The 1153433-nt window shown below is 38.8% G+C and overlaps 11 protein-coding genes, 1 non-coding gene and 3 pseudogenes across 36 annotated transcripts; 7 read left to right on the forward strand and 8 right to left on the reverse strand.

Moving 5' to 3' along the window:
- The first annotated feature begins 28656 nt into the window (after positions 1 to 28656).
- ATP1B3 (ATPase Na+/K+ transporting subunit beta 3) lies at positions 28657 to 70667 on the forward strand. Of its 3 annotated transcripts, XM_068546018.1 has the most exons (8): positions 28657 to 28982; positions 32769 to 32890; positions 48063 to 48191; positions 52259 to 52366; positions 58263 to 58447; positions 61198 to 61248; positions 67656 to 67742; positions 69994 to 70667. In XM_068546018.1, exons 2-8 carry the CDS (start codon positions 32827 to 32829, stop codon positions 70162 to 70164), a joined length of 795 nt encoding a protein of 264 aa, XP_068402119.1. In that variant the 5' UTR covers positions 28657 to 28982; positions 32769 to 32826; the 3' UTR covers positions 70165 to 70667. The 3 variants fall into 3 exon arrangements, with proteins under 3 accessions (XP_068402119.1, XP_068402118.1, XP_068402120.1); XM_068546017.1 differs by lacking the exon at positions 32769 to 32890 and having other exon boundaries at positions 28669 to 28982; XM_068546019.1 differs by lacking the exons at positions 32769 to 32890; positions 61198 to 61248 and having other exon boundaries at positions 28670 to 28982.
- On the forward strand, positions 36213 to 43560 carry LOC137766645 (transmembrane protein 203-like; annotated as a pseudogene).
- An 8534-nt stretch (positions 70668 to 79201) lies between the features above and the next one.
- LOC137766750 (large ribosomal subunit protein eL32-like) lies at positions 79202 to 79609 on the reverse strand (annotated as a pseudogene).
- Positions 79610 to 92167: 12558 nt separating this feature from the next.
- TFDP2 (transcription factor Dp-2) lies at positions 92168 to 265571 on the reverse strand. 10 transcript variants are annotated; one of them, XM_068546022.1, is made up of 14 exons: positions 265492 to 265566; positions 227003 to 227057; positions 218512 to 218630; positions 210522 to 210588; positions 141661 to 141764; positions 136371 to 136492; positions 134767 to 134814; positions 114874 to 115036; positions 108542 to 108688; positions 105683 to 105751; positions 101141 to 101292; positions 96704 to 96870; positions 92580 to 92685; positions 92168 to 92368 (listed from the first exon to the last, which is right to left on the reverse strand). In XM_068546022.1, exons 3-14 carry the CDS (start codon positions 218524 to 218526, stop codon positions 92185 to 92187), a joined length of 1344 nt encoding a protein of 447 aa, XP_068402123.1. In that variant the 5' UTR covers positions 218527 to 218630; positions 227003 to 227057; positions 265492 to 265566; the 3' UTR covers positions 92168 to 92184. The 10 variants fall into 10 exon arrangements, with proteins under 10 accessions (XP_068402123.1, XP_068402126.1, XP_068402125.1 ...); XM_068546025.1 differs by lacking the exon at positions 227003 to 227057 and having other exon boundaries at positions 141661 to 141737; positions 265492 to 265571; XM_068546024.1 differs by lacking the exon at positions 227003 to 227057 and having other exon boundaries at positions 108542 to 108685; positions 265492 to 265571.
- On the forward strand, positions 111514 to 112222 carry LOC137766646 (protein FAM32A-like; annotated as a pseudogene).
- Positions 265572 to 278240: 12669 nt separating the features above from the next.
- GK5 (glycerol kinase 5) lies at positions 278241 to 356529 on the reverse strand. The gene is made up of 16 exons (XM_068547339.1): positions 356345 to 356529; positions 347310 to 347403; positions 345506 to 345581; positions 316790 to 316883; positions 312211 to 312342; positions 304564 to 304639; positions 303933 to 303994; positions 303403 to 303476; positions 303139 to 303199; positions 301616 to 301742; positions 300207 to 300311; positions 289279 to 289373; positions 283663 to 283766; positions 282754 to 282813; positions 282252 to 282385; positions 278241 to 278698 (listed from the first exon to the last, which is right to left on the reverse strand). The coding sequence occupies exons 1-16, from the start codon at positions 356504 to 356506 to the stop codon at positions 278550 to 278552; spliced, it is 1605 nt and encodes a 534-aa protein (XP_068403440.1). The 5' UTR covers positions 356507 to 356529; the 3' UTR covers positions 278241 to 278549.
- On the reverse strand, positions 292150 to 292222 carry TRNAK-UUU (transfer RNA lysine (anticodon UUU)). The gene has a single exon. It is a non-coding gene; the product is annotated as a tRNA-Lys (tRNA).
- A 24090-nt stretch (positions 356530 to 380619) lies between the features above and the next one.
- XRN1 (5'-3' exoribonuclease 1) lies at positions 380620 to 479298 on the reverse strand. Of its 2 annotated transcripts, XM_068546036.1 has the most exons (42): positions 479105 to 479298; positions 470827 to 471059; positions 467223 to 467320; positions 465933 to 466042; positions 465732 to 465842; positions 463986 to 464068; positions 461659 to 461746; positions 461408 to 461576; positions 460413 to 460480; positions 459957 to 460094; positions 457846 to 457912; positions 457530 to 457635; positions 454158 to 454247; positions 452184 to 452340; positions 450276 to 450395; positions 445652 to 445821; positions 444535 to 444655; positions 444346 to 444444; positions 440230 to 440333; positions 437905 to 438036; positions 435050 to 435212; positions 434232 to 434345; positions 432023 to 432121; positions 429471 to 429586; positions 428809 to 428955; positions 423374 to 423463; positions 422849 to 422984; positions 412148 to 412204; positions 411876 to 412008; positions 409223 to 409292; positions 406645 to 406852; positions 405017 to 405112; positions 398048 to 398150; positions 395035 to 395096; positions 393229 to 393351; positions 392649 to 392808; positions 390511 to 390692; positions 388822 to 388935; positions 388626 to 388728; positions 386249 to 386287; positions 385727 to 385887; positions 380620 to 385244 (listed from the first exon to the last, which is right to left on the reverse strand). In XM_068546036.1, exons 1-42 carry the CDS (start codon positions 479177 to 479179, stop codon positions 384945 to 384947), a joined length of 5115 nt encoding a protein of 1704 aa, XP_068402137.1. In that variant the 5' UTR covers positions 479180 to 479298; the 3' UTR covers positions 380620 to 384944. The 2 variants fall into 2 exon arrangements, with proteins under 2 accessions (XP_068402137.1, XP_068402138.1); XM_068546037.1 differs by lacking the exon at positions 386249 to 386287.
- Positions 479299 to 480503: 1205 nt separating this feature from the next.
- ATR (ATR serine/threonine kinase) lies at positions 480504 to 586901 on the reverse strand. 5 transcript variants are annotated; one of them, XM_068546031.1, is made up of 49 exons: positions 586713 to 586901; positions 577279 to 577370; positions 576014 to 576163; positions 573735 to 574612; positions 572722 to 572900; positions 571914 to 572105; positions 570658 to 570851; positions 570013 to 570165; positions 569100 to 569292; positions 568605 to 568867; positions 567100 to 567290; positions 566829 to 566929; positions 566463 to 566634; positions 565671 to 565841; positions 563879 to 564073; positions 562116 to 562301; positions 557666 to 557758; positions 556036 to 556166; positions 554480 to 554623; positions 552353 to 552446; positions 551240 to 551365; positions 543800 to 544006; positions 542609 to 542722; positions 538634 to 538749; positions 535072 to 535192; positions 527063 to 527200; positions 526020 to 526230; positions 523790 to 523968; positions 521779 to 521943; positions 520621 to 520712; positions 518024 to 518115; positions 517610 to 517787; positions 516248 to 516427; positions 515648 to 515807; positions 513516 to 513695; positions 509937 to 510079; positions 508110 to 508206; positions 499886 to 499917; positions 499120 to 499217; positions 498289 to 498521; positions 497196 to 497330; positions 495476 to 495676; positions 493631 to 493774; positions 491209 to 491359; positions 488433 to 488589; positions 488164 to 488317; positions 486792 to 486943; positions 482044 to 482149; positions 480504 to 480806 (listed from the first exon to the last, which is right to left on the reverse strand). In XM_068546031.1, exons 1-49 carry the CDS (start codon positions 586769 to 586771, stop codon positions 480633 to 480635), a joined length of 8067 nt encoding a protein of 2688 aa, XP_068402132.1. In that variant the 5' UTR covers positions 586772 to 586901; the 3' UTR covers positions 480504 to 480632. The 5 variants fall into 5 exon arrangements, with proteins under 5 accessions (XP_068402132.1, XP_068402134.1, XP_068402135.1 ...); XM_068546033.1 differs by lacking the exon at positions 554480 to 554623; XM_068546034.1 differs by lacking the exon at positions 577279 to 577370 and having other exon boundaries at positions 586713 to 586787.
- Positions 586902 to 587198: 297 nt separating this feature from the next.
- Positions 587199 to 714014, forward strand: PLS1 (plastin 1). Of its 5 annotated transcripts, none has more exons than XM_068547342.1 (16): positions 587199 to 587243; positions 659013 to 659118; positions 664384 to 664547; positions 666377 to 666506; positions 669769 to 669901; positions 671670 to 671751; positions 686624 to 686789; positions 686871 to 687013; positions 687907 to 688002; positions 690680 to 690875; positions 695568 to 695646; positions 698750 to 698864; positions 705432 to 705565; positions 706009 to 706132; positions 713098 to 713222; positions 713459 to 714014. In XM_068547342.1, the coding sequence occupies exons 2-16, from the start codon at positions 659049 to 659051 to the stop codon at positions 713592 to 713594; spliced, it is 1893 nt and encodes a 630-aa protein (XP_068403443.1). In that variant the 5' UTR covers positions 587199 to 587243; positions 659013 to 659048; the 3' UTR covers positions 713595 to 714014. The 5 variants fall into 5 exon arrangements, with proteins under 5 accessions (XP_068403443.1, XP_068403441.1, XP_068403442.1 ...); XM_068547340.1 differs by lacking the exon at positions 587199 to 587243 and adding an exon at positions 599784 to 599849; XM_068547341.1 differs by lacking the exon at positions 587199 to 587243 and adding an exon at positions 604287 to 604345.
- Positions 714015 to 718284: 4270 nt separating this feature from the next.
- Positions 718285 to 779862, forward strand: TRPC1 (transient receptor potential cation channel subfamily C member 1). Of its 4 annotated transcripts, XM_068546039.1 has the most exons (13): positions 718285 to 718724; positions 729071 to 729225; positions 735434 to 735535; positions 739552 to 739754; positions 745070 to 745201; positions 747473 to 747668; positions 751505 to 751841; positions 758436 to 758575; positions 760246 to 760389; positions 769878 to 770053; positions 777774 to 777975; positions 778267 to 778461; positions 779525 to 779862. In XM_068546039.1, the coding sequence occupies exons 1-13, from the start codon at positions 718550 to 718552 to the stop codon at positions 779750 to 779752; spliced, it is 2385 nt and encodes a 794-aa protein (XP_068402140.1). In that variant the 5' UTR covers positions 718285 to 718549; the 3' UTR covers positions 779753 to 779862. The 4 variants fall into 4 exon arrangements, with proteins under 4 accessions (XP_068402140.1, XP_068402141.1, XP_068402142.1 ...); XM_068546040.1 differs by lacking the exon at positions 735434 to 735535; XM_068546041.1 differs by lacking the exons at positions 718285 to 718724; positions 729071 to 729225; positions 735434 to 735535; ... (1 more) ...; positions 745070 to 745201; positions 747473 to 747668 and adding an exon at positions 748207 to 748315.
- Positions 779863 to 791612: 11750 nt separating this feature from the next.
- Positions 791613 to 865486, reverse strand: PCOLCE2 (procollagen C-endopeptidase enhancer 2). The gene is made up of 9 exons (XM_068546044.1): positions 865112 to 865486; positions 864029 to 864137; positions 819471 to 819726; positions 812919 to 813043; positions 810006 to 810142; positions 802725 to 802879; positions 796905 to 796988; positions 794226 to 794393; positions 791613 to 792200 (listed from the first exon to the last, which is right to left on the reverse strand). The coding sequence occupies exons 1-9, from the start codon at positions 865195 to 865197 to the stop codon at positions 792070 to 792072; spliced, it is 1251 nt and encodes a 416-aa protein (XP_068402145.1). The 5' UTR covers positions 865198 to 865486; the 3' UTR covers positions 791613 to 792069.
- Positions 865487 to 929242: 63756 nt separating this feature from the next.
- Positions 929243 to 930376, reverse strand: PAQR9 (progestin and adipoQ receptor family member 9). Its single transcript, XM_068547346.1, has one exon. The coding sequence runs from the start codon at positions 930374 to 930376 to the stop codon at positions 929243 to 929245; it is 1134 nt and encodes a 377-aa protein (XP_068403447.1).
- A 40387-nt stretch (positions 930377 to 970763) lies between these two features.
- Positions 970764 to 1026075, forward strand: U2SURP (U2 snRNP associated SURP domain containing). Of its 2 annotated transcripts, none has more exons than XM_068546045.1 (28): positions 970764 to 970863; positions 978979 to 979023; positions 980377 to 980508; positions 988926 to 989024; positions 990883 to 990997; positions 991558 to 991691; positions 993985 to 994052; positions 994606 to 994700; positions 994784 to 994819; positions 994909 to 994991; positions 996387 to 996552; positions 996731 to 996942; positions 997884 to 997927; positions 1001013 to 1001117; positions 1002202 to 1002268; positions 1002347 to 1002510; positions 1003844 to 1004006; positions 1004423 to 1004502; positions 1005441 to 1005528; positions 1006540 to 1006662; positions 1007745 to 1007901; positions 1008763 to 1008858; positions 1009568 to 1009634; positions 1013734 to 1013893; positions 1016866 to 1016976; positions 1019344 to 1019462; positions 1020710 to 1020886; positions 1022044 to 1026075. In XM_068546045.1, the coding sequence occupies exons 1-28, from the start codon at positions 970819 to 970821 to the stop codon at positions 1022180 to 1022182; spliced, it is 3090 nt and encodes a 1029-aa protein (XP_068402146.1). In that variant the 5' UTR covers positions 970764 to 970818; the 3' UTR covers positions 1022183 to 1026075. The 2 variants fall into 2 exon arrangements, with proteins under 2 accessions (XP_068402146.1, XP_068402147.1); XM_068546046.1 differs by having other exon boundaries at positions 994784 to 994816.
- Positions 1026076 to 1070181: 44106 nt separating this feature from the next.
- Positions 1070182 to 1073532, forward strand: CHST2 (carbohydrate sulfotransferase 2). The gene is made up of 2 exons (XM_068547347.1): positions 1070182 to 1070841; positions 1070948 to 1073532. The coding sequence occupies exon 2, from the start codon at positions 1071130 to 1071132 to the stop codon at positions 1072720 to 1072722; it is 1593 nt and encodes a 530-aa protein (XP_068403448.1). The 5' UTR covers positions 1070182 to 1070841; positions 1070948 to 1071129; the 3' UTR covers positions 1072723 to 1073532.
- The last annotated feature ends 79901 nt before the right edge of the window (positions 1073533 to 1153433 follow it).

Below are 1153433 nucleotides of genomic sequence, written 5' to 3' on the forward strand. Positions count from 1 at the left end.
CGTTCCCAATGCAGGGGGCCCGGGTTTGATCCCTGGTCAGGGAACTAGATCCCACATGCCACAACTAAGAGTTTGCACGCCACAACTAAAGATCCTGCAGGCCACAACCAAGATCCCGTGTACTGCAACTAAGACCTGGCACAGCCAAATAAATAAATATTTTTTTAAAAAATTGTGAATCACTATGTTGTACACCTGAAACTTATATAATATTGTACATCAACTACACCTCAATTAAAAAAAAAAGAAATAGCTCATCACCAGCAACCAGAAGCCCCATCATGCCCCCTCCCAATCACCGTCTCTTCTACCAGAGGTAACTACTACCTTGACTTTTATGGAAATCACTTGTTTGCTTTTCTTTTTTTTTTAATAAGACAAATGATCTGGCATCATTTTTTTTACTTTTTCTTTCTTTTTTTTTTTAATTAATTAATTAATTAATTAATTAATTAATTTATTTATTTATAGCTGTCCTGGGTCTTCGTTTCTGTGCGAGGGCTTTCTCTAGTTGCGGTGAGTGGGGGCCACTCTTCATCGCGGTGCGCGGGCCTCTCACTATCGCGGCCTCTCTTGTTGTGGAGCACAGGCTCCAGACACGCAGGCTCGGTAATTGTGGCTCACGGGCCTAGTTGCTCCGCGGCATGTGGGATCTTCCCAGACCAGGGCTCGAACCCGTGTCCCCTGCATTGGCAGGCAGATTCTCAACCACTGCACCACCAGGGAAGTCCTGTTTGCTTTTCTTAATAGTGTATTACCCAATAGGCATTCCTAAACACTATACAGTAAGTCCTCTTCACACGAACCTTCAAGCTGCGATCTTTCAAAGATGCGAACGTGCGTTCCCATGTCCAATCACATAAGTTAGTTCACCTGTCTGGAAAACATTGTCACATGCATGCATCCTCTACAAGTGGTTGTGCTTTTGTGTACTTTACTGTATAGTACTGTATAGAACATAGTAGTACAATATCTTTATTTCAAGCTCAGGATGTCCAGAAGCAAGCGTAAAAGCAGTGGTGATGTAAGCTGGTACTGCTAAGAAGTGCCAAGAGAGATAAGAGGAAGAAGTAACTGAAGAACTGAAGAGATTCACAAAGCAGGAAACGGCAAGGGGATTTTCTTTATTTGAGGAGGCACTGTTAGTTTTTGAGACACAGGACCCGAATGTAGAACTGTACACAAAGGTTGCAGCAGCTGTTCAAAATGCAATTCAGTGCTACTATGTCATCTATGACGAAAAAAAAAGAGCTACTAGCCAGACATCACTGGATTGTTTTTTCAAGAGGGTAGATAGAATTGAATCCAGCAAGGAACCAGAATCTGTGCCATCAAAGTCAGGTATGAGTGAAATTGCAGCTTGCCCTCTGTCTCCAATCGCTGACCTTCCTTCAGCTCTACCATCTCCCACCTCCAGTCAGTAACTCTTCTTGCCTGTTCACTCGATGCCAGCCCCTGTATGCCAGCTGTTGTACTGTACTACTGCACTTTTCACGGTACTGTACTGTACGATTAAAAATGTTTTCTTTATTTTTTGTGTTTGTTTTTTATGTATTACTTGCATGAAAAGTATTATAAACCTATTAAAGTACACAGCCGATTGTGTTAGTTGGATACCTCGGCTAACTTTGTTGGACTTACGAACAAACTGGACTTATGAATGTGTACTCAGAATGGAACTCATTTGTATATAGGGGACTTACTGTAGTTACATCTTGCCTCTTATTGAACTTTGTATAAATGGGGTCATATGATACCCAGAGTCAGGCTGGGTCAGGCTTCTTTTACCCAACATTATGTTTGTGAGAGCCACCCATGTTCTGTGTAAATGGAATTTGTTCTTTTTCATGGCTGTATAGTATTCTGTTGCGTGACTATACCACAATTTACTTACCTGCTATGGATAGACATGGGGATTGATTCTTCCACTTTGGGGCTATAATGAAGAACAGTGTGAAGACGCCTAGGATATTGAGTCCAGTGGTCTTTTTCACTAATCCACGGGTGTTTTCTATGTCTCTACTGTCCAGAAATGATGCTTTCTCCCCAACACACACCACGCCACCCCCTACCACATCATCTGCTGTTTAGCCTGGAAATGGCAAAACATTACAGTACAAGCTGGGAACCAAAAGCTATTGAAGAAATAAGAGGTCAAAGACTTTCCAGAGGCCTCCCTTCCTTTCTGCTTCAGATTTGACTCCTGATAACCATAGCAACAACAACAACAAATACTTGAAAGCATGAAAAGAATTGTTATTCATTTCCTCTAGGTCTTGGGGTGGTGGTGGGGAATAGGAGAGAAAGTGCTGACCTTGTCAGTACTGCTGGTGAGGCCGGGCCCAGGTTCATTAAAAACCTCAAGCAGGGTTGGGGGTTGGGGGAGGGGGGGGTGGAGCCACTTCTGCACAAGGGGAGGAGAAAGGGCTGGGCTTCTGCTCCTTTGCAGGACCTGATCCACAGCCAGTTTTCAGATAATCTGGGGGCGAAGGACAGCAAGGCCGGCAGCAAAGAGGCTCATTCTAGCTGCAGGTCATGCAGGAAGCTGGCCAGGCTGGCTGGGTTACCAGTTCACGCTATCAGCTTGGCTCCTAGAAGGTGGGCCTGGGTGAGCTAGAGGGAGCGTCTCCCACCCTGCTCACGCCAAGAGGTACCGCAGTGGAGGGGGGTGTATCTGACCCAGTGGGCTTCTTACTGGGGAAATGAAACATGGAAGCTTAAAGCAGTTTACAAATGACAAGGTTCTAGTAAAGTAAGACTTCCCTTCAGGGCCTGAACCAGCCCACGAATCTCCCTCCTCAACTCCAAGTTTCCTGGGTCATCTGGCAGAGAAACCATCCAGCTGCTGTCATTTATTTTGCATTTTCATGGTTTCAGTACGTTGGACTTCAATTTTTTTCGACAGTACACCGCTGGCAGAAACATAATTGGTACCATTTTTCTGGAGGGCTTTTTGGTAACAAGAATCAGAAGCCTGGAAAACAAGCTTTCCCTTTGACCCAGCAATTCTACTTCTAGGAAGCCATCCTAAGGGAATAATCAGAAATAGACACAAGAATATTCATCACAGTATTGTTTATAATATGGAAAAACTGGAGCCAACCCAGACAGACACAATAAGGAACCAGTTAAGTAAATCTCTGGACATCGTTATAGGAATGTTATCAAAGACTGTGTAATAGCACGGAGTGGTGTTAACTCATATTATAACATGATGGTCAGCAGTATCATCCCAAAGGGGGAAAAAGACTGAAAGGATATCCGTCTTCGTAGAAACACGCTTATGGGTTCATGTGTAATTACAGAATCAGTGTATACTATGTGTAATGTTTTAAAATCTTTACTTTTTTTATTGCAAAGTTAATACATGCTCATTGAAAAGAATTCAAAGTTTTTATTCAAGGCCACTCCTTGGGAGTAACCACTGTCAACAGTTTGGTCTATTCCCTTCCAGACCTATTTATATTTTCAAGTGTTTTACAAAACAAACATCCCTAGTTCTCTCAATAACCCCTGGGGTATAGTATTTTTATTTTCCCGATTTTTAGAGCTAAAGAAACAGACTCAAAGTGGTTAAATCTGGAACACCTTCACCGTCTTCTGGAATACAAAATGGACATGAACATGAAGAGTCATATCCTTGGCTAGTCCTAGACCACTTTGTATTGTCAGTTCTTGGGCCCTTGGGAGGTGAGATTTGGAAGAGGTGCTGGCCTTCAACTCCATCACAGTGCAGGAGTTCCCTTTGCTCCATTCGGAGAGGTGACCCTCCAGTCACTTCTAGCATATGCCCAGTGACAGGGTGAAGGACAGCCTCCTTCACTTCCTGGAGCTGAAACCTACCCCCTGCGATTTGAATTCCTTGGTCCCAGTTTCTCTTCTGAGTCCAAGTCCTACTGGTGAGTCCTGGCAAACCCAGCAAGGTATTTACCCAGAGGCAGCTGGAGGCAGCCTTCTAGGGGGAAAATGCAGTCAGGATGAAGGAAGAAGTTGCTAGGCCAAAGGTTGGACCAAGGGTTGGATCTGAGAGCCAGCTTCCAGGCCTCAAATAGCAAATGAGTCAAATGAACTGGGGCCTGAAGGAATTTAAAAAAAAAAAAAAAACAACAGTTCATAAGTTGTCTGTGCATTAGAGCAAGCATGCTGGTGTTGGACTGCATCCAACATCTAGCCCTGCAGAGAGTCGGGCTAGACACTCTGGAATGATGCAGAAATTCACTCGTTCTCCCACATAAGAGCACTCCACATATTTGCACTGCACCCCTCCCCGCATCATGACTCACCTTAATCTTCTCTTCTAAACACCCCTGCAAGGATCTCAATGTCCTTTCCCATCCAGTTACTGTTTCTGGATATATGGTGCATTGAATCTTGTCCTTGTCAATTTGTTTTGTTTTGTTTTATGATTTTTTAAAATTAATTAATTTATTTATTATTTATTTTTGGTTGCATTGGGTCTTTGTTGCTGTGCGCTGGCTTTCTCTAGTTGCGGCAAGCGGGGGCTACTCTTCATTGAGGTGTGCGAGCTTCTCATTGCGGTGCTTTCTCTTGTTGCAGAGTACGGGCTCTAAGCATGCGGGCTTCAGTAGTTGTGGCACACAGGCTCAGTAGTTGTGGCTCGCGGGCTTAGCTGCTCTGCGGCATGTGGGATCTTCCCGGCCCAGGGCTCGAACCCGTGTCCCCTGCATGAGCAGGTGGGTTCTTAACCACTGCACCACCAGGGAAGCCCTGTTAATTTGGTTTTAATTAGCCATGTAAACTAGTCAGTTTCTTCCACTCACCCACAATCTACCATGTTAGCTAAGTAGCAGCCTGGTAAGTTTCCATCTTCTTTGGGGCTGCAAAGGAATACACTCTAAAGGCTGGATGGTCTTCACCTCTAAGGAAAGCAGACTTTTTAATGAAAAAGCTGGTTGACCCTTAGGTCTTATTCTTTCCTTGGGCTTCCTCCTGAATTAGTGGAACTATAAGGAGGTTAGTTGATGATGCCAAACCATAGAGTGAAATACTTGATGCTGAACCCCAAGTGGTCTTTTCACCTACACACACACACACACACACACACGCACACACACGCACACACATATATATATATATCTCTGCCAAATAGGCAGTATCCAAATGAGATCCAATGTCTTAGGTTGATGATTTGGCAAGACTGGTAGAAAATTCCAGGTTACAGTCCTTTTATAAATGAGAAGGCAGAGAGTGTGAGGTCTAATGATATCTAATTTAAATTTTCTAGTCTTTTTATTTCTGATCCAAAACACCCTGCACAGGAAAATGTCCATCACCTAGCTCTCTGGTGTCTTGAAGACAAAAACCCCCTGAATTGTTACTTGATTGAAGCCAGTCTTTTCATCTTTATATTCAAGATATAGGCTAATGATAAAAGATGCTAGTAACAATACTATTAAAGTTATAAAACATATCTTTCAAATAATTCACTCATTCATTTGTTCACTCATTCAGTTCTGAAAGATAACGAGCCAGCCATGCACACATCTAGGAAAGAGCATTCCATGCAGCAGAAACAGCAAAACCAAAGGCTCTAAGTGCAATTGAGCTTGGGACTTCCTGAGAAAGCAAGAGACCAGTGAAGCTAGAGAATGGTAAGTTGAGGGGAAGAGAGGTAAGAGATGAAGTCATCAGATTGGGCAATTGATTATGGGTCAGGGGAGAGGTCCAGGCTGGAGGTATATATTTGAAGGTCAGCAGCAAATAGATGGTATTTAAAGCCTTGAGATTGGGTGTGAACATCTATTGAGTATGGCCACTGCTCTGGGAGATGTCAACCTTTAGAGATTTGGCATGATGAGACAAGGCTAAAGAGGAATGACTAGAAAAGTGAAAGGACAACCAAGAGTGGAGTCTAGATGTCAAACGAAGAAGGTGCTGCAATGAGGAGAGAGGGATCTTGTGTGTCCAGTGTTGTTGAAAAAGTCTAGTAAGAATAAGGACCAAGAAATACCCAGTGGACTTGGGAGTATAAAGGCCCTTGGGACATCAACAAGAGCTATTTCTATGGAGTAGAGGAGATAAAAGCGGTGCTGGAGTGGATGCAAGGGAGGAGGAGCAGTGAAGACAGGAAGGGTAGATAACTCAAGGAGCGTTGCTATGAAGGGAGCAAAGAAACGGGGCAGTAGCTGGGGTCCAGAACATTTTTTTTTTTTAAGATGGGAGAAATTGCAGCATGCTTGCATATTGATGGGAATGATCCAGGCAAGAGGGAAAAACTGGTGATGGTGCAATATCCAAGAGTAACAGGGCTTACATTTACCGAAAGACACGTACAAGAATATTCGTAGCCACTTTATTCCTAATAGCCAGAAATTGGAAACAACTGAAATTTTTTTTTTTTTTTAAACATCTTTATTGAAGTATAATTGCCTTACAACGGTGTGCGAAATATTTAACAGTAGTTTTCTGGTTATTAATTGTTGTGTAACAAACAATTCCCAAATTTAGAGGCTTAACACAACAGTATATCAGTATTATTATATCTTATGCTTCTGTGGGTCAGGAAATCAGACAAGGCACACATCTTTGCTCTGTGATCTCTGGGGCCTCAGTGGGATGACTTGAAGGTGTGGGGATTGGCAAGGAAGCTCTCTTTTTCTACCCTCAGCCTCTTCACATGGCTAGCTTGGGCTTCTGTGCAGCATGGCGCCTTCAGAGTAGTCAGTCTTCTTAAATAGTCGTTCCGGGCTCCAAGAGGAAAGAAGCAGAAACTGCCCAACCTCTTAAAAGCTAGGTTTGGAACCAGCTTAGGCTCACCTCCACCATACTCTATTGGCCAAAGCAGTCACAGGCCAGCCCAATTCAAGGAGACAGGGACTCCACTGTCAATGGGAGGAGTGTCAAAGAATTTACAGCCATCTTAAATCTGCCACAATCAATAAAATAGGTAAACAAATTGTTGTGCATTCATACAATGGAATACTGCACAGCAATAAAAAAAAATGAATTACTGCTACTTGTGGTGAGTGAACCTCACAGGCATAAAGTTAAATGAAATGTCAGGCACAAAAGAAGTACATTCTGTCATATTCCATTTATATGAAGTTTTATTTGCATAATCAATCTAGGGTGATAGAGGTCAGAATAGTAGATACCCTTGAGGGGGTACTTACTTGGATGAAGCATGAGGGAGCCTTCAGGAGTGCTGGAAGTGTTCTTTGTCTTGAATGGTAATAACAGAGCTATATACATATGCAAAAATTCATCAAACCTTACACTTAAGATTGGTGTGTTTTGCTCTATTTAAAAGTATACATACATTTTAAAAAATCTAAAAGAAAACAAAAATGATGCAGGAAAGAGGAGACAGTTGTTTGAAGGTTGTGTAAGAGGTAAGAGTGGATGGGGTGAGTGCATAGTTTGGCTGGTGTGGTAGTAGAAGTGCATGGAATTGCTCTTTGGATGGTTGCTATTTTCTCATTGGAAACAGGTAGCCCGTCAGAAGCTGATACAGAGGAGAGGGAAAGAAGTGGAGAGTTGAAGAGAAGAAAAATTGGCAAGAGCAGTGTGGAATGGAAATGTAGGAGGGTTTCCTGGCAGTACTAAATGCCCTAGTAAAGTATTTGGTCATTCATTTAAAGTGAGGCAAATCAGCACGGTTCTGGGTGTCCACATTCACTGACTGCAGGCAGGGAGGTGGACTCCACCCCAGTGGGGGTTTGCTAGGAAAGCACAGTGGAAGGAGGCGAGGACCAGGGAGCTGAGGGTGTATACAAGGCAGTAAGAGCCAGAGAATGAGGGTCCATGGGTGAGGAAGAAAGTGGGTACAGCAAATTATTAGAGTTTTGATAATTAGAGGAAAGGAGCTGAACATATAGCAAGTGAGAAAAGGAGGAAGATTGAAATGTAGGTTAGGGGGGAGGCAGAGCTATTGGTAACAACGTGTAAATGCGGGTGTGGCTAAGGCTGTATATTGGGCAGACGAGCTGCGTAACAAACACGGCGTTTGCTTCTCGCTCATGCCACAGTCCCATGCTTATGGATAGGGTGGGGGCAAAAGTCAGTTCCCTAAAGTCATTTCCAGTCCTAGGCTCTTTCCACGGCAGCTCAGATTCTAGGCCCACACTCTTCAACACTGAGCACCTGAAACGTGACTTGTGCAACTAAGAAACTGAATTTAAAATTTTATTTATACTTAATTCATTTAAAAATTTGAAAGAATATTTGAGGGGGGAGAGATAAATTGGGAGGTTGGGATTAACATATACACTATATATAAAATATAAATATATAATTATGTAAAATAGATAACCAACAAGGACCTACTGTATAGCACAAGGAACTACACTCAGTATTTTGTAATAACCTATAAGGGAAAAGAATCTGAAAAAGGATATATATATATATATATATATGTATATACATTTATATATGAAAAGAATATATATATATATATCTGAATCACTGTGCTGTATACCTGAAACTAACATGATATTATAAATCCATTATACTTCAATTAAGTATATAGGATGCTATGGAAGTCCAAGTCCCCTCCCCCCAAGAAAGAATGTTTGGAATGATTTTAGTGTGTGCATCTACTTTATGAAATTATATACAGATCAAGTGTTTTTTATGGGAACTTAGCATCTGAGTTGATTTATGCTAAAAGTGCAAATTACCAGATTCCAAAGACTTAATATGAAAAAAGAATACAAAATACCTCTTTAATAATTTTTATATTGATCACAGGTTGAAATCATAATGTTTTTGGTATATTGGGTTAAATAAAATATATTATTAAAATCAATTTCCCAAGTTTCTTTTTGTGTTTTCTTTTAAAGCAACTACTAGAAAATTTAAAATCACATGTGAGGGCTTCCCTGTTGGCGCAGTGGTTAAGAACCCGCCTGCCAATGCAGGGGACATGGGTTTGAGCCCTGGTCCGGGAAGATCCCACATGCCGCGGAGCAACTAAGCCCATGCGCCACAACTACTTAGCCTGCACTCTAGAGCCCGCGAGCCACAACTACTGAGCCCACGTGCCACAACTACTGAGCCCACGTGCCACAACTACTGAATCCTGCACACCTAGAGCCAGTGCTCTGAAACAAGAGAGGCCACTGCAGTGAGAAGCCCACACACCGCACACCGCAACAAAGAGTAGCCCGGACTCGCCACAGCTAGAGAAAGCCCGTGCGCAGCAACAAAGACCCAGTGCAGCCATAAATAAATAAATAAATAAATTTTAAAAAAATAAATTAAATAAAATCACGTGACATTTCTGTTGGACAGTGCTGTTCTAGGGCCTCAGAACCCTCCATTGGACGCTCTCCACCTGGCTGCAGATAATAGAGCAAACAGAGGGCAGTTTCCATATTCCTTTGTGCAGAACTCAGTCACGATGCCACATCTAACTACAAATGAGTAGGGGAAATGTCATCCGCCCAGGAAGGAGAGGAAACAGATTTGGGGAGTCACAGCTGGCCTCTGGCACAGGTAAGGGGAAAGAACGAGATCACTGAAAAGAGGAGGCTGAGGTGCTGGCAGACAGGGATTGGAAAGGTTGTGCATATGAGTTTTGAAATTACCATGAATTTGGAAAACGTGACAAGAACAAAAATCTTTAAGACCCCCAGGGTCTACAGCTGATGCAACAAAGAGGAATATTTAGCAAGTAGAGTTTAGTAAATATTTAGCAAATAGGGTTCAGTGTGTTACCATAAGCAAGTTATTTAACCATTCTGTTTAAGGTTTCCTTATCTTAAAATAGGGATAATAATAATACTACTTATCTTACAGGGTTGTTGCATTAAATGCTAAAATACCTATAAAGTATTTAGCATGTAGAAATGACAATATAAAACAATTTCCTAATGTAGTACTAAAAGCACATTGGTTTCTCCTTCGTTTATATCTTCTTCTTTGTGTATTTACTTTCATTGGTGTGTGCCTTCGTCTGGCCTCGCCCTCAGATAAATGAAAGCAATCTGTTAATTCTGTTCTAGGATATGATTGTTCTAGGACATGATTCACTAGCAAAAATCACCAGTTCCATGAACATTTATGTTGCCATTCCGAAGAAAGGATTGGCTTTCACCTGATGTGAAATTGATTTAATTGTAGACTGTAATTGGAGAAAGGAGCACACGTTTCTTTTATAAATAGAATAAAAATCTCATTTTCAAAAGGAAAAAGCTTTGTGGGGGAAGAGGGAACTTCTGAGAGGAGGGTGTGGCTACTTTCCAGATCACAGTTGAGGAAATTGCAGCGACTTTTTCCCTGTTGCCTAATAAGGACTTGTATATAAATGGCAAAATGAGGAGAGATGTTGGGCAGTCCTTCCGATGTTCCATTTTTTCCACACCATTTCCAAAGCAGTCCCCAGAGAAATCAGTGGCTTCCGTTAATGTTGTCTATAATAAAATATCGAAGCTGAACTTTCTGCGCATAAGAATTAAATTCGTGCTCTGTAGTACTGTTTGCTTTCCAGAGGGGACATTCCACAAATCACTCTTCAGATCTCGAACCAGAAACTAAGGAGTTCTTTAGACAGTCCTCTAGAATGTGATCATGCCAGGGAACAGCTGCTGGTCCAAGCTCAGGTTAGGAAAAGAGGTAAGTGATTCTTCGCTCCCGGTAGCTAGATGAGAACAGCAAAACCCAGCCTATCAATTAGAAAGCTCCAACCTGTGCATAATTTTTTTTAAAAAATCTCTTATAAGTTACTTGTTCTAGGAGAGGGGGATTCTGACCCTTTGTGATGGTTTTGTGAGTTTCCATCCTCCAAGTCTGGCATGCCAAGGCGCTGCTCCGAGCAGTGGGTGGGTCTGTCAGACCTGCCCATCCACCCTCTGTACCAGGAAGTCACAGACAAGTCCTGATTTTAAAAATTAGAACTGAATCCATGCATTTCCAGAACCCGAAACATTTTTAACTTATTAATTTTTCACAGGTTTCATTTACATGGGGCTTCACAGCACTTTCCTGTAAATCCTCACCAAAGCCCTGTAAGGAAGGTGTTCATGTCCTTACTTTACAGATGAGGGACTTGAATCTTGGAGAGGTTGTGTCTTTCCTAAGGTCACGTGGTGATAAGAGGGGAGCAGAGGCTGGGTCAAAGCGGCCCTCTTGTGCTCTTGCACAATGCCCACCCTCGCTTGTGATTAAAAACTAAACTAAACCAAAATGAAATTAAGTACTGCTTCCTCATGTAGCTAATTTTATCACAGAGTCACTGTGACCAGTGATTCAGAGTACATGTTACCCACTTTCTCAACTAGGTAGTAGCCACAGCCAGCAGTGGCTCCTGCGTACTCCAAGATAGTCTCAGTGTCTGAAATCTCTTTTTTTTCAATTGAAGTACAGTTGATTTATAATGTGTTAGTTTCAGGTGTACAGCAAAGTGATTAAGTTATACATATATACACATCTTTTCTTTTTGAGATTCTCTTCCATTATAGGTTATTATAAGATATTGAATACAGTTCCTTGTGCTATACAGTAGGTCCTTGTTGTTTATCTATTTTATATATATATATAGTAGAGTATATCTGTTAATCCCAAACTCCTAATTTATCCCTCCTACCCTCCTTTCCCCTTTGGTAACCGTAAATTTGTTTTCTATGTCTGTGAGTCTTGATTATTTCTGTTTTGTAAATAAGTTCATTTGTATCATTTTTTTAGATTCCACATATAAGTGGTATCATATGATATTTGTCTTTGTCTGGCTTACTTCACTTAATATGATAATCTCTAGGTCCATCCATGTTGCTGCAAAAGACATTATTTCATTCATTTTTATGGCTGAGTAATATTCCATTGTGTATATATACCAATCTTCTTGATCCATTCATCTGTCAGTGGATGCTTAGGTTGTTTCCGTGTCTTGGCTATTGTAAACGGTGCTGCAGTGAATATTGGAACACATATTGGAACATTATCCTGCCTTTCTAGTAGCAACTTTATTGCAGAAACCAAATGTCTCCATTCAGAGGAAGAAGCTCTACCGTATAGAAGAGTCATTTTATAGTACCTAATGAAATTATTGATTCAGACAAGGATCATCAATTGTTGTTAAAACCTCTATGGAAGGATACTTGATTATTCATAGCCTATTAAAGTGATAACGTTTGGGTTACTTTCTGGTCGCAAGAGATAAAAAACATAACGATATAATGGAGGCATCAGGCTGCTCCCACTTTAACCTAGTGGTCCTCTATCCCATTAGCATGGCTAATGGTGAGATAACCAACTGTATGTGTCTTCTGATGTGATACAATACAAAGCACACAATATCACATATACTGTATTCTAGCCAAAAATGTTTAACTTGAGCCTAACCAAATGTTTAGCTCTAACTTATTTACTGAAATAGGGGGGATACAGGGACAAGCTAAACAAAAATATGGGGAAACAAACAAATCTAAAAGATGGCACATTCTTTAGGACAGCTGGCCCGGGCTCTTCAACAAATTAGTGTAATAAGAAAAGGGACTCTTCTAGGTTAAAAGACAGTTTAAAAACTTAAATGGAATATGTGGCTCTGGATTGGTTCCTGGTTTGTACAAACCAGCTATGAAGGACATTTTGGGCCAAATGAAGAAATTCAAATATGTGTTAAGTATTGGATAATATTAAGAAATCATCATTAATTTTTTTTAGATGTGAAATGTCATTTTGGGCTACATAGGAAGAAGTTCTTATCCTTCAGAAATGCGTGCTGAAGCATTTAAGTCTGTTTCAGGAGTTTAGAACAACAATCATTTATTTCTCATTCACACTACATCACTATCCCAGGTCAGCGGCCACTCTCTTGTCACCTTCAGTCTGGTATGCAGACCGAAGAAGCAGCCCTATCTAGGACTTTGCTTGTCTTTTTGCCAAAGGAAAAGAAAGATGATGGAACCACACTATGACTCATAAAATGTAGGCTTCGTCTCTATTCGTATTTTATTGACTAAAGTATAAGTTGCATGGCCAAGTCTAGCATCAATGGGATAAGGAAGTATAATTCTCCCACAGGGTGGGGCAGTAGAATTATTTAGAAATCAGTGACAATGGGAACAAAGCATCTCAGCTCTGAGTCATAACAAAATATTTTCTCAGGGAGCAGATTATAATGTTAAATCCAGATGTTAGAAGGCAAGAAAGGTTGAAAATAAATGAACTTAGCCTTCAACCCCAGAAACCAGAGAAGAAATAAAAAAATAAACCAAAGAAGGTAGAAGGAAGGAATTAATAAAGATATAACAGATAGTATGAAATAGAACGCCAAAAAACAATAGCTTTAACTTCTATGTTCTGACAAGATCAAAACATAGAAAGCCTTTGGCAAGTCTGTTCCAGAAAAGAAAGAAGCAAAAAGACACAATAACATTCATTAGAAATGAAAACAGGATGCAGATATCTAAAAAAAACATTTTTTTTTTAATGTTACATACAGCTTCATTCCAGTGACTTGAAAAATCTAGACCATGGGGAATGACTTTCCAGAAAAATACAAATTACCAAACTTGACTAAATAAATAGAAAGCCTGAAATCACCAATAATAACATAAGGACTAGGTGGTCAAAGGTTTACCTTTACAAAAGAAAGTCCACGTGGCCCGTAAGGTTGAGTACTATCAAGACTTCAAGGAGGAGATGAACCTCATGTAATATGAAAGGTTCCATGGGTTAGTAAAATGTGGAAAGCTTGCCAATAGCAGACTATCACTTTTCAGTGAACCGTGCTGTAGGATCAAGTTCTGGTCAATGAAAGAAGGGGAAAGAGAGTTACATGCTTTGGGGAAAGGTTTTCTTCTCCAATAAAATGAGAGGGATGTGTGAGGAGACCCTGCTCCCTCCTCCCTGCTTGGGGTCATGTCCCTGTGGACCTGTTGCTGCCGTCATGTGACCCTGAGGGAACCCTCGGCTGAGCCATTGAGAATGAGACAGGAAGAACTTGGATTGTCTGTGACACTGTTGAGTGCTGAGCCAACTCTGGGCCCTCCTCCATGAGAAAAATATATTCTTGTCATATAAACCACTTTTCTTTGATTTTTTGGAGAATGGCAGCTGAGAATGCCCTAAGTAAAATATGTGAGGTCTATCAAACTTTTACAGCATAAATACCCCAGGTAATATCAATGGTTTCAGAACCCAAAAAAGTTCAAGAGCTTTGCAGCTAATTTTGCCTGTGCTGGTCTTGCATAATTCTGTTAGTACAACTAGATACTTTCATATACCATTTCTAAAGGGAATTTTGTCTTTTAAATCCTATACTGCAATTGGTCTATTGAACTATGTCAATGATGAAATAGAGACAGAAACCCCTGTCTTTTGTTGTTGTTGTTGTTGTTGAGGTATAGTTGATTTATAATGTTGTGTTAATTTCTGTGATACAGCAAAGTGATTTAGCTACATATAGATACGCATATATTCTTTTTTTATATTTTTTCCATTATGGTTTATCACAAGATATTGAGTATAGTTCCCTGTGCTATATAGTAGGACCTTGTTGTTTATCCATTCTACATATACTAGTTTGCATCTGCTAACCCCAAATTCCCAATCCCTCCCTCCCCTATTCCTCCTCCCCCTTGGCAACCACAAGTCTGTTCTCTATATCTGTGAGTCTGCAGAAACCCCTGTCTTTAAGAAAGATGCTCCAAAAAAATTCTTATCTGCAAAACTGTATCACGTTTCTTTTTTTTTCTGCCAAGATAACTCAGAGAAAAAACAGAGTATACCAATGTTTTTTTCCTCCTGTTTTAAGCAGTGAGATGATTATGGAAATTGTTATGCCTATGATTCTTAATTCTTAAGCTTTTGATCTCTTGTAAAAACTAAAATAGGATTCTTGACCAGATGGCTGTTATAACTAGTTCAGATTTTACTGAAGTGTTTGCACTTCTTTTTGTCCATATCACACCGCTTATGTTATGAGGTGTTAAGTGATCATCCAGTTTTTTGTTTTTTGTTTTTAGCCCACCTTGTTTTTGTTCCTGTCAGCTGATATAATTCAATGCTAGAAAGTTAATGAGTTGTTTTCAGTGAGATTCAGGGCATGCAAGAAATGTACTAGCTCTGGGACTTCCCTGGTGGTCCAGTGGTTAAGACTCTGCACTTCCACTGCAGGGGGCGCAGGTTCGATCCTTGGTTGGGGAGCTAAGATTAAAAAAAAGCTAAGTAGAATACATGCCCCAATAAAAACACGAACACTCTTACACCTGTGTTAGGTGAATGATTCCATGCCAAGGAGAGGAGAAATGTATGCAGATAACTCAGGTGTAGGAGTTTAGGAGTCAAGGTCAGACAAATGTAGTCACTGGAGAGAACAGAGGGCAATAACCTCCCTGTGAAACTGGGAGGGAAATGCAATTACCAGGGACTCAGGAACAGAGCAAGGGTCAGCCAAGAACAAGAAGATAGATAGCCAACCTATCTTGGTTACCGGAAAAGTTCTTGGTTACTAGAAATCCAGAAACCAAGGTCAAGGCAGTCGCGGGAAAGAGCAAGACCAACTCTATCCCGAGCTGATGATTTTCCAACAAGGGCTTTGGAGTCTCCTGCCCATAAGCATCCTGCCTAGAGTGGGAGGGAGACTGAGCCTGGAGGTGGGAGGTGGGAGTGGTCAGGAGCCAAGGAAGAGCTCTAAGACAAGTTCACTACACTAGACAAATGAACTGCTTCCTCAGAACCTCAACTGCTGACTGATAAATTACTGCTACAAGAAGACTTACTTATCTCCTAGATCTAAAAGGAGCTGACTCTGGAAAAAATTATGAAGACAATGTCTTGTGTTCAATGTATGAAAACCCTCTTCCAACCCCCAAGTTAACTTCAAAAATCAAAACACATTCACTTTAGGGACTTCCTTCGTGGTCCAGCGGTTAAGACTCTGCGCTCCCAATGGAGGGGGCCCAGGTTTGATCCCTGGTCTGGGAACTAGTGTGCATGCCACAACTAAAGATCCCGCGTGCCACAACTAAGACCCGGCACAGCCTAAATAAATAAATGTTAAAAAAAAAAAAAAAAAAAGACCTCACATATGGAGAGCCCTGAAGAAATGTTAGTTGAATGAATCAATGAAGGCAAGAATGACTCTAGGTTGAAATGTTAGTTATTGTTTTGGGGGGGGTTGGTTTCGTGGGGTTTTGTTTGTTTGTTTTTTGGCCAGGCTGTGCGGCTTGTGGGATCTTAGTTCCCTGACCAGGGGTCAAACCCGGGCCCCCTGCAGTGGAAGTGCAGAGTCCTAACCACTGGACCGTCAGGGAAGTCCCTGAAATTTTAGTTTTTGAAGGCAGTTATTTAAATAGAAGTCTGTAGGATTTATCTCCCCTTCCCTCTTCCTAACACTGTTCCAAATTTTTGAACCATGCAATTGAGAGAGACTGACCCCAACCCCAGGTCAAGAGTGGACCCTCCTGGGCTTGATCTAATCAGTATATCCCATCTCCCTCTCTGGTCTTCACAGTTGGTTTAGGACAAACACAGTACCCAAGTCAGGGCAGTGGGTGTGTCAATGAGGCTACATTTGGGAGTTTTATTTAAGCTATTGAGGATGCTGAGTCTCTCTTTTCTTCTGGATTTGAACATGGAAATAAGTAGGCCCAGAAGCTTCTGGAAACTAATCCTAAAAACTAATAAATGGAAAGCAAGAATCCAGGATTTATAGACTTCATTTGGGCCCTGGGTTAAACCTTTCTCAAAGCTGGACTTTACACTATGTGCACCTGTACATTTTCCTTATTGTTTAAGTCACTAGGAGTTTGCTTTCTGTTTCTTGCTATGGAAAGATCATTAGCTGATATAAGCTTACGTGATTTGCAGGAAGTTGAAACACAATATTCATTTATGGGGGTTTCCTAACTCCCAAACCATCATTTAACCAAAAGACCATTCTCCTCATAATATATCCAGTAAGGCAGTTATATACTTGTACACAATGCATGAGAGTTAATGAATTTGTGTAAAACTAATTAAGCTATGGTAGCTGTGGTCATGTCAGGAGTCGGTTGCAACACAATAATTAGAGTCAAGGAACTTGAATTCCCATGGCCCTGGAGATATTATCAAGTCTCTTAGGAAATACTGTTGCAATACTACCTAAAGTGACATTTAAACCTTCCTTCATGTTCCTCTTAGTCAGACTGTGACAGATAGTTCCTGCTTAAAAGAAAATAGTCACTTCTCTGACACAATTATTTTCCACTGAAAACAAAACATCAAACTGAAAGGAAAAGAGATTGTTTAAATAATAAGTCAGTTATTTATTAATGCTATCAGGTAATGCAATCCTGGCAACTAAAAAACTGGATTCAAGTTTTGAATTGCTCCAATTTTGCCCTAGAAGTTGTCTGGCAAACATACCAGAAGCCTACAGCTTATTTGAATAGAGGGAAATGAGTCCTGATCACTATTTGTGAGACACCTTTGTTCAAATAAAGATGAAATATGGAAAGATAGGGTCTACTATTCTTTTAGCCCACATTTCCTTTTTCACTGAAGGATGCCCCAGACTTCAAGATATGGAAAGTATTTTGTTTACCACCATTATTCCTGACCTCTGAGGGGCAACATTTTTTTTATTTATAGAATTTCTGGAGAATCATGATTTTCTGGGTTTACAAAAGTCCATTTTTGACTAGTTTTTTTAAAATAAAAAAAAAAACCCTGGATTTTTTTTTTTTTTTTTTTTTTTTTTAATAATGAAATGGCTAGTAGTCATTGAGAACTCATTGTGTTCTTAGGGGGGTTTTTTGTTTTTTTTGTTTTTTTGTTTTAATATTTTAATGAGATTCTTGTCTACTTACATTCTTTTTTTTAAAATGTATATATGTATGTATGTATGGCTGTGTTGGGTCTTCGTTTCTGTGCGAGGGCTTTCTCTAGCTGTGGCAAGCGGGGGCCACTCTTCATCGCGGTGCGCGGGCCTCTCACTATCGCGGCCTCTCCCGTTGCGGAGCACAGGCTCCAGACGCGCAGGCTCAGTAGTTGTGGCTCACGGGCCCAGTTGCTCCGCGGCATGTGGGATCTTCCCAGACCAGGGCCCGAACCCGTGTCCCCTGCATTGGCAGGCAGATTCTCAACCACTGCGCCACCAGGGAAGCCCAACCCTGGATATTTTTGATGGTGAATTTCTGAGTTAAGGAAACAGCACAGTGTAACAGAAAAAAGGTCTCACCGGGAGCTGAACACTCTCTGGTCACTTTATGTATCTCATTAACTTTCTGTGTAGACTACATTTCTCAGTCTCTTTAGGCCTCAGTTTCCTCATTTGTGAACAGATCAGCTGAACTTGAGGGTCCCTTCTCTAGAGATCGAGGAGTCTATGAGCAACATGCTTATCCTACTATAATATCAAGAACTATAATTTGAAACTACACATCCTCTACAGCTTTTAGTCCTTCATAGTAACAATCAGGAATAAATTGTCTGGTATAGGATGAAAATATTCGAGAAGGATTCTCAGTTAGGGAATCAAATACCTCAAATTTGGGAGGAGCATTGAGTTTTATTAAAAAAAAAAAAAAAAAAAAAAAAGCCTAGGGCTAACTTTTGAGATTCAGGTACTTTCAAGGTTTGCTGAAAAACAGTGATTAAGTATAAGACATTGTTCTTAAGTCTACCTTGCCCTTGTATAAGGAAATTCTTCCTGGCCCCTCTTTGGTTAGAGTTTGTCATGAAAGAAATAAATAGAAAAATTGCAGGGTATATTACTTCAGCATATTACATGTACAAGGGGCCTGAGTATTAAATAGATGGCTTCATGTGACATCTTTTTAGTTTCAAATTTGAGTTAAATTAGCAGGTTGCTTTGTAAGAGACATACCAAACAAAAGAAAACCAAGCAACCATACTCCAATAAAAATTAATTTAAAAAAAAGTAAACCAAAATTCTCTGGAGACTGATGGCTTAGCCCTTTCTATAACTGAAAATAGTTTTGTGTTTTTGACAGAGCTCTGTGGGGTTTAAGCTTTTTTTTACTTAAATTAAGTAGAAAAATCAATATAAAAAACTAAATGTATGGTGCCTAACAGGCTATAATTACAGTTCTGGCTTCACTTGCACTTTTTTAGTGAAAAAAGCATATATTAATTTGAATGATATGAAATTGCTATCTTCATAGGTCAAAATTTCATTTGTTTTCACATAATACCTTGTAACTCATTTATTAAGGTGTTAGTTCTTAGCCTGTTACTGAAGAACTTAAATCTTCCTTTAAGGAGGAAAAAAAAAACGTTCGCAGTTAGGAATTGTGGGTCTCAGGGTTTGTAACGGGAGGAGCCAGTTACACTAAAGTGCTTTTTTCCCAACCGCTTAAACTATCAAAGTAGAACAACATGTACATGGTTTAAAAAAAAATCAAACTACAAGATGAAATGAACTACAAATGAAAAGTACACGTATCCTCTCTCCTATCCCACTGGAAAAACATACATGATTTTCACTGAACTCCCTAGAGGTAATCACTTTAAATCCTTTCTAGCTTTATTTCATTTGGTCACTGCTATGGTCTGAATGTTTGTGCCCCCCCAAATCCATAAATTGAAATCCTAACCCCTAAGATGATTGTATTAGGGGATGGGGCCCTTGGGAGGTGATTAGGTCACGAGGGTGAAACCCTCATAAATGGGATTAGTGCCCTTCCAAAAGAGGCTACAGAGAGATCCCTCCCCTCTCAGCCATGTGAGGGTACAATTAGAAGTCTGCAACCTGGAAGAGGGCTCTCACATCACCATGTCAGCACACTGATCTTGGACTTGAAGCCTTCAGAACTGTGAGAAATAAATTTCTGTTGTTTATAAGCCACCTGGTCTATGGTATTTTGTTATAGCAGCCTGAATGGATTAAGGAAGTCGTCACTCTCTCCTTAGCTCCAAATAATATGCTTATATACAATTTTTTTTTTTTTTTTGGCCACTTTGCATGGCTTACAGGATCTTAGTTCCCTCCCCAACCTGGGACTGAACCGATGGCCTTGGCACTGAAAGCAGGGAATCCTAACCACTGGACCACCAGGGAATTCCTGATATACCATCTTTTTACTTGTCAGATTTTAACACTATTAACTCTCTGCCAAGGAAGACGATAAATGAGCTATTTATGTACTATATCCCACTTTATCCTCCATTTCATGTTTTTTTAGCCATAGTATTATTTTATTATTAATAATATGTGGTATTATCCAGTTTTTGTTTGTGTTTTGGCTTCGTTGGATCTTTGTTGCTGCGCACGGGCTTTCTCTAGTTGTGGCGAGTGGGGACTACTCTTTGTTGTGGTACACGGACTTCTCATTGCAGTGGCTTCTCTTGTTGTGGAGCACAGGCTCTAGGCACGCAGGCTTCAGTAGTTGTGGCTCGCGGGCTCTAGAGAGCAGGCTCAGCAGTTGCAGTGCATGGGCTTAGTTGCTCCACAGCATGTGGGATCTTTCCCTACCAGGGCTCAAACCCTTGTCCCCTGCATTGGCAGGCATATTCTTAACCACTGCACCACCAGGGAAGTCCTATTGTTTAGTATTTACTTTATTTTTCCATTGGTTATAGTTATAACTTTAAAGAACATACTTAAACCTCCATTCCAGTTCCACCATCTTTAAACTCTTTAACTCTTAACATTTCTTACCTCCTTATTTATTATGTAAAAAAAAGAACACTTCTACACTTCCTTTCAACTTTTTTCCTTCAACTCTCTCCTCCATAAAGCCCTTGACTTCTGTCAACCCCACCATTACTTTTATATTGTCATCATTTACAACATTTACATTTTGTTCTGTGAATGATCATTCAGTTGACTCTGAAGTATTGAAAGTCAATAAGCTGCAATTTTACTATTTTGATTATGAAAATAGTATTCACTGTAGAACAAAATGCATCTGTTAGAATAGAAAAAGTAAATCTATACATAAAATAGATAATCAACAAGGACTTACTGTATAGCACAGGGAATTCTACTCAATATTCTGTAATAACCAATATGGGAAAAGAATCTGAAGAAGAATGAATATATGTATATGTAGAACTGAACCACTTTGCTGTACACCTGAAACTAACACAACATTGTAAATCAACTATACCCCAATATAAAATAAAAATTAAATTAAAAAAAAAGAAAAAGTAAATCCATATCACTAGCCCTGTGCCAATAGAAAGGATGCTCCAGGGCTTCCCTGGTGGCGCAGTGGTTAAGAATCTGCCTGCCAGTGCAGGGGATATGGGTTGGAGCCCTGGTCTGGGAAGATCCCATATGCCGCGGAGCAACTTGGTCTGAGGGCCACAGCTACTGAGCCTGCGCTCTGGAGCCTGCGAGCCACAACTACTGAGCCCGTGTGCCACAACTACTGAAGCCCGCGCGCCTAGAGCCTGTGCTCCGCAACCAGAGAAGCCATCGCAGTGAGAAGCCCGCGCACTGCAATGAAGAGTAGCCCCCTCTCGCTGCAACTAGAGAAAGCCCGCGTGCAGCAACGAAGACACAACACAGCCAAAAATTAAAAATAATTAATTAATTTATAAAAAATAAAGGATGCTCCAAACATTGAGATTATATAATTACATTTTCAAATGCTCCATGAGTTGCCACATTTTAGTTTGCTTTATATTTGGAACACAGTTTTCTGCTGGTTTTAATTGCCTTCCATTTAACAAAAGAAGCACATGCCTTCATCATATGACTAAATTTGTTCAGGATCTTAATTCCAGTCTCCACGGCCATGGAATCTACTTTCTGCTTGAAGATATTCTTCTCCCTTTAAAATCAGTTGTTCTCTTAGCCTGCTGTACAGTTGTTATTTTAGACCTTCCCTTCATAGCACTCCTGGGTTAGGACCAGTGTTTCTTGCACCCCAGGTTTCTCTCTTTCTTGGATTCCTTTTCCTTTTTACTGGTCCATCTTTAACTGATGTTTTCAGAAAGGGTTTTTGAGAGGTAGACTTTCTGAGTTCTTACATGTCTGAATGTGTTTTCACTTTACCCTTATAGCTGAGTGATAGCTTAGCTGGGTATGGAATTCTGATGCTCAGAACTCTGCAGGCAGTCCACCACTGTCTCTAGCACTGTTGTTGATGAGAAGACTGGTGCCAATCAGGTTTTTGTTCTGTTGTGCTGTTGTAGTTGACCTGTTGTTTGTTCTCTGGAAGATTTTAGGAACTTCTCTTAGTATTTAATGTACTATAAAATCACAAGGTTAGGGTTAAGTATGGGTCTATTTTTATTTATTTTGCTTGGCACTCAGTAAGCTCTTTCAGTTTGAAGACTCCTATCTTTTCTCAACTCTAGGACATTTTTTTTCTGTATTTCTCTCACTGTTTTCTCCCCCACATTTTCTTATCTCCTTCTGTAACTATTAGTTCACTATTGTCCCTCCTGGATTGAACCTAGATAGTTTTTGGACTTTTAAAAATACAGTATTTCTTTCCTTTTGTCTCTTTGCTTTACACTCTGGGAGATTCCATTGACCTTTTCTTTCAGCCCTTATGTTGATTTTTTAAATTATAGGAATTAATTATATTTTAAATTTCCAATAATTTTTTGTCTCATATATATACATGCATACATATATATTTATATACATATACTTGTCTTTGTCTTATGGATACAATAGCTTCTCAAATTTACCTCTGGTTACTAATTAGAATACAAAAAAATTATCTTATGTTCCCAGAATTATCTGTTTCCCATTAGTTCAGCTATTTTTTTTTTTAAATCGTTCTTTTGAAAACATTATATCTATACCTTCTTCCGGTTATTTTTCAACTAAGTGAACTTTTCTTGTGCATCAAGAAAATTTCCTATCGTTTGTCCCCAGTTTAAAAAAATATTCTATTCTGGAAAATTTCAAGGATATACAAAGTAAACAAAGTATAATGAACTTCATCCACCCATCACCCAGCTTTAATAAACATCAATATTCTGCCATTCTTGTTTCACTTACAACTTCACCTACTCCTGCAAAGTTTTATAACCAAATTATTAATTAAATACTCTTTCATATTGATTTGGTCTTTTGAATTTATTTTTCATTTAGTAAAAAATCCTGTTAGATCATATCATACACTTTTTCATAAAACACCTGACACAGTATTTATTATGACAGTATTAGAAATTACACCCAAAAAACCCCTACCATTTACAGAGCGCTTTCTGTGCCAGACACTGTGCTCATGCTTTATGAAAGCATGGGTTCATTTTATTGAAGATAATCAACAATGCAAGTGTCTGCCCTTTAACCTGCAAAGTATGTAGAGATGCTGTTTGTTAAAGGATTAGTAAAAGTATTCAATATTAAAATCAATGTGTGGAAAAGGACATTTTCTGTGAAGAGAATATATATTCATGACTGTGTTTCTCAGATACAATAAAATGCCAACACAATTATAGCTGTTGCTTGTGGGGAAGAAAGGACTATTTCTAAGGAAATCTTAATATCTATTCTCTGAGGGACAATGGTCTTTCAGTGATTTAGTATCACAGTCCTAGTTATAACACCAAGTTATAAATAAGATGTTGTTTTAAGCACTAAAATACTTTTTTCTGTATACACGATTCTAAAATTCAGGAATAGGAACTTCCCTGGTGGTCCAGTGGGTAAGACTCCGTGCTCCCAATGCAGGGGGTCCGGGTTCGATCTCTGGTCAGGGAACTAGATCCCGCATGCATGCTGCAACTAAAGATCCCACATGCCACAACAAAGATCCCACATGCTGCAATGAAGACCTGGCGCAGCCTAAATAAATAATAAAATAAATAAATAAATAACATTAAAAAATAAAATTTGGGAATAAACAAAGAGTTTTAGAAAATTAAGAGCCAAAATACCTTGTTTATGCCCACAGAAAGTAGAAAATGGATTCTGCTGATTGGAGAGCATACTCAGCCAGTGGCCTACAACCATTTCTCTCTCATTCTGCCTCATTCAGCTTTGTGAAGTTTTCCCAGAACTTTGCCGTCATTCACTGTGGAAGCAGTATTGGGTGGTGGAGGAGAGATGGGCATTGAAACACTGTGCTGCTGTTTGATACCTTTTTGACAATGGGTGAGTCACTTAATTTCTCTAAACCTCAGTTTCCTCATTTACAAAATTAGGGAACTAATACCTTCTTCTTAGGGTATTTGTGAAGATTAAGAAATAAATCACACTAAGCAAGTGGTCCAGGGCCTAGGACTTGGTATGTATAAATGATCATTGTTATTATTGCTGTGGGATGCATAGGTATCCTCTACAGTAGGGAAGCCAGATTTAGCAAATCAGAAAACAAGGCATCCAGTTAAATTTGATTTTCAGATAGACAAGAATCATTTTTTTTAATGTAAGTATGTCTCAAATATTACATGGAATATACTTATACATATCACCTATCTGAAATTCAAATTTAAGTGGGCATCCTGTATTTTATCTGGCAAAATAACTTCTCTTTTTTTCTTTTTTTTTTTAAAATTATTTATTTATTTATTTATGGCTGTGTTGGTCTTCGTTTCTGTGTGAGGGCTTTCTCTAGTTGTGGCAAGTGGGGGCCACTCTTCATCGCGGTGCGCGGGCCTCTCGCTATGGCGGCCTCTCTTGTTGCGGAGCACAGGCTCCAGACGCGCAGGCTCAGTAATTGTGGCTCACGGGCCCAGTTGCTCCGTGGCATGTGGGATCTTCCCAGACCAGGGCTCGAACCCGTGTCCCCTGCATTAGCAGGCAGATTCTCAACCACTGCGCCACCAGGGAAGCCCATAACTTCTCTTTTAAAAGGGAAACTTGGGTATGGTAAAGTAAATCTACAGGGAATAAAGCTGTGATTAAATGTGATATTTCATCTGCTCATACTTGGTAGGCCAGTATCCCCCAAAACACTTAGTAGTTTCTCTTGCAAGTAATGCTCAAGTATCATGTATCAGGGAAACAAATAGTTCCTGTATTTTGGATTAGGAATCAGACTCCCTGACTTCAGGCTACACTACAAAGCTACAGTAATCAAGACAATATGGTACTGGCACAAAAGCAGAAACATAGATCAATGGAACAAGATAGAAAGCCCAGAGATAAACCCACGCACCTATGGTCAACTAATCTATGACAAAGGAGGCAAGGATTTACAATGGAGAAAAGACAGTCTCTTCAATAAGTGGTGCTGGGAAAACTGGACAGCTACATGTAAAAGAATGAAATTAGAACACTCCCTAACACCATACACAAAAATAAACTCAAAATGGATTAGAGACCTAAATGTAATACCAGACACTATAAAACTCTTAGAGGAAAACATAGGAAGAACACTCTTTGACATAAATCACAGCAAGATCTTTTGTGATCCACCTCTTAGAGTAATGGAAATAAAAACAAAAATAAACAAATGGGACCTAATGAAACTTCAAAGCTTTTGCACAGCAAAGGAAACCATAAACAAGACGAAAAGACAACCCTCAGAATGGGAGAAAATATTTGCAAATGAATCAACGGACAAAGGATTAATCTCCAAAACATATAAACAGTTCATTCAGCTCAATATTAATAAAACAAACAACCCAATCCAAAAATGGGCAGAAGACCTAAATAGACATTTTCCCAAAGAAGACATACAGATGGCCAAGAAGCACATGAAAAGCTGCTCAACATCACTAATTATTAGAGAAATGCAAATCAAAACTACAATGAGGTATCACCTCACACCAGTTAGAATGGGCATCATCAGATAATCTACAAACAGCAAATTCTGGAGAGGGTGTGGAGAAAAGGGAACCCTCTTGTACTGTTGGTGGGAATGTAAATTGATACAGCCACTATGGAGAACAGTATGGAGGTTCCTTAAAAAACTAAAAATAGAACTACCACATAACCCAGCAATCCCACTACTGGGCATATACCCAGAGAAAACCATAATTCAAAAAGACACATGCATCCCAATATTCATTGCAGCACTATTTACAATAGCCAGGTCATGGAAGCAACCTAAATGCCCACTGACAGATGAGTGGATAAAGAAGATGTGGTCCATATATACAATGGAATATTACTCAGCCATAGAAAGGAACGAAATTGGGTCATTTGTAGAGATGTGGATGGATCTAGAGACTGTCATACAGAGTGAAGTAAGTCAGAAAGAGAAAAACAAATATCGTATATTAACGCATATATGTGGAACCTAGAAAAATGGTACAGATGAACCGCTTTGCAGGGCAGAAATTGAGACACAGATGTAGAGAACAAATGTATGGACACCAATGGGGGAAAGCGGCGGGGGGGGTGGAGGTGGTGGTGTGATGAATTGGGCAATTGGGATTGACATGTATACACTCATGTGTATAAAATTGATGACTAATAAGGACCTGCTGTATAAAAAAAAAATAAATTAAATTAAATTTAAAAATTAAAAAATAAAATAAATTAAAAGGGAGGTTTGGGTATGGTAAAGTAAATCTACAGGGAATAAAGCGCTGATTAAATGTGATATTTCATCTGTTCATACTTGGTAGGCCAATATCCCCCAAAACACTTAGTATCTTCTCTTGCAAGTAATGCTCAAGTATCATGTATCACAGAAACAAATAGTTCCTGTATTTTGGATTAGGATGTAAACTTTTCCCCAAACTGAAATCTGTTGGATCAGGTATTATACTAAACTAAGCATGAGTTTTGAAAATACTTACTGAATTATATTTGTATTTAAATACTTAATTGGAAAACCACAAAGCACTACATATGAAAAGCATATTAATGACCACAAACGTCTGACAGCATTCAGTATCTTTGAAACACTATTTCATAATGTTCTTGTTTACCATGTTTTCGTTGTATGTGCCAGGTAATTATTTCTTGAAGTGCGCTTATTGTGTTATTGTGTGTTATTAACTCACACACAAAATAAATAAAGCAGAGGGTTTTTTGCTTTTTTTTTTGCTGCGTTGGGTCTCCGTTGCTGCTCTAGTTGCGGCGAGCGGGGGCTACTCCTCGTTGCGGTGCGTGGGCTTCTCATTGAGGTGGCTTCCCTTGTTGCGGCGCGTGGGCTCAGTAATTGTGGCACGCGGGCTCCAGCGCGCAGCCTCAGTAGCTGTGGCACACGGGCCCAGTTGTTCCGCGGCATGTGGGATCTTCTCGGACCAGGGCTCGAACCCGTGTCCCCTGCATTGGCAGACAGATTCTTAACCACCGCACCACCAGGGAAATCCAAGCAGTTTTATATTTTATTCCAAACAGACTCTGTATCTTCCCTCTTACACAAACTAGAAAGCCTGTTATCAGCTCTACCAATATTTTAGCTGTCCTCTAATTGTAATTAGATTTTTAATGAGACAAAAATAGTTAACTACTTCCATTCCTCAGTTCCCTTTCGACCTCACTTATGAACTAAAGAAATGCATTCTAGTCTGCTTGCACGATGTTTTGCTATTTGTAATACTATTTTCATGCCAAATTTTACAAAATGCTTCTACAAATCTTTTGCTGTCATTGGCTCAACAAAGTAACTGGATTTGGTTATCATTCCCAAGGTCATAATTTTAAATTTAGCTTTCGTAAGCGCAGGGGGGAAAATCATTTTATAATAATATATTCTATTCCTTTTCCATTTGTGAAAGACATAATTCATAATTCCTTGCTTTGATAAACAAAGTGAGGAAACAAAAGCAACGCCAGAATTTCGTTATCCATTTACTGCTTTAAAGCATTTGCAGGCTGTTTAAACTGTCGGATGGATCACAATGCATCATTCCAAACGGTAAGATGTGTGCTACATTTCTTCATTCATAATTTTTTATTTGCTAATAAAACATAGGCAGTGCTCCATTTCTTTTTCCAAAAAAAGAAAAGAAAGCACCTCCTGCCCAAACTCCTACTCTTTTCATGCTGTCCCAACAGTCTCAAAGCACTGTACTCTTCAGCTCCATCTCGTGTAGGAAAACATCGACTGCACCCTCAGCTCTGACCAAGGGGAGCAACCAATACAGTGGAAAAGATGAAAAGCCGCGAACAGTACTTAGGCATCACCACTAAACGAAGAATTGATTTCCTGTAAAGAGTCTGAGTGTTTGAGAAAAAGCAGGTCTTGCGGTTGACAGGAAACTCAGGAAAGCATGTGTATTGATTTCATTGATAAATTCAATTAAATCTGGGGAAAACTATACTGCATTTACTTAATACTGGCATGTTTAGGATGAAATTCTCATTGACCCGAGATTCTCAGTTGACTCCTTCAAAAGAGCGAAGTCAGGGCATTCTCTGAGCAGAAGTATGTAATACACCGTGCACCCTCACGAGATACTACAGCAGATTATCTTTTAGTCACGTCATAGAGCCCAGAGGAGAACGCCTGGAAACGGTTTGGGGAGAGGGTGGTGAAGTCCCCTCCTCCGTGGACTGGAGTCGTTTCCGCTCTCTGCTAGTCTCGCGCCGCCGCAGGCTAGGAAGCGAGGGGACTCCGGATCCCGGTTGCCCGCAGCATCTCCCCAGAGTTCTCCTGAAAAACCAGCGGGTTAGGGATGCTCATCTTTTGCTTGTCATTATAAATCTGCTTCTTATTAAGCCCTCATGAGTTTTTAAGTTACTATGCGTAGTTTTTGCTTCTTCTGGCCGGGCAGAGGGAGCCCCGAGTGTCCCGGAGCCAAGCCGGGTACCACGGAACGGGGCCGTGGCCGTGGGCGGGGCGTCTTCACAGCGTCCGGCTGCGCCCCGCCGCCGGCGGGAGGCGGTAGCGGCGGCGGCGGGGCCTGAACGGCGCGGGGATTGGCTGCGGAGGGCGGAGACGTCAGGCTCCCGCGGCCGGAGCGGCGGCCCGGCTCGGCGCGGCGCAGCGCAGTCGGGTCGAGCGCTCACCACAGAGCGGAGGTTTCCTAGGCCGTCCCGCCTTCTGCCGCCGTCGCCGGGCTGCGCCGCTCGAGCCCGGACGCGCCTCTGCGCTCGTCGCCGCTTCCACCCCCGCGGCCGCCGCTCCCCCTCGACGTCCGCACACACACCATGACGAAGAAAGAGAAGAAGTCCTTCAACCAGAGCCTGGCCGAGTGGAAGCTCTTCATCTACAACCCGACCACCGGAGAGTTCCTGGGGCGCACCGCCAAGAGCTGGGGTGAGCGGGCGGCGGTTGGGCGCCGGGGCCGGCCGCAGTCCGGGGGGCGCCGGGCGGGGTCGGGTGGGAAGGGAAGGCGGGAGGCGGCTCCCCGCGCGGGGGCCCCGGGAGCCGCCGCTGCCTCCGCCCGCAGCGGTTTTCGCCGCGGCCGCCAGACTCGAACGCGGCCCCATTCATTTCTCGCGGAGTCGGCGGGCGGGCGAGCGAGGCTGCGGGGCCCGCTGGCAGCAGCCGCCGGGCCGCGCCGGTTCCTTCCTCCCTGCCGGGAGCGGGGCGCACGTGCTGCCCGGGCCTGCGGCGCCGGAAGCCGGTTACCCCTGTCCCAAACCCCGAGCGCGTGGGGGCCGAGCGCCCGGCCTCCTTTGTACGGAGCGCGCCGGCCCGGGGAGGCCCTGGCGGAGGCGGCCAGCGGCGCCGAGCTGTTTGGGGAAGCCCGACCTTGCCCCACGCCCGGGGAGAGGAAATTTCCACTCCCGCCGCTATCTTGTGACTCGTCCACGCTGCCACCCCAGCGGGTCGGAAGAGTGTGAGTGTTAAGTGTGTGGTCTGCACGCATGTTTTAAGCACACAAGTACGCGGTACACGAAAGTGCGCTTGAGTTTGGACAGTGAAAAGACCCTTTAAAAGGTTGCTTTCTCCCTAATTCCTTTTTAATGACACAGGTTTTCTTGCCAACATGCTTCATTGGGGGAAAGTAAATCCGGTCTGAATGGCAGTTTTTTCCCTGTGCCTTCAAAACGTGTGATGATTGAATTTGCTAGCAGTTTTCCTCTGCATGGGTTCTTTGTTTTAAAAGAAATATTTAAACCATCCGCCGGTGTGGTGCTGCTTTAGAGTGACTTTTTTTTTTGGAAAAATTATGTTAATGTCTGAATAAGGACTAGTGCTCTTCCTCCTCCCCCCTTTACACTTAAGTAAACTACTTTTTCTTTCCTTTTGAAAGATATTTTGTTAGTTGGTCATGACAGACCTTTTTTTGTGAGTGAGAATATTTCTAGAGTTGAGAACAATTTGGGCACGACATTGTCAAGAGAAGCACGAAGAGAGTAAATTTGCTCTGACTTAGAAAATAGACTGGCTGCTGCTTGAAATCGGCTCCTCCAGAGTGGAAAGGCGGCTTAAAGTCCTATCACAAGCGGAAAGGGACCTTGGAGGTTTTTTAGCCCAAACCCTGCTTTAAAGACGAGAAAAATGAGCCCCAGAGAGGCTGCGATTTTGCTTTGTGTAAAACTACATATTCCAAAGAGCCAAGAAAAGAACCAGTTGTCCTTTAATCCTAGTCCAGCGGTGGTATTATTTTACAGATGACTTACCTAACTGCGTGGTAATCACTCACGATTTTTATTCGAATGGCTGTCTGTGGGGAGCCCACTAATGTGATGAGGAAATAGATCTTGCATCTGGAATTAAATGGGGGAAAAAACTGTAAACAGTTATTATTGTTTCTAGAGTGTACTAACTTTCTGCTGAAGGAATTTTTGAGTGGTGGAGAGGGGTTAATTTGTGTAGACTACCTTTCTCAGTGCCTTCTCATTTCCAGTAATAAGTATCTGCACTTTGTGTTAGAATGACATTTCTTAGTGCACGTTGTGCACTAAAATTATATGCTTTTGGGGTAGAGATTTTATTTGGTACGTGCATTTAAATAGATGACACGCACAAATTATCAGAGTATGCGGCATCACGTAAGGGCAGTGGGAGTAGTAGAGGTAAAGTTGGGATTAGTTTTGGAAGGATTAAGGCAAGACCTTTTTTTCAAAATCGACAATATCAACAAATAGTAAACTTCTGGGTTTATTGTAACAATAGTAAGCCAGCGGAGAATGGCATAAATAGGTGAAAACTATCCATAATCCTATCCCAATATAAGGGCACTCACTCCAAGGAAATGTGGAGGAGTGGTGCCTGGAGGCTGAAATCCATACTCAGCTCACTGGGCTGTGTAGCCTAGAGCATGGGGTCTGCCTGGAGAAAGCATATCTTCTTGTAGTTCTCAGAAAGGCAGTGTATGAGCGAGCTGCCTGATCTCATCACCCCAGAGATTTCCACCATTCATATTTCGGTATATGTCTGGGCAGACTTAAAAAATGTGTATAATGTTGTTATTAATTTACTTTAACAAAAAGAGATCATACCGTAAGTGTTGCTTTATAATCTTTTGAGTATATTGTGGGCATCTTCCCATGTTAATAAATAAAGACCTATATCACCACTTTTAATAGCTGGCTAGTGTTCCGTTGTATAGTTAGACGTACTGGGATTTTTTTGTTTTTTTAAGTTTACTAATGTGTACCATATGTATACATGGGAGATACCCAGGGTAACAGGAGTAACTCCTGATTTTTTTTTTTTAACCAGTGCATTATTGTATGTATTGGTCCCTCCTCCTCCCATTCCCTTCATCCTTGTACATTTTTGCAAATTTATCTCCTTGAGATATGTTTCTACTGGTGGAATTTCTGGGTTGTGGATAATATATGTACCTTTTATATTCTGAAAGCATGTTAATAGGCTTTTTTTTTTAAACCTCATTTGTGCAAATTTTTTCTTTCAGTCGCTTTTGAAATTAATGGAGGGGGGAATTATTACATATTTTTTTGAAATTAATGGCGGGGGGGGGGAATTATTACATTTTTTTTTGACCTAGGTAAATTTGCTGGGCTGCTGGCATATAGAGAAAACCTTTCTCTACCTCGAGGATTCTATAAAGACATTCATTTAAGATGTTTCCTGATTTTATTTTTTACATTCAAGTCTGTAGTACATTTGTCCCATGTAATCTGAGGTTCCTCTCCAAGTGTGTTATATATATTAAAAACACATGTTTAAAAAGCAATTTTGCAGTTTACCTTGGGGATAAAGTGAAAATACATGTTTCATCTCATTGCCTTATTTAAAACAACTGTGTGAAGAATTTGATTAGCTTCTTGTATATTTGGCTAATATGTTACACTTTGTTACGGCAGTTTCAAAATGCTTATATGCATGTACTTACCTCATTCCATTTTCACAACTTTCTAACGCACACCATGTAGGTGATCAAAGTGTTCCTAAGAGCTGTTTTCTCAAGCTGGACGGTAAGGATGCATCAGGAATAAGTAGTTGCCTTTTATGAAAGCACAGGACAAAGAAAATATAGCACCTTGTGGCTGTGTTGCAGATATTAAACCTAAATGCATTACGTACAGTTAGAGTAAAAGGCAGCTCAAAGATCATCTAGTGTTATTTAATTGTAAACAGTGGACCATGTGTTGCAGTTAACATTTTTAAAAATAATGAAATAGAATAGAAAAATTATCAAAGTTTATTCTGCCTAGTAAGTTTATATTCTAAGGGAAAATGTCGTTCTGTGAAACTTTTTGTATTTTGGACATTCAGATACCCTGATGTAAAATGTATTTCTTACTGTGGCTCACAATCAAGAAAAGCTTGAAAGCCACTAATCTAGCCCTGTGCCCTCATTTTCGTACGTGAGAAAATTGAACCCACAGACCTGATCTGTCAGAATTCACTTACTGAGCTAGTGATAGAATCCTTGGCCTCAGACTGTCCAAGGACAGAGCTTTTTTTTTTTTTTTTTTTTTTTTTAAAAACATGATGTGATGTCATTTAATGACATCTGCTTGTGGGCTTCTGTGGAGTTGATTATCTTCAGGTTATTTGTCAATACCTGCTTTATTTTAACATTGACCTAAAACTCAAGTTACTGATTCCAAGCAGGCTCAGGATTCTGGACCAAAACTACTGATATCTACATTTTGTTCATGTGCTTCTCTTTTGTTATAGGTCCATGAAGTGCTGTTTTTTCAGTCACCTGCTCCCATTCCGGGTCATGCCTCAGTAAATGCTCTGCTTTGGAGATCAGGCTCCATCCCATCTTGGGCGTCTGACTGTAGGGGAGAAGGCAGGTGTGTTTATTTTCCCAGTTTTGTAAGGTATTCTTTGTCCTGTGGAGTGACATATTAAAGAAACTTTACAAACATCTGCACTGTTGGGAAAGTAACAGGACCTGCCTTACCCTGTGTGCAGGCTGTAAATGAAGGGCGGTGGTGGGTGTGGCAGCGGCAGCAGCTGAGGCTAATGGAGCTTTCCCCCGGCAGGAGGCAGGGCTTCTGGACCGCCAGTGGCAGGGAGGGAGGGGGCGGGCGGGCAAGTGTGTGTGTGATGTTCCAGATCCCTCTGTGATTACTGTAGTGTGTGCTTTACTGTGTTAAAGAGCAGCCTCCCCTCACCCCCGGAGTTAATTCCACTTCTTTGAAATTGACTTTTGAATTTATATTTTTAGAAATAACTTAGTTGTACTAAAAGAAGTTTAAAAACCCTCCTGTCCTTAGTAACAACTTTACTGTGACTTGTCATCGCGTTTGATTAAGGACCGTTTAACGCTTTTATGTTACAAACAGTTTTATTGAAACATGCCAAGAGTACATGGGCGGCACACATGTATGAGCAGGAAAAAAAAAATCACATGTACAATAATTTTAAAAAGTGAAGGTTAGTCTTAGGAGATATCAGTTCCCCTTCCCCTCCCTCTTTCGACTCCCAGCATTTCCATTATGGTTAAGCCTCTACTAACCTAGCATTTAAAAAAAAGGAATTGTGTAATAGGAAAAAAAAAAAAAAAATTAACTTTGGAAGATAAATTTATTATGTTCTAATTATGCAGTGATTACATTGATTTTGAAGTAAAAAACCTGTCATCTTTAATCACATAGAGTAACCACTGTTAACATTTTCCTATGTATAAAGTTTTTTCAAATGTATAAATAAAATTTGAAAATACACAGTTAGATACCTAGTTTTATCGCTTAACGTTTAAGGGGAATGTTTTTTATTCCTCTGCCACTTTCTGTTGAGGTATCCATCCCTGGCCCTCTCCATCACCTCTGTGGGGACTGTCCACACTTCCTGCTAGAACTTAACATGTTCTGGTGGCTTTGGTTATTATCTCCATTTGAGACTCCCAAATCTGCATTTCTAGTCCCTAAGGCTTTTTTGCATTCTTATTACCAAATGCCTGTCAGAAATCTTCAGTTGGATGTTTCATGGGCACCTCTTCGTGTAACTCTGTTGCCCTCGGGGCTCCTTAGCATGACGTGCAGACTCTTTGCAGTCTGGTTGGCACACTTCTCTCCTGTCATCTCTGCTCTTCCACACAGTTCTCTCCCACCGCTTTTGGGCCTGTTTCCTAGCTTCTGAGCCTCTCCTTCCTTCAACTTGGCCTGGCTACTCAGATCTCTGGTAAACATTTTCGAACCATTCTTTGCCTTGAGACTGGGTCAAGTGCTCCAGTGTATTCTGTGACACCTTTTTCTAGTATAGTATTTATGACTTCAACAGTATTGTTGTTGCCCGCTTATTAGACATTAAGCTTCTTATTCACATCTTACCTGTCTTGAATTCCCTAGCACCTAGCCTGTTGCCCGGCACGTAGTGGGAATGTAATAAAAATTGGTTGAACGAATGAACAGTATTATGAGATGTTCCCAGTCTAGTTAAATGTAATTAGTCTTCTGCAACATTGTTTTTAATGTCTCTGATGGTTTTGGTGTATCATAGCATAATGGTTCACCCAGTGTTTGGGCATTTTCCTTTTTTTTTTTTTTTTTTTTTTTTTTTTTTTCCTTTTTGCTACAGCACTGATGGTTTTCATAGTTCAGTGTTCAGAAAAAGCTTCCACTTAACTTTCTCAGGGGAGACTCAGCTGAGTTTGACATGCCTGGGTCGTGCATCTGATTAGGATATCAGAACCAGGGTAATTATCCAGGCCTCCTGTGTCCTGCTTTATTGCTCTATTCCGCTTCTTATATGGCTCTTACGAGAACTTCATGAAGATTTTTTTTTTTTTTTCTTTTTAAACTTACCTGCTCTCAGATTTAATGGGGGTTGATTTAATAGTGTCATCCTCTCCCTACAGGGTGCTGTTTAACTAAAAATATTTTTAAAAAGAATTCCCTAACTTAACAACCTCCCCATATCTGTTTAAACTTTGTTACTGAGTCATCGGTGGAGCTGGCTCTTACTTATGACTTCCTCCTAGTATTTTGCTGATGCCATGGTAAGGAATTGACCCTTGTCCACAGCATGAGGTACTTTTCTTTTGATGGTTTCTGGCCGGTTGGCGGTATCTGGTCCATAAAATGTGGCCCTTACCCCTACTCCATACTTCTCTAGCCATTCCTTTCCTGGTTCTCTTGTTTCCTAAATGTAGATTTCCCAGGTGCTGTCTTTGGCCTTGTTTTCTCTTCATCTTCTTCATCTCATAAAACAATTGCGAAGATTACTGACAGATTTTACTTCTTGGTTAACATCTCTCTGAGATTCCAGTTGCTTCTTGCATATCCCATAAACCTGAGAGTGAGGCTTAGACAACTCCAGTACCTTGTTTATCAGCTGATAAACAGAGCTCTTTCCCCTTCCTCCACTGAAGTTGTGAGTGGCTTCTGTATTTGCAGTTTTTGAAGACTGTCACTACCATTTCTGTCATCTGGGCTCTGAACCTGGCCAAACCATGCCAGTTGTGCTTCCATAACATCTCTTGAATCTCTTGGTGACCCACACCCTCATTACCACTGCTACAGTTAATTCAGGAATTAATTTTCTCTGACCTACTCACCACTCCCCCACCTCACCCCACCCTCCAGTATCTTGTGAAAACAGGCATTCAGAGGGAGCCCAGGGTGCTTGTTTTTCCTAGCTTCATAACGCTAACCACCTGTTGCACACTGCAGAGCCCTCAGCATTCCCACCAACCCTGCCCTACTTCTTCAGGATCTGGTAGCGCCTTTTCTTGTAAATTCTCTGATTAAAAACCTTAAGGCACCAGATGAAGATCTTTTGTAAATTTCTTTCAAAATTGGTCTGAGTTTAAAGAGACCACTGGCTTTCCAACTTTTATCTGCTGCTTATAAAAAGTGTAGTGTTGTTGACTGGGGAAGTTGGGCTCTTCTGGTGCAGCCCCAGGAAGATCCAGGTAATCAGTTGGAATCATTGTGACCTAAACCAGTATAACTTCACTGCTATCGGAGTATTTCTAAGGCTGCAGCTTTGGTCAAGCTACTCCCTGTACCCCAAAGCTGTTGGGATCCCCACTGCTTTCAGAAGGTTTAAATCAGTTCCAGACAGCCTGGTATTCCGGATATATTACATATTGGCTTAGAACTACATTTCCAACCTTATATAATCTGTCATTTTACACCCTGCTCCCCGTATACCACATGTCATAGCCAAATGGGTATGTCTAAGGCCCCTTGGTCTAGAATGCCCTACTCATTCCCTCTCCCATGCCCTTCATTCTCTGCATCATAAATTCTCCCCTGCTTCATAGATCTAGTGCCCTCTCTGCCATAAGCCTTCTCAGACTTGCCCAGGTGAAAATAATGCATTTATCGTCTATAACACCTAAAAATTTTGTATCCTGGATTAGAGTTGTTTACATACATTGCTCCTACTAGCTGGATGTTCTCACAGAGCAGGAATCACAGGTGCATTTTATGTCCCTAGAACATCTAGCGAGTAGTAAGCACTTACTATTTTTTTGATGAATAAATTGTCATTTAGTCGGTTTCCACTTGTGATTCACCTGGTCGTTGGGCTAAAGTTGAGAGTATTTTGATTAATTGGTATAGCTCCACACCATGAAAGTCTTGTTTGTGGAGAAACTTGTTCATCATTCCCCTCAGCTCACCATGATTCTGTTCCACTAAATTTCTGATTCATTTAAGTTTCCAGATAGGGCATCGTAGTCAAAGTGAGCCTGTGGGCCTATGTATTTTTGCTTGATAAGTCTTAGAAGTTTACCAGTATACTGAGAAGATGATCAGACTAGGACTCAGAATATAGACCTGAATTAGAATTCCACATCTCCATCTAAGCTTAGGTAAGTCATTAAAAATCTCTTGGTCTTAGTTTCCTCTGTAAGGGAGAAGTTGCACGAGATAGTTTCAGATGTCGCATTGGAATGAAAACGAAGGCCTATATAAACGCTTTTGAACAGGAGGCTGCAAACTTTTTCTTTAAAGGACCAGATAATATTTTAGGCTTTGCCGGGAATACAGTATGTGTTGCAGCTACTCAGCTCTGCTGTTAGTAGCTTGAAAGTGGCCGTAAATAATATGTAAACTAGTGGCCTAGCTGCGTTTCAGTATTTTATTTACAAAAACAGGCAGCAGCCGTGATTTGCTGACCTATGCTTTAGAAGTTAGTGGTCAGTGTAGGCTAATCCAAGAAACCTGAATGTGTCTTAAATGGAATGTGGACTCTTGGCTTTGTTCTTTTCATATAACAAAAGTAACTTCATTATTTGAGTTTTTATAGTACAGCTGTGAATAGTCAGTAAGTCCACTGTCATCCTCAGCTTCTTCCCTGGGTAACCACTGTTACCTATCATACTTTTTAAAACATATGTGGTATATCCACTTTGGATAAAGGTCTAACAATTTCCTGTAAAAGTAAATATACACTTCCCCATGATCCCCAGCAGTTGTAGGTGTTTACCCAAGAGAAATGAAAACATATGTCCACAAAAATACACAAAATATTCATAGTAGCTCCAAACTGGAAAGAGCCCAGGTGTCCGGCAGTAGAATGGATAAACAAACCAATGTCCACACAGTGGAATACTACTCAGCAGTAAAAAGGAGCAAACTACAGATAACACAAAACATGGGTGAATCCCACAATTAGGCTGAGCAGAAAAGAAGCTTTACCGAAGAGAATATACTACTGTATGATTTCATTTCTTTGAAATTCTAAATCAAGCAATACTTAACTATGCTGGGGAAAAGCCCAGGATGGTGTTTGCCTCTAGGATGGTGGTCATGGGGATTGACTGGGAAGGGGCATGAGAACTTTATAGGGTGATGGCAGCGTTCTGTATCTTGATAGCTGTTTGAATCATAGAGGTGAATGGATTTCTCAACAACCATGTCATGGTACCTTGGAGATTTGTATATTTCACTGAATGTAATTTTCCCTCAGTTTTAGTTAATATGCGTGTTGAAGTGTTTAGGGGTTAAGTGTACTGACATTGCAACTTGAAATTCTTAAAAAAAAAAATAGGTGGTGAATAGATGAGATAAATATAGTAGACTTTACTGTAGAATCTAGGTGGGGTTTATGCGTGTTCACTCACGTTTCTTTTAACTTTTCTGTGTATTTGTAAATATTCCTAATTGGATGTTGGAGAAAAAAGAATACATGAATATATTCATGTTTCTCTTCACTGCCTTCTACCAATCGCAGTCTTTCGCACAGATAATGATTGCTTATCAGTTTTCCTACCAGTCCTTTTTCAACACACTTATATATGTGTGTATGTATATATATGTGTGTGTGTGTATGTATATGAGTATATATGGACTGTGGAGGAATAATTAATTTTCTACTTTTACATGAGTAATAGGAAGAATGTATGTTCTAGAACTTCCTTTTTTTCACTTAATATGTCTTGACTGTTTCCATGTCTCTGTCCCTCTCTCTCCCCCGCCCCTATTTATTTATCTCGTTCCTTTGAGTCATTGCATAATATTCCATAGTGTAGGGATATATATCCAAGATAGATATATATATATATATATATTTCTTTGTGATGAATATTTTAGATTGTTTCCGATTTTCCTCTTGCACATTGTGCAGTGCATGTGTGCAACTATTTATCCAGGGTAGACACTGAGAAATGGAATCACCGGTTTATAGTATATGTTTATTTTTATATTAATTTATTGTCCTCCAGTAAAGCTGTACCAATGTATACTCCCACCAGCAGGGATCAAATTACCTGTTTCCCTTCAACTTTCTGAGCATTGGTTATTATCACTCTTTAAAAATTTTTGCCAGTTTGATGGGACGCTGGTGTCTTGGTTGGTTTAATTTGCAGTATCTCTGATAACTGCAACTTATGTTTGCTCAGTTTTCATTTCTTTACAGTGACCTGCTCATCTTTTTGCTGTCTTTTGTCTCTTAATTCTTTTATTTTAAAAATTGTACTTGTTTAAATAAATATTATCACAAATTTAACAGTCTTTTATAGGCTGTTCCTGATCACTTATTCCCAAAATATATTGAATAATTCATCATTTTCTCACTGATTTGAAATGCCAGCTTTGTTACATGGATATTATATGGATCCTTTCTTGATTATTGTTGTGTTTTGTTATCAATCTGTATCTCTGTTCCTGTGTCATTATCACTCTATAGCATGTACGCTCTATGTAAGCATTTAAAATAAAATAAATTTGTGAAATTTGTGCGAGTACTGTCTGTTTAGTTTTGGTATCTGGAGAGTGCTAGCCTTATAAAGATTTAGGTAACTTACGGAGCATACAGAAAGGATAGCTTGTGTGTAGAGAAAGATCTACTTATTGAAAATTGGGAGAACTAACTAAAGCCATTTGGACATAGTGTCTCTTTTAGGGATAGAGCTCTGTTTATTTCTTGTAAGAACTTCTGATTTGAATGTGTTTATTTTCTTTAAAAATCATATATTTCATCTATTTTCGAGCTTACTAGTTGGAAAGTGGTTTTACTGATAAAATTAATGATTTATTTTTGCATTTGTTTCCATTAACTTGTGCTTGTATCTTAAATCTCCTACTTTCCTTGAATTTATTTTAGTCTTGAATTTAAAACCTGGCTTTTTTGGTCTGTCTTGTTTTTTTAGTGAATGCATATAAGGCTATGGATTTTCCTTTGTGTTCTGCTATGTGATTGTTTTGAATTTTGAATATTTTGGGTTTTGTTGTCTTTTTAATCCAAAGGTTATTTAGCAGTCCATTTTCTAAATTTTTGTTATACTTCTCTAACATACTTTGATTGTGAAAAATGTGGCCTTGATTTTTTTTATTTTGTTTTGGTTTGGTTTTTTGAAATTTAAGTCATGGTCAGTTTCGAGGCAATGTTCCAGGTTTATAAAGAGTATATTTTCCGGTGACTACAAAGTTTTACATATATTAAATAACTATTAGTTGTGTTTTTAAAATATTATCCTTTTTGTTATTGTTTACCTGATCTGTGGATTTCTGGAAGAGGTACGTTAAAATCTCTACAGATGATTGTGATAAATTTTGCTTTACATATCTTAAGCCACTTAGCATCACAAATGTTCATGGCTTTTATGCTGTATCTTCTTGATGCGTTTTGTTTACTTTTTATTAATAGAGATTATCTTTGCTTTGTTAATGCCTTTTGACTTGAATTCTAAATAGTTTGCTTACAGTAATAATGCCACATCTACATTTCTTTTTGTGAGCCAAGGTCTACTTTATTTTCAACCAGTATGTGTTATAATTTTAGGTTTTTGTCTATAAATAGCTTTTATTTATAGTGCTATAAGGTTTTCTTTAACCCACTTTGAGAATGTCTTTTATTAGACTACTATTAAATTATTCCTACCTTAATATTTTTGGGATTTTAACTTGTTATTAAATTAAAGTCAAATTTTAACTATGTAAAATACAGACTAATGTAGTGGCAAAAGTAGATCATTGGCTGGCTGAAGGAGGTACGGATTGCGAACGGGCACAAGGAACCTTTCAGGGGTGATAGAAATGTTCTGTATCATTAGTGTAGTGGTGGTTTCACAATACATGCAGCTGTCTACTCATTGGGATTGTGCACTTGGAATCAATGAAAATTATTGTGTGTAAGTTATTCCTCAGACCTGATAAGGAAAAGAAATTAAAATCAACACTTACTTAGATGCTACCAACAAGTCTTACTGGTTTCTTTGCTCACCGTTGCTTTATATATTTTTCTTCTTTGTCTTAAATTTTTAAAGAAAACTGTAAAAAATGAAAAATGTACAATTATATTAGCTTTTTCTAGAATTTAGTCTGTGAACTTTGTCCTCTTTTTTCAGGTTAGATAATATATAAGTTTTTCTTCCAAAAAGAAGGAAATGAAGACAGTGTAGCTAAAACTTAAAGCCTCCTCAGTTTGGAATATACTGTCTTATTTTTGGCTGATGAGATATCTGTCAGTCATATTTCTCTGCTCTAGGTAAAACCCGTTTTATCTTTTTAGAAGCTTTAAGAAATTTTCACTTTATTTTTAGTATTCTGAAATTTTACCTATTTCTGTCTAGGTATAGGGTGTTCTCTAGTATTTTTCAATCTTTTCCAATCTAGACACAAAATGTGTTATTTCTTTGGGCATTCCTCCCCATCCCCTTTTCTGGTGGAATTCTTGTTAGATTTGTTGATATTCTGGTTCTGTCTCCCGTGTCTCAACAATCTCCATACACTCTCTCTCTTTTTGCCCAGTATTGTAAAACACCTTGGTTTGATCTTTCAGCTCACTGAATTTTTCTTTGGCTTGGCTAGTTCTCTAGGTTAGGCCTTCTTCCAAATTTTTGTTTTTTAAATAGCTTTATTGAGGTATAATTGTGACATATGGTAAACTGCACGTATTTAAAATTAAAATGTATAACTTGAGTTTTGGTGTATATTCACCTATATGCGTATACACATATTGTACCCATGGAACTATCACTCTAATCAAGATAATGAAAATATTCATCACTCCCCAGATTTCCTCTTTCTCATTTGTAATTCTTTTCTTTCCCTACCTCCCCAGTATCCAGGCAAAAATAGATCTGCTTTTTGACAGTTTAGATGAGTTTGTATTTTCTGAAACTTTAAATGCATGGAATCATGTAGCGTGTTCTCTTTGGGGTCAGGAGTGCTGAGTTCTTTCATTCAGCACAGTTATTTTGAGAAGTAGTTCATGAATAGTATTCCATTGTATTATATGCCAGAATTTATTTATTAATTCATCTGTAGATGTGCTTTTGGGTTGTTTGGAGTTTTTAATGATTACAAATAAAGCATTTACGAACATTCATGTACTTTTTCTTCTGCGAACGTGTGCTTTCGTTTTTCTTGGTTAAATATCTAGGAATGGATTGGCTGGATCCTACCATAGGTATATGCTACTAACTTTTCAAAAAATTGTTCTCCAAAATCGGTTTTTGTTTTGGCACATTCCCACCAGCAGTGTATTAGAGTGTCAGTTGCTCCGCTTCTAGCTCATCACTTGGTATGGTCAGTCTTTAGAATTTCTAGCATTCTGGTGAGCATGTAGTGGTTTTGATTTGCCCGTCCTGGATAACTAGTGATGTTGAATATGTTTTCATGAGCTGTATTGTTTTGCAATTCTCATTACATCTTTGATGAAGTTTCTGTTCAAAACTTTTGTCCATGTTTTAGAAATTTGTTTTGTTGTAAGAGTTCTTTATATAGTCTAGATGCAAATAAGTACTTTATTGGTTTCATATTATGCAAAATATTTTTCCCAGTCTTTGGTTTGCTTTTTTGTTAGGTGTCTGGATTTTTTTTATTATTATTATTTGACTCTTCTCCAGTTCAGCTTATCTACTAAGTTTTAAAATTTTAACAATCAGAATATGAAATCAGATTTTGAAAAATTATTCTCTTACCTTATACTCTGTGTTTTAATTATACTCATGCTTCCCCCCCTTGTTCTGTACCCTGTTATAACCCAGTTTTTTCAGGCATTACTTTCTTTGTTGCGTTTGATACTTTATTGGATTAGTTTTTCTTCTCAATATTTTGTAATTATTGGTTCTCTGCACCTCCTCTTTGTATTTAGACTTCCCTGTCATAGCATTCAGGGACGAGGCATAGGTAGCCAAGAGCTGGTCGGGTATGGAGATTCTCTCCACTCCTTTAGGTTTTTACCAACCCATCCAGGACCTTGCCCAGTTTTTATCCCAAGCCCCAGTGTTCCCTTTTTCATAGCATGTACAAAAATTAACACACAGTGGATCAAAGACCGAGACTTAAAGAGCTAAAACTAAAAATTCTTAGAAGAAAATATAATTGCAAGTCTTCATGACTTTGGATTAGATAATGGTGTTTTAGATATGATACCAAAAGTCAGGCAACCAAGGAGAACAATAGGCAAATTGGACTTCCTTGAGATTAAGAACTTTTCTGCTTTAAAGGACACTGTCGGCGCCCGGCGGGGCATGGCGTCCGAGCAAGGCGGGCGTCGGCTGGTGGCCAGTGCCGGGTCCCGGGCTGGGGCCGAGAGCCGGGGCAGGCGGGGCCGCTTTCTGCCTCTCGCTGGCCGCGCTGGCGGCAGGCGCCAGCGAGGCCTGTGGGGAGTGGCGGCGCAGCCGGGCGGGTGGGACCGTCGCCCAGGCCCTGGCCCGCGCTTGGGGAGCTGGTGCAGTGGCTGGGCTTCGCTCCCTTCGAGGTCTTCGTGCACCTGTTGGCCCTGTCGGTGTTCTCCGGGCTGCTGGCCCTGCGTGTGGACGGCCTGGCTCCCGGCCTCTCCTGGTGGAACGTGTTCGTGCCCTTCTTCGCCGCTGACCGGCTCAGCACCTACTTCACCACTGTCGTCTCCGTGCGCCTCTTCCCAGGACGGAGAGAAGCGGCTGGCCGTGCTCCGCCTTTTCTGGGTCCTCACGGTTCTTAGCCTGAAGTTCGTCTTGGAGATAGATGTTGTTGTGCCGGAAGCTGGTGGAGCAGACTCGGAGCTCCGGTTCGGCCTGATCACGTCTCCGGTCTTCATTCTCCTGCAGCTGCGCGTGATCCCTGCCTGCCGGGTCAACTAGCCTCACAGGAGATAAGCTAGAAGGCAGGACCCCACGCTGAGGTCCCACTTCCGCTGCACCAGAGAAGTCTTGGGCTGAAAGCCACCTTGTGCCCTGCTGAGTGCCCAGCTTTCTCTCTATCAGTCATGTTTGAAATTGTTCCCTCAGCAGGGCTGAAAAGAGCAGCCTTGATTCTTAAAACGTATTCCCTCTTACGCTTTGAGTAGCTAATCTTGAATTGAGGTCCTGAGAAGGCCAGACAGTCCTGAACTCCTCTGACAGTTGGAAACTGCATATAAGTAAAATGTCCTGTTGGGCTCTGAGTATTTTCAAGGATCCTGGGAAAGTACCCACTGTGCAAAGGCTGCAAAGCTGGACTCGGGATTTCCCCTGGCCAGCAGTGCTGACCTGAGAGCTTACTGCCCCATCCCCCCAGACAAGACTTCCTTAGATGCTTGAGCTCTAAAAAGTGTGAACCAGATTGTGTCTCCTCCCCAGTGGCACTGGGGAGGATGGCTCTTTCTTCATTCCAGCCCAGGCAGACAGGAGTATGTTGAATAAGCATGATTAGGACCCTATCTGGGTATCTGTCGCCTGAGAAAAGAACTTGCTTTCAAGGCACTGCTTGGTTTCCTATCCCAGCAGACTGCAGTGTCACGACTTTTCCACCACCTCATGCCCAGCACTGTTAGCGCACCTGAGACCTTAGGCCACTCTCAGGGACTAGAGAGAGGAACAGGTGCTCTGATGCGCATAGCCATTGAGACCTACACATGGGAAGTTTGCAGATGGTCTCAGCCCATGCCTGTCGGCCTAAGGGCTTTGGTTTGATGCCAGTCGGGTGCCAAATGAGAACATTTGCTGAGATTAAAATAGGAATGTTTTACTGAAAAAAATAATAATAAAGGACACTGTCAGGAAAGGGAAAAGACAACCCACAGAATGGGAGAAAATAATTGTACATCATGTATCTGACGAGAGGCTCGTGTCTATAATATATAAAGAACTCTTAGAACTCAATAAAAAGACAACCCAATATAAAAATGGGCCAAGGATCTGAATAGACAGTTCTCTAAAGAAGATACAAATGACCAATAAGCTCATGAAAAAATGCTCAACATCATTAGTCATTAGGGAAATGCAAGTTAAACCCACTAGGAAGTATTAATGAGAATGTGGAGAAATTGGGATCCTGCTGGTGGGAATGTAGAATGTTATAGATGCTTTGGAAAACAGTTTGGTACTTAACTCAAAATACTAAACAGAGCTACCACATGACCAAGCAGTTCCACTCACAGGTGAATGAAATGTGAATTATACCTCAATAAATAGCTCCTTATAAAAACTTGAATATACAAAGGACTTTAAATTTGTACTTGTCCATATAATTGATTTTTTTAAAATTATACCTGCCTCTGCTTTAAGTTTTTTAAAACTATAAACAGGTTGTTAATTTATTTACCAAGGGGAAGTTGTTTCTCATCAGAATTCTCTGAGGATAAGGCATAGTCTTTCTGTTGTCTAGGTACCCTCAGGTAACTAGGAAGTTTGCAGAAGTGTGTTGAACAGGTGTGGATGTCCAGGCCTTGATGAAGCCTAATGACTTACCTGTTCCCTGCTTACATTAACTAGCGCTGTGGCAGACATGGCACACTGAACAGGTCCCATCTGCACTACCTATTACTCAGCTAGGGTAGCTCAATTCGTTCCATCCCTGTCATTGTCAGGAATGCATCTGAGTAAATAACTGCAAGATACCGATATATAAGAACAGCAATTTACAACTTCTGTTTTTATTTTCAGGTATTTTTTTTCTTAGTGTAGGAGAAAGGCGGTTAAGTTGATAAAGTACTGCCATCCTTGTGAGTGGTCTTTCACATGTGGTTTTTATAAGTGAGATTAATTTTAGTTTTTAAATGTTAAGTTTGTTCTTGGCGAGAGGATCTTATCAAGCAGGGGAAATTGGCTTCAGTGCTGAAAAATCACTTATCGGTACACTCCCTACATTCAAAATTGACTTAATGGACACTAGTACATGGCATCAGGTTTGGGACATGGCTGTTAATCTGTGCATCTATTTTATGAACCTAACTTTTTTTTTTTTTTGAGAGTTTTTTGATGTGGACCATTTTTAAAGCCTTTGTTGAATTTGCTGCAATATTGCTTCTGTTTTATGTTGTGGTTTTTGTTTTTTGGTTTTTTTTTTTGGCCCCGAGGCATGTGGGATCTTAGCTCCCTGACCAGGGATGGAACTCGCATCCCCTGCATTGGAAGGTGGAGTCTTAACCGCTGGACTGCCAGGGAAGTCCCAACCCAACTCTTTATAGGAAGTTTTTACACTTTTGTTCGTGTTTGCTATATGTTCATTTGCTTTGTAACTGTTTTTATAAATCCGCTTTATATTATTTTTCCTGAAAATTTAAAATCAAATTTGAAAATGGTAAGCATATTTTCAGATGACTTGGAAACACCGCTAAATAATTAAACTCTTGGCACTTCTGTTTTAAACTTCTCCAGTTTAATATCTTACTGCGTCACTTGACAAACTACTGTGGCCTCCATCTGCCTGCTCTGTAAGTGAGGCTTTATTGGGTGGAACACATCCCCCACTCAATATCACATTTATATATTTGTACCCTGGTCTGCTGTGTGGAGGATTTTATCCATTAGTTCCTACAAATACCCAGATCTGAAAGAATGGTTTTTCTCCTGTATCTCATTAAACCGTCCTTTGGGCTTTGCACGTATTTCATCTACCTCTGTAGTAAACTGATCACTTCTTTGAGATTGGTCTTCCTTTGTGTTTCTGCAACAGGATCGCTCTGTGTGATAGGGAAGTGATGCTGTCTGGAGGCGACATCCTGTGCTCCTTTCTTCCTTCTGTCCTTTCGCTCCCTATTTTGGCCTCCTGGTGATTGGGGCAGGGGGAGGACGGGGAATGCTGGTCTAAATTAAAATGAAATTGCTTTAACTGTTTCTCCTTTGCTTAAAAAAAGGGGAGGCAGTTTCCTGGCCCGCAGGTAGCAAATGAAAGTTATCTAAGCTTTTGCCACAATCTGTTTCGGGGTCACAGGGTCTTTTGAGCATCACAAGAACGTTGTAGAGCCACTCCGCAGAAGAAAAATGGGTATATTCAGAAATGTATTATTCCAGAAGTCATAGAAGCTCTGAAGTTAATCCTTCTGGGGATGAGTGAGGGTGGAGGGTCCATAGAGTCCAGGTTAGGAACCCCTGCTCTAGCCCTTCTGCTAGGACAAATATTAATAAGCAGGTTTTGTGTTAAGACTGGAAAATAAAGCTGATGTTAATTCAACTTTGGGGAATTAAGTGTTCTCTACTATTGCTGTAACTGGGGATTTATTGAATATTCTTTGATCAGGTTTCTTTTTTTGGCCGTGCTGCGCGGCATGTGGGATCTTAGTTCCCCGACCAGGGATCCAACCCGTGCCCTCTGCATTGGAAGCGCGGAGTCTTAACCACTGGACTGCCAGGGAAGTCCCCTTTGATCAGTTTTTAAATGTTCAAATATAAATGTGTGACGTTAACAATATATTCTAGTATATAATCTTGATGGTGACCACTTATGATGTTAGATCTTTGAATATGGACATTTGAGAAAAATAACTCTAGATGTTCACAAAGTAAATCACTGGCTTAGGATAGATCTTAGTGTTTCCAGGTTGTGAAGAAAAAAAGGTTAAGCCCTTGGTGTTGAAACTTGCGTCTGCCAGCTCATGCTGCGTGCTTAGCAGTGGAGTTGTCAAGTCCCACTGGTTGGGATGCTCCTCTCTTCACTTTTGCATGACGCTTCCACTCAACCAGTTTTTCCTAAACTATTCATTGATACCACCTTCATGATTTACCTTCTCTGCATGTTTCCTGGCTATTCTCTAAATCAACTCACTTTTTAAAGCCCAAATTTATGCTAATAATTACTGTGAAATACAGGGTTGATGTGCCAATTCTTTTTTTTTTTTTTTTTTTTGGCCGCCTGTGCGGCATGCAGAACTTCCCCTAGGATTGAACCCATGGCTCCTGTAGTGGAAGCACAGAGTCTTAACCACTGGACCACTGGGGAAGTCCTATGTGTTAATTTTTTTGTTTGTCACATATACATACTGGGGGTTTTGTCCAACCTAAAATCATCTTTTTTCTTTCTAGAGAGCATTAAATCCATTTCGGGAAATACTCCCTTATGTGCTGGAATTTTAAAGCTCTGATCTTGAATCAGTATGATCTGTGGAAGCTACTTGTACTAGTATCAGAAGTATCAGAGGAGAGGAGGGGGTCACAGGATGTGGGTGGGTGCTGCCTGCTGAAATACCCCTTGCTTGGGCGAATTCATATTGTTCTGAATATGAAGATACTTGGCTGTGTGCATGGCAGAGCTTGGAGTTGTAGCCTTGCAATGATGGGTCTGTTTTTTTACCCTGGCCACATCACACACACACACACACACACACACACACACACACACACAATGTGTATATCTTCAACTTTATGAGTTTTATTTTGTTTTACAGGTTTGATCTTGCTCTTCTACCTAGTCTTTTATGGGTTCCTGGCAGCACTCTTTTCATTCACGATGTGGGCTATGCTTCAGACTCTGAACGATGAGGTTCCAAAATATCGTGACCAGATTCCTAGTCCAGGTAATTAATTATGTTGTGATTAGCATGGCTTCTAACAAAATTGGGTTATACTTTATCTTCTTCGTAAGTCTGTATTATATAGCCGGTAGAAGATGTTAAACTTCAGGGTTAGATAATGTGAAAGTTTTGATTTTGTTTGTTGTTTAATATTTACATAGTGATATAAAGACCTTTAATATTTACATAGTGATATAAAGACCTTTAATATTTACATACTGATATAAAAACCTTTAATATTTACACAGTGATACAAAAACCTGGCTGATAAATCTTGAGTCTTTTGCCAAGAGTAAGCAGAAGTGAACACTGAGAGTTAAAGTGAAGCCAGATTGATGAATATAGTTATAGTTATGAATGGTGTTTATGAATATTGTGTAGTAGTTTCACTTTGCCTCTGAGTAATTTACTTATAAAGTATATGTTTCAGCTCTGGTGTGGGTTAGAGCATTGGTCTTATAAAATACATGCTTCATGTTTTTAATTGCTTAGTATGGAAGTGGTAAGAAGTCAATAGAGAATAAAATGAGTATACTCTTAATATGTTGAATTATTCTCTATTGATTGTCTTAGGGAAAAAAATTTCCTCGAGGATACTGGAGAATGTACTTTCGTACGGAAGAAAATCTTAACTGGAGCACTTGTTTAAGTCACATTTTCTCCCTCCTGATTTTATTCTTTTCAAACAGTTGGTCTTTGAATGCTAGCTCCGCTTTCGTTGGTGCACACGGCCCTTGTCCTCAAGGTGCTGGCAATTTTTATAGAAGTAAATAACAATAATGTGCAGAACTCCAGTGTATCTAATTCCCAGAAATATGAACAACTTCCAGAGATGGTAGCAAAGGGACGGCTCTGCATGGAGGAGCGTGATTTGGGCAGCAGGCAGAGTGGGCACGCAGGCCAGGGAAGGTGGGAGTCTGCAGCAGGAGGTTTCTGTCTGCAGCAGTGGTTCTCTTCCAGCCGTGATTTGCCCCCCCAAGGCCATTCAGCAGTGTCTGGAGACATTTTTGGTTGTCACAACTGCAGACGTGCTGTTGTGAGTAGAGGCCAGCGGTGCTGCTAAACATCCCTACGGTGCATGGGACAACCTCCCACAACAAAGACTCATCCAGTCCAGAATGTCGTTAGGGCCACGGCTGAGGAACCCTAGCCTAGATCCTTGCCCACTGCATGGACTTCTCAGCTATATCAGCAGCGAGATTGAACCAGTTTCCCCAACCAGTTTTCTTAGAAAATTCGTTCTAATGGCTTTTCCTTTGTTTGCAGCTAATATTTATCTAAATATCATGAATAACTCTTTTGGTCTGTTTGACCATGTATCTGAGACCAGCTCCATGCTAATTTTTTCCTCATCTCTCATTGTAGCCCTGTTTTCTTTCTACCTAGATGAATTCTAAGATAATTATTTCTCTTGCTGCCTTGAGTTATGTGACTATTACTATTGAACATAAGCTGATCGATCTATTTCAGAAATATTAAACCATTTATAATTGCATGAATAATATAAGCAGTAAAATGTGTTCAGTATACTTCTCTAAGTATATAGTTTTAAACTGAGTTCCTTAAAATCATTCACCAAGTGTATTATAGTACTTAAAAACTAAATATTAGTTCAAATAAACAAATATATATACACACTTATTCATATTATATATCAATATAATATTAGATGAATGTATATTAGTTTGTTAAGTATGATTTTCTCTTCATAAAGGAATTATGGGTAATTAAATTTTATTTCTACTTGTATTTTCTAAGGTTTTTTTTTGTTGTTTTTTTTTTTTTTTTTTAACAATGACCTTATTAAGTTTATTTTTAAATGGCATCATTTCAATAATGTATTTGCACCTGGTAAAATAAATGCTAGTTTGAAATTGGTATGTGTATTAACATATACATGCATATAACATAAACACGTACCATCTATGCACACCCCTATAGGTGCACACACATGCATACACACATATTCATGCTCCGATGGTTTAAATTGTAAAGACGTAAGAGTTACTGTAGTTTTCACATTCTATTGATGTTCATGGTTTGGAGTAAGCCAAGACTTTATTTGGAGGACGTAGGTGTACTGCGTCAAAAATGCACACTCCTGCTGTGTCTTTTTTTACTTAAGAGTTTCAAACAGGCTGTTAAATGAACTGAGGCTCCAAGAGCATTGCTCAGCAAGATCTAAGAAGTAACTTGTATCAGAAATTCAGTTTTAGACATTCTGGTCTGCAGAGTTTTTGTAAATTGAGTCATTTAAAACTTCCCATAGAAATAAGTCATGTTAAAGGAATGTAATCTTTTTTTTATAAAGCACAGACATTCTCATATTTTTCTTTAAAATTTCTTTCAAACTGGATGTCTTATTAAAAGTTGGGTTTTTCTTAAAGTTGGGTGTTTTTATACAGTTATGTATAAGCTGCCTTGATTCTGTTACTTTTTCACTTACAGTATATTATGTCTTGTTCCTCCTGTAAAACCTTAAAAATGAAAACATACAATTTCAGACATACACAGATGGTCATTTCATATACTGGATGGTCAGGTTTTATTTCTACATTGAACATTTTTATTAAAAAATCAGAAGGTTACTATTGATTTTGTAGTAGGTGGAGGGGTAAGGAAAAATAGGCATATGAGATCATCCAAATCCAAGTGATCTGGTATGTTGAGGTAGTAGGTGAATGGGGAATCTAATTGGGGCTCTTTTGTGCTGTATATGGAATAAGATTTGCTCTGCCATTTGGGAACATTGAGTGTTTCATCATAGTTGAGTAGCATCGGATCTATTGTAGTTTAACTCAAGAACCATGCAGATCAACAAAGGCAAGTATTTAGGATTTGAAAGAAACTGGGTTTGATCTAAAACGAATTAGATGTCTATGAGCAGCAATTTTTTTTTTTGTTTGTTTGCTGCATTGGGTCTTCATTGCTGCGCACGGGCTTTCTCTAGTTGCAGTGAACTGGGGCTGCTGTTCGTTGTGGTGCGCGGGCTTCTCATTATGATGGCTTCTCGCTGCGGAGCACGGGCTCTAGGCGCGCGGGCTCAGTAGTTGCAGCACGTGGGCTTCAGCAGTTGCAGTACATGGAGAGCAGCAAAAGCAATTTTAAGGAAAACTAAAACAACCTTATTATTTATTTTCAGATTCAATGCAAGGCTTATCTATAATAACTTTGATATATGGGGAATGTTTAGAAACTAGTGAGAATTTTAGGATTTTTTTGTTTAAATCTTTGTGCAAGGCTGAATGTAGATCTAATGCTTTTAAATTAAACAAAATTTTTTTATGAAGTAGAGTTGATTTACAATGCTGTGCTAACCTCTGCTGTACAGCACGGTGACTCAGTTATACACGTACAGACACACTTTTGATCTAATGCTTTTAAATCAAGGAAAGCTTAAAGTTGGACGCCTGATTGTTACAGATACGTAGGCTTACATTTTCTGTTAATAAACTCATGTAAACATATTCTATATACATGGGTGTTGATTGCTAATATGAAATTGTTGGCGGTTATATGTCAATTCAGTATGAGAAAACCACATTTTAGTTATCGAGCAGTGTTTATTATTGAAGGAAGAATATTTAACTGTAGAGTTAAAATTGTATAGGCCTCTTTCATCGATAAGGTAAGCTTTCTTTACGAATGTTTTCATACAGTTGTAATTTGAATGACAAAAGTGCTTAGACTTTGATTTGCTAAAATTTTCTCCGTATATTAATGGCAAATTGGCAAAACCTAAAAATATTTAATAGAAAATGAATGTAGAAAGTACAAAGTAAAACTTGCATCTTTTAAGTTAAGGAACAGAGCAGTTCTAACTAAGATTTAGAGGAGGTTTCTAATTGGTAATGTCCGACGTGATTTTGAAGACGTGGAATTTTTTCATTTTAGATGTCTCTTCATAGTCAGATAGAAGTGGGAGGTTCTTGATAATTTCAACCTACCCGTGAACACAATTTCCACATAGTTTACTGAGATCTTCCTTTTTAGAGATAAGAGTAAGGAGAAGGAAGGAGAGAAGGGAATTTGCTGTAATTAATTTCCCCCCTTTTCTTTTATCTCTATAGGGCTTATGGTTTTTCCAAAACCGGTGACGGCATTGGATTTTTCATTCAGCGTGTCTAATCCAGAGTCCTATAGAGGGTACATTAATGACCTTAAGAAATTTCTAAAGTGTAAGTATGTTTTTTTTTTAGAGTAAGTTAAAGATTTTAGTTATTACAGAAACTAGGACCAAATTATGATGACTTTTAGAAACATTATTATTAGAGCTTGTCTTGCCTTTTTCTTTCTTTCTGTGAAACACAGTCAATTGAGAGGACTTAGCAAGTAGAATTTACGATTATTCATGATGAATTTATGATTAGTCCGTATTCTGACTTACGGAAAGCATAGGGGCCTAACCCTAATGGGCAGTTGATTTGATTTTTTTTTATCTACCCTTTAATAAGTACATGAGTAAGTTCATTGAAGCATAACATTTATATCTGCATCAAAACAAATAGCATGTGACTAATGGAGCAGAACTGTATTATAAAATGATGCCCGTAAGGATTTGGATCTTTGGATCCAGTGTAGTGCTGGCGGCGTGGGGACGAGGAATGGTGTTCGTCATTAAAAGAAAAAAAAGTTTGTGTATCGGTTGTGAGTTTTTCAGAGCACTGGTTTGCAGTGCTTTCTAATAGCCGTCCTGGCCCAGTTTTCTCTTCTGTTTTGTCTGCCCTGACTCCGTGTTATTAACATTCACACGAATAGCCATCAAGCACCATGGCCTCTGGGTTCGCGGTTGCCGCAGCTCTTCCTCAGCCACGCTCTCCTGCAGTTGCTTCTTAGAATGTGCAGGACTCCATTGCCAAGGTCGCTGATGGGGCTCCTACACAACCTTCTCGTTTGCTTAACTTGCCCTCGCTCTTTGTCTCCCTCACTGGGACTTCCAGTTCACTGACCCTTTTATTTTATCCCAGCCTCTCCCCGCTCAGCTTCCCTTCTGGTCAAGCTTGTCAATTCCATAGTTTTTCATTTCATTTTTACTCAAGCCAGTACTCTAAAATCCCTCGCCTCTTAGTCTGTTTGTCATAAAACTTGCAAGTAGATGAAGCCGTGTAATGCCCCTAGATGAAGCCCTGTAATTCCTGGATGGAGCTCTTCCTTTGAGCCTGCCCTCTGAAGACTAATTAGCACTGTGAATACTTGATCACCTCCCTCAAATGGATCCCATCTACTGCCTGGCAATCCTGCTGAATTTCCCTGGGTACTTCTCTGAAGGGATTATTTCCAGCCTCTACTCAAAACTCTAGCTCCTTACCTTTTCCCCTATAACTCACTTTCTTCATACAACCTGGTTTCCTACTTCGAGAGAAACTAGAAGTACTCAGGTAGAAACTCCCCCAGTTTCCTCGTTACCAGTAAAACCAGCCTTCAGTTGCAGCCTTTTTGTCTGTGATTTTCCTCCTGCTCTGACAAGGGGGGCTGCCCTTCCTCTTATCTAAGTCCACCTGTCCCGGTCACGTTTTGCATCTCATCCCCTCTCACTGCCTCAAGCATTATGCTAATTACTAATCCTTCTCATATATGTTTAGCCTCTCTGTTGGATCCTTTCTGTCAACATGTAGAAATCCTCAACTCCCTCCTATCTTAAATCAAAAACCTTTCGATCCTGCGTCTTCTACTACCTACCTTCCTAAATCTCTTTCCCTTGAAAGTTAAGTATATATTTATTATTTAAATAGAGATGTTTTTGTGAGAGTATAATCCATGGTTTGAAAACCAAATAGTAAAGAAAGGCTTATAAGTAGAACAGTAGTTCCCTGCCATACTCTGTTCTAGCTGCAGTCCTGTTCCTTTATTCAACAAATACTTCTTTTTGAGGGTCTTTTTTGTGTCAAGCACTCTTCTAATTTCCATCAGTGAACAAACAGAAAATTTCTGTGTTTGTGGCGTTTTTATAATCTAGTGGTGTGTTAGAAGGTAATAAGTGCTGTGGAGGAAAATAAGGCAGAGAAGGGAAATAGGGAGAGTTGAGAGGGCTGCAATTTTAAGCAGAGTGGTCTGGGAAGACCTCATTGAAAGGGAATGTTTCAGGAAAGATCTAAGGATGAGGGAAGTAGCCATGGAACTACCCAGCAGTAGGTGCAAAGGCCCTGAGGCTCACAATGTCCAGTGTGTTCAGGGTTCATCAAGGAAGTCAGAGGGGCTGGATGGAGTAAGTGGGGAGAGAGTAGTAGGAGATTGAGGTCAGGGAGTTAAAGGAGGACCAGATTGTGTAGGCCTTGGAGGCTGTTGTTCAGTTCTTTGACTTTCACAGTGACCAAGATGGAGGTTCTTAAGCAGAGAATTAACATCATCTCACTCAGATTTTTAAAGGATCACTCAGGCTGTTTTTTGAGACTAGACTGCAGAGGGGAATCAGGGAAGCTGGTTCGGAGGCCATCGCAGTCACCTAGATGAGTGGAGATAGTGGCTTGGCAAGGTCGGGAGCAGTGAGGCTGTGAGAAATCGTCTGATTCTGGATACATTTCCAACAGGAAATAACTTCATGCTTTTGAACTTTTTCTTACGGGATTTTTCTTCTGTATCTTTAAATACAATCTGTTGGCTCTTGATTTATCACTTTTATACATTGTCTTTACTTCCTGCCATGTTAGATGAGGATTTAGCTCACATGCCTCAGACCTTCCCCTAATCTCAATTTAAAAGTAATTGAATTACTATTTTATTTTCATTATTGGTTGCCTTCTTATACTTGTCTTTACGTCATATTCTACCGTCTGTAGAGGCTCTCGTCTAACTCCCTTATTTGTATACTGCCGTTTGAGATGTTCTCTTACATCCCTTTTTTTCTGGAGAACTCCTCCCTAGAGTCCTTCCCCTCTGCTGCAGTCTGTACTGGTTTCTGTTTAGGGCTTCTACTACCCAGCTGTCATTTGGGGAGTTCGTTTGATCCCTTTCGGATTGGATTCACTGTTTCTTGGCTCCTGCCTTCTTTTTCTTTATTTATTCCCTAGTTTTTGTTTTTGTTTTTTTTTTTATAAATTTCTTTCTTTCTTTATTTATGGCTGTGTTGGGTCCTCGTTTCCGTGCGAGGGCTGTCTCCAGTTGCGGCAAGCGGGGGCCACTCTTCATCGCGGTGCGCGGGCCTCTCACCGTCGCCGCCTCTCTTGTTGCGGAGCACAGGCTCCAGACGCGCAGGCTCAGCAGTTGTGGCTCATGGGCTCTAGAGCGCAGGCTCAGTAGTTGCGGCTCACGGACCCAGTTGCTCCGCGGCATGTGGGACCTTCCCAGACCAGGGCTCGAACCCGTGCCCCCTGCATCGGCAGGCGGACTCTCAACCGCTGCGCCACCAGGGAAGCCCCTGTTCCCTAGTTTTGATGGAGTATATTCTCAAATAACTTGGTAAGGAGAGATACATGAATACTCTTCCATTGTATATATACCACTATACTATTTAGCCATAAAAAAGAATGAAATCTTCCTATTTGCAGCAACATGGATGGACCTTAAGGGCATGATGCTAAGTGAAATAAACAAAGACAAATACCAAATGGATCTCACTTATATGTGGAATCTAAGAAACAAAACAAATAAGAAAACCAAGCTCATAGATGCAGAGAACAGATAGATTGGTTGTTGCCAGAGGCAGCAGGGGGCAGGGCTGAAGTGGTGAAGGAAGGTCAGAAGGTACACACTTCCAGTTAGAAATAAATAAGCCCTGGGGATGTAACGTACAGCATGGTGATGATAGTTAACACTACTGTATTGCGTATTGGGACGTTCCTAAGAGAGTAGATCTTAAAAGTCCTCATCAGAAGAAAAAGATTTGTAACTATACATAGGGACAAGATGTTAACTAGACTTGCCGTGGTGATCATTTCACAATGTGTACAAATATTCAAGCATTCATTGTGTTGTACACCTGAAACTAATGTTATCTGTGAATTATATCTCAATTCGTATTTAAATTAAAAAAAATTTTTTAAGATACATGGAATGTAGGTTTTTAGTCTTTTCATTTCTGAAAATGACTTAATTCTGCTTTTATTGTTCATAGTTTAGCTGTGTATAGAGTTTTAGTTCCTTTGTATTTGCCTTTTTCTGCTCAACAGTGTTGGTTTTTTGTTTTTGTTTTTAAATGTATTTCCTTAGGGTTCTAAAATTTCCAAGTGTTGGTGTCAGTCTCTAAAATATCACTTTGCTGGAAGCTTGATGGGGTCTTTCAGGATGAAGAGTTAGATTCTCCAGTGGAGGAAACTATTATTACTTGAAAATTTCCTCACCTCAGTTTTCTGGTTCTCTTTCTAGAGCTATTCTGTTAGTTGTTGGGTTTTGGATCTCTTGTTTTTCTCTCATTTTCTACTTTTGCTTTATTATACTGGGGATTTACTTTTAGATCTTTAAAGTTCAGCATGCCCTCCCCCCTCCCTTTTTTTAAACTTTGAATTGTCATTGTTGCTCTTAGGAATGCCTTTCTGGTGTTTAAAAGATACAGTCTCTTGTTAAAAGATACATTATCTGCTCTGGGTTGTTTTCTTTTTTTTTTTCCCCCTTGAATACTAATTAGAATTTGAAATCTTATATTGTTCAAGTTATCTCTTTCAGGTCTTTCCCCCCCTGTTTACCTACACCTTTTTCTATCTTACTTTAGGCTTTCCTCAGGAATGTGGGGTTCTGTGCTCTCTCTGGGAATGGTGACCTTTCTCTGTTCCCATCATGCGCTAGGCAGGGGTCTTCATATTCTGACCATTCATCATCCAACTCCTTGACTTAGAGCGGTTTTGTGTAGAAGTGGAAGTTGGCATCATACAAAAATGGTCCCTGATGTACCAACAGAGTATATGCAGGAGAAGCCCTTGGAGGAAACTGATGTAGGCCTTGAATATTTTCTGCCGAATGACATTCATGATTGTGCCACGAAAGTCAAAAAGGAGTGACGGGTGTCAATGGTACTGTTTTGTTGTAAGAGTTTACTCCTGTCCCCCCTCCCCAGTACCTGAGTCATTCTTGGCTATTTAATGGGTACATAGTTCCCATGATATCCTAATTTTTGATAAATAAAAGTTGAAACCACAATTTTTGACTTTTTTTCTTTTTTTAAAGGGAAAGAGCCGTACTTCCTTTTAAATGTGTTTACTTTGGGACTTCCCTGGTGGTCCAGTGGTTCAGCACTTTCCCTGCCAGGGCCTGGGTTCAATCCCTGGCCCGGAAACTAAGATCCCACAAGCCTCTCGGCATGGCAAGCATGCAAACGAACAAATTTAAATAAATTTAAATGAATAAATAAAGTTAAATAAGTAAATGTGAGTACTTTGAAATTTTGGTTCCTGTTTTTGGTTGAATTCATTTTAGGTTGGCCTTCTTTTGGTACCAGTCATACCCACACACCAACAGTTCTCACTGAGGCATTGTGGCACCATGTTTATCAGTGAGTGCCTTGCAGTCGCCTAAGCTCACTGAGGGCAAGGGTCCACAGCAGACTGGCTCCCCGTTATGCCCCTTTTGTCTAACACTGTGCCAAGTGCACAGCAAACATTGAAAAATCGTTGAATTGTCCCCCTCTCCTTCCTTCCCTATCTCCAAGTTGTAACCATTTTACTCCTTCATCCCCTTTGGATCTATCTCGTTACCTCCATCTCTGCTGAAAACACCCTTTGTAAGCTAACATTAACTCACGTGTACCCCTTTCTTTAGGCCCTTCATTTATGATTTTATCCTCAACAGCTGTCTTACCCACTACACTGTAAATTACCTCCATAAGGGCAGAGGTAATGCGTTTTTATGTCCTCACCATTGTATCTTTTGGGCCAAGAGCATCGAAGGCATTCAGATAATGCTGTAGCCATGGCTGGTGCCACCTAATGGTGACAAAAGAGATCCGTCTGTCACCCAGTTTGTATTGGAATGAAATAAACTGCAAAGCGCTAGATAGCAGTTAGACTTTAAAGGAGCAGACTTAACATTCTTTCCCTAAAATTTTCCAGTAAATGGCATTGCTGTTTTTGTCTTTGAAGAATGTTGTCCAAAGGATGATATATTTCTGGTTGTGTTTAAGGTCCTTTTTGGCTGTTTCCTTTTTAGCATATGGCTTAGAAGAACAGAAGAATCTCACAAATTGTCCCAGTGGAGCGTTTTATGAGCAGAAGGGTCCAGAATATACTTCATGTCAGTTTCCTCTTGTCTTACTTGAAGCATGCAGTGGTGTGAATGATCCCGAGTTTGGCTACTCCACAGGAAGCCCTTGTATTCTTGTGAAAATGAACAGAGTATGTACATAATTTATTGCTGCTGCTGCTGCTTTTTCCAAATCTCTTCTTTTAAGAAGCTGGCAACTATTTATTCAGTGCTCTCTCACTTGGTGGTAGCTTGTGTAAAAAGCTAACAGTGATACTGACCTTGGGAAAATTAATACAGAAAAAAACAATTGGTTCATAAATTAGTCGTAAATTAGGGAGTAACACAACTTCAGTTTTTCTCTTTTGGAACTAGCTACATGCACTTAAGCGTAGATCGGAGCTTCAGGGATCAGGTATTCTGGGGATCATGCCCACAGCATGGTTGTGTTAATGTGCTGTGCTCATCTTTGCGTCCCGTGTGGCAATGTAATTTAAAATCCCACGGCAAACTTATAAAGTTTTGGCTTATTTAACTTTTTCTGAATATTTAGTAGCAAAGCATAGCTTTATAGTATATGTCTATGTAATTAAATAGTAGAAATAGAGATAAATTTGCATTAAAATGAACCCAGCAGCATTTTGCCATGTTGTCCAGAGAAAGTGCCTGAATTGTATAGCCATTAGCAAACCAAGAAGCTAATGTTCTCTACATCTAAGTAACAATGTTGTGGAGTCATTGTGCAAAAGGAAGATGCTTTCCTTGCATAATGAAGTGATCTCCAAACCCTGTGCCTTGCTGCTCTATAAATGGTACTGGAGAGTTGTGTTCTGATACAGTTAACCTGTTGAGGCCTGTATGGTCTCCCTTGAAGAATGAGGTCATTCCTGGTCATTTACGCAGAGAAAAGGCAATCTCCTAAACAGCTGCAGGCCTCTCAAGGTCTTGAGTTTACATATATATCACAAAAGTTACCATCCCTAATAAAAGTAAAACTTGAGTCTTCTGAAGTTGGCACTGCTAAATAAGGAGTTTCCCTGTAGGGAGAGCCAGCTAGACCCTTAAGCGCCCAGACTGGCTTCCCTCCAGCCTCTCCTTCCCCTGTCCCCATGGTCAGCAACAGTTTCTGATTATCCCATAGCACTCTGGAAATCATTCTGAAACATTGCCTGGCACATAGTAGGCGCTCAATAAACATTTAATGGGATGTTTTAGCAACACTTAAGCACTAAGGTTAACAAAGTGGAGGTGAAACTGAAGGCAAGATGGGTAGGCCAGGAAGTGGGAGCAATCTGAATAACTATTTCAAGGGGACCCCTACTTTCCTCAGAAATGCTAGGGAGCTCATACATACCACATACTGTTTAAAGTAGAAATGAGTTTTCACAATCCACACAAGAAATCCAGATAGTTTATCCCTCGGTATCTGTGGGGAATTGATTCTAGGACCCCTGAGGACACCAAAATCTGGGGGTGCTCAAGTCCCGTATATAAAATGGCGTAGTATTTGCGTATAACCTGCACACATCCTCCTGTGTACGCAGAAGCATCTCTAGAGTACTTATACCTAATTCAGTGTAAGTGCTGTGTAAAAAGTTGTCAGCACACAGCAAATTCGAATTTTGCTTTTTGGAACTTTCTGGAGTTTTTTCCCCCAAATGTTTTTGATCTGTGATTGGTTGAATCCGCAGATGTGGAACCACCCCCACCCCCCCACCCCCACCCCCCCCCCCCATAGGGAGGGCCAACTGTAATGTGAAACCAGGTGATCTAGCTTGTAAGATGAATTAAATCCATTCTCTCCAACAGGGATGCCTTTTGCAATCCCTGCCTCCTAGGAGTATCTTCACAACACCTAGACTGATGGAAAATCTGTTCCCAATATAAAGCCAAGAGAAGAAATTCCAGTTCCTTCTCCCACAGGACCAACCTTCTGAGTTTATTTTCTTTGTCAATATGTCCTCTGAATGATGAGCATGTGAGATTATACTTGCTGATAGAGCAGAACTTTGCAGGCATGACAGGAAGACATCATCAGGCACACGGGGATCGGCAGTGAGATGTTGCATAAGGGTGTAGCAGGGCATTTAATCCCAGTGTAGTTTGTTCCAAAATCATTGCGAGGGCACCGATAGTTATTGCTCTCGAAATTATTATTTCGGTTGCAACAATACTTATTTTTCAGGAGGAGTACTTAACATTTTACAGGCATTCACATTAAAATGTATATAAATTATAAAATTATAAAATATAAATTAAAACGCATATAATTCAAAAGGCAAAAAAAATCCTCTCACAAAATACATGGATAAATATGTTATCATTCATACAGAGTTAGTTATATCAACCACATAAATGAAAGCCTCATTACATAGAACTGAATGGTGCTGTGAGAGTCCTCAAAATGGGATTAAGTGTATGTGTTTTGTAGAACAGATAGATGTGAAATACAGCAGGGCTCTGTGGAAGCCTTACGGAAACATGGTAGGGTTGTGACCTAATATATTTTCATGAAGAACAGTTATTATATTTTGCCTTTGCCATTCTTATTTGCATTAATGATGTGTTCATATAAATAATGAAATGTAAAGGTTTCTATTTATTTCTTGTTTTAGGGTAGCAAAGTGCAGTGCTGTGTTTTGGTCAATTCTTTGATAACTGATTTATTTTCTAAATTGCCCCAGTGCTATAATAAGATAGATAATTGGTAAGATTATTATATTGAAAAGTCTGTTCTAATCCTCTAAAATAAAATTAAAGTAAAAGGCAGAGGTAACAGGGTTTTAATGCAGTGTTAGTGTCCATCTCAACCCTCCCGCCCCCTGTGTCCCCAGCAAAGAAGGAAGAGGTTCTGTTGTATACAGTTGTGATGTTTCAATTAATCAACGTTTCTTTACCTTAGATAATTGGATTAAAGCCTCAAGGAGAACCAAGGATAGAATGTATTTTGAAGGTTAGTATTCAGAAAATAGCCCAATTTCTGTTAAAGCTTTAGTGTATCTTAAAAATACTTTAAAAGTCTAATGAATTTAGTCATTTTTTTCTTCCCTGTCACATTTTTAAAGTCCATTGTAGTGCCATTCTTAGAAGAATAAAACTCCACCAACCTTTGGGGGTAGCCCTTCTTTGTTTGCTAATGATAATTCAAAAAGACTTATTTTCCATGTGCATTTGATTTCACATACTTTGCCTTTATATTTACATATACCATATTTCACTGATTTTAAGATTCATTTTCTTTTTTCTAGCTTGATGACACCAAAACTGGGGTTGGCCTTATAACTGATAGTGTCTTAACAGTGTATAAGATTTTTTCTTTCTTAATAGTACATAAATTGGTGCACATCAGTGGCATCTGAGATTTAATGAAACATGGTACATTTTCCTTAAGGTAGAGGCATTATTTTGCTCTCTCATCCCTACTTTATTTTTTCCAGAGCGCTGTGCTGTTTTCCTTTCATAATTTCTTTTGTTTTCTCTCCATGCTGCAAAGTTCCACTAAGACAAATATGTAAATGATGGGTAAGAGTTCTCAGGAGAAACTGTTAAGTTCTAAATTTAATTCTATCATTGTGTAAAATATTAGCATTCCAGCTCCAGTTAATATGTCAGAAGTGTCTTACTTGAAAAGTTACATTGAAATCACTTCTAAAGTTGTTTGCCAGAGAAAACTGTCATCCCTTTTAACGATGAATGGATTTCTCATTTGGGCAGAAACTTCTTGCTGGGTGGTTCTCAAATCTGATCATGCATCAGAATCACTTGGAGGGTTTCTTAGGTCCCAGTTCTGCAGTTTCTGACTCAGTAGGTCTGGGGTGAGGCTGCAAAATTTGCGTTTTTAACTAAAGTGTCCAGGTGATGGTGATGCTGCTGGTCTGGGACCCACACTGAGAACTCCTGCTTCAGAATATCCTTATTGATTGATTTTGAGTATTTATTCACGATTTAGAATAGAATGAAAAGCTGGGAGGTTTGTGGTCTTCTCATCCGGGTTGAAGTATGCGTGTGTGACCATAGGCAACTCAGTTTATCTCCTTATGCCATAGTCAGCTCAGCAGGAAACTTGGATAAAAAATCAGAATCTCACTTAAAACCAGATGCTGCATCTAAGCTGAGTTTTTCTTGGTATACAGATCCTTCTAAAAATCTAGTGAGCTTCTACTGTCATCTCAAAACAGGAGAAAACATGACACCTACAAGACAGATTTAAGAAATGTATTGTGTAACTCTGTGATCCCCCTTGCTTGCAATTCTTTCCAGTAGAAGGTTCCCGAGGCTGGGTGTGAGCCTTCAGCCGGGTGGAAGTGCTGATTTTATGACAGTGTCCTGTGTGCAGGAACTTTTGCCTCTGCATGTGAGCAGACAGTGTAGATATACTTGGAACGGTGGGTCTGTGGAGCCAGCACCATCAAGAAAAGAAAACACACGCGCACACGCGCGCGCACACGCACGCACACACGCACACACACACACACACACACACACACACACACACACCCCACCCCCACCCCAGAAGGGCAAAAGCCTTCCACTGGTTTCCTAAGCTTTCACTTCTGTAAGCCTTTGGCCAGTATAAACTACTCCATGTTAACGCTTCACTTAGGATTATAAATGGATTTTTCTCCTTGTTATCTGTTGTGTATCTTTTGCTTCTAGAATACTTGGGGGAACTATTCTAGAATAGTTGGGGGAACATCTGGTCTAATGACTCAGATTTCAATTTGCTGTCCCTTTTGCTTTGAAGAGTTGTGTGGAAAGTACATAAAATAATCCAAATAATAGATGGGGTTTTTGTTTTGTTTCTTTAGTTGTGGAATATTTTTGTTTTTAGAAAAAACACACAAAATTGGAGGAAATCTTTGTAAAACTGCATTTTACTCGTAGGCTAGTCACAAAGGAGTAATCAGGTGGAATCCGTAAGTCTTCGAGGTGTGGCTCTGAACAGATGGCAACATTTACTGCTTATCACCCTATTGCTGTTTTCCAGTAGATTCGTCTATAATCAAGTGTTCTTAGTGTAAATTCTTTAGTTGACTTACCTTTTATATAATACGTTTGTCTTTTATTTTGTCTTGTATTCTTTTTTTTTTTTTTTAAAGTAGTTGCACCAGTTTGTTTTTTTTTTAAATTTATTTATTTATGGCTATGCTGGGTCTTCGTTTCTGTGCGAGGGCCCTCTCCAGCTGCGGCAAGCGGGGGCCGCTCTTCGTCGCGGTGCGCGGGCCTCCCACCATCGCGGCCTCTCTTGTTGCGGAGCACAGGCTCCAGACGCGCAGGCTCAGCAATTGTGGCTCACGGGCCCAGTCGCTCCGCGGCACGTGGGATCTTCCCAGACCAGGGCTCGAACCCGTGTCCCCTGCATTGGCAGGCAGACTCTCAGCCACTGCGCCACCAGGGAAGCCCTGTCTTGTAGTCTTAACTTTGATCTGCTTTTACTTATTTATTTATTTTTAAGGATTTTTTTGGTCTTGTTTATTTATTTATTTATTTATTTGGTTGGGCCTGGTCTTACTTGCAGCAGGTGGGCTTCTTAGTTGCAGCTTGCCAGCCCCTTAGTTGCAGCACATGGGCTCCTTAGTTGTGGCATGCGAACTCTTAGTTGAGGCACGCATGTGGGATCTAGTTCCCTGACCAGGAATCAAACCCTGGCGCCCTGCATCGGGAGCACGGAGTCGTATCCACTGTGCCACTGGGGCAGTCCCTTAATTGCTTTCATACAAGTTAAGAGTCCTAAAAACACTAAAACATTGATGACAGAACATGCTTTTAGAGGTGGCCTTTAATTTTAAAGGATGGTTCCTGCAAAAGATGTAATATTCATATTTATGTCATTAGTGTTTTTTTTAATTTTCTTACAACAATGAATCATGTTCATTTAAGAAAATTTAGAAAAATGCAGAAGGAAAACATTTGGTAAATGCTACCCAGAGTTAATCACTGCTTAGAACATTTGGTATGTGTTCTTCAAGTTATTTACAGGTGGTGACTATACAGAAGAACCAAAATACATTAGTTTTAAACCTTTATTTTGTTTTCAGTGGAACTTAGTGACTGCTAATAGACTCTTGGACCTAGTTGCTCATGGTTTCCAATATGATGCCATTCGTAGACTTAGAAAACCATGACGTGTAGCTTCACCGTAAAAGTTATCTCATCGTTGTTCAGATATGCATTTTATTATTTCACAATTTCTAAATGTTAATTTTAAGTAAAAGTCTGCCAACGTGATGGCTTAGGCACACACCCGTAGAACAGTTAATTGAGCAAGTGACCATAACTCTGAGCCTCAGTTCCCCTCTCTATAACTGACCTACACACCTAAGGGTTTTAGGCCTAAATGAGGTAAATATAAATGGAGTGTGGTATCTGGCTGAAAATGTACACTGAAGTGCTCAATAAACTGTAACCCAGGACTTCCCTGGTGGCACAGTAGTTAAGAATCCACCTGCCAGCGCCGGGGACATGGGTTCAATCCCTGGTCCAGGAAGATCCCACATGCCGCGGAGCAGGTAAGCCCGTGCACCACAGCTACTGAAGCCCGCGCGTACGTGCCGCAACTACTGAGCCTGAGTGCTGCCCATGCATGCTCTGCAACAAGAGAAGCCACCGCAATGACAAGCCCACGCACCGCAATGAAGAGTAGCCCCTGCTCGCCACAACTAGAGAAAGCCTGCGCGCAGCAACGAAGACCCAACACAGCCAAAACTAAATAAATTAATTAATTAATTAATTAATTTAAGAAAACCTTTAATTTACATTTTGGGGAACATCTCTGTGTTTGTATGAATTATTAAGGAAAATAGGTTAAAAGTAATTAATGCACGAAAGTACTTATATCAAAGTGACTATTTTTTTCTCCTATATAAAATGTTATTTTAGACCTTTTTTTAGCATGTATTCTGTTTTTATTTATTTGTTTTTCATTTTTATTGGAGTATAGTTGATTTACAATGTTGTGTTAGTTTCAGGTGTACAACAAAGTGAATCAGTTATACATACACATATATCCACTCCTTTTTAGATTCTTTTTAGACTTAACTTTTTTTAAATTAAGGCGTACAGACATAGGGTGGTGTTTGAATAGTGATTGAAAAATGGCTTCTACAGTTTCCCTTAGCCTTGTTATCTCCTGTTCTTTCTTTATTTCTTTTTTTAATTAATTAATTTATTTATTTATTTTTGGCTGCATTGGGTCTTCGTTCGAGCGGGCGCTACTCTTCCTTGCGGTGCACGGGCTTCTCACTGCAGCAGCTTTGCTTGTTGCGGAGCACGGGCTCTAGGCACGCCGTACTTGTGGCACGTGGGCTTAGTTGCTCCACGATGTGGGGTCTTCCCTGACCAGGGCTCGAACCCATGTCCCCTGCGTTGGCAGGCGGATTCTTAACCACTGTGCCACCATGGAAGCCCCTCTCCTGTTCTTTTTAAATATTGTTGATCTGGATCGTTAGAACTTGCCCTTTTTGTGGGTGGTCATCGCCTTATGCTTTGCTGTCTTGCCTGTGTCGCTTGTCCATGTGTTTCTCTCACCCCGTGCACATCTGCTACTTCGTGGTGGTTAAGTGAAGTAAGCAGAGAGTACGGCTTCCCTTAGAGGAGGTTCTTAGTTTTGCTATAGTGTTTCATGTATACTTTCAAAAGTAGAAATTCATTTATTCAAATCTAGAATGCAAACATTTAGTAATGTTTTATTTTAATTAGTGCCTTGTGAAGTTGCCACTGATTTTAATCATTGTTCTCTGTCATCTACTCAGTATGTGTAACGGTTACAGTCATTAATATTGGGCCTATTCAGAATGTGTTACATGAGAATTTTCATAAATTGCTTATTTTTCAAGAAGAATACTAGATTTATATCGTTATCATGTATATCAGTTTTTTTTGAGGTATGATTGATGTATATAATATTACCTCAGTTTCAGGTGTGCAACACAGTGATTCACAATTGTTAAATATTATATACTCCATGTGTAGTTATTATAAAATATTGGCTACATTCCCTGTGCTGTACAATTTATCCTTGTAGCTTATTTATTTTTTATTTTTCTTTTTTTATAAATTTATTTTATTTTATTTATTGTTTTTGGCTGCGTTGGGTCTTCGTTGCTGCATGCGGGCTTTCTCTGGTTGCGGTGAGCAGGGGCTACTCTTTGTTGTGCTGAGCGGGTTTCTCATTGCGGTAGTTTCTCTTGTTGCGGAGCACAGGCTGTAGGCGCGTGGGCTTCAGTAGTTGTGGCATGCGGGCTCAGTAGTTGTGGCTCGTGGGCTCTAGAGCACAGGCTCAGTAGTTGTGGCGCACGGACTTAGTTGCTCCGCGGCACGTGGGATCTTCCCGGACCAGGGCTCGAACCCGTGTCCCCTGCATTGGCAGGCGGATTCCCAACCACTGCGCCACCAGGGAAGCCCAGCTTATTTATTTTATACATGGTAGTTTGTACCTCTTAATCCCCTACCCCTATGTTGCCCCTCTCCCCTTCCCTCTCCCCAAAGGTAACTACTAATTTGTTTTCTGTATCTGAGAGTCTGTTTCTTTTTTGTTGTATCAGTTTTTTGTTTGCTTGTTTAAATTTATTTTTTGGCTGTGCCTAGCGGCATCCCGGATCTTAGTTCCCTGACCAGGGATGGAACCCGTGCCCCCCGCAGTGGAAGTGCAGAGTCTTAACCACTGGACCGCCCGGGAAGTCCCTGTATCAGTTTTTTTAATACATGGAATATAACTGCAGTAGACATATAATACCTCTAACTGATTTACATGTGGTCATAAAAATTATTCAAGGGAAATGTGGTATTTAAATTGGTTAAGAAGGGTATTCCTTGGAGTACTTTAAATTTTCCCTAACAGTTTGTCAGCTGCATCATAGTTTCCACCTCCGGTTACAGTTATCATGGTTGTTAATCATGTGAAACTTTTGGTCCTGCTGCCTCCCAGGCCTGAGTGGTACCTTCTAGGTGTGGCAGCTATTGCTTTCCAGTCTGGAAGCACAATATTTTATTCATCTTAGCATTCATTGGTCCCAGACCTACTTGTGCATTCCTGCTGTCAGTGGCTGGAGAACTGGCATTTGGTAGTTGGAAAGCAGATAAGATTTTACAGACATTGCATGAGTAGATCCGGCTGTAAGTTATAAAGGGACTGTCATGGAAAAGTATATAAGATACATCAGGAAATCAGGATAGTTTGTGTCAAAGGGTTTAAATCAACATGAGTAAGTCTCTTTTCAAAAATACGCTTGTAGTGGATGCAGTTGGGGCAGCATTGTAGTTTCTTCATACTGTCCATAAATGATACTGCTTTAATAAAAATACATTTTGTAAAACTGTTTTTTGTGACCTAAAAACGGTTTGTTTTCTTTTCAACTTTAGGGTGAAAACACAGCAGTGCTATCAACTTATCCTTCCAATGGAACGATAGACTTAAAATATTTTCCATATTATGGGAAAAAACTGCATGTAAGTATTTGGAAGTTCTTGAGTGGTAGTGACTCTTGGAAAATTGGTAGTCTGCATTAAAATGCCAGTTGTCTGGATTAGGTAGACGTATGCCCTGTGTAACGTGTGCATCATCTATCCTGGTTTTTAAATACAAATGGAGACTCCAGATCTTAACTACAAGCACAAAACCGAAGCAGCTAAGTTAAAGGATGATTATTTTCAAAATACCGTTTTCTCTTTCATTTCTTAGGGTGTGCTTATTTAAAGAATATAGAGAAGTAGTAAGGAAGTCACTACCCAGAGATAACTATTATTGTAGTGTAATTTCTTCCATAGTTTTCCTTTTAAGTATATGTATATAAATAGCATTTTGTATGTATACTAGTAAACTTTTTATTTTGAAACGATTTTAAACATAAAGTGGCTAGAATAGTACAAAGGGTTCCTAAAGACCCTTTACACAGAGTTCCCATTTGTCTTATCAGTCTCCATATATATATATATATATATATATATATATATATATGTATGTATATGTATATGTATATATATGTATATAAAATATATATATATAATTCTTCCCCCTGAACCATCATTGGCACTCAGTGATAAACATGGTGCCTCTTTACACTAAATGCTCTTTACGTTAAATTTCCTAAAAATAAGGACATTATCATATATAACCATTAGCATTGATATTGTACTATTATCTAATCTACAGATCTTGTTGAAATGTCACCAGTTGTTCCAATAATGTCCTTTATTGGGAAAAAAAAAAAAAATTTTTTTCCTGGTCTAGGATGTTACACTGTTAGTCACCTATAACCTGGAACAGTTCCTCCATCTGTCTGTTTCATGCCCTTGAGCTCTTCAAAAATGAGTACAGGCCTTTTTTGGCTTACTTTGTTGGTTTATGTTCCTCAGTTTGAGTTTATCTGATGTTTTTCATGATTAAATGTAGGTTGTACATCTTCGGCAGGAATGCCTCAGAAGAAATGTTATGTCCTTTTCAGAATAGCATATCAGGAGGGACGTGGTGTTGAGTCCCATTAATGGTGATGTTAACCTTGTTAAGGTGGTGTCAGCCAGATTTCCCTAATGTAAAGTGATACTTTTTTCTTTTTCTTTGTAATCAATAAGTATCATGTGGGGCGAATACTTGGAGAGTTTATAAAATTATTTCTCCTATAACTTTAGCATTTGTCAGTTCTTTCCACCATCAGTTACTAACAGAATTGTTCTCAAATGTTTTTTCTAATTTCATCTTTTCTTTTTCCATTTACTAGTTGGCATTCCACTCTAAGGAAGAGCTTTTCCTTCTCCACTGTTTATTATTTATATCAGTATATTCTCATGGATTCTTATTTGAGTCAGGGGTTATATGTTATAATCATTTATATTGGTGCTAATGTTGTCCCAGATTTGGCTGGTGGGAGACCTTCAGGCTGGCTCTGGCTCCTGTGTCCTTCATAGACATGTTCCCTTGATTCCTATAGCACTTCCTTACTTTCTGGCACCACAAGATGTTCCAGGTTCTTCTTGTACTTTCCCTGCCTCAGCCCTGGAATCAGCCCCTAGTTCCTTTTAGTGAAGAACTGTATTTAGAAACCACAGTGATGGCAAAACAGTTATGAGTATATTTGTACCAAGTCCCACAGCAACCATAAGTAAGGATGTTAGAAACCTAAGTAACATAATCAGTGAGGTAGATCTTCTGCATGTTTATCAAACATACTAATGTATAGATAGATACAATACATATCTTTCTCAAACACCCAGAACAGTCACAAAACTTTATCATAAAAAAATGCATGCTCAAGTTTCATAAAATAGAAATATATTACAACAATACTTTCTGATCACAATGCAGGAAAACTAGAAATTACTGAAATAAAAGGGCCCTTCCAAGAGAGGGAGGAGGTGGGAACTCTCTAATCAACTCTTGGGGAGAGGGGGAAACTCAAACCAAGATTATAGAATATCTAAAAAATAATGAAGCACAACATAATCACAACCTATGGAATACATTTAAAGCAGTGCTTAGAGGAAAATTCATAGTCATAAACACTTTTATCAATAAAAATTAAAGTGAAAATAAATGAATATCCAGCTAAGGGGGGAAAAAAAGGTGTAGAGGATTAAAAAAAAATAATAGATCTAATTATTAAATTAAAATCTTGTTTTTTTAATTTCACAGAATAAACAAACTCCTGATAAAGTGTAAAGTTATTGCAGAATTTGAATTAATGTATTTTCCTTTATTTGCCAGGGGAGCTATCTGCAGCCATTAGTTGCCGTCCAGCTCATCTTTGGTAATAGAAATGACGTAAACGAAGTCACAGTTGAGTGCAAGATTGACGGATCACCCAACCTAAAAAACCAGGATGATCGTGACAAATTTTTAGGACGAGTTGTATTCAAAATCACCATGCGTCCATAGTAGGAGTTAAGATATCTCCACAGAGTAAACGTTGTGTTGTCTTGTCTTCATTTTGTATCAGCTGGACCTGCCATTCCAGAATTATGAGACCGCCTTGGAGAAAGGTGGAGTGGTACATGACACTGGCGTAGCATCATAATGTGCTTCCAGATCGTAGTGTTCAGTTTCCTTCAAAGTAACTGCCTGTTGCCTCTGCTGCGTTTTGAACGATGTACAGTCACCAGACAGGGACTGTGAACACCTGATTCTGAACATGTAGGATGGGGGTCTTGTCCAATTTTTATGTGGTTTAATTGCCAAGTGTCTAAAGCTTAATGTGCTGTGCTGTGTAAATATTTTATAGATTTAACACTGGTTAACTGTCATATTTTGATGCCAGCAAAGTTTTAGGGGATAAAATGGTACCTGACCAACGTCAAATGACTTTATAGCTGCAAGAAATGCGGTGTATGGAGAAGCTCTGTATGTGAGGAGGAAAAAGGAAAATAAAAGTGGATTTGAAAGGTTGTCTTGGATGTTTTGTAAAAATTATTTTTTACATGCTGAATTAGTCTGTGGATCTTTTTGACTAGGAGCACAACCTTTTTGTTGTAAAACATGTAAAAAAACAAACACACAAAAAAAGTGATGGGATTATTTTCAGTGCTGGAGCTAAATCTTTTAAAGTATTAAGGTTAAAGTATTTTAGACCATAGATAAAAAACTGCATTTTTAGGTTAGCCGGTATGAATATATGTGCACCTAAATTTTTATGAAATTAAATTCATAAGATTTAAACTGTATAATAGTTTGTGAAATCTTACTACTGCTTTTATTTAGCAGACTGTGGACTCTACAAATTGTGAAATGTAAAAACTTGGAACTTATTCAAAGCTTCAAACCAAACAGCTTTATTTCAGCATTGTCTGATGAGTGTCATGAAATATTTCCTCCTTCAGTCTGAGGTGTTTGGTATGATTCTTTGTCATAATGTGAGCTACTTTCTCCTCTATTGAGAAAGGTGTGCTTCCCACATGATCTGTGTTTTTTTTTAAAGCCCATTTTTTGAAATTGTTACTTTTCTCCTTAAAAAAAGGCAGGGCTAATACTCTTGAGGTTTTCTTTGTGTTGGTGCAAGCCAGGACGAGTGGGACCCAACCCAGCTGGCTCAGGAATGGCTGTCTGGAGAAAACGTGAGTGCTCTGGGTGGCCTTGACTGGCCAGATGGGCCGTGGTGGCCCAGGAGCAGCCTGAACGCTTCGCTAGTTGTCACTCAGCCCCACTGGGAGGTTTGCTCTGTCACTAAGATCTTAGTGATAACAGATTTTCATTTTAGAAGCCTCCTTTGCAACTGAAGAAAACGATTCTTGGAGTTGTTAATAAAGCAAACCTACCCTATCTCTTAAGAGTATAAAACAAGGAGAAAAGGTGCTGTGATGGCAGAGCAGTGTCAGGGGCTGCAACCAGGGCATCATCTTGGTTGGCCAGGTGTGAACAGTTCCTCAGCAGCTGTCAATTTCGGCTCGTGTGAAATCCATGTCATTAAATTTTCAATTAAATTTGTATTTTTGTATCTTTTGAAGTATAGTGTGGGTGGAATTTTTGTTTTAATGAGCTTAGGCAAAAGCAAAGTAGTTCTCAGAACATGTGACAAGAATTGCGCTATCCAAAATGGGTGAGTGGGTTTTGGAAAGAAAGGAAAAAGGGACATAGACATGAGTCCCATTTGTGCCTCCTTGGTTCAGAAGGTTGGCCGTGGCTTGGCCCCTGACTGCCTGTGACCTTAGTTGACCTACCCAACTCTTCCTGGCTCTCTTTTGTGTTGAAATTAGGGGAGTTTAGCAACTTTATCACAAGCCTGCTGTGGGCCAAGTAATGAGTTGCCAGACTCTTGAGGATAATGAGGATAAAGAGATGAAAGAGACGTACGTGGTCTCTTGAAGATCTTAAACTAGGAGGGAACAGGCTCTGAGATGATGGCAGGTACGTGTGAGGGAGGTGGGGGGGGGGGGGCCTGGGTTATTCCAAAGGTCCCCCGAGACAGTCAGTATGGGAAGGGGCTGGGTCTGTATGGGACCGATGCGAAGGGTGACTAGGAATGAAGGGGGCCCTGGACGTGCTTTGAGTCTGCATTTCTGCTGCATTTCAGGTTTTCCTCAGCGCTTCACTGGGCGTCTTGTTAACAGGCAGATTCTGATTCCATAGGAGAGATTCTGTACACTCAGCAACCTCCTAAGTGATGCCTAGCCTGCTATTCACAGACCACAGTTTGAATAGCAAGGGGACAAAGGACTAAAGACAATCAGCTTTGCATCCTCAAGCGGTTGAGTCTGGCACTAGTTTGATTACTGGATGGAGAAGATTCTACTGTCAGTTGACTTTAGCTGATACTTAAAATTCAACAGGTATGTTATATGGCTAGCTCAAAGAAAATTATGGGTTAGTTTCCTTAGATCTCCAAGGTGTTTTATACTTGGAATTTTTTTCTACAAATGAACTCTGTTTCACTTTGATCACTTCCATGGGTGGGAGGGAACAAATTACAGTATAGTTCAATCCCAATTTGGACATACAGACTCAGCCTTAGACTGTATCATAGTGTCTCTTAGTAGGGTTTTCTGTACAAGATACTCTCCCTACCTCGAACGTGTGTAGTTCATCCTATAACTTAAGCCCCGTTGTCCTTTCTTGGTGGTAGCTTCCCCGCCATGTGCAGCAGTGAGATAAGAAAGGCTGGTCTGTCCTCTTCACGAAATCCGATAGGACTGCCTATCACTGAAGGTACAGTCTGTGAGGAGGACTTCCCAGATTCTGTGGAGAGTCTGTTGGAAGAGAGAAATTCATGGGAAATCCTCGATCATTCATTGTGGAAGGAGAGGGAGGGAAAATTGGCATTAAATCCTGATTTGCATTTGATTGTTTGGAAATCTTAGGCAGGGTACTTACTTACCCTTCAGAGCTTCGGTTCTCATTTTAACTGTACAGTGAGGGTGTTGCCACCCTTCAGGGCTGTGAGGATTAAATGAGAAAATACATACGCCACGCCAACATGTAGTAGATGTTTATAAATGTTAGTTTCCAAAGGCTCCCCCTCCTTTCGAGGTTTCAGGTTTTTCGGGAGTGTTTCCTTCCTGGTAACTGGAAACAGGGTGTGTAAGTACAGTGTGGCTGCTGCATTGGCGCGTTGTTTATCACCGGGAGGGGTGTGGTAAAGAAGGAGTTGAAAGTCTTTCCTGGCTGCCTGTGGCCTTGTGCAGCAGGTTTGTAGGAGGGCGGAGGTCACAAGTGGGTGAATTTGAAACTGTTGTCTACGTGGAATTGTTAATTTCCCTTGGCTTTTCTTGCTTTAATAAATTTGTCAAGTTGGAGTTTAAAGAAGGCTCAACAGAATTTGCTATGTTGGTTTCAGAGTTTTTTAGCTCCATTGGTTCCCGCACAGGAGGAGCTGTGTTTTGAGCAGTGGGTCTCCGCGTGCGCCTCCCTGAGACCGGCCTGCGGGTGACTGGCACTCCAGGGAGGGAGAATCTGTTCCCAGGAGGGCTTCCTTCATACTGGAGGTCACACAGAGAGATCAGTGTGTCTGCTTTTTGGACAAACCAATTTCCTCACATTCCAGTGACTTGTCCTTCAAATAAGTCCCTTCAGAACTTTTCGGGAATGATTTTTGGATTTGCTTTCAGGAGCGTGGAACAGCCTTTAACCCTTGTCACGGATGGCAGGATTTGTCCATTGAGGACGGGCTTGCTTTTTAGAAACAGTCAGAATTCACTAGGGAGTCAAGACTGGTAAGGGCTGATATTTAAGTATGAAAACCAAAGCGGAGAATGTCTCCTAACCCTCTCTTTCCAGATTATTTGTGTGGCCTTGGGATAACTGAGAAGGGCCTTCATAAGAATAAACTGGATTTGACTGGTGACCAACCAGCTAGTGACAGGCTAGCATTCGTTCTGGATTTGTTTGAAGACAGGACCACTCTATCCACTCAAATATGAGTCTGTCTGGAATTGGAGAGTATGCAGGGCTGCTGGCTCAGGTGATCTTGGGGTGGTGCTGAGCTCCCAGAGACCTTCTGCTGACACTCACGCATCCAGTGCCCCTTCTGTTCTGCAGGTCGGAGCCCCAGGTCTCTAATGCCAGAGCTGAGGGAGAGTGAGGGGTGACATGAAGTGGCAGGCGTGGGTGCCATCTTTTTTTTGGCCTTAGCCTTGTTCCTTGTGATCTTCCCTCTGGGTGGCTGAGTAGAGCTGAGATGGTGTGGAAAGGGTGGACTTCCTGCAGAACTATGTGCACCCTCAGGTAAGAGCTCTCTTGGGTGGGAGGGAGTTGAGATGTGTTGAGACTGTATGGCAGGGTAGGGGGGGGGGCAGTGGTAACTGGAGTGAAACTAAGGGTCAGGCAGGAAGAACCAAATGAGGTGTGGCAGGGAGAGACGCTAACAGAGATGACTGAACATTCAGAGCACTTGGGGGTGCCCTTCTGAGACCATTCATCCGGGTTTGGACCTACTGCTGATGAAATCAACTGTGGTAAGCAGAACTTGGGCCCCCATGACCTCTGCCTTCTGGTGTCACACCTGTGCTTATGTTGCATCACGTGGCAATAGGGACTTTGCAGATGAAATTAAGGTTACTAATCAGTTGACCTTAAAATGGGGAGATTATCCTGGATCATCCAGAGGGCTCAGTGTAATCATGGGAGCCTGAAGCAGAAGTCAGGTCCGAAGCGTGAGAAGACACTGTTGCTCTTCTGATAATGAAGGGGGCCATGTGGAAACCGGAGAAGGAACCGAATTCTGGAAGCCCAGTCTTCCCCGAGCCTCCAGAGGAGAGCCCAGCCCAGCCCACCAAGACTGCGGACCACAGCCATGGAGAGGATAAATGAGTATTATCTGAAGCCACTAAATTTGGGGGCATTTGTTTCAGCAGCAGATAGAAAGCTAAGATAGATGGTCATTTTCTCAATGAAGACTGTATGCTCCAACCCAGTACTTCTCAAGACTCGGGTGCATGTGATTCATTCAAGGAATCCTGTTTAAAATGCATATTCTGATGCAGCCACGTCTAGGGTGGGGCCTGAGGGTCTGCATTCCTGACGAGCTCCTGTGTGCCGCTACTCTGAGGATCACCTTTGCCCACAAGGCTCTTGTGCACCATCCTGGTCAGTGCAGCACCTGGAATTCAGAGCCAGGGCAGAGGAGGGAGGAAAGGAGAACTGAGAGAAGAAAGGCCTTAGGATACGTATTGTTCCGCTGTGAACTAATATTCACAGAGGTTGAGGTGGAGGGGTGCCCTGTGTTGTGAGCCCCTGGCTTTTGGACCTTGAGCCTCGCGTCTGTGATCCGTGGCCTGCACGGCAGGCAGGACCTGGCTACAGATGGGGCATTTCCATGTCCTTTGCTTATTTTCTGAGGCCCTGGGGGAGGACAGGAGCCTGCAGCCATGGTTCCAGCTTCCTGAGGACAGCATGGTGCCAGCCTGACCTTTAACAGCGTCCTCGCCAGCATACCCTTTCTCCCAGCTGCATAGAAGGTCAGCTTCTGGAGGCCACCAGCTTGGAGATGACGGGAACCCACCTCATCAACAAAGAAAACTCTGCAAAGTTGCTATCGCTAAGTGAGAAGGAATGGACTCATTCATTTAAAAAAAAAAAATTTTTTTTTTTTTAATCGAGCACCCAGTGTGTGCCAGGCAATGCACTAGGAGCTTGGGATACACTGGGGATCAAAACAAGATCCCTGCCCTCGTGGAACTTAACAGCCCAGCAACTACAGCAAGGCTGAAACTGCTTCTGGTAGGCTCTGTGTGTGGTGGCTGTCTTTGCTGCCCTTGCAGGAGGTGATGGCCTCTGGCCAGAGTAGGCTGGTCCACACGTTGCTCTCACCTTCAGTCCACAGCCCTCAGCCAGCACTCAGCAGGTCTGGGGAGCCTCTTTCTGAGGAGACATGTTGGAACTGACTTTAAATGGCTTTAAGTCTGGAGCCACCCAGAAGGATGGCAATAATCACACCTGCAGACACAGTCTTCAGGATACTTGCCTTTTATTTTATTTATTTTTTATTTTTTTGGCTGAGCCACGCGTCTTGCGAGATCTTAGTTCCCCAACCAGGGATCGAACCCGCGCCCTCAGCAGTGAAAATGTGGAGTCCTAACCCCTAGACCGCCAGGGGATTTCCCCCCCCCCCTTTTTTTTTTAATTTGATATTTGCGTTTTATAAATGCTCTGAGAGAAAGGATTGTAGAAGATTCTATCAGATCCTTAAATAACTCCAATGGACAAGAAGTTTATCTGGTGTAGCGAGCAGAATTTAAAATCCGCATTAGTTGGAAGAGAATAGTGTGATGTTTATAAGTGCGTAGCAAGTAAATACAAGAAACACATATTAGGGTTTAAAAGTAGCACAAAGGCTCCTTGGAAATCTCATCTGTGGTAATTTGACTATCATCTGGATCCCTCAGAAGCAGCTGTTTTAAAGAGGGACTGTCCCAAAATCCATCCAAGGAAGTTTGTTAACGAGGCATCCTAAGTAAGGTGGTTCCCTAGCAGACCCCAAGCATCGGCCAGATTCGGGGAGCCCCAGACCTCTGTGGCAGCTTTACTAGAGGAACCCCAACTAGTGGTTACCTTCTGTGTTGAAACTGCAGATGCGAACAGCAGCCACTGGTGCATTTTCTCCTTACAGTCTGAATGGGTTTCTTGGATGTCTTTTCCATGAAGAGCCTTCTGATTAGGGTTGGCCTGGGCAGGTAAGCACAGCCTGTTCTCTGAACTGTTGCAGAGACCGAGTGCAGACACGCCCAGTTGGGTGTTTTATTTATTTTTATTTTTTTTCAAAGTCTTTTGTTTTTATTGAAATATAGTTGATTTACAATATCGTGTAAGTTTCAGGTATACAGCACAGGAGATATATATATATATCTATATATCTATATATAGATATATATAGATATATAGATATATATAGATATATATAGATATATATAGATATAGATATAGATAGATATAGATATATATAGATATATAGATATATAGATATATATAGAGATATATATATCTATATATATATATATATTCTTTTTCAGATTCTTTTCCTGTATAGATTATTACAAAATATTTAGTATAGTTCCCTGTGCTATACAGTAGGTCCTTGTTGGTTATCTATTTTATACATGGTAGCAGTCGGGTCTTTTCACCCTTTTCAGCTCTCTCCATGTACTATGTCACCATCTTTTGTGTGTCTCCTAATTACAGGGCCTCTGAAACGGGTGGTCCTCTGAGGTAGCACTCAGTCTCTTGCCGGCCCGACCGTCCCCTGCCTGCCAGGAATATGCCTCTGTCCACAGCTGTCCTGCCCCAGGGATGTGCGGCTCCACGCCCGCCCGCTGTGTTCGCAGGCCTATCCAGGTGCTGGCTGTTTGCTGGTCAGTGCTTCTCTGTTCTATTTAGACCTGATCGTTTGTGCCATTTCCTGATGCAGAAGTATCAAGTCTGTGAAGTTATGTGTTAGTTTTCTCAGCTGTGATTGTCAGTCCCGCGAGCCCAGGAGCCTGCCCTCTGTGGCCCTCTGGTCTCCTCCCCTCCCACCCGGCGCTGCCTGTGACATCCCATCCTCCAAGGCCCCGGAGGCCCCTGCACTTGTCGTCTGTAGTACTGACTTCTGGCCATACTCACTTTGCCCCAGTTCCTGAGGGATTTTGCTCAGAATTGAACATTCCTGCAACAGGGCTAAGCACTTTCACATTCCTACTTCCCCTGAAATGCCTGGGAGGCGTGGAGGGCGGAGGTGAGGCTCCCCGCTTCTGTAAGGATGGAAACAAGTCCAGCCCAGGGACTTACTTTTAGTGGAGCCGCACTGGAAATCCAGGTCTTTGCTCCAGACCTGCCATCCCATGAATTCCAGCGTTTCAACGCACTATTGAAAAGCATGGCAGTTTTTATAAGCGCCCGGACCGCCACCACTGGGTTTAACTTCACAGCAGCACATAAAACAGTGCTGCTGTAGAATGCAAATGCTTTCGCTTTTAAGAGGGCCTCCTCCAGCAAGGCTGCTCTGGGTAAGTGCGGGTGTCCATGTCTCTTCCTGCCCTGACCCGTCTCTGCCAGGCCCATCACAGCGCCTTGATGTCCCCCACCTCAGGCCACGCGGTCCAGGCAGGGCTGCCACACCGACCTCTTTCCAAGGGCGAGGGGTTGCCCGGGCCGAGCTCATCCGCACGCTCTTTGCAGCCACACCGGTTGGTGTCGGGGTGGCATGTGGCCCAGGCTGGTCCAAGAAGAGTAAACCCCAAGACACTGGTCAAGAGAAGCGCTCACCTCTGAGCTGGAGGGCTGGAGGGCAGTGAGGAATCCAGCGGCTGCTGGGGACCATCTGGCCACCATTTGGGGAGAGCTTGCCTGAGAAAGAAACTCACAGGGTCAAGAGGTGGGCAGGGAGGCAAACACAGGAGACCTGTGGGCACAGCCATGCCACCTTCGGACACCGCCTGCTGGGGACCCCACTTCCAAAAGACACTTCCCTCCCTGGGAGAGGCTGGCGCAGGAGAGAGAGGGGCTTTGTTCTCGACCTTAGTCATTCTTTCCTGGGCCACTGTCCCAGCTAACTGCACAGATCTCAACACCAGACTCTCGTTCCCTTCAAAACCCAGAGAACTGACCACCCTCACCCCGCCCCCAGCTCACTCTGGGCCAAGTGACAGCCTGTTTGACCTGGATTTCTTTGTATAAAACTTAAGACTTAACACTTACCAGAATTGAAAAGACTGCCTTGGAGGGACTAGGGGCAGCTCTAATTTATCCTTAAGAGCACAGTCTGGAGCTAGGCTTCTCGCTTTCAGTCCTTGCTCTGCCCCCTGCTCGAGCTGTGTGACCTTGGACAATAATCTCTCTGTTTTCTTAGTTTCGTTTGTAAAGTAGGGTGAGTGCTTAGAAGAGTGCCTGGCAATTAGTGCTAGATGCCCTAGCTACTTATTATTACTGGTGTGTCTTTTTTTTTTTTTTTTTTTTTTTTTCTGGCCAAGTTTCATGGTTTTATTAACACGAACACAATGTGCACACGAGCTGTCTATTCATTTTCTTCACTGTGCAGCCTGGCGTTGGGATTGGTGACCGGCGGCCAGCTGGGCTGCTCTCTCCAAAATGGCTTTGCAGTTCTTGGAGGAGAGGTTGTGAGCAGTCTCAGCACAGAAAGATTTGTTGCACATCAGCAGCACTTCAAGCTCCTTGACACTGTGGACCAGGAACTTCCGGAAGCCACTGGCAGCATGTGCTTTGTTTCCTTGTTGCTTCCATAACCGATGTTGGGCGTCAGCATTTGGCCCTTGAATCTCCTGCGCACCCTGTTGTCAATGCCTCTGGGTTTCCACCAGTTCCGCTTCAGTCTGACGTATCGGTCTGACTGGTGCCTGATGAACTTCTTGGTTCATCAGGTTTTGACCATCTTGGGCTTCACGAGTGGTCTGAGGGTAGCCATGATCCCAGGTAGGAGTTGCTGCCACCTCTGTAGGCAGCGCCGAAGAAGAGAGCTATTACTGTTAAAGAAGATCCGTTATTTAGGAACAAAGGATTTCTGTCTTCCCTCAGCGTCTCCCTGGTCCAGGCGCATCCCTGCACTCTGACCACCGTGGGCATCTGGAGCCAGTGCCCGCTGTTCAGCTTGGGAGACTTGCTCAGGGTTGGTGGCAGTTCCCCGGGGTAGTAGAAAAGTATCTTGCCCCATCAAAGACTAGTCGCTAATTCAACCTACAAATGACTAAAAGAGTTTTGCCCCAAGAGAGGTGCATCCCTGGCCTGTGAATACACCTATGGGTGCAGAGACTAGGAAAACAGCTCTGTGCCTGGCCCAGGAAGCCTTTTATTTTTTTTAATTAATTTATTTTTTATAAATTTATTTTATTTTTGGCTGCGTTGGGTCTCCATTGCTGCGCACGGGCTTTCCCTAGTTGTGGCGAGCAGGGGCTACTCTTCGTTGCGGTGCGCTGGCTTCTCATTGCGGTGGCTTCTCTTGCTGCAGGGCACGGGCTCTAGGCGCGTGGGCTTCAGTAGTTGTGACACGCGGGCTCAGTAGTTGTGGCGCACAGGCTTAGTTGCTCCACGGCATGTGGGATCTTCCCGGTCCAGGGCTCAAACCCTTGTCCCCTGCATTGGAAGGCAGATTCCTAATCACTGCGTCACCAGGGAGGTCCCAGGAGGCCTTTTTAAATGGGCTTCTGAGTGAATGTCCCTGGGATGGGTTCACCTTTTAAACCAGGCATCTCAAACGTGACTCTGAACTTAAGGAGAGAGCCTTGGGGGAGCCTCGTGTTGGCTTTTCCCTCCCTGGATACAAAGATTGGGTGAGGTAAGCTCTCCGGCTGGAACTCTCTCTTTGCAAGTGATTTAGTCTCTTCATGACCTTAGGATAGTCCCTCACCTTCTCTCCCACTCAAGCTTCTCCTGTGGAGTTGTTACTGATAAATTCACGTGGAAAGCAGCTGGAAGTGCTACGGACTTCTCCATGTAGTTCCTAGTCATCTGTTGTTGACTGTGTAACAAGCTCACTCCTTCCCGTGCTTGCTGGCTTCTCTGGGCAAGTGTTCTCTTGTTAACAGCTGCCCACTCTCAAATATGAAAAAAATCCAGTGGCTGCTGGTTAGAACAAGTGTGTTAATGGCAGCAGTGGAAAGACGGAACTAGCTGGTACTGGACTGGGGTGGGGTGGGGTGGGGCATGAAGCAGCTGTTTCTGTATTGGAAACACAAACCATATTGGCTTGACACTTATCAGAGAGTGGAGCCCTCATCTTTCCATGGTCTCTTACTGGCTCATAGAAAATAAACTACTAACGTCCTGGTTGGGAGAGAAATGTATAGTACGCAGGGGCCTGGGCTGGTTGCAAAAGCACCGTCGGGCCTGTGGGCGAGTTGCTAGAAAGGATTTGTCAGGTAGGACCCAGAGGCGGGTGACAGTGAGGCCTGCTACCCCCGACCTTCTCCCCAAGAGGCAGAGTTTTTCTCCTTGGATCAGCTTATTTGCTCCTATCACCCAGTTACTTCCAAAGCCAGGCAAATGTCTCACTCTTTTCACCATCTTGTCCTCTCCTGACTCAATCCAACAGAACATAGGATGGTTAAGAGGCCAGTCTTTCCGGGTTAGCCAGGCTTTGGCCAGATCATTCATGCGGAAGGTGAGAGTGCTGTTTGGTTATTCGGGCTAAACAAAGGGTCAACATAAAGAGTGTGTAGTTCACCTGTTCGTTCATTCGTTCGTTCATTCACGCGTTCAATAAAGACTAAGAACCTCTCATTACATACCAGCTACTGTGCCAGGCCCTGAATTTACAAAGATGAAAGAAAGTCCACGTATAAGAAACAAGTTCCTGATTGTCGGTTATTTTCAGAGAACTTCTAATTTCTGAGAGACAAAGATTTTCCCTGGGTTCCCCCCCACTGACAGTGAAGCTTGAGAATTCCCGAGTGGGGTGGGTGCCGGTTTGTGATGCTGGAGCCTGTGAGCTGCAGGGGCTTCCCTGCCTCCCCTTGCACGGAGGTCCCTCAAACGGCCCCAGCCAGCCCACCCCCACGTGCGCACATGCTCTCATCAGTGGGAGGGAGACAGGTCAAGGTGTGCAAACTACACTCCCTACTTGCCTGCCTGTGTCTCTCTTCACTTAAAAATCTGCCAAGAAAGTCAACAGACTGTCAACTGCAGAGTGTGTTCTAATACTGCTTATTGAACATGACAAAATCCTACAGAAAAATTAGAATTTTGTTATCGGACGATGCCTAGGAATTACGGAATTTGTGTACACGCACGCAAATGTAAAAAAACGTCAGCTAAAATTTCTCGAATGCCAGCTCATCCAAGCTCATCCAAGCTCATCCAGTGAGTGGACTGTGTTACTGGCGTGTCTGGTCAGTCCATTACCGTACACCCAGCAGGACTTAACTCCATCAGGGACTCCCAGTGCAGCAGCTGGTATTTGTTGAGTCTTACAAGCAAAAACCTAAGCAAAGCACACGGGCCACCGCACAGGAGATAGTGCCGCTTTCCAGCCGCTACTGGCTGACGGGCCAGGCCCTCCAGCGCCTGCCTCCACGGCCCACATGGCTCATGCTACGTGGGTGTCGCAATTTTTCATTTCTGTGCTTGTTCTGCCCGTGGTGTTTCTCCCCGGACTTTTTTCTCCATCTGCTCCGTGTCCTTTATCATGATGACTGGGAGTGGTCCCAGCCTGCCCCAGCAAGCACCTACCTCCCCGGCCTAACTGCCAGCCAGCCCTGCAACTTGCTCGTGCTTTTGCCCTCCAGGCTCTGAGAAGACTTTCAAAAGGGATTCAGGGTGGGGAAGCCACGGGGGAAACTCTCTCCCCTCGGCAAGCAGATTTCTTTGGCCAGGCCTGTCCTTAACCTGCCCAGTCTACGTACAGGCCAGGTTCCTGGCACAGAGGCCCAACAGGGAGGGAACAGCTGCCCTGATACCGACCCTCAAGCCAGGGGTTTTAGAAATGCCTTTTGAGAAACTTGTCTCTGGAAGCCCTGGAGAAGGTGTTGCCCGTTAACAAACACTGTCTTTGAAGACCGACGCCTCCTCCAAAGGTCTGCATCCAGGAGTGCAGGTGAGGAAGCCAGAGCCTGGGGCTTTTGAAGCTGCCTGTCTTCTCCGCGGTGCCTCCAGGGTCGGAGCCAACACCTAGGTGGGAGAAGCAGGCAGCCCCACGGCCTGCCCCGGCCCGCCTGCCTGGCTGACGAGGCGGGGGGACACCAGCCGCCCCAAGGAGAAACTGCAGTTTGATGGTCTCCTTCTCCTTACATACATGCCTTCAGTCTGACTTTCAAGAGTGTCCACTGGGCTCGCGTTTTGGTTTGTGTCTTTTTTTTTTTTTTGCCGTGCTGCACGGCATATGGGATCTTAGTTCCCCAGCCAGGTATCGAAGCAGTGCCCCCTGCAGTGGAAGCACGGAGTCTTAACCACTGGACTGCCAGGGAAATCCCTGGTTTTTGTTCTTAAAAAATAATTTACACAAGTATTTTTAAAGTGAAAAATCTATCATTCTTGTAACTGTTAATAGTGATTTATAAACTGAATTTTGATAAACCTTGAGGAAACTGTTCATCTTTTAGATGATCGCAGGATGGGCAGGAGCGGAAGAGCCCAGCACTGCTCCAATGGCAAAAAGGCCTTGGTCTCTGCTCTAAGGACCCGTCGCACGAAGCAGGCCGCACCTAGATGTTCTACAGACACCTTCTGTGAAAGCACTTCTTCTTGTATTCAGATTAAAGATGCAATACAAGGGACTTCCTTGGTAGTCCAGTGGTTAAGAATACACACTTCCAATGCAGGGGACGTGGGTTCGATCCCTGGTCAGGGAGCTAAGATTCCACATGCTGTGGGGCAACTAAGCCCATGCACTGCAACTACTGAGCACGCAAGACACAATTAGAGAGCCTGCATGCCGCAACTACAGAGCCCACGCGCTCCGGAGCCCGCGCGCCACGACTAGAGAGCCCGCGCACTGCAACTACTGAGCCCACATGCCACAACTAGAGAGGAGCCCACGTGCCTCAACAAAGATCCCGTGTGTCGCAACTAAGACCCGATGCAGCCAAAAATAAAATAAATTTTTTTTTAAAAAGATGCAATACACGCCTTTGTTCACTGGAGGTTCAAAAACAAATCTATTTATTTATTAGCAGAATTTGAAAATAATTCCTGTGGAGATGGTACCTTTTTAAGGACCATTATTTTGGGGCTTTAGTGCACACTCTTTTGGGGATTTCTAATTAAATTCTGGCTTTTGGGGGCCATGGCCAAGTGCTAGGGCATGAAAGCAAATCTCCTGACCTCAGTACGACAGGCATCCAGTACTCGAGGCCCTTGAGCAAGGCAGGAGACAAGCAAGCGAGAAGGAAGTGGTTGGTGATGGGAGCTGCGCCCCAGTGGCAAAAATGTCCCAGCGATTTGCATGAAAGTGAAAGAGGGATCATGACAAATTGTACTTTGCATTCAGTGGGATTGGTTTCACCCACCCTGATACAGGCCTTCCTTTACCACAGAGCATTTTATACACTTAGATTTCCTGAAAGCAAGTTTCAGCAAGAAGCTGGAAAGTCCTCTCAGGAAGAAGGCTGAGCTGGCAGTGAGCAGGGAGCTCCCGGGCATTTGGCAGTTGTTCACAATATGAACACACGGAGCCCTCTTCCCAGGCAAGAAACTGGGGAAGTTTCGAGGTGTCTTCAGGCGGAAGAAGCAGTAAGAGGTGCCAGCGTTCAAATAAATAAGACACAGAGATGGAAGAAGGATGGAACTACAGGAGCAGTTCGTCTGTCAGATGGAATGGGGAAAAACTAGCTTCTGGGAGTAGGAACCGAAAAAAGGCAACAGCCGACTGTCAGATGAGTTCTGGCTTCTGGGGAAGACCCTTGCCTGAGGCTGTCTTCTCCCTGATGCCTTGGCGCCTCAGCAGAGCCCAGCTCAAGGAGCTGGGTATTGAAGTAAACAACTGCTGGGGCTCTGTGGACATCTCCCCGGTCAACCCCGTGGCCACTGGCTGTGTTGACAGCTACCAACGACACTCCCAGCAGTCTCTCACGACATCCCCCATGTGGCCACAAAAGCAAAGCACGTCCTCATGGCCAAATAAGTGATTCAGCATTACTCGCGTGGGTCCCCGGACGCGTTCGCCAAATGGCCCTAGGAAGTAGCTGGTCATGCTACACAGCAGAGAGGACCTGCTACCAGCTTGGGCTCACCACTCCAGGAAGTCCCTGGAAAAAGGGGCGGGCACTGGCTCCCCACTTCAACACTGGACAGTCCACACCACCATCACTGACTTGTCTGCTCAACTCAAGTCAGAGTCTTTAAGGGAGGATGCCTTTCTTCCTGGACATTAACATTCTTTTTTTTTTTTTCGCCATACAGCATGGCTTGCAGGATCGCAGTTCCCCGACCAGGGATCGAACCCACGCCCCCTGCAGTGGAAGCGCGGAGTCCTAACCACTGGACCCCCAGGGAAGTCCCACTGGACATTAACATTCAAGTGAGTGCTTTCTTAACCATTTCCTAGTGTCTCTTTAAGACGTGGCCCCATCCTGCGACCCCCAAATTGCTCCAAACCCTTCCTTCTGACCGTCCACGTGCCCACCACGCACCCAGCTCAGACTGCATATATAAGACGGCGTTATCAAGGGCTCCCACCTCTCCCAAGGCAGGCGGAGACTGCTTGAGCAGGAGGTACTGGGGGCCACGGTGGCCTGCACTCATCACTGTAGCTCTTCTCTCTGATGCTGCTTTGGTTAAAGGGAAGATGAGCATTCTCCCTAACACACTGTATTCCAGTCGGTCATTTCTGAGACTGTAAAGACATTATTCTTTAGGCGATTATCTTCTAAAGTGACCTCATAAAGATGTAAAATCATAGGTCTCCAACGCAGAGAACCTTTTCAATGCCTGACATTTCCATCTTAGGTGGGACAGGGGGTGGATGTGCACTGAAGTGCTCTGGGGACGTGGCCTGTAAGTAGTGAGCGGGGCAGGGTGGGGTGGAGGGTAGCTGAGCCTGACACAGTCGCCGGAGGCACCAGCCAATTCCCCGAGGCACTCTGACGCGGAGATGGCCCTTCAGATACCCCAACTGGGGCAAGGCGGCTGGGCCTCTTGTACCCCTCACTGGCTGCGTGTGGTATATAACCTTGGGTGAGGCAGCTCCCTTTTAAGGGCAATTCCTGGGGAGAGGGACTCAGATGGGGCCGGGGTCTGGGCACTGCACAGTATTCACTAACCACCACCGCCATCAGCCTGCTAATAATGAGACCACAATTATTTTAAATTATTTATTTTTTCTATAGTACATCTCATTCAAATCATGGAACAGTCTGATACATTTTTTTCCTCAAGCACAACTTAAACTCATTTCAAATGCTTATTCTTTCTTTCCTTCTTTTAATCTTTCAGGATGGACAAAGACACTCACACTTTAATGGACCAAAAAACCCACTCAGAGTTTATTAAAAATACAGCTTCCCAGGCTCCCCCCCCACCCCAAAACCAGAGCTTTTGAGTGAGCCTCTGGGGTGGGTCCTAGGGAGGCAAAATTTTAAAACTCCCCCCATCAATTCTGCTGTGGGTGGTCCTTGAACCATCCTTACAGGAACACAGATTAGGACTTGTCCATTACCTATTGGAAGCAATTTCAGAAAACCCAGGAATAATTAAGTATCCAGAAATAGCTCTTCTATAAAATTTCCATATAAAAATAATGGTATTTATTTACAAAGTTTGAGAATGCTACAAAATAATAATCATATTAGGTTAGATACTTCAATCTAATAAAGTCTACATTAGGCAGGTCAGATGTGGTGTTTGCATTTCCCCCTTATTTCTCTTGTTTAAACTGCTTAAAGCATGTGGCACCATGATGTTTCCTTCATGCAGAAAAAAGCAGAACTATATTTTCTGGAAATAAAACCTAACAGCACATGATCAGAGTACGACACCTCCAAATGAAAAGGTGAACTAGCTGGGGATGTGGGCTCATGGCCTTTCTCTCTTGCCTACAGTCAGGGTGGTGATGGCAAGCAGCCGCCTGGCGACCTCACAGTACTGAACGGTGGGCCTCCGAGCTCCGGCGCGGCTGGTGGGTCCGCCTTTCGGGACACCGAGCGGTTGAAGCCGCCACGGTTCTACTGGGAAAAACAGAACTGCAACACGCTCAGAGAAGTCTCTCAGCAGAAGAGAATCTGAGTCCCCAGAGACTTTGGGTTTGAGAAAAATCTTTGACCCCAGTCGTGAACACGCAGAACCATCAGGCCGTTTGTTATTAGTGCCCGGCATGTTGAAGACAGCGCATGGGAAGTGACAACATGGTGAGTTTGAAGCGACAAAGCGATGGGTTTTAAAACCCAAACATGATCTGGGGACGTCTGCTTGTTGAGACGGACACAGACAGAAAAAAGCTAACATTGCTACAGAAGGGCCAGTTGACCTCCAATGTGCATGAAGGTCTCTGCCCAGGGAGGAATGGGTTTCTTCTAAGCCTGGGTCTTCCGAGCCGGGAGAGGCCCGAAGCCGACACCACAGCCTCACGCCGGGACTCACGAGCAGTGTCCCACTCCTGCCCCTCAGCTGTTTAGCACTTGGGGTGACAGAGGGCTGATGCTAATCCAGAAGGCCTCTGGGAGGACCGGGGTGAGGGCTGGGTTTGTAGGAGGCAGCGGGGCCCCGGGAGGAGGGAGATTCGGGATGCAGGGCAGGCTCTGCCAGACAGGCTGAGGGGCGTCGGGCAGGTCAGGCCCCCGGCTGGTTTCACATGCCTGAGTGAGTGGGGAGGGTTCGCCCCTATTCTGAGGCCCTTGGTGGAGAAGGGGCGAGTCCTGCCCCCACGTGTCCGCTACACTGGCTTCTAAGGCAGCTACAGGCAGAGGACCAAAGTCCGATCTGCTGGGGTAGCAAGGGGTCACGACAGCACGGAATTCACAGGCCTTCGTGTAAAGCGAAGGCCCTGTAAGAACAATACAGGATTGTATCTGAAAGTAAGACTGCACAGAAGTAAGCGAATATACTTTCTTCTGTCACAAGAGCACGGTCAGTGAACACCTGCGGCCACTGAAACGTCTGTACTTGTCAGGGACTCCCAGGTCAGAACTGGAGGGGCAGAGTTTATGCCCTCACCTTTTCTTCCTTAGCACAGTGTGAGTGTAGAAGTAGGTGGGAAAACGGGATCCCGAAGGTTATCTACGCACAGCTTTCCAGAGAGATCTTGGCTAATTCCTGAGAAATGTAATTTACGTGGGCATTAGCTTGAATTTTTTAGAAAACGGTAAAGTCAACGTCAGACACTTTTTCCTTTTGGGTAATAGTGTTCGGCTTGAATGGAAGTTAAGCAAATGAACTGAACGTTGTATGACTGTGAATCAGAGGGCAGGGAGGCACGTTTCTGAGGGCCGCTCAAGAGGCGTCATGCGGGGCCCTGGCACACACCGTGGGTCTGGATAAATATGTGTGAGTGATCGTCAGTGCTGGGGGACCACTGCTTCGGGTGCCTGAAAATGGGGAACCTAGTGGGGGGAATGATCCTCAGGGAGTCTTCAGCTCTGCTAAAACTAGTCTATATGCAGGATAACAGATTCTCTTTTATACATCTAATATAAAAAGTAGATCTTTATGTATCTAACAACTTGTAAAACTAGAAGAAAACACCTAGAAAAGTTCTCCATTTCTACTCACTTTCCTATTGTGTAGGTTCAATTGGAAGCTAACAGAGCCAACAAGGAGACCCCCCCCCCCATGGGTTAGAATGTTCTCTTAGTTTATGGCTACTGCTGGTAGCTAAGTTTGGTTTTCTTTTATTAATAAATCTTAGAAATTCCCTGACAGACTCCAAAATGTACACTGAAAGCTGGAAGAGTGGGGCCTTTGGAATTTAGCAGAGATTTCCAAGTGCACGGTATGGGGGAGAGTGGCCTGGTAGGGAGACCTTTCAATTGTCTGATTCAGAACAAAAGTCACTTTCTCAGGGGGCCTTCCCTGGACACCGCCAGCCAAAGTAGCCTTTCCACCACTGCCCCATGACCCTGTCATTTTTTCCATAGCACGAACCAACCTTAACGTCTTCTGTTCTGTATTCACTCAAACAAACACTTACTGAAGGATTAAATCTTCCATTCACTGGCCAGCCCCTACCCTGCCGGGACCACTGTGGCAGTGCAGCCTTAAAGGCCACCTCACAGACGTGCCCGAGGGGGCTGGCGAGGTGTCAAGGGCCACTTGAAGTGACTCACCCAGGCTTCTCCCCGTGTGTGGTTCTGGTAGGAAGAGCTGAGGCAGTCCCCTTCCTTTGCTAACCCCGCCCCACCCATGCCCGCTATGCTATGACCGTCCCAGGGCCCAGGTTACACCCAAACTTTGCTGCCTCTACAGCCTGAGCGGCCCAGAAAGGGCTGTGTTTTAGCAAACAGCCGAGTTTCTGACGTCTGCATGGCTAAAGTGAGCCACTCCTTTGTGGAGTATCTCCGCTTGAATGACCTGCAGGGGCTCGTGTGTATCTGGGGGCTGACCCCGGCATCATTTCTCAAGTAGGGCAGAGTATGGTGACAACTGTAAATTCTGCTAATGAAGAGAGTTACCCTCTTCTTTATCCTGGTAAAATGGCAGCCAACTGCAGACAGTTTTCTCCCCACCACCATTTCTAGAAGACAGGGGTCATTTGTAAAGTTTTGCAGGGGGGCGGGCAGCGCTGAGAGGTGAGGAATCACCGTCTTAGCACCTCCTTTCCTGGCCCCTCCCCGAGGTCCGCCATGATCTTAAGGCACAGTTCATGTCAACACTTCTTACTGAAGCTGCTTCCACCACCTTGTCATCACAAGAGAAAATGAAGCGGGTGAGACAGGCGCACAGCGGGGAAGGGCAGGAAGTGTGGGCGGGTGCCTGGGCGCCGTGGGCACGGCCTGGACCCTCCCACATCAGGGCCAAAGACGGCAGGCTTGGCGCCACCTGCGTGGGTGCTAAACGGATCACGACTTCACGGACTGGGGGACGCTGTGCACCGGAAAGGTTACCGGATACACTGGCGCTTGAGGGAAAAGGGGACTCTTGAACTTCCCCCAAGCAGCGTGTAACCAGCACCCTCTGGGAGGGGTGTCCGCGGGTGTGTACACGTGCGTGTGCCAATAACCCCAAGTGCTACTCCTATAGAGAAGCCTGGATGTTGTAACCACAATTTCCTTTTTTTGTTTGTTTGTTTGATTTCTATATGAAATTGTGACTGAGTAATGAACTTTAGAACCACATAAATCTGTTTAGGGGAGAAGCAGAAGAATGACAGAATTTCTCCTTCTAAACAAACATCTGAGTCTAGCTTTCTGCTCAGGTAAAGCCTTACACCAGGGACACGTCCTGTGACCACAGTGTGACTCTGTTGGGCGTCCTCAGCAGTAACCCAAGTGTGTCACTGAGGAACGGAGGGCCACTTCCTGCCAAACAAACACCACACACCGCTGGCTGCGGTGGCCGATGGGGCACCAGTAATGAATGGTAAGTCTTTGGTTGCTTTTTCTTTGAAACCCATATTTTATCAGCAGCAGCAGAGAGAGAACAGAGAAAGGGATCAGTGCCCCACGAACTCTGGCAAGGCTCCTGCTACCGGGTAGAGGAGTGCTCACGATTGGTGTGCCTGTCACGAACGCTGGTGTGCGGCCCTGGGACCTGCGGCATGGTATTCTGCAGTCTGAAAAGCCCGCCGAGGCCCTGGGCCTCTCCAGGTCCCCGCTGGGCCCCTTTCAAGTACAGGGGCATGAAAAGCCGGGCTTGGGAGAGGGAGAGGCAGCCTGAAGGAGACCCGGTTTTCCCTGATGGTGCAGCTGACACCTTCCAGGCAGAACGTGCCCTGGAGGCCCTCGGGCCCTCCCTCCCACCCGCCCACCCCGGCCTCAGGGGGCCCCTCCCGCACCTGCCTCCGCCTCTCCGGCCCCTCCGCACTCTGAGTCTGCGCTATGGCTTATTCCTGACGGAATGCATTTGTCTCAAAGGAACTTAGCACTGTACGTCCTTGTGTACTGGTTGGGTCAGCCAGGCCCCTCCCCGCCGGCTCACTGTGGGCACCGGCCCCCGAGCTCCCCCGCGGGGCTTAGGAAAGAGCAGGTTTGGGCTGAGCTCAGCGCCGAGCCCATAGACGCTGGATGCATAATCTCAGGGCAAATCCAAATGATTCAAGTCAGAGATTTCGAATTAATCTTCCACTATCGTTTGCTCCTTTCCAAGGCCTTAACTAATGTGCGCTTAAGTAAGTCGGGGTCTGGCCGTGGTGGCAGTGTCTCCACACTCGTATTCAGAGGGGCGGGAAGCGAACCCAGCAGTGAGCGGTTCCCAGCGGCATCTTTGGCTCTGACCTGACAGTCTATGTCCTGATCTACTGCACACCCAGTCACCTGGAGTGCTCAACCTTTTTTGGTGTTTCTGTGAAAAACAAACACTGAATATCGGGTGACTTCTTTGAAATGCGTTTGACCCAGGAATCAACCCAATATGGTCATTTTGGTGAATGAGAATGTACCAAAGGTGACATGTACAGGAAAACATTGCTGTTCATATTCTGGAAATACTTTTCAGACAAAAGTAATGACAGTTCATTTTCACAAATTGCACACTGGGTGAAATCATACAATTACGGCAGGGAACTATAAGCAAGCAACTCAGTCACGGGGACTTGTTCCTTTGTTTTTTTCTAGGTGAAAAAGCTGTATGAAATGCATAGCTCTGATTAAAACGATAGAGACAATTTCCTTCTCTTGTAAAACTCCAGATTTAGGTTGCTGGCGAAAGGCAGTGCTGGCAAAGTATTTAATGCACGTGGAAATGCTATTCTATTTTGGCTTCCAGAAGTAGCCCTAGAAAATTCTATGCACCAATGCATTGGCTAATAGTGATCATTTCAGTTTGACTATAAATTATTCTAAATGTCACTTAAGTACTCAAGAATTAGCGTTCGCTCCTTTCTAGAAGCCGTCTAAGGCAGCTGATGCGTAAAGCACCTCGACTAGACTTGCACCTAGTTCAGCGGTTCAATCTGCGCTCCCTGGGCCACGAGGGTCTCCATCCCTCGCTGTACAGCTCCTCCCACCGGGAACCTCTCGTGTTCAGCTCCGCCTCGTGAAAGGCAGCCCAGAGCAGGGAGCGGGGCGTGGGGCACACGGCCGTCGGGGACTGTTCATGGAGCCACCTCGGCAACAAGGAGGGCTGCGTGGGTTTGGGGGCCGCGGCGCCCCGCCTCACGGAAGATAAATGCGCTGCGTTCGTGCTGTCAGTTCAGGGACTATCCCCTCCGCCACCTCCGAGTACATGCTTTGTTTGCCATGTGATCTACCGCTCTGTCGTTCAGAGTTTTCATTCACACTACGTTAACTTTCATCTCAATCCTCTCAGCCTTCAGGTAATTTGCTTATTGTGTTTCCCTAGTTTTCACTGAACACACAGTGCAAACAAAGGCAAAGACCGAAGCAATCGTTTCAAACACAAGAGCTCACACTAAAAACACACATGAGCATCAAAAAGTAGAACGTGGGTTTGCGCCTGTCTTTATTCTGGGGAGGAGGAATCCTCCTCGTCCTCTTCCTCGTCTTCGTCGTTGAAGGAACAGGGGGTCTCGCCTCGGGACTCAGAGCAGTGAGAGGCCGCACTGCCGGACTGGTGACTGTCTGGGGCAAGGAACCGCCCCGTTGCTAAGGCCACTTCAGCATCCAAGCACAACCCTTGGTTTACACTAGCAAACAATTGAAAACACACAGGCTCATTAACGTGGTAGATGTTTTAAGTTTTGGAAAACACAGGGAAAAGAAGCCGGGGAAGCGGGGAGCCGCGGGCGAGCTCTGCCGGAGCCGCTTGGGACCCGGCCGGCGCAGCGCGCTGGCTCTCCCCTCCAGGGAGGGTCAGGGCTTCGCGGCTCGCCCTTCTAACCCTGAAAAAATACGTACCTTGATTGGGACAAGGTGGCACCAGTGGTCAGGTCTAAGTTTGAAACTGACTGGGTAGAGTTCAAAAGCAGTCCCTGATTTAACCACGATGGTCCTGTGGAGATATCTACAGGGAAAACCAAAAACAGATGGCAGCTCTGTAAGTTCCGTGGCTGCTTTTGTTATGGCATGAAGAAAACACAGACAAGTAAGGCCATCGGCCTGTTCTAAATTACAGCCGGACGAGTCTCCTGCCCTGGGAAGAACCCCGGTTTCTTCAGCTTGGAAAAAAGAAATTTCTAGAACATAAGCGCGGGGGGGGGGGGGGGGGCGGAGGGAAATACAGGAAGGCAGACTACAGCAGGAAAGAATTCAAATTAAACCAATCACAGACTCTCTTCGTTCTTTTTTCTTACAGAAGCCCTCGAGAGGGCAGCTCACGCAGTACAGAGAGCTGTACGACTCCTGGACACCCGCCGGACTCAGCACAAAAGCCTCTGGCCGGGGTGTTAACGAGCCGAGCACGAGTGGGTGGAGACAAAGTCAAGTCAGAGTATCTTGGGCTAGAAGCACAGACACATTTTTGCCAAAGCCCCCCAGCACGCCGTCTTTTCGTGCCCACTGGTGAACTCAGTGCTATTAGGCACCAGAGGTCTAGTCTTCTTCCTGGTACGCACCAGAGGTCTAGTCTTCTTCCTGGTACCCTCTGCTTTATAACTTGAACTAGACCTTATTTTAAAAGGCCATGCACAGTCGCGTTTTTCCTGAGGGCGAGACAGGCGTTGCTGTTTTAGTCTGTATGAAATATTTTGGCTACGTCCTTGCAATCTCATTTTCTATGCATTTACCATAGTTCTCCTATCACAACCTTGACCAATTCTTATTGTACTTCGACTTGTTTAACCCTTGTCTCCTTATCTAGAATGTTAGCTCAGAGAAGGCAGTGACTGGAACATCTAAGATCTAAGTGTCACTGCATGAAGGAGTATCATCTCTTTCAACAGTGAGTTTACAACACAGGTGGTAGGTACAGCAGAAATGCATTCCTGAAAAAGAATCTTATTTGACTTATGTTGTGAGGTAAGACCAAGTGTATGCCGAGAAAGTGTAATTTGCCAAATGAGCTTTTATTATATTTAATCAAAATAGTTTTATAATCACTGTGCAAAAAGGAAAAGAAACTGTGTACTGGGATTGGAAACTCCACTATCCTGGCGCTACCTGACCAAGTGAGAGGCTTCCCACGTAGGAAAAAAGTGAACTAAATGACTACATTCATCTTAAAATGGCCTTGTGGATCTTTTCTTCACAGGCGAACTAAGGCAGCTGTGGGAAAAAAAAAAACCCAACAAAAACCCTTCAATTCTAAGAAGAAGAGTAGACTTTAAACGCATCCAATAAGAACAAGTCCGTACATAATGAAATTAAAGCCAGAATCCTGTGCTAAGTGTTATTAATTAGTATGTATGGAAACCTTCTGCCAGAACACATTTTCTTTTCACAATGGCTCTGAAAAGCCAACGTTTCTTTCCTTCCTAGCACCCAAACAACGGTTCTCACAACGCTCAAGAGCTACCCTGTCCCTCCACATACAGAAGGCACACGCTTCTGCTTCTGAACTAACCAGAAAGTCTGCATCCCAGTCTGCAAACAAGGCCACGAAGAGATCAAAGCCACAGAGCCCGCCTAAGCGCCCTGAGTCTTTTCACTGAGAATGAGCTAAAATAAAGTCCTGGTGATTTATGGAGTAAGAGCTTTATGCAGACCCTGCTGGACGGCTAGGATGCCTGAGCTGCTAATAAAACAGGAGGTCCTTCTCTGGGGGGAGCGAGGGGAGAACGGAGCGGGTCGGGGTGAGGATGGCGGGCTGGGTCGCTGAGGGGCAAGAAGAGGGGGTCACATTTGCAGGAGGCAGGTGGTGCGAATTTAAGAACTAAATCCAACAGAAACCAAATCTCAATCAACAGACTCTTGTGCTGTGACTAAAGGGCCAAAACCATAAAACAAAATAAAAACTACCTCTTTGCTTATATTTGACTTAATATACTTTAGAATTTCTCATCATGTTTTAAAGGCATTTTAATATTAGTTCTAGGTAGTAATGCTTATAAATGAAGGAAACTGGCAAAAGCAAAGGCAAAAGAATGCTTTTGTCCAAACATCCAAATTATATGTGCAGAACATACCACAGTCTTAGGACCTAGGACAATCATAAACAAGATTTCTGAATTAGTGAAAATCTGAATTTTAGAACATGCAAAACATAGTGTTTCCATTTTCAAGTATACTCACTACACTCTTAAAATAAAACACCCCAATTTAAAAATGGGCAAAGGATCTGAATAGACATTTCTACGAGGAAGATATACAAATCGCCAGTAAACACATGAAAAGATGCTCACCATCATTAGTCATTAGGGAAATGCAAATTGAAACCACAGTGAAACACCACTTCACATCCACCAAGACGGTTGCAATAAAAAAGATGAACAAGTGTTGAGAAGGATATGGAGAAATCAGAACCCTGGTACATTGCTGGTAGGATTGTAAAACAGTACTACTGCTTTGGAAAATAGTTTGGCAGTTCCTCAGAATATTAAATACAGTTATCATATGACCCAGCAATTCCACTGCTTGGTATACACCCAACAGAACCAAGAGCTTATGTTCATAAAAAAAAGTACAAGAATGTTTATAGCAACATCATTCATAATAGCTAAAAACTGAAAACAACCCCAGTGTCCTCCAATTAACAAATGGATTTTAAAAATGTGGTATATCCACAAAACGGCAATAAAAAGGGATGAAGCAGGATGGATGAATCTTGAAAACATTACGCTAATAAAAGAAGTCAGTCACCAAGGCTACATATTATATGATTCCATTTATATGAAAGGTCCAGAATGGACAAATCCACAGTGACAGGAAATAGATTAGTGGTTGCCAGGAGCCGGGAGGAAAGGAGGACTAAAGGGTGACTGCTAGTGTATGTGGGGTTTCTTTTTGGGGTGATAAGACGTTTTAGAATGAGATAACGGTTGGTGATGACTGCATAACCCTGTGAATATACTTAAAACCACTGAATTGTACACTTTAAAATGGTGTATTCTGGGCTTCCCTGGTGGCGCAGTGGTTAAGAATCCGCCTGCCAATGCAGGGGACACGGGTTCAAGCCCTGGTCTGGGAAGATACCGCATGCCACGGAGCAACTAAGCCTGCGCACCACAACCATTGAGCCTGTGAGCCACGACTACTGAGCCCACGTGCCTGGAGCTCGTGCTCCGCAACAAGAGAAGCCACCGCAATGAGAAGTCCACACACCGCAACGAAGAGTAGCCCTGCTCGCCGCAACTAGAGAAAGCCCGCGCGCAGCACCAAAGACCCAGTGCAACCAAAAATAAATAAATTTTTTTTTAAAAATGGTGCATTTTATGGTACGTGAATTAAATCTCAATTTTAAAAAATTACGACACCATTTTGCATCCACCTGCTTGGGAAGATAAAACTCACTCTGCAGGTGAGAGTGTAACTTGGCAAAATCAAATTGGAAAGCTGAGGCATCATCTGGTAACGATGAAGATGCACCCGACTCTGACCCAGCAATCTCACTCTATACACTTGCACACGGTCACCAGGATACAGTTACGGGAATGTTCGAAACAGCACGGTTTAAACATCAAGAGACTGGAAGCAAAACTAAAGGTTTATGATCAGTAAAATGAACAAATAAATTGTGCTTTACCCGCGTATTAGAATTCTACGCATACTAGAATTCTATGTAAAAGTGCATCAATTACAGCTATATGAAATCATGTGGACAAATCTAAAGAACATGATGTTGAGTGAAAAAAGTCAAATCACAAAAGAATATATCACTATGATTCTATTTTATGTAAAGGTGAGAATTAGGCAAAACTAATAAATTGTTTCCAGCTTACTATATTTGTTTGTGTTTGTGTCTCTAAAGAAAAGCAAGTAGTGATAAACAAGAAATTCAAGAGAGAGGTTACATTTTGGGGGTAGGGAAGGGCACAGAATTGAGGACAGGCATACAGTGGGCTTTAATTTTCTATGAGAAAGGTTTTAGCAAGTTAGGGTCTGACATTTAATCAAGGACAACACTGAAAAAGCATGAGTTAACATACCTGTGATATAACCTTCTAAAGCCTTTGGCACCAGTGATTTAGCAAGTTTCAGATCCTCCAAGGAGCATTTGCCTGACTCCAGGCCAAAGGACATTCCCATCCGCTTCAGCACTTCTATGTCATCATGAATCTCAAAGGTGTTGTCAAAATTAAAAAGGTATTCAAACCTGCATCAGGAAACAAAGTTAGTGTTGGGTTTTCTGCGGTATTGTGGAGGTCTGAATAGTTTTGTACTCTGCATATTCAATAAAAGAATGAGGACCTAAGCTCAGCTACAGTACTAGAAATTGTTGCCGTTTAGGGCAATGAGTCATTCTGCTGGGTTCAGAAGAATGACATCTCACATAAACCACTTGCCAATTAAAACACCCTTCCTGTGACAGACAACAGGAGTCCATACATTTCAGCCCTCATTAAGCTGTGGCAGACCGGAGACAGAAATTTTGGTCTAAATCTAATACTTTTCAAAGCTGTCTATAACTCTGTCACAAAAGATAAAATATTAAGGAAGCCTTTCCATGTAGGCATTTTTCCAAAGTAGATATACAGGTGAACAAAAGACACATGAAAAGATGCTCAACATCGCTAATCATCAGGGAAATGCAAATCAAAACCACAATAAGATATCACCTCACACCTGTCAGAATGGCTATCATCAAAAAGACAACAAATAACAAATGCTGGAGAGGGTGTGGAGAAAAGGGAGCCCTTGTGCACTGTTGCTGGGAGTGTAAATTGGTGCAGCCACTATGGAAAATAGTATGGAGGTTTCCTCAAAAAATTAAAAATAGACTACCGTACAATCCAGCAATTCCACTTCTAGGTATTTACCTGAAGAAAACAAAAACACTAATTCAAAAAGATAAAGTGCACACCCAATGTTCACTGAAGCATTATTTACAATAGCCATGATATGGAAGCAACTGAAGTGTCCATCAATAGATGAACGAATAAAGATGTGGTATGTACACACACACACATACAAAAACACAGTGGAATATTACTAGTCATCCATAAAAAAAACAAAACAAAAAACTTGCCGTTTGCGACAACATGGATAGATCTAGAGGGTATTATGCTAAATGAAATAAGCCAGGCAGAGAAAGACAAATATCATATGATCTCACTTATATGTGGAACCTAAAAAAATGAAACAAATAAAAATAGATTCACAGAGAACAAATGGGTGGTCGGTTGCCGGACGGGAGGGGCTGAAGGTGGTGGGTGAAATAAGTGAAGGGGATTAAAAGGTACAAACCTCCAGTTATAAAGTAAGCCATGGGGATATAATATATAGCATAAGGAATATGGTCAATAATATCGTAATAAGTTTGTACAGGGAAAGATGGTTACTAGACTTATTACGGTGATCATTTTGCAATGCATGCAAATGTCAAATCCCTATGTTGTACACCTGAAACTAACATAATATTGTATGTCAACTATACTTCAATAAAAACAAATAAAGCAAGCAAAGCAGTCATTAAAAAAAAAAAACGCAAAGAAAGCCTTTCCAATTTAATATCTAACGTTCCTACTATGAGTTGGCCTAACTAGGGTTGAGGAAAAAGCATGTTGGATGCTTACTTCATTTTCATGAGTCAAGTGTTGTTAGCTACACCATACCTTAGATGAGCAGAAAACGGAAGACTTTTCACAAACTAACCAACCCCCAAATCCTGTCTTGAGGGCCTAAGGAGTAAAAACGCCACAAGAAAAAAGTGTCATATATAACACATAGCACGTTTCCGAACGTTTCTGTAAAGTACCAAATCAGGATGCCCAGCTGCCTGGCACAGGCTTTCAATAAAGAGGTGACCGTAAGAAGAAACAGTCCATCTGACTCCCAGGCTATGCCCTGGGGCACCATCACCCAGAGCCTCAGCCCCTCTGGGACAGAGTGCAGGCAAAGTTCTGGGACAAGGGTGGGCTTACGTTGTCATGAAATTCTATTAAAGTCACGTAAGGGTAAAACTTTTTATGCTAGATCTTAAGGGCAAAATTTAAAACTTAAAGCAAAATGCCACACTTAAGTAATTTGAAGTATATGAATTTAAATAAGTACATTAACAGAAATTCAGAGAAAAAAGAAACCACACAAAACCTGGAGTGGATGCCTGCCCCAGGGGTGACTTCAGGCATACGTTAAAAGCTGAAGGTTTCCTAAATGTAATCGTCATTGTGGGAAAGCCTCCTGGCTAAGGGGAAAGGATTGCATCACCAAAGTAACTGTAAGACCAGGCTTTCGCACCCGGCCTTGAATAACAAGCTCCTACAAGCAGCTCAGAGCCTCCTTCCCTCCACTCAGGGGAGGGCGAGGAAAGGGCACGAGTCAGTAACCACCCAGGAAGGACAAGAATCCGTAATTCCCTTAGGTCTCTGGTCCCCACGCTTTCCTGCTACTCTTTTAGACCTCAAAGATTAACCAAAGAAGAGAATTTTAATGATTTCCCACTAAACAAGAGACTAACTAGAGAGAATAACTAGAATTCTAACAGTCTGTTTTTCCCGAAAATATGTTAACCATTCTCTATAATTCTCAGATTTATGAGAATATGTGACAAGTCCTTGCAGACACGTGTTTCTGTAAAGAATTTTAAGTGTGTGAATAATAATACATCTACCACTTGGGCTGGTCCTTTATGAATTTAACGTCTGTAAACCAGCAAGTTAAATACTTTAATTCTTGTTTTTACAGAGGAAGAAATGAGATCTCAGGGAAGTTAAGAAACTATACAACTAGAGGAAAGATTGCAAAATGCATCTTCTGACGTCACAGCCCGCACGGTCCCTACTATTTCTACTTGTGTCTATAGCCTTAATTACCAAATACTCTAGAAATCCCTGTTGTTTCTCTTACTCTTCTTTTTCTTCTTTTTTTTGGTTCCTTCTTATTTAAGTGACCCATAATCTCTGTATGCAATCAAGACAGGGAAGCAACACTGCCAGAGAAAAGAGTGGGAAAAACCAGGAATGGTAAAGCCCCACGGTGATGCAGTAGCTCTAAGAGACTAGAAGTTCCAGTCCCCAGGACAGTCCTAGGCTATGCCTCTGGCACCGATGTGGTTACTGAGCCCTCTTTTGCTCTCAAACGTGTCCCAATTTGGATGATAAGTTATATGCTGACTCCTTGGAAAAGTAGTTAATATTTACAAAGCACTTTCCATGAGTCAGACCTCTTAGAGGCATAATATTATTTCATCCTCACAACAAGGCTAAGGAAGTGACAGAGGCCCTGGTATCATCCCCATTTGTTCTTTGGACACAGAGCTTTGAAGCAGTTAAGTGGGGGAGCCACAACCCACACTTGTGTCTGCCTCACTCTGTACCCTATGCCCTTAACGACCTCGATACTGGTCACAGCCTGAAGACCACTACTGTTTCCATGAAGGGTAAAATAAGTTACAAATAAATTCTGTATTTTGAAAACTGCTATTTCTCACTTACTATGATAAATATTGCCATCAATCTTAGTTAAAATGAAAAGCATGCTGGTGGGAATGTAAACTGGTGCAGCCACTGGAAAACAGTATGGAGGTTTCTCAAAAAATTAAAAAAAGAACTATCATATGATCCAGCAATCCCACTTCTGGGTATACGTCTAAAGGAAATGAAGTAACTATCCTGAAAAGATATCTGTACTCCCATGTTCATGGATTGCAGCATGATTTATAATAGCCGAGGCATGGAAACAACCTCATCAGATGGGTGGATAAAGAAAATGTGGTGTACTTAGAAAATGGAATATTCAGCCATAAAAAAAGAAGGAAATTCTGCCATTTGCAATAACATGGATGATAGACCTTATATGTGTATCTTAAAAACCGAACTTATAGATGCAGAGAACAGACTGGTGGTTGCCAGAGGTTGGGGGTTTGTAAAATGAATGAAGGTCATAAAAAGTACAAACTTCAAGTTATAAGATAATAGGAAAGCAAGCAAGCAGAGAATGCATCTAGCACTTTCATGTCTATTCATTCATTATGAACAGAAGCACACTCAAATATGATATAGCAAAAGAAACAACTGCTTTAGTGCCACAGGTTGATCTCAACTATTTCCACCATAAATGATGACAGTAATCACTAGTGAACCTACCTTGTCCCAGACCCCAGTGATGCTCTACTTTACTGCAGTGACTTGCCCAGACTTACACCACATACGTGTACATACATGCACATCCTGGCTTGGGCACCAGTATGCCTGTAGCACTGGCAGCACAGTGCCAGGCTCAAGAGAGGGGGCTGCGGAGGGTGAATGAGGAAGCAAGCGCTACTAGAGGACAGCACTCCACGTCTGAAAAGCTGTTGCATGAGCCCCAGGGAAGTTAGCCTTGGTGGGCTCAGATAATGGGTACAACCCTCTTTATTTTGCAAATGATAGGAATCAGGTTAACAGAAGGTCAGCCCGGCCCTCTGCTGCTGGTTCTCCACTTACTTGTCACTGGAGATGCTGCAGTCTATGACTGTTTTTCTGCTTGTATTGATGATTATAAATGGCAGCTGAATGGTGGAGTTCAGAGCTGGAGGGCCCTGGTTCTGCTGTTCGTTTTGCCGATTTCTCTGTACCAGGTTTTTGAAAGCGATTTGCTGTAATGATCAACAAAATTACACATATAGTTATTTAACGTGGATAAGTGAGTTGGAACTAAATGAATTAAATACATTTAAAATATAGTTTAAAATCAGAGCATTTAAAGAGGCCCTTCACCTACGAGTTAATTAAACATTTAAGAAAAAAGATTAGAATGATCCAACTCAATAAATGTATTTCGAGAGAAAAAAGTATACATTTAAATGGTGTCAAACATATCCTAATACAAAAAATGGGGCCCATAGTTTCCATCAAACATAGAAACAGGATCTTACAAATCTGGGAGAGCCCGTGGCACCTGCAACTCTTCTTAAGAGTGATACAGCGAAAGGACTTGTTTTCTGTTTATCTAACACAGACTCCTGAGAGTTTAGGGTTAAATACGCCCCTTAGATTGTCTAGCCCAGAAATATGCAAAATTTATAAAGCCACAGAACGCTTTCTTCAAATGAAATCTTCTGGGACATCCACTGTTCATAAAACAGATGAAAGCATCCTTGCTCTGGTTGGCTGCACTGGGGCTGAGTCCTGAGCCCGGCCAGCTCTGCCCTCATTCACCGCTTAGGTTCCTTCCCAGAACTTCTAAGCATCTTTAGGGCACAGTTTGGAATCTGGTCCAAGTCCCTCCCCACCTGATATCTTCCAGATGAGGGAACTGAGGCTTAGCATTGATTATAAGGTATATAAGGCCTGAATCTTTACAATGAATCTTGCTGCTACTTTTAGTTATAACCATTAATCAAAAGTCAAAGAGGGGCTTCCCTGGTGGCGCAGTGGTTGAGAATCTGCCTGCCAATGCAGGGCACACGGGTTCGAGCCCTGGTCTGGGAAGATCCCACATGCCGCGGAGCGACTAGGCCCGCGAGCCACAATTACTGAGCCTGCGCGTCTGGAGCCTGTGCTCCGCAACAAGAGAGGCCGCAATAGTGAGAGGCCCGCGCACCGCGATGAAGAGTGGTCCCTGCTCGCCGCAACTAGAGAAAGCCCTCGCACAGAAACGAAGACCCAACACAACCATAAATAAATAAATAAATAAAATTTAAAAAAAAAAAGTCAAAGAAAGAGACCCTGCCACCCCCTTTTATTTTATTTATTAAAAAGTTTTATTTTATTTAGTTTTGGCTTTGTTGGGTCTTCGTTGCTGCGCACGGGCTCAGTAGTTGTGGTGCACGGGCTTAGTTGCTCCGCGGCATGTGGGATCTTCCCGGACCAGGGATCGGACCCGTGTCCCTTGCACTGGCAGGCGGATTCTCAACCACTGCACCACCAGGGAAGCCCCCCCCCACCCCCCTTTAAATAAGGCAAATGTATCTCAGAATTCCACAGCTAGAAAGACCTTACGCAGCCGAAGTCTTTCATCTGCTTGTGGAACAGATACTGGTTTAAAAAGCTCCTGAAGTCACAGCCTTTCAACCCTTCCATCAGCGTGTTCCCTCTTCTCACCCAGTAGTGATGCATTTAAATTATTTTCTATGTTTTAGCAACCTTACCCTACGAGTGTTTATTTTAGGTCCTGGGCCTTAACTGAAGCTTGATTAAAATTACTGTCATCTTAAAATGGCTGGGTGCTATCTCCCTAGAAAGTAAATATTTACTCTTTTAAAATGCACAAAACAGAAGGGAAACCAATTTATTCTAGCCCTGACAGTGTGTCCAGAACCATCACTGTCAACACCATTCATTACCAAACATTACTTAAGTCATACTTATTAATTTGTTCTTTTCTGCTGCTAACAAACTAAGGCTATTTTATATTCAATGCTTAGTTCACTTAATAGAGGAAAAATATGCTGAAACTGTAACACTGGGAAAAAGAATTATATGTTTGAATACTTCTGCCTAGCTTCCTTACTCTTCTAGAAAAAGCATCTCGGAGACACCCCCATACTCTTCCTAGCTTTGTGGTCCTAGTGCCATGGGAGGGCCTCGGTAGAGGGGGGAATATAAACAGCGGTAAGTAAAAGTTCTTATATATGTATGATTCATTGTTAAATACTGTGTACATTTAATAGCATCAAAGATTTTTCTTGTGCAAAGCACTGTGAATACATATGTAATGTTATTTGGATAGTAAAAAGAAAAATCATTTCCCATTTGTTTTAAACTGATTTCCTTATTTGTTGCCCTTTGATTGATTTCCTTCAGCCTTTTGTTCTTTTCCAGGCTCATTGACATTTCAGAGGCTAAGGAGCTTCAGGTGTATTCAGACATTCATTTTGCCCTGCATTAGTAGCTCTGGAAAAGATTTACTGGCTGGAAGGGACAATGATACAGACAGAAGTAGGGCATCTAGATTATCTGTAGGCAGAATCTACTCACACCATTCCTCTCCCACATCACCAAGGATGAAAGAGAAGTGGTGCCATGTAAGTAAAAGTGACCTGGGTCATGTTGATGTCAGTAGCTGTGACCTTAACTTGTTAAAAAAAATTAAGCTAGCTTAGCCACAGCGAGGCAAATTTTTCTTGTTTAGGGACAACTTGCTTAATTTTACGAGGAAGAAATAAGCTATATGTCTACCAGAAGATTAGAAGTTATTCTTGGGGTTTCATTTTAATGTTGAGAGACTTGCTTTTATAAATGTTGACAGCTAGGTTATGCCTGGGTTGAAATCTTCCATAAACATTTACTTTGAGAGACAGTAGAGAAAAAAGAAACTTAGGACTTTAAAAATTAAAAAAAAGCAATGTTCATTGTATAAAGATAAACAGGGGAAAAAATATTCCAGTCCACCCTCTGTGCTGGCCATCTAGGGATGGGAAAGCCCCACATACATGAGGGCGATTTTGCCCAGCGCAAGTCTTTCTGATAAACAGGTAATTACAGGCATACTGGTAAACAGGTTTTTATAATAACATATGCCAAAAATCAAGCTCCAAAATGTTCCATGAGGGTTTTGAGGAAATGTGAGGAAGGCCTAGCACAGGGTTTTAGGGCCTGTGAGTTGGGAGGGAAATACTGCAGACACTGCGGGGACAGGGACGACAGAGGGGCAGCCGGGGAAGGTGACGGCGAGGCAGGCCAGGTCTCTCAGCAGGCAGAGCTGTACGGGGGGCAGCACAGGAAGAAACTGTCAGCTTTCAAGTTTTGTTTTTCTTTTAAGCTGCAGAATGCTCTCTTCCAACAAAGCCTACTTTGGAAATCCAGTATGAAAAGTACAGAAGACGCCTGCTCCAGAGGTAGTTCCCACAGGGGCCAGCGCGAGATGCAGACGCAGAGCAGCCAGAAGGCGGTGCCTAGTGAGGAGGGAACATCATGGCGGGGCTGCCTGTGCTGGGGGAGCCTCTGTTCCGTCTGCTGGTGCTCCCCTGCCCCGCTTCCTCCCCTCCTTCCTCCCCAGACCACACGCAGCTGTGGAAGGGCTCGAGGTCTTCTCCTTCCTCTCTGATGTGCACGTAAATGTGAAAAACAAACGAACAAAGAAAAAGAAATACACGTCTAGAAAGTGAAAAACAAAAATCTGGAACGTGTAGGAATACTTAACCCATTCTGTCCATGAGACAAAGTGAGTATTTTAGGGGGAAAAAAAAAAAAATGTTGCAATTATTTGGTAATTTATTGCTTCCTTTGTTTCTGAAAAGTAGATTACACCCAAAATGAAATAGGACCTATGGTTGTTCAAATCCACATGGATTTCATGATTGGTTGAAAGCTTTTCATATAAGGATAATTTGCTGATTAAAAACAAAAGTATAAAGACTTGCTGGCTCATTTTACAAAGTCTTTCTGATTGGACTGAAAATGACTCTCTGTACTGCTCAAAGTGAATTTTTACACCAACTGCAATTACCAAAAATAGGAAAAAAAAGGTCCATCTACCCTGTGATTTTACCTCACATGATTTTATACAAGGCCTCTACGATATTTTTTTTTAATTACCCAGATTCTAGACAGTTATCAAAAAAAAGCATAAATACAGGGATCCTTATTACACTATAAAATTTAATTTTCCTAAACAGAAATGCATTTTAAGTTTTGGTATTTCTACAAAGCTTATTATGTTATAATGTCACTTACAGATAATAAGTATTACAGGTGGATGAGATTATTTTACTCAAAGCGCCTAAAATTTAACTAGCCTAACTCCTTGATGTTCCAAATAAGGGCTAAAATAATTTCTGTTCAGAGTAAGGCTAAGAGTCAAAAGTAAACTGTTGCATAATATGTTCCACGTTAGAGCTGCTGTGAGGCCCCCTGATGTCGGCGAGAGATGGGGCAGGCAGGTCGTGAGCACGGTGATGAGCTCGGGCGTGGCAGAGGCTGCCCTAGCACAGCCCCACCAGATACTCAAAGGCACCCAAAGCAGAAAACGCCGACTCAAAGCAAGTAAGGGGAGAGGCAGAATACAGGTAGAGAAGGTAATGAAACACATCCCCGCTTCTTTACCTGCAGGAGAAGTTCCTGAAGCTGGGCCCGCTTCTGCTTTATCCGTTCTATCCGCCTCTGCTTCTCTATCTTTAAAACACAGGTTACAAAATAGCATGAACATATACAGAGTAGAAAGTACTGCTCACTTTTCAGGTCCCAGTTCTGAGATATCAAGAATTTTCCTTAGAGACACTCAACCCGTTTTAACTACGAACATCAATAAAGGCAAATCACACTTTCTGGGGTTGGGTGAGCAAGTAGGCAAGACAGCAGAACTGTGGCAACTGCCATCATAATGACAACCATCCCCTTAGTGAACACTTGCTCTGCAGTACCTGTTGCTATTTATTACAGAAGTGCTAATCAGAGTAACAGCTAACACGCGGTGAATACCTACTCTACTTGCCAGCACTCCGCTGAGCCCTGGACACGTGTTCTCTTAATTCGTCTTCACAAAACCCTAGAGGTAAGTACTGCTGTTACCCCTTCTGCAGTAAGGAAATGGAGGCACAGAGAGGGTTAAGTAACTGCCCAAGGTCACACAGCTGGTGAGTGGCAAGAGTCAGGATTTGAACCTAAGCCACCTGGTTTCAGAGACCCTATTATTAATTCCTTTGCTCTATGAACCGCCAAGAATGAGGTAAGATCTCATTTAAGATCTCCGTTTAACTGCCTTTTAAACGGGCACAGCTGCTAATACAGAGAGGCTACATATTCAATAAGAAATCCCTACTTGTTGTAAGAAACATGCTTATGGGACAAATTTCCCAGCTTCAAACAACTATTATTTTCCTCACGCTCACAGCTACCTAGAAAACATATATTGGGGTCTGAATTTCCCGTAGATGAATTCCTCACTGTGTCTTTGGGCAAAAGCCAACGACATCTAATAAAGACATTTTTCTTATCTACTCCAGCAGCGTATTTCTTTTTCTTTTTTTGGGGGGGGCCACGCCTTGTGGCATGCAGGATCTTAGTTCCCCAACCAGAAGCGCGGAGTCTTAACCACTGGACCACCAGGGAAGTCCCATAAATATGTTTTGTTTGTTTGTCTGTTTTGGCTGCACCGCGTGGCTTGCAGGATCTTAGTTCCCCAACCAGGGATGGAAGCCGGGACCACAGCAGTGAGAGCGCCGAGTCCTGACCACTGGACCGCCAGGGAACTAAGCAGCGTCTTTCTTGTTTGCTCCCCATCTAGTCCGCACCGAGAGTTTCTCTCATGGTGCCTTCTAACCACTGCCACACTTGAATCCTAAAACACTGAAGACCCACTGTAAAATCTGTGCTCTCCCCCGTTTGAAAAGATGCTGCAGGGGGTTCCCCCTGTGTCTGAAGCTGTGACAGGGCAGCCCCCATCTGCCCCTCATGCTCTGCACCCAGCCAGGCCAAGCTGTACTGATGCTGCCTCTAAAACACTTCTCCAGCCTCACTGCCACAGCCAGAGCTCAGCCCCGCTCCAACCCACCCACCCTCACTTTCCCTCCTCATCTTCCTGTCAGTTCGACTTCCAACCCACTAGTAGAGTGACCCTTTCGAACACACGCCCTCAGCCCTCTTCCTTATCATTCTCCAGCAGCTTCGGTTGTTTATGGGATCAGGTCCCTACTGCTTTAGCACTCAGAAACCTATGCCCCCTCTCCTCGCCTGTACCCTGGCCACACCCACTGCGGCATGCCCTCTTCAGCCTGCCTCAGCCCGGGCAGTGCCTCTGCCTGGAGAGCCCTCCCTGCCCTAAACCACTTGGCAAACTCCTACTCCTCCCTGAGGACTGAGCATAGGGATGTCTTTTTCTTGGTAAAGCCCTCCCTTATCTCCCTTTCCAGAGAATCTGTACATACTCCTTTCGAAGGAGTCATCACATTTCTGGTTAACTCCTTTTACCTTTCTGTTCTCCTCAATTAGTATGAAAGCTCCTTGGGGTCAGAGATTTTGTCTCGTATAATCTTTGTTTAAGCACATGGTAGATGCTAGTAGATTACTGCTTCCTGAGTCTTTGTTATCGGCTTAATATTACTGGTAATTAATATAACCCTCAAATTTCACTCTATCAGGAGGAGAAAAAAGGACATATCCACCGCAGCACATGAAGAACATTATTCTAGAACTTCTGATGACTGCCTGGTTTCTCCCTCCATCCACAAGTGTAATAATACCAAAATTTTTTGATTTGCTGGAGGGAAAAAGGGACTAAAAAAAACACGAAATCAACCATATTCACCTCTAAAGCTGTAGTCAGCCTTGGTCTATTACCTTCAATGGCCATGACAGTAAAATTATGTCAAATCAATTTAGAAATAGTATGTCAGGACACATGCTCACTTAGGAAAGATTTTGCCTAATGATTAAACTCAACAGAATAAACAATGTTTTGGCATATATCATCCACAAATTCGTGTAAGCTGAACATTCCAATAAGGATTCAAATGAAATACCATACCATTCTGTTGCCCCTGATTCTAGAGTCAAAGGTTAAATACAAGAAATAAACAGCCAACTTGATCCATTTTTTTGGATGGATACAGCAAACATTTCATCAAATAAGAGAGCATTTCTATCACACGAGTCACCAAACATTTATTAGTAGAGTGCTCAGAATGAAATTAGAATAAAATAAAGATCTCCAAAAAAACAGTAAAAATCAAGTCATTTAATTTCTCTGTCCCTCGGTTTCATCAGGACATGAGTCAGACTAGACTTCTCTAAACCTCCTTCCAGTTCTAAAATTCTACATAGAAGAATCTGCTAAAAAAAAGGCATACTATACATGAACAAACAATTAGGAATATTTTAATACTATGTGATTATATTTCTAAATTAAAATGTCTCTGATGTAAAAGAAAGCAAACTACTATCTGGAAACAGACTTTCCTCACTTACCTCCAGGTTTTGACATTCCTGAGCAGAATTGGTAGGCAAGCCGATCCACTTGATTTCTTTTTTTTCCTTTGAAATTATGTTCATTGCCATTAACACATTTAAAGCATCATAAACTCTTCGCCTAATGTTCTTCTGGTCATAAGCCTGCTAAAAAATATTTTTATTGAGTCATAAATTTTAAAGGTTAAGATACAGTCACAGGATATTAGAATATTTAATTAATATTATTATAATATCTTCAAAGTCCTGAAAGAACTGTACACCCAGTGAAAGTATCCTTCAAAAGTAAAGATGAACTAGATACTTTCAAGCAATCTAAAACATAAAACAATCTTAAAAATAAAGATTATGTTACCAACAGGTCTAAATTAGACAATACTAAAGGGCCTTCTTTAGGTAAAAGAAAGATAATCTAAGACGGGAGCTTGGAGATATAGGATGGAATGAAGACCAACTCAAAAGGTAAATCTCAATACTCGCTGTATAAAACAATATCTTGTAGAGTCTAGAATATATATAGAACTAATATACATGACAATAATAGTACATATATGAGAAAGGCGTAATGAAGTTAAAGTGGCTAAGGCCGTGCAGTGCCTAGGAGGATATCAGACTTTGAAAAGTCCAGGACCCATGTTTTAAGCGCTAGTAAACAGCGCTTCTCAAAACGTGGTCCATGCACTAGTGCTGACCTGCGAACTATTACTAATATACAATGAAAATAGTGAACTTGCACCAAAATATAATCACACAGATCACTACACACACTGTTTAGTTCAGCTGACTTTTTGTTTCGGGGTGGGGGGGAGGTTAGCAAGACTTTCTTAATGAAGGAAACTGTGTTAACTTACATGGTGGAAAAGCCCCTTATCTCACTGTGCCCAGGTGGGTCATAAGAACCAAAGCCAATCAATCTACGAAAATAAAGGATGGTGGAGCACTGAATCAATTTAAGTATAGAACTAAACTTAAATAAATGGGAGATTTAAGTTATAGGACTGAATGTAAATATTAGAAATCCTGACACTGTAGAAATAATGATAATACAACAACAAATATCAGAAGGAGGCAGCAAAGGAAGTCTGCTGGTTTCCTCCTCTTTGATATTGGAAGGGGCATGAATTCAAAGCGGATGAACTAAGTACCAATTTTGGCACAATATATTCATTTAAAGTCATAAAAACAACAATAATAATAATATTCTTTTAACAACTGCCACTAATATATTCAATCTGAATCCTGTGGTAGAGGGGAAAACTGGGAGATGGGAATAAATAATAGGCATATTGATTTATTTTTCCCTCCATAATCAACAGATACTGGTCTACAGGTGATAAGAAATAAAATACTGAAGTTACTTAAAGTTGTAAAAAAAACAACAAAAACAAACAATTAAAGAACTACAGACTACAAACCTTCCAAATTATCAGAAAAAAACAACAAAGCAGTGAATAAACAGGAAAAAAACCCAACCCTTGCTTATATTTGGGAGTGGGGTGGGTATTTAGTAAAAATGTGTGTATGTTACATGTAGAGAAGTGCTAGGAAGAAATGCCTCATTGTAGTGACAGCTGAGTGAAGATTCGGTGGAGAGGAGAGAGAAACCATATGGATCCCCAGCAAACAGAATTCCAGGCAAAGGAAACAGCAAGTGCAATGGCTTGATTAGGAGCATATCCACGAAATCTGTGGCTGGAGTGTAGGAACTGAGGGAGTGGATAGTAGGAGATGAGAGGTAATGCTGGGCCAGGTCGCACGGGGGCTGGGAGACCGTTTAGAGAACTCTGAAGCTCACTGAAAATCAGAATGTGATATACTTTTTTTTTCAAGTGCCCAGGGAAATTAAAAGAAAAAGAAATCACCGCATAATGGCTCACAAGAAAAATCTCAAAGCAATCCCCCCGAAAAGGAAAAAGTTCAACTCACAATTTCTGATCATAGGTAATAAAGGTAAAAATTCATGACAATGAACAAAAATTCCTACCACCTGGAACGATAAGAAACTTTTCTAATGCAATTCTTGGGTCAAAGAGGAAATTAAAATCAAAGTTACAGAATACCTAAAGAATAACATGTCGGAATCAATGGGATATGGCTAAAGCCATGCACAAGAGGAAAAGGTGGGACTTCCCTGGTGGTCCAGTGGTTGAGAATCGGCCTTCCAATGCAGAGGATGCAGGGTTCGATCCCTGGTCAGGGAACGAAGATCCCACATGCCGCAGGGCAACTAAGCCCGTACACTGCAACTACTGAGCCCATGCACTCTGGAGCCTGCGTGCCACAACTGAAGAGAAGCCAGCATGCCACAATGAAGAGCCCATGCACCACAATGAAAGACCCCGCATGCCACAATGAAGATCCCACGTGCCACAACTAAGACCCAATGCAGCCACATACATACATACATACATATATACATACATAAATAAATGGAAAAGTCACAGCCATAAAGACTTTCATTACTAAACAAAGATAATAAAAGTAAATAAAGTATACATCATAGTCTGCAGGGTAGAGAAATCACAAAAGTAACTTCAGGAAAGAGAACAGACTATTAAATACAGATAAAAACAGAAATCAACTGCAAAACAGGAGGTCGATACAAACAAATCTAAGAGATGTTTTTTTTTTTTTTTATTCTGGAAATATAATTGCAAATAATTTTGAGAGCATGGATGAAATGGAGGACATTCTAAGAAAACATAAAATAATAAACTGACTCTTAATGGAGAAAGCAATTGTAAACAGACTAATTACCAAAACAGAAACGGAAAAAGCTATCTAAACTCTACCCCCCACCAAATCACCAGGCCTATTTCTATAAAATTTCAGGGAACAGAACTAGACATCCAATGCCATTAAATCTGTGATGGAGTAAAGAGAAAGAGAAAACCTCTAAATTCATTTTATAAAGCCAGCATAACACTACTAATCAAAATTGCAAAGATGGTACCGAACTGCAGACGGGCGCCATGGAGGCCTGCGAGCAGGTCCAAAAGCGGCCCTTGAAGCTGAAAGGCGTCGCAGAGCTCAGCATGACCGAGCAAAGACAAGGCCAAACGCCTGGAAGCGACGGGAATGAGCACAAAGGACAAGGAGAAGAGGTGTGGCCTGGAAAAGTGGACCTCGGCCCAGGTGGCCTTGGAGGAGATGCAGCAAATGGAGAGGATCCTGAAGAAAGCATCCAAAACCCACAAACCGAGAGCAGAGGACTCAACAGAGACCTGGACACGCTCATGGAGCACTACGAATGCCCAGAGTCAGCTGGGCAAACTGGCTTCCCTGCCCCAGGGTATGGAGTGGCATGGAAGGGACGCAGAAGGCAAAGTTGGGGTTATGTTTGGTGCCTTTGGTATTTTCCAGAAACATTCTTTTACACACACCCTTGTGTCTTCTGCTGAGACAGTGCTTTTCAAAGCAGTGTGCCCTCATTCTGCACTTGATTAAAGTAAGACTGTCCTTTTATTCTATTTTGATTTCTTGGTAGCACATAGGAGGTAAACCATTTTAGTTTGGACTGGGAATTTTTGAAAGTTTATCCAGAGATTAAGGTTATTTCTGGGTAAGTGGCATGGAAAAGTGTTTTCACCCCTGAGCTGCATCTACCTCTTTGACAGCCATCCAGCTGCCTTTGCCTGCATGAGGCTGACTCCAGAGGACAAGGAGCTAATGCCAGGGTAGCCTGCAGCATGTACACCCCTTTAGGGCCCTGCCTGGGCTGCCCTGCCAAGCTCCCTCTAGCTTGGGGCTTCTGCTCTTCCACCAAGAGCCTGGGGAAGCTGTTTGAAGCTTCGTGGCCTTCAGTCGGCCTCCCCAGCCACCTGGCCAGTGAGACAACGCAGCCTGGGCAGCAGAACCACCACCTAAGGCGAGGATGGAATATACCCCTTGTCCCTTTCTGAATCTGGGCCAGCTCGTAGCCTCTTCTCCCAATACCCCATTCCCGACATGTCTAGTGAGTGTTGCCAAGGCAGACGTTGCTAATCGAGCACAGCATTCTTTGTAACAGAACTCAGACACGGTCTGCTTCCCTACTCTCAACACTAAGATCGAAGTAGTTCCCGTATTTATTCAGACTTGACACATTAATGTGTTTGGCATTCCTGGCCTAAGGACACCTCAAGGGTAATGGGACCAAGGCGGCAGAGTCCCAGCACAGACAGACATGGGTCCAGTCAAAAAGGAGGACCCAGGTTCTGATGCTGAAGAACCAGGAACTTTGAAGGCCTATGTGTACTCACTGGATAAGGATCAAACTGCATATGCTACTGGGAGAAATGTCTGTGTTGACAAAGACACTGAAAGAATAACAAAGCCAGAAGAGAAACCAGTCTGGGACTCATATGTGAACTGCAGACTAAAGGGAAAAAAGTTATTAAAAAAACAGCAGAGATGGTAAAAACAAAAGTAAAAAAACCCCCTCACCAATCTCATTCATTAATACCAGTGTAGGGGCTTCCCCGGTGGTGCAGTGGTTGAGAATCTGCCTGCCAATGCAGGGGACACGGGTTCGAGCCCTGGTCTGGGAAGATCCCACATGCCGCGGAGCAACTGGGCCCGTGAGCCACAATTACTGAGCCTGCGCGTCTGGAGCCTGTGCTCCGCAACAAGAGAGGCCGCGACAGTGAGAGGCCCGCGCACCGCGATGAAGAGTGGCCCCCGCTTGCCCCAACTAGAGAAAGCCCTCACGCAGAAACGAAGACCCCACACAGCCATAAATAAATAAATAAATAAAATTTAAAAAAAAAAAAAAAACCAGTGTAAAAATCCTAAAATTTCAGGAAACTATCCAGAATTTGATTAAATTCAGCATCCATCCCTAATTGTTTTAATTAAGAAAAAAGAAATAACCATTCATTAACAAATTAAGTTATGGTTACTATCATCTCAAAATAAAACCTTTATCATAATTAAGGTTTCAAAACTACAAATATTTCCACTAAAGTCAAGAGTTAAAGACTCAATATGACTACAGTTACTACTGTTACTTAATATTGTTGTGGAATACATATAGAATGACTACATCTAAATAAAATGCAAACTGATTTATAATGATAAAAAGCGTATCAGCAGTTGCCTGGGGATAGAGGGCGAGGGAGGGATGGATGACAAAGGCAGGAAGAACCCTTTGGGAGTGATGTAAATGTTTTGTGTCTTGATTATGGTGGTGATGACACAGGTGCATACAACTGTCAAAACTCACTGAATTTTACACTTGAAATGAATACATCTTATTGTATGTAAATTGTTCCACAATAGATAAGGAAAAAATAATTTAATTGTACACTTAAGACGTGTATTTCCCTCCCTGCATGTAATTTTATCTCCATTTTTAAAAAGTGAGAATGATTTATACGTGCTAAAAAAGAGGCTCTAAGATAAATATCGTTAAGAAAATAAAATTTAAAATGAAGCATGCAGGCTTTCCTGGTGGCGCAGTGGTTAAGAATCCGCCTGCCAATGCAGGGGACACAGGTTCGAGCCCTGGTCTGGGAAGATCCCACATGCCGTGGAGCAACTAAGCCCGTGTGCCACAACTACTGAGGCCCACGCGTCTAGAGCCCATGCTCTACAACAAGAGAAGCCACCACAATGAGAAGCCCGCACACCGCAACGAAGAGTAGCTCCCGCTCACAACTACAGAAAGCCCACGCACAGCAACGAAGACCCAACGCAGCCAAAAATAAATAAAATAAATAAATTTAAAAAATAAATGAATAAAATAAAGTGAAGCATACAAAAGCATAATCACATTTGTGTTTACAATAATAAAAGAAATAAATTTTATTATATATATGCATAAAGAATGTCTGGACTGATACTCAGGAATCTGGTGATAGTGAATAGTGCCTTTGGGGAGGCAGATTAGGGTCTGTGGTAGAAGAGAGATATTTTTTATTACATACTCTTCGGTACAAGTGGGTTTTTATAAACATGTTCATGTAGTATTTTTTCAATTAAAAACGAGATAGAATTTTCTTATTGACTTAGACATAGAAGAAACACTAAAAGGTTCAGAAATGTATCTGAAGTCATTCAAATATAAAAAGCATATTTTTAAAAAGTATGTTTCTTCAATAACCCCCAAAGACATTTAAAAAATACTTGTCCATCTTTATGTTTAAATAAATTAGTAAAAGAATTCTTTCTAAGACAAAACAACAAAAAATCAAAACAACAAAATTCCCCAACAGACAATATGAAACCCTCAAGTAAAGGAGGAGTTGGGGATTCCCTCGCTTGTCTGAATCCCCGAATTGACACAGACAACCCAGAGAGGTACACTGCTGCATCACTCAACACAGTCAATGTCAAGTGCATGATCTACCTACCGAATCAGCTGCCAAATGGTTATTTGAATTGGTGAACTCGGACACCAGCTCATCAGCTACTTCATTATATGATGTTGTACCTTTCCGCTGAACTTTCTCACACACTTTCATTGAAAAATGTCTCAAGCCCTTTCCATTTTTATCTCCTTTTTTGCTTCGTTTGCTAAAAGAGAAAAAAAAATTATACTCCATTATACTTATTAGAGATTTCCTTTACAAAACATAAAATAATGTGAGAAGACAGGAATTTGATAAATTTCACATTGAATTAGAGATAAGGAAATGTTTTAAACTTAATTTTTGCCTTAAAAGCCTAATAAAGTGTAAAGCTAGAGTGCTTTTCTATGCCCACTAAATATTTACTGACCAGTTACTTACTATTATGTGCCAGGTACTGTTTTACACATTGGGAGAAGATCCGTGAAAACAACAGACAAAAACTCTGCACTTGCAGAGTTTATATTCTCAATACTTATCATTTTGTATTCTATGTATGCTACAGCTTTTTTTTTTTTTCCACCTAAAATTAAAAGTACCACTATTCTCAGGTTCAGTTATCCACTCAATTTTCAATCAGAGGTCATTGGTATTAATAACGAATCTACATCTTTGGTTATCTTAAGTTAGGTTAATGCCTAGGTCTAACCTTTGATAACTTAATCATTAAAATTTCAGGGGCGCAGTTTAGTTCTACCAATATCTGAGTACCAATTATATCATAGGAACTGTATTAGGGACCAGAAGTACAAAAATGATAACTGAGGCAAAATCCTTTCCCTCAATGAGTCTTGAGGCTGGAAGAGAGACAAAACAGACATATAATGACAGATAATTCTAATATAATAACGTAAGTGCCAAGTCAGAGTTATTCACAATGTTCTATGGGAATTGGGAACAGGGATATCTAGTCTAACTAGAGGAAGTCTTCCTGAGTAAGAATCAGTGAAAACAATCAACAAAATGAAAAGGAAATCCATGGAATGGGAGAAAATATTTGCAAACCCTTTATGTGGTAAGTGGTTAATATCTAAAATATCTAAGAAACATCTACAACTCAACAGCAAAGCAAATAACACAATTAAAAAATAGGCAAAGGACATGAATAGACATTTCTCCAAAGAAAACATACAAATGGCCAACAGGTATATGAAAAGGTGTTCAACATCACTAATCATAAGAGAAACACAAATCAAAACCACAATGACATATGATCTCACACCTGTCAGGATGACTATTATTAAAAAAAAAAAAGATAACAAGTGTTGGTGAGAGTGTAGAGAAATTACAATAGAACCCTTGCACATTGTTGGTGGGAATGTAAAAATGGTACAGCTGCTACGGAAAAAAAATATGGAGGTTCCTCAAAAAATTAAAAATGCAACTACCATATAATCCAGCAATCCCATTTCTGGGTATATACCCAAAAGAATTGAAATCAGGATCTCAAAGTGATATATCGGTCATGTTCATTGCAGCTTTATTCACAATAGTCAAGATATGGAAAACTCATAGATGGATGAATGGATAAAGAAAATGTGGGGGGTGTGTGTGTGTATGTGTGTATATATACACACATATACACACACACACACACAGGAATATTATTCAGTCTTAAAAAAGAATAAAATCCTGCCATATATGACAACATGGATGAACCTGGAGGACATCATGCTAAGTGAAATAAGCCAGTCACAGAAGGACAAACATTGCATGATTCCACTTACATGAGTTATCTGAAATAGTCAAACTCACAGAAGCAGAGAGTAGAATGGTGCCTGCCAGAGGCTGGAGGGAAAGGGGAAATGGGGAGTTTGCTATGCAAAGGAACCTAGACTTTATCATATTCCATCAGTATAATTATATTCATTTATAAGTTATTTACATGTTCTACTGTGTTATGTCCATTAAGAAATAGATGCTAAATGTACGTTTCAGAAGAATAAGGACAGATGTCTACTTTCTTTTTCCCACATTCCCAATCATCTGTGTAGCACTCATTGTGGTCACAGACTACTACTGAAATACTGTGATGCCACCAAATGGTATTGAGTAGGGGAGTGGCCTGGTGAAATTTTCAGTGAGGCAGAGATTCTGGCAGCAGAGTAACTTACGAAGGGCAGAAGCAGAAACAGGAAGACCTGTTGAGAGGCTACTGTAATAGCCCAGGCAAGCAATGCTGAGTTCTGGAATTCAGGAAACTGGTAGGACTGGATAAGAAGAGATGGATTTGCAAAAATGTTAAAGATAAAAATCAGTGGAGGACTTCCCTGGTGGCGCAGTGGTTAAGAATCCGCCTGCCAATGCAGGGGACACGGGTTCGAGCCCTGGTCCGGGAAGATCCCACATGCTGCGGAGCAACTAAGCCCGTGCGCCACAACTACTGAGCCTGCACGCCACAACTACTGAAGCCCGCACGCTCTAGAGCCCGCACTGTGCAACTACTGAGCCCGGGAGGCACAACTACTAAAGCCCACGTGCCTAGAGCCCGTGCTCCACAACAAGAGAAGCCACCACAATGAGAAGCCCATGCACCGCAACAAAGAGTAGCCCCCGCTCGCCGCAACTAGAGAAAGCTCACGCACAGCAACAAAGACCCAACGCAGCCAAAAAAAAAAAAAAAAAAAAAAAAAAAAAAATCAGTGGAGCTAAACAATTGATTGATGTGGATTGGAAGGAAGAAGAAATAGGACAATGATCCTTAAAAGGAGGGGTCATTTACTGAGATCAAGGACCCAGGAATGAATTCATGAATTCCATTATGAACCTTCTCATTTGCACTGTCCAGTACTCTAGGTGTAACCCACATGTGGCTATTGAACACCTGGAATGTGCCAAGTCTGAATTGGGTATGCTGTCAGTGTGAAATACACACTGCATTTCAAAGACCTTCATGAGAAATGAAGGTAAAAGAGCTCATGTATAATTTTTATATTAACTACATGCTGAAGTATATTATTTTAGATATACTAGATTAAATAAAAGATATAAAATCAATTTCACATATTTCCATCTACTTTTTAAATTGGCTGCTGGAAAATTAAAACTTACATGTGGCTTGTATTACATTCTATCGGGAAGCAATGATATTGAGTTTGACATGCCTATAGAACATCCAAATGGGTATATTCAATAGATAGTTGAATATATTAGTCTACAGCTAGTGGGAGAGGTCACTTACAAACTTATCAGCATGTGTACCCAAGCCAACTCTACTTCCTACCAGTCTCAGAGAATTAGGTAACCCTCTTCTTTTTCAAATCTAACTTCCTTTTACAAGATAACAGCTTTATTGAAATACAATTCACATACCATGAACTTCATCTTTTTAAAGTATACAATTCAGTGGTTTTCAAAAGTTATGCAACCATCACCACAACCTAATTTCTTCATCCTAAAAAGAAACTCTGTACCCGTGAGCAGTCATTCCTCAACCTCCCTGCCCCCAGTACCTGGCAACCACTATTCTATTTTCTAGTTCTATAGATTTGCCTATTCTTCAATGTCAACTTTGCAAATGGAGTGCTTCTGTTTCTGTATTGTTTGCTGTCCTTGAGCTGGCCCATCCAGTTTTTTGTTTGTTTTTTGAATGTACAACCTATCATGGAAGCTGAATCTGTTCAAGACTCCAGCTCCACCTACCAGCTTGAAGGAAACACCGAGGACAGAAGAACACGTTAAACTATACAAGAGAGATGCGATAAGCAAAATCTTTAGGACATATAATGTGGTTTCTTCAACTAATAATTTGTAAGGGAAAAGAGGAGCGAAAGAGTGAGCGACATACAGAGGGGGAATCTACAGATTATAAAAGACATCAATTTATTTAAATTCTGATTCATACAGACTGTAAACACACACACACACCCACACCCACACCCACACACACACACACACACACACACCCCAGTTATGGGGGAGTCTGGGAAGACAGCAATAGCAGCATAGTTCTCAAACTCTCCAAATGCCCACATAAAAACCAATGGAACAACTAGGCAGCAAAACCTGAACCCCTTGACAACATTTACAACAAAACTAGATGACAAAGTACCTTCAACAAATGCCAGAATACAAACTACCAATAGCCAAAAGGCCTACACAGTAGTGTCTGTGTGGACAGAAAAAGAAATATTCAATGAGGCTGCATTTAATGGAACTCAGAACAGGATAAGCCCAAAATAGGCAACAAGAATTTGCTAGAAAGCACAACAGGCCAATTTGAGAGCAGCAGTTGAAATGAGAAGTTTTGACCTCTCAGTACCAGCTGAGTGCAAGAGGCTGCAACAAAGACTGAAGAGGTTGCAACAATCTAGCCCGTATGACTCCCACAAGTGATATTCAAGAGAAGATTAGAAATATTAGAGGTAGGCAAAGAATATATAGACAATAAGAGTATCTGAAGAAGAAAATCAAGGCAAGGGAACAGAATACTAAATGCTAAGTAAGTCAAGAAAATGTTCATGAAATAAAAGAAAAAAGAGACTATCAACCTAGAATGACAAATACCAAAATATTCTAGTAAAACTGCTGTATTTCAAAGAAAAAGAACTTTTTAGGTATCTAGAAAAAGAGAGTATCCTTTTTTTCAACAGCAAATTGTTACATTAGAAGAAAATTAATATATTTAAGAATCTGAAAGAAAGTTATGAGCCAAGGATTTTTGTATCCAGCATAACTGACTTAGACAATCAAAATGACTAAAGAAACATTGACATAAAGGCCTTGTGAGTATTTACGTATAGTTACCTGTAGACGTGAGACAAAATGAGGGCTAAGAGGCAGACAGTATAGTATTTAAATAGGCAAATGTTCAAATACTGTGGGACTATTATGTATGACTATTAGAAAAATGGGAAGAGAATGGAGAGAGCATATGTACAAAAATTTTTTAATGTTTTCAATAAACACGTTAATGGTTATATTAGTATTAATATTTGGGACTATTGAGCACATAACGTGGGATAAATTCAATGAGTAATTACCATATACATTAATTCTAACATCTCATCCCCAAGGTCCTTAAAGATCAAGATTCTTGGAATGGAAAAAAGAGGATTGGGATGTAATGGAGAAGAGGTTTAATAAGATTTGAATTGGAAATATCAATATGAACTCATGAAGTACTGTATCTTCGTGGGTGTGTATCTTAGCTCTCTCCATTTAAAAGGACTAGAAAATATGACCAACCTAGTAGCAGAGAGCATCCTTAGCCCCTAACTGGAGCTTGACATATAATTCACCCTAAAGGAAACCAGAGCTTCTTAGAGAAATGTCTGATTCCATGTACAGGGCAGGAAATGGACAAGATGAACTTGGAACATCTTGTCACACCAGATAACAAACAAGCTATCAAAGACATCTACGGTCATATCAAAAGGACTTATGAGTCAAGTATTATAGAAGAGGCTCCCACAGACCTAAGACGGGACAATTTAAGTTTCAATAGTGATAATAATTGCATTGTATGAAACCTATCAAATACGTTTACATTCATGAGTTTATAATGATTTTTTTATTTTTATTTTTTATTTTTTGGCCACATTGTGCAGCATGTGGGATCTTAGTTCCCAGATCAGGGATCGAACCTGTGCCCCCTGCATTGGGAGCACAGTCTTAACCACTGGACCACCAGAGAAGTCCCTATAATGATATTTTTTAAAGGGAAGACTTGTTCACCTTTGGAGGAAGACAGAAACAGACTCATCAACTTGAAAACTGGTCCGTAAAGGGAAGGGATCAAGCTTTATTTTGCTTTCCTATATAAACTGTCCCTTCAGGTAAACAAATAGTAGAAGAGGCAAAGAGTCTTTATATAAAAGTAGTGCCAGTAGTAAATGAAGTAGAAGTGACAGAATAACACTAATAGCCACACACAATGAATTAATAGATACAAGCATTAAGCATCAGTGGCGTTCACATCATAAAAAGAGAGATAATCAAATGTTATTTGCCTTATAACGGAAGAACACACTACTATCTATATTCTAGCCAAAGGATCAAACGTCAGTCTAATAAAGCCTCTGAATCTTACTGCCAAACTACAGAAATACAGGGAACAGAGAAATATACTGAGATGCATATGAGTATGCAACCAGCGAAATCTAGGCTGTGGGAAATTTGATAGGTCAAATGGCCTAGTTCCTTCCACAACTGAAGTATAGGAAAATAATGGGACAGAGGAAAATTCTATATATAAAAGACAATCAACTTTTGTTTTTAATGAGCAAGACTAAAATGTTCCGAAGGATGCACATTTAGGTGATAAAACTAATTAAACATGCAAGGAAGTGATAACTATAAAAATCAGGATAATGGTTATTTATAGGGGAGAGAGGGGATGGGGGCATATGGAGGGGCTTCTGGGGTTCTACTTCCTCATCTGGTGATGGTTACAAGAGTGTTTGACTTAAAGTAACTCATTAGTTGTACATTTGCTTTTTGGTGATTTTCTGTATCTGTATTTCATTTTACAAAATTAAAAAAAAAGCAAACAAACAAAACATGGCATTTGAAACAACTCGAAATTTGAATGCTTACTAGATATTTGATATTAAGGAATTACTGCTAATTTTCTTAGGTATAATAATGATATGTTTAAAAATGAGTCTTTTTGGAAATAAATACTGAGATATGATGAAGATGACAGGATGTCCTGGATTTGCTTTAAAATAATATAGAAGGGGTAGGGACTTCCCTGGTGGTCCAGTGGTTAAGAATCCATCTTCCAATGCAGGTGACACGGGTTCGATCCCTGGTCAGGGAACTAAGATCCCACATGCTATGGGGCAACTAAGCCCGTGCACCACAACTAGAGAGCCTGCGTGCCACAACTACAGAGCCCATGTGCTCTGGAGCCTGCACACCACAACTAGAGAGCTGTGCACCGCAACTACTGAGCCCGCGTGCTCTGGAGCCCGTGCGCCACAACTAGAGAGAAACCCACGCACCGCTACGAAGAGCCCGCACACGGCAACAGAAGTTCCTGTGTGCCGCAACTAAGACCTGACACAGCCAAAAATAAAAAATAAACAAATAAAATAATATAGAAGGGGTATATACAAAACAAGAGACACCATTATTGCTTAAGTTCAGAGATGGGTACATACGAGGCTCATAATATGAATCATCTACTTCTATATTTAAAATTCTCCAAAATAAAGAGTTTTTTAAAAAAGAAGAGAAAAATAATGGTTCTAGCATATCCTCGGTTATTTACATAGATTTAGTCCTTAGGCTCAGTTTCCTCCACTCAGCCCAGCCTTCTCAGGAAGGGGTCCTTATACATCACAATACCGTATTAATTAACACAAAGGAGAACTCAACATGCCCAATCCATAACTCCTGATCCTACTCGAGTTCTCATCTAGATGAGTGACGGCACCATCCACCCAACCACCTGAGCCAGAAACAACAGATTCATCCTAATCTCCCTTTCTATCTAATCAATCTAATTCTATCAAATCTAATCTAAGTCTTGTCCTAAAGAGCTCTTAAATTCAACCTCTTCTCTCTGTTCCCACTGCCCTAGTTCAGGCCCTCATAATCTCTCTCAGAATATAACTAGACATAAAAAAGAATGAAACAATGCTATTTACAGCAACATGGATGGACCAAGAGATTATCATACTAAGTGAAGTCAGAAAGAGAAAGACAAATATCATATGATATTGCTCATATGCGGAACATTTAAAAAAACGATACAAATGAACTTAGTTTTACAAAACAGAAATATACTCACAGACATAGAAAACAAACTTATGGTTCCTGAAGGGGAAAGGGTGAGGGAAGGATAAACTAGGAGTTTGGGGTTAAAATATACACACTGCTATATATAAAATAGATAACCAACAAGAACCTACTGTATAGCACAGGGAACTATACTCAGTATCTTATAATAACCTATAAGGGAAAAGAATCTGAAAAAAAAAAAAAAAAAAAAATATATATATATATATATATACAGACACACACAATATATAATTGAATCACTCTGCTGTACACCTGAAACTAATATAATACTGTAAATCAACTGTATTTCAATAACAGTTTTTTTTTTTAAAAAAGGGAAAAAAAAAGAATATAACTAGAGCCATATAACTGTTTTCCTTTGTGCTGCGTAGAGGCAAGGCCTTTCAATCCCTCCTCCACATGGCCAGCCTGGTGACCTTTCTACATAACCCTGATAACCTGGTGCTAATGGTGGTAAAGAGCATACACTCCCTGAATGGTGTGTACCAGTCATTGGACTAAGTCATTTCATTTCTCAAAAGAATCCATCAATTCCTGTCTGCTACATACATTTCCCCACAAAGCCCACTCTATGCTGATTTGCCCTTAGAGTTTAGTGTATTTAGACATAAATGGCTAGTCACACCTAAATTTACATAATTAGTGCAAGTTAGGTAACAAAATAAATAAGAATTGCTAGAGACAGGAGCACAGGAGTTATTCTGAAAGAAATATGTTGTGTGTGGGATTTTACATTTATGTTAAGAACTGGACAATGGCTTAAAGTAAATAAAATCCTTAACTCAGTGTTTACATATTTTTTAAAAGCCAGGGATGAAGCATTGTTTTTCATATAATTCTAGGTCTTTTTTAAAAAGGGAGTAATAAGACAATCATACAGTAGTTTTGGGGGGATCACTTGACTAATTTGCCCTCTACAATCATACCTGGATAATATTTAAAGGAAGAAACTAAATAGGAATAACTAGATTTTTAACAACTATTAAATGCTTATGAACATATTCTCGAAACACAGATACAAGACTACAGTATGAGTTTTATACGGTTAGTTCAGTGTATGAATTGATAGACTTGAAGAAAGCTGTGGCTAAGTATCAACACTGGTGAACTATTTATTAGCTATATATTTTCAGCAGTTTACTTCATTTAACTCTGATCCCACAGTTTTCCTTGATCTGAAAAATAGAGACACAAAACACCCATCTCACTGTGAGGATTAAATCATACACCACATATAAAACCGGTCCAGGAAGATCCCACATGCCGTGGAGCAACTAAGCCTGTGCGCCACAACTACTGAGCCCGCGTGCCTAGAGCCCGTGCTCTGCAACAAGAGAAGCCACTGCCATGAGAAGCCTGGGCACCGCAACGAAGAGTGGCCCCCGCTCGCTGCAACCAGAGAAAGCCCACACGCAGCAACGAAGACCCAATGCAGCCAAAAATAAATAAATTAATTAGTTAATTAACTTTTTTAAAGAAAGAAATTAAGCCTGATCTTTGGAAGGCTGGTGGAGCAGCATGCCAAAACCCAATCAATGCCTACATTAAAATTCAACAGAATTTAGAATAGCTAATACCTGCAGTACACAGATAGGAGAGTTGGTCCTGTAACCAATTCTATAAACCACTTCTTCAAAATTTAAGTGAACAACACCTCTAGTAAAAGAACATTAAAAGGTAAAAGGCTAGATAAAGAACTCAACAACAGGGCTTCCCTGGTGGCGCAGTGGTTGAGAATCTGCCTGCCAATGCAGGGGACACGGGTTCGAGCCCCGGTCTGGGAAGATCCCACATGCCACGGAGCAACTGGGCCCGTGAGCCACAATTACTGAGCCTGCGCGTCTGGAGCCTGTGCTCCGCATGCAACAAGAGAGGCCGCGATAGTGAGAGGCCTGCGCACCGCGATGAAGAGTGGTCCCCGCTTGCCACAACTAGAGAAAGCCCTCGCACAGAAACGAAGACCCAACACAGCCATAAATAATTAAATAATTAAATAATTTAAAAAAAAAAAAAAGAACTCAACAACAACAAAAACAACTCAACTCAAAAATGGACAAAGGACTTGAAAAGACGTTTCTTCCAAGAAGATATACAAACGGCCAGTAAGTACATAAAAAGATGATCAACATCGCTAATCATTAGGGAAATGCAAATCAAAACCACAATGAGATACCACTCACACACATTAGGATGGCTATTATTAAAAAAAAACAAAAAAAAACAGTAAGTGTTGGGAGGATGTGGAAAAACTGGAGCCTTCGTGCACTGCTGGTGGGAACGTAAAATGGTGCAGCCATTGTAGAAAATACTATGGTAGTTCCACAAAAAACGGAGCATATAATTACCATATGATCCAGCAATTCCACTTTAGGGTATATACCCAAAGAAATTTAAAGTATGGTCTCAAACAGATGTTTGTGTACCCACATTCATACCAGCAATATTCATAACAGCCAAAAGGTGAAAACAACCCAAATATCCATCAATAGATGAATGAATAAACAGAATGTGGTATATGCACATAACAGATTATTGAGCTGTTAAAAAAATGAAATTCTGATACAACATGAATGAACCTTGAAGACATGATAAGTGAAATAAGCCAGACACAAAAGGGTAAATATTGTTATGATTCCTCTTATATGAGGTACCTAGAATAGTCAAATTTATAGAGACAGAAAGTAAAACTATGGTTACCGGAGACTGGAAGAGGAGAAAGTGGGGAGTTATTGCTTAATCAGTATGGAGTGGCAGTATGTGATGGTGAAAAAGTTCTGCAGATGGAGAGTGGCGACAGATGCACAATAATTTATTTATTTTCTCAGTGGTTTTTTTGGTTTTGAACTTATTTATGTTTTGTTGTCTTTTGTGCTTAAGTGTTGATGGCTTCATGAGCCTGAATATCTATAAAATAAGATGTTGTGGTTTTAGCATTTCATCATTAATTATTTCTAAAAAAGCCAAACTCAGTATACAAGGGATCATGCTTCTGAGCAAAACAAATACAAACTTTATTGTTCTTCATTCTCTAAACTATTTCCATTGTCACATTTGGCTTACTACTACTGTCACCACATTCAGAAAAGATGTGCCTTTTCTTGACAAAAGTAGTTCAGGAATGCTTGTTTCCCCACCACAAAATGAGGGTTAAAAACAAAATAACTCAGGACTTCCCTATTGGTCTAGTGGTTAAGATTCCGCACTTCCACTGCAGGGGGCGCAGGTTCAATCCCTGGTGGGGGAAGCTCCACATGCCGCGCAGTGTGGCCAAAAAAACCCAAAGTTAATTTAGCTTTGTTAAACTTAAAAAAACTTAAAGTTAAACTTTTCTAATTTAGCTAATAATTTAAAATGATAAACTTAAAACCAGGCTTATTTTAAGAATTTAAATGGTTGAAAAATGTTATAAAAATAAATGTCTAGATTTTCACATATCTTCTATATGCTTTTGGGTTACATTAGACAAATTAACCTTATGTCACATGCGACAAAAATTAACTCAAGATGGATCAAAGATCTAAGTATAAGAGCAAAGCCATAAAACTCTTAGAAGAAAATATAGGCGTAAGTCTTTGTGATCTTGGATTTGACAATGTTTTTTTTTTTTTTAAAATAAGATATGACACCAAAAGCATAAGTAACACAAGAAGAAAAAAAAAAACCAATAGATAAACATAATCAAAATTTAAAACTTCTGTGCTTCAAGTAGGTGAAAAAACAATCCATAGGATAGGAGAATTTTCTTGCAAATCATGTATCAGATAAGGGTCTTGTATCTATAATCCATAAAGAATTCTTACAACTCAACAGAAAAAACAACAACAACGACCCAAAAAATCGGAATAGTTTTTCAAGGAAGATATTTAGACTTCCTTTCAGCAAGAATGCCATCTTCTAGTAATTCACCAAAATGATCAACACAAAGGGATGGAGGAGTATCCGCTATATGTTCTCTAGGCCTTTTAGAAAACACGGAGTTGTTCCTTTGGCTACAAATATGTGAATCTACAAGAAAGGTGATACTGTAGACATCAAGGGAATGGGCACTGTTCCAAAAGGAACACCCCACAAATGCTGCCATGGCAACACCGGAAGAGTCTACAATGTCACCCAGCTGCTGTTGGCACTCTTGTAAACAAACGAGTTAAGCGCAAGAGTCCTGCAAAGAGATTATGAAGCAAATTAAGCACTCTAAGAGCTAAGATGGCTTCCTGAAACGTGTGAAGGAAAATGATCAGAAAAAGAAAAAAGCCAAAGAGAAAGGTACTTGGGTTCAACTGAAGCACCAACCTGCTCCACCTAGAGATGCACACTTTGTGAGAACCAACGGAAAGGAGTCTGAGCTGCCAGAACCCAGTGCCTATGCATTCATGACATGATAAAAAAAAAAAAAAAACACACACACAAAAGACCTCCGAACTGTAAAAACGTTTCTCTTAATTGAGAAGTGTGGTATCCCCTCCCCCAAAGAAATATTTAAAGCAAATTTCAATTGTGTCCTAATTCAGTGGGTGATGTCATTACTATTCAAATTTAGTGTTTTTTTCTTCCTGGAAGATGTGAGGTGGTTTATTGTGCAATATATTCCATCCGTTAGAAACTGCCAGAAATTATTTATAAAATATTTATACTAGTAAAATTAAAAAAAAAGACTCGGACAGCTGCATGTAAATCAATAAAGTTAATACACACCTTCACATCATGCACAAAAGAAACTCAAAATGGCTTAAAGACTTAAACATAAGACATGACACCATAAAAGTCCTAGAAGAGAGCATAGGCAAAACATGCTCTGACATAAATCATACTCTGACATAAATCATACCAATGTTTCCTTAGGTCAGTCTCCCAAGGCAACAGAAATAAAAACAAAAGTAAACAAATGGGATCTGATCAAACTTACAAGCTTTTGCACAGCAAAGGAAACCACAAAAAAAAACCCAAAAAGACAACCTACAGACTGGGAGAAAATATTTGCAAATGATGCAACAGACAAGGGATTAACTTCCAAAATATACAAACAGCTCATACAACTCAACAACAAAAAAACAAACAACCCAATCAAAAAATGGGCATAAGATCTTAATAGACATTTCTCCAAAGAAGACATACAGATGGCCAGTAGCCACAAGAAAAGATGCTCAACATCACTAATTATTACAGAAATGCAAATCAAAACAACAATGACGTACCCACCTCACACCAGTCAGAATGGCCATCACTGGGACTTCCCTGGTGGTCCAGTAGTAAAGAATCTGCCTTATAATGCAGGGCATGCAGGTCCAATTCCTGGTCAGGGAACTAAGATCCCACATGCTGTGGGGCAACTAAGCCCATGTGCCACAACTACAGAGCCCACGCACCCTGGAGCCTGCATGCCACAACTAGAGAAGAGAAAACCACAACTAGAGAGAAGCCCGCATGCCTCAACGAAGATCCCGTGTGCCACAACTAAGACCCAACACAGCCAAAAATGAATAAATTAAATAATAAATAAATAAATAAATCTTTAAAAAAGTAGGGCCATCATTAAAAAGTCTACAAATAGCAAATGCTAGAGAGGTTGTGGAGAAAAGAAAACCCTCACGCACTGTTGGTGGGAATGTAAGCTGGTGCAGCCACTATGGAGAACAGTATGGAGGTTCCTCAGAAAACTAAAAATAGAACTACCATATGATCCAGCAATCCCACTCCTGGGCATATACCCAGACAAAACTATAATTCAAAAAGATACATGCACCCCTATGTTCACAGCAGCACTATTCACAATAGTCAAAACATGGAAACAACCTAAATGTCCATCAACAGATGAATGGATAAAGAAGATGTGGTACATACATACAATGGAATACTACTCAGCCATAAGAAAGAATGAAATAATGCCACTTACAGCAACATGGATGTAACTAGAGATTATCATACTAAGTGAAGCAAGTCAGAAAGAGAAAGACAGATACCACATGGTATCACTTGTATGTGGAATCTAAAATATGGCACAAATGAATCTATGTACAAAACAGAAACAGACTCACAGACATAGAGAAGAGAGTTGTGATTGCCAAGGGGGAGGGGGTGGGAGAGGGAGGGACTGGAGTTTGGGATTAGCAGATGTAAACTATTATATATAGGATGGATAAACAAGGTCCTACTATATAGCACGGGGAACTATATTCAATATCCTGTGATAAGCCATAATGGAAAAGAATGTAAAAAGAAGAATGTCTATACGTGTATAACTGAGTCACTCTCCTGTACAGCAGAGATCGGCGCAACATTGTAAATCAGCTATACTTCAATAAAGAGAAAACAAGATATGAAAAGATGCTCAACATCATTAACCATTAAGGAAATGCAAATCAAAACCAAAATGATATACCATTTCACATCTATGAGTATGGCTATAATAAAAAAAAGATGGAGAATAAGTATTGGCAAGGATGTGGAGAAACTGGAACCTTTTACTGGCGGGAATGTAAAATGGTACAGCCACTCTAGAAATTTGTCTGTTAGCACCTCCACTCCTAAGTATATAATCCAAGAGAAATGAGAATTTATATCCATGTAAAAACTTGTTCACAAATGTTCATAGCAGTATTTATAATAGGCAAAAAGTAAAACCAACTCAAATGTCCATCATTAATGAACAAATATAGGCAAAATGTGGTATATCCATACAATGTTATATTACTGGGCAATAAAAAGGAATGAAGTACTAATATATGCCACAACATGTAATTTTTATGTGTGTGGAGACAGGATGGTAGGGACAGTGGATCTGGAGGGTTGAGAAGGTTCCACTGGCCCAGGTACTCCTTGGATAGTTTTCATTTCATTGCCCTCAGCACCTCCCCTGCCAATTCCTTCTTGCTTTTTATACCTGTCAACTCTGAGCCTGGGGCCTCTCCATGTCAGTGCAGGCGAGAACAGCTTCCAAATCTGACTCCTCCCATGCATATTTTGGGATGTGGATTTCTCTACTTTCACTTGTCATCATTATAATCACACCAGCTTTCACTTTCCAGTCCTTGGAAAATCTACATCTCTATCATGTTTTATGGCAATTCAAGAGATTTATTTTTTATTATATTTTTTTTTTTTTTTTTTTTTTAAATTATTTCTTTATTTATTTATGGCTGTGTTGGGTCTTCGTTTCTGTGCGAGGGCTTTCTCCAGTTGCGGCAAGCGGGGGCCACTCTTCATCGCGGTGCGCGGGCCTCTCGCTGTCGCGGCCTCTCTTGTTGCGGAGCACACGCTCCAGACGCGCAGGCTCAGTAATTGTGGCTCACGGGCTTAGTTGCTCCGCGGCATGTGGGATCTTCCCAGACCAGGGCTCGAACCCGTGTCCCCTGCATTGGCAGGCAGATTCTCAACCACTGCGCCACCAGGGAAGCCCTTTTATTATATTTTTACACAAAAAATTTCATTACGATCTTAGGGGCTGGGGATTAAAAATAGGTTTTCAGTCCATCATCTCAAACTGGAAGCTCCCTATCTAAATCTTAAATAAGTAGAGTTTACACATTTTCTTAAAACCTGAGCTCTTTGAAACACCAAGACCCTCTTTCCAAATAACACCAAAATTTGGCCACAGGATGTAAACACTATCATCCCTATTAGTCCCTAAATCAAAAAAAAAAAAAAAAAAAAAAGAACCAGTAGGAAGCATTCCTTGCCAAATAAAACCAAATTGAAAGTTTTTTTAATATTTAAGAAAATAAAACTACTATTACAGCACAGTTTGAAAAGCATGTTGTATTTTATTTCATTTGAAGTATTCATAATTTCATATTCATATTTCATATGAAGTATTTAAAAGAATTACTCCCAAGGAATAAAAAGTATTTCTTTTTCCAGGCACTTAACTAGAATCCACAATCACTGTCTTTTTATATCTTCCCATAATTATTTATATTTATTTACAAAAGTAATATAAAACTCAAATTTGTAGTATAACAGTATACTCCAGGTATAAGTTATAATAAATGTATTCCATTTACATAATAAATTATATAAAATATACAATAAAAACCTCATTTCCCATTCGAATAAGTTCACTAGAATGTTTAAATCAGCAAAATAATTTAGTAATTTAGTAAAATAATTTAGGAAAAAAACCCCAAACCCCACTTTCCTGTACATATGTATTCATTGTGTGTGTGTTGGGGGGGATTGTTGAATGGGAAATAAATGTTGATCACTTACAGATCTTCACTCTCTCCCCTCCCTGGGTTATGTCATCCAGGCCTGTGACCAATTACAAGCTGATGATACTATTTATACACTAATGATATGATCACTTAGATAACTAATAAACTTATCAAACTTCGTATGTCCAAAACAAAACTCAATTCCTCCCCAAACCTACTCCTAACTACAGTAAGTCTAAATGGCATCAATATTTACCCAGCTCTTACTGCAAAAAAACAGGAGCCATCTTTTATTTCTCTTTTCCCTTCATCCAATCTATCAATAAACCCTGTTGATTCTACTTCCAAAATTTATCCATTTTTTTTTTTTCCATCTCCACTGCCAGGCCAGTGCCCCCTGCAACAGCCTTCTAACTGATTTCCCTGCTTCTGTTCTTGTCTTCTCAGAGTCCATTTTCCCCTCAGCAGTCAGTGTAAATTAGATCATGTCACTTCCCTACTTAAAACCCTGTTTAGAATAAAAACCAGATTCTCTACCATGACCTACAAGGCTTTTCATGTTCTGACCCCTGCCTACCTCTCCATCCTCATCCCACATCACTCTTTGACTTTCTCACTCTCTCCAAGCCACTGTGCTTCCCCAAATACAACAACCTGGTTCCTCACTTAGAAGCTCTGCATTTGCCATTCCCTCTGCCTAGAATCCCTGGCTGCCCGAGGGTATTTACATGCCTGCCTTCCTTGCATTCAAATGTCACCCCCTTAGAAAGGCCTTTCTAAAGTAGCCACCATCCTTCCAATACTCTACAAATCGTCCTTCTTAGTTTTCTACATACCACCTATCACAATCTAAAATTGGCTTATTTTGTTTATTGCTCCCCCATCCCAAATACAAGCTCTTTAACGGCAGAGACTTGTCTATCTTATTATTCTTGCCAATGCCTAGAACATACCAACACTTAGCACATCAAAATATTTGTTGAGGGCTTCCCTGGTGGCGCAGTGGTTAAGAATCTGCCTGTCAATGCCGGGGACACAGGTTCGAGCCCTGGTCCGCGAAGATCCCACATGCCGCGGAGCAACTAAGCCCGTGCGCCACAACTACTCAGCCTGTGCTCTAGAGCCCGCGAGCCACAACTACTGAGCCCGTGTGCCACAACTACTGAAGCCTGCACGCCTAGAGCCCGTGCTCTGCAACAAGAGAAGCCACTGCAATGAGAAGCCCGTGCACCGCAACGAAGAGTAGCCCCCGCTCGCCGCAACTAGAGAAAGCCCACACGTGGCAAGAAAGACCCAACACAACCAAAAACAAATAAATAAATAAAGTAATTTTAAAACAATTGTTGAACAAACAACTTCATAAACATCACTGAAGCAGTACAGATATTATACTGATTTTTATTAGCTTACTATAGTTTAAATTATATTAGGTTATTATAAATTATTAGTTTATTCTAAATAAAAGGGTTTTAACTGTATTCCAACAGAATTTTTTAAAAAAGGTCTTAAGATTACATGAGCACAAAGGAAGAGTGAAACACCACTGTGCTAAATCCTAGTCATTTAAGACAGGAATAAAGTAAAACATATGCAGGCTATTGCCATTGCCCATCACACATCCAGGACCTTCTTTCCCCCAAGAGATCCCAAATAGGTCCCTTCCCTACTTGGAAGAGATGCATTTAGAAGACAACACCAGATTCTGTCCAAAGGGAGAAAGAGAAAGTGAACAAACATCTTTCAGGATCAAAACCCCAGGCAAGACCAGAAAGGGAGCTTTCGCAGCTCCTTCCACAAACTCTTTGCAAAGAAGTCCAGTGGATCAGAACACAGGGAAAAAACTAATGAGAATACTTCAATGGATCTCTAACCAACAAAAAAATTTCTTCAGAAACTGACTTGCTCTTGCAAATGAACCTGACGAAGGAATAGCTGTGTAAAACATACTTAAGGTTGTACTGTCAAGTGGTAAGATGAGGATAAAAAGGTGATACTTATCTATGTGGGAGTATGTGTGTGTGTTTTATCTCTCTCTCTCTCCACATCCCTGAGGAACAGTAATACAAATACTTACGTATGATACTAAATCAACATATAAGACATTAAAGAGATGAAGAAGATTACTTTGGGTTGAGAGCTGGCTTTTTGAAGCTCAGCACTTGGGAAAAGGGAACCGAAGACTTTTCACGGCATTACAGAAAAACACATAAATTTGGAGAAAAATAACATTTGTAAGGTCAACAACAACAAAAGAAAACCACACGTAGTAATTTTTGTGGCTTGATTAGGGAGAGGGAATGGGATTCATTATAGAAAAGTTATATTAAAGAATAAAAAGAGAATAATAAAAAGCACTAGGAAAAAAGGCCGCTGAACCAAATGCAGAAAGGGAAAGTCAAATCACTGGCTATACCAATGAATTTAATCTGGTACTTTTACATGCGCTCTTTAGAGTTTTCTCTCTTATAAAGAATAAAAAGAACCTTGTTTTTTATATTATTTGCAATACATAGGTGCCACCAATCATAACTAATGAATAGTTCCATTTTAAGGCCTTAAACAGTGCTAAATATATGGTTAAAAAAACTTGTGCTGCTGTCCTTTCCAAGGATATACATGAAGAAAAACCAGTATGAGCTGGAAAAATGAATTTCCATTAGAGAGAAAAGACCATCTCGCCATATATGTCTATATGATATAGCAGTTCCTCAGACATGATTTTATCTGTTCAAAACAGTTAAGATGTAAGAAGTAACAAAGGCCACCAAGGAACTAAAGCAGAGCTAGTGTCAATGCAAGAAAACACACATTCTTTTATACAGCCCCAAGGTCCTCACTCAGAACCTATTCACTTTTATTTTAGACTGAATTCTAACACATCTGGCCAAGTAGTTTCTCAGTGCACAGCAAATCAGAGAAAGCAACTAGAAATTGGAGAAACAGAAAACTATTGTATTGAAAGCAGACGACCTAACAGAAGAGATGAAAACACAATTGAAAAAAGTAATTCCAAAATCTCAGAATCAAAAGTAAATTTTTAAAAAGCATTGAAGACAAGGTTTTATCTAAAACAGTAACCATCTTACAGAATTCAACAGCCTCTGAGATTACGTGTCTTGTTTTAACATAGTGTGACATTAATACGATATTCAGTAGAGTGGCTTGTGTGGAACACTGAACTTAAGTTCAAATAACGACCCTAAAGTGATAGTTTTCAATCCTGGAGTTTCTGACTTAGTAGGCAATTACAGTTTATTCAACAGACCACAGGTGATTCTGATGCACACCAAGAACTGAGAACCACTGTCCTAATAGTCTAAGAAAGGTTATATTGCACTGGATGTCTTATTTAAGAAAAAAGGGAGATGTAATGTACAACACGATAGATTAACGCTGATGTATGTTATATATGAAAGTTATTAAGAGTAAATCCTAAGAGTTCTCATCACAGGAAAAAAATTTTATTTTTTATTTCTTTAATTTTATACCTATATGAGATGGGAGATGTTCACTAAACTTACTGTGATAGTCGCTTCATGATGTATGTAAATCAAGTCATTATGCTGTACACCTTAAACTTACACAGTGCTGTGTGTCAATTATATCTCAATAAGACTGGAAGGAAAAAAAAGGAGTGAGAATTTACTATGATCTTTAAATGTGTTCAATGAAACTTGTTTTTAAAAAAGTCTGTGTATTTGGGGGTAATCGGGAGTATTCACTTTGGCAAAACACTTCAACTCCCAAAAGGAGGGAGGGGGCTAAATGGCAAACTGCCAACAGACAGTCTACTCACAGAATAGCATCTTTTGAAACCACACAAATACAATAAATTTATGTAATGATGAGTGAAGCAGAATACTCAATGTGGAATGAAATAACGGTAGAAACTCAACGAAGTTAAAGTGATATGAAGAAAAACATCTCATTAGAATCTGGGTACCAAACCCGTCTCTATGCAGTAGCATCTCCTAAACAAAACAGTTAAACTTATACTCACCTTTCTGAAAAATCAGAGTCTATAAGTTCTCTGGCCCGTTTTCTATCACTGAAAAGAAAGAAAGACACCATAAAAAGAACATGCATAAAGAACTTTATTTCATGAATAATTTATTGTAACTTGTCTAATTCCACATTGAAAACATCCAAACACAAAAGTAACAAATATAAAAGATACGTACATGAAATAAAAACTTAAATTTTATCACCAACATGATAGCCATAGTTTGAAATGAACTCAATGAATCTTTAGGGAGGAAAATACTGCAGATTCATAGAGGAGAAGGCATAGAAAAGTTTTATTTGCTCTGGGAGAAATGACTATAAAAACATTAGATAATCATACTACCCCCAGCATAAAGCACAGCTGGTGTTGAAAATAGCCAAACTCTGGTCATCTCCAAAGTAGGCCAACACTACTGGCACAGGCTTGGCTTTCATTAAATTATCTCTCAAGGCTATGAAAAAATCCACGGTAACCTAGATCTACATGAGAATGTTGTTAACGACTGAATAAAGGCAAAGGAATTACAGGTGACTCTGTCACTTCATCTTATTTGATAATGGAAAAGACATTATGTATACACATGAAACTCTTCTGTCTTCTGTGTAAGTGTGCTTAAAGCACTTTGCCAGGATTGTTATTTCATTCATTTCTTTAATATCCTTGAAGCAAGGAGATTCTTACTCAACCAAGATTTACTGTGTTTGCTAGAACTCACAACTGTAAGTCAATGATAGAACCAGCAGTGTGGCATGCCACCTTGGAAAAAACTTCTAAAGTGACAAACTAAAATTTTGAGTCATTTCTTTTACTACTTCTTTTCTTTTATGGAAGGATGAGATGCTAAAATGATAAGGAGTGGAGAAAGCTTGAATAAAGGTATTTTACAGGTAAAGAAACGTAGAGATTTGATACTAAAAGTGGCAAATGAGTAACAAAGAAGGGATACTGATTTAATTGGCCAGTGTTTAAAGGAATGAAGATAAAACTCAATGAAAGTTTTAATATATTTGGGCTCTTTTTCCTAGTTCCTTTTCTGCTTTTAAAGGAAATAAACATGCTGGTTTTAAGGGGAAGTTCAGAGTACACACACACGTATATATAAAACTCCTTTCTTATGTTTGTTAAAACAATATAAAATGCACTTTTTACATCTCCAAAGTGGCTGAATGTCATAATCATAAAAAGCAGTCTTCTTTCAGAGTTGAAGAAAGAAGATTCAGTTACAAGTTATTGTTCTATTTTTCTGTTTAAAAATGGTTGCTCCAGGGATTTCCCTGGTGGTCCAGTGGTTAGGTCTCCGCGCTTCCACTGCAGGGGGCACAGGTTCAATCCCTGGTTGGGGAAGTAAGATCCTGCATGCTGTGTGGGGCAGCCAAATAAATAAATTAATTAATTAATAAAATAAAATAAAAATGCTTGCTCCAGAGCTCATTTATATCTAGGATATAAAGTGAAATAAAATAGGTGATTTTAAAGGAAACATATTAGTTTTTAAGAACATGAAACACGAACAGAAGACAAGATAGTGAGAAAAAAAGATCAGAACTTAAAAAAAAAAGAAGTTTTTAAAAATGGTAGTTTGCAGTACCACTACTTACCCAGGGACCCAGCCAGTAGCTTCTGCTATGTGTGTCTGAGTCACCATTGCTGGTGCAGGGGTGTATGGACTCCCAATCAGAACACTTCCTGAACTGGTTAGTCTCTGTGGTGTGCTTATAATCTGTAAAGTCAGTACAAAGAAAAAAATATTCTTAGTTATTAAGGAAAACCTACAGGCAGAAAATAATGCTGAATGCTAACCTACACACAAGGAGTAAACCTTACTGTCTAAAATGTACTTAATATCAATCATCTAAATATAAGCAATACCTCTGATACACTTATATCCTAAGATCTTACAGCACAAGTATCCTGAATACTGATATGAAGTCACAATGTAGATTTCAGCAAGTGAACAGCAATTGGGAGGGATTAAGTTGGCAACTGACAACATTTTAAAAATCAGAAAAATGAAAAGCTTTCTTTGAAATTATGGAAACTAATTTCAGTTGAACTCTATTTACTAGAACTGGGGTAACAGCAAATTAATTCTTCACAGTCCAGAACATATACAAAGACATTATACAATTTGGATTCTTATACAGATACAATTTTACCTGTTTTTTGCAAGAGCATTTCCTCATGTCATTAAATATTCTTCAAAGACATTTTAAAGACCATAAAACACTCTGTCATGTGGATTAATTATCCCCTATTATTATTTTTATGAATATTCAAATATTGAATATTATAAATAATGCTGTGATAAACATTTTTGTAAAATGATATTGGCTTTAATTTCTATTTCCTACGGATAGACTCCAGAAAGGGAATTAATGGAACTAAGGATGTGGACTTTTTTTTTTTTTTTAATTTATTTATTTTGGGGACTTCCCTGGTGGCACAGTGGTTAAGAATCTGCCTGCCAATGCAGGGGACATGGGTCCGAGCCCTAGTCCAGGAAGATCCCACATACCACGGAGCAACTAAGCCCGTGTGCCACAGCTACTGAGCCTGCGCTCTAGAGCCCATGCTCTGCAACAAGAGAAGCCACCGCAGTGAGAAGCCCGCGCACCAAAACGAAGAGTAGCCCCCGCTCGCCGCAACTAGAGAAAGCCCGTGCGTAGCAATGAAGACCCACCACAGCCAAAAATAAATGTTTATTTTATTGTTTTTATATATTTTTTGTTTTCTATTTTATTGATTTTCACTTTTTATTATTTGTTTATTTTGGGTTTAATTTGCTCTTTTCTTTAAAATTGATTAATTAATTTATTTTTGGCTGCGTTGGGTCTTCGTTGCTGCGCGTGGGCTTTCTCTAGTCGCGGCGAGCGGGGGCTACTCTTCCTTGCTGTGCGCAGGCTTCTCATTGCGGTGGCTTCTCTTGTTGCGGAGCATGGGCTCTAGGTGCACGGGCTTCAGTAGCTGTGGTGCGCGGCCTCTAGAGCACAGGCTCAGAAGGTGTGGCGCACGGGCTTAGCTGCTCCGTGGCATGTGGGATCATCCCGGACCAGGGATCGAACCTGTGTCCCCTGCATCGGCAGGTGGATTCTTAACCACTGCACCACCAGGGAAGTACACGGATATGGACTTGTAAAAAGCATTTCTTGATCTGTGCTGCCAAATTGCTTTCCAGGTCTTACAGTTTTCATTGGTGAAAATAATTTGGCACCCTAGTAGTATCTTTAAGTATTTTCATAAGTAAATAAATAAATAGAATAAAGGCATGCTCCAGGGAATGGGGATATTAATGGGGCTAGGGAGATGTTCCTACATACAAATGCTTAGGAAATGATTTTAATATGTTGAGTCTATAGTTCAAAAAAAACAAAACACAACAAATACTGATAGACGTCTGGGGAATTCTGATTCTCATAATACGCCAAGGATTATTAAAGAGGGCATTCAGAAGTCCGCCTCATGAGAAAATATGAACACTAGACAAGGTGTTTGTACCTCCTAGCCCTGCACATATTCCACACCACCTCCTCACTTCCATTTCAATGCAAGATCTTTAAAGGTAGAGAGTGTCTGCAGGGCCTACCATAGTGCTAGGGGACTCTCATAGGAAAGAATCAATAAATATTTATTGAACTGAGACAGAAGACCCAGCTTTTAAAATGATGGAAAATAGTAGCTTCTTTGTTCATTGATATGCTAGAAAGGATTATATAAAATCCTGTAAGAAAAGGGCATAGTTCTCACCAATCACTGCACCACACACTCAGATGTTCTCTATCTTGCTGACCCTGAGTGTGAGAGCTTGAGAGGGAAATTTTGAGCGTTTGATCAGTCTCTGGTCTACTCTATTCCTAGAACAGGAGTCTCCAGAAAGCAACTCTAAGCATTCTGACTTACCCGTGAAACAGACTGCATTACTTGTGCAGCATTATTACTGAGGAGTTTTTTATTTATCTGTTATTAGGACCCTACAGGCTTGGTTTTACCTGATTTAAAGGGCTTTGCAGAAAAAAAAAAAGAAAGAAGACGAAGAAAGGAGGAAGGGAAATAGGACATAGAGAAAAGCTGGTTGTCTTTATTGAGAATGACTTTGGAAATAAATTGTTATGTTCTACTTTTATTTTTCTTCCTTAATGTCAGATTGTCAGCTGCTATTCTTTCCTGATCCGAGAGTGATTAGCAATACTCTCTGTTCCTTTCTCTTAGCACAGGGCCTGGTACATAGAAGTCCTTAACAAACATTTCATGAACGAATGAACTGGAGGGATGCTAGACTTGAATTGGAACCACAAGTCAGAAGTCCCTATGAGACGTGATGAGTTCTTAAACAGGACAGTGACAGTGACTGAGCCTTAAGAAACAAAACCAAAGGAGTCAATGAACACAGGAAAATTAGTTCTTATAGGTGATAAGTCACATATGCTTTTATAAAACTGAACCTTAATTTTGAAATCCCAAATTAAAATAGTATTCAGTTGATCTGATAAGGAAAATGAACATTTATTTTAAAATTAAGTCTTCCCCACCTCCCCACAAAAAACCCAGACATCCTTAATTTAAATGTAATCATGTGGTTTCTTTGTCAATAGATTACAGTTAGCCATAAATCAAATAGCAACTGAACCTCATTCTGAAGATTTTTCTACCTTCAATCAAGATACCTTATGTACTACTGCCATCTACAGTAAGAAAAGCCAAGAGAGCATCTATACTTTGAAAAGAAAGAATCTATATAACTATAAAGTGTTATACTAAAGGATTTCATTATTTGACAAAATTTTCATTTTCACTGTAAGAAACAAGCAATTTTTAACCATGTTAAAATAATCATGAGATTATCTTATATAAAAAACCAGACACCTTTTTTTTTTCTTTTTAAACTTTTCATTTTATATTGGAGTATAGCCGATTAACAACGCTGTGATAGTTTCAGGCGCACAGCAAAGTGACTCAGCCATGCATATACATGTACCCATTCTCCCCCAAACTCCCCTCCCATAAAACCAGATACTTTAAGAAAAGAGCAAGTATCCCAAAGTAAAAGTTACTGCTAAACTAGTTTCTAGAAACACAGAAAACAACTTTTTCTTGAGGCCTTTTGAAATTTCTATCTACCATGAAGATTTGGCTTCCAAAGGGACATGTAAAATTTAAAGGGCAAGTAGGGAAAGACAACTGTAAGAAGGAAACAGGTGAGGTTTTATTTAAGAATTTTCTAACAAAAAATTTTTTTAAATCATGGATGAGAGATTGAATGTGAGTGGACAACGTTCAGAAGAGACAAGCAAGAGGAGAGAGAAGTGGCTCTCGCTGGGGTTCCACGATATATTAGGAAATCAAAAAGAAAACTCTGATTCCTGCCTAGGGACTAAGAACTACAAAAAGCACCTCAGAATTCGGGAGACAAATGAAGGTCTTGGGCTGGCCTGTTTCAAAGGAGAGCCCCAAATCTCCTCTCTGTCTGACCTTTGCTTTGCTGATTCTGAGGTTTGCAGTAATTGGGTATGTCATATAGAGGACTACTTATCACTGTTAGAACTGAAGTGTGTAAAGGCTTACATGTACATTAGTTTAAATTGACAATGGGAAGAAAAATTATGTTTCTAAAAGAGGAATTCAAATTTGAGCCATAGCAGTATCACTGAAATACCAAGAGGAAACAGTCTTTCAAAATAGAGGAGTACTGTAAGAGCCAAAGTCATGAAAGTTCACATCTGTTTGTTAAATGTTGATGTTTATATAATCACATTTCAAAATACCAACGTTCAAGTCAGGTGTATAATCTCATTTGCACCTACTGCAGTGGCTGGTGAGGGGCAAATGCTTAGCAAACGTTTGAAAATATACCCTGAACTACCTTGAAATGCAGATATTCACCTGAGCTTAAGTTTCTACTAGGCTTGGAGCTAGATTACATTCTTCACATAGTTACAGTATTGTGCAACATCTTTAGCTTGGATTCTGCAGATGATTAACAGTCCTCAAGGGATCAAGAAAAATGTTGTGTCTAGAATGGCTTAAGATCTCAAAGACTTTCTGAAGCCATTCAGCATGTTAAAAGAGATTTTTGTCTAAATAACTGTGCATTTAACACAGTCCACAGTACCATACATTACAAACAAAATTTATACTTATTGCTTTATAGATAAGAAGATGCAAACACTGACAATGAAGAGTTATTGTTCAAATGTTTACATACTTTTGCTAATGGTGGGTGAGGCCATTTAAATTAGGTATAGTTTTTAGATTAGCTGCATGCAACTGTTTATAAATAAGGCTTTCTTAAAAGTGCTATATACTTTAAGCTCTAGCATAATTAATGGAATACCTTCAGAGAAACAGTTAAATACTTTCCATTTTAATTCATTATTTCTACTGCTAAAGATTAAAATGAACTGGTGAGTTGTTTCTTCCTAAATGTCCTTTCATCAAAGAGTTTCAAATTAGTAGCTCCAAATATAGATTAACTGTTGGGTCATACTCAATTTATATGATATTCAATTTATATGAGATTACACGGTTTAGTGCAGTAAAGTCTATTTTACGAGAAAAAGAAAAAGGAGAACATAAAACATAACAGATTTCAAATCAATTTAATCGAACAACTGAAAACAAGAGAAGCCTCATATAGGGAGCAAAAACCTTAATATTAACACATTCAGAATCCACAGATTCAAATACGTGAAAATTAAACATTGAAGAGTACAATGCCTTTCTTTTTCTTAAGACTAATCAGTTACATTCAGGTAAAAACAAAACTTTAAAAAATAAGTGACTGAGATAAGAAATTAACTGGAATATCTGACCAAGCATCTTTGGTACAACTATCCTTTAAATAAGTCTTGCCTAAGCAAAGTTTCAAGTCCTAAGATATGATGATTTTCTTACCATTTGGGGTCCAACATTCACATTTATTGGTCCTAAGGTTTTTGGCAAAATCTTTGTTGGTGAGTTGGTGCTGGAAACTGGAAATGCAACAAATGAAATGTTACCTGAAATTATATCAAAACACTAGGTTAATGTTCTGCAATATCAAGACCACCTTCTACCTATCTATACATCCACGGTCCTAACCAGCTGTGCTTAAGTAATTTATAATTATCTTAATAAGGAAGTTAAGACCAAAAAGCCATACTGAAAAGCCAACCAATTATTGCTTTGCTGTAGTGAGGACAATTAGTTCTGCTGAACAGCACACCTGTAAAATAAATAGTTCAGTCTATCTGACAACTACTGGACATTAAGTTGGTTTTTTAGAGGAAAAAACATTTTGAGAGTTCATAATGCACATCATAGTTTATATCAGAGTTGAGAATTCCAGTTAAGATCTTTATTAGAAATCATAGAACAAAAATAAATGCATGAAGTATAACATGAAATAAAATAAATATCTATTAGAATTTCTTTACAGTATAACATTTTATACTAAAAGTTAACATGTTTTCAAAATGTTGAGTTGGCAGTGTTTTGAGACTTTATCACAGTGGAGAAATAAATGATGCCACCTAGTTACTGATGGTGGAAACCATGAGATCTGTATCGTGTTTTCAAGTGATTTCAACAATTTAAATTTCAAATTAAGGTAGCAAAATGGCTTCCCCCCAAATGAAAAGCCAACCAATAATTTTCTGAACTACCATGTCAACTACTTAACTTCTCTGGACAAACTTCAGTTTACCAATGTTTCTCTTAGAAGATAAGAGTGTAATCCAATATAAGAAAGGAGATCACACAGGAAGTGCGTGAAAGAGGGTCAATATTGAAACTCTGGGGAAAAAACAACATTTAAGGGCAGGACCAGAAAGGCACCTCCTTCTCACTCTCCGTCCCGCTTCCTGAGCTCCTCCAAAGCTTGCACAGCTCCTGAATGCCCTTCTCTTATCTCCTAACTCTGAGTAGGTCTCCTGCAGTAAGGAACTCAGGCCACCAGGCCCTTCTTCCTCAACCTGGGAACTTACCGGCACCCTCACATATTTTTACTTATTTCTCTCTGAGTGGAAGATGCTCATATGAATTACTTCTTTCATGTCTGCTCTGCACTTCCTGTCTTCTCAGGGAAGTCACACATCAATTATTTACTCTGTCTTCTGAGTTTTCAACTATACCACTGGTTCCTTCCCTCAGTTTCTCTCTCTGCCCATCTGCCTTGTACTATTTCCCCTCAAATTCTACATTTCAAAATCAAATTCTTTATCTTTCTCATGCCCACTCAGCAAGGCCCAGTACCCAAATCTGCTTCTCCTTCTTGGTACAGATCATCATGCACCCAGTGACCCGAACCAGAAACCATCAACCCCTCCTTATTCAACCGACTACCACATCCTACTTGTTACCTTCTTACCCTGGTTCCTTTATATTGCCGGTGCTTGTTTAATTTGGAACTTTATCAAATCTGGTTTGAAAACAGTTACTCTCTAATCCAGAGGTTCACAACCCTGGCTGTGCAATGGAATTATCTAGGAAGCAATAAAAAATGCCAGTGCCTGGGTCTTACCCCCAGAGCTTCTGATATAATTGAACTGGAGTCAACCTGGGCATCAGACTGTTAAAGTTCTCCAGATAGTTCCAAGGTGCAGCCAGAGCTGAGCCCCACTTCCCCGACTGGATATCCTACCTCAAACAGCTTTCCTACCCCTCCCCACGTCTGTGACAAACCAGTCTTTCCACGGATGAAACTGTTCTGGACACTCCCCTATTTAAGGCCTTCAGAGATTCCACGACACTTCCTAAATGCCTCTCAGACTCCTCACATGACACAGAAGCTCCCGTCTGGAGATCTCACCCCGCCTCCCTTCCCAGTTTCATCTTCAGCTACTCTGTCCACATGTACCCTAGGCTCCGATCAGATTAAATACTTTGCAGTTCCAGAAAGGCCCCAGATCAACCACTCCAGCTTTGATGCACACTCTTCCTTCTGCTGGGAAGTCTCTCTCTACTGGGACGAGGCCTACCTTCCAGCACTTCAAAATGGTACTCCTTACCATTTTCTGAGAAATCACCATGTGCCAGAGTCTGCTCTAGAGGCTTCCCATATATACATCATCTCATTAATGCTTAGGAGAACAGAGAGACATATATTATTGACGACTCCATTCTACACATGAAATTAACACAGAGTGAGGTTAAACAGTCGGTACAAGGTCCCACAGGCAGTAAAGGGCCATAGCTCCACCTCCAAAGCTACTGCTCTCTGTGTCACCTCCCCCTTGTTACGCGTCTCCAGCCTCTAGGGTCTAGGTCTTGGATGCCCTTCTTCTGGCTTTTCATAAAACCTATTATTATTTACTTGTAATTCTACTATAAGTAGGCTATGTTGTCAGCTTTGTATCCTAGCACCTGGTTTAGTCCCTGGCACCAAAGAGGTACAGGAAACAATAAAAACTGTTTGATTTGCACAGATTGGAGCTATTACCTTTCCTAATCTGGATGCCATACTTCCTGTAATGTAGCCTAAATTGTATCTTTTGTTACTTTTTAACAGGTGAAATAAATTTAAACACCAGGTCCTTTGTTTATTTTTTTTAAACATGACTGACCAACTGGTATTAGCAAATAGTTTCCTTACTCTGTAACTGTGCAACTTATCTTTTATACAACACGCGTACACGTTATCAAATACGGTTTGATATTTGATATTATAACCCAAATACGGTTATTCACCTGTTTAAGAATTCACTTAACTGGAGAATACTAACTTATAATTCCAGAGGGAGGAACAGCTCTGTAATTGATAGACATGTGCCATAAACTCAGTCCCAGACAGGAGGGGAAACACCACGGATCCATGTGAGGAAGAACCCAGCCATGATAAAGTCTGGCTCTCAGATGTTTTTTTAAAATGACCTTAAGGCTGCTGAATGTTTAAGATGAGATCATCTGTGATACACCATATTAGAAACAAAAGCCAAAAACTTACAAAAAGCAGTGAAGCAAGAAACATACAAAAAAAAAAAAAAAAAAAAAAAAGGTAATTAAGGTTAGGGAATGACCCTAAATTGAAACTTAACAGTAAAGACAAATTAAGAATATAAAACTTAGGTCAAAAACAAAAAGAAAGGGGACTTCCCTGGTTGGAACAAGGGTTAAGAATCTGCCTGCCAATGCAGGGGACACGGGTTCGAGCCCTGGTCTGGGGAGATCCCAAATGCCACAGAGCAACTAAGCCCGTGTGCCACAGCTACTGAGACTGCGCTCTAGAGCCCGCGAGCCACAACTACTGAGCCCATGTGCCACAATTACTGAAGCCCACGCTTCACAACAAGAGAAGCCACCGCAATGAGAAGCCCACACACCGCAACGAAGAGTAGCCCCCGCTCGCCACAACTAGAGAAAGCCCGCGCACAGCAACGAAGACCCAACACAGCCATAAATAAATTAAAAAATAATAATAAAATAAAATTAAAAAAAGAAAGGGCTCCCCTGGTGGTGCAGTGGTTAAGAATCCGCCTGCCAATGCAGGGGACACGGGTTCGAGCCCTGGTCCAGGAAGATCCCACATGCCACGGAGCAACTCAGCCCGTGAGCCACAACTACTGAAGCTTGTGTGCTCTAGAGCCTGCGTGCTGCAACTGCTGAGGCCGAGTACTTCCCGTGCTCTGCAACAAGAGAAGCCACCACAATGAGAAGCCCGCGCACCGCAATGAAGAGTAGCCCCCGCTCACCACAACTAGAGAAAGCCTGCGTGCAGCAACGAAGACCCAACGCAGCCAAAAATAAAGAAATAAAGAAATTTAAATCTTAAAAAAAAAATAGAAAAACCTCGTTAAAGCCAGATCTGTCATGGCAGTTAATATCAAAGAATTTAGATGGAACTTAATAAACCTAACAAATTGATTCTAAAGTGTTTCTGGAAGAGTAAAGACAGAGAACAGCCAAGAAAATTTTGAAAACAGGAATAATGGGGAAGAGAGGAACTGTAGCCTCCCAGACTTCAGAATTATTACATAGCTAAAGGGACTGAAATCATGCGACACTGGCTAAGATGCAGACAAAGAAATTGACAAAACAGAAGTTAAAGTCCAAAATTTACTTCATTTATACATGAAAATTTTATACATGGTAAAATAGCTTTTCAAATGAATGGAGAAAGGGTAGATTACTTAAGAAATGTTGTTGAGACAAGAAATTGTCCATTTGGATAAAAGAAATCTTAGATTTCTCATCTCGCACAAAAATAAATCCCAGAAAGACCAAATGTTTAAATATAAAAATTAAACATTCCAAGCATGTTACAGAATTCAGAAATCTTAAGTGAAAACAGACTGACAGATTTGACTACCTAAAAATAAATATTTTCTAAATAGCAAAAGACCCAATACACTTAAGACAAATCTCAGACTTGGTAAACAAATTTGCACAGGAATAGATGCTTAATTTTAAAAATAAAAAATTCACACACACAAAAAGAAACTTTTTAATGTACCAGATTGATAAAGATTAAGAAGTCTGATAATGTCCTGAGTTAGTAAAGATGTGGCAAAATGGGTGCATTTAAAATATATTTAGGGAATTCCCTGGCGGTCCAGTGGTTAGGACTCCCTGCTTCCACTGCAGGGGGGGCACAGGTTCGATCCCTGGTCGGGGAACTAAGATCCCGCATGCCGTGCAGTGCAGCCAAACATTTTAAAAATAAAAGATAAAAAATATTTACTTGGCACCTACTGTATGCCAAGTACTAATGCTAAGCGCTACGGATACTCAGGGCAAGTGAGCTGTCCACTGCAGTCAAGGGGCTAACACTATTGGAGAGCCTTTCTGGATGGCAGTCCGACAGTGTAATTAGAGAGGAGTTTGAGGATTGTGTGTTAGAGCACAAATTTTTAAGTAATGCTTTATAAACAATTATACACATTTTAAAGGCTCTTTCTACCTCAACAAATAATCTTTCAACTGCCCTCTGCTGCCTAAGTGGCAAGGTGATCCCTGGCCTCTGCAACAACGTCTCAGTTAATAATGGGTATACCCTCTGACTAGCAATTCCTCTGCGGGATGTGTATCCTAATAATCTAAGCAGATAAGAACAGTTACACATGTCCTACGATTGCAGCACTGTGGATAAAAGCAAAACCCTGGAAACAATTTAAATGTTTAAACATCTTTGGTACATGCATATGATGGGATATTATAAAGTCCCTAAAAAAATTACAAGTATGTATTGCCATGGAAGAATGTTCCCATTGTAAGAGAGGATGATTAAATGGTATGATTGCATTTACCTTAAAAACTACATATACACATAAGTACATACGCATAAAGAGTCTGGCAAGATAACAATAATAGAGGTTAGCTCTGGGTGAGTAGTATGGAGAAGTGTTTTACTTTGTTTTATACTTTATTATTAATAAAGTTTTATGAACATGCATGCACCTGTCTTATAATGTGAAAAGCTATTGCCATTCTGAAGGAAAAAAAAGACAGTGACAGAGAATCAGCCACAGCTGCTGAAACAAGGTGAAGATCTATAAATGAAGTATCTGTGTTTTAGAATTAGTAAAAATGAAATCTGTTTTAGAAGCAGTTAAAGGGGCTCTACTGGGATTTCAGTAATTGTAATATCCAGAAATAATAGCCACATATTTAGACATAGTTTGCTTTCATCAAATCAACTAGGTTTAGCAGCAGAAATATAATTTTTTGGACTCAAAAGGACATTTAAATAGGTTATAAACATCCAGTCTCCTGAAATTTCAGCCACATTAGGAGTAAACCAAACCAAGTCTAAACAATTTTTCTTAAGTACCTGGCCTTAATTCATAGCTCCGTGGTAACAGGGTCCTGACACTGTCCAAAAGCCAATGCCTGGCACTTGATGTATTTATTAAAAACAAAACTTTAAAGACCTGCCTGGATTTTGGTGCTGGCAGTTCCCTGAATTAACTAAAATGAGATCGATCACCTAGGAAAGGGGCTAAGAAAAGCTAACACTTATGCCAAACCCTGCACAGGCACAAAATTTCGGCTCAAATTTTATTTCGATTTCTTGAGTAACTGGAATCCTTCTGTTTTCCATTAGAATTCTCCAGACACCAAAGATTTCTTTCACTCATAATCCTTTGGGGGGTTTCAGTTATAGTTAATCACCTTCAATATGTCCAATTAAAATGAAAAATTCAGTCAAATAATTGTGGTTTGTCTACATGAAGCCAATATAAATTATTTTTCACAGTACTGACCTTCTGGGGGAAAAATTATTTTTGGCCTGAATAAGCTTTGGGGAAAATCTTCACCCAAGCCTATATCACATTCTCCCAGAAGAACCTAATTAGTAACTTATTATAGGAAAGAATATGCTTATTTTATGGGTTTATAAATACCTCAAATCAGAAGTAGTGTATACCCCATATATACAGGGTCCAAACTTCACAGGACAAGCTAAACTTACAGCCCTAAATATAAGTTTAAAAATGACCTACATTGGGCTTCCCTGGTGGCGCAGTGGTTAGGAATCCGCCTGCCAATGCAGGGGACACGGGTTCGAGCCCTGATCTGGGAAGATCCTACATGCTGCAGAGCAGCAAGCCCGTGCGCCACAACTACTGAGCCTGCGCTCTAGAGCCCGCGAGCCACAACTACTGAGTCCGCGTGCCGCAACTACTGAGGCCCACGTGCCTCGAGCCCGTGCTACGCAGCAAGAGAAGCCACTGCAATGAGAAGCCTGCGCACCACAACAAAGAGTAGCCCCCGCTCACTGCAACTAGAGAAAGCCCGCGCGCAGCAACGAAGACCCAATGCAGCCAAAAATAAATAAATAAAATAAATTTATTTTTTTACAAAATGACCTACATTGTGGTAGTGTATGTATGTGTTTGTCAAACTCGGAGAACTCCAGGCTAAAAAGGGTTAATTCTACTATATACATGTAAATTATACCTTAATTTAAAAAATGGGAAAAACTGACCTAGGCAATTTCATTATCTATTAGTAAGAAGCTAATTACAGATTATACAATCCTCTTGCCTTTCCTCTTCTGTTACCTTCTGCTATCTACTTTTAAAATTTATTTTATAAACAGGTAGTTCATGGATTTGTCTAAATTACATCCCTCCAGCTACCTTCTCTTTTGAAAACTTCCTGCATCATCACAATCTTTCCCCTTCTGCTGGATCATTTTTACCAGCACATAAACATGTATTTTTTCTTTCATCTTAAAAACAAAACACAAAAACAACTTTTATTAACCATACACAGCTCTCCAGCTACCAACTCATTTCTGTTGCCCTCTACAGCAAAACTCACAAAATCTGTCAACATCTGCTGTGTCCACTTCTCCACTCTGTTTTCTTTAACCCACTCCCATTCCCGCCCCTCAACTTCACTGAAACAGCTCTTGCCAAGATCACCTCCACGTTGCTAAATCCAATGGTCAATTCTCAGTTTTCAACTTAACCTTAACCTACCAGCCGTATCTGATACTTTTTAAAAACACACCTTCTTTTCAAACACTCTCCACTTGGCATCCAAACCTCCGTTCTCTCTTGGTTCTCCTCCAAACCCACTGGTTTCTCCTTCTCAGTCTTGGTGGCTGGACCCTCCTCTCTAAAAACATTCGGGAGTCCCTTACATCGGTCCTCCGACTATTCTCTGTCATCTCTTCCTCACTAGGTGGTCTGACAGCTCCCGTGTATATTTCTCCAGATTAAATCTCTCTCCCAAACTTCAGATTCATGTATCCAACTGTCATTTCAAATATCTCCATTTTGATGTTTAACAGGCATCTCAAACTTAACATGCTCAAAATATAATTCCTGACTGCTCCCCATCCCACCCAGAAACCTCCTCCTCCCATCTCTCTCTTCATCTCATTAAATGTCAACTCCATTCTTCAACTGTTTAGACCAAAAGAGATCACTGTTGACCTTCTCTTATAGCCTACATACAATCCATTAATAAACCCTATTGGTCCTATCTTTAAAAGTGTAACCTGAATAGAAAACAAACTAGTGGTTACCAGTGGGGAGGAAGGGGAGGGACAATGTAGGGGTGGGGGAGTGCGAGGCACAAATTATTGGGTGTAAGATAGGCTCAAGGATGTACTGTATAACACAGGGAACATAGCTAATGTTTTGTAGTATCCGTTCATGGAAAATAACCTTTAAAAATTGTATATACTAAAAAAAAGGCAGATGGACAATGTAAAAAAAAAAAAAAAACAACCCCAAACAATCTATGTAGCAAGAGATGGCTGTGTCAGAACACTGCTGGTTTACATTTATGATGGTGGTCCTTCTTTTAAATTTTTACTTAGCGTTCTTTGCTATACGTCTGTATCCATACCCACAATAAAAATGATTTAATGTTGGGCTTCCCTGGTGGTGCAGTGGTTGAGAATCCGCCTGCCAATGCAGGGGACACTGGTTCGAGCCCTGGTCTGGGAAGATCCCACATGCCGCGGAGCAACTGGGCCCGTGAGCCACAACTACTGAGCCTGCGCGTCTGGAGCCTGTGCTCCGCAACAAGAGAGGCCGCGACAGTGAGAGGCCCGTGCACCACGATGAAGAGTGGCCCCCGCTTGCCACAACTAGAGAAAGCCCTTGCACAGAAACGAGGACCCAACACAGCCAAAAATAAATAAATAAATAAATAAATTTTTTTTAAAAGAAAATATGACTACTATCTTAAAAAAAAATGATTTAATGTTTACAAAAAATAAAATAAAATGTTATCTGGAATACAACCACTCCTCATCCACTCCACTGCTACCACTATGATCCAAGTCACCGTTTCTAGACTCAATTATTGCAATATCTTCCTGATTCACCCACCCGTCCTGCGTTAGGCCCACCTCACCCCACAGAACTGCCCCCAAGCTTCCCAATACAGTAGTCACTAGATCAGAGGCTATAAAGCACGACTTTCGTAGTCAGTACAACTGAGGACCTAACTTCTAAACGTATTTAATTTTAACGAATTTAAATTTAAAAACTGAAGCAGTATAAAATATTTTCCCATTAAAAACAGCATTATTGTTTCGGTAGTTCTACATTTCACCTCAATTGTTGAAAATTTAACATCTAAACAGAAATGTGCTCTAAGTGTAAAATACAGATTTTCAAGGCTAAGTAATCAAAACCTAACTCTCTAAAAATTTGATTGATTACATGTTCAATGATAATGTTTCGGATATTGGATTAAATAAAATCTATCATTCAAATTAATTTTACGTTCTTTTTACCTTTTTAAATGTGGCTACTAGAAAATTTTAAATTATGTGACTTACATTATCCTACTGAACAGCACTGCTCTATCTACCATCACACAGCAGTCAGAGTGATCCTGCTTTGTGGAGTAATTCTCTTTGAAACTCTCCAGTGGCTTTTGCATCTCCGTCTGTGTGATGGTTTACAGAGCCCTGTGCCACCTGACCCCTCCTTTCTGACCTCATCAGCTGTCAACTCTCTCCCTTCAGTCCACTACATTCACCCAGGCCTCTTTGCTGTTCCTCAAACCATGACAAGCAAATTTCTACCTCGTGGCCTTTGTCCTTAAAAGTTTCCTCTGCCGGCAACTTTCTTCCCCCAGATTAACTACATGCCTTATTCCGCAGCTTCCTTGAAGATTCTGCTCAGTTGTCAGTGTATCAGAGATGCCTGATCACCCTACATCAGCACTTCTTCACTTACTGCGACTTTCCACCAGAGTACTTATCTGTATATGATGTTCTGCAAATTTATATTTACTTGCTTATAATCATACAAGCACCCACTCTCAGAATGTTAAGTTCTATAAGAACAGGGGATTCGTTATCTCATTCACTGCTGTATCTCCAGCACCTAGCACAGTGCCTGGGACATAGCAAGAGTTCAACAAATATTTGTGGGATGGATGAATGAATGAATGAATGCACAAATACACGAATGTCTGCATGGAAGCATGTGACACAAATTCGGGAGACAGGAGTATACAGTTAAACTAAGTCTCCTCTCATCCCCGACCACCACCTAACCGTTCCCTTCCCTAGTGACAGCTACTGGTGCCAGTTCATATACAACCTTTCAGAAATACTCCAGGCATATACAAACATATATGCATACATATGCTTTTTTCCTTACACATATGGTTTGCATGTTGCTTTTTTACCACTTAATAATACTATATCTATTTTAGATGTCTTTCCATACCTACGGACATACATATGTAATTTTGCTTCAACATTTACTTCGTTAGCTATGCAATACTTCTTTTTACGGCTCTAGCAGCTTATCTGAGTCCCTTAATAATGGAAAGCTTTTAGTGTTACAAACATTATTAACAGTAAAATCTTTTATTACTGCAAATAATACTGCAATGACTACACACACGTCTTTACACACATGGGTTGTACCAACTGGCTGTACCAATTCACCCTCTGTTCAGAAATGTATGAAATGTATTCATTTCCACATATCCTTACCAACTCAGTGTGTTATCAAACTTTATTGTTGTCAACCTTTAGGTTAAAAATAGTATCTCACATTGATTTTATTTCAGTTTTATTATTATGAATAAGACTGACGTGTTTCGTTTAAAAGTCATCTAAATTTTCCTTCCTGAGAATTATGACCAACTTTCTATTGGCTGTTGATGATTTTTTTTATTGGTTGACCCTCTTTAAATATTGAAGGAATAAGAGTATTCTTTGTTATACCTGCTGAAAATATTTTTCCCAATTTGACATTTGTCTTTGGCTTTTATATATGATTTTCTTTCCACATTTTAAAAGAATGTTGTCAATCTCATAGCTCTTTCCTTTTATGACTTCAGTGTCATTAAAAAGGTCTGTGAGTCTGTTTAAATATAAAAATAAAGGAGGTCGGAGTAACTGCAAAGTTTATTTATTTACCTTCGCTTCCCACCCTGAAGCTGCATGTTATACGTGGGTGTGCTATGTTTTACTCATCTTACAGGTTTGGTATTTCCAGTTGGATATGCTGTTCGTTGAATTTAATTATCATTCATTACATACTAAAGACTGTATTAAACATCCCCCATGTTTTCTTATAACACTTCGATGCCTTCCTTTTAAATTTTACATCCTTGACCATCTGGAATTTATTTGATGTGAGAAGTGAATGATCCAATTTATTTTTCCTAAATGGCTACTTTTAATGAGTAATCTACTCCCCCTCCCCCATGCTAACATGAAAGTCTACCTTATTGACTTTCTATTTGCTCCACTGATCTGCCTACTTATGTGACAGTATCATGTGCTTCACTTCATTCACAATTAACATTTCAAACAGAGAATAAGGAGACTCAGAAAAAGAAGTGTCAAGCATCTCTTTCCTTCCCACACTACCTTTTAATTATTTGTTAATAACTGTTTTAAAGGACTATCGATCAGTTTCAAATACAGTACTAATGAGGTCAAGTCACAGGTCGATTCTGGAATAGGCCCATTCATTTTGCAAAGAGCAAAGATTCCACAACCTTCAGACTCTATTTCTAATTTCAGCCGGCCATCTAGAAAGCAACGTATGTCACTGAAGAGAGAGTAAAGTAGGGGGAACAATATGATGGCTCTGGGGATATCTACCACCTTTATTTGAAAAATAACTCAGGCCCAATAGATCAACAGCATTATCTTCATAAATGAAACGCATATTAATTGCTCGTAATTAATTTGAAAAGACAACATATCCAACTGGAAACAGCAAATCTGTAAGATAGTAAAATACAGCACATCCATGTATAAGGTGCATGTCAGGAATGGGAACTGAAGGTAAATAAACCTTGCAGTCACTCTGACTTCATTCGTTTTTGTTTAAATATACTCAGATTTTTTTTTTTTTAGTTTTCATTCTATTTATAGGTTAGCTACTATAATGTGCATTACCTATATGCACCCTATAACACTGTTATGTTCTATTTTGTTGCATCTGTACTCAATCATGTTCACCAAAGTTGCCAAGATTAAACCCAAAGGCCACCACCCATTACTAAACTTTTTAACGTGGGTGACCATAATATCACTGCAAATGGGAAGGGAGAGAAATAGAAGGTAAAAGTTCATAATATCTCCAAAGTATAATGGTTAAAGTGACCTCTAGAACCTCCCTCTCTGTATGTGGTTCCAAAATGGAAATCAAGTATCCTTAATGCATAGATAAAGACAGAAGATCTGCAATGCACATTCCTACATATCATAGGCATGGAAGCCAAAGCCGGGATGTTTTTGCAGCTGTCAGAGCACAGGACTTCTGGGATTTCCCCGCAGTGGACCACCTCACCAGAATCTTTCCAAAGAACCACAGAAAGGACCCTTGAAATGACCATAACAAAAAACAGCTCTACAGCCCTCAGGGTATACTCCTAATGGGTCAATAAATCTTTTATGTCAGTCTTTCCTACATACTTTCCCTAGAGGATCAAGTCTTTTCTCTTGGCTTTGATAAGCATTTTTACTTGGAGGACACCTTTTAAAACAATTAGCTAGCTCCCTCTTTCTCTGGTATCCAGAACCATAAATGCCCCGGATTCTTCAACTTGAAAGGAGAAAAACATTTCTTTTTCCATCTTCCTACATGTCAGGATTTAAACAGGGCCTATTCATTTCTTAGATGAACTCCTTAATTCAAGCTCTAGTATCTGGAATATTACAACTGTTTTCATTTAGTTCGTCAAACCTCAAAGCTAAAAGATCTTAGAAATCATTTAGTCCATTCTCACTGGGTTTCTTTTGTAGGACCCTTCCCTTCCAATACTTTGTCGATGTCCATCCAAAAACATGCATCTCATCTAGAGGCTGGATCCTACTGCTTCTTCACTGGCTTCTTTATCTTTATTTAAAACATTTCCTTTTGTCCTTTTTCTATTTACCCTGCTCAGACAAGGACGTCTTTTAATTCTTAATTTTCTCATTTCTCTTCCACCTCCTTAATTAGAATTTCCCAGTTTTGGACACTCTATCTTCTGATTAATAATTGAATTAGTTTACCATATGGCCTCAAACAACTTGGTTCTTCCAAGCCTTCCCAGTAATTCTTACCAAATGTGCTTGGACATAGGATACAAAGGGGGTGAACAAAAGTGGGAGAGGGCAGTGTCCCTCTTATTCAAAATACATATTTCTGGGCTCCACTAAACACCTAAAGAAACCAGGTGGGAATGCATATTTTAAACAAGTGCCTCAGGTGATTATTAGGATCAAGCAAGACTGGGACAAACTGCTGCAAGTGTCCCTTTCCTCTCCGTTCAAATTAAGGAAGTAATGGAGTCTAAGTAGACTCTTTCTACCACACTTACCTCTATTTTCATTTTAAAAAGAGAAAGGGCCAAGTGACCCTTATATTATTATTATCATCATCATCATTTGTCTCTTGTTCTTAAATGTTGTATCTTTTCAATGTTTAGCCTATTTTCAACCACTACTTTTAGCACCATCACCACAGCCAACACACCTGCCAGATGGCACACAGACGCTGTCTGCACGCCTAGAAAAGAGTGTGAACAGAAAGCAGCACATTTTATCTGGTACCAAGAGCCACTGAATGGCTAGAGTAGATCAACGCAGCTGGGTGCAACCACAAGGGTCAGAACTGATGAGCATTAGAACACCCAAAGGCACTGAATTGGAGATCACTCTCAAGAAGAAGCCCACAACCCTCTGAGATGGTAACCTGCCCCAGACAGTGTTAACAAATAAATCATTTTAAGTTTACAGTCAAGAGAAGCTATTTTTCTAATATTTACAAAAGGTGGCAATGACTGCAGACAAATCCAGAGTTTAAAAGGTGTGTTCTTAAAATAAATTTAAAACTTTAGGACACAAATTCAAAAAGACCAAAGACCACCTGTGAATCAGAATTTCAAAGGCAGTTCTTTTCCTTAGCAAGTAAGAAAAGGGATCATTATATTCTATATGTCATGCTAAGTAGCTCATTCAAAATTGCATTGTTACAAACTTCTTATTTCAATAATATGTTCCACTGAGAGCTATTACTGAAGCTACATTTAAACCATACTGTCAAGAGTAGGAAATCTTAGACACCAGTATCAACAAACTCTTTTGTATTAAAATCTTGCCCATTAAAAGATTCTGCAAACTTTTATAAATAAGTTCTACTGGGTCTACTTGGCACACAGTAAGTGCTCAGTTAGAAGTCTCTTCATCTTTCTGTCAGAGAAATTGCCAAGAGAGCTGCCAAACTTTGCAAGAGAGAGCCAAATGCTGAAAACAAAGCCCCCTGCTGATGATCTCCAGCTTTAGAGTCAAGACCCAAAAGTTCACTTGAAAACTGGTTGCTTAAAACTTGGTAGAAAGGAAGAATGCTATTACACCATCGGTTCCTGGAGCCACTTGCAAAACAGAGTTAGCTCATAATACACTTTAAGGCACAACACTCATACCTGCTCCTAAACAACAGCGTAAAAGGTTTTCTTTTCAGAAAAATGTAGGTGTCCAGCAAATCTTCCCTCTGACTTCCACACCAGAAATGAGAGATTTCTAGGTCACCATCAATAGTTTCTAATTGCATAAAAATATGTAAGGCAGAGAGAATGTCTACATCAGTCACTCTCTGGGTATTCTGAATTGGAGAAAAATGAATAGGGAAGGCTCAGACTGCCTCAGACATCAGTTTTTGCTAAAGAGTTCACATATAAGGCAGGAACCACAGGCACTTCACTCTAGAAGTCTTCTTTCAGCCAGTATATTGTTCTTAAACCGAAGGGTTAACAGCCTCAATTACTTCTGCACTGTTGTTGCTGATGCTGTAACGTACTGTCATGCCTACATTTATGATCATTAAGTGACACTTTAATATAAATTTATTTATTTATTTTTACTTTTGGCTGCGTTGGGTCTTTGTTGCAGTACGTGGGCTTCTCACTGCGGTGGCTTCTCTTGTTGTGGAGCACGGGCTCTAGGCGCGTGGGCTTCAGTAGTTGTGGCACGTGCGCTCAGTAGTTGTGGCTCATGGGCTCTAGAGCGCAGGCTCAGTAGCTGTGGCGCACGGGCTTAGTTGCTCCGTGGCATGTGGGATCCTCCCGGACCAGGGCTCGAACCCGTGTCCCCCTGCATTGGCAGGCAGATTCTTAACTGCTGTGCCACCAGGGAAGCCGCTGACACACATTTTTGATAACTGCAACCTATGATGCTGTCAAAGTTATGTACCACATGTGAGGTCACCAACTTTTTTTTAGGGCTGTCTATTCCATCAAAACTATACATTCTTTGGTCAAAATTATAAAAGTTCTTACTCTAATCAAACCTATAACTTGGTAAATCCATTTTAAACTCCATGTAAGTTGGTTATCTTAGAAAAAAATTCAACTGCTCCATATTGCTATTCCTTAAAAAAGCAAAATGTACATAGATCGATTTTAAACTCAATCTTAATTCAAACAATGATCTGAAAAGTTTTGAAATCTCTAAATTCCATTGTCATTATTTGAAGCAAAGAAAATCTTCAGGGAAGCCCACAGGTCCTAGCTCAGAGCAAGAGACATTTTTAATAACCTCCTTGAATCTTGCTATCTTTCCCAGTCCTTTCCTTACACCAACTAAACATTTAGAAAATCGTTTAACATTTGCTCAATATGCAAATTTTGAACTACGGTTCAAAGAATTTTTTGGCTATTATATGTTATTACTAACTTTACAGTGTAGGGTAGGGCAAAATTTTAGTAAGTGCCTAATATGTGAAAGATCTGGCGCTCAGCACTGGTTTTCTAAGAGCTAACTTTAAGAAATACATAAAGTTGTAATGTATATAAACACAGTATATGGGAGCACAGAACTTCTCTACGTGTTATTGTAAAAGGACAGATTTTTACTTTACTCATTATGAACTCCAGGAATTAAAAAACTATTTTTTGACTGCTTTCATTACATGCATATCGTGTCCAAGCTCTTCCTTCTTATTCTTTTCAGCAGATAAACATTTCCCTCTTTCCATTAGCTTACTCTAACCTCACTATCTTTTTTTTAAAGAGGGCAACTGCAACACATCATTTCAATTAAACTCAAAATATTTCTCCCACATTTCTTATTCAAAGATCTTTAGAAATAAGTCTGTCTCATGGCTTCACACTGAAGATAAAATAGTCTCTCACTAAATGCAAATGATGTTTCATACTGCAATTTGATTTTGAGCCTTAATACCTATTGTGTAATTACAAACTTTTGCCACCTAAGTATTCCTTATATATTTTATAATGGCTTCGTTTTTTTCCCTAATATTCTTTATGACTTAATAATCATTTTCTCCATCACTTAAAGGCACTAAAATTAGCTTTCTCACATTTCCACTAATTACACATAAAATTTTTAAGATTAAGAAAAGCCTCTTCAAAAAGTATGTTACTCAGAATATGTTACTCTATACTGTTTCTCAAATCCTGAATGTAAAAGAATAAATTTGAAATGACTAAGTTTTCTTTATTCACTGATTAAGTCAGATTTATGGCCGCCCCTCCCGTTTCCAGCTACTGTGAATTTTGAATGAAACAACCTCAATTGTAACAGAAGAAACATCTGTTGCTTTTTCTCTTCATCAGGGCTTTCCCAACTGAAAGAAAGCCTCTCTGCCTGACCTCCTCTCCCACTCCCCCTCCCCCCGACACTAAGTTCCTTCAAACTTTTTTTAAAAGTAAATGTATGATTGAAAATTGTACCGTGTCCATTTAAAATGTCATAGTTTATCTAGAGATATTCACTTTACTACAGTTCAAATAATTAGTAAATATTACATACATCACAAAACCAGAGATGTGACTGGGAGACTATTAATTATAACTAAAATGCAGGCTTCAAGAGTATACTTGAAGTGATCAGCTCAAGTTGTCACACATTCCAGGCTCACGCAGTTATTGTTTATGGTAAAGATTTTCTTCACAGGATCCAGATTCATATAGGATCTTGCACGCTATATTTTCTTTGCCAATCCAACGCGAACATAATGGCAGTCACTACCCCAAGAGGCAGACACCAAATGGTGCCACCCAAACTCTCACACTGTGCCTCATAATAAACCATAAAGCAGTGGAATGCACCGGCCCCTTTATGAGCAAACAATGCCTGAGCTTCATTAGAATACAGCTGACATTTTCAAAGCACAAATACTTTTAAGAAAAATGTACTAGGAGAAAAGGAGAATGAAACAGCTATAAAAGCTGAAATGTTTTTGTAAGTGTCAGGTTTATTTCAAAGATCCTGAGGAAGCATATTTTGCTGTTGACAATTTCAAAGTTTTAGTAAATGGAAAAAAAAAATGTAGAGTTAGAGGCAAAGCTTATTTTATTAACTACTGGAAAGAAATGAAAGTAAAAACTCACATCTGAATTGCACTCACAAGTAAGAACCACGAAGTACCTTTAATATTATTCATTTCTTTAACTGCTTCTTTAGTTCTTGCACGGAGAAAATGGAGCTCCAGAATTATCTTTATATTTCAATTGATTTATATAAGTAACTGAGTGATAAACTAAGCTTACTCTACCCCTCCCCCCCCCACCCCCCATACCCTGTAGTTTTCCTGTCTGCAACAAGCAAGGACGTCTTGAATTCAGCGTGCTCCTGGCTATTTATCAATTTAACACTGCTGCTGTTGAAAGAATATAAAATAAACCCTGTAAAAACGCACCCAGCAGTAAGAAACAAAATGATCTCTCTTACCTGGTCTAAAGAAGCATGCCTCTCACTGCAGTACCAACAACACTCTACAGTCTTTGTTACCATTCAGTGGAAACTTGAGACTGTGTCAGACATGAGCAATCGAGCTCAGAAACACTCAATTTAAAATACTTCTCAGTAAAACTAAAAAGATGCTCAAGAAAATAGTTTCGTTACTGGCTTTTAAAAGACATATGAATACTGTCTAATGCAACAAAGACACTTAAAAACGAACAAAGTACAGGTCTTACTGTTTTAGAAATAGGCTTAAAATAGAAGTGGTGAAACAATACAATGCCTAACTCCACCCTAACATTTTTCTAAAAATAACTTGAATTTTAACTGGCTAAAAACCAAGATGGAACTTACTCATGAAACCTGCATATTTCGAATTATACATGTCAGGGTATTTGCGGGCTCCGAAGCAGTCACAAAGCAGGAGACCTTAGTGCATCTTGAAAGCAGAGCAAAAGCACCATGAGTTTCAGGGGGAAAAAAAAAAAAAAGGAGGAGAAACTCTTGAAAAACTAGTCAGGCTTTTCAACCTGTAATAACTGTCCAGCTCCTCTGGGAGGAAAAAAAAAGTCCTGGTTCTGCCCCCTGAGATAGGAGGCTATGCTTCAATGCCAAAATGAATGACAGGCCCATTTCTGATATCAACAAAGAACAGCTTAGTGGTGCTCGAATTTTTTTCACTTTCCCACACAGTCAGAAGTTCTAACTTTTTCAGGTTAGTACCTTTGTATCTAGGGTTAAGTACCTTTCTCCATTTTCTCGAGAGAACCCAATTATGTTGTCCTAGTTTTTTAAATGATTAATTAAAAATACATACCTAATTATCTTACTCGGTTTTTCCTAGGCAGGAAGCTGAACAAAAGACAACCTCTTAAATTCCTTTCCAAATCTAACCTTTGCAATATCAGATTACCATATGACTAATTATTAATATTAATAAGCTGTTCCTGCATCCTGACAATGGGCACCAAGAGAAACAAAAAGTAGGTAACAAACATAAAAATAAGGTAAAGGACACTATAAAATTTTCAACCAGCTCGGTGTAAAGATCATTTATTAAAGTACATGTCTCTGATTATACAAATTCAAAACAATAAACGCTTCAATCAACAGACATATGAGCCAAGCACTATTTTGGGCTCTGTGGATACAGCAGTGAACACAAGAGACAAAAGCCAAATGAAAATCCCTGTCTTCAGTGGTTTATATCTCAGTTCCCTGAAAGTGTAGCTCTCTTGGATGAATAAGGTACCTTTCCTTCTTTGATTAGGTACCACCTAATCTGAAATATTCCTCTCTGAAAGTATGTCTTGACAACAGCTCCAGCAGGGCAAGGATCTTGCACTTGGTTTAGTGCTGTATCCCCAGTGGCTAAAACAGAGCCAGTTAGACACCCCAATAAACATATACTGAATGAAACAGATCAAACAGAGCTTTTTCTTAGTCAAGTTTTTCTTTGTAAACAGACTATGTACCACACATTACACTTATATACACACAGAGATATGTCAAAAATAATATAGCATAGGGTATAAATTAAATTGAGCTGCAAGTACATATTAGCTTAAAATTGAAAATACAACCTCTATGGCTCTGTATCTTTTCAGATTCTAAAATCTGTTTTCAATATCAAATATGAGGTCACTATAATATTTGAGTAAAGGAATCAGTTAAAATTCTATACACTAAGGTTTTGTGGACTATCAGTTTTCAGAGGAGTTTTGAATAAAAAAAGAAGAAACCTGAAAATTACCCAGCATCCAATCAGTTTTGTGTATTAAAATCTAACATGGTTACATCTGTTTATATACCCACATTTGGAAATAATTTTAATCTCCCTATCCTGCTTCTCACCATTCTTGATCGCCTTACCAGAAACCACACAGAGTAAATAAGCACATACCTCTAACCTGTGAGGTTAGCCAGAAGTGATCACCCATGTCACCCAAGGCCAGGATATTCAGGGGCTAGATATTGTCATACCTACTCTGCTACAGTCTTAAAAGGAAATTAAACTTTCTAATACTCAGGTACACTGATCCTACTACTTCTAGTAGTAGGAAGTAGGCAGAGCATCCCCTCCCCACCCCCAGGGCTGGACAGTGATTTACATGTTCAAGTATTCTACCTGGAATAGTTAGTATATATTCCAACAATAAATTAACAGTAACCCAAGGTCAGGAAGACATTGTGATGACTGAGGTCAAGTAATGAATAAAACAACATGGGCCCAAAGTAGGATTCCACTGGTCCTGCAGGAGCAATGTTTTTTCTCCCTAACCATCATTCATCTTTCCTTCAACAAATACTTACAGAGCACCTATTATGTATCAGGCACTGAGCTAGGCAGCAAATTGACCTGCTCCTTATTGTCTGCTCCAGAGGTCTGACCTTAAGCCTTTCTCTACCATGTTTCCTTGTCCCTGTTTCCCTTCCTTGCCAGTGCCCCCTTTCAACTCCCAAATTCTTCATTCACACTGCTCTTCAATCTACTCCCAAGCCTTTCTCAGCAGGCAGCTTGATCACTACCTTCTGTATGCCTTCATGAGTGTACGACACATTGTGGGGAAGTTCATGAGTCTTCCCACTGGCATAATAAAATGCATCTTATGTAGGTTCTCCCAAACAATTTCTCCTTAATCTTAGATAGAAAATCTACTTAAGGGAATTCCCTGGCAGTCCGGTGGTTAAGATCCTGCACTTCCACGGCAGGGGGCCTGGGTTCGATCCCCAGGCAGGGAACTAAGATCTTGCAAGCCGCACAGAGTTGCCAAAAAAAGAAAGAAAGAAAATCTACTTAAGCATTATATTATTTACAACTACTGATTATCTAGCAAACACCAAAGGGGACAAGCCATTCTCCTCCCCAAGTTTATAAGCTAACTTATTTGGACTAGGGTTTGCTATGTCTACTGGCCATCTGACCAAAGATTAACCATATTTTACAGATACACTTGTGATTCTATAGGCAGAAATTACACTATGATAGCACAATAATAGTTTTTACTTGCCCCATGCCTGCTAAATATAACTATCTACCAGATCCATATCATGAGGGACATACTTATTCACATTTTCAAGTAAAATGTCTAATCTCCCTGATGAGGGCTATGCCTAAAGCAAAGAGTTCCTGCTACCACTCGCACGGGTAAGTGTCGGTTTCTTAAAAATATCATATAGTATTTTTTTATGCACTCTCATGTTTATTGCAGCATTATTCACAATAGCTCAGACATGGAAGTAATCTAAATCTAAACTTCCAGCTATAAGATGAATAAGTTCTGGGAATCTAATGTACAGCATAGTGACTGTAGTGAACTTCACCTTTGCACCTCCTCTTCCTCTTTCTACCTTTTAAATGTAGACATCTTTCAAGGTTCTGCCCTTGATGCTCCTTTCTCCAAGATTTATATTTCCTCTTTGGAGGACATTACCCATTTCTATGGCTGTATCACCTCTATGTAGACGACTACAAAAATGTATACTTCTAGTCTTGGGCTTCTCTGCTCTAAACTCTTTATTTGCAATGGCCTATTGGACATCTCTGTCTGCAAGTCCCACGACGTCAATGCAACTTCTGCAGGACTGAGCTCCACGTCTCCTGTCCCAAAGCAGCTCACCCTCCGGCATTCCCCATCCTTGTTACAGGCATCACCACCCTGAAAAGAAAGTGATTTTCTATTCTTGCCTCTTCCTCACCATCCAAATGACCACGTTGTTTCCAGTTGTTTTTTTTTTTTTTTTTTCTAAAACACACATCATTTCCCTGATTTAAAAAACAAAACAAAAGAAATACAAATACACCTTTTGATGACCTCCTGATGGCTAGAGCTGCGCTATCTATCAACAGTGGTAGCCTTAGCCACATACGGCTATTTAAATTTAAATTTAAATGTTCTGCAGATCCAGAACATTTCCACCATCACAGAAAGTTCTATTAAACATCTCTGGTCTAGACAATAATAGCAAACGACCTAAGACTGCTGTCTAAATTCTCCTCAATCTGGCCCCTTTCTAAACTTATCTTCTACCAAAATCCCTTTGCGTGCTTTAGTCACAGCTGAATTAGCGGAGCCGAATGAATCAAGGCGAAGGCTTTCCAGGATGAGGGAGGCATTTGCCAGTACCTCAGAGAAGGATCTGTGGAAAGGGAAGAAACCAAAGGCGCTAGAGAGGACAGACATAGTTCACTAAAGCCCTCACAAGTTAGGAAGGGACGGAACTTTAGACCTAAGATTTTCAGCCCTAGAGAAAGAATATGTTACAATCGAGACAGCATGAGCATTGGAGTCACAACACTTCACCCAAATTCAGGTATTAGCTGAGTTATAAGGTAAAGAAACTCAACTCACACTAGTCTGACTTGAAAAGAAATTAGTTGGCTCAACTGGCTAGCTCACCGAATGCAAGAAAAGGTTAGAGAACCAAACTAGGAGGGTCAGTGGGCAGCAGGGTCTCAGGAACTCTCAGGCTGCTAGGACTGGGTCTGTCTGACTCCTTTCTTTTACCTCTGATTTTTCTCTCACGCCAGCATCATTCTCTTTCACTACAGATCAGTATTCTTCAGCTGGTGGGAAACATGGTCATTGACGTGTCACTAGTTTTATATCTTACAGATTCCACTAACCCTCTCTCAGTTTGGGCCTTAACATAACAGGAAGACATTCACTGGCTGAATTTGGGTCAGGCGCTCGTCCTGGCCAGTGAAATGCTGTCAAAGCGATGATGTGCTGGGGAACAATCAACTGTGGCCAGAAGGACATAATCACGAAAATGGAGTAGCTAGGTAGATGAGGAAGAGATCTGTGGAGGGGTTTCCAGGCATCTCACAGATGCCACTAAAATCTCTAGCTGAATCATTTAAATATAAGAGAGTAAATGATTTGCCACTAATCTAGTAAAAGGTAAAGTCAAGATTTAGCTCTAGGTTTTCTGACTCTGATGTCTGTACTCTTTTCATTAGAATATTCCTAAATCATCAAAGGGTTGGGGGTGAGGGTGGAGGGTGGGGTTGGAGAGTAGGTGAGGGTATGTTATCCACTTACCTCTTTAAGGCCACACTGTTCACTTTGCAACAGACTCTTCCCTAAGCGGCAAGAACTTTAGCTTTCAGACGTCCTTCCCTTTTCAGAAACTTTAATTTTTCCCTCTTCACTGAGTTCATCTTAACGTTTAAGATGCAGAGATCGTTCCTTTCTAACTGCTGCCCAACTGAAAACATCCTCCTTGCCATCTGACCGAATTTTTTTAAAGTGTGATATCCATAGCTGCTCTCTCACCTTTTTACAAACTATTAATTATATTTCAATTCTTAAAAAAGGCACCAAGTGCCTCCTACATGATACCTACTGTGCTAGGCACTAGGGATATAAAAATAAAGGGCATAGTCCTTAGCCTCAAAGAAACAACCCAATTTGGCTTCTCTGCAAGTGCCCAAATGAAACTGTACTGTGTAGAGCAGACAAGGAGCTCTACTTGGTAAATCAATGTACACTTATGCTCCATAACCTTGCGAATTGGACCTTGCTGACCTCACAAATCTCACGTTCTTAATACCATTCAAATTATCCTCTCTTGGCTTTTGTAAAGATTTTTGTAAAGACTATTTCTTCTCTGTTTCACTCCAACCTTCTAGGCTGGTTCCTTTTATTTTCTTCTCATTACTTGTATTCTAAATGGCTCAACCACGGCTCTCTGTTCGTACTATATTTTTGTTTTAGAAGGTGACTGGCCACAAAATTTATTATCCACACTGGGTTAACCATTGAGAGTTAAAGGGGGCACACTATTAATAATTATACTGGGATACAACTGAAGCAGTTTGGAAAAACTGGATCATATGTATTCCTGCTTAAAAACCTTCAGTGGTTCCCTTCTCCAAATCCTTAAGCATAGCATACAAAAACCTATTTAGAACTAATTGTCTCTTACAGATTAAATGCACACCTTTTTTATGGCCTTCACTCAGTCCTCAGAGTACACTCAGACTACATTACATCCAGTGGAGAGTCTCACTTGATTTCTTCCCCATTCAACAGAAATCTCATTACTTCCCCCCTGTCAGTAGTACCCAGAAACTAAGAAGCCCAATTATTTAGATGAGAAAATGGAGGTTTACCACATCAAATAACTTGTATAAATGCTACAAAATGGTAGAACTATGTATGATTCTAATCCAGTTCTTAATTTCTTAAAGTCCACACATTTAAAGTCTACAGATATTAATTAGAGATATAAATTCAATGAGTAGACGTAATCAAAAGGCTTACTAAAATCTAGTATTGTTCTTTGTGTCAAATATTAGTTCATTAATGCCAATTAAACTATTCCAGATGAGAAAAAGATAAAGAAAATCATTTCAGTTCCCCTGCCTAAAAATCTGATGGTTCCCTCATCAAATAAATCACACTACACCCTTAATGATCGGATCCCAAATTGCTTTTCAAGGTCTATTTCCCACAACTCCACAGGCATGAATTATTTACCATTCCCTGAGCAGCCCATGACCTTACTGTTACGCTCTCAATATTCTTCACCTGGTAAACTAGTATTCCTCCAAAACCATAAAATGTTTCCTCCTCAATTAAGATATTCCCAATTCCCTAAAGCAGACCTGGTCTTATTTTAAGTTCCCGTATTCCTATTCCCACATCATATTCCTTTGTAAGTTACATGTCTGTGAATTCCTCCACAACAGGTTTTTGGCTCTCCAGCCCTCCCATTCCATCCCTGTACCCTTCCTGTCTAAAAAACCATCTTGTACACAGTATATATTCAAACAATACCTATTAAACAAGTAAATGAATAAGTGTCCTTTACTGATCAAATACCTTCAGTTGCTTCCCATCTCTTAAAAGAACTCCACTGACAGCAGAAGAAATTTTATCTGCTTTTGCCTGATTTCCAGGCTCTTAATGATTAGACCCAGATGAATTTTTATAACTAATAACCTTCCATTACTAATTACCATCAACTAGCTGTCCTCTCCATTAGTAATCCACGATTTTCTGTAATGGTTTCCCAAACATGCCAGAGACATCGCTGCAGTTCTGTCCTAAAAACTCATGTTGGAAAGAGGATTCTGAGAAGATGCCAGAATAGGAAGCATCAGGAATCCGTCTCTTCACCTGGGCAACAATTGCGCTGGCACAATCTGTCTCATACAACTCTTTTGAAACTCTGGAGTCTAATGAAGTCCTGCAACTTCCAGAGGAAGGCTTGGATGGTAAATTTCAGTTAATTTTGGTCAATTTATAGCTGAAGGTGCGGTAGTAGCTACCCCTCCCCCAACCCCAGCCATGTGGCTGGCAGCTGTACACTGTTCCTGGAGCAGTTTGCACGCAGCATGTGGGAGCCAGGGTGGGCAAAAAGGGCCCGGTCTCCAAATATCAGGCATGTGTGTCCTGGTTGGGGACTACGGCTCCTGCTCACAGAGGTGCAGACAAAGAAGCAGGCAGCACTGCTGCTGTACCTCCTCACATCGTTCCACCCACCCCCCGCCAGCCCCCCCTCCAGCTGAAGTGACTTCCAGGGGACTGAAGGGACTCCTGGCCTTCCCTCCCTCCTTCATACTTCTCTTTTTACCCTTTCCACAGCCAGACATTAAAGACTAGGACATTGCATATATGGGAAAATTAGAAAGTGACCACACACGCCCAGGGAAAGGCTCAGAAAAGACCTGAGCAGACCTTAAGTTTACACCTCAGGCTGATCCTTGGCACAGTGACAGCCCACAACAATTTTTTTTTTTTTTTAATGAACAAAGCCAGTTAACAAACAACAGCAAACCTTGGGGACGAGGGAAATTCTGATTTCCAGAGTTACTACGTTATTAGATTTAAACACCCAGTTTTCAACAACGAAACATCACAACAGGAAATTATGGCCAACTCAAGGGGAGAAAAGAAATCAGCAGAAACTGTCCCTGAAAAAGTCCTGATGGCAGATATATCAGACAAAGACTTTAAAACAACTGTCTTAAAGATGCCTGCACAACATTATGAATATATTCAGTACCCCTGAACTGCATACTTAATGACTCTACTACCCAAAGCAATCTACAGATTCAATGCAATCCCTATCAAACTACCACTGGCATTTTTCACAGAACTAGAACAAAAAATTTCACAATTTGTATGGAAACACAAAAGACCCCAAATAGCCAAAGCAATCTTGAGAACGAAAAATGGAGCTGGGGGAATCAGGCTCCCTGACTTCAGACTATATTACAAAGCTACAGTAATCAAGACAGTTGGTACTGGCACAAAAACAGAAATATAGATCAATGGAACAGGATAGAAAGCCCAGAGATAAACCCACGCACATATGGTCACCTTATCTTTGATAAAGGAGGCAAGCATATACAGTGGAGAAAAGACAGCCTCTTCAATAAGTGGTGCTGGGAAAATTGGACAGGTACATGTAAAAGTATGAAATTAGAACACTCCCTGACACCATGCACAAAAATAAACTCAAAATGGATTAAAGACCTAAGTGTAAGGCCAGACACTATCAAACTCTTAGAGGAAAACATAGGCAGAACACTCTATGACATACATCACAGCAAGATTCTTTTTGACCCAGCTCCTAGAGAAATGGAAATAAGAACACAAATAAACAAATGGGACCTAATGAAACTTAAAAGCTTTTGCACAGCAAAGGAAACCATAAACAAGACCAAAAGACAACCATCAGAATGGGAGAAAATATTTGCAAATGAAGCAACTGACAAAGGATTAATCTCCAAGATTTACAAGCAGCTCATGCAGCTCAATAACAAAAAAACGAACAACCCAATCCAAAAATGGGCAGAAGACCTAAATAGACATTTCTCCAAAGAAGATATACAGATTGCCAACAGACACATGAAAGAATGCTCAACATCATTAATCATTAGAGAAATGCAAATCAAAATTACAATGAGATATCATCTCACACTGGTCAGAATGGCCATCATCAAAAAATCTAGAAACAATAAATGCTGGAGAGGGTGTGGAGGAAAGGGAACACTCTTGCACTGTTGGTGGGAATGTAAATTGATACAGCCACTATGGAGAACAGTATGGAGGTTCCTTAAAAAACTACAAATAGAACTACCATACGACCCAGCAATCCCACTACTGGGCATATACCTTGAGAAAACCATAGTTCAAAAAGAGTCATGTACCAAAATGTTCATTGCAGCTCTATTTACAATGGCCAGGACATGGAAGCAACCTAAGTGTCCATCATCGGATGAATGGATAATGAAGATGTGGCACATATATACAATGGAATATTACTCAGCCATAAAAAGAAATGAAATGGAGGTATTTGTAATGAGGTGGATGGAGTTAGAGTCTGTCATACAGAGTGAAGTAAGTCAGAAAGAGAAAAACAAATACAGTATGCTAAAACATATATATGGAGTCTAAGGAAAACAAAACAAAACAAAACAAGGCCATGAAGAACCTAGTGGCAAGACGGGAATAAAGACACAGACCTACTAGAGAATGGACTTGAGGATATGGGGAGGGGGAGGGGTGAGATGTGACAGGGTGAGAGAGTGTCATGGACATATATACACTACCAAATGTAAAATAGATAGCTAGTGGGAAGCAGCCACATAGCACAGGGAGATCAGCTCGGTGCTTTGTGACCACCTAGAGGGGTGGGATGGGGAGGGTGGGAGGGAGGGAGATGCAAGAGGGAAGAGATATGGGAACATATGTATATGTATAACTGATTCACTGTTATAAAGCAGAAACTAACACACCATTGTAAAGCAATTATACTTCAATAAAGATGTTTAAAAAAATAAATAAATAAAATAAAAGTTGTCACAAGACCTAAAAAAAAAAAAAAAAAAAGACTAAGGCTGTGAATTTTGTTACGTGTATTTTACAGCAATTTTAAAAATTGAAAGAAAAAAAAAACTCACATAGGAGTGGGGACAGAGGGTATATGGGAAACAGCTGTATCTTTTGCTCAATTTTGCTGTGAACCTAAAACTTTGCTAAAAATATATACAGAGTGTATTTAAAAAGTACACAACAGGACTTCCCTGGTGGCACAGTGGTTAAGAATCCACTTGCCAATGCAGGGGACACGGGTTCGAGCCCTGGTCCAGGAAGATCCCACATGCCGCAGAGCAACTAAGCCCGTGCGCCACAACTACTGAGCCTGCGCTCTAGAGCCCATGAGCCACAACTACTGAGCCCACGTGCCAAAACTACTGAAGCCCGTGCACCTACAGCCCGTGTTCCACAACAAGAGAAGCCACTGCAATGAGAAGTCCACGCGTCGCAACAAACAGTAGACCTCACTCGCCGCAACTAGAGAAAGTCCAGGCTCAGCAACGAAGACCCAATGCAGCCAATAAATAAATAAATAAATAAAAATCTTACTTCAGCCACTTACTAGCCACATGACTTGGGCACCTCATTTAACATTTTCAAGCCCCCGTTTCCTCATCTATAAAATGATACATTACAACTATCAAGAAATGTTTTTTACTCCAATATAGATGTAAAAAAAAAAATCAGGATCATGAATGCCATTCTGACCAGAAGACTAAAAAGGAACAAGAGGATTATCAAACCTCAATAAATATTCTCTAAAACACAATCATGACTGCATAATATTCCACTGTGTGGATGTATAATATTTTATTTCCTTATAAATGGATATTTCTACAGTTTCCATATTTTTGCCATAATAAACTATTACATAATAAGCACTTCGACACTCAAATCTTTTTCTTTTCTAATGACAAAATCCCAGAATGGTTTCCACTGGGTGAAAGAATATAAATTACTTTAAGGGGTTTGACAGGTATTACCAATTTTCTTGCAGAGTGCTTGTACTGATTCACACTCCTAATAGAAGTAGATAAGAAGAAAAGAATAAATAGGATAACAAGAAGTGGATATGAAATGAAGATAATCAACTTTTCTTACCTTTGCCAACACAGGTCATAATCTTAAGAAAGTCTTTGTTAATTTGATAGAGGCATAAGATTTTGTTTTTAAATAGATTTTTCATGATGTCCAAAATACTACACATGTACAATGCAGAAAAATTACAAAATATATAAAAGCACATAGGAGAAATTAAAAATCGTCTATAATTCAAACACCCAGAAATAGTTATAATTAATGTCTTATATACATATATCAAGTCCTTTTCTATGCTACATATTTTTCTTTTTCTAAAAAAGGAAGGGGGAATCATACTGTATATGCTGGTTTAACTTTTTGAACTTAATAAACTGCTAAGTTTATAATATCTATAGAATACCACCATACAAGAGTGTCACAATATACTCATTTATCACACTGCTTCCAATGTTTCACTCTTATCAACAATGCCATGGTAAACATTCTTTGTTAAAATCTTCCCACAGATCTTTCTTTAATTAGGATAAATCCACAAAAGAAAAAATGTTGAGTCAGAGGTTGCATATTTTTAAGATTTTTGATAGGTACTGAGCAAATTATCCTCCAAAGAGGTTGTATCACTCTATGAGTTCCCATAATTTCTTCTATTTCCCCAAAGTGAGTAGTAACAAAAAACTCACTTTGCTAATATGACTGGCAAACATTGGCTTTGTCATTTAAATTTGCATTTTGATTACTGGTTAATTGAATATATATTCATATTTTTATTATCCATTTGCATTTCTTCTGTGAATTTCCCACTCTGCTGCCCTGTTTTTTCTTGTAATCCCAATATTTAATTTATATACTTGTATGACATTTAGCTATGGTGTTTACTAAGCCTCCTTTGGTCTCTGGCAGTTTCTCAGATCTGCCTTGTTTTTGAAGATCTTGACAGTTTTGAGGAGTACTGATCAGGCATTTTGTAGAAAGCCACTCAATCTAGGTTCTTCAGAATTTGTTTTTTCCCCCTCATTGTTAGGCTGGGGTTATGGGTTATTGGGAGGAAGATCTCTTCACATCACATGGAGGACACATGCTATCAGAATGACTTATGACTACTAAGGTTAACTTTGAGGATCACCTGGACAAGCTGGTGTTTCTAGGCTTCCCCACGGTAAAGTTACTCCCCTCCTCCTCCCCATACAGACACAAGTCACTCTTTGGACGCACTGCAATAAATGTAGCCCACACTCAAGGACAGGTTGGAGGGTTAAAGCTCTACCTCCTTGAGCGGGGAGTTAACTACATAAATTTTTTGGAATTCTGTACGGGAGACTTTTCTCTCCCACTTAATTATTCAGTCACTTATTCATATGACTATGTACTTGTTTATTTTTATTTTATACTTTAGGTTAAAATCCAACATTACATCATTTATTTTGTTGCTCAAACTGCTCCAGTTTTGGCCACTGGGATCTTTTTCAGGTTGGCTCCTGTGTTGCTTTGGCATGTTCCACTTTTTTCTTTTTTTTTTTTTTAATATTTCCTTACTTTCTGGTACCATGTTCATTTTGTATATTTCCTGTGCAAACATAGATTAGCTATTTTTCCAAGGAGTCCTGGATGCTTTTATTGGAGAACGGTATGAGAAACCAAGATCTGGGCGGTGAGTGACATCACTGGCTTTTAAAAACTCTAAAAATATTTGATTGAAATGGCATTATATAACTGTTATTTGCTTTGGAAGGAATTGTCAACTTTAAAATACTTATTTTTCTCTGCTAGGAATATGGAATAACTTTCATTTCCTGAGTTGTTAAAAGACAAGACTTGCCTTGTGCTAAGTTGTTTCTTAGCATAATAAAACAATTGCTTTTCTGTACATCACAGCAATGATAGTAATTTAAATACCACTAGTATTTCCTCCATCTGCTAATGCAAATCTTCCAGACCTTACAAAGTCTCCAACAGCCCACGGGATTTCTGTGAGCCTTTAGAGGAGCGAGCCTCAGCCTTGGCTGCACATTAGAATCACCTGGGAAACTTAAAAATCTCATGTCTAGTCACATCTCAAACCAATTCCATTGGAACCTCTGAGGGTGGGAAGTACTGTTCTAAAGGTCTCTGGTGATTACAATGTGTATCTTAGCTAGAGAAACACCACCTTAGTCTGTTTCATGGCCTCAATGAAAGCTCATTACCAGTAAGTATTGCTGAGCAATGCTGCCTGCAGTAGGCACAGATCACCTCCCCCTTCCTCTGCAGAAACACTGGGCATCCATAAAATGCCTAAGCTTCAAGTTTTGCCTTTTTTGAAATAAGGAAGAATATTTTGCTCCCTTACTAGACTGCCGTATAAGAGATACACATAAGCAGCACTGCTTGTGTCTTAAGATGATTCTTGTGTAATTATGTTTTAAAAGATAACTGTTTTGTTGTCTTCATAAAAACCATACCCACCCTATTCTCATAGGATTCACACATGAGTTGAATAGGCCTGGTCATAAGACAAAACTTAGTAATTACCACCATGCAATATTCAGAATCATTTCCCTTTTCCAAAGACCAAGATTTTTCTTAAAGGTTCAACCTCTTTTTCCCTCTGAGATACAATGAACATAATCATGGCAACATCAAAACCCACATCCAGCTCAACTCCTGACTGACTGACTCAATCCCACAGACAATGGCCCCAACAGAAGTAGAAGTGTGCCCATTTCCATGTATAAATGCTACTTATTTCAAGCTCTACTGTGCTTCTGTACAAGGCATCTGGCATTAAATTAAAATTGTAAAACACACACAAAAGGGAAAGAAAACCCACTGCAAGAAATATAGCAGCCAATAGAAACAGACTCATATATGACCTGGATGTTGAAAATATCAGACAGGGGCTTTAAAATAACTATTTACACTTTCTCATTATTAGACTGGAAGAAAAATTTTTTCCTATCTTTAGTCATCACTTGAAAAGATAATTGAGAGTCTAAACCAGAACACTAATAACGTATTACAGGGTTTATAACTACGTAAAAATAAAACGTATGCTAACAATAGCACAAAAGAGGAGAGAGGAAATGGAAGTATACAAGGTATGGTATAAATTCTTTGAAAGCAGACTGTAATAACTTAAAGATGTACACCCTAGGGCAAACCACATTAACAAACTGAAGAACAAAAATCATATGATCATCTCAATAGATGCAGAAAAAGCTTTTGACAAAACTCAACATCCATTCATGATAAAAACTCTCATCAAAGTGGGTCTGGAGGGAACATATCTCAACATAATAAAGGCCATTTCTGACAAACCCACAGCTAAAATCATACTCAAAGGTGAAAAGCTGAAGGCCTTTCCTCTAAGATCAAGAACAAGACAAGGATGCCCACTCTCACCACTTTTATTTAACAAAGTATTGGAAGTCCTAGTCAGAGCAATCAGACAAGAAAAAATAAAATAAATAAAAGGAAGCTAAATTAGAAAGGAAGAAGTAAAACTGTCAGTTTGCAGATGTCATGACACTATACATAGAAAACTCTAAAGTTGCCACTAAACAACTTTGAACTCATCAATGAATTTGGTAAAGTGGCGGGATACAAAATTAATATACAGAAATCTGTTGCATTTATACACACTAACAATGAACTATCAGAAGAGGAGAAATTAAGCGAAAAAAATCCCATTTACCATTGCATCAAAGAGAATAAAATACCTAGGAATAAACTTAACTAAGAAGGTAAAAGAACTGTACTCGGAAAACTACAAGACACTGATAAAAGAAATTGAAGACAACACAAACAGATGGAGAGATCACTTTGTTCACTGATTGGAAGAATTAATATTGTCAAAATGAACATACTACCCAAGGCAATCTACAGATTCAATGCAATCCCTATTAAAATACCCATGGCATTTTACACAAACTAGAATACTCCTAAAAGACCCCAAATAACCAAAGCAATTTTGAAAAAGAACAGAGCTGAAGTTATCATGCTCCTTGACTTCAGACTATACTACAAAGCTACAGTAAGCAAACCAGTATGGTACTGACACAAAAACAGACTCATAGATCAATGGAACAGAATAGAGAGCCCAGAAATAAACTCACATACTTATGGTCAATTAATCTATAACAAAGGAGGCAAGAATGTACAATGGGGAAAAAAAGACAATCTCTTCAGCAAGTGGTGCTGGGAAAACTGGACAGCTACATGTAAAAGAATGAAATTAGAATATTTTCTTACACTGTATACAAATATAAGACCTGAAACCATGAAACTCCTAGAAGAAAACATAGGCAGAACACTCTCTGTCATAAATTGTAGTAATATTTTTTGGATCTGTCTCCTAAGCAAATGAAACAAAGTAAAAATAAACAAATGGGACCTAATTAAACTTAAAAGCTTTTGCACAGCAAAGGAAACCATCAACAAAACAAAAAGACAATCTACTGAATAGAAAAAAATATTTGCAAATGATACAACCAATAGGGGTTAATATCTAAAATATATAAGCAGGTCATACAACTCAATATTAAAAAAGCAAAAAACCCAATCAAAAAATGGGCAGAAGACCTGAATAGATATTTTCCCAAAGAAATACAGATGGCCAACAGGCACATGAAAAGATGCTCAACAATGCTAATCATCAGAGAAATGCAATCTAAATCACAATGAGGTATCACCTCACACCTGTCAGAATGGCTATTGTCAAAAAGACCACAAATAACAAATATTGATGAGGATGTGGAGAAAAGGGAACCCTCATGCACTGTTGGTGGGAATGTAAATTGATACAGCCACAACGGAAAATAGTATGAAGGTTCCTCAAAACACTAAAAATAGAACTACCATTTGATCCAGCAATTCCACTCCTGGGTATATATCCAAAGAAAATGAAGACCGCAATTTGAAAAGATACATGCACCCCAATGTTCATAATAGCATTACTTACAATAGCCAAGATAATGCAAGCAATCTAAGTATCCATCAACAGATGAATGGATAAAGAAGATGTGACACACACACACACACACACACACACACACAATGAAATACTACTCAGCTATAAAAAAGAATAAAGTTTTGCTATTTGCAACAACATGGATGGACCTAGAGGGTATTATGCTCAGTGAAATAAATCAGACAAAGACAAATACTGTATGCACTTATATGTGTAATCTAAAAACATAAAACAAACAAATGATTATAACAAAACAGAATAAAACAAAAACTTAAAAACAGGTATAACAAATAAGCAAAAATAGAATGTAAATTAAATGGAATCACAAAAAAAAATTCAATTTATCCAAAATAGATCAAGAAAAAGAAAGAAACAGAACAGGAAACAGATGGATATAGAGAAAAAAACTAGCAATATGGCAGATTTAAATTCAATCATATCAATTATTATATTAAATATAAATTATCTAGAGACCCTAATTAAATCCAGAGATTCCCAGAACAAAGAATGTTACCAGGGATAAAGACAGGTATTACATAATGATAAAAGAAAACAGCACAAACAAATGAACAGAATAACACATAACAATCCTAAATGTGCATGTGCCCAAAACCAGAGTTTCAAAATATACGCAGGAAAAACTGACAGAACTCACAGAATAGAAAAATCAACATCATGATTGGAGACCAACATTTCTCTCTTAGTAATTAACAGAATAAGCAGACAGATAGAAAGGATACAGAAAGTCTGATCAACACTAGCAATCAACTTGACATCATTGATATTTATAGAACACTCCACTCAGCATCAGCAAAATCCACATTCTTTTCAGTGCACTTGGAACATTTACTAAGGTAGACCATGCAAGAGATTGTGAAGCAAACTTCAAAATTGCAAAACAATTCAAATAATCTCCAAAGGATGTCCTCTGACAGCAACAGAATTGAACTAGAAATCAGTTAACAGAAAAGATCTCTGGAAAAAAATCTCCAAACATTTAGAAACTGAACAACACATTTTCAAATCCATTGACAGATACAAACTATCAGAGCTCCCTCGAGGAAAAACAGACAACCTGAATAGCCCTACACCTATTACAGAAATTGAACTTCCAGTTTAAAATCTCTTCGCGAAGAAAACTTCAGGCCTACATGGCTACATACAAACTCTTCCAGAAAACAGAATAGTAGAAAACACTTCCCAACTCATTTAATAAGGCCAGCACAACACTGATACCAAAACTAAACAAAGAAATAATAAGAAAATTCCAAGCCAATATCCTTCATGAACCTTAACAAGTCTTAGAAAGGAATGAAATTCTGAGACATGCTACAACATTCATGAATGTTGAAAACAATATGCTAAGTGCAATAAGCCAGATACAAAAGGACAAATAACGTATGTTTACACTTATATAAGGTACCTAGAATCATCAAATTCAGAGACAGAAATTAGAACAATGGTTACCAGTGGCTAGAGGAAGGGGAATAGGGAATTATTATTTAATGTGTAGAGTTTCATTTTGAGATGATGAAAAAGTTCTAGAGATGATGGTGGTGATGGCTGCACAACACTATGACTGTACTTAAAGCCACCAAACTATACCTTGAAACTGGTTAAAACAGTAAATTTTGGGCTTCCCTGGTGGCGCAGTGGTTGAGAATCTGCCTGCCAATGCAGGGGACACGGGTTCGAGCCCTGGACCGGGAAGATCCCACATGCCACAGAGCAACTAGGCCCGTGAGCCACACCTACTGAGCCTGTGCTCCGCAACGGGAGAGGCCGCGACAGTGAAAGGCCAGTGCACGGCAATGAAGAGTGGCCCCCGCTCACCACAACTAGAGAAAGCCCTCGCACAGAAACGAAGACCCAACACAGCCAAAAATAAATAAATAAAATTTAAAAAAAAAAAAAAAAAGTAAATGTTATGTTACGTATATTTTACCACCATAAAAAATCCTTAACGGAACTTCCCTGGCAGTCCAGTGGTTAAGACTCTGCACTTCCACTGCAGGGGGGCATGGGTTCAATCCCTGGTCAAGGAACTAAGATCCCACATGCCATGTGGCATGGCCAAAAAATTTTTAAAAATAATTTTTAAAAAGTACCCAAAAAAAATCCTTAACAAAATGTTAGCAAACTTAATCCAGCAATAGATAAAAAAGGCTAATACATTACAAGCAAGTGGTATCTATCCAAAGAATGCTGGTTGACATAGATAATGCAAAAGAATCTAGAAAAAAGCTATCAAAAGTAATAAATTTTAATAAACTAATGAGTTTATAGCAAGGTAGCAGGCCCCAAGTATACAATATACAAAAAACACCAAAAAATAGTAAACTTTACTGCACACAGATCATACCTCAATAAATCTGACTTTAAAAAACAAAACAACAGGAAACCAAATAAATAATAGTGGTACCAGTGAATCTCCTTATCTTGTTCCTATCTTAAATGAGAATGTCTGTTTCTAATGGAAATGTATTAAATATAGTATGTTTCTAATGGAAATGTATTAAATATAGTATTGACTAATAATGATAGACATTTAAAAAATATATTTTTAAATATCTTTAATCCCTAGTTCATAAGGATTTTTTTTAAAAAGTGGCCAAATCTTTTAAAATGTAGCCTGAAAAGTATTACAGACAAAAGTATGGTTCCTCTTTAATCTACCTATGGAAACATATTATTGGTAATTTCTTAATATTAAAACAACCATCCTTACTTTCTTGAAGCAAATTCTGGTTCATGGCATATAGTTCTCCTAATATAGTGTTAATCTTATTTGCTAATACTTAGGTTTTTTGCTTCTATAGTTGTGTAATTGGTTTATAACTCTCTGTACCGTTAAGTTTTATTTATGAGTTAAATCAGTTTTGTTCCATGTACTGGAAGTCTTTGGTTTTATACTTTGCATGTTTTATTGGCTGGATTATCTGTTCTTAGAAACAGGGAAAAGCTTGCCCATAAAACTGTCAGGAATAGAGTCTTTTTTAAAGTAATTTTTTTGGACAACATTTGCTATTTCTACCAACATAATTAGAATTTTCAAGTTTTCTACTTTAAAAAAAAATCAATCTTGGTAATTGATATTTTCCTCCAAATAATTTTTTATCAGTATTTTCAAATTCTTCAACATAATTATTATATGACTCTGTTAATTTAAAAAATCCTCTAATATTTCTAATATTTCTCTAATGTTCCTAATATTCCAATATTTTGCTAAGTGACTTCCTAGAATTTATTATGGCCAATCTACCTGGATCTTTCAATTCTACACTTTTCTATCTTCTGATTTTGCTCAATTTTGTTTTTATTTTTATTACATGCCTCCTGTTGCTAACCTTTGGCTAAATTTGGGAGGTGAATACATTTTTTTCTTTCATTTAAAAATAATAAACGCAGGGCTTCGCTGGTGGCGCAGTGGTTAAGAATCTGCCTGCCAATGCAGGAGACATGGGTTCAAGCCCTGGTCCCACATGCTGTGGAGCAACTAAGCCCATGTGCCACAACTACTGAGCCTACGCTCTAGAGCTCGCGAGCCACAACTACTGAGCCCTAGCGCCACAACTACTGAAGCCCGTGTGCCCTAGAACCCGTGCTCCGCAACAAGAGAAGCCATGACAATGAGAAGCCCATGCACCGCAATGAAGAGTAGCCCCCGCTCACCGCAACTAGAAAGCCCGCGCGCAGCAATGAAGACCCAGCGCAGCCAAAAATAAATAAATAAGTGAATAAAATTTTTTTTAATTAAAAAAACATAAATGCACATATACAACTTTGGCTGTATCCCATAAATATGTGTATATGTGTGTATTTATATAAAATTACAATTTGTTATTTTTAATAGTCATTGCAGTTCAGGTTTCTGCCTTGATTTAATAGCTAATTAGGAAAAGAAATGACAAGTGGACTTCTTTCATTAATTCCAAATTTTATTGCACTGTGGCCAGATACAATGGTCTATCAAATTTCTGCTTTATAGACTATATTGAGATTTTTCTGTTTTTTAGCATGGTTACCTTCTATAAATGTTCCATGAACGCTTGAGGAGAAGGGGTATTCTTTGTAAGGTACCCAGTGATAGAGCTGAAGTAACGTGAGGAAGGTGTTCACTTAGTGGGGTGGCAGAGATGAGAAAGTAGTTATAAATGGGAGATTAAGCACATAAGTAGACATATAAAGGATAATGGGATCCAGAAGAACAACTTCTAGAAGAGTATTTAGCTTTGTAAGGAACTACCAAACTGTCTTCCAAAGTGCCTGCACCATTTTGCATTCCCACTAACCATGAATGAGAGTCCCTGTTGCTCTGCATCCTTGTCATCAATTTGGTATCGTCAGCTTTTTGGATTTTGCTCATTCTAAAAGGTATGTAGCACTGTTTCACTATTGTTTTAATTTGCAATCCTTTAATTATAAAAGATATTGAGTGTGGTTTTATATGCTTGTATGCTGTCTGTACACATTCTTTGGTGATGTGTCTGTTTGGCTCTTTTGCTCACTTTTTAACTGGGTGATTTGTTTTCTTGTTGTTAAGTTCTTTTTATATTTTGGATACAAGTCTAGGTAGTAAAGAATTTAATCTTACCCAAAGACAGGTCTGCCTTTTGCCCTTAGCTCCTGGGAGGTAATCTCTAAACCCTTGGAAAGTCTTGTCTGATAAAAGTGCCTTTGCTTAACTGGGGGCATTGGGCCAGCCACAGAGTAACAATATAATTTAGGGTGGAGGCTTTGAGTCACATCAACAGTGAGATTTAGGCTGGGGGCATTTGGGCCATGTGGTATCAGTTTGACCTCCTGAGGGAGTGGAGACTTAAATCTGCCACATGAGTAGCTGGGCAGGTTTAGATGATCAAATCCCAATAAAGCTCATGTGAGCTCCTCTGGTTGGCAATCCTCCACATGAGCTGTCAAACATGAATACCAGGAAAGTAATGCTGTCCATGACTCCATGGGGAGGACAACCTGAAAGCTCCACATATGGAACTTTTCTGGACTCTGCTCTATGTGCCTTTTTACTTGATTGATTTTAATCTGTATCCTTCAGCTGTAATAAATCATAACCGTGAGTATAACAGCTTTCAGTGAATTCTGTGAGTCTTTCCAGAGTATTAGCAAACCTAAAAGGTGGCTTTGGAGAACTGTGAATTTGCAACTGGTGTCAGAAGTTAAGGGCAGCCTTTTGTGCACTATTCCCAAACTTTGCAATTGGCTAACTTCACTAAGTCCTTTGTAAGATATGTTTTGCTGTTGTATCTAAAAAATCATTGCCACACCCAAGGTCACCTAGATTTTCTTCTATTTTTCTTCTACTAGTTTTATCCTCTTTTAAATAAAAATTTATTTATTTATTTATTTTTGGCTGTGTTCAGTCTTCGGCGCTGCGTGCGGGCTTTCTCTACTTGCGGCGAGAGGAGGCTACTCTTTGTTGCGGTGCACGGGCTTCTCATTGTGGTGGCTTCTCTTGTTGTGAAGCACAGGCCCTAGGCATGTGGGCTTCAGTAACTGTGGCACATTGGCTCAGTAGTTGTGGCTCGCGGGCTCTAGAGCACAGGCTCAGTAATTGTGGCTCGTGGGCTTAGCTGCTCCACAGCATGTGGGATCTTCCCAGACCAGGGCCCAAACCCATGTCCCCTGCGTTGGCAGGCGGATTCTTAACCACTGCGCCACCAGGGAAGTCCCTAGAAGTTTTATCTTTTTATGTTTACATTTAGGACTATGATCCATTTTGAGTTAATTTTTGTGACAGGTGTGAGGTCTGCATCTAGTTTTTTTTGCACATGGACTTCAATTATTCCAGCCTCATTTGTTGACAAGACTCTCCTTTCTCCACTGAATTGCCTTTTCTCCTTTGTCAAAGATCAGTTGACTGTATTTGTATATATAAATAGGTCTGTTTCTGGGCTCTCTATTCTGCTCCATTGATCTATGTTTCTATTCTTTCCCTAATACTATACTGTCTTGATCACTGTAGCTTTATAGTAAGCCTCAAAATCAGGTAGTATAAGTCTTGGATATTGTTTTTTGACCCAACCTGAGTCTCTGTCCTTTAAACTTATATGTTAATGTATTCACTTTTATTCTAATTACCAATTAGGTGGTCTTATATTCTGTCACTGTTATTCTTTTTTTTTTTTTTTTTGGTCACTGTTATTCTTGATGATTTTTAATATTATCCCCTGTATTTTCTGTCCTTGTCTAATCACACTGTAGACATTTTCTTTTTCATAATAACACTTTAAATATTGTTCCATTGTCTTTTGCTATTTAGTAGTGAACAGATTGCTTTTTGTAGCAGTATCCTTTTCACCCCTTGCCTGGATGTTTACAGTACATCTTTTAATCTTCCTCAAAATCTGCAGTGATATATTGAGTACTTTCCCTATATCAGTGAAATCCCTTAAACTGTAAACTTTGGTCCTTCTTCAGCTCAAGGATGTTGTCTTCCATTTTACCTTTGATTATTGCTTCTCTTCTATCTATATGCTCCTTTATTCAGGAATACTACTTATCTACATACTGAGTCTTTATCCTCTGTACCTATCATTTTCATTTTTGACCCTTTTCCATTGTTGTATTTTGGAAGACCTTCTCCAGCTTCTCTTCCACATCACTTACTTGATTTTTCACCATTCACCATCTTCTGACTCCTTCATTGTGGATTTTAATAGTACATTGAATTTCACTATCTTTATGAGTTTTGAGTAGTCTTGAGGAAAATTTAAAATGCAGAAAAGTACAAAATGATTCAAGATCCTTTGCAATCATCTTTATTTGCTCTAGTTCCAGGGCCCTGCAGTCAGTCTATCTGGATTCAAATATGAAACCTACCTCTGACAAGTTGTAAAATCTCAGGGGAAGTAATTTAACCTATTTACTTCAATTTTCTTGGGAATAATCATTTAATTATTTAATTAGCTAATTCATGAAGGGTTTTAATACAGTATCTGGTACTCAATAAATATTTAGCTATTATTACTATAATCTTCACTAATATCTCAGCTGGTTCCCTTTTATGTCAATCTGTTATCTTTTACATACTATTTCAGATTCATTAGATAATTCTGAGAAGAAAGCAAATCCCATCTAATATTTTGTTTCCTGTATCAATTTTTTCCAAGTATGATTTTCCCCTGTGTCTTAAGTATAAAATTTCCTACTTTTATTTTGAAGAATTTCTTAATAAGCCCATGATGCCTTTTTAAAAAATGCTGTCAATTATTTGAAAGTTGAGAAAACTATCTAGGTTTGGTGTTTGCTAAGAAAAAAGTTAGGCAAATTCTAGTTAGTTTCTCCCCTTTACTGTCCACTTGGACATTATTTGACTTTTAACTCTTAGTTCTCAAGTTGGAGAAAAGATTGATTCACACAACTCTTAGCCAAATTTCCGGTGCTAGGCAGTCACATCATTATTATGGCTATCATATGTTTTGCAGATTAAGGATCTCTTTGAGGATCCCATTAAAATTATATACTCTCTCTCCAAAACATGGAATTTTAATTACCAATTCAGTCTGTCATGCGTTGAAGTCAATTCGTGGATTCTAGGTTAAGGATCCCCTCCTTTACTATGGTTCTGATTAGCTAACGAAGGCTCTCCTGATCCTGTTGTCTTGTTATGTGATGCATATGACTGGTAATTTAATCCTGGTTACTTTGAAACAGAATATAGTTCTTCCCTAGTCCAAAGTAGGGCTTAACCAAGAGTTGTTTAAGCTGGTGACTGGTGCAAGGGCATTCATCAAACTGTTCTTCTCTTTGTAAATATTTGAAAATTTCAAAATAAAAAGCTTTATTTTTGAGTTTATTTGTGTATAGGGCCTAAAAAAATGCATACCACCCCATAGGTTTTCCTCTCCCTGCCTGTTCCTACTTCACATCTGAAAATACACCATAACCAGTCCACCTCTGCCCCCGCCTTTACAGAACTGTGGTCAGCAAGGGAAGTAGAGAGGTAATGATAAGAAAGATGGGTGGGAGAAAAAGAGCCCTGGAGGCTGCAGATAGCAGTTGCAACACCGCAGGAGGTAGTTGGCAATTCTCTCGTTGGCAAAGAACCTACTTCCTTAAATTGTAGGTATGCAGTAGAGATGGGTAGGAAATTACCTTTTTCCTGCCTGTCCCTGCTATTCTGTCTTGGGGAATCTGTCTTTACTTTTACTGGTAGAAAAACCTCCTGATGCCTGGCATATTTTAATTTGTATTTCTAGTTTCTGATTCTATTTGTAATCCTGCTTCTCTGTGTATCTTCACCTATTTGACCATGGGAGACCAGAGGAAATTAAGTTGGGTCCCACTAGCTGGCTGCCAGCTAAACCCAGGCTTCCCACAGTTGAAATCTTGAGGCTAAAATGCCCTACAATAACCTGGCACGTGTTCAGCCTGGGAACAGCAGATAAGTGGAAGAAATAGCTTCTTATCTACTCTTGCCTCCCTTAACTTTCAACCACACTACGAATTTACATAAACAGAAATGTTCATGGATATTAATGAGCATATAGAATAGAGCATATTAAAAAGGAAAGTGTTATTTTTCTCTCAAGGAAGCTCTAATACAGATTAAAATGTCAAGAAACTGCCAACAGATCTAAGGTTTAAACCTAAGCATTGTATGGGCTTCCCTGGTGGCGCAGTGGTCAAGAATCCGCCTGCCAATGCAGGGGACACGGGTTTGAGCCCTGGTCTAGGAAGATCCCACATGCTGTGGAGCAACTAAGCCCGTGCGCCACAACTACTGAGCCTGCGCTCTAGGGTCTGCAAGCCACAACTACTGAGCCCGCGCACCACAACTACTGAAGCCTGTGCGCCTATAGCCCATGCTTCGCAATAAGAGAAGCCATCACAATGAGAAGCCCACGCAGTGCAACGAAGAGTAGCCCCCATGCGCTTCAACTAGAGAAAAGCCCGCGTGCAGCAACAAAGACCCAGTGCAGCCAAAAATAAAATAAATAAATTTTTTAAAAAACAAAAAAACCCAAAAACCTAAGCAATTGTAGCAACCAACTAGAAAATCTCAAGTTCCTCCACAATAGAGTGTACATGATAAAACTTATAAACTGGTGAGATAATAGGCCAATTATCACAGACACTCTCCAAATAAATTGAAAAATAAGTTAGCACACAAATAATACTAAAACCAGTTAGCATAACAGGTGGCATTGAGATTACTTAGTGGTATAGTTCTTTAAATTACTTCTGGTCTTGTCAATAATGTTCCATGTTAATCAAAAATTTCCTGAGAAGGATATGAATGTGTAGCAATGTGTTTAGAAGATTGACCTCTGATCTCAAAGACATGATTTGAATTGCCTCTATCACTTGGGAAAGTTAGTTAACTGCTCAAAGCCTCAGTTTTCTCATCTCTAAAATGGGTGCAATAATAGTACTTATAAGGAGATTGTGAGGATTACATGAAATAATGAACACAAAGAGCTTAGCACAGTTCCTGGCAAATAGCACTCAAAACACAACAGACTTTTTATAATAAGTAAATTGACCTCTTCTTTCAGTGTTAATCCCTTGAAAATGCTGAAATTAAACAAGGTGGCAACTAAAATCAAATGGTACTTCAGAAAAAGAATCATGATAAAAAGAAAACAAAACACAAAAACATTAAAAGTAAATTACAGACCAATATCCCTCAAAAATTCTAAACAAAATTTTAGGAAACTAGTCCAAGAATATATAAAAAGGATAATACATATCATGCCTAAGTGGGGTGTATCCCAGGAATGCAATGTTGATTTAATATCAAAAAATCAATCAGTGTAATTCACCACATATCAACAGAATAAAAAAAGAAAAACTACACTATCAACAGATAAGGTATTTGACAAAATTCAACAACCATTCATGATAATAACTTTCAGCAGACAAGGAACAGATGGGAACCTCCTCAATGTGCTAAAAGGCAACAACAAAAAACGTTTAGCTAAAACTCACACTTAAGGGTAAAAATATGAATGCTTTCCCCCTAAGATCAGGAACAGTGATGTCCACTTTCACTACTTAAACAGTGAACAGGAGTTTCAGCCAGTACAATAAGTCAAGAAAAGGGGAAAAAAGGCATAAAAATAAGGGAATAAGTAAAAGAGACAAAATGTTGGTCTATGCAGAAAATTCTATGGAATCTATAAAAACTTACTAGTAAACTAGTGAGTTTGTTAGCAAGGTCACAGGCAACAAGGTCAATATAAAAAAAATCAACTCTTTTTCTATATTCTAGCAATTAAAAAATCAGAGATTGAAATAAAAAGATATAATTCATAATAATACCAAATATGAACATGAAATACTTAGGGATAAATTTAACAAAATATGTGCAAGGCCTGTACAATGAAAACTATAATATTCTGCTGAGACAAATTATAGAAGATTTAAATTAATGGGCAGATCAACCATGTTTATAAATTAGAAGATTCAATATTAAGTTGTCAAAGCTTTCCAAATTCATCTATAGATTCAATGCAATCCCAATCAAAATCTCAACAGGCAGTTCAGTAGAAATTTACAAGCTGATTCTAAAATTTATATAAAAATGCCAGACTTAATATAGCCAAAACACCTTTGAAAAAGAACAAACTTGGGGGACTTACACTACCTGATTTTAAGACTTAATATACAGCTACAGCAGAGTTTCTCAACCTTGGTACCAGTGACATTTTGGACTGGCTAATTCTTTGTGATGGGGAACCGTCCTGTGTACTGTAGGATTTTTAGCAGCATCCTGGCCTCTACCAGAGCAAATCCTCCACACCCCAAGTGGTGACAATTAAAAATGCCTCCAGACACTGCCAAATATCTCATAGAGGGCAAAACTGCCCTTCACTGAGAACCACTAAGCTGTATAAGTATGGTGTGTTACTGTCATAAAGACAGATATTTAAATCAATGGAACAAAATAGGACCTAGAAATAGACCCTCAACTATGTATCAGTTGATATTTGACAAAGGCACAAAACAATTCTATGGGGAAGGATAATCTTTTCAATAAATGATGCTGTAATGATTGGTTATTCATACGTAAGAAAGATATACCTCACCCCTCACCTCAATCCATACGTAAAAATTTAATTCAAAACTTACCCCAAGCTTAAATTTAAGAGCCAAAACTATAAAACTCCAAGAAAAAAATATAAGCAAAAACATTAGTAATCTTGGGTTAGACGAAGATTTCTTAAATAGGACATAAAGAACAAACTATTTTTTAAATTGACAAACTGCATATGGAAATAGAAAAGATGGGGAATTCCCTGGCAGTCCAGTGGTTAGGACCCGGTACTGTCACTGCAGGGGGCCTCGGTTCAATCCATGGTTGGGGAACTAAGATCCTAAGAGCCGCACGGTGCAACCAAAAAAAAAATTTTTTTTTAAGTAAAATAAAGAAAATAGAAAAGGTATTTGCTCTTCAAAATTTAATGTTAAGAAAATGAAAAGGCAAGCTACAGGTTGGGAGAAAATACTTGCAAAATATATATCTGATAAAGGACTTGTATCCAGAATAAGACAAACAAACCAATTTAAACATGGGCAAAAAAATTTAAACTGTTATTTCAAAGAAGATATGCTGACGGCAAATAAGCATGTGAAAAGATGCACAACATCATTACTCACTGGGGAAATACAAATTAAAACCACACTGAGATATCATATAAACCCACTAGAATAGCTAACATGAAAAAAGACTGACTATATCAAGTGCTGGCAAGGATGCAAGGCAACTAGAACTCTCATACATTGCTGATGGGATGACTGATTTGTACAGACACTCTGGGAAACATTTTGGTGATTTCTTATAAAGTTAAATATACACATACCATTGACCCAGCAATTCCACTCATAACAAAAACTTATGTCAACACAGAAGTTTGTATTTGAATGTTAATCATAGCAGCCTTATTCATAATAGTTGACAACTGGAAACAACACAAATGTTCATCAACTCATGGATGGATAAACAAATTGTGGTACATCCATACAATGGAACAAAAAAGAACTGACACACAACACAAATAAATCTCAAAAGCATTATCCTAAGTATTGATACAAGAATCTAGACACAAATGATATTAATAAAATATATAAAAATATTCTATATGGCTAAAAATAATTCTGATTTTCAGTAGCCTTTTTTTTGGTTACATGAATCATTGGCACTTACCATCTTCTGTTATTTAACTTATGTCTCCTTAAATCAACTACAAACCCTTCTGCCATAGGGGTTGCTGCGTATCTCTGTACAGCACTTCACAACACTAAAAATAATACCACATATTTGTCCATCAATCCACAGGCTGCATAATTCTCATTTAATAAAACAAGTGGAATGTACTATGCATACCACAATGCAGTCAGGATACCTGGATTCAAATCCCAGTTGACTACATGGGTGGCCTGTGGTAAGTCATTTAATCTATATGAAACTAAGTTTCCTTATTCATTAAACTGAACGGCATTGGGGTAAAGTGGGGAAAGACAACGTTGGGGATTTGGGGTGGTACAATCAGCAATCCTAATGTATGTGAGGCCAGTAAGGAAGGAAACCTCTTGAGAAGCAAAGGACCAAAAGTTACACTTGAACTTGATTTTTCAGAAGAACCACAGACTGAGAAAATGGGATCTCATGAGCCTTCTTATATTTTGGCTTTTAAGCAGGAGATATCACGAAAGTCACCACAGGGCAGAAAAATAATCATAGTAAACATCCATTTTTGATCCTTCAATGTAGTTTCCTTCCATCACTGGGAACAGGATCCAACACGCACTACACATAGGGAAAATTAGCTATTTTAGACTGATATAAAACAAGTTAGTTTCACTCTACAGATACATTGTTACCATAGAAATCCATCTCAATAAGAGAAATCACAGGATCAAATATTTTGTATATGTGTTTGGCTGAGAATTTACAGTTGGTAGAATTATTCATGTCTATAAATCAAAAGCCAAAGTCACTCAAAGAATTACAATATGGCGAGGCTGAGAGGCTTCATTAGGGTTTTGCTGTGTACCTACCATGTGCCAAAAACATGTGCAAGGTCACATGTCTACCATTTAATCTTCAGAATTGCCCTTATCAGGTATCAGCTAGCTGTTTCAGAGATGAGAAAATTGACATTCCGAAACACGATTTAGTAATTTGCCCATTAGTATGTGACATTAGTGTGGCAAGGCTAGGATTCAAACTCAGAGTTTTTGATTCCATGTCCTTACCACTACTTAAAGCCTATTACCACTATATAAAAGCCCAGCTTCCAATTACTGAAACTAGCACATTTCCTAGAAAATAGTAGGCTTAGTAATTTTGGGGTTTTTTCTAAGGGAGACAGGAGGCAGCTATGATCTAAGGCAGGAAACAGGTATTACCTCCAGCTATCAGAAGGGGAAACTAAAGTTTATATATAAAGTGATAAAGCAAGTTTTTGAATCCTGGAATTCCTTGCCTTTTCTCTACACTAGTATTACTTTGACATTCGTCATGATAATGATGATGGTGAAGAGGAAAAAAAGATGGAGGAGGAGAAAAAGTACACCGAATTATAAGGCCAAGTATTTTCCTTATTTGAATAGCCTACGCATATTTACTGAGTACCTATAAAGGTCAAACACAGCACTTGGCACTGGGGATATATCGGTGAATAAACAAACAAGACGTAGTTCCTACCCAAGGGAAGTTTCACCCTAGTAGGAAGATACCGACAACTAAATAGATAATTAAAATATAGTGTGGATGCAAAGACAGGACAGCACAGGGTGCCATAGGAGCACAGACGAGACAAATTAAACCCAGAGAGCCCAGAAGTAGGGCTCCAAGACATCCAGTTAAATCTGAATTTCAAATAAACAATGAATACGTTTCTAGAGTATGCCCCTAATGTTGTCCTGTATTTTTATTTGCTATATCCGGCAACCCTATGTGGGGATGATGTTTAGAAAAGTGTCTTAGAGAAAATGATACCTAAGATGGAAAATGAATTATCAGTATTACTTATCCCCAACAAATTTGGGGACCCCCATGCGGCGAGGATCTGAAACCCCCTGACAACAGCCAGGGAAGAACTGAGGGCCCATGCCAAAAGCCACATAAGTGAGCCATCTTAGAAGCAGATGTTCCAGACATAGTCCAGCCCTCAGATGACGACAGCCCTGGCCGAGGGCTTGATTACAATACACGAGAGACCCTGAGGCAGAATCGTCCAGCTAAGCCACTCCTGGCCCTCAGAAACTGTGTGGGATAATAAATGTTTGTTGTGAGCTGTGAGGTTTCAGGGTAATTTGTTATGCGGCAACAGAAATGCTCTGCCCATCAGAGGAGTTCTGCATCCTGTAAGAATGGGCCTATGCTAGTACTCCATTGTGCTCATTCGTGGCTGAGAGCGGCCACCATCAGTGTGGGTGGCCTCAACAAGAATGAGGTAGTGGATCCAGAGGGGCCACAGCTGCCACTGTCAGTCAGTTAACGCCTCCCTTCAAGCAGGAGATCTGAATGGTGTATTTCCACAGCCTCCATGGGATAACAAAGTTTGTTAACGACAGCCTATCCTTTCTGAAACAAAATACTTTTAAAAGATCTTTCTAAAATTACAAAATAAAAAATATTTCTCTGAGATCAGCTCAATCACTTAAGGGAACTGTGTGAAAATAGAAACACAAGCAAAACAAGAGAAAAAATTAGCAGAGCTAAGAAAACTCCAAATCTTGGTTCTCAGCTTGATTTCATGTACGTTAAGAATGGAAACTGCTCTGCCAACCAAGAATATAGTTTGTTCCTGGGTGGGTTGTTTTGACTCTCCCATCCAGAAAGGAATTTCTGAAACTTAAGGATAATGTGCAACTGAAGAGCTGTGAACTGTGGTTAATCAACTAATCCAGAATTTCTAAGAGTATCTGTTGAAACAATTTGAGTGTTATGAATTCCATAAATTATTTTATTCCAATAGATTAAGTGACTGCATTCTAATTATCTAATACGAATAGAAAAATCTCAGAGAAAGACATTTCCTTCCTTTTCCAAAAATACAGGATGAGTTGGAAGGGAGTAGGTAATAACAGTAGAACTAAATGTGGCTGCAGGGAGATGCTAGAAGCTTTCTTTGACCACAGGCCCCAGACTCAGCCCCCTTGGCTTTACATAATAAGGTTTTCTATCCAAACCATCTCAGAGGTCATATGCTATTATGACACATTATTCCCCAGGCCAGTTCAGCACCAACTGAGCTTAGTATGAGTTAATGCTGGAATCCTTTAAAGTCTGTGTTCCAGATATACCAGATGTTACTTTTCTCCTTATGGTTTGCAAAACAGTCACAATTATCTTAACAAGATCCCCAATTCAAATTTTACAGAAACTGAGATAAGGACACTGCCTTAAAAAACTTACCTCCCCAGGATAGTACAATTCACTGATTTAAATAAAGCCTGATCTAACCTATGTTTTCTAGAAATTTCGATGTGAATTAATATTTTTAAGTAAACTTTTAAATTTTATTTATTTATTTTATTAAAGCTAGTTGATTTACAATATTATATTAGTTTCAGGTATAAGCCGACAAGTTTTAAAATATCCAGTTCATTTAACAATCACCTTGGGATACTAATCCAAGAGAGAACACAGCGACCTAAACAAATAAAATCTAGACTATCTTTGCATTTGAGTATCTGATATTACAGAATAAAGCAACAGTTATTTAGATATTTTTACACAAAATTAAGTAGCAGTTTTATATATTTGCTTTGATCAATTATATAAAATTGAAACACACATTAAACAAAGCACTGAAGTTGCAGGTCTAAGCCCTGTGCATTTTCTTTGTAGCCACTCTAACACATATGGTTAAGATTTTCCAATGACTGTATCCAATGTTTCTCAACAACTGGGTTGGTTCATAGTGAGGTTTAAAGATCTGGAACCAAAAACCAAGGAAAGCTTTAAAAACTGGCAGCAAATAACAATTTCTAGAGGATTAGCTGTCTTTTCTAACTAAACAATACACTATAAAATTTTGTGATCCAAAGTAGAAGAGAGTTGAGGAAAAAAACATTCAACACAAAGCTCTTTAATGTCATCTAGGATAACAGATGCTGGTCAGACAGTTTCACTGTTCCTGATCTCTCTGCCTCTAGCTTTCTTTCCTCGTATTTGGAACTTCTTTTATTTTCCTCCTCTTAAAGCATTTTTTCCCCTAGTTCTCTTTGTTCGTAAGTATCCAATATATATTGTAGAATTTACTTCACTGATACACCTTAACTAATATTATGATAACACTAACCTTGTTTTTTATTCTAATGGGAATTTGAATAGACTCTCCCAAATTAGAACTATTAAAAAAAAACTCACTAAAATGTATAATATCTCCAGTGATTTCACGATTTTACCTTTCTCTCCTCTGACTTGTCTATGGGGTTATCTTGAGAAAAAGTTCCACTTTAAAAAATTCCACTAATAACAATTTTCTCTTATTCATTTCAAATACCCGTTTTTAAACTAAAGATCCAAAATTTGAGGGGAGTGGACAAGTGGAAACGCCAACAAAACCTGAGAAGAGAAAAACTTGATAGTGGAATTTTGTCTTTGTTTCATCCACTCAACAGATAGATGTTAAGCCCCTGTGAGTCACTTACGTAGCACTGTGCTAGGTACAAGTCCTACTTTGTCTCAAAAGCCTGCCACTACAATATAATTTTAAAATACCAACGAGGCTAATAAGATTATACATATATAATTTACATATTATATATATAACCTGGATTTTTTTTTTACTGGAGAATTTAAATTATTTTGTGCTTTCCACCTTGTTCTAAAGACTCAGCCAATAGGAAGAAGGGAATAAATTCTGAGAACTATACTTTTAGAGTTAGGAATAAGGGTATCAGTGGATAAAACAGAAAGAAAATCAAGATGATAAGAACATTTCAAAGTTATCAAAGCTCTGAAAGTAATATAAAAATCTGTGTAGTCTGCAGAAATACAAAGCATCCTAAGAGACTACTACAAGCAACTCTATGCCAATAAACTGGACAACCTGGAAGAAAAGGACAAATTCTTACAAAGGTATAACCTTCCAAGACTGAACCAGGAAGAAACAGAAAATATGAACAGACCAATCACAAGTAATGAAATTGAAACTGTGATTAAAAATCTTCCAACAAACAAAAGTCCAGGACCAGATGGCTTCACAGGTGAATTCTATCAAAAATTTAGAAAAGAGCTAACACCCATCCTTCTCAAACACTTCCAAAAAATTGCAGAGGAAGGAACACTCCCAAACTCATTCTATGAGGCCACCATCACCCTGATAGCAAAACCAGAAAAAGATACTACAAAAAAAGAAAATTACAGACCAATATCACTCATGAATATAGGTGCAAAAATCCTCAACAAAATACTAGCAAACAGAATCCAACAGCACATTAAAAGGATCATACACCATGATCAACTGGGATTTATCCCAGGGATGCAAGGATTCTTCAATATACACAAATCAATCAATGTGATACACCATATTAACAAACTGAAGAATAAAAACCATATGATCATCTCAATAGATGCAGAAAAAGCTTTTGACAAAATTCAACACCCATTTATGATAAAAACTCTCCAGGAAGTGGGCATAGAGGGAACCTACCTCAACATAATAAAGGCCATATATGACAAACCCACAGCAAACATCATTCTCAATGGTGAAAAACTGAAAGCATTTCCTCTAAGATCAGGAACAAGACAAGGATGTCCACTCTCACCACTATTATCCAACATAGTTTTGGAAGTCCTAGCCACGGCAATCAGAGAAGAAAAAGAAATAAAAGGAATACAAATCGGAAAAGAAGAAGTAAAACTGTCACTGTTTGCAGGTGACATGATACTATACATAGAGAATCCTAAAGATGCCACCAGAAAACTACTAGAGCTAATCAATGAATTTGGTAAAGTTGCAGGATACAAAATTAATGCACAGAAATCTCTTGCATTCCTATACACTAATGATGAAAAATCTGAAAGAGAAATTAAGGAAACAATCCCATTCACCACTGCAACTAAAAGAATAAAATACCTAGGAATAAACCTACCTAGGGAGACAAAAGACCTGTATGCAGAAAACTGTAAGACACTGATGAAAGAAATTAAAGATGATTCAAATAGATGGAGAGCTATACCATGTTCTTGCATTGGAAGAATCAATATTGTGAAAATGACTATACTACCCAAAGCAGTCTACAGATTCAATGCAATACCTATCAAATTACCAATGGCATTTTTTACAGAACTAGAACAAAAAATCTTAAAGTTTGTATGGAGACACAAAAGACCCTGAATAGCCAAAGCAGTCTTGAGGGAAAAAAACGGAGCTGGAGGAATCAGACTCCCTGACTTCAGGCTATACTACAAAGCTACAGTAATCAAGACAATATGGTACTGGCACAAAAACAGAAATACAGATCAATGGAACAGGACAGAAAGCCCAGAGATAAACCCACGCACCTATGGTCAACTAATCTATGACAAAGAGGCAAGGATATACAATGGAGAAAAGACAGTCTCTTCAATAAGTGGTGCTGGGAAAACTGGACAGCTACGTGTAAAAGAATGAAATTAGAACACTCCCTAACACCATACACAAAAATAAACTCAAAATGGATTAGAGACCTAAATGTAAGACCGGACACTATAAAACTCTTAGAGGAAAACATAGGAAGAACACTCTTTGACATAAATCACAGCAAGATCTTTTTTGATCCACCTCCTAGAGTAATGGACATTAAAACAAAAACAAACAAATGGGACCTAATGAAAATTAAAAGCTTTTGCAAAGCAAGGGAAACTACAAACAAGACGAAAAGACAACCCTCAGAATGGGAGAAAATATTTGCAAATGAATCAATGGACAAAGGATTAATTTCCAAAATATATAAACAGCTCATGCAGCTCAATATTAAAAATACGACCCAATCCAAAAATGGGCAGAAGACCTACACAGACATTTCTCCAAAGAAGACATACAGATGACCAAGAAGCACATGAAAAGCTGCTCAACATCACTAACTATTAGAGAAATGCAAATCAAAACTACAATGAGGTACCACCTCACACCAGTTAGAATGGGCATCATCAGAAAATCTACAAACAACAAATGCTGGAGAGTGTGTGGAGAAAAGGGAACCCTCTTGCACTGCTGGTGGGAATGTAAATTGATACAGCCACTATGGAGAACACTATGGAGGTTCCTGAAAAAACTAAAAATAGAATTACCATATGACCCAGCAATCCCACTACTGGGCATATACCCAGAGAAAACCATAATTCAGAAAGACATATGCACCCCAATGTTCACTGCAGCACTATTTACAATAGCCAGGTCATGGAAGCAACATAAATGCCCATCAACAGACGAATGGATAAAGAAGATGTGGTATATATATATACAATGGAATATTACTCAGCCATAAAAAGGAACGAAATTGGGTCATTTGTAGAGACTGTCATACAGAGTAAGTCAGAAAGAGAAAAACAAATATCGTACAGTAACACATATATGTGGAACCTAGAAAAATGGTACAGATAAACTGGTTTGCAGGCAGAAATTGAGACACAGATGTAGAGAACAAACATATGGACACCAAGGGGGGAAAGCGGGGGGGGGGGGGGGGTGATGAATTGGGAGATTGGGATTGACAGTTATATACTAATATGTATAAAATGGATAACTAATAAGAACCTGCTGTATAAAAAAATAAATAAAATTAAATTAAAAAAAATTTTTTTAAATCTGTGTAGTGCTTTAAAAGTATTGAGTCTAGTAATGTTCCTGATTACAATCGCCAACAGTCTATCAACTTATCTGTCTTTGCCAAAAAAATTTAAACTCATTCTACTGAAGAATTTTCATATGAGAACATAACTTCAATTATAATATAAGTTAATAGGAAAATAAAATTCAATTACGAAAATACACTTGACAGACTCGGTATTTTACAATTATATTGTGAGATCACTAATTGTAATATCCCCAAACTGAAAACTACCTAAATGCCCAATTGCATTAGAATGAATAAATAATTATGGTTTAATCACACAATGGAATATTACATAACAATGAGAAAAGATCAACTACAACTACATACAATATGGATGAATCTCACAAACATGTTGAGCAAGAAAAGCAAGTCACAAAGAATAAATGTTGCATGATTCCATATGTAAAGCACCAAAACAGACAAAAATAGTCTATCCTGTTAGAGGTCAAGACAGCACTTAGCCTTCAACGGGAGCACAAAGCATGCTTCTGGGGTGCTGGTATTTTGCTTCTAGTTTCGAGTGCTGGTTTGTGAAATTTCACTGAACTGTACACCTGTATTTGTACTTTTCTCTATATATTTCAACTAAAACTTTATATATATATGTGTGTGTGTAAATATACGACATGAATATTTTCATTACAAAACACCCCATTCTGGATACATTACAAAATGCAGAAAATATATAGTACCAATCAATCATAATCTCATGTTCTAAAAGATACCTGTAATTTGATGTATTTCCTCATTTTTCTAAAAATGTCACATAGTTAAGAACATAGAATACATACAATTTTACTTAAATGTGAGAGGTTAAATTATATCAAAACATACCTACATAAAATAATTATGTGTATTAAGCATTTTCTATTTTCAAAACGTTTTCCTTCATAAGCAAAATATGACTACAAATTTAGCTATCATATACATACATACACAATTTACTTTAAAATCACCTAGTAATATACTTCTGTGTGTGAGCTACTTTTTTGCTATTTACAAACAATCTTATGATAAATATCTCTGTCTTTGTCTATATTAATTATAAGTCAAAATTTACTTCCTTAGGAGAGTTACCTAGAGATAGAATTACAAGAGCCAATGTTTTTGCATTAAAATTAGCAAAAGATAAAATATTGCTATAACATGAGGACAGAGGTTTGAAAAAGCAACAAAATGGATAGCCTATCCTCCTTTCTTCACTCGTCTTTTCTTTTAGAAGTGCTCCTCAGGCAGTAGAGTCCTTTCGTAAAGCAAAAATCTGTGGTTTGAAAGTCTAAGACGTGAGGCTTGATGATACTGCAGTACTAGACACATAGAAGGTACTGGAAAAAGTTTTCTGAATTGAGTGAAAAATCTTAGGCAGAAAAGTCAGTCTGATTCTACCTTTTGCTTAATCCCCACTTCTTCTACATACCCTTAGAGTAGTAATTCTCCAAGTGTGGTCCAGGGCTAGCAATATCAGCTTCACCTAGGAACTTGTTAGAAATATGAATTCTCAGACCCCACCCCAGACCTACTGAATCAGAAACTCTGGAGTCAATCTTTATGAGATGCCCTCCAGGTGATTCTGTTGCTTGCTAAAATTTAAGAACTACTGGATTAAAGCACTCTAAGCCTCCAGGCATACTAAGAAAACATCACCTTTATTAATCAGGGAATGGAAAAAAGATAAATAATTTTTAGAAACTATTATTCTAATTGCACTTTGCTCATCTGAGAGACTGAGGGTCTTCGTGATAGATAAGTGTTTTCATCTTCTGTTCCACTTCTTTTAGATTTGTGATTTACATGTCTGCAGTGTCAGTCATGCTACTCGTCACACTTTAATGGGTCCCAAATGGACTCACTAAAGGGGATGTAAAGGATGTCACTGAAGAAAGGGATGACAAAACAGTTCCTAGCTTATTCTGAGATATGCCAAAAATTGGATTTAATTAGTTTCACAGGCAGAAAATGAAAGAAGTAATTTGTATTACCAGTAAATCCTGATAGCAATTTCCTTTTACTTCAAAATACAGTTTGTAATTAAATGTATTCAGGCTGGTCTTTTTCAATAATTTAACCAGCAACTTGCAGACATTTTCTACATAATTGATACAATGACAAGGAAAGGCTCAAATATCAAAGGAACACTGAAGGAAGTAAAGGAGAAGAGAATTAATATTTTATTGAGCACCCACTACATGCTAAGCATTATGCATAAAGCTTTACACATGAGAGTTAAATGAGAAAATATAATCCCTCCAAGGTAGGTATTACAATCACCAAAGCACAAATGTGAAAATCAGACAGAGAGATTTAGTATATTTTCGATGTTATCAATTGTAGATCTAGTAAATAGCAAAGCTGAAATTTGAAGCTCTGCTTCAATGATTCCAAAACCTGAGCCTTTTCAAATATATCAAACTTACTTTACAACATGAAGCAAAATACAATGTGTTTTCATTAGAATGAATTAAAAACTCCTAAAGAAATACAGTTAGTAAAATTTTAGCAAATTTTATTAGTTTTCCTATTTAGTATTTTTTAAAGACACAGCTTTAGAAAAGAATATTGTAGCTACCATTTTTATTTACTATGTAATTTATAAAGAAGAGGAGAAACCAGGTTAAATGCAGAAGAGGCAATTTAGTCTTTCCTAAATAACATTTGCAATTTAAATTGCCAAAACACTGTGTTGGCAACAGAGCTGTTAAACAACTTTAAGGCATGATTTTTGATATTTTGCTTTTAAATTTGGCAACTCATGCAAATTTTATGTTGGTCATAAACAAGATAAATTTAAATGAGGAAATTCAAAACAAGAAAACATTTAAGAAGTTGATTTTAGAACTAAATTCCAGTTGACAATCAAAATCATCATCTTCCCTTAGTGCTGTGGGTTTGAAATTAACCAGTACCAATAGTTGTTACCAATAGTAAGCAAGATGGCTAGCTAAGTTAAAGGTGTGGAAAAGTTTTCTTCTAGAAGACAGTGAGCCATATAGGAATAGGAAATAAAAACAGGCAATTAGATCAACTCCATTTTCCAACTACCTAGCAAATAAGAAATCACATAAAGAAGGACCTTTTTAACATCAACAGTATTCTACTCTGCCAACTAAGTTACAAGCTGATTCACTGAAAATGAACTTTGAAATACTACAGAAGCAAGACTGCAGATATCCTTTCCTCCAAAAAGAATAATATCCACTTATCATACTTTCATAAGAAATAGTGACTAGTTATTTCAAGATATTAAAAATAGGTATCATCATGTCACGCTCTATAATAAAGCAATTTATATTAACTATCAGAATAGAGAATAAAAATTTATATTAAAAAATGGGGAAAAAAGCCATTTTATTTGGTCTCAGGTACAACATACTGTGTTATCAAAATTATTTATAAATCTACAACATGCAATCAAAACACAGAACAAAGTTATGTAATTCTACCTAACCACAATATACATTGCAAAAGCAGTTAACAGGAAGATAAAAGATGTAGTAAGCACAGTCTATTTAAAAACATTTTAATTTTTCCTTTATTTTTTGTTTTAAATCAGGAACTTAACTTTTATTTCTAAAAGATAATTCTTATTTAATTTTAGTATTTAATTATGCAGTATGGTAAACTAAACATGATTACTGAAATAAAACTTACCTTGTAGATAAACACAAGAGAAAAAAAGATCAGAAAAATACAAGAGAGAAAAAGGTCAGATGGCACGGGTCCTACAGGAAAAGCAAGCTACTGGACTGAACAGGTTGATAAAACTACTTGTAGAATGGGTTAGTCTATTATCAGATCATTAAGATATTTTTAAATATCCTGAAACTAAATTCAGATTCAAAAGGCAAAGCCAGAACCATTCACTGTGTTTATTAAAATACAATCTCTCAGTAAGCCTCACACAGCAAGAGAGGCCAAACTTACCCTAACATGACCTCAGATTTAGAAGCCTGCCAAAGAATTTTCATAGAAATAGCAACCAAATGTTGCTTATACCTACTGTTCAAAGTAATATAAAATAAAACAAAGCTTACTAGATATTTGAGGACTTAAATCTGTGAAGTAAAATTAAAAAAAAAAAGGGGGCAAACGTTAGCAGCCTTTTTAATGAAACATATAACTCCAAAATATACAAGCTACTCTATTTTTAAGATTTTGAGTACTGAAATAATCTCTAACACCAGTTCCTTACCCTTTCACCTTTCCAGCTCCTTTTAAACTTTTTCTCATCAAGAAAGGTTAAGTTCTCACATTCCCTTCTTAGCAGACATACATTCATATGGTCCCTATAAGGAGTCATTCCAGCAACACTTTTGGGAAAACTCTGAATTCCTTCTCTTTCTACTGCCTTACCCACAAAATGCTTTCTTTTATTCCTGTTTCCAGGCTGTGAAGATCTTTTCAAAAAATGTTACAAAACCTGAACAATTGGTTCCACTATAAACGTTATGTACTCTGTCTAACCTCAACTGGTTCCCTGCTGTTACACAGGGATTCCAGAATCATCTCTAGATTATAAGGGATTAAAAATAGTACAGGGCTTCCCTGGTGGCGCAGTGGTTGGGAATCCGCCTGCCAATGCAGGGGACATGGGTTCGGGCCCTGGTCCCGGAAGATCCCACATGCCACGGAGCAGCTGGGCCCGTGAGCCACAATTACTGAGCCTGCGCGTCTGGAGCACGTGCTCCGCAACAGGAGAGGCCGCGATAGTGAGAGGCCCGCGCGCTGCGATGAAGAGTGGCCCCCACTTGCCACAACTGGAGAAAGCCCTCGCACAGAAACGAAGACCAAACACAGCCATAAATAAATATAAATAAATAAATAAAATTAAAAAAAAAATAGTACAAAACAGGCTCTGATCAACAATACTCTCCAAATGGAGAATTCATAAGCTCCTCTCAAAATTAAGTGGTGTTAGGCTTCCCTGGTGGCGCAGTGGTTAAGAATCCACCTGCCAGTGCAGGTGACACAGGTTCAAGCCCTGGTCCGGGAAGATCCCACATACCACAGAGCAACTAAGCCCGTGTGCCACAACTACTGAGCCTGCGCGCCACAACTACTGAGCCCACGTGCCACAACTACTGAAGCTTGCGCGCCTAGAGCCCATGCTCTGCAACAAGAGAAGCCACCACAATAAGAAGCCCGCGCACCGCAACGAATAGCCCCCGCTCGCCGCAACTAGATAAAGCCCACGTGCAGCAACAAAGACCCAACGCAGCCAAAAATTAATTAATTAATTAATGTTTTAAAAACTTAAGTGCTGTTTATGCAAGGAATCCAAAGTTTTTGTGACATGTAAAAATCAATCAATGTAGTTCACCATATTCATGGGCTATAATTACTCCCACCATATATAATCACTGCAATAGGTGCAGAAAAAGAACATTTACCAAAATCCACCATTCATTATCAAAACACTCAGAAAACTTAGAAGGGAAACTTACTCAACCAGACGCAGGGTGGCGCTATGAAAACTCTACCAGCTAATATCATACCTAATAATAAAAGACTTAATACTTTCCTCCTAAGATCAGGAACAAGGCAAGGATTTCTGTTCTCTCCATTTCTACTCAACCTTGAACTGGAAGTCCTAATCAGTGACATTAGGAAAGAAAAGGAAATACAAATTGTAAAGGAAAAGTTAAACTTTTTATTTACAGATGACGTGAGAGTATATAAGGAAAATCCTAAAAAAATCTACAAAAGAATTACTAGAAATAAGTTTCACAAGGGAGCAGGCTACAAAAACCAACTGTGTGTCTACATACTAGCAAAGAACAACTGGATATTGAAATTAAAAATACCATTTACAGGGACTTTCCTGGCAGTCCAGTGGTTAAGACTCCACACTTCCACTGCAGGGGGCACATGCTTGCTCCCTGGTCAGGGAACTAAGACCCCACACCCCACATGCCACGCAGCGTGGCCAAAAAAAGAAAAGAAGGAAAAAAAGACACCACCAATAACAAAAATATCATTTACAAAAAAAAAAAAATCCTGGAACTAATACATGATTATAGCAAGGTTGCAGGATACGAGGTTAATAAATAAAAGTCAACTGCTTTCTTATATACCAGCAATGAATAACTGGAGTTTGAAACTACGAACACAAGTCCATTTACATTAGCACCAAAAAATGAAATACTTAAGGATATATCCAATAAATATGTATAAGATCTATATGTGGAAAACTACCAAATTGTGATGAAAGAAATCAGAGATCTAATTAATGGAGAGAGAAGTCCACGTTTATGCATAGAAGAATTAATATTGTTAAGATGTCAGTTATTCCCACTGATGTACAGAGTCAATGCAATCTCAATCATAATCCCAGCAAGTTATTTTGTGGATATCAACAAACTGATTCTAAAGTTTATACGGAGAGGCAAAAGACCCAGAACAGCCAACACAATATTGAAGAAGAAAAGTTGGAGGACTGATACCACCCAACCTTAAGACTCACAGTCATCAAGACAGCGTGGTATCAGCAAAAAAATAAGAAAATAGATCAGTGGAATAGAATAGAGAGCCCAGAAAAAGACCTACACAAATACCTTCAACTAGACTTTGACAAAGGAGCAAAGGCAATTTAATGGAGAAGGGACAGTCTTTTCAACAAATGAGGATGGAACAACCAGACATCCACATGCAGGAAAAAAAAAAAAGAATTTAGACACATACTTTACACCTGTCACAAAATTAACTCAAAATGGATCACAGACCTAAATGTAAACTGTAAAACTCCTAGAAGAAAAATAAGAGAAAAATCTAACTGACCTTCAGTGTGGTAATGACTTTATAGATACAACACCAAAAAGTGTGATCCATGAAAAAAAAAAATGAGGCTTTAATGTTGGACTTCATTAAGATTAAAACTTCTCTGTGAAAGATACTGTTTCTCTAACTACCAGATAAGGAACGTCAAGTCTTTGTGTATCCTTACAAGAAACATGATACGTGTGTTTGTATGTCACTGCTTTTTAAACAAATGGTTATTCGGCACATTGTTCTGCAATTTTCTTTTGTTAACTTAATAATGTGTCTTTGTAGATCATTCCATATTTGTACATAGCTTTCTCACTCCCAATTTTACACCTGCATAGTACTCCATGATATGTATTGAACATAATTTATTTAGCCAGATCTTACTGATGGATTTACACTGTTGCCAATATTTTGCTATTACATACAATACTGCAAAGATTAAATGTTATTTCCCAAATTTATAAACATATCAGTAGAATACATTCCTAAAATTGGGACTGCTTGGTCAAAGGAAATGTGAATGTTAAATTAATAAATACTGTGAAATTGCTTCCCATAAAGGTTATGCTCCCACCAGCAGTATAAGAGAGCACATTATCCTACACCCTTGACAAGTGTTTTATCAAACTTCTTAATACTCGCCAGCCTTATAGAGTGAAAAATGGTACTCAAGTGTCATTTTAAATTACGTATGGTTTGTGAATGAGGTAGAGTGCCTTTTTATCTGTGTTGAGAACCATTAATATTTTTCTGTGAACTGTTTATTCATAAGTTTTGCCCATTTCCTAAAAATTGGATTGTTGGGTAGATTGTTCCTTTCATCACAATACAATATTTCTCTTTGTCCCTTTAATAGATTGAGGCTGTTAGTATATTTATTTAGTATCAATATTGTTTTGCTCATGGTACATCTTTGGCCATTTTTTTGTTTTTAATCTTCCTTAGATTCAAGACTTGTGAATATATTTTTAGTTCAAAAACAACTTTCTCGGTGTTCCAACTGTATCCTCTTGAGAGCTTCCATTCTTCTTTCTTCCTGTCATGCTTTCTCTTACCTTTTCCATTAGTTCTGCCCCCATAGGAGGAATCTGATTATCCAGGGATATTCCCTCTTTTGAGTTGCTGCATTCCTTTTAGTAGGTTGTCATTTCCACAGCTGTAGGCTACCGCAATCTCTTGGACAGTGCGGAACTGGCAGTGAGTAAAAGATACACATATTTTCAATCTGATGTGCAAGCAATGAAGGAGCTGGCAAGGTGGCACTGCTAGCTCTGCTGAGGACATAAAGGAGCAAGAGGAGGATACACGGCAGGGCTCATCTACCTGCAGGGACACAAGCAATTTAGCCCACAGCAGCTGCCCGAGAAACGCATACAGCTTACAGGCAAATATGGCCTCTTTCACATGCCAGAACCACCCAAAGATATATAGCCCAAGAAACAGCATGTACCTCTCAGATAATGAAGGAATCCCTGATCTTCAACAAAGGTTCCGCTGGGCTTTCAACACTATAATGAAGCCCTGAGTTACAGTACCTTTTTCTTTCATTTTAAAAAATAATACAGGGCTTCCCTGGTGGTGCAGTGGTTAAGAATCTGTTTGCCAATGCAGGGGACATGGGTTCAATCCCTGGTCCGGGAAGATCCCACATGCCGCGGAGCAACTAAGCCCATGCGCCACAACTACTGAGCCTGCGCTCTAGAGCCCGTGAGCCACAACTACTGAGCCCACGAGCCACAACTACTGAACCCGAGAGCCACAACTACTGAATCCAAGAGCCACAACTGCTGAAGCCCACACACCTAGAGCCCATGCTCTGCAATAAGAGAAGCCACCACGATGAGAAGCCCACACACCACCATGAAGAGTAGCCCCCCGCTCGCCGCAACTAGAGAAAGCCCGCGCACAGCAACGAAGACCCAACACAGCCATAAATAAATAAATAAATAAATTTATAATAAAGTAAAATAAAATAAAAAATAATACACAATTACATGATTTATGACAAGGATATATGAATACTCAACTGCTTTCGAATCCTCTGCAACTCACCTGGCTATGGCAGAATATAATCATCTTCAGGCTTGTTCTTATTTTAATTAATTATGTAACTTTTAGACCTCCAACTCTTAGATAGATGCCCTAAGACAAAAAGCTCAGAAACCTTCCTCACTGAATACCTTAACACTTTGTTTCAAAAAGCATTCAAAGTAAGTTCCTTCTTTATACGTTTCTCAAAGGTTAGATAAATAAATATTTGCATTAAAAGTCTGGAAATGCTATGGCAAAACAAGCTCTTGCAGTTCAATGTTTACTTAGTATGCAAAAGGGAAGGGAGGGGAGGGATAAATTAGGAGTTCGGGACTAGTAGATACAAACTACTATATATAAAATAGATAAACAACAAGGTCCTACTGTATAGCACAGGGAACTATATTCAATACCTTGTAATAACCTATAATGGAAAATAATATGAAAAAGAATATATTTATATGTATAACTAAATCACTTTAATGTACACCAGAAACTAACACAATGTTGTAAATTAACTATATTTCAATAAAAAATAAACTTTTAAAAATTTACTGAGTACATATAACTGCGCTAGATGTCAAGCTAGACTCTAAAGACAAAAATATGAAAAAAGACCCTGGGCTGCCCTGGTGGTGCAATGGTTAAGAATCCGTCTGCCAGTGCAGGGGACACAGGGTCAAACCCTGGTCCAAGAAGATCTCACATGCCGCGGAGCAACTAAGCCCGCGAGCCACAACTACTGAGCCCACATGCTGCAACTACTGAAGCATGCGCACCTAGAGCCCGTGCTCAGCAACAAGAGCCCGTGCTCACCACAACGAAGAGAAGCCCCCGCTCGCCACAACTAGAGAAAGCCCGAACACAGCAACGAAGACCCAACACAGCCAAAAATAAAATAAATAAAACATAAATAAATTTATATACATAATAAAAAGACCCTGCCCTTAAAGAGCTCAGTCTAGTAAAAAAAGAAAGGACAATCTCATAAAGAAACACAATATAATGTGATAAGGACAATAATAAAGTATGTACAGGGTCCAAAGGTTAACACAAAGGAGGCTCAGTAACAAGGAGGTACAGAAGAATTCGTGCTCAGCTAGATTTTAAAGCATAAACAGGAATTTGCCCAGTGGCCAAGGGAATTATAGGTAGAAGGAAAGACACACATTCTTTCAACAAAGTTCCAGTTTGGGACAGCTACTATGGAATAGTTACTTTGAAATATCCATTCTAGAGAAACAGTGATGAATAAGATAAAAAGTCTCTGACTTCATGGAGTCAGGTGGGGATCAATAAGTAAATCAGTAAATTAAAGTCCAGTGTGATAAATACTGCAATTGGGATAAGCAGAGACTATTAGAGGCTTATGGGCCAATTGGGTATAAGACCTAAACTTAGATGCTAGGAATGAACAGAAATTAGCCAGGTGAAATGTATTTCTATCAGGAGTGAAGTGAGGATGCTGTCAGAGAGGTATGGCATTATAGGTACAGAGAAGAGAATACAGAAAGACAGAGAGAGAGAGAGAAAAGGGAGGGGAGGGGAGGGGAGGGAGAAGAGGGACAGACAGACAGAGAGAATGTAGTTCAGTGTGGCAGAAGCATAAATGTCTGAGATAAGGCTAAAGATGAAAGCAAGAACCATATCATGAAGGATCTTTTAAACTGGAGTTTGGACTTTATCTTGAGGGCAATAAGGAACAAAAAATGTTTTTTTTAACTTGGGAAGACTTGTTCAGATTTGTGTTTGAGAAAAAGTATGTAGCTATAGTACAGTGAATGAAACAGAAAGAAATGAAATCTCAAAGCAAGAAAAATAGCTACAGTAATCCAGGAAATAGTTTATAGTAGTCTGAACTAAGATAATAGCAATGGAATAGAGAAAGTGGGTGGGGAGAACTGAGGTATTTAGCTGGAATCAACAAGTCTTGTAAGTGCTGGAATCAACAAGTCTTGTAAGTGATTTGACTGGGAGTAGAGAGGTCAAAAAGGAGTCAAAGATGATGCTTCAGTTTCTGGTTTGGGCAAAGGGTGAAAGGTACTACTGTACTATCCAGTAAGATAAAGAAAAGGGAAAAGTAGGTTTTGAGAGGGTGAAATAATCACTTTAATTACGGACAGATTGAGTCTGAGATGCATATAAGTTATTCAAAGGAAGGTGTCCCATAAGCAGTTAAATATACAAAAACTCAAGACAAAGGTTTGGGCCGGAGGTACAGATTTGAGAATCAACCATATACAAAGTAAAAGCAGTGAGAATAGACGAAATTGCCTAGGGAAAATGTACAAGGTGAGGGGAAAAAAACTAAGACAAAAACCCCATGGAACACTAACATTTAGAAGACAAACAAAAGAAGAGCTAGGAGAGTAGACTGAAGGGAACGGCCAAAAAGGAAGATGAAAATATTAACAAGAGGAAAAGGAGTAAGCACTTAATGAATGCTTACTATGTGCTAGGTGTTGTACTAAGTGATTTACGCACACTACCTCATTTAATCCTTACATACCCTATGAGCAATTTACCATTATTATCTGCATCGTTACAGATGTGGACATTTTGGCTTAGAGAGATCACCTTGCTCAGATTTACACATTTGGTGGAGTATAAGAAGTGCAACCAAGATTACACCCTCATCCTCCAGAGCCCTTGTTCTTAACCGCTACACTGTACTGCTTCCTATAAGACTTAAAAAGTGTGGTATCACAGACACAAAGAAAAACAGTGATTCAAAAAGAAAGACACCACCCCAGTAACGACAAGCTCGCTTAGAAGCAAGACCTTGATTTCTAACAACATTCTCTATAAAAAGGAATCAGGACTCTTTCAGAAAATGGCTGATCTGAGGAATGGGCAGGAAATATGTCAAAGGGACACAGAAAAGCAACTGAACGCTCCCAATGGCCATAGTCCTAACAATCTGAGCAAAAAAACTGAAGTAGTATTGGACTATGACCCGGACTATACACTAAATATCCATGAGTCCATAGTGCTATAAAGAAAGAATTAACTAACTAACTAAATAAATAAACGGAGGAGAAGAGACAAATCTAGGGTGGAAGAATTCCAAACAAATCATGTAGATACTCACAACTCAAAGAAGTGGAGCAAACTCTCCACTCCTCAAGTGTGGGCTCCACATAATGACTGCCTTCCAAAGACAATGGTATGGAAAGGGGGAAGGGGTAGAGAGTACCTTTACAGTAGAGAAACATGACAAACACTACATCAGCCAAGTGACCAAGTTTCACACCAATAATGATAAGTCATGTTGATACCCTTAATATGTTGTGATGAAAATGGCCCTTTATCTCCGTGGTCTTTCTCTCAAAAACCTATAACCCCAATCTAAGTATGAGAAAAACAATTAGAAAAATCCCAATTCAGGGACATTCTACAAAATACCTAACCAGTACACCTCAAAACTGTCAAGTTATCAAAAACATGGAAAGTCAGACTTCCAGTATCTCAGGATACTGTCACAGCCAAAAGAGGCGAAGGCGGCATGATCATGAAATGTAATGTGGTATCCTGAATGCTCTCCTGCAACAGAAAAAGGACATTAGCTACAAACTAAGGAAGTCTGAATAAAGTATGAACTTCTATTCATTATAATGTATCAATATTGGTTCATTAATTATAAAATCTGTACTAGAATAATGTAGGATGTTAACAGTAGGGAAACTGAGTGAGGGGTTTATGAGACCTCTCTGTACTATTTCTGTGATTTCTCTGTAAACCTAAAACTGTTCTAAAATTAAAAGGTTATTTCTAAAGGGGGGGGGGCACATTAACTGTGCCAAAAGCTGATAAACCGAAAACAAAAAAAGACAAAATCAAGGGCAGTTTCAATGGATTAATGGAGTCAAAAGCCAGATTACATTGGGCAGAGAAATGAATGAAAGCTGAGAATGGGACTGTAAGTGTATAGCTTCTTCCAAGAAGTCTGATAATGATGGGGAGAACAAATGAGAGCTGGAAGTAGAGATTAAGTTGAAGAAAATGTTTTTTGTTTAAATCAAGGTATAATTCACATACCCAAAAATTCACTGATTTCCAGTATATACACAAGGTTGTATAGCTACAACCACTATTTCCAGAACATTTTCATGACTTCAAAAAGAAATGGTAAAATTAAAGAAGGCTTAGACAAGTCGAATATGTTCACAAATAAGAAGACATAGCATTGTTAAGATGTCAATAAAACCAAAGTGATTTAGAGATTCAATGCAATCTCTATCAAAAATCTAACAGCCTTTTCCACAGAAATAGAAAACATAATCTTCAAATTCATGTGGAATTGCAAGAGATCCTAAATAGCCAAACAATCTCGAAGAAGAATAAAGTAGGAGGACTCACACTTTTTGACTTTGAAACATACTACAAAACTACAGTAATTAAAACATTACAGTATTGACATATGGACAGACATATAGACCAATGGAATAGAATAAAAAGTCCAGAAATAAATCCTCACATATATGGCCAACTGATTTTTGACAAGGGTACTAAGACCATTCAATGGTCAAAGGACAGTCTTTTCGACAAACGGTACTGGGAAAACTGGATATCCTTATGTCAGTTTGACCCTGACTTTGTATCATATACAAAAATTAACTCAAAATGGATCAAAGACCTAAACCTAAGAGCTAAAACTTTAAAATTCTCAGAAGAAAACATTGGGGAAAATTTTCGTGACACTGGATTTGGCAACCATTGAATGGAAATGACACCAAAAGCACAGGCAATAGCAGAAAAAACAGATTAATTGGACTTCATCAAAACAAAGAAGTTTTGCACATCAAAGGATACTATCAAGAAAGCAAAAAGACAACCTGATGAATGGGAGAAAATTTTTGCAAATCATTTCTCTCATAAGGAATTAATATCCAGAACATATAAAAACTTCTAGAACTCAACAACAAAAAACAAATAATCCAATTCAAAAATGGGCAAAAAGACTTGAATAGACATTTCTTCAAAGAAGATATGTGAATAGCAAATAAGCACATGAAAATACGCTCAATATTACTAGTCATTAGGGAAATGCAAATCAAAACCACAATAAGACATCACTTCACACCTATAACGATGGCTATAATAAAAATAAGTTAAGTGTTGGCAAGAATGTGAAGAAACTGGAACCCTTGTGCACTGTTGATGGGAATGTAAAATGGTACAGCTGCTGTAAAAATCGAAACGGCAATTCCTCAAAAAATTAAAAATAATTCTATTATTTGACCCATATGACATGTGACCCAGCAATTCCACTTCTAGGAATATATCCGAAAGAACTAACAGCAGGGTCTCAGAAAGATCTCTGTACTCCCAGTTCACAGCAGTGTCACTCACAATAGCTAAAATACGGAAGCAACCCATGTGTCCACTGATGGATGAATGGATAAGCAAAATGTGGTACATACTTAAAATGGAATGGTATTCAGCCTTAAAAAGGAAGGGAATTCAGCCATATGCTACAACATGGGTGAACCTTGAGGACACTGAGCAAAATAAGCCAGTCACAAAAAGACAAATACTGTATAATTCTACTTACATGAGGTACGTAGAGAGTAGGGAAAATCATAGATACAGAAAGTAGAATGGTTCTTGCCAAGGGTTTAAAGGAGGAGGAGAAAATAGGGAATTGTTGTTTAATGGGTGTAGAACTTTAGTTTTGCAAGATGAAGAGTTACGGATATGAATGGTGGTGATGGGTGCACAATATGAATGTACTTAAATGCCACCAAACTGTACACTTAAAAATGGTTGAAGTGGTAAATTTTATGTTATGTGTGTTTTACCACAATAAAAAAAATTGGGGAAAAAATGACAAGCATCAAGGCTTCAAGTGTCTCTTTCATTGTTTCAGAATACATTTAAATTCTTAGAATACTTCTACAGACCATTTCTACTCTTAAGCTAGCAATTTCTCTACTGAAATACAGATTTCTCTAGCCTTCTCTCCACCTTAGACATACATAGCCCACCTTAGACATAAAGCCTTTGAGGAAGCTGATGTTTCCCTCACAGCTATCTGTATTGTAATAGTAGACACTTTTGTTTTTAACTTTTGTATATGTATAATGGAAAAATTTAAACCTATACAAAGGAAGAGAGAAAAGAATAATGAAACCCCGTATAACTATCACCCAGCTTAAACAATTAACCAACTCACAGACAATTCTGTTTTATCTATAATTCCACTCACTTTACTCTTCTTCCCTCACTGGATTATTCTGAAGCCAATCCCAAACATCATATCATTTCAACCATAAAGATTTCAAGATGTTATTTCTACACACTAAAAGATACTGTTGAATGATACATAGTGAAAGATACTGACAAGTGTCCTGCACAAATTCTTGTATGGATGGGTCAGATTTCTGATATAAGCATTCCCCCAGTAAACCATCTATTACACAAAGGAATTACATATATATTCATTCATTCTACTGTATTCCTTACAAGTTTAACCACTAGCAAATAGGGTCTCTCAAAACACACACACACACACACACACACACACACACTCTCTCTCTCTCTCTCTCTCCCCACCTCTCCGCCTCTCAGAGGTAACTGACTTTTATATGATAAAAGTTCTTTGGAATATGAGAACACAGTAATATTATATAATTATTATACATAAAGTAATTCTTCATTTAACTGCTTGTTTTATAAAACAAATGCAATAAAACTAGCTCAATGCAGAAAATTTTTATTCAACTGTCCTTACCTTTTGTTGGACTGAGATTCTGATCTATAAATCCTCTTAATTCTGCATTTGTAGAAGTCAAACCAACCTGAATAAAATAGTTTAAAAAATTATACACAGGATCTTAAATAATATGTGATCACTTAATAAGCTATTATTAATAACCTTCCACCAGAAGTCCGTATCAAATATTATACATTGTCACATAAAGATGAGCTAATGATATCAGCTATAGGAGCTGGATTAAAACACTGCCATTTTGCTTGAAATGGGAAAAATAATGCACTGTCCAGATCAAGATAAAAATTAATGAAATAATGTTACTTATGAGCAGATGTGAGATCTACAAATTTTACTGATGGCTTTTTTTGAAAGCAAGTAATCTGGCAACCGTGAAGTTGCCAAAAGATATACCAAAATTCCACCCTCATTGCTGCCCTTAATTTTTACTGTTCACAATCACTGCATATAATGCTTTTAAACATTATGACATGTAATGGACCAAATAAAGACCATTAATACCACAACGCAGACGTGAGGTCCACTGGCCTTGGGTTCATTCTCCAGTTCATCAAGCCCACTATGTGTATGGTTGTGGTCAAGTCACACAAGCTCTCTATATCTCGGTCTCCTCGTCCATAAATTAGAGGCCGCTAAAGGTGCTTACCAATTCAGGTTGTTAGAAAGATTAAGAAAAAAGAATTCATGTAAAGCACAGGGCTTGGCACAAAGTGCTCAATCCATTTTAATGTTCATTACTGTTTGTAAGATACTTGAGGGACTACCTAAAGCAAGTGTGTTTATAAATTCTCCTTTAGACAATTTATTTCTTTTAATGTGATGTCTACTGGACTACCTGGAATCATAAGCTGAATATGGTAGTATCATCAAGCGGAGTTTTAAAATTTCATTATAGATAGAGCCAGCAGGAAAAAACCCCCTATTTTTAAAAACTTGTCACAAAGCAAGTATCCAATAAATGGTTCTACTATTACTACTGTATTGTTTTAATCCTTGTAGATTTGTAACCTTGAAACATCCATGCTAATTTGGTACCCCAAACATCCTCTCAAAGTACTAACACACTGAAAGGATTTTAAGGCACACAAAGCTCTGTAAGTTTGTATCTCTGTACTTGCTTTATGTTTTTAAACTATCCACTGCTTTAACACTGTATATTCTTCAAAACCACTCATTTGATACTTTATAATTTCATAATATAAGAGCTAATTATTTCATTATTTGGGAATTCAGATGTTCTACTAATAGCTATTTCTTTTTTTCAAGAGATACTACCAGAAATATTTCTACATATCGTTCACATCATAGAAAAGTAATTCTGATGCAAACCTATGTCTGGCATCTAATATTAAATTTTTATGGAAGCGGCTGAAGACAGAGGCATCTAAAACATAGCCTAATTCTATGTAGATAATGGTGCAGATCCTTAATCCTGTCTAGCTTCTCGTAAGTATTCTATTAGAAGTAAAGTAAACCTTTTGCAACACAATTTCCAAAAAAATACCACTGCATGGATTTCCAGAGTTGCTCACAAATACTAACGTTAAGCGTTCAATTTGTAAATGCCAAGAGTTTACCGTGGCATCACTAACATGCCTCTCCTTTTTAAGCTCTTCTACTACAAAAAAAGAGAAAGGCGAAATTTTTGTTGGTGCTCTACTGTAAACAGAAAGCAAAGAAGGCAAAGACAGCCTTTAATATATTCCATGCTTAATACAATGTGATTATTTAATACATGTATTACAGTAACTTCAAAAGTATCAGTTTATACCTTTTTGTTATTATACAAAGATAACGGCAAAAACCTCAACCAAAACCACGTATTCACAGTCGAGAGTTCAGTTACTGGAACTGTTACATTTAAACACCTGCTCTTACTGTTCAACTTTTGCTACTTCTAAGTGAAGTAGCAAACGGATTTGGAAACGTTTTAAGCAGCTGTACACCTGCACCTTAGTGCAACAGGTTATACCCCAAAAAGATAAAAGTCAATTGTAAATCAATAGTGTGTGTAATTTTGGTCTCATGGATGGAGGGGAGGTGTTTGTATTCAGAGCTTAAATAAATACTACTAAAATTTATTTAATTAAAACTTCAAACATGTATTAATTTCTGCTTTCATAAACACTGTATAAAGATTCAAAGAAAAAGTAGATTTGCAAGTAGAAAAAGTTGGGTAGGAAAGGCATTTAAAAATATTAGCTATTCTTTCTTTATTCTGTCCATTTAAAAAGGATCTTTCTATATAATGTTTCTCAGATCAAGAGAAAAAAGTAAACTAATTTTACGTAAAATTTTTCATCTAATAAGATCCTGAGAAAAGTTTTCTATCAGGATATTCAAACACTGTGCTGCATACTGTAAGCAGTCACTAAATGTCTATTGAATAAAATATATCCAAAGCCCAAATGTTAAGAGTCAAACGATATTCCCCAATAACAGCATTATAATTTCACTGATCTTTAACATTTCAGATTGACATAACTGAAAGATTCAAAGCGAGATGGTCTGTGGTCAAAGTTCAGCTCTACCATTCATTCACAAGCAAGGTGTTCTTGGAACAGTCACTGCAAAATGAGGATGACGATACACATGTGTACAACAAACTCAGACAGCTCTTCAGACCAAATTAAATAATTATGTGAACATGTTTGTTAATGGCAAAGCAATATTCAAGTTTGGGTCATTAATTCAAAGGGCAATGGCTTTACTACTTCAACACTGACCTAGACAATTCATAAGAGAGACACAAATGACCAACAAACATAGAGAATACCAATTTGACCTATCTAGCAATTAGAGAAATGTAGTAAATTACATACCATTTTTTTGCTGATTAGATTGACAAAGATTAGAAAGCAAATAAAGGGAAATGGCACTCTCATACACCACTGGTGAGTTTGTAAATTGGTGCAATCTTTCCGAAATGCAATTTAGCAATATGAATCAAAAGTCCATAAAGTACATACTCTTTGGGCCAGTAATTTCATAAGACTTTTGTTTCACGGAAATAATCCAATGAGTAAACAGAAATAAACAAAAAGTTAAAAAAAGAGAAAAAATGGAAATAATGGCCAGTATTAGGAAACTAGTGTAATGTCCATAGAATAGATAACATAAAAGAGCCATTTAAAATGATGTTACAGAGTTATCAAGACAAGAAAAGGTTTTCGTCATAGAGACTAAGCTAAATAGTAGGTTACAAAACAGTCTGGCCTCATTTTTATTAAAAAAAATATAATACACATAGATTTTGGTATATATACGTGTGTGTATGTGTGTGTATATATATATATATATATATATATATATACACACATACACACACGTATATATACCAAAATCTATGTGTATTATATTTTTTTTATATATGTATTTTTATATATGTATTTGTGTATATACCAGATGTGTTCTTAGGCAGAATTTTGCTGATAATCTCTAGGCTAGTTTCTTTTCTTTATCTGTACTTTCTAATTTTTCTGTAATGAGTATTATGGCTTACATATTGTTAAAAGATTCTTTGACAAGGCAAAAAATTACACCTCAAATTATCTTTCAAATCCTTTATTGTATACTAAGTGAACTTAAGTGAGAACACATCTGCATTTTTGGTCCAGAAGAGTATCACTGGATACTAGATAGTACCTGATAACAATTTTATCCCAGATACAATGAATATATTGCCAGCTCTGCAGAACTTCCTTTTGCAAAATGAAACATCCCACACTCCATGCAGTTCTGGTAGGGCTGTTCATCTTAGAGCCTCAAATGTGCTGCGACAACACGAGCGGACCCATGACCCACAGTGAAGCAGCAAACCATTTATGGTACCCTACTTCCTTCTCTACAATGACTTGTCTAAGCGTGTGGGCCAAGCAGAATCAACCAAAGCTCCTCCATGGAATTTGAAATATAAATGCTAGAAAAGAAAAGTTCCCTCTCTTCTTCTGAGATAAGCATTATGAGGCCAATGTAGGCTATTATGCCACCATATAGAGCCAAGAGATGGAAAAAGGGAGACAGAGCCCTGACGCCCATCATTTCCCTGAACCCGGTTGTATTTGAAGCCATAGTACTCCAGACTTTTCAGTTATGCCAATCAACACATTCCACTTTTTGCCTGAAGTGATTCTGAATAGGGTTTCTAACACCTGTAACCATAGGGGACCTAGGATGGCTTGGCTGAGGCAAAACTAACGTTTCACAAAAAACCGTTCTCATAAGAGAAATGCAAAATGAGAAACAGAAACTGAAGATGCAAATATTTGAACGTATGTTTAATAATGCTTCCATAAAACCTGGACAACCTCTTCTATATCTAAGAGTCACTTTTCAGCGGCATGTGACACAATTATCACTCCCCCCTTCTTGAAACACTGTCTTCACTTGGCTTCCACATCATCAGGGTAGCGTTCTTTCCTTCCTTTCTGTCCATTCCTTCAGTGTCCTTTGCTGCCTCTCCTCCTCCCCAGTTGTTGGAGATTCCCTGCGTTCAGACCTTGGTCCTTATGTATTCTCTAGCCACGCATGAACTATATAATCTCATGGAATCATACTGCTTTAAAATAATCAATCTAATATGAAATGACTCCAAAATTTTTAGATCCAGCCCCAAGCTTTCCCCTGAGCTCCAGAGTCATTATTGATCATTATATTAACTGCCTGGCCAATATCTCCACCTGGATGTTTTCAGGTCCCTCAACTTTAATATATTCAAAACAATTTTTGAGTTTGCCACAAAATCCTGTACTTCCCCAAGGGTTCCTCTTCTCATTAAACCGCAAAGGCACTTACCCAGTTACACAAGCCAAATGCTGAGCAATCTTTAACTTCTTCCCTGTCCCCATATCCTAATTACTCAATAAGTCCTGGTGGCTGTCCCTTCAGATACATCCTAGATTCAACCACTTTTCCCCATCTCTAATATCATTACCCCAGCTCAAGTCTTCATACTCTGATGTCTGAACTACTGGGACAAGTACCAAATGAGTTCCCCACTTCTACTATGCCCCTCTTCAGTCTGTGCACTCAGCAGCCAGAACAAGCTTTTGAAAATGCTAAGTCAGGACATGAAACCGTCCTCAAAACCTTCAAAGCTCCCCACTGACATTTAAAGCACACGCTGCTCACCCCAGTGTTTGAGGCTCCCCATGACCTGGCTCCTCCCACTCTCCCCGGCTTAATTACTCCGCTCTGTCTTATCAACTGGTCTTTGCTGCTCTTTGAACAACCACACTTTCTCCTGCCTCTACCTGGAACGCTCTTTCCCCAGATATTCACATGGCTGGCTCCTTCTTCTCGCACTGAGACTGAAGAGCATTCTTCTGCCTAAACATCATTTCCCTAAAGAGGACTCTTCTGAACACCTCGCTGAAAGAGATCTCCCTCATCGCTGTCACTTTCTCTCCTCTTACCCTGTTTTACTTTTCTTCGTAACAGTTATCGTTACCTGACATTATATATTTACCATCTTCTCTCACTACACTATGAACCCCAAGAAGGTAGGAGCCCGGAACAGCGTCAGACACTTCTATTTGTTGGAGAGAGATGGGGAGGGAGGAGATGAGAATGAGTCGCTCATGGCATTGTAAACTGGTATGAGCCTTCCAGTAAGTACCTCGACAAAACATATTAAAAGTCACAAAAATGTTCTTATCTATTGCAGAATGGCTAGTGAACCTGATTAGATGTTTAGCCTACTTCAGTTCTTTCCCACATGCTTCAGCCCAGTCTGAGGCCTGACCTCTCCATGTCCCCAACTCCAGGGAATCAGAAGAGGGTCAGCTCATGACGTAGCCCTTTCCCCCTAGGTTGCTGTAGCAGAAAGAGAAACTGTTTGCATACTCTTTGATTACTTCCAAATATACAAACGAAATAATGGGAGAATAGTTACCACTGGTTCAAATGCTTTGTTACTTTAGGGAAACAACTTTTAATATAGCAAACTGTACATACGGCTAGGAAGATTTAAGGTACATTTTTAAGCCAAAATATACTTGCTAGTTGAATGTTAACCATCTTGTTGCTCAGGATAACTTTTACATTCTCTTTTTTCTAGAGGAGAGAAAATCAAGAAAATATCCTGGAAGAAAATTCCCAATACACAGACTAAAAATTTGCTTCTTCTTTTCCCCAGACAGCACTTAAACGAATATATACAAGAGCCATAGATTAAAGCAGACTACTCTTAATGGATAAAGAAAATGTGGTACATATATACAATGGAATACTACTCAGCCATAAAAAAGAACAAAATTGGGTCATTTGTAGAGACGTGGATGAACCTAGAGACTGTCATACAGAGTAAGTCAGAAAGCGAAAAACAAATATCACATATTAACCCATATACGTGGAATCTAGAAAAATGGTACAGATGAACCGGTTTGCAAGGCAGAAATAGAGACACAGATGTAGAAAACAAACGTATGGACACCAAGGGGGGAAAGCTGGAACTGGGAGATTGGGATTGACATATATACACTAATATGTATAAAACAGATAACTAATGAGAATCCGCTGTATAGCACAGGGAACTCAACACCACTTCGCTGTACAGCAGAAACTAACACAACACTGTAAAACAAATGTATCCCAATGAAAAAAATTTTTAAAAAGCAGACTACTCCTGATAATTTATGCTAAAAAAATTAATTAGATGATAATGAACCAAAGTCTATATCTGCTTATAGCTACTCATGTGTGTTAAAAGCAAGGTCAACAATGGGAAAATAGAGATAAGTAATCGGGGTGTTTTTCTGGTTTTTGGCTGTTTTTTGTTTGTTTGTTTTTGATGCTCTTCTTTAAATGTATAATGGGCAGTATCTGGAACTATCTGTCTGGCTCACAAGATCTTTTTATACAATATGACACTTGCCTCTGGTCACAACTAGCCAGACTACTAGCAGATATCAGGCTGGAGTAGAGCCAGAGGTCCTTCCCAAGGAGTCTGAAATTAGAGCTGACATAGGCAGACAGGATTTGTCAGGCTGCCTGCCCCCATTTCCTTCACCCCTCTCTCTCTCTCTCTCTGAATAGGCTGGTACTGTAACAAGTAGATCAAGATGCTGACTGAGAACTCAGGAAGATGATTTGCAGAGAGACAGAGTAATGAAGCCAATGCACAGAAACAAATAGAGATGACAAATGGAAACCAAATAACTGCTTCGATTCCTGGTAGATTTCAAGTTTCTGGACCCAGATCTTTCTGAGGACCCACTAAATTCCTACTCTTGAATTCCTTGAGACATCCGGTATCTTTATAATAAATTCCCTTTTTGTTTAAGGTAGCCCAAGCTGGTTTCTGTTACCTGTAATCAAATATTCCAACATAATCTGGGAACAGTAATTATAATAAATTATTTCCCTATATGTTGTAGTATTTCTTTTCTGGCATAATCCTTCACCATGACTGGAAATAAATCCATTGATACAGGGTGATAATAAGAATGTAACTTGAAAGGAAGTAGATTCAGAAATGAGAGCCTTAAGCAAAAGAAAAACAGAAATAACTTCTCCAAAAAAACTAAGTCTAATGTTCCCTCAGGAATCATCTCATGGAGGACAGCAAGCTTCTTCTGAACAACATCTGACTGTACACATTTCCAAGAGTATATCCAAAAGAAAAAATGTGAGCCAAAGAAAACAGTGATTTTTCTCAGTAATGCCAAGTAAGTCTCCAGCAAGCACCAAAACAAATTTATCACAGCACACAAAACAGGAGGAGTGGGGGGGGGCGGTGGGAAACTTTCTGGAGATGGCAATTTTGCGGCTGTTGAGATGGAGCAACCTGGCAGCGATTTGCAACGGCCATGAGAGCACAATATTCAACAGTGTTAAAGTTTACTATCTCATTCTTTGCAGGAACAAAAACAGTGATAAACTAATGCCGGTAAACTGAATTTCATTAATCAGAATGGCAAAGAAAATATGCATACAAAAAAGTACAACTCATTTTTTAAATACTTACATTTAAAAATTTACAAATACTTACATTTTTTGCCGTCATGTCAAATTGTATTCAATTTAAAATTCTGTAAAGCCATTAAAAAACAAACAAAAAAACAAAACAAAACAAAAAACTTCGTCTTCAATATTCTTTAAAAGAACATCCTGTTAAAGGGAAAAAAGGGAATAATAATGTAATAATAATAATAATAAGCAACATTTATGTCATATTTACTATGTGGCATGCATTGTTCTTTAAATTATCTAAATTAACCCTCACAACAACACTGTGAGATATGTACCATTCTAATTGTCATTTTCCAGATAAAAATTGAGATTTAGAGATGTTAAATAATTTGACCAAATCAACTCAGCTAAGAAGTGACAAAGACTGGGCTGTGAAATATTATACCATGCTGTTTTAGATAATCCACTGAAAGCAACACCAGGGTTCTTGGAGAAACAGCCAATTCCAGCACTGGGCAGGTAATGTATAAGATAAACCTAGAACATTGTATTGTACCTCAAGTAAGTATGGGCTCGAAAAATGATGGAGACGTATCAAAAGTATACAGGAGCCAGCTTAAAGGGTCTACAACTTGAAGGGACAACTTAAGCCAGCTTAAAGGGGAAATTAAGCACCTAAGTATATACTGACAGCAACAGACTATAACAGATTCTAAACCCATTAAATAAAATAATAATCCAGGAGTCCATACTGATAGAAACAAATAACGACGAAGAAGGGAAAGCTCTTCTTTGCAATACAATGCCAACTAATATGTATACAGAAATGAAGCAGTTAGAAAACTACCAATGTGTAAACACTGTGATATTAATGGATTAGGCAAGAATCACCAAAAGATGCTAAAACTAGTAGATGAAAGTTGGTGAGCAAAAGGATATTTACATAGTCTTGAAATATTTCCCTACAAAATACCTCTTAATTCAAATTTTACAGTGCAGAAACCTGGCACATACCACTTCACCCAAGTTGATCAAAGCCACCAAATGACAACCAACAATGAGACAAACCAACATCACGCATCTCCTCAAGTGCACTGCAATGGATACAGTATCACTTCTGAGGTATTTCCCAAAATGTATAATCTAAATCTCATCATGAGGCAGCAACTGAGAAATTCAAATTGAGAGACTTCTATGAAATAATGGCCTGAGCTCTTAAAAAAATATTAGTATCATGAAAGACAAAGGAGGCTTAAAGAAACAGTCCAGATTTTAAAAGACTAAAGTCATATGAAAATTAAATTTAATGCGTGATCCCGGACTGGATTCTGAACCACAAAAAATAATTGCTATGAAGACCATTACTGGGGCAATTGGAGAAATCAAAACATGGTCCATAGGCTGGATAACTGTATTGTTTCATTTCTTGCTTTTGATCAGAGGATTGTGCTCTTTTTTTAAGTAAATGTCCTCATTCTTAGAAAAAATATACCAAAATATTTAGTAGTGAAAGGGTATGATAGGAGCTACTTACTTTCAAATGATGAAAAAATATATATAATCTCTATATATGGAGAAAGTGGGAGTGATAAAGCATATGTGGCAAAATGTTGACAATTGGTGAATCTGGGTGAAGGGTACTCAGGAGGTCTCTGCCCTATTTCTGCAACTTTTATTTTAAAATTATTTCTAAATTAAAACTTTTATAAGACATTCAAGGGGAAGGATAAAATAAAATTTCACCTCAAAAAGACCATAAATAATAGGGGCTTTAAAGAAATGTAGGCTCCATATGTCCGCCTTCTATGCTAGAATTTGAATCTACAAGTCAAACTGTTGGGGGTTGGGGGTGGGGAGATGTTTTTACTTTTCAGTAAAGTAATGTAATTTTTCAATGATAAAGAAAACATATATTTAAAAACCCAAGCAAGACCTGAACTACGCCTGTGATTTTTGCTTTCCCACTGTAGGTGCAGATTTGTTCACGTCTGTCATGACCTAATATGAAAATCAAGTTCCTACACTGGAACTGCTTCACATTTATCAGTTATTTATGTCCTCTTCAGTGTTACAAATATGATGTAAATAATGAAGCACAAGTTCCTGACATCCCATTCGCCAAACTACCTGACATATTCAAACTAAGGAATTTAAGGCTAAAATGTAAGTATTGCATTTTGAAGATTAATATTTTAAGCAAGTCTGATTTAATAGATCTACATAAAACTCTGTAGCTAACAGATATGAAACATCTCTTTAAGCACAGACTTATAAAATTTGTCCACATACAAAATCACCAACAGAGGAGCAACAAACTTCAGAGACAATATTATGCAGATTATGGTCTCTGACCACAATGAAATTAAATTAGGAGTCATTTTTTTCTAAAGTTGTATATTTAGAAAATAAAACTATAGCATTGCTCAAACAATCCATGAATTAGAGAAGGAAATTTAAAATGTTTAGAACTGAATGACAATGAAAACAATAATAAAAAAACAGTAAAGTGCAGCTGAAATAGTACTTAGAAGTAAATTTACATTTCTCTTCATTCATTAACTAATCAACTTAAAAGCTTTTTAAAAAGATCAGTGGGAACTCAAAGAAAGAAGAAAAGAAACAAAAGAGTAAGAATTAATGAAATAGGGGGCTTCCCTGATGGTGCAGTGGTTCAGAATCTGCCTGCCAGTGCAGGGGACAAGGGTTTGATTCCTGGTCCGGGAAGATCCCACATGCCGAGGAACAACTAAGCCCGTGTGCCACAACTACTGAAGCCTGCGCTCCACAACAAGAGAAGCCACCTCAATGAGAAGCCCAGGCACCGCAAAGAAGAGTAGCCCCCGCTCACCGCAACTAGAGAAAGCACACGCACAGCAACAAAGACCCAACGCAGCCATAAATAAATTAATTTAAAAAAAAGGAATTAATTAAATAGGAGAAAAAAATCAAAATAACAACTGGTTCTAAGTGTCCTGCTTGAAGTAGACATCTAATAAGCAGCAGTGTAGCAGAGTGAAAAGAGCATGATTTTTTTTTTTTAACTTAGGTTCAGTCTGAGCTCTGACACTTATTAGCTGTGTGACCTTGAACAGGTGACTTAACCTCTTTGAGCGTCAGTGTCCTCATTTGAAAAATAGGTATACAGAGTTTTTCAGGGTTATATTAGTGAAACAGGAGGGAAGGGGGTAGGGCACAACCTTTGAAAGAATGACATAGCCCTTGAGGTTACGACATAAAACAGGTTAGAACCAATTAGGTCCAAGAGGGCAGAAGATTCGACTTCCAGGAGACCTTGAGCCTCATTACATGCCCATTGTAATACATTAGCATGTGCTAAGTGACACACCACAGGCACCATGACAGTTCTGAGGCCAACCATAAAAGGCCAAAAAGTGGACAGTGGTGGACTAATTCCTGGAAATCTCCGTCCCTTCTCCAAGAGAGTTGGAATAATCCTCCCACTCGTTAGCCTATGAAATTACTCAGCCCATAAAAACTAACCACTCCATGTTTTGGGGCCTCTTGCCTTCTGAGATGGTCCACACTCTGTCCGTGGAGTGTGTTTCCCCCAGGGCCATTCTCACCTTTTCAGATGGACCACATTCTGTTTACAGAATGTGTATCTCTCTAAATAAATCCACTTCTTACCTATCACTTTGCCTCTCACTAAATTCTTTCTGTGACGAGACATAAAGAACATGAGCTTCATTACATCCTGAGACCAGATGTGTGATCTCAATTAAAAGACAGTGGGTTTAAGTCCCAGTCTGGGTTTTGGCCGGCTTTGAGTCCCAACTCATGGGTTCAAGTCCCAGTCTGGGTTTTGGCTGGGTCTGAGTCCCGACTCGTGGGTTCAAGTCCCAACACAGGTTTTGGCCGGGTTTGAGTCCCAGCCCATGAGTTCGAGTCCCAGTCTGGATTTTGGCTGGGTTTGAGTCCCGACTCGTGGGTTCAAGTCCCAATCTGGGACTCGAGTCCCATCTGAGTTGTGCTGTTTCATTAGGAGTAAGTTAGATACATGGTGTCAAAGTGAAAGGCAACAGATCACCCAAGCCAGTGTAACAAATGTCCTCCAATTTATAAATACATAAACACTGAACACTCCAAACAGCCAAAAAAAATCAGTTTTAAATATTTTTTAGATGGTCTTATGACCTATTGAAATATAGTTATAACAACAACAACAAAATAAACTCTTTTCTACCCAAAGTACTTGCTAAATTTTAGAAACCTGCTGTATCTACCTAAGGCAGATCCTGTTGCCTACCCAATATCATTTTCCTCTTCCTCCTTAGGAGAAGTTGAAGGTAGCAATATGCCCAACTGAAACTACTACATTGTGTCTCCCCCTCAGATGGGTTGACCATGACATAATTCTAGCCAATGAAATATAAGCAGACCATCAATGGGCTCGGCTACTAGATTCAGCTAGTAAATGCCGTTTTCCCCCCTCCCCATGTCTTCATTTCCAGAGTATGGTTGTAATGGCTAGTGCTCCTTGTTTCCATGCATCTGCTCCCTTATTATACTCAGTGTGCAGTACGGGATTATATTTCCTAAGGGCCAGGCTGTTGAGTGACACTGTTACTCATGCAAACAAGAAGAAATTAACAGGGTGTTACTATTTGAACATACTGTAACAGGAGGCAACCAATAAAAATACTTCGTAGCCACATTAATTGAGCTTAATAAGACAAAACATAATTTTGTTTAGTATTCCCTTTACATCTTCTCACCAAAGATAAGCATAAACTGCAACCTCTAAATGTTACCTAAATGATAAAAGTCTGAAATAGAGCCAAAGTACATGAATATCTTGAGCACATTTACATTAATATCTCTGTGCCTCAATATCTTCATCTACAAAATAGTATTAGTACATCTACTTAATTAAATGAGTCAAGACATGGAAAATAATTAGGACACTGCCTAGCAAAAGGTAATCAATGTAAAAGAAAAAAGTGGTTCACTGACTCATGACAAATTAAGGTTTCTTCCTCCAAAATAAATACTTAATTCACATATAGTTGAAGTGATAAATACCACAACATTTAAATGTGGTAAAATGTTACTAAAACATTTAAATGTGGTAAAATGCTATTACATTTAAATCCAAGTTTAAAGCAGAAAAAACAAGTGTTTAACCGTGGTTAAGAAAAACTCATCTAAAATTAACAAGAGTCAGCAATAACTTCATTCATTAATTTATCTATCTATCCAGCATTTACTGAATACCCACTATGGGCAAAACACAAATCCAGGTACTGGAGATCTCCTAGTAGATGACAGAAACAGGAAGCATAAACCTTCAAGTGTAATTTAAATGATATAAAATTACATTAAGATAAATGTTATAAAAAGAAATGGGATTGCAACAGACATCTTCAATTAAAAATGAAGAAGTATGCTGTACTGGCTTTCAGTGATAGCCTATAACCTTTTAATTAAAAATATACATTTCTAAGTATTTTTAAAGCTTTTATCTTTCTTTTACATTGTCTTCAATCTAAAATCATTTGCAGTATATGACTTAAATCAAGGGCCTAGAGAGTAAATAAATGCAGCCCTGAATGTTTCAAGAAACTGCCATCTTTGGCAGTACTGGTGATTCTCAAAGATAAACCAGTCATGTGCACTGATGCCTTATGTTTCATCCCGACTCAACAATTGCACTGTTCTTTCTGTCACCATGCTCTGCTGTTGGTTAAAAAAAATAAGTCAGATTTCTTCTTCCAGCTTCATGAACACATTATGTCAAGCTCAAAAAGTCAATCTTAGTGACCTCACCATCTGCCATGATCTCTTGTCAGACTCAGACAATTCAACTCCCACAGATGGTCTCAAAATGCAAGCCCCTTTCCTTTCCAATCACAACTTAGCAGCTGTGGGCACAAAGCCTTCTAAATTGGTACAACATTAATCAAAATATAAGGAAGAAAGCAAAAATAATTATGAATACATTTACAGAACTAACATCACTTGAATCGGGGTGTGTAGACTTTCTCACACTGCTGAAAAAGATGTTACTAAAAATTAAATTTCAGCAAAGCCAGCATATTTCAATGGAAGGCAATAGTAATTTTAAATACATGCTCACGTTTCGAAGTTTGGAAAATATACACAACAATAAAACAGATAACAAATAGCAGCCATAATCCCACCTCTGAAAGGCAACTATCATAAGTTTTTGACATAACTTTCTTCAGTATTCTCTTTCTGCACTCTAACTTTTGACAAATGGTATTAATTAGAAGATATTTTCATAAAAAGTGACAGTATGTAACTTTTTCTTAGGTGATGAGCGTATCTAAGTGCTTCACCTATATAATCTCATTCAATTCATATCACAACTCTATCAGGTAAATGTTATTACTGTTCGCATCTTACAAATGACAAAACTGAGCTTTAGAGAGTTGAAGTAATTTGCCCAGTTAATCAACTGTGTAAAATGGCAATGCCAGAATATGAAGCCAGGATCTTAGACCAGCAGACATGTTCTTAACTACTATGCTAATTTGTAAAATATATTTGCCTTGAGATACAATAAATATATCCTCAAAATAGAACAAAATAGGGCTTCCCTGGTGGCGCAGTGGTTGGGAGTCCGCCTGCCAATGCAGGGGACACGGGTTCGAGCCCTGGTCTGGGAGGATCCCACATGCGGTGGAGCGGCTGGGCCCATGTGCCACAACTACTGAGCCTGCATTGTAGAGCCCGTGAGCCGCAACTACTGAGGCCCACACGCCTAGAGCCCATGCTCCGCAGCGGGAGAGGCCACCACAATGAGAAGCCCGCACGCCGCAACCAAGAGTGGCCCCCGCTAGCCTCAACTGGAGAAAGCCCGTGCACAGCAATGAAGACCCAGTGCAGCCAAAAAAATAAATACATAAAATAAATAAGTTCAAACAATAAATAAATAATAAATAAATAAATAAAACAAAATACATAATCACTATTACAATAAATCCATATATAAAAGGATAACTTATTATACCAAAAGAATTATTTTCATATAGTACAAATCATATATCATTGGGTCAGGTTTTTCCCCTTTTTAAAGGTTCTTTATTTAAATTTCAGTATTAAATTTACATTTATTTTTCTGGGTAGGTAGTAAACTTCCTCATTTTTTTACAGCTATATAGTATTCCTTTACATCGTTACACCATCACTAGTCCCCTACTGATGGACATTTAGATTTCCTACATTTCTACACTGGTGACAGTAATCACAATTTAGTGACTCAATCCTCAATGTCTGATCTGCTCTCTGACCACCGTGCCAGCTCTGTGTTGAACCACTTTCCCATATCCTTCTCTCATCTAGGTCCACTGGCCTTCCCGTCCGTTCTTCAAAGACAGGCTGCTCCTGCCTCAGGGCCTCTGCACATGCTGTTCTCTCTGCCTGGAGCTTTCCCCAGCAGTTAACACTCCGTCCTTCAGATCTCTTCTCAAATGTCACTTTCTCAGGGAAAACTGTCCTTCTCCCACTACCCAGACTAGGTCAGGAGTCTCCAGTTAATGCTCTCCTACCTTCTCCTTTCATAGTACACATCTGGTTGTCATTATCTGTTTATTTGTGTGATTATCAGATTGTGGCCCATCTCTACAACTAAGGAGCAAATCCTATGAGGGCAGGGACCCTATCTATTTTGTTTGTTTGTCTTTTGGCCGCATCACACGCCTTGCAGGATCTTAGCTCCCTGACCTGGGATAGAACCCAGGCCCTCGGAGTGAGAGCACAGAGTCCTAACCACTGGACCTCCAGGGAATTCCCAACCCTAACCATTTTGTTCACTTATTATATATCCAGTGTCTGGCACATGGTTGGAACTCAAGAAATATTTGTTTTTTGTTTGCTTTTTAAGAAATATTCATTAAATTAATTATGTACTCAATATTTTATTTTCATGCTTTAATAGTATATGATAATCTCATTTAATATGACTTGGTAGCAGAAAATGAGAAAACATATGAACATTGAACACATTCACACATCCGAAATGCCACTAAGCTACATAGCAGAATGTTGTGTCACTTTCCTGTCATGAACAAAAAGTGTTTTGGAGCCAGCATTATATCTGTGTTCATTAATTTCAAAAGAAATGTTATTATGGGAAAAATTTTATAATAGAGTATATTTAATTTCACTCATGTTTAAGGTGAAAAGAACAGTAGGCAAAAGTTAACTTTTCTTTTTTTTTTTTTTGGCTGCGCCGGGTCTTAGTTGCGGCACACAGGATCTTCGTTGTGGCACGTGGGTCTTTAATTGCAGCATGCGGACTTCTTCGTTGCGCCATGCAGACTTCTTAGTTGCGGCACGCACTCTTAGTTGAGGCATGCGGACTTCTTAGTTGCAACGTGAGAACTCTTTGTTGTGGCATGCATGCGGGATCTAATTCCCTGACCAGGGATTGAAGCCGGGCCCCCTGCATTGGGAGTGCAGAGTCTTACCCACTGGACCACCAGGGAAGTCCCAAGAGTTAAAATTTACAAGCTGCCCTTCTAAGAAACCATCAACATCTTACACTTCAAAAGAAAAAGATAATTGCTTTTATGTTCATTGCTCACCTTTTTTAATTGAAAAAAAATGTGTCCAGGTTTACATAAGCTTTCACCCAGGACGCTACAAAATGATAAAAACTGGTTAATACTACAAGCAATCAGTAACAACTTTTAACAGTCTTCTACATATGTGCAGGGAAATTACAAATAATGTTGTCTGAGCACTACTCATTGGTTCACTTATTCAGTAAATACTGATTGACTGCCTGCTGCTTGTCAAACAGTAGGCTGAGCATTAAAGATACTTCGAGAAACAATGACACGGTCCCTACTTTCATGGAGCCTACATTTTAACTCTGAAGGTAGGCATTCAACAATGTTTCCCAATTAACTATGTAATTACAATTACTGTAAGTGCTACTACAGAGGCAAAAAAAAAAAAAAAGATGCAAAGAAAGCACGTACAATAAGGGTCTGGAACTCTGGTGGTTTTAGAGAAGATTCCTCTGAGGAAGTGAAGTTTGAGCTGAGCTCAACAGACAAACAGAGTAAACCACTGGCAAAGAGAGAGGGGGACCTCACAGCCAGAGGGTGCAAACATCACAGGGGAATGCTCAGAGGAAGAAAAACATATGGCAAGTTCCAGTAGCTGAAGGAAGATCTATGTACCTGAAAACAAAGGGCAAGACGAGGAAAGACTGAGAGAGAAGGTTGGAGCCCCAATCATGCAGGACATTACTTTTTTCTTTTCTTTTTAATTAAATTAGTGGGAAGCCTTGGAAAGATTTTAAGAGCCGAACATCTGAACCAGAGATACTAAATTACATTCACCAAAGATTAAGTACAAATTACGTGCATTCTAATTCTTTAAAAACTGGTAATATCACCTATAATATTCTTTAATTCTTTGGTAACTGAAATATTCACTCACTTCTTGACTATACCAGGTAGGTGTATATTCATCATCTACAATTCATTTATCTAACAAACACCTTACCCTATTAGAACAAAACTCAAAGCTCAGAAATAAGCCAAAAAAAAAAAAAAAAGTCCCCAGCTCTCAAATTAGCTTTCATAAAACCTATGCACTTGTCAGTAACTCAAGTACATAGGCCTTTCTTCACTTGATTGATTTTATTTAAAATAGAATTCTCAGTAAATTTGCTTATCTTGATTTTCAGGCTTCAAGTCAATTATACTCAGTAGAAAGGATGTGCATATCAGGGAGCAAACGGGTTAGGCACTGCTATAGATGAGTACATTGACAAAGTAATTGACAACTGGCAGCTTAATACTAAGGAAAACTAGACATATTATTATATTTTACCAAGTAAATTCACTGAAACAGAATTTCCCTCGGGAGTTCCCTGGTGGTCCAGTGGTTAAGACTCTGCACTTTCACTGCCATGGCCCGGGTTCAATCCCTGGTTGGGGAACTAAGATCCCGCAAACCATGTGGCACCGCAAAAAAAAACAAAAAACAAACAAACAAAAAAATTCCTCCCTCATTCCCTGGCAAAACCGCATTAATGACATGGTCTTATACAAGCTTTCACAATAAAACCTAAGGAATACTATTGTTTAAAACATTTTCATAGATCATAACATTTATTATTTGTTCTTAATTACAGAAAACAAAAGTCTAAGAGAGAAAACTTATTTCTGCCCTGACCAAACAAGCAACATCAGAAGAAATTACCCAAATTTAGAAAAATCACATTTCAAGATCCTGCCAAGAACCTAACAGAAAGGTTCTTTTATCAAGTGGTACAAGCCAAATTTTAAACCATTAATCAATTTATGCACAATGCATGGATTAGATCACCTGTTGTCCATATGCTCTTTAGCAAAGTCTTATTTCCAGATAAATGTAGCTCAAGATAAGTAATACAAATGTTAAGATTTATCCCTACTTGATACATCACAACAGACTAGATGAGTTTTTAAAACATCATTTGGGTATTAATATAATTTACAGACAAAGTATTGTACAAGTAACTATGCAAGTGTAAAATGTTCAACTCACCTAAGGGTCCAAGAAGAAAAGAAAAATGGAGGCAATCAAAAGGAAGCAACTGACTATATAAAATAGGTAACCAATGAGAACCTACTGTACAGCACAGGGAACTCTACTCAATGCTCTGTAGTGACCTAAATGGGAAGGAAATCTAAAAGAGTGGACATACGTATATGTATAACTGATTCACTTTGCTGTACAGTAAAAACTAACACAACATTGTAAAGCAACTATACTCCAATAAAATTAATTTTTAAAAAAGCTAAAAAAAAGGAAGCAATCAGTGAAGAAAACAGCACAGTTTCTAATCCTCACTTAAAACAGCACTGTTCTTACATAAATACTTCATCTATATCCAAATGGAAATGAAACAATTTTATTTCCAGCATCATCACAAGAGCTACTTACTATATAATTACCCAAAATAACCTACAGAATAGTTAGTACCTCCATTTTACAGGAGGGAAAACTTAGTCAGCTTAAATAACTTGCACAAGGTCATATACAACCAAAATTTGCAATTAAGTTACTACATACATGTTCCATGATATCATAAAAAGATGAGTTCCAAGCAGTTTTCATTTTAAAGTAATTTAAGATTTTAAAAACATTTAAGAAAGTTTGTATTGTATATAAATGTTGAAGAATATAAACTATTATATAGTTTTAAATGATCTAAAATCGACTTCTGTATACTTCAATAAAAGTTAATTTAAAAAAACTAACACAACATTGTGAATCAACTCTACTCCAATAAGAATTAATAAAAATTTAATTAATTAATTAATTAAATAAAAGCGACTTCTAGAAAAATGGCAGAGTATAAGAACATTTGTCTTGGGACTTCCCTGGAGGTCCAGCGATTAAGACTCCACACTCCCAATGCAGGGGGCCCAGCTTCAATCCCTGGTCAGGGAACTAGATCTCGCACGCCACAACTAAGAGCCTACATGCCGCAACTGAAGAGCCTGCATGCGACTACAAAGATCCCGCATGCCGCCACTAAGACCCAGCACAGCCAAATAAATAAATAAATAAATAAATTTTTTTAGAAAAAGAACATTTGTCTTATTTATATGAGCCCTCTATCCACTTAGAGCTATCACATAACATATTTTTAATTTAATACTGGTTTAAAAATTAATTAATTTTTTAAAAGAAGATAGCCAGAAAGTACAAAAAGGTGTACAGCGAAATGTTATTCTCCTGATGTTGTTGCCCCATCTGCCCCATTTATACCCCTGCATGGACAGCCAAAGTACTTTGTTTCTACTGTATCTGTCCCAGATTTCTTTTAAGCACATACAAGTAATACGAAACATTCTAGTTTTCCCATTTTTAAAAAAGCTGAGTATTTAGTAGTATATCTTGCTTTATTACACTTAATATAGCACTGAGATCTTGTCAAATCGGTACAAAGAGAATATCTTCATTCCCTTTTACAACTGCCTAATATGCTGTTATATAACATTATTTAACCAGTTACTCTTGCTGGAATTTGGCTTTCCAATCTTTTGCTATTACGAACAATGGTTCAGTGAATAATTTTATGTAAGTCTGCGTGTGGAATTCTTTGATCTAATAATATATGCATTTTTAGAGATATGCTAAATTGTCCTCCGTAAGTGTACAAATTTGCACTCCAACCAGTCGCACATAAAAGTACTCATTTCTCCATAGCCTCCCCAGTACAGAGTGTGTATTAGTGTGTTTACTCAATAGGTTTTTAAAATGGCATTTGCTTGCAATTTTATTTTGTTCTTTTACAGGGTTTGACTCTCATTACCTGTCTACTTTTCCATTTGAACTTTGCAGTATGCATGTCCAGTTACGGGGGAAAAAAAAAAACAGCTTGTCAGTGTTTTTATTGGATGTCAATCCTCCCTAAATTAATTTAATTTATAAGTTTCACATCTTAAAAATGTTGAGTCTTCTTATCTAAGAACATAGTATATATTTCCATTTATTCAAATTTATTTCTGTGCCCCTCAAGGGTATTTAAATTTTGTCCTTATACAGGTGTTATGAGTTGAACTGTGTCCCCCCAAAAGATGTATTCAAGTCCTAACCCCTAGTACCTATGAATGTGACCTTATTTGGAAATGGCGTCTTTGCAGATGTAATCGAGTTAAGATGAGGTCATACTGGCATTAGGGTGAGCCCTAACCCAATATGACCCGTGATCTGATTAGAAAGGAAGTGATACAAAGACATAACGGGGACTTCCCAGGTGGTCCAGTGGTTAACAATCCACCTGCCAATGCAGGGGGCAAGGGTTCGATCCCTGGTCCAGGAAGATCCCACATGCCACGGGGAAACTAAGCCCGTGTGCCACAACTACTGAGCCCTCATGCCACAACTACTGAAGCCCACACTCCTAGAGCCCATGCTCTGCAACAAGAGAAGCCACCACAATGAGACGCCCACGCACCGCAACGAAGCGTAGCCCCCCGCTCGCCGCAACTAGAGAAAGCCCACACGCAACAACAAAGACCCAGCGCAGCCAAAAAAAACACAAAGACACAACGGGAAGTTGGCCAGGTGAAGAAAGATGCAAAGACTGGAGTTAGGCTGCCATAATCAAGAAATGCCGAAGCTGAAAAAGGCAAGGAAGGCCCCTTCCCTAAAGGCTTCAGAGGAAGAGTGATCCTGACACCTTGATCTCAGACTTCTAGTGTGCAGAACAGTGAGAGAATCAATTTCTTTTGTTATAAGCCATCCAATGTGTGGTACTTTGTTACGGCAGCCCTAGGAAACTGATACAGTAGGTTTTACACATTTCCTGTTATAGTTATTCCTAGGTGTTTTATTTTTGGTTTGGGAGTTTTTTTTTAAGTTGGTTGTTATTCCTATTAGACACGGAATTCTCCATCATATCTTCCAAGCTTTTTGTACATAAGAAAGTTATGGGGCTTCCCTGGTGGCGCAGTGGTTAAGAATCCGCCTGCCAATGCAGGGGACACGGGTTCGAGCCCTGGTCCCGGAAGATCCCACATGCCGCGGAGCAGCTGGGCCCGTGAGCCACAATTACTGAGCCTGCGCGTCTGGAGCCTGTGCTCCACAACAAGAGAGGCCGCGATAGTGAGAGGCCCGTGCACCGCGATGAAGAGTGGCCCCCACTTGACACAACTGGAGAAAGCCCTCGCACAGAAACGAAGACCGAACACAGCCATAAATAAATAAATAAATAAAATTTAAAAGAGATAAGCAAAACATTCTCTCTATAAATTTGATCTTTAAAATATTTGCAAACGTATCAACGGACAAAGGATTAATCTCCAAAATATATAAACAGCTCATTCAGCTCAATATTAAAGAAACAAACACCCCAATCCAAAAATGGGCAGAAGACCTAAATAGACATTTCTCCAAAGAAGACATACAGACGGTCACGAAGCACATGAAAAGATGCTCAACATCACTAACTATTAGAGAAATGCAAATCAAAACTACAATGAGGTATCACCTCACACCAGTTAGAATGGGCATCATCAGAAAATCTACAAACAACAAATGCTGGAGAGGGTGTGGAGAAAAGGGAACCCTCTTGCACTGTTGGTGGGAATGTAAATTGATACAGCCACTATGGAGAACAATATGGAGGTTCCTTAAAAAACTAAAAATAGAATTACCATATGACCCAGCAATCCCACTACTGGGCATATACCCAGAGAAAACCGTAATTCAAAGACACATGCACCCGAATGTTCATTGCAGCACTATTTACAATAGCCAGGTCATGGAAGCAACCTAAATGCCCATCAACAGACGAACGGATAAAGAAGTTGTGGTACATATATACAATGGAATATTACTCAGCCATAAAAAGGAGCGAAATTGAGTCAACTGTTGAGACGTGGATGGATCTAGAGACTGTCATACAGAGTGAAGTAAGTCAGAAAGAGAAAAACAAATATCGTATATTAACGCATGTATGTGGAACCTAGAAAAAGGGTACAGATGAGCCGGTTTGCAGGGCAGAAGTTGAGACACAGATGTAGAGAGCAGACATATGGACACCAAGGGGGGAAAACTGTGGTGGGGTGGGGATGGTGGTGTGCTGAATTGGGCGATTGGGATTGACATGTATACACTGATGTGTATAAAATTGATGACTAATAAGAACTTGCAGTATAAAAAAACAAACAAACAAAACAACTAATACTAAACTTTCATTGGGTTATTTGTATGGAAGTATGTTAATATAAATGTTTCAGACATTACATGAAATTTCTAAAAAATTTATATGTTCTGGTATAATGTTATAAGTCATAATCCTAGTTATTACTTTAAAATGTATATCTCAGAAATAACTAATTTTCTTGTCAACTGCATTATTATGAACTTTCATCAAATCTTTAACCGTGGTCATTTTAAAGTCTTTTGTCATTTACAGACAGTTCTGGGTGTACTCTGATGCTTTTGCAAATATGTTCACATAAATGGGTTTCATCTTCAAGGAATTCATGGAAAAGACTCTGACAAGTACAGGTTTCTGGTAACTGACTGTACTGCTGAACTGAATGAATAAGCATTTTCAGAACTCTAATGAAAAACTGATGAACTCATAAAAGTGTTAACAAAAGATCAAGATGAAAAAAAAAATTAATTACATGGGACTGAGTGAACTGATGAGGATGAGTATAATTTTTGTGACTTTCTGTTTGAATTAAAAAAAAAAAAATCCCACAAGGACTCAGAGGCGAAGAATATACAAATCAATTTTCACTGCAAAGTAAAGGAGCTGTTACAGTGGAGGATTACTGGACTGAATGTCAATATTATGACATAGTATGAGTGTGTTTCATGTTTGGTAATTGCAATCATTGTTGCTTTTGTTGTGGTCATCCATGTACAATGCTTGGCGTCAGTCTATTTATCTCTTGTAAAAATAAAATACAGTGTGTGTGTGTGTGTGTGTGTGTGTGTGTGAAAAAAAAAAGGAAAAAAAAATAAAAATAAAAAGATACATGCACCCCTATGTTCAATGTAGCACTATTTACAATAGCCAAAATATAGAAACAACCTAAGTGTCCATCAACGGATGAATGGATAAAGATGTTACATATATATATTTATACATAATATAATGGAATAGAATATTACTAAGCCACAGAAAAGAATGAAATCTTGTCATCTGTGACAATATGAATGGACTTTGAGTATTGTGCTAAGTGAAATAAGTCAGAGAAAGACAAATATTGTATGATTTCACTTATATGTAGAATCTAAAAAACAAAACAAATGAACAAACAAAACGAAACTCGTAGATACAGAGAACAGATTGGTGGTTGCCAGAGGGGAGGGGAATTGGGGGTGGGCAAAATGGGTAAAGGGGATCAAAAGGTACAAAGTTCCAATTATAAGATAAGTAAGTCATGGGGATGTAAGGTACAGACAGCATGGTGACTGTAGTCAATAATACTGTATTCTAAAAATGAAAGTAAATCTTAAAAATTATTATCATAAGAAAGAAAATTTGTAACTCTATATGGTGACTGACAATAACTAGACTTATTGTGGTGATCCTTTCACAATGTGTACAAACGCCCAATGACTGTTGTACACCTGAAACTAATATAACATTGTATGTCAGTCATACTTCAATTAAAAAAAAGATAAGCAAGCAAAAAAAAAAAAATCTAATTTGTAAAAAAAAAAAAAAAGTTATGGATTTCTATTGATTAATTTTATACAGCACTACATAACAATTCTTACTGTCTGAGATAGTTTTTCAGTTGACTCTTTCGGGTTTTTCAGGTATAAAACTATATGAAAATAGGGATTGTTGAACCTTTCAAGCTTGCAGAACAACGGAGGTAGCCACCTCTCCCTCAAAGTACAAAGCTCTCCTTCAACTTCCCCAAACAGATATAAAATAAACAAGGAGAATAAGTAAAACCACACAGAACCCATGCCTTCAACATTATCGTTACCAGAAGACAGAGATCACAGTAAACTTCAAATTACCTATAAGTACAGGGGGAGAAAAAAGAAAGAAATTCTGTAAGAAATGCAAGTGCCTACCTTCTGCAAGCCTGTAGATACAGACAGTGAGTGAGAGGACGCTAAAAAGACTCCACAAAAAAGAGCCGAGGGGACCAGGGGACTTACAGGAAGCACAGACAAAACCACCCCCAGAAAGAGTAAAACAATAAAAGCAAAAATAGTGAACACAAGTTAGGACTTGATAGGGAATTCCCTGGCAGTCTAGTGGTCAGGACTCGGCACTTTCACTGCCATGGGCCCGCGTTCAATCCCTGATCCGGGAACTAAGATCCTGCAAGCCTCGAGGCGCAGCCAAAAAAAAAAATTAGAACTTGATACAGTAAGTCCCCTACATACAAACCTTCAAGTTGCAAACTTTCAAAGATGCAAACGTGCATTCACATGTCCAGTCATGTAAGTTAGTTCACGTGTCTGGTGTACATTGTCACATGCGTACATCCTCTACAAGCGGTTGTGCCTTTGTGTACTTTACTGCACAGTTTGTTCACAATTTTCGTTAATTTGAGAAGGTGGATGAGGCATCCAAAGAGGTCTTCAGCAACTTAGTGACCCTCAGTGAGAAGCTGGAGCTAGATCTGTAAGAGGATGATTTCATTGAACTCCTTGCTCTGCAACACAAGGAGCTTACTAATGAAGACCTGATGGAATTGGAGGCCCAGAGAAAGGACGAAGAGAGACAAGAGGAAGAAGAAGTAACTGAAGAACCAAAGAGATTCACGACGCAGAAAATGGCAGGGGATTTTCTTTATTTGAGGAGGCACTGTTAGTTTTTGAGGCACAGGATCCGAATGTAGAAAGATACACAGAGGTTGCAGCAGCCGTGCAGAATGCAATCCAGTGCTACCGTGTCATCTATGGCGAGAAAAAAAGAGCTACTACCCAGACATCACTGGACCATTTTTTCAAGAGGGTAGATAGAATTTAATCCAGCAAGGAACCAGAACCTGTGCTGTCACCATCAGGTGTGAGTGAAATTGCAGCTTGCCCTCCGTCTCCTATTGCTGACAATCCTTCATCTCTACCATCTCCCACCTCCTCTCCCTCCTCCAGTCAGTAACTCTTCTTGCCTGTTCACTCAATGCCAGCCCCTGTATGCCAGCTGTTGTACTGTATTACTGTACTTTTCAAGGTACTGTACTGTAAAATTTTAAATGTTTTCTTTATTTTTGGGGTTTGTTTTTTATGTATTATTTGTGTGAAAAGTATTACAAACCTATTACAGTACAGTACTATATAGCTGATTGTGTTAGTTGGGTACCTAGGCTAACTTTGTTGGACTTACAAACAAATTGGACTTAAGAACGAGCTCTCGGAACTGAACTCGTTTGTATGTACGGGACTTATAGTTCATAGCCTAGTGATGTGAAAGGGTCTAGAAACTGCTAGACCAGCAGTGGCAGCCTCCGAGAAACTGCTTTTGGAAGAAAATCAGGTTATATAGATGGAAGAGAAGAGAGGGTACCTCTTGGAGACAAGGCAATGAATGGAAAGAAGACAGTAATGGGGAAAATTAAGGGTCCTGCAGAAAGGAAATAGAAACAAAACATACTAAGCCTTCTTCTACCCCTCTTCCTCACCATCAACACCACAAATTCATAAAAGATACTGAAGAGAAGAGGGAAGAGTGACAAAAGAAGAACTCTCAAACTAGGAACTCCATCCAAAAAATGAACAGACACAGCAACAATGAAAAGTGCTGGGAAAAGTCAGAAAAATACAAATGAAAGATTTTGTGTTGATGGTTTTCTCCCCACAAACCAACTATTAAGTTGGAAAAAACTGTAACTCACACCTAATATTGAATTAAATATTCTCAAAAAAGATTTTACACATATAAAAAAAACCTTGAGTCAGAAATAAAAAAACTAAGAACTAAAATGGACAAAACCAGAAAGACAGGGATGTAATGTACAACACAATAAATATAATTAACACTGCTGTACATTATATATGAAAGTTGTCAAGAGACTGGGTCCTAAGAATTCTCATCATAAGGAAAAATTATTTTTCTACTTCGTTAAAATTATATCTATATGAGATGATGGATGTTCACTAAACTTAGTATGGTCATCATTTCGTGATGTATGTAAGTCAGATCATTATGCTGTACACCCTAAACTTATACAGTGCTGTCTGTCAATTATATCTCAATAAAACTGGAAGAAAAATAACAGAAAGAAGGGACTTCCCTGGTGGCGCAGTGGTTGAGAATCCAAATGCCAATGCAGGGGACACGGGTTCGAGCCCGGGTCCGGGAAGATCCCACATGCTGCAGAGCAACTGAGCCCATGCGCCTGAGCCCACGCTCCGCAACAAGAGAAGTCACCGCAATGAGAAGCCCGTGCAACTCAACAAAGAATAGCCCCCGCTCGCTATAACTAGAGAAAGCCTGGCACAGCAATGAAGACCCAACACAGCCAAAAAGAAATAAATAAATGAATAAATTTATTTTTAAAAAAACAGAAAGAAATTAAATACAGGTGACTGAAATTCAGAAAGAAAAAGAAGATAAGATCATATAAAAATGTAAACTAAATTATAAGGCACACCAGGGAGAATAGATTTTAATGAAAACTTAACAAAGGGTGTTAGAGAGAAGCAGGAAAACAATAAAGAGAATGAAAATGAAATAAAGAAAAGAAACAAAAGGGTCAGAGAGAAACTGGTTGACATAGATGATAGGCAGAGGAAGTAGAGCCTTACTGGTGTCCCTAATGAAGAAAATCAAAACAATCGGTCAGCACTAAAACTTAAAACTATGAAACAAGAAAACTTTCCGGAAATAAAAGACCTTAATCTACATGTTTAAAAGGCCTAACAGATACTTGGGAAAGCTGACCTTGAATGATCAACTGTGACACATATCCTTATAATATGGTTTAAAGGGGAAAAAACAAAACAAAACAAAACACTTCAAGGCATTCAGGCAAAAAGATAAAATAATTTATAAAGGCAAGGGAAATAGACCAGCATCAAATGACTCAAAAATAACATATAAAGCAAGAAAACAGTAGAAAGAAAACAGCATTTTCAAGAAACTTAAGGAAAGAAAATATAAACCAAGGATATTATTTCCTGCCCAGCTGTACTCCAAGTTTCAAGGACATCAAAAAAACACCTTTGGGGGTAAGCTCCTTGACATCAGTCTTGGCAATAATTTTTTGGATTTGACACCAAAAGCAAAGGCAACAAAAGCAAAAATAAACAAGTGGTACTATATCAAACTAAAAAGTTTCTGCACAGCAAAGGAAACCATCAATAAAATTAAAAAGCAACCTACTGAATGGGGGAAAATATTTGCAAATCATATATCTGATGAGTTAACATCTAAAGTATATAAAGAACTCATACAATTCAATAGCAAAAAACCCCCAAATAATCAGATTTTAAAAATGGGCAGAAGATCTAAATAAACATTTCTTCCAAAGAAGACAAACAAACGATCAACAGGTACATGAAAAAGTGCTCAACATCACTAGATGTCAGGGAAATGCAAATCAAAACCAAAATGAGATATCACCTCACACCTGTTAGAACGGCTATTATCTCAGTGTTGGCAAGGGTGTGGGGAAAAGGGAGCCCTCAGATACCGTTGATGGGAATGTAAACTGGTGCAGACCCTATGGAAAATAGCATGAAGGTTCCTCAAAAAATTAAAAATAGAACTACCATATGATCCAGCGATTCCACTTCTGGGTATAAGTCCAAAGGAAACAAAATCACCATCTCAAAGAGATATCTGTACCCCCATGGTCACTGCAGCATTATTTACAATAACCAAGACATGGAAGCAAACTATGGGTCCACTAATGGATGAATGGATAAATAAAACGTGGTGTACATACAATGGAATATTATTTGGCCACAAACAAGAAAGAAAGCCTGCCATTTGCAGTAACATGGATGCACCTTGAGGGTATTACCCTAAGCAAAATAAATCAAACAGAGAAAGACAAATACTGTATGATCTCACTTACATGTGGAATCTTAAAAAAATGAACTCACAGAAACAGAGAACAGACTGGTGGTTGCTAGGGGGTGGTGGGAAGGGGGAGGCTGGGTGAAGGTGGTCAAAAGGTACAAACTTCCAGTTATAAGACAAATAAGTTCCGGGAATGTAATGTACCGCATGGTGACTACAGTTAACAACACTATATTGCATTTCTGAAACTTGCTAAGACAGTACATCTTAAAAGTCCTCATCGCAAGAAAAAACATTTTTTTAACTATGTGAGTTGATAAACTAAACTTATCGTGGCCATCATCTGCAATATAAACTTGTATCAATATATTGTGCACCTTACCCTCATACAACTTTATATGTCGATTACATCAATAAAACTGGAAAAAAATAGTTTGAACGGGAATACTATTGATGTGTGCCCCTTCTGAGGAATCTGTTAGAGAATGAGCTTCATCCAACCAAAACTTTACGCCTGGGTAATTTTTTTTTTTTTTTGGCTGTGTTGGGTCTTTGTTGCTGCACGCGGGCTTTCTCTAGTTGCAGCAAGCAGGGGCTACTCTTCGTTGTGGTGCGCAGGCTTCTCACTGCGGTGGCTTCTCTTGTTGTGGAGCACAGGCTCTAGGCACATGGGCTCAGTAGTTGTGGCTCACGGGCTCTAGAGCACAGGCTCAGTAGTTGTGGAGCATGGGCTTAGTTGCTCCGCATGTGGGATCTTCCCGGACCAGGGCTCAAACCCGTGTCCCCTGCACTGGCAGGCGGATTCTTAACCACTGCGCCACCAGGGAAGTCCCTGCCTGGGTAAATTTTGCAAGAAGACCGGCAGTGAACATTTTATATAGTCATTGTAGAGGTAAAACTAAAACAAGATTTGAGGTCATGGAGTGAAGGACAATGTGTAAACGTTCTTTTTCTGACAAAGTAGAAAGAATGCAACTAAAAACGGGAAGGAGGGAGTTCCCTGGTGGCCTAGTGGTTAGGATTCCGGGCTTTCACTTCTGTGGTCCAGGTTCAAACCCTGGTCGGGGAACTGAGATCCCCCAAGGCGTGTGGCGCGGCCAAAAAATATTAATAAAAAGAACTGGGAAGAGAGAGGAGAGAAAAGGAGAGATCACTGACTGTTATATAGTTAATAGGTGGGAGTCAAATGATACCATTTAAAACTGATAGTAAAAAGCTAAGTAAGAAAAAAGATTAAGGGCACTATAAAAATTACTAACATAATAATACTATTAGAATAAAGATACAAATGTTCCTAAATACCAAAAGAGATGCTTAAAAAAAGCAAAGAGAACATATAAAGACAGTAAATATAACATAATACACATAGTAATGACAAATAGTATGTAGCATTATAAGGTATATAATATACTGTATGTATGCCTCGTAAAGATGACTTAATAAAGGGTTACTTACACAATTCATTATCCATCTGAAAGAAAAAAGCAACTTGTCTTAAACTCATTCCTTTGAAAAAGAGACAGGATGCTCGATGACTAGCATGCAGGAAGTTTCCTGGGAAATGCACTTAGGAGACACACCTGTAAGTAAGTGAAGGACGCAGAAACGGGAATGGGGAGAAATTGGCCCAAGGAGGGTGCAGCTGGGGCTTCAGCTGTTGCTAATAGAGCTCTAGAGCTGGGATGCCCTTTAGAGTTGTCCCTAACAGAGGCAAGTTTGGTTGGATCTTACATGCCTGTAGACCCAGTTAGTTCTCATAGGACACCTCTGGGAGAGAGCATAACCTTGGCCAAGGGCAATTCCCAGTAAGGGATGCAGCTATGAGCTGCATAGGTGGAGCTGCGTAGCCTGCGTAGGTGGAGAATGCGGTAACTCGGTTACGAAGAGAAGGTCTAGGCAGAGTACCGGAATATCCACTACAATTATATAGCAATGAAAATTAATTCATTGAGTATTGCCACATTGAGTACATGCCACAACAAGGATGAGCCTTGCAAATGTAATAACAAGTTAAAAGGTATATATACAACATGATTACATCTACGTAAGTTAAGCCATACAAAAAATGCATAATGCTTAGAGAGTAAAAATTAAGAAGCACACAGGAATTACAGACACCAAATTTCTCCTCCCCATGTCAAAGAAGGAAAGCATTTAAGCTGAGGAACAAAGGTTTCAGCTACATGTTAGATTGTATAAGCAGAGTTATAGGTTATGACGGTGGTTCATTGTACTATTCCATATACTTATTATGGCTCCAATTAATTTTTTTAACATGATTACTCAACTGTCATGTATCCCATTGCTATTTATTGAGTAATCTACTTAAACCATTTATACCTAACTAATTTGAAGTGTCAACTTTGATATATACTAAATTTCTTTGTAGATTTAAATCTATTCTTGCACTTGTTTTTCGGGTCCATCCATCTATACGCTTTTTCATTTACAGTGCATAACATTTTAATTATTGTAACTTTATAACTGGTTTTAATAATTAGATGGGGCTAATCCTTACTCTGTATTTTCCAGAATTTGTGTGGCTGTTTTGCTTATTTTTCCGTGTAAAGTTTTTTGTTTTTGTTTTTGCTCATCCCCTACTTTATTCTCTGTCCATTAAGGATTTTTTCTTTATTGTGGGTAAAATACACATAACATAAAATTTACCACTTTAACCCTTTTTTAGTATGTAGTTCATATTGTTGTGTAACCACCAGCACTCATATCCATAACTCTTCATCTTGTAAAACTGAAACTCTATACACATTAAACAGCAGTCCCCCGTTTCCATCCCCTGTCCCCCAGCCCCTGGCAACCACCATTCGGTATACTTTCTGACTCTCCGATTTTGCCTACTCTGAGTACTTCACGAGAGTAGAATTACAGTATTTGTCTTTTTGTGACTGGCTTAATTTGCTTAGCAGAATGTCCTCATGGTTCATTCATGTTGTAGCATGTGTCAGAATTCCCTTCCTTTTTAAGGCTGAATAATATTCCATTGTATGTATATATGTACCACATTTTGCTTATACGTTCATCTGTTGATGGACATGATTGCTTCCATGCTTTAGCTATTGTGAATAATGCTGCTGTGAACATGGGTGTACAAATATCTCTGAGACCGTGCTTTCAATTATTTGGGGTATGTACCCAGAAGTGGAATTGCTGGGTTGTATAATAATTCTGTTTTTAATTTTTAATTTTTTGAGAAACTGCTGTACTATTTTCCACAGCAGCTATACTATTTTACATTCCCACCAACAGTGTGCAAGGGTTCCATTTTCTCCATATCCTCACTAACACTGACTGTTGTCTGGTTTGATTTTTTTTTGATAGTAGCCAGTTGGGTGTGAGGTGGTATCTCATTGTAGTTTTGATTCGTAGTTCCCTAATGATTATTGATGTTGAGCATCTTTTCATATGCTTATAGGCCATCTGTATATCTTCTTTGGAGTAACGTCCATTCAAGTCCTTTGCTCATTCTCAAATTGGATTGTTTTATTGTCATTGAGTTTTAGTTCTCTATATATTTTAGATATTAATCCCGATCAGATTTTTGTTTGCAAATTTTTCCCCCTTCTGTGGGCTGCTCTTTATTCTGTGGGTAGTGTCATTTGATGCACAAAATTTTTTAATTTTCATGATGTCCCATTTGTTTTTTGTTGTCTGTACCTTTGGTGTCATATACGAAATCATTGCCACATACAATGTTATGCAACTTTTGCATATGTTTTAAGAGTTTTATAGTTTTAGGTCTTACATTCCATATTAATTTTTAAGTCATTTGATCTAATTAGAAAAGTAAGATATTGTTAATTTTATTGTGATTCATTATATGTGTTGGTCATTTTGCGAGAGGTTTATTTGTTATGATTTTGCATTTTGTTATTCAAGAACTTGGAATTTTTTCCTCTTTTTTTTAATCCCTATATTTTTCTTGTTGAGTTTTTTCCCGATTTTTTTTGTCCTTGCTACTGTAAATGGGGAAATTTTCACCATTATTTCTTCTAACTAGTTGTTATTAGAAGGCATTTTTTTTTATGCATAAGAAAGCTGTTAGGAGGAGTATGAATTTTGTAATCTGCCATATCACTTGTCTGAAAGAGCTTTCCAGTTGATTCTCTTGGGGCTTCTTTGTAAACAGTCATATCATCTGTAAGTAATGATTACTTTACCTCTTCAGCCACTTCATATACTTCTATCATTCTTCTCTCTGATTGCATTGGCTGATTTCTGCAGTACAATGTTAAATAACATTGGTGAGTGATAATAATAGACATTCTTTCTTATTATTCTTTAATCAGACTATTCTTTTAATGATACTTAATGAAAAATATATCCATAAGTGCTGAAAGGGCATTTGATAAAATTCCATATGCATTCTTCATAAAATATAATCTTACTAAATATTAATCATTTTCTCTTATTAAATATTTATAATGAGAATTTAACAAGACTGTATAATGAATGCATGTTAAACCTTTTCAAATCTTTTAAAAGCATATTTTAGCATTTGCTTAAAAGGCATTAATAGTTAAAATTAATAATAATTACTAATAAATACTTAAAATGTTTTCTTATTGATAGAACTTATTTGTCAGAGTTCGGCCCCAGTTGCTCTTTAGATGGGCAACCCTTTGACAACTTTATTTTTTCTATGGTAACTTGACAGCTTAGATTTTTTACCTCTTCTGGAGGTAGTTTTTGGTAGTTTATATTTTCCTGGATAATCATCCATTTTGTCCAGGTTCTCAATTTATCTGCTCCCAGGCTGATATTATTCAGCCTTAAAAAGGAAGGGAATTCTGACACATGCTACAACATGAATGAACCGTGAGGACATTCTGCTAAGCAAATTAAGCCAGTCACAAAAAGACAAATACTGTAATTCTACTCTCGTGAAGTACTCAGAGTAGGCAAAATCGGAGAGTCAGAAAGTATACCGAATGGTGGTTGCCAGGGGCTGGGGGACAGGGGATGGAAACGGGGGACTGCTGTTTAATGTGTATAGAGTTTCAGTTTTACAAGATGAAGAGTTATGGATATGAGTGCTGGTGGTTACACAACAATATGAACTACATACTAAAAAAGGGTTAAAGTGGTAAATTTTATGTTTTGTGTATTTTACGCACAATAAAAAAAAATTCTTTAATGGACAGAGAATAAAGTAGGGGATGAGCAAAAACAAAAACAAAAAACTTTACACGGAAAAATAAGCAAAACAGCCACACAAATTCTGGAAAATACAGAGTAAGGATTAGCCCCATCTAATTATTAAAACCAGTTATAAAGTTACAACAATTAAAATGTTATACACGGTAAATGAAAAAGCGTATAGATGGATGGACCCGAAAAACAAGTGCAAGAATAGATTTAAATCTACAAAGAAATTTAGTATATATCAAAGTTGACACTTCAAATTAGTTAGGTATAAATGGTTTAAGTAGATTACTCAATAAATAGCAATGGGATACATGACAGTTGAGTAATCATCTTAAAAAAATTAATTGGAGGGCTTCTCTGGTGGCGCAGTGGTTAAGAATCCGCCTGCCAATGCAGAGGACATGGGTTTGAGCCCTGATCCGGGAAGATCGCACATGCCGTGGAGCAACTAAGCCTGTGCGCCACAACTATTGACCCTGCGCTCTAGAGCCTGCGAGCCACAACTACTGAGCCCACATGCTGCAACTACTGAAGTCCATGCATCTAGAGCCCTGGCTCCACAGCAAGAGAAGCCACCGCAATGAGAAGCCCACGCACTGCAATGAAGAGTAGCCCCCGCTCACCGCAACTAGAGAAAGCCCCCCACGCAGCAACCCAACGCAGCCAAAAACAAATAAATAAAATAAAATAAATTTATATAAAAAAAATTAATTGGAGCCATAATTTGTACCTCGTTCGAAACAAATTCCAGATGGATCAAAAAATCCAATGCGGGCTTCCCTGGTGGCGCAGTGGTTGAGAATCCGCCTGCTAATGCAGGGGACGCGGGTTCGAGCCCTGGTCTGGGAAGATCCCACATGCCGCGGAGCAACTGGGCCCGTGAGCCACAACTACTGAGCCTGCGCGTCTGGAGCCTGTGCTCCGCAACAAGAGAGGCCACGATAGTGAGAGGCCCGCGCACCGTGATGAAGAGTGGCCCCCGCTTGCCGCAACTAGAGAAAGCCCTCGCACAGAAATGAAGACCCAACACAGCCAAAAATAAATAAATAAATAAATAAATAAATAAATAAAATTTAAAAAAAAAATCCAATGCAATTTTTTAGGTATTAGAAGAAAACATGGGAGCTTGATTTTTTAATCTGTGTGGAAACCTCTTCTAAAATATGAACCCAAACCCAGGAGTCATCAAAGGAAGAAAACTGATATGACTACATTTTTTCACATTTAAAGAAAACGCCACAATGCAAGTCATAAGAAAAATAAACTGGAAAGAAGTATTTGCAATTCACATTCCAGAAAAAGAGTTAATTTCTAACCTATGAAAGCTCCTATAAATAAACAGAACATAAATAGAGTCTAAAGAAAAATGGGCAAACGATACATAACAGAAAACACAAATGGCTTTTAAACATAAAAAAAATATTCAACCTCTCTCATAAGAGAAATACAAAATAAAGCTGTAATATACAAGATCAAAAATATTGACACTGGTATACTGTACTGAGAAAAAAGAGGGAAAACAGACTTTATCATACTTGCTGGTGGTAGAATAAATAGGTACAATCTTTATGCAGGGTAACTTCACCATATCAATGAAAATTATACATGCATATATCCCATGAGGTTTTTTTCTAGAGTCATGTGAAACCGTAGATATAAAGGATACTCACTATGGTGTCACTTTTATAGCAAAAGTTAAGACAAACCCTGTTTACCAATATTAGACTAGTTAAACAAATCATGGCCTAAAACAAGAAATAAGGGAGCGCATTGTGAACTGATGAAGAATGACCTCCAATATAAACCTTTCAGTGAAAGGAAGCAAGTTAAAGAGAACTACGTGTAGCATACTAGCATTTGTATAAAAAGACTACCTCCTAGGCAAGGAACTGGCTGGATATATGGCAAAGAGTGGGAAGAACACATTTTTCTTTTCTTTGATCAATTTTAATGAAATAATAAGATGAGTTACTTACATCCTTTATACATTCTGCATTTTTCCCGTAAACAGAAAGTACCTATGTAACACACCAAATTAATTTTTAATTCTGTATTTTCCTTCATACAGAAACAATACTTCTGGACTTCCCTGGTGGCGCAGTGGTTAAGAATCCACCTGCCAATGCAAAGGACACAGGTTCAATCCCTGGTCCGGGAAGATCCCACATGCCGCGGAGCAGCTAAGCCCGTGCACCACAACTACTGAGCCTGCGCTCTAGAGTCTGCAAGCCACAACTACTGAGCCTGCGCACCACAACTACTAAAGCCCACGCGCCCTAGAGCCCACGCACCGCAACTACTGAGCCCACGTGCCTCAACTACTGAAGCCCGCATGCCTAGAACCCGTGCTCTGCAACAAGAGAAGCCACCACAATGAGAAGCCTATGCACCACAACGAACAGTAGCCCCCGCTCACCGCAACTAGAGAGAAGCCCGCGCGCAGCAATGAAGACCCAATGCAGCCAAAAAAAAAAGAGAGGGAAACGATACTGCTTTCAAAAAATAAGTAGAAATAATATCTGAAGTACAGAGTCAGGGTATGGTTTTTGTAACATTTTAAATAGAATCCTTGGTTAAGGAGCTTGAAAAACCAGAATTATTGTATTCTAATCAAATCCTATGTAAAGAAAAGCCTTTTTCTACAATAAGGTAGAGAACTAAACAAGACCAAATTCACCAAATCTGACACACAGTGCAATGTAGCGACATGTGGGATTCCAAGATAAAATTACAGGAACACAGGTTTTAAAAAGCCAGAAGATGGCACTATTACTTTATTAAAGTCTCACTGGTACCTACATCTAAGCCTCTCAAGGTCTTATTAAGAGACCTGTTTTTCCTTTTCTCTATGTCTCTCTCCTGTTGCCCTTCTGCATTCGTGCCTATATTTACCTATCCTTCTACTGTTCACCCAAGATATGAAACTGAAATAAACATTAGTGGAAAAGGAAAATTGAAGAAATTCCTGAATTTATAACAATATTATTTTAAGTGAATACAACATATTTAAAACATATTATAAGGTTCCTTTTGCTTTAAAATCGTAGTTGATTTACAATTTTATATAAGTTTAGGTATACGATATAGTAATTCACAATTTTTAAAGATTATACTCCATTTATAATTATTATAAAATATTGGCTATATTCCCTGTGATGTATAATACATCCTTGTAGCGTATTTATTTTTATACACAGTAGTTTGTACCTCTTAATCCTCTAACGCTATTTTGCCCCTTCTCCCTTTCCTCTCCCCACTGGTAACCACTAGTTTGTTCTCTATATCTGAGTCTGGTTCATTTTTGTTATATTCACTAGTTCATTTTTTAGATTCCACATATAAATAATGTCATACAGTATTTGTTTTTCTCTGTCTGACTTATTTCACTAAGCATAACACCCTCCAAGTCCATCCATGTTGTTGCAAATGGAAAGTTTTCATTCTTTTTAACGACTGAGTAGTATTCCATTGAATGTGTGTACCACATCTTCTTTACCCACTCATCTGTTGATGGACACTTAGACTGCTTTCATATCTTGGCTATTGTAAATAACGCTCCTATGAACACTGGGGTTCATGCATCTTTTTGAATTAGTGTTTTCCATTTTCTTCAGATATATACGCATGAGTGGAATTGCTGGATCATATGGTAGTTCTGTTTTTATTTTTTTGAGGAACCTCCATACTGCTTTCCACAGTGGCTTCACCAATTTACACTCCCACCAACAGTGTACAAGGGTTCCCTTTTCTCCACATCCTGGCCAACATTTGTTATTTGTGGTCTTTTTGATGACAGCATTTCTGACAGGTATGAGGTGATATCTCACTGTGGTTTTGATTTGCACTTCTCTGATGATTAGCAATGCTGAACATCCTTTGATGTGCCTGTTGGCCATCTGTATGTCTTCTTTGGAAAAAATGTCTGTTTGGATCTTCTGCCTATTTTTTGATTGGGTTGTTTGTTCTTAATATTGACATGTATGAGCTGTTTACATATTTTGGGTATTAATCCCTTACCAGTCAAATCATTTGCAAATATTTTCTCCCATACAGTAGGTTATCTTTTCGTTTTGTTGCTGGTTTCATTTGCTGTGCAAAAGCTTCTATGTTTAATTAGGTCCATTTGTTTATCTTTACTGTTGTTTCCTTTGCCTTAGGAGACAGATCCAAAAAAATGTTACTACAATTTATGTCAAAGAATGTTCTGCCTATGTTTTCTTCTAGGATTTTTATGGTTTCCAGGCTTATGTTTAGGTCTTTAATCCATTTTGAGTTTATTTCTGTATATGGTGTGAAAAAATGTTCTAATATCTTTCTTTTACATGTAGTTCTCCATAATGTTCTTCTGTTAAATATGAAAACACTGGTTTATATCCATTCTCTTTTGAAACTACACTAAAATGAAGCTAGAGGACTAAAAAAGGATAAAACCATCAAAAAAATATACATATTGGTACTACCCTGGTGGTCTAGCAGTTCAGACTCCACACTCCCAATGCAAGGGGCCTGGGTTCCATCCCTGGTCAGGGAACTAGATCCCGCATGCCACAAGTAAGAGCCCACATGCCGCAACTAAGACCCAGCACAGCCAATTAAATAAATAAATATTTTTTAAAAAACATACACATACGTAGCATGAAAGGAGACATCAGGGACATAAATACAGCTTATTGAAGCTAGATAGAGGGTAGCTGAACTTGGCTTGGTAAAATAGAACAAGCCAAACCCTATGCATGTGAGGGCAGGTGAGGGTATGAAACCGATAAGCTGCAAACACCACAGAAAGGCTTAAGAATGGAGACATCTGTGTCGGGGCTGAAAATAGGAATATTGGTTGAAAGGCTGTATAAGGAACAGTTTTCACCCAGAAGCCTTATCATGTAGCCAAGAAATGGCTTCTCCTGCACCCTAGCAAGAGACAAGTGATTTGTCTTAAGACACTAAACTAGACAGGATGTAGAAACCAGGTACACACAGGGGTTGTGTGTCACAGCATACCACAAAGAGATTAAATTAAGATTCACATGCTGAACAGTGGACCCCAGCCCTCTTCCCCAAATCAGCTTCCAGAACACAAGCCAATCAAGCAGGAGACTAGGAGATTCCTCCATAGGGAATCTGACCCAAGAGAAAAGACCCTCAATCACTCAATCACCCTGTATTAAGACTTGCAGTTAACAACTCCCCACGGACAGAGTTTTTACTGTCTCACTCTTTAATCTAAACAGATGGCCAAAGTTTACTGAACAAATGAGGAAAGTCTCTAACATGAAATAAAGAGACCGAATTAACAAAACAGAAGAAGGAAAAGAAAGGAAGGAAGGAAGAGGAGAGAAAGAAAGAAAGAAAGAAAGAAAAGAAGGAAGGGAAGAAAGAGAAAGAAAGCAAAGGAAGGGTGGGAAATCTACAAACTAGAACAAAAAGCTTTTTAAAATTAGAAAAAAATAAGAATCACAAATCTAGAATGTCCAACTAAAAGGGAATTTCAGAAAAAGAAAAGAGAAAAGAAGGAGAGAAATTATACCCCCAAAAGAACATATTTATTTCTGGTAACATAGTGAACTAAAGGGTCTGTAAACTTCACCTTAACAAATATCTAGAAATGTTGGATAAATTAAAATACATATTCTCTCAAATGCTGAGCTCACAAGAAAGCGAAGTTTTCAGCTGCATGGAGGAATCTGTCAACACAAATAACCAAAATTTTTAACTTTTAATGGCTTTAAAGTGACAAGAGACGAGGCCTTGGGAATCACATGAAGTGAAGAGTTGGAATTAAGGCCCCCCACTCCCTTTCTTTTTTTTTTTTTTTCATCCCGTTTCAAACATTCTCAGTGAAAGGATGGACTAGGGAAGGGTAAGGAAATCAACCACCAGCAAAGACAAGACAAGAAAATGTCTCTATCTAGCTCTGGAAACTAGGGGAAAAAGAGGTCTCCTAAAAATCCTCAGATTCAGATATCATAATGATCTCCAATTAAAAAAAAAAAATTCATCCAGACACAGTAAAACACTAAAAATAAAGAGATCTTAAGAACAAGCAGGGGGCTTCCCCGGTGGCACGTGGTTCAGAATTTGCCTGCCAATGCAGGGGACACGGGTTCAAGCCCTGGTCTGGGAAGACCCCACATGTCGCGGAGCAACTGGGCCCGTGAGCCACAACTACTGAGCCTGCGCGTCTGGAGCCTGTGCTCCGCAACAAGAGAGGCCACGATAGTGAGAGGCCCGCGCACCGCGATGAAGAGTGGCCCCCGCTTGCCGCAACTAGAGAAAGCCCTTGCACAGAAACGAAGACCCAACACAGCCATAAATAAATAAATAAATAAATAAATAAATAAATAAATAAATAAAAGATTGTCACATTGGGTTTAAAATAAATAAAATGGAGAACAAAATCCAACTGCTCTTTGCAGTATCTAACACATACCTCCACAGAAAGTAATAGAATGAAAAAAGACAATGTGACTCTATAAACAGACAAATGGTCTTTATAGTAAGAGCATTATAGAGGATAAAGAGGATATAACGATTAAAGGTTCTTTTCAGCAAGAAGACACAAATATTCTAAATTTGAATGTATTTTATAACAGTTCACAAGTGTATAAAGAAAAAAAAAGACAAATTTACAAGGAGAAACTGAGAAATCTACAATTATAAAGGAGATTTTAACATACACCTCTCAGTAATGATGAGTTGAACAGACAAAATAAGAAAGTCAGTAGGGGTATACACAAAATTTCATCAACACAATTAGTAAGTGTGGTCTAAGAGACATATGTACCAAGCTGCCCCCAAAATGGGAGAATACACATTTTTTTCCAAAGAATTCTCTTCAAAACAATGCCTCATTTGATGAGGTCAGTATAACCTTTACAACAAAGCCAGATAATAGGAACAATATGTTAAACTACAGTCGAGTTTAACTTATGTACAGCAACAAAATCAATACAGAAAAACACAAAAATCAATAAACACTAGGAGGATTACAATGGTAAAGAAAGTCCAATAGTAGGAAAGACTAAACACTTAATAATAAATTACAAGAAATGTATAAAAACTTGTATGAGGGAACTGAAAACATATGTCTACACAAAAGCCTGCACACGAATGTTCATAACAACATTATTATAATAGCCAAAAAGCGTAAACAAACCCAATGTCTACCAACTGATGAATGGATAAATAAAAAGGGCTATATCTCTACAATGGAATGCGTATTATTTGGCAATAAAAAGGGAGATGAAGTATTGTTACATGTTACAGTATGTATAAACCTAGAAAATATTACACTAAGTGAAAGAAGGCAGCCACAGAATGCCACGTTGTATGATTTAATTTAAAGATGATTTAGATATTATACATGAATAGTTCATTTACATGAACTATTCAGAGGAGGCACATCCAAAGAAACATAAAGTAAATTAGTAGTTGCCCAGGGCTGGAGGGAGAAGGGAATGAGGAGTGACTGCTAATGGGCACAGGTTTCTCTTCAGGGTACTGGGAATGTTCTGGAATTAGGTGGTGGTGATGGCTGCATATATCTGTGAATATACCAAAACCCACCAAATCATATACTTTAAAAGGTGAATTTTATGATAATTATAATGCAATAAAGCTTTAAAAAAAAAAAACAACGAGGAAATTTTTCAGTACTCCTAAAGAAGATTTGAACAATGGAAAGACATACCCTGTTCTTGGATAAGACAATTGAACATTATAAGGATATAAATTATCCCTAAGTTAATTTATAAATTCAATGTAATCCCAATAAAAATACTAACAACCCATTTTATAGAGTTAGACAGGTTGACATTAAAGTTGACATAGAGGGACTTTCCTGGTGGCACAGTGGTTAAGAATCCGCCTGCCAATGCAGGGGACACAGGTTTGAGCCCTGGTCCGGGAAGATCCCACGTGCCGCGGAGCAACTAAGCCCGTGAGCCACAACTACTGAGCCTGTGCTCTAGAGCCCACGAGCCACAACTACTGAGCCTGTGTGCCACAACTACTGAAGCCTGCGTGCCTAGAACCCGTGCTCCACAACAACAGAAGCCACCGCAACGAAGAGTAGCCCCCGTGAGCCACGACTAGAGAAAGCCCGCGCGCTGAAACGAAGACCCAACACAGCCAAATAAATAAATAAGTAAATAATTTTTTAAAAATTAAAAAAAATAAAGTTGACATAGAAAACAAACATGCAAGAATAACTAGGAAAGTACTGGAAAAGAAAAACTATGAATGGAAAATAACCTTACCAGATATTAAAATATGCTATACAGCCTCTATAATTAAACATTGTGGTACAGATGCACAAATAGGCCAGTAGACCAGTGGACAGAATAGAAAGTACAGAATTAGACCTAAATACATATGGAAATTTAGTATATGACAAAGTTGGCATCCCCAATCATTGGGTAAAGATGGACGCTTTTCAGATTTTTTAAAAATTGTGGTAAAATATATGTAACATAAAATTTACTATCTTAACCATTTTTCGGTTTAGAGTTCAGCAGCATCAAGTACATTCACACTGAAGTATAACCAACCTCCAGATCTCTTTTCATCTTGAAAGACTGAAACTACATATCATTAAACAATAGCTCCACATTCACCCCTCCCCTTAGCCCTTGACAACCACCATTCTGCTTTGTCTCTATGAGTCTGACCGCTCTAAGTACCTCATATAAATGGAATCACACAGTATTTGTCTTTTTGTGACTGGCTTATTTCACTTAGCATCAAGTTCCCAGGGTTCATCCATGTTATAGCATGTGTAAGAATTTTCTTCCTTTTTAAGGTTAAACAATATTCCACTGTATGTATATACTACATTTTGCTAATCCATTCATCTATTGACGGACACGTGGGTTGCTTCTATCTTCTGTAAACATGGGTGTAAATATGAGTGTACAAATATCTCTTTGAGGCTCTGCTTTCGATTCTTTTGAGTATATATCCAGAAGTGGAATTGCTGGATCACATGGTAATTCTACTTTGAATTTTTTGAGGAACTTCTATACTGTTTTCAACACTGGCTGTACCATTTTATAAATTTTACCACCAACAGTGTAAGGGTTTCAATTTCTCCACCAACCAAGGTTCCAATTCTCACCAACACTTGTTATTTTCTGTTTTTTGGGTTGTTGTTTTTTTTATAGGCGTCATCCTAATAGGTATGAGGTGGTATCTCACTGCAGTTTTGACTTGCATTTCCCTAATGATTAGTGTATGTTAAACATCTTTTCAGGTGCTTTTTGGCCATTTGTATATCTTCTTTGGAGAAATGTCTATTCAAGTCTTTTGCCAATTTTTTTTTTGGCTGCGTTGGGTCTTCGTTGCCGCATGCGGGCTTTCTCTAGTTGCGGCGAGCGGGGGCTACTCCTCGTTGCAGTGCCTGGGTTTCTCATTGCTGTCACTTCTCTTGTTGCGAAGCACGGGCTCTAGGCACATTAGAGTGGCACTTCAGTAGTTGTGGCACTTGGGCCCTAGGGTGCGTGGGCTTCAGTAGTTGTGGCACAGGCTCAGTAGTTGTGGCTCTCGGGCTCTAGAGCTCAGGCTCAGAAGTCGTGGCACATGGGCTTAGTTGCTCCATGGCATGTGAGATCTTCCCAGACCAGGGATCGAACCCATGTCCCCTGCACTGGCAGGCGGATTCTTAAGCACTGCACCACCAGGGAAGTCCTTTTGCCAATTTTTGAATCAGGCTGTTTGGGTTCTGGTAGAGGTTCTTTATATATTCTAGATATTAACCCCTTATGAGACATATGATTTTCAAATATTTTCTCCCATACCATAGGCTGCCTTTCACTCTTAATGGTGTCTTTTGATGCACAGACATTTTTAATTCTGATGTAGTCCAATTTACCTGTTTTTACTTTTGTTACCTGTGCTTTTGGTATCATGTCCAAGAAATCACTGCCAAATCCAAAATCATAAAGATTCTTACCTATGTTTTCTTCTAAGAATTTAATACTTTTAGCTCTTAAGTTTAGGTCTTCGATTCATTTTGAGTTAATTGTTATACATGGTATAAAGGCCCAATTTTATTTTTTTTTTCACATGGATATCCAGTTTCCCCAACATCATTTGTTGAAAAGACCACCCTTTCCCCATTGAATGGTCTTGGCACCCTTGTCAAAAATAACTTGCCCATATATGCAAGGGTTTATTCTGGGCTATTATATTCCACTGATTTATATGTCTGTCTTTATGCTAGTACCACATTGCTTGATTACTGTAGCTTTGTAATAAGTAGTGAAATTGGGAAGTCTGAGTCCTCCAGCTTTATTCCCTTTCAGGATTATTTTGGCTATGTGAGGTCCCTTGAAATTCTATATGAATTTTAGAATGGATTTTTCTGTTTCTGTTAAAAAAAAAAGAAATTGGGATATTGATAAAGATTGCACTGAATCGGTACATCACTTTGTGTGGTACTGACATTTTAGCAATATTAAGTCTTCCAGTCTAGGAACACAAGTTGTCTATTTATTTGTGTCTTCTTTAATTTCAGCAATGTTTTGTAATTCCATGTACCAGTGTTTTGCCTCCTTGATTAAGTTTATTCCTAAAGTATTTTATTCTTTTTTCTTTTTCATGCTATCCTGAATGGAATTGTTTTCTTAATTTCCCCTTTGGATTGTTCCCTACATTAGTGTGTAAAAATGCAACCGATTCTTTTGTGTTGATTTTTTTATCCTGCAACTTCGCTGAATTTGTTCATTAATTCTAATAGGTTTGGGTATGTAGACTCTTTAGGGTTTTCTACATATAAAGATCACATTGTCTGCCAATGGAGAAAATTTTGCTTCTTCCTTTCCAATTCAGATGTCTTTTACTTCTTTTTCCTGACTAATTGCTCCAGTTAGGACTTCCAGTACTATGTTAAATAGAAGTGGTGACTGCAGACATCCTTGTCTTGTTCCTGAACTTGAAGAAAAGCTTTCAGTCTTTCACAACTCAGTGTGATGTTAGCTGTGGGTTTCTCCTATAGGGCCTTTTACATGTTGAGGTAGTTCCTTCTATTCCTAGTTTGTTGAGTGTTTTTATCATAAAGGGTGTCGAATTTCATCAAATACTTTTTGGTATCAACTGAAAAGATGAACTTTTTAATAAATGGTGCTGGGCAGTCATTTTGAAAAACATAAAATTAGATCCATATCTCACACCGTACACACAAATAAACTCCAAAAGGATTAGAGATCAAGATTTAAAAAATGAAAGTGGGCATCCATCAACTTAACCAAGGTAAACAAGGGTAACTAAGGTAAATATCACCAATGATAAAACATATTGACATGACGAACCCCTTGATGAGCTCTGTGAAAGAAAGATACATCATTTTTTGTGGTATTTTTACTAAAAAGGCATAACCATACTCCAATCATGAGACAACATTGGACAAAGTCAAATAAAGGATATTCTGGAAAATATAAGATCGGTACTCTTCAAAAGTGTCAAGGTCATGTAACAAAGAAAAACTGAAGGCTGTTAGAGAATAGAGAATATTAAGGAGAAACAACTAAATGCAATGTGGGAGCCTAGACAGGATCCTGGAACAGAAAAATGTCATTACAGAAAAAAATGATGAAATTCAAATTAAGGTCTGTAGTTTAGTTAATAATATTGTCCTGATGTTAGTTTCTTGCTCCTGATAATTATAGAACGGTTATGAAAAGGTTAACATTAGGAAGTTGTATCTTTCCTGCAAGTCAAAAATTAGTTTAAGTAAAAAAGTTTTAAAAAAAGAAATACAGCAATAATTATACCGCTAAGAGTGATAACCATCAAAAGAACTAAAAGCAGATATGGTTAAAGGTAGTTTTACTAATTCATGCTGTTAGAAATCAAGATAGTTCCCCTTGGGGAAGAGGTGTTCATGACTGGAAAGGGACAGTAGGGTGCTGTTAATTGTCTGTTTCTGGATCTAGGGTGCTAGTTACACTGATGTGTTATTTAGTTAGTGAAAATTTGTCCAATTTTAGATACCTATCATCTTTCATTAAAAAAGCATTTTTTAAAAACATAGTTTTACCTCTGGATAGTGGGATGAAAAATATGAAGAAGACTCTTCTTTCAGAAAATTTTAAATTGGTAACTACCAAATATTAATACAAGAAGTCAGAAAGGCAAGCATGAGACCCTAAGGCCAGACGAATCCAGAAAGCACAACTGGTCTATTTTATTTGGCCATCCTCAGCAACTCATCTCCTATATTCCTCTTGAGAAAAAGTGGGATTTGTGCAAGATAACCAAGAGCTAAGACTAAGAGTAGATATAACAGGGAGTATCTTCAAGGGAACTATCAGACACAACAAGATTCACACAGTAAGCACTAGATAATGTAAACTGTGAGAGAGCTTCTGATATTGGACATAAAAATTTTACCAAACACACACTGGTTACTTAAGATAGATGTAGATTCAATGTGAAAAATTCATCAAAGTTGCTAGTAGTCACAACGTGAAAAAATGCTTCATATTGTTACAGAAAGCCTAAAAAATAACTAGATGGTGAGCTGAGAATTACTCTACCCTTGAGATAATTAGGATGATAAAAAACAGTCAGAAAAAGTTTTACACAAATTACTAAGTCAAATGAATGTCATAGTTCCCTGTTTCCACTCAAGGTCAATCTGAGTCAAAGTGTTTCTTTCCAGGGTGAGTACTGGAGTGAATTTTACACAAACAGGAAGAGGTATTAAATAAGTCAGAGGCTTTTGACCCTAAGATAGATACCTAACTAGATAGATAGATAGACAGACAGCCAGTCTGAGCTCTATGCTACAGTTGATCAGAATGCTTCAATATATACCTAGAGTTAAACGTGAAGAGAAAAAAAAAAATCCTTCTGTACAATATTTTCTACTTTGATGAAACGATATGTACTATCATTCTTATTTTCAAGATCAGCTCGGTGCTTTGTGACCACCTAGAGGGGTGGGGTAGGGAGGGTGGGAGGGAGGGAGATGAAAGAGGGAAGAGATATGGGGACATATGTATATGTATAGCTGATTCACTTTGTTATAAAGCAGAAACTAACACACCATTGTAAAGCAATTATACGCCAATAAAGATGTTAAAAAAAACCAAAACACATTCCTTGTTGCATATTCAGTTCACCAGGCATATCCACACCCCTGGTGATAACAGCATCATTACCCACCACTTTTTTTGACTATGAAATACACCCGCTCCTGCTCTGTGACGAACAATAAACACAGCCCCTATTATTTACTATTATATTTTTATTCCTCTTACTTTTCAGAACACTTCTAGCCTTTTTCTCTTCTTTCATCACAACTTCAAGATTTTACATCATTTCACAATACCCAACTTGTTTTCTTTTAGCCCATACATATTTAATTTTTAAACAAGTCAAAAGGACACGTAGCATATAACATAGGCATTAAAATAAATTAAAAATTTATGTTACAAAGGAGTTAGGTTAACGTCTTATCTAAGCATGTACTTGTTTCTATTCACAGTAAACCAGTCAGTGTAACAGATTCACACAGCTCATAATCAGGATTTAACCAATTAACTGAAATACAGCTGAAATGAAGATATCACAACATCATACAGAAATGGTCTATTTTTAAATTGTAGTAAACAGTGACGCTAGAGAAAGGATGATCAATCAAAAACGGTGGCTAATTTTCAAATCACTTACTTATATTTGGATCAATTCACAATGCTCTAGGAAAAACAGAAACTATACTGGAAAGACTCAACTAAGAAGAACCTATAAAGATGTCTGGGTTCTTGCATTAATGTTGAAGGCCTAGGTATTTTATTTTATTATTATTTTTGCAGAGCATTTATTTATTTAGCTGGGTGATCAGAGTGACTTTTTTTTTAAATTGAAGTAGAGTTGATTTACAAGATTGTGCTAATATCTGCTGTACAGCCAAATACGGAAGAAAAGCCCTAAACACTTCAGTGAGGCAATATAGTGGAGTGGCTAGCACTACAGTCAGATTCATGTTTGAGCCCCAGCTCTGCCATCACTATCTTTCTAATCCCAGTAAAGCAATTTATGTCCTCACCTATAAAATGAAAAACAATTAAAACTATCTCACACACAGCTGGGCAGGACTACATGAGGTCCTCATCACATTGTCAGTGTTTGCAAAGCAAGCCATTAAAATTCACAATGAATACAAAGCTTTCAGATTTTGGATCTTTATTTTCTCACTTAATCCTAGAAAATATGTTGTGGTCTTTTACATTTTGTAGGTTATGAAAGAACAGCCTTGTAAACAGGATTTCACTTTTTTTCAATGAGCTGCTTATATTAGAATCTCTTATTTTCTTTACTTACTATGATCTCTCTCATTTCACTCGAAATTACTTTCTGTTATTGGGAAGAAGGGTTTTGTAGGTAGTGACCCCTTTCTAAAAAGTCTTTTCCTTAGCATTAGTTTCACATGCTTTTGCTTAGTATTTCAGTTTCTTGAAATTTATTCCTATTTTATGTCACTTATATCAAGAGAAGAAATTCAATTGTCTTGAACATTTCCCCCAGAGTGTAACTTCAATTAGCCTACGAAATTAATAACTCGGAACAGATCTTAGAGTTGTAGTATCTAATAGTCCAGATTATCCCAAGAATACTGCTGGATCTGATATAATAACAGTAAAAGAAAATAATTTGACTTGGGAAGAGGGAATACTTAAAGTTCTTTCAGAAAGAGCTCATTTATAAGAAATATTTAGCTGCTTTTACATTGTAATTAACTAGTTTACTAATTAAGTTAGCAAGTATTTGCTCAAATTTTAAGGTCAGTGGAAGAAGTTACGGTGTTTTTCACAAAGATTTTCACTGTATGTTTCTTAGAATGTCTCCACAGGTAATATATTCTGCTACCTTTGAACACTGATGTGTTCAACTTAAAAATACATAATCACGGGGCTTCCCTGGTGGCGCAGTGGTTAAGAATCTGCCTGCCAATGCAGGGCACATGGGTTCAAGCCCAGGAAGATCCCACATGCCACGGACCAACTAAGCCCATGCGCCACAACTATTGAGCCCATGCGCCACAACTATTGAGCCCATGCGCCACAACTACTGAAGCCCTCGCGCCTAGAGCCTGTGCTCCGCAACTAGAGAAGCCACCGCCATGAGAAGCCCGTGCACCGCAATGGAGAGTAACCCCCGCTCTCCACAACTAGAGAAAGCCCACGCACAGCAACGAAGACCCAACACAGCCAAAAATAAATAAATTAAAAAAAAATACATAATCACTATGCTCACAAAATGTTCCTACTTGTAAAGACTTTGTAGCTTAAAATGTATCAATTAGTGCAGAATCATTTATCTAACAGTTTTTCCAAACTTTCTTTAACCTAGAAATCATTTTATTGACTGCTATTCGTTAGTTGCATATGTTCTTTCCTTTCTTCCAGTTTTATTGAGATATAGCTGTCAAAAGCACTGCAAAAGTTTCGGTGGACAGCATGATGATTTATCTACATACATCATGAAGGGATTATCACAATAAGCCTAGTGAATCCATCATCTCATACAGATACAAAACTAAAGAACCAGAAAAATATTGTTCTCCTGTGATGACAGCTCTTAGAATTTCCTCTTAACAACTTCCGTTCATAACATAGAGCAGTGTTCATAATATTTATCATGGTGTACATTACACCCCCAGTTTTTATTTTTGGCCCACCATGCAGCATGTGGGATCTTAGTTCCCAGGGATCGAACCGCACCCCTTGCAGTGGAAGCATGGAGTCTTTTTTTTTTTAAATAAATTTATTTATTTATTTATTTTTGGCTGCGTTGGTCTTTGTTGCTGCACATGGGCTTTCTCTAGTTGTGGCGAGCGGGGGCTACTCTTCGTTGCGGTGCGCGGGCTTCTCACCACGGTGTCTTCTCTTGTTGCGAAGCATGGGCTCTAGGTGCGCGGGCTTCAGTAGTTGTGGCACACGGGCTCAGGAGTTGTGGCTCGTTGGCTCTAGAGAGCAGGCTTCAGTAGTTGTGGTGCACGGGCTTAGTTGCTCAGTGGCATGTGGGATCTTCCCGGCCCAGGGATCGAACCCGTGTCCCCTGCATTGGCAGGCGGACTCTTAACCACTGTGCCACCAGGGAAGTCCCAGCACGGAGTCTTAACCACTGGATCGCCAGGGAGGTCCCACAAACTCATTCTTTAATAACAACATACTTGGCTCTTTTCAAAGTAAAATGGAATCTGTTACATAAACTTATTATGCTTTTGAGTATTAAAAAAAAAGAAAGAAAGAAAGATTTCTCTTCTCCAAATACTTTCCCCTATTCTATCTTTTCCTGCACTTAGAATTCTTCAAGGGCTGAGGCTATGTCATGCTCCTCTGTCAGCTCAGTGGCTCACACAGTGCCTGTAACATAGTAAGCACTCCATATCTGTCAGCTGAGTGACTCACACACTGACCAGCTGGTGAGGAATCACCATTGCTCCATGCCTACTATCTGGCTGATGGTTCATATCATCTCTAAGAATAAGTAAGGTAAAAAATAAAGAGGGTGGGGGAGGCTTGAATTTAAAAGGCTAGTAAACAGAAAACAGAATAAGGGAGTTGGAAAGTAGTCAAAAATTAAAATCTAATTAGATCATTAAAGATTTTTCCAGTGGGGAAGAAAAGACTTTAAAGAAATACATGCATTTTAAAAACAGGGACTTCCCTGGTGGTGCAGTGGCTAAGAATCCGCCTGCCAATGCAGGGGACACGGGTTCGAGACCTGGTCTGGGAAGATCCCGCATGCAGAGCAACTAAGCCCGAGCGCCACAACCACTGAGCCTGTGCTCTAGAGCCTGCGAGCCACAACTACTGAGCCCACGTGCCACAACAACTGAAGCCCGCGGCACCTAGAGCCCGTGCTCCGCAACAAGAGGAGCCACTGCAATGAGAAGCCCACGCACTGCAATGAGAAGTGGCCCCCACTCGCCACAACTAGAGAAAGCCCACGCGCGGCAACAAAGACCCAACGCAGCCAAAACTTAATTAATTAATTAATTAATTTAAAGAAAAAACATGAAGGACTTCTCTAGTGGTCCAGTTGGTTAAGACTCCACTTTTCCACTGCAGAGGGCACAGGTCTGGGAACTAACATCCTGCATGCTGTGCAGTCCAGCAAAAAACAAAACAAAACAAAAAAGATGATTCTGGCTGCAGTGCTTAAGGATTAGAGACAGAAAGAGATCAAAGAAGGAAGGTCAAAAGGAAGCTATTATTGTAGAGAAAAGGAATGGAGGCCCAGATTATGGTAACAACAGTAGGAATGGCGAGAAATGGACATGGATTACCTTTTTGCTTCAGGTATCTCTATCAGGGTTAAATGAGCATTGGTATCTTGCACAAAATGGGCAATTAATAAATTTAATCAATGAATTAATGGAAACCAAAGCTCAATATGGATGAGAAGATTCTAAAGAGAGTTCCTAACTGCTCTAAGGAAACCTTCAACAAGGTATATCACTTCTGATGAAATGTCCATGCAGCTGCTAGGGAAAGGGGATCCTGCCAACGATTGATCACTGAAGTTAAATGTAACTCTAGACAAGATTTTAGAGTCTTTACTGAGAGAAGTCTATGAACACAGAAAAAGCAATAACCAACCTATGTTCCTGGAAATCAGTATAGTTTCATTAAGGACCAGTAATGACAGATTAATGCTCTTTTATTTTTTTGACAGATTAAACAGATAGGATTTTTTAAAATGAAGTATATAAAGTTACCTGGGTTTTAGGAAGGCAATTGTTAAAGTTCCTTATATTTTCCTTGTGAAAACCTAGAAGTATTTGAGGTAGATAATGATAAATTAGCTGGATTTCTAATTAGCTGAACAACTTGAATCAAAGAATTAACAGGTTTTTAAAAATCAACATTATGAGGTCTCTAGCAGGGTAAGAGCTCTGCTCCTAGGCCCACCTAGTCAACATTTTAATAATATTTGCATGAAGGCTATGTCAGCATTATCAAAATTATAGTTTATCAAATCTATGGATAAACAAATAAGCTTTTTTATTGAATGACCAAATCAAGACTTTTTCTTTTTTTTAAAGTCAACATACTGCAACCAATCTGACAAGATAAAATTTAATAGGGATAAATATGAAGTCCTACCAAAAAATATTCTATTAAAGAACTGGGAGAGCATGGACAAAACAACTCAAGAATGTTAGGTGACTACAAAATCAATAATGGGTAATGCACATAGCACTTAAATGCCAGGGACTATTCTAAGTGCTTTACATATATGCATTCATTTATTCCTTAGAAGAACCCTATCAGATAGGTACTATGATAAACCCCATTTTACAGATGAGAAAACTGAGGCCCCAAAATGTTTACAAAATTTACTCAAGGTCACCCAGCTGATAAACTGTAGAACCAGGATTTAAACCCAGGCAGGCCAGCCCCAGAGTTCGCCTTCTTGACAGGACATTATTGTAAATTAACAGTGCCGCGTGGTTGCCAAAGAAGCAAGTCTACCCTTAATCTTAAATCAGAGCGGTAACTTACGGTCTTCTCTACTGGTTAATATCTAATTATGGGTACTACACTTTCAAGAAGAATATGGATAAACTGACACAAACCCACAGATGCGCCATAAGTATTTTGAGGAGGTGCAAATCAAAACAACAAAATCATTAGAGGAGGTTAAAGACTGAGAATATTCTGTTTAGAAAAGAAAAGAATCAGGAGAATATAGGAAGTATCTTCAAATATTTGAAAACCCACTACAGAGGGGACAGAACTAGAACCAGTGAAGATATAACTTCTAGTTCAGTAAAAGAAATAATTTTATAAAAATTAGAGTTGTCCAAATATCTTTGCCTCAGAAACTATGAATCTTCTCTCCAGAAAAATATACAAATGCATATAAAATTTCCAAGGGTTCACAAATCTACTTTTAATTGTATTCATGCCCCATCCCTAGAATCATTTATCCCAGATTAAAACGGAAAAGATTCAAGTATGAAGAGGCAAATATATTTAATAATCTTTAAAACTGATTACAGCTTAAAACTTTATGATCTAAAAAACACTGAACTTCATGCTTTCTAATTTCCTCTAAGACACATTAAGATACATGTTACAATAAGAGTTTAAAATATGATGACAAGTTCAGAAAAAAAGTGAAATCAAGTTTGCCAAGCAACAATGTAAACTGACTATAAGTAAGTTCTGACTGTAAGTAATAATGGCTTACTATTTCATCTTTAAAAGAAACATACCTAAGTTTAAAGATTAAAAAATGAGGTGCTAACATACTACTCAATATCTAATATTTAATGCCCAAATTAGAACGTTTCCCCCTCTGCCTTTAAGACTTCATCTTAAACTCTCCCTTCTCATCTTTAGTCCTGGTTAATTGTTAAGGTTGACAAACTAAGAAACAATGGGCTAGAAGTCAGAACACTAGGTTCTACTTCACTATCTTTGCCATGAATTTAATTTTGGCTTAGTCTGTTTCCTCACCACATTCTAAGAACTTTCATATACCTAAATAGGCTTTAAAAATGGTGAAGTGCAATGTAAATATATGACTCATGCATTATGCATAAAACATAAAATATCAACAGCAAGAAAACAAAGCCAGTCTTTCTATAATGCTAAAAAAAAAAAAAAAAAAGCAAATGTATATTCACATTTCAATTCCTAATTACAAAAAGCAATCTTTGAATCCTTCAGGTTGTGTTTTAATGTATAATTTCCATCCACAAATGCTTTCCATATTAAGGATAAACGTATCTGTGCACCCAATTTCAAGCTGTATAGAGGGGACATAGTTCACAGTTAAGAATTCTGGCGGCAAGGGAAAAACTTGAAGGTGCCAGTTGGACGACACATTTCCAAGAGTTGGGGGGAAAGGTACATGATCACAAAATGGTAACGTGAAGTATTAAACACTTGAAAAATTCTGTTTTCCCTCTTAATTAAACAACTAGACATAAAGAGAACTCAAAAATAAGAGTTTAATAAGTCCTGGGCCTTTATTAAATATAAGCACCACATTGCTGAAACTGCAACTGTACTGTCAGAACAGGGCTACAGACACCATGTCTGCCATGAGACTAGACTCTAGTTCCAGGCACAAGATGTTCTAATAAATAACAAATGCATCAAGAGCCAGCACAGAAGTGTGACAGAATCCGCGGTCTAGGCATTTGATTTTTCTCCGGGTGCTACTTGAGAATGGACACTGCCATTAAAGATTTATTACAGTAACAGGATAGTGATAAAGCTTTAGCTAAATTATAGGCCAACCAATGAAATGGAAAAGCAACATGCAATATCAGATCAACTAAATTAGTTTCTGTATAATTTTGCACAGAGGTAGGGTTATGATTACACCGTAGACAGGACAGATGAATAACCTCAACTATATCTATTAGGTGAAGATGATCTCAAGCCATTAAGAGAAAAGAAAAGTGGCCCAGAAAAAAATTAGGCTATAGAAGTCAAATGAAGAAACACAACACTAAGATTTGGGGGAGAAAGGGGAAGGAAGGGAATGAGCTACTGACTTACTAAAAAGAGAGCAAAGAAGTGGGAGAGAGAGTCTGAGCCCTCAGAGCCAGAATGAGGAAAAGTATTCAAAGGCTCCAAGGGAGCTTCAGCAGTGAATACGGAAAGGGACGACCCTGTAACTGTTTCAACGTAAAAAGAGAAACAACACGGGGAACTTTTCTAAACCATCATTCACGGGGGTCAGTTAAATGCCTAACTCATGCAGGGCAGGGCAATTAATAGGAGGTGAGCTTTGTTCCAAATGGTTACACCGATTAGTCCATTTCCTCCTGGCAACACCCTCAATAGGTGGATACTATTTTACAGATGAAGAAACTGAGACCACACAACGCCAGGTCACAGAGACTGGTACCAGAGACTGAGCACTCATCCTCCTAGGTGCACTGTCTCCCTACAAGAGCCTACAAAAATCTTTACCCTCTTCTGTGGAGAGAGACCTTGGCTCTCCGGAATTTCTCAAAGGAGTCTGGGCCCCAAAAGTGACCCTCTACTTGACAGAAAAGTTCCCTTATAGAGGCTACGAGGCTCTTCCAAGCGCACGAGGCTTTGGAACTTTGAAATACACCTGGTAGAGATGGAAAACCAGACTTAGAAGCCATGCTTCTCCCCTGAAGATACCGAGAAAGTAGAAAGCAGCCCTTCCTCTCTTCCACGAGGCGTGACTCAGGGACGGTGCCTCCCCCAATTTGCTCTGTGTGGCTGGGGGGGGGGGGGGGGAGGGGCGGTCTCCGCTTTCCGACTCTCTTCCCCAGACAGTCAAGGGTTACTCGGCCAGGCCTGGAAGAATGCGTGGGAATAAACAGATGGGACTCGGGGTGACAAGGGGGCCCGGAGGCGCAGGGAGGGGAACCTGCCCAGGAACACGCCGGGCCGGGTCCGGAGGCCCTAGGCACGGAGCCCGCGCCCGCACCCTGAACCTTACCGCCGCTTGGCTGCAGAGAACGAGGCGACCGCGCAGGGCTGTTCTTCGAGCCTGGGGAGCGTCTTCGGGCACCGCCGCTCCAGTGGCGCCCGCGGCTGGCGGCGGCCGGGTCCCGGCCGACTCACACGCGGGGCAGGCTGGGCGATCCGCGGCCTGCCCAGTCGAGGCCCTGGAGTTCGAGGCCCCGGGCCGCCGACCGCGCGCGCGCCCCTGAGCCTGCCCAAAGAGGAAGGGTCAGGGCGCGCCCGCGCACCGAGCAGCGCCGGCGGCTGCAGCCGAGACCGCTGGCGGCTCCGTCCGCCCTCGCCCGGCCCAGCCACTGCCCCGCTTCCCCCGCGCGAGCTTTGGCGGCGGAGCAGCACGGTGAGCGCCGATTGGTCCTCGGGATGAATGTCGTAAGGCGCCTCTCCCCACGGATTGGCCAGGCCTGCGGTGCGTGCGAGGAGTAAACAAACCCCGCCCCGAGGCTTCCCGAGGAGAGGAGGGGGCCGCGAGGTAGAGGAGCGGGGCGTCAGGCGCTCTGCCGGGTCCCTGGGTTGTCCACTGGAGGTTCTCAGTGGGTCCCCCGCAGGGATCTCGCCAACGCGGCTCCCCAGCCGCCTCCGGGACAGGCTACAGGCCTGAGGCCTAAAATTTATAGACACACCCTTCCCCGCCCCTTCCCCCGGCTTGGGTGGGAATCTTGACTTTTCCATCCACCCCCATCCCCCCCGGCCCCAAGCAGGAAAACCCCCATCTCTCTTAGAAAAGGAGGAACTAGGTCATCCCTAGTTCCCAAGCACAGCTCCGTCCCCAGTCACTTGATGGGTCACCTCCGGGGCAGCAGCATGGAGGGGCATGGGGACGAGTGATTGAGGCCACGTGTGGGGACGAGTATGCGGTAAATTATTCAGACAGGGGTTAGAGACCGCTGGGCATGTGGCTTCTTCAGTACACAGGCAAGTAAGATCCAAACCGGGCCAGGTCACCATGTCACGTGGAAGCAGAAGAGAAAATCGCGGCTCCCATCCCCCAAATACCTGTCCATTTAGTTCAGTATTAATACATTTTTCTGCCTATCTGAAAACCATGTGTGAGCTTACATTTTAGTGGGGTGGGAAGGAAAATATGCAAAAGAAATAAGCAAAATATAAGCTATGTTACATGCTGGGACATGCTTTGGGGGAAATACGTAGCAGAGAAGGTGTTTGAGGGATGGCTTGTCTTAAATACTGAGTGCTCAGTGAAGGCAGCAGGAAAGGCGCCATTTAAATAAATACCTAAAGGAACTGGGGGAGGTGAGAAAGCACCTTTGGACCTTTCTCTGGGGTGGAGTGGAGAGATAATTTCTGCATAATTGTACGTAGATAAAGTCCTAGGTGGTCAAGAATGCCGAATGCAGTCTCCTTGGACTCATTCTAAAATGCAAAAACCCGAATGGAGTCATTACCCTGCATTTTTCAATAACAAATCAATAAGATTTATTTAGTTTCCACAGAAATTTTGTGAAGGTTTCAACTTAAATACTTTTCAAACATCGTAAGCACAAAGATACAAAAATGAGCAAAACAGACAAAACCTCCATCCTCAAGGAGCTCAGTCTAGCAGGAGAGATGGATTGTTAACCACCTCAGGTCAAAGTGTAAACTGTCCAAGTAGAAGTAGATGCAGAGCTGTGCTTGGGCTAATGGGGGAGGGAGAAGCAGTGGATGTTATTAAGGAACTGTACCTCGAAATCTCTTTATCTATGAAGACAACTCAGTGCTAAATTTTGGAGTAAGGCTATGGCAATCAGGGATTCTCTAACCTCTTTGTAAATTTTCAAGGTGAGAGTCGGAAGATAATATTAAGTTAAACCACATGAAATTGTTAATATTTGGCAATTTTCATATGACTCGTAGAGTTAACATGAGGATTTTGCTATGTAATACATATAGTAAGTGTTCAATAAATGATGGCGATTATTATGATCATTTGATAATAGTGCTTTTGAAAAGAATGATTTAAAAGTCAATGTTTCGGGGCTTCCCTGGTGGCGCAGTGGTTGAGAATCTGCCTGCCAATGCAGGGGACATGGGTTCGAGCCCTGGTCTGGGAAGATCCCACATGCCGCGGAGCAACTAAGCCCGTGAGCCACAGCTACTGAGCCTGGGCGTCTGGAGCCCGTGCTCCGCAACAAGAGAGGCCGCGATAGTGAGAGGCCCGCGCACCGCGATGAAGAGTGGCCCCCGCTTGCCGCAGCTAGAGAAAGCCCTCGCACAGAAACGAAGACCCAACACAGCCAAAAATAAATAAATAAATAAATTTAAAAGTCAATGTTTCATAATACCTTCCAACACCATGAAGTAAAATGGGCAGTGCAAATTTCAAATTTTCCATATACTGGTTTGATCTAGCTGTGAATTTCCATGACCTAATCAGGGTATGCTGTAAAAGACACGAAATGCTAGTTTCACAGCAGGCCAAGAAATTCAGAATAAGGAACAGGTTGGTTTTCAAGCCAAAAACTGAAAATTCCCCAGAACAGAATAAATTGTCAAGTTGCTTCAGGGAGGAAAATTCATGTAAATCAATTTTTCATTCCCACTCACAGTTCCAATTTAGCAATTTGCACAACAGTCAGCTTTCTCTCTTCCTTCTCATTTCCCCATTAAAAGATCTGATTTCCTTTGAAAAGGAAAATAAAGCTTCCACTATCTCCAAAGCAAGAGAGTAGATGTTTGAAACACGACAGAACACTTACTGATTTGGCAAACACTTATTAAGCACTTATTGTATGCCACCAACAGTGCAAGGCATTGGAAATACACACATAAATGTCCAAAGAGCTTCGTTCATGGGTGTTCCTTGTGCTTAGAACAATCCCCCAGTTCATCCACACCTCATCTACACATGCCTTCTCATCTAAGCTGAAACAACACTCTCTCCAGAAAAGCTTCCTCTGTCTCCCCATCTCCAGCTCTTTGCCCATAAAATTGTTTGTCTTTCTAACGTTCATCAAACTTGTGATTACTCATTTAGTACCTGTATCCTGTTAGACTGTAAGCTCCCTGCGATTCGGATCTATGCCATTCTATTCACTACATTATCCTCGGTGCTTGAGGGAAGCTCAGTAAGTTTTTATTGAATGGATGAGAGTGCCACAGCCTAGCACGTTGGAAAGAGGAGACGAGCATAAATAAAGTCTCTAGTTGGATATGCGGGGCAGCAAACAGACGGCCATGAAAGAGACAGATCTGCTAGAGTTAAACCTGAGGAATTTCCCTGTGCTGCCCCTCTCCTGAGGCTGGATGCTGCTTTCTAGAGGCGTAGCTATAGGGCTCCTGGACCGGTGTCTCTCAAACTTTAATGTGCCCAGGAATCACTTAGAGATCTTATTAAAATTCAGACTCTAGATCAGCAGGTCTGAGGTACCCCACGTCAGAGTGGGGTAGAGTCTACATTTCCAACAAACTCCCAACTGGTGCTGGTGCTGCTTCACCAGCACCACAGTTTGAGTGACAAGGACCTTAGTGACACCTTTTTACCATTCCCCAAAACCCGTAGTTGTCTAGACTTTTGTAGTTGCAGATGACTTTTTTAAAAATAAATTTATTATTTATTTATTTATTTATTTAATTTATTTATTTTTGGCTGCGTTGGGTCTTCGTTGCTGCATGCGGGCTTTCTCTAGTTGCGGCGAGCAGGGGCTACTCTTTGCTGTGGTGCGCGGGCTTCTCATTGCGGTGGCTTCTCTTGTTGCGGAGCACGGGCTCTAGGCGTGCAGGCTTCAGTAGTTGTGACACGCGGGCTCAGTAGTTGTGGCGCACGGGCTTAGCTGCTCCGTGGCATGTGGGGTCTCCCCGGACCAGGGCTCGAACCCGTGTCCCCTGCATTGGCAGGCGGATTCTTAACCACTGCACCACCAGGGAAATCCTGCAGATGACTTTTTAAAAAGCATCCTGTTTTCACACCTAATCCATCCAGTGACAGGCAAAAGAAATATCACTTAAGTGAAAACTGTTACAGCAAGGCCTTGTCTTCCAGAGACAGTCCTATTATGTGCAGTTTAGTCACATTAAACTGCAGAGTGGAATCAAAGCCTTGGAATTTCCTCAGTGAGGGACACAGCTTTCTCCTCAGTTCATTTCTGGAATGACTTGGTTCAGGCAGTGGAAAGATTTCACAGTCACCATTAATAGAAGTAAACTTTTCTTAATATTAAACCTAAAATTATTTTAAGATAAATATCTTATTTATCCTAAAAATATAAATTATATGTGAGGTATAAGAAATAATGATAATATGATCTAGCAGTCCCACTCTTGGGCATATATCCAGACAAAACTATAATTCAGGAAGATACATGCACCCCTATGTTCATAGCAGCACTATGTACAATGGCCAAGACATGGACACGACCTAAATGTCCATTGACAGAGGAAGAACGAAATAATGCCATTTGCAGCAACATGGATGGACCTAGAGATTATCGTACTAAGTGAAGGAAGTCAGAAAGAGAAAGACAAATATCATATGACATCAATTACATGTGGAATCTAAAATATGACACAAATGAACTTATCTACGAAACAGAAACAGATTCACAGACATAGAGAACAGACTTGCATTTGCCAAGGGGGAGGGGGATGGGGGAGGGATGGAGTGGGAGGTTGGGATTAGCAGACGCAAACTATTACATCTGCTAACTAATACAGAGGAGGATATTTACACACTGGCTCCTGTCCCCATTGTTTAAACATTACCCATATGGTGTCAACTCTCTAGCATTCCAGGCTTGACCATGGGTGAAAAATGACAGAATGAGTTCAAATGAGTATTCCAATCCGGGAGGCAGAGAAATCCCAGCTCATAAAACCGGAAATATGGTAAAGTAAGATGCTGTCAGGTTACACCTGGGCAGCTGGTTGCTACAACTGGAATCAAAAAGTGGGCTAAGAGGATGTGAAGTGGGGCAAGAGATGACCAATACTGATATAAATAATTGGATAATAAATGGAGGACAGGCAACAACTCTTCCTTACAGTAGAATTCCACGAATAAATGTAAAGACATAATGGAAATAGAAAATCACCATTATTAGGTAAATATTATAGGAATGATTGTTGCAGACAGGAAGCATCCGGGGATGCTAAAAACTAGTGAGTGAAAGTGTGATGGGAAACAGGATATTTACATGGTCTAAAAGTATCTCCTGGGTGGGATGAATCGGAAGATTGCGACTGATATATATACACTACTATATATAAAATAGATAACTAATGAGAACCTACTGTATAGCACAGGGAACTCTATTCAGTACTCTGCAATGACCTATATGGGAATAGAATCTAAAAAAGAGTGGATATATTTATATGTATAAATGATTCACTTTGCTGTACAGCAGAAACCAACACAACATTGTAAAGCAACTATACTCCAACAAAAATTTTTTTAAAAAAAGAAAAAAGTATTTCCTCACAAGATTCTTAACTACGAAGGGGAAAATAGTACTTTTACGATGGAAAAACCTGGCAGGCACCCCCTTAATCAAAGGATCAAGGTTAACAACAATAATAAGACATATTGATGTCTTCCTGATAGAATGCACTAAGGCCACGGACATCACTTCTGCAGGATTCTAACAAAAATTCAGAAGTTTAACCTAATCACAAGAAAATATCAGGCCAACCCAAATTGAGGGACATTCTATAAAATAACTGCCAGTCTTCTTAAAAAATGTGAAGGTCATGAAAGAAAGACAGACTAGGGAACTGTTACAGATTGGAGGAGAGTAAGAAGAGATGAAAATTAAATGCAACGTGGGATCCTGGATTGAATTCTGGACCAGAAAAAAGACAATAGTTGGAAAACTGACAAAATTCAAGTAAGGCCTGTGGATTAGTTTATACTACTGTATCAATGTGAATTTCCCATTTTGAGTAGTTATATTATGGTTATGTAAGTGACATGTTAATTAGGAGAAGCTGGGGGAAAGGAGAACTCTGTGTACTACTTTTACAACTTCTCTTTAAGTCTAAAATTATTTCAAAATAAAAAGCTAAAAAGCTAAATATTGGAAATCAACTATATTTCAATTTAAAAAAAAACTAAATACTGGTGGATCTTATTAAAACACAGATTCTGTTTCAGTACATCTGGAATGAAGCCTAAAGTTCTGCTCTTCTGAAAAGCACTCTGGTGACACAGAGGCTACTGGTCCCAACAACATATTTGAGTAGCAAGACTTGTTCCCTCCTGTTGTATTAAGGTGAAACTGACACTCAATAAACTATGCGTAAAGTGAGTAACTTGATGAGTTTTGACATATGTATATACCCATGAAACTATTCCCACAGTCAAGATAATGAATTTATTGTTGGCAGGCAATTCTACACGGCTTTCTTGTTTCTGCCTGTCTGGTAAGCAGAGGTACTGAGGCCTCTGTTGTAAAATAGAGATAGTGTCTCCCTCCAGAGTAGAGGGCAGTTTTGTTTCGTGTCCAATATAGTAAAAATTATTTCCTCTGGAGCAAGCATCGGGCACACTTACTTGCAGCCCATTACAAACGACTCAAGTTTCCTAAGCTCGAGATTGCTCAGCTGTACTGCAAACCCACTGTGTGCACAGCATCAACCCGAACAATCCACACAGGAGTTAAGAGGCAAAGGAAACCAATGCAAATATGAAGATTATGATGTTTGCTATGTCATGAGTAATAAAGTCTTTAGTCTCTGACCCAGGAGTCTCATATCTGCTGCCAGTATCCATGGAGCTGTGGGAGGCTAACTCATCAGCTTCCAAGTACAGAAAAACTTCAAATTCTTCTCAGTTCTTGACAGAGTTTGGTGATGAAACTGGGATGCTGACAGAGACAGGACCTTCTGGGGGAGACAGGACAACCCTGTGGGCTGGGTTAAAGAATATGAGAATTCCCTGGGATCTGGTGGCTAATGACCTTGCCCAAGTGGTGGGGAAGGGGGAGGGGTAATTTAGCAAATCTAAGGTATTTGCCTTACAATCTCCACATCCTAATGGGTTGTTTCTAAATAGTAAAGAATCCACTATTTGTCCCTATCACCCTCATTTATTTTTTTCCTACAATTTCTTTTACATAGCCAGATTCTTTACATATATATATATATACATATATACACATATATACGTATATCTACATATATATACACATATATGTAGATATACATATATATACACATACATGTAGATATACGTATATATACATATATACACACAGATATATATATGTATATTTTTGGCTGCGCTGCACAGCTTGTGGGATCTTAGTTCCCCAACCAGGGATCGAACCCGGGCCTTTGGCAGTGAAAGCACGGAGTCCTAACCACTGGCCCGCCAGCGAATTCCCTGAAAATAATTTTATAATATTTAATACAATTTATAGTCACATACATTTCAGAAAAGTTAGCTCCACATATCTGCCCCTTCCTTGTCCTCCTAATTAGACTAATATGACTTTGAACGACAATAAAATCAAAACCATACCCCTTCCTTTCTTCAAATAATTGAATGTTTATCATCCTTCAAAATTCCTACTACAGAATGAACCATGGGCTCCCCTCCGGTCAGGGAATGGAATCCAGATTGTCTGACTGAATCCTCTGCCATCATCGGGATGTCGCTATTTATGTGTGCGGATGTGAAGCAACGAACAGAGAAACACTAAAAAAAATGGCTTTAATACACAATATGTACAGATCACTCACTGTTTCGTTATAATTTCCCAAATAATTTTAATGATAATTTTCATAATGGATTTTAACAGCTGCTAGGTTAATTCCGTCACATTAGTGTTTGAAAGTATGTTTCCTCCAGTTATTTAAAATTTTTCTAAACATTTATATATACAGTATATTTTCACAATAGATTGTATCATCTTTTTTCCACTACAAAGAATTAACTCTCATCTCTAGTAATTTCCTCTGTGCAAGAATGCAGAATATAGAATAAGCCTAAACAGGATCTAAAGAGGCAGGGTTACAGAAAACCTTTCTTCTCTAACCATATTAAGCCTCATTTTTTTCTTCTTCCAGTTAAAAGGGAAACACAAGCCAAAACTTATCTTGAGTCACAACTGAAGTTAACATATGCTTAGTTCTCTGTGACGTTCTTAGTGTGCAGAAACCGAAACAGGAAATGGTATTAAATAAGAATTTCCAGGTAAAATTTAAAAATAAATCCAAAAGTTAAAGTAGACAAAAAGGTAACGGGAAAATTCCCATACACATGAAAAAGGATTCCTTTTATTCTACATCCTTGATTTTATCTACAGATTTTAACAATGATTTATGATGTTCTCAATGACCATTTAATAAAACTATGAAATTCATAAAGAACATCAGAGAAATAAAATTATAAATTTACTGATGCATACAAAGTGGAATCTATATTAACTGTCTTGCACAAACAGGAAAATTTTGAATTAATTTTCCACAAAGTCATTCTGAAATACTTACACAAATCAGCTTATTTTAAATAAAAAATATTTTTAGGATTATGATACCTATGTACAAAACATGTATTTGTACACTTTACTTAACATTCTAAGTAAAGGTATCTTTGAAACTTTTTTGCTATTATACAGTGTTAACACCACACTACATAATAAGTATGCAAGAAATACAAGAGCTTTTCTGCTCAGAACATTACAAAGTCATGTTCAAATGCTATATATATTTTGCCCAGAAGGATTTGAAAATGCTACTTAATGACTTCTTAAGTCACTGGACTGATTTTTTTTTTTTTAAGTTTTTAAAAAGGATATTCCTTTAAGGATATGGCTCCTTTAGCAAACAACCCAATTAGCAAATGGACAAAAGATATGGACAGACATTTCACTAGAGGACAAACAGATCGCAAAAGAGCACATGAAAAGATGTTCAACATCATTATTAATTAGGGAAATGCAAATTCAATCCACAATGAGAAAACCACACACTCATCACAGTGGACTAAAGTAAAAAATGGTGACAACATCAAATGCTGGTGAGAACGTAGAGAAAGTGGATCACTCATACATTGCTGGTGGGAATGTAAAGTGGTACAGCTATTCTGGAAAACAGTTTGGCAGTTTCTTGTAAAGATATGGCTCATTTAAATTGGAAACCTCATCATTTATTTTCTACACAATATAGATATCTATTCAGACACATCCATTTTATTTTAATAAGCCAAATGTAATGTAAAGTGGGGGGAAAGACAATGGAAATAGAATAACAGAGAATTTCAGAAACATCTGATTCTGCAGGTTCCTGCCTCTATCATTCCCATTCCCATGATCATTCCTGCATCCCTCTAGGGGTAAAGGTCCCATGGGAATATGGTGACAAAATAACCAGTGACTCACAATAGATGCTGGTGCCAAAATATTTACAGCTATGAGGATCCAAAATTTAAAAAACAATGTGATTCTTGATGGCCTATTTGACTTCTTTGGAGTTACCCCTTTAGGCTGGTTTGAACCAGACGACCTGGATTTGAGTATGCAAGATGAGGACTCTGGGACCAGATAGATCCAGGGTGTGTTTTGGGCTTTTAATTTTAATTGAGAAACATGATATAGATTTCCCAAAGGGATTCAGAATCCTCTGGGATAGATTAAAGCCTTCTAGGCTATCTCTGGGATGATTAGAATCACTTAAAGTTGAGGAGCCCCAGGGTCCAGCTATGTCTCACCTCAAAGAATTTTAAAATTACTGCCCAACTCCTGGGCTAGATTATTTTTTTAATTAAAGACTGGTCCTCAGTATAAGTGCCTTGCAAAAGGGGGTATTTCTGAAGTTTCTTCCCTCTAACATGAGAGTGTTTGGGGTTCCTAAGAGTCAATCTGTGAGTCATCTGCAGTCAAATACACAAAACCTGTGAATAGAAAGGCTTCAGTTGTACCTTCGAAAGTTAATATGTGTATCTCTACACAAATAGATACGCAAATATATAAACATACAAAGAATTTTAAAATAAACAGTATGAGGATTCTAGTTCTCATAACAAAGTAGTCCTTCTTAATCCAACATATGTAACATCACGGACAAAATGTATATGCAAAAAAAGTTGCACTTACAAACACAGAGTAAAAATTCATCCCACAAATATGAAGGCACAGAGGTAAGTTCTGTGGAAGCAGACATGTTTTCTGCTTTCAGGGAACTTCTAGTTTGGTGGAGGCTTGCGCAGAGGCAGATAAAAGAGTAATCATCTCCTTTGTTCAGAGATGAAAAGGAAATAAAAAGGCAGATCAAATCAAAGATGATCGGGAGACTACATTAATCCTATACTGAAGTCATAAACTCATTCATTAAGACCACAGAGAATGCAGACATGGGGGTGAGGGTAGGTGGATAAAAACAGCAGAAGACAATTACAACATGACATTTTTTCCCCACCTCATTAACCAGCAAAGTAGAAACGCTATTTGTTTTAAGATAACTCCTACTTCTTTTTGCTAACAACCATTCCTTAAGGTAAAAATGAAGCAGAGAGAAAAGGAGTACGATAGACACTCTACATTCACTGAGTCTTCAGTTTTCTTCCAACAGTCTACATCACTCGTTCTCAACTGGGGGGTGATTTTGTCTCCCAGGGGACATTTAGCAATGTTTGGAGACATTTTGCCATCATTAAGTAGATGGATGCCAGTGGGTAAAGGTCAGGGATCTGGTAAACATCCTATAATACATAGCACCCCAAAACAAAGAATTATCTGCCTTCAAATGTCAATGATGCTGAGGTTGAGAAACCATGTCATGGTTGGATATAAAAAAATTTAAAAATCAGTAAGTCTATAGTATAAAAGCATTTAGTACCACTTTAGGAAGGATTGTACAGGAAGATTCTCCTCCTTGATAAGATAGCTACAGATCTCCTAAAATTATCTGATAGACCCATAGTGAGGAAATAAAACATGCTGAGAAATATTAGCATAGAAATTTTTTAACTTCAATTATTAGCATACATATGAAAAATAAACTTGAGAGGACAATTGTTTGCTCAATTGATTCTGATAATCAACACTTTCTACAACCACAAAAGCAAATGTGGTCATGTTTCTGATTTAGGTCAAATCTGACAAAAGATTTAGTAAACTGTGTTACTAAAAAAAAGGCCAGACATATTAAAAATAGAAGATTAACTTCTAAACTAATGGAAGAAAAAATTAGCCACTCATTTTTGAGGAGATGCTCAATTCCAGTAAAAAGATATTCAAAGTTATTTTTCCACATTATCTAAAAGATATTTCTCCTTTATTTTGTGGTTTCATGATGAGAAAGAACAATGTGGAAAATGAATGAACTAACAAATGTTTAGGTATTAATAATATCACAATTCAGTACATCCTAATACAAAAAGACAATTACTTCCTATGGACATCATACCCACTGAGAAGCAGACTCTATAAGAAATAGTAAAACAGAGTGGCTTTCATATGACTTTGATAAGAAAGCTTTTAATTGGCCACTAAGCTTTGTAAAAAAGGATGTCAATAACAGAAAGAATGAAAAGAAGAGTAAGATATTATCTACATAAGGGGATCTGACTTATTACAGTAAACAAAACATCTTGACTTAACAAAAATATTTCCAAGTCTAATATCTATTACCTGTCTCTGATATGGACATACATGATAGTAACAGCAAACTTCCCTATAACAGTCACTTCTTTAATTATATTATTATTTAACAGTGAGCTCTATAACAGTAGGACTTTATGTGATATGATAAAGCCTGACCAAGAGGGAAATAAATACATTATTGCTGCAAATCGAAAAGGAACCTAGCCCACAAACAGGGAGGGGCAAATAACATGAGAACATGTTGGAAGGTGGTCAACTTGCCTTAGGACAATTTCACATCCGGCCTGAAGCTACTCGCAACTCTTACGTCTTACCTTACTCTACCTTGTTTCTATCAAGTGAGTTTGAAAATGTAGGGCTCTCGCTGTTCCTCTCTGTGGATCTCTGGCTCAGTGGCCGAGGGGCAGTCACTAGCATGACCACACTCCCATCCCCTCTGTCAGCTACCTCACTGCACAAATCTCAGAGAGATGAGTAGATTGGACAAAAATAAGGAAGATACCTGGACAAGCAAAATACCCCAATGAAGGCAATTCTTAAGTCACCAATAAATTAGGGCGCTTTCTTCAAATTAAGCTCTGTCATCTAGGCACTTAATAAAAATAAAAGACGTTTACACCAGCATCTCAACAAGTAAGAAGGATAGAGAAGAGGAGAAGAAAGGCAAGATTTATATATACTACCTGTATTTTGTAAAAAATGAGATTTTATACTTTACCCAGAAATTTTTGAAAGAAATCCTATCTGAGAAGGAAAGTATTCTCCTATTCTTTATGAATCAATACCCTTTTTGGTTTTATTAACTAAAATGATTTTTTTCAGTGTTTTTCAATATATAAAGAAAGCTCAGATTTTGGTTAAACAAGGAAAAATTAAGGCAGTGTCTTTAAACCCAATAAAGGAAAGAATTGACTACCAAATGAGCCTATCTAAGAGAGAGACATATTGAGCTCATATTTGGATACAACACTGAACAATTATGGCTTTAAATAGAAAATATTAATGTTTCAAAATTCCACATTTTCTTGGTTATTCTTTCTTTTTAGCTATATGGACTTCAAATAGCCCACTTCATTTTAAAGAATTAAGGGAACACTTTTCACATCATTTTGGAACAAAACACGAACGGTGCTTGACCCGGAACTATTTACTCAGATAGTAAACAATTATGTTCATATTGGCCCAGTACAAACAGGAGGAGGACCCGTGACTGTCAAAACATGGTTGGAAATGGCTAACGTCCTTGGGAATTTGCTACAAAACAGAAGATTTAAAAGTTCTGAGGTATTGTTGCCTTACAATCTTACCAAGGTTTAGAATTTTTTTCAATGAGGGGTTTTGTTTTGTTTTCAAAAAAGCAGTGCTTTTTCTCTCAGGTTGCAGAGCTCGGCTCCAGTCTTCTCCTCTCAGTCGTGGTCGTATTGTTGTCCCTGAGCTTTGTCTCATCTGCACATCACACAACCAGCCACTCGTGGTTTCAGTCATTCCGTTAGTGCTATGTCTTGTTATACCAATTCATGGAGCGTTTCACTGCTTTGACCCAGTTTCCCATATTCTTTTCATATTCTTGCCATTTCTTCTGTGGCTTGAAAACTATTTCACTTTGCCTCAGTTTCTTTAGTTCCTCCTTGTCAGTCCAAAATCCTATAGATGAAAAAATTTACTCTCAAGTTTGAAGGCAAATAATGAGTCCATAAAGTTTATCCACAAACCTATGTGAACTGGTGCACAGGTGAACAGTTATTACTTTAAAACACAATTCAAAATATTTTGTTGCTTTGAGCTTGGTTAGATTGACTATCCCTGGGAATAAATACATCAGGATTTAAAAATCTTTTGGTTTCTAACTAGCAGCTTTATTTCTGTGTGGAAGAGCACCAAATCATTTCTAGAGCAACCACATCCTGCCATCATTTAATTTCATGACTAGCTCTTAAGAAAAACAAAAAAAACAACCCAAGTAAGAAATAGTATACTTTCTTTTTATACAATTTAAAAAAAAATGATAGGGCTTCCCTGGTGGCGCAGCGGTTAAGAGTCCGCCTGCCAATGCAGGGGACACGGGTTCGAGCTCTGGTCCAGGAAGATCCCACATGTCGTGGAGCAACTAAGCCTGTGTGCCACAACTACTGAGCCCATGTGCCAGAACTAGTGAAGCGCACGCGCCTACAGCCCACGCTCCACAACAAGAGAAGCCACTGCAATGAGAAGCCCGCGCACCGCAGCAAAGTGTACCCCCGCTCACCGCAACTAGAGAAGGCCCACGTGCAGCAACGAAGACCCAACGCAGACAATAAATAAATAAATAAATAAATTTTAAAAAAAACAAAGCAAAACAATGATAAATTAAGGTTTTTCTTTTTTTTTGGTGACACTCTGCAACTTGTGCAATATATTAGTTCCCCGACCAGGGAACGAACCCGGGCCCACAGCAGTGAAAGCACAGAGTCCTAACCACTGGACCACCAGGGAATTCCCCAAGTTAAGATTTTTTGTCATATATCTTGAGGTAAGAGGCAACTCCTCAGGATATGCATAAAATTCAAAGTTGGGGATTAATATAATAAATATAATAGTTCTTTAAGAACTATAGTTCTTATATTTTATAGTTCTTTAAGAACTATAAAAATAGTTCTTTTTCAAACTATTGCATTTCATACAAGGCTTTTAAATTCCAGTTCAAGATAATTTTTTCTTTTTAATAAATTTATTTATTTATTTTTGGCTGTGTTGGGTCTTCATTTCTGTGCAAGGGCTTTCTCCAGTTGCGGCAAGCGGGGGCCACTCTTCATCGCGGTGCGCGGGCCTCTCACTGTCGTGGCCTCTCTTGTTGCAGAGCACAGGCTCCAGACGCGCAGGCTCAGTAGTTGTGGCTCATGGGCCCAGTTGCTCCGTGGCATGTGGGATCTTCCTGGACCGGGGCACGAACCCGTGTCCCCTGCATTGGCAGGCGGATTCCCAACCACTGTGCCACCAGGGAAGCCCCCATCAAGATAATCTTGTAGTTCTGGCATGTATTGTTCTTTACAAAGAGGATCATGTGATTTATAATAAAAAGCAGCAAGAAAACATATTATAACAACGATTATACGTAGTCTGAAATGGTAGCGATCTCTTGTTAATAAACTTGGTACATCTCACTTACTCTGATGTATTAACATAGTTGACAAGTCTTCAAGAAGTACATTTTTCTCTTACCAATAAAGCTGACACATAAAATTCTTTCTTCTAAAATTTTCCATCAGGTCACATTCTATTTACAAAGTCAGTGTTTTAGACTGTCTATATTTAAAGATATTAATTATTTTATGGAAGTTATTAAAAGGCTAAGAATAATTTTTATTAGTATACTACAATTAGATAAATCTAGTCATGAAAATAACTATGTTCTTAAAATTCTTATTTCCAGAATTTATTATTTACACTTAACGGCATACATACTCTTAAAAGTCACTTTATTAAATGTGTATTGAACAGACCCAGTTTCTGGGTGAATTTTGAAAATACAGAGAATTTGCGTAGCCTTCATGTCTCATATTTCTGAGAGAGAAGTAATCCAACCAGAAATTTCAGATTTTCTGAGAAGGTAAAACTGCTCTCTGTAGTTAGTGAAGTATCTTTGTATTGAAAAGTTTTGAAATCAAATACAGATAAAGTGAAGTAGATACAACTCAAGCCACTATGTTATGTGTAAGAATAACTTGCATGTGTTTGTTATTTAAAGTGTATTAAATGTTCAAGAGAATTTGACATATTTAGCTTTATAAGGTGATAAGTGTTAATCAATTTGATTAACTTTATAAACAATACTGGAATGCTTATGAGCATTTGGCTTACTGTAATGATAAGCTTAATTTATTCATTTTTCAAGAGTTGTTTAAGTACTGGAGAAATTTCCTTGTTATAGTTCTAAGTTTGCTCAATTAGTCATGCGAAATTACTAAAAATAACATCAGCTATATTATACTTAAGAGTTGAAATATACAAAGGAACTTAAATTTGTAAACGGGAATGACTATTTAAGGGGAAGTTATTTTCTTCAGCTTGAATTAATCAAACACCAATCAATGAACAAATGAAAGTGATTGTTTCAATTTTATTCAAAGTTAACAGATTTTTAGTAGAATAAAGTATAAGGTGAACTTACCAAGATTTGATGCTTTTTGGGTCCATAACTTTAATTGCTAAATAATAGCCTAAACTTTTAAGTGTAAGATATCCTGTTTCGTACAAACACTCCTCCCTTCCATATAGGAACACAGGAAAACACTCCCAGTGTCCCAAGGCATCATCCTGCTCCTAAAGAGCCCTCTAATTGGCCTCCCCATGTCTGTTCTTTACTCCTCCCAACTAATTAGTGAAAACACTAATTGCCAAAGTGATTTGTTCAAATGTAGATCTAACCATGCCCTTCTGCTTAAAATTGTTCAGTGGCTCTCTAGTGCATTCAAGATCAAGTCCAAACTCCTCTTTATGAAGAGGCCACCATGACTGGACCTCTATGTACCTCTCCAGCCTCCCCTCTTGCTCTCATCCTATCAGCACCATAATGGGCCAGTATCTTTGCACGAGCTGCCTTCTCTACTAGACCACTCACCTCTATTCTCTCCTCACCTGGTTGTCTGCTTAACCCCTTCAAAATTGAACTATACATTGTCGCCTCTGGGAAAGCCTACACCAATTGCTTGATACTGTGGCTGTTCGCTGGGCTTATCACACAAGAATAATAATGGGTTGACTTGCTTGACTGCTCCCACTGGAGACTCCCATAGCAGGGACTATATCATTTAAACTCTATTATTCCCAGCAGCGACTGTCATGTAGCGGGTGCTCAACAAATGTTCACTAAATGAAAGAGTGGAGTGGTTTCTAATGCCAAAGACAAGCTTATCTAATCAGAAAGTTTACCCAGAGACATTCCCTTGCTAAAGACCGGAGCAGTTGAGAATTAGCTTTCCTGGCCTCATACTTCTGACTGAAGGAGAGCACCAAGGATGGAAGAGGTGCAACCAGACCCACCCACAGAAGAGATCACGGGAGTATTTTGTGAGTGATGTGCATATGTGTATGGAGTCTAATGGACACCAAGGCTTTCCAGACCCTCTCTATCTATAATTTTGTGATTTGGGAGGAGAAATGCTATCTGTAAGAAATGGTTTTGCAAGACAGCTCTCGTTTTTATAAAACCCACACATACCAACAGCAAGGCCAGCTAGAGAAGCTGCACCAACGCAGGACATATCAACGTGGATGGGTCTGTCTATCGTCTCGTTAATCAGGTCTGAAGTCATCTGCATGACAAAACTGTTCTTACAAACTCCTCCATCTGCTCTGTGGGGAGAAAGACGTTGGAGATAAATTACTGTAACAAAAGCATAAATACATTATTAATTCTTTTTTAAAAAGCCACACATTTTTTTTTTTAGATCCTTGATTTTATTTTTAAAGTTTAAAGATTCTTATAATACACATATGGGTGCTAAGATCCTCTCAGATTCCATATTGGGTTATATTCTCCTTAAATCCAAAATTAGCTTTCCTTCCTCTCCAAATTCCTATGACCAAGAATTTTGTTGCAAAGAAGGTAAGCATAAGTTCTTTTTGAAATCCTGAATAATCATAATCATGAAAATGCCAACAGCAGCTACCACTTAACTTCTAATTTCTAATTAAATTTATTAGAAACAAAGCTTACCTACCGGATTTTTCTTACAGGAATGTGGATCTCTTTCTGCATCACCTCATATAACTGTTTGTTTCTAGTTAAAAAAACAAGGAAACTATTTAGAGGCAGTTCATATCATAATAATTCTCTGGTTTTTTCCAATCTAGAATAATAACTGTGGCTTTATTTACATGATATTTATAAAATATGCAAAAGAAAACATTAAAGAAATATATTAGGCTATCTGGACGTCAATAACAGATGGTCAAGTAAACAAGAGGTTCAGGGCCTTCTGTTTTGCACTGTGATGCAAAAGAACATAATTTTTATTTCAGAACTAAATTTAATCTATTACCATTCCTGCAAATAAAAATTTAAAGCAAGCATCCATTTAATAGGTATGGATGACACACCATAAATAGCATCTAATAGAAATCAAATATAAAAATAATGATTTTGTAATCAGAGAAAATGTTACTTTAAACATTACAAATGTTCCATTTGTTCCATTCATGACAGCTGCGTTCTTAATTTTAATGAGCTACACCTGCCCCGTAACAAAAAGACCAAAGGAAATATACATAATGAGTCAATCTTTGAGTATAACAGAAGCATTACTAGTTAGAATTCTCCTTCATGAATAAGGAAATAAAAGCTTTTGAAAGTCCAAATTTTGAATCTTTTATGCTTAATAAATTGGATATTTTAAAAATCGTTCAATTTTCAGATATCAAGTCTAAGTGGTACTGGTACTATTAAATGTGAAAAAAAAGAGATGCAAAAAAATTAGTAATAAGAATAGATTATATCATATACAGTATGAATTAAACTAAAGGTATAAACAGTTAAAATTAAGAAATTTTAAAATTTAGTTTAGTAGAAATTAATAAAAGGAAATAGCAATACTGTATGGGAAGGGGGAGTTTCGGGCAGGTTCTGGTACCTGAAAGCTATTGACTCCAATATTGCTCGTACAAGGTGGTATTTATTGGTGGAAGACTTCAAACCCATAAAAGAGGCACATGCACAGGGGTCATTTAATGGAGCCTGAAGTAAAAGACAGTAAGAATATATTATTACTGCTCAAAATTATATCTATAGACTTGAAGGTATATTATACAGTAAAAACATAGCCATGTTAGAAAAAAAAGAATGCTCATTTAGAGATAGTTTTAACGTAAATGATAGCCCCCAAATGATGTTAACTATTCAAATAACCTTTTGATAGGATTTAAGCAAGGACGAGTCACAGACATTAGACTTATGGGCTGGATCTTCTGTTTGCACCTGTACCAAGAAAAGGGACTGAAGCCCAGAGTAACAGATTATGAAATGCTTAGCTTGATATATGAGGAAAATGAAAAGCAATGCCAGTATTTCCCCTTTTCTCCAACTGTAAAGTGTTTACACTGAAATTGTTTACTATGTAGAGTGGTTTTTTGAGGATATTAAGTTAGACTTAAGATAAAAAAACTACAACGCAAAAAAATGTGTTTTCCAGTGTCATAACTTACACCCAATATTTTGTCAGACTTTCAAAGTAAACTCTATTTCTTAGCTTAAATAGTGTTTTTTCTTTTAATTTATATATTTTATTTATTTATTTTTGGCTGCATTGGGTCTTCTTTGCTGCGCACGGGCTTTCTCTAGTTGCGGCGAGCGGGGGCTACTCTTCCTCATGGTACATGGGTTTCTCATTGCAGTGGCTTCTCTTGTTGCAGAGCACGGGCTCTAGGTGTGCGGGCTTCAGTAGTTGTGGCACGCGGGCTTCAGTAGTTGTGGCACGCGGGCTTCAGTAGTTGTGGCTCGTGGGCTGTACAGCGCAGGCTCAGTAGTTGTAGCGCCCGGGCTTAGTTGCTCCATGGCATGTGGGATCTTCCCGGACCAGGGCTCGAGCCTGTGTCCCCTGCATTGGCAGGTGGATTCTTAACCACTGCGCCACCAGGGAAGTCCTAGGCTGGGTCATTTATGATATTAGGCAATAACAGTAAAGAATCCAGGGCCTAGCACTGCACCTAGCCCCACACGGGATCAATACGCATTTGTTGAATCCATGAACAAATAATACTTTTCCTAATGCCTTAAATGAAGAAATTCTACATTACATCTTAGCTTTATCATAGCCATGATTTTCCTCCTTGTGATCTTATCTTGATAATTTTTCAAATTTATTAAAACATCTTTTGGTGATTCACTCAGTAAAAGCTAAGTTATATAGTAAAGCTGGTCTATATACCAAGTGATATAATACTGTATGACAAAGATGGGTCAGACTCAGCCAGTTCAATTAGTCCCTAGTAGTATGTGATGGGATTTTTGTGTCTTTTTTGGCTGTGCCGCGTGCCTTGCAAGATCTCAGGTCCCGACCAGGGATGGAACCTGAGCCCCGGCAGTGAAAGAGCCGAGTCCTAACCATTGGACTGCCAGGGAATTCCCTTGCTATGGTTTTTTTCTGCGTAAAAATTACTTCTTCCAATATATCACATAAAATCCTGGTATAATTGGCCTGAAATCACTTTTGTACAAATAGGTATGAACATAATTTACCGTTAGTAATAGGCCAACTTAAGGGGTTATAAATTCCAGAGAAACCTAAAAATATCTTAATAGGTTACAGTGTCCCTGCATTTGTTAGTCCAACTGAGTCTCTCTTTGGGATGATAAAGTAGGAAAAATACTGGCAAGGTACTTTTAAGGGCCTGGTCACATCTTGCCAGGGCAGACAGCCTCCAGCCACACCTCCAATCTATCACTGCCAGGCCCATCAAGTGAGCTTTCCAGAACAGCGGGACTCAGCAAAGTTGTGTGTGGCTCTCTAAGCAAAACCAGCAGACTCCTGCCCGGGGCACAGACTACCTGCAGGCCCTTGTCCCCACTGGAACCTCAGCCTAATCTGCTGCGGACTTGCACAATGGTTAAGGCCACCATGCCTCTTGTCCTTGTCAACCTAGACCCTAAAAGTAAGTTCCTCTGGCTCCAGTTATGTATTCCTGTTGTCAGAATATTTTATGCTCTCCCAGGAAACAGCAGAGCAGTTAAGAACCTGGACTCCGGAGTCCTAAAGCCAGCTCTGTCACTCACTAGCTGTGTGACACTGCCCAAGTGATAGAACAGCTCCAAACCTCAGCTTCCTCAGCTTCAGAATGGGATGATAAGAGTATCTTCTACCTTGTTGAGTGACTGAGGATTAAATGAGACGATGCATGTGATGAATTTAGGACAGTGCCTGAGACATAGCGAGTATTCACAGGTTAGCTGCCACTGTAATTTTTAATTGTCATTTCTTACTCAAAGCCTTCCCACTGTTACTCACTTTCTTCATAACTCTTTTACCATGCCTTTTCAACTTTTCCTTCTGTTGTAAATAAACTCCTCTAACCCTTAAACAACTCTGAGACGTGCCTTCCACTGATTTTGTGGTTGGTTGCTATAACGAGCCTGGCTCTGTACTGGGCAAATGGCTTCAGCTGCAGCTATGCAGTGGCAGGTCCACAGGCTTCCATACACAAGGACCAGAAGGACTGTTCTAGCCTCCCATGACCACCGTCCGCCACCATGCATCTGCTGTCAGCAGACACGTCGCCTCCCCCGTGTTTGCTTAGGTCCGCATCAATGTCGTGCTCTATATCCCTTTACCTTTCCATGGCTCAGATGTCCCAGTCACTCACAGAACGAGAGGGGGAATTACAGGGGGAGGGGTTCTCAGCAAACTGCTTGAATCCTTGTCTAAAGCGGCCATGTTGCATGCCCTAGTCCTACTGCTGCCACCACAACTGCAGGGGGTGAGCACAAGTCTGCCCAAGGCTTGAAAAGACAAGATGGCCCAATCAGATTCCCTCCCCTGGAATCTGAATGAGGAAGCACTTCAGAGGGAACTGACGCAAAAACGATGTGCAAGATGGCAAAAGGTTGTTGTGTTTATATCCAAATTGTGAAAAGGCAGAAAGTATAAGGAAAAGAATGACAAGTAAACAGAAGCTATGAGGAAGAAAGGGTACAGAGCAAAGCTGGTAAGGAGAAGGGGAAAGCAGAGCCACAGAGAGGCAGAAACCACAGAGAAGAACGCTGAGAACTGCTAAGTCAGTTGCCAACTCCTTCCCAATCCTGGTGCTCAGGAGTGTGTGGACAGCCAGCTCCTCTTGGGCGGGCAGGCGAAGAGAGGGAGGTGCTCAAGCAAGCCTGTTCCTTGCAAACCCAAGAACCTTCACTGGAGCGTGACTCCTTATCCACTGAAGACTGGCACTTGGCTCACGGTCCTGCCCATCCTCCTATGTATGGCCAACATCACAGTAACTTTAACGCCAGGTAGATGACCACTGATTCTTGCCTCCGATACTTGTGAGGGATGCTCTGCTCTAGCATGCCCCTCCCCAAACCTAGGCAAAGCCACAGTGGCCACACCAATTGACGCCACTCTGTGTACAGCCCTATGCTCCAGCCCATTCCCTAAAGTGGCTGCCCCACAAGTTTCCCCTATCCTCGAAGTTCCTCCAACGCCCCTTTCTCAGCTGATGACCCTGAGGCTATTAGGAGCCTTCAATATCCTGCTCCCCTATTACCCGCAGCTGTAACAATATTCTAAAATTAAAGGCAGTATCACAGATACTTGACCCTTCCTTCCTTCCATTCTCCCAGCCCGCATTTTCTCTAGTTGTTGACATTGGCAACTTACAGGTGATCTCCCCACTATTTTCTGAACAGCTTAGTATCAACACACTATTGTTGTTTGAATTAACTTTTGGTTTCCAATTAAGAGTTTCATTTTACATCAGGAAATAACTAGCCTGCGGTCCTACCCAACCCCACCCACTTCAACATATTGCCAGGTTGCAATCATGGCAGGACAGGGACATTTTGTTAGCAACATGAAATTAAAATCACATCTGTGATAGTGTTGTCTAATCTTTTGGACTTTAGCAATACTTTGGGTTTTTTAATCACATAGTTTACATTATTTTTACAGGCATATGAACTGGTGGAGAAGTTAGAGTTGCCAAGATAGAGTCACAACTAGGTCCCCCAGCACATTTTTCATAAAGGGAAGAATCCACAGTAACCTAATTAAACCCTCCCTTTGCTGATGACAACTATTCATCCAACCTTCCTCCTTAAACCTCAATCAGACAAATATTCTTCATTACCTGTCCTATCATGGATGCTATTTAGGTGCCTCACATCACCCTGAAGAGGATGCAATGCAATCTCTTTATGCAGTTTATAAACTTTTAGCCCTTTATGATAAAGTATATAGAAGGAAATTATTACAGATATTAAAATAATGCTCATTTAAAAATCTAGTTTGAAAATATGGTATTTTTAGGGATTTAAAACCACCCTGATCTAACTCCTTTTCACCAGGTTCTACATTATCCAAACTTTTAAATTTTGGATTTTTTGTAACTGATTGCTTGAGTATGGATGGACTAGAAGAAAGGGAAATTTTTATTTTTTGAAAGAAAAAAATATTTAGAGGAGTATTAAAGGACTAATTATCCCCCCAAAAAGGAATTTTGTTTATAATAATATACTTGAAAACAGTTTTTAAAAGTCTTTGTAACACTATGCTACAATTAAAGGTAGTATCAACAGATCTTTCAATTAAATATGAAGTTAAATATTACAAAATCAAGTATTTTACTGAGTTCACTTTTTAGTTAGGCAAGGTAACCAACATCCCACATCATAACAGTTAACCAAAAGAAATTCTGATTTTTTTTTAAAACGTTAGGGACTTGTCTGATGGCACAGTGGTTAAGAATCCACCTGCCAATGCAGGGGACATGGGTTTGATCCCTGGTCTGGGAAGATCCCACATGCCGCAGAGCAACTAAGCCCGTGCGTCACAACTACTGAGCCTGCGCTCTACAGCCCGCAAGTCACAACTACTGAGCCCGTGCGTCACAGCTACTGAAGCCCGCACACCCTAGAGCCCACACACCACAACTACTGAGCCCACGTGCCGCAACCACTGAGCCTGCGTGCTGCAACTACTGAAGCCCGCGCGCCTAGAGCCCATGATCCGCAACTAGAGAAGCCACGGCAATGCGAAGCCCATGCACCACAACAAAGCGTAGTCCCCACTTGCCGCAACTAGAGAAAGCATGCATGCAGCAACAAAGACCCGATGCAGCCAAAAAAAAAAAAAAAATTAATGAAACTTATAAACAACTGCAAAAAATAAGGTATAATATATACCTTAACATTATTTTTCTAATTCTCAATGGTACACCTCCTCTAACTAAAGAATGCTGATCTATTTTCCCCCACTGGGAAATGGCTATTTTTGGTCACGATAAAGTAACCATGGGTCTTATGTAAAAGTTCTATAATAAACCTGCCAACTTTTAGTTTTCACAGAGATGGAGTTCTGAGCAGAAGCCAGCAGAATTTGCCCTGCCCTCTCGTGGAATTCATGCTAGGTCAAAACACAACTTCTCAGCCCTAGAAAGTACCTTTCACCTCAGTTCTGTTCAGTGCCCACATTTTCAGATAGATAATATTAGGTGTGAGTATGAAGAGGGAAATGTTTGTAATTGCCATTAACTTAAAAAAAAAATACCTGCAATCCACTAAAAGATGGAACAAAATAAACTCCTTCAGAATCTTCCAAACTTTTGGCCATTTTTTCAGTTTCAGCAGCATCTGTGAACAGATCTGCAAAAACAAAAACAAACAAACAAACAACAACAAAACCCTAAAACAAAACGAAGGGGTTGGGGAGGGACAAACAGAATTATGTTATATGACTAGTATTCACCTGCATCAGCATTTATTACGAATATAATGTGAGAGGTCGCTCACTTAAAAGGGTCAACACAAAGGCAATCTGCTCTAGTGCTATCTGGGTTCTCCCACTGCAGAGGTTTATGGCCCATGGAAAGGACAAGGGAGACAGAAGACCCTCATAGATGGGCTCTGGATGTAGCAGGCCTTACTTTTTTCCTTTAAAGATAATTGGGCTGTTTAAGAATCAATTCTATGTGTTTTTTGGCATTAAAAACTTTATTCTCCTAAAGATTACACCCATTCTAGTTTTCTGATGAAAAGATCATCTACCTATAACAACCAAGAGAGCCAACTGAAAAACTGTTCCATCTAAGGAGTTCAGTAAAGGGCCAGTAACACACAGATACACTAAAAGTCAATCTTTATAAAACAAACAAAAAATCAAGATCTAATTTATTTAGTATACTTTTTTATTGAAGTATACATATAGGAATATGCACAAATGCTAAGTGTACAGCTGGATGAATTTTCACAGTGTGAATACACCCAGGAAACCAACACCTAGGTCAAGATACCAACTTCTTTTGTTCAACATCATGTTTGTGAGAGTCCTTTTGTTACAAGTAGTTGTACTTCATTCATTCTCATGCCTGTATAGTATTCCATTCTCACCATACACAATCCATTCAACTATTCCACAGCTGATATGCATATGGGTAGTTTCCAGTTTTGGGCTAATATAAATAGGCCACTTTGAACACTCATGTACCTTTTTTTTGGTAAGCATATGTATATATGTATATACTTCTGTTTGCTATACACCAAGGGATGGAATTGCTGGTCCTAGGATCTTCACATTTAGGACTAGCTTTAGCAGATATTGCTGAATCATTTTCCAACGTGGTTTTACCAATTTAAGGCTCTTGCCAGGCATATGAGAGTTCCAGTTATCCCATATTCTTGTTAACAATTGATACTGTCTATGGTTTTCATTTTCACTGTTTGGTGGTATTGCACAATAGCTTGCTTTTGTATTTCTCTGTTGACTAATGAAGTTGAAATCCTTTTCATTGGCCATTTGGGTACCCTCGTTTGTAATGTGACTCCTGAATAAGCATGTGAGACTGACAGCATAGATCAGATGCAAAAGATCAGGAATTGGTCATAATAAATATTGCTGGCCTTATACAGTAATACTGAAGTTGGTTTTATTTTCTTACATGTTTTGTTATTCTTATAATGAAGAACTGATTAAAGACAAGACGTTTAAGGAACACCTATGATAAAACTATGGTTAATGAGGATCGCTCAATAATTATTACAAATTTTACTCAAAATGACAGTTATCAGATTCATAAGTTACATTCATTTGTTCAAAATGTCCAATAACACATCAAAATAGACAGCACTTCAAAAACTAATATATTAAGAAGAAAACACTGCTCTTAAAATCTATACTTTGAAGAAATCATGTCCAAATGTCTAAATTTTTCAACCAAGATGTGGAAAACATACTAGATGGCTGGTCTGAGGAAAGTTTTTGGTAACAGACAAAGAAACAGGGGGAAAAAAATCTAGTTTGTCCACATTCTTTACTGGTTGTTCTGCCCTTGCTTGAAGGATTTCTCCAAATAATCTTCTACCTAAAATGCTCACAAATGAGCTGATTAATGGAAAGTCCTGTGGAGTAGGCAGACTTCACTCTGTCTCTCCCAGTGAATGCAACTAAGAATCCTGAATGGAATACACAAAAAAGCTATCTGAGGACTCAAAAGAATAAGCTAGCGGTCCAACCAAGGAACTCTGAGTACCACCAAACCATCAGTGAGTTTCCTGTTTTTTATTTTCTCTGATATCTCCTGTCCTGGAATCAGGGACAGCCTGAAACCTGAAACTTGGGTCTGTACACCAGGTACAAATATGAAGAGCTTCTGAAGAAGTCCCCTCTTTTTGGTCTGAGGAGTGGGAGTCAGGGGTCTCCACAGGACAGAGAGTGGGGAAATGATTCTGTTTTTTTGTTTTTTGAATGTTTTTTCATTCTACCCGAATGAGAGAGAAAAAACATTGTATCTTCATGTTTTTGCAAAAACAAATAGGAAGGATAAAACAAATGGAGCGATTATCTACAAGAGGTAGGAAGACAGGGTGAAGGGAGAGGAGAGGGAGTCAACTGCTCCTTCTTTTATGAATTTGACTTGGAAGTCATGTTAAAATTCCACATTAAAAAGATGTTTTTAAAAAGGATGCAGAGGGAAAAAAACTAAAAATGAATGGTAACAGAAACAAATGAACCCAGTTCTTTTCAAATTAATAAACTCACCGAAGGGAGAAGAAAAAGAATTAATCCAGGTAATTTGAATAGCATGCTTGGACCATATACCCTTAACATAAAGAAAAAAAAACCCTTGAACATTGTTTGTTGGAGTGGTATGGGTCTAGTAACTCAAACTCTTTGGTGTATATTTTAAGATTGAGCAAATAAGTACATAATATTAATGTTGTTGGGAGCCAGGGTTCTTGACATGGAAAAAAGGGAGACAAAAATATAGAACAGGGACCCTTCTCACACACACACACATTTCCACCTCTGCTACAAAGGCACTGCAGTCATTGTTCTTATATGTTTTTTAATTTTTAATTTTTTTAAATTTATCAAATTGTACATTTATTTATTGGCTGCACCACATAGCTTGTGGGATCTTAGTTCCCCAGCCAGGGATTGAACCCGAGCCCTCGGCAGTAAAAGTACGGAGTCCTAACCACTGGACCACCAGGGAATTCCCCCAGTCATTGTTTTTATTTTTTTAATAAATTTATTTATTTATGTATTTATTTTTGGCTGCATTGGGTCTTCGTTGTTGGGTCTTAGTTGCTGAGTGTGGGCTTTCTCTAGCTGCAGTGAGCGGGGGCTACTCTTCATTGCGGTGCGCGGGCTTCACATTGCAGGGGCTTCTCTTGTTGCAGAGTTTGGGCTCTAGGCGCACGGGCTTCAGTAGTTGTGGCACGCGGGCTCAGTAGTTGTGGCTCGCGGGCTCTAGAGCGCAGGCTCAATAGTTGCGGCGCATGGGCTTAGTTGCTCCGCGGCATGTGGGATCTTCCTGGACCAGGGCTTAAACCCGTGTCCCCTGCATCAGCAGGCAGATTCTCAACCACTGCACACCAGGGAAGTGCCTCATTGTTTTTAAATACCATTTCCCACTAAAAGGAGGCAGGGCTCATTGGAAAAGTGGCTAATTCCAGGGCAGGGATACAAAAAACACAAGATGAGCTTAAAACCATCTTGTGCCAGAAATTAAGAAAGTGCTCAAAAATAATACAGATAGACACTTCAAAGACATAGAAGCCAGTCTGAGGAGGTTTTCACTGGCCAAATCTGGGGCTATTTGAGCATGAAAAAAAATAAACAAATAAGAACTGTAAAAATTATAACCTGCTGAATAAAATAAGAAACCATGAGTTTATACCAATAATAAATTAACAGAGGAGAAGGGAAAGCTCTTCCTTATATAACAGAATGCTAACTAATAAACAGAGGGAAAAATGGAGTTAGAAAATACCATTTTGCAACCATCAGAGTGAAGACTGATCCAGGTAGGAATCATCAATGAAAGCTAAATTTAGGGGATGGGGGAAGTTTGGTGAGAAAAGGGGTATCTAGCTAATCTCAAAGTATCTCACCACGTATTATTTATTACAAAAAAATGGTAATTATACAATGGAGAAATCAGAAAATATCTTATGTACTTGAACAAAACTGACAGAACCAAAACAGGAGTAAGAGGCACTTTGCATCTCCAGGTATGTATTCTGAGAAAGACACATTATCACTTATGTATAATTTCAGTCCAAACTATATAACCTGGATCTAGACATGAAACACCCAAATTGAGGGACATTCTATAAAATAACTGACTTATATTCTTCAAAAATGTCAATGGTATGAGAAACAGAAAAGTTGATGAAACTGTTCTAGATTAAAGGAAATTATACAATAAGCAATCCTGAACTGGATCCTGCCATGAAGGACAGGATTGAGACATCTGACAAAACTGGAATATAGATTATAAATTTGATGAAAGTACTGTACCCACTGTTAAATTTTCTGAAGTTAATAACCATACTTCAGCTATGTGAGAGAATATTCTTGTTCTTAGGAAATACATAGTGAAATACTACAGGGAAAGAAGTAAGATACATGCAATCCATTATCAAAGAGCTCACAAAATTATATAGATATTTATCTATCCTATAGCATATTGGATGGATAGATGGATGGGTGGATAATAGATAGATAGGTAAAGCAATTATGGCAAAATATTGAAACATGGCAAATCCGGGATAAAGGGTATACAAGAATTTTTGTACTATTTTTACAAGTTTGAAATTATTTGAAAACAAAATGTTAAAACAGTTCTCATTTTCTCTTCTCTCTTTCTCCACCCCCCCACATATACGTATATATACTCACTGAAACATATATAGGGTAACTTAGATATGTTTAAAAGAGATTTAGTTTATCAATCTACCTTTTATGATTTGCATACCTTTATCATTTTTGGCCTGGAAATTTAAAATGCTTCTCCTTATTTGCATATTAATAAGCATTCATCATTTTCATATAACTACTGATTTTTACAGAATTATAGTCATTTTCTTTATTTTCTGGACACTATTAATTGTGTTTCAAATGTTTTCCTTGGCCCTATGCTACTTAAGAAAAGACATTTCAAATTTCCATGTGGCTACGTACCACTTAAATACTGTTTTTACTATTCATTTCTAACTGTATTACATAACAGGCTGAGATATTCCACTCTTGCCTGTCTAAGTATGGCACTGAGAAAAGGATTTGGTTCTGTGCGTGTGTGTGTGTGTGTGTGTGTGTGTGTGTGTGTGTGTGAAAAGGGATTTACACAGACTTGAAATAAAAACATAAATGAACCAGAAGAAGAATGAAGAGCAGAAAAGATGTACACTCTGTTGTCTATATTCTTGACCAACAATTTGCCCCATAAATTACACATCACAGAATTAAAAGCATTTATGGGAAGGAAAAAAAAAAGAATACCATTTTGAAACATTGGACAGGAACATTACTTTCTTTTGTAGAGCAAGCACGCACACACATAAAATCTTTAAGCCCAGCTTAATCAGGGGCTCTTTTTAGTGTTAAGATCATTTCAATCTCTTAAAAGGATATCCAAAACTATGTTCTTAATGTATGGAAATAAAGTGTTTACATTACAGTAAGAAAACTTAAATCAGTTTGGTATAAGAGCAGCTCAAATAAAATAGAACAAAGAGAAGTCTGGCCTACTACCAGGAAAAAAATATATTTTTATTTGGAAAACACTTTATTTGTATCCTTTGCTTTCTCCATTTTGAGATCTTTGTTCTAGCTCCTTCTGGGTAATTTCTTCAGAAAGTATATACTGCATGGCCAAGAAATGTGCCTTTTGCACTTAATCTGAATGATGTCTTAGCCGGACCCTGGAATATTGGCTCCCTGTTCTTTTTTCTCTGTAATGGGTAGATGTTGTTCCACTTTCCAAATTTTACAGCTAACTTCCTGGCTGGCCGAATTCTCTTCTCTTTATAAATCAACTATTCTTCCTGTCTCAACTCTTTTCTTTATTCTTGGGATTCAGACAATTCATCTACATATGACTGTCTTAGTGTGCGACTTTTTTAAACTTGGTAAAGCCATTTCACTCTGAAAACTTAGGTCTTTCTTCAGCTCAGGGACATTTATTTTCAATTCTCTCTTCAATTTTCACATTTTCATAATTCCATTTTCATATTCCAGAAAAGAGACAATTAGTCACATATTTTTTTCCTCTGATCTTTCCTCTATATCTCTTACCTTTCAGCTTTATTTTCTGTTTTTTTCCTTTTTGTTGTTAAATTCTTCCTGATCCCTACTTGGGTTTTCAGCACTGTCCATTTTACATTTTATTAATTTCTTTACATATTATATATCACGGTTTTTGTCCTTTGAAATTCTTTATGTGTTCCCAACATTTCTTTGCAATATTTTCTTTTATCCATTTACTGTTTTATTTTTGTTGTTGTTATTTTTTTTTTAATAAGTTTATATATTTATTTATTTTTGGCTGCGTTGGGTCTTCGTTGCTGCACACGGGCTTTCTCTAGTTGCGGCGAGCAGGGGCTACTCTTCATTGCGGTGCGTGGGCTTCTCATTGCAGTGGCTTCTCTTGTTGTGGAGTGCAGCCTCCGTAGTTGTGGCGCACGGGCTTAGCTACTCTGTGGCATGTGGGATCTTCCTGGACCAGGGATCGAACCCGTGTCCCCTGCATTGGCAGGCGGATTCTTAACCACTGTGCCACCAGGGAAGCCCACTGTTGTTGTTATTTTAATCTTCTGTTTCCTCCATGACATCTGCCTCTGTGGGAGCCACCTGTTGTGCTTTATCGAACTTGCTCAGCCTCCTTCAAGGTACTGTATGTTCTTGAATGCTTTGTGCTCTCCTTCAGGTCAGGCTTATGGGGTTGGCAGGCAGTGAGAGGTAAGGGAATGAATACCCTTGGCTCTCGGGTTTCTCAAAGTATGAGAAAGATTAGGCCTCTCCATTTAGCCTGGAAGAGGAGCAATTCAGACCAATCAGTACTGACGTCCACTGTTATCAGGTTCTCCCAGGAGTGGGGAGGCCCAGCTTTTTCTTCTCCACATCTGAGGGGATTTTCTCTTGGCTCAGCAGGCTCGATCCATAGAGAACTTCTACAGGGTCCTCACCAGCCTCTGGTAGTTTCACCAATAACACTCAGTTGGTGCCCTCTACAGACCCTGGGTCTGCACAGTCTCCTTGACAACTCAAGGCTTCATTCATGGCTGGGCTCCACTCCAGCTGCAGCCATATTTATCTTACTGTGTGTCATCCCAGCAGGAAGCAAGAGGGATGCAAGACCATGAACAAAGACCCTACTCACTAGCAATAACATGTAACCATTCACCACCACCTAATTAGTTCCTAGATGAGAGAATGTTTATCTCATCTCCTCTAATGAGAGAGGCTGTTATCTCTCTTAGGAAGAGACCCAGAGAGAAGAAATCAGTTTCCTTTATTTCTAGTAAACAAGAGTCCTGGGTAATTTAAAATGTATACTGGGAGTCTGATGGGGATTGCCTGGAGCAGGCAGATGTGACGTGTAGCAATTAAAAGTGGAATTGCTAGGGAAAAGATGTCCCCTGACCCACGTTACCAGAGGACAACAGAGATGGGAACTGTCTCAGTTGTAGAAAAGAAATAGGGCATTCTTTCAGTTCCTCAAATAGGCCATGCTTCTCCCTGCTCAGGGCCTTCTTCACTGGTCCTCTCTGCTTGGGCTGCTCCTTGACCAAGTGCTTCCCCCATCTGTCCAACCACTCTTGTTCTTCTTTCAGTCCTAGCTGAAACACGACTTCTTTTTTTATTTTTTATTTTTTTTAGTTGCAGATGACTTTTTAAAAATAAATAAATTATTTATTTAATTTATTTATTGTTTTTGGCTGCATTGGGTCTTTGTTGCTGTGCACGGGCTTTCTCTGGTTGCGGCGAGCGGGGGCTACTCTTCGTTGCCATGCGCGGGCTTCTCATTGCAGGGGCTTCTCTTGTTGCGGAGCACGGGCTCTAGGCACGCGGGCTTCAGTAGTTGTGGCACACGGGCTCAGTAGTTGTGGCACACGAGCTCTAGAGTGCAGGCTGAGTAGTTGTGGAGCATGGGCTTAGTTGCTCCGCGGCATGTGGGATCTTCCCGGGCCAGGGCTCGAACCCATGTCCCCTGCATTGGCAGGCGGATTCTTAACCACTGCACCACCAGGGAAGCCTGAAACATGACTTCTTTAAAGAAGCCCTCTGATTCCCCAGACCAAACAAAGCCCTCCCTTTAGAAAGAGATCACTGATTCTACTTCTACTTCTCTTTCCTGGTACTTAACACTAATTTCTTTTGTTTTTTTCAATTATTCATTTAATATACATCTTTCCTGCTAGACTATAACCTCCGTGAGGGCAGGGAGTGACTGTCTTATCCACTGGTGTCTCCTAGCATGTACAGGTCCAGGTTCGTACTTAGCACTTAATTACTTGTTAACTGAATAAAAGCTGGAAAACATAAAAATATTTCTAAGATTGAGATAGCAAAATAGAGAACAAAGAGTGAAGGGGAGCGAGATGGACCGGATGAAAAGGAAAAAGAGATGATCCCATAGGGACTCAAGGGGGAAAAAAGTGAGAGAATTGGCCTGTGTGAAAAAGATTAAGAAAATAAATCTGAAAGTCAAGATGAAAGTGGCTTAAAAGAGCTTTTGTGCCTGAGCTCGACTGAGACATTCAACCCAGTAAAGGGGTAGGAGGAAGCCACCATTCAGAGTGGAACAAACCCAGCATGTCACACAGACATAAACGCTCAGAATACACATCTTCAAGGAAATGACAGGGTTACTCAGGCTCTTACGCACCGTGTTTCTCCTGAACATAATTCAGTTATTTTCTCGATATACTCGTTAAAGTGAATTCTCAGAACAGAAAGAGGTATATTCAAATAAAGGTCAACTTTTTTTTACATTTCAGACAGATGTACACCAGTAATGTTTAGCTCTGCCAATGATTGAAATTTTTAAGTAAATAATTCAACTCTGAATTCTCTCTCTCTCCAGTCAGACAAATGGTCCTGCTTCCTGCCAGAGATGGGACTGTTCTTCAGGAGGGGCTTATGCGTCCACTGGAAATCACACCACTTTTCTAGGTCAGGGCCATTTAGCTCCATCTCCCAGAAAAGAGTTTTCATCACTTGAGAATCACAGTGAATGAGCCCCAACCCAGCAAAGCAGTGGAAATGATTCCCCCTGATAACGTGCACATGATGTCAAAGGAACTTGGGAATGATTTTTTTTTTAATGAGGAATGTGAAATTATTCTGCTTTTTCTTTGCATTTTTTTTGGGGGGGGGGAAGGAGTAAAATTAATAAAAGGTATAACTAAAAGACAAGAAATAGGTAACCTATACTTTCTATTTCTGATAATTCTGAGTTGACTAAAGATACATGTCCAAAAAATTAAAAGAAGTACATTTAAGGAAGAAGAGACTTTTAAGTGATAAAAAGCTTCCAAATAAACAATTTGTTGTTGTTGTTAATAAGTAATCTTATGCTGATAATGCAGGTGCAGGCTTATAGAGAAAGAGAGAGAAAGGAAGAAAGGAAGGAATGAATTGGCATTTTCCTCCTGAAGTGTATGTTTTCTGCCAACAGAATTATCTTTGTCTTTAAACAAGTCAGTTTAGTTCAAATCAGCAAAGTAGATAGCCAGAGCCCCTCATAATTTAATCATCCGAGACAACTATTGTTAATACTTTGGTATATAACACTACATACTGTATGCCTTAAATATGGTTATATAATATATAGGCTCTTCATTATTCACAACAGCCAAAAAGCGGAAACAACCCAGATGGCCATCAACTGTTGAATGGATAAATGCTGGTTCATCCATATGGTGGAAAATTATTCAGCAATGAAAAGAAATGAAGTAATGATACATGCTACAACATGGGTGAACCTTGAAAACATTACATGCTGAGTGAAAGGAGCCAGTCACAAAAGACCACATATTGTTTGATTCCATCCATATGAAATGTCCAGAATAGGCAAATCCATAGAGACAGAAAGTCGATTAATGGTAGCTTAGGGCTGGGGGGTAGAACAGGAAGTCACCACCAATGGGTAGGGGGGTTTCTTTTATGCAGAACAAAGAAGTTCTAAAATTAGATTGTGGTGATGGCTACACAACCCTGTGAAAATACTAAAAAATACTGAATTGTACACCTTAAGTAAGTGAATTATACGGCATGTGAATTATAGCTCAAAAAGCTGTTTTTAAAAAAAAGCAAAAAACATTCATACAGGCTGTTCTGCGACTGCTTCATCCCTTCCTTAATGTATCACAGACAATGTTGCATGTCAGTAAGATGTGCAACTACACGGTTATTTGTGACTACAGTATTTGTGTTATTTGTACAATGTTGCACTATATGGATATACTGACATTTACTTACTTAATGCTTTATTATTAGACAGGAACTTATTTCCAATTGCCGTGTTAAACACCCATGAATGTACACAGGTCTTTGCACACCTGTATGATTCTTTTCTTAGGAAACAAAGAATAGACCTGAGGGCCAAGGGTCTGTACTCTATAAAATGATACATGTTGCCTAATTGCCCTCCAGGAAGGCCATACTAATTAACATTCATCCCAATGGAAAACAAGAATACTTTTCTCTCTACGTTTCCATCAATGCTGAGCATCGTAGAACTAATTAATTTCTGACAATCATAGGAGACATCAATTTTTAAATGTGTATTTCTTTGATTATTGAATTTAAACAGCATATTTTAATAGTCACTTGATTTATAAAATACCTATTGCTCTGCCTTTTGTCCAATTTTTTGGTCATCTTTTTAAATTTTTCTAACATATGCTACAAATTGTCCTTACCAGTTTGTCTTTCAACTTTGCTACAGTATCTCTCCCTACACGTTCTAATGTTTTCTACTTACATCTATTATTCTTTTTCTTTATGGTATCTGGCTTTAATGCCTAGCCTTTTACCATCCCAATGTCATAAAAATAACATCCTGTATTTTCTTCTAGCATGTCATTTTATTTTGTTTCATTTGAATCATCCATTCGTGCTGATCTGCGATCCTATGGCTTTCCTGAGTTAGGTCTGGCCTATGAAATCTGTCGAAACAGACGACTCACCTAACTGTTGAGCCCACTGTATGGCAGTACCGGTGTCTCCTGCATTGCCTTCAGCTAAGCACACCACTTCTTGCCCAATCTTCCACCCAATTAATGGATAAAAGCCTTAAAAACAAATAAACAATATAAGTCACACAATAAATAGCGAATTCATTACAGAGATGTCTACAGTGGAACAATTTGATTATCTCAAAAACTAGCAACATGCCTGTGGAGTCAGACTGCCTGAGTTCAAATCCCAGCCCTCTCTCATTTTCTAGCTGTGGTCTTACAAGTTCCTAGTTTCTAGTCTCAGTTTCCTCGACTGTAAAGTGGTCTACCTCGGAGAGCTTCTGTGAGAATAAACTGAAAAAGGACTTAGGGCAGTGCCTGGCATAGAAAATAAACAATAAATATTAGCTTTTAGTAGCTACAAGCATATCTATGTCTCTAGAAACACAGAAACAATATTTTAATTGAGAAATTAAAGGTTATTATGAGATTGGTTTGTCAGACAACTAACCATGCTATTGCATTTACCTGTAGTTTCTTATTTTTTTTTTAACTCTTTATTGAATTTGTTACAATACTGCTTCTGTTTTATGTTTTGGTTTTGTGGTCCCAAGGCATGTGGGATCTTAGCTCCCTGACCAGGGATTGAACCTGCACCTCCTGCATTAGAAGGCGAAGTCTTAACCACTGGACCTCCAGGGAAGTCCCCTATCTGTAGTTTCTAAACAAGGTTCCTAAATAGAAACAATGATCATTCTTCTGTTTTTGTTTTTGTTTTTTTTTTTCATTTAATTTTTATAATGATCATTTTTCCAGCTTTCATTTTCCCAGTTAGGGGAAAAGGAAGAACTTTAGGGGGGATGAAAGGCAAGAAAAACATTTTTAAATCCACCTCTTAGTAACCATGTTAGGAGACCAGAGCTCAGACTAAGAGCCCCAAGCCCTCCTGGGTGTAGTTACACAATCTAAATTTATTGGTTTGTGCATTCCAGGATTTCCTCCATTAGAGAGAGCAAATTCTTAGCAATTGTCATTAAAACCCTAAATATGCATGGATCACTAGTTGAGAAGTACCACCCCCAAAAAGTATCACAAAAAGAAGAAATTCTAACACATAAAAGAAATTTTAGAGGCCTAGAAAGATGTTTTCAACAAACATAACATGTATTATAGGTAAATATTTGGAAAGCTGACCAAAATACCCTAGTCCTTCTGAACTTTTCCATAAAAGCTTTCTCATTTTTTAGTGCTTTTAATTTAAGAAAAAAGGGAAATGGGGATTAACTGTCTCTAAGAAGAATAATGAAAAATATTAGACAATATCCTTAATATAAAATAAGAAAATAGTGTCACAAAAGTTAAACAAGTAAAAAGAAGGGATATTTTATTAATAAATAGGATAAATTCTAACTACCTACCTCCAACACTCTGTTGAGGGTTATTTCCAGTATTAATATCCAAAAATGTCCCAGTTCCCATGGTTAACTTCACATCTCCTGTCTGGAAGCAGCATTCTCCAAACATGGCTGATTGCTGGTCAGCAACCTGCCAAAAACATTCAAATGTAAGACCTTGGGCCCTTAGCAGTGTTCCGTTTCACTGTATCCCACTGTCTTACTTATTGTATTCTCATGGTTCACCATTTTATTTCCTTTTCCTTAAAAAAAGGAAACAGAGAGCAACAACTATATGATAGGAGTCTCTCTAGGACTAACGTTATGGGGATAACTAACGTGTCTCGGGAATTTTCAGCAGTCAACCTACTCCATCACTTTTAAGTATCATAAGAATAATCTTAGAAATAAAAGTCAGAATAAAATTTGTCCAGAAAAAAACAACTAAGATTGTTCATTTGCAACTTGCAAGCATTTTCATTCATTAGTCAAAATAACTGGCCACACAAATTTCTCTTTTAATAAGAGTGATAGGTGTATAAGTAGATGTAGGTTAAAACTATACATTTCCCAAACATACATTTTTGTTAAAAAAAATTATAACTTTTTTTTTTTCCCCACACTCACGGCTTGCAGGATCTCAGCTCCCCAACCAGGAATTGAACCCAGGCCATGACAGTGAAAGTGCCAAATCCTAACCACTAGACCACCAGGGACTTCCCTATAACATTTTGTTAATGTAACTACATGTAGATATATATATAGCAATATTTTAAGGACCGAAACTCATCTGAAGAATGCTTTCTTACTAATCTATGTCTTCTAGCCATACCTTAATCTAAAGCTGAGCCTACCCGGAGTTGAATAAGACTGATCCTCTCCAGGAATTCGTAACTTGAGAATTTAATTCCCCTCCCCTCACTTGATTTCTCCACCTACCATAGTGGCTGTCCATCTAGGGACAGATGCTCTATACCTCCTGTTTAAGCTGTTACAGGAAATTAAAGGCAAGATCTGAGTTTCTATAATCAAGAAAGAAACCTCAAAAACCAGAAACAGCTAATGTTGCACTCATCCACAAATTCTTTACCAGCTAAGTAGATGCTGATGAAGGATTTTATAAAATGTAAATATATTTCTTCTTCACTTTAATTGCCCTATCACGGTTTATCATTATACTATATCATATATAAACTAAGCATTGGCCCCATCACTGTTTTTTGTCTCAGAGTATTAAATAAGCCACACATTACTCAAAATACAACATTTTTTTAAAATTTAACAGAGTTTTCTGAAAAACTATATATAGAGAAGTCAGAAAAGGTTATAAAGTATTTCCATGATAGAACACTGGCCCATGGGTCCCCTTTCCAGAAAGTGGAGAACACTTCTGATTATATTGAGAGTCCTTTAAGTTGAAAAGAAAAAATATATTTTAACTTTATTCTGCAAGGACCTTTTTTGTTTCTTAAATCTAATCCTAACTGTTCATATAGATTCATTTAGTTTATACTATACAAGGAGAAGCCCTCAAGTTTTCTACTTACCAAGGCCACTACTGGTATAGGCACGCCAAATATCTCTTCATCCACTGATCCAAAATTGTGGCTTCAAATAAAATTGGTTAAAAAGTAAGTTATAGCTCTAGAAATATTAATTCTAAAATTCAGCAAATTGTTTTTAGCATAGGCCAAAAAGTTACATAATGAACATACAAGCACCTCAAACGTGTAATAAGATGCTTTTCCCCACACAGGCCAGGTGAATTCAGGGACAATTTTGCTGGTTTCTATGTCTGATTTGATTATTACCTCGTATCCTTCACGGGAGGCAGGAGAGAGAGCGGGATTGAAAGCAGGGAGGTGATGAGCTTACTCCAACACATCTGAGCACAGAAACATGTCATCAGAATCCAAGCTAAATTACAGAAAAACTGGTGATTCAGAAAGAAGGGAAGGGGCTTTCCTGGTGGCTCAGTGGTTAAGAATCCACCTGCCAACACAGGGGACACGGGTTCGAGCCCTGGTCCGGGAAGACCCCACATGCCAGGAGCATCTAAGCCCATGCGCCACAACTACTGAGCCTGCACTCTAGAGCCCGCAAGCCACAACTACTGAGCCCACGTGCATAACCCCTGAAGCCCGCACGCCTAGAGCTCGTGCTCCACAACAAGAGAAGCCACCACAATGAGAAGCCCGCGCACAGCAACGAAGAGTAGCCCCCGCTCAACACAACTAGAGAAAGCCCGTGCGCAGCAATGAAGACCCAATGCAGCCAAAAGTAAAATATATAAAATAAATAAATTCAAAAAAAAAAAAAGAAGAAGGGAAAAAAACTTTACCTCATATGGGTCAAAAAGTCCAGTTGTACTGGCATTTGAAAAATCTGTGGCAAATTCAGAACCTAAATTTATATTGGAAACGATTTATTTATGATCAGGTAGTATAAATCAACACCTATCCCTAGTTTATAGTCTCGACCTTTGTCTGCCCTCAGATTCATTACAAAATGTGTATTTCCAGTGCAAAGTCTCCAAAGCAATTTCCCACTAAACCTTTTTGAAATTTTATACTTTACCAAAGCACTTTCAGGCACGTTTCCATATCATGATTCCCAATTTAAAGATGTGGAAAGGGGCTCAGAGAAGCAACGTGATTACCTATAGCTATACTACAGGTATAGTTGCAAAGTGGCAGATCAGGAATCGAACTCAAGTCTTACCACTCTCAAAATTACGACTGTTCCTCGGTCTTATGTTTGAGGTTTCATCACAATTTTAAAATCACCCTCTTCTTAGAACAAATCTGAAATTAATCTAGCTTTAGTATAATATGAAGTTACTACGGTACCAAAGAAACAGTATGTCTGGGATATGGGGGAAAAAGTTTCAAACTTCCACTTTTTTCAGATAAATTATTTCTGTCAGTCAAATGCCACTTACTTGAGATACAGATCTATCAAATCATCTTTACCTTTTGTGAGCTTATGTAACAACCAGGTATCAATAGTCCCAAAGCAGCAATTTTCTTCTTCAATTGCCTTTTGCACCTTGAAAACACAGAAGCACAAAATCAATTCAAAAGGCTAAATTATTAAGTGCATGACTAAGTGCCAACCACTAAATACAATATAATCCCATTTTTTATAAAAATTAATATATACATAGAGAAATAATTTCTAGAATTTATCCCCAATGGTTCTAAGCAATTACTATAGGGTATGAAAGGCTTTAGTTTTACACCAAGAATGTTTACTTTTGTGATGAAAAAAACAAAGTATACCTCTTTTTTAGTTTAGATATACAAATATGTCTAAATATAGAAAGTCTAAAATGGCATGGCACAGTATGGCTCACAGGTCAAATCCAACCTGTTGTCTGTACCTCAAGTTAGGAACGTTTTTGTAATTTTATAGTGGTTAAAAGAACAGAAAGAATACCTTGTGACACATGAGAAGTATATGAAACTCAAATTTCCATGTCCTTAAATAAAGTTTTACTGGAACACAGCCATGCTCATTTATTTATGTATTATTTATGGCTACTTTCGTGCTACGATGGCAGACTGTTTTTGACAGAATCCTCATGGCCTTTAAAGCCTAAAATATTACTTACCTGGAATGTCACAGAAAAAATCTGCCAAAGGAAACAAAAGAATCAAAACCTCTTTAAACTAGCTAATAGAGAAATTGGCATGCTTGTAAAGATATCATTAACTTGCTGGAAAACAATTCCGCAAATCCTAATTGATCACCTCTTCAACTCCTATTTGTCCTTCAAGACTAGCATTTCTTGGGTGTGCCTAACCCACTACCACGCGGACATCTTCCATATAGACATTATCTCACAGCATCATTACTTCCCTAAGCTCCTTACGAGCAGGAACTAGATTGCATTTATAACCCCAGCACCTAGGAGGGTTCCTTTCATATAGCACATGTTAAAAAAAAAAACTGGAGAAAATATTTGCAAACAAAGCAACTGACAAAGGATTAATTTCCAAAATATACAAGCAGCTCAATATCAAAAAAACAAACAACCCAATCCAAAAATGGGAAGAAGACCTAAATAGACATTTCTCCAAAGAAGATATACAGACTGCCAACAAACACATGAAAAGATGCTCAACATCACTAATCATTAGAGAAATGCAAATCAAAACTACAATGAGGCATCACCTCACACCTGTCAGAATGGTCATCATCAAAAAATCTACAAGCAATAAATGCTGGAGAGGGTGTGGTGAAAAGGGAACCCTCTTGCCCTGTTGGTGGGAACGTAAATTGATACAGCCACTATGGAGAACAGTATGGAAGTTCCTTAAAAAACTAAAAATAGAACTACCATATGACCCAGCAATCCCACTACTGGGCATATACCCTGAGAAAACCATAATTCAAAAAGAGTCATGTACCACAATGTTCATTGCAGCTCTCTTTACAACAGCCAGGACATGGAAGCAACCTAAGTGTCCATCAACAGATGAATGGATAAAGAAGATGTGCACATATATACAATGGAATATTACTCAGCCATAAAAAGAAACGAAATTGAGTTATTTGTAGTGGTGTGGATGGACCTAGAGTCTGTCATACAGAGTGAAGTCAAAAAGAGAAAAACAAATACTGTATGCTAACACATATATGTGGAATCTAAAAAAAAACGGTTCTGATGAACCTAGGGGCAAGACAGGAATAAAGACACAGATGCAGAGAATGGACTTGAGGACACGGGGAGGGGGAAGGGTAAGCTGGGACGAAGTAAAAGAGTAGCTGTGACATATATACACTACCAAATGTAAAATAGATAGCTAGTGGGAAGCAGCTGCATGGCACAGGGAGATCAGCTCAGTGCTTTGCGACCACCTAGAGGGGTGGGATAAGGAGAGTGGGAGAGAGAGGCAAGAGGGAGGAGATATGGGGATATACATATGCATATAGTTGATTCACTTTGTTATACAGCAGAAACTAACACAACACTGTAAAGCAATTATATTCCAATAAAGATGTTAAAAAAATAAAGCTTGCTAAATAAATGAGATTTAAATAAACAGCAAATGGAGACATTTAAGAATGAATCATATTTTAACAGTAGAAAGGATCAATAAAATGAAGACAGATGACATGAGTTCCAAAAAAATAAGTCATCTGTAGATTACTTATAACAAGTATTTTGAAGAGTCAAGTACTATACCACTTAAATATGGAGTACTTAAAGTAATATTATTAGATTTCAAACTATTCTTAAATTTAGAAATTGTGATTCTAAAATTTGTTTCAGATTAGACAAAGGTTAATCTGAATTTCAGCAAGTAGCAATAATGTGTGCCAGGTAGTAAGTTCATTTGCTCATTCAAAAAATACTTGAGGGCTTCCCTGGTGGTGCAGTAGTTAAGAATCTGCCTGCCAATTCAGGGGACACAGGCTCAAGCCCTGGTCCGGGAAGATCCCACATGCCACGGAGCAACTAAGCCCGTGTGCCACAACTACTGAGCCTGGGTGCCACAACTACTGAAGCCTGTGCGCCTAGAGCCCATGCTCTAGAGAAGCCACCGAAATGAGAAGCCCACGCACCGCAAAGAAGAGTAGTCCCCGCTCGCTGCAACCAGAGAAAGCCCGCGCACAGCAACAAAGACCCAATGCAACCAAAAATAAATAAATCAAATAAGTAAATTTATTAAAAAAAATATTTGAAAGCCAGGCCCTCTGATTGATAGGTAGTAGACCCTTGTGAGGCTAGAGGGACACAGAGTAGGTATCAGGGCTTCCTAAGGTAGGAGGACCAAGGGCAATCCTCCGCACATTGGGTTAAGACTCCAAATGGCTCTACCCTAGGAGAAAGGGTAAACTAGAAGGATGGGCTCTTATAGGAACTCCAACTCAGCTTTGAACCAACTCAATCATTAAATTGGGTTGAGATAATGCTGGTGCATAGAAGAATGGAAGCAGCATACATAGATACTATCCAGAGCAAGATATGTTAAAGCTCTCATAATTTCTACACACAAGCTCACAAATATAATGTCTAGTTCATATATATATACACACACATACACACACACACACATATATATGTATATATATACACACACATACATACAAACAAGTAGCCAGGTTCACCAACTCATCAAGTTGTATGCATTAAATATGCATAGCTATTTGTATGCCAATAATCATACCTCAATAAAGTGGCTTAAAATTTTTTAAAAAAACCAGTTAAGTAACCAGGCATACAAGGAAACAATAGAACATTGTGGGGGGCGGGGGGAGGAAAAAGAGACAGTCCATAGGAGCTACAGATATTGGAATTAATAGCCATGGACTTTTAAAATACCATGCTAATTATGTGGGGAAAAAAAGTGAAATTCTAGAACTAAAAATATTAAGAACTTAGTGGACGGGTTTTCATAATAGAACATTAGAAACAAAGAGATAAGAGATTTGGAAGACAGGTTAGAAGAAAATATCCTGAATAAAGTCCATAGAGACCAAAGAATAGAAAATATGTAAGACAGAGTGAGAGACAAAAAGGATTTAGTCAAAAGGTCTAACATACGTGTAATCAGATTTTCAGAAGGAAAGAAGACAAGCAGAATGCAGCAGAAATTTATATGTGAAGATAATGGCTGAGAAATTTTCCAAATCAACAACAGATATCAAACAATGAATTTAAGGCACCCTACAAACCCCAAGCAGGTTGTCACACCTAGATAATAAGCGCAGAAAATGTGTTTGATCAAGTCAACATCCAGTCATGACAAAATGTCTTGGCAAACTAGGAAAAGTAGAGAATTTCCTTAATTTGATAAAGGATAGCTAAAGAAATTTATACTAAATGTGAAATGTTGAAAGCTTTTGTTCCAAGATCAGGAATGAGAAAAGGATGTTTGTAGTCATCCCTTCTAGTCAATATATCCTGGAGGTCCTTGTCAATGCAAAGGAAAAGAAATGAGAGTAGAGTCATATTTGTACATCATATGCTATTAGAGCAGCGGGTCCCCAACCTTTTTGGCACCAGGGACCAGTTTCATGGAAGACAATTTTTCCACGGACGGGGGGTGGGGGATGGTTCAGGCGGTAATGCGAGTGATGGGGAGCGATGGGGAGCGGCAGATGAAGCTTCGCTTGCTTGCCCACCACTCACCTCCTGCTGTGCAGCCCCGTTCCTAAAAGGCCGCTGACCAGTACCAGTGGTTAGGGACCCCCTGTATTAGGGAATTGCAAATTAAACCAATGAGATACTACGTCACACCTATCAGAATGGCTAAAATCCAAAACACTGACATCAAACGTTAGCAAGGATGTGAAGCAACTCCCATTCATTGCTGGTAGAAATGCAAAATGGTACAACCACTTTGGAAGACAATTTGGCAGCTTCTTACAAAGCTAAACATAGTCTTACCATATGATCCAGCAATCGCATACCTAGGTATTTACCCAAACGAGATGAAAATTTATGTTCATACAAAAACCTCCACACAAATGTTACAGCAGCTTTATTCATAATTAATTGCCAAAAACTGGAAGCAACAAGATATCCTTCAATAGCTGACTGGATAAACACACTGTGATACACCTACACAATGAAATACTGATTAGTGGTAAAAAGAAATGAGCTATCAAACCACAAAAAGACATGGAGAAACCTTTAATGCATATTGTTAAGTGAAAGAAGCCAGTCTGAAAAGGCTACATTCTGTATGATTCCAACTATACAACATTCTGGAAAAGGCAAAACTATATAAAGACAGTTAAAAAAAGAAAATTGGTGGTTGCCAGGGGTTCAGGGGTAAGAGGAGAGGGATGAATAAATGAAGTGCAGGGGATTTTTAGGCAGTGAAACTATTTTGTATGATACTGTAATCATAGATACATTACATTAATAATATTTTCTAATAATGTGTCACTGCTGATTCATCAATTGCAACAAATGTAGCATATTAATGCAAGATATTAATAACAGGAAAACCATGTTGGGGGGAATATGGGAACTCTGTACTTTCTGCTCAACGTTTCTGTAAACCTAAAACTCCTCTAAAATTAACATGTACTAATTTTTTTAAAGGACAAAAGATTTATTCCGCTTGTATATGTCTTCTTGAGTCAGTTTGGGTAGTCTGTGCATTTCTAGGAATCTTTCCATTTTTTCTAAGTTATCTAATTTGGCATACACTTGTTCATAGTATTGCTTAATAGTGTTTTGTACTTCTGTGAAGTTGGAATTAATGTTCCCTCTTTCATTCATAATTTCAGTTATTTGGATCTTTCTCTCTCTCTCTTTTTTTCTTGTTGTCAGTCTAGCTAATCTTTTCAAACCAACTTTTGGTTTTGTTGATTTTTTCAACTGTTTTTCTATTCTCTATTTCATCAATTTTCACTCTAGCCTCTATATTACTTGCCTGCTGCCTGCTTTGGGTTTAGTTTGCTCACCTTTTTCCAGTGTCTTAAGGGAGAATATTAGATTTGTTTTCATGTAGTCTCTCTATGTAATACAGTCTTGTTCTAAATTTCCCTGTAAAGACTACTCCTGCTACATCATATCTTAGTATACTGTGTTTTCATTTTCATTTATCTCAAAGTATTTTCTAATTTCTCTTGATACTTCTTCTTTTACCCATTGATTATTTAGAAGTGCTTTGTTTAATTTCCACATATTTTTGAACTTCCCAAATATCTTTTTGCTACTTATTTCTAATTTCATTCCTTTGTAGTCATAGGAATACTTTGTATAATTTCAGTCCTTTCAAATTTATTGAGACTTGTATTATGGTATGGCATATGTTCTATCCTGGCGCAGGTTCCATGTACACTTAAGAAGGATGTATATTCTGCTGTTATTAGTTTTCCATAAATGTCTATTAGGTCTAGTTGGTTTATGCTGTTGTTCAAGTTTTCTATTTCCTTGTTGATCTTCTCTCTAGTTGTTCTAACTAGCACTGATGAATTGTTTATTTACACCTTCAGTTCTGTCAGTTTTTGCTTCCTGTATTTTGGAGCACTGTTATTAGGTGCATTATTGTTATATATATATTTTTTGGTTGCGCAGCTCAGCATGCAGGATCTTCCCCGACCAGGGATGGAACCTGTGCCCCCTGCAGTGGAAGTGTGGAGTCTTAAGCACTGGAATGCCAGGGAAGTCCCAATTGTTACATATTTCTGATGGATTGACTTCTTCTTATTATAAAATGCCCTTCTTTTTCTCTAGTAACATTTTTTTGTTTGTTTTTAAAGTTTGTTTCGTCTGATATTAGCATAGTCACTTAGCTTGTGGTTGCTGTTTGCATGGAAATCTTTTCCATTCATTTGCTTTTTAAAAAAATATTTTATTGAAGTATAGTTGATTTACAATGTTGTGTTAATTTCTGCTGTACAGCCAAGTGATTCTATATACATATATATATATTCTCTTTCATATTTATATATACATATATACACATTCTCTTTCATATTCTTTTCCATTATGGTTTATCACAGGATATTGAATATAGTTCCCTGCACCATACAGTAGGACCTTGTTGTTTATCCATTCTATATATACTAGTTTGCATCTGCTAATCCCAACCACTCAATCCTTCCCTCCCCACTCCCACTCCCCACTGGCAACCACAAGCCTGTCTTCTCTATGTCTGTGAGTCTGTTTCTGTTTCATAGATTCCATCCGTTTACTTTTAACTGATTTGTAGTTTTGAATCTAAAGTATGTCTCCCATAAGACAGCATATAGTTTGATTTTGCTTTTTTATCCAGTCTAAAACCACAATGAAATATCACTACCTACCCACCAAAATGGCTAAAATTAAAATGACTGATAATATCAATTATGATGGTAAATGAAATTATAAATTCCCTCCTTCACTGATGAGGGGTGTGTAAATTGTCAAAAACTGTGGAAAAATGTTTGATATTATCCACTAAAGGTGAAAATATATATACACATTCATGCCCGAAAAATTCCATTCCCATGTATAGACACAGCAGAAACGCATTTACATAGCATTATTCATAATGGCCCAAAATGTACATTTGGAAATAACTCAAATGTACATGAACAAAACGGATAAATGGATAAACTACGTAAAATCATATACTGAACACTAAATAGCAATGAAAATATAAGGAAATTAATTTACATACAATTTGGGCATATTTAACAAATACAATGTTAAGCAAAAGGAGTCAGACACAAAAGAATAAGCACTGTATGATTCCATTTACAAAATTCAAAACTATTCAGGCAAAGAAAGCTAAAGTGTAGTGTTGAGGAATAAACATGTAAATTGTAAAAGTGGAAAGAAAATGTAATACATAGTGCCACAGTGTTCTAGTTCTTGATTTGAGTAGTGTTACACAGATATTTGCTCCACAAAATATCACTGAGTGATACATTTTTGTTTTGTTCACTTTTCTATATGTGCCATGACTCACAATAAAAAGGTTTAAAAAAACCAAATTGAGTAAGGATTCCTTGTCTTCCATCCCAATGTGGTGGACACTTAATTTTCCCTCAAAAAATCAAATTATTATCTTTATTCCTTGCATTTTTTTATCCCCATAATCTAGACACACACACACACACACACACATACACACACACACACACACACACGCACACTCTTTCCTTACCTCAGTCAGGTTCTGCAAAATCCAGGCCAATCTCAAAGAAACATGCTGGGTTGTGAAAGTGAACAAACTGGCTGCTAAAAATCGTTTACTTCTAGTGACGAAGTGCAGCACTCGGCAGGAACTGTGTATGAGCTATTTTTTTAAAAAAAGATATTTTAGGAAAATGCATTTAATGGTGTTTGATGTTTCTATATTAAATTTCATATACATGCAAACCAACCCAATAGCAAACAATTTATTTAACTACTTATAAAGTGTTCTCAGCACTTAAGGAGATCAAGCAAAGCACCCTAAGAGGACAATTTGCATTCTAAAATATGAAATGTGACACATCTACTATGAACTTCTTTAGCAAACACTAGAGGCTCAAGTACTTATAAAAGTCTTTTAAAAATAACTGTTTTCTACCTCTTTACCTATTTTTAACTATGGAAGTAAAGGTAGAGAGTCAAGGGAGAAGGCTATTTTTCTATTAGAAATATATTTTTAATCAAGTTACTATTAACCCAGAAGTGAAGCTCCCCTACACATTAAGTGCTTAAAATTTGGGATAAGAGATTTTATTTAATACTATTTATATTTATCTAATGATTGAAGATGAAACATACAGTTTTCAACTTACTTCTTCGTATGCAAAATCTTTAACTGAAAAAAAAAAGCCTTATACAGAAAACTAGCATTGAGTTTTAAGGTTTGTAAGACATACTAAAAAACACCCAAAAAACAACAGTAAAATAAACCCTTATCCTGCTACCTAACTAGAAGGATGCAGATGGACAATTCAACTTCTGAAACTGATGTTTCACAAAACATTCATTTATAGAGAATTTACCTACTTTTTGCATTTTTTCCTATTATTCCCATCCCTCCCCAAAATAAATGGAAAGATTTTGGTTTATTTATTTAAAATAGAAATAAATTTATTTTTCTTTCATTTTTAGCATAATGCATCAATCAAGAAATGTGTAGACTCAGTTCTCTCTACATTTCAGTTTTGTCCTTTTTTTTTTTGAACAATGAGGCTCATTTTCATTTTTTTCACCTTTTTTTCTTTTTGGTGAGAACACTTACGTTCTACTCCCTTAGCAAATTTCAGTTATAAGATAGAGTATTATGAACTAGTCACCATATTATGCATTAGATCCCCAGACCTCATTCATCGTATAACTGAAAGTCTGTACCCTCCTTTTCACCCTGTTCAGTACTCAAACCTTCTGCACTTCCTTATATTTTACATTACTTATTAAATATAAGACTTTTTAAAAGTATTTAAGGTGAACACCCAGAATCCTTCTTCTGATGTGTTATATGTTAAGAAACATTTCAAACTGAAATGAGTTCTTCTTCCATAAGCAACTATACTTTTCTGTATAAAAACTTAGATTTAGGATCCTTCAGGGATCTTCTGTTAAAATGCAGATACTTTAGTGGGGGCACACAAAAAGTACTAAGAGTTCTAATACCTGCACTTTTAGTCAACATATGAACGAGGAACACCTTTGTTCATATATTTAACAAATATTTATTGAGTACCTTCCATGTACCAAGAACTGCGCTAGGTCCTGAGAAAACAGAGTGAACAAGAGGCAGAATCACTGCCTTCTTGAAATTTACATTCTAGTGGGAAGAGACAGACAAATACTTAATCAAATCATTACATGAGATAATCTAAGACACTGGTTGTAAGATGAACCACTATTTAACGTACTAGCAAAAAAGAAAAAAATCCTGCTAGTTAAATTATGACATAATTGTAAGATATAATTTATGGTTAAAATGACCGAAAAACCCCTGATGATTAGAAAATGTATCCTAGTTAAAGATCATCCTTTTCAAAATTGGAAAAAAAATGTATGTCTTATAACTCATACATTGCTGGTGGGAATGCAAATGGTACAACCACTTGGGGAAAAAGTATGGCAGTTTCTTACAAAATAAAACATGCAGTTACCCTATAACCTAGCAATCATCCTCTTGAGGTATTTATCTCAGAGAAATGAAAACTTATGTTCACATAAAATTCCATAAACAAATGTTCATAACAGCTTTATTTGTCATAGCCCAAAACTGGAATTAGCAGAGATGTCCCTCAACAGGTGGTACATCTGTACCACTGAATACAACTCAGCAATAAAGAGGAAACAAGCTATTGATACATGTAACAACCTGCATTCTCCAGAGAATCATACTAAGTGAAAAAAGCAAATCAAAAAAATGTTTTATGCTGCATGATTCCACATATATAACATTTTTGAAATGAGAAAAATGTGTAATGGAGGACAGATTAGTGGTTGCAAGGAGCTAGGGATGGGAGAGGGTGAGGAGGTACACAGGAGAGCGGTGGATGTGGTTGTGAAAAGCAACATGAGGGAGGGATCCTTGTAGTGATGGAACTGTTCCCCGTCTGTTCATCATCCTTGCGGTGATAGATGAGTGAACATATGGAAAAAACTGTATAGAAACTAAACCACATACACATACCTACAAACGGAAGTGACTACAAGTAAAACTGGGGAAATCTGAATAAGATCTATGGATTATATTAATGTCAATATCCTGGTTGTAACATTATGCTATAGTTTTGTAAAATGTTACCACTGGGAGAAACTGCAAAGCCTGTAAGGGATCTCTGTATTATTTCTTACAACTGCATGTGAATCTACAATGACCTCAATTAAAACTTCAATTAAGAAATGTACATCTCAGAGTCTCTGAAATATGATGAGTGCTGTGAAAGAAATAAAGGACAGTAATAGAGATCGGACTGGGGGTGTGAGTAGCGCTACTATGAATAGGATGGCAGAGAAGGGCTCCCACAGAGGAGGTGGTGGTGAGGCTGGGCCCTGAAGGATGAGAAGCATCCAGCCATGGTGGCAGAGAGAGCCCCTTGCAGACACGAGGGCCTTCAGGTAAGAAAGGGCTTGAGGGCTGGCAAGGCTGGAGCCTAATCCTTAGCAACTTCAGGGAGAGAGGGGTCTGGGAAGGGGTCAGAGCTGGAGACAGGGTCAAACTCTGGTAAGGAGTTGGGACTTTTACGCTAAAAGCAAAGAGAAGCCTTAGCAACCAACAGGCAAGAATCGGAACAGTGAGAGGAAGCATGGGTGCCTGGCGTGACTGGAGGAAACTGTGGTGCCAGGAGATTGCCACCACGCCTCAATTACTTCACCACTTTGCCTGCGGGCAGCCTTGGCTAAACGCACGACCTTGGTGCCAGCTCTGGCACATCCTCCCTAAACATTTCCAAGAACCTGAGTCAACAGACCATAAGCATCTGGAAAAGGATGATTATAGGGTAGAGTTCCTTCACTGGCAGGACCAGCTCTGCAATTTTGTGTGCTAAACTCCATGAGCCTGTTTGTGTGCATTTCTCTGCTAAGAGAGGCCAAAACTTATATCATATACCTGTTCAATATCAAGTAGACAAGTGCTTTAAATGCTCAGTTTTGTGCTTGATGTCAGTTTTTCATCACGATTTGAGATCTGGGGCTTATACTACAGAAATAAATGTTTTCACAATTTATTTTAAAAGGAAGAAAAGTTTTATCAAACACCTCACTGACTAACTTAAGGAACATCTAATGACTTGACCTATTCAAAACTAAAATTATACATTAAAGGATAACACTGCACATTATAAATAGTATAATTTTAAACTATATCATTCAAAGTTCACAATATTTCCTTATAACCACTTTCAACTCTCTTACTCTATCTTTCCCATAAACAGCACCCCTCAGTATTCAGCCTCACAAGTTATTAAAGCAAGGTGCATTTTTATGTATTAAACTAACAAAAAGAATCATTGTGGGTGAGCCTACGGCAGATTTGTTTCACTCGTGCATTGCTGTCATATTCTATAATGTATTCAAGTTTGTTTTCATATAAACTTAACGTCTCCGAACACTTATCAAGGAAAACTGATGCTCCGGATACTCCCCATGCGCCACCTGGTAGGGGCAGCCTAACTGAGAAGACATTTAACTGTGCGGCATTAGAAGCATTAGAACAATCCATATGCAATACTGATTGTAAGACCAAATATTGCAGGTTTCACCATATTTGAGGAGCTGGAAAATTGTCTCGCTCTTTAACTCGGTAGTCTCACACTTCGGAGTGAGATGCCACTACTGCTGTCACTGTCGTCATCAGCGTCATCATTTGCCAGGCATCATGGTGAAAGCTTGTGGCAGTCAGCTAGTTACCTATCTCAATATCCATTAACCATTTTTATAACAAAAGATGATAAAATCTGGACATAGTCTGTATCTTTTCTGGACATAGTCTGTATTTTTTCGATTTCTCCAGGAACGAGAATGAATTCTCACTCACTTGTGAACCTCTGGTCCACCCCAAACCTCCTCAGCGGTTCCTGACGTGCAGCTGTTAAGGACTTCAGTCCACCACCACGCCCTTGGGTGACTACTATTAAATTTCACTGGGGTGGGGAGTGTGCATGTGTGTATTCTCTTCTTAATGTCCTAAGACATCATCAGTAGATGATACAGTTCTGCCTACGGCTAAAGGACATTTACAGGAAAAACAGTAACATCCAAATCACAGAACATAAGAAAAAGATTACCTTCATTAAAAGAGAACTATTCCAAGATTTTACAAGTTCAATAGCTCTTAGGTCTTGCCAACTAATGAAGTTGTGGAAATGCTTTCCCGTTTTCCTAAGAAAGATGGAAACAATATTTTGAGACTCAATATAAATCAGAGACTATATTATATAAAAGATCTGTCACAAGAGAAAACAAAATTAGAAGCCAAACTGTAATTTCAACATATGATTTAATTAATTGGGGCTTTCTGAATGCCTTCTTCTCTTTGATTTGATAAATTGAACACACTTTGTAACAATTATGTGATGTACAGTATAAAATTTTAGATCAGATTGATTGTTCTCTGGTCTCGGCTCACAGAAGAGGGGCTCTGGCTTTCTTTTCACCGCAGCTTGTCTGGATGGGTTCTCAGCCCGCTCGGTTACGCAGCATCGCTCTATGCGGCATAGGGCGGTTTTGGCACGCCCTTTGGTCCCCCTCGTTGTTTTCCCCTCGGCCCTGAGGTGCGGAACTTTTCCTTGACTCCAGGGTTCGAGAGCTGCACTGCTGCCTCACTGCCCCAAAGCCTGAGAGACTTAAGGGTCGAAGGCTGAGGCCCAGGGCACGACTGGCCCTCCAGGTCCGGTTCATTTAGAACCTCCTCAGCGGCCCCATGTTAGTGTGTATATACGTATCATTGCTGTACACGCGCAGAATAATGTTTATTGAGCGCCTACTGTGTATCAGACGCTGTACAGTATTATCCCTAACGTATATTTTTAAAAATCAAAACAGCTTTTCCAGGCAGGTATTATCATCCCAATTGTGCTGTTGAGGAAGGAGTTAACTGCTAGGAAATAGAAGCAAGGTCGGAACTCTGGGATTTTATCTATAAACTAAGAAACGCTCCCTCCATTCTGAGGACCTGAGGATGTGCCCTTAGACATAGCTCGTGTCAGACAGTGGAAGGGTTAGAAGGAAAAAAGCCAAGAGTTTAAATAAGCAAAGGCAGAAAATAGAGAAGTCACGGTGACTTGGAATAGTGGGGCTGAGGCCATCTTCTCCCCTAGACTTGCCATTATGTAAGCCAGTAATTTCTTTAATCTTTAGCTAGTTTGAGTTGAATTCTCACAACCTGAGGACAATTAGTCTTCCCAGTGCCTGTAAACCTTGCTCTAAATCCCTTAACAGGGGAGCTCTCACTCCAGAGAATGAAGTCACGTTTCAGACGTAAAAACTCTAACATATATCTGGAGATTGAGTAACATTGTCTTCAGGAGTGGAGACCACAATGGTTCCCGAGAAGCAGTGGGAAGGGGCAGGACCCGAAAGAACACAGCAGGGGAAGGTGGTTCACTATGAGGTGTGGCATTTCAGAACAGCATCTTGAGATGTGTGGATCGCAGGGATCGGGGGAAAGAAGGGTTAGTGGTCGGCACCAGCGGAACTCCTTTGAGTCTTAGCGCCAGTGGCCACTCCTTGGAATAAGTCTAAAGAGGTCCAGAATAACCACTGCAGCATAAAAATTATTTTGAGCTGAAGGCATTTGAGAATTGGCTTTTTTTCCTGAACTCCATTATCTTCCTAAATGTGGAGCCTCCCCAAAGAACTCAATTGTCATAAATCCCCTCCCACAACTAGAGAAGATTGACTAGAAGCGGGCATCACACTTACACATTGTCACAAAGCTGTATCTCCCATCTATTCTCCTAAGGACCTATTTATCTTTCCTGAAAGTCATTTGTTTTCCAATAAGTGCCCTTTCTCCCCCTCCCCTATTAAGAAGTCATTTGTTTTCCTGTAAGTGCTGCACTCCCCTTCCCCTTATCTCATTAAGATAGTACATAAACCCAAATTCTAACCGCCTCCTTGAGTCGACTTTTTCTGTGAACTCTCATTAATCTGTCTTTTGTCAGTTTAATTCACAGTTCCCAAATGACAATATAAGAGTGTAGAGGAAGTTTTTCCTCTTCAGCCAAGGCAAAGGAAGCTTCTGGCCCTGTTGCAAGCTTGGCAGAAAATGGGAGCATTCTTAGACCTGGCACTAGGACCAGACAACAACAGAAAGGAGATAGCAAGATTCTAAGATCCCAGGATAGATATAGTCCTTGTAATTCTGGGTGAGTTTTGTATGATTCCTGAGGGAGGAAACAAAAACAAAAACAAAAACAAAGGTTTCCCAATTGTGGATGTTGGAACCAACCACTGGGTTGAAGTCGTGGCATTAATTTAGAGACAGGATTCTTAGTAGTGGCACAAACCAAGATTATGACTCTTGATTGGAGAGTGGGAATAGGGAGACATGAGCTCTCAAAGTTTGCCTCTGAGCATTAGTTTCCTCACTTGAGATGCTTACATGAGCTCATGAGGTGATGAAAACTGGCTTGCTGGGGGGAGCCGTGGCAAACTGGGGAGTACCAGCCTCTCTCTACAAAGCTACCATGGCTGCCATGTAGGAATGCAGAATTTCTCCACCAGAGCTTGCAACATTTCTAAAGAACTCAGATATTTAGCTTTTTAACAACAACAACAAAAAAAGTGAAATCTCCTGATCTTCAAATGTGGGCAATTAATTTTGTTAAATTACTTAAACAAGGAGGCCATTAGATTGAGGTGGCTCTAATGCAATGGCGGCCTGCCTCAGAAAACCAAAGTCTAAGTCTGTAAATGCAAAAAATAAAAATTAAAAAAAAAAAAAATTTTAGATCAGATTCTATCCAAAAACTATTCTTTTTGAAGCATTACAATGTGTACACTTCCAAAAACAAAACTGATGAAAAGCCTTCAAAGACTTGCTTATACAATTTTAAAAGCAAGAAAAAGAAGCCAGTACTTTCTCTTTTCATTGTACTTATCTTAATATACACAATCAGATAAAAACTTCTGTACCTACAGAAGAGCTAAAATGTAGCCTGAGCCTGTTTTTTTTTCCTTTATAAGTTTATTTATTTATTTATTTTTGGCTGCGTTGGGTCTTTGTTGCTGCACGTGGGTTTTCTCTAGTTGCAGCGAGCAGGGGCTATTCTTCATTGCGGTGCACGGGTTTCTCATTGTGATGGCTTCTCTTTGCAGAGCACAGGCTCTAGCCGCGCGGGCTTCAGTAGTTGTGGCTCACTGGGTCTAGAGCGCAGGCTCAGTAGTTGTGGCACACGGGCTTAGTTGCTCCATGGCATGTGGGATCTTCCCGGACCAGGGCTCAAAGCTGTGTCCCCTGCATTGGCAGGCTGATTTTTAACCACTGCACCACCAGGGAAACCCCTGAGCCTGTTTTATACCTCTCAACTTTAGGACTGGTTCAGCCCCTGACTGGCAACCTACCCAGGCTTCCCAAAATTTGTCCAAGAAAAAGAAATTCAACAAACTCTGGGTCAATACTACAATAAAAGCACAGCACTAAGAAATAGAGTAGAAATAAATTCTTTTTCCTTTGAGGCTCCTACAAATCAACCACTGCCATCCACTCAGCTTCAACATCCAGCCCAGGCTGGGCTTCTGTGCTCCCTCCAGGCCTCCTCCTGTGTGACTGTGACCACGTTCAATTCCCAAGACTGTCATTTCCCACTCTTTTTAAGCAGTCCTCACCCATGGTTACATCCTCAACTCTATCACCTGGAAACATTCTACCACCAAATTCTATCACTTTGCTATACACCTGAAACACACAAAAAAACAGGTTAATGACAGGGAAATGCCCACAGTATAATATTAAAGGGAAAAAAATCAGGATAAAAACTTTACATATATTGCAATCCCAATTTGCTAAAAAATAAATAAATAAATAAAGCAAATTAACCAAAAAAAAAAAAAAAGAAAAAGAAAAAGAAATCCTAACATTCTAATATATCAGTCAATACTTCTTGCTATTATTTCAGTTCTCTCAATCTTACTCCCTAAATACCTTCCCTTCAAACTTACTGCATCCTTTAATCCCTCAAACATTCCCTTTCCTTCTTACCGACCCCTCCTAGGCTTACTTTCCTACTAGGCTTACTTACATGGTCTATCGCTTTAATAACTTGCCTTCACACACTCTCTATCCTTTGACTCTCTCTTTTTTAAATTGTGGTAAAATATACATAACATAAAATTTACCATTTCAACCATTTTTAAGTGCACAGTACAGTGGCATTAATGTTGTGTAACCATCAGCACTATTTCCAAACACTTGGGCTGTTTCCACCTTCTTCCTACTGTAAATAATGCTGCTATAAACACTGCTGTACAAATATCTGAGTCCCTGTTTTCAATTTCTTTGGGTATATACCTAGGATTAGAATTGTTGGGTCATATGATAATTCTGTGTTTAGCTTCTTTTTTATTTATTTATTTATTTATTTTTGGCTGTGTTGGGTCTTCATTGCTGCACGGGGGCTTCCTCTAGTTGTGGCGAGCGGGGACTACTCTTTACTGTGGTGCGAGGGCTTCTCATTGCGGTGGCTTCTCTTGTTGCGGAGCACGGGCTCTAGGCTCACGGGCCTCAGTAGTTGCAGCACGTGGGCTCAGCAGTTGTGGTGCACGGGCTTAGCTGCTCCGCGGCATGTAGGATATTCCCGGACCAGGGCTCAAACCCGTGTCCCCTGCATTGGCAGGCGGACTCTCAACCACTGCGCCACCAGGGAGGTCCCCTATGTTTAGTTTCTGAGGAACTGCCAAACCGTTTTCCACAGCGGCTGCACCATTTGACATTCCAGCAACCGGTATGTAAGAGTTCCAATTTTTCCATATCCTCACCAACACTTGTTAGTTTACATTTTAAAAATTATAGCCATCCTGGGAGATGTGAAGTGGTATCTCATTGTGGTTTTGATTTGCATTTCCCCAGTGACTAATGATATTGAGCATCTTTTCATGTGCTAGTTGACCATTTGAATATTATTTAAACCCTCTGTCCATTTATGAATTAGGTTTAGGCTTTGGTGTTGTTGCTGAGCTGTCAGTTATTTATATTCTCTGGATATTAATTCTTTATCAAATATATGATTTGCAAATATTTTCTCCCATTTTATGAGTTTTCACTTACTTTAAAGTGTCCTTTTTTTTTTCTTTCTGTTTTTCACCTTTATTAATGGGATCACAGCATTCACATATTAATGGGATCACAGCATTCACATACATCACATACATTTCACCTTTATTAATGGGATCACAGCATTCACATACATTCACATATATCATGAACATGGTACTTCTTTTTCCTTTAGTGATCCAAACGATCACGATTATCATTACTACAAATCAGAGAAGTGATTCTCCTACTGTTATTTTTTAATAAATTTTTTTATTTATTTATTTTTATTTAATTATTTTTGGCTGTGTTGGGTCTTCATTGCTGCGCACAGGCTTTCTCTAGTTGCAACAAGAGGGGTCTACTCTTCGTTGCGGTGCACAGGCTTCTTACTGCGGTGGCTTCTCTTGTTGTGGAGCACAGGCTCTAGGCTCGCGGGCTCAGTAGTTGTGGCTTGCGGGCTCCAGAGCGCAGGCTCAGTAGTTGTGGCGCACGGGCTTAGCTGCTCCGCAGCATGTGGGATCTTCCCGAACTGGGGCTCAAACCTGTGTCCCCTGCACTGGCAGGTGGATTCTTAACCACTGTGCCACCAGGGAAGTCCCTCTCCTATTGTTTTAGTCCTCCATCTTAAATTACAAACCAAACATACCAAGACACATACCTTCCATATTACATGCTTCAGTCAGTTTTCAGATATCTAACTGTAGATTTAAGATATCAATGGCTATAAATTTTTTCAGACATTTTTAAAATGCAAATTATATGTTATGTCAAAATAATTTCAGCACGACTTTATTTCTTATTATTCTGTATTAAATTTAGGGCTATTCTCAGTTTCTACTTTGGACAGTTCCAATAGTTAAGAAAATTAAAGAAAAATTACTCATCATAAATAGATGAAAATATCTTGAGAGTATTCTTTGATGCACAAAAGTTTTTAATTTTGATAAAATTCGACTTATCTATTTTTTTCATTTGTTAGCTGCACTTTTTCTTTTTCTTTTTTTTTTTAAATCTTATTTTGGCCGTGCGGCATGCGGAATCTTAGTTCCTTGACCAGGGGTCGAACCTGCACCCCCTTCTTTGGAAGCGCAAAATCCCAACCACTGGACTGCCAGGGAAGTCCCTGTTAGCTGTACTTTTGATGTCATTTAAGAAGTCATTGCTGGGGCTTCCCTGGTGGCGCAGTGGTTGGGAATCTGCCTGCCAATGTGGGAGACGCAGGTTCGAGCCCTGGTCTGGGAGGATGCCACATGCCGCCGAGCAGCTGGGCCCATGAGCCACAACTATTGAGCCTGCACTCTGGAGCCCGCAAGCCACAACTACTGAGCCTGTGCTCTTTGAGCCCGCGAGCCACAACTACTGAAGCCTGTGCTCCTAGAGCCTGTGTTCCGCAACGAGAAGCCACGGCAATAAGAAGCCCATGCACTGCAACGAAGAGTAGCCCCCGCTCGCCGCAACTAGAGAAAGCCCACAGGGCAGCAATGAAGACCCAATGCAGCCAAAAATGAAGTAAATTAATAAATTAAAAAAAAAAAAGAAGTCATGGCTAAATCCACAGTAATGGAGATTTCCTGTTTTCTTCTAAGTTTTATAGTTTTCTCTTTTAAAGTTAGTGTTTGATCCACTTTTTTTAGTTAATTTTTGTATGTGGTGTATGATAAGAGTCCAACTTCTTCCTTTTGCAAGTGGATGCCCAGTTTTCTCAGCATCATTTGTTGAAAAGACTGTTCTTTCCCTGTTGTCTGGTCATGGCTCCCTGGTTTAAAACCCAGTGACCACCATATTAGTTTCCTTGGATTGCCATAACAAAGGTCACAAATTGGGTGACTAAAACGATAGCAATGTATTGTCTCACAGTTCTGGAGGCTAGAAGTCCAAAATCATGGTGTTAGCAGGGCCGTCCTCCCTCTGAAACCTGTAAGGGGATCCTCCCTTGCCTGGGAGGATCTGGTAGTTTGCAGCAATCTTTCCTTCTTCACATGGTGTTCTCCCTGCGTCTGTCTTCACATGGCAGTCTTCATATGAGGAAACCAGTCATATTTGATGAGGAGTCTACCTCATCCTGCATTATGATCTCATCCTAATTTAAATAATTACGTCTGCAATGACCCTATTTCCAAAGGTTACGTTTTGAGGCATTGCTGTTGAGTTATTTCCCCCAAATCTCCTTCGCTCCTAAGTGTGAGATTACTAAGTCAAAGAGTAAGATAATTTTCCAGCTCCTCAAGTGTGATGAAACCTGCAATATTTGCTCTTATAATCAATATTGCATACTGATTGTTTTAACACTTTTAATGCCACACAGTTAAATGCCTTCTCAGCTAGGCTGCCCCTTCCAGATGGTGCATGGGCAGCGTTTGGAACAACAGTTTTCCTTAATAAGTATTTGGAGACATTAATTTTAGACGAAAGCAAACATGAATATATTATGGAATATGAGAGTAATGCATGAGTGAAACAAGTCTGCCATAATCTCACACACATTGATTTTTCTTTTTGTTAGATTAAGATATAAAAATGCACTTTGCTTTAATAACTTGTGAGGCTGAATACTGGGAGGTGCTGTTTACAGGAAAGACAGAGTAATTAAAGGAGTTGAAAAGGTTTTAAGGAAAGGCATGAATCCTGAACCGTATGGTTTTATACAGTTTTTATAATGTGTAATATTATACCTTAATGTATAATTTCAGTTTTTAACAGATAAATTCAAACATTCCTTAAGTTGACTAATTACTTAACTCAGGTAAGTGAGTTTTTTAAACTTTTATTCCTCTGAAAATAAGTGTAATAACTCTAGAAATCTGGTTTTCCCACTCCTCAGGGATTGCCAGTTCTTCCTGGCTGAGGGCTGGAGCTGTCAGTTTGTGACTTTTCCAAACTACTTCGGCAAAGTATGTATTCCTCGTTGGTGTGTGGTCGCTGAAGTTTCTGAAACGTCTGTTGTTTTCTCTGTGATCGGCTAGTGATCTGACAAACATTTTCTAAAATGTGTGGCCTCGGAAACCCCCAAAAGATACTGGCCCTTTAAATCTTTCAATAGACGCTGCCAAAGGAAGCAACTGCAGCTGAGACGGCCAGAACCTAGGTAAGCATCTGTGCCAATTCTGCTGGGCATTGCAAAATCTACCAAAGTACATAGGTACACATTTTGGTAGGACAAAGTTCTCAGCCCTCATTCCTGGAATGTGGGCCGCTTTCCCCACATGTGCAGTAGGGCTGAAGAATAGAGGCCGGTGGCTGGTTTGCACATGTCCTCTCTTACCCAAGGATAGCAGCCTCTACCTTTATCCAGCAGTCCCCTAGCTGTTATAAGGTCGGATCAGGTTCCAGAGTTCTGAAAGAGCTTATTCCAAACTCTCCAAATCAACAGTTGCTTTGGTGGCGGGACCAACCCCTATAGCTTCCTACTCCACTATTTTGGTGATGTCACTCTCTACCCCTTGACTTACAAGTTAACTATGTACCTTTTCAATACCTAATCTGGGATTGATCTAACTTTCTTCTGGATTCATTTTCAATGTCAGAACCATTGAGAGGAGTTGGAGGGAAGTCCCATAGCCTTGTGAATTGGTACCATACCTATGGGATACAAGCTCGTCTGCTCTCTCCAAGTCACTTAAAATGATGAAAGTCTCTCTCTTGTCCCTAATTAGTTTCCTCTCCATTCCCCACCAATGGCACATCTAACTTTTCACTAGATTTCTCAAGCCCTAGGCCACCACTTGCCTCCTGTTTCTCAAGGGAAGTAAGGACACAGGGAATGACTTTCCTCAACTCCCTACTCCTCCAGCTACACCTACAGCGATGGTGCATCTCTCTCGGGTCAGAGGAGAAGCTTTCCCTCTCCAAGTCTAAGGCTGGCACCTCCACCTGTACTCTCTTTATCCATGCCTTCCTGTCTCTTCTATCACTTCATTTCGCAAACATTCCTGCAACTGTCTTCTCTAAACTTGCTTAAATCTCCCCATCTTTGACCCACGATGCCTCCCCACCCAACTAAGCCCTCTCAGGGTTTCCGTATCACTTCCTACTATCTCAACTACATACCATTCAAATGCAATTTAGATTCACAATCATTCATGAAAATTACATTCACTACGGTCATCAATGGAGTTATTTATTTATTTAGTATTGCTTTTTTTTTTTTTTTTGGCCGAGTGGCTTGCGGGATCTTAGTTCCCCGACCAGGGATTGAACCCTCGCCCTCAGCAGTGAAAGCGCCAAGTCCACTGGATCTCCAAGGAATTCCCACCAATGTATTTCTAATTCCCAGATTTACAGGATCCTTTTCCATCTGACTTGACCTTTCTGCAGTATTGGCTCCAGACAATCACTTCCTCCTTCCTAGAACTGTCACTTTCCTAAGTTTCCATGGTATCGTTGTACTGTTTCTCCTCCTGCCTTTCTAAGCACACCTTCCTGGTTTGCTCTGCAGATTTTTCTTCCTTTGACTGCCAGGTACATGCTGGTATTTGCTGGGGGCTGCATCCGTGGTCCCCTTCTCTTTTCAACTAGCTGCTCTCTATTGAGAGCAATTTGACCCACACTCATAGACCCTCCCAATCCTCATCTCTGGGGCCAGCCCCTCACTTAAGTTCCATCCCCTCACACATAGACAGCGGCCTGCCTCATACCTCCCAAGACTGCCCACACCATCTCACATGCAACACGTCTAACCAAACTTGCTGCTCCTCTTCCTCCAGTGTGTCACACCTGAGGCCAGTGGTATCCTTCAGGGGCTTCAGCCAAAAACTTGGCAGGGGGTGCGGGAGGGAGGAGCGGGGCGGGGTTCATCTTAAGTCCTCTGAGAGAGCGCCCTTAAAGTCCCTGGAGCTTACATTCTAATGGGGGGTGAGAAACAAATGAGTTAATAAAAAATATTATTTCATACAATGACAATGCTATGAAAACATTGGCATGGTAAAGGAATAGAGTAACTGGGGGTGAGTTGTTTTTTTTTTTTAACAGCATTTATTTTTTTAAAGTATTTTATTTTATTATTATTATTATTATTATTATTATTATTTTTTGGCCACGTGGCATGCAGGATCTTAGTTTCCCCAACCAGGGATTGAACCCGCGCCCCCTGCACTGGAAGTGTGGAGTCTTAACCACTGGACCGCCAGGGAAGTCCCTGAGGTGTCTTTTTGATATGAGATCAGAGACCTGAATAAGCAATAGCTTTCAAAGAGACTTCCAGTTTCAGCCTCATTCCCTCAAACCCACTGTCCATGCTGCTTTAAGAATACTCTTTCTAAAATATAAATTTGGTCACACTGCTCTCCTGCTTAACAGCTTTTGAGTTTCCCACTGCTTATAAGGGGTAAGCTCTTTACCACAACCAATGGCCTTCTCTGGTCTGGGTCCCTGCCTTCCTCTCCAGGTTCATCGCAATCAAAGCCTTGAGTGCCTACTATGTGCCAGGTACTGTTCTCGGTGTGAAGGACGCCATGAGGACAGGGCAGACGAAAGTCCCAACACTCATGGAACTTCTTACTTCTATGGGAGAGATGTAATTCTAAAAATGTGTAAATAAGTAAATAAAAATTTTAGACATGAAGTGATTTTAGATATGAAAAATTTTAGTGATGAGTGATATGAAGAAAATAAAATGGTAAAGTTACAGGTAAATAAAATGGTCAGGGAAGGTCCCTTAGAAGAAGTGCTCTTTGAGGTGAGTTCCAAATGATGAGAAAGGGAAGATCTCGGGTAACAGAGCTCCAGGCAGGGGGAACAGCAGGCACAAAGCTCGAAGGCAGGAATCGGTGGGGAGCGCTCAAGAAGCAGGCCGCGGGGTGGATGCAGCACAGAGAATAGGAGGAGGGTTGGTCAGAGGGGAGGTTAGAGTCAGGAAGGAGTCAGAGCACTTGGGTGTGGTGCCTTCCCGATGTCACTGCTTGAATTCCAGAGCCCTTTATCTTGTTTATTTTTAGTTTTTTTGGCTGCACTGCACAGCTTGCAGGATCTTAGTTTCCCGATGAACCGCGCCCTCAGCAGTGAAAGCGTGGAGTCCTAACAACTGGGCTGCCAGGGAATTGCCTCCAGAGTCCTTTAGATGCTTCAGATGCACCATGCTCTTGCATCTCCCGCCTCTGCCAGTGATTTGCTCTCCCCACTAAGGGAACTCCTACTCAGCCTTCGAGACTTGGCTCTGTGAAACGTTCCCTAACTCCCACTTCTAGGCTATTCAGTCACCCACTACGGCTCCCTCATTAAGGTATAAAGCAGTCCTGCAGAGCAGACATCTGTCAGCTGCACTCTCACTGTGTACAAGTCTGGATCTAACACTAGACTGTGAGCCTCCTGAGGGAACAGTGAATTCACTTTCAGATTCTCACCACCTAGCCCAGATACGAAAGAGGTATTTGATAAATGAATAAACGCTGCTCTGCTAATGAGAACTATCAGATTGGGTTTGTCAGAAATGAAATCTATTGATATATGATTATTTGGAGCCATTCTACAACAGCATCTACCTACACACTTAAATCTGATTTTTTCACTGGTTCATCAAATATTTATACAGCAATTTCTGCCAGAAGCTGGGGATACAGCTGTGAACAGAGACATGGCATTGTTGCCCTTATGAATATATTTTCTACCAGGGAAGTCAAACAAATAATCAATTACTCAATTGCTTACTTACAAAAGGAATAAGTCCTATGAAGGAGAAATAAAGGGTACCATGAGTGTCTTAACGGGGAGACTCTGCCTAGTCTGGGAGGTCAGGAAAGCCTTCTTTGAAAAGTGACAACAGAACTGAGCTCTGAAGGATAAGTAGGAACAAACAAGGAGGGTGAACATTCCCAACAAAATGTATTATATGTCCAAAGGTGCTAAGGCAGGATGGGGCATGATGTGTTAAAGGCTGGTGTAGCTGAAGAACAAAGAGGGGAGAAGATCACTAAGTGAATGTGGCATCATTAACTCATAACATGGTAGAAGACGATATATAATGCTGATCTCAAGTAATGGCACATATTTCAACATTCACTTGCAGTGACTTACGTTTGTTGTAGCTCTATCAACAGTAAAAGGAGAAAGAGAGGGAAAACAAGAATGCAGTATTGTAAATGAACTGTCTTAAACCTCTCTAACACAGTGTACTATTCTGTGGCTCTTAATCTATTTTGTGCCATAAATAATTGCTAAGAACCATTAACACAAGTAGCAAGTGCCACAATAAAAGTTATATTTGGTGCTGAGTGAATGCAGACTAATTTAGATACTTGCATTATGAGACTGTAAATTCCTGGAGGGCTGCTGTTCTGATGCATCTTTATATTCAATTCAGCAACTAGCACAATGCCTTACTCGCGATGAGCCCTCAAACAGTTACCAAGTGTATCCCCGTGCAGGGACTCATGGTTTATATTACTAATTGGCACACACCCTGATCTGAGGTTAGTTGGCAGAAGCCTCCCTGAGAGACACAGTGACAGAAGAAATAAAACAACTCAAGATTTTTTTTTAGAACAAAGTGAATTTGAAACAACGAAAATGGAGGAGTTATCATTTACAGTTGTTTTAGAAAACAGGCTAAACACAACCACTGATCAAATATGTTGAAAAAAATTTTAACCTGAAGCATTTGAAGAAAACTCAGGACTGAAAAAAGTTAATAAAAAAAAAAAAAAGAGTTTCGGTGAATAGGCAGAAGATGGCAGAGTAGAAGGACGTGTGCTCACTCCCTCTTGCGAGAGCACCGGAATCACAACTAACTGCTGAACAATCATCGACAGGAAGACACTGGAACTCGCTAAAAAAGATACCCCACATCCAAAGAAAAAGGAGAAGCCACAATGAAATGGTATAAGGGGCGCAATCCCCATAATATCAAATCCCATAACCACTGGGTGGGTGACTCACAAACTGGAGAACAATTATACCACAGGAGTTCACCCACTGGAGTAAAGGTTCTGAGTCCCACGTCAGGCTTCCCAACCTGGGGGTCCAGCAATGGGAGAAGGAATTCCCAGAGAATCAGACTTTGAAGGCTAGTGGGATTTGATTGCAGGACTTTGACAGGACTGGGGAAAACAGAGACTCCTCTCTTGGAGGGCACACACAAAGTAGTGAGAGCACTGGGACCAGGGGAAGGAGCAGTGACCCCATAGGAGACTGAACCACACCTACCTGCTGGTGGTGGAGGGTCTCCTGCAGAGGTGGGGGGTGGCTGCGGCTCACCGTGGGGACAAGGACACTGGCAGCAGAAGTTCTGGGAAGTACTCCCTGGCATGAGCCCTCCCGGAGTCCGCCATTAGCCCCTCCAAAGAGCCTGTAGGCTCCAGTGCTGGGTCACCTCAGGCCAAACAACCAACAGGGAGGGAACTCAGCCCCATCCATCAGCAGACAGCAGATTAAAGTTTTACTGAGCTCTGCCCACCAGAGCAACACCCAGCTCTACCCACCACCAGTCCCTCCCATCAGGAAGCTTGCACAAGGCTCTTAGATAGCCTTTTCCACCAGACTACAATCCTGCAGCCTGTGGAACAAAAACAACATTCACAGAAAGACAGACAAAATGAAAAGGCAGAGGACTATGTACCAGAACAAGATAAAACCCCAGAAAAACAACTAAATGAAGTGGAGATAGGCAACCTTCCAGAAAAAGAATTCAGAATAATGATAGTGAAGATGATCCAGGACCTCGGAAAAAGAATGGAGGTAAAGGTCGAGAAGATGCAAAAAATGTTTAACAAAGACCTAGAAGAAGTAAAGAACAAACACCTAGAAGAATTAAAGAACAAACAAACAGAGATGAACAATACAATAACTGAAATGAAAAATACACTAGAAGGAATCAATAGCAGAATAACTGGGGTAGAAGAACAGAGAAGTGACCTGGAAGACAGAATGGTGGAATTCACTGCCATGGAACAGAATAAAGAAAAAAGTATGAAAAGAAATGAAGACAGCCTAAGAGACCTCTGGGGCAACATTAAACGCAACAACATTCGCATTATAGGGGTTCCAGAAGGAGAAGAGAGAGAGAAAGGACCAGAGAAAATATTTGAAGAGATTATAGTCAAAAACTTCCCTAACATGAGAAAGGAAATAGCCACCCAAGTCCAGGAAGCGCAGCGAGTCCCATACAGGATAAACCCAAGGAGAAACACGCCGAGACACATAGTAATCAAACTGGTAAAAATTACAGACAAAGAAAAATTATTGAAAGCAGCAAGGGAAAAACGAAAAATAACATACAAGGGAACTCCCATAAGGTTAACAGCTGATTTCTCAGCAGAAACTCTATAAGCCAGAAGGGAGTGGCATGATATACTTAAAGTGATGAAAGGGAAGAACCTACAACCAAGATTACTCTACCCGGCAAGGATCTCATTCAGATGCGACGGAGAAATCAAAAGCTTTACAGACAAGCAAAAGCTAAGAGAATTCAGCACCACCAAACCAGCTCTACAACAAATGCTAAACGAACTTCTCTAAGTGGGAAAACAAGAGAAGAAAAGGACCTACAAAAACAAACCCCCCAAAATTAAGAAACTGGTAATAGGAACATACATATCGATAATTACCTTAAACGTGAATGGATTAAATGCTCCAACCAAAAGAAACAGGCTAGCTGAATGGATACAAAAGCAAGACCCATATATATGCTGTCTACAAGACACCCACTTCAGACCTAGGGACACATACAGACTGAAAGTGAGGGGATGGAAAAAGATATTCCATGCAAATGGAAATCAAAAGAAAGCTGGAGTAGCAATACTCATACCAGATAAAATAGACTTTAAAATAAAGAATATTACGAGATAGAAGGAAAGCCACTACATAATGATCAAGGGATCAATCCAAGAAAAAGATATAACAATTATAAATATATATGGACCCAACATAGGAGCACCTCAATACATACGGCAAATGCTAACAGCTATAAAAGAGGAAATCGACAGCAACACAAAAATAGTGGGGATTTTAACACCTCACTTACACCAATGGACAGATCATCCAGATAGAAAATTAAAAAGGAAACACAAGCTTTAAATGACACAACAGACCAGATAGATTTAATTGATATTTCTAGGACATTCCATCCGAAAACAGCAGATTACATTTTCTTCTCAAGTGCACACGGAACATTCTCCAGGAAAGATCACATCGTGGATCACAAATCAAGCCTCGGTAAATTTAAGAAAACTGAAATCATATCAAGCATCTTTTCCGACCACAACGCTATGAGATTGGAAATCAATTACAGGGGGAAAAAACGTAAAAAACACAAACACATGGAGGCTAAACAATACATTACTAAAGAATCAAGAGACCACTGAAGAAATCAAAGAGGAAATCAAAAAATACCTAGAGACAAATGACAACAAAAACACAATGATCCAAAACCTATGGGGTGCAGCAAAAGCAGTTCTAAGAGGGAAGTTTATAGCAATACAATCCTACCTCAAGAAACAAGAAAAATCTCAAATAAAGAATCTAACCTTACACCTAAAGCAACTAGAGAAAGAAGAACAAACAAAACCCAAAGTTAGTAGAAGGAAAGAAATCATCAAGATTAGAGCAGAAATAAATGAAATAGAAACAAAGAAAGCAATAGCAAAGATCAATAAAACTAAAAGCTGATTCTTTGAGAAGACAAACAAAGTTGGTAAACCTTTAGCCAGACTCATCAAGAAAAAGAGGGAGAGGACTCAAATCAATAAAATTGGAAATGAAAAAGAAGTAACAACAGACACCACAAAAATACAAAGCATCCTAAGAGACTACTACAAGCAACTCTATGCCAATAAAATGGACGACCTGGAAGAAACAGACAAATTCTTAGAAAGGTATAACCTTCCAAGACTGAACCAGGAAGAAATAGAAAATATGAACAGATCAATCACAAGTAATGAAATTGAAACTGTGATTAAAAATCTTCCAACAAACAAAAGTCCAGGACCAGATGGCTTCACAGGCGAATTCTATCAAACATTTAGAAAAGAGCTAACACCTCTCCTTCTCAAACTCTTCCAAAAAATTGCAGAGGAAGGAACACTCCCAAACTCATTCTATGAGGTCACCATCACCCTGATACCAAAACCAGACAAAGATACTACAAAAAAAGAAAATTACAGACCAATATCACTCATGAATATAGATGCAAAAATCCTCAACAAAATACTAGCAAACAGAATCCAACAATACATTAAAAGGATCATACACCATGATCAACTGGGATTTATCCCAGGGATGCAAGGATTCTTCAATATATGCAAATCAATCAGTGTGATACACCACATTAACAAACTGAAGAATAAAAACCATATGATCATCTCAATACATGCAGAAAAGCTTTTGACAAAATTCAACACCCATTTATGATAAAAACTCTCCAGAAAGTGGGCATAGAGGGAACCTACCTCAAAAAATGGCCATACACGACAAACCCACAGCAAACATCATTCTCAATGGTGAAAAACTGAAAGCATCTCCTCTAAGATCAGGAACAAGACAAGGATGTCCACTCTCGCCAATATCATTCAACATAGTTTTGGAAGTCCTAGCCATGGCAATCAGAGAAGAAAAAGAAATAAAAGGAATACAAATTGGAAAAGAAGAAGTAAAACTGCCACTGTTTGCAGATGACATGATACTATACATAGAAAATCCTAAAGATGCCACCAGAAAACTACTAGAGCTAATCAATGAAGTTGGTAAAGTTGCAGGATACAAAATTAATGCACACAAATCTCTTGCATTCCTATACACTAACAATGAAAGATCAGAAAGAGAAATTAAGGAAACAATCCCATTCACCACTGCAACAAAAAGAATAAAATACCTAGGAATAAACCTACCTAAGGAGGTAAAAGATCTGTACTCAGAAAATTATAAGACACTGATGAAAGAAATCAAACATGACACAAACAGATGTTCTTTGATTGGAAGAATCAGTATTGTGAAAATGACTATACTACCCAAAGCAATCTACAGAATCAATGCAATCCCTATCAAATTACCAATGGCATTTTTTACAGAACTAGAACAAAAAAATCTTAAAATTTGTATGAAGACACAAAAGACCCTGAATAGCCAAAGCAATCTTGAGGGAAAAAAACGGAGGAGTCAGACTCGCTGACTTCAGATCATACCACAAAGCTACAGTAATCAAGACAATATGGTACTGGCACAAAACCACATATATAGATCAAAGGAACAGGATAAAAAGTCCAGAGATAAACCCATGCATCTATGGTCAACTAATCTACGACAAAGGAGGCAAGGATATACAATGGAGAAAAGGGTGTCTTCAATAAGTGGTGCTGGGAAAACTGGACAGGTACATGTAAAAGAATGAAATTAGAACACTCCCTAACACCATACACAAAAATAAACTGAAAATGGATTAAAGACATAAATGTAAGACCAGACACTATAAAACTCTTAGAGGAAAACATAGGAAGAACACTCTTTGACATAAATCACAGCAAGATCTTTTTGACCCACCTCCTAGAGTAACAGAAATAAAAACAAACAAACAAAAAGAGTTTCCTGGCATCTGAGGGGTGGGGGGGGGAATGAGGAGAAAAATAAAAAGAAAGTTCAAAGGTTTAGACTTCCTAACAGCAATTCTAAGGAAAACAAAGTTTCTATGGCCATGATGACAGACTGCACCATGGACACTGGAGGAAAAAACAATGAGCTGGGAAGAGGAGGCGCTGGCTGGGGCTGGATGAACAATAGGTTGTTCCACAGGGTCAAATCTGTCTCTCTTTTTCTCTCAGCAATGAGCACGAGGACTTCCCTGGTGGCGCAGTGGTTAAGAATCCGCCTGCCTATGCAGGGGACACGGGTTCGATCCCTGGTCTGGGAAGATCCCACACCAACTGAGCCCATGCGCCACAACTACTGAGCCCACGTGCCGCAACTACTGAGCCTGCATGCTGCAGCTACTGAAGCCCACATGCCTAGAGCCTGAGCTCCACAACAAGAAAAGCCAGTGCAATGAGAAGCCCGCGCACCACAACAAAGAGCAGCCCCCCCTCACCACAACTAGAGAAAGCCTGTGCACAGCAACAAAGACCCAATGCAGCTGGAAAAAAAAAAAAAAAGAGTACCTAGGGACTTCCCTGGTGGTCCAGTTGTTAAGACTCCGTGCTTCCAATGCACGGGGCGTGGGTTCCATCCCTGGTTGGGGAACTAAGATCCCATATGTCCCATGGTGCAGCAAAAAAAAAACCCACAACAACAAAACAAAACAAAACGAGAAAAAGGAAGAGTACCTCTCTGGAGGAAACGAGCCATGCCTGTCTAAACCTGTGGGATATCTCCACATTCACATGTCCCAAACCACACACTTCATCATGTTTCCTTCTACCCACCCTCATCATCACCTAACTCATTCCTCCTCTTATATTCTCTGTAATTTCTTTCACGTCCTCCCAAACATCAAGACCAGAAATAGTGGTAAGTTATTTTTTAAATTAAACTAATTTTTTTTTAACTGAAGTATAGTTGACTTACAATATTATATTAGTTTTAGGTGTACAACATAGTAATTCAATATTTTTATAAAATATACGCCATAGAAAGATACTATAAAATATTGTCTATATCCCCTGTGCTGTACATAACATCCTTGAAACCTATTTATTTTACACCTGGTATTTTGTAGCTCTTCATCTCCTTCACCTATCTTGGCCCAACCCTGACACCTCTCCCCTCTGGTAACCACTGGTTTGTTCTCAGTATCGGTAAGCCTGTTTCTGTTTTGTTATATCTGTTCATTTGTTTGTATATGTTTCATTTGTTCTGCATATTAAGTGAAACGCAGTATTTGTCTTTCTCTGCCTGACTTATTTCACCAAGCATAATACCCTCCAAGTCCATCCATGTTGTTGCAAATGGCAAATTTCATCCTTTTTTATGGCTGAGTAATAGTCCTATATATAAATATATATATATACACACACATATATATAGTCCTATGTTTCTATATATATAACACATCTTCTTTATCCTTCTATGGATGTCCATAGAAGGATGGATGTCCATCCTTCGATGGACACTTAGGTTGCTTCCATGTCTTGGCCATTGTAAATAATGCTGCTATAAACACTGAGGTGAACATATCTTTTCAAATTAGTGTTTTCATCAGATAAATACCCAGGAGTGGAATGGCTAAATCATATGGTAGTTCTATTTTTAATTTCTTGAGGAACTTCCATACTGATTTCCATAGTGGCTGCACCAATTTACATTCCCACCAACAGTGCACAAGGGTTCCCTTTTCTCCACATCCTTGCCAACATTTGTTATTTTTTTTCTTTTTGATAACAGCCATTCTAATAGGTATGAGGTGATATCTCATTGTGGTTCTGAAATGTATTTCCCTGATGATAAGTGATGTTGAGCATCTTTTCATGTGCCTTTTGGCCATCTGTATTTCTTTGGAAAACTGTCTGTTCAGATTCTCTGCCCTTTTTAAATTGGGTTGGCTATTTTTTTTTGTCATATTGAGTTGTATGAGTTCTTTATATATTTTGGATAGTAAACCCTTACCAGATGTATCATTTGCAAATATCTTCTTCCATTTGGTAGGTTCCCTTTTTGTTTTGTTGATGGTTTCCTTTGTTGTACAAGAGTTTTTGAGTTTGATTATGTCCCATTTGTTTATTTTTGCTTTTATTCCCCTTGCCTAAGGAGATAAAGCCAAAGAAATATAGCTATGACCAATGTCAAAAAGTGTAGTACCTATGTTTTCTTCTAGTTTTATGATTTCAGGTCTTACATTTAGGTCTTTAATTCATCTTGAGTTTATTTTTGTAAATAGTGTGAGAAAATGTTCTAATTTCATTCTTTTATGTGTAGCTGGTCCAGTTTTCCCAATACCACTTATTGAACAGTCTTTTTTAAAAATTATATATTCTTGCCTCCTTTGCCATAGATTAATTGACCATGTGTGCATGGGTTTATTTCTGGGCTCTCTATTGTGTTCTATTGATCTATGTATCTGTTTTTGTGCTGATACCACACTGTTTTCATTACCTTAGCTCTGTAGTATAGTCTGAAGTCAGAGAGCAGAGATACCTCCAACCTTGTTCTTTTTTCTCAAGACTGCTTTACTGTTCAGGGTCTTTTGTGGTTCCATACAAATTTTAGGATTATTTGTTCTAGTTCTGTGAAAAATGTCATGGATATTTTGATAGGTATTGCATTAGATCTGTAGATTGCTTTGGGTAGTATGGATATTTTAATAATGCTAATTCTCCTAACCCATGAACATGGGGTATATTTCCATTTATTTCTATCCTCTTCAATTTCCTTCATCTATGTCTTATAGGTTTCAGAGTATGTGTCTTTCACCTCCTTCATTAAATTTATTCCTAGATATTTTATTCTTTTTGATTTATAAATGGGATTCATTTCTTTTGTTATTAGTGTACAGAAATGCAACAAATTTCTTTATATTAATCTTGTATCCTGCAACTTTACTGAATTCGTTTATTCTAGCAGTTTTTTTGGTGGAGTCAAAGGTTTTCCTTATATAGTATCATGTCATCTGCAAACAGTGGTAGTTTTACTTCTTCCCTTTCAATTTGAATGTCTTTTATTTCTTTTTCTTGTCTGATTGCCGCGGCTAGGACTTCCAATACTATATTAAATAGAAGTGGGAAGAGTGGGCATCCTCATCTTGTCCCTGATCTTAAAGGAAATACTTCCAGCTTTTCACCACTGAGTATGATGCCAGCTGTGGGTTTGTCAGATGGCCTTTAGTATGTTGAGGTTTGTTCCTTCTGCACCAACTTTGTTGACAGTTTTTATCACGAATGGATATTGAATTTTGCCAAATGCTTTTTCTGCATCTATTGAGATGATCATGTGATTTTTATCCTTGGTTATGTTAATGTGGTGTATCATGTTAATTGATTGATTTGCAGATATTGAACCATCCTCACATCCCGGGAATAAATCCCCCGTGATCATGATGTATGATCCTTTTTACATATTGTTGAATTTGGTTTGCTAATATTTTGTTGAGGATTCTTGCATCTATTTCATCAGCTATATGGGCCTGTATATTTTTTTGTAGTATCTTTATCTGATTTTGGTATCAGGGTAATGCTGGCCTCATAGAATGAGGTGGGAAGAGTTCTCTCCTCTTTTATTTATTTATTTATTTGTTTGTCTGCTTGTTTATTCATTTATTTATGGCTGCATTGGGTCTTCATCGCTGCACACAGGCTTTCTCTAGTTGCAGCGAGCAGGGGCTACACTTTGTTGCGGTGCACGGGCTTTTCATTGCGGTGGCTTCTCTTGTTGCGGAGCACAGGGTCTAGGTGTGCGGGCTTCAGTAGTTGTGGCACACAGGCTCAGTAGTTGTGGCTCGCGGGCTCTAGACGCAGGCTCAGTAGTTGTGGTGCACAGGCTTAGTTGCTCCGTGGCATGTGGGATCTTCCTGGACCAGGGCTAAAACCATGTCCCCTGCATTGGCAGGCGGATTCTTAACCACTGCACCACCAGAGAAGTCCACCTCTTTAATTTTTTGAAACAGTTTGAGAAGCATACATATTAACTTTTCTTTAAATGTTTGATAGAATTCCCCTGTGAAGTCATCTAGTCCCAGGCTTTTGTGTGTTGGGAGTCTTTTGATTACTGATTCCATTTCAATACTAATAATCAATCTATTCAGATTTTCTGTTTCTTCCTGATTCAGTCTTGGAAAACTGTATGTTTCTCGGAATTTATCCACTTATTCTAAGTTGTCCAATTTGTTAGCATATTACTGTTTGCATTATTCTCTTATGATTGTATTTCTGTGATATCAGTTGTAACTTCTATCAGTTGTAACTTCTCTTTCATTTCTTATGTTTTAAATTTGAGCACTCTCTCTTTTTCTTAATGAGTCTGGCTAAAGTTTATCAATTTTGTTTATCTTTTCAAAAAAACAGCTCTTAGTTTCATTTATCTTTTCTACTGTTTTTTGGTCTCTATTTTATTTATTTCCACTCTGATCTTTATTATTTTTTTCCTTCTACTGACTTTGGACTTTGCTTGTTCTTCTTTTTCTAATTCCTTTAGAGGGAAAGTTAGGTTCTTAATTTGAGATTTTTCTTTTTTCTTGAGGTAGGCTTCTATTATTATAAACTGCCCTCTTAGAATTGTTTTTGTTGTGTCCCATAGATTTTGGACGTTGTGTTTCTATTTTCATTCATCCCAAGGTATTTTTTGACTTCTTCTTTAATTTCTTTGTTGACCCAATGGCTTTTTTATAGTATGTTTTCAGTCTCCACTTGTTTGTGTTTTTACCAGTTTTCTTCTTGCTATTGATTTCTAGTTTCACACTGCTGTGGTCAGAAAAGATGCTGGATTTAATTTCAATCTTCATAAATTTACTGAGACTTCTTTTGTGGCCTAGCATGTGATCTATCCTGGAGAATGTTCCATGTGCACTTGAGAAGAATGTGTATTTTGCTGGTTTAGAATGTAATAGTCTACAGATATCAGTTAAGTCCATCTGGTCTAAAATGTCATTTAAAGCCAGTGTGTCCTTATTGATTTTCTGTCTGGATGATCTATTCATTAATGTGATTGGGGTATTAAAATCCCCTATTATTATTGTATTACTGTCAATTTCTTCCTTTATGTCTGTTAATATTTACTTTATATACTTAGGCGCTCCTGTATTGGGTGCATATATGTTAACAAGTCTAATATCCTCTTCTTGGATTGACCTCTTTATCATTATTTAATGTCCTAAATTGTCTTTTGTTATAGATTTTGTTTTAAAGTCTATTTTGTCTGATATGAGTACTGCTACCCCAGCTTTTCATTTCCATTTGCATGAAATATCTTTTTTTATTTATTTATTTTTTTATTTTTGGCTGCGTTGGGTCTTCGTTTCTGTGCGAGGGCTTTCTCTAGTTGCGGCAAGCGGGGGCCACTCTTCATCGCGGTGCACGGGCCTCTCACTATCGCGGCCTCTCTTGTTGCGGAGCACAGGCTCCAGACGCGCAGGCTCAGTAGTTGTGGCTCATGGGGCCAGTTGCTCCGTGGCATGTGGGATCTTCCTGGACCAGGGCTCGAACCCGTGTCCCCTGCATCGGCAGGCAGATTCTCAACCACTGCGTCACCAGGGAAGCCCCCTGAAATATCTTTTTTAATCCCTCCACTATCAATGGGTGTGTCTTTAGCTCTGAAGTGAGTCTCTTGTAGGCAGCATATACATGGATCTTGGTTTTTTAATCTAATCAGCTACCCTGTGTCTTTTGATTGGAGCATTTAGTCTATTTACATTAGAAGTGATGATTAATAAGTATGTATCTATTGCCATTTTGTTACTTGTTTTCTGGTTGTTTTTGTATTTCTTTGTTCTTTTCTTCTTTTAATCTCTTCTCTTTGGGTTTGATAACTTTTTAAATATTATGTTTCGGTTCCTTTCTCTTTGCTTTTTGTGTATCTACTGTAGGTTTTTGATTTGCAGTTACCATGAGGTTCATATCTATAAATATATCTACTTGTTTTAGAATGATAGTCATTTAAGTTCAAACACATTCTAAAAGCTCTACTTTTTTTTACTAAGCCCCCCCCCCAACATTTTATGTTTTGGTATCATAGTTTACATTTTTATGAATATCCCTTAACTGTTTATTGTAGTTGTAGTTGATTAATGGTTGATTTTACAATTTTGTCTTTTAACCTTCATAGTAGCTTACTTAAGTGGTTGATCAACTGCCTTTACAATACATTTACATATACCAGTGAGATTTTTTCCTTCAAATATTTTCTTATTTCTTGTTATAGGCCTTTCTTTTTCACTTAAAGAAGACCCTTTAACATTTCTTGTAAGGCCAGTTTAGTAGTGATGAACTCTTAGTTTTTGCTTGTCTGGGAAACACTTTGACTTTGTTGGGTAGAGTATCCTAGGTTGTAGGTTTTTCCCTTTCAGCACTTTAAGTATATTGTGCCACTCCCTTTTGGCCTGCAAAGTTTCTGCTGAAAAATCAGCTGGTAGCCTTATGGGAGTTCCTTTGTATGTGACTCTTTGTTTTTCTCTTACTGCCTTTAGAATTCTCTCTTTAACGTTTGTCATTTCAATTATGATATGTCTTCATGTGGGTCTGTTTGGGTTCATCTTGTTTGGGACTCTCTGTGCTTCTGGACCTGGGTATCTGTTTCCTTCTTCAGGTTAGGGTTCAGCCATAATCTCATCAAATATGTTTTCTGCCCCTTTCTCTCGTCTCCCTCTGGGACCCCTATAATGTGAATGTTAGTATGCTTGATGTTATCCTACAGATCCCTTAAACTATACTTTAAAAAATTTTTTTTTGTTTTTGCTGTTCTGATTGTGTGATTTCCACTATTTTGTCTTCCAGGTCACTTATGCATTCCTCCGTATTACCTAATCTGCTGGTAATTCCTTCTAGTGAATTTTTCATTTCAATTATTGTATTCTTCAGCTCTGATTGGTTCTTTTTTATATTTTCTAGTTCTTTGTTAAAGTTCTTACTGTGTTCCTCTATTCTTTTCCCGAGTTTGATGAGCATTGTTATTACTATTGCTTTAAGCTCTTTATCAAGTAAATTACTTATCTCTGTTTCTTTAGGGGTTTTTTTTTTCTGGGGTTTCTACTTATTCTTTTGTTTGGAACATAGTCATTTGTCTTCTCACTTTGTTTGACTTTCTCTTTTTGTCTCTATGAAATTAGGTGAAACAGTTACCTATCCCAGTCTTAAAGGCATGTCCTTGTGTGGGAGCATCCCCATGCAGTCTGCGTGTGCCCAGTGGTTTTGGTGGGAGAGCTGGACCTGAAGTGAGCACTAACCATGTCTTCACCTGGGGTGCACTGGCAGCTGCCACCTTAGCAGGGCATGGGGCTGGAGTAGGAAGAGTTAGAACTGGAGCCAGGTGTGAGCTGGGGCTTCTCCCAGGCTTAGAGCAGGCCCAGAGCCAAAGGGGCTGGAGTTGCAAATCTGAGCTAGTGCCACTTCTCCCCAGTGTGATGGCGGTCTCCACTTTGGTCAGAGGCAGGGCTGGGGCCCGAGGGGCTGGAGCTGCAAATGTGAGCTAGCTCAGCTTCTCCCTGGTGCAATGGTTGTTACTGCCTTGGTTGGACACAGCACTAGAGCAGGTGGGGCTGGAGCAGGAGCCCAGTTCGGGCTGGGAGGCATGCTGGGGCACTCCTGGCAGGACAGACAGAGCATGAGGTGTTTTCATTCTGCTGCTTCTGCACTGGGACTGGGAGCAGGCGAGTCTGTGTACGCTCTTCAAAACTGCAGTCTCAGTTTCTATGGCTCTATGATAAGCCCCGCTGGTTTTCAAACCAAGTAGGCTTATCTTCCTTGTGCTTGACCTCAGGGCTAGGATGCCCAATATGGGGCTCAAACCCCTTGATCCTTAGGGAAGATGCCCAAGCCTGTGATATCCCCTCCTCTTCTGGGCCACCCACTAGGGGTGTGGGTCCCGATTAGATCACTTCTCCTTCCTTCCTACCAGACTCCACTTTCCTTAATAACCTTGGTTGTAGAAGAGCCATTCTGCTAGTCTTCAGGCTGTTCTCAGAGAGAGATGCTCTATATGTCATTGTAGTTTTGATGTGTTTGTGGGGGGAGGTGAGCTCAGGGTCTACCTACTCCACCATCTTGATCCCACCCAGTCAAATACTGGAAAATATAAACTTCTTCCTCTTTCCTCAAACTGAATTAAAGGCCAAGTCCACATGAATTCACCCTGATTGTACTTCTTAGATTTACCCTTATCCCCTACATCCACCACTTTTCTTCCCCACTGCCCCAAGCTCAAGGTGCCCTTTGGAATCTAGGGCTTTGTAACAGAGGAACATTTTACAGCATTTCTGTTGTTATTGTTTTTAAGACAAGAAACACCTGTTGAAGGCAATATGGGGGTAGTGGAAAGAGCATATTCTTTGGGATCAAAAACATAATTTGGAATCTTGCCTTGATTTATTAACTGAGTGACCTTGAATAACTTATTTATTTCTCTGAGCCTCAGTTTCTTTCTCTGTAAAAATACACTTAACAACTAAATAACAGGTTTGTTGTAAGGATACTGGAACCTGAAGGAAGTATCACAGGTAATCACTATATGGTAGCCATTATGGTATTATTATTGTGTTTAATCCACACATACCTCATATGCTGTAGGTACTTCAGTATTAAATTTGGAGTAGACTGAAAATATAAATCACATTATATAGTCTTGTGTTTCTGAAATTTTTCAGGTTCTCCTGAATCTTTTTACGTATAAACTAATTTTTCAGATCTTCAATCCGTGCTTATTTGAATTTTAATGAAAGCAACAGTCTTTTTATTACTATTACTTTATATAAGTTAGGCCCAGCTGACATGCAGCAAGCATTTTATTTTTTAACATCTTCATTGGAGTATAATTGTTTTACAATGGTGTGTTAGTTTCTGCTTTATAACAAAGTGAATCAGCTATACATATACATATATACCCATATCTCCTCCCTCTTGCATCTCCCTCCCATCCTCCCTATCCCACCCTTCTGGGTGGTCACAAAGTACTGAGCTGATCTCCCTGTGCTATGAGGCTGCTTCCCACTAGTTATCTATTTTACATTTGGTAGTATATATAAGTCCATGCCACTCTCCCACTTGGTCCCAGCTTACCCTTCCCCCTCCCCATGTCCTCAAGTCCATTCTCCATGTCTGTGTCTTTATTCCTGTCCTGCCCCTAGGTTCTTCAGACCTTTTCTTTTTTTGATTCCATATATATGTGGTAGCATACAGTATTTGTTTTTCCCTTTTTGACTTACTTCACCCTGTATGACAGACTCTACATCCATCCACCTCACTACAAATAACTCAATTCATTTCTTTTCATGGCTGAAAAGAATATTCCATTGTATATATGTGCCACATCTTCTTTATCCATTCATCTGTCGACGGACACTTAGGTGGCTTCCATGTCCTGCCTATTGTAAGTAGAGCTGCAATGAACATTGTGGTACATGACTCTTTTTGTATTATGGTTTTCTCAGGGTATATGCCCAGTAGTGGGATTGCTGGGTCATATGGTAGTTCTATTTTTAGTTTTTTCAGGAACCTCCATAGTGTTCTCCATAGTGGCTGTATCAATTTACATTCCCACCAACAGTGCCAGAGGGTTCCCTTTTCTCCACACCCTCTCCAGCATTTACTGTTGTAGGTTTTTTATGATAGCCATTCTGACTGGTGTGAGGTGATACCTCATTGTAGTTTTGATTTGCGTTTCTCTGAAGATTAGTGATGTTGAGCATCCTTTCATGTGTTTGTTGGCAATCTGTACATCTTCTTTGGAGAAATGTCTATTTAGGTCTTCTGCCCATTTTTGGATTGGGTTGTCTGTTTTTTTTTTGATATTTACCTGCATGAGCTGCTTGTAAATTTTGGAGATTAATTTTCTCCCATTCTGAAGGTCTTTTCGCCTTGTTTATAGTTTCCTTTGCTGTGCAAAAGCTTTTAAGTTTCATTAGATCCCATTTGTTTATTTTTGCTTTTATTTCCATTTCTCTAGGAGGTGGGTCAAAAAGGATCTTGCTGTGATTTATGTCATAGAGTGTTTTGCCTATGTTTTCCTCTAAGAGTTTGATAGTGTCTGGCCTTACATTTAGGTCTTTAATCCATTTTGAGTTCATTTTTGTGTATGGTGTCAGGGAGTGTTCTAATTTCATTCTTTTTCATGTAGCTGTCCAGTTTTCCCAGCACCACTTATTGAAGAGGCTGTCTTTTCTCCATTGTATATTCTTGCCTCCTTTATCAAAAATAAGGTGACCATATGTGCGTGGGTTTATCTCTGGGCTTTCTATCCTGTTCCATTCATCTATATTTCTGTTTTGGTGCCAGTACCATACTGTCTTGATTACTATAGCTTTGTAGTATAGTCTGTAGTCAGGGAGCCTTATTCCTCCAGCTCCGTTTTTCTTTCTCAAGATTGCTTTGGCTATTCGGGGTCTTTTGTGTTTCCATACAAATTGTGAAATTTTTTGCTCTAGTTCTGTGAAAAATGCCAGTGGTAGTTTGATAGGGATTGCATTGAATCTGTAGATTGCTTTGGGTAGTAGAGTCATTTTCACAATGTTGATTCTTCCAATCCAAGAACATGGTATATCTCTCCATCTGTTTGTATCATCTTTCATTTCTTTCATCAGTGTCTTATAGTTTTATGCATACAGGTCTTTTTTCTCCTTAGGTAGGTTTATTCCTAGGTATTTTATTATTTTTGTTGCAATTGTAAACGCGAGTGTTTCCTTAATTTCTCTTTCAGGTTTTTCATCATTAGTGTATAGGAATGCAAGAGATTTCTGTGCATTAATTTTGTATCCTGCAACTTTACCAAATTCATTGATTAGCTCTAGTAGTTTTCTGGTAGCGTCTTTGGGATTCTCTATGTATAGTAAGTATCATGTCATCTGCAAACACTGACAGGTTTACTTCTTCTTTTCCAATTTGGATTCCTTTTATTTCTTTTTCTTCTCTGATTGCTGTGGCTAAAACTTCCAAAACTATGTTGAATAATAGTGGAGAGAGCGGGCAACATTGTCTTGTTCCTGATCTTAGTGGAAACGGTTTCAGTTTTTCACCGTTGAGAACGATGTTGTCAGCGAGCATATTTAATTAAGCCAGAAAGTAGGTCCACTTTCATCCCTCTTAACCAAGCAAAACTGTTCTTACTTCACAAATTTAAAACTACCCAAACAGGTTTCTCAGCAATGTGTTCACCGTGGTATGAACCCAGCATTAGAGTTCTTATTGCACAATGCACTTACTTGTCCCACGTAATAAAAGTTGCTCTCTGTGTTGAAATGCCAAGACCGACAATTTGATTCATCTCTAGTCCTGCAGCTAAAAATAAAGATAGATAAGATACATTTAAAAGCCCAGGAAGTTTTTCTTTATAATACTATCATATGGAAAAGAAATCATTTAATATAATCTTTAAGAAAAACAACTGGGTTTAGCATTTTAATAACACAGTTGGAGCTAATAAATAAAGCATTACCAGGATGATTTTGTAGTATTTTTTTACTTAAAGGGAAAAAAGTTTATAATTAATAATAATAAAACGGCCTTTTTGCTTTAAAGATTAGAAAAAAACAAACACTACTTAAAGTAAGTCAGATTGTATTTTCTTCTTGATAATATTGATACTAAAAAATTGGATCTTAATTTAAGCAAAGATATAAGCCATAATAGAAGCTGGTTGATGGCAACAAGAGAAAGTCCTCAGGGAATGTAGTATAAATATTGAAGCACAGATCTTATTTTCCACACAAACAGATGCTAGAATGCAAATAAAAACTTGGATTTTTGGAAGGTCCAAATTTCTTAAAATATAGCAGCTCAAGTGTTTTCATGATATTCTTTTAAAAAAGCAACTTATCCCACTGAGCAAATTAGGGACACCTTCAGTTTGAGCAATGAGGAAGACACATCCCCCCTCTTTTCAGTACTCCTTCCAAAAATATTTAACCTAACCTGATCATAAGTAAATAATCTGACAACCTCCAAATGCAGGACAGTCTATTTAACTGTTCCCTACTTTTGAAAACTCTCAGTGTCATGAAGAACATGGTCTAGATTAAAGGAGACTAAACAGACTGACTGCTAAAGGCAATGCCTTATCTCTGGTTGGATTTTGGATTGAAAAAAAAGTTATTCAAGACTGAGATAAGAGGGGAATATTGAGGACCAAGTATTAGAAAATATCACTGGGTTAATGTTAAATTTCCTGTGTGATAACTGCATTGTGTTTCCATTTGAGAATACTCCTTTTCTTTGGAGGTAATGCTGAAGTATTTAGGGATGACAGGTTATTACATCACAACCAACTCTCACATTGGTCAGCCAAAAAGAAAAAAAGTTTGTAGAGGACGGTAATGTAAACACCGTAAAACACATTTGAATCTAGGAGAAGGTAAACAGCTGTTCAACGTAGTATTCTCTGAACTCTTTTTTATAGGTTTTGAAATACCTCAAACCAGAAAGGTGAGAAGGAGAAGCAATTCAGTCAGAAAAATGAAGTAAAAGACCTTTTCAAATTTACAAGTCCTCTTTCGCCATATTCTTAAAGAAGGTTGCACTGCAAGTGTTCTTAACGAGCTAAGATTTCAGACCCTGGCTGCGGCCAGGAGGGCACTTTGCATTAAGAGGCTGCTCAGGAAAAAACAAAACAAAAACTTATTTTCCAAAAAGGTAACTCAGTTGTAAACTCCTGATAGCAGGAACTGAGTGTTGTAACTTTGCTTATAACCCTCTGGTATTTTAAAACAACAGGAAATCAAATGGGCACTAGCTACAACAGGGAACCAAGAGGGAAGGTGAGACTTTAATACTGCAGCTCAAAAAGAGTTAAAGCAGAGGACAGAGCTGCTATTACCTTCCCTTGACAAAGTGGTTCACTGTAAACCACAAATGTTCCCCTCCCCAAACTACTGGGAAACTGTGACCCCAATAAAATACTGTATGTATAACTTAGGAAACCCACAAAATTCTACAGACGCCTGAGGAAAACTCTTTATTACACACAAAACACACTTTACTGACTATCTTTACTTTTATAAATCCAATTACCTTTGACAGATTCTTTTATTACAGCAACAAACTGAAGCCAGAGAATATCAGGATCAATTTCAACCCAGCCAGCTTGAGGATAAAGACTTTTTACCTATTTAGGAAAAGAGAAGATTTAGTATAAACAACATTAGATCAAGTCAATAGCATCTGGGTCTTAAGGTTACTGGTTAAAATAATTTAAAACAAGATTTTATTTATTACCTAATTCATTTTTATTGTTAACATGGAAAAAATACATATATAGGGACTTCCCTGGTAACTCAGTGGTTAAGAATCCGCCTGCCAATGCAGGGGACACGGGTTCGAGCCCTGGCCCGGGAAGATCCCATATGCTGCAGAGCAACTAAGCCCTTGTGCCGCAACTACTGAGCCTGAGCTTTAGAACCCGCGAGCCACAACTACTGAGCCTGCGTGCCACCACTATGGAAGCCTGCGCACCTAGAGCCCATGCTCTGCAACAAGAGAAGCCACCACAATGAGAAGCCCACGCACTGCAGCGAAGAGTAGCCCCTGCTCGCCACAACTAGAGAAAGCCCGTGCGCAGCAACAAAGACCCAATGCAGCCAAAAATAAATAAACTAATTTTAAAAAATACATATATGAAATAAAAAAGGATACACCAAAATAACAGTTTTCTTCAGTTCATAAGTTTACAGAAAGATTTTAGCTTTATTTTATTTTCTAAGTTTACCTTTATTTTTCAGGTTTTCTACAATGAAGATGTGTTGTTTTTGTAATTAAAAGTCAAACTTAAAAAAAAGCTTAAATTAGCAAATAAAGTACTGAGTTCTGGCTCAAGCTATGATGGAGTAAGCACACTCCCCCCACTCTTTCCCACTGAATACAGATATAAAACCTGGACAGAATGCACGGAGCAGCTATCTGTGGACTGCAAAAAGTATGCGGTGGCAGGCAGACTGGGGAAGAAGATAAGAATTAGAATACCACTGAACTGGTGGTGAGTTTCCCACTTTTCTTCTGGTACCCCCTGGCCTGGACTCAAGGCAGTTGAAAACCAGAAGTGGGTATCAGGGTGCAGTGAAAACATCTGTAGAGTTTTTGCTAACACTCAGAGGGAATGTGAGAAATCCCTCACTTTTGTTTTTTATCCCCCCCACCTCCATACTTTTATATCCTGGCTATCCCATCGTGGTGGCTGCAGCAGTAACCACAAGCACCCAAAATACTGAGGGAGGTAAAACTTCCTCTCTAATCAGAGGAGCTGGGGGCCCAAGAGGGTAAGGTGAACCCCCGATGGCTTTTTTCTCTCTGTGTGCTCCTGATGCCTAGCCTCAGATGTGGACATAGGAAGTGTCCAGCAGAATGGGATAATGAAAGCTCCAGCTTCTGGCAAGAGGACCCAAAAGGGGGAGGCTCAGGGAACCAAAAATCCCAGGAAGATCTCAGAGAGGGAAGAGCTTGGGAAAGCTACTCCAGAAAGTTGTGGATGAATTCCTAGGCTCACCTGGAAGCTGTACGTATATGAATATAATACCAGACAGCATAGCAACGATGTTAAAAGCAGAACTGAAAAAACAGACCACTGCCCAGGTCCCAGACTGACCTCTAGGTGGCACATACTACACAGGGCAGATCCAAATAGTACCTCCAAGATCTTAAAAACAGAATTAACATTGAAACCAAAGTCCAAGGAAGGCTGGTCAGCATTTGTAGCCTGAACGCAGCTGCATTAACTGCCTACTAAAAGAAAAATATCAACATTTGTCATAGACTTTACACAAGACCCAGAGTCTTATAACATGATAATCAAAATGCCCAGGATATAATCCAAAATTACAAGGTATATTAAGAATCAGAAAAATCTCAGCTCACATGGGAAAAGATAATAGATAACAATACCACCATAACACAGATATCTGATAAAGACTTTAAAGCAGCTATTACAAAAATGCTCCAAGAAGTAAGGGTGAATTCTTCTGAAACAAGATAGAAAGTCTCAGCAAAGAAATAAAAGACATGAAGAAAAACGAAATTTTGGTAATTCCCTGACAGTCCAGTGGTTAGGACTTGGCGCTTTCACTGCCAAGGCCCAGGTTCAATCTCTGGTCGGGGAACTAAGATCCCACAAGCTGAGCAGCATGGCCAAAACAAACAAAAGAAAAAAGAAAAATGAAATTCTAACAATTTCAGGATTAAAAAATACAATTATTAGGGGAGTGGGGGAAATGGATACAAACTTTCAGTTATAAGATGAATAAGGTCTAGAGACCTAATGTACACCATGGTGACTAGAGTTAATAATAATGTACTATACACTTGAAATTTGCTAAGAGAGTAGTTCTCAAGTGTTCTCAACACCCACATACACAAACACACAAATGGTAACCATGTGAGATGATGAGTATCTCATCTGTATACTCATGATGAGTAATTAACATTAATTATGTTATTTAATTAACAATGTATACATATACCAAAACATCAATTTATATACCTTAAATATATACAACTTTTATTTGGCAGTCATACCTCAATAAAGCTGGAAAAAATCAATTAAAAAAAGAAAAATATAATAATTAAAATAAAAAACATACTGGATGCGCTCAATAGTAGAATGGAGATAAGAGAAGAAAGTCAGTAAGCTTAAGGATAGGTCAATAGAAATTCTCTAATCTGAACAACAGAAAGAAAAAAAGAATAAAGCCTCAGGGATCTGTGGGACAATGTTTATGTCACCAGAGGCCCCAAAGAAGAAAAGAAAGAGTTCAGTGCAGAAAAAAATTACTTCAGGGAAGTAATACTGCAAAAAATTCCCAAGCTCAGTGAAAGATTTAAAATCTAAATATTTAAGAAGCTTAGAAAACTCCTACCAGGATAAGTCCAAAGCACTACACAGCCAGATCCAGCATAATTCAAATGCTGAAAACTGAAAACAAAACAAAACAAAATTGAAAGTAACCAGACAGATTACATACACAGAATAATGATTCGAATGACTGTGGACTTTCTCATCAGAACCATGAAGGCCCGGAGGAAGTGGCCCAACATTTTTAGAGTGCTAAAAGAATTTCCATCCACAATTCTTTATCAAAATCCTAGGATTTTTAATAGATATAGATATGATGATTCTAAAATTTATATGGAAAAGCAAAAGAACTAAAATAGCCAAAACAATGTTGAAAAAGATTGGAAGAATCACGTTATGCAATTTCAAGACTTACTATAAAGCCATAGTAATCAAAATAGTGTAATCATTAATCAAAATAGTGTAATCATTAAAATAGCAAACAGATCAATGAAACAGAAGAGAATCCAGAAATACACCCAGATAAGTATGGCTAATTGATTTTGGACAAATATACAAGGCAATTCAATGGGGAAAAGACAGCTTTTTCAACAGAGTTGAAAGAGACATCCACATGCAAAAAAACTAACCTCAACCTAAACCTCACGTCTTACACAAAAAACTAACTCAAAATGGATCATAGATCTAAATGTAAAATGTAAAACTGTAAAATGCTTAGAGGAAATCACAGCAGGAAATCTTTGTGACTTGGGGTTAGGTGAAGAGTTCTTAGACATGACACCAAAAGTACAATTCATGAACAAAAATATTCAAAAAATGAGCTTCATCAAAATTAAAAATGTTTGCTCTGCAAAAGATACTGTTAAGAAGATGAAAAGACCAAGTACAGACCGGTTGAAAATATCTGCAAATCGCATATTCAACACAGGATTTATATCTAGAAGATATTTTAAAAATCTCAAAACTCAACAGTAAGAAAACAACTCAATTAAAAAATGGCCAAAAGACCTGAACAGGCACTTTATCAAAGAAGATACACAGACAGAAAATATGCACATGGAAATATTCAGCATCATTAGCAATTAGGCAAATGCAAATCAAAACCACAATGAGATATCACTACATCTATTAGGATGCCTAAAATAAAAATTACTAACAATATCAAGTGTTAGTAAAGAACAAATAGAACTCATATACATTGCTGGTGGGAATGCAAAATGGTAGAGGCACTCGGGAATTTGGCAATTTCTTGTTAGGTTAAATATTTACTTACCATGTGACCCAACAATCCCACCCCTAGGTATTGAACCCAGAGAAATGAAAACTTACATTCACATTAAAATCTGTACACAAATGTTTATAGCAGCTCTATCCAAAATCACCAGAAACTGGAAACAACCCAAATGTACTTCAACAGGTGAATGAATGTGGTACATCCATATAGTGGATTACTACTCAGAAATAATAAAGAATGAACTATTGATACACACAATATGGATGAATCTCAAAGGCATTATGCTGAAAAAAGCCTGTCTCCAAAGGCTACTTATTGTATTGTTCCACTTATATGACATTCTCAGAAAGACAAAAAACTATAGTCATGGGAAACAGATCAGTGGTTTTCAGAGATTAGGTGTGGGAGGACGGTCTGACTACAAAGGGCTAGCACAAGGGAGTTTTCTGGGTTACTTCTACATATGTGCTAAAACTCACAGGACTTATTCACCAAAAAAGTCAACTTTACCATACGCTAATTTTAAAAATACAATAAAAAGAATCTATGGCTTCAAGTTAAAATGATGGCTTGAACATAAGCTTTTTATCTCCAATTCCTCTCAAGACTCCATTAAAATAAAAACATGAAAAAGATTTATGCAAGAAGAGAGCAAGGAAGCTCAGACCAGGTTTTAACAAATGTTTTTAATACGATCAGTGAGTGGGTACAGTAAGTCCCCTACATATGAATGAGTTCCGTTCCGAGAGCACGTTGGTAAATCCAATTTGTTTGAAAGTCCAACAAAGTTAGCCTAGGTATCCAACTAACACAATCGGCTATATAGCACTGTACTGTAATAGGTTTATAATACTTTTCACAAAAATAATACATGAAAAACAAACACAAAAAATAAAGAAAACATTTTTAATCTTACAGTACAGTACCTTGAAAAGTACAGTAGTACAGTATAACAGCTGGCATACAGGGGCTGGCATCGAGTGAACAGGCAAGAAGAGTTACTGACTGGAGGAGGGAGCGGAGGTGGGAGATGGTAGAGCTGAAGGATCGTCAGCAATAGGAGACGGAGGGCAAGCTGCAATTTCACTCACGCCTGACGTTGATGGCACAGGTTCTGGTTCCTTGCTGGATTCAATTCTATCTACCCTCTTGAATTAACGATCCAGTGATGTCTGGGTAGTAGCTCTTTTTTTCTCATCATAGGTGACACGGTAGCACTGGATTGCATTCTCAACGACAGCTGCAACCTTTGCGTACCGTTCTATGTTCGGGTCTTGTGCCTCAAAAACTAACAGTGCCTCCTCAAATAAAGAAAATCCCCTTGCCATTTCCTGCATTGTGAATCTCTTCAGTTCTTCAGCAGTAACAGCTACATAACCTCTGCTTTTACGCTTACTTCCGAAATAAAGAAGCAAGAAATAAAGATACTGTACTACTTGGGCTTGTACAGTACTGTAAAGTACACAAAAGCACAACCACTCGTAGAGGATGTACACAAGTGACAATGTACGCCAGACACGTGGACTAACTTATGTGACTGAACATGCGAACGCGTGTTCACATCTTTGAAAGTTCGCAATTTGAAGGTTCGTATGTAGGGGACTTACTATACAGGGCTAAGCACAGAAGAGAAAACTGGATACCTCACTAGCTGCTCAGATTTTACAATCTCTGTTCAACCCCTGGCAGATTCTAGGATAGAACCCTGAAAATTAGAGGTGCCTCAGAAGGCTGGGAGGCCAGATGGGGCTGAACAGAGGATTGATTCAGTCTTTCTAAGGATCCTCAATTCTCCTTGTCCAGCCCGATCCACTGCCCCTCCCTAACCGGGCAGAAGGTGTGAGATTTACTCTCTGGAGGGGTTGAACCAGGGAAGTTCTTTACTTGCAAATACCAGATGTAGCTGAGAAAAGTAAGACATAGTACTGAAAATATGAACAGATAACCAACCAAAGATCACCATTTAAGGAAAACCTCTAACACATAAGAAAAGGCCGAAATAAAGAGAAATAAAAGGAACCGTGAGAAAACAGTGACAATGTGAGGAGCATGAGGGTGACATGGGGATGACATGAAAAAAGAATCTATTATTCCCCAGTGAACTCATTAGAAACAAACAGATTTAACAAAATCTATTCCCCTTCTATCAAACAACATTTCTGTTCTTTCCATGCAATACTTTCATGACCACAGACTGTAATGGCTCAACTGCAATAAACACTTCCTCACGCCAAAAAACTCAACGTGGCCATCATCGCGTCAAGCCTACAAACCAGGGTCCGTGTCACTTCAGGGTCCCTTCCGCCCCACTCCACCAACCCGGACAGCTCACCATCCCTAAACATGTCACAAAAGTTTAGAAGACCAAACCGAAATTAGATCAAGAATATAATCAAAGCTAAGAAGAAAACGTGTTTTGTTGATTAAAAACAAAAGACAAGACAACAACCAGTGTTTTTCAAGAATGTCCAGAGGGTAGACGGTACTGGAGAGTCCACTGTTTTCTTTGGAGTGGCCTTTCTGTCCTGTTCTTCCAACCAAGATGTTATCATCTTTTACGGTTTCTCACAATGGCATGATGTTTCAATGGGGAACATGATGAACTTTCTTCATTTTGAAAAACTAAAAATATCAAATATTCACATGTGGGATTCCTAACTCTGAATACTACTCTAGTATATAACGCCAATATTTAAGAGTCCATAGAAAGATTTTTTTAAAAATATAACTTATAGAAAAAAGCTAAAAATGTGCCTCTGCTATTAAAAAATGAATGCCATAAGAGATAAAATTAAAGTCTTCTGAGAGGCCTAGTACCAGCCTTCTAATGTAAAGGTTCCTGTTTGGGATTTCAATTTTAATTAAAAGGCCAACAAAGCCTATTCTGTTCTTATCTCTAAAGGGTGATCTGTTCAGTTTTTCTTTCTCTCCTTTTTAAGCTATTTATTTAGCAATATCAATCAAATCCTATACTAAGACGTTTGGGTTTCTATTATATATTCTTTCCAACATAAGTTAGCAGAGGTGTGATTTTCACTTGAGTAAATAAACACAAGTTCTCTGTATCCATAGAGTCCCATGAAGCAAACTGATTTCCTAATACTTTGACTAAATGCAATTCAGTTATTTATTCTGCACTCATGAAGTAATAAGCCTGGTGCTAAGAAGCAATGTAGACCAACAAGACCAATTTTCCCAAAAAACTCAAGCCATCTGAAGTAAAGGACCAGTTGCTGTTTGGATTTTTTTCTGATTTGTAATTCATTGTGAACCAACAATTTTTAAGACACAATTAAAACAACTTTCTAGGAAAAAAGGACATACAAAGTAAAATCCCAAATGTTTTATTATTGAGGTCAACAGACATAAAATGACTCTGCCAAGTTGCTACACAAGTTTCTAAATCTTAGTTTCTCCCTCTCAACCCCAGCAGCTGGGAGCCACACTTTCAGAAGCACTTCTGTAAACTCCTATCACAGGTTGACAGGCACTGCTTTCAACTCCTTAATTTAAGACATAGCGCTTCATCCTTTGAGGGCAAGGAATTTTTGTATTTTTATTTACTCACATCCCTTTCCAGATACCTTCGCCACAGTTTTGAGTCTGAGCAAACCATTCTGCTGCTCACAGCAATCTTGATTCATCTTTGAGATTCTTACCTCATTTCTAAAAAAATAATGATTCCCCCCAAATTATATAGCAACTGTGAAACTTGATCTTCTAACAATTTCTGCATCCCTTCGGTTTCAAACACTTCAACTTCTTTGAAAAAAAAATCACTGCTTAAAACAAAAGTACTTTGTGTCTAGAATTGTAAGGGAGACTGTGTGTAAAGTATCATCGTGTTCTGATAAAGACTCATAAAAAGATAAGGAGGACATAGTCGCTGAAGGACAGAATCCGCCTTTCAGCAGTCCTTTCAGGTGGGTTTAGGGGTGGGGTGTGTGGCTAGGTGGGCAGTGTTCCTGCAGAGGTGAACAGAGAAGGGACCAGGGAGCTGCTCTAGTCCCAGCTCCCTGTCCTGGTCCTGAAACCAGAATGAGGAAGTCCTGAAAACAAACGCTCAAAGCAGTCTTTTGGCTGGACCTGCTCCTGGGCAACCCCTGCGGCTGAGAAACACTTCTAAGGGGATGGGGAAAAGGGTGGGAACCAAGCAAATGAGGGAGTCCAGGGCTGCTGGGGATGGGTTAGGTAACTAATAGCTCCTGTTCCCCCAACACCGCTAACATAAAAAGATGTTTGTATTGGAAAGAAGAGTAAATAAAAAACATCACATGGAATCAACATTATTTTTGGCATGCTGTCAACTGTGTAGAAATCAACACTTCATTAAAACGAGGACAGAAGAATACCAATCTGTTAGTTGCTTTACTAATAACAACGAATGACTTGATAGGTTTCTCAAACCAGAAAAAAGATATTTTCATGAATTGTCAAAGATGGAAATGAGAAAAGTAATGACAACACAGCCTTCAAAACTTGCCCAATACTTCTCATATCTCTGGAAATCAGTTGCTCAGCACTTTGAGAAGCAGTTAATGATGACAACTGAATTACGAACATAAACTTAAATTCCATCAAGACTTGAAAATCCTAAATGTAAATAAAGACAGGGTTGGACACCTATCAAGGAAGTGCAGGAAAAACCAAGCAAGTCACAAAGCACCCTCTGACTGGATACGCGCAGCCTGCCCTGCCCTGCCCCGGGAGTCACCGCAGTCCCACCCAGGTGAGGCCAGAGAGGCGAATCCTCAGGTGAGCGGAAGCGAGTGAGCGGTCCCAGGTCACAAACCGAGCCCCTGCTGTCTTCAGCCGGGACAGAAAGGGCGCGCAAGTTTCAGCCCTGCCCGGGGAGGGAATGCGGGGACCTGGGCTGTCCCGGCGCGCCGCTCAGGTCCGAGGGCCCGCGGTGCTGCAGGTGGCTGCGTCCAAGCCGGATGAGGAGGTCCCGCCCTCTCGCCTCCCCGCGACCCGATCCCGGGTGCCCCGCGCGACCCAGACCCGCTGCCCCGACGCCAGCTCCTCGGTCACCTTCTGAGCGCTGGAGCCGCGGATCCGCGCCGCGCGGTCATAGACGTGGCAGCGAATCACCGAGCTGCCCACGTCCAGCCCCAGCACGAAGCCTGCGCGCCGCGGGTCCGGCGCGCTCTGCTCTGGGCGCGTCTGCTCCGGGACTGTGGGCGGCCCTGACATCCCGACCCCCACGGCTCTCCGCACCTGCCTCCAGCCGAGCGGGCGCGCTCTAAACGCCCGTACCTCAGAGGCTGAGCGCTCCCCGCCGGGCCACCGCCCCCGGCCCGCCCCCTCCGCGAGATCCGGGAGCGGCCCCGCCCCCGCCGCGGGCCCCGCCCCGACGCCGTGACGTCACGGCTGCGCAGGAACCCTTTGCAGGAGCGGGGGCGGTCTCGGTGGCCGCGTGGGGCGTGTGGAGGCGAGCAGGGCGGTGGCGGGTCCCTGGAGTCCCGGGTCACCCGTACTGCCCGGTTCTCCAAACACCGGCAGCTCTCAGCGTTGCCCTGGCCCGTAATTTTCATGATTTCCCTCCTAACTCCACGCACCCTGCGGCAGTGCCTGCATTTCTTTCAACCCAATTACATATTATGAATCTCTATTAAGAAAAATAAAGTGACCTGAAAAGAAATTCAAACTTCCGCCGAAGGTATTCATTAATAAACTGAGGGTTTTCCCCCCAAGACTTCTCTCCTCAGAAAACCTGGTCAGGTTTGCACATATAATACACATCAAAAAATACTTGCCAAATGAAATAAACACTCAAATGAGTTGGACATTCCCCAGCCCTCTGGTGGGGAAGAAGGGATAAAACCAGGGGTGGCTGTTTTTACCATCAAGCTCCACCCCAACGACTGCCTTTTCAGGAACCTGAAAGTCCCTCTAGGGCCCTTTACCTTTCACTCCTGCCAAAAGAGCGTGGGCTCTTCCACGCAGGGGACAGGAAGGAGGCCTGCGGAAATTTCGAGTTTCCTGCAGCTCTGGTCACCAGCCTCGAGCCCAGGGGGAGTCCCATGGGGTGGTCTTTATATGCGGGGAGTGCGGAGGCGTTAATGCCTGCTTCAGCCACCTTTCCACCATCACCACACCAGAGCTCCAAAAAAAACCAGTGTCTGAAAATATTCAATGTCTTCTTTCTGTAAAATTATGAAAATAATATGGATATGTGCTCTTCGTGAAAAAGTTTCACAGTGCAGAGTGGTATATCAATTAAAAAGTAAGGGATATTCATTTTAAGCCAAATCGTTCTTTTGAACAAATTGTCATGTTAACCCACTGGCTTTCAGCCCATTTGACCAATGGCCTTTGACCAATGGTTCTTTGGCCATATTACTTGAAACTTGGAACAAGCACCTGGAAGAGTATGGTTTTTGTTTTTGTGTTTAATCGTTGTCTTCGTACCCTGTTCCTCTCTAATAGTACTCATTTGTTCCAAATGGCCCCAGGACTGCCTTCACCAGTGGTGACCATTTTGGTGAGTCATATATACTGTGTTAATCCCCAGTACTGTAATTTTGAAATAAATGACTAATGGGTCACGTAGTCTGGCCAGAGTTCTCCAGAGAAAGAGAACCAATAGGATAGAGATTGAGATTTATTTTAAGGAATTGGCTCACATGCTCGTGAGGGCTGGCAAGTCCCAGAAATCTCTAGGGCAGGCTGGAAGTTTAGAAATTCAGATAAGAGTTGATGTTACAGTCTGAGTCTACATTCTGCTGGGCAGTAGGCTGGAAACGCAGGCAGGGTTCCTATGTTGCAATCTTAAGGAGAATTCTTCTTTGGGAAACCTCGATCTTTGCTCTTAAGGCCTTCAACTGATTGGATGCGGCCCACCAACATTGTGAAGGGTCATTTGCTTTACTCAAGGTCTACTGATTTAAATGTTAATCACATCTAAAAAATATCTCACAGCAGCATCTAGATTGGTGCTTGCCCAAACAACTGGGCACCTTCACAGTGTGCCCACTAGCTTAGTCAAGTTGACACATAAAATTAACCATCACAGGTCCCCTTTCACAAGAGAGAAAGCTGTTTTGTATTCCTGATATGAACGTTTAGCATATTTCTCAAAGTGATAATTCTTGGGTTTCTTGGACACCTACAGTAACTTCTTTTGTGATTCTTTTTATACATCCGCATCAAGTGATCTTGAGTATTATCAAAGAATCATAGACTGTGAAAACAGGGAGCTTAGCAACCACTTAGTCTAGTGTTTCTTAATCTGTTTCTGATCTTGAACAACTCTGAGATCCTGATGATGCTATCTTCCCAAGAACATGCTTATATACACAATACTTGGCATGAGGTTTCAGGTGGGTGTGGGATAAACTAAACATGAAGATCTCAGATTAAAAATCCAGAGTGAATTCCCTAACCTGGACAGACTGTTGCCTAGGAGAGGCCTGGGGGAACAAAGGGATACTGTGTTTCCTCCTCCGTCATTGTTCTCTGCTAGGACCTCTCACCCTGCTCTGCCCTCAGGGAAAGGAGCAAGTCGCTTCGGGGCACAGAGCTCAGAAACTCTGAAAGTCCCTTTGCTAGTGGGTCGGTTCATTGTTCTTGATACAGAGTCCACTGCTGCTCTGAGCTCCATCACCTGATGGCCTTGGTCTGCCTCTGGCTCGACTGCTGCTTCCCCTCAGATTCTGGGCTTGGCCCAGAGGTGGCCGCTGAGGCTTTCTCCCAGGCTCATTCCCCACCACTGTCGCTCCTTACACTTTCTCCTCTGGCGGCAGGCCCAGAATTACAACTTGCACCAGCCTCCCAGGCTCTTGAGAAACGCGGATGCGGTTACTCAGGGCTGGATCAGAAAGCGTGTGAGGCCAGCATTCCCTGGGACTCCCTGAAGGGAAATGGATGGTGCTTCAAGGCTGAGTCCAGGGACCTCCCTCGATGCCCTCCTCCCTCCAAGGAAACAAATCACTGTCCTTCCTTACTAGGGTGACCAACTGTCCCTATTTGCCAGGGACTGAGGAATTTCTTGAAACACAGGACTTTCGATGTTAAAACCAGAACGGTCCTCCTCACCACTCAGAGACTCTTGGGGTCCACAGGTGACTTCCTTTGGGATGCCGGCTACTTCATGTTTAGGTGTCAGCCACTGCTTTTAGACAGTGAGCTCCCTGAGGACAGAAACAGGGCCTGAGTCTTTTTTCCTCCAAGAGGCACAAAGTACCTGCTGAATGACTAAATGAACAAACAAGTTAATGTTTGCAAGTCCTTATCAGACCTTACCCTCTGCCTGACATGGCCACAGGACACAGAGGGCAGTGAGCCCTTCCTAACGTCTGCATTCATCTGGGCTTCTTGTCATCTGACCACCGATGCAGCCCTTCTGATGTGGAAGGGAGGTCAGGCTGCCTGCCCTGAGCCTGGCGCCTGGAACACCAGGACTGAGCCCCAGATCCCCACGTGAGCGTCAAACCACATCCTTTCTCTTCACCCTTATTTCAGGAGCTCCGCCGAACTTGGGTTGGACTCCCGCCTCGGCTTGCTGCTCTGTACCTCCACTCCTGACTGCGTCTGTAGCCCTGGCCTCAACACAGGGGTAGACTTACCGTAGTATGTCTTCATGTCCCCCACTTTGCATGGGCCCCTACCGAGGCCCTGAGCAGAGCCCTAGCAAACTGTTCAGCGTCCTGTGCTTTATGGCATTTGCAAAAGTGGATTCTTTTTGTATTATTTTTCCTAAAGTGGGCCTTCCAAATTGTACAAGCTTCGATTCCCACAGAACCATAATCCTCCCACCAGGAGGGAAAGCGGGCAGGGGAGGGATAAATTGGGAGATTGGGATTGACATATACACACTACTATATATATAAAATAGATAACCAATAAGGACCTACTGTATAGCACAGGGAACTCTACTCAGTACTCTATAATGACCAATATGGGAAAAGAATCTAAAAAAAAGGGTGGATATATGTATATGCATGAATGATTCACATTACTGTACACCTGAGACTAGCACAACATTGTAAATCGACTCTACTCCAATAAAAATTCAAAAAAACCCAAAAACCGCAGTCCTCCCCACCTTTGTATAGTCCTCAAAGCCAGGACTTCCTCTTCTGGATCCCAGTGTGGTGGTCTGGGATGCTGTCGGCATGCCTCTGAGTTACATGGTCCCCAGGTCACCATTCGGAACCCCCTGAATACTGTCATCAGCTGATGAAGTCTGTCCTCCCTACACAGCTCTGAGTAATCATGGTTAGAAGCCCTGGCCTCCTCCATCCGGGCCAACTTAAGATCCAGGCCCTGCCCATTTCTCACCATTGTTCCACTGAGGTCCTTTCCAGAGCCACACCTGCCACACCTGCCCAGGTATCTGCCCATCTCCATGCCCTTCTGAGGCATCCAGTGTCAGAAACATGAGCTGGCTTGTTGCTCCGTGTCTTAACTTCTCCCCTCCTGAAGTGGATTAAGTGACAGGAAATCTTTTCCTTCACTCACCTGTCTGTATACATTGTGGGAGGGGAAGAAGCCTTATGTGGCCAGGTTTCTCATGTTTGTGAACACCCAGAGGCTGGAAAGTTCTAAAGAGAGGCCATGGCTTAAAAGGAGCATTCTACCTCCCCTCCTCATCCCAATCATCCTGTTTCACTTGTGGTCAGAAGCCTTTATTCAGCTAGGGACATTATAAAGTCTCAAATGAATGAGTTCTGTGAGTTAAGATTTAAACCACATTAGAGAATGGCTGAAAACACTTTTGAATTCATGGATACAAATAAAACTTTGTTTTTTGAGGAAAAATTTTGAATTTTTGTAGAAGGCAATTTTAAATCCAAAATAAAGAATGGTACTGTGGAAGAAAATGTAGAAAAGTAGCTGTTACTAGATTTGCGGTAAGTTTTCAAAAATAAAGATTTCTGTCTCGGCCTTTTGGCTAAGAATAAGCCAGAATAAGGAAGGAAACATCTCCCTACATATTGCTTAGCCTCTGTTGGCATTATTTTTTCCCCAGATCCCACAGGATTCTTTTCTTGAAGTCATACTTACTGAGATGCACAGTTTTATGACTTTTGACAAACATATGCAGCCCTGAAACCATCACCACCACCATTAATATAGAAAATATCTCCATCACTCTAAAAAGTCCCTTTTGCACACAGTACTCTGAATCCTTTACTATGAGCATAAGGTGATGTCATCTGCATACGTAACTCAGAACTCTTGAATTTAGCAGATTGATCTCAGTCATTTTAGATGCAACCCATCCCAAAAAGAAGTTGCCAGTTCCAGACTGACTGTAAATGAGCTTGGTCCTCGTGACATGTGGGCCAGATTGTGGACCTGGGGTTTTCACCAAATGACATGCTTACATTAAGCTAAGTGTAATAGCTTGACAATTCCTGGTTCCTTTATATGTTTTGAGTAAATCCACACTACTTGAAGTGATTCTAAGCAATGAGAACATTCAGCTGGCAAGCTTACATTTTATCCTGTCAAGGAAGGAAAAGCCCTGTTTTGAAATACAGTTACTACAGGTTGTATTTCACAAATTGTAGCTCTAGATAGTGTGCCTTAATAATCTCTATTATGCTTTGTTAATAAGATAGATCCTTTAACTATAAAGGAGATGAAACTCAGAATAAAATCTAATTAATTCAGACCACAAAGTAAAGAAACTAGAAATAAAGAGCCATAAAAAAACAGTAGATTTTAAGTTAACTGAAAAAGAATTACAGCTGACTCTCATTATTTGCAGTAGTTATTGTTCTATAAAGTTATGGCCAACACAATTGGCAAATAGCGAATCATTTCTGCTGGAGGAAATATAGGGTTAGGCTCCTGCAGCCTCTGGTCACATTTCCAACCACTGATCAATACATAACCTTGTTCAATATGTGTTTCTATTTAAAGACATGTTACTTAATATATATTGTTGATTCATCAACATTGAACTTACAGCTGACAGTGCTATAATTTATACCTGAGTGAAGCTTATCTAACACATGTTTTCTCCCTGCAGGGCACATCGTGGCCTTCCTGGGCTTAGAAACACTTCAGAGCATTTCGGTACTATGCCGGGGCCATTTTAAACACAAAATCACCAACAAAAAGCACAAGCATGTGAAAAATGTGGCACTAAATAGACAGTAGAAAGGACATCTGTTTACAGTATGAAGGCTGAAAGAAGAAGGCAGAATGTCATCTTATTTGAGCTCAGCTGAGAATGTGCACATCTCTCTCTCTGTCTAAGTCTCCGTATTTAGACTTAGCAACGTGTATATCAATTTATTTTCCCAGCATTGCCTTTCATATCTCATTCAATTTCCATCTTTCTAAGCCAGTTTCCTTTCTCTCAGATGATACAAGTAAGTAGTTCTTTCAGTGAGGATCCTTGGGGAGTGAGCTTCCTCAGTTTTTGAATATCTACACATATACCTTCACTTTTAAAAGATAGTTTGACATGGTAGAGAATACTGGTTTACAGCTTTTCTTTTTGCACTTTGAAAATATTGTTCCATTGGCTTCTAGCTGTAATTACTAATGAGAAGTCTGCTGCCAGTCTAATTCTCATTCTTTTGTGGGTACTCTTGTCTTTTCTCTCACGTGCCTTTAAGATTTTCTATTCAGATTCAGTCTTCTGGTCTTCACAGGTGTGGTCTTCTTTTTAGTTTATCCTTCAGACTGAAGACCTGGGTCCTTCAGTTCTGGAAAATGTACTGCTTTGTACACGTTGCCTCCTCCTAGTCTCCCTAGTTTCTCCTATTAGATATTTGATTTAAAAAATTATTTTGACACAGTTTCAGACTTAACAGAAAAGTTACAAGATAGCACAAAGAATTGCTATATACCCTTTACCCAGATTTCCCAAACACTAACATTTTACCACATTAAGTTTATCTTTTTCTATTTATCTATTTACCTGTATGTTTTTCTGAACCATCTGAAAGTAAGTTGCTGGCATGATGCCCATTTTCTCCAACATACTTGAGTCAGAACTTCCTAAAAACAAGTATATTCTCTTGTATAATCATCATACACAATCCTGTTAGCTAATCTAGAGTTCTTATTCAGATTTCACTGATTGTCACAACAGTGTCTCTTACAGAAAAAGAAAATCCCAGATTGTGTGTTGCATTCAGTGTCATGTTTCTTAGTCTCCTTTCACTTGGCACCATTGCTCAGTCTTTGTCTTTAGTGACAATGACATTTTTGAAAAGTACAGGCTACTCATTTTGTAGAATGTCTTTCATTTTAAGTTTGACTGGTGTTTCTTCTTGATTAGATTCAGGTGGTTATGCACTTTGGGCCAGAACAGCCCAAAGCAACGTGCTCTTCTTAGCAGGGCTGGGCCTTGGATAAGGCAAAGGATGTACCCAGTGCACAAAATTTAAGGAGATATTCATTCTCAGCCAGTACAGGGTAAGCTACAAATGCCTTGCTTGCCTCAACCGAGTACCAGCCCTGCTTCTCAGTACATCATCTTAGGAGGTATGTGGTATCTATTAGTTCAGTATGTTGTCTGTTGGTCACTTGATTAAGGTGGTGTCAGCCAGATTTCTTCATTGTGCAGATACTATAATTCATTTTGTAATTAATAAATGTCTTACAGGGAGATACTTTGAGACTATGCAAATATCCTATCACTCTTCAAAATTTCACCCAATAATTTTGGCATCTTTTGATGATTCTTGCCTTAATCAGTTATTAAGATGGTTGCCAAGTTGTGATTTTTTTTCATTCCATCATTCTTTCTACATTTATTGATTTACTGATTGACATTTTTATAACACAACAATTTGGGTTCATCAAACAACCTAAATATGTCACTATGACCTTCCTCTCCCAGATTTAGTACCAGTATGTTAAATGAAACAAGTGTGCACCCTGATTCCTGAGATCAAAAGAGGAGTCCATTTTTTCTTGCCCTGTTTCTCATCTCTAAGGCAGTTCTCCAGATAAATTTTCCTTTAGGCCAAGGAACCTCTTATTTTCTTAAAAGAGATTTTGGTATAAAGCTTAGTTGCACTCATTTTTCTAGACTAAATGAATTTTATCCTTGTTTACATGTTTTCTGTCCACTTATTCAGCACTTGAAAGAAGTCTACTGGACTGCTTTGGCCTGTTTTTCTACTTTGAGAAATTGTGGTCTCTAACTGGATTGAATTCAATTAGTATTTACTAGGAGTTAGTTTTCATATGTTCCCTGACTCTTCGGTGTTTGCAATTTGGTATGTATGTGAAAAGTTAAATCCCTCAGTTGGTCATGTTGGGTGTGATTTTCCTGGTTATGACACAGTTTGCCTGATGCAGGCAAAAAAACTACCTAGAATTATAGTGGCCAAGGCCTGTTTTTTGATTAATTTTAATAGTATTAAAATTCAGCTTTCTTACTATAGCTTGATGAACTTTTGCCCACATATAAAATATTATTTTGGAGGATTAATTAGGTTTAATTGAGGAGACTCATCAGTTCTCCATTGTATTTAACATCTCCGGTTACGTTCAAGAATAGTGTTTTTCACCAGTCCGAATGGCCATCCTCAAAAAATCTACAAACAATAAATGCTGGAGAGGGTGTGGAGAAAACGGAACCCTCTTGCACTGTTGGTGGGAATGTAAATTGATACAGCCACTATGGAGAACAATATGGGGGTTCCTTAAAAAACTAAAAATAGAACTACCATATGACCCAGCAATCCCACTACTGGGCATATACACTGAGAAAACCATAATTCAAAAAGAGTCATGTACCACAATGTTCATTGCAGCTCTATTTACAATAGCCAGGACATGGAAGCAACCTAAGTGTCCATCAACAGGTGAATGGATAAAGAAGATGTGGCACATGTATACAATGGAATATTACTCAGCCATAAAAAGAAACAAAATTGAGTTATTTGTAGTGGTGTGGATGGATGGACCTAGAGTCTGTCATACAGAGTGAAGTAAGTCAGAAAGAGAAAAACAAATACCATATGCTAACACATATATATGGAATCTTAAAAAAAAAAAAAATGGTTCTGAAGAACCTAGGGGCAGGACAGGAATAAAGACGCAGATATAGAGAATGGACTTGAGGACACGGGGAGGGGGAAGGGTAAGCTGGGACAAAGTGAGAGAGTGGCATGGACATATATACACTACCATACGTAAAATAGATAGCTAGTGGGAAGCAGCCACATAGCACAGGGAGATCAGCTCGGTGCTCTGTGACCACCTAGAGGGGTGGGGTAGGGAGGGTGGGAGGGAGCCGCAAGAGGGAGGGGATATGGGGATATACGTAGATGTATAGCTGATTCACTTTGTTATAAAAGCAGAAATTAACACACCATTGTAAAGCAATTATACTCCAATAAAGTCGTTAAAAAAAAAAAAAGAATAGTGTTTTTGCCACCTGTTCTGATAATAGGATAATAAGGTTTGAATCTCAGTTTAATTTAATGCCTTCTAATCAGGATATTCAGTTCTTTTCTGAAAACTAGAATAATGTCATCTGAAAAGTTGATCCTTTTATGTAAACAGTGCACATATTTTGTTTAACCGTGTTTTTAAAAATATTGCATGTTGGAATAAGCAAACCTTTATCTTTTATTAAGTTAAAACTACAAACACAGGCATACCTCCTTTTATTGTTTACACTTTGCAGATATTGCATTTTTTACAGATTGAAGGTTTGTGGCAACCCCATATTGAGCACGCATATCAGCACCGTTTTTCCAACAGCATTATTATTATTATTATTATTTTTAATAAATTTATTTTATTTTATTTTTGGCTGCGTTGGGTCTTCGTTGCTGCGCGCGGGCTTCCTCTAGTTGCGGCGAGCAGGGGCTACTCTTCGTTGCGGCGCGCGGGCTTCTCATTGCGGTGGCTTCTCGTTGCGCAGCACGGGTTCTTGGCGCGCGGGCTTCAGCAGTTGAGGCACACGGGCTCAGTAGTTGTGGCTCGTGGGCTCTAGAGAGCAGACTCAGTAGTTGTGGTGCACGGGCTTAGCTGCTCCGCGGCACGTGGGATCTTCCTGGGCCAGGGATCAAACCCATGTCCCCTGCATTGGCAGGTGGATTCTTAACCACTACGCCACCAGGGAAGCCCGCAACAGCATTATTATTATTTTTTTTTTTTAAAGAAATTCACGTTCTTTTATTTATTTATTTATTTATTTATGACTGTGTTGAGTCTTCGTTTCTGTGCGAGGGCTTTCTCTAGTTGCGGCAAGCGGGGACCACTCTTCATCGCGGTGCGCGGGCCTCTTACCATCGCGGCCTCTCTTGTTGTGGAGCACAGGCTCCAGACGCGCAGGCTCAGTAATTGTGGCTCACGGGCCCAGTTGCTCCATGGCATGTGGGATCTTCCCAGACCAGGGCTCGAACCCGTGTCCCCTGCATTGGCAGGCAGATTCTCAACCACTGCGCCACCAGGGAAGCCCAACAGCATTATTTTTAAATTAAGGTATGTGCATTGCTTTTTTAGACATAATGCAATACTTAAGAGACTATGGTATAGTGTAAACATAACTTGTGTATGCACTGGAAAACCATAAAATTTATGTGACACACTTTGTTGTGATATTTGCTTTATTGCGGTGGTTTGGGTCCAAACCTGCAATATCTCTGAGGTATGCCTGTATTGAAAATAAGAGGAAATTATTTAGAAAAAAGAAAGTTGCTTTGTGGAGTTAAGATAGATTTCATGCAAAAAGACAAACAACCCAATTTAGGAATGGGCAAAGGACTTGAATAGACGTCTCTCAAAAGAAGATATACAGATGGCCAGCAAGCACAGAAAATGGTGCTGTCGTCCGTCATTAGGGAAATGCAAATCAAAACCACAGTGAGATACCACTTCATACCCACTAGAATGGTCATAATAAAAAGGTGGAAAATAATAAGTGCTGGTGAGCATGTAGGGAAGTTGGAATCTTTGTCCATTTCTGGCAGAAATGTAAAATCATGCAGCCGCTCAGAGAATGGTTTGGAGATTCCTCAGTACATTACATACCACCCAGCAATTCCACTCTAAAGAATATACTGGGAATATACTCTAAAGAATTGAAAATAGGTGTTCAAATAAACACTTGTACATGAATGTTTATAGCAGCACTATTCCTAATAGCCAAAAGGTGGAAACCATCCAAATGTCCATTACGTGGATGAAGGAATAAACAAAATGTGGTATATCCAGACAATGGAATAGTATTCAGCCATAGCAAAGAATGAAGTAGTGACACGTGCTACTACATGGATGAGCCTTGAAAACACTGTAGTCAGTGAAAGAAACCTGACACAAAAGGTTGCTGTACTATAATATTTCACAAGTGCTCTCTTGACTCAATTTGAAGTCATGGTGAAAATTCTCATTTCCCCTTTGTGGGCAGTTTGCTAAGCATCCACCCCAACTACTTCCCTCTGGGGCTCTGACACTCCTGGGTTATGTACAAACATTCCCAACTGCCAGAGGCTCCCAGATACCTAACAGGGGTGACCTCTTCTTCCTTAGACCTACATAATTCTTCAAAATTCCCACTTCCCAGGAAGTCCATAAAACAAAGCTCAATCCCACCCTGCTTGCCACACCTGAGCTGCCTCCTACGGCTCCGGCCTCTTGCTGCCCTGTCCCCTGCCAACCCAGTGCGTTCCTGCAAGGAAGCCTTCTCTCATTTGGAGCTGTAAGTAACAACATGTTCTGCCTGCCTTTCATCTACCCAGAGTGCCTTTGTGTTGTGTCCTGGCAACCAAAGAGTCTCTAGTCATACCTACTATCTTATAATCATAGAACAGCCACATTTTGTAGTATCCAATTTATATGAAATATCCAGAATAGGAAAATCCATAGAGACAAAAATCAGATTTGTGGGTGCTGGGGGCTGGGAGGAAGGAGAAGGGTGAGTGAAAAGTGGAGTTTCCATTTGGGCTGATGGGAAAGTTCTGCAGCTAGATACAGTGGTGTGTGCACGGCATCATACATGTACTTAATACCACTGTGTTGTACACTTTAAAATTGTTAAAGTGGTAAATTTCATCATGTGTGTTTTGCCACATTTTTAAAAAACTACAAAACAACGACAAAAAAATAAGACAGAGTCTAAGAAAAAAAAGAGAGACTGCATGTATATGTTTTAAAGTATGTCAATTTCCTGTGAGTGCAAGAAAGCAAAGTCTTGACTTCTCTAAGTGAGGGTACACTTTTTTTCTAAAAACAGACTGATTTTAATGGTATTAATGCATTTATCAAAGAATAAAGAATACACACCAACAGAATGACTCATATTAAAGAAGAAGAAGACAAAGTTTGGTGGACATGTGGAATAAATTGAATTCTCACCCATTGATGGTGAAAGTATGAGTTAGTATGACCACGTCGAAAAAGTCTGACAGTTTCTTATGTAACTAAACATATGCATATCCTATGACCCACAAATTCCATTCCTAGGTATTTACCCAATATAAATGAAAACAAATGTCTAGGACTTCCCTGGTGGCGCAGTGGCTAAGAATCCGCCTGCCAATGCAGGGAACATAGGTTCGAGCCCTGGTCCGGGAAGATCCCACATGCCGCGGAGCAACTAAGCCCGTGCTCCACAACTACTGAACCTGTGCTCTAGAGCCCACTACTGAGCCTGGGTGCTGCAACTACTGAAGCCCGTGCACCTAGAGCCCATGCTCCGCAACAAGAGAAGCCACTGCAATGAGAAGCCCGCGCACCGCAACGAAGACCCAACGCAGCCAAAAGTAAATAAATAAATTTATTTTTTTTAAAAAGTACATTAAAAAAGTATTTTAAAAAAACCAACAAATGTCTACAAAAAGATATGTGTAAGAACATTCATAGTAGCTTTATTCATAAGAACCCCAAACTGGAAACAGATCAGCTGTTCATCAGTTGGAGAATAAATCTTAAGCTATCTTCTTCACACAATGGACTACTATTCAGAAATACAGAGAAGCAAACTACTGATCCACACAACAACATGAACGAATGCTAAAACATTATATTGAGTAAAAGAAACCTAGCATAAAGAGTATATACTCTATACTGAATCCCTATGTTGTACACCTGAAACAAATATAATACTGTAAATCAACTGTACTTCAATTTCTTTTAAAAAAGAGTACATACTGTTTTTTTCCATTAATATGAAGTTCTAGAGCTGGCAAAATTAATTTTTGGTGAAAAGATTTCAGAACAATGGTTGCCTCTGGGCAGTTGAGGATTTATTGGGAGAGGGTGTGAGGGAATTTTGTGTGTGTAATGTTCCTGTTCTGTGCCTTGGTGATGATTTAGGTTGCATGTGTGTGTATATTTGCCAGACCTCATGGCCCACTTAAGATTTGTGCATTTCACTTTACATAAATTTTGCCTGTAAAGAAACAAAAAGGCACCATAAAATATTGAATTCTAGTTAGTGATATGCATGCTGAAGTATCTGGGGGAAGTATACTGATGTCTGCAACTTACTTTGAAATACATACAAAAACAAGAGGGACTGGTAAATAGAAAGAGAGATGGATCGATGGCTCTTACGTAATAACGTAAGAATAGTAGAATAGTAATGGTAGAATTTAGGTGGTGTGTATATGGATGTTCAGAAGTAATTTTTTTTAGTGTGTTTGGAAACTTTTTATAATAAGATATAGGGGAAAAGAATAAAATATACATCGTCAAACCCACCCTTATTGTTTGGAGTCTTAAAACGTGGCAAGGAAATTGGACAGATATTTTTTAAAACTAACCAAGTGCCCCAAATTCTAAGAACTGTTTCTCTTTGTCTAAAAATCTCAGTGATGACCACAAGCAGCAACAAAGCTTCATTGTCTGTCTTGACTGCGCTGACTTTTGACAGCTGGGCCAAACGTTGGGAGCCAAAGGCTTACAAGCCTCTTAGTATCAGTTACTAAGCTTTAATGGTCAATTAGAGTGTGAACTGATGAAATCCTCTAATTTGGTAGAATGGATTCTTTACTGCCTGAGAGGGACCACTCTGCAATGTCAGTGTCAATTTCCCTTCCCAGCCAATATTGGACTGTGGTCTTTGTAGCCTCCTGGTTTTCCCTCTTCCTCCCCTTTCACCGCTGTTGGTGTTATCGGTCTTAAGAAAGAGCACAGATCACTGCACAGTGGTGTACTCACTATGCAGTAATAGTATTCAATAGAAGATGAATGATTCACGGTACATAAAGGAAAGATTATTGGAGCAGAAGTGCGGCAACCCTAGACCTGGCTCCGCTGCTACATAGGTGTGTGACCTTGGGCAAGTCACTTAACTCTGCTGAGCCTCACTTTATTAATCTCTACAACAGAGGAGGCAGGCTGAGAGTTTCTCCAGGCAAGTTCCAGCCCTAAGACTCAACTGCTAAATGTAAAAAGTACTAATTTCCAAATGACATTTATCAAAATTGTAATGTTTCTCCTGTTGGCTTTTTTTCTTTAATGTTTATTTATTTATTCGGCTGTGCCCGGTCTTAGTTGTGTCATGCGGGATCTTTTACTTGCAGCATGAGGGATCTTTAGTTGCAGCACGTGAACTCTTAGTTGTGGCATGTGGGATCTAGTTCCCTGACCAGGGATTGAACCTGGGCCCCTTGCATTGGGAATGCAGAGTCTTAGCCACTGGACCACCAGGGAAGTCCCTCCTGTTGGCTTTGACTGATTTTATTTTATTAGTTTTTATCCTTATCAAGGTTAAATATGTACTATGTAGATAGAGCCCATGCTCAACAAGGCTTATTATGAAACAATACCCCACCAATCCCTACATTTGTCCCTCCTCAGAAGCATTTAAAATCTTTTCTTTTGAATCTGCAGAAGAGTTGAAAGAATAGTCTTCAGTATTCTTACCTGAATAGTCCTCATCGAAAGGGCTACTGTTGACATCTGACCACATTCCCTCTATCTTTTTCTATGCTTCCTTTATGCCAGACCATCTGAAAGTGGGAGGCAGGTACATGACACTTCACACCTAAATACAACAGTGTGTGTCTTCCAAGATTATGAACATCTCCTACATAACTGTGGCATCATTGCTGTACCTGAGAAAACTGACCTTAATTCAGTAACATCACTCATATTCAAAGAAGCCCATTGAGCCATAAAGTGCCTTATAAATGTTATTTTTTCCTAACCTAGATCCAATCAAGGTTCACACATTGTATCTGACCATTAGTTTTCTTGAATCTCTCCCAGCCCTCCCTGCCCCCAACCTCCCTTGGAGAGAAGAGGTCAGTTATCTGGCCTGGATTTATGCTGTAAATCCCACATGTTTCCCTCTACTAGAGTCAGGGCAAGCATTTTTGGCAAGAATACCACATTGGAGATGTTGAGTCCTCCACTGGCATCACATCAAGAAGTATAGAATGTCAGTCCTTCCCTACTACTCTTGCAACTGTTGCCAAGCTTGACTATTTGCTTAAAATAGTGACTGCCAAATCTCCACACTATGAAGGTACCTTCTCCCCTTCTGTACTTAATAAGTAATCCATGGAGTGATATTTTTGAGATTGTGAGAATCCAGTTTGTGAGAATCCTAATTTAGGATTTTTTTTTTTTTTTTTTTCTATTCACAGCATGCGGGATCCTAGTTCCCCAGCCAGGGATTGAACCTGCGGCCCCTGCATTGGAAGTGTGGAGTCTTAACCACTGGACTGCTAGGGAAGTCCCTAATGTAGGATTTTTAAATTTCTAATCATTCTTGAGGTGGAGGTTTCACTAGTCAAATGTAGAATTTTCCACCTATGGACCATGAGAATAATAATAATATGGTGTTAGGGCTGAGAAAGATGTGAGAGGTCTTCTCGGTTAATTCTTTTATTGTTTTATTTCATTTTATTGTAGGCAGTTACATTAAATCTTCTTTTCGTATTTCCATTAGTGACATATTTTATCAGTTTGGGGCATGATCTACTGACGTTCACCATGGAAGAGTACACACACATTTCCATCCGCCACCACATATGTGCACCCTTTCCATCTTCCTAATACAGTTATAACATGCTTTTGTTTAGATGACTATTTGACTTCTATTATTATAATCATACGTTTTAACATGGTTATTATAACCATAATCCACAGTTGACCCAGTGTATCAGTACTATGCTGTGTCTCTTCTGTTTGCCTTTCCAGATTCACTCTTCATCCTTCTCCATTCTGCTGTGTCTTGGGAGGCTGATCTGTTTATTAAGGTCTCCTGAATTATGCTATCTATTTTCTGCTAGACCTAAATTATGAATATTTTCCTTTCCTGCAAAACTTTTCTATTTTCTCTGGAGTTAATATTTAATCTGATATTTCTGGTTTTCTATAAATTTATTATTAACTCAACCCAAGTACCTTTTATAATTTTATAAATCTCCCCTTAGGATGTTCAGAAACATCAGGAATTTTTTCAGTTTCATTTTCTTAAAGCCATCTCTTCTGGGGCTTTCTAACTTTTTCCAGTTTGTACTAGTCAGCCTCTAGACCTGATGGACAGCTTTCATACTGAAATCTCCGTTTGCTATCACTGAAGAAATTACCTTGTGTGAATTAGATTAGAACTTCTCTTTCCATCTGGTTTAAATCTTCAATCTTGGGTCACATTCTCACGTTGTTAGTGCATATCTTCTAGTAGTTTCTTGAGAAAGGACACTTAAAAGTTACATTATTAGAGGGAATTCCATGGTGGTTCAGTGGTTAGGACTACGTGCTTTCACTGCTGAGGGTACGGGTTCAATCCTTGGTTGGGGAACTAAGATCCCACAAGCTGTGCAGTGTGGCCAAAAAAAAAAAAAAAAAAGTTACATTATTTGAGACTTTTATGTTAAAAAATGTCTTTATTATATCCTAATATTTTATCAGTACTTTGGCTGAGTGTAGAATTCTATGTTAGAAATTATTTCCTTTCAGTATTTTGAAGACTTTGCTCCATTATTCTCTAGCTTCTGGCACTACCTTTGAGATGTCTTAACTCATTATTACTCCTAATCCTTTGTATGTGATTTTTTTTTTCTTGAAACTTTCAAGAGCTTCTTTGCCTCAGTATCTTAAAGTGCCATGATGAGGGACCCTAGCATATGTTCATTCATTGCTGGGTAGTTGAGGAAAATTTCAATCTGAGGTGGTTGCCAGGGGTTGAAAGGAGGAGAAATTGAAGAATTTCTAGTTAATGAGCATAAAGGGTTTTTTTTTTATGATTTTTTTTCAATTTAAAAAAAAAAATTTATTTATTTAATTTATTTTTTTTGCTGCGTTGAGTCTTCGTTGCTGCGCACGGGCTTTCTCTAGTTGTGGCGAGCGGGGGCTACTCTTCGTTGCGGTGCGTGGGCTTCTCATTGTGGTGGCTTCTCTTGTTGTGGAGCAGGGGCTCTAGACACGCGGGCTTCAGTAGTTGTGGCACGTGGGCTCTAGAGCGCAGTCTCAGTAGCTGTGGCGCACGGGCTTACCTGCTCCGCGGCATGTGGGATCTTCCCGGACCAAACCTGTGTTCCCTGCATTGGCAGGCGGATTCTTAACCACAGCGCCACCAGGGAAGTCCCGAGCATAAAGTTTTAGTTAAGTTCTACATGAATTCAGCTTAGAGGAATAAATTCTAGAGATTTGCTGTACAATATTGCATCTACAGTCAACAGTACTGTGCTCTATACTTAAAATCCTGTAAAGAGGGTGGATCTCATGTTGTGTTCTTACCACAATACAAGAAAAAACTTTAAAAATGCCTTTCTCACAACACTGTGGTGAGAGTTAAATGGCAGAATGCTATAAAGCACTTGGTCTGTAAACAGTATTTACTATTGTTGTTTTTATGGACTGGAGTCTGGAAGCAGGAAAAAAAGAGGACCATGTCAATAGGCTAAGCTTGAGAAGAAGAGAACCTGCATTAAGGTAAGGTAACCATGAGGATGGAGAGAAGAGGGCAGATATAGGAGATGACATTGCACCACGACTTGCGAACTGCGCGTGGCGGGTGAAGAAAAGGAGGAATCAAAGATGACTCATGCGGTTGTGACCTCTATTATTAGCAATAAATGTAGAAATATCACATGATGACATTTCAGGCCAAAATGATGACTTCCTTCACTTAGTGGTGCTAAGGAAGTGTTATTGGGAAATTATCATCTGACAACCCCAGAGATACGGGTTAAGACTCCACTGGTGTTTGATTAAGCTATTGAGATGGGGAAAGTTGTTTGCGTGTGTTGAACTCCGGAAGCATTTATCTAGCAATGGTGAACGACAGCTTAAAGAAGAAAAGCAAAGATCACAAAAGCTGCATTAATAATTTGTCTCATAGGGACTTCCCTGGTGGTCCAGTGGGTAAGACGCTGTTCTCCCAATGCAGGGGGCCAGGGTTTGATCCCTGGTCGGGGAACTAGATACTGCATGCATGCAGCAACTAAGACCGGGCGCAGCCTAAATAAATAATGTTCTCTACTTTAAAAAAAATAATTTGTCTCATAGCTTATTCTGCAATGTGTGCAGACCCGGGGGTTTTAGCTCCCAGACTCCTTGCTATGGACACCCTCATTTGTCTGATACTGCTAATTTGAGCTTTGCATCGTATTCTCAGTCAAGTCCCCTTATGGGGACTCATCTGATTATCACCCTGTAATGTTTTTTTTTTTCTTTCTGGGGAGAAATAGATGAAATCAGTGAGCTGTGACTAATATCTATTGTGCTTAAGCAATCGTCTGTGTGCTCATTCCCCAGAAGAGAAACATACGTTATTTTGCAGCAAAGGAAGAGAGCAAAATTCCCTGTCAAAAGTCCCTCTTTGGCTGGAAATCATGTCAGCTTACTTTTAAATGTTCTGATTAAAAAGAGAAAAAGAAAACTGACCTTGAGGGTCCTGAATGAGGTAGCAGCCTTGTGTGATAAATACGCAGTCAACTCTATGTGAAGGGAATAAAGTCTGTATGCTGGCTGAGTCCTGGCTTCTCTTCTCCTTCCTTTGGAGTCCTTCCCTGGAAGCCTGGGTTTCCTGACAGTGCCCAGCCCATAGTAGGCCCTCAACTAATACTTGTGGAACAATATCGAAGCATCTCCTTCAAGCAGTATAGGACGTTTTCCCTTCTGCACTGCCAGCTCCACTAAATCTATCCCTGGTCCCTGCTGGCACTCCCTCCACTAATTTCTTGCCCTCTGCCAGAAAGCTCACCTCTTCTGGTGCCATATCACCCCTTGCATTCCCTGAGGAACACTTCTGCCTCAGCTATGTGTGGGGATGCCACAATGGCCTGTTAGTACATGTCACAGGCCCAGTAACCCGAGTCACAGGGGTGGGAATATACTCCTGGAATAAACCTAACTCAAGAATCTCTTCAGACAAAACTGCAACCAGAATGCTGTATGCCCGTTAAGTTTTGCTGCAAGTAGGCAAAGCCAGCTTTGAGATAATGCTCTGTTTTAAAAAACATTGATTCATTCATTCACTCTTGGCCACATTCCTTAAAAAAATATCTGCTATGGAGGGACACAAAACCTGGCAAGTTTGTACTTGGAGATCTGTACTGTCTTTACAACCTGTCCAACTGTACTGCACACTAAGGATCTTGAGCACAAATTTCCTCATGTCAAATGAAATAAAGATAGACTTATTGTCATAAATGGTCGTTCCTGCCATTCTGGTGCTGCAAACAGCTGTCTCTCTCAGGGCTGTTGCTCCAGAGGTTTGAGTTGGATAGGGAAAGACCTGGATCCATTTGGGGAAGCTATCGACCACGATGGCTTCCTTGAAGTCAGTCTGGATTCTTGATGGAGCTCTTGGTGCCGCCCTCCCGAAAAGTAGGGACCCAGGATAGTTTGCTTTGGCAGGCTGATATGCAATCCATTCTCTTACGGTCTTTTCAACCTTAAGTACAATTCTAGGCCATTTTGAGTGATTCCTTCAGTCAAATAGTCTTGGATGTCCTGCAGGATAGGTAGTTTTTCCATAAAAGACATCCTTTCCAGGACAGAGAACTCTGCTGACATCTAGCAAACTGGGTTCCACAGGTAGTTTGACCACTGCTCCCCACTCATCCAGTTAGGTGTCATATTGGTCATTTGACAACCTGAGCAGAGCTGATAGCTCAATGAGGTGCTTCAGGGAGCTCTGCTAATGTGGATGGATGGATATGTAATAGAGCAAGTATGGTAATATGTTAATGGTAGAATCTAGGTATTGGGTATATGCATGTTCATTGTATAATATTTGCTATTAGAAATTTTTCATAATGAAATGTTGGAAAAAAGAAAAAAATTCCCTTAAAGTGTCTGGTGCTGTCAGTGGTGATTAGCTGAGATCTTCATCACTACCTCTTGCTCTGCCAGGTGTTCAGAGAAGCAGGTAGGTCTAGGAAGGGGAACAGCATGAGTGGCAGAGCATGCCAAGTCTCAGAGATACTTGCTGAGGGAAACAGGCAAGTTTCAGAATGATGCCTAAAGCATGACGCCATTTATGTAAAATAAAAAAGCAATTATAAGTAGTTATATGTGCAGATAGGGTGGCATCAAAAAAGGCTAGAAGGACACACACCACATGCTCCCAACAATTACCTCTAGAAGGTGGTCCAAAGATTTTACTCTGACCTGCCATACTTTCAAAATTTGTAGGAAATGCAGCCGTATGTTACCTAAACAATTAGAAATTAATTTCAAAAGAGAAAGTAAACTAGAACATGGGTTTGGGGATTCAACAGATCTCTTCTGAATTCCAACTCAGCTGCATATTGTATCTTCGGGCAAGTTAGCCTTTTTTGTGTCTTACTTTCCTTTTTTGTGAAATGAGTTATACTATTTTTATATTACTATTGTTTGCAAGATTGAAAGTGTTATATAAAGTGAATGGTACCTAGCAGATAGCCCGTAAGTGGTAACTGTTATTATCACTGAGCCTGGAGCACAAACCTTCAGTGCTATATTCATAGAGACATAATTAATGATGTGACTTGTGCCTGTGAACAATAAATATTGCCCTGCAACCGACATAGTGGAGAAATTCCCAGCCTTGGCCATTATGCGAGGGATATCTCCATCAGTTTGTGCCCAGCTGTCTTTTGTAGAACATAATGTTCTAACATAATGAGCAAAGAGTACCTACTGTCATTCAGGATTTTGTGATTGAGGCTAGCTCTGACTCCATGTGATACATTCTTGGTAAGAAATAGGAGTTTGTAGGACTCCCCTGGTGGTCCAGTGGGTAAGACTCTGCGCTCCCAATGCAAGGGGCCCAGGTTCGATCCCTGGTCAGGGAATTAGATCCCACATGCATGCCACAACCAAGAGTCTGCATGCTGCAACTAAGTCCACACACTGCAACTAAAAGATCCCGCCTGCCACAACTAAGACCCAGTGCAGCCAAAATAAATAAATAAATATTAAAAAAAAAAGAAATAGTTTTTGCTCCTGCTACCCACGAATATAGTTGCAGAAGTCATGTTTGCTTGACATTCTAGGACGTGTCATCAGGCTTCTTGGAAAGAGCTCATATTTCTTAGATAATAAAGAAAGTCAGCAGGTCATACACGGGAGGATGTGGGAGAACGTTCATTGTCCTCAGGAAGGCTTGGATCTATTGTGTTGTTTCCAGACCAGCTACGCCATGAATTGCAATATGCCAGAGAGAATCTCTGGTAAAATATTAATGGGTCACCCTGAGAGGGTGATGCTGGAAACTCTGATTCCACATGTCTTGTTTCTCTTTGATACCCAACACACTGAACAATATAGGAGCTTCTAAGAGTTAGTGCAGCTGCATCATTCTTACTTGGATGACTGAAACAGCTTTCTGTTTGTCTACGATTTCCACTCTCTCTAATCAATTCTCTGCAATGCCACCAGTTTTCATTTTGAAAGCAAATAACCCCTACTTACAATCATGTAATAGCTCCTATGAGAACAGCTTTTAGGGGTATCTTCACATCCTGATCTTTCTTGCTCCGAAGAACATCACTCCACATGAATGGGCCGTGGCAGCCATGTTTGTGTTAGTTGATGTTACTTGCTTACATGGAGGTGGACATCTGATACAAACTTAGCCCATTTGGAGTTGAGATGGAGAGATGCTAGTCCGAGGCTGGTTGCTGGAACTAAAGCAATGTACAAAGGGAATACGGAAGCCTTGAGTGTTAAACAGAAAGGCAGAGGTGAGACTGGAGAAGTTAGGTATCTATGTTTCTGATAGCTTTCTTGCTCTTGGTCCAGGCCCCTTTGAAGCTCAGCCGTGTTTCTGCCTTTGGATTCTAGGTGGTTTTTGTACATCCTGGACCACGAGAGAAGTCCCTGCAGGCCTTCTTTTATGTATGAACTATGAGGACTGACTGCCAGCCCAGAATGTGGTTGTTTCTTAAGAGCCTGCCTTTGATAGGTCCAAATTTCCTCATCAACCCACAGTCCAGTAGGGGTAGCCCCTCAAGGTGACCTGTCCCCCACCCCCAAATATAGATGTTGGAGCAAAGACCTGATCTACAGAGAGCCACAGACACTATAGAGCCCACGGCCCCGTGGAGAGGAGACAGAGAGTGAATTGGAAGGTAACACCTCGACTAAGGTTCAGCTCCTGAGAAGCCTGCTTGTATTCTCTGAGATGGCCCCATATTCTTACAGCAAGTTTCCTTTTCTTAAGCTAGCTTGAGTGGGTTTTGGTTTGTTTAGTTTTGATTCTCAAGTAAAAAAACTGACACCAAGGTTGGGGGAGCCCAGTGATGCTACAGAGTTGGGGCGGACAGGGGTGGTTACTGTGGGGAGCTGGCGGTCTGGGGGATGAAGTGGAAGAGCAGCTGGCGATGTCTCCACTGGTGATCCCAGGCCTCGTGCCTTCTGCTGCATGCAGGCGGCCAAACACCGTATCAGAATGTGACCACTCCTTGGGGTCTTGAGTAAAAGTACAACAGTAGAGACAGACTCAGGTTGAAGGGGCAGAGGTGGAAGCAGATTTAGTAGGTAGAGATTCTCTTCCCTCCTTAACCCTTTCTTTCCAACTCCTTCCCACCCCTACCATAGAGAGATTTTGGTAATATGCATAATAATGCATTGGAGTTATATTGTGAGACATGGCCAATTAGCAAGATGTTAGTCTTGTAGATTCCCCAGTCTTATGAGTAAGAATTAAAGCCTCTTCCAACATGGCTCTGTAAGAACCTTCCCCTTGGTAGAAAAGATAGAGGGGATCAATGGCAGGGAAAAGGAAGAAGAACAGAAAGAGAAAAGTCTCCCAGATGCCTAAGTGAGGAGTGGGGACTCTGCATGAACTGAATACTGGAGAGGGACTCAGTGGGAAAAGCATAGAGGTATTTGGCACCATACAGGACTCTGTGTATTTAGGTACATGTGACAAATCCTTATTTACTAACATCTGTAATATACCTGCTATGTACCCAGTGCTTTAAACATATTAACCATACAAGGGGTGTTGTTTTCTTCCTTTAGGAGATGAAGAAACTGAGGCTTAGGTATTACATAACTTGCCAGTCCTAAAATGAGAATGATTTATTTACAATTAGAAGTAGAGGTAGGATCTGAACAGTGGGCAACAGAATCTATAGTCCGACTTTCTCCACCAATCGTGCTGTCTAGTTTATGCTAACTGACAGTTTCAAAATACCAATATAAAAGGATATGGGGTTTGGGACTTCCCTGGTGGTCCAGTGGGTAAGAATCCGCCCTCCAACGCAAGGGATGCAGGTTTGATCCCCGGTTGGGGAACTGAGATCCCACATGCTGCAGTGCAACTAAGCCCGTGCGCCACAACCACCGAGCCTGCATGCTCTGGAGCCTGTGTGCCACAACTAGAGAGAAGCCTGCACGCTGCAACTAGAGAAGCCCGTGCACTGCAACAAAAGATCCCACATGCTGCAACGAAGATCCCACGTGCTGCAACTGAGACCCGACACAGCCAAATAAGTAAATAAATACATAAATATTTTTTAAAAACTTGCTAAAAAAAAAGGATATGGGGTTTAAGTGAATACTGTAATGTTTCTACTTTTAATATCACTGCAAACATACAAGAACAAACAGCTTATGAAATCATTCTCAAAGGTTTAATTAAAATCCACATAGCATTTAACATGTATAGATGTTTAAACTCTTTCAGTGATTCATACATTTTAAAATCCTTTTGCACAACATTTTGAGGCTACCTTCATGCTAGAAATGTACAAATGTACAGCTTAACACAAAAATACATTCGGAGTCCATTCCAATGCAAGTTTAAAACACTTTAATTGCAGACAATGTAAAGATATTTAAAAAACAAAAACTACAAAATGAGCACATAAAAGTCTTCCCTTTTGAACTTTTAATAAAATACTGCTCTGTATAAGATCTAATGAAAAATTCCAGTTACTTATAAAATACTTATGTGAGGAAAGAAAGGAATTAAGATATATATGTATGAATTATACTTACTTACATTGTTTAAAAGAACAAAATGTTGGAACACTTTGATGATATAGTATACTATCTATTACTCATATATCAAAATAGATGAAAACACTCAAAGAAGCAACTGGGTGCAGGCAAAAGAAAATGTACGACACTTAAGGCAAAAAAAAGCCCCCAAGCTCCAAAACAAACAAAAAAGTCCTTTAACTGTAAGGGAAAGAAAGGAATAAGAGAACTTAAAGCAAACTGAGGACCAAATTCTCATTCTTATTACTTTATGAGAAAACAGTATGAGGATTTGGCTCAAATTAGTAAAACATCTACAGAAACTTAATTATTTGGCCTGGGCAATTTAATAGTATACCAATTGCTGAAATAATAGCAATAGGTGTACTGTTGAAAAAAAATTAATTTTTACAGGTTTAACTATGTAAAACTTTATCTGTTGGAAACCAGAGTCTCCATCATGAATTGCACTTGAGATGGCTGAATGCGACTGAGCAAGGCATTACTGCTGGTTCACTGACACACACACACACACACACACACACACACACACACAGACACAAAAAGCAGCTATGGATTGGTGATATTCTTAACTACGAAAACTATTTTATACCTGTTTTTTCTCTCCCTCTAAACAAAGGATCAGTGGTGTTGGAGTTAAGTTGATGAAACTTCCGCCTGCCCCCGTTCTGTCTGACTCGACGCTGTCTCACACTGCTCCCTGGCAGAAGATGGAGTGGTCTGATGGAAATCTGAACCAGCTCTGTCTGAAACATATTCATTTCTGGAATTTTAAGCATTATCCTAACCAGGAAAGGAAGCTCCTGCAAAAAAAACACTGTTTCACTGACAAAACTTCTGAAATAAGAACACTGCCAGTTTGAGTTCTATCACTGTCTCTAAAAAAAATAAGGGAATTTCTGTGATTCATTTCTTTTTAAAGGTTGACAATGCCTGTCATGGTCATTCCTCTCCAATAAATTAATTCTCCTCCACAGTGAAAACACAATTTGGAAGCAAGATGGTACTAAGAAATATAGCAAACTCAAAAAGCTGGGAGATTGTACACAGTTGCTTTAAAAAAGGGCCTCTGGACAATGAGATGAAGCGTATTACAATGAACTTCAATGGACAGCTGGACAGTCCTAGCTATCTTAAAGGTAAAAATTAGACAATCACTATGAAAATGTATGATTTATTAATACAAATAAAACAGATGATTTAAAAGTGAGTGAATAAAAAAGACCCTGCAACTTATCTATTTCCTTGACCTAGAAAGATATAGTCTAAAAATGCAGTGTTGGATAGGTCTTATTTAACTGTTTCCTTCTTCCAACTGCCTCCCTCTCTGACCCCTCCCCCCAAAATCTAGATTAGTTTGAAAAATATCAGTCTAAAACCAAAGCAATTACCTGATTACAGAAAAGGAAATAAAAAACAAAAAACCTGCATCAAGAGTTTTTCATCTCTCCCACCAACAGGAAAAAAAAGATCTCCTTATCTTTTTAGTTCTAAAAGAACCACTTATCCCTCTGAACAGCAAGGAAAGTCTTAAACTGAAACCAAGACACACACAGAGGTGAAATTAATTTTTCAGGCAACTGAGTCTCAGACGTTTAAGACTTGAGTCTACATGATGTTTCAGTCAGTTAATACAGTCTATCTGTAAAATTATAAAGCTCAGGTAACGTAGGAAACTGTGAAAAGGAACAATGAGACTGAAGGACCAATATTCAAAATTCACTTAATTTGCGCAAAAAAAAAAAAAGGAAAAAAAACTTTACTGAACAAAGATATTTAGAAATAATGTTTCAGCGAGGAGAGGAAGGTTTAAATACACTTAACTGCTCTTATTACGTGGAAACATGAAGCATTTTGGGGAACCTGCTCTTCTGTGCCCTATACAGCCCATGGTTTCCACAGAAAGGCCACAACAGATTCAACAGTTGAATGGGCATATTTCTAAACTCTGGGGTATTCTGAGTCTGCACCATCCAAAAAAGGAAAAACTGTAAGTTTCCCAGTCTATTAGTGGATCTAGTCTCCTCAAGATTGTCATGAGATAAAAACAGTCTCTGCCTCTTACATCCTCCCCAGAGAGGGCACATCTACTGCTCTCAGGCCCACACTTAGAATAGGTGTACAAGGTGAAGAGAATATAGATGAATGCCTGACACTATCTAGTCATTATGGAGCTCTCTTCCATTTGAATCTCTCTTTAGTCTTGACTTTTAGAATAATACATTTTTTAAAAAGAGAAGAAAGAATGAAAAGAAAACACTTTTACTGCCTATCCACCTAGAATTGTCAGCTTGCTTTACTTGAATACTGAGGAAACATCCTTTATGGGTTCAGTGGCACTGTGCTTACCAAAATTTCTCTTGGAGTTTTCAGAAGACGGCACATGCTCCTTCTTCTGGGCTTTAAAAAAGATGTGGGCTGTACACTGTTTATAGAGTGGTCACAGAGCAATGATGAGTGAGGCAATTCTTTTTTTTTTTTTTTTTTCAGGGAGTGAGGCAATTCTTGAATGCTGGAGTTTGTAAAGTTACATAAGGTGAAAAATATTATACACTTTGAAGTAGTAAGAGGTTGACATAATCTTATCATCACAATCTAACTTTTTTGTATTGTATGCCCCAAATAGATGTTCCCTTAAAAAAAAAAAAAAGTTCGTGAGGCAGTAAGGACAAACACTGAGAATTACTTGAGCCTCATTACTCAAGATCCCATTACAGAGAAACAAATATTCCCCAAAAAAGAAATTCTGGGAACCAATGAACATCTGAATCTAGGAAAATTAATAGAAAATAAAATCACAGAAACTCACATGACTGTGATAAATGACAAATAATGAACATTTATCTCTTACACTAAAGGCACTACTAATATACAAATATCCTATTAACATTTAGAGAAACTCTAACATTTAGCAGTTAGAGAAAGAAATCCATTTAATCCAATAGTAGCATTTTTAAAAACAAACAGACGAAGACTCATGGCAGAGTTTTCAGTGAGCCAAATGAAACTAAATATAATAATAAGCAGTTCCATACAAAGATTGTTGTTCCTACTTTTAAAAAAGTATGATAACTTACTTCCTTAAAAATATAAGCATATCACAAAAATGAAAGCACAAACATACATATAAAAACTCAGCCCCTGGTACCACTGAGACATTTTCATAAACTCTAAAATAATTTCAACAGCTACAGCTTGAACAGTACACACCCACACGTGACATGCAAAGACAAAATGCCAGAGTCCCTGGGCAGTTCAGCATAAAGCTAAAAATATGGAACGAGAATGAGACGGGCACTTGTCATATAAATAATGTACAGTATACACTGATGGTGCCTGTGCACACCTTGGAATTTTTTAAAAATTTAGAATTTCATCAGTTCCAGGAAGCACTACACATGGACCAACAATGGAGCTCTCATGTATGTTTACGTAAGCAGGTAAAAAGCTATACAAATTGATAACACAATTTATTTTAATTAACAACATGATTAATATTTTGTACTTTATTCTATTAGAAGATTAATTTGTAATCATTATACCCTGTAGATTTTGAAACTTAATTTTATTAGAAATTACTAATGCTGGTTCTTGAATAATCTAAAAAATTGTCATTATTTACTCAAATCTAGATTGCTATTTATAATTCTAAGCAGTTAAATGAAATATTCTGATCAGTATTCTGAAGTTGCTTTGGTACAAAATTGAGAATAAAGCAAGACTGGCAGCACCACCACAAGTGTGATCACTTCACAGCAGGTCCAAAGGACCCTCAGATATAATAAAACATAAGTTAAAATACCTATAAATAAGAGCCATTCTCCTGACACTTCTGCTACATCATTAAAAAGAGAAATAAAATCCACATTCAGTAAATTATACTTGAGGCCCAATTTTCATGCTCCATTTAATTATCCCTCAATGATAGTGTAAAAAATGTTTATAATTATTGCAATATGATGTCTAATTCATAGTTTAGGATGCGTCTAATGAGGCCAATGGTTAGAGTGGTACATTTGAATGCTTAGTCCACTGATATCATTTTAACACAAGGTTGAATTTAGTCTTTTTTTACAGCTTTATTGAGGTATAATTGATGTAAAACAAATTGCACATACTTAAGATGCACAATTTGATGTATAGTCTTTTAAATAGCATGAAAAGTGCCTGACAACTAAAAATTTTAAAAATTTTAATTGAAATATATTGTTTTAAAATAGTACACTGTAATTTTTTATGAGACACAGATATGGATTTATAAAAAGGTGGGAGGAAAGGAACGAAATTAATTTAATTCCAAGTACCAAATTTATTCAGAAGGTTTAGAAACTCCAAAATTGACAGCCAGTTTTCTTGATTTTCTTCTTGAGGAGCTTGGTGTTGACTTATGGTGAGACACACTATGGCCTGGGGAGGCAGCTTCAACTTGAAAAGGAGACGCAAGTTGAGTAATCTGAGAGGACTTTAAGGAAGCTGATAAACTCTCCTGTGGAATCACTTTGGTGACATCAGAAGATGCTGACTGGCTAGTCTGAAGTAGGGTGGCTTGACAACTCTGGGCATCCTTGTTCTCAAAGTTCTTTTTGCTTGCAACCCTTTTTTTAGTTACCTTTGAGGAATAAAAGCATCATTAATTAACAATGTAGACCAAAAAAGCTAGTGTCAGAAAATACCATAAACCATGCTGCTAATACTTGTCAATCACTGCTGACTTGTGACTTCCACTTATAACCTCCAAACCAGACTTTAGAAATTCAAGGAATAAGGTTACAAATAAAATATTTAAAAATTATCCGTAACTTAAATATAAAGAAAATTCATATTCCTGATTTTAAATCCCTTTGTTCTAGAAAAGGATGTTATTACCTGTTGCAATTATTATTATCTATTAGAACACAAACTCAGACAGCAGGGAACAGGTCAGACTGGTCACCACTGGTCAAAATATATCCTCAGTACTCAGACCAGTAATGAATGGACTTCTAGTTGGCACTGAATAATTACTGAATATACAAAATTTTATCAGTGGTCTTTGAGCAGTGAGAAACTAATTCTCTTAAAAAAATATAATAATTCTCTTTCAGGTCTCACCTGTAGAGGTATGAACTGATTGTGCACACCAGCTGGCATTCCTCCAGCCATGGGCATGGTCCCAGCATATGAAGTATGATGGAAGGGCTTCCCAGGAACTGGCACTGGTGGTCCCCATGGCATTGAGCCAAAGAGATGAGATGATGAGGGCATTATATTAGCTGTTAAAAATCATGGAAAAGCTGTTTTAGTAAAATGGTATCATAAAATCCTTGAAATTTAAGACCTCCTTCTGCTACCCTTTTTTGGCTTTTTTCGCTTTGGCGAAGGGCATATACACTTAATTTCTGATTACCCTTGCTTACAATGTTCAACCTCAGGAGCCCCTTAAGGACTGTGAATCATCTACAGAAGTCAGCTTATCATTATGCTGTCTGGCCTACGAAGGCCAATAGTACCATATACTGATATAAGCTTTAGGAATATTTGTAATAATATTTTAAAAAATAATAAAAGGGTCATGAAACTGTCCCTTGGGGGAGAAAAGCCAGGGCACAAAGAGAGAAATCTTAAGAATCTCACCTGCCCCCAATGCTAAGTTGCTTCCATAGTGATCCCAGCCTACAAAAAAACCAAAAAAGCTCAAGTCTTGAAATCTGATCACTTTCATATAACATGTAGAATCTTTTTCCCTATTCTAATATTTGTAATTCAAGAATTTTAAAAAAAATTTACATTTTCTTATTAAAAGCGCCTTGAATCAGTGGTTCCCAAGACTGATTTGTGTATCTGAATCACATAGGGAGCTTATGAAATACAGATTCCTGGGCAAGGCTCCAGACCTAGTACATCAGACTCTGAGGGGCCCAGTAATCTGTATTGTTAATAAGCTCCACAGGTGACTCTTCCGCAGTCAGCACCAGTGCAACATTTGGGAACTACTGCATTAAACAATGACAATCGAGACACCAGCACATTGCCACCAAAGAAGGTATGTACTGTGCTCAAACCTTCCTTTTAAAGAGAGAAAAAGGCAGCCAGAATTATAAGACAGTATAGCTTAACTAAAACTCAGCTACTTAAAAAATGTTTGGATCAGGAGAGAAGAATCATAATATATTTCAATGTTATGAATTACAGATGTAAAAATTCCAGGATAAAAGAACAGTTTTAATATGAAACACACTAGTAAGATTTAGAAAATTATGTGCAACTTTGGTGGCAGTTATAAGACCAAGAAGATCTATTTAAAAGATGCTATAGTAATCTTATGCATAGGTCAACTCAACCATTTCCCAAAATCACTGTCCTAAATATAAACTATATTTTTCTCCATTGGGACCCTTTCATACCATAAAGTGGAAATCTATAAAATAACTTTAAAATCTTAATCTGATGCATAAGTTGTTTTCTCCTGATTAACATTCAAATCTCATGGCTTTTATATCCTATATTATTATTGGAACACTGGAGAGCACAAAACCAAAAGAACTCCAATTAAACTTTAAAATTCTAGGTAGGTAAAAGAAAAAAAAAAAAATAAAATTCTAGGTAGGTAAAAATACACTAATAAACATGATATAATAATGAACGTAAACATAATAATCAACATTAAAAAGGTAAAATATCAAGCTATAAAATATTGATAATAAATGGGAAAACAATCATTCCTTTTAGATAATATATTCTCATAAGACAAATCCTTTTTGAGAGACGCTTGTGGGTAGACCTTTAGGTAACCTGCATGAACTAATTACTTAAAATTAATTGATATATAACTGCTGGATTCATTTTTGAAAGTGAAAAAGCAGTTAAATTAGATTTTCCAGGTTATAGTGGACTTACTACCTTGAGCTATATGAAAACTTCAGATGCACTGCGCCATAAAAATTTTATGACTAAACATTGTTTATACAGGCAAAGGAATGCCAGTGTAGTACAGTAACAAAATTGTGGGCTTTGTAATTAGATATATTTGCTTTTGAATGCTACTACCGCTACTTAGTAACTTACGACCTTAGACAAATTGAATTTTTAAACAAATCAGAGTAAAGAGAATTATACACATACATATCGTAATAAAAAGGGTTTTCAACATAATATAGCAGTCATCTGGTCCATCCCAGGTTTAACTGTTTTAGCTGTTTATTTCCAAACTGTTCAATAATTTGCTTATACTGCTAGTTGATTTTTCAGTTTTAGGCATTTTTAGACTTCCTGTTATGCTAGATCAAAATTCAGTTCTTTTATACCACCCCTCACTACTTACCCTGTCCTCCCAATGTAAGTATATTACAATGTTTGTTTAAAATTATAAACAGTGTTTATGATATGTGACTGTATAAATATTATTACTGCAAAGCCAAGTAGGGTACTCTGATTATGGTTTTTTTTTTTTTGTAAAACTTAAAAAAAAAATTCTTTTAAGAGTAATTATCTTTTAAAAGCTCTTTAGTCTTCTATGTATCTATCCTTAAGGTGAGAGAGTATTAAGAAACACACATAGAGTAAGTTCAAAATCCCCTCCGCTCTTCATTTCCCTCATCACCAAGGGCAGTTTCTTTCAAATCCCCAGCTTCTTATTCCCTTCATCTCTGTTTTTCTTCCCACACCTCCCCCCACTCCCTACAACCACCCCCCCCCCCCCCCCCCCCCCCCCCGTCCCTGTGTTTTTGATGTCTACCTTAAACCCAAATTCATGCATTGGCAGCTACTGGGCTGCCCAAAACAGAGAACAGTCCTTCCTACTCTATCTAGCCACACTAGAGACTGTAGGAGGGCAAATGGTATTTTTAGATGAACCTGCAGGCTCTGGTTTCAGGCTTACTTCTCACAACTCCTTAAATTACCTAAACATTCTGGTAATTTTTTTGGTTTCCTCAAAATGATGCTTCTTAAAAGAACTTTCTAAAAACAATATAATTCAATAACAAATACTTAGAAGAGCAAAATACCTTACCAGTAGGTTGGGGAAAAACTGGAGGAATGGTTCCAGGTGGTACAGCAGGAGGATAACTTGGAAATATTGGTGGAGGCAAAGGGAAATTCACTCCTAAGGAGCCCTATGGAAGTATTTAAAGTTATAAAACAATGCAACAAAAACATCGAGAGGGATTAATTAAAGATTTAGTAGAGAATTCATGGACAGTTCTCACCAATTGTTGTAAAGCAAAAAGTGCAGCTTTTTCCTTGGCTTCATTTTCAGAATGGCACTGTGGCCCATGTACCAGTAAGCCGTTAGATAATTTTACCTGGCAAACTGTCATTGTCTAAAAAAAAGAACATGAATGGTTATGAAGTTATCTGTCCAGGAAGTCGACCTCCTCCTCCAAAGCTTAGTTTAAACAAATGGAATAATTTCATCTAACATTTTGTAAAAAAAAATTTAAGAATTCAAAAAAGGACTATCAGCTTAAGTTCTGGGTTATGATGCAAAAACTTTACAATTGTTGCCTTATCTTTCAATGTTTACAAAGTTAAAATGATCTCTAAGCTAGCTGAAGGACCAAGCATCATAATGTAAATGAAAGCCATAATGTAAATGAAAGCCAGTTATTGGAACACAGCCAAGCCCACTCTTATGTATCACCTATGGCTGTTTTCATACTGTAATTGTAGAGGTGAGTAGTTGTGACAGAGACCATATGGCCCACAAAGCCTAAAATATTTCCTATCTGGCCATTTATAGAAAAAATCTGCTGACCTCTGCTTTCTACCATCCTTTAAATAGCACATATTTCGCTAATATGAATTAACTGCTAAAATTTGAAAGACTCAGGGGTTCTGACTGATTTTATATTTACATTTAAACGATAATTCTTTACAGTATGTGCTTTTCTTTTATAAAAAAGATTTTTAAAAAATGTTACTTTTTCAAAAGGTAGCCATTTTTATGTAGTATTATTAGTTTAATCATGCTTTCTGCTTTAGGTGAGAATGTGTCAAGAATCTGGATGTAAAAAGGAGAAAACAGCCTTCCTGCCATGGTTCTCAAGGTGCAGTGTGGGGATCCTGGAGGTCCCTGAGCCCCTTTCTGGGGATCCTTGAGGTTCAAACTATTTTTATTATAATATGAAAATGCTATTTGCCCCTTTCACTCTCATTTTCTCATAAGTATACAGAGAACAAAAAGTTCATTGATATAATTTCAGATTCTACATTGCACTAACTTTTAAGAAAATACCATGTTTTAATGTAGTATCAAAGAATATCCACAGTTATACGAAAAGGCTATTAAAATTTTCTTCCTTTTGCCAACTATCTATTTGTGTGAGGCCAGATTTTCTTCATATATTTCAACCAAAACCACGTATTACAAGAGATTGATAGTAAGAAGCAGATATGAGAATCTAGCTTCTCTATTCAGCTAGAAGATGGATAAGACTTGCAAAAAAGTAGAGCAATGCGACTCTTCTCATTAAATTTTTTTCGAAGTCATTTTTAATTAACAACATTAAAATTGCTTTTTTCAGTTTTAATTTTTTATTTGGCAAATATGGATATAACACAAGTAAACAAAAGTTCTTTGGGGTCCTCAAAAAAAAGATGGGGAGCTTCTGAGACCAAAAAGTTTGAAAACTGCTGCTGGAGGCCAAGATCCCTAGCTCTATCAGTCTGAAGAATCTTGCGAGGCTACCTGCTGCCCAGGTTCCTCTATCAGTTTCTCTGAGGGGTCTGGTTAGGCATAAATGGAAGACCCAGAGTGAGAGGTATTAATATATGCTGCTCATAAAGTCAAAAAAATCAGCTCCACTATATTATTTCTAGCCAAAGATTTTCAGTCAATTTATTTAAGCTCAGTGTTCAATAACTTATGTAAATGGAAGAACGGTAATATACAATACCTGTGGTGTTCTCAGAAAGGAGAAATCTGGTTGTGGCATTCCAACAAGGGAACAAATTCGAGAAAGTTCAGTTACTGGCGTGGACACAGGAGGAATCTGGCTGGCGGCAGGCCAGCACACACTGTCCACAGACTGAACGTTACGGTACTCACTAGCACTGTGAGGCTTGTTCATATAAGATGCTGCCAAAAAAGGGAAAAGGACATATCCACATTCAATGATATCTCAAACTATGCAATTACGGCAGGGCTTTACAGAATAGCAAGGAGGACATTGTTAAAAAGTGAGAAGAGGAATCTCCCATGAAGCAAATATAAGAACTATTTAGTTTTGCCTAAAATGACTAGAATTCAATGAAGATTTTAGATGATTACAATTAATTACTGATATATAATTAAGACAAAGATTTACAAATATGATAAGTAGATGACTGCCAAAAATTAGCATCGTGAGAGGTTAATGACTACATAGTTATTTACAGGCAAAATCTAAACACGCAAATGGCTTTCTTGAGCTGATTTACAATTAATTCTTAAGTCCTGAGGCTTTAGCTTCAGTCTTCTCAAAATTCCATCCTACTTTCTGAGACACATGGATGAATGTTTTATTTGCTCTAAAATAATGCTTCTTAAAAGTTTTTCTGAAATTAAGTCTTTTAAGTGCCTTTATTATGATTTAAAAATTCTGAAAGTTCACATTCTTTATAATCAACAAACTCACAAACAGAACAAAAAGCACACCCCAGTGAAGAATGAATCTAAACCTCTTACTGTTATAGATTAAAAAAAAGTTAAGTGGCTTGCCTGAAGTCACACATTAGTTCTGTTACATGGGCTGGATTCTGAGTTCTTGACTCTAAGGTAGATGATATTTTTCACTATACTGAAGTATAGTAAAAGTTACTTGTTTTTGACAGTGGGACCATATTTATCCAATATTGTTTTAAAATTTTATTTTGCTCTATTTCAAGAGCATATCTGTCCCTATGATAAATATTGTTTCCTGATAGTTACTGGAATTTTAAATTATTTATCCCAATACTCAGGGGAGCATAAATGAAGTTAGGCTCTGATTTTGATACTTAATAAACTCAGATTAGCTTATTTCAAAATGTTTTTTACCTCTCTGAGAAACTTCTGTCCCCAACCTACTTTTGCATGAGTCATTTTTCCTGGTAGGCTTTTGCAGGTAATTAGACAGTCAAAATATTAAAGTACAGGGGACGTGAAAGGTAGGGGTAATGATGGACATCTACTGAAATCCAGCTATGTGCCAGATGTTATGCTATAGGTTTCTTAGACTTAAGGTAAGTGCCCACTTTCCAGTGTGTGCCTCCATTAATTATTTTAAATTGATTTTACAGCTTCTTCTATTTTTATGCGGGTCAAGTTATTTTAACATAATACTAATATCAATTATTGGCACCTATGATGTGTCAGACACAGTGCTAACTGCTTTATATATGTCATACAATTATCACAACCGTCATTTGCAATGTTATTTTATAGATAAAAGAATTTATAGAAAAGTTAAATAATGTATTTAAGTTACATAATCATTTTTAAATTACTGAGAAAAAGCTAAAATGTGAAAACATTTCCAGGTTTGGAATCTCCAGAATGAGTATCTGTAACAGTATAATTTAAGTAGTCACAAGGAGGGACTTCCCTGGTGGCCCAGTGCTTAAGAACCTGCCTTCCAGTGCAGGGGATGCCGGTTCAATCCCTGGTCAGGGAACTAGATCCCACATGCATGGAGCCTGCTGGTCGCAACTAAGGAGCACATGTGCCACAACTAAGGAGCCGGCGAACTGCAGCTAAGGAGCCCACCTGCTGCAATTAAGACCCGGTGCAACCAAAATAAATAATAAAATAAGATAAATAAAATTAAATTAAAAAAATAAACTTATTAAAAAAAAAGAAATATTAAAAAAACGTAGTCACCAGAAGACATTTAGGGACTACAGATCTATTGGTTACATAGTTACATTGTTATATAAATGACACAAGTATAAAATTATACTCTTATTTGTTACTCTTAATTATACTTAATTATCTTTAAAAATCACATGATTAAAAAATAAATGAACTGAATTTTTGAAGTGATTGGTTATTAGTACTAGTACTTAGCTTACTTACTTAATTTCTGACTTTGTTTAGGCTGTGAGGAAGATCCATATTCATCTCTTCTATTAGAGGAAACAGTGACTTCATTACCAAACTGTTTCATCTCATTCTTATGGTCCACAGTGTCAGAGCCATCAATTTTTAGAATTTCTTTAAGCATCCGAGTTCCCTTCTGTTTTGAAAATGATTGGTATGGAGATAGTGGGGATAGGGGAGAAAAGTTAAAAGCTACAGACCTTACTGATGTTTCTTTTAATAAGTTCCATTGTTAAAAATTAAGACGATAACTACATTCAGATAGAGAATAAGGAAAATAAATAGAGTTGAAAAAAAAAATTCACGTTTCCTGGCAAAGAAACAATACTTATCATTCTGCTTAACTTTTGACCAAACTGTCTGGTGGCAATCTTTGAAAAGCAAGGGAGCTATGGTGGCTAAATTGCCCAGGGCAGCCCGATCTTTCTCACAGGATGACAATAATAATGCCACACACCAGTCTACATAAGAGAAAGTGTTTTAACTGTTGCACAGGGTATGTATGGCTAACAGTAATGAAATTACCATAGTGTACAAGCTCTTACAAAATACAAACCATAGCAAATGACTGTGGTGACAAATGTTCTTCGCTTGGAGGCTCTTTATGATGAGATGACTGTACTTCATTTTCTTTGGAGATATTCAAGGATGCTAAGAAGTTCTCAATTCCACGATTAGGCTAAAAGAATAAATATTTTGTGCATGAAGATGAAAGTACAAGGACACGAAAATAGCTGAGAGTTTTATGTACAAAAATGATCATTTAATTTTCACTCAATCGTCTTCCCAGGTGTTAAAGTTTGGGAAGAGAACTTGAATAAACAGTCTTTTAGCTGATCAATGGCATTTGGATAACTAGTTTCAACCTTTCGGTTTTCTGAGACTTCTGCACTCTCATTTCTCTTCAAAAGCTTAACACTACATTTGGCAGGCCCTTCAAACGCCTGTAAGAGAGGAAGAATGAGTTTTTGTGCAAATAAAATTATAATTCCGACTTAATAGTATTCTAAATAAATTGCTGCAAACTTTTTAATGTGTTATTTTCTCTTTTATACCATGAGAAAAAAGGGGGCCCATAAACTTGATGAGGGAAAAAATTCCACCTTTACTTTCATTAATTTCTAAATGAGACTTAGCATTCCCTTCAATTATGAATGTAGGCAATAAAACACAATGGTGGTGATTCTAATGGTATTTCAATATTACTGGTTTTCTTTCAAATCTTATATATTTTACTGTAGCATTAAAACTATTATTCTGAGAAAGAGTCCATAGGCTTCACCAAAGAGGTCCATGGCACAAAGAGTTTACGAACCCCTTCTCTAGAAGAAAGGAAACTATAGCATAAGATTTGTAGAAAGAGATGACTCTGAAAGTCATGCAATTCAACCCTTTATTGGTATCTAAAAATTAATGGGCTGAGAACCTGTTATGTGCCAAGATATCTGCTAAAGTATCTTTTATAAATGTAATATATTATAGCTTATAAGAGATCTAATTTTTAAAAACTTTGTGTTATATAATATGCATATAAAAATGCACGTAAGTGTACATAGATATTTTTAGACTTAAAATGTTTTTTTGATTATAAAATACATACATACTCCTTATCAAACAACAAACTATATAAAATAAAACATAAATGATCTCAGTTTCCCCCATTAACCTAACTCCACAGAATTAACTGTTAACTTTGCCATGTTGGTACATATACTTTCACTGAATATACAAACATATTTCTACATATTTTATACATATAATGTACCCACATATATTCATATATGTAGGTATGTTTGTATGTATTTATGTATATATAGACTATATATAATGAGAGACACAAGTGACATATTTTTATCTCCATTTTAAAGATGAAGAAATTGAGGCTGTGAGAAGTGTAGTGAATTGCTCAAGGCCACCTAGCTGTTAAATGGCAGAACCAGAACTTCAGGTATCTCTAGTTCCAAATCCTGGACTCTAGCTGTGCAACCTCCCATCCAAGTGACTGACAGGCTCAGCAACCCTCTTGTCATGCACTTTATGAATCTGGCTGAAAGGGCTGCAAAATTCAGTCAGATGCCACACAGCCACCAACTACAATAAAAAGTGGGCTACTAGCATAGCGCAGGGAGATCAGCTCGGTGCTTTGTGACCACCTAGAGGGGTGGGATAGGGAGGGTGGGAGGGAGGGAGTGAGATGCAAGAGGGAAGAGATATGGGGACATATGTATATGTATAACTGATTCACTTTGTTATAAAGCAGAAACTAACACACCACTGTAAAGCAATTATACTCCAATAAAGATGTTTAAAAAAAAAGAAAAAAAAAAGTGGGCTACTAGAAATGTGATTTTAAGAAGCTTACCTGCCTATTTGATATTTTTTGTGACCGACTCTCAGTTTTAGGACTCTTACACTCTTCTTTAACTAGAGACAAAAAAACAGAAATTTTGTTAAATGAAATTTGCTGCACACCAATTAAATTTACCAAGTATTTACCATAGCAAGGCACTGTGTAAAAAATTCACAGAATTCCAAGGAGACAAAGGCCCTGACCTTGAGGAACTTATTATTTAGATGAGGGTGAGAAGAAAAACTCACAGATGACAACAATAAGGGAAAAAGAAAGGTGGCATCTAATTGAACCTTGCAGGATGGCAGGTTTCCAAAGGGCAGAATAAGAGGCTAAGTATTCCAGCAAAGAAAATAACAGGAGAAAAGACAAATAATAGTAGAAGCAGAAAGCAAGGAATATTTGTGGAACTAAAAACAGACCAGTTCTGCTGGAGGTTGAGGAGTATAATGCAGCTTAACTGAACTAGAGAAGCAGGCTGCAGCCACAATCTGCAAAGGACTGAAGACTATAGAATTATACTGGTAGGCAATGGGCACAATCACAGAAAGGTTCTGAGCTGGTAGGAACCTGATCAGAATTGTGCCTTAAGAAAATTATAATATGGCAGTGGTTTATTAGCTAGGTAGAAGGAGTAAGAGACCAATTAGGAAGCTATTTTAGTATTCCTGTTAAGGGGAAATGACGGGAACAGAAAGAAAGTGAAAAGGATGGATTAGAAGAGGAAGGAGGAAAGGGAAAAAAGAAGAAAGGAAGGAAGAAGGGAGAGAGGGAGAGATGAAAGAGGAAAGTGAGGATGAGGAAAGAAGTAAGGGGAAGGGATGGAAGGGGGAGGGAGGGGATGGAATGAGAGAGGAAGGAAGGGACAAAGATGGGAAGGGAAGGAAAGGGAAGAGAGGGAACAGAGAGGGGAAAAGAAAGGAAGAGAGGAAGGTAAGGAAGAATTCTTGTAAAAAGGAGGAAAATTAAAAGTGACACCACTGTTATTCAACATTGTACTGGTGGGTTTATCCACAGCAATTAGGCAAGAAAAATAAATAAAAGGCATCCAGATTGTATAGGAAGAAGTAAAGCTATCTCTATTTGCAGAAGCCAAAAAAATTAGGGCAAATAAATAAGTTCAATAAGGTGGGAGGATACAAGATCAATATACAAAAGTCAGTTTTATTTCTATAAATAGTAATGAACAATCTCCCCCCCACCAAATTAAGAACACAGTTCCACTGACAATAGTATTACATAGAATAAAATACTTAGAAATAAATTTAACAAAAAAAGTTCAAGACTTGTACACTGAAAACTACAAGACATCGTTGAAAGAAACAGAAAGGCTTAATATTGCTAAATGACAGTACTACCCAAAGTGGTCTACAGATTCAGTATGATCCCTATAAAAATTCCAGCTGCCATATTTGCAGAAATAGACAAGTTGATCCTAAAATTCATATGGAAATGCAAGAGACCAGAACAGACAAAATAATCTTGAAAAAGAAAAACAATGTTGGAGGATTCAAACTTCCCAATTTCAAAACTGATAACAAAGCTATGGTAATGAAGACGGTGTGCTGTTCACAAAAAGATGGCATATAGATAGTTGAAATGGAATTGACAAACTAGAAATAAACCCATACATCTATGGTCAACTGATTTCTGACAAGGGTGCCAAGACAATTCAATGGAGTGCAAAGAGAATTCAATGGGGAAAGAACTGCCTTTTAGCAAGTAGTTCTGGGACAACTAGATATCTACATGCAGAAGAGTGAATATGGACCCCTATCTCATACCATGTATATACTTATTCAAAAATGAAAAAAGACCAAAACATTAGAGCTAAAACTATAACACTCTTAGAAGAAAACATAGGTGTAAATTTGTGTGACCTTGAATTAGGCAATGGTTTCTTATATGATACCTAAAGCATAAGCAAACAAAGAAACAGTAGAAATAAATAGATAAATTGGACTTGATGAAAACTAAAAACTTTTGTGCTTCAAGGACACTAAAAAAAGTTAAAAGACAACCCAGAGAATGAGAGCACATATTTGCAAATCAAATATCTGCTCAGCATATAGGATACAGAACATAAAAAGAAGTCTTACAACTCAAGAATAAAAAGACAACCCAATTTTAAAATGAGCAAAGGATTTGAATATATATTTCTCCAAAGAAGATATACAAACAGACAATAAGCACATGAAAAAATGTTCAACACTATTAGTCATTAATGAATTACAAATGAAAACCACAAGGAGACTCTACTTTACATTCACTAGGATGGCTATAATAAAAAAGATGGATAATAACAAGTGTTATGGAGGATGTAAAGAAATTGGATCCTCATATATTGCTGGTGGGAGTGTAAAATGGTACAGCTACTTTGGAAAACAGTTTGGTAGTTCCACAAAAAGTTAAGCATAGAGTTAACACATGACTCAGTTATTCCATTCATTCATATATACCCAAGAGAACTGCAAACATACGTTCACACAAAAACTTGTACATAAACATCCACAGCAGCATTATTTATTACAGCCCAAAAGTGGAAACAATCCAAATGTCCATCAATGGATGAATGGATAAACAAAATATAGTATTCATACTATAGAATATTGTTCAGCTGTAAAAAGGAATGAAGTACTGATACATGCTACAACATGGATGAACCTTGAAAAGATTATGCCAAGTTAAAGGAGCCAGTCTCAAAGGTCACATATTTTATGATTCTGTTTACGTGAAATATCCAGAATAGGTCAATCCATAGAGGCAGAAGTAAATTAGTGGTTGCCAGGACTAGGGGAATCACTACTAATAAGTATGGTATTTCTTTTTGGGGAGATGAAATTGTTCTAAATTTAGACAGTGGCATTGGTTGTACAACTTTGTGAAAACACCAAAAAACACTGATTGTATACTTTAAAAGGATGAATTTTATCATGTATGAATTACAACTCAACAAAGCTGTTAATTAATACAAATAAAAGGAAGCAGTTAGCACCACAAGTATACTTTCTAATTCATAACTTACATTTTCTGTGAGGCTCATGTTTTCTTTGCTTAACACTGTTCTCATTAAAGCCAGATTTGTGATGTTGAGTTACTTGACTTACTTCTTGAGGTAGAACTACACCCTGAAAATTAAAATTCTTATAAATGATTTAAACAAACTCTTAATATTAAAACTACTTCTCTTCTTCAATGCTTAATAAATACTTTATTATTTTTATAAAAGTTATAGAGCTCACTAGAAAAAGATTTAAGGAATGCAGAAAAGTACAGAGAATTTAAGAAAACCACTCAAATTCTACCGCCCCCAAATAACCATTATTAACATTATGATCACAACTCCAGACGTTTCTCTATGCATTAGATAGATAGTAAGGTACACAGAAAACAATCATTTTACAAAAATGCTTTCAATAGAAAGAATTCAATCTAATTTTGTTTGAAGTTAATACAGAAACTAAAGATTAAACTTTAGGTGAATGTTTCTTCCTAACAGAAATATCAGCCTCTAAAGATCTCTCTAGATTTGCTTCAAAATAATCCTATCTCTGGGGTATGTGGGGATAGGAAATGAATAGGTATCATGGAAGAAACAGAACTGGACATGTTCAAGGTAAAGGATGGGTACATGTAGATTTATTATACTATTTTCTTGACTTCGTTATTTTAAAAATTTCCATTAGAGTTTTAAAAAATTCATCATTCCTGTCCCTATGTTATAAAAGTTGAGGATATTATTAGCCCTTTCACATCCTTTCCCATAATACCTGATTTTTATTAATATTTATAATGTCAAGGTTTTCAAATGCTGGAAGACTATTACCACTACCAGATAGCAAGACTGATTATAAAGCTACTGTAATTGAGACAGTGCATGAATGGACAAAATTAGCAAAATGACATGAGTAAGTTTCATATATAAAGATCACAGCAGATCCTTTTGCTTTCTGATAGGGAGAAGAGGCCTGAAGGCAAAAAGAGACAGATAACTTGCCACAGCTGAAGTGGGAAGGGGAAGCAGAAGTAGGGGCTGGAGATGTTCAATACAAATTAATCACTTTACAATGATTACACAATTTTGCTTTTGGTGGGCCCTATTTATTTTTTTCTGAGCACAGACGAATAAACACTGGGTACAAAGGCACATCGTGTCTTAGTTGGCAGTGGACATGCTCCAAAATAGTTGTGATATGCACCAAAGTGTGAAGGAAGGTCTGATGAGCTCATATGCACAAGAACATCTAGGGTTCTTTACTCTTAAAAAAAAAAAAGGGCCAAGAGACTTCCATCCACATAGCACAATGGCTGGTGGGGGATTCTGACTCTAAAGAAGGGAATTAGAACATCAGGATCAATAAATTGGTGTGAACGAATACTGTGTGTCTATTATGTGCCAGGCATGGTTAAGATGTACTTTGCATCCATTATCTTAACATCATTATAATAATGCTATAATCATAAAAATGCTATGGTGTATTTTGATTCCATGTTATAGAGGAGTAAACTGAGGCTCAAAGTGATAATGTAATTGGTTACAGAACTAAATAGGAGCTGATATCTGAGCTCTAACTCTAAAACCCAAGTTCACAGTACCATTTCAGAGAAACAGTGCCCTAAGTTTAATTAGAAAGAAAATATCCTACTTTTAAGTATGGTTTTTTGAGTTATTCTGTTTGATGTCTAAATAAAGCTATTTGTGTCAGTCACATTGTCATATTCTGCCAATAAAGACTTGAATGTTTTTTTTAAAGACTTTTTTAAAAAAAAATAAATTTATTTATTTATTTTTGGTTGTGTTGGGTCTTTGTTGCTGGGCATGGGCTTTCTCTAGTTGCGCAGGCTCAGTAGTTGTGGCGCATAGGCTTAGTTGCTCTGTGGCATGTGGGATCTTCCCAGACCAGGGATCGAACCCGTGTCCCCTGCATTTGCAGGTGGATTCTTAACCACTGTGCCACCAGGGAAGCCCTTAAAGACTTTCTGAAAGAGCAGTTTTAGGTTCACACCAATATTGAGAGGAAGGTACAGAGATTTCCCCTATACCTCCCGTCCCACACATGCACAGCCTTCCCCATTATCAACATCCCCACTGGAGTGGTGCATTTGTGACAACTGATGAACCTACAATGACACATAATTGTTACCCCAAGTCCTTATTTTACACTGGGTTCACTCTTGGTGTTATATATTCTATGGGTTTGGACAAATGTGTAACGACATGTATCCATCACTATAGTATCATACAGAGCATATTCAATGCTCTAAAAATCTTCTGTGCTCCACCAATTCACCTCTCCCATTCCCAATAATCCCTGGCAACCACTGATATTTTTACTGACTCTATAGTTTTGCCTTTTCCAGAAGCTTGAATACCTTTAAAAAAAAAAAAATCATGTTGCGTTCTCTATAATTTGCTTACCAGATGAATTCCAGGCTGCTTATTAAGGCTTCATGGATATAAGTGTTATATGTGGTGGCTCATAATTCTTAGAATATACAGGAGATAAAACATGGGAGTGTTCAGCTGATATAAATAATGAAATAGCACCTAATAATAAGAGATGCATACAGAAGATTCTGAGGAAATATATTATCAAGCGTGGCGTTCCATCTCAAGGAAATTGGTGGTAATAGCTAGTAGACTTTTTGGCAGTGAGAGAGGAAAGGGCATCCTAAGTGGAAGGAACAATGCAAACACATAATCTGAACTGGAAATTACCTGTTTATGGGAAAGGGAAAGTTAGGAGACCAATCTGATTAGAACAGACCATTTTACCAAATAGTTGACATACTTTATATAAGAACTATGCAGAGTTGGATTATACAAGGCCTAAATATTAGTTTGAGTTGAGGTTGAATTCCACTAGTATTAAACAGGGAGCCCTACACATTCTAGAGTATTTGAACAACACTATTTGAGGGCTGGAAAAAACCTCAGCGTTCATCTAAGTCCAAGCCTTAATTTTATACACGAGGCCACAGAAGCCCAGGGAAATCAGATTTGTGCAACTTGAGGCACAAAACCTGATTTCCTGATTCTGAGTCTAATACCAGATTTATCTTCACTACACTGCCACAGTGCATAAACTGAGTTCAAAAGCAGGAGTCCTTATTAATTAGATAGGTTGCTCAATTATGCCATGATTGAGCAACACTGGTGAAAGGATCTTTAGGAAAGATTAGGTAGGAAGTACTATGTAAGAAGGACTAGAAAGGAAAGACATAAGAAACAGGAAGCACAGATAGGAGATTAATCTAGGGCTGGGATGACAATTTAAGGTCCAGTTGTAAAAACTGAGAAAGGGTAAAAAGATTTGGGGACTCAATGCAAAAAATATTAGAGAGAAGAAGCAAAAATTTTTGACTTCATGCTTTTCAGATTATATGCCTGAGTAAATGGTTGTGTTAGAAAATAAGGATAAGAGAAGAGGCTTTAGATGAGGTCAGTTGTGAGATTATCTTGAAGTTGAGGTGATGGCGGAGCATCCATCTATACCTGTCTTCTAGAAAGTTGGAGATACTGGGCTAGGTCTTGATTGAGAGGTTGGAATTAGAGACATAGATTAAGTGGTAATTAGCAGAGAAGTAAGAGCCAAAGTCACCAGTCAAGGAATAAGGCAAAAGGGAAAAGAAGACTGTTGCGTTTTGGGAAACAGCTCCCTGTGAAAGGCTGGAAGAACAGAGGTTAACAAAGAACCTGAACAAATAGGGAAAGGAAAGAGGAGAGACTCAGGGTAATGTTTTCTCTTAGAGCAAAACTCCTTGAAAGAATTACCCATATTTGCTGCCTCCAATTTCTCTCTTCCTCTTTTCTCTTAAACCCACTCTAATCAGTATTTCGCTCCTATCACTTAACTGAAACTGTTCTTGTCAAGGTTCCCAATGGCCTTCATGTGCTAAATTCTGTGCATAGTCAATTCTCAGTTTTCATCTTAATTGATCCATCAGCAGCGTTTGACACAGCTGATTACTCTGTTCCCTCTGACATCTGTTCTTCACGTGGCATCTAGAAACCACCCTTCCCTGGTTTTCTTCCCGTCTCACCGGCCATTCCTTCTCAGTCTTCTTTGTTAGTTTCACCTAGTCTCGCTGACTCTTGAAGGACGGACTGCTCTAAGGGTAAGTTGTTGAACTTTTTTTCTATCTATCCACTTTCTTGGATATAGATAAATATAGATATATACACACATATGCACACACACATATGCACATATACACACATATATGTATATGTATATATGTGGGTGTATATACATATATATGTATATAATGATTCCCAAATTTCTCTCTCCAGCCTGGATAACATTGATGACTTTCAGACTCAATGTCCAACTCTACATCTCCACTCAAATATCTAACTCCAATAACTCTTCTTAATGTTTAGTATACATCTCAAACTTACCAAAATTGAACTCCTGATCTTCCCCCACAAACCTACCAGATCTGCAGTCTTTCCCATCTCAGTTAATAGCCCCTCTATCCTTTTAGTTACTCAGACCTTAAGAGTCACATCCTTTAATACATTCTTTCTCTTTTACCCGCATATCCAATTCATCATCAGCTGGAAATCCCTTCCAAATATGTTTAGAATTTGACCACTTTTCACAGGGTCCTACTACCCTGGTCCAAGTCAATATCAACTCTATCTTGATGATTTCAGTAGTCTCTGAACTGGTCTCTGTTTCCACCTTGGTTCCTCTACATTCTATTCTCAAGATAGCAGGCAGAGTGATCCTATTAAAATATAAGTCAAATCATGTCACTCTGCTGTGCAAAACCCTCTGCTGATTCCCTATCTCACCGAGTAAAAGCCAGTGTCCTTATAATGGTCCAGGAGGTCCTACATAGTATCAATCTCTTACCTCTCTAATTACGTTTCCTACAACTCACCCTATTGATTCAGCCAAATGGTCTTCTTTCTCATCCTTGTGTATGCCAGGGATCACCACCCACAACAGGGCCTTTGACTTTGTCTTGAATACTCTCCCCTCAGATATCTGTATATCCACTCCTCATTTCGTTCAAATCTTTGCTCAAATGTTACCTGAACATTCCACTTAAAACTGCAGGGGACTTCCCTGGTGGCACAGTGGTTAAGACTCCACACTCCCAACGCAGGGGGCCCGGGTTCGATCCCTGGTCAGGGAACTAGATCCCACATGCATGCTGCAACTTAGAGTTCGCATGCCACAACTAAGGAGTCTGTGTGCCGCAACTAAGAAGCCAGTAAGTCGCGACTAAGGAGCCCGTGAGCTGCAACTAAGGAACCTGCCTGCTGCAACTCAGGAGCCCACGTGCCGCAACTAAGGAGCTGATGAGCTGCAACTAAGGAGCCCGCCTGCTGCAACTAAGAAGCCCATGTGCTGCAACTAAGGAGCTGATGAGTCACAACTAAGGAGCCCACCTGCTGCAACCAAGACCCAGCACAACCAAAATAAAAAAACCCCCAAAACCAGAAAACAAACAAATCAACAAAGCAAAAAAACGAAAACAAAAACAAAAAACAAAAAAACCCCTAAAAAACCAACAACAAAAAAACAAAAACAGGGGCTTCCTTGGTGGCGCAGTGGTTGAGAGTCTGCCTGCCAATGCAGGGGACACGGGTTCGAGCCCTGGTCTGGGAAGATCCCACATGCCGCGGAGCAACTAGGCCCGTGAGCCACAACCACTGAGCCTGCGCGTCTGGAGCCTGTGCTCCGCAATAAGAGAGGCCCACGCACCGCGATGAAGAGTGGCCCCCGCTTGCCACAACTAGAGAAGGCCCTCACACAGAAACGAAGACCCAACACAGCCAAAAATAAATAAATAAAATGTTAAAAAAAAAATGAAAATCATTAAAACATAAACACATGGTGTTTAAAAAAACAAAAACAAAAACAAAAACCCTGCAAAACCTTGCCTTCCCCCCTCCCCAAAATTCCCTATCCTGCTTCCCTGCAATTTTTCTCAAACTTATATTATCATCTAATATACCATTTTTTTTTTTTTGGTATTATTTATTGTCCTTTCCTCCCTACAGTACTAACTGTATGAGAGCCAGGATTTTTGTTTTGTTTGCAGCTATATTCTCAGTGCATAGAACAACGCCTGGCACATGGTAGGCACTTAATAAATACATGTTGAATGAATGAATGATAAAAAAGCACTCTTGAGGAATTAGCCATATTAAATAAATAAGAGAGGAAAAGAGGGTTTAAAAATCTGGTTATGGATTACATTTATGTAGAAAGATTTATGAATGATCTAAGGAAAACTTAAAATAGCATATTGGCAGAAGTGACCTGTGTGTTGTAACTCTCACTTTTTTTTTTTTTTACTTTGTTTAGATTATTTTTCCCACTTTATTATTTATTTATTTATTTATTTTAAAACTGAAGTACAGTTGACTTACAATGTTGTTGTCACTCTCACTTTTTATTTTTACTTTACGAACATTCCCTTCGCTATTTTCCCCTCCCTAGCGCTGATGATGCCACCATCACGGGAGGACATCAGAATGAATTAGGCCCTCATGGTGCAGGCTACTGGTTTATAAACCTGAGAGGACATTCCTTTTTGACCTAAGCTGAGAAGTTAGGTTAGTAATTAGCAAAAAATGTAGTAGGAATTCATTCCTTTTCTTTTTCCTTTTTTTTTGGTGCCTAAGTCTACTCTTTTAGCAGAGTTTCTTTCCTCTTCTTAAACTCTATCAAGGAATGTGAATTTGCTCATACACATTTAAGACAACCAACTGCCAGCATAAAGCTATACATTCAGGTGGAAGTGAGTAAGTTAATGAGTGCCATTAAAGCCTTTATTAAAAAGAAAAATTGTCTACATTCTTACTCATTAGTCCAAAAACACAGGTAGCCTAAGAGAACTAAGAAAATTCAAGATCAAAGTGTTATTTCTCTTTTATAAGATTTCAGGAGGAAAATTAATCACTGCATACCTAAAAGAGAAATATAAAATAAATTTAAAAAAACTAAATGTCCATCAAGCAAGGTATACTAACCTTCTCTTGTAGAGGTGGCTGAAAGTGTTGAACCTTTCCAGATCCCTGTAAGGATTGCCAAATGTTGCAAAATTCATCATCATCTTTAGCAGGTACCTGGGAAAGTACAAAAAACTTCTTAAGGAAAACTGAAACATGAAAAAATAAAGATTCAGATTAAAAATCAAATAATTTATTTATTAAAGCTATTTAGCAGTAGACAGGATATTTAAATTTCATCATCTGTTATCTCAGTTCTTTTTTTCTGGAGCTCAGTATAGTAATCATAAAAGTATACTGCTGGAGTGAAAATGTTCTTCTACAGATGTAATTGGTTATTAAAAAATATTTAAAGCATTACAAATGCTATAAAAGATTATACTGAATCAATATCCCACCAAAAGATTTTTTTTTGGTCTTCCAGTATACTGGCATATTATCTTATTCAAGCTAACATTTAATAATATTTATTTAAAAAATTTTTGGGATTTCCCTGGTGGCGCAGTGGTTAAGAATCCACCTCCAATGCAGGGGACACAGGTTCGATCCCTGGTCCAGGAAGATCCCACATGCCATGGAGCAACTAAGCCCGTGCGCCACAACTACTGAGCCTGTGCTCTAGAGCCCATGCACCGCAACTACTGAGCCCACGCGCTGCAACTACTGAAGCCCGCATGCTCTAGGGCCTGCGTGCTGTAACTCTGAAGCCCGTGCACCTAGAGCCCGTGCTCCACAACAAGAAAAGCCACTGCAATGAGAAGGCTGCGCACCACAACAAAGTAGCCCCCGCTCGCTGCAACTAGAGAAAGCCCGCATGCAGCAACGAAGACCCAACGCAGCCAAAGATAAATAAAATTAAATTAAAAAAAATTAAAAAAATTTTTATCTTACACAAAAATAATCTGATTAAAAAAATCAGCTATTACTTATGGAGAACTGATTTCATGCAAATTAAAAATCTAGAAAAATATGCACCAAAATTTGACAGTGGTTACCTACGAGATTTGAGAGGATTTTTGCTTGTTTCCTTTGCTATCATCTATTTATCTGTTTTCTAATTAGTCTATAATAAACATGTGCTATTTGGATTAAAAAGTTTGGTTAAATGTAAAATAGATAGCTAGTGGGAAGCAGCCGCATAGCAAAGGGAGATCAGCTCGGTGCTTTGTGATGGGGTGGGATAGGGAGGGTGGGAGGGAGACGCAAGAGGGAGGGGATATGGAGATATACGTATACCTATAGCTGATTCACTTCGTTATACAGCAGCAACTAACACAACAATGTAAAGCAATTATACTCCAATAAAGATGTTTAAAAACAAAACAAAAGAAACAAAACAAAAAGTCTGGTTAAAATTTGGGGCCATGGAATTAAATAAAGTTAAGTATCTCACACAAAACAATTCAAGTTTTGCCCTCAGGAAGATGAAATAAAGGAAATCACCCATGAGTTATATGGTGGGAATCTGAAAACTGCTTTTGATAAACATGATATAGTCCTCTCCCTTACCTTTCAAATTAATGTCATTTTGTAGGAGATAATATAGGACATTTGGGTGATATAAGACAAAATATAAGTGTTAGTTTACCAAGTAAATATATAAAGAGAAAACAGATATTTTAAGCTCATTATTTAAATAAAAGTCTTACTTGAGTAGGAACAAAAAGTGATTGAGGGGAATGGTTCAGACCTCCCAAATGCCCAGATGAAATTGATGCATTTGAGCTATAGTGATTCACAGCTGGCTGTGGTTTCACAATGGCTGTCAACTTCTGATTTCCTGTTTCAGAGCGACTCCCATGAGAAAGGTTCACCAAGGCACTTGTTGGCAGTCGATAACCTCTACCAGGTGAGCACCTAAAAGTAAAAAGTTTTATCAGGGTCAGAGGGAATTAATACTAAAGGGAGCTAAAAGAATCAAATAATTTTGGGGTGGACAGTCCATAATCCGAATTAATAAATATTACTTTTAAATTCAGTAGAGGAACTTGAAATCATAGAAAGATCTCAATTTATAAGATTTCTGAAAAGTTTCTGAATAGAGTATTCCGTGCTACTAAGTGGGGGGAAAAATGTCCTAGAGGTATAGTTGTGTGTGTAGGGGCGTCTGTGTGTTAGTTTGCCCTCAGAAGGCTTGCAACATAATAGCTGAGTTAACCAAAAATTCATGAATTAAATGTCAAACTTCTTTAAAAGGTTATGAATCTACCCAGTGTGGAGCTGTGTGGCTCTACCTATGCAACAGGGCAAACGTTAGCTTTGATCACTTTTGTCTCCTGATCAATTGTTGAGTCCAGCTCTTTTTATCCTCATCTTCCCATCTTAATGTTCCAGAACTGGGAAGGCTAAGAGACAAGTCTTGTGATTTCCTTCCTTCCTGGCCTTTATAAAAGTGTTTAGATATTAAAATAAGCCTTCTCTGGTCAAAAGTTTTCAACTCTATCACCTCTTTAGAATGTAATTTTCTTATATTCTGAGATCATGGGGAAGCAGAATTCTTTCATGAGAAGTCTTTGTAAGATTTCTAGAAAATATTTTCGTGAGAACTACAGTTTAAGGTTCTGCATTACAGAAATGAATATATTGCAGGCATGTAATCTTTTACACAGCTCTCAGTCAGTCAAGAAATCCAGTGTCTCTACCTAGGAGAGGAAAAAAAAAACCCTGAGAAAAAAGTTAATCATCTTAAAAATATATTTCAAAGTTATTTCGCCTAAACTTATTGGTAATCAAACATTTTCATGAAAAATAAAATCAGACATGGGATCCAGACCCTGCTGCTGCATTTAAGAGTGCAGACAGTAAAGTCTTTGGGTAATAGGCACATTCAAGTTGCAAAACAATAATAGCATTCTGAATGTGATCACTACTTGTAAGGACTGAAGATTGTGATTTTATACAAATAGGCTAAATAAGAGTAATTAATTTTTTATTTTAATTACCACTAATCAAAACAGAGGAGAAAAAGAAACTAAGCTAACTTCAGTTCAGTTTTCCAGTTGGTGTTTAGAAGGGAGAAAGGAAAACTGGAAAGGATTTCATTTAACCCTCACAATCACCTAGTGAAGTGCACATCTTCATTATAGATGAGGAAATTGAGGGTCAGAATGCTTTTAACTAACCTACCTAAGGTAACACAAAGGTTAAGTGAAAGAGCCCACACTTTCTAATATTCCATGACACCTCTCATTCTAACATGATCTTTTTCCTATAACTTTAAACTTTCTTTCTATTAATGCTCTCCAAAATAGATATGAACAAGTCTCCACCATGTTAAATTAAAAACAAACAATCCAATCCTCTTCCTTTAAACCTCCTCACCCCCAGTTATCTTTTCTCCCCTTCATGGTCAAACTTCTCAAGGGTCAGCTCAGTTTCTTGCCTCCCTTGTTACACCTGCCATTCACTCCTCAAACCAACCCAATCTAGCTTGAGCACCCACAACTCCACTAAAACAAATGACAAAGACTTAAAATGTCACTCAATTCAAAGAACGTTTCTATTCCTCAAGTTATTTAACCATAAAAAAAAATGCAAATCTGATCATGTCACATCTCTGATTTTGATGGCTTCACATTGCTTTAATGATAAAGACCAAGATACCAAGATCCTTAGCATGTCCTGAAAGTGGCTTACCAGTTCCTGCAGTGTGGTCCTTGCTTTTCTCCCTTACGCTAATCTTACACAATTGCTGAAGTTGACACACCTGCATTCTTTTAGTTTTTAAATGAGTGAAAACGTCCTCTGTTGCATATGCTATTCTTTCTTCCTGACTACTTGTCACTCTTCCTCCAGCTACCTATTCTTCATGTCCCATTTTAAACGTCATTTCTTAAAGAAAGCCTTTCTAGAACTCTCAGGACAGATCACACTCTTATAGACACCTGAAATACTTCTTCCCAGCACTTGTCACATTTTAATTAAAAAATTAATATTGTAGTTAGTTAATTATTGGGTTGGCCAAAAAGTTCGTTCGGGTTTTTGGTACCATCTTACGAAAGACCCGAACGAACTTTTTGGCCAACCCAAGGTATTCTCCCACCTACTAAAATGAAAGCTCTATGAGGGTAGAAACCATGTCTGTCTTATTCACTGTTACATCCCTGGTAGCAAGTATGATGTCTTGTACATACTAGGAACTGAAATTGTGGACAAATAAACAAGTAATGTAGTTGTTGGCCACATGGGCATATTTACAAAGTGTAATTATCATCTGGAAATACAAACCTTATTGTTAAACCTCCAGGAAATTCTTCATCAAATAATACTTCAAATAGTACATCAGCTTCTCTATTAGCTGTTTAAAAAAGAGAGAGACTGAAAAATCATACGATAAAAGAAAAATCAGCATGTAAGTTTTTGGGGTATAAGAAGCATTACAACTATCAATACAGAGAGTGAATGAAAAGAAAATAAGCTCACAGATTACCTTACTGGTATTAACGTAAAGTAAAATAATACTATTTTAAATTAGGTACTGTGAGAATTAATTATATTTTTCTCTTTGTTTTGGTGTATGTTGGAAATTATTCATAAAATGAGTTAATAAAAGAGATAACTTTGGAATTTGCAGTTTAGAAGGTCTTACAATCAGACAAAGGAAATGAAGATTTGAAGACATGGCAGTAATGAAAGGAACGGAATGGAGAGAACGGATATACTACTAGATAGAACTGGCAGGAGTTTGTGACCTGTGTAGACAAAAAGAATGGAGATGTCAAAGATTACTCCAAAGTTCTGGCTGAGATGACCTGGTAGACAATGGATGGCATGACTGAGACATGAGACACGTGAGAAAGACTGTGGTGCAATAAACTTAAGGAGGAACAGAGAAGGATAAATTTTGGCAGACAGGATGATGGGATATAACTGGAAAGTTTAAGTTTACTAAAATGCCAAGGTAAAGTGAAATAATTAGCTATAATAATATTTGAATTCTAAGCCCAAATTAATAATAGAGTCTATCACATAACTTCAGAACTGACTCTCTCTCTCTTTCTCTCCCCATCTCTATCCCCACCCCTTTCCATGCTATTGGTTCTGTTTCTCGGGAGAATGCTAATACCATACCTGATACTATGTTAGGGGTTGGGGGATGTTTCCCTCATTCTTGGTCCCTCATTGCCCAAATGAAACCAGGCCTGCAGAGCTTACTCATTCTCCCCCATCTGGCTGTACCTTTCACCTGACACTTAAACCTAAAATCTAAACCCAAGAAAGTGGGGCTCAATGGGCGGCAGGAGCTTCTCCTCTGAAGGCTTAAGGTCCACTTTCTAAGTTCCTGTTTCCCGTCTGAGGGAGAAGCCACTGACTCAAAAGATTATTGACAAGAGGATTGTTCACCCCCTTTAGTGGAGATGACTAGGGAGATGAGGTATCAGCTGAAGGCAGTAAGACAAATATTTCCCTTTATATTCCATGTCCATGGCAGACATGGTTAATCAATGACAGAGCTTTTTCCACTCAGAGTAGGTGTAGCTTTAAAATTTCTGTCAAGACAAAATTCCAAGTGGTCACTACTACTGATAGGGGTTGTCAGAAGAAAGGAAACTTCTATGTTATCAGAGCCCTAAGGCTTTTTCAGGACAATCTAATTAGAGTACAATCCAGTAAGCTCAACATTTGAACTGCCAATGCCTGAGCCTGAACAGATGGCAGCAGGAGGGTTGCTTCATTGCACCCATCTGACCCTTACCATACTTAGCCTGGGCTTTACCTACTTAACCTTCCCGCCTCCATTTTCAGCACCAGAAATGTATCCAAAAAAATTCAAAGAAAAATCAGGGAAGAAAATTCTCTTTTAGAGGCAGAGCCCAAGAAGATGTGCAAATGTGGAGAACCACTGCTCAAAGTTAGAAAAGAATCAGGGCAAAGAGTTCAAATCCCAGCTCTGCCACTTATTTGTGTAAATTCAGGAAAGTCACTTAAACTCTTAGGCGAGGAAATAATATCTCCCTCTCAGATGGTTGGGAGGGTTAAATGCAAAATGTAAAAGTGCTGGGCACACTGTTGGCAATAAACAAGCAGCTCTCTTAGGCTCATGGCCTGTCTGCTCTTCCTTCTTTCTGGCAGTGAGACCAAGGCTGAGTGCCTGGGATACGGAGGGACAGTGCTGCTAGCGCGCTGACCTCCAGGTACCTGATTTGCTGCCTCATGTTGGGTTGACTTTTTTTGGAATCTATGTTGCAAAGCTACTCACTCCAGGCATCCCTTTGAGGCATTTCTAGATCCTTAGTTAATTCTTCCCTTTTCTTTCCATATCCTCATTTTTCTTTGTTTTTTTTTGTAAAAAACACATAATATAAAATTTATCATTGTAACCATTTTTAAATGTGTAGTATTGTAGTGTTAACTATATGTACATTGTTGTACAACAGATAGGTCTGTTTTACATACAATATCTAGTTGTACTCATAAAATTCAAATAAATATGCAAATCTTTTAACCACAAATAAGCTGATGCATCATGTTTGTTTATTTCTCCACAGATATCAAGAGATTACAATGACAATTAAGGTAAAGCCCTGAACAAGGTTAGATGAAACCCAATGAAATGTTTCTCTTAGTTTCATGAAAACACATGTATGTATTCTCACCAAGGTTTCAGATAATTTTAATGTGCTATACATAAGCTACCAAATTTTAAGCAGCTGTTCCTCAACTTCCCCACGTTTTAATCACTTCCCAGATGATTACACAAGATAGAGAAGAAGAATTTTCTTTGAAACCTAAAGCTGGAAAAAACTTAACTAAAACATAAAAGGATTTAGTGTTTTTCCTGATTTATAGTTGCTTTCTGCTTACATATAAGACACACAAGTTTGTGTTTCACTCTACAATATAAACGCAGTTGGAGACACGTCAAGTATTGAGTTATTACCCCCTTTAATTCCTATGATGGTGCCCCGAAGGCCAACTGGAACGGAAAAGTTCTCTCTCACATTTACAACTCGGTCAAAGAGACGAAATTCTGCATCCCGATCAGGAATGACTCCATGTTGCTGTTCTAAAGGCTGAAGAGAAGAAAGATTTAATTATTATTATTAACTCTAATTTTAAGAAGTTTTTCTACTAATGTATTGAAAACATTTTGTTCCTTCTATACTTTCAAAGCAAAAACAACAACTTTGAATTCTCTGACAGGAAACTTACTCTGTATAGCAAATGGGGCTTCACTGTCACTCGAACCTTCTTATTATTCTTTCTTTGCTGAGGAAAGAAGAATTTGAAAATATTTTTAGAATATTAAAATTTAAAATTATTATTCAGTATTTGGACACGACTGAACGTTAAAAAGCCAAAAGAAATGAGTAATTTTAAGATTTTTGAATTTCTTTAGACGCAAGCAAGGATGAATAAATAAATTTTTACATTTTTTAAAGTAAAATTTTTTGTTGATATATAAGACATACAGAAAAATGCAAACTTATAAGTATAAAATCTGATGAATTTTTATAGTATGAGCATATCTATATATATCCACACTCAGTTCAAGAAACAGAACACTACTAAGCACAACATAAAAGACCCTGAAAAAAGAAATTAAAAATAGGGAACCCTTGTATTGTCTCCCAGTTACTACCCCTCCCCAATGTAACCTTATTTCTAACACTAAAGATTAAACTTGTCAGTTTTGAACTTTATGTAAATGCTATCCTATTCAAATGCTTTTTTATCCTAAGAAGAATTATATATAATGGTCAATAAAGATTAACAGTAAAGGAAAAACAGGTATAAAGTATTGATCTATGTCAATACTTTGGGTTTTGTGGCTACCTATAAAAATTAAGGTAACATTCATACAAAGTCTTTGCTTTTGGAAACTGGCTTTGGTGTTTAAATTTTTGACTATCTAAAAATGCTGGAAGAAGACTTTTCTCCTCTATTTGATACTTGTTAATTCTGCGACCTCACACTTAAGCACCAGCTTCCTTCAATCTGTAAGGTGGAAATAATACCTGTTCTACCTAATAAAAATGTGAGAATAGGAGTCAAGATGGCAGTGTGGGAAGATGCCAAGTTAGCATCGCCCCACAACTAGGATGCCTGTCGGCCGCTGGTGGGGGACCCTGACGCCCAAGGAGACGGGAGGAACCCCCAAATGAACCGGCAGGACATGGGGGAACTCAGGGGGGGAGGAGAAGTGGAGGCCTGACAGGATCAGCACCCCTGAGGCCAGGGAGATGAGGAGAGGCAGGCAGGAGGGGCCCTCCAGGAAGAGTGGGAAAGGAGCAGAGGGTGATCGCCCGGCCCACTCTGTCCCAGGGAGCCTGCTGAGCTCCCCGGCCAGTAGCCACCCCCTCCAATGCCTCCTTCAGGCCACGTGGGTCCTAGAGGCATAGGAGGGAGGCCGGGGAGATCAGGATAGGCAGGCAGGAGGGGCCCTCTGGGAGGAGTGGAAGAGGAGCAGAGGGTGTTTGCCCCGCCCACGCGGGCACAGAGAGCCTGCTGAGCTCCCAGGCTGGACCCTGCCCTCCAAAGCCCCCTCCAGGCTGTGTGGGTCCTTAGGGGCACAGGAGGGAGGCCGGGGAGATCAGAAGAGGCAGGCGGGAGGCGCCCTCCAGGAGGAGTGGGAGGGGAATAGAGGGAGTTTGCCCCTCCCACTCAGGCCCAGGGAGCCTGCTGGGCTCCCAGGTGAGGCCCCTGCCCTCTGAGACCAGCGGTGGGGGGCACGCCTGAGCCCCTCCTGTTCCTTTGAGCCTAAGCTCCACCCGCCACCCCACACAGCCCTGAGGGCCTTTTCCAGCCCTGTGGGTCCTAAGCACAGGCCCCACTCACCTCCCAAACCTTGCCCTTGCTTAGGCCCCGCCCTCCACAGCCAAGGCCTCCCCACCCCACCTTTTTTTTTTCCTCTTTTCCCTCTGCCTCTTTTTTACAATTGTATTGTTGTACCTTCCAGTTGTTGATTCATCTATATTTTTATTTTTATATTCTTTCTAACATATCTGTTAGCTTCCTAGTCTAATTTTATCTTTTACTTTGTTATTGTTCTCTCTCTCTTTTTTTTTTGCCACCCTATTTGGCTTGCAGGATCTTGGTTCACGAGCCGGGGGTTGGGCTGAAGCTCCTGTGGTGGGACTTCCGTGTCGGAACCACTGGACTAACAGAGAACCTCAGACCCCAGGGAATATTCATCGGAGTGAGGTCTCACGGAGTTCCTCATATCAGCACCAAGACCCAGCTCTACCCAACAGCCTACAAACTCCAGTGTTAGAAGCCTCAGGGCCAACAACCAGTAAGACAGGAACACAATCCCGCTCATTAAAAAAAAAAAAAAAAAAGAGAGAGACAGCAAAAACATATGTCACAGATGAAAGAGCAAGGTAAGAACCTACAAGACCAAATAAATGAACAGGAAATAGGCAATCTACCTGAAAAAGAATTCAGAGTAATGATAGTAAAGATGATCCAGAATCTCAGAACCAGAATGGAGGCATGGATTGAAAAAATACAAGAAATGTTTCACAAAGATCTAGAAGAACTAAAGAACAAACAAGCAGAGATGAACAACACAATAACTGAAATGAATAATACACTAGAAGGAATCAGTAACAGAATAACTGAGACAGAAGAACAAATAGGTGAGCTGGAAGACAAAATGGTGGAAATAACTGCCGAGGAGCAGAATAAAGAAAAAAGAATGAAAAGAATTGAAGACAATCTCAGAAACCTCTGGAACAACACTAAATTCACCAACAATCGAATTATAGGGGTCCCAGAAGAAGAAGAGAAAAAGAAAAGGTCTGAGAAAATATTTGAAGAGATTATAGTCGAAAACTTCCCTAACATGGGAAAGGAAACAGTCACCCAAGTCCAGGAAGCACAGAGAGTTCCATACAAGATAAACCCCAGGAAAAACACACCAAGACACACATTAATCAAACTAACAAAAATTAAATTCAAAGAAAAAATATTAAAAGCAGCAAGGGAAAAACAACAAATAACATAAAAAGCAATCCACATAAGGTTATCAGCTGATTTTTCAGCAGAAACTCTGCTGGCCAGAAGGGAGTGGCAGGATATACTTAAAGTGATGAAAGAGAAAAACCTACAATCAAGATTACTCTACACAGCAAGGATCTCATCCAGATTCGATGGAGAAATCAAAAGCTTTTCAGACAAACAAAAGCTAAGAGAATTCAGCGCCACCAAATCAGCTTTACAACAAATGCTAAAGAAACTTCTCTAGGCTGAAAACAGGAGAAGAAAAAGACCCACAAAAACAAACCCAAAACAATTAAGAAAATGGTAATAGGAACATACATATTGCTAATAACCTTGAATGTAAATAGATTAAATGCCCAAACCAAAAGACAGAGACTGGCTGAATAGATACCAAAACAAGACCCATATGTATGCTGTCTACAAGAGACCCACTTCAGACCTAGGGACACATACAGATTGAAAGTGAAGGGATGGAAAAAGATATTCCATGCAAATGGAAATCAAAAGAAAGTTGGAGTAGCAATACTTGCATCTGATAAAATTGACTTTAAAATAAAGACTGTTCCAAGAGATAAGGAGGGACACTACATAATAATCAAAGGATCAATCCAAGAAGATATAACAATTATAAACGTTTATAGGGCTTCCCTGGTGGCACAGTGGTTAAGAATCCGCCTGCCAATGCAGGGGACACAGGTTCGAGCCCTGGTCCGAGAAGATTCCACATGCCACGGAGCAACTAAGCCCGTGCGCCACAAGTACTGAGCCTGCGCTCTAGAGCCCGCGAGCCACAACTACTGAGCCCGTGTGTCACAACTACTGAGCCCGCAAGCCTAGAGCCCGTGCTCCACAGCAAGAGAAGCCACTGTAATGAGAAGCCCATGCACCACAACGAAGAGTAGCACTCGCTCGCCACAACTAGAGTAAGCCCACTAACAGCAACGAAGACCCAACGCAGCCAAAAATAAAATAAAATAAAGTATAAAAAAAATGTTTATGCACCCAACATAGGACCACCTCAATACATAAGGCAACTGCTAACAACCACAAAAGGAGAAGTCGACAGTAACACAATAGTAGGGGATTTTAACACCCCACTTACACCAATGGAAAGATCATCCAAACAGAAAATAAATAAGGAAACACAAGCTTTCAATAACACAACAGACCACATAGATTTGATATTTATAGAACATTCCACCCAAAAGTGGCAGAATACACTTTCTTCTCAAGTGCACATGGAACATTCTCCAGGACAGATCACATCTTGGGTCACAAATCAAGCCCCAGAAAATTTAAGAAAATTGAAATTGTATCAAGCATCTTTTCTGACCACAATGTTATGAGACTGGAAATCAATTATGGAAAAAAACTGTAAAAAACACAAATACATGGAGGCTAAACAGTGCACTACTAAATAACCAAGAGATCACTGAAGAAATCAAAGTAGAAATAAAAAACTACATAGAAACAAATGACAACGAAAACACGACGACCCAAAACCTATGGGATGCAGCAAAAGCAGTTCTAAGAGGGAAGTTTATTAACAATTCAATCTCACCTCGAGAAACAAGAAAAATCTCGAATAAACAATCTAAACTTACACTGAAAACAATTACAGAAAGAAGAATAAAGAAAACCCAAAGTCAGTAGAAGGAAAGAAATCATAAAAATCAGAGCAGAAATAAATGAAATAGAAATGAAGAAAACAATAGCAAAGATCAATAAAACTAAAAGTTGGTTCTCTGAGAAGATAAACAAAATTGATAAACCCTTAGCCAGACTCATCAAGAAAAAAAGGGAGAGGATACAGATCAGTAAAATTAGAAATGAAAAAGGAGAAATCAAAACTGACACCGCAGAAATACAAAGGATTGTAAGAGACAACTACAAACAACTATATGCCAATAAAATGGACAACCTGGAAGAAATGGACAAATTCTTAGAAAGGTACAATTTCCCAAGACTAAACCAGGAAGAATTAGAAAATATAAACAGACCAATCACAAGCACTGAAATTGAAACCGTAATTTAAAATCTGCCAACAAACGAAAGTCCAGGACCAGATGGCTTCACAAGCAAATTCCATCAAACATTTAGAGAAGAGCTAACACCGATCCTTCTCAAACTCTTCCAAAAAATTGCAGAGGGAGAAACACTCCCAAATTCATTCTACGAAGGCACCATCACCCTGATATCAGTACCAGAAAAAGATATCACAAAAAAAGAAAATTATAGACCAATACACTGATGAACATAGATGCAAAATTCCTGAACAAAATACTAGCAAACAGAATGCAACAACACATTAAAAGGATCATACACCATGGTCAAGTGGGATTTATCCTAGGGATGCAAGGATTCTTCAATACACACAAATCAGTCAATGTGGTACACCACATTAACAAATTAAGGAATAAAAACCATATGATCATCTCAACAGATGCAGAAAAAGCTTTTGACAAAATTCAACACCAATTTATGATAAAAACTCTCCAGAAAATTGGCACAGAGGGAACCTACCTCAACATAATAAAGGCCATATATGACAAACCCACAGCAAGCATCATACTCAATGGTGAAAAACTGAAAGCATTTCCACTAAGATCAGGGACAAAACAAGGATGTCCACTCTTGCCACTCTTATTGAACATAGTTTTGGAAATCCTAGCCACGGCAATCAGAGAAGAAAAAGAAATATAAGGAATACAAATTGGAAAAGAAGAAGTCAAACTGTCACTGTTTGCAGATGACATGATACTATACATAGAAAATCCTAAAGATGCCACCAGAAAACTACTAGAACTAATCAATGAATTTGGTAAGGTCGCAGGATACAAAATTAATGCACAGAAATCTCTGGCATTCCTATACACCACCAATAAAAAATCAGAAAGAGAAATTAAGGAAACAATATCATTTACCATCACAACAAAAAGAATAAAATACCTAGGAATAAACCTGCCTAAGGAGGTGAAAGACTTGTACTCAGAAAACTATAAAACACTGATGAAAGAAATCAAAGATGACATAAACAGATGGAGAAATATACCATGTTCTTGGATTGGAAGAATCAACATTGTGAAAATGACTATACTACCCAAAGCTATCTACAGATTCAATGCAATCCCTATCAAACTACCAGTGGCATTCTTCACAGAATTAGAACAGAGAATTTTACAATTCGTATGGAAGCACAAAAGACCCTGAACAGCCAAAGCAATCTTGAGAAAGAAAAACAGAGTTGGAGGAATCAGGCTCCCCGACCTCAAACTATATACCACAAAGGTACAGTAATCAAGACAATATGGTACTGGTACAAAAACAGAAATATAGAGCAATGGTACAGGATAGAAAGCCCAGAGATAAACCCATGCACATATGGTCACCTAATTTATGACAAAGGAGGCAAAAACAGTCAATGGAGAAAAGACAGCCTCTTCAATAAGTGGTGCTGGGAAAACTGCACAGCTACATGTAAAAGAATGAAACTAGAACACTCCCTAACACCATACACAAAAATAAACTCCAAATGGATTAAAGACCTAAATGTAAGACCAGACACTATAAAACTCTTAGAGGAAAACATAGGAAAAATACTCTTTGATACAAACCACAGCAAGATCTCTTTTGATCCACCTCCTAGAATAACGGAAATAAAAACAAAAATAAACAAATGGGACTTAATTAAACTTAAAAGCTTTTGCATAGCAAAGGAAACCATAAACAAGACAAAAAGACAACCCTCAGAATGGGAGAAAATACTTGCAAATGAAACAACAGACAAAGGATTAATGTCCAAAATATACAAACAGCTCATGGAGCTCAATATCAAAAAAACAAACAATCCAATTAAAAAATGGGCAGAGGACCTAAACAGACATTTCACCAAGGAAGACATACAGATGGCCAAGAGGCACATGAAAAGATGCTCAACATCACTAATTATTAGAGAGATGCAAATCAAAACTACAACGAGGTATCACCTCACACCAGTCAGAATGGCAGTTATCAAAAAAATCTAGAAACAATAAATGCTGGAAAGGGTGTGGTGAAAAGGGAACCCTCCTGCACTGTTGGTGGGAATGTACATTGATACAACCATTATGGAGAACCATATGGATGTTCCTTAAAAAACTAAAAATAGAACTACCACATGACCCAGGAATCCCACTACTGGGCATATACCCTGAGAAAACCATAATTCAAAAAGAGTCATGTACCACAATGTTCATTGCAGCTCTATTTACAATAGCCAGGACATGGAAGCAACCTAAATGTCCACTGACAGATGAATGGATAAAGAAGATGTGGCGGGCTTCACTCGTGGCACAGCAGTTAAGAATCCACCTGCCAATGCAGGGGACACAGGTTCGAGCTCTGGTCCGGGAAGATCTTACATGCCGCGGAGCAACTAAGCCCGTGCGCCACAACTACTGAGCCTGGGCTCTAGAGCCCGCGAGCCGCAACAACTACTGAGCCCACGTGCCTAGAGCCCGTGCTCCGCAGCAAGAGAAGCCACCACACCACAACGCACACCACAACGAAGAGTAGCCCTCGCTCACTGCAACTAGAGAAAAGCCCACGTCCCAAAAGATACCCAATGCAGCCAAAAATAAAATAAATAAATTTAAAAAAACCCACCTTTCACTTTATAAAAGAAAAGAAGATGTGACACATATATACAATGGAATATTACTCAGCCATAAAAAGGAACGAAATTGAGTTATTTGTAGTGAGGTGGATGGACCCAGAGTCTGTCAATAGAGTGAAGTAAGTCAGAAAGAGAAAAACAAATACCGTATGCTAACACATATATATGGAATCTAGGAAAAAAAAATGGTATGGATGAACCTAGTTGTAGGGCAGGAATAAAGATGTAGACATAGAGAATGGACTTGAGGACACAGGGTGGGAGGGGGATGCTGGGGTGAAGTGAGAGTGGCATGGACATATATACACTACCGAATGTAAAATAGTTAGATAGTGGGAAGCAGCAGCATAGCACAAGGAGATCAGCTCGGTGCTTTGTGATGACCTGGAGGGGTGGGATAGGGAGGGTGGGAGGGAGGCTCAAGAGGGAGGGGATATGGGGACATATGGATGCATATGGCTGATTCACTTTGGTGTACAACAGAAACTAACAGTATTGTGAAGCAATTATACTCCAATAAAGATCTATTAAAAAAAAATTAACAGGGAAAAATATACTATGTAAAAAAAAAAAAAGTGAGAATACTTTATAACCATTGCAATCCATTACTATGATTTACATTAAATATTTTCAAAAAGTGAATTCTTACCTGATAGGAAAAATGGCAGCAGTTTACTTGTAATGATAGTCACCTATTTTTAGACCATAGCTTATGGACATAAGTACAAAAGGGCACAAAACAGCCCTAAGCTACAGAGTCTATGTACTATAGAGTTCTTGTATTTATATACTGTAAAATGCTCCAGCCTTTAAACAGAGTCTATTTTCTTTTATTATAGAGATATTTCATTTCTATCTATCAATAAATACTTACTGAGTTCTATTTATGTGCCATTTATTGATTTAGGTATTGGAGATAGAACAGTGAACTGTTCTATTCTAGTTGAGGGAGACATACAAGCAACAAACTAAGGGAAAAAAAATAGCATGTTTAAAGGTAAAAAGCATAGAGGAAAATCAAGCAGAGAAGGGGGATCAGCAGTGTGGGGAGAGACTGAAATTGTAAATAGGGTGAAAAGTGAAGGTCTTACTGACAAGGTGTCTATGTTTCCAGGGCATAGCAGACTAGAAGTACTGATAGAGTACAACTGGTGCCTACTGACAATAGCAAGAAAAAAGAATATGAGAAAAGATTTAAAGTAATTTAAAAAAGCAGACACAAGAACTGTGCCTGGAGGATTGCATATGAAAAAACAACCCATATGTTCTAACACATCCCTAGGCGTTATTACTATAATTACAGCATTAATTAGAAAATATGGCATTCAAACCTGAGTCATTAGGCAAATTAATAGACTATGGCATTTTCACTATAGGCCCCAACCCACAGCTACTAAAATGAGAAGTTCTGGGGAATGACTACTGAAAGTGTGATCACCTGGGAGCTTGTTAGAAATGCAGAATATCAAGAGCTGCTCATCCTAGAGCTACTGAATCAGAATCTGTATTTTAACAAGATCCCCCAGTGATTCATTTGCAAAGTTCAAGAAGTACTGCTCTGAGGGTGGAATCCAGAATGCGTGTTTTTTAAAAAGCTCCTCCAGTAATTTTGATAATTAGCTGAGTTTGGGAACCACTGTCAATAAGAAAACTAGGGATACTTTTAATGATGACCCTGCATTAAAAAGAAAAGTTTAAATTATATTCAGAATGTTATGTTCATTTTTTAGTTTTTTCTCCTTCTTTTCTTTATTACCCTAATAACATTATAACACTGAAAAGGGAAAAAGAAAGAGTCACTCATAACTGGTCCTCCTTGACTCATTAACAGGTTTAATAAAAAAGTCCTGTCTTATCTATATGTACATACATTTAAAAAATGTTGTAATCAAAATAATAGACTACAACTTTGTATGTGTATCTTCAGTTTGCAAAGTAAGAGGAGAATGTGTAAAACATTTTAGAAAGCTCTGCATCCAAATGGGATCAAATAAAATTTGAGGGCTTAAAGTTATAAACTTTTGTTAAGTAGAAAACTCATTTCAAAAACCATACTGGACAAATAGACTTTACAATGAAAGACATTAAAACGAAATGCAGGCTTTCTATCCTCAGCTGAATATCATTAACCTTTCAAAATATCAAACTCTTGGCTCTGAGCCTTACATTTTTTCTTAAAGAGTCATCTGGTGGTGATTTTCCAGACCGAATTCACAGCTCTTGAGCATGTGATAAGAGGATTCAAATAATAACAGCTAAGTATTATTAAGCATTAATAATAGCTAGGCATTATTAGGAGTTTATATTAACTCAGTTAATTCTTTTGAGGGCTATATGAGGACTATTTTATTCTTATTTTGCCAATCAGGAAATGGAGGCATGGAAAGGTTAACTATCTTGCCTAAGGTTTTAAGTACTGAAAGAGGGATGGGGGAAAATGACGTGAAAGACCAGTTCTTAACTTACTCTGCTATTAGTTCAAACAAGAGAGCACTGTGTTAGGAAAGCAACATCATTATAATAAAAAGGCAAATACGTGAAAAATAAAATTGTAAGTTAAAAAAAGGAATAAAATTAACCCATTTTCTATTGCATCAAGATAGGGAATCAAAACAGATAAAACAGTTAAGCCTACACAGGTTACTGCTTTTTAAAATCAAGACATAAAAAAAGGATAGTTTAAGTGGGATTTCAAAAATACTTAGTAACTGAATGAGTTTATCAGTGGGAAACAAAAGTGAAATAAATATAATTTTTATGTTCTATAAAAACATGAACTGTATCTTTTAAAGAACTTAGAATAGGAAAGAACAGGGAATTAACCTTATTTCTCAATCACAAACTTTCTACTGACTAGACTCAAAAAATATTAATTCTTAAAATTAGAAACACTACAAGGACATAAAATTTAAATGCTATGGCTTTAGGGACTCCCCTGGTGTTCCAGTGGTTCAGACTCCATGCTCCCAATGCAAGGGGCATGGGTTCGATCCCTGGTCGGGGAACTAAGATCCCACATGCCACAGGGTGGGGCCAAAAGAAAAAAGATGTGCATTTATATTTATTTACACAAACTTAATGGACACTGGAAAAGGCTGGAATATTGTTTTAAATTACAGAATATTTTGACATAATTTAGAATCATTGAGTATATGTTTTATTTGATTGAAATACAAATAAATTATTTGTAGGATAACATACAGTTCATTTAACTTCAAATCTCGTCAATAATCTTCGTTATTGAAAATTAGTACCTTGCACTTTTCAACTTCTTCTTCAATTTTCTCAACAATAGCTGCATCCAGAATTTGTAAATCACAAGAAGAACGAGACAAAGTACTGACAGGATGTCCCTTTAGCCAAGTAATAATTTCTTGAACTTTCTCAGCACTATATTAAAAACAATAATTTTTTCACATTAATTGAAACTTTCTGAGGGTTTATATAAAAGGCCTGATATGAACTTTCTGAGGGCTGTGAATTATAAAAGATATCAAATATATAATTAATCACAACACTTAATTGGGGCTAATTATAAATCCAATATAAACATGGACATGTTATTTCTCAGTAATTAAAAAAAACCACAAAAATTAGTTTAAAAGTACTTTACTGATATAAATGAAATAAAAAATTATATTAAGATCTTAAAGCAAGAACAAAACAATACAAAACCCTCCCCCCAAAAGTAATATAAATTCTTGATAAACTAACTACTACCCTTCAGTAGAACCACTAAGTTGAACTATGCAGCAATAAATCTCATCAATTTTGCTTACCCGTTCTCATTTTCTCCAGGCCAAATGTCGTCTTCATAGAACACATCCTCTTGGCTATTTTTGGCTATATAACTAAATAGTTCTGGAGCTCTAGCCAAACAAACAAACAAAAATACTGCTTTTAAAAATATGGCTAATTTCATATAAACTTCCTATCAAATTTCTGGATCCTAAGGGGATATATTAAATATATTGAGGACTAATTATGTACACATATAAGGGATAGAGACCAAAAGATTGAAAGTATTCATAGGCCCTCAAAAAAAGATGAGGGAGAAATGATTCAATTCTTAAGTATAATTACACTATGATTACTTATAAACTTCAATCACTGACTCTATCCCTCTTAGACTATAATGACAGGTGATAAATGGACAAAAATAATGTATACAGGTTCATTTTCTAGTTTTCACAATAAAGCTAGAGCACTCCACAAAAGAGCAAATGAAAATCCATTAAAAGTTTCTTCTGATATTCCTCAAAATTTCATTGTTTTCTAACAGTGTACTGTAGTACTTTCAAATACACGTAGCAGACTGAACACATGTGCTTATTTCTGCTCCCATCCTAGCCTGCTAAAAGAATAGTAAAGTAGAAAAAAGGGCATGGACCTATAACGACAGATGAAGAGAGCAGCAGAGAATCTGATAGTACAGGTTGAGTTAACGAAATTTTAGAAACTGAAAACTGAATAGATAAGTATGAACTGACTTGACAAATAGGAATAAGCTGTACCCTAAGTCACCAGAGTGGGAAGTCAACAAGAAGCAAGTTGACGTGAACTGTGGAAGTCTGCAAAAGCTCAGGAGATACGGGCTCCGTACATTTTGATGCTGCAGTATGGGGTGGGTTTAACAGGCTTTTAGTTGAAAATTTTGTATAATAAGCAGTTATGCAGTCACCTCCACCTCAGCGTAAATCCTGTAGTTTACTTTCAGAGAGGCTAAATAGGGGCTGCTCGAGCCTTGGGTACTCCAGGCACAGGAAACTGGATGGGTGGGGCATGAGGAAGAGAGGATAGGTGCCCTACTGAAAACAGGGGATCAATGAAAATATAACTACTATACAACATGCCACTAGGAAGCAGGCTAGGAAGTATAACATCTTTAAGAAGCAGACTCTGAGATGGAGATAAACATGGAAGAGGTTTATTAGTGTGTTCTGTGGAAACAACACCTGTGGAAGGGAAGGAAGGAAGTGGAATTGGGCACAGGGAGAAGTTGGGCTGTGGTTCAATCTTAATGAACTCCTTGGCCAGTAGCATAGAGATCTCAAAGTAGGATGGCTCCTCAGACTTATCCTGAACTGGGGCAATCAGGTTGGCTGAGCCTTTACATCTTCTTGTTGATGAGGTATTGGATGTGTGGCTGTTGTGGCAAAGGGACATAACTTTAGGTGAGGCAGTTCTCTTCTGTCGGGCAATTCCTGAAAAGGCTCACTGCTGAGGGCTGTGAGACAGCAGCATTCCTGCTGCCCAGGGAATAGGTCCTGAGTCGTGAAGAGACATCTGGGTGTGTACCACAGTATCCACTATGTAATGAGACCCCCTTTCTCTGGTTAATTTCCAGAACACTGGAAGTCAGTTTTGTTCTCCATATCTGTCATCCAAGAAAAAGGCTGTAGAATACCTTTCTGGGAAAACTACCCAGCTCAAGAGAAAAGATATACATATAGGTAGTGATATTTGGAGATGCTCTGCTGAAACAGCCAAGCCCCACCAGAGAAGCTTCACTGAAGCACATTAAATTTCCCGTCAGCTTTTTAATCACTGAATAGTAAATGTGGTAAGACACTAAAGAAGCACCAGACCAAAAAAAAAAAAAAAACTTTAACATGAAAGGAGAGATCAAATCAAACAGAAAAGGAAAAAAAAGCAATTTGTAGTAAACAGAAAATATTAAGAATAGAAGAAAATCTAGATTACTATCTTCAGAGAAATAAAAGAAGACATTTCATTCATTATAAGAACAAGATGCTATAAAAAAGGAATGCCAGAGAATAAGGACACACTTCTAGAAATTAAAAATGATTAAATAAAAATAAAAAATAAGTTAAAGCTGAAGAAATCTCCCACAGAGTAGAACAGGAGTATAACAATACAGAAAACGGATGAAAAGAGATAAGAAAATTAGGAGAATTAATCCAAAAGGTCTAACATATATCAAAAGGAGTCCCAGAAAGAGAGAATGACAACAACAACAAAATGGTGAGGAGGAAGTTATCAAAGAAATAATACAAGAAAGTTTCTCAGAATGGAAGGGCATCAGTTTCAAATCTGAAAGGGCTGACCAGCAAAATAAAAGAAAAAAGACCCATTCCAAGGCACACATCTTCACATTATTAAATAGTATTGGTAAAGGGAAGATTCTAAAAAGATTTCTGAAAATGAAAAATAGATCATGCACAAAGAGTAAGAATCAGAATAACACAAGACTTCCTGACAGCAAGGGAAACATGAGAATGGAGCGGCGCTTTTCAAATTCGGAAGGAAAATAATCTCCAATCTAGGATTCTAGACCCAGGTGAGCTATCAACCAAGTATCAGGGAGGTTTAAAGAAATTTCCAGACATGTAAGCTTTCTCAGGAAGCTACTGGCATAAGTGCTCCATCAAAATGGAGACATAAATCAGAAGGAATAAAGCATGAAAGCCAGGAAATAAAGGAATCTTATGCCGAAGAATGGTGAAGGGAATTCCTAGGATGACAGTAAAGAGAAACTTGAATGAAAGCTGTACAACAGCCCAGGAGAGCAATTAGTTCACACTGAAGCAGGAAGAAAGACAGTTTTAAGAGGAAGTATACAAGAAGAAAACGGAACTGAGAGGTCACATGATTTGTTTGACTGTATTAAGTTTTCCAGCTATGGCACAGAGTTTGGGGCCGCATTAGTTACGTGAACATAGATAAGAAACAAATGAATAAACAACACAGACAAAACAAAAATGTGTACAAGAAAGGAAATGCAATACTCTACAAGATCCAGAGGTGACCATTTACATTATCTTCATCAACTAAACCTTAAATACAGATTTAATTTAAAAAATTGTGATAAAACTATAATGAGAGGGGAAATGTGTTCATGTGTGTAGGGAGGTAAGGGAATGGGGAGTGGGGCTGGTAAAAGAAAGCTAAAGAAAGCTTCATCATTCATGGTACGAAATCAATGCATACGTCAAGTTGAAAAATCAAGAAAAAGCAGTCCAAACATGACATTTTAAAGGAAACATGGAGGTAAATAGAAGAAATTATCTAAATTTTTAGATGGTAATATGCAGGTGAAATGTGTCTCCCCCACCCCCACCCCAACATAAGACATACTGAAGTCCCAACTCCTAGTACCCCAGAATCTGACTTTATTTTGAAATAGGATTTTAAAAGAAGTAATCAAACTAAAATGTCATTAGGATAGGCCCTAATCCAGTATGACTGGTGTCCTTATAAAAAGGGGAAATTTGGACACAGAGACAGAAACAAAGGAAAGATGATATGCAGCAAAGGAAACCATAAACAAAACGAAAAGACAACCCCCTCAGAATGGGAGAAAATATTTGCAAATGAAGCGACTGACAAGGGATTAATCTCCAAAATACACAAACAGTTCATGCAGCTCTATGTCAAAAAAATAAGCAACCCAATCAAAAAATGGGCAGAAGATCTAAATAGACATTTTTCCAAAGAAGACATAAAGATGGCCAAAAGCACATGAAAAGATGCTCAAATCGCTAATTATCAGAGAAATGTAAATCAAAACTAGAATGAGGTATTACCTCACACAGGTCAGAATGGCCATCAACAAAAATTCCACAAACAGTAAATGCTGGACAGGGTGTGGAGAAAAGGGAACCCTCTTACACTGTTGGTGGGAATGTAAATTGGAAAAACAACTCTGGAGAAGAGTATAGAGGTTCCTTAAAAAACTAAAAATAGAACTACCATATGATCCAGCAATCCCACTCCTGCGCGTATATCTGGAGAAAACCATAATCCGAAAAGACACATACACCCCAATGTTCACTGCAGTACTATTATTTACAATAGCCAAGACATGGAAGCAACCTAAATGTCCGCCAACAGAGAAATGGATAAAGAAGATGTGGTATGTATATACAATGGAATATTACTCAGCCATAAAAAAGAATGAAATAATGCCATTTGCAGCAACATGGATGGACCCAGAGATTATCATACTAAGTGAAGCAAGTCAGACAAAGACAAATATATAATATCACTCATATGTGGAATCTAATTTTTAAAAAAATGATACAAATGAACTTATTTACAAAACAGAAACAGACTTACAGGTATCCAAAACAAACTTATGGTTACCAAAGGGGAAACGTGGCGGGGAGGGATAAATCAGGAGCTTGGGATGAACATACACCCACTACTTATATAAGATAGATAACCAACAAGGACATACTGTATAGCACAGGGAACTCTATTCAATATTCTGTGATAACCTATAAGAGAAAATAATCTAAAAAAGAATGAATATATGTATAACTGAATAACTTTGCTGTACACCTGAAACTAACACAACATTGTAAATCAACTATACTCCAATAAAATTAAAATTAAAAAAAAGATGATATGAAGACACACAAGGAGAAAACCATGTGAAGACTGAAGACTGGGGTGATGCATCCATAGGCTAAGGAACAAAACTCGTGAGGCTACAGGAAGTTAGGAGACAGGTATGGAACAGGTCCTTCCCTAGCACCTTCAGGGGAGGCATGGCCCTATCAACATCTTGATTTTGGACTCTGGTGTTCAGAACTGTGAGACAATAAATTTCTGTCGTTTTAAGCCACCCAGTTTGTGGTATTTTGTTAAGGCAGCGCTAGGAAACGAATACAGGGATCCTCAAATATAAGAAGGTGAGAAACCAGTGGAACAATGGACAGAACATTCAATTGTTAATCAGAAGTAGAGCATTTCCTATGAATCGTTGACACTAACTCAGTAAATCTTGGTACTCAGATTTCTCATTTTTATAACGAGGAGCTGAGACTTGTTGATTTCTTAGACTATTTCAGCAATAAAATTCAGTAATTCTAGGATAGTAATCTATTGTCCAGCTGGAGTTTTAAGAAAATTCACTATGCCAAGAGTTGTTTTGTTTATCCATATCAATCCTCTTACTACTGACACAGACATGCAGAGTAGTGAATAACTTATGATAGTAAGTTAAGGAAATTTTTAATTAAAAGGAGGCCAATTCTCATCATCCTTTCTAATTCTGAATAATATAAGTACAGTATTTTTCTACTCTATTTTAACTAGTGGCTATGATGCTTCACGACACTAAATTAAGTTTATATTAACGTATGTCACATTTTACTAAAAAAGGAAACATTTTTCTTATCAGCAAGGCAAAATAGTTACCACATTCCTACGTTTCTGGATGCCCAGTAGGATCCTGCTAGGCACTTACCTCTCCAAGTACTCTGCAAGAAGTTGTTCTGCTGCAGATGAATACATCCATTCACTTCCAACTTTCTTAGTATATCCAGGTACCTCCTCATTTTTTTTGTTGAATTTGAGATTCAAACCCACATTTGCTTTATGGTCTCCATGAGGGCTGAATTTAAACCACACACACACATACACACAAAAGTTTTAAAATTTTGTTCAAAGAATAAAAAGCTTTGCTTTCAATTTTTAGAAAAAAGTTTAGTCTTGATTGGTTTTCTACATTTTAGTTATCATGGTTATTTCCAAAGTAGCAGTAGTGGAAAAACTAGAGGAAAGGCTTCAAAACCCAAGTTAACAAAGCATACAAATAGATTATGTAATTGAGAGGAGAATGAAATAAGGAAATGCAGGGGAATATATAATTGAGATTCACACACACCTTCTGATACCTTTTTTCAAGGTTCAATTTGTTAGCTGCTAAAAATAAGAACTGTCTTTCCAACCACCTAAAGCATGTGCCATTTAGATAAAAGATCACCATCAGAGGAATCTATGCATAATTTTTAAAGAAAATTCAGAGCAATTAATAAGAGAAAATAAATACTGAAATATTAACCATTTTATCTTTATTATTTAATTTTTTTCTGCCACTTTAAGTAAATTTCTCTAACATAAACTTACTTTCTCCTAGATCCTCTTCCAATAAAAATACTTCCTGTAAACCTTGAAACAAGGTATCCACTCACTCCAAGGCGACTGGCCAACACATATCCTGGGTTGTACTTTATAGAATATTTCTTTAAATATAAAAACAAAAAGGTCAATTATGGAAACACAAAGCATTAAAGCAGCATTTCTTTACCTTTAAAACCTGGAGATAAGACATCACTAACATTTTGGATTGTGGCAATGTAAGGATTCTCAAAAGTAAGTGACCTATTTCCCCCCACCCTGCTTTTTTTTAAAGGATTTCTAGGCAGAATATTTCTGCTCCTCTCTCTCCCTAAATAACAGAATTCCCAAGGATGAATGAAAGGGGGAGGAAACATAGAGTTTGTGAAACTGCCTCAAGAAATAAACTCTACAGTAAGTACTAAATGGCAAACTCTGTAGGCAAGAACTATTTTTTAAAAATTAATTTTCATATTCTAAGAAGGACCTGGTGAAGGAACTGGTAAAATACCTGGGAAAAACTGAGGTCTTGATAATTATTACATTGAATTAAAACATGAGTATGTCATCAAAATAGTGGCTACTGAGCAAAACTGAGCGTCCTTCGTATATAGATATAAGTAATATTTGTTTCCCCAATCATTTATTATCATATGAAAATAAGTAGGAATAGGCTCATAATTAATACACTGTTAATATAATTCAGTCAATGAAATGTAACCTTTATTTGTGTACTTACGGGAAGAAACTATGAAGACAGTCAAATTAAAAAAAAATTATCAGATCATACAATTTTTAACCAGGAAGCAAATTACTTACAAATCCAGTACCAACTATGGTAAGCTACCATATACTCCTAACATTATGTATGTAATAATAATAACACATACTTACTTTATACGGATTTCATATACTATGTTCATGTAAATGAATATATAAATATAATAAATATACTATATTTAATAAATTATACAAATATTTTATATTCTTATTTCATGGGAATGTAAGGATATTTTATCATCAGCAAAGCAAAATTTACAGAGATTGGTAAGGCATTATTTTCCACCATTATTTTTTTAATGATCATGTCTACAATGACCCCTAAATGGATAAATTTTTTTAGTGGCCTGGAACATAAAGTCACTATTAAAATACATTAATATGCTAGTAAAGAATGCAACACAATCAAAAATATTATCAGATTTAGAAATAATTTCAGAATAGAAAGGAAGAATTAAGGCAATAGTTCTCTATCACAGGTAGTACCACTTTTCTAATAAGCATCTGAAAATGTGTTGAGGCACATTCAGTTACAATAATTGACACAGGTTAAGAATACTTAGTGTCCAGGGACCAAGATGCCAATTGTCTTGCCATATACAGGGCAGTCCTATTTAATACATAGTAGTCCTGCTCAAAATACAATTAGTACTCCTTTTGAAAAATACTGGATTACGGTATAGTTAAAGTTAATTAAATCACCACAAATATCCTAGAAATTATAAAATAAAAAGTAGAGAAAGAAGGCTTGAGTAAAAGATAAAGAAGATATGTAAAGAGAAAGAAAGTACACTGGAGAAGGTATGCCTAGCAACACTGTACCCTTAGAATTGGGGAGGCTCTGTCAGATCTAAAAAAAGCCAGGGATGAAGCAACAAGTTCTTCTGCCTCCACTGACTCCCAAAAAGAGTTCCAGCTTCTTCATCTAAAGGGCCACTCTCCTGATTTCCTGACTATGCCTTCTGAATTATTTCTCCAAAAGAGACCTGATGGCAAGACTTTAGGGACTTCTCTGCTTTCCATAAAGGCTCCTCATGGGTATGCTGATGCCTAATGCCTTAAATTCATTTCACAGGAAATAAAGTTTTAGATTTTTACTACTAGCAAAAATAAAATGTAAGTAGCAACGGTTGGCTGAATGTGAATTAATTTCAGTCAAGTTAATTATCTAATCAATCAATAAAAACAAATGACAGATATCGGGATCATCCCCTTATTTTAACAGAGAAAAATAAAAGGGTGCCATGAACTTAAGTGCAGTTTCCCAATTTTCTCTAGGGACTGTTCATCTTTAGCTGAGTAGAGACATATAACCTTTGCAAGAAGGTCATTTGTTACTTGTAACTAAAAATGCAGACCTTGATTAATTATGAAAGGTTTAAAAAAAACCCCAAGTCTATTCCCAGAGGGTATGCTAATCAATGTGCCACTGGGAATTCCCTGGCGGTCCAGTGGTTAGGACTCCGGGCTCTCACTCCCGAGGGCCTGGGTTCAATCCTCGGTCCGGGAACTAAGATCCCACAAGCCACACTACCAACAACCATTAACAACAACCATTATAGATTAATAGTGGGATTTCAGCAGTTTTTTCCCCCAAAGATGTGCATGAAGTTTTGAGCACAGATTCCACTTATTTTTAACTAATATTAGATGCAACTGTGAGAGAATTTCATCAGTGTTAAATAAAATATTTGCAATAATTCAGAGGGACCAAAAATATCCTTCTAACATTTTTAAAGGTAATCAGTTCTAAATTAAATAATACGGACTATAGTACTCACATGCTGGTTTTGTATTAAAGCGTCAAGATTGGGTTCACATGGAATACTGAAAACCACACGAATCCTGCCTTCTGTAATCACATCCCTTGAATCCTGAACCTTGGAGGGGGAAAAAAAAAAAAAATCCCAGTATGTTTTAGTCTCTTTCACTACATTTTATTTACTTGTTTTTCTACTTATTTGAATAGTGTTTATTATTTCTGAAATACAGTAAGACAATAAAAGTAGATATTGGAAATTTTCTTCGAATTTGTAAGTGGATGTGCTTACATTATAAATTTGAGTCATTGTACCTTGCTTTAACCAGTTGTTAACCAGCCTTTCTAAAAAAAAATTAACTTTAATTTGCAAATAATTTCAAACTACCAAAAAGTTGCAAAAATAAAACAAGTCAAAGAACATTTACCCAGATTCACCTATTATCGACATTTAACTCCATTTAACATTTGTGCTCTATGTGTGTATTTACATACACATAATTATTTTTTTAAACTTTCTGAGGGTATATTATATATATCATGTCCATTATCCCTAAATATTTTGGTGCAAATTTCCTAAGAAGAAGGATATTATATTACCACAGTACAGTTATCAAATACATAAATTTACGACACAATACTTTTATCTAACCCACTGTCCATATACCAGTTTTGTCAGTTGACCTAAAAGTGACCTATATTTATAGAAAACTCTTTACTCCCTCTACTACAGGATCAGGCAAGGATCAGATATTGCATTTATTTGTCATATCTCTTTAGCCTCTTTTAATCTAGAATATATCCAGAGCCTTTGTCTTTCACACACTGACATTTTGAAGAATATAGTTCATTCCTCCCTCTCTACCCTGACTTTTTAAAAACATTTCTACATTTGAGATTTGTCTAGGGCTTTCTCATGATTAGGTTAATGTTATATATTCTCAGCCAGAATAGTGCACAGAGGATGTGTCCTTTGTAGGGTATCCCATCTGGAGGTACATGGTGTTCATCTGTTATATTAATTTTGATCATACAATCAAGATGTTGCTTAATTTCTTTACTGCACAATTATAGTTTTTTGTTTTCCTTGCAACTAAATAAACAATCTGTGGGGAGACACTTTCTAAGACCATGAAAATATCTTGCTCCTGGTCAAAAATTCCCCTTAGATTTAGCTTCCAATGATGATTGTTGCCTGATTCAATCTGAATCATAATGCTTGCTAAATGATGGTTTTCCAACTCCCTCATTCCCTCCACAATTATCCTTGAGATGATAATATAAGCAAAACCCTTTCCTTTCTCCATTTATTTACCTATTTATTATCACTATGGAATCATGCATTCCTATTCCCCGCCCCTGATGGTTTATAATTCAATATGTACTCGATTATTTTGGTACTTAAACAGTCCCAGATTTGGCTGGTAGGAGCCTCTTCAACCTGGTTCCTGTGTTTGTGATATGCTCACATCATTCTTGTGAGTACCCCCTTGCTTTCCCGCATAACTAGAGGTTCTAGGCTCATCTTGTACTTATTCTGCCTCAGCCCTGTAATCAGCCATTTCTCTGAGAAGGCCAGTTCCTTTTAGTGGGATATGGTGTTAGAGATCAAGATCGGAGTGTTACATGCTACCAGGGTGTCTTTGCTTCCAATCCTTATGAGCAAATAGGGCTAGAAAATATATGTATGTATAGGCACATATGCATTCATTTATCTACAAACATACATAAATATACCCATATACATGTGCCTATATACATACACATACACACGTATAAAGTATTTTAGCAATCATGAGTTCACATTAATACCTCCAATTCTAATCTGTCCCCACAGGTTCTTTCTTGCATTCTCCTGTTCTATACTTACAAGTACCTTTTCCCATGTAAGAGCTGGAGTTTCCCAAAACATCAACACATTTATAAATTCATCAACTCAATAATACATTGAAAATACTTTCAGAATTGCTTCATCCATACTACCACAATAAGTAAACCTACGAAAAAAGAGATTAGAATCTGAATTCTTCTTCCACCACCTCCTGATCTCAGTGTGCTCAACAGTAAAGATATGTAGCCAAATATTGTGTTTATAAATTAGATGAATGAACTCTTTCTTTTTTCCCCTTCAGTATTACATTTTATTTTATGCCTAAATGAAGAGAAGTTAAATAACTGTATTAACTTGAAACCATAAAGAAGTTTAATTAGTAATAATAACAGGTACTAACTTCTCCAGTGCATCCATAATAGGGTGTTCCCAGCATAAAGACCATACTTCTCGGAGGAAACAAGTCATCCAATGTTTTAATATTGGAGAAACGGGAGTCAAAAGCTCGGATGTCCTATGTAGAATGAAATATAAAAGTGAATCATCACAGTCAAAATTTCTATAGACTGCATATCAAGATTTTTTCCTATGGGATTATGACTATGCTGTCTACAAACGTCAAATGTAAAGATTTTCTACATAACAATACCAGAATCTAAAATTTATTATCTCCTTATATGCCAGACACTTTTCTAGGTACTTTACACATTTATTAGTTCATTTCATCCTGAAGACAACCCTCTGTGGCAGAGACCATTACTAGTCCCACTTTATAGATGAGGAAACTAAAGCACAGAAAGGTGATCTTGCCCAAGGTCACATGGCTGAGAAGTCAACTCAGTCAGTACTCTTAAATCACTATGCTATACTGTTTCCCCCAAATTACATGATCACTACATGCATTTAAAAAACTTTGTCCCCTTACAACATCTAAGATCACAAACACAAAAGCAAATGCTTTTTGTATTTACTAATTTATTTAAAGCAAACCTTTTTTGAGAATAAAAATAAATAAATACAAAAGAAAAGCTTCCTAACCATACACAGAATGAGTGTCTGAGCATGGTATACTCCTTTTAAACACTACAGTATTTTGCAAATTACATTAAATAATAATATCTATTATATATTGCTGCATATTAATATGATATAGTGTTTTCTTTATACAGTGTGCAACAGTGTACATTAAGATAGAATTGAGACCTGATGGAGACTTACTTGGACAATAGTTTGATAAACAAATGGAAGAACTTGTTTTGACCACTGTTTCTCTAGACGGACTTCACCATTTTGATTTATTTGATATTTATGACCTGTGAGTAACTGACCGTATACAACTGCAGATGTTTCATTTATTATTATTCCTTTTCTTCTCAGGTAGCTCAAAGAAAAAATAAAAAAGAAATATAGATGTGTATGAGTGTGCATATATTCTAAGATGATAATCACATTCAAACTACCAACTCATAATCAAATGCTTAAATAAACTTTAAATAAATATGCTAGCAGTTCTGAGTACCTAACTTAAGACTTTTTGCATTATCCTGTGGCTACCTTTCCCAAAGTCTGTAAGATTAAATAAGAACTCATAGAGTTGTAAGAAACTCCTGTGTTTCATACCCACTAGGCTGGCTATAACAAAAAACTGAAAACAAGAAGTGCTGGGGGACTTCCCTGGTGGCGCAGTGGTTAAGAATCCGCCTGCCAATGCAGGGGACACGGGTTCGAGCCCTGGTCTGGGAAGATCCCACATGCCGCGGAGCAACTAGTCCTGTGTCCCACAACTACTGAGCCTGCGCTCTAGAGCCTGTGAGCCACAACTACTGAAGCCTGTGCTCCTAGAGCCCGTGCTCTGCAACAAGAGAAGCCACCGCAATGAGAAGCCCGCGCACTGCAACGAAGAGTAGCCTCCACTCACCACAACTAGAGAAAGCCCACGCATAGCAACGAAGACCCAAAGCAGCCAAAAAAAAAAAAAAAAAGTGTTGGAAAGGATGTGGAGAAACTGGAACACTTGTATACTGCTGATGGGAATGTAACACAGTGCAGTCACTGCGGAAAACAGTTTCACAGTTCCTCAAAAAGTTAAACAGAGAACTGTCAAACAGCCTGGCAATTCCACTCCTAAGTATGTAACCAAAGAACCGGAAACAAGTAATCAAACAAATATTTATAGACCTATGCTCATAACAGCACTATTCACAAAAGCAAAAAGGTGGAAAGAAGCCGTATGTCCAACAGATGAATGCATAAACAAAAGGTGGTATATCCATACAATGAAATATTTGGCCATAAAAAGAAATAAGTATTGACATATACTACAATGTATATGAACCCCCTAAACATGCTAAGTGAAAGAAGCCAGACACAAAAGGTCACATATTATGTGACTCTATTTATATGAAACATCCATAATAGGTAAATCCAGAAAGACAGAAAATAGAGATTGACAGGGAGGGGCATTCAGTGGGCCTTTTCAGTCTAAAGTAGGGGTTGGCAAACTATGGTAACGGGCTAAATCCAGACTGCCTCCTATTCTTATAAACAAAATTTTACTGGAACACAGTCAATCATTTATTTAATATCTATGGCTGCTTTTGTGATATAACAACAGAGTTGAGAAGTTGTGACAAAAACTGTAAAGTCTACAAAGCCTAAAGTATTTACTATTTCGCCTTTACAGAAAAAGTGTGCTGATTCCTGATCTGAGGGATATTTTCTTATCTCCTTTCCATTTCCTCTTTCTAGAACTCCTATCAGATAGATATCAGAAATTCTGACTATACTATTTTCAGCTCTTTGTGCTTTTTGTACTGTGTGCTGAAGGAATTCCTCAGCTTGATATTTTAGCTCACTGATTCAGTTTTCAGTATGCCCATATTACTATTCAGACCATCTACTGAGCTCATTATAGAAATCATAATTTTATTTTTGTATATGTGTTTATACAAATATATATGTATTATATAATATATACTATATATAGTTACATAGTATATAGTTAAATAATGTTATTATATATACATATATTTTATATAGCAAAATTAAAATTATGGTGAAAAAACCAGGTATGTTCCCTACCCTTATGGAGCCTACTATCTATGAAAAGAGTCATTAAAGTAACCACACTCATAAATTTATTATTACGATTCTATTTATGTGCTATAAAAGAAAATTCAGAATGATGTGAGCTATGACAGGGGTATCTAACTTACACTACTGGGAGGCCAAAAATGCTCCACTTCTCCCCCTGACAGCTATGTTCATTTCCTTTTATGTTGGATAGCTTTTCATGGTCTTTTTACATATTTCCTGTTTAATCATCTTTGAATAAGGATATTATGGCCTGGTATTAGCCCCTATAATTGTAGAAGAGGTTATCTCCTTGAGTTCCCATTTATCAATGGATGCTATTACAGTTTAAACAGGAGGGCTGATGGATATACATTTATAACACCATTTCATGTGCCACTGCCAGTTTCTCTTATTCTGTTTTGGTTTAGGGAATTCTAGTGTTCGGATGAAAAAGGAGAGGTACTGTTAGGGTGGGATCATGGGACACAAAGCACCCTGCAAATCAGCATTCCAAGGAGGGTTAGCTTCTTCCTTACTTGGTTGGTATAGACCTTGCATTTCTGAATTCAGAGCATAAAGGACTTGGGGGTAGGGAGGGTAGGGGAGTAGGGAGGAGGGAAGGGTGAAGAACAAAGGAGAGTATGCCCTCCTATTTTTACTAGTTACAAGTGGCCAAGAAATTCAATGGCCTTATGGTTAGTGAAATTAATTCTCAAATTCAGGCAACTTATGAACTGTGTATTCCTAGTGTAAGTGATTATGTCTTTTCTTTTTCTTTTGTACATCATGAAGTATTTTAGTGACAAACTGGGCAAGGCTGTAACTGCTGCTAACCAGATTTTATTTTAAATTAGAACTCATTTCTTTTTTAGACCATAAAATGAAGATGCAGTCAGTTTTCAGAGTAATCACACTAAGTGGAAAATAAGTTAAAAAATAAGTACATGAGACCACCACATTCTAGCTCAATGACATTAAATACTATTTATGACACTCACTATTCTGAAATTCCTTGTACTTCTTTTGTCCAGTTAGATTGTTCTTTGTCTCCAAGATGGACCACTTTAGAGGGTGGTGCAGTTCTTCCCAAATAAAGCTTCTGTGTTCCTGCAGGTTCTTCCAAGTAAAACCTTAAAAATTAAAATTATATTACCCCCAAATTTGTGGTTTAATATAGAGTTCTAGTAGTGTGAGTCTTCAAAGTGAAAAGATTTCTACATGGTATAACAGCAAAAAACCAAAAAACAAAAAGCCTCCTTTTTTTAAAACTGTAATATGAATTTCAGAACAAACACCTGTAAAAAATTTTAATCAAAATTTAAAACAAATGACTATTCTTTCTCTATAAGAAATTAAACTAAATACATAATAAAAATATAAATTTTTAAAGAATTAATACTCTCAAATTCAATAAAGTAGTTTTGCTAACAAAGTTTAACTTGATTCTAATCAAGCCACTATACCTAACTCCCAGTTTACAGGAAACATGTGGGATGGAGGACCAACTTAAATGACACTAAGAGGAAATAACTAGGTAAATTCAGAATTCTACAAAATAACTGGCTTGGACTTTAAGAAAAAAGGCAGGAAGTAAGTTTAGCCAGGTCCTAGGATATAAAATCAACATACAGAAATCAATTATATTTCTATATACTAGCTGGGGAAACTGAAATTGAAAACATAATACTACCTACAGTTGCTCCAAAAAATTTTAAATACTTAGGTAGGTATAAATCTAACAAAACATGTACAGGTTCAGTATGCTGAGGAAACAAAATAGTGATAAAAGAAATCAAAGATTAAAATAAATGGAGAGATAAATGGATCTTCATTTATCCATTTGGATCAGAAGACTCAACATAGTAAAGATGTCAAATCTCCACAAATTATAAGTTTAGTACAATTCCTATCAAAATTTCTCAAAGATTTTTATAAATATAAAAAAATTTTTTCTAAACTATATATAGAAAGGCAAAGGACCAAAAATAGTTAAAACAATTTTGAAAAATAAAAAAAAAAGTAAGGAATCGCTCTACCTAAGGTTAAGACTTACTACATAGCTACAGTAACAAGACAATGTGGTGTGGGCATAAAAAATAGACATAGAGACAAACGGAACAAAATGGAGAACCCACAAGTAGACCCATACAAATATGCTCAACTTATTTTTGACAAAGGTGTAAAAGCAAACTAATGGAGGAAGGAGAGTTTTTTCAACAAATAGTACTGGAGTAATTCAATATTCATAGGTAAACATATGAAACTTGACCCAAACCTCATACCTTATATAAAAATTAATTCAAAATGGATCATGGATTTAAATGTAAAAGGAGAAGGTAAAACTATAAAACTTTTTGGAGAAAATCTTCTTTGGGACCTAGGGCTAGGTGAAGAGTTCTTAGACCAAAAGCACGATCCATAAAACTAAAAACTGATAAACTGGACTTCATCAAAAAGGCAGGGGAACTGAATTTTGATGATTAAAAAAGAACGTTCAAGATTCATACTGGCACTGACTTCTCATCAACCAAATTACGCAACAAAACACAATTGAGATGCGTTTGCAGAGATCTAAGGAAAAAGGATTAGGCCTCTAACTCTAAACCTATGCGTGAGAAAAACAACAAAAAAACCCTTTTGGATATGTAATAACTCAGAAAACATTAACATCCTCACATTTTCTCTGAAAAAAAAATTACTTTAGAAAGTTCTAGACATGAAAAATAACAAAAGAACAAGATATCAGACCAAGTAAAAGATGACAAAGAATAGCTTGTCTAAATAATCACTGATAAAATGATTCTGAACTTGAATAAAATGTTAAGAAATTATTTTTAGAATAGAAGATACGTGTTTTTTAATATATTACTTAAATGAAACCTGGCAAAGGCATGGAAAAGGTAAGGTTACATATGCTATTTATTCTTGTCAGAAAGAGAAATATATTTGCTAATTTATAATGATAACCGGTAGAAAAGAATTAGGATACAGAACTTCCAAGCTACTGAAAGGAAAAGAAGGCAAAAGGGAAAAAATAATATATGCATCTAAAATATATGCATCTCAACATTGTAAAGCAACTATACGCCAATAAAAATTAATAAAAAAAATAAAATAAAATACTAATAAAAAAATATGCATTTCAAGGTATGTACAATAAACTGTCAATAGTGGTTGAACCTGGAGTGGTATGATTAGAGGACTTTCATTTTCACTATAGAGTGTAAATATTTTACAAATATTATATTAGTTAAAATGTATGAATAAAAGCCAACAAATAGCAAAGCACATATAAACTTTAAAAATTATAAATAAAATCTTACTTAGTTTCTCCATCTGATACACCAACAACTCTAGCTTCTTCAAGATGAGGCCAATTAACAAAGAGAGACTTCCCAAGCACTGATGAAGCTATATTTTCTACACTCTTAAGGTAAAAGCAGAAAAGTTCATTCATGTTTTAGGTCCAAGAGAGAATTTTACAGAGGTAAAATTAAATAATTAAAACTGGCTTGTGTTTATAACAGTGTATTTAAAATCTATAAAAACCATGCCTTAATAATTAAAACAGATATAAAATATTATTTGATGGCTCAGGCCAATTATTCCCTATTAGTAACTGCTCTTCTCAGCTTTATTCCCACTTAATTATTCCATCCACTTGAATTCAGTTTTTAAAATTTCTCTTCTCTAAGTTGTGCCTTTATTGCCAACTACTCTTTGTCTTTCTAGTACATTTTCCAGGATTTCTGTTCTTTTAGATTTTTGGTTTTTTCCCTTTCCTTTTATTTATTTTTATTTTTATTTAAAAATTTTTTTTGGCCACGCCACGCGGCATGCAGGATCTTAGTTCTCCCACCAGGGATTGGACCCTAGCCCCCTGCAATGGAAGCATAATGGAGTCTTAACCACTGGACCGCCAGGGAAGTCCTCTTTCTTAAAAAAAAAATAATAATTTTCAGTTGTTTTTACTTATCTGCCTTTCTTTATTCTTTAATTTATTATGAATCTGTGTAAGTTTACCAACTTTACCTTCCCCTCTGCCAATCTCTTCTTATTAGAAGGGAACTATGACCAACTTAAAAGTAATTTTCTGCAGTATAAACATCTCAACACTAGGAAGCTTGCCTCCTTCTCCTTTTTTCAACAGCACTGGCAGTTATCAGTGAAGGATGGCCCACTGATTTTAATCCTAAATGAAATTACTTGGCGAGAAAACAGGTTTCAGTAAAATCAAACAGAAGAACACTGACCTATAATGTGAGTATTACTGTTCACAATAATAGCCAACATTAGTAGAAATAATGTTCAGCAAGAAACCTAGGTTCTTAGTTCTGCTGCTAACTAGCTGAGTGAATGTCCCTTTTCCAATCTCCATTTAAGTTTTTTAATTTGTAAAATTAATGAGCTGGATTAGTTGCTTCACAAAATTTCATCCAGTTGTAAAATTCTATGATTCTATTATTCTCATGATTATCAGCTTATTTTTCTCATGGAAACTGAGAAAAGTGAAAAGAACAGCATAGAGGTCTAGAAAAGGGCTATTATTATTTCATATCAAATAATCAGATAGCATAAAACAGAATCTAAAAAATGTAATTCATTTCAGTTTGTGGTTGGTATAATTAAACAAGAACACTAGACTTATTTCAAGTTAGAAACCACAGGTCCAAAATTGGGTTCTGCCTCTCTTCAGCTATGGACTCTTAGGCAAATCCTTTAATCCCGCTGAGTCTCAGTTTTCTTTTATGAGAAGAAGTTATAACATCTACCTCACAATATTTATTTAAGGATAAAATAATATACAAAAAAGCTTTTGTAAACTATAAAATGCTGCACAGTTGGCCCTCTGTATCCATGGGTTCCACATCTGCAGATTCAACCAACTACTGATGGAGAATATTTAAAAAAAAAAAAAAGAAAAAAACTCCAGAAAGTTTCAACAAATGCTGGCAACTATTTACATAGCATTTACATTGTATTTACAATTATTTATATTGTATTAAGTACTATAAGTAATAGAGATGATTTAAAGTATAAGGCAGGATGTGTGTAGGTCATATGCAAATATTATACCATTTTATATAAGAGACTTGAGCATCCACAGATTTTGGTATCAGTGGGGAGTCCTGGAACCAATGCCCCATGGATACTGACGGACAACTGTAAAAATATTCTGTATGGAATAATAACCTTAAGTAAAAATTCTTAAAAGGAAACATTATTATTATTATTATTACTGTTGGTTAGACAACAACTTTGTGGTAGAAAGTGAAGTTGAAATATAAATTTTGATTCACATTTTTTCTTTTCATTATGCTTAATCATTATTAGCAAATACTTCTTTAACAAATAGAGATGACTATTTTTAGACCTTTGGGGGTAACTTTTTATTTTATTTACTATATTTAGACATCTCTTACAGTGAACATACAAGAGAATGACTACTCTGATAAATAAAACAAGTTTCAACATTAGAACTAGGCTCCCTTAATTATCCTTTTCCCTTCTATACATCTGTTTCTAATTTCATTCTCCCATACTTCCCTTCATTTGAAGGAAAAGTTGTCCTTCTTTCCTAGATTAATCCTTTCCTGTAAGCCCTAGAGGCAATCCATTATTACTTCACATCCTTTCCCCCTACAGTGCCTTTAAGAGCTCCTTTCTTCTTCAGCTCTACCTCTCTTCTTTTGTACGGATTTGCTAAATGAGCTGCCTCTTCTTTACCTACAGTTATGTTTCTAGCCCTCTTTTCAATGATAAACTTCTTAACCAAGGGCTTAAGACCTGCTACCTCGACTTCCCACCTAACAAGTCCCGGATTAGTACTTAGGAATTGGACTTCTGCTTCCAACAACCTACAGGAATGGAATTCTCAAAGTCCAGTAATGATGCCCAAAGGACAAATTCACAGACCTTATTTTAGTTTTCACTCTTCTTGAACTGTATGTACCATCTACTCCATGCTTCTGTGACACTACTAAACATGGGAATTATTCTCTTTCTTCTCTGAACACTATGTAACTTTTACTGGTTCCTTTTCCACCCTTTCCACCCATGGGTACTTCCTCATGCTGGGGCCTTGAACCCTGAGAATCCCCTTTCTTCAAGGAAATGAGCCCCGAGGCCCCAGCCATCACTTCCTTGCTAACGCCCTACATATCCCTATTGCCTTACAAGCTCTAGCTCCAGGTATTCAACTTTGTATAAGTTGCCTTTCTTGACTGAAGTTTTTCATCTGAACCACAGAACACAAAAAACAATTTTGACTACGTATTTCCCCAATTCTTCCAAGGATGGTACATAACTAGTACCATTCTAAATGCACAAAAGGTAAATTAATCTATTATAATGAATGGATGACTTAGGGCAAGAGGGCTTAAACCTCTTGTGGAACCCTGTTGAGAAAGGCTGAAAGGGCAGCTCCAGTTAAATGTCCTAGCACCAACTTAAAATTCTATTACTGGTCATTAATCCCCTCAAGCCAGTGCCTCTCCCATTTTAACTTCTTTATTCCAATAAAGAGAATTGTTTTTCAGTTAATTAGTCTGATATCTAAGAGTGATTCATATTTAATATTTTCTTTTTCTTTTCATCCCCTTTTTTGAACAAATGATGAAACTTGTGAATTTTATTTAGTCCTGTTCATCTAGATCTATTAGCACTTCCACAGTTTATGTCCTTATTGTCTAAGGCTTCTATAACCACAACCTCAACTTGCAGGCTTTTCCATTTTCTTCCATTTCTCTTCTATGCACTTTAGTCTACTATATTGCCACCAAATTAATCTTTATGAAAATACCAATTTCAAGATAACAGTCAAGAAAAAATAAGTCCAAACTCCTTAGCCTGGTATTCAAGGTCCTCCATAATCTGGCCTCAATCTGTTTTTTTCAACCTTATCTTCCACTATTCCCCAACACAAGTCCTCTGCTTCAGTCAGGTTTATCTATTCCTTCTCCTCAAATACATCATATTTACTCTAAAAAAAGAAAAAGTATTAAGAAAAATTTCAGACATACAAAAAGGTTAAAAAAAATAAGATAATGTGTCACATTGATTTTTTACTATAACTCCCAGCTCATGTTACTCTTTTCAATTGGAATACCTTTTCCCTGCTTTTTCCTCTTTGTGATAATCTTTCTTTTAGCACCCAGCTCAAGCCTATTCTCACCTACAGATCTGTACTTAATCTTTAGCTCACACGGCTCATCTCCTCTTCAATTCCTACAGCATTTTTTTTGCTCATTATGTCACAATTATGTGACACATTATGTCACATGTCCTTTAATTTGTGTAAATGTTTCTTTACTTTATCCTTATTTCCTGTGAACTTCTGGAGTTACTACATGTTATACCACTTTGGAAAACACGTTGCAGCTAAAACAGTTTTATGCATAATAAGCACCAAAGAAATATATAATGAAGAAAATACTTACAAGTTCATCTGATTCTGCATTCACTAAGATTTCCAACATCATGTTTTCTCCACGACTGCTTTGCTGGAATACTTGAACCCCACTTTTCTTCAAAAAAAACTTTAAAAGAAGTCATAGAATTTAATTTTTTCTCCATAATCACTTCACATTCAATAAAGTGAAAACATTTTGAACTAAATAACCACTGACTTTGTGTTTGATGTGCTTCAAAGTAGGAAATCCACAGAAATACAATGCCTTCTGGTCAACCCTGGTTATTTTGTTTTTGCTTATGTCTACACGCCAAGCGTCTAATGATATTATTTTATACCTAGAAAATAAATGGAGGAATTTAATTTAAAATTCATACATTACGAGCAATCACAGGTTTTCAGCATTCCCTTCAGTATTTTCCAAGAGTCCTCCTTGCTTTTAACAGGAGAATCAACAATTCGTCCTTTAAGACAAAGAAAATATATAGCAGCAGATTCTTCGTTGGTATTGATCCAGACACAACCATGCCTGTAAGGTACTGAGTGGACGTTCTCCCCATTAATTTAAAAAATATATATATAATATATAAAAATATATAATATATATAAAATATATAAATTATATATGTATATATACATGATTTTTATACTAAAGGAACATACAAAACATACTACAAATCTCTATATCCTCCATGTTCCAAAACCCAGAATGGAAAATAAACATTTTATAATGTCTATTTCATCTTTCTCTTTGCTTTAACAAAACGAAAAATCGTAACTGAGAAATGTTTACTTTATCTGCAACACAACTGCCATCTAGATATTATTTGCAGGGAAGATGAGAGAAGAGAAAAAACAAGGAAGACATCTTAATGAGGAAGAGAAAGTAGAAATAGGTTTGAGGCAAGAAACAGAGGAGCTCTTTTATTTCTTGTTTTCCTTCTTTCCAGTTGGGTGGTTGGGGAGTATAAGAGGCAAAGTCATAGCATGTCAGATAATGCTGGGAGCAGACACTGGCAATGGAAACAAAAATTCATACATCCTCTTGAGGGAGAGAACAGATATATACTGGGGGGGGTGGGGGTGGGGGACAACTTTAACAGAAGACGAAAACAGAGAAGCAGAATTGGACCAAAGCAGAGAACTACAGAAACAACTGTGTGAGAGAGAGAGAAAGAGAGAGATGATCCTTGGCAAGTTGCATGTAATTCATTATCAGTTGACTACAACTGTCATAAATTATTTGTTAATTCTCTAAGTAGATATTCAAAAGCTTGCTTTTTTTTTTTTTTTTTTGAGCTCTCTGTTGTTGAAAAATTACCAAACAACATTACCTTATGCAGCATCGTCCTATGGCAGGGAACTTTTCTGGCCACGGAGAGGGGTATGTGAACTCTGTCTCGCTATCATACCAGCACATTAGGCACTCACTATGTTGGTTTCTTTTCCTCTCTTCTTTTTTGAGGGAGTGGCTGCATGTCTCCATGGCTTCCAACAATCGCTTCTGAATATAAAGATTGGAGAGAGGGGTTAAAAATACAAAAATTCTGTAATCTCAACATACAGAATAAATCTTTTCCCTAGGAATAGAGAATTACTATTTGTGTTCTTGAAAAACAAAAATCTTAACTAATACAATTCTTTTCCATTTCATTACATGAAAAACTGATGTGCTATTCTTGTTTCAAAGGGCCCTAGAATATTGCTTGTCACTACAAATTCCTCTGAAACTATTACTCCAACAGCAATCACTAACGTGTGGATAAAATCAGCAGAAAATCAAAATTTAAATATGAATTGATTGTAATTATAATTTCTCTTAATTCACTGCTCATTAATCTCTTACTTTACAAATTGTACAATGGTATAGGTATGTTCATCTTTCCAATTATCTTTTGTATTTAACATAATTCCAATCAAATCACAATGGTTTAAAATATTTCTTTTAAAGGACAAAATGATGTTAGTGTTCATATTGGAAGGATGAATGTGTGAGCTGCAAAAAGTTACCAGGAACTTGTCTTACCAGATCCTATCACTTTTTATAGAACTACCTGTAAGCAAAACACTTAAGTATTGACACCACGAGAGACCCACAGACCAGAAGAACAAAACAGAGTTCAAAAACAAATCCAAATCTATGTCAAACATAGTATTTCAGATATTTAAATAATGTTTTTGTCATAACTAGCTATCCAGTTGGGAGAGAAAGCACATATACTTTCCAATATCATACCATATACAAAAGCAAGTATCAGAGTAATGAGACAACAAAAATAATGGGAAAAAATCTAGGAGATTATTGATAATTTGGAGTGAAAAACTCTGAAGTAAGGCAGGAAAAAGCCAAACAGCTTTACGGAAAAAGACATTTTTCAAGTAAAAGAAAATGTATGTGATAAAAGATGTCACAAAAAAATCAACAGGCAAATGCCACACTGGAGAAAAATATTCCTAATATAAAAAGAGTTGTTCAAAATCAAAAAAAGAAAATGAGGAAAAGGATATAAACAGACAATTTACAAAAGAGAAAATGCAAAAGACAAACATACCTAAAAATATACTTAAATTAGGAATCAGGGAAAAATAAATTTGAATGAATGGCATTCTTTATCATCAGTAGACTTTATCATCAAAATTAAATAAAGCAATAATATTCAGGACTAGAAAAGCAGAGAAGTAGGCACTTAAATATTGCTGGTGTGAATTAGACCAGTCTTCTTGAAAAAGAAGACTTTTGAAAAACAAAAAATACACATTCCTATTAACCAAGCATTCCTGCTTTGGGGAGTCTACCTTACAAAAATAAAATCTCTGATATATAAGAATGCATTAACAAACAAACAAACCAACAAAAAGAATACATAAACACACAAGTCCTTTTTTCATAGCATTGTGTACAGTGGCAAAAAACATTAAGATTCATAAGAATTTGCAGAATTAGTATGGTGTGTTCCCATGTACCTTTCAATGATAACATCTTACACTCAGCCACAGTACATCATCAAAACCAGGAAACTGACACTGGTACATCACTACTACAGATTTATTCGGATTTCACTAGTTTTTATATCTAAATTTTGTGTGTGTATACAGTACTATGGAATTTTTATCATATGTATAGATTCATGTAACCACCACTAAAACTGGAATACAGAACTGTCACATCATCATAAAGAAACCCCTTCATGTTATCCCTTTATAGTCACACCCTATCCCCAACCCTAACCCCTAACAACCACTGATGTGTTTTATATTACAATAATTTTGTCATTTCAAAAATATTATATAAATGGAACCATATAAAACCTTCCAAGATTGACTTTTTCACTCAAATGAACTTTTTTCCATCCGTTGTATATATCAGTAGTTCTTTTTATTGCTGAGTAGTATGTCTTTATATGGATGTACTACAGTTTTTTTATTCACTCACTCATTGAAGGATATTCGAATTTTTTCCAGTTTGGGGTTATCACAAATAAGTTGCTCTGAACACTACTGTACAGGTTTTTCAACATATATAGCCAGCTGTTTCAGCACCAATTGTTGAAAAGCTTTTTCTTTACCCATTGAATAGCTTTGATGTCTTAATTGAAAATTTATTAACTGGACAAGTATAGATCTATGTTTGGACTCAATTCTGTTCCACTGATCTGTCTATTGCCATGTAAGTAACATACTCCCTTGATTACTTTGCTTCATGGTAAGTCATGAAATCAGAGAATGAAAGTCTTCCAGTATTGTTTTTCTTCCTATAGATTGCTTTGGCTACTCTAGATCCTCTGCAATTTCATAAAGACTTTAGAATAGGATTTCTGATTTCTACACAAAAATCTGCTGGCCTTTTCATTGGGATTATGTTGAGTCCAAAGATCAATTTGGGAAGAGGGTACATCTTAACAATACTAAATCTTCTATTCCTTGAACATGGTATGTCCCTCCATTTATTTAGGTTTCTATATCTCAACACTATTGTAGTATTCAGTGTGCATGCTGTTAAATTTGTAACTGTATTTTATATATCTTAATGCTATTGAAAGGAGAATAAAAATCTTTTTATTTAAAAAAATTTATATTTTCCAATTGTTTACTACTAGTATATAGAAACACAATTGAATTTTGTATAGATTTTATATTCTGTGACCTTGCTAAATTTACTTATTGGTTAGAGTATCTTTTTGAAGATTGCTTAGAATTTTTTATATATGTAATAGTGCTATGTGCATATAAAAACAATTTTTCTTCTTCCTTTCTAATCTGCATGCCTTTATTTCTTTTCCTTGACTTAATACACTGGACTTCCAGTACAGTATTAGAATTGGTTAGAATAAACATCCTTGTCTTACCCTTGATTTTACAGAGAAAACATTCAAAATTTTACTATTAAGTATATTGTTAGCAGTAAGTTTTTTTAAGATGCACTTTATCTGGTTGAGGAAGTGTCCTCTTATTTCTAGTACTGTATGTTGAGCATTTCTATTAAAATTGGATGTTGAATACTGATAGTGTGGTAAATCACATCACAAATCAACACTGTCTTTCTAAAATAAATGACATTTGGTTATAAGTATTATCCTTCTAACATATTATTGGATCTCATCTGGCTTTACTTTGTTAAACATTTTTGCATTTACTTTTAGGAGGGATATTAGCAAGTAATTTTCTTTTCTTGTAACATCATTTACTATGGGTATCTGCATTATGCTGGTCTAATAAAATATACTGGGAAGTGATTATTCCTCTTCTATGTTCTCAAAGTTTGTGTAAAATTGGTATTATTTCTTCCTTGAATGCTTGCTAGAATTCACAAGTCAAGACATCTGAACCTAGAATTTTCTCTGTGAGAAGATTTTAAATCATGAAACTAAATGTCTTTAAAAGGTATAGGACTACTCAGATTTTTACATTTTTTTGGGTCAGTTTTGCTGAATTGTGTCTTTAAAGAACTGTGTTCATTTCACTTAGGTTGCTGAATTCGTTGGCATAAAGTTGTTCACAATATCCCTTACGGATTCTTTTAATAGCTATAGAATTTATAGGACCCCTCTTCTTTCATTCCAAATATTGGCAATTTATGTGTTCTCCCCTTGTGCTCTGGCTTTTTTCAGCCTTTCTTGATCTGTCTAGCTAGGATTTATCAATTTTATTAATCTTTTCAGAGGACCAACTTTTGGTTTCATTGATTTTTCTCTATTGTTTGTTCAATTTTCCATAGATTTCTGCTATCTTTTTTATTTCCTTCATTCTGCTTAGTTTGGATTTAAATTGCTCTTGTTTTTCTAGCTTCTTATGGTAGGAAGCTTAATTTATTTTAAAATGTCTTATTGGTTAGGATAAGCATCTAGAACCTTAAGTCTCCCTTTAAGCCTTGCTTTAGCTTTATCATAGACTACGATACGTGTTCTCATTATCATTCAGATAAAGTATTTTCAAATATCCCTTTTAATTTAATCTATGGATTATTTAGAAGTGTGTTATTTAATTTCAAAATATCTGTAAACTTCCCAGAGAGCTGTTACTGATTTCTAATTTAATTCCATGTGGTCAGAGAACATTCTCTTTATAATTTCAACCCTTTTAAATTTATTCAGACATGTTTTATGTCTCACCAAATAATCTTGGTGAATGTTCTTTCACTTAAAAATGTGCATTCTTTAGTTGTTGGGCACAGTGTTCTACATATATTAATGAGGTTGAGTAAGTTTACAGTGTTATTCAAGCCTTTGATTTCTGGTAATGCTCCTTGTTCTGAAGCCTACTTTGTCTACTATTAGTAAAGCAATGCCAGCTTTCTTATAATTAGCATACCTACAAGTTTTGATGCACATAATGAAGATGAGAGTAGTTAAAACTCATTAACAAAACACAAATGGTAATTAAAATCCACTGCTTATTAACTTATGTGAAATAATATCTGATTAAAATATTCATGTACATATAACTATTTCATGCACTGACCTCATCAATAAAAGGTATTAGAACCACAGCTTCCCATTCCTGTTGCTTCCCATTTAGGTCAGTTTTAAAATCAGGTGGATAATATTCTATAATTGGCGAGTCTTCATTAGTCATCAAATGCTGTGAAAATATAAAATAGTGTATAGAAATGTAACAACTAATATCAATGTAGCTTTCTGTTAATATATTTATAATATTTCCTCAATTGTTACAGTTTAAAATTTCTAAGCAAAGCAAAAGTAAATTTTCACATCTTAGATATGTTGTAATATACTTGTAATATTTTGATTTTCAAGTATGAGACTTCTAATTTCACCACCGTTCACCACTTTCCTGTTCCACTAACCTAATTATGTAGCAAAACTATCTTTACTCTGAATTTTATCATTTCTATCTTTTATTGTCTTTTCACTTTACAAGGCCTAACTAAATTGTTTTCCCATTCAGACTTCAGTTCATTTCACACACTCCATTTTTAACCTTAGGCAATTTATTTTCATGTCCTAATCAACTGATTTTATTAAGTTATATAAGAACTAAGATAATTTAAAAAGAAAAAAAATCCTGAAATCCAAAATCTCTTTACTACCAATAGCAAAGATAAGAAGTTCAATATGATGTTTTTATTAGAGATTTTATAACAGAAGTAGATAAAGAAAGTTAAAGGTGTCTTCTAGGAAAGGAATATGGAAGATTATGATATAAAAGATTTAAAGAAACAGCATATTTCTCAAGGTAATATTCAAAGTATTTAATAATCAGAAAGTCATGAGCACAGAACAATCAAAACAGATGTGGCTATAAAACCCTACACGGTTACTGGTCCAGGGTGGTTGAGTATCAATCCTTAATGTATGTGAAGGTAGGAAAAAAGCATCAAAGAAACTTAAGAAAGGAAGGCCAGGGGCCAGGATGAAGGACAGGTTAAGTTTCAGAAAGATACAGAAGGAAGCCTGATACTGTTCAAGCAGTGAAGGCAGGTGTGTGTGTTTGTGTTTAATATGTGTCTACTCCAGTTCCTGGTACCAGACCATGGAATTAGAAGAAGAGATTGATGCTCTAGAAGAACTAAATGAAGTTTACTCTCAGAATCAGCTTAGCAGGCTTAGTGTAATTTTGGTGACTCAATCACCCCTGAAATATCTTTCTCCTGTTATGTGAAATATGTTAACCAGAGAAAAGCCTTTTATTCCACAATTTGATAAATGAAATGCTTAAAATCCAAATATAAACTGAGGTAATACTTTTGTTGATATAAATAACTTATTAGAATCATCTGTATTCTAATAGGTAGAGGGTAAAAGAGAACTGAAATGAAATCTGTAAACGTTTGGACAAAGTAGATGGCTTCGGATTTTGCCTATCTCAGTTTACTTTCATCAGTGCAGAGACAAATTGAAGATGTGCTTAAAGATACTGAAAATAAAGAAGCTATGCTCTGAATGGCTTATGAAATTTGTTTGCATTTTTAAAACAAGGCTAACTTGGGGACTTTCCTGGTGGCGCAGTGGTTAAGACTCCACGCTCCCAATGCAGGGGGCCCGGGTTTGATACCTGGTCAGGGAACTAGATCCCACATGTATGCTGCAACTAAGAGTTTGCATGCCACAACTAAGGGGCCGGTGAGCCACAACTAAGGAGCCCACCTGCTGAAACTAAGGAGCCCACAGGCTGCAACTAAGACCCGGCACAACCAAATAAATAAATAAATAAATAAAAATAAAATATAAAACAAAGCTAACTTTAAATCAAGCAATTACTTTTCAAGGGACTTGTTTAAGGAATCTTATATTTGAAACTGAAAATAAATATAACTATTAAAGAAATTTGGGTAAGATGTTTCTAAGTTTGCAGGAGGAGCTCCTAAATATTAAAAAGACCGTAAACACATTTAATTCTAAAACTCACCTGGTAGCATGTAGGAAGTAAATTTTTGCTAGCTGCTGGAAGTACAGCAAGAAGCTGTTCAAATGGCTTAAAAGGTTTTCCTAGTTCAAAATGGATTTTGAGTGTACTGATGTTGCGGATATCAGATAGGAAAGGTGCATAATGGTACGGATAAAACCTATAAAACAAAACTGAGTTTTAAACAATTGGCAATTTTATGAAACAGGTCAATAGTAAGTATATACTTTTCCATATTCTATTTTAACAACACATGGCAATAATTCTAAAGACAAAAAAATCATTCATAATTCTGCTACTTGAACATAAAAAATCAGCAATGTTGCAAAATTTAGGTCATTTGATGGCAACAAATATTTTATTTCCTTAATTTTTAAAGTGCAGTTTCCCACTCAAAATTTGGATGCATGCAAGGATATATATATTAATAATATATAAATATATAATATATAATTTATTAATTATTTATATATATAAATAATATAATGGCTGTTTAGTTTCCAAAATGTTGACTGTGAGTCTTCCAAACAATAGATTCTTAGAATGAAGTAATGAGGTAGTCAGAAGGCTTTCAGTTAGCTCATGTGGGCCTGAGCTTCTCTCATAAGGACAGAGGGAACAGTGAGTCTGAGCTCATAGGCTGTTACTAGTCAGTGCTAAGAACTTTTATCTTTGCATTAGTATATATATATTGTGTTTGTGGTAAGGATTAAACCATTTATCAATCATACACACTAACTTTTTTGTTTTTAATACCTTCCCATATTTAACTACAGAAAAAATATTTTTACAAAACTTGAAACATACAATTTTTAAAAAACTTTCAATGTTCTTAATGTTTGACTAAAGATACCAACAAAACAATGAAGAAATATTTTTATATTCCACAATTATGTCATACTTCAAAAGGGTGGGGAAGTTTAGGAGGCAGAATGGCATGTGAAACAAGGCAAAACGTATAGACTTTGGGAATCAGATAGCCTTGGACTTGATTCTTGGGTATATGTCATCTTGGAAAGATTACTTAACCTCTCTAATCCTCATCTGTAAAAGGCAGAGAACAATGCTTACTTTAAATAGTTGTGAGGATTATATGAGAACATGCTTTTCAAGTGCCTGGCCTTAACTCCTGGTAGTATAATAGGGATAACTTATACTCACCCTCTTAAAAAATGGCAAATCAAGGATTTTTGTCATAGAATACTCTTCAGAGATGCCCTGAGAATCATGTTAGTTATTGCAAAGATTTTAAAAGGCTATTAGTAAGTGAAATCATGTGAAATTAATGCCACATTATTTTGCACTGGTCTGTTTTGCTGTTGGTGCTTTAAAACAGAGCCTAGCAGGTGTTCTGAAAACAAAACAAAACAAAACAAAACAAGCTATCTCATCACTTAAAAGTCTCTGCTTTTCCCTGCAGCATATTTTGGCTTGTTATTTTTTCTATTTCAGTGGATGGTTTGGAAATGTAGATGGAACTTGCTGGAATAGGAAACGAGAGAAATTATTATTATTTCCAGGAAAAGCAAGTAATTCCTTTCTCCTTTCTTCTTTACCCTTCCCAGTCTAACATTCATATAACCCATTCTTCAATAATTACTCCTGATAGAAAAATTTTTTCAAACACATAAAAATGTAGAGAAGAATATAATAAACAATCCCACTTAACCACTGCTCAGACCCAATAATTATCAAGACTTTGTCACACTTCATTATGACAGAAAATTTTAAATCCTTAGATTAACATAGAGCTTTTATTATGGGCCATCTGCTATAGCTTGAAGTATCTTTGTTATAAAAGGGTCTTTTAAAAGTATTTTCATATAAAAAAAGATTACTTGTATTTCATTTAAACTTGGCTGTATCTTTTTAAAAATACTATCATAAATAGAAATAAAAAGAAAAGAGATTCTCAAATGAGCTTACACTAGAATGAACCATTATAAAAGACAAAACTTTTTGTTTTTATTCCCTCACCAGCTCCAGGACTGAACTCCATGATAGTAATAGTGCAAAATCCACTGTATTGCCTGAACATAACATGCAGCTTGATCAGCCAGAAAGTCACTGAAAATAGAAAAGAATATTTTCATTATAACATTATTTTTTGAAGACAGGCCACTGTGTTTAGAGCATGATATCTCCTGATATCACATTCTGCCTCACATGTTTTATTTAATCAATGAATAAGCCAAAAACTGCAATCAGAAAAACTCCAAAATATTATTTTTAAAAAATTCCATCATGCCAGATTTAAGGTTTGCCTTATAGTTTTCCTAAATCAACTATCAGAATACTTAAACATGCTGTGCATATTTATTCAGTCAATGTACCGTGTCTTTGGTTTAAAGTTTGAGGATTTAGTTAATGAAGCTTTCTGTAATGTGGCACTACCAATTCCTTAAACATTCAGGGTGTGATGAGAGATAGGGATGGGAATCTTCTTTACTTGGGAGGATGCCTGAGAGAATCACAGGAGGAAATCAGATGTTAAAATCTGGTTATAGAGCTAGAACACACTTTGAAAAGTGCTATATCCACTGAACAATATTCCCTCTAATCCCTTTTTCTCAAAAACCATCATTTAAGGTAAAATAATCACACACACATTACACACACACACACAGCAAAAAAGAGCACTCTAGGTTAAACCCCAAAGTGGCTATAAACCTTGTTAGTGTCTGTTACCAAAATTCAGGTAGAGATACACTTAAAATTCTAGATCTACATTATTTCTGGGAGCTACGCTTTTTTTTTTTAAATAAATTTATATATTTTATTTATCGATTTTTGGCTGCGTTGGGTCTTTGTTGCTGCGCGTGGGCTTTCTCTAGTCGCGGCGAGTGGGGGCTACTCTTCTTTGCAGTGCACAGACTTCTCATGGCGGTGGCTTCTCTCGTTGTGGAGCATGGGATCTAGGCGTGCAGGCTCAGTAGTTGTGGCTCACGGGCTCTAGAGCACAGGCTCAGTAGTTGTGGCGCATGGGCTTAGTTGCTCCGTGGCATGTGGGATCTTCCCAGACCAGGGATCGAACCCGTGTCCCCTGCATTGGCAGGCAGATTCTCAACCACTGGGCCACCAGAGAAGCCCTTTTTTTTTTTTTAATTAATTTATTTTTGGCTGCGTTGGGTCTTCATTGCTGCTCGCAGGTTTTACCTAGGTGAGGCGAGTGGGGGCTACTCTTCATTGTGGTGCGCGGGCTTCTCATTGCAGTGGCTTCTCTTGTTGCGGAGCACGGGCTCTAGGCGTGCAGGCTTCAGTAGATGTGGCACGTGGGCTCAGTAGCTGTGGCTCGCTGGCTCTAGAGAGCAGGCTCAGTAGTTGTGGCGCATGGGCTTAGTTGCTCCGCGGCACGTAGGATCTTCCCAGACCAGGGCTCGAACCCGTGTCTCCTGCACTGGCAGGCGGATTCTTAACCATTGTGCCACCAGGGCAGTGCTGGGAGCTATGCTTTTTAAAATGAAATGCATTACTTTTTTATTATAAAAGAAATACTTCCTCATTACTGAGAATACAGATAATGACGAAAAGCATTTTTATCACCTTATAGCAATCACTATTACCTTCTGGTATTTTTTTCAATCTCTTTTCTATGCCCAGGTTTTGGTTTTTTTTTTCTTTTTTTTTAGGTATTAATGAGAAGATACTGTGCATTATGATTTTTGTATCCTGCCTTTAAAATTTGTACTTAATGATATACTGAAAGTATCTTTCTGAATTGTTATGAACTTTCCATAAGTACCAGTTTAACAGTTCTGCATATTCTGGAAACACTGGAAATGGCAGAGATAGTGATTGTAATGAGGAGGAGGTGGAGACAATTATGGTGAACATTCTTACTGGACATGTACATTGTTTCTAATTTTTTACTTTTAAAAACCTTTGTAATAAACTTCCTTGTGTATAAGGTTCTTCTGTGTTTAACTTTATATTTTTAAGATATTTTAACAATTAGAATTATTGGGTCAAAGGGATGACTATTTTAAAGGCTTTTGGATATGTAGTTTCCAAAATAATTTTACCTATTTATATTTCCACCAGTAATTAAGGGAAGAAATCTACCGCCACTCCTGGACCAACACTGAATGTAACAACTTAAAAAGATTTGCTTATGTGCTAGGCAAACAAATAGTATCTCATTTTCATAAGTCTATATTTTACTATATAAAAGGAAAAAGAAATAAAACATAAGACTAGTTTCCTATCAAATTAAGCATTTAATGTCAACTGCATGTACTACAGTTCTATCTAACTGTAATCAAGGAAATATAAGAACAAAGGAAAAAAGGATTAAAAGCATACCTATTTTAAATATGTTATTTCTCAAGTCTCAAAAGTCCTACTTGCTAATGTAATAAGGGTACACAGCATTTCATGAAACTCTTATTTCACTTACAGAAAAGCAGCCTCATCTGGTGGTTAAGCATGGGCTCTGGAGCCAGACTACTTGTGTTTAAACGCTGGCTCTGCCACTCACTACCTACGCATGTCACTTCGAGCAAATCACTTAAACCTCTCATTCCTTACTTTCCTCTATTTTAAAGTAAAAATAATTCTACTTATCTTAAAGAATTATTGTGAGAATTACAACAAGTTAACATTTTCATCTTATACATATATATATTTATATGTTTATATTATTAAAATATAAATGAGTTAATATTTTTCAAATGTTTAGAATAGTGCCTGGTACTTGGTAAGCACTTTATAAGCGTTTGTTAATTAAAATAAATAAAATACGAATATATGTAATTCATACTGTGGGCTGTAGTTTCGAAGTGTGGACCACCATTCTAGAGGTCAGGCTGTTAAGGAACTTTTGTACTAGTTATTAACCTGGGGCTGAGCCAGGTGCCCTTTGAGATAAGTGTCATGTGAGCTTTAGAAGATGGGAAGCAAAACACTAACCATTATCTATTTGGCAATTTTTATCAAAGGACCCTTGAACGATGCTGGAGTTAGGGGCGCCAACCCTCTGTGTAGTAGAAAATCCACCTGTAACTAGTCGGCTCTCTGTATCTACGATTCCGCAGCTGTGGATTCAACCAATCGTGGATTCAACCAACTGTGAATCACATAGTACTGCATTAAGTATTTAGTAAAAACAGTCCACATATAAGTGGGCCTGTGCAGTTCAAACCCATGTTGTTCAAAGGTCAACTGCATAATACACGTTAATTAATGCTACCTTGTCCAAAACGGTACTAGCTGAAAGGTCTACAATAATTTACGAAAACAAAAAATCCTTTCCACCCATTACCATAACTACCAAAATTATGTTGTTTTCTGAAGAAACTGCAAAGTCTAATTTTTTTCTACTTTAAAGTAAAAGCACTGGCAAAAACGTACTCAGAAACTACGTCAACTCCCATCTTTGTCATGTAATATGTTCTTTTATATTGTCTAAACTCGGTTTCAAACAAGTCATCATCTTCAGTCTCATCTTCTAAATTGTCTGGAAAAAAAAAAGACAGTGGCTGACAATTACGAATATTCCGTTTTTCCATCTAATGCTTTGATAAATACATATCAAAGCAGGTGCTTATAAACTATCATAGACATCTATTTCATCCAATGTTATTGAATTAGTACTAATAAAGGAAAGATATAACAACTATTCTGTCAAAAAAAATAGCATATATTAAAATACATAGTTCGTACTCACCCTTAGAAGTTACCACTTCTTCTCCATTTTTGTCTAAAGCAGCCCAACATACGGAGTTTTCCTGGCCCTACACAAATTGTAAATCAATATAAAATTAAGGCAGGATATACTTCAAGGTGAGACATTTAACAGGGATATTTTAAAAATACTAAAGATAACTGAATGATCCTTAAGTGACACACTGCAAAAGTTTGTTTTAAAAATATTCTTCAAATGCTGTGTAAATGCTTTTGGTTTTGTATCACTTGTTTCCTGAAGCTATAAATCTTTATTATGTAGAACTTAACATTCAGACCCCTCAATGATAAATAACAAGTAATGTTCACCAATATAAAAGATAAATTTATTTAATTATATATGTGTTCCAAGAAAAAAACACTTCAAGAATATTTCATTTACTTAGAGAAAAGTACACAATCAATATCAAATTCTTTCAACTTTAACATTTTTATATGTCAAATTCTGGGCTACTGTTAACACAATCTGTTTATTTATGATTGAATCCAATAACTACAAATATTACCTATTTTTTTGTATCTCTGGATCCCATCATTCCTATGACTCTACCAGCCACTTCTAAATTTTCTTCCATGTAACTCATCTGCTTTTCTAAAGTTCTTCCATTTCATCACATCCTTCATATCCTGCCCATCTATTCTTCCTCCTTGTGATTTCATCCTTCCTCTCCTCTACTTCTAACTGCCTATCAACTGTCAGTGCCTCTCATTAGTTCTTCCTACTCCCTTATTCCCAATTTCCTTTTCTTCATCCAAGCTAGGGCCTCTGCCAATTTCCTGTGTCTGGGCTGTTTCTCCAGTTCCTTTCATTCTACCAGTGTCTCTAATGTTAACTACACACCCCTGGATGACGGGTGAAGCTTATGGACTGAGCTGAGGTGGGCGGAGCCATGGATTACTGATATTTAAGTTTGTGGGTACAGGTCCCCCAAAAGTTGCAGAGCCTGTTTTATTAAGATAAGAAACAGAGTAGAATGCAGACTGACTACGGCTAAGTTCCACTGAGGAAAAGTTAAGCAATTAGAAAGACTGCACTAAAGGAAATCAGGACAGTTGCCCTTCCTGGAGCAAGAGGTATTGGGCTTGAGCCTGAATAAAACCAGTACAGCAAAGAGAGTGCAGGAAACTCATCAGTTTCACCAGAATCCAGTAACTATGGGTTAGCTGAGGAAAATTTCAGAAGAGGTTTATTTTCCAAGCTAACACACATAAGATGTTCTTTAGGGCTTCTTAGAGGTGTTTTACAGGGTACTAGCATACTCTAACTGACTCTAGCCACTTTTTGAGGACCTAACAGTTACCAGATATTGTGCTATTAACTACTCTTAGCCTAGCCTATCACTGTATTTTATATACGATTTATTTTTTAAACCAATAACAGCATTTTTTTTTTAATGGTTTGCATTTTTTTTTTTAATTTATTTATTTATAGTTGTGTTGGGTCTTCGTTTCTGTGCGAGGGGCTCTCTCCAGTTGCGGCAAGCGGGGGCCACTCCTCATCGCGGTGCGCGGGCCTTCTCACTATTGTGGCCTCTCCTGTTGCGGAGCACAGGCTCCAGACGCACAGGCTCAGTTATTATGGTTCACGGGCCCAGTTGCTCCACGGCATGTGGGATCTTCCCAGACCAGGGCTCGAACCCGTGTCCCCTGCATTGGCAGGCAGACTCTCAACCACTGCGCCACCAGGGAAGCCCTTACATACGATTTTATATATAAATTACTTCTAGAGAAAAATCACTAATCTAGTTAATGTCTCATAACATTAAATGCTATAAATATCCACACTTTAACTAATTTTCTGGGCTCTTATATTTAGAAATGTTTTATACACTTATTAATAGAGTGGAAGAACAAAGAAAACACAATGTTCTTCGATGGTAAAAATAAACTGATTTTTAAAGATCAGATTTAAATGATAGAATCTAATAGAGAAAAAGAAACCAAAACAATTTTTAAAATGTCCATAGAGGAAAAGAAGAAATGAAACTAAAATGAGGCAACCCCAAAATCATAAGAAAGAAAGTGAGAAACAAGGACTATCAGTTTTACCTTTACAGCTTAAAAAAATGAAAGGACACCTAAAAAAATGGACACCTTTGACTTTTTCTTTTCCTTGTAGTTCTTGGCTTCTTCTGCTGCGACACCTGCTGCTTCATTCAGGTACTTGTTACCAACTTTGCTTTCAAACCACTTTAGGTCCACAAAAACTTCACTGAAGTGCTCTCGATCAAACTGTACAGAAATATTTACATTTATTTTAAAATAACTTACGTATGTTTAGAAGAATACAGACCAAACTTTTAACAGTGACTGCTTCTAGGGCATAGGAAATCAGAGGATATTACTTTTTTACATGGGGACTTCATCTACTACTCTGAAAACTAAAAATAAAAAGCAAATAGAAATAAAAATAACTTAGGTGAAATTATTTATACAGAATGACCAACTTGAGTAGAATCACAAAAACTTTTTCTTCTGGTATTATGTAATTGGTTACTGACCATTTATAGCTACCCTGGGACAGGAAAACAAAAACTTCTAGTTACTTACATCTGATAGTTTCACAAGGTATTTCTCAAATCGAGGTAAGTTGAGATGCCCACTTTCATTAATATAACCTAAAAGGAACAAAATCTAAACTTGTACTAAAAGCTGACATTTTTTCTAAACAATTCTACACAATTCTTTTTACAAAACATTGAGTTTTGACATTCTGCTAATCAAGAAAAAACACTCAGTGTTGGACTATGTAAGTGGCCCTAGTTTCTATGAACTTGATGTTACTATAATACATAGTATGTAAGAACTGACGGAAAATATAAAAAATTCTAGGTTTACATAGTAATAATCTTCCCAAATTTCCAAACAACACGGGAGACAGTTAATTAAATTAAACATGTTCTAGAATCTATCTAGGTCATTCATTTGATATGTTAACTTAAGAAGGAAAAGACTAATGTCCTGCTACTCTGTTGATTGACTGATTAGTTGATTGATTTGCTGTGCAGAGTGACTTGCCGGATCTTAGTTCCCTGACCAGGGATTGAACCCGCGCGTTCTACAGTAAAAATGCGGAATCCTAACCACTGGATGGCCACGGAATTCCCCGTCGTCTGTTTTATTCAGCATCACCACTATCTGTCAGTTTCCCATTTTAACTTGAAAATCTCTCCCTCATATTAAATACTCTGATGATTATCCATTCAGAAAACTAAATTTCTATGCTTAAATACGAAAAGAGCTAAGTGCAACCACTCTTAGCAAGAGCTAAGAGCCAGCAACCTCTGCTGGCTTTCTTAAGCCATTGAAGGTGGAGATTAGTTAGGTATCAATAAATGAGACTTCTTAATTGGCATCATCTTCTGTGCTTGTGAACCATTGAAAATTACAACTTTAGAGAGCTTGGCACCTTAGACTAAAAGAAACTCCAAATTCTTTTCCTACTTCAGTTGTGCATGCCATAATCTAATAAACTGAGTGACATTTTTAGGGTTAGTTGAGTGCTAAATTAAAGTAGCTTCAAATGAATATTAAACTTTTCTTACCCCCAAGTTCTGGCAGGATGGTAATATATGTTCCATAAAGAAGAGGCAGTGCATCATGATTAATATGTAAATGAGGTAGATGAGGGATAAAATCATTGCCAACAAGAAATCCCATCAAAATCCAATCATCTATTATCCTTTCAATATCATATTTAAATGTGATCTTGTCCTATGCAATATGAAGAAAAGAGTCAAATCCTATGGAAATTTCTGCATATTCATCTTTGGCCCATGGTTATATTAATACTTACTTTTAATGCTGAAAACTCATAGTCAATATACTCTCTCATTAAAGACAAGTGTAGAAGGTGAAATGTGGTTTCTTCTGGTGCGCATACCCTGTAATTAGTCAGATGATCAACACAGAGCTGATTATATTTTTAAGGTTCAAGTTTAAAAACGTAGCTTAAAATAAAACTTATCATTAGAAGATAGTTAATTCTTGTCATTAAGGCATGTAATTTATAGGCAAGCTGCAGGGTAATGTTAAGATAAAAATATAACTACAATTACAACAGAGATAAAGTTCAAAATAATTGGTTTACAATATGCTTTCTGTGGAAGGACTCTCAGAATTGAGAAAGTCTAAATAATACATAATATATGTAATAAACCAGTGGGATCCGGCCCATTCAAGGCTGGCCATCAGCAGAAAGCATACAGGTAAGTGAGTACATATACTTTTATATCTACTGAAGTACAGTCCAAGGCTTCAATGTTGAGGCACCATCACTTCCTCCTCTTACTTTTTCCGGGCTTGGTATAGGGGTCTATATTCCTGGCTGTTGGCCTATACTCCAGGATTAATTACAAGTAAGAATATAAGCTGTTAATAGCATATTAAAAGCATTTATACACCATGAACAAATGGGATTGTCTGCAGGAATGCAAAGATGGTCCAACATAAGAAAATAAATCAATGTAATACACCATATTAATAAACAAAGGGAGAAAAAACCCCACATAATCATTTAACAGAAAAAGCATATGTCAAAATTCAACACCCTTTCATGATAAAAATATTCAGCAAAGTAGGAACAGAAGGGAATTTCCTTAATATGATTAAGGGAATTTATGAAAAATCCACAGGTAATGTCATAATCAATGGTGAAAGACTGAAAGCTTTCCTCCCAAGGAAAGGAATTCTTGTTCCTAAGATCAGTAACAAGACAAGGATGCCCATTTTCACTATAGTTATTCAACATTATGCTGGAAGTCTAGCCAGGGCAAGTAGGCAAGAAAAGAAATAAAAAGTATCCAAACTGCAAAGAAGTAAAACTCTATTTACAGATGGTATAATTCTATATGTAGAAATCCCATAGAATCTACAAAAAAAAAAAAATACTAGCACTAAAAAATGAATTCAGCATAGGTGCAGGGTACAAGGTCAACACAAAAATCAGTTGTGTTTCTACATACCAGCAATAAACAATCCAAAAAGGAAATTAAGAAACAATTCCACTTACAATACCATCCAAAAGAATAAAACACTCAGAAGTAAACTTGACCAAGGAAGCAAAAGAAAAAGCCAGAGGCAAAAAAACTGAACTCAAAGATACAGAGAACAGATTGATGATTCACAAAGGTAGGGGATGGGGGTGGGTGAAATGGGTGAAGGTGGTGAAAAGGTATAAATTTCCAGTTATAAGATAAATAAGTTCTGGGGATGTAATGCACAGCAGGTAACTATATTTAAAAACATTATTTTCAATTAAAGAAAAAAAGAAGAAAGGAGGCAAAAGACTTGTACACTAAAACTACATAACTGAAAGAAATTAAAGAAGACATAAATGAATGGAATGACATTTTATGTTAATAGACTGGAAGACTTGATATCAAGATGTGAATGCTACCCAAAGGGATCTATAGATTCAATGCTGTCCCGATCAAAATCCCAACTTTTTTACAAAAAAACCAGAAAATCTATCTTAAAAAGTATTAATCTCAGGAGACACCAAACAGCCAAAACAATCCTGAAAAAGAAGAACACAGTTGGAGGTCTCATCCTTCCTGATTTCAAAACTTACCACAAAGGTACAGTCATCAAAATACTTGTGGTACTGGCATAAAGACCAATGGAATAGAATACAGATCCCAGAAACAAACCCTTGCATATATGGTCACGTGATTTTTGACCAGGGAGCCAAGATCATTCAATGGGGAAAAGACAGTTTTTCAACAAATGTTGTTCAGAAAACTGGACATCCACATGCAAAAGAATGAAGATAGACCATTACCTTATACCACATACAAAAATTAACTCGACATAGATCAAACACCTAAATGTAAGAGTTAATACTTATAAAACCCTTAGAATAAAATGGGAAAAGGCTTTATGACATTGGATTCAGCAATGATTTCTTGCATATTACACTAAAAAGTACAGGCAACAAAAGAAAAAAATAGATTGGAATTCATCAAAATTAAAAATTTTGTACATCAAATGATGCTACCAACAGAGTGAAAAGGCAACCCACGGACTGGGAGAAAATATTTACAGGTCATATACCTGTTAAGGGATTACTATTCCTAATTTAATTTCTGTTCTACCTTCTGATATATAGGCAGTATGATTTACCTTTGTGTCTTTTTGCCACCAAACCGAACCTCTTCTCTTAAAAGAGAGAAATGTGCCTCATGACTTGTTAATCCAAGCATAATCTGTTGAAAAATGATGAAGAAATGTTACTATTCTCTCATTTTTTATAGCATTGGGTTCACAAAAGCAATCAAAAAACGTTTCTATGTAGAGAACACGCTTATTTAAGGAAAATAAACAATTCATTAGCAAATTAAATGTATAAATATCAAAATATGATCCATCTATAGGCTATAAATTGGGTAAATTGTGTGTACTTTTCTAAGAAAAAAATGTTCACTTTAGACTCACATAACCTTTATAACCACTCACTGTACCCCCATAAAAAACATCCCAAAAATGTTCTCTTGGTTTTTACACCTTTCCACTTGCCACGGAGGAATGGGTAAGGAATTAGGGCAACAGCATTTCCATGACAGAAGAATACAGGACTATTCTGGAGGCCAAGATACCTTTAGTATGTGAAAACTCAGAAAAAACTGGAAAAGGATATTTTCAGTTAATGTTCTCACATAGTATTCTAATCCCCAAAGTAAGTCAAATAGTCTAGTGAGCCATATCAACCGATTGCAATGTATATTGTTTATTTTCTTTTAATCTGGATTCAAACAAAATAAAACATTTATGAAGCAATCAGGGAAATGAGAATACTAAATGGTTATTTATATATTAAACAGTGATTTGTTAATTTTTATTTTATGTGGGATGTCATTGGGGTTATCATTATTTTTAATATTCTCCATCATGAAATATTTATAGATTAAATAATACATGTCATATACTTCAAGAATACAGGGGATGGGCTTTCCTCGTGGCGCAGTGGTTAAGAATCTGCCTGCCAATGCAGGGGACACGGGTTCAAGCCCTGGTCCGGTGAAGATCCCACATGCCGCGGAGTAACTAAGCCCGTGCACCACAACTACTGAGCCTGTGCTCTAGAGCCCCTGAGCCACAACTACTGAGCCTGTTCTCTAGAGCCCCCGAGCCACAACTACTGAGCCCACGTGCCACAACTACTGAAGCCCACATGCCTAGAGCCCGTGCTCCGCAACAAGAGAAGCCACCGCAATGAGAAGCCCGTGCACCGCAACGAAGAGTAGTCCCCGCTCGCCGCAACTAGAGAAAGCCCGCGCGCAGCAATGAAGACCCAATGCAGCCAAAAATAAATAAATACATAAATTTATTTAAAAAAAAGAAAAAAAGTCTTAAAAAAAAAAAAAAAAGGAATCCAGGGGAGGAGGAGGAAGGAGACAGATGATTAGGGAAAGGAGCTGAAGGTTATTGAAGACAGATGAAGGACACAAGGAGGTTCATTATGCTCTCTCCTTTACATTTGTTTATATTTGCAAATTTCTGTAATAGAAAGTTAAAACAAAAAAAGTCTAGTAAACTTGGGTTATGGAGTCATCAGATCAGGTGGTATTAAAAATCGTGTATTAAGCATGAGAGTAAAAAAGGCCCTCTACCCTGACCTCAGCGGGGTATTCATAGCACTAGGGTCAGTCAGGTGTGAACACTAACTATAGAGACCTGTTCATCATAAACTATGGCAAAAGAACTCCTTTTCCAAATGTTTTAGAACTTTGGTAATAGCAGAAGTAGCCATCATTATTAGGTCTCCGATATTTGTTCCCACAGCCAGAAATCTTCTTTTATTAAGACCAAGTTTCTTAGATATTTAACTACAATGGCATAAGATTATAATACAATAAACATTATACCTACCAAGTCAGCATCTAAGCCATAAAGACAGTGTCTGGTGTTTGGATCATGATCTGGCTTTGCCTTCTCGGATCTGATAAATTCCATGATTTTATGTTCTCCTTCTCCAGGAGTCTAAATATAATGTTTAAAAAAAATGCGGTAATATGCTATGTTTCTCAAGATTAAATTTAAAAAACTCTTTAAATAAAATAAGATAATAACCTCATGGCCTGAGAAGTAGATGGTAACTCCTTGCCATGACTTGTCTGTAGAAATTTTCATATTTACAAAATACTTCAGATGTTCGTGTAACCTGGCCATGAATTCAGTCCCTAAAAATAAAAGGTTTTTAAAAATTTAATCTGAGAGAGATATAAAAACAGTGAGTTCCCAGTGACAGCATGAAATTGGATATGGGTATCCAGGGAATAGCTAGGTATAAGATCTCCCAAGGAGGTCGAAAGCTCTCTCGCTTATCTTGAAAAGCGAGTAATGTTGTATCTTTCCCAAGCAAATATCACAACTATTTCCAATTTTACCAGGCACCCCAAAATGAAGTTAACGTCAGATGGGGAAATTCAAAGAATGTTACTGCTGCCTCAGGACTATGCTTCAAATATTTTCACAGAAGGGCAGAGTTTCAACACTCCAACAAACTTCAATCTTCTATTTCTCTGCTGGATTCTGAAGTTTTTTGTTTTTTTTTAAGGCATGTAGCTTCAATAAGATTGCCAATAACAACAACTATTATCATTACTATTTTTAACCTGAAAAATTACTATTAATCTGGAAACTGAGTCTACGATGATTATGTTTCAGGAAAAGCCCAGATAGTCAATAGTCAAAGACAATACAGTCTTAAACTGTATAACGATAAAACTGGTTCTTAAATGGGCAATGTGTCATTAGGAGACTTAATGAAAGAGAAAACTACCATAGTAAAGAATTAATCAGAAAGTACGATTATAAGATTTTTTTTCAATGTAAAGGATCATAATGATGTTAGACAAAACTCTAGGAAGGGCAGACTGTGCTGTTGCATATAAGATTAAATTTGTAATACTGATAAAGTAATTCATCCTTAAAGTCACAGAAATCTTAACAGCCTCTGAGAAGAACAGTAAGCACTCTAGACGAGGAAAATGGGTTTCTTCTCCTGAATACAACAAGCTAGCTCTATGAACTTGGGTGAACCACAACCTCATTGAGTCAGCTTTCATACAAATAAACGGCAGAAGTAGGACTGATCTTGTAAGTTCCTGCTAGGTCAGGAATTCTGTGCATCTGGGAGAGTCCTGTCCATAGGTGCCCTTATCAGCATCTGTAAAACCCTACAGTGGGTCTCCATAGGGGCATTTATGACCAAGGTGACCAAACCATCTCATGAAGAGACATAACTGGGAAAATACAGCAAATAGAACCCTAAGGACAAAATAAATAGAGGTTAGAAAAGAGAAATAAATTTACATTTATATTTTAAATCTGCCAGAATTTTTCTCTCAGTGAATTTACCTGGTGTAATGCAGTTGGAATCAAATCTGGCCTCTGTAGGAAGAGTTTCTCCTTTTTCTACTGCCTTTTTAATTTTGTCTTCTGCCTCCTTTGCTGACCTTAAATGTTAAGGGGGAAAAGAAGTGCTCAACTTTCTGGAAAAAATAGAGATCTCTACATAAAGTAAATGGTTATTTAGAAGCTTTTGTAACTAAAATACTAATTCATCAATTTTAAGTTCAAAACATATAAGTTTTGAAATGTCTATAATCAATAAAGATGAGCCTCAGAACTGTTTCTTTTTATTTAAAGAATTGAGTTTTTCAGCTAGGGACTATAGAAGTAGAACATTATAACAGTATAAAACTGACAAAGAATGTTACAAATACTTATTATAAAGTAATTCTTTTCTAATCACAAATATACAGCATATTAGTTCTAGAAATAATTTCAAAAGTATAGCATAAACATTCATTATACACACTACATTTAATAATATCAAATAAGAAGTACATCATTAAAATGATCTCTAAGAATATTATATAAAAATAATTATAAAATTGTAATGTATATCTTTGGGTTTCCTCATGAAAACATCTAAAATGAAAGCCTAATAACATTAATGACATCAGTAGCCAAAATGATCTCATTTTTGAGGCAACAGGGTTTACTAAGAAGAACATGATTTTTAGAGTCCGATAGACACAGGTTTGAATACTGGCATCCCAATTCCAATCTGGCTTCTCCAGTAACCCATGTGTGGCACACAAATATGCCACATGGCATACAAGTTAGGAAGTCCTGCTTTATGTACATTTTCTACAGCCTTGTTACTATAGCTCTATGTACTGTGCCCTGTGGAATTCTATTTCTGTGATAAACAAACTCTTCTTCGTATTTAACCTCTCTCTTACCAACCTCTTCAATATAACAAAAACTCTGAAGATATCAACTCATTTGTAATCTCTCCAATGGAAGCCATTCTTTCCTCTTTTCTCCCCTTCCTTCTTTGACTGAAGAAATGATTATTCAATGTTACTATGTGACAAGTTCTTGGGATACAACAAAAAAGAAATGATTCCTCTTCTCGGAGTTTACACTCTAGTGGGGAAATAGAAATTAAACAGCCATAATGTTTGATGTAGCTGCAATACGGAGAATGTTTGGGACAGGGGCAAGGTAAAACTATTAAAGTAATCTAGGTAGAAGATTATGGTGGCCTAGGCTGACAGTAGCAGTAAAGATGAAAAGAAGTAGGTAGATATGACTTAGATGTGAGGAATAAGGAAGAGGGAGAAGTCCAATTACTCTCGGACTTTGGAGCTGAGCAGCTATTTACATGATGTTATCATTCACGGAAACAGGAAACATAGAAGGAAGGCAGGTTTGAGGCAAAGATGAATTCAGTTCTGAATATGTTAAGCCTGAAATGTATCTATGGTATCCAGAGGAGGCATTTAGCAGGCATTTGGATGTATACAAGCTCTGGAAAGAGATATCCACCAGAAAGATAAATTTGGGAGTCATCAGTACAGATTCAGTACTTAAAGTCATTGGATAAGATATCTCAGGACCCAGGACAGAACCTTAAGAAACATCAATATTTAAGACAAAGCAGAGGAAGAGAATATAACAAGGAGATTAAGAAGGTACAGTCAGAAGGAATTCCCTGGTGTACAGTGGTTAGAACTTGGCACTTCCACTGCCAGGGCCTGGGTTCAATCCCCAGTCATAGAGTATAGTTACCTGAAGGTCATGGGAAGGAAGTTCAAGAAAGAAATAATGGTCAACCTTGCTTAATACCAGAGATATATGAAGTAATATAAAGATAGAATTATTCTCTAGATTTAGCCCCTTTAAGGAGTCTATTAATAATCTTGTAAGGAAGTTTCAGTGGCACGGTGGGGATGAAAGACAGATGGCAGCAGATTTAAAAGATGGCAGAGATGCGAAGAGATTAGGATTAAAGATTATGAGTGAAGAAAACAGTCGCTGTGGAGAATGAGGAAAAGCTGACTGGGGGATTTGGGGGAAACATGGCACACTCGATGCCGCCGCAGTTCTGAGTGAATGCTTGAGGTGGTTAGCGTCAACTGGCCCTCGACGCCCATTCCTCTCTCCTAGTCTGTCTTCTGATACCAGAGAGGTTGGAAGAAAGCTATAAAAAAATTAAACTCTCAGGCTTCCCTGCAGCTAGGCTTCTGGATATGACTTAGCTTCTTAATCTCTGGATCAGAGCTAAAGGAATAAATTCCTAGAACTACCTGTTCTGGTCAGGGCCTCTGAACTCCTCACCTTCCTGAATGTTACAGTAGTGATGCCATCAGTGGGTGAGTTCTATGGTGTTGTTCTGGAAGTCACTCTTAAAGGCGAACCTAAATTCACAACCTTTTGGCTTTTACAATGATTTTTATAGGCACCCAATCCTCTGTATTATATTTCTTTCTGCTCAGAATAGTTAAATTTCTATTACCTGCAACTGACTGATACAGTGGGCTTATATAACCCTTTCTCAACACTAGATTATCTAGCCCAGCAGCGCCCCAAAACTAGTTTAACAAATACCAGGGGAATCTGGTAAACATAGTTTCCAGGGCCTAATTTTAAGAGGTTCAGATTAAGTAAGTCTTGGGTGGTACTTGAGAATCTAAATTTTAGTAAGAGATGGCCCTTGTCTTCAAGGATTTCACAGTTCCAATATCTTCAGTATCTTTTCTCTTTTGATATTTAAATTAGTAGCGTTTACCATCCTCTTCCCATTCTCACTGCTAGCCTTCTCCAAGGTACTCTCCCACCTTCCTTGATGATTTCCACATCTGATTCATAGGTGCCCTTTCTACTTCTTTACCTGCCATTGTGATGAAAGGAAAGGATCTGTTATGCTAATGACCTATCAAACTCACTAGACTCAGGGTTTCTTTCCTTCAGTTCCAACAGCCCTCTTAACTTTACTCCTGTTACTCATAACAAGGACACTGCATGTTTTCATTGTTATTTAGAAATATTCCACAGGTCCAGGATTTTGACTTTAAAATCCTCTCTCTGTATACAACTCCTTTTCAACCTTTTGCTTCTCCTACTACCCAAGTCATACACTGGGCTGATAATATCTCGAGTGTCCTAACTTAGTTCTCTTCTCATGCTCTATCCATCCCCTTCTAATCTCATTTGCCTTTCTACCCAGTGGGGACCCATGTTCAAGCAGGGTCAGCATCTAGCCCAGGGTCACATTAAATGTCAGTGATATTCTCATTAGAACAATCTCTCAGTTCACTCTGCAGTTCCACAACTCAGGAAGAAATACTCTAGGAACTTTCTCTACTACTACCATTTCCAAATTGCCAAGTTTTAGGAAGTCTGAAAAACTTTGTGACAGAGAACAACAGAGTAACTTTATACAACCCATCATATACCTTGAGAAATGACACCTCATTTGAATTCCTAATTCGTTTACTTGATTGATAAAATGTGACATTGTAAGTCTGAGATACTTCCACTTGTGGGGGGAAATTTAAGCAGAAAAGAAACGTGAATGGGAGATGGCATTGTGTTAAGTCAATTACCTTTGAAGTAATACATTTTATTAATCTAAATAGTACTCTAAAATAAACCATAAATGTTTTACCTAAAACGCCTCCCACGCTGCTGGTTCATCTTTGCTCGAGGAGCCACACCGTCAACGGCCATGAAGAACACTTTCCTAGGTTTAATAATGCGAAACAACACCTCCAAGTAGTGAAAAATATCAGTAAAGATTTTATCATCTGAAATTCTGAAGTGAACATCATCATCATTAGGATGGGAACAATGATGTATAATTCCATTCATATCCAGGTATAAGTTATCAAATTCAGGAATCTAAAAAACAAAGAAAAATGATCAAGATCATTATTATAATCAACCACAGATACCTAGACATCTGATCAAAAGCAGGATATAGGGGCTTACTCTTATTATATAAAAACTGAGTAAACAATCACAGTTGAATAAAGAAAGTAAACAAACAGGAGGAATAAGTAAGACAGAGACATATTACGTGGTTACATTATGCACCAAAAGCTTGATCACATTTACTGTCAGGAAATTATCTACTTGTTTAAAATAAGATAACCTGAGAAAACACCAAATAAAGCTCTTGGTTGATTTGGTCCTCAAAATATTAGTTTCCTTTCCTCCTACAATTTGACATTAACTCCTCAAAGCCTCAATTTCCTCTATAAATGAGTAACATAATTCCCATTTATATCAAAAGGCTATTTGTACATGGTCATTAAGAGGTTTTACAAGTGATTTAAAGCCTTATTGTATATCTGGTTTTACTGAAACAGAATCATTAATTTGGTTATATTAATTTAAAAAGCTTAGATTATGCCAAGAAATTTAGGAAACTTTGAAAACTGATTTGTTTTTCATAGGTGGATTAAATAATTTTTAAACTTTGGCTAACAGGCATCCACTTTTATAGAAAGGCCTTCATGGTTCTGACTCTGATTGACGTTTCTTCTATTTAAATGTCTGTGAACAAGTAATGGGAACACTACTGAAACAAATATAAACTAACAAGGAACTAAAATGGGCACAACTTAATATCTAGTGTAATTAAGGGATTTGAGAGTAGTCTGCCTTACATACTAATTGAAGAAAAGTATTTTGAATTTTCAAACATAAAAACATAATGGGCATTTTTGTATAAACTTAATGAAAACTATCTCTGAAACAATTATTCAAATTTTACCATATGCATAGGTAACAATACATTTTCCTGTTATTGAGAAAATAACATGCCTTTGAGTTTTAGGAGTGAAAAGTTTTGGTCTTTGAATCAATGAACACCATAAAAATATATTTATAAAACACCTATTTACATAGGATTGTACTAAGTAAAAAAAATTTAAATGCCCTTAGTGAGTATTAGACTCGAATGAAATGACAACTGTGATCATGAGGTTTTAAATGTACATTCAAGATTTACTGTTTGTTTCAAGAAATCTAAAAACCTCAATCAAAATCTCAATGTGATTTTTTTTGAGGGGGTGGGGGTACTTTACAAAATGATTACAAAGTTTCCTTAGGAGAATAAACATGCAAGGGAGCATACTAAAGGGAGAGTAATGAAGGAAAACCTGCCCTATATGATATTTTAAATTATACAATAGACAGTTTAATTGAACCAAATAGTTTAGAAGTAGTCCAAGTGTACACAGAAATTTAGTATATGAGACATTTCAAATCAGTGAAAGAAAGGGATGGGGCACCTAGGTAACTATTTGGAAACAAAACTGTATTTCACCTTATAACAAAATAAATTCCAGAAGGATTAGAAATTTTAATGTGAGAAATGTTAAGTAAAAAAATTATATACAAATATTTTGGCCATTTTCAGGTGGGGAAAGTTAGAAATCATAAATCAAACAAATGATGGAGTGGGCTACCTAAAAATGTATTTTTAAAATCTTGTAAGGAAAAAAAAGTGCCATAAACAAGCCCAACTGAAAATGACAAAATGCAGGAAAATACTTGCAAATTAGGACCAAGTCAAAATTCCTAATATACAAAACAACCCTCAAATAACAAGTAAGAAAAAGAGCATATGTTAAAAGTAAGTATGGAAAATGAAAAGCAATTCAAAAAAGAAGAAACACAAAAGTCTAAATGATATGAAAAAAAGGTTCAACATTCCTAAATTTCTAATTAAAATGATACATCATTTTCCCCATCATGTTAGCAAAGATTAGAAAGATGGATGTTACCCAATATTGGTAAGGATTTGGAGAAATGCATATTTCATGTTATTAAAAGCAATAGCTGGCATTTATTAAGCACTTATTAGGTGCCAAACATTGGGCTAAACACATTCATTCTCTCACTTAATTATGGTAACAATCTTAAAAGAGACATATTTAGACTCCCCATTTTATATTAGAGGAAGATCACAGGGCTAGAAAGGAGAGAGGTGGCATAGACATATACCCAACAGTCTGGGATGGGAATATAAACTGGTGTAACTAATATGAAAATACATATCAAAATTTGAGGTGTGCACATCTTTTGTGTGTGTGTGTGTGTGTGTGTGTGTGTATGTGCACATCTTTGACCTAGGACTTCTACTATTGGAAATTTATCCTGAGAAATAATCAGAAATGTGCACAAAGACATAAGTACAAGATTATTCATGGCAGTATTGTTCAGAAAAGATAAAAAATTATATTATGTAACAACTTAAATGGGAAAGAATTTGAAAAAGGATACATGTCAATATATGTGTAACTGAATCACTTTGCTGTACATCTGAAACTAACACAACATTGTTAATCAACTATACTCCAATATAAAATAAAAAGTTAAAAAAAAAGAAAAGATAAAAAATGAAAACAATGCCTAATAATAAAGAAAATTGATAATGGTACATCTACACAAGGGAATACTACAAAGCAATTACAAATTATGATATAGATTCATATTTGGCATGGGATAATGTACACAATACATATGGTCAAGTTACAAAAGTAGGTTATAAAACAGCAGGTAAATTATTATCCCACTTATTGAAAATATTTATCTACATGTGTATCTGCATAGAAACTGGACCGTAGTGTATGGGCAATTTGTGGTTTCTTAGAATGGTAAGTGTTATTGGTCAGAGGGTTTAATTCTTTTCCCCCATCTACCTCCAGTAACCTAGGACATTGAGTAAGCATACAGTAGATGTGCAACTTCCCCTTGGATTTTCTGTATTAGGCTTTGTTTTTTGTTTGTTTGTTTGTTTTGTATTTTATAATCTTTCTGTAATTTCCACATTCTGGTCTAGTCTATTGTCCTCAACTTGAAGGAAAGTGTTTTTTTAAAAAATAATGTTTTGCTTGGTTTCTTCCCTCCTCCCTCTCCCTTCCTTCCTTTCTTTCTCCCTATTTACTTATTTACTTAACTCCTTCCTTCCTCACTCCCAAGCCTTCACTGAACAAGAAATATGCTAACAGTAAGATAAGACTGCACAAAATATTATATATTTCCGTATTTTTCGATCCTATGGTACATAAGTTTTATATTCAATACAGATTTATGAAATAACTATAATTTTATAGTCATAATATACTTCTACCAAACTACTGGACCACTTGAACTAGGCATCAAAAATAGTTCTAGGTGTGTACACATTCAAACACCAATATAAGTCTTGTATACACTATCCACGTCAAGAATTCTCTAAAATAGGAATAGAGTTAAGCTCTACTATTTGTTTGTGTCACCTTTCTTTCTTTTTTCTAATATTACCAGCCATTAGTGCTTAATGCCTATTTCTATTAACTTATTTGAGGTTGCAAAATGGTGATATTCTATCACTTCTTTTTTTATTAATTGTAATACTTTTATAAAGGGGATCATTCTGCCTCTTGGTTACCCAGTGGTACAGGAAAGGTTTTCAAAATTGGGAACTGTGTCTATCACCTTTGGAAGGGGACCCTTTTTTTAAAGTACCATTGTAAACTCAAGGATTTAAGCATATTTGGTGGGTTTTAATCCACTGGATTATCATTATTATCATTATTGAAGATCAAATTGTCCCATTTGGGGCGATTCCAAGCCTCTTCCAGTTATCTCTTCAATCCTTTGAGATGTTCCTAGTAGTCTTTAGTAGCGGTCCTGCTATATGATATGACAAAAGTTTTCAGGCTCATCTAGAATACTTCCTGACTCTGACCTAGAATCAGTCATTTCTCCATAAAATCCTGATTTGTTTTGATGAATAATGGTATTTCAAAACCATAATTTAGGCACTATGAATGCAACTGCTACTGGATTGGTCATTGTTTCTAGGCCTTTTCTGTGATCAGAAAGAGCTAGGAAATTTACACACGTGTGTGTGTGTGTGTGTGTGTGCGCGCGCACGGGCGTGTGTGTTTCATAAGATTATACTGATACTTTCAATTCAAATTCTAGACTATAGAGCTTTTACTTAACATTTTCTCTATTACATCGGTAACTGCTTTCTTACACATCAAGAATCTTGGTTATAAGAGATGACAGAATTAAAATACCCTATAATTAGGTATTTATCATATCACACACACGAGTTTCAGAAAAACAATATTAATATTACCACTAATATGATTAATAGTAATATAATTTTTTTTGCATAACTTTTCCCCATTCTTACTCCCATTTATTTTATAGTTGTGCTATCTAAACATTGTCAGAACACATAGCCATCATATACTAAACTTTCTCCCTCTTCACTCTTATTTTGTTTTTGTTCTACAGGAAATTATATTTAATGTTCACCACTGGTATTTATGTAGATATTTCCCCAGTCCTTTTGATTGTCTGAAGCTCATTCTCTAGCAGATTCCTCAAGAAAGTGCTCAAAGGAACAATATTGCCTGACTTCTCCTACACTGATCATTTGACCAGCTTATCGTTTATACTTAAAAGTCAGTTGAGTATCTTTATGTTACTCCATTTTCTTCTGGCATAAAGCACTACTGTGAAAAACTATGATGGGAACCTGATTTTCTTTCCCTTGTAAGTCATATGTTCCTTTCTTGTAGGTGATGAAAGCTTTTTTCTCTCTTTCTTTAAAGTCCATGAATTTAACTAGAACATGTCTTGATGTTGGTCATCTGAGTCAATATTCTTGGGTACATGGTGTATTCCTTCAACATGGCTTCAATGTTTTTTTTTTAAATTTCAGGGAAGGTTTCTTTAATTATAGTTTTAGTATTTGTTCTGTTATATTGCTTTGATTTCCTTTTTCAAGAATCCCTATTATTTGTCTTCTTTGCCTATCTTATTACTTTCTCTTGAACCTTTTTATCTTTTAAAATTTTCTCTTATTTCCACCTTCTATTTTTTTCTTATGGCATCATTTGCTTTTGCCTTGCTACTACTTTAGGCTTCACTTCTGATGTGATTTTGCCATTTATGTCTAATTTTCTTTAGGTTCTGTCACCTTATTCGTGAGTTTTTGTAATTGATATATGTTTTTCTTTCATGTCTTATTTTCTTAGTGCCTTTTAGCTCATTCTGAAATAGTAGGTTATAGTTTTGGTCTGTTATGTGTGCATGCTTTTACTGCAAGCTTTTATTGTCTGTACGAATATTATTTTGTTCCCCTTTTCCCCCATAATAACTTTGTATACTATTTGACCTTGACAATTTTCTATCGTTCATTTTTATGTAAATTTAATTTTCCTGAACTTTTGGAATGAGGAGGGGTTCAGGAAAGCTTTAACTTTACAAAGCTCCCTCTTCTGCTACTTTGGGGTAGTGTTAAAAAATATGATGGTTTGCCTGGTTTGTTTTCTAAGATTTCTTGACTCTGTAACCCTCCCCCACTTTTATCTTGACCTTCTTCTCTTATCTCTCTTGTCCCTTTCCTGATAAAATTTTATCTCACTCCCAGCAGTTTTTCCTTAGGGTGGGCTCTGCCTTAGAATGGTACCCTGGCAAGTCAGTTTTGAGGGTTCACAGGAGTTAGACTGCTCCTGCCCTTTAAAACCCCCCAGTTGAAGCTACTGCTATCTAATAGGCCTGTAGAGGCTTAGTGAATATTCTGGAGTTCTGCTCTCAGGTTCATCAGATGTTGCCCCATTTCTCCTTCTTCCTCTTGCAGACATGCCAATACCAACTGGGTCTAGAGCCTGTCGGTAGTCTGTCCCCACCGAATTGTATCTTGGGGTTCATGGGGATACCGTGTCACATGGTTTTGTTGTAACTGTTCTATGGATTTTAAATTTAGCTATCTAGTTTCTCTTTCTGTTTTTAAATGAGGATTCAGAGAAACCAAAAACTATGCCATGTCACCACTGTCACCATCTCCCCAGAACCCACCCCTCCATCCAGTCCCTTCCCCCAAGGACTAGCTTTTGAACTGCTGTGACTTAGGCACTACCATCTTTTAAGTACTGCTTGAGAGAGTAGCTGGTGATTGCTTTTTGAAAGACATCACTTTGATGAACCAAGTTTTAAACCTATTGTTAGTGTTCATGTCATAAAACTGCCTTAAAGCCATTATTTTTGTTCAGTAACAAAATTCCTCAAGATGGAGAAAATCCAAGATCCTTACACCAAACCAAATTCTGTGCCAAAGAGTACAGAGTAAAAATATTACTGAACAGATTGTGCATTGTCAAGTTAGTCTGAATTTTTCAATTTAGAGATAAAGTGCCTGATGCATGGCAGGTACTCACATGTTTGAGTGAAGGATCCAGGAAAAGCCTAAGCTAGTTGTCACCATTTTTATCCTCTTCTCTGGAAAGAAATGTTTCCCTAAATCTAATTCAACCCATGCTTCAAATATATTAAAGACAAACCACCATTCTGGAATTTTTGGTAAGCTTTTTCCTCATACACCAAACCTGACTGGAATCCAACAACAAAGAATCCTTTCCAGAAGTTTAACCCCATCTTCATGCTTACAGTACTTTTTAAAAATAATAAACCATAATTTAGTAGACAGCATGGGGCTTCCCTGGTGGCGCAGTGGTTGAGAGTCTGCCTGCCAATGCGGGGAACACGGGTTCGAGCCCTGGTCTGGGAAGATCCCACATGCCGCGGAGCAACTAGGCCCGTGAGCCACAGCTACTGAGCCTGCACGACTGGAGCCTGTGCTCCGCAACAAGAGAGGCCACGATAGTGAGAGGCCCGCGCACCGCGATGAAGAGTGGCCCCCACTTGCCGCAACTAGAGAAAGCCCTCGCACAGAAACGAAGACCCAACACAGCCAAAAAAAAAAAAAAAGCCAAAAAAAAAAATAGACAGCATGATGGTGTTCACTGTATTATTTCCCTCCATGTTAATACAATGCTATCTATCTCAACTAACTCAATTAGCTGTACAAACTTCAAAAATGACTTTGTGTGTGTGTGTGTGTGTCAGAAGTGGGATTTGAACCCATGCCTCCATTCGGAGACAAAAATGACTTTTTTCTGTAAAATATAAAATGGGCAAAAGAGCTACCAAAACCATTAAATGTGACAAACACTAGACCCAAAATCTAGTTTACCTAATAGATGACTGCTTACTATTTTTTTCCGCAGTTCCAATACCCGAACTACATTTTTCAAATCTGCACATAAACGCTGCCCTGGGGTCATTATATACCGAACATTACTATCCCTAGTATTAGTGCTCTAACAATCTGTTTCTCTCTCCGTTCACCCCACGTCTCCTTCCTCCCTCATTTCCTTCCTCCCTCTCTCCCCCGTCTCTCTTTCACACACACACACACACACACACACACACACACACACACACAGTCACACAATGAAGCTTCCAAATAACTGCCCTGGCCCCGTCCAAATGTATTTTTATTCTTTTGGAACGGGGGATTGGTACGGTCCTTGGGGTAACAGAAAAAGAGTAACGAACTGTATCATAAATATGAACCATCAGCCACGTCAAAAAGTCTAGGCGTTGGGGGTAGGGCGGGATGCAGCTCTAGATAAGGGAAAGTAAACAAGGGGATTCAACTGCGGAGGCCGGTATTATTGTTTGTATGTGGGCCTGTTGCTCTGGGTGGGGATTGGGGCTAGGTCCTAGGAGGACCACCATCCCACCTCCAAGAAGAAAAACGAAACCTGCAGCTCCCTGGGGAGGAGAGGGAAGCACTCCCGAAAGCGCTCCTCCCCCGAACTTGATTGCGGAGTCGCGGCAGGCCCGGCCCGGGCAGGAGCTGTCAGAACCGCCGCATCCCCGCCGCTCTGCCCACAGGAGAGCGACTTGCGTCTTCGCCCCCACTCAGATCACCAGGGTGTCCTCAAACGTTCTGCTCCCCTCCCTTCGCCACTCAGCCAGCTGACGACGAGCAGAAGGAGGCGGCGGGGAGCCCCAGTCCCAGGGTGGAGAGAGGGCCGCCGAGCCCCGGGTCCTCCGCCTTCTGGGCCTCTGCCCCCTTGCTCACCCACCTGATGCTCCTTCACCACTTCGCTGAGGCAGGGATACCGCTCCGAGATCCATCGGTAAAACTTGGGGACTCCCATTTCGACCGTCAGTGCTAACTCAAGTCAGGGCAAAACCGAAACCAAACGCCCCGCCGGGGCCTACGCCGCCGCCTCCGGCCGTCGCTCCGCAGATGACAACACACCGCCCACCTAACCATAGAGAGCGGACGCCGGGCCTAGAGCGGCCGGCTTCGAGACCGCATCTCCGGGGCGGGGCTCTAGCCCCGGCCCGACCTCGCCGCCGCGGAGCTGCCCAGTTACATTGAAGAGCGCCCAGGCGTTTCTGAACGCGTGTGTGAAATCCAGTTCTGAAAATGCCAGTTGACAGACCTGAGCGCTGTAAGTGGATTTGGAAGGGGGTGAAAACCTCACGAGACGACTGGAAGAGTCGTGGCTGCTTCCGTCTTCTGGGATTACTAATCTCTGTTTTTCAACACAGATTTGAAAAGGTCTGATGATTTATTTGGTTTAGTTTGTTTTGTGAGCGGAAATTTTTTCTTTCAGGATACAAAAGTTTCTTTTAAAAACGTTCTTTTCCAAATTATTTGCGTAAAATGATTTCCTAACTCCCCTCCACCCAGCTTCCTCCTTAACTCTTAACATTAGGCCTTCGATAGGAAAGTATACGTTTAGTTTTCACATTTATACCTCTTGGGTTATTATATTTTCCCCCATCACACTTCAACTGTACAAAAAGGCAGAATTTTGTAAGGTAAACCTAAGTGAAATTATCTGTTACAAAAAGATTATGTTTTCGTTTATTTGTATTTAATAACCTCTTTGCTTTGAAATTATTATGAATTATTTTAAATCTTCTGCAATAAAATGTACTCCCAAATTTAACGTTAAAATTTTTTAGATTTTAAAACCTCATGAAATTTTAAGTAATGCTGTTTCCCCCAACCACTGGATTCTGCATTCTGGTACACTTTTAGTATGGCAGCATCTTTAAAATTACAGAATGTTTATACAGTTTTCATATTCATGTTAATTGGCTAATTTTTTTCCCTATCACATTTTCAACAAATACAAAAAAAGAGAGTATTACTAAGTGAACTTAATGATGTGCTATTTATGTTTACATCTCTCTTACTAGACAGTTCCCAGAGGTAAGGGGAACCATGCTTTGTCTACAGTATTTATTCAATATGATTTTTTGTTCAAATGAATCCTTATGTTAGTACTTAAAATCAATGAAAGTTGTAAAATGAAATTAGGCTGGCTTGTTTCTTGCAAATACATCTTTTTAAGAGCATAAGAACATAAGATATTCCATTTCTCCAGTTATAATACACAGTATATATTAAGAAAGCAGTTTATTTCTTAACAACGTATATTATTTTAAATATTATTAACAATCAGGGAGAAATACCAGTTACTGTGAGAACATAAACATATGTTGTAATTTGGAATTGAATAGATACAAACACAGATTAATGATCCAAGTGCATTGATTTTAGATTATTAACATATTCTTTAAAGTAACTCCATTTCACATATATGGGGTCCAACCAAGGTACATCTGGCATAGCAAGTTTTCATCAGTTGCTTCTTGTATAAGGTAATGCACATGTCCTTCAATAGATAATGGCAGTCCTGTCACTCTATTTCGGGTCTTGATTACACCTTGTAGTCTCTGCTCGATGTCAAGAACATGGGTTTTGGCCTAAAAAGAAATTGAAAATCATAAGGACTAAGGACCCAATGACATGTAGACGTTTATAATTTGGAATTACTGCCTTTCTTTTATCTAACAAATATTAATGCCATTTTACTGATTATTACCCCTTTTGTAAGAGCAAATGCAGACAAAAGAGAGAAGAAATGAAACAAATACAATAACTTGAGATACTGATCTCGAGGCTTGCAATTTTGATCTAACATCAACTGTTTGGACATTTTTCAGGACTCTGTGAAATACCAGGGAATCTCTTCCATGTTAGAAGTCTAGAAAAATAATAATATAAAAAAATCTACTCTGAAAAGTGTTTAGGACTTAAACATTTGAATATTAGTATTCTAATAACAGCAACAATACTCTAATGCCTAATATTTAGATTATGTTATATGCAAATGGGAGTTCTAAATGAGCTACTTGTAATTCTACATATTTTTCTCAATCAAGAAAGCATATCAGAATGCAAAAGTGAGAATGATGTAATTAGAAAAACAACCCTCAAATCTATTCTAACTTATTTAAAATAACTATCTGGAAAATTTGAGGATTCAACTGATATAGTCAGCTCTCTGCAGCCAATGATTCAACCAACCACGGACTGCAAATATTCAGGGGAAAAAAATTCCATAAAGTTCCAAAAAGGAGAACTTCAATTTGCCATACACCAGCAACTATTTACATAGCATTTACACTGTATTTACAACTATTTACATGGTATTTACATTGTACTAGGTATTATAAGTAATCTAGAGATGACTTAAAGTATATGGGATGATATACACAGGTTATATACAAATCCTATAGCATCTTATATACGGGAGTTGAGCATTCCAGGATTTTGGTATCCACAGGGGGGTCCTGGAACCTATCCCCCATGGAAATCAAGGGACAAGGGACTACTATGTTAGTAAAGAGTTCTACATATTGAAGCTGAGACCTGCTGCTCTATAAATTCAGGCAATTTGTGTTCAAGTTTTTCCCATTCTATATCATAACTGTGATTTGCTTATGGTTAAACAAGCATGCTTTGAACTCTTTTTATTATACAAATGATAAGAATGTTAACATTAGTAATGACAATAAAGAAAACTTATGGCATTGTCATACTAGAGAGAGAACTAAATTTCAGAGTATTCAATGGTCAGTCACTGACAGTATTTAGAATCAGTTCCCATTTGTAGAGATATACAATATCAGTTCATATCAAGCTACACCTTCTACTAACCTTTTCGTTGAGAACTTCCCCTGTTTCATTCAGTGGTGCTTTGGAATGCCCTTTCACTGGTTTACTCCATTCCACAAGAGGATCATGTAGAAAAGTCTTCAAGACACTAAAATGGAAACAAATATTATGGTAATAATACAATGTTATCTTTGTAAAAAGAACTCTCATTAATGTCAACAGTTAGGTGAAGGATAACTACTGAAGGATAAGAAGCTAATGGTAATACTCTTACAAAACACATTACTACCATTTCAGAAAATGCTATGCTTCCTCCTTCAGAGAATTTGCCTTTGCCTACGTCTAAACTATCCAATGTATTTTACCATAATGCCTGGTAGACAGGTTTTAAATAAAAAAGTGAATAAATGAGCTTTAAATGTCTTTTTGAAAAACTACTTCCCACAGCTAACATATTTAATGGTAAAAGACTGGCTTCTTCACCCCTAAGATTAGGAAAAAGACAAGGATGTAGATGTCTCAACATGGCTCTTTAACATTGATCTAGCTAGGGCAATTAGGCAAGATAAAGAAAAGGCACTGAGATTAGATTAGAAAAAATAAAACTATCCCTATCTACAGATGACCTCTTGTTGTAGAGAGAAAATCTTAAGGTATCTGCAAAAATAACTATGACAACTAATAAATGAGTTCAGTAAGGTTGCAGGATACAAGATCAATATACAAATTTAGTTATATTTCTATACACTAGCAATGAACAATCCAAACATGAAATTAAGAAAAAAATTCCATTTAGAAATACTTAGGAACACATTTTTAAAAAGTTAAATACAAGATTTGCAAACTAAAAATTACAAAACATTGTTGACAGAAATTGAAGAAGACTTAAATAAATGGAAAGATATCCTATGTTCATGGATCAAAAGACTTAAGATGGCAATACACCCTAAACTGATTTACAGATTCAATGCCATTCCTATCAAAATCCAGGGTGGCCTTTGCAGAAATTGGCAAGATGATCTTAAAATGCATATGGAAATGCAGGAGACGCATAACAGTCAAACAGTCTTGAAAAAGAAAAAAAAGTCGGAGGATTCACACTTCCTGACTTCAAAACATACTACAAAGCTATAGTAATCAGGAGAATGTGCTATTGGCATAAGGTTAGACATACAGATCAATGGAATAAAACTGAGAATCTAGAAATACACCCTTACATGTATGGTCAATTGATTTTCAGCAGAAATGTCAAGACAATTAAATAGAGAAAAATAATCTCTTCAAAAATGGTGCTGGCAAAAACAGAAATACAGATCAATGGAACAGGGTAGAAAGCCCAGAGATAAACCCACGCACATATGGTCACCTTATTTTTGATAAAGGAGGCAAGAATATACAATGGAGAAAAGACAGCCTCTTCAATAAGTGGTGCTGGGAAAACTGGACAGCTACATGTAAAAGAACAAAATTAGAACATTCCCTAACACCATACACAAAAATAAACTCAAAATGGATTAAAGACCTAAATGTAAGGCCAGACACCATCAAACTCTTAGAGGAAAACATAGGCAGAACACTCTATGACATAAATCACAGCAAGATCCTTTTTGACCCACCTTCTAGAGAAATGGAAATAAAAACAAAAATAAACAAATGGGATCTAATGAAACTTAAAAGCTTTTGCACAACAAAGGAAACCATAAACAAGACGAAAAGACAACCCTCAGAATGGGAGAAAATATTTGCAAAAGAAGCAACTGACAAAGGATTAATCTCCAAAATTTACAAGCAGCTCATGCAGCTCAATATCCAAAAAAAACAAAAACCCAATCCAAAAATGGGCAGAAGGGGCTTCCCTGGTGGCGCAGTGGTTGAGAATCTGCCTGCCAACGCAGGGGACACGGGTTCGAGCCCTGGTCTGGGAAGATCCCACATGCCACGGAGCAACTAAGCCCGTGAGCCACAACTGCTGAGCCTGCGCATCTGGAGCCTGTGCTCCGCAACAAGAGAGGCTGTGACAGTGAGAGGCCTGCGCACCGCGATGAAGAGTGGCCCCCGCTCACCGCAACTGGAGAAAGCCCTCGCACAGAAACGAAGACCCAACACAGCCATAAATGAATGAATGAATGAATGAATGAATGAATCAATAAATAAATAAATAAAAATGGGCAGAAGACCTAAATAGACATTTCTCCAAAAAAGATATACAGATTGGCAACAAACACGTGAAAGAATGCTGAACGTCATTAATCATTAGAGAAAGGCAAATCAAAACTACAATGAGATATCATCTCACACCAGTCAGAATGGCCATCATCAAAAAATCTACAAACAATAAATGCTGGAGAGGGTGTGGAGAAAACGGAACCCTCTTGCACTGTTGGTGGGAATGTAAATTGATACAGCCACTATGGAGAACAGTATGGAGGTTCCTTATAAAACTAAAAATAGAACTACCATATGACCCAGCAATCCCACTACTGGGCATATACCCTGAGAAAACCATAATTCAAAAAGAGTCATGTACCATAATGTTCATTGCAGCAGTATTTACAATAGCCAGGACATGGAAGCAACCTAAGTGTCCATCGACAGATGAATGGATAGAGAAGATGTGGCACATATATACAATGGAATATTACTCAGGCATAAAAAGAAACAAAATTGAGCTATTTGCAGTGAGGTGGATGGACCTAGAGACTGTCATACAGAGTGAAGTAAGTCAGAAAGAGAAAAACAAATACCATATGCTAACATATATGGAATCTAAAAAAAAAAAAAATGTTCTGAAGAACCTAGGGGCAGGACAGGAATAAAGATGCAGATGTGGAGAATGGACTTGATGACATGGGGAGGGGGAAGGGTAAGCTGGGACGAAGTGAGAGAGTGGCATGGACATATATATACTACCAAATGTAAAATAGATAACTAGTGGAAAGCAGCTGCATGGCACAGGGAGATCATCTTGGTGCTTTGTGTCCACCTAGAGGGGTGGGATAGGGAGGGTCGGAGGGAGACACCAGAGGAAGGAGAAATGGGGATAAAGGTATATGTATAGTTGATTCACTTTGTTATACAGCAGAAACTAACACACCATTGTAAAGCAATTATACTCCAATAAAGATGTTTAAAAAAAAAAGACAAATAATCCAATTAAAAAAACAGTCAGGGCTTCCCTGGTGGCGCAGTGGTTGAGAATCTGCCTGCCAATGCAGAGGATATGGGTTCGAGCCCTGGTCTGGGAAGATCCCACATGCCGCGGAGCAACTGGGCCCGTGAGCCACAGTTACTGAGCCTGCGCGTCTGGAGCCTGTGCTCCGCAACAAGAGAGGCCACGATAATGAGAGGCCCGCACACCGCGATGAAGAATGGCCCCCACTTGCCGCAACTAGAGAAAGCCCTCACACAGAAACGAAGACCCAACACAGCCATAAAAATAAATAAATAAATAAACCCAAAGTTTAAAAAAAAATAAAAATAAAAAAATTTAAAAAAAACAGTCAAAGGATTTAAATAGACATTCGTCCAAAGAAGTTATGCAAGTGACCAGTAAACATGAAAAGATGTTCAACATAACTGGTCATTAGGAAAATGCAAATTAAAACAACAATTAAATACAATTTCATACCCAGCAAGACAGATAAAATAATATAGATAGACAATAACAAGTTTTGGTAAGGATGTGGAGAAACTGGAACACTTAAGACATTGCTAGTGGGACTATAACATAATACATCTGCTTTGGAAAACAGTTTGAAAGTTCCTCAAAATGTTAAGCTTAGAGTTAACATATCCAGAATCCTACTCATAGGTATAATCAAGAGAACTGAAAACATATATCCACATAAAACCTGTACGCAGATGTTCACAGCCACGCTATTCACAATAGCCAAAACAATCCCAAATGTCCATTAACTGATGAATGGATAAACAAAAGGTGGTATATCCATATAATAGAATATTATTTGACAATAAAAAAGAATGAAGTACTGATACATGCTAGAGCATAGATAAACCTTAAAAACATCATGCTACTGAAAGAACAGAGACACTAAAGGCCACATGTTGTATAATTCTACTTATATATGAAATATCCAGAATAGGCAAATCTATAGAGACAGAAAGAGATTCGTGGTTGCTAGGAGATGGTGGGGAGTAGAGTTAGGGAGTGACTGCTAATTTCTTTTGGAGGTGATGAAAATGTTTCATAATTAGATAGCAGTGATGGTCGCACAATCTTGTGAATATACTGAAACCTCCGTAGTATATATATTAAAAGACTGAAGTTTGGACTTCCCTGGTAACGTAGTGGTTAAGAATCCACCTGCCAATGCAGGGGACACGGGTTCGAGCCCTGGTCTGGGAAGATCCCACATGCCGTGGAGCAACTAAGCCTGTGCGCCACAACTACTGAGCCTGTGCTCTAGAGCCTGCGAGCCACAACTACTGAGACTGCATGCCACAACTACTGAAGCCCGTGTGCCTAGAGCCTGTGCTCCGCAACAAAGAGAAGTCACTACAACGAGAAGCCCACGCACTGCAAGGAAGAGTAGCCCCCACTTGCCGCAACTAGAGAAAGCAGCAACGAAAACCCAATGCAGCCAAAAATAAATTAAGAAAAAAAAAAAGACTAAATTTTATGGTATGTAAAATATATCTTAATAAAAGCTATTATTAAAAAAAATCTACTTCAACCAGTACAAAGTAGCTCTATATAAAGAAAACAACTTAGAAACCAATAATCACATTCAAAGTTACTATTAAATTGTTTACAAAATATAGATGATTACCTCATTAAAGGTTCTCTCTGATCTCGCATCAGCCTCATTGTAACTTCACAAGCTCTTCGAAAAAGACCTTCTGTTCCCATAGGACCCATTCCATTAACCATATTATGAGTCATGCGAAATGGAACAATTTCTGGGACCTCAAAGGTTTCTCCCTTAAAACAATGCATTTCATTAAAAAGTAAAGATGCTGGAATTTAAAAATCTTTATGCAAAAAATTTAAAGCTTTTAGGAGAGAGCAAACATACCCTCAAAATAGTTGTACTTGCAACTTACGTTACAGGCCTACATCATGAAGGAGCCATATGACTCTCTACCTTTGCTTTTGAGGAGCTGAAACACAACTCCTTGGGTAAGATCTAGAGGATGGGTGGATTAATCTTTCACTGAATTACTGAAGTGAATAGCATTATAGAGCAATATTTAGGCATTCAATATTTAGCCTTATATTAACTCCCTTAATGTCCTTCTTGAATAGTATGAAGTACAAACAAAATACTCTCATAATTTTCTTCTTTTCTTTAAGACTTTCAGTTTAAAACAGGACGGGAAAAGAAATAGCCAAGTGTTAGATGCTCACAATCCCTGAGACAGGAAGTGTAACATGTAATATAATGAAGTCCAGTTCATTTATTTTCTTCCATACTGTAACACCTGCCTTTCCTAGGGCTTTTTCATCCCTCCAGTCAGTTTCCCTAAATTCCTCTCTTGTATGAATCCCCTATACCAGTGGTTTATCTTTGATTTGTTTTCAGTTGGGTCTGTGACCTTTCTTGGTTTCCTGTGATAGCAGACGGCAACCCATAGAGAATGAGGATGAAGGAAAAAGTGGGTTTAATAATTAGTCTGCCTTTCAGGATCATAACATTGGAAAATTGGAGGGGGGCCTTAAGGAGAGTCGAATGACCTCAATTTATTCCCAGACCCCAGCTGGACCTACACAATCTGAATTTCCTGTGATGTTTCCTAGGTATCTGCATTAAAAAAAAAAAAAAAATCTTAGATGCTGCTGCCAGGTTTGGAAACAATCACATTAAACTACTCTGTCTCTCTAAAACTGAGTCTCAGTAAAATGAACTGTTCATATATTATATGAACACCCCATGTTCATATAACCAAGAACTAATAAGTCAGAACTTGGATCTATGCTTTTGGACTTCAAGTTCAGTGCTAGTTTTACTATATCACTCTTCTGAGTTCTCTCCAACCTAAGTTGCTTTACTGAGGGCTATGGGATCCACTGATCAAAACCAGTCAACAAACTCTCAGTGTGACTATAGCTGCTACTAACAGGTATGTCTAGGAAGAACAGTTGTTGAGGAAAGGAAATTAGGAGAAAACATACAATTAACTACAGTAGGTCATATCACATACCTTATTGAAGAGACAGTTGAAATCCACATGTACACATTCACCAGTCAAAGAATCAAAGAGAATGTTCTCACCATGACGGTCTCCAAGGCCCAGGATATAACCAACCATTGACATAACGGCGGTGGAACGGCAGTATGCTGATCTGCTACTGTACCTAAAGGAAACACAATGCCTATCAAGTATCCTTGTATCATATGGGGCAACATACATCTAAAATATTTTTTTAAAAAATCTAACCATAACAATGTATTATATTTTTGGTAACTTACCATGACGTAGGATCAGGGAATGTTCTCAGAAACCACTCATGAAAAACAGGAGGATGCCTGGGCAGGAGAAATTCTCGGAATACTTTGAGTTTTTCAGACAAAGCTGCCGATTTTGGTAGCATACACTGGCGAAGTTCCTTCCCTGTCATATAAACTCCTGCAAGGTAGAGTGATTTCCATTAATCACACAAGCCAAATGAGAAAAGGGGCAATTTTTTTTTTGGTGAAAATAGGACAGGAAATATCTACTTTTATTCAAAAGCAAGAATAAATGGAAACATTTCAATTATGCATAGGTAAACTTTCTTCTGATATTATACGAAAATAATAAACACATTATCTTCACTTAATACTTATCTAGAGTGAGCCCTCTTGTTGATGATAATCAATGCCAAGTAAGACCACACATACCAGAAGATACCACTCAGAATAAATCCAATGTGAATAGTGCCCCTGCATGTAAAAATGCTACAGCCCTCACTAAATTTACAGTGATCTCTCTGTTAATCAGCAGGCAGTATGGGTCCACACTGAATCATTACTAAGAAACCTACAATGGTGCTCTGAAATAATTGACTCTGTGTGAAGGCTAGCCTATAAGATTCATAGCATACCTGATTTTAAAACTAATCTTGTACAATTCAAATCATATGTGGAAGCAGAAGAAAATTTCCTTCTGATATATTTGTGAGTTTGTATTATATGGTTGACATGACTCCAGTCTATAAAGTGCCTTTTAGGCCCACCTTGGTTTGGTGCTTTTTGGACCCAAGGTTCAGCTAAAATTTCCATAGACAAGTTTGAGATTAGAGATTTTTAGCCTCAAATGTTGCACAGTTCAACTATGTTCATGATAGGATGGAAAAAATATATATATTTTTAAAAATCCAATAGCAATAACTAACACTTATATAATATTTCATCTTTAAATAAAATAGTCAATAGCAAGTTCCTTGAAATCAGATTCAAGTGTGTTTGAACTTCAGCTCTACAACACATTAGTAACTTGGATTAAGTTACTTCACTGTCCATAAAATAGTGATAATTAGGCTTGTTAACAATAATAAAAAAAAACTGATGCACACAAAATACTTAGCATAATACCCATAATATAGTAATTTATCAATATTACTTAATGCTGTGGGTTGATTTTATCCATCAAAAAAAATAACCCTTGCCACCTGTGAATGTCACCTTATTTGAAAATAAGGTCTTTGCCCATGTATTCAGGTTAAGATGAGGTCATTACGGTGAGCCCTTAATACAGTATGACTGATATTTTTATAAGAGAAAACAGGGACCTACAGACTTAAGGAGAATGCTGTGTGATGACAGAGGCAGAGAATGGAGTGAAGCATCTACAGCCAAGGAATGTCAAAGATAGCTGGCAACACCAGAAACTTACAGAAAGGCATGCAATGGATTCTCCCCTTGGGCCTTGAGAGATATTGTGGGCCTTGAGAGATACTGTGGCCCTACTGACACAGTGATTTTAGACTCCTTGTCTCCACAACTGTGAGAGAGTAAATTTCTGTTGTTTGTGAACAGTTTGTGGTAATGTGTTATGGCAGTCCTAGGGAACTAATATACTTATTTTTTACTTTACTCTAGTAACTTGATCTATTTGTTTTTAATGTATTGCATCATAAACATTTATAAAACTTTTTATTTTGAAATAATTTTAGTCTTACAAAAATTGCAAAAATTATACAGAGTTCCCATATATTCATCACCCAGATTTTGTCAGTGTTCATCTCTTTCATAACAGAATACAATTACCTAAACCAAGAAATTATTTTTTCATAGTATTATTAACTAACTTTCAGACTTTATTCAAATTTTACCAATTGTCCCACTATCATCCTTTTTCTGGGTCAGGATCCAATTCAGGATCCCTTACTGCATTCAGTTGTCATGTCTCCTTAATGTCCTCAAATCTGGGAAACTTCTGTTTTTGTCTTTTATTACCATGAAATTTTTAAGGAGTTCTGACCTGTTATATTTTTGTTTCTTCATTGTAAAGTTACTACTTTTTCCCCTTTGTAATTAATAAGTATCTGGTGGAGAGATACTTTGAGACTCTGCAAATAACCTATTTTCCATCATACTTTTGCCAACGAATTTCAGCAGTCATTGATAATCACTGCCTGCAACAATTATTACTGTGATATTTACTAATTGGCAATTTTCTGTTTTCATCATCTCGTCTACATTTATTCATTGTAATTCTACTCTAAGGAAGAACTTGTTCCTACCTTCCTATTTATTTATTTATTCATTCAAGTATTTGTTTACATAAGTGTGGACTCCTGTCTATTTTATTCCATGGGTTATAATCTAATACTATTATTATTTATTTTGGTGCTCAAGTTATCCCAGGTTTGGCCAGTGGGAGACTCTAACACTTCCGGTTTCATTCTAGCTTTCCCTTTCTTTTTCTTTCTCTAATATGAAAAACTAGCTCTCATTAGCCACAATGTATTTACTTATTTGCTGAAGTCTAGTTTACACATAACTCCTAGAAAAACACATTTTCATATACATTTTTGTAAGCTACCTCAAATCCTTTTGGGATAAAGATAGAGAAAGAATTAAAACACAAGGAAGGAAAGAAGAAATCACTTAACTACTTCTGTAAATATCAATAGTACCAAGAAATTTTACTATGGCTTATACCCAAAAATGTACAATGATAATAACCATTATACCTATATTATATGTTAGCAGCTATTATACCCATATTATATACTTATATCGTAAGAATTAATTTTAGTACCCTTTTCCTTATATAGTTTGGTCAGAATAGGTCTCAAGCCAGCAGTGTTGTTAACCCATTCAATAATCCCACATTCATCATTCAGTGGAATAACTGCATATGTTCTAATATGAAGTTCTCTTCTACGAGACTCGGCGTCTTTTCTTAAGCACTATTAAAAAAAAACACATAAACTTAAAAGTTAAAAATGTCTAAATGTTATGTCAAACCTATCTAAAGATTGTTCATTTCATAGCAAAATAATGTCCATAAAAGCTTATTATATAGTATAGGCGAATAATTCTTCAGAAAGGTAGAGCAGGAAACTACAGGGACAGTATCCTTAATTTATTTCCAAATCATTAAAAATGCCTTGGGTAAGTACTTCTTTTAATTATTCAGTATTAATGTGACAACAATACTGGGTTCAAAAATGTTATAGTTATATATTTAACAATGAGAAAATACTCTTTAAAAATTGCTTCTAAGATATTACTGAAACGGTAAGTCCTTGGGCGCAGAGAATGCTGTTTAATTTTAACTAAAAAAATGCATGAACAGAAAAGTATGAGTTTTATGATATCCCCAAAACATATATCTTACTCTTACAGTTTAATATTATAGCTTCATTTGAAAAATTATCTCCTAGCAGAAGAAAGCTTTACACATCTCATCTGATTAATCCTGAAATATACTAGGTAAGGATAAACAGTATTTTGTTTAATTCTGGAACTGTATGAAATAAACAAACTAAGCACACATCTATAATTGTAACCTGTCAAATTCTAAAGCACAATCACTGACCAAAAATACATTTTAAACTTTAGGAATACATAGGCTACATAAATGTTAGCCAAATAGTATGGCATGAGAATCACATGTAAAGATCAGTATATGGCCTCCTAGACCAACGTAATGAGACGAGTTTTTCACAATCAGGCTATTTTATTTGACCATGTTAATGTGGGGGAAAGGTAATGAAACAACTTAATTGGTAACAAGGCTGATTAAGATAAATTTATAAATTAAAGCCAGGCCACCTGATACTCCCAACTAGAAACACACTCAGGGAGCTTTGGGACAAACATACTGATGGTTTAATATCAGTGAATTAAGTAACCAATTTACCAAACAACATTTTAAATAAAAATATTCTTTCCCTTAATACCTATGAAATGGGTTTTTATTGTGGTATTAATTTTTAAATTATTTTGGTTAAACTAAGCACAAACCATAATTCTCCTTTTTAAAAAAATGAACTCATCTGCTGCTATTTCTTTTCTATGTTAAAGGTCCATAACTTTTTCCTGCTAATAAAAGAGGTACCAGTAAAATGCAGGAAGGGGATAGAGAGGAAGAACAAAGAGCTTATAGGAAAACAATAAAGTTTTCACAGTATGGTTTAATTTTTTACCAATGGGAAAACAGATGCTATGCACTTATAAATACCTGGCTAGAGAATAATTCAAAACCCCTAAGACCATACATTTATAATAACCCTTTAGTGAGATTTCTCATATCATCTCTGAGATAGAAATCAAGCACTTACCAACAGAACTGAAAAAAATACTAATGATCACCTCTAAAAAGTGTGTTGGTAAAAACAGAACCTAACATTTTTTTTTCTAGCATCAAAACATAAAACATAAATCTGATAGAAAAAGTATATTATAGATAATTTAAACATTAAATAGAAAATATTTTCCTTTGTTAATATGTCTTATACATTTTTCTCAATATAACAAAAGTATCTTATTTTAAAAAAATTAAGTGAAACCAGCAATTCCACTTCAGGGCACATATCCAAAAGATTGAAAGCAGGGACTTGAACAGTTATCTGTACACTTATCTTCATAGCAGCATTATTCACAATAGCCAAAAAGTGGAAGCAACCCACGTATCCACTGATGGGTGAATGGATAAACAAAATTGGTATACACATGCAATTGTATACTATCCAACCTTATAAAGGAAAGAAATTCTGATGTGCTATAACATGGATGAACCTTGAAGACATAATGCTAAGTGAAGAAAGCCAGTAAAATACAAATACTATATGACTCCACTTATATGAGGTATCTAGAGTAGTCAAATTCATAGAGGCAGAAAGTAGAATGGTGGTTACCAGAGCCTGGGGGGGAAGGGGAATAGGGAGTTACTGTTTAACAGGTATACAGTTTCAGTTTGAGAAGATGAAAAAGTTCTGGAGAGGGATGGTTGCACAAGAATGTGAGTGTACTTAATGCCACTGAATTGAACTGAACACTTAAAAATGGTTAAGATGGTAAATTTTATGTTACGTATATTTTATCCCAATAAAACAAATGAAGTGAAAATGAAAAAGGCAGTGTACTTCATTTCCTCTTTTTAAGAGATCTATTTGCCCATATCTCATTGATAGTAATTATGGCAATTCTAAAATAAAAGCAAACTATATCCAAACCTTATTAATCAAGGAATTGAATTCCATTAGTCTACAATCCTTTCTCAAGTCATCTTTTGGCTTACACATCATAATGTAGAACTTTCCATCAGATCCTTTTAAAGAGATCTTCTTTGGTTTCTGAAGAGAAGCAAGAATTTCTACCTAAAAGATAATGAGTTATATATAAATAAAGGTCAAAATTCTTTGTTTAAACTTCTATGTATATCATAAATATTGTGTGACCTAACACAATAAAAAGGAAAATATAATAACATGTAGCAAATTTATTATTTTAATAATTTATCTTAATTATGATCTATGAAAAGAATGGTTGGACATAAATAGAGACACATTTTCACCCATTAGAAATGGCTATTGAAGTAAAAGGATTACTCTGTCTGGGGCTTCCCTGGTGGTGCAGTGGTTTAGAATCCGCCTGCCAATGCAAGGGACACAGGTTCGATCCCTGGCCTGGGAAGATCCCACATGCCATGGAGCAACCCACACCATGGAACAACTAAGCCTGTGCGCCACAACTACTGAGCCTGTGCTCTAGAGCCCATGTGCCACAACTACTGAAGCCCGCATGCCAAGAGCTCGTGCTCTGCAACAAGAGAAGCCACGACAATGAGAAGCCCGCACACCGCAACGAAGAGTAGCCCCCGCTCGCCGCAACTAGAGAAGGCCCGCACACAGCAACAAAGACCCAACACAGCCAAAAACAAAAACAAACAAATAAATTTATATAAAAAAAAGGATTACTCTGTCAGCAGTGTAAGTAAATACACATTCAAATTTAGGCAGCCTCTTAAAGCAGCCACAATGTTTAAAAGATTTTTGAAACATTTTCTTAGGACTTTTCTGCAGAACCTAAGATGGTTTTTAAATTTCTTTAATGGTAAGAAATGTTTATCAATGGAAAGTAATTTGATTTTTGACAAAAGAAACGCCTCCAATATCATGTCCAACTAAAGATGTAAGTAAATAAGTTGAATAATATTAAGTTAAAAACAAAGCATGACTATAAGTAACAAGAATGATTTCATTATGTGGCTTATTAACTGGTCTGCAGCAGTTAAACAAATGTTTTGAGCCACAGAAGTACTGGAATAAATACAGAGTTTTCAAAAGTATTTACTCAGAAGTGCTTTTCTTTACGATAGTAACAACAACAAAAAAGAATCAAGCTCTTCCTAGCTGAAATTCACTTCCTCCCAAAATACAAATTACAAACAAAAACTGTATTTCGTTCTCTTTCTGTTCCCCATTTTTAGGACAAAGATGAATACGGGGGCTTCCCTGGTGGCGCAGTGGTTGAGAATCTGCCTGCCAATGCAGGGGACACGGGTTCGAGCCCTGGTCTGGGAAGATCCCACATGCCGCGGAGCAACTAGGCCCGTGAGCCACAACTACTGAGCCTGCGCGTCTAGAGCCTGTGCTCCGCAACAAGAGAGGCCGCGACAGTGAGAGGCCCGCGCACCGCGATGAAGAGTGGCCCCCGCTTGCCACAACTAGAGAAAGCCCTCGCACAGAAACGAAAACCCAACACAGCCATAAGTAAATAAATAAATAAATAAAGTAAATTAAAAAAAAAAAGATGAATACGGAAATATCAAATTATGGAAAAAAAAAGATTTTAGTCTTACTAAAACAATATGAACATCTGAAAAAATCAAAATACTAGGTTGAATGTAAGATTTTTATCACTTAATCAGTATATAGTTTTACTTTTCTGTATTTCCAATCATTTTTTCTTTGCAAATAAAATCCACTTAGTCTCTGAGAAAAACACTTTTAAACTTAATTTGAAATTTCAACTTAATTTTAAAAGCATAGTTACAGTTATATAAAATTGCAGTTTACCGTATCATCAAAGCCTGCAATATAGGCCCAATGCCCAGGAAATGGCTCATGGTTAGCATGGGCACCTGGAACTGATGGAAGAGTGGGTATCATGACTGATTGTAAAGGAATGAGGATTTCACTAAATGTTGCTTCTTCTACCAGCTTTTTAAGCATTTTAAAATGAGTGCTCATGCTCAGCGTGGAACTACTTCCATCCACCTGGGGGGAAAAAAAGTAGTACATTTTAATTTCTCTGTTTACCTTGAATTATAGAATGCTTACTTTTACTCACAACAAAAATTTCACTTCTATAATATCTTAATTACAATGGCTCAGCAGTCTATACTTTTCTAATTTTTAAAAATACATCACCTCATTTAAACCTCTCTGTACTTTTACTCATCAATAAATAGTACCTACATTATAGGATGTTAAATGACTAAGGTAGGTAATAGCGGCCTACGATTTGTTATCACACGTTACAAATTCCAAAGAGCTCTGTAAATCAAAATTTTTTGTTTGTACCAAATCTCATTTGGCAGCAAAAAGATATCTGAACTTCTCACTTAGTACAAAGATTAATATGTTTCACTGAAGAAATAGTTATGTATCTGATTACAGGATACTCTACCAGATTACCCCTACTGATGCTACTTAATAAAAAGTATATGTACTGCATTACCTTTAAAAATCTAAAAAATCCTGAATTTCTAAATGTAGTTGGCCACAAAGGTTTCACATAGAGAACTGGAAGTTTGTACAAGTAAAGCACTTGGAAAAGTGCCAGTGTTTAATCGATGTTGGCCATTATCATAACACTATCTTTCATAATGTCAAGGGTGTCAGAGGACAAACAGGATTAATGCAGATAACAACAACAGATTATACTTTCAACATGTTTATTGGAAGGGAAGGTGAGAAATAGAGTAGTCTATATTTTCTCACCTGTAAATAGATGATAGAGTGAATATTTGTAAAATGAAGTCTAGTTATTTACCTTATAGAGTCTGTCCCTCCTTATAATTACCCCTACCCCCACTTTTACCTTTCCTACACATTCTTCAGGATTTTTTTCCCTCCAACTCCTTGGGTAGAATACTAGTTCATTCCTATAAGCATGTCCATATTCTAGTCATAAACCTACTGAAAAAAGTAGCTATACACTATATGATAACCATCTGAGTGGCTTCCTATGAGACTGTGAGCACTTCGAGGCAGGAGAACATGTCTTATTCATCTTTGTTTCCCTTAGGCACGGTGCTTGTTCCCTGGTAGACAATGAAATGTTACTGAAAGGATGAAACCCAAAGCTCCAGTCTTCTTTCCTCTCATGTATGTAGGTTAATGTATATGAGTTTTGAAAGTTCAAAGATATGACAGAAAACAATCACAGAGAGAACTTTAACTGAGTATTTTATATACTTATATTTCATATCCTCTATTTAACAAAACTTCTAATAAATATGGATAATTTACTCTCAGAAGAATTTACATTAAGAAGAACTTTTAGAAATTTAGATGACGTTTGAGAGAGGGACATATGTTAGAAATTTAAAAAACAGCTTTATTAAGGTAAACTGCACGTATTTAAAGTATACAATTTGATAACTTTTGATATATATGTATACCAACACATATGAGAATTTAAATTTAATTAATCAAATGAAATAAAACCAGCTGAAATCATATAGAAGTTTCATCTAACTTGGTCTATAAGTAGTAAGATTTATGATGGTACCGATTTATTGCACAATTCTAGAAGCTTATCTGTTAGGCGAGTTGCATCTCCAACAAACTTTTCTAAGGATTTTTTCATATGAATAGCTTTATTTAGGATTTCCTTGCATCTGTTTACACGCATGGGATAAGAAGACTGTCATAAAAAAAAAAAAAGTTAAATGCAATTGTTAGAAGATTTTTAAAAGATAACAAAACTTCTGATTGACAAAAATCAACTTAAACAGTATGCATGATGAAGAGTTTACAGTGACAGAAATTTCCTGGAAATCAATTTGGCAATACTATCAATAGCCATAAAAATGCTGCTATCCTGCGACCTGATGAATTCCCTTCTTAGGATCTATCCTGAAGAAATAATCAGAAATGAGAATAAATATAGATGTGTCTAGATGTTTTGTAACAGCAAAGAAAGTAAACAACCTTAATGATCAACAACAGTTAAATAAATTATAGATGGCTAACCATTATAGAATTTTATAAAATTAAAATAATTGGGTCTTCAAAGGATATTTAATAACATGGGAACATGATTATGGTAATAATTTTAGGTGAAAAATATGAAATTACATATCTATGCAATCCAAATTTAGTGTTAAAATATGCATAGATAATAAGCATACAAAAATACATCAAAATATTAATGATATAAACAGTGAATTTTAATTTTCTTTTTTATATTTCTCTGTATTTTCTAAATTCTCTAAAATATTTATTAATTCAATATATTTACCAATTTGTACATTCCTATTAATAATGCAATAAAAATTTTCTAGTGTTAATAGTTCTGATACTTTGGATTAAAAAACTTGGAAAAAAAATAGGTTACTGTTTTATACCAAGCACTAACAGTTTACTATACTTCATAAAGAAAACACATGATAAATCCTTCAATCTTAAACATACTAGTCACTTCATTTGATATAGTAAATATTTCTGAATTTTATAATGAGACATAGTGCTATAATTTCTTTTTAAAAATACTTAAAATTTATTCTCTTGTTACAAATCTAACATAAGAGAGAAACCCTGGAACTTGTATCTACATATTAGCATTAAAATGGAAAAAGACACTATTGTGATTAATATATCACCTTTGACACAGCTGTCATCATCCACATTGCTTGTTGAGGATAGGCCAGAAACACTTTGGCTATAATTTCCATCAAGACAACAAAAACTTCATCATGAGAATGACAAATTCGGGAGATCAATTGTGAAAAGGCAGTCAAAAATTGATATGGAGCTAAGTGATTTGTGTGCTCTGTGATAACTTTGTTTATCTTAGCTAAATCATTTCTCATTTGTACACGATCAGAGCGGCCAGCTGGAAAAAGAAATCAAAGTTAAAAATACCAGTAAAAAATAAAACAGTGTATCAATTTCACAGAAAAAAATTTTTGTCTTAAAAAGAGCTTTAAGATATATGTTATTCCCATGTCCAAAGCTAGATCACTTGCCAATTTGTGAAAAGATACTTTTCTCTGTCCAGGTAGGAAAAAATATTTAAGTCCACTGAAAAACTCAAGGCCCGTTTCTTTTTTAAATTTTTTAAACAGACTTTATTTATTTATTTATTTAACATCTTTATTGGAGTATAATTGCTTTACAACAGTGTGTTAGTTTCTGCTGTATAACAAAGTGAATCAGCTATACATATACATATATTTTCACTAGAAGCAAACAGAACAAGCCACAATCCATTGTAATTTTTAAGGTACATTATTTGGCTTAAACTAATATTTTTCAAAATGTGTTAGGTTTACCAAGGAACAAACAGATTTACACTTGCAGGCCCTGCAACTCCAACTACTTAAAAAAGTCTATGCTTAGTCTTTCTCCTCTTTTTTAACATTTGGTTTCTTGCTCTCACGTAAATTATAATTCTTCTCAGTTCCTTAAAAATTTTACCAAAAAAATTATACCTTTTTCCCATTCATATGCCTTAGCACCAAAATCAAGCCATAGTGATAACATTCGTGGCATTGATTGATATATGAACTGATTTCCATACTGTAAAGACCTGCAATTACATAGAAAATATATTAACATAGTATTCTTTTTTACATTATATGAATTAAATATAAAGACTTAAACTACCACTTGAGAAATATATGGCCTCTGACAAAAATTTTTATAGTATCAGTATTTCTTCCTAGTACACATTATCTTTGACTCCTCTCTCCCCACTTTTTTCTTTCTTCATTCCTCACTAACCTCTATATTATCAATACACTGACCAAAAATAATTCAAGTTTTGACCTGGTCAAACTCCTGTCAGTACTTCTTTTAAATTGTCCTTAGGATCTGTGCATTTATTTGTATTCCATGGTCATAAGCCTAGGTCAGGCCCAATCACTCGATTTCTGGGAAATTACAGTAACTTGGTCTCCCTAATTCCACATTTCTTCCCTTCAATAAATTCCAGGCTAACATTTCTCAAATTCTAGCTTTACCATACTCCCCCCCGTTCGAAAAACAGCAATCACTTACCTATAGATTAAGACTATATGAATGACTCTGCTCGGGATTCAAATATATACAACCCTTTTTCTTTATAACTTTGCAATCTTAGTCTCTCACTATTCACCGCATACATCTTCCATCAAGTCCAATTTCCTCACCATCCTCTCAACAAACCACTCAACCCCGTGTCTCTGCCAAATCTGTGAAAAATTAGTACAGGCATACCTCGGAGATACTGCAGGTTTGGTACTGGACCACTGCGATAAAGCGAATATCACAATAAAGTGAGTCACACGAATTTTGGGGTTTCCCAATGCATATAAAAGTCATGTTTACACTATACTGTAGTCTAATAAGTGTGCAATAGCATATGTCTAAAAAAAGCAATATACATACCTTAATTATAAAATACTTTATTGCTAAAAAATGCTAATCATCACCTGAGCCTTCAGCGAGTCCTAATCTGTTTGCTGGCAGAGGCTCTTGCCTCGATGTTGGTGGCTGCTGACTGATCAGGGTGGGGGCTGCTGAAGGCTGGGTGGCTGTGGCGATTTCTTAAAATAAGACAACAATGAAGTTTGCTGCGCTGACTGACTCTTCCTTTCATGAACGATTTCTCTGTAGCATGCAATGCTGTTTCATAGCATTGTACCCATAGGAAAACTTCTTTCAAAACTGCAGTCAATCCTCTCAAACCCTGCCACTGCTTTATCAACTAAGTTTAGGTAAGATTCTAAATCCTTTGTTGTCATTTCAACAATCTTCATAGCATCTTCACCAAGAGTAGATTCCATCTCAAGAAATCACTTTCTCTGCTCATCCATAAGAAGCAGCTCCTCATTAGTTTTATTGTGTTTTTATCGTGAGATTACAGCAATTTAGTCACATCTTCAGATTCCACTCCTAATTCTAGTTCTCTTGGCTACTTTCACCACATCTGCAGTTCCTTCCTCCACAGTGGTCTTGAACCTCTCAAAGTCATACATGAGGACTGTAATCAACTTCACGCAAATTCCTGTTAATGCTGATATTTTCACATCTTCCCATGAATCACAAATATTCTTAATGGCATCTAGAATGGTGAACCCTTTCCAGAAGGTTTTCAATTTACTTTGCTCAGATCCTTCAGAGGAATCACTATTTATGGCAGTTATAACAATACGAAATGTATTTCTTTTTTAAAAAATTTACTTTCATTATTTATTTATGTTATTTAGGTTAACATTGGTTTATAACGTTATAAAAGTTTCATGTGTACATTACATTTCTACTTCTATATACCTTATAGCATGCTCACCACCAAAAATTTAGTTCCCATCCATCACCATACGGTTGATCCCCTTTACCCATTTCACTCTCCCCTTCCCCTCTGTAACCACTACTCTGTATCTACCTGTTTGTTTTTATTTGGTTTGTTTTGTTCATTTGTTTTGTTTTTGTGTGTCTTTGTTTTTTTATATTCCACACATGAGTGAAATCATACGGTGTTTGACTTTCTCTGTTTGACTTATCTCACTTAGCATAATACCCTCAAAGTCCATCCATGTTGTCACAATGGCAAGATTTCATCTTTTTTTAAGGCTGAGTAGTATTCTATTGTATACATGTATACACCACAACTTCTTTGTCCACTCTTCTGTTGATGGGCACTTTGGTTGTTTCCATATCCTGGCTATTTTAATAATGCTGCGATGGACATAGGGGTGCACATACCTTTTCAAATTAGTGTTTTCATATTCTTTGGATAAATACCCAGAAGTGGAATAGCTGGATCATATGCTAGTTCTATTCTTAAAGTTTTGAGGAATCTCCATACTGTTTCCACAGTGGCTGCACCAATTTACATTCCCACCAACAGTGTAGGAGGGTTCCCTTTTCTCTACATCCTCTAACACTTGTTATTTCTCTTGCCTTTTTGATAATTGTCATTCTAACAGGAGTGAGATGATATCTCATTGTGGTTTTGTTTTACATTTCCCTAATAATTAATGATGTTGAACATCTTTTCATGTGTCTGTTGGCCATCTGAATGTCTTCTTTGGAAAAATGTCTATTCAGCTCCTCTGCCCACTTTTTAATTGGGTTGGTTTTTGTTGTTGTTGTGTGAATTCTCATTTATTTTGGATATTAACCCCTTATTGGATATACCGTTTGCAAATATCTTCTCCCATTTGGTAGGCTGTCTTTTCATTTTGTTGATGGTTTCCTTTGTTGTGCAGAAACGTTTTAGTTTGATGTAGTCCCATTTGTTTATTTTTGCTTTGGTTTCCCTCGCCTAAGGAGTCATATCTAGAGCGATATTACTGAGGTGGATGTCAAAGACTGTACTGCCTAGGTTTTCTTCTAGGACGTTTGTGGTTTCAGGTCTTACATTCAAGTCTTTAATCCATTTTGAGTTGATTTTTGTGTATGGTATGAGATAGTGGTCTAGTTTCATTTTTTTTTTGCATGTGGATGTCCAATTTCCTAACATCATTTATTGAAGAGACTATCCTTTCTCCATTGTATATTCTTTGCTGCTTTGTTGAATATTAGTTGTCCATAGAAGCCTGGGTGTTTTGCTGGGCTCTCAATTCTGTTCCACTGATCTATGTATCTATTTTCTGCCAGTACCATGCTATTTTGATTACCACAGCTTTGTAATATAGTTTGAAATCAGGGTGTGTGATACCTCCAGCTTTGTTCTTTTTTCTTAGGTTTGCTTTGCCTATTTGGGGTTCTATGTGGTTCCATATAAGAATTTTTTGTTGTATTTCTGTGAAAAATGTCCTTGGGATTTTGATAGGAATTGCATTGAATCTGTAGGTTGCTTTAGGTATGGGCATTTTAACTATGTTAATTTTTCCAGTCCATGAGCATGGAATATCTTTCCATTTACTTGTGTCTTTTTCAATTTCTTTCAGCAATTTCTTATAGTTTTCAGTGTACAGGTCTTTCACCTCCTTGGCTAAATTCACTGCTAGGTATTTTATTCTTATTATTGCAATTGTAAATGGGATTGTTTTATTAATTTCTCTTTCTGCTAGCTCACTGCTAGCATGTATAATAGAAATGCAACAGATTTTTGTACACTGATTTTGTATCCTGCAACTTTACTGCATTTGTTTATTATTTCTAATAGTTTTTTAGTGTATTCTTTAGGCTTTTCTATATAAAAAATCATGTCATCCACAAATAGTGACAATTTTACTTCTTCCTTTACAATTTAGATGCCTTTTATTTCTTTTTCTTGCCTATTTGCTCTGACTACGGCTTCCAATACTATATTGAATAAGAGTGGTGAGAGGGGGCATCCTTGTCTTGTTCCTGATTTTAAAGGGATAGCTTTCAGTTTTTCATGGTTGACTATGATGTTACCTGTGGGTTTGACATACATGGCCTTTACTAATTTGCGGTATGTTTCTACTATACCCACTTTATTGACACTTTTTATCAAAAATGGATATTGAATCTTCTCAAATGCTTTTTCTACATCTACTGAGATGATCATATGGTTTTTATCCTTCATTTTGTTAATGTGGTGTACCATGTTGGTTGCTTTGTGTATGTTGAATCATCCCTACATCCCTGGAATAAATCCCACTGATCGTGGTGTATGATCCTTTTAATGCACTGTAGCAGCTGGTTTGCTAATATTTTATTGAGGATTTTGGTGTCTATGTTCATCAGAGATATTGGCCTATAATTTTCTTTTTTGTGTGTTGTCTGTGTCTGGTTTTGGTATCAGGGTGATGTTGGCCTCATAAAATGAGTTAGGAAGCGTTCCTTCCTCTTCAATTTTTTGGCAGACTTTGAGCATTAAATCTTCTTTGAATGTTTGGTAGAATGCACTGTGAAGCTGTCTGGTCCTTCTATTTCTTCATGATTCAGTCTTGGAAGGGTGTATGGTTCTAAGAATTTGTCCATTTCTTCTAGGTTGTCCAATTTGTTCATAATATTCTTCATAATATTCTCTTACAATCCTTTGTTTTTCTGTGGTATCCGTTGTTATTTCTCCTCTTTTATTTCTGATTTTATTTATCAGACCCTTCTCTCTTTTTTCTTGGTGAGTCTAGATAAAGGTTTGTCAATTTTGTTTATCTTTTTAGAGATCCAGCTCTTATTTTCACTGATCTTGTCTACTGTCTTTCTAGTCTCTATTTCATTTATTTCCACCCTGATTGTTATTATTTCCTTCCTTCAGTGGACTTTGGGCATCATTTGTTCTTCTTTTCCTAGTTCCTTTAGGTGTAAGGTTAGATTGTTTATTTGAGATTTTTCCTGTTTCTTGAGGTAGGCCTGTATTGCTATAAAGTTCCCTCTTAGTACTGCTTTTGCTGCATCCCATAGATTTTTTTGGTATGTCATATTTTCATTTTCATTTGTCTTCAGGTAACTTTTAATTTCTTCTTTGATTTCTTTGTTGACCCAATAGCTCTTCAGTAGCATGCTGTTCAGTCTCCATATACTTGTCATTTTTCTACCTTTCTTCTTGTAGTTGACTTCTAGTTTCATACCACTGTGATTGGGAAAGATGCTTGATATGATTTCAATCTTTTTAAATTTATTGAGATTTGTTCTGTGGCTCATGGTCTGTCCTTTAGAAAGTTCCATGTGCACTTGAGAAGAATATGTATTCTGCTGCATTTGAATGTAATGTTCTGTATAGGTCTATGAAATCCATCTGGTTCTGCTGTTTCCTTCAATTTCTCTCCAGATGATCTATCCACTGACACAAGTGGGATGTTAAAGTCCCCTACTATTACTGTGTTGCTGTCAATTTCCATTTTCTTGGAAATTCCTTCCCTTTGAGCCTATGTTTGTCTTTAGAGCTGAGCTCCTGGAGGCAGCATATAGTTGGGTCTTGTTTTTTTAACCCATCCAACCACTTTGTGTCTTTTGGTTGGTGAATGCAATCCATTTACATTTTAGGTGACAGATGAGGACTTAGCACTGCCAGTTTAGCTTTTGTTTTCTGGTTGCTCTATATATCCATTGTTGTTTTATTTTTTTCCTTGTGTTTCTGTCTGCCATTTTGGTTTGGACGTTTTCTGTTTTTCATACTTTCCTCTTTTTTTATGTTTCATGTCTCTACTCTAGATTTATGTTTTGTGGTTACCATGGGGTTTGTATGAAACCTCTCATAGATAAAATAGTCCTTTTTCTGCTGATAGGATCTTATCTTCATTTACCTATGTAGGTTCCATCCTTTTCCTCTTCCCCTTTTATATTTTTGTTGTCTCAAATTATCCCTTTTTATGTTGAGAGTTTGTTACTGAATTGAAGCAGCTATATTTGTTTTTTCAACACTTTCCCCCTTTAACCTTTATGCTATAACAAAGTGTTTAAAAACCTATTGTGATAAAGACTTGCAACTTTTGATTCTGTCTACTTATCGCCTTACTCAAAGTTTTGTGTACTTTTTGCCATTTTGTTTCTGGTAGAAAAGCTCATTTCAACATTTCTTGTAAGGCAGGTCTAATGTTGATTAACTCTCTTGGCTTTTGTTTGTCTGGGAAAGTCTTTATTTCTCCTTCATATCTGAATGATAAGTTTGCTGGATAGAGTATTCTTGAGTGATGACTTTTACCTTTCAGTATTTTGAGAATGTCACTCCACTTCCTCCTGGTCTGTAGTTTCTGCTGAGAAATCTGATGGCCCAATGAGGTAGCTTTGTGGGTTATCATCCCTTTTTCCTTAGCTGCCTTTAAAATTCTTTCTTTGTCATTGACTTTTGACAATTTTAATACAATCTGTCTTAGAGAAGGTAATTAGGTGTTCTCTTGGCTTCATGAACTTGTATACCCAGTTTCTTCTCCAGGTTTGGGAAGTTCTCAGCTATTATTTCTTTAAATAAATGCTTTGCTCCCTTCTCCCTCTCTTCTCTTCTGGGATACTCATTACCCTAAAGTTGCCCTTCCTAAAAGACTTGGATAGCTCTCTAGAATTTCCTCATTTTTAAAATATCTTCTCTTTCCTGTCCTACTTGTACCATTTCAAGCTTGCTAATTCTCTCTTCCATATGGTCTGCTCTATTTCCAATGCTTTTAAATGCACTCTTCATCTCATTTATTGAGGTCTTCAACTCCAGAATTTCTGTTTGGTTCTTTTTTAGAGTTTCACTCTCTTAGTTAAGTACTCCTTCTGTTCATTAATTTTATTCCTGAGCTCACTGAACTGCCTTTCTAAGTTTTCTTGCAGCTCACTGGGTTTCTTCATGACAGCTATATTGAATTCTCTATCAAATCGCAATATTCTGTATCTTTCAGTTTGGTTTCTGGAAAATCATCATTTGCTTTTTGTGGTACACTGTCACTGTGGTTCTTCATGGTGCTAGATGAGTTGTTCCTCTGCCGGTACATTTGAAGTAGGGACAGGTTAGAGATTAGAGGCCTTTTCTTTTGTTTTCCAGTAGGTGGCACTATAGCATAGGTTTTTGGTTTCTTTTACCTGAGGCGCCTCTGGCTCTATTTGAGAGTCTGCCCTTTCCACCTTCCACCTCATCTGTTAGAGGTGCGACTCCCTGCCCTCATTATTGCACCTTGTGCCTCTGGAGTCGTTGGTACCTTCCTTCTCCCACTGTCACTGGTGTTGCTGCTTGGTGCATCTAGATGGTAGGCTCTGCCATCTCATCTGGGCTCCCATGAATTGCAGGCTCCACTGCCAAGGGGGGAGGGGAATGAGGAGAGTTGGGAGGGGAGCTGAGGTTGCGTGGGTGCCTCTGCTGTGTCTGGTATTGTAAGGTTCGTGGGGCTCTGCCACAATGGACCTGGAGTTGTTGGCGCCTCAGCAGCTGGAGGGACAGGGTCTCAGGCCCCACTGCCACTGTTTCCCAGTTACCCGTGGCCACAGGAGCTGCTGGGGCCAGGAGGCTGGAATCATGTGTACCTCCCTCCTCTGCTACTATCGGGTTCTCTGGGGCTGCAGACTCAGTTGCTGTGGCTGAAGGGCTGGGTTTTGCAGGCACCACCTCTGCTGTTCCCTTGTTTTCACCTCCTCTATGTGTTTCAGTCCACCCACCTTTAGATGTACCAATATGTGGATTCTCCAGTGTGCTGGTGTGTTGAGCGGAAGTACCTTTGTTGTACTTGGATGTTTTACTGGTTGTAGACTGATGGGGTGAGACAAAGGTAGCTTTTCACTCTGCCATATTGCTGACGTCACTCCAATCACAAAATGTATTTCTTAAACAATAAAACTTGAAAGTTGAAATTGCTCCTTGATTCATGGGCTGCAGAACGGATGCTGTGTTAGCAGGTATGAAAACAACATTAATCTCACTATACATCTCTATCAGAGTTCTTGAGTGACCAAGTGCATTGTCAATGAGCACTGACATTTTGAAAGGAATCTTTGTTTCTGAGCAGTAGGTCTCAACCGTGCGCTTAAAATATGTAGTAAAACATGTTGTAAACAGATGTGGTGTCATCCAGGCTTTGTGGTTCCATTTACAGAGCATAGGCAAAATAGACTTAGCATAAATCTTAGGGCTCTAGGATTTTCAGAGTAGTAAGTGAGCACTGGCTTCAACTTAAAGTCACTAGCTGCATTAGCCCCTAGAAAGAGAGTCAGCCTGTCCTTTGAAGCTTTGAAGCCAGGCACTGACTTCTCCTCTAGCCATGAAAGATGGCATCTTCTTCCAATATAAGGCTGTTTTGTCTACATCGAAATTCTGTTGTTTAGTGTAGCTACCATTAATGATCTTAGGTAGATCTTCTGGATAACCTGCTGCAGCTTCTACATCAGCATTTGTTGCTTCACCTTGCACTTTTCTGTTATGGAGATGGTTTCTTTCCCTAAACCTCATGAACCAATGTCTGCCAGCTTCAGGCTTTTCTTCTGCAGCTTTCTCACCTCTTTCAGCCTTCTTAGAATTGAGGCAAGTTTGGGCCTTGCTCTGGATTAGGCTTTGGAAATATGGTGTCCAATTTGATCTCTGTAAACTACTAAAATTTTCTCCATATCAGCAATAAAGCTGTTTCACCTTCTTATTATTCATGTGTTCACTGGAGTAGCACTTTTAATTTCCTTCAAGAACTTTTCCTTTGCATTCACAACTTGGCTAACTCTTTGGCACAAGAGGCCTAGCTTTTGGCCTGTCTCAGCTTTTGACATGGCTTCCTCACTAAGCTTAATCATCTGTAGCTTCTGATTTAAAGTGAGAGATGTGTGACTCTTCCTTTCACTTGAACACTTAGAGGCCATTGTAGGGTTATTGATTGGCCGAATTTCAATATCGTTGTCTCAGGAAATAGGGAGGCCCAAGGAGAAGAAAAGAGATGGTGGAATGGCCAGTTGGTGGAGCAGTCAGAACACACACAGCATTTATGGAATAAGTTCGCTGTCTTGTATGGGTGCAGTTCATGGTGCCCCAGAACAATTACAATAGTTAACATCAAAGATCACTGACCACAGATCACCATAACAAACACAATAATAATGAAAAAGTTTGAAATATTGCAAGAATTACCAAAATGTGAGTATACAGAGACCTGAAGTGAATAAATGCTGTTGGAAAAATGGAACTGACAGGCTTGCTCAACACAGGGTTGCCACAAAACTTCAATCTGTAAAAAACACAGTATCTGTGAAGCTCAATAAAATGAGATATGCCTGTAATGTCCTCTCTTTCTTGAATTTAATTACCTTTTAAATCCTACCTTCTTCACGAGGCCTACCAAACTTCTGTAGCAATGCAGTGCAAAGAGATACTTTTGATATCATGAAGCCAGTGGTTTGAGTTTTGACTTCAGATTTGCCCTAAATCTATGACTCCTCCTGGACTTGTTTGGTTCATTTTTGGTATCTTGCTAATATCAAAAAAGATATTTCTAATATTTATACCACTTATTTTGATATTTGATCACATTCTACTATGTACCATTATTTAAATATTTTGTGTGCTAAGGTTTCTCTATCCAATTGGACTGTAGCTCCTTGAGGGTAAACACTAATGCTTAATTAGTAATAACACAGTAATTCAATGACTCAGGGGAAAAGTATCGATAGCTGAGCTTATTTACTCCTTTAAGCATCCATATGTTTTATTTTAACTACTATGGATAAAACATATTCTAAAATAGTCTTACTTTCTTAAACTGTACTTCTAAAAATCTCATACTATACCTAACAGTTTTATGCATATCAAGGACTCCAAATAACTCGTTTTAGAAGAAATATATTAAATAAATTCTGTATACCAATGCATATGATATATGCCAAGACTAAAGAGCAAATGAGAGGTATTACTCATTTTAGAAAAGAAAAATGCATTTAATAACTGTCCTCTGCTTACGCTTCCATTTCAAAATGCCAATATGCCAGGAATTCTTCCTCAATAACAAGTCATTAATAATCAATAATAAATTAAATTAGGTTTGGATTTTATAAAACTTGAATTCCAGGGAGTTCCCTGGTGGCCTACAGGTTAGGATTCCGGGCTTTCACTGCCGTGGCCCAGGTTCAATCCCTGGTTGGGGAATTGAGATCCCACAAGCCACATGGCATGGCCAAAAAACAAACAAACAAACAAGCAAGCAAACAAAAACTGAATTCCATTTTGGGAAGAAAGTCTTGGCCAAATCTTGCAATCCTAACACTGCTGATGAACAAAAATATATTGCTTTGATTCCTGAAAATATTGAACTGAGAAGTCAAAATACCTGATAATAGGCAACTTTAAATAAATTTATTACTATGAAGTAAGTTATTCATCAGTGTAAAGCAATGGTCCATGAGTATGACAAGAAAATGAGTGGAACGTTATTATTACTTCTTAGGAATTAATAATTTGTGATAATATAAACAGTAGGCATGAGACAATATACTATTTGACTATAATACACTAATATATGAAATTAAGTTACATTTTACCTGTTACCTAGTTTAAGTGATAAGCTCTTTCTACAAGTCTAATGTCAAAACCATGGGCTGGAAGGAAACATTCCACAGGCAATTAAATACAACCATTAAATGTACTAGATTTAGCGTCTTCTGGAATTCTAGGGAAGGGGACCCAGAGGATGAGGGTCCAGAATGGGAAGGACACTTAATTTTCATTGTATATTCTTGGTACTACTGAATTTTTAAAAACATGCATATATTACTTATTCCATTAAAATAGTTATTATTTGAAGGGAAGGAAAAAATTGTACAAAGAAAAAATTTATATCACATCTAAGGTGATAATCGTAAAGCAGAAAACATCCTACATATGCTAAGATCTGTGATAATAGTTCAATATCAACAGAGTCACCTTGATATATTTAATCAGCAAACATGCAGTTCTCACTCTCACCTTCCAAAGTGAAGAACTATATACCGAATGAGATCACCCTGCTTTTCCATTTTGTTGTCTGTGACCATGGGCATCAATTTGTCATAGTACTTGGCAAGGTAGAAATGCCCATCCTCCCACTCTGGCAGGAACAAGGTCACATCCTGTAAAAGATAACAGAGAATACCCACTTAATAAAACCCCCCACTATGTTGGGAAGTAAAGTATGAATAGATAATTAGGGATCAAAAGTATGAGACCGACATCTAGGCAGAGCAAAGTCAAAGGCAGACTGACTCTGGTGTAAATAAGGAATAGCTACTTTCTTACAAAGGTTTTCTCAGGATAGCTGGTGGGTTCTGGTGGGTTGCCCACTGATCAACATGTCATGATAATTTGCTATACAGGGAAAAAAACTCCACTTACATTGCCACTTTATATGATACATCAAAATAATTTTCAGATGGATTAAGGTATTTCATGTATGTGTGTACAGGTATATGTTTATTGTTTTAAAAAAAAAACCTCAGAGAAAGAAGAATATCAAATCTCTGAAGAGGACAGGACTTTAAAGGCATTCAAATATGGTTTAAGAAAGAAATCACATATCTTATTTTTCTCTAAGATCCATAAGATATTGCCCTCTCTCTCAACTCCTTTATAATCAGGCTTCTGAAAAGAATTCTCCAACCCATAGTCATTCCTCAAACTATTTCTTTTTGGTTCAGTAGACACCACTCCACTAAAGTAGCAACTTAAACAGACATACTTTCCAATTCTGATCTCACGTGAGTGAGCTCTCTTCAGCATGTTTCTGTTGTCCGTGCCATTTCTTCTTTGAATCACTTTCTTCCCTTTGCTTCTGTGAGGCCACAATCTTCCAAGTTTTCTCCTACCTTTCTGGCCACTCCTACTCAGTCGCCTTTGTCATTTCCTTTCCCTTTCCCTTATATTTGTATATTGTGTGTGGTTTATTAATTTTTAATTATATTATTTGAAATGTGATGGAAAATACATAGAACAGCTGAGTAAAAAAAATTTTTTTAAATAAAGCTCTACTCTTAATTCAAGCAAATTTGAGAACACAGTTTAGACCAGGAACCTTAAAATGAGATCTTAAGTTTCCTCCAAATCTAATCCTAAAACTTTACAGATACAAACCTGCTTGTGGGTAGAGGACAGAATGACATGATTAGATGTATGGAACAGATGCTAGATTCATGTGCCTAAAACCAGCCACGGGGACGAGGCTCCCAGTGTGCTTTTCCCATCTAGTCACAGGAGAAGCAAAGGGAATGAAGGAAAATACTAATTAAGATTGCTCTAAAAAGATATTTTCAATCTGGTTTCATCATCTATCTCCCTTCCTTTCCTTTCTTCCTCCCTCCCTCCCTCCCTCCCTCCTTCCTTCCTGGTTTAAGTTAAAACTTTATTTTGGAAAATAAAATTTACATACAGAAAGATAAATCTTATACACAAAGCTTGCTCAATTATCACAAAGTGATCACACCTACATAAGAACTCCAGAAACACGAGCCTCCCACTTTGCCCTCCCAAACACTACTCCCTTCGTTTTCCTCCCAAATAACCACTACTACAGATTAAGTATTTGTGTTGTCCCCCCTCCCCCCTCGCCCAATTCATATGTTGAAGCCTAATCCCCAATGTGATGGTATGTGGAGGTGGGGCCTTTGGGAGGTGATTAGGTCACAAGTGTGGAACCCTCATGAATAAGATTAGTGCCCTTATAAAAGAGGCTCCAGGGTCCTCCCTTGCCTCTTCTGCCATGTGAGGTTATAAGGAGAAGATGGCTGTCTATGTAAGCAGGCCCTCACCAGACTGAATCTGCTAGCACCTTAATTCTGGACTTCCCAGCCTCCAGAACTGTGAGAAATAAACGTTGCTTAAGCTACCCAGTATATGATATGTTTATTATAGCAGTGAAAATAGACTAAAAACAACCACTATCTCCATTTCTGATACAATAATTTTGTTTTGCTCATTTCTGAACTTTATATAAATGGAATCATACTACATGTATGATTTTTTCATATGACTTTTTTTATTCAACATTAAGTTTGGGAGAACCATTCAAGTTGTTGGATGTAACTTTGGTTTGTTGGTTTTCATTGCTATACATACAGTATTCCATTATAGGGATATGTTATAATTCGTTTATCCGTTCTATAATTGATTGACATTTCTACTTCCAGCTTAAAATCTACAAATAACGTTGGTATAAACATTTTTGTATATGTTCTATGGAGACGTGTTGAGCATTGGTAAAGTGGCTGTCACAGTATTATCACCTTTAGGAGAAAACACCAAACTGTTTTCCAAAATGATTGTAATAACTTATACTTCCAGCAGCACTGTATGAGCGTCTAAATGCTCTATAGCCTTGCTAACACTTGAAAATATCAATCTTTTAAATTTTAACCATTCTTGTAGGTATATAGTGTTAGCTCATAATACTTTTCTTTAAACTGAATGGCAGTTGATTTATAATATTGTATTAGTTTCATCATAATACTTTTTAAATTTGCATCTATTCCTGTCTACTACAGTGAACATATTTTCTTTTTGCTTTTTTTGGGTCATTTATATATATCCTTCTGTTAAGTCTTCTATTCAATTTTAAAATTGAGTTGTCTGTATTTTTCTTATTGACTTTTAAGAGTTCTTATTATATTCTGGATATAAGCCTCATCATTATGTATTGCAAATATCTTGTAATCTATCGCTTACCTTTACATTCTTTTTAAAAATATTTATTAAAAAATACATTTTTTTATTTTTTAAGTAAAAAATAAAAGCTGATGTACAATATCATGTTAGTTTCAGGTGTACTACATAATGATTTGACATTTGCATACACTATAAAATGATCACCATGATAAGTCTAGTAACCACCTGTCCCCAGCCATCCACTCTTATTTTATTATTTTGTATCTTCTATATTCTATGTTTTTAATTTTTTTTCAGTTCCTTTTCTAACTCCTTGAGATGGATTCTTAGCTTATTAATTTTGAGCCTTTATTTTCTTCTAACATATGTAAATAATATTTCAAATTCCCTGTAAGAATGGCTTTAGCTGAATCCAAGTTTTGCTATGTCATATTTTTATTATCATTCAGTTCAAAGTAATTTTAATTTCCATTAAGTTTTTTAACTTCCATTTAGTTTTTTAATTTCCATTGCAATTTTTTCTTTGACCCATGGGTTACTGAGAAGTATCTCTTTTCTAACACCATCTATGTAAGGCTTAATACCTAGTAAGGAAGGTATACACTGTGTTTGTTCAAAAATTTTCAGGCCAGGCTGTGGTTAACTTTGGGAAGGAGGATGAAAGGGTGAGTTCTAGAGCATTAATAACATTCTACTTCTTGACATGGGTGGTGGTTTCATGACTATATTTATTTTGTGATAATTCCTCCAACTATATACTTACGTTATATATTCACTAAAAAGTCAAAAAAGCTTCCTGGCTATTTTTATACATGTGCTCTTCCCATATGGACTTTAAAATAATTTTATCTATTTTCAAAAACAACAAAAAAAGTGAGTTTCTAACTGAAATTGCATTATACATTCACTTACCTTATATTTTTTCATAACTGCATTGCTTTCAAAGTTAGCTGTTTCTTCCATAAAACGGCCCACTAGTAGCATAGCTCGACCATGGATTAACATGTTCTTACTTTCGGTTGGGGTTTTATTTTCAGGAAAACATAACTCAACACCCTTCTGAAGAACAATTAGTGCCTGGTGAACATCACCCTGAAAGAAAAAAGGCAACAACAAGCCTTTTAATTTAAGAACATACTTCCATTTTCTGAAAAGCAAATAAAATTGTTAGAATTTAAAGTTCATAAGATATTTTATGTATAAATCTATTTGTAATTTCATATTCACCTCTCATTTTCCTCCTATGAAAGTAAAATCCTAAAAAGGAATCATTGCTTCATTTCATATAGAACTCCTACATTCATTCACTCACTTGTTTTTTACAGTCAGTCAAAGTGCAGGGAACTGAAGAATATATGTAGATGATTAGGGATAAACAAACATAAATATGTCAAAATCTCTGGCTTAAGAAAGTTCACAGTCAAGTGAGGAAATAAACTATAAAACAACAACACAATGTGCTAAGTGTTATTAACAGAAGAATATACATGCATATTATGTAGGAAAGAGAAGACAGTCTGCTAAATCTACCTGAAGATATAGGAAAATGGAGTTGACCAGTGGTCAGGCAAAGTAATCACATGAGGAAAATCTAAATTAGGTCTTAAAAAATGAGTAGAAATTTTCCTGACAAAGAATTCAGTGAAGGACACTCTTGGTAGAAGGAATAATAACTTTAATTGAGAAAAAGGCAAGTAGTCTGGTTTTAGCTGAAGATTAAAGGGTTTGTGAGATAAAGGGTTTGTGAAGGCTAAAGGATTTGTGAAGACTAAAGGGTTTGTGACAACTGAACCTGAAGAGGTAGGCTGAGACTCGATGAGAAAGGGCCTTGTGTACTTTCTAGAGTTCTGACTTAATCCTAAAGCCATGAAGAATACTTTGAAGGATTTTAACTGGGGGAGTGACATGATTCAGTGTGCATTTTAGGAAGATGACAGACTGCAGTAATGAACACCAAGAAATGGTGAGACCTCAAAAAAAACTGTTAATATTGCCAGAGGGTGTAAATGCTAAGGGCATGAAGGAAAGCAGCAAAGATAAATAAGAGGGAAAGGATTCAAAAGATATTTCTACGGTCAATTTAGTCTCCAACTTGATGTGGAAAGTGAGGGAGAGGAAGAAGTTCAAGATGATGCCCAGATTACTGTCATAAATGAGAGGATGTGATAGAGTCCTTCTCAGAAAAATAAGGAATATGGGAGGAGAAACAGACAGTGAATTTTACATGATGAATTGCATTTTGAGCATACTGAATTTAAGGTATTACAATACATACATGTTCTAGCACTAGCTCTGAAAATGACCTGACTAATGCAGGCTGAATTATTACTTTTATCTCCCATCCAGGAAACATCTCCTCCCCTGTCTTTTCTTAGCCACCATAAAAGTTGGTTTAATCACAGATGGCACCAACTCTAGTTGCTAACTGTCAATTTCAGAACATGCTATGCCTACTACTAATTCTAGACTGGTGGCAAGCATGAGGAGATATGAAAGTAAGAGTCCTTTAAATCTGCGGCATGAGTTTTTCAAGGAGTTTGTATATTTTAAAAGCCCCCTTCTTATAACTGTAGCTTTAATCTGAGGATTGCTGAGGACGTTTGTTCTGAAGCTAAGCCCTTTCTGACAGGCTAGATTAGAAGTGGATCTTTACAGCAACAGTGGCAAGTCTACACAAAACTAATTATCTGCCAAGAATGTAATAAGGACAGTGTTATGTTCACCTAAACATTTCTTGAGTGCACTCATGTATGTATATATATAGAGAGAAGGTAAAAACAAAGTAAAAATTGGTCATTTCCCTCAAGAAAAAAATGGAAGACAGATAAAAACAGAAAGAACTGCACTTTCAGTCTTGAAACAGGAAAATATTTGGGGACTTCAGGATAGAAGGAAGTTTCTTCCAGATGATGGTAGATAAATGATGCAGAAAGGTGACAGAAAAAGAAGGTTCTGAATTTAGATTAGGGATCTAATCTCTGTCATGCCTTTGTAGGAAGTACCTATGATGGAAGTACATACGATGACGTCCCCTTGGCCATTACCTTGGACCACAGCCACTTTGCCCTTTCCACATACAGTTCAGCAAGTCGTGATTCTCCAGCATTAAGGAGAGCATTGTAGGCTGTCTGGTGGTGACCAGCCTTTCGAGCTACCCTGGCACTCTGTAGCCAGCATTCTCCAACCATTTCCTTGTAATCTGGTCTAAAGGAATGTGACAAAATGGTGGGGAAAGAGCATTTTTAAGTATATTCAACAGCTTAATTAAAATATCTCTTCCCAACATGGAACCTTCTCAATATATCTTTTCAAAGGAATCAAAGAATATTTATTTGTTAAAAAACTAATTTTAATTTTCTTAGAGTTCTCCATTGTTATCAATTACAAGCCTATGAAGACCTTACAATTGACTTATATCTGTACCTCCCCCAGATACGTTTTCAACATTAAAAAAATGATATATTGCACATAAAAGTAATTTTTAAGTTCCAGGCTCATTTCAACTATATAGTGTAGACTTGACAATTGACAATAGAAAAATACAGATTCAGAGAGAAAATTAGGAAAGATAAATATTCCCAAGTAATATCCAAATATAATACTAAATTCACAATAACTGACATGCAAAAAAAAGTGTGTAAAACCTTTTGTTGAGGCTTAATAAAGCTCTCCGGAGAGCCAGTATGGGCTCCTTTGCTCTGTAGGAACTCTGGGTCATTTCCAGTCGAGCTACCCAATTTAGTGAATCTTCTTGAGTACTTTCACCTGGAGACTGGTGAAAAAGTGGTTTGACGCTATGCTCCAACTCACACAACATGTGCAATCTGAAGACAGATAGAGCCTATGTTAATATGTTATCATATTCAGCCATATTAATCTGATATATAAAGCATGTACTTTAAATTAACCATGAAGAATATGAAATGTGCAGTTTTCTTTGGAAGAACTTTAACGAATATATATTCTTGGTATATAAACAGTAACATTTATAACTTTTCAAATTGGGTATAAACACTAATTTATGTTGATTTGAATAGTTAGCGCTTTGCTATGATCCCTAGACCCCTCTAATTAAATTGGAGAAGGGTATATAAAACTAAATTCAAATGTATGAAAGCCAGACTTTACCACCTGTATAAAGATGAAAGAAAATATAAATCAATGTAAATATTTGTATATATTGCTGGTGCTATTGTAAGAGGACCTGGCATAGTAGATGCCAGTAAAAAATTGTGAAATGAATGCAATTTTAATTGTTTTTTTTTTCCCTAAGGCTGATGGAAACATTTGTGATACATTCAAATTAGCTTTTTCCCATGTCTATAACCCAGTGTTCAAGCATGCAGTTGAGTAGCTACAGAACTGAATTAATCCCAGTGGTCCAATCTCTGGTTTCATTAAGCTGTTACCAAAGGGGCTGATACAAAATATAATTTAAAAAATAGCATATTTTTCTTTTTAATTTACTGTTGTTCAATTACAACATATATTTTATTCTTTTCTTCAGGTAAATTAACAGACCTAAAACGTTTTCCATCATTTTCTTCCTTATCTCTAAAAATTAATATTACTTGTAATATTAATATTACTTGTGAGTAATGTAATACCTATATTTGAGGGGGAGTGGAAAATGTCAAATGCATTTCTCAAAGAGAAACAGGAAAGGGAACCAACAAGTACTGAGCACCAATGTGCCAGGCAGAATAGACGTCTAGTTATTTAGGTTATATAGAAAATAAACTATGACATTACAATAAGACAAATGTAAGATATTTTTGCTATTTTTTAGAAGTCTCATAATTGTCTTTCTAATTAAAGGGATGTATGTTAGAACATTTTTAAAAAACTATAGATAGGGTGATTGTGAGGTGAAAAAATGAAAAGAGCCATTTTGTGAGCTCTGCGTAACACCAAACACACTATCACTTATTTAGCAAGCACAAAATTCCAAGCCTGTCATATGACACCTACAGACCAGGAATATAAAAATGGAAACCTCAAAATACCTCACAATATATTCATATCCTCGTTGGTAAGAGCCTCTTTCAAAGCTTGCAGCTGAAAGAGGTACAATTTGTTCTGCTCTCACTAGTTTCAATGTGTCATAAAAAGCTGTGATATCTTTTTTTTTAGCTGATAATAATAACTGTCCCAGTCTGACACTCCATGTTGTAGATTTCCCATCTGAAAAACAAATGAAGAGTCAAGGCATGCCATGATAGCTGGATCTCAGAACAAGCTTTATTTCATTTGATAAAATGGTCAACAGAAATCTGGAACAGATGGTTTCATTCCACTTTGCACTTAAACAAGGCAATCGTAAAACAAGCTGAGAGAATAATTACCAATGTTGCTTAGCTACTTAAGTCTAAATATTTATGGCATATTAAAACTGCTTATATTTTAAGAAGTAATTTTACCTGCTGCCAAATAGTTTTCTACCAAATCCCACTGTGACAATTTCCAAGCTGCTTCCACTCTGTATGTGTTTAATTCATCTGTCCATTCAGACCTGTTAAAAGAAACCCGTACCACTTAAACATTTATTTAAAGTGGCATTTAGAGATTTTTTCATTGGTTTAGACACTCTATTTATTGTAGTTATTTATTGCTCTATTCATTGTATTTGTATTGTATTGTATTGTATTTTGTATGTAGGTACAAAATATCCAAAACAATCCCCCAAATTTTAATGTTTCCAGTCCCCCAAAACATTTTTTTCAATAATTACTTCTGATACAGCCATTTAAAAATGCCGTCTTTTTGGACAAATTTGCCATATATTAGAGCAGAATTAATGCCTGGATAATTACAAAGAGCAGTTATAAAATGAGCTGCACGCTTAACTTGAACAAAGAGCAGGGAGAAAAAAGAGCCAACTGAACATACAGGCGTTCAGAGGTAAGCAATTCTAATAACTTGGTATTTTGAATTAAATTTAAGACAAAAAACATAGAAGCTGGTGGGGTAGGTTGAGCACTGGGGTACATAGGACACTCAATAATAAAGGCATAACAATGTTACAAATTATGTATCAATAGTATGACAAAGGATACAAAATTAGCTACCTAAAATACATAACTATTCTTAAATTATTTTCAGTTACTTTAAAATTGGGGTTTTTAAAAGCAGCATTATATAGGTAATTATTTTTTCTAAGTATCCTACTTATGTGACACTAAGATGGCTAGTGATGTTTAGATCATGACTGTATAGAAGAAGCTATACTTCCCCATGTTTCTTCTTTATTAAATCATATCATTTGAATACCTGCCATATGCTAGACCCTCAGCTAGGCACATTTTTCTATTTAATTACCTAATAATACCAAAGGTACACATACTATAAATAAGGTAACAGACTCAGGGAGGCTGGGATCAATGCCCTTAAAAGCCCTCCTTGTTCTTTCTGTAGTAAAAACACATAAAACATAACAAATGAGTCAATTAAAAAAAACTAAAGTAGTAGCATAAATATCGAATATTCTCTAATGTCTAAAAAGCACCAAGAACAATTTAGAACAAAGCTAAAAGAAATACAATAGAAATATAGTTTTCAAAAGTCCAACTCTGAATAACTTCACTAGCTTATCACTCGATGCCAAAGTATCAAAATTTTAGGATACAAATCTGAGTAGAATTAGCAGGAGTTGCTCTCCAGAGGGGATATATCACACCAAGAAGTACCAAATGGCAATGAGGATCAGGCTGTGAGAACTTACTTCCATAAATGTATTAAAAAAATGATTGTGTAGGTTAAGCACAGTCAATAATTTTGGAGAAATATTTGTTTAAATGCAAATATTCTCCCCAAGGAAAACTCGTCCCCTCAATGACCATTTGCTTCAATGATACAGTATCCTTCATTGAATATTGAAACTTGCCTTTTCACAATCCAACGATCAGGAGGCTCTATGTATCCCAGATCCAAAGAGAAGACTGTGCAGTGTGCATCATAAGGAAACATGACACCTCGGCTTGAGCCAAAACAAACTTTCCCAAATTTCTGCAACCCCTTTATTCATAAGGTCTCTCAATTAATCTGGAGAAACATATCTAAAACATATAACGAATCTTTCCTTGCTTCTGTAAAGCTTCTTTCATCGTTTCATAAATCCACTAACCATTCTCTACTCCCAGACACTGTAGAACAGTGGTCTTTAAAATCACAGTTTGGAATTTATAGAAACTGTACTTAGAAGAGCTGTTTTCAGCTCAAACTAACTAAAACCAGTGGCCTGTGCTCTTTGGCAAACTAAGATCCCATCCCTTTTGACCAGATCTCTCTGTCCAGAAAAGTCAATTGGGGTCTGGTAAATACATTAAGGAGTAAGGCTTTTAGCTTGCAGAGCAAGGCAGCTTCAAGGGCACAACCAACCTCCCTAGTAATTCTCTAAACTAGAAGAACCATGCATGTCTTAATCTCTGCCACATGTAAGTTCTTTTTTGGGGGGTATCATTTGGTTTGCTATAAGAAACGCATTTTCTTTAGGAAAGGAAGGCTGCTTTCATTTTTATTAGTCTTTTAGGAGAAAATCAACCCACACATTCTAGAGTGGTATTCCTTAGTTCAGTCACAAAGTTCCCCTCTCCCCAGCACAGAAAATAACTGGTGCTGATAATGTAGGCAGAGCTTAGATATCTTCTGGAAATACCAATATGAGCTTCACCAATAGTAGGTGAAGTCTTGCAGGTTCCTGTCATAAAGCAAATTTAATTCAAGGATGACTCTTTGCATAGAAGATAAGCTGTTAAGTGCTAGATTGACTTAAGAGACAGTAGGAAAAATTATTTTTTGGTGTTTATCTCCAACACCATGAAAACAAAAAAGATTTCATTACTTTAGTAAACATTACTTCAATGTAATTACAAACTTTCATTACTTTAGTAAACATTACTTCAATTACCCAATTCATTCAATTCAAATACCCAATTCATTACTTCAATTACCCAATTAATTAAAAATTTCCCATTCCAAACCAACAACAAAAGAAAATCATTCTTTTAAAAAACATTACCTGTTAGCATGCACTCCATTCACCTGAGTGATTACAGTAGACAGCTGACCAAGACCTAACATGGACTTCACTACGCCATGATAGTGAATGATCTGGAAATTTAAAAGTATTTAAAATAGCAACTGTTACTTCAAATACATCTTCGGAACCAAAAAGTGTTTAACTGATATTCATTAAAAAATGCTATTTACCTCACTGAGCCTACCTTTCTTAGTCTAACAACTGACTTACTTGGCTATATGGCAGAGCCCTCTACCGATGTCCTAAACACATCTGATTTTTTTTTTTTTTTTTAATGGAGACAACCTACAAAAAACCTCAGATTGCATTTATTATCTTTTCCAGATATGGTCTGATTTTTGGTTCAGATCAAATATAAAAGTAACAAGTACTCCTTAATACTTTGTTTAAAGATTATTTGTCATATAATTTCTCATGTAAAAATTAAAACTCAAACGTCACAATATTATTAATATCGATTTTGGGCTTTAGTAACTGAAAAGTTAGATAGGATTGTGAAATATTCTTTAAAATTGAAAACAAGCCTGTGAAAAATAAAGGCCCTATATACTGAACTTCTGAGAACATGAACATGTCAATTATGACAAAAAGGAATACCCTGAGATGAGAGAGGATCTAAGCCAAGATTATAAATCAGTGATTCTAAACCCCTTTCCTGTTCCAACATACATGAGATATGCAACGTCCCCCCGTTAGCAACTGTAGCTCAGTGATTCTAAGGGACCATTTCAGAGATTCCCAGATGGTGATAGGGGCATGTGTAATCTGAAAAAGTTTCTTAGGCTGTAAAGAATCACTATTATTATTAAAAATTGATGCAAGTCTTATACTTTTAATAGCAAACTAAAATTATATCAATTTTAGAGTAATGGAACATAGAGTTTAATGTAAGTATACTTCACAGTAAATCTCATTTATTTGGGAGATTAGTAAGGTCACAGAAATTTGGTATTGGAAGGGATCTCTGAGATCCTCTAGCATGTCTCTAATTTTATCAATCAGGAAACTCAAGTTCAGAGATGGTTACATATTTTCCAGACACACTGTGACACTGGTAGAGACAGTATTGAAATTAAGGTTTCCAAAGTTCCTAGTTCAGAGTTCTTTTTGTTACATTGCCTTTCATTTGTCTCTTACCTGGTCTGGTTCTAACTGAATAGCCCTGTCATAACAAGCAGTGGCATCCCTCAGTAAGCCGATGCTTTCATGTTCAAGGATCTGTTCTTTTAGAGATGGTTCTGCCTTTCGAATTGCGCTTACTCCAGCCACTCCATCTGGTTCATGCATAGCAGCATACAATTTCTTTGTTCAATCATTAAAAAACAATCAAGGGAGGAAAAAAACACAACTGGAAATAAAACTATAAAGCCACCAGTTTATGTAAAAAAAAAATAAGAATTATTTTCTCAAAGCAACAATATGTATTTGTTTCAAGATAGATTCACAGTGAAACTGCAAACTTATTTCCAGGCATTCTGTTCCAGTTAAATATGCTCATATTCCGCTTAAATACAAATCTATACTAGTAACTGTTATTGATAATGAGAGCTGTAAAGAACCTCAAAGTCCTGAACTCTTTTAAAAATCCAATATATAATAAATTCTGTTGAGTATAGTTTATAAGTATTTTATTGCATTTTAAAACTTAAAAACATTTTAAACAAGCATTTTAATATATTCATATTGAGATGCTTTCAAGAAACACAAGACACTAAATCTGGGTTCAAAGGAAATATTCAGGCTGAAGATAAAAATTTGGGAGCAATTAGCACAAAGATGGCAGGGGAAAGGATGAAATGATTTAGGAAATGAATAGAGGGAGAGAAGAAAAGAGGACTGGGGAAGGACATCAGAGTACTTGTATATTTATAGACAAGGAAGAACTAACAAATGAAACTGAGAGGAGAAACCAGAGTAGTTTGAAGAAACCTGGAGAATGTGGTATCCCAGAAGTTGTGAGAGAAAAGAAAATACCTTAATAAAGAAGTGGTCAAATGATGCCATGAGGTTAAGAAAATGAGGACCGGGAAGCATTTACTGGATTTGGTAACATGGAGGCCACCAATTTTCTTAGCAAGAGTAGAGTCAGTGTAATGGAGAAAGAACTCTTGTTGGAATGGGCAAAGAGTAAATGGGAAGTAAAGAAGGAATACAGAGAAGATGGGCAATTCTTTTAAAAACCGACTGTGAAAGGAAACAGAAAGATGGGAAGTATCTGAAGAAGATACTGTAAGATCAAGGGAATTATAAAAACTTAAGATAGGCAACACCAGAGCATGTCTATATGCTCTATGTACTCTGGTTGAGAAAGAAAAATTAATGATATTGGAGAAAGCAGGAATATCTGAAGGATTGAAATCAAGAACAAAAGTAGAAGAACTGAATTTTGGCAGGAAGGGATCCTTCCTTAGGAACAAGAGAAGCTAAGAAAGAGAATATGGTACAGAAGCCAATGTATTTTCGGATTTGGTAGACATCTGGCTTCTACTTTCCTAATGAACAATGAAGCAAGATCATCCGTTGAGAGTAAGTAAGGTGGAAGCAGAGAAATGAAGAGAAGGTAAGAAATAGTCATCCTGAAGAGTGAGAAAGTAGTCTTTACTAGAAAAACAGAATGACTGAAGGCAGTGTTAAAGAGTCCCACTGATGTTTGAGATTATGAATTGAAAGGAAAACCAGTTAAAAATCCATTGTGTGATTTTTCTCCAGTGATGTTCAGCTGCTTACATGCAGACACTGGGAAAGCAGATGGGTGAGTTTATCCAGGACTGGAGTCTTACAAAGTGAATACAACACAGAGGGAGAAAGATGAGAGAGCTGAACATCCTTGTAAAGGAATGACTTTAACAATGAACAAGAGACTCAGAGCTAGACAAGGAAGAAAAAGACAGGAGAGGGCTAATCACCCAAAGACTACAAGCTACTCATTTTCCAGTTCTCTCACCACACTCTGCTTTTTGACCTGAAAAGAAGCCCAACAATCTTGACCTCTTATTTAATCCATCGTATTAGGCCCACTGGCCCTTACTTTCTTTTCTTCCCTACAGAGTCATAGGATTATCGTCTAAACCCATAAAATGAATAATCTAAACATAAAAGCCTGGCAATATTAAATGTCATTATTAAGTTCACTATATGAATATCAAACCTGTAAAAATCCAAGATGCTCTTGAATATTTTGCTTCTTTTCTGTAATAAATGATTCAAAGTGCATTACAGCTCGTGTGTATGCTTTGGAGCGAAAGGACGCTACTGCCAGAGTATCCTGAGGTATGAGGTCTAGAAAACGAGTTACACTCTGATAGTCTTCATAATCCACAGTAGGTACTAGATTATAAAAAGATAATTGAGTAATTAAAGACTGAGAAGATGAAATTTTAAAAGTATCCATTTAAATTTCAATTTATTTATTTTTAATTTATTTCATGAAATAAATTAATCTAAATGTATTAGGGTATCTTATTTAGAATGTAACTACCAACAAGAAGATTGCTCAGAAGACTCCTGCTCCAACAGCACCATTATGACTTATCTTGCCTTGAACAGTCATTTAACTTATTTGAGCTTCTGTTTCCTCATCTATAAAAGGGAAATATTAGTATCTGTCTTGCCTTACTTACAATGTTGTTGTGACAATTAAATGTAAATTTATATTAAATGTTGAAGAGATATAAAGATGATACAAAAGATACAAAGATGAGTTATTTATTATTAATAACTATAAAAACACTGATAAAGTATAGCTATTAGTAGGGAAAAAGCAGAATTACAGAAATATCTTTTTAATTTTAAAGTTTAGAATTCTTTGATAACAATCTATTTTTTTCCTGTGTTGCTATATATACAATATTAACTAATATAATGGAAATAAAAAGTAAAAGTACCTTTCAAGTAAAATCACAAATACTTTAAAATGGTAATTTTTTTAAAGAGTCTAAGAAAAGACCTAACTGAGAAACTTCTGGACTATCCAGTTTAAGAATTCTTATTTAAAACTTATAAATTTTAATAATGACTCATAACAGCATGTATAAAACAGGAAACAAATAAATTTCATAATCAAGATAGTAAATTTAAAAGAAATTATATTTAAAATAAATTCTTTACTTCCATCAAAATTTGTAAATCATTTCAAATTATGAGAAATGTTAAAGTATTGTACTTTTGAAACATTACAAATGTTACTCTTAAAAGCTAGAATTTTCATTACTATGTTAGTAAGAAATGGTAATAACAGAGTTCGCGTTTGGTTTTTTGGTTATCATTTTCACATGCAGAAACAGAAACAAACATTTAATTGTTGAAATAATGTAAAATATATCAATAATTAGTCTTATTGCAGAGAAAAACATTCCCCTAGACATAATTATTGGCAAGTCCAAAAAATCTTAGAAAAATAACAAACTGTTGTGCTTAACAACAGGAATGTATGTGCTTCCACAGATACAGGAACAACAAGAGGGAGATGCTCACAAACTGAGAACTTGGTGTAAGTGAAGGCCTCTTTAAGGGTCTTAGTCACTTTTTCCAATTAGCCTCGAAGCTTTGGGGGAAAATCATGTGATCCCACTAAAACAGCTAAAGTATACAAGAAGCAGAAGTATCATGTACTTTACCCACTTGCTGCAAGAATGAAAACCACAAAAGTTCAAAGACATTAAGAGTATCTATTAATGTCTGATGAATATAATTCTTCTCACCAAGTGCTTGTATCATAGGGGCAAGTGTCATTTTAAACTCTAATGAGATTCCTCTTTTAGTCACCTTTGTGGGAGTTGTAATATCACAGGGAAAAAAATAGCACGATAGTAGGTGTAGCAGGGTATAGTATAGTCACATATATTAAGCATATTTGGAGAGCCTGCTGGATACCAAACACTACCAGAGAAAGGGAAAAGAAGAATAAGAAGAATAAGATGAATTAAAAAAAGAAAAAAAAAATAGGCCATGAAATGAATGAAAGTAAACTCTTGGAAATTTAAAATTTAAGTGTGAAAAAGACTGCAAAGAGTATCTTATAAGTGAAAAAGTATAAAGAACACTTCACTATTCATATATATACACACAATGATTTATATCATCACCATCCCAATTAATCCTCAATCTTCTAAGGGAGATAAAATCAACCCTATTTTATGCAAAGAAAAATTAGGTATGTGTTTTGCTTAAGGAAGTGACAGTAAGAATTTAAAGAGAGGTTTTCTAACTATAAATTCACTGCTCTTTCTCAGTAAGAAGGCCATCTTAAGGGGGGAAAAAAAGGGACGCAAGAAAACATAGGTCTTTTAAAAGCTAATGCTTAAATTACAGAACTGATACAGAAAGGAGCTAACTGGTTAATAATTAAGAGAAGGAAGTATACAGAAGTTATGACTTACTCATGGAGTCCACCTTATCTCTGTTTGATTTGCCTTGCGGAAATTTTTCAGCTTTCAGTGCCTGAAATTTGTGCCTTGCCCACTGTGTGAGATGGTCAAGCATGGAGAACACAGTCTGTGTACTGAGCTGACACAGATCAGATGCACTGTCTTGGGTACTTATGGTATGCTGATCGTCATGCTTTAGAACTGCCATAATTTCTGCATAAACCTGAGAAGAACCATTTTATGGTGAATAATATGTCTGCATAATATCATTTTACTATTACCTGACATATAAGACTAACCATTTTAAGGCAATAATTTTCAAAAGAAAAAAAATCCATCATAGATTAATAATAAATCATTTTTCTCACCTATAATTAAGCCAATAAAATGTTTCCCTGAAAAGAAAATATACTGTAAAAGAGTCATGAGAGTAAATATAAAAATATTTTAAAATTCTTCTAGATTATTCAATAAATGATCACGAAACTACTTGTTAACTAGTAGAAAATAAAACTTTAAACAATACCTCACAGTATCTGTAAAAATCAATTTCAGAGTAATTGAAGGGCATGTAAAAACAAAAGGATCAAAAAATGTAGGAAATATGTTCATGACATTGGCTAAGAGAAGGCATCACATAAAAGGTTTAAATTAAAAAGTTATAAAAGATTTATAAATTTGGCATTTATATTTAAAATTTCTGCATGGCAAAAGATATAAACAAAGTTTAAAAAGAAAACCACTAACTGGAAAAATTTCTGTGAGATATGACTGGCACAAACTGGTATCCAGAATACATATCAAACTCCCACCAATTATTTAAAAAGGACACACACATACACAACCACAAATATGTAAAGGATATGAACTAAGCATTATACAACTCTTTGATAAATAAAAGTATAAAAAAAGGATTTTGTAAGCGTTTTCATATGTACTTACATATTATAGCATACCTTGATCTACATTTCCTACTAATATGTAGCCATTTTAATACTAATTACATTGCATAAATGTTTGGACAAACAGAAACCAAATAAAATGATATTTCTTACCTCCTGCTGATCTTCTTGATTACAACCCAACAAAACATACACTAGAATATGTGGAAGAAGATAGATGGTCACCTTGAAATCATGCTTCATCATAATGCTACAGCAGGTGAAGATTTTACTGGCAAGATCATGCCGCACCTATAAACTCCAATGGTTTAGAGAGAGTAAGCAGTTTTATTCATTTTATTCTTTTGATTAATGCCAAAAAACAACATGTGAGCTAATTTAACATTGCAGAGTGGGTATTCTATGGAGAAAGGCACTCAAAGCGGGGAGGATTTCAGATCACCATCCCTCTGGTCAAGTGCCTGAGCTGCTGAGACCCCTACAGGCAACGTAGATACCTGGGCTGCCAACTATCTCAGTAAAAATGGTCTTTTCCCCTTACAGTTCATTTTAAAATGAATCACGTTTTGTTACAGATTAACTTCCCTAAATACAGTATATTTTACTTAGCTAACATTAAATTTAGTATATTTATTCCTTGAGCACATAGATGAGGAAAGTAACCAGAAGGTATTCTCTGGGCCAGCACATTAAGTACAAGATCACATTTTTCTTAAGTAATAAACAGTGATTAACTATAGGGGAGAAAATGAAAGAAAGAAAAAAATTAAATTACTTGGTGTTAGAGTCAAAATTTATTGGTATAATCTAACCTTCAATTTACCAACATTACTGTTCTCTTATAAAAGTTTAAAGGTTTTTTCTTCTTCAAATACAAATCCTTCACTTAAAAAAAAACAAACTAAACTACAACTAAATAAAATATTCCATAGCTGAAAGTAATTAAAGAGTATTAATTTAATATTTCACATATTATATTTTCAGTATGTTCATTAAAAAATGAGAGACATTTTCTTGAAATTACCAGGTACAAATTATTATAATAATATTTTAAAACACTAATAGAAATATGAATTAAAAACAAAAGTTGTGAAATCTAAATATGCCTTAAACATTCTGGGTGAACACAGGGTACCTTTTTGTCTGTCAGGTATGTAAAAATTTCATAATAGGAAAACGTCAGAAATATACCTCTATTTTTCCATGAAATTTCATTTTTAAAAAACCTCTACTTTGGGGGATTAACCAAAATGGCGGAGTAGAAGGACGTGCTCTCACTCCCTCTTGCGAGAGCACCAGAATCACAACTGGTTGCTGGACAATCATCGACAGGAAGACACTGGACTTCACCAAGGAGGATACCCCACATCCAAGGACAGAGGAGAAGCCACAGTGAGATGGTAGGAGGGGCGCAATCAGAGTAAAATCAAATCCCATAACTGCTGGGTGGGTGACTCACAGACTGGCGAACACTTATACCACAGAAGTCCACCCACTGGAGTGAAGGTTCTGAGCCCCACGTCAGGCTTCCCAACCTGGGGGTCCGGCTACGGGAGGAGGAATTCCTAGAGAATCAGACTTTGAAGCCTAGTGGGAATTGATTGCAGGACTTTGACAGGACTGGGGGAAACAGAGACCCCACTCTTGGAGGGCACACACAAAGTAATGTGTGCATTGGGACCCAGGGGAAGGAGCAGTGACCCTGGGGGAGACTGAACCAGACCTACCTGCTAGTGTTGGAGGGTCTCCTGCAGAGGCAGGGGCTGGCTCTGTTTCACCGTGGGGACAAGGACACTGGCAGCAGAGGTTCTGGGAAGTACTCCTTGGCGTGAGCCCTCCCAGAGTCTGCCATTAGCCCCACCAAAGAGCCCAGGTAGGCTCCAGTGTTGGGTTGCCTCAGGCAAAACAACAAACAGGGAGGGAACCCAGCCCCACCCATCAACAGTTTTTACAGAAAGATAGACAAGATGAAAAGGCAGAGGGCTATATACCAGATGAAGGAAAAAGAAAAAACCCCAGAAAAACAACTAAATGAAGTGGAGATAGGCAACCTTCCAGAAAAAGAATTCAGAATAATGATAGTGAAGATGATCCAGGACCTCGGAATAAGAATGGAGGCAAAGATTGAGAAGTAGCAAGAAATGATTAACAAAGACCTAGAAGAATTAAAGAACAAACAGAGATGACCAATACAATAAGTGAAATGAAAACTACACTAGAAGGAATCAACAGCAGAATAACTGAGGCAGAAGAATGGATAAATGACTTGGAAGACAGAATGGTGGAATTCACTGCTGCAGAACAGACTAAAGAAAAAAGAATGAAAAGAAATGAAGACAGCCTAAGAGACCTCTGGGACAATATTAAACGCAACAACATTCGCATTATAGGGGTCCCAGAAGGAGAAGAGAGAGAGAAAGGACCAGAGAAAATATTTGAAGAGATTATGGTCGAAAACTTCCCTAACATGGGAAAGGAAATAGCCACCCAAGTCCAGGAAGCGCAGACAGTCCCATACAGGATAAACCCAAGGAGAAACACGCTGAGACACATAGTAATCAAACTGGCAAAAATAAAAGACAAAGAAAAATTATTGAAAGCAGCAAGGGAAAAATGACAAATAACATACAAGGGAACTCCCATAAGGTTAACAGCTGATTTCTCAGCAGAAACTCTACAAGCCAGAAGGGAGTGGCAATGATATACTTAAAGTGATGAAAGGGAAGAACCTACAACCAAGATTACTCTATCCGGCATGGATCTCATTTAGGTTTGATGGAGAAATCAAAAGCTTTACAGACAAGCAAAAGCTAAGAGAATTCAGCACCACCAAACCAGCTCTACAACAAATGCTAAAGGAACTTCTCTAAGTGGGAAACACAAGAGAAGAAAAGGACCTACAAAAACAAACCCAAAACAATTAAGAAAATGGTCATAGGAACATACATATCGATAATTACCTTAAACATGAATGGATTAAATGCTCCAACCAAAAGACACAGGCTTGCTGAATGGATACAAAAACAAGACCCATATATATGCTGTCTATAAGAGACCCACTTTAGACCTAGGGACACATACAGACTGAAAGTGAGGCGATGGAAAAAGATATTCCATGCAAATGGAAATCAAAAGAAAGCTGGAGTAGCTATACTCATATCAGATAAAATAGACTTTAAAATAAAGAATGTTACAAGAGACAAGGAAGGACACTACATAATGATCAAGGGATCAATCCAAGAAGAAGATATAACAATTATAAATATATATGCACCCAACATAGGAGCACCTCAATACATAAGGCAACTGCTAACAGCTATGAAAGAGGAAATTGACAGTAACACAATAATAGTGGGGGACTTTAACACCTCACTTACACCAATGGACAGATCATCCAAAAATGAAAATAAATAAGGAAACAGAAGCTTTAAATGACACAATAGACCAGATAGATTTAATTGATATTTATAGGACATTCCATCCAAAAACAGCAGATTACACGTTCTTCTCAAGTGCGCACGGAACATTCTCCAGGATAGATCACATCTTGGGTCACAAATCAAGCCTCAGTAAATTTAAGAAAATTGAAATCATATCAAGCATCTTTTCTGACCACAACGCTATGAGATTAGAAATGAATTACAGGGAAAAAAACGTAAAAAAGACAAACACATGGAGGCTAAACAATACGTTACTAAATAACCAAGAGATCACTGAAGAAATCAAAGAGGAAATAAAAAAATACCTAGAGACAAATGACAATGAAAACACGACGACCCAAAACCTATGGGATGCAGGAAAAGCAATTCTAAGAGGGAAGTTTATAGCTATACAAGCCTACTTAAAGAAACAAGAAAAATCTCAAGTAAACAATCTAAACTTACACCTAAAGAAACTAGAGAAAGAAGAACAAACAAAACCCAAAGTTAGCAGAAGGAAAGAAATCATAAAGATCAGAGCAGAAATAAATGAAATAGAAACAAAGAAAACAATAGCAAAGATCAATAAAACTAAAAGTTGGTTCTTTGAGAAGATAAACAAAATTGATAAGCCATTAGCCAGACTCATCAAGAAAAAGAGGGAGAGGACTCAAATCAATAAAATCAGAAATGAAAAAGGAGAAGTTACAACAGACACCACAGAAATACAAAGCATCCTAAGAGACTACTACAAGCAACTTTATGCCAATAAAATGGACAACCTGGAAGAAATGGACAAATTCTTTGAAAGGTATAACCTTCCAAGACTGAACCAGGAAGAAACAGAAAATATGAACAGACCAATCACAAGCAATGAAATCGAAACTGTGATTAAAAATCTTCCAACAAACAAAAGTCCTGGACCAGATAGCTTCACAGGTGAATTCCATCAAACATTTAGAGAAGAGCTAACCCCTATCCTTCTCAAACTCTTCCAAAAAATTGCAGAGGAAGGAACACTCCCAAACTCATTCTATGAGGCCACCATCACCCTGATACCAAAACCAGACAAAGACACTACAAAAAAAGAAAATTACAGACCAGTATCACTGATGAATATAGATGCAAAAATCCTCAACAAAATACTAGCAAACAGAATCCAACAACACATTAAAAGGATCATACACCACGATCAAGTGGGATTTATCCCAGGGATGCAAGGATTCTTCAATATACGCAAATCAATCAATGTGATACACCATGTTAACAAACTGAAGGATAAAAACCATATGATCATCTCAATAGATGCAGAAAAAGCTTTCGACAAAATTCAACATCCATTTATGATAAAAACTCTCCAGAAAGTGGGCATAGACGGAACCTACCTCAACATAATAAAGGCCATATATGACAAACCCACAGCAAATATCATTCTCAACGGTGAAAAACTGAAAGCATTTCCTCTAAGATCAGGAACGAGACAAGGATGTCCACTCTCACCACTATTATTCAACATAGTTCTGGAAGTCCTAGCCACAGCAATCAGAGAAGAAAAAGAAATAAAAGGAATACAAATTAGAAGTAAAACTGTCACTGTTTGCAGATGACATGATACTATACATAGAGAATCCTAAAACTGCCACCAGAAAACTGCTAGAGCTAATTAATGAATATGGTAAAGTTGCAGGATACAAAATTAATGCACAGAAATCTCTTGCATTCCTATACACTAATGATGAAAAATCTGAAAGAGAAATTAGGGAAACACTCCCATTTACCACTGCAACAAAAAGAATAAAATACCTAGGAATAAACCTACCTAGGGAGACAAAAGACCTGTATGCAGAAAACTATAAGACACTGATGAAAGAAATTAAAGATGATACCAACAGATGGAGAGATATACCATGTTCTTGGATTGGAAGAATCAACATTGTGAAAATGAGTATACTACCCAAAGCAATCTACAGATTCAATGCAATCCCTATCAAATTACCAATGGCATTTTTTACGGAGCTAGAACAAATCATCTTAAAATTTGTATGGAGACACAAAAGACCCTGAATAGCCAAAGCAGTCTTGAGGGAAAAAAACGGAGCTGGAGGAATCAGACTCCCTGACTTCAGACTACACTACAAAGCTACAGTAATCAAGACAATATGGTACTGGCACAAAAACAGAAACATAGATCAATGGAACAAGATAGAAAGCCCAGAGATAAACCCAAGCACCTATGGTCAACTAATCTATGACAAAGGAGACAAAGATATACAATGGAGAAAAGACAGTCTCTTCAATAAGTGGTGCTGGGTAAACTGGACAGCTACATGTAAAAGAATGAAATTAGAACACTCCCTAACACCATACACGAAAATAAACTCAAAATGGATTAGAGACCTAAATGTAAGATGGACACTATAAAACTCTTAGAGGAAAACATAGGAAGAACACTCTTTGACATAAATCACAGCAAGATCTTTTTTGATCCACCTCCTAGAGTAATGGAAATAAAACCAAAAATAAACAAATGGAACCTAATGAAACTTCAAAGCTTTTGCACAGCAAAGGAAACCATAAACAAGACGAAAAGGCAACCCTCAGAATGGGAGAAAATATTTGCAAACGAATCAATGGACAAAGGATTAATCTCCAAAATATATAAACAGCTCATTCAGCTCAATATTAAAGAAACAAACACCCCAATCCAAAAATGGGCAGAAGACCTAAATAGACATTTCTCCAAAGAAGACATACAGACGGCCACGAAGCACATGAAAAGATGCTCAACATCACTAATTATTAGAGAAATGCAAATCAAAACTACAATGAGGTATCACCTCACACCAGTTAGAATGGGCATCATCAGAAAATCTACAAACAACAAATGCTGGAGAGGGTGTGGAGAAAAGGGAACCCTCTTGCACTGTTGGTGGGAATGTAAATGGATACAGCCACTATGGAGAACAACATGGAGGTTCCTTAAAAAACTAAAAATAGAATTACCATATGACCCAGCAATCCCACTACTGGGCATATACCCAGAGAAAACCGTAATTCAAAAAGACACATGCACCCGAATGTTCATTGCAGCACTATTTACAATAGCCAGGTCATGGAAGCAACCTAAATGCCCATCAACAGACGAATGGATAAAGAAGTTGGGGTACATATATACAATGGAATATTACTCAGCCATAAAAAGGAACAAAAGTGAGTCATTTGTTGAGACGTGGATGGATCTAGAGACTGTCATACAGAGTGAAGTAAGTCAGAAAGAGAAAAACAAATATCATATATTAACGCATGTATGTGGAACCTAGAAAAATGGTACAGATGAGCCAGTTTACAGGGCAGAAGTTGAGACACAGATGTAGAGAACAGACATATGGACACCAAGGGGGGAAAACTGCGGTGGGGTGGGGATGGTGGTGCGCTGAATTGGGCGATTGGGATTGACATGTACACACTGATGTGTATAAAATTGATGACTAATAAGAAACTGCAGTATAAAAAAACAAACAAACAAAACAACTAATACTAAACTTTCATTGGGTTATTTGTATGGAAATATGTTAATATAAATGTTTCAGACATTACATGAAATTTCTAAAAATCTTACATCTTCTGGTATAATGTTATAAGTCATAATCCTAGTTATTACTTTAAAATGTATATCTCAGAAATAACTAATTTTCTTGTCAACTGCATTATTATGAACTTTCATCAAATCTTTAACCGTGGTCATTTTTAAGTCTTTTGTCATTTACAGACAGTTCTGGGTGTACTCTGATGCTTTTGCAAATATGTTCCTATAAAAGGGTTTCATCTTCAAGAAATTCATGGTAAAGACTCTGACAAGTACAGGTTTCTGGTAACTGACTGTACTGCTGAACTGAATGAATAAGCATTTCCAGAACTCTAATGAAAAACTGATGAACTCATAAAAGTGCTAACAAAAGATCAAGATGAAAAAAAAAATTAATTACATGGGACTGAGTGAACTGATGAGGATGAGTATAATTTTTGTGACTTTCTGTTTGAATTAAAAAAAAAAATCCCACAAGGACTCAGAGGCAAAGAATATACAAATCAATTTTCACTGCAAAGTAAAGGAGCTGTTACAGTGGAGGATTACTGGACTGAACGTCAATATTATGACATAGTATGAGTGTGTTTCATGTTTGGTAATTGCAATCATTGTTGCTTTTGTTGTGGTCATCCATGTACAGTGCTTGATGTCAGTCTATTTATCTCTTGTAAAAATAAAATACAGTGTGTGTGTGTGTGTGTGTGTGAAAAAAAACAAAAACAAAAAAACCTCTACTTTTATTTTGGAGGAAGTTCAGATAATGTATCCTCTTTTAGAAGTAGCCACTAAGGGATAATATTATCTTTTTATTACCTAAGAAATCTTTTCATTATGTAAAAAAGTCTGGTAAAGCATTTATATCCTTTTAAACAGTATTATTTTACAACCTAAAATGAACAGACATAATATAATAGACGTTTTACAAACACATGAAGAACATAGTAATTTGCTTGATAAAACAACTACCTTCTTACTCAGAAACTGTTACTAGTAACAATAGAGAAATTGTTACTCTCTAGTAGTAAACATTTCCTACGAAAACTTCTATATCAGCACAAATATTATAATTCTTACTGTGTGTACTATGCATTCAGATAGATGTTCTCGTTTCCTTTACAATTTCTGTTCATTCAAATTCTGAACAGAGTTCTTACCTTTGTTATAAGATAACCTGCCCAAGATGCTGACCATTCTGCAAAGTTATTACCTAATTTACTTAAGTAAATTGGCTTCTTTACTCCAGACCAATCTGTTGACTTCTGAGAACTCTTATATCTGTAATTTAAAAAATTGTTTATTAAAAAAAAAGAAAAAAATATATATATCCATCTGTTTAGAACTTTAGTAAAGAAAGCATAAGAAACTACATCAACTCTTTCACTGACTACCCCACTACTGCCTTGCCTTTACTGAAATCTGGCTAAAGACACTACTTTCCCTAAAGCCTTCTTAATGGCAGGGCGGTAGGTCATTCATGCACACCTCAAGTACTTCAAAGGATTTAAGTCTGCTTCCTCGCTTCCTCAGTGCTCCTTTCAGATCCTTCCAACCCCATCATTGTACAAGAAAGATCTGTTCCTTTGAGGTTCAAGCCACCCAGGTATATATACTATTCTCTACTCCTCATTATGGGCATCTACCAAACCCACTGATTACCAAACTCACTGATAAATTTAGTAAATTGCTCTGCATTTTCTTTCTTCACCAAGTCTTATCATCCTGAGTGACTTCAATGTCTGGCTGAACCATCTAGTCAAACTGAAAACTTCTCAATGACTTTCCCCTCTATTTCTTTATCGGGACTCCCTTGCCAATACAGAGAAACTTCTTCACTACCAAAATGTACTATTTAGACCTCACTTTATGGCCAGTTTCCCAAAGTTCCAGTTCTTTTGCTCAGTTACTCTGACACATCTGTTTTCTCACTGAGATCTTCTGTCCCTTGACTCTGCTAAACTCTCCTGATCTATAATACCCTCCTTTCATTACCTCTCTCCCTAGCCAGCTTGGTCTCCATGGTACTTCACTTCAAGTACTCTCTTGGTAATATCCTGTACGTACCCCACTGCCACATTTTCTTTACCAGCTGTACCCATCCACCAAGCTCCCAACCTTGAATCAGTCTAAATGCCTGCCTTCACTGAAATGATACCTAGGCCACGGCATTGATAGAGGAAAAATCACTAAATTGCTTATGAGATTAGTACTACTACATATCTTAGTCTTCAACCTCAATGGACCTCTACGCAGCCCAGAAATCCTTTTAAGTTTTCCTTATCAGCTCTCTCTTCTCTTTTCCACAGTGGTTATTTCAAATCATCACCACTCTCCTTACATCACCTATAACAACTCCATTGCCACTTTCAGCCAATAATCTCATCTCCTATACTTCTTACTTCATGGAAAAAAAAAAAAAGAAGAAACCATTAACACAATCCCACAACTAAATCTGTAAAATCTGCTAAGTTCCCTCCATTATTTTATCTTCCCCTATTACAGAGAAAGAGATTTCACTTCCTCTAATCTAATCTTCCATTAGATATATGGCTACCGTTTTGGATGCCCCTCGGGGTCCTTATTATATCAATTACCACTTCTCTCTTCCATAACTTCAACATGATCCTTTCTATTTGCTCCTCAGTGTTAACACTTAAACATGCTCAAACAGGTCTCATCTTACACATGTGTACAGCAATATTTTGAGGTGAGTGGGTTCCTTTTTAATCACCAATGCAAGGTTAGGAAATGACAAATATAATTAATGCCCTATACTCAAGGTTCTCAGCAAACATTATGTATTTCACTGTATCACAAATTGCTAAAAACTGAAAAATCCAATAATCTCTCAGTTAACCATCACTATTTTGAATCTTCATGAATTCTCTAGATGATTTTACCAAGTTTTATGGTGAACTTAGTTAGAAAACTACTGATATTGGGGTACAAGTCAGGTTCTATCGAGACACATCCTGATATTTTCCCCTAAAATTATTTCTGTGGCAATTTTGAACTGTAGTTGATCTAACTAGTTCTAAAAATCAAATCTCCCAAACAAAGCCATCCCTTTGATCTAGGTTTAGTGACTGCATATAAACAGCCCAAGTGAAAGAAAAAAAATTAAAGGAGAGTATAGGAGTATAACTTTAAAGCAGCAAAAACAAGGATATGGTAGGAAGTCTTTTATTTCTCCTAGGCCCTGTGGAGAAAATATCAAGCAGTCCAAGCTATAAAACTGCCCTACTGGCTAACCTGGTATCTTGGTGTTTCATACAAAAGTGAGTCAATTCCATTAATATTGCTCTCTATTGACTTCTTACATTTATGAGGTGGTGATTTCAATGAGCAGATTCCAGCTAGATAACTCTAACTTCTACCATTGAGGGACCATCTGAGAGGTTCCTTCAAACTCCCAGATATAAAAGTAGAAGGATCATAAGAATTCTCATTGCTTTGCTAAGATCACTCTTATAAATGACCACTTAAATATTCTTCTTATGAAAGAACAAGAAGTTGGCAGAAAATGTTTGCTTCTTACGAAATACTACATTGAATAACAAGTGGGCAGAAATGCTGGCTTCTACTTCACATGAAGCAGGGAATAGCCACACTACCCCTTCCAAAAAAAGCAAAATTCAACAAGCTGACATTGAATAAGCATTTATTATTGAGTCTAAGTCAAATGTCAGGCACTCTGCTAGGTACTTTTTAACATTATCTTCTCTATTCCTAACAATCATATAACGTAAGTAAAGCTATCCACATTTTCAAGATGAAAAAAACTGAGACTTGGAAATATTAAGTAAATTGCCCAAGATTTTAGAGTGAGCAAATGCAGTCAAGATTCAAATTTGGGTCTACATGACTCTAAAAGCCATAAACTTTCCACAAGATCACAGAAACTCTTAAGCATCTATATGTGCTATAAAATATAGATAAAGAAATGGAGAAGTATGGAGTCCTCAAAAAAGAAAAAACAAACATTTATTTTATGTCTTTAAACAATGCTCTTCATAAGAAATAAAATGATGTTTAAAAGGTTTCTAAATATTAAAGGGTATCTAGCAAATAAGTATGCACACTTAAGGGCTTTTATAAAGAATTTTACTACATGTCTACTAAGGTTCAAAAACTAAATTTATGCAAGGTCACATACCCAATAAGCTTGTGACTTAGACTACCTAAAATTAAAGTTTCTAACTAAAAATTATTTATGGCCTTCAATCAGTCCTAACAAAGTTATTAAAATGGGGAGGCAAAAAGGTAGAAAATACTTTTTTTAAAAGTAGAAGGAGAAAATATTTTCATGAGGAGAAATTGGTAGGGCTAAAAATCTCTAATCTCTAATTGGGATTACTAAAGGCTTTGGGACTAACTTTAAATTCTTAAATTTCTGTGTTAATTAGACCTATCAAAAGTTTCAACTCATATTCAATTTAAAGTAGATTTTTCAAAGTACTACTGACAGTTGAATTAAAAAAAAAAAATCAATCCTTTCAGCTTCAATGAATTTGTCTCAATACTTAAAGTTACAGAATTTAAACAATGAGCAGACTATACTTCTCATTTTGACAATATTATAAGCATAAATCTTAGTGCAAAATACATATTAGAACATACTAAAAATACTTTTAATGCTAAAAAGTTATATCAAAAATAACATTTAGTTTATAAAGTTAAAAACAATTTTATGAAAATAGTTTTAATGAGTCTACAGACCTAGTATTTAGATGAGGTTCCAGTATTTCCCGAACATGCTCGGGAAATCTCCTCCACAATTGGTGACCTGGGCCATCAGTCTGCATCTCTCTACAGTCATAAATAGAAAGTAACTCCTACAAATACATATTTTACAGTTGTAAATCGTCAATGAAACAGATGAACCTTTACATCCATCAACATTCTACACATTACAGCCATAAAAATACATAGAAAAATACATACAATGATAAAATTTTGGAGTTGTCTCAATGCTTAAAACCATTTAGGTGACTTACTCAAGGTTACAAAGCTGTGGTAATATTTGAACATGCAATTTGTGTGCTGTACATAACATGTATTGAAACAAATGACTAAGCTATTTGGAGGAAAAAATTGGAATTTTCTATATTTGCAGAACTTTTAGAATTTGACCTTTTCTGAATTTTAATGAACGTAACTACAAATCCAAAATAGTTCAAAAATTCAAGATATCTCAAATTCTATATATAAAGTACTGATCTTAAAATTCTGAAAATAAGATGCAAATGTTAAAGACCAATTTACTATTCAAGTCCATCAATGAAATGGTTATATTTTACTTTTCTGAAAATAAAACAAGTGGGATTTTATGAAGAAAAAAAAAAAATCTTTGTCTCCCAATATCAATCTTTAAAACAAGCCAAATATGTTAGGGTATTATATCTTCCATCATCTACTATTCTTTCTTTCTAATTTCACTGAAAAGGACCACATGCAATAGATGTATTCCTAATAATTGTAAAGTATAAATACTGTCTAATAGAATATGTACTTTATACTTAGCATTTTTTAATAAAAGTAAGGAAGTTTAGGAAAGTTCAAATACAGAAGTATTCAAAACATTTTCATTTAACTTTAAAATGTTATTAAAATTTTGTTTGAAGCCAGCTTTTTCTGATGTTTGCAAAGTCACTCTGGCTACAGAAGTCCTCATAATCAACCTCCAATAACAGACTTAGTAAATCAGCAATCCTCTAACTTTTTGGTCTTGGGACCATTTATACTTTTAATGTTAGAGGAGGGGAATTAGATAAAGGCAGTAAAAGGTACAAACTTCCACTTATAAATAAATACTAGGGATGTATTGCAGAACATGATAAATATAATTAACACTGCTATATGTTATATATGAAAGTTGTTAAGAGAATAAATCCCAAGAGTTCTAATCACAAGGAAAAATACATTTTTTAAAATTTAATTTTGTATCTATGTGAGATAATGGATGTTCACTAAACTTATTGTGATAATCATTTCACGATGTATGTAAGTCAAATCATTATGCTACACATCTTAAACTTACACAGCGCTGTATGTCAATTATATCTCAATAAAATTGGAAGAAAAAACGAAACACACTAATATACTTACAGTTGTAGATCTTGCTTCATATTTCACTGAGAAAACAAGTAATCACAAGAGATCTCCACAACTTCCATGCTAATATCTCCCCAGCCTGGCAATATCAGTATCAGTGCTTATACGCTCTGCTTTCTCTTTTGTTACTACAGATGAATTGGTTTTTTCTTTTTAATTTACTCTAATTTAATGAGTCACAATTGTATGTTTTATTTTTTAATTAATTAATTAACTAGTTAATTTATGGCCGCATTGGGTCTTCGTTGCTGTGCGCGGGCTTTCTCTAGTTGTGGCGAGCTGGGGCTACTCTTCGTGGCAGTGCGCGAGCTTCTTCCTCTTTTTTTTTTTTTTAACATCTTTATTGGAGTATAATTGCTTTACAATGGTGTGTTAGTTTCTGCTTTATAACAAAGTGAATCAGCTATACATATACATATATCCCCATATCTCCTCTCTCTTGCGTCTCCCTCCCACCCTCCTATCCCACCCCTCTAGGTGGTCACAAGGCACCAAGCTGATCTCCCTGTGCTATGCAGCTGGAGGGGGAAGGGTAAGCTGGGACGAAGTGAGAGAGTGGCATGGACATATATACACTACCAAAGGTACATGGGTTTCTCATTGCGGAGGCTTCTCTTGTTGCAGAGCACGGGCTCTAGGCACGTGGGCTTCAGTAGTTGTGGCACCCGGGCTCAGTAGTTGTGGCTTGTGGGCTCTAGCGCACAGGCTCAGTAGCTGTGGCACACGGGCTTAGTTGCTCTGCGGCATGTGGGATCTTCCCGGACCAGGGCTCAAACCCGTGTCCCCTGCACTGGCAGGCGGATTCTTAACCACTGTGCCACGAGGGAAGTCCCTTGTTTGTTTCTTTTTCTTTTTAAATATTTATTTTTTTATTTGGCTGTGCCAGGTCTTAGTTGCGGCATGCAGGCTCTAGTTCCCTGACCAGGGATCAAACCCAGGCACCCTGCATTGGGAGTGTGGAGTCTTAACCACTGGACCACCAGGGAAGTCCCAAATTGTGTTTGTTTTTAATTAAGGCTACTCTTTCCACTGGTACACTATATTCCACATCTCTTTACCTATTTAAAATAGTATTATACCAATTCTCTTGTACAGCATCGCTATTCTCCTCCTGCTGAACTGTTCCCAAGCAACGGATAAACATGTTTTTTTTTCCCATCTTTACGCCTTTTCCTCCCCAGCTACTATCTCATTCTTCCTCTCTCCTTGATAGCAACACTCCTCAAAAGAGTTTCTGTAATTTCTCTAATTCCTCTCTTCCCACATGTTCTTAAAAATACTCTAATGAGGCTTTCTAAACTACACTGAAACTGCTTTTGTCAAGGTCACCAATGACCTTTATGTTAATACAGCCAATGGTCAATTCTCAACCCTGAAATTATTAAACCTATGATCAGAATTTGGATCACTCCATACTTCCTGAAACACTTTCTTGTCTTCCAGAACACCATATTCTCCTACCTTATTGGTAGTTCCTTCTCAGTTTTCTTACTTTTTCCCTCTTCTCACTGAGCTCTCATTATCCAGGTCTCAATTATTAGAACCTTTTTATCTATACATACTCCCTCTCTTGATCGTCTCATCCAGAATCACAGTTGTAAATGCCATCTCTACTATGAATTATGAAAACTTCCAAATATGTTTAACTCATACCTCTAACCATGAATTTCAGACCTGAATATCTAACAAAATAAAAAATCTTTTAATTAAAAAAAATATCATGAAAAGGGGCCAAAAAAGTCAAACTGGAAAAATATTTATTACACGTATGGTAGACACAGCGTTAATTTCCACTACATCCAAATAGGTTTTAAAAAATCAATTAAAAAAAAGACCAATACCAAGGGAAAAATGGGAAAAGATCACGTAGAGAAAATTCACAAAAAAGCAATAAATATATAAAAGTTGTTACACCTCTCTCATAATTAAATGCAAATTAAAATGAAACAATATCATTTTTTATTTGTCACATCGGCAAAGACTTGAAATTTTAATTAAGGGCAGGTTTGTCAAGGGAATATTATCTGGTGAAACTTTTTTGATAAAATCTATCAAATGTAAACTCTGTATCTGCTCTGAGACATTTTAATTTCTTGATATTTATTGTTGATATATTCACTCAAGTACTTAGAAATTATGTATGTTTTCAAAATCATTTTTTTTGTAAAAACAAAACACTGAACACAACCTAAACGTGTTAAATAAATTTCTTAAATTACGGCATGTTCATATTGAATATTAAGTCATTGAAAAGAATGAATTAGAGATATATGTACTGACATGGAAAATTACACAAGATAAGACTATTAAGCACAGAAGAAAATCAAGTACTATGATCTGCTTGTTTGGTGGAGAAAACATATATATTTGTATACACATAGAAAAAACTTCCAAGTACATATAATAATCTGTTAGGAGGGTACATTTCTGTACTCTTTGAAATTTTTGTTAAGAACGTGTATTACTTTGATAATAAAAATGACAGTCAAAAAAAAATAAGAGTTTCTAAAGCATAGAATTCACAACTTTCTTACTAGAATTTAATAACATAAAGCCAGTAACGTCTATATACACTCTTACCTGAATGGCATAAGCAGCTGAATCTTGAGCTCGGCTGTTATCTGCATATGCGAGGTAAGCTCTTGTTAGTTCCATCAATAATCCATAGGCAAAGTTTGCATCTTCTACTCCAGTCTCAATAAGAACAAGAAAAAATTACAGGATAATTTGTATAAATTTTCTTAAACTGTACATCATTCCATGGTGAATTTAACTTAGTCACCTAAGTGAATTTAACTTCAAAAAGGAAAGCTCAGTAAGGTGTAAACAAAGTTTGGTACCATGACTAAAATATAACCTGTAGCTAAGAAGCCAAATCTAAGGCTTTTCAGACTATTTATAAAGTGTTAGACTCATTCAACTTTTACATAAATCCAGCAATTTGCATTTTTTGTTTTTTAACTCTTAGAAAGAAAATTGTACATATAGAATTTCCTAACTTGCATTCTGTAGAACCTTGGTCAACTGAGAAGCTCCAAAAAATAATTTTCACACACTCTTCTCTAGGAGATTCATAACATTCCCCAATATATTAAAAGTTCTGTTTAATTTCGTTTTATAAGATTTCCCACACTCATTTGACTATGGAAACATTTTTATATACACACTATTAAAACACCCTGGGAATCAGTTTCCCATGGAGACACTTAGCAATTGTGTTTAAATAGTAAAATTTAAATAATTAATTAGATTATAAGTATCTGTCATGATTAGGTTAGAAAGCTTATTTATTTTTTTGTTTTTTGTTTTTTATTTATTTTTGGCTGTGTTGGGTCTTCGTTGTGGTGCGTGGGCTTCTCTTGTTGCGGATCACGGGCTCTAGGTGCATGGGCTTCAGTAGTTGTGGCACGCAGGCTCAGTAGTTGTGGCGCACGGGCTTAGTTGCTCCACAGCATGTGGTATCTTCCCGGACCAGGGATCGAACCTGTGCCCCCTGCATTGGCAGGCAGATTCTTAACCACTGTGCCACCAGGGAAGTCCCTAGAAAGCTTATTTAAAAGAACATAGCACACTAGACTGGACTCCAACTTTATAGTTTTTGGCTAAAGGTCTCTGCAATAGTATTAAGGAATAAACTCAGAAATTACCTAAATTGTCTAGTTTAGATCAAGCTGCCACTAAGGATAACCTGAATAGTTTCTTGTAAATGGAATATAGAAACCCCATTAGGACAGATAACTCTTCTGGTCATTCCAAATTACCAAAACTTACCACAAATGTAAAATCTTTTCCTTGGGTTTCAGTGGTTGAGAAATCTAGCCGACCTGGATCTATTGCTCCCAATTCCCCTAAGCACTCCCCACAGAGCAACCGAGCTTGAGAGTTTGCATCTTGGCAACCTTTCAAAAGCACTGTCACCAACTGTGAAATAACAGGTTCCACTGTTTCACTATCTGTTGCATATCTGATCAGTTTTTCCTAAAATAAAAGTAGAAAGTTTATACATAACTTCTACAAACTAGTATATTGTCCTAACCAGAAAGCTTTAAAAAATTAAGGAATATCTGACAAATATTGACAAAATTAAATTCTTCAAAAATTAAATATCTTCAGTCTTTTCACCTAGTTTTTGCTGAGTTCACATAATATAGTCCACAATATGTTGTGGGATTAGAATCATTAAGTGTGCTTAAAAGTTTTAATCACTAATCCATCAAATAAACAGTTACTGAGTATTATTACATCAGTATACAGAAATAAGACAGTCTTATCCCAATGAGTTTACAATCTAAAGGGAAAATAAACATGCAAACAGATAAAATATCATACAATATGTACAATAACAAATATGTGTACAAAGTAAAGAAGAAATGAAGATGAAAAAGAGCTCAGAGTATCTTTTCAAGGATAATAGATATTTTAGTAAATAAGTCAATAAGGAAGAGCTATTAATTAAAATAAGAAAACTGAAGAGTGTATAAAAAGCTATTACAGGAGAAAAAGATACGGGAAAAGAGTCCTGTGGGGATGATTTAAAACAAAAGACGTAGGAAGAAAGAGGTAGGCTTTATGAAAAAATATGTTGGTTCAAGTAATCTTTTTTCATCTATCTACCGAGGATGCTATAATGAAAAACTGTTAGGCGTAAGAAATGACTATTCTCAAGCCAGTTAGATTTAGATATTGTACCTGTGTGACCACTTTAGAACTACTTTGTTTACATAATTTTCCTTCTAGCAAAAGTAAAGCATATATGAGCATCTCAAATTCCATGTTAAAACTGTGATTCAAATTAGAATAATACATTTCAAAAGAAAAATAAAAAGACATTTTATGTCATCCAGAAACTTCAACATTAACTCATTTAAATAACATTACAGGTTAATTCAGGCATAAATACTTAAAATAGATGAACTAGTAACCAATAAACAGCAAAACTAATATAATTATAGACATATATTACCTTGTTAAAACTAGAAAACAATAAGGAAAAGAACATTTTAGTTGGCAAAGATAAATGCAGTTCATACTCAAGACAATAAATACATGAACACTAAATGAAAGGTAATTTTAAAATATACTTCTCTCCTAAGTGCTTAAAAATGTTTTTACTTCACTTCTAGGTTAGATAAACTGGGTTTCATTTTTCAGCAAAAAATATTCAATTCCAAAAGAATTTATAAAATGAGTAGGTGTTCAATAAAGAAAGAAAGAAAGAAAAGAAAAGAAAAAAAATCCATGTTTTTATCATGTCCTAAATGTCCATATACACTTGGGTCTATTTCTAGACTTTCTATTTTTTTTCCCAGTGGTCTGTCTACTCATGTACCAGTATCACAATGTTATAATTATAGAGGCTGTAGAGTATATTAATGTCTGGGAGGGTTACTGAACTCCCATAGTTGCTTTTTTTTTCAGATTTTTCCTAGCTATTTTTTACATGTTTGTTTTTCCATCTTAACATTAGTACGAACTTCTCTAGTTAAAAATACAAACAACTTGGCATTTCTTTGGGATGGCATTAAATTTATAAATTATCCTAGGGAGAATTAAAATCTTTGTAATATTGAGTAACCTACCCAATAAATAAGGGGTGTTTCCGTTTGTTTAAATCAATTACATTTTTGTGTCTTTCAGGAGTGTTTCAAAGTTTTCCTCTTATTGGTTTATACATTTCTTGTTATGCTTACTCCTAAGTATATTATCTTTTTCTGTTACTACTGTAAATTGGGTTTTCCAACAAGTCTTCTACCTGGTTATTGTTGCTATATGAAGATTATGATTTTTATATTCTCCTATCTTACTGAATTTGTTTGTTGTCTGAGCTAGTTTATTGATATTTTCTAGAGTTTTCCAAGTATATTAGCATGCCATCTGCAAATAGAGATAGTTTCATATCTTTTCCAAATCTTATGCCTCTGAGTTTTCTCTTATCTAAATTCATTGGCCAATATTTCCAACTGAATGTTAAATTGTAGTGGAGATAATGAGCAAGCTTGCTTTCAGTGGGAATGCATCTTATTTCCCCATCAAGCGTGCATGCGTGCATGTGTGTATGTGTGTGAACATGTGTATGCAGTATACATAAACACACATATGCATATGTATACATTTATAATATATTAGTACTATCCATTGATTCCTATTTTCTTTAGTGTTTTTATCTGAAATGGATGGTACAGTATGTCAAAGGCCATTTCAACATTTATGAAAATAACAGTATGATTTTTTTCATTAATTCTATTATTAGTTCACTCACCATTTCCTCCCAACCTCCCAGTCCCAGGCAACCACTAATCTATCTTCTGTCTCTATGGGTTTGCTCGCTCAGGAGTATATATATTCAAAATGTATCGTCTTTGTAAGTTCCATATCTTCTATTGTATTTTTGTGAATTACGGCTTTTAGTATTATAAAGTACCCTTTTTTGTCACATTTAATATTTTTTGGTTTCTATTCTACTTTGTCTATGGGCAGAATCAGAATTCCTGCTTTCTTATTTCAACTTAAAAATTTGCTCACTCCTTTATTTTTAGCCTTTCTAAATAATTTATTTTATACGTGTGTATTACAAACAGCACAGAGTTGTTTCCTGCTTTGTAAGTCAATTTGTAATATTTTTTCTTTTAAGGTCTTTGACATTTATTAATATGACTGATATGCCAGGCCTCAATTCTATCAGTTTTTTTAAATTCTAATTAGCTCTTAAAAATTAATTTCTTTTGGTATAGAAGAAAATTTATACTTTTGTTCTAGAGGTACCCTTTACACAAATACCTTTTATAATGTCTCTGGTCTCTTTATTTAACCTTCTTTAACTGTTTACCAGTTTTAAATAGTATATTTTGATTCCTAGTTGTTGCCTACGCAATAGTGACTAAGCTCATTTTATTTATATCTTAGTCTCTTCTTCTCCCATTTAAAAAATTGCATAATTTCTATTTTATTAAAATATATAGCATTTACATAGAATTCTCCCAAATTTGTCCCCACTGTTGTTTTAGTTAAATATATAACTAGTAACCATAAGTTCTTTTGCCAAAGTCTCCCCAGTCATCTCTTGATTGAGTGAAGCCATTCTCTAGCATACCTCTTAGGAAGGGCTTGCTTGTGAAACTCGTATTTCTTCAGTTCTTGTACATTAAAACTGTGTTTCTTATCTGTGATATTCTAAGGACAGCTTGGCTTATTCTTCGTGTCCCTTACATTTTTGAAAATGCTGCTATCCTCTAGGCTCACTCTGTATATTGCTGTTGAGAATTCTGATACTAACTTACTTTTCTTGCCCTTTTAAGTGATTTTTTTTTTTTTAAATTATTTATTTATTTTTGGCTGTGATGGGTCTTCGTTTCTGTGCAAGGGCTCTCTCTAGTTGCAGCAAGCGGGGGCCACTCTTCATCGCCGTGCGTGGGCCTCTCACTATCGCGGCCTCTCTTGTTGCGGAGCGCAGGCTCAGTAGTTGTGGCTCACGGGCCTGGTTGCTCCGCGGCATGTGGGATCCTCCCAGGCCAGGGCTCGAACCCGTGTCCCCTGCATTGGCAGGCAGATTCTCAACCACTGCGCCACCAGGGAAGCCCTTAAGTGATTTTTTAAAAATATTTTTTTACCTGTAGGTCCCGAAGATTTCTTATTATTAAAGTCTAAGATATGTCTCAGGGTTGACTATTCTGGGGTCAATGTTGCAGGTACACAATGGATCCTTTCAATATGCAGACTTATTAGGTCTTTTATTTCCAGAAAATTTTCTTGGATTATAGTTTTAACTATTAATTATGTTCTATTGTTTTATTTTTCTTTTTTAGAAACTCTATTTGTATGTGAAATCTTTGCCAAGCTTCCATTTCACCTACTTCTTTGATCCTTTGTACTCCTTTCTCTAATCTCATTTTTGTTCTCTTGATTATTCTTCTGCCTTTTGTCAATGCTCCTTACTAAAGTTTTAGTCATATATATTCTTCCCCCACGGTCCTTATAATTTAACCTTCATTTCTTCAACTTCTTCAGTTCAGTCACCTCTTGTTTCATATCTTGTTTTTTTATCCATTTCTCTTTTTAAATTTCTCACTTAATTTTTTTTTTGGCTACGCCACACAGCTTGCAGGATCTTAGTTCCCAGACCGGGGGTTGAACCTGGGCCCTCAGCAGTGAAACTGTGGAGTCCTAACCACTGGACTGCCAGGAAATTCCCTTAATTCTTTTTTTATATCTGCAAATGCTCGCTTGAAATACTTAAATCAGGTTATAGTGCTAAGTCTAGTTTACTTATGCTTTATGATTGGTTTTGGGGGAGAAATTGTCATCAACCAAAGATTTAATTTTCATTTTCTGTTTTTGTCTTATAGTAACCTTGTATATGCATAGAACATATATTTTTTTCTATTTATATTGTGGGCCCTTCATAATAGCTGTATGCAGTTAACAGTAAGGATTTTGTAGTAGCTTACAAGATTCTGATTTCATAAGTACTCTTTTCTGTCAGCATAGCTCAGTGTAGTTTTTTTCATAAGTAGCTTTTATTGGCAGGAGAGTAGTATGGGGAGGTATATCTTTGATTTTGTGGATTTCTTTTTATTTCTGCAGGACTCTTAAAATTCTCTCTCTTACTTTCTTCCTTCTGTTTACTACTCTCTCCAAAAAGTGCCTCCCCCTTCCTATTCTTTTACTTCTCCCCAGAGATAATGACTTCCAAAGACTGCAGCCTTAGGATCTACACACTTTCAGGTACCTTCCCTATAACCAATTCTCTGATGTACCACATCTTAGACCAACTTTCAGTATCGTTGCACCTAGAGTGGGATCGTCTCAGTTGGTGATTTTGTCTTTGCTTTTTCATCATCCATAGTTCCTTCACTCCACTTTTTTTTCATAGGGTCTCCTCAGAATCTAACTGTTCTCAACACAAGCTTGTGGCAAGAGCTCCAGAGATAGCTCTGCTGATTACAGGTAATTTGAAGTTCATAGTATTCTCAGTCTCACAGTTATGTGGAAGGTGTGACTTATGTGTGGTTTTATTTGCTCTCCTTTTTGCTATTTATGACGTTTTGCAGGGTATACAGAGATTCACATTTAGACATCCACCATTATCCTAGGATAACTTGGAAGTCCCTAGCAGCTTTATTTTCAATGGGCTCATTCTCAGATTTGTAATTATTAGTAAATATATCTTCTTATTATTTATTCTGCATTGTCATCCAAGTTTATTTGGTTTCAACACAAACAACTTGTCCTTCTGGGATTTCACCATAGGGATTCACTTCAACCTGAGCAGCATCAATTTTCAGAAAGTGGTTATATGGTTGCTTAGTTTGATCTATAGCCTGATTTTTTTGACACAGAAGTTAAATTTTTCTGCTATCCACTGAGCTTAGCTGTCCTATATTCCTTCAAATATGTATATTCCTCCTTAAAAGTAAGGAGTAGAAGCTGTCATTTCTTTAATGTCAATGATCCTCTGGTGACTACCCTAGAGCACTGCACTTTTGCAAGGTCAGTCCATCAAAATAGTTACGTATCCAAGGCTACCTTAGCCATCACCTTATTAACTGTCACACCATCTTTAAGTGAGCTTTATTATTACATTATACCAAATTATTTGTTTATACAGTTATACAACTTTAGATCTATTTTTAGATAAATACTGTCTTTCAATGCACTCCTAAAGTATCTTTTCCTCTCTCTGTGGCTAAGATTTGAACTTTTTAAAGAATATCTTTTGCATTTGTTCTTTCATGGACTCTCACAGCATCGCTACAAAGACTCTCTTGATCTCTAACCCTGTTATCTTACATCAGTTTCATACTCTGGTTATTGCTGTAGGTTCTTCTAGAGCTGCACTAAGACAGTCCAATAAGATAGCCACTATCCACATGCAGCTGTTTAAATTTAAATTAAGCAAAATTAAATCAAAAATTCAGTTCTTCAATCATACATTTCAAGTCCTCCAGAGAGCCACATGTGGCTAGTGGCTGCAATGCTTATACAGTGTAGGTGCAGAACATTTCCATCCTCACAGAAAATTCTTTTGGATAGCACTATTCAAGAACTTAACTGAACTGCTTTCAACTTTGATGTTACCTTCTTGCCAGAGTTGGAAAAGAAACCATTTCCTTCTCTCTTTTTTCCTAGGTGTTTTGGGCCAGTATACTGACTGTATTATCTACTGATAATCTAGATCTACACTTAGGAGGGCGTGAAACCTACGCTGAAGGAGATTCAAGGCTCCTCATATGTGGTAGGATCATCTCCATGTTGGCTGTTTCCCACACTGGTTACACAAGTGCACTGACTCTGAAGCACGTACTTGTTACCATCATGTATATCTTTTGTCCTAAGTAAATGCTTCCTTCTATCATGAAAACAAATACAACACAGTTTTGCAATTCACTAACTCCCGAGGGTCTTAGGCTCTCACATCTTATCGTATGGGTTTGTTTTCTTTTTAAGATTCCTTTGATGTAGAGCATTTTTAAAGTCTTTATTGAATTTGTTACAATATTGCTTCTGTTTTATGTTTTGGTTTTTTGGCTGCGAGGCACGTGGGATCTTAGCTCCCCAACCAGGGATGGAACCCGCACCCCCTGCATTAGAAGGTGAAGTCTCAACCAATGGCCCACCAGGGAAGACCCATCATATGGGTTCTTGATATGCAAACATGAATACCTCATTTAAAATTTTTCCACTTTATAGATTTATAGTGATCTGGTATTTTAAATACCAATTCTCACTCTTACCAAGGTTAGGGATAATCTACATTATGCTGACAAGGAAAAGAATAAAGTTCACTGGTCCCATAAAAAAGGAAATTTAAAAATTTAGCTTCATTAAAACACAGTTAATTCCATCAAAATGTAAAATGGCATAATTACTGAAATTGTATATGGAAGATAGCTACAGGAAATTATATGAGAAAACTCACAGAAACTGCTGCTGTACAAACACATACAACCCTTCCTCAGGAAGATGCAGTAAACCTAAAATATAACTGCCAAATCATGACCCTTCAAAAACAACAAAAAAATATGCAAACCTCTTCAGCCTCAAAGGGTATCTCATGAATTACTGATTCTAAGGCATATCTGATAATCTTGGTAAAATAAAAATCACTTCTTTCATTGAACCTACTGAATCTCAAGCAAATACACCAATCGGTCATCTTTTCTTTAAACTTCCAACCTTTCTTTTCTATAGCTCTTTAATTATATCTTAGTATACCTGATTTTTATACAAGGTTTCCTTCAAGCTTGTAAGAGCATGAATACGAACATCTACATTTTCATGTTGAATTGCTTTCATGGATAGCTGAAGAGTTGTCTGAAGATCAGTACTCTCAGAGGTCTCCTATATAAAGAGCACAGAGAGATACACCTTATCAATTAACCACTTCAGGAACCATTTCAGAAGGCCTGTATTTCCTACATAGTTACCATTAAAGTAGTTAAACTGTACCCCAATTGAAAGCAGTTTTTAAAAATAATTTCTATCTCTTCCTTTGTATAGCATATGAACTTCTAGTAATTCTCAGGGAAAGGGATTTCAGTCTAAAATCTTTAGATCTGGAGAAAAATTTTATTTCAACTAAAGAATTTACTTATCCAAAATAAATCCTTCTTGGTAAGAAAGGCAAGTTTCCCTTAATTTACAAAGGGCTACACAATAGCCTTGAACGAGGTCTACAGATTAAGCAGATAATTCACCCCTTATTTTGACTACTTACTTTATGACTGATGATTTACCCAGTACAAAAGCATATAAAGTCTTCAGAATCAATCTTGCGATCTGTAGTAAATACATCTGCTACTCTGACCCAAGGTCAGGTATCCCACTTCCTGCCCTAAAATTCTATGGAATCACCACTAATATTTTTATAATTTCAGAGAGTTCACTGAACTTCAGGATGTTGGAACTACAGATGATTCCCCTTCTAAAGCTCAGAATCAGATCTGACACTTCCATAACATGGTTTGTAGCACAAAAAAATTGGAATCCTCCCACAGCTTTTTTTCTTTACTCAGAGTATGCAGCTACAGTCACTTCTTTTAGGGACTGTAAGTAAGAACATAGTGATCTGGGTAGTAAAGGCATAAGAACTGTATCCTTTGCTCTCTGTTCTATCTAATCCTATTAAATCTTTGATCTAGATGCTAAAACTTCCTTCTAAAAATCATGGACTCAATATAGGATTATTTAGTCATCAGAAATTAGCCATCAGAATATGACTACAATATCCTTAGATATGATTCTAAAGAATCTCTACTCAGTGTTCTGGAACTTAGGAGTAATTTTGTTATCAATGATCTCCTAAACCATACATAAAAAATTAAATACCTTTCTGTATTCCTGTAGAACTGCTTTTATCTTTTTTAATTCTGGATGATCAGGTAAAAAATATATTTCATGAAGAAAATCTTGCACAGCATCCCTAATAGTTAGTTGGAAGAAAAAGAATTATTTGCCGAATATGAAATAAAAAAAAAATACAAAGCAGAGGTTGAAACTAAGGCCAACTTAATTCACACTTGAAAGTGCTAGTTGACTGTTGACATGCAAAGTATTTTTCCTAACCATGTCTAGGATGCTCAGGTAATAGTGGCAAATAATCAAATCTAACAAAATCACCCTGTGGCAGTCTGCTACATTGGTGGCCCTGAATAATCTCTATGTCTTGGTATATACTCCTATGTATAGTCACTTCATCTTCAATTTGGGCTAGGTGTGTGACTTGCTTTAAAAAACAGAATGTGGCAGAAGAGATGTTGGGCCTATTTGTGGCCTAAGTGTTAAAAAGGTCTGGAAGCTTCTGGTTTTGTCCTCATGAGAGTCCTGAGTCACCACGTAAGAAGTCTGGCTACCATCAGAGACAGGTTACATGGAGAGAGAGAGAAGCTCTGAGACTAAATGAAAGAGGGAGAAGCCCAGCCAAGTCTACCTGCTGGCTGACTGCAGTGACCATTGGTAAGAACAGCCAAGGAACTGACCAGCTGAACCCAGCCCAGACTGCAAAATCATGAGTAAATAAAGATGCTTGTTGTTTTAAGACACTAGGTTTTGGAGTGGTGTATAATGCGGCAATACAAACCCAACCCCAAAACACAAATTCTCACAAAGATATACTAGAGAAAAATACGTAAGTAATTCTTACTGAGGCTACAATTTTTAACTTGCTTCAAATGTAAAGCCCTAATATTTCTGGGTCCAAATAAAAGTGTTTCTAAATTCTAGTCTTCATTAACTCATGCAACAAACAGGTATTAAGTAACTACTATGTGCTACTATTTGCTAGAAACTGGGGATGTAACAATAAAGAAAGCTGCAGTAACTCCTTCACTCAGAGAGCTTAAGGTCTTCTATCTGGCAGAGTGAAAGAGAATTTTTTTATTATATGAAAAGGCAGAGAAATGATTCCTCTAAAATAAACAGCAAAGATATACTATTTGCATAATAATCCAAAAGGTATTTGAAAAGTGATCTAGATCAGTGATTATATTGTTCCATTATGTACAAAATACCAAAAAGAAAAGCATTTTAATTGGGAAAAAACTCCATTAACCTTTTCTTCTGTATTTTCTCCCTGATTGAACAGTTACTGAAAATGATTAATGGAACTGCAACAGCATAAGGATAAGTAAGTAAATAAACAGTACTTAAATCCTAATTTTTCAGAAGTAACTATGACATACAACAGTATGTGCAAAAATGGACAAAAAAAATTTAAGTGTATAGAAAGACATTCCAGGCTAAAAAGCAGCCTGAGTGAAAAATAAAAATGGGAAGGAGTAATGTATATTCTTGCATTAGCAGTCTGGATTGGCTACAGCCTAATATCTGCTTTGAAAAATCTTGGGAAATGATTTTAAGAAATAAGATGTGGCCAGATTTTAGAAAGCCTTGAATATCAAAATAAACAATTTGGAATTTATCAGCTAGGAAATGGAGAAAAACAGAATGTCTCTGTACGCTGAAATGATACAGATAAAGAGATGTTTTAAAATATGAACAATATGAAGAAACATAATAAAAGCTTAAAGGAAGGGAGGCTGGTTAAAAGGTTAATGCAATGAAGTAATAAGGGTTTCAACTAAGGTAAGCTGTAGAAAAAAAGTTATTAGCTCTCCTAATCTTTCTCATGCATTCAACTGTCTGCCTTTTAACTGTGAGAAGAAAGGTAATATTAGTCTCACCCCTTTCAAAATTGATGAAAAATAAAATTTTGAGTTATTGACCTACTAACTACTAAGCTTAAAATATATTAATAATAAAAGCCATGTCACAACTGAAAGAGCATCAGTTTGGTATGTATTGACTTAAAGCATGTCAATTACTTCTGTTTATTAACGGACTCTAAATTAAAAAGAATGTGAACAGTTCCACACTACCAACAGTAACCCTAATACCCTGAGACATAAAAATGCAGTAATAAAAAGCTGTTATCTTTATTAATTTCATTTACAATACCTGTTTTCAATTATGAGGTAGTGAAATATAGCTGCAGTTTCTTTAGGCTGGATGTGTATGAGAGGTAACAAAGCTACTATTACATGACTGAGAAGGGAGCCTAGATAAGCATGATCCAGGCAACGAACAAAGCAGTCCCAAGCCCTACGTGAAAAAACAAAAGTTAAAAGTCACATCATTTTTATTATTTGCAAAGCTTCACCAGTTAATTATTAGATGAACAAACAATGATACATATAAGCAAAAAGATTACAAGGCAGCTGTAAAAATGGAATAAAGATGAGTACTGTACACTCAAATAGAGTGATCTCTATAATACACTAAGTCAAAAAAGCAAGGTGAAAAACAATGCTTATAATATGCTACCTTTTGGTGCAGGGTTAACATGACAAAAAAAAGTATCTGTGAGTAAGTGTGCATTTGCTTATACTTTTAGAAAGGGGGGGATTATACAAAAATTAATAAAAATAGACACATCTATTTTTAGCAATTCAGGAATGAAGGCTAGATTCTCTGAGTGTAACTTGTTACACAAATTTGAATTTGGGACAAAGTAAATGTTTTATATGATTTTTAAATTATATAAAATAGAAGAAAAAAGCAACCTCTACAAATTTTAAGCAAACTTAAACTGAACCTAATAATACCAAGTAGATGGCACAGCTATACAGGAAAGAATTATTTCACATGACTTTAAAACATATTATTTTTTAAAATTCTTTCTAATATTCTTTTCCATTATGGTTTATCACAGGATTCTGAATATAGTAAAACATATTATTCTGACTGTACATCTCCGATAAAATATAGTCAAGAACAAAAAGAAACTTTCAGAAGCTTAAACTGCATTCAGTAGTTTTATTGTTAGCAGTATTACTGAAATTAAATTAAATTAGCAATCAGCTAAATCCTACACCCCCAAATCTCAGTGGCCTAAAAGAAATGTGGAGAGGAGACTTAAGGGATGCATCTATTTGTTAAAAGTTACTTAGGGGGTCAAACAACCAAATGTGTGACATGTGTATCTTATGTGGATTCTAATTCAAGCAAACCAACATCTTTGGGAAAAAACATCTTTGAGACAATTGGGGAAAGCCGAATTTTAGATGATATTAAGGAATTCCTATTAGTTCTGCTAAGTATAATAATTTATGATGGTTATATATTTTTTAAAATGTCCTTATCCTCTAGATACATCTGCGGTATATTTAGAAGTACAATGATACGATACTGGGTTTTCTTTAAAACATTCCAAGTAACAATAAAAAAGGTAGAGGTGGAAAGATTAAATAAGATTAACAATATTGATAACTACTGAGGCTGGGAAACGGGTATATAGGGGTTCATTATATTATTCTATTTCCTAGTATATTAAAATACTTCACAGAAAAATGTTTTTAAAGAAGGAAACACATTCCCTTTTCAATACAAATAGCCTTTCTGTCTTAACTATTTCTTATTTCTGGTTTGAACCCAAATTCCCTCAAAGAGATAAGAAATCAAGTTAGTGCTATTGGGAAATGCAAAAAATCTAACGAACTCAGGCAGTCATTTACCTGCAACACAATTCAGGAAAATCATCCTTGAAACGGAGGCCAGTTCTCAGCGTGGTCATCATCTTCACCCTCACAGAACTGACATGTTTGGGTCCCATTAATTTCATCAAAGACATCAAACTGTTCAAGGCCTATAAAGTAAGCAGGGCTTCAAAATAAAGCCATAAAGAAACTGGCAGGAGCAGATGAGCCCTAAGGACAAGTGCTTCCCACACTAATCTCAGAGTACCTATTCTCTGGCAACACAAGGTCTAATAAATGTTGGCAGTTTATTTTGTCCAAGTGCTTATGTAAGAGTTATAAATTTGAGAAACACGAGTTGAGTTCTTTTTTTTTCCCTCTTTGAAGGTGATTTGTTATTTTGGTTCTGGTGGTCCTCTTAAGCAGTAATTTTCAAATTTATTAAGAATATAATGCCTATTGTTTAATCTTCTTCATATCCATCCCAAACTGCCATGCAGCACATGCATTTTTGTCCTAATGGTACTAAATTCAACATGCTCTAATTTAGTAATAAAACAAATAGGTAACTAATGACATACTCAGAAAATAATACACACATTTTTATTGGTGTGGATACAGAATCAGACTTGTATGAATAGCTCCAGATTCTAATGAAGGGGTAAAGAAACTCTCCAGTCAACCTTAACTATGTGCCAAAATACGCAAACTCTTTATGGTTTAAAACAAACTTTAGTTTTCTCAGATTTGAGGTTATTCTCTCACTTGGGATAACAGTAAGAAAGATTTCACATAGATAGAAGTTATTTGGGGGATTAAATTTACCAGTTGACACCAAAAGGACAAGTATTGGTTGCTGAAATTTTTAGAGGTTAATTAATTAAGAGAAAGGGAGTACAGACTGAAATAAAAGCTTCCCTTCATGGGCTTTTATTATAATTTTACTGACTGAAGAGTGGAGACCAATAAAAAGGGAAATTTAATCAGTATCTAAAATTCTATCCCAATCTACAGACAAAAATTTCCAGGGGTGACCAATTGTGACAGCAATCATAAGGAAATTTCACTGTGCCAAATGCATTTAAACATACACTGACAGATACTGAAGTTACTTTACTTTCTATTACTTAACATTTTTGGTATTCAAAAGCACCATGGGCCATGACTCACATGAGACCAATTTGGGCCAATGCATTCAATAATGCAACTTCTGTTTGAGCTATCAGGGAGTGCTGGCCTCTTTTCTTTCCATTGAGCTAGATGTTGTGACAACGTGAGCCTGAAGCTGTTGGGGCCATCACCTAGCACTTAAGTTAGAGCCAATCCAAAGGAATTTGAGCTAAGTGGTTAATTCTGAGAACACCGTGTCCAAAATCAAGCTATGCCCGAAGCTATATTATCCTTACACTTTTAGTTACAGAGCCAACAAATTCCTTTAAGCCAGTTTGGGTGAGTTTTCTGTCCCTTATAAACAAAAGAACAGTAAATGATATAATTTTTCTTTTTAGGTTCCCCGAAAGCTTATGTGAGTTGTTCAGGAACACAGAATATCATGTGTTTGATTATTTTTCATCTTTGAATGTTTGCAGCTAGAAGGAGAAGTCATGTCTCCTGCATATTCTATATGAATTCTGTTCTGGCACTTTGCAACTCAACTATCACCACCTACCATTTTCTTATCTTCAATGCCAACACTGGAGCTCAGTAACTGCATGTTAAAAAAGGCCAAGATGCCCAACAACTTGGGTTGCAAATAATCAGCCTAAGGGGAAAAAAAAAAAACCCACATAAAAAAGGTACTACATAAGTTTTATACAGATCAAATTTCATAAACCAACAATTTATTTAGATTATTTCTATTTTATCTAACTACATAGAATACTGGAAATAAACCGTTGGTGAATTAAATTTTTCCCAATGCATATATTTTCACATGTAATGCTTTAAAAATTAGTGAAACTGATTTACAATCAAAATATGATTAAATAGTACTGTACAGTGAGAAAATCATAAGCTTTTGAATTACAGTTGAGCTACGGTGGGATTCTCAGGATCTGACTCATGTCGGCGTCAAGTGGAGAGGATATTTATCTTAAGGAGAAGAAGAATAGAGAAAGACAAGTAAATGTCCTTATCTAGAGCATTTAGAGCTAAGGTGGAAAAAAAAAAAGTACTTGATTAAGGAACAGGTACCCTGCCAGAATGAAGGTCTGACATAGAGGTCAATATCCCCTGATGTAATAGTAATAAAGGGGTACAAGCCTTGGGTATCAACAATTACAGGTTAGGTATCACTGTCCATGGCACTTTGGGTCTCCTGAAGTGGACAGGGTTAATTCTTTCTTGAAAAACGGTCCTAGAGGAGAGGGTATGGGCTTTAAATCAGCCAAACCTGGGTTTGAATCCCAGTTTTGACACTTCCTAGTATTTGATGCTGGAAAGTTACTTGGCTCCTCTGAGTCTGTAAGATGGGACAATGAAAGCACCAACTGCATAGAGCTGTCGTAGAGATTAAATAAAATAACACGTGTTAAGCACTTAGAATATAGTAAGTGTTAAATAAACTTAAGTTAGTATTATTAAAAACTGGGAATGTGAGTACTCTGCAAAGAAGAATTTTCCCCTCTTTAAAAATCTTTATGTATAGGCAAGAAAAGGGACCAAAAAAAAAAGGCGGGGGGTGCTGGGGAGAAGTAGCAATTAGAATATTTTCCAACTCCAGGAGAAAGTTGCATTGTTTGGCATTGAGGCACCTAATTTAAGTATCTCTAGGTTACACACATTGCCAGGCTGGGGTCAGGGGGCAGTAAGAAGGGTGTGCACTACCTCACACTAGAGAGGAAATTAGGTGTCCAACACGTTCTCCAGGTTAGATGTTGGGATAAACTTTTTTTCTCTTCCAAAGCACAGAGAATCACCTGTTCTACCAAAGCCTAAAATTACATTTAATTTACAAACTTCTGATTTGGATTAAGACTCAACTTAGGTTTAATAAGCCATAATTCACTAATCGCATGGTTCCAGCCCATTCTTAAATGAAAAGCAGGTATAGATGATACTCACATAGTCTGTGTCAACATTCTAATTTTAAAGCTCTTACATTTAGACAAATAGTTCGTTCATCTGCCACTCACCGAATATTTATTATGTATGCCTGGAATACTGTGCCAGGTGCAGGTGTACAAGATAAGCTCTCCCTACTAGCTTACATGGGACACTGATATGAGAAGAAGACATTAAACAAGTAAATACATACATAAGGTTGTGATAAGTGCTATAAAGAAATAAACATGATCACATGAGAGAGAACTGGGATGAGGTGATCAGGAACTTAGATAGGGTGATCAGGAAACTCTGAGATCTAAAGAATGAAAAAGATCCAGGATAATATTCCAAGTAAAGAAACTACGTACTGCAAAGGCTGTGAAGCAGGAAAAAACTTGACATGTTTAAGAAACACAAACAAAACAATGCTGAAATACAGGGAGAAAGGAAGATAAAAGTTGCACAATATGAGGGTGGAAAGATATACAGACCACGTACAGCCTTATAAGAGCAATGAAAACAATAGAAGGAATTTAGACAGGGGATAATGTGAGTATAATTTGTAAGAAGAGTACTTCAAATGCTGTGTAAATAACTGATTAAAGACGCAGGAAAGGAAGAGCAAAAGGAGAGAACTGTTAGGAGGTTTTTACAGTATTCCTGGAGAAAGATGATGGTCACTTGTATAAGGGTGGTGGCGGCAGAGATGGAAAGATATATTTTGGGGCTAGACTTGAAAGGACTTGTTGATACTTAATTTTAAAGGATATAAGAAATGAAGGGCTCATGAATACCTTCCAGGTTTTGAAGCAACTGAGCTTCTAGGTAGACACTGGTACCATTTCCTGAGAAGGGAAGACTGTGAGAGAAACAGGTTAAAGGGAAAATAAAGATTTTTTAATGGACATGTAATGTTTGGACTTGTTTGAGATGCTTAAAAGACGGACAAATAGAGATTACAAAGAGGAAGCTGGACAGTCTCTATCTGCCATCTTCCCTCATCCTCAGATCCATTCTCTGCTCTTTTCTGCCTTGCTATGTGCCTAGGAGGCTAACCAGATTTCATCACTCAAGATATCTTTCCCTCTGGCTTCCCACTAAATTCAGTCAACAGGAGGCACCAACAAGGGAACAAAGGGCAGGAGGAGAGAGTGTGGTATTTATACTTCCTGCTCTCTCTGCGTTGTGAGGTGGTTCTGGCAGTGGTTATATACAATGAGAGCCCTTCCCCCGCACCATGGTTCTAGCTCTCAACCAGGCTCTGGTAACGCCATTTCTTCCTGCCCAGGACTAAGGGGAGCATATGTTTTCTGCCGTTTCTAGTCCCTGGGTTCCTTAACATTCCCTGCTGGTTCTCTTAACCTTGCCCATATCAATGAAAATAGTCCCTTCATTAAATTCTTTTCAGTGAAACATTTTTGTGTATGCCATCTGTTTCCTCCCAGGACCTAACGTGCATAAGCCCAAAAGTCCAAAGCTCAAGAGAGGTCTGGACTAGAATTTCCACTATGAAATCAACAAAACGTAAATCATATTACAGGACCAGATGAATTCAGATTCTCTCTCATTTAAAGAGAGAATATTTATAGAGAAAAAGACCCAATTACACAGTACTGAATCAATCTAACATTTAGAAGATAAAGTAGATAAAGTAAAGATTAAGAATGAGTGGACAAAAAAAAGAAAAAAAAAAAGAATGAGTGGACAATCAACAGATGAATGGATAAAGAAGATGTGGTACATATATACAATGGAATCCTACTCAGCCATAAAAAAGAATGAAATAATGCCATTTGCAGCAACATGGATGAACCAAGGGATTATCATACTATGTGAATACTATGTGAAATAAGTCAGAAAGAGAAAGACAAATACCATATGCTATCACTTATATGTGGAATCTAAAATATGACACAAATGAACTTTATCGACCAAACAGAAACAGACTCACAGACATAGAGAACAGACCTGTGGTTGCCAACGGGGAGGGGTGGGGGAGGGATAGACTGGGAGTTTGGGATTAGCAGATGCAAACTATTATATATAGAATGGATAAACAACAAGGTCCTACTGTATAGCACAGGGAACTATATTCAGTATCCTGTAATAAACCGTAATGGAAAGGACTATGAAAAAGAATATATATATGTAAACTGAATCACTTTGCTATACAGCAGAAATTAACACAACATTGTAAATCAACTATACTTCAATAAAATAAATTTTTAAAAAAAGAATGAGTAGACAGTGAAGCAAAAAGAAAATCAAGAAAATGCAGTGTCACAGATGCCACATAAGAAAGGATGGTCAGTTGTACTGAATGCTACTGGAAGCCGAATAAGACAGGAAAAGAGAAGTGACCATTAGATTTGATAGCAGGAAGACTGTTTTTGACCTTGACAAGATGAGAATTTCAGTAGAATATTTAGAACAGAGTCAGGCTAGAATAAGCTAAAGAACGAATGGGAAATGAGAAAGCAGAGATAGAAATCTCTCAAGATATTTTGCTGATAGTCAAAATATCAGCAAAATATCAGCAAAATTTGAGTCTCTTGAAAGAATGAAAGCAATCAAAAGAAAAAATAGTAAGCCTCAGGATTTATGTTTTTTTCAGGTGAAGAAATAAAATAGTAAGATGATTTCAGATACAAATTTAAGACAAGGAAAGACAAAAAGGAATAACATACTTTCTAACTTATCTTAAATCCAACAATGGATTTAAATATAGTTAGAAGTGATAAAGTTAGCATGTCATGCCACGGAAGGGGTAGCGGGGGGAGCTACAAACGCACTCCAATCTACAGTGAAAAAGCGGTGAAGAAAAATGAACGTTTTTACCCAATGAAAAAATAAAATCTAAGATCATTTGAAAATGCATATTTTTCAATGCTAATATGTATGCTGTGACCATGCAATTTAAATCATCACCCTTTTCAAAATAAAAATCCCAATTGAAAATTTAAATAAATCTCTAGCATTTGGAAAATATAGAAAACACCTGTTTCTCCAATTTCATAATTAAGCTACAAAAAGGAGAAAAACCAAGCAAAGAACCCATACAACATATTCCTTACCATTAGTTCGGGTGACGTGATATCTCTTGGGCCCTGATATGGATCATCACTAGATGCAAATGAGGCAAGTATTGACAAACCATTGAAAACCTGTTGATAGTGTTCTCCAATACGTAGCAATAATTCATTATGCAGTCCTTGGAAATCTTGTCTCAACAGGCTCCCGAGTTCAATTTCCGTTTCATTCTAACCCAAAGACACATTTCAAAAATTTTTTAAAAAAGGGTTTTTTTTCTCCATACTAATATCTTGGAAATAAGTATACTGATTTTAATACACTGTTAGTTAATCAGGAGCTCTAGATCAGGTGACAAGAATTACTAATGATATAAAAAAGTCATTGGAAAAGGATTCTGACCTTGATTTCTCCTGGTAGGTCTGCCAAGGGTTACAGGTAATGAAAACAAGTGATCAGACTTTATTTTGAAATAAAAATTTAAAAAGGGAGTCTAGTTTTCTATAAAGGTTCAAGATGTCATCCACTCATTATTCATGGAAATGTAACCCTGACAGGAAAATCAGTGGCTCAGAGCACAGTCTTTCTGCTCAGACTGCTGATATTTAAATTCCAGCTTTATCATTTATTAGCTGTGCTGTGACTTAGGTAAGTAACCTAATCTGACCTTTCTCTGCCTTAGTTTTCTCATCTATCAAATGGAAAAATAGTACTTTTATCTCACTGGGTAACTGTGAGGAGTTATCCAACTGAAATGATCCATAAAAATTGTTTAGCCAAGTTTCTGACATGTAGTAAGAAGCACTGAAATGTTATCATCATTCCACCTTTACAATAAAGATTTTCTTTCTCAAAATGAATAAATACACTCAATATTCAAAAAGTCTCATGTGGAAAGAGATCCATAGCTGGCATATCATGAAATATGTGAAATAAATTAACATCAGAGAAAAACAGTAGAGTTACATATGCATATCTGACAGGTTCTATTGTTCCCATGTAGCCTCTTATTCCTCAGATATTGTTGCTACCGTAACACCAAAAAAAGAAGCACAAGCTATAATTTTAAATTTGAAAACTAGCAAGAAACTGGGCCAAACTGTAATCAGAGCACTAAGTAACTGAACTCAGTGCTGACATTGTACTACAGTTGAAGGATACTGCCTCTTCCCATAGATGTCATTACTTGCATATCATTAGTCATTTTACAGCTCCAATCAATTAATAAATTCTAAAATGAAATTAGCTGGGACTTCCCTGGTGGTCCAGTGGGAAGGACTCCGTGCTCCCAAATGCAGGGGGCCCAGGTTTGATCCCTGGTCGGGGAACTAGATCCCACATGCATGCCACAACTAAGAGTCCGTGTGCTGTAAATAAGAAGCCCACATGCCGCAACTAAGAAGTCTGCACGCTGCAACTAGGAAGTCTGCATGCCACAGTGAAGATCCCGCATGCCCCAACTAAGACCCGGCACAGCCAAAATAAAAATAAATAAATAAATAAAACTTAAAAAAAATAAAATGAAATTAGCTGAGAATCTGATCCACGAATGGATGACTACCTATCATATACCATTATGGTAAAACAATCAAAGAATATAACAAAAGAATAATTCTATTTAATACTCTCCTTTGGCCCAGGGCAAAGCTTATTTACGTACCATTTGAACTTATATTACCCTAGGATAGACTATAAACTACGGATAGACTATAAACTACTCACTCTATTTCCTACAAGAATGTCACAACAGCTTTCCTATGATGCTAATTTAAACAAAAGAGTAAAATACAAACAAATATTCAATTACCTTTAGATAATGAAGGGCACGTTCTAATTCATCCTTGGAACAGGAACAGACCAAATGGGAAAAAATATACTTGAAATTATTTATTAAAATCTCTCTACGATTGACATTTAATTGTTTTCCTAAAGTTCGAATGAGAGCAGAAGCTGCAGGGCTTGCTTTGGCAGCAAGGTCAGGTAGCAGAACTTGTAATGTTCTCTGAAAAAGAAACACTACAATTACTAAAAAGTACATTTGTCCAGGTGATAAAATATTCATATAAGCTATGTTCAAAAATAATTAAAAATGCCACACAAATTTGGAGTCCACATACAACATATCTGAATTCAGATATACCATTTATTCATTCAACACATATTTAACGAGCATCTACTACGATTCAGGCACTTCAGATACAGCAGTGAAAAAATAGACAAGGTCCCTGATGGCACAGAGTTTACACTGCAGAGGGGGAGAGACAGACAATAAATAAGCTAATGTACAAGTAGCAAAGAAAATAATTTCTCATGAATATGTGTTAAAATGTACTCATGCTCTTAAGGCAGTAGTTCCAAGCCTGATTTATTATTTGACCTAACTATAGTATTTAGACAATAAACAAGAGTAGCCATAAATAGAATATTTTTAATTTTTTAAATTAAAAAGTTGATGCTGCAATATTAAAGAAAACCTTTTTAACACACCCACCATTCCAACATGGCAACAAATCTACTTTGATTTTGGTCTGTTTCCTTTAAGATCTCATTCATAAAATAATACACAAAATTCCAAACATAAAATGGTTGGTCTTTCATTTATTATGTATCTAATGAACAACTACTACATGTCAGCCACTATCCTAGGCACTGAAGATGGTGACAGCAAATAACACTCAGGCCCTGCCCTCAGAGACACTTAAACCTTATTTGTGTTATGCCTTTCAACTTAATATTAATTCTGTAAGACTGTTATGACATTATAAGGTAGTTTCTCTAAAGTATTTATAATTATTATGTTAAGGTACATAATATTCTAGGACCTAAATATTAGACACTTAGTTTCTTCTCCGGGTTTTGTCTATTTGCTACTTGGAAAATGTTGCAATAAACATCTGTGCTTCGGGGCTCCCAGATGGAACTACTGAGGGAAAAGGTAAAAATATCTTTGTGGTCCTCAGTGTATAGTATCATATTTCCTTCTAGGATTTGTCCAATTTACATGCAATTTAAGTTTGTTAAAATATGATAATACTGTAGAGAAAAATTCTGCATGGATCACTATTATAATATTAACTAAGAATAATAAACTTTGCCTTCGGGAAAACATAAGAAGATAATCTACACCATCCATCTTTCAAACCTCAGTCCCACTAATGACTTTTCAAAGGCTTCCCAAACTACTCCATACTACAAACTCTATCATCTGAATTCACAGGTCATCTATAGCACTAGTTTGTACTATATTACTCCAACTCCTTAGGGGTAGGTAAGATCATATTAGACTTTCCATTATCAATGGAACCAATCATAGCACTAAAGACATAAGGGCTCAGTAAACTGAATTAATTAGCATTATTTAAATAGTATGACCCTTTCAAGATAGCTAACTTTATAGAGCAATGACTCAAATCAACACGTATTTCACTTTTATAACATAAGTAATACTATCATATCAAAGTCAAAGGAAAACATGCAAATTTGAAAATCTATGGTCTACATTGTACTTGCCAGATTTTCTTTAAAAAAATCTAGAATGGAATAAACACAAAATATTAAATTGAAAACCTCAATTAAGTCAACTATACTTTGCAACTTACAGTAAGGAAACGATTAAGATCAGGAAAGTCAAAAACATTGGCAATTTCAGACAAGGTATTTAAAGCCATTTCTCTCTGGTGAGCCACATCTTGTTTCCTCATCTCAGCATTCTGGCATGGAGTACTAGGAAGCACTGTCATCTGACTGGAGTGGAGGGATTCTACCAAAAACTAAAGCAAAATGATTTATTAGTTTTCACACAAGGAAGAACATTTAACTAATATGTTTTAAGTTAACATAAAGGACAGTACAGACAGTGTTCTAAACATATTACCTAAATTAGTTCATTTAATTTTTGTAACAACCTTAATGAGGTAGATTATGCACATACTCCCTTTGACAGATGAAGTAACCAGGCTTAGTTAAGAAACTTGAATATCTTGCTAAGGATTACACCACTAACACAGTGCAAAGCCTGTATTTTAACATATCCTTACTTTTCAGCCTTGAATCAACCTTTTTTAAAACAAAGTGCCTTATCCATAATATCAAGGCATAAAAAAGTTTATTATCACTAAGAGAAAGGCTAATACAGAAAGGCTTCTCTTAACAGATTAACAATAGAGCGTAATAATTATTATAAGATGATTTTTCCCCTCTCCCATTTATAAACAATATCTTCAGACCAAGATACGAAAATATAAAAATGATGAGATTTAGGTTCTTTTAAATAAACCATTTTTAAAAATACCTCTTTTTTAAAGCAAGAAAAGTAAACATATATGTGTTCTTTTTTTAACTTTTGCAAAGTAATGCTATTTCCTATAGTCAAGGTCAATGCTGACTCTCACCTGACAGATGGGTTTCTTATACTGGCTGAAAAAGTTTTGCAGTTTAACACTTTTAGCTGCAACCAGAGCTCTAATTTCTGTGTATGCTGCTCCAGAGACAGATGCTGACTTGGATAATAAACAATGCAATAAGTGCAAGAGTGCAAAAGGTACCAAATCCCCTTTTGCTGCCCTAAAATTATTAAAAAAAAAAAAGTTATCATCAATGTTTTGAAAATAAATGGAAATCCACAAATAAATGCATACTGGTATCACACTTCTTCCTATAACATCACATCTCTCATATCACCATTTCTAACAGCAGGCAAACAAAAAAGGAAAATGGCCAAAATAAATAAGGAAGTATACAATAGCTGCCAAACATACCTTCCAATATCTCCTGTTGTAAGAATCAAGGTATCCTTCAACTCATTATTTCTTGAGATCTGAGCATGTGTATATGCTTCTTTCATTCTTAAGACAAAAAGCTAGACCAATAAAATTAACTAGTTAAAGAAATTTTTAAAGCCAGGTTTATGAAAACACAGAAAAATAAAATTTTAATAAAATAAAATTTTAATAAAATAAAATAAATAAAATACAAATAAAAATAAAGTAAAATAAAATAAAATTTAAATTTAAAACAAAAATCACCAACCTCTTTTATAAATCCATCTTCAGCATCCAAGGATTCCAATATATGCTTGATATTTCCACTAAAAGCCACTCTAACATCCTTGTCTGGATCTTCCATTAAATTTAATAAAGTTCCAAGAACCATTTTTACATTTGTTTCATCTTCTCTAAAATCAAGGTGCTTACAAAGATGATACAGATTATCTATGAAAGCTAAAGGGCAAAAGCATATAATACTTAATTTAACACAGTAAACAGAAAAGTTTTACTATAAAAATACTGTCAATAAATAATATACTACAAAGAATGCTAAGTTGTCTTATAAAGTCAATATTTAGTGTTTAAATTTGTAAAGCACACAGAATCGTGGAGGATTAAAACGAATAAATACTGAGTACTTATAAAACTGAATACTTATAAATTTAAATTTACTTTTACTTAGTAAAAGTTATACATAATTTAAATCTAAAATAAATTCTAGAATTTTTTAAAGTTTTATAATGACTAGTCACTTAGATTTTGTAGATCATTATATTACTGGGAGAGATTTAAAAGCACATTTCACTAATCTAAAGAACTGAATTAAGGGCAAGCTTAGCCTTACTGTTAATCTTATTTTGTTTTTAAAGATTTATTTATTATTTATTTATTTTATTTATTTTTTGGCTGCGTCAGGTCTTAGTTGCGGCACGCAGGATCTTTCATTGCAGTGCTTGGGCTCTTCGTTGTGGTGCACAGGCTTCTCTCTAGTTGTGGCGTACGGGTTTTCTCTCTCTAGTTGTTGTGTGCAGGCTCCAGGGCGCGCGAGCTCAGTAGCTGTGGCGCAGGGGCTTAGTTGCCCCGCGGGTGTGGGATCTTAGTTCCCTGACCAGGGATCGAACCTGCGTGCCCTACACTGTAAGGCGGGTTTTTTACCACTGGACCACCAGGGCAGTCCCTGTTAATCTTATATTACATTACATTACATTACATTACTAGATTTAGGGAGTCCTAGAAATCACCTATCATACGTTGTTTTGAAAACTTGAGGCCAAGTTGTAATTTATTACCCAAACAAAGCAATCTTCCAAGAATGTGTATAAATCTCATGCTCCCAACAAATTCATACACCATTACCATCGGAAAGCGGTAAAGATACAATCCATACTCCTCAGCTGGGCAAAGTATCTAACTATTTGAAGTTCTGAAAGTCCAAAGTAGTGGCAAGGGACACATTAAGAAGGTCCCTGGGATCACTGAAGAGGATACAGAGTACTGAACCTCACAATATTGAACCAAACATCAGGTACGCCCCATTTACACTGTCAAATCACAAAAGCATTTAGAAAATCTAAAAATTACTTCCATTGTTAGTTCTGTGATACAGTCTAATACCAGACATCCTTTTTATGAATGATCATTACATAAGCATTGACTCTATCAAGCAAGTCTAATTTTTTAAGGCTTTAGCCTAATTCCACCACTGATTTTAAAAACAGAGCTTAAATAGGCTTTAAAATATTAAATAAATCATAACAAACCACTCACCAAGTTTCACAGGACTAGGTAATTTTTTTTTCAGTAGGAAAAGGAATGGCTTGCAAACAGACGCTTTTAGTCGAGAAGATGAACATTCATGTTGAGAAGTGACTTTTAGGCTGTTACATAAGAGGTCAATATGTCTATGTTCAGAGAAAGGTTCTGATAAAGAACTTGTCAAATAAAACATGCCATGAAGTGTACAGACAAGCTGACCAAGTATAGATGCAAATTCTTTCTTGACAATGTCAGAATCATCTTTGACTTTATCTCTATGGGGAAAAAAACAAAAAGTACTAAACCTTCTTGCTTAATTTTGTGGTCTAAATAGTCTTGTTTAATTTGAGGCAAAAGTACTGGTAAAACAAAGGGTAGAAGGAAAAAATTTTTAATTCTAAAACTAAAAGCAATGTTAGCTCTATATACCCAGCAATAAACATAAATTTGCATATATGATATCTGTCCAATCAAGTTGTATATTCAAATTAAAATATTAATACGTACATAAGAATCTTGGGAACTCTGTTACAAGAATTCTGCTGCTGTAATAAGATAAAAAATCCATTAATACAACTTGTCCGGATTACTTCATGGGAGCTCTGCAGGGCCCAGCTGTAAACTGCTGTTCTCCACTCAAGGTATATTCTTCTTGGAAAAAGAGTTAGAAGAAATACGCATCGTGACTGTGCCTGTGGTGCTGAAAAAATTAAGTCTATTAATCAAGATTTCTAAGTGTTAATTTTATATATATATACATATATATTTATTCTTTGCTGTAAAGTCAAATAACATTTAAAATACATGTAGTATTTAATTAAAAGCTCCTTTTCCAAAAATAAAGCATGTGCACTAAAAAAGGTCTATGCCCAATCTTACTAGATAATCAGGGAAATCCAAATTGAAACACCCATCAGATAGCAAAAAACATATGTTTGTTTAAGTAGTTATGTCTCTGACATTCTTTCTTTTTTTTTTTTTTTAGCTGCACTGCGTGGCTTGTGGGATTTTAGCTCCCTGACCAGGGATCGAACCAGGGCCTTCTGCAGTGAGAGCATGGAGTCCTAACCACTGGACCGCCAAGGAATTCCCTCGTTTTTTAAGATAACAAAAATTTTAAAATTTGACAATGCCAAGTGCTGGTGAGGATATGAAACAACAGGAACTCACATATTCTGCTAACAGAAATATAAACTGGAATGACATCTTTGGAGAAAAATGTTGGCAGAATAGAGTTGAGGATGTACAAATCCTACAATTTATTCCTTTCTACATGTCTAACTCCTTCTTTTTAAGTTATTAAAAAATGTACCTTCTCTTGTAATTATTGAAAAAATAGAAATGATAAGTGTTAGAAGTCCGATATGGAGATAAATGAAAAGAAAACAAATCACACACATAGAATTTTGTGACCACTTACAGTAGCTATCTGAAATCCTCTGGCTTACTGTTAGAAGACTGGTGGCAAATGTGGTCAACTTTAAAGAGCCATCATCAGAATGGGAACAAATCCATGGAAGCGAGAGCATTCCACATAAGTCTTCCAGGATATGATCTTCAAATGAAGTTTTTACTACAGAAATACACAATAGGTGATTAATTATACCTTTTCTTTAATCATATTTACCTGTGTCTTCTTTCAGTAAAAAAAAGACATTCTAAACATCTTTTACAAGTGGAATTACAGCAAACATTCAATAAACAGGGGTTCTTAACACAGAGATGATGTTCTGAGGTCTGTGAATCCAAATGAATTAAATGTGACTTTATAAAAATATGCATTTATATGTTTTTTAGGAGAAGAATCATAGCATTCTTCAGATTCTCAAATCAAAACTTTTAAAGTTATAAATAGTTTCTATTGACTGAAAAAGAATAAATCAAAATGTTAGACAAATAAATTTAGAACTTACAAATTACTGATAAGCTTAATAGAACTGAAATCAAGGAAAAATTTTGGGTATTCCCAACAATTGCATATTTAAGCCTTAGGCAAAAGAGAAAACCTATTTCTATACTGATTACCTTTTAAGGTTATTTTGATCTATTGGTTTTTTGTACTCACCTTGAATATACATCAAAGCATCATATATTTTTACCACTTTGTCAATAATTGTCTCCAGGTCAGGTTTCTGAACAGATTCTAACAAAGTCCTGCAGCTCTTAAGCACTTTTGTGTAAAAATCCAAAGACATCCAAGTTATCACTACTGAAGGTTTCTTCTTACATTTCTGTTGACAGTCCTTGAAATCACAGCAGCTGCAGTTAAAACATTTTTTAGGACATAGAATTAAAATGAATTTTGTTATAGTCAAAACTAGTATCGTAGTAAGCCAAAAGAAACTTTGAGTATGGGACTTCCCTGCTGGTGCAGCGATTAAGAATCTGCCTGCCAATGCAGGGGACATGGGTTTGAGCCCTGGTCTGGGAAGATCCCACATGGTGCAGAGCAACTAAGCCCGTGTGCCACAACTACTGAGCCCATTATTTTAAGTTTAATCCCTTTATGCCTAAATCACTCAGGATTTGGTAAAGCTAATCTATGATACTTAAATGTGACACCACCAGGCTTTAAAATAACAGAAGATATGCCTGTGTAAACCGTTTCTTAATTATACGAGAAAGGCAGACTTCAACCTAATTAGCTATTACTTCAAGTTATCTCAAATTCCAAATTTAATGCAATCTGAATTAATATAGTTTCTTTAAAATCTCCTTCATAACTTTGTATTAGCTAGTTAAGAGTCAGAAAATACAGAATAAATGATTATGTAAAAAATTAACAAGGAGTGTTGGTCTATAATGTGGCAGTAAAAATAAGACTAAATCTTCAGAGAGGGTTCACACTTTGTTTCTTCTGATAATTAGCCTATATTAAGAATACTAAACTGAAAATATACCTCTAATGAGTTTTAAACTCCTACTTTTATGATCAAAGGGCAAAGTTCTCTTGACGAAACGTTTGGCTAGAAGAGCATTGGCTTCTGAGTTGTATAAAAATGTGTTTTACTTTTCTGCCCAGGAAAGTTAGTTTAGGCTTCAGACAAAAACGAGCCTCAATTTCTCTGAGCCTCAATTTCTAGTGTGTAAAGTGGACATAATAGTATTTACTTCACAGAACTCTTGCAAAGATTAAATAAGGTATGTATAGTACCTAACACAGTATCTGGCATTTAGCAGGTGCTCAAAAAAAAAAATTTCTATTTCACTGAAATGTTTGTGTTCTAAGGTCACAAAAATCAAGTGAATAAAGAGGTCTTCCAAAACAATAAATTCAAATTTATTACACAAAACCCACCCAGAAAATACAAGTTGTTTTACCAGTCCATGTTTTGATGAGAACAATGAACAGTACACAGAGCAGTCAGTTGTAGGATGACAGCGATTCCTTCTAAAGTCTCAATAACAGGATTCTTCAGGTTATTGAATTCAAGGAAAACCTGAAGGGACTCAGCCTTCTGTATCAGTGCACTCCATAATATGCTCTTTTTGTTCATATCCACATGTTTAATTCTGTAATTAATTATAACAGGAGTATAAAGATATTCATATTCATATGAATTTATATAATTTTGCTCACATATGAAAAATATTTAAAACAAAAGACAGCATGTAATGGCAACTACTGAATTTTTTTTTTTTTTGGCCACGCTGTGCGGCTTCTGGGATCTTAGTTCCCCAACCAGGGATAGAACCTGGGCCACGGCAGTGAAAGTGCCGAGTCCTAACCACTGGACTGCCAGGGACCCTACAACTATTGAAATTTAAAACAACTTTTATAGTTGGCTGAAGCATGGGAATTCTTTGGCTACATTACAAAAAGATAGTTTGTTAACATTTTCTAAATTGCTGATAGATGTAAAGTCTCAGAGATTTTTCATGTATTAAAAAGTTAAATTAGGCAAGTAAAGACTTCAAAAAGTCTTTTAAGTAACCATATTTAGCCATGAAATCTGTTATACTAGAATAGACTGCAAGCACTATTAAGATATTTTAAGCATTCCTTTGACTACCTATAGAAAGAACAAATGTTCTTAGTGTATTTAAGTCAAAGCACTTACGTAAAGATGATTTTTAAGTGACTAAAGTTTTATTAAGTGGCTAAATACAAACTGAATGAGGGTCATACTCCTCTGTCTGTTTTGGTGCTCTTTTGGAAGAGTTAAGAGATGAGCTGAGTCGACGCCTTTTGGGTGATACTCCATCGCTATTACTGCTGAGGTTTTCCTGTTGAATTTGGCACTGAACCTCCTCAATGATTTCCATACTTTCCATTTTTAAGGCTGCATAAAGTGGGCCCAACAAATACTGAGAAAGCAAAAATAAAAAACTAATTCTTAGAAAATAAGTTTATATTATTCATAGACAGCAAAAATGCATTAGGTATTAAGATGTCAAATAAGGTAAATTATTTTCAGAGTCTCATCAGACAAAACAAAGACAAAACAAAAACCTAAGTTAATCTATATATTATTTCACAGTCTATACATCGACATATGTATAGTTCTATATCTAGAACTATGGTCTATAGTCTTAAAAGGCCTAAGACAAATCTTTCTCTCTATAACCTGTTTTTCCCTAGACCAAAATGCCACAAAGAAAAATTCTACAAGGGAATTACTAACTTCTTTCATACTACAAATCTAGCAAGACTTACAGATAAAATAAACTAAAATATTTAATCAATTTATTGTATATCTATTTTATTGTACTGACTGTCTCCCACAGTTCAAATAGAAAAAAAAGGCACAATTTGGCATGACTAGTACTATATACCTATAGGTTTTCTAGAAGTGATTGATTATAACCTGTCAAAGAAAAATCTATGTGAGTGCTCAAAGTTTTTGCAATGAAGGTGATAACTGGCCCCTTTTTAATTAATAATGCAACAAGTATGTTTACACTTCACAAACTCTACTTTAAAACTCCATTGGCAGTTCATTACCAATGTAGTGCACAAATGTTTCTAAAATCAAATTAAAAATCCATAATAGGAAGCCAAAGTAGATTATAAAAATCATCCCATTCTGAATGTACATTATTAAAGATATTTTATTTTCTCATTATTAATCTTGCATATATGCATACACTTAAATTAAGAACAAATTACATGCTTAACAAGTAACCTTAAAAATGACTTACCTCTGTATCTACCTGAACTCCAAGCACATCCACAAGAGCTCTACAAATATTTCTCACATAAACCTTCCTGACTTGTAAAGCAGATTCATACCCAGCTGGCACATATCTAAGGAAATACTGCAGTAAGTGGCACAAAGCTGCTTTTAGCAAATCAGACTTAAGCTGCAAAAGCACACCATCTTCAAACATGACACAGAGCTTTTCTAGCAGCATATTTAAATAGACAGGCTCAACATTTCTATAAGCTTCTGCTTCAAAGGGGAATAGTGTCTTTATCAGCTTTGATAATGGCTCTTCATAGAGTTTCAATTGGTCAGCATCCATTTCTACAAGGTGTTTTAATAATTCCAAAAATGAGCTGAAAAAAGTGCTGGCTGGTTGTGCTGGTAGTCCTCCAAGCTCAAAGAGTTCAGTTAAAAGGCTAATTGCTAAGGATTTAACTTTTGGACTACCATACTCTAGCAGAACACAAACTATCCGCCAAAGTAAGAGTTCTTGCCTTCTAAAAAACACAATTGCAATAATACGAATAAGAACCGTTAATAAAGTGACTTCGATGAACTCTAAATTTTGCACGTTCATGAACTGCAAAGGAGCTGGTTGTAAATATCCTACATGTTCATCTAATTGACTTAAAAATCGGCTAACTACCACTGGCCATTCCACAAAGTGTCCCGTTGCATCTCTTTCGTGGAGGTAAATCAAATCTTCAAAAAGATGTAATAATTCCTTCGTCAGTACTCCAAAAATGGCAGGACTCTTGCTTTTAAAAAGAAATAATAATGAGCAGATGACTTCACAGATTTTTTTGTGTAACATGTGACAGGATGGAGTTGCTGCAATCCGCAGAAGTCTTGTTATGATCCAGTTACTGAATTCTTTGAAATAAACAAACAAAAAAGATAATAAATAAATAAATACATCAGAGTGCCAGTCAATTTGCTAAATGCTTGATGATTTATTTTTAAAGTGTAAACTTCACTAACAAAATAGTCTAAAACATCGCCTACACAATGGAAACATATTATAATAATTTAGAATACCAAATTTGGCGTCAGACAAGTTCCTAGCTCTCCACTTATCAGTCGTGTGAACTTTTCATTTCTCTAAACTTCTGTAACTTCATCTATGAAAGGGGAATAATGACACCTACTTTATATGCTACCCTGATCAAGTAAGATAATATATTTGAAATTCTCAGCATAGTGCCTCAAGTTAAATAAAGGCTCAGTAAATAGTAATTATCACTCCTTCAACAAATATTATTGAGTAGTGACTCTGTCTCAGATGCATAAGAACAAATCAGTCGTAGTCCTGTCCTCCTGAATCCTATAATATAGATTCTCGAACTTCTTAACTGCAACTAAGAGATATATTTTATATCACAACCCAGTATATATATGCATATTTTTAAAATTTAAATATATGAAACAAGTTTCATGAAACAGTACTTATTACATGCAGTGTACTATAATATTTTCTAGTCAATTATATTTCATCTTCAATACCCACTAAATGGGTTATAACCTGTTTTTTAAAAATCAGTGTAGCAAAGAATATAGACAGACAGGTATTTATAATACAGTTTAAAAACTACTATGATAGAAGAAATATAGAACACTCTGTACTAACAGCATAAAGAAAGAGCAACTAAGCCAGTCCTAGAGTAGGCAGTCAGTAATGGTCAGAAAAGACTTTTTAAAGGACATACTATCAAAGTTGAATCTTAAATTCAAGCAAAAAAATTTTTAAATACTCTATGCATTGTACAGAAAAAAAAAGCTATGTGCTTTACACCTCTTTATGAGGAAGCCAATAAAGAGACAAAAGTAGTATTTTAGGCTTGAGGGCCATATGATCTCCATGTCCACTACTCAGTGTTGCCTTTGAAGTAGTGCAGACAATAAGTAAATGAATGATCATGGCTGTGTTCCAATAAAACTTTGTTCACAGAAACAGGCGGCCAGCCTGTGGGCCATGGTTTGCTAACGCCTGATCTACAAGAAAGAGATTACCAAAAACAGAAAAAAGAAAACTTCTAAAGTTTTCAATGGCATATGAACATATTCAATTACTTCTGCTCCATTCTGGGAACCTAGTTCATAAGAACACAATAAGGATGCATGAAATAAAACTAACCATTACCATTTTGCTCCCTCAGTTTATACCAAATTTGACCAAAATATGTGTAACAATGTGTACATTATATTTCAGAAGAGCAGAAGAGGGTAGAATTCATAGAAGAAATTGAAAATGAATGCACAAACAGCAGGACTTACCAATACAACTGCCTTTGGCCTCATTTTGCCCATGGCTTCCATTCACATTTACAAACATAAGTGGGGAGGACTTCATGATATGCTGGATGAAATCAAGCAACATCACAGAGGTTGGCTGAGAGTCAGGCTTCTTTACAAGTTCCAGAGCAACTAAAACAAAAGAGTCATGACAAATTAAATGGCAGTCCTTTTAAGAAACTAGACTTTGGTGACAAGAATTATGTCCAACACAGTGCTCATGATAAACTGATGGGGCTAAAAACACACTACAATCCTATCTTTCTAATTTTAAATGTTTAATAATCATATGTATTCATCTGTTATATATCCATTCACCAAACATGTGCTATAGGCCTACAATACGCCTGGCACTGTGTGAAAATCTGAGGATTAAAAAAACCCTCACAATCAGGTGAAGGAGTCAGACAAATAAACTAGCAATTATATGTTAACTGCACTAATCTACAATAGAGGAAACAAGTGTCTGGGAAGATGCTTGAAGGAGTTGATTCCTAGATGATGAGTTGGTCAAACAGACAGGGTAAGGACAAGTGGTCTAAACAGATGGAGTACCATATGAAAACACATCCTGCAAGTATTCAGTAGTCGTTTGTTATTTTTCAGGAACTCATAATTTTACTAATCGAAAAAGAAAGGCTAAATGACTATTGTTAAGTCATGAAATCTGTGTCAAATTTGGAATTAAATTTATAAACCATGAGCCAAATGCCACTCTGTATTATCCCTTCCAAGTAATTTTACCAGACATGACACATATGACACCATCTTGCCAAGTTGGTAATATTTGTCTTTTAGATTGTCACAAACAGGAAATAGTTGATTCAACAACTCACAGAATCTTATTACCTCCCATAGACAAAGGTGCCAACTCTTATTTAAAGAGTTTTTTTTAAATGGCATTTGCTGTTTCTCAACCAGTGACACAAGACCTAGCTAAAACAGAACTGGCCAAATATTTTTATCTATAATAATATCATATATCAAAGAAGAACTCATAGCAAGCAGCAGAAAATCTAGATAACAAAGAGGAAAACAGAATTACTTTAAAAGCCTAAATCACATTAAGCCTAAATCACATTATGTAACAAGTAATATTGTAAAGAACTTGCTTGAAAATAGTAACTAACATAAACACTAACTATATACCTAAAATTATATGGAGAAAAGTGCTAGTATAATGTGTATACATGGAAAAGAACACAATTTAATTTATAAAATTTATATCAGAAATAACTGTTTCTTACCAACATTTACATCTGTAAGTATTCGGTCAATGAACTGACAAAGAATTTGTCTTGGCTTCTGTACAACAGTATTATATTCCTCTGGACTGGAACTAAAATACAAATAAAATGTTTTTAACCCTTAAAGGGACTCACAGTGTCATTTGTAAAAAATTCTCTAAAGTTGAACTTATCAAAGTGCTTAGTTTTAATGTTGACACTGATAGTATTCTTCTGCAAAGTATCCAATCTGCAAAGTCTAGACCTGCCCTGCGCAATATGGTAGCCCTTATCACATGCTAGTGCGAACCTGATATGTAGTTAGTCCAAACTGGGATGTGCTACAAGTATAAAATACACATTGGGTTTTGAATATTCATTACCAAAAATGTGTAATACCGCATTAATAATTTTATATTAATTACATGTTGAAATGATAATATCTGGATATACTGAGTTAAATAATATACATTGGGGTTTTTGTGAGGTTTTAAAGTTTTTCTTGTTTTTTACTGAAGTATTGTCGATTTACAATGTTGTGTTAGTTTCTCATGTACAGCAAAGTGATTCATATTCTTTTCCATTATGGTTTATTACAGGATATTGAATATAGTTCCCTGTGCTATACAATAGGACCTTGTTGTTTATCCATTCTATATATAAAAGTTTGCACCTGCTATTCTCAAACTCCCAATCGAATCTTCCCCTCCCCCACCTTTGGCAACCACAAGTCTGTTCTCTATGTCTGAGTCTGTTTCTGTTTCATAAATAAATTCATTTGTGTCATATTTTAGATTCCACATATAAGTGATATAATATGGTAGTAATATATATTGTTAAAATTAATTTCACTTACTTCCTTTTTGTAACGTAGCCACTAGAAAATTTCAATTACATACGTGGCTTGCTTTATATTTCTATTGAACAGATCTAGACTTTTAGATAATCAAGAGAAAACAGTTTCTTCAACAAAGAAATTCCAAAGGGAAAAAAGAGAGGAGGAGAAACCCATAATGAACTTAAGGGCCATATCAACCAATTATAATATATGACCCTACACTGGATTCTGAATCAAAAATAAAAATAGCAAACTATATATGACAATTGGGAATATTTGAACACAGACTAGATATCTGATGCTATTAAGAAATTATATTTTTAGGTGTGATAACGGTATTGTGGTATGTCAAAAAAGTCTTTATCCTTTAGAGATAAATACTGGTATTTATTGGTAAAATGATGCCTGGAATTTGCTGCAAAGTACTCTGAGGAGAGGAAGAGAGCCATGAATTGATCATTATTAGGTGAAATGGGAAATCAGTTATACCATTTTCTCTTTTATTGTAAGTTTGAAACTTTCCACAATAAAAATTCAAAAAAATGTTAGGGAAAAATACACATATTGAGTCTTAAGAACAATCAAGAAAAAATAATATTAAAAGGAGATACAATAATTAAGCAGAGGAAGAGTATCCTAGAATCCTGAATGAATTCAACTTGAGTTCCATGATTTGTGTAAATAACCAAGGAATAGAACATAATAATAGAAAGCCTGTGTTCCACTACATAATGAGGAATCATACAGTTATTCGTGTAATCAACAAACATTTACTGAGTACCTATAATGCGCCATACAACACATCAGAAGCTACTCTTGGGAAGGTGACAGACAGTTTAATGGAGGAGACTGATAAATCAATCTAGCCCTCTATCCAGGCTGGATTATGAGGCCATTCACCCAAACAGTTAACACAGGTGGAAGCACACGTATGGGAAGAAAAAAAATTCAGTTTTAGAAATACTGAGTTTAAGGTCTCAAGGGAACAACTAAGTGGAATGTCCAAAAGATTTTTGGAATTACAGTTCTAGACCTCAAGTTCTAGCCTAGAGATATAGATTAACTTATTGATATATAATAGTACATATCAAGCAAGGCTAAACACACTGTATTATTTCATATTTCACAAGAAATAAGAGAGGGATATTAGACTCTAATTTGCATATGTGGAGACTGGTGCTTAGAGAGATTATATAATCTACCCTATTAGAGTTAGTAGTAGTGGAAGCCTTGGATATGAACGCAAATGTAATAAGTAATAAGAAAGCCAAAGAGAGAACCCAAAGTTAAGGTTAGTAGAGGCACGAGGAGAAAAGGAAAGGGCCAGAGAAACAGAAAGAAAAACAATGAAAGATGTGTTCTAGAATCCAAGGAGGTTAGAATTTTAAGGAGGGAGCTGTCAACACAATCAAATAAAATTAGTTTGTTAACATGTCCTTTGGATATATTTTTTTATTATGGTAAAATACACAACATAAAATTTACCATTTTAACCATTTTTAAGCGTACAGTTCTGTGGCATTAAGTACATTCACATTATCCTACACCATCACCACCATCCCTCTCCAGAACTTTTTCATCTTCCCAAAGTGAAACTGTACTCACTAAACAATATCTCCCCATTCCCGCCGCCGACAATTCTGTCTCTATGAATTTGACTACTTACATCTACACGTTGAATCCTATGTTTGTCCTCTTGTGACTGACTTATTTCACTTAGCATACATCTTCACAGTTCATCCATGTTGTAACGTGTCAGGATTTCCTTCCTCTTTAAGGCTAGATAATATTCTACTGTGTTTATACCACATTTTATTTATCTATCCATGTTTCCATAGACACTTGGATTGCTTCCACCTTTTGGCTACTGTAACTAATGCCTCTATGAACATGGGTGTACAAGTATCTGTTTCAGTCCCTTTCAATTATTTTGGGTATATACCTAGAAGTGGAAATGCAAGATCATATGGTGCTTCCATGTTTAATTTTTTGAGAAACTGCCATACTGCTTCCACAATAGCTGCACCATTTTATATCGCTACCAACAACTTACAAAGTTCCAATTTTTCCTTATCCTCACCAACACTTGTTATTTTTGTTGTTGTTGTTGTTGTTTTAAAATAGCAGCCATCCTCATGGGTCTGCAGTGGTATCTCATTGTACTTTTGATTCACAATCCCCTAATAATTAGGGATGTTGAACATTTTTTCATGTGCTTTTTGCCCATTTGTCTTTCTTCTTTGGAGAAACTCTATTTAAGTCCTTTCCTCATTTTTGAGAGTCTCATACTCTACTGACCCTTTCCTCATTTTTAAATCAGGTTGCTTTTTGTTGTTGATACTGAGCTGTAGTTCTTAATATTTTGGGGACATTAACTCCTTATCAGATATATGACTTGCAAACATTTTCTTTCATTCCATAGGTTGTCCTTTCACTCTGTTGATACTGTCCTTTGCTGCACAAAAGTTTTAAATTTTGATAATTTGTAATTTTAAATTTGATCTATTTTTTCATATGCTTTCATGCTTTTGGTGTCATATCCAAGAAATCACTGCCAAATCCAATGTCAGGAAGCTTTTCGCCTAAGAGTTCTCTTCTAAGAGTCTTATAGTTTTAGTCTTACATTTAGGTCTTTGATTCATTTTGAGTTAATTTTTTTATGTCCTTTGGATTTTAAAGTTTTAGTGGTAAACGCAGAAGTCAGATTGCAAAGGGTGAAAAACAAATGAAATGTGAACATTGAGAATAGCATGCTCTCTCTAAAGCTTGACCATGAAATGAAGAGAAGAACTGGGAGTTAGTGGTAACTCAAGGAATATATGAGGTCAAGAGGGTTTTGTTTTGTTTCCCTTAAGATGGAAACACTTGAACAATTGATTCTTGAAATTTGGCTTTCCATCCTGGGACCATGTATAAGTAAAGAGATAATTCTTGGACAGGATGATTATCATTAATCCTAATAATAATCATTAATACATATTTATTAATACAGGAGGAAAGGATGAGTACAGACATTAATAATACAATAAATTCAAAACACAAATAAAATCAGATGCCCTGCTTCAAGGAAGTCACTGGGGAGAGGGTAAGAAAGCACACAAATAATTTTAATCAAGTGTCATATACACCCAAAGCAGGAAATAACTAGCTCTGCATAGAGCATTCATGGAAAGTTGTGTATAAATGATTAGCTCACTCCATCACTTCTACTGACAAAACAGCTGAGGATATAGTAGGTAAGCTGGTTATTTACAAAAAATAAAATTATGTATTTCATATAAATAACAACTTATAACATCCATATAGTACTATAAATGTACATATGTTTTCCCACTTAAACAATGCTAAAAGAAAAAATGAGAAGGTTAATTATTTTCTTGATTATTCAATCACAAAGTCCAATCCTAATTGATTACGTACAGGATCCAAGGCATCTACAGCTAATAACTGCCATGATGGAAATGGTCCTGGTACATGGTAAACACTCCAAAAAACTTTGCTGAATGAATGAACAGTTCATAAGAATCTTTCTGCATCTTGTGCCTCCTTCATCCTTAATGTATAAACTTTTTCGGACCTGTGGAATATCTATCTACCTGTTCTCTGCCACTAGACCATAGGCTCCTAGAGGTGGAGACTATGTTTTATTTCTCTATGAATTCCTGCAGCACCACTAGACCATAAGCTCCTTCAGGAGAGAAAATGTGTTTCACTTCCCTTTGCATCCCCTATACCCCACCTAGAACTGTGTCTTGCTTGATAGAAAACAACTAAGTTACTGAAGTTAATAAATATTTACAAGTAATATAAACTCTAGGTGTACAGAATCAAAGAACAAGTAGTTGTATTTATACGTGAAATAGAAAAAATTTTGTGTTTTTTATCTTATTTAAACCAGCACTGGCCAATAGAAATACAATGCAAGCCACATTTGTAGCTTTAAATTTTCTGGTAGTCACATTAAGAATGTAAAAAGAAACAGGCAATTTTAATCCCAATAATATATCCGAAATATTATCTGAACATGTAACCAATATAAAAATTATTAATGAGATTGTTTACATTCCTTTTGGAGGGGGGTGGTAATTAAGTCTTTGAAACCCAGTATCTTACATTTAGAGCACATCTCAGTTTAGATTAGCCACATGTGAAACGCTCAGTGGCAACATTTGGCTGGTGTCCACAGTAGGTTATAGGACATCACAGATTTAAATATAACAAAAAAAATTTTAAGTCTGAAATTACAAGATAACATGAATTGTTTTAGACAAAGTCAGGAGATTTTGTCATAAACCAAGTGCAATTTGACGAGTGTCATTTTAAAATGTTAATGAGGACGTTTGTGGTGGAGAGGAACCAGGATTGTGGCTGGTGGTCAGAGTTTCCTATAAAGTTTAACTCTGTAAAAAAGATTATGCATTCATGTGTCATTTGCATAATTTTAAAAAATCAGTTTTTTTATAAAGGTGAAGCGATTGTCATTTATCAGATGTACTATCAGAATAAAGAAATTCACAGGAGAGTAAGGATTTCTTATTTTGCAACCTCTACCTTGGAACTGAGCTAAGAGGGTATACTTTTTCAAAAGTATACAGAAATATTTGGGTGGTAATTTATCACATAAAGTTCGGATACATTTAACAAACACTTGAAAACCTCCCCTGGGGCAAGTATCAAATGCCAGGAAAACCAAGGTACCATGTATCAGCCCTAAAAGAATTCGTAGTTTAAAGGACAAAAAAGTAAGCAGGCAATTTTAACACAGCATGGTTAAGCGTTACTAGAGCAAAGATAGACCGTAAGAGGGACACTCAGCCCTGAGCGGGACCTATCAGTCAAGGCTCCCTGGAGGAGGTGACACAAAGCTGAGTCCCTAGGGGGCTAGGCAGGTAAAATAAGGGAAGTAAGGAGAGTATTCCAGCAGAGGAAACATGTGCAAAGGGTCAGGAACAAGAACATAAGCCGTTCTAGAAACTGTCAGAGGTTCTACATGGCCAAAGAACAGGGAGGTAGTATCTGGAAATGAAGCTGAAGAGGGAAGATAAGGTCTAAGCGCAAAGGACTAATGAGTTTGAATTTTGTACTGAAGGCAATGGGACACTGAAGGGTTCTAAGCAGGTGAGTGAAGGTTAAACATGTTTTTAAAACATGAATTCAATTATGTCATTTCTCTGTTTAAAACACCCCAATGGCTTCCCACTGAACTTAAAATCTAACTCCTCATTCTGCCCTATAAAGTGCTAAAGGATCTGGCCTCTGCCTACTCTTCCATTCTTAATTAATGCTACTCCTGTCTTTGCTCCCTATGTTCCAGGCTTCTTCCTCCTCTTCAAAAAGTAGCCTCATTCCCACCTAGAGATCTCTGTATTTTCTATTCCATCTCAGACACTTCTCCTCCCAGTTTCCCATGACTGGCTTCTTCTCACCATCCAAACCTCCTCCAGGGGCTAATGCTGCTCCCCAGCGCCTCATCTCCCTCTCATTTCCCATTTAACATTTTAATGGCAACTATCACTGTTGGAAAAGATCTTGCGATTACAAAGTAATTTTAAACAGGAAGGTCAGAGAAGGTTCTTGGAAATGACATCTGAATGGAACTAGCCAGTGTTCAGATAGAAGAAACGAGTGCAAAGGAATGAAGGCAGGAATGATCTTGGTGTATTAAAAAAATAAAGCGAATGTCATTGGAGTAGAGTGAGCAAGGGAGGGATACAAGGCCATGAGGTCAGAGGTAGGCAGAGGCCAGATTATGGCAGACCTCAGAGGCCCTGGGAAGGAGTTTGGATTTTATTCTAAGTATGCTGGAAAACCAAAGGAAGATTTTGAGCAGGGGAGTAATGTTATATAATCTACAATATGATTTATAGTTGTAAAAATCACTTTGGTTGCTGAGCGGGAAATCCACTGTAAGTGGGTAAAACTGGAACTGGAGAGATCAGCTGAGAGGTTACTGTAATAGTCCAGATAAGAAATTTTGGTGATAGCAGTGGAGATGGTGAAAAGTGTTTTTTAAAGGTACAGTTGACAGGACTTGCTGATGGATTATTAAGGGGTAAGGGAAAAAAATCAAGGATAATTCTTAGGCTTTTGGTTCCTACATTTACAATAAGCTGGGGAAGGAACAGGTTTAAGGACAATAAATCAGCAGTTCTGCTTTGGATATGTTAATTTTCATTTCTGAGTATAGATGTTGACTAAGCAACCTAATATATATCTCTGGGCTAGAGTGATAAATTTGGGAGTTATCAGCATATAGATGGTATTTAAAGTTATGGGACTAGACAAAGTTACTGAGGAAGAGAGTGAAGATTGAAAGAGGACTAATGACATAGCCCGAAAGCACATACGGAGTCAAGAATGATTCCTAGATTTCCAGTTTGGAAAAATAAGTGAACACGGTATCATGTACTGAGATATCCGTACCTCAGTGAAAAAGAGGAATTAAAAAAAACCGCTTGGGAAGGTTGGGATATGCAGAGAATTTAAATTGGATATATTGAGTCTTAACTGCATATAGGACACCCAGGGAACAAATGGGTTATACTAACATAGTCTGCCAGTATACAGTTGCATATATGGTTCTATATGAAAGAAATATGGCTTGGAGACACGGATTTGGAGTCATCAAATAGCAGGTGGTAGTTGAAGGCAGGAAGAGTGGATAAGATCACCCAGAGAGACTAGGCAGAGAAAAGAGTGCTAACAGAAAAAAACACTGAAGCAAAATTTATCCCTGAGAGACAGAGGAAGAAGAGCCCACACATTAAAACAGTAACATCTTACTTTTTTCAGAAATCTAACTGCCATGGTCAATGAAGAAAAAAAAAAAAAAAAAACTGAGGAGGAAAGGTCTTGATGGCTTGAATCTGAAACCCAGCTCTAATACTAACTGCTATCTCTTTGACTTTGGTACTTCAATTTCTGTGACTCTGATTCTTAATAAACAGTGATAATATTTGCTCCATTCTATATCATGGAGATACTGTGAGACTGAATAAGCTTGAATGAAGCAGTTGCAATGAAAACGTCATGACAATTAAAAACTATTATTAGACGATTCACTACGGTCAGTTTTTCTATTCCATCTCTTAGAATGGCTACAAATGAGTGAAAGGTAACTATAAGCTCTGCTGATGAAAGAGACTAAAAATAAATCCAAGATCCTATTATTTTTACTAACAAGTATCACAGAGGAAGAAAGAAAAGGGAAGAGAAGTATTAATCAGCAAATTCTATATTAAAGCAAGGTGGGAAAAGTACACTGAGCTTCACATCGAGCCTGAAAGATGAAATCTGTGCATCAACTTCCTATATAAACACCTGCCTTCATCTTCTTTTAGAAAGGTAGATGTTACTCTACAAAATGTTAACACAAGTATGCTTGCAACATTCATACAAAGTGGAAAAAAAAATCATACACACAACAATATGATGATTCAGTTAAGACAAGTATGGTCCCTTCATTTATATCCTCTTATGTATGTAATTGGGGAAGACTAAATGTCAGTATCTCTGTACGGTCAACAAGTGGAGATGGACACAGCTGCACTGCAAAAAGAAAGGGAATTAAATATCCCATGGGCTTAACGTCAGTTGTGGCTGCGTGCTAAGTTTCCAACCAGTTCAAGAAATTGGAAAGCAACTATTCCAATTGATAGTTCAACTGCAGCAGTGGTACAAGCTCACTTATTTTCTGTTCACAGTGGATTACAAATATTTTTTTTAAAAAAGCAAACAAACAAAAACCCTGCCTTCTCGTCTTTAGGTCAGGTTTAGGAAAGGCTGTGTGTGTCCTGAATGGGGGCAGCAGCCATCAACATCCACCTACTCTCTTCGGGCAGAATACTGCTTTACACGATTTTACTCTTGGGTTTACAGAAAGGAAAAAAAAAAAAAAAAAAAAAAGAGCTTTTGCAAATGGAACATTATCTTCAAATGTTGGCAATACTCTGTGCACATTTATGTTCTGTGGACGTTGTGGCCGACCCCTGGGATTTCTGACTAAAATAACGGATTGAGAACTGGATGATCGATACGAAAGGGGTCCCATCTCCAGAATGGCATATGGTTTCACTTAGAAACGAACTTTTCCTAGCAAGTGGCTTTCCTTGCCAGAAATCAGAACCAGTGATTTTTCTTCCGAGGGTAGTTTTGGGTCAAAACGTAAAGGTAAAAACCAACTCCACCAGCGATCATAAAGCACAGAAACTGGGGAAAGTCCACGGGTCAAGCACTCCATCTAAGGGAAGAGGCTTTCGAGAAGCAAATGAATGTAGGAAAGTGACCAGAAAGTGTTCGGAAGGGGCCTTTCCCTCCCGCCGCGGAAGCAATCCCCCTGGGGTTTGGGGGCGGGGGGGGGGGGGGGGGGGGGGGAGAGGGACGAGCTCCCCGGCGCCGCTGAGGTAAAGTGGGGCCAGCAGACCACCCCTCCCCTCGGATCCGCATCCCGCAGGTCTGCGGCGACGCCCCGCGTCCTTCCAACAGCCTCTCTGAGGGAGAAGCGCTCAAGTCAGCGGCGGAGCATCTCCACAAGGGCCGCGGCCGGGGTTGAGGGGATCGGGGCCGGGACGCGCGCGGCTAGGAAGGGAGAGCACGTGAGACGCCGGCCCGGCCCTACCTGCCCAGCTCCCGCAGGGCCGGGATCATAGACGCCAGCTCCAGGCCGTGCTCGCCCATGGTGAGGACGCGAGGCACTCTTCAACCACGCCGAGGCGGGCTCCTGGCGTCTCCACAGCTGTCTTTGGTGAGAAAACGCGGCGCCCGACGGAAGCTCGCGGGGCCCAAAACTCCTCCCGGAAGCCGCGGCCGATCCACTCTCCGGGCCAGAGTTCTTTTCCGCGTAGGACTCGAGGGGGCGGGGCAAGGGGCGGGGTGCGCTGCGGTCAAATTTGCAGCGTTGGGTGCGCTCTGAGCCGGGAACGCTCGGCAGGCGAGATTCGCGAGAGTTTTGGTTTTTAGCGGTCCTCCTCTGTCACTCACTCCCAGCCTGAGAGGCTCAGATAAGCCAGAGCCCCGGATCTGGGGAGGAAAGGGGCATGGTGGGCACCAGCGCGGAACGCCTCGCGTCACAAATGTGAAGACTGAGACAATTCAGCAACTAAAGGCCCAGGATTACACCTCAGGTCTCCTCGCGGAGTCACACCTCCAGGTCCCTCATTTTCTACCACTCTCTTGACATCCTTTCTGAGAGATACGGGGCAAAAGATGGGCTCCTCCTTGTCCTTTCTGTTTCAGCAGGGGTTTTTTTTTTGTTTCTTTGTTTTTCCCAACTTGAAGTCTCCCTTAGGTTTCCTTGAGGATTCTCCCAACGTTTAATATTTAAAAAGAGGGTTGAATTATATTTATTTGTGTCTCATTTAGTCAGCAGCAGTACTATGTATTTTTATGTCACCGTTACGGGCGTCTATTACCTATGATTTAATTTTTAAAGTAAAATCAGTGGCTTTTGGCTGTAGACATTTCCTAGCTCAACCCAGTTTGTTTATACGAAAAATGGTCATCATAAGAAGCTGTTAACATGTCAAAATTATGTACTCAGTCAGGCAAGGCCATGCAGTGTGCTTACATTGGTTCCTTACCCATGAGAATAGTCGTTATACAGTATCCTAAAAAAAATCAAAGTGATGGAGTGACAGCCAAATAGGCTTCTGCCTCAGGGATTTTGCGTTTGCTGTGCCCTTTGCCTTGACCTTAAACACCCCTCTTTCATCACCCCTCTTCAGATGTTTGCTGAAATGTCACCAGAGAGCACATAGACTAGCACACTTACACTCACACTCTTTTCCCCTCCATCCTGCTTTATTTTCTTCATAACGCATAGAACCAAATTATATACTATTTTATTGACGGTCTCCTCCAATCAGCTTATATTCATAAGCTCCTTGAGAGCAGGATTTTGTCTGTTTTATTCATTGCTTAGATACTTGGGACCTAAAACAGTGCCTGGTACATAGTTGTTGTGTACTAAATATTTGTAAAATTGTGGAATGCTATAGTGGGAAGAACATGGGATTAGAAGTTGAAGCCCTGTGCAAGTTCTCATTTCACCTGCTAGCAACTACAGTTACTAAAGTTACTCAGTAAAGTTACTTAACCTCTCTGTACTTCAGTTTTTCATCTATAAAATGAGATTAGTAGTATCTATCTTGTAAGATTATAGTAAAGATTAAATAAGAGGTGGTAGTGTCCTACAGTGGAATACCATTTCTTAGTTAAAATGAATAAAGTATGAATTCTGAAAACGATGTTGAGTGAAAAAAAAAGCAAATGGCAAAGGGATACATAACAATATTAAATCACATACCATTTTAAAACCACAAAATAAGACTTTTAGTGAGTGAATTTTGTATACATACATATATGATAAAAGTATAAAAACATGGTTGGGAAGGATATACATCAACTCCAGGAGAGTTGTACCTCTGGAGAGGGAGAGAAGGGAATGAAATGAGAAGGTTTCAACATATCTGTGAAGGCTTTCTTTTAATAGGATTGGATTAACCATGACAAATCTACTATTTGTTATATTTGGGTGACCTGCTGATCTCTCCCAAATTCTTCCTTCTGTTCAGATCTCTCTCTGAGCGTTATATTTCATTATGTCTTCCTTTCTACTGAATTTTTTTCCCTTGAATTTTTCCAAGGTATTTTATTTTATTTTATTTTATTTTTCTGCCGTGTTGCACGTGGGATCTTAGTTCCCCGATCAGGGATGGAACTCGCGCCCCCTGCATTGTAAGCACAGGGTCTTAACCACTGGACTGCCAGGGAAGTCCCCCCAGGCATTTTATTTTTGTTTCAATTTTTATTATGGAAAATTTCAAATATATACAAAAGTAGAGAGAGTAGAATAAGGACCCCCCCCCTTATGCCCATCATCCAACTTCAACAACTATCAGCCTATGACCAGTCTTTGTTCCATCTATAACTACCCCTCCCATTTCCCCTCTCTCTAATTGGATTATTTTAAGGAAAATCTCAGACAACTCATCAATTTATCTGTAAACACTTTATTTTGTATCTCTTAAAGATAAGGACTAAATTCTGCCTACTAAATATCAAACCCATCCGCTTCCCTCCAAATCCCATTATCACACCATTCTAGTTTCAGACCATCGCTGTCTTGTGCGCAGACTACTTACATGACATTCTAGCTTGCCTTTCTTCCTTTGGGCTTGTTTCCCCTCCAATGTATTCTCTACACTGAAGTATTACAACTTTTTTTTCTCTTCAACAGTATTATTGAAATTTTTAAAATATGCACCCTAATATGTGCATATTTACTAACCACATATATTTAGTAATATATTCTAATATGCATGGACATAATGCAGCTGTTGATTGCTTCCTGTCTTCCTCTCACCCCCTCCCCCTTTTATCATTTGGGGAGTGGAGTGTGTGGGGAGAGTGAAGCAGGAAGCTGAGAGGCTGAGGTAGGTGGGTTCCTATGTCCTTGGGACCTTGGTTTCCTAAGCCCAGCATCTCAGATCAAGTCGACAACAGGGCACCAACCAATGTCCTGGAAGTTTCAGCCGGCCTGTGTATATAGAATTGTCCCCAAGGATGATTAAACTAGAGTGGGAGATGACCACCAGGTGGCACCACAACCCAAATGAGACCTAGATGGACTGGTTCTCAGTCAGATGCCCAAACCCCTGGCGGCCTAGCTCTGCAAGTTCCATTGTAATGCCTTGGATTTTTTTTTTTTTTTTTTTTTTTTTTTTTTTTTTTTTGGCTGTGTTGGGTCTTCGTTGCTGTGCGCGGGGCTTCCTCAAGTTGTGGCGAGCGGGGGCTACTCTTCGTTGCGGTGCGCGGGCTTCTCATTGCGGTGGCTTCTCTTGTTGCGGAGCACAGGCTTTAGGCTCGAGGGCTTCAGTAGTTGTGGCGCACGGGCTTAGTTGCTCCGCGGCATGCGGGATCTTCCCAGACCAGGGCTGAAACCCGTGTTCCCTGCATTGACAGGTGGATTCTTAACCACTGCGCCACCAGGGAAGTCCCTGGGTTTTTTTGTTTTTTTTTTAAACTCCATTTTGTCAGGATTTTACTGTGTACACTAAAATAGAAATCTTAAAGAAATGAGATTTAAAGCTATAAACAATTTTCCATGTTCCTTTCTACAACTGAATGGACTTCAATATACACCTCCTTGGTACGCACACACACACAAATTTTCATTTTAAATAATGTTTAATAACTTTAATTTTTAATAATTTTTATTTATTTATTTATTTGGCTGCATCAGATCTTAGTTGCGGTACCTGGGATCTTCGTTGAGGCATGTGGGATCTTTCGTTGTGGTGCGGGCTTCTCTGTAGTTGTGGCATGCGGGTTTTTCTCTCTCTAGTTGTGGCCGTGGGAGCATGGGCCCTGTAGTTTGAGGCATGCAGGCTTTCTCATTGAGGCGCACGAGCTCTGTAGTTGTGGTGCGCAGGCTTAGTTGCCCTGTGGCACGTGGGATCTTAGTTCCCCGACCAGGGATCGAACCTGCATCCCCTGCATTGGAAGGCAGATTCTTTATCACTGGACCACCAGGGAAGTCCCTCATTTTTAATAATTGTAAAAGTTATTTATTTTCTATTATTTAATAATTTGCATTTTTAATAGTTTTTAAAACTTTGCTCCTAAATGGTGCCAGTGTTGTTTGGAATTGTTCTACATGGCAGACAGAGCACCTTTTCAAAACCAAGTATGATTATGCCATTCCCCTGCTTCAGTAGCTTGACTGTATTGAATATTGTCAGACAGATTAGTGGGTAAAAAGGGGCACATGTCTATTGGTTTTCATTGGCTAAAGCCTCAAATAACAGACCAACATAACCACGAGTCAACATTCTGAAACTTAATAAAGCAGAACAAATGATCCTGTACAGCCAAACTGCATTAATGAATTAATTTAATTCTATTAAACCCATTTAGTAGAAACACTGAAAAAGCCCATTATCAAAAAGCACCTAGTTGTCATAGAGGAACTTAAAGTACTGAAGAAACTTAAATGTAAAGCTATTTGTCTTCCTATCCATGTGGCAGTTTCACATCTGCTAAGGCTGTATTTTAGGAGAAGAACTCCATTGTATTTGGATACAATTCAGAAATGACATGGAGTACCTTCGCATGTGTCCAGGAGATTTCTATCTCAGTAATGAGTTATTGGCACTTACGTTGCTAAGGTCTCAAGCATGACCCTAAGATTATATCAAATGTGTTCAAATGGTAATGATTATTTACATTTGCAACCATTATTTTTACTTTTCTCAAAATCCTTTCATCTGTTTCTTCTGCTGTTATCCTCCCAGTAGCTCTGTAATGTAAATAAAGCTTGAGGAGAGGTTTCTGAGTTCTCGAACTTGAGCATGCATCAGAATCACCTGAAGGGCTTACTGAAACAGATTTCTGAGCCCCAGCCCGTTCTGATTCAATGGGTCTGAAAGAGAAGGAAGTAACTTGCATTTGTAACAAGCTCTTAGGTAGTGCTGATGCTGCTTGTACACGGACCACACTCTGAGTTAGCACTGTTCTGGAGTAGCATTTCTTAACCTTGGCTACGCATCGAAACTATGTGAGTGGGAAGCTTTTTAAAAGTATCTGGGTGATGATGGAGCCTCATTAGGGTCCAAGATGGCGAAGCAGGAAGACCTTGAGCTCACCTCCTCTCACAGGCACATCAAAATTATAATTTTTTTTTAATATTTATTTTTGGCTGCATTGGGTCTTCGTTGCTGTGCGCGGGTTTTCTCTAGTTGTGGCAAGCAGGGGCTTCTCTTTGTTGCGGTGCACGGGCTTCTCATTGCGGTGGCCTCTCGTTGCGGAGCGTGAGCGCTAGACGCGCGGGCTTCAGTAGTTGTGGCTCACGGGCTCAGTAGTTGTGGTTCATGGGCTCTGGAGCGCAGGCTCAGTAGTTGTGGCGCACAGGCTTAGTTGCTCCGCGGCATGTGGGATCTTCCCGGACCAGGGCTCGAACCCATGTCCCCTGCACTGGCAGGCAGATTCTTAATCACTGTGCCACCAGGGAAGCCCCCAAGATCATAATTATTTACAGAGCAACTATTGATGAGAAAGACTGGCAGACTAGCAGAAAAGATCTTCTACAACTAAAGATATAAAGAAGGAACCACCGTGAGATGGGTAAGAAGGGCAGAAAGACCATATAGTCAAGACCCAAGTGGGAGGCCCACAAACTGGAGGATAATCACAACTGCAGAGGTTCTCCCCAAGGAGCGAGGGGTTTGAGCCCCACATTGGGCTCCCCAGCCTGGGGGTCCTGCACTGGGAAGAGGGGCCCTCGGAAAATTTGGCTTTGAAGGCAACTGCGGGAGAGCTGGAGGGCTGGGGGAAATAGAGACTCTGCTCTTAAAGGGCACACCTAAAATCTCACACGCTCCAGGACCCAGGGCAGAAGCAGTAATTTGAAACAAGCCTGGGTCAGACCCACCTGCTGATCTTAGAGAGCCTCTCAGAGAGGCAAGAGCATCTGGAGCTCATCCTGGGGACAAAGGCACTGGTAGTAGCCATTTTGGGGAGCACCATCTACCCCATGGACACTGGAGCTGGCGAATGCCATTCTGAAGTCCTGACTCTAGCTTATTAGCACCAGCGCCCAGCCCTGCCCACCAGCCTTTTGGCACCAGTACTGGAAAACCTCAGGCCGAGCAACTAACTAGATGGAGACACAACCTCACTACCAGCAGGCTTGCTGCCTTAAGACCCCTTGAGCCCATAGCCACCCTAACCCAGCCCCACACAGCAGAGGGCCCAGGAGAGTGCACCAGCACTAGCCCTGGGACCCCACAGCCCTAGAGCCAGAGACCCTGGGATCTGGCTCCATCCACCGAGGGGCTGGCACTAGCCCAGGGGCCAGCCTAGCCCACCAGTGGGTAGGCACCAGCCCTATGACCCCTTGGGCCCCAGCGCCACCCACTGTGGGCCAAAACACCAGCTCCAGGACCCCCAAGCCCTGCAACCAGAGACCCCAGGATGCAGCTCTGCCCACCAGTGGGCTGGTACTAGCCCTAGGACCCAGCCTTACTCACCAGCGGGTGGACACCAGTCCTAGGACCACCACAGCCCTGCACCCTGCCATACCAGGACCCAGCCCACCATCCTGCAGGCCAGCACCAGCCCCAGGACCCTCTGGGTCCCAGTCCAGCCCACCAGCAAACTAACACCAGCCCTAGGAACCACCCCCCACCCCCACCCGGACACTGACCCTGCCCACCAGCAAGCCGATGCCAGCTTTGAGGCACATTGGCCCCCTCAGCCAGCTGCCCTGGGATCCAGCCATACTCACCAGTGGGCCAACACCAGCTTTGGGACACTCCATATCAGGAACTGGCCTCACCCACCAGCAGGCCGATACTAGATCCAGGACCCGCAGCCCTGTAATCTTGTACTCCAGAACCTGACCCTGCCCACCAGTGGGCCAGCACTAGCCCCCAGACCCACCAGGGCCCCAGAGCCAGCAGCCTCTGCACAAGGCAGGACCTGGCAACCAACCAGACCAGGGACCAGCCATGTCTACCAGACTGCCCACCACAACAGAAGGGCCCATGCAGCCCAAATGGGGAGCACCCCTAGAATATATAGGTCTGGAGGCCAGAGGGCAGTGTGTTGTTGGGATACATAGGACATCTCGTACAAAAGGCCACTTCTCCAAGGTCAGGAAACATAACCAACCTCCCAGATACATAGAAATAAAAGCAGCCAATTTGGCAAACAGAGGCAACAGAGGAATATGTTCTAAATGAAGGAAGAAGATAAAACCCCAGAAGAAGAACTAAGTGGAGATAGGCAATCTACCTGATAGACAGTTCAAGGTAATGATCATAAAGATGTTAAAAAAAACTAGGGAGAAGATTGGATGAACAGAGTGAGACATGAGAAGTTTTTAACAGAGTTAGAAAATATAAAGAACATACAGAGATGAATACAATAACTGAAATGAAAAGTATACTGGAAGGAAGCAACAGTAGATTAGATAATACAGAGGAACAGATCAGCAAGCTGGAAGACAGAGTAGTAGAAATCTCTGAAGCTGAACAGAAAAAAGAAAAAAAAAAGAAATGAGAACAGTTTAAGAGACCTCTGAGACAGCATCAAGCATACTAACATTCACATTACAGAGAACCCAGAAGGAGGAGAAAGGGACAGAAAACATACTTGAAGACATAATAGCTGAAAACTTCCCTAACAAGTTAGGAAACAGACAACCAGGTCCAAGAAGCACAGAGAGACCCAAACAGGATCAACCCAAAGGGGACCACACCAAGACACATTGTAGTTAAAATGACAAAAATTAAAGATACAGAGAGAATATTAAAAGCAGCAAGGGAAAAGCCACAAGTTATGTACAAAGGAACTCCCATCAGCCTATCAACTGACTTTTCAGCAGAAACTCTGCAGGCCAGAACGGAGTAGCGTGATATATTTAAAGGGATAAAAGGGAAAAACCTACAATCAAGAATACTCAAGCTGGGACTTCCCTGGTGGCACAGTGGTTAAGAATCCACCTGCCAATGCAGGGGACACAGGTTCAAGCCCTGGTCTGGGAAGATCCCACATGTCATGGAGCAGCTAAGCCCGTGCACCACAACTACTGAGCCTGTGCCCTAGAGCCGGTGAGCCACAACTACTGAAGCCCACACACCTAGTGCCCGTGGTCCACAGCAAGAGAAACCACTGCAATGAGAAGCCTGCGCACTGCAACGAAGAGTAGCCCCCGCTCACCGCAAATAGAGAAAGCCCGCGCACAGCAATGAAGACCCAATGCAGCCAAAAATAAATAAATAAATAAATAAATTTATTAAAAAAAATAAAACTCAAGCTGGCAAGGCTTTCATTCAGATTTGATGGAGAGATCAAAAGTTTTACAGACAAGCCAAAGCTAAAAGAGTTCAGAACCACCAAACCAGCTTTACAAAAAATGTTAAAGGGACTTTGCTGAGCTAAAAAGAAAAGACCACAACTAGAAACGTGAAAATTATGAAAGGAAAAAGCTCAAAGGCAAATATACAATAAAAGTAGTAAATCCACCATGTATAAAGCTAGCAGGAAGGTCAAAAGACAAAAGCAGTAAAATCATCTATATCCACGATAAGTAGTGAAGGGATACACACACACACACACAAAATGTAAAATATGATGTTAAAAACAGTAAGTGCGGGGTGGGGAGAAAAAATGCAGGCTTGTTAAAATACCTTTGAACTTAAGGGATCAGCAACTTAAAATAATCACATATATATGGCTATGTGTAGTGTGGGATATATAGTCTATATGTAACATCCTTGTATGGTGACGTATCATAACTAGATTTATTGTGGTGATCATTTTGAAATATATAGAAATACCAACTCACTATGTTGTGTAACAGGAACTAATATAGTGTTTTACGTCAGTTATACTTCAAAAATAAACAAACATAGAAAAAGAGATCAGATTTGTGGTTACCCGAGGAGAAGGGTTGGGGGAGGAGGGATTGGATGAAGGTGGTCAAAAGTTACAAATCTCCAGTTATAAGTAAGTACTAGGGATGTAATGTAAAACATGATAAATATAATTAACTGCTATATGTTATATATGAAAGTTATTATGAGAATAAATCCTGAGTTCTCATCACAAGAAAACAAATTTTGTTTTTATTCCTTTAATTTTGTATCTATGAGATGATGGATGCTCACTAAACTTATTATAATAATCATTTCATGGTGTGTGTTAGTCAAGTCATTATGCTGTGCACCCTAAACCTATACAGTGCTGTATGTCAACTATATCTCAATAAAACTGGAAGAAAAAATTATAAAATAATATAAAAAATAAAAAGTATCTGGGCATTCCCAGAGATTCTGATTTGATTGGTTTGGAGTAAGGTGTATATATATATGCGCATTTGTCTACTTACCAACAAGCTCAAGCATCTACTCATATGTCTATTAATCATTTGGATTTTGTTTTCTGTTAATTACCTACTCAGGACTTTATGAGTTTTATTTTGGTTGTATCTTTTTATTGATTTATAGGAGCATTTTAATATATTATGGACATTAACCCTTTTCTGATAGATACTCTGAAAATATTTTCTTTGTCAGTTGCTTCTTGTCATACAGAAATTTTAATTTTTATTGTATCAAATCTGTCCATATCTTCCTTTACAGCTTCTGGGTTTTGAGTCTTGCCTAGGAAGGTTAACCCCAAGGTTGAAAGTGTTCTTTTGTACTTTTTACTAAGATTTTTGTATTTGAGTTTCCTAGTATTCATTTTCTCATTGATTTACTGATCATTTTCGAACAAGACAACGTGTTTCCCAGATGGACCATGCATTTGGCAGTATCGAAGTCCCTTTTGCTAGTTTAAGAATAAAGAGGTTTATTATGAGATGCAGATAATATATGGAATCATTGGGAGAAACAGACTTCATCATGAGAATCCAAGAACTCCCCAAATTACCGTAAAGGCAGTTGCTAACTCTGACAGGATCAGGAAGCTGCCAGAAGAGGATCATGCTTTCCCTCTCTCCTCATGCGATTCAATTTTCAACCAAAGTCTTACATGACCTGATGAAACCTAAATCATATCTGGAACCATACCTACAAGTAAATCTGGGAAATGTAGTTTTTGGCTTTCCAGGAAGGGATTCAAGAAGCGAGTTAGGGCCATCCACAGTGTCTGTTAATGTGTTATCAACTAGTCCATCACTTTCCCGTTATTGTGAGGTATCATTGTTTTCATAAGTACATCATAGATGAAAAAATATTGGGGGACAATCAGTCTTTGCCACCCTCCACAGCTGTTTTCCTATTTCCCATCTGTTTCAGTTAATGTTGTACATGAGCTTATTTTTTTCAACTAAGGATGGGCAGGGTGTGGAGGGAGGAGAGAGAATGTAGTAAACTGCCCCAGATCATCCTTCTGTGCCCTAAAGCCGTTTCCCCTCCAATGCCTGTTAGGCTGACTTCATCCTGAAATAACTCCTCAGCTTGATCTCCAGTCCCTACCTGCTCATCATCTGCGTCTATTCTGAAACCTGGATCATCCATTTAGTTCTTTATCTCAGTCATCAAAGTTTTAAATTCCCAACTATCTGGTCAAAATTTCTGTACTTGCGACATCTTCTCATGATTATTTGAAGGTATTAATTATACTTTCCAAATGTCATCTTCTGATGGTTGTCTAGCTCTGTTTTCTCTACTGTTAGTTGTAGCAATTGTGCTTCTCTCATAGTCATTTTTTCCTCAAATGTGTGATATAATGTTTAGTTATCTGTTCAATTTTGTATTTTATTTTATTTATTTATTTTTATTGAAGTAGTGTTGATTTAACAATTTTGTATTTTAGAATCTCTATTCATTTTACCTTTTTATTCACTGTAGCCATCCTTTGCCAATTTGGGGTAAGGAACAGTACTCGAGAGGCCAGGATGTGTTAGCAGCTCACCCTCCAGGTGTGGGAGACTCGTGTTCTTCCTGGAAGTCTGTAGCTACCAGGACCACAGTTTAGACCCCGCTGGGGAGGAAAAAGGTGTTGACTAGCCTAGCTGCTCTAAATCTCTTTCCCCAGTTACTCTCTCCGAGCAGTGCCTCAGTGCCCTCCTTCCATTTCTTGATCTGTTAGCTGAGTTTGCACACCCTTCCCCCAACTGCTCCATCCTTTGCCTTAGCCTCCTCCTCTGTATGATTTGAGCTGAACGTTCCTTCCATCTTCGTTCTCTGAGATGTGATCCTCTCTGTATTTTGTCTTTTCTCAACATTTCTGGTTTGTTCATGGCAGTTTTTCTTGTTTTCCTAGATATTTTTTTCTTTTAACAAGTATCTCGCAGACTTCCCTGGTGGCACAGTGGTTAAGAATCCACCTGCCAATGTAGGGGACATGGGTTCGATCCCTGGTCCAGGAAGATCCCACATGCTGCGGAGCAACTAAGCCCACGCGCCACAACAACTGAAGCCCGCGTGCCTAGAGCCTGTGCTCCGCAACAAGAGAAGCCACCGCAATGAGAAGCCCGCGCACCACAACGAAGAGCAGCCCCCGCTCACCTCAACTAGAGAAAGCCCACAGGCAGCAGCGAAGACCCAACGCAGCCAAAAAAACCCCACCATTTTTTTCTTTACCTTTATGGGGAAATAATTTATATAAAATACATTTAATAAATTTAAAGTGTACAATTTAGTTTTGACAGTTGTAGACTCCTGTGAAATCTCCACTATAATCAAGACAAGATTTCTTTTCCGTCATCCCCAAAAGATTTTTACTGCCCCTTGACAGCCCATTCCTCCCTTCACCCCTGGCTCCAGGCAATTACTGGTTTGCTTTTTGTCACTTTAGGTTAGTTTGAACTTTATATAGATGGAATCATATATTTGTCTCTGGCCTCTTTCACTCAGCATAATAATTTTGAGGTTTATCCATGTTGAAGCCTATATGAGTAATTCTTTCCTTTTTTTGCTGAGTAGTATTCCATTGCATAGATGGATATTGCACAATTTGTTTATCCATTCACCTGTTGGTGGGCATTTGGGTTCCTTCTGGTTGGGGCTATTGTGAAAAAAAGCCGCTGTGGACATTCATATTCAAACCTTTGTGTGAACGTATGTTTTAATTTCTCTTGGGTAATAACTACGAATGGAATGGACGGGTTATATGGCAGATGTGTGTTTAACCTTTTAAGAAATGTATTGTGAGAACTCACAACTCCTTTACATCTGGGCTCAGATAAGGATACTTAAGCCACTGATTTCTCTAGGTGTAAGGCAGGGAGAAATCCTTATTCTCCTCAGCCTTAGCCCACGTACTTCCATATTTAATTGATTATCGACTCCTTTGGGTTCCTAAAATAATTCCAACATCCTTCTTTTTCATCTATCAAGCCATACTAATATCATCTCAGGATTTCTTGGGTACCTATTTTGTACCCAGTACTGTGCTAGGCGCTAAAGGGTCACACAGGACTTTGAGTTAAAGTGGCAACAAATTAGGGCCCCCTCCTGTTGCCTGGACACAGCTGGAGAGACCACAACCATAGGTTATGCTACAGGCAAAATACTTGAGAACTTGTTGCATTCCACTTACTTGACTCACATGCTAGAGGAAATATCCCACCTTTGCGTGTGAGCTGTAGTTACTTATTTTTTAAGCAGGTGTGGCTGTTAAATGAAGAGGAAGTGTTGTGTGAAATCCCAAAAAGAGGGAGAAGGGGAGAGAAAACTTTCCTCTTTTAATACCAAATATGTATATCTTTTCTTTTGACCGGAGGTTCGCAACGTGTGGTATCCGAATTAGTAGTACCTGTTTCCCCTGTGAAAATGTTAGGCATACAAATGGTCGGGCCTATCCTAGATGTACTTGAATCTGAGCTCTTGCGTGTGGGAACTGTGTTTCAACAAGCCCTCCACGTGCTTCAGAATCACACTCAAGTTTGAGAAGCACTGTGCTAAGATCATTCCAATTGTGTAGATGGTCATCTTTAGGCTTGGAGGAAGGTGCGTCCTGGGTAGCTTTGGGCAGTAAGGATAAGGTTGCCGCAGCGCCCCTCCACCACTCCCTCCTCTCCTCTCCCAGCACCTGCAGCTCCACTTCAGCTCTTGGCCTCGGGTCCTTTCCGCTGGGAGCCGCAATCAAAACCCGGCAAGTGGATTTCGAATTTGCTGACCCGGGTGCCGGCCGGGCATGCGTAGTGGCGCGAGCGCAGCAGGTAGGCGGGAGCGGCCAGGTAGCCGCAGAACCGACCTGCGGGTGCCTGGATCGGGAGCGGGAGCTGCGGGCTGGAGGGCAGGTACGCGGCGCGGCGGTGGGGTCCGAGAGGAAGCCTGAACCGACAGGCAGAAAACAAAGCTTTACTTCCTCGCAGGCGCTCGGCGGCGGCTCCAGGGGAGTCTCTCCGGGTTTCCCTCGCTGGAGAGGTGGCTCCCGGCGCCCGCTGTGCAGTGCGGCGCCCGCCGACCTCAGGGCGCGCTCCTGCTCAGACTGGGCAGCATGTAGTGCGGGCAGGTGTTAAATCGTGTATTTATGCTGTTTACACAGTAAGCCTGAGAACTGCATTATGATTCTCTGCATGAAGTTAGGCATTTCGTTAACTTTTCTATTTTCCTCTCTTTTAAACTTTGAGTGGCCGCTGGTGAGGCTTTCTGATCCAGCCTGTTTCGCTGGACTTCTGTGACTGGTTTATTTGCCTTTGGTCTTTTGGTGCATAGGCTCAGTAGGACTGGAGTGAAATCAGCATCCGTGGTTTCTGGTTTTGGTGCCTTTCCTGGAGCAGGGGGCCCCTGGATGCGGCATTAAAAAAAAAAAAAAAAAAGCCAACTTTCAGCGCATTTCAGTGCCCAAAACTTTCTGCATTTCAGCTGTATTTTAAAGTAGAGACTTCGTAAAGTTGCAGATTTTCCCCCCTTACTTTTCTACATTACTGTTATTTCAGGCATCGTTTGGTCTTAAAAGGAAGCGGTCTTTTATTTTGTTTTTTAAAATTAATTTTTATTGGAGTATAGTTGATTTACAATGTTGTGCTAGTTTCTGCTGTACAGCAAAGTGAATCAGCTCCACAGGTACATATATCCACTCTTTTTTAGATTCTTTTCCCACATAGGTCATTAAAGAGTACTGAGTAGAGTTCCCGGTGCTATACAGTAGGTTCTTATTAGTTATCTATTTTATATATAGTAGTGTATATATGTCAGTCCCAATCTCCCAATTTATCCCTCCCCCCCTTACCACTTAGTTACCATAAGTTTGTTTTCTACATCTGTGACTCTATTTCTGTTTTGTAAATAAGTTCATTTGTACCAATTTTTTTAGATTCCACATTTAAGTGATATATGGTATTTGTCTTTCTCTGTGTGACTTCACCCAAAATGACAATCTCTAGATCCATCCATGTCGGGAAGCGGTCTTTTAGATGAGTAACAGAATTCTCACTTTTCTCCCCTTTATTTATCCTGTCACATTTAATAGTTCACACAGAGATATTTTACCCTGGGGCTGCGGTATTGTAAACGCGCGTACGAGGTTAAGGTTATGCTGCACAAATTTCTTGGATAACCTGTAAGCCGTAAACAAAATTTGGGGACCACACACTGAACATTCTTTAAGTGTCAAATTTATGATGTGGGAGGTGTGTACATAGAATTAATAGGTTTAGGGAAAAAAATTTTCTAGTTCAGGAGGAGAAACCTATATGGAAAGGGAATACAGATATCTGCCTTTTCCTTCACCCCCCTCCTGCCCCCGCCCCCGCCCCCGCCCATGATGAATGTTTTAATGGCAGAAATAATATACAGTTGGTTTAGTTTTGGCCTGTGGAGACCTTCGAGGTCAGCCAGTTCAGCTGCTTCAGTTTACAAATGAGAAAACCGAAACCAAGGAGGTTAAATGACTTGCTGTGGCTGCTGGAGCCCCTCCTTGGCAAAGCTGGGCCCGGGCCCCAGGTTTTCTGATTTGCAGGGCTCTTTTTACCATCCCCTGCTGATACTCTCCTCAGAGTTCGGTTAGATTATTACACTTTCTCTTCTACCTCCTTATACTTTGTAATCTGGCTTAGGCAGAAGATTAGCTATTCCTTCTACTAAGCTTGCTAGTACCTTGTAAACTCCTCTCAGAGAGTACCCTCTCATTCAAGCCCCACCTAACAATTGGCTGGTCTTGAAAACGCCCTCCTTCCTTGCCTCAGAATGCTTGTTTGCCTCCCTCCATGTTGAAGTCATGCGAATGCTGCAAGGTGTAGCTCAGGTGTGCCTCTTCCTAGAAGCCTTCCTTGATTACTGCAGCCAGAAGGTAGCTCTCCTCCTTCTGAACCCTCTAACGTTTATTACTGTTGGCTGTGCTAGTATTCCTCATCTTTAGTATCCCGGATTGTTGAATTTTAGTACATAACCCAACTTCCTGACCAGTGTGTGTAAGCTCTTGGAGCTTCAAGCCTATGACTTAGACTTCCCACCCAGAACTAAGCACCAGTAATGTTCTTGGTACTGTTTGTGGGAGGGAGGAAGTGAAGTAGGGGAGGTTTGGTAAAGGGATTTGATGTGGATGTCCTGTGAAATGAGGGAGGCCACCTTAGAGCTATAGCAAGACAGTGGCCAAGTCAAACCAGCCTGATGGGATGATTCTCATATCTTCATGAGAGGTCATGATGGATCATTTAGGGCAGTTCTGGTGACAGGAGTCAAATCATAACAGAGGAGAGTTGCCTAAGGCCTGGACTTAAGCATGTGATTCTAAGTGCTGAGTGGAGAGCACAGATGTGAGAAGTGTTGTAAAGGGGAAAGCATTTGTAAGAGACTAGATGCTGGGACTTCCCTGGCAATCCGGTGGTTAAGACTCTGAGCTTCCACTGCAGGGGGCACTGGTTCGATCCCTGGTCGAGCAACTAAGATCCCGCATGCCGTGCTGCGTGGCCAGAAACTAGATGCAGAGAAGAAAAGATGCTCTGAAAGTTGCTTTAGCTTCAGGTTTGGGGTGTTGGTAATGTTCTTTTTATTTTATAAATAACCTCCAACGGTGACATTATCTCTTTCTGTTTCTTACAGTTGTTGATGTGATTGTCTCATTTGCCATTCTAGATGATAAGTTCTTTGGGAGATGACCTTTAATCCCTCACAGTGCCAGGCACGTAGCTTTGCAGTATTAGATACTCAATAATTATTGCATTAATAAATAAACAAGTGTATTTTGACATGGGGAGGGTGGGAGTTTAGGATCTTAGAGCTATAAGGTAGCACTTTATCCAGACCATCCCCTCATGATGTAGAGGTGGAGCTGAGATGTGCTTAGCTAAGCTAGTTAGTGGTTTAGCCAGAGCCTCTGCCCTAGTCTCATCGCTACTAGTCCCTAACTTTTCAAGGTTGATGACCCCAAGATTAATTTGAGTTGGAGATGTTCTGTGGATCAAAAGCCCTCAGAGACCTAATCTAAAGAGGGGAACTAGGTGGCCAATGGGAGGATGTCTGTGTCATTGGAAGAGATGACACACAAAGGATGACTGGCCAGTTCAAGGTTGAATGAGGGGCAAGGCTGCAGACCTGGGGATCTGGAGTCGAGGAGGAGTCTGGAAAGGACATGGTAGCTTAGCTTGTCAGTGGCAGAAGATACAAACGGGTGGGGCCCAAGTCCATGGATTGAGAGTGTATTGGGGAGAGATATTTTACACTACCGGGAGGTAGTGAGTGATGGCCGTGGTGTTTATGACCCAGGAATGTGAGGTAAGCTTGAGAGAGAGAGAACTGTGATCAGACTCTCCACCTGGAAAAACAAGACAGAAGGCAGGGCTTCCAAACCCCAAATCCTGGATCAAGAAGTAGTTTGGTATATTTGTTTACTTGGAACAGATGTTGCAAGTAGCCGTTTTGCAAATCAAAACACAGCCTTTTCACTGAGCTGCACACGGCATTGAGGGAGCTGTTGGAGGGCACACATCCTTTCTGTTGACAATCACACTGTAGTTGATCACCATCTTCAACTGGCAGTGATTCCTCTTCTCATGAGTCAAGAAAAGAGAGCACTTGGGAGGAGATACGGAGTTTGAGAGATGATTACTGGGGGGCAGGGAAGGGTTGGCTAAGTTTAGAGGAATTACTTTTTTTTTTAATCTTGACGTTAGTCCAAATTGATTGGACAGTGAAATGCAAGATCAAGCAGTATGTTGAAGTTAATGTCTCATACACTTAACGCCCAGGTATTAAATTCCAGAGTAATGTATCATAACTCTGTGTAAAATGACTGTACTATGTAACTTTCTCCAAATAATAATACTAATATTAGTAGCTAGTATTTTAAAATGTTTTACATGGACCAGACACTGTACTAAACACTTTACAAGCAATATGTCGTTGAATCTCTACAGACCATCTGATGAAGTTGGTGCAAATATTATTCCCATTTTACAGCCGAGAAAACTGAGACTTAGGTAAAAATCACATTTCTGAGGTCACATCATGGACAAGTGGCTGAACTGAGCTTGGATCCCAGGCCTACCTGACTTCAGGCACTGAGAGCTAAAGTAACTTAATCAAATAGCTTAACAAAATGCAAAACGGATAAATGTGGTAACCCTAACAGATGCTTAGAATGGCTACAGATTTTATCTGGTGACACTCCCAACATACTTTGAGCCAGACTTTCATAAGAGAAACAAAACAACAGTGATGAATCTTTCTGGGTTTTGTTTTTAAAATTATTCCACTCAGTCTTTATCTCCTTTTCACCCTTGAAGACTTCCTGGAGGCAGAGACAGCAGCTCTTTCTCTGGGTGCACCATAAAGCTCTTTTGGGGTGATGGAGGTGAGTCGGTAGGGATCCAGGAGATGCCTCTGGAGTTGGGGGGTGAGACTCACCTTGTGTATAAGCCTAAGGACTCTAGGGTGAACAGTTCATAAGGATTTTTTCACCTGGGGTGGCAGGACCCACCGTTGGGAGCTCCTGGAAGATCTGTGGGTCCTGACCCTAACCCTGATCTCAGATCTTTGAACTGTGGTCAGAACCCTCAGGCTGAATCCAAACCTGGACACTTCTTCCGGGATCCTTCAGTTCAGGGAGTTCTGACGTCAGTGTGGACACGTTGCAGTTGGAGGTGGGTGTCGATACCTCAGGGAAGGCCCCAGGTCAGAGACAAGTGATTTAGAGGCAGGGCTGCCAGGCCTCAGCCTTGACCAGCTGACTTGGCTGTGAGAAAATGTCCCGTACCTTCCTGCTTGGTGTACCACGTTACTCTCTCATGGGAGGCTCAGAATAGAATCCAGCTGAGGATGTTCCTCTCCTCCCGGTGCTGCCTGAGCCCCTCTGTCCGTTTCCTGCTTCTGCCTCTGTGCTGGTTCTGTGCATTCTCAGGGCCTGTCTCTGGGCGTGAAAGGAAAGGCCGCCTGCTTCAGGCCCTTACCCATTACGTGTTTCAACATCCAAAAATCCAAATCAAACTTTTGATGAAAATCAGGGAGAAAGAGGCCTTTGTGATGCCTACCGGTTTATTGCTTATAAAATGGTTATACAGTTTTGATTGCTGGAACTGTTGCTGACATATAAAATCACATGAGATGTGAGGCTGTGTTAACTTTGATCGTCTTATTTCTTTTCAGTACTACTGTGTCTGAAAGTGCCTACTTGCCTTTTCTGGTGAGAAACATGTAACGTGGCTTCTGTGAAAGCGAGTTGCTCTTTAGTAATACTGTGGGCACAGAAAGGGCGAGAGAGGACTGATAAGGAGAGTTTTTCTCTTTTTTAAAACACTTGTTTCATCAGAAAGTATTTTCTTTTCTAAGAGAGTTATATGTTATTTGTTAAAAGTCCAGTTGTGAAGGAGACTTTAACCTTTGTGATAAACTAGATCTTTCTTTTTGAGCAATTCAGAGCTATAAAACTACAAGAATATTTGGGTTATGACTCACTGCACAGAGACATGCCTTCTTCAGAAAATCCAAGCCAACCACAAAGAAAACACAAGAAACTGTCTTTTTCTGATAGTAAGGTGGATGGATATCTTAGTAAGGTGGAAGCAAAAAAGTAACAGGTTTTGGGGAATGGTTGACAGGAGAAATTCAGTATTAGAGGAAACCAGAATTACTTCATTATTGAGAAACTCAATAAATTGTTTAAAGATCCAGTCCCAGGAAATAACATTTAAAAGAAAAATGATGAAAGCCCCTTCAATTTGTTAGAGAACCAAAAAACAAGAGATTTTAGCAGTACTGTCAAAATAGAATTTGGATTGAATTTGAGTTTAAAACATTGGTAATGGTAAATGTATGTAGAAGGATTTCATGTTAATTGCCCCCTACAATGAATTCCCACATGGGGCCTCTGCATTCCATGAATAAAAGAGTAAACCTATCTCCATGGATCACAACTGTGAAACCCAAAGTGATGCATGACAGTCTGTGACCTAAAACTGATGTTGATCAAGGAAATTTGAATGCCTTAGACAGAAAGTACTGGCTCTATTCACACTTTGTTCCCATAGCTGGTGCTCAGAATCTAGATTAAATTGTTAAAATGAAAGAAAAACAGGTTCAGAACTGACTCGTTTACAGTGAATGATCAAAGGCACAAGTAGACTTTTTGTCTCATTTTACTTTGTCATCTTAAATGCCACCTTTTATGGCTATATTGGGTTTTTTTTTCTTTTTTTTGTCCTTGATGATATATACTGTGTACTGTTTATAGGTAAAAATCAATGTAAACTAGAATTCTGAGGTTTGATAAATGTCTCTGCTTAGGGTTTTAATGCTATTCATCAATAATTTGGTGGAATGATAATATCAAATTAGTACATAATTGAACCTTCAGCTCAGTAGCAAGTTAGTATTTATAACCATTGGGAAGAAATCAAAAGTTCTCAAAGACTCCGTAATTCTTTCACTTGAAAACTCTCTCAGCATTTTATCCTGGTCAAGTCTCCCTTTTCCTTCCTCTCCCCTCAGAGGGTCATTGGGACGCTCTTTTGGTCCAAGGGGTATTGCCAAGAGTGGCCCAGTTATTTCAGAGTTGAAGTGTTATTAGGTCAATGAGGTGCTAGCCATGAAACACAGCTCACAAAAACCGAATGATGTTTTTCAGCAAAAGTTGTCGTGCCAAGTGAATTAATTTTGGAAAAACAGCACTAGCATCAATTGGCCTGATCCCTTTTCCTATCCTTGAACAGCCCAAGTTAAACCCAAGATCACCATCTGTGGAAAAAAGGTAATCTGAGAATCTCTGAATGTGTATTGCTCAATCAAAATGAGCCCCGTAGGGTAATTAAAGTTTAGATATCTGAAATCAGTTGGCCTATGATCAGGTCCATGGATGAGAAGTCAAAGTCTGTGATTCTGTTTCTGACCCCATGAGAAGAGAGGCCTTCTCTTCAGCTGCAGGTTTGATGATTAAACAAGATAGTAAATGTGAAAGCAATTAGTAACCTATAAGGTGAGGAGGTAAGGTATTTATTGATATAATAATTTTCCAGCTTCGCTGCCTTTCATTGATAAGTGGCCAAGACTTTGAGAATGAATGACTTGCCTGCTTGAGGTTACCTGGCTTGGAAACGGCAGAGATGGAACTCACATCTGTGTCTTTTCATTTCAACATTTGACAAAATGTTAGGGCTCAGCATTGGGACTATAGTGATGGCCAAGACAGATATAGGGTCCCTGTCCTCATGGAGCGTCTTGCACCCCAAATACAGTGCTCTTTCAGTCAATCCATATTTCCTTCTTGTACTGACCAGACGGAATAATTTCTCTATGAAATTGACATCTGGCTTTTATAAAATCTTAAATGTGTTTATGGCTAAGCCTCGACTATGGAGCTCTTTAAGTGATGTCTCTGTTCCCAAAGGTGCCTTCAACAACTGCTCCCTAAACTTCAGATCTCACTTGACAGGGTATTTATTCATCTCCATTGTGGAGAGAGGAGTTGGATTCCTCTCAGCATCCTTCTCAGGGGCTTGTTGCGGAAGAATACTTTCCCCTCTTTCTCTGCAAAATCAAAGGGATTTGATTGCCGAAAGGGAGCTGGGCTGCGACAGCACTGTAAGTGAGGCACGGTCCATGTACTCACAGGTTCTCAGTCAGCTGGGGGAGGCAGACACAGAGACAGCCTCTGACACAGGTGAGCACCAGGAGGAAGGGCAGAATGAGGCTTTGGGGGAGCCCGAATGGAGAGCAGTTCATTCTGTTCAGTGGGTTGAGGAAGATGTCAAGACTTTTGAGCTGAGCCTTGAAAGAAAAGCACAAGTTCAATCTACAGAGAATAGATAGAGGAAAAAGCATTCCTTGGGGAAGGGACAGCATGAGCAAAAGCACGGAGACAGGATGGAACTGACCTGTTCAGGAAAATGCAGGTACTTTAATGTGCTCTAACAGGTGATCGGGCATAAGAATCAGTTGGAGAGCTTGTTAACAAACGGGTTGGTGGGTCCCAACTCCAAGTTTCTCATTCTTTAGGTCTGGGGTGGGGCTGGAGAATTTTTTTTCTTTTGAGTTAGGTCTATATTTTATTTTATTTTTAGTTTTTTGAGCAGGGAAAGTTTAATATAAAGAATTATTAACTATAATGGGGACTGGAGTAATAAGAGATTGGGTAATAAGTAGCAGAGAGAATATAGTAATATAGGCTGCTTCCTATGTCTGCTATTCCTATATTCTTTTTTTAAAATTTTTTATTGGAGTGTAGTTGCTTTACAGTGTTGTGTTAGTTTCTGCTGTACAGCAAAGTGAATCAGTTATACATATACATATATCCCCTCTTTTTTAGATTTCCTTCTTATTTAGGTCACCACAGAGCACTGAGTAGAGTTCCCGGTGCTATACAGTAAGTTCTCATTAGTTATCTATTTTATACATAGTGGTGTATATATGTCGATCCCAGTCTCCCAATTCATCCCACCACCACCTCTGCCCCCCCCCCTTGGTATTCATACGTTTGTTCTCTACATCTGTGTCTCTATTTCTGCTTTGCAAATAAGTTCATCTGGGCTGGAGAATTTCATTTCAACAAGTTCCCAGCTGATGCTGAGGCTGATGATCTGGGAATCACACTTTGAGAGCCACTGGACGAGAGTATAGTAATGTAGGTTAGATAGGAGAGCTAGAAACAAGTGGTTTTCTTTGGAAATGGTACTAACTTCATAAAACTGTTGTTACAGGGTTTTTAAATTGTTATTTTCTTTTTAAATTAGTTTCACTTACCAAGTGGTTGCTGCCTTGTGCCCTTTGCTGCCCTCTGGAAGTTCCTTACCCACTCCACCCTGACCCCAACCCCCCAGTTCTCCCAAGAAACCAGCCCTTTTCTTGTATTCCATATTTTTGAAACAACTGCGGTTCAGCCAGTATGACATTCCACCTATGGAGAGCTGAAAAGCTGACATCAGCTAGAAGATGTTAGGAGTTGACCCAAACCAAGCGTGAATGACTACTAAACTCAAGGAGTATGTTTTTGGATTTTATTTTGTTAATCTGGATGTAATATTAAACTTCATTTTATAAGTATTTTTGGAATAGCTTGCAAGATCTGAGGTCAGGGGTAGGATGTACACAATTGCAGAAAGTTCCTTCCTTGCCCCTCAGAAAACGTGCAGTCTTGTAGGAAAGTTAAGATATATGAATTCCTGGCTCCAGTACAGGGCAGCTGGTGCTAAGTGCTATAAGAAAGATAGGAACCGACCTGTGATAGGTCTGAGAAGGAGGAAGTTTCACTTTCCATTGGAACAATTAGGGCAGTCAGGGCAGAGTTGATGGGGTGATCATTTATGCTGTCTTCTGATGTTTTACCCATCTTTGTGAGCCAGCTGATAAGAGGGCTTCCTTTTGTCTACATAAAGAAAATAGTGGAGGAGGAAGCATATGAAGTAGGCAGTGAAGGATGGGCAGGTGCTCACCAGGTAGAGTGCGCAGCTGGGGGAGTTATGGGGAGAGGTGTTCCAGACAAAGGAGCAACTGAACCTCCAAACAGAGGTGCAACGGGGAAACGCGGGTTCAGCCGGTGCTGAGTTCTCCAGTTCATTACGGAAAGTACAGGGAGATAAGACTGGAAAAGCGTTTTGGGAAGATGGTGGAACCTCTTGAGTATGAGGTTGCGGGATTTGGACTTTATTCTGTAGGCAGTGTGAGTCACAGGTTTATCTCGGCTTACGTTCACTTCCGGTTTACTCCTGACTCCCAACACGTTGGAAGAGGAGGAACCCCACTTCTTGCCGTGTATTGACCTGTGGTTCATATTCTTTTGGAAAAACACCTAAAAATGCTTTTTTCCTGGTTCTGATTTTAATTCTTTTTTTTTTTGCCGTGCTGCTTGGTTTGCAGGATCTTAATTCCCTGACCAGGGATTGAACCCGCGCCCTCAGCAGTGAAAGCGCAGAGTCCTAACTGCTGGACCGCCAGGGAACTCCCTGATTTTAATATGTGTATTTCAGTCATCTTACAGACTTGCCAAAATTAATCCATCATATTAAAGGCTTCTGTGTCTTTCAAAAATATGTAAAATATAAAAGGACAACCAATTTCAATTTCTGAGAGACAGATTATAAAAAAACGAGATAAAAATAAATAAATCACCAAGCCAAGAGATTATAGTACTTGTTCAGGGTTGTTCTGGGAAGAGAAGCGAATTCAAAAGTGAAGGCTAAGGCTGTAAGCATGGTGTTCTACAGATACTTTCAAACTGACTTCAAGTGCTGAAGGATTACAGAGGTAAAAGTGAGAGGTGACGTGGTGTCTCTTTGGGATGCTTTAGCTATACATTGGGAGATTCTACTGGTTGAGTACTGGTTTAGAAAAGCTTGTCTCTGGAGAATAGAAGGTACTAAGGCCTTCTGTTCATCTTTTTGGGGTGACGTCCACAGATGGTAAAGACATTTGTGTCTCAGTGGAGATTTTGAGAATCTTCCATGTGTGTCTCCTAAAAAGAATCCTGTGTTTAAAACTACAGTGTGGTGGGAAAAGCAAAAAAGGTGGATTCGTAAGTAGAAGCTGCTACCCTGCGTTGTCACTTGCTAGCTGATTGATAGAAGAGGTGGGTGAGTGGGACAGAGCTGAGTGACTCATCCACAGCTGAGAGGTTCAGTGGGTAGGAGAATCTCCAAGTCATTCAGCCTGTCTGAACCTTGGTTTTTGTTGCTGTTGTTGTTTGCATTTTGGTTTTTGTTGTGGATTAAATAAGATAAAATAGGAACGATACAATATGCATGTTAGATCAAAATCTTCCAATACTAAGATTTATTTTGTTATAAGTTCTTGTGGCCACATTTGTGGCCACGCAGAGTGTGAGTTTCTAGAGGGCAGGATTGTGTCATTTTCAGTTTGTATCCTCATTGCCTGAATGCCTGCTCTGCAAGGAGGCACTTGATAAATTGTTGAATGAATGGAACATGAAAAGGAATGAATGAATGGATGAATCTATACCCACCTCCACCCCACCCACATAGCCAATGTTTTCTAGTTTGTACTTGCCTGTAGAGACTTATCCATGGTGCCTTATTTTCAGACTGCTAACTCCAGGCCTGTGTTTTATTGACAGTAAATCTTGAGAGAGACTCCAGCTTTACCCAGGAGACAGCTGCATAGCTTGAATTCAAAGTATAAGAATCTTTGTAGATTCACATGCGTTCTAGACTAATTCCAGAAATGAATTAAATAATAATATGTAATAATAATGTTTCACATGTAGATGATGCTTATACATAAAACAGATTCACCTCTGAAAGAAACTGACATATGTAAATTGAGGTTATATTCCTCTTGAAGTATTTCTTATTGTTTTAAGAGAAATCAGATTAGAGGTGAGTAGGACAGTAGTTTATAGAGATGCTCAAAGAAATGTATATTAATACACTAATCTACTAGAGGCTTGGATACCTGTTTTACCTGCAGTTAAATGAAACAAGAACTAAAAGTAACTTTATTCTACCTTAGGTTTTATAGTTTCTCTAATGTTAACAGTAATTCAGTTCTAGATTAATGAAGTTAGACTTGATTAATATGGGAAAAAAGTTCATCTCTTTCATTGTGAACAAGGTAGTTTGGTTTTTAAAATTATATTTCCTGTTAATATACATCTGGAATGTGTAGGATAAAAAAGATTAAACTTTCTAAATTTTCACTGAGTTATATGCTACCTATGTGATATGTATTGTGCTGTGGGAGACTAAAGTTTAATTGACATATTTCTGCAAGATGAGTATTACATTTCTCATAGGACCAGGACAACAAATAATGGAAGAACTGAAAACATTGTAATTTTCTAGTAATTCAGAGGAAATGATTGCATTCAGAGGTAGTGTGCTAAAAGAGTACACAATGATACTCATTTTTTGTAAGTTAATTTATTGTTAAATATCAGTGGGAATATTTTTTGCATCCTCTTTCACATCTCAGGCACACTTTAGGGAGGCCTTATATAGTTTGCTCATTTAATCTGAAAAGCCTCATTCAAACCTTCTGTGTGCACAGGTTCTTTTCATTATGTTACGCCCTTAGGCATTACACTAAGGGCATTACAAAATCAAACAGAAGACTTCTCAGGGAAATTAAAGGTTTCATGTCAACCAGACAATGTCAAAATATTTGCCTTGAATAGGATTGAATGTGTTCCACCAGTGTTCTTGGTGTACATGATGTTTTTTAAGCTAACAGCTTTATTTATTAAGATATAATTCACATACCATACAATCCACTCATTTAAAGTATAAGTCAGTTTTAGGGCATTTTCATCACCCTATATCCACTAGCATTCACTCCTCATTTCCTCATTTTTCTAAAAATATGGTGGACAGTACTTTATTTGGAAATGTTTGCTCCTGCAATTCAAATCCTGTTAGTCATCCTGTACCTCTCCCCAGGCAATGACAAATCTACTTTCTGTCTCCATAGGTTTGCATATTCTTGACATTTCATATATATGGGATCATACACTGTGTGGCCTTTTGTGTCTGGCTTATTTCACTTAGCATAATGTTTTCAAGGCTCATCCACGTTGTAGCACCAATACTTCACTTTTTGTGGCTGAATAATATTCCATTGTGTGGATCTACCATATTTTATTTATTCATTCATCAGTTGATGGACATTTGAGTTGTTTCCACTTTTTGGCTACTATGAATAATTCTGCTATGAACATTTGTAAACAAGTTTTGGGGGGCCATATATTTTCATTTCTCTTGGGTGTATACCTAGAAGTGGAATTGCTGGGTGGGTCGTATGGTGACTCAACATTTAACACTTTGAGGAACTGCCAGACTGTTTTCCAAAGTGACTGCACCATTTTACCTTCCTGCCAGCAATGTATGAAAGTTCCAGTTTCTCCACATCCCCACCAGCACTTGTTATTATCTGTCTTTTTGACTATGACCATCTTGCTGTGAAGTGGTGTCTCATTGTGCTGACTTTTTTTTAAAATTAGTAAACTTCATTTTTTGTTAGAGCAATTCTAGCTTTACGGAGAAAATAAGCAGACAGTACAGAGATTTTCCATGTGCCTCCACACGGATACACAGTTTACCCTATCATTAACATTTTACACTAGTATGGTACATTTGTTATAATTAATGAACCAATATTGTTACATTATTGTTAACTATAGTCTATGGTTTATTCATATTTCCTTAGTTTTTGCCTAAAGTCCTTTTTCTGTTCCAGGATCCCATCTAAGAATCCTGATGGATTCCTGATGGATCCACATTGTATTTAATTGACATTTAGCCCCTTAGGCTCCTCTTGGCTATGACAGTTTCTCAGACTTTCCTTGTTTTTTGTTGACCTTGAGGGTTTTGAGGAAGAGTAGTCAGGTACATTGTTGGATGCCCCTCTGTTGGAATTTGTCTAATTTTTCATTCTTTTTTATGATTAGGTTGCATAGACATTGATTTTTAGCATAAAAAAATGAGAGCAATTTACTTGGAGCATAAAAATACATAATCAGAATTGGAAATCAGCAAAAGTATGGTAAATAGGAAATTCTTAGGAATTTAAAAGGTTCATTTGCCACTGGAAAATGAGCAGAAATTTAACTCAAGATATATTTTCCTAGCAAGGGCTTGATCACATTGGAAGAGGATCAGATTAAGTAATAGAATTAATTTTTGTGACTGTCATTAGACAGCATCTAATCTAAGGATAAAGCTGAAGGTATATTTTTCACTGCTTTAAATGTACCTGAGAATGTTGTTTTGCTTGTAATAAAACATAAAGTGAATAGAAATTCCAGTTGACTTTAAGAAGAATTCCACGGTTCGGAGGCAGCAAGGGTCCAACGTACAGTGAGTATTTCGATCTACATCAGTTCCATTAATCCTCCCAGATGCCTTGTGGAGGGGTCAGGGAACTGAGGCTCTGAAAGGCTGTGTCTTTGTCTTTTGGCCTGACTCACACAGCTGTAGTTGTTGAGCTGAGATTTGAACCCAGGGCTGTGGAAGTTTACACCCTACTGTTTGCCAGGCCAGGCTCCAGAGTTTCCAGTGGTTTTAAATCAGGAATGTATCAAAGGACACAGGATTCAGTCCTTATCTTTCTGGATGTTTTTATTGCCAGCTGGAGGAGATAGCATCTCTCTGTGTTCAAAGCCCCACCGAAATGAGTCTGTCCAATGAACAGCATACTTGTTCCTGCTAACAAAAGAGAACTGGGCCAGCTCTGCCCAGGGCCCTCCACCATCTTGTCCATAGAGCAGTAACCCCACCGCCAAATGTGTCTCCTGAAAATGAAGTCTGAGAGTCATAAGGCAAGACAAGAGCCATGCGGGAGAACAACAGATTCAGCTAAGCTTTGTCAGTGGTAACATCGTTCGGTGAACATCGCTCAAGGTACATAGCTCAGTATATATCTCAGTAAGATCTTAAGTTTTATTGGTAAGTGAGTGGCATAGAGGATTTGGCTTTAAATACTTATCTTAGAATAGGAGTAGGTGTGGTAATAATCTATGAATGAACTTGAAATGAAATAATAAAGTTGCACAGATACCTGTCTGAGGAAGGTTTGGAAAATTTCCCTCATTCATCCTTGTAAATGTCTCAAATTGGTTGATCACAGGATACAAGGCTTCTTTCTGCTCAGACTTTCTGTATGAGACAAGATAGTGGGCTATGTTACAGTAACAAATCAACCCTGATATTTCCATTGATTTCTTATTCACATAAATGTCAGTGTGCATTGGCTCTACTCCAGGGTAGCTGTTCTGCATGCAGTGACTCAGAGTCAGGCTGCTGTGATTTTTGTGATTTTGCTGTTTTAACATGGGACTTCCAGATTGTCGCAGCAGAGAAAGGGGAGCTAGAGGATCACGTGGCTCTGAAATGCTTTGGCTAGAGGGACACAAGTCACGTCTACTCGCAGCCCATTGGCTGGAACTAACCACATGACCTGCTGGAAGTGAGGGGCAGCACATGGCTATTCAGTGAACAATACATGTCTTTGCGTCACCACTTTAGAGTAAGAGAACTGGTTAGTTTGGGGGTGGGGGTGGGGAAGAAACCTCCAATAAAGAGAGAGAAGTCTACTAAGATAGTGATAATTACCTGATAATAATTTAGGTATGGCTGATTCAGCGACTTGATACCATTTGTGGATATCAAGGCTACATCTTCCAAGGAGATAACAAAGTGTACTTCTTTCATATCATAATTCTGCAGGCGATGGTGCTGGTGATCAAAGCTTGTATTTAGTGAGGTGTCCTAAGTGTTTTACATGAATTAAATTAATTCAGGTTGAGGACTGTGATTTCATCTCCATGGTAAATCCTCTCCAGTTTTATCAACTTGCCTTGTTGGAAATGGTGCCTAGATTAGACCCATCACCATGCTTGTAGTTCTCCTCTAGAAACCAGATTGTCACTGTACTGTCTTACCTTTGCTTCTTAGGTTGAAGGTGGCACTCTGGATGTTGTCTAACTAACGTGGATTACAGTGAGACCCAATGTTTACTGTGATTTGGATTCATACTTGTATATATGCAACTTAAGACTTTGCAAACCTCTTTACCAGCTGTATCTAGAAATAAGGCTTGTGGTGAACTAAGGCTTAAGACCATAGGATTTTTTTTTTTTTTGGGTATATAAATGTTTTTCTTCCAAAGTAATCCTCTTTGGTTGTGTTTTTGTGATGCCATTTTTTTTTCTTAAAAATATACTGCCAGTAAATGCAGAACTCCTCTGTAGTTTGTCCTTATGATCTACCCTTTCCCCATTCTCCATTGTGGCCTAAAGTTCTACCATTAGAATTACAAGATATCAAGGACCCTAGCTGGGCCACACAGACCGGAGCAGTCCTCTCTTGTTCTCTGTCTGAAAAAGGCTCTCTGTTGTTTGAGAACAACTCTCTTTACCACATAGAAGGAGCCCCACCTAAGGCTCTTTATGTTGATGCCATATTCATCCATCAAATATTTACTGAACACAGTTTGGGCCAGGCACTGAACTAGGCCCTACAGTCTCCACCCTCATAGAAACAACAGTCTAGACCAAAGGTTGGCAAACTTTGTCTGTAAAGGACCAGATAATAAGCGTTTTAGGCATTATGGGTCATATGGTCTCTGTCTCGACTACCTAACTCCGCTCTTGTAGCACGAAAGCAGCTGTAGACAGTACGTAAGTGAATGAGCTTGGCTGTGTTCCAATGAACTTTATTTGTGGACACTAACATTTTGATTCCTTAATGTCACATGTCACAAACTATTATTCTTTTGGTTTTTTAAAAAACTGTTAAAAAATGTAAAAACCATTCTTAGTTCATAGGTAGTATGCAAGCAGGCAGTGGGCCAGATTTAGCCTGAGGGCTGAGTTTGCTCATCCCTGGTGTAGAATCAGCTCTGTATGGTGTTTTTTTGTTTTTTCTTTTTTGTTTGTTTGTTTTTGTTTTTTTAAAACAGAATCTCTAAAAAAGAATCCATATAAGTGGTTTGAGTTTAGTTGTAAAGCTCTGTATGTTTTTCTTCTCACAAGTAGATAGTGAACTGCCTTAATGATTACTTAAATTATTCAAGTTCAGTGTTTAAAGATAATTAACTTCATCCAGGCCTTTATTTGATAAACAAGTCTCCCATCAGTTATTGGGGAATGTCGTTTCTGCAGACTGAGATGATTTTTACATCCCTTCCTCCCTTTCCTCCAAATATATTATGTGTATACATACATGTACACATATATGTATGTGTACACATAATATACAAGTGTGTACACAACTGTATTACTTTTGAGGACCACTAATGCTATGACAAGCATGAATCACCAATATTTAAAATAATAGCTAACATCTATTGGGCACTTACTATATGTCAGACCCTTTTCTAAGCCCTTTGCTGCTTATTTTAATTAATCCTTCCCAAAACTCTATGAAAACTCTGTTGGAATTATCATCATCATCATCTGCATTTTTTGGCTGTGTAGACCAAGACTCAGAATGACTCACCCGAGGTGATATAGTTAATAGGAAGCAGAGTCTATATTCATTCTCAAGAATTCTGACTCCAGAGTCAGGGATTCTAATGATAAATTATGCCTTCCTTGGTACTGAAATACATGCGTGAAAGTAAACTGTGTTTTTAAATTACAGTAGAAGAAAGTAGAAGTGGTGAATAAAGATTAAAAAATTATTTTTTCTAAGAAGCAAGAATGCGATTGCAAAAGGAAACATTTAGGAAGCAAGTGTTCTAATAGTTTTCACTGATTTAATTTTAACTTGTTTCTGTCCATGAATGAAGGTAATCAACTTAAGACTCTAACTTTCGGATAAACAGTGTGCTGAGAACTTCCTCTTTCCTGCACTGAGTTATCAGGGCAGGGCTGGATTTTCAATAGAATGGTGCATCAGGTCCAGCTCAAAAATCATAGTACAGATACTTTATATTTGTATATAGCACTTATAAAATACTCTCTTGCTTGTGACACACTAGGTGGAAGCACTTTGTAACCTGCAAGTTGTATTCCATAGGGATCATTGTTAGTCATTCCAGTGGGCTATTCCACTGTAGATATAGCCTTAGCCCTACTTTCATTGCTCCTTAAGTTGGATCAGTAGAAAAGGTTAGATCTCAAGGGAACATAAACTGTGAAAGATTCTTAGTAGACCATTTAACATTTCCCTCATTTACTTGTGGACCCGTTTTATGTTGAACCAGGAGGAAAAGGACTACAAAATCCATTCTTGTCCTGGGAAGTTTCTGAGAAGTAAGGCCTGACACATTTTATTTTCCCATTCAGATGTCTGTAGAGGGAGAGAAGTGAGAAAGATGAAGGAAGAATTCTGAAAATCAAATATTTACCTTGACACTGACTCACTCATCTAATCTTTTTTTTTTTAAATTTATTTAATTAATTAATTTATTTTTGGTTGCATTGGGTCTTCGTTGCGGTGCGCGGGCTTCTCATTGTGTTGGCTTCTCTTGTTGCGGAGCATGGGCTCTAGAGTGCAGGCTCAGTAGTTGTGACACGTGGGCTCAGTAGTTGTGGCTCGCAGGCTCTAGAGAGCAGGTTCAGTAGTTGTGGTGCACAGCTTTAGTTGCTCTGTGGCATGTGGGATCTTCCCAGACCAGGGCTCGAACCCATGTCCCCTGCATTGGCAGGCGGATTCTTAACCACTGCGCCACCAGGGAAGCCCCACTCATCTAATCTTATGCGCAAAGACCAAGAATTCAAAAGGTACCCAAACTTGTGCCACTCTGGGGCGAGTCTCTGGCTGTGACACTGCAGTCATTTGGTGGTGACACAGCAGTACTTTCAACCAGTTCATTGTGTGTGCAAATAACAGATGATTTGAGATAAGAAAAGATCTTTGTACTCTTTTATTGCACAGTGATCATATCCTAATTAGATAATAATTCTCCTCTAACTTTTTCTGTGGTCTAGCTTATTGCTAAATAAAAAGGGACATCAGGTGACAGCATCTTTCTGAAAGCAGTAAACTTTTATTTGCTTTATATATAATTTGTAATTAAATGGGCCATAAAGTTCTACGTCTGGTGACTTCGGATTATGGAATTTTTGTCCTGTAACAACACAGGTTATGGCTACTTTTGCTTTCAGTGAGTCCGCATCTTTTAAGGAGCTCGAGATGTTGGAAAAGGGATTGCCTTTTTATTTTGAGTCCCTTTACCCTCTTTCTCCTCACCCTCTACGAGTCTGGGCCACTTTGGGGTAAGCACGTGCCCATTTGTTCATGATGCCTACAATTATGGCTTCATGACTGAGAATGGAAGCAACCAACAGCTGAAGAGAAAAAAAATACATATGTTTCTTTTTCTCATGATCACAGTACTTTAATTTGAATTTAAGGATACCTGATGAAATCAACAGTGGCAGATAGTAGAGCTTGTGCTTAACCACTGTTGGTTCATGTATGTTCTGTGGAAGAAAGGCTGTGGGAGAATGGGGATGGCAGGGGATTGTAAGGATTGTGGTGAACTTGAACGTTTACCCTTTATCTAAAGGGCACGACTGTCACTGGCCTAGCCCAGTGTTACCATGTGGAAATGTGGGCTCAGTGTTGCCAGACGTTCTGATCTGAAAGGAGAAAATAGGAATCTGAATTTTATGTTAACCTCCTCATTTTTAGATATTTGCTCCAAAAGTTAATGAACGCTCAATGAGCCACAGAGGACACATGTCCAGGCAGGATTTGGCCCATGGTACCACTTTGTCCCTTTGGCAGCCGGAAGCTCTTGTAACTTCTTTTTCACTAAACTGAGATGGGTGCCCCGGAGTACAGAGGCCACAGAACACAAGACCTGGCTTGGGTTTCACCCTCTTCTTTCTTTTTTGTTTGGCTGATGAGGCTGTGTTGTAAATTTTCTGCTCTTCTTAAGGAAAACCTTGTGCTATCCAGATATTCCTGCTGGAGGAGGAGGACCTGGGGTTGTTGAACGCAGCTGGGGGCTCCAGGAGCTGAGTGGGGCTGAGCAGAGGTGCGACAAGACTGGCTGCACTGCAGGGTTTGAAACCCGGGTGCCCTCTGAGAACTGAGACTCAAACGCATCTCTGCAGGATCTGGGGAGGTGAGCAGAGCATGGCATAGAAGTAGAGCTGCCAGGCCCAAGGATGGAAAGCGGGGCTTGAAAGGGTGGTGCGAGGTTCCCAGGGTGCTAAAGAATAGCCCAAGGGCTTGACTTAGCTGCGGGTGAGGAAGGAGTTGCTGAGCCAGCCAAATGGGTCTGGACGGTTGTTGATGATTGACCCAGAGAAGTAATCTAGGCTGAATTTCCTGAAGGCCCTGTATCTTCTTGTCTCCATTTACATCACTTTGGTGATAACTACATGTTCTTCAAGAACAGGAACATTAGTCCTTTATTTATTATATGCACAGTTGATGTGATATGGCTTCAGCATTACGGGTTAGACAAGACAGGGTCACTCTGCTTCCAGATCGAGGCCACAGCCTTTGGAATTTCTAGTCATGTCCCCCGTCATTTCCATGGTTGTTATGCTGGATGCTCATGGGTTGAGGAGGCTGATAGTTCAGACTCTTCTCTTTATTCTCTGAACTGATTGAGAAATTGATAGAGGCCTCTTTCTTACACAGAGTTCAAAATATCAACTTGATTCCTGGTGGAGCTGGTCAGGATTGCAGGCTGGGCTGGCGGCCAGATGGTCTTCCTCATACCTTTCCTCCCAGAATTCTAGCTTCTACCCACCCCATCGCAGGCAGACCTGCTGGACATTTCCTTACCATGGGTTCCTTACCATGTGGAAGCAGAGGAGAGTTAGTGTCCTGAGGACAAGCTACTGCTATGAGGGAAGGGGCAAGCGATGTGAGGACAGTAACGTGGAACACTTTAGCCCCATTCACAATAGCAGTGTTTCTCAAAGTGTGGTCCTCAGTACCCAGCATCAGCATTACCTAAAAGTTGTTAGAAATGCAGATTTGTGGTCTCCAACCTAGACAAACTGAATCAGAGACTCCAGGGAGTAGGACCCAAGAGTCTGTGTTTTAACTAGCCCTCCTTGTGATCCTGTTGCAGTTAAAAGTTTGAGAATCATTGCCGTGGAGGAAGGAGGTTTAGTGGACCCAAGACACTTAACCCTCTCACGAGTGAGAGAAATCATTCCCCTTCTTCGGAGGAGAGTAAGAAAGGAGTGCCGAGAAAGAGGCCAGAAGTGCTGCTTTAATAATAGGCCCTTATGGAAACAAAGATTCCATGAATGGGTTTCCCCAACAGATAATCCTGCCCTCTATAGAGGACTATAGTCTGAGAAGGACCAGCAGATGCAAACATGAAAATTTTCTTCAGATGCCCCTTTCTTATCTGTTAATCTTTCCTACCTTTTCTATAAAGAATAAAAGAGAGAAAAAGGAATGATGAAGGAATAAATACAAGCAGAGAGAGGAAAAACACTAAAAGATATAAAAGGAAAGTAATAAATAGGTATTATACTGCTTCCAACATCATTCTTTGCAGTTAATTCATCATTTATTTTGTGTTTTATTATTTTAGTTTTTAGTCTCTGATTTATTTTTCTAGTTGTGACCCCAACTACAGGCCATTTGACTGTGGTAGAATCATCTGTCGTTGGCATGGACTCGACGGTGCTGTGCTGTTTGGTTCCTATTTGTATCTATTCATTTTCACGTTATTGAATCATGTGTATCGTTCAGTGACATGATTCTTTATGTCCTTCATAGTCAGTTGAGACTGTGGCAGTTGAGATTATTTAACTTGCTTTGTAACCTTGAGCAGGAAATTGTTTCACTCTCAGCAGTCTTCAAATCAGAATGGAGGCCCGCTCAGCCACGAAAATACTCAGTGATGACAAGGAGTGATCTCAACAATCCATATAGTTGGCATTTCATATTTGAAAGTGAAAAAAGAGATACATTTCCTAAATGCCTGTGCTTGGGAAAAATGTCTTTTTGCCTTAGCCAGCCTTTCTAGAGCATTGGTATGAAATTCTGTACAACCTCAAAGAGAGATGGGTATATGGTTCCCTTTATTTTTTTCCCCACAACACAACCACTTATAAACACACCCAATTCCATGCAGTCTAGAGGAGAAGCTGGTTTCCATTAAATATTAATCTTTCCAGATACTGTTACAGGAATGGAAATTGCTAAAGAATTTTAACTACCTCTGCTTATAAATATTTTGCTTGACTTCATCCAGAGATGGAATTATGGTGATGTTAAAATCACGGTAATGAATAGTTGCTTAATCCCAAGAACTGTGTTCAATCTGTCACAACAACCCTGTGGGTAGTTAGGTCATTCCCTTTGTACAAATGAGGAAATTGAGGTACAGGGAACTTAAGTAACTTGCCCCAGAATGCTCAAACACTCGCTCACTAAGAGGTAAAAGCAGAATCAAATCCAGGTTTGTTTCTATCAAAGCTATACCCTGAACCATCTGGTCTACTAGATGGGCTACCTCCTGGGCTAACTCCTGATAAGAATTGTATTTTGGGCCTTGGTCAGAATAGCAGAGATCTCTGGTGGTTGGTGGGAGAAGTGGAGAATGCTTCAGCAATATTAGTCATTTGTTAGAGGATAGGATTCAGAAATTATTCATTTTGAGCCTATTCAGATTCCTGGGCCCTACCCTAAAACTTCAGAATGAGGATCTTTGGGGATGAGATCCACGAACCTGCATTTAATATAAGCTCCACAGGTTGTTCTTGTGACTACCGATGAGAACCACCGCACCTAATTTCTGGGTAGCATATAATGTCTACTGCAGGGATCTCTAGGCCCCAGTCTATTAGGTAGGGTTCAGACAAAGGCACTTCTGCTCACCATTACTGAATATTTTAATTTTTGTAATGTTTTTCTCTTTAAGCTGCTAAAATGAATATTTGACTTCCAATATGTTTGTACATATATCCTGTTGGAGGGAAAATTTATTTAAGGAGAATTGTAAAGCCAACATTGGGCTCTTCTCCCAAATATACTCTTCCTCTCTCTCTGCTTCTCCTAAATGATAACCGTTCTCTCTTGTGGGCAATCCAAGGCCAAGGTGATAAGAGCATCCTGTTTGGAATCAAACTGTCTAAGCTTGTATTAGTTTTTTATTGCTCCCATAACAGAATACCACACATTCAGCAGCTTAAACAACACAAATTTATTATCTTATAGTTCTATAGATCAGGAGTACAATATGGGTCTCATTGGGCTAAAATTAAAGTGTCACCAGGGCTGTCTTCCTCTCTGGAGGCGCTAGGGGAAATCCTTTCCATGGCTCATTCAGTTTCTTGAGGTGGTGGGTCTGAGAGCCCCGTTTTCTTTTTTTTTTAAAATAAAGTTTTTGTTTTTTTAAAAATTTTTATTTATTTTGTTTTTGGCTGTGTTGGGTCTTTGTTGCTGCGTGTGGGCTTTTCTCTGGTTGTGGCGAGCAGGGGCTACTCTTCGTTGTGGTGCGCGGGCTTCTCATTGCGGTGGCTTCTCTTGTCGCGGAGCACGGGCTCTAGGCGCGCGGGCTTCAGTAGTTGTGGCACGTAGGTTCAGTAGTTGTGGCTCGTGGGCTCTAGAGCGCAGGCTCAGTAGTTGTGGCGCACGGACTTAGTTGCTCCGTGGCATGTGGGATCTTCCCTGACCAGGGCTCGAACCCATGTCCCCTGCATTGGCAGGCGGATTCTTAACCACTGCGCCATCAGGGAAGCGCCCCCATTTTCTACTGAATGTAAACCGAAGGCCATTCCCAGCTTCTAGAAGCCACCTGCATTCCTTGGCTGTGATCTCTTTCCTCCATCTTCAAAACCAGCAACCGCCCCTCGCACTCTCCTCCTCTTTCTATTTCATGTCTCCTACCCAGCAGGGGAACGTTCTCTGCTCTTAAGGACTCAGGTGATTAGATTGGGCCTATCTAGATAATCCAAGATAATCAGCCCTCTCCCAAGACCCGTTCATACCCGTAGTCACATCTGCCGAGTCCCTTTTGCCATGTAAGGTAATAAGTTCACAGATTCTGGGGATTAGGGCATGGGCCTCTTCTGGGGGAGGGGGAATTATCCTGCCTGTCACAGACACATTGTCTGCCTTGGTTGACAAATAAGACAGCAGTGGTTATCACTGCCAGTGGGGCTTCAGGAGTTCATGCTGATGTGTATGAGAAAATGTGACTGAACTGGATCGTTTTCTCAATTGAAATCATCTCAAGGCCAGACTCCTAAACAAGTAGTTTGGGAAAGGATGTTTCAGGGCTTTAGTCCAGTCAAGCAGAGCTGCAGCATCACTTCTCTCTGTGTGTCACAAAGGAGGTAATGCACAGAGTGCCTGCTTCTCTGGTGATTTAGATTCAGAAAAAAATGATGTGAAATAGGCACAGTCATTCAGCCAGGATATTGGCTTTCAGTTAGTCATTATGCCACATGCTCTCATGCTTCCACAGGTTTGTTGAAACCCTTCCAATTGCCTGGTCTGCCCTTCTAGGCTTCTGCCCATTTATCTGTAATAGTACATATTTATGACAAATTTTGATACCTACTCATTCTCGGAAACACTTTCCAAGGTGCTAAAAAGTATGGCATCTACTCATTTTTCCCAGTCGCTGAATTCAAATGATAAAAAGAATCCATGTTATCTCTCAGTCTTTCAGAGGCTCTTTTTGAGTTCTTCTCTGTGATGTCTTCCCCCATAAGTCTGTACAGCATTGAAAAATTCCCTGTTACATCTTGGACGTAGTTGGTACTCAAAACTACTAACTGAATTGATTCAAAGTGCAAAACTTAAATGATCATGATTATGTTATCTATACACCCCAATTCTGCAAGATATGTGTACTTAATGTTTTCTTACAGCGTTGTTAAGAAAAAGAACATTGCTAAGAATGTCCTGTGTAAGTGAGGAAAACTGGGATTGTTAGAGACGAAGTTTCCAATTCTCTTTTACTGAATATATTAATTCATATTCTGTCATATTACCTAGCAGTATATTGGGGGCAAGGGGACTGTTTTGGGGTCTGTTTTTGAATATTCAATTGATGTATAGTATACATGCAGAAATATATACATATGGTAAGTGCATAACTTGATGAATTTTCACAAAATGATACTCCCACGAAATCAGCATCTCTATCAGGAAACCAGAATTATTACCAGCACCCCAGAAACCTTCTTGCTTCCTTCCAGTGATTACTACTCTCAAGGGTAATCACTAACCTGATGTTTTAGAAGTTTGAGAAATGGACTATTTTTAAGATACAGAAAAAATTCTTATAATTATTGTGAAAATACTTGTTGTGAACAAATTCCTAAACAAGGGTATGTGGGTTTACAGAGATTTGAAAAATCTCTCCTGCCCTGAAGGTGCATTTAAACACGGAACAGTAAATTCTTTTCTAAATATTCTTACTTTATCAAATAGTTTGAGTTACAAAAGCAACTTGGAGTCAGATTATTTCTCAATATTTATTGAGTATTTGTAAGAGTTCAAACAATCCTTTTGCCTCGAATACTCACAAGTTGTTAAAACTGCACCAGGCACTTGGCAGTGATGTGACACCACATCAGTTTCTACATAGTTTTTATTGAGAACAAATTAGTATATTTTCTCTCGAATTTCGGTTGAGGTTCATAGTAGGTACTCAAGAAGAAAACTATTGTCAGCAAAGGTGGCAGCCACCGTACCACATATTTTTAACTGTCTACCACGACACTTCCTAGCTGAGTGGAAGAGAAATTGCTTGTAGCAAAATAAAGTGGATAAAATGTTAAGAGAAGCTGGATTCAGGGCTGTCTTTCCCTCATTCCCTATTCATTTTCTGTGTTCAAGGATGTTGAAACATAATTTCTAAACGTAAAACACTGGAAACCACTTTACCTACCAACATGGGTGCTTAAATGAATCATGGTATAGTCATAATGTGGACCATTATGAAAAACAAAAGGCATGTTTCCAAAGAAAATGCTTAATGATATGAGAAATTTCTTAGCAGAGTTAACTAAAACTATATATTGAAAACTACCAACTTTGTAAAAAAAAAAAAAAAGTGTATTTATGCACATGTGCATAGAAGAAAGACTAGAAATTCATAACCTGTTGGCCCTAGTTGTTTTTGAATAGTGTGCTTGAGTGCAACTTAGATTTTTTATTTTCCAAATGTTTATATTTTCATTTTATATATTTATATATTTTCATTATATATATATATATATATATAAATAACTTTTCAAAAATCAGAAAATAACCACACAGTATCCATTTTTTTAAAAAAAGGATGCATTGGGCAGATAATTGACTTTTCCTGGGCAGTGAAGTCTTTGGGGGAAATCAGAAATGGCAGATACATTGGTTAGTCAAGAGGTTAGCAGAACTCCACACCACAGCAGCACGGTCACAAACATCCATCAATGAATGGTCATCCTTGAAATAACGGAATTTTCAGTGCAAGAAACATTAATGTTCACTTCATCCAATTATCTATGTAAGAAACCCCAAAACAACATCATCTGCCCAAAATGTACTTTGAGCCTGTATTTGGCAGGCCCAGTGAAGAGAACCTCTTCACTGTTCCAGAGGTAGCCTAGGTTGGCTCTGGACCTCTTGGACAGAATATTTTTCCTTATGTTGATGTGGAATTTGTCTCTGAGTATTTCTGCTTAATGGACCTAGTTCTACCATCCTGTGGCCATATAGAGCAAGAGAAAGCCTTCTTCAACACAGGTGCCTTTTAACTATTTAAATACAGGTATGTGTACTTTTAACAATCATTGAGGTGTAAGTTAGGTATAATAGGCTGTACCCATTTAAAGTGGACATTGATGTGTTTTGACAGAGTATACACCCATAAAATCATCGCCACAATCAAGATGCAGAGCATTTTCATCACTCCTTAAAGTTTCCTCGTGTTCCTTTGCAGTGCGTCCCTCCTTCTGCCCCTATTCCAGGCAACCATTGATCTACCTTCTGTTACCATTGATTAGTTTGCATTTTCTAGAATTTCATATAAATGGAACCACGCAGTAGGTACTTTCTTTTTAAAACTGGCTTGTAACATAACAAACCCTTAACTTTTTCTTTCACTTTATGAAGCATTTTTGTAAAAGCCATTCTTTACTTTTATGGAGCCATCGTGAAAGGTGTTTCAGACTTCCTCTTCAGAGAACTCACCGTTCAGTGAAAATGTATTATAGAGTTAATAAGTGAAACTTCCCTCACTTAAAAAGTAGAATTGGACTAGAACCCTTGAGGGCACTTTCCAGCTTTAACACTGTTTAATTCTATGTAATGTTTCTAGTTACTAATCAAAGCTAATTTTGTGCATTGATTGAAATTAGTCCAGGGACTATTTTTTTGAAAACTCAGTAGGGTGTAGGGTTTTTGTTGTTGCTTTTTAAAGTTTAACACAGTTTCCTAATCATTTTAGGAATCTCAATGTATACGTAATTGCTTAATGATTTTTCACATGGTGAAAAAGAAATTGCCATTTCAAAATTAAAGTGGCAAAAGACCTCATAGGGCAGGCAGTCCCATGTCATAGGAAGAAGACCTGTTTGAGTGGAACTAAAGGGTGAATATCCTGTTTTATATATATTTATACAGTGAATATCCTGGTGTATTTTAAGCACTACAGTCATAATCAAACAGGTAAGGTGATGACATCCACCTATTGCTGTTATTTTTTTTTTTTGTAGTTCCAAACCACACCCATTGCTGATTGGCCTTTCTACTTGAGACCAAGTTCTTTTGAGATTAAAATCTGTAGTAGTAGGCAGAACGCTAAGTGTGGAGTTAGTTGCTTGTTTTCTTTGGTCAGATGCTGGCTTTGGCAGAAGATTATTTGAAAATAGGCACAGATTAAAAAAACGGAATTTTGAATCTTCTGAATTGTTCTCTTGGATCTCCAAATCTCAGGTGATAACAACAACAGAAACAGGCATGCAGAATTTTCCCTTATGTTAATAGCAATAATACAGCCTCAGATTCTAGAGCTGCCTTTTTATATGATTGTTAAATAGAGATAAACCACCTCATGTTTTTGGTTTTTTTGTTTGTTTGTTTTAGTGCATTCTTGCTTTGGGGGTCTAGGTAGCTTTGCATAATCAATGCAAATAGTGACCGTGGTGTGAGGGTCACATAATTTCTTATTCTTTTAATTTTTCTGTCTTAAAAATTATTTATTTCTTAAGCAATACTTGTTAGGTAAGAAAGAACTGTTTTGGTTTATTCAGGGTTGGATAAAAAAATTAAATTCATAATTTTTGTTTTGGCCTTAATTTTCCCTTTAGAAAGATATATACAATTTTAGGAAAACGCTAAAGTGACTGAATATACTTTTTGTGTCATCTAGAATATATATGTATTATTGAAAGATATATACAATTTTAGGAAAACGCTAAAGTGACTGAATATACTTTTTGTGTCATCTAGAATATATATGTATTATTGCTTCGAAGATTCTTTCAATCTGATGAAACAGCACTTCCTGTCCATAGTTTAGTCATGGAGAAGCAAAACTCCTCTTTTTTCTAAAGAGATTCCACAGATACATAAAACAAATGTTAATAGAGGATATTGTCGCTGCTAAGGCTATGGCACGATTATATCCAACCGTCTGGAGTCTGAAGAAAACATCTTAATTGAAATACATTGTTTATCATTATTTTTGCTCGTCTATATTTTTAAGTCTTGGAGATAGCACTCCTGCTTCAAAGCTTTTTTCACTATTTCATTGAATTTGGGAAGAGGCTGAAGGCTTTCAGAAAAAGCTTCCTATAAACTGTGTTCAAATAAGCAGGTTGCCTTTTACAGTGAGCCTTTGTAATGGTTTCTGAAGTTGGCTGAAGAACCACGTATCTTCACCCTACACAGTCCTGGCACCTGTAGCTGCCTTACTTTAGCTCTTTTCTCAGTAAAGCAGAAAATGAACAGTTCCCAGCCCATGTAAAGCTGAGAAGCTCTTGAATGATACATGTCGAGGAAACCTGGATACTGATACCGCTGGCAATTTGCATAGGTCTTACTGCCAAAGAATGTAAGACTCTTGGGTTTTCTTGAGAGAGGCCAGCTTTTAAAAAGTTAAGTATGTTTCCTTTGTGCAATGACCTGAGCTCTCAAACCTAAGTAGAAAGTTAAGACTTATCTGCTCAGCTTTGTGAAGCAGTCAACCATTTAAATTTATTCCTAGGCGTAATAGAATAGAGTTACCTTGGCTCTTCTTAGAGAAACAAACACATCATGACCAATTAACTCTGGAAAGTGAGTGCCATGGACAAATTCCACATAATTCTTAAAATAACAAAAAACCCCACCAACCCTTTATGGCTTTCTTAGGAGCCAGAATTCCCGTTCCTGTGTTATGCCTGGAGTCCAACAAAGGCTGTGCTCTTGTGCCAGTCCTTTCATAATGAACCAGCCAAATGCTCAATTGTGTTCTTACAGGGGAGGGGGATAACATTCCTTTATGATCCCCAGTTTAGATCAGCTTACCACCCAAAGCATGATATTTGATTACCCTTATTATGTTACTTTGCTTAGCTACAAATGTTGCTAATGGCGTGGCCTTATCTAGCCGTTTAAAAGTCCATGTTCATGCTGACTTACGGTCAATGTTGTAAAAGGCCCTATTGCTAAGGACCCCAGTAATACGAGCCTGTGGAGAGGGAGAAGCACTTGGGGTTAGGTGTGCACTGCAGGCGCATACATCTTGAACTCCTGAATATGTTCTACTGAGTACCTGATGCCTGTTTTTTTCTTCTAAGTGCTGATTTTAATCTCTAAAGCTCCGTGTGCCTGGGCCTGAATTGCTTTGAGAATTATAAAAGTTTACTGGCCTTTTCTGACTACATACTTCTTTAGCGTTGAGGTTTTTAGGGTGCCTTCTTTCTCTTTCCTTCCAAAAGTTTCCGACCCAGTTCTCAGTCTTGCAGGATAGGAGAGAGGCTGTCATTAACGAGTAGTAGAAAATTATCCCTTTACCTACTCTAGCAGAGGTGGGAAGTTGAACTCTTTCTCCTTGGAGTAGTGGCCTTTAGGCTTTTTTCTATTTCATTTTTCTTTAACTTTTTATTTTATATTGGATTATAGTTGATTTACGATGTTGTGTTAGCTTCAGGTGAACATAGGCTTTTTTCATTGTTCTACTCCCACCAGTAAAAAAGCTTTGTGTTTTGTATAACAACACTTTCAAGGTATATATTTTTAATTTATTATTCTATTCAAGTGCTACTTAATGTATATGTTATATACACTAGAGTCTATATAAAAATAAATTTGAAAGAATAAGGTGATTTTTAAAAAATGTATTGTTAATTAGAAGGATTTTATAATACCCTTAACTAATATCTCATGATACAAGAGGCAGTGTGGTTTACTGAAAGGAACATGGGCCTGGGACTCAGGCACACTGAAAATAGTACCAGCTTTGACACTTACCAGCGGGTGACCTAGGCTATGTAGGTTCACCTCTCTGAGTCTGTTTCCTTATATGTAAAATGGGAATAAAATAATATGAGGAAACAGAATACTATTATAATGTGTGTGTGTGTATGTATGTATGTATATATAATCATCATAATATTATTTTCAGTTCTGCTTAACTCACTGGACTGATGTGAGAATCGAATATCATAATATATGTGAAAGCGCTTTGTAAGTTAGAAAGCACTTAGGTGTAAGACTTAGTGCTCTAGCATATGACACATGTTCCTTATATCGTGGTGGTCTTCCTTAGTCTTTGGTTTTAGGCCACTGAAGAATCAGTTTTGTACTTATTTTTTCTGTCACAAAGTTTAGATCATTATTATTAGCTAAGAATAAAATCTCTACGGAATTTTCCTGGGACACTTATACTAACTGAATAAACAGACTTACAGGAAAAACCCATCACATTAAAACACACAAACAAAAAACATGGGATCAGCCAATTAAATTAAGATACTGAAATTAATTTAATTAAAATTTTCTAAGATTGCAGAAGTTGGGTAGGGCCAGATTGACTTTGTAAGCAGAAGGATTAAATTCCCTTGGGGCAGGTCCAGAGTACCTTCCTGGACCCAGCCTTATATGGAGTAGTGGAAACATGGACCTTGACACCGCTGTTTGAATTATATGACTCTAGTGCTCACCAGCTGAGTGGTATTGAGCAAGTTACTTAACCTTAGAGAGCTTGAGTTTCTTTATCAATAAATATAGATGTAACCATTACTTTTGGGGGTTGTTTTAAGGATTAGAGATAATTTATATCAAGTGCTTGGCAGTAGATTCTCTTCATGTGTGCATAGTATCAACTGTAAAAAAAGAAAAAAAATTGCCCTATTCCATGTTTGTGCATTCCTGTGTCCAGGCAGGTCTGTTGTTATAAACCCCATTCATCATTTAGCCTTTCATTCCAGATGCTCTTTATTTAAGCTTAAGAACAAATCCTGCCACTCTTAAGCTTTTCCTCTGTATTCCCAAATTGAAATGTTAACTTAGGGGAGTTGCTACATAATCTGCTATAAAAACAGGCTTTCCGCTATATTTTCTTAAGACCAAATGAAGAGGATGGTTAAGTAAAATGCTCTATGGAAGGAAGGGCCACTATATTATTCTGTTTAAATTTCCTTTCATAGTTTTAGTTATAAAATAATGAAACATGCAGAAGAATAGTGAGAATAATATACACTCATTTTCTCTGCCCTGATTTAAGAAATGTCAGCAATTTGCCATTTATTTTATGCATCAGCTCTTTATTTTCTGTAAGAAATAAAACATTAATGATATGATTGAAGGCCCGCTCCCATTTTAATCCCTTTCCTCGCCTAAAATTGGCATGTGTTAATTATTCTTTACACCCATCTTACTATATTTTTCCATTAACACTTTCCATTAAAAGTACTATTTTAAATACTTAAACAATTTTACAAATATCTGCTATATACCTTTCTCATTTAACATATAGGTCCAAGATCTTTTCATATTAATACAGATATCTACTTCATTTTAATTCTTATGGAGTATTTCACTAAATGAATGTTCCATAATTGTTTCCAATTATTTTTGATACTATAAACAGTGCTGTGCTTTTACCTGTACTTTGGTTTATTTGTACAAGAGTTTCTCTGGGATGAATTACTAGAAGTGAAATTCTGGGTCATAGAGTATGCATACCTTCACCTCTTTCGGATATACCACTTTGGAGAACAATGTGGCAGCAATAGCTTCTGATCTCTTATATCCTCTCTAGCATGTGGTGTTTCCATCGGTGTCATTTTTGGCAACCAGATATTTTTAGGATGTTAGGTCATTGTTTTCATTTGCCTTTCCCATTTTATGTAGCTATTAGAATAATGTTTAAGATCTATGGCGTAACTCTATTAAAAAATCGTATATGTATCTAGGTATGTATATATAAATGAATACTTGTAAATTAAAATAGTCCAGAAAGATACCTCCCAAGTACTGCAGTTGCTTTAGATTTTTCTACTGAACATGAAATATTTTCTAATTTATAAACATAAAATGTACAGTTTAAACTTTTGCTTCTGGCCAAGATGGAGTACCAGAGACTGAATTTACCCTCCTGACTGAAACAACCAAAAAAAAAAAGAAAAACTCAAAAGACAAAATGGACAAAATATATGAAAAATTTTTTTTAAAATACTGGAAATCAGGCAGAAAAGGACAGTGATCTTGAAGAGATGGGAAATAAAGAGGATGAGCCCTACAATTGCCACATTTACAGTCTTGAGAGAGTTTTCAGGCTGCAAGTCAAGGAGGGGATAAGTATTGAAGGTCTTCAGAGCTGAGAAGGTGGGGAGCAAAGGCAGCTGGAGTTCACAGTACCAACTACTGGAGAAAAGAGAACTACACAGAAAGGACTCCACAGATCTGCAGAGCGTCCGCCTCAAGTAGTCACCAGGTTCTGACGAGTGGTGTGAGGAAAGTATGCGGAAGCCTGGGAAAGAACCACCTGAAAGGATTAATAAGAAAAATGGTAGGCAGTCAAACCAAGCCAGGAATAGTACCTGTTCCCATCAGCCAGACTGAAAAACAAGTAGTAATTTACAGGATATTGGGTAGAATACTCAGAAGCATCTTACCTCAATATCAATAGTGGGGAATAATTAGCCCTTAGAGCATGGTTTCTCCACCTCAGCACTATAGAAATTTTGGACTGAATAACTCTTTGTTATAAGGGAATCTCCTGTGCATTGTAGGGTATTTAGCAGCCTCTCTGGCCTCAATACACTAGATGCCCGTAACACCTTTTCACTCATGGAATGTCTCTGGACATTGCCAGATGTCCTCTGAGGAGCATAATCACCTCCTGCTGAGAACCACAGCCCAAGACTAAACTCTGCTCTGTCCTGCCTAACAGAGCTTAAATATAAGACCCCAAAGGATCAAACTCTTTCCAAGGAATTTTACTGCATCTGAAAACAAAGATCAAGAGTAGTTATAGGGCGTTTTTTTTTTGCAGAAATAGAAAAAAAAAATCAAAAATTCAAACGGGATCTCAATGGATACTAAGTAGCCAAAACAATCTTGAAAAAGAAGGACAACGTTGGAAGCCTCACACTTCCCTATTTCCAGACTTATTACAAAACAACAATAATCAAGATGGTATTATACTGGAGTATAGACCAATGGAACAGAATAGAGAGCCCAGAAATTCACCCTTGTGTATATGGCCAAGTGATTTTTGGCAAGGGTTCCAACACTACACAATGGGGAAAAGACAGTCTCTTTAATAAATGGTGTTAGGAAAACTGGATATCTACATGCAAAAGAATGAAGTTGGACTCTCCTTACACAATATACAAAAATTAAAGTGGATCAAAGACCTAAAAGTAATACCTAAAACTGTAAAACTTCTAGAAAAAAGCATAAAGGAAAGCTTCAGGACATTGCATTTGGCAATGATTTCTTGAATATGACAACAAGAGCAAAAGTAGAAGGTGGGACTACATCAAACTTAAAAACTTCTGTGCATCAAAGGAAACAATCAATAGAAAAGGCAACCTATGAAATGGGAGAAAATATTTGCAAATAATATAGCTGATAAGAGGTTAATTTTCAGAATATGTAGGGAACTTCTGCAACTCAACAACAGAAACCAAAATTAGGCATACCTCGGAGGTACTGCAGGTTTGGTTCCAGACCACTACAAGAAAGCAAATATTGCAATAAAGCAAGTCATATGAATTTTTTGGTTTCTCAGTACATGTAAAAGTTATGTTTATATTATACTATAGTTTATTAAGTGTGCGATAGCATAATGCCCCCAAAGACATAATTAATTAAAAAATACTCTATTGCTAAAAATTGCTAACCATCATCTGACAATGCAGGGTTGCCACAAACCATCAATGTGTTAAAAAATGCAATATCTGTGAAGTGCAATAAAGAGAAGCACAATAAAATGAGGTATGCCTATAACCCTATTGAAAGTGAGCAAAGGACTTGCATCAACAATTCTCCAAAGAATATATACATATGGCCAATAAGCACATGAAGAGATGCTCAACATCACTAATCATAAGAGAAAGGCAAATCAAACCCACAAAATCACCTCACACTCATTAGAATGGCCAATATCAAAGGAACAGAAATAAGTTTTGGCATGGATGTGGTGAAATTGGAACACTTGTGCACTGCTGGTGGGAATGTAAAATGATGCAGCCACTACAGAAAGCAGTATGGTTCCTCAAAAAATAAAAAAAATAGAATTATCATATGATCCAGCAATCCCACTTCCCGGGTGTATGTTGAAAAGAATTCAAAGCAGTATCTCAAAGAGATATATTTGCACACCCTTGTTCATTGCAACATTATTCACAGTAGCCAAAAGGTGGAAGCAACCCAAATGTCCATCAAGAGATGAATGGATAAAGGCTATTTTGTATATAGATACAGTGAAATAATATGCATCTTAAAAAAGAAGGAAATCCTATCACACGCTACAACATGGGTGAACTTCAGGAACTTTATGCTAAGTGAAATAAGCTAGTCACAAAAGGACAAGTACTATATGATTCCAGTCAGATGAAGTATTTAAGTTAATGAAAACCACAGAAACAGGAAGTAGAAAGATAATTGCCAAGGGCTTGGGGGAGGGGAGTACTAGTGTATCATGGATATAGAGTTTCAGTTTTTGAAGATGAAAAATTCTAGAGATCAGTTATACAACAATGTGAATATACTTAAACATACTGAACTGTAAACTTAAAAGTGGTTAAAATGGTAAATTTAATGTTAAAATATTTTTTACCACAGTGAAAAAAATAATAATAATTATAGGGATGCAAAAATATCAATTACTCAGCAAAGGAAACTTTACAGTGTCTCATCCAATCAAAATTTACCAGGCATGCAAAGAAGCAGGAAAATATGACCTATAATAAGAGAGGAAATCTATCAAATAAAAATGACCTAGAAACTGACACAGATATTATAATAGACAATGACATTAAAAGGATTATTATGTTCCATATGGAGACATGGAAAATATTTTAAAAGACCCAAATTGAACTTCTAGACATTAAAAACTATAACTTCTGAGATGAACAATACAGTAGATTGGTTTAAGGGCAGATTAGACGTTGTAGAAGAAAAGAATAGTGACCTTGAAGCCACAGCATTAGAAACTATCCAGAATGAAACAGGGAAAGGAATTACAAAAAACTTTAAAATATCAGTGATCTGTGGGACAAGTTCAAGTCAGTTAATATCCATGTATTTAGAGTCCCTGAAAGAGGAGGGGGAAGAGAAAAAAATATTTGAAGACATCATGGTTAAAAATTTCCAGATTTGGTGAAAAGTATAAACCTACAGATCCAAGAAGCTCAATTAACCCAAGCAAAAGATACATAAGGAAAATTACATCAAAGCACATTGTAATTAAATTGTTCAAAAGCAGTGATAATGATCTTAAAAGATGCCAAAGAACAAAGACATATTAGATACAGAGGAAGAAAGATAAAGATGATGTAAATTTCTTGTTGAAAACAAAGTACACAAGACAGTGGAGGACCATCATTAAAGTACTGAAAGAAAAACTGCTAACCTAGAATTCTATACTTAACAAAAATATATTTCAAAAACAAAGATGAATTGGATTTTTCCAACATGTAAAAAGTGAAAACATTCATCACCAGCAGATCCACACTACAAGAAATGTTACAGAAAGTCCATCAGGCAGAAAGAAAATGATACCATATGGAAATACAGATCTATACAAAGGACTGAAGGGCACCAGAAATGGTACTATATAGGTAAACATAAGACCTGCTTTAAAAAGACTGCCTGGGTGCGGCGTTTAGTATACATGCTACACTCTAGCCATATCATCTGTGTCTTTGAGGCTCATTTTGGAATGTAATGGTATGCTACCTTGTATTATATTTGATTTTTAAAACCTCTGTATCAGGATTTAAATTCTCAGGCCTCAAAATTTAGGTGTGTAAGAGACATCTTTATTTTTCTACAACATAGTTTCCGTCATCAGTACCCATATAATGGAAGACTCTTCTAGTTATACAGGGTAAAATTCAGTCATTTAAAACTGAACTCAGGAACTTCCCTGGTGGCGCAGTGGTTAAGAATCCGCCTGCCTTGGGCTTCCCTGGTGGCGCAGTGGTTGAGAATCTGCCTGCCAATGCAGGGGACACGGGTTCGAGCCCTGGTCTGGGAAGATCCCACATGCCGCGGAGCAACTGGACCCGTGAGCCACAACTACTGAGCCTGCGCGTCTGGAGCCTGTGCTCCGCAACAAGAGAGGCCGCCACAGTGAGAGGCCCGCGCACCACGATGAAGAGTGGCCCCCACTCGCGGCAACTAGAGAAAGCCCTTGCACAGAAACGAAGACCCAACACAGCCAAAAATAATAAATAAATAAATAAAATTAAAAAAAAAAAAAAAAAGAACCCGCTTGCCAATGCAGGGGACACGGGTTCTAGCCCTGGTCGGTAAAAATCCCATATGCCACGGAGAAACTAAGCCCGTGCGCCACAACTACTGAGCCTGCACTCTAGAGCCCGCAAGCCACAACTACTGAGCCCGCGTGCCGCAACTAATGAAGCCTGCGCGCCTAGAGCCCGTGCTCCGCAACGAGAAGCCACTGCAACGAGAAGCCTGTGCACTGCAACAAAGAGTAGTCCCTGCTCGCCGCAACTAGAGAAAGCCCCTGTGCATCAAAGAAGACCCAACGCAGCCAAAAAATAAATTAATTAATTAAGAAAAAATAAATAAAACTGAACTCAGTTGTCTTCCCTGAGTGGTATTTAGTTTTCAGAAATTTCATCCTGTCATGGCATGGGTATAAGGGTAAGGAGTTTAGTTCGGGGCTTTGTTTCTCTGACACTGGCTTCTGCTGAGACTTTGGTTCCTGCCTAGTCCCTGGGTGTGGCTGTCCCTCCCTGCTGACGTCTGCTGAAGTGTCTGAATTCCCACTTGGTCTGTGGTCCATGTGGTATCCCTTCATTAAGACCTTGAATCCCTTTCAAGCCCACCTGGTACTAGTGGAATGGTGTGGGGTATGGGGTAGTGAGGGTTGTAAAACAATAAGTTACTATTTAGCAATTTCACCCTATTGTACTTGAGATAACATGTAGTCTGTCCCCAATTCCCACTTCCACCTGGAACACTTTTCTGGATCATTTGGGCACACAGAAGCCTCCCCCTCTTAATTCTTTGTGTCCAGACCACACCATCTACCCAATGACATCTCTTGTAACATCTTAAAAGTGATCTTAACATCATTTACAATCTTTCAACATTTTTTCCTGCTGAATGTTATTGATTACATGCAGAACACTAACATTGCTATTTAACTTTCTATTTGTGTTTTTTACATCCCTCTCAACTAGTATGTAAGCTCCTGGAATGCCCAGGTCAGGGATTCAAAGTCTTGATGCTCTTCCCAGTGCTTAGCTTTGGGTGGCATGCATAGCTGGTCCTCAGTAAATATTGGCTGAATGAATAAATGAATGAATTTAAACTTTTTGAGTACAGAGAATTCATCTAATATTTCTTTTATACCTCCTATAATGCTTAACATAGTGTTGAACACTGAGCAATCCCAAACGATTTACTTAATTTAATTGAATTGAGAGTCATTGTATGTTAACTCTTTCTACATGTATTTCCAGTGCCCAGAGAAGCCTAGAAAAGCCATATCTGCTACAGACTGCTCATTGAAAATGAGTTAAGGCAGCGGTCCCCAACCTTTTTGGCACCAGGGACCGGTTTTGTGGAAGACAGTTTTTCCACGGCCCCGGGTGGTGGTGGGGATGGTTCAGGCGGTAACGCGAGCGATGGGAGCAGCAGATGAAGCTTCACTCGCTTGCCCGCCGCTCACCTTCAGCTGTGGCGCCTGGTTCCTGACAGGCCGCGGACTGGTACCGGTCCGCGGGCCTGAGGGTTGGGGACCCCTGATTTAAGGTATTGCTTTTAATCAGCTGGGAGAGTTTTATAGAATAAGGAAGGAAGGTAAAATGAGTGTGATTGCATACATGGTGCAGTCATTTCAGAGATAGGAATCAAAACAAGGACAGAAAAAGACCCAGCCAATACTATTTGTGATGGCAATTATTCAAGAGGATGTAAGCAGACAGTGGGTAGATGAATCCAGTTCACTTCTCTGAGGCTAAAGGAGAAAAACTACACTGAGCAGATGATTCCCCTGAGTTTATTTTGGTAAGATTTTTTTTTTTTAATTGAGAGAATTTTTTTTTATTTTTGGCTGCATTGGGTCTTTGTTGCTGCACGCGGGCTTTCTCTAGTTGCAGTGAGAGGGGTCTTCTCTTCGTTGCGTGTGCGGGCTTCTCATTGCGGTGCCTTCTCTTGTTGCGGAGCACGGGCTCTAGGCGCACAGGCTTCAGTTGGTGGGGCACAGAGGCTCAGTAGTTGTGGCTCGTGGGCTCTAGAGTGCAGGCTCAGTAGTTGTGGCGCACGGGCTTAGTTTCTCCGCGTCATGTGGGATCTTCCCAGACCAGGGCTCGAACCCGTGTCCCCTGCATTGGCAGGTGGATTCTTAACCACTGTGCCACCAGGGAAGTCCTATTTTGGTAGGATTTTAACGATTTTCTGCACTTACATTCATAGAGCAAATTTTCATTGAGCACCAACTATGGGTAAGTGATGTGTTGGACAGTCAGTATTCAGGGATGATCTGAGATAAGTTGTTTCTTACATCCCTAAATGCATAGTCCTTGATGGAGGTAGGATGGACAGAAAATACAGTGTGCAAAATGGCATTAACCAGAGTGTTGGATGACTTTCTTTGGCATTACTGAGTGACAGCTGCTCAGTGAGGAAGACTCCGCAGGGGAATGGTTACTAGGAATTTGCAGGTTGAGGAAAGGATGAAGGGAATTCTAGGGAAAGGGCATGTGTAGAGGGTTGGTATTAAGGAAGAACTAACATGTACATGATCTGCTGATGTGCTCAGTATGTTTGGGGGCATGTGGTGTGGGCAGGCGTAGCATCTGATATGGGTTTGGCTGGCTGTAGGGGCATTCCATTAGATACCAGTTTGGATTCATTCTCCTAGTATTAATACATCAAGGTTTATCCCCTCCATTTTTCAAAATTCTTTTAAATTGTCATGTAGGAATGGTTAAATGTGAAACTTTGCTTTTTTTTTCTTCCTTTTCTTCCTTTCTTGTCTGTTATAAAAGTAATATTTGGTCATTGTGGAAAATATGCAACTATATAGAAAAAATTAAGTCATCCATAATCTCACCACCGTCACCCCCAAAATAGTTCCTGTTACTACTTTTACATACAATATCTCCTATTCATTTTTTAAAATATACTTTCTCTCTTTTTTTAAGATTGTCTTGTTTTTTACTTGTGAATGAATTCCTTCTTTTATCTTTGAACATTTCAGACATATTTATTTTAAAGTCTTTTTCATGATTCCCAGTGTGGGAGTCTCTTACTGACTTCTGTGGTGATGGGTTCTTATATGATTTGTAATTTTTGTCTGTGAGCTCATCTTCAGAGCATTTTCTTCAGTTGGAGTTCAGTGTATACTCTAGAGGGTGGAGGTCTTCCTATGGGACAGTTTTGTTTCTGCCTCTGCCAGATCCATATGGTTTAATTGGTTTCTTGGGTTCTTATAGTGGGATGGTATGAATTCAGCACTACACTCACTCCCAGGGCAGATTGGGGGTTCTAACTTCTCATGGATGCCTTTTTCCTACTCATGGTCCATGGTGAGCATCCCGTTTTACAGAGAGGATTGCTCCTTCCTAGTTTCTGGCTTTGGGTTCCACTTCCAGCTTTCTGCTGTGTTCAAGCCCTGAGGTTTCAACTCCTGTCCCTTGAGATGTGAACGTGGACCTGCTCTTGCTTGATTTCCCACTTCATTTCTGGTACCAGGAGATTTCTTTGGCTTGCTCAGGCTCAGATGCCTATTGTCAAAATTTAAAGGTTTATATTTTATCCAACAATCCTATGTATTTGAAGCAGGGTCGGGGGAACTTACCTTATTGCCTATATCATCTGGTCGATCCACTCTTTTTTCTTTGCATAGATATATGCTTTAAACAAAGTTGGGAATGCATTAAACATATTGATATTCTCCTTTTTTTAAACCTGATGATATATTGTTAATTTTTTCTCATACTCATTGAGAACATGATTTTTAATGACTGCCTAACATTCCTTTTTATTAGTATACCATATTTTATTAAATCCTCTATTTTTAGAAATTTAGGTTGTTTTAGTTTTTCCATTATTGTGATAATGATGAAGTGAACATATTTATACCAGTATCTCTTTGCTCATTTCAGATTGTTCTGTAGAACAATTCCTAAAAGTGGAATTCTTTTATCAACATTTTTGAGACTTTTAATTCTGTTGTTGTTAAGTTGTCCTAGAGAAAATTTGTTTCAATTTGCACCCCACCAGTGTGGTCTCTCAGTTTGCACCCCATACAGTGGGTCTTTATGTTTCCTGGAACCATTGCTCCAACTGATTCTTATAATTTTTAAAATATGGCTGCTAATTTTCTGGGCAAAACAATAAAATTTCATTGTTTCAGCTTAATTTTCATTTGGCTTAATGGCCATTTAAAAAAGATATTTTCAGTAGGTCAGTGATTTTTCAGTTAAAAAAAATTTCTTAAACAGTCACATGGAGCTTATGTGACTACTAACTTGTCCACTTTTGTTACTTGCTATTCCCCTACTGTCTTCTAAGGAAGTTGGATCCTTAGGTGGAAGTTGTGTTGGGTGATGGGTGAAAGGATGCAAATTGTAGAAGCTGAGGAAAGAGTTGAATTGCTCAGTGTAAGAAAAGTGATTGGGATGGTTGAGGACAGGAGGCTGAAGCCCAGAGAGGGGACAGTTCAGGAGTCCCCTCTATACCAGAAGGAGAGAAAGGAGGCTCTCTCAGAGAGGAGTTTTGGGGAAAGATGAGGTACTTAAAGGAAAACTTGCAGAGTTTTGCCCAATGGTGTGCAATGTAAATTTTCTTCTCTACCTCTCTGTGAAGTCTTAAGTACAATATTTCTTATTAAATGCATTGTTAGATTGGCTTCACTTGAGGGGAATATGTTGAAGCTGATGGGCATAGGGTAAGAGCCAAAGACTGGATGGGGAGAGTCAGGGAGAGCAGAAATGAACCTCCTGAAGTAGCCCTAACAAGACACCGATTGCTGGACTAAGGCAGTGACAAGTAAAGACGGAGAGGAGGGGAATATTCCAGAATTTGGTGGTAGGATTTGGTGGTAAGTTATGGGTTTTGGAAGGGAGAGAGTAATAGAGTCAAGATGACTTTGAGGCTTACAGCTGGGGAGACTGCAGATATAGGAGGTGTTCCAAGTGACTGGGACTGACCTTGGGAGGAAAGGTCACTGTTTCTGGCTTGTCACTGGGACGGCACTTTTGAATGTATGATATAAACCTGGAAGAGGAAGCATCTCTCTTGCTCACTGATGACAAAAGGGTTCTTCTCATTGTTTTATTCTCATATATTCTCTGAGGTCCTGGTATAACTCAGAGAATGGAGAGGGATTTATATAACAATTGGTGTTGGTCTTCTCAAGTGATACTGGGTAGGCCTTAGAGCTAACGTTGATTTAATTTAGGAAAAGAAGGAGTATAATGTGAGGGTTGTAGAAAATATTATACCATTACAACTTATTAATTTTATTCAAGTTCTTATATCCTTATTTGCTCTTGACTAATTAAACTATCAGTACTTAACATCTTCTACAGTAGTAGTGCTCTTGTTAATTTCTTTATTTCTAAAGCTGTACAACTCATGGCATATAAACATTAATGCCTATGTGTCTTAATTTTGACTGTATTTTTCTTTAGTGGTTTTTCCTTTGAGTTCTCTTTTGATGTAAGTCCTCTCATCCAGCATTGTCGATGACTTGTTCTGGAATTCTGAGCACGTCATTTTACCCCTCAGTCTAGGTGCCAGCTCTCTTGTCTCTAGAGAGAGGAGTGTGGCCTGGATTTTAAAAATGTTATAAATCATTAAAATTCATTGTGACTCGATTCCTCTATTGGGGTACCTATGTCTAAGAATGAGGTAATCAATGTGGATCTGCTTTGGAAAGTATAAAATGCTTGGCAGATATTTAGTGCTGCTATTAATTTTTGTAATGCCAAGATTCTGGTGAGAGAAAATTTCCAGAGCTGGTAGTGGGTACTGCTTTCTTCCATTCTCTGATAACAAAGGTACCTCATAGTTCTTGGGCAAATATCTAGTTGTACTATGAGGGTGTCCATCTCTTGGGAGTAGGAAAAAAACTCTAACCTGTTATGTTTGGCTGGTAGAACCCTTCATTGGTAGCAGGCAGGCTGTTAAAAGAATGATAAAACTGTAGATTTGTTATCTAGTGGTACTTTTTAAGAAAACTGTGTTAATAATTTGATAGTTGTTAGTTCTTTGTTATATGGCATCCTTTGCAATTGTTTGAAAATATTTTTCAGTACTAATGATTTTTATCCATAATTTATAGAAACTTAGGATTTTAGGAAAGATTTCTATGGATCCTTGAAAACACCCGCATATAATGATAATTCCTTCTTTTGCTTGTTTTGTTATTACAGAAATGTCAGAGTTGGATTCTCCAGGTTGTAATATAAAGTACCTCAGAGGTTCAACTCCTGAAAATACTGGTTTAGTTTTTCTGCATAAAACATGAAGACTTTAAGTGTGTTCAAAGCACAAACAGTGTGTGCTTTGGAGGTTAAAGTTCAAACACTGACATGGAAACATCCTGGTAGGACTCCACTGCTCACTTGGATACAGGTTGGACCAGAATCTCTGTGTCACTGTGAATCATTTACATAGACATTCTTGGCTAGAATCGGGGAGAAAGGGGGTTATAAACTAGGAGGTAATGCCCGGTTTATTCCGGAGCACTTAGAAATGACTCATGGCTTCCTGTTCCCTGACAGCACTTTGGTGTTGGTATTGAGGCATTCGTTCTGAATGAGATATTTGGCAATATAGGCAGTAACAATCTAGGCAATTATCTCCCTGGTGTATACTTTCCTGTGACCAAATAATACATAGAAAAAAGGAGCAAAGTACTTTTCCAGAGACAAAAAAAATATGATGTGAAATAATTCATATCACTTTCCCAAAGCTCATTCAAACTCTTCCGTCCATTGCCTGAGTTTCTATAAGACACATCACACTGTGTCCACACTACATCCTAACAGTTTATACTGACAAGAAGGGTTCTAGGGCAGCTTCTAACAAGAAAAGGCCACAGGGTGTATAACTTGAGATATAGGGATGAAAGGGGATGGGTGGACACCACCACTGAGAAGGCAATGTATAATTAAGGACCTGGACTTGGCAGATTCCCTGAGTTTGGATCCCAGCTCTGCCACTTATTGTGAAGCTTTTGGCCTCAATTCCTTTAACTGTAAAATGGGAATTGTATTATTACCAACCTGATAGTATTGCTATGAGGATTACATGAGACAGTATATGTACTGCTCAGAACAGTGCTTGGCCGGTAGTGAGCACCCAAGTCTTCCTTGCCTTGTTCAGACTGCCATTGTGTATGAGTGCTGTGTATTGTGGTTTTGGGGTGGGGAACTTGGGAGAGATTTTATGAGTCAGGTTTATATGACCTTCAGGTGTTTTTGGTTGGGTGAGATGAGTTCAGGTCGGGAGAAGACTATTAGGATGGAATGCTTGCATTTGTTTTGGAGTCAGATTTAAACTTTTGTCTTTGCTTCATGCAAACACAGAGGCGTGCAGAAGGCAAATGAGATTCTCTACAGCTGTAGGCCTTGTCTTCCTGGTATCCTCTGAGCACAGGGATGGGCATGTGGCCTGAGCTCTGCCAATAAGACTCCCCATCCTGGGAATGATACTGTCATCCACAGATGGTGGTGGTTGAAGCAACTGGAACTAGCGCCCAAAGTGGAACATTATAGTTTCCACTGTGGGTTTCCTTAGAGCTTCCTGGTGCCCGTCCTTCCAGAGCCTGTGTTTAGCCCTCTCTTGATTCTTTGAGCCAACCCCCAGTGCCCTTCCAGTGCGGGTCCTTTTTGGGCAAATTTTGCCAGAATCAGTTTTATTGCTAACAATCAAAATACCTTAATTGGCACAAATACCAAGTAGATAGATTAAATGTTTGTATTGTCAGTAGGTAAGGGGACACAGATGAGGCCAAGAGTCCTAGAAGTCATAGACACGTCCTCTTTAGAAAGTATGGCTTGGAGGATAATGTAATTTGTTTTCTGAGGTGCAAAAGAAGTGAATTTTGGTCTACTTGAATGGAAAGAGGAAGTCTTGAGGTTGGCCAGCATTGGTCTGTTCCGAATACAAGGTGTAGCATGCAGCCATCTTTGGAGATGACAGGGGTTATTTTTCATATGTCAGAGATGGAAATTACCAATAGGCAAAAGAACTAACAGAAAAGTTAAAGGCTTTCAAAGGAGTGACACCTTTTGAATAGGATCACTCACCATCATTGTCACCAAGAAGTTAAAAGTGGATTTTTAAAACAAGTATTTAGGGCTTCCCTGGTGGTGCAGTGGTTGAGAATCTGCCTGCCAATGCAGGGGACACGGGTTCGAGCCCTGGTCTGGGAAGATCCCACATGCTGCGGAGCAACTAGGCCCGTGAGCCACAAGTACTGAGCCTGCGCGCCTGGAGCCTGTGCTCCGCAACAAGAGAGGCCGCGACAGTGAGAGGCCCGCGCACCCTGATGAAGAGTGGCCCCCACTTGCCACAACTAGAGAAAGCCCTCGCACAGAAACGAAGACACAACACAGCCAAAAAATAAATAAATAAATAAATAAATAAATAAAAATAAAAAGTGTAAAATAATTATTTATATTGTATTGCATCATTTTATCACCCTGAAAATGTTTAAGTTTCTTGAGGGCAATGGTGTATCTTACATTTCTTCTGTAATTAAAAATTACATGGTGATACGATGCTGTAATACAACATAGATACTTAGTTAAGAACTCCATTTTGTCAGACCCAGTGCTCTGTGGGGAGACCTCTAAGACTTTTCTCCCTTAACTGGGATTTGTATCTCTCTCTCTATGCTTGCTCATTTTTCAAGGTCTCAAAGGGTGCCTCTTCTGTAAAGGCTTCCTTGAATCTTCCAGTCAGAAGATTCTTCTTTTCCTGCTTATTTCATTCCAGCTTGTACTGCGGTTCTGGAGGTGACATTCAGTTCATTTTGAGGGCTGGCCCCCTGGTAGGGGCTGTGTGGGGGGGCCATGCTGAAAAGGGAATCCTGAGGCAACTCCAGGCTCCGTGGGTTAGAACTGCTATTGGAGTGACGTCGGCAGTGGGTGAAGGAGTCCCGTGCGTTTGCCATTGCTGTCATCTGTGGTTTACTGACTCCCTTCCTAGGTTGTAAATTCTTTGCGAGCCAGGTCCCGGTGTTAGTCACCATTTGATTGCCTCCAGATATTGGTACAATACCTAGTACCTCAGATCTTCTCTATAAACTTGTGCTAAAATGGAATGAGGGCAATGAAGGAGGTCATGGTGGAGTTTGAGCTGTGCTTAGTGACAGGAAGTGGCAGGAAGAAAAGTGATGGGACCATCAGGAAGAGGCCTCTACAGAAAGAGAAGACCCTTCTCAGGGTAGAGTGGGAAACAAGAATTGTTCACAGAGAAAGAGTAGAGTCTAGAGGCGTAGGTTTAGCGAAAATCGTTGAGGCTGTACTCTGATGAAGGGAATTGTTTGAAATATAGTTTTAAAAGAACAAAAAAGGACAAGAGAATATTCAGTTCTGGGAAACATCAGTTTTTGGAATGTTTTCTTCCTTTAGAATTTAAAAATAGAGGATAATTAGGCAGCTTGTGTAATTTTAGACAGCAATATAGTGACATCTCAGGAAATGATTGTAAACTTGAGGTCCAAAACAACAATAAAAGCAGGAAATAGATTTGATAAAGAAGCTAATAGAGGAGAAAACAACTAGAATAATAGAAGATACTCCATTAATTCAAAGGAAATCAAGAAAGGACAGAAAAAGAAAGATAAAACAGGTGGGAAAAATAGAAAACAAATTGTAAGGTGGTAACCTGATGCCCAAACACATCAGTAATTACATTAAGTTTACATTGAGTAAATATTCCTATTTAGAGATAAAAAATGTTTGAGTGGATATTTGATGATATTAAATTGACAGTATACTGCTTATATAAGAGATACGCCTTATATGCAAAGATTCAGTAAAATTGAAAATAGAAAGCACTAATCAAAAGAAAGTTGTACTAACGTCCAAGTAGGTTTTAAGGCAAGAAGCAGTCCTAAACATAAACATTTTATAATAAAAAAGGGTCAGTCTACCAGAGGTTATAACAATTCCACATTTATATGCACCTAACACATACACACACACACACAGAGCGAGGGCAAAAAAATGACCAAACAAAAAGGAGAAAGACACAAATTTGCAATCACATTGGGAGATTTTTAACTACGAGAAAATTCTCAGTAACTGATAGAACAAGGAGACCAAAAAATCAGGAAGGATTTAGAAGATTTAAACAGCAGGATTAAATCTTATCTGTGTACAGAAAAAAGATAGAAAGAAAGAAAGAAACGTGTCATTTCTAATGTTCCTACCCAAAGTTTATTTCAGGCCAATTTCCTTGTGAAGCCATACTACTGATAATGTATAAAAATGCTATTATAAGAATAGATGGAGAGTTTTAATTTTCAGCCTCATTCATTCCTGAATTCCTGTCTGCCATGCATCTTTCTTGTTCCCTTTGTACGTTGGAAGCACATAACTGTTCTACACAGCAAATTATAGTAGGAGTCCTGCTGAGGTCTGGGTTAAGTATCCCTTTGGAAATTGAACTAACTTACAGGGACTTGATGCCTGGGGGTACCTGTTTTGGGTGGGCCATGGGATAAACCTGCAAACATCTTGTGTGTCTTTTTTTTTTTTTTTTTTTTTTTTACTCTCAGGGACTGGGTAAATTACTTGATTTTTCCTCTACCTGCAGTGAATTAGTAATGTCCTGACTTTAATGATTTGTTGACTTTGAATGTTCATTATTACAGCTAGATTGCCCTGCCCTGCCTCATACCAGAAATACCTGTTATTTCTCATACTATATTACTACTCAGTTTGTCATCTTTAGCTAGAGATGACTTAAGAGAGAAATGGGGAGAACCTTTGTAGATGAAGGGAAGGAAAAAAAAGTACAAAGAAGCCATAGGCTAGGAAGCCTTTAGGCTATGAATATAATCTGTAACACTGCTGATTGCTATGGGAGCAACCATAAACTGACTGTTCGGTAGTTCACTGATACACTGAATTTCTGAGATTAGGTGTGGTGGTGGTAAAGAACAAATTATGAAAAAAAAAAGCTTCTTACTAGATGTAAATCTATTCATAAAATATAATTATGGTTAATTTTCTTTCCCAATTCGGGATCTCCAAATACTCTCTATCCTTTGAGGAATTGACCGCCCCCCCCCCCCCTTTTTCCATTTTCTTTTTGTAAATTATGTCCGTTATTGCTCTTCGTTATCGGCTTGGACTCGTCGTTGCAAGTAATAGAAACCCCGTTTACCTGGCTTTAAAAAATATTGTTTCAAGTAACTAAAGAAGCACAAAGGCGTTAGCATGGTGGGATTCAAGACTCAGCCCTGCCAGGTGTGGGGTTTTCTCTTCACTCATTGTCACTGTTTTCTGCTGAGTGTTGGTTTGGGCTTCTTTCTCAGCCCTGGGTTCTTTCCTCATGGAGGCAAGATGGCTGCAGCTACTCTGGCCTCTACATCCTCATGAATATGGGTCAAGGGGAGTGTGTGGGACTCTCATTACAGAAAGCGCCACAAAAGCCTTCTGTTTTGTTGGCTCCAACTGGGTGATATGGACATCCCTAAACCAAATCACTGTGGCCAGAGAGTGTGATGTGCTGATTGGCTTGGACCTGGAGCTTCACGCAAATGGCATGGATAGATTATAGGGAATGAGTAGAACCCCAAAACTAAAATTGATGCTGTTACCAGAAGTATAGAAATAGTTGCTGGAGAAGGAAACAAAATATGTTGAGAAAATTATACTTGAAGTGTTGATGATATTGTAACATTATATGATAGGAACTTGGGTAACACTTGTGTGTTGAATTTTCTTAGCCAGAGAAGTCCAAAGTCGGGGTGGGGTTGGGGGAGAGTAGATGGGATGTAAATAATAAATGAGAAGAAGAAGATCCTGGGATGGTGGGCAGATCCAGTTACCTGAGCTAGGAATCTGATTGATGGGCTCTTGACCTGCTGGACCCTCTTCTTTCAGAGGAGCTGAGACTTGGAAATGTCCCTCATTGAGATCATATGGTAAGTGGTGCATAACCGAGGTTGGGTTTTGACACATTAAGGGACTAAATATTTTCCTCTGGCCCTTAGAATGAGCTAGTTTTCTTGAAGTGTTTCTAGAGAAACACAGCATTTCCTCCAAGACCCTTTGGGAGGCCAAGGGAAGTAACAAAATTAGGGAGGTATAGAACCAAAATTAATAGACTGGGGTTCTAGTTTGACACCCCTGGTGTTTATAATCATTCAAATTGTTTGCCAGATTTAAAAATCAGATTGCACATAAAAATATGGATTTCTGCTTCCATTTAAACATCAGAAGATCAGGCAACTTCGGCCTGATTCCTCTCGGCAACAGTCCATTGGAGCTCAGCCATGGCTTCCTCTTGTAGAGCCCTGATTGGCATCGTGGAAACATCAGGAAAAGGGGTGAAGGCTAGGGAGTCAGATATAGGGACCTCCTCCCTCATCTAGGACTTTAGGGACCAGGAAGAATTTTCATGGCCTTCAGAGCAGAAGTGTTGCTGAGCTTGGGACCATGGGGTATCATGGGTCAGTAGGCCCTGAGAAGAACTGATTCCCACTTCATAGATTGTAATTTCCTCAGTTTACAAGTTAGTTATATTCATTTAATGTTGAACTTAGAGCGTGAGCCTTCAGGGGGGTACTGGGGACTAAGGCCTCTCCTTCGTTTCACACTTCCAAATGGTTCCAATCACGGTCTCCTATGGATATTCTTGACTTAAGCTTGGATCAATAAACTCTACTTTGTATCTTTTAGGTATACATTTAATGTAGTTTCTTATTTCTCAACTAAAAAAATATTATTAACCTTGGCTTTGCTAACAAAGGGGCAGAGGTTTCCCTGCCCCTTGGACAGGCTGTAGTGGAGGACCTGTGTCTACACCATTGAGGCATGGTGGCTCCATTAGTGTACTGTCCGGGTGGAGCTAAGGGCACAGGGTGGGAGGTGAGCTTGCACATTGTCCCTCTCTGCCTAGGCCATACCTTTACCACTTCTGCACTTGTACCTACTTTAAGTATTTGGGTGTCAAACCTGAGTCGGCACCTGTTTGGTGTTAGTCAGGGATAATGGGGAGAACTCTGGAGTAAGGGCCTTGTGAGAAGAGACCAACTTTTTTTTTTACACGCTGATTTAACCATTCAGTGAGCAACTCTAACTCTTCACACCTATTCATTCAACTGCACAAGTCAAATGACATTTGAACCTCTGTGCTTGAGTGACCAAATCCCGTACACAAAGTAGTGAAGGTCAGAGTTGTGGTGCCAGCAGCTTCCGGTGTCTGTTCTTGGGAAAGTTATTTTTTCCAAGTCCTTCTGTATAATCTACTTTTTTTTTTTTTTTTGTCTGAGTCCATTTTTGGACTCCAAATATTTGTTGACTCACCACATGCTTTTACATAGGTATTCTGGTTTGGGTCTTGCCTGCCTCTGACTTGCACTTTGCTTTAATGAAGAAAGAGAGTTACATGAATTTTTCACATGCTAAATGCTTTTCCAAAAACTTCTGTTTCTGTTTTCTTCAAAAGTCTTTGGTCTCTGTCTCTTTCTCCCATTCTTATTTTCTCTTCAGTGCATATGTTTGCATGTGCATGTGTGTAGATACACGTGCATGTGCACACAGACAGAAACCCACACACGCACACCCCTTTTAGCCTTCTCTTATTGCCATTCCGTATACTACAGTTGCCTTGGCTACAGTTAGAAACTTCCAACCCAGGATTATATATGATATACGCTGAATAACCCCTACAATAAGTGATATATAGTATACAAAGAGGTCCCTTTAAATCCAGATTAAAACAGCAGATGAATTAGGGGATGATTCTAATTTGTTTATAGAAGAGAAGTCATCATAAGATGACTTTATATCATTTATCAAAAAAAATTCTGTTTTAGTTAAACTTCTCAGGCATTTATAGTTGAACCTGGTCAGCATTACATTGAATGTTGTTTTAGAAGAAACTAATTCTTATTCATCTTTAAATCTCCATGCTTAGTCCAGTCAAATAGTACGTTATTTGTTGAGTACTTGAATGAATGAATTTAAACTCCCTTACTAGGGGCTTCGTATTGGGGCTTTGAAGTAAATGGATGTAGAAAGGTCTTGACGGAAACTCTAGCAGCCACTCAATGCTCAGAAGCCAACCCAAGTCAGAGCCCAAGTGTACAAATACACAGGACTACGATGAATTTAACTGCAGCTGGTCATGGAGGTGACCATCGCAGTGGCCCATGCAGTGAGGCAGTGGGGACAAGATGTAGGTGAGTTCTCTCTGTTCTTCTCTACTTTGCCGGCGGATTTCTTTATTTCTCTATCTGGTGTTTGCAAGAGTAACACTTAAAAGGTTCCCCTAGGGAAGAATCGGGGCTATATTATTTACTCCTTTGTGAAAGGATTAGGAAAAAGTTAACAAAAATTATTTTGCAAGATTTAGGGAAAAGATTATTTTGAAAGATTTTCAACCCATGTGGGTTCAAAAACTGCAGTGCCATCTTTGTGCCCCTAATACTCAGCACAGTGAACAGGTGTTCATAAGTTGTTGTTGAATAAATAATGAGGTGAGTGAATGAAGAAGACTGATTATCGAGGTGTGGAAGCCCTCTCTCAGTCTTTTCACTCCTCTGTTGGTGGCGCATTTCCCACCAACCACTGTTTTGTTTGGCCCTTTTTTGACCTAGTACTATCCCTGCTCTATGAAGGGAAATATCCCTGATAATGAATTTAACTAAACTTTCCCCACATACATAATACAGTAAGGCCATGGGGAACATAAAAAGAAGAAAATATGTATCTTTTACCTGCAAAGAGCAAGCAATGAAGTCAGGAAGGTGAATAAGAATAAAATAGCAAAATGTGATGATTACAAGACAACACATAATCAAGAATACATTAGCGTATGTGAATAATACATAAGAGCCAAGGTAACAGACAGAGGTGATCGTGTCTAACGCAGGTGAGAGGGGTTAAGGAGATGTGGGCATTAGTGAGTGGACTTTTGGATTGAGCATCGGCAGCAGAGAGCGTGTTAACTTGGTAGTGTGGGGAGTAATGAGATGGTTAAGAATTGGAAAAACTGAAGCAGAAAAAGGCCCCAACATTAAGATAACAGTATATTGTTACTTTTTGTTTTGTTTGTTTTTGCAGGAGATTACCAGGCCTCCCTTTGAGAGGTCACAAATGAGTCAAATTCGGAGCCAACTGTCCCTTCATCCCAGGTGTCAAACCTGTCTTAACTCTTCATAATGGTGCCTAATTATGTTTCTAGGATTGTACAGGCACTTAGGAAATTATTTTGCTTATTTGAGAATAACGTGAACTCTTTTTAACATTACCTTTTAAAAAATAGTTCGGGGCTTGGAAAATCCTGGCTGTTGGCAATCCAATCGATCACTTTTTAGGAAACCTAGCCTGGCTGCCCCTTGTAGAATGAATGAGAAAGCTGAGCTCAGTTCTGTCAGAGCAGAAAGATGCTCAGGGAAAATGTGAATTACACCGTACCCATTAATACCTTGCTTTGTCCAAAGGGCACTCCAGGCTGGGGTGTAGAATAGGAGACTAATATTTAACAAAGTCAATGGTATCCCAATTCATACTTATATTAGAGAGTCAGTGGGCATTCCAGTTAACTAAAGAAAATCTGATTTGAAGAAATTAACAGGTTGATATGGAATATGATGTTTGCTTTTTGCAAAATGAATGACGCAGCTCCCTATTGTGAAATGTAATTGAAAAAGGAGATGGGTGGAAATATTATAGATAGATAAAAATATTTTCCAGGTTTCCTTTAAATTAGAAAGAAAACTCTTCAATTGATTTGTATTTCTTGCTGTTTATTTTTTCACATAGTGATTTATTCCAGTGACCCGTGATCTATCTTCCTCCCTCCCTCCCTCCCTTCCTTTCTTTCTTTCTTTTTAAAAAATTTTTCACCTGTGATCTTTCAACTTGTAGTGGAGAGCTGAATATAGGATGTGAAAGGAAAAGAGGAGGGCTGTGGTGGGAGCTAAGTTTGTGGAGAAGGGAAGGAGGAGACAGGACACCAGTAGAGGTACTGAAATGCTCGGGAACCTCTGATCCTGGTCACTTCTCTAGAGAGACACCATCAAGGCTTTTGCCATAAAAAATCAGGTAGGAAAGAAATATCACATTTCTTTATGTTCTTTTTTTTAAAATTAATTAATTTATTTATTGGCTGCGTTGGGTCTTCATTGCTGCATGCGGGCTTTCTCTAGTTGTGGCAAGCGGAGGCTACTCTTCGTTGCGGTGCGTGGGCTTCTCATTGCGGTGGCTTCTCTTGTTGCGGAGCACGGGCTCTAGGTGCGCGGGCTTCAGCAGTTGTGGCACGTGGGCTCAATAGCTGTGGCTCACAGGCTCTAGAGTGCAGGCTCGGTAGTTGTGGTGCATGGGCATGTGGTGCATGGGCATGTGGTGCATGCGGCATGTGGGATCTTCCCGGACCAGGGCTCGAACCCATGTCCCCTGCATTGGCAGGCAGATTCTTAACCTCTGCACCACCAGGGAAGCCCAACAGATTTGATTTTGAATCTTTTATTTTGTCTACCTTCCTTGGGCAGGTTACCTAATCTTTGTAGGCCTCTAATTTACATTTGAAGGGAGGATGCTTGTTCCATCAGAGGAACAGATAAATGGTGAGCTCATTTGTGTGAGGAAGGTGGCATAGTTCCAGCCCCATTGAAAGTCCTCTCTAAATATTTGCAATTATTGTTTTTAAGACTAGAGAAGGGGGAAGAAGGGAAGAAGGGAATTTTGGAGAATGGGCTGTGGGAAGGCTGCCTGCCCTGGGCCAGTGGTTCCCTGGAGAACTCAGAATCTGAGGTGTTCCGGTCTAGGACCACAGTGGGAGGAGGGAAAGCAGAATAGCCGGGAAGCCAAAAGGTACCAGGAAAGACAGCTTTGATCCCTAGAAGTTGGGACCTTTGGGATTGGTAGAAAGGCATCAAAGTCTTGTTGGTCTCAGGGTTGTTTCTAATGCCTTTTTCTTTTAAACTGTCCTAAGAGCTTTAGATCCTGCCAATCGTAAAGGGCTACTTAGACTAATTTTGGTAAAGCTTTTGAAGGTTCAAGGAAGTTAGAAATTTGAGGGAGGAGAAAAGATGAGATCCAATTTCATCTAAATTAAGAAGTTCATTTTTAGAATATACTTTCTTAACTTTCCAAATTTATGTTTGGTTGTGTCAGGTACACTTGAGGATTAGGAGACGGGGAAAAAAGGGGCTTTAATTGGTGAAAGAAGGTTTTACTTAAAATTATATGGGCTAAAAAAAAAGCAGAGGAGGAAAGCAGAGTTGAAATTATTGAAGATGTATAGGGCACATGTCAAAATCCATGGGAAGATGTACCTGTCTAGAGAATTTGGCATAACCTGCCCTGTTGGTGGGTCTCTGGTCAGTGATCCTGGCCACCTCTGGGCTGCATCTTTCAGGACTGACTTTGGAAAACTATGCTCTGAGCTGTATCAGGCATCCAGGTATATGTGTTTCAGTGTTACATGTTTGGGTACCTGTTAGTGATGTGTTCTTCATTTCTAAAATTACAAAGTGAATTCTAGTAACTGTGTATTCTACAGTGTTTCAGGACCGTCAGGTTATGTGGTAAATAAAAATGAGTTGATCTAGCTAGAATTTTTTCCCCAAAACTTTACAAAGAATTTTACAGAAGCTGATTTCTTTTAAAATGCAAATTCTTATTTCACAGGTATATAATATGTGCTTCATATTAACATAAGTTATAAGTAACATAAGTTACTGTGTGATTATTGTACAAACACATGTTGACATGTTTTTATGATTTGATGTCAGATTATATGGGGGAGACTGCAGAACATACTGGCCTAGAAGCAGGAATGAGACAGTCAGGTTCTGCCATAACTCAGGAGACTCTGAGAGTTACTCACTTGGGGACCTTGAGAAAGTTACTCAATCCTATGAAGCATCCCTTTCTCAATGATAAAATGAGGACCGTACCTACCTCATGGAGTGGTGAGGAGTAAGTGAGAATGGACACAAAGCACTTAGGACAGTGCATTAATCACCTAAGTCTGGGAGTAGTAAGAAAAATAAATATGGGGATACTAGTTATAGGGTCATTGGGCTTTTCTTCTAAAATTTTAACATACTACTTTGAAAATTTAATTCTCGTCCATAAAGTTTTTAAACGTCAGTGCTTTTTATTTTAGCAGAAACATTTTTCCATGGAAAAATATCACAGTAAGCAATTTATTTGGGGATCATGTAACAGTCTTTTACATATCAAATGTTTTCTCAGCCAACAGTGTATATTGCTCCCGATAAGTTTATTGTGCTATGTAAAAATGCTTGTTGGGACTTCCCTGGCGATCCAGTGGTTAGGACTCCATGCTCTCAATGCAGGGGGTGCAGGTTCAATCCCTGATGAGGGAACTAAGATACTGCATGCTGCGCGGAGCAGCCAAAAAAAACATGCTTGTTAAGGCACACTATATACTGTACTTAGTTTCTGAAGAATCCTAATGTTATCATAATTTTGCAAAACCTTAGAAAAATATTGATGTTTATGCATGAGTCTACACTTATAAAAGAGGCAATATATTTTCCATTAACCATTCTACTGCTAAATCGTCATGCCTTTGTGGAAGGCTATAAATCACTTTGCTATTTTAATCATAGTATTTTGCTTTGTAAGGAAATATAGGTGCTCTTACTTAAAATTGTAACATATAGATATAGGTACTGTATATATTAATCTTATTATCTGTCAGTGTTCAATAGTGTATACTTTCAGACCACTAGTATTTATTTTATTTTTTTCCAGCGTTTTACCACAATTACTTCTATTGTTTTTCAGTTATTTTTGATTTTGGTAGGCTTATAGTGTAAAAAAATAAGTTAAAAGTATACATAATGAAAAGTAAGCCCCTTTATCATTCTGCCTCCAATCCCCCATTTTCCCTCGAGAGGCAATCACTGTTACCTTTCTTTGTATCCTTCTGGAAATGCTTTTATAAATACACGACTGATACAGCTCCCCTTCCCCCAACCATGCTTATTTTTCTGCATCTTGCTTTCTTCATTTAAGAATATATCTTAAAGATTGTTCTGTATTTTTCTCATTTAAATACTAAAGGACTTGTATAATGCTATAAACTTCTTTATCCTTATGAAATAATATCATTTGGGTAAGTTGCTTTTTCACTGCGTTTATGTGCTGTGCTGGTTTTGTCTGATTGTGGGAGAATAAAGATATTTTATGTAATTAACAAGTGACATACATTTGAATAGGCTTGAGCAAAGAATAGAACTCCAGGTATATTTATCATTTCAAATGCAAGGTCAACACAAGGACTGTTAATTTGCAGCCTTTCTGTGGAGTGCGAATGCTAAAATTGGACCACTATTTTTAAAACTTGAGGCAAGGGATAGAAACCATTTTGAATATGGGAAAGGATATGCAGGATATCCAAAACCACAGAGAGTCAAAGCCAGCCATGACAGAATTAGCATTTTGCAGACCAGGGGTTATCCTTAAAAATCCTAAAAGGATTGTGTCATCTCTTTCAACACAAAATAAGCATGACTGTAAATAGTATTAAATACAGTAAAACATTGTAACAGTGAGAATTCAATAAAAATGTGGACATGTATTTAATGCTGACATGTAAGAAATTGCATCCAGGAAGTAAGAATTCCATTTACCGCCTTTTTCCTACTCACTTGAGCTCTTCAGTTTTTTAAAAACAGTGTAGAATTAAATAATGGGCAGTGGTGTGTGTGTGTGTGTGTGTGTGTGTGTGTTTAAAACCAAAAGATTTAATTACAGATTTAGTTAGAACCAGGCCCCAGAACAACTGTAAGAGATAGAAATCTGTCATTTTGCAACTTACTGAATGGGAGAAAATATTTGCAAATGATATGACCGATAAGGGGTTAATATCCAACATATATAAACAGTTCATACAACTGAACATCAAAAAAAAAAGAACCAACAAAACAACCTAATTAAAAAATGAGCAGAAGAACTGAATAGACATTTTTCCAAAAAGGAATTGCAGATGGTCAACAGGCACATGAAAAGATGCTCAACATCACTAATCATCAGGGAAAGGCAAATCAAAACCACAATGAGATATCACCTCACACCTGTCAGAATGGCTATCAGCAAAAAGACAACAAATAAGCGAATGTTGATGAGGATGTAGAGAAAAGGGAACCCTCATACACTGTTGGTGGAAATGTAAATTAGTGCCGCCACTGTGGAAAACAATATGGAGGTTTCTGAAAAAACTAAAAATAGAACTACCATAGGACCCAGAAATTCCACTCCTGGGTGTATAACTGAAAAAGGCCCCACTAATTTGAAAAGATACATGCACCCCATTGTTCCTAGCAGCATTATTTACAGTAGCCAAGATATGGAAGCAACCTAAGTGTCCATCAACAGATGAATGGATAAAGAAGATACACACATACACACACACACACACACACACAATGGAATACTACTCAGTCATAAAAAAAGAATGGAATTTTGCTATTTGCAGCAACATGAATGGACTTGGAGGGCATTATGCTAAGTAAAATAAGTCAGACAGAGAAAGATAAATGCTGTATGAGATCACATATATGTCGAATCTAAAAAATACAGTAAACTAGTGAATACAATAAAAAAGAAGCAGATTCCCAGATACAGAGAACAAGCTAGTGGTTACCAGTGGGGAGAGGGAAGGGGGAGGGGCAATATAGGGGTAGGGGATTAAGAGGTATAAACTATTAGGTATAAAATAAGCTACAAGGATATATTGTACAAAACGGGGAATATAGCCAATATTTTATAATAACTATAAATGGAGTATAACCTCTAAAAATTGTGAATCACTATATTGTACACCTGTAACTTATATAATATTGTACAACAAGTATACTTCAATAAAAAAATCTGTCATTTTGAAAGAACAACAAAAGTCCTAAACAAGTTGGTATACAGATCATGAATGACAAATGCACTGTACTCTTAGAGGGCTTCACATAATTTAATATAATTTTTAAGTGATCAGTGAAAATTTTAATAAATTATTTCAAAAATTATGTGCTGGGACTTCCCTGGTGGCTCAGTGGTTAAGAATCCACCTGCCAATGCAGGGGACACGGGTTCAATTCCTGGTCTGGGAAGATCCCACATGCCGCAGAGCAACTAAGCCCGCAGGCCACAACTACTGAGCCCACGTGCCACAACTACTGACGCCCATGTGCCTAGAGCCCACGCTCTGCAACAAGAGAAGCCACCGCAATGAGAAGCCTGTGCACCACAACGAAGAGTAGCCCCCGCTCGTCACAACTAGAGAAAGCCCTCGAGCATCAGTGAAGACCCAATGCACCCAGAAATAATAATAAAAAATAATAATAATAAAAAAAATTATGTGCTTACCCCCCAAATTAGGAATGTTCAGGGATGATGTTGAACCTCTTATATAAATATGTGTGTAAAAAAAGAGAATTTCCTACTTAGCTTCAGTTCTTATTATCTTATAAAACGCTCATTTTCACTTACTTTCTGAAATACATATAACTTTAATGTAATTAGGTGTGTTTAAGAGGAATACATGATTTGTATTCATCTGTAACTTTACATTGAATAGTCAAACCATGAAGTCATTTTAAAAATGAGTTGTCCTGCTATATATTAGAAGCGTTAAAAATGTAAGTAATTCTTGGGAATTCCCTGGTGGTCCAGTGGCTAGGACTCGGCGCTTTCACTGTCTCGGCCCGAGTTCAATCCCTGGTCAGGGAACTAAGATCCCCGCAACCCGTGTGGCACAGCCAAAAGAAAAAAAAAAAAAACAGTAAGTAATTCCATCTTGAAATATTTATCTACAGCAATAAACATGGATCTGTACAGAGCTTTATCTGTAAGGATGTTCATTGTAGCATTTGTTTATAATGCAAAATTGGAAGCAATGCAAATACCATGAAACAAGGGATTTACCAAATAAGTTTTGACATAGTACTATGTGGCCATTAAATATTATGTTGATACATACAATGTATTAGTACAAAAAATTATAATATACTCAGATTTTCACCCCACAGTAAAGGTACAGGTGCATTTGAAAAGCAAACCAGAAAGATGTAGATAACAAAACGTACTAGTTGATATTTCTGGATAGTAGGATTGTGGATAATTTAAAATTTCTGATTTGTGCCTTTGTTACCAATTATTTTCTGTAATGAATATCACATGCTTGCTTTTCTTACAACCCAGTTTTACATCATTTTTGTTTGTTTGATTGTTTTAGTTTGTCTCACCTGCTCAGAGTTAAGAAGGGCCCAGCAGATCTGGGAAAGACCTAGCACAGGGAAAGGGAAAGGAGGTGGCAATGGTTGAATGCTGTAAAGTTAAACATTCGAGTCACAAGCTCCATCCAAGATGATCCAGCTCTAACTTACTTTATTCTTTTTGTGGACATTATTCATGTCCTAAAACTTTACTTTCCAACCACACCCTTTATATTTTTAAATGCTATACTTTCCTCAATTTGAAATGCTTCTTTTACTGAAACAGTGGGTCAAATGTAAATGAAAATTATACAAACCATTGAGAAATGCCTATGCCCTGGATAAGCACAGGGTGTGGAAAACTGGTGTTTCTTCCCTTTACTGAATCTCAGTTATTGTCTGGCTCACCTGTGCTGGGAAAGAGTGTTATCAGGGGATCTATTCCTAGTTGTTCCTTGTCAGCCAGACCTCTCAGGTGATTTCTTCTGGATATTTTACTGCCTGTGTCCTCTGTTACTGCTTAGGTAAATGTTTCTAGAGGGCTAACGTTCTTTTTCTAACATTGCTTTTTCTAGATATAAAGACCTGGAGGTAGTCTTTCCTACTCAGAGATGGAGAACAGCACCACCACCATTTCTCGGGAGGAGCTGGAAGAACTACAAGAAGCATTTAATAAAATAGGTATGCTTGAGAAAAACTAAATACACAGTTACTATTCTGCTTGATACCAGCCTTCCAGGAATGGAACAATACCTTCTATTGCTTCCACCACCACCCCTTAACCCTCAGATTTATTCCTTTTTTTTTTTTCCCATCTGGGTTTCACTGGATTCTTTCTTTCTTTCTGAAAGATAGACTAAGACTGGCTTGAATTTCTAGGAGAATTGGACTTTGAATTCTTTGATCATTTCTTTGCAGAGAATATGCCAGGTTAATGAATGACAGTGTAACTGAATATGCTTAACACGATCTTCTCATTACAGAGAAAATATAGAAACACTTCCTTGTCTGTAAACTGAACTCTGGCCTCCATGTGTTTGTCATGAACAATAACACATTTTGCCTTCATGCAGAATATTTTAAAATCTTGATATAGTTTTTATTTTTTATTTTATTTTTTTAAAATATTTTTTAAAAATTTATTTATTTAATTTTTTTCTTTTTGGCTGCATTGGGTCTTTGTTGCTACGTGCAGGCTTTCTCTAGTTGTGGCAAGTGGGGCCTACTCTTCATTGCAGTGCGCAGGCTTCTCATTGCAGTAGCTTCTCTTGTTGCAGAGCACGGGCTCTAGGCACGCGGGTTTCAGTAGTTGTAGCATGCGGGCTCAGTAGTTGTGGCTCACGGGCTCTAGAGCGCAGGCTCAGTAGTTGTGGTGCACGGGCTTAGCTGCTCCGCCGCATGTAGGATCTTCCTGGACCAGGGCTCGAACCTGTGTCCCCTGCATTGGCAGGCGGATTCTTAACCACTGCGCCACCAGGGAAGCCCTTGATATAGTTTTTAAAGGCCATATGTCTTATTTTCCTTCTCCCTCATGCATAATTTAAAAATATTAGTGTTGCTTTTAAAGGCCACACCTCTTATATTTCCTCTTTCACTTTTAAAGCCATTCAGTGTTTTGCCTTTACGACATCATTTTGACAGCTTTGTCTTTTTCTTCCAGAAAATTCCCCCATCCTCTGTCAGATCACAATTCTTCTGCATTTTGCTCTTAGGAAACCCTTGAGAGTATGAATCCCATCTTTTGCTGTAGTCTGTACATGCGTGCAAGTGAAAGGTGAACCTAGGGAAAGGTGAGTGCAGTGAATAGACATTGAGATGGTAACACCCTCAGCCTTGCCCCTGCATCAGTGGGCTCCTTTGCTGGTGCATTAGAGCACTCTGGAAAGCAGAGTCAGAGGGTAGACCAAGGAGGATGGAATGATCACGGTTGGTCTTGTGCCTAGATTTCTCACAAACCTAGTGAATAATGACTAAAGTTAATGTAGGTGAAATGCAGTGCAGAAGTTTCAGAGATCAAGATAAAGAAAGAAAGATTTAAGTTTTAAAAAATAAAGCTCTCTCTGAAAAAAAAAAATGAGTAAAGTTCTCAGGAAGCTCGTGACTTACAAACTATTGCTCTGAAATAAAGTGAATTCTACAAATCTCTGGGCCTTTCCACTTCTCCCTGCACAGCTGTTTCCAGAGTAACTCAGACCTTCAGAATACAGTCCACATGGTGGCCGGCTTAGGCTCGTTATTTTGCAGGCAGTAGAGCATTGCATGATTTCTAAAAAGTTATTGTTAAAAATACATTTTATGGAGTATTGTATGCAGTGCACAGAGTCTTTCCAAGACAAAAGTTGGGCAATTATTGGAATGTTCTGCTCATTTCGAGCATTGAAACAGAGGAAATAACAAAAATGTATCTCCTAGTTTGGTATTTTTCGTTATTTTTTAGGTACAGTTTGGCAGCTTGAATAAAAGTGCTACCTCGGTCTTAGTAAAACCAATGAATTAGTTCTATTTTCTTTCACACACCAACTTTAATCTTTGTGACTCATGGACATATAATCTTGCAATACTTATTTAATGATATTTTGAATAAATAATTCATTGATGGAACAGTTCTGACAGCAAGATAATTTGCTCTGTGTGAGGGAAGTGCTAACACTAGCAGAATTTATACTTCCTCACTTTATGTACAAGATAAATTTTTACTCATGAACTCGGTAATCCTCTGCTAATTTGTACCAAACAGCTTTTCTCAGAGGGAGAGGGACATGCCCATCCAACCTTGCTAGATGGGATATTTTTGGGTCTCTAGGGAGAAGTGAGAAGTTAAAATATTTGTCTTTTTTTTTCCAAATGTGGTAAAATATACATAACACAAAATTTACCATTTTAACCATTTTCAAGTATACAGTTTGTTGGCATTAAGTAGATTCACGTTGTTATGCAACTTTCACCACCATCTATTTCTAGAACTTTTTCATCTTCCCAAACTGAAACTATACTCACTAAAGACTATTAAAGACTAACTCCTCAACAATCCACCTCCCCCCCCCCATGCCTGCCCACTGGGGCTACCACCATTCTACTTTGCTCTCTGTGAATTTGGCTACTCTAGGTAGCTCATATAAGTGGAATCATATAATATTTGTTTTTCTGTGACTGGCTTATTTCACTTAGCATAATGTCTTCAGGGTTCATCTGTGTTGTAGCATGTGTCAGAATTTCCTTTTTAAGATGGAATAACATTCCATTGTATGTCTCTACTACATTTTGTTTATCCATTCATCTGTTGATGGGCTTCTGAGTTGTTTCTACCCTTTTGGCTATTGTGAGTAATGTTACTATGAACATGGGTGTACAAATATCTGTTCAAGTCTCTCTCTTCAGTTATTTTTGGTATATACTCAGAAGTGAAATTGCTGGATAATTTAATTCTGTTTAATTTTTTTGCGGAACTACCAAGCAGTTTCCAACAGTGGCTGCACCATTTTAATTCCTACCAGCAATGCTCAAGGGTTCCAATTTCTTCAAATCCATGCCAATGATTATTACTTTCTGTTTTTGTTTGTTTGTTTTTACAACAGCTATCCTCATGAGTATAAAATATCTCATTGTGGTTTTGATTTGCATTTCCCTGATGATTAGTGATGTTGAATATCTTTTCATGTGCTTACTGGCTATTTGTATGTCTTCTTTGGAGAAATGTCTATTCAAGTCTTTTGCCCATTTTTTTTTTCTTTTTTTTATAAATTTATTTATTGCTTTATTTTTGCTGTGTTGGGTCTTCATTGCTGTGCATGGGCTTTCTCTAGTTGCGGTGAGTGGGGGCTGCTCTTCGTTGCAGTGAGCAGGCTTCTCATTGTCGTGGCTTCTCTTGTGGAGCACAGGCTCTAGGTGCGCAGACCTCAGTAGTTGTGGCACGTGGGCTCAGTAGTTGTGGCTTGTGGGCTCTAGAGCTCAGGCTCAGTGGTTGTGGCACACGGGCTTAGTTGCTCCATGGCATGTGGGATCTTCCCAGCCCAGGGCTCGAGCCCATGTCCCTTGCATTGGCAGGCAAATTCTTAACCACTGCGCCACCAGGGAAGCCCTTGCCCATTTTTAAATCAGGTTGTTTGTTGTTTTGTTGTTGAGTTGTAGGAAAGTCTTGTCTCTTTTTAAACTGTGATTTTATGGCTATTTATCCTCAGCCTTGATTTCCTCATCTTTAAAATTAGAATAATATTATTAACTACCTCAAAGTTGTTGTAGGGATTTCATTAGATAAGTCAAGTTCTTAACAAATCACTTGGCACAGAATATATGCTCATTAAGTGGTATCTATTATTTCTTGTCATGTCACACCCAAACCACAGAGGTTGTAGGGATGGAGCTGAGATTTAAGTACACAGATCTGTCCATCTTCAGAGCCCTAACTCTTAATGATAGTTTAGCATGACGGTTAGCATGTAAGTAACTTTTTCTTGATCTTGTTTATTTTTAAATACTCCCCACCACAGTGCTGTTAGGCAGTAAGTCTGCCTAGTCTATTTGTCTATTTCAGAATGATAGGAAACAATTCTGAACTGGTGATGTACTAAATAATGTGATTTTACTCTAAATTCAAAGAAAGCAATTATTGCAATTTCAAGCAATTTAGCTTCCTTTTGAGATTATAGCACTACTTTGGTTCTTGGTAGATTCTCGTTTAGAAATTTTTCATCATTCTGAACAGTATTAATGCTAAAACTTGTGTATGAGAGTTTAAAGGAAAAGTTTCTGTCTTGTAATTCATTCAGTTTTAGTGTTGATAGCTCTTATACTGAGAGGAAAAAGAAATATAGGAAACAAAGCAACTACTACCAGATGAGTAAAGAGAGCCTATACAAACAAGGTGGATCCAGGCAACTAACCAAACAATCCAAAGCCCTGTTGCCAACTCTGGCCAGAAGTGTTTTGTGTTGCCTTTGTTCTGTGTCAAGAATTGATATCCAGTCTCTAGGGAAAACCCAGGGAAGGGTATCTCAGTGATGACGTGAAAACACCTAGAAACCTATTTCCAAAAGTCCAAATGTAGGTGTGAAATTATTTCTTGAATACTTAATCTCAAAATGACATCAAACATGATTCAGCCTACATAATGGTATCATAAATACCTAATGAAGAAGCAATGAATTATTGACAAGTGAAACAGAACTGCCACCAAGTGAAATGTAGACCAGAAGTGCCTCATGTGTATTTTACATGATGCACATATTTTATATGGAATGTGGGACCAGCATTTCCATTTCGTAAATTACGTAAAGAAGTCAAAGTCTGGGTGGGTGTTCCCCTATGACCGATGCTGCTCTATTTCTTCTAGATATCTGAGACCTCCCCATGCTTAATTCTTTGAAACTTAGTCATGTGCTAAACCTGAGTTTTTCGTCTGTCAGCACAATGTCCTTATTATACACTTAAAATACATAGGGTAGCCCTAAATCTATGGGGGTAAAGTTCATTAAATATGAATTTTTTTGGTAAAGTATATAGCATACCTTGTACAATTCAGGTGTAGGAGAAAAGATTACTGCCACTTGTGAAATAAACCTGAAAGGTTCTGCCTGCCTGTGAATTTCCCAAACAGCCTTCTTTTTTTTTTTTTTTTTTTCTTTTAATATTTATTTATTTATTTATTTGGCTACATTGGGTCTTAGTTGCAGCACGCAGGCTCTTCATTGCAGCATGCGGGCTTCTCTCTAGTTGTGGTGCGTGGGCTCCAGAGTGCGTGGGCTCAGTAGTTGCAGCACACGGGCTTAGTTGTTCCGCGGCATGTGGGATCTTAGTTCCCCAACCAGGGATCGAACCCGCGTCCCCTGCACTGGAAGGCGGATTCTTAACCGCTGGACCACCAGGGAAGTCCCCAAACAGCCTTATGAGTGCACATCTTCTGAGTGCACATCTGAGTGATATTTGATGGCTCATAATTTATCTTTTTAGATATTGACAACAGTGGGTATGTCAGTGACTATGAACTCCAGGACCTGTTTAAGGAAGCAAGCCTCCCTCTGCCTGGCTACAAGGTTCGCGAAATCGTGGAGAAAATTCTAGCAGTTGCTGACAACAACAAAGATGGCAAAATCAGCTTCGAAGAGTTTGTGTCAGTAAGTGATCTAAATCCTCTCCTGGCTACTGACTGTTTTGCTTCAAGCAGAGTTTCAGTAACGTCATTGCTCTCTTTGGTTAAATCTGGCTTCAGAGACCACATAATGCACTGCTTTAAAGTGATGATGATGATGGTAACAATAACAACAGTAATTTCCACAGATAATTCATAAAACAAAGGAAAAAAGTATTCTCAAATTGTTGGAATTGAAGTCAGGTTTAGATAATCATCTTTCATGCCCTACTAAAACTACAGTTGAATTTAAATGCTTATTGACTATCTCTGTATGCAGAATATTTTCGTATCTTAGTACTTGGTCTTGAGAAGTGGAATATTATTTTGTAACTGAAATAGCTAAGGTATGGAAGATATACCTCCTAGAAACCGGTTGTTTCCTTGTGATTGGTTATATCTTCAGTTTCGGTAAAGCCACCAGGTGAATTTTGATGCCAGCTATGGTTTCATTATTAAACTACCTTGAGACTCAGGGAACTGAAGAAGATGCAAAATAATATATGACTCCACCAATAAAAGAAAAATAGAAGTGAATATTGCATATCAGGTATTTCAAACCTCTCAGGCTGAGAGAGATGACTGAGTCACCATTGCCAGCTGGCAGTTGAGGTGGAGCTGTCACCACCTTCCATCAACACCACCATGACTGTGTCTTTCATATGAAAATTAATGAACTAATTTATTCACTAATATAATTGAATAAATATTTATGAAATAGAAATTGTCTGCTTTTGCATTCTTTATTCACCTGGCAAATATTTGAGCTCCTTTCTTGCCAGGAACTCAGGCACTGTGAGTAATGTGCTGAACAAAAAGAGATGTAGCTCTAGCTTTCCTGGAGTTTACAGGTGGAGGGGAAGACGGAATCACACAGATGGATAAAAGATAACTGTGATAAATGCTGTGACAGAGCAGGACAGGTCCCTTGAAAGTTTGTAGTAGGAGGAAGTGAACTTGGTGGGGAGGTTAGGGAACTCAGAGATTCAGGGAAATGGGAGACTGTCCCTGAAGCTGTGAAGACGGAGTTGCCAGCTGAAGGAACAGATAAAAGGGGTGGGTGGGGGAAATGAGTACTGTGCAAGGCAGGCAGAGGTAACAGCATGTGTAGAGCCTCTGTGCCTTTAGGGGTGGTGAATGCTCTCAAGCACTTGAAAAACACATCAGTGTGGCTGGAGCTGAGATGCTGAGGGTTAGGAATGCGGCTAGAGAAGTGAGTCAGGTCATCAGGGTCTTGTAGGATTTTTGCTTTTATCCTAAGAGCAGTAGGAAGCCAGTGGAATAGAGTATGAATTGACATGATCAGATTTGCATTTTTTAAAACTCACTTTGTCTGCTGCATGGAGAACTGATTGAATTCAGTTTATCCAGGCTCTAGGGTAGCCAGTGACAGAGGGACTGACAGAGGGCGTTTCTCTCTACACCTGTGTAATTCCCAACAAAAGCTGACTTCTTGACTTTAACATGTATATGTTTGAGCTGTTCAGATGGGATAATATCTTTGTTAAGGCATTTTAAAATCTGCATCATGTAGCTAGTTGTTCTTTAGTTTTCAGTACAAAAGACCATGGCAAGTCTAGGCAAACAATTTCAGTATGTACACTTTGAGTTTGATTATAGGTTGGGGTGCAAACATTTGTCCATTTCGTGTTGTTATAAAATGACATGAGAGTTATCTGTCTACACAAGCAATAAGTGCAAGAACAACTGATTAGTATTTATTTTGATGTCATTCCGAATAAATAACTATCCTTTACACTGCACGGATTTTAATGGTTATTTAATCGAGTCAATTTTATTTCTCTCCCATTCCAGCTAATGCAAGAGTTAAAAAGCAAAGACATCAGCAAAACATTCAGAAAAATAATTAACAAGAGAGAAGGGATTACTGCTATTGGAGGAACTTCATCCATTTCCAGTGAGGGCACACAGCATTCTTATTCAGGTAACCAACCACCTGCTCCAAATTTAATCTTTCAGTCATTGGTTCATTCAACAAGTCCTGTATTTCATCAAATCTAAGATGACATTTATTATAATTCACACCATTGTTTTATGTGTTCTTGAGGGAAAATGAGACTAAATTATAAAGTGCCATCAGATTTGAAATGTTTCATAATTTCAGAGGTGTCAGAATGAAAAATCCTAGAATTTATGATAAGTAATAATAAATGAGTTTTTACTATGTGTCAGGAACAGTGGATAACAGAGATTAGAAATGGCAAAATGGAAGTTATATTTCAGCACTGAATGTGTTTAATCATGACCTTGGAATGGATTTTTCATCCTGACCGGTGAGATGAGTTTACTTTAGACCTATTTTAGGGATGGTGGAGAGGTTTATTGCAAGGACTTTCCATTTTGGGGAACTGAGATTCCTGATTCATCTTTTATCAAGCAACCAAATGACTTGTAGAGCACAGCACCTGATTTGCTTGATCTGATAGGATCACTGGATTGTAGCCCAGTGGGAAATCCAGAGTCACATTAACTCCTAACAGGAGATGGCTTGCCCCATGCTAAGCTTGCTTCTCAGGATCAAGATGCCTAAAAGCCTTTGGCCAAGTTCCTTTTGTTCATGTTAACATAATTAGAACTATGCTTTTAAAATTTTTGATAAAAAACTCACTTTAACTTTTCCCCCTCTTTCTTCCTTTGAGATCTGAATTTGTTAATTATCCTCTTGATTCTCTTCCTTTCTAAATGGATTTTCCTCTAACAATATACTCACACTTCTCCTACCCATTGTATATATTTTCCTAACTTTTTCCCACCAGGGAAGTGTAGTGGGGAAGGCAGTGGTCTATAACTGCTACCTCCATTTTTTGAAAGGTACTTACTCCTTAACTCTATTTCTGCCTGTCCATTCTAATGAAATGGCTTCTCCATTAAAAAAAAAAAAAAACTTTTTAGTAAGGTATGATATGCATTTAGCAAAGTGCTGTGATCTTACATGTACAGCTCAATGAGTTTTCAAGTGTGTATGCATCATGTAGCTGCATTCATGCAACTGCCAACCAGATCAAAACACAACATTTCTATCACCTTGGGTGTCTCCCTCTTGCCTCTAACAGTAACTGTCCACTTTCTGATGTCTATCACCATAGATTTTTTTTTTAACTTGTTTATTGAGGTGTAAGATGCACAGAGTAACGTGCATACAGTGCCCTATTCTTAAGTATATGCGAGGATTTTTTTAACCTATGAATACACCCATGTAACCATTATCTAGAACCAGATACAGAATATTTAATGGCTTTTAAATAAAGAACAGCTTTATTGAGATATAATTGAGATACCATAAATTCATCCTTTGAAAGTATAGTTCAGTAGTTTTTAATATATTCAGAGTTGCACAGTCATTAGCACCTTGTAATTTTAGAACACTTTCATTCCTCCATAGAGAAACCCCATGCTCATTAGCAGCCACTCCCCATTTCCCCCTCCCCCCAGGCTCTGGCAACCATTAATCTACTTTTTATTTGTATAGATTTGCCTATTCTGGAAATTTCATGTAAATGAAATTATACAGTAGTGGCCTTTCACTTGACAGGCTTCTTCCCTGGCATGATATTTTCAAGGATCATTCATGTTGTGGCATGTATCGTACTTCATTCTTTTTTATTGCTGAATAATTTCTGTTCTATGGCTAATATCACGTTTTGTTTACCCTTTCATCAGCTGATAGATATTTGGATTGTTTCCACTTTTTGGCTATTATGAATAATTCTGTATGAACACTAGTGTACACATTTTTTGTGTGGACATATGCTTTGAATTCTCTTAGGTATATACCTAGGAGTGGTCTTTTGGTAACTCTATGTTTAACATTTTAAAGAACTGCCAAACTGTTTTCCAAAGGGGCCACACATTTACATTCCCACGAGCAACGTATGAAAGTTCCAATTCCTCCACATTCTCGTTGACACTTGTTATTGTCTATTTTGTTTATTACAGCCATCCAGTAGTTGGGAAGTGGTATCTCATACCTGGAACACATTTCCTTTCCCTGACCATCTACACCTATTAAATATCTATCTTTCAAATAGTACCTTCTCCATAAAGCCTTTTCTTGATCAACCTAATGAGAAATGATTCTTTCCTTAAATTCCCTGAAACATTACTTATATCACTCTTGTGGTATGTTCATTTCCCTTTAGTTGCATTTCTTCGTATATCTGTTTTATCTTATCACTACCCTAAAAATTCCTTGATGGGAGGTACAGTATCTTAGTGATCTTTAAATCCCTAGATTCTAAGTTCCTAAGCAGGTATGCATAGTGAGGTAAGAAGATAAGAAGGCAGATAATGATAGGTACAGAAGTAAATGTTTGTGTCTTTATTGATTGTGTGTGTGTGTCGGATTGAATTTGGGGGTATCTGCCAAATATGCCCTTAGGAAAATTACCTAGTTCTAGGAATTGGGGCAATAAAGAGAAAGGCCAGCTACCCTGTGATGGAAATTGGAATTATTTTCCTTTAAGTTTTATATTGTTAAATCATTTTTATATTTACAGAATAATAATAAGGCAGTAGACCATTTTTCCTTTAAGTTCCTTCCTATTTTCCCCACTGCATAGCCCAACAATTTTTTCTGCCTAAAGATCACTGTTTTTATGCTGGAAGCCATGGGTTGAGAAGTTGAGGATGAAGATGGCTGAGAGTAGGACTGGTATCTAGATGTGTCAGTTTTCTTATAATAGACATTCTACAGAAACGGAGCTATTTTATTCATTCAAATAACTCTTGATTAAAACTAGTATTTCTGTTGTAAGTTCCAAATCACAACTCTATAAAAGTTTTTTAGGGGGCAGGTGGAATTTATTGCTGTGGTTATTTGTTTCTTGTATTTTCCCCCCTGGCATATATGTGTATGTGTGTGTGTGTGTAATCTGACCACTGGTGTTTGGTTCCTGATCTACTAGCTCTCAGAAGCAATATGTATTTGGAAAGATTTTAGAATCAAACCGAATATTTATTGTGCTCATTTAAGCTATATGACTTACTCTTCCCTGATATATCAGATGAAAAAAGTGTAATGAATTCCCCTTTTTCTTTAAACCTACGCCCTCTTAAACCCTTTATTGTTTCAGTAGGGTTTTTTAAATTGGCATTTATTATTTTTGAACGGAAATTTAAAATTATGTTTTTGCAGTGCAATTAATTTTGTGAAATGAGGTATGCCAACTAAGATTTTCTGTTTTCAGAGGAAGAAAAAGTGGCTTTTGTTAACTGGGTAAACAAAGCCCTGGAGAATGACGCTGACTGTAAGCATCTCATACCTATGAATCCCAATGACGGCAGTCTTTTCAAATCACTTGCCGATGGCATCCTTCTTTGGTGAGTTGAGCATTGCGTTAAGGGAGCTATGTTCTTACTGTCCACTGAAGAGCATTCAGTGAAAACTACAATTCAGTGAATCCATTGTCTTTTGAAATTAGTTAACAAGTAGCTACATTAGTCTTGAAATTTTTATATTCTATATATATTATATAGAAAATCAAGTACTATATATTTTCCCACATTTTCTTTCAAATGAAATCTCTTATTTGGTATCTTTTTCATCTGCTTCCTTAACGATGCCAGGAAGCTTTTCTTTTTTTTAATTAATTAATTAATTAATTAATTAATTTTTATTTTTGGCTGTGTTGGGTCTTCGTTTCTGTGAGAGGGCTTTCTCTAGTTGCGGCAAGCGGGGGCCACTCTTCATGGCAGTGCGCGGGCCTCTCTTATTGCGGAGCACAGGCTCCAGACGCGCAGGCTCAGTAGTTGTGGCTCACGGGCCTAGTTGCTCCGCGGCATGTGGGATCTTCCCAGACCAGGGCTTGAACCCGTGTCCCCTGCATTAGCAGGCAGATTCTCAACCACTGCGCCACCAGGGAAGCCTAGGGAACTTTTGAGTTACTCCTCTGATGCATTTAATAATGTTCACAGGGTTTCTTTCTTTTTTTTTTTTTTTTTGGCCGTGCCACGCAGCTTTCAGGATCTTAGTTCCCCGACCAGGGACTGAACCTGGTCCTGCTGGCAGTGAAAGCGTGGAGTCCTAACCACTGGACTTCCAGGGAATTCCCCATGGTTTCTTTCCTCACTTCTCAGTGTGGGACTGTTGATCGTTGACTGGGACAGGAACATGAGGAAATATAATAGAACTATATATCTCATTTGTGCTTAAATTAGATTAACATTTTAATTCAATCTTGTCATATCCATGGCTCATTGCAATCTATTTCTGCTCACTAGATTGTAAACTCTCTAAGGGCATGTCTTTGTCCTTGTTGTGTGTACTAAAGTCCCAGCATACTTCTTTGAACAAGGCAGATGTCTTTTATTTTTTAAGTTTATTAAAAAAACAGGACTTTCAAAGAAGAAAATAACCACCACAAATATTCTTAGCACCCATAAATAGCTATTATTGATATTCTGGCACATTTCCTCAGTCTTTTTTCTGTGTTTTTTACTTAAAAATAAAAAACTATCCATGAGTACAGGATATTAGTTTTTAGGACATTACATATACAATATACCTTCAATTCTACCTACAAGTCTGATCTCTTCCTCTGACCTTCAGAGGAGATTCCTATTATGAATTGAATGGGTATTTTCTTACCTTTATTTTAAAATACAAAATGTATTCTAAAATACAGAGATAAATTTTATATTAGTTTCTATTAAAATGTTTGAATTACTGAAATTTCAGACCAAGTCTCTGGCTCTCCATCTTTCTGCAACAACAGTAATTTTGATGCTGTTGATACCACTTTATGAAATTTGCCTTCTTGAGGATTTTTTTGTTCAACATTTCAGGCTGCTGAATGTTGAGGATCATTAAAGGAAATAAAGGCAAGATTCACATAAAGAAAATGCAAGAATGTTTGAAAACAGTTAGAAGGAAATGCTAAGATTACAATTGCAGTGAATGATGAATGTGTTTTAGGTTAGGGAATATTTCTTAGATTTTTAAAATTAAGTCCCTGACATGAATTATAGTATAATATTTCAAAGAAATGGATAGTTACTTTTCAAAATTTAACTTTATTGTCTACTTGAAAAAATAAACTGAAAACATTTCTGGAAGTCTTAAACTAAATTATTCCCATTTTCTCTTTAGTAAAATGATCAACTTATCTGAACCAGATACAATTGATGAAAGAGCCATTAATAAGAAGAAGCTCACCCCTTTCACTATTTCTGTAAGTATTTGTCCTTTGCTAGTAATCATGTTACTGTGAGGATCATGGATCCCTTATTAATGGATCTTTAGGCCCAGGCAAATCCTTTGATTTAACATAATTTTGGTTTCCTATTAAAAACTAGTAAAAATTCAGCTGCATTTTTTTTTTATATTTACACTGTTTATTGATATAAATGTGAGCTAGACTCCACTCAAAATACTGCCTCTTTTTTTTTTTTTTTAATCTCTTTTTTTTTTTTTTTTCACACACACACACTGTATTTTATTTTTACAAGAGATAAATAGACTGACACCAAGCATTGTACATGGATGACCACAACAAAAGCAACGATGATTGCAATTACCAAACATGAAACACACTCATACTATGTCATAATATTGACATTCAGTCCAGTAATCCTCCACTGTAACAGCTCCTTTACTTTGCAGTGAAAATTGATTTGTATATTCTTTGCCTCTGAGTCCTTGTGGGATTTTTTTTTTTTAAATTCAGACAGAAAGTCACAAAAATTATACTCATCCTCATCAGTTCACTCAGTCCCATGTAATTAATTTTTTTTTTTTCATCTTGATCTTTTGTTAGCACTTTTATGAGTTCATCAGTTTTTCATTAGAGTTCTGAAAATGCTTATTCATTCAGTTCAGCAGTACAGTCAGTTACCAGAAACCTGTACTTGTCAGAGTCTTTTCCATGAATTTCTTGAAGATGGAACCCTTTTATAGGAACATATTTGCAAAATCATCAGAGTACACCCAGAACTGTCTGTAAATGACAAAAGACTTAAAAATGACCACGGTTAAAGATTTGATGAAAGTTCATAATAATGCTGTTGACAAGTAAATTAATTATTTCTGAGATATACATTTTAAAGTAATAACTAGGATTATTACTTATAACATTATACCAGAACATATAAGATTTTTAGAAATTTCATGTAATGTCTGAAACATTTATATTAACATATTTCCATACATATTTCCATACAAATACAAATATAAGATTTTTAGAAATTTCATGTAATGTCTGAAACATTTATATTAACATATTTCCATACAAATAACCCAATGAAAGTTTAGTATTAGTTGTTTTGTTTGTTTTTTTATACTGCAGGTTCTTATTAGGCATCAATTTTATACACATCGCTGTATACATGTCAATCCCAATCACCCAATTCAGCACACCACCATCCCCACCTCACCGCAGTTTTCCCCCCTTGGGGTCCATATGTCCATTCTCTACATCTGTGTCTCAACTTCTGCCCTGCAAACTGGCTCATCTGTACCATTTTTCTAGGTTCCACATACATGCATTAATATACGATATTTGTTTTTCTCTTTCTGACTTACTTCACTCTGTATGACAGTCTCTAGATCCATCCACGTCTCAACAAATGACTCAATTTCGTTCCTTTTTATGGCTGAGTAATATTCCATTGTATATATGTACCACAACTTCTTTATCCATTCGTCTGCTGATGGGCATTTAGGTTGCTTCCATGACCTGGCTATTGTAAATAGTGCTGCAATGAACATTCGGGTGCATGTGTCTTTTTGAATTACGGTTTTCTCTGGGTATATGCCCAGTAGTGGGATTGCTGGGTCATATGGTAATTCTATTTTTAGTTTTTTAAGGAACCTCCATATTGTTCTCCATAGTGGCTGTATCAATTTACATTCCCACCAACAGTGCAAGAGGGTTCCCTTTTCTCCACACCCTCTCCAGCATTTATTGTTTGTAGATTTTCTGATGATGCCCATTCTAACAGGAGTGAGGTGATACCTCATTGTAGTTTTGATTTGCATTTCTCTAATAATTAGTGATGTTGAGCATCTTTTCATGTGCTTCGTGGCCGTCTGTATGTCTTCTTTGGAGAAATGTCTATTTAGGTCTTCTGCCCATTTTTGGATTGGGGTGTTTGTTTCTTTGATATTGAGCTGAATGAGCTGTTTATATATTTTGGAGATTAATCCTTTGTCCGTTGATTCATTTGCAAATATTTTCTCCCATTCTGAGGGTTGTCTTTTTGTCTTGTTTATGGTTTCCTTTGCTGTGCAAAAGCTTTGAAGTTTCATTAGGTCCCACTTGTTTATTTTTGTTTTTATTTCCATTACTCTAGGAGGTGGATCAAAAAAGATCTTGCTGTGATTTATGTCAAAGAGTGTTCTTCCTATGTTTTCCTCTAAGAGTTTTATAGTGTCCAGTCTTATATTTAGGTCTCTAATCCATTTTGAGTTTATTTTTGTGTATGGTGTTAGGGAGTATTCTAATTTCATTCTTTTACATGTAGCTGTCCAGTTTTCCCAGCACCACTTATTGAAGAGACTGTCTTTTCTCCATTGTATATCTTTGCCTCCTTTGTCATAGATTAGTTGACCATAGGTGCGTGGGTTAATCTCTGGGCTTTCTATCTTGTTCCATTGATCTATGTTTCTGTTTTTGTGCCAGTACCATATTGTCTTGATTACTGTAGCTTTGTAGTATAGTCTGAAGTCAGGGAGTCTGATTCCTCCAGCTCCGTTTTTTTGCCTCAAGACTGCTTTGGCTATTCGGGGTCTTTTGTGTCTCCATACAAACTTTAAGATGATTTGTTCTAGCTCTGTAAAAAATGCCATTGGTAATTTGATAGGGATTGCATTGAATCTGTAGATTGCTTTGGGTAGTATACTCATTTTCACAATGTTGATTCTTCCAATCCAAGAACATGGTATATCTCTCCATCTGTTGGTATCATCTTTAATTTCTTTCATTAGTGTCTTATAGTTTTCTGCATACAGGTCTTTTGTCTCCCTAGGTAGGTTTATTCCTAGGTATTTTATTCTTTTTGTTGCAATGGTAAATGGGAGTGTTTCCATAATTTCTCTTTCAGATTTTTCATCATTAGTGTATAGGAATGCAAGAGATTTCTGTGCATTAATTTTGTATCCTGCAACTTTACCATATTCATTAATTAGCTCTAGCAGTTTTCTGGTGGCAGTTTTAGGATTCTCTATGTATAGTATCATGTCATCCGCAAACAGTGACAGTTTTACTTCTTCTTTTCCAATTTGTATTCCTTTTATTTCTTTTTCTTCTCTGATTGCCGTGGCTAGGACTTCCAGAACTATGTTGAATAATAGTGGTGAGAGTGGACATCCTTGTCTCGTTCCTGATCTTAGAGGGAATGCTTTCAGTTTTTCACCATTGAGAATGATGTTTGCTGTGGGTTTGTCATATACGGCCTTTATTATGTTGAGGTAGGTTCCGTCTATGCCCACTTTCTGGAGAGTTTTTATCAGAAATGGGTGTTGAATTTTGTCAAAAGCTTTTTCTGCATCTATTGAGATGATCATATGGTTTTTATTCTTCAATTTGTTAATATGGTGTATCACATTGATTGATTTGCGTATATTGAAGAATCCTTGCATCCCTGGGATAAATCCCACTTGATCGTGGTGTATGATCCTTTTAATGTGTTGTTGGATTCTGTTTGCTAGTATTTTGTTGAGGATTTTTGCATCTATATTCATCAGTGATATTGGTCTGTAATTTTCTTTTTTTGTAGTGTCTTTGTCTGGTTTTGGTATCAGGGTGATGGTGGCCTCATAGAATGAGTTTGGGAGTGTTCCTTCCTCTGCAATTTTTGGGAAGAGTTTGAGAAGGATGGGTGTTAGCTCTTCTCTAAATGTTTGATAGAATTCACCTGTGAAGCCATCTGGTCCTGGACTTTTGTTTGTTGGAAGATTTTTAATCACAGTTTCAATTTCATTACTTGTGATTGGTCTGTTCATATTTTCTATTTCTTCCTGATTCAGTCTTGGAAGGTTATACCTTTCTAAGAATTTGTCCATTTCTTCCAGGTTGTCCATTTTGTTGGCATGAAGTTGCTTGTAGTAGTCTCTTAGGATGCTTTGTATTTCTGCGGTGTCTGTTGTAACTTCTCCTTTTTCATTTCTGATTTTATTGATTTGAGTCCTCTCCCTCTTTTTCTTGATGAGTCTGGCTAATGGCTTATCAATTTTGTTTATCTTCTCAAAGAACCAGCTTTTAGTTTTATTGATCTTTGCTATTGTTTTCTTTGTTTCTATTTCATTTATTTCTGCTCTGATCTTTATGATTTCTTTCCTTCTGCTAACTTTGGGTTTTGTTTGTTCTTCTTTCTCTAGTTTCTTTAGGTGTAAGGTTAGATTGTTTACTTGAGATTTTTCTTGTTTCTTTAGGTAGGCTTGTATAGCTATAAACTTCCCTCTTAGAACCGCTGTTGCTGCATCCCATAGGTTTTGGGTCGTCGTGTTTTCATTGTCATTTGTCTCTAGGTATTTTTTAATTTCCTCTTTGATTTCTTCAGTGATCTCTTGGTTATTTAGTAACGTATTGTTTAGCCTCCATGTGTTTGTCTTTTTTACGTTTTTTTCCCTGTAATTCATTTCTAATCTCATAGCGTTGTGGTCAGAAAAGATGCTTGATATGATTTCAATTTTCTTAAATTTACTGAGGCTTGATTTGTGACCCAAGATGTGATCTATCCTGGAGAATGTTCCGTGCGCACTTGAGAAGAACGTGTAATCTGCTGTTTTTGGATGGAATGTCCTATATATATCAATTAAATCTATCTGGTCTATTGTGTCATTTAAAGCTTCTGTTTCCTTATTTATTTTCATTTTGGATGATCTGTCCATTGGTGTAAGTGAAGCGTTAAAGTCCCCCACTATTATTGTGTTACTGTCGATTTCCTCTTTTATAGCTGTTAGCAGTTGCCTTATGTATTGAGGTGCTCCTATGTTGGGTGCATATATATTTATAATTGTTATATCTTCTTCTTGGATTGATCCCTGGATCATTATGTAGTGTCCTTCCTTGTCTCTTGTAACATTCTTTATTTTAAAGTCTATTTTATCTGATATGAGTATAGCTACTCCAGCTTTCTTTTGATTTCCATTTGCATGGAATATCTTTTTCCATCCCCTCACTTTCAGTCTGTATGTGTCCCTAGGTCTAAAGTGGGTCTCTTGTAGACAGCATATATATGGGTCTTGTTTTTGTATCCATTCAGCCAGTCTATGTCTTTTGGTTGGGGCATTTAATCCATTCACGTTTAAGGTAATTATCGATATGTATGTTCCTATGACCATTTTCTTAATTGTTTTGGGTTTGTTTTTGTAGGTCCTTTTCTTCTCTTGTGTTTCCCACTTAGAGAAGTTCCTTTAGCATTTGTTGTAGAGCTGGTTTGGTGGTGCTGAATTCTCTTAGCTTTTGCTTGTCTGTAAAGCTTTTGATTTCTCCATCAAATCTAAATGAGATCCTTGCCAGGTAGAGTAATCTTGGTTGTAGGTTCTTCCCTTTCATCACTTTAAGTATATCATGCCACTCCCTTCTGGCTTGCAGAGTTTCTGCTGAGAAATCAGCTGTTAACCTTATGGGAGTTCCCTTGTATGTTATTTGTCGTTTTTCCCTTGCTGCTTTCAAAAATTTTTCTTTGTCTTTAATTTTTGCCACTTTGATTACTATGTGTCTCAGCGTGTTTCTCCTTGGGTTTATTCTGTATGGGACTCTCTGCGCTTCCTGGACTTGGGTGGCTATTTCCTTTCCCATGTTAGGGAAGTTTTCGACTATAATCTCTTCAAATATTTTCTCTGGTCCTTTCTCTCTCTCTTCTCCTTCTGGGACCCCTATAATGCGAATGTTGTTGCGTTTAATGTTGTCCCAGAGGTCTCTTAGGCTGTCTTCATTTCTTTTCATTCTTTTTTCTTTAGTCTGTTCCGCAGCAGTGAATTCCACCATTCTGTCTTCCAGGTCACTTATCCGTTCTTCTGCCTCAGTTATTCTGCTATTGATTCCTTCTAGTGTAGTTTTCATTTCAGTTATTGTATTGGTCATCTCTGTTTGTTTGTTCTTTAATTCTTCTAGGTCTTTGTTACTCATTTCTTGCATCTTCTCAATCTTTGCCTCCATTCTTATTCCGAGGTCCTGGATCATCTTCACTATCATTATTCTGAATTCTTTTTCTGGAAGGTTGCCTATCTCCACTTCATTTAGTTGTTTTTCTGGGGTTTTTTCTTGTTCCTTCATCTGGTACATAGCCCTCTGCCTTTTCATCTTCTCTATCTTTCTGTAACTGTGGTTTTTGGTCCACAGGCTGCAGGATTGTAGTTTTTCTTGCTTCTGTTGTCTGCCCTCTGGTGGTTGAGGCTATCTAAGAGGCTTGATGGGAGGCTCTGGTGGTGGGTAGAGCTGACTGTTGCTGTGGCGGTCAGAGCTCAGTAAAACCTTAATCCACTTGACTGTTGATGGGTGGGGCTGGGTTCCCTCCCTGTTGCTGTGGTGGTCAGAGCTCAGTAAAACCTTAATCCACTTGACTGTTGATGGGTGGGGCTGGGTTCCCTCCCTGTTGGTTGTTTTGCCTGAGGCAACCCAACACTGGAGCCTACCCGTGCTCTTTGGTGGGGTTAATGGCAGACTCTGGGAGGGCTCACGCCAAGGAGAACTTCCCAGAACCTCTGCTGCAAGTGTCCTTATCCCCACGGTGAAACAGAGCCACCACTCGCCTCTGCAGGAGACCCCCCAACACCAGCAGGTAGGTCTGGTTCAGTCTCCCCCAGGGTCACTGCTCCTTCCCCTGGGTCCCGATGCACACATTACTTTGTGTGTGCCCTCCAACAGTGGGGTCTCTGTTTCCCCCAGTCCTGTCAAAGTCCTGCAATCAATTCCCACTAGGCTTCAAAGTCTGATTCTCTAGGAATTCCTCCTCCCGTTGCCGGACCCCCAGGTTGGGAAGCCTGACGTGGGGCTCAGAACCTTCACTCCAGTGGGTGGACTTCTGTGGTATAAGTGTTCGCCAGTCTGTGAGCCACCCACCCAGCAGTTATGGGATTTGATTTTACTCTGATTGCGCCCCTCCTACCGTCTCACTGTGGCTTCTCCTCTGTCCTTGGACGTGGGGTATCCTCCTTGGTGAAGTCCAGGGTCTTCCTGTCAATGATTGTCCAGCAGCCAGTTGTGATTCTGGTGCTCTCGCAAGAGGGAGTGAGAGCATGTCCTTCTACTCCGCCATCTTGGTTAATCCTCCTCTCAGCTGCATTTTTTTAATGAAGAAATTAAGATTCAAAGTATGTTGGATGAAACTTAAAGTAGTATTCAGATTATGTTACTCAACTATTGTAGTTACTGAGTTATTTTTATTAATGAATATTCGCTTGATGCCAGTGTTTTTGTTGGTTGATTGAGATAAGAATACTCCATAGTTTTACCACATGTTTTACCATTTCACAAAATTTTCGCTATTCTTTCTGTACTAGATTGTTCTGTAGTCAGCTTCTCCATTCAGATCTTGTTAAAGTCCAGGAATTTATAGTCACCACACTTTTTCCCTCAAAATCTCTAGATCAATAGGGGAATATCAGTATCTACTAAGTACATACTAGGTACCAGTCACTGTTCTAAACACACCACATGAATTATCCCTTTGACTCCTCCCAGCAGCCTTAAAATAAGGTGGATACTATGATTTTACAGATGAGGAAACTGAGGCACTGAGAGGTTGCACAGTGGCCGACCCAGGATCTGGTCCCAGTAGTCTAGCTCCAGAGCCCATCCTTTTAATCACCAAGCTATACTGCCACTCTCACGTGGTGGTAGTAATAAGCAACTAAGTTAATGTACTAGTCACAGCTGTAGCTATTAAAAGTGAGCTACTGCTAGGCTGTTTCCTTTATTTCTATTGGCAGGTATAATTCTTGATTTTGCTAAGGTTGTTAAGGCTCTTCTATAAGGAAGCTATGACCTTGGAGTAGTGGTACATGGTTAGTCTCAGACTATCCAAGGGGTCCTCCCATTTCCTGTTATCCTTGATTAGTACAGAATTGGCTGTTGACTAACATGGCTTTCTTGACCCCCATTTTCCAATAATGTTACATATTCCTAGCAGAAACTACCATTCTTGAAGAAGCCCCTTTCTGACTGCAATTGCCAGAAGTTTATTTTCCTTCATATCTTGTGTCAGGATGTTTCCTCTAATATCTATCATTGTTGAAAATATACATCTTATTTTTAGAATACATGTGTCACACAATTTTTTATGGCCCTGAATCTGAAATACAACATTTCTTACTATTGTATAAATTAATTGTACGGTTTTACTTTTAATACTTATATGCAGTGCATTGGAGAAAATGAAGAAAAATGTTCTGTAACTATTTTTGCAATACTATAGGATGGGTCTGAGGGGCTAAGTCTTTTATATTTCTATTTTTAGAGATAGCATTCTTCCAATATGAGTAGGGATAATAGTCGAGGTCTCTAAGATGCTTGAAAAAGTGTACTAATGTAGAATGAGAAAAGATAGCCCTCTGGGAAGGGGCAAAGTGTTACTGTAGTTATTAAATCTGTTTTGTTTATTCAGTAATTTTAGAGCTCTGGGAATAGATCTGCTAGACAGCTACCCGTTTCCCATGAAACTTTATCTCGAAGAAGCCTAATTCATTTGTAAAGGATTGTGATAATATAGTTTTTCACCTCATGATGATAGGCTGGTAAAGTATCATGATATATGAAAGAAGAGAAATATAAAAGGATGAAAATGACATACAATAACTATGAAAGCAAGGGAAAGAGATCAAGTAGCTAAGAGCAGGACTCATTTATGATCTTGGATACTTTGTCATCTCTCTTTCTACCCAGTGTGTTACTGAGCTGCATTCTTTTGATTGTTTGTCATTATTGAAAGAAAAATAATTATATGAGTAAGAGTCAAACAGATGGCAATGATTTAGGGACCTAAAAGTCAGGAAACTAACACAAGGGTAGGTATAGGAGATTGAATCTGTTCCTTATAAATGTAAAAAATCCATTGCAGTTGATATACTCACATATATACAAGGTGTGTATGTATATACTTTACACTTACATATGTTTACAAATGTACACACACATGTATAACCTTAACTTCAATTACACTTTAAGTAGGGAAAACATAAATCTCATTTGGACGTTACAAATGCAGTGAAAGTGATGGTATGTAAAATAAGGATGAAATCTGAATAACAAAGAATGCCTTTGTCCTTACCCGATAAGTGTTTAGCACAGCCCTCTAAAGAAAATCATTAACAAAAGTGGACTCATCTGGAATTGAAGCTTTATTGGAAATGAAGATTTGCAAAGTGGTATGAATTAAAAGAAAGAAAACTTGCAATCCCTATTTGAGACTGTTAGTAAAGAGTTGGATAGTTAATCAAAATAGAAGGGACATGAGAAACCATCTAACACAGCAGTGTAAATTTTTCTGCCTGGTAAAGTGGACTCTATCTTAGACACAGACAATTCACTGATGCACAAAATAGATGGGAGAGAATGGATGGCTTATCCAAGATAAACTGCCATGTTTGCTTGATTGTTTTGTTAATATCTCTGTAAGGTAAGATATCCTATTTTACAGATTAGGACACTGAAACACAAGGAGGAACAACACCTCTCTTATGTCTCCGTTGGTGAAGGTTCCCCATTGTTCTCGCCTATCCCCACCAAAACAGGTCTTCAGGAAGGAAGGTTGAGCACTCAGGGCAGTTGTCCATGTTAGGACTTGGAGAGCAACCTCTGTATGGGGTTCTCCTGTTACTTCTTGTTCTTTAGAATTGGCTCTAGACAGTAGTGGTCATCCCATTCCCTCATTTCCAGTAGGGCAATAATGTATTTACCAATTAGAAACTACCATTTATTTGAGGAAGCACATTTTAGCTCCTTATTTTCAATCCATTTTTAGCCAATTACTCATAAATCATTTGCTATACTTGTAAAGCCAACATTTTTGAATAAAATTAACATCAAAAGCTGGTTCTTCATATATCACCAACATAACCTGCTGATAAGACAAAGCTGAGTTTTACTGCTTACAGCAGTAAGAGAAAATACCACCTGCAAAGCCATGGCAGTGTCTTCAAGCTGAGGTTAGAATTGATGATTTGGAATTGTGGTTTAAGGTGGGTCTTTCACTGTGGGAGAGGGGAAGAGAGGAGACGGATGACTGGGTAAGGATGATGATGCAACTGATGCAACAGTCAGAACTGGTGGAAATTGCAAGGGGAGGATTTCAAGGTGAGGGTGTCAAAGGATCTTTTAGAGGATTAACTGTCCATTGATGCTTTCCACTGAGGAGTTGATAGGTCTTGCAAGTAGTGGCTGCAATGAGCAATCAAATATTTTGCCTTCTTCTCCTGGAAGAATAAAGCCATGCCAGTGAAGACAGAGGAATAAGTGCAAAGTCACATTAAGGTGTGGTTTCCTTGTCACTGTCCAGGCTGAGAAAAGCAGTGGAAGGTTTTGGTTCTCACTGGTTATTACGGTCAATTTGGTGAAATTACATATCTCTTTTGGCCACAGTACCATGCTGTCAAGGTAATGGGTCACTGCAAGATTAACACTATTACTGGAATAATTTTCAGTCCAGTTCTTTCCCCAGCTAATGCATTCTGGGGAATCACAACCAGAGCAAACATTCTTTATGCTCTTAGAAATGAAGAGAGGGCTTCCCTGGTGGCGCAGTGGTTGAGAATCTGCCTGCCAATGCAGGGGACACGGGTTCGAGCCCTGGTCTGGGAAGATCCCACATGCCTCAGAGCAACTAGGCCCGTGAGCCACAGCTGCTGAGCCTGCGCATCTGGAGCCTGTGCTCCGCAGCAGGAGAGGCCGCGACGGTGAGAGGCCCGCACACCGCGATGAAGAGTGGCCCCCGCTTGCCGCAACTAAAGAAAGCCCTCGCACGGAAACGAAGACCCAACACAGCCAAAAATAAATAAATAAATAAATTAATTAATTTTAAAAAAAAAGAAATGAAGAGAGAAAAATATTACTTGTCTAGCGTAAATTGGCAGAGGCTGTCTCTTGAAAGTTATATTGATTTGATTTAAGGTAATTAAACATATCTGAAGGTATGAAAAATCTTCTGAATATCTAGAAAATACTTGAAATTTACTGAAAATATTTTCACATTTATCATGTTTATTTAGGTTGTAAATATATTGAAGGATTCTCTGGTTCTGCCTTCTTTTGGGAGAACTGCATTTAAATGAATATTGCTTAATACCACTACAAAAATAATTTAATTCCAAATGCTTACTTCAATTACCCTTGACTAAACCCCAAGAGATACAGCCATTTACTTGGAGCCCAGCAAGATAAATTGCTTCAGCATACTGCAAGAGGAAGCCATTGAAATAATCACTCTGCTTTGTAAACCTTTGTGTAACTTCTGGATAGTAAACATAAAAATGTAAACGAACTGTGGGAGCAGGAGCCCCACCCGAACGTGGACTGTAGAAATAAAAGAGGAAAATACAATCTCTACCTTTTCCCCAAAGCAAATCAAACACAATTAACAACAAATTCCCTAGCTCTTAAAGTTACCTCCTCTTATCTTTGGTGACTTAAAAGTCTGACTGTATTGATTATTTATCACCATTAAATGGCCCCAAAAATGAGGCCTAGTAGCAAACAGGCCACCGTGCCTTTCCAAAAGGTGAAAAGGTGATCGGAAAAATGTCATCGGTACATAGTATGCATTTGTTATTTAGGGAAGAAATTTGAGGAGGGAATAAAAAAAAAAAAAAGTTAAAAGCCAAGGTAACTGTAAATTTTTCTAATTCAGTGTCTTTTCCAATTTGCTGCCTTGTGTTGTCCCAAACTGTTTTTTTTTGTTGTTTGGTGGTTCTTTTTCTGTACATTTGTGTTTCTGATCACTGGTATAGCATTGATAGATGACAACTAAAGCAAAAATTAATTAATATTATTAAATAAATATTGCCCTCAAGTAAGCTTTTAGATTAAAATTAATGGCATGTTTGGATTAAAAAAACTTTGAGTTACCCTTTTTTTAGGTTTATTTGAAAATAATTTCAAACTTAGAAAAAGTTGCAAAACTAAAAACTGTACAAAAACACTCATACATCCTTTACCTAGGTTCACCTATCGTTAGTGGTTTATTCCACTTCAATATTTGTGCTCTCTCCCTCGTGTGTGCGTGTGTACACAACATTTTTTCCTGGACCACTTGAGGATAAGTTACATACCTCGTCACTCTTTACCAGTGAATTCCTTAGCATATATTTACTCAGAACAAGGATTTTCTCTTACATTACCACAGTATAGTTATCAAGTTTATAAATTTGTATATTGAGAGGCACAAGATATCTGTATGTCTCTTATAGTTGATGTTAGTTTTTATCATCAGGTTAAGATGTTACCCAGTTTCTCCACTGTATAATTACTGTTTCCTTTTCTTTTTCTCCCTTGCAACTAATAAGCAGTCCATGAGGAAACACTTGAAGGCTATGCAGATATCCTGCTCCAGAACAGAATTTTCCCCTAGATTTTAGATTCCCTAGATTGATGATTCTTTCCTAACTTGGTCTTTACCATGATGGTTGCAAAATTATGGGTTTTTCTCAACTCCAGCACTTCCTCCACATTTACCAGTCTTTTATTATTTGGCATTCATCTGTAACCCAGAGACCTCTCTTCTCTCTCTCTCTGTCATTGATAGGACTCAGGAATTCCTACTTGTTCCAGTGGCTTAATTCATTACTGTGCTTGATTATTTTGGTGCTTAACTTGTCCCAGATTTGGCCATAGAGAGCACCTTCAAGATGGCTCTGGGCCATTTTTCCTTTTCTTTCCATTGTTGTAAAATACACATAACATAAAATTGACCATTTTAACCATTTTTAAGTGTACAGTTCTGTGGCATTAAATACATTCACATTGCCATGGATTCATCAATACCATTCTTCTCCAAAACTCTTCTCATCCTCCCAAACTGAAACTTTATACCCATTAAATAATAGCTCCCTGGGGCTTCCCTAGAGGCACAGTGGTTAAGAATCCGCCTGCCAATGCAGGGGACATGGGTTCAAGCCCTGGTCTGGAAAGATCTCACATGCCGCGGAGCAACTAAGCCCATGCGCCACAACTACTGAGCCTGCGCTCTGGAGCCTGTGAGCCACAACTGCTGAGCCCACATGCCACAACTACTGAAGCCCATGAGCCACAACTACTGAGCCCGTGTGCCACAACTACTGAAGCCCATGCGCCTAGAGTCCGTGCTCCGCAACAAGAGAGGCCACCGCAATGAGAAGCCCATGCACCGCAAAGAAGAGTAGCCCCCGCTCGCCTCAACTAAAGAAAGCCCACGGGCAGTAACGAAGACCCAGTGCAGCCAAAAATAAATTAATTAATTAAAAAAAAAAAGCTCCCCATTGTCCACTCCTCCATCCCCTGGCTATCACCATTCCACTTTCTGCCTCTATGAATTTGGCTACTCTGGGCACCTCATATAAATGGAATCATACAATAGTTCTTTTTTATGACCAGCTTATTTCACTTAGCATAATGTCTTCAGGATTCATCCATGTTGCAGCCTGTGCAGAATTCCCTTCCTTTCTAAAGCTGAGTAATATTCTATTGTATGCCTATACCATATTTTACTTATCTGTTTATCTGTGGCTGGACACTTAGGTTGTTTCCGCCTTTTGGCTTTTGTGAATAATGCTGCTACACACATGGGTATACAAATATCTGTTTGAGTCCTAGCTTGCTTTTTTTTTTTTGAGTAAATATCCAGAAGTGGATTTGCTAAACTATATGGTACTTCTGTGTTTAATTTTTTGGAGAATAGCCATACTGTTTTCCACAGAAACTGCACCATTTTACATTCCCACTAGCAATGCACAGGGTTCCAATTTATCTACATCCTCTCCAACACTTGTTATTTTATTTATTTATTAATAATAGACATCCTGATGGGTGTGAAGTGGTACCTCGTTGTGGTCTGGTTGACGTTTCCCTAATGATCAGTCATGTTGATCTTCTTTTCACGTGCTTACTGTCCATCTGACATCTTCTTTGGAGAAATGTCTGTTCATGTTGTCTGCCCATATTTTAATCAGGTTTTATTGTTGTTGAGTTGTAGGAGTTCTTTCTCTCATCATAATTAGAGCTCATACTCTAATTGGGGGTGATATAAAAATAAACATATAACTATATAACATGTCGGAGAATGATACAGAGTGAAATAGAGAATAATGAGTGCCAGCAAAGGCTGTGGTGATGCTTGCTATTTTGTGTAGGACAATTGGAGAAAGCCATTAGGTGCATTTGAGCAATATAAAGGAATTGTGGATATCTGAGGAAAGTGTGTTCCAGGCAGAGGGAACAGCAAGTTCAAAGGCCCTATAGAGCTGGAACAGAGTGAGTGAGAGGAGATAGTGGGAATGATGGGGAACATTTGTAGGGTTTTAAAGCTAGGGAATGCCATCGGGTCCATATTTTAATAAGGTTACCAACAGCAGGGTACTATGGAAGGTGGGTTTTAGAGAGTAAGTCTGAGCATGGGTGTTAGGAAGGAATTAAGAAACTTGAAGAAAGGCACTGACAGTTTCCAGAGGTATTTAGAAGGTGGAATTGACAGAAATTGGTCATAGGATGTTAGAGGCAAGAAGAACAAGGATTCTGCTCAGGTTTCTGACTTAGGAAGAAAGAAGCAAGAATGAAGGTTGGTCCTATCAACCAAGACAGGAAATAAAGGAAAAGCCAGTTTTGACAGAGGATTAGAGGAGGACTAGGGAAGCATGGCCAGAAAATTGCTTCAATTATGGACATGTTGAGTTTGAGATACTTGTGAAACATCCAGGTAGACATAACCAAATATGTATACAGGTGTAGTGCTGGGAGGAAATGTGGCCTGGAGATACGGCTTTGAAAGTCATTGGCGTATAGAGATGATATAAGTACTACTTATGTTAAAAAATGGGAAGTTTCACCATCCATTGTGTCTTATTTCCCTTCACAACTTGTTGATAAGAGTTTAGAAAGTACTTTCTCACGTGTATTTTTCTTTGTGGCGATTCAGGAAAATTTAAACCTAGCCCTGAATTCTGCCTCAGCCATTGGTTGTACAGTGGTCAACATTGGCGCACAGGATCTCAAAGAAGGAAAACCTCACTTGGTCTTGGGACTTCTCTGGCAGATCATCAAAGTTGGTCTTTTTGCTGATATTGAGATTTCCAGGAATGAAGGTAAGGTCATCAAAAATATTTACTTTTCATTGATATATACTTACTATGGGAAGAATTTATATTTCATTGTTTTCCTCTCAGCCCTGATTGCATTGCTAAACGAAGGTGAGGATCTAGAAGAGTTGATGAAGCTTTCTCCAGAGGAATTACTGCTGCGTTGGGTGAACTACCATCTGACCAACGCAGGATGGCGTACCATCAGCAACTTCAGCCAGGACATTAAGGTTCATATTTTAATGTTCAAATCTGTGACATACAAAAAGGATGTAGAATGCATGTCAGAAACAAAAGGAGTTCAGACTTAATTTGTATGTGTGTGTGTGTTATGGCTGTGATTTTTTAAACGAAGACAAAAAAGAACTTCAATCACAGACTTAAATTTGAACTGAAGTTTAATTCACAAGCACACAGCGTAGAAAATAAAACATTTGCATTTCTCTGTGTGAGGTGGATCCCCCACTTATAATCACAAAATCTTTTGCTAAAAAAGAAACTGGTTTATTGGCTTTTAAAAGGAAATACAACTGGTTGTGAGAGGAAAGAGATGCTAGCATTAGCAGATCAAAGCATCGTTTCCCTTTTTGTATGCCACAGATAGACTAGATTATAATGAGAATGTCTGTTAATTTGGACTGAGAATTGCATCTGTTTGCTAGACTAGAGGCCCTTGTGGGCTTGACCAGTTTAATACTTCTACTTTCTCAACAACCAGCTAAGAGGAAGCCAAAGTATCAGAGGGCATAGGGAATCAGTAGACAAAAGGAGGTCTTCAGGTGTGTCTCTGAACTGAAGCAGCTTGAAACACTTTCCTCCCCACTGGAAGAGACTTGTCAAGGAAACTTGACCCTAATCTTAACTGGTGCTGATCCTTAGGAGTGTAAACAAATGAAAGAGGTGAGGAAGGGCATTCCAGGTTTAGGAAACACTGTTGCTAGAAGCTCTCAAGTGTGAAACAGCGTAGTGCATTCAGGATCCTGTAAGTAATAAGTAAAGGTTACTAAGTTATTATTCCATTCTTTGAGATGAGGACAGTTGCTTCAATTTGAATACTTTTCCCCCTAAATCCAATGATGATTTTATTCATTTGAAAAATTCTGTTTTGTTTCTTTCCTTAAAGGATTCAAGAGCCTATTTTCATCTGCTTAATCAGATTGCACCTAAAGGTGACCGGGATGATGGACCTGCCATTGCCATTGACTTTTCAGGATTTAATGTGAGTATAGTTTTTAATTAAAATTTTAAAAATTTTTGATAAAATATGCATAGCATAAAAATTACCATTTTAACCATTTTAAGTGTACAGCTCAGTGGTGTTAATTACATTTGCAGTAAGTGCAACCATCACCAGTATCCCTCTCTAAAATTTTTTCCTCATCACATAATGAAGTCTGTATCCATTAAATAATAACTCCCCATTCCCCTCTCTCCCAAGCTCCTGGTAACCACTATGCTACTTTGCATCTCTACGAATTTGACTAGCGAGTACAGTCATATTTAGAGTACAGTTTGCTTCAGGCAGCATTCCCTGGTGGTGTCCTCAGCCCTTCATTAAACCTTGGCTCTTTGCTTTTCAGAAGTTATTTTTCATGCCCTAGGCTCCAAATTTCCATGCTAAGCCATCTGGCTGTCATGAGTGAGGAAGGAGAATTGCAGAATTCTGACCTTGAGTATGTGTGGAATCAACCCTACACCCACATTTCCCTGGTGCAACGTCACTGGAATCACCAGGGTGCTTTTGCGGCTGTGCACAAGGAAAGGGAGCAACAAGCTGTTATGAGATTTCTAAGCAATTGATTATCAGTTCTTCCAACTTATATTTGACAATACACAAAATAAAAAATGGCAATTCCTAGTATTTATGGTGTAGGAAGAACTGATACAAATCCTGACCCATCTAACACATTTTATAGGAAGCCCATTCTTTTAGCATAAGTTGTAAATACCAGGGATGGTTCTATCGAAACCTTAAAATCTGGTCAGATTATAGTTTGTATGAAAATCTATTAAGTACTTAAAGTGTAATATCCAGAATATTTAGTTTTAAAGGCAACTTGAGTCATCACTAATTAATTATATTTTACATTATTATAAAATCTAAAAAATCAGTATTGCAAAATTTACAAATTAGCTTGAGTACAAAAATTAGGAAGTCAAAAAAACTTACAGAAAGTTTCAAACCTATTCAAAAGTGAACGGACTTAATATACTGAACTACCGTGTGTTCATCCCCCAAGTTCAACAACTATCAACTCATGGTTAGTCTTGTTTCTTCATTTATCACCTACCTATTTGCTTCCTCTTCCATATTATTTTGAAGCAAATCCTAGACATGGTATCATTTCATCAATATGTACTTCTAAAAGATAAAGACCGTTTAAAAATATAACCATAATACCTTACATAACTAAAAAATTAATAATAATCTGTAATTTCAAAATAACTAGTCAGTGTTGACATTTCCTGTTGCCTCATAAATGTCAGGTTTTCTTTTTATAATTTATCTGAATTAAGATCTAAGTAAGGTCCACATATTGTGATTTGTTCATGTCTACCTGAGGAGCTTTTTATTGCTGTTTAATAGCATTGAACCTATTGCTTTCTCTGATTTCAGTTACATTTTATTTACAACTCTGGTGCACAGAATTAGATAAGTCATAATCCTTGGTCATGATATACTCTCATCATGGGTCCAGACATGTCCCTCTTTTTATTTATTTTTGTTTGGTAGTTGTTTGTTTGTATTGAAATTGTAACAAGCTCATACAAACACTCAATCCAACAAGAAAGCTAAGACTTTGACATCAGTTTACATTTAGCTGTGTAGTTCTTCCCTATGCCATCTCTCTGCCTCCCCTTAATGTGATAATCACCATCTTGAATCTTATGTTCATCGTTTTTTGCCTTTCTTTTGCTATCGTTTTCTTTCAACTAAATGTATTTCTTACAAAATTAAATTTATTTTAATTAAAAAAATTTTTTTATTGGGGTATAGTTGATTTACAATGTTGTGTTAGTTTCAGGTGTACCGCAAAGTGAATCAGTTATACATATACATATATCTACTCTTTTTTTAGATTCTTTTCCCATATAGGCCATTACAGAGTATTGAGTAGAGTTCCTTGTGCTACACAGTAGGTCCTTATTACTTATCTATTTTATATATAGTAGTGTGTATATGTCAATCCCAATCTCCCAATTTATCCCTCCCCTACTTATCCCCTGGTAACCATAAGTTTGTTTTCTACAAAATTTATTCTACTTTTTAACTTCATATAAAGTTATCAGGTACTTAAATGTCTATACTTATTTTGAACATATTATATTAATGAGTCACTCATACTGTTATATGTCATTGTGTGAATATAAGACAGTTTCAGAGTTTTCATCTGCTCTCCTGTTGATAAGCATTTGGTTTGTTTCCAGGGTTTTGCAATTGTGAAAAGTGCTGTTCCTACTGATTTTAATATTTTTTATATGTATCCCAACTTGTTTTTCATTGAGAAAAGAGTCTACTGGAAATACCAGAGTAGAAAGGGTGAGATAGCTAAGCCTCTTAGCCAGAAAGCATTCTAGTATATGGCCTTGAGCAAGTTACCTATAATTCAGCCAGTAGAAGCTTACTGATATAATGTTTGAGAGTTTTGTTGAGTACTTCAGCAATGAGGGTGAAATATTCCTCTGATCCCAGCAAGAAAACTCAGAGACTTGTTCTTACTGATTTAAGAGAAATGGGGAAGTTAATTTGGAATTCCTGCACATACTGACCCTATTTTGAGCCATTATTTGATATATTTCCAAAAAAGTAGTTGCTTATAAATATGTATATGAATTAAAAATTATGCCAGTAAAAAGTTTAATCTTGAACATTTTTGTTTTATTTCATTGTTTAGGAGGAAAATGACTTGAAGCGTGCTGAATTCATGCTTCGGGAAGCAGATAAACTGGGCTGCAGACAGTTTGTTACTCCTGCAGATGTGGTTTCAGGCAATCCTAAACTTAATTTAGCTTTTGTAGCTAACCTGTTTAACACATACCCAAGCCTACACAAGCCTGATAATAATGACATCGATATGAATTTATTGGAAGGTATGCTCTTTCTGTCTTTAATTGATTCACTGTGTGTATCTTTTTGTGGTATTGTCCTACTTCACCGTCAGAGGTAGGGGATTGTGGTGGGAGATGGAGTTCACTGTGTGTAGGCATGTGCATCCGTTAAAAAGTTCAACTTAAAGTCGTTTTTCATTTTGGTTAAAAGAGAATGCTGAGGTAGATTTTACATGTCTGTCACTTCTCCGTAAGAGTTTAGTGAAAACTATCATACATTTAAAACATTCTCTTAAATGACCACATAACATAATTACACCACCAATATGGACAATGAATTATAGCTATTGGAAAAAATAGTTATTTGTAGCTTTTTTCTCCTTTGAAAGCTACAGTTTGACTCCAGTATTGTTCTCTTTTTAATGTGTTTAGTGTACATGAAAAAATTTACAATATTCATTACTTGTCTTGTGTGTGGGCTATTGTTATCTGTCTCATAATTTATAATACTTTCCTGTTTTGCTTCATGAAATGCAGATTTGACCCCTCCTAATGTAGGTACTGTATTTAGTACTTTTCTATACTCTATAAATATATTCATTCTGAATGTTCTTTTTATTAGTACCATTTATTCTTTCTGTCTGGGTTGATATTTATTTTTTGCATTGTTCATGTTGTGTTTTTTTTTTTTCTGTCTTAATATGCCTAAAGAATGAATGATGACAAGCAAGAAACACAAATGAAACCTAATTAGAATAGCAGAGCAAGACTTGATTATGTAAACTCTCTACATAATTTGCCTTCTATAATGATGTAATAGTATAATTGTTAACACATTAGAAATCAATTTTGACAACTGGATTTCATGATTTGATGTAAAGCCTTTATCCCTCTGCTGTGAATAAACAAACTTATCTTTTATCTTAAGTAATCTTTGGCAAGATCTGTTTAGATTCTATAACATAGATCATTTTGTATTACTTAGCTACATTACATTTACTAAATGTCATTGACGCTTACAATATATGAATCATCATAATGACAAAAACGTTCTCAGTGTCTAGTTCTTTCTCCTTATCTGTTTCAGCCTCTCTCCTTTTCTTCTGCCATCCTCACACTCACTCACATGCATACTAAAACCCACATTAGTACCAGCACTAAGAGTAAAAACAGTGGCAGCAGTGGTGGCAGTTGTCAGAGGTTAGGGCCACTCCTAAAATAGTCTTCATGGTTGCCCTGGTTTGGAGAAGCTGGTCCTCAGGTGAGGATTCTTCCTGGTGGGGAGAACTTGATACTACAGTGTTGTTCATTCTCTCACATCACCCACCTTCTTCCCTTCTTCCCCAGTAAGACAGAGTGAGAAATCAGCTTCATCGTCTTTTTCTCTTTGACTGCCACAACCAGAGTTCCAAGGTCCTGGTCACTTTATGATTACAGCTTTTTGATTAATGAAAGAAGTTTCAGATTTAACAAATACGTTCTTTGAGGAATATGATTAATTCACTCTTTCAGAAGTTCAGTAAAATAAAGATTGTGTTCTCTACATAGATATGTCACTGAGAGGTAAGATAGGTTAAAAAATGTTGATTTTTCAGCAGAGAAATTTAGGGTGAGGGATTAGAACTTTTAAAAAATTTAAAGGGAGACTGCTGTGTTTTTATCGGTCTGGGAAATTTCAAAATTCCTCTGTGTCTTACAGTAGAAGGCATTGTTTAGAGTGGCATATTAAAAATGATCTGCTTTTTATAGTCACTGAATTCTTGCTAGATACCTTTTCCAACTTGCTCGCTCTCCTATTTGTCACGTTTGAATTCTTTTGCTAGTGTTCAGCATGCTTTTGGAATTTTTCAGTGTGAATAGGATTGCTAAATATTTCCATTAGTATTTACTTTATTTATGTAAAAAGATACTGTGGGAAATATTTATCAGTCACCTTTATGTAGAACATATGTATGTCCTGATACATCTGCCAAAAATGAATTTGACTTTGACTGTCATTGGCATTTTTTCCTCTGTACATTTGTTTTTGTAGAGCCTTGTGAAATTTGAAGCTTGACCTTATCACATCCCATATTCATATATTAGTATGTCCTCACTGGCAAAGAATTTTATCTGTATGGAATTAAAGAAAATTAAAAGCCCAGTTAAATATTAAATCTTTATATTAAATTGAGCCAAATATGTGGGCTACATATAGAGAGACAATCTCAGAATTCATTTGTGGTGATAGAAAATACAGAGACCATGGAATTAGACTTTGTCCAAATCACGGCACCACCATTTAATAACTGAGTGACCTTTGTGAGCCTTGATTTTCTCATATATAAAACAGGACTAATAATACTTATTTTGAAGAATTCCAGAGCAAGTTAAAATGACCTTTCATGAATGAATGAGTTTAGCATACAGTATGTGCTCAATAATGTTCAGGTCAGGAAGAGGAAAACACTTAATACATCACTTAGCACATGTAGTGAGTGTTCAATAGATGTTCCTTTTCTTTCCTCTTAGTAGCCTACTTTTAATATATTTGTTATTTTCTCTGAAACTTTTATCAGTTGCAGTGTCAGTTTGGCCCTGAACGTGAAAAGAATGTTTTATAGTTCTTTCTCTCTTTTATGTCAGCAATTAAGATTTTACCTCGAAGATGGCTTCAGTTGTCTGAAATCCAGACAACATTTGCAGTCCGGAATACATATGTGTTTGTAATGCTTTACCATGGCTCCTGCGCAAATGCATAGCGCTTCTGGCTTTTAGCATTTATTTACCGAGACAATTTGAAATGGTATTAGATAAATAAATGCTCACTTATAAAATCTGTTTTACTTTCCAGGTATCAAAAATTAAAATAATGATATAATTAGTTTAGAACAATAGGAAGAAATAGGAAACACTGAAGTTTGTAATAGTTTCAGAACTCAGTCAAAATACAACGTTAATGTCTTTTATCATCAGGTTCAGCAGAAATTGCATATTACTTTAAGTAAAAATTAAATTATTGTTATACACTATCGATGTTTGTAATCTTAAAACATAATTTGGATTTTCCTAGATGGAAATAATGTAAAAATTCTCTAATTACTAGAAAAAAATTTATATACATAGCAAAATAATAGAATGTAATAGAGAAACAACTAAAAGGTGAACCCAAGTCACATGCATCAAGCTGTTGATCATAGTATGGTTATATTTATGTCACTTCCAGGAAAGTTCAGATAGTTAATTTGAACCTATTTAATAACTCCTAAAACAAGGCAAGCGTGGGTTCTAGGAGTATTTAGTTTAACTTGGTTCTTTTTAAAAAGGTTCTCATATCAGTTATGTATTATAAAATGGCAGTGGCAGATACAACAGACTGATCAGTTACCTTTTACAGACCAGAGGGAACAAAATTTAAGCAAGAAATTATATGGCTATGTAATTGAATAGAGCAAGAATTAAAGCAGGTTCTGGGAAAGGCTTTAGGTAATGGTATTGAAAACCACATGAAAATACAGGGGGCAGATTATTTCCTGAACAGTCGGCACAAAAAAACAGAATCTTTTAGATTTCACAAGGTTTGGATTTCTGTTCTGGGTGTGCAGGTGTACACTATGTGTGGCACTCAGTCTGAAGATGACTGCAGGGATGACTGCATAGGACTGGGCCCCTGGAGCTCAGGTGGTTAAATGTGCCAAATTGCCCTGGGGATCCCACATGAGCCAAAGTCCAGATGGTGACCTGGACTTGCCCGTGGCTTAGAAGTGGTGAGAAGTGTAGATGTTTCAAATTTTCAAGAGTCTGGTGATGAGGTGTAGGCAAGGCCATTCCATTGTCTCCTAACTTGGCTGAAAAACAAACAATAATATTTATAGATGGTCACTTAGGACAGTCTGCAATCCAGGGGATGACCAGAAAGCAGACGTGGCAAAAAGAGCCCCCATCTCTCTCTGCCCACTTTGTGGCACACCAGAGCCCACATTTCCCTTATGGATGAGGTAAGCACTGCTGTGAAGGGACTGCTCAGGGAGCGTAGGTAATCACAGGTTCAATAATAGTGCCTGCAGGAGTTTCTTCTTGAGGTGATCTTTGAGGTCTAGTGACTTACTATGATGAAATGTGTCTTTCTCTTCGCACTCTGAATGGGGACTGTGTCCCTTATGTATTTTCAGTAGGGACAATCTAAAATAACTCAGGAAGCCTGTAAAATAGTTATAGCCCCTCGTTGCTTGTTTTTATATTACCTCTCCCCTTCATTGCTGTTTGGTGTGATTAAAATGCAGGTTTGTGTGCTCAGACACTTTTCCTGTGTAAAACCATAATCTGTACAAATTTAGAGATACTGCATTGGGGAAGGTATAGCTTTTCTATTTTTGTTTAATGTGCTAATGCTACCTTAAAAGGCTGCTGTATTAATTTTTAGCCAATCCCTTTTGCATGTAATCATTAACTACAGATAGGACCACATAAGTTTATCTGTTACTTTTCTTAACAGAGAAACCCATGGCTCAGTAATTCACAGACATCAAGTAAGGGATTCTAGATGGAGACATTTAGAAAGCAAATGGAGGCTTTCTAGACAGGGAAAACAAGGACTTTGGCAGTAGGAGATTTTTTTCCCCCTAAAAAGATTGTAGTATCGTAGGAACCATGGCAAAGTATATATGGCCAGTTTGTACCTGCCACAATGGTTTAAAATATAGTTCTTGATTTCTTTTGTCCTGAATCATCAGTGTGAACTTGTGTCTACTCTAGGAGAAAGCAAGGAAGAGAGGACATTTCGGAACTGGATGAATTCCTTGGGAGTCAACCCATACATTAATCATTTGTACAGGTAAATGTTTTAGGTGATTCAGCTTTATGGCCAGGGTCCAACTTTTCTAGTTTCAAATTGTAGGTATGTTTACATGAGAACATTTTCTAAAAATCTCAAGAATTTTAGCCAACATTTAGAGTAGCAGAATGCTGGGGATTGGCAATACACTAGATTTTAAAAGAAAAGTATTATTTGAAAAGAGAAGATTATGATAATAGTTATAATTTGTGATGACATAAATAACCAATTTAGTAAAGATAATCAGTTCATCTTGCTTTTTTATAATTACTAATCAGGAAAATAATAAATTATTTCAACTTTAACGGATTAGAAGAACAGTAATATTTTATAAATTGCTCTTACCATTTTATCAGTATTTTTCATCATAATTCACATTCTTTCTATTTATTTTTGCCCAAAACTTCAACTGTCCCGTAATTTGTTCAGCATATTTTTTCTAATTTGTAGAAATAACTTGGTTTCCCTGAGTACTTGTTTATTTTGTTCTTTCTTATTTAAAAATGATGACATGTTATTAACATTGGTAGGACTAAGAAAATATTTTATTGAATCATTTTCTGTGCTCTCTGGTAGTGCTAACAATGTGTCTTTCTAGGTGTAGATGAGAGGAAACCTTCCTTCTCTCTTTATAATAAGATCTACCAGCGTGCCTTAAAAATGCAAAAGAACTCAACTTCAGCTAATTGTATATTTTTTAGGAAAAAGGTCTAATTAACTAAACCTATTAATAATTTACACACCAAGGAAACTCATTATTATTTAAAATATGAACTGAAGATTAATTCCACAAAAGACCACGTTCACTGGCTGAGATTTATGGTGCAGTTATTTCTTGGTGTATATTCAAAATAGTCTTTAAAACCGGTATTGCCTGATTCTGGTAACTAGCGTTGATGTGACAGACTTAATTTAATAAAGTCTTTAATAGGAGTGTGTAAATCCTAGCTAGATGATAAGAGATATACATATTTAGACTGGAACTTCTGTAATAGTAGCAGGGCAGTAAAGGACTCAAATGCTGAAGGTAAAGAGGGGTTAGATCTTTATGGACTCATTTGAAAGAATGTCTATGATATATAATTGAGAGAAACTAATAATAGGGCTACCGTGATATCATTATTATTTTAAAATTGAGTATATACATGTGTGTATATGAATTTTTGAAAAATCTGGAGGGATGAATACCAAACTGTATGTAACCTAGAGAGGGTAGGGTAGTGAGGAGACTTTTATTTTCAAACTTAGTAACTTAAATATGGGGTTTTTTTGTTTTGTTTTTTTTACAATGAGCATGTATTTTCTTTTTAAATTAAGAAATAAATTTAAAACTAGGGGATTAGGCTTTGTTGAAACTTCATGGTAACTTCATAAATGTCAGGAACACTAGAGTTCTCTGTGGTTGACAGTGGAGAAGAACTGACCAAATTTTTTTAGCTAAAGATTATTTTTAGTTATTTAGATCCTGAACTGCTAGCACAGGGCTTCTGGGTGTATGTAACTTTTGGAGCGGGAAAGGGAATTCAGAAAATTCTCAAAAATAACATAACCTTAAAAAGAACCATCGGGATATAGAAAAACAATAACCAGAGGTCTAGTTGGCACCAGAACTATGTGTCCATGAATTTGTGTCTGGCTCATATTTCTAAACCCACCTCTAAGTGATTTTAGCTCCCCACCTACATATACCAAACCAAACCCAGACCGAAGCAAAATAAAAATTTAGATTGATTTTAACTGAAAATTCTCTCCTCTCAACAGGTTATTAAATATATTTTAAGAACTACTAGTCCTAGAATTTTTCTATGACAAGTTGGTTCTGGAGCACATCTTAAACTCTCTGGAAATCATTTTAACTCTCTGGGCATCAGTTTCCCTATTTGTAAGACATGAGTAATAAACCATACCACATAGAAATAAGAATTCCTTCAGAGTAAAAAAGAAAAAATTCATGAAATAGATGAGATTTCAGAACCTATACAACTACTTCAGTGATTTATTTTTCATACAAAGTTCTCCATGTGCTGATAGATAACTTAGCTCTTAATTACCTTCGTCAAAGGAGGACTTTCTCCGTCCTTCACTCAGCACAGGGTCCAGCCCCCTTCACGGTCATATGGTGTGTGCTCAGAGATGCAAAGTAACTTTAATATGAACCTTAGCAAAACATAACTCAATGAACAAGCTGTCGAGGGAGAAAAGTCAGGTAATTCATCACAGAGCTAGCAATTAAAAAAATCAATCACTGTTGCATTATGTCCTTAGCATACAGAATTGAAAACAGACTCAATAGACATACTCTGCGCACCTCGGAAGAATGTGTTTTTCTGAATACAAGGTAGTAGTATTATTACTTCAGTAACTCCTACTTGCTCATAAATTCCTTCCTCTTAATGCTCGCTATTTAACATGAACAGCTTCCTACTGAGTAGCTATTGTGATTTTTATATAATTATTTTTTAAAAGTTTTAAAAACCATAATACATGAGTAATAGATGAACTCATTCTCACTGCACAAGCTTCAGGAAGTATGTATGTTAAGTAGAACAAAATAAAATATGATAATCCCTTTTTACTCCTCCCATATTCCTTTTTTTCCTGACCAGAGGTAATTGCTATTAACAGTCCATATCACACAGAGGTATTTAAATACTACTAATTTTGAAAATATTTTTAATAGGTAATAAACTGTATGCAGTGTTCTGCCTCTTGCTTTTTTAAACGTAATATGTTGTGTAAAGCTTTTCATGTTAGTACATAGAGATCTACCTTATTGTGTCTTATGGTGGCCCAGGAATCCATGGTATGGATACTTTATTCAACAGCCCCTACTGCCAGGCCTTTAGATTGTTTGCAAATTAATAAATACTCTGGGAGTGAATATCCTTGTACATATATCTTTGTAAACATTTATGAAAAAAAAATTTGGACAGATTCCTAGATTAGAATTTTTGGGTCAAATGATCTGTTCTGCCTGCCATTCTTTGAGCATTAAATGACCCTGTTGTATTTTTATAGATATAAGCCCATCTCCAGTGCGCTTAATAGAATCAGGTAGTACCAACATTTCCTTCTCCTTCATTTTCTTTTCCTCCTGTCTTAGTGACCTTGCAGATGCTTTAGTCATCTTTCAGCTCTACGAAATGATCCGCGTGCCAGTCGATTGGAGCCATGTCAACAAACCTCCGTATCCTGCTCTTGGAGGGAACATGAAGAAGGTGAATGAAATAATGACTATGGATATTTTATTATTGTTCAGATAGAAAACAGAGGATTTAGAGTTTCATAAAGCTTAGTAAAGTGTGGTCTGTCCCCACAGATTCAACCCAAAATGTGTTAAGCTTAATAGCCTTTTTACAAGTGAGCTTTAATGTTTGGAAAAATGAAGGCAGTCCCCCCGAGTCAGATACTGTATGCAACTGTTTTTATCTTTAGCAAGTTGTGATACTTAATGTTCTTTGAGATGTATCATAAATGAATTCCTATTTTATAATCACCAGAACTTGCAGATCTTCACTGGTTATTTGTTAATATTTTTCAACAAATATTTATTGACTAACTATGACCTGTACAGTGCAATGCCAGGATATAAAATAGTAAAAGGCATGGAGTTGGCCCTTAGGAAACCCTAAAGAAATGAGATATGTGTGCAAATAACTACAATACAGTACAGTGTATGCAAAAGTGAATATTATCAGTTTTAAGGAAGAAAAAGCCACAGGCTGCACTTATCAGAGGCTTCATGCAGGAGGTAGTCTTGAGTTATACTCTGAGAAATGGATAGAATTTTGGCAGAAGGAGACTGGAGAGGGGGCTGACGATTAGGAAGAATAGTTTGGCTATAGCAGAGGTTTCTGATAGGTAAGAAGCGAGTGTGAATGCCAAAAATTTGAAATGAAGCCAGATGTTGAGAGCCTTGAATGTCAGATTAAAGAGTTTGGGTTTTAAACTGCAAGCGCTGGGAAGCCGTTAAACGTTTTTGAGCAGGACAGTGACTTGATTACAGTTGGTGGGAGAATAGGTGGCAGATGAGTGGTAAAGGAAGTGCTTGTCTCCAATATTCTCCTTCCTCAAATAGGGGATCTGTGGTGTCCTTGGTGTACCTGCTTGTTCTGTTGAATTGCTGGTTTAATATTCAACTTTTCCTTTCTACCTTCTATATCAGGTTCATTTCCTTTATAAAGTAAAAGTATGTAGGACTTTAAAATTTTTATACATTCATTTAACTTTTTTATTTAAGAAGTAGATGATTTATTTATTTATTTTTAAATATCTTTATTGGAGTATAATTGCTGTACAATGTTGTGTTAGTTTCTGCTGTACAACAAAGTGTATCAGCTATATGTATACATATATCCCCATATCCCCTCCCTCTTGCGTCTCCCTCCCACCCTCCCTATCCCACCCCTCTAGGTCATCACAAAGCACCGAGCTGATCTCCCTGTGCTATGTGGCTGCTTCCCTCTAGCTATCTATTTTACATTTGGTAGTATATATATGTCCATGCCACTCACTCACTTCGTCCCAGCTTCCCCTTCCCCCACTGTGTCCTCAAGTCCTTTTTCTACGTCTGCGTCTTTTTCCTGCCCTGCCACTAGGTTCATCAGTACTGACTGGAGAGGATATGGAGAAAAGGGAACCCCCTTTCACTGTTGGTGGGAATGTAAATTGATACAGCCACTATGGAGAACAATATGGAGGTTCTGTAAAAAACTAAAAATAGAATTACCATATGACCCAGCAATCCCACTACTGGGCATATACCCTGAGAAAACCATAATTCAAAAAGACACATGTACCCCAGTGTTCATTGCAGCACTATTTACAGTAGCCAGGACATGGAAGCAACCTAAATGTCCATCGACAGATGAATGGATAAAGAAGATGGGGCAGATGTGACACATATATACAATGGAATATTACTCAGCCATAAAAAGGAACAAAATTGAGTTATTTGTAATGAGGTGGATGGACCTAGAGTCTGTCATACAGAGTGAAGTTAGCCAGAAGGAGAAAAACAAATACTGTATGCTAACGCACATATATGGAATCTTTCATTTAACTTTATCTTTTCATTTAAAATGATGTGTATATGGGAGTTCCCTGGTGGCACAGTGGTTAGGATTCTGGGTTTTCACTGCCGTGGCCTGGATTCAATCCCTGGTTGGGGTACTGAGATCCTGCAAGCCGTGTGGCACAGCCAAAAAAATAATAATAATAAAATAAAATAAATGATGTGTATAATTTAAATATATAATACAAATTAATGGACTCAAATTGTTATAACTTATCAATATGGCTACTATGAAATCAACCTGCAGTCGTATGACTTAATAACTATCTCTAGTGGAATAAATGGAAATATAACCATATTCCTGGATAGAAAGACTAAATATTATAAAATTCTTGCAAATTAACTTACAGATGGAAAATAATTCCAGTTAGAATTAGAAGAAGTCTCCTTTTATGTATATGTGGGCATGTGTGTGTGTGTGTGTGTGTGTGTGTGTGTGTGTGTGTGTGTGTGTGTTGGGGGATGCAATTTACAAAGTGATTCTAAAGTTCCATTGGAAGAAGAAGTAGGCCTAAATCATCAAGAACATTTTCCAAGAATATTGAGGGAGGAGCTGTTAGAAAATATAAAAAACTTATAAAGCTAAAGTAATTGAAATAGTTTAATAGGTATATATATACAAGAATGGAATGAAATAGAGTAGCCTAGAAACCTATCCTAGAATATAAGAACTTAATATATGACAAGGTGCTTACTAAATTTAGTAGGGAAAGAAAGGATCGTCCAAAACATGATGCCAGAACAACTGGTTAACTATTTTGTTAGGGAAAAGAGCAATTTTCACCATGTGTCATCCACCAAAATAAATTCCAATGGAATGAAAGTAAAGGGGTAAATGTTTAATAAAACTTTAAGAAAATAGAAGTGAGTGATAATCTACTCTTAGAGTGATAAATTACAAAGGAAAAAATTGATACAGTAGATACATATAAATTTAAAACTTCTGTATGCAAAAATAAACACCATAAACAAAATTAAAAAGCAAATAAAAACAAACTTGGAAACATTTGCAACAAAATGACAAATGGTTAATATCCTTAACATATAAATAGTTCATGAGTCAATTACTAAAACTCGACTACTATTACTAAAATTGTAATAGCAAAATGGGAGAGTGAACAATATGAGTGAAAAAATCACAGAAAAAGAAATAATGATGGATAATATACACATGAAAAACTTTTCACCCACAATAAAGAAATGCAATTTAAAATAAGAAACAAGTGGATTACACTGCATTCAATGTTAGAGGGAGTGTTCATTCGTGTAACCTTTCTAGAACAGTTTAGTAATACATATCAATAATCTTCAAAAAGTCCTTTGACTTAATAATTTCACTTATTATCTATCCTGATGAAATAATCAGAAAGTCAGACAAGAAGTTGTGTGCCAAAATGCTCATCATAGCAATGTTTATAGAACAAAAAAAAACAACTTAGTTGTTCAACAAAGGGGTAATAAACTGGGATACACCCTAAATGAAGTAAAATGTACTATTAAAAAATAGAGTTTTTAGTGTTTTAGTAATAATGACATGGAAATGAGGATACAAAATTGTATATATACATATGAATCTAATTTGTTTAAAACACACACGCACACACATGCACACATGCACGCACACACACACGTGCACACACACACACACACGCATTCAAAAAGGACTTCGTCCTCCAGATCCCTAGAATATGTATGTATTTATAGACTTCGAGATTTTTTAAAAAGCCCTATTTTTTTGAAAGAATGACAAAAAAGAAAGGCATCATAATATTAAAGTAATTAAATGGGTAGTATAATTACAAGAGATTTATATATATATTCATATTTTTCAGTATTTCTAGTGGTTGGACTGTCTACATTTTATATTTTATTTGATATGCCTATAATTCTCAGGGGAGTAGAATTCAGGAAATTTCATTAGCTAATTTCACATAGGTTTGTTTTTTTTTTTAGCATCTTTATTGGAGTGTAATTGCTTTACAATGGTGTGTTAGTTTCTGCTCTATAACAAAGTTAATCAGCTATACATATACATATATCCCCATTTCTCCTCCCTCTTGCATCTCCCTCCCTATCCCACCCCTCTAGGTGGTCACAAAGCACCGAGCTGATCTCCCTGTGCATGACTCTTTTTGAATTATGGTTTTCTCAGGGTATATGTTCAGTAGTGGGATTGCTGGATCGTATGGTAGTTCTATTTTTAGTTTTTTAAGGAACCTCCATACTGTTCTCCATAGTGGCTGTATCAATTTACATGTAACAGGAAAACAAAACTGAACCACTCACTCATTATATCTGGAATATTTTGTTAATTATAAGATGTCTCAATCATATGTAGAATGCTTCCTTTCAGCAAATACTAGCTATTTATAGAATGAAACACAAGGCCTGAAATAAGTTCAAGATGTTTTAAAATTAAAGAAGCAGTACTTTCATGAAATGGTATCCAGGGAATTATTTTATGGACTTTGGCATTCATCAGCGGATGTCACTTGCTTCATTTGTAAAGTTCATAAAGCTGCACCACTTGAATAGTCTTTCTTCATTATTTCTTCAGTATTTCTTTTCTCTTGGAACTCTGTATCCCATTATGTAATTTTTCTCATTTTCCAAATGATCTAAGCCTCACTTTTGAAGTGCTTGGTAATCATTTCTTCCATTAATTCTATGAGACTATATTCTGCAATTTTTTCGTGCTTTGTATTCATTCTTACCTTTCACAGGGTCTTAAACTTTTTTAGCCCGACAACTCTAGGAATTTCCAAGGCTCAGTTCTTGGCCTAATGCTCTTAACTTTCTGTAGTTACATCCTCAGAGAGCAGATTCCTTTTTAGAGTGTTAAGTACTACCATAAATATGGTTACCTCTAGGAACCTAATTTCTTACTCTTTCTCTAGTTTGGTACCTCTCCAGATCTTAGAAGTATTTTGCCAAACTTGAAATCAAATGTTGCCGAAAAGTAGAACATATCTTTTCCCTTACGCTAGCATCCATTTCCAGTTTCTCTTTCACTGCTGGTCACATCAACGTCTTAGCCCTCTAGACTATTAACCCTGAGCTCCTTTCTCACCGTCATTCCCCTCAGGAACTTTGGTCAAACTAACCATAAAACAGGTGGCCCTTCATTGGAACACACTTTACATGAGTGGTTATTACAATTTGCTAGAAAATTGTCCTGTTAAAATGAGTGGCAGTGGAAAATATGCTGTTTTTTATCTCTCCTGTTCACACTATTCCATAATCAGGGCTCTGCTATTTTCCATAAATTAGGAATTCATTTTTTAAAATTATGTGCATATTTCTATTTGGAAGACCAAATCTATAATATTAAATGACTAGTAGGAAAGAGAATTTTGGAATATTATCTCCATGCACGTAAAAAAATGAATACATATCAAAGATTTGATTTAACTTATTAAGGGAACCAGGCAAATATTACAGCAGGTTCAGAGTATCTTCTTGCATTTTTATTTGTAACAGGCTGACCTCTGGGAATTTGGATTCTCTTTTTGCAAGTACAGTACCCATTAATTTGTACAAATTCTGTTATTGTGGGGTCCTTTTCTCACCTTTCCTGGAAATATTTTCTTCTCCTTAGAAAAAAGTGTATCTTTGTATCTCAGGTTTACTTGTTTTTTAATGAGGCCTTAACTAACTTGGGAAAGAAAATCAGGAGAAACCAGTTATACTGTTTTTCTTAACAAAATGTTTACTTTATTCTAAAAAAATATTTAATCACCTTTTATTACTGGTGATATTATGAGATCTTACAATTTCACTGGGGGAAAGGTAAATACATATATGTATGTGTGTATATATATGTACATACACACATTTATATATATATGTTCTGAGGTAAGAAGTATAGTACTAGATGACTGGAGATAATAAATTTCTGTAGAGCCCAGGATAGACAAAAAAATTTTAATTGTACTTATACCATTGGAAAGAAGTAGTTAGGTAGATAATTTACTTGGTGTTCATTCATCAGATTCTTACTGTAGACAGGGCACCGTGCTGAGTCCTGGGCTAGGGGTGGGGAGAGTATGATACAGATTTGTACACTTTATAGTTTTTGCCCTTTAAAAGGAGCTTATGTATGGTTGGCAAAAGAAAGTTCATAAAATGCTAAGTATAAGTAAAAGATGGTGCATAAGTATTATAAAATAACCATGATTGGCAGTTCATCAAGGGATGCAGATGATACGGTTAAGCTTAATCCTTTGATGAAGAAAATTGGCTAAAAGCTTAATTTTAAAGGATGAGTGAGATCTAGATATAGAATATTGGAGATGAAGTTAGATTCTTAATGAAACAATTTCTCTATTCCTTAATTTTAAATGTAGACAAAACAACATTGATTACCTCTATTGATGAAATGCAGAAAACTGGGTTTTTAGTCTCAGATTTGCCACTAATCAGCTGTGTAATCTTGGACAGTCAAGACTTTTAGAGTAAGAGAGGATCTTTAAACTTTTCAGCCAGTTGTTTCTCTATCTAGGTTAACCCCTCAGTGCTTTGATATGTTCAACTATAAAATGGGAATAGTTATTTCCTTAATTTCACTGGGTATTAGGAAATGAAATTCTGTCATATAAATTTTCAGTGTCGTCATAATTATTTTTCAGATGACTGAACTAGGCTGGCATATTTAAGAAGTATATTAAAAAATTTGTATTATACCAAAACGTTTACTTACTATTATTTACAGATCGAAAACTGTAACTATGCAGTGGAACTTGGGAAGAATAAGGCCAAATTCTCCTTGGTTGGCATTGCTGGGCAGGACTTAAATGAAGGGAATTCCACACTTACTCTGGCACTGGTGTGGCAGCTGATGAGAAGGTAAAGGCTGATTTGTTTGTGACATCACTGTCCGTTTCCTTCAACAAGTCACTGAACTAAAACTTTAGCTATTTTTGAAGAATAGCAAACACAGAAGAAACATACAATGTGAAATATATTAATTTTTAAATGATTTGTTGTTGATAATAAATTTTTTATAAATTATATTTTGTTTTAAAAGTGGGTCAATCTCTAGAAACACAATTACTTTTATTAATGCCTCTGAAACACTGCTTTGTAAGGAGTTGTTTTAATTTTTAAAAATACCATATAGTAGTTTTTGTTTCTGATTACTAAGCTCTGTACTAGAGCTTACCAGACTAAAATTAGAAATATTTATTAGAACTGAAATACTTCTTAAATATTCATCTAAATATTGATATAAATGATGTGAGAGCAAATTTACCCCTTTCAGTCTTAAATATGTATCTCTTCTGTTACAGGTACACGTTGAATGTGTTATCGGATCTTGGAGAGGGTGAAAAAGTAAATGATGCAATTATCATTGAATGGGTCAATCAGACTCTTAAAAGTGCAAACAAAAATACTTTTATTTCCAGCTTCAAGGTAATCAAAAGCTATTTAAAAATTTGCGGGGGGGGAGAAACTAAGTTTAAGAAGGAACTTGTATTGGGAATTACATTGGTTTAGGTTTAGAATTACATCAATGTTGTATCTCAGAAACACACAATTGATGAGCTTAGGCATACTAATTATTTGGCATGTGTAAACCAGAAATATTCAGTTTGAATTCTTATATTTTTGACTGGTTAGCCTATTGAGTATAAATGCAGGTTAATATTATCGGACTTCAGTCATCTAATCTTAAAAAAGAAATTGAGCCAAAAATCCAATTGTCAAATGAAAAAAGAAAGATAAAAAGACATTGCTTATATAGGACCTATAATGTTTTGTGCTCCCTAGCAGCAGTCTCAGAATTGTATTGACATCATTTCCAAGGCATAACAGAGCCAGCCAAAGCGATTCAAATGGGAATTGAGAAAACTGGTAGGAAAAACAAAATCTTGTCATCTGGCTTCATCATGGCACTTAACACTCACTTCCGAGCATTTGTGGATGATTCATAAAGCACTCAAAATGTAGTCTGCACATACATACCAGCTAATTCTCATGCATTTCCATTGTGTGTTGCTTTTGCATGCAAGCTGATATTAGCTACAAATAAGCATGTCTGCTTGTACACATTCGTTCAGTGAACCTTGTGTTTGTGATTTTATTATATGTGAAAAATTAGCCATCAATTTGTATTTTTTTAGTGAAATAAGAGTGCAAATAGATGAAACCCTAAGCTCTCCCAAGAGTTATCTAACCATCTTTATTTTCTTCTTTGCCTTTGCTATATATGTTTGACAACATGGTAGAGCAGAAGAAATGTCAGAAATTGATAAATTCAATCTTCTGTTCTTTACCAAAAACTGAGCCCCAAAGCAGACAGCTGGATGTTGACAGAGATGTTGCCTGAGTCCTAGTTCAACTGTTTCTTTCTTTTCCATCTTGGAAGGAACTAATGACATTGAGTTTTTGTTGTTGCTTATTTTTAAAAAAAAAAAGAATTTTTAGTCCGTGATTTGTCTTTATATATTTTAGATATAAAACACAACTTAAAATGTAAAACAGGAAAGGGGACATATAAAACTCTCTAATTGACAGTTACTCTTTAAAATTGTTATACTGAAATTATATACATTTGTACATTAATTTGTGAAAAATAACAAGCAGGTATATCATTAAAGTAAATATAATGAGAAAATATTTAGAAGCACATTAATAAATATTTATTGAGCTCTAACTATTAAGTAACATTTTTGGTAAAGAAAAAGATGTAAGAAATTATTTTGGCTCTCACAGTGTTTGCCATTTACTTCAAAGACAAAATTTGTATAACCGAGAAGGTAACAATCCTACAGGGTAAATGTTAAAATCCAAAGAAATAATACAACTAATATGGAAAAATCTAACTGATCATTTCCAACTGAATGGTTAGTGGAGACAGTTGGACTTTATTTGAGCATCAGAGATGGAAGCAGGATTTGAATTGGTGGAAAACAAGAGGGTAATAATAAGCTAGAAGGGGGTCCACCTTGAATAAAGGCAAGTCTGAGAAGGTTAGGAGAAATACTCTGGCTAGACAGGATTGTTCCTAAGGGATATAGTGCAAGGTATAGGCTGGGCCAAGACTGTGGAGGAATCTGGCCTTAAAAAGGACATTGATAAGGGGAGTAACGTAAGCACAGTACTTTAGGAATACTGTTCTGAAGGTAGGGAGCAGGATGGGTTGGAGCAAGAGTGGTGTAAGTGCAAGGAAAGTGCTGAGGCAGAACTCAAGGTGTGAGGTGATAAGGATCCTGGGTAGGGGTGGCAGATGGGCACTGGGAACTTTTAAGAATGGATAGTTATTTGCAAAAGAACAGGTAGGGTTTGGCTTCTTGACTTAGGGAAGCACAGGAAAGAGAGAGGAGTTAAAACTGGATGTTTGGGGCCTGGGTAACTGGAAAACTGATAACAAAAATGGGGATGTCTGAGGTGCAGCTGCTTTCTAAAAAAGGCAATGAATTCAGTTTTAAGCTTATTGAATTTGAGGTAATTTTCAGGAAATGAAGAGTTGGATGAAAAGAGATATTAAAACTAGGATTACAAGCTTGGTGATCAGTTGAATAGAAGAGAGAGCTGAAAAATGGGAGTACACAACCCATTTAAGGGAGAGAGCTCACAGAGAAAAGCAGGCTTGAGACTATGGTTTTACTAGAACTGAGGTGGTAGAAACATATTGCACAAGTGCTTGGCATTTATATATGCTTGATAATAAAACCTTTAAACAGAATATAAATAAGAAATATAGCAGTGCATGCTAAAAAGTAGTCGGGCTGGGGAGGTTTTTTCCAACTCAGTGTGTTATATTTGAAAGCTATGATAAATGGTACTAGTAAGAACCTATTAATCATAATCAAGGCAGTGCTGTACCCAGAAATTTTAGAAAAGACAAATTTACCCGTTTTAGTTGCAAAGTAATTTTTCCTCACCAAGAAGATGAGGAGGTGGTATATCAGCTAATGACAATAATCATAATTACCATTTATTGAGTCCTGTGTGTCATTATGCTAAGCATTTCACACATTGTTGTTTCTTTTAATTCTCTCAACTCTATAAGCAAAAAGGTGAGCATTAGAAAAGTTAAATACCTTGTCCACTGTCATCAACTATTAAGCAGAAAGCTGGATTTCATATCCAGATCTAACTGCAGGCTGAAAGCCAAGCTATGGAGTTGTATGGCCCCGGGTTTGACACAGGCTTAGCCACTTCTTAGCTATGTGACATACTGCTCATTCATTCCATAAATAATCAAAGCTTACTCCGTGTCAGGTACTTTGCTAGGTGCTGTGACTACAAAATGCTCTCAAAGAGCTCACTGTTTAGGAAAGGAGGCAAATAAGAAAACAGGAATCACAGTATGGGGTGTTAGCAGTGCTACAGAAATCAGCTAAGGAGAATAGGGAGCATGTGAGGGCATGTGTTTTCCAGAAATCTTAGCAGTTTATACTAACAGCTGGGTTACATCTCTTGATGAATAAAACTGATTTTATCTCTGGCTCACATTTAGTATCTATGTAACCTTGGGCAAATTATTAATTTCTCTATACCTGAGTTACCCCATATTTAAAATGGAGGTATTAATAGTATCTATCTTCTGGGTCTGTTGTCAAGCTAAATAAGTTAACACATGTAAATAGCTCAGTCATACCTGGCACACATTAAGGGCTCAATAAATGGAGCTTACTACACTACACTACTGGTACTGCCAATATATAAAGGGCATCGTGGAGAGGTTCCTGTTGTGATTTTTTTAGGGAATTTTGGCGGCCACAACACTGTTTTTCCACTTTTATTTTCAAAAGTGACAGGAGGAACAATGGAATGTAATGTCCTACTAGTTATGTATATCAAATTAAGAGAAGAGATGGTACAACTCACTAACTTGAAAATCAAGGGCTTCCCTGGGGGCTCGGTGGTTAAGAATCCGCCTGCCAATGCAGGAGACACAGGTTCGAGCCCTGGCCCAGGAAGATCCCACATGCAGTGGAGCAACTAAGCCCGTGCGCCACAACTACTGAGCCCGCGTGCCACAACTACTGAAACCTGTGTGCCTAGAGCCCATGCTTCGCAACAAGAGAAGCCACAGCAATAAGCCTGCGCACAACGAAGAGTAGCCCCTGCTCGCTGTAACTAGAGAAAAGCCCACGTGCATCAACGAAGACGCAGTGCAGCCAAAAATAAATAAAATAAATAAATAAATATATTTAAAAAAAAAAGAAAATCAAGCCAAACTCTAGACTAGTTATCTTTAATATTCTAGAAATTCTTTTTGCTTAAGTAATTTCTATATGATTAACTTAAGGAAAGTGAAAGAAAAATTATGAAAATGTATTTATATACTAAACCAAGGGTTTTACAATAACCCCTGCCCTTTTTGCAGTAAAATGTCTTTCACTCTTAATATGCAAATCAGGGGAGCTGGAAGATAGGCCTGTTTTTTTGGAAATAGGAAGATAAGGAATCCAATATCTTTAGAAACTTAAATTTTTCATTCAACTCAGTAAAAGTTTTTCTCAAGGTGAATCATAAGGAAATAGGTGGAAAAATCCTTGTTTCCTAAATCTAAGTTAAGAAATATTTAAAATACCACAAAAGGGTATAAACTTTCAGCTATAAGATGAATAAGGTCTGAGAATCTAATATATAACATGGTGGCTATAGTTAACACTCTTTTGTATAACTGAGATTTGCTAAGAGAGTAGAACTTAAATGTTTTCACACACACACACACCACACAAAATACATACATAAGTGAGGGTGATGGATGTATTAATTAATTAGATGGGAGGGATCTTATCAAATCATCAAGATGTACACGTTAAGTATCTTACAATTTTATTTGTCAATTTTAACTCAATAAAGCTGAATAAAAAACAAAACAGTTTTCCCCAAACTTAAAAAAACCCTCATAAATATGTAAACAAGTAATCAAAATATAGCACAATTAAGCCACTTGTCTGATTGTGAATCATCATAGAAATATTATATGAAAAGCACATAGAAATTTTTAATTTATTATAGAATGACATGCATGTTAAGCTTTAATTTTAGAGAGTATAACAGTGTACATTAGAGTCTTCTAGAAAGCTTATTAAAAATGTAGATTCCTAGCCCCATCCACAAATAATCTGACATCACTTTGAGTGCAAGGATTAATTTGTGCTTTTACTAAGCACCTCAGGTGATTTTCATGTAGGCGGTCTGCAGGCTACACATTGAGAACGTATGTGTGAGAGTTTTTCAGAAATAGAAAAGATGCCCAAAAACCAGATCTGGATTACCAGCATCATATAGACTTAAGGACCCTTATTATTTTTATCCCTCTATTTCTACTTCACCCCCAAAAATCTGTTTCATAAAATGAACATTCCTGAAAATGAAGAATATAAATTTTTCTAAAATTAATAAATGTAGTAGATCATGGCCCCAAAAAGAACTTTGTACTCTTCACATGGCTTCAAATTGTTTTATCAAACATTTATTAAGAACCGCATTTGGGGGGCTTCCCTGGTGGCGCGGTGGTTAAGAATCTGCCTGCCAATGCAGGGGACACGGGTTAGAGCCCTGGTCCGGGAAGATCCCACATGCCGCGGAGCAACTAAGCCCGTGCGCCACAACTACTGAGCCTGCATTCTAGAGCCCGTGAGCCACAACTACTGAAGCCTATGCGCCTAGAGCCCGTGCTCTGCAACAAGAGAAGCCACTACAATGAGAAGCCAGCGCGCCACAACTAGAGAAAGCCCGCGCGCAGCGAAGACCCAATGCAGCCAAAAATAAGTAAATAAATTAAAAAAAAAAAAAAAAAAAAAGAACCACTTTTGGCCAGGAACTGTACTAGATGTCTTCATTTATCTTAATATTCCCAAGAATCCTGTGACAGTTCCATTGTAGTGATTAGGAATGGGTGCTTTTGGCTTCAAGTAACAGAAACTCAAAGTGATTTAAACCAAAAGTAAAGGCACAGAACAATAGCAAAGATCCAGAGGCAGGGTAGACATTAGGATTGGTTGAGCCAGTAATTGAGGAATGTCAATCAGCTTTTGTCCATCTCTGCTTTGCCGTCTAAAGTGGTTTCCTCTAAAGTTGGTTTTCCTCTTGCTCATTGGATAGCTGCTGGTTGTGCCAGAGGTTTCATCCTCTCATTCACATTCAGGAGGGGGTGTTGCTAGCTTTCCATAGCTCTTCCTGGATAGTAAGGGCCTCACATTAAATTAAATTAAATTAAGTTAAATTAAATTAGTGATTGCCAAATAAATCACTGTGGCAATCAGATGGGATTCCTCCCTTTGGCTTTTTTAGACTATTTTTTCCAACCTTTTTTCATTATTGTTTGCCTAATGAGTCTTTTAGACATTTTCTTCCTAAATTCCCCTCCCCCCATGAAATTTTAATGCCATAGATATTAGTATATCTGTTATTCACTGTATTGCTCTATACGTAAAAAGAATAAGTTTATCACCTTACCCGCAGAATAAACGGTCTACACTAATTCAGGGTCGCTCTTGGAGCTGTGGATGGGGTTAATTTTCCTTGAAGCACATGTCCATATATGGATACAGAGCAAACATGTGGGTTCTGGTAGGATGGAGAAAGTAGTAAGGAGTGGATTCTGGGTAGGCAAGCGACAGTTGCTACTATTCATGCTGAGAGACAAAACAAATAATTTGTTCAAGTGCTGGTAAGTTGTACAATCAATTCAGACCAGGATTTCTGACTTCAGTAGCAGTGTTCTATCCACTAGAATTTCGTTGTCCATTTTTAGTTGCCTTGGAGGAAACTTCAAAAGTGGAGAGAATCTTGGGCGTTAGAGTCAGACAGTCGTGGGTTCAAATACTGGTTCTGTACGTACTGGTTGTGTGAACAGGTCTTTTGAGCTTTCTGACCTTCATGTTCTTCATTTTAAAATGAGAGATTATAATTTCTTTATTACTAGGCTGTTAGGATTAAACAAACTGAACATGTAAAGCAACAAGAATAATGCCTTTATAAATATTAGTTCCTTTCCACTATTATTTTAATTTTTCTTTCTGAAAAATATTAAGTGAAGGCTTAGGAGTCCATGGTGTAAGAAGAAGAATGTTACTAGAATTTGCAAAACTATTCACTTAAAATTCATCTCCTACTCCCTTTCAAAAGTTGTTTATTTTTTACACAATGGATACTGTAGTTAGCATACTTTAGGAATTGTCACATCCACAAACCTTATTCCAGGTATGATGACAATTCTCTATACTGTAAGCTCTGTAAGGATGAAAGGAAAAGCATATTTTAAATGGTTTGTGATTTGTGTTGTTTGCAGAATAGCTGAATGTTAAGTATAATGAAAATGTATAAATTGCTTTTAGTTATATGGTTATGATCTTCTGGTCTGACATTTACAAAAGATGTTTATGAATGTTCATCTATTCTTTCTTTTCTAGGACAAATCTATTAGCACTAGTTTACCTGTCTTGGATTTAATAGATGCCATTGCACCAAATGCAGTTCGTCAAGAAATGATCAAGAGAGAAGACCTTTCTGATGAGGACAAGCTGAACAATGCTAAGTAAGCCTTTATGGTTTATATTAGAACATAGTGGCTCTTTTGTTCTTAATCCTTGCAGGTGAGGCTATTATGTCCTTAAAATTCACAGTTTTAAGTACAATTTATGTGAGGAATACGATTTAAAGACTCACAAACTTAACTTTCTTGTAAAGTTAACCTTGTCAAAATGTTTCATTCTTTTGTTAACATATATTAAGTGAAAACAAATAGCAAGATATTTTTCTTGTCTTTTCAAGATACGCCATTTCAGTTGCTCGAAAGATCGGTGCCCGGATATATGCCTTACCTGATGACCTCGTGGAAGTGAAACCCAAGATGGTTATGACAGTGTTTGCATGCTTAATGGGAAAAGGACTGAACAAAATAAAATAATGAAACATTTATTATGATTTTCTGCCACATTAAATACATTGAATGCCTCACAGTTTACAGAATTCTGAAATGTAGTGGGTATTAAAACCAGAGATTATTTGTATGCTCAACACAGTTGTATGAATCATTAATGAATTTAATATCCTGTTCATACTAGCTAGGATTTGTTGACAATTAATTTACCAGTCGATACTAATAAGAGTGTGTTCATTTTCAAGATGATATTTATGATTAAATTATTGTTTCCTGAAAGTCTCATTAAAACAAGACTAATTCATTCTTTTTCATGGTTCAAAAATGATCAATGCAAAACTTTTTCTGCAGGTCCTGCTGTGAAATGTGTTTTGATTTTGTGTGTGTGTTGATTTTGATCATAAATGTATTCAAAGTCATAATCCAGTTTAATCCTTTTATTTTTTTCCTCCAACTATGTGAAGTGGTCCAAAACTTTAACTTTTCTGTAAATTTCTATACTGTCTAAAATTTTTAAGTGACAAGTATTGTTCATTAACATTAAACTTTTTTATATATAAGGACTAACTCATGAATAAACTTCAAAGTACATTCTCTTGTATAAGTAGCAGGAGCTTTTTACGTAAAACTTAATTTTAACTGCATCGATACTTTACATGTACTGGTTTGGTAATACAGCTTTAACTATGACATGCAGCATATATATGTTGGTAAGATGTTATTAGAGAAATATGTGTGTACATATACATATTTTGCACCTGAATTACCCAGGTTTTCTTAAATGGTATGTATACAGTCAACTCTCCATATCTGATGCATGCATATCCAATGGTTCCACATCCACAGATTCAACCAACCGGCGACCAAAGATATTTGAAAAAAAGAATTCCAGAAAGTTCCAAAATGCAAAACTTAAATTTGCCAAGTGCCAGCAACTATTTCCATAGCATTTACATTGTATTTACAACTATTTACATAGTATATTAGGTATAAGTTATCTAGAGATGATTTAAAGTACACGCAAGGATGTGTGTAGGTTATATGCAAATACTAAGCTGTTTTATATAAAGGATTTGAGCATCTGCGGATTTTGGTATCCTTGGGGGGGTCCTGGAACCAGTCCTCTGGATACTGAAGGATGACTGTATTGGTCAGTTAACCAACATTAAGTAATTATTGTGCTCCCACTAGGTGCGTAACACTTTTCAGTTTGTAGCTATCTGGTACATGAAGATTTCTTTTAGAAATATTCATTTTGGATGTGCATATAGTTACTTTTCAACTGACTTCAAACACTGGCTACAGCTCTCAAAACATGTTGATACCATATTATTAGCTTCATATTACACATGCTAATTTTTGATATTCTAGCTCTAAATAATTTAGAATATGCCCACTGAATATCTTTAGTAGAAAGTAACACAAAGCTAATATTCAACATATTTTCACATTTTTCCCAGTTTCCTTCAAATTGGCAATGTTTGGTTAATGCTTACGTTACTTGGCAGTGGCTATGCTTCAGACCTATTTTTGTCTGAATTTTTTAGCAGTAGACCGATTCTGCTAACAATTGAGTTCAGAAGTTTACTTCCTTCATCTTCCACTGTTAGTGCCAGTGACCAGTACTGCTGTGCAACAAAAAATGCTGTCACTTTATCTCACTGGGAATGAATAGTCTAAACCCCCCTTCTACCATGGATTAAAACATACGTGATGGTAAGAGTACAACTACTCATGTGTTTAGAATAGAATTTTTTAAATGAAATCATCAACAGGTGGAACTTTGAAATATATTCTACAAAAGAGATTTCCTTTCCTTTTATCATTTGACGATTGTTTTCTTACATGAAGATTAAAATATGTTCTTGCTCTTTTGTGAGATTATTTAAATCCTTTCCTCTTGATTTTTTCACCATTATATTCACTAAGTTATCTGATTTACATGAAATTTGGCACTTTAGAGTGTTCTTTTTCTCACAAAATATATTTAATAAAAATTCTGTGTATGTACAAATGTGTCAGTATTTATTTCATTTAAAGAAAAATATATAACCTGGAAAATTAATATATCATAAACTTATTTTCCAGAAAAGAAAAGAGAACAATTCCTACACTAATGAGTAAAGCAACAACAAAAAATTTATTGTTTTGGGAGGAGTGAAGATGGTTCTATGATTCTTTAACAGGAAGAATTTTAGGAAAGACCAAGTACATGATTACTACAAATTTAGTTTGTGATGAAATAATTTGAGTTAATCAACATAAATTTGTCTATTATGATCCGGGTATGATACTAGACACTGCGGATTCAGCTGAGAAAAATACAAAGTTTTCTGGCCTCATGAATCTTATTTCCTAGTGGAGAAAGAGAGACAGTAAACAAATAGGATTTGTAGATGGTGATAAATGCACTAAGAGAAATAAAACAGGGAAATGTGATAGAGACTTAGGAACTGGGGTGAAGATGCTTTTAGTTTGGGTGGGTCAGGGAAGGTCTCTCTAAGGTTGTGATAGGCTGAGGTATGCATGGTAGGAGGAGAAGCCAGATGAAAACTTCAGTAGAAGGAACAAGTGCAAAGGCTGTGAGGCAGGAAGAGTCTTGCAGGCATTTTAAGAAAAGAAATAGGCAAATGTGGCCTAAAAGTAGCGAGGGAGAGGTAGAGAGTTTGGAGATGAAGACAGGGTCTATTACTTATAGGTCTAGATCTGAATCTGGATTTTCTGTTCTCCATCACAACTGGAGTTGTGATGGCTCTTCAGTATATGAGGTTCGGTGAGTTGCTTTAAGTAACGTGCTGCTTCTGAATCTTGCATGCTTCTGAATCTTGCATGTTCATCATAGCTCTATCATCGGTTTCCATATCACAGATGAAAAATAAATCATATAGAGGATCTTAAAATACCCCAATTTACACTGGATGAAAAAGGATCCGAGAAACAAGAGAGAATATTCTGCATCTGAGATGATTCAAAAAGACTTCTGAAGATATAGTTGCAACACTAGCTTACTTTGAATGAGGAAAAACCCTCTAATACTTTGGAATGCCTCCTAGGATTATCTCCTAAAGTAAATTGGAATTCGCCTGAATCTAAGAAATCAGTCCAGCCCCGGTGGGAGCCTTATGGAAAAGGAATCACCTAAACCCAGAAGCTTGAAAAAACTTCAGATTAAAATGGTTTCTATAGTTCTGAGCCATCTGAATTTTTACCCTTAAACACTCTGGAACTTTTGGATGGGTCTGGGTTAGAGTTGTTCTACTACTGAGAAAAAAATTTTACTGGACTACAAAGAGTGTGTAAGCACACTCAGATAAACCCAAATATGTACCACTCCGTTCACTGGCCACAGATTTACAACGAGCAATTTTGACATTCCACTAAATACACAAACTTAGAACTATATTAAACATTAGAGAATGGGGCAGATTTATGATCTACTAGAGATAAGAAAGAAAAAGCTAAAATGATTTAATAGATAACTGTTTTGAAGTAAACACATAAAAATGTTTGGAAAGGTGGGCAATCTTGTCTACCTAAGGCCTCTTAGAGAAGATCGAAAGAGCACTGTGAATGATGAGAAAGATATATTTAGGAAATTTGGGAGTTAGAGTTGGCCGGGACAGTGATGGAACAAATCAACCTGAACAGAATAGGAAGTATTTCTCTCAAATACATGTACTCAAGTAAATTTATGTATTGCCTTAAAAACCTAAGCACTATGGGCGCAATTTAGATTTTTGCACTGTTGGCTGTGGAAAGCAATAATTATTCGAGATACAATTTCCAGTCCCCCTCCCTCAGCTTTTAAAGGTGCAAGAATCTGCTTTAAATACAAGCTTAATTAAAAAAAAAAATATTCAAGGAAGTAGCACTTACTGCACTTCGGTTAGCTTTTGCTTAAATAACGCTCATCTTCTAAAATCTGAGTTATAAACGTGAAGATGAACAAGAAACCACGGTAAGGACTATGACGTAGAGTAGATCCTAAAGATGTGCTTATCCAATGGGTACATGCGAATAAATGTATGATACTAGAAATGTTATGCCAATTTTATATCACAAAGGAGTTTTGTTTTTTTTTTTAATACGGTTTTAGAAACAAGGGTAGCTAGCCCAACATAATTACACACAGACGAACACAAGTCTGGTGGCGTGGCGAGGGCCCTGTCCTTTCTGCTTTAGGCAGAGGACAAAGGAATATGCAATAATTCAACAATTCCACGGGGGGGTTTCGACTAAACGTTAAGTCATCAGAGGCTCAGTGAACCACCCCGCTGCATGTTTAACTTGTGTGCAGCCCGAGACGGCGGGGAAATTACCTCAAACCTGCAACCTGGTTGTGCAGAGAGTACACCCGGCCATTCGCCTTTTCCTCCGAGGCTGGAAGCCGACCAGGGGGCGGTGCGCTCGCGGACCCCGCCTCCGCCCCAGGTCCCGCCCACCACCGAGCCCGCCCCGTGGTCGTCGCTCTCACCGAGCGGAAGATGACGTGAGGAGAGCTGCGAACATCTCTGGGCGCAGCTCGGTCGGCGGTTTCACAGCCCTGGAGCCCGGCTGGTGCAGAATCGCCTCTTGGAGCTCCTCTCCCACCGATTTTCGTCCTCCTCTCTGGCCGGGCCGCCCCCCGCGCGGCCCCTGCGGCTCCTGGCACGGCCCCGCGCTCGGCTGCCGCCCTGGCGCGGGCCACTCTGCCGTCCCCGGACGGGCGCGGACCTGCTCGGCCTGGGCGCCGGCGGCTGGGGAGGGGGCGCTGGCCCCGGGGCCGCGCATGCGCCGCCACCAATTTGGGGCTGTCGGTGGAGGGCGAGTGCTGGCTCCGTGGGGAGGCGACGCCCTTCGGGGCCAACGGGCCGCGGGCCGAGGCGGCCGTGGGAACGACTCATCCCTTTTCCAGCCGGGGGTCGCGGCTGGGGTCGGGGTCGGGGTCGGGGCTGGTGGGGGCCCCGCCCCCGTCTCCTGGCCTGCCCCCTTCATGGGCCGCGATGATGGCGGCCCTGTACCCGAGCACGGACCTTTCGGGCGCCTCCTCCTCCCCCCTGCCTTCCTCCCCATCCTCCTCTTCGTCGCCGAACGAGGTGATGGCGCTGAAGGATGTGCGGGAGGTTAAGGAGGAGAACACCCTGAATGAGAAGCTTTTCTTGCTGGCGTGCGACAAGGGTGAGAGCTAGGCCCCTTTCTCTGCTTCTGGATGCCCGTGTCCTTCACACCCCTCATCCTCCCCCAGCCTCAACTCGGGGCACTCCCTCTTCCTCGTGCGCCGAGCGTCTGTTCGCGCCGCGCCCGCTGCACCTCCCGGGCTGCCCGGCACCGCCTCTGCCTTGTGAGTGCAGAGCTGTCGGGCGGGAGCAGCCGCGGGTGGCGCCCTCCGAGCGCCGCACCTGGGGAGGCGGCCCAGCCCTGTGGTCTCCTTTCGTGCGGTCAGGTGTTCAGGGAGCGTCGTGGGGGCCGGGACCCTAGGGTTTCAGCCTCACCGGCACTACTGACCACTTGCATGACCTGGTCTCCCGCTTGGGGCTTTAGTTCTTTCTTTCTGGAAGCCCAGAGGTTTTGTCTAGTTTTGGACCTTTCAGTCCGAAAAAATCCCATGTCCTTGCTTAAGGTTTCTCCTGCTTGTGGGCTCTCAGCTGGTTTTTTGTTTTCTTTTTTCTTTAAAACCTTACTTGTATTATTTAACTCCAGCCACCCGGTGCCTTGGTGTTCAGTGACTGTCGAATGGCATTAGGTATGTCAATATCCTAGGTGGACATAAAGACAGCACTTTATGGAGAAATTCTGCCTAAGTTCCAGAGTTTCTCCAAATTTATGGAACAACTTTGTTCATGCTTTTTATTAGAGAGGAAGGTTTATTGCTCCTCATCCTTCTTTGGGAAATAAAGGTAGTGCAAAATAATTACAGGGCAAAAATGTGGAATATATTTAGTGCGTTTTCGTTTTTTAAAAAAATCTGGTAATCGATCACTTTTATGGCCATAACAAAGTCTCCTCACTTAAGCATGCTTTCTATTAATGAATATAATAAAAAGAATGGGAAATTGATTGCCCTAAGACTGCTTTTATTTCCTACGTGTAAAAAAGTGCTGTAAATTTTCTCTTTCTAAATTTATTCAGCTTGCCTTCCAGTGGCGATGCTTGCTTAGGAAAAATGTTTAGGATCATGCAAACTTCCAAAACATAAACCCAAAGGGCAACTTACACTGTGAAAAGATTAACTACAGAGTATTTTTTTTGTTTGTCTGTATGTGTTTTTTTTTTTAAATAAATGACAGCCTCCTTAACCTCCTTTACTGCTTTGAGATAGGATTTTATTTATACAACTTTTTGAAAACACATTGATGTATAAACAAAGTCCACCCCTGTCCATCATGAGTCTTTTTATGATCTTATGTAATAGTATTAAATTATATTATGAAAGCATTTGTGAAAGTCCACCATGGACAGGTTCATACAGTCTTGGAAATGTGAAGAAACATAGAATATATGTCTATAACCTCATAAATATCAGTCTGTGGATTATGTAAAATTATTTAGTATTTCTGGAGTGGATAGTCTTGAGTTCTCTTCCTTCAAAAATTCTCTAGAGAGGGGAAGGGAACAGGTTGTGTTGTACTAGAATTAGTAAGTGGCTGCTACATCTACCCCAGCTTACTGAGCTATGGTTATTTTAAAACAAACAGAAATTATGTCAAGAAAGGCAATTTAATATTCCTGTCAAACGACAGAGGAATGTCATAATGGAACATAGCTCGAATAAGTACTTGTATGGTGTGTATATTTAGGATTATTGCATGACATATCTCAAAAGAGTTTGAATGTATTACAGTTCTGTAGCCTGTCCAGTAGTGCCAGTTGAAATAGCCTTGATGTTCTTTCTTCGTCAGTTTCCCTTTTTATAATATCATTAAGATCCTTGGAGAGATTTGGCTTTTGTGGGTAGGGTGGAAAGTAAATATGCATGCTTTTTCTCCCCCATATAAATTAAAACTTTTTTTAACAAGTGAGATTAAATAGGTATTTTCTGTTTCAGGTATGTTGAAATGAATTCTTAGGTTAGATTTGGAAAAATGGCTTATTTCTTACATGTACTTATGGTATACATTTATGCTGAAAAAATATATTTGAGTTATAGCAGTTTTTTTTGTTTACTTGTTTATATTCACTAATATTGTTAAACTTTTTTTAGCGTTACCCAAACCAGATCTAAAAGTGAAAAGTTTCCTGAAGTAACTATAGTTTCCACTATTACTTTGGAGCTTTCATCAAGCCAAATGGCAGACATTGACTGAGACAGCTTTTGGGGTAGAGTGCATATGCTTTTCATAGATGATTTCATTTAATCCTCACAACCCCATGAGCCAGATGTTGTTATCCCCATTTTATGAATGAGGAAAATGAGGCTTAGCAAAATTTTAGAATTACTTTGCCCAAGGTTACATTAGTTAGTAGTAGAACTAGGATCTATTTTGAGCCTGTACTCTTAACCACTTAAGTTTTGATCTAGTTATAGTTGAATGAATGAAAATCACTTGTGTTAGAAAAGACACATCCATATTTGGATTTACTAATTGGAAATTAAACTTGCTCTCTGTGAATGTTTTATTAACTGTGGTTTCCATGGATTATATTTATCCAATAAAAGTAAGAAGCTTTAATAGCACAAGAGCAGATCCACTCTAGAACATCTATGTTTCTCATCCTTTTTTCATTTATCAAGTTTACACTACATGTGTAAAATGTCCGTAATGTATTCCACTTAAGGAGAATTCCTAAAGCAAAAATTGTGGAGATGGGGTTTTGTGTTTGTTAGTGGATGGGTGACGCTTTGAAAGGTGTGTACAGATTAAGGAGTAAAGAAAAAAAGGTAGGAAAGAAAACGATTTTATAGTTTGATTTTATAGTGTGTACAGCTAGCTTTTATGTAAATTATTAGTCCAATAGATCTAGGCAAGCGCAGATCCAGGTAGTGGCCACTTAATAGTGGCTATTGTTGATCTTGAAAGTGGGTCAGAATCATCTCAAAGGTAACATCGGTTCTTTTTCGTAGAATTTAGAAGAAAAAGTGAATTGAGGGCTCCTATGCTAGTTATATAAAGCTAAGTCTGGCCCCCAACCCAACATAAAATTCTCAGAAAGTACACATATTCTTTTTAGACGTAGAATGCTGCAATTCAGAGGTAAAGGTTAATTGAAACAAGAGTGTTGTTTTATGGAATATTAAGCAGTGATTCTTACCACCCAAGTCTTTTTCCTTTCACACTGAGAATTAGTATGGTAATGAGCCACTTTTATTTGTGGGAGACAGGGGTCTAACTTCAGACCTGCTGGCTGGAGAAAGAATTAATACCTTTATTTAGGGAGCACCTAAGCTAAATATAGTTGTTAATTCACCTCTTTGAAAGTAACTGTTGAGTAGATGGTAGCTTTAGTATTAAACCCTTTAATTTGCTGATGATCAGTAATCAGTTCTTGTGTAGAAAAAGAAAATGATGAAAGGATTCAGTCTGGATTCAGTCCCTGCCAACTTTTCATGAAGAGCATTTTCAGGAAATTCGATTTGCAATAAATAAGTCAGGAGGCCCTTCTTGAAATTTCAGCATGGAGTCAGGGGAGGGATGGAGAGAGCTGAATTTCACCTTTATTCTTGGGCTCAGTCTAATAATCTAGATCTTGTGTCACCTTTGTGGTATTGATTTGCTGCATTGTATGGAGGGTGCTTTGATGCCTGAATTCTGCTTAAACTTTGCATACCTTTGGCTTAGCATGCTTTTGAAATGGGTAACATTTCTGGGAGAAGTAATATTAAGCTGTTGTTTTAATAGCACTTAATATATTTAATGGGACTTTTAAAAAAAGCTATTTGAAAAGAGATTTTGAAGTGTTTGGGGTTGGAGAGGATGGCGGTGGGAAGAAAAAGTGCAGAGTACTGGGTACTGCCAAGAAGTTTTATGTCGACAAGGGACACCTAATGTTAAGAGGTATGTGCTGTGAGGGGAGAAAACTTTGCAGAAAGGAGAGGTAAAGAGGGTACTGTATACAAAATTCTACAGGCATTTCACAAATTGTCATTAGTATTTAAGCATTTAAGTAGTTTGTACAGGAGAGTTTTTCAGATCACCAGTGGTGCCATAGTGTATGGTTCATCTTTATTTTAACAAAAAAGACTCTTAAATCACCAGAATCTTGGTGGATAGTTTTATTATAAGAGGCTAATCATTGAGCAGCTAGCTGCTTCATAGTACTATAATACTGGCATTTCTTTGTAGTGATTCCAGAAGTGTGCTTCTTTATTTCATTTTTAACTTGCTGTTCTTTTCTATAATTCATCATCTGACTATTTATCAGGTTAATTTTGTTAGGACACTGGAGAAAGGTGCTTTATCAAGAAATAACTGACTACATCCCTGTCCTTTAGTAGCTTCTTCTGTACTGGAGATGCTCTCTTGTGCTCTTGTGAGGAGCAGTAAGGGAAATAAAGTGTGTTTGTGCCTAATAGATCTGTCTGAAGGGCAGAAACAAATGCTCAATTTAACTTAAATGGCCTATTTATGATTTGGAAGATGGGATATTCTTACTATACAGTCAGTCTTTTATCTGGGCAGTTAAAAAAAATGTAACCCAAGCCAAACCCCTTTACCTAGTATATTACAAACTTTGGGGAAGGGTGTTAAAAGATTAAATTTTATTGTATGGGTATTGTTGCAACCTAAGAATAATTCCTCTTCTTCCATGCTTCCAGTGTTAGAAATATCTTCCTTATAACTGACCACCAAATTTAATGATACTAGGAAGCTTAAGATCTAGGATTACTAGTTTAATATGTAATGAGTTCAAAAGCTATCACTAAGAGGTAAGTAGTGACTTTTAAGAGCCTAAACAAATTATCAGGACTAAAAGAATTCCAATACCATATCAGTATAGTATGAGATTCAGTGGAATTTCTTTGGATGCCAAAACTTTGTGACCTATAGAGTGGTGATAGCACTGTTATTAATAGCTTCTGTTAATTAAAAAAAAACCCAAAAAACTCCTATGTTTATTTTCTGGTCATATTTGTTGCTCCATCACTAATCCTTTTATATTTTTTGTAGCTTAATTTATATTGATCCATAGTGTACTTTTTCAGTTCTATAAATATGTATAATTTAAGTGTATGTGAGATTAAATTTAAGTAACACAATAAATCCTTTATGAAACTGTATTACTGCATACCTGATATTAACTAAAGTTTTATACAACTTGTAACATCACTGTTAATTAGATCTCAAGTCATATACCAGACTCTAATTACAAAGTAAACATTGCTTCTAATAGATTCAAGAATATGTTAATAATTTTTAATTTATAAACTAATTTACTCTAAAAAAAATCAGCATTACCTTCTATAAGTATAATTTTTTCCTGCAGCAGTCTGCTCTTTTGCCAGGTGATATTCATTATCACTAATAGTCTTAAGTAACAGACATAAATGGCTAAGAAATTATAGTAATAATTGTCTTTTTCCAAAAATATTCAGAGTACTACGGACAGTTCAGCATACCATGTTTCTGAGTATCTAATTTTGAAGGTTTCATCCACAACAATGTGATTACAAACATGTTGGGGTCTATGATAAATATTGGGTTTTGCACATTTGGTAAAACTACATTTTAAATTGTCTTCACTCTAAAAGTCTTGCATGTGTGTTTTTTTTTTTTCTTTTTAGTATTTGGTTCAAACTAATTTGAAGTTTGCTGTAGAGTTAACATTTTAATCAGTATTGTCACTATTTATATTTCCAGATCCAACAATTGAATTTGATCATGGCTTTGTATTTTTTTACTTCATCATTCTTTTTCCTCTTAATAATAAAATCTTCTGTTTTAAGTGTCTTTAGTAATAGTTCAATAAGAATGTTGCAGTTGCCATAGTCAAAAAGTTTGTTAGAAAAACTTGGTTTGAAAAACTTTACAGATTTTTTGACAGATAAATTCTCCCATACTTCACAACTAACTGAAAATTTGGTTACTATAAAATTAAACTGACCGACATTAATACTCCCATTTCAGTGATGTTGAAATTTACCATCATATGTCAGAAAATAAAATGAGATGCCAATGAAGAAAAGATGATTACCAGTTCTTCACTGATACTATAACATATCTCCACTGTCTTTCTCAAGTTGGCCAGGGTGAATATATCACAGTTGGCCAGGGTGAATTTGTTGCTAAGGATCCATGGGATTGCAACAGTATTTTTTTATACTATTTCATTTTTTTAAATTGTTGGTTAGGACTCACTACATTGATTTCATGACTGCTAATGGGTTTCAACCTGCAGTTTGGGAAACATTGGTGTAGAAAAATCATAGTGGGTAAGTGAGAGAGTGGCAATAAGGTAAATGCAGAATGATAGCAAGGCCCAGGTCCCATAAGGCTTAGTAAGCCACGAAAAGATTGTGGCATTTAAAGTGTGATTAAAAATCTTGAGGATTGAAAACCTGATATGATTTGAATTTTAAAATGATCACTGTGAATGCTGGGTGGAGAGTGGACTAAAGAGGTGGTGCTAGAGTAGAGGTGGGCAAACTACAGCCCACAGGCCAGATCCACCCACCACCTGTTTTTGGAAGGCCTGTGAGCTAAGAATGACTTTTATATTTTATATTTCAAATGGTTGGGAATAAATCAAAAGAAGAATAATATTTCATAACATGTGAAAATTATATGAAATTGAAACTTGAGTGTCCATAAATATTTATTGGAACACATTGGAGCTCATCGTGTACATTTGGTCTGTGGCCACTTTGGTGCTGCAAGAGCAGAGTTGAGTGTTTGCAACTGGGATGATATGGCCCCAAAAACCTAAATATTTACTATATGGCCCTTTATAGAAAAAGTTTGTTGACCCCTGTACTAGAGTGTAGGCAGCTGTATCAGTAAAGACGTTAATGCAGAGTCCAGGAGAGAGGTGATGGTGTCTTGAACTGGGGGTTACAGTGTACATGGGTACAAGTGGATAAGTATGGGAGATACTCTGGAGAGGGGACTGAGAAGTTTTGCTGTTGAATTTGGATACTGGTGGAACTGATCGAAAAGGTTTCTTTTTCCTTCACTGAAAACAAGACAGCCGTCTAGCCAAAAAAGTAAATGGATCATGTTGTGTTTCCTTCTATATGTCATATTCTAAAAGATGAAAGATGTATGTAACTATTAAAAGCAACTTCAGTGTAAAATGAAAACCATTTCTAAATTTGCCTGACCCAAGAAGGCATTTTTACTTGTAATCCTTGCTCTATAACTAGCTTCTTGCTATATATTTTAAATTTACTCACCTCTTCTTACATATACACTCATCCTAAATATTAAGACTGTTCTGGGCTTTCTGAATACAGTACATTGTTTTAAATGGCTTGCAAATATAAACTTTGGTAGAATGCTTAGAAACCAGTCTAGGTTTCCTATAGGTTCTGTGACTATAGTTTGTAATTGTTCATTTGTGTGAGTGTGTCAGCCATGACAGGGTGGAAATTTTTATTATTTTTAGGGATGAAAATTACTTATTTGGTTTTGATTTCTAAGTTTTTTTTTCCTTGTATAGCCCCCTAACTGTAATGGGAATAGTGTATGAAACCTTAAAGCTGTAGAATCTGACATTTGCAATACAATTACTTTTTAAACAGCAATCTAAACTTTAAAAATGTGTAGCCGTTGTTTTTGACCATTAGCTGTATGTGAAATTTATAAAATTTTATAAGAATTGTATTTATACAGCTCTCTATACTTTTCTGTCTCTAGCAATATGGCTGACTAAATAATCTGAAAACCCTTCTGTTTTAAATCACCTAGAAATGCTAGATAAAATATAATAAACATACATTTAAGTGAACAGCTGAGCTTTCAGGAAAGTAAGGAAAACAGATTCAAACATAAAGGACAGACTGAAAAACAGAGGAGTGTGTGAGCTGACATTTGACTGCTCCGTGGATGGGAGCAAGAGTTATTGGTCTGGGCATTGTTGGGATTTGAATTTTAATGCCCTTGTGGAAACAGGTTACAAAGCCTTGAGTTTGTACAAAGTGGGGGAATTGGAACAACATCCAAACATGAAACCGGGATCCTTAAAGGGCTACACTTTTAGCAAAGGGGTAGATGAGGAAAAGAACCGGTCCATCAGCACAGGGAGACTACAAAGAACCTTTTAAATAAGACTTCCCTAAGAACTCGTAACTATGCTCCTGCCTCTTGTTGGCTTGGGGTTTAAATTAATATTACCTACTTGATCTGGGAAAACCTAAACTGAGAAATTAGTATAAAAAGGATTCATAGGGTAGCAAAACCTCTGAGTTATCTGGAAGAAGCAAACACAAAACATCCTTGGTGGGACAAGCTTCCAAACTAGGCTGCCTAGTTTCCCACAGTTAACCTGCATGAAGTTGAGTTTGCAATACCCAATTAAAAAATTCAGAAGACAGTCACCTGTTATCACAATAGACACAACGAATAGGGTTAAATCCCTAAGACCTCCAGATAATTATCATATAGAGACCATAAAATAAGTATGTTTAAAATGACAAAAAGCTTAAAATAAGGAAATTAAAACATAAGAAAGTAAATCAAACATTTGGAAAGGAATCCAATAAAACTTAGAGAAATAAAAAATGTAGTCATTAAAAATAAAATTAATGAATAATCAGCAGAAATAGTTGAAGGAGGAATAAGTGGAAGAGAAATCTGAAGAAGTTATCCAGAATGCAGGAAAAAGAGAGAGAAGAAGAAAACTAAATCTTTAGAGACACAGAAGTTAGAATGGGACAATCTAACATAATGTCTAAAGAAGTTCCAATAGGAGAAAAAATAATAAGGGGATGAAGCAATATTTGAAGAGAGAATGGCTGAAAATATTGCATATGAATGAAGGGCATAGTCCTTAGCTTCAGAAAGCCTAATGAGTCTCAAGAAGGATAAATAAAATCTAATCCTCACCCAGACACATCATGAAACCAAAGAAAATAGAGCAAGGGTTTTTATGGGTAGAATTCTCCTACAACTAAGATATTGAAATCAATTCACCTGAAATAAGATTTTAAAGTTATTTTCCGGTATTAGTGATAAGTTTTCACTGATCTATCTGCATGTTCATATTGGTTCAACTTGTGACTAAGACTTCACTTTGTGAAGTGTTTGGTAAGTTTTTTGCCGTGGAGCATTAGTGTCTAAATATTAATTAGTAGTTCTATGAGGAAATAATTTCTTTTTGTGACTAGTTTTCTTCTTGAGGGAACTAAGGAGATACACCATCAAGAAAACTACCATTCAACATCTTCTAAAATGTGTGGGGACTTTAAAGTCACTGGTTAAAAATAATAGCATAACTTATTTGAAATTTTAACCAAAAAAATCTGTTACCTTTCTTTGTTATTCACTCATTTAGTCCAGTTTTAGAATTTTCTCTTTCTGTATCATGAAATCATTTTTTTTCCTTCTGATTTCCACTCTGATTGTTCTTTTCCTGTTTCTTATTCATAGACTTCGAAGGAACAGCTATATTTGCAAGTCACTTAAAATTATTTATTCATCGTATGTTTAAAAAGTAAGGTGAAATAAAACAAAACCCACTTTGCTTTCTTTCTCCATTTAATTAGCATTTCTCTTTTGATTTATTCCCCTTTTACCTGCTACACCAGCTGGTTAGCAGACAAGTATAGTGGGCCCTCTGTGAAAATGATTACCTCCATAATTATTCTCATTTCCCCCTATGAGTTAGCTGTTTTGTTGTGGGGTAGAGTGAGGCAGAAGCTAATCTGCATAATCCTGACAGGTCAAATTTCGCTTTGAAATATTCTGACATTGACCTCTACCAGCATTAGTCATAGTCTTGCTTTAGGGTTTTGTGAGCTGAATGTTTTGTCATTATTTAATCTAAACAGCTTCATTAATGAGATGTGTGTGTGTGTGTGTGTGTGTTGGGAGAGTGGGGAGGAGACTAGGAATTTTGGACATCTTTCCCTTTTACTATACATACCCGCAAGCATATACACGTTCACCCTGCTTTTCCAAAGTATTTTCCCCTGTAAAACCTCTTATAACATCTCCACTTATTACTAGATCTCGTTTTTAACCGTTTAACAGTTAAATGTGTGTACGTATTTGAGATATAAAACTTAAATCCTTTAAGCTTATATCTTATTTTGCTAGCACCCCGTCTATGTTTTTAGACATTCTTTATTACTTTAAATATCTTCTGAAAGTTCTCCTTATAATCAATCAGTTATGAATTTTAAACAACTTTCATTTTAAACTGTACATTTAAATTTTTTCTACTTTTTATGTTTGCAACAGATGTACACATTCTTTTATCAGGGTATAAGTTTTCAGCAAGGAAATGCTCACATTTTCTTTGCACATTTCCATATACAAAAATGAGTTTACGTTTTTTAATCTTTTAAATCAACAGGCTAAGTTTTCTTTACAGTCATTCTTATTTAATATGTCATGGATATTAAATTATGTTTGTATATTGTTATTTAGGTGACTATTATATGGTTAAAAAGATTTTGGAGGAAAACAGTTCAGGTGACTTGAACATAAATTGCGTAGATGTGCTTGGGAGAAATGCTGTTACCATAACTATTGAAAACGAAAACTTGGATATACTGCAGCTTCTTTTGGACTACGGTTGTCAGGTACAAGGCTAGATAATTTTATCCAGTAGCTTCTAAGTACTGTTAGATATGCCATGTTTTCTCCTTTCTAGTTTCCTTCCTCCCTTCCTTCCTTCCTTTTTTCCTTCTTTCCTTCCTTTCTCTCTATATTTTTCTTCTTTCTTTCACCTATTATTTTGTTTTGAGCTACTAAAAATTTAAAAACAAACCAAAAAAACCCTTTTTAAAAAAGTATAGTGTTTTGACTTGATTTATCTTTTCCTTCCCAACTTTCACTCCTGCCCCTTATCTTATATGTTTTAAACCATCCAACAGAGGTAAATTATCATGACTTATTAAAGATGACTTTGTTTTTATTACATTATTATATTACTATTTACCTTATATATCTAAAAATAGTACAGGTGTTCTGGAAGTATCAGGGGAACAGGTATTTCTGTGGCCCATATAATTTACAAGCATAAAAACAGAATACTCCTCACTTATAAAGCAATTTTCAATTTGATTTTCTCCAAAGTTTTATTAAATGTCCTTTTTGTCTGAAATTTAGTGTTTGCTTATAGCTAAAGGTGAATGGATTTTTTAAACTGGAAAACATTGACCTTTCTGCTTGTCTTCATATCAGTTCGTGTAAAAAAGCAGGCATGTGTATGACTTGAAAGAATTCAGTTAAGAGATCGGAAGGAAATTTAATAATATTATTTTCCTTCCTTTTTGGTTTGCTTATGATGGGACTTAGCATATGAATTCTGGCTCTTTTTTTTCTTTCAAACAGCATGATTGTTTGCTCTTTTGTAGCTTTAAACTAATGAGACGTTTTTTGGGAGTGGTATCAGGAAGCACTCATAGAAGATTTTTAAAAAATAAGTAGGTTAGTCCTATGTACGTTTCTATTATATATATAAATGTAATACACATATATGTATTAAAACATGTGGTACTGTCTCTATGTATACATATTTAGAGTAGACATAAATTGCTTTCCCAGAAATTTCATTTATCCAGAACACCCACGAGAACCAGGAAGTAAGTGAAAAATACCTCTGAGTAGCCAGGGTAGATGCGGTGAAGTTTCCCATTTATGAACTTTATCATAGGGGTAATTCTGGAGTCCTCCTTCAAAATCTGTTTTTTCTTACTTTAGATTCCGCTTTAACAAACTTACTTAGTTTTCTAATCCATAGAGAATTACAGGGGCAACAGAAAGGGCATGAGGCTGCAGTGGAAAAAAATTAGGCACAGTACCTCTGACTCTATTTAAAGAGGTCAATAGCATTAGATACCTGATAATCTCTAAGGGAACTGTATGTTAGAGTGGTAATTGATGTTTATAACAATGGCCCAGAGTCAGTAAGAGAAAGTTAAATTATATTCAGTACATATTACTTTAGAAGAAAGAAGAATATATATAGTACTTCTGAAAGCAGAAAACTTCCATCAAATTTGTTTAAATTTCAAAGTTAAACACTTAAAGGCATAAGCTTCAGTTACCTATAAAATAATGTCGCAAAGAAAGTCTCTGATGATTCTATGTAAAAGAGGTATTAGGGTATTGATATAATAATCATTTTGTCTTTTTACATGTAAGATTCTATGTATATAAAATTTCTGCAATATACATGGTTCTTTCCCATACCTGATCACATCTGAACATCATAGCCAGCCTGTCTAGATGTTATATTTTATAGATCAGAAAACTGAGGCTCATAGACTGTAATGAATTGCCCAAAGTTCTAAAATAAGTAAGGGCAAAGCTAAGATTTGAACCTAATCTTTTGACTGCAAATCCCATGCTCTTTCCAGTTCACTGTGTTCCGTCTTAAATTACCTATGTCTTATCTGTCAATCAACAGATGTCCAAGACCTTTGGTTGGGTGTGATTGTGGAAATGAATATGTAAAACATGAGTTCTGTACTAAAGGATGTTAAAACTAATTGGACAATGAAAGTGCATATGAATTTTAAATCGAATGATACAAAAGTGTATTTCGTAAATGCTGAGTGTTAATAGTACTTGACCCTTGTATATCGCTTTGAAGTTACAAAGTGCTTTCATGTATTTTATCTTGTGTTATACTAGTGGCTCTCAACCGGCAGTTTTGTCCCTTAGGGGACATTTGGCAATGTCTGGGAACATTTTTGGTTTTGCAGCTTGGGGGTGGGTTAGTACTGGCGTCTGGCGGGTAGAAGGTAAGGGCGCTGCTAATCATCCTACAGTGCACAGGACAGCCCCCCATGATAACGAATTATCTGGCCTCAAATGTCCATAGTGCCACCATTGAGAAACCCTGTTTTATACTTAAACTTCTGTGGTTCACAGTAAATGTTTTGGAGACATAGGAAAGAGAAGATCACTGTGGTTTAGAGCTAGCAAGAAAGGTTTCATGGAAGAATGGCAGTTGAGCTCAGCCTTGAAATATTAATAATTGCTAATATTTATATAGTTCTACTGTGTGACAGGAATCTTAAATATATTCACTTCCTTAATCCTTACAACAGTTCTATGAGATAGATGCTATTATTATCCCCATTTTATAGAGGAGGAAACCGTGGTACAGAAGGTTTCAGTAACATGCCCAAAGTTACTCCATTAATGCCAGATCTGGAATCTGAACCCAGGTTCTGGCTCCAGAGTCCATGCTTTTACCTGCTACCTAAAACTACTGTAAAACAATGTGTAGATAGGTGGGAACAGGAGGTGGAGAAGGACGTAAACAAAGACATGTAAATGTATATTCTTGAGACAGTGAACTGACTTAGCCTTTTTGGACAAAATATTTGGATTGGGTAGTAGTGGAAAATATCTGGAAAAATAACTAAGACAAAACTGATGAAAAGGGCTTGAATGCCAGTCTAAGGAATTTGGCTTTTATATGATAGTGAGATCATTAAATGATTTTTGAGGAAGGATGTGATGTGTACAATGATATTTTAGAAAAACTAATCTAGTGGCTGTGTTCAGTACACATTAAAAAATGGGAAGTGAGGAAGGCTATAAATAGCTTGGGTGAGCAGTTTTTATAATAATCCAGATGTGAAGAGGTTAAAGCCTGAACTGGAATAGCAGCTATAAGAATAGGGGAAAAAATAGCAGATGTGAGAGATGTTATGAAGGAAGAATTGATAGAACTTAGTGAGTATTTAAATTTGGAGGGGGGGATTGAGAAGGAGTCCAAGATGATTTGAAAATCTTAAACATGGTTTACTGGGAGAATGATGAAAGAAAAACAGGAAGTTAGGAAGAGAAGTCAAACTTGGGGCAGAGAAACGTGAATTCTGGTTTTAGCCTTGTTTATTTTGGGGCTATCAGGCAGCTTCCAGTGGAAAACTGACATCTCTAGGCAGAGGTTGGGCTGGAGAGATACAGCAGTCGTGGCAATGGGGATGACCCGACATCATGAGAGTGGATGAAATCATAGAGAAGAGCAAACAACTAGTGCTGATTCTTTCTCAGGGAGCATCTGCATTAATAAAGGGCATTAGAAGGAAAGGGTTTCATTAAAGGAGTTAGGATACGCAACGTTGTGAAAACCAAAGAGACGGTTTTATTACGTTGCTGAGAAATCAAGGAAAATGGTAGGAAAGGCCATTGGATTTTGAAACTGGCATCAATAGAATTAGAGAAAATGACACGCAGGAGTTTGAGAGTGAGAGTGAGAGAAAGAAAACTAGTGGTGAGAGAAAGAGAGGATCATGTCAAGTTAGCAAAGAGTGAGGAAGTATTTCATGTTTTGGGAGGTTTGGGGAGGTGGAGGCTGGGACTGGTGTTTCTGCGAAGGAAGGACCAAAGTCCTGTAGAAGACCAGAGCGCTAAATAGAGTACCGAGGTGGAAAATTTAGCTTTGGGAAGGAAGGAAGTAGATGAGTATCTGAGCTTAGAGGAGAGAGTATGGGAATTGTTGAAAAGACAAATTCTGAGGTGAGAAGGGAGATAGTAACCTCATTAATACATAATAGGTGTGTACTGAATAGCTTTTAATAAAGAATGGTCAAATATCTGTGAAAAATTAGGAAGCAAAACTATTGAGGACATTTGTATACCTAGAGATACTTAAAAAATAACTTAAAACATTTTTCCCTTCAGAGCTGCCTTTGATATATCAAGTAACAGCATTGTGCAGAATAAGTCCAGGGCAACTCCTTACATGACTTTTTTACATAAATTTTTTTATACCTGAAGCTTAACCTTTTAAGCATTGAAAGATTTAACATTAATCTTTCTTTATTCTTTACTAAATAGTATATCTGAATTTAATTTAACTTTACCATCGTAAGTGGGAATCATTGAAAGTTTAATCATTTTACTTTGCTTCATATAGTCTGAAACTATTGACATGTTTTTCCTTACATTAAGTGGCTTCAGACTGCTTTGTATTGATAGTGATTTTGCTATGCTGATATTTTATCTTCTCAATGATCAACTTTTAGCCGTTTTTCATCCTTCCTCCTTTCTTTGTTGGTTTTAATCTAGCCTGAAGGGTACTTGGGAAAGCCAGGTGTCTGTCATTTATAGACAACTCTTAAGTCGGTGTGGGTGAGGCAGTTGCTTCTAGGAAATAATGCCCATGAAGTTAGTTTGTGACAGCTCAGTATGGTTTGGGGAGAAATTTGCAGCTAGATCCATGGCTATGTTTCAGATGATTGGAGTTGCCTGGTGTTTTGACTTTGAGAGCAGTGGCATTACTATAGTTAGCTTCATAGGTTAAAATTAGAAACCATAAGTGAACTGTTTAGTAGTAATGAACACGTGGTTCTTTTTGCTTGTTTGCTTCACCTGACCAAGTACAGTAAAAACTGAAGAGAAACGTTTGTAAAGCAGAAGAATAATAGCGCTAGCTTTTAAAGAATAGGTTACAGCCCAGTGAACCCTAAAATGTTTAAGGGATAAAATAATGAATTAAATTTCCCATGAGGGTGGGGAGTTTTTCCTATAGGAATACACAGGCAGTTCCTAATGGTTGAATGTGACCCCAACCCAATTATTTGGGGTACTTGGTCCTATTTTTAGACATCCAGATAAAGTCTGCCATTTTTAGTCCTGTTTTTGACGTCTAGAGAAAGTGGATGAAAGCTTTCTTTTCAGCTACAAAGAATATTAAAGATCTGTTATAATTTCATTTTCATGGGAGAGAATATTGATTTAAATAGTTGTTAAACATCATAATAGTTTAAAAATGTACAGGGTACATTTTTAAATAATCAGGGTATTTTCTTAGATTAAATCATTGCTTATCCCCACTTTTTGCTTCTGCCTTTATGGTTTGCCTTAAAAAACAAAACAAAGCAAAACAAAAAGAGACCCCAAACCTGATGTCTCCGTTGCCAAGTATCACAATAGGACTGAAGAGTTTGTTATATTGAAAAGTTGAAAAATCTCCATTTCCTCAGCTTCTATTTATTTACTTTTTCCTCCTGTCAAAGTTGGAGCTTCAAAATGACCTATAGTTTGGGAGTAAAACTATAAAGTCACTTCTCCCTCTTGTCTCTAAGGACATTGGTATCCTAGTTCTTTGTGATTTTTACTTGATAAGATTGCTAATGTTGGGAATTTCCTGGTGGTCCAGTGGTTAGGACTCGGCACTTTCACTGCTGTGGCCTGGGTTCGATCCCTGGTCAGCGAACTAAGATCCCGCAATCAGTGTGGTACCACCAAAAAAAAGAAAAAGATTGCTAATATTAATGCCATATTTGTACCATTTCAGTCAGCCATGTGTGCTTTAAAGATGAGAGCAGAGGGGCTCCGCCTTCTGTTAACATATTTTTCATTGTCCCCTAGCCTCATGGTTGCATTGATTATCATTTTTGTCAGACAGAAAACAATCCTTTATCTGGAGTAATTGTTCTTGGCAATTTCTTTTATAGATTTGGAGTGATGAAGATTCTTTTGGTCCAAAGTTCGAGAGTAAACATCTTGAAAAAAATAACATATCAACTTTAAATACTGCATAGATCAGCACTGTTTCATTAATAAACCCCACTATCAAGCATTCATTATTTTACCAGCTCATTCAGTGAAACTAGGACAAAAATATGTGTGTTGTGGTACACTGAAGTACTGCCAAGGCTAGCAAATGTACTATTTGGACAGTCTAAATTTTAAAAAATTCAGTATTACTGTATATAATACAGTTTAAATTAAAAAAATAGTTTTCTTTATGAATTAGTAAAAATAAATAGTTTACCTTTTTATCCTCCATTTTCATTTTTAACCTTTTTTTTTTGTTTAAAGTCCGCAGATGCACTTTTGGTGGCAATCGACTCTGAAGTAGTGGGAGCTGTTGATATACTACTTAATCATCGACCAAAACGATCATCAAGACCAACTATAGTAGTTAGTACTCTTAAATATTTATTAATTTGGATTTTTAAACCAAAATAGATCTCCTGCCCCACTGCCCGTTTTTTCTCCCTCCCCTCCAATTTACTTTGTTTTAAAGAAATAGATTTTTTTTTTTTTTACTCTGTAAAATATTGCTTTAAAGTAAGTAGACATTTGCAAGAATAATTAATGTTGCTCTCAGGAAACCTTCTTAAAATTCATGATATTTCTATAATTTTGCCAGTGTGATCCAATATTTTTAGTTTGGAACATTCTGCAGGTTAAGTTGAAAATACAGATTAGTTTCCAGGTGCGTTTAAAAGTTAAATATAAACAGTGAAACCATAGAACTGGAAGAAAATGTAGGTGAATATTTAACTGACTGGGAGGGAAGGACTTTGGAGAAAAATCACAGTGGCACAGCCTTTGGCTGTATAGAAGTTAAACTTCTAGAATCAAGACATCAGGCAAAATTTAGAAAGCAGATGGATAACTTTCAAAAGATATTTCCAGGATATATCTCAAATTCATAATATTAATATTAGATGAATTGATGAAAAACATCAAAATCAATAAAAGACATGGAAAAATCTCAAAAGAAAGTACAAAATATTAAATCTTACTAATAATCAAATACGAGGTGCTAATTTTTGCTTATCAAACAGCAAAGTTTATTTTGAAAACTAATAACCATTGATGGCAAAGGTGTAGTACAGTCTCATACACCACTGGAAGAGGGTATTTTGAAAAGCAGTTTGGCAGGATATGTCATAAACAAGAAAGATGTTCATATTCTTGAACCTAGCGCTTCCTCCTCTAGGAATTTGTCAAGGAAATGGTCAGAAATGTGGACAGAAATGTTACTTATAATCTTATTTGTAGCAATGAAAAAACCACGTGACACAATCTAAACATCCCAAAATAGAAGATTCTAAACATAAATAATTACATATATATTAACATGATATTTTTTAAAGGAATAATTAGGAACATGAAAAAATATGATACAGAAGGGAAAAAATGAGAACAATAAACTGTACATATAATATGATCTGAGATTAAAAATATGCACAGAAAAGGAACTGTATGGAAATGTAGCAAAATGTTACCTAACAGCAGTCATCACATTGCCAAATTAAGGATATTTTTCCTTACTTTTAAATTTTTCTTTATTGCTTTTGTAACTAGGAATATAGTCACTAATAATTAAATAAATTCTACTGTAAAAATGAGATATTTGTTGTGTATCAAAATTTTAAAGTTATGACATTCATTATTGGTGACGATGTAGTAAAACAATCAGTAAAAATATTTTCTGGGAGTGTAACCTGGCTATACTCAGAAGAAAAATATTGTTTTAAGAAAGAATTATAAATTGGTTGCAAATTATCTGCCATTTTCTGAGAGCGAAGAGAAGCTCCCCTAAATTGCATACTTTATCATATATTAACTGAAATATTTTTCTCTCATTTAAACTATTACAAAGTTTGTGTAAGCACGACTTTCTCCAGAGGATAGCTCCAACTAGTTTAAGTGGTGGTAAGCAGCCAACAAGAGTAGAGAAAAAAGGGCCAATAATATAACTCCTATCCAAAAGATCAGAAATGATGAGAAATCCTATTCAATTTTCTGACACCTATCCTGCAGTTACTAGTATATTTTGGTATACCTGTTCCACCTTCTAGCCTTTTAATCCATTTACACTCTTGGGGAGGGTGAGTGTAGTGTGCCAGGGTATTGGAGCAACTGACTGATATCATTTCATCACCATTGCCACTGCCAATCGAATACTGAGTTGTAAGGCTGGGCAGTCCTCACCTACTCAATGAAAGAACACTTTTTACACTATCTCTAACAAAGAGAGTTATCCAGCCTTTGCCTGAATACTTCTAGTGACAAGATCACATTTTTAACGGCCTCATTACAACTGGACAGGCAGTATCAAATATTTTTATATACTTTTTTTTTTTTTAACCATCTCAGTGAATTCATTGTATATTCTTGGCTTATCAAAATTGTCTTTTGATAAATTTTCACTTTCAAATACAGTTTTATTTTTGATAGTATGTAGATTATATTATGAGCATTGAAATTAGGAACTTTAATCATCTAATAGTGTTTTTCATACAGTTAATTATGTTTCTTAGGAAAACTAAGGACCATTTTTTTTTCTTAGGGGATTAAATATGATTTTCTCCTCTTTATAACCTCTTTTTTTGTAATTAGGGGGAATGGAGTAAATTTTTAGATTTTTCTGTAATTTTAAAATAAATTCATTAATTTGAAGTCCCCAATAAATAGATGGGAAGTGTATAAACAAACTATTCATAAAAGAGGAAAAAAAAGAAAAGAATGTCAGAAAATACTAAAATTTACCAGTAATCAAAGAAAAGTAAATTAGTATTTCATGATAGTTCTTTCACTCATAAATTGGGAGTGATCATGCTCAGTGCTGGTGAGTAAACCTTAGTGGGTGGGTACATTCCTATATTATTGGTAACATAAACTATTAAAAGGACTTTGATAATATGTATAAAAAGCTTCAAAATTGTTCATGGCCTTCAGACCTGTAATTCCACTTCAGGGGTTCTATGTTAATGAGATAATCCTGAATTTTGAAAAAGCTGTATTCATAAATTTGTCTGTGGTAGTATTATTTATATTAGCAAAATAAAATATCTTGAACATAGAGTCTATGAACTTCCTTAAATTGCATGCAAAATTCTGTACATGAATTCTTTTTCCAGAAGATTCTGGGTTATAGCTTTACGAGATCATTATAAGGGTCCTTGATCTTCAAAATATTAAGGACCATTGTTTTTAATCGTTGGTGCCAAGTCATTCATGCCAAAGTTGCCCTTAAAGAGCGGGTGTGGTGGAGAAAGGACTAAAAGGAAATACTGTCTTCTAAAGCAAAATTTAAAAAAAAAAAAAAAGGAAATACTGTAAAATGTTTTGGGTAGTAGGAATATGGGCATTTTTATTCTTTCTGCTTTTGCATATTTTTCAGATATTTTATAATGTGTGCACTACTTTTACAATGTTAAAAATTATAAAAATTAACGGTGAACTTGATAAGCTTATACTATGGAATTGAACAGCTCACAGAAAAACATCTGTGAAAAAGTGATAAGTATTAGAAAGAATATGTAATAGTCATAAAATAGTCAACCTTCTTTATTTAATCCTGCTCTTTATTTACTAATGTTTCTTTCCTCGTGTCATGCAATCACCAGGCATGAGCCCATGTAGTGAAAGGAGCTCAGCCTCCAGAGTAACACTCAACTGGGGTCTATCTGCACTTTGCCACTCTGTTGTGTAGCTCGGGCACATTAACTTCTCTGAGCCTCAGTTTCTTCATGGGGATTATAATGTTCAATTTTGCAGGCTTTTGTGGGGATTAAATGGGATGATAAATGTAAACTGCCTAATAGTTCCAGGAGCTATGATTGTTAGTGTTTTTGTGCATTTGTATAGGTGGTGTTTGAGAATATGTAGAGAATTACACAAAATGAAGAGTGCCTCCTATTTACTTATCCCTTTCAAGTAACTTCATTGCTATCAATTTGGCAAGGTTTTGCCATAGAGGTGGAATTAAAATGTTTTTTCTCACGCATTTATATTTTGCCTACTTTTAACATTTCTGTTTTTCCATTATATTGTTTTTCTAAAATTCTTGTTCTTTATCCTTGTCATGCATGTTTCCATAATCCTGTGAAAATGAAACACTTTCTCCTAAAGTATTTCTCTAGATATCCACACTTCTTCTTTGTTAGGAAAACAGAAGTCTGGCTGTATGAACATTTCCTATTGAAGATTTTGTCTGTCATGATTATATTGCATTTATTAACTAAAGTTAAGTTTTGAGGTTTCAAAAAAGATTTGATCCTAGGAAAATGTTTATCATATTCCTCAAAATAATTTTTATATTCTTTGTGCCTTCAGTTTTTTTCATTACATTTTTTAGATAAATGTTTTTTTGAAGTCACAAATAAGAACTTTTGGATGTTTATATAAATATTTTTCAGAAACTAATGGAGCGAATTCAGAATCCTGAGTATTCAACAACTATGGATGTTGCACCTGTCATTTTAGCTGCTCATCGTAACAACTATGAAATTCTTACAATGCTGTTAAAACAGGATGTATCTCTACCTAAGCCCCATGCGGTTGGCTGTGAATGTACATTGTGTTCTGCAAAAAACAAAAAGGACAGCCTCCGACATTCCAGGTCAGAAAATTAAGGTTTAAATTAAGATGTGTGATGCAGTAAGGCATATGTCAATGAAGTTTTTGTTGTTGTTGTTCTTTCTATGTCTACTTTAAGAAATATGGTACTGCAATGACTAATGAAAGCCAAACTTCTAGCTCCTTTGCTTAATACAGTGAGTTCTGCATTTTAAAGAAGTATTTACTAAATGATGAATAATTAGGAAAAAATTTCAAATTATGAATAAGGTTTATCTCATACTTCCGCTGGTCAGGGATGGGGTCACTATTTGCTTTTTAAAAGCAGCGTTTATTAATCTAAGAGAATTTCCAAGCACTGGAAGGGGTGGAGATACCGCTTCCCTGTCTTATTTATAAGAAAATAAAAGCTATTATCTATCTAGCTAGATATTCAACCTGTTATGCCTCTTTTTCCCCTCTCACACAGTATTTGAGTCTTTTTCTCTTCCCATTCTCCCCAGTCAAAAATATTAAGAACAACTGAGGAGTGAATGAACAAGAAAGTACCCCTTCTTGGATGGGTTGAGCAAGATCACACATGTGCATGTTGTATAAGGTGTATGGTTCTGGGCTAGACTTGAGAATCTGATTTTCAGCATATGCCTTTATGTATATATTATCTATATAGTAGTCAAATATAGTTGAAATAGTATCAAGTATAACATTTACTACAGAAAATGTGGTTTGGAAGTCCCAGGTCATCCGTTGACATTGTTTTCTAGTTAAGGATTGTTGTACAGTATATTTGAAATTAGCTTTAAAGCTGCAAACCATCCACCCTCCCTCCTTCCTCACCTTTAAACAGATAGTCACAAATCCATAAATTGGAAAAGTCTCCTGGGAATCAATTTAATGTTTACTTGCAGAGATTATGCTGGAAATTTTTTCTATTTTTTTTTTATTAATTTATTTATTTTTGGCTGTGTTGGCTCTGGAGCACAGGCTCAGTAGTTGTGGTGCATGGGCTTAGTTGCTCCACGGCATGTGGGATCTTCCCAGACCAGGGCTGGAACCCGTGTCCCCTGCGTTGGCAGGCAGATTTTTAACCACTGCGCCACCAGGGAAGTCCCTCTATTTTCAAGTCTATTTTACAATGAGATCTGTATTTCTCTTTGATAAGATCTGGTTAATAGCTATGCCAATTTCATTGAACGTTTTAGTTTTAAAATGACTAGTCTATGGGGAATTCCCTGGCAATCCAGTGATTAGGACTCTGTGCTTTCACTGCCGAGGGCAGTGTCAGTGAAGTTGACAGGGCAGTTTCAATCCCTGGTTAGGGAACTAAGATCCTGCAAGCCATGCAGCTTGGCAAATAAAATAAAATAGTCTATAACATGACAAGCAGAAATAATCTTTAAGGCTTCTTCTAGTATTAAAATCCTTTATTGATATTAAATATAAATATTTTTCAAGTATTATTAAATATTATTAGGTATGCTTATTAAATATGTGTATAGTTTAAGCAGTTGGAGGTGGGGGGTTGGAGCTGGAGAAAACACTTTACCTGTCTTGGTTTGAGGTGTGGAGAAAGCTTGTTTTGAAAGTTTTTAGAGGAGCTGTGGCTTGAGCTCAGTGTTTAAGTATAGATGAGAATTAACAGGTAAAAGGCATTTTACACAGTATGTGAGTGTGGTTTATTTAGGGATGGTCTGGTATATTTGTTGAAGACGTTGAGAGAGTTTGTTATTGATGTTTGAGAAAACAGTTATAGCAGATGTCAGAGGGATCTGACTGAAGTCATTTCCAGGAATTGCTAAGCAGACCTGCAGGAGAAAAGGAAGCTAACAAAATGAGTAAGGGATGGGTAAAGGTTTCAGTAATGTTGAAGAGTCAGTATAGTAGCAATAAGGAAGAGAGGCAATCTGTATTTCTAAGATGTTGGGTTTTAAATTTCAGAGATGATGCAGTCTTGCCATTTGCAACAACATGATGGAGCTTGAGGGCATTATGCTAAGTGAAATAAGTCAGACGGAGAAAGACAAACACCATATGATTTCACTTGTTTGTGGAATATAAGACACAAACGAACAGTCTGTGGGTTAGTTGGAGAAGGCATTCAAAGTTGCAGCCATTTCTCAAGAGTTCCTTGTCTTTTTCTTTTTATCAGACTTTCTGATGCTTGACACACATGCCTAATTTTTTAGTCAGCCAGGGATTTGTGGAGACTATATATGAATCCTTGTATATCTTTTCTCGTTTCCAAGATCTCCCTATTAAATTTCTGATTGGTCCACTCTTTGTCTCAAATCAGACTGCAAGCTTGGTCTTGCAAAGCTGCAGGTTTTCCTTGTTCGTCTCTACTAAGTCTAATCCTTTCAGCCAGCAGAGCTGTAGGTTTTTGCTTCCCAATGAATTGATTTTTACCCCTTTAGCACAAAGATACAGATTTACCAGCTTCAGGCTGGAAAACTGCAGTTCTCATTGAGTGAACTAGAGGCAGAGGTGAAGAGGTAGCCTCAGGTGAGAAGGTCGCAGATTCCAGCCATTCCTGCCTGAAGCTCTGGCAGTTTTCCAATAATTGATTCTCAATAGACAATTTCCAGTGACCTGAAATAGTTAATTTTTTAAAAAAAATTTTGTCCATTTTTATGCATATATTTTGTGTAGTGAAATCACTGACCTCTTCATATCCCACCATTACTTTTGATAGTGTTTTGAATACCAAAAATGACAGATTTAATAAAGCGAGGCAGCCTCATTATTTTTCAGATTATATCTAATTGCTTTCCATACTATGGCTCTTCATTGTTACTCCAGCATAGTTGGTTGCCACCAGTACTAGCAGTAACTCTTCCTGTGCATTTTGTCACTAATCCATATTTTGAGACATGACTATGTAGGTTAATACAAAAGTCATTTTTAGAGACAATCTGATAAAATTAATTACCATAAAAATTAATTGCTATAGACATAATGATGGAAACAGAAAGATAAGTTGCTCAATTATATATATTTTTCTCAAGTTTTTGGACAGTTTTGGTATAGGCAAATACCTCAGTAGAAATCCTTACTTAAGATACAGGTAATTGTACTTGTTAATTAAATATCTAGATCAGAGCTGGATTTCATAAAAATTGTTTTCTTAGAAATGCATTATATAGAAAAAAATGCATTGTATAGGGTCTATTTTTGTGTCTAAGTAAGACATGAGACCTATCTGGTAAATAAGGAATATTTCAATAAGTTTGTTACATAGAAGTTTTAAATTTCCATACAGAAAAATTCCATTGCAAACAAAGTGAAAAGACAACCAACCAATGAGAGAAAAGTATTTAAAACATTTTTGACTAGACAGAGGGCTAATTTCTTTTATATATAAAGAGGTTTTACAAATTGGTGATGTAAAAAAAAAAAAACACACCAGAAAAATAGGCTAATGCAAATGAACAGGTAGTTTACAGAAGAAGTATAAACAAATAGTAAACATGAAAGGATGCTTAAGCTTCTAAAGAAATTCAGAGTAATACAACTCATAAAATTCCATTTTTCATCTGTTAGGGTAGCAATGTACTAATGAAGATGTAGGGGAAAATGAGCTCTCATTATTGTTAGTGCTTTGGAAACATCTACCAGAATTTAAAATGCACATGCTGTTTTATCCAGCAGTTCTGAATGTGCAAAGGGTATATGAACTAAAGAATAATCATTTTTACGTTATTTATGGAAGTAAAAAATCAGCAGCAACCTAAAGTTCCATTAATGGAGATTGGATGGACTGCCATCAAATGGAAAACAATCCAGTTTTAGGAAATAACGAGATGACTGTATATGTAGTGACATAGAAATAGTTGTCCCTTCTAGAGAATGTTACACAGAGTGAAGTAAGTCAGAAAGAGAAAAGCAAATATCGTATAATAACGCGTATATGTGGAATCTAGAAAAGTGGTACAGATGATATTATTTGCAAAGCAGAAATAGAGACACAGACGTAGAGAACAAATGTATGGATACCAAGGGGGAAAGGGGCAGGGTGGGAGGAATTGGGAGACTGGGATTGACACATATCCATTACTGATACTATGTATAAAATAGACAACTGATGGGAACATACTGTACAGCACAGGGAACTCTACCTAATGCACTGTGGTAACCTAAATGGGAGGGAAGTCCAAAAGGGAGAGGATATCTGTGTGTATGGCGGATTCATTTTGTTGTGCAGTGGAGTCTAACACAACATTGTAAAGCAACCATACTCCAATAAAAATTAATTTAAAAAAAAGAAAAAAAGAAAAAAAATTTAAAAAGTGTCTTGGAAATTCAGATGCAATAAATTTTACCTAAGAATTTTAGGGTTGTAGGCTTGTCACAAAAGTAGCATGAAAGCCGATTCCTTATGAATAACCAAAAATTGATAAAAATCAATAAACATACTCAGAAAAGAAAAAAAAGAAATAGTTGTCCCTGTACACAGTATGCCTGATTATGTTTGTGTGTGAATAGAAAATATCAGGAAAGATTTTCATAATTCTCTGAAATGTGACTCTCTTTGAGGAGTGGAGTTGGTGGAAGGAGGAGAATTGGGGAGCATTATGTTTCTAAACTGCTTGCTTTTTTTTTATTTTTTTATTTATTTATTTTTATTTATTTATTTATTTTTTGCTTGCTTTTTTTTTAAACAAGCATATATTAAATTTGTATTTAAAAGAAAAAATATTTATATAATATCTACCTAATTTTAAATTAAGAATTGTATATTTATAAATGAAAGAATTATAGCAAAATTTTTCTGACTTGGTTCCTATTTAGATATTGATTATAAACATTAATTAGTTTATGGAAGGTAAAGGGAGTACTTTTCTATTAGTTAGAGGTTAGACATAAATCAATGATTTCATTCTTAAGATTTGAAAGGACTTTCAAAAATAACCTGGTTGAATGAGTCATGTGTTATATATATGTAGCATATTAAAGTAAACTTATCACTGGGGAAGGAAAATTTAATGATCATCCATATATTCAAAATGTATTAGTTATTAACATATTTCATTTAAAATAATACTTGGTTCAGGAATAGAAATTTTTTAATTAAATTGAATTGAAGGATACAAAGTTTTGAATCTATGAAAACAAATACTAAAACAATTTCTTTATAAGCAGTAGATATAAAAAATTGCAATATTTATATTTCAAAATATTTATTTTTAAGTCTTTTTCTTTTTATGCAGGTTACCTTATAATAAGTATTTTATAGTTGTTTTATTTTCTTTTAATTTTATAATACTTTAATTTTAAATTTATGAAAATTATAGGCTAAAGATACTGATCATATTTATCTAATAAATTTGTTTTACATTATGGAATCAAATTTTATCACAGGTTTCGTCTTGATATATATCGCTGCTTGGCCAGTCCAGCTTTAATAATGTTAACAGAGGAGGATCCAATTCTGCGAGCATTTGAACTTAGTGCTGATTTAAAAGAACTAAGCCTTGTGGAGGTGGAATTCAGGTGGGAATGAATGGAAATTGTAAATTTTTTAAAAAATTTATTTATTTTATTTATTTATTTTTGGCTGTGTTGGGTCTTCGTTGCTGTGCACGGGCTATCTCTAGTTGTGGCGAGTGGAGGCTACTCTTCGTTGCAATGCAGTGGCTTCTCTTGTTGCGGAGCATGGGCTGTAGGTGCGTGGGCTTCAGTAGTTGCAGCACGCGGGCTCGGTAGTTGTGGCTCACGGGTTCTAGAGTGCAGGCTCAGTAGTTGTGGCACACGGGTTTAGTTGCTCTGCGGCATGTGGGATCTTCCCGCACCAGGGTTCGAACCCATGTCCCCTGCATTGGCAGGCGGATTCTTAAGCACTGCACCACCAGGGAAGCCCTGGAAATTGTAAATTATCTCTTTGTTTTCCAGAATATTTTCAGCCTGAGTTTTTTCATAGGCCAACTTATCATTTATTTATCTACATTTGATCCCAAATGACCAATCCTTGCTGCCACATACTTGAGATTTTCCTTTTCCCTCAGTGGAATAGACCCCAGTACCACTTACGTCACTCCTTCCCCATCTTCCTTCTTCCACTCTTCCACCACCCTTAAATCCCTACTTTGTTCAACATTGCCGGAGGCATTCTAGGGCAGTGTGAAGAGCAGTGGGAATGGTAGCCTTAAGCAAGAGCAAACTTATTTATAACTGCTCTCTGTCCTACTCCCCTCATTCCTAGATTCTGTAATCATCCTTGGAGCCCGATCCTTCATAGCTTTCAGAAGCATATAGAATGCTTTTTGTATGTCAGGTACATTCCACACACCCAGACTTTGTCCCTTTTCACTGTTTGGTGAGATTTTCTAGTAGGAGAAACATAACATGTAGGCATAAAATTGATTAGACTGCAATTAGATTCCTAGACTAAGAAGTAGGTAATACTTTGTTTGTTAAAGAAATTCAACTACTGGGCTTCCCTGGTGGCACAGTGGTTAAGAATCCACCTGCCAATGCAGGGGACACGGTTTCGACCCCTGGTCTGGGAAGATCCCACATGCTGCAGAGCAGCTAAGCCCATGCACCACAACTACTGAAGCCCGCGCGCCTAGAGCCTGCGAGCCACAACTACTGAAGCCCGCGCGCCTAGAGCCCATGCTCCGCAACAAGAGAAACCACCACAGTGAGAAGCCGCACACCGCAACGGAGAGTAGCCCCCACTCACCACAACTAGAGAAAGCCTGTATGCAGCAACGCAGCCAAAGATAAATAAATAAATAAATAAATTTATTTTTTAAAAAAAGAAATTCAACTACTTATTCTTAGGTAATTTTGGTTACATAGTAAGTGCAAAGAATGGATGAAAAAATATTAGCTGGTGAGGAAAACTTTTTAATTCCTTGAGTTATAATTTTATGCAGCCAGTTCATGGAAAATCCCATTGAAAAAAAAAAAGATTAATCAATGGGAAATCTCCCTATTTTCCCTTCCTTTCCCTTTAAAAAAACTGAATGAAAAATTATTTTCTGAAATCTAACCCCAATTAATTCATAATTATTTATTTCTAACTTTATTCTTAAGTTGTTCCACTCAGGCTTAATGTAAGCTTAAGCTGTTCCATAAGCTTAATGTAATTGATATTTTAAAAAGAATTATCTACTAAAACTTCTTAGTTTCTCAGAAGTGATTTAGGCTTGCCTTTAATAAGCAGGTAAGTCCTAACTTTCAAGGAATAGTGATTCTGAAAGGGAATTCTGTACTAGGTGTGTTTCAGTAGTTTTCTTTCTAACTTGAATTTTGTTTAAATGAGCACTTTAAAAATGAAACAGAATACTATTTTAATATCAGAAGTAGCATAAACATGTTATAGACTATCCTTGAAAAAACTTCTAGTTAAAAATTATATAATAATATTTATTGGATAGCATCAAGATGTTACTATCTATTGTTTAGATAAATAATATAAAAGGAAGCTTTATACAAAACTATTATAGAATGAGGGCAAATGAGTTAAGTGAAGAGCTGGTTGACAAATATTATCAGAACTTCTAGGAATATCAGTATATGTAAGAAAACATTGTGCTTACCTAAGGTTATCAGTGTGAACACAGAGAACATAATTGTGTTATAATTTTCCCCAAAGGAGAATTTGTGCACCAGTAGGTTCCTTTGACTGTCAGCACAAAAGATGTTGTGTAGCAGTATCAGAATTAAAATGTTACTGAGTAAAAAATGTTCTAGTGAAAACAGCTTAATTAGAAGATGGAAGTGATGTTTCTAATAATAGACTGTTGCACTTTGCAGGAATGATTATGAGGAACTAGCCCGGCAATGTAAAATGTTTGCTAAAGATTTACTTGCACAAGCCCGGAATTCTCGCGAATTAGAAGTTATCCTAAACCATACATCTAGTGATGAGCCTCTTGACAAACGGGGACTACTAGAAGAAAGAATGAATTTAAGTCGTCTAAAACTTGCTATCAAATATAACCAGAAGGAGGTATGAGGTTTTCTGTGATATATTTAAATTATTTCCTCCACAGTAGTCTGGTGGCTCAGAACAAAGGCTTTGGAGCAATACATCTAGGTTGAGATCCTAGTTCTGCTTCATAAAAACTGTGTGTCCTTGGGAAAGTTATTGAATCTGTCTGAGCTTTAGTTTTAAGAATTAATTAAAGATATATATATATTTAGAGTTTAGTACAATGAGTATTAGCATTAAGCAAGTACTCAATAAATGGTAGTTGCTATTATTTTTAACAATTAACATTAATAATAAAAATATGGATGTTAATGTAATGTTTTTGCTAAATAGTAGCTATGCAGGTAAGATCCTGTATAGTAAATGCCTTCCTAATGAAGTTTCCATCTTGTGTTTTGTCTGTCATGGGTTTGTATTATTGACCTGTTTATAAGTAGTCCTTTCTATAGTAATAGGGCCTTTTTGTTTAAAAATAAAATATCAGATATTATGTTCCTTATTCTTATTTGTTAATTCATTGTGAAACCCAAAGGTGGAGAGACGTATGCTATGATAACTAAGTTGAATCTGGCTCTTCTGGCATCATCCCTTCCTATTAAGGGAAATACCTATTTCTACTCCCCATACACTCACATGCACATGATTCAGGAACTTGAAGAAGGAAGGTATGCATTTTTAACTTCATTTTTTGAGATAATTTATTAGACATGGATATTTATATGTAGATAATGATGTTCAGTAGAGGGTGTTGGTAAATGGTACTTTTAAGGTATTTCTTCTAAGACCCATTATCTTACTATCAACATAGATATTGGAATAAAACTTGCTTATCAAATTTATATTAATATAAAAATGGGGCCCCAAATAGATTATGGTAGAAGGCAAGATATAGGACCTTTGGTGCTAGGGACAGAGTTTTTGATTATCTTGGTTGACAGTTTGAGCCTCCCAATAGCTTTGTGGCTCGGGAGTTTGATAAAGGAATTTTAAGATGTTTACTTTAAAATTACCTAGATTATAAAGCAGAAGCTAACACACCATTGTAAAGCAATTATACTCCAATAAAGATGTTAACAAGTAATAAAATAAAATAAAATAACCTAAATATTATATTTCTTATCTAGATCTCTGGCTTCAAATCCTATAATTTTTCTAGTACTCCAGCGTTCTTGCTTAAGGTAGGCCATTTATAGGAAAAAAAAATTAAGTAGAAGAATTTGGATCAGTGTAGCTGTAAGATTATAAATCAACAACATAACCTATGTGGCTTTAAAAGGAAATACAATGCTAATATGTATATGTAGAAACAGAGAAAATAGGAACCCTGATGTAATCTTCCCCTAACATACATTTTGACTAGATCTTATGTTAATTTATTTACTTATGTGTTGCACAACCTAAAATAGACACGAAATACTAGAAAATGATAGAATAAAGATATAACAAAGAAACAAAACCAACTTAAGTGCTTGGAAAAAGAACCTCAAAGAAAGGTGGAAAGAACCAAGATTATCCTGGTAAGGGAAGAAAAAACTAAGAGGCAGTTTCCTAATGATATATATATGTATATCCCTGAAGAACTCACAGAGGATAACCAAATGTTCCATTCTAAAGAAGAATAGAGAAAAGGAAAAAGAAGTAGTGGTAATATTTTTAGTTGGAAGGAAGATACTCTGTAATTTTAAGAGTTAATGAAAATGTAAATTAGTTTTTTAAGCTAGATTTCTAAATATAATCAAAGGGGAAGGTAATATTTTTCCAAATAGTTGGTAGACTTTGTTCAGGTCATACATCCTGAATAACAAACTACTGTGATACTTAGTGGCATAAAACAATATTTCATAGTCATTTTGTAGTAATTTCATGATCATTTTATTATGCTCTTGGGTTCTTTAGGTCGAGAATTAGGAAAGGGCACAGCAAGGCTGATTTGTCTCTGCTTCTCCATGTCAAGGACTCAGCTGGAGATAGCTCAGATGATGGGGGGCTACAGTCATTCGGGAGGCTTCTTCACTCATATGTCTGGTGCCTGAGCAGCAGCTGAGGATTCAGACAGGGAGCTCTGAGTGGGCTGGGTGCTCAGGTGGGTGGGTCCAGAGAACCTGGGTCTCCTACGAACCTAGGACTGGAACCTTGGAGGGGCATGGCCCTCATGGTGGGCTGGCTGCAGGGGGATGGTCTGAATGGCCTCTGAGGGTTGACCGGAGTGCCTACATGTAGCCTGGTCTTCCTCATAGCATGGTGGCTTCAGGGTAGGAGGACTTTTTACCTGCCAGCTTTTGGCTCCAAGAGCAAGTGTTTCTCAAATAAGGTGGAAGCTGAATGGCCTTTTAAGACCTACGTTCCGAAGTCACATAGCATCACTTCTTCCAGAATCTACTGGTTAAAGCAGTCATAAGCTTGTTGAATTGAAGGATAGGTAATATTGGTAGCCCACCTATTGATGAGAGGAGTATCAAAGAATTTGTGTCTATGTTTTAAAACCACCACAGACTTAGAACATCTCCAACTGAAAATTTGTTCTTCCAATTACATATTTAACATTACTGTTAATTAAATCATCATTATAGAGAGGAATGGCAAGGGCAGCAGTCACGCCTGAGATTGCTTTGATACTTGGGGGAAGGATGAAACCACTAAGTTTGGGATGCTACTAAACTGGGTAGTTGGTGGGAAGAAAAGCTATTTTCCTCCCTGATATTGCCTCTTGAGGGACAAATTACGATTCCCTAACAACACTGGAATCTAAGCAGAAGGATAAATAATGAAGACCTAACTGCCAAAAATAGGTATAGTATTGATATATTAGGAAGTTTCTTGATAAGCACAATAAACAACAACAAAACTCTGTCTGCTTTTTTAAACTGCAGGGTTTCATTCTATAGATTATATTCTATCTTGGGATAAATCATTTTAAAACAGAACATTGACCAAATATTATTTAATATCTGGATGATATTATGATCACTTGTGCTTTACTTTGGTGATTTCAAACCTGATTACATTATTGTGTCCAGAGTTATCAGAATCCTTAACTTACACTTCACAACGTGAGCATTATATTGGGAAAATATTGCTTCTGAATTTTGTAAGCTAAAAAGCTTCGTAAACTTTGGTAAATTCATTTCTATACTTGAACTAGAATTTTCCTCTTATTTGGGAATATTTTTCCTTCTCTTCTCACATAGAATTCCATTTTAAGAAGATTTAAGAGTATCTTTAATACATTTTAAGAAATTCTCAGTGTTTTCGTGGAGCATAAAAATATCTGATGTTTAGACTTTAATTGCTTTGCTGTCTTGACATGTTGGTTTCTTGTAACTGAAATCATCAGTTTTTCTAGGCTGAAGTCTCTTTCTGTGGATTGTGCTTGTTAATTTTGAAATTTCATAAACACTATTATGAGTCTTTATAAGTTAAATGTTTTGAAATGGCTGAGTAGGCTAGTAATAATCACTAATATTTATATAGTGCATGCTATGACCAGGCACTATTCTAAGAGCTTTACATTTAATCCTCATAACAAGAGTATGACTAGATACTATTATTATCCCCATTTTATAGATGGGGAATTTGAGGCTTAGAGAGGTTTAAAAACTTGCTCAAGGTCATTTAGTAAGTAAGTGGCAGAGCCTGGATTTGAATCTAGGTAATCTGGCTCCAGAGTCTATGCTCTTAACCACTACACTCTTTTATTACACGTAAGAAAACAAAACAAAACAAAAGAACTGGACTGTATAGAATTGATTTCAAACTATTATTAAAGCTTTGAATATCAATTAAATAATAGTACTATCAGATCGTATTTACAAGTTATATTTTACTTTTTTTATATGTGTGTGCTTCGTTTTCAGTTTGTCTCCCAGTCCAACTGTCAGCAGTTCCTGAACACTGTTTGGTTTGGACAGATGTCAGGTTACCGACGTAAGCCTACCTGTAAGAAGATAATGGCTGTTTTGACAGTTGGCATGTTTTGGCCAGTTTTGTCACTTTGTTATCTGATAGCTCCCAAATCTCAGTTTGGCAGAATTATTCACACACCTTTTATGAAATTTATTATTCATGGAGCATCATATTTTACATTCCTGCTATTACTAAACCTATACTCTCTTGTCTACAATGAGGATAAGAAAAACACAATGGGGCCAGCCCTTGAAAGAATAGACTATCTTCTTATACTGTGGATTATTGGTAAGTATCAAGTTAGTTTAAAAGGTTCTGCCTTTATTTAGCCCATTAATTCTCCCTTGCTTGGTGGCATTGTAAGCTGCCTTCAACTTGTAATTTTACACTGTTTATACAGGAAGAATTTGAATGCCTCCATGATCACTGAAGACTTAACTAACATTTTTTTTTAAAAGATAAATGTTCTTGAGCTTGATGATAAGGAAGCAGATCTCTTACTTCATATTACTTAATTACATGGAAGTCAAAAATTCTTTCTCAGTTGCCAGAATTGTTCATGATTGTTAAAACAGAAAAACAAATTTTGCTGATGAATTTTTTTTGTTATAAGAATATGAACATTTTCTTAGGTATTTTGAAATGTAATAATACATTTTATGCTCGGTTGCATTTTAAGAGAACTATTTTGTTTTATTATATCATTAGTTTTTCTTTTAAGAACCTATGAACTTTTATAGTTACATATTACCTTATATAGATAAAACATTCCCTGGTGACTCACTCTATAAATCAGTTCTTTGTAATGACAGCCAGATCTCTTTAGAAACGACGGTTTTTTAAAAAAGAAAAGACATTTTATTTTCTGAAAGTTGTTGTTTTTATAAGTAGTATGCTGTATAATAAATATTTTAATGATCTTCTGCAGTTTTTACTGCCCTTGCCCTTTTTGGGAGAGGTGGGAGGAGGAGGGAAGTTGAGGTATAATTACATTGTCTATTTATGGTCTTTTAGTGACATCCCCTTTATTATTTACCTCTGGATCTTCAACCTTGTTTTTAACCTCAGCATTTCCCACCTTTTTTTTTTTTTTTTTACTATTTGCTATAGAGTAAAAGGAATATTGAAATTTATTCTTTTCTATGTTATAAAGCACTGAATGATTAATATGTTCTTGACTGTTTCAGTTATTAAATAATTTAAGAAGAGTTAATGTACAGTGCTCACTTTTAGTTCTTCAGATATAAAAGTGTATTTTGGGATTTTTTATTTTTATTTGGAAATTAGTTCATTTCAAGTAACTTGATCTTAAATCAGAGTTATGCATTAATGTTTAAAATTCGGTAGATACAGTAAAAATAATACACATTTGAACTTTAGGTTAAAGAGAATTAAATAATTTCTTCTTGTTAATATTTTCGTGTTTCTGATATTTCCACTACCTTATCTAAGATTTAATATTTTAATTTAGGGAATAATTTATACTTTATCATATTTGACTCCAAATTACATTGTTGTAGATCTTTTCAATGTGAAATTTGTTTATATTTTTAATTAGGTAGGTTAGGCTGAAAGGAATCTCTTAGAAGCACTTTTCTCCTCTATTTAAACTACTTCTGAAAGATTGTTATATATACCTTAGTCATAAAAAAGGGAAAATTTATATCATTTATCTATAACCTATTGTTTAAATAGTAGTGAGAGAGAAAAAATATTTTCTTTGTTTTGTAAAATAAACAAGTCTGTAGCCAAGTCTGTATAAGAAGTAAAGTTTATATTTCTTAGCAGTGAGTAAAAACTCATTGAAGTCAGAGAGTCATACCACTCCTTGGATAGCATAAATATTGCTGCTGTCGCTGAATTTCACAACATATGGTAAAACTGTGGCTACTCTTTTCTAATCACAATGGCCCTGAACACACACACACACACACACAATATTATTAATTTTCTAAACATATTCTGTCTCAGTAGAAGAGTGCAGTATGAATTATGCCAGTAAAATTCCTGGAAGTGTTTTTTTTTTCTCAGCACAGCTTCTGCTTTGAAACAGTTAGATATGAATAAACCTTGCCAAGGATGTTTTCTGAACCTGTTATGTCTTTAGATCACTCTGACTTCCTTAAATATATAGATCTGAACTTGCTCTAAGGAAACATGTAGGAATCATTTGCCTACTTGTTCAGAGTCACTCCTTGGTTCAATTTACTTTTTCATGCAATGAGCACAGGGACTTCTGACTCATGATGCCTGGCTTCTGTACATTTGTTTCCTGTTCTTTTCTTTAGCCCTCCAGGAAGAAAGTAGGGTTAAATTATAAAAAGCAAGGTAGAAAAAAAGAAAACAATGTGTTGATGAATGCACAGAATATTAATGGTATCCATTTACTTAATTTTTTACCATTGGAATATAATAGAACAGCCCTTACAGAAATGTATATTTTGAAATGTTGTCTACCTACTTTGTCCAAGCACAGGCAGAAACAGATATGGCCCAACACTCATGGAGCTTATGGTCTAATTATTGTTTAAAAGAAAAACACCCAATAACTTGAAAATCACACAGATAAAATAAAAAATTACACATGAGTTAAGTGCTACTAAGTAAAGGTCATGGAGCTAGGAGAGCAAGCATTTTTTAAGTGCATTTTACCTACTCAGGGGGTTGGAAAGTCTATCTTGAAGAAGTGATAGATAAGCTAAGATTTAAAGGATAAATAGGAGTCTACTTGGAGAATCGGGAAAGAAAAGTATTATAGGAGAATTGGGAGAGAAAAATATTCTAGGCTGATGTAAAAGTTACATTCAGATGCCCTGAAAGAAGGGACTGCGTAAAGGCTGGAGGAAGGAGGACAAGGGAAGTGGGATTTGAGATGAAACTATAGAAGTGGATGTTATTTATACTAGACCATGGACTGCCTTGTTGGCCATATTAAGTAATTTTGGCTTTATACTAAGAGCAGTGGAAAACCACTGGCGTTTTTAAGTAGGTGGGTGACTTGATCAGATTTTCATGTTGAAAAGATCGTTCTGGCTATAGTGTAGAGAACGCTGGGTTGGGAGGAAGGGCTGCGGCAAGAGTAGGTAGAGGGAGACCAATAAGGAGCCTGTTGCAGTACTCTAGATGAAAGCTGATGGTGCCTTGGACTTAGGACGGTTGCCATAGAAAGAGAAGGAAACGGATTCGAGAGATATTTACAAAGTAAAGCCAGTAGGACATGGAAATATATATATATATATGTGTATATATATATATATATATGTATATATATATGTATATATATATGTGTGTATATATATATATATATATATATATATATATATATATATATATGAAGTGAGGGAGGAGGAAATTATTAAGCAACCTAAGTATTCTAGAAGAGTACTAGGTTTGGGGATTTGTGAAAGAGTAGATCCTGAGTGTGGTTTTGGGTATGTTGAAGTTGAAAAGCCTTCAAGAAATTCAAAAGATGTCAGTCAGACAATTGGATATCATAGTCTAGAGCTCAAGAAGAAGTTTAAGCTTGAGTTAGCAGTATGCGAATAATCTGCATATATGTTGTAGACGAAACTGGGGGCACACATGAGACACTTGAGAAAGTATAAGATGAGAAGAAGAGAGGACCTAGGAGCAAGCCTCGAGGAATTCCCAGAATGATGGGATTATGGTTTGCTAATCTTACTAATTCTAAAAAACAACAAAAAAGGACCCCAAAATGTAGTCCATTGATTATGTAGTGATTGCATTGCTTGTAATAGTTTAAAATTATTGTGTTCTTCCAATCCAGCTCAGAAATGTGAAATACATCAAGTGTATTAGCTTCACTTTGGTGTGGGATATTGCACAGGAGCTGGGAAACTACCTGTCAGTGGTACTTAATATTCTTTCATATGTCTGCCTTTTTTGATCAAAATCTTCTCTAATTCATGTTGTAATTTTTGTCAAGCGTTCCCTTTAGGTATAATATTACATTTTACAGAAATAAAACACTTAATTCTGTAAGCATCTTTCTTGGCTTAGTGTTCTACTGTTACAGTGTTTGGGTTAATAAAATGTAAACTATTTGGTTTAACATTTTTGGTTAGTTCTTATCTATTCATTTTAAATAGAAGCTCATCCAAGTGGAATTTTTAAAAGGTGTTTTCCCTGTCAGACCTGTAAATATTTTAAAATGTTTTTCTACATAAAATATGGGTACTGTATAATTAAGATGTTATGAACAGAGTTTTTTGAGAATACTTCATGTGTTTCCCAGGGGACTTATTCTGTTCACTGGTAAGTCAGAGGACGATTCTGATTGGCTTAACTTGATCTTCATCCATATTTAGGTTGTAGCACTCTGTTCTTTTGTCACTTTACATTCTCCTTAAAAATACCTTAGTGGAGGAATGTGTCATAAAGCTATTGTTGATTGTAGTACTGTTCTCTGTTACTCCCAGGAATATATAACTATGGAGAAACTTCTGGCCAAAGAAGGGGAAGGGAGTTATTTGGTTCGATTGGTTTTTATTTATGTCTATTTATTCGTTGAGCAAATTTTTGAGCACCCACTGTGTATCAGGCACTATATAGGACATTTAAGACATTGGTTGATAAAACAAAGATTCTTACCCTTGAGGAGTTTACCCGAAGTGGGAGGAAGATAGTCAGTTAATAATAGACATAATAAGTAAACTATATCCATTGTTTAAAAGTGATAAGTACTAAGGGAAAAGAAAGAAGAGTTGGGGGATTGGGAGTGAGGGGCACAGGGTTTGCAATTTTAAATAGGAGGATCAGAGTAGGTGGTGAGCAAAGATGCAAAGTGAGGGAGTTAGCCAAATGGATGTCTGGATGAGGAGCTTCCAGCCAGAGGGAAAAGCCCATGTAAAGGCCCTAAGGCAGGAGTCTTGTGTGTTGAGAGAACAGCAAGGAAGCAAGGAGGCCAGTAGTGGAGGGAAAGATTGATAGGAGAGGAGATCAGAGAGAAGAGGTAATGTAGGGCCTTGTAGACCAGTGTAGGGAATTTGGTTTTGACTCTGAATAAAATGAGCTGTAAGGGAAGGTGCAATGCCCACTCTGCACAGTCAGCGGCGGTGGTCTTAGGTTCTCATTAACATTCACACTCGCCGGACACGATAGGCAGAAACCTGGCACCAGGTTTACTTACCTTTGGAAGATATAAGACAGGAAATAGAGCACGTCAGCATGACGGCTTCAAATATATCTTTATTGGCAGTTCTTACAAAAGACGGGCTGCTTCCCAGCCCCATAGGGGCACACTCAGTTGCGTGGAATGAGGCCATATTCATGGGTGTGGGCTACCCCAGCCAAAGAAGCCTGAAATCTACCAGGATTTCTTATAAATCCATCAGGATATCTTAGAAAGCCTCAGAATGTAGCTCCCACTACATGCACACTTTACGTTAAGAGAGACATCACACAGAGAGGCTGAGGCCTGTGTTTCTCAGCATGTTTTCATATGGTCCTGGTTGGGTCTACTTTCAGGGTCTCTGAGTCCACTCATAGCCCTCCCAGGCCAGATGCAGTTTCCCGGTCAGTGGTTGTTTTTCTAACAATCTTCAACACAGCTGACCTTCCATATTTTTCTTAATGTAGTATGTTTCCAAGGCAATACTTAAATAGATGATAACATGAGATTTTGTTCCCATGGGAAAAGAGTTCTGTCCTGCAGTTAATTCTTTCTCCTCTGGGAGTTACTGCAGTGTTTTTTTTTTGTTTTTTTTTTTTAAATTTATTTATTTATTTATTCACCTTTGGCTGTGCTGGGTCTTTGTCTCTGTGCGAGGGCTTTCCCTAGCTGCGGCAAGCGGGGGCCACTCTTCATCGCGGTGTGCGGGCCCCTCACCATCGCGGCCTCTCTTGCTGCGGAGCACAAGCTCCAGACGCGCAAGCTCAGTAATTGTGGCTCACGGGCCTAGTTGCTCCGCGGCATGTGGGATCCTCCCAGACCAGGGCTCGAACCCGTGTCCCCTGCATTAGCAGGCAGACTCTCATCCACTGCGCCACCAGGGAAGCCCTACTGCAGTGTTTTGAGGAGAGAAGTAACACTTGCATTTTAAAAGGATTACTCTGATTGCCGTGTTGAGAATAGATTTTAGGGAGAACAGGGTAGAAGCAGGGAGACTAGGCTATTTCAGTAATTCAGGCCAGAGAAGATAGTGGCTTGAAGTTGAAATAGTGGTGAGAAAGGTTAGATCCTAACTATATTTTGAAAGTAAAGCCAGCAGGATTTACTACTGCATTGAATGTGTGATTTAAAAGAATATCGGTCAAGGATGATTCAGGGACATTTAGAGTGAACAGCTAGGATGGAGTTGCCATCAAGTGAGATGGGGAAGTCTTCAAGAGCAGTGAATTTGGGTGCAGAGATTAGGAGTTCAGTTTGGACATGTTAGGACATCCAGTTTGAGATGTAGAGTAGCCAAGTACCTATACAAGTTAAGTTTAGGAAAGAAGTTTAGAGATATTATTATGTAAATACAGGTTGAGTTCAGAGATAAAAACTTGAAAGTCTACCACATAGATGGTATTTAAAGCCATTAGGCTAGACTGGATGAGGTCACTATAGGAGTGAGTGTAGACAGAGAAAAGAATCAGGAACTGAGCCTTTTGGGGGTTATGTATTTAACATCAATTTGCTTTCTTATGCTTGTTTCACATCATTTATTAAAATCCCTCTCTGGGAAGGATATTATCATATGAAACTTAAGGTTATTTTCTTTCATATTTTAAGAACATTTTACTGAATGTTATTTTTTTCTTCTGAATGAGGCTACAACTGACATGTGTTATTTATTTAGTACTTTGAGTCTTAAGGTATTTTTTAGTTTATTATTGAATTAAGAGAGCATTATCTGATTTTTTTTCTTCCTTTTTTAGGGATGATTTGGTCAGACATTAAAAGACTCTGGTATGAAGGGTTGGAAGACTTTTTAGAAGAATCACGTAATCAACTCAGTTTTGTCATGAATTCACTTTATTTGGCAACCTTTGCCCTCAAAGTGGTTGCTCACAACAAGGTGACTATTAACTATGTCAACTGGAGGCACAAGTGAAGTTTATTTAGGAAAAACCCAGGATATTTAGCTATGTATTTCAGAGTTACTTTGGCCCAAATCTGTGTCTGATGTGTTTTCATTCTAAACCTATCCTTGTGCAAGGGAATAGTACACATTGTTTCCTTCCTTTCTAATAGCTTCAAGGGTGTTAATTACCATTAAATGTTGGTTACCTATTTTATGCCAGGCACCATGGTTGATACTTGCTATACTTTATCTCATTTTATTCTCACAGGGATTCTATGAGACAGATGTCCTTATCCCCATTTTGCAAATAAGGAAAAGGAAGCTCAGAGATAATAAGTAACTTGTCCAAGACCACACAGTAAGAAACCAAGACTGGATTTAAATCCAGGTCTGTCTAGGCATTTTCTTTCTACCAAATGCCAATTCCTTACATCTGAGCTAGGTTCACTTACCTCATTAACCTATATATTACCTCATTAACCTAAGTAACACAAAGTTACTTAAATTGATTAGTGTTCGATATCTTTATATCTATCAGGAAAAAGTTTATCTGAATGGAACTCATTATATAGTGTTTTACACATTCCAAATCATGACTATTATCTTCCACAGCTTAAAATGTTATGTAAATTCAGTTATTTTCTGATTCCTATATTTTTAAATTTAAAATTTGACAAAAATCTAACCTTATAGACATCTTATAATGTTACTTTTATAAAGATTTATTAAAAGCCTAGGAAAGGTAATGGAGATTACGTTAACTATCTTTGTTTACACCTGAGTTTAGAATTCTGAGCTGTCACATTCAAGGAACTATTTATATAATATTTTTTGGGTTTTGACTAATTTATAGACTATAGAGAAAGCAAACTGGTTATCTTATATCACTTTATTACAAACCTCTATTCCTGTAATTGATCAGTAGTACCGAACATGTTTATTAGGTATGTTCAATGACCAGAGTTGTGAAGTTATTAAGAAAATAAAAATTGATCATATATAGATAGATGGTTTGATAGAGAGGTTGATGGTCATTGGTTTTTTTAGACTGGTCTCTTTAGTTCTAGAAGCAGGGTGCCCATAGAGTTTATTATTCAGATCAAGACACTTTACAAATGAAAGGGGGCACAATTAATAATTATGCCAGGAAAACTGGTATGTAATCTGGGACTGTCCCAGGCAATTGGAACATGTGGTCATTCTATGTCTAAGTATAATAATACACTCTTTTCTTTCTTGTTATTTAGAAGGGAGAAAGTGTCTATGGGCCATTGTAGAATCCTGAGTCAAAGGGCTAGGTTAATTTAATGTGATAGCTAATTAATTGACAGCACACATTCTTAAAGTTTGTGTTGTGGAATTTAAGAAAAACTAGCAAACATTTCATTCATAAAAAATTTAATGACTTAGTTTTTTAAAACATAAGAATTTCTGAGAAAACCTCTTTATATAGCACAAGTGATATTGCCCCACATATGTAGAAATCTTTTATTTATTTAAAACAATGTTATTTCTATTAAAAAAAGAGAACTTTATAAAACATAAATGGAGTTCCCCCACAAGGAGACATAAAATAGTTTTCTTTCAACAGTCAGAATATTTGTTTTTATTTTCCTAAGTTGAGAGAGCTACTTTATCTTTGGCTTTTTTTCCCCTAACCTTAGTTTCATGATTTTGCTGATCGAAAGGACTGGGACGCATTCCATCCTACGCTGGTGGCAGAAGGGCTTTTTGCATTTGCCAATGTTCTGAGTTATCTTCGTCTGTTTTTTATGTATACAACAAGCTCTATCTTGGGTCCATTACAGGTAAGTAATTAAAATTTCTTGAAGAAAATTTGTTAAAACTACTACACCTTTTACCTGTCCACTGGAATGTTGTTTTCTCATGATCTTAAAGCTAAACTTTGCTTTTGAAAATAGTTAACAGTTGAAAAGTCACAGCATGTTCATCTGCTTTGCTTCTGCCTGAATGATAATGCTTTGCTTTTAGATATTCCAAACTTTGTTAAGCTGTGGTCCATTGTCCCTCTCCCCCGAGTTCATAGACATAGATGTATTTAAAATATAGTTATATTTCAGACAGTAGAGGAACATAACATTTTGCTTTTTACCAAAATGAATTTCACATTTAAAGTTTTAAGTGATAAATATAAGGGAGATGTTGTACAAACAGAATTCATACTTCATGATGATTTTGAAAATATGTAAGTTATATTTTAACAAAATACTCTTTTACTTTGCTTAATAAATATCAAATGTAATAAGTTGGAAAATAGAGTATTTAGAGCTAAAAAATTTCATAGAGCTTATGTAGTCCAACTTTATGCTTTACAGTACTTTATAGTTAAAGAAATTGAGCTTTTATTTTTTTCAAAGTAGTATGATTATTATACATGAGAGTCCAGGACTAAATTCTAAGTCTCTTTACACTAAAGAAAGGACTCATAATTGGTTGCATGTACCCCACAGATTTTAGTAGTTGATTGTTCTTGAAAGGTGGAGTCAGTTCTGCTTGGTGACCAGCTCTACATAATACTTTGTTATTTTATAAGTCTGAAAACCTGAGCAATATTCATTTTTCCTTGTTGAGTCAAAATTTACTCACAATTTAGATTCTTTTTTGTATTTTTAAAGGAGATATTTTAAATAAAATGCATACTTACCTTCTCCAACAGAGATATGAAAACAAAATATGTAGGAAAAACCCCATTTGATTTGGCTTGTGCTGTCATCCTCCAAGAGTGTTTCCTGAAGTGTGACTCTCTGTTAGCCAAGTCCTGTGAGATGCTCTGACTGAAATTAGTTTGGGATACACTGCATTCCATATAACCTCTTTTGGGAATTCACAGTGCACATTATCACATTAAAGCCTATGAGAAAGAAGTAAAGAAACTTGTTTGATCTTGTTCAAACTGTCATCACCTAAATTCAGTTAACATCATACCCATTTTTCATGAAATATGCTCAGGTCTCTTTTTTTCTCCAAAACATGGTTTGTGAAACACTGGTTTAGACTGTCTGTTATTTTGATTTAATTTTATCACTAATATCGTCTATAAATGTTTTAATCAAGAGTCCACAGTATTTCTATATGCACATTGTTTTCTTTGTTTTTTAGCTAAAAACTGATGGTATCACTAAGTTTCTATACTGAAAATTTCTTTACAGATTTTTAAAATGAGTTAAAAAGGAAAAAGTATATTATTATTTCTTAGCAAATTATTTGTTTCTTTTTCTTAGAACGGTTGAGTCAGGTCTTCCTGACTTAACCTTTTCCCAAAAGAACTATAGACATGTATACAAATACTGCATAAGTGGGTATTTGTCTTTTTAGCTGTGGTGTGTGTTTTTCTCCTCCAGCAAGGTACTTTATATCGTTCTAATAGCCACAGAACTAGCAAATAATTTAAGTGAAGCTAACAAATATTTAGTGTGCTCCTATTTTTTAAAAGGTCTACAGGTTAATCATAATGTATGTTTAAATATTATGATCTAGTTCAGCAAATGATTTTTTTAAAAATTATCTTAAGGTATAATTTCCCATACAGTAAAATGTACCCATCTTAACTGTATAGTTTGATCAGTTTTGCAAATATATAAACTTGTTTCGAGTGTGACTGGTTCTCATGGTGCAGGCTCCCTGCTCCAAGTCATTATATAAAGTCTGCATCCAGCAGGAAGAAGGGGAAAGGCAGAAAGCATGAGCCAACTGTCTTTCTTTTTTTTAACAAGAGGACAATTATTTTTCCTCGAGGCCTACCAAATACTTCCACTTATAACTCATTGGCCAGAATTGGGTCACATGGCTGTTTGTATCTCTGAGGAGATGAGTACTTTTTTATTTTTTTTTTAAAGTTATACAATTTTTATTTATTTATTTATTTATTTATGGCTGTGTTGGGTCTTCGTTTCTGTGCGAGGGCTTTCTCCAGTTGCGGCAAGCGGGGGCCACTCTTCATCGCGGTGCGCGGGCCTCTCACTGTCGCGGCCTCCCTTGTTGCGGAGCACAGGCTCCAGACGCGCAGGCTCACTAATTGTGGCTCACGGGCCCAGTCGCTCCGCGGCATGTGGGATCCTCCCAGACCAGGGCTCGAACCCGTGTCCCCTGCCCTGGCAGGCAGACTCTCAACCACTGCGCCACCAGGGAAGCCCCGAGATGAGTACTTCTAATTGAGCATATTTCCCCCCAAGAAACCAAGGTCTGGTTAGTCAGAAAGAGGATGAAAAATAGATATTTAATAAGAATCTGTAGAGTCCTATCTTCAGGCTTTTACTTAAAAAATTTCTCCAATAAAGGTATTTGTTTTCCAGCGTAATCTTATTGACATGACAGATTTGTATAACATATTGGTGACAAAGAACTCTAGAATAATTTTGTGCAGAAGATTTATAATACATTTTCTTCCATTTTGTTAATCAGAAGCAAGGAACTCAATTAAAAGAGTGATCCAGTTACGAATATAAAGCTAAAAGAAATGCAAAAGGAAAATTGGCAATAAGTTAACCACTTTAGCTAAAGTGCAGCTTTTTTTCTTTACATAACATGCAATGTCAGATAATGTTTTTATGTGATTACTGCAGTTGTTTGTTAAATTTATCTCCATTTACTAACATTTTTTTCCTTCCAAATCTTTGTAGATTTAGAAGCTGACAGACTTTTATTTTAGCTGGTTATATAACCTGCAGTAGGAGTCCAGATCTCTCCCTTAGTTAGAATGACTATAATTTATCATCCAAGTAGAGACACTTTGGAGAATGAAAAGGATATTATTCATTACCAAGTTGGGACAACAGCTGTGAACTGGGACTGTACCAGGCAAAGCAAGCTCGTGGAATCATCCTGTAGTGGAATACCTAAAATGATCCTGATTCAGCAGTGATTGAATCCTTTATTCTATTACTTGAAATTTGTATGATTGTATTTGTTAAATTTCTGACATGTTGTAGGTAGACTTTGGAAGATGGCCTTCTACAATTGGGCCTTACTTTCTAGCCATTGCTCACTATACTCATCTCCTTATCTCTTCATGAAATACTTCTCCATCTGGGCCAAGACCAGTCACTAATCTCACACAGGTCCTGTGCTTTCCCACTTCCTTGTCATTTTTTGTGTTATTACCCTGTTTAGAATGTCCCAGACCCGGGGTCCCCACCCCCCAGGCCACGGACCGGTATCGGTCCACGGCCTGTTACAAACCAGACTGCACAGCAGGAGGTGAGCGGCGGGCAAGCGAGTGAAGCTTCATCTGCCGCTCCCCATCGCTCCCCATCGCTCACATTACCACCTGAACCATCCCCCCGACCGCCCACCCCATCTGTGGAAAAATTATCTTCCACGAAAACAGGCCCTGGTGCCAAAAAGGTTGGGGACCGCTGTCCCAGACTATCCTCTGCTTGTTGAAACTTTACTTATTCATTCAATAAACATTTATTGAGTGCCTGATAGGTACTGGACACTGGGAATACTAAAGTGAGTATGCTGCAGTCTCCTTTTAAAGAACTCATAGTTCACTGAGGATGACGAGCCAATGACAACATTTGGAATGGTAGATGCTGTAATAGAGAGCTCAGAGGAAGGGTACTCACTTCAGTCTAAGGCATCAGAGGAGACTTCCCAGAAGAGATGACACTGAAATTAAGCCTTAAAAGATGAGTTGAAAGGAGGTTGGCTGTAGGGCATTCCAGGGAGAGGGAACATGCACCAGCTTTAGTGTCCCCACCACTAGAAAATCTATTCCTACACTCGTACTCCCATGAGAATGAATTTCTCCATATGATAGACTTAGTACTTTGGACCTCTAATGAGCACTTCCTATAGCTAAGTCTTAATCATAAGACAATTTAAATTTAGCTTGTCCTAAATTATGTTACGTTGTTTCTACTAAATTAAAAATTCCTTGAGGATTGGGAATATATCTTCACTTTCTGGTCTGCACCTTATGCATTGCCTTGCCATAGTAGTTACTTAATGTCTGTTTGTTGAATTGAGTTGAAAAACTTGTTAGATGGGGTTGAGTAAATACAAGCACTGATTGGTCTGAGAAAACAAAAAAATATGATGGAGAAATAGGGCTACATCCTAGCTGTTGCTGTACCTGCTTGTTCCCAATAATAACAGCAACTAACATTTATTGAACATTTCACGTGGGCCAGGCACTCTGTTATATGTTTTCCATTTATTTAACCCTCATCACAACCCTTGTTATTTTTTATTTTCATTTTACAAATGGAGGGTTTACGGCTTAGGGAGAGAAACAGTTAACAGAACTATTAAGTGGCAGAGTCAAGAGCTGAACCTGCGTCTGTCTGACTCCAGAGGCCAGCCTGCTCTTTGAAGTTTGCTCTCCTGCTTTTTTGAATTCAGGATGCCAGCTAATCTGCCTCAGCAGATGTAAGAGACATGATTGGGCATAAATCAGTAATGTTACATACTTCAACAACCAAAAAAAAAAAAAAAAAAGACACAATCTATAAATAATCTTGTTAAAGTAATATTAACAGTGAACATTTGAGTCCTTAACTCTGTGTCAGATACTGTTCTAAGATCTTTATTTACATGTATGACCTCATTCAATCCTCACAACCATTCGAAGAGGCAGACTCTTTTATTTACATTTTACAGAGGAAGCAACTGAGGCGTAGAGACATTAAGTAACTTGTACAAGGTCACACGGCTGGTGAGTAGTAGAACTGGGATTCCAACCCAGGTAGTTTGGCTCCAGAGCTAGTGGTCTTAACCACTGTGCTGAATTGCTTCTCAGAGTTTTCTTGAGTAATACGAGTCCCTCATTAACTTTTACTGTACAATACTTCTGTTGGCAGGCTTTCATAATTTATAGATTTTTAAAATTCTTCTTCATTTATCCATGTGTGTCAAATGACTTACACAGCCTTTGATACTGGTAGTTGGGTGATTAGACAAGAAGGAAAAGACAGGATCACACAGCCTGGTTCAGAATCTTGCTCCATAACTTACTGTTACCTCTTCTCTTGGAGTCTCAGTTTCTGTATCTGTTGTGAGGATTGAATGGGTCAGTGTATATCAGATGCACAGCAGAGTACCTGACGCATCATGGGCTTTACATTAACGTTTAGATCCATTCCTCCATTCCCTTAGAGTAGTGGAGGTAACTGTGACCGACCTGAAAGATAATACAAGAAAACTTGGAAAGTGAATGTAGTATGTGACACACGAGTGCATCCTTTATTCCTAGTGAATTGTTTGTTTTTATTGGATAATTATCAGACTTAGTTTAGTGGCCTGTATAACATAAATGGCATATTATTGTTGTTTGTAAAGTATTGTTCTTTGTGAGTAAAGAGTGATTTCAGGTGTTTTGCATTTTAGGGTATACTGGGGATGGATATTTTTTCTTGAAGGGAGTATGGAATGTCAGAGCTAGAGGGAAACTTAGAAGTCGTATAGTCTAGGGGCTCAAAAACTGGAGAGGCTGCAAGGATGGTGTGGGGAGCACATTTAACCTACATTCTCCAGTCCTGCCCTCAGAGATGCTGATTAAATAGTTTGGGGTGAAGTCTGACAAATTTTTAATAGCATGTAGATGAGCAAGTCTGATGCAGCATGTGGCCATTTCTTTTATAGGTCAGGAAAGTAAGGCCCAGCTCACACAGTGTTAGAAAAAAGACGGTGCAAAATGTTAATTAACAATTACATCTTCTAAAATACATTTATTCGTGTATTAATTCAACAAGCCCTGCTGTATAGGCAAAATGCATGAGAACTAAATATTTCTTAATTGTACCCAGCCCCAAATTTCTAATGGGAGAGCTAAGATAAAAACCGCAAAGAGATGTTTTAGAAAAGCCCTTGCAAGGAGTCAGAAGCAAGAATTCAATTCCACCTTTGCCATCTATTAGTTCTTTCACCCTGAGCAATTCACTAAATCTCTCTGAGTTTCTGTTTGTCACTTGGAGAGATGGAGATAATGCCAGCCTTCCCCACCTTGCAGGATAAATAAAAATATGTGATACCTCTTGGAAAATGGTAAAGAGCTAGATAAAAGACATATAAAAAGTAGTTATGTATTCAGTATTTTAATTAATATGCCAGGCTCTGGAGCTTACTGACATTGTGCCTGCCCTTAAAGACTGCTAGAAGAGACAAACATAAATAAAGTATAAAGTGAAGAATACTGTTTTAGAGATTACATACAAAGGACTTGGGAGCATGACTGAGGGGGTGCTTGGAGAGAGTCAGGAAGTTTGAGTTGTCTGAGTTCTTTGTACAATCTTGGGTATTAACCCCTTATCAGACACAGCATTTACAAATATCTTCTCCAATTCGGTAGGCTGCCTTTTCATTTGTTGATGGTTTCCTTTGCTGTGCAAGAGCTTTTAAGTTTGAGTAGGTCCCATTTGTTTATTTTTGCTTTTGCTTCCCTTGCCTGAGGGGACATATCAAAAAATGTATTGCTAAGACCAATATCAAAGAGCATACTGGCTTATATTTTCTTCTAGGAGTTTTATGGTTTCAGGTTTTTGTATATGGTGTGAGAAGTTTGATTCTTTTGACACATATAAAGGGCAGTTTGATTCTTTTGACACATATAAAGGGCATCTTGAGCATGAATGGCTTGATTAGATAGATGGATTATCTTTCCTACAGATAATTATGGGTTTTTCTGGAGAAAGATTTGGAAAAAGAATGACTGGAAGTTATTATTATTTCTTCCCTTTTGTCAGCCACTTTTATAATTGAACACTTAATATGCACCCTAATGATAACACCTCTTTCCTCTATCAGGCATTTAGCATGTTTTTGCTATTCTACATAGTGCTCTGTGTATGAGGCTTTTTCCTCTGTTAAATTATTTCCTAAGAATACATCTTCAGTAGTATTAACATATCAAAAGATAGGATTCTTATAGTGCCTCAGTATTTCTATTTCTTTATAAAAGGATGTGTTAATTTTCAGTCACACAAACAGTGTAAAAGCACACAAACAGTTCACCACGTTAATAGCTTTAGTGCTATCTTTCTTTGTTATACTATCTTAGTAGTTTTCTTTAATTTCCATTCTTCTGATTACTAGGAAAATATTTTTCTCTGTGTGTACTAGTGTTAACTTCTGTGTAAATTTCAGTATTAATTTTTAAACTACCATCTTTTTTTTATTACTTACTGTTCATATTTCTCAATTAAAACTACTAAGTAGTTTTAAATAAGTAAACATGTAAGAAAGCGTGATTGTTATTTTTACAAATAAATGAGCCTTATAATCTTTCTCAGACTAAAATTAATTTACTGCTTTTAATGTTTGCATTTCACACGAATGTTTCATTAGTGTGCTCTTCAAGCTAATGTTCACCTCAGCGATATCCACTGTAGCTAATTTTGGTTCTTCCATGTTATACAAGAACTAATATCATGTTTTTAAAAAACAAGTCACGAAGTTTGTAGTGTTCTCATTAAATATTGCTCATCTTGATACTGAAATTAAATTACTCTTATCTTTAAAACAGTAATATTAAATTAAGGCTTTTACTTTGGGACTAAATTTTTGAAATTAAAATTATAACAGCATACATGGTCACTCTTGGAAAACTTTATTTACCTTTAAGCTCACAGTGTCTAAATTTTCTTCAAATCCAATCTTTTCTGTACTTACCTAAAGCAGTTATTGTACTCTTACTGTCATACATTATTAGGTTCTCTACTAACACGATACGGCTTTATTCTAAGCACTTACAATCTGAATAAATGATTTCTTTCCAAAGTGACCTAATAAAGCTATCATTGATTAAGAGAGAAATGTATTTCTTCTCTTTCTCACACATTTTGAGCTTTCTGATTCTAAAAGTTTTCTGTTTCTTCCATCAGAATTTTGCAAGGGGGCCAAGTGAGGGAAGCATAAGATTTTGAAAAGAGCCACATGCTAGTCAAGTGCATAAAAGTCAGGCATAGTGGACCTCCCCACTCCAAGTCGCCGGGAGTACTAGCTTGTGCTGTGCCTAAAAATTTTAGCACACCTCTTCGACTTAATTAGCTGGCTCACTATAGTGGGCTGGAGGGGCTTGGCCACTTGCCTGCTGCTACTACTTTGTATCGTCGGTGATTGGCATGTGTTATGTTGGCAGGCTCGAGGGAGTTCGGAATTTTATTTGAAGTTGGATTTCACTAATTCTATAAATTTGGCCTGGTTACATTTGAGGAGGGATTATTTCTAAACACTAATTTTTGTATCTTAAAAGTAATAAATGCATATAGCAAAGAAGATTCAAACCACACCCCTAGTCCTACCTCCCATAGATAAGCACTGTTAATGGTTTCTTGTGTAAACTTCCAGAAATTTCCTGTGCATATCAAACCTTATCTATATGAAAATATATATCTGACCTATTCTTTAAAAAATAGCTGTTTAATACTGTTGTGTACCCTGCTTTTTTGACTTAATGTTTTGTAGACACCTTTCTATGCCAGCACATAGCACTTCATTCCTTTTAACAACAACATTTAGGATGTTCTAATTTTTTATTCTACAGCATTACAATGAAAATCCTTGTATGTAATGCATCTTTGTGTACTTCCTGTTGGCTAAATTCCTAGGGATAGAATTTCGGGATCAAAGTGTAATGTTAAATTATTCTCCAAATTTGTATGCCAATTTAAATAACAAGAATTTATGAAAAGTACCTATTCTCCAGAATTTGAAAGAGTATTAAAGGAGAATGAAATTAGGCTTGAATAAAGCTCCCAGATGCATTACACATGTCTAAATTATGGTAGATACTCACATAAGTATTAGACCCTCTCATTTGACTTAACACGTATAATTTTTTCTTATAATAGACCCCAAATGGAAGAAAATTGATCACCTTGGCAAAAGAGATTAGGGCAGTCCTAGAGGGGGAAATGCTGTTCTTCAGGAAGTGGTTTAGAATTGGTTGCAAAAATCAAATGAAATACTTTATGTCCTAATGGTTTTATATTTGTAAACTTTGGAAACTATAAATATAAGCATTTATTTCCCTTTAGGTTTTAGCAAAGAATTTTCCTTTCATCCCTTGCAAATTAGGCCTTTTCTTAAATCTCTATGTCTCTTCCTCTACCTTCATAGCAAAATTATCCTCTGCAGACTTGATCCAGATTCAAGGAATGTACCATTTTTGTTTGGCAACTGGATTTTTGATGTTTTAAAAGTGATGAAATATCTCAAACAGGTGGAAAAAAAGGAGTAGCCTTGTGGATCATATGTTTTCTTGCCTGGTCATTTAGTTTTTCATATTTTGTTTTCCTGATGATTTTAATGAATGCCTATGTAATGTATTCCACAGATTTCAATGGGACAGATGTTACAAGATTTTGGAAAATTTCTTGGAATGTTTCTTCTTGTTTTGTTTTCTTTCACAATTGGACTGACACAACTGTATGATAAAGACTATACTCCAAAAGAACAGAAGGACTGTGTAGGCATCTTCTGTGAACAGCAAAGCAATGATACCTTCCATTCGTGAGTGTCTTTTAAATTTTTAGTAAATATATGTCTGTCTTTCTGTTGTGTTATGTATGAATTCATACCTACAGAACTAGAACTTCAAATTTTCTTTAAGAAATGCGTTTTGAATAAGAAATACTTATTTTTCATGAATCATTTGATAGTCATCTTTACACATAGAATCTTAAATAATTAGTGGCCTGAGTTATTACATTGTCTCCTCGACTACAGTCTATCTTAACAGAGGAACTCTTGCATTTTGTGCACTCTTAGCATTTTGGGCAGGACAGTTCTTTGTGGGCCCTATATATGTATTGTGAGATGTTCCATGTCTCTGCCCTTCAAGTATTAATTGTCAGTGGCAATTCTCAGTCATTGTTACAACCAAAGCACTCTCAGATTTCAACACTTCTTAGGAGGTCATTAGGGTTGAGATTGTTAAAGCTTCAAGAACATTTTTTTCCTCTAATTTATTGTATCGGAAGGAATTGAGCAACCAGTTGTACCTCCCCACATTCTTAGATAAAATAATGGAGAAGAGGTGTAGAATTACACGTTTGTTGTATTCCTATTATGTACCAACTATTCTTTAGTTTGTTTAAGGAATAAGATTAAATGAGTAATAAATATTCATCTAACACCTTCAGTATGCCAGACCCTGTTCTAAGTGCTAAATAAATGAAGTATCAGTGAACAAAACTACCCTCATGGAGTTTATTATTCTAGTGAGGTGATACAGGCAATAAAAATAGCAATAAAATATATAGTATATTACACAGTATTGGTATAGTGTATATCAGTATTACACAGGCCCTTGCCTGTAGCCCAAATAAAGCTTGGGCCAGGGAGGATTTTTGTGTGAGAGGGTGTAGCTTTAGTTAGGTAGGAGGTTAAGGAAGGCCTCACAAAAGATGACATCCAAGTAAAGATATAAAGCTGGTGAAGGATCAAGCCATGAAAAGGTATCTGGAGGAAGAGCGTTGGCAGATAGGGGAATGGCAAATGCAAATGCCTTGAGATGGGAGTGTGGTTGGTATGTTCAAGGAAAAGCCAGGAGGTCAGTGTGGATGGTATGTAGTGAATCAGAGCGAGAGTTGTAGTAGATTAGGTCAGGAAGGTAATGGGGAATAAAGCGAATCAAGATGGTGGAGTAAGAGGACTTGGAGCTCACCTCCCCCCACAAACACATCAAAAATACATCTACGTGTCGAATAATTCTCACTGAAAGCTAGCTGGAAACAGGCAGAAGGACTCCTGTACAAGCAAGGCTGTAAGAAAGGTATACATGTAATCGGGTAGGATGAGAAGAAAGTGATTGGTCAGGACCTGTGCCCCGGGAAGGGATTCAAAGGAAAAGGGAGATTACACAGGTGGATACTCGCCCTGGGGAGTTAGTGGGTCAAGCCACAGACTGGGTGTTCCAGTCTGGTTTCTACACATAGGAGACAAGCCCCCTTAACTGGTTGGAGAACCCCTGGGAGAGATAGAAAGGCTGGAGAAGCCTGGATGCCACTCATGAGGGGTGCAGGTACTGGCTTGCCCCCTGCTAGGGCAGATAGAGGTCTGCCCTAGTGCTGTCAGGTCTCCTGTGACCACCTTGCTGCTCTCCCCAGCCCAAACTGAGAGGATACCCCAGCTCCGCTCATTCCACATCACAGCATGGCACTGGATCTACGGCATCCAGGACCTGGCAAAAGACTCGTCCTTGTGACATAGAGGCAACCAGTCCTGGAGCGTAGCCCAGGTGGTGCGGCAGCTGCCATTGTTGGAGCTTACTCCAGCGGCACCCCAGAAGCAGCCCAGAGTTTTGACAGCAGCACAGCTGCTGGGTTTCCTGTGACCACCTTGCTATGTGCCAAAGCCCCGGCTGAGTGGATGCTCTGGCCCCACTCACTTCACGCCATAGCGCAGCGCTAGATCTGGGGTGGCCAATACCAGGGAAGAGACACGACCATGGGCTGCTTGATCCACTCAGATCAAGAGAATTGATCTAAACAAAGATCATTTTAACAAGGAACTAGAAAATATAAAAAAGACCCAAACAAAAATAGGCAATTCAATATCTGAAATAAAAAACACTCTGAATAACAGCCTAAGTGACACAGAAGAACACATAAGTGATCTGGAAGATAGAATAATGGAAATCACCCAATCAGAACAGCAGAAAGAAAGACAAATGAAAATAAACAAAAAAACAAAAGCAGTCCATTAGATCTCTAGGATAACATTAAACATACCAACATTCACGTAATAGGGGTTCCAGAAGGAGAAGAGAGAGAAAGAAGGGGATCAAAAATGTATTTGAAGAAATTATGGCTGAAACTTTCCCAAATCTGAAGAAGGAAACAGATATCCAGGTACAGGAAGCACAGAGGGTCCAAAACAAGATGAAACCAAACAGACCCACATCAAGACATATCATAATCAACATGGCAAAAGTTAAAGAGAGAAGTCTAAAGGCATCAAGAGAAAAACAGTCATATACAAGGGAATCCCCATAAGACTTATCAGCTTAGATTTCTCTGCAGAAACTTTGTGGGCCAGAAGGGAGAGGCTTGATATATTCAAAGTGCTGAGAGGAAAAAACCTACAACCTAGGATACTCTACCCAGTAAGATTATCATTTAGAATAGAAGGAGAAATAAAGAACTTACCAGACAATCAAAAACTGAAAGAATTCATCAATAGTAAACCTAAAAAATGTTGAAGGGTCTTCTCTAAATGGAAAAGAAGTAAGACTCTATAGGAAAGGGAAAATCCCACTAGGAAAGGCAGTTACATAGTAAGGATTGAAGATCACTTTAAAAAGCCAGTACATAGATGAAAAGAAACACACACACACACACACACACAAAAGCAACTATAAATGCAGTAAACAGTTGAGAGATAAGCATGAAGATGTAAAATATGACATTGGAAACAAAATGTGGGTGAGGGGGGTAAAAATGTAGATCTTTTAGAATGTGTTTGAACTTAAATGACTATCAGTTTAAAACAAGTAGATATAATTATGGGACAACATATATGAGCCCTATGGTAAACACAAATCAAAAACCTATGATAGATATGCAAAAACCAAAAAGAAAGGAACTCAAGCATACTACTAAAGGAAATCATCAAACCACAACAAGAGAAACAAAAAGAAGAAATGAACAGAACTACAAAAACAACTGGAAAACAAGGAATAAAATGGTAATAACTGCATACCTATCAGTAACTACTTTAAATGTCAATGGACTAAATGCTCCAATCAAAAGACATAGGGTGGCTGATTGCATGAAAACACAAGACCCTTCAGTGTGCTGCCTGCAAGAGACTCACTTCAGGGCTAAAGAAACACAGAAAAAGTGAGGGATAGAAAAAGATACTTCATGCAGATGAAAACGACAAAGAAGCAGGGATAGCAGTACTCATATCAGACAAAATAGACTTTAAAACAAAGTCTGTAACAAAAGACAAAGACGAGCACTGTATAATGATAAAGGGATCAACACAAAAGAGGATGTTACACTCATTAACATATATGCACCCAATACAGGAGCACCTAAATTTATAAAGCAAATACTAATAGACATAAAGGGAGAAATTGACAGTAATACAATAATAGTAGGGGACTTTAACCTCTCAGTGACATCAATGGATAGATGATCCAAACAGAAAATCAGTAAGAAAACAGTGTACCTAAATGACACCATAGACCAGTTGAACTTAATTGGTATTTACAGGACATTCCATCCCAGAACAGCAGAATACACATTCTTTTCACGTGTATATGGAATGTTCTCCAGGATGGATCACATACTAGGCCACAAAACAAGCCTTAATAAATTTAAGAGAATAGAAATTATATGAAGCATTTTTTTCTGACCACAATGGTATGAAACTAGAAATCAACTATAGAAAGGAAAATGGGAAAAGAACAAACACGTGGAGACTAAATAACATGCTACTAAAAAACCAGTTGGTCAATGATAAAATCAAAGAGGAAATCAGAAAATAGCTCGAGACAAATGAAAATGGAAACACACCTTTCCAAAATTTGAGGGATGCATCAAAAGCAGTTCTAAGAGGGAAATTTATAGCAATACAGGCCTTCCTGAAGAAATAAGAAAAATTTCAAACAAATATCTTAATCTGCCACCTAAAAGAATTAGAAAAAGAACAAACAAAGCCCCAAGTCAGCAGAAGGAAGGAAGGAAGGAAATAATAAATATCAGAGTGGAAATAAATAAAATAGAGATAAAAAACAGAAAAGATCAATGAAACCAAGAACTGTTTTTTTGAAAAGATTAACAAAATTGATAAATCTTTAGCCAGGCTTACCAAGAAGAAAAAGCCAGCCTTTACCCAAATAAACAAAATAAGAAATGAAAGTGGAGAAGTAACAACCAATACCACAGAGATACAAAAAAATCATAAGAGAATACTATGAACAGTTATATGCCAACAAATTGGACAACCAAAAAGAAATGGACAAATTTCTAGAAACATACAGCCTGCCAAGACTGAATCAAGAAGAAACAGTCAATTTGAACATACTGATCACTAGAATTGAAATTGGATTTGTAAAACAAACAAACAAACAAAAAAACCCCAGCAAACAAAAGTCCAGAATGGGATGGCTTCACAGGGGAATTCTACCAAACATATAAAGAATTAATACCTATCCTTCTCAAAGTATTCCAAAGAATTGAAGAGGATGGAACACTCCCAAATTCATTCTATGAGGCCACCATTACCCTGATACCAAAACCAGACAAAGACAGTACAAAGCAAATTACAGGCTAATATTTTTGGTAAATATAGATGCAAAAATCCTCAATAAAATATTTGCAAACTGAATCTAAAAATGTGTAAAAAGGATCATACACTATGATCAAGTTGGATTTACTCCAGTGTCACAAAGATGGTTCAACATATGCAAATCAATCAGTGTGATACACAACATTAACAAAAGGTAGGATAAAAATCACATGGTCATCTCAATAGTTGCAGAAAAAGTGTTTGACAAAATTCAACATCCATTCATGATAAAAACTCATCAAAGCGGGAATAGAGGGAACATATCTCAACGTAATAAAGGCCATTTATGACAAACCCATGGCCAGCATCACACTCAATGATGAAAAGCTGAAAGCTTTCCCATTAAATTCAGGAACAAGACAAGGATGGCCACTCTCACCACTTCTATTTAACAAAGTATTAGAAGTCCTAGCCACAGTGATCAGACAAGAAAAAGAAATAAAACATATCCAAATTGGAAGGGAAGGTGTAAAACTCACTATTTGCAGATGACATATTTTATATAGAAAACCCTAACGTCTCAACCCAAAGAACTATTAGAACTAATAAATGAATTCAACAAGGTTGAAGGATACAAGGTTAACATACAGAAATCTGTGTATGTTAATTAGTTTCTATACACTAATAATGAAATATCAGAAAGAGAAAGTAAAAAACCAAAATCAATCCGATTTAAAATCACGCCTAGCCATAAACTTAACCAAGGAGGTGAAAGACAGTACTCTGAAAATTATGAAACATTGATGTAGGAAATTGAAGATGATACAAAGAAATGGAAAGTTATCCCATGTTCTTGGATTGGAAGAATTAACATTGTTAAAATGGCCAAATTACCCAAAGCAATCTACAGATTTAATGTAGTCCCTATCAAAATACCCATAACATTTTTCACAGAACTAGAACAAATAATCCTAATATTCATATGGAACCAGAAAAGACCCTGAATTGCCAAAGCTATCTTGAGAAAAATGAACAAAGCTGGAGGTGTAAGCCTCCCAGACTTCAGACTATACTACAAAGCTACAGAAATCAAAGCAGCATGATACTGTCACAAAAACAGGTCAGTGGGACAGAATAGAGAGCCCAGAAATAAACCCATGCACCTTCGGTCAATTAATCTGTGACAAACAAGGCAAGAATATACAGTGGAGAAAAGACACTCTCTTCAACAAGTGGTGCTAGAAACACTGGACAGCTACACGTAAAACAATGAGATTAGAATATTCCCTCAGACCATATACACAAATAAACTCAAAGTGGTTAAAAGACCTAAATGTAAGACACGACACAGTAAAACTCCTAGAAGAGAACATAGGCAGAACACTCTTTCACATACATCATAGCAATATTTTTTTGTATCAGTCTCCTAAGGCAAAAGAAATAAAAGCAAAAATAAACAATGGACCTAACTAAACTTAAAAGCTTTTGTACAACAAAGGAAACCATTGACAAAACGAAAAGACAACCTGCAAAATGGGAGAAAATATTTACAAGTCGTGTGACTGACAGAGGGTTAATATCCAAAACATGTAAACAGCTGATACAACTCAATATCGAAAAACAAACAACACAGTCAGAAAATAGGCAGAAGACCTGAATAGACATTTCCAAAGAAGACATACAGATGACTAACAGCCGCATGAAAAGGTGCCTAACATCACTAATTATTAGAGAAATGCAAATCAAATCAAAAATGAGATATCGCCTCACACCAGTCAGAATGGCCATCATCAAAAAGTCTACAAATTACAAATGTCGGAGAAGATGTGGAGAAAAGAGAAACCTCATACACTGTTGGTGGGAATGTAAATTGGTGCAGCCACTGTGGAAAATAGTATGGAGGTTCCTTAAAAAACTAAAACTAGAACTACTGTATGATCCAGCAATTCCACTCCTTGTTATATATCCAGGAAAAAATGAAAGCACTAATTTGAAAAGATACGTGCACCCCAGTGTTCATAGCAGCACGATTTACAGTAGCCAAGGTATGGAAGCAACCCAAGGGCCCGTCGACAGATGAATGAATTAAGAAGATGGATATATATATTCTGTCTTCTTAATCCATATAAATACACACACAATTTAATATTCAACCATAAAAAGGAATGAAATTCTGCCATTTGCAGCAATGTGCATGGACCTAGATAATATTATGCTTAGTGAAATAAGTCAGACAGAGAAAGACAAATACTGTATAATGTTACTTCTATGTGGAATCTAAAAAATAATACACATGAATGTATATGCAGAACAGAAACAGACTCACAGATATAGAAAACAAACTTGTGGTTACTAAAGGGGAGAGAGGGAAGCAGGGATGGACAAATTATGGGTATGGGATTAACAGATACAAACCACTATGTATAAAATAGATAAGCAACAAGGATATATTGTATAGCACAGGGAATTATAGCCATTATCCTGTAATAATTTATAATGGAGTATAATCTGCAAAAATACTTAATCACTATGTTGTACACCTGAAACTAACATAATATTGTAAATCAACTATACTTCAGTTGAAAGAAAGAAATAAAGGGAGGGAAGAAAAGAAAGACAGGTAATGGGATCATGTAGGACCTTGTTGGCCCTTGTATGGACTTCGGGCTGTTGAGCTTGAGAGCCATTTGAAGTTTTTGAGCGAAGAAGTGGCAAAATCTAATTAAGTATTACAGGATCATAGGCTGCTGTGTTGAGAAAAGACAGAGAAGTAGTAAGAGATTAAACAGGAATAATTTATCTTCCTTTTGAGTTTGTTTCTTTGTTTAAAGTAAGGCATATCTGTGATGTTGGGTCCAACCTCAGTTACTTTATGAAATATTACTCCTGGGCTATCTATGTATTCTTTATGTAATGTTGATATAAATGAATTCTTTATTTTCACTAATTAACTTAAAATTCCTTTTAAACAGAAATGTAATTGTCTTTACAGGTTCATCGGCACTTGCTTTGCTTTGTTCTGGTATATTTTCTCCTTAGCACATGTGGCAATCTTTGTCACAAGATTTAGCTACGGAGAAGAATTACAGTCCTTCGTTGGAGCTGTTATTGTTGGGACATACAATGTTGTGGTTGTGATTGTGCTTACCAAGCTGCTGGTGGCAATGCTTCATAAAAGTTTTCAGTTGATAGCAGTAAGTGTTCTTTCTTTTAAAAATTTTATATTCTCTTCAGACCATACCAAATGTATGTAGTAGATAAGGCAAAGATTTAAAAGAATTAAGAATGTGTCATTTAAAAATTAAATATAGATTTTTTAAAAAAATGTAAGTAATGTATATTAACTGCAAGTCTTGAACCAAATTTTTACCTACAAGGTGTGGAAACATTTGAACAATCTTAAACAATCTCTTCATACCAGCCCTACCGTGTGTGTGTGCACGTGTGCATGCCTATTCATTTCCTTTTTCACTTGCCTCTTATAGAATCATGAAGACAAAGAATGGAAGTTTGCTCGAGCAAAGTTGTGGCTTAGCTACTTTGATGACAAATGTACATTACCCCCACCTTTCAACATCATTCCTTCACCAAAGACTATCTGCTATATGATTAGTAGCCTCAGTAAATGGATTTGCTCTCATACATCAAAAGGCAAGGTTAAACGGCAGAACAGCTTAAAGGTAAGAAGTTAGATGGTTGAACTGCAACATGATAATTTTAATAATTACTAATCTCAGATGTTTCCTAAAGCATAAATATGCAGGTTCCTAAGGGCTAAGACTTGTGTTGTTTTGTACAGGGCATTCTCTGCACTAATTTGTTGTGGTTATAAAGCAATTAGCGAAACAGCTTACAAAAAAACAAGGGCTAAGACTTGTTTTTTTTTTCACTCCTGTATCCCTAATGCATAGCATAGTATCTAACATAAAGTAAGGATTCAATAAATACTTATTGAAAATGAGAGAGAGAGCTGCGATTTTTTTCATGAATTCTCATCTCACAGTTTTAAAACAAGGAAAATATTCAGAATACCTAGGCTGTCAGCATAAGAGTGACTCTTAGAGTCAATGCATATTTTTCTGGTTCTTCTTGAAAGTTGTTCAATACATGAATAATTCAATACATGTTGCTGTAAGCCAGGAACTGGCAAACTTTTTCTGTAAATGACCGGATAATAAATATTTTAGACTTTGTGGGCTGTGAAAAAATTGTAGATTTTATGTGGGTAGTAATATAACAAGAGAGAAAACAAATTTCCACAAAATTTTTATTGATGAAATTAAACATATGAGAATAATTGAGTAATATTTTTTTTATAATACAGCTCTATTAATGAATGGAATTCCATTTTGGCGGGGAATAACATTTTGTTTATTTGGAGTTCAAAGTTAGTAGTCCCCGTCATCAAATTGATTACAACAGGTTCATCTGTAAAAGCCATTCTTAGCTCACAGGCCATCAGAAACAGGAAGTGGGTCATATTTGGCCTATGGGTCATAGTTTGCTAATCCCTACTACAAACTAAGGATCTTAAATCAAGGTAAGTGTACAGGTAAATGAATAAAACAAATATGCATGGCATGTTTCAAATGTGTTGAATATTATTTTGTAACATGTAGTGGCAAAAATATAGTCTTAATAAAGCATTACAAGATAGTGTTTGTATCTGTAAATTTTTTTAAAAATCCACCTCATCTAAATATTTTTATGCACATTGTTAATATCATATTTTTTGTTTTGAAGGAATGGAGAAATTTGAAGCAAAAGAGAGATGAAAACTACCAAAAAGTGATGTGCTGTTTAGTGCATCGTTACTTGACTTCCATGAGACAAAAGATGCAAAGTACAGATCAGGCAACTGTGGAAAGTCTAAATGAACTGCGCCAAGATCTGTCAAAATTCCGAAATGAAATAAGGGATTTACTTGGCTTTCGGACTTCTAAATATGCTATGTTTTATCCAAGAAATTAGCCATTTTCTAAATCACGTAGAGAATAATTTTCAATAATAAATCTGAAAGACTGCGTTTGTATAACTTGCAATTAAATTAGTAAGATATATATTGAAATAAAGAATTATGTAAAAGCCATTCTTTAAAATATTTATAGCATAAATATATGTTATGTAAAATATGTATATATGATTAGTTTTTTTAAAACCCTCTGTTCGTGGCTTTTTGCAGTAATAAAACAGATTAAGTAGATAGATTTTGTTAGCATGCTGCTTAGTTTTCTTATTTAAACGGTGCTTAAATTTTTTTTCTCTTTCTGCTTAAGAAGGGCAGCGTTAGAATTGTAGTGACTATTGCCAGAAGGTTTTGTAAAAATGAAGATCAGCAAATGTGGACTGATCTCCTTCCATAGGGTACATTTGAGATATAGAAGTCTTGTTTTTTAAAATCTTTGCTTTAGGAGTTTACATATATAGTTCAGTATTTATTGTTTAGGAGTATAGGTTTACCTAAAACAGTAGTCTATTTTTTCTTTTTTCTTTTGTTATAATCTTAAGCAACAAAGATAAAGCCCTAATGAATGTTTGAATCTATTTGTGTCTATAAATTTAAATTCACCTCAATGTTTGTTACTGTAACATATTTACTTTTACATGGTTGTAATCACTTTATATTTTTAATTTTGCTTTTTTCACTTAATGGTATTTTATATATACATTTCCATGTAATGATAGAGTCCACGTATTTAAATTTTTATAGAATTATATAGTTTTTGAAAAATATAGTTAGTAGACTTTTCATTTTGTAGCTATAGAGTATTTGATTATGTTTATAAGTTTGCACAGCTACTTCTCTAAGATTAGGTATTTATTGGCTTTTAATTTTTTATTATCATAAAAGTGGTATAATTTTTTTTCAAGTTGGAGTGAATGTTCCTAGTTATAAAGCTAACCCAAAATAAGGATTTAGAAGGTATTTCTTTGTCATGTATGGTCACAGCCTGTTTTGTTTGTGTAAACATTGGAAGACCCTTTAATGCAAGGATTTGTTTTATTTTTGGACTAAGGTTCTTGACCTTATATCCGAAAGTATTTTCCACAGAATTTAACATAGTTCTATAAACGGGACTTCATGCTTATTTGTGGCTCATTCTTGATGCTTAGGGTGAAAAGCATTGACTTTTTAAATTGGAGAATAAAGTATATATTTAAATTTTTTTTCCTGTGCTCATGTAAGGGATATAGTTAACAGTTTTTCACAGGCTATTCCTTATTTATTCTTGCAGCATTTCTAGTTAAGAGGTTATTATGTATATAATTATCTTCTTAACTGAATGTCAGATGGTCTTAAGGCCACAGGGTGCAGGTAGCCCTTGGTCTATAAGTACCACCGATCCAGGGATCATTGTTGAAATATGTTAGTGTTGTGTTTCATCTTGCTTTTTACTTTTTATTTTTTAATTTCCAAATTGTAAGTGTTCCCTTTTTTGGGCAAATTCTTATAAAAATGTTTATTGTAAAGTTATATATTTTGTCTATGATGGGATTATGCACTTCCCAACTGGGATTTTACATCAGGGTTTTTAGTCATTCTAAAAAATATCTAATTATTAAATCAAAATATTTATAGAGTGCCTACTGTATGCATGAGTTACGAGGTATATTTTGAATGACAGCATATTGTAAGAAAAAAGGTAAATAAAACTTGACATTAGATTATAAATTGACAGAGTTTGTTCATTGTATTATTGTATGCTTTTATACTTTTTATTGAGATATAATTCACATATCATAAAATTCACTCTTTTAAAGTATACAGTTCACTGTTGTTGTTTTTTTTAAATTATGGCAACAAAGGTCTAAAATGCAAAGCATCAACATCAGACCCCTTTGTACCTCTTCCTGCCTCTGGTGGCAATGATATTTGACTCTTTTAGCTATTTCTTCTTTTATTTGTAAATACCATATTTTGAAATAATATGTCTATACAAAGACCTGTATGTAAGTGTTTATAGCAGCTTTAGTCACGATCCCAAATTGAAAACAACCAAATGCCCATGAACTGGTGAATGGGTAAGTAAATCGTACATCCATACAATGGAAATCTACTCAGTGATAAAAAGGAATTGTATCAGTCAGAGTTCAATCAGAGAAGCAGAACTACTAGGATATTGGCAGGCACATATGTTTGTGTGTACAGTGATCTGTTTACAGGGATTTGACATTACACAACTGTTGGAGTTGGTTAAGCAGTCTCCGAGGCTGCTGTTTTTGCATCTAATACTGGAGATTGAAGTTCACCAGGTTGGCTGTTGGAGGAGGAAAATAGGTGGAAGAAATGCGGATAAGCTGGAACCCATGAGGACAGTCTGAGACCCTTGTCACTTGTCCCTGTCTCCAACCTTGAGGATGTGGGAATCCTGTGGAAGAAGTTACCCTTTGCCACATTGCTAAACACACCTAGCCCAGAATTAGAGAAGCTGAAGGACAAGCCAAGGAAAGGTGGAATGATTAGAGTCCTGGCCGCTGCCCTTCACCAGTAGGTTGAGCCAGCAGATAAGTTTCAACGTGTGTAAACAATGCAAGTGCCTGCAAAAAAACCCCAAATGGCTGCTGCTCCATTTCTGCCCTCCAAATTTCACACTGAAATGTGTCTTGTGCCCACCCTACCTAGAAGCATACACGGGAGAGAATTCTGGGAAACATAATTCAGCCTGCCCAAGTTGACACAGGAACAAACTAGTGAAATATATGCAGAAACACAGATGAATCTTAAAAGTACTATGCCAAGTGAGGACACTCGTCACAAAAGGCTTCACACGCTGTGTGATTCCATTAATATGACATCCTAGAAAAGACAAAACTATAGAAACCAAAATCAGATCATTGGTTACCAGGATCTGGTGGGAAGAGAAGATTGATTGCACAACTCATCAAACTATACATTTAATAGGGTGAATTTTAACGTATGGAAATTATGCTTCAGTAAACCTGACAAAACTACATAATGCTACAACATACTAAAATAAAGAACTAAGAAAAACGATGGAGTAGCAATTCTCATATCAGACAAAATAGACTTTAAATTAAAAACTATAACAAGAGACAAAGAAGGACACTTCATAATGATCAAGGGATCAATCCAAGAAGAAGATATAACAATTGTAAATATGCACCCAACATAGGAGCACCTCAATACTTAAGGCAAATGCTAACAGTCATAAAAGGGGAAATCGACAATAACGAAATCATAGTAGGGGACTTTAACACCCCACTTTCACCAGTGGACAGATCATCCAAAATGAAAATAAATAAGGAAACACAAGCTTTAAATGACACATTAAACAAGATGGACTTAATTGATATTTATAGGACATTCCATCCGAAAACAACAGAATACACTTTCTTCTCAAGTGCTCACAGAACATTCTCCAGGATAGATCATATCTTGGGTCACAAATCAAGCCTTGGTAAATTTAAGAAAATTGAAATCATATCAAGTATCTTTTCTGACCACAATGCTATGAGACTAGATATCAATTACAGGAAAAAAAAACTGTAAAAAATACAAACACATGGAGGCTAAACAATATGCCACTAAATAACCAAGAGATCACTGAAGAAATCAAAGAGGAAATCAAAAAATACCTAGAAACAAATGACAATGAAAACACAATGACCCAGAACCTATGGGATGCAGCAAAAGCAGTTCTAAGAGGGAAGCTTATAGCAATACAAGCCTACATCAAGAAACATCTCAAATAAACAACCTAATCTTACACCTAAAGCAATTAGAGAAAGAAGAACAAAAAACCCCCAAAGTTAGCAGAAGGAAAGAAATCATAAAGATCAGATCAGAAATAAATGAAAAAGAATTGAAGAAAACGATAGCTAAGATCAATAAAACTAAAAGCTGGTTCATTGAGAAGATAAACAAAACTGATAAACCACTAGCCAGACTCATCAAGAAAAGAAGGGAGAAGACTCAAATCAACAGAATTAGAAATGAAAAATAAGTAACAACTGACCCTGCAGAAATGCAAAGGATCATGAGAGATTACTACAAGCAACTCTATGCCAATAAAATGGACAACCTGGAAGAAATGGACAAATTCTCAGAAAAGCACAACTTTCCGAGACTAAACCAGGAAGAAATAGAAAATATGAACAGACCAATCACAAGCACTGAAATTGAAACTGTGATTAAAAAGCTTCCAACAAACAAAAGCCCAGGACCAGGTGGCTTCACAGGTGAATTCTATCCAACATTTAGAGAAGAGCTAACACCTATCCTTCTCAAACTCTTCCAATATATAGCAGAGGGAGGAACACTCCCAAACTCATTCTACGAGGCCACCGTCACCCTGATACCAAAACCAGACAAAGATGTCACAAAAAAAGAAAACTACAGACCAATATCACTGATGAACATAGATGTAAAAATCCTCAACAGAATACTAGCAAACAGAATCCAACAGCACATTAAAAGGATCATACGCCATGATCAAGTGGCATTTATCCCAGGAATGCAAGGATTCTTCAATATATGCAAATCAATCAATGTGATACACCATATTAACCAACTGAAGGATAAAAACCATCCGATAATCTCAGTAGATGCAGAAAAAGCTTTTGACAAAATTCAACACCCATTTATGATAAAAAGTCTCCAGAAAGTAGGCATAGAGGGAACTCACCTCAACATAATAAAGGCCATAGATGACAAACCCACAGCCAACATCATTCTGAATGGTGAAAAACTGAAACCATTTCCTCTAAAATCAAGAATAAGACAAGATTGCCCACTCTCACCACTATTATTCAACATAGTTTTGGAAGTTTTAGCCACAGCAATCAGAGAAGAAAAAGAAATAAAAGGAATCCAAATCAGAGAAGAAGAAGTAAAGCTGTCACTGTTTGCAGGTGACATGATACTATACATAGAGAATCCTAAAGATGCTACCAGAAAACTACTAGAGCTAATCAATGAATTAGGTAAAGTAGCAGGATACAAAATTAATGCACAGAAATCTCTTGCATTCCTATACACTAATGATGAAAAATCTGAAAGAGAAATTAAGGAAGCACTCCCATTTACCATTGCAACAAAAAGAATAAAATACCTAGGAATAAACTTACCTTAGGAGACAAAAGACCTGTATGCAGAAAACTATAAGACACTGATGAAAGAAATTAATGATGATACAAACAGATGGGAAGATAATACCATGTTCTTGGATTGGAAGAATCAACATTGTGAAAATGACCATACTACCCAAAGCAATCTACAGATTCAGTGCAATCCCTATCAAACTACCGATGGCATTTTTCACAGAACTAGAACAAAAAATTTCACAATTTGTATAGAAACACAAAAGACACAGCCAAAACAATCTACAAATTCAATGCAATCCTTATCAAACTACCAATGGCATTTTTCACAGAACTAGAACAAAAAATTTCACAATTTGTATGGAAACACAAAAGACACAATAGCCAAAGCAATGTTGAGAAAGAAAAACAGAGCTGGAGGAATCAGGCTCTGTGACTGCAGACTATACTACAAAGCTACAGTAATCAGGACAGTATGGTACTGGCACAAAAACAGAAATATAGATCAATGGAACAGGATAGAAAGCCCAGAGATAAACCCACACACATGTGGTCACCTTATCTTTGATAAAGGAGGCAAGAATATACAATGGAGAAAAGACAGCCTCTTCAATAAGTGGTGCTGGGAAAACTGGACTGCTACATGTAAAAGAATGAAATTAGAACACTTCCTGACACCATACACAAAAATAAACTCAAAACGGATTAAAGACCTAAATGTAAGGCCAGACACTATAAAACTCTTAGAGGAAAAAATAGGAAGAACAGTCTTTGACATAAATCACAGCAAGATCTGTTTTGATCCACCTCCTAGAGTATTTGAACTAAAAACACAAATAAACAAATGGGACCTAATGAAACTTAAAAGCTTTTGCACAGCAAAGGAAACCATAAACAAGATGAAAAGACAACCCTCAGAATGGGAGAAAATATTTGCAAATGAATCAACGGACAAAGGATTAATCTCCAAAATTTACAAGCAGCTCGTGAAGCTCAATATCAAAAAAAACAACCCAATCCAAAAATGGGCAGAAGACCTAAATAGACATTTCTCCAAAGAAGATATACAGATTGCCAACAAACACATGAAAGAATGCTCAACATCACTAATCATTAGAGATATGCAAATCAAAACTACAATGAGCTATCACCTCACACTAGTCAGTATGGCCATCATCAAAAAATCTACAAACAGTAAATGCTGGAGAGGGTGTGGAGAAAAGGGAACGCTGTTGCATTGTTGGTGGGAATATAAATTGATACAGTCACTATGGAGAACAGTATGGAGCTTCCTTAAAAAACTAAAAATAGAACTACCATATGACCCAGCAATCCCACAAAGTTCATTGCAGCTCTATTTACAATAGCCAGGACATGGAAGCAACCTAAGTGTCCATCGACAGATGAATGGGTAAAGAAGATGTGGCACATATATACAATGGAATATTATTCAGCCATAAAAAGAAATAAAAATGAGTTATTTGTAGTGGATGGACCTAGAGTCTGTCATACAGAGTGAAGTAAGTCAGAAAGAGAAAAACAAATACCATATGCTAACCAATATATATGGCATTGAAAGAAAAAAAAATGGTTCTGATGAACCTAGGGGCAGGACAGGAATAAAGATGGAGACATAGAGAATGGCCTTGAGGACACAAGGAGGGGGAAGGGTAAGCTGGGAGAAGTGAGAGAGTAGCATTGACATATATACACTACCAAATGTAAAATAGATAGCTACTGAGAAGCAGCTGCATCACCCGGGGAGATCAGCTCGGTGCTTTGTGACCACCTAGAGGGGTGGGATAGGGAGGGTGGGAGGGAGACACAAGAGGGAGGCGATATGGGGATATATGTATACGTATAGCTTATTCACTTTGTTATACAGTAGAAAGTAACAGAACAATGTAAAGCAATTATACTCCAATAAAGATGTTAAAAAATAAAGATGTGGTATATATATACCACGTGTGTGTGTGTATATATATATATATACACATATATACAGATATATTGGAATATTAGCCATAAAAAAGAACGAAATACTGCCATTTGCAGCATCATGGATGGACCTAGAGAATGTTATTCTTAATGAAATAAGTCAGAGAAAGACAAACACTATCTGATATCATTTATATGTGGAATCTAGAAAAAAAAACATATCTATATACAAAACTCGTAGACATAGAAAACAAACTTATGGTTACCAAAGGGGAGATGGATGAGGGAGGGACAAATTAGGAGTATGGGATTAACAGATAAAGACTACTATGCATAAAACAAGCAACAAGGATTTACTGTATAGCACAGGGAATTATATTCAATATCTTGTAATAATCTATAATGGAATATAATAAAAAAAATACTGAATCACTATGTTGTACACCTGAGGCTAACACAATATTGTAAATCAACAATACCTCAATGAAAAGAAAGAAAGAAAGAAAGAAAACTAAGAAAATAACAGTGGAATTTTATGATTTATTACCACTCTAGAAGAAAACAGTGCTTGAATATGCAAGTTGGTAGCCCATTAGTAACATAACACAGTCACGTGAAGTATGGTAGTAAATGCCAGGGTGAAGAATTTTGTATTTTTCAAAATTTATGTTAGCAATTCTAGATTCTTTGCTATTTCATATAAATTCTGGAATCTGCCTGTCAATTTCTACCAAAAAAACCTTGTGGTGATTTTGATTGGAATTGCATTGATATTGAAATTTTTCTTTTCCTCAGAAAATACATTTATAAAATAACAAATAGGCCGAGGTTATAGGCTGTAGGGAGTCTAATTATTCAAAATTACGCTAAGAAAATGTTAACAGTACCAGGGGCAATGGCTGCTGTGGATTTCTCATTTGTAAGTAAATTTGTTAGCTTTCTGGCATCACTGCCCTGTGGGTAAACATGTTGTGTTTCTTGAAGAGATATTTAGAAGAATTGCCAGTGACAGTGTTTGTCTTCATTTGGTCATTTCACACTACTTTTTCCTTTTCCTACTCCCCCTGCCTCCAGTTTGAAATACGTGCTTCAAATATGGAACTCAAAAGTAGGAAAAATTTTATGTGTTACTTACATGGTTTAAAATAACCATCTTTAAGAGACATGGTTTCTGATGTAAATTAAAGTACAGTAGTACAAGAGGCAAAACAGCATGGTTGGGTAGGAGGTAAATGTATGTTTCAAAAAAGAACTGTTTCAGCCAGATAATGACAGGTTTCTTCATCCTGCTACCAGCAATCTAGACGTTTCTCTCTGTCTCTCTCCATTAGTAAGACTATTTGATCAATCCTTTCAGTTTTAGATAAAATTATTCTAAGATAGTAAAACTATCAGGTGCCATTTGAAAAGGGTTTTGAGGAAGAAAATGTACTAGCCACCCCATTACCTCATTCAGAAATTAAATTAATTTGGGAGATGATTCAACTCCATATTTTAAAACTCATTTCCCGCATTTTATATTTCAGTAGAAATAGCAAGCACATTGCTTGTTTTAACACAGAGGGTTTTTTCTTTTCTTTTTTTTTTAAGGTACAAATCTAACCTAAGCATAGGAAGGGGCAGTTCTTTTATTCTCTGTATCCTCAGCTTAAGTCTGTTGTTGATATTAAATGACACAAATTTGTTAAATGAAAATTCAGCCATTATCTATTTGTGTAAATATCCTGGAAATGATATCCAGTCAGATACCCTTCTAACAATTGCAATCTCTAAGTCTTATTCCATCAAATTGGATTGGAAGAAAACTTAGATCACCTACTTCAACCTTCTCATTTTATAGGAAAGAAATTTAAAATTTAAAATTTAAAAATCATGCTAAAATTTATTTTAAAAAAATCTATATCTTTTTTTTGTTTCTTTTAAATCTGCCAATTACTGTGAGAAGTGTGTTAAAATCTCCCACTACGATGGTGAACTTGTCAATTTCCATTTATACTATGCCAGACTTAGTTATATATTTTGAAGGCTATATTATATTGAAGGATAAAATATATATTTTAGTTACATATCTTTCCATGTTATTAGCTGCATGCAAATTTTAGAATTGTTATATCTCCTTGTAACCCTCTTCATCTTGAGAAATACCTTAAAGTCTATTTTTTTCCCTAATATGAATAAAGCCACTTCAGTCTTGTTTTGGTTAATATTTGCCTGGTATATTTATGTTTTTCTATCCTTTTCTTTTCAACTTCTTTGTGTCCTTATGCTTTAGGTGTCTCTTTCAAATAGCATATTGTTGTATTTTGTTTTTCTAATCCAGTCTGATAATCTTTGGCTTTTAATTTTTTAGTCTAGTTATATAAATTGGAATTATTGATACATTTTCATTTCTACCAGCATATGCTATTCTATTTTCCCTTATTTCACTTTCTTTAATTTCTTACCTTTTTTTCTCTGCTATTTTAAAATAAATTTTCAAACTCAGTATTCTTTTATGGTTACCCTAGATATTTTAATGTAAAACCTTAAGTTATCAAATTAATCAATATTTTTATCCTTCTCTTTTTCAATATAAAGGGCTTAGAACACTTAGGTCAAGTCTTTTTTTTTAATGTTTGTTTTCCACATGAACTTACTATTTTTTCAAATTTGTTTGCATGCATATAAATATGTCCATGCATTTAAGCAAAAGAATTTTCTGGTTAATATTAGCTCATATTAGAGCTTCCTGATTAGTAGCTGTTTTATTATAGGGCTTTTCTTTAAAGAAGATTTTGTCATTAGTTTATTTCATTTAGTAGTCCAGAAGGTCTAATGGGAGCCTGGCAGCACTTTCCTATGGAAAGGAAAAAAAGAAGGTAACTTTCTTCCAACTAAGTTTAACCTTCAATCAAGTAAGTAATATGACAGAATTTAAGATTTGGGAACTTTGCAAGATTCTTATGTTTTTGTTATAGGAATTGAATTGAATTCAAAGGATGAAAATTAAGCTAGCAGAACCCTGTGAAACACATCAGAGAGTCTGGTTTATCATTTTGAAATTTGTTCTGTGATGGTTTAGTACGGTCACCCATTTGTTGGTTACATGTATTTGATTCCCCAAGTACAAATACCTAAAAACAAAACCAAAACTTTATCAACTGTTCTTTAAAAAGAAACAAAAAATTTAAAAGAAATGATTCCTAAAAGAGAAAATAATATGGGACTCCAGAAGTCATCTGGTCTAACTCCTTCAATTTATAACTAAGGAAACTGAAGTTCAGTTAAAATAAATGATGTAATAAATAAGAAAAGAAATTAAGGGAAGGTTGTTGGACCGGAAAGAGCCATGCCACTATTTAGTTTATGTCTGTTTTGAATAATTGAATTAAAAGCCAAAACATTGCTATCTGTTATTAACCTCTAAAGCCCATCAACAGTTCTAAGTCTTGTGTCAGAGATGCCAATGGTATGAATACTTTGGATAACTTTTTACTTTACTGTGACTCCAGCCCCCACTCAGAAACCCATGGAAGTCTTTTCACTGGTTGTGCAGGAGGCTGATGGCTGCAAGCCTGCTGCCCTAGTGCACCAATAAGAAGGTTCTACTAAAAGAGAAGACATGCTAAAATCTTTAGTAATCACCCCAAAGTCCCACAACATGCATTCTTGAAAGGTACTGATTTTTCGAGAGAAGTTTGGAATCCATCAGGATTCCACAGTTACACCCTGGCTGGGTACAGCTGCCCTGTGCCCTCAGCCAGTTGAGAGGGCTTTTTTCTAAAAGGTGGCACCGGCCAGGGAAGCCACCCACCGGCTCCTCTAGTTCATTCACTTCCTCAGGCTGGTGAGTGCCCTGGTACTGATGGGCATCCTGGTGGGAGAGTTTAGGAATGATTCCTGACCCTGCCAACCAGCCCCCATTCATTGCTTTCTTGCACTCCCTCAGCTGCCCAAACAGGATTCTACCTTTTGAACTTCTATTTTCTGCTCTTTGAGTGTCTGGTCACTTCTAGAGCTGGGAGTTATTGTTTTCACCCCAAAGAATATCTTCCCTTATTTCTAAAACTTTGCTTCAACTATGAGAGACCTTGTGACCTAAGCCTGTGTTTATCCCTAGTATTCTTTCTACCTTCCTTGGATAGGGATGGTTGTCCCCTCTTCTGCAGCTCCTGGCCCGCAACCTCCTGAGGGCTGGTTGCCACAATCATTGCAGGTACTGCTGCCTTTTAAGCAGCTCTGTGCAAACGATGGGAACCCTTTCACAGTTCTTCCCTTACTGAGTGAGAAGAGGTCTTTCAAAGGCAATGGCAGAATGCATCCCAGCTGATACAATCTCGTCCAGTTATAACTAGGGATTAACAAGATGAGGGTGTCAGGCTCACTTCTAATTTCAAGTCCTATGAAACAACTAATTATGATTTAGGCTAGGAAAACAAAGACTGAACTCTGCAAGAGAAGAGGGTTTTCCTCTGGAGCAGAGAAGGCCTCTTCTAGTGGCAGTGAGGGCACTGGGTTTAGAATTAGGACTTCTGAGCTAGATTGCCTGTTCTGTCTCTTGGGAGATGTGTGCTCTGCACAAGTCACTAAATATACCTGAGCTTCCATTTCTATCACAAAATGAAGGACCTGAATCAGATTCCTGAGGGACACCATTCTAGCTCTAACATTCTCTGGTTCTGCAGAGAAGGATTATAGTCTATTTACATTCCTGAGTCCATCTAATCCCTGCGGTTCTTGGAATGTTGTTTTAGCAAAGTATAAACTGATACAAGGACAACCTTATGTGTAAATAGCAGGGAATATTCTTTTTACAGTGTCCCACTTTCTATAAAAACAAGTCTAATGGCTGTTATATAATCATTTAAAAATATTTTATTAAGCATTGATTTTAAAAATGCAAGAGAAGAATATAACAACTCAGAGCAAATGCTTGAAGGTAAAACAAATATCACTATAAATATTGCACGTATAAAATCTCTTTTTTACATCTTCACACAACTCATTTCTAAAATATCCTTTTACAGAGATGTATAAATAAACTGCTTCCAAACTGTCAACGCTTGATACGTTTAGTTTCTTATCACCTCACTTAGTCTGCAGGTTTCCAATCGACTATCTGCTCCTCTTCCATGCAGGCAACAGAACTTCCATCAGTGATACCGGAGCTCTCCTACCTACATCATGTGAAGAGTAAATGTCTCTGAATGCTCAATATTTCAGGTTATAAGTTTTCTTTTCCTACTGAGAAAAAAATAGATCCTTTAAAGGCAGTGACAGAACGCAGCTTAAATGGATACAGTTCACTGTTAACATTGCTTGTTCTTCAAGGCGTCCAGGAGCTTCTGATTCTTGGTCTTGAACATCATGATAAAGCTGTTGGGCATGATTTTGCCTCGCCCATCTTCACCCACTTGGCCCATAATAATGTAGTTTAGACCTAAAAGAGAATATAAGATTAATTTTTTTCTCTATGTGTGTTGGTTTGAAACAACTTCGACTATAACTCACCTCTAGGTAAATGGTCTGTAAATGGTATAATTAGACATTTATCCTATCTAGGATAAAATCTGGTTTAAGACTCTCATTGGAAAAAAATCTAAATTTAACTGAATAGCATGTTCCAGCTCTAACACTAGGAAAGTGGATGGAATGATTTGATCCGGTCATGTCCAGCTCTGCGGAAGGTCTGATGTATTTACTGAGTGTCTGCTATGAACAATACACTGTTTCTGTGAAAGGCTCTTCTTCCTCAAGGGGCCTCCAGGGCTCCCTGACACGCCATCTTCAGATGGCCTCTCCTGATGTCACAAGGCTTCTGGAGCTCCCCAGGCATTTGGCAACTAATGATCCATTGTCTTCTGTTGTTGTTGTCTTGAACTTTCTATTAACATCTCCAACATTTATACTACGTAAGTTTTTTGAGGGCATGGTTGGATCATATATTTCTTTCCATTCTTATAGTCCCTTGCAAAAAGATAAGTACTAAAAAGTACTTTATTCTGTTATACTATTTTTTATATATCAGTGTGTCTGGCTAAGGTAGGCCTAGACTGGGGCCCAAGCTGAGCTATGTAGGGTTCAACTCTGAAGTTTTATACTGCTTCAGAAAAATGTCATAAAGGAAGTGTGTCTTACCACCCCCTTTATTCTCCCTCTCCCCGGTGTGTCATAAGAGAAATGTGTGTTTCCTTTTTCTCTTGCATAGGCCTTCCTCTGTGGGCCAACACTGGCATCATAGTGGCATTGAGCCTGTGAAGACTTGGTAGGCTGAGCAGGTAGATGCCACCGAAAGGCTGCACTGCTACCATCATTATGAGATTTGACCGTGTCTAGATGTGCATTATTTGCTGTTCCGGACAGTTCTGGAAAGAAGTGTTACCTTTTACAGAGTCTTTGCTATTCCCTCTAAAGAGTCAATGTGAGGCTGCTCGCCTCCCGACTTTTCTCAACAATCTGAATTCATAGTAAAGCGTTCTTGAAGTGGATATTCTATATTTCTGTGTGTGTGTGGCAGAGGTTTGGTTTGTTTCACTTGTAGGAGAGGTGTGTAACAAGACTGAGGAAAGGAATGAGCTGATATTGGATAGAGAAATCATGGTACAGCACACAGTGGAATGCCAGGCATTACTGCCATGCCAAAAAAGAGATCTATACGTGCTGTTGATGGAAAGCTGTCCACATATACATCACGTGGGGGAGAAGTTTCAGTAGAACATGTGTAGCATGATTCCTCTGTCTACGTGTGTATGTGCAGGCTTTATATGGATAGAACTTTGTGGAAGGAACTGTTCATTGTGCCTCTGGGGAAAGGGAAAGGGCTTCACTTTTTATTTTATATCCTTCTCTACTTATTTAAACTTTTTAAAAACCATAGAGCATACATTACTTTTATAAGTTAAAGAACCTGTTTTAAAAAAAAAAATCATGTACCTTTGGCTCTGGAGTAGCTTTTCTTTTTCCAAAATTTCTTAATAAACTCATCCCCATCTATGGATTTAATAATCCTATATCTACAAATGAATCCCAAATCTTTCATTCTAGCCCATAGATACCTCTCTCTTCTGAACTCCAGCTCTGAATTTCCTGTTCCTTGATGGATATCTTCCTCTACACATAGTAGTGGCACCTTAGGTGCAATAATTCAAAATCTCTTTCTCCTGATGCGCTCCTTCTCTGTCTGTTCCCTGTGGATCCAACTTCAAACATTTCTTGGACTCATTGATCATTTCCATTACCTCGTCTTCTTCCACAAGTTACTGGAACTGGGATTGGAGCCCAATTCTGGCTGACTCCAAAGGCCCTCCTTTGAAACCACAAGTGGGCAATACATTAGCCCTGACTTTACTTCCCTAGACCAGCCATGGCATGGAAAGATCCATGATTTTCTCAGAGAGGCTCTCCTGTCCCCTTCTCTGCCCCTGAGCTCCCATGGAAGAAAGACTGAAGTTTTCCTCTGACTCACCTCTTCTGAGGAGTGGGCACTGCTTGCAGACCACGATGACCTTGGCACTCATGTTCTTGCCAGCCTGCTGAATTGCCAGATTTCCCTCTTTATAGATGTTGATGATTGAGACCGTGGCGTGCAAACTCCCACCTCGAGGGATGGTGGTGATAACAGTGCCAGCCAAGACTGCAAAAGAAAACGTTTTTGAAATAATGGGACAGTGAAGGCAAATGTAAGCAGAACTGAACGTAGTTGTACATTTCTCTAAGTTTCAGATGGGAAACATTTTAAAGTTAGAAAGAAGGTCCTAATAGAGCCATTGAATTTGATTCTGTACATTTGTCATCAAAATTCAGGTTGAAAAAAAGGAGTCGTGAAGCTGTAATGTTACCGCAGCTGTTAGGCGTTGATACTGAGTAGGAAAACCAAAATATCTGCGGAATTGCAGTCAGTTGCTGAGACGAGGACTCGTTCCAATGTTTTATCCAACGTATGGATCAATTACCAAATAAGGGATGGGCTCATGCGCCTCTACCTGTGAATACTCAACAGGACCTTGTACCTTTAGAGGCAATGCCATACTAAGAGGCTGCATGATGGGGGTTTGAGCCACGAAGATCTGAGTCCTGTGTCTGTGTGGGTGAGCGCCTACCTTTCTGTGTCTCCCCCTGGTTCCTCTCTTTAGCTGGCCTCTCTCCTTGAACTTTTTTTTTATAAAACACATATTTATTAAATGAAGAATCGGTCTTACAAATATCCACTCCCTTAAACCTTCTCCCAGGCTTCTACAGCAAATGACCAATTGCAGGTGCTGGAGGAAACCAAAGAGAATTGGAAGCAGCAGGTTGGGATGGAGGTGGGGGGAAGGAAGAGGGAAGATGGGGGGTCAGAAAATAAAAGCCCCTTTCAAGAAAGAGTATCATAAAAGCAGTGAAGGTAATCAGGGTTAGCAAAAACCAGAATTATTTCTGTTCCTTAGACCAACCCCCCCCCTTCATCCCTTATTTGTCTTCTCTCAGTGGATATCAGGTGCTCTCTCCTTGAACTTTGATTCATCCATAGATCCCCATCTCCCTCTAATGATCAGTAAATGTCTGTCTTTTTCTGGGTCTTTCATATTCTCTTTTTTATCCATCCTGTTTAACGCATTTAACAAGTCAAAGTATAGAACTGAGGTATAACTTAAGACATTTTCTTGCTTAAAAAAAAAAAAAACTCTAGCAAAATTCAGTTGCTTTTCATTATGTCACTCTCTCTTTTTACTATGTGACACTCAGAGAAGAGTCTCACTTCTGACCCACAGAAAGAAAGATGCTGTGTTTCTCAAAGGTGTGCTTTTGGCATTCTGGGGTGGGGGGGCAGGGGACATTGCATGTGAGGCAGGACTTGCATTGAATGACTTTCTGATGAATCCTATCTCTACCCAGAAAACCAGTAGCACCCGGCAGTTATTGTGACAATCAAAACCTGCCCCTAAAGGAGTGTTACCAATGCTGGTTGGGAACCAATGGGCCACTGGTGATAGTATTGGGTCATTTTGCCATGGAAGTGAGTCACAGTGGAATAGATCGAGTTTTGGACTTGGCTGATATGACCCTTTCCGGATAAAGTGAGAACTCACTGCTTATGTGGTACGCAAAGCTCATAACATCAGAATTCTTCTCATGCCTTACTTTGACTCTCGGTCATGAGTGTTTACTGCAAAACGTCAGTCAGTAGCCGAGTGAAATCAGGTGGCTCTGAGGGACAGGAAGGGAGATTTCCTTAAGCACCTCCTACAGAAGACCACACTGGGTGTGGGAGCAATGACCCCTCGTGCTACTGGTTTTCATTTTCATGCCATTATTTGAATTTCGGCATGCAAACTCCAGTTAGATTTAGGGCCCTAGATTCTTTAGTGCCTTCATACCTTCTCTACAACATAGTCCGTCTGGGCTGCAGCTACCACTTGAAGGCATAAGAAAAAGCAAGCAAAGCCTCATCTGGGAGGCCCTTTGTTCTGGGTAACCTATTTAAAGGCTGTACCAACTTTCTTTTCCTGATAAGACTTCTCTTCGATGTTCCTTTTAAACATAACCAACATAATTAAACTTGGGATCTTTTGCTCTTAAGTGGTTTTCACGGAAAGTGCAATTTTTTTTTAATTGGAAAAAACTCTTAGAAATTCTAAGTCATTAGGTAATATCTCCTCAGGTTCCAGTTTATAAGAGTTTCCAAATGGATTTCAGATTTCCAAGTTTTAATTCACTACTTTGGAAGGACACTACAGAGGAAACACTTGAATTTCTTCTGAGAGAGGCCAGCTTGGATATGTTTCTAATTAACTTCAGTTGAATTACAGATGTGTGAAAAAATACTCAGTACATGAAAACTATGTGAGAAAAAAGGAATACAGGTTTTTTTCAGGAATATGGAGCCAGCCAGAATACACAGAGCGGTAGTATCACGTACCAGGAGTCAAATTATTAAGTTTACGTGGAAAATGTATATTTTCTGTACATGAATTTTTCTCAGGTGTGAAATCTAACACTTCAAAAGGCACAAGTCAACATACCCTAGTGTGTAAGAAAATATTTTCTTGGGTAAATGAAGAGTGTAACTGACCCTTTACCATCACATTCACGGCAATTCCTTTGAGATTAAGCATGCGGTTTCAGGTTTCTGATTAAAGAGGAAAGGCTGGGTTTTGTTTCTTACCAAAGTTACTCAAGCAATAATTGCTCTCCAGAGTCCCCGACCGTCTACACTTCTGCTGACACAGGGCCACGGTGGGTTTTAAACCTTCATTCAAAGAAGAAAGACATAAGATTCAGGAAAATGAATTCAAGTATAATTGGTGTTTAGATCTGAATCTACCAATTTAAAATTCCCATATATTTCCCTGGGCCACCAATCTGTCATTGCAATGAAATAATTAAAAAGCATGCAAAGGCAATTCTTCATGCTACCAACTCCTGCTCTAATTTCTTCAGGGTAACTCAATACCCTCTGCTGAGTTTTAAACCTGAGATCAAAGATAACCCAAATTTAGCCCTATTCTCTTCTTCCTTTATATATAACTAATGCTGTAACCAAAAATAGATACAGTCTCATGTGCCCTGCTTAGAAAAACCCAGTACAACAAATATGAACACAGGAGATGTAGGTGAACTCCTCATTTTCCAAAAGGAATCCTATGGGGCTCCCCCTGAGGGTGGAGGGCGCTTTCTTGGTGCATCTGAAATACACAGTCGCCCAAATGTGAGCAGTACAGGTTTCTGGGAACACTGCTCATGTGGTAAAGTGTGCTATAGCTGTAATCAGATGCAACCAGTCACTAAACATTTATTTTGAGCCTGGAAGGATTATTAGTAAGGCATTATTCATTGCCTAGAAGGATCTTAAGAACTGAGAAGTAGACAAATTTGAAAGTACAACTAAATAGATAACCACAGTGGTTCTCAGTCAGGGGTGATTTTGCCCTCTAGGTGACATTTGGTAATGCCTGGAAATATTTTTGGTGATCACAACTAGGGGATGCCACTGGCATCTAGTGGGTATATAACCAGGGATGCTGCTAGACATCCTACAGTGAACAGGACAGCCCCCAACAGCAAAGAATTATCTGGGGCTCCCCTGGTGGCGCAGTGGTTGAGAATCTGCCTGCTAATGCAGGGGACAGGGGTTCGAGCCCTGGTCTGGGAAGATCCCACATGCCGCGGAGCAACTAGGCCCGTGAGCCACAATTGCTGAGCCTGCGCGTCTGGAGCCTGTGCTCCGCAACAAGAGAGGCCGCGATAGTGAGAGGCCCGTGCACTGCGATGAAGAGTGGCCCCCGCTTGCCACAACTAGAGAAAGCCCTCGCACAGAAACGAAGACCCAACACAGCCAAAAATAAATAAGTAAATAAATAAAATTAAAAAAAAAAAAAGTAACTCCAGTACTCACCCTTTAAAAAAAAAAAAAGAAAAAAAGAATTATCTGGCCAAAAATGTAAATAGTGCCAAGGTTGAGAAACTGTAATATGATGAAATGAAATGAAATGAAATGAAAATAATCCTCATTATCATCATTAAAAATGTTTCCAAAATATTTCCTAATGATTCACTTATATGTGGCAACATGCTAGGAAGAACTAAACAAAGCTGTCACAGAACAGTACTTGGTGGGTAAGAATTTACAACTGTAATATTGCCCTGCTAATATGTTCTGCTAACTTTTCTGTGAATTTACCCTTAATTTGTACCCCTACTTAACTCCAAAGAGGATCCAAAGTGGATTATAGTATTAAAATATATACAATTTAATGTTAAAATACACACAATTTAATGTTAAAATATACACAATAGCATATATATACATATATATGGAGAAAGAGCTCAGAAAGCATTTAGAGGGACTATTGTTCCAGGAGGTGGGGACCTGAATTTACCTAATTCGCTGAGTCAAAAGGTAGTGGCATTAGTGGTTCTCCCTGTCTGATGAAAGAGCATCTTTTCACGTGGGCCACTGGAAACCAGCTCCTTCTCGGCCTCAGAATGTTAGTCTGGAGGTTGGGTGGGTGTCCCACACGGCCCCTTCTCTCCCTTCAGGACATCCCTGCTCTCTTGCCTTTAAGCCATCAGCTGTCCCACCTTGGCCCTCCTCATCCTCCCGTCCTCTCTCTGCTGCCCTGCACCCCCCAGCGTGGCACCTGGGTCTCAGCCCTCCTCTCCATGTGCTCCCGCGCCCGTGGGTGGGTGTGCTCGGTGGGTCCTCCCTCCTCGGGGATGATCCCTCTCGGTGCCACCACGGCCCCATCCTTCCCAGACACGTCCCCTCTGCTCCATCTCCGCCCCTCAGTCCCAGGCTTACATGTCCTCCTGCTGAAGTCTCATCACCAATCTCCCAAATGTAGACACCCGGTCAGCCAGTGTAGCCTCCTCTCCTTCAAGCTTATTTATTTACTCTCAGACTCTCATGAGTACTTGCTTTCTGTCTGTAGAGGTTCAACACATTGACCCCTCACATTCTTCCCACTCCACCAACCTGGCCCGTCTTCACTTCCTTAGCTACTCCACTTAGTTTCCATGGTCTGTTATCTCACTTTCTTGACAATATGTTAAACTCCCTTTCCCCTCTGCCCTCCAACCCTTAGGAATCCTGAAGGAGCCTCTGCTTCTCTTTCTGTGCCTGCACGTAGACAGCTGAGAACACAAATGGACCCTCGTCCAAGTGACAAGCTGTCTCCAATTTCCACAGCTGTTTTTCGGATTCCCCCAAGCCCCCTGGGGCTCCCACCTCCCTTCTTTCTCATTCTCAGCAGGTGACCTTGCCTATTTTCTGGGGAAAACAGAGATCACAGAAGAAAATGTCCTCGAAGCCCCACCAGACCTCCGAGCTGTCTTTATCTGCCCACCTCACTTCTTTCCTCCCCTGAGAGAGGCTGCCCACGTCTGGTCTGAGGTCTGTCCTTCCGTGCGTCCTCCGGAGGCCAGACCCTCTCATCTATGTGGAAATTTCCTCTTCAGTTTATTCCTTCACTCTGCCCTTCTGTTCTCCTGCTGTGCCGGCTACTTCCCATTGGCTTTACCACGTTCACACCCTCCCTTAGGCTCAAACCTGTGGACTGAGTTGCTGGACTTAGTGTCAGTTTCCTCGCCTTGCTCTACACGCCCCTCACCGCTATCTGGCTTCTGCCTGCACAGCTCCATTCATAACCCTTGCCAGGGTGTCCAGTAGCCTCCACGTCATGAAATCAGATGGTAACATTTTAGTCCTGCCCTTGTTTGAAGTCTCATCAACACTTGGCTCTTCTGAGTACCCCCTTCTCAAAACACTCACTTCCCCGGCACCTGGGTTCCCCCCACGTCCGCCGCCTCCCCTTAGCTGCTCTTTTCATTCTTCTCTGCCAGCAGATCCTCCTCTTCAAAGACCTGGAGTTTCTAGAGATTTAATTCTAGCCCTTCTTCTCCTTTCCCCGTAACCCCTCCCTAGGCAATCGCATCCTGCACCATGGTGTCAACCACGTATACGTTGAAGACTCAGATTTAAATCTCTTGCTTACATCTCTCTTCTGGCCTGGAGGCCCGTAGATCTAACTGCCTACATAACAGCTCCATTTGCTTGTCTCACAGACACCTCTAACCCCACAAGGGCACAGCTTAACTTATTTTTTTTTAAAGTCAAATTTAAGTTCATTATACATATTGTATATATTCTTATGTCAATGCTCTTGCCATATAATAACATATTCAAATAACTTTAATAATATTATGCTAACATGCTTGGATATTTACTATTTATTTGCCAAAGAGTCAGCTGAATATTGTACGTGTTATTTCATTTAAATCTCATAATAAGCACAGCTTAACTTATGAATCTACCCCTCAACCTATGACTCTACTTCTACGAATGGTAACCTTGTTCCTCTGAGTTGTGCAAGCCAGGGACCCGGGAGGCATGCTTCTGGATCGCCCTAGTCCAATTAACCGCCGAGCCCTGTCAATATCTCCCCAGGTCTCTGGCCTGCACAACTGTCAGCGTCTCTTGACCGTCTCTGTATTTCTGTCCGGTGCACTTCCCCTGGACAACCTCAAGAACACGCTGACCCTCCTGACCCCTACAGTCCATTCACCTCACTGGGGCCTCACAGAGTGATCTTCATCAAGTGTGAATCTAATCCTGAACTTTGCTTAAATCCACCAACAGCTTCCCCCCGCACTTAGGATAAAACCCCAACTACTTAGGGCATCAGGAGCGAGGTGGTAGGGCCTACAGATGAAGCCAGCAAGAGAGGCTAGGGTACAAAGTGCGAAGGAGTTTGGCCCCTGTGCCGTCCAATATGGTAGCCACTGGCCACGGAGGCTTTTAAATTTTAATTAAATTAAAAACTCAGATCTTTAGTAGCACTCGTCACATTTCAAGTGTTCAACAGTGGCCACTGTATTGCATGGCACAGGTGTAGACAATGAATTTAAGTGGGAGAAGGACACAGTCTGCTCTGTGTGTGTGTGTGTGTGTGTGTGTGTGTGTGTGTGTGTGTATGGGGCATTCAGTGGGGAATTAAGACAGAGGAAGGGGACCCTAAGAGTGTGGCTACAGTTGCTGTGGACCATGCTTGGGAAAACGGGTGGAGAAGCAGAACTGAGACAGAAAATAATGTGATAGAAATGAGTTACATTTGCTATGTTTTAATTTAAATGTCTAGCAGTTGCAAAACTCTAGGAGAAAATTACAAATTCATGTTTGCAATTTCAGAGAAAGTTTAGGACTGGAGATAAAAGCTGGGGAACCACAAGATAAAAGCTGGGGAACCACATGAGTGCACACAGATAATTCACTGGAAAGAATAAGGACACCAGGGTCCACTGAGATGGGCTGGAGAAATATTGCTGTAACATGCGGCAGTACACTTGCAGGCCACAAGGTGGCACACTGTGGAGTGCTCAGAAAAATCAGCCCTTCTAGAAGTGCCTGTACTCAGGAGAGCCCTGCTCAGGGTACCTGCAGAAAATGGTGGGCAGTAAAGCTGGGTTTATCTCAGCCTATTTCACATCTTAACCTTAGGTCCTTCCTTCCCACTTTTTTTCTCCTCCCTGGATTTAGATTTTGAAATCTCAGGCCTGAAAATCCTGGTGGGTAGAGCTGACAGGGTGTAGAGACAAGATACAGGGACCCACACTTGCCCCTCCATTTCTTAGATAATACCAGAGTTTCCCGACTGGCTTCTATAATACCTCAAATATTTTTGTTTGATTTACTCCAATTTGAAAAAATAATACATTTTGTATGACACATTTTGGAGCATACCCCCTCCCAGAAAAGTCCAAATACTGGCAGATGTGAAAACAGGCAGGTATCAGGGCCCTAAAACTTTAACCTAAAACACTACAGTTCTGGGCTTCCCTGGTGGCGCAGTGGTTGAGAGTCTGCCTGCCAACGCAGGGGACACGGGTTCGAGCCCTGGTCTGGGAAGATCCCACATGCCGCGGAGCAACTAGGCCCGTGAGCCACAGCTACTGAGCCTGCATGTCTGGAGCCTGTGCTCCGCCACAAGAGAGGCCGCGACAGTGAGAGGCCTGTGCACCGCGATGAAGAGTGGCCCCCGCTCACCGCAACTAGAGGAAGCCCTTGCATAGAAAACGAAGACCCAACACAGCCAAAAATAAATAAATAAAATAAATAAATTAAAAAAAACCAAAAACAACAACAACAAAACACTACAGTTCTATGTAATCAAAAGAAAAACATAATTTTATAAGTGCCAAGAAAGAAAAAGTAGGCTTGTAATGATCTGTGCCAAAATAGGGTTCCTAGCATTTTTAAGTGACCATAATTTTCTTAGATAACATTTTAAAATTATTAGCTTAGAAGCATTCTTACACCTTACACTTTTCTTTAATTCATGGAATCATATTATTCTCTTCCATAAGTTTTCATCTTATTTAACTTATTTTAGTCTCAAGTATTTTCCTCTTATTTTTTTTTTTCTACTTCAGAAGAATTTTTCTTATACTCCTCAAGTTTGTGTGCAAACTTCAAAGGAGAAAAACTTACCTGTAGTCACAGGAAAGGTGGTGGTAACAGGTGGTGCTGTAGTTGCTGGCAATTTCTTTGGCCTGAATTTGTAGTGACCGATAAATCCATCTGCAGTTAAACTTAAGTCTGATAAAAACTGAATGAGAAGTTCATTTCTCTCAGATACAATTGGCCTAAAAGAAAAAAAAAATGTAACTATATATATATTTAAAAATTTAGGTGACACCTCTCTGAAATGTAGAATTTTCTAACTTTCCATCAATTTCTGACGATAGGTTATTCTTGGTTTAAACTGAAAAGCTGAAATACTTAAAAAGATGATGGTCTTAATCTGCTCAGCATTAATGCGAATAGCTAACATCTACTGAACGTTTGCTCAGTTAGGCACGTGCTTTATGAAAACTGTTGAATTCTGTCTTCATAACAACCCTGTTATTCCCTTTTCATGGAATAGGCAAGTGAAGATCGGAGAGTTCAAGTGATTTGCCCAAGGCCCTCGGTTAGTATGTGGGAGAGTCAGCCTTTGAAAGGACCAGGTGCGTTTAGAGACGCTGGTAGACATTGGGACCAATGTAAACACTGAAGCTGCAGCTGGTTCCTCACAAGCGCCGCAGGGTTGGGCCTGACTTGGCAACCACACAGCTTCTTTGAACTAAGACTGTGGGTTCCAGCTGGCCTGGGGAGCTAGTGGTGCTGGCCCTGGGGAATCAGATGGAGAACTTCGGTGAACAAATTCCCACACCCTGTGAAGACACCACCAAAGGGATCACCTCAGTGGGCTGGTCACCTAGGGATAAGAAAGCCATGCAGGATTTAATGGGACTTTCATTTCATTGTTAATGAGAGTTCTTACGTGTGCCTGAAATGGAAACCTTTCTGTTTATAATCTGGGTAGCAAGATGCTGTGAAGGAGAAAGAGAAAGTGATTACTTTGTTTTGGTGGTCATGAACGACATCATTAAGAATTCTAATTTTAAAGCAATTTTAGGGGCGTGCTGGTACTAAAGGTTTAGTGGTGATAATAACTGAGGCTCAGAAGCTCTGTTAAATCTTAGGGGATAACTATATTATACAAGACGGTAGTTTCATTTAATCTTGGTATTGTTATTTAAACAATGATTTAAACATGCTGTTTGGCTAATTGTATTTTAAAACTATTTAATTCAGAAGTGGAAAATTTATTTAATTGAGTTAATTGGTGGTTCGACTAAACTCCTTTTTTTGAGGTATCTTCTCAGCTGAATCACTTCTTAGCCCTCACGGACAGTAAGTAATGAGGCAACCTATCAGCTATTTTGAGTGGAGTGGGTGGAGGGGAGGGTAGATCTGGACTTGACCCAACCAGTTAGAAAAACTGCAGGATCTTTTCTGTCCTGAAGGTTATTGCCTTCTTAGCCAAGGGCTGAGACAAACCTAAGAGCAAGCTCTGTGACCCACATTTAGAGTTCCAGTCACAGAAGTGACCAAGGTCATTTAAATAATGCTTCTGAGAATCAAGCCTGGAACAGAAATATTTTGTCTTGCTTTTGAAAACACATTCCATTGAATAAATACAGTGTGCAGGAAACACAGTTTTCAACTACAAGTACGAATAAGACACGTTAATCTTGTTTAGATGATAAAATTAGAAAAAGCACTTCTTATAAGCAGCAAAGAAAACCTTAAGATCCAACCAGGTCAGCCTTCTAGGCATGATGTTATAATCATAGTGATCACTCACTGCTTTTTCTATGAACTCATCTTGGAAGCACGATATTGGAAGCTGAATTTTCTCAAGGAAGAGTATTTTAGTAACAAAGGTATCTTTAGTTATGCTGCTACTGAGTTTTAGTATGAGTGTGACAGAGTCACAGTGCCGTGAATATACTGAGGGCAGAGTGTTGCATCTGCAAATTAATGTTACAAATCACTAGGAAGGCAAGGGGGCATCTCACTTGGACCCACTCCCCACTGGCAAATCCCAGGAATGGACTGAGGATGCTGACCGGTGTCTTATAGAGCCAGCTATGTGAGCGGTCTCTGCTTTGTTATCCACAGCCTTCCTCTTCTTCAATCACTACAGCCAACCAGCCACCAAGTCCTGCCAATTTTGCCTCCTAAATATTCCTTGATCCACCTCCTCTTCATCTCTACCACCTCAGCTTTACCGGGACCACTGCTACAGCCTCCTTGCCGGCTCCTTGCTCCTCTTGTCTAGGGCGGGCGTTCTAGAAGCACCGGTCCTGTCACTTCCCCTAACTGCACTTCGAGAGCTCCCATGTCTGCAGGACGTGGAACCCAACTCCACTCTCCGCCCCCTCGCTCTCTGGGCGCCCGCACAAGGTTCAGGCTCCAGAAGAGCATATATCTCCCTTGCGGTTCTTCAATAACAGAGTCCCCTCTGCTTGGAATGAGTCTGTCCTAAGTTCTGCCTCTAACTCTCTCTCTTGCTTCAAGACTCAGCTTCAAGAGGCATAATCGCTTTTCCCAAACCTCCCCTGACCTCCCGCCACTTGTCCCGACTGGACCAAAGGACTCCTTGTCAGAAATCCACCAGGACATTCCGTTGTCAATTTACCTATCTGCCTTGTTTTGGTCCTTCCCATACTTACCTCTGTATCTTTTATTTTATCTTTGTGTTCCAGGTCCCTAACATCGTGTCTGCCACACGGCTGGGGTGTATATAGTAAATGTTTCTGAACTGAATCCAATGGTATCGATACTGATTTGAACCAGGCACAGGGACGCTGAAGTGATGTCCCCATTGCCCCCACCCACCCTGAGTTTTGTGCTTCTCCTTTCCTTTTGTCTACAGATTTACTCATACATATGCATCGTGAAACCATATATTCTATAGGTTTGCATTTTTTTAAACTTGAGATAAATGAAAGAGTATAGTGTGTCTTTTTCTGTTATTTTTTTCACCCTCAACATTATAACTGTGAGATTCATCCACTGTGCTCGGGGCTGTATAGTGTGAACTATAACAGAATCGAACTATTCTCTTGTTGATAAACATGGTGCTGTTTACTCTCCCCCCAGTACAAATAATATTAATGAGAACATTCTTGTATATGTCTTGTGATGCACAGGGACAAAACTGTCCATGAGGAGAGTAGGGTATATGCTCTATACCCGGTCAGAGGATACAAGCTCATTTTCAAATTTTTTAAAAAAATTATTTATTTATTTTTGGCTGCATTGGGTCTTCGATGCTGCGTGCGGGCTTCCTCTAGTTGTGTCCAGTGGGGGCTACTCTTTGCTGCGGTGCATGGGTTTCTCACTCCAGTGGCTTCTCTTGTTGCGGAGCATGGGCTCTAGGTGCGCGGGCTTCAGCAGTTGTGGCTCACGGGCTCAGTAGTTGTGGTGCACGGGCTTAGTTGCTCGCGGCATGTGGAATCTTCCCGGACCAGGGCTCAAACCCGTGTCCCCTGCATTGGCAGGTGGATTCTTAACCACTGCGCCACTAGGGAAGTCCTCATTTTCAATTTTATTAGATATTGCCAAACTGATTTCCAAAGTGATCGTACCAATTTACATTCTTGTCAAAGATTTATTCACTGTGCAGCTTTCTTCTTTGGGGAACGCCTTTCCATGTCTTTTGCCCATTTTTTCTGAGTTGTTATCTTTTCCTTAATAATTTTTAAGGATTTCTTGATACGTTTTGGAACCTAGACCTAGGTCTTTGTCAAATATATCAAATATTTTACAAATATCTGTTTCCGTTTTGTGCCTTCTCTTTTCCCTCTCTTTAAGGTGTATTTTGATGAGCAGAAATTCTCATTTCAGTTCCCAATCCATCTGTAATTGACGTTTGTGTGATATTAGATATGAATACAATTCACTTTTCCCATAGAAGCAAAAGTTGTCCCTGCCTCATTCTCAACAGGGTCATCCTTTACCTGCTGATCTGTGCGTCTCTGGGATATGTCTAATCTGCAGAGACATGTGGAGATGTTTCTGGCCTCTCTGTGGTGTTTTCATTAGTCAATTTTTCTATCTCTCTGTTAAAACCACAATGTCTTAATTATAACAGCTTTCTGACCTGGCTCCACCGTGGTTGGTCAAATCCTCCTGCCGGTTTCTTCTCCTTCAAAACTGTCTTAGTTTTGTCCCCTCCCCTAGCAAAGCCATGTACATTTTACAGCTGGACTGTCAGGTTTAATGGAAAGCCAATCTTTAAAATTTTTAAATAATACTGATTTTTCCTATTCATGAGAATAGCACATAGCTCCATTTATTTAGGTCTTATTAAAATATCTTTTAGTAACGTTTTATAATTTTCTCTATTAAGGCCTTGTACATGATTTGTTAGATTAACTCTTGAGGTTTTTTTTTTTGTTATTGCTATTAAGATACCTTTTTAAAAATACAAACTTTTTTATTCAAGCTATTTAAGATAGTCTTATATAAGTTAACGTTTTCAACTAATAAAAACATAAGTTTGCAAGTCACACTTTAATTTGGTAATATATAAAATTAAATTAATAGATTTTTCTAAATTCAAACCAACCTTGAACTCCTGGTCATAAAGTATTTTTTGATTGTTAGATTTGGCTTGCTAATATTTTTTCTTTTAGGATTTATTTTTCATCAAATTCATAAGTGACGTTGGTCTTCAGTATTCTTTTCTTTGTCCTTATCTTGTTTTGGTGTCACTTTATACTAGCCTTGTAAAATTTGTTGTGGAACAATCCCTATTTTTCTCTGGAAGAATCTGTGCAGTGTTGGAATTATCTGTTCCTCAAATGTTGGTTAGAACTCATGGAGAAAAACAACCGGGGCCTGTTTTTTTCCCCCCTTGATGGGAAGACTTTTCAACTACAGATCAAATTTCTTTAATCATTATTCTGGCTTTTTCTTTTGCCTGCGTCCATTTTGCTTAAAAAAAAAAAAAAAAAAGGAGAAGTATTCTCTCCAATGGTTGAATGCAGTGTTCTCTATCCGTTAGACTAAGCCTGTTGCCTTCAAATCGTCTACATCCTAATTTCCCATATTGAAAGAGATGTGTTAAAAATCTCCTACGGTAACAGTGGACTTTGTAGATTTTTCTTTTAATTTTTATTATTTTTCTGAATTAGATATTTTGATGTGCATACAAGTTTATAATTATTATACTTTCCTGATAAACTGCACCTTTTATCATTACATAGGAACTATTCAGAACTGCTTTCTGCCTAAAATTCTTTTCCCTGTTATCAATAAAGCTATGCCAGTTTTCTTTCAGTTAGCATTTGCTTACAATAGATCTTTCTATCCTTTCATTCTCGAATACTCTGTGTTCTTATTTTTTGGAGACGTGTCTTATAAATAGCATATAACTGGATTTTACTTTGTTATCCAGCCTGACACTCTTTGTCTTTTCATCAATGATCTGATCCATTTGCATTTATATTGATTACAGGTATGTCTAGATATATTTCCATGGTCTCCTTTGGTGCTTTTTTTAAAAAAAAAAAAATCTTTATTTATTTATTTATTTATTTTTGGCCGTGTTGGGTCTTTGTTGCTGCTCGCAGGCTTTCTCTAGTTGTGGCGAGCAGGGGCTACTCTTTGTTGCAGTGTGCGGGCTTCTCATTGCAGTGGCTTCTCTTGTTGTGGAGCATGGGCTCTAGGCATGCGGGCTTCAGTAGTTGTGGCACGCAGGCTCAGTAGTTGCAGCACGTGGGCCCTAGAGTGCACAGGCTTCAGTAGTTGTGGTGTGTGGGCTCAACAGTTGTGACATGCAGGCTCAGTAGCTGTGGCTTGCGGGCTCTAGAGCTCAGGCTCAGTAGTTGTGGCGCACGGGCTTAGCTGCTTTGCGGCCTGTGGGACCTTCCCCAACCAGTGATCGAACCCGTGTCCCCTGCATTGGCAGGTGGATTCTTAACCACTGCGCCACCAGGGAAGTCCTCCTTTCGTGCTTTTTATTTGTCCTGTCTTTTAAAATGTTTCTCTTTTTCTCTTTTGTTGCTTTCTTTGGATTGAACTTTTTCTCATTGCATGTTTTCCCTCCACTGTTTTGGAAGTTAAAGACTCTATTTCTACTTTTTTTAGAGGTTGCCTCAATTTAACATCCATATTTACTCTGGCATATTATAAAGTTTCACAATATCTCCACCCTATTCTCAAACAATACAAGGACCTGAAAATCCTTCAACTCTACAACCAGTATCTTTGCTCAGTGTTTCTTCCTGCAGCTCTGTCCTTTATTCCGTGATCATCATCTTTCTGCCTGAAGTAAAGTCATAATGAAGTTTCTTTAGTTAGGGTTTGTTGGTAGTAAACTGTCTCGGCTCTTATTTAACTGAAGATGTCTTTATTTCACCCACATTCACAGAAGAGAGGTTTTTCTGGGTAAATAATTCAAGACTGACAGTAATTTTGTCTCAACACTTTGAAGATATTCTAAGATTTTCTAACTTCCACTGTTGCTATTGAGAAGTCAGTTGTTAGGCTCTTTCCTTTGTGATAATCTATCTTTTCTTTCTGGATGTTTTTAACATCTTTAAAGTACCTTGCTTTAACTCAAATGTGTCTATGGAAAATCATAGAAATGCATGTAAGATCAAGTGATGCAGATATTCTAATTATGTTGAAGCAACAGAATAAGAAAGGCTATTTAAATTGGCACAGTGGTGACTTTGCCAGCAAGCTGTAGTAATGTCATTGCCACTTCTCCTAGTATTGTATGTGACGGTGTGAAATACCTTGCACCAAAACAGTCATGTGTTGCACCAAAATACAGCACAGAGGAGTTAAGCAACTTGTCCAATGTCATGCATCTAGTAAGTGGCAGAGCTCTTAGCGCCATAAATATTTGCTGATAAATACACAGTACCTTTCAGGCTCACTCAGCAAGAATTTGAGCAACAATGCGAGGCGGCGTAAAGACCCCAAAGTCCAGGACAGGTAAAATCATCTGGATCTGTCATAAGCTTCCAGGTTTCCTCGTCTGGATTCCCGATAATCAGCCCCCTAGTTTTTGCTCAGAATTTTCCTCATTCCACTCTGATGCTTCAGCTCCCCCTTGCAGGGCAGTGAGGTATCCAGGTCAGCTCTCTGGCTCAGCATCTGCCCCAGGGGCATCACCAACTCTACTTCGGTTTATCTGTCTGGCTGCCGAGCCCTCTCTACACTCTTGCTAATGCTGCCTCGCTCTCTGGGTTGGCTACTCTTTGTGTTGACGATGTATGGGACTCCACTGCCATGGAACCCAAGAATCTGAGAACAAAACAACACCACAAAATCTTCCAGAAAATACAATATAATTGGGCAATTTAATAAGGAACAAGTTTAGAGCCCCTAAAATATTAATGAAATAAAACAGGTGCTACTCACGCAGGGGGGCTGTCGCCACAATACTTCCCAATTCTTTCAGCGTCGTTGATCTCCCCACCGTTAAACACGGCCACATAATCGTACCGGCAGTAGTTATCACGCTCAACATCAAACTTCTCAAACTTTAATTCTATAAGCTTTAGTGAAAGCACAACATTAGAAGTGTCAGAGGAGCAGTGCGGAACAACCTCAAAGAGAATTCTTCCTCTCCCTAGATGTGTAGGGTACCACGATTTTCCTTCTTAAAAAAATGTATTCACCGTGTTTGAATTTTTTCTTAGTGTTTACATACTCATTAGTTATCAAAATTGCGGTATTCTTTTGCTTTCATTTTTAATCATTCTGAAAGACCATCTCAAGCCCAAATCAATCCTAATTAGGATCTTAAACATGGGAACTCTGTTCACTTACAGCTAAGAAAGTATAAAAACACTATATAACCCCAGAAACCTATGTTAAGACTTAAATTGGGCTTGTGTTGGAGTGGGAAGCAGGGTTATACACCAACTTCATTCTTCTCTAGAGGAAAACTAATAGAAATAAAAATATTATCTACAATGTCCCCTATAGTAGCGTGTGTTGGGGTGCGTGAGATGGGTGGACACAACAGTTCCCCTTTCAAGAAAAGGAGACTCACATTCCCATCACATGTAAAGAAGTCAAATTCTTTAGGACCAGAGGTTCAGGGAAGTGGGAACTGACTATGATGTCTTCTGTAAGTATGTTTGAAAACTGTGCCTGCCAAACACAGTCTACTTGGTGATCTGGTTGATTTTTGAAGAGGGTGCATAGAAGCATGGATACACAAAGTCAGTGTTAGGTTTCTGAAGTATTAAATATTTTTTGCACTGGTACCAGTAATAGTGTCCTAAATTATTCGAATCAATAAGAAGTTTTGATGTAAGAGCAATCATTCCCCTCATAAGCAGATTTTTCAAGACTCCCTCCAACGTGTGAATCAGAGGAAGTCTCACTGGGTTCATAAATACCCATGGCACCCAGAGAGCTGGTCCCCACTCTTGCTGGATGGCAGGTGGGCAGGCAACCCTCCTTGCTGCTTATGGAATATAATAGGCATTAACTCCTGTTAGGACAGGCACACTGTTACTAGTTGTTAGCTAGCAAAGACTTAGACACAGTAATGTGGGTGAAGGTGATAACAGCAATGGCACCACAGAGAGACACAAAGGTAAAGTGTGGCTTTGAACATCATTGCCACTTATCTACATATTTATCCACTTTTAAAAAGTCAGCACCAGTGATGGGTGAATAATTGCTTATTCATACTTAACACTGCTTTAAGTTATATTAAAATATTTCCTCTTTGGGTCCTGTAACTCCTAACCGGTTAGTAATAAAATGTGTTCTAGGTTATTAAAAAATTGGCTGAACTTCTTCTACTTAGAAATCAGTCACAGAACTTTTGAAGAGAAAATAAAAATAAGTAAATAAATAGGAGGGTAAAGGGGAATGCTATGATTCTTTAAAAAGTAAGTCTTTAATAGAAGAAAATGCTGATAGATTTACATAGAAATTATTTAGGACTTAACTTTCTCATATTATTTTTCTCATTTGGACAGTTTCCAGTGATTTCAGACACTACAACCATGATTAAAAACTCAGCTGGCTGAAGCCAAAAGTCATATAAATAAGATAAAACCCAAATTTAAATTTAAATAATCCAAGAGAAAAACAATAGAAAAAAGATGCTAAATTGTAATCTGTGAGTATAATTAAATTCAAATTATTTAATCTAACATATTTACAAATGACACAGAGAGAAAAATGATCAACACAATCTCAAGAATTACATAATGGCTTAAATGTTTGAGAAATTTAATTTTTAAATGTTATTTTAAACTATAAAATGTTTAATAGAGCTATAGAATCTTTCATTATCAAATAAATGAACATATTTTTCATCTTAAAAATAAAACTGAGTTTTGGGATTATGATCAAAGTGTGTGAAGTGTGTGTGTGTGTGTGTGTGTGTGTGTACTCAAATCGCTAACTTGCAGGGTATATTTACCTGAATAATTTTCCACTAAAGAAATGAATATATGTCAAATAGTATTTGTGTAAGCAATACAAAAGATCAATTTAGAAAAGTTTTTTTAACAGTATTATAATGCTCACCATACAGTGTTTTGATTTAAGTCTATAATGTTTGTAATAATAACAATTTTTTAAAAGTTATTTTCAGAATTCCACAACGTAAGCTTGGTCTATTCTCATGCTAAGTTCTACCCTGCAATTAATATCTGAAAGTGGTCCCCAAAAAGGGTAAAAATTCATATAACCACATACTAATAAACAATGGAAAACTAGAGCTTCTCTGTTGATTGTTTTAGAGCAATGAATAAAGTTATTTGTGGGGAACCTACACAAGTTTTATTTTAAACAACACCCAAAAAAAACCCAACCACACACCACCAGTTTTCTCATCAGACACCTTGTTCTTAGAAAAGATGATGTGGTATGCTTGCATTGGCTTTGTTAAAGTGAAGCATTCAGGCTGTTTCTGATTTGGTGACTAAGAGGGCCATTATCAGGACATAATGCTCTGTGAGCAAATAGTAACCTGAAGTGTACATGTACTTGGGGATTTGTTATGCTCCCATGGTTAGTCACTGATGCTTATAACCCCATGCTTAACAACATCTTCCACAGGGTTAAACAATCTCATGTGGAATTTGCAGACCATTTGTATTTCAAAACCTGTTTTGAAAATTACAATTCTATAATAGGAAATTAAATCCATGACTTTGCAAGTCAAATGGCACAAAGGCAAATTTAACCTCGTCCTTTGCATGAAGAAATACTGTGTCCAGGGGGTCTTCCTCACCCTGTATCTTTAACAGTTCACACTAATTCACACATGCATACTTTCTTCATGTTTTCAGGGAATCTCACCTGATTCTTTGGGGCTACAATGTGCCACACACAAGTGACTCCTGCAGGGTAATCACGGTCTGGCCAGTTGGGGGTTTTAAAAGAGCCGGAAGGTCTTTCAAGGAGTCCTCCACAATACTGATCCCCTGAAGTTATTAAAAATGAAAAAAGAAAATCCAAGTTTATGGCAATGCAACCATGGGGAAATTAGGAATTTGGAATATTGATAGCATAATAAAGACAATGGCAGATGGCTTTAAATTTTCTCTTAAAAAAATGGTTAGTCTCCTCTAAACCCACCCTGCTCCCTAACACACACACACACACACACACACACACACACACACAATGATCTCTAGGTTACCTGACATATCATATTAGCATAAGAGAGAGAAGGAGTGAAATCAGGGCCATAGCTTCCTTCCTTTTTCCCATTTTTTTGGATGAGACAAAACATTTGGGCATGCACTCATTCAGAAATCATGCAGGCTCATTAGAACTCTCAAGCCAGGGGTATTATTTACTAATAATATTTTTGTCCATGTCCATGGACAAAATCTGAATTAGCTGTTATAGACAACTCTCATTCCTAGAAAACTTTTTATACTATACATCTTTCACCATTTTTTAAGAATAATTTTGTTTGTAAAAACTATACATGTTTATAAATTTTCAGCAATACAGAAAAGCATTAAAGAAGGTGGGAGTGATCTCTAGATTGGGCCTGTGTTGGGCAAGCTCCCTCTTGGTCTGAGAAAGTGACTGCTCCAGAAAAGCCTCCTGGACTAACAGGTACAGGTGTCAGAGGGGGGCGGCTCCGTCCCGCGCAGCTGACCATGACCCTGGACTTGCTGCCAGGCATGGGCAGTTCTGCTCTGATGAACTCAGAACAGAACCAAGAAGGCTCTCTCCCAGGGGCCTCAGGAAGGGGTGCCACCGGGTGTTGCCGGGACCTGCTGGAGGTGCCCTCAAGCCAGACAGCACAGGCCCTGTGCGTTATGGCAGGGACTGTGCTTCTTCAGCCAGTGTCCCTCTGCTGCCCTCGGTCCCCAAACCCACGGTTCCTCCCTCACCTGCACACTGAGATGGCCTTGTGTGGGGATGACACCATCCCCCTACCTTTTCCTCTATCCCTCCCACCCCAGACCCATAACCTCAGGTAGAGCTCAGACTCAGCAGTGCTGGAGGCTCTCCCTTTATGCACAAGTCTCATTATTTCGCTAGGAGCTTCCAGAAGTTTCACCACAGCTAAACTCAGCAGCATTTCTGATGGTTAGGATATTAAGATGGAGGTTTAGTTTCACACTTGGTCTTCAAGAGAAAATTCTGCAGTGCTAGATTCCTGCCCTGTGCCGATATTAGCCTCACTTCTGTGGGACTGAACTGGGTTTCCCAAATACGCCTAGACTCCTAGTAAAGCTGTTTCTTCATTGGTGGGGGAAAAAAAATTAAAATTAAATTCGGGGTAGGATTACCTCAAATCCCACTAACCACAATGAACATGTGACAAACATCGTTTCAGACCAATCTCTATGCGTATGTGTTGGGTTGGCCAAAAAGTTCGTTTGGGTTTTTCCTGTTAACATCTTACGGAAAAACCCGAATGAACTTTTTGGTCAACCCAACACAAAAAGGTTCACAGAAATAATTTTAGAAAGACATTTTAATACAAGTTTTACATTTAATTTTACTTGGACTTAACTAACAAAGAAACACTGAAAGGAATTAATATACTTTCATAAAAGTATTTCTGTGACACAGAAGCTAATCATTCTCAAAAGAAGTCTCTAAATTTAAGACAATATGTTATAAAAATTGAGCCTGGAGTAATTTCTGTAACTTTAAAAAAAACATATGTATTTCTTTATTTTTGGCTGCGTTGGGTCTTCGCTGCTGCGCGTGGGCTTTCTCTAGTTGCGGTGAGCAGGGGCTACTCTTCGTTGCGGTGCGCAGGCTGCTCACTGCGGTGGCTTCTCTTGTTGCGGAGCACGGGCTCTAGGCATGAGGGCTTCAGTAGTTGTGGCACGTGGGCTTAGTAGTTGTGGCTCACGGGCTTTAGAGCTCAGGCTCAGTAGTTGTGGTGCACAGGCTTAGTTGCTCCGTGGCATGTGGGATCTTCCCGGACCAGGGCTTGAACCTGTGTTCCCTGCATTGGCAGGCGGATTCTTAACCACTGCGCCACCAGGGAAGTCCATCTGTAACTTTTAATTCATGGAAAATTTCAAGCATATACAAAGTAAACAGAACAATATAATGAATCTCTATGTATTCATCATCCAATTTCAACAATTATCATCATTTTACTATTCTATCAATATCACTACCCAATGCTCACCACCTGCATTATTATTATTATTACTATTATTTTACAGGTTTGGGAGAGGTAAATTCAATACTCTGAAATGCACAAGTCTTAGCTGTAAAAATTTGAAAAATGGATCTGCCCATGTGAGCCACACTCCTATGATGATAATAGAATCATTTCCCACAAAATTCCTGTATCCCTTGTCAGTCAATCTGCTGGCTCCTCACACCATTTTTCTAAAAACTTTCACCTTAGATTAGTTTAATTCTAGAGCTTCATATACATGGAATTATACGGTGTGTCCTCTTCTGTGTCTGACTTCTCTTGCTTAGTACAATTTCTGAGATACATTCATGTTGCTGTGTGTATTAGTAGTTTGTTCCCTGACATTGCTAAGTAGTATTCTGGGGTGTGGAAACCAGAGTTTGTTCACCTATTCTCCTGCTGATATTCATTTGGCTTGCTTCCAGTCTGGGCTTCTGTGAATAACGCTGCTATGAACATTTTTGTATAAATCTCTTTAGGGACATGTATTTTCATTTCTCTTGTATAAATATCCAGGAATGCAATTGCTGGGCCAAGAGTAGATGTAGATGTTTAACTTCATAAGAAACTACCAAAATTTTTTCCCCAAGCGGTTGTAGCATTTTTTACCTCTCAAGGGATGAGCACTTTGGTTGCATCACAACCTTGCCACCATTTAGTGCGGTCAGTTTTTTTAGCCAACCCGGTTGGTATGTAATGGTATCTCACTGTGGTTTTAATTTGCATTTCCCTGTTAACTAAGGACACTGAACAGTTTTTCATGTACTTATGAGTCATTCATATACCTTCTTCCGGAAAGTATCTGTTCAAGTATTTGCCCATTTTTATATTTATGGGGATCTTTATCTTTGTACTGTTGAGTTCTTTATATATTTTGAATAAAAATCCTTTATGAGGTAGTTTTGCAAATATTTTCTCCTATTCTGTAGGTTGCCTATCCATCTTTGTAACATTGCCTTTTATAAGCATTAGTTTTGATTTTAATGAAGTTTGCATGGTACATATTTTTCCATCCTTTTATGTTGAACCTATTTTGTCTTTGTATTTCAAGTGCTTTCTTTTAGACAATTATGGTTGGGCTCTGCTTTTTAACCCATTCTAATAATTACTGTCTTTTAATTGGAGTATTTAATCCTCTACCTTTAATGTATTTATTGACATGTTTGGATTGAGTGTGCCAATTACTATTTTGTTCTATTTGTCACACCTTTCTCTTGTTCCATCCGTTCTTCCTTTCCTGCCTTCTTTGGGCTGTTCAATAATTCTGGTATTCTATTTTAATCTTTTGCCTTTTAGCTAAAATATGTGTGTTTTTTTTAATGGGTTCTCCAAGGACAGCTTATTTAGAGTTAACAGTGTATTTCTTCAGGTACTGTATATTTCCATTTGCTCCTCCATCCTTTGTTCTATTGTTGTCATATATATTATGTCATACAGTACGCTTGCCACAATAGAGTGGTAAAGTTTTTTGTTTTGTTTTGAACGACACATGTAAAGAAATTAGAGAATAAAATAAAATATAGCCTTCTATATTTACCATTTCCAGTGGCCTTCAATCCTTCCATTACCTTTGGGTTACCCTGTGGGGCCACTTCCCTTCAACTTGAGAAACTTCCTTAAATATTTCTTGTGATGCAGGTGTTTATCTGAAAATGTCTTTATTTCATTTCCATTTTTTTTTTTTTTACCGTTACTATTATTCCATTTTTTTAAACATCTTTATTGGAGTATAATTACTTTACAATGGTGCTTTAGTTTCTGCTTTATAACAAAGTGAATCAGCTATACATATACATATATCCCCATATCTCCTCCCTCTTGCGTCTCCCTCCCACCCTCCCTATCCCACCCCTCTAGGTGGTCACAAAGCACAGAGCTGATCTCCCTGTGCTATGCGGCTGCTTCCCACTAGCTATCTATTTCACATTTGGTAGTGTATATATGTCCATGCCACTCTCTCACTTCGTCCCAGCTTACCCTTCTCCCTCCCCGTGTCCTCAAGTCCATTCTCTACGTCTGCGTCTTTATACCTGTCCTGCCCCTAGGTTCTTCAGAACCATTTTTTTTTTTTTTTTTTTAGATTCCACATAAATGTGTTAGCATACAGTATTTGTTTTTCTCTTTCTGACTTACTTTCATTTTTGAAGACTAGCTGTAGAATTCTGGATTGATACTTTTATTCCAGCACTTTAAAAATGCTGTTCCACTGCCTTCTGGCCTCCATTGTTTCTGATTAAAAGAAAGCCATCCTTTATACCATTGTTCTTCTGTACGTAATTTGGGTTTTATCTAATTGATTTTAAGATTTTCTCTTTATCTTTCGATTTCTATAATTTAATTATGATGTGCCTAGGTGTGGCTTCATTTTTATTTATCTTAATTTGGATTTGTTGATCTTCTTGGCTCTATAAATTGATGTTCTTCACTAAATTTGGGTGGCCTCAAGCCATCATTTCTTGAGATACTTTTTCTGCATTATTATCACTCTCTTTTTCTTTTGGGACACAAATTACACACATGTTAGACCACTTGACATTGTCTCACTGGTCTCCGAGGCTCTCTTTCTTTCATCTTTTTCCTCCTGGTTCTTCAGCTTGGATCATTTCTATTCAAATCCACTGCCTTTTTCTTCTACCACCTCCAATCTGCTTGTAAGCCCATCAGGTAAATTAAAAAATTACATATTCTGTATCTTTCAGCTCTAGTATTACCATTTTCTTTTTTTATATAGTTTCTTTTCTGAGATTCTCAATCTGTTTATTTTTTACACATATATTTCCCTTTAAATCCTTAAACATTTATAATAGCTGCTTTAAAGTGCTTGTCTGCTAACTGTAACTTCTGGGTTATTCTGGGGTCAGTTTTTATTGACTGCTTTTTTTCTTGAATATGGACACACTTTTCTGGTTTCATCACATGATTGGATACTGGACATTATGAATGATACATTATAAAGTCTCTGGATTCTGTTGTGTTCCTATAAAAAGTGACTTTTGTTCTAGCAGGCATTCAACTTAGCTAGACCCAAGCTCAAAGTCTGTTGCCCTGGCAGTGGGTGGCAGTTGTAATCTCTGTTTTTTTCATCCTCCAGATGATGCTTTTGTGCCAGGCCAACTGAGTTCTCCCTCACATATGCAGAGTTTAGCCATTAGCCAAAGATTTAGCTGGATTATACCTAAATTTTTTGTGCCTCAATTCTTCTTTGGGATTTCCTCCCAAAGGGTTTGGCTGCTCTCTCAAACCAGCAATGTTGCACTATAGCCCAAGGCAAGAAAAGATTAGGAGTGCCTGCAGGCGGAAGGCTGTAAGTTTAACAGATCTTGACCACTGTGGTTGTCTTCCAAGGGTAGAGGTTTCTACCCTTGGGAGCGCACATGTACTGACACGAAATGATCCCAACTCATAACTATGAAGTGTAAAGAAAAAGTTGTGAAACAAAATGAATGTATGATACCACTTATATATTTTAAAAGCTATTGCAACAGTTCATACATATAAGTAAGTGCACATAGATGGTATGGGAACTACCAGCCACGGCTATTTCTAAGAGGGGACTACAATGGGGTGAAATGTTTCTATAGCTGCATGTGTATATCTGTATGCAGGCTTCACATTTTTACTCCATGAATTTCTACATTTGAATTTTTGTAAGAATATATATGGGCTTTAAAAAAGACTGATTTTTTAAATGGTTTATCTCAGAATATTGAATATAGTTCCCTGTGCTATACAGTAGGACCTTGTTGTTTATCCATTCTGTATGTAATAGTTTGCATCTGCTAATCCCAAACTCCCTGTCCATCCCTCCCCCACCCTCCCTCCCCCTTGGCAAGACTGATTTTTTTTTTTAAGATTTTTTTTTGATGTGGACCATTTTTAAAGTCTTTATTAAATTTGTTACAACACTGCATCTGTTTTATGTTTTGGTTTTTTGGCCGCAAGACATGTGGGATCTTAGCTCCCCGACCAGGGATCGAACCTGCACCGCCTGCATTGGAAGGCGAAGTCTTAACCACGAGACCACCAAGGAAGTCCCAAGGCTGATTTTTTAATGGTCTCTTTATGGTTTGGTGGTATTTATTAGCTCTCTGTTTGAGAAGAATTGCTCTTAAACTTTAGATTAAATGAGTAAATCCATATAAAGTGCCTAGAACAGTGCCTGACACACAGGAGGCATTCAACAACCGTGAGCCCTTATTATTGCTGTTATGTGGAAATGATACCTCTTTCATTTGGTTCAGCGGCAGAGAACATGGCCATGAAGCCATTCCCAGCTGTGTTGGCATCGGAAATCATCTGCACCATCATCTTGTTGCCACTGGACACAAGAGCTCCGGGCCGGAACGTGCCGCAGAAGCGCCCGATGCGCTGGCCATTGGAGTGGCCGTTGTACACGTCCACAAAGTCATAGCGACACAGGTTGTCACTCTCCAGGTCTATGAATCGGAAATTAAGAACTACTACTTTTCCCTCGGGGACCTGCCAAGAAAAGGGCCAAGTGGAAAACCGTGTCATGAAAACATCTGAAATCTTCACATCTAGCCAATTACTAAAATGAGCAGATAAAAGTTTAATACCCAAAATGATGCTTTTTCTTCCCTCAACTCTGAACTAGGCCAGAAAAGATTTTCTACCATAATGCATTCCTAGTAAAAGATTAGCATTTGTTCTCTTTTGACAAATTCCACAGTTCTCTAGGGTACAGGAGCTTATTCCTAGGGAGTTTGTTTCAACAAAGCTGCAAAATATTGGATCAGTCTTATTAATTGATAAGTCATTGCTGACAAAGAATACCAGTCCTGATTGGACCTTAGCACACATTTGCATATTTTAAAGCACCATGGCACTCAGAGATAGTGCTTGGCAAAGCAACATTTGAAATGCCATTTTTCACAAATAATACAATAGGACGATCTCAATATACAGAATGTTTCTATGAAGTTCAAACTGAAGGGGTGATTTGGCAATTGTGCAGTTAATTTACAGATAATCCACTTTGGGTCCTGAAGAATCCCGATCAGCTATCTGCACTGATTATATTAATTGAGTAATTGTTGAATCATCTCTTTTCAAAGTCGCTGAGTTTTTACTTGTTTTCCAGGTGAAAACTTTGTATAACAGGAAGCCTTGAAACACAATACACTGATGAAAAAGATGTGTTTTCACTTCCTCATAAGACTTTCTTCACCATAATCTCCTCCTCCCTCCTTGTTCCCTGAATAGGTAGAGAAAATAGGCTACAAAAGCATTTGTCAGGATTCTTACAAAAGCCCCATTTATTTCCCAGTTCACACTATTTTAATTTCTTCATCCAAGCTGTTTAAAGTCTTGATCAGCTTTGTTTCATACTCAATAGAATAAGAATTTCATTCTGTAAAAGCATACAGATGACAAAGGTCAGTGATTAAAGAAAAAAAAAAAACACAAGCAACACTGATTGCTTCATCTTAGTTAACTATCTCAGACTCAAAGATCAACAGATGCTTTCATATAAATATGGCTTCCCCATGCTGGTAAATGCCATGAATTTTTTTTTCCTATAATAAGAAGTGTTTCAGTGTTATTTGCCTTTTTTGTCAAACACATACACACCCAATGTAGAAGCTGTAACAGAGTAGTCACAAGAAGAGGGATATTTTGGCTTTGACATGGTTGCATTCTAATTGCTCGAAGCTTATCTTAAGTGTGAATATCAGAAGCTCTAAAGCCACAGTCTAAGAAGCTGATAGCAAAAAATGCAATTAAATTTTTAAGCATGCTCACAGTGATAGCTGTTGTAGAATGCCTTGGTTTTATGTTCTGCTTTGTTGCATACAATCTCTATTTATCCCATGATCAGAAAATGATCAAAATGTGATGCCACGTTTGTAACCCTGAGTATAAGCAAGCTTTCTATGAAATCACTGAAACATTCCCAGCCAGGAAAAACATTTTGAACTGAATTAGTTAGGACTGTCCTTGTATGAATAATGACTATTTTTATAAATGTATCGATAAACTCTATGGAGGGCAATTCAAAGCTATGAGACTCATCCACCCACAGAGTGAGTGTAGATGAAAAAGGGAAGAGGTCTCAGGATGGAGCCCTGGAGCATTCCAATGTCACTGGGTCTCCAAGATGAGGTCAAACCACCACAGAGGCTGAGTCAGTTAAGTAGGAGGCAACCAGAAGGATGTGGTGCTCAGAACCCTGATGAGGAGAGTGGGTCAAGGGGAAAGACTGACTGGCTGAGTCAAGTGATGCTGATGAGTCAGGAAGATGAGGACTGAGAAATGACCACTGGGGTTAGCAACCAGAGGTCACCGGTGACTCTGACACGGCTGTTTTGGTGCAGCAGTAGGGACAAAGCCTGCTAAGAGAAGGATCGAGAGAAAATGGAGTGAGAGGAATTAGTGATAATGAATGTAGACAAGCTTTTCAAGGAATTTAGCTGGAAAGATGAACAGAGTAATAGGAGGGTATCTGTAGCTGGAAGGGGATATGAGGACCAGACAGGATTCTTAAATGGGCTGTATTAAGGCATGTTTGCAGGCCAGTGGGAATAATTCTGTAGAGAGGGCAAAACTGAAGTAAAAGAGAGGGAGGATTGCTGGAGAAATGTCGTTGAGCAGGCCAGGGGAGATTTGATCTGAGACAGCGATGGAGGGGGCAGCCTGAGATAGCAGCACGGATGGTCGGCCCAGTGAGAGGAAGGAAGGCAGATGCGGGTAGGTTAGTACACAAGGTTGTGATGGCATGTGAAACTTTTCTTCTGATTGCTTTGCTTTTCTCAGTGAAATAGGAAACAAGGTCATCAGCAGCAAGAGTGGATGTGAGAGGAGCTACTGGGAGTTTGAGAAAAGAAGAGTAGGTGTGTAAATGGATGAGGGAAATGTAGTAGGGCTGCCGTGAGTGCTGAGGGTCCACTTGAAGCAAATGAATTAAAAGTGAGGCCTTTCTACTGTATGACCCAGCAATTCCACTCCTGGGTATATATCCGAAAAAACTAAACACTAATTCAAAGATACATGCACCCCAATGTTCTTAACAGCATTATTTACAATTGCCAAGATATGGAAGCAACCTAAGTGTCCATCAACAGATGAATGGATAAAGAAGATGTGGTATATATAAATACAGTGGAATACTACTCAGCCATGAAAAAGAATGAAATGTTGCCATTTGCAACAACACGGATGGACTTGGAGGGTATTAGGCAAAGTGAAGTAAGTCAGACAGAGAAAGACAAATACTGTATGATATCACTTACATGCGGAATCTAAAAAATACAACAAAGTAGTGAATAAAATGAAACAGGCTCACAGATATAGAGAGTACACCACAGTGGAGAGAGGGCAGGGAGGAAGGGCAAGATAGGGGTAGGGGAGTAAGAGGTACAAACTATTATGTGCAAAATAAACAAGCCACAAGGATAGAGTGTACAACATAGGGAATATAGCTAATAATTTATAATAACTATAAATGGAGTGTAACCTTTAAAAATTGTGAATCACTATGTTGTACTCCTGTAACATGTACATCAACTGTACTTCATTAAAAAGGAAAAAAAAGTGAGTCCTCTCTTCATGGTTGCGTTCTTTTTCTCCCCAGCCACGTTCAGCTCCCTGGGTGGAGGTGCAGAGCGGCTGGAGCTGGATTTAAGCAGTGCTGGGTGGGGAGGTTGGGAGGTGGAGGGGTGTTTGCCAAGTGAGGACTATGGTGGGGGAGAGGACGTAGGCAGGAGAATGACCATAATGGTGGACCATGGAATCCAAGTTGGGTTATAAGCATAGAAATCAGGACTCAGTAGGGTGAGGGCAGTAACAACCTAGATCATGGTAGAGGCAAGGACAACGACAATGGAAGTGGGTGGCTGAGGAGCGATGGAGGACAGGAGGCTAAAGACCCAAAGGGATCATCCACGTAGATATTGAAATTCCTGCGAACGATGACAAGGAAGGTGCTGAAGACAGTGACCATGAGCCAGGGGCTAAAGTTTACAAGAAAGGAGGGAGACTGTCCTGGAGTCTTTGGACGACTGCAACAAGGAGGGACACGGGGCATCACAGTCTTGTTTCATTGGTAATTTCTCAGTTCTCTGACACTGAGAAAACTGGGTGACTGTGGTCAGGCTGTTGAAATGGAATCCAAGCCTTGGATACTCATTCCCAATGGGATAAATCTTTCCTTCTCCAACATTCTTTATTTGGTCTCGATGCAATGAAAAGTGGAAATTTCTCTGAGAATGAGACACAAATATATCAGCAGCAGAAAATGGGTTACATCGTATAACTTTGAACACAAAACCCAACAACCCTGACAAAAACTCTTTGGAAGGAAGGTTTCAGGGGGAGATCTGTACCCATTGTGGGTCTATTGGAACCACAGACGAATGCCATCTTACACTGAAGGCCAAAGAGAAATTCTACTGCAAGTGAGATGCACACTGCATCAAACCCTTTCGCTGTAACACAAAAGCTGTTCTTCATATTTATATAAGGAACCAAGATTGTCTGATGCTCTGTGAGGTGAACTTTGCTAAGAGTTCCTGGATTCTCATTCTAAAGGACTTTGGAAAGCATATTCTCTGAAGATGACCTTCCACTTGAAGAATCTACGGTCTGTACCCTTGATTTTTCTTTGTTAGGGATATAAAAAAATATAGAAAGAAACAGAGAGTAATGTAACACACACCTGGGTACCAACCAGCCAGAATTGATTATTGTTAACATTCTGTCAACACATTTTTTAAAGTCTCCTTTAAAAAGTAAATACATAATTTCAGATAAAATGAGTTTTCCTTTGTCCTCATTCATAGCCTCATTCTCCCTCCTTTCTCAGAAGCAACCACTGTCACAAATTTAGTGAGTTTTCTTCTGTGCCATGCAAAATACTTTTATATACATGTATATGTATCCATGCAAAATACATAGTTATGTTTTTGTGTCCGTTTTCCCTGAAAGAGGGAGCTCTAGAAGGTAAGGATACCCCCTGCCTTGTTCACTGTTGCATCCCCATCTTCTGGATAGCACGTGGCCCCAAGTAGAGGTGCACCATAAAGATTTATTAAATGAATGAATCCATTAAAAGCTAGATGGACACCGGCTTCTTTGCACAAATCCTGGACGAGGCACCTTCTGGGTGGCTCTGCCTCTTGGGTTTTAATCTCATATCCCACCAAGCAGCAAAACTCCAGAAGGCCCCTCTCCTTTCTACGTCTTTCTTTACCAAAAAAAGAAGACACATATCTTTGGGGAAACTTTATATCTCAAATCTCCCGTAAATGCTAACGCTTAATGCAGAAACTCAAGTAAGACACTTTTTTGGGGTAGCAAATTAGACAAGGCTACCGAGTTGTTGAGATTCTATTGACCAAGGGATTCATTATCTGCCTGTAGAAAAATAATTCTGGGCTTGTGATTTTCCCTACCAGTAGCCGAGTCCTGTGTGGGCCAAAGCCCAGCACTGCAGCAGTGACCTCAGCTCACCCCACGGCCCCTGGGGTGTCCTTATGGTCAGAGGCAAGTACGCCAAGTCGCTGGATGCCAACGCCAGGCTTGCTGCCAGAGAATGAATGGGGAATTGCATTCTGAGCTGGTCATTTGCATTTTCAGGATACTATGAGCAAATGCAAATAGAAGCCAGCTTCTTTGGTGTGGAGGAATAGATTTCGGTAGAAGTGGGAACGCTCCTTTGTGTCTGTATCTTTTCTTCCCCCAACGCATCATTTACTAATTTGAGCAAAAAGATCTGTTGCTGCAGCCTGTCTGATTTTTTTAAAAAGCCCTCGTTTTAATCTTCTTAGATTTTCTTCTTCCACAAACAGACCTTTCGGAAAGCGTGTTCTAAAATGCAGGCCACATTGTTATTTACAGCAAGTTCAAGAGGCACGGCAGCTCTGTGTCAACTCACTTACATCTCCAAATGTAATCCAGAGAAATGTATGTACAAATTACGCACAAATATTTGGCTAGGCTTCAAGAGGGGGATCAATCAGAAACTTCAAGATCTTATTCATGTGTCTCTTCTATTTATTTATTTATTTATTGGCAGTGTCATGTTGCTTGGATCTTCGTTCCCCGACTAGGGATTGAACCTGTGGCCCCTGCAATGGAAGTGAGGCATCCTAACCACTGGACCACCAGGGAATTCCCATCGTCTGTGTCTATTTAAATTTATTTATTTATTTATTTATGGCCGTGCTGGGTCTTCGTTTCTGTGCGAGGGTTTTCTCTAGTTGTGGCAAGCGGGGGCCACTCTTTATCACGGTGCGCGGGCCTCTCACTATCATGACCTCTCTTGTTTCGGAGCACAGGCTCCAGAAGCGCAAGCTCAGTAATTGTGGCTCATGGGCTTAGCTGCTCCGCGGCATGTGGGATCTTCCCAGACCAGGACTCGAACCCATGTCCCCTGCATTGGCAGGCAGATTCTCAACCACTGCACCATCAGGGAAGCCCCGTCTGTGTCTATTTAAATACTCCTTTTTTTAAAGATGGAATCTTATACACATTTGGAAAATAAAACATACATTTTGATTCATGGAAATAACATGTGATGTTTTGAAAAAAAAAATTTTTTTTTTGGTTAGGGTTTTTACCAAAAAAAAACCCCTTTACACCCTTACGTCTGGAAGGAGGGTGGAAACCCCCAACTACCTCAAGCCCAGCCCACGAGAACCAGTGGAGATGAGGTTACACTCCTCTGCTGAAAACTGTCCAAAGCTTTCCCAGCGTGGCAGGAATAAAATCCTCACTGTACCTATAAGCACACACTTAAGGAGTGTATAAAAGGTGCCGGTATTTTTCTAAGCCCTTTACACATATTATTCCACTTAATTACAGCAACCCTATGAAGTTGATATTAGCCCAGTTTTACAATTTACAGGTAAGGAAACTGAAGCAATGAGAGGTTTAAGGTCCTGTATGATATGGCCCCTGACTATCTCTCCGACCTCATCTTTCCTTGTCATGCAACAATCTGGCTGTTCAAGGAACCCTCCAAGCTGGTTCTCCACCTCAGGACCTTTGCACAGTCTGGCCCCTCTGCTTGGCGCACTCTCCTCCCTGATATTCCCAAGTCTGCCTCTACCTACCTCATTATTTAACTCTCAGCTCAAGTGTCACCTTTCCAGAGGGGTCTCTCCCGAGCCCTTCAGTTGCTTTAGATCATGTTGACCATATAACCGTGTTATTTCTTTACAGATTATTTATCATCTGTCTCTTTACCAGAATGTACCATCCAGAGATCAGAGGTTGCCCACAGCTACTTCAAGACTTAGTTATTACAGGAGTTCAAAAAGTAGTTATTGAATAAATGACTGGAATCCTTATAATCTTAATTTTAAAAAAGCAGTGCAGACCACAACTCCTATTACTAGCACATAAGTTTATGTAACAATGTAAACTAACGAACAGGTACGAGGCAAGCAGTAGTGGCACCCTTCTGAAAAGGAAGAAACAGCTCAGAGTGGTTATGATGACTTACAGCCACCCAGCAAGTCAGTGGCAGAGCCCAGGTGTCCTGACTTCTACCCGACTGTGTTTCCCATGGCCTGACCGTGGCAGAAGCTGAGGAGATGCTCGCTGATCTCGGTTCCTTTCCCCAGGCACACAGGAAGGTGACATGCTCCAGCCTGCACTGCAGTTAGGTTGGGGCCAGGTGCCTGGGTCCTGGTCAGTGGGATGCAGGTGAAGTGAGGTATCCACGTCCAGGCCGAGCCATAAAAGTCCTCTGCACAATCCTTTCGGAGTTCTCTTTTTGCTCTAAGGAGGGGACTCAACGGAGGAAACAGGAAGGTTCTAGGAGATGGGAGAGCCACACAGGAGCTAATGCTCAAAGGAGAGCTGCCCGGGACAGCCATCCAACTGCACCGGACTGTGGCATGAGCAAGAAATGACCATTCGTTCAGACCCACAAACATAGAGAACAGACTTGTGGTTGCCAAGGGGGAGGTGGGGTGGGGGAACGATGGATTGAGAGTTTGGGGTTAGCAGACGCAAACTAGTATATACAGGATGGATAAACAACAAGGTCCTCCTGTATAGCACAGGGAACTATATTCAATAGCCTGTGATAAACCATAATGGAAAAGAATATGAAAGAGAATGTATATGTATAACTGAATCATTTTGCTGTACAGCAGAAATTAACACAACATTGTAAATCAACTATACCTGAATAAAATAAAGAAAAAAAAAAGAGAAAGAAATAACCGTTTGGGTCTTCCCTGGTGGCGCAGTGGTTAAGAATCCGCCTGCCAACGCAGGGGACACGGGTTCGAGCCCTGGTCCGGGAAGATCCCACATGCCACAGAGCAACTAAGCCTGTGTGCCGTAACTACTGAGCCTGGGCTCTAGAGCTCAAGAACTACAACTACTGAGCCCATGTGTCACAACTACCAAAGCCCACGCACCAGAGCCCGCGCACAGCGATGAAGAGTAGCCCCCGCTCGCCGCAACTAGAGGAAGCCCGTGTGCAGCAACGAAGACCCAACACACCCAAAAATAAATAAATAAAATGAATAAATGTATAAAAGAAATAACCGTTTGTTGTGTCAGGCCATTGAGATTTGGGGGGTTGTTTGGTACAGCTTTACACTTTGGGTTAATTATCCTGATTGACACATGGATAGTGACACGTGCCAGTTGTCCTGACCCAGCAGCTCGGTGACAGGCAACTGTGGAGATATCTTTGTTGTTTTTTGGTGCCTATAAGTTCCATATGAATCAACATTGTAATATGGCCACCAAAAAGCGGACACGGTCTCAGGCTGTGTGAATAGCAGGGGAGGTGACAGACGATTTGAAGCAGTCAGAAAAGAGTGAATTCAGAGGCATCACCGAGGTACGTGCTGTAAATTCAGTGGCTCCTGCAAAGTCTAACTGGCTCCTCTGGCACCACCGTCGTGACCCCTGACGCCTTTATCTATGGCTGGGCAGCGAAGGTGAGAAGACAGTCAGCAGCCATGGGTACTGCTCGAGATGGGAAAAGAAATGAGTCTTCTGATGGAAGACCTGGCTGTGAAATGAACAAGAAGCTGGTCATGCATACTAAGCCTGAGGGTGAAGATGGAAAAACCAGAGAGGACAAGGTGGCTCCAGCAGGGCCACTCAAGTCTGCCACGGGAAAATGCAGATGGGAAAAATGTGAAGGCACAACAAAGCAGCACCCAGGGCAACAGGAACTCTGAGGGGAGTCCAGCCAGGATGGGGAGACAGGCAATTGGGCAAAAAGCTACTCGTTTAGGTTTTGCCTGGGGGAGGAGAAAAAGTCAGGTTTAAATATAGACTATTCTGTATAGCTGATTCACTTTGTTACAAAGCAGAAACTAACACACCATTGTAAAGCAATTATACTCCAATAAAGATGTTAAACTATATATATATATAAATAACATATATAGAAATTTTTAAAGATGTAGAGTATTCCTTTTTTTAAAAACTCTGAATGAAGTAATTTTATTTATTTTTACTTTTTTATTGAAGTATAACTGATTTACAATGTTGTGTTAGTTTCAGGTGTACAGCAAAGTGATTCTGTTATACATAGATATATATATTCTTTTTCAGATTCTTTTCCACTATAAGTTATTACAAAATATTGACTACAGTTCCCTGTGCTATACAATAGGTTCTTGTTGTTTACCTATTTTACATATAGTAGTGTGTGTATGTTATCCCAAACTCCTAATTTATCCCTCTCCCCCTTCCCCTTTGGTAACCATTAGTTTGTTTTCTGTGTCTGTGGATCTATTTCTGTTTTGTTTATAAGTTCATTTGTATCTTTTTTTTTTAAGATTCCACATATAAGTGATATCATATGGTATTTGCCTTTCTCTGTCTGACTTACTTCACTTAGGATAATCTCTAGGTCCATCCATGTTGCTGCAAATGGCTATATATCATCCTTTTTTATGGCTGAGTAATATGCCATTGTATATATGTACCACATCTTCTTTATCCATTCCTCTGTGGATGGACACTTAGGTTGCTTCCATGGCTTGGCTAGTGTCAATAGTGCTGCAATGAACATTGGGGTGCGTGCATCTTTTCAAATTATGGTTTTCTCCGGATATATGCCCAGGAATGGGATTGCAGGGTCACATGGTAGCTCTATTTTTAGTTTTTAAAGGAACCTCCATACTGCTCACATCTTTTCACAGATGTGCCTCTTCTGCTTTTCCTGTGGCTCATGGTATCACTAGGACCCTACCGTGGATGTAAGTGGTGACACATCTTCTGGGCAAGTTATGCATTCGTCATCACTTTTCCTGAGAACTGGAAATTCACTGCTTAATTTTTCACTTCACGTGAGCTGTCTTTTTAGCTATTTGTTCTTGAAAGGGTTTACTGCAAAATAAAAAAGCATTACCCAACAATAAAATAAAAAAGCACTACCATACAATAAAATATTGATTTATAAAATAAAGAGCTGTAGATTTATACCAAGCCATAAATAACGAAACCACTGTAGCAAGAGCACTCAGACTGTCTTACAGCAGGACAGCTCAGCCTCCTTTCCCCAGCATATATTTCACGTACAATGAACCTATACTTCCCATGTTGTCCACTGAACCAGCCAACTGGTAGCCTGGTGGCTTCGTGTGTCTCACTGGTCACAGCACCCGCCACAGCACTGGTGCCACCTGGCCTCTGGGACCAGAAGCATCAAACACTCATCCCTCTACCACCCAAGACTGGAAGGAGTGGCTGAACCTAGTGGCTAAAGCCCAAGCTATTTCACGTGATTAGTGGGTGTCTTGAATGCTGTCCTTGAAAGGTCTTAGCTGTGTTGGGAAAAAAGAGACAAGTTTGCACTGGTTGTCTTTCACATTCAACCACGTGCTGAAGAGAGAACTCTGCCTACTGCATAAGTGTACGATGCCCTTCTAGACAAGACCACGGCAGAAGATGGAAGCACAAAGGGAAGCTCTACCAGACCCAGCTTGCATTATTTTAAAGCAACTCTCAGGAGTAATCTTTCTTTTAAAACAATAAAAAATCCACGACAAATGGCAAATCACATGAGATGCCCTGAATGACAGGTACACATCGGAACTGTCCAGGACAAATGAGGACGCCTGGCTATCCTGGCCTCAGGGCATCTGGGTCCCTCCTCTAAAATCTGAAGCTGCCCCAGTGAAAACCAGAGGTTGACTAAATGAAGAGCTGCTGAATGGGAAAAAGGATGAGAGAATGGCTTCCTGTTACCTGCAGAATGAAATCCAAACTCCTTACACTAATGCTGTGTGAGGTCCACCCCTCTGACATTCTGGTCTCATCTTTACCCAGTCCTTTGTATCTTGGGCTCGAATCTCCCCATCCTCGAAAACAGCCAGCCCCTTTCCGTTCCCATCTCTATGAGATCACGTGCGTATCCCCTGCCCGGATTCTTCTCTCCCCATCTCAGTCTATCGACTGCCACCCCGATTTCAAAGTCTGGGCCAAACGCACCTTCTCTAGGAACCCACCAGCCTCCCACTGCTTGACCAATGTCCACACTCAGGGGGATGTTATCTTCCCTCTTTCCGCTCCCAGAGCCCACTGTTCTACTGTCCTCGCCTCTCTTTTGGTAGATCCCTCAGCGTCTACGGGGCCCACAGGGGCCCACAGGGTCTGGGGTGTGTGCTCTGTCTCCAGGCAGACTGTGAACCTTTCAGGGGCAGGACTGCTCCATTCTGATTCATCTGAGTCTGAACCCACAGGCAGCTGGAGTCCAGGCATCAAAAACATGCAGGGAAGGTGAGGACGGAGATGGGGAAGAGTTTTTCTATCTTCATTTTAGTCTCAGATCTGCGAACAGTTTGGGGACTTTCTATGCCACTTGATTATTTGTTCTGCAGGTCAGCAAGTATTCGTTAAATAATAGCAGCCGGCACAGTGACACATATCTAGGTGGAGAAAACATAAACTCCGAGGGTCCCTGTGACACAGAACCTGGCAGTGCCTCCCTGGATCAGGTTAGGGCTCCATTAGGACATGTGAGAGAGAAAGACTGTAAAAACAACACCCATCCCAAGCAGTCCGGTTTGCTATAATCTCTCAATCTGCATAGGATGGATTATAACTTTCTTAAAGAAAGGATAGTCATTGCTTTTTCTTAGCTGTGTTTCATGATAAAAGACTGCAGATAAGTCATAGAATTAAATCTAGCCAATTTCTTCACACCTTCAAAAAATAGAACAAAGTCCTTAAGTCATTTTAGGATATATTTTCAATTCTCCAGAAGCTGTCAGCATGAGTTAATCCAGAATGGGGTAAACATGAGTGGTGGAGATGCATGGAGAAAAAGCATCCCTAACCTAAGCCACTGGTCTGTGTCGTCTGACAGCTAGGCTTAAGGGTAACAGACATAGAAGCCAGGGTTGTTTTTTTGCTAGCCAGGGGCCTTTGGGTCATACAGAACCCGTGTTTTCTCCTTAATGACACGTGGGTGTAATTTTTTTGAAAGTTTTTATAAGATAGCGTTGATTTCTATGAGATGACCTAAGAAAATAATCTGAAATGATATTTTCAAGAAAATCCTTTGGTAATCTGTGATATCATCTGAAAAATCTATAATGGCCCAGGAACACAAAATTCTATATTTTACTAGGAATGAAAGAGAAAGCCTTTCCCTTCTGGGATAAGAGAAGTCACAGGAAGGTAATAAACACATTTCAAGCAGAACAGATGCAAATGTGAGCATCTAATGTTCTCTTGAAGGAGTGAGAAACAGGGTTCACGTGGCCGCATTAGGTTGTTACAAGAAAGAACTCAGATTGTTTTTAAACCTAATTCTTTTATCCAAAAAAATCATGTCCATAGTTTATAATTTAAAATAGCACTACAAGGCTGTAATGGAAAATAACAGCCCTGCCCCTCTTCCCATCCCTGATTCCTCAGGGATAACCAATTTAACTCTTTCGACTATTTTATCTGGCATTTACCTCCTTGCTTCTTAATAAAATGCTTGTGCTTCTATTTCTTGATTTATCCTTCTAAATCTTTATCTCTTTACTTACTACTATTTCCCTTCTTCCTCCATGAAAATTCTGGTTAAATGAATATTTAGGATTTCCAGTACTACGACCACATAAATATTATTCACTGCTGAACTAAGTTGTTACATATCTTGCACAATTTTTTGTTTTTCTTAGGGCTAATTTATTGCCTTGTCCTTTAAGTTTCCTTTGTTTTCCACATGCCTGTCACTAAAACCCCTCTCAGTAATGGTCAGCCACGGGTGTTTTATCAGTTCCATTTTCCTCTTGGAAATATCGATTCTGGAGCCTTCCACCCTCCTGCGCTCTGTCTCTCCGGTCTGGTCTGGTTACTCTCAAGTCCTGCTACACAGCTGCTAGGCTGGGATTTTGCTTAGCCATTAACTCAGGAAATCCCCATGGGGCTCCTATGTCTTCTTTCTTGCTTGCTTTATTCCTTCATTTTTCTGGAGCTCATCCTCTTGCAGTTTTCTTACAAAGGGTATACAGAGATAAAGAGTTCCAGATCTTCCATTTCTAAAAACGCCTTGGGTATTCCCTGGCGGTCCAATGGTTAGGGTTCAGCACTCTCACTGTCGAGGGCCTGGGTTCGATCCCTGGTCAAGGAACTAAAATTACACAAGCCGCATGGTGTGGCCAAAAAAAACAAACCCAAAAACAAACAAACAAAGAAACAAAAAAAATAACGCCTTAATCCTGTGCTCACATTTGTCTGACAGTTTGGCAGGGTATAGAATTGTAGCTTAAAAATAATTTTCATTAGAATTTTAAAGGCATTGTTCCACTGACTTCTAGCTTCCAATAAACTAATGTTCCTTTCCCTTTCTACGTGATTTCTGCCTCCTCCAGAAGCTTGCAGGATTTTCTCGTCTAAGTTTAACAAATACGTGCCTTGGTGTTTATCTTTTTCATTCATTGTGCTGAGTATTATTTCTTTGATAATTCCCTCCCCTTCGTATTCTCTGTTCTTTTTTTCTAGAACTCTTCCTAGTCAGATGGGGCTTCCTGGATCCTCTAATTTTCTTACCTTTTCTCTCTAATATTCTGCTTTCTGAGTGTCTTCTTCAAGTTTATCTTCCAGCCCTTCTATCAATTTAAAAATTAATTGAAATTAATTTTTCATTTCTACCAAATTATTAATTTCCAAGAGTGTTTAACTTACTTTTTTTTTTTAAGCATCCTGCTTTTATTTCACATGAACAATATCCTTTTTGATCTCTCTGAGGAGAACAATATTCATTTTGAAATTTTCTTCTGCCCTCTGCATTGTCTCTGTTTCCTTGTAGATTTTTGGTTTCTGTCTGTTTGGGCTCCACTCTCTCAGGTAAGAGGCTTTCCTCAAATGTCTAGGAACCCTCGACTGAGGCGAGGCAGATGGGAAGCTCTGTGGCAGGGCTAGTCACCACAGCGTGACCGGGGACAGACTGGCTTTTTCCCAGGGTCTCCCAAAAGTCAGTGTCTGGAGGTCCTTCCCTTGGGGCTGTTTATTTTCGCTGAGATCCTTCAATGTCTTGTCCAAGGGGTAAAGACTTTGCTGCAGCTTTCATGAGAGAAGCAGAAGGAAAGGGGATTGGGAGGACCTCCCCAACAGCCTGGCCCCTTCTGCTGGACCTGCAGTTCCCAAGTCCGGAACCTCTCTGGTTCCCAGAGAAGAAGCCCTGCCATGACAGAGGGTGACAGGGAAGGGAGGCAGCCCCCCTGCTGCTGGGAGTGGGGGAGGGAACCTGAGAGGTTTACTGCTCTTAAAAGGCTTTCAAACATAACTCCAGGGCTTCCCTGGTGGCGCAGTGGTTGGGAGTCTGCCTGCCAATGCAGGGGACACGGGTTCGGGCCCTGGTCTGGGAAGATCCCACATGTCGTGGAGCAACTGGGCCCGTGAGCCACAACTACTGAGCCTGCACGTCTGGAGCCTGTGCTCCGCAACAGGAGAGGCCGCGATAATGAGAGGCCCGTGCACCGCGATGAAGAGTGGCCCCCACTTGCCGCAACTAGAGAAAGCCCTCACACAGAAACGAAGACCCAACACAGCCAAAAATAAAAATAAATAAATAAAAATTAAAAAAAAAAAACATAACTCCAATTTATAACCTCCCCTGCTCCGCTGCCTTCCAGGAAACCTGGTGCCTCCAATTCCGTGGCAGGGATTCCGTGGCACAAATCAGATTGCTCCTCAGTGGCAGCGCCCCCTCCCCTCTGAAAGACACCATTTCATTCTCTCTCCTTTGCTAATTCAGTTACCATTGACCATCTGCTTTCTTATCCTCCAAAATTTTGTTGGTATCTCTCATGTACTGTTAGTACCATTCCAGTTCCCTTTGTCTTTGTGGGTTTAAATTTTTAAATTTCCTTACTGTAATTTTGGTGGGATCTTCAGAGGGGGCACATATAAACACGTGTGTTTAATCTACCATGCTTAACCAGAGGTCGCTAAGGTGATTTTTATTAAGAAGTAATAAGAATGATATGACACTACAGTCTTAGGTTACTTGTAAGAGTATGTTAGGTGTAACATTATAAAATTATGTACAAGAGTACATTTAAAAAAGGAAAGCCAGATTCTATTAAGCACTTATCAAATACCAAGAATGATGCTAGATGCTACGGAGTAGTGGTCCCCAATCTTTTTGGCACCAGGGACCGGTTTCGTGGAAGACAATTATTCCACGGACGGGGTGTGGGGGGATGGTTCAGGCGGTAATGCGAGCGATGGGGAGCGGCAGATGTAGCTTCACTCGCCTTCCCGCCGCTCACCTCCTGCTGTGTGGCCAGTTGCTAACAGGCCGTGGACCGGTACCTGTCCGTGGCCCAGGGGTTGGGGACCCCTGCTATAGAGGACTAAAAAGAACTAAAAGACAGCTACGTTACCATTTTTAATGGCTTTATTCCAATGTATGCCTGTACCATAATTTACAGAAACAATCACATATTCTTCTGCTTTTATATGTTTCTAATAATTTCTAATAAAATTAGTGTGTTTCTAATTTTTCATTGCTATAAATAATGCTATTATAATCACAATAATATATGGCTTCTTGTGTTTAAGGGAATATTTCTGTAGGATGAATTCCTAGAAATGGATTTCCTAAGTCAAGGAGTATGGGCATTTTAGATGATTACAGAATACACCCAGGAAAAGCTGAATTAATTCACAGTCCCATGTTTCACACCCTCAACTACACAGATGCTGTCAAGACATGTCAATCTGGTAGGCAAAAAAATGACATTTTGTTGTTGTTTTAATTTCACAGTGAGCATCTGCAGCGGAACGCTGGGTTCACTTGAGGTGGTGGGGACGAGAGGGAGTATGGCAGGGAGGAGAAGCTTCACTAAAGATGACCTCGAGGCTTCAATCCCCGCAGGCACCATCCACATCAGAAGGACAGTGAGAAGGAGAGAAAGGTTTTGTGTTGTTTTGTTTTAGAGGAAAGCAGGGTGGAGGGACAGAGGGTGTAATAAGTTTGCTTTTGGCAAGTTTAAGATATTAGAGGTACATGTTTCAGTATCAAAAGGCAGCTGGAACGATGGCTGGAGGGAGGGGAATGAGTTTAAAAGGTGTAGTTCTAGACATAGAGAACAAATGTATGGATACCAAGGGGGAAAAGGGGTGGGATGAATTGGGAGATTGAGATTGACCTATACACACTATGGATACTATGTATAAAATAGATAACTAACGAGAAACTACTGTATAGGACAGGGATCTCTACTCAGTGCTCTGTGGTGACCCAAATGGGAAGGAAATCCAAAAAAGAGGGGTTATATGTATAGGTACAGCTGATTCACTTTGCTGTACGGCAGAAACTGACATAGCAGTGTAAGGCAACTATACGCCAATTTAAGAAAAAAAAAGGTGTAGTTCTGTCAGGAAAGAGGATGTGGAAAACTTTTACAAGAGAAAACACAATCTGAGGCCAGAGATGACTCTTACTGTAGCCAGATGTCTCCCAAATGCGGAGCCATAAGGAGAGGGTAAGAGAGAAAGAGGGTGTGTGTGGGGCTCAGAGATGCCAGAAGCCACAACCCAAAGGGCACATCCTGGGGATGGCGGTGAGCAGCGTAAACAAAGGCGGCACCTCCATTATTTCCACAACTGTCTTCCCAAGACCAACAACCTAGCTAACTCTGCTTATAAATTCTCCTCCCTTCAGATCCCCACCCGTAAAGGAAACTTTTCAAAAAACGTAAATGAAATTAAAAACAAAAGAAAAATGGATAAACTAACGTGCTATTTAAGAAAAACCTCAGGATCCCCAAAGGAGAGTTTAGTCAGCAGGAGAAAAGGCACTGAACCCTCCTGCTCACATGGTGTGACATTTAAATTAAATGTTCTGTGACAACACATTTAGGAAAAATCATAAAAAGAAGACACTCGTGGATGGGAAGAACAAAACTGGAGAGAGGCTCAGAACAAACTCACTAGTTCAGACTGCTTATAACTGGCACAGATGGCTTGAAAAGTCACGGCAGGGCAGGGGTCATTACGTTCAAACGTGGCCTGGCATGGTGTTCTCCTCCACCTCCATGCTGTCCCCTGTCTGTTCTTGTTTCTTCAACTGCAAACCTTGGGCTTATTCATAAAATGAGAAGACCCAAGTTTCACCAAGCACCCTTTCCTCAAAGCCCCTGGCTGCCCTAGAGCGTGGGCTGATGTTGAGGGGAGGTGTTATCTTGTGGGTTTTCAATTCAAGAAAATGATTCTTTATTTTGGCCGTGCGGCATGCTGGATCTTAGTTCCCTGACCAGGGATCAAACCCGTGCCCCCTGCAGTGGAAGCGTGGAGTCCTAACCACTGGACCACCAGGGAAGTCCAAGAAAGTGATTCTTAAAGCCGAAGTCCTATAATGCCAGACACAGTAGTTCTGCTTGTATCATTCCCCACTTGGCCACAAGTGTCAGGTAGGGTCTTGGTGTTTCCTTGCTATCTCAGACCCCATTCAGGCCAAAATGCCCCAATCCTAAAACACTTAAAAAAAAAAACAAAACTTCATTGAGGTAAAACTTACAAACCATACAGCTCATTCATTTTAAGTGTACATTTCAATGATTTTTAGTAAATTTTTACAGTTGGGCAGCCATCATCACAATCCAATTTTTTTATATATAAATCTTTTTTTACTTTTTAATTTAATTTGATTTTTAATTTAAAAAGTTTTTTTGGCCGTGCCACATGGCTTGCGGGATCTCAGTTCCCAGACCAGGGATTGAACCCGGGCCACGGCAGTGAAAGCGCCAAATCCTAACCACTGGACCACCAGGAAACTCCCTCACAATCCAATTTTTGAACATTTCCATCACTCCTCGAGCCCATTCAGTCATTCCTCATTCTCATGCCCAGCCTCAGACAACCACTAATCTCTATAGATTTGCTTTTTCCAGATATTTCATATCAATGGAATTATATAACATGTGGTCTTCTGCATCTGGCTTCTCTCACTTAGCATAGCGTGTTTGAAGTTCATCCATGTTGTAGCATGAATTAGTACTTCATTCCTTTTTATGGGTAAGTAATATTCCACTGTATGACATAACACATATCATTGGTTGATGGACATTTGAGATGTATTTAATTTTTGGCTATTGTTAACAATGCTTTTATGAACATATTTGTGCAAAATTTTATGTGGATGTGTGTTCTCATTTTTCTTGCACCTGAGAGTGCAATTGCTGGATCATATAGTAAATGTCTAACTTTAAAAGAATCTGTTTTCTAAAGTGGCTGCACTATTTTACATTCTTACCATCAGTGTACAAGAGTTACAATTTCTCCACATCTTCAACACTTGTTATTATTCTGTTTTTTGATGATAGTCATCCTAGTGGAGGTGAAGTGGTATCTCATTGTGGTTTGGGGCTGCATTTCCCTAATGACTAATGATGCTGAACATCTCTTCATGTGCTTATTGGCCATTCATATATCTTCTTTGGTGAAATGTCCATTCAAATCTTTTGCCCATTGTTTGTTTTTTTTTAAATTGTCAACCCTAAAACGCTTTCAAATTACAAATAGAAAGAAAAGCATCAAAACTTAACTTGTAATAAAGATGAGCATCTGAGTCACACTGCAAAATCTGGTTTTGCACATCGATTTCATGCCAAGAGGGAGGGGCAAGACACCCCTAACAAGTTTGTTTGATGAAGTTATTCTCCACAAAAGAACTGTGAGTTGACAACAGTATCCTTCAAAGAATGCATTGGTTAAGAACACTGGTTTCTCACTTTAATTTCTCAATCCGCAACAATTTCTACAAAAGATGTTGGAAAAACTGGAAATCCACACAGAAAAATATGAAGCTTGACTCCCACCTCACACCATACACAAATTAATTTGAGATGGATCATAGACATAAGTGCAAAAGCTAAACCTACAAGCTTCTAGAAGAAAACATAGAAGAGTATCTTTACAACCCTGGGTAGCAAGAAAGCACTAACTACAAGAGTAAAAACTGATAAATGGACTTCAAAAAATTTTAAATTTCTGGGCATCCAAAGAAACTCATAAAATGAGTAGGTAAACCACAGATGGTAAGAAAATATTTGCAATACGTATATCTAACAAATAACTTATATTCAGAATAAACAGAGAACTCCTATAACTTAATGATAAAATACAAATAATCCAATAAGAAACATGGGCACAAGACTTGAACAGGCATTTCATAAAGAAAGACCAATATGCACATGAAAAGCTTTCAACCTCATTAGTCATCAGGGAAATGCAAACGAAAATCACAATGAGACATTACTATGCATCCTCTAGAATAACTAAAATTAGAAAGATTGATGATCATCTAAGGTTTATCTATGGTGTGCACCTCACTGGTGTATTGGTGCTGCTCCAGAGCTCATCACGTTTTCACTCCAAAAGACCCTGGACTAGAGATTCAATATGGGTTCCAATGCCGTGTGGCTGACAGAGTCTTGGTGTTCCAGCCGGGTGTCAGGCCTGAGCCTCTGAGGTGGGAGAGCCGAGTTCAGGAAATTGGCCCACCAGAGACCTCCTGGCCCCATGTAATGTCAAACGGCGAAAGCCCTCTCAGAGAGCTCCATCTCAACGCTAAGACCCAGTTCCACTCAATGACGACCAAGCTACAGTTCTGGACACCCTATGTCAAACAACAAGCAAGACAGGAACACAACCCCACCCATTAGCAGAGAGGCTGCCTAAAATCATAATAAGTTCACAGACACCCCAAAACACACCACCAGACACAGTCCTGCCCACCAGAAAGACAAGATCCAGCCTCATCCATCAGAACACAGGCACGAGTTCCCTCCACCAGGAAGCCTACACAACCCGCTGAACCAACCTTACCCACTGGGGGCAGACACCAAAAACAACGGGAACGACGAACCTGCAGCCTATGAAAAGGAGACCCCAAACACAGTAAGTTAAGCAAAATGAGAAGACAGAGAAATATGCAGCAGATGAAGGAGCAAGGTAAAAACCCACCAGACCAAACAAATGAAGAGGAAATAGGCAGTCTACCTGAAAAAGAATTCAGAGTAATGATAGTGAAGATGATCCAAAATCTTGGAAATAGAATGGAGAAAATACAACAAACGTTTAACAAGGACGAAGAAGAACTAAAGAGCAAACAAACAATGATGAACAACACAATAAACGAAATTTAAAATTCTCTAGAAGGAATCAATAGCACAATAACTGAGAAAGAAGAAAGCATAAGCGACCTGGAAGATAAAATAGAGGAAACAACTACTGCAGAGCAGAATAAAGAAAAAAGAATGAAAAGAATTGAGGACAGTCTTAGAGACCTCTGGGACAACATTAAAAGCACCAACATTTGAATTATAGGTGTCCCAGAAGAAGAGGAGAAAAAGAAAGGGACTGAGAAAATATTTGAAGAAATTATAGTTGAAAACTTCCCTAATATGGGAAAGGAAATAGTCAATCAAGTCCAGGAAGCACAGAGAGTCCCATACAGGATAAATCCAAGGAGAAACATGCCAAGACGCATATTAATCAAACTATCAAAAATTAAATACAAAGAAAAAATATTAAAAGCAGCAAGGGAAAAGCAACAAATAACATACAAGGGAATCCCCATAAGGTTAACAACTGATCTTTCAGCAGAAACTCTGCAAGCCAGAAGGGAGTGGCAGGACATATTTAAAGTGATGAAAGAGAAAAACCTACAACCAAGATTACTCTACGCAGCAAGGATCTCATTCAGATTTGATGGAGAAATTAAAACCTTTACAGACAAGCAAAGGCTAAGAGAACTCAGCACCACCAAACCAGCTCTACAACAAATGCTAAAGGAACTTCTCTAGGCAGGAAACACAAGAGAAGGAAAAGACCTACAATAACAAATCCAAAACAATTAAGAAAATGGTAACAGGAACACACATATCGATAACTACCTTAAATGTAAATGGATTAAATGCGCCTACCAAAAGACACAGACTGGCTGAATGGATACAAAAACAAGACCCATATATATGCTGTCTACAAGAGACCCACTTCAGACCTAGGGACACATACAGACTGAAAGTGAGGGGATGGAAAAAGATATTCCATGCAAATGGAAATCAAAAGAAAGCTGAAGTAGCAATTCTCATATCAGACAAAGTAGACTTTAAAATAAAGACTATTACAAGAGACAAAGAAGGACATTGCATAATGATCAAAGGATCGATCCAAGAAGAAGATATAACAATTGTAAATATTTATGCACTCAATATAGGAGCACCTCAATACTTAAGGCAAATGCTAAGAACCATAAAAGGGGAAATCAACAGTAACAAAATCATAGTAGGGGACTTTAACGCCTCACTTTCAACAATGGACAGATCATCCAAAATGAAAATAAATAAGGAAACAGACACTTTAAATCACACATTAAACAAGATGGCCTTAATTGATATTTATAGGACATTCCATCCAAAAGCATCAGAATACACTTTCTTCTCAAGTGCTCACAGAACATTCTCCAGGATAGATCATATCTTGGGTCACAAATCAAGCCTTGGTAAATTTAAGAAAATTGAAATCGTATCAATCTTTTCTGACCACAATGCTATGAGACTAGATATCAATTACAAGAGAAAATCTGTAAAAATTAAAAACACATGGAGGCTAAACAATACCCTGCTAAATAACCAAGGGATCACCGAAGAAATCAAAGAGGAAATCAAAAAATACCTAGAAACAAATGACAATGAAAACAGGATGACCCAAAACCTATGGGATGCAGCAAAAGCAGTTCTAAGAGGGAAGTTTATAGCAATACAACCCTACCTCAAGAAACATCTCAAATAAACAACCTAACCTTACACCTAAAGCAATTAGAGAAAGAAGAACAAAAAAACCCCAAAGTTAGCAGAAGGAAAGAAATCATAAAATCAGATCAGAAATAAATGAAAAAGAAATGAAGGAAATGATAGCTAAGATATCATAAGACCCCGAATAGCCAAAGCAATCTTGAGAAAGGAAAACAGAGCTGGAGGAATCAGACTCCCTGACTTCAGACTATACTACAAAGCTACAGTAATCAAGACAGTATGATACTGGCACAAAAACAGAAATATAGATCAATGGAACAGGACAGAAAGCCCAGAGATAAACCCACGCACATATGGTCACCTTACTTTTGATAAAGGAGGTAAGAATATACAACGGAGAAAAGACAGCCTCTTCAATAAGTGGTGCTGGGGAAACTGGACAGCTACATGTAAAAGAATGAAATTAGAACACTCCCTAACACCATACACAAAAATAAACTCAAAATGGATTAAAGACCTAAATGTAAGGCCAGACACTATAAAACTCTTAGAGGAAAACACAGGCAGAACACTCTATGACATAAATCACAGCAAGATCCTTTTTGAACCAACTCCCAGAGAAATGGAAATAAAAACAAAAATAAACAAATGGGGTCTAATGAAACTGAAAAGCTTTTTCACAGCAAAGGAAACTATAAACAAGTCAAAAAGACAACCCTCAGAATGGGAGAAAATATTTGCAAACGAAGCAACTGACAGAGGATTAACCTCCAAAATATACAGGCAGCTCATTCAGCTCAATATCAAAAAAACAAACAACCCAATCCAAAAATGGGCAGAAGATGTAAATAGACATTTCTCCAAAGAAGACATACAGATTGCCAACAAACACATGAAAGGATGCTCAGCAACACTAATCGTTAGAGAAATGCAAATCAAAACTACAATGAGGTATCACCTCACACCGGTCAGAATGGCTATCATCAAAAGATCTACAAACAATAAATGCTAGAGAGGGTGAGGAGAAAACGGAACCCTCTTGCACTGTTGGTGGGAATGTAAATTGATACAGCCACTATGGGGAACAGTGTGGAGGTTCCTTAAAAAACTACAAATAGAACTACCATACGACTGAGCAATCCCACTACTGGGCATATACCCTGAGAAAACTATAATTCAAAAAGAGTCATGTACCAAAATGTTCACTGCAGCTCTATTTACATTAGCCAGGACATGGAATCAACCTAAATGTCCATCAACAGATAAATGGATAAAGAAGATGTGGCATATATATACCATGGAATATTAGTCAGCCATAAAAAGGAATGAAATTAAGTTATTAGTAATGAGGTGGGTGGACCTAGAGTCTGTCATACAGAGTGAAGTAAGTCAGAAAGAGAAAAACAAATACCGTATGCTAACGCACATATATGGAATCTAAAGAAGAAAAATGGTTCTGATGAACCTAGGGGCAGGACAGGAATAAAGACGCAGACGTAGAGAATGGACTTGAGGACATGGGGAGGGGGAAGGATAAGCTGGGACGAAGTGACAGAGTGGCATGGACATATATACACTACCAAATGTAAAACAGATAGCTAGTGGGAAGCAGCCACATAGCACAGGGAGATCAGCTCGGTGCTTTGTGACCACCTAGAGGGGTGGGATAGGGAGGGTGGGAGGGAGATGCAAGAGGGAGGAGATATGGGAATATATGTTTATGTATAGCTGATTCACTTTGTTATACAGCAGAAACTAACACACCATTTTAAAGCAATTATACTCCAGTAAAGATGTTTAAAAAATAATAATAAATAAATAAAAAGAAAGATTGATGATGATATCAAATGCTAGAATGTGGAGCACACAGAACTTTCTGCCATTGCTGGTGGGAGTGTAAAAGGGTCACCACTTTGGAAACTGATCTGGCAGTTTCCTATGAAGTTAAATGTGTACCTATCCCATGACTCATAAATTCTATTCCTAGGTAGCTACACAAGAGAAAAGAAAACACATATGCATTAAAAAGCCCTACACAAAAAGTTCACAGCAGCTTTATTTATAATAGCTCAAATGTCCATCAACAGGAGAATGGATAAGCAAACTGTGGTGTACTCATACAATGGAATAATATTTAGCAATAAAAGAAACAAGCTACTGACACAACAGTATTGATAAATCTAAAAACATTATGCCGAGTAAACTCTGAAGAAGAAAAAAGAGTGCTTTCCAAATTATTCCATTTTTATTAAGTTCTAGGACAAGAAAAACTACTCTGTGGTGCTTGTACCGTGGAGGGATGTTGAATTGTCTGGGAAAGAGTGAAAGCGAAGGTTCTGGGTACTGGAAATGGAGGAGGTGTCAGTTACACAGGTGGATGCATTTGTCAAATACATTGAATTATAAATATTAAATTTGTGCATTTCACTCTATGTAAAGTATACCTAAAAAAAACCCTCCAAAACTAAAATAAGCAGAAATACACAATGTCATGCAGATGGTACGAACATATATCTATCAATCTACTGAGTTTAGAACAGTGCTTGCTGCTTACTTAAGGCTCAATAAATGTTGGCTAAAATTGCAAGTATTATGTATCATAACACAGCCACTAGTTAAGTGCCATCCACAACGCTGTGCCAACCTGAAACCTGCTATTGAGGAATTTTGAAATTGATATGAACCTGAACAAGAAATTGCTATAAAGTCTAGTCATAGTCCATCGCCCTGTGATCCAGTATAAAAATCTCACAACTTACTACAAGCCATATCTAATTTATGCTGTCCTGTTAATGAAACCCAGTCTCCCTAAAACTGAGTTACCTTGCCAAGTTTACGATTAATCTCTCTATCCAAAACTTTACTTCCGTTCTTGTCCCGCCCCTGTTCCCCTCAGGATTGAAGAGTATCAAAGAAAAGGGGGGAGTGAAACCGAGCAGGACCCTGTGGAGCCCGCAGAGGTACAAAAGCCACCACCCTCCGTGTCCCCTGTTTCTTGTGTGCAGAGAAGGGCTTTAGTCTCTTGGGCCTTCCTTTAGTTCCAAAGCACAGACTCAACCAGTTACTAATTAGAGAAGTGGTGGAATTCAGAAACAAAGGAAAAGCAGTTAAGCAAGAAAAGTAGCGTTAGCCTAAACAATAGTTCAGTGGTAAAACAGAGTCCTAGTTCCTCCTCAAGGGATAAACATAACAATGTGATGCATATCTTCCAGTTGTTCTGCAGAAACTAAGACCCACACTAAAGTGGAGAATAGTGACTACATGCTTATCACAAGCTTGTAGACCCCAGACTGGTTGGTGGTTAAGATTCCAAAAACATCACCCTGTTACCACGCCACCAACCAATCAGAAGAAAGTCCATGATCTGCAACCTTCATCCCAAATGTTGCCTTTAAAAACCCTTCCCTGAAAGCCATCAGGGAGTTTGGGTCTTTTGAACATGAGCTGCCCATTCTCCTTGCTTGGTGCCCTGCAAATAAACACTGTACTTTCCTTCACCACAAACCAGTGTCAGCAGATTGGCTTTGCTGCACAGTGGGCAGGCAAGCGGACTCAAGTTCAGTTCAGTAGCATTAATATCAACTGTATTCTTAATCTGAAGTAACAGCCATTTCATAAATGAGTAAAAGCAGAAAATATTAGTGGTTAATTTGACAGTTTCCCAATGGAGCTAAAGCTGAATTGTTGCAGAGGGTTGTGACTTATGGTTCTTTGTCTCTGCTCAGCAAAGTACCTGAAACGTGTGAGGAAAGTGCAGCAGAATGTGTTGACAATAACTCATCAGTAAAACACAGGAATGTGATGGCTGTAAACTCTTCCCAAACGAATGCAAGCTCCTTGCAGGCAGGACAAAAAACACAAGGGAACAATGATAATTCTTTTGTTTCTTCTAGGAAGGCTATCCAATTTTTTTCAATAAATTAATCAAACAGTTATCAAGGACCTACTATGTGTCAGGTCACCTGCTGGGCTCTAAGGAAAGGACAAACATAACTGCGGCTTCTGCTCTTAAGGAGAGCACTGTCTTGAATAATGTTTCTCAAACTTTTGGCCTCCAAGGACCATTTAACAGATACAGGCAATGTACACAGTTTGTCAACTCTAGGCCTGTTTTTAAAAGTCTAAAATTAAATTCATTTACTATCTTACAATTAATAGAATTTTCACATAAACAAGAGGGATGATTCTAGAGTGTGCCAATACATTTGGTAATAGTACCAGAGGCAGTCAGTTTTATTTTTTATTCTTGTCTCAAAAATTAGAAAATCTTAAGCATCATAGGATGTCAAGAATGGCAGCAAGTGTTTGCTGGCTTTGTCAGAAAGTTCTGGAGAGTCAAATCAAATTAGGACCCGGAATAACAGAGTGATTTCTCGTTACACACGGCAGCATTCTGTAAAATGTTAGACTGATGGATTTATCACACTCAAGGCCTAGAAAGCTGACTGTTTCAATTTGGGCAAGAGCAGTGAATGGGTTCCTGATTCTGTCTTGATAATATTCAGCTCTAAAAAGTATTTTTTCACTTTCTGCTGCAGCATTTGCGTGTAGCTTGAAAATATGCCCAATGTTAAGTTACTGATTTATTTCTCTGAAAAGTGAAGAAAAACATCCAGCGTTGGGAATATCCCAAAGTCTCAGCAACCAAACACTTTGTACCCCAGTTCAAACTCAAAAGATTCCAATTCCTAATTTTCAATGTAAAATAGTGACGTTATGGCTCTGAATAATAGGTTTAGGGTAGGCAAGAAATAGGATTTATTGCTATAATACACCAGAGCAGGTCATTTGAAGCAGAAGAAATGTCTTTATAGACATTAACAGTGAAGTGATGTGATTTTTTTGTTTTTTTACTATATACCTTCTTCATTTCAAAAGCTTCATGAGCACCTTTATCTTCAGCTGCCAGCACACCTAAGCATAGTCCTATACTGCAGCCAGTTCCTTGAACCCCACGCTTTAAAGACGGTACTCACTGCTGCCGTTTGATCAAGTTCGTAACATTTTCATTACTTTTTCTGAGGCACTGAATCAAGAATAGGAAGCATCTGTTACCTGCCGCCTGTTCTCTCTGCTGGTTAAGCAGTATCTGGAAGGACATTTTGCTGTGGGGTCTGATGTACACCCCAGCTTAACATGTCAAAACGGAACCCCTGCTCACCCCGGCAAATCCGCTCCACCCCACCTTCTGTGCCACCTTGATCTCCTCCTTCCGGTTTGCTCAGGCCAAGAATTCTGAAGCCATCTTTGGCTCCTCTGTTTCTCTTCCACCCTACATTTTGTCCATCGACAATTCTTATTGGCTCTACTTTAAAGTATATCCAGACACTGACCATGCCTCACTTCCTCCGTGGCTCCCATGCTGGTCCAAGCCATCATCTCCTCTCATCTAAATTACAGAAAGACCCTCCCACCTAGTCTCCCCTCTTCCACCCCAGCATCCTATGCTCTATTCTCAACACAGCATCCAGGTGATCCTTTACAAGCACAAGTCACATTATGTCACTCCTGGCCCAGAACCCTGATGTGGCTCTGGATGGTTAGTTTCACGTGTCAACTTGGCTGGGCTGTAGCACCTAATGATTCAATCGACCACTAACCTAGGTGTTGCCATGAAGGTTTTTCATAGATGTGTTCACATCTACAACCAACTCACTAAGTAAAGAAGGCTGTCTTGATAATGTGGGTGGGCTTCATCAAATCAGCTGAATGGCCTTAAGAGCAAAACCTTTCCCTGAGGAAGAAGGAATTCGGCACAGACTGCAGCATCTCAGCTCCCGACTGACAGAATCCAGCCAATTGACCTGACCTACAAATTTCAGATTGGCCAGCCTCCATAATTGCATAAGCCAATTCCTTGAAACAAATCTCTTTATATATGTATGTATGTATATGTATATGTGTGTATATATTTATATATACATGTATGTGTGTTTATATGTATACATATATGTACATTATATGCACATGTGTATATGTTTGTATGTATATATGCATGTGTGTATATGTATATCCACGTCCTACTGGTCCTGTTTCTCTGGAGACTGCTAATACAGGCTTCCTGTGCCCAATGTCTTCCATTTGTCCCTCTGGATCCATTCTCCTCCCATCTCCATCCTACTCCCCTTACTGGGTGGTTGACCTAGATCAATGCATCAACCACTGTCTTCGGGTGTTGTGGCCATGGGAAGCCCCAACAGGAAACGGAAAACACGGAAGAGAATTAGGTCAGGATATTAACTTCCCTGGCTCCTTCTCTGTGAGGTCCCCTTGGGTTGACTCCTGGGTTCTAGTAATATCTCTCTCCTCTAGGCTTCCCTACCCTTTTTAAACAGCTTCTCTGTAAACAACACCCCATCCCCAACATGCTATTTCAAGCATGTTCTAGTAATATCTCTCTACTCTAGGCTTCCCTACCCTTTTTAAACAGCTTCTCTGTAAACAACACCCCATCCCCAACATGCTATTTCAAGCATGCTGTTTTCCATGGAGACCCTGACTGATAGGCTCTCTATCTCACGCACACTGGTCTCCAGGCCTTATAGGATCTACCCCACCCTTCCCTGTCTGACCTCAGCGTCTGCTCCCTTCCCCTTTGTTCACTCCACAGGCTTCTTCGCTGCTCCCAGCACATGCCAGACATGCAAAGCTCCTTGAGGGCAAGAATCTCTGTCTGCCCGGTTCATTGACATATCCCTGGTGCCCAAACACTGCCTAGAACATGGTAGGTGCTCAGTAAATATTTTTTGCCTAAATCAGATAAAATAATTTCATGGATTCCCATACCAGCATCCTTCCTTGTTGCATCCCTCATAGGTGCTCCATCTTGTGTCTTCGTCACAGCTCACAAAGTAACACTAAGTGGGAAGAAAAATCTTGCCTCTTGTTGCCTGGCTTTGCAACAGAAGCTACCATGTCTGTTTCCCTCATAAAAGCCCCCAGGATCACTGAATACATATCTTGGGGAAGTGTGAAAATCACTACTCAGCCAGAGGCAAGTATCACCATCAACAGGATGACAATTTTACTGTTAATTCATCCTCACAAGATGTGAAGAATTCCCCACAAATGACTTTATTTTTTTCAAAAGATTTATTGGCTAAATGGAATGAAATACCTAAACTTAAATATAATACTTAAGGTGATATTATTCAATGTTATACTCATTCAACCAAGCAATTCTACAAATGTGAGAATTATGCTATAATCTAATCTCTTTCATTCAGCCTTCTATCACGTACATTTTTATAAGGATGTGTTGGCTTTAAAAGAAAATAACGTTTTTACCAAAGTGAAGTAGCTAACAGAACACACTCTTGGTGGTGGTGGTGGGATGAATTGGGAGATTGGGATTGACATGTATACACTAATATGTATAAAATGGATAACTAATAAGAACCTGCTGTATAAAAAAAAATTTTTTTAATAAAATAAAATTAAAAAAAAAGAAAAGAACGCACTCTTAATTCATATTAACTGTTTATCTATTTCTCTACTTAACTATTTACAAATTCCAACCCCGAATGGTTTTATACATAAAACTAACAGCTTACAAAGTCAACATTAATATTGCAGCACTGTGCTTTTGCATATATGAGAAGTGTGATGCACATTTATAGTGACACTGTGCAGTGGAACAGAAGGCACCGAAGAAGAAGTTCACACAATGATGCATCTAAGAATGCTCACCCATATTGGAAAGTAAATATTCAGAAATCGACATTAAATCCACAGGGTATGTTGTTCTGTCCATGTCACTGATGTTATGCTGACTGACTGGTGGTCACCCAGTACAACCATAAGGTGACTGATAATGCACAAACGCAGGGGGAGGTGCAAACAGCACACATATGGCACACAACTAGAAGCAAGGAGGATGCAGGAAGGGAGCATCTCTTTTAACGGTAGCATTCTGCAGATTACAAACATTTTCAGAATAAGTCTCCTTCCCTAGAGATCTTTGGCAATAAGTTGATACTCTTCTGCAGAGATCTATAGCTTCTGTGCTGTTCTGCCTAAAAGGAGGTGTAGTCATTGATCTATTCATTCATTCACTCATTCATTCGAACATTCATTCATTTATACATTCGTTCTTTCATCAGCAGCTATTGCCTGTGTCAAGCACTATGTTAGCTACTAGGAGAACAGACAACTAAAATAAGGGTCTTGTCCTCAAGAGCTTTTCAGTTTAGTAGAGGAGATAGATTAGTAAACAGATGATCAGTGATCAGTGTTGCAATAAAGATACTCCCCGGATGCTACGGGAACACAGAGGAAGTAGATTCCAGTCTGCACTGGGGGATAGACAGTCAGGAATGCTTTCTGGTAATTCCTTTCTGACTTAATAATTCTATGATTTATTTCTCTACTAAGAAATATAGTTTCATTATTTTCAGATATATAAATAGCTAAGATTTATAGAGAGTAATAAAACAATATATGCATTGCTCAGATTTATAGGGATAAATATATATAAGACTTATGGAGAATAATAAAGCAAGTTCATTAAAATTATAAATCACAATTATAATATAATAATTAAAACAAGTATATTGGGCAATTCCTAGGGTAGTTGCATGGCTCCTGATAATTGCCTTGCACTAAAAAAAAATTTTTTTCTACCACATATATGTATCCCCCACACAATAAATGCTTAGTTGTAATCCCTAAAGAACAACAGTGCAAGTTCCTATTAGCTTGATGACTGTGCCAGAATCCCCCCCCAAAATCTCAGTTGTTTTGGAGTATCTCCAAGGGATGTCTACACAGGCCCACAAAGCTGTCTGGCTCCCTAGTGATAGCGTTCACATGTCTTTCTCTCTTACTGCTGGAAAGCAGTTCGGTGGCTCCTCATAAAGCAGAGAATTAGCACATGATCCAGGAATTCCACTCCTAGGTGTATGCCCAAAGGGATTGAAAGCAGGGACTCAAACAGACACTTGAACACCAGTGTTCACAGCAGCATTATTCAAAATTGCCAAAATGTGGAAATAACCCAAGTGTCCATTCACAGATGAATGGATAAGTAGAATGTTCCTGGTGATGGATGTGCCCACCAAGTCCCCTGAACGGGCCGATGAAGAGGAAGCATCTATCTGTTTCAAGGGTGTTATTTTCTGATGCGCCTAAGATTCTGCACGCTCCCAAGTTGCAGAGACTTGTGAGCCAGGATGAGGACAACACCTTCCTCCCAACTCTGCAGCACTCCGTGTCACCTGGGACCCAAGACAACATTACGCACAAAAACTGACCCTTCAGCTCCTCCCCTGTCCACATCCCAAAGCACCTTTCAAAAGTAAAAGCCAAACATACCAAATAGAAAGAAGCAAAGAAGCAAACCAAATCCACTACCCTCTCCCCAGGAGTTAACCTTAGTTCATGAGCAAGGCCTTTCCACTCATAATCATCCAGAAGACATTTTGTACTCATATGGGCAAGAAACGTCAGAAGTTGCTTAATGCCACATACCTAGTCATCTGCATTCAGAGCAGTGATGACCTCACAATTTCTTCAGGAACCATCAGTGGGGAGACACTTTGCATCACCCAGGTTTCAGTTCAAATGTCACATCGTCAGCCTCAGTCTCTATTACATCACCTTGTTTTATTGTCTTCATGGTACTTATTCCCACCCTACTATTTGTGATCTATTTTATTGTCTCTCTTCCCCCCTAGAGAGTAAACACCATCGGTACAAGAACCTTCACTATTATATCTCCAGAATATAAAACAAGGCCTGACACATATTAAGCATTCAATAAATATTTCATGGATGAATAATACTTTTTTTTCAAGTACTTACCATGTGCTAAGCACGGTTTTTAATACTGTACATGCAATAACTAATTTAATGCCCAAAATGATCCCATGAGGTAGAGAGTATTATTAGCCATATTTTATAGATGAGGAAACTGGGACATGAAGAGGTTAACTAACAAACTCAAGGTCATACAGCTAGTAAGTAACTGTTTTGGTAATCTACTGCTGCATAACAAACAACCCCAAAATTTGGTGGCTTAAAACAACAATGCACTCTTATTTCTTATGGTTTTGTGACTTCACTGGTCTCATCTGGGTGATTCTTGCTTGAATTATCTCATGCAATTAGTATCAGTTCTCAGCTAGGGCTTAAGTTGTCTGAAGGCTTAACTGGGGCTGGTTCTCCAAGATGACTTTCTCACTCATATGTCTGGCACCCCAGCTGGGAATACTGGAACAGCTGGGGGCTGTCTGAGCATCTTTCTCTCTCTCTCACTACGAGGCTAGCTTGGGCTTCCTCATAGCACGGCAGTCCTTTTATGGCAGCTAGATTCCCCCAGAGTTCATGTTTTAAGAGACTAAGGCAAAAGCTTTAAGATTTCTTATGCCCCAACCCCAGAAGTCCTGTAGTATCACTTCTGTCTCATTCTATTTTTCCATAGGGCCAGCCAAGATTCAATGTTTGGGGGTACTAGAAAAAGGCGTGAATACCAGGAGGTGAGGTTATTTAGGGGTCATCTTCGGAGATTCACCACTGTAATAGGAGAGCTGGTATTTGAACCCAGGCAGTCTGGCTCCAGAAACTGCACTCTTAACTATCAATAATATATCATGGGGTATCTCTATTAGGAATAAATGAATAAATTCATTACTTAATTTGTATAACTAGTGGGGACTATTCTGATGATTTGAGCCTCCAAAAGTGAATTAAAATCCCCATCTCTAAAGACAGAAAATTATTTGCGATTCTTAACTGACAATCCTTTCTCTGCCTCTAAACACCCTAGTTTTAAAAGTTAAGGGGCATTCTCAGTTGGTGCTGGGTGGGAGGTGGTTAGCTTGAGGAGAATCAGGGAAGGTTTGGAAGCACTTCTGTGGACAAAGTCTTATGAAAGACCATATTTTAAGTGAAGAAAGGACATAGTGAGTAGGAATGGGTATTTCCAATACCCATGGGAGCTAGCCATGCCCCAAAAGGATTACCATCCAGCTTGAAATGCGTTGGCTTGCAGACAAGTTCTACACAAACACCACACTTTTATGACTTATTACAGTCCTGGAAGAGAGGTTGAAAAAAAAACATTTATTGAGTACTTTCTTGCATCAAGGGCCGTGCCAAGGGCCTCTCATCTACCACCTCCTTCAATCCTCACATTACCTTTACGATGCAGGTCTGGCCATGATAACCAACTTTGGAAAGTTCTGGGAACTGCATCACATTCCTAGTAAATAGCTGAAAAATATTTCAGTATGACTTGACAATGCCCTTTCTACTAGTCACTGAGTGATGCCATACTTACAACCCTCCACCGTGAACCTTGTTACCCTGTGCTACTGTGATTCATTTCCGGGACATTTCCCAGACTAGTGAAAGCCTCCTTGCCACCCCAAACCCTGTTCTGGGACATGGTTTTCCAAACATTACAGTCTCTCTGCCCAACCCAGCATCTGATCTCTGGAAGGTACTTTAAAAATAGTTGTAATGAATTATGATTTCTTCCCAGAAGGTCAATCATAGCCCAGGGCTTTTAGAAAGTCTATATCAGACCTCTATCAGACCCTTACTGAGACAGGCTGGGACCAGGGACCCTCTGCTGCAGTGCTTGCACCTGGAAAAATGTCTCCTCAAGCAACAAAATATAAAGAAACTATAAGGGACTAAAAATAACTGCATGCATGTCCAGTTGGGGCAAATTATGGACAACAAGATACAAAGAGATCAAAAACCCAACTGCCACTTCTGAAGAGCCAGGAGCAAAAACAGGGGTAATGTGCACGTCACCTACACTCAACTCCACCAAAAGGGTGGGCAAGCCACCTAAGCCACACCTCCAGCCCGACCCCTGGACACACCCTTATCCTCACTCCATATAAGGAACCAGCTCGCCGCCCTCCCCCAGAAATGAGCAAGGGAACATGTTACTTGTTTTCGCTCCCCACCCCCCGCTGCAGCAGGGGCCCCAATAAAGCACGGCCTGAATTTCTTGTCTGGCCTCGTATCAATTTCTATCGATTAAGGAAGGTCAAGAACCCTAGTCCGTAACACTATCAATTCACTTCTAGGAAAGTAAGCAGCAATCAAATCTCCACTGGCTTCCCCGTGCTTCTTATCAGCTTGGTCCATAGAACAGACCATCTGTGACTAAAAGGTCTCTCCCTCCCTCTGCACTTTGGGAAACACTATTTTATTATATGTCATGTCCAGGAGTGTCTTGGGGCTGAGGTGGTGAAAGAGAGGTGATATTTAGTGGCAGGGCTTGTGCAGCTTTAATTGCAACTCCCCACGTCTCTGTGGTTGTTCCATTTATTTTTAGATATTTATATTGGTTTTACAGAGACTTGCCACCTTGACTCTTAGGAGCTAACAAATAATATATCTGAAGAAAACACTTCTATTCTCCCAAGTCCCTAGAGTAAGAAATTCAAGAGTACCCCCAAAGCGCCATTGCCACTGTCAATAAAGCTGCTAAATTATAACGTGCAGGGGCGTTTTAGTGATTACGTTTTTCATAGGATCAAGGAACAGTGATGCACACAGATAAAACTTGACTGTGCAGCATATGCACGGGAACACTTTCCAAACTCTAAAAGCAGGACAATGTGAAAAAACAAAAAAAAAAAGAGAAAGCCTTAGAATTAGGAGCCCTGCAAATGCTTCTCTGGTCTCCAGCATACAGCAACCAACCAATGAAACCACTCTCTTTTTCTTTCTTTTTTTCTGTCAATACCTGATAGATTGCAAGGAATCTGAAAATTTATGGAACAATTCAAATTTGCCTATAATTTCATATCATAAGCTGAACTCTGGGATAGGAGTGTGAAACTAATTCCATCAGTCTTTTTAATAATACAATCTTGAAAACCATTTCTGGGTGTTTTACCTCTGTTAAATGCTTTCTCATCATACAGCTCTTTAATAGAGGGGTTTTAAATGTGTTATCTTTGTGCTCTATTACTATAGTGATGTTTCAGGAAAAATGACTTTTTGTCGTTAATATATTATTAAGGAGAATCTCTTTCAGAAAAAAGAAATACCCAAAGAGGACTTCATTTTCACGGTCTCTCATTTTCTTCTCTACTCATCAAGCCCTTTCTAAGGCATCTGCCTTCGACCAGCCCTAAAGATACAAGCGGTACAAATAAGCACATTAATAAAACATCATGTTTTCAATCAATAAAAACATATTTGATTTCCATGTGAGACAGCAAAGAAAAACAAAACAAAACAAAACAAGCAACAGAAGCCCTTAAAAGCAAGCAGGAAACTAAACAAATTTAGAAAAATTGGGCTGAGGCCCCAGTGGGAAAACGTCACCTACTTGCTTATTTATTTAGGATTTATATTTCCCCTGCTTCTCAGAAGGACTGAAGGCAGCATGGAAAATGTTTTAATGCTTCCAGTATTTTATCAATTGAAACCTAACTGGGACAGTTTAAGTGTCATAAGAATCACAAAGTTTCTGAATTATTCTCTCCTAATTAAAAAACAGACAACATGTAGCTATAGTGTTCTTTTCCCATTCATATAGTGCTCAAGTTTGGGTATGCAGACATTCTCTGTTAATTGCACTCATCTTTACTAAGGAATTAGATATAAATAATATTAAGTCAAGCATTGGGTTAAATTACTCTTCAGGCAGCTGAAGTAACGAAGCCTAGTCCAACAAATGTATAGGTACGTTAAAACAAACCCCATAGTTGACTGGAATTTAAATCTCGATATAATTCTAAATCCTACATGTATTGTAAAGCCAGGAAATATGTGTTTAAGGCCAAAATTCCATTCCGCTATCTGTCCTGCTGTGGTTATGCCAGGCAAATAACAGTTACAGTAATTTTAGAACCCCTTGCCATACCCTTAGGTATAATTAAGCGACTTAAATGTTGAGTTCCTGTCTAAATTCACGATTTGTTTTCTCAAATTATATACCTAGCACCAATCTAAATAGAACATCACTATATGTTTCAATTTTCATGCAATTCCATGCCCCACCACTGCTGACTTGCTTTTCATGAAGCCGTATGAAGGTTAGTGGGAAGATGTAAATCCCAATCACATTTTCAATCTATCATTTCTCTAAAGTAAATGTGAATGCCATTTAAACTTAATCAGGCTTTTGGAGGATGGATTCAGTATGAGGACTTTAGCACACATAAGTAACAAAATCGCCCCATGGTAAGGAATGCCTTTACACAATTGTTTATTAGGTGTATTTGGAAATATCAAGGCATGTGCTGTAAAACAGCCCTGTGCTGTCAGACAAAGGACATATAACAATTTCTCAAGTCTTAGAGCAGCACAGATGTAAAATGGGTCATAACATCTTTTACTCTTTGCATGAGGTAATAATTGTTTTCATTTAAATAATCTAAGAACTTCAATAATTTTTAAAATGTCAATAAGCCTTATTCCACATTATCAATACTTAAAACTACTTACAGTGAGTAGCATAATTATTTACACAACATAATTGCTACTGATTTTCTTATCTAGCTACTCCCTACCAGATTATAAACTCCGTAAGCATAGAAACTATGCCTTGACTTTTTACCCTTGGGGCCCAGCCCAATGCTCAGTACATAGTGGATTCTCAATAAGCACTGAGCGAATGTTTATTTGTTAAATAAGTGCATAATAGTGCATTTGTGTCACCGAGTCAGAAAATGCGCTAGTCTTTTCAAACCATTTGCAGGGATATTCGGCAAGATACAAGTTCTTTAGACCTCACTTTTGCCGTTTTTGAAATGGACATACTAACATGTATCCACTGACATCACGGAACTGGATGCAGATGAAGTAACCACATGTTATTATTTTAGATCTGCGACCTATATAATAACCAGTATATTTAATTCCAGTTGCATAGAAAAAAAAAAGGTAGTTATCAAAATGACAGTACGTGTATTACCTGGGGAATCTGAAGACCTTCTACATATGACAATTTATGCCTTTTTCCTCTGCATGAATTAGCTAAATAAGGAAAAATTTGCCACATACTTTCGGCTTAAATAGGACTGACTCTATTCATTGCTATAATTCTCCTTCCATCTCTGGCATAAGTCTGTGACTTTCTGATTGGCCCACATTATTTACTTCAGAGTTAAAGGAGCCACCAAATTTTAAACTGCTCAAATGTTTGCTGGTTTTTTCCTAAGCCAGATTTCTGCTCAAAACAATAACTGAAACCTTCAATAATCTGCTCTCTAATTTCAGTACCTTCAAACGTTTTTTGGAAATAAAAAAGAGATGTAAATCATAAACAAATACCTTGTAATTTTGATAATGTTTTATAACAATAAGATCACATACATGAATAATCTCATTTTTAAAAACTGTTTTGTAAATTATGCCCACCTTTAAATCTAAGAACAAAATCATTTTCACTGACATCTGCATACCAACTGCTGTTTCTGTTAGATAACAACAGGAGTTCAGATGCAATATTTAGTTTTAACTTCGGGAACCAATTTAAAATAACAATTCCTACATACCTATTCGAGGAGAGTTCCCAGAATGTTCTAGGCTTCAAGTTTCCTCTAATTTGCATAGTTGCTATAAACCAAGTTTCAGCTGGTTCCACTTAGCTGGCCATACCATATGCAGCCCAAGTCAAACTCTGAATAGAGTTGCTTTCACAAGGTATTATTTTGCTACTAAAGACTCTTTTCTTTTCTTTTTTTTTAAATTGTGTCAAATCATCAATATGAATCTCTAATTCTCCTGGGATTATAAAATGAACAAGTTATTGATGAAAAGATCAAGGAACCGAAGGATTGGGTGACTTGCCACGTTTGCAATGAATTTATAAGGAAACCGTTAATAGAATGGCGATCTTTGTACCGGTGGAGCCAAGAAGGCAAGGTGCCTGTTGGGTTTTATTTCCCTTCCCACCCAGAGCCTGGGGGATGCGTCATCCCAGGCAGCCTCCCATGCTCACATCTCCCAGGTATTCATCTGTGTGTCTCCAGCACCTACAGCCGTGCTTGGTGGGCTCTTGGTAAACGCACCTTGCCAGTGTAGCAGTGAGCCACAGCCCACCGGCTGTGCTCTTTTTGACACCGGTCCACTCTCCCTGACTTGTTTTAGGGATCTCAGAGGTCTCTTACTGTCTCCTGCACAGTCTTGCCCCTTTGGGCACACGTACCCAGCAGGGGGACCACTGTGATAGAGCGGTCCAGGTGGTGCTATGTCAATACTTGGAGTTTCATTTCTTGGTGCCGGGCTTGGTACAGGCGCAGTTACTAGCTCTCATCCTTCAATCACTTTGGGTGACTTTTGCCTCAACCCAGTCACGTTGCCCTTCCAAGCCTGCTTAGAAGACCAGCCACCATTTTCCAAAAATTATACTTCCCTTAGCTGTCAAATCATACTTAAGTCCTACCCACCCCCCATGTATGCAGACTTGGTATTTTATGCAGATGCCCCTTAGGTTACAGTCTTGAACCTCAACTCTTATGAGAAACTAAGAAACCCTCAACTCCATCATTAGTAACAAAATATTTAACAATTTCTTAACGCTCAAATTCTCTGATTTGAACTCTAGCCATACGTTTTTTAGAACACACTCAGCAAAATTAATTAGTAAAGCCTAAGACTAGTTGAGGTCACCAAGAGTTGGTGGCCAGAAAGATAGAGTTGAGTCAAGAGGCTTGAGTTCCAGGCACAGTTTCAGCACTACACAGAACAAGCGTCAGCTTCCTCGTCTGCGAAGCAGAAGTAAGCAGCACGGAGCACGTGTGTCCTCAACATATCTTCACGTGAGTAAAATTAACCTCGAAATTTTTCTAGAACAGCACTGTCCAAAGGAACTTTTTGTGATGATGGAAATATTCGTATTATATACTGTCCAATATGGTGGTTGCCATCTACATGTGACCATTGAGCATCTGAAATATGGCCAGGGTGACTGAGGAACTGGATTTTTAATTTTTAACTTAATTTTAATTAGTTTAAATTTAAATAGTCAATGTTGATAGTGTATTTAGACAGTGCAGCTGTCCAAGAAATAGCAAGGAAAATGTTAAAGTCCTATCATTTAAGGGCAAATCTAAATTTCCATTCTGCAAGTTGTACTTCCATCTCAGAAAGTCCAATACAAATGGCTAGAAAGTTTGCTTGTGACCACTAGCCTTCACCTTTCTCAAAGTATACAGACCTTAACATTAGGCTTTTCCCACCTCCACACCCCCACTGATAAGATAGAGTTTGATGAAGAGGATTTGGTGGTGAAAGCCACCTTGCTGGGACACAGCTCTCCAGTCTGGAAGAATGAACTGCGAAGCAGATGAGTGGTGAGAAGCAGGACCTTTCTAGCTACGGGAACTTGAGTTTGGGGGCTACTCTCAGGCTCTTCCGTCTTGAAGGGTCTCTATGATGTTGAATAGCCAGTGGGAATTCTATTCTTGGTTTACTGACTGCAGGAGCTGGAAAATGGACTGGATCCACTGGTTTCCAGAAAGCCTTTAACGGACTGCCTTGGATGAGGCCACACCAGAGCACAGCCCTGTCTGGAGCAGATGTCAAGCAAGGGTCCAGAGCCTGGTGCGTTGGGCCTCTTGGCTGGTGCCACTCCACCCTAGCTGCATTCAGAACTGCTAAGACAACTGCTTTAGGCAGAAGAGTCCACATTTCTTCATCTCCTTGGTTACCCCTCTTGCCCATTCTACCATCTTCTCTCTCCTGGAGACCACACAGCTTCCTAATTGGTCTCCCTCTTTTCACTCTTCATGCCCTACAATTCATCTTCCACACAGCAGCCAGAATGATCTTTTAAAATCAGAACATCTCACTCCTTTGCTTAAGATTCTCTAGTGGTATCCTACTCAAAATAAAATTCAAACTCTTCACCATGGCCTACAGGGCCCTGCTCACCTTTTTTACTTCTCCCACCGTCCCCCTTACTCATTCTGTTCCAGCAACAGTGACCTCCTGGCTGTTCTTCAGACAAATCAAGCTTGTCTGTACCTCAGGGCCTTTGCACCTGCTGGTCCCTCTGCCTAAAATGCTCTTCCCCAGACTTTCACATGGCTGGATCCTTATCACTCAGGCCTCAGCTCAAATGTCACCTCCTCGGAGTGGCCATTCCCAACCACCTCATCCATAGCTACTTCTATCCCATCACTATGTTATGTTTGTTGGGTTTTTTCTACATATTTCTTGAGGTATATTTAACATATTATAAAACTCACCCGGGGCTTCCCTGGTGGTGCAGTGGTTGAGAATCTGCCTGCCAATGCAGGGGACACGGGTTTGAGCCCTGGTCTGGGAAGATCCCACATGCCACGGAGCAACTGGGCCCGTGAGCCACAACTACTGAGCCTGCGCGTCTGGAGCCTGTGCTCCGCAACAAGAGAGGCCGCGATGGTGAGAGGTCCGCGCACCGCGATGAAGAGTGGTCCCCACTTGCCGCAACTGGAGAAAGCCCTCGCACAGAAACGAAGACTCAACACAGTCATAAATAAATAAATAAATAAATAAATAAATAAATAAATAAATAAATAAAAGAACGTGAATTTCTTAAAAAAAAAAAAACAAAAAACTCACCCATTTTAACGGCACAATTAAATAATTTTTAGTAACTATACCAAGTTGTACAACCATCACCATAGGTCATTTCCACCTCTGAGATCCCTCATGACCATTAACTGTTAATCTCCATACCTATCCCCTGCCCCAGGCAACCACTAATCTACTCTCTGTCTCTACAGATTTGCCCTTTTGGAATTATACGGTTATTATCTAATATTCCACTGCTCTGTTTTATTTTATTTAAAAAAATTCTTTATTGCGGTAAAACATAACATAAAATGTACCATTTTCGCCATTTTGAAGTGTATGGGTCAGTGGCATTAAGTTGTGCAACAATCACCATCATCCATCTCCAGAACTTTCCCATCTTTCCCAACTGAAACTCTGTATCCATTAAATACTAACTCTCATTCCTCTACCTCCCCAGCCTGTGGAAACTACCATTCTACTTCCTGTCTCTATGATTTTGATTACTGTAGGTGCCTCATGTAAGCAGAATCACACAATATTTGTTCTTTTGTGACTGGCTTATTTCACTTAGCATAATGTCTTCAAGGTCCACCCATGTTGTGGCATGTGTCAGAATTTCCTTACTTTTTAAAGCTGAGTAATGTTCCTTTGTATACCATATTGTGTTTGTCCATTCATCTATGGATAGATACTTGGGTTGCTTCCAACTTTTGGCTATTGTGAATAATGCTGCCATGAATATGGACGTATATAAATATCTGTTCAAATCCCAGCTTTAACTTCTTTTGGGTATATACCCCGAAGTGGAATTTCTGGGTAATATGGTAATTCTAAGTTTAACTCCTTGAGAAAGTATCCTATTGTTTCTGCAGTAGCTGCACCATTTTACATTCCTACCAGCAATGCACAGGGGTTCCAGTGTCTTCACATCTTTGCCAACACTTATTATTTTCTGTTTTTTTAATAATAGCCATCCTGATGGATATGAAGTAGTATCTATTTTATTTTTATAATTCAGTTATCACTATGTAATATTTTGTTTACTTGTTTGTTTAAACATTAACTGCCTGTCTCTCCAAACTAGGATGATAGCTGCATGAGGGCAAGGAGCTTGGCTGCCTTGTTCACCAAAACTCCAGTAGTACCCAAGACCCAACACACATTTGCTGAATGGATGACAGACCTTAGGGCTACCAGCTTCTACAAGCTTTAGTGCTACCACAGTCCCCCTTCTTTTGTCAACCCAAGGATATACAGAAGCCATGGAGCTCCCTTCTTCTACTCTGACACACCAGAGGACCATGAAGAAGAACTGGGAATATTTTCCCCAACGATTCAGTGCTTTTCCTTGTGAAATACAAAGAAATGAAGATATTTTGAAACTGAGATCTTGAGAGCATCCAAGGCCTTTGGGAACATTCTGCTGAGGCTGTAATTATAACCAGGAGAATGTGCTGGGCTCCTCTGGAAGTTCTTGGTGCTACGCATATGCAAACATAAAAGAGGCAGCCCCTTGAAACAGAATCAAATGGCTAAGAGTGAAAACTATAAAGCTTTTCACTAGAAAAGCAAATTGTGCAGTCCTTTCTTGTGCATTACCTATGCTTTCTAAAAATATATATTTTTCAAAAAAGCCTGGCATTTGCTACTCAACTTTTGAGCATTAGTTCAGGCAGCCTGGGCAAACCACAAATAAATATGTCACAGAGACTGCTTGTTGTTTGCTTGTTTTCCCTTCTTTCCACAGTTGATAGAAGACTTTTATTCAAAAGAAGACTCTTGAATTTTAGCGGAGCACATGGATTCCTGACATGAAGACTTCATTTCAGGGCTTCCCTGCAGCTAGAAGTGGCCATGTAACTAATAACTAGCCAGTGCAATGTAAACAGCAAGGTGCAGGTAATTCTGCACAATGTCCTTAAAGGGAGGATCTGTGCCCTTCCTCTCTTCCTTTTTGTTGGCTAAACCATGAACCTGATGGCTGGACCTTGAGCACACATCTAAGTGGATACTGAGTGCCTAATGATTTGAGGTTGCCACACCAATCTTGGATTGCCTACCTCCAGATTCCTTTACACGGGAGAGAACCAAGCTTCTGGTTGAGCGATTGTTACTTTGGATCTCTGCTACTAGGAGCCAACCTAGTCCTAACGCACACGGAATCTCTCCAGTAAGATTACAGGAGAACCCAAGCACAGAAATAAGTGCTTCCTAGATACACATAACAAAGTCTATTGTTCCATCAAAGTCTGAGCTGCTTTAAAGCTGATGCCAAGCCCAGCTTAGCCAATATACTAAGGGGGTGGCAGTGATCTGACATATTGCCTACCAGTCAGAAGAAAGGATGAGCCAATACCAGCAACAGCGGTAACGGTGGTAGCTAACGTTTAGTGAGCACTTCTTATATCGCAGACACTCAGCCAAAGAGCTTTATACATACCATCTCATGTTATCTTCACAACAGTCCTGAGGTTTAAAGATAAATCCATCACACGGCTTATGAGTGATGGAATGAGAGCCAGCATGCCTCACCTTTACATTGTATCCATAAGGAGCAACCATTACACTTCCTCTTCCCCACACATAAAAATAAGGTAGTCAGGCCTCTGCGAGGGCACACCCCTCCTTTACCAAGGACAACTTTCACTGGACACCCTTCTCCACCTCCAACACTAACAATGCCCCGAAGGCCCAAAACGCTGGGCTAACCATGAGTCTACTTGCTAGGCACATGGTGCCTCTCAGTCACTAATTTCTTTGGGTCATTTTAAACTTACAGCCATTTAATCATAACTGAAACACAACTATAACATAAAAACCAAGTTACATGTTTGTTTCGGAGCCTTATTTCACATTTATGCTAATATCAATATTGCAGAGCTATTTTTCATGACCATCCTCTCCTGGCCCCATGTGTTTCAATAACGTAATGAAATCTGTACCAATTCATTAGATAGCCGATATTTTACAGGAGAGCATCAATGCATATAGGAGCTGACTTTTATTTAAGGAAGGAGACCCCCTCATATCTGCCTGTCAAATGACCTTCTTGGTGGGAAGGCCTCACTGCAAAATAGGCTTTACTTTGTAGAAAGTTGGACTTACCCAGCGCTTGATCAAGTCAGTTTATATCATTGTTCTAGACCTCAGCTTCCTCATCTATAAAATGGGGATAATAATACTTCCTCACAGTGATTTCAAAGATTCAGTGAGATTATGCTTGTTACCTACCTGGCATAGTGCCTGGCACTCAGTAAGTGCTCAATAAGAGGTACCTACTTTTAAAAATCATTAATTCATGGGTGGTACAATCTGACTGAATGAAGCTTTCAGTGAACTAATGTGTTCAATTACCAAACAATTTCTCAAAATTGAAAAAAATGAAGAAGATAATGGTCACTACTATGCTCACTTGGAAAGATGACTCACTCTGGCTGACTAAATCCGGACTTATTTTTTTAAGGCTGGCTGTCTCTAAGTCTGATTTCTTATCTTGACTCAGCATAATCTATGCCATTACTAACCACCCTGGGCATTTTGTTAGTTTTTGTTTGCTATTTAGGCTTTTTCTCCCCTAAGTTATTGCTATTCTCTATTCTTAGATTGCCTTTAGTGGTGGTTTTAAGTCAGAGACATTAAGTGGGATTGTTTTTTCCTTTTTCTTTCCCCCTTTTTCCCCCCTAATGGTTATAAAGTAGTCAGAGGTGAGTACTACCTTTGATCTTCTATCCGTCACTGGGAGACATTTATGAAAGGCACAGGCAACAAACAGCTTCTAGAAGTCTTTATGATGGGTCTTTGCCTGAAGATAGCCTTAATTTTGAATCCATGAAACTCAGCTGAGTTAAACTGGGTTTTCAGACACACATCTGCTTTAAGAATTTATCCCTGCAAGCATTATCTCGAGCCCTTTCTAACTGTTAATGCAGGGCACCGCTAGTTCTATTAAAAATCTCCCAAATAGTTGAGATAAATCCAACATTTCACTATTACAGACATTTGTTCCCAACCCAAATTCTGACAGCAGAAGAAAAAAGCAGCAGCTCTTCCACTGTTTCCAATATTCACTTTTGGAGAATACCCTTTAAAAAAATGCTTACTGTGATTTTCCAGGTACATTTGCTATTTGGAGGGTACACTCCAGGAAAACCTTCGCTGCCAATAAAGCCAGACTCTCCAGTAAGAATGCCGCCACATGTGAAAACAGGTCTGGGAAAATAAAAGAGGAAAAGAAATTTGAAACACTGTCTAACAATTTAATGTCAATTTCAGAAAGATGCAGTCTATTAATATGGATAAAGTGAATACTGACAATTAACTGCCTGCATCATATACGGGATTTGAAATACTTGTTAGCTCTTAGAATAAATTCTAGCCTGATAAAACATTCAGTCCAGCTGCCATCTGTCTCCACCATGATAACAAGATCAATCTATCCATCCATTCATCCATATGCAATCAAGTCCTCCACGTTAAGTGGTAAGATCTTACAGGAAAATGGTAAATGGAAAATTTAACTGCGGGGAGTGAGAGAGTGAGAGAGAGAGAGAGAGAGAGGGTGAGAGCTAGGCTCCGTGAAGTGAATGGTTTTAAAGCTAGACAAGTAATTGGTTAATATGAAAAAGTTTTAATTTCCTGGATTTGGAGAGATGCCTAATTCTCTCTTTGTTTGAAAATCGTTGGCCATTGGCAGAGCCTCCCATTGAAAAGGGAGGTTGATGGTGATGGAGGTGGAAAAGGAGATGGCAAAGTTGGCCATAGGGCAGGTCTCCCGGCCCAGGTCCTGGAGTCATCTGGCAGCTCAGAGGCTGAAGAGTTAAACTTGCCAAAAGCCGCTCCCCGGGCGCCAGGCAACTCGCGTTTTTCCCTAGGCTTCTGTCTCTGGGCAAAGCCTCTCCGGGGAAGAAAACAGGAGTAAACCAAAGTCCACACATTTGGGTCCCAGTGCTTCCCAGCGCCCGCCTGAACCTTCGGGGAGAGGAGAGGTGGTGGCCGGCCAGCTGCGGGGCCGTGGGGCGGGCGGAGCTGGGGGTCGCCGGAAGGAGCCCCGAGGACGGTCGCCATCCCGGGGTCCTGGTGGCGCGTGGGTCCCCCGGCGCCCCGAAGCGGAGTGGGTAAAGCCAAGCCGTGGGCGAGGGAAAGAGAGGGAGGAAGGGAGCGAGCGCGGGCGGGGGTCGCGTTACCTCTCCGGGGGCTGCGGCCGCGAGGGCTGGGCGGCGGCGGCGGCCAGCAGCAGGCAGAGCGGGGCCCAGGCGCCCGCGCCCCTCATGGCCGGTGGAGACGCTCGGGGCTCGCCCCACGCCGGCGCGCACCCCGGAGCACCGCGCGCTCCGCACCGGCCCGGACTCCCGCCCCGGCGCGCCCCGCACCCCGGCGAGCCCTCTCCGGCTCTCTCGCACGCGCCGCCGCGGGGCAGCCCAGGTAGCCGGGCGTGCGCGGCAGGCGGGGCCGGGGCGCTTTTCTAGAGGCGATTACGGTGCAGTCTGCCTCGCCGCTTAATCTCCCCTGAGGAGTTGCTCTGGCAGCCACAGGCCACTGCTGAATATCCCGTTTGTTCTCCGGCGGCGAGAGGGGGCGGCTCCCAGGCCGGAGCCGCCCCCTCTCTCGGGGCGGGCGCGGGGGCGGGCGGCTCCTCGCTGGCACCCCGGGACCCGCACCCCGCTCACATCCCTCGGGCAGGGGTGGTGGAGAGAAGGATGAAAGGGAACCCCCTGCCGCGTGGTACCCAAATGGGACCTGGCGCCTTGATCCACAGATGATGGGGTGGGAGGAGGGTTGGAGGGGGGTAGCCTTGGTTTGCTTTGCTTTGGGGAGTGTTTTTCTCTAGTTGCTTCTAAATAAAAAGTATTCGTGCTTGCTGATTGCTGGAAAAGAGGGTTCCTCCTTCCGACATCTAGATTCAAAGAAAGAAAAGAGAAAGTAGAAGAGAGATTCTACTATATTTTAACTCCTACTCTAATTCTCTTACTTTACACACACACAATCTCAGTAGATTTCTTTTTGCTTTTACTGGTGTATGAGAATAGGGAGATAGGTTCTGAGCGGGAGGCGGGGGGCGGTTTAGAAGTGAGTTTTCAGCCGTGTGATTAGTGAGCGACTTGTCATTACCGCGACAAATAACGGAGACAAACTCCGGATCGTCAGCTCTCACCACCCCACGTTACGTCCTGAGAATAGCGCTTCTTTGCTGGTGCCTCTCTGTTCTTCAAAGATCTTTTCCAGCGATGCCTTTTTCTGTAGTATTGATTAGTTGAGATGTACAGAGAATTTGTTTTTCTAAGAACAATTGCAGTCTTATGGAATCAAGGCTTTCCTTTATGACTTTTAATTAATTTTAATTAAAAATAATTTTAAATATTTATTTTGCTAAGTGCTTCCCAATAACTAGGGATTAATAAAAGAAAAACAAGAATGGAATGGAGTCGTTGGGGTTTTCAATGACCACGTCACCACAAGGGGATATAGCTGAATTCAGATGCCTCATTTGTGTTGTTCCTCCTAAAGGATTTTCACCATTCTAAGCAAAAAAAATTAAGCCTTAAAATAATACTTATCAAGACTTCATTTCTTTCTTTTTTTTAATTAATTAATTAATTCATTTATTTTGGGCTGCATTGGGTCTTGATTGCTGGGCGCATGCGGGCTTTCTCTAGTTGCGGCCAGAGGGGGCTGCTCTTCGTTGGGGTGCGCGGGCTTCTCATTGCGGTGCCTTCTCTTGTTGCGGAGCACGGGCTCTAGGCACGTGGGCTTCAGTAGTTGTGGCACACGGCATATGGTATCTTCCTGGACCAGGGCTCGAACCCGTGTCCCCTGCATTGGCAGGCAGATTCTTAACCGCTGTGCCACCAGAGAAGTCCTAAGACTTCTTTTCTAATAATGAGCCTACAGTGTTAAGAACATAAATACTCCAGGCAAGGAAATGGAAATAAGCAACAACTGGCGGCAGAGAATAATCTCACTTTTTAGAGGAGGGGAATCCAGGAGTCAATAGTAGGAGCCAGAATTTCCCTGTGGGGTTTAGATTTTCTTACTATTTTTGAAAATGCGAAGGAAAAAAACACCAAGAATTACAACTTGTTAAAAATTTTCTGAAGGCACCACACCCTGTATGACTTAAAAAAAAAAAAAAAAAAAAAGGATTACAGAATTTGGCAAACTACATTACCTCCTGAAACCTACACCCTCAACGCAATAAAATTGTTTTAAAAGAGCAAATAGGAAAATTAATGATTGTTTATTTTGCACACATTTCAAGAATATGCTGTCCAACAGCATACATATTTTAGATGATATTTTATTAAAAAGTCATAGTTTTAAATTACGAAGTGAAAATATTGCTTAATTCACTTTCTGGTAATGATTTGAAGTGATCATAGCCAGCAAATACTTCATTCTTCAAAACTAAGCTAAGTTTTCAAAATTTAAAATTAAAAAACAAACTGTGAAATATGACTAAATAGATAGAAAACTGTTTGAACATAAATATGGAACAACTCTTTTCTTAATTTACAGACTGATGACTGCGTTTATATCCTCACTAAAAAGTTAGGGTTCCAACACTGATAGTTCTGTTGTTGTTGAGACATGTAGAAAGACACTGATGTTACCATGTGATTTTAAAAATTTACTAAGACATTATTATTTGCCCTTAGAAACGCACATTTAACTTGGAACTACAGTTCTGACCAAAATTATAAAGCTTAAATGTCCTGAGAAGCTTAATGTGTCAAAACTGAGACACACCCAAGTGGACTCTGAAGGTTTGTGTAAGGTCCATTTCTGTGAGACCAATTTCTGGACTTCAGAGATGCAGCGTTGGTGTAATGGTAGGAAGCCGCAAAACTCCAGGCACTAGGAAAGGAGAGAGGTGGAGATAGCCAAACCCCTGTGGGTGCAGAGTGGTAGGTGAAGTGATCCTTGTTGTCCAAAGTATATATTACCCAGTCTCTGCAGTTAACCAAGTTGCACAGAGACTCACAATCATGGGAATATGAGAATATTCACCAATGAACTGACCACTTATAAAATTAGACCCCGCTCAAAGTACTTTGTTGCATAATATTAGCACCTAGCTGGGCCCGGTATGTCAACATCTTTGTTGGTTAGTCACTGGTCATTTCATCAACCTTGCAAACATCTGAAAATGCAACATAAATACAACGCACATTTAATCCATGGTGCAGTACTGATCTTGTAAAAGATCCAGAATCTCATAAGATGGATGCAAGTGATATTGAAAGAAGTGGAGGAATGATGGACTTCTTTGACAAATGAACACCTGATGAATCACTCCAGTGAACAACTGAAGGAAAAAAACTAGAGGTCGTTGACCAAAAAAGAATGATTTTTAATGCCAAAAATATTAAAGAGATGCCCATGCGAACAACTGATTCCCTATGCTACTTTTTCAAAAGTAACATTCTACTTTATGATGTTGTGAAAATCAAAAGTGAAGGGAAGAATGTTTATATTTTGCTCGACTGTAATTCTGTAGGGAACATTATGCTAAAAAATCCAGATTTGATTCATTCTTTGTTTATTATGAGAATTGGCACAGAGCTGCAAATAGAGACGAAATTTTGTTAAATACAAAATAAATTTAACTTTAAAAATTTCAGCTTCATTTTTGAAGGTAAAACCCTAAACACTTTTTCAATGTCTGCTATGAAACTTTGGAAGCTGTTTTAAGTAAGTGGTCTTTTCCAGTACAGTAAATCTCAGGTATGCATTCATTCAAAATCTCAGATAATTTTTCCAACTATCTTGAAAAGCACCTGAGCAGCAGTCCAGGGGGCTGCATCAGATTGAGGGGGAGAGGCCGGGAGAGGACATAATGGCGGGCTGGGCTCTATCCCTGGATCCCTCCCTTTGTTCTCTTAGAGGCATGAGCCATATCTGGAACTCAGGTGTGGTCTGTGCTTCCTTGAATGTGACATTGCTCCAGCTGCACCACATGGGTCTCTAGATTTATAAGTGCTCCAAATGTATAAAAGGAATGAAAAGTATCTGGAAAGCAAATAGTATGGAAATTCTTTTATGCAGCCCAACTTAGTGACAATACTGTTCGTGACGTTTCCATAACATCTGTCGTTCTGCAAAACTATCAGACTGGAATTTCCGCATGTTCTTTTACCTAGGAAAATATAATAGTGTAGAGTTATGATATTAGTACTTTACTGATGAAGTGCCTTTTCTGAATTCAGCTTTTCAGATACTATCAACGTTTAGGAACTCTGTAATCTTTGGATTCTTGTGCACAGGTCTATCAGTAGATACTCTTGTGAACAAGGATTTTTAGAATTAAAAGTTAGTTCGATATCTTTTTATAACTTTATTTATTTATTTTTATAAATTTATTTATTTTATTTATTTATTTTTGGCTGTGTTGGGTCTTCGTTGCTGCGCGCGGGCTTTCTCTATTTGCGGCGAGCTGGGGCTACTGTTCGTTGCGGTGCACAGGCTTCTCATTGCGGTGGCTTCTCTTGTTGTGGAGCACGGGCTCTAGGCGTGCGGGCTCCAGTAGTTGTGGCATGCGGGCTGCTCAGTAGTTGTGGCTCACTGGCTCTAGAGCGCAGGCTCAGTAGTTGTGGCGCGCTGGCTTAGTTGCCCTGTGGCATGTGGGATCTTCCTGGACCAGGGCTCGAACCCGTGTCCCCTGCATTGGCAGGCGGATTCTTAACCACTGCGCCACCAGGGAAGCCCTAGTTCAATATTTTTTGATGTTTGGAAGCATACTATTCCTCCTAAGAATGGAACATTGGAGGGGAATTGTACTGGTTAGGCTTCTTAGCTACAAGCAATTGAGTCCACTCTGGCTGATTCAAGCAGTATAAGGGATGTATTTTAAAACACAAGGTAGTTCACATTACCATTAAGAGAACTGGAGAAACTTATTCCAAGGCTATTTTCCCCAGAATAGTGGCCAAAATCTTGCTTCAGAAATGTCCCTGTGAGAAATCTGTTGTCACTATTGCCACCAAGGCTAAGTACTAAACACAGGTACTTCCACTTGCCGACACTGTGACACCTGTGAACACAGCAGATCCATTTCTGCCCTGAGAAATTCAATCTCCCAATACTCGTACCCCAAAGGCCAGACAGCTCTGCTGCCACCTACAAATGAAAGCTCATCACTGACCTTCTTTGCTCAGATGGATCTCTTGAATCAGTCTCATGCAAGTGCATATGGTAATGTCTGTGTCACATGCCGGAATCTCAGCTTCAAGAGAGGCTAGGAACACAACTCCTTGTGGGGAATAAGGTCTGCATGCTGTAGAAATTTCCCCACATATTAAAAAGCTACTCAAAAAATAATGGCAGGCACAAGTATGATTAATGTCCATGACAGGGATATACAAAGTTCAATTAGCCTGTCTCTGTTGAGGAAAACGGCTCCAAGGTAGTCTTTATGTATAAGGGTCCCAGGGCAACGTAATGTGTGTTGAATGAAACCAACTCCACTCATCTGCCAACGCTGGACAAAGAAGTCAGCAGCCCTTTGCTGGTTTGGAATGAAACTTTGTCCAATGGAAGCACTCCGCGATAAATCATCACCCTCCTCCTCATCATCCCTAACTTTTACTGAGCACTTATTATACACCAGGAACTGTGATATAAATGCTTTACAATAATATTTCATTTAACTCTGCCAAAAACCCTATAAGGTAAGAGTGATAATCACTATTTTACAGGTGAAGATTCTGAGATTTATAGAGGTTAACCGCTAATCCCAAACCTGCCATACGTAAATGAAATGCTGGGATTTGAACCCCGGTTGACTGGAAAACCCAAGCTCTTCATCAATACTGCACTCCAATCCAGCAGAGCCTCATTTGGGACCCATGAGTTCAGTGGAGATGGAGATGGTGCCTGGAGTGGATGGATATACGCTGTGTAGGCACCAAGGATCACCGATTCCATTCACTGCTCCTCCGGGCCCCCGCCTCACCTGCCCTGTGGGGCATGTGACCTAGGACTGTCCAATCAGAGAGCTCTCCCAGGGCTTTTCTACTGTTGGTATTGAGGAAAAGGTTCTGCTACCCTGTTTCTTCCCCTGGAAGCAGCGTGTAAGCAAACATTACGGGAAAGGAAGAGAGAGCCTGAGGTGAATGATTCAGAGCAACTGGACACCCAACTTCCACATGAAGATGGCCCTCCAAGAATTCGAAAAAGATGCTGTTGAGAACACAGGATTCTACCACATAATATGGAGATTTGGCCATGAGAAAAGATGTCAGTACCAGTGTTAATTAAAAAACGAACTTGATCCTAAAAAATCCTCAGTGTGTGGGCCATTGATGATAATGAGGGCCATGAAGTGAAGAGTATAATTAACACCACCAAATCAAACCAAAACGCCTTGGAATTATTTATTATGTTGACTTTGGGGGATGAGTCTATGTCTATAAGATAGATTAGTATTAACTGTAGGTAAGAAATATCTTTTTTGTTTGTTAGGTGTACTTCCCATAATTAAATAACCTCAATAAATTGCTCCAGATATGGATGCTTTTTGCAATTAACTCATCTGGTTCTTTCACCAGGACTCAATATTACTCATAATCGTGAGTCATGCCAAGATGGTAGTTGTCTTCAAGGAAGATAGGGTTACTTGGAGGAAAGTGCTGGGACCCCAAAGGTGAGAGGAATGCCACCATGACTGCCCGCTAACAAGGAACCAGGAGTCTGGAACAAGAAATGCCAGAGCACCAGAGGGTATTAGCCCAGATCCCTTCGCCCCAGACTACCCTGCGGTTCCTGTGCCCTCCTCACTGATTCTCAAAGCTCGAGGCAAGCATTTGGTGTCAGCACCCAACCCTAACCAACACAAAGGAATGAAAACTGAAGCTCTCTCTTAAGCTGCGTGGGTTTCCATCTTTGGTCACCATCTCGTGTTCTTTTTATTTTTTAAGAAAAAATTTCCCTGAGTAGAAAGGAAATACATGCTCATTATATAAACTCTGGAAAATATGTAAAAAGAGAAAGAAGAAAATCACCATTAACTTTGCCACCCAAAGACGACACTAGTGTCCCTTTAGTTTTCCGTCCTTTCTGATGTGCCTCTTCTACTATGAAATTATATCTAGAGATTTAAAGAGTTTGTTTTCATTCCAAGTCCTTCTTCGATTTTGGGAAAGTTACCAATAAAGAAAATCAATGATAATGATCTTACAGTGTCAACATTACTGCCGTGACAGACTGAACATGATTTCCTGAGAGGAATGGTAGTGGATCTTTTTCTATTTTCTCCATTCACAAGTCACTTCCTGCTTACTCATTGGTCTTCTAAACTACTGTTTGGAGAAACCAATTCTAAACACAGGCAGAACCAACAAATCTACCTCAATGCAATTGCCTTTTATTTGTTCCTCAAGGAAAAGATTCGCATTCATTGCTCATTAAACATCTGGAATAAAAGAATTTGTATTTCTAATTTGAGTCTGGTTTGTTATGAGTTTCAAGATTGCTAAAGGTTATTGCTTTTGAAAAGGTAAGATAACTACCTAAAAGGAATTATCCAAATAAATATTATATGCGAACAAAGACATTAAAACTATGAGACTGAATCATTACGAGATTCTTCAGAGTTCTGTGAATTTTGCAGTTGGTTTTCTTTTAAGTGTTTCTGTAGAGAATTTGCAATTTAAGAATTAACTAAAATTAAACGAAATTAAAATTTAAGAATTTCTCTAAAAGCTTTATATATAAAGAATTTATAAATATAAAAAATTATATGTAAAGGATTTATATATACTATAGTACATGAATATATGTTTATATATAAATATACATAAAATTATGGCTATGAACACAGTCCTAAATCCATGATATTAATAAAACTAGTTTCAAGTATGTGTCCTGAGTCCTTTGCCCTCAGAGTTCTAAAAACACTTTATAGTCTTGTAAATACTATTGAGTAATCCAAACAAAAACTTCATTTTTCCTAAGAAACAAGTCAAACTCCGAATACACATTTTTCCACTAAGATAATTGCAAAAGAAGATATATGTGGGAAAACATCCCTTTCGGTAAATTTAAATAAAGCCAAAATGCTTGAACATCAACATATATTTATTGTGGACATTAAACGGTTATTAACTTTAAAAATTAGCCTGAGACTTGTTTGATGGAATTTAATAGGATTACAGCTCTTGATAGAGTCCAGAGCCTTTTCTCAGGGACACTGCAATTTCCACATCTTAACTGAGGGATGTTTGCCAGACGCTAATGACAGGAGTACTCTGGCCTGCTGTGTAGAGCTAATTGCACAAATGGGAAGTTGTAGCAACAGAAGTGCTGTGACTGTGCCTGCAGCTGGCGATTGTCTGTTTTCTCAATTGGTAATGTTTCCATTGGCAGTATCTAGAGGAGATTTTTTTGTTTGTTTCATTTTCCTTTGACCTTTGTGGTATATTCTTGGTATATATTGAGAATTCTGAGCAAGGTAATAGGTATATGAATATATGTATAATATATCCATTATTCCCTACACATTATTATTCATGCATATATAGATATGGATGCAGGTTGGAATGTGTGTATGCATCTGTGTGTGTGTGTATCTTCTCCAGACAGTGTTGAGGAAGTAATAACAAATTTTTACTCTTTGACGTTCCCTTTTCTCAATTCAAAACTGACCATCCTCTCCTGTCTACATGTTTTTCCTTCTAATGCTCCAGTTTTTTTTTTTTTTTAACATTCACTAAAGCTTAGTTAGATTTTTAATCTCAGCTAATCCAAAATCTTCCCTTCCTCTCTCCCTCTCTTCCTGTCATAAGTTTTTGAGAGGCTACTTTATGCTTTATGCCAACTGCTGCCCTAGGCCCTGCAGATACAGTGTTGAATAGAACAGACCCAGTTTGTATCCTCACCGTTGAGAAGGTCCTTCAAGTTTATTTCTCTAAGTAATTAATCTCATTCATTTTGTATTGTGTTGGTTTGGGTCCTCTGAGAGACAGTCACTAGTACAGACTTAGATGGCCACAGATATACTGGGGGAAACACCTGTGGAGGATAAAGGGATGAGGAGGCATGAGTAGGTAGGGAGCCTCAGACTGCAATGCAGGTCTGGCCCCTGTGAAAGGAGTTAGCGAAAGAAGTGGGATTGGGTTGGAAGAACTTTAGGTGACAGTGCAGCCCTCAGTAAAAGCTGGGCCAGGGCAACAAGGACCTCTAGCAAGGAGCCTGTTAGAGGAGACCTGTGTTGGCTCTAGTACTTCCGCCATTGGCTGGGAACAGCCTGGGTGGCCTTGGCACGTATCCTGTAGTACATCCTTAAAGTACAGCAGCTGGAGGCTGACAGCTAATGACAGTCCTTATGCCAGGTTCTCTCCTGAAGGGACATCTGTATGGTGTACTCCATGGCTACCACATGGGTGAATTTTAGGGTTTTATATGCAGAGGCAACTTTATTTTCAAGTTCCTGGAAGAGGTGGGAGTGGGAGCAGGAGAAACATTTCACTGCTGCCTCCAGGTAAATATGGTGATATCAAGAATTTAACTTTGTAGCAACAAGGTCCTACTGTATAGCACAGGGACCTATATTCAGTATCCTGTGATAAACCATAATGGGAAAGAATATGAAAAAGAATGTATATATGTATAACTGAGTCACCTTGCTGTACAGCAGAAATTAACACAACATTGTAAATCAACTATACTTCAATAATATTTTTTTTGAAAAGAAGAAGAAATAATATGAATTAAAAGTTCAGGTTATGAATTGGCAATGATGGTACAAAATTAAAAAGGTGAAATTTAATAAAAATAGTTTTGTGTGAAAAAAAGAAGGAATTTAACTTTGTGACACCCAAACAAGTACATACCTGTGTCCTTCCCAGTTTTAGCAGAGAGGTCATTACATGGTCCAACTCCATTGAAAACACATATAGGGCTATTTTGTAATGATGCATTTCTTCGGATGCCTAAGGCTCCAAATCCTGTATTTCACTCTTGTCCCACAACAGACACCTACCAGCAGTAAGGTGTAGAATTAGATACACAGAAGGCATCCTGTAACACCTATCTCTTCTAGATTGCTTGTGTCACCTACAAATCTAGGACATCTTGGATTGCCTTTCCTCTTGTTTTAAAGCAAAATAAAGCCAAAACCACACCATCCCATCCCATCACCACCACCAAAACACTTGTAGCTGAGGAAAAGAAAGACCAAGCAAGAAAAATCGATTAAAAAAGAAAAGCTACAAAACGACATGATTATCTCCAGAATAATTATACCCAACTGCACTTCAGTTGAACCCTCCTCCAGCTTGCCCTCTCATCAGATAGCTCTAGTGGGTCTGAAAACTTAGACAGCCCAAAGGATTTTAACCAACAACATACCAGGCCAACAACTCTCCGCCTTCAAAAAGATTACCACCAAGGAAAAATTGAAATACCACAATCAGCAGTCATCTGAACTCTTCAGGGCGAAAACAAACAGCTGAATAGTAAGTGGCCAGATGGGTAGTATTTCAGATGAATATCTGGTGGTTGGACTTTTTTTGTTTTTTTTTTAATCTCTGCAAAAAGCACTAGAGAAACAGGAGAAACTTGTTTCTTGGCTTCCAAAAAAGGAAATATGAGAACATTAGACACAATGAGAAGGTGATTGGGAGATCGTCTCTAATTATCACTGCTCCTCGACATTTTTGTGGTTGGATCTCCACTTATCCAAAATACTACCTCCTTACATGAGTTAATTTTGAAACATAACTATGATGTCTTTAATGTTATTCTAAGAAACAGTAAATTAAAACACGGTATAATTTAGCCAAGTATCTAGATCTGTGCTGTTCAGGAAGACAGCCACTAGCCACCTATGGCTATTTAAATTTAAATTTATATTAATTAAAATGAAGTAAAATTTTAAAATTCAGTTCTGCAGTTATACTAGTGCCCCATAGCCACAGTGCTGATCTAGATGACTAATTAGATTTTAAATAAGTTGGCCTAATATACAGGATAGTCAAACAGCTTCTCACTTGCAAGTGATTAAATAAATAGTGCATTTCCCTTCAGCAAATGCTTATAACTTCTCTCTTTGCTTTGAGAACTCCCCTCCATGTTTCCCTTCCTCCCTCGTCCTTTTTTCCCTTCCTTTGTTTATTCTTCTGCTGTCTGGTGTGAAGACCAGTCATGCTCCCAAACATTCTCAGCAGGTTTAGCCTGCCCCTCCCACCTCTGGTGTCTAAAGCCCAAAGGAAAAGATAGACATTACACCAGTTAAAATTTCATAGTAACCAACTGGAGATTTGTATCCTTCCTCTTGGGAATGAGCTTTCCCGTCAGGTTAAATTAAAGGTTTTGGAATTAAACAAAATCATAGTATCTTAATCCTATATTTTATTTACCCAAGTAAAGATAAACAGAACTTAGAGTTATAAAAAAAAAAAAGAAAAATATATTTGAACGTTAGGCAAAACAGCTTTATCTTTTCAGAGGAAACTTTAAAAAAATCAATGGCTGCTCTCTGAAAACATAATTCTAAAAATGTTTACAATATGTAAAAATCTTACCAGTGTTTTAAAGAAATCAGAAATATTTTTATATTCACAATTAGGGACACTAGGTCTATTGCTTAAATCATTAATAAAATCTTGCCTATCAAATCAGACACTAACTTTGAATAGAGTAACCTTTACATGAGTAAAAACATTCATTCATTTTATCAATTGTGCAGTGTGTATGAGTCGTCTAGTGTTAGAGCTAGATGTCATGAAAATGGATATTTCGCTATGCTTCTGTAGCTGAAATTACACCATCTCTCAAGCCCTAGAAGGCAGAGAGCCTCGTCTTACCTACTGAATTGAAACCTAAATCACTGCCAGTTTCTTCTCAGTTTATTCTGGGTAGTTACTCAGTGGTCATGACTTCCCTTCTCTTCCTCTTCTTCAAGGGGTGAGCTCACTCATTTGTCAAACATTTACTGAGCTGCTACTATTTACCAGGAACTAGGCACTGGGGATATGGTGGCAAATAAGACAAAGTCCTTGCCCTTGTAGAGCATGTGTTCCAATGGGGAAGGAGGACAATAAGAAAGCAAACAAATAGATACATGAAAAATGTTGACACTAGTAAAAGCTCTAAAGAGAATTAAAATAGGATGTTGTGGTAGAGAGGCCTGGGTGAGCCGGCAATCCTCACTGTGGTAGTATTTAAGCTGAGAACTGAATAATAAGAAAGAACCAGCAGGTTCTTATTAGTTATCCATTTCATACATATTAGTGTATATATGTCAATCCCAGTCTCCCAATTCATCACACTACCACCCCACCCCACCCCTGCCACTTTCTCCCCTTGGTGTCCATACGCTTGTTCTAGGAAAGAGAAACTTTAATATTATCTTAGACTTTCACCACACAAGAGTAAACATTCTTTGATAACTTGTGCACTTCTCCCCTTTTATTTTATATTCCTTGCATTACTTATTTTTGACTTTTAGTGGAAAATAGAAATAATATTAAGAAAGTCTAGGGTTTGGAATAACGTAAGTTGAAGCAAGAGCCAAGATGATGCTTTATCTTTCCCAGGAGCATTATGTTTCTTGCAGGACCACACTGGCCAATTGTCACTCTTGCCTCAGTTGAGCACCTAAACAACACAATACATATGGAAAAGTTCTTAGGGAACTTCTTTATGCCAGTGTGATTCTAAAAAACATGTATCACAATTAAAATACATCTAATATTCTCCCTACAAATTTTAAATTATTATTTATTCCTTGAGACTATGTCATCTATCTGTCCATCCAACCATCCATACATCCATCTACCTGTTGGGCACATTTCACTGAACATCCAAGAGTGAGGTCCTTCTTCATGCAGTCCTCCTTTAACCCTTACCTGTCTCCCTTCCCTCGGAATCCCTTTGGCCCTTTTTGCATGCTGGGCAGCTTAGCACTTTATGAGATATTACATGCATTATCCATTCTGATCATTGCAATGGTGGCAAGAATTAGGGTAGATATTATTCCCATCTTGCTAATGAGGAAACCAAGCCTGAGGTATTGACATATATGAGTGCTCCATTCTCTATTAAATATCCATCTCCCTGGGCTTCCTTGGTGGTGCAGTGGTTAAGAATCTGCCTGCCAATGCAGGGGACACGGGTTTGAGCCCTGGTCTGGGAAGATTCCACATGCCGTGGAGCAACTAAGCCCGTGCACCACAACTACTGAGCCTGAGCTCTAGAGCCCGTGAGCCACAACTACTGAAGCCCGTGCTCTGCAACAAGAGAAGCCACCGCAATGAGAAGCCCGTGTACCGCAACAAAGAGTAGCTCCCGCTCACCGCAACTAGAGAAAAGCCCATGCACAGCAACGATGACCCAACGCAGCCAAAAATTAAAAAAAAACAAAAAAACAAAAAAAACAAATATTCATCTGCCTACTTTCTTTTTAAAATTTATTTTTTTTTGAAGTATAGTTGATATACAATATTATATTAGTTTTAGGTGCATAACATACTGATTCAGTATTTTTATAGATTATACTTCATTCAAAATTATTGCAAAAAAAAAATTATTGCAAAATAAAGCTTACAATTCCTGGTGCTGTACAATATATCCTTGTTGCTTTGCCTACTTTCTTATAAAGTTAAACATACACTTTTGACCCAGAAACCCCAGTCCCACATATTTTCTCAAGAGAAATAAAAATGTATGTCTACACAAAGACTTATACATGAATTTTATTGTAGCTTTATTCATAGTAGCCCAAAGCTACAACAGTCCAGGTGTTCATCAATAGGAGGGTAGATAAACAAACTGCTGTATATGCATACAGTGGAAAACTACTCAACCACAAAAAGGAACGGGCTCCTGATACATGCCAGAACATGCATGAATCTCAAAAACATTATGCTGAGCAAAAGAAGCCAGCCTAAAAGAGTGCCTGATATGATTCCATTTATATGAAACTTTGCATCAGGCAAAACTAATCTGGTGTGGCAGAAAGCATATCAGTGTTTGTCTGCGGCCAGAAATGGGAGCGGGTGGTGGGTGAGTATAGATTGCAAAGGGTCACAAGGGAACTTTTGGGGGTGGTGGACATGTTCGATAGCTCAATTGTGGTGGTGGTTACATGGGTGTATGCTTTTGCCAAAACTCACTGAATTGTACCCTTAAAATGGGTGCAATTTATATCTCAATAAAAACAATGTAAAAGTACATATCTACCTGTGAATTGTATATACACATGTGTGTGTATGTGTGCATAATTTCCCTCTCATCTGTATAAGAAGGGCTATGGGGATATAGGGAAAGTTCCAGACAAGGAAGAAACCGTACCAAGAATGAGAATATTTCTTAGCTTTGAGGATAACATGCAATGAGCAGGTAGAAATAGATTCCAAAATACTGGAGTGAGGCCACTGCACAAACTTGAAGCTCAGCTCCTGGGGGGGTAAAGCCTCTAGCTGCTCCTACTAACTCTCGGCTCGTAGATTCCAATCGGGTATAATAAAAATAGAAAACTGCCATGGCACCACCTGTGGCCTGGCCTTGGCAGGTCCTGGGGGGCAGCCAGGGCTCCGCTGGGACTCCAGGGGCCTCTCCGGACTGCAGCTGCTCGCTGGCTCCCCCCAGAGGCTGGGGGTCTCTGGTGGGAATGAAATAAAAACCTTTCCCAAAGTGTGGGCTCCAGAGAAGACAATGCTTCCAAAAGAGATGACCAGAAATTGGTCCTTTTGGAGACTCTGACTTGGTGCTAGTCACCTGGGGCTCTGTGGTGTTGGATTGCTTGGTTCCAGGTTCCTGGTCAGAATGACGCGCAGCAGCGGAGGTCGGCAGGGCTAGAGCTGAAACGGACGTTTGTGGTCAGCTCCGCATTCCTGTGATCACAGCGCCTGGATTGTCCTTCCCCCTCTCAGTGCAAGTTGTCCTGATGGGGACGGCTCCACCCTGACTCTCCGGGGAAAGCAGTGACTCAGGCCCCAGTAAATCAGAGCTCACACTCCCCTGGCTGCAGCGATCACTTCAGGGATGGGCATATGACTGCTTCCTCCCCAGAGCCCATGGGTTGCCATGAAACATGTTTGGAGAATGAGACATTTCTGAGAAGCATGGGATGTGGAAGTCTTTTTGCTCTGAAGCTGAAACCTGAGAGGATGTAGGGTCGGATCTGCTATCACCATCTTGATACTTCTGGAGACATCTCAGAGGAAATCAGATGAGAGACAGATAGACAGCAAGTCCTGGAGACAGTGGTTGGGCCCGGAATCCGGCCATGCCTGATGAGTCCATCCTTGGCCTTTTTGTTTGCTCACTGGTTCCCTAGTACATTCCCTTCTTCTTTAAACCAGTTGGGCTCAGGTTTTCTGTCTCATGCAACTGGAATGGCAAGCTCTTGCTGCTTCCCCTGCCAGGAATACCTCCACCCACCCCCATCGACTGGCAACTATCTCCTTCTCTTTCAAGACTCAATTTATGCACCAATCATTTATGAGCCTTTTCTGGCTCTCCTGTCTCAGGGGGAACTGACCCTTCCTTTATTTTCCTCCACTGTACTCTGTACACGTTTGTATCATCGCACCTAAATTGCTTTAGAACACTTATTCTTATCATTGTGGCTCTCTCTCGATGAGGCTGTAAAGCTGTTGAGGGCAGGAAGTGTCCATTTGTGGGCTTTGTATCCTCAGAGTCTAGCCCAGTGTCGGAGACATAGTAGGTACATAACTAGCATTTGTTACATGAATGAATGAATGAGTGAATAGCACAAGAGTCTGCACCCAAGTTTTCCTATAAGTGATATTCACATCTCAGCAGGTGGACAGAGTAAGGCCATGGAGAATTTGGGATACACAATGGAAGGAACCAATCTGTCCGTCGGTCAGTCATTCAGTCAGTCTGTCTATCTGAATCTCCTTAGGCATCACTCACAACTGGGATCCCCAGGCTGGGGCAGTGACTCATGCTTGGGAATAGGAATTTCAGGGCTGTTTAAATGTCACCTATGCCCAGCACTGATTTTTGCGACAATCCTTGCCCAACTCTGCTCTGTCTCTCTCAGGTGGGCATCTTGGTGAGCAGCTCTGGAGAGCCAAGGGCACAAAAGCTGAGGGAATGAGGTGGAAGGTGATGGAACAGTTTTTAAGCATTTAATAAGTTCCTATTGCTCCATTGAATTTGTTTCCTATAGGAACTTCTTTTGTCCCCATTAATATGAGAAGCCACTTGGAGTTGCAAATATGACCAATGGCAAAATAAAAAGATGACATTAGTGAATGTAAACAGAAAGTGTTTGAAGCATCATTTGAAGCACCAAAAGTATCCTCAAGACAATACTATCAGTAGGTAGGTCTGATCACCTCTCATGTTGTGGTGTACTGATCTTGTTGACTTTTCCTGTTTCCCAAATCAGAAGGTCACCAACCCCAAGCTCTGTAATCTACTAGCTAGGAAACCTTGGGCCAGTCATTCAGCATATCAAGGGTATAATTTTATCACCTTTTCAGTGGGACAATAAAACCATCATCCCTACCTATATCTCATAGTTGAAATGAGGATTAAATGAAGGGAGAAATGGAAACTGAAGTGAGATTGGACACCTTTTAAGTTCCCTATCCTATACTGCACATATTACAGACTGCATCTGTCTTGATTTTCTTGGTTGCAAGTGACAGAGAAAAACAAGCCAAACAACCTTAAGCGAAAACAAGATACACTGACACTCATAACTGAAAAATCCCCAGAGAGATCTGGACTCCAATGGCATCACTGGAACCCAACCAATCTCTCTCACCTCTGTTCTCCTCAGTGTTGGCTCAGTTTCCAAATATTACTGTCCCTTGTGGTCACAAGATGCTTCCAGGAGCAGCAGACCTCATTCAAGTCTGTTGGGAAGGAGTAATTATCCTTTCCTTAAGAGTCCCAGTAAAAATGTCATTGAGTTTTATTGACTGTTTGGATCATGTGCCCATCCCCAAACCAATCATTGTGACCAAAAGAAATGTCATATTTTTTCTGATTGGTGAGGCTGAGTCACATGCCCATACCTTGAGCCAAGGCTACAATCAACCCCACCCTTATTTCATGAACTGAGAGAGGAAGAGTTGGTGATCCCCCAAGGGAAATTGTGCTGTGGTTACCAGTAGGGAGAACGGAGGTTAAGTGACAAAACAACAGATGTCAATTACCCATATGTAACTCTTAAGACCTCAGGCCACACAAGGGTGGTGACAGCAGCTTGAGGCAGATGGGAGGGACAAAGAGGGTCACAAGAGCATACAAACTAGAATTTCTCTGGTTTTATCCCCACCTGCTATGTGAGAACTCCAGACCCTCAGCTTCCTCCTCTATTATTTAGGGAGTCCCTGGAGACTTTATTTATATATTTTTGGCTGCGTTGGGTCTTCGCTGCCCACGGGCTTTCTCTAGTTGCCGTGAGCGGGGGCTACTCTTCGTTGCGCTGCGCGGGCTTCTCATTGCGGCGGCTTCTCTTGTTGCGGAGCACAGGCTCTAGGCGCACAGGCTCAGTAATTGTGGCTCGCCAGCTCTAGAGCGCAGGCCCAGTAGTTGTGGCGCACGGGATTAGTTGCTCCGCGGCATGTGGGATCTTCCCGGACCAGGGCTCGAACTCGTGTCCCCTGCATTGGCAGGTGGATTCTTAATCACTGTGCCACCCCTGGAGACTTTAGCAAGGAGTCTCGTGTACACTTGTGAAAGAGTTCTTCTGGGTATTGCTCAGGACCTGTAACCTCTTCCCCCTTTGCTGTGGCCTCTTGTGATGTTTTCCGTGGCTGCCAAAGCCAAGGTATGCAAAGCACAGTGCTGCTGCTGCAGTGTACGATGCCCTCCAGGGGCAGCAGAGATGGTGTGCGTGTTGCTGAAAGGATCAAACCCTTTAAAAACTGGTGTCTCTTCTCACTTCTCCAACAGGGACTCCATGTGAAGACAATACCCTTCACTCCCATTTTTGCCATTCAGCCCCTCTTACCAGACAGACAGGGCTCAGGTGGTACGTGCCCAGCCAACAGGTAAGCCAGGGGATGGAGCTGGGGCACAGCTATTTGTGGTTATAAAGCCGAGGGAATGGAGCCCAAGGAAATTCCTGGATGCAGTGCCCTGTTCAAGTCCCAGTTCAGAGCCCAAGCCCAGGGACATAGGTGGGCAGATAGTTGAGGAGCACCGACGTGGGGAAATGGACTTGAGCTTGAGTTGATTGCCTGATGAGTATCCCCTCTCCCAGAGTTGCTGGCTGGGCGAGACTGTGCTTATTTGGCCACAGAGATTAGTCAAACCACCCTGTATGTTATTACTTACTCTTTCCTGCAGTCCTCTCCCACTGTGAGTCCCTGGGGGCTTGCCTGGCCATCAGTCGACAGGGTAGATTACCGAGAACCATGCTTTTTCTGCAGGAGTTGCTTACTATTGCTCTTGGACCGGTCCCAGGGTTCCAACTCTTTCTCCCTTAAGGGATGTCCTCTTCTTCATGCAAATCCATGCCTGGAAAGGATGGTAGCAGTGGAGTTGACTGCCCTGCTGGTCCTCCAGGCAGTCCTCAAACACTGCAGGGTGGACATTATACATAATGATAACAACATCTAATACTAATTGAGAGCTTGCTATGTGCCAGGCAGAGCTTTGTGTGTGCTATCTTCTTCACTCGTAACAGCAATCCCCTGAGTTAGGAACTATTATAATCCATAGTTTGCAGATGAGGGCGTCGAGGCAAAGAGAGGTCTAGTAGATGTAACTATACCTTGAACTGGATATTTGTCTGTCTTGGTCACTGATGTGTTTCCGGTGCTCAGCACAATGCCTGACTTAGAGGAGTTATTCAACAAATACTTTTTAAATTGATGCATATGCAGGGGATGCTGTGGTGGGCCTCCTTGATCTCTCATTTAGGACCAAGACATTCATTCCCCCAGTTGCTGGGTGTCAGCTGCTAACACCTCCCAATTGGCACATGTCTAGGAATTTCCCACAGGACAAGATTTACAACCCCTCCCCCAAGGATGGCACCCAGTGGCTGGTCTATGTGGGAGTTAAAAGGTCAGTCCCAATTTGAAGGGCCATCCCAGGTCCCACTGGAGATGGAATCAGTTAGGCCTCTGTTGCATCTCCATTGCAGTTCAGTCTCTCTCTCTACCCAGTCTTGCTTTCCTCCTTCTTGTTTTTTTTTTTTTTAACATCTTTATTGGAGTATAATTGCTGGCTTTCCTCACTTCTTTATAGCTGTTACTGTTGACTACACCCCTCAGTGAACCACCTGCATGCAAATCTCTATCTCAGAGTTTTTCTCCGGGCAGCTTGATCCAAGGCGGATGGAATGTGTCATTCACTCAGCCTTGTGGCTCTCACCTCAACAATCCTCTCTAGAGACTGGCTCTTTTTCTAGAGCTGTTTGAGGTGACATGGCCATGAGTGCTGCAAAAGCCTCTGCCTTCCTCCCTGAAACTTCCAAAGTTCAGGAAGATGCCACCTCTCATCACAGCTGCTCTCACTGAAGCTGGAACTCTTTGTTCAGCCCTGATGGCCAGAGATGGCTCGCTCGTCCCAGTGCCCCAGGCCACAGTGATAGCTGAAGACACAAGGAAGAAAGCTTCTACCCTTGGAGGTTCTCTCAGGAGCTCCACCCCAGTTTCACAGACCTTCCTATGAACCCTCCACCCTGGCAACCCTCTTGGGTCAGACCGGCCGCCAAGGCATCACTTACTAGCACCACTGTTCCCCAGTGAACCAGTGGCCATGAGTTCGGTCTTCTCCTTCCTGCCAGGTGAATTTCCTTGGAGTCTCTTGCTCTTCCTTTCTCCATCTGCCTATTGTCAGGGCCACATTATGCACATCTGAAGCACGAAATGGGAATGGGTCCACTTCCTCCCCCCGGCTCCTCTGTAAATTTGCCTGACTGTCCATTCCCCTTGCCTCTCCCCAGGAACCAGCAAGCTCTGAGAAAATTGAATATATTAGAACAGGGAGGGAGGGTAACGTGGGAGGGACATCTGCTTACTGAGATTCGATCCAGACAATGTCTGGTTGTGTACAGCAGAGGAGTTAAGGAGTCAGATAAACCCAGCTTCCTAACAAACCATCTGTAAAATGGGGATACTTCACTAAGTTGTTAAGATCAATAAGGTAATGCATGTAAAGCACTTGGCATTGTGCGTGGCATGAAGTGAGTGCGCCATACGTGATATTTGTGCCAGTTACTTGGTTTTTGTCTCTCAGTTCTAAACCTACCACTGTCTGCTCTGCTTTGTGGGTCTGGGACTCTGCAGACCACAGTTTTGCTTTACCAGCTGCTCCTTGTTGGGCTCTGCCAATGGGGAAACCAGAGGGAGACTACAAGGCTGGAGGAGGGAGAAGGAACGCGCTCCTTCCCTGGGGGCTGGGATCCACTTCTTGTTCCTGTGAGCCTCACGTCAGCAACGCTTATTCATCCCTTCCAGGGGCAGCCTGAATCCAGGTTGCACTTCCCCCCTCACTTGCAGAAGCAGCTTGATCACACCCCCTTGGAGACACGGGCCCCATCCTGCAGAGGTCCTACGTCCCACCTGCACCCTCCTCCTCTCTTCCCCACCTCTAGGGGAGGTAGCTGTTTCCCATAGTCGCTACTGCTGTGATTTCTTAGTGTCTTCTTTCTACCTTTTCAGTCCCCTAGTTAACAACATTATACCTAGCTAACAGCTTTTTTATGTATATGTATATATTAAGTTCTCACTGTTCAGATAACTGGTATGGTTTCCTGTCTCTTGACTGGACCGTGATGGATATAGCAGTTTTTCCATTTTATGAATGAGAAAACAGGGGTTCGTGTTGGTTAAGGAATTTCCCAAGGTCACAGAGTGGTTCTTTGGGGTTTGAATCCTGGTCTGCCTTTGGCCGGCACTGCAGTGGCATGTTCTACATGATACAACACAGCTAAGGTAAGCCACGTTGCACCCACTCCAGGTCACCCTCCGGTTTTCATCCCTGCCTTGGCCTCACCCAGTTGCCTGATGGGATGTACTCCACCCACTACCCTGGGGCTTGGAACTGAGAATAAAGCCCAGCTGCTGCATGGATAAAAACAGGACATTGAGTGCCTCTCTAAAACCCTGTATTTAAAAAAAATTATTTTGACCAACTTCTAAATTTCTCATTAAGTGAACAGGAATAAATAGTAAATCAGTTATAAAAATTTTAGATGCTAGTGAATCTAAAAGGATTCACTAAGGGTCATAAAAGTATCTTCACCGAAATTGATTCTCTAAGCCTGACCTAGAATTTTGTGGGGAAAAAAGTTCTCAAAACACAGCTATTTTAATTTCACTTTTATTTTTAAAAGTGTTTCATGAAGCACTTTTTGATGGAGGACAGGTGGTCAGAAAGAAGAAAGGGAGTTAGACCGAAAGAGAAATCTTTCACATCAAACAAGGATGGACTGCATATCTTTAAAAGATGAGGAACCAGCATTCTAATAGATTATTTGGGGAAAAGACACAGTGACATTCCTGGGAACCTGGCCAAAGGAGGAACTATTACTGGATGTTTCTGACTTTGTTCAGAATATTCCTGGAACTCAATATCTTTATAACGCCATAGAGATAGAAGCTTTTCCTAATATGAAGAATGCCACAGTCCATTAGCAGAAATTGAACAATGTTTTAATTTTATTATAATGAATATCTAATTAGAAATGGTACCCCAAAGAAAAACAAATGAGTTGTTAAATAATTATTGTCAAGAAATAATGAGTAACGTTATTAGATGAATGGAAAAGGCTGACCCCAACATGTTGGTGAAAACAGAAAATACAATCCAACTTCTGGATCACTACCTAGGAATGAGGGCAGGGTTCTCATTCCAGGCAGTGATAAGTTGTTATGTTTTATGTTTCTCTACTAGAAAAACAAAATCATGTAAGCAAAGAGTCATTTTTACAAGTTTGGAAAACTAAAGCCACAAAATTTTGTGTCATCACCAAAGAATGTTCCTAGGAAACTCACTGACAAATATAATTTTTAAAAAAAATTGTTTTCAGAATCATGCCAGGGAGTTGAACATTCAGAATTTATTAAATATTAAGTGTTGCCAGATAAAAGCCAAGATAAATGAATATTTCTCCTATCTAGCTACTTCCCTTCTTTCTAGTATTCCAATATCTTGCTTTCTCACCGACTATATTCTACTTGGCTATTATTTGGAGGTTCCTACTGTTTATGCTATTTACTCATTACCAAATTTTAAAGAAGGAAAAAATGACAGAATCCACTGACTTTTCTACCAGTCTGAAAGGGCTTTCTAAAGTAGCATATTTTACAATCTTTTATATGACTATTACTGAGAGCACTTTTAAAACATTTCTTAAAATTCTTTTTCTCCACTCTTCAAGTCAGCAAGGACAGCAGAGAGAACACAGCAAGGTCAATGTGCTGCCCTGGATAAGATCACAAGCTCCAAGGGTCAAGAGATCAGAATTTGGAGTTTAGCTTCAACCATTCACTAGCTGTGTGACCTTTGGGCAAGTTACCTAACCTCTCTGTGCCTTAATTTCCTCATCTATAAAATGGGGTGATGATAGTAGCCACCTCATAGGATTGATGAGTAAAATAGATGATATGCCCGGCACATTGTGTATGCCCAGGGAGTTACTATTTAATGAAAATGCAGGGGCCCAGAACAGGATTGGAGTGAGGCTTACCTCTTGGCAGGGCATCAACTGTGTATGATAAACACTTCCATGAAGTTCATTGGAACTTTTACTCATTCATATTTGTTGAACTCATACTGTATAAAAAAGAGCTTACAAAGTGCTAAGTAAGCTACAACCCATGCTTTCAAGAAATTTACAGTCAAGTTGGGGCATGAGGGAAATATCCAAACAACTTAGGGACAGAAGAAAAGAAGGGACTTGAGTGTGGGACAAGCAGTGTGAGCTGTGGAGAGTCTCAGGGTGGAACATCTTGGCTTTCCTGAGAGCCAGGGGTAGGCGGTACAGGTGGGTAGGGTTGGACCAGGGGACAGGGACATTTCAGGGGAGGGAACAATACAAAGCAAGAAAAAGAGGTGGTGAATTGTGCAATTCGTTTGGGGAACTAACCTATTTGGCTGAAGCACTGGGTGATGGTGAGGGGATAGTAGAAAATAAAGCTGGTTGGAATCAAACTTTGGAGAGCCCCGAATAGTAAGTAGATTAGGGAGTCTCGTTGGTTGGTTGGTTGGTTTTGGTTTTAAATAGGTAGTAATAGGGAGCCAATGGTAGCATTCAAACATGCACAAGTCTCTTTTACCTTCTTTTCCCCTCCAGATAGGTCTTATCTCTCTCTTCTCCCTTTCCGCCATATTTCTTGAAAGTCTTGCCTAAATACTTTGTCTGAAATTCAGATGCTCTGAACCACTGCAGCCTGGCTTCTGTCCTGTCATTCTGCTTGGAACTGCCTTATTGAGTGCACCAGTGACATTCTTTTTTTTAAAAATTTTTTTTATTTTATTGAAGTTTAGTTGATCTACAATGTCGGTCAATTTCTGCTGCACAGCAAAGTGAGTCAGTTATACATACATATACATTCTTTTTCATATTCTTTTCCATTATGGTTTATCTCAGGATATTGACTATCGTTCCCTGTGCTACCAGTGACATTCTTGATGCAATTTTGCAGTCCCTATCGTGTTGACACACCGACCCTTCCTCCTGCACTGTCTTCGCTCGGCCTCCATAAACCAGCACCTCCTTGGATTTCATCTAACACCTCGAGCAGCTCTTTCTCAGCTCCTTAGCAGGCTAATCTCCCTCTGCCCATCCTGAACTATCAGGACACCTTGGGGATCTGATCACATGTCTCCTCCCTTCTCCGCATCTCTTCCTGACGGATCTCACTGCTCCTCTTCATTTCCACACCCATTACCACTTCCGTGCTGAGGATGGGTACCCAGATCCGCATCTGCTTCTGAGCTACATTTCCACTTACTTTACAGACAACTCCTCTTGGAGGTTCTTCAGGCACCTTAATCCCAATGTGCCCAACTGAACTCGTTGGTTACCCCTATCCTGTGATCTCTGTCTTAATAAATGGCGCCACACCCCACACGTTACCTAAGCCAGAAATCCAGCGTCATCTGAGCCTCTTTCCTCTTCTTTATGTCCCACATTCTGCCACCAAGGCTTATTGCTTCTACCTGTGCCTGTTCCTTGAACCCATCTACCTCTCTTCATCCCCATTGCCGTTCTCTTATATTCTCTGCTAGTCCTAAGTGGTCTTCCTTTTCCCAGCGTCCATTCTTCATGTTGCCATCACATTGGTTTTTTATTCTTTTTTGCAGTGAAAATATTGTCCCCTTAATGGTACCCATTACTCTTAGGGATGAGCTGCAGACTCATCATAGCTTACAGGATCTACAGATCTGGCCCTGAAACAGCAAGTGGGTTTTACCCTGAGTGCTTAATGCCTCGGGATGCAGGCCAAATGCAGGGAGTCCATCAGATCTTTCATTCTTTCATTCTCTGGCTCCTGTCTGTCTTTCCGTTCATCCCTGGGCTTTCACTTACGTGCACCCTGCCCTCCCGTCACCTTGAACCTCTTCCAGGTCCTGGGATGTGCCATGGTCTCCTCTGTGCCCAGCCGTGCACCTGCTGCTTCCTCTGCATGGAGCATTTATCTTCCCTTCTGCACCTGTCACGTCCTGTTTGCTTTTTAAATGATTTTCCTGGGTCTCTTCCTCCAGGGAACCTTCTCAGGCTTTCAAGTCTAGGTTAGTGGCCCCTATTAAGTGCTCCAGTTTTTAGTTAGTCCTTTTTGTTTGCTATAGCGTTTATGCTTCTGTACTGTGATTGTCAACTCACTTGCCATGTTCCTCTTTTGGACTGTAAGCTTGGTGTGGAAAGGACCATGTCTATCTTATTCATTGCCTTATTCCCAGCACCATTCGCCAGTGCATGGCACATAGTAGGTATTCAACAAATACGTGTTAGGTGAATGAATGCATGAACTCAGCAGAAGTTATTACTACAATAATGAAAAAATTAGAAACAGCAGCTATTAAATATTACCACTTATTCATTCACTCATTCAATCACTATTTACTAAGGATTTATCATGTGCCAGGCACTGGGTTAAGAAACTGGTAATGAAAAAGCTACAGAAATATGAATACATGTTTATAATGCAATATAATGTAAAATAAATAAATAAACAAAACCAGAAATACCAAACTGGGTGTACACTATGATTACAACTCTGTAAAATATGTAGGAGACAGCCTTGTTTTGTGCAGTGGTTTTAAAGGTTTTCTATTTTTAGTTAAAGGCTTTTTGTCCAAATGAAATCGGAGAAGCCCCGAAATATAAAACAGAAAAAGGCAGAGATTTTCTGCTTGATGCAGGGGTGGGGTCCACAGCCTGCCCACGCTTCCCTCCTCCTCTCTGTCCTCTATCCCACCACCTCCACCCCCTACTTCCAAGCCGGAAGGCAGCCACTGTGGCATGTTCAGAGAGGATTAGTTGAAAATCCCCAGAATAGACTTCTGGTTAAACACTGCTGTTTTAAAACATGCACTTTTCTTTGATCCCTTCCAAAACGCCACTAAAATGACAGCAAGCAAGCTAAAATGGCCCAAGTTCACAAGGACAGAGGGAAGAGGTGGAGTCAGTGTCAACTCTATGGGAACAGAAGCAGGGACCAGGTGAGTGGTGAGTAACCCAGCAGAGCCGAGAAAACGGCAACCCCGGCGTCTGCAGACGGGGAACTGTTAAGAAGGAAGCCCGTTCATGGCACCGCACCCCAGAAGGGCCCTGGGATTTGGGGCACAGATCTTCTGAAAGAGAGGGTAGGAGGCAGGGCTGCAAACAGGAGGTTCATGGAAAGTCTTTTGAAGGGGCAGTCAGATCCCCAAATTCCTTCTCTCCACAGCCAAATGACTGCCTTTCTCCCACCCCAGCAGAAACCAGGTTTACTCTTTGGGGAAAGTGAACCAGAGGAGGCTCCAGACTCAGGGATATGGACCAGCCAAGGGTGTACAGAGACTCCTCACTGAAAGAGGAGAATTAACTGATTGGTCTAGTGTTAGACATGCAACCCAAATTGGGTCAGTTGTGTCCATCCTTGACACTTTTATATTCTGAAGCTGGCAGAGAAAAGCAGTTAGAAGAAAAGAATGAAGTCAAACACAGATGAGAGAGATTTTGTGTGTGTGTGTGTGTGTGTGTGTGTTGAGGCCCTGGATCTAGTCCTGGAGGTTACTGGCTTTGACTGGTTCCGGTAACTCTTCCTTCAATTCTATAGGCTACCCAGTATCTTTCTATATTAGTTTTCTAGGGCTGCCATAACAAAGTACCTAGCTTAAACATCAGAAATTTATTTCCTCATGGTTCTGGAGCCTAGAAAGTCTGAGATGAAGATGTCAGCAGAGTTGGTTCCTTCGGAAGCCTCTCTCCTTGGCTTAGAGATGGCTGTCTTCTTCCAGTGTCTTCACATGGTCTTCCCTCTGTGTCTGTCTGTGTCAGAATCTCCTCTTCCTATAAGGACACCAGTCGGATTGGATGAGGGCCTACCCTAATGACCTCATTTTACCTTAATTACCTCTTTAAAGCCCCCCTCTTCAGACACAGTCACATTCTGAGGTACTGGGTGTTAAGTTTTCAATATATGAATTTTGAGGTGGGGTAGGGACCCCAAATTTAACCCATAACAACATGTATGGACAGCAAGTATTGAATAAATAACGTTTCCTTTTCTTTCTTTCTTCCTTTTTATAAAAGCTATTCCTTTCTCTTATTTAAATTGAAGTATAGTTGATTTACAATGTTGTGTTAATTACTGCTGTACAGCAAAGTGATTCAGATATATATGCATATTCCTTTTTTAAATATATTCTTTTCCATTACAGTTTGTCATGGAGTTTTTTTTTTTAATTAATTTATTTTTATTTATTTTTGGCTGTGTTGGGCCTTCGTTGCTGCATGCGGGCTTCCTCTAGTTGCAGTGAGCGGGGGCTACTCTTCGTTGCGGTGCGCAGGCTTCTCACTGCGGTGGCTTCTCTTGTTGCGGAGCACGGGCTCTAGGCGCGCGGGCTTCAGTAGTTGTGGCACACGGGCTTAGTTGCTCCGCGGCATGTGGGATCTTCCCAGACCAGGGCTCGAACCCGTGTCCCCTGCATTGGCAGGCGGTTTCTTAACCACTGCGCCACCAGGGAAGTCCCTGTCATAGCATATTGAATATAGTTCTCTGTGTTATACAGTAGGACCTTGTTGTTTATCCATTCTATATATAAAAGCTTACAGCTGCTAACCCCAATCTCCCACTCCAGCCCTCCCCAAGCCCCCTCCCCCTTGGCAACCACGTCTTTCTCTATGTCCGTGATTCTGTTTCTGTTTCAAGGTAAGTCCATTTGTGTCATAGTTTAGATTCCACATATAAGTAATATCATACGGTACTTGTCTTTCTCTTTCTGACTTTATAGTATGACAATCTCTAGTTGCATCCATGTTGCTGCAAATGGCATTATTTCGTTCTTTAAAAGCTATTTCTAATTTCGTTTCTGCCACTTGGACCCAAAGAGCTCTGATTTACCACTCCCTCAGCTCTGTGTACTGCCTGGTGCACCTCAGAGTCTTCCTTAACTGTTCTTTAAATCTGCACTGCCCTTCACCTTTCCTATATTTATGTCCCTTGAGGCAAGAAGTGGATCACAGTTTGTACAGCCTATGGTGCCAGGTGATCAGATTAGTAGAGGATCTACTTATTAGCTGCTTGATCTTGGTGAAGTTCTCTGTGTCTTAATTTCCTCATCTGTAGAATGGGGATGATGATAATAGCAGGTTGCTGTGAAGATTGATGTGTTAATGAATGTAAAGCATTTAGAGCAGAGACTGGCATATGGTGAGTGTTATGCAAGTGTGTCTATTATTTATTCATTCAGTAGTCTCTATAGGAAATAACTCAGGTCATGTACGTGGTGGATGATCAATAAATATTTATTAATTCTACTTTGTATATGTATGTGCTATAATAAGTGGTTTTTAAAAGTATCCCTCAAATCTTCTTTAATCAGTATCTTGTTATTTGCCAATGTAAGGATATCGTTATAAGTTTCTTTTTCATTGTTTAGTCAGTGGCTACCATAAACAGCTATAATTCTGGAGCACCTACCTATCTTACTTTAAGCAAGTTGATACAATAAACAGGTAAAGAGCCATTTTCTTGTACTTTAGAAGCTCAGTCATATAGAAAAAGAGGCTGGGATAAAAGTCAGTGTTGCTGACTCCTTGTCCTGGCTCTCCCCCTTCTGTGACACTGGACAGAAGTCTTGTGTTCTCTGGGCTCTGAAGTCTTTACTTACAGACCGAGTCTGGATTATGTAATCTTCAGATGAAAGAACATCTTATCTGAGCTGCTCAGAACCATTAAAAGTTACATTTTCCCTCTTTTCCTACTTTGAATAGAACCTTTGGTAATTCTAACACATAGTTAGATGTATTCCCCACCCCCCTTCCATCAGTTATATAAATGAGCCATATATTATTAAAATTTGGCAAAGATTAGTATCAGGTATAGTATCTTTTGATAAGTTAAGCATTTTATTTTCTAGTGAGTAGCCCTCCCTTACAAAAGAAATCAGAAAGAGGGTAAGAAGAGAATAAAAAATGCTATTTTGTTTTATTGAATTTTAACTCCTTGGCCATTTAAAATTTCCTCAGAATAGTGTTTTGAGTCTTGACCTTGCAGTCAATTGGTCAGTCTGCCACTGTGGAGACTCCGGCACTGCTGGGGGTAGCCACGGGGAGGATGCAAAAGAAGCAAAATACATGATGTCTGCTCTCAATGGGGTCCCATCTCATGCTGGGAACGCTCGCGCTGAATGCTCAGAAACAGGAACATAGGCAGGGGGAAGCCTTGTCAGCCAGGGCAGCTCTCCCCATCCCCTGGCAGCTCTCCCCGACCCCTGGCTCTTAGCTCTGGGGTGCAGTGGTGTGCCCTGTGTATCTGACACACAGAGCACGGCATTGGTTTACAGATCCTCCTCTATACCTTATTTTCAGTAATAGTAATACAATGAGAAAAATAATATGAACAGAAAAAAACCCACAGTGACATTTTTCTTTTATTGAACTATGTATGTATAATCATGCCAATAAAAATAAATAAGTAATAAAACAAAGGATTCCAGGATCAAAAAAGGGGGAAAAGTAATGGATTACTACTTTTTAATTACATTACTATTTTTCAAACGGAGGGGCAAAATATACCTACATATCAGTCTGCCACAGAAACTAATAACATGGCAGGTGAATAGTAATTAAACAGCAAATAAGGAAAATGACAACTAAAAAGGAATCAATTTCAATTTTTAAAGGTATTGTTCAAATGCTGTTAAATTTCACGTATGAACTAATTTCTATTTTTATCAGACAAAAATGGTCCACCTTGCAGTCTGCACTGTTTCACTTTAAAATTTTAATCACAAATTAAAGCTCCAAGTGGTCACAGAATAATGAGAGAATTAAACCGAATTAGAGAATTGAAGTAGCTCAAGTTCTGTTATAATCAAGACTGCCTCTTATTTCAGATCTAGTGTGTAAATGCAAAAGCAGAGAACTCCGCCGGAATTGGAGACATGAAATGTGCCCAAAGCAAGCATGAATGATTCCAAACCATTAGCAACTAAGCTATTAAACAAACTCGTGTAGATTAGTCCAGTTATGCGAAGGCTTCTGTGAGTTAACTTCCAGGTAGAATACAATGTTTATTGAAAGATAAGTGACAAAATGTGCTAATTTTACTTATTACAAAGTTGAATAGTAACCACAGAACTTTTTCAGAATTTAGACAAACAAAAGATTTTGGGAGAGGAAGAGTATTTCACATTGTATCTGACATTGTGTAGAATTGCCAGTGTGGGACTATGTAAAAGCAGACCAACTTAGTCTGTTTCATTATTGTTTTAAATCTCTCTACGGACTATTCACTCCCTTATTGCCTGGGACGATTCGTGTGACTACTCTTGGAACACCAATGGCAGAGGAAGTGAGGAAAATTAATATAGGAACTATAACTTAAAGCCACATGTATTTAATTGGTAAGACCCTCCCTGCCTCTCTGTTCCAGGCCAGTTCCCAGCTGTGGGAGCCTCAGGAAGCCCCTGCACACCCTCTGGATCTTGCAGCCGGGTGAGGAGCCTGCCCAAGGCTGCTTATCATAGACTCTGAGATGATGGCAGAGGCTGTGTGTCTATTGGGTGAGTGCGAAATAGGAGTCAGGGTGTGTATGCGTGCAGACGGGCATGTTTGCCTGTGGCGTGAGGTTAGGGAGGCTGGTGGAAAGCACTAAGAATAAACGTACAACGAATTTGTGCCCTCTCCTGGAAACAATGGGGAATTTTGGTTTGAAAATTAATGTGGATTTAAATAGCTTCTCCGAGTTCAAAATACCTCACAGACATCATTTAATTCATATTTTCAGTTTCCCTATGAGTTTGGCAAGAGATTTCTGTAAGCAGGGGGACATTGTGGAAGGTATATTCAGTGATTCCCCTCACTCCAGGGTGAATTTATTAAACGGTAGATGAGTTTTAGACATATCCATAGGACAGGAAAAGAATGAGACCAAATCAGTAAGAAGTAATTATTTAGGAGCGTAATATGACAATACCTGGTACAGTTGAAGATAGACATTCCCAACGATCCAGCCATTCACTTCTCTTTTTAAAAAAATTTATTTTTATACAATTTTAAAGGTTACACTCTATTTACAGTTATTACAAAGTATTGGCTATTTTCCCTGTGTTGTACAATACATCCCTGCAGCCTATCTTACACCCAGTAGATTGCACCTCCCAATCCCCCATTTCTGCATTCCCCTCCCCCTCCTTCCCACTGGTAACCACTGGTTTGTTCTCTATATCTGTGAGTCTGCTTCTTTTTTGTTATATTCACTAGTTTGTCATATTTTTTAGATTCCACATATAAGTGATATCATAGAGTATTTGTCTTTCTCTGTCTGACTTATTTTACTTAGCATAATGCCCTCCAAAGTCCATGCATGTTTGCAAATGGCAAAATTTTGTTTTGTTTTTTTAAATTAGCCATTCACTTCTAAATATACATCCAAGGGAAATCTCGTGTATGTGCACAAGGAGATGTGTGAGGATGTTTCGGACAGACTGAGTTTCTTAGGCTCAGCCGCGGTTTTCTCAAGACCCCCCAGGAAAAGCACCTTCTTTGGAGCCACAAAGAGGTCGTTTTGACCATCGTCGTAGGGAAGCTCATGAAACTCCACCTCTGCAGAAGCCATGCTGTCGTCACGCTCTTCCTGCTCAGCCAGCTGGGCCCATCGTCTAGCTGCTCCGGGTCTCCCAGGTCACCGTGGTACAGCCAGTTATCACCCGGCCTCAAACCTCACACTGCAGCCCCTTCTTTCCCACCCTGGACCCTCCCCGTCACCACGGAGGTACAAGATACAACAGAACCACTGGAGGCACGCTGGCTTGAGAGGGCCCAGATGCTGCGGGCTGCAGGCAGAAAGGGGAGGTCCCTGGCTTGTCCCTGCTCACAGGTGGCAGATGCCACTGCTGTTTCTTCAGGGCTGCCAGGAGGAGCCTGCAAACAATGCCGGAAGTGCAGGATGTTAATACCCCAATGAAGTAAGTGTTAACCACTGATTCTTTTTTGTTATATTTAGTGTTATTATACACTAGCATTATTTTTTAAATTCCACATATAAGTGATATCATACAGTATTTGTCTTTCTCTGTCTGACGTATTTCACTTAGCATAAAACCCTCCAAGTCCATCCATATTGTTGCAAATGGCAAAATTTCATTCTTTTTGATGGCTGAGTAGTATTCCATTGTGTGTGTGTGTGTGTGTGTGTGTGTGTGTGTGTGTGTGTGTGTGTGTATACCACATCTTATAGAGAACAAGCTATTGGTTACCAGTGGGGAGAGGGAAGAGGAGAGGGGCAATATAGGGGTAGGGGATTAAGAGGTACAAACTATTATGTATAAAATAAGCTACAAGGATATATTGTACAACACAGGGAATATAGCTAATAATTTATAATAATTGTAAATGGAGTATAACCTTTAAACATTGTGGATCACTATACTGTACACCTGTAACTTAGATAATATTGTACATCAATTCTACTTCAATAAAAAAATCAAAAAAACATTTCAACCACTGAGAGGATGGAAAAGAATCCATGGATGATTTTTCTCCATCCTCTCCCCAAAGGAGTCTTCTAAGAAATGATTCCACGTGGTCTCTGGAAATTTCCTACATGACTGAGCAACCAACTGTGTCTTCTAGGGAAGTGCAGGGGGCCAGCTCAGCCAAAGATCACCTTCTGTCTGCTTCCCCTTCCTCCTGCCTCAGTGCCCTGTTCCCCTTCACTCTTGCTTCCCCGGGTTTGCATTCTTCCAGTAAAGCTTCAGAATGTAAAATTTGCCTCAGACTCTAATTTCCAGGGAACTCAGACTCAGACAAAGAATGCTGACTGCAGCAAAACTGTCACAATGCTCAGACATTGTTTTATGGACACACAAAAAATAATTAAACCATTACCACAGAGAAAAAGAAGGAAAACTAGAGCGAAAAAAGGGAATTTCAAAGCTGGAAACTAAAATGAAAACAAACATGGACTCACGGTGCAAAGAATAGCCTCTGACCTGGAAGAGTTCACTTCTATTTTTTCTCTGCTGCTCACTAGCAAGCTGTCTTGTAAACTTTTTTTTAAAATTTTATTTATTTATTCATTGGCTGCGTTGGGTCTTTGTTGCTGCGCCCAGGCTTTCTCTAGTTGCAGGGAGAGGGGGTTACTCTTCGTTGCGGCGCACGGGCTTCTCATTGCGGTGGCTTCTCTTGTTGCGGAGCACGGGCTCTAGGTGCGCGGGCTTCAGTAGTTGTGGCACACGGGCTCAGTAGTTGTGGCTCGCGGGCTCTAGAGCGCAGGCTCAGTAGTTGTGGCGCACGGGCTTAGTTGCTCTGTGGCATGTGGGATCTTCCTGGACCAGGGCTCAAACCCGTGTCCCCTGCATTGGCAGGCGGATTCTTAATCACTGCGCCACCAGGGAAGTCCCAAACTTTATTTTTTTAATGATTACAATATAGTGAAAAGCTTTCGGTTCCTTAAAACCTGCTTAAACCTATGGATGCTAATGACTAGTCTAGAAAAGAAAAAACAATATTCAGAAGAGTAATTGTTGCTTCAGATACAACTTTAATATATTTTACTTTGTGAAACTGACCAGAGTTTCAAAGGTTCATCCAAGAGTTCTGGGGTCAGGTGACCTGGGATTAAAAATCCAGATTTAGCCATAATTTAAAGGTTACTACATCTGTTTAAGCTTCAATTTTCTCTTCTTTTAAATAAGGATAAGAGAGTACCTAAGTCATAGGGTTGTCATGGGTTTTAAATGAGATAATTGAGCGTCTGGCACTTATTGCTCACTGAATATCATCCCCCATTATAGTCCCGATGAGGGAAATCAATTCTTTGTGAGCAAAAATTGGTGCTGAACAAAGCTACATTTATGCTTGTTATCTTGAGGTAGATAAATTCCAGTTGGAGCTTTTACCATGAAAAGACCATATGATTTTTTTCATCATTTTAAGTGTGTGTTTGTGTGTGTGTGTGCGTGAACTCAACCCATTTTACCAAGCATCTACCTTAGGCCTGGCATTTTTCTAGGCAGGAGGATAGATAGAGATCAAGATAAATTAGGTCCTTGTTCCTGAGGATTTCTTGTTCATGGAAAACAGCTTATTATTGTTTTGTTTCTTTGTTTGCTATTTCAGAAGGAAGTGATCAGCACATCAGCACTTGACAGGGTGATAAGAAGCTAACAGCCCAGGACAGAATGGAAACTTGGGTCAGATGTAGTGCACTGTCTTTACCAAAATAGTTCTGTAGCCTAATTTTGGCTGTGGTTCTTTCTACCTGGCCTTTGAGCTACCCAATATTCTTTCCTACCAACAAATTTGTTATTTCCTAAGTCAATTGGAATTCATCTTTAGTGCTTAAACTGAGAATCCTCTCTAAAAATTTTAGCGAGAACATCCCCTTTTATTGTCTAAGCCCATCTGAGCTGGACTTCCTATTCCTTGAAGCCAGAAGCACCCTGACTGATGCAGGAGAACCGGCAATAAGTGTTATCAGAGCTCTGAGCAATAACAAACAGATGGTTAGAGTGGGGCGTGTGCAAAGTTGAATTTAGTCCAGTGCATCTGCTGCAGGCAAGGAGACTGTGGCAGGCAATAGTCATGTGGTGACCACAGTACGGAAAGGACTGCAGGTCTGAACTTAGCTCTGCCACCTGGCTCCTCCTGGATCTGAGGCTAAGCATCATGCCCTCTCCACTGCCCTCTTTGTTGCGGGTAAAGCATGAAGGAAGAGTGACAGGCTAGCTTATCCTTTCCAATTATCATGTGTTCTCCTTACCCCAATCCCATTCAACTTTGATATTGTTAGCTAAGTGTTTGCATGCCTATCATTGTGCTGGTTCAGCCAGGTTGGCTGTCTGGGGTCTAGACTTTCAAGTGATAGGTCTAATTCTGAGATGCCCAGGAAAGCACCCTCCCAATTGGCCCCTTTCCAGATAAGCGCACTTGTTGAGAATCCCCAGGGTGTACGGGACAGCTATTCAGTGTTGAGTCCTTGTTCATAGGGTCATCACGACATTAGGTTATGAGGCAATGCCCAAAGTAAGAGTACATTTAGAAAAGTAAGAGTACATTACACACAAAGTAAGAGTACATTTAGAAATTACCTTGAATAAATAACTACTGGATTCATAACCATGCTTATTTTTCTGTGTTTCCACTTGGACCTAGATTTTGGCTTGATTATTTCTTACTACTTTGTTAGCTCTTTGATGTCTTTAAGACATAATTTTTTTTCTAATTTAGCCAGTATTTTTTGTTATTTTCAGTGGGAGAGTGGTCCAAAATATCTTGGTAACCATATTGTCATAAATGGAAATCTTCCATTGATTTTTAAATTTCATTACTATATTTTTCATTCTTATAAGTTTCAAATGGTCTTTAAGTCTCTTTGACATTTTTAAATGATTTTGTATTGCCTGCCCAGTTTTTCAAGCTTGTTGTATTTTTCTAAAATAGTTAAAAGTAGTTATTTCATATTTTGTGTTTGATATATCCAATATGAGGTCTTTGGAGTCCTTTATTGACATCTACTCTTTCTGCTGGATCTTGCTCATGGTGCCTTATTTCCTAGTATGTTTACTATTCTTGCCTGATGGTTGTCTGTTTCTTGGAATTTGTGTGTTTGTGTGAAATTCCAGAACTAATTAAAAAAATCCATAGATTCAAAGAGCCTTCTCCACTCCCGTTAACCCTGCCTCCCCCCACAAAGAAAAATCCCTAGGAAGACAAATTTAAAAACATATACATATAGTGGGAATATAAATTGCTGCAGCCACTATGGAAAACAGTATGGAGGTTCCTTAAAAAACTAAAAATGGGGACTTCCCTGGTGGTCCAGTGGGAGAGAATCCGCCTTGAGATGCAGGGGACGTGGGTTCGATCCCTGGTCAGGGAACTAAGATCCCACATGCCGTGGGGCAACTAAGCCTGTGCGCCACAACTACAGAGGCCATGCGCCCTGGAGCCTGTGCACCATAACTAGAGAAGAGAAAACCCACACACCACAACAAGAGAGAAGCCTGCACGCCACAATGAAAGATCCTGCATGCCGCAACTAAGACCTGACGCAGCCAAAAAATAAATTAAATAAACAAATAATAAATCTTAAAAAACAAACAAACAAAAATGTTACCATATGATCCAGTGATCCCACTCTTGGGCATATATCTGGAGAAAACTCTAATTCAAAAAGATACATGCACCCCAATGTTCATAGCAGCACTATTTACAATAGCTAAGGCATGGAAGCAACCTAAGTGTCCATTGACAGATGAATGCATAAAGAAGATGTGGTATATACACACAGTGGAATACTACTCAGCCATAAAAAAAAGAATGAAATAATGCCATTTGCAGTAACATGGATGGATCTAGAGATTATCATACTAAGTGAAGTAAGTCAGGCAGAGAAAGACAAATATCATATGATATCGCTTATGTGTGGAATCTAAAAAAAATGGTACAAATGAACTTATTTACAAAACAGAAATAGACTTGTAGACATAGAAAACAAACTTATGGTTACCAAAGGGGAAGGGGTGGGGAAGAATAAATTAGGAGTTTGGGGTTAAAATATACACACTACTATACATAAAATAGGTAACCGAGGGACTTCTCTGGTGGTCCAGTGGTTAAGCCTCTGGGCTGCCAATGCAGGGGGACTGGCTTTGATCCCTAGTCAGGGAACTAGATCCCAAGTGCTGCAACTAAAGAAAAAAAAAGATCCCGCATGCCGCAACTAAGACCCTGCCCAGCCAAATAAATAAATATGTTTAAAAAAAAGGTAACTGACAAGGATCTACCATACAGCACAGGAAACTATACTCAATATCTTGTAATAACCTATAATGGAAAAGGTTATTACATATATATATACATGTATGTATAATTGAATCACTTTGCTGTACACCTGAAATATCACTGATGAACACAGATGCAAAAATCCTCAACAAAATACTAGCAAACAGAATCCAACAGCACATTAAAAGGATCATATACCATGATCAAGTGGGGTTTATCCCAGGAATGCAAGGATTCTTCAATATATGCAAATCAATCAATGTGATACACCATATTAACGAACTGAAGGATAAAAACCATATGATAATCTCAATAGCTGCAGAAAAAGCTTTTGACAAAATTCAACATCCATTTATGATAAAAACTCTCCAGAAAGTGGGCATAGAGGGAACCTACCTCAACATAATAAAGGCCATATACGACAAAACCACAGCAAACATCATTCTCAATGGTGAAAAACTGAAAGTATTTCCTCTAAGATCAGGAACAAGACAAGGGTGCCCACTCTCACCACTATTATTCAACATAGTTTTGGAAGTTTTAACCATGGCAATCAGAGAAGAAAGAGAAATAAAAGGAATCTAAATTGGAAAAGAAGAAGTAAAACTGTCACTGTTTGCAGATGACATGATATACATAGAAAATCCTAAAGATGCCACCAGAAAACTACTAGAGCTAATCAATGAATTTGGTAAAGTAGCAGGATACAAAATTAGTGCACAGAAATCTCTTGCATTCCTATACACCTACAACAAAAAATCATAAAGAGAAATCAAGGACACACTCTCATTTACCATTGCAACAAAAAGAATAAAATACCTAGGAATAAACCTACCTAAGGAGGCAAAAGACCTGTATGCAGAAAACTATAAGCACTGATGAAAGAAATCAAAGATGACACAAACAGATGGAAAAATATACCATGTTCTTGGATTGGAAGAATCAACATTGTGAAAATGACTATACTACCCAAAGCAATCTACAGATTCAATGTAATCCCTATCAAATTACCAATGGCATTTTTCACAGAACTAGAACAAAAAATTTCACAATTTGTATGGAAACACAAAAGACCCTGAATAGCTACAGCAATATTGAGAAAGAAAAACGGAGTGGAGGAATCAGCTTCCCTGACTTCAGACTATACTACAAAACTACAGTAATCAAGACAGTATGGTACTGGCACAAAAACAGAAATATAGATCAATGGAACAGGATAGAAAGCCCAGAGATAAACTCACACACATATGGTCACCTTATCTTTGACAAAGGAGGCAAGAATATACAATGGGGGGCTTCCCTGGTGGCGCAGTGGTTGGGAGTCTGCCTGCCAGTGCAGGGGACACGGGTTCGAGCCCTGGTCTGGGAGGATCCCACATGCCGCGGAGCTACTGGGCCCGTGAGCCACAATTGCTGAGCCTGCGCGTCTGGAGCCTGTGCTCCGCAACAAGAGAGGCCGCGATAATGAGGCCCGCGCACCGTGATGAAGAGTGGCCTCCGCTTGCCACAACTGGAGAGAGCCCTCGCACGGAAACGAAGACCCAACACATTCATAAATAAATAAATAAATAAAATTAAAACAAAAACAAAAACAAAAACAAAAAACACTGCCTTCAAGCTGTTGAGACTAAATCCAATATTACACAACACAAAGGTGAACCTTTAAAAAAAAAAAAAAAAAAAAAGAATATACAATGGAGAAAAGACAACCTCTTCAATAAGTGGAGCTGGGAAAACTGGACAGCTACATGTAAAAGAATGAAATTAGAACACTTCCTAACACCATACACAAAAATAAACTCAAAATGTAAATCAACTATATTTCAATAAAAAATTTAAAAATATATCTACATATACACATATCTGCATTTATAAGATTACATCAGCTTGAAGAACAAATATGGAAGGATGCACAATGTATTTTTAACCTGGCCATATGGGCATGGAGGTAAAGGTGAGGGTGGAGAAAGAATGATGTGGGTGATGAGGAGAAGGAGGTTGCGAATAGCAAAGCAAAAAAGGAACAAAAGATGCAAAAAGTTATGATTATGTTTAGGTATTTTTATAAATGTATATATGTAGAAAAAAGCTTAAACATAAAATGCATAAACAAAGAAAAACCATATATCTCTATATAGAGATATTCAAAATAAAATAACTGGAAATTGAATCTAAAAGTGGATTGAGAAAAATGTCCTGCAGTCACATGCAAAGATGACTCAGTCTTAAGAAATATATCAACATTATTCAATATACTGCATCAACTAATTAAAAGTAAAGAATCCTATGTTATAATAAACATATGTCCCTAGAAGAGGAATTGATAAAATTCAGAAACCATTCCTAACATATAAAGAACTTCTAAAGTTGGTGAAAAAAAATATCAGCAATCAATTAAAAAATAAGCCAACGACCTGAAGAGGTTAAGTGGCCAATCAAAATATGAAAGAACAATAAATAGTCATTAAATTTTTAAGGAAACACAAATTAGAGAACTTCAGTTGTCACATCTGCAGCAAATATTCTCTGAATCTGGTTTTCAAATTTTTTTAAAGTTGTCTTTTTATTGACATGCAGATTTTAAATGTTCTCATGTATGCAGATTTGTCATTCTTCTTATGAGTGTGATATCATTTTTACCCTTGAGATTTGAAAAAACGGAAGAGATTATAATAACATATATAATAACATTATCAAGGATGTGAGGAAACCAACATTCTCATCCCATGTTGTGGATGGGAATGCAAACAACAGATTTTGAAATATAATCAGCTATATGGCTGTTAGCATAACTAACACCTTCTTGGACCCGTTTTAGTTCATCCTGTCCCTTCACTGATGCTACCTAAGACTATACTGTGTGGTAAACCACTTCTCTGTCGTCAAGGGCTTTGTAGTTAAGATATTGTTTAATAATCATTAGGACCAGGTGGCCTCTATGCTCTGTTAGTCTCCAAACAATGATGAAGACCTTCACTGACGTATTCCTGGTGCCCATGAGACTAGTCACCCATTCCTAAATCTTGACTTAGGAATGGATGTTCTGTTTCCAAGCACCAACCCCCATACCCTAGGTTAACTATAAAGTTGTTTCAGTGGCCCCTCGGTGGTGCTGAGTGCAGCTGCGAATGCTGGATGGTTGTCTGCCCAATCCCCATTACACCCTGTAAGTTACCCTGTAATAAATTGATCCATTGATTAGATGGAGCTGCCTGCTAATTTTTTCAGTCTCAAGATGCCTTCCCAGTTTTGCGGGCACTTTTCATTCCTTCTGTCCCCCAACATCAGGTAACAAATATTAAAACATTAAATATGTTCATCTTTAGAACTTGCAATCCTGCTTTGAGGAATCCATATTGCAGAAATAAATGAACTAGCCAATACAAGGATGTTTCTTGCGGCACTGCTTATAATATAAAACTTTATGGGAAGTGGGGGGAGCAGAGACAGCTGAACATTCATCAGTAATGAAATGGTATACTTTACAGGAATTTACAAAAATGAGGTGGTTTTTTTCCATTATTGGCATTATATTACATTGATTACTTTATATGGAGGGATGTCCATAATGTACTATTAAGTGAAGAAAGAGAGATACAGGAAGTAATAAACAATGTGTTGTTTTTGCTGACCCAGGATTCATTAACCTTTCTGGTAAATGTGGTTTTCCTTTTGGGAGTATTATGAACTGGATGTTTATGCCCATGGCTCCCACCCCGCCAAATTCATATGTTGAAATTATAACTACCAATGTGATGATATTAGAAGGTGGGATGTTTTGGATACTTTGGATATTAGTTCATGAGGGGGGAGCCTCATGAATGGGATCAGTGCCTTTATAAGAAGAGATATGAGAGCTTTCTCCATTTCCTCCTCCTCCTCTTCTTCCCCCTCCTCCTTCTCCTTCTTGTCCTCCTCTTCCTCCCCCTTCATCTACATCTCTTTCTCTGTCTCTGTGTCTCTGTTTCTCTCTCTCTCAGAGTCTGCAAACCAGTAAGAGTATCCTCACCAGACACCAGATCAAATCCAGCTCTTGATCTTGGATTTCCAACCTCCAGAACTATGAGAAGTAAATACTTGTTATTCAAGCCACCGGGTCTAGTATATTTTTGTTATGGAAGCCCAAACTAAGACAGGGAGCCTATTCTCAGTCCATGTGTACCCATGACACATGACTGGAAGATCACAATGAGAGCATTCCTCTGGCCTCAGGAATGGACATTTCATCGATCCAATCAGAGGCAGTGAGTGCAAAACCTCAGAACTTTCGTTGATTCTGCTGAAAGAGAAACGTACTCTTTTTTTTCCTGGGTTTGGTGCTGTGAAGATGTAAGTTATTGCCACCACAAGGGAAGATTTGCCCAAGAATGGACCAATATAGAGAAGACCAGCACCAAGACAAAGCAAAACCAGGTGTTGATTTAAGTCCCTAGATCCAGCTATTCTTGAAGCCTTCTCAGTTTAGTGAACCAATAAATCCCCCCTTTTAGTTAAACTACTTTCTGTTTCTGTTACTTGCAACCAAGAGTCCTGATTAATATGTAGAATGATGTGAATGATTTGATTCTGACTTTATAAAACAAGCCTTTACAATTATGCATTTGTGTTTGAATAAATGTACATATTTCTTTAGTGAGGAGAATATACACTAAACCGTTAACACTGTGCCTCTCAGGGGGATGGAATTGGAGGGAGTGAAGGGAAGATTAATAACTTTTTCTTTATACATATCTGTAATGTTTGACTTTCACACAGGTGTTCGTATCTTTTGCAATTTTTAAAACCCTATAAATTTTCATATGTTTTGTGTTTTTTCAAATACGGGAATTTATAAAAGGGGAAATGGCGCAAATTACCCAGAAAAAGAAAAAAAAGCTTAAATTTGATACTAGAAACATTTTAAAACAAATAATCATATCAGCTGATGAAAACCTAGTAAAACTTTTATGAGTTAATTCTTGATTTCAGAACTTAAATATAATTGATTATTGCTTTTTATATCCTTATTTTGAATGCACATGATTAAAGCTTTTAAAAAATGTCCTTATTCCTAGTTAACCTGATGCACATATGGCTTTAATTCAATGTATTTAGGAATAGGAAACAGGATTTCTCCTCCATGATTAAAATATACCCACCCCTATATTAAGAAAACAAAAGAAAACAAAATAATAAAGTATTTCACTATTGTCATGGAAATTTGTCTTTCTCAGATTTGAATTCTGAGTTAAAAAACGAATTATAACTTCTTATAACTTATGAAATATGCTTTGAATGATGCCTTCTGATAATGTTTGAGACTTTTTTTCACACTGGCATCTTTTATTTCTTGATTAGAAATGTAACCAAGGGTCTGATCAACCTAAATCAAAAACCTAGATCTTGGGGCTTCCCTGGTGGCCCAGTGGTTAAGAATCCGCCTGCCAATGCAGGGGACACAGGTTCGAGTCCTGGTCCCAGGATCCCACATGCCGCCGAGCAACTAAGCCTGTGCGCCACAACTACTGAGCCTGCACTCTAGAGCCCGCGAGCCACAACTACTGAGGCCCTCGCGCCTAGAGCCCGTGCCCCACAACAAGAAAAGCCACCGCAATGAGAAGCCCGTGCACCACAACGAAGAGAAGCCCCCGCTCGCCACAACTAGAGAAAGCCCGCGTGCATCAACAAAGACCCAACGCAGCCATAAATAAATAAATAAATTAAATAAATTTATTTAAAAAAAAACTAGATCTTATAATTTTATGAAAACACAATTCGAGGCATATGTTGTTACAGTATTTACATTTGCATTATTTAGTAAGATGGTTTTTTCCCTCCTGGAAGTTGGGGAAGGGAGGTCAGTGAGAACATTAATGACAGAGCCAGGAGAAAACACTGCCAGCTCTTACCTTTGAGTGGCATTTCACAGGTCTTAACCTCACAGCCCATTTTAAACCCACAAAAGGTCATTTACTTTCTCCAAGCCTCTAACCCACTTGAGAGATGGGTTTAGTCAAAGGTAAAGCCCCTGTGAATTGGTAACCTGGTTTTGGGAAAAGACTTACATAGTAACTAAGGTGTTGGATAAACAGACACTTACCACTTATTTACAAAGACGCCTCATAGCTATGAGTATTATTTTGATTGTTTCTTCAGAGCACAATATAGCTGTCTTGGAGCTCCTTTTCCCAAGGAGGGGATCAGTTTAAATATAATTAAAAGTTGGTAATTATTTCCTTGAATTTGGGTATATCAGGTTATTACGTTGTATCTGCAAACCCAGTATGCCATGTTTATAGGTAGGAACTTCTAATGTACCATATATTAAATATTATCCATTAAATCCATCAAAATGAAAATCTTGACGAATGACAGTAAGTGAAATAAATAAATAATGTCATTGGAAAAAAACACAGTAATATGTAAATAATTTTTATCTTATAAAATTAATCCCATAAGAGAGCATAATTGACTTTATTGATTTACAGTACCGTCAACATTCTTGTAATGTAACATTTAGTAGCTAGCCTTGGACATTGAATTTTAAACTCAGAATCACCATCAGTCTTTTATTTAGATCTGATAAGCTTCTGGGGTTGCTCCAGCAGTGGTACCTTAATATGGTTCTCCCACATGGAGCGACTCACCTTCAGGATATTATTTGTCCTCTTTTACAAATCTCTAAGCAAAAGTATTACCTATTATAATGGAAATAACATATGACTAAAAGTTTTTCGCTTGGCATTGGGATGAGGATTACGTTGCCTTGACTAACAGCTTATATATATTTTTTCTCAGCTTTATTAACTCTAGCCAAGTCCTTAATTTTCATGAATGGAATTGAAAATACTGTTCTTTTCATCTTCTGGGTTGAGTTCTGGGTCATGCAAAGATTAAGTGAAGTGACTCCAAACCTAAATCCTATAGTTATGAAATGTCCGTTTTAAGTTGCTGCTCGGTCTTCTTTTTCCCTCTGCTTCTAAGTTGGGAAGAGAGCTTTCTGAACTGCAAATTAAGATAGTCTTGGCTTGTTCATCTGTGGCAAAGCAAACAGATTTAAAGAGGCCATCTACTTAGTTACCATTTGTTTTGTTTAATCTGAGATTAGGCCTAGGTTTACAAAAAATTTACTAAATTTAGAGTAGACAGAAGGCTTTAAGACAGCATTACTTGGTAGTAGTTTCTTCCTACAGCCTCTTCTGAGTGGTTCGTGAATGGGTAACAAGATGTAAATAAGTTTTGACAAATTGGAGGATGCAGTTTTAGAGGGAATCGAAATATCTACAAATTGATCAAATAACAAACTAAAGGACTTCTAAATGGTAGCATATGTTTTTTAACCATTTTTTAAAGGAGCTGGTAATAATTCCTCTAATGATTTACTGAATGTGTTTTTACCACTGACCATTACCTAAGGGAAGAAAGATCATGTGACTCTTTGCTGTAATGGCCCAGATAAAGAAACCCCCGTGGGAGGAAAGACTTAGAACGACAGCCTCATTTCTTTTTTTAAAAAAATTTTTATATCTTGATTGGAGTATAATTGCTTTACAATGTTGCTTTGTTTCTGTTGTACAACAAAGTGAATCAGCTATATGTATACGTATATCCCCATATCCCCTCCCTCTTGAGCCTCCCTCCCACCCTCCCTATCCCATCCCTCTAGGTCCTCACAAAGCACCGAGCTGATCTCCCTGTGCTATGCGGCTGCTTCCCACTAGCTATCTATTTTACATTTGGTAGTGTATATATGTCAGTGCTACTCTCTCACTTCGTCCCAGCTTCCCCTTCCCCCTCCCCGCATCCTCAAGTCCATTCTCTATGTCTGCGTCTTCTTTCCTGCCCTGCTGCTAGGTTCACCAGTACCGTTTTTTTAGATTCCATATATGTGCGTTAGCATACGGTATTTGTTTTTCTCTTTCTGACTTACTTCACTCTGTATGACAGACTCTAGGTCCACCCACCTCATTACTAATAACTTAATTTCATTCCTTTTTATGGCTGAGTAATATTCCATTGTATATATGTGCCACATCTTCTTTATCCATTCTTCTGTTGGATGGACATTTAGGTTGCTTCCATGTCCTGTACAGCCTCATTTCTAATTGGAGTGTGGTGAAAAAGACACTAGTTACAACTGGAACAAGGGGTCAGGATGGCTGCTTGCCTTGTCTTGCAACCAATAGTCAGCAAAGCTTTGCATCAGCATATGAGACAATTTTTGCAGCCAATTTGGGGGTTTAAATTGTAGAAACTCTCAAAGGGACTAAATTGAGGACATTTCTGAGATTTAGTATTTGACACTTAGTTTAAGAAAGACTACGATGGGTAATGTGACCTTCCACCTTAGAGACAGTATTATTAATTGATGAAGTGTATTAGCTTAGTTTTATTTTTATAACTCTAATAAACTTAGAGGAATGTCTTAGTGGTCATTCAAAGTGGGAAAACAGGGTTTCCCTGGTGGCGCAGTGGTTGAGAATCTGCCTGCTAATGCAGGGGACATGGGATCGAGCCCTGGTCTGGGAAGATCCCACATGCCGCAGAGCAACTAGGCCTGTGAGCCACAACTAGGCTCGTGAGCCACAACTACTGAGCCTGCGCGTCTGGAGCCTGTGCTCCACAACGAGAGAGGCCACGATAGTGAGAGGCCTGTGCACTGCGATGAAGAGTGGCCCCCGCTTGCCGCACCTAGAGAAAGCCCTCACACAGAAACGAAGACCCAACATAGCCAAAAATTAATTAATTAATTAAAAAAAAAAGTGGGAAAACATATTTATGATGCTGTGCTTTTCTGCTTGTTGCTTTCTCTGCTTGAAGAGCCTGCCAGGAACAGGATGGTGAGGGAAGGAAGGAAGGAGTAAGGACTCAGGGCCAGGCAGCCAGACAGACCTGCGTTCATATTTCAGCTCTACAGTTACTGGCTGGCTGGTTGCAAGTGTGAAACTGATCCTCTCTGTTTCCTCAGGGGTTCAGTGGAATCAATGATAATTATACTGAGGGGATGTGGAGATAATGAAGTAACATATGCAAAGTACCAAGCGCATGGCAGATGCTCCAAAATGTTGCTTTACCCTCTTTCCCTATGTCTGCCCGGTAAATCACTCATCCTTCAGACTGACTCAACAAACCTCTTATCTTCCAGCTCTCACGACCCTTCTCTTATCATGAAAATGGAAAGGGTGGACTACATTTGGGATATTATTCCCAGGTAGTCTTTGGAACGCAGAGGACTGCGTTCCTTCCAAAGACACAGAAGCAATTGTCTTCAAACAGCCAAGATTCCATCAGAAGCTGCAGTAGCAGATTACTTGGATCTTCAAAGTACCTGGGTCCCTGAATCAGTTAAGGAAGATCTCTTGTTCTCTTTTGTATGATCCAATCATAAATTCTGTAAAGTCAACTGACTGATAAAAAAAAAGCTCTGCCTTTATCATTGACCTCCCAACCTAGTAACATTTCACCTACTAATCTTCCCAATTGATTTGCCCTTTGGTCTAATTTTCCACCTGCTGTTTGTCTGACTGGGAAATCTGCTATGTCTACAGAACCTGACCAGTCAGCATTCACACCAACTCAGGTTGCTACACTGGCTGTTCTTTCAAAGACTTCTTTCCTCCATCTCAGATCTTCAGAGGTATGCTCACTGCTCTGCATAGGTTTCCATCATATGTCTTTGAAGAGGGACAGCTAAATCAATATTTTTGCTCTCCTTTGCTGCCGGAATTCGATGATCTGTCACAGTTCTTGCCCAATTCGTCTAATCATTATTGTTCAAATGTTTTTAGCTTTGTTTGAAGTATTGGGTTAAGTGGTTTCATAAGCTACCTCTGAGCTAAACTTTGAAGTATAACTTTAGCAACATTTTACTATACTTTTCCACAACCCAGAGTACATACTATTTTATGCTTAATGGTTAATCATTAATGGCATACATCTTTTGCAACTATCCTCCAAGATTTTTCCAGTATTTTCTATCTGGGAAGGTTTTTACTGATAATCATCCTATCCTGTATCATCTCACAAACCCTTCTGTCTTATATTACATTGCTCCTAACCTACAGACCAAGCACAGCTTACTCTAAATAATGTTGAATAAGATGCTATGGTTCTGTAAAGCCTTTGATATTCACATCTGAATGCAATCACTTGTAGATTCATAGAATAAATCTCTCTACAGTGGGAGTGTTTATAAGTTGCTTATGTTAAACAGTTCCCCTATCATGCTTTTCACATTAAATAAAGTAACCCTTTCAAATCAATTTTCTATTGTATCTATGATGTAATCATTCGATGGTATAGGTCAGGGTTGGCCAACTTTTTGGAGGGTCAGATAGTAAATATTTGGAGGGTCAGATAGTAAATATTTTAAGCTTTGCAGGCCACGCAATCTCTGTTGCAACTACTCAGCTCTGCTGTGTAGCAGTTCACAGACAATTTATAAATGGATCAGCATGGCTGTGAATGATATAACTTTACCTATAGATACTGAAATTTGCAATTCATATCATTTTCACAGGTCATAAAGTATTACTTTTCTTTTTATTTTTTTCAACCATTAAAAATGTAAAAACCATTCTTATGGCCTGTACAAAAACAGGCAGAGGGCTGGATTTGCTCTGCAGCTGTGGTTTTCTGGGACAGTATAGTTTAAAGGCAGAAGCAGATCCAGGTTTTGTGAGGAGAGAACTCTTTACAAGGGGGCCTTTTTTTTTTTTTTAACAGTTTATCATTTTAATGTTTCAATTTGCATTTACTAAGGATGAGGATATTTTCTTAAGTAACATCAGTAAAACTAATAAATTTATGAAATTGAACAGTAATACAATACTTTATTCTAACCTACAATCCCCGCTCCATTTTATTCAGTTATGCCAATAATGTCCTATGTAGGACTGTTTTCAGTACAGGATGCCATCCAGGTCATGTAATAAGTAAAGTCTGCACATCTCTTTAGCTTAAGGGGTCCTTCTTTTTTAAAAAAAATATAAAATTACAAATACGAAATTAGATACAAGGCTTTGGGAGGGACCCGTGCAGATGAGAGGCCCTTGAAAATGGAGTCTCCTTGGTGTCCTGGTGAATCTGCCTCTGGTGACACTTGGACAATTCTGCTGTGAGGTTCCCAGACCTGGCTGATTATTCAAGACACCAAGAGAATTTTCTAACGACAGGTTGCAAAGCCCCAACAGAGTGCCTGAATTAGAATCTCTGTCTTGTGAAACTCCCTAGGCAATTCTACTGTGCAGCTAGGTTTGGACACCACTATTTTATTAACCAATTTATAATAGCATATGAGTCCATTAGAACTAGCACCACAAACACATTTGTTGCCTTAATTGTGTAGCCTGTCCAGAAGTAGGTTTTAACCATTGTTATTGACCCATAGCCCAAATATTTAGTTTTATCCAGAAAGCTCGTGTGTTAAATGGTCTCAGCAGAGCAGATATACATACTCTTAGGCCAGGCCATCTACCCTCTTTTTAGTGAAGGTTAACCCATCCATAGTGGATTGGCTCTTCACCATTTAGACTCAGTCTAATATTTTTATATATTAATCTTTAATTTTAAAACTCTTTTTAAAAGTCTTTTATCTTTGAGTTGGCATTACATTTCAGATAATCTATGAAGTAAATAAATGGCAGTTGAAGAACATCTGAAACTTACGTCATCACAGTTGGGAGAGTTAGTTTATAACCTTAGGCACAAGGTGGTAGCTAAGTCACTTGTCGTTGCCTGATTAATCGTCAGATTTATAGAAGCCTGTTTTCATATTCCTGTGAGTATAATGCATTCTTTATTCTTCAAATGTAATATTATTTCCATGATGCTGAGAGATCTTCTTAGTCAGAACTGGGTAGTTCTGTCTGTAGAGTAGGTAGATACTACCACATCCAGTCATTTATTCATTTAACTCATTAACTCATACATTCAACAAGTATTAAACAACTGCCTACAATATGCTAGGCACTGTGCTGGGTGCTGAGGATCTAAACCTGCAGCCTTGGAGCTTAGATTCTAATGGGGAGACAGAAACAGGAAACAAGGTAATTTCACATGGTGATAAATAATGTGTAGAAAATAAAATAAGGTAAAGCCATGGTGAATGTGTGTGTATGAAGGGAGGGAGGAGACAGGGGCCACTACTTACAGAGTCAAAGGTGGTGGTGACGTTTGAGCTGAGACTCAACTAGTGACAAGGAGTCTGAGCTGTGCTGTCCAGCACACGGGAGATTGAAGCTCCTGAAATGGGGCTGGTGCCACAGGTTGAAATGATAGTACTTTGGATATAGTGGGTTAAACAAAATGTATCATTAAATTTAATTTTACCTGATTTTTTGACCCTTTTAACGTGGTTATTAGAAAATTACATATATGGTTTGCGTTATATTTCTATTGGATGGCATTGATCTAGAGAGAAAGTTAATTCAATTCCAGTTTTTTTCCAGACTGCACACGTGCCCCTAAGGATCCTTATGGATTGGGGATGTTATGAGTTCCTAAGAGTGTGAGCTAATATAACCCTAGCTAAAATGTACTGAACAGTTAGCATGTAGCAGGCACTTAGTAAAATTGCTTTACATTCATTCCTTGAATTCTCACACTGCTAGGACATAAGAAATATTTCCAGCTCGATTTTACAGATGAGGAAATGGAGGTCTACAGGGGCCAAGTAACTTCCGGAGATGACAACGAAATCATGGCGTGAGAAGTCAGACCCACGTCCAGGTCTGATGAGCGGGAGGCCAGGAATTGCAGTGGGAGGAGGCCGGAGTTTAGAGCACGGACAGGGTCGGGACCACCGCGGGCTTTCCTGCAGCCTCCCGGGTCCTGGAGTGCGGGTCCCCTGGTCCCCACCGCCGTCCCACCGTCCAGCCTGCGCCCCGCGCCCCTGCGCCGCCTCCGGCCGCCCTCCCAGCAGCTCCCGCAGGCCAAGGCCAAGGCCAAGGGCGAGGCGCCGACCTCCCCAAGACCCAGGCCGACCCCGCCGCCCGCGCCCTCGTCCTCTGGGACCCACCTGCCCCGCGTGCCCCGCGCGCCGATGACCCTCGGCCCTCGCCCCGCTGCCGCTCCAACCCCTGTCCCCTGGCGACTACTCCCCGAGCACACCGGAGAGCACCCCGCATCCCTGTGGCTGCTCGAAATGTATTTCCCGAGCCAGCGTTCGGCCCTGCAGGAATTCCTGCAAAAAATCCAGCGAGAGCCGATTTCCTCCCCCTTCCCCTACTGCATGCATCTCTCCATCTGCTCCGCCAGCCGTGGTTCTGAAAGAGGCCTTTCTGGGGACCTTTATCGCTCGAGGGTCATCTCGCCATCTGGAGTGACCAGGGTGCTTGAGTCTGGTGTGTGTATATTTGTCCACAGCTCGTTAGATACCGTTCTCTGGAGAGGCAGGATCCCCACCCCACCTCCACCTTGGGGGTCCAGCTTTTTCTCCCCGATTGTCCAGAACTTCAGGCTCTGCGCCTCCACAAAGCTGCCTGAGTGTGCAGTCATCCAGCGCCATGGCCGCAGCGGGGACAGTGGGGACATCGTTCCAGACACAACAAGCAGGCTGGACGCTAAGAGGCCCCGAACACCTGGGCAGCGATTCCAGAAGCGGCTTCGCGTTTTACAGGAGGGCACTGGTTTCCTCTTTGGGGTATCTTAGGAGGGGCTGTGAAGAGTCACTAGCACCTCGGGGTGGGGTGGGAGGTGGAGCCAAGCAACACCAGCCTTGACAGGTGTCTTTGTCAGACCTATTTATGGCATCGAACAGCAAGGACGGGGAGGAAAAGGTTCCGTTTTTAAAGTACCCTGCTGCTCACATGACGAGCCCCGTGTTGTTACGCCCAGGAAGAAAGGGAGAACTTCATCTTCACCAGACCTGAGTCTGACTCACAGCACAGCTGACTCATTCTTCCAGGACTACTTCCCCAGCCGCGAAGAAGCAAATGATGGCCCCAGGGCTGAAACGATTCTGTGAACCAGTCTGACGGGGAGACTGTGTAGAATTGCCACCTGGTGCTAAGAAAAGCCCTCAACGTTTCCTTTTTATTCTCTTTAAATTCATTTTAGCTGGATTCCATCTGTGTAACCAAATTAAAGGGAGGCACCATGATTTATAGGACTTGCCCTGGATCTCCTTACGCGTTCATGTGATACATAGGCGCCTATAAATTAACAAGCTTTACATTTGCCAAGACATAGGTAACATCTGAGATCAAAATGAGGGGCTTCTGACAGGATTTCACATCTACCATTTTTTACATGTGACCCTTTCCTAGGATCTAGAAGTGACAAAAAGAAAACACCATAACCAAAAGCAAAAATTCAGATGAAAACCGAAAAATCAAACCAAAACAAACAGCAAGAGAAAATGAGGACATGCACCTTTTTCTTACCTTACATGCAAGATATGATCATGATCTTCTTATAGTTGGTGTATTATATGCATATATCTGTAGAAATATTTATTTCCTTAAACTCATTTCTTTTTGTACTTTTTGAAATTTCTGTGTAACTAAAATAAGAATATGAAAGAATTCTAAACTGATATTTATAGATTACCATAAAAACAGATTTATAGATGGTAAGGATGAAATAATACAGTGAACCAGTGAATTAGGAGCAGGAGTAAAAACCCACTCAGAGCACCTTTAATTAATAATGTAGCTCTTAGAGAATTACATTTTGTACTAATAAATGCTCACGTGACTTCTCCCTACCTCTCAGTTTTCTACATACATTTTTACTGTTATATAGGTTCAGGATAGGAAGATTGGGTACTATGTGAGCAGGCAGGATATGGGACCTCTTTTATTAGTCCTATGATTTTAAGAAGTACTTATATTTGCAAAGGTAATCCAATTTCTTAAATTCTACCTTCTTTTAGGACTTCCTTCAGCCCTTGGGAAAAAAAAAAAAATGGAGGTCAGAAACTGTGAGTGGACTCCTCAGACAGAAAGGAGAGAAAGAAATTATTTACAAATGCTTCAGAAGTCGTCATGACTCAGCCATAAAAAAAAAAAAAGAATGAAATAATGTCATTTGCAGCAACATGGATGGACCCAGAGATTGTCATACTGAGTGAAGTATAACAAGTCAGACAAAGACAAATATCATATGATATCACTTATATGTGGAATCTTAAAAAAATGGTACAAATGGACTTATTTACAAAACAGAAATAGAGTCACGGATGTAGAAACAAACTTATGATTTTGGGAGGGTGTGGGGAATAAATTGGGAGATTGGGATTGACTTATATATGCTGCTATATATAAAATAGGTAACTAATAAGGACCTACTGTATAGCACAGGAAGTCTACTCAATACTCCGTAATGGCCTATATGGGAAAAGAATCTAAAAAAGAGTGAATATATGTATATGTATAACTGATTCGCTTTGCTGTACACCTGAAACTAACACAACATTGTAAATCAACTATACTCCAATAAAAATTTTTTTAAAAAAGTCATGTCATGTCTACGTGTAGAATTTCCTTTGTACAGGTTTTGAGTGGGTGTTGTATCATTCGCTATGCTCTGTTCCTTTCTCTCTTTTTTCTCTGGCCTTCCGATTACGCATATGTTATACTTTTTGTAATTGTCCCACAGTTCTTGGATATTCTGTTCCATTCTTCCCCAGTCTTTTTTCTCTTTGCATTTCAGTTTTGGAAGTTTCTACTGATGTATCCTCAAGCTCCTTGGTTCTTTCCTGAGTGTCTAGTCTACTAATGAGTCATCAAAGTCATTCTTCATTTCTGTCACCATGTTTTTGATTTCTAGCATTTATTTTTGATTCTTTCTTAAAATTTCCATTGTTTTGCTTACAGTTAGCCATCTCTTCTTGCATGTTGTCTGCTTTTTAAATTAGAGCCCTTATCATTGTTGTCCTAAATTCCTAGTCTGATAATCCCAGTATCCCTGCCTTATCTGAGTCTGGTTCTGCTGCTTGCTCTGTCTCTTTAAACTATGTTTTTGGCCTTTTAGTAGCCTTGTAGTTTTTTATTTAAAGCTAGACGTGATGAGTATCAGGTAAAAGGAACCCAGTACTTGTTCCTGCAGAGGTTTCTGCTCATGGATTCCTAACGTAGCAAGTTATAATTCTTTGCATCCACCTGTCTGGATCTCTAATTTTGAGGACAGTGGTTTGCTCTGTGATCTCACTTCTCTGATGGATCCAAGAAGCGTTGTTGATTTTTTTGGTTTATTCAGAGTTTTAGTTGTTGTTAGGATAGAGTGACAATTTGTAAGCTTTTTACATGCCAGACCAGAAACTGGAAGTCCTCAGTCAATGTTCTTTAGTTGCAGGAAATGGAAACCTTCTGGCTAACTTAAGGGGAAAAAAAATTTAAAAAGTAGTAATATATTGAAGGCTATGGGTGCTTCACAGGATTACATAAAGTCATATGCAGGCAAGTCATGGAAAGTACAGAATCCAGAGACACTCTGGGCTCGCAGGCCTACCTTGGGTCACATGCCCCACCCCCCCACCCCCCCCCACTGCCAGGGAGAGCAGTCCCACCAAGGTTGAGTGGGAGGGATTCTTCCTAAAAGGAAATTTAGGGTACTGCTAGAAGAAGCAGGGGGTTGCATTATAAGGATAGAAGGAAACCAAGGGAAAGAGGAAACCAAGCAGCTGCTGAAGTTCCAACTCACCTCTGATGGCCTTTCACTGGGATAGAGGACCACAATTAATTTTTTAGATCAGAGCCTCATGGAATTCCTTTCCAATGTTATAATTCTGTATATTCTTTATATTTAATGGATTTTTGGTTATTAGGGGCTGAGTCTCAATATGAAAATTATGAACACTATGCTGACACATGGGAATGTCACTTATTATTTGTGAGTTTTGTTATTTTAGATTTCTTTCACTTGACATATGTTCTAAGTATCCATGTTCTATCTCCCTTCATCTATTTAAAGTCAACATTAAGGGAAAGAAATCCTAGGTAATTCTGTTCCTAATGTTCCTTTTTTCCTTTGAAGTAGAACCAAATCTCTGAAGAGAGTTCAGTCTCTGCCTGATCCAGAGTCTGCTTTGTCTTCCAAGGAGAATTAAGGGTGAAAAATCAGAGGCCTAATTGACTACTTGCTAATGATTGGTTTGGGGAATAAAGAGCTATGGCTTCCCATTTCCAGCACTCCTGATCACCATCTTTCTCTGCTTAGCTAATCAATTTGGAATCAGTTGCAGACAACAGAGTCCACTCAAGCTAGCTGGGGCTGAAGGGGATTTGTTAACAGGCATTGGTTGGCTTAGACACCCACTGAAAGGATTGGAGGAGTAGGCTCAAGGTTGAGCTTCCTGGAACTAGAATTACAATGCCTTGGTGAGTCAGAGAGCTGACAGGAAGTGGCAGAATCAAGCTGCTAACCGAGTCCTTAACATATACTATACGTAGTAGAGGGTCTGCATTCACACTTTGAGAACATCGACGTCAGGCGTCAACAGGGGAAGAGGAGTCAGCAAAGGAGATTATGAAAGAGTAGCCAGAGAGGTAGGAGGAAATCCAGGGAGTATGGGGTCACAGAGGCTGAGGGAAGACTTTCAGCAGAAGGGAATGGAAAAGAGGATCTAAGGAATGTCCAGGACACAATAAGGAGGTTGTTAGAAATCTTGTAAAAAACCATTTTGGTGAGATTAATGAAGCCAGAATGCAGTGAGTGAAGGAGTGAGTGGGAAGTATGAAAACAAAGGCAAGTGTACATCACTCTTGCAAAAAGCCTGGCTGTGAAGGAGAGGAGAGAGGGGAGTGGTCGTTAGAGTGTGACATAGTGGGGAGAGGGTGACTCTTTTTTTAGAAGATGGGAAAGACTAGTAGCACATGTTAAAATGTTCATAGGGAGAATCCTATTGAGTAGAAGTAGTTGAACATACAGGAGAACAATGTGCAATCCATGGAGTGTGGTTCCTGAAGAGATGGGAAGGGGTAGGATGAGAGATCTGAGGAAAGAGTGGGAGTGGGAGGATCAAAGAGATGAAATACCTGCAATGGAGAACAGGAGGGTCACTGGGCAGCCCCGAGTCCTAATATATCAACAGAAATCTGTACTTTAAGAAAATATTTCAAATACCTAACATACAGATCCTAGAATGGGGGACTGGCTGAGTGAAGGTGGGATGGGGGCTGTGCAAGTCCTATTATATATAACTGGGACACTAGCAAACCTTATGGATCAGTTGTTTCTGATTACATGCAATAAATACAACTTAAACTAGATTATATAATGAAGGTTTATAAGGAAAAGTCCAAAAATGTGTAGGCTTCAGGCATAGATTGATCAAGTCTCCTTTTGTGATTTACTCTATTTGACCCCACTCCATGTGCTAGCTGTATTCTTATTCTGGCTTCCCTCAGGGTTACACTTAGACTGCCAGCAGCTGCCAGGGTTAAGGATTCCAGAAAAAATTGGAACCATAAAGGAAGAGTGGGGAGGGAAAGGGAAAAAAATACCTGCCTCCTGCCATCTGCCTTCCATCCAATCTCCCACCATTTCTCTCCTTGGCAGGACCTAACAAAAGCCAGAGAGAAGGGGGCCTAGAATCAGCTCCAACACAGAACAAGTGAGGGGAGGGATGGGGAAATGGATCTGAAGGCAAACAGGCAGATATCTGGCACAGGCCCAAGGTGGACAGAAATCCTCCCAGCACACAGAACCTGAGGAACTCGTTCTACAACCAGCTCATGGAGGGCTCAGCCTTCCTAGATCATGGGAGGTGATGGCTGCCATTTATTGGTGGCATAGTATGCTATTAGAAGTGGTACAATATTGTGAGCGGGAGTTTGCCTCTCAGTGATCCAATTCTTCTCTGCCTACAGTGAGTTGGGGTGTAGCTGACTGTCTCACTGAGAGGAACTCCTATCACATGGAGATCCTAGGTGCTGGGAGCTGGCTGCAGTTCTAAGCCAGGACTTTGGGCTGATTTTGGGAAAGGGGCAAGAACACTTAGATTATACATGTAACGGATCTATTGTGTAAGGCAAGCATATATGGAAAGGAGAGTGTGGGCTAGCCAGCCAGGTGCTGGGCTGTGGTTGCTATTGTTTGGGGCTGCTGGCATGCATTTTCTTCCTTCCTTCTGTAACCGGGTGCTCCAGAACGTGGACGGGAACCCCACATTGGTAAGACACTCAGCTTAGACAAGCGCCTTACATAGTGCCCATTGGCCCAAACCTTCGGTCTCCCAGTGTCCTTGCCCTCACACTCCCGAGGAGTTGGGATTACAGAGGTATGCCTGTGTACCAGACAGCCAAGGGGATGGATGATGAGGTGGACAGCAGTTGTTTTTGTCTGCCCATCATCCCTTCCTTTGGGGAACTAACTCTTCCCCTCCCTGCGGTTCTGAAAAGGGCTGTAAATCACAAGCACCCATACCCTGACATCAGAAGAGTCCATGTGACCTAAGCTAAGCCAATCAGATACTCCCTCCCAGGAATTTGAACTGGGGACTGATATAACAGGGCCAGAAAACAGCTGAAGTTGCCTCTCTCTGGTAGCAGTACCCTGGAAAGACGCTGGCTTGGGGCCAGAGTTCCCAGCTGGAATCTCAAGCTCTGTCCTGCTCTTCGTCCTTCCTGAGGTGTGGGTGGTCAGCTCTGTGCATTCTGGGAACTCCCTAGTATTCTTCCTACAAACCTTTTCGTGCTTAATTGATTTTTTTCTGTTCCTAACAACCCCAAACCCCTGAAACAAGAGTCAACATGAGTTAAAGACTTAGCAGTCACCACAGAGCTTAAGAACTGAAGTTGAATCTCCCTTGCGAGTATTATTTAGGACAGAGATGATGCAAAGTTACACAGATCACAGGGTTCTGGAACAGGCTGTATTTGCACAGAAGTCCATGGACCACATGTGCCCTTGAAAAATAGTGAGGTGTTAGGAAAAACTTCATTACCTGGGTTATATGAGTATTTTCTTAGAAGATATGGTTTCAAAGTAAGTCATGAATTTTCTCTTTCTGTTGGGGGGGATGCCTTGCTGAGCGGCTTGTGGTATTTTAGGTCCCCAACCAGGGATTGAACCCAGGCCCTTGGTAGTGAAAGCACAGAGTCCTAACCACTGGACCTCCAGGGAATTCCCATGAATTTTCTTTTTCATTTAACTAAAATTGTAAAAGTAATATACTAAGGGTGCTTCTTCAGGACAAACTTAACATTCTTCCCTTCTGCCTGCTGATGTCTGTGTCATACATACTATTAATTTAGGAATAATCTGTTTGCTGAAGGATATCTTCTGGACATGCACAGAGGTGTACAAATGCAGTCCTAAACACGATGCTTACAAATAATTTATTGTTATTTCATACATTCTTTTTTCAGCAAAAAATGAACAGTTATTCATACAGATTTTCATATTCAAGATCGTAGGGAACAAATGTCTCAGAAAACCCAAATCATGATACAACAGAAATGAGTCACAATTTTGTTCAGCTACATGCACAGAACTGACCAAGTGATCGTTATTTCTATGGATTATTTTGCTTAATTTATCAGGTAATAGGGGATTATGATTAAATAATCCTTTCCTGGCAGAATACACCAACGATTTGAAACCACAGTGTAGTCCCTGCTCACACATCCTGCTAGCTAAACACAGCTGTTTAAGATCTAGGTGGTGACTGGAGTTAAGATAGCCTAAGAAGAATTAATTTAGCAAGCAGTGGAAAAACTAGAAACTATTAGTTTCTTTTTTTCATGCCTGCATTTTCCTTTACTCCCTTCTTCCTCCATTATCACCATTAAATGAACTTCAAAAATACTGACACAAGGAGGGCTCTATTTGGTCACTGTTAAATCCTCCCTCTGTCTCTGATGTGAGGAACAAAATGAGTATGGCCCTTCAGTTAATGCCCTTGACTGCAAAAGGGGACCTGCTGGTTGTACATTCTTGTAAATCTGAGTACAGTCATTGTATTTAAATCCTCAGTTTAGAAATGGATGAACCTCCTAAGGCAGATGGTTTGAGAAGGCCTAAATACGCATGGAATCCTTTTAGAAACCTTTTGTCTTCAAGGCTGAGTTGGAAAGTGAAGGCTTCAGGGGTGATGGCCACGGTCTGGGAGAAGGCTGACACGAAGAGAGTTCAGAGCTACCACGTGCTTTATTTAGAGAAGACAGCGGCCACAGCGGCCTCCCCCAGCCCTGAAACACAGCCTTTTCCTGGTCTCTGGATTGATGGCATGAGGCTTTATTCTTCTTTCCGCTCCAGAGAAATTAGGAGCGGAGTGTCCAGCGCTATACATTTTACTGGCTATGTTATCCACTGTGAGTGAACCCTCATCAAACTCAACTGGGCCTCATTTCTTTATTGCCTTGGTACTCAGTTGCTTAGCTGGGATAATTTTGCTCATAGCCTCCATAAAAGACCAGCCTGGTAGAAAAGGAGACCTTCTGCGCTAAGCCTTGCTGGGAGAGTGAATTTAATGATGTTTCTAAATAGAATTTTAAAAAGACTTAAATTTAGCCTTGTGACACACCTATAACATAGCTGACCTGTTTTCTTCTTTTAAAAAAAACTGTTTTATCCTTTTTTAAACTATACATTATTTACATTTTTCAAGACCTTGTAGGTCTTTATCATTTGGGTAAGAGCTCCAGGTGATTAAACTCCCAGGACAAAGATGAGGCTTTCCAAAAAGCGCTGGTTCTCATCTATGTGCAAAGGCCGGTTTTTACAAACAAATTGCTATTATAAACTTTTAAAATATAAAATTAGAATTCTTCTCTAAAAATTTTGCCTATTAATTTTCGTTTTTGCATCCAGCATGTTACAAACAGATCATGCTTTCTAACTAGAGATGGACCTAAAAGGAGAAATGATATTAATGTGCCCCTGTACTCCATCTGGAAACAAGGGTTATTTACACGGGGTCCTTTCTCAATGTTGTGGTGAGCTGTGAGGAGCAGGGCCATCTCTACAGCATGGCTGGAAAACCAACCGAAGACCCCTCCACTCCTGCTTGAGTGCTTATTGCATATTTTAGGTGGAGTATAAGGCATGAGAAAGGTGGCCAGCCACTTTTACACGCTGGAGAATAATGCTGCACATTCAAGAAATGCCATGGTTGGAATAGCTTTCAGAGACTGTTCAAGAACAAAACGTATTAAAGGTCATGCGTTACATTTAGAAGCACAATACACTGGAGAACATTTTCAAAAGCTCAAACGCAAAGCTGTGTTCCACTGAGTTAAACAGTCAATAAATGAGCATTTTTGCTGCCTCTAGGTATGTGTTCAGAGCTTTCAAAAGTTACATCCTGCCACAATTAACAGCCAAATGAGTATTCTCGGCCTCTGACCTATCCGTAAACACTAATTCTGCAACTCACTCACAGGCTCTGAAGAAGCTGTCTGGAAACAAAAGAAGCCCACGAACCGGTTAGAAATCTGCAAACCAGAAATGCAATACATTTGTCCTTCTTTTAACAACGACAAAAATTTGTGTTGGCTTTTGGAATAGTGACCAAGAAAAGTAGACGACCAGGGGCTTCCCTGGTGGTGCAGTGGTTAAGAATCCGCCTACCAATGCAGGGGACACAGGTTCGAGCCCTGGTCCGGTGCCGCGGAGCAACTAAGCCCATGTGCCACAACTACTGAGCCTGCGCTCTAGAGCCTGTGAGCCACAACTACTGAGCTCGCGAGCCATGACTACTGAAGCCCGCGTGCCTAGAGCCCGTGCTCCGCAACAAGAGAAGCCACTGCAATAAGAAGCCTGCGCACCGCAACAAAGAGTATCCGGAGTGTTGCAACAAAGACCCCAACGCAGCCAAAAATAAATAAATAAATAAATTAATTTATTAAAAAAAAAAAAGAGTGGACACCCACTTCCACAATTAAGAAATAATTATCCATAATATTGAAGGAATAAAATCTTCAGTAGGAAGACATGCAGCCTATCACAACAGAGTAGAGCAGTACTCGGCTTCCACCAATGATTGCTGCCTTTTTCAGTTTGTCTAGACTTGTTCGCTTTTTCTCAGGCTATATAGGTCAGAGAATATTGGCAATCCTTCAAGAAAATGATTCAAAAGGTGATTTACAATTGGCTGATGCTATCCCCTCATGCTTTTTTGCCTTATGCCCTAATTTTATGGAGACAAATTAAAGACAGTAAACCAGGAGTACATCTGCTACTCAAAATATACCTAGGTACTTGTGCTCAGGTCAAAAGCTACAGGATGTGGTCAGGCTGCCAAATACAATTCCTCGCCTGCCTATCTGAGCACTAATGCCCTGGGAGTGCACATGCTTTTCTAGGGACAAAATGTAAAACTCAGGCAAAATTGTCCGTAGTTCAACTTGTCCCATTCTAACTGTGTGAATCTAATCCCCCTTGTTCTCCCTTCTCCCATGCCTGCTTCCTATCTTTTTCGCATCTGATACTTTTTCTATGTAGCTTTCTCCAGATTAATTTTTCTCTAAAACAGGTTTCATAGCTTACAACACAATGACCTGAAAAGAGGAAAAAGGCTAAAGAACATTAGGTAATCTCAGCTAATCTTTGGAGATATAAGCATTTAAGCTCACGTTTTTAAAAACTTAAATATGCTATCTGTGAAATGCAGACACTTAATGATATCACGGTTTAGGCACTTTGGATGAACCTTGCTTCATAGTGGTTTGAAAACCATGCAACTTCCAAAAGTGATCGTTATTAGTGTCTTTATTAATTAGCAGCAATGATACACTTTTCAACTCTTTGTACATATGCCTGCTCTCCCCTCACCTGGATTATGCATTAAACTTTCTAGTTATTTTTACCAAGAAAATTCACATAGGCCTAGGACCAGACAGAAAAAAAAAAAAAGGAATGAAATCGATTGTGGGTAAATTAGCATGTTAATTGAAACAAGATTCTATGCATCGCTCTTAGGCTAATAGGAGAAAAGAACCAAACTCAGTGGCTTGGGACATTGTGCTTATGGCCAAGGTCAGAGCTGGATCCCTGGCCAGAGGGCCTTTCTGGTGCTCCTACCTCTGTTCCACCAGCAGATAAAAGGGTAATGGCTATAATAATATGGCTGGTTCCTTGCCCAGCATCTTACACGCAGAAGGTTCCTCATGATCACTAAAGGGATTACACGAACAAGCAAGTGAAAATCAACTCAGAGTGAAGTCAGCAGTGGCAGACTTCAGCAGATGAAGAACAATCCAAGATGACAGAAAGTACTGAAATAGCCGATAACATTTTGTTTAAAATTTTATCACCTAAATTCAAGGATAGCCATCTCTAACCTCGCTGTTTTACAATTATAAGGTAATCAACTAAAGGGGGAAAATATATAGATATCCAATTAGTGTCCGGGTGCTTGGCCAGGCATCATACCCATGCGAACTAGTAACACTCACAATTGAGCACACAACCGTCTCCACGTTCTAATTCTGCCACCTTGGACCAACGGTATAACCTTGAAGTGGAGACAACTCCTACCGTATGTCTCCCACTATAGCTTTGTGCAGATTAAATCAAGTTGTGAAGAGATTTGAAGATTAAAATCCCTGTTTGTTATTGCTGTTAGCTCTCAGATTCAGCACCAAACCAGAAAAAGTTATAAAAATCGCCTCTATCCTCAAATTTTGCATTCTTCAAAATGATTCCCCTGAAGTAGTATGATGAATTAAGTGAAATGGTTTTTGACTGCGATCACTTAACAGGCAGGATTTATGAATGGAAACAGGGGAAGGCCACTCTGGCCGGCTCTGAAGCCCCATACTTTCTTCCTGGGCTATTTACAGAAAGTGTATGGCCAGGGGAAAAGATCACGTTTGTTTTTACAAGCCAGTCATGACATGACCGAAGAACTCACTTCCTCGCTCTGGGAGGTCACCCTCTTCACCTGAAGGTGCAGATACAAGAATGGCAGGGAAGAAAGGAACCTCCCCTTAGCCACCTAACTCAGCCTGAGTCAATTCCAGAGACCAACCCACAGGGTGACAGGCATGGAAGTCAAACACCCTCATTTCCCAGGCATGACTCTCTGATGTTGCTCCCTGAGATGTCATCCAGATCATGACTAACAAGTAAAAATAAAATGCATTACATAACGGGCTTCAAAATTCTACTGCTGAAATAGGTTGTACAGAGATAAGGGAGTGCATTCTTATCATTTGTCCTACATTTCTAACAGCTGAACACAATAAACTGAATTTTAAAGGATGTGGCAAAATGAAGAGTGTGAAAAAATATTTTAAAAGCGATTTTATTCTGATCGTCATATTACCCCTGAAATGTGTAATATACCTGGAGAGTTCCATGCACATGTGGAGACTGAGTAAATATTTGCTGATTCTCAAATATCATCATTCATCTTGACCGAAATCCGATATCATTTAGCAAATAACATATATAGCTTCACAAATCAACCCTGGTCTTATGTAGTGTATACGGTACCTGTTTGGAAACATGAGGTAGAGCCAAACCACTGTTTTCAACTAGAATGTCCTTTGTCAGTGCTGTATGTGGTATATAAAAACGAAGATGGAATGGGAAAGGGAAAGTGCAGGAGGGAAGAGGCAAAGGGAGGGAAAGTCAGTCCCCACTCTGCTGAAACCTTCCAGGGGAAAAGTGTGTTATCTTACTGGGCTCATGCATCATAATCACTTGAAAATTATATGGGTATAATTTTATCCTTAAGTGGCCTCTGCTTAAGGACAAAGACACAAGGCAAGAAGAGAATTTTCTTTGAGGACCTGGAAGATTGCCAACAAAAATTTAAAATGACAAATAGACGCTTTATTTCTTGTTCTCAAACTCATCAACCTTTTTTAGAAGTCTGTCTCTAGAGAGTTTCTTCTATTTTACAAGGAAGATCCAAAATGCTCCTCAACCTGTTTTTCTAGCTTCCAAACCAACATTTCTGGGGGCTCTGGAAGAGACTACAATGACATGCAAATGAGTTTGCATGTGGAAATAGCCTGATTTCCACAATTGTCCTTGAATACACGTACTGAATTAAGTTACAGCTGAGGATTAACATCCGTGGCAGGCACAACTCTCAGTCTCTGTAACCTAACAGGAATCTCCTTGCACTTTGCCAAACATGAGACACTGACACCCATCAGCAAAACGTGCAAAGTGTATTTACGATCTCATTAAGAGGTCCTAAGTGAAATATAGACATATATAAAGTTAACTTCTGTGTGCAATTAACACACAAGGATACTGGTTCCTCCAGGGAATTGTGCCGAGCCTCTCTGATTACAAGTACAGTAGTGATTAAAAGCATAAACAAAAAGAGCAATCTTGGCAGGAGCACCAGCCTACCAATGCTGAGGTAAGTGTTCATCTACCTTCTGTGCTTGATCTAAATTACACCATGAAGTCAAGACTTCCCCATTCAATGACTTATTTGGCTCTTCACCCAAAGGACTTGTCAAGAAGTGTGATAAGTATTTAAATAAGCCACCTCAGTGGTTTGTGTTAGTCTAGAGTTGCCATCTCAAGTCCAGGATAGCGTTTATGAGAAATGTCTTAAGTAACACTGGCCAATGTGGTTGTCAGATAGGATCTCAGGAGCGTGTTTCCCTAATTTTTCAACGATTTAGGGTGACCGCCATTCATTTCCATAGTCTGGATCCAAATGAGACTTCAGTGCTTAACTAGGCAAAGGTCATCTTATTTAACTCAAAATTTTCAGCTATAACTCAAGTAACATACTCCTGACTTTCATATTACAACTGCCATATTTACTCCTGAATACTACGATTTTAATTTTAAGCAAGGCTAGATGGGCTCAGTCTAGAACAGTGTCCTTTCACCTTCCCCGATGGCAGCATTAGGAACCACAGCCTCATTAGTGGGTTGATTTCTTCTCCTTGTAAGACAAGCCAAATGCTCTGCAGGTCCTAGGAAGCCACTACCGGTCCTACCAAAAACTTACAACCCATACCATCTTCCTTCCCTCCTGAGTAGAATGTTAAACCTTGATTTGCAATAAAGTAAGAAAAGCTTACACCTACTGCTCTCCCCATGCAAGAAACTATGTTTGAGGACCAGTCATTTGGGCATTGCTTCAAAAGGCACATTTATTCCAGTGGCAATTTGAATCAGTAGAGAAAGAGAGAATAAGATTAGAAACAAAACCAAAAAATAGGATGGGTTTTGTGGAATACATTAAAGTAAATAGCAATCTGGGACCTATACAAACCACTTAGCTCCTTCCCTATAGTTTAACCAGAGTCCCTAAGGTAGAATAATTCACAGTTGTATCATGACACACACAGGCCTTCAAAAAATACTGTTTAAAAAAGTAGCTGAGAACTCTCAAGCAGCTTGCCCTGATGTCCAGTTCAAGTATATGCAATGCAGAAGAGCTGCAAGATTCAAAACTACGTGACAAAGAAAATTCAGTGCAGATCACAGGCTTTGATAAATTATGAAAAATCATTGTATATATTACTATTTAACTAACATCTAAGAAACATTTTGAAATAATTAACGTGTGTTCACATTCCATGCATTTTCTAGCAGGTTAAGCCCTGGGTTAGTGTCTCTGTGCTCTTTTCCTACAAAGCTCTATTCTTTGACAAATCCAAGCATTCCTCACACCGAAACGGAAGTACCCAGGGATTCTGTCTACTTACCCTCTTTACTGCATGCCTGACCTCACAAGGGCTGCTTGTTATTACCTCTGGCAGAAAAGACGACTGGAAGATTGAACTGGTTGGGGTTTTATGTGGGGTTCTATTCGCTGCCTTAGAAGAATCCCTGGATGTCACAGACACCACCTGCATTTTTTCCAGGGGCAAGAACCAGCCGCCCTCTCCCTCCTGCTTGCCCCACCTCCCTCTTCCAAAGCCCTAAGTGCACTGAGACCCCCTTGTCGCACTGAACTTTTTCCCTGTGGTTTTGCAGCACCCTCCTCGAGCAAAGAAGGAAACACAACAAAACTTGAAAACAAACCAACAACAGAAACTTCAAACAAACAGGTGGGCGAGCCGGCAGTCTCCTCCAAGGCGGAGGCTCACTTTTTACTGCAGAATTCGGTGTTGCTGAGGAACTTCTTGATGACCAGCCCCAGGCAGACAGCCAGCAACAACATGTAGCCCACGGTGCCCGAGAAGGTGGGCGCGTCCGGCGGCGCCTTGAGGAACTGGCGCAGGCCCTCCTCCACGTAGTACACCTGGTCGTAGATGCTGAGGAAAGTGAAGATGTGGAAAAGCTGGTGGCTGTGGCCGATGATGTCGAAGAGGCCCGGCTGGATGCGCTCGGGGATCTTGCTCACGTTGAAGAAGGCGGCCACCACCAGCCAGAAGTAGCGGCGGTAGAAGTGCACGAAGAGCGTGGGGTTCTCGCCCCGCAGGTCGAAGAGCCAGCTCTCGAGCATGATGGGGCAGGCCATGCTCAGGGGCATGACGAAGACGAAGGTGCGCAGCGCGAACGGATAAGAGCACCAGTCGGTGCGGCTCTTGCAGCAGGCCACGGTGCAGACCACGGCCAGCAGGAAGGCCACGGGCAGCACGAGCGCGCGGTAGGCGGCAATGAGGCCCGTGCAGTCCACGTGCCAGCCCAGGCGCTGCTGCACGTACGGGGTCATCACCCTGGCGTCCAACAAGCTCAGGCCGGGCAGCAGGTAGTAGTAGTAGGCCACAGTGCTGCCAAAGCCGTAGTAGCTGATGGACGCGTAGTCCAGGTAGAAGAAGGCTGCGCGCAGGCGCAGCGACAGGCAGCTGAACACGTGCGCCGTGCAGCTCATGGCGAAGGTCAGCAGCACGCCCGAAGCGTAGCACCACAGCGGCAGCAGCCACGGATGGTGGAAGGGCACGTCGCGGCCGCTCAGGAAGAACAGGCGGCAGAACTTGCTCAGGAACAGCAGCAGTGGGATGAAGTGCGTCCAGAAGTTGAGCGTCTCGTTGGTAGGCTTCAGCACCGAGGCTAGGCACTCCTGCGCCGTGCACGGCAGCCGCCGGTAGCCCGACAGGATGAAGCACTCCACAAAGTCGTCGGGCACCTCGTCCCAGCGCAGCAGCGGCTTGGCGGAGGCCGGAGGGTCTCCGGAGAGTGAGGGGTGCGGGCGCGAGGCGGCCTCCGAAGCCGCCGCGGTCGTGCCGGGCGGGCCCTTTGTGCCCGCGCTCCGGGGCTGCAGGCGTCGCGGCATGGTGCCCGGGGCTTGGCTAGGGCGCGCACAGGCGACCTCTGGCGCCGGCTCCGGCGCGCTCGCCAGTCCGGACCGCCGGCTGCCGTCGGAGCCTTTGTGCGCGCGCCGGGGGCGTCGCTGCAGGTTCCAGAGAAGACCTGAGCGTCGGAGCAGCCGTTCCTAAAAAATAAATAAATAAGTAAATAAAAATAGTCATCGATTTCGCAGCCGCGTAGCGACCGGTAGGAGCGCACGGGGCTCGGCGGCCCCTTCGCCAGGCTCCCTGCTACCGGCTCTCGGCCGCCCGCGCTGCTGCAGCGGCGGTGGCGGCGCGGCTGGCGGCGGCGCTGCTGCGGTGACTGGGCATCGCGCGGTGCGGGCGCAGCAGCAGCCGCCCCCGGCGCGGGAGGAGGGGATGTGGGAGCCGAGGCGCTGGAGGGAGGGAGGAGCGGGCGCACTGGGGGAGGGCGGGGGCCTCTCTGGCTAGTGTTTCGCGGCGGCCTCGGGGGATAGAGTTGTCCCTGGGCTCGAGTTCCGTACCATCCCCCCCTCCCTCGGGTCGCAGAAGCCCGAGCTGGCCCGTTAATGATTGATGCGGGGGACCAAAGGCTGCTCCCGCGACTCGGCAGCCCGCGCCGAGAGCGAGGGTCGGCGCGGGGATTCGAAACCCGACAGCCACGCGGGCGTTCGACAGGACACTGGAGAGCCGCGTTCGCTGGGGGCGGGGAGCTGCGGCCGCGGGGGGAGGGGAGAGGAGCGCAGCCTGCGCGCCGGAGCCGGGGCAGGGCGGAGGGATGCGCTGACAGTAATCTCCGGAGGGGGCGGGGGCGCTCCGGAAATCGGGGGCCTTTGAGGCCATGTCTGGATCGGGGCGTGTCATTGTCAGATACCTGGGACTGCTCCTCTCTTTCCGTGCGTGTGCGCGCGCCCGCGCGCGCGGTCCTCACTCTTCAGCACCATATCAAGCATTAGTTTGTCTCCTTTCGTCTAGCGGACTTATTCAGGTGCGTCACTAACCTCCTTTCGTCCTTGTCCGGTCCAAACGAACGGTCCTCTAAACTGGCCTGTGGTCGCGCTCACCGCGCCTCGGGGGCCGCAGCTCACCCGTGCTCCTGTTCTTGTGTCTTTAACTAGGAATTTTGTTTGGAGCCCAAAGTCCTACAACTCAGAGCGGGCTGCTCAAAACTCCACGTTTTAATGAAAAATTTCAGGTGAAGACCAGATGATTCAGAAAGCCTGTAACGATCTGAGGAATTTATTAAGAAGGGGTTCCTAAGCAGGGCTGCGCCTGAGTCAAAGGCTGATCATAAGTGGGGGGCGTTGATGACGGAGGACTTCAGGGAGGAGGTGCGTTCTAGCCCGAAATGAAAAGAGAACGGAGACGAATTCGTAGAGACTCGGAGGGGTGGCTTGGAAAAAGCTTATGCATAATTTAGCAGAAGTACCTGGCAGGCTAAGTTTGGTGGCTGGGGCCCAGAAGAAAGGAAGACTGAAGAATGGAAAACAGTTGTGATGCACTGCGCTGTGAAAATATGCCCGTAAGCCTTGTGAAAAGAGGGGCTAAAAAACCTGCCTCCTGTAAAATGTTTATCATTTCACGGAAGTTTCTCTTAGTGATGCCTTGGGGGTGTGACTGAGTCTGACTTGCATCACTGACCTGCTGTATAGTGTCATGGCAACAAGGGCTAATCTTTAAGAAACGAGGCACTATTCTAAGTGCTTTACAGTTTAAAAATTTTTTAGGTATTATTATTTTTCCCATTTTGCAGGTAAGGAAGTGGAAGCACCACAACGGTGAATAATATGCCCAATTGGCAGAAGGGGGATTTGAACCCAGCAAGCTGCTTCTGGATCTCGTGTACTTAAAGCAGAACATCCAACAACCTGATTTGCTCAAAAGAAACTAGTAGGGAAGGATAGTCTGATTTGAGGAAAGCCTTTCATTTTCATTTTATAAGTGAAAGGCCACCTTCATCACTATAACAAATCCTGTAGGTACGTCAAGGAAGATCTACTTAGTGGTGGCTCAGAGGACTTAAGTTATGGATAAGAATTATTTATGACTAAGAAATCATTCAGTATTGTAAATGTCTAGAATTACTTAAAGGTAGTAGAAACAGTCCCTTTAGAAGTTTCCGCCTTCTCTTTCAAAAAAGTGTTTTCCATTAGTAACTGCTTTAGCAAACTCTTACATAATTAGACCAAAGGTACACTTGGGTCTCGAGCCTTTCTGAACTATCACAAATTTCTTATTAATGGATTTTAAATAAATGAGATTTTGCCGTAGTTACTTAACTAGTATTTTGTTTTGCCACTGTCTATAGCCTTGTTGTTTTAAAGCAAAACCTAGTTTCCTTTCACATCTGGACTAAGGATCCAGGCTAATTTGTAAAAGGGATTAAGATTCAGGCATTTATAACTCAAACCTGGGAATGATAAAACTGAATCCAGGGCAGGCTGGAAAAAAAATTTTTTTTTCTATTCTCTTTGTTACTCCACAAACAACCTGAGCTGTAGAAAAATGTTGATCTTATAATAAACCCCATATTTACCAACCTCTTAGTTGCATAATCAGCTCAGTTACATAATCGGGGAGAAAGCATAGAAAGTTCACATCAAGTGAAATAATGGAATTGACTGTAAATGAAAGTGAAAAAACGCTGGTTAGATGGAATAACATTTATCTTTATGACTAAGAGTGGTGAGACTGCCTATAATAAAAGATGGTGTTCTTTAAAACATTCAGTATTTTATAAAGTCAAAAGATCTGTTGTAACATTCTTATGTCTTTCGGAAAGCCTTTGTGAGTTCTGCTTTTCTCTTTTCTCATGCGTCTCCCACCACACATGAGGCACAAAATCAGCTGCTGCCTTGAAGTGGTGTTCCCGAAAGCTCTCTGATGCCAGCCAAGACAGGTGTCCTGGCTATACCTTGACAAAGCCAAGTAAAAAGGAACTAAGGAAACTGCAAAATTCACCTAACTTTTTTTAAAAAAAAAAAAGCAAAACTATGATTTTTGCTTAATTACTACCAATCTATAGAATTAATTTTTCTTAAGGTTTTTGAGATGTAAAACTGTGTTCCCCAAACCTTACAAAGGCTGGCTTTTGTAGTTTATTTTAACTCCAGTAAACTAACTGCCTCTTGTCAGTGAGAACCACGATTCCGTCCCCTGGGCTTGGCTAAACAGATAGAAGCAGCGGGCTGGCTGCCATTCCCTGAAGGTGCACTGGGAGATAAGGCATCTCTAAGGTAACCAGAACTACCAAGTTCCTGATAGAGAAGAGTCACCAGATATTACATTGGAAAGCCAGTGCCAGCATTTAGAGGCAGAAACCAGCTAGTTCTCCCAATTGAAATCTTGTCAAACCAAGGCTACAAATGTGTTTTTCGCAGTTCTGTGGAGGCTCTGTACATTTGGGTGCTGAGGGGTCCTGGCTGCAAAACTCAGTCATAGGTAGGAATTGTAGCAAGCAGGACAAATGGCTTTTGCCCTTGTGGTTTGCTTTGGTGATGTTCTTATAGACCAACTATAGGTTTATTTGTGTTTCTCTCTGCAGTAATAAGATGAAGCATATATAAAAATTCCCCAGCAAATGTGATGTCCTCTATTAAGGATGATGAGATATTTGTAAAACCTGCAGAAAGAAATATGCTATGGTATTTGTTAATACTACACCTGGTTTTGGAGGAAGTAATTTTTTTGCTAGTCTCATTTTTAGAAAATGAATCAACCAACCAAACAAAACCTACTATGGACCCAGTGCTTAAATGCACCCATGACTCTGTATGAAGAGAATTCTATAAGGTTTGGTCCCTCTCCTTAGAATATGCAGTCTAAACGAAGTGCTTCCCTTTCCTCAAATTGAAAACAGTCATAATGTTATCATCCAAACTCTTCCATGCTGTTTGGGATTAAAATATACACACTACTATGTATAAAATAGATAACGTGGGAAAGGGACGGTGGGAGGGAGACGCAAGAGGGAGGGGATATGGGGATATATGTATACATATAGCTGATTCACTTTGTTATACAGCAGAAACTAACACAATGTTGTAAAGCAATTATACTCCAATAAAGATGTTTAAAAAAATAGATAACCAACAAGGACCTATAGCACAGGGAACTATACTCAATATCTTGTAATATGTTGTATCTTCCAATATACCTATAATGGAAGAGAATCTAAAAAAGAAAAGATATATATATATAAAACTGAATCACTTTGCTGTACACATGAAACTAACACAACATTGTGAATCAACTATATTTCAATACAAATTAAAAAAAAACGAAAACAAACAATCACTTCCATGTCAGATGTGGTCACTACCAGATTATAGGGTCCCGGCTTCCTAATGGTGGAAAAGCTTCTGGCAGTGGCATCAGGTGTAACTATGGCAACTTTTTCAGGGCAAAGTGCAATCCAAAGCCTGGGTAGAGGGCTCAAAGTGAGACAGAGAGTGGTGGGAGACTGAGTTCTTAACCTGGCACCGTTCCTGCCTGGTTACTGACATGGTGGCAGGGTTCTCTCTCTCTTTTTTTTTGGCTGCACCGCAAGGCTGGTGGGATCTTAGTTCCCCGACCAGGGATTGAACCCGCGCCCTCGGCAGTGAAAGTGTGGAGTCCTAACCACTGGACCTCCAGTGAATTCCCAACAGGGATCTCTTTTGAAGGAAAGCTAAGGGAGCCTTGTTGAGGGTGTTTTTGCCTTTTGAGGTTCTATGCCAGGAGTGACAATTCCATATGCCCCTCTCTCCACAAGTTCACCTGCTCTCTACCAGTGGTCTCCAGAGTGGGCTGCACGTGAAGACCGATTAAGGTGAAGAATAAGATGTCACAACTTCTGTTTCAATAGATCTCATCCTTCTGAATGTCCATACTCTGTGAAGGTTGTATAATACGCTTAATGTGGAACCCATGGAGGTAACTTACAAATAATACGTTGGGTCGTGGGGAGCGTCTAAACACTGGCAGGTAAAGGGCACGTGATCGAAACTGTTTGACTACTTCCGCCCTGGAGTCCATTGCCCTTGTTTGTCCGGTCTGCTTCCATCCCCTGTCCCAGATCCAGGATGGACTCCCCTTTCCTGCCTCTCAGGTTGCTGGAAAGGGTGTTTTGGAGTCACCGTCTGTCCTCCTACAGTCCCTAGGCTCTGATTAGCCCTGCCCAAGCCTTCAGCCCCTCCCACAGCTTTCCTGAGCTAATGCAGTCTCCATTCTGGAGTTATTTCTCCCAATTCTGCCCTTTCTGTTTCCTGACTAGAGCCTGTATTGTCTTCCTATAAAATCCTCGTATTTACGTGTTACATTCACCCTAATTCAGAGTTACCCTTTGGGGAAGAGACTTTTTTGGTAGTGTCTTTGAGATGGCTTCCATTTATTTAACTTTAGAAACAGTGATACAAATGTGTAAGATAGATGACTGAGTGCCTGCTTCTCATTATTTATTGACAGTTTTCCTTGAGACACAGTGCTTTGCACATAGTAAGTACTCAACATGTACTTGCGATTGGGGCAATTCTTTTCAGTACTGTAGATCTTTAAAAGGTTAGAATCTTAGAATAGTCATGTCCTGTAACCCTTTGGTCATCTACAGAGTTCGTCATCTAGTCCAACTCTCTTCCCATTTATCATAGTTGTTTCAGTTTATTGAGCATACACTGTATTCAGGTACTGGGTTAGGTACTTTACCTATATTATCTCTAATTCTCAGAATACTCTTTGTAAGGTAAATCCACTGTCCTCATTTTCAGACAAGAAATCAGAGGCTCAGAGATGTGAAGCAGTTGGGTGGCAGAGCCAGAGTCAAACTATTAATTCCAAGCTCCTCACTCTTTCCCTTTTGGGGCACTATCCCCGGCAAGGCTATGGTGTAGCGAGCCTTGAACATCTCCAGCAAAGGCACCTATTACCTCACATGATCTCCCCTTCCATTTTAAGCATTTTAAATGGTCGTTGTTGGAGAACTTTGTGAATAATTAAATGAGCACAACTGATGAGAAAAAAGCCACTGTTGCGTCTTGGCCTAAAGCTCAACCATAAGTGTTATTGAATGTGGTCACTGGTTGGATCTGGTTAGAAAGTCCCCGAGAAGAATGATGCCAAATAAGGCGTGTGTGCATGCAGTATGTGTCAGCTGCGTATTGATTATCCATGGCTGGAAGGTACATTTCATACAAAGAGCATTCTCCTGTAAACAATTAACATCTGCTGTTACCAGAGGTCTTGCCATACCCTCGATCTCTACAAAGAGGCAAATAGCAGATTCTGTGATTTCAGAGATGATCCTTGCATTTAGTACAATATTATTGACTACAGTGATTGATTAATACAGAAAAGAAAATATTCTGCTATGGTTTCATTTGGTTTTTTTCTTTTTAAAAATTAAGAAAAATGTTTATTTAGGCATAATTCACATGCAACATTATATTAGTTTCAGGTGCACAATGATTTGATATTTGTATCTATTGTGAAATGATCACCACAATAAGTCTAGTTAACATCCATCACCATACATAGTTACAAAAAAATTTTTTTTCTTGCATTGAGGACTTTTAAGATCTACTCTCTTGGCAACTTTCAAATATGCAATACAGTATTATTAACTGTAGTCACCATGCTGTACATTACATCCCCAGGACATTAATTTTTTTAACTGGAAATTTGTACTTTTTGACCCCCTTCACTCATCTTGCCCACCCCCAGCCCCTGCATATGATATTTTCTTCCTCTGTCTGACTTTTTTCACTAGCATAATGTCCTCAAGGTCCATCCATGTTGTCACAAATGGGAAGATTTCACTCTTTTTTATGGCAGAATTATATTCCATTGGTGTATCCATCTATCTATCTATCTATCTATCTATCTATCTATCTATCTATCTATCTCTTCTTTATCCATTCATCCATCTATGGACACTTAGGTTGTTTCCATATCTTGGCTGTTGTTAATAATGCTGGAATGAGCATGGAGGTGCAGATATCTTTTCGAATTAGCATTTCCGTTTTCTTTGGATAAATACTCAGGAGTAGAATTGCTGGATTGTATGGTAATTCTATTTTTAATTTTTTGAGAAACATCCATACTGTTTCCACAGTGGGTGCACCAATTTACATTCCAATCAACAGTGCACAAGGGTTTCCTTTTCTCCAATACAGGTTATTTCTTACCTTTTTGATAATAGCCAGTTTAACAAGTGTAGGGTGATATCTCACTGTGGTTTTGACTTGCATATCCCTGATGATTAGGGATGCTGAGCATCTTTTCATGTACTTGTACATCTAGCTTTTTAATATAATGATTTTCTTTTTCTTTGAGGTACAATGTCTATTTGTTGAAAATATTTATCAACATAATTATCTTGGGACCAATCACAAAACTAATTGAAGGTATCGTATCTTACATATATTGATTTTTTAAAGAGTGTGATCTTACATTCACCTTGTGCCCCATTCATGTGAAAACCACAAGAATGTGGGGTTACAAATAATAGGACTTTCCTCCACACATTTAATTCATTTCTACACAATGAACAAGGAGCGTTTTTTAAGGAACATGCGTAGTCCCTTGGTCACCCAGTGGCACGTTTCCTTTGAGCCATGTGTTCTGAGAACTCTATGGTCAAAATGCATTAGTTTTGTTTTATTCTTGGTCCCTGCCCTGCTCCTCCACACTTCCACCACACTCAGCTTTAGATACCTCATTCTCATACACACTTAACTCACTGATTAGAGATAACCCAGTGCTGGATAGGGATTATTGAATAAATCTATAGTGAGCATTCAGGAGACAGGCCAGTTGTTTATTTAACAGGCAATGATAAACACCACTTATGCACATAGCTGGTACCTATTGCTCAGGGCATGGAAAGGCAGAGGAGCAAGTTGGAGCACAACGAAGTCAGAACCATCCCTCTTCTCACTTGGAGGGGAAATGGGTCCACAATGTTCTAATGCAACCACTTTGTGATTACTTATTTAATGCAGCCATTTTGAAACAAGGAACATTTCAATGCTGCTTCAAACACCATTAAGCTTCTGATGTTTTTACTTCTAAGTAATGTGCTAGACAGACACCTGCACCCCACCCATGGAGGTCAGGGCTGGGGTGAGGGTTAAGCACCATCTGGCAAGAAAACTATGAAAAACGAAGAGTCTGACTCATCCACACTTGTTCATCTCAAAGAGAACTGTCATTCCTGGATTATTTGTTTGTCCCTTGGTTTCCATCTCTGTTCTCTGATTTCCCCTTTACTGTACCAATGCCCAGGCTCACTTCTTCTTCTTCTTTTTTTTAATAGATCTTTATTGGAGTATAATTGCTTCACAATACCATGTTAGTTTCTGTTGCACAGCAAAGCGAATCAGCCATATGCATACACGTGTCCCCATATCCCCTCCCTCTTGAGCTCCCTCCCATCCTCCCTATGCCACCCCTCTAGGTCATTGCAGAGCACCGAGGAAGACCTAAATAGACATTTCACCAAGGAAGACATACAGATGACCAAGAGGCACATGAAAAGATGCTCAACATCACTAATTATTAGAGAAATGCAAATCAAAACTACAATGAGGTATCACCTCAGGCCGGTCAGAATGGCCATTATCAAAAAATCTAGAAACAAAAAATGCTGGAAAGGATGTGGTGTAAAGGGAACCCTCCTACACTGTTGGTGGGAATGTAAATTGATACAATCACTTCTAATTAACAGCTTTGAATGCAAGAGCATGAAACTGACTTTGTTTTCCACTTTAAATTGCATGAATGTCCACTCCTATGTTTTGGAAGCTTCCTGATTATACTAACTTTATTTAATTGGGTCAGTGTTGGGAGGGAAGGGGGGTGGGAATGGAATGACTCTTCGGATTACAATTCTATCTCCTATTGCAAGCTCCAGACTGCATCGGAAATCCTCAATTAACATTTCTAACAGGTCCTTCAGTAATGTACATATATTCTATCTACTGGCATCAAATTCCTTTGCAATAACTTAGGGGAGACAGGCTAATCCAGGTCTGGTAGATGTCAACGCAACACTTTGTTTTCTCATACTATTAAACAAAATTAAAACAAATATCGAGTAATTAGATGTGGGCCTGTCAAAACCATAAATTTGTAAGACATTTTAAACAATTCAGAAATAAAGTAGAAAATGAAAATCCCATAAAAAAGGCGATTAGAGATGGAAGAAGGGGTGAGGAAAGGCTATTTTTCTTGTTTTATTTGGTAATTTAAAAACCGGTAGTGATTTTACACTTATGTCAAGAATCTTTTGACTTTGCTGTGAAGAATGTTCTATCTCAGGAGAGACAAAGCATGGTACAAATACTATAAAAGAAGGAATAAAATGGGGAGGGAGGAGAGGATTTCTCCGTGTGAGAGGGGCATGGAAATAGCCTGCCTTAGTTTCCAAATTGGAATGGTATTGTATTAGGGCTGATGTGGTTCTTAAATTCTACGTCAGCCTCATGGTTGATGGCAGAGAATCATCGCCCCAGTGGGGGACGGAGGGGAGTCCCTTGTCGGGGGGAGGGGGGGCTCCTAAATCCTGTCCCATGTGGTTGGTGGTCAGCTCACGGAAGAAAGGGATTTTTAATCTACATCGCTCATCTTTTAAGACAGAGGTTGCTAGTTACCGTGCTCCCTCATTCAATCCTCTCTCTCATCCGCTGCACCAGCCTTCCTGCTGTCTCTCTAAAAGCATGTGCCACCAGGAGAGGCTTCGTGTCGCTGTGCGCAAGCTGTTCCCTGCACCACAGCCTGGCAGCAGGGGCAGGGAGGTCTGACAGGCAGCCTGTAATCTGCCGGCCACACTCTGGGCCCAGGCGTGGGCTGTCTCCCCAGAAGAAAGGGTGCCTTTCCCTGACTCACTGCTGGGCTGACAGCTGCCCCTGGGCCCTTGCACTTGCTGTTTCTCTCTGCCTCAGATGCCTTCTGCCCTGACATTCTCCCTTCATTCAGTTTTCTGATCAACATCACCATCTCTCAGAAAACTCTGCCACCCATCCGATCTAAAATGACAGCTCCCGTCACTCTCTGCCTCCTCACCCTGCTTTATTTTCTTCATATTTTACTAGCTGACACTGTGTAATATATGGCATGATATATACGTCTTCATTCTTTCTCCCCTCCTGAAATATAAGCTCTGTGAGGGCGGTAACTTTGCTCTCTGCTGTATCCCCAGCACCTATCAGAGGGCCTGGCACATAGAAGGCACTTAATCAACATTTGTGAAATGTTTAAAAACACCCATTTCCAAGGCTTTCTAAGTCCAGAGTTAGGCTCAATTCAGAACATTTGTACTGACCCTGTTCAAGCAGACTCTTCTCTAATTAACTGATCTCCACAACCCAGAAAAGCTAAACCAAAAATAGAAAACACAAAAGCTGTTGGCTGAGAACCTGTGACTAGGGCTGTGGTGTCTGCACTTCAGAATCAATCACTTGGGGACCTTAACAACAAAACCCCCAAATGAGGCATGCCACCCCACTCTCACCACTCCCCTCAGCTGAACCTCTGGAAAAAGCCCTGTTCACTGGGTGGACAAGTCATTTATCTGGAAAGAAACAACATATAACGTGGGCTATTATGATAGGAAGACTTACCAGTGCTTTGATTTGAATTTTAAAGGTCAATTCTAACAAAGTAGTTTGTATCAAAGAGAATTCCTCAAATCTCTTCTATTAATAGCATCATTTTGCACCCGGGCAGCTCTGCAGAGGCTATTTAGGATTGTCTCACCATGGTTTCACCTTAACTGAGATAAAGAAGCAAATGTCAGCGTGGATATAGTGCCACAGAGATATAAAAAATTTACACCCTCTTTCCCTATGGCCTGAGCTTTTAGAACTTAACAGATCCTTTTCCTGAAAGTCTGATTTAAAATGCTTGGAGGTTTGCAAATTTTAAAGAGCTTTTAGGACCACAACACTAATTTAAAAAAATTTTTTAAATTTAAGTATAGTTGATTCACAATATTATACTAGTTTCAGGTGTACAGGGTAGTGATTCAATATTTTTATAGATTATACTCCATTTAAAATTATTATAAAATATTGGCTATATCCCCTGTGCTTTACAATATATCCTTGTAACTTAATTTATTTTATGCATAATAGTTTGTACCTCCTAATCCCCTACCCTTATCTTGCCCCTCCCTTCTTCCCCTCCCCACTAGTAACCACTAGTTTGTTCTCTACATCTGTGAGTCTTGCTTGTTTTGTTCTATTCATTTGTTTGTTTTATTTTTCCGATTCCACATATAAGTGATAACATACAGTATTTGTCTTTCTCTCTCTGACTTATTTCACTAAGTATAATACCCTCCAGGTCCATCCACGTTGTTGCAAGTGGCAGAATTTCATTCTTTTTTATGGCTGAGTAATAGTCCACTGTGTATATATACCACATCTTCTTAAGCCATTCATCTGTTGATGAGCACTTGGGTTGTTTCCATGTCTTGGCTGTTGTAAATAGTGCTGCTATGAACATTGGGGTGTGTGTATCTTTTTGAATTAAAGTTTTTATCTTTTCTGGATATATACCCAGGAGTGAAATTGCTAGATCATATGTCCTGGGCTTGAAACATGGCTTTGTTATATATCGACTGTGTGACCTTGGGCAAGTTGTTTAACCTCTCTGATCTGCAAAGGGAACCCGTAATGTTGTCTTGCAAGTTTGTTGGGAAGATTGATGCATAAAAAGTGCTAGATACAGACTAGGTATCAATAAAGTGTAGCTGTTACTGTTGTTCCTATGCCCTCCCCCCAAAACCTTAGTCAAGGAAAAACAAACCCAGCCACAGATATTACAAAACACTAGTTTAAGATGGTAGAGCTTTCAAGAGTGTTTATTTTTTAGTAGAGATCCTTGAAAAGAAAAAGCCACTGAGATATAAAGGGATGAACTTTAGTAACGGGGTGGACATCTGGGCACGGTCCAGCTACATGCAGGGGGACGGGTTAAGTGTTAGGGGAACAGTTTCCCCTGACGGTGCCGGGAGGAAGCCAGTGCGAGGAGGACGCGTGAACACATGAAGACAGATAAAGTGGTGTCCAGGCAGGCAGGCAGCCTTAGGGCAGGTAGCTAGCCATCTAGCTAGCCTGAAGAGGGACACGGCACAGCAACCAGAAACCTGGAGGAGTTGAGATGCACACTTGTAAGTCTGAGTAGCTGACATCAGGGCGATCCGTCAGGAGGTGGGGAGACCACAGCACCTGTTCTCATGTTCAGTCCTGGAGAGGTTGGCGGTGGGCAGACCGACAAATCCCAACAGCAGACAACTGCTTCTGTGCTTCCCTTTTAAGTCTGGCAAGAGTAGCTTGTGTATGTCGATGTGTCAGTTGCCATTTATTTTTATTTACATAAAAGCATTTTTTTAGAAATAGAGAATTCTGGGGAAAAAAACGAATTAAATTCTAAACCGTTAGAAATAGTCTAAATGCTCTTCTAATCTTTCTCAATATTCCTACAGATGTTTCACGTAATTATAATCCATGTGTGAATTCCATCTTCTGTTCTAAATGTAGATATTCCCATGAATTAACATAGTACACGTCCTTTCCATTTTTAATACCTCTGTAATCTTTCATCCAGATTATATCACAGTTCTCCACTGGAAGTATTGGGGATGCTAAGAATTTATCATAATTACCAATTGCACTATTATGAGAATATCTTTGGCCATTTTTTTCTTTTACGTTGTTTCTTTGCCATAAATTCCCCAAAGCAGAATTATGAGATCAAATATATGAACAGTTTGGTGGCTTCTGACATGATTGACAAATTTCTTTTGCAAAAAACCCCTGAGATCTCCCTCCTCAATGCCCTGTCAACCCAAAGCCCACATAGGTCTCACATCCCATGTTCCACAGGGACATGACCCCACCTCTGCCCTGGACCCTGGATAGACACACTTCATGTGTGCATCAAGATTTGAGCAAGGCCAGCTTCGAGGCAGAGGTAAGAGTTGGTGCTGGGCAAGCTGACTCACGCTGGCCTCGGCCCAAGGCTGACCTCAGCCCAAGAGAGAAGGCAGAGAAGAAATGCTGCTTCTCTTTCTATTGATTCTTAGAAAACATATGGTAGAGGGAAACAGGATACAGAACTGAACTGGAAAAGGACTTTCCTATGTGTAGTAACAGAATTTACTGTACTATACTGTTATCAGGTCTTTTAATGATAAAAGATCCTATTTGTTCGTTTAGAAGTGGAGATAAACGATTCTTCATTCACCAACTGCTCTCCGTTTCGTTGTTCCAAAGGAAAGTGGTGAGTGCATCACAATTTCATCCCAAATGTGTCTGTAAGCTCCATGAGGGTGGGTCCCTGTCCAGCTGTGCTGCCTCTCTATTCCCAGCACCTGGTACAGCACCTGAAGTGCAGGAAATACCTGTTAAATTCATAAATGAATGAATGTATGCCCAGAAATAGGAAATCAATGAGACAACCCAGTTCTTTTTCTCCAGGGGACTTTCTATACAAGAAGCTTTCTTGCTTTTCTTTCATAGTGAACAGTGACAACACAACACTTAGCAGACGTGATGTGAACATCAACCATACCCCGATGTAAAGACCAGCCCAAACAAAAGGAAATTACTTCCAGAAATTCTCTCGGGAAATGCTATTTAATCAGTACTTTCTAGGGAACCTGCAGGATTATTTTGAATTCGGCTGGTGCACCGGTTCTGGTTGAGGGAATGAAGATCTGATGAGTCAGCCATGCAGCCAGGGCTCTATCTCTAAATGGTCTTTCGTGAATTAATCGTTAGACCACAGGCAGGGCCCCACCCATGTTTACTTTCCATTTGCAAGACTATGTTTCACAAATCCCCAAATAACACGGAAAATAATTTTTCTTCCAAAAAAATCTATTAAAAACATAAAACTATGGCATGAATAGGATTTCTTTTCCATTTCCATTTCCAACTGGTTGTTGTTAATATAGAGAATAGCTATTGATTTTCGATATTATTAATTTTCGATACTAGCCATTTTTTTCAAAATCCTTTAGTATATTTTTGTTGTTGAATCTCTTATGTCTTCTCATTATACTCTCACATCATTTGCTATCATCCTTTTAGCACACTGCTAGATTTAATTTGCTAATATTTTATTTAGAATTGTTTATCCCCATCTTCATAAGTAAAATTGTTCCATCATTTTTGTGTTGTGTATTTTGTAGTAGGTTTTGGTATTAAGGATATGGTAAAATCACACAGTGAAATAAAGTGCTTTCTGTCTTTTTCCATGGTCTGGGATGGTTTGGGAAGGATAGGAATAATCATGTAGTGCTTATTCCAGAATTATATCGTTTTATAACATTAGGAAGTATATCAACATTGTCTAGAATATTATAACATTAAAGGTTAAAATTTATGTGATTATGGTGATGTAGATGAAAAAACTTTGACAAAGTAGGTTTTCTAATAAAAATTCCAAATGTAATAGGAACAAAAGGAAACTACTTAAATTTGCTAATAACTATGAATTACAATCGGCAACATCATATTATTGAGTGAAAAATCAAAGCTACTGTCATTAAAATCAGCGACAAACCTGGGATAGGCACATTCACCACCATTCAGCATTTTTTGAAAGTTTTAACTAATGTGTTTGGGACTCTTCCATAAATTTAACAAGTGGTATAAATATTGGAAAAGAGGATAAACTTTTTGCAGTGGTGTGACTATATACCTAGAAAATTCAAGACTCTGTTAAAAACCAATTAGAACAATTAGAGATTTTAGCTCAGTTGCTGAATGCCAGGTAAATATGCCCAAATCATTGTTTCTTCTATATTAGCAATTGTCTATTAGATATGGAGAAAAATCCCATTCAAAATAGTGACAGAAAGAGCAGATTCACTGATAAAGGCACAAGAATTTTACTTTTAAAAACTCTAACATTTTCTTGAAGAACCTAAATAAATGGGGCATTACACCATGTCCATGGATAGAGAGATTTAATATATGTGTCAGTTTCTGAACAAATTAATAGGCATATTTAATACAATCCAAATCAAAATGTGAAAATATATTTTCTTTGAAATTGAACAAATGATTTAAACCTTTGTATGGAATAAAAATATTTAAAATTTATTGGATAAATTTAGAAGGGTAGTAAGGGAGTACTCGCCTTACCAGAGAGAGAAAACGTACTATAAAACAACTAAAATCAAAACAATATAGATGTGACACAACTACAATAGAATCCAGAGATAGACTAGTCAGGCTATATTTGAGAACTTGTGCCATGAAATGTGTGTTTCAGTTAAATGGGAAGGATGTTTCTTAAATGGGATTAGCACAGTTAACTGTTCATCTGGATGTTTGGAAGGATAAGGTCCTGAGTGAGATTGCTTGGGTTAAAATTTCATTTTTGTGTCTTAGTAGCTGTGTAAACTTGGCTGGTTCCTTAAATTCTCTAATCCTTAATTTTCTTATCTATGTGAAGTGAATCAAGTGCTTACAGAGCTCCTGGCATATGGAAATTGCTCAGTAAATTTCAGCTATTATTGTTGCTCATTATTATTATTTCTTCTCACTGTATAAAAATAAAACCCAGATGGGGGCATATATTTAGAAAAGACAAAAACTCTAATTCAACAAGGTACATGCACCCCAGTGTTCATTGCAGCACTATTTACAATAGCCAAGACATGGAAGCAGCCTAAATGTCCATCGACAGACGAATGTATAAAGAAGATGCGGTACATATAGACAATGCAATATTACTCAGCCATAAAAAAGAGTGAAATAATGCCATTTGCAGCAACATGGATGGACCTAGAGAGTCTCAAACTAAGTGAAGTAAGCCAGACAAAGACAAATATCATATGATATCATTTATATGTGGAATCGAAAAAAGTGATACAAATGAATTTATTTACAAAACAGAAATAGGCTTATAGACGTAGAAAACAAACTTATGGTTACCAAAGGGAAAGCGGGGGGTGATAAATTAGGAGTTTGAGATTAACAGATATACACTACTGTACATAAAATAAACAGCAAGGACTTACTGTATAGCACAGGGGTATCTTGTAATAACCTATAATGGAAAAGAATCTGAAAAAGAATATATATATATGTATAACTGAATCACTTTGCTGTACACCTGACACGAACACAACATTGTAAATCAACTATACTTCAATAAAAAAGATTGTATTCTCCCCCTCAAAATAAATAAATAAATAACAAAAAATCCCAGAGGGATTAAAGATCTGTTTAAAACGTAAAACAATAAAAATAACAGAAGGAAATATAGGAAAGTATTTGTATAATCTCAGTTTGAGGGAGACAGCCTGCAGGAAGACAGAAAACCCAGAGCCATAAAAGAAAAATCTGATGAGTTTGACAACATAAAAATTAGGAACTTCTGCCTAGGAAAAAATAGTAATCAAAGTCAGTATAGGACAGACAAGAAATTAGTATCTTTAAAATACAGAGAACTCCTACAATCTGAAAAGAAAATAGAAAAAGGAAAAATGGGCAAAGGGTATGAATGATCAGGTCACAAATTAAGAACTTTATATAGCTGAGAAATGTCTGAAAAGATGCTCAGCTACACTGGGCCAGTGAAATGCAAATTATAATAGTACTGAGTTGACTTTTTATTTTAATCCAACAGACTGACAAAAATCTGTAAATTTATCCTCCAGCTCTGGCTGGAGGATAGAGAAACAGGTGGTCCCCAGTGTTGCCGGCCAGAGTATGTCTGCTACAACTCTTGGTAAAGTTAAATCAGTTGGCTAATTAGTTAAAATTAAACTTCCACATACCTTCTGACCCAGAAATCCCACTTTTGCAACTCTAGCCTATAGAAATGAGAGCACAAATCATTAAAGGATAGGTGTATAAGGGAATTTGGTACACCAATTTTTTAGACCATCCCCTCAAAAAAAAAAACCACTGGAAATAATCTGGAGGTTTCTCAAATAGAGAAATGGATGAACAAGAGATGCACTATTATGTCTACAAAGAATACATTCCATGTTATGTATTGATCTGGAGTAACAAAAGCAAGTTCCTGAGTCATGACATAATGGCTGACATTTATTGAGCACTTACAACGTGCTAAGCCATTTAAATATGGTCTCTTCATTAAACATCTGTTGTCAGGGTTCTCTCTCACCGGATCTGCATCCTCCTCCCTGGTGTATTCCGGGGTTTGGCTTTCTCTGCTCTGTTTTATCTGAATTGAAATTATTGTCCATTGGTGACTTCCTTATTTGTTCTCTTTGTGTTTTAATTTTATCCCTCTCCCCCCCCCCCCAATTATCTATACAGTTTGTCTGTGGAACAACAGGAGACAAATGTTTGGTCCACTCTCTTGAACCAGAATCCTTTAATTTCATGTTGTTAAACAAGAGGGAGAAAGCTGCCCTGCATTTGCATGCTTTGATTTATATATAGATTTGTATGAGGGCAGAGGAAAGTAGGAAAGAGTAGACAATGAGTCTTAACATTTGAATTAACACATTGGCAATCTATTGTCTTCGAGTGGAAAGCTCCCATGATTTTGTAAATAACATTATTTCACTTTACAACTGTGGATATCCGTTGTGAACAGATTGAATCTGATTCAGTTGTAAATTGATTCAGGGACCTGAGTCAACTAAGGTACAATATCTATTATCATCATATTAATTTGTCAGTTTTGAATTATATACTCACAAAGAAGGTAAAACCCCAAAGCTGCCAAAACACATCATGTTAATTAAGGCCTCCCAGCCAAAGAAAGTCTTTTAAAATCCCAATAGCTAGGAATAATGCATCTTGTTTCAGAATTTAAGAGCACTATTCCTCAGATTTCTAGTTTAAATTTTAAAAAGATCTATAGATAAAAGCCTATAGGAAAAGGAAATTACATTTAAGAGCACCTTTGTGCCATGTTCTGAGAGCATAAGGAGATTTAAAAGCTACCTTATTCTTCTTAATGTGTATATGTTTATAAAATTATTTTCTTTGCTTCTCTGCTAGTCAGTGGCGCACACTCATTAAAAGTCAGGGGAACAGCATGTTCCATTATCAGCACACTAAACCACAGGATTAACGAATATTCTAGCAAAAGCAATCACATTTATTAACGTCCCCATGGAGCTGTGGTCTGAAACAATAAACTTAGCCATCATAATTTGGTATCCATTAGTCAAATAAATTAATTCATCCATCCACGGTTTCGAGTATATTTACAATTTAAAAAGGATAACTTTGGGAAAAGAATAGACCCAAAGGAGTGTACACTATTAATTTGCATTACTTGGCAGCTCCTGATTCTGGCAAACCACACGCAAAGGGTTAATGACTCAGTTGGTAGCTGCCGCATTCCGTAGTTGAAGGGGGTGGCAGGAATTTAGAACCAAAATGATTGCCTGGAAAGGCAGCAGGGGCACAAGAAGACAGATGGCAGAGAAAAGGGAATGTGTTTTTCTGTGCATTTACCAAATATAATTAAGTACCTCCTTTTTACCAGTGTTAGGTGCTTTTCAAAAAGGATTGCATTTAATCCTCTGACTAACCCTTACAGTTGAAGAAATCAGATGAGCGAGAGAGAGAGGTACTTGCCGAATGTAGCACAGCTAGTAAGTGGGAGAGCAGAGTTTTGAATGCAGTGGAGCGATCTGAGGTCAAAGCCAGAGCTCTATTCTCTGTCACACTGTGTGTGGACTGTTGTCTACACTTGAAATTATTTGCTTAATCTCTGAATCCCTTGCTGGAGAGTAAGCTCCTTGAGGGCAGAGGCTGTGTCTCCCTGTGGATCCAGGTGTCCCTCATTGCCCTCTACAGAGTCCTCAGTTGGGAGCAGGGCACTTCCTGTTCCATTTACTTCCCATTTGGTGCAACCTGCTAGGAATTTATTCCTTCACTTTAGACAGGCCTCTGGTGCCCCTTCTGACATTCATCCTTTCTTGGGCTTCTGCTTCCACTCTTTCCCTGGAAACCATTTTTCATGCAGCAGCCAGACCGATCTTTTGAAATGTAAATCAGGTAGTCTTGATCTTTGAATAAAATCCAAAATCTTACCCATGGCCTCCTGGCCCAATTACGGGCCCCTGTGAACATGTGCCCTCAGGACTCCAGCCTCGTGCCTGTGCTCCAGGCACAATGGTTCTCTTCCTGTTTCTCATTACTCTGAGCTTTGTTCCACCCTGGAGCCTTTGCACAGCTGCTTCCTTTGCTCTTTGTTTTAATTATCCCAGAGAAATACATGCACAAGGAAACATGTGCAAGGACGTTTATTGAAGCAACTTTGAAATACAACAACTGAAAACAACCTAATGTCCTGCATCAGTAGAAAAGGGCCTATTCACTACAATGTATATCCTCTGTACAGCCGGTCCTCCGTATCCGCGGATACCGGGAGACCATCGTCTTCAGAATATTATGCAGCAGTTGGCAACACTGAGATACACGCTGATGGGGGTATACATTGGTACAGTACTTGTGGAAGGCAATTTGACAATATCTATCAAAATTAGCAATTCAAAAACGCTTCGTACAGTTTCCCTTTTGGAAATTCACCCTACAGGTATACTTCCACAAGGGAAGTGACATAGGTACAAAGTTCTTTATTGTAGCACTCATCGTAATAGTAAACATTGAAAACAACCCAGGACTCCATCAACATCCATCCAGGGGGCTGATTAAATTATGGTACAGCCATACAGTGGAACACCATGGTGCTGAAAAAAGGATGAAGATATTCTCAATACTCTGATATGGAAGGGTTTTCAAGATAAGTAAAGTCACTTTAAGGTGCAGAATAGTGCATAAAATGGGGAGAAAATAGGAATCTATATTCATATTTGCTTGAAATGCATGAAGAATAACTGATGGTAATAAGAAACTAACAACAGTGGTTACCTATGAAACTTGTATGGGAATGGTGTAGATGAGGAGCAAGAATGGGGAGGAAAGCGTCATTGTACATTTTCAAATACTTTTGGGGGGACTTCCCCGGTGGTCCAGTGGTTAAGACTCCGTGCTTCTGGGCTTCCCAGGTGGTGCAGTGGTTAAGAATCCACCTGCCAATGCAGGGGACACAGGTTCGAGCCCTGGTCTGGGAAGATCCCACATGCCACGGAGCAACTAAGCCCGTGAGCCACAACTACTGAGCCTGCGCTCTAGAGCCCATGAGCCACAACTACTGAGCCCACGTGCCGCAACTACTGAAGCCCTCACACCTAGAGCCCGTGCTCTGCAACAAGAGAAGCCACCGCAATGAGAAGCCTGCGCACTGCAACGCAGAGTAGCCCTTGCTCGCTGCAACTAGAGAAAGCCTGCGTGCAGCAACGAAGACCCAATGCAGCCAAAAATAAATAAATAAATTTGTATAAAAAAAAAAAAAAGACTCAGTGCTGCCAGTGCAGGGGGCACGGGTTTGATCCCTGGTCAGGGAGCTAAGATCCTGCATGCCATGGGGCTAAAAAATTAAAAAAAAAATACTTTTGGGGCTTTAACTATGTGAATATACTACCTCCCCCCGCCCCTACATACACAAAACAAGGAAGAGGTGGGTCTACATATTCTGACATGAAAAGGTCTGCAAGACAAATTGTTAAGAAAAACGAGCACGCTGCAAAACGACGTGCAGACTCTTATCAAGGTTTAGAAATATAAGGCCAGGGGATTGGGAGAAGGGCGCAAGAGAGGGGCTTGATTTTTAGGGGTGGGCTGGCCAAAGGCAACTTTCCTTTTAGCTGTGTGGGTCAATTCTTTTTTAAAAAGAAGAATGTAGTATGCATTATTTATGAATTAGTTATAAATAAAGGAATAAAAAATATATCTTGGGTGGAGTACTGCCAGGTGATGACCAGATTAAGGGTTGGCTTCTGGGAGTAGGTGATTGAAATGTAGTGAAGGTGAGGCTGGAGTTAAGGAGGTACCGGACGTGTTGAGTCAAGCTGTTACCCAGAGCTACACACGTGGTAAAAAGCCCCAGTGTGATGCTGGGAGCTGGGCTGGGACAGCATGGGGCAGCTCTGAAGGCTGAAAGACCCTCTGAAAGTCTTCATCAGGAGAGGCAGCTCCATGACTCCCACGAGGGCATGGCTGGAGGTTCTAGAGCTGAATGGTCTCCAAGGAGAGATGGCTTTATCTGGTGGTGGAAGGGAAATAGAAGAGAAATACCGTCCAATATGGAGGCCACTGGCCACATGTGGCTCTTGAGCACTAGAAATGTGGCTAGTGCAACTGAGGAAATGAAGTTTTAAATTTTATTTTGATTAACTTAAATTTAGGTAGCCACATGCTTATTTGTGTTTATCACATTGGACAACACAGAGCTAGCCTGAAGCTGCATGAGGAACCGATTCTGGTAGTTTGAGGTATAAAAGAATAAGTGGCCTCTGCTAGAGACGCCCAGGGGTGGTGTAGTGGCCTTAGGAGAGGACCTGGATCCCAATGATGCAAGAAGAGGAAAAAAAGTGCTCTGGGGAAAGACTGAATATATAGGAGGTTAGAAGGTATTTATGGGAACAAGGATCTAACATCTCCATCATTGCAGAAAGTTCTACTGGACAATGTTAGTCTACACATGCTGCTACTGAGCCCTTGAGATGTGCTGTGAGCATAATACACACTGGATTACAAAGACCTAGTCCCAAAAGAAGAATATAAAATATGAATAACTTTAAATATTGATTACATGAAATGATAATATTTTGCATATGTTACATCATATAAAAATATTATTTAAAGTAATTACAAAGGGGGAGGGAGGGTGGGGGAGTGATGGAGTGGGAGTTTGGGATTAGCAGATGTAAACTAGTATATACAGGATGGATAAACAACAAGGTCATAGTGTATAGCATAGGGAACTATATTCAATAGCCTGTGATAAACCATAATGGAAAGAATATGAAAAAGAGTGTATATATGTATAACTGAATCACTTTGCTGTACAGCAGAAATTAACACAATATTGTAAATCAACTATACTTCAATGACATTTTAAAAAAGTAATTATAGCTGCTTATTTTTTAAAGTAGCTCCTAGAAAATTTTAAGTAACATATGTGACTTGTATTATATTTCTGTTGGACAGAGTTGATCCAAAAAAGTGCAGGGGAAAAGATTGAGAGGGAGATCAGGTCAGAGCGGGGCTGAGGATTGTGGGGATAAGAGGTGCTTTAGTACATTTTGGTCCCAGGTGGTGTCCGGTCTTCTCTCAGTTTGATGGGAAGGACCCCTACGAGACCTGCTGACGGCCTGGGGTCCCAGCCTAGAAAGCAGTAGTATGGCTTGGGGTGATGTCGAGGGCTTTGTTTGCGGGGTCAGCTCAGGACTTTCCAGAGTCTCTTTTCCCCGTGAAAATGTACTCCCCTCTAGTCTTAACTTGGGTGATACTGTCTCCACATCCTATTCCTTTATATGGTAGAGTTCACCCTAATTAAGACTAGCCTTTCCTTAAATATGTAAAAAAGATGCTCAACTCACTTATATTAAGAGAAACACAAAGCAAAATACAAGGAGATATTTTTCACGTAGCAGATTGGTCAAGATTTAAAAAAAAATTAAGTATAAACTGTGTGGGCAAGATACAGGAAAACAGGGTTATGGGAATTTAGTTAGTACAACCTTTGTAGAAGACAAATTGATAGTGTCTATCAAAACTTTAATTGTGTATTTGCTTTGACTCAATCCTGATATTTATTCTACAGATACACACAGTGCAAAATAACCTCTGTAAAAGAGTATTCACTGCAATAATGTTTATACAAGAAATAATTGGGAATAACTTAAATGTCCATTACTAGAGAGTGATGAAATACATGATGAGTATAATTTCAATAGGATTATAAAATAATCATGTAACTTCAATAGCAGGCAGCCGCTAAAAATAGTAAGGCAGATATAAAGCAGATCCAAACGTACAGAGAAGGATCTCCAAGATATAGCATTAAGTTAAAAAAAAAAAAGGAAAAAAGAGAAGAAGCAAAGTGAGAACAGTGTAGGTAGCACACTGCCATTTCCGTTGGGGATGGAGCTCAATATATTTGTTCAGTTCTATGTTTATACATGTATAGATTTATTTGAAGGTTGTATAAGAAACTAGTAACAATGGTGGCTTCTAAGGAGGGGAACTGTATTGGGGGAAGAAGAGAGTATTTTGTACCTTTAAGTTTTTTATGACCCGTATATATTGTCAATCCAATAAAAGCAAATAAAACATCTAATGACTTTTGAAGTAGGAAATTACCTCTTATCACAATACCATAGAGCATCTTTTGCCTACACTTCACAGTTTAACTCTTTCCTGGTGCTGCAACTCTCTCTTTTTGCTTTCTAGAGAGTTAGATTTACCCTCTTACTACTTAGCAACTGAAGGGAAAATTGTATGTATTTATTTATTTGATTGTCAAGTACAGTATCTGGATTTACCAATTTTTAGATTTCAAGGATTTTGATTTCTTTCCCTCTTATTTTGTCCCTTTCTTCATGCTTATCGTTAAGTTAATGAGGGTTTTAAAAAATATTCACATTGAACAGCAGCAACTAACGCAACAATGTAAAGCAATTATACCTCAATAAAGATGCTAAAAAAAGAAATATTCACATTGAAAAATCAAAGTTCTCTTATTCTTCCTCTTATTCTTTGAGTACCCTTGAAATAAACATTTAAAATTACACAGAAGTGAAATAGAACCAAAATACCCGATGTAGTGTGCCCTCTAGTGGTTAAAGAAAACACTCTCAAACTCACCAGCCCCTTCTTTCCTCAAGAATCAAGAACTTCTGTGTTTTACTAAAAATAGAATTACCATATAATCCAGCAATCCCACTCCTGGGCATATATCCAGACAAAACTATAATTCAAAAAGATACATGCACCCCAATGTTCATTGCAGCACTATTCACAATAGCTAAGACATGGAAACAAGCTAAAAGTCCATCAACAGATGAACTGATAAAGAAGATGTGGTACCTATATATAACACAATGGAATACTACTTGGCCATAAAAAAGAACAAAATAATGCCATTTGCAGCAACACGGATGCAACTAGAGATTATCATACTAAGTGAAGTAAGTCAGAAAGAGAAAGACAAATACATACTACATGATATCACTTATATGTGGAATCTAAAATAAGGCACAGATGAACCTATCTATGAAACAGACACAGACTCACAGACATAGAGAACAGACTTGTGGTTGCCAAGGGGAGGGATGGACTGGGAGTTTGGGGTTAGTAGATGCAAACTATTACATATAGAATGGATAAACAATAAGGTCCTACTGTATAGCACAGGGAACTATATTCAATATCCTGGGATAAACCATAATGGTAAAGAATATGAAAAAAAATGTATATAAGTATAACTGAGTCACTTTGCTGTACAGCAGAAATTAACACAACATTGTAAATCAACTATACTTCAATAAAAAATAAATTAATAAAAAAGAATGTCTGTGTTTTAAAAATATGAGTGAAAACTCAGTTCTAAAGTGAAAGACAAAAAAGCTATGAGAAACATAAACATAGCAGATGTCTTAGTCTATTCAGGCTGCTACAACAAAAACACCATCGACTGAGTGGTTTAAACAACAAATGTTTATTTCTCATAGTTCTGTAGGCTGGGAAGTCCAAGATCAAGGCACCGGCAGATTTGGTATCTAGTGAAGACTTGCTTCCTAGTTCACAAACAAACGTCTTTTCACTGTGTCTTGACATGGTGGAAGGGACGCGAGAGCTCTCTGGGGTCTCTTTTATGAGGGCACTAACTCCATTCATGAGGGCTGTACCCTCACGGCCTAACTAATCACCTTCCAAAGTTTCCACCTCCATAACCATCACATTGAAGTTTAGGATTTTAACATGTGAACTTTGGGGGGACACGGATATTCAGCCCGTAACAGTAGGTACATTTCTTAAATCAGAAACAAATAGTAGCTAAGGAAGAAAACGATCAAAACATATTTAACTTGCTTTACCATCCACCTCTCTGGAGCCAAATACACAGATAAAAGGTGACTTTCCAAAGTTTAGATTTAGTTAGGAAGATAACTTAATTGGATTGGAAGCAGAAAACTAACTCTAATTTGCCCAGGAAGGAAACAAAGGATGCATCATAAAGTAAATAGTCATTGGAATTGGTTAATGAAAGAATGCCTGCTTTTAGTAAGTGATCTAAGGACAAAAGTCATAGAATTTTTTCAGAAAGTGTGTCACAGAGGGTGATTTGATGGTCAAAGCCCTTGTTTGCAAAGTTTCCTTGGGTCTGGTGATGGTAAACCAGGGTCTCTTTGAAGAAGACTGGAAACCTAAGGAGTGTTGGGATGTGGTCTTCTGAGGGCAGCTTTGTCCAACAGGATGGAAAGTTCAGCTCAGAGTGGGGTGAATGGGGGCCGTCTTGATGGAGGTGACTGACAATTCCACCCATGTCAGTGGAAGGAAAACAGAATAGATGTGGACTTCTTTTCAAGGAAGAACACCCAGTTCCAATGCCTTTACTCTGGCAAAAATGCACAGGATATTAACATGCCACATTTTCTCGGATTTACCACCTGTGAAAGAGGTCCTTACATAGACTTGGTTCCTGGGCTAGCCCTTCCTTTCTCTTGGCTCTTGCCTTTTCTGAAGTTGACAATTCTTTAGTGGCAGAAAGGAACACTAGTACAGGAAGGAATGGAAGAGATGAAGGAGGTATCATGTCTATCTTTTTCATCCTGGATCTCAGATGCAGAGGTTTCGAATAATCATACTTCTCATTTCAAGGTACATTGTCATCGTTGTCTGGGTAGGGTTCCTCTTGTGACTGACTGATTTATTAAATAGTTTACTTATTATCTCCTCTTCCCTTATCTGCTTCCCTTTAAGCCTTCCCCCAAAGGCAACTATTATTATGTGTTTAATGTGTATCTGTGTGTATGTTTCGTGCAAAATATATATAATTGTTTTGTGTACATGTATTTTTAATTGAGTGGTACTACAGTATATCTCTCATTCTGTTCCTTTTCTTTTGCTTCAGCAGATGCCTCTGAGATCTATTTATATTGCTGTGTGTACTCTTCATCCATTGTTTTTAACTGTTGCATAATATTAAATGATGTATATCTACCATTTTAACACTCCACTGGCCAAGAGATGGATAACCAATTGTCTCTAACTCCCTGCTACCACAGATAATGCTGTCTCTTAATGAATCTGAGTGAGAACGTCTTTGGGATATATACTGAGGGATGGAACTGCTGTGCCATAGAATATGAATATGTTTAATTTGACTATAGTACCAGATTGTTTTCCAGAATGGATGAACTAATCTGTACCTCCTATAGCAGAGGGCCAAAAACGTGTTCACAAATTCTCATCAAAAGGTGGAAACTATTTCTCTTCCCTTTGAATCTGATTTGACTTGTGACTTACTTTGAACTGTAGAACACGGCAGAAAATACATTATTTTTTATTTTTTATTATTTTTATTTATTTTTGGCTGTGTTGGGTCTTCATTTCTGTGCGAGGGCTTTCTCTAGTTGCGGCAAGCGGGGGCCACTCTTCATCGCGGTGCGCGGGCCTCTCACTATCGTGGCCTCTCTCGTTGCGGAGCACAGGCTCCAGACGCGCAGGCTCAGTAGTTGTGGCTCACGGGCCCAGTTGCTCGGCGGCACGTGGGATCTTCCCAGACCAGGGCTTGAACCCGCGTCCCCTGCATTAGCAGGCAGATTCTCAACCACTGCGCCACCAGGGAAGCCCAGAAAATACATTATTTGAGTTCTGAGTTTGGGCCTTGAGAGTTCTTGCAACTCCTATTGCTGAGCTGGGACCCTTCCACCATCATGTGAACAAGCCTGGGCTAGCCTGCTGGAGGATGAGCGACCATGCAGAGAGAAGACCCAGGTGCCTCAGACACTTTGGCTGAGGCCCCAGACACGGGAGTGAGTGGAGAGTAGTGGGACCAGAGAGTAGGCTGCCTGGCAGAGCCCAGGCCAGATTGCAAAGCCACAGAATTGTGAGCTAAATAAAATGTTTGTTGTTTTACGCTACTAAGTTTTGGGTGTTGTGCTATGCAGCAATAGATAAGTGATATTTCCCCCCCTGACATATCTCACATTCCCACCAACACTTGACATAATCTGGCTTTCTTATTTTTACCCATCTTATAGGTATAAATAATATTTTATTTAATTTGGATTTTTAGAAGTATACTAATAAAATTGAATATCTCTGCATGTGCCTGGTGGACTTTGGGCTTCCTCTTCTTAAATTGCCTGTTCATATTCTTTGCCCCTTTTTCTTATGAAGTTGCTGACTTTTTCTTGATGATTTTTTGTTCTTGTATATTAGAGATATTAATCCTTTTCCATTTTTAGACACTATGAATATCTTCTACTATTCTGTAATCTATTATTTTTTATCCGTGATAGCCTTTGTTTAATAAAACTCCTTAATTTTTATGTAATCAAATGCCTCAAGTTTTTGCCTTATGGTTTGTGTTTGTAAATTTTTTTAATTGAAGTATAGTTGATGTACAATATTATATAAGTTACAGGTGTTACAGTATAGTGATTCACAATTTTTAAAGGTTATACTCCATTTATAGTTATTATAAAATATTGGCTATATTCTCTGTGTTATACAATATATACTTGTAGCTTACTTTATATATAATAGTTTGTCCCTCTTAATTCCCTACCGCTATATTGCCTCTCCCCGCCCACTGGTAACCACTAGTATGTTCTCTATATCTGAGTCTGTTTCTGTTTTGTTATATTCACTAGCTTGTTGTATTTTTTAGATTCCACATATTGGTGATATCATAGAGTATTTGTCTTTCTCTGCCTGTGTTTGTCAAGGTTTGTTTAAGAAATGCTTCTTAGCTCCTAGGGTCACAAAGACATCCTACTACAATTTCCCCCATTAATTTTAGAGTTCTCCCTCAGATAATCAGAACCTTCATTCATCTTGAAACCACTCTGCTAGTTTGAGAGGTGAAAAGGGCATTTTCCACCCTGGTCCCATGTACCAAACTGGATTTTCTTTTTCTTCATAATGAGTCAGTTCTCCCAACACCATCTGTTGAGCAACGCATCCTTTCCCCCATCCAGTTGTGGTGACACCTTTGTTGTGTATTAAGTTCTCACGTGCAAATGGCACTACGTTAGCTTTTCTAGTCCACTGGCCAATCTTTCAGTCTTGTGCTATTATAACAGTTTTTGTTTGTTTGTTCTGTTTTGTTTTTACAATGGCAGGAGGTTTGATATTTTATTCTTATGTTCTAGGCATTCAGCCATGTGCTTTCTTTTTTTTTAATAAATTTATTAGTTTGTATTATTTTTGGCTGCGTTGGGTCTTCACTGCTGTGCATGAGCTTTCTCTAGTTGCTGTGAGCGGGGGCTACTCTTTGTTGCAGAGCACGGGCTTTTGGCGCGCGGGCTTCAGTAGTTATGGCACATGGGCTCAGTAGTTGTGGCACACGGCCTTAGTGGCTCTGTGGCATGTGGGATCTTCCGGGACCAGGGATCGAACCTGTGTCCCCTGCGTTGGCAGGCAGATTCTTAACCATTGCGCCACCAGGGAAGTCCCAGCCATGTGCTTTCACTCCAGATTCTCACTTAATTCTCTCAGAAAGCTGCAAGGTCAGTATTATTTTTTTATTTTTTATTTTTTTAACTTTTGGAGGTGACTTTATTACCATGATTGTGAGGATCTAGGTCAGTATTATTATCTGAATTTACACATAAGGAAACAGAGGTCCAGAAAATTTAATTTCATTGCCCAAAGCTCATGTATACTCTTAAATGGTGGAGCTAGGATTTAAACGAAGTCAGTCTGGCTTGAGAGCCTGTGTTTTCCTTTCTTCAACGTGCCCAGCTTGTCACCTCCTGGTCTGGTTGTTCTTTAAGCTCAATGAAGAATCCTGACCAATTGGGAAAGGGAAAAAAAAGCATCATCTCAGTCTCTTGGCAAACACTGGCATGGTTCTAGGTTTAATTGCCTCATTTTTTTTTTCACTCAGTACTACCAATGCTCAAAGTTTTAAAAAAATCCATATTCTGAGCTAGATTTAGGTCACTTATGTGATAATTTTAAAAATAAAGCTCCAGGTCTTGGGAGTGATGTAGTGTTTTCTAACTATAGTATATGCAATTTAGCTCAATAGTTAAAAAAAAAATGTCAGAAACCTCGGTCCTCACAATGTAGGAGACAGTGTTGTTATTACCCACTCTCTTCCTTTTCAGCAGAACTCAGATTTTATTCAGATCGCAAATTCCCTGACAGTCCAGTGGTTAGGACTTGGTGCTTTTACTGCCCGGGCCTGGGTTCGATCCCTGATCGGGGAACTAAGATTCTGCAAGGTGCAGGGCAATCAAGAAAAAAAAAAATTTTTTTATTCAGATAATGCACACCCTACTCAACCAGGTGCTGCATATAAGCCAATCATGGTCATTCTACTCCCCTTGCCATCAGTTGGTTTAGGCATGAGCATCAACCCATTTCTGGCAAATAAGACATGAAGAGAACGTCTGATAAAGTGGCTTCTTGGAAGTTTTTTTCTTAAAAAGAAAAATGATATACAAGCTTTCAGGAAGAAAGGAACACTTTTTCCTCTGGTGTGATGTTGGGAGCTGTGGTAGCCATTTTGTGACTGTGAAGGAAATTAGCCTGAGGAGCAGGCTGACCCACTGAAGGTGGCAGAGCAGAGTGATGGAAAGAACCTGGGTCTTTGATGAGACTGAGCTGCTAAATTAACAAGTCCTGGTTCAGTCTTGCCTCTGAACTTCTTGATGAGTGAAATAATAAAATTTCCTTACAGTGTAAGTCACACAAGTGATAAGTCTCCTGTCAGTTGCAACTAAAGGCATCCTATACGTGCTTCCTAAGGTGATGTAAGTATAAGTCCTCAAATATCTCTTGTGAATTTAAGTCAAGAACGTGACCTCTGTATGGGCTAACCACATGCACTTGCCCCTGCTCGAGGTAGGGAGTGGGGGAGTGAACAGGGCATATCATACCACAGTTCCCATATGCCTGCCTTCTATCCCAGCCCCTCTCATCTCCAAGGAGCTTACTGTCTAGTAGGGAAGACGGAAAAATGACATGACAGTGGGTGAAGACCTGCCTGGGACTAAGTGTAAAGTACAGGGTAGCCCAAAGGATTGAGAGACCCACTTATCTGGGATGCATATCCAGAAACAGAATTGCTGGATTAGCAGGTAAGGGTATGAGGATGGTTGGGGCAGGAGTGGGCTAAGGTGTCAGAGGAAGAGACTTGAGTTGGGTGTTGTGCATAGGAATTATCCGGGGGAGGCCCGGGAGGAACAGTATTCCAAGTTGAGAGGAGGTGTGCATTAAGAGATGGAGACAGAAACAGGCCCCCGAGGAGGAGCTGGAATCCTTGGTGTGGCTGGAGCACAAGGTTATCAGGCCACAGAGAATGGGGCTGAAAAGAAGGCATTTTCCTGTTCCTCCAAAGAGGTGAAAGGAAAGAGTCTCTTTTTCTGTGTGAAGTGATGTGATACGTGCTCAAGTTAAACGAAGTATGAAAACGCTTCTTTGTGAGTTAGCTAATGTATGTCGATATAGAAGAAACGTTCATATAAGAATTTTAGAAATGGGTCTTTGGAATGATTGTTTATTGGAAGAGATTAAAAATGTTATTATTTGTCTCTTTGCTCATCTGTTGAATAAACAATAGACTGAAATAGACCAAAGGGTCTATATTAAAAAGTAAGTTTCCTCCTGCCTCTGATCCCCAGAATCTTACATTTCCTTTCCTGATGGCGAGCACAGTGGCCAGTGTTTAAAGAACTGTATATATGCATAACAAACAAGCCTTTTGTATTAGTTATCTACTGCTGTGTAACAATTTACACCAAAACTTAGTGGCTTAAAACAACAAATGTTTATTATCTCACATTTTCTGTGATCAGGAGTCCAGTGGCCTAGCCGGGCCCTGAGACTCAGGGTCTGTCACAAGGATGCCATCAAGCTGTCAGCTGGGAATGCAGTCACCTCGTAGCTCCACCCCGGAACATCTGCTGTCAAGTTCCCTCAAGGCCTTGTTGGCAGGATTTAGTTCCTCACAGGTTGTTGGGCTGACGGCATCATTTCTTCACTGGCTTTTGGCCTGAGGCCTCCTTCAGCTTCATGCCCCGTGGGCCTCTCCACTGGGCCCCTCAGAGCATGGCAGCTGACTTCATCTGAGCCAACAGTTGAGAAGAGCTAGAAAAGTCAAGGAAGACAAGAAGCCAAAGTTTTTTTAACCGAATCTCAGAAGTGACATCCTCTCACCCTTGCTGTATTCTGTTCATTAGAAGCACATCACTAGGTTGAACCCATACTCAAGGGGAGGGGATTACACAGGGCATGGTTACCAGGGGTTGGAGAGCATTGGTGGTCATCTTAGAAGCTGCCTGGCTCACATGTGTACAAATTTATATCTATTGATGGCTTTTTTTTTTAAGCATAAAGTTTCCTACCTTGCTTTTGTCATGTAGCAGTGTATCTTGGAGCAATTTCCAAGTCAGTGTATAAAGATCTTCTTGGCATAGCGTTTTGGGCCTGCACCACACTGAACATTCTATGGATGTACTAGAACTTATGAAACAGTCCCTTAGTGATGGACGGTCAGGGCATTTTTGATGTTTTGCTACACATATTCTTTACTGGAGTGAGAAAGCATCCAGGAGGAAAATTCATTCCTACAAGTGGAATTGCTGGGTCAAAGGGTATGTTCACTTCACATTTTAGTAACTATGGCCACATGGCCATCCAAACCCCAAAGCAGAAGAATTGTCTACTTCTGCACAGCTTCTTGAGGCATTTTTTTCCACAAGTTTTAATGAAAGGAGAAGAGAAATCGCAGGAGAAAAACTAGAAACCAAAGTCTAATAAGTGAGACAAATTGGGGTCATTAATTTTTAGTAACAAAAAGTGGAACACTATTTGTTTACTTTGATCTGGATTTACCAGGGTATTTTCCTAGTGTAATATACAAACAAGAGCAAGGACTCTTGAGTTGAGGCCCCAGTGTACCTGTTGATCATCTCTGGCTCTCGTCACTATAATCTTAGATAATGGTTCCCTCTCTGAGGTTTGTGTGGGTCCCTAACAGCACTCAACAGTTAGCTTCTCAGATTCCAGCTGCATCTGCGGACATGGCACTCATGAATATCGAAATCAAGTTTATAATGAATAATTATTTACTTTGGAAACTTTACAGCTTTGGCTGTTTTTGTCTTCTCTATGGATGTTTCAAGCATTTGAAAGACAGGGAATGTTGGGGTAAAAGAAGTCTTAGAACCCAGATATAGCTCTCCTCCAACTGCCTTCCAAATTCTGGAACCCTTTCTACAATCAGCTTCTGTCTGTGTATTTTCGTAGAGAAGTACTTATTTCATTAAGGTAGATTGTTCCATTGGTAAACAGTTCTAGAGGTTAAAAAGTATTTTGTACATTGAGTTGAGATCAGAAATTTGTTGTTTTGTGCCTCCATCCAGGGCTTCCTCATCTGTCTTAGGGAGCAACAGGGAAAAAGCCTTTGTTCCTTACCTCCCATAGCTTCCTTCAGTCTGCTCTCCTCCAGGCCAATGACTTTATTTTGTATCATTCCTTCTTCCCAGGAGTTGATTTCCAGATGCACCACCAACTGATCCCCCTACTCTGAACACACTCCTATTCTAAGGTTCAAAAAGCTGTCAAGCATGAGGGCACCCACACTGCCAGTTTTTCTGCTAATACCCACTTGATAGTAGGTATACTTTTAAGACCACTGATTGCTGGTATGTATAAATGACAAAGAGCTGTTGTGAATTCGAGAATGCTCTGACAGTGTCCATTAGCAGCATTATTCACAACAGCCAAAAGCTGGAAGCAACCTAAATGTTTATCGATGGATAAACAGCTAAACAAATTGTGCTATAGACATACAATGGAATATTATTCAGCCTTAAAAAGGAAAGAAATTCTGACACGTGCTACATCATAGCTACATTATAGGAGACATTATGCTAAGTGAAATAAGCCAGTCACAAAGGAACCAATACTGTTTGATTTCACTTGTATGAGATATACAGAGTAGCCAAATTTATAGAGACAGAAAATAGAATGGTGGTTTCCTGGTGCCGGGGGTGGGGTGGGGGGGAGGGGAGATAGGAAGTGAGTGTTGAATGGGTACAGAGTTTCAGTTGGGGAAGATGAAAAAATTCTGGAGATGGATGGCGGTGAGAGTTTGCACAACAGCGTGAATGGATTTAATGCCACTACGCTGCACCCTTAAAATGGTTAAAATGGCAAATTGTATGTTATGTGTATTTTACCAGAGTAAAACAAATTGTATCCTGTTAGAGCAGCATCTCCAAACATGTGAAAAACAAATTGCATATGTGCCTGAGACCTATGATTCATACACTCCACAGTTAGTTTCGGCTCCTCGACCCCACACCCGACATGAAATCTTCATTCGATCACACTGTAAGCCTCTGGGAGCCATTTGTACCATGTGGCCCTATTTCCCTGGGCGTGGCTGATTAGACCAACAATGAGCGGCTGATCTGAGCTGGACTATTCAGAAACTCACGGCTGTGATTTTGGAATTTGGTTTCAGGAACTTTTTGTTAGTCTCTGTGTAGGGTGAGAGGATATATGTTTGGGAGCTACAAGGTAGCCATCTTCCATGTTCATTTATTATTTATTCAACAAAGTCTATTGTTTGCTTCTGGGTGCCAGGCACAGTAATACGTTCTGGGATTCAGCCCTGTCCCTCTCCTCCTCAAGAAACAGAGCAAGTCAGACTGAGAAGATATTACGTCTAATGTCATCTATAATATGTTTGTCATCTCTAAGATTTTGTGAACTCTTCCCTCCTCAATGAACAACACAGCATGCCATCGTTTTATCGTATTTAACTTCCCCCTCTACATGATTTTGTTAGCACTTCTTTTTTTTTTTTCAGCACTGGAGCTAGCACAACTGCCCAATGAAAGCTTGGTTGACAATGACAGGACACTAGGAAGATTTTTAATTGACAAGAGCACCAGGACCACTCACAGAAGTTGTGTGTGTGTTCATAAGATCTACAAAGGATGGTGGGTGTTTTTATTCACCAGCTGCAGCAGTGCTACCACGTGGCAAAACAGTAAATGATGTTTGTAGTCCGTTGAGCCTGTCTGTAGAAATCACACAATTCTTTTTTTTTCTTTTTCCTTTCGGCCACTCTGCGTGGCTTGTGAGATCTCAGTTCCCCGACAGGGATTGAACCTGGGCTTCCGCAGCGGATGTCCTGAGTCCTAACCACTAGACCACCAGGGAACTCCCGAAATGACACAATTCTCGAAAAGAGTTTTTTAAATTGAGGATGAGAGGAGATTCGTATTATTTCAAAATTTGCACAGGAAGGGAGACTTTTCAGTCTGTTTAAAATTAGCAAAATTTGCATTTTCTTAAAATGAGATAACATTGTGCTAAGGTCTCCATCCTGCTGAGAGCCTCTAGTAACCCCTGGGAGTTAGCCCCAGAGGTGACCTCTTAAGAGCAGGACAGATACCCCCAAAAGTTCTACAGATTCTTTGACGAGGCCTTCCCTGACTCCTCTTATGCAGCACCAGTCTTCTGTGTTCCCAAAAAACCACCTCTGCTGTGGATTTCATTCATTAGCAAATAGTCATTGAGTGCCTGCATGGTGCTTACTCTGTTTCAGGCACTGCAGACACAGCAGTAAACAAATCGGACTAAAATTTCAATCTTATTACACTTGTTGTGACACATCTGTCCCCTTTATGCCCTGTAAGTCCTCTGACAACAGGGATCTGTCTCATGCCATTTCACTGGAACCATACCTTCTGCCCCTTTAATCCTCCAATAACAATTTCAGAGCTCAGCTGCTTTGAGAAGACTGTATTTATTAGGACCATTCCCATGTTAGTTTTCTGGTCGGATCAAAGCTGTGCCTGCCAGCTTTCTTCTAAGATGAAGAAAGTTCATTTTAGATCCCGTGGCAGGCTGAATAATAGCCCTCCGAAGATGTCCACATCCCGATCCCCAGAAACCGCAGATACGTTAATTTACATGGCCAAGGGGCTTTGTGGACGTGTTTAAGTTAAGGTTTTTGAGATGGGAAATTATCCTGGATTGCTGTGGAGGACCCAATGTAATCATGAAGGACCTTAGAAGAGGGAAGTGGCAGACTTGGAGAGAAGATTATAAGTTTGAAACAGAGGTCAGAGAAGAGAGAGGATGCTATGCTATTGGCTTTGAGGATGGAGAAGGGGCCACAAGCCAGGGAGTGTAGGCGAACTCCAGAGGCTGGAAAAGGTAAGGAAATGGATTCTCCTCTAGAGCCTCCAAGATGAACACAGGCCTGCTGGCACATTTTACACTTCTGACCTACAGAACTATGAGATAATACATTTGTGTTGCTATAAGCTGCTAACTTTGAGGCAATTGTTCTGGCAGCAACAGGAAGTTAATGTAGATTTCTACCCGTCCTCCCTCTAATCTGCTCACCCCACTGCCCATTCTCCCTGGTGCAGAGAGCAGGACATTTCTACTCTGTTCCCTTATTTTCCCAAGTCATGGAGGTGTCCTGAGGTTTCTTAACACAAGCCTGTAATAGTGTTTCTGTCATAGGGTTGTCTGACCATTGGCAGTCTTTGGCATATCCTCAGGGTCCCCTAGTTTTCTATGAGAATTAAAAATTCTGTATTTTCAGTTCCATGCTTGGCTAAACAATTAATATATAATTAATACATATTAATTAATAATTCATCTTACAACCCCAAAGTCAGCCTCACCCTCGTAAGAACACTAAAAGCATTCTCATCAAAGTCAGGAACAAGACAGGGATATCCATTAGTACCATTCTTACTTATTGTTATTCTGGATGCACTGGCTAATGTTATTACACAAAAGATAGACAAAAAAAAGTGGGACGAGAGGAGGTAAACTTACAGTTATTTGCCAATGAAATGAAAGTCCAAAAGAAAACGTGAAAAACTATACAAATAGTAAAAGAATTCCGCAAAGTGGTAGGTACAACATTCATGCATAGTAATCAATATATAAAATTACCTAGGACACATATAAATAATGGAAAAACATCCTATTTGCAGTAACAGAAAAAATTAAAAAACTAAGAATTAGGGTAACAAGAAATGTGCAAAGTCAATACAAAGGAAACAGAACAAAACTTGGAAAAGAAGAAAAGTATGCCATGTTCCTTAAGAGAAAGACTTACCATGATAGCACTGTGAAAAGGGAGTCTTTTGTGCTTAAGACCACTGCAGCTGGGCTTCTGTTATTGGCAGCCAAATGAAATTGATCAGAGAAATAGTCTTGTTTTATTTTCTCTCCATAACTTCATTCTCCACCTAGCCTTTATATTACCTGGTGGTCCAAGCCAAGCCCACCTTTGGACTGCCAGGCCATGGCAAGTGAGTTCTCCCTAGGAGATGCTGCCCTCTGCTCGTTGTCATGACTTGCCCTGGGCACCTTCAGTCCTCCTCTGTCACACACACATACACACACACACACACACACAAACTCAGGAACACCCATTTCCACAATACCCTATCTGGACCATCCTAGGTTTTACTATATTGTTGATACAATAATTGCTACACAGGAAGGGTAATCTCCCCAGGATCAAAGCTAAAACAGCAATTTTTATTATCTTCAACATGTCACCAGACCATTCTTGGGCTATATGCTTTCTGACACTGTTTCTATATACCTCTTACCTCCCTACATCACGGGCATTGTAGTTTAAAAAAATTCCACTGCTCATTACTATTGTCAAAGGAATTCTATATATCATCAATAAGTACATTTTTTTTGCTGGGGGGGGTGGAGAAAAGGGAGAAGCTGTTATTGCCACTGAAATTTTACTTGTCAGGCTAGCATTGTGGGGTGGGGCAGGCGATCAGGTTAATCAGAAAGAATCTTGCAGTCCACACAGACCACACCCTCCTTGGAGGCTGTTACCTGACTATTCCTAGAAGTGGCTAGGATCTCTCAGCAGATAAGCTAAGTCGGATTTTTAGCTCTCCCTTCCTCCCTTTTATCTTCTTTCTGCAGAGCCTGGCACATGCTAGAAATTCAATAACCGCCAAATGAACAAATGGATGGGATTGTCCTTTCACCAACCTATATCCTGAAGCCTAAAGAGCAGGGAGAGCTGCTTAAAAATTCTCTAGAAAGAAAGTGCCACCAAGTAGGAGCAGTTCATTGGCACAATAGAAGAGATGTTAGCCTTGGGGCAATCATTTTTAAGGTCTCTACCTTTCACTGCGAGTACTGTGAAATGGTGCTATTGTTTCAGCCTCTCCACTCCATCTTTCCCTCCCCCCACCTTATTTTAAAAGAAATTAAAACATTTTGGGAGGGCCCTAAAAGTGAATGGGCCCTAGGCACTGCGCCTTCTGTGCCTAACGGGTAAGTCAGTTCTCCTTGGTGCCGGGGGACTGATTGTTAAATATTTTGATCATTACCCCTGCTGAGACTTACATTGTACATGAGTAGATAACTCATAGGCCCACAAGCAGGCCTGTGTGGGGCACTTGTCCACCGTGTGTGGTGAAGCCCTGGTGAACCCAAGATCCCCTTCCCAAGAGCTCCCTGTGGCTTACCTCCACTGGATTGTTCCCAGACTTGCCCATTTTTCAAGAAAAACTGGAAATACTGAGTAGAAAAAAGTCAAGTCTCCCAATTAAAAAATGCTCAAAATTCAAAGAAAAAACCCTCCCTGCTTGACCCAAACAAAACACCTCTGTGGACTGCATCTGGCACTACTTTGTAATCTCGGTCAAATGTAGCTTTGGGGAGAACCCTTGAAAACAGATGACAGGTGTAGGACTAGAGAACCAACACGCCAGGAAGAGAAGAATGGTATGGGTTCAGTGTGATTGTAAAAAAGTAATACTAATTGCAGTAAATTGTATGATTTTCTTACTCTTCATGTGTAGTCACTTGGCAATAATAATTGTGAATCTAATTAAAAATTTCAGGTTCTGTAAACTTCCATTCATATTCATATTCATGCCCTTTCATCCTCCTTGATTTGTGGCTTGAGTAACAGGGCCACAACTTACATGTACCTATTGAGGAGAACTCTGCTCTTAATCGTGATTGTGAGTTTTTAAGAGTGTACTTAATTAGGCCTTAATAAATGCCTATGTACCATTTCTAGTCAGGTCATATTTGTTTGACTTCCTTTGGGGCTTTACTGTATGAAAAAGAAGAGAGAGAAGAAGTCTATGTTCCTTTATGTTCAAGTCTTTAGTAGTAAACATTTAATAAAAGTGATTTTTATGTGAAGTAGGACTTTAGGGATTTAAATGAAAAGTTTGTATATATTCACTTTACAGTGACAAAGTCAGCCTGCAGCATTGCCAGAACATGACTAGGCACTGCCAAGCCCACAATTCTCCCTTCATCTCAGCTGATGATTTCATTTTCTAATCCTAGATTGTAAACAGACAATGAAGATCTGGTGCGATGAGCATCTTGAGTGTGAAACAGGTTCCTATGGTAACAGAAGCAGAGTCTCTTTCTTAGGCTTGGTAGGGGAGGGAGGTCTGTAAGTCTTCCTGGAGGAAGGGATAGCTTCAGTAAGAGTATAAAAAGAAATTGATTAGCCTTCAATTAGCAGTCAGGACAAGGGTTGGGGGGAGAAGCCCAGAAGTGAAAAAAGCTGGGCTCGAAAATAAATTCAGCAGGACTGGAGATTGTAAAGCATCATTCCATTTCAAGTATAGCACTTGTTACTTTCTGACCATTTCTTGTTTGCTTATTTGTTTACTGTCTGTTCTTCTACTCCCATCCCCTCACACAGAACAGGAGCCCTACCTGGCCTGCTGATTCCTCAGGCTGGAACATACGACTGTTAGTCTTTCCATGTGTCAGATCCAGCTTCCCTCACCACCACACCAACCTCCCCTCCCTCTCCCCCCAATACCGTCCAACAGACAAAATTCTACTTCCTCAGAGTTGGCTCAAATGCTTCCTTCTCTGTGAAACCTCCCCCCATCTCTTTGCCCAACCCCTTAGAATTAATTAGAATTAATTCTTTCAGGGTTCCCACAGCTCATGACCCTTCCTTGCAGCATAAATTGAATTCTACAGCCTTAGTTTGCTGCTCCCTTCTCTCCCCTATTCCTCATTAAATTTTTTTGTTGTTGTTGTTCCTCATTAAATCTTAAATCATATGAAGATAATGTGTTTTAGGCATCTCTGTAAGCCTCTCAACATTTCTTGCAGGCTTTTACACACAAAACGGGCTCGAAAATATTTTGAATAAATGAATTCAGGAGAAGGTCATGAACCCTTCTTCCTCCCTTCCCCCAGTGCTCAGAGCAATCTTTTCAAACTTAAAATCTGACCACATCACAGCCCTACTTAACTGTGGTGAAGGCCGCTCTTCATCCTTGGAATAGAATTCTAACTCCCTAAGCACACTGGTTACCTCAGGGCCCTGTGTGAGCTTGCTCCCATCCACTTCTCCAGCCACGTCGATTCCCAAAACCTGGTCTAATAAAACGGGACTGCTTAATGTGACTGCACCACAGGGCTGTCCTGATTCATGCCACCAGGCTTTTATTTCAACGACTCTCTCTGCCTGGAACGCCCTTTCCATTTTCCTTGCCTGGTTTGGCTCAGGAATGACCTCAAGCAAGCTTTCCTTCTTTGATTATAGATCCTATTAATAATTTAAAAACCAAAACCCAAAAAGCTAAGTACAGAAAGGTTTATGGTGCTGCCCTCCATTTATGTGATTAAAAATGAAAAAACCGTAAAATGTAATTCTTAAATGACACACAACTTACATGGATGCTAGATTTAGAATACCATCTGTTTATAATTTTTCTTTCATTCACCCTCTCTCTGCATGTACCCATTTTGACCCAGAGTCTACCCGATAACCCCACTGCCGGAATCTCAGGTTGGGTCAAAAGCTTCCCTCCTCCGCTTCCGGACACCACTCTATTTTAAATTAACTTGAACAGACTGCAAGTTTGCCTTTCCCACTAGGGTGTGAGCGACAGAGGTGGCGCGAACACCATCCCTGTCCACGGAGCGCCGGACCCCGGTCGGCTCCAGATTTATTTTCTGAGTTGAAGAAAAGGCTCCTCCCCAGCTGACGACGCATTTCTTCTTTAAGACTTTCCCTCCTCGCCCAGCAAGTGCAACTGGCTCGCACCTACCAAGGGTTGGTGCTGGAAAAAGAGCGACCTATCGACCGGCCCTGAAAGCCAGGACGAGAAGATTCTCTAAATTCTCGGGCCCAATAACGCGCCACGCCACGGAGACGCCCCCAAATATTCAGCGGAATGGGCGGGCCCGGGAAAATGACCAACACCGGAAGTCACGTGGCGAAGCTCCTCTTGAATTTCGCCAAGTCGGCAGTCGACTATTCGGTCTTGCACGCGCCTCAGGCGGGCTCCGCTGAGATCCAGTCTTTCGGCGCTCGACTCGCCCGTGCTGCTGCCGCTGCCGAAGGAGGGGCAAAGCTCAAGATGGCGGACAAAACGCCAGGCGGCTCTCAGAAGGCCAGTTCAAAGGTAATTTCTTAGAGGATTTAGTAAGTCAGTGAGTGTATCACTGTCGTCTGGGGACTACAGACGCTTCTGGCCAGAGGGAGGAGATTGGGGTGGGGGTCCGCGTTCTGGTCGCGACGGTAGGCCGGGCGCAGACGCACCGTGGTGCGCAGGTTGAGAGGCCTGGTATCTCCCCTTAGTCCCAGCCTGGATTCGGCTCGAGACTGGCGGGCCCAGGGCGGGTGGCGTGAGTAGTTCGGCTCCCGCTTAGCAGTGGAGTGAAGTCAGTGATTTAAACTGAGGTCTGAAGTCGGGAAAACGCGCCCCTGTATTTCAGCTTATTGAGCTCTGAGGCCGCGGGACAGAGCCTGGGAGAGGCGGGAAGCGCTTCCCGGTGCTTAAATGTCTGCTTCTGTTTCCTCGGCTCTTTGGGTTTGGACCTCGCACGCTTCCGGCCTCGCTCAATTTCCTTCACGTCCTCCAGGGAATAAATAATCTCTAGGGCCGCAAATTGTGAGGGGAGGACCAATAGTGGAAGGAAGCGGGGTGGGAAGTGCAGTTCTCCTTTGCGGTGATGCCTCGCCAAGGTTAATGCTACGCTCTACACGTGGTCTTAGCTCACATAAGAGGAAGTGTAAAATGAGCCCTTCTTTGGAGGGCTCGTTTTCGAGGACTCGGGGTCTTCCGCTTCTTCTGAAAGGAAAACTTCCGTAGACTTGGAAGCCACCTAAGATTAGTAAATTGCTTCTGAGTTTACAGGGAACCGCGTGCACGTATTGTGAAACCACTGAGCTGTAGAAGTGGTTTAGCGTTAGTTAGGTTGTGATTAGCATCAGGTCCTAAGTTGCCATCCTGGACGGGTCATATAATCGTTTTCTGCTTTGAGTTTTTCATCTCCATCCAACACGATATTAAAAGTAATAGTGCCCGAAGTAGTTGTTAAGCTCTTTGATGCTGATGCAAGAAGTGTAATACTTAAAGGTTCTAAGGACTTACATCTTAAAGAGTGTGTATGGTAGTAAGTAGGTTATTAGGAAGTTACGTTTACGGTAGACGGGGCTAGTCTTGTGTGTACAGTTTGTTCTGGGAAACGTAAGCTATTATACACTTGCTTTCTCAGTTTCTATTAAATCATAGTCTTTATGCCATTTGGTGAATGATGTTTATAATTAGTTCGTAATTAGTAATGGATTTACCAGAAATCTTTTAGTTACGTAGAAACTGTGGTAGAGGGCCAGTCTTGGCTGCTTTACAACCTGCGTTTACTCCTTGTTTGTTTCTCCCCTCCCCAGTACATTTCTCCTTGGTGAGGAGGGGCATAGTTGGGTACATGACTGCCCACTTCCTCAGCGGACTCTGACAAAAACAGCCCTGCTTACTATTAGGGAACTATTACTAAAGCTAGTGCATCCATAAAATTCACGCAGAAGCCTCACTATTTTTGTTTCTACTCAAAGTAATATTTAAGAATCTTCTGTTTGAGGCTTTGACTACATTGAAAACATATTGACGTATATATATGTTCAGGCCTCCTTCTCTAGTAGTACTTCTCACGGTTGTGACTGTGTGGCTGCTCCCTGTAAGTAAATTGTTGGATCTTCCAGTAATCTTTTTAGTTTATATTGCTTTAGATTATAATCAGTTGATGCTGTTAAGAGATTTCCTACCGATGTCTGTAAAATATCTCAGGAGAATGCATGACTTAGTGGAGAGATTATGGATTTTGATAACAAACAAAAGGTATTTGGATTCAAATCCTGACTTGGTAATAAATTATATTTGCGATATCAAGGCAAATTGCTTAAACTTTTCAGCCTCAATTTCCTTGTTTGTAATATGGACATAATCCCTTTTCTACAGGGTTGATGTAAGGATTAAATGAGTGAATATCTATAAAGTACATAAAAAAACTTAGTTCCTTTCCTCTCCCCTTTGTTCTTAGAGGAAATAAAAAGTACTTACTTTTCAAAATGTCAGGCTAAGTTCTAATCCTGAGATTTAGAATCTGTTATCAGTTATCATAATGACTGCTCAGATTACTGCTTTTTATTCCTAACACAAGTCCAGAATTTATTGGAGAGAGTATAAGATCATTTTGGTTAATATGACGGTGTTTGGAATTTCTAGCCTTTGATCTCTGTTTTGATTTCTTCCTCTGGGGAGTACAGATGAGTGACATATTCTACCATACTGATGGAGTAAAAAATTCTTTAGTTTCATGTTCATTCTTACTCTTTGGTAGTTAAATTCCCATTGCTATGGGTAGGGATGCTTGTTAATCATATTTCTAGACCCTGAGGAAAATGTTAATTAAAAATGTACAAGAGGATGTAATGTACAGCATGGTGACTGTAGTTAATAATACTGTATTGCATATTTGAAAGCTAAGAAGAGAGTAGATCTTAAAAGTTCTCATCACAAGAGAAAAAACTATGGTGACGGCTATTAATTAGACTTATTGTGATGATCTTTCTGCAGTGTATACAAATACTGAATCATTATGTTGTATACCCAAAACTAATACAGTGTTGTATGTCATTTATACCTCAGTAAAAAAAAAAAATGGAGGTAATTGAGGTAATTTAAGGTATTGAGGTAATTTAACAAATAAAATGTATAATAGGGTTTTTTGCTATTGACAATGGCAAAATTATTTGATGTGTCTTAATTACAAAGTAGATTAAATTAGATAACCTCTACAGTTTCTTTTAGCTTTGAAAATTACATTTTAAGTGTGTATAGTCAAATGATTTAACCTTTATGTGTAGTTGTCCCTAATGAAGAGACCCTTTATTTTCTGTGTAATTTTGCTGTACTTTTTATTTTAAAGCCTGACAAATATAGAAATTCAGTAAATGTTTTAGGAATTAGCTAAAAATTTCCTGTGCGTTTATTCTTGTATCACCAGACTAAAATGATGCTTTGGGGGAGAGGAGTACCATGTTGTAGCTTTGATTTTTGGGAGGAGAGGCAAAGAGCCTATAATTGCTTAGAAAAATGTTAAATTTAATATATAAAATTAGAATTTAATTTATAAAAACTAATTTATTTTGATTGTATGAATTGTTTGCTTAGCACAATGAGGATATGAAGAGAATGTGGTATTCTCGTTCCCTCTGCAGCTCGTGTGCTGGTAATACTACTAATATAATGGAATTGTGTGCCCTGTTATTTCACTCTGTGACAGTGCTTATTTTTTTTGCCATAGTGTCAAAAATTGGGTTAGAGAGGTAAATGAGCTAAGTAGGAAATACTGCTGGCTTCCTTGGACACCCAGTGCTAAATTGGTGTGGGAACTATTTTAATTGACTGCTGATTAACAAAAGTATTTCAGTTGTACGAAATATGTATTGATATAATGAGGATCCATTCAAGGCCTATCTTTAGCTATGTATTACTGCTTGTGTACATTTTTTTGGTGGTACCTGAAGGTATGTAAGAATTAAATATGATCAAAAACTCCAAACAAAACACAAACCTTGAAAAATTAGGCTCTGTTTGCCAGTTTTAGTTTCAACTGAATCTTTATTATGATACGGTTGTAAGATAAGATAACCGTCTTATCTTAAAAGATAAGGTGGTTAGTTTTCTGGGTGGAAGGCTGTGTTTTGGGGTGGAGAGAGGAATTAGGAACTTTTGTTTTCTTGATTGGTGTTTTTTAGAAATTGGAGTATTTGTAGCACTGGTGCTCGAATATGACTATTAATATGGTTTTAAAAATTTTCTATCTTATTGGATTGAATTATTTGTTTTCTGAAAGTTTAGTTTTTATTCTCTTCTGGTTTTTATTCCTGAAGCTTTTTTTTTTCCTGGAAAGTATAATAAATTGACAAAAAGATACTCATTTGCCAGTAAGGCAAATGAGAGGAGGGCTCATTTGGTATGCAAGTTGAAGACTCCTGCCTCTCTATCCCTTTTTACAGAGAGCATCATTTTTGAAAAACATAAACAAAGAAACAAAAAAGAGCCCAAAACTTCCTACAGGATATTAAACTCAAAAATATTAATATTACAAATAATTTGCCTCTTATACTGTTAAGTAGCTTTAACAGTTTATTGCAGATTGGCCACATGCTAGATATTTTGCTGAAATAATTTTTTTTTAAAAGCAAGATACATTTGCCAATAGCACTTGAGGCTGTTTGGTACTGTTAGATGTCTCTTCCTTGAGCAGTTAATTTTTTTCACCAGGCTTTCCTCATTTTAGGTTAACTACAGATCATTCAAAATGTACTTACAACATTTCGTGTACTGGTAGTGTTTTGGATGTAATTTTAAGGATAATTTCAGGTTTATTATTTAACTCAATAGATTTGATGAATTCTTTTGAGAGGTAGACTTTGGTTTGTCTTGGAAAGTGGTATTCAGCTAGGTAGCTGTTACTTGTTGGTGAGTGGACAGCTTAGTATGTTGATAGTGAGGAGTGCAATTTTGTTGTGTAGGTACTTGTTCCAACTGGGTACGTCAGCAAGTTTATTGAGGCTCCGTCACTTGCCACATTTTGTTTGACTCTGAGGAAGAAAAAATTAAATAAGATGATAATCAGTTTTGGGGAACATGCTGTCTAGTGGAAAAAGAGTCAACACATGATAGTTCAAAGCGGAGCCATCAGAAGCGTCTAAAACTTTAGGGAAAGAAATGACAGCTGGTTGATTGGAGGGTGGGTGGGGAGGCTTCAGGAATAGAGGAGTTTGAGTCTTTTGAACAGTGAACAGAGTTTTGAAGGGTAGACATAGAGGTATTAAAAAGAGGTGGGTGAGGTAAAGAAAATAAGTCACTGGCAAATGGGTTGATATATGTTCTGGTTTAGCCAATGTATATAGGACATTTGCATAGGGATAAAAGTTTCTGAGACGGAAGGATAAGTTTGAGCTAAATTGTGGCGGCTTTAAAACCTATGGAATAAAATTAGAGAGCCATGGAAGATTCAAGGCAGGAAAGTCCTTTAGGAAAGCTCTTCTGGAGACATAGTTTAGGAAGAATTTGGGAGTGAGGAGGATTAGTTTGAAGATTTTTGTAGTGCTGCTGATAAATATTAAAGATTGCTTCAAAAAATCTCACCTCAGATACTCTTTGGGAAGCTTTTCTGACGTCGTCCCCACTCCCATTAAGATTTGCTTGCCCTCTGTGCTCTGGTGGTATAGCCATGCTGTTTTACTTGTCTCTTTTATTTATTAGCTCCTAAGGACATTTATATCTCTGATGTAAGGCACAGTACCAGTAAGTGGTTGCCCAGTAAGTGGGTTGAATAAAGGGAAGATCTGAACCACAATAGTGTCTTTAGTAAAAAGGGTCCCCAGAGAAGAGTTTCAGTAGAGGTGGGGTGAACAGAATTCGATTCAGTTGGCTATGGGGGATAGGGAAGTAGTCAAGGATGACCCTGGTATAATGCTGCTGGCTAACACTCATTGAGCACTTTTATGTACCAAACACTGTTCTTAGTGCTTCACCTGTCTTTGTCCTTCACAACAATCCTATAAGGCAGGTGCTATTCAGCATTACAGATGAAGGAACTAGGCCCAAGGTTACAAAGCTGGTAAGTGCTAAAAACAGGAAGTCTGATTCCAGAGTCTGTGCTCTTAACATTTTACTATTTCCATTATTATGACTGATTGAGAGTTACCATTCGGTGTCAGAAGTAAGAAGGTCAACAGGAGAAGCTAGTTTGGGAGGAAACTATATTTTATATATATAGGATGTGAGGAACTTGCGGATACTCAGGTGAAGATGTCCAGGAAGTTGTTTAAGAACAGATTGGAACCGAGGAGAGGCACCAAGGTTGAAGATAAGGAATTGGGAGTCATCTCAGCACAATAAAAGTGTTGATATGCTTCCTATGGGAGTGATTGTTAAAACTTGTGGAAATGTAAGTTGATGCTTTAGAGGATGTGAGGAGGAAGGAGGCAGATGGGAATGGAGAGCGGACTAGGCAGAGTGGAGGTGTTGGAGGAATGTTGCTGTGGGTAGCTTGCTAATTTGAAAACTCAGGTGTGGCGGTTTTTCAATTGAAGTAAAGTAGGAGCAGCTGGAAAAAAAGTTTCATGGTATCGTTTAGTTGGCTTCACCTCTATCTCCTCAGCAGCCATCAGAATGATCCTTTTTTTTTTTTTTTTTTCCCTTGCTGTCCTTCCCCACATCTGTACTATATTTGCTTTCTCAAACTTGAGATAAGTTTTTCTTGTGTTTGCTTCTTTATTGCCTCAAATCTCCCTTATTTTGCCCTTTCATTTCTTGCTTTTGGGTTTTTTCATTTGGATGAGGAATTGTGCTGTGGACTTCAGAAGTTCTTTAAACATCACTAATTTACTGTTCTTCAGTAAAAACATAAAACCCAAACCCAAGACAAATAACGTAGTGCAGTTCCAGGTTAAGTAGAGGGAAAGACTCGGCTTCAGAAGTAGCGTTACATTTACTGCTTACCTGGACCATTAGCTTTAAAAGTTGGTTATTACTTTTAAAATTTTTATTCACTACTATTTGCATCTCTTTAACTGTTCTCAAGCCTAAAATTTCATTCTGATGTTGTGTAGCTATAACTGCATATCAGTGGAAAATGTTTGGTTTGCAGTAAATATGACTCTTAGGTTAATTGAAATCAGCTGATGCATCGTCTTAAGCCATGCTGTTATTTTTAAATCCTAGAAATGATGATTTGGATGTGGTGGCGTAGATTAAAGAAAGGCTAGCACTTTCTTAGCTGCTCTTTCGTGCTTATTCTTCTGGGTGAACTTCAGAATTATTTTTGGCAATCCCCCTTGTCCCCTTGCAGAGACTTCCCTTTAGGATTTTGAGCTGTGGAATGAAATTGCATTAAATGCATAAATAAATTTAGGTGCAGTTGACTTTGTCTTAATAATGAGTTTTCCCATCTAGGAATGTGATGAATCTTTTCAAAAGTTGACTTGAATAACAACCCTTCTGTGAAGTTTGTATTTTTTTTGCACAGGTGGTACATATTTCTTTAGTTGGTTTCTAGGTGTTTTGTGTTTTTTCTCACTATTATGATTACCTTGTTGTTTTTGTTACCTAGCAGGTTAACACTGGTATATTAGAAGGCAATTGAATTTTTTTTTCTCCTCAATTCACTCAGTCTCTTGACGGAACTTTTTTTTTCTTTTTTAAGAGGAGTTATTTATTCTCTTGTATTTTTTAAGTGTCTGCAAATGGGTGCATTTCAAACTGATTCAAAGTAGGTTTCACAGGGTTAAATTTAAATACAAAAATTTTTTTTTCATGCTATCTTGCCTTTTAGGAAAGGTTAGCAGGGAGAAGAAAGTGAAATAGGAGGGACACAATAAAAGTTGGGGACAGAAAAAAGATGGGTAGAAAGAATGGAGATGGCTGGTGGCTCAGTGCTTGGTTGTCTTGGGCTGATTTTGCCTGGGGTCCAGTATGGAGTTCAGAGGAATAAATTGATTCAGTATGGAAATCCGATCAGCTGTTCTTAGCCTTATGTTTCAACAAGATAAGTAAATCAGTACTGTGTGGACCCATAGGAATCTTATTGGCTTTTTTCTACATCATATAAATCTTTAATTTTTTTCTTAAAAATGAATATATTGTCTTGTGCATTACATTTGAAATCTAGAACTGGGAGCTAGGATGGATGAGGTACTTGTGATCTCAAGATTCTTGATTTCACTTTTAATACTTAAATATATATAAAATAAGTAAAATCTCACTACCCAATACCTTGAAAAATAAAAACAACTCAGTGCCAGAGTTAAATTCTGGGCCTCCAATTAAAATTTCAGAAAGATACCACATATTATTTATTTAGTTAATAGTGTTATAGCTTGGCTTCTTCATCCTTAGCTGCATAGTGAAAAATCAAATAAATTATTATATGCCATATGTAATCTGAAATGTAGATCAATTAAAACAATATCAGGTGAACCTTTAACACTTGACCTTATTGGAAAGTGCCATTATTTGAAGACTGAACTTGACTGACACATTTATTTTGGATCACAATTCTTTTTTGTAAGTCAGAGATTGCCTTTGTTTGGTTTTATTAGCTGAGAAGAAATTGCTACAAGTTTGGAAAGATTGTCTGTATAACGCGAGAAATACTTGTTTTGTTAGCATAATACATTTTCTGATTATTTAAATGTTGGCTTTTATTTTTAATGCTTGCAGACCAGATCATCAGATGTTCATTCATCTGGATCTTCAGATGCCCACGTGAGTATAAAAGGCAATCGTTGTCTTTTTTCCTTAACATTTAATTTCTTATTGTATATATCTCTACTTGATATGTCCCTTATGATTTTACTTGATAAATAGATATGATTGCGTTGTATGTGCATATTTTCTTTAACCTTTTTTGCTAGATGTTCTGTGTTCGTTTTTTGTGTTGTTATTCACGTAAGTTGGCCCCTCAAACCATGTTAGAAACCAAGTGTGTATATTTCCTTTTTTTTTTTTTTTACTGTGCTTGTAAAATTTTGTACATAGGTGTGTGTGCTTATACATTTTTTTTTAACAAGTTTTGCGTTATACACATTTCTTTTCACAGTGCACAGTACACCTATTGCAAATCCCTGCAAGTCAGCAGATACAGCTCTAATCTAGTCTTTCTAATGGCATCTTAATGTTCCATGGGGGAGGTGCAATTATTTATTAAGCTGTTTCTCTGTTGATGGGCATAGACGTTTTGTTTCAAGCTTTTTGACATTTTGAATAATACTGTGATAAACTTTCCTTTACGTGTGTTATTATAGCAGTGCTAAAAGTGTGGTCTTCAGACCCCTGGGGTTGCTGAGAGTTTTTCAGGGTGGCTGAATTCAGAACTATTTTGTAATAACACTAAGACATCATTTGCCATCACTGTGTTGACATTTCCACTAATGGTGCGAAAGCAATTGATGGGTAAACTGTTGGCACCTTAGCATGCATCAAGGCAGTGTCACCAAAATGTGCTAGGAGTCATTGTGTTCTTCCCCACCAGACACAGTAAAAATATGCTAGTTTCACTTAAGAATGTTCTTGATGAAGCAGTAAAAATTATTAATATTAAATCTTGTCCTTGTGTATGGGTGTTTTTAACGTTCTGAGTGATGAAATGGGAGGCACATATAAGGCAATTCTGCTTGCCAGAGTGTGGTGTTTGTCTTAAGGAAAAGTAATACTTGTGGGATTGTTTAAGTTGTGAAATAAAACTGGCTCCTTCTTTCATGGAATGCCATTTTTACTTGAAGGTACAACTGACAGACAAACTGTGGTTAGTCAGACTTGGGTGTATGGCAGATATTTTCTTGAAAATGAAGGAAACTAACCTGTTCTTTTAAGGAAAACAACTATTTGTTAGTGATATAAAATTTGATCTTTCAAGTGCAAGTTAGAATTATTGAAAACTTTCTGTGCTTAAGAACTTTTCTGATGAAATCAGTGGTATTAAGGGATGGGATCAAGGGATAATTGGTGAAATATTTTGATAGTGTAAAATGAAGTTTGTCAATATTTGAACATTTGGGTTGATTCTAGTTTCAGTACTACATATATGATTTTTAAAAACTCGTTTTCCTTTTCTCGAAGATGGATGCATCTGGACCCTCAGATAGTGATATGCCAAGTCGGACACGACCTAAGAGCCCAAGAAAACATAATTATAGGAATGAAAGTGCCCGTGAAAACGTTTGTGACTCTCCTCATCAGAATCTCTCAAGAGTAAGTGTTGATAAAGATAAGAAAGGATAGATAATGATTTTGATCTGCCCTTGATTGAATTTGGTAGTTGAATATCTTGGTTTTGTACTTGTTGTTTCATCTTGTACTATTTGAAAATAGAATTCATTATTCTTTTGGGGTTAACAATAAATTCAAACTCATTAAGGAAATGGTTTTTAGCTCATATGCAAGATATGTTTCATTTAAAAATTTTAATTTTATTTTAAAAAATCAAGGAGTGTTTTGAATGTAAAATGGTTAATAGATTTATTGTTCTCCCCTTACGCCAAACCTTTGCTGAACCAAGTGCCAGAGGCCAGTCACTGGAAATACACAGATGATTAAAACACACTTCTTGTTCTCAGCTTATACATAGTCCCAGCCTGGGAAGCTAACAGGAGCAGATGCTATTCACTCTGGTCAGTGCAGTTCCCAGGGCGATGCAAGCACCCAGAGAAGGAGCATCTGCACTGCCTGTATCTGCAAAGTACTCTCGTGTTCTTTTAGTCGTTTTTAAATTTCAAATAATGTTTTCTTGTCATGGTTAAATTTGGAAACTATAATAAAGAGGACAGTCATTACCAGCCAGTATTGATACTGATAACACTTTATTTTTCTTGTTTAATATTTTTAAGCATAAATATATTTTTACTTTGCTGAGGTCCATTTTACAGGAACACATTTTAAAAGATTCTTCAGGTCTAATTTTTTTTAATTTCAGAAAAAACTCTATAAACAGACTTTTTAATGGATGATTATATTTTTTGAGTAAGTATTCCATAATTTCCTTAACCATTTCTCTCTTAGGTGTCTAAGTTTAGCTCTTAGGATATAAATAAAATTGAGGACAAAAATTTTGCTTTGTAAAATTATGTTTCTCATTGAATTTGTATGTAATTTTACCATTTGTTTAAACTTCAGAAGTTGAAACCAAAGGTGCTGAATGATGGCAAAACATTTTCCTTTCTATTTTGGGAAAAAATTTACTTTGAATGTGTTCGTGAAACCCAGTATTGACTTTTGAGTTATGAACTGCTTTATTTTTTTTTAAAGGGATTTTAATGTAACCTTGAAGTAGTTTCGCAGCAATATTACTTTTCCATTTTGTATCTTGCCAAGGGCAAGCCTGTTTAATAACCAAGGGATTGATAGTTTAATTTCATAATTGGTTAACTTCTCATTTTGGTAGGTGAGAGAGAAACCTTCAGATTTCAACTACAGATTAGTATTTTACGCTGTATTTTTGAATTTTATTTTATTGTTTTATACAGCAGGTTCTTATTAGTTATCCATTTTATACATATTAGTGTATATATGTCAATCCCAATCTCCCAATTCATCACACCACCACCACCCCTCACCGCTTTCCCCCTTTGGTGTCCATACGTTTGTTCTCTACATCTGTGTCTCAATTTCTGCCCTGCAAACCAGTTCATCTGTACCATTTTTCTAGGTTCCACATATATGCGTTAGTATACGATATTTGTTTTTCTCTTTCTGACTTAACTTCACTCTGTATGACAGTCTCTAGATCCATTCACATCTCTACGAATGACCCAGTTTTGTTCCTTTTTATGGCTGAGTAATATTCCATTGTATGTATGTACCACGTCTTCCTTATCCATTCGTCTGTCGATGGGCATTTAAGTTGCTTCCGTAACCTGGCTATTGTAAATAGTGGTGCAATGAACACTGGGGTGCATGTGTGTTTTTGAATTATGGTTTTCTCTGGGTATATGCCCAGTAGTGGGATTGCTGGGTCATATGGTAATTCTATTTCTAGTTTTTTAAGGAACCTCCATACTGTTCTCATAGTGGCTATATCAGTTTACATTTCCACCAGCAGTGCAAGAGGGTTCCCTTTTCTCCACACTCTCTCCAGCATTTCTTGTTTGTAGATTTTCTGATGATCCCCATTCTCACTGGTGTGAGGTGATACCTCATTGTAGTTTTGATTTGCATTTCTCTAGTAATTAGTAATGTTGAGCAGCTTTTCATGTGCTTCTTGGCCATCTGTATGTCTTCTTTGGAGAAATATCTATTTAGGTCTTCTGCCCATTTTTCGATTGGGTTGGTTGTTTTTTTTTAATATTGAGCTGCATGAGCTGTTTATATGTTTTGGAGATTAATCCTTTGTCCATTGATTTGTTTGCAAATATTTTCTCCCATTCTGAGGGTTGTCTCTTCGTCTTGTTTGTAGTTTCCTTTGCTTTGCAAAAGCTTTTAAGGTTCATTAGGTCCCATTTGTTTACTTTTGTTTTTATTTCCATTACTCTAGGAGGTGGATCAAAAAAGATCTTGCTGTGATTTATGTCAAAGAGTGTTCTTCCTGTGTTTTCCTCTAAGAGTTTTATAGTGTACGGTCTTACGTTTAGGTCTCTAATCCATTTTGAGTTTATTTTTGTGTATGGTGTTAGGGAGTGTTCTAATTTCATTCTTTTACATGTAGCTGTCCAGTTTTCCCAGCACCACTTATTGAAGAGACTGTCTTTTCTCCGTTGTATATCCTTGACTCCTTTGTCATAGATTAGTTGACCATAGGTGCGTGGGTTTATCTCTGGGCTTTCTATCCTGTTCCATTGATCTATATTTCTGTTTTTGTGCCAGTACCATGTTGTCTTGATTACTGTAGCTTTGTAGTATAGTCTGAAGTCAGGGCGTCTGATTCCTCCAGCTCCGTTTTTTTCCCTCAAGACTGCTTTGGCTATTCGGGGCCTTTTGTGTCTCCATACCAATTTTAAGATTTTTTGTTCTAGTTCTGTAAAAAAAATGCCATTGGTAATTTGATAGGGATTGCATTGAAGCTATAGATTGCTTTGGGTAGTATAGTCATTTTCACAATATAGATTCTTCCAATCCAAGAACATGGTATATCTCTCCATCTGTTTGTATCATCTTTAAATTCTTTCATCAGTGTCTTACAGTTTTCTGCATACAGGTCTTTTGTCTCCCTGGGTAGATTTATTTCTAGGTATTCTTTTTGATACAGTGGTAAATGGGAGTGTTTCCTTAATTTCTCTTTCAGATTTTTCATCATTAGTGTATAGGAATGCAAGAGATTTCTGTGCATTAATTTTGTATCCTGCCACTTTACCAAATTCATTGATTAGCTCTAGTAGTTTTCTGGTGGCATCTTTAGGATTCTCTATGTGTAGTATCATGTCATCTGCAAACAGTGACAGTTTTACTTCTTCTTTTCCAATTTGTATTCCTTTTATTTCTTTTTCTTCTCTGATTGCTGTGGCTAGGACTTCTAAAACTATGTTGAATAAGAGTGGCGAGAGTGGACATCCTTGTCTTGTTCCTGATCTTAGAGGAAATGCTTTCAGTTTTTTACCATTGAGAATGATATTTGCTGTGGGTTTGTCGTATATGGCCTTTATTATGTTCAGGTAGGTTCCCTCCATGCCCAGTTTCTGGAGAGTTTTTGTCATAAATGGGTGTTGAATTTTGTCAGAAGCTTTTTCTGCGTCTATTGAGATGATCAAATGGTTTTTCTTCTTCAGTTTGTTAACATGGTGTATCACATTGATTGATTTGCGTATATTGAAGAATCCTTCCATCCTTGGGATAAATCCCACTTGATCATGGTGTATGATCCTTTTAATGTGTTGTTGGATTCTGTTTGCTAGTATTTTGTTGAGGATTTTTGCATCTATATTCATCAGTGATATTGGTGTGTACTTTTCTTTTTTTTGTAGTATCTTTTTTAAAAAAAAAATAAATAAATATATTTATTTATTTATTTTTGGCCGTGCTGGGTCTTCATTTCTGTGTGAGGGCTTTCTCCAGTTGCTGCGAGCGGGGGCCACTCTTCATCGTGGTGCGCAGGCCTCTTACTGTTGCAGCCTCTCCCGTTGCGGAGCACAGGCTCCAGACGCGCAGGCTCAGTAGTTGTGGCTCACGGGCTTAGTTGCTCCGCGGCATGTGGGATCTTCCCATACCAGGGCTCGAACCCGTGTCCCCTGCATTAGCAGGCGGATTCTTAACCACTGTGCCACCAGGGAAGCCCTTTTTGTAGTATCTTTGTCTGGTTTTGGTATCAGGGTGATGGTGGCCTCATAGAATGACTTTGGGAGTGTTCTTTCCTCTGCAATTTTTGGAAGAGTTTGAGAAGGATGGGTGTTAGCTCTTCTCTAAATGTTTGATAGAATTCACCTGTGAAGCCATCTGGTCCTGGACTTTTGTTTGTTGGAAGATTTTTAATCACAGTTTCAATTTCATTACTTGTGATTGGTCTGTTCATATTTTCTATTTCTTCCCGGTGCAGTCTTGGAAGGTTATACCTTTGTAAGAATTTGTCCATTTCTTCCAGGTTGTCCATTTTATTGGCATAGAGTTGCTTGTAGTAGTCTCTTAGGATGCTTTGTATTTCTGCAGTGTCTGTTGTAACTGCTCCTTTTTCATTTCTAATTTTATTGATTTGAGTCCTCTCCCTCTTTTTCTTGATGAGTCTGGCTAATGGTTTATCAATTTTGGTTATCTTCTCAAAGAACCAGCTTTTAGTTTTATTGATCTTTGCTATTGTTTTCTTCATTTCTATTTCATTTATTTCTGCTCTGATCTTTATGATTTCTTTCCTCCTACTAACTTTGGGTTTTGTTTGCTCTTCTTTCTCTAGTTCCTTTAGGTGTAAGGTTAGAGTGTTTATTTGAGATGTTTGTTGTTTCTTGAGGTAGGATTGTATTGCTGTAAACTTCCCTCTTAGAACTGCTTTTGCTGCATCCCATAGGTTTTGGATCATCGTGTTTTCATTGTCATTTGTCTCTAGGTATTTTTTGATTTCCTCTTTGATTTCTTCAATGATCTCTTGGTTAATTAGTAACATATTGTTTAGCCTCCATGTGTTTGTATTTTTTACAGTTTTTATCCTGTAATTCTATCCAGTCTCATAGCGTTGTGGTCAGAAAAGATACTTGATACGATTTCAGTATTCTTAAATTTACCAAGGCTTGATTTGTGACCCAAGACATGATCTATCCTGGAGAGAATGTTCCATGGGCACTTGAGAAGAAAGTGTATTCTGTTGTCTTTGGATGGAACGTCCTATAAATATCAATTAAATCTATCTGGTCTGTTGTGTCATTTAAAGCGTGTGTTTCCTTATTAATTTTCATTTTGGATGATCTGTCCATTGGTGTAAGTGAGGTGTTAAAGTCCCCCACTATTATTGTGTTACTGTCCACTTCCCCTTTTATAGCTGTTAGGAGTTGCTTTATGTATTGAGGTGCTCCTATGTTGGGTGCATATATATTTATAATTGTTATATCTTCTTCTTGGATTGATCCCTTGATCATTATGTAGTGTCCTTCCTTGTCTCTTGTAACATTCTTTATTTTAAAGTCTATTTGAGGGGGCTTCCCTGGTGGCGCAGTGGTTGAGAATCTGCCTGCCAATGCAGGGGACACAGGTTCGAGCCCTGGTCTGGGAAGATCCCACATGCCGCGGAGCGACTAAGCCCGTGAGCCACAATTGCTGAGCCTGCGCGTCTGGAGCCTGTGCTCCGCAACGGGAGAGGCCACGATAGTGAGAGGCCCGCGCACCGCGATGAAGAGTGGCCCCCACTTGCCGCACCTAGAGAAAGCCCTCACACAGAAACGAAGACCCAACACAGCCATAAATAAATAAATAAATAAATAAAATTAAAAAAAAAAAAGTTATAAAGTCTATTTGATCTGATATGAGTATTGCTACTCTAGCTTTCTTTTGATTTCCATTTGCATGGAATATCTTTTTCCATCCTCTCACTTTCAGTCTGTATGTGTTCCTACGTCTGAAGTGGGTCTCTTGTAGACAGCATATATATATGGGTCTCATTTTTGTATCCATTCAGCGAGCCTGTGTCTTTTGGTTGGAGCATTTCATCCATTCACGTTGAAGGTAATTATCGATATGTATGTTCCTATGACCATTTTCTTAATTGTTTTGGGTTTGTTTTTGTAGGTCTTTTTCTTCTCTTGTGTTTTCTACTTAGAGAAGTTCCTTTAGCATTTGTTGTAGAGCTGGTTTGGTGGTGCTGAATTCTGTTAGCTTTTGCTTGTCTGTAAAGCTTTTGATTTCTCCATCAAATCTGAATGAGATCCTTGCCAGGTAGAGTAATCTTGGTTGTAGGTTCTTCCCTTTCATCACTTTAAATATGTCCTGCCACTTCCTTCTGGCTTGTAGAGTTTGTGCTGAGGAATCAGCTGTTAACCTTATGGGAGTTCCCTTGTATGTTATTTGTCATTTTTCCCTTGTTGCTTTCAATAATTTTTCTTTGTCTTTAATTTTTGCCACTTTGATTACTATGTGTCTCGGCGTGTTTCTCCTTGGGCTTATCCTTCCTGGGACTCTCTGCTCTTCTTGGACTTAGGTGGCTGTTTCCTTTCCCATGTTAGGGAAGTTTTCACCTATAATCTCTTCAGATATTTTCTGGGGTCCTTTCTCTCTCTCTTCTCCTTCTGGGACCTCTATAATGTGAATGTTGTTGCGTTTAATGTTGTCCCAGAGGTCTCTTAGGCTGTCTTCATTTCTTTTCATTCTTTTTTCTTTATTCTGTTCCGTGGCAGTGAATTCCACCATTCTGTCTTCTAGGTCACTTACCTGTTCTTTTGCTTCAGTTATTCTGCTATTGATTCCTTCTAGTGTATTTTTCAGTTCAGTTATTGTATTGTTCATCTCTATTTGTTTTTTCTTTTATTCTTCTAGGTCTTTGTTAAACATTTCTTGCATCTTCTCCATCTTTGCCTCCATTCTTTTTCCGAGGTCCTGGATCATCTTCACTTTCGTTATTCTGAATTCTTTTTCTGGAAGGTTGCCTATCTCCACTTCATTTAGTTGTTTTTCTGGGGTTTTATCTTATTCCTTCATCTGGTACATCGCCCTCTGCCTTTTCATCTTGTCTGTCTTTCTGTGAATGTGGTTTTTGTTCCACAGGCTGCAGGATTGTAGTTGTTCTTGCTTCTGCTCTCTGCCCTCTGGTGGATGAGGCTATCTGAGAGGCTTGTGCAAGTTTCCTGATGGGAGGGACTGATGGTGGGTAGAGCTGGGTGTCTCTGGTGGGCAGAGCTCAGTAAAACTTTAATCCCCTTGTCTGTTGATGGGTGGGGCTGAATTCCCTCCCTGTTGGCTGTTTGGCCTGAGGTGACCCAAAACTGGAGCCTACCCAGGCTCTTTGGTGGGGCTAATGGCAGACCCTGGGAAGGCTCACACCAAAGAGTACTTCCCAGAACTGCTGCCAGTGTCCTTGTCCTCACGGTGAGGCACAGCCACCCCCCGCCTCTGCAGGAGACCCTCCAACACGAGCAGGTAGGTCTGGTTCGGTCTCCCTTGGGATCACTGCTCCTTCCCCTGGATCCCGATGCACACACTACTTTGTGCCCTCCAAGATTGGAGTCTCCATTCCCCCCAGTCCTGTCGAAGTTCTGCAGTCAATTCCTGCTTGCCTGCAAAGTCTGATTCTCTAGGAATTCCTCCTCCCATTGCCGGACCCCCAGGTTAGGAAGCCTGACGTGGGGCTCAGAACCTTCACTCCAGTGGGTGGACTTCTGTGGTGTAAGGGTTCTCCAGTTTGTGAGTCACCCACCCCGCAGTTGTGGGATTTGATTTTATTGTGATTGCGCCCTTCCTACAAGGCGCAGTGTGGCTTCTCCTTTGTCTTTGGATGTGGGGTATCTTTTATGGTGAGTTCCAGTGTCTTCCTGTTGATGATTGCTCAGCAGTTAGTTGTGATTCCTGTGCTCTCGCAAGGGGGAGTGAGAGCACGTCCTACTCTGCCATCTTGAACCATTCTAGGCTGTATTTAATAAACATTCCTCTCTTAAAAGTTTATGACTCAAAATTATCATTCAAATAAATAACTGAACAATTAAAAGTCTACAATTCGTTCAAACCATATTTACAAGGAAATTGCTTCTAAGTTACATAAATGAAGAATTCATTAAAATACTGTTTTCTCATATTCAAAATTAATTGATGACTGTTTACTTGTCTGAAACCTAGAACACAGTATGTGATTATTTTCCCAGCAATGAAAATGAAATTATTTTGTTCATAGACATCAGTTTTGTTGATGAAGAATTAGGTAATTTACTGAATTACAAAAGGAAGTGATGCGATTTTTGTACCTGAATTGGGGGTTCTAGATGGTAATGATTCCTGCTACTGAACCATGGAAATAGATGCCTCTTTCTCCCTATTTGAATAACTGTTTTCTATCACTGCTTCTTTTGCCCAGAAACATCTATACTTTCCTTCCTCAAGTGCTTTTATTCTTGCCGCCAAGTAGGTTGCATGAGTTCTAAGCCTTTGTGTCTCTCTTTGTGTTTTATTTTTACTTTATGTATTTAAAAATGGCTTTTGTAAGTTACTAACCTTGAGGTTAATAAGTTAAATTGAGAATGTGTATGTAAAGGTGTGCTTTTTCTTTCTTTTCACAGCCTCTTCTAGAAAACAAACTTAAAGCATTCAGTATTGGAAAAATGAGTACAGCTAAGCGAACTTTAAGTAAGAAGGAGCAAGAAGAATTAAAGAAGAAGGTAATGCTTAAAATGTATTTTTAGTTATCTTTATAAGTGTGTCTAAGGAGGCGTTAAGTGTATGGACAGTAGAGAAATGTTTTTGAAAGATTCTTGACCTCCAGGGTATTCTCAGCTCCCACCCCAAGTTAAGTCTGTAACACAAGATATATTCGGAGAAGTCCAGCTTTATCCCTGTCCCCTCCACCATTTCCTCTCTTCTTTGTAAGAGTTTTGATTATTTTCTGGTCTATTCTTTTTGTATAAGCAAGTTTGTATAAATGTATGTTGTGCCTGCTCTTTCTTAGATGAACAATAGCTTGCTATATTCAGTACACTTTTCTCCACCTTGCTTTTTTCACTTAACATTATATCTCAGAGATTACTGCAAGTATATTGAAATATTGCTTGTTCTTTTTTTATAGCTCTATAGATATGCCATAGTTTATTCACTGAAATCCTACATTCACTACAATGCCTATTGAGGGCATTTGTGTTTTGGTCTTTTGCCGTTTCCAGTAGTGCGCTTAGGGATAGTGTTAGGAATATGGGTTTATTCCTAGTGTATCTTTAGGATATATTCCTGTAAGTGAGATTACTGGGTTGAATGGTAAATGCATAGCTGTAATTCTGCTAGATAGTGTTAAATTGGTCTCTCATGTATATGGGCAGGTCCATTTTGCATCCCTATAAGCAGTGTTTGAGAGGTTGGTTCCCCATAGCCTTGCCAATATTTTTGAAGGACTTTTGCCAGTCTGCTAAGTGAAAAATTGTATCTCGGTGTAGTTTTAAATTTGCATTTCTCTTGTCAGTAACGTTGAACAATTTTTCTTGTGTTTGATTTTTTGAACTGTCTGCTCATATCTAAACCAATATTTCTCTAAGTTAGTAGGATATCTCTGTTTTTAGAAACTCCTGTATTATGTATATTGTAACACTTGTCTATGACATAAGGTACAGTGTTTTTACTCAGTTTGTTGATTGCCTTTTTATTTTGCTTCTGGTGTTTTTCTTTCCATGCAGAAACTATTTTTTGTTATATGGCCAGATTTATTATCAGTCTTATGATTTCTGGTTTTTCAGTTTACATTTTTTTACTCCAAGCTTTTAAAGGAATTTCCTCATGTTTTTCCCAATACTTACATTTAAAAAAAATTAAATCTGATTCATTTGCAATTTCTCTTGGTATGTGATGTGAAGAATTGGTTCATTTTTATCTTTTTTTCAAATAACTATCGAATTATCCCACCATCATTCATTGAAAAGTCCATCTATTCTCCACTGATTTGAGAGGCCCCTTTTATTGAATACTAGATTTCCACGTGCTGTTGGATTTATTTCTATATTTTCTCTTCTGTTCTATTGGCGTTCCTATTTATACATGTTTTGGGGACATTTAGAATAGTTATAATTGTCAAGGTTCTTTTGAGGTTTTTTTCTTTAATGCCAACTGTCTGGAGATACTGCTTCTTCAGACTTCTAATACTCATGTCTTCAGTGGTTTGTGAAGGAAATGTTTATATTCAGAGTTAAACTGTTGTGCCTTAGAAATGTCATAAACATTAATAGAATAATATATTTTGTGTAGTCAGTTGTCATACGGTTGGACCCTTGAATTTTCTCTAAACAGATTTACTTAGTGGGTCCTTTTCTTGTTCCACAAATTACCTGTAGAGGAGCAAAGCCCCTCTTAATTCCAGTGTTAATTAGTATCTTAAATATCTACTAAGCATTAGCTATTACTGCCTGTTAAGGTTGCTTAATAACCTGCTTTCCCCATTGGAGGGAGAGGTTTTGTTTACATTATTCTTGGATGAGTTTCACCGTATGTACAGTAATTTTTATATCAAGTGATGTTACTATTTTCGTGTGTATTTAGGAGGATGAAAAGGCAGCTGCTGAAATTTATGAGGAATTTCTTGCTGCCTTTGAAGGAAGTGATGGTAATAAAGTGAAAACGTTTGTGCGCGGAGGTGTTGTTAATGCAGCTAAAGGTTAGTGTGAATATTATAGTCCTTGAGCAAACCCAAAAAGGCTTGGTTGAATTGCTTTTGAGTTTCATGTTTCCTTTCTATCAGCACCCTCTAGTGGTGATAATGATTAGTAAAATTAATGGCCAAATGTGGATTAATGACAAATTGGAGCCAGATAAGTTTAAAAAACGTTTTTAGTACCTTTCAGGTTTCAAGATGGCAGAGAACTTTGCAAACATTTTCAAGTATTTTATAGTTTTACTGTATATTCCTAGGAGTGGAGTTACTACTCATATGGTAACTATTTGTTTAACCTTTTGAGAAACTGCTGTACTGTTTTCCAAAGTAGCATTTTGCAGGTTTTATAGTTTTACTATAAAATGATTAAATTAGTATTTTTGAGAGTAAGGCAGTAATATTTGAATAATATTTGAATTAAATTTCATATTTTGTCACTAGTGATATATATCTTAATGCTAAAAGCATTTTACTAAGTTGTGTTTATTTTTAATAAAAATAGTAAGTAAACAAAATCCACATAATGTGAAATTAGTTTTGAAACTTAGTATTTTAAATTTCAGAAGAACATGAAACAGATGAAAAAAGAGGTAAAATCTATAAGCCATCCTCAAGATTTGCAGATCAAAAAAATCCTCCAAATCAGTCATCCAATGAAAGACCACCATCTCTTCTTGTGATAGAAACCAAAAAACCTGTAAGTCATACTTAAATAAGTGACCATTTATGTTCAGAGATGACACTGCCAGTAATATTTTCTGTACTTCCACTGTAAGCAGGACTTTTGTTTCTCGTTTCTAATTATTTTGGTAGTAGATGTTGAGTTTTGATGCTTAACCTTCCTAGATGAGAGATAATAAATTAGGGCACATAGATGATACTCTTTCTATGTTTGTTGAGCAGTGAACATTTGCTGTTACTCATAGCATACTGCAAGTTGAAAGTTAGCTATAGTTTAGGCATAAATGTAAAATAATGGGATTGTCTTTTTAAGCAATGCTGAACTTGGGTATTTAAATGTCAGCATGTGTAGTATCAATTACTTTGGAAGACTGTGTACTCCAACAATGTGTCTGTTGCCTGGAACATTCTTGGAATTTATTTGGATTTACTATTAGAACTTAGTGACACTTTCCTTTAAATATTCTCAGTGTTAGAAAGTCTTTATGTTTTGAGAGTGGGCTTTTTCATGGGGGATGGTAGGTAGATGTGGGTCTTGTCATTTGGAGCCAAATTTGAGGAAATGTGATTATGCTGAATAGTGAGACTGATTTTTCTTCTGTGACTTTTAAAATAGCTCCGAAAGCAACTTAAAAAACAGCTTTATTAAGTGTTTTTTGACGTATGTTGATAGTTGTGCAACAGTCACTAATCTCTAATTTTGAAGCATTTTTATCATCCCAGAAGGAAACCTTATACTTAATTTCAGTCATCCCTAACCTCTGGCAACCACTAATCTACTTTCTATTTCTTTGGATTTGCCTGTTCTGGACATTTCATGCAGATGGAATCATACAGCATATAGCCTTTTGTGTCTGGCTTTTTAGCATAATGTTTCAAAGTTCATCTACATTTTGGTGTATGTATCAGTACTTTGTTCCTTTTTATGGTTGAATAACATTCCATTTTGCAGATGTACCTCATATTGCTGATCCATTTATTACTTGATGGACATTTGGGTTGTTTCTACTTTTTGGCCATTATGAGTAATGCTTCTGAAAACATTCATGTATAGGCTTTTGTGTGGACATATATTCTTAATTCTCTTATATTCCTAGGAGTGGAATTGCTGGTCATATGGTCACTAATTGTTTAAGCTTTTGAGAAACTGCCATACTGTTTCCAAAGTAGCTGTACCACTTCACAGTCCCATCAGCAGTGTATATGAGTGTTCCAGTTTTTCTACATCTTCATCACCACTTGCTAAAATTATTTTAGTCAACTTAGTGGGTGTGAAGTTGTGCCTAATTGTGGTTTTGATTTGCACTTGCCTGTGATGTTGAGCACCATTTCATTTATCATCCACTTGGAGTCGTCTGTAGAGAAATGTCTTTTCAGATCCTTGGCGCAGTTTTTAATTGAGTTATTTTTCTTTTTATTGTTGAGTTGTAAGAGTATTTTACAGCTTCTAGAGTCAAGTCTCTTATCAACTGTGTTGTTTTCTCCCAGTTTGTGGGTTGGCTTTGCCCTTTTTTGTTAGTGTCCTTTGAAGAACAAAAGCTTTTAATTTTAATGAAGTTTATCAGTTTTTTGTTGTTGCTTTTTCTTTTGTTTCTCATGGTGTCATATCTAAGAAACTATTGCCGAATTCAGGCTCATGATGATTCACTCCTGTGTTTTTAGGTCTTATATTTAGGTCTGTGAACCTTTTGAGTTAGTTTTTGTATATGGTATGAGGTAGAGGTCCAACTTCATTCTTTTTTATGGGTGGATATTCAATTTCCGTACTTCCATTTGTTAAAAAGACTATCCTCCCCCATTGAATTATTTTGGCACTTTCAAGAGGGATTCCAAAAGCATTTTTGGAAGCAGTTTTAAGAGAGGAATTCCAGCGGTGTTACTGTTTGTTTCAGTAATTCATTTCCTTCTAGGGTGATTGTTTTGAAGGGTGCATATTTTTGGTAGTTGTTCATGGCAGTTATTTACATGGCAGTTCAGTTACTTTATGTTTATTAATTTTCCCTCCAGTACCCTTCCAACAGTATTCTGGCCTAAGTATTGTACGCTTTGGGCGGGGGGTGGGGCAGGGGATAAAGTTGGTAGCTCCTTTAAGACTGCTGCTTGTTGTTTTAATAATGTGTTAAATTCTCAGTTTTAGAAAATAGGAAGGAAAGTTCAGTGGTAACAGAAGCATTCTTTCTTTTTAATTTAAATAATTAGATCATAATTGGCACTAAAATAAAAGTTTATTTAAAGTGATCTGATTATCGAACCATTAGTTTTGTTTAACCTTGTTTTCTTTGAAGTATAACTTATCATATCCTTCATAGCCACTGAAGAAAGGCGAGAAAGAAAAGAAAAAAAGCAATTTGGAACTCTTCAAAGAAGAATTGAAGCAGTAAGTTTTATAGTGTTGAGAATGGCTCTCATAGATATTTTGAGCTGATACTTACAGATGCACATATGAAGAACGTAGTCTACCAATTCGTTTTTAGTAACTGGCTTACCATGAAGCTGTTTTAGATATTTTGTGGGTTATGTTTGAAAATGAAATTAGCATTTTGTCCGGCATCTAGGTTGCTTCTATTATGTGGATGCAATTAAATTGATTTAACTAATGTCCAGAGTCCTGTTTGCAGTGGAAACAATATAGTCACTGAGATATGGGTGAGGAGTGGTCAACCTTTAGCTAAGAAAGAACAAATTAAGTGGTTTTAATGTTGAATTTCCTTCTCACCTTAAAAGTGGGCTTTGTATTCCACTGCTTACATGATATTTCAGAAGTTTGCTCATGACTTGTAGCTGAGGGACTCTTTAATCTTGGTTGTCAGTACTGGCATTACACACAAATATTTCAGGTTATTTCAAGATGATACCTGGATAAGTTCTGTTATTAAATGTGAACAAACAAATTTTGGCTCGTTATTAGTGATTATATATATTTTCAACAGAATTCAAGAAGAGCGTGATGAGAGACATAAAACAAAAGGCAGGTTAAGTCGATTTGAGCCGCCTCAGTCAGATTCTGATGGTCAGCGTCGTTCTAGTAAGTGACATTTATATTAATGTTTGTTTTTGTGACGAACTCTTCGAAAAACTAAGAATTGTTTTCTTTTCCCCCTTTTAAAGTGGATGCGCCTTCAAGAAGAAATAGATCATCTGGTGGTAATACAGTTTTTTGCTTTTTTTAATTCATAGAAATTGTCCAAACTTTGTATTTTGCAGGTTATAATTTTTTCTTCTCTTTGTCTTAGTTCTCGATGATTATGCACCTGGCTCACATGATGTAGGAGATCCAAGCACTACTAATTTATACCTTGGAAACATTAATCCACAGGTAATATTAGAAAAGTAAGATGAATGTTGGCTCATATGCTGTATACTTTTGTAGGAAAACTGCTTTGTCAGTCATTAAAAAAAAATGAAGTCAAGAATCTGAAGTAAGCAGATGTGGTGGAACTAGATAAGTCTCTAAAATTATCTTGTGAAATTGAGCCTTAGCGGTATGGGCCGAATTTTCTTGCTACAATTCCTAAGGGCTTGTCTCCCCTTTCTTTCTTTTCTTTTCTTTTCTTTTTTTTTTTTAAATACATTTATTTAGCTTTGCTCTTCTTCTTCTTATTATTTCTTTTAAATATTTTTGGCTGTGTTGGGTCTTCCTTGCTGTGCGCAGGCTTTCTCTAGTTGCAGTGAGTGGGGGCTACTCTTCGTGGTGGTGTGCGGGCTTCTTGTTGTGGTGGCTTCTCTGTTGTGGTGGGTTCTCTGTTGCGGAGCACGGGCTCTAGGCATGTGGTAGTTGCAGCACCTGGGCACTGTAGTTGTGGCGCACAGGCTTAGTTGCTCCGCGGCATGTGGGATCTTCCCACACCAGCGCTCAAACCCGTGTTGCCTGCATTGGCAGGCACATTCTTAACCGCTGTGCCGCCAGGGAAGTCCCTGTCTCCTCTTGCTGTAACTGGACTGTCCTCTGATTTTGGAATGTTTTGCTAGGTGCTGATTTTATTTATCAGGATGTGACCAGTGGTAGACAATATTCTTTTGAGACTGTCCCCTTCTGATGCATAGCCTACTTCCGTATGGATTTTTTTCTTTTTTCATCTTAATAATAGCAAAGTAATATTTCTGCTTTGTCTTTTATATTTTAATTCTTTCCCCTGCTTCATTCTTAATTGTTATGGGGAATATAGTGGTTGTTCTGCATAATAAGATCTTTTAAAAAATACTATATATTTTGGACCTCATTGCATATTTACCCTTTTTTGTTTTCTCTGTTCTTGATTACACTGGCAGCTGGGTGCTGGAAAAAGAAAAAGTGACCAGATCCTTTATTTCTTTCATTGCCAACAAATATTTCCTCCTTGACTTAAGTGTGGTAATTATTGCTGCCTGAAAAAGGTTGCTAAATTGCTGAACAAACCATTGCTGTAGAAAGCGTATTTTAGGTGCAGGATCTCAGAAGGCGGAAGAGTGAAGGTAAAGGTGTGCTTTTGATTTCTCCAGCCACCCAGCCTCTTCACCTGGCCACTTACATAAAACAGAATGTTTCTGGTGTGAAAAGATTTGTGCATGCCCCATGAAGGCAGGATTTCACCCTTGTAGAGGTCCCAGTACTTGAATGGAAAGCTGTAACATTGATAGGTCTCTTCTCATTTTGCAAAAACTGCTCTGTGCTGCATAGAGTTCTTTTTTCTTTCCTCTTTGCTTACCAAAAATATCTTACGCCTTTTAATAGATGAATGAAGAAATGTTGTGCCAGGAGTTTGGAAGATTTGGGCCCCTGGCCAGCGTGAAAATTATGTGGCCCAGAACTGATGAAGAAAGGGCAAGAGAGAGAAATTGTGGCTTTGTGGCCTTTATGAATAGAAGAGATGCTGAAAGAGCTTTAAAAAACTTAAATGGTAAGGAAGCCCATCTGTAAAACTCAGATATTGCTTTGGTTTTGAAAAGTATTTATAAAAACTTGAGAGGAAAAATGGACCAGAAAGGTAAAGGTTAAACATGAAAATTAATTTAAATCACCAGAGAGCCTTTTTCTTTTGAGAGTTACCAGGGTGACTTTTCTTTTCTTTCTTTTAGGAAAGATGATTATGTCTTTTGAAATGAAGTTAGGTTGGGGTAAAGCTGTGCCTATTCCTCCACATCCAATATACATTCCGCCTTCCATGATGGAACATACGCTTCCCCCACCTCCGTCAGGACTGCCTTTTAATGCGCAGCCTAGAGAGCGGTTAAAAAACCCCAATGCTCCCATGTTACCACCACCTAAAAACAAGGAGGATTTTGAGAAGGTAATTTAAAAAATGTACATAGGGCCGCATCTAATTTGTAAATACTAAATCTGTGGTAGTATTTCTTTTCAACAATTTATAGAAAGTGTGTGTGTAATTCTGTTTGGCATCTCTTAAAGAAAATGAAATAACTTAGATGTGTTCCCTGCCTTAGCCCATGGAAACCCTGTATTGGGATACTAGGTCATATTTTTATTTGTGGCTATCATTCCTTTTTTGACCACTTATTAAGTTTGTTTGTTTTTTTTCCTTTGTCCACTGTTGTATCCAGGTTTGCTTAAGTGTAGTATCTAAATTTACTTTGTTTTGAGAAAGTGATACTTTGTATTTGGTTAAGTGCCTTTTCAGTTAGAAAGACTCCTAAATAGTTAAACTGTTTGGATGGCAGCTAGCTAATAACTTCGTTTTCAAGATCTAAGGTATTAGAATATTTGAGAGCATATATGGTTTTTAAAAAGTTAGCTACTCTAGTAAAAGCAAAAGGTATTTTCTTTTTATTAAACATAAAACCAACTTAATTTCAAGTTATAAGAATTTGTTGGTTCTATTATGAATTAATTACACTTAAAATGACAGGGCTGGTTTTAAAGGCTTGGGAACAAAGTAGCAAACTGTATGGTCAGAGGCAAACAGTTAATGATTTCACAAATTAAAATCTTTATCTGATAATTCTCAGTGTAGTACCTATTTCAGTGCATTGATGTGCATTCTGGCAGGAATGTTCTGATTCTTTGCATTTGGTGAACGTTTACTGTTCACTGAACACATCCATTTGCATTTATGTAATTGCTTAGTGTATAATTACTTCAAATGCAGTGATTGCCTGCAAAACTTGTGATTAGATGTGTAGTATTTTCAATGCATATGTATATTTTTGCTTGTTACTTGTTAACAATACTCACATATTCTATGTTTATTATCTGATGTGACTTCATATACAGACTCTGTCGCAAGCCATAGTCAAAGTGGTTATCCCAACAGAAAGGTACATGTTTTTCTTTATTATTACTGATCTAAATATAGACAATATCCCCTTCTGAATTAAAAAAAAAAATGGTGTTGAGGAAAAGGTAGTATCTTGACTGAGCAATGGTTCCTTCCCAGTACTTTTTGGGGGGGATATGTGAAATTTAACTAACTTTAGTATACTTTGCAATTTTATGTCATTATCTTTTTTGTTTTATTGTTAACAATGTAGGGTATTTTGTAGCTTTAGTAGTTACAATGTGTTTAATAGATTTAATCTGGAGTTGTTAGTCTAATAACATTAGATTATTGGGATGGGAAAATAGGTGTTTTAAATGTATCTTAAATTTTAGATAATGTTACATTTTGACCCAATCTGTTATTTTTTTTCTTGGTTTCTGAATTGTGTGTGTTTACTATGCAACCTTAGTTTGAGTTTTCCTTACTGAAAGCATAGCTTTATTTTTCCTAAATGATTTTAAGAAGGAATTTCTATTATTCTCGTGAACACTGACCATAACTAGAAACTTTTTTCATGGTAACAAAGGTGTTTGGAATTCTTTTATTTTCCTTTCTTCCGTTTTTTCTTTTTCAACATAATGTTAAAGCAGAAGAAAGAATTCATGCCGTAGGTATGCTCTTGCTCAGTCAAGCTAAGCCTTTTCCCAAACACAGGAACACAACACTGGTTGAATAATAAATGAACACAAAAGAATACCAAATTCTCTTTGACATTGGCCTTGGTGAGCAACACCAGCTGAAGTGTCTGCGGCAGCGGGGGACCAGGAAAGCAGCATGGGATGGATTGGGAAAGTATACAGGTTTTGACCAGACATTGGTACGATCGACTCCAGTAAATGTGGTTTTATGATAACTGAGAGACAATTTTTGTTTTTTTGTTGTTGTTGCCCAGAATAAGATAATTACCATTTTAAAATAAAATAATGCACTTTAAATTATATCATCTTTTTGTACTACACTGTTTCATTCTGGTAGAAAAGTCACCTTTTTAAAAATAAGCACATAATCCTTAAGGAAAAAAGAATGATTACAGTTCTTTAAGAATCTTGAATTTAAGTTAGCAACGACTAATTGTCAGATTTTGATTTTAAATAATCATGAAACATTCTAAAACTTCTTTTAAACTTTAAATTTTCTAAAAATAGATATATCAGTTACAAGCCTGTTTAAAACTATAGTGGGTTTTTTTTTTCCACTGGTAAAGCACTCACAGGAAAGTAGTATATTGGCAGCACTTAAAAAGCATATATCCAGTATTAGCTTTATATGTGGCTCAGCTTATTTCTAAACAAAATTTTGAGTGTACATTTTGCTGTAAAGTCTTGACTCACCATTACAATGAATCCTTTGTTTTACACTTGCTAAATCATTTTTCATCTATCTTTAATATGCAAGTCAAGTTGCTTTTGACTTAATTCATGCAAATTTCTGGATGTGTAGTATTTGTCCACCTAGTCATTGATTTTATATATTATGATACATAAAATTTCCCTTTAATTTGACATATGCCAGTGGGAGTTTTGGGACTGAATCAGTACCATATCTCCCTTCTTTTAAAACAATGTCATGAACCATATGGATGTTGAGAATACATTCTCATTTGGATATCAAGAACTGCATATTTGCAGACCAATTAATACTTCTGTGAAAGAATTTTTAGATTTAAAATTGATACTTCTGGGTTTTTGTTTTAACAGTTTGAGGTTGAATTAATAATTTTAATATATAGTTTTCCCTCTGTTAAAGATTTATTAAACCTTCATATTTTTCTTTGACCTCTATTAGGAGGTCAAAAAAATTCATTTTTTCACTATAGAGATTTTAGTGTCCACTTAAGTAGGTTTGTTTGAAAACTGAGAAAATAATTATAGTCAGCATGAGATAAATTATTTTACTGTTCATGTACTCTGAAGCAGGGCTTTATAGAGCAAAAAAAAGGTCTTATTCTATAACTATATATTTATTTATATTCTAGCAGTTATATGAACTTAATTTGAGCTGGGAATGCTAAAGGTGTAATTTAGTGTGTGCCTTGTACCAAGAGCCAATATCCTTTTGCTTTTCCCATTTGTTATTTGCCAACTCTATATGGTGGAAACTGGTGAAATGAGAAATCAGAAGTAGCTATCATAAGCTGAATCATTTTTGCCTGACACTGTAATCAATGTCTAAAATTGTGTTTGGAGCCTAATAAGGTATCAGATTTTAAAAATACTTTATAAGCCCAGTCAACAAAATGACGACTAAAAAGTTACATATGTCTATTTTTGGCTTAAATATTGGGAAGTAATTGTTATGAAAAATGGGAAGGGCATATCACCATGTCCCTTATTTTGGAATATTTTGGAAACAGGACTCCATTCGTTTAAGGCTTTGGCAATATAATTGCTTTATTGATTCAGAACACACAGGCAGAATTATACATGTCATGAGCTATGTGAACTAGTTTGAAGTGTGGTCCAAAGGGATGTTGCCTCATTGAAGGTCAGATGCAATAAAAACTCCATCTGCTATATGTGTACCAGAAGAGCACAGGAGTTGGATGGATTTTTTAAATTATTAAATCAGACCTTAAACTTGTTAATAGTTGTGCAAATTTTTATAAATTATAGTCATGTATATAACATTTCAGTATCACTATAAAAGTGCTTGGTTTAGGAATGTTTTAAAACTGAGATAGTGTGTAAGTTTTTAGATGGTTATGATAACATGTAAGCTTTAAGTTTCTGATTTTATATATTTGCAGCTTTCCAGTTAGTTGTGATTCATAATTTAATGTTTTGCATTTGGAAAGTAAAATTAAGTGGTATTTAGACATTGAAATCTTTATTACTGTGAAGCTGTGTTGTGGTTTCCCACCCTCCCTTCCCTTCCCTTCCCCTCCCACTCCCTTATCCCCATTGCCCCACTCCCTCTTAATGCACAAGGTATTAACATATGCTCCAGGTTACTTTCTTGGTATAAAATTCTGTATTAGTCAGCAGAATAATCTTTTTCTGCACAATTATAGTAACTTAGGTCAAGTGTAGTTTTATTTAGTGGTAGGTCTGAATCCATTTTCTTTAACTGTGTTGTTGTTGTAGGAATTTGCTCGCCCTGATACATCGAATGATAGAGTTTGTTGTACGTGAAGGGCCAATGTTTGAAGCTATGATTATGAACAGAGAGATCAACAATCCTATGTTCAGGTGTGCATTTTTTTTTATTGTGGTAATAACATTTACGTGTAACATACAACTTACCATTTATATATGTACAGTTCAGTGGCATTAAGTACATTCATGTTGTTGTGCAACCATCACCATAACTTTTCACATTTTCCATAACTGAAACTCTGTACCCCTTAAACAATAACTCCCCATTCCTTTGGTCCCTCAGCCCCTGGCAACCACCATTCTACTTTCTGTGAATTTGATTACCCTAGGTACCTCATCTAAGTGGAGTCATACCTTATTTGTGCTTTTGAGACTGGCTTATTTCACTTAGCATAATGTCTTCAAGGTTCATCCTTGGTGTAGCATGTGTCAGAATTTCCTTACCTTGTAAGGCTGAATAATATTCCATTGCATGTATATATCACATTTTGTTTATCCTCAGATGTGCGTTTTAAAACATACTTTAAAATTATTTTTTGGAATTAAAAATACTCAAAGAAAAAAGTCCTAAAAGTATGAGGCTATTTTCGTAATGGGGTGAGAAGGCAGTTTTAATAATTAGACTAGAATGTGCCCGGGTCGATTTTCCAGTGATTTCCATGGTTTGATTAATTAAATAGCTTTGTTTTTAACATTCTCTAGGAGGAAACTATTTTTCATTGTGTTTTTCAATGAAAGAGTCTTTCATAAGCAAAATACGGTAGAATAAATGAGGTTTATAAGAAACTAGTTATCTTCTGAATAGTTATATCTGACACTTCATTTGCAATTTACTTAAGTCATTTAAAAACCACTGCTTTTGAAGTTATATCTTGGGAAGACCTCTCCATTGCCAGACACAGTACCCGACACATAGTGTTCAATAAAACTGATTGTAAGACTCAGCAAGATGCATACATACCTTCTGAGTATTAGTGTCAGTCACAAAGGCGGTCTGGGGTTGGGGTGAGGAAAGGGATAGATGGCAGTGGGTGAGGATTTCTCTTCAGGGATCTTTGCTTTGGGTTTTATTTAGAAGTAAATAGGCAAATAATATTTCTCATTTGTTCATATTTACTTGAAGATAGTTCTCCATTAAAGAATCCAATGTTTAATTTTGTTTTTGTTTTTGTTTTAGATTCTTATTTGAAAACCAGACACCAGCCCATGTTTACTATAGGTGGAAGCTTTATTCTATTCTGCAGGCAAGTATAATCAACTACTTTGTTATTTTGACTCTGAGGTATTAGATCTTTCTAATAACATTCTGGACACTTAACTAGGGAGATTCTCCAACTAAGTGGCGGACAGAAGATTTTCGTATGTTCAAAAATGGATCTTTTTGGAGGCCACCACCGTTAAATCCATATCTGCATGGGATGTCAGAAGAGCAGGAAACAGAAGCTTTTGTAGAGGAGCCTAGTAAAAAGGGAGCACTTAAGGAAGAGTAAGATTTTTACCTTTCTTGTTTTATATTCAGAAAAGTTGCTTTAATGGTCACTTTAATTAATGGTCTTAATAAGATGTGTTAACCCTAAAATAAAATGTTTTTTGAAATTTGTGATTGTTTAAAATAGTAGCATCTCTTAACGTATGCATTGTAGTTTTGAAAATCTTGGCAAGTATTATAAGTATGTGTCCTACTCAACTTGACCTCTTCCTACTGATAAAAATTATTGATGATCTCTTAAGTGATGGTACTCCAGCAGTGGAATACTTTATATTCTTACGGAAATTATTTCATGGCCCTTAGAACTCTTGCCTCTTTGAATGCAACGTAAAGAGGTAAAGTTATTTTATGGCTTAGTGAAGTCAAATGGGTGACTGCAAAGCTGCTCCGTGCAGTGCCGTGTGCGGCCACCGTGGAAACATGTTATTATTAGTGCTCAGTCAGCACTGCTTCAGGCCGGTTAGCCTGGTTTAAGAAGCAGAAACAAATTTAACTACTGAAATGTTTAGAGGAAGTTCTGTATACCTGAAGGGGGAAAAAAAAGGCCAAAATAATTTTTAGCTTATAGGATTATATACTTCACTGTCAATAAATCTTAGTGCTAGTTGCATTGATGCATTGTTTGTGAGAGCATTGCTGATAGAGAACTATAGCATGTGAGAGTGTGTTTGCTTCTGAAGATGTGTGTTCATCATTACTTTTGCCCAGGGATCTGCATACTCAGCCCATAGGCTAAATCTGGCTACCTCCTGTTCTTGTAAATAAAGTTTTATTTGAACACGGCCATACCCATCCCTTTGCATGTAGTCTGTGGTTGCTTTGGTGTTATAGCAGCAAAGCTGAGTAACTGTGACAGAGACCGTATGACTTTCAAAGCCTAAAATATTCACTCTGTGATCCTTTACAGAAAAAGTTTGTCAACCCTTGCTTTATAGCCTGTCCTAATCCTATGCAGAAGTGCTAAAGTAACAGACTTCCTTCAAAGGAGAGGGAAGGCCATGAAGGTTCTTCTTCAGTGTAACAGGCTAATAGGAGTGGGACATTTGCGAAGACTCTTGAAAAAATGCCTATAATTTAAAATTTACTTAATTTGTAAACTAAAAGTCACTAAAATAATTTATTAGTTCCCGGGATAGTTTTCTTCCCCATATAAATTCTTTAAAAAAATGTAACATATTTGGAATACGTAACACAAATCGGACTTAACACAACTTAGTCTTCAGAATTTTATCTGAGTGGGTTTTAAAGAAATTAACGTGCGAGCAGAAACTATAATGGCATTTGAAATTTGTATTTATAAATACTTATAAGTTAAAAAATTCGTATTCAGACAGAGGGACAAATTAGAAGAAATTCTGCGGGGGTTAACTCCAAGGAAAAATGATATTGGAGATGCAATGGTTTTCTGTCTTAATAATGCTGAAGCTGCTGAAGAAATAGTGGATTGCATTACCGAGTCATTGTCCATCTTAAAGACACCCCTTCCCAAAAAGGTATGGGAATAATTTCTCCTAATGGAACACTTAGTTAAGTAAAGGAGAGGTAATAGTTGGCTTCTGTTTGAATTGAAATTGGTTTCCTTTTTGAATGAAGAAGTTGACTGAAGAAATCTTTCTGGTGCAGTTTCATTTTCCTTCTGCCTGGGAAACTTATCTTAGTTATTAACACACAGATTATCAACAGATTGAAATGTAAATGAGTTACAACTTTTGTCCCTGCCAAAGTCATGGTTGTGGTGATACTGAATTTCTTAAAACTCTTCTCATTAGTTAGGATTATTAAATTATGGCTAAACATTGGCCTTATGCTGTTGATTCAAAAAATTTCAATACGGAAATTTTTTTAGATACGTTTTTTGCTGTTGGTTTTTTATTTTTAATCCATTTTATGCTGTCTTTTGGTATTCTAGATTGCCAGATTATATTTGGTTTCTGATGTTTTGTACAACTCTTCAGCCAAAGTTGCCAATGCTTCCTATTATAGAAAATTGTAAGTATAGTGATGTAAGTTGATATGCCTGAACTAAAATATTTAAGGGTAAGGAGCTCAGAAAAGAGGATAGTTTTGTTAATTAATACCCTCAATAATAAGAAATAATTTGAATTTCTTCATAGTTTGTTGAATATTCTAAAAATCGGATTGTATTCATTGAAGTAAACCACTTTAAGCTAAATTATTATAATCTTTTGAAAGTTTTTCTATCAGTTTCTTGATTAGCTTGATAAAAGAACAAATAGGAAGAGTTAAAAAATCACTTTATTCCTATTGTGTATTTAGCCACTTGTGTCATAAATAAGCTGAAACACTAGAAATAGTGGCCAACAAAGGAAGAAAACAAAGGAGCATTAACTATTTACAGAATCAGTGTTCTCTGATCATCATTGTATTGGTTGTGGTTCATTGTTAATGTTTTCCTAGGCAATAGGAAATTATGTTGCTGTATATTAATATATAACTCCTCCTCAGTTCCCCACAGTTCCTTTTTGGTGTTTATTTTATGAATTAGGGAAGCTTTTCTTTAGGCACTGGCTCTGAAGGGAAATTTGGAGGTTTGGGCCCTAATCTTAGCTCTGCTATTCCTTCTTTTGCCTTGGACAGGTCACTTACCTTTTCTATTTCCTGTTTTATAAAACAAAGTGGTTGGACTAGATGGCTCAAGGTATCCTAGATGTAAGAGTTCCTTGTTAATTAAGGGAACTAGTTCTTAAGGCTCTTCGTGCGATTTTGCAGAAGAAAAATTCAGAATAATAGGAGTTAAAGTTATAGTTTTAGAGTTTAAACACCTAATTCTTATTTTTAAAGATTTACTTGATTAATTTATTTATAAAATTAAAAGTCCAGAGTGGTTTTCATTGGCCTAGCATGTTGAAGTAGATAAGGATTTTTAAACACGTTCTATTGTAAAAAACATATTATTTGAATTTCAGTTTTGAAACAAAGTTGTGTCAGATATTTTCAGACCTCAATGCTACCTATCGTACAATTCAAGGCCATTTACAGTCCGAAAACTTTAAGGTACGTTTATTGCTTGGGTGTTTTTGCCCTAGTGTTTTAAATGGGAAGTGGGCACCGGAAGCACATTGGAGGGCTAAAAGAGTATGTTAAGCAAGTGTAAGACATAACTTAGATGTTTCAGAAATTATGGTTTTAAAATTTACTGCCATTTTACCTTCAGTATCAAAAAAAGTCTGAAATTTAAAAATATGTCTAGTGTTTTGTTGGGTGTCTGTTTTAGTTTTAAGGATTTTATTTAAACATTTTAAATACTGGTCTTTTCACAGAAAACACTCCGGAGATCACTTGTTTTATAGTGGTATATATTATTTGGCTGGATTAGGAATATAGTTATTCATGTTGAAAGTATATTCAGTTATTAATTTTTTATTAACGCTCAAGCTGTAGACCAGTGTTAAGAAAAGCCAATACCTTACTTATAGTTGAAAAAATAGATACACTTTCATGGGAAGAATACTCATTAAGGAAATTTTGAGCTTGGGAAGATGCCCAATGACCCCACCATTTAGGGGATTCAGACAAACAACTCCATTAAAATTTTTTTTGACCTTAAATTTTGACCATAAGACAGAGATTATAGAAAAGTTTAAGGAGGGGACAGAGAGAAGTGTTAGCCAGAATCAGGAAGTACTTCATCGGACCATAAAGGAATTCAGATCAAAATGTGGGCTACCTTGATATCCAGCTTTCATAAGTTTCTAAGCTAGTGTTTCCCAGAATGTGGCCTCATGTGTACCACCAGTGGTACGGGACCTTGATCTTAGGTGACTGAGAGCAAACAGTTACCGTTTCTTTTTTATATTACATTTATTCTTAGTTTCTTTCCTCTTTTAATGGGGAGGTAATACTCATTTTAAAAAAAATATTGTAATGATGAATAGTTATTTCCCTTAAACTTTAAAAAGAATATTGGTTTAAAGGAAAATTTAGCAAATTGTGATGGTCATTATCATGAGATGACGTTGGATAGTTATTGCCCTAAACAATAATTCATTGTCTTTTTCCTGTTAGCAACGGGTAATGACCTGCTTTAGAGCATGGGAAGATTGGGCAATTTATCCAGAACCATTTTTGATCAAACTACAAAATATTTTCTTAGGACTTGTAAATATTATTGAAGAAAAGGAGACAGAGGTAGGTATTCAGTGTATTTGTCCGATTATCTTAAAATGTATTTCTGGGATGCTGTGGAGGTATGATATGTTACAGATGTGAGTAACATTTCTTTGTGGAAAATGCCTACTGTTTACCACTGAACAGTGGATTTTTGTTGCTGGCATTGCTGGAGCCCAGGACTTGAAATTATATGTAATAGGAATTCTCTGTTTTGTGTCCTTATGTGAAAATTGGTGACTTTTTAAATTTGATGACATGAAAGGATTTATAGTATATGAGTAGAAAAAAAGCAAGTAATAGAGCAATGTATATAGCATGATTTCATTTTGTTAAACTAAAGATAGCTGTGTAAGTAAACATGTACCTGAAAAGATGCACCACAGTGGTAGCAGATTGTATTCATCACCATTCTGGTTTTTTGTTTTTTTTTAAACCTCCTCAGTAGTTCTTAAATCCATCATCTTCATTTCTACCATCCTGATCCAGCTATCATACTTTCACTTTCACTGCTCCAACCACATGGTCCTTGTTTCAGTTTCTTAAGTATGTTTCCTCCTACCATAGACCTTTGTACATGTTCTTTCCTCTTTCTGGAACATCTCTTCTTTATCTGAGACACTTCAGATCTCAGTTTGAGCATAAATTCATTGAGCCTTCTCAGACCTCTTTAGGTGGAACCTACTTATTACACATTCTAATAATACAGTGCACCTCTTTGTTACAGCAGTCATCGTATATTGTTGTGATTATCTGATTGCCTGGCTCCTTCTCTGCCCCCCGTCCCCCCCCCCCCCCCCACCCCCCAATTGTACTAAGCTCTATGTCGGGAGGGACTAGGGGACCAAGGCTCGTTTTTGCTCATCATTGTATCCTCAGTGCCTCACATGGTGCCTGGCATAATTAAGTACTTGGTAACTATTTGATAAATATTGCACAGATAAATGCGTCTTTGTCAGCTGGATGATAAAAATATATTCTTATTATATCCTCACATTGTACCTGGGCATGTTAGTTGGTTTATACTGGATTGCAAGTTAATCTTTTAGCAATATGACTTTAGCAAGCAAAAGAAAATGTTACAGTAGTATGTGTTTTTATAGGATGTACCAGATGACCTTGATGGTGCCCCCATTGAGGAAGAGCTTGATGGTGCACCTCTAGAAGATGTGGATGGAATTCCTATTGATGCTACTCCCATTGATGACCTTGATGGAGTCCCTATTAAGAGCCTTGATGATGATCTTGATGGAGTGCCTTGTAAGTTCAAACTTCAAACTCATTAAATCTAGCTAATAAGTTTGATTCCAAGCCTCTTTAATTTCCACACATGCTGATATGGAAAAAGGTTATAATTTCTCAGTAAGGTTGTCAGTCATTGACTTTTTTCTGTCTTTTAGTTCTGACTTTTCAGAATTGAACTACCCAGTAATACATTTGTGCCAAGAAAAAGGTTTCCTTTCTGGTCACGTTTATTTGTTGGGACAGTCAGCCTCTTAAAATATTAGCAGGTTTTTCCTGTCTTAATTGTTAGGAAACTATAGGCAAAATCTTGTGTTCAATTGTATGCATAATCCCAGGTGCTTGGTTTTATCAGTTCTATTTTTATTATTAGTTTTCCTAACTTATAGATTCACTTTTCCTAGTTGCCTGGAATCATTTTTGGAAATAAGTATACATAATCTTTAGTACATTTGGATTATATGTTAAAATATTGAATAATACATGAATTCTGCAGTTTAAACAATAATTAGATAAAGGTACTAAAGTTTCTTTTACTTTCTCAGCTTCTCCATTTGCTTGCAGTAACCACCTCTATGTTCTGGGTATATGTGTGTGTGTGTATGTATATCTATCTATATATATATATAGATAGATATACATACACACACACACGTATATATGCATATGTATGTATATAAATTATATTTATACTTATATTTAAAAATTGGACCTCAGGTGCAGAGAGTTGGATTAGTCATAATCCTTGTTCTTGACACTAGCATTATTAGTCCATGTGTGACCTTATTTAATTTTACTTTTTAATAATAAGTGAATATTCATGAGCTCTTTAAGTCATCCTCTAGTAGTCGGAGTTAATGGCTCATCTTTCTTCAACAGTGGATGCGACTGAAGACGCAAAGAAGAATGAGCCTATATTTAAGGTTGCCCCATCAAAATGGGAGGCTGTAGATGAATCTGAATTGGAAGCACAGGGTAAGTAAAAATACAATAAATACGAAGCTTTAAAAAATTGAGTACTTAAAATTTTACCAAATCATTGTTGTGTGTGTGTATGTGTACATTTTCCTTTTGTATTTTATAACATGTTTCAACCTTAAGACCCAGTGTTGTCATATTTTATGTCTAGTGGCTAAGTTTTCATTGTGGTTGCTGTTTAAATTATCTTAGATCCTTCAGTTTGGATGCTTCAAGAGTAATCAGAGAAATCACTAAAAACCTTTTAGGTTAAGCCATTTCAGTAGAAAATGTAGATGGGAAGCTGTACCTATTTGGAAATTAGAGGTCAGTTTCAGAAAACGAAAGCTTTGTCTCTCTTATAATGCTTGACTTCTTAGGTGCAGTTTAGACCTACCTTTCATACTTGCTTGGACATGTATCCTAGAGCTTATAATCTATAATTGTTAATTTAGTATTTGTAGGTTCTAATGAAATAAATCTTACCATCTAGCATAGAAATAAGGATGACAACATTATTTGTCACCTCATGAATTTGAATAAAATTATAGTGTAGGTGTGAGGAAAGAAATACATTTAGTACATAGAAATGGCTATTCAGAGAAAAGATAAATGTAGATAACTTCTGTAATATAAACTTTCAGTTCTAAAGCTGGGCTTCTACTGTGCTGCTGCAAAAATGCTGATTTACCTTATGGAATTACATCCTTTTTTTCCTTCCATTCAGCTGTAACAACTTCTAAATGGGAGTTATTTGACCAGCATGAAGAATCAGAAGAAGAAGAAAATCAAAAGTAAGAATCTAAGTTTCGAATATACTCAGTTTCTTATTGCATATGCACTCCCTTTTTCATTAAGAGGCATGCTTGAAATAATAGTGACGAGGAAAACTTAACTCTTAAAAAAACTTGTTTGAAGAGGATCATTTTTAGTTCTTCATTGTTTTTCCAGTGAATAAAGAGCTTTTGCTTTCTGGTTTTGACGCATCTGGTTTCACTTTGCTTTTGAGTTTGTTTTCCTATGCTAGGTTATACATTCTTACTTTGTAGTTACTAAATGGTCAACTGCATTTATTTTAAGTCTTTGTCATCAAGTATTGTTTTGGCTCCACAAAAAGTGTTTTTTAAAATGTGCATGGGAAGGTTATGCTCCTTTTTGGGAGGGATTGTGCATTGCTAAGAAAAATAATGCATTATGACCATTATGACCGTTACGTTATTTAAATATTAACACCTCAGAAGAACTAAGAATAACTAAAAGAAAAAAACCATTTTACCTTTATCGTATGGAGAAATTATAGTTTTCAATTTTGCTCTTTGGTAATTACCCCCGGTTGATTTTGAGTTTAACACTGAATGTGATTATAGGAATTCCTGCTCCCAAATTCTCCTGCAAGTTTATGCTGGTAGTTTTTTCTTTTTTTAAGATAGCACTTGACACCTTTAAAAATCATTGCAAAGAAAGTTAATTTTTTTTAGTAGGGAAAGAGATGGCATCAAAGCAGAGGTTTCTGGGTTTTTGTTTTTTTTTTAAATCTTCTTTTATTGTTTTCATATGGAAGAGTGCACAAAAGGAAAAGTCCCTTTGTGTCCCAGCACAATGTGAGCATTTGTATGGATTCAATAAATGGGTGTTAGCATTTAGATTTAAAGCAATATGATTGATCAGCATTTGTGGAAACACAGTTTGATATGATGAAGAAAACTTGGCAATGGTGATGTCTTTCCAGAAACAGTGTGATCAGAACAAGTCAGCAATGATTATGACAACATGTTTACAAAATATAGATGTGGTTCGCTGATGGAAGTACCTCTCTGAGGCTGTTTAGGAGTACAGGAATTGGGAACAGTCCAGTTTGTTTTCGTTTTATGTCTGCAGTCCCATCATTAGTAACATCTCTCACCATTGTAGAATCACTGCTTTTTAAAATGAGTCTGTGTATTCATAAAATAATTATTTAATTTAAGGGAAAGAAGGGTAGAAAAGCCATTGCAGAACTCAAATATTGTTCAAGCTGTTTTGTTTCTAAAGGTGCTAATTTTTTTGCATTGAATTTGATATTTATGTTAATGTTTGAAATGTGAAAGCATTTTTGTGTTGATGGTAATTGTACATTCATACAGTGAAGCATGGATCACTGAAAGTATAATTTATATTTTTGATGTTTCCTAGGAGCTCCAAGTAAGTCATGATAACGTGAAAATAACTTTTTGAAAGTACAAAGCAGGGAAAAATACTTTTTCACATGCTACTGCTTTCTGGTCCTTGAAATTTTCTTGCGCCTCACTGCTGCCCTCTAGTGGCTGAATCCAAAATGCCTTTTTACCAAGGAGCTGCTTTTTTTGGGGGTGGTGGTGCTGAGTTGGGTCTTCGTTGCTGCGCGCAGGCTTTCTCTAGTTGCGGTGAGCGGGCTTCTCATTGCAGTGGCTTCTCTTGTGGAGCACGGGCTCTAGGCACGCGGGCTTCAGTAGCTGTGGCTCGCGGGCTCTAGAGCACAGGCTCGGTAGTTGTGGCGCACGGGCTTAGTTGCTCCGCGGCATGTGGGATATTCCCGGACCAGGGCTCGAACCCGTGTCCCCTGCATTGGCAGGCGGATTCCCAACCACTGCGCCACCAGGGAAGCCCTGGAGCTGCTTTTTGACACTAGTAATTATTGTCTTTGTGGCAGAAAGGTGATTAAAAATATATATATAGCACTACTAATGCTTTGGAGAAAAGTTCCAATAGTAATTTAATTCGTTGGTAGTGAATTCTGTATGGGTTTAGAGTCTTGAATTTCCAGTTCTTTAAAAGAAGAGCAAGATGAGGCCGTGGTGAGATCTGAACCTAGAGCTGGTAACTAAGAGCTAAAGTCAAAGCCAGTTAGAACAGATCACTCAGGCCTTACAAAATTTAAATAGCAGCTGTAAAGTAAGTATGTATTTTAAATTCTCAAATTGTGTAGTTCATTTTAAAAGTCGTAAATAATATGATTAGTGTTTAGTGCCTAGCCACCTATATTCTTTCTCTGTGTGTATAAAAACATGCATATCTATTTAAAGCATAAGTTATGTAATATTGTACATATTATTCTGTGACCCATGTTTTTCACTCAAGTATCATGGGTTTTGTTATTCCATGTCAGTCCATATGTTTATCTGCTGTGTATTCTGCAAACATTCAGATAAGTGTACAAGGAAGTTTATCAAGGAATATTTCAAATTGCAAAAAAAATTTTTTGAAAAAATTGTAAATAACAGGCTGGAATTGGTTAAGTAATCTCCATTGCATAGATAACACAGTTTCGTTAGCTATGTTGCATCTTTATTGATTAACTCTTTCCAGAATAATCCTTCAGTAAATAATCTGTATTTACACACACACACACACTTTAACCACTAAAAGCATCTGAGACCCTTGTAAAACTATTTTGCACCATAAAACAGGAAATTCTCGTCTTTTAAAAAATTAGCTAAGAACTGCATTTAGGAAGTTTCTGACAAATTAATGAGAAATATTAAGTAAAAGCTTATTTCTGAAAAGAATATGTTTTTTAATCGTTGGTTTTGACTTTTTCCTCTTTTTTCCTCACCTAAGTATTGTATTGAGTTGTGCCTATATGTGCTACTAATAATTTGTGGGGCTCTGAGAGTATAAAGTGTGAAAAGTATTTTATTGGTATTCTAGAAAGGACCTTTAGATGAGAAATAAAAAAGCTAGTAGCATAGTCCTCTCTTTATTTTTATCTACCTTGCTTAAATTTTTCTCATTCAGTGTGTGACTCTAAAATAATTAAAATTTTATTTGGAAAGAATTTGGTTATAATTGTTTTTATATTATTATGAATAGTTTTAAATATATACTAAAAGAACTCCTCTTATTCATGGTAGAGTGTAGTACCCAAATACCAATATATAAAGGCTTATCAGGTTCCAATATTAAGGGAAAATGGCATATATTCTAGGCTGTGCCAGTAATGTTCATATCACAATATTGTTTATGAGGAATTTTGTTTGTATATACATAAACATTTTGACTTTGTACATGGAAGACTTGTTTTGCCCAGATCCAACATTTACACTCACAAGGCCCAGTCCCAGAGCATACGACTTTTTTTTTTTTTTTTTTAAAGTCCCATCATTCTTTGTGCTTCAAGAACATTGAAGAACATTTGTTAATCCTATCCTGGCAATGATGAGCAGCTTGTCATAGTTGCTTCCCTGTCTGTTTCCACTCGATTGCTTCTGGAAGGACAGGAGAATTTTTCTTCGTTGTATCCTTAGCTATGGTAGTCACTTAGTTTATCATTTTCTTTTTATCTGACATAGAACCAATACAACTTTCATAATCAACTATGACATGAATACTAATGTGTGCTAAAATTTAAAATTAATACACTGTTTTATTCTTAGGGTTATGTGTTAATTAGATAAGGTCTTTTACTTGCTGCATAGAAACTCTGTGACTCAAACTTATGTATTTTCTAGCTTACAGGCTCTGCTGAAGGAAGGGTAAACATTTGGCTTTTTAAACATTGACCATCATGAAATCATTCTGAACTATGAAGTATGCAGAAATCACTGATTGATTATTCATTTCATTTAACAGTTGAAAGGAAAGTTTGTGGCAGAATGAAAAGCACAGAAATAACATTAACATAAGCAGAATTTTTAGAAGTGTGATTATGTTGAAGCTCAGATTTTTTCTGTGGAGGAAACATGAGAGTTTTATAAAATTGTTATTTGATCAGATATTTAGTAAAAAAAATGTTTTAGTGATGAATTGTCCTCTTATGTTTTGTTAACATTATTTAAGCTCTAAGGCAGTGAAAAAATCAAAAAGCTGTACTGTAAAATGTAATTTTTTTCCTTGTTGTCGTGACATACAATGTATTCTGCTTATTTATTTCCAAAGTCAAGAAGAAGAAAGTGAAGATGAAGAAGATACTCAAAGTTCCAAATCTGAAGAACATCATTTGTACTCTAATCCAATCAAAGAAGAAATGACTGAGTCCAAGTTCTCTAAGTACTCTGAAATGAGTGAGGAAAAACGAGCTAAACTCCGTGAAATTGAGGTTAGTATTGCATTGAAGTTTAAACTACACTACACTGGCCGCCTTTCACTTTTCCCACCAAACTGTGCTTCCTCTTAGCATCATACCTTGGTCCATACTGTTCCCTCTCTGTCTGGAAACCTTCATACCAGCTGTCTTCCTTCAGGTCTCTTAGTTCAAGCATCTCTTCTGTCTTTCTGTTACGATTTTACATGTGTTGTGGTATGTGTGTGTTTTTTTTTTTTCTTGCTTGCTTGTTTAGTGTGTTCCCCACTAGGCTGTGATTTCTGCAAGGGTAAGGGACCATGTCTGTTGTCTGTTGAACATCATATCTCCAGTGCCTGGCACATAGGAGACCCTCTGCAGATATTGATGTAATGAATAGATTATATCTCACATTATGAAATCCATCACATTTTGAGCATAAATAGTATGTAACAAAAAAAGTGAGATATTTTCTGACACGTTCAAGTTATGTATACATGGTACTATAGTAGGCTCATTTTCAGTGTCTGCACGAGTGATGGGGAGAGAGTAGACGTTGATTGGGGCTTAACAATAAGAAGGGGAATAACTTAAGTGGGAATCCAAACTCTCAAGACTTCTCTCTCTCCATTCCCTTTTCTATTATAATGCCTTTTTAAAATTACCAAAGGTATTCAGACACGTCAGTGAGGGGAGGGTTCTGTAATGGGAGACTTCCTTATTTCTTGCCCCAAGGTGGTGGAACATTCCCAGTAAATATTAGCAATCGTGTAGCAGTCAGTCCAGAATCTCAAAAGTGTACATGAGAGTGAATTTTAATACTCTGTCCATTCATTTAACAGTATTTTATATGCCTACTGGTTGTCAGTGCTGTTCCTCTTACTAACTTATAATACCTACCATCTTAATTTCCACTTCTCCACTTACTCACTGTTGGGCTGGTACAAGTTCTTGCCCACCTCTTTCTCGATATCACCAAGCCAAAAAGTTAATAGAGAAAACGTTTTGTTTCAACCTTACACAGAATCAGTATGATGTCAATTTTAAGTAGAGAGGAGGGATTTTGAGAGTTAGTAAGTTGATTCGTTTTTCCTGAGGTATATTCATATACATTCTTTATAAAATTGTAGGGGAATAAGATGTTGTGTTATCAGTGAATGTGCTCACCCGTGGACCTTTTTCAAGCTGCACTCTCCCAGTCTTACTGAACTCTGCCTTCCTGACCTGATGGATCTGTTGGAGTAGAAACAAAGATTGAGTTCAATAAAAAATGTATTTTCTTGATAATTGAATTACCCTCTTATAAATGCCAAAACAGACTGTTTCCAAATGTTCTGTTTTCTTATTGACTTGAAAGAAAACCGTATGATACAACTTTTTTGTTAATTTGGATGGTTCTACACTGTATATGTATATACTGATATGTGCTATACATGCATACACAGAGGTGCACATACCAACACACCTTATATATATACATATATATACATTATATACATATATATATACACACACACATTTCCCTACATATACATTATATATATATACATATATATGTGTGTATATATATATATATACATTTCCCTACTTTATATGTTCTTTGAGAATCTGGCCTCTCTCTTTGTTAGATACTCAGCGATTGTTCATCCTGCTCTCATAGTGGCTACCCTATCGCAATTTACTTACCCTTTTGGGATTTGAACGTGGGCCAAATCCTGATTTTAAAATGTAGATCTTGGCTTTGTTATAGAATTATCTATTCTTCTCCCTTATTTACTCTGAGATTTAGTCGCCTGGAGTAAAGGTCCACAACTGGTGGCAAATTTGAACTAGAACTCAGGGCTCATGAGCTTTATTCATGCACGCTCTCTTCTCTGCCCCTAAATTCAAATGTCAGTTTCTGAATTGAGAATTCAGTGAATACCTTTTTACTGGAGAACCCTTAAATAAAGAATTAAGTTCTAATTAGTTTTATTATATACTATAGTATATATAGTATGTATAATGTATATTTATAGTGTAGTTTTTCTTTCTAAAAGCTCTTTTCTTCCCCACATGTGTCGTAATAAAGACGTCTATAGCTGAATCTTTTTTACCATGGGATTAATAAAAACCAAAGGATTTGTGTTATAAAATATTGACATTCTCTGCAAAGCACTTAGAAAACATGCAGCCATAAATTACAGTGTTTACTGGAAGCAAGTTCTTAATCTTTCAGATTCTGCTTAGAGCAGTGCCTAGGCTGGCGTTTTCTTTTCTCATTCTGCTGTTGTCTCCGTTTCTATCATAAGGGTTGGAGGAGTGGAACACTAGGTGGGGAGCCAGGTGAAGGGTCTTCTTTGTTGTTGAAGTAGAAAGATCCCTTTTCTGCCCTCATCCCTGAGGAAAGAGTGAATAGTTGAGGGGAAAGGTGATATACTCGGCCCTGTCCCAGGGCAGCCAGGGGATAGATGGCTAACAAGCCATTCCATGGGCTACTCTCTTTTGAGTTGGGACCCTTTGTGACCTGTTTTCTGGGTGCCCTGGACTTGTGCTTGTGCCTGGGTTAGGCCACATCAGCAGGAACTGTAGCTAGGGATTTTATAATAATCTTCAAAAGGTGCTCTAGGAATGCCTTTCTTTCACCAAAGTAACATTCAGGTCTGTTGTTTGACTCTGGGATGCTTAACTCTTAAACTGATTTACCACAAATTAGAACAGTCATTTTTGTCAAGTCATCTCGTGTGGCTCTGCAGAGAGCACGTGGGCCAGAGTCTGATTACTTGAATTCTGCATAGTTGGGCTTGTCTGACAAGTGGCCTTCCGATTAGAGAGTTACACATTGATGTTATATTTTGACTGAGTCCTTAATCAGTTACTGTATGTTTTTAAGTTTTATGTTGCTATACTTATGCTTTTCGTTTTTATACACTTGTTTCAAAGAAGAGAGTGTTTTTTAAAGGAGCAAAGCACTGCTTGAGAAGCTATAGTGATAAAAAGATTTATTTTAAATATGTGTTATTTCACAGCTCAAAGTTATGAAGTTTCAAGATGAATTAGAATCTGGAAAAAGACCTAAAAAACCAGGCCAGAGCTTTCAGGAACAAGTAGAACACTACAGAGACAAACTTCTTCAACGAGTAAGGAATAAGTATATGCAGTAATATGCATTTTCCAGAGTTATTTGTTTGACTGCCTACAATATTGATATATTGGGATATTTAAGGAAAAGAATATTTCAAATTATATCCTTTGTCTAAATGCTGAATATTGGTAGCTAACTAGGGACATTTGAAACTTGACGTTTTACAGTTATTTCAGCGTGGAAAGCAGTCTTAGGGCAACAGCACACTGTTTTATTCCTGATACTACCTGTGGAGCATGAAATCCTGCTAAGAACATGCTTTCAGAACTGGAAGATCCTATAGAAAGAGTCACATTTGTGACAGTGAGACACCAACAACCCTGAGAAGTAGCACAGAGTCACAGATGGAGTTAGGGTTTGGGAATTTCATTTAGGACTCCTTTTCCATTGTGTCCAAGGAGGGACAGCAAGTGGCAGAACATCTCATCTGTGAGTTCTTAAGCTTTTGAGGGACCTCGTATTCTTATACATAAAAAAGTGTGTAGGGATATACAGAGAATTTTAGAACAAGGAGGCCTACATGATAATTGTTGAAAGAACCTAGGAATTTTATTGGAAGTGCTATTAATTTTTACCTATATCTTGACTGTCATTACAAATAAAAGATTATAGAGAGAAATAGAAACAACTAGAAGGGAGCTTAAAATCATACAAACCTATTAATGGTGACGGGAGCACAACAGTATGGTAAAGCAGCTTGTCGCTGTGCAGCACTGTGGACTCCCGGCGCCGCTGTCTGCTGTGCGCTCCCAGGCACGCCACTGAAACCTGCTTTTACTCTGTGGAACTGGGTTGATAAGTCCCAGTTTTGCAGGATTGTGAATTAGATAATAGCTGCATTACTCTTTATTATTGAATTAAAGTGTTTAAAACATCTTGAGTGTTTTAACTGCAGTCTGATGCCTATGAAAGTATCGATCAGGAAAATGTATCCTACAGATCACCAGAGGAAGTCAGTCTCCTCAGCATCACTTTTTAAATTTGTGCTCAGTATGTTGTATTTGGAAAAAAGATAAATGAGTTGGTTTTTTTGAAAAAAAAGATGTTAATGTATCTGAACCCCACGAGTCCCTTTGGAGATGGTGGTAGATGTTTGATCTGCATGGAAGACTACACCTTGAGATGCCCACTGGGTCTAATGTAGTAATACATGTATTACCATTTTAGTCTCCTTGCATTCCATGGTTGTAATTGGAGGGAAGAATGTATTTTTTGAAGGTATATACTAGGGGTCAGCAGACTAGGGCCATCACCTCATTTTTGTAAATAAACTTATTAAAACACAGCCATACCCCTTCACTTATTATCTGCGTATTATCTACTGTGGGTTTTGGACTAAAGTGGTAGAGTAGACCGGTTGTGGCCCACAAAGAAAATACTCACCACCTGGCCCTTATGGAAAACATGTGCCAGCATCTCGTGTAGGCTTTTTATCAGATATCAGTTAGCTTTCTTGATGCATACAAATCATAGAGAAATTTAATTCCTGTTAGTGGAGAGCTGAGTTGGCTTTGTGGGTTCATTGTCTATAGCCACTCCTTTAATTATCAATAGAAATCATAATTTCAAGTGAGAAGTGGCAGTTGTAGCAGTTGGGGATTAAGCAAATAAGTTATTTTTTGGTTTATGTAATTATATAGTCATGTAGTCAGTTTGTACTTTTAATAAATTAGGATTTAAAATTTCCAATATGATTGGTACTTGTTTCTCACTAATAGTATTATCTGATGGCCGATTATTGTGAGTAGCTCTTTCTCCTTTTCAACATATTACTTTGTAAGGGCTTTCCTTTGATTAAATCAACTTGCTGTCCCATTAGAATCACTATTGACAATTTTATTGCAGTCTGAGTTGGAAAGGTCATTGTACTGTTAGCTTTTTCCAATTTTTTTTAAAGTGGAGGGACAGCACTCTATAGGTAGTGGCTAAGAGAGCCCTGGCTCTAGAGCTTTGGCTCAAATCCTGACTTCACCATCCTGTATGACCACAGGCATGGTACTTAGCCTTTCTGAGTCTCATTTTTCATCTCTAGAATGAGGATAATGCTATTCCTAGGCATGTTTTGAAGAATTGCATGAAATGGTATATGGAAAATTGTTTATTAATTGCTTGGCCTGTGGTAGGCACTCAGAAAATGTTTGGCTGCTGTCACTGGCATCACTATTATTATTCAGTATAAGTAGAAGAGTAGAAGAAATGACTGGTTTTCTGGAAGAGTAGGTATTTAAAAAAAATAGTTACACCTTCAATAGTAATTTAAAAAATAGTTAACTAGAAGAGGCAATATTGTTTCATAAATGAGATTAACCAGGTTGGTGTTTTTAATGGCTAAATACTTTCTCTTTAAAAAAAAAAAAAACAGGAGAAAGAGAAAGAATTAGAAAGAGAACGAGAAAGAGATAAGAAGGATAAAGAAAAATTGGAATCTCGATCCAAAGACAAGAAGGAAAAAGATGAGTGTACTCCAACAAGGAAAGAAAGGTATAACATTTCTCATTTAATGCCTATACTGGTTTCAGGATTTGGAATCATGTTTCATTTTGTAATATTTTCATCACTGGTGCCAACAAACTGGAAAAGTATTTTTGTGTGTGTGGTAAACATGTTTGGCTTCTGCCTGCAGGAGGCAGAATTAGCTGAGAAATGGGGCAGTCAGTTGGCACTTGGCTTAGTTATCTGGGACATCATCCCTTTACATGGTTCGTATGGTACCTTAGCCTTAGTTCAGTGCAAGAATTCAGTTACTGTATTAGGTATCAAACCTAAGGCTTAAATAACTAAACAGCCTGCTAGATCTTACCTGTTGCCTCCAATATAAGCTTTTCTTCTGTGCTGAGGCTGATATCTGTAAACTTGAGTCTCCTGGTCCTGTTTGTAAAGGGAGTTTGTGTACATAGGCCATAGGGACTTGGTCCTCACTTTAAGTCTTTATTCTAATCAAAATCATTTCTCTTTTAGTTTTTATTTCTTACTTTCACAGTTCCTAAATCTCTGATTAGTAGAGAAAATTACTTCAGTTAACAGAATTGAGGTTTTCCTAATAAAAACCAAGCAAATGCCAAGAAAAAAAATTTGGCTCAGTCACTCTACATATAGTTACAAGTAACAGTTATACTAATTGGTTAAGTAGTAAATCTATCACTTTTTTGTTTTTTATTATTATCTTGATATAATTTCAGATTTATAGAAAAGTTGCAAGAATAGTATAAAGAATTCCCAGATATCCTTCACCCACATTCCCCCAATGTTAAAATATTTCTCCTTTTGCTTTATTTTCTTCTTCCTCTTCCTTTCCCCCCTCATCCCCAGTCATTTAAGAGTAGTGTGCCTACATGATGCCCCGTTTTTATACTTAACTACTATAAAAGTTTCAAGATCAAACAACAACAACAAAAAAGTTTCAAGAGCAGGAAATTAACATTTTAAAAAACACTATTGTCTAATCAGAGACCTCGATGAAATTTGGTCCATTGTTCCAATAATCTTTCTTAGAGCAGGAGAAAATCTAATTTAGTTGAATTCAGTTTTTGTCTAGATCAACCTATCTTTAAGACTTATTTGTTCTTAGTATAAAAGGCTTTGAATGTTGTTGGAAAATAACATTAATAAGGTTAGTGAAAATAAAGATAGTGTAAGCTGGTAGGAATTAAAAGCTAATTTAGTAGAAGGAAAATGAATACCTGATCCTTTGCTCACTTATGGAATGTTTTGGGGGCTTTGTTCCATAGGAAAAGGCGACACAGTACGTCCCCTAGCCCATCTCGCAGTAGCAGTGGTAGACGAGTGAAATCCCCATCACCAAAATCGGAGCGATCAGAGCGTTCAGAAAGATCTCATAAAGAGAGCTCACGGTCCAGGTCATCTCACAAAGATTCTCCTAGAGATGTTAGCAAAAAGGCCAAAAGGTAAACGCAAGTCATTTTTTTGTAATACTTGAAATGCCAGTTTCCTTGTCATTCCACCAGCTTTTGAAAATAATTTGGTTGGCAGCCATTTTTTAAAGGATTTTAGAAAACCAGACAGATATACTTTCATTTTAGAATCTTCCTTCCCATCTCCCCACCCCAGCCTTGTCATGACTAAAGCACAAGAAAGCTTCCAACAAGTAAAGACCAGCCAAGAATTTTAAACATCAGTTTCCTGTGGAGTAGGGATAGCTGCTTTCCTTTCCTTTCTGTTCTTTAGCTTCTATAGAATATTCTTTGATTTTTGTCAAGGCTGAAAGAAAAATACATTCTCCCTCCCCACCCAACAGTAATCTTATTAGCAAGTTCTTGGGTAGAGGCTTATGGACATAGATACCATTTCTTCAGTGTTTAATTTAGTGTGTTATATACTTTTCTCCTCCTAGTTCCAGAAAGGTGGTTCAGAAATGTTTTATTTATCTAGTGTTTTATAGAAGAATTTTTCTGAGAGCTAAAACTGCTTTTTATCCTAAAACGTTTTTATTGTAACCATTTTTAGTAAAATCTTTATACAACAGATAAGTTTCTTTTTCTAAATGGTGCTTGTGCATATATTTATATACATGTTCATGAAAATTATATATATGTATGTATAATTATTTGTTTTGGTAATTTTCATGAATAGCACTTACAGAGTTATGCTGTCTTAAATCATTCCCTCAAATGATATTGCAGTAGTTGGTTCTTTTCCCTTCAAGAAGATAGGCTGCAAAGCTGCTGCATTTAAAAGTTTGTGAATGATCTTGGATGCCATTTTGAACTTTGGCTTATATAATCTGGGGAGCTTGTTAAAATGCAAATTCCCAGTCCCTGCCTCTTGAGATTTTGATTCAGTAGAGCAGTGGTAAGGCTCAGGAGTCTGTCTTTCTAAGCATGCATACCACCAATGATCACTGATGCGGTGCATAGGAAGTACAAAATCTGTGTGTGTGTGTGCGTGCACACGGTAGGCAAAGTATAAACTTGGAAAGTTTACAGCCTTTTTTATTTCAGTGACTTTCATTGTGCTCTCTTAAAGATCACTTTAGATAATTTAAGGATAGTCAGTTTTGATCACATGAGTACTTTGGTTAAATTGTTTTTGTTTGTTTCCTCAGATCTCCATCTGGTTCAAGGACACCTAAAAGGTCTAGGCGATCACGGTCTAGATCCCCTAAAAAATCAGGGAAGAAGTCCAGATCCCAGTCCCGATCTCCACACAGGTCTCATAAAAAGTCAAAGAAAAACAAACACTGACATAAATTTTTAAGATGCTGTCACTTATTGGAAATGCAATTTTGTTTTGTGCCTGAATGGTCTGTTTTTTAAAAAAAAAACAAAAAAACAAAAAAATCTAATGAAAGAGCATTCCTGGGGTTTTTCTTTGTTTGTGAATGCATGTGTAAACTCATAAGTAACTGCATCTGTAGACCTGTCGTTGTTTTATATTGTATAAATACTTTCATTGTGGCTGTTTCTAAAGGTGAAATTTTTATTGTGCTAATGAATTTCATCAAAAATGTGTATAATGGATCTGCTGGCAGTAGTAATATTTTGTTTTAGGATGTTGTGACTTAGCAAAAAATAATACAGATGTCTTCCCCCCTTTTGTAGCTTTGACAATTTGAATTAGATTTCAAATAAAATCTGAACAGAAAACTATAATGTTGTTTTTTTGCCCTATCGATGACATCAAGTCCCTTAAAGTCCTACTTAAGTGAGTTTAGCACTTCTGCTGTGTTTCTTATACCTAATGCACTTTACAAGCTCCATTGTTCAGGTAGCTAAAGTTTTATATTTACTAAGATGACTGTCAAAATTTAGGGACCTGAGACTCATATTTGGTAGGTTTGCCAGTTTCTTTGGTAAGGTTCCCTTAAGTAATACTGATACCCAGAGATCAAAAGACTAGGCAAATGTGGTGTAGTCTTTTGTTGATGCAATGCCTGGTTAAAATATTTTTTTCTTTTTCCAAAGAAGCAATATGGTTTCAATACACTTAACCTGTGTCCTGAGCAACTACTTATTTTCAGGGAAAAATTAAATGTCCATCTTTCGATTTCATCTTCTGTCATTAGAAACGTTTACTTAAAAGAAGTTTTCTAATAATAGTTGGCCATAGAATTTTTTTTTGAAGGTTACCCTTTTACAGCCCTCTGTAGGCTGTCTTTCAAACACTGTTAATCAGAATATTTCTACAAGGTTCAGTTTAAAGCACCTTTGTTGGTTTTTTGGGGTTTGTTTTTAAAGAATTTAGTTTTAGGTTTAGCTTTAAGTAAAATTTAAAAGTAAAATAATTTTCAGGAAACTTAACATCCAATGGTTTGTAAATTAAAGGTGCAAAAAGTTGATTTCAACCATTTGCAGAGTTGGAATCTGTAATACAGTGGTAATAAATTGCAGTATGAGGAAGAAATAAGAAAACTTGTGTAATGTTGAATATAATATTGCTATAATGTAATAAAGGGTTATGTAGACTTGAACTGACACTACTACTATTTGTGAATCTTGCTTTCAGTTTTTCACTTAGGCACTTTATACAATGGTTTGATGTTTTTTCCCCCTCTTAATAGAGTAGAAAACTGTTCTAATAATGGATTGTTTTGAGTTAGCTTGTTTTGTAAAAATATCTTTTCAAGTTGTTTTACTTAGTCTTGCCTAGTCACAAAATAAAAAAGCTGTACTCATGATTCGAGGAGTAGGCATATCAGCTGAGCAGTGAGGCATGTTATTGCCAAACTGGGCAGACCTACAATAGCTGTAGAAATGAGCCAATCAGATTATTTTACTTAGTGGTTCTTATCAACATGCAATATTGCTTGAAAGTTATTCCTTTATCATTCACTCTTTTGTTTGTCCGTATTGTTAGGGTGTTAATTACTAAATGTTGCTCAGAATAATTAAACATGAACATGTGGTGCTGGTTTTTAAAAACCTACAAATATAGCCATTTTTAAAGAGCATGTTTTTCTCCCCTGTTCACTGCCTGGGAGAGCGGAATTTTATATAATTACCTTTTTTGCAGAAATAACAGTGTTGAGTTGCTGGTGATTGCGGGCACTCTGTCATTCATTGGTATCTAGTATAGGCTTAGAAATTAGTCAGGAAATGATTTTGCCAGTCAAGTTGCAAGGAGTGCTTCTTTTTCTCTCTTTAAAAAAATATCCTGGAGAAGCAGGAGTGTGTAGAAATTGTTAGGTCAGTTTCGGGTGCTTATATTTAGTATTTTTTCTACTGCAGTGGGACTTAGCAGTTCTTTTAATCTGCATCCAGATATAACGAACATCGTTTATCTATCTTAGAGTGGGTGAGACTGGCTTCCTTTTGGGTGATGGGTGGGGATTGTGTAGGCTTGGTAGAATATGTATTCTGTGAAGTTTGCTGATGTTCGTATTAGATTGTATTAGATTTTTTTCCCCTGGAATTGCAAATGGTATTGTTAGATAGGTTATTTCCAACTTAATGAGAAAATATCCAGAGTAAGTGTGTTTAATTCTCCATGGATTCTTAACGGTCAGAAATTGGTGAATTGTAAGGGAGGAGATATTCTCTACCATATTTTTATAATAGTATGTTATTCCTGTTTCCTGTCTAAAGAACACTTAATTAGATAGCAAGACTTCTACAGGGTGACTAAAGTGTTTGTAGGTGTGGCCATCCAGTTATAGGAAACACCCTGTTTCAGCTCTGTGATAGACGGTTATCCTCTACCACAGGTACATGTAGGAGGAAATCCTGTTGGCTACTCTTTTTATAAAGGACGTGGCTTAAACCCTTCACTCTCTAACATGCACAGGGATTCCTTACCAGGTTAATACCACTTAATCTCTCATTCTTTAGCAGGTGAGAGAAAGTAAATCATGTTTGTGAATCTTTTCTTTGACTTTGTATTTCCTTATTACTGTTAATAAGCTTATGGGCACTTCTGGACTGCAACATGTTGAGAAGTTAGAGACTAAAGAACTAAAACCAAAAGCCCTGACCCAAAACATCACTTTTATTTGGCTCAGAGTGTTCTTGGCATTTCTGCTAAAGTTTGCAGAAATTACTATACCCTGACCTAGTTTTTCTTTATTGCAGACCATTCCTGAGACTTTTATCCCAATTAAAGAATCTTAGAGGGAGGAAATACTTGCTTATGACTTTTGCATTTTTTCCCACAAACTTTAATATTCTTGAGCACTTGAAAATATTTTAAAGAAATTCTAATCGTGAGCCAATATAGTTTATTAGAAATATTCTGCACATATTTGCCTCCATTGTGGTATAAGTTCTGAAAAATTACATGGCCATGATAATAGTATATGATTATTAAAAATGAGGTAAAATAAGTATTGTCAAAGTGACTTAACCTGTTCTGATGACCACAACAGTGTGATTTCTTTAGCAGAAAAAGTTGTTTTTAAAAATAAATAGTACCACTTTTGTAAGAAAATAAGAGCTTCTTTTTGCTTTGTTGTTTTCCTCTTCTATTATATATTAATGGAAAACTACAGAAAATTCAGTGCAGGTACTAATGAAGACACTAGTATAAGTTTAAAGGAACATGTGACTGTAAAAACTCATGAAGTGCTTGGTTTCTTCGTATTTCACATGCATGTTTTAGAGTAGATTTTAGGGAGTATTTAATTCATTTTCCTTTTGGCATTTTTCTTTATTTTGTTATCAACTTCCCAGGACTTAGATGATACACAAATACAGATCCCAGGGGATGTGTTGTGATGCTGGACGAAAAGGTGGGAATGCGCTGCTGTCCAGAGTGAGCCATGTTCCAGTGTTGAAAATTCAATGCCTCAGTGTTTTTTCAGTACCACCTCATGGAGCGTCAGTGTACACGGATTATATGTATAATTGGTTATTTGTATAGTTTTGTAGATCTGTAGATAAATGCCCTCATTCATTTTTATATGTAATTGTGCTTGGAGTATTTTTGTGTTTTATTCTTTGACTTCAACAGGGTCTTGTACGTTATATCTTTGGTGATTTGAAATATCAGGAAAGACAAATTTTCAGAAATGAGAATAATACAGTTGAAATCAGCTTAGCTGAAATATTCTATAGCAAGACAATTTCTCTTGGGTGAACTGATTCCATAATTTAGTTACTCTTGATGTAAGGATTCAGTTTATTGTGGAGTTGCTTTCCAGACTGTCACTTTATAGTTTTTCTACATAAAGATTATATAGTTGCAAACAAAGGTTGTGGAATTTCCTTTCTGTTGTTGTTTTTTGACTTTTAATTACTTTAATAAAATACGTTGTTTTCATAGCAAACTTTAGACTGTTCATGTAATTTTCTCCATACAGTTTTTCTAATGTATCTAGTTTTCAGCAGTGTTATCCCAAGAGAAATAAGTGATGTGTCATATTTATCATTTATAGCTAAAATGTTACTACATTTTTACATGTTTAAACCATAATAAAATATTGTCATGATAGATGATTTTTTTGATAAGGAAATTTTAGTTCCTTATTGGTTCCACTTTTTAAAGAGAGTTTGTTCAGTTTTATGGAGGCAATTTTCAAACATATATGAAAGTAGAATAATAGGATGAGCATTCCTAGTACCCATCGGTCTGCAAATACCAAGTTATTAGTCTCTAAATGTCTCTAAGTGTTTTCTTTTAAAAACATAACCACAGTATCACTATCACATTAAAAATAATTTATTGGTTCCTTTAAAATCTTGTAAATTGTGGTAAAAGACTCATAACAAAATTTACCATCCTAACCATTTTTGGGTGTACAGTTTAGTCGTGTGAAGTTGTGTTCACATTGTTATGCAACCTGTCTCCAGAACTTTTCATGGTACAAAACTGAAACTGTGTACCTATTAAACATTGCTCCCCCATCCCCACACCCAGCAACCACCATTTTTTACTTTCTGTGAGTTTGACTACTCCAGAGACTGCATGCAAGTAAGTGGAATCATACAGAACTTGTCTTTTTGTGACTAGCATATTTCACTTAGCATAATGTCCCGTCAGGTTCATCCATGTGGTAGCGTGCGCATTGGTTCTTTTTTAAAGCCTACTTTTTCTTTTAAAATTTCTATATTTCCTTATAGAATTTGAAAAGTTTTTTCTGCAAATGGCACATTAGCATTTTCTATTTCGAGTAAAAACTTAAAAAAGAAAGTAATACCAAGTATATATGCCAACAACCACTGACTTTTTAAATCACTTTTGTGCTGTGTTCTCTTTAAATGATTATGTATGATATGCTTTCACATCAACATTTCATAGCATGGGGTGCAAAATACACTTTCAAAGCATATGTGATTTTGAAATTGTAGTGTATTAATATAAATGACCATACTCAAATGCTTTTTTAGTTTATTTATTGCCTGATGAAAAGGAAACTAAAATTTTGGCATTTAGTATACTCAGTGTTTAGATTAGACACTCATTTTGCCACAAAGGAAGAAAAAACTTTTAATTTTTTTTTTTTTTTTAGTTATTTTTTTCCTATTAGAAAACACAGAGCATGAAACTGTTTAGAATAAAGAACTTACTTTTTGATTTTTAAATGAGATGTGGCATAGCATAATGGAGGAAGAGGAAGAGGCTGGTCTGTGGCCTTATATTTGAACTTATTTGAACTTGAATACCAGCTCTTCCCCACTACTAGCTGTGTGATCCTTTGGAATCTATTCTTGCCTGTAAGATGGCAATAACCTTGCCTGTTTATTGTAAGGATGAAATCACATGTAAATCACTGGCGTGTAGTTGTCATACGGTGATAGTTTATTTAAACTTTCAGTGTTCCTGGAGACTAATGATGGGAACATCTTTTAACTAAAAATAGATTAACACTACAATTCTGTAGTACTGGTACCTTTAAAAGATATATTTGTGTACTTGATTTGTATTTATTTAACAGATTTTGTGGACTTACACTTGGGGATATGTTGCTTTGTTGCACACTGAATATCACTTCATAATTTGCTGTCAGGTCTTATAGATGACGTTTAATTCTTGATCTCCTTTGAGAAAAACATTTTCATTAAGCAGGTTTTTAAAGATACTTCTAAAATTGTCACTTGTTATTATAGAATTCCATTAACCAAAGTTCCTGAAAGGAAGCTCATAAAGCAAAATCCAAATGTAAACAGCTTAAATAGGGTATATGTGTAAAGAGCCTGGAAAATAGTATAAAATAGGATGAAACACTGGATTCTTTGACCAAGTTCAAAGTAAAAAAAAAGAAGAAAAGCTATACCAGTTACCAGAGCTGAGCAACAGTATGTGATGTTCACAGAATGAGTGGAAGAGCACAGCATGAGGGAAGACTAAAAAGAGGGTTAGTAATGTGAGGGGAGTTGAACTCCTGTATTTTGTGTATATTTGCAAGTTAACGATTTGTATTTTCAGATTATGCAGAAATAAGAAATGTACCCTAAAACTACTTTTAGAAAGGGGAGTTGAAACTACATAGAATTTGAAAAGGAAATTACACTTTAAACTCTACTCAGAAATAATGGCTTTGTAGTAAAGTATCTTTCAGGACATATGTAATGATCTTTGGAGTTCTCAGCAGCTGCACCAACATGAATCTAGAAGAGCAAAACTTTGGTTAAAAACACTATTTCGTTCTCCATATAGCTGAAACACTGAAATCGAAACAAATAAGTACCTCACTATCCATTGGCTACCTTAGCAGCTTAAATAGTCCTGTTACATGAAGTGCTATTAGATGATTTTTCTTCTTTCAGCATATTTTGTTTCATTGCTGCAATAACTATTGGGTGTGAGCAGTTTGTTAAAAAGCATTTAGGAAGATGTTTTTCAGATGGTTTTTAGCCATGCTAAAGTTTTAATAAAGGATGTGTCAAACTCTTTACTCACTTCTGGGAAAGTTAGCTATCTGGGCCTAATACAGGCCTCCCTTATATAGGGTGTAGTGTGGTATCAAAAACCAAAAGGTGTTCTGAGTAGGTTTTCTAATCTTTATAGTCTCTAATCACAACATTTAGCTAATGGGAATTTCAACTCTAAATTTGGAGATCACATATGTACCTTATGTATTTCATAGGGTGCTTATCCTCAACTTCTCCTGATGTATCCATCTTACTTTAAGAATGTGTCCTCTCCAGAAAAATCTGCAGCATGACCAAGTCTGTGCTAAATACTACTATATACGTGTGCCACAAAGCGGAAGTATCACTCAAGTACTTCTCAAGAGGCATCAACGTCAAAGTACCGGTTGAATTCTGAATTGATTGCACTAACTCAAATAGTAGGCATACGTTAGAGAACGTCTTTAAGCAGGGAATCATCTTTTTACCTGTTCTCTTGACTGACGTGGAACTTGTCGAAACCTGTCAGAATATTCTTCATTTGCATGTATTACGAAATCTAATGTATTCTTTTTCTATTACATAATAAAATGGTGACTAACAATATATGAAGAACGAGAGAAAGTTTTGGTGCTAAGATAAAGAACTACTCTGCCTGCTGTATGTTTCAGAGCTTAAGGTACCATTCACAACAAGTTGCAGAATTCTACTAGATCTGTTTCCGTGTATTTCCAGAACAGCTTATCTTATAATAGTCTTCATGATTAACAATCACGGCACATACACTGATATTGTCCTACTCAGTGAATAGTTCACATGATTCTCTTCAGGTACCATAGCCTATCACCATGGAATTCAAAGTACTTAGCTACAGAGATCATCACATCATGGCTTTCCTTGTACCTTATACATCCTTGGAATATAGGAAAAAAAGCCTTCAAGCTATTTTTAGTGCCTGAGTATACTAGTACCTACCCCTCTTTATCCTAGACTTTGGCCTTTTGTCAGTTTATCTTGATGTCCTTACATGCACCCATTGGGGATCCAAAGGCCCTTGAAGACCTTGCAAAGCTCCTCATGTCTGTGTGGAAGGTGTTTTACCTCTGTTGAAACAGACCCTTTTGTTGAATATGGAGGATGATATAATGTACTTTTGGAGAAAATAGAGGACTTGCCTGACCTCCTTACCTCTTCTGATTGCCTTGTAGTGCTTTTTTTTTTCCCTCCCCACTTTCTCTGAAGTTTTTAGTTCTTTCCTTGCAGAATGTGTTGAAGACAACAAGGTAAACATGATAAAATATCTGATCCTGGCTAAAATGATATTTCTCACTGATTTGTACAGATGCTTACCTCTGACCCAAACACTGCCCAGGGCAAGAAGGAAGACTGAGGCGAAGACACGAAATGTTAGACATAATCTCTTCCATCATCTCATGTATGAATGAATCTAGTTGTCAGACCTCAAGACCTTAGAGCTTTTTGGATATTTTGGGTGGAATGTGATTTCTAAAGAAGAATTTCTACCTTGATCATCTTTAATAAATCTAGATTAGCTCCTACAGGGCTTGATAGAAAGTTCACAGAAGCTGAGTGCCTCCTTGAGAACCAAGTTCTTTGTATTTTGTAGCCCAGCAGGACTTGGCCAAACAATATAACACGATACCCGGACTCCAAAGACTCCCTTCAACTTTGCCTCGTTGCAAAACGTGGCTTCCAATCACTTCCCAGCTGTGTGGCCTTGGTCAGCACAAGTGCACCATCCCCTTTATAGGGTTCATCAACAAACTGAGCATTTGCTGCGCACCTGGCACTGTTCTAGGCGCAGGGGGTATATGGTGATGATAGAACAAGGTCTTTCTCGTGGAATTTACATCTTAATGGGAGGAACCAGACAGAAAATCAAACAAGATCATTTCCAGTGGTAAAAGGTCCTGAAAAACAAAAAGCGGGCGGTGAGACAGAAAGTGGATGAGAGGTGCCTCTTTTAGATAGGGTAGTCAAGGAGGGCCTTGTAGTGGTGGTAACGTTTGAGCTGAGACCTGAGTAATAAGGTAGGACTGGCTGTGTGAAGATAGGGCACTGAGTGCTCCAGGCCCAGGGAGCTGCAAGTATGGCTGTGTTAAGGAAGGAACAGTGTTGGTGTGATGAGGAATGGAAAGCAGTCAGCGTGGCTCCAGTGCAGTGAGGAAAGGAAGGCGTGGAATGAGGTGAGGTTAGGAAGAACTTGACAGTTTTAAGCAAGGGAGTGATGTAGTTTCAGATCACTGGCCACTGTGCAGAGAGGCAAGAGGGGAAACGGAACTTAGGAAATTCTTGGCTGTGAAAATTAAATGAGATCGTATAAGTGAAATATCTGGCATTGCCCCGAGCACATAGCAGCTCTCTAATAATTCAACCTCTCCTCTCATCATTTTCTTGGATCTTGTGATTCCTTTCTTCCCAGCAGAGGCCAAGCATTCACTTTAAGATTAACTTCACTTGACCTCTCTTAAACAAATTCAACCAGATCAGGACACAGCACCCCTGTTGCTGGTATATGAGGAAATTATAAATTGTGTAGACTACATAGCATTCCTTCACTGCCACCCGCTGCTAGTACTGCCTACTGCACTGCAGGGTGTTAATAGGCACTACTTGGAAAAAGGAGTTGTGTGGTCAAATCAGTTGAGAAACACCAGGCTAGATAGGCTTCTTTACAGCAGTCCTTCTCAGAACCTTGACTATGGACTATGTATGCCCAGGCAGGAGACATTATGTCATATTTCCCAAACGTATCTGATCTCAGGGGGCTAAAGTTCCACTGAACATACTTTGGAAAACACTTTCAAACTGTGATTGGGCAACTTTATGTTTTGGAGTCTGATAATCTGAGTAATGGGTTGGTTAGATGAGTCAGAGTCCTTGGGCACAAGTCAGTGAGACCATCTCTCGCTAAATTAAGCAAAAGGGAATTCAGTGGAAGCCTGTCTAGACTGAGAGAACTGACAGTGCCATATGGAAAGCCAGATGTGGAAGTCAGCAGGATGTAGAGCGCAGCAGGCAAGGGAGCTGGAATCACAGTGGTGGGCAGTCTGGCCAGGCCCCCACCAGGAAGGATCACAGCTCCAGCCTTCTTCAGCCTCTTTGTTCTTCTCCTGGAGGTTTGGGTTCCAGGAAGGGGGCACCTGATGGACCTAGCTTTCCAGTCATAAGCTTTTAGAAAATATATAACTTTAATGGCTACAAACAATCCTTTACTGTAGTTTGCGAAGACCCTGTTAGAAACTTGGGTTGTTTCCACTTTTTTCTAAACAATGCTGTGATGAACATCACCATGTATAACATTTTTGTTTTCATTCTTCAAAAAACCTTTTGGATTATTCCCAGATGTGGAATAATTGGTTCAAAGAATGTAAACGTTTTAAAGCTCATGTGATGCATGTTGCCAGCTTTCCAAATAGGTACCATTTTAGACATTATGTAATGTTGGGGGTTGGGTATTTCACCACACCTTTGCCACCATTGGGAACTTGTGACGTACAATTTAAAAAAGTAATTCAAATTGGATGAAATTACTTGCTCCCAGCTGGGGAGATTTCTGGAATCCATAAAACAGAGGGTGATTTTGGCAGGCTATATAGATGAATGAGGTAACTGGTCCAGTCATCTGAAGAAACGTGTAGGTTTAAAGCAATCCCACTTGCAGGAGCCATACTGAGTGGCAGCCATATCCCTAGAGCCACACTAATTTCCTCTGACATCTGAGGCAAAAGGCCAAATACTCCTGATGTGAATCTATTGTAACTCAGTTTTTTAAAAAAATCACTATTTTATATTATCTTTAGAAGAGAGAAATTATATATAATAAATGTAAGTCTTTGGGTGGCTTTAGCTGTTTTCAATTTTTTGTGTAATTTTGGCAAGTTAGTTTTCCATGTGCATACGTGTCTGAGTATGGTTATGTGTTACAGAAGGGGGCTGGGGGAGATAGAAAGGAAGACACCTCTGGTACATGAAAAAATCAAGCCAAGCAATGCTGTGTGTCCTCTTTTCCAGACCAGGGACCACCTAGGCAGGTTTCCATTTTTCTTCTGTATCCTGGTATGTGGTTAAGAGGAAACTTCTCCCAGATGACTCGAGATGGAATACTGCGAGATCCTCCCTCACTGAGTCAATAAAAAATTGGACCTTAAGGTTCTTATCTTCCAAATCTTGTGTTTGATTAAGCTAAAGAGTAGCAATATTGAACATTAAGCGTGGTAGATAGCAAGGTGGAAAGGGGAACCGTACCTCCCAAGCTTCCTAACCCCATCACCATGCACCCAGTGATGAGACGCCCCCAGCTTCTGGGCCAGGAAGGAGCCCGTGCTTTTGGTGTGGGTTTGCCCCTTTAACAACAGGGGTCAGATCAGCAGTGAACCTCCCTTAAGCCTCTACCCCCATCACCAAATGTCAAGAAGAGGTCCTCACATCTCCTGTGGTCCAAAGAAAACCACAGACACCCAACTCTCCCTCTCTCCCTTTCCCTTCTCACAGCTTCTCACAACTGATTCGACCATTATTTTTCTTTCATCCACCAAGGCTGAATTTTCCCAATCCTTCAGCCCGGGTTATGTCAGTTATCATGAGGAGCCCCAGACTCCTGCGTCACCCTTCACCTCCAACATTCTAATACACCTCAGGCTGAATATTCCCTGTTCTGTTCAGGATTCACGGACCAACAGAAACAAAATCCCCAAGTGTCCTCAGTCTCCTTTCTGAATGTTCCTGCTGCCTTCTGGTTTTCATTTGAGCAGAATGTAATAGGATCATTCAGAAAAGGTGTTGCAGATACAGGAGATTTTGCTACTGTTGGACTGTGAATCCAGGAGGACAAGGTTTATGACCTCCGTGTATAATCTCATTCGGAAATAACATTGGAGATTCTTTTTTTTGAATTTTTGAATTTTATTTTATTTACTCTTTTATACAGCAGGTTCTTATTAGTTACCCATTTTATACATATTAAGTGTATACATGTCAATCCCAATCGCCCAATTCATCACACCACCACCTCCACCCCCCCGCCGCTTTCCCCCCTTGCTGTCCATATGTTTATTCTCTACATCTGTGTCTCAGTTTCTGCCCTGCAAACTGGTTCATCTGTACCATTTTTCTAGGTTCCACATATATGCGTTAATACACGATATTTGTTTTTCTCTTTCTGACTTACTTCACTCTGTATGACAGTCTCTAGATCCACCCACGTCTCTACAAATGACCCAGTTTTGTTCCTTTTTATGACTGAGTAATATTCCATTGTATATATGGACCACATCTTCTTTATCCATTCGTCTGTCAGTGGGCAGTTAGGTTACTTCCACGACCTGGCTATTGTAAATAGTGCTGCAATGAACATTGGGGTGCATGTATCTTTTTGAATTATGGTTTTCTCTGGGTATATGCCCAGTAGTGGGATTGCTGGGTCATATGGTAATTCTATTTCCAGTTTTTTAAGGAACCTCCATACTGTTCTCCGTAGTGGCTGTATCAATTTACATTCCCACCAACAGTGCAAGAGGGTTCCCTTTTCTCCACACCCTCTCCAGCATTTGTTGTTTGTAGATTTTCTGATGATGCCCATTCTAACTGGTGTGAGGTGATACCTCATTGTAGTTTTGATTTGCATTTCTTTAATAATTAGTGATGTTGAGCAGCCTTACATGTGCTTCTTGGCCATCTGTATGTCTTCTTTGGAGAAATGTCTATTTAGGTCTTCTGCCCATTTTTGGATTGGGTTGTTTGTTTTTTTAATATTGAGCTGCATGAGCTGTTTATATATTTTGGAGATTAATCCTTTGTCCATTGATTTGTTTGCAAATATTTTCTCCCATTCTGAGGGTTGTCTTTTCATCTTGTTTGTAGTTTCCTTTGCTTTGCAAAAACTTTGAAGTTTCATTAGGTCCCATTTGTTTATTTTTGTTTTCATTTCCATTACTCTAGGAGGTGGATCAAAAAAGATCTTGCTGTGATTTATGTCAAAGACTGTTCTTCCTATGTTTTCCTCTAAGAGTTTTATAGTGTACGGTCTTACGTTTAGGTCTCTAATCCATTTTGAGTTTATTTTTGTGTATGGTGTTAGGGAGTATTCTAATTTCATTCTTTTACATGTAGCTGTCCAGTTTCCCCAGCACCACTTATTGAAGAGACTGTCTTTTCTCCATTGTATATCCTTGACTCCTTTGTCATAGATTAGTTGACCATAGGGGCGTGGGTTTATCTCTGGGCTTTCTATCTTGTTCCATTGATCTATATTTCTGTTTTTGTGCCAGTACCATACTGTCTTGATTACTGTAGCTTTATAGTATAGTCTGAAGTCAGGGAGCCTGATTCCTCCAGCTCTGTTTTTCTTTCTCAAGACTGCTTTGGCTATTCGGGGTCTTTTGTGTTTCCATACAAATTGTGACATTTTTTGTTCTAGTTCTGTGAAAAATGCCAGTGGTAGTTTGATAGGGATTGCATTGAATCTGTAGATTGCTTTGGGTAGTAGAGTCATTTTCACAATGTTGATTCTTCCAATCCAAGAACATGGTATACCTCTCCATCTGTTTGTATCATCTTTAATTTCTTTCATCAGTGTCTTATAGTTTTCTGCATACAGGTCTTTTGTCTCCTTAGGTAGGTTTATTCCTAGGTATTTTATTCTTTTTGTTGCAGTGGTAGATGGGAGTGTTTCCTTAATTTCTCTTTCAGATTTTTCATCATTAGTGTATAGGAATGCAAGAGATTTCTGTGCATTAATTTTGTATCCTGCAACTTTACCAAATTCATTGATTAGCTCTAGTAGTTTTCTGGTGGCATCTTTAGGATTCTCTATGTATAGTATCATGTCATCTGCAAACAGTGACAGTTTTACTTCTTCTTTTCCAATTTGTATTCCTTTCCTTTCTTTTTCTTCTCTGATTGCCATGGCTAGGACTTCCAAAACTATGTTGAATAATAGTGGTGAGAGTGGACATCCTTGTCTTGTTCCTGAACTTAGAGGAAATGCTTTCAGTTTTTCACCATTGAGAATCATGTTTGCTGTGGGTTTGTTGCATATGGCGTTTATTATGTTGAGGTAGGTTCCCTCTATGCCCACTTTCTGGAGAGTTTTTATCATAAATCGGTGTTGAATTTTGTCAAAAGCTTTTCCTGCATCTATTGAGATGATCATATGGTTTTTCTTCTTCAGTTTGTTAACATGGTGTATCACATTGATTGATTTGCGTATATTGAAGAATCCTTGCATCCCTGGGATAAATCCCACTTGATCATGGTGTATGATCCTTTTAATGTGTTGTTGGATTCTGTTTGCTAGTATTGTGTTGAGGATTTTTGCATCTATATTCATCAGCGATATTGGTCGGTAATTTTCTTTTTTTGTAGTATCTTTGTATGGTTTTGGTATCAGGGTGATGGTGGCCTCATAGAATGAGTTTGGGAGTGTTCCTTCCTCTGCAGTTTTTTGGAAGAATTTGAGAAGGGTGGGTGTTAGCTCTTCTCTAAATGTTTGATAGAATTCACCTGTGAAGCCATCTGGTCCTGGACTTCTGTTTGTTGGAAGATTTTTAATCACAGTTTCAATTTCATTACTTGTGATTGATCTGTTCGTATTTTCTATTTCTTCCTGGTTCAGTCTTGGAAGGTTATACCTTTGTAAGAATTTGTCCATTTCTTCCAGGTTGTCCATTTTATTGGCATAAAGTTGCTTGTAGTAGTCTCTTAGGATGCTTTGTATTTCTGCAGTGTCTGTTGTAACTGCTCCTTTTTAATTTCTAATTTTATTGATTTGAGTCCTCTCCCTCTTTTTCTTGAGTCTGGCTAATGGCTTATCAATTTTGTTTATCTTCTCAAAGAACCAGCTTTTAGTTTTATTGATCTTTGCTATTGTTTTCTTCATTTCTATTTCATTTATTTCTGCTCTGATCTTTATGATTTCTTTGCTCCTACTAACTTTGGGTTTTGTTTGCTCTTCTTTCTCTGGTTCCTTTAGGTGTAAGGTTAGAGTGTTTATTTGAGATGTTTGTTGTTTCCTGAGGTAGGATTGTATTGGTATAAACTTCCCTCTTAGAACTGCTTTTGCTGCATCCCATAGGTTTTGGATCATCGTGTTTTCATTGTCATTTGTCTCTAGGTATTTTTTGATTTCCTCTTTGATTTCTTCAGTGATCTCTTGGTTATTTAGTAACGTATTGTTTAGCCTCCATGTGTTTGTGTTTTTTATGGTTTTTTCCCTGTAATTGATTTCTAGTGTCATAGCATTGTGGTCAGAAAAGATGCTGGATATGATTTCAATTTTCTTAAATTTACTGTGGCTTGATTTGTGGCCCAAGATGTGATCTATCCTGGAGAATGTTCCATGTGCACTTGAGAAGAAAGTGTAATCTGCTGTTTTTGGATGGAATGTCCTATAGATATTAATTAAGTCTATCTGGTCTATTGTGTCATTTAAAGTTTTTGTTTCCATATTAATTTTCTGTGTGGATGATCTGTCCATTGGTGTAAGTGAGGTGTGAAAGTCCCCCACTATTATTGTGTTACTGTCGATTTCCTCTTTTATAGCTGTTAGCAGTTGCCATATGTATTGAGGTGCTCCTATGTTGGGTGCATATATATTTATAACTGTTATATCTTCTTCTTGGATTGATCCCTTGATCATTATGTAGTGTCCTTCCTTGTCTCTTGTAACATTCTTGAATTTAAAGTCTATTTGATCTGATATGAGTATTGCTACTCTAGCTTTCTTTTGATTTCCATTTGCATGGAATATCTTTTTCCATCCCCTCACTTTCAGTCTGTATGTGTCCCTAGGTCTGAAGTGGTTCTCTTGTAGACAGCATATATATGGGTCTTGTTTTTGTATCCATTCAGCGAGCCTATGTCTTTTGGTTGGAGCATTTCATCCATTCACGTTTAAGGTAATTATCGATATGTATGTTCCTATGACCATTTTCTTAATTGTTTTGGGTTTGTTTTTGTAGGTCCTTCTCTTCTCTTGTGTTTTCCACTTAGAGAAGTTCCTTTAGCATTTGTTGTAGAGCTGTTTTGGTTGTGCTGAATTCTCTTAGCTTTTGCTTGTCTGTAAAGCTTTTGATTTCTCCGTCGAATCTGAATGAGATCCTTGCCGGGTAGCGTATTCTTGGCTGTAGGTTCTTCCCTTTCATCACTTTAAATATATCATGCCACTCCCTTCTGGCTTGTAGAGTTTCTACTGAGACATCAGCTGTTAACCTTATGGGAATTCCCTTGTTGCTTTCAATAATTTTTCTTTGTCTTTAATTTTTGTCAGTTTGATTACTATGTGTCTCACTTGTTTCTCCTTGGGTTTATCCTGCCTGGGACTCTCTGTGCTTCCTGGACTTTGGTGGCTATTTCCTTTCCCATGTTAGGGAAGTTTTCAACTATAATCTCTTCAAATATTTTCTCAGGTCCTTTCTCTCTCTCTTCTCCTTCTGCGACCCCTATAATGCGAATGTTGTTGCTTTCAATGTTGTCCCAGAGGTCTCTTAGGCTGACTTCGTTTCTTTTCATTCTCTTTTCTTTATTCTGTTCCGCAGCAGTGAATTCCACCATTCTGTCTTCCAGGTCACTTATCCGTTCTTCTGCCTCAGTTATTCTGCTATTGATTCCTTCTAGTGTATTTTTCATTTCAGTTATTGTATTGTTCATCTCTGTTTGTTTTTCTTTAATTCTTCTAGGTCTTTGTTAAACATTTCTTGCATCTCCTCAATCTTTGCCTCCATTCTTTTTCCGAGGTCCTGGATCATCTTCACTATCATTATTCTGAATTCTTTTTCTGGAAGGTGCCTATCTCCACTTCATTTAGTTGTTTTTCTGGGGTTTTATCTTGTTCCTTCATCTGGTACATAGCCCTCTGCCTTTTCATCTTGTCTGTCTTTCTGTGAATATGGTCTGTGTTCCACAGGCTGCAGGACTGTAGTTCTTCTTGCTTCTGCTGTCTGCCCTCTAACATCGGAGGTCTTAAATGTGAGTTCCTGTGTGCAGATGTGGCTCAAAAGTCCTCTTCTTCTCCATGATAGACACTGAGGTCCTCACGGATCAGGTAGCCCCATGGGACTATGATTACAGAGTGATGAAAGATCCTAGACAAGTCCCAGGGTGCCTTCCGGCCACGTGTATTTAAACTGGGTCAAAGCATCATGTTGCCTAAGAGGGGAATACATTTAGGAGTGAAGGCATTTGCATTCAAGAGGCTGCCTATTATTCTGAAAATGATCCTGGGCCAGAGTCAGGCAACTTGGGTTCTTCCATGAACTAGCTGTGTGACTTGGGCAAGAAATGTGCTGTCCTTGCGCCTCAGGGTCTTTGTGAGTCAAACCACTGTTTCCCAAACACCAGTCCACAGACCAGCCACATCAGAATCACTGGGGAGATCTCAGAACTCAGATTCCAGGTCCCACCTCTGAGATCCTGGTTCAGCAGATCTGAGGTGGGACTTAGGACCTGATATATATATATATGGCTTCACTTTTAAGTATGGAAAATTCAAACATATGCAAAAGTAGAAAAAATAGTATAATGAACCCCCTGACTACATCACCCAGCTTCAACAATTATCCCTTCACAGCCACTTTAATCTGTATAAATCCCAGACATGTTATTTTAATCATACATATTTTTAAAAAATTTTTATTGGAGTATAGTTGCTTTACAATGTTGTGTTAGTTTCTACCGTACACCAAGGTGAATCAGCTATATGCATACATATATCCCCTCTTTTTTTGGATTTCCTTCCTATTTAGGTCACCACAGAGCACTGGGTAGAGTTCCCTGTGCTATACAGTAGGTTCTCATTAGTTACCTATTTTATACATAGTATCAATGTTCCTCTACAAGATACAGACTTATAAAATATCCACTATGCCATTATAAACCAGAAAAAAAATTAACAGTAATCCCTTAATATCATTAAAAATCTTGTCAGTGTTCACAAATCCACAATTGTCTTATTAAAAAATGTGGTTTTTTCCTGTGTGTTTGAATTGAAACCCAAGTAAGGATCCTGCATTATGATTGGCTAATGTATCTCTTAAGTAACTTTTAATCCATCGGTGTCCCTCATTTTAATTTTTTTCCCCTTAAATCTTTTGTTGAAGAAGCTGGGTTGTTTGTCCTGAAGACTTTCCCATAGCCTGGATTTGGCTGATGGCACCTCTGCCTCCTACCAGGTTTATTCTCTGTAAAGCAGTCATTTGATCCAGAGGTTTGATGCCTTGGGTTCAAAAGTTTTGGCAAGGAAACTTCATAAGAGGTGGTGTGCACTTCCATTAGGGGCACATAATGTCTGCTTGTGTCTCTTTTTGTGACATTAGCTGCCACTGATGGCCATTGCCTATGTCTATTAATCCATTATGGTTGCATATGGTGATGTCCTAAATTTATCATTTCTTTTCTATTTGTTAGCTGAGATGATACAGAGAAACTTCCCCTCATCTACTGTTTGCTCAGGCCACAGTACAGTTCAGATAGGAAAGGCAGCCTAAATGCTTGATTCTTTCGCTTTATTTTCCAGTTTGCAAAATCATCTCGATGCAGGGAATATCACTACCATCCTCCAAAGTGACCATTAAAGTTTTATTATTATTATTAGCATCGTTATAACCGCATGGATTTTTAACATGTTTGATGTGCTTTTATCCATTGCTTCCTGAGTCTTTTTGACACATGACATTGGTCTTTCATAGCTTCCTTGTTTTCTGAAATGACAGAGTCTCGAGACTCATCTTGTGCATTTTTTACCCCCAGACCTAAACAGCCATTTGTCAAGCTTTAGTGGAACTCATATTATTAAAAGACTCCTCAGGTAATTCTGATTTGCAGCAAAGTTTGGGAACCACTGGGTTGTATGAGATTCCAACTCCAAAATGCTATTTTTTTCTTCTTGCTAATTACAGTAGCAAAAATATATTTGAAGTGATTTTAAAATATTTATATGAAATACAAATATATTTCCATACCTGATATTCTTTTCCTTTGCTCACTGCACTTTAAATTGGTACAACTTTTTAAAATGCACTTTGACCACACCCTGAATATTTTCATACACTTTGACCCAGAAATCCCACTTTTAGAAATCTGGTTTAAGGAAACAGTAAAAAATATATATGTATCTGGAAAAAGATGCATGCACCAACGCTATATTTGCAAACTGTAAAAAAAATTAGACATAGCTTGAACATCCAAAAATGGGGGAGCAGTTTGGTAGATTGTGGAGAGTTTACTGGAAGGAATATTATGAGGCCATTAAATAATGCCTGGGAGGACTATGCAGCCAGATGCAAAATTGCATTTATGACATTATGTTAAAATATGCATACGAGGGCTTCCCTGGTGGCGCAGTGGTTGAGAATCTGCCTGCCAATGCAGGGGACACGGGTTTGAGCCCTGGTCTGGGAAGATCCCACATGCCGGGGAGCAACTAGGCCCGTGAACCACAATTACTGAGCCTGCGCATCTGGAGCCTGTGCTCCGCAACAAGAGAGGCCGCGATAGTGAGAGGCCCACGCACCGCGATGAAGAGTGGCCCCCGCTCACCGCAACTAGAGAAAGCCCTCGCACAGAAACGAAGATCCAACACAGCCATAAATAAATAAACAAAAAACAAACAAACAAAAAACCAACTGATGGATAATTTAAAAAAAAATACGCATACGAAAATATTTAAAATGGAATATATCAAAATGAGAGCAGTATGTTAGTAGACTTACGGGTGATTTCTCTCTGCTCTCCCCCTTTTCCAAAGTTACTTAAACGTGTATTTAAAAATTCTACGAGTCTGTGATATTTCATGGTTAACTGACTTGCAGTGCCCTGTCATTTAGAAACAACAGGGCTTGGGGAAAAGGGGCACAGAGCATAAGGCACAGCCCAGAGTTGGTGGGGGGGTGTTACCTAGGGAGTGATGGGGGAGGGGACACGAGCACCGGGCTGAGGAGGGCCAGCAGGGGTGACAGTGGACGCGACTGTGGCTCCCCTTCGGTCTTACCTGAGCTTTGTCTCCATCACGCTGACGAACAGTTCAGCTACAAGCATGGGCTTGGAATCTTTCCAAGCTCCTAGTCTCCTTGGTGGACCCTCAGGCATTTCATCAGGGCTTGATGGCAGGGATGACTGTCTAGCCTCGCAGGCTGAGGAATTTGGCTTCAATATATTCAGGTAACCAAGGGAGTCATGAAAATCTGTTTGGGGTTTGCCCTTTCAATTATTTAGACTTAGAACAAGCGTCTTTGGGTTGTATTTATCGGTATGTGAAGCATCTTTTCTCAAACCACTCCTCACATCTGGAATGCCCTCCCCTGGCTTTCTCTCTCTCTTGTTAGGAGGTGGTGCCTGAGAGGAAGCTGAGGGTGAGGAAAGGGATGAGCCCAGGCCAACTGCCAGCACCCTTTGACCCCATCTTTCGAACTCTAGTCATGTGCCCTTATGGCCCCAGGATTTCCCCCTCACAGGAGAGAAGACGTGAGAGGCTGGGATGGAAAAGCAGAGAGAAGCCACATTACAGGACTTGGAATGCCATGCTGAGAATTTTGGACTTTCTTCTCTAGGAACTACAGGGGGTTTTGAGCAAAGAAGTGATGCAATCTGACCTATAATTTAGGAAAACCACTCTGGCAGCTGAGAAGGAAAGACATTGGCATGAGGTAAAGTCAGTGGGAGGGCAGCCAGAGCCAGGGGCCAGGTGAACAAAGGGAGCTTGAATGGACATGGCAGCAGCAGAAAGGGTAGCATGGATTTCCCACTGAGGAAAAGGCTGCGATTATTTACCAGCGTCTGTTGCCTTTTCCTCCTTGGCACGCAGCTGGACCACATGTATTAGTCCCAGTGCAGCTGTAACAAATGACCACAAACTTAGTGGCTTAACTCAACACAAGTTTGTTCTCTTATAGTTCTGGAGGTCAGAAGTCGAAAATCCAGGTGTTGCAGAGCTTTGTTCCTTCTGGAAGCTTCAGAGGACACTCCGTGTCCTTGTCTTTTCCAGCTTCTAGAGGCACCACCTTGGCTTGGGCTACTTCCTCCATCTTCAAGTATGTTACTCCAACCTCTGCTTTCATCTTCACATCTCCTTTTCCTGACTTTGACCCTCTTGCCTGTCTCTTCTTAGGACACTGTGATTACACTGGGCTCACCCATATCATCCGGGACAATCTCTTCATCGCAGGATTTTTTAACTGAATCACACCTGCGAAGTCCTTGTGGCATGTAACATAGAACATAGGTTCTGGGGACGTCTTGGGGCCATAATCTGCCTACACACCACTCATCCCAGGCTCCCACACAGTTAGGTGGGGTTATGAGGCCAAATTCCAGCCATTGGAATGTGACCAGAGGATGTGATTTCTACTCTTCCCTTCCAGGCCTGGACCATAAAGTCTCCCTTGTTGCCCTCCACACTCTCTCCCTTTCCCTGTGCTGAGGACACAAAGGAAGGAAAAGGCAGAGATGTACGTACCTGGGACCCTGGATGGCCAAGCAGAAAGCTGTCTGCCACCGAGGAACAGCCACACTGGACCTAGTTGAGTGAAAAATAAACCTCTGTGTTAAGCCACTGAAATTTGGGAGTTTGTTGTTAGTATTACTTACCCTAATACCTCAACTGGCTGACTGTTATTCAGGATTGAGAGTGAGAAAGAGGGATGGTTTAGAGTCTTAGGAGGTGGGGAGGCTGGAGGCCCTTAGTGAAGATAAAAATTCAACTTGGGGTGTACCTTGAGACACTTTTGACTGAGACGTCGGGTGGGTGTCCTGTTCCATATCCAAAGTCCAAATGTGAAAATAAGAATACATCCGTAAACACACACACTACTATATACAAGACAGATAACCAACAAGGACCTACTGTAGCACAAGGAACTCTACTCACTATTCTGTGACAACAGAATATATTGTTGAGAAAAGAATATGAGAAAATATATATGAGATGTGAAAAAAGAATATAAGAATATAAAAAAGAACGAATATGTGTATATGTATAAGTGGATCACTTTGCTGTACACCTGAAACCAACACAACATTGTCAATCAACTATACTCCAATAAAATTAAAATATTAAAGAAAGAATACATCCATACCTCAGAGTGAAAACTAAATAAGGCAAAAGATCTGAAAGACATTCTATAAATGCTTCTTCTCCTTTCAGTATTCTCACTGGGTTTTTATAGGAGCCCATTTCTGGGAAGTACTGAGCATGTTTAGATGCAGCAGATTCAGCTGTAGTCTTGCTTCAGTCAGGCACCTGAGAGGCCTCATGGCAGCGAGTGGAGAGTTACAGGGCTGGGACGTACAAAGTAAGAGAGAAAAGGGACAGGGCTGAAAGGACGAGGGGGGAGCGGGGAGGGAGCAACCAGGCTGGTGGTCAAGGTTTCTGGATGAAAACAGTTTTGGTGAGGGTTTTAAGTATTTTTTTAGTTCTACATAAGCTCAGAAATAATAAAAGAAGTAACTTTAAAAGTTTAAAATTTAGAGTGTAAGAGTGAAAATTCCTGGTGGCAATGGCTAACAATATATTGTTTCGATTTTCTGATTTTTTTTTTCTATTCATGTGCTAACACACACACACCCATTTTCAACTTGCTTTTTATACTAAACAGATCTTGAATACACTTCCTCGTCATTACCTATAAATCTGCCTCATTCTTTAACTACCATTGGTAAACATTTGATTCCAGACACCATATCAGTGAACATCCTTTGAGCCCCGGGAGAGCACTTCAAGGAATCTATCCACCGCAGGACAAATAAATCCCTTGGAGTGGGATTGCTGCGTCAAAGTGTAGAAACGCTTTATAACTTTCACAGGTATTTAAGTTTCCCTCCAAAAAATATACCAGTACCCCCTTTTTGAGGGGCAGAAGTTGTGGAGTCAAGGAGGTGGGGCGTGGTGTGGAGGGAGGGTGGATTGTTGCGTGGAGACATGAGGGAGATGGGAGGATGGGGCAGAGAAAGACTCAGGACTCGCCTGCCTGCAGCCTGGGGGCCCAGGGACCCAGCCCTGGGAAGAAGGGTGCGTGCTTGGCTCGATGCTCTGTCGTCACTGTACCGAAGCTCTTAATTTTTAACAAGGTGCCCCCCGTTTTTATTTTGCTCTGGGCTCCACGAATTATGCAGCTGGTCCTGGAGAAGGAGGAAACAGGGGCAGAGCCAGTGAGCACTTGTCCTCGTGGTGACGGGGTGCTGCCTGGACAGCCCTTGGCCCTCAGGTCAAAGCGAATGGGCCTTGGGCCGGTCCAGGGACGTCTGGACTCCTCAGGAGGGGGGCTCACAGTGAGCAGGGGGGCCTGAAGAGCAGCTGGATTGGGGCGCCCCGCAGAACCTGTGTCCACTGGCCCCCCTTAGAGTGTCCTAAATCAGTGACCCATCTTGGAACCCCACTGGTTCTAGAGTGTGGTCCCCAGGCCAGCTGAGGCAGCGTCCCTGGCGACTGGTTACAACCGCAGATTCTAATGCCCCACCCCAGACGAACAGAATCAGAGACTCTGGTGGGGCCCATCCATCTGTGCTCCCGCCAGCCCTCCAGGGGTTCTGATGGGCGCTGAAGTATGAGAACCCCCGTCTAGACCAACTCCTATCCTCAGGTCGCCTCTCGGAGCTGGTTTCCAGAATAGCGTAAACCTTCTGGCCTCTGAAAGGCAGAAGTGAGCCCAATGAGGGAGCCTGCCTTTTTTCTTGCCCAGGCTGGGGCTTCTCCCTCCTGCTTCAGCCTGAGGGAAAAGCTTCGGACCATGACAAGTCTCCTGGGGTATCAATGTGCTTTTTCTCCCTCTCCATCATGAACATGATCTATTGGGCTAATGACATGCTGTGCAGACCTCATTTCTGTGGTCCCCTGGTGGATCCAAGATAGAGTCTATAATAAGTCCTCCTCACGTAGGGGGATAGAGGAAAGCTGGGCAGAGATGAATATCCTAAAAGACATATTAATTATGTGAGTTCTGCTTTGGAGAAGCTAAAAACCACTGTGTTAGCTAATAGCTTTATGATCGTCTTTTAGACTCCTGGAAGTTACACATATCTAAGGTAAATATCTTTGTCAGGAAAGGGGCCTCTTGGGATGCACAGAATATGAGAATATTAGAATTAGAAAGGGCAGCTAGAGATGGTAATAAAGTTGTGTCTCATCGAGGAATAATATTGAAAAATGCTAACACGAATGGTTTAAACTCTCTGACGAGTCAGGACGGACTGTATAGAATGGAAATTACAGGCATGTATTGGGCCCTATGTTGAGTCCAGGTCTGCACGGCCCCCTCCACATCTCCTTGGGCTAGGGAGAGCTGAAGCTATTTGAACTTGTAGAGGCTGACGCTCAGGGCTGCACACGTTTTGAATGCAGGCGAGGGAAGTGCCCATCTCTGACTGAGTGGCGGCCTTTCACTGTGCCTGAGCGAGGGGCACTGTAGGCTGAGGACAAAGCTGGGGCTCCCGGTATCCCCTATTCTGGGAGCTGGGGCACCCCAAGCCTCTTGCACCATGTTCAGCTGATGACTTCAGAGGTACAGGGAGAGGTTGGAGCTGGACCCTGCCACTGCCTGTCTTCCTCATTTTTTTTTTTTTTTTTTTTTTTTGCCTGCATGTGGGATCTTAGTTCCCCGACCAGGGACCAAACCTGCACCCCCTGCATTGGAAGTGCAGAGTCTTAACCATCGAACCGCCAGGCAAGTCCCTGTCTTCCTTCCTCTTAATCCTACAAGTGCTTGTGAGTTTGTCTGTCTGCTGGGCACTCCCTCCAGGAGTGTGGAGGGATGAACAAAGTCAGCCTCTGGGGGGAGCCCAGCGGTCCTCTCTCTGCCCCTCAGGCCCTGTGACTGGGGTCTGGTTCTGTGCAGACAGCAGGAGGTCTGCAGATCCCTTCTGGGCGCCCGGGCCTTGACAATCTTTCGGTAGCACCTTCCCCTAAAAGGAATCTCTCTTTGCCTCCAGCCAGCTGCTGCAGCCCCATCTGTGCCTGTTAGAGATGTGCAAAGGGTGAGCTGGTGACAGACTGATTCACAGAATTGTCCCTAAGCTGCAGGTGTGAAAAGAAGATGGGTTCAGAGCATCATAACTGAGGAACAAGGCTCAGTGGAATAGACGTGACTTTCCAAGTCATTGACACCGGCAGGAAATGTTACCTCTGGTCCCAGCAGCTTGTTCTGGTCTGATGTCCCGCACTCCCTGGGGCTCCCTCCTCCCCATGGGGTCACCCAGGGCTGCCTCTTGTTCCTTGTCTGCAACACGTATGCAGCGAGAGGGGACACGATGTCCTTGGATGGATTTGCAAATGAAAGTGTGTGATATTCTCTAAAGGTTGTGGGTACCTTGACCTTACAGGCTTCAAAAGAAAGTCTTAATGAAGCAGTAGTCTCCAGATGCTCATTTCCTTTTTTGTTTTTACCTGTAAGTGACCTTTTCTTCTAAGAATGGGCTTCTGATGTGCAAGGTTTTCTCGTGTTTGCTGCTTTTTTTTTTTTTTTTTTCCTTCTGGGCTCATTCTTCGTGACTTGATTACCATGTCCCTAGCCTCTACCTTGGATGCTACAATTGGACGTTACAGCTGGTGAGAAGAAAAAGGCTCCAACAGATGAATTCTTAAGAGACCGAGGTTCTGTATTTATCTCAGCAGCTTAAAAAAGATACAGGGAAGGGAAACACAGAGATGCTGTGACACACAGGGGAATTACGGCTAGGTGGGATGCTTTTCAAAGCTTTCGATGGCATTGTTGGGTCTGTGAAAAAAAACCGTCTCTTCTCCTAGGTGGCCCCATAAATTCTGAAGTCCAGTCAGGTGGCAGTGTGGGCTGGATTTCCACTTACTGCCCGAAGGATCTAGAACAAGGATATTCTGTGCAGTATTTCTGCATGGAGGCTTTTGTTTTCTCCTCTAGCTTTGAAATTTACATTCCTTTTAATAAAACGTGCTGGTTCAAAAACATGTACGCATATGTGTTTTGTCTATGTTACTTCATTTCAAAAATGTTTGCATTTGTACAAGTTATTCTTTTCAAGAATTCGGTGAAACAGAGTGGTGTTAGTAGCTCCATGTTTTAGGTGGGAAACAGAGGCACGTTTGAGGTCTGGCGTCTTGTCCAAGCACAGTGTTCTCACATTCCTTGTTCAAAAATGAACGAGTCAGGTTTTTTTTGTTTTTAATTTTAATTTTTTTTATTGAGGTAACATTGGTTTATAATGTTATATAAATTTCACGTGTACAACTTTATGTTTCTATTTCAGGATACCCTGCAGCCTACTCACCACCAGAAATTTAGTTTCCATCCATCATCTTTATCTATTCCACCCCCCCCACCCCCATGGCCCCCTCCTCTCTGGTAACCACTACTCTGTTCTCTGTATCTACATGTTTAGTTCTGTTTGGTTTGGCTTGTTCATTTATTTTGTTTGTTTGTTTTTTAGATCCCACATACGAGTGAAATCATATAGTATTTGTCTTTCTCCTTCTGCCTTATTTCACTTGGCATAATACTCTCAAGGTCCATCCATGTTGTTGCAAATGGCAAGGTTTCATCCTTTTTATGGCTGAGTAGTATTCCATTGCATATATGTACCACATCTTCTTTATCCATTCATCTGTTGATGGGCACTTAGGTTGTTTTGATGTCGTGGCTATTGTAGATAATGCTGCTATGAACATTGGAGTGCATATATCTTTTTGAATTAGTGTTTTCGTGTTCTTTGGATAAATACCCAGAGTGGCATCACTGGATCATATGGTGGTTCTATTTTTAATTTTTTGAGGGACCGCCATACTGTTTGCCATAGTGGCTGTACTAGTTTTCATTCCTACCAACAGTGTATGAGGGTTCCCTTTTCTCCACATCTTTGCCAAATAAGCCAGGGTTTTTAGTTGAGTGCAACAGAAACTGACTAGTGCTGATTAGGGGGGAAAAACAGTTACTGGGCACCTCCTGGAATCACCAGGACGGCAGTGAGCCAGGCTCACAGAATGAGTGAGAATAGAGGTGCTAAGGGCACAGACGGCTGTCGGGCTGGATTCTCATCTGTTCTGCATCTGCGAGGCTGGTTAGTAGAACTGTAGCCACAGTCCTGGGCCCTCCGTACAGAGCTGGGGAACGTGAATTTCAGCCCCCCTTTGGCTCCTCTAGTGGAATGGACTCATGTTGGGCAAGTTTCCGAACGTGGGAAAGGGATTTGGTTGCTGGCGAAGTGTCTGTTCATATCTTTTGCCCATTTCTTTATCGAGTTGATAACTCATTAAAAAAAATTCTTTCTGAAAAGTCCTTCTTCAACATCTATCTTTGGGAAATTTCTGGGAAACAATAAAAAGCTTAAGAAGCTGAGACCTAGCTTATCCCTAAACCATACATTTATAATTAAATATATTTATTTCTCAGACTAAAATATTTATTGTCAGCGGTGTATTATATAGGGTTATTTGGGAATGTTTGGTGTGTAGAATTAATAAGGGGTCCTGAGATGCCTTGATCTCTCATTTTTCTAGCTATCAGGCACAATCCCAGGGGTGAACAAAAAATAATCAAACAACTGGAGAAAAAAAAGGATCTCATTTGCTGTGCTTTTGATTTTCAGAAAAGATAATGTTCTCAAGACATAACCTCAGAAAACTAAGGAACAGTTTATTTGGAGCCCCTTGTTTGAATCTCTTAGTTTTTCTCTAATTGTAATAAAACACTTAACCCAGAGTGCATTGATCTGCTAGAATTTCATACCACTTGTTTCAACTGCACAATCCATTCTTCCTACCGCATCTATGAACATGTATCGAACATTCAGTACAACCTATCATTGAGGAGACGTAGAAACACCCAATCTCGAAGCGTTTACCAATTAGGTGAACTGAGTCGGTTCCCCGTGAGCGCCCTGCATTTAGCTACTGCAGTTCGTGAAGGAGCAAGGCTGCTGGACCTCCCAGCCTCGGAGAAGTCAGGCAAGGACCTCACCACTTGATTTCTGGCTTGAGGATCTGGTCAAGATATTTCACAGGCTTTTCTAAGGGTTATATCTTGAAATCTCCCTGCTTCCTGGGCCCACCACCATTCGGCTCCTCTACTTTCTCCCTCCCCCTTTCCCTCTTCAGACTCTGCACATACCTGACAGCCACAGGGCGGTGCCCTCTGTCAGCATGTTTCCTGAGAAAAGGGGAGAAGCTGTCCAGTCCTTTGCCTCAAAGGGCCAGTGCAGGCCCAGTGCAAACAAGGGAAAACTCAGATAGCTCCCAGATCAAGAAACAAAATCCGAAGATCCCTAGGCATCTTGGTGGAGTGGCGTTTTGCTAGATTTAGACCAATTCTCTGGTCCAATTACAAGTAAGAGTTTTCATTTAGTTCCGTGATAGGCTTTCTCGTGGAAATCACGCACACTTGTATCCAGGGACCCTGGCACCAGTGCTGTGTGAAGAGTTGATTCCTATGATCTCAACTCTGTGGGTTAAGACTGTGAGTTTGTGACACAAACGGACTTAGAATATGCCAAGCGTTCTTCCCCTTCTCACTCCTGCACTCTCGCCCAGACTATGCTTGGCTGGCTCCACTCTTCCTTCCATCTTGGTGTCCTGGACGTCCCTTCCTCAGAGACGCCCCTCTGACCACTGTCCGAAATGCTCCAGCTCCTCATCTTTCATGGTGCCTTCATAGACTCACAGACATAGAGAACAGACTTGTGGTTGCCAAGGGGACTGGGGGATGGAGAAGGGATGGATTGGGAGTTTGGGGTTAGCAGATGCAAACTATTGTATAAAGAATGGATAAACAACAAGGTCCTACTCTATAGCACAGGGAACTCTATTCAATATCCTGTAATAAAGCCTAATGGAAAAGAATATAAAAGAGAAAAAAAAAATACAAGAAAAAATGATCTGAAGTTGAATAGGTAAAATCCAACTTCCTTAGTTCTTTAAAATTACTTGGATAAATCACCAAAATTAATGTATAGTCAAGGAAATAAAAAAGAAAAACCAAAGCATCTTTTTCATAAAAAAAAAGACTGTGAGTTTGTGGGACTGGTGTGTTGAGAGCGTAGGAGTCCCGAGGACTAAGAAACCGCTTATTCTCTCATCTTGTCCCTTACAAGCCTCTGACTTCTTCCCATAGGAGGAGAGAGAGAAATATTCTCTCATCTCTCTAACAGGTTTCTCCATCATCTCTCAGCTTCACCCCTTTAGTACCCTCAAGGTGGCATTGGGCTAAACATTGCAGTTTTTGAGCCCCTCTTTTGCAAGTCTTGTATGGGGGTGTCTAGTGCCAACCTGTGAAATGTGGAGAGTACTTGACACTTATTGATTTGTTCTTTTTTTAAAATTTTATAAATTTCAGTTTTATTTGACATTTAAAAGAGCTATGTTGACAAATATTACAGTAATACACAAGCCTTCGATATCATAATGTATATTGTATTCTTCAACCTATTGATTTGTTCCTGACCATATGGAGTTTTGGCCAAAACTGAGGCTGAAACAGACTTAACATTCTGTTGTGTGTGTATATTGTATTTGCATCTTCATCATCATCACCTCCCAGCTTGTTCTGTATCATATTTAAGGTACCTTTGAAGGATACAAAAAGCAAATAATATGGCGTAAAAGGAAGTAGGTAGAGTTTAGGAAGGAGTGATACAAACAAGAAAAACAAGCATGAATATATAAAAATGGAGTGAGGCTAAAACCAACACAGTTTCCGTCCGTGGACCAAAGTTTGGCTCTGAACTTTCTGGTTAAAAGAGGAGGAGCAGCTGGTCTTCGAATGTGAGCCAGAAGGAATTTCTTTTGGGTCCAGGTAATCAGTAGATTGTGATGATCAGAGTACTTTTAATCTATTTAAATCAGATTTATTATTATTATTTTTTAAAAGAAATTCACGTTCTTTTATTTATTTATTTATGACTGTGTTGAGTCTTCGTTTCTGTGCGAGGGCTTTCTCTAGTTGCGGCAAGTGGGGACCCCTCTTCATCGCGGTGCGCGGGCCTCTCACCATCGCGGCCTCTCTTGTTGCGGAGCACAGGCTCCAGACGCGCAGGCTCAGTAATTGTGGCTCACGGGCCCAGTTGCTCCGTGGCACGTGGGATCTTCCCAGACCAGGGCTCGAACCGGTGTCCCCTGCATCGGCAGGCGGACTCTCAACCACTGCGCCACCAGGGAAGCCCCCAGATTTATTTTTAAAAGCTGGACAACTATAGTGTTATTAAATGTCCTCTGTGACCCAAACTTCCTCCTAAAAGACTCCAACATCAAACCAATAAACAACATAAGATCTCCCCCAAAGAACCAAGTCTGCCCAAAAGGCACAAAAGTATTTCCACCTTCAGAATAAAGTTGGTGAAATACTCTACCCATGAATATTTCTGCAGAGGCAGTTTTCAGTTAAGAAGGAAACAAGAATGGACGGTGGGTGTTTTGATGTTGCAGCACCCATTTTATCATTGCACCTGAACCAGTTGCTACGAGGTGGTCAAGGGATCCGAGCAGGATGAAGGGAATTCCCTCCCTGGAATTTGAATCACATTTTGATTTGACCTAGGTTCAGAAGACGCTTGGCGTCATTCACTCCAGTGGCGCTGTGCCTGACGGAGGCTGGAACACAGTCTCCTGGGCACCTGCCATCCCCTGACCAGACCAGACTGGCTCTGTCCCTTGAGAGCCTGGGACTTCCGCCTCTCTCCTGTGACACTGCCCTCCCCTCCCTCCCAACCACCCCCACAGCTTTCTAATAAAATCTCCATTCATTTATGATGGTCAGACTCCATCCCTGTTTCTTGGCTCCCAAGTATTCTGACACTTTCTTAACGTGGCTTCAGTGTCCTCGGTCCACAGTCAGGAGCCAAAAGGTTAGAAAGTTTTTTGTTTTTTTAAAAAATTGTATTTATTTATTTATTTTTGGCTGTGTTGAGTCTTCGTTTCTGTGCGAGGGCTTTCTCTAGTTGCGGCAAGCGGGGGCCACTCTTCATCGCGGTGCGCGGGCCTCTCACTATCGCGGCCTCTCTTGTTGCAGAGCACAGGCTCCAGATGCGCAGGCTCAGTAGTTGTGGCTCACGGGCCCAGTTGCTCCGCGGCATGTGGGATCTTCCCAGACCAGGGCTCGAACCCGTGATCCCTGCATTGGCAGGCAGATTCTCGACCACTGCGCCACCAGGGAAGCCCCAAAAGGTTAGAAAGTTTTTATCTCGGGTTGTTCAAAATTCTGCTTATAAAATATCCCCTGCACGGAACACTTTCCCACAAAGAATCTATCAGGTTTATCTGTATGCTGAATTTCTAAGGTAGCTAATATGTCTTGCGTCTAGATGCCCAATTATCAGGAAGAAGATGCAGCCTCTGCACATTCTTTGGTTAATTAGATCTGCTATGAAATCATTCATTTGATGTCCACCTAATGAAGCTAATAAAAGCCTCCTCTGAAGCGGGCTATTCTTCGTACCTTAAATACTGTACCTCGCTCAGCGACGCTGGCAGCCGAGCTAACAGACTCATTATCTTCCAAATTCTGATGTCTATTTTCACGCTGCGTTGATTTCATTAGATACAAAATAAAATCACTACTTATGAAAATTGCATTAAAGTCCTAACTTAAACTGACAAAAGCTTGGAAACGTAGAGGCCGGGCTGTTGTTCAGCCTCCCGCATACGAGAAAGTCCTGCATTTTGCAGACTGAGTGGATTGGGCCTGGCCTGTACTTTATGGCCTAAACATTCGGTGTTTCCCCAGGCTGGGTGGGGAGCCAGCAGTGCGAGCTGCCAATGAAATTACTTGGTTTCTCATCAGTCGGTGATTCAACCATATTTTAATGGGTCAGCGGTTATTTTCTGATTTCTGGAATCAAATGAGGCAAATGTGAGGATGGGAAGAGAGACGATTTTTACATGGCCAACTGCAATGCCTTCAGAAAAGATCACCAGTAGAGATGTTTCCGCTGTTGATGCTTTGGGGCTGCTTATGGAGAGGCCAGTAGATTGGTTATACTTCCATATCACATCATCAATGTTACTTCCCACAGAGAATGTAAAAAACAAAAAATAACCAAAACCAGCCTTGGTTCTTATAGAAAATAGGAACAGAGGGTTAAGTGGCCACGACTTTCCAAAACCAACATGTAACCTGACTGTATCCGGGGGAGAGAGGCAGAGTGGGCATCTGAGGGACGCTTGGAAGCGCGAAGCTGGCGGTTGCACAGGGGAAAAGGCGTTGGCTGAGAAAAGAACTCTGTCCCGGGCGCGGATCGGGGTGAGCTTGTGACCTTCAGCCAGTTATTCTGTGGACTTTAGCTTCCTCATCTGTAAAATGGAGCTGTCGTACCATATTGTACTATTACTCTCACCAGACAACTCAGTGTGTGCGTGTGTATGTGTGTGCACGTGTACCTGTGTCTTTGTGCATGTGTGTGTGTGTGTAAATTTTAAAAGCTGCCCTCCTCAAATTGAGTACCACTGTTCTAACCCATCCTTCCTGCGGCTGCCAGGGAATGTCCCCTTTGGACCCCGCATGAAGAATTTTGTTCGGATCACCGTGAAGACTGCAGTTCTGACAGCCTCTAAATCAGTGTTTAGGAGGACAGTGGCCGGTCATCACAAGCGTCGGAGGAGGGAAAACTCTGCCTCTTCTCCTCCCCTCTTCCCACACTTCCGCATCCCCTGATTTCCATTTGAACTCTCCCAGCTGATTCCTGAAGTTGGGACCTCAAGGCAAAGATCCAGGAGGCGACAGGACACTGTCCCTGACGCACTCACTGAGATCCTGGCGGGTGCACAGCAGCTCTCTGGGTGCCATGACATTTTAATGAAAATTGCCATGCGGTTGAAGAATGATACAAAAACGTTAAAGAAAAACTGACAACAAAGCCACTGTTTATTGACCGCTTGTTATGTCTGAGGCGCTGTGATAAAATACTTACATACACTATCTTGACTCCTTACGACAACCTAGTAAACATTATTATCCCATATTACAGATGAGAACACTGAGACTCAAAGAAGTTAGGCAATTTTCCCAAGGCCTCAGAGCTCCCTAAGCGGTTGATCCAGGATTGGAGACAAGCAGAGCTCCTTGCCACCTGGCCAAAGAGGAATCATGGAGCAGACTGATTTTTGGTCTGTGTTGCAAACAATTTATGGGTCATGAAAATAATTCAGAGGTTAAGGACAGTATTAAAAAAGTAGAATAGACTAGAAAATATCAGAGGACCTCTCATGTTTCGTGAGTGGCACACATGCGCACGAGTTTGCGTGTGTGTGTGTGTGTGTGTCTGTGTACAGGGTTGTAACGTAAGATCGGTTTCCTACTGTGAGTTGTGATTTAAAAAAATGTTTGTAAAACTCTGGCTTGGAGAAGTTAATGAATGAGATGGAGTGAAAAGGGTTAGGTGTTGGGGAGTCTAGGTTTTTCCATCCAGAAATTGAGCATTAATTAGTTTTTGCGTTTCAAACGCTCTCATTACATCTCTCTCTTCTTTTCTTATCGTTCTTCCTAGCTCTGACATTCTATGATCTTTTGAGAAGCACACACAGTTAATTTGTGTCTTAGCAGTTTAGAGCATGACCAGGTCCCTGGGCACCGAGGAGCTTTATGGGGGATGTCACCTGAGCAGAGAGGAGGAGGCTATCTTTCCCGGGCAGGGGGACCAGCCGAGCCAGGGCCTGGAAGTGGGGCTCCGGGAGTACAGGAGTGCAGGGGTAACACAGGAGGGGTGAGAATGCAGCACTGCTCATGCTGGGCTGAGGAGGCTGAGCCAAATCTTGGCAGTGGGGAGCGAATGAAATCTTTGGATCAGGAGAACGGCTTGATAAAAGTGCATTTGATGCTGGGATTGCAAATTTATCCGAAGCTAGGCAGGTATCATGAACGAAGGAAGGGCACCAGGTGTGGGCTCTGGTGAGCTGTCCATCACATGGTCCCACTGAGGGGACAGCCACCCCTCAGCTCTGGAAGATTATCTTATGAGAATGCAACTCCAGTGTTGCTAGATCTTCCGATTTTTCAACAGAAATCTGAATTTTTATGTGAAATCTCCTGATTGGCAGTGTAGGCAACTGCATTAGTTATGGTAAAAGGCAGTGCTGCTGTAACAAATACATTTCAAAATACAGTGTCTTTAAGAAGATGGACCTTTATTTCTCTGAGGTGGTGGCCCAGGCTGGTGGGCTGGGAGGTTGGGGGCCAGCTGAGCTCCACGTGGTCATTCGGGGACCACGCTCCCTCCATCTTGCTCTGCCATCCCTTAGGGGACTGTCCTTAACTGCACGATCAAAGCTGGGTCACCAGCCTGTCTGTGGTCCAGCATCTCTGCAGCTGCGGTCTTTCTGCCTTTGATCGCTCTCATTTCTCCCTCCCTCACTCCTTCTTTCCTTCTCTTCCCCTCCATCCCCCTCTCCTTTCTTTCCTTCCTTTTCTTGCTTTATCTTCTTCTCTTTTTACTTCCTCTTATAAAATATACCACACATAAGAAAAGTACATAAAATATACATTATAATAAACACCCTCTAAGTTAAGAAATGTAATATCATGAGCTCCTTGAAAGCACCCCCACCTGCCTTCTCAATCAACATTTGCTTTCTCCTCCACAGAGGTAACAACTACTGACTTTCGTGGAAAGCATTTTCTTGATTTAAAAAAAATATAATTAAAAAAATATGTAAAGAACATAGTGTAATTTCTCCTGTTCTTGAACTTCATAGGAATGAGACAATACCGTATGTCTTGCTTCATTTTACTCAACAGTGTCTGTAAGATTCATGTTTTTGTTTATACTCTAGTTCATTTCTTTTCATGTCATATTCCATTGTTTGACCATATTATTTATTGATCTGTTTTGATGTTTTGGATTCTATAAACACTTCTGGTCTGTCTCCTGGTGCCCATGTCCACAGATGCTCTAGCAAATATGCCCTATGAGTAGAACTGCTGGGTCATAGAGATGAACTTTTTCAAGTTTATTAGATAATGTCAAAACTTTTTTCCAAAGTAGCAATAGTTTATGATTCCCACCAGCAGCGATTGAGAGTTCCCTTCCTCACCAACAGTTGGCACTGCCAGATTTTTTATGTTTTTAGCAATTTGGTGGTGTGTAGTAATATTGCTTTCTGGTCTTTAATTGCATCTCCTTGATTACTAATAAGATTGAGCATCTTTTCGTGTATATTGGCAATTTCAGTTTATTCCTTTGTGAAGAGCCAATTCAAATCTTTTGCAGTTTTTTCTATTAGGCTACCTGCCTTTTTCTTACCGAGCAGTGAGAATCCTTTGTGTAACGTGGATTGAAGTCCTTTGAAACTTAACATGTGTTGCAATAACTTCTTTCATTCCACGGTTTGTATTTCCATTTCCTTTATGCTATTTTTCTGCTGAACGGAAGCTCTTATTTTTAATGTAGTTAAATGCATATATATACTTTTTCTTCATGGTTAGTGCTTTTGTATGTTTACATTTTTTTTTTTCTCTATTGAGATCATTAAGCTATTCTTCTACGTTATCTCCTAAGAGCATTAGTGTTTTACCTTTCACATTCAGGTTTGTAATTTAGCTGGGCTTGAATTTTATATATTGTATGAGATAGGTGTTCAATGTCAACTTTTTCCATATGGACATTCAATTGTCCTAGCATCATTTATTGAGAGACTGCCTCTGTCCTACCCCTTTGCAGTGGCAACTACGTCACAGCTCAGGTCCATATATGCATGAGTCTGTGAAGGAGCTACCTGGTTTATTCCAGTCCATGCTCGATTTTTCTGTTCCTGCACCAATATCACACTGTCTTAATAAAGAGAGCTTTATACCAAGTCGTGATATCTGTGACAGCAAGTCTTCCTACTTGTTCTTCTTTGAGGTTTGCTTGGCTTTGCTTGGTCCTCTACACTGTATATCCACTGTGAATGAAAAATGGTGCTTGCCTTCTCAGTAAATAAAGGATGCTGCAGCCATCAAGCCACTACAGCCGCCCCTGACGGTGAGCCTTGAGGGAACTCAGGATGGAGACAAACAGGCTGCCCGCTGCCAAGCTGTCAGCCACGGAAGGCACCCACTATGGTGCACCCTGAGGGGACTCGGGCTGGGAAAGCACAGGATAGTGGCCTTACCTAGCTAGCTGAGGTACATATCAAAGGAATGATTTCAATGAGCCCAGACTCTTGCATCTTCCCGTACATTAGGAAAGTGCTAATTTCGTTAACTTGAGGTGGCTGTTTTTCTTTAATTAGCAGTAATCTTTTGATGTTCCAACTACCCGGTGTTTTGCTGCAAAAGCCCCTATGTATCCTGGGTCCTTCCTTCCTTCCTTCCTTCCTTCCTTCCTTCCTTTCTTTCTTTCTTTATTTTATTTGGTTGTGCCGGGTCTTAGTTGCGGCAGGCGGACTCCTTAGTTGCGGCATGCCTGTGGGATCTCATTCCCTGACCAGGGATCTAACCCAGGCCCCCTGCATTGGTAGCGCAGAGCCTTAACCACTGTGCTACCAGGGAAGTTCCCTCCCTTTCTTCTTCCAGTCAGTCCCTCAAAGCTATCTGATTGGCTGCGTCCCAGGGTTAAGTCCTCAGTTCTGTCTGCCAAATAAAACATAATTCTCAACTTTTAGGCTGTGCATTTTTTTTCAGTTGACACCACGAACTTTCAGTAAGTGGGTATGTTAATCCGAATAACCAAGTTTGTCACTAATGGAAGCAGTACCTTCTGAGTAGAACGTTTATAAGGATTTGCATATGTTACCCCCCAATGGCACTCTAGAAAACAGGATACAAATGTGCACCCCCAAAGCAGGTCAGAACAAGATTTAGCATGGAGAAGGACCATTTATATGTTTTGTGATTTAATTTAGGTGGTGGTATAATGTTGACCTCATGCCTCTAGTAGCTGTTCAAAAAGTATGTGCTGAATATAAGAATCTTTTGTATGAATAGAAATGCCGAGTGTAATGGCAAGCAGAACGTGTTTTCCCTTCTCATTGTAACTGTATGTGTGGCACTCATGTGGCTTTGATGCTTGAAAATAATTGATTATATACTATTCTGAAAAGAAGAACGAGATACACTTAAAAGCAAGTTGAGTGTTTTAGAAAGGTCTTTCTTAACTCTAAACCTTCACAACAAAAGGGAATTGTATGTATGTATATAGTTCACAGAAGCGTTTCAATGGAATTATCAGATTTGGGGTGCATGGAGTTTGCCAGCATCTTTTGGAGTGCTCATGAGCCTGGAATGGAAATATTTACTGTTAAGAAGGAAATAGCATGAAGTTGTTCAGTGAGCTGGAGCCAGGGTTGCAGGCTGAGCATAACTGCTTTGGGTTGCACAGGCGTAAACACAAACCCTCAGCAAAGGAGAAGCTAGAAACTGGAGGATTAATATTAGACATACAACCCTAAACCAAAACCGGAACATAAAAACCAATCAGTGGCTCTAATAAACCGTGTGGTTCATGACCTAACATAAGTGAATGGGGTGATCTGGCATGCCAGATGGAAAGTGTAATAAACAAACAAAAACCCCCACTTCAGCCTCTGTTAATGAGCATTCTGACCCTAATCTAATCACATGCAAATCAGGAATTGTATAATCGGAACTCACCACACAGGGGAAGGAGTTCATGGGGTAGAATCTGCATTGTACCAGGAAGACCCTGAACTGGACCACTAAATGTTAATGGAGTAATTAAATGGAGGAAAGTTGCAAAATCAAATTTTACAGTCAAGATGTTTGTACATTCCCTCATTCATTCACTCAACAAATATTCAATCTTTGTTCAGTGCCTCCATATGCAAGGCACTTGTGCTAAGTCCTAAAGCAGTTTTAAAGATGTACATGATGGTATTATAAAACGTTCAGACAGATCTCTTAAGTGGCAATCTACTTTTAAATTGTTACATTTCCCATAAAATACAGTCCTTGTCTTTGAGAAACTTCAATTTCTGGCATGGTGCTTCTTAAAGGCTAGGAACCCTACCACTCATGGTATGTCAGATTGTTTTCAGGAAAATGAAGAATAATTTTCAATTTCGGTCTGGGGCTGGTCTGTCTTTAATACCTACTAATTTCCCCCTCCTTTTAAAAACAAAACAAAAAAGCAAAAACAAAACAAAACAAGACAAACAACAACAACAACAACAACAAAACACAAAAAACCAAAACAAAAAAGAAACCAAAAACAAAGAAAGGCTATAATCTCACTGAATTTAATAACTTTCTTTTGTTTTTTATTACATTTGTATTTGGTTACTTTTCATTTGTAAAAACTGATAATGGTTTTCCATTTATAGTGGTGATAGACAATTTCTACCTAAAATAAATATAGGTTCGCTCTTGAACAGTGAATCAGATAAAATAAAATATTAAATAAACAATAAAACAGGTGGTATCTGGACATGACAAGAGGGAGTGAAAGTGGAAGAGGAATGAATGAGGTTTGGTAAACTGCCAGAGGAGAAGTAAGAGACGCACACACATATCTGCTCAGCTAACTCAGTGGTTCAGACATGAGCTACAGACAGAAAGAGCTCTGGGAATTGGCTGCTTTTCTTCCTGTAGTAATCATGGAAGGCTCCCTGGAGGAGGCTTTTCAGCCTATGTATGGATGGGGACTAGCATTGGAGCCAAGGGCCTTGCAAAACGGGGGAAATGACTGTGAAAGCCTGAGGGTCAAGGCGTGTGCTGCAGTTGACAGTGGTCCCCCCATTTAAGCGCATCAGAATCAGCTGGAGAGATTTTCCAGAACCCTGCCCTTGGAGATAATGATGCTGTGGGTTGGGGGAGGGGAGTGTTTAAACCTCGCTTTGAGCAGGTCCTTGGACCACAATTGGAGAGGGCCTGCGAATCTAGAGACTAAACACTGGAGCTGGAGGTCAGAGCCCACTGAGCATGGAGTCAGCATCTCTCTTGTGGTCATAAACTTGCAACATGGCTGGGCTGCTTCCACTTTCCTGTGTCTTCACTGCAATCCCTGCTAACATCAGTTTCAGCACTCTCACGTGGCCCATGAGGCTTATACACATATTTGCTACCGGTTTGGTGGTGTTTTTGTGGGAGAGGTTGGGAGGAGAGTGCTTGGATGTGGGAAGATGGAGAGACAAGATCTGCTATGAGTTCTCTGTTCATGCTTTCTATATAAGCCTCGTGCAGGGCTAGGCATCCAGTACTGCGTCCTTGGAGGACAGGATGAAATAAGGATGCTAAAATTCTGCTGGACCTAGCTATTCATGGGTAAAATTAGTGCCTCATTTCCAGTCTTCGTGAAATTTCTACCCTTCTCTGGTGGGAGGTTATAAGGACGAGCTTCTGTAAATTGCTTTGAAAGTGAACCATGATTATGCAGACAGATGACATTATCTACCTTCTACTGACAGCAAGAATTGGTGATATGGGGAGTCTTGCAGGTAAATAAAGACTTTGAATCAGGAGGAACCATGGGATTAGATTAAATGGGGGCCCCCAAAGCACACAGTGCATCTTCAGCACTTTGACTTGAACTACCAGATGGATAGTAATCTGTTAGGGGATATTCTGAGTGGGTTATTTAAAAGGATGTAAAAGATTGCTGACCCAGGCTGGGACTGTGGGCAAGCTGTGGGCACATCTGCAGCTATAGAGTACATATTTCTAAGGGTTTCCAGCAGAACATAAGCAAACAATTGCCTGCGTGAGTGATATGGGAGTTTCATAATAGCCATAAATACTTAAGTGGATGGCCAGCATGGTTGGACAAATCCAGCTGTGTGCAGAAACAATGTCGTTCAGCCAAAACATACCAAATGGCACCATCTCTCTTGGGTTCTTCTCCAACACAGCACTCCAGGCAGAAGGGCAAAACTTGAGCAATGGATACCCAAGTGCTCTGATGTGGTGACACCGGCAAAAATGCTGCAAATAGGGGAAGATGTTGTGGCTTTCACGTCATTATGGACAGAGTTCAACAGGCCAGGGATCCAAAAGCTTCCAGAGCAGTGCCATGCATATTAATTGAGAAGAATTAATTTTCACCAGAAGGAGAGGACTTTCTCCTGTCATTAGTGACCATTATTCCCACTTTGTTGGTACTGCCATTCTGTCAAGCACATCATCATACGCTATGATGCTGTCCATCATATCTTCATTCTCTGGGTACAGAGTCCAGGCGGTGGCAATGGCTGAACGTTGCTTCTCTATAGTGAGTATAAAGCCATGACCACTATGGTCTGGGCAGAGGAGATTTGAGGGAAAAAGAAACAAAACATCCATCATTAAAACGATAATGGAAAAATAAATCTGGAGGAACCCAGATGTTTGTCATAAAAATCAAAACAGCTAGTTTAGTATAATAAATTCCTAATTTCTTACGTTGTACTGAAATTTCATCGAGTCAACTAGATCCTGAAATAAATGAGAAATGGGGCATTGGCTGGAGATGAAGAGAATGATATATTTTTGTACGAAGGCTAGGAGTTTAGACATTTATTGGATTGGAATTTGACCTGTGGCATTAAGATGTAGATTGTCTCCCAAAACTGTAAGTGGGGCACGGATTTGCAGAAGAAACTTTTCTGCATAAAAAGTTGTGTCCTAACAATGAAATCTTGCATAAAAATAGACAGCTAACAAGGCGAAGGAAAAGAAACACTCAACAGATCAACTGAACATTTTGTGCTCTCAAAATGGAAGTGGCAGAAAGCACGCTTAAGCCGAAAGGTTGCTCCTTTGAAGGAAGTAAAGCCACTTGTTACGTCGTGACTGAGAAAAGAGAAATCTGTTGAAAGACAAGGATATATCATCTGAAAACTAATGAGACGTTACATTCTGAGCCAAAATTGCGTCCAACTTTTCAGCATGTAACTAGGCAAGATCTGAGCCAAAGTATAAAGAGTTGACCTAAAACTTTGGGAATTCAGAACTCAGAAGCTGCCACAGAAGATGAAAGCGGGGCGTGGGCCAGGGAGGGGGGAAGACCAACTATAGACGGAGGAGATGCAGAATGCAACTATCTAGGTCAAGACCTACTTTCTTTCTCCGATTTTTTTCCCCGCTTGGATTTTCTATCTTGTGACTGCCAAAACAATGTATGCATGAAATTCTACATTCCCCTGCATTCACCGACACATCATAGAAATTACACACATAAGCATGGAGGTCACCTGTGGAAAATCGCTGGCTTTCTGCATAATAGTTTGTCTATAAGTTACAAGGACGGAGGTAACTTGGCCCAAAATGGAATTTGCTTTTGTGCGTGGCGCTGAGTACCATGAGACTCAGAACATGCCCAAAGCACTCGCCTTTCTTCAGAAAAAACCGACGTCACGATGGGTTGCTACTGTAATTAAGTGCGGGCATAGTTTCTTTTTTTTGTTTCTATTTAATGCCAGCAAAGCAGCTATTTCTATGGCTTTAGGTAAATACGGAAGTTGAGAGGGAAGGACTAGTTCTGGAAACTTGTATTATTTTTACTGATTTTTGTGCCAAGAACATTCCCTCGTGTGGTTGTGCAGGTTTTATTCTGCACAAAGTTTCCAGCGTCTGCTCCGCTGGCTGCGCACCCTGGCCTGGGGCTGTACCTGGGGTGGGGACGGTGGGGAGGAAGCATTTCTTATTAATATGTGTGCTAGCAACTGCTCCAGAAGGAGCCTGTACTAGCCACCTGATAATCCTGCGCAACAGAAAAGGGAGTGAAAAACCAGTCCACTCACCTGCGTGACCTTAAGTTATTTATTTAGGTGTTCACGCCCATTAACACCAGAATGGCTGCTACTGGGCTTCTCAAACTCTAAAGTACAGACCAGTCACTCATCGATCTTGTTAAAATGCAGATTCTGATGGAAGCCGTCGGAGGCCTGAGATTTTGCACTTCTAACAAGCTCTCAGGTGACCTTGATTCAGCCGATCCACTGACCATATTTTGAGTAGCAAGGCCCAGGGGACGTCAAGGCCAATGAATCCCAAGGTCAAACTCCAGTCATGATGGCCTCATCCTTCTGCTAACCACTGTGAATCCTTCTCCCATCTTTCTGCCCCTACAAATCTCAACCAGAACACTCCCTACCCTGAAAAAAAATGCCTCACTGAGCCAGATCCCAAATGTCCTTACCAAAAAAGGGGTAGAAAAAGTGATATGGCATCCTTCTTTTTGCAGACCCCAGAGTTCACTCCTCCCTAAGGAGAAGATGCCCTTCACCTGGGGTGGGGGGCAGGAACTGTTATTTACTAACCACTCTGAGCCACGCTGTGTGCCTTCCTCCTGCACTTGCCCTGGCTTTTACTAGCCATTCAAGGAGATGGCTATTATTATCCCATTACTACAGATGGAAAACTGAGGCCCGAGGAGATGACATACTTTGTCTGGGAACATAGAACTAGTAAGTAAACTTGCAGGGAATTGAATCCAGGGCTGATTTCAAATTCTGTACATGAGCCACTATATCTTGTTTTTTTCATTTATTTTTTATTTTTTAATTTTATAAATTTATTTATTTATTTTATTTTTGGCTGCGTTGGGTCTTCGTTGCTGCATGCGGGCTTTCTCTAGTTGCGGCGAGCGGGGGCTATTCTTTGTTGTGATGCGTGGGCTTCTCGTGGTGGCTTCTCTTGTTGCGGAGCACGGGCTCTGGGCATGGGCTTCAATAGTTGTGGCACGTGGGTTCAGCAGTTGTGGCTCGCAGGCTCAGTAGCTGTGGTGCACGGGCTTAGCTGCTCCGCGACATGTGGGATCTTCCCGGACCAGGGCTCGAGCCCGTGTCCCCTGCATTGGCTGGCGGATTCTTAACCACTGCACCACCAGGGAAGCCCCATGAGCCACTATATCTTGTTTCTCCATCTCAAGGAACTTAATTTCTTCTGTCAATAAAGAGAATGTTTTCCAATTGACAGCCTTTTATCAGAGACTGTGGTACCTGTGGTAGAAGTCACATTGAAGGCATGGGGGTATTACACTAGACAGCTCTTTGTTTTAAGCAGAATTCTATCACTGCACAGACACGTGGATGTCCCACGGAGTTTCTACCAGTGTGACATTATCTCTGCTTCCTCATGACAGTTGATTTTGGTGACTGGTTGATTATTTTTAAAGTACTTCCGATCATGGACTAAAACGTCAGTGGCAAAGCTTCTCCAGTTTTTCAAATGTTGTGTTTCAAAAATACAGTGAAAGTCATTGCTCCTGACCGACTGGGGCCAGGTGAGTGATGTGTCCAGAAGGTCCACGGTGAGGCGGCTGGCCCTCTCTCAGGGCCTATAGGGAGGTCCAACCTCCAGGCATCCAACTGTTGGGGGACAGGCTCTCCATGGAGAGAACAGATTTGCTCCAAGGAGCAATTATTGCAAACTGGAGCTCCAGCCTGGGGATGAGGGTGGTGGTTAGAGCAAGGCATGCTGCCCGCTCCCAGTTCAACTCCATTTAGTGTGTTCATAGCTCACAAGTCCTGGGAAACTGAGGGGGACAGCGGGGTGGGGAGGGGGAAATGAAATGATTTTCCACATGCTTCAAGACCACTTTCTAGCTGAGGATAGCACAAGACACAGCTCTTACTGCTGTTGGGAGATGTTTGGCATGGAGATGTGAAAAGAGTTGACAGGAGCTGAGTCTCTTGTTTCCAGGCAGTCATTTCTCCAAGAAGCCTCTTCCTAGAAGGGATTCATCCCTACACACTTGGGCATGAGAAATAGCTTAATGCAGCCTGCTGAGATGAGCCATCAGGCCAGACCATCAGAGTGGTAGATGTAGCCCACACTAGTCCACCTTTCCTGAACTGAGCATTGATATTATGACATTAGATTGCATTGACTGGGCTTATAAGAACCAGCACCTACTGTCCCAACTCTATAGTTTTTTTTATTGTAGATCGTGGAGACATATTTAAGGACATAGTACACTTTCCATACTGCGTAATTCCTTCTTAAGGACCCACAGTAATTAGCCAACAAATATTTATTGAACACTTACATGCCAGATAGGGTGCTAGTATTAGGAATAAAGCAGTGAACAAAGAAATCCCATGAATGAGTCTTACAATACAAAGAAGAGAAATTATTTTCTTAGTTCTCTATGTCAGGCAAAGCTGTCAATCTCCTGAGCAACTTTCCATCTTTACAATGCCTACTAGGAAGCTCAGAGCCAATTGTTGGACTCACCTCTTGCAGTTGCACAGGATCTCATGAAATGAATTGTTGTATAGCCCATACCCCTGGCTTCATGTTATTTTTCCCTTTGATCATTTTTCTTGTGTTTATCTCTGTGGGCTACCTCACATTCCTGCTTTTTTTTTTTTTTGAATGGGAGGTTATAATTAAATAATAATAAAAGAGCCCAGCAGATCAGGGGTTATGAGTGAGCAGCGCAATCAGTGTTAGTGTGAGATAATGAGAAATATACATATATTGGTCTCTGTCTTTGGTTCCCGGCACAGGACTCCTAAAACCCTTGCAATTTCCTAAGTGATAAGAGTACTAGGAGCATCTTTTGTTCTAATGAGGTGACTCTGGGTAGGCTCCTGGGTGGCTCCTGGATAAGGGCTGGTCACCAGAAGGACCAAGCCATATTAGAAACAGAATTCTCAGCCCCAGCCCCCATCTTCCAGCGAGGGAAGAAGAGCTGGAAATGGAGTTAATCATTGGTCATGACAACACGAGAAGCCTCCATACATTCCAACAGTAGGGGGTTCAAAGAACTCCTCGCCAGTGAACACGTGTTGGTGCCGGGAGAGTGGTGAGCCCAGAGAGGGTATGCAAGCTCCGTGCCCCTTCCCACATACCTCGCCCTGTGCATCTCTTCCATCTGGCTCCTCGTCCATATACTTTATCGTATCCTTTTACAAGAAACCCATAAACATAAGTAAACTTCTCCTGAGTTCTGTGATCCGTTCTAGCAAATTAACTGAACCCGAGGAGGGGGTCGTGGGAAACCTCTTACTTAGGACCGATTGGTCAGAACCCCAGGTGGCAATCTGGATTTGTGATTGGCATCAGAAGTGGGGGGCAGTCTAGTGGGACTGAGCCCTTAACCTCTGGGATCTGACACTATCTCCAGGCAAATAGTGTCAGAATTGAGTAAAGTTGCTGGACACCCAGCTGGTGCCACAGAATTGCTTGGTGTTCGGGAAAGAATCCACATGTTTGGTGACCTGGAGTGTCAGAAGTGAAGTGAGTAGCAAAGTGTTCTGTGGAGGAGAAAGACACAGGTGGGAACCTGTGGGTTCTTCTCATCCAGCTGGTGATAAATAAGGCCAGGGTGAGGTGTGAGTGGTGAGGTCACTGGTGCTGATGTAGAGGCTGGGCTGGAGTTCCTCAGGATGACTGGTGGCTACACGCTAGAATTTGAAGGTGGGAACTCCAAAGAGTTCCTTCACAGCCGTCAGACGATTCAGGCTATTTCCTTTTTTGATAGTTAAGGCAAGCCCCTCTCCCCCGACCCTGAACTTGACCATTTCATTTCAGCTTTTAAACTCAATTAAGCAGAGCGGTTACCTCTGGAGGTTCGTGGGCTCTGTAATGGGTTCATGAGTATGCATTATATTATTTAAAATCATATAAAAAAGAAAAGGGCCACCCTTGGACTAATGACAACAGCGTGTTTTAAATCAAGGATTATGATTAATCCAATTCTGTGCACTCAAGTTCCTCTGACAATGCATATTCGCTGAAACGATGACTGACTGAATCTATCTTGGTGCCCGGGGGGCAGGCATTCCCCAGAGGGGAATCTTGTGGTTCCACAGTGACACAGACAGGCCTGGACGGAAACTGGCCGGGTAACCCAGCCTTACATCTTTTCTCGACAGACTATGGAGGACGGTCTGGGAAGATCTCTCTGCCACGTCCCACAGGCTGGGCCCTGGGCCTACAGCACCCCAGAACGTTTGGCCTCCTATCTGTGCAGGATTAGGTAAATGCCACAGCAAGTTTCCAACAGCAGTTTCCTTTCCACAGCCCAGACCGCAGAGGACGGACTGAGGAGCTCGTGGAAAAGACTCTGAATTGCAATAAACTCAACAGTGAGCTGAAATTAAGGACAGCCCTGTGGCCTGACTCCTCTGGCAATGAAATTATGTGACTTCTTATAGGTCTGGGTCATTACTACGCTAACGGGATAAGTGGCTTAAAATGAAAGGACATCCTGAACCCACGTGTGAAGACAGGCATTATCAAGTCTTTGGGTGTCATTAGTTGTGACGAAGGTTGGAATTAATCGTGACACGCAAAACGGTAAAACATTTGCAAGCAAGGAGAGGGTGGAGATGCTGGAACCTGTAAACTGATGCCAGCTGAGCACTCACGGGGGGAGTGTCTGGCAAATGGATTTACTATTTTGCCAACTTCAGGAAAGTGTTACAGAATGGCAGACAAAACTGTTTCTATGCAAACAATTGTTTAGAAAAGGGTCCTTACAGCAAATAACTGCAATTCAGGGGCTTTCTGAGTAACCACAAAGCCAGGGACTAAATTTTAGATATTCAACATTATTTTTCTTGGAACCAGGCTGAATACTAACGTTGAGGTTTTCTTGCCTCCCTAACTCCCTCTCTTCCACCAGTCTTTTAATGTGTCAATATCACTTCAGTTTTGTGGGGAAAGGGTAGAGGGAAAAAGGGAGAGGGATAGAGACAGCAGGGGGAAGGGCAGTGGGTGGGCCCAGAAATGGAGAGATGGGAAGTCACTCCATTAAACTATCATCTTCATCTGTAAACAGGGATTAAAAATGTCTGTCTGTCCTGACACGCTCCCAGGAGAAATGCCATGCTGCTTGAGAAAGCTGTGAATAAAATTCGATCTCTACTCTCCCTCCCTCTATTTGCATAAAATCTGTCCCAGAAACGTGTCACCCTTACATTTTATCAGAACCACGGGGGGAATAAAATTATCTGAACTCTACCCGTGGCATTATGGATTTTTCTGGAAAACGAGGCTAGGTCAAGTTCTTGGAACATTTTTCTACCCTGAAAACTCATATGAATTAAGTCACTTTCTAAGACTCCTTGCACTCCGAAGACTCGTACTTCAGTAAGACTCACTGAAGAATAATGGCGCAAACAACATTTTTTAATTTAGAAGGATCTTGCTGAGAAAGGCTGCCCCAAATAGTACAAAGATAAATTCGCAGTAACTTTGTCAAACTTCTAAAAACTCCATCAGGACAGGAGGCAGCAAAACGTCTCCAGGAGATCAGTCTTGTTACCAGCGGCCCGTGAGCTTCAAGACCGGTCGCAGTTCGTAGCGATTCAGCCCAGGGCTCAAGAGGGGTTTAATCATCTGGGAATCTAGCTCCCCATCACCGTTCAGTTAACTGGAGGCTATTATAATTGTCCCCATTTTGCGGATGAAATTGAGCTATGGCTTAGTCTCTTTTGGTGAGAGATTGAGAGAGAAAGAGAGAGGAGGAGGAGGAGGAGGAGGGGAGGGAGGGAGGGAGGAAGGGAGGGCTGTTCCTCATTATCCTAAAAAAAAAAAAAGTACTTAAACCTTAACTTAAAAAATGATCTACTTCCAAAAACTGCGTTTCCTTTAGGGTGAAATCGTTTGATCTCATCTCTAACACCAAGAAGCAGAACAAGTATTTTACTGTAAATTGGAACAAAGAGTCACCCCCCCGACCCCCCATCACCCCAATTCCCGAGGACGTCAGTCACAGCGGACGCGTCATTACGATCGGAGGTGGGGAGAGCGTCTGCTGGGGGCTAATAAAACCGAAGAGGCCCTCTCCGTAGGTGGAGTAGAGCGGGGAGAAGGCGCCCCGCTGGCACACACCTCCGGAAAACTGAAGCTTCTTCTTTGACCCAGGGGTCAGAAAGATTTATTACTTCTTCGGTGAGGGAGAAGCCTCAGGCCAGCTGGAAGGGACGAGCCGGGAGTGGGAAGCCTGAGAGCCGCGCTCGGCCTCCTCGGAGCGCTCCGGGACGCGGGTGCGTCCTCGGTTCCCGGAGAGGCCCGGCGGTGTCGACCCCGGGGGAAGAGCGGAGTGGGAGGCCGCTGGGGGATTTCTGCCCAAACTTTATCACCAACTCTTTCCGAGAGCAAAACTGTGCGGTTGAGCACGGTAGGGGCACGGAGAATCCAAGTTTCCCAGAGGTCGGGACGCCCGAGCGCTCCGAACCCCGCGTCCGTACCCTGGCGCTTGGCGCACGGATTGCTACGGCCTACGCCGCGCGGACGGCGGCCCAAGCGGCGCCGCTGTAAATCGGAACCCGCATCTCCAACCCCCAAGGTGGCGGCGGCGGGAGCTGGGCGCTGCAAGGGGGGGGGCGGGCGCGGGACGCGCGGAGGAGGAGGGCAGCACGCCGAAGGGGAGGAGCCGCAGCGACAGACGGCGGCGCGCACCAACCCGGCGCCGGCTGGCAGGAGCCGCGCAGAGGCTGGCCCGAGCGCGTTGCAGCCGCTCCGCGTAGGGAGAGTCGGGTAGCAGCATCCTCCCGGGCGCCGGCTTTCGCGCGGCGGCTGCGGCGGCTGCGGCGGCGGCGGCGGCGGCGGCGGCGGCGGCGGCGGCTGCGGCGGCGGCGGCGGCGGCGGCGGCGGCGGCGGCGGCGGCGGGGTTTTCTCTGCCCCGATGCCTCGTTGACCTGAAGAGGCTGGTGCCGCTGGCGAGGCGGGCAAGGGAGCGCTGCGGACCCCGGCTCCTTTGCCTAGAGCTGTGTGTGTGTGTAGGGGGTTTCCGGGCCAGTCGGAGGCTGAGGAGCGGCGGGGGCTGCCGGCAATGCCCGCCCGGGCATCCTTCGGGTGATGGAAGAAGCAGCTGCTGCCGGCGCCGCTGCACAGTCGCGCTGCGCCCCATCTACCACCGCCAGAGACATGGGAAGATTCGGGGCGCGGAGGCCGAGAGCAAGAGAGGCGGAGCCGCTTTGCCGGGAGCTGGGTCGCGTATAAGCCTCCTCCCCCTCCCCTCCCTCGGCCAGCTTCACCCCCCCCAGAGCGAGGAAGGAAGCTACAGTCCCGAGAGGGCGTTGGAGACGCCGATGGAGCCGGGCGCACTGGACTCAGCGGAGCGCAGAGCAGGGCTCCGGGCCCGGTGAAAGTTTCCCTTCCCCAGCCGCAGGGCGCCCGCTGCCCGGAAACTCTACCCAGAGCTTGGGCTGCCAAGTCCCTCGGCCCCCTCGGAGGCGCGCGCGGACCCCGGGCGGAAAACAGCGCTCGAGAAGGCGAGGAGCGAGTGACAGCAGGACTGACCGCCGGGCCGTGCTCCCGGGCCGCTCCGGGGAGCGCCCGCGGCTCCAGGTTAGCGGGGTAGCCAGGGCGACCCGAGGGTGGGCGTGAATTAGGGGGAGGAGGCGGCTGGGGAGGAGGATTGGGGCGCACCAGCTTACTCCGCTTCCCCTCGCAGGTCCTTCTCAGAGCCGCTGCCATGGGAGAGCCAACCCTGGGTGCCGGGGACCAGCCGCCGCTGCTGCCGCGCCCGCCTCGGAGTCGCGGCCCAAGTCCCAGCGCCCGAATCCGGGCCGCTGCGTCCTCCTCCCGGGTTGCAGGGCCGCCTCCGCCGCGCTGCCGGCCCGGGTTGTGCCTGTGATGAGCCGCAGCCCGCCGCGAGCCCTGCCCGCGGGCGCGCCCCCCCGGTTGCTCCCGGCCGCGCCTGCCGCCGGGCCGCGCGCCTTGCTCCCGCCGTGGCCCCGGCGCCCGGGTCGCCGCTGGCCCGCGTCCCCGCTCGGAATGAAGGTGTTCCGCAGGAAGGCGCTGGTGCTGTGCGCGGGCTACGCGCTGCTGCTGGTGCTCACCATGCTCAACCTGCTGGACTACAAGTGGCACAAGGGGCCGTTGCAGCAGTGCAGCCCCGACGGGCCGCTCGGTGCCGCGGCGGGGGCGGCTGCGGGCGGCTGGGGGCGTCCGGGGCCTCCTCCGGCCGTGCCGCCCCGCGCACACACCCGCTCGGACCCCCGTACCCCATACCGCTCTCCCGTCGCCCCCGTCCGGGCGGCTCCGGCAGCCGGGGCGGGGGCGGTGGGGGCCGCAGCCCCTCCGGGTAATGGCACTCGGGGCACCGGGGATGGCGGGGACAAGAGGCAGTTGGTGTACGTGTTCACCACGTGGCGCTCGGGCTCGTCCTTCTTCGGCGAGCTTTTCAACCAGAACCCCGAAGTGTTCTTCCTCTACGAGCCAGTGTGGCACGTGTGGCAAAAACTGTACCCAGGGGACGCCGTTTCCCTGCAAGGGGCGGCACGGGACATGCTGAGCGCTCTCTACCGCTGCGACCTCTCGGTCTTCCAGCTGTACAGTCCCGCTGGCAGCGGGGGGCGCAACCTCACCACGCTGGGCATTTTCGGCGCGGCCACCAACAAGGTGGTGTGCTCGTCGCCACTTTGCCCCGCCTACCGCAAGGAGGTCGTTGGATTGGTGGACGATCGCGTGTGCAAGAAGTGCCCGCCGCAGCGCCTGGCGCGCTTCGAGGAGGAGTGCCGCAAGTACCGCACTCTGGTCATCAAGGGCGTGCGTGTCTTCGACGTGGCCGTGTTGGCGCCACTTCTGCGCGACCCGGCCCTGGACCTCAAGGTCATTCATCTGGTGCGGGATCCCCGCGCTGTGGCCAGCTCACGCATCCGCTCGCGCCATGGTCTCATCCGTGAAAGCCTGCAGGTGGTGCGCAGCCGGGACCCCCGAGCGCACCGCATGCCCTTCCTGGAGGCCGCTGGCCATAAGCTGGGCGCCAAGAAGGAGAGCATGGGTGGGCCTGCAGACTACCACGCCCTTGGCGCCATGGAGGTCATCTGCCACAGCATGGCCAAGACGCTGCAGACGGCCCTGCAGCCCCCCGACTGGCTGCAAGGCCACTACCTGGTGGTGCGGTACGAGGACCTGGTGGGAGACCCCGTCAAGACCCTACGGAGGGTGTATGACTTTGTGGGGCTATTGGTGAGCCCTGAAATGGAGCAGTTTGCCCTCAACATGACCAGTGGCTCAGGCTCCTCCTCCAAGCCTTTCGTGGTGTCAGCACGCAATGCCACGCAGGCCGCCAACGCCTGGCGGACCGCCCTCACCTTCCAGCAGATCAAACAGGTGGAGGAGTTTTGCTACCAGCCCATGGCCGTGCTGGGTTACGAGCGGGTCAATAGCCCTGAGGAGGTCAGAGACCTCAGCAAGACCCTGCTCCGGAGACCCCGGCTCTGAGAGGGGTTCCCGGGAGACCAGAGTCCCTGTGGTGACACCCACAGAAGGATAGTGGTGTGTTTCAACAAAACCAGCCCAGATCCAAACTGCGGAAGCGTCACCACAGAAGGATAGTGGTGTGTTTCAACAAAACCAGCCCAGATCCAAACTGCGGAAGCGTCACCACAGAAGGATAGTGGTGTGTTTCAACAAAAACAGCCCAGATCCAAACTGCGGAAGCGTCACCACACGTTTCAACAAAAAACAGCCCAGATCCAAACTGCGGAAGCGTCACCACAGAAGGATTGTGGTGTGTTTCAACAAAAAACAGCCCAGATCCAAACTGAGGAAGCCCACACATTCTGTTATAGATACATAATATAAATAACCACACAGGCACTTGCTGTCAGTGTTTTGAGTCATTGAATTTCAAGGAACAGCCACAATACACACACATCTCAGAAAAGGCAAGGCTTGAAAGTTCTGACCCGCTGCCCTTCCTCTTCTCTCCCCTGCCTTTTCTCCCTTTTCTTACCCTCTCCCCTACCTGCCTTCCCTTTTGAAGTGGGATGTTGATTAAATCAAGATCCAGTAACCCAAATCTTGTTTCCAAAATTTTCGTGGTATCTGTGAACATGTAGAAGAGTCATCTGGATGTCGGCGGTGGGGTGGGAGGTGTGGGAGGGTGGAGAAAGGGGAAGTGGTCCAGGAGCAAAAGCCCCACCGGGCATGCTAAACCAAGGAGGCATTCTTCTAAGTAGACTTTTGTGTAAAAAGCAAAGGTTATACGTGAGTATTAATAAAGAAAATAATAAATAATATTCTTTTTTATATTTGCCTCCATTACTTTGGCTTTGCTTGTGTTCCTTGTCCTGTGCAGCTTCAGACAGAATCTGCTTCTCCTCCCCCCACCCCCTTTTCCTGTCTGTTTCCTAGAAAGCAGCTAAGATGGGTGGGAGCAGCTTCAGGCTCCTTGATAAGAGCTTTGGAGTTGTGTTCTCCCGTGTAAATCACAGCCTGTCAGGTGCCCAGGAATGGGAACAAATCTTCAGATTCTAAAGGCAAAAATCAAGCAGGGCAGTGGAGAAAAAAGCACAGCACGACTTTCCTGTTCCACTTGCAGCACGGAAAGGAAGAAGCAACCCCTTGAGGATCTGAAGGCATTCGGTTTTGATTACTCTTGAGTAAACACTGGGAAACCTTGAAGCAGAGACCAGTGTTTTGGTCCTGAGGTTAGTTCAGAAAAAGGATTTTTTAAAAAAGAGAAGTATGTAGTTCAAAAAACTTCTGATGGTAAGAACACAAACCTCAAAAATTAGTGTGAACGTTTTGTTGGCAGCGGTAGCAAGTTCTTCGGTTAGAGAAGTGACAGAAGTATTTGAGTTTGGAGCGTTTTTCTGCCTCTGACACAGTCCACGGAGGCATATGAAAAGGGAAGTTTGATCTGGGAACTGTAAGGGTACCCACAGGTTATCGCCCTTATTCCTGGCTTCCCATCCAAATTAGTGCAAAAGAGAATGTGAATTTATAAAGGTTTACTTAGGTTGCTTGTGGGGTACATTGCTTTTCTTTTATCATGTTTTCTGAAAGTAAAAAATTGCAAAGAAGCTACGTGTTGCTGACAGTATAAGTCTTCAACCAAGAGCTTCTTTCAGATATGAAAATAAATTATGGGAAAGAGGAAATGAAAATGAATTATGAGTTTGTATGTTGGATTTTGAGATTCGGTATTTTCCAGGGAAAAAACCATTGCAATTTTCCCGTAGTGGTAATGGTGTTGCTGCTGTCCTGAGCCCATTTGTACTGAAGCATTCTGCAGAATGTTGTATTATGATAAGAAGTTATGAAGCTAAATAGGAACAAGAGAGTGTAGTTGTATATTACATTAAATACGGTACAAGTTCAAGTTCATCATAATTTTATTTTACTGTAATTTATTGTGAGATTTGTGCAAGCCAATCTGTATAGGTTAAATGCTGAGGATTTCATTTTAAGGAAAATATAATGAACGTGTACGTGGGAAACACTTTAAGTATAATTTTTATTACAATGTGAAATCTAACTACACTGTTAAGAATTCTGAGAGTTTAAAAGCACAGAGGTTAAAAAAAGGGATGTATTTAGCAGTGGATTTTATAACACATTCTAGAATGGTTATTTCTTAATTTACTAAAATTGTTTATAGTAATTGTGTTTATTAATCCAGATCACAGCTATAACACACTGATCATGGTTTCTATGATATTTTCATGGTAGCGCCTATGCTGAATTATCTTCAGCAGCAGCAGAATATTTGTAACAACTTTAATTTAAGAATACTTTAAAAGTAAATGAACAAAATAAATATTAATGTTGGATGACTAGAGATGAAACAGGTTTAGCAGGAAATTAAGACAGCATCATTAAAAAGCAACCACTCTGAATAAAAGAACCATTTAAAAACAAATTTCATGTGGCATTAGAATCAACTCGTTTCACTTAATCACAGTAAAATTCATGCTTAGTGTTTGAGTGAAGGATTTTTAAGCAGTTGAATTCATTCTTCTCTCTGGATAGCTAAGGACTTTGATTGCGTTAAAGTAGAATCACGATGTTTTTGAATCTTGTATTTAAAAAAATGTGAGATGCCACGTAGAGGCTTTGTAGCCTGCAGCACATTCGCGGTCTCTGCTCCAGTGAAATTTTAAGCTAAACACCAACAGTTCTGCCCTTGCTGTGTTTGAACGGGATTTCCGCCCATAATATCCTTGTTTTGTAGCAGCTGCCTTCTCTCCACTCTGCCACTCCTGGGCTCGGTAATTTGACAGGGTGAATTGTTGCTCCTGGAGATTTGTACCTCGCTGCATTCTAGGAAAGCGAGACAGGTGTAGTTCCCACTAACAGCCGAGATCGTCATATCAGTGACATTCACCTTCTACAAGTCTGAGAAGGAGAGAAGCAATTTTGGACGTTAGTCAGCTTCTGTCAGCCCCCGGAGCAAGCAGACTTGTGCCACAACGATTTGTGACAGCCTGTGACCATTTCTGAAGCAGCAAATGTGAAGGAGTTCCTTTCACCGTTCCCAACTTGGCAATATGTCCATCAGCAGGAGGACATATTCTTCAGAGCAGGTTATCAGAGTGATTTTTATTTTCACATTCTGCTTGACTGATAGCACGCCTGATTTACCCCATTGACTTTGGAATGCCTTTGTTAATTAGAAAGCTCTATTTGTAAAACAAAGTCTACTCAGTGCATTTAGCCAACAAATATGAGTTTGGAACAAGGGCAGCAGCTCAGGCTGAGTGCTTGAGTTTCAGGGAGCTCAGGCCACTCAAAGGCCTCATTCAGACTGACCCGTGGGTACCTTGTGGGCAGGCATGGGGGCAAATCCTGTACCCTTCAGTGTCTACTACACAGTGGGTACTTGATAACTATTTATTAAGTGAAATATGTAACTATCCAATTTTGAAAGTGCTCAGAAGGGAGAGAGTGGGGAAACGAGTTACCTGTTTGGAGAAAGTGCCAGGCTGTTCATCAAAGTTTGCGGAAGAGGATGGGCCTCAGGCTCTATTTAGATGTGGGGCATAGGCACTAGGAACACCTTCAAGATTTCCAGGGGGATCTGCGTATAGACCAATATTTCCCGCTGATGAATTAGAATCTCTGAACATGGAGAGGTAAAAGTCTCCAAGTGAGGAATTCTATTTTTATTATTTGTTTTTCCAACGGCATGAACAAGATAAAAGGCAGGGATCAGAACATACCGGCAGAATAAATGCTGCCCTGGTACCTAAGGGATGTTGTTCATGATTGCAGAAGCCTGTGATATTTATTTATGGTTTCGAGTGCTGTGAATTTCACCCAGGCAGAGAATAGTTACTTGCAGGAAGTGAGTCCTATTGTGGGTAGTGGACGAGACAATGGCTGCCTGTCCCCATGCATCCCCTGCCTGGCCGTGGCCAGTTCTGTCCAGGATTTCTGTTGCACACTGGAGAGTTGTGGCTGAATTACGCTGTCTGTTTGAAATTAGAGTGAATCTGAGTGAGGCCGTTAAATGAATATTCCCTTGGTCTGAACAATGAAATAAACATCATGTTGGAAACCCAGTCTCTAGAGATGACTTCAGAAAGACTAAGAGGGAAGTAAAAAGGCATGTCTTATCTGTAGTCGTGAATAAAGACGAGGTGTCACTTTACCACCGTCCCCCGACCTCCTTCCCTTCCCTCTCTACACACAGCACACATGCCCGCCCGCACATACAAGTGTGTTTGTGCACTGTCTTGAGGTCTGGAAGAGAGAACGTTTTTATACCAGCTAATGGGTGTGTGGCGAGGGACACTTTTTGATCTAGGCCTCTGAGAGCTCATGGGTGATGATTCTATCAGAACCAGTGACAGTTCCGTGTCAGGATCCAATGTGGACAGGTAGAAAATGTCAGTTGCAATCTGTGGAATGGCTTGAGGTAGGTGATGGGATGTCCCAAGGTAAATGCACAGTTTGTAGACCCCTTTTGTCACTCACCTTGAGAAGGACCCTTTCAAATCTGTCACGGCTAAGAACACAGTTGGTTTCCATACCTTTCCTTCTTTCTGGCAATCCAGCTGCTACTTTTGCAGTTCAAGTACGAGCCACTGAGCTGCTTGGGTATGGGCTCTGGTACAAGTGTTTAATAATTGAAATTACAGGGCTTGACTTTTATTACATCTGATACAATTCTGCACACCCTGCATCAAATTATGCTAAGGAAATGGTTCAATTCTGACTAACACATTAAGTTTGTAGAATGGGAAGCTTTATGAACCAGTGTTTGGGGGGTGGTATTGTTTATAAACTTGAAGGAGCCTTGAAGAAATAGGGCCTGTCTGTATACCTGGCAGGATGAGAGAGGATGGCCAAGGCCAAAGCTTAACTTTTGACCAAGACAGTTATTTGTAATCGGACATCAAATGTGTCCTGGGGCTGTTTGAACATTCAGGTTGGTGACAGTCACCCTGCCAAGTAAATGACTGTGAAAGTGATCACTGTAACCAAAAGCTATACTCAGAACCATTCAGTAATGGCTCCCATCCTGAGTGTGTAGACAGGGCTTGATAGAAATTTACCTTGAGGCAGTGAATCCTCGAGGCAGGACCAGCTACATAATTTGTGGGGCTCCGTGCAAAATGAAAAGGCAGGGCCTCCTGTTAAAAAATTATTAAGCATTTCAATTCTGCAGCAGCAGAGAATTAAATCAAGCATGGGCCCTTCTGAGTGTAAGGCCCACAACCTGTACAGGGATTTGCCGTGAAGCCAGTCCTGCATCCAGATACAGAAGCGAAATGCTTAATTATAGGAGAGAATAAATAACAGTGGCCTACAATTTCCTGGAAAGTGGCTGCAGGGTATCATGTGTAACTATAATTAAAGCCCAGACATCCTAGCGAGACAAGTGCACTCTGCATGATGGAATTCTAAGGAGGTGAGCGCACACATGACAAATAATCCTTGATGACTGTAGCAAGTGATTGACAAGGCCCTCTGAGTCATCAGTTGGGCTTGAGACAACTTGGGACCAATGCTGTTCAGGATGGATATTGCTTTATTAACTTCTGGTCCTGATTTTTCTTCCCTTGTAGCTAACCTGTTTATTCTTTTTGTTTGTTTTCTTTTCTTTTGTTTTTTCCTGTCTTCCAGAATTCTTTTTATGAAAAATTAAAATGTCAAACTTCCACGAGAACTAGTCTCTTTATGTGAATTTTGTCTAGTATTCATCAAGCCCATTTGATCTGAATATTTACTTCTTAAGTTCAAGAAGTTATTTTCTATAACTGTATATAAATATAAATATAAATATAAATATAAATATATATATATATATATATATATATATATATATATGGCCTGTGCTGTCAGGGGAATCCTTCTGGCAAGAGCAGGTCAGATGGTCTTCCATGAGGATGGAGAGCTCGACCTCCTTGCCCTCAGCGTGAGGATGCTAGCAACTTCTGCTGACAACCATGTTCCCTTCCTTCTGAAACTACTGTGGGACTCTCTGCATTTGCTTCGTGTATAATAGAGAGGGAGAGTCTATGCATAGAAAAGCAGAAGGTCAGGTTACAATGAACGCAAGGAGTAAAGGTGCAGGGTGTGCTAAGCCAACAGCTAAGTCTCCTTATTGTGCCCAGTCTCTTTGGCTAAGTTTATTTCATTATAGGTGTGGGATGTCCCGCTCTTCTCTGGGGAAATTTCTCTGCACTCTCCTCCCCTCTCCTGCGTGCCATTTCTTCTCTACTTTGTAAATTCCTACTCATTATCGAAGAGCCTAGATCTGTTTGAAGCTTTTATTTATCAGCCCTGCTCCGAGACGCAGACGTGTCTTTCTGTCTCCTATTCCCTCCGACTGCCTCGTGCATGGATCTATCGGTATGTATCCCTGCAGATTGGGATTCTTTGTTTATAATCTACTTCCTCTTCTAGTCATGGTCCTTCGAGAGGAAAGAAACTGGATCGTATTTGTGTGTGTGTCTCCCCAACACTGAAGCAGCATCTTGCTCGTAGGTCTTTAAAAAGTGAGTGCTGGGGACTTCCCTGGTGGCGCAGTGGCTAAGACTCCGATGCTCCCAAAACAGGGGGCCTGGGTTCCATCCTTGGTCAGGGGACTAGATCCCACATGCATGCTGCAACTAAGAGTTTGCATGCCACAACTAAGGAGCCCGCCTGCGGCAACTAAGACCCGGCACAGCCAAAAAAAAAAAAAAAAAAAAGTGGAGTGCTAAATAAAAGGGATCACCCAAGAAGCCACCACAGCAGAAGGGATTGAGGGGAGCAGACACTGTCAGAGGCTTTTGAGTTGGGATGTGACATTCCACCATGGTCTGAACTTCATATGTGTGCCAGACAGAAGCGGGAAAAAGCCAAGACAAATCAATACGGACGAAAAGGAATTCCAAAAAGTCTTGTGGAAGGCCTCAAATGTGGTCTTTCCATGTTAATGTTTGAAACAGAGGAACAATAAATTGGAGCCCCCCAAAGAAAGGTAACAACTGAATTACAGTCAATAGAAATGATACAATTCTTTTGGTCCTACCCATGCACATAATATATATGTATTCTTTTTACATATTAAAAAAATTTTAATACAATTTTTAAAGGTTACTTTCCATTTACAGTTATTACAGAATACTGGCTCTATTCCCCGTGTTGGACAATACATCCTTGAGCCTACCTTACACCTGATAGTTTGCACCTCCCACTCCTCTACCTCTACCTGCCTCTCCCCCTCCTCCCCACTGGCAACTACTAGTTTGTTCTCTATATCTGTGAGTCTGCTTCTTTTTTGTTATATTCACTAGTTTGTTGTATTTCTTAGATTCCACATATAAGTGAGCTCATACAGTATTTGTCTTTCTCTGTCTGACTTACTTCACTTAACCTAATGCCCTCCAAAGTCCATCCATGTTGCTGCAAATGGCAAAATTGCATTCTTTTTTTATGGCTGAGTAGTATTCCACTGTGTCTGTCTATCTATCTATCTATCTACCTATCTATCTATAGATATAGATATATACACAATGGAATCTATCTCTACATATAGATAGATATATACACAATGGAATATATATATATATATATATATATATATATATATATATATATATATACACCACAGTTTCTTTATCCATTCATCTGTTGATCAACACTTAGGTTCCATATCTCAGCTCTTGTAAATAGTGCTGCTATGAACATTGGGGGGTGCACGTAGAAATGATACAATTTTTAAGGGCCCACTAGGAAAATGTATTGCGGTCATGTAGGCTGAGCCCATGTATTTATTTTATCATATGGAGCTCATCACTGGTATGATCATCTTTTAACTTTTTCAGGGACTGGAAAAGTTTCAAGGAACAATGTGGAGGTCTGAATATTACATTTCCATTTTCAGATGTCCCAGTTACTCTGGCAAACTCTTATTCTCTCTAGGACTGAACTGGCTCCTGGGAGGAATTAAAATATTTGATGTTCTCATATTCATGCTCAGCATCTTTAGATGAAGGAGGGTATTATGTTATTTCTTTCTAAAAGAAAAATAGAAATGAAGCACATTTTCTTTCTGAAAGAATGGGCATTCACATTTACAGTTTTTAACCCTGTTATTTAACCAGCCATACTTGCTGGTGAGACCAGTATCCTTCCAGAATGTGAGCTCCGAGTGCACTTTTTTAGGTTAAGTCTTCATTTATATTTTTACATTTCCCAAGTGACTTCTCGATGTGTTGTGCTTTTTATAACTTTCTATCACCATTTTAGTTTCACTTTCAAATGCCCTAATTGTGATGGTGATAATAATACTAATACTGTCATTTACCCTTTGTAGGGCGCTTGCTATGTGCTGGTCAGTGTGCAAAGTACTTTATATGTAGGATTCTATTTGATTCTCATAACAATCCTATGGAATACGTATTACTGTCTCCATTTTTTTCTTCCAATTTTATTGAGGTGTAATTGACGTATAGCACTGTATAGGTTAAATATGTACAGCATCATGATTTGATTTACATGCATCATGGAATAATCACCACAATAAGTTTAGTGAGCATCCCTCATCTCATATAGACACAAAATTAAAGAAATAGATTTTTTTTTTTTCGTTGTGATGAGTGTCTCCACTTTACAGAAGGGAACTATAGGGTTAGATGCTTAATTTTCCTCAGGTCACACAGCTATTTAAGTGACAGAGCCTCTTTCTTTTTGCTTGGTACATGAGAGGTCACACTATTTCCATATAAGGGATACCAACAAAATAGCAAAGCTTCTTATCCCAGCCAAATGCTTTCTGAGAAATGCTTCCTAAATGCTGGAGGCATTATGCCTTCAGCCAGGGAACAGGTGTTATCAGTATTGTTAGAGATGCATTTTTTGCAGCAGAAAGAAGGAAGCAATCGTTGGTCAGAATTCCTCTTGGAATGACCTTTGTTTAGCGAAACATGTAATAGGCCATTTTGGTGGTGGGAAGAAGGTGTGGAAAATCTGAACAGGAAATTTGGGGACTGGGAGAAAGAGTTTGAAAGGAGAGGGGAAGAGGTAGAGGGAGGAGACAAGCCACACGACGGGATGCTGGAGCCCAAGGAGGGGACCCTGCAGTGATGTTCTGGGAAGACAAGGGAACGGCCAGTGACAGGAAGAGCCATGTTCAGCCTGGAGGTATTTGCCTTCCTCCGCTGCAGTGTGTAGTAGCCTCTGTTACTCCAAGCCTTCAGCAAGGCTGCTACATGCTTTGCCTTGAGTGGGTGGTGCTTTGCAGGCTGAAGGGATCAGGGTAGTGCCACCCAGGATGACATGGGGTGAAAAACTACAGGAGGTGAAAGGCAGGGAGGCAATTGCAAATTCAGTGGAAGCAGGAACTCAAGCTAGAATTGACCTGTGGGAGTGTGGGCTTACCCCAGGACTCCCTGGAGGCGTTGGGCAGGGAAGGAAATTTCTCTCCCACTGTGAGATGGGGCTTCTAGGCAATCTTATTTAAAATTTCAAGGATGAGGTGGTGTGAGCACTGCTCAAGGAGTAGGGGTGTCCAGGAGGTGGATGTATGGCTTGCGACTCCAATGCTTTGCAGGTAGGGACTCAGTGGGCAGGTGGAGACCTAGCAAAGTTAGGAAATACTGGCGTGTCATAAAGGTTGATGTGATAGAGACAGCTCAGTCATCTACAGGTGTGGAAATGGAGGTGCAGAGAGGCTGAAAGATGTCCTCTGTGTCTCTAGTCAGAGAAACTGCCCAAACTAGAGCTCACAGCTCTTGGTTTCCTGACACATCCTTGCCCTAAGACTTACTCCCTTGGCTCCTACCAGCTTTTTGGCCACTCCAGTGTTTCACAATATCTCTATAGAATGTCTGGGAATCAGAGAAGAAGTGCCCTTTGGGATTCTGGTCAAGTTTTAGTAGGAGATGAGGTTGAATCCAAAGCAGACAGCTGAGTTTCTGGGTGGTCTGCAAGTGTCATTCTCATAGGCGTCAGTCAAGGTTCTTTGGTTGAAAAACAGACTCAATTACAGTAAGTAAAACAGGAAATAAGCTGGAAAATATATTGGGAGGCCACAGAATTGAAGAACAGCTAAAAAGCGAGGCCGGATACACTGGTTTTCTTGTTTCTTTCTTTTTTCCCTCCCTCCCTCCCTCCCTCCCTTCCTTCCTTCCTTCTTTCCTCTCTCCCTCCCTCCCTCCTTCCCTCCCTCCCTCCCCTTATCCCTCCCACACTCCGCCCCCCCCCCCCGCCTCTTTTTTACTCCCTCTCTCCCTCTCCTCATCCTCTCCCTCTCCCTTTCTCTCTCTTTCATTTGCCTTGCTTCACACATTCAGAATTCCATGTCTAGGAAGAGAGAGTTGCATTGGCTGAGGTTGGGGCACCTGAGCAGGGCACCTTGACTGACAGTCCCACTGAGGCAGGAGATAGATGGACCCCAGGCTGAGCAGCTAGAATCTGTCCCCTGTGGACAGATACTCCAAGATAAAGATAATGGCAGGAAGAAGGAGGAGATGAGCCCTGCCAAGATAAAAGATAAAGAGACCACATATTTCTCATTCTTGAGGTCAAGGAGACCTCCTGACTACACATGCACAGGAACACTCCTTGGGGGTCAAAAAGGGAGGGCACACCACCCCATAATAAGTGGTGTCAACCTTCCCACAGGCCTCTGTGCTGGAATCCATCTTGGCTAAGAGATGTGTGTGCACGGGGTGGGGGGACCCTGAGATAAACCAAATATGGACTCAGAGCCAGGCAAAGCAAGATGATTGGCCAGAGGAAACCTGGCAGAAATGCCCCATATAAGTGATTCGAGCTACCACAAATCGTGACTCTCTCTCTGAGCCTGCCGGTGTGTGTCTATTCACAGGTACTTTTTCCCTCCTAATAAACACTTTACTCGTTTTACTACTTTCTGTCTCTCTGTTGAAATTCATTTCTCCAAAGCAGACAAGCCAGGGCCTCGTCACTAGGCACTGGCCCTTGTGGTCTAGTGGTGAGGATTCAGCGCTGTCTCTGCTGTGGCCTGGCTTCAGTCTCTGGTCGGGGAACTGAGATCCTGCTTCAAGCCACTGCAGGCCGAGGCCACCCGAGTTCACCACCAACCTGCACACAATGTGGGAAAGTAGTTTTCCACAAGAAAATCAGGGTGCAATGATCAAAAGTAGGTGAATAAATTCCAGGTGGCCTTAAACCAATAAAAGTCTTCTATATTCATTTACATACTTTCTTATTATCTCCTGTTACCTTGAATAATTGGGACCAATCTTCTTCAGAGCCCACTACACACAATGTGGTTCGCTCTGCGTTGCTATGTTAAAATGTGGGCAGCGATATACCTTATTAGTGGTTTGGGCAGCCATGCTCGTTGGATGTAAATAAGAACATTCACTTATTTAAGTGATGGGGATTAATTCAGGTAATGAAATTCATGTAGACAGTGCATTTTGTGATGTGCTTTCATTCAGGTTTTAATAACAACGCCGCTTTACCCTTCTGTAATGCTTTGTAGTTTACTAAGTATGGCAGGTATTGCTGGTTTCCTACCCACTATCCATTATCCCCTTCTTTCTTACTCACAGAACCTTAGGAGGCAATATGCTCAGCTAAAAATATTTCCCAGTCTCCCTTGCAGGTAGGAATGATCCTGCGACGGCCAATGAGATGTAAATGGAAATCTGCTGGGGATTTTTAGTGTCATGTCTCTGATAGAGACAGAGCTTTTTCTTGCCTGTTTTGTCTTCCTACCTGCCTTCTTTCCTTGCTCCCTTCCTCCTCTCCCCCGTCCTTTCTGTCTATCTGTCTGTCTGTCTGTCTTGAGTCTGGAAGGGGAGACTCTATGCTGTGGCTGAGAGGTGCCCATGAAGGTAAAGGCCACTTGCAGAAAGACAGAAGCCAGGGATGTTGATGAGATCATGAAGTCACCACACCAGTCGTGGACCACCAGCCTTCAGAATACCTGTGTTGTAGGAAAAATAAACACCTAATTGTTTAAGCTACTGCCGTCAAATCTTTTGTTACTCACAGTCAAACACAATCCTAATGAATACACTAAATATTCTCACTAATACTTTATTAGATTATTGGAAACTTGCTGCCACCCGGCAGAAGTGGGAGTATGATCCCTCCTTTATAGGAGAAGGAACCGACTCTCAGAGAGGCTAGTGGCTCGCTCAAGGTCAAAGTACATACAGTAAATGTCAGTTTTGAGGTCCAGATTAGTACTCTTTCCACTCAGCCACTGGTTCTCACAACTGTCCTTTCAATCTGCTTGGTGGGGAGGATTGAGGGCCAGCCTTTGGAAAACTGTGTGTGTGTGTGTTTGCCATGACACTGGCATTTAGTGGGCTGGGAGCAGTATTGCTGAATATTCTGTTGTGCACAGGACTGTCCCAGGTAATGAAGAATTGTCCCGCTCCAAATGCCAATAGTGGTTCCTTTGAGAAATACTGAGCTAAATTAAGCCAAAGAGAATTATGTACTTACTGACTCAGAACCAACAATAAAGCTGCCTCATAATGACACTCCATAAATGTTAGGTGATAATGATATCACCACCATCGTCACCATCATCATCATTGCTATTTGGGGGCATTTAAGGCGGTAATGAATTTAAAGTTTGCACGTTTCTATAGCTACATTCTGCGGCTTTAGGTCAGGTGTAGAGAAGAGGGCTGATTGGATGATGGGTAATGAATAGGGAAAAAGTAGGAGAGATACTGAAACTCTCAATGAGAGCAAAGATTTGAGACTATATATATATATATATATATATATATATATATACAGTTCTGGCAGGATAGATTATAGAACAAGCAGTCAGGAATTCTTGAATCCTATATTTCTGAGATGGTGCAGTTGTTCTCAGTCAAGGGCTAAGGTAGTTGTGTGGATTGAAGGGGAACATGTTAAGGAACTGAAAAAGTCTAGGATATCAGATAGGTTCCCAACGTGGACACTCAAATCATGGATAATGGTGGTCTAAGCCACGGTCGTTGATCTGGGCGCTCAAATCTTGCACTTATCCCTGGTGTTTGAAGTTGACACTGTCCTCTTCTACAACTTGTTTAGTCTCTTCATGCCCCAATGGACAAGCTAGCTCATTACTGCAACTCTATGTTCATGCCTGTGGAAGCTTCTGTTCCAGCTTACACCAATGCCTCCTTTCTTTGAGGACAAATCAGTACTTAGCTACACAGTATTTTGTCCAACCGCTGATTTTCTTTTGGGAATCCATGCCTCCTGCTCTTTTGATGCACGTGGTTCTGCTGGGACTAACTCCACCCTAAACACTAGTGTTTGCCATGGCAGAAGTCTGACTTCCCAGGACACTGTGATTGGTTAAGTGTTGAACACATGACCCAATTAGAGCCAATGAGATACCTTGAGATTTTTGCTGAGATTTCTGGGATAAGCAGGCACTCTTATTAAGAGGAGAAGACATATGGACTGGTACCCACATTGCCTCCAAGAGAAAAGAGCCAAACCACAGGAAGCAGAGCCAAAAGACTGAGAGAGAGAAACCAGGTACTGGTGGAGAAAGAGAAACTAGGTATTCATGATGTCATTTTAGCCCTGCTTCAAAGCGGACCTGAAGTCACCTTACCCGAGCTTTGCAATTACAGGAGCCAGCTACATTCCCTTTTCACTTGAACCACTTTGCATGGGTGTTTCTTGCTTGCGATGCAAAGAATCCAAACGACGGCTGAATTTTCCCGGAGTGTTTTAAGCTGTCTCTCCTATGACACCAGCTTCTCTAAGGCAGGGCCCCCGTCTTGTCTTTGTATTTCTAGGAGAAGGCACAGTGCCTGGCACCTGGGATGCCACCAAACCATGTTTATTTAATTGTGAAGGGAAGTGGGGTCCTCAGATCAGTGGCATCAGCCCCTCCCGATCCCGCCAGATTGGAATCTGCATTTTAAGAGGCTCCCAGGTGATCGATGTTCACATTCAAGTTTGTGGCCGACCTATAGGCAATTTCATTTTGCCAACATTCAGCCTGGAGTGGCTCTGTACGAGGAGCACCGTCGCAGTTCAGTAATTCTGGCTGCACGCCAGGCTTCTTTCAGTGGGCATCTTGCTCACTTCCATAAATGTATAGATAAAGATGCTCAGAAAGACAGGAGCAGCACGTGTAGCTGGTCCAGTCCCATGGAGTGAGGGACGTGAAAGCCCCCCATGGCTTCACCATGGATACCTGGATCTCTCCCTGCACCACATTCCTGGCCACCTGTCAAAGGACCAAACGTTTGTTTACTTATGAATATGCTAAGAACCCACTAGATTCTTCTTGATTTGGAGAGGCTGAAGAAAGCTAATTGAAACCCGAATTCTGTCACAGTCTAGGGAATACTACATGTTAAAATGAATTCTGGGCTTCCATCCTGCAGCATCTGAGCCATGTGGCTGACTCCAGAATTTGATTTTTACTCTTTTTGAGTGTGCATTTTTAGAAGGACCAAAGGCAAACAAGCATTGTATAAATCACAGAAAAAATTGCGGATATTCCCATTTCTTAGCATGTTTTCAGGTGGTAAGAAAACTTGACATACCAGACCCTCTAAAGATTAGATGCTGGTTAAAAATGACAATGTCAATCTTGTTCTTTTTTTCTGATTTCTGCTCACCTCAGTTAATAAGAATATATTTCTACCATAAGAGCGTTACACCCAATCATAATATGAATTTTGAGTAAATTTAGAGTCTCATCTAAGGGTCATATATGCATGTTTTATACATATGTACATGTAACGTAAATAATTTGCATAACTTTTGATTAACACAGGGCAGAAGGAATGAGTCATTTCTTTTCTGTAACTTAAGAATTTGTTTAAAAATGGCTGGTTGGAGACTTCAAGCTGGGGGTAGGCGAGGAACACGGTCATGTGCTTCCTAGCTGAGGTTTGCTCTCCAGGACGAGGGAGTGATGACTGATGCAGCATTGTCCCCAGGGGGGACGTGGTCCTGGCATTGTCATTGGCAGTTGCTCTTCAGAAATAACTTCAGACTTTTGGCTTTCATTGCTCAGTGTAGAGCTGAGAGTCAGCTGTGGATCCGTTATCTGGGCTGCCGTGATGTGATGATGCCTGATGCTCATATCTAAGGACTTCCAGGAGTTCCTAATGGCCTAGAGATGATTCCCTAACCACTCTGATGAGAGCTGCCCAGTGTGGTAACTTACATTTTAATATCCAACGTGTTACTCATCCTTTGTTTCTTTGTGGCAGGTTAAATACCTGCGTTTCCACAATGTTTGCCAGCCAACATTGTTTACAGCCCCAATAAATGGTAGAGAGCAAAGACACCACAGCCTAAACACGACACATTGTGCAGGACACTCAACCGGCCGTAGCCTGGAGGAGCACTTATGGGGCAAGGGCTCAGGACAGTTGGCCACACCAGCTCTCATTGCTAAGGCTGAAGCCTCAGAGTGTGGGGAAAATCAAGATCGTGGCCATAGATGGTTATCTATACATTATATCCATTTATCTATATAGGTACACACATATATATGCTTGTGTGTATACATGTATTTTAAAGGAAGCCATTTTAGGGACAGACACAACTCTTTAACCTATCAGAGCTGAGCAAAGAGGGGGAAAACACCCTCCTTGGGCTTGAGTACAGCTCCCAGGTGGTACCTAACGTAACAGCTTAGGGCCTGAGTGCACCTATCAGCCAGCTGGTGCAGGCAATGCCTTCTTCCTCCAGGAGAGGTACCAGCCCTTTTAGATTTGCCAAACTGGTGGTTGGTTGGTTCACTTTTCAAAAGCAACGTTATACTGACAGTGAATGGGTAGGAAAGATCCTCCTGCCTTTGACCTTCAGAGGATGACAATAATTTGCTGACCTCCACTGGGTGTGCTGTTCCGGCCACTGTGCTAGGCATATATGTCATCCACCCGGTGCCCCTCTAAGGTAGCCACTTCTCTTAGCCCCACTCACAGACAAGGCTCAGAGGCAGAGTAACCTGCCCATGGTCACACAGCCAGGAACCGGGAGAGCCAGCAGTCTCAGCCCAGAGCCCAAGATCTCACCACGCAACTCTTTTTTTTTCCCAGTTAGAGTTTGTAGTTGTTCTCATTTCAGACCGACATAACTACCTTCTAAGTTGAAAACCTAGACTAGACCTAATGATTTGCCACGAAGAGGAAAACATCACACAACTCCCTCTTTACATGTGGGTAATTATGGAGGGATCTTTGTTTTTGGCTTTTTCAGGCTTTCTATTCTTTTTTCTTTTCTTTTTTTTTTTAAAGGAAACTTCAAGTTGTTCATCCAGAGGCCCAATTAGGATCTAATTTCCTATTTGAGTCATCATCAGGTATCATCCCTATTTTGAATCAAATGAACAGTTTGCATGGAAATGTCCTGTCTGGGTGCAAGAGGAAAGCAATTATTTCTGTTTTGGTGCCATTTAGAATCAGCTGACAAGGAGTGATTTAGGAGGACTTATTTACGTGTTTTCTTAATCAGAAGTGTGAGCGGGGGACCTCAGTGACCCCATTGCTAATAAAGATGCACATTGAAAACTTAGTCACACGTGGATGTTGGTTTTTCAGAGACTGAGTCCTCAAGTCATTATGAAAATATCCGGTGATGTTCTGAGCAGGTTGAAAAAAAAAAATTGCCAAACCTGTCATCTTCCACAGCATTATGTACTTAAAAATAAGGATAAAGACATTGCCTGTGTGTGACAACTGTTACTGTTTCATGTCATAGCTCTGTGCTCACCGACAGGAGACGGCTGTGGAGCACAGGTTTGGTTATCCAGGGAGTACACACAAATCGCTCTGGCCTGTTGAACAACCAGTAAGAGGCAAGAAGGTAGGGAGATTTTGATTAAGAGTGGTGTTATGGGCTGGTGACATCACAGACTAGTATGGGCCAAGGACCCAGAATGATGTATGGACTTATTAACTTCCTCGAGAAAGAGTTCTTGGGTTTTCCTTAACTTTCCTTGAGTATTCAAAGAAAACGTTGTATCTTTGGCTTCTTTTCCCAGGTGGGAGGTGTCTGATGAGAAGACATTGTCATTTACCAGCTGGGGACCATTCTGATCCCTGTTTTGTTATTGACCTTCTATCATCGGCAAGAAAAGTAAAGGAGATGAAACTTCTGCTGCAGCCCAACGTTTAGAGGGCTCGATGTCTCATACCGAAAGAACTCTTCCTCACAGGAAAAAAAGCAAGCCCTCCACTGACAAACTCATGTTCAAAACTCTGATTTGGGAGTGAGGGAAACGGCCCTCAGGGAGGAAAGGACGGTGAGCCGGGGCTCTAAGCCCGGTAGTAGAATGAGAGTTACGATTAGGTTTCCTTCAATACAGCATCCTTAGCAATCGGTAACTTTTTTTTTTTTTTTGAATATATAATTGCACGAAGGAGGAGACAGAGCAGAAGCACATTTTTCCTATCCCCAAAGCTAAAGCTACAAACAGAAAACAGTGTTGAATCCACAATCCAAGATTTTGACTGGAGGATGTTGCTAGCTGTGTTCTTCTAGGACTTTCCTTTGGTGTCCCAGAAACCCACCATCCCTACTCTGTTCAGAGAGATGCCCCAGACCAAGGGATGACCAGGCTTCCAATTTCCTTCTCTATCTTGCTTCCAAAGTAGTGATTAAAGGTAGACGGCTGGGAGGAGTAAATGAAGGACCCTCCCGTGAAACCTTTAAGACACTCACATATTGGTAAGTTTTTATTCTTCCATCTGAGCTTAATATTTTTCTCTCTTCCCCTTTGTTGAAACTTGGACAGCAAACAGCTTAGAACTATTGATATATCCTTCACTCTCCTACCTCAAACAAACCAAAACAAACATTGAATCCACAAACATGTATTTTAGACACTGATTTGGGACTCATGGAAATGGTATCAAGCGAGGAAATTTAGAGTTTTGGTTGAAATGCCCTTTCTCCTTGGCTCATACAGTTTTGTGTACAGCTTGCAGGGCACCGAAGGAATTAATCTGGAAAAAAAACAACCAAAGGCTTTTAACATTAAACAGGCTTTTCATGTTCATAAGCCATCTGTGCTGTGACTTCAACCAGCAGAGTCCTGATGTTGCCACCCGAATGCTCCTTGCCCAGGAAGCGAGCCTGTGCTGTCCTGAGCTAGAGACGGCCCCCAGTCTGGCTGATTTCACGGAGGGAGGCATTGGTGATGGGGCTCTGTTGTCCTCCAGCTCAGGCAGATGTAAACAGGAGTTGGGGGCAGAACAAACATTCCCAGGGTCCTGCGGGGCCCACAGCATCTGGATTCCTTCCTTTCTTAAGCAGTGGGTCTGATTTCACTGGTATCTTCTCTACTACCTGCCTGGGTCCAGGGTGGTTATGTTCATGCCAAGAATATTCTTCCACTGGGCAAAGCAACAGTAGCTTGGAAATTCAAATACAGATTCTCAAAAGTATATATACTTAATAATTCAGCAGAAATTTAAAGCACTGTAATGTGCAAGGGACACAGACAAGCATATTCTCTGCCCTCTTGGAGTGTATATTGTAGTAGGAGAGACAGACTAATAAACAGTTTAGGTACAGTGTGACAAGTGCCACTGTAGGACAAGTTCAGGGACAGTGAAAGACTTGCATGGAGGGAGGAGGACCTAATCCCTACTGGGTGGTGATGGGGGTGCTAGAAGTCTTCCAAGAGGAAGTGATGTCTCTTCAGGGGTCTGAAAGGTGAAACAGGATTTTCTAAAAGGTGTGGGGTTGAGGCCAGGCTAGGGCACCAGGCAGAGGGAACAGTGGGTGCAAAGGCCTGGGAGAAGTGGAGTGGGGCTGGCTTCTAGAGTGGGAGAGATGAAGCTGGCGAGATGGGAAGTACTGCTGGTGGCTTCCGAATAGCATCTTCCTCTTCATCTACAGTAATAGAACCACCAAAAGCTAGCAAGGCATATGGCTGCCCAGAATAAAGACTACATTTCCCAGCCTCGCTTGCAACTGGATGTTGCCCATGTCTAAGTTCTGGCCAGTGAGATGGAAACAGAAGTGAGTGTATATCCTGTTGGCTGTGCCCTTAAAGAGTGTGTCCTTCCTCCTGCCCTTTCCTGCTTCCTGTGGGCAGGAATGTGAATGAGGTCATGAGCCTTCTGGGAACGGCCCTACCCCAAGAGTCCTGTTCCTGGAAGCATCTTACAGTTATGGGCTGCTCATACTCAGATGACTATGTGAGAGAAGAATAAACTTCTCTCTTATTTAAGTTACTGGTCTCTTGGGTCTCTGTGACAACAGCTGTATTTCTGTTCAAAATAATTCCAGAGGGAAGCTGTGCCAGATGTTTCTTTCTTCTATTTGAGTAGCATGCCTTATTGAGTGTCTGCTCTGTGGAGGGACCATGTAAAGCTGGAGTTACTGAGGTCACCACGCTGGACAGAGTGCCCACTCCCATGGAACTAGACTCTAGTGAGGCTGTTTGTAAGGCTTTGCAAGCAGAATCATAATAATGATGATGATGGAAAGGAGTATGATTGTTAGAGCAGCTAACATTCATCGAGAGCTTTCTCTGTGCCAGACACCATGTTAAGTGCTTTTCATGTTATGTCATGTAACCCTCACAACGGCCCTATGACCTACCTGCTATTATGGCCCCATTTTGTAGATGGAGAATGAAGAGGTTAAGTACCTTGTCCAAAGCCACATTAAGGAGTTTGTTCTCTATTTGGAGAGCAGTTGGAAGCAGGGTGAGGTCTGAAACATATGTGGGTATGAATAGGTGTGGCCAAAGGTGTGGGTTCGGGTTAATAGGTTAGTGCGGGGTTTAGGCTTGATCTAGACCTTGCTCTTTCAGGTCTCTGCTGCCTCCTGTTGGTGGCTGACTCCTTAGCTCTCTGCCAGACCGCACAGTTTAGTCTCTACAAAGCTAGCTGCCCCTTGCTTGCCAGCTCCAACCACAACCCCAACGGGAACCATTTTATCTTTTAACGCTTAATTTTGAAATAATTTCAGACTTAACAAAATGTCGCAAGAATAGTACAAAGAATTTTCTTATCCCCTTCACTCAGATTCCCCAAATGTTAACATTTCACATAGCCACAGTAAAATGATAAAAACCAGAAAATTAACATTGATGCCATACTGTTATGTAATCTAGAGACCATATTCATGTTTCTCCAATTGTCCATCTGATGTCTCTTTTCTGGTCCAAGATCCAATCTGGGATAGCATGTTGCATTTAGCTGTTATGCCTCCTAGTTTCCTTTAATTTGTGACAGCTTTCTCCTTCGTCTTTGTCATTCATGACGTTGACCTTTCGTGGAGAGTACTGGCCAGCTACTCTGTGGAATGTTCCTTAATTGGATTTGTCCAGGTTTCATGATGATTGAATTCAGGTTATGCGTTTTTGACAAGAACATCACAGAAGTGGTATTGTGTCCTTCTTGTGCAACGTATCAGGAGGCACTTGAGATTGATTTGTTCCGTAACTGGGGATGTTAACTTTGAAAACTTGGTTCAGGTGGTGTCTGACAAGTTTCTCCTTTGGGAAGTTACTATTTCCCCCTCCGTAACTAGTAGGTATTTGAGGGGGAGATACTCTGAAACCATGTAAACATCCTGTTTCTTATACTCGTGCCTATTAATTTTAGCACCCATTGATAACTCTTGCCCGAAACAATTATTACTGTGGTATTTGTCAAATTCTCTACTGTCATCATTCTTTCTACATTTATTAGTTAGAGTTCTACTGCAAGAAAGAGCTTTCCCTTCATTCTCATTTATTTGTTTATTCTCAATTGTTTATTTATATCTGTATAGATTAATGCCTTTTATTTTACTCTATGGGCAATTATCTATTACTATCTTTATTTATTTTATTGCTGAAATTGTCCCAGATTTGGCCACTTGGATTCTGTGTCATTTTGACCTATCTCCATCATTTTTTGAGCATTTCTTACTCTTTGGCGCCATAAGATGGTCCAGGTTCATCTTCTTTTCTTTCCCTGTCCTGGAATCAGCCATTTCTCCAAGAAGCCGTGATTTCTTTTATTGTAGAATGGTGTTTAGAAATTAAGATCTGAGTGCTAGATCTGGTCATCAACTAGAACAAGTGTAAGCCTCTATACAAGGGGGCATGGTTGCATGTTGCCACTTTTCTTTCTTTTCAACTTAGTTTTATGGCCTGTGAGATATTGGGATAAAAGCCACTGTTCTAACAGTCACAGAAATGTCAGTGCGCATATTTATGTTTATTTACTATCTTTTGACAAATATTTATTGAATATTTACTGTTCTAACAATTCATCTTTTTACCTGTGAGCATCAAAATTTATTGCTACTAGAGCTGAAAAGAAAATAGATTATGGATAATCTAACTCTGATTATATACATGTATGTGTTGGTGTGAATAGACTAGATCTATTTAATGCCTTATCACCTGGTTAACTCAGCCCATTTGCTCAAGCTACTGGTCAATTTAGTAAAGCAAAAATCAGCTTGGCTAGTTGTTTGGCACAGTTAGATCCTAATCAGCTAACTGCATTTTTCATTTTTTAAATAATTGTACTGTTGTGTAGAGACAGCTTTAGTTAGAAATTCAATTTCCCAGTTTGTAATACATTTGCCAAGATGGTTGAGTCACATCAAATCAGCATAGCTAATACTTCTTCTCCTGATGGATATCATAGTTATATGCATAGTCAACAGGTAATTTATGAACTCTAAGGCCAAATCTCCCAGTGCAAAAGCTAATGCTGGTCTGTTTTGGTGAAGGATGTCTCTATTTCATTTTCGATGGATTCCTAAGCAAATTCACTCTATAGATCAAACAGAAGTGCAGTGAGGAAACCCTTGGAACATGATTCAATCATGCTGATTTAGCCAACAATTTCCCACATGGGTAATGCAGTTAGAGCAATCATATAAATCAAAACACCTAAGTCTTCTTATCCAGAAAGTCAAAGACTTTTCTACATTGTATTTGATGTATTTGGTGGCACATAATAGATTAAGAAGGAAAAATACAAGATTTCAAAAGAGAAGTTAGGAGGAATTATATTCCTATAAAAAGATTTTTTTGTGTGTTGCTATTGTCCAGAGCTAGTTCCCCAAAAGGTGAGCAGTTCCTGATATGATCAAACCCAGGTTGTGATTATAAAAGTAGTTGCTGTTCAAGAGATACATCTGAATAGGTTGTATACCAGACTTGACCATGGCACCATCCTTCCAAAGAGAAGGACACCCCCAATAGCCTTGGAAAGATCACCCAGATATCTCTATTACTTCCTGTGTGCCTCACGGGACTATTTCAACAGAACAGTGCTTCTTATGGGTAGTTCTTCCCTTAAAATTGTATTTTGAAAAAATAAGGTCCATTCAAGTCTTCCATCTTAGCCTCTTGAGACACACTGTGATACCATTTTGAAGCCACTTGGGAGCATAATTTCTTCATTCAGAGCTCCTGATGGAGGGAAAGTCAACTTCTCTCACCCCAGCACAGAGACTCCTCTTCCAGTTGGCTCCTGCTCCAATGGATAGTCCTCAACTCCAATTCTCCTTCGTAGATTACCCCCGAGGGCAGGTGTTGCTGCCATCATGAGAATCATGGGGAAGAGGAAAACTCGAGACCGACCCAGATCAACCAATTTGGCCACAGAATATGCTCTCCCTCAGTATTTGTTAAAAACCTAACAAACAACCTGGTGCTTGTTAAACACCTTCTCAGGACCACCCCCAAACCCCACATACATTTTGAGTCCGTGTGTCGTTTCTATTGGTAATTGCCCCTAGAAGGTTCAGAGGGGGTTCTGCAAACCAGTTCTTGCACCTTGAAAACAGCACTTATGTTCTCCTACTCTCCTGGAATTCTGTGCCCTTGTGGTTCGTTAACATTACATTCACTTCTTCAGAAAGGTGCTCATTTTCTATGTTAGAAACATGCCCATGTCCTACCCTGGAGAGCTAGGCCATCTGTTCAAGAAATGCTGCAGTGAGAAGATCTGACATGACATGGACCTGTTTTGGTGGTGAAAGGAAAGGAACATGGCACAGACTCACCCCAGGGCCTTTGCACTTGTGGTACCTTCTGCCCAGAATGTTGTTTCCTGAGATCTTTGCATGGCTGTTCCCCTCCGGCCATCAGGTCTCAGCTTAAACATACCATCCCCAGAGAGGCTTCCCTGACCGCACAGGCACTCTCTTTCCTGTCCCAGTTTTATTCTCTTCATAGCACTCATCATGACCTGATATTATTTTGTTGGTTGATTTGTTTACTCGACACTTGGGGGCCTAGAATAGGAAGCCTTTGGGAGCCGGGACCTTGTCTGTTTTGGTCGTGAGCATATATCCCTGGTTTAGAATAGGAACGGCGAAAACTTACCACATGTTCACGATGCTTGTGTCAATTTGTACAAAGAACCGTCAACTTTACCTGGAAGAAACAAGTATGCACCTCCTTCATTTGTATGCTGTGGTCTCAGGTACATCCCAAATTGTAAATCCACATGCCCCTGTAAGCTGCCTGTCTTTTGGAATTTTATTATTATGATCACCCTCTTTGTAAGAGATTAGAAAAGATGGATTTTGGTGGCAAGTGAAGGGTCATTTGCCTCTTACTTACTTCCAAGCCTTCCTCCCTCGCTGAACATTACATAAATTAAGCAGTTGCAGTGTCCAGGCCAGCAAGCTGTCAACTGTGTGCCAAGTGTACTTCACACTGTAAGTCAGTTCATAATGTAGGGGTGCCGATAGGATTTGCTTTACTCTGGCATCCGGGTCTGGCTGTGGCTTCTCAGGGGCAGAGGAGAGTCTGTGCCACCGGCCACCTCCCGGGGTAAGCCAGCTCTGAGCCCTGCCATCTGATGTCTCTCTCCTAGCTCATCTCTCCTCACCCCAATTAATATCACGAAAGGGCAATGTTTATGTAAAACCACATGCCGAACGGCCTTTCGCTCCTAATTTAAACTATTAAAATGCCATTAAGAATTGCACAGCACATTTCAGCACTGTTTTCCTTCATTATTTCTTGTTGAAGAACAGCCACGTGGAAAGGAATGCGTTTTGTTTCTGTGCAAAGTGGAGCTCGTTTTTTTCAGGACGGTTTATGGTACCCGCTGGTGGAATTTATATCCCCAAATCCAATCCCCCCCCTACCTAGAGATGGAGTTAGTAGATACACTTTCTGTCAGCAAAACTCAGGACAATCAATACGAACATACCAAGGCATTTCTTTTAAACATTTGGCTGAATAAATCATCGTGGCCACCATGCCGGAGACAGCCTTCATCTCAACTGTGGAACATCTTGGAGCCTGTGAAATTTCTATTCTGTTGCTTGTTTCTTTTCGATAAAGCATCAGCCTTTACTGTACCATGGCAAATGCCTCATCAGAGGTTACACCTGCTGCTCCGATGCAAAGCTGGTTATCCAAAGACCAGTTCGTATGTCACGGGAAACTCTTCATGAATATATAGTCTACCCGCAGGGCTTGTTATTTTTGAAATTTTGGCCCAATTTACATGGTTTGGAGATTAAAACACACGCAGTTTCATCTCAGCTTTGACCTTTTAAGTTGCTACAAGTTAATCTTCGGCTAAAAGCATGGAGAGTGGGAATAATTATATTTTGTGAAGGAAGCAGGCTATGAGCACAGAAGGGGACTGCGGTTATGGAAATGTGTCTCTTAGACAACGTTTCAATGCTAGAAATGGTATCAACAAAGAAAGATGGTGTTTTCGTGCATCTTTAAAATTGAAAACGTGCACTTAGATTCTGGATGGCTGCTTTGCAAGCAAGCTGCTCTTGGGTGTTTTTCTTTGCCCTGCTTGTCTTCGTGGGAGGGATGGTGTCCCCGGGCAGACGCACCCGAACGGTTCATTCAGGGAGCCAGTGTGGTTGCATCTGAAGCCAGGGTCCCTTTAGGCAATGCCTTCCTGACCTTGGAAGGAAGAGCAATTTTTGCCTCCTCTGCCCTGTTAAGGGCCCACAGTTAGCTGGGTGGTAGTGGCTCCCCCGGGACCCTCCATTTCCAGCTGAAATAATGGCGAGCTTGCTCAGTGCCTGCGCTGAGCTCAAGGCTTTGCATCATGAGTTCATCCAATCCTCATGTCCACCCCTGAGGAGTGCACCAGCTACCCCATTGTATTGCTGGGGGAAACTGAAATTATTCACCCGGTGGCTGGCAGAGATGGGAATGGAACCCTGGTCCGTCTCACTCCAGCGCCCATGGCAGGCTCCAAACCATCGTGATAGGTCGCCTGTCATCTATGGAATTCAGAAGGTCCTTCAATCCCACCATTTGCTAGACTGAGGAGATGAGCAGAAATGCCGAGAACTCTCTACGCCCCGGTGTCCAGGGGAATACATTCTGCAGAGAGGGCCTGATGAGATTTCCTCCCTGGGGACAAGAACGACCAAGCCTTCATGTAATGACATCTCAGGAGTCGTGACTATGAAGTAAAATCAATGGCTTTTTAACACACATGGGGATGGCGTCCTCCACCGTCAAAGCCTGAGCCACGATGGGCTGATTCCAATGACACCACCAGTTCTCTCTTCCTCTGTCTCCTCGGCTTCTGTATCCCGTCCTAGACAATGAAGCTCCTCTTAGAAATGGAGGAAAAGCACGGGGTTTAGTGTCCTAAGATGAGAGGTCAAGCCTGAGCTCCACTGATGACACAATAAATGACCTGAGCCATGGAGTCAAGCTCTGAGCCTTCGCTTCCTTCCTTATAAATTGGAGCTAATTAGAACCTCGTCATCACCTCCAGTGATGGGCCAATCTTTATCCTTTGAAGGTGGGTTTGATTTTTGGATTAGAGCTAAAAATCCTTTGCAGAAAGGGGCTGTGAATAAGGTGAGCTTTCTCTCCGGGAGAAGCTGGGCACATATGATGAGACGGCCAAGTCATAATGCTCCTTTCCTCTTGTGATTTGTGAATTGGCTCTATGCAGATTTCGGAAATGCCTTCCTCTTGGCATAATTGTTGGAAGAAGTATAGCACCTTTTAAACTAGGATGAAAGTGTTCTGTTTGTTAAACTCTCTTATGGATCATAGGATGCTTCATGGATCTTTACTTCCTTTGAGACTGTGATTGAATGTTTACTGCCTCTCAGATTTTCCTGGTGAAGATCTCAGGCCTGGGAAGGCACTTAATTCTTCCACAAGATGGTGAAACTTGGTGAATAGGAATACCAATCCTCCATCCCCTCTTGATGACACAACTTTAGACAATTCATTGAAACTCTTGAAGGCTCTGTTTCTCAATTTAAAAATGGAAAAATGCTGCCTTCTTTACAGGATTGTTGAAAGGATTAGAAATAACGTACGAACAGCATCCAGCACATTGCTGGCATGAAGTAGGTACTCAAATTATATCTGTCCTTATTGAAATTGCCTGAGCAGAAAAAGATAACTATTTTCACAGTTGGCTTTAAAAATGTAGGTTATTTCCAACAAACGATGACTCTCCCAAGCATTTAAGGACAGTCATACAGCTTTTAATAAATGTTTACTAGTGCCTATTCTGTGCCGAATTCATGATGCGTTAAACGAGGCCTGGGGTCACTTCAAGCAGTGGGAAGAAGGGAGAAAAAGATTAAGAGGTAAGGATAACTGCAGAACTGAATGAAGTCCCTGAACAGTAGACAGGCACTGCTACAACCCACCCCACCGTGTTGTGGAAACTTCTACAAGGTGAAGGCAGAATAAAGCAGTGGCTAACATCTTAGCTCCGGAGCCACTGTCCGGCTTTGAGTCCCAGCCCTGCCATTTACTGTGCAACTTCAACTTCACTGAGCCTCAGTTTTCTCATCTGAAAATGGGATGACAGCCTTTACCTCATAGGATTGTTGTAAAGTTTAAGCGAATTAATATATGTAAAGCATTGAGAATCATGCCTGGTAATATTTGATAAATGTTTACTTAGAAGTTATTGGACTGACATTTATTGAGCATCTTCTCTATGCCAGGCACTGGTCCAGGCACAGGAGAGAGTGTTGGTAGAATACTTGCCCTCGAGGAGCTTTTAGACATGTAAGAGAAGCACCAGGCAGGAAAACAGAGAACAAGGAAACACCAAATGTATTTAGGGAAGGTGGCCAGGGAAGGCCTCTCTGAGCAAGTGATATTTGATGTGACATATGATGGATGGACGTAGGGTCATCTTAGAGTCTAGGTCAAGGATTGGAGGTAGAGAAAGACTAACTATCACGAGAGTTTCACCTGTGACATAGTCCTGTGGTCAGGATCTCCCTGAGATATTATGTTGTTCCACAGCCACTCCCTTCAATGGAATTAGACACTGGGTAATTATGGGAACACGTCATCACAAATGGTAGACTCTATGCAGCGGCGGAGGAGAACTAAATCAGATACATGTTCCACACTGTTAGGAGGGCTATTTGCTCCGTCTCCTCACCAGATAATTCTAACTCCCCTTAAACCCATTTCATAGATGTAGAAAACTGAGCTACTGACAAGACTAACTCATATACTACACACTTATCAGCATTATACATTAATATAAAATGCCAGTGTTCTTCAGACAGCCACCTGAACTCAGCAGATTACAACACAGGAACTGAACGACAGACCCACTAATTGTCTGGGCTGGTGCTTGTGATCGTACATGGTATAATTAGCTCAACTCTTGCGGTGGCCCTGCTGTTGCCTATCCAATATGTATTTTAACTTTATTAATAGAATGGTCATTTTGTGTGGGGTTGGCATTGTGTCCCACTAGAAACGCACACCTCTCAGACTCCATTGCAGCTAAGAGTGGCCATGGGACACTATTCTGGTCACTGAGGTGTAAGCAGAACGCTGCTAAGGGGGTTTTGGAAAAGCATTCGCTTTCTGGATGCAAAGCTTCCCCTTTCTGTTTCTTTCTTTTCTTCCTGCCTAGAATGTATATGTGATGACTTAAGATGCAGCAGCTATTTCGGAGCCATGTGGCAACAAGCATGAGAACGGAGGCCTGAGATACAAGACTTGTGGGACAGAAAGAAGAGGAGAACCTGGAATCCTGATGCCAGTGTTGAGTTTCGGAGCTATTGCAAGACTGCGGACCCCCAGATTGCTTCATGCATTAGACCAATAAATCCTTATCTATTTAAGTCCCTGGTAGTCAAGTTTTCTTTTATTTGCATCTGCACACATTTCTAACTGATACAAATAGCTTCCATAACAATGGGCTAGCCGACAGCAATAAATTTCCCCGTTTGGAAATGGGCACTCGATTTTATGTGAAAACAGAGGGCATATGAGCAGATAATGAAAACAGTATACGGTCTAGTCCTCTGTAGGAGAATTGGCTTTTCTAGCTACCGCTTTGTCTTAACTAATGGCATCTGGCTTCCTATGTCTTTTGTTCCTTAAAAAAATTTAAATTGAAGCAATCATTTGTGAGGACGCCGACAGGCCACTTACATCTCCAGATCTGGCAGGGTTCCTTCTACTCCTATTTAGCCTGATTTCTTGTCCTGGATCTTTTCCTCTGGGTCACATCCCCCAGCATCTTCTTGGCTCTGTCTGCCACCCAAATATTACTCTCTCTGCAGTTAATGATTTCGGAGGCAGTTCTTGTCTCTTCATTTTGACCGGGAGTGACTTGACCTAAAGCCATGAGAATGGCTCAAGAGAGACCCGTGTAGTCCTAATTGCTTTTCCTGGCCCTTCAAAAAAGAAATTCAACAACCAATACATTCGGAGGTAATTGTATTATCTCAATTAACCCCCTTGTTTTAGCTCCTGGTTTACTGGATGGGAAAGAGGAACGTGGTTTTAGGCAAAAGGCTCCTGGTGTGCAGTTACAGCTCGGAGTCTGATGCCCCCCTACCCACTCTTTCGTGTAAAAGCGAGAAAGTGCTGGGAACAGCCTGTGCCCGCTCCTTTATCTATCAGCGAGTAGGGACTCTGTTGTCTGCCAAGATGTGACCAAGCCTTCAGATTTCTCTTTGTTTGTGTCCACATCTGCCCAGAGATGTCCCAGATTAAAGAAGTTCACATATTTCCTTTCCTGAAGTGATGAGGGTCACTTGGAGACAGCCTGGGGTGAAATGCAGAAGTGAATATGGTTATTTACGAATTGCTCTTACACACGGGAAATAATCACCTTCCGAGTCCCTCCTTTTCCAATAAACATATAATTGCATTCTAAATCAAGAAGTGCCAATACCTGCAAAAGCTGAATGTGGTAAAAAAAAAAAAAAAAAAAAAAAAAAAAAAAAATTCAAATGAATGGGCCTCTCCAAAGACGTTTTGCTATGCTGTGTGCTCTGGCAGCTACTGCCTGCCAGAGGAGCATGCCTCATCTAAACTCCTGGTTGTGTCAAAGAGATTTTTTCCCTAGTCTCCAATTTCATACTTTTTCTCCCTTTGTCCTTGTGTTATTTATGGGACAAGGCTGAGAGTGAGTTGCTGAGGCACTTTTCAGCATATGCTTCATGAGTTATATGAACCTCAGTTGAATTTGCTTTTTTGTCTCCCTAGTCTAGGCTGAATAACTCTTCTCTGGAGTATAACCTATCAGCCTGCTGAAGGCAGTGGATACAACCCGCCAGCCCTTGCAGCCAGCCAGCCAGCCTAGACACTTCCCAATCATTTGCTTCATTTCCTGATGCAATGGGGCACCTGAAATGGGGCTCATCGTTTCAGCTGAAGGCTGTGGGACAGGGCATCAGTCACTCCCTCTGCCCCTCAGCTCAATAAATACTCATCTCGTGGATGTTGCCACTGAAGCCTTCTTCAGAAGTGAAGGCGCCTCTTCTCTCTGGAGCCTCCCTCCCTCACGCGGTTTGTGAAGTGCTAAGCTGACTTGAAGTGCTGGAAAATCCAAAGCAAATAAATTTGTTAGACCAAGGCAAGTGGACCGGCAGGTGGGGCATCTCTTCAATAATCAGGCAAAATCTGAGTCGAACTACCCAAGTGTGGTGGACGTTCGTCATTGTTGGCTTTCTCAGCATCAAAGAACCCTTCTTATTTGAGACAAGCCTCTGCTTGTGGGAGTCTTGGGGATGGGCAGGGCCCAGATGTCTATGACAAAATCAAGGAGAAGGACAGATACTCTTTACTCCTTACTCCTTGCTTGCTTGGCAAATAAGACGTTTCCATCAAGGCTTGGAATTTTCAGGGAGTGATGCAAGGATGCAGGGTCCATTGGAGCAAGTTGTAGCAGGCAGAGGTGGGTGCTTTTGGCTCTCCTGGGGGTGACCTGACAACACCCTGCCCGGATGGGAACTTGTCTATGTTCTTGGGCTGCCCAGGCTGCCTTTTTCTGTCTGTTTTCCAAGCTTACATCTTCAGTCTTCCAATGGATTCAGAGAGTGCCTCTATCCTTTCAATACATCCCTTTTGGTAAGACCTACAACCATAACTGGCACGTGAAGGAAAAATTAAATCTCCATTCCTCCCTCCACCACCCAGCCCATTAGAACAAAATCAGGAGAAACTGATAGGTGTTCCCTTTCAGTCATCATTTCTACCTGAGATGGACAACAGCCCATTTCTTGCATGAGAAGAATGGCACTCCTCACCCATCCTTATCATGATCTGAATTAAGGTCAGGATTGTTTTCTTCATTGTATTTTAAGGAGAGGTTTGGAGGAGGTGACCGATTGCTCATGTTTTTACCACACTAGTAATACATGAATGCATAGTCCTCATAAAAGACTCCAGCAATGCAGGAATATTCAGAGGGAAACAATGCAGGAATATGCAGACAGCCTCCCTGACAGCATGCCCCCAACCCTCTTGCTTCCTGCCCCAAGAGACAAGCACTGTGAACACTGCTCTGCATTCGTTCGGTCCTTGCACTTTTAAACACATAAATGGGACATACTGTGGGCTTTGCTTTGTGACTTGCTTTTCAATTAACAATTTGTCTGGAAGATCTTTCTATAAAGGCTCAATATATTCTTTTAACAACTGCACAGTATTCCATACCATGCTTTATTTAACCTCTTCCATTTAGGAAGTAGAAAAAAATTTTTTTGCTGGTAGAAAAAAATGCTCCCATGAACAACCTTGTATATCTTTGTGTTTATACATAATTTTCTTTTCTAGAATAGGTTTTTCTAGAACTGAGTTTTTTCTAGAATGGATTTCCTAAATCAAATATTATATGTATATTTTCAACAAGAACCTACTACATAGGACAGGGAACTCTACTCAGTATTCTGTAATAACCTATATGGGAAAAGAATCTGAAAAAGAATGGATATGAGTATGTATGTATATATGTATAACTGAATCACCTTGCTGTACACCTGAAATGAACACAACATTGTAAATCAATGATACTGTAATATAAAGTAAAAATAAAAAATATTGTATACATGTACAATTTTGATAAGTGCCATCCAACAGCTTTTGAAAAAGGTTTTACCAATTTACATCCCCTTTAATAGAACGGCCTAGATCCCAATTCTCCAGCCCTTTCAGTGATTTTATAGGCACTTAATTCTCTTTCCACTTAAAATTGCCAAAGTGGTTTTGATTTCCTGCAACAGAATCCTGCCTGATAGTCCATGCTATGATCACAGGACTCCTCTGCTTAAACCACTGCTGTGCAAAAAAACCAAACAAACCAATCAAAAAATGGGCAGAAGAACTAAATAGACGTTTCTCCAAAGAAGACATGCAGATGGCCAACAAGCACATGAAAAAATGCTCAACATCGCTAATTATTAGAGAAATGCAAATCCAAACTATACAGTGAGGTATCACCTCAATCCGGTCAGAATGGCCATTACCATCAAAAAGTCTACAAATAATAAATGCTGGGGTGTGGAGAAGAGGGAACCCTCCTACACTGTTGGGAGGAATGTAAATTGGTGCAGCCACTATGGAAAACAGTATGGAGGTTCCTTAAAAAACTAAAAATAGAGCTACCATATGATCCAGCAATCCCACTCCTGGGCGTATAGCCAAAGAAAACTCTAATTCAAAAAGATACATGCACCCCAGTGTTCATGGCAGCACTATTTACAATAGCCAAGACATGGAAGCAACCTAAATGTCCATCGACAGATGTATGGATAAAGAAGAAGTGGTGCGTATATATATATATATATATATATATATATATATATATATATATATATATATATATATATATATATATATATATAATAATGGAGTGTTACTCAGCCATAAAAAAGAATGAAATAATGCCATTTGCAGCAATATGGATGGACCTAGAGATTATCATACTAAGTGAAGTAAGCCAGACAAAGACAGATCTCATAAGATGTCACCTATATGTTAAATCTAAAAAAAAAAAAAAGATACAAATAAACTTATTTACAAAACAGGAAGAGACTCACAGACATAGAAAACAAACTACAGTTATCAAAGGGGGAAGGGGAGGGCAGGGATAAATTAGGAGTTTGGGATTAGCATATACACACTACTATATTTAAAATAGGTAAATAACAAGGACCTACTGTATAGCACAGGGAACTCTACTCAGTATCTTGTAATAACCTATATGGGAAAAGAATCTGAAAAAAAGAATATATACATATATCTGAATCACTTTGCTGTACACCTGAAACTAACACGACATTGTATGTCAACTGTACTTCAATTAAAACAAACACACTCACATACAAAACACCACTTCTGTGTATCAAATACAGTCCAAACTAAAACATTCTGTGCTTCCCTTGAGTGCTACTTTTCCTCAAGAACCAACCACAGTTTCTCTTGCCTCTAGCATCCAGAACAACTCAGGCCGCCTTTCAGGCTCTCCAGAATTCTGCTCCATTCCCAAGTTAGTCACTGTGGGTTTGTTTCCTCACATTCATCCCGTGCTCCAAACAAATGTATCTCCCACTGGTCTGCCTTTATCTGTAAAAATAATGGAAAAATAAGTGAAAATGGCTGGCATCTACCCACATGTACTCCTGTCTTCATGCCTTTGCTTCTTCCCCTCTCGGGCTCAGTTGTGCCCCCCAAGCCCCATCCTCTCCTTGTCGGTGCGTGCCACGCTCAGGACAGCCCCACTGCTCTTGAAGGCTGCCCAGGGGATGCTGGATCACATTTCTCCCTTCTCTACTTTTGTTTGGGTTGTGCTCTGGTACACACTGTCCCACTCTCAGGTGAACGCAGCATTTGATTATATCAGAGGGTAAAGCCATTCTTTGGTCATTATTTTACACCTGTGTACATTTTGTCCCAATCTAGATTATAAGGCCCTAATGTAAAAGGGAGCACATCTTGTTTTCCTTTTGTATTCTAACATGCTTAAAACAAGAGAAAAGGAAAGAAAAGAAATTCACTGAATACCTACTATGGATAAAGTGCTTTCCTAAGCATGACCTCATTTAATATTCATGATAACTCTGGAAAGATCTTATTGAATTTCAGCGGTGTGAAACAACTTTCCCCTGACAAATTCCCAAAGTTCAGACTCAGATCTGCCTCAGCCCAGTGCCACAGTGCTTCCTAAATCCATTGCCTCATCAGTGGCCCCTTAGGGCTTTATACTCTTAGCGGGGAGAAGCGGTGAATTCCTACTGTGAGTTACTAACTCCTGAAAAATGAAAGTGTACCTTCTTTGCCCAGAAAGATGATGTCTCAGGACTCTCAAAGTTTTCACTCTGTGTGCCTGCATTTTTCTTCAGATATTTAAAAAACGTTTAATTTTGAGATAATTTTAGACTTTCAAGGAAGTTGCAAAAGTAGTACAGAGGGTTCCATATACCCTTTATCAGGCCATCCCTAAGGTTAAAATCCTATAGAAATGTAGTATAATTATGAAAACTCAGAAATTAACATTGGCACAGTACTATTAACTAAACTACAGATGATTTTAGAATTTCCTGAGTTTTTCTGAGAATGTCTTTTTCTGTTCCAGAATTCAGTGAGAGTGTACTTAGGCATAATGTCCCTTTAGTCTCCTCGGATCTGTGACAATCCCCCAGTCTCTCCTTGTTTTTCATGGCTTTGATAGTTTTGAAGAATACTGATCAGAGATATTGTAGAATGTCCCTATGTTGGGGTTTGTCTGATATTTCCCCGTGAGTAGACTGGAGCTATGGATTATTGGAACGAACACCACAGAGGCGATATGCCCTTGTCAGTGGGACATGTTGGAGGGTACATGATGTCATAATGACATCACTAGTGATGTTAACCTTGATGATTTGACTAAGGTGGTTTCTCTGCTGTACAATGACCATGTTTACCTTTGAAATGAATAAATATTTATTTGGGGGGAGATAGTTTGAGATTATGGAAATATCCTATTTCTCCTTAAATTTTCACTCACTAATTTTAACAACTATCAGTGGGTTGTTCCTCCATTGGGCACTATGGTGGTGTTCTAATAGTGATTTCCTATTTCTCTCCTTCCTCCTACACTTTTTTACTGGAATTCTTCTGTAAGGAAGTGTTGTCCCTTCTCTTCTATCTATTAATTATTTAATCATTCAATCATTTATTTATCTCACTATGGACTCAGGGGATATTTATTTTAATCTTTGGATTATGATCCAATACTTTCGCTATTTATATTGTTGCACACATTGTTCCAGCTTTAGCTATTTCAGGTTGGCTCCTGTGCTTTGTAGCATGCCTTTATCTTCTTATTTTTTTTGTAAAAAACCCCTTTTTAACTTTCTGCCAGTGTGAGATGCTCCAAGTTCATCTTTTTTTTTAAATAGTAGAATGGAGTTTTACTTTGATTTACTGGAAGGATAGACATTAATAAGCAGCCAGTTGATAACTAGTTACAAGACATAATTGTTGAGCATCAAATTATTCTACCTTTCATTGTAAGCTAATCAAGATTTTAGACACAATGCAGACTAATGGCCATCTTATATTTTTCCTGCTCCAGCCCTGGAATCAACCACTTCTCCAAGGGACGTGGGTTCCTTTCATGGTAGCATGGTATTAGAAACCAAGATCAGGGTAGTAGGTATGCTCATTGCTACTGGGTTATTACTACTTCTAGAGTTTTCTTTTTTTTTTAAATTAAAAAATTAAAAAAATTTTTTTGGCTGCACCACACAGCACATGGGATCTTAGTTCCCCAACCAGGGATCAAACCCCTGTCACCTGCATTGGAAACGTGGAGTGTTAACCACTGGACCGCCAGGGAAGTCTCTATTACTAGTTCTAGACTCTCTCAGGAGACACACTGAGCTAGGACACACATGTGTGTATACTAACCCAGGCATACATCTATATTTCCTTCTGTATTTTTGTAGCTGTATATATATTACAATTAACCATGAGCCTTGATAGCAAAACCAAAGACACTACAAGAAAAAAACAATGGGACAATGAGAAGTTATCATTTAATGGGTACAGGGTTTCAGTTTGGGGTGATAGAAGAGTTCTGGAGATGGATAGTGGTGACGGTTGCACAACAGTGTGAATGTAGTTAATGTAGTTAATATTTTAACCACACACAAAAAATAGCCATAAATTCACGTTGCTACCTCCCACTCCCATCTAGCAGGACAGGGATTATTCTAGCCTCCTTCTTGCCTTATTTGGAACTTCTTCCTCTAGCAGTAGGAAATTTAGCTCTCATTATCAGCAATATATGTTCTTGTATGTTCAACTCTAGCATACATAGAAAATGGTTTCAAAATTGCTAACCCAATACCCCTGTGAGAAACAAAGTTACCAACTAGAGTACATTCTTTGTGTCTTTAGCCTTGTAGTATCCAGTCAAGATATTGTTTTCCAAAGTTACTTAGCTCGGTTCCTTCCTTCCTCACCTTCTTCAATGTGGTTATGTCGTTCATTTGTAATACACTTGGATTCATTTGTCACAAGTGCTGGCTTGACGGTCACTGAGATAATGCATGTGAAGTGCCTAATGCACTACCTGGCATGGCTCAGGGTCTTAAGAAATATGAGCTGAACCTGAATTTGTGGCAGTGATTAGTGTTGTCCGTCAGCTTCATTACTCCAGCCCCGTGAAATGTCAAAAGAGCTTTGATCGGGTTTCGAGTGCCATTCTTGGCTGTGACTCAGAACTAAGGTAACCAGCCCACAAAAATCAAGTCAGAAGTGCTGCCCTCATTAGCATCATGCCCTAGGCAGCTGAGTTACCTCTCACAGGACATAACTCTATGGGCTTAAATGGTGAGTGACCGTAAAAGGTGTGAATCATGCAAGGGACAGAGAATTTCAGGGGTTAAAAACTATCTAGAAACCCAACAAAATGAGAGCCTATTCTTTCATCTTCTTGTCTCTCAAAACAGCCCCATTTGTCCACTCATTTGCTCTCCAGTAACAGTCACCCTCTGATCTCTGTAGTGGATTCTAAAGGTTCAGACTCACCAGTGTCAAGGGATGCCTCCCCTTGGGCAACTGGAGATTCAGTTAGGATTTTTTTGGTTGCAGGCAACAGGAAAAAAACCCAGGCTACCTTAAGCAGAAAAGGAATGTGCTGGAGGATATGAGGTTGCTCACAGAATGGAAGAGAAAGCTGCTGGACCCTGTTTCAGAACAACAGGGACTTAGAAGCTCTGGGAAACTCCATAGCAGGAAACAATTGTCACTGTGTCCAGGCCATGGCTGCCAGAATGAATCAATTCCAGAAACCTCTCTCTGTGTGTCTCCACACAAGACTCAATTTCTGGGAGTGTTCTATTGGTCTAGCCTGGGCCACATGCCCACCTCTGGTTGTGGGAAGGCAGAGCACCTTGAATAGAAACCCACCAATGGGGAGAGGGGGGTAAACTGCCAATAACAGAAGTCCAGTACTCTCTGTGATATGGTCATCTTTCTTCCGTCTATTGTGAGCTCTCGTTAATTTAGCAATAAAAAAAAAAGTTGAGCAATAGGCAGTCTTTCCCCATATTCCCTGCATGTATTCACTGTAAATCCTACGAAGTTCTCCCCTCCCTGCCAGGGTAAGTGTGAGTCAGATGGTGACACATGGTTGGCTTTGCTGTTGTCCAAAATGTGCTCTGGGTCATACTTCAGGGTGGAGTGTAGCGAATGGTCAGGGTGTGTCACTTGGACGTTCACCCAGCTTCTCTTGAGACAGTCCTTTACTGTGGAATTGGGTGTTGGTTTGAAGCCCTGGGATTCCCCTGATTTCACATTTTATGAAATCCTCAAATAAAATGCAAATAGAAGTTAGGTTGGGTGTGAAAGTCAATTTAGTACAATACCAAGTTGAAGAGCGTGGAAACTTGGAATTAGGATGACTGGAATTCAAGTCCTGACGTGGCCACTCACCAGCTGTGTGTTCTTTGATGTATTATCTTCTCTAGGGCTCAGCTGCCTCATCTGTAAAATGTGGGAAGGTCTCGTAGTCAAAGGCACGAGCAATGGGATCAGACACTTGGATTGATTCCGTGGTCCACAATCCCTAGCTATATGACCATGGGAAATAGATTTAGTGTCTTTACATTTATTTAATGTCCTTAAATTATTTCCTGATCTGGAAAATGGGATAATGATAGTGCCTCCCTCCAAGGCTTGATCTGACAAACAAATAAAATAATTGACATAAGTTGCCATTGTTATTATTGTCACAGAATTTCTGTTTTGTTTTATTTTTTGGCTGCGCCACGCAGCTTGTGGGATCTTAGTTCCCTGACCAGGGATTGAACCCTTGCCCCCTGCAGTGGAAGCGCGGAGTCCTAACCACTGGACCGCCAGGGAAGTCCCGATTACAGAATTCCTTGAGGATTAAATTCCTGTATGTGAGGTGCTGGGCATAGGGCCTGCCCTACTACACTAAACCTTTAATAAATGGTGGCTGTTGGTATTATGTGGCTTAATGGCAGTTTGTGAATTACCTGTTCTTCCTTTCATTTGTCTGGGTAATTGAGTTCCTGTGTTTGTACATATATTTTAACTAAATTGCCTTGTATCTGGTGAGAAACTATGTAGCTTTTGTTTTCTTCAGAGACTAATAAGAGATTACAAAGACCTCAGGAGACTTTTAGAAAAAAATGTTTATTAAACTGATTTGATTCAACAATCTAACTTTCTCTGGAGCTACTGAAATGGTGAGCCTTGTCTTTAATTGCAAGGTTCTATTTGTAGAGCTGTAAAGGTAGTGCTGAAGATACATTCTAATAATTCAGATGAAGAAAGCAACAGACAGCCCTTTCTTAAAAAGCCTGGATCCTTTGTCCCCAGTTTCCCAGGGATGTGCCGAATTCTCTGCTTTGCTTGTGGAGACAGGAACGTTTGACTGTGTCCCGCGGGTAGGAGTGGTCCACAGATCCCATGAAAGTGATTTTCTTTTCTTTTTTTTTTTAATTGAAGTATAATTGCTTTATCATGTTGTGTTAGTTTCTGCTGTACCACGAAGTGAATCAGCTATATGTATACATATATCCCCTCCCTCTTGGACCTCCCTCCCACCCTCCACCCCCATCCCACTCATCTAGGTCGTCACAGAGTACCGGACTGAGCTCCCTGGGCTATACCGCAGATTCCCACTAGCTATCTATTTTACGCATGGTAGCATACATATGTCAGTCCTAATCTCCCAATCATCCCACCCTCCCCTTCTCCCCACCCCCTATGTCCACATGTCTGTTCTCTACATCTACGTCTTTATTCCTACCCTGCAAATAGGTTCATCTATACCATTTTTCTAGATTCCACATATATGTGTTAATATACGATATTTGTTTTTCTCCCATGAAAGTGATTTTAAAGCTAAACTCCTCATCGGCTTCTGCATCTGAGTGTTTCTCTTTCTACCGCTTAGATTTCGTTCTTTGTCATGAGTTCTACCATTTTGTTTTTAATGCCTTCTGAATTCTTGGACAACTGGCCTTCTGTCCTCATGATTGATCACCTCCGTGTTTCTCTAGAGGCTGCCTTACCTCTTCCCTGGAAACCTTAGCCTCTAGCTCTGGTTACCCCATGATTTCTTGCTGACAGTGTCTTTGAGATGGAAATTGCTCCATCATCTCTTCTGAGGGGCAGGCTGTTTTGAAGAACTAATTTAACTTCTCAGTAACCACGCTCACCCCCTGCGTGGACTGTGGCTTCTCTGACCCTCAGACACCCTGCCCTATGAGGGCATGGCTTCTTAGCTGCATTTCTTGGTGCCCTTTGAGCTTCCAGTGTGGGCGTCTGTGGCCAGCAGCTCAGCTCAATACCTTATATCTTTGGGACGCCTTAGAAGCCTCCTTTTCCAACAGTGTCCCATGATTCAGTCTTCAGTTTCTTTTGTAATTCCTCTGTGTCTAGCGGCACATACATGTTTCCTATTTATGACAAAGCTACAGTTTTCTGGAGACTCAACTATTTTTGAAGGGAATTTACGTATTACTTTCTTTTTCTTATTGAAGCATAGTTGATTTACAATATTATATTTGTTTCGGGTGTATAACATAGTGATTCAATGTTTTTATAGATTATACTCTATTTAAAGTTATTACAAAATAATGGCTATATTTTCCTGTGCTATACAATATATCCTTGTTGCTTATTTATTTTATACATAGTTGTTTGTATCTCTTAATCCCCTACCCCAATATTGCCCCTCTCCCCTTCCCTCTCCCCAGTGGGAACCACTAGTTTGTTCTCTGTACCTGTGAGTCTGTTTCTGTTTTGTTATATTCAGTAATTTATTTTTAGATTCCAATATAAGTGATAACATAGAGTATTTGTCTTTCTCTGTCTGACTTATTTCACTAACCATAAAACTCTGCAGGTCCAGCCATGCTGTTGCAAATGGCAGAATTTATTCTTTTTTATGGCTGAGTAGTATTCCACACACACACACACACACACACACACACACACACATATATTCTTCCTAATCTGTAAAATAGGGAAAATACACCACAGGATTGTGAAGATTAAATATGATAACATGGTAATTGACTGATGTGCCAAGTTATTTCAGTGCAAGACAAGAAAGTCTTTTCAACAAACTGTTCTGAAACAATTGGATAGCCCTGCAGCAGGAAATGAGCCTCGACCCCTACAAGTCCACATTTAAAACTAATTTGAGATGAATTATAGACATAATATATAAAACCAGAGTCCTAAATCTTCTAAAAGAAAGTATAGGAGAATATCTTAGTCAAAGATTTCTTTGTCAGGATGTGGAAGCACCAACCATAAAAGATAAAATTAGTAAGTTAGACCACATCAAAATTAAAAAATTTTTGTTCATCAAAAGATACTGTTAAGAAAATAAACATACAAGATACAAACTAGGAGAAAATATTTGTAATGCATGTATCTGCATAGATCTGACAAAGAATTTGTATCCAGAAAATACCAAGAATTCTTACAACTCAACAGTAAGACGAACAACCCAATAAAAACACGGACAAAAGATTTGAGCAGAGAAACTCACAAAAGAAGATATACGAGTGGTCTAAAAATACATGAAAAGATATTCAATATCTTTATTCATCAGGAAAAGGCAAACTAAAATCAGAATGAGATACCACTAGATATCCATTAAAATGACTAAAATTAAAACAACGGATAACACCAAGTTGTAGAATACCTGGAACATTCGTATGCTGCTGGTTGAAATTTAAATGGTGCAACCACTGTGGAGAACTGTTTGCCAATTTCTTATAAAGTTAAACATACATCTACTCTATGACCCAGTAATTAAACCTGTAGAAATTTATCTAAGAGATAAGAGATATGAAAACTTACGTTCACAAAAAAGGCTTGTGCAAGCATATTCATGGCAGTCTCATTCCTAATAGCCAGAAACCAGAAACAACCTACATATCCATCAACAGGTTGAAAAGATAAGCAAATTATGGTATATCCATGTGATTGAATACTGCGCAACAATAAGGAAGAACAAATTACTGACACATAACAACATGGGTGAACCTCACTATGCTGAGTGAAAGAAAACAGATACAAAAGAGAGCATACAGCATGATTCCATTTATGCTAAATTCTAGGACAGAACTAGATGAATCTAGAGTGATAGGAATCAAACAATCGTTATCTTCATAGGAGGGAACTGACTTGAAAGTGACACAAAGCAACACTGGGGTGTGATGGACATGATTTCTATCTTTACAGGACTGGTTGCACGAGTGCATAGAACTGCCAGAACTCATTGAGCTGAACACATAAGATGTGTGCATTTTACTGTATGTAAACTATTCCTGAAAAAAAAAAGGACAATGTGGTAAAGGGCACAGTACAGGGTAACTTCTCAGGAATGGTGGCTGTGGGTATTACAGGCATGGACAACAATACCAGTAGTTTTAGTTTTGATCTGCTGCCCCAATAAGTCAGAGGCTCTGTCAACCATCTCCTTTGCCTACCAGGGTCCTGTGGACTCACAGGGGACTTGTAGTAGATGTTCTGATTTGATTATTGTTACCCACAATGATGCACCTGAATTCTTTTTTTTTTTATTAAGGTATAGTTAATTTACAATGTTGTGTTAGTTTCAAGTGTACAGCAAAGTGAGTCAGTTATCTATATATATGTATTTTTTTCAGATTCTTTTCCATTATAGGTTATTACAAGATATTGAGTATAGTTCCCTGTGTTATACAGTAAGTCCTTGTTGTTTACCTATTTTATACATAGTAGTGTGTATATGTTAATCCCAAACTCCTACTTTATCTCCCCCCAACTCCGCTATCCCCTTTGGTAACTGTAAGTTTGTTTTCTATGTCTCTGAGTCCCTTTCTGTTTTGTAAATGAGTTCATTTGTATCATATTTTTAGATTCCACATATAAGCAATATCATATGATATTTGTCTTTCTCTGTCTGACTTACTTCACTTTGTATGATAATCTCTAGGTCCATCCATGTTGCTGCAAATGGCATTATTTCATTCTTTTTAATGGCTGAGTAATATTGCATTGTCTATATGTACCACCTCTTCTTTATCCATTCATCTGTCGATGGACATTTAGGTTGCTTCCATGTCTTGACTATTGTAACTAGTGCTGTCATGGACATTGGAGTGCATGTATCTTTTTGAATTATGGTTTTCTCTGGGTATATGCCCAATAGTGGGATTGCTGTGTCATATGGTAGCTCTATCTTTAGTTTTTTAAGGAACTTCCATACTGTTCTCCATAGTGGCTGCACCAATTTAATTACCACCAACAGTGTAGCAGGGTTCCCTTTTCTCCACACCATCTCCAGCATTTATTTGTGGACCTTTTAATGATGGCCATTCTGACTGGTGTGAGGTGATACCTCATTGTAGTTTTGATGTGCATTTCTCTTATAATTAGTGATATTGAGCATCATTTCATGTGCCTGTTGGCCATCTGCTTATCTTCTCTGTAGAAATGTCTATTTAGGTCTTCTGCACATTTTTTCATTGGGTTGTTTGTTTTTTTGATATTTAGCTGTATGAGCTGTTTGTATATTTTGGAAATTAATCCCTCATCGGTAGCATGGTTTGCAAATATTTTCTCCCAGTCTGTAGTTTGTCTTTTTGTTCTGTTTATGGTTTCCTTTGCTATGCAAACGCTTTTAGTTTAATTAGGTCCCATTTGCTTATTTGCACCTGAATTCTTAACTCACACATATTCTCTCTCTTTCTCCCCATCTCTCTCTCTCTCAAACACATGCACACACACACACAGACACAGAAAATCGTGGACCCTCTCTTTCTTTCTTCCTTCCTCCTTCTCTCCTTCCTTCCTATTCATTTCTCATCTTTATCCCACCTCATTCCAAAGTCAATTTAACGCGGTTATAATAATAATAGAGTCAGCTACCGGATAAAATGGTGTAGGAAATAAATGTAAACCTAAAGCCACAAGGAAATAGACACCATTTGGTTCTCAGCCCTTGCTCGAGGTAGGCTACAAATTGGGCTCTGAGCTTCCTAGCCACAGCAACAAAAAGGGAAATATGATTAGTCACTAAACAGCCCACAGAGCAGATTCACAGATGCCCTCAAACAGCATCTTGAGCTGGTACCTGTTATTCAGAGCCCCAGGTGCCCAAATTTGTTTGCCCGAGTGGTGGATTAGTGGTGAGGCGAGAAGGAACTAGAGATTTATTTGCTCTTGGCTCAGTTTTCCTGGCGGGGAGACATTGAAGGTTTCCTTCTGGAAGCTAGTGTCGCCAGGGCTCTCCATGCAGTGGAGATCACATTATCTGTATTCTGAATCTCTGTGGTCATCCTCTGGGTGAGCAACCCACTCCACTGCCCAGTTCATCCTTCACGCTGTTTTTCTGCAGTTTCAGTTTTGATGTTGACACCTTTTCTTGAGTGGTATTCTGGCAAGACAAGCTTGTTGCTGAATGGCCCTTCCCAGCAGAGGTCTCTTTCATTCGTCTTGGCTGTATTTCTTTGATTATGGTAGACTTATTTTTTCCCTTCCCCTTCTCAGGGTTATTTTAGACTTTAAAGCCTCTTCTTAGGGTTTCAGCCGAGCTATCAAGTGCATGGATGCAGGAATTTTTTAGATGGAGAGCCCTCTCCCATTGACCCTTTTAAGAATGAGCTTCCTAATTACGGGGAGTCACTGGCCTTGCAAGATATTACAGATCCATCTCCCTCTTGTCTTGAAGAGTTACTTTCCCTAAGAACTTGCTGTTTCATAGCTGGAAATGAGATTTTCAGGCTGCTCACTGGAATTAAACCTTGACTTCCAAGAATGAGCAACTTGTAGTGTCAAGTACACCAGACTGGGTGTTGGCAGATGTAGATTCCAGATGAACTTTCAGAGCTGACCCACTGTGTGATGTTAGGCAAGTGCTGTACACTTCCTGGGCCTGCTTTCCTCATGGTGTAATGGAGGAAGTAATCTCAGAAGGTCGTTGTGATGATCAAACAAGATATAACACTTGAAAGTGTTTTGAAAGTCTCAGTGCTTTAAATTCTAAGTCTGTAATGGAGAGGAAATGAAGGAAATAGATTTTCAGTAGTATGGAAGTTGCAGGTTGTATTCAGTGCCTTGGTGTAAAATGTAAAACATTTACTCTTGACGGCTCTCTGAAGTGTTTGTTTTTTTTTTTTTTTTTTTTTTGGTCTGAAGATTTTGGAGTCAGACTTGCTTCTTTAACCTCTCTTCCTCTAAATATTTAACTTCTTCCTCCTCACACTGACCTCTAGGCATTACAAAAATAGCTCTTACCTCCCTTGAATAGTATGTTTCAGATAATGAGAATTTCAGAACTCATCATGTTTCTCTCTTTGCTTTGGCTACCAGTAACCTCAAAGCCATAACTATTGCTTAGTTTAAATAACCATGTTATTCATGGTGCTTGAAGCATTTCTTTTTGCTTCTTCTTTTTCCTACCTGATGTCTGACTTTTTTTTTTTTTTTTTTGCATTTGAATAACCTTACTGAATATATCTTTTTTTTTTTTTTTGCTGCAAGTCGTTACGGATTATTTTTGGCAGTATAAATAATTTATAAATTAATTTGGAAGTATAAATAATGTCGGCACATAACAACAGATAACAAGCACTGTCCAACGGGAAAAATGTATTCTGAGTTCTAATTCAGCGTTTCTCCTGCTGTCTCAGTGGTTGAAAAGAGGACTCTCTTGAATTCTAAAGCATCAGCTGTCACAGTCAGTGACTCCCACTGAAGGAACTGAGTGCCAGGTGGAAGTCTCTGACCACTTGAGAATTCTCTAGATTTGTAGAGGAGAAGGACAAGCTTAGGACTGGTGCTTTCTCAGTAGCTCAGAATGGTCTGTTCAAACAGATTTCCTGGTCTCCATTTGTAGGTATATGTGTAGCCAATGCTTGCCACTCAGAGCAGTTCTCCTCAAACTTTAACATGCCTATGAGTCACCTGTGGATCTTGTCAAAATGTGGATTCTAGTTCACTACTTGTGGGATGGGGCCCAAGAGCCTGCATTTCTAACAAGCTCCTAGGTGACGCTGATGCCGCTGGTCTGGGGACCAGACTTTGAGTAATGAGGACTTAGAAGTCACTCAGCCCCATCTGTTGAATGGATGGATCTGACTTGTGCATGAGTCATACTTCCTAATTTTAGAACCGCTCTATTGCTAGACCTGTCTCCTCTTAAGAACCCTAATTCTTCAACGTTCCTAATTTCTTACTGTCAGTTGAGCATCTCTTCCCCTTCTTGATGAGCTTTCGCCTTTCTTTTCTTCCCTCCTGGCCCGCACCAAACTCAAGTCCATTCCTAAAGGGAATATACTGTGAGCTGCAGTGTCACTGGATGGGTCCAGTCTCTCTAGTCTTAGAGGTAGACTAGCTTGTACTTTTCCTTAGAACTGGGGTGATGGGGGGAGGGGTGGGGTGGGCCTGCAGGGTTTTGTGCCTAGTGGGTGCTTCTTAGATATTTGTTGCTTGATTGATTTGCCTGTGAGTGTAAAGGTTTTTGATAATGGAGACTGAAAAATTGACAAAAATTGGCTATCCTTTACCGACCTCTCCCTGCCTACAGAAGCAGAGGCTAATGGATGCAGTAGTGATTGAATAAATCACTGTGAAGATTAAGGCCCTACTCTGCAAGGGACCAAAGTGAGAGAATGGGTACTGGGGTCCAAACACTGGTGCGTTTGGGTCAGGCTCTCAGGCAGTTCCTGTAATGCTGGTTCACCACAAATTAGGCCGCAGAGACCAAAGGTATTCACAACTCAGTGGCTGGAAAATGGTACAAAGTGTACTGTGAGGGTTGCATATTTGAAACCATCAATACTGCCTCTATACCACATGCTCTCTGCCATGGTCCTTTTCCACTCTCGTGATTCTCCATCACTTTCCTCCCTGCTTCAGTCAGAGAGGTGAATCAGAAACGTAAGGTGCAATTAGCCAGGATTCCTTTACCTGCCCACATGACATGCAAATTAGTAATACAAAGTAATACTTAACACTGGCATCTTAGAACTTACATATCTGCATAAATGACTCTCTCTACTGAGTCCTTCATCTTGGAATAAGATTATAGTTGCCCCCAACAAGGAAAGTTTCCATTTATGTTGCAGAACATCAGTCATGAGGTGTGTCAAAACAAACTTGTTATTAGTCATGCTTACGGTATGCAAGTTCACTAACAATGTATTTAAAAAAAATAAATTAGAGTAGATTCAGGGATTTCTGTCTAACCATTTCATTATCACTGACTTGCATTTGATATGGTCTCATGAATGAGTGGGAGAGAAAGGTTTTGTAACAATTAGTGAGTGGTAACTTGCGTATCCATCAGGTGCTGAATGGCACTTCTGCCATCTTGAAAAATTCAGCTGAAGTCCCAAAGCCAATAATGATTGGGTGAAAAGTTCCTAGGGAGTTGCTGTTAGCCATGTCCCTACAGCCCCTACTGAGAAGGGGTCAAACCAGCCCAGTGAACCTCAGTCCAAGAACCACCTCCAACCTATATGAAGAGAGGACAAGAACTTCAAAAGGATCATCAAGGAAATGAGTGACGTGGCTTTGGCTCTTCCTTCCAAGCCTGGGATGGGGGCTCCCCCAGGGCACCAACACTGAATCACAAAAGCACTGATCAGGTATGTCCACTTTACCCCATCCCCCTTTCCCTGCTCCTACCCCAGAAGAGAACTGGGTGGAGGTGGAGGAGGCGTGAAAGGGTGGTGGAAATACAGACAACTCTCCAGCCTCTGCAGGTCAGTGCTAAGCTTGAGGGGACAGGGTATCAGTGGTTGAAGGAGAGGAGGTTGAGCCTTGAATTGCGTGGGACTGATATTTTGATTTTGAGTGGACCAGGCTTGAGAGTGAGTCTTGATGGCCAAAATGAGGCTTGTTCTTAGAAGTGGCAGAAACAGGAAAGTTATGGGATCGGTCAAGTATGTCAAGGGGTAGAGGAGGGCGGTCTGATAAGGCAGATCTGAGGGCAGCGGCTAGAGGAAAACAAAGCTGTTTCCTGTTTGAACCCTGCTTGCTTCAGACTGTTCCATGAGCTGGTTTCCCACGTGAGCCTGGGTACACCCATGGGAGTATGTTCTGTCCGTGACCATCACCTGACCTGGGTGTCTCAGGGGAAAAAGTGTAGGGAGACTTGGGGCTAGAACTCCTTTATCTCCCAGCCTCAAGGAAGACCATCCTGGTGTGGAAGGGGCTTTCTGAGGACTAGTTGTGGGTGCTGTCCCAAGATACGTCCCTTGAAGATATTCTCTCATTTGACACCTATTTCTTTGCATGAGCAAACACATTTTTTTTTTTTTTTTTTTGCCTTTATGGAGTCTTTAAAAAAAATTAAAAAAAATTTTAATTTTATATTGGAGTATAGTTGATTAATAATGTGTTAGTTTCGGGTATACAGCAAAGTGATTCAGTTATACATATACATGCATCTATTCTTTTTCAAGTTCTTTTCCCATTTATGTTGTTACAGAATGTTGAGCAGGGTTCCCTGTGCTATACAGGAGGTTCAGGAAGTTTTAAATTGAAATATAAATATTTCCAGGAGGGCAGCACCTGAGGTAATATTAATCAGTGGCTTTGGGGAATTGTTTGGTGGGATCAAGTCCCCATCCCTGCTCAGAAGCCTTCAGTGGCTCCCCAGTGCCCATGTGATTAAGTCTGAATAGTCTAGCCTGGCCCACAGGGGCTCTCAGAACTAGTGCCAGCCTACTCTTCTGGACCGGACTCCTCCTGAATTCTCCCATCCTACCCCACAAGTCAATATTATAGCTCTTCCGGAGTCCGTGCATCTTCTTGAATGTGCTACTCACTTTTCCCATGGATTCCCATCCTGCTGTCCTCCCATCACTGTCTTTAAAAAGGCTACCCATTGGGCTGTGTTCGGATGCCACCTCCTACAAAACGTCTTCCTTGAGCTTCCTAATTCATTTCTCTCTCCCTTAGTGATCCTTAATGCAGAAACCAGCCCCTACTTTGATAACATCGCACATCAGGAGTTAGAGAAAGAGAGGTGAAGTTTCAGCAAAATGAAAGCTCGTGAAAATTTTATCCGACAAACACTGAGACTTTTTTCAAGTGTATTATCAGCAACTCCCCTTCCTGTCCCCCGCATTTTTTTCTTTTTTACAGTTCTAAGGTTTACCCTTCCCTCTCATATGCAGTCTAATGAGATCTCCTCTCCCCTGAGTGTCATCTGGGTCCCCTTCCCCTGCTGACCACAAGGCAATTCTCAGAGGGCTTTGCTTGCAAAGTCTATGTGTTAACTGGCTAATGAGCACTCCCCTCCTCCCTTCCCTGCAGATCTTAGTGCCACAACGCTTAAAACAATCCCTGTGTCTGTAGCCATAATATTTACATCACCCTATAGCTTGGTCTGTACACAATTCTAGCACACAGTACTCCCTGCCAGCCTTAGAATTTTCTGTCTGCTCCCCTGACAGATTGTATACTTCTTGGCCGTCCCTTCATGTGGTACACACGTTCTACCTACTTCATGTAGAGAACTTTGTAGGGGCTTAGTAAATATTTAGTGAATGACAACTCATGAGATCTCAATCTGCAGGTGAAAAACTCCAGAGAGAGGCTAAAAGAGAGCTGTTGGAGGAGGTGTAGAACCAGCCGTTCTGTGGACCAGCTTCCGTCATGCTGCCATTTTGTCTGAGATTGATCTGGAATCAGGCTGCAACACCCCTGTTCACATAAGGCTACAGACCTCCAGCATATAAGGAACATTACACCTTTCTCCTTGATTTACCTCTTCATGCCTGCTCAGGCACTCACGTTGGGGTGTGTGTGTGTGTGTGTGGGTGTGTAAGATGGGGGCAGGCAGCACACGCGGGCTTGGGAGTGAGGGAAGTTGTAGTTTTGACTGCTTACTCCAGTGTGTGAGGAAGAGGGTTTGAGTTTTCAGTCTGATCTCAACACCAGGTCTAGGATATTTCATTCTTCCCTGGCTGGTTGGCAAAGTGCAGTACACATGTTATACCCAGACTAAAGAGCGTGTGAGAGACACACGAGTGTTTCCAGGGTTAATTCTCCCTTCTCCATGAAGTCTGCAGATATTTACAGTCTACACACATCACCCCTTTACAGAAGATCCTACAGCATTTAATACTTGATACTACTCCAGCCCTTGATTATAGCCATTTTTGGTTAGTTTCTTTAATAACGTCTGTCTTTCATCTGCTTCAAAGCTCATCTCTTCCACTGCTCCCTTGCTTCCTGTCATATGAAGCAGTGTTGAACATGTAGGAGGAGCTTGGTAACTATTAACTGTTTTACTCTCTAATTAGATCCACCATGGAATAGCTACCAGAAGGTGCTGGGTTTTAGGGGGTGTAGGAAAGTAATTTGGGGGAATCATCTCTCAAGACCAAATGTATGAATATTAATTTAGGTTGCTTCTCCGTAGACCTCATGGGACTTAGATCAGATCAACAGACTTTTCAAGAAATAAACCACAAGTAGCTGAAAAACACAAAAGTTCAAATTACATCCGGTGTAACCCTGTGAGAGAATTTCTACAGCAGAGGAAGTCTGTTATTCTTAACCTGAACTTCAGTCTTCTGCGATAACATGGGGGCTGCAAAAGTGTTTCTAATCTCACTGATAAAGTTATGTTCTTACCCATGAATCTATCTGAAATGAGAGGGACCAACTGACTGAGAGCAGAGAAAAAATTTCCCCAGTGACAGTACACAGTCTATGCATATGTGTATATATATTTAAATCAAAGTAATTGGTTAATATTATGGAAACTTCATCTCGGTTTTAAGTGGTGTTTCTCTTAATTTGATGTGCATTATTTTAAAAACATGGCACAGATGTAGCCTTTAACAGCCCCCGACCTCTGGCATTATTCATACTGAAGCTTTCAGCCAGCCGAATAGGAAAGCACTTTTAATTACAGTCCACTTCATTAATGTTTCTGCTGTCTAAGCAGAAAAAATTGGGATATGGCTCAGCAAAAGGCTGAGGAAAGCATAAAATAGGAAGAGTAATATATCTATTTCTCACAGAGTTTTCCTATGTAAGGAGCACCTTAATGATTTTCTTTCAATTAACATAGTTTCACACATCTGAGAATGAGAAATGCAAGAATATATTGTTAGGATAATCTGTATTTCCCAAGACGTGTTCAGTTTGGAGTCGCTGGTCTTTATTCAGCTCTTGCTCTGCCAGTCTTCCCCTTCTGGGCCCTCACAGCTTGGTGTCAGCTCCTGATCTTGCTTCTGGGTTCCAGGCTGAGCTTTTTAGCTCTCTAATAAACATTTCAGAAAAGTCCTATTGAAATTTCTAACTCAGCAAGCTAACAGTGACCTCAAGATATTATCCCCAAACAATATTTGCATCAATACCGTTGACATCCTCCACAAGCCTGAGTCAACTTTGACTTATTTTTCTGTCTCCTACAATCAATCCGTGGTGGCTGAGTCTTGTTGATTCTGCCTTTGAAATGTCTACAGAATACGCTCTCCAGTTTCCATTTCTACTTCCACTGCCATAGTTCCTGCTTGCCTGGGTCATGACAGCAAAGAATTGTCCCAATTGGTCTCATGGGCTGCCATCGATTCCCTCTCAAAAGCACCCTCATGAAGCCTCCGGGTTGTCTTCCTAAAGGATGACTTGGGTGATGCCCTTCTCCTGCTGAAAAACTTGTGGTGGCTCCGCCACTGCCTATTGAATCTGTTTCCAACCTAACGCTTCAGCCTCATTTTCTGCAACTCCCCGCCATCTCCCCACACTGAGCTCCAAAAGACAACTCACTTTGCTCAATGAGATGCCCACCGTGCTTTTGCCTGGGCTGTTTTCACCCTCAAGAGCCTCCAGCGAGACAACATGCAAATATCCTGTATCTTCCACTAGCCCCTCACCCCCGACTGGTCCGAGCATCATTTGTCCTCTGTTTTAAAAACAACCCTTCTTGGCAGGCTTTCTGGAGACTTTGTTTACATTTCCGTCTCTCCTGTGCACCAGATTTGAGCTCCTGGAGAGCAGGGACTATGTCATTTTTATCTTTTTTTTACATTTAAAAGATTCAAATTAGTGATGGATATGTATTCACTGCTCAATGAATTCTTCTTGTTGAATGGATGAATAAATGAATTGTTACCTCCTTTGTGAATATCTGATCCTCTGAAGCAAAACTATTTTTCTCCTTTATGTGACAATAACATTTTGCATATTCTTCCAAGATTTTTCCCTTTGCATTTGGCTTTTAGCAGTTTCCTGTGATGTGGGTTGGTATATTTTTCTTGTATTTATCCTGTTTGGGGCTTGAGGGGCTACTTGAATCTGTAGCTTGGTGTCTTTTTTCAGCTTTGCAAAATTCTTTGTTATTATTTCTTCAAATATTGCTCTGCCCTTTTCTTTCCTTCTTCTCTTTGGGACACTAATTCCATATGTTAGATTTTTCTACTGGGTCCCCTATATCTTTTTCAATATTTTCCATCTTTTTTTTTCCCTCTGTGCTTCATTCTGGATAATTTCCACTGTCCTATCTTCCAAATTATTAGTCTTTTTTCTAGCTGTGTCTAATCTATTAAATCTATTTATTGAGTTCTCAACTTCTGATATTAGTTTAGAATTTCCATTTGATTCTTTTTTATAGATTCTAATTCTCTGGTGAAATTCTCAACCTTACCATCTATTCTTATTAACCTATAAATCACAGGAGTTTTAAAGAATTTAAATAACTCCTTGGATTGCTGGAGGGGGAAGGTCTCTTTCTACTGTCTTTCTCCCCTCTTGGTCATCGCTCTTGGATGTCTGAAACATTTTGTTGAATGCCAGATATGCATATAAAAATTTGTAGAAATTATAATAACACTTTCTTTTTCCAAAGAGAATTTAAAAAATCTTCCAGCGCTCTGGTGTTGCTGATAGCTCTGCCCAGCTCGTTATAGTCTTAGAAACCACTATTTGCCTTTCCTTAGGTGCTTGTATGAATCAGTAAATGCCTCAAGGGTAAATGCTGCTCAGATTGTTGGGTTAACCCCTCTGGCTTCCCTCCTCCCTGAATCTTGGCCTTTTAAGTCCTGGCCGTCTTGCTGGCTCTGAACTCCAATTTTTGTCTCCTTATCTCTGTGAGATGGTGAAAGCTCTGCTCAGCCTTTTTGTCTCAGCAGTTGTTTTCTGCTTGGCTTCTCAGCCGTCACACACACTGTGTATGAATCAGAAAATATCCTAAAGGGAAAAGTGTTATGAAATATTGGGCTCACCTCAGTGAGTTTCTCCTCTCTCTGGGCTCCTGCAAATCCTGGCTTCCTTAAGAGTTTCCAATGTCTTCAAACAGATTTTTTTTTTTCTTTTCATTTTAGCACATCTTTGTAGTTTGTTCAGTGGGATGATTGCTCTGTTATGACATAGTCTGCTGTAGCTGGAAGTGGTACTCTGTGTATTCTTCTATTACAGCATGCTCTTACGTTATACAGTTTCAGGTGTGTTTCTTTCTCCTCATTTATGACTTCCCTGAGGTCAGGAACAGTATTTTCTTTCATTTATCTTTCACAAAATGCCAATTCATTCATCAATTCATTCACTGGTTTTGTTTTTGAGCGGCTACTATGGTACAAATGCTGAGGATACATCAGTGAATAAAACAGACAAGGTCTCAGCTGTTATGGTGCTCCTGTCCTAGTGGCAGAGAAGGTACACAAACAAACAAATGAATAGCAAAAAACCCCATGCCCAAACCAAATAGTAAAAGATGTTATGTACAGGATTAAATTAGAATGTTGGGGTCCAAGGTGGGTCACCATTGAGATCTAAATGATAAGAAAAAGTCAACCGTAAGGAGATCTGGAGAATTGCAGGTAGAGAGAGGAACCAAGGGCAAGGAAGGACCCAGCATGTTTGCTAAAGTTGGTGAATTTTGTGAGAGTCTAAATTAAAGATTTCAACACAAGCTTTTTCTTTTTTTTTTGAGAACATTAATTTATACATTTGGAAACATTTCGAATATTTGCTAAATAACTGTCTCTGAGGTACTTTAACTCATTTGGGAATCATGAATGTTACTTATGGTTTTTAAGAGCTAAAATATCTGCAATAGGCATAACTCCCTATAGGAGGGTCCCTTGCTCACCAGGGTGGCAGAGCTGAGTAGAAACAATAATTGTTTTTTTCTTACCTTTGAGGTTATGTGTATCTGCAAACATGCTATTTTTGTTTAATAATTACATAAAAGTATTATATTTTTAGTACTGCTCTGTATCAGTCAGGATCCCAACAGTAAACAGAAGCCCATTCACATAGTTCAAGAGACTGCAAAGAAGAGCCTGCTTAGAATAAAAAAGAATGAAATAATGCCATTTGCAGCAACATGGATGAACCTAGCGATTATCACACTAAGTGAAGTAAGTCAGACAGAGAAAGACAAATATCATATGATATCACTTATATGTGGAATCTAAAAAAAATGATGCAAATGAACATACTTACAAAATAGGAACAGACTCACAGACTTCAAAAACAAACTTATGGTTACCAAAGGGGAAAGGGCAGGATAAATTAGGAGGTTGGGATTAACATGTACACACTATTATATATAAAATAGATAATCAACAAGGATCTACTGTATAGCACAGGGAACTCTACTCAATACTCTGTAATAACCTATATGGGAAAAGAATCTGAAAAGGAATAGATATATGTATATATATAACTGATGCACTTTTCTGTACACCTGAAACTAACACAACATTGTAAATCAACTATACTCCAATATAAAATAAAGATTAAAAAAAACTTTGATAAGGAAAATACAAAATATAAATATCCAAAATATCTATGTTCCTAGGCCTGAAGACTTGGTGGACTTGGGCTAAGTCGTGTTTAAGTCATGCCCCGTGTTTTTCTCTAAAATATCTCAAACTGAACAGTCTCTCATCCCACATCTGAATATTGTGTAAATTTTCAGTCAATATTTTTTAAATGTCTAGCTTAAATTTCCATCGTTTCTTTTTCGCATTGAAAATGGGACAGTTCTTGGATGGGGTGTGGCAATGGGATAAATCTCATTGGTTCAAAGGGTATGTACACTCTTTTGTTCCTGAAAGTTTGAAACAATTTATGTCACATATTACTTTCCAAAAGCTTAGTGTTTACCATTCTAAGTACTTTATAAAATTTTAACTCATTAAATTTCCAGCAATGCTGTCAGTAGGTACTATTATTACTATCCTCCTCATTACACGTATGGGGCAGCTGAGAAGTGTGGCACAGAGGGTTTAAGTACCTAACACAAGGCCGCACAGTTAATAAATCGGATTAAAACTGGGATTCAAACACAGGAAGTCTGGCCCCAGAGTCTGTGCCCTGAACCACTACCCCAGGCTGTCTGCATTCAGTGGAGGCTTGAGTTTACAATAATTCCACTACTGTGGGGTTCAGATTTCCACACCATGAATTGAAGTGTTTATCAAACAATTAAACCAAGACTTTCAAAAGTGCCTAGTAGATAAGTCCTCACCTTAAAAAGACTGCTGATTAGACTTGTACCATTAGAGAATCCATTAACGTTTCTTTGGGCCAAAGAAACGTTAATGAATTCTCTTAAGGTAAAAGGGAAAGATCTAATTAACATTTCTTAAAATGTGTTCCTTGCAGGAATGCCCTTCTAGGATGCTCCCTGTAAAAAGGTTTCCATCATCAAATAAGTTTGGAGAACCTCACATGCTATATACATATATCTGAGATTCACAACACACATATTAAAGGTACTGAAAAGTCCTTCAGGAAAGACACTTTCTTAACTTTTTTCAGCCTAGAATTTACCAAGTTAAACTGACCAAAGGATTATTTTTTCACAAAATTCTTATTAACATCCTATAGCACCAGTGTTGTACAATTTTAATCGGGTTCCTTAAAATCAAAGTGTTGGCTCTGAGGCTTCTAGAAGGCAAGCAAAAAGGGGCTGAAAAAAATGACCAAGAAGTGAAACAATGATACAGACGATTGTCTTTTTGCTTGTACTGTCTGAATTCACCTTTTAAGTCTATGATAATCTGCTAAACTGACATTTCCCGTCATGGAATAACATACTGTTGGATTTCTTCCTGATCTTGGTCAGCTCTAGATGTAAGCTTGGGAAGTATTGTGGAGAAGCTCACTTGCCCTCCCCATGTGTGCTGTGGATGTCTCCTCAAATAGCTTTGCTTTGTTTGATATTTTACAGTGATTTCTAAATGCTCAGAAAGGGCAGATTCTAAATCCAGATCTGGTGAGAGACGTTGTTACTTATCTGAGAAGAACAGCTATGGAGTGCACACACATATGTGAAAAGATCTTTTTAAAACAAAGAAATGAGAGAGAGAGAGAGAGAGAGAGAGAGAGAGATCGAGAACTTGATATAGAGATTTGTCATGTACTGAAGACTCTTTTTTCGTCATATCACTTCATGCTTTGTCTACATATGGGGACTGGAATTCCCAACCACATTCTAAGAATACTGTTAAAAAGATTGTATGCTCCCTTCTCTGCCATACACTCTCTCTCTCTCAACACAGTCAGGTTTAAGTTCACTGTATTTTGGACACCTGGTTCTGACTATGGTGTTGAGCCCCTGGCTTTGTCCTCTCTCCCTACCCCTTCCTGATGGTAGTGACCTCACCCCCAATCTTTTGGTTCCAACAATCCCAAGAGCAACACAGAGAACAATTTCCCTTTCTCACGGTCATTATAGCTCTTCCTGTTTCTCTCCCTCAACCGGGCTCCCAAAGCCCAGGACGGTCGGGAACCACTGTCTGCAGGGACCCTGGGTGCTGCCCTTCAATTGTCCATTAGACGCGGGCCTGTTTGGGCAGGGAGGAAACTGCTCTCTGAAAGTGAACCTGTGACCTGTGCAAAATGAATTCGCTTTTCCATGGCACTAGAGGGCTATTTAGTAAATGACTTTCATTGCACAGAATTCCACCCTGGTGTCCTGGAAGACAAGACTGGTGTCACACAGGTGAGCTATTTTCTCCCTGAGCAAAAGTGTTCCTACACAGAGGGTTCTGGGGGGCCCATGTGCCTGAGTCTTGTAGGCGGACTGAAGGATGTTTGGCTGAAGGTCTGCTGGGACGGGACAAGCATGGGGATTGTGTTTGGCCCCTGAAGCTTCTAGACCTGGGTCAGGAGGGTTTTCTGGAGGACTCTGAAAACTGAATTCTTGATCACCTTTTGCTGTGGCAACGTCAGTGATGACCACAACAGTGGTAACAACTCCTTATGTGGCTCCTATCAAATTCTGGCACAGTTGAGGATACTTCACACACATTATGTCAGTTAATTTAGCAATAGCAAAATGAGATATGTTCTGATATCATTTTATGGGTGAAGAAATGAAACTTGAGAGGGTTAAGCCCCATATTTAAGGTCATGCACATAGAATAACGATGGAGTGAGGGTTCAAATTCATTCATTTATTCAACAAATATTGACATTCTAGGAATAGTTCTAAATGCCAGGGATGTAGCAGGGAACAAAATCCAAAAGTGAATATAGTCTATTAGAGGATGAGAAGACTAATGGAGAAAAACGGAGCCGGATGAGGAGATAGCATTTGTGTGGATGACTGTTCTATTTCATGTGGGAAGGGGTCAGGGATGTCCTCTCTAACAAGGTGACATTTAAGGACAGAGTTGAAGGAAATGTGGAAGCAAGCCATGTACCTATTCCAGAGATAAGGGAACAGTAAGTGCAAGAGCCCTGTGGTGGGCGTGTGCTTGGCCTGGTCAAGGACGGAGAAGACCAGTGTGACTGGAGCAGAAAGGGTGAGGGGGAAGTGGGTACTAATTGAGGTCAGACAGGTGGCCAGGTCATGTAAGGCCTTATAGGGCACTGTTAGGGCTTTGGTACTTACTCTGAAAGCCATTGGAGAGTTCTAGCAGAGGCATGGTATTGAGGCCTTACATTTAATTTTCTTTTCATGATATAATAAAGGACATTTTAATCCAACAGTAATTCATTTCTATATTACATACTTTGAACATTTCTCTAATTTCTTAAAGGTAATTAACCAGTTAACCACCAGAGATTCCCAATAATGTAACAGAAAGAAGGTAATTCATAACTTTCCGTTTTTGAAACTATGAAAAATTATTAAAACATACCAGATAGAATTCTTAACATCTTTTCTTTTTCATGGTATTTGAAAGGCATTATAAAATGTCATAAAAGCCCTTCAGGAAAGAAATCAAACAAAGTGACAAAGGGACTATCATACTTTACAAATGCAGTATAGTATTGTCTCTGGGGTCAGAGGCCTTACATTTTAAAAAGCTGATGTGGAGTATAGACTGTCAGGAGGCAAGGACAGAAGGTAAAATACCATTATGAGCTCTCGTAATAATCCAAGCAAGAAAGGATGTACTGAGGCCAGGATGGTGGCCATGGAGGTGATGAGAAGTGTTTGAAGGCAGAGGCTACAGGATTTGGTGATGGTTTGGATACAGGATGTGGGGAAAGGCGAGGAGTCTAGGATGATGCCGAGGTGTTTGTGCCAGGAAACCGAAAGGATGCCATTGTCATATATTGAGATAGGAAGACGGTAGGAGGAGCAGGTGGGGGAAGGGTTGGGAAGGGCAGATCAAGAGCTTGGATTTGGGCGAGTTAAGTTGGAGATGCCTAGTAGATACCCAAGTGGTGAGACTGAGTGGGTTGGTGTACATATAAGTCTGGAATTCGGGGCGGAGGTCTGAGTTGGAGATCACGAATCTGGGATTCTTGCTGTTTTCTAAACCATGAATCAGAAGAGATCACAAAGGAGTGAGTGTAAATAGAGGAGAGAAGAGGTTGGAGGCCTGAGCCCCAAGTTAGGGACATGAGATGGGCATGAACACAGGGGACAGAGAAGAACCAAGGGAGGGTGAAGTCCTGGAAACCAAGTACAAAGGTGTATCAAGGAAGACGATGTGATCTTCTGTGAAAAAATGCTGCTGACGTTTCCAGTAAGATGAGAGCTGGGAATTGACCACTGGATTCACTCATTCAACAACAATAGCAGATGAATAAATTCAGTAGAAAGGAGCTGTTTTGGCAAAGTAGAGAGGCTGAAAACCTGTTTGGAGTAGGCTCAAGAGAGATGGGAACAAGAGGAATTGGAAGCAGTGGATAAACAAAACAAAACAAAACAAACAAAACAAAACAACCCTCCAAAACTCCTTTGAGAAATTTTGCTGTGAAGTGGAGTTTTGGGACGGCATGGGGAGCAGAGTTAAAAGATTTATTTTTTAAAAGATACTTGGTATTAGGGCAAGTTTATAGGCAGATACAAACAATCTAGCCAAGAAAGGAAAAAAATGATGCAGAAAAGATGGGGTAAATGGTGGAGCAATATCTTTGTGTGGGCAAGAAAGGAGGGGGAAATCTTGGGCACAAGGGGAGAAGTTGGTCTTAGAAGTATGGAAGGTTTATCCACTGAGGGAGAAGGGAGGCACAAAATAGAGGATCACATGTGTGGGTGGTAGGAGCATGTGAAAATTCTTCTCTGATTGATTCTATATTCTCAGAGAAATTGGAAGCCAAGTTGTTAACCAAGAGGGAAGATGGGGAGGAGATGTTGGAGGGTGTAAGAGAGGAGACAGGAGAAATCTAGGAGTGAGGAGAGTGAGTGGACTCAGGAAACAGATGTGGTGGCAGCATGAAAGACTGTAGATAATGGTCCTGAACTTAAGTTGGGACCTGTCAGCCTGGTTGTGTGCTTTTCTCCAGCCACATCCAGCTGGAGTGTACGAGTGTGGATGAAGGAGGGTATGAGGTTAAACTAGGGCTGTGTTTTTCTCCAGATGAATAAGAAGAAAGGAGGAAAGGGCAAGGGAATGATTACAGTGGTGAACCATAGATTCTAAGCTATGTAGAGAGGGAAGTGAGAATCTGAACAATAAAAGTGGTAGGATCAATAGATTTTATCCTGGTGGGTCAAAGAGTTGTTGCAGTTGGGGTACCAGAGGGAGTGATGTAATTGGTGAATGGGCAGCAGGAGATTTAAAGTGAGATTGCAGAGAGCATGTAGTTATTGATACTGACAAGATTTAGGGCGACCATGTGACTGAGCAGTTGAGGTAGATCAGCAGTGGTGGGGGGAAGGAACAGATCATTGGAAGAAGGGTAGGTCTAGGAACTGGGAAGCCAGAATATTGGAAGGCTCATTTCCATGGGTCTTGAAATCAGCGAGTATTAAGACAGGCAGGTGCTAGTTTGTGAACTTGTAGCTAAGAGCAGTAAAGAATGAGGGAGTGTGACGAGGGTCTTGAGATCATGGCAGCAGGAGAGGTAGTGGACGTCTAAGCTGATAGCTGGCTGTGCAAAGCTGGGAGAATTTTAGGAGAGGTGAGAGGTCAGTGAGAAGCAAGCAAGTCACCCACTCCACCTCCAGGCCCTGTGAAATGATGACCGCGAGACAGAAAATAGCTCACAATGCCTGAGGGCTGAAGGGGAGGCAGCGTCCTCAGATGACAGGCGGTTTCAAATGGAGCAGGGAGGTGATGGAAATGTTTAGAAAAGATGTTGCGATGTGGGATTTTGTGGATGTGCAGTGAGCTTCAGAGGACACAGTGGGAGAGTTTCAGGAGTTGGGGAGGGGTGGGAGGGAGAATCAGAGTAGAGGATGTCTGGGATGAGGGCTGGGGTATAAGGGATGACCTAGAGTAACGCGTCTGTAGAGGCTGGCAAACGGGGATCCAGACGGTCTCTACAGCAGACAGTGATGTTGAGGCTATGAGTGTTGGTGGTGGGAGGGGGCAGGAAAGGTGTGTGGGGTCTTCCCAGGAACACACAGAGCTTTGGAGCCCCCTCTTGTCTCCTGCCAATGAGGGTGTGGGGTCATGGCTGGGTGGTGGTATCCAGAGCACCTGAGCTTTTGGCCTCATTTCCATTCCTGTGGACAGAGGCCATGAACTAGGTGCCAGAGTTTGTGCTTAGCACCGAGGACCAAAGCTGGGGTCAGTGGCTCCTGTGCCACACCATGGTGAGACTGTCACATGTGGGTGTCCTGCACAGGAGAAACAAGATCATCTAGCTACCGTCTCTCTTCATTTCTTCACTCTGCTCTCCACTGAGTTGTCTTCATTTTCAGGAAGATTCTCTCCATGCCATGGTAAAGTCAGCCTAGCAGCTCCAGCCTTGCATCCATTCATATGACCACCCCTTAGGAAAGAAATCTCTCCCCCAGTGATTCTCCAGAAAGATACCTTGGGTTCTTCTCTCTGGCCTAGCCGGGTTCATATTCCCATTGTGGCCAAGAAGATGTGGAACTGCAACTGGCCAAGTACACCCCCCGATCCTGGAGCTAGTTCACATGAACTGGGAGTGTGGAAGGATAGGTCCCCGAAGGAAAAAAATTAAATGATTTGCATCACGTTTATTTGGAGGAAATCTGAGTGAAGAGATTGAAGGCTGTGGGGACAGAATGTCCAGCCTTCCTCTGTTATCCTGAACAATTCAACATTGGCCCCAGATTTGCATAGACGTTCAGCTGAACAAAAGCCCAGCAGTTCATCAGACCCATCCATTTTGGAAAGCAAGTTAGGCATCATCCGTTGTTAATTACCTTTTTTCCAACATCAGTCAAGATAGTCTAGGTTTTGTCACTGTTACAAATAACTACCAAAGTCTTAGTGGATTAAGCTTAATTATTGCTCATACAAAGTCCACTGTGGGTCCTGGCAGCCATCTGTCATGTGGTTCCTCAGGGACCCAGGATGCTTTTGTCTTATATGGCTTCACCATCTCAACACGAGGCCTCCCCGAGAGCACTGTACCAGGATGAGAGGAGACTGGAGAATTGGCGGGGGTGGTGGGAGTCGGGGAGCTTGTCACCATCTCTGCTTGACGTGACAGACTTCACCTCTACTCACATCTCATTGGCCAGGACTTGTCACGTGTCTGACGGGAGACACAGGGACTCCTCTTTGCTTCCATAGATACCTGTGCACTCCTTTGTCATAACACCTGCTTTTCAGTGTGGGAACTAGCTGTTTAAGTGTCTGTCCTCCCCCAAAGGCCGTGGGTATCTAATTCATCTCGGTGTCTTTGGTGCCCAGTACCAGCCAGACATATTACAGCATTAAAAATATGTATGAATTGAATTAGTCCAACCTATTCATTTGGCATAGAAACCAAATAAGACCCCTAAAGATGAATGAGCCCAGAGAGGAGAAGTGGTTGACTCAAGTTTGCATAATTAGAACCAACACAAGAACACAGTGCAGCTGACGTTTAGTCTGCTTCCAGCCTGTGCCACCATGTATTACATGCAGGTTGTGCGTTATAAGGGGGACACCTGGCTGAGCCCATGTCAGGCTTGGTGTCCTTGTTATAGGCTGTGCTTGCTCAGGGGAAGCAGAGGCCTTTTCTTTCTATAAAGCACTGTGTGCTGGTCAAGCCAGGTACCTTGGAGGCTGCATCTGCCTGGAGAGAGTGTCTTTTCCTGATTTGCATTAAGGTACTGAAACATAGACTGAATGTTTGTGTGCCCCTAACATTCATATGTTGAAACCTAATCTCCAATGTGATGGTATTAGGAGGTGGGACTTTGGGAGGTGATTAGAGCACAAGGGTGGAGCCCTCATGAATGGAATTAGCGGCCTTATAAAAGAGACCTCTGAGAGCTTCCTGGTTTTTTTTTGTTTTTGTTTTGGTTTGGTTTTTTTTTGCCATGTGAGGACACAACGAGAAGGCAGCTGTTTAATTACCAGGAAGTGAGCCCTCATCAGACTCTGAATCTGCTGGTTCCTTGATCTTGGACTTCCCAGCCTCCAGAATTGCAATAAATAAATTTCTTTTGTTTATAAGCCACCTAATATATGGTATTTGTGTTGTAGAAGCCCAAACAGACTGAGATGTACTATAAAGACCAGTAATGGTTCCTCTTTTCCCATGCGACATGTCTAGCACCTAATACCCTTTAATCACCCAGGGTCAGGTGACCTAGCCTCTAAGGCCCAGGAAGAGAATAATCACCCTCTGGGCTTCCAAAAATAGATCACAGATAGATGCTCTGATTCTTCACCCTTCCAGCCAGGGAGAGATGGGAAGACCCCCTTTCTCCCCCCCACCCTTGTACATTTTAAAACTTGCATAGGAACTGAATTGCTCAGCAGAACAGCTCGGAGGAGGCCTCTGCCATCCCCTAGACCCACGCACCACTTTGAGCCATAAGAATGGCCAGCTTGTTCTGGATCTTTCCACATTTCTTCTTGAGAGACTTCTTGGACCAACCCCCTGTGGATCATGAATATTTTTGCCTTAATCCTTACTCCCCATCTGACAACCCCTCGTTACCTGCATGTTGCCTTATCCCTACACTGTTCTGTACATCCTAAAATATGACCCTTCTTCCATGCCTTTGCATCTGTCCAAACCCTCCCACTATGCCCTTTGGAGCTCCTGGTTTGTCTTTATCAGACATAAATTGTCATCTTTTCCCCCGAATGTTCCCTTTATCTTCCCACTCTAACTGGAACCTGGCTCTCCCTGAGGACTCTGCTTCCTCCACAGTTCTCTCAAGGAGAGACTTTGATTTCATACCCCATGGATCTGAAAGCCTGGAAAAAGGGTAAGTCTCTACCTTAGCCCCCTTTACTGCTTCTAATTAATCATTGCTCTTGCTTGTAACTTCAAAGACCTGAGCCCCTTTGAAGCACAGCATCAGATGTTACCACCTGCAGCACCTGCTTGCTGCTGTCATTCACTGACCTTAGTCCTTGGTGCTTCCAGCATCTGCTTTGCTGTCCTTATCTCTACTGCCAATGATAATGACAATGATAGTTAGCATTTACCAAGTGCTCTCTTTTCTCCTGGAACTCTTCTAAGCTCTCTAAAAACATTATTTCATTTAACTCCTATAATACTATGAGATGGGTACTATTATCATCCTCATTCTATAGATGAGTAAGCTGAGGTGCAGAGAGTAATCAAATATCACACACAGTTAGTGACAGAGTCAGGGCTGGAAATACAGTCGGGCTCCAGAGCAAGTGCCCTTAAGTACTGTATTAAGCTATTTCCATGTCGACGTTCCTGGCAACCTTAACATCTCTGCAGATGACCCACTTGACACCCTGGCCATTCTGCTCCTTAATCTCCTTGGTTCCCCTGTTCTACCACAGCTGCCCACTCCTGCGATCTTTGCTTCAGTTACAACAGCATTATCTCCAAATATGGATTTCAAGTTCCCTCCTGTCTGGCATCAACCCCTGTTTTTCTTTTTCTTTTCTTTTAAATTTTAATAAACTTTAATTAGCATACAATAGGGAATCACTGGAGTTGTTTTTAGTAGGAGCTTGGCCTGAGAACATGTTAGGAGGACCGATTTCCAATACTGAGCAGGTTGGATCAGAGAAGAAGAGGAAGGAATCAGAGAAACAATTCAGGAATGTGTCCCAATATTCCAGGAGCAGAAATGAGGAGGACTAAACTCAGGAATGAAATACAGGGAACAAACGCAAAAGATGTGGTGACTGAAGAATCAGTGACTTGGTCTGGTGTGACAGAAGAGACTGAGGGTATCACAGGGGAAACCCAAGTTTCCCCTGAGGGCAAATGGCCCTCGGAAGAAGAGCTGATTTGAGGGACAGTGAAATATTGTCTGGCTTTGGGCAAGTTGTCAACTCCTGTTTTTCCAACCCTCTACTGTAGTGATTCCACTCCAGAAATTCCTCAGCCTCATGGAAGCCTCAAATCCAACAACTCCATTGACTCTGTATTATTTCACTTATAATAACACCCCCTGAAATCCTCATTTCCTTTTGGTGGACGATGGCAACAAGCTAGGGGAGCACTTCCTGTTTCAGTTATGTAATGCCGTGTAACAAATCACCCCAAAGCTCAGTGGTTCAAAACAACAAGCCTTTTATTCGCTCACAATCCTGTGGGTCAGAAATAGAGCAGGGCTTGATGGGATGGTTCTTCTTCTCCAAGTGGCATCAGCTGGAGTCTCTCATGACGACGTTGTAGTCAGATGATGACTGAGATTGGAGTGTCCACGATGGCTTCTGTCTCATGTCTGGACCCTTGGTGGTGATGGCAGGGATCTCTCGCTCTCTCTCAATTCATACTGCACTGCAAGTGTCCATCCTGGGCTTCTTTACACAGCAGTTGGATCTCAAGAGTGAGTATTGTAATTAACAAAGCTAGAAGCTGCAGAAGTTACACAGCATCACTTCTGCTGCATTCTCTTAGTCCAAAACAAAATGTATGGTGAGCCCAGATCCAAAGGGAGGGGAAATAGACTGTGTCTCTTGTGGGTGAATGGCAAGATTACACTGCAAAAGAGCATGTGGAAAGAGGTGGGGGAAGATTGTTGACACTATCCTTGGAAACAATTTAATTATGACACAGCATTACAATTTCTCCTTGGCATGGGCTTGTACCTCCCTTATCCTCTTTCCCTTCCTGCTTGCCTGGCAATATTCCTGAGCTGGTCAAACCCAACTATCAATTGACTCCGTGTTTGCACCTGGGTAGCTGAATGTTTCTGGAGAAAGACCACACAACTTTCTAATTATTCTCACTTTTATATTATTACCATGAGTCTCAAACGATCTCTGAAGACTTCTGGACAATCTCCACACAGTTTCCTGATGTTCACCCTTCCACTCTCCAGCAGGACCATTTCACACCTCTTCTCCTTCCTTAAATCCCCAACATCATTCTATCCCTCTAGCCCACCCTGGGGTTAACTTTACCTCACAAATTATATACACAATCAGATGAGAAGTACCTCATTTTCCCATCATCATATCCATCAACTTACAGGAATCTGCACTCACACACCTTGCCTTCCACTCTGTTGAAGTGGAAAAAGAATCCCTGATGCCACCCAAGGCAAACCCTTCCAGTCGGGCATGGCATCCTTTATCCTTTCTCACCTCATTAAATACTTCATTCCTGCATCTCTCCCTCCTCTCTCTAACATCGTCAACTTCTCAGTCTCTGGGGATGTCTTCTTGTCTCTATTTGCACTCTCTTCTTCGTGATCACAAATAATCTCATGGTCTTAATACAATCCGTCCTTTGATGATTCCTAAATTATATCTCTAGCTAGGGCTTGTATATCCTGCTGCCTACTTCATGTCTCCACTTGAATGTCTAATAGGCATTTCAAAATTAACTCAGCTAAAACAGAACAATGGATGTAACCCCCTTCTCCTACCCTAAACTGCTGTTCCTCAGCTTCCCACTGGAGCAAAGCCCACCACCATCCATTCTGTTTCTTATGACAAAAATCCCACGGTCCTAACAGATTCCTCACTTTTCTCCCTCCATCCCTCCCTCCACCCATCCACCCATCCCTCCCTCCCTCCATCCCTCCCTCCCTCCCTCCCTCCCTCCCTCCCTCCTTCCATCCCTCCACCCATCCATCCATCCATCCTTAAGTCCTTCCACTCTACTTCCAAATATGCTGAATATGACTGTTTTACCATCTCCACTGCGATCATCCCAGTCCAAGCCACAATAACATCTTATAGCTGCCCATCCTGCCTTCACTTTCACTGGCAGCAACTTACTTTATTACTAGTTGGGTAAAGCCATCACTATGTGGTTAAAATCACAGTGAATTGCATCAGACTGCCTGATTCAAATGACAAACTAATTAAAGAGAGTGAGAGACAGCTTATTAAGGAGACTATCAGGCCATCTCACTCTCCTCCTTAAATCCCTTTAATGACTTTTCATTGTAATTGAACCAAATCAAATGGTTAATCATGGCTGAAAAGGCTCCTGCCAAACTTTCTGAACTCAGTTCCTGTATTCAACCTCCCCTTTTCCTACTCCATTCCAACCAGCTGGCCTTTCTAGCCTGAGAACATACTCCTTCCAATCTCAGCCCTTTGAATGCGATACTTCCTGCATGGCTGCTCTGAGAGCATCATTCACAACTCAGTTCAAGTCACCTCTTCCAAGAGGCCTTCTTTGATTACTGTAGGTAAAGGAGATTTCATGTGACCCTTTGTAGACCCTATATCAGATTACTCCATTTTCTTCATAGCAATCACTATCTAAAATTTGCTTATTCATCAAGTTCCAAGTTTATTGTTAATCTTCCTCACCAGAATGTTAGTTTCTTGAGGCCAAGGACTCTCTCTTGTGATTCTCGGAACCTAGACGAGGCCTGGCACAGAGTATGTATCTGTAAATATTTATTAACTAACTGGACCAATGCTTTTAATTTATTGAATAATATGAGTAATTCAAACACATGAGAAAATTTTCAAATAACATCAAGGCATAAAATAAGTAAAATTATCCATCTGTGTGTTCTCAGGACACCAACCCCCTCACCCCCATCCGGTTCTCACTCCCAAGAAGTAAGTTGGTTTTGGAAGTTTGTAGAATTTATCATATTACCATCACTTCTCTCCTCTTCTTTGTCCATTTTTAAAAGTTACATTATTGTTTAAAATGTCTTCTTTTGGTTAACTTTATAACCATAAATAGCACACATAAACCACTATTTCTTGTCTTCCCATTATGGAAGAGGAGAAATTATACACAGATACTTCCTTCCCCTTTTCTCTGGCCCCTCCCCTCTTAGCTTCAGTCATTACTTTCACATGATCAAGGTTTATTACATTTATATTCTGATCTGTAACTATAATTAAGTCTTCTGTGCTTTGATGATAGGTTAGTTTCTTAAAATTGAATACTATTAAATGGCAATTGGAAATTATGATTATGTAAATATTATTCAGTGTAGAACCAAGTAGTTTGATTAGACTTGTAGAGAAGGAAAAATAATCCCAAATTACCAAACCCATGAAATGCAATGGAGAAAAATCCAATCTTCAAGGTCAAATTAATTCTCTGTTTTCCACTCCACATTCTTTTACTTGCTAAATTCACCCTGCGGTTTAATTTGCTTTGACATATGACATTTCTTGACAGCTTTGTTTTGTTTTTTCCAAAATCTCTAATTGTCTTTTTTTCTGTTGATACGAAAATTATAACAATAAAAAACTTACTGAGGGCCAGGCACTAAATATTCTGCATGTATTATTTCATTGAATACCCACAATGACCTATGAAGTAGAAATTATTTTTATACCTATTTTTCAAACAAGAAAACTGAACCAAAGAGAATTTAAGTAACTGCTCAAGGTTACACACATAGTTTGTAATTTGAACCAAGCAGTCTAATTTTGGAGACTGAGATTTTAATCACTTTGTGATGTCTTTACTCAATTAGTAAGCATATCAAACTTCTTAATTACAGTGTTATTGAAGTAAATATTTTTTTCTAAATTGAAGACCTTTTGTGGGAAGGTTTCTGACATCCTGTTTCAATTTAAACTTTCAGGTTTAGTACTGCTGCATAGTTGTCATCTTACATTTTTTATTTTATTGTACTTCTGGTTTTGTCCATGTCTTCCTCTTTCTTTTATTTCACTTAAATTTTTGCTGGCATGCAATGACAGGTAAGTTCTTCAGAATGGGTAACAGGAAAGTAAAATTTCTGAGTCATTGTATGTTTAAAAAGTTCTTGCACTATGTTGCCCTCACACTTGACTGATAGTTTGGCTGGTTATAAATTTAGGTTGGAAATAATCTATCAAAACTTTGTCAGTATTGCTCCACTATCTTCCAGCATCCAGTATAGTTGATGAGAAGTTTTATGCCAGTTGTTTTGAAGATATTTTTCCCCCTCTGGAAGTTTTATGTTCTTTTTATCTTTGATGTTTCAAAATTTTATAAGAATATGTTTAGGTGTGGGCCTTTTTGTTCAGTAATTGGTACATCCCAGACTTGTGCTTCCTTCCACTCTAGGAAATTTTCTTCTATGATTTATTTGATGATTTTCTTCTCTCCAGTCCTTTTTTTCCCCCTCTCCTTCTAGAACTCCTGTTGGATTGGTGTTGGAATCCTCAGAATGAAGTTAAATCTACCATGTTGCTTAAGTTTTTCTCTTTTTTTTCTTTAAAAATTTTTTCCTTCTTTCCTTTCTTGTTTCTTTATAATGTACAATCTTTCTTTGACTTTGTCTTCTAGCCCTCCTATGATTTTTCTTTTGACAATTAGTTCTTTAATTTCTGAAAGGTTGTAGTTGTCTCTGCACATGTTCAAGTGTCCTGTTCAATTTTGATGGATGTGGTGTCTTTTTGAATCTGTCCATGTATCCTTGGTAATCAGTTGCTCTGTTTACCTTAGAGTTTCTTTCATGTTGTTGATTTCCTTAACTGTTTGCTGAGCCTTGGCTGCTTATTTCTCTTTGTAATAAAAGGATTAGATTTTCTACTAAGGGCCACTAAAGTAAGTTTCTTCTGGAGCTGATTAGATCTGTTTCTACAACTGATATCATCATTCTCTTTCAAAAAAAATGTCTGAGTTACTCATCCTCCGGGATCAGTATATAACCCGTTGTATTTTTATCCAGATGAAGCCAGAATAAAGTGAGTCTTGTGGGAAGATTTAAGAGAAAAAGACATAAAAAGCCAATGTGTGGCTTGAGGGATAAATGTGCAGAAGGGGAGTCTGTCTGATAAGTGGAGGTTCTGGCATGGGTTAGTATTTAATGTGGCTGATTGTGTACAAGGGAACCTTAGAGGGTTTTTTTGCTTTGTTTTGTTTCTTTAAAGAAAATTTTTTTAGAGCAGTTTAAGGTTCATAGCAAAATTGAGGGAGAGTTACAGAGGTTTCCCATATACCCCTTCTCTCCTTACGTGTGTAGCCTCCTCCATGATCCACACCTCCCACCAGAGTGGTACATTTGTTACAACTGATGAACTTACACTGACACATCGTTATCACCCAAAGTCCATAGTTTACATTATGGTTCATTCTTTGTGGTGTACACTCTATGGGTTTGGACAAATGTATAATGACATGTACCCATTATTCTAGTATCATACAGAGCATTTTCACTGCCCTAAAAATCCTCTGTGCTTCACGTATTCATCAGTCCCTCCCCCCAACCTCTGGCAACCACTGATCTTTTTATTTTCTCCATAGTTTTGTATTTACCAGAATGTCATGTCGTTGGAATCATATAGTAGCCTTTTCAGACTGGCCTCTTTCACTTAGTAATATACATTTAAGGTCCCTCCATGTCTTTTCATGACTTGAGGGCTCATTTCTTTTTAGGACTGAATAATATTCCTCGTTTGGATGTACCACAGTTTATTTATACATTCAACTATTGAAGGACATCTTGTTTGCTTCAGTTTAGAGGATTTTTGATGGTTGTGAGTTTTTTCTCCCCTTCTCAAAACTCAGAAATCAGAACCGTCTCCTCCAGCCCCTGGGCACCTACAAAGTCACTTCCCAGCCATAACCATTAACAGCACAGCAGACCTCTAGGACTCAGAATATAGAGCCACTGTTTAAATCTATATTGTCTAGAGAAGGGGATGGGCATGCTACCCCTGGACCAGCTCTGGCCTCTTCCTAACTTGGTATTCTGTATTATTTTACTAATAACATTTTTTCTCTTGTGAATATAAGATCATTGTGAAAAATTTGAAAAATTCAGAATTTAAAATATTAAATATCACTCAATATTCTACCACCCAGAGAAAAGGTTACAAATTCACTGTATACCTTTCCAGTTTTTTGAGAAATAGATAGCATACGATGTACATAGTTTTTATTTGACTTTAGAAAAATTTATAGTTTACGTCTTTAAATATGCTTCAAAACATGATCCTTGATGTTGCATGATATTTATCACATGGCTACAGTACAGTTTATTTGCCTATTCTTTACTTTTGATTTTTGGAGCATTTCTAGATTTTCTATTATGAGTCATACTATGAGAAATATCCTTGTTCATAAAGCTCCTCCCGCCCCCCATCTCTTAGTTCCTTGGATTAACTCTTAGGATGGCAGATATAGGCCAAAGTGTTTCAGCACATTTTAAAGCTTTTGGTACATACTGCCAAATTGTCCATCTGTTGAGATAGTATCAATGAATACATTTTTTTGTTAGTATGTAAGAATTCCCTAACATCTAAACTTGATGTTATCTTTTAAAAAAAGAGAATGGGAAAAAAGATTTTCTATCAGCATGTTAGAAGAACATGTTTTTCAATGTTCTTTTGTGTTTTTTTGATTCTTACCAAAATTAAATATGTCTGTCTATCTATCCTGTTTGCATTTCTTCTTTTGTAATTTTTCCTGCTCAGATCTTTTTGCCTATTTTTCTGTTAGTGTGTCTCTCTTCTATTATTATAAGACTTTTATGGATTAAGAATTCTTCTCTTCTATATATATGTATATGGAAGAGAAGAATTCTTGAATATATGTATGTGTATACATATATGTATATATATTCAAACAATTTTTTTAGTCTCTGAATTTCTTTTTAGTTTTGTTTAGGACTTTTTTTTTGAATAGAGAAGTTTTAAGTTTTTTGCGTGAATCCTTTCTCTTATGGGTTTACTTCTTTGGCACTTTTGAAATTTAAATCTTTGAACCATCTGGAATTTACCTTTCTGCAAGCGTGATAGAGAGATCTAACGTTATTGTTTTGCTAAACATATGGCCAACTGTACCAACACCATCCACCAAATAATATTTTATTTATCCACCAAATAGAAATGTTATTTTTGAAATATACTTAATTCTTACGTACGTTGGGATCTGCTTCAAGGATATCAATTCTTTCCTATCACTGTATCTGCTTACTGAAGTGCTACTACACTGTTCTAATTGTTGTATTTTTACAGTATATTCTTATAAGTGGTAGTGAATATTCCAATGACTTGCCTTTCTCAAATATTTAAAAGCAATTCTTGCCTACTTATTCTTTCATATGAACTTCAGAATAATTTAATCACACTCTTTCCTATCCCCAGTGTACTTAATCTAATGTGTTAAGCCTATAAATTAATTTGAAGAGAAGTAGCATCTTCTCATTACCCAGGCTTCTTTTCCCAACATGATCTATCTTCTCATTTATTCAAATAGCTAACTTGTTGTTATATTCAGTAAATTATCTACAGTGTAATATCTTTGATAAACCCATAAAATCATGAAGAAATGTGATTTGACCCAAGCGGTCCTGGAACAGAAATCAGGAAACTTGGATTCCTGCTCCAGCCCTGCCACCAATTGGCTGTGTAAACTTGGATGATGAGCATCTTTGGGGCTCTGTGTTTTCACCTGTAAAATGAGGAAGTCTTGATAAAGACTCCTCTAAGATCTCTCCAGCAACAGCATCTGTGATTCCATGAATCATGATGCAAAATTTGTACAGCAAGTGGTCCCCCGCCAGGAGAATGTTACTCTAGCTCCCTGCACTGCCATCATAGGTGTGCACAGAACTCTGAACACATCCACCCACCATTCCTTACATGAAAGTCAGTAAGAAAGAGAAGAACTGTGCACACTATGGAATTAGTTTCATTTCTTACATTTTCTAGCTTTCAGTGCTGTGATAAAAACAAATTTAAAACCACCTTACCAGGCCATTGTTGCTGTTCCAAAGCAGGGTTGAGATGTGAGCTCTCAGTGGGAGGAGGGGGGACCTCATGGAGGGGCATGGAGCCGTGGGCACTGTTACCATTTTGCAAAGCTCCAGGGAAGCGAAACAAAAGAAATGGAGCTGCTTTGAAGGTCCCTGCCAAGCTCTTCTTAAGAGCAACGGGATTAGGAGGAAAATGAGGCTTCTAAGAGCATGACCAAGCATTTAATACCCCCAGGAACCCACAAAACAAAAGCACAGTCATCTTTATCTCACCAGTAAAAAGAAAACACGAAGGACAGTGGCTTTGCTTGATCTCATTAATTGGATTATAAAGTTTTTATGGAAATTCTACTGCAACGAAGTGACCAAAGCTTTATGACCAGGACAGAATAACTCAGAGCAAAGCTACAGGTCCACCCAAGACCCTTCATCCCTAGAAAAATGGGGTTTAATTTCCACATCATAAATGGTTTGAATCTGCACAACTTTTCCTATTGCTTTTGAAAACAATTCAGTTTCAAGAACAATGGAAGATTGAACTCAGTTTGGTGATGGCCATTAATAGTTCTCATGTAGAAGGATATTTTGGAAAGCTCTTTTTTCCCCATTGTCACAAAAAAAATGAACTGGTGATGCCTAAGCCAGCACTAGAAGAAGAGCTTAATATATTGGCAGATAAAAACACAGCACATACTGAAGGAATGTATTATGGACGTAAGCCATAAAAATGTTTTCAATTTCTTTTGGTGTTAAGCTACAGTGTAAGAAACTAGTCAATTTCTGGAGACTCACTTGAGGCAACTTGCATGTAGAATGTTTATTGCAGGATGGCAGCTGTGACTATGGATAAATGCAGCCAGTTCTTGTGAACGTTGCCTCCCATCTCTGTCCAGGCTACCAGCATCTGGAAGTTGTGACCACGCTGCATTAAGAAAAATGATTCAAGGGACTGAGAGACAGTGTTCAAAGTTTATATAATTTTAACTTAATTTGCAGCTAATTGATGTAGTCCTTTATGAGGTTTCTGTGAGTCCTCTTAAGGAACTCTTCCAACATCAAGAGAAATAAATGTTTTCTCCCAACTCCAGAACCTTCCTTTTCTTTTCCTTTGTTCTGTTTTTAAAAGGATAAGTTCACCCTGTCGGTACACATTGAGATCCTGTCCCTTTTCTCTTTGGAAAATAGCTTACTGCGAAGCCTCCTTTACAACTGGATTCTGGGGAAGCATTTAATTACACACCAAGGAAGGAAGGTGCTCATGTGGATAAAAGAATGATGAAAATGCTATGAAAAGTGACAAGGATTGAAAGAGAGGATAATATGCCAAATTATAAAACCAAACAGACAAACGTCTTTGACTTCATTCTAGACCTAAGAAAGAGGGAGTGTTTACAAACCATCCTGCAAACAGAAGGCTTGTTTTCCCTGGGAACCCTGGGAAAGGAAGGGGGTGGAGGCAGCAGAGCCAGCCCACAGGTTGCAGCTCCTGGGAATTTCTCGCTCCAGATGCAGTGAGGGCAATGGACCAGCTCCACTTCCTCTTCCGGTTGCCTTTGAGGTCTGGTCCTAATGCTGAGGAGCCCGTGAGCTCCACGCCAGCCTCTCTTCCCGCTGCCCTGCACAGGCTCCCAGTGTTTCTCAAGAGCAAATGTCACCAACGGAGGTTGGCCTTCCACGACCTGCAGGTCTAACTCAGCTCTCCCAGTTGTATTTGCTCATGGCATCCTGTGGGTTTCCTTCCCGGCTCTCACAGCCGTCTGTAAATATGCATTGATTTGTGTGCTTACTGGTTTCTCTGGCCAGGTTGTACATCCCCGTCAGGGCTCCGCTGGGCTCCCCAGCACCTGGAACAGGCTTGGCACACAGCAAGTGGCCAGTACATCCTCGGTGACCAATGAGCAAACTTTGTGGTTTTCTGAGGAGGATTCATCTCCACTCCCGTCCCTGCCTTGTCCTGGCAGAATTCTCCAACAGCTTGATTTCCATCTGTCTCCTTTTTACTTTCTCACTCCCTTCCTCTGTCCTTCCCTCCTTCCCCTATTCATTTGTAACAACTTTATTGGTTTCCTTGTTTTTTCTCCCATACAGCTCTAGAAGGAAACAGATGGGTAGAGGATTTCGGATGAATACTGAATATCACATCCCCATTGATGAGATCATTTTGGAATTTTCTAAAAGTACTCTTTGTGGTTACATGGCCAGGGAGAAAATATCTCTGGGTTTTTGAGAGTGGGGATGCTTCTGCCAGGTTTAAGTCATTATTAAAGAGACAAAGACTCATCAGGATAAAGCTGCTGGAAAGTTTTCTTTCTTTCTTTAGCAGTAGAGCCTATTCAATAAATAGCACTCACCTGGAGGTACGCTGGATGAGAGCTCCTTCTTTTGTGTGTGTGTGTGTGTTTATGTGTAATTACTTGTCACTGTATCTAAATGTCATATCTGGGAGAAATTATCTTCCTTTAGACATTTCCAATAGCATCCACTTTGGGACTGCCAATAGGAGATTACTCGGCCCCAGAAAGAAGATTTTTAATGGCTCATATTAATAGCATATGATTTTCCTCCTCCCTTTAAAAAATGTGGGCAAATGTGTCAGAAAGGCAATGTCGTGCCTTGAGCATATGAAAGACGTTCCAGGTATTATTGCCTGCTTGTTACGTTTGATTATCTCATCCCTTACTCTCCAGAAAATGAAGTGCATATGGACTTGGCTCCTTCAGAGAGGCAATCTCAACTTTGTCAGGGTTAAGCCCATCGGTTGGGTGTTGAGCCGTCTCTAGCATTGATACTACAAGCTGGGTTGTTAGATTCAAAGAGCAAGTGGACATTACCATGGTACTTGGTGGCTAAATGCCCTCTCTTCCCAGTGATGTCCACAGCAGTTTGACTCTAGGTCAACCACCTCTCTCTCCCACCTTCATCTCAGCTTGAGAAAGGCTGCCCTTGGTGCAAAGCTGCAGCGAGTCTCGAGTCTCAACATTTCAGGGAAGACAGGGAGATCTGTCGGTAACCTAGCAACGTGGCGACATAAGCATCCGTGTGCTGTTTAGTTTTTCAAATAATGAAATGATAGTCGCAACATTCTGCATTTAAACAGCACAGTCTCCAAAAACCTTACAGACTGTTGTAAATAGAGAACAGGAGTCACAAGAACCTGCTCTTCTGGAGATGGTTAACTCTATTTTACAGATGGCTAAGCTAGAGCAAACACAGCACAAGAGTCCATTTTACATGAGCGGCAGAACTAGCTAGGAAACATGCAGAACTTCCAACCAATGGAAAATGCTAAAGAAAAGGATCTGTAAACCAGCTCATGTTCTCTCATTAAACTTTTCAACTCCTAGGGAGCAGAGAATGTGTTCTTCATATATTTTGAAAAGTAATTGCCTTACTGATTGCTAAATGGTAGATGAAGTCAGTGGGTAGGTGGTCTGCCTTGCAGCCTCACTGCTGAAAAAAGAATCAGCTCTAGGAAGGGTTTGCAAGATGTTGTTAGTTTTCTAAACTTGTGGTTATTCTGGGATTGTTTTCTGAAAATGAAATTTATTTCTGATCCGAAGGCAGATGCTGTTATTTATCTACTCCTTTTTTGCTAACAGTGTGGTTTTTAAAAATTAGCACAATTTTTTTTATGATACTCTTTCCTTTGAGAGATAGGGTCTTTGTAATTTCTCCTTGAGTCTGGTGGGCTTATGACTGATTCAACCAATAGACTTTTGTGGAAGTTATGCTAGATGACTTTCTAGGCTGATTCATACAAGGCGATACAGCTTCCCTCCTGTTCACTGGAACGTTCACATTGGGAGCTCAGGAAGCCATGAAAGAAGTCCAGCTACGATGAGGCCGCCATGCTGTGTGGAAACCCAAGTCGCACTCTGGGGCTATGTGTAGGCATTCTGGTTGACCACCCCCCACCCCCAGCTGAGCTCATCCTTCGAGTCATTCCCGCCCGGGCACCAGATACTTGAGTGAAGAAGCCTCCAGATAATTATGCTGCCCACCACCCCACTCTGGCCATTCTCATTGTCCCATCTGAAATCCCAGACCTTGTGAAACATATTAGCCATCCTTTCTGTACCTTTCTAAATTATCGGTAAGAATGATTAACTCATCATTATTTTATGCCACTGCGTTTAAGGAAGTTGGTTAAGCAACAGTAATAACCAGAACACTCAGAACCCCTGTCGTCCACCCTCCTCTGCATATTTATGTCCTGAAGCAGAGGCTGTGGCCCTTTCTTGACTCCTGAGGGTGAGTATTTATTTGTCTAAGGCAATTGTGGCCATCTCATTTCTCTTACTACGTGTTTAGGTTGGGTATGGTCAGGAGGTGCAATTCTGGTCAATTAAGTGAGTAGAAGAGTTTGCTGGGGCTGCTTTTGGGAAAATTTCCCTTCTTCTCCATAAGATTTGAAGGACAGACTGGTTCTGCATGCTCCCTTTGGATGCTGTTGTCTGCACATGACGCCTACACCCGTGGTACCCATCCTAGGACCGTCAGGAGAGCAAAGAGGACAAGCCACACACTGAAGGGAACAGGTCAAAGAGAAGGATGGAGAATCTACGTCCTTGATGAGGCTCAACACTGACGACGCCCAATCCTGGAACTATCTCTGCTTTTGCACTTCTTGTTACGCTGACATTTTCCTCGTTGTTTAAGCCTGTTTGTGTTGGGCTTTCTGAGAGCTTCAGCCACAGATTTCACATTTCAGAGCATAGGTTCTGGTCCTAAAGATCTAGATTCAAATTTTGGTTCTGCCACTTATTAGCTGTCAAACTTTGAGTTGTTCTCTGTTTTCTTAGGCTAAAAAAGATTTTCATCACTCAATTCTTGCGAAAATAAAATCAGTCACGCAGTAGGTGCTTATTGAGGGCCTGCTGTGTGCCAGGCGCCATTCTCAGCTCTGGGGAAATGGCTTTGTATCAGACAGATAAGCTTCCAACCCTCATTGTGGCTACATTCGTGTGAGGGAGATAGATCGTAAATGAGGACATAAACAAGATAATCTCAGGTAGAGGCAAGCACGATAAAGCTAACATAAGATGAGGTCTGCAGAATGCTTAGCACTGGGCCTGGCACAGTGCAAGGAATCTGTAGTGGCATCTATTACCTTTATCATTCAAGTTAATAAATAGTATTGAAATCGCCATTAGGGAAAGTAAGTGCGCATGAGTGAACTTTGATTTTGGTCTGAGGATTATAGAAACATGAAGGCTGTTTGTTCCCCCTCCCCCATTTCCATCCATTAGGATTCAGTGGGTAAGGCCTTCTCTGCAATGCAGTGGCCTGAATTTTTACCCTTCAGGATCTTGCAATTGGCTCTTCCTGGGTGCTGCCCCTCCCCAAGTGAGCCGAGGGGAGATGTGTGGTTGGTGGGAGAGTTCCCCGGACAGTCCCCCGCTGGCTCTCTTCTGACCCTTGGGCAGCCAGGGTTATTGAAGTATGTCAGATGGAGGTGGCCAAGTGCCAGCATGTTCCCCTCCACGGTTGTCCCCTGCCTCAGGTCTCCCAACCCTGCAAAGTGGGTAGATGGGTAACACTGGCTCCTAGAGTCCACACTGAGGCTGTGCATTGGAAGGCGTGAGGGCTTGGCTTGTGATGAAGCTTGTTTAGACTTTAGAGCAGCAGTTCTGTATAAGTACCCCACGCTAACCGATTGTGCCACTGGAGCTCCTAGAGCAGCGGTTTTCATTCTGAGTATCCCAAATACCTAGAAATTGGAGAATAATGACAAAAACAACGCAGTATGGATTTTTGGTAGGGACCTACGGGCCAGGCATTTGTGAAATATTTTTAAATTATAGTAGTGTCTAAGAAAGATTAAGGTATGAAATGTCCTGATTCTCAGCTCCAAGTGGCAGAACAAATTCTCTCATAAGATGGCCCGCTGCTAATCCCCTTCAGTAACAGAGGCTGGACCATGTTTTTTGCACTGTCTTATTTCTCTGTTAAGGCATCCAACTACTCCTGTTTGCTTTCTCCCTAATATTCACAGCTTGTCAATGCTAAATAGTGCTGAAAAGCAGTTTTGAAACCTACCCACACCTCCAGCTGAGAGATTTAGTTGAAGGGTTCTCTGCCCGTGTGTTTCGAAACATTGCTTATGCCATGCACTGCCTTGACCCTGGTTATCCCGAAGAATATCCCCTTCTCACGTTTCAGCTTGCTGAGCCGGGTTGGAATTCAATCTGGCTGTCTTGCCAGGCAGCGCTTCAGACCTGACTGAGGTCTTCAGGCTGCTGCTGTCAAGTGTGGAGAAGAAAAACAAGTCACGTCTGCCCAGCCCTGTCTGCTGGGCTCCTGAGAACGGCAGCTGTGTAGCCCTGGTGTCCTGAGTGATGGGCCACGACCACTCAACTGTGCAGAGTCTCGCCTCCGAAAATGCACATGCAGCCCTTTCTTTTTGTGTGTGCATTTGCAGCTGCTCACTGAGGCATTTCCCTGGAGCTCAGGATAGTGCATTTTTTGTTTAAAGGGGATTTTTGGTTTCAGGCGCTTCTTGCAGTCTTGTGGAGGAAACCTGTCGAATCACTGTGGGTGGCCAAATGCAGGGGCCAGAGGTGGCATCTGATGGTGTTTCTGATGGAGGGGCCACCGACAGTTCCAGCCTTAGGCCTCTGCAAAGGGGTGAGGAGGTCTTATTAAGAAAGGGTGTAGGTAAGTAGTTGCCTTCTGGGACCCTACCTGTCATCCCACACTTTCCATCTCCTCTTTTGGTTATAGAGAAAATCCCTGGGCTCTTAGACAGACCTAGGTTTGAAAGCCGAACTTGCCATCTAGATACAGTTTGACTTTAGGTAATACGCTTAACCTCTCTGAGTCTGGTTTTTTTTTTTTTTTACCTATGTTAATGAAAATAATGTTTAACTCACAGGATTGATGGAAGAATTAGATGAGCTCACTGCATAGCACGGGGCTCAATAAAAGTCTCATTTTAGATGTCCTCTTTGAAAATACAAGTGTCACATCAAGGATTCCTACAATACAATGAGTGCTTATCAATGAGCACTCATGCAACACTTAATGATAATTAAAACAAGGATTGGCAGGAATTAAGTGGAGAGGGTCAAAGGGGAGAGAGAGAATCTCGTAGGAAATGGGTAATAGCACCAAAGACGTTGATTTTCTCACCTCACAGCTTTCCTGGATGTCAGGCCTTTTATGGAAAGCTAGTATATATATATATATATATAATATATTATGTATGTTAAAATCAGTTCTAAGGTATATATATATACATACTATATATAATATGTATATATATATTATACATATTTTAAAATCAGTTCTAAGGTACACATTTTTAAAAGTTAATATCTCTGAGTTTTGAACTCATTTGACAATTTATGACATTAACATTACAATCTTTTAATGGTATATGAAATAACATATCTCGCAATTGATGGCATCTTAGTTTGGATGAATAGGGTAATACTTTTTATAAACAACAATAGTTTCAGGAACCTAGGGCCTTCTTTAGGATCTCTTAGACCTGCACTTCCCAAAACTGTAGCCACTAGCCCCATGTGGGTTTTGAGCACCTGAAGTGTGGCTAGTCCAAATGATGATGTGTTGTAGCACAAAATACTCACCAGAGGCTGAAGACTTCTGTATGGAAAAAAATAATGCTAAGCTATCTCCTTAATACTTTTCTGTTGATTACATGTTGGAAAGATAATATTTTGGCTATATTAGATTAAATAAACTATATTATTAAAGTTGATTTCATCTGTTTCTTTTTCCCTTTGTAAGGCTACTAGAAACTGTAAATTTCCATATGCAGTTCGCGTTTTTTTCTCCTGGAAAGTGCTGCCTTAGAACAAAGATCTCAGAGTTGGTCTGCTGTGACCACCCGGTAGAAGCTGGATGGGCTTCAACCCCAAATTTGGTTCAGATGTTGAGACTGATTATGCCACATAACAAGAGGGTACGAAAAGGTTTGCTACTCACGAAATGAGGCTTTCTGGGGAGAACAGTGTAGGTCCTAGGCAGTTCCAAAAATACCCTGAGAGCTGAGGGATAGGAGACTGGCTTGGGGTTTTTATGGCCGTTCGGGAATGGGACATGGGGTTCCCATGTGCTGGCAGAGGCTTGAGTGACTAGAAAGTCCCCGGAGGGAACATCTGGGCTTTCTTTTCAGCTTTTCCAGATGTGGGGCAGAAGGGGAAGAGGGAGGGTGAGGTTAAAAGCTGTCAATTCCAACTGCTGATCATAAAAGAGTCAGACTTCTTATTACATGATCTAATCCTGTGCCTTCATTTTACCAATGAGGACTCAGATGCAGAAAGGGAAGGTGACTTGCCAAAGGTCACACAGCCAGCTAGTGGCAACGCTGGTGCCGGAATCCAGGCCTCTGGAGACCAGAGATTTTTCCTCCCCTTCACAGCACCTGGTGGAAAGTCTTCTTGGAGGACAAGGAAATTCTTTCTCCAGGGGACAACAGTCTCCACGTTTTGTGGATCTGTTGGGAAGAAAGAAGTGCTGAAGGATGGCGGTCAGGCTCAGCATCAACCACCTGGGACTCTCTCTCTCTCTCTCTCTCTCTCTCTCTCTCTCCCTCTCTCGCTAGGGCAGCTCCAGGCCAACTTGCCTGATGTTTGCTGACAAGCTGGCTCAGGAAAGTGACTTGAAAAGTAAATACTAACTCAACCTAAAATGAAAAGGAAATCAAGAGCTGAAAAGGAAAACAAAAGAGAAAACCCCCCAAAAAACAAACAAATCTGTGAGAACAGAGTAGGCATTGTGTACTCACTTTTTTGGATGTTAAAGTGGCTTTGAATCAAGCCAGAAAGCTCTCACACCTACATTCTATGCGGATTAAAAACTTCCACGAGAGGTTATGAGTCCAGGGACAGAGGGTTCCCATTGCAGGTGCAGAGCTTAAATGCTTTACAAAGGAAAGGAAATAAGCTCGTTGGGGTTTGTTTGAATACTTCCAGGAGAGTCGTTTCAAGTTGACAGCATGCATTTTGGAAGCCCGAGTACTTAAAAACACACTTGAGAAGGAACTGGTTTTAAAATCTGGAACTTTGCCTGGTTCTTGGTTTCTCTGAAGTGTCAGTAGTTTTGTGTTTTCTATTTATTGTATCACACAAAAATCAGTCTGAATTTGTTTTGATTTTTTTGATTTTCTCCTACCCAGGGAAATTGAGCTACCTTCTCAGTGGAAATAAGTTTGCATAAAGTCTCCAATAATGACCAGTTTCAGCTGACACTCGATGGGACCCTGGAATACGCTCTCTCTGCTGCCTTCCAGGAAGAACAAAGGGTAGAAGAGGTTGATTGAGAAGCAGATAAAGAGCTCCTCCTGTGTCATGGCCAACCAAGAGAATTTCATCCCTATTTGTGTGTAGGGTCAGCCCACAATTGTCTGGCAAATGAGGCATGATGGATAGAAAAATGTGACAGCTGTGGATGATACCCAATTACTTATATTTAGCTTTGAACTGTCTTTTGTTGGGTTGTGTCTTTTGAATATGGGGAATTTTATGGTTATAGCAATACCAGCATATATCAAATTATATATTCTATGCCTACCCTGAGGAAATAACTTGTGATATTGTCTCTATTGATTCTATTATTTACTATCTGAAGGGCATTTTTTTGCTTGGAGAGGAATACTCGCTACTACCTATCTTTCCTTTCATGCTCAATTTA

The sequence above is a fragment of the Eschrichtius robustus genome, chromosome 6 (assembly GCF_028021215.1).
Source record: "Eschrichtius robustus isolate mEscRob2 chromosome 6, mEscRob2.pri, whole genome shotgun sequence".
Taxonomy (NCBI): domain Eukaryota; kingdom Metazoa; phylum Chordata; class Mammalia; order Artiodactyla; family Eschrichtiidae; genus Eschrichtius; species Eschrichtius robustus.

Bases quoted from the DNA above. Each gene is read 5' to 3' on its own strand.
- U2SURP (XM_068546045.1), top strand. From the start codon at position 970,819: ATGGCGGACAAAACGCCAGGCGGCTCTCAGAAGGCCAGTTCAAAG. The intron at 997,928-1,001,012 runs GTACATGTTTTT...TTGTTGTTGTAG, and splicing joins GTGGTTATCCCAACAGAAAG to GAATTTGCTCGCCCTGATAC. The intron at 1,013,894-1,016,865 runs GTTAGTATTGCA...GTTATTTCACAG, and splicing joins CTAAACTCCGTGAAATTGAG to CTCAAAGTTATGAAGTTTCA.
- PAQR9 (XM_068547346.1), bottom strand. From the start codon at position 930,376: ATGCCGCGACGCCTGCAGCCCCGGAGCGCGGGCACAAAGGGCCCGCCC.
- TFDP2 (XM_068546021.1), bottom strand. The intron at 108,689-114,873 runs GTAGGTAGATCA...AATATTTTTTAG, and splicing joins ACCATTTGGCAGCTGATTCG to CAGGCTTATGACCAGAAGAA. The intron at 92,686-96,703 runs GTATGTTAACTC...TTTTCCCTGTAG, and splicing joins TTTAGAAGGTTATATCACAG to ATATCTCCACAGGACCATCG.
- ATP1B3 (XM_068546017.1), top strand. From the start codon at position 28,874: ATGACGAAGAAAGAGAAGAAGTCCTTCAACCAGAGCCTGGCCGAGTGG. The intron at 48,192-52,258 runs GTAATTAATTAT...TTATCTCTATAG, and splicing joins TGACCAGATTCCTAGTCCAG to GGCTTATGGTTTTTCCAAAA. The intron at 67,743-69,993 runs GTAAGTATTTGG...TTTATTTGCCAG, and splicing joins ATTATGGGAAAAAACTGCAT to GGGAGCTATCTGCAGCCATT.
- PCOLCE2 (XM_068546044.1), bottom strand. From the start codon at position 865,197: ATGAGGGGCGCGGGCGCCTGGGCCCCGCTCTGCCTGCTGCTGGCCGCC. The intron at 864,138-865,111 runs GTAACGCGACCC...TTATTTTCCCAG, and splicing joins CGGCCGCAGCCCCCGGAGAG to ACCTGTTTTCACATGTGGCG. The intron at 796,989-802,724 runs GTAAGTTTTTCT...CTTTGAATGAAG, and splicing joins CACCTTTCCTGTGACTACAG to GTTTAAAACCCACCGTGGCC.
- TRPC1 (XM_068546039.1), top strand. From the start codon at position 718,550: ATGATGGCGGCCCTGTACCCGAGCACGGACCTTTCGGGCGCCTCCTCC. The intron at 718,725-729,070 runs GTGAGAGCTAGG...ATTGTTATTTAG, and splicing joins CTTGCTGGCGTGCGACAAGG to GTGACTATTATATGGTTAAA. The intron at 770,054-777,773 runs GTGAGTGTCTTT...TTGTCTTTACAG, and splicing joins AGCAATGATACCTTCCATTC to GTTCATCGGCACTTGCTTTG.
- XRN1 (XM_068546036.1), bottom strand. From the start codon at position 479,179: ATGGGAGTCCCCAAGTTTTACCGATGGATCTCGGAGCGGTATCCCTGC. The intron at 464,069-465,731 runs GTAGGTATAATG...ATTTTTCAACAG, and splicing joins ATGGCTTAGATGCTGACTTG to ATTATGCTTGGATTAACAAG. The intron at 390,693-392,648 runs GTAAGTAAGCTA...CTTTTTTGGCAG, and splicing joins TAAACAAAGTCAGAAATTAA to CATCTTATATGAACAAGCCT.
- GK5 (XM_068547339.1), bottom strand. From the start codon at position 356,506: ATGTCAGGGCCGCCCACAGTCCCGGAGCAGACGCGCCCAGAGCAGAGC. The intron at 303,995-304,563 runs GTAAAGATGATT...ATATAAATTTAG, and splicing joins GTTACATAAGCTCACAAAAG to GTTCTGAATTTGCCACAGAT. The intron at 283,767-289,278 runs GTATTTTTTTTT...CTTTTACTTCAG, and splicing joins CATCTTTTAGTGGATTGCAG to GCTCCATTAAATGACCCCTG.
- CHST2 (XM_068547347.1), top strand. From the start codon at position 1,071,130: ATGAGCCGCAGCCCGCCGCGAGCCCTGCCCGCGGGCGCGCCCCCCCGG.
- ATR (XM_068546031.1), bottom strand. From the start codon at position 586,771: ATGGGCGAGCACGGCCTGGAGCTGGCGTCTATGATCCCGGCCCTGCGG. The intron at 570,852-571,913 runs GTAAAACAACTT...TTTTAACTGCAG, and splicing joins TCTCATCAAAACATGGACTG to CTGCTGTGATTTCAAGGACT. The intron at 488,590-491,208 runs GTACTAAAATTA...TCTACCTTGCAG, and splicing joins CAAACTATATAAGGAAAAGG to GAGTTTATATGACAGGGAAG.
- PLS1 (XM_068547342.1), top strand. From the start codon at position 659,049: ATGGAGAACAGCACCACCACCATTTCTCGGGAGGAGCTGGAAGAACTA. The intron at 666,507-669,768 runs GTAACCAACCAC...TTCTGTTTTCAG, and splicing joins CACACAGCATTCTTATTCAG to AGGAAGAAAAAGTGGCTTTT. The intron at 669,902-671,669 runs GTGAGTTGAGCA...TTTTCTCTTTAG, and splicing joins GCCGATGGCATCCTTCTTTG to TAAAATGATCAACTTATCTG.